Source organism: Lissotriton helveticus, chromosome 3_2, assembly GCF_964261635.1.
Source record: "Lissotriton helveticus chromosome 3_2, aLisHel1.1, whole genome shotgun sequence".
Classification (NCBI taxonomy): domain Eukaryota; kingdom Metazoa; phylum Chordata; class Amphibia; order Caudata; family Salamandridae; genus Lissotriton; species Lissotriton helveticus.
In genome coordinates, this window is record NC_136062.1 from 321,288,706 (window position 1) to 322,442,138 (window position 1,153,433).

At 44.4% G+C, this 1,153,433-nt stretch overlaps 2 protein-coding genes across 2 annotated transcripts; both read right to left on the reverse strand.

Moving 5' to 3' along the window:
* Nucleotides 1–133,847: 133,847 nt before the first annotated feature.
* BBOX1 (gamma-butyrobetaine hydroxylase 1) lies at nt 133,848–741,574 on the reverse strand. The gene is made up of 8 exons (XM_078684208.1): nt 741,447–741,574; nt 655,519–655,955; nt 628,765–628,879; nt 364,146–364,344; nt 234,042–234,147; nt 179,960–180,156; nt 146,973–147,139; nt 133,848–135,664 (listed from the first exon to the last, which is right to left on the reverse strand). The coding sequence occupies exons 2-8, from the start codon at nt 655,903–655,905 to the stop codon at nt 135,501–135,503; spliced, it is 1,335 nt and encodes a 444-aa protein (XP_078540334.1). The 5' UTR covers nt 655,906–655,955; nt 741,447–741,574; the 3' UTR covers nt 133,848–135,500.
* Nucleotides 741,575–1,084,017: 342,443 nt separating this feature from the next.
* FIBIN (fin bud initiation factor homolog) lies at nt 1,084,018–1,086,716 on the reverse strand. The gene has a single exon (XM_078684209.1). The coding sequence runs from the start codon at nt 1,086,335–1,086,337 to the stop codon at nt 1,085,720–1,085,722; it is 618 nt and encodes a 205-aa protein (XP_078540335.1). The 5' UTR covers nt 1,086,338–1,086,716; the 3' UTR covers nt 1,084,018–1,085,719.
* Nucleotides 1,086,717–1,153,433: the final 66,717 nt, after the last annotated feature.

Sequence of the window (1,153,433 nt, forward strand, 5' to 3'; positions counted from 1 at the left end):
AAGGGCAACCGCCACAATTTGTCTGGCTGAGAGTGGTAATAGGTCAAAGAATTTTCTCAGACCTTTAATGATGTTGAAGCAAGTGCCTGCCACGGCCAAGGCCTGTTGTTTGAATGACAGAGTAGCATCAAACTTGATTCCTAAATTCCTAGCTGCATTAATTGTGTTAGGGGGCGCAATGGCATCTTCAGGCCACCACCGCTTCAGAATGAAGTGATTTTGTTGCCCAAAAAGGCAAGATTTCTGTTTTTCCCGAGTTGAACCTCAGGTGGTTGTTGCTCATCCATTCGAAGGTGGCTGAGAGGCAGTTTTTAAGATTTTCTTCTGCATCCGTCGTGTCATCCACATCGTCCACATAATAGATAGTGTTGATCTTAAAGGACGGTATTAGATTAATCAGGGGGGCCATGTATACATTAAAAAGTGTTGGGCTCAGGCTGGATCCCTGAGAGACCCCCGACGTAAGCGCTTTTTCTTCTGAGCTGAACTGCTCTGCTCTAGCGTGATCACTTGGCGCCTGTTCTTCAGAAAGTTCTTAATCCATTCCAATAAGTTTCCTGCTATGCCAGATGTAACTAGACGGTCTATAAGGATGGCATGTGAGACCATATCAAAGGTAAGTATTAGCGGAAAATTCTTTCCGCTCGCGGAATTTGTGGATTTTCTGCAATTTTGCGATATGCGAATCTCACGAAATTGCAGAAAACTCTGCGAAATCGCGAGCGGAACGGATTTTGCAAACCTGAAGTACATGAAGCACTTACAGGATTACAGCAGGTGCCCAAGTTGAATCTAATTTATTTGTAACCATTTACAAAATGGTTAAAAAGAAATTAACTTCAACTTGGGCACCTGCTGTAACCCTGTCAGTGCTTCCTGAGCGGCGCCTCCAGAGTTCGTTGCCTACTTGCAACTATTCTCTGACCCTGCTCTGACCCTCGAAGCTGGGTCAGAGAATAGTTACAAGTATGGCACAATGCTCCTGTCACAAAAATTAAACCGCAACAGGAAGCACTTACAGATAAGGAAGCAGGTGCTGGACTTGAAGCTCAAATTCAGTAACACATTAACCAGCCCCAAATTAATTTGTCTCGGTTGAGGCTGGGCAGGTGTGCTTTCTCCCCACAATCTACAGTGGTGAACCAGAGGGTGCTGTGATGAACCAGAGGGTGACAGTGGTGAACCAGAGGGTGGCAGTGGTGAACCAGAGGGTGGCAGTGATGAACCAGAGGGTGGCAGTGGTGAACCAGTGGGTGACAGTGGTGAACCAGAGGGTGGCAGTGGTGAACCAGAGGGTGCTGTGATGAACCAGAGAGTGGCAGTGATGAACCAGAGGGTGGCAGTGGTGAACCACAGGGTGACAGTGCTGAACCAGAGGGTGACAGTGCTGAACCAGAGGGTGGCAGTGGTGAACCAGAGGGTGACAGTGGTGAACCAGAGGGTGGCAGCGGTGAACCAGAGGGTGCTGTGATGAACCAGAGGGTGATGTGATGAACCAGAGGGTGCTGTGATGAACCAGAGGGTGGCAGTGGTGAACCAGAGGGTGGCAGTGGTGAACCAGTGGGTGGCAGTGATGAACCAGAGGGTGACAGTAGTGAACCAGAGGGTGGCAGTGGTGAACCAGAGGGTGACAGTAGTGAACCAGAGGGTGCTGTGATGAACCAGAGGGTGCTGCGATGAACCAGAGGGTGGCAGTGGTGAACCAGAGGGTGGCAGTGGTGAACCAGAGGGTGCTGAGATGACCCAGAGGGTGTCAGTGATGAACCAGAGGGTGGCAGTTGTGAACCAGAGGGTGCTGTGATGAACCAGAGGGTGGCAGTGATGGACCAGAGGGTGCTGTGATGAACCAGAAAGTGCAGTGATGAACCAGAGGGTGGCAGTGATGAACCAGAGGGTGGCAGTGATGAACCAGAGGGCGGCAGTGATGAACCAGAGGCTGGCAGTGGTGAACCAGAGGGTGCTGTGATGAACCAGACGGTGGCAGTGATGAACCAGAGGGTGCTGTGATGAACCAGAAGGTGCAGTGGTGAACCAGAGGGTGGCAGTGATGAACCAGAGGGTGGCAGTGGTGAACCAGTGGGTGACAGTGGTGAACCAGAGGGTGGCAGTGATGAACCAGAGGGTGCTGTGATGAACCAGAGGGTGCTGTGATGAACCAGAGGGTGGCAGTGGTGAACCAGAGGGTGGCAGTGTTGAACCAGAGGGTGACAGTGGTGAACCAGAGGGTGGCAGTGGTGAACCAGAGGGTGGCAGTGATGAACCAGAGGGTGGCAGAGATGAACCAGTGGGTGACAGTGGTGAACCAGAGGGTGGCAGTGGTGAACCAGAGGGTGCTGTGGTGAACCAGAGGGTGCTGTGATGAACCAGAGAGTGGCAGTGATGAACCAGAGGGTGGCAGTGGTGAACCACAGGGTGACAGTGCTGAACCAGAGGGTGACAGTGCTGAACCAGAGGGTGGCAGTGGTGAACCAGAGGGTGACAGTGGTGAACCAGAGGGTGGCAGCGGTGAACCAGAGGGTGCTGTGATGAACCAGAGGGTGATGTGATGAACCAGAGGGTGCTGTGATGAACCAGAGGGTGGCAGTGGTGAACCAGAGGGTGGCAGTGGTGAACCAGTGGGTGGCAGTGATGAACCAGAGGGTGACAGTAGTGAACCAGAGGGTGGCAGTGGTGAACCAGAGGGTGACAGTAGTGAACCAGAGGGTGCTGTGATGAACCAGAGGGTGCTGCGATGAACCAGAGGGTGGCAGTGGTGAACCAGAGGGTGGCAGTGGTGAACCAGAGGGTGCTGAGATGACCCAGAGGGTGTCAGTGATGAACCAGAGGGTGGCAGTTGTGAACCAGAGGGTGCTGTGATGAACCAGAGGGTGGCAGTGATGGACCAGAGGGTGCTGTGATGAACCAGAAAGTGCAGTGATGAACCAGAGGGTGGCAGTGATGAACCAGAGGGTGGCAGTGATGAACCAGAGGGCAGCAGTGATGAACCAGAGGCTGGCAGTGGTGAACCAGAGGGTGCTGTGATGAACCAGACGGTGGCAGTGATGAACCAGAGGGTGCTGTGATGAACCAGAAGGTGCAGTGGTGAACCAGAGGGTGGCAGTGATGAACCAGAGGGTGTCAGTGGTGAACCAGAGGGTGGCAGTGATGAACCAGAGGGTGGCAGTGGTGAACCAGTGGGTGACAGTGGTGAACCAGAGGGTGGCAGTGATGAACCAGAGGGTGCTGTGATGAACCAGAGGGTGCTGTGATGAACCAGAGGGTGGCAGTGGTGAACCAGAGGGTGGCAGTGTTGAACCAGAGGGTGACAGTGGTGAACCAGAGGGTGGCAGTGGTGAACCAGAGGGTGGCAGTGATGAACCAGAGGGTGGCAGAGATGAACCAGTGGGTGACAGTGGTGAACCAGAGGGTGGCAGTGGTGAACCAGAGGGTGCTGTGATGAGCCAGAGGGTGCTGTGATTAACCATAGGGTGGCAGTGATGAACCAGAGGGTGGCAGTGGTGAACCAGAGGGAGGCAGTGGTGAACCAGAGGGTGCTGTGATGAACCAGAGGGTGGCAGTTATGAACCAGAGGGTGGCAGTGGTGAACCAGAGGATGAAGGTGGTGAACCAGAGGGTGGCAGTGATGAACCAGAGGGTGGATCTGCTAAACTGCCCAGGAGCCCTGTGGGTGTGAGCCCCCGTGCTGCTGAGCTGCCCAGGGGTTGTGAGCCTCCGCGCTACTGAACTGCCCCGGGGCCCAGTGGGTGTGAGCCCCCGCGCTGCTGAACTGCCCCAGAGCCCTCTCAGTGTGAGAATCATTTGTGCTGAATTGCCTGGAAGCCCTCTGGGTGTGAGCACACATTGTGCTAAGTGCCCCCCCGCCCCCAGTACATATATACCCGTACCGCACAGCACCATTATGCTCCTGTACCATGAAGTCTGGTGCCTGGATGCTCCTGATCCGTGTAGGAGGTACCACCGTCTGGTGCTGTCAAAATGTAAAGTCATAACTTGCTACACAGCACCAATAAACACGTGTCCCCCCTGGCATCGGTATGCGCATGTACCAGGCGTGCAGCACCCGCATGCCACTGCACCCTACTGCCCAGCGTCAGCATATGCCTGTACGGGGCAGTTTAGTATGAGATGGGACATTGTCCAGCAGCAGCAGCTGCATGCGCCTGAACCCACTGAGCAGGATCAGAATGGCTTTGTACCAAAACGCACAGCAGAGCTATCTTGGACATCTGAAGGATTCTGGGGTCCTGTGCCAAACGTATTTTTGCATCCTTGAGTTTCCCGAGCGCCATCCCCGTGTAGTTCCTGTGACCAGGAGGCTGCTTTCTCATCATCTGCTGCTCTGCTCGGTCTCTGATCCTTTATAAACAAGATGCATGTGAACTCGCATAGAAGACCCGCCCGTTTGGCCCCGTCCACCACACACTAGCGGTATGAAACGTCTTCCCGCCCATCCCCACTATAATGGCCAGCTCACTCAAGGGACCTCGGCGCCTTTTGGTGCGCTGGCAAAGTTACAGGCACACGTGGTCACATATTTGTGCAAATGGCAAAAAAATCTGCGAGTTCGCGGGAAAATTCGCGAACTCGCGGATTTTTTTGCCATTTCGCGTGAATTCTCGGACCGCGAATTCGACAATTTCACCCATACTTAATCAAAGGCCACGGACAGGTCTAATAGTACCAGAACAGTCTTCTTGCCCCCATCCATAGCAGAACGTTGGGTTTCCGCAGTGAAAAGGAGGGCTGACTCTGTAGAGTGTTGGGCTCTAAAACCCGATTGATTGGGGTGCCTAACGTTGTTGTGCTCCAGCAAGGTCGTGAGTTGCCTATTCACAAATATTTCAGTTAGCTGGCACAGGACGGGTAGAAACGAAATAGGCCATAGGTTTGAAAAGGTTGTGGGATATGCCAATTGCTTCTTTGGGAGAGGCTTTACCGCTGCAAGTTTCCATTCTGTAGGAATCATTGCCAAACAAAGTGAGGAGTTTATTATATTCTTAATAATGGGATTGACAGTTTCAACAAGGGCTTGTAATACAATGGAGAGGTATAAATGCCTTCAAGGGGATTTCCCCGAACAAATCCCCTTGAAGGCATGTATACCTCTCTATTTAATCACCCAAGCCCTCAAGGGTATTTTGGGTCGCTCACTTTCTGTTGATCATTTTTGTAATACAATGGGGCGGGCAAGGATCAAAAGGGGAACCTGACTTAATAGATAATATGGCCTGGCGAGTGTCGTCCAAATTGATGGGCAGGATAGTGTTCATGCAGGCAATGTTAGTGCCTGCAGAGATCCCCTCATCTAAAATCGGTAGAATCGGTGAGGAAAATCTTTGATAAGAGTCTGCACTTTTTCTTCAAAGAAGTCAGCTATGGTGTTACAGAGACTCTTATTACAGATATGTAATCGCATCTGTCTCTGTAAAGTTTTTTTACCCAGTAATACATTTCATTGAGAGATATATAAATCATATGTGCTAAGGGGATCTGCTGGAGCAGCAAATGATTGCCACAACCTGCAGTCTCTTGATACATCACCAACATCCACAAACCACAAAATGAGCTGCAGCGTCCCTGAACTAGAGCATAATGAGCGGCAACACAATCAGGCTTAATGGTTAGCATAACTGCCGAGCTGCAATGACCCTGGCCTAGCTCTAGAGGATCGGCAATGAGATGCAATACCCCTGGACTTGATGGCGTGGATTATAATCTGATTTTAAAGACTCTTCATTAGAGTAACAAGATGGCTCAACATTGACTACAATGACTCTGGCCTTTATGTGAAGTGTCACCAACGACTTGGAATGCCCCTGGACTTCATTGCTAGAACAATTTCTAGCTACAGAGTTATGGACATGTACATACCCACTCCACATGAAGGACTTTTATGTAAATATTTAATAGAAAGAGTAGAAATATGGGATTTAAGGATACCAATTTAACAAAATGAGATGGTTGAGAAAAATGTAAAAAAGGAGTAGTGCCAGATAACAGTCAAAGTATTTGTTCCCAAACAATTTACCGGTACTTCAGTTAGTTAGGACTGGCAGCATCAAATGCTGGTTGTATGACATAGGCACGGATGACTGAACCACACATGCCTCTTCAATGTAGCCCATACAAAAAATGCATCTGAACAACACTTTCCTTTACCACGCATGCCTTTGCCATGCAATTTCGTGGTAATGGCATGACTGGTAGAGGCCACACCCCTCCTCCCTGAGCCCTAAAATCCTGGCCCCTGCCTGATAACCCAAAACCGACCCCATCCTTAAAACCTAAAACTACCACAACCCCCCTGCCCTGAGCCCTAAAACCCTGCCACTGCCCTATAAACAATCCCGACTCCCCTGAGCCCTAAAAACGACCCCTCACCTAAAACTAACCGCCCAAAACCCAGTCCTATCTCCACTTACCAGTCCATCTTCTCTCCCAATCCTTCCTTTTCCTGTGCACCCCCATCCGTGCATCTAAACTGCACATTGCTTTAACCACACATATGCGTGGTTAAGGCATATGCGTGGTTATGGCAAGTGTGGTTGCGCACTTTACGCCACTTTATAGCTTTTCTCATGATCCATTCAAAAATCCACCAAAGGGAACCTCAACCTTTCCTTTATACAGTTTAGGGCTGAGTAGAAGCTCATATTTGTTATGATAGCAATGCAACTCTCATAGATAATCAAAAAAGGCTCCAAATCTGTACAAATATATGCGCACATCTGTGGAGAGTTACTCAAAATGTATTCGGGGAAAAAAATGAAAATCCCCTGTAAATCGAAATCATGAAAATTTGCAGACGCTAGAAAAAGGTACAGTGAGAAGCTAAATATCATTTAAGGTCTATGTCATTCTGATGCTTCCCTAGGACCTAATCCACAAAAATGTGTGAATTCTTATGTTTAGAATATTTACAAAAATCCCCAGAAATACACTGGAAAATCTTAACAAATTGTATCGCCTAATTTACAGTTTGGCAGACAGGGTATCTGTCTCCCAAAGCTTCAGTCCACCTGTCTCTTATAGAGTCAGGCAGACTTTATGCTTTCTGTCGACGAATCCCCCGTTTTCTATGCCAACAAAAAACTTTCTCCAATGACCTGACAGAGTTGGTGCTGTTGAAGGAAGGGGATTACATGGCCCACACTATTTATGGTGGATGATATAATTTTTTGACCATCAAGAAAAAAATAATGACCCCACACCCTGCAAGAAAACTCTGAGGTAGTGGGCGGTCATTATTTGTTTGCTTCTTAGTAACTAACAACTATTTTAGGAGTTTGATACTGAAAAATAGAAAGTTTGAAAGTTTGGGGATTTTCTGTCATAACCGACAGCGGCTGTCCACCAAACCATGCCATTGGTTCCCTTCAAGGTACACAAATGACCTCTGGGCTAGCAGTCATCTCAAAATTTGATGGACGGTAGTCCATAAGGATAGGCAAGGTAATGTATTCCACGACCCTGCTGGACAGAATTCCGTTGTCAAATCTTAAATCAGGCACTTGGGGGCATATTTACAATAGAATGGCGGATCACAGTCTTAAGCTAAATTGCTAATGCCTTGCTCCACCATTCTGTAAACGCAGGGATGCACCATATTTACAATGATAAGGCATAGCCCTGCATTTTCATTAGCACTGCTGCTAAATTCAGCTTCCTAGCGCCAAAGCAGGCACCCTAGCACCATAGTCCAAGGGTGCCTGCATTGAGGTAATGATCATTTATGTGCAGAAAAGTGTCCCTTCCTACACATAAACATTGACTAATGGTGATTTGTAACTCCTATTTGTGCTGAATTGTGCAGTATATATAGAAGTTGCAAATCATCATTTTTTAATGATTGTTTATGTGTAGGAAGGGAACACATTCCTGCACATAAACAATCATCCATGGCGATTTTCTTTTCTATGTCTGCTACACAATGTAGCACACATACAAACTGCAAAAACGACGAGAAATTAATAATTTCTCCTCGTTTTGCCATGTTAAGACCAGGTTATTTTTGGTCTTAATTTTGGTGCTGCCCCATATTTACACCTCCCTTGTATATAGGAGGCAGCATCAAAATCAATGGGTGTTGCTACGGAACGGTCACCACAACACCAATTGCTCACCCCTTTCACGCTAAGTGTAGGGTGAAAGGGGGCCTTATTTACAAGGGGGGATTAAGCCACATTTACGCCGCCTTATAAATAAGGTGAAGGGTTTATCACCACAGAAACTACAGAAAAAGTGACGCTCCCATGGCGATCAGCTCTTGAAAATATGCCCCTTAGTCTTCAGTGTATACTCATCTCCTTAACTATGTCTGCATAGTGAGTTTTGCAGAAAAGGGCATTTGCATTTTCGTAGAAGTTTCTGCACAACAAAATGTGAACATTCCAAGTAATCTCATCTCCAATAGAATATGAGCTGCTGCTGCTTAACATGTGACAGCAAGATTTGTTCCAAAATGTGAGCATGTTGTTCTGGGATTAATCGAGTTTTAAACTTTGTCTGATGTTCATATGTTCAGAACGTTTAACTTTGTTTTCTTTAGTGTTTTTTGCCAGTGTCATGGTTATGCATCCGGCAGTCGATTAAAACTCCATTAATCACCTAATAAAAAGTGAACATCGTGGTTTTATTTCTGCTAGTGACTTTAGGTCTCTGGCCACAGACTATCTATAAACAGGTCTGGAAGTCCTCGATCCTCAAATCATGCTTTAAAAACAGACTTGAATTATTTTTCAGCTCTTATGTTCTGATAACTACCACTTTTCGGTCGCAGTGACTTTATTTCCGATTATGGTGAAAACGTCCTGAAGGCGTATTTTTCCGTTGTGTGTACTGTTTTTATATAAATCACACGTTTTTTCCAAGTGGTTCAAGAAGAGCAAAGTAGAAATGGTGTCAGTGGTAAAATACCAGTCTAAAGGCCTGTTACTGTAGGGGGGCTATGTTTCAATAATAGGTTGTTTTAATAAAGTGCTCAGTATCATAGTTGTACAGTTTCTAAGCGCTGCACAAACCAATTGGCCCTATTGCCTACTTTAATCATGCACAATATACTCACCTGCAACGTATGGAAGGCAGAGTTTATTTTACCAGATTTGTAACTGCATGTTTCTGGGGCAGGTGTTAACTCACTGAGCCATCCTGCCAGCACCTGAGCTAGGAAGCTATTTAGGGAGCCATTTTCAGCTGCTTCCTGAAAAGCCTGGGTTAAGTGGGGTACTAAGAGGTCTCTCCATGCTCTATAATATTTTGCTGGGAATCCGGCTTCCCCTGGTGACTTGCATGTAGGAGGATCCGCTATAGCATCACTCACTACCTCTTCCATGAAGTCACCAGACAGCAGGGCACGGCTGTCATCTGAGACAACAGGCAACTGGAGAGGCTTCAGGAAATGTGTTACTTGTGTGAGGGTAGCTTTAGATTGCACTGTGTAGAGAGAGGCGTAATAGGACACACATCAAATCACAATGGCGTGGGGGCGTGTCAGTTGGGCCCTTGTCTCATGACCATCCACCGGGATGGCCCCTCTGCTGCAGATGGAAAGCTAAAAGACTCCAAGCTTTCTCACTCTGGTCATGTCAGTGCCATTGGAGTGGGACTGAGAAAGGCTTTCTCTGCTGCTATTGAGAAGTGCATCTTCAGACATAAGTTGGTCACCTCCAGCTGCTTCTGGAGGACTGGTGTAGGAGTCACTGTATATTGGTCTGTGAGTGTATGAACTGTTGACTCTTAGAGCCAGAGATCTACTGGAGCTTTGCATCTTTATTTTGCAGAGTCCAGCAACAGGGTGGGCTTACTGGCTGCCCTTAGCACTTTACAGGAGTTGACCAATCCTTCATTTTTGTCGAGGTATGACCGGATATGATTGCCTAGTTGTACTTGTACTCTCAAGCTGTTTGTACTCGAACGCCTGTATAGGTCAGCGGATTGGAGGGGGACATATATGACCCAAGTCAAGAACTAAATGTGCAGGACTAGGATCTATAAGGCCAGCCTCTAGAATCTCACTGCGAGTGATGTCAGGAAGCATTCGTCTGTTGATCAGGTAATAATCAATTTGGACCTGGGTATCCAGGCACAAAGAGAAGGAGGTGTAGCATTTGTCTCTTGGGTACAGTAAGCACCAAATGTCAGCTAGTGCATGGTCTCCTACTAAATCGTGAAGCAAGGCTCTGTCTTTCCTAATGTGAGGATTCAGTCTCCCAGACGAGTCCAACACTCATTCTGGAGCCTGATTCGAGTCCCAGACTATAAGTGCAGGTGTTTTGCCGAATGAGGGCGGAGTCCGCGGATGCGGGCTAGAAAGTGTGTCTTGTCAGTAATGGGCGCATAGATGGATCCCATTATGATGGTTCTTCTGTTGAGGAATCTCAGTTTATAGAATTTCCATCTGCCCTCCAAGTCCGCCCAGGTCTTAAACATTTTGCATGGATGGTCGTTTACCTATAAGTATGGCTACACCACACTCTTTTGAGTAGCTACTCGAGAAATTAGCCTAGCCCTGGTCATTGTGAGTTCTGCTGCTACTAATGACCTTGGCCACCCACTCCCTTTGAAGTTCTGAGGGCTCTTCAGAGGACAAGTGTCTCTCTTGCAATTAGGATATATATGTGTGGTTCATCTGGAAATATTTTAGGAGTTTCTTCCGCCTCATATAGTTGAACATACCATTTACATTCATCAAGATCAGAGCCAGTGTTGCGGATATTATGGAGTAGTGTGCAATAGGTCATTGGTGGGATATCAACTCACTAAAGAGGAGTGTGGAGGATATGTCTCACTGGGGAAAAGATTTGAGATTACTAGGGTAGACACCAAGGGTGAAGGGGATGACCGTTGAGGTATTAATGCGAGTAGGTGTACTGTAAACTTTGCGCCCTGGGCACGTTTCGGTGCCAGGCTGACCCGGGTCACCTCTCCCCATCCACGCCTACAAATGTGTTCCAGAGGGTGATGTATAAGAGTTAGAAGGGGGAGAATTCATGGACATCTCTCTTTGCCCATAACTAGTGCAGGAACCACCAATATTTATAGTGTATCAATTATGTTTGCAAATTACATGTAAAGGTATAGTAGGATAGTGAGTGCTTTAAGCATACGTTCTTACTTGCCATGCTTCCCGGGCTTGGATGCGCATAGCCTCTGACATGTACCATATATGTATTTCCAAGCTAAGGGGGCTCCCATAAGGGGAGATGATGCGAGGTATATAGATGTAACATGGAGGAGTGACCAGGTAGTATGGAGGAGGGGACACAGTGTAGCAGTGCTGCCGGCTGGGATAGCGCAGGTGCCATGGTGAGGACAAAAGAGAAGTAGCCCAAGCACTGAAAATTAGAAGAAAATATGCAGTGTAATTTGAGTGATGTTAGGATTTTATTATTGAAGTATACCTGTGATAACCCTTTTTATGATGAGTTTTATGAGTGTTTCATTATTTTATTGGTCACGACCTTATATCTTCTGTATCTTGTATTGGGGGTTAAACAGGCTCCTACAAAACAAGGGATAAGTTCTCTCCCGTTCTTGGGGGCATATTACCAAGCAATAGCGATAATTATCGCTATTGCTTGGTTAGAGACAAAAATTTACCGCTGAGCTGCGGCGATTTTTATCGCAGATAAACCTTGCTATTACCAAGGTTTATCGCAAATGCGATAAAAAACGGCCACAATGCATGAATATCGCTGAAAAGTCAGCGATATTCATGCATTATCGAGCTAATGCTCTTAGCCATGTTATCCACCTCCCATTGGATAACATGGCTAAGAACTGCTTAGGGCAGGTGTTAGCTTTGGAGATATTCGCGCTAAGCGCGAATATCTCCAAAAGTTGGTAATAGGATATAGCGATGTTAGCGACTGTTTCCAGTCGCTAACATCTTGGCACGCCCACTTTACATGTCATTAGTGATAAATATCACTGACATGCAAAGTGGGGCCGAAGATGGTCACTATCTCCTACTAGCTGTCGCTAACTGGTGTTAGCGACAGCTAGGTAATAGGGAGATAATTTTATCTCCGCTTTCTTGGCTTTTAAAGCCAAAAAAGCGGAGATAAACCCCCTTGATAATATGCCCCTTGGTTCGCCGAATCCTTGCTTTAGTGGGATCTGGACTTGCCCCTTTCTTTGTGTAATACTTCCACAGCTTGTTGTAGTCCTCGCCGGTCTGATTCTCTCCTCTGCCCTCTCCCAGCCGCTGGTTTCTGGGTTGGTACCCAGGAGGTTTCCATGGGGCTGAGCGAGTGAAATGGAGAGCAGCTCAGCATCAAATGGCTGCTGGGCTCTCTATAAAAACAATAACATCTAATTTAAAGGATGTAAACGTAAATGTTGGATACTTGTAAAGCGCACTGTTACTCTACCTGAGTGTCCTGGCGCTGTAGACCGCTGGGGAACCCGTCCTGGTTTTCCCTGTGAGATGGTCCCTTTCTGGGTATCTCCAGGGTGAAACCAGGCATCCCCGGCGTCTGTGGGGGGCCGTTGTAGAGATGAGGCAAGCTTAATGCCCAGAGTTACCGAGTGTGTTCCCTGGTTAGAGTAGGCACTGAGGCTAGAATTATCGAGTCCGTTGACCCTGGTCCAAGACCCTGCCACGTCGGGAATTGAACTCTGGTCCCGGGCCGTTCTCTGCTTACAGGTCTGCCGCCTCTAACCAGTGAGCCACACCTCTCCACAGTGAGCCACACCTCTCCACGCTTGCGGTACAGCAATAGAGGAGCCGGCTAAGGGGCAGAGTGAAGGAGAAACAACGGAAGAGTGGGTATTTGGGAGTGAGGAAGCAAAACAAGAGAGAGAAAGAGATAAAAAGAAAACACACGGACTATAAAGGAGTGCGTTCTGAATAAGCAATTCCCTAAATGTGAGCAGTGGAAGGCTACACGCCAGTCTTCAAAAGGATGCCAAAGAGGCTATGTTCCAGGGAATGGACAAATAAAAGAAGTTGAAGGCAAGACATCAAAGTTCACTGTAAGTTTTTGGGATGGTCCCGAAGATGTCTCTCGGCTGTCTGTAGATGAGAAAATGTTATTTTTTTTTTTACATATTTGACATGCGCTTAGAGACTGCTGCAAGTTCAAGTTATGGTATGCTGCTGGAACTGACTAGCGAGGCTCTACAACACAGTTAACATCACCTTCAAAGCACATTCAAAAAAATAAACGACATCAGAACAGCAATGAAAAACAGCATAAATCTCTTTAGGTCTTAAACTCTTTAGGAACACTTGTGGTTTTAGCATATTTATGTGTCACCGCATCCTGCCAAAATTGACCGCTCAGTCCAATGCATTCCAGCGTATGTTAGAACATTCATCTTTGTGACCTCTAACAGACATTTTTAATCTTCTTTTGCATTTAGGTTTTTTACTTGCTGGAAATGAATGTGTTTGTTAATAATTTGTCTCTCAAATGCATATATGTTTTCAATTTCAGCGAATTGATAGCTCTATCAGTTTTGGATAGTAACAGGATAGGATAGTGAAGACAAAAGGACGAGAAAGCTTTAAAGCAAAAAGAAGACTGGAGGTCTTGGAAGTATAAAATATTTCTAAGTCTCAACTTTTCACTTCCTTAGACCTCAGAGACAGCATTTAGAAGCCAAGACGGACTCTAGTAGAGGCCAACAGCAGGATCCAACCTGGTTGCAGTTGCAACTTGTCCACTGGTCACATCGTGAAAAAGGCCTCTTGCAACTTGCTATGTCTCTGCAGCCATACAGGCGGTCTGCCAACTGACCCTTGGAGTCCACTTCTCAGTCCTGGATATCAGTGATAGCAGGTCCAGCACTTCAGATCTCCACACAGGTGACATACTTCAGGTCTAGTTCTCTTCTGTTCGGCCAGAGGTCCAGAAAGTGTTTATGAGAGCCTTGGAGCCTTTCATTGATTCACTAGCCAGTGGGTGGGGATGACTCGTGGACACTACTGGACCAATGGGCAAAAGTTTCCCAAAAGCAAACCAACCCACTTTAGAAGCACATCCTGTTTGCTTTGCTGCAAACCATCTAACATTTCACAATCCTCACTAAAATCTATGATGGCAAAATCTTTCTGCCCCTGTTGGGAGCTTACACAAAACGTAGGGGTGTGTTTAACGTCTCCTGCCCCTCTGTACACTGGTTCAGAGGGGGCAGCTCCCTCCCCCACTGAAACCAATGCTAGGAGGCTAAAATGTGTTTTGGGCAGGCCCGGACTGGCCGTTGCAGGCACCGGGCAATCCCCCGGTTGGCCGCGAGGGTGGGGGCCGGTTTTGTTACAGGGTAGTTTTTTGCAGCATAGCTGCAAAAACGGCACTGTAACAAAATCGGCCGAAAACCGGCCCTAGCAAAGAGCGCGGTCGCACCCCCAACCCCCCCCCCGGGAAGGGGGGGGCAGCCGAGCACTTTGCCAGGGCCGGTTTCGGTTCCCAGTCCGGCCCTGGTTTTGGGATCAAAAGACTTCTCTGTTCTAGGATTCCCTTGTCATATAAAAGAACAGGTCTCCCCCGGTCTATTTTAGTTCCTGAACACTGCTAAACTGCCTTTTTAGGGTTAATCTCTGTCACATTCCATCCTACGGCCAGTCTGCCAGCCCCAATCCATGTTCTGAGAGGAGTATTTATAAATATTGAAATCAGTACTGACTGGACAGTTGCTGGTAGTATCATGCTAATTACCTGAAGGGGCTTAAGGCAGTGAAAGTATTCTTTTTGTAAAAGTTACTTATCCTGTATATCTATCAGATAGTGCACCTTCATTACTGAATTAGTGTTGGAAAGGACCATCTTTTCTGTAGTATTTCCCCAGATTTTGGGCCAGATGTAGGTAGCCCTTTACCGGTTGGAAACAGCCGAAAATACCGATTTTCAGCCGTTTCCGACCGGTAAAGGGCTATGGAGATGTAGGGGCTAGAAAAACTTACATTTTCGGTAATTTTACCGAAACTGTAATTTTACCGAATCAGTAAAATTACAGAATCGGTAAATTTACCGATTCTGTACATTTTACTGATTCGGTAAATTTATCATTCGGTAAAATTACCGAATCTGTATTTTCAGATGTAGGTAGCACTTTGAACAGTACTTCAGGCCTTTCAGGATTCGGTATTTACCATGTAATACAATTGCATGGTAAATACCGAATCCCTGTGTACATGCACATCTGTGCATGTACACCTGTGCCTTGTGGCACACAGACATGCCCTAAGGGCATGTATGTGTGCCACATGGCGCAAACGCCAGTTACAGGGGTGCAACAGGGTGTCAAAGTGACACCCTGTCCCCCTTAGCAATTCGGTATTTTTACCGATTCGGTAAATACCGAATCGGTATTTGCTATTGAATCCTATGGGCTTCAAGGCCCATAGGATTCAATAGCAAATACCGATTCGGTATTTACCGAATCGGTAAATACCGAATCTTACCGATTCGGTAAAAAATACCGAATTTTTACCTACATCTCATTTACAGATTCATAAATACTGAATCGGTAAAATTCGGTATTTATGAATCGGTAAATGAGATTTACCTACATCTGGCCCTTTGTGCCTTCCCTTCCTGAACCAATTTTTGTTGGCCCCAAGATTCTGCGAACGCGTGGTAAAGTGCTTGTGCTCTCCTTGCTAAACATGATAAAATTAGCATACTAACTGCCACATTTAATTTACTTATACGTCCCTAGTATACGGTTGAACATGCACCAAGGGACTGCAAATTAAGTGCTACAAGTGGGCCGCAGCCCTCATTGTGCAAACCACAAAAATAGCATTGAAAAAAAAGTCTCCAGGTCTGCCCTTGCAACCTATGTGTACAGTTTTAAACTGCCATTTCAACCTGGGAAAATAAACCTTTTACCATGTTTAAACCTTCCTTTTTAATGCCTATAATTAACTCATAGGGTACTCCCTCATTGCTCACAGGGCAGGGTGCATGATATTTAAAAATGATGGCATGTGTGATTTAAATTTTACATATCGTTGCATTGAAAAACTCGTAAATTCGTTTTTCTCCTCTAGCAATCCGGGCTCTCACAGAAGAAAACACCGGGTTGTGTTATAGCACCCTATAATGCTTTATTTTGGTTTGAGAGCAACTAGGACAATCATACACTGACTGATTTTATTAGTAATTCAAAATCCAGCTCAATGGTAAAGTCCGATTTAAGATCACTGCTTCAAAAATAGTACTTTTGATAAGTTGACTTTTTTATGACTATTCAAAATGTGCTTTTCGGTAAACAACGTTTATAATGAAACGTTTTCTCCGCGGGGAATCACAACGCGGTTGTTATCATGACCGCGTTGTGATTCTGCATACCTTTACTCCACAAGTCGGAACAACGACTTGCGGAGGACGGGGGGAGGTGTTGGATTTAAAATCCAACACCTTCCCTAGTGTCCGCATAGACTGGAGTTGGAATAGTAAATTATACTATTCCAACTTCCAGCGCCCCCCCCTTCGCAAGTCGTTGTTACCACTTGCGGAGTAAAAGTATGCGGAATCACCACGCGGTCGTGATAACGACCACGTTGTGATTCCCCGCGGAATAAAAGGCTGCGGCATTACATCATACATTCGTGCTTTTCTGCCAGTGTCCAATGCCATCTGACTGGTGAATGGATACCCCTGGGGTGAGATAAGGATTGGTCCCAGGCAATGGAAAAAAGGCTTGGTTGTGGAGAGGTCGTTTTGCTTCTTGACCAGGATGGACTAGAGGGCTTTATACTAAACCCTTTCCTGAGCTTTAAAGGCTGCCTATCCTGCCACGGGCAGATTTCGCTCACATCTAGACCAGCCACCCTTTGTCTCAAATCCAGTGAGAGGCAGGAGCTGCCCAGTACATGTTTAGAGTGACCACATGGGATGGTTTGTCCATAGTCACACCTCTAGGCAGGCACAGGGAGCTCTGACCAGGGGAAGAAAAGGTACTGCCATGTTGGATTTGGGTATAGAATGGCACTCTGGGATAGTTTGCACTAGAATACACAAGACGTCCTTCAAGAGTGGACAGGGTATTCCATAGGAACATTTCACCCCTGTGGTTAGGGAGTGGCTGGGAGTATCCCCCAGCTACAGGCTGGCACTTGACATAAAAGTGGCATCACAGGAAACACTTTATTAACACTTCTACGCCTCTGTGGGTCAGATGAAGGACTGCCCTACTGTCTGAAGGAATACTGAATGAACCCTTGAACCCCTGAGCCCAGAAGTGACTCCATGTTGTCCCTGTGATGGAAGATCCCCTCAGTCTACTAAGTATTTTATGCTGTTTTTCTCTCTATATTCTGCTTTTAGGTCACAATTTCTCTGACCTATATTAAATGGAACATTGTTTAATAATCATCTGGAGGACTTACTTTTTCTTCAGAGCCTTGAAATTCCGGCCATGTGTTATTCAATTTTGAATTTTTTCACACAAGCACTGAAAATGAGAAGAAAATATGCAGTGTAATTTAAGTGATGGTATTATTTTATTATTAAAGTATACCTGGTGATGAACCTTTTTATGATGAGTTTTACGAGTGTTACATTATTTTATTGGACACAACCTTTTATCCTCTGTATCTTGTAATGGGGGAGTATAGCAGATCTGTGATTAATGTGTTATCCTTTTTATCACAATAAATGCCTTTTGACCCTGTGTTATTGCGACTATAATGGTCAGTTGGCTGTCTTCTTTTTGAACTGCAGGGACACAACATGCATCGGGAGGCCTCTCCCCCCGCAAATGTCCAGCTGGTAAGTTCCAACTGGCCCTGCCCTGGAACCTGCTGCTATCTCTGCTGAAGTGATGACTCTCAGGTCCAGATCCCTTGACTCGTGTTTGAGTGTACTCTTCCTGCCCACACTGCAAAAGCTGGGACTTAAAAACCTTTTGCTAACTATTCATCCAGAGAACAGGACCGTTGTTAGAACTGAGATTTCTGGTTGGCTAAGGCTTGCGCCAAAGCCAGGCAGAAACCACCACTCTAGTCAGGGCAAGGGAGTTACACGCCAAAGATAACCCCTGCTCACCCCCTTGGTAGCTTGGCACGAGAAGTCAGGCGAATTCCGGAGGCAATGTGTAAAGCATTTGCGCACACAAACAGCAACAACATCCCAGGCACGCTACAAAAGGAGCTCCACACAAGGTTATATAAAAGTAGCCTTTGTATTCTCAAAACACATCAGATAGTAATCACACAATATACATTGTGCCAACTGGCACAGGCAATATTCACAAAGGATTATTTACACAGGAAAGGGCCACGTGGGAGACCGTCAGGATCAGCACTTAGCAGAAATTGGTACAAGTGAAAATAGATCATAAACCTACAACAAGTAGCCACTGGTAATCACTGTACTCCACCTCAACCTGTAACATAACTTTACTTTGTGCACAGTCACATCAGGTGTGAATTACATCCTGCACCAACCTCTCCAGCATAAACACATTATGCAATCTCTCACTAGTCTAAACAAATTAGACCCTACCTCCTAAGTATAACTCACATTAAGGGGCATAAATCACAGAGTGAAGTATAATCTCACTAGCATAACCCTCAATAGGTAAAACAACCTCTTAAGCCTAAAGCATTGCTAGAGGTATCGAACACAGGGTGTGTAAAACATACTAAATGCATTACATTGCCTAGCACCACAATCACTTCAGCACATAAATCACATTAGGGCCTTGCGCCCTATACACCTATCAGCCCCCTGGCCAACTGGTCATCCAAGAAGAGGCTCAAATGTCCTGTGTCCAGAATGTAAGGGTGCGCTGCCAACGCAGCATCAGTCAGGGGTGCGCCATCTGCGCAAACCTAAACGTTGCAGCTACCCACAACGGTTTCCCGAAAGCGGAGCAAAGGCGTCATCTATTGCAGTGACCTCTTCGGCACTTTTTGACGAAGAGGAAGTCCTTACCTCTTTTTACTGGGGTGAGGATGCTGCCTCCTCCCAAGGAAACGGTACACCATTGCAGTGACCACACCAACCTGTCCCCAGTATGGTCTGACATCTGGTGGCCCATTGAACTCGGCCCCCCACCAGTACCGGTTGCCAAGGTCAGGAACCTGGGGGTCACGTTCGATACCAAATTAACTTTTATCCATCATGTCAATACTGTGACCTCAGCTTCTTTTTTATCCTCAGGAAAATCAAAAAACTACTTACCTTCTTACCCTCAGCTGCAGGAATGACATTGATTTCCACATTAATATTTTCGAGATTGGACTATTGCAACGCCTTCCTGCGAAATGCCCAACAGCAGGTTGTGGATAAACTACAATTAGTCCAAAACGCAGCGGCCAGGGCACTTCTTTCCATCCCCAAATATCAATCTGTAGCAGCGGCCATACGTCAACTCCACTGGCTCAGAGTTAGAAGCCGCATAAAATTCAAGGCCCTCTGTATTGCATACAAGGCAATACAAAACTCAGGCCCTCAATTTTTAATAAATGCTTTCAGGATTTACACCCCCAGCAGGTCTCTCCGTTCGGCATCCAACTTTCTTCTGCCCCTCCCTCGCACCAGAACAGTTGCCTGGGGAGATAGACGCTTCCTGGTAGCTACGGCGAGACTATGGAACTCCCTTCCTCTCTGTATTAAAACCAGTCCAACTTTGTTAATTTTCCGAAGACGGTTGAAAACATGGCTCTTTGATCAATAAATTCACTTTTCTTTTCTGTTAACTGTATAAATCCTCTGCGCCGAGACACCCTCGGGTATTTGTGCGCATTACAAATTGAATAAACATAAACATAAACATAAACATAAACTACATACCCATTAAAGGAAAAGATCGGATAAATTGAATGGGATTAAGAATCAGCTACGGAAGAACACGTAGGTCTTGGTGAATGATATAACTGGGACATATCTTAAGATGCCCTGCTTGGAATATTGACTACCCCGTCTACCCTGATCTCCACATGGGAGGTTGACACCATTCTGGTACTGAGGTTGCCCTTCCGTCCTGAAGAAGACCGGCAGGCTGAGGCTTCCATTAACCCCTAAGCATCTAAGTCGGGTCGAAACGTAGACACCCTCATATACCCTCTTGGACCACGCATAAACTCTAATCTGAAAACGTCCTACAAATAGAATTTTGATGGATAAACAGAAATGAAATGTACTATGTGTAAATATTATATGTGGCCAAGATACGAGTGACTGGAATTAATGAAGCAGTGCATGTCTTTTAAAAAAAACGTCAACCACCTTTGCTTTTTTCACTCACCCCTTTCAATTACCGAGCACTTCTCCTTTGCACGTTCTTTTGAGCATCCTCCTTATGTACCTAAGTGTCATGAACTATTTTTGATTTACAAAACAATGACTGAAATTTGGTAGAATTAAAATGTGGATATTCTCCAACATGTCATTCTGGGTTTTTGCATTTTCTGTCTAAATGTTTGTATTGAATACTATGTGCAAGTGAAGGAAGGCTCACAATAAGGAACTTACAATTATAAGTTTGATTAATTCTATAATCCAATTCAGGTCTAGGACCATTGTTTTTGATACCGTACTGTACCCAGGTCCAGGACCATTTTGGATCACCCCATTTTTGATAATCACTACGTGCTGGGCAGCTGAGAACAACAACAGAGCCTAAACGCTGCAGCTGGCACTAAGTGCTGCTCAGCTGGGGAGGCCAAGGTAGGGCGAAGGAGTGCGTCTCACTCCTAGATCAAAAAGCACAGGTCCACTGAAAGAAAGAACCTGAACGGTGCAGCTGCCCACTACTTGCTAGGCAGCTTTGAACTGTAAACTGTGGCATTGTCTCTCAGTAGCCCTGACAATAAACTGCGCCACATGTGGGAGCCATCTGGCTCTGAAAATAAGCATGTCCCCCAAGGAACTGCGGGGGGAAGGACAAAATGGGCCCTGGCACAACTGCGCCCTCTGGGCCCTGCTCAGGCTCTTTAAAATACCACTGCCCCTGCTGGAGAAATGCACGGGCTCTAAGACAACTTCTGGGGGTGTGGGAGCCATCTAGCTCTGTGAACGGGGTGCCATCACGGAGCGCACCGGCTCCTAAAATCATTATGCCCCCCCGCCGCTGAGCAGCCCCACTATCGAGCGGGGGCTGCTTGGAAAGAAGGAATCCCACGTAGTGCCTTCTCTGGCACGCACAAGGGGGAGGCAGGATGGAGCAGCCCACTGTCAAGCGGGGCCGCTCAGTACTGTGCAAGACTCACTCACCACTCTCCCCCACCCTCCGGGCAGCCCTACTCACCGGTTGCTTCTACGGGGCGCGGGGGCATGCACGATGCTTCGCCCCTTCTCGGGACCGGGACTTGGAAGGCGGAGCCCTCACGGCTCCAGGCTGACTCCTATGCTGGGGCTTCCTCCAGCGCATGGGTGACCCGCAACACTTGTGCTGCTTTCTTCTGGTGGCCCCCCCAACTCACGGGAGCTCTGGACCGTGGGAGGCCATTACTCAGAAGGCTTCTCTTCTGTTCCCTACGTCGGGCACGGGACTTCCTCTCAAAACCGGAAGTCACTACGCCCACCGACAGACACTACGGTGCCTGACTTCGGCTTTGCCGCGGCTGTGGCGGTGACCTCTTTTCGGGGCACAACGAGAGGTAGGCTCCCTCGATCAGCACAACAAAGTTAGGAGCAGGGTGGGCACCTGCTCCGAATTAAAATAGGAATCCAGGCAAAGTCGCGGGGTGGGCACCTGCGCAATGAAAGCATCATAAACACGGGCATAATGTAGGCACCAGCTTGTAAATATGAAAATAAGCGGGGTGGGCACCCGCGCTGCCTTTATAAATGCAGCCATGAGGAGCTAGGTGCCCCCAAAACGAAGACAGCACTCACAAGGTGCTGGGGCAGCCCCCAAAAGTCTCTCTGGGGTCCTGAAGGTGATTAAACAAAGTAGAAGAGTCCCACAAAGTCTCCAGGGCATCCAGGGACTGGGCAGGGCCGAGGGAGGCAAGGCTTCCCCTGCTCCCCAGCAGCAGCACGCCCCTGGTAGATTCCAGTCAAAGAACAAGAACATTTTCATGGAGTCACAGCCCCTCTTTTATACACCAAATCTTTTGTTTCCAAAGGTGCAGGCAAGGGGCGAACCAGATGCAACTGGTTCTGGAGCACTTTGTTTTGCTCAGCCCCTCTGCCTATTAACAGCATGGGTCAGGGACATCAGACACACCACAGGGGGTGGAGCCAGCATTGTGGAGGGAAGGCCCAGCCCTATTCAGGTCCCAGGTGCACTCCTCCCTGCCATCAACATGCAGATCTCCCCATTCACCACCGGGCAGACCCATCCTGACTCCTGGAGCCAAGCACACCAGCCAGCTCCTGTCAATCACGAGCCAGACAGTCCAATTCACATTCACTGCACACGAAATGCCAACTTCTAAAAGTGGCACTTCTACACTAGACACAATAAATCCGCGCACATCATCGCGCAGCATTAAATCTCACGTGTTCGCACATACCACACTCGACCCTGCACTCCCCACACATCAGGAACTACAACGGACACACATATTCCCCATGCATTCCTATGGGAGGGCAGGCCACTCTCACCACACATACACAGAGAGCGCACACACTTTACACTGGACCACAGTAAAAAAGTGCCCAGAGACCTAAAATCACCAACACCAGGTTACAGAAACAGGCCAGAAAAATGCAAAAAGTTTTGGGGTGAACCTGCCAAAAGGGCCAAGTCCAACAACCGTCATCGAACCGTTGCAGTCAACATCGAATCACCAGTTGGATTTAACTTGCTGGTTTACTCTGCTGCAGGAGATCTGACTTCCAGAAAAGTTTCTAAGTCTGAAAGTAGAGTGTTCCATTGGGAACAATGCCAAGAAACTACCCATTGACTCACCGGCTTCCTAGGCACAGGCTTCACCTGCTCGAAGATTTCCCACCATCGCTGCTGACTGCACTGGGACTCGGCTCTCCAGAAACCTGTTATTGTTGAGCCCCTGTACAGTTCCAGCTTAGAGCTTGCCCCAATGACAACTTGTTGGCAAACACCCTTCTCCAGAAAAATGTCTGAATCAAAGGGTACACTTTCAACTGGGATGAACCTGGTCCCTGTATCTGATCCACACTCACAGTCAGCCTTAACTTTTGACTTTGATCCGTTCTAGTGTGACGAAATAACAATGGATGGCACTTTGTGGTTTCTTTTTTTTTTCTTTGTCCTCATATTCCCATAGCATCTGCAAGTCTCAACCCGTTTTACCCTGACTATCCGCCTTGCGGTCTGTTGTATTCATGTTAGGTCCGACCACACTGACACAGCAGACCAACACATTGCTTAGAGTTGTGCCTTGGTGTAATCATAGGACCTCTTGCACTATCAGAACTTTTCACACAATTCCACTTCACCTGCCGACCTCAGCCCATATCTTGGTTATTCATCCAGACTTGTACTTTATAGCCAGATGACAAGTCCAATTTAAAGCTTTGGGTCAGTCTGTGGCAAATGGGGAAGAGGGATCAGTCTAGCATTTACAAATCTCCCTCATTGCCAAAAGTATCAGGTAGAACAGGGGGCCACTCTGCTCTCTGCTCAATAGACTACGTGAGATCATATCCACCCCCATTAGGACCAAAATGGGTTTTAATGTTATAGTAACCCCCATGATATCATTTAAGATGTTCTCAATATCTGCCCTGAACAACTTGATCCCAGGACATGTGAAAAAGACATGTTCTTCATTCGCTCTTAAGAGACCACATCTTCTACATCTGGGGGTAGGCTGCAGTACAAACTTTGTGATTTGTGGGGGGTCCAATAAAATCTATTGAGAGTAAAGAAATTATTTAGTTTTTGATATGGTGGCTTAACCACAGAACACAATAATTTCAGAGAAATTTTTCATATTGATTGAAGATCTAGCCCCTGAAAAGTATCTTCCCACACTGAATATGGTAACATCATCTTCTTGTCTTCAGTCTCCAGACGTACCACATAGCTACCTCCTTACTTTTCGATCACACATCCTGGAGGGAGGACTCAAATTCCCAGTCCCCCACCTGTTCTCCTGAGCCGAACTCATGAGCCAAGAAGACAACTGCGCATATATAAACCTTGATAGGGAGTCTCCAGTTTAAGCTCTTAAAACATCCCCAGGTAATACCCCCTGCACAGTCATCAATTCCCCTCAGGTAGCAATCTCAGCCCGCCTTAATGGGAGACTCAGCCCATTCTTCAGGCAATTTTGGGGTGCCAGGGGGATCCCATATATGAATAAAATCAGAATAATAACAAATATTCAAGATATTTCTACTCTGCACTAAAGGCTTAGTACTGCTTTTGAAAACTTCAATCATACCTTTTTTTTAAGATATTGGGGTACTAAACTTATATAGAAAACCAGTGGTTCCGGACTCCCTGATAATTTCTGCTAAAAGCATCCCCAATGTTGAACTATCTGGCTTACCCAATAACATCCTGAAGTTTTTAAACTGAAAAGCATGCACTACAGTTACAGATGAGGGAGGGCTAAGCCACCCTTCTCAAGCATACACCTCAACCTTCTCCATGCCAGGCTTGCCCTGCGAGAGGCCCGTGTACGGTATGATCTGATTATTTCTTCTAAGTAACTGTGCAAATGGCTCAATGTAGATGTCAAACAAAAGAGGCAACATGTGGGCTTCCCTGCCTTGTACCCCTTTGAATGCTAAAACTCTTAGACAATGCTCTATTAAGGAGAATTCTGGCTGACGAGTGAAATGCCTTGAGATCTTACACTGGAAGGGTTTTAATTATACTCAGAATATACTTAACCAAAGTGAACTCCCTCAACCTCCTCCACCCCCAACCTCATGATCCTGCATTCATGATCTCCCTAAGGCTCAACATTGAGGCCCCTTTTCCGTGATTTCAATCAGAACATCTACTTCTCGCTAGTTACGCATTTGATTGTTGCACATGACACAAAGCATTGCCAGGAATTTTTGTTGTACTTTTGACCCCATTTATGCAGCTCTTCAATTCTCTTCCCTAACTCCAATTGCCTCTGATCTGTTACTTTGCACACATCTGATCTTAATGGGAAAGAATAACCTCCAGCCGAAAAAAGACCATTACTTAAAGCTGACCTCAATATTGCCACTTTTACTGCATCGGAGAGAAAATTCACCAATATCTTCCTTGGCTTCTGCCTGTGAAGGTTCCTCTTAAAGGGGTCTCAATGTACACACTGTGGGGCAAATTTACAATCCCCCTGTGCCATCAGTACATCACTTTTTGTGTCGTACCGGTGGCGCATTTACTGCTCCATATTTACATGGACTCTCACCATGATATCCTAGAACTTGGCCAGTATAAAATCTCAACTTTGTGACATTGAGTATGGTACTTATATAGGTGACTTTGATATATGTCCATTCCGAGAAAGCTGGGCTATAGATAAGGTATATTTTAATTGTTTTACTTCTTATAATGTATATACCACCCCAAAATGTGTCCGTGCCTCAGGGAGGTTATTAATATTGATGAAAAATGCTGTTCCTTGCACACGTTCATCGTCAAAAGTTGACTCACCTTATTTAACGGGGATTATCCTTAAATTCTCTTCTGGGTTGAATGTGGTAATATTCAATGTGCACGTGAGACTGGCCCCAACTAATAACAATTCCCCTGTTTTGGAATTCCTTGATGAGGTCATCGGATTGTATCAGAAGCAGGCTTAAGTCATTGTTACTGGAGGCTTTAATGTCACCTTTGAGCCCTAAGCTTGTATTAATACTCAGATTGAGTTGGAGGATGAGCAGTGGAACATACCAAATTTAACTGGCAAACCACTGAGTCGTTTTTCCAACATCGGCCTTCAGCTAGCTTAAATTGTAGTGGGTAGAGCCCTAAGAGCATGTAATGACTGTACCCCTTCTGATCAAGAGATGGCACCCACCTTTAGCAGGGGGTATATGAGTATTATTGACTATATGCTTGTTGATCCAAGGCTATGGCTACTTCTTGATGAAATGAAAGTCGATAATTGTACTGTCAGTGATCATAACCCCCTGATCACATACTTGCCTGGTGATGTCTTTAGTACGGCACCAGTTTTACATCATACTGAGGTACCTCTTTAGCTGAAAGCCACCAACTATAGACGGATTGCATGGCCCCAAGTATTGTCTAATTTGAACCTCCTCTCTGAAAGTTTTTACTCGTATGTTGAATACTTGACTGATTCCGTAGGTTGCACGGATGATGAAATTCCCATCCTAGAGATCCACGACAAGCTCTTCTTTAAACATGTTTTATATACATGAGCAGACTACCTGTGTCAAAGCGAAGCCTTGGTTCTACCAAGGACGTAAACAATCCAAATGAGCTCCACAAATGGCTGTTCAAAAGTATTCACGCAAGGAAATTGTAAAGGCCATAAGTAATTTTTTAATGAGACTTGAGAAGACTAAGGGCCTGATTACGAGTTCGGCGGTCCATGGGACCACCAAATCTGTGATGTAGGTGTGATGGCGGTTAGGGACTACCATACCAGTGGTCTGACTGCCGTATTATGACTGCGGCAGTCAGACCGTTGTGGGAACTCTGCCACCGGGGGGAACCACGATACCCAGTGGTCTTGAGGCTGCAATATGCTTGGCGGTGCTGCTGCTGCTGCACCACCAAGTATATTATGGGTTTCTTCACTGCTAGCAGATTCATGGCGGTGAGCCCACCATAAAATGCTGGGGGGTGCGGAAACAAAGAGGGCCCTACAGGGCCTCCTTTTGCCTCAGCCCCATCGGATGCATGCAGGGGGGCATATTGGGTGCCACGCTGTGTGTATGCACCCCCTTTCCTACCCTGCATGGACTTGACAGTCCATGCAGTTCAGAAACGGGATTTGATGGGCATTGTGAAGCTTTTTTTGAAAGGCACTGTTGGAAGCCAAAGGACTGCATGCCCAGACTATAGGAATACTCATAATCTGGCGGGCGGCCTGCGCGCCCTAGTTGGAGGTCCTGGAGTGGGGCGGCAGCCTGGCGGCGCACTCCAGGACTGACAAATTCATAATCGGGCTCTAAGAGTAATTGGCAAGACAAAATTTGCCAAGATCTATTCTGTGCCACTGGGACAATTATAATAAAGCTTTTTGGCACAAGGAATCCTGGAAGGTACGAATACTGTTTCTCATTATATCCAGCCCTGCCAGACAAGGGGGCCTCACATTGTACATGCGCGTATTCCTTGGCTGGTACAGTCGATCGGCTCTTAGGCCCAAGTCCCAGGAAGGTGAGACCCATAGTGGGTCAAACACAGAAACGAGCGTCTGCGTTGTTTCTACGTTTATGGACCATATCAAATTCACAATCCGCACTTGTGATTATTACCATAACTTAAATGCAATTGGTTGGCCTTGGATATACTTGGTGCCACATACACGATAGAAGATTTTTCCATCCACAGATTATTATCATTGTCATTTCCACTTGTTAAAATTGGTCCATTTGTTCTTATTTCTTGCATTGTTGGTATGAGTATGGTTGAACTCCTGACTTACAGGACTTGTTGGTATGCGAGAGTATGAATTGGTTGGTGTGAAACTGTTGGTGTGAATGTGTGAGTGAACGTGGCGTGGGATGTGATATGTTTATTTATTATCAATTATTGTGAATGAACTAATAATACAATTTTGATATGTTTCTAAATTCTGCATTGTGACATGCCTTTGTCTTTTGGCCAGCTCCCTGGGTGTCCACATATCAGCGACCTGTAGCGCATGTTATTTATTGCAGTAGAGAATTTTTGTTTTGAGTACCAAGTCCCAGGAACACCACCCCTGCCATCCATAACATAACTACAAACTAGATCTATCACCTTTAGCATATCTCATACTCTTGATGCTATTGGTCGTCCCAAGCCGGCAGAGGTACCCAGCCCAGATAAGATCCTAGGGGATTTATTTACATCCAAGCCTACAACTGGTAAGTCTCTTATCCAATGCCATTGCGCAGGTGGAGTAATTTCTCATACTTGGAAGAGATTCAAAATTATTCCAATCCACAAGAAAGGAGATTGTGATGACCCTTCTATCTTTCGCTCCATCAGCCTTATAGATAATCTGCAGGAGATTTTTACTAGGTAGTTTCTTGATAATCTGTTAAATTGGGTGAATGAACATCATATATTGTCCCCCTCCAAGCAGTTTTTCATGCAAAGACCAGTACTGTTGACGAGGTATTTAGATTTGCCATCCTGTAATGGAAATAGGGTTTGCTCAACTAGCAAAATCTTATTATAGCCTTTGTAGATCTATGCGCTACATTTGATCTAGTCCTGCCAGATAAGCTATGGAGTGTTCTTGATGAAATGTGTGTCCCTGCTGATTTGGTTAATCTTATTGTGCGTTTACATGAAACTCTCCGCAAGTACGCTGGGAAGATAAAGACAAACTTACTGACCGCATTCCAATAAATTGAGGTGTTCTTCAAGAGTTCGTTTTAGTGCCCACTTTATTTCATTTATATGTTAACAATGTGGCCTCCAACTACTGGAATGTTTGAGTGATTCACCTATCTTGAAGTGCCTAAACTCCTCATTTTCAAGATACCAATTGGTCTTCAAAACTTAATTGACCAATTTATGATGTTTTGCTACCTAAGACTCTTGGACCCACATGCATCATCCCGGCCGTTTGCGAATTCTAAATTGCGAAAAATAGCGAATCGCAATTTAGAATTCGCAAAACGGGATGCATGAATATTTTCTAATAATATTAGCGATTCGGTAAAATTCGCATTTTTTACCGAATCGCTAATTTTATGCTAATTCTAATTTGCTAATTCGCATTTCCCATTGATTCCTATGGGCCAAAAGGCCCATAGGAATCAATGGGAATTGCGAATTCGCAAATTAGAATTCGCATAATCTTCATGCATTCCATGGGTGCAGGGGGGGGTCCAAAGGACCCCCCCTGCACCCCTGAAATGTATTTTTAAGCGGATGTTTCACACACACATGTCCTATGGACATGTGTGTCTGTAACATGCAAGTTTTAAAAATGCATTTTTTTGCTTTTTTAACAATTTTCGCAAATTAACACGAGGGTCAACCTCGTGTTAATTTGCACTTCCAATTTTCAAATTCGCTATTTTTAAAAAAAATGATGCATTGCATTTAAGGAATCGCACAAATGCGATTCCTTAAATGCATTCGCAATTATTAGAAATGCTAAAAATAGCGAATTATGCACAACATTTTGATGCATCCCAAAAACGGATTTTGCATTCGCAAACGGCCGATTTTTCCGAATCGCACCGTTTGCGAATGCAAAAAACGTTGATGCATGTGGGGGTTGGATCTGAATGTAGCAAAAAAGCTCATGGTATTTGGGGCTATACCTATCAGGAATTGTGTTATGAAGGTGGGGGCTGATGTGTTAGAACGTGTTATTTAGGAGTAAAATCCATACTAATAATATAAAGAGAGAGACCAAACCGTTGAGGCGGGTAAGCTCCGGAACCACAGCACCAACCGGAACACCTCATACAGCATTGGAAAGGTCAGGCAAAGCAGATAGACATAGGCTATACACCAACGCAACATTTACTTTGGAAGGGACAAAGCACGTTGTGGGACAAAGTAGTCCGTTGGAAGTAGCACCAGCTCTGAGGTGGGCGTGTGCGTTCAGCATTCTGGTGGGCGGGTGCGTTTAGCATTGTAAAGTGTGAGATGCCTGCAGCATTGTAAAGCGTGAGAATAGCGTTCTATCACGTAGAAATGTGTGGCGTCTGAGTACGCCGCCTGCATCATTGGAAAGCGTGAGAATAGCGTTCAATCACGTAGAAATGTGTGGCGTCTGAGTACACCGTCGGATGACGTTGACGTGGTGTGTGGCGTCTCAGTGCACCCCGCCGTGTGTTTGAAGTGAGTGAACGTACGAAGGCACCCAGGCACATTGTGCAGGCCAGGACTGCTGTGGCGTGTTTGCACTCTGTCTATTTGGGAGCGGGTACACACGCTTACCTTCTGCGCCAAGGACTGAGAACTTCAGAGCGGGCACACACGCTGAATGTCGGTGACTTAATCAGCGGATGCAGAGGCATATGAGCATCGCTGGGGCTCTATTTCACATTTAACTGATAAATTTGGGACACGCACAGCATCGTGGTGCTGCTTTTGGACACTGTGAGGCCTACTGACGTGACAGCAGCCACACACGCTGAACGTTGGCACCGTCATCAGCGGATGCAGAGGCACATATTGCTGGGATGCTTTCGGGCAGTGGCTGGACAAACGGAGACACAGGTTCTGCTGCAAGGTACACCCAGCATTAGCGTGTCTGCACGGATCGACAACACAGGTAAAAAACAAGGTTTTGAAATAAAAGATTCTTACCGATTCGAACCATTGCAGACATTCTTTTTCATACCCGGACAACGTCGGGACGGGCCGCTAGTTGTCTTATATTTATGCTTGGTTACCTCAACTTAATAAGAGCTTTTAACTCATTCAACGCAGGTCCAAAGCTATTTTACACATGCACTTTAGAACTATAGCTGCCACTTAATCTCCCTTGCCTTTGAAGTCTACATAACCAAGGGTCAGAATGGCAGCCTTTATGGAGCTGAAATGTGGGATTAATTACGTCAGAAATTAACTATTGCTGAGAATAGTTCTATAAGATCCCTTTTTTTTAGTTCCAACAAGTACTCCCCTTGTACCTATATTGTTTTATACTGGACTCAAAGGAATTTCAGATGTGGCAAGCCTGAAGCAATTGGTTTATCGGTTAAGACTAGGTAGTCTGTAAAGTCTGACAAACTCATTGAAAGTTCCTTCATCCCCCATGTTGTAGGTGTCCATAATGACTGAGAAGGACATAAGAACTCCTTCCTGAAAAAGGTCAACTAGTTAGTTAATCCCTGTGGTCCAGCAGGGCGATAGATCATGTCTCCTAGCCTGTGTGGGAATGCCCAGTAATTGACCTAGTGGTATGGATATTGATTTAGGGATGCGGAGGCTCTTGTCATGTACAAATTGATGCCAGCATACTCGCGCAATCATCTGATTCGGTTCTCACAAGGGTCGGTATTCACAATCAATCAAACAGGTATTGGCACTGGTCTCTCCTAGGATGTCATGGGCAGCCACCTGCTCAGGGCTTGGGGTCATGTCCAGCCAGTTTATTGAACTTTTGGAGCTGTGCTGCTGTGTAGTCCAGCTCAAACCTCAGTGTGCCTAGCCCCCCTTTAGTAAGGGCCTCTGTGTAAAGACAAGAGCCAGCAATGATGGCCCGCCCCCCATATCAAGTCCAGCAGTAGATCGTCTAATTCCTGGAAAAAACCTGGGATCGATCAGAAAAGACCTGTCGACATTACCTCTTTAGGAGCCTTATTGGTGTGGTATATTTGGATGTCTAGGTATTTAAATGTATTGTGACACCACTTGAGATAGTGTTCCGATGAGGGGCTTCTGTGGCGGTCAGGGGTAGGAGTAAGAGGGAACAGGCAGGATTTTTGCCCAATTAATTTTAAGCCTGGATACAACACCAAAGTCATCCAACAGTCACGTCAAGGCTGGGCGTAAAGTTACAACCTCGCGAAGGAAGACCAGCGTGTCGTATACATATAGGAACACAGCGTGATGGGTGTCTAATTCCGGGATCTCCCAATCATGCTAATGCAGCCGCAGGTGACAGGCTAAGGGTTCCCTAGCCACAGCAAAAAACAGTGGTGACTGTGGACAACCCTGTTGGATGGAAAGCTATACGATATCAGTTGGCCCGCCCTGACCCTAGCTGTCTCAAATACAGCATGCAAGCTTAGCCCAGAAACTCGGGTTTGAAGCCCACGATCTCCAAGGTCCTAGCTGAGGATGTCGAAGTCCCTTTGAATATCGAGGGATACCGCTACTTTGCCACTTGCCTCTGGTGGAGTATCATGGGAGAGTCTCAGCAATCATTGAATATTAAAAAGGTGCTGCATCCAGATATGAATCCAGACTGATTGACATGTATCAAGGTACTGATTGGGGGATCAGTCTACTTGTGAGCACTTTCCCCAAAACCTTACAATCGAGGAAGAGGATGAATAAAGGGATTGTATGAACGTCATATCCAGGTTTGACAAGTCAACTTAGTTTTGGTGAACACTTCCAGCAAATTCTGGGAGATCATAGCTGAACAAGTAGTGTAGTACTCAGTGGGCAACCAACCCATTTGTGCCCGGAATTTAGTTCCTGGCAATTTGAGCTACATCCTTTTCTGATCTCCTCCAATTGGACCAGTACATAAAGCTTGGCCCTTTGAAGTGGGGACAGACAGGGCAACGGCAAGCCCATGTGAGAGCCCATGTGTCTGAATAGGATCTGGGAGCCTCAGAAGCATATAGTGTGCGATAATAGTCCCAAATGCATCATTAATACCAGCCTGCGTGGTGAACAGCGTGCCGCCTTTGCAGTGAATGGCACCAATTGGAGCACAATGTTGGTCCTCCTTGACCAGCCATGCCAGTAATCTGCCAGAATGATCACCCTCGACATGAAACATGGTCAGGCGATGTTTATAATCGTCTTTGGCCCAAATGTGTTGCTGCGTCCCTGTATTGTCTATGCAGTTGCTAGAGATTTTCAATCTCTGCCATGCGGGTAGCCACTTCTCTTTCCAAAGGGTGTAGCTCCCTTTCTAGTGTCATCAATTCATTCTGCAATATATGATGGATACTTCACAAGGCAGCCATACAGTGACCCCATATGACCATCTTGTGTGCATTCCAAGCCAGAGCCTTGAATGGAGTGGCCCCTTTGTTGAGTTCAAAATATTGTGTGATGCACGTCAAAAGGTCTTCCACGAATGGGGGGACAAGCATCAGACTGTAGCCGCCTGGTGTGAACTCTCTGTCATGGTCTACTGCATTGGATCACCACCTATAGTGGCAATGATCTGATAATGTGCAATTATTCCGATCCTCAGGCCCACCCTATCAGTGCATTGTAGGATGTCATGGACCGAAGATTAGAGTGAGTCTTTGCGTTCTACTGAATGACTCATGTGCCACCCATTGTGCAATTGCCTGTGAATCAGCCAACCATGAAAATGTTGTGTCAACTTGATACATGTCGCATTGCACAATGGGGCAAGGAGCAGTCCCAATTCACATCTGGTTCATAATTGAAGTACTCTCCCCAAAGGCTAGGTGCATGGGGATCCCGGAAGAGCGCAGGAGTAAATGAGTCAAAGAAATCTGATTGATTCGAGTTAGGAGCATATAATCCCACTATCAACGATGGAGTCCTGTCTAAGTGCCTTTCTGTTATCACATACCTTCTCCCCAGTACCGCAGGAGCGCTCCACATAAGTTCCCACTGGCCGTAGGAATCTGACTCTCTATTTAGGCTACTAAAATGAAGCACACTGTGGAGAGTTTCCAGTGTGTCCCCAACTGGTTTACAGAAACAAAAGTAGATCATACCAACGCTTTCTTTTTTGGTAGTTTGGAGGAGCAGTTAGGCTTATCAGAGTGTAGTGGTTAGCATTTGTTGTACTCCCAGAGGCAATAAATGAGACACACACTCAAAGATTAATCTGAGACCAATTAAAAAAATAACACTTCTTTTTTTGTATTTCAAACCCAAGAACTTTGTTTCAAGGTAAGTACAGTATTCAATAAAAATATGCAAAGTTAAGTAAAGAGTTTAAACCTGTGCGCTTTTACACATAATGCAATTGTTAGACCTGGCTTTTCCAGCGGGTTTATCCCCAGACTTTTTGCTTTTTGGCATCCTGTTTTGGACCCAGTTTTTGTTGGTTTCTTGACTCTGGGCACTTCACCACTACGAACCGCTCTGGAACTGCTGCTTTCAGTCACCACAGAAGAAAAGATCAGCTGACTCTGCCACCGATTCCATCACTGGTTCCGTGTTCTGAAGGCACTACAGAAGGCACTGCAGCACTTCGCACCGCATCCTTGGTGCCACCGATGCCGCTGGGTTACTGTCACCGAGCCATTGCTTGCACCGCATACTGTGGGAACAGCACTCCGCACCACCCCGCTTTACTCTGCCCAGACTACACCCTCAATGTTGCTGCCCCACCCAAACATCGACAGGCTCCATCGCCTGCTCTGTTACCTGCCAGCACCGCATCGAGCACTGCTGCACTCAGCATCGCAAGCCTTGGACAAAGGTGCAAACCAATGCCAACCAGAGACCCCCATTTATAACTGCAATCCTATGTGAGGAAAAGTAAAAGATGCATAAAGGTAGGTACAGTCAGAGTCAGGGACTCACATTCTGTGATCGGAGTAGTAGTGGGTCAAGGTTCAAAGTACTACCAGCTGTACTAAGGGAACTGTCCGAGTTCTACCAGAAACAGGGAGCTGGTGAGGCTGGTAACTAGCGCTATGGAGAAGGAGGGCCACCTGCACAGGGGGACTTGCGGGTAAGTGCAAGGGCTCCCAAATAGGGGGGCTCAAGTCGCAATCGCACAACCGGTTTGTCAGGACCCATGTAGTGGGTCTCGGGAGCAGAGAGGTTTGGTTGGCTGGGCTGGGTGCACTAAGATGCACCTAGCCGTCAAGAAAAACAGCTGGCAGGAACAAAATCAAAGCAGCTAGGCCACTCTGGAAATGAGTCTCAGTGATGTTGACGTCCCTTGATGGCTGCTTGGTCCTGGCATAGCTAGGGTCCGGGCTGGACACTAACGGTTGGTGTTTAGTGCAGGGCATACGGTACCCCAAGGGTTTGTACTCTGGTTGGTCCTGGTGTCTTCACACTCAGTGGGGAGACAGTACTGACCTTCAAGAGCACGATTACCTTCTCCTGGTCTTCTGTGGCATCGGTCGGGCCGGGGAGCTGCTAGGCGGTGGACCGGACTCTGCTTGTCGGTGCCTATGAACTGCAGGGGAGTCCCTTCTCTACTCCAAGGGAGACTTTCGGTGTTGGTTGAAGGGCTTTGGTAGCTCTCCAGCTCGCATGATGAGTCACTCTGTCATGAATGGGCTGAGGATGGCAGAGTTTTACTCCAAAGTCCAAAGTTCTGCTGCAGTTCTCACCAGGCAGTGACTCGTCTTCATCCTACTTCTGTTTATTGTTGAATCTAATTTCTTGCGTTCAGGGGTGCCACCTAAATACTCAATTTAGGGGTGCAATGGGTAGTGCAAGTAGTAGCCAATGGGCTACCTACCTTTAGGGCATCTACACCATCTGTGTGCACACTTCCTGTGGAAAGTGGGCATAACCCCAACCCTAGAAGGCTAATTCCTGTCAAAACAACATGGAGGAATCTGAAAAGTGGGTTCCACATCAGCAGGCCCGCCCTAGGGGTGGTGGTGCTGGCTGAATGTGGACCCACCTCCTAATTGAGCTAATTTTCCCACCTGTCTTGCCGCCATAAAGTGGGGTCAGGACAGAGCGGGTGGGCACCTGTACTATCTGGAGAGGCCCAGGGTCACATAGAAAGGTGGCACCTCCGCCACAGCAGGCTTTGTTCCTGTCCTCTGAGAGCAAAAGCTATCACCTCAGGAGGTCTGAAAACTGTCTATGGGGGATGTCTCTTTGAGACCAGTCAGTCAACACACTAGTAGTCGGTAGGTTTTCAGGTGGTACTTCTAAGATGCCCCCTATGTGGATTTATTAATAAGTCCAGCACTGGCATCTGTGTGGATTATTAAGACGAGGTGTTTGGTACCAAACACCTTGGGATACATTGAAGCCATCATGTAGCTGGGGAACTTGTAATGACAAGTGTCCAGCCTATTTACTCGATATGGCTTCCCTGTGCACTGGTAATATCTAAGGTTGAACTTAGATATCACCGAGATATATCCAGCCTTGCAGATATGCGCTCACATGGGTATAGTGCACCCAGCCTTAGGGCTGCAAGGCTGCCATGGGGGTGTCCTACCTGTGCTACATGTAGTGCTGACAGGCATGGGACACAGGGATGTGTGCCATGTTGACTCATCGCTTTTCTCTGCACCAAGACATGCAGGCTGCAATGGCAGTTTGCATGAGCTTGGTGAGGGGTGCATTCGGGTGGCGCAATTTGTGCTGCAGCCCTTAGGGACCCTCTTTATGTCCAGTGCCTTAGGTACTAGGGGCACCACTTACTAGGGACTTACAAGGGAACTAAATTGCATTGACAATTGTGGAACAATCGTACAGTTTCGGGAAAGAACGTTGGTGCTGGGGACCTGCACACTTTCAGTAAAAATTGCACCAGATAACAGCCAAAAAGTGTGTGGGGGGGTGTACTGCACAAAAACCCAGTTTGCTACACAGTGTTACAGGCATCGAGCCAGCATCCAGCTGCTGCAAATGTCACATGCCCCATGTCACTCTCAGCAATACACTGTAATGTTTCCCACCCCATTTGTGTATGTCAAAAATAATTTCTATGTCTATCTGTATGTATTGTTTCTATGAAATCAAACAAAAACAACAATGAAACAAATACCCCCCCCCCCCCGATCAGGTCACTTTTGTGTCCCCATCCACATGCCCACAAAAATGAACCAATAACTAAGACAACTGTTCAATGAGCAAAATATGTCCACTTTGGAGTCTCTGTGGAGCGTGGCAAAGGCCCAATGTGCCCGTGGCATGAGCCCGATTTGGAGGTCCCTAAATACACAGTGGTTTACCTTGACAATGTTCAGCTGCATCTATAGTTCTACTATGCAGATGCACGCCCATGAAGTTCAAGTGTACACTTACTTCAAGTCGTCAGCAGACTGAGGAGTGATTCTCGGAGCCTGGTGGATATCAGCTGTTGGCAACCAAGAGCCTTCTGTGTACGAGCCAGATTCTGAGGGATGGTCAACCTACAGCAGGGCAAAAGGGTTGGTGTTGGGTTGCAATGCCACCTTTACTGCCTTAGCCAGATATTCTGCTGCTTGGACTCGAGAAGGTCAGACTCTGGTGGGTCTCCACTTACATCAGTGGGGCTGAGGTATCTGTCATGAACTCCTCAAGAGAGGCCTGAGCCAGGCCCTTGGTGTGTATCTAGGTCCACACATCTTCTGGAGTGGAGAAGACATGGGTCACCTACCCATCCATTACTCGTAATTTCACTGAGGATAAGAGGGCATAATTGAAATTCAATTCCCGGACATGTTGATTGACCTTGACATAGGATTTACGGACATGTTGTACTTCTATTGTGAAGTCAGGATATGCAGTTATCGAAGCCCTCTCGTACCTCCTAAGGCCCCTCATCTGGAACTGCTGGAACACCACAAAGATTACACGGTGAGTTTTACAGGATAGGGCCTTTGTAATTTTGCGCTCCTTATTGCCAAAAGGTACCAACTAGTTTTGTTTTGTTGGTTCCATATTGGCAGGCTTTGCACGTTTTACATTTGTAAAATCCTTTGTCAGCCAAGTTGTACCCATATGGGCCTTTGTACTGTATTTTACCAGACAGGCCCTCATCGATGTGGCCCTGCTATTGGTAATTGCTAGATTCTATGGTAAAGATTGACTGATTACTGGGTCACTAAGGACTATGGGCCAGTTTCTTTAAAAAAATGTAATTGCCCGTTTCTATCTACTGATAGTTAAAATCGTTCTGAAGGTCTCATGGCCATGTCTTGGTTTAATATTGGTTGCCAATGTTCTGGGCAGGATTTGCTCATATTCATATTCCTACTTATTTTTGAGAAAATCTGACCTAGCTAATGTATTACTTTTGGCGATTGCGATATTAATACTTTTATTAGAGTAGCCTCTTTCAAGGAATCTAATTTTGCTAGTCTGTTGTGCTGTTTTTAAATCCTCAGTGTTGCTGCATATCCTTTTTAGTCTCAGCATCTCCCCATAGGGGATGCTGTGCACTACATGTCTTTGATGAGAACTGGTTGCATGCAACTCTGAGTATATATTTTGTTTCCATCTATAATCGCAATGTACCGTGATATACGCGATGTCCCCGTGATGGTACATGTGGGATCTCGCTGATGGTCATGGCATCATGGCGAATATAATGCGCGATGAAAACAATCAATTTTGGACACATAACTTGTGTCACTAGCACACCCATTTCTCTAACATGGGGTCAGAGTATCTCCACCTTAAACCTTTATGTGGTCTGTCACACAAATTTCAGCCCCGGGAACCCTTCCCGGACAATAAAATGACGGCAGCAACTTTCTGTTCATGTTGCATCCAGTCTATCAGAGCGATCCTGTTGGTGCGTGCATCTGCGATTAATCGTGAAACCGTTGCAAAATATCTGTGGCCAGAGATCTATCTATAATTGTTGCCCTATATTTCTCAAAAACTACTGGACGGAATTGCACCAAATAACAAAAAGCACAATCTGCGTAACAACATCTACCTTTCTGCCAAATTTGGGGTAATTTCGTTCAGAGGTTTAGGCTGTAGGTTCGACAACGCATTCCTATGGGAATTAACATTACAAATGCACCCTTTTTTCACACCCCTTGTTCTCGGTCCCACTGCACGGATCACCCCCAAACTTTCCATGACATCCAGAACTTTGACACTTTTCTGGGAAAATTTCATGAAGATTGGTCAAACTACGCTAACTTAATGGGCAAGTCAAAAATGTGTTTCCTATGGAAACTAGGTAAGCTTGGTTATATATAGGTTATATATATGTTACCTACTGGCATTCGCCAGTTGGTAGTCATAGCTAGGACCTAATTTCCATAGGAAAAGCGTTTTTTCATTTGCCAATATCTTTGGCACCGTTTAAGGAATCTTCGCGAAATTTTCAAAAATAATGGGGCGCTCCGGTCAGCGACTGTCTTGAAAATGTCAGGGTGATTTGTCAAGTGGGGGCTGAAAAAAAGGGGGGTACCAAAACACATTTTCTCCATTTTAATTTCCAGAGGAACCTTTGTCGTGGCTACAGTCAGACTGCTGAACGGAGTTACACCAAATTTGGTAGAGAGGCAACTGTTGTTCCAGAGTGCACTCTTTGTTTCAAATGGTGTAAATACGTTCAGTAGTTACTGCGAAATGTAAAAATAAAAAATATCAATATCTGGTGACCGCTGTAGATTCGCAAACCCTCCCGAGCACGAGCTTCATTTTGATTGGCTGTCAGCACTCCAAACCAAGAAGTGTTGGCAGCCTTTTTGTGACTCAGTAAAAACCAAGTCACTTGAAAAAAGGGTTTTTATTGATTAAAAAAAAGAAAAGGGGGCAGGGTAGAAATGCCCCGACCCCCAGGACCCAAAAAAGTATGAAAAAAAACGGTGGAATTCACGCTGGGTGGGAAAATGTAAAAAAAGAAATGAAGCGTGGTATGATGCACTTTGTTTTAAGAAGCCCCCGGATGGGCCAGGTCCCGGGGGCATTATGAAAAATATATGACCACCACCTCCCCGGTGCTTTTCATTGTTATGGGTGAGGGGGCCTCTCGATGCCCCCAAGCCAGGGGACTGCCACCTTCTCGGGGCTACATTTATTTATTTAGGGCGGCCTCGTAGGCCCCCCTAAACCCCGGGGACTTTAATTATTGTAATGCGTGGGTCCATTGCAGACCCCATACCCCTGGGACCACCACCTCTCCAGGGTTATTTAAGTTGGGAAGGGGGCTGTGCGGCCCCCCTCCTGGAGCATTCCTTGGACCTGTTAACAGCCACCTCCCAGGGCCGGCTCTAGCAATGTCCCGGGGTGCCCACCCCTAGGTCATTGCAGTTTGCAATGACAGGGCGGGAGTACGGCTCCCGCCCTGTCATTGCAAACTATGCTGCGCTTCATGGAAGTGAGAGCAGAAAACCTGCTCTCGCTTCCATGAAACGATGCATATTGCTTTTGAACAAGGGGAGCTGCATGTCAGCAGCTCCCCTTCAATGCCAAAGGAATACCAAGGATTGTAGGCTCACCAAGCAGGAACTATTAGGGGCTGTAAATCAAAAATCTTGCTCCGAAATAGTGATCTGTAGAGTCAAGTACAAACAAGTATTTTAATCTGCTAAGAAGGAGGGGGGGCACCCTGTGGTCACCCTTACACAGAGCAATGTTAGACAGAGATTGGAAAAACTTCTGGAGCAAAGCAACATTTTGGTTAAAGGGGAACAAGAGAACCTTAACGTTCACAGTACAGCCGGAGGACTGGGAAACTCATTTTGGCACCTTATATGAATCTAGGGACGAGACAACTGCAGGGCCAGAGGAAAGCATGATCAAAGATGGTGCTGGGGGAACACCTTCATATTACAATAGAAGAGACTAAAGCAGCATTGTATCTTGGCCTGTGCGCCCGGGCCTGACCGAATCCCCAATGATCTTTACAAGGAGGATGTGGCTCTGTGGGCTTTGTATATAAATGTATTATCCAATTTGATCCTTAGAGGTAGCCCCATTCCCCCATCGTGGAAAAATGCTGAGATTATCCCTATTTATAAAAAAGGGGACAGAGCGAAGCCATCTACTTACAGGCCAATCAGTCTTATTGACTCCCTGCAAAAGATCTTTTGTAAGCAGATCTTAGCTCTGTTGCCGCACTGGATTATAGAGTCAGATGTCTTGAGCGACCTCCATGCAGACTTTCGAGCCAAAACTAATACCCTGCACCAAACCTTCTGTTTGTTATGTATATAATGGAAGGAATTACACGTTAAAGGAGGAGAGTTTTATGTGGCTTTTGTAGACTTACGGTTTGCATTTGACCTAGTTCCACATGCATACCTTTGGAGCGTCCTTAAGAATCAGGATATGCCACAGAATCTTTTATATGTTTTAATCAGACTCTATTCATTCAACACAGCATAGGTGAGATGGGGTGGGAACAACCAACTCACTGACACCTTTCCAGGCCAGTGTGGTGTAAGGCAGGGCTGTGTTCTTGCCCCCACCCTTTTTATTCTTTTTGTCAATGATGTTATCAATTGTCTAGATAGGGATGGGTGCGATTCCCCAAAAGTTGGCAATAAGAGAGTTCCTGCTCTTCTCTTTGCTGATGATACCCTTCTAATTGCAAAGGCTTCACAGGGACTTCAGCAGCTCCTAGATGATTTTATTAAGTTCTGTGATGAGCGAGGCCTGGTGTTGAACGAAACCAAAACAAAATATATGGGGGCATATTACCAAGCAATAGCGATAATTATCGCTATTGCTTGGTTAGAGACAAAAATGTATCGCTGACCTGCGGCGATTTTTATCGCAGATAAACCTTGGTATTACCAAGGTTTATCGCAAATGCGATAAAAAATCGGCCGCATTGCATGAATATCGCTGAAAAGTCAGCGATATTCATGCATTACCGAGCTAATGCTCTTAGCCATGTTATCCACCTACCATTGGATAACATGGCTAAGAACTGCAATGGGGCAGGTGTTAGCTTTGGAGATATTCGCGCTTAGCGCGAATATCTCCAAAAGTTGGTAATAGGAGATAGCGATGTTAGCAACTGTTTCCAGTCGCTAACATCTTGGCACGCCCACTTTGCATATCATTAGTGATAAATATCACTGACATGCAAAGTGGAGCCCAAGATGGTCACTATCTCCTACTAGCTGTCGCTAACTGGTGTTAGCGACAGCTAGGTGATAGGGAGATACATTTATCTCCGCTTTCTTGGCTTTTAAAGCCAAAAAAGCGGAGATAATCCCCCTTGATAATATGCCTCATGATCTTTAGGAAAGGAATGGCCAAACTTAACAAAAGACAGGTGCTTGCTGATAGCAGTAAACTGGAACACATCGACTCCTCTAACTATTTGGTTATCCGCCTTACTCCATCAATTAAGTGGGAGCCTCACATTGAAAAGGTGAAGATGTATCTTTTCCACCAGACTGCAAACCTGGGCAAAATGCATAGAAATACATTCTCAAGGCAGCGAGCACCCGCCCTTGAAATGTACAATATAAAAATCCTAGGGGGTGCCCTCTATGGGGCTGAACTTTGGGGCACAGGTTTGATCAACTCCGTCATTAATCAAAAAATCGCTTTTTTAGATCCTTGACCGATCTTCCTGCAAGTACCCCACTGGTGCCCTGTTGCTTCGATCTAGCGCACAGGCAGATGGCACACAAAATCAGCTATAAGCTCCTGATGTTCTGGTATAGACTGTGGACAGTGGATGAACTTCGCCCCTATCGGGCGCCCCTTTTAGAGCTATTAAAGTTGCTCTTGATTACTTCAATCCCTTGGTTCAGAGCTCTAAAGGTGCTACTAGGGAGTCTTGGAATGATGGGATTTTGGTCAGACCGGAGAAAAATCATTTATGTATCTAGGCCTAAGCTAAAGGAAATGTTTTTGGAAACTTTACTGTTGCAAGCTTTGCTCAATGCCGAGGGCAGTTTGACCACCAATTTCATTAATTTTAAATGTGCTTCCTGTTTTCAGGAAACTTTGGAAGATGTTGTCCCTCCCCTGGCTCGTAAGCTATTCTTTCAGTTTTGGTATAAAACAGTACCTATTAAATCGTTTTGCAAAACATGTAGTAAGGATGAGTGAATGATGACCAATACCCTGCCTGTAACGCAAGCTCTGAGTCCATTGTACACCTGTTATTTGTGTGCCCTAATTACAAATCTTTGAGGGACAAATGGATACTTCCACTCTGCAAAATTGTTGGCCCTGGACATTACCTGGACGTGCTAAGAACCCTACGCACGGAAAACAGTAGAGTTGTGGTCTTTGGATTGTCCAGATACTGGTATGCATTGTGGTTGAGAAGGACTAAATGCACACCACGATGGATGCAGAACAGTGATGGAATAAATTGACATTCTCTATAGACCCAATCTGGATGTGCTTAGAACCCTGAGCACGCACACCATTAGAGTTGTGGTTTTTGGTCTGTCCAGATACTGGTATGCATTGTGATTGAAACAGACTTTATGTACATCACGATGTACGCTGAACAGTGATGGAAAAATTGATATGCACTATAGATCCAATCTCAATTCAGTGCCCTATGATTATTTTTACCTGGAATACATGTTCATCCATATTTAACATGTTTTTATCTGACATGAATTTCTTTTATCTTTCTTTTTTATTCTGAGCTTTTTTACTGTAAATCACTGTGCTGTGTGTATTTTTATGATCTTATGGTCGGAATAAAGTAATAATGATGATGATGGTAACAATTAATGTTTTTGATCATATTTAATTTCTATTAAATATTGTAATTTGTTTGAAAAATACGTTTTTGTAAAATAGTGTTTGCAGGTAATTTTGTTTAGATTTTTTTACCATTATAATATGTTTCAATGTTTTGTAAAGATTCCGGTCCGTGATTTTGTGGCAGCAGTACGGAGCGCGAGAGCTAAACGATGACGACGAACGAGGAAGACGCCGACCGGCTGCCCTCCTGTTCTTGCTCCGAGCTCCGCGCTCTAAGAGCGCTCCGATTATCGGCTGCATCTTGCGGCATTCCCACAGCTTCTGCTTGCTTTCTGCTTTCTTCCCACACCCGCCCGCCACTTGCCTTCATTAGCGGTCGAGGGCTGCAGGCAGCAGTATTCTAGTGGTGGCGCCTAGGCAGTAAAGGCGGTATATGCTGCTGCTGTGTGCTTCCCCGTTTTGCCAGACGCCGCCTCAGCCGGAGTTGGAGTGAGAGCGAGGAGCGAGGAGAGAGAGTGCGAAGGTGAGCAGGCTCCAAAAACGCCGCCGTTTCCAAAACGAGGAGAGCCAGAGCCGAGGAGAGCCAGAGAGTCACAGACGGGGCTGGTGCACTCTCCCACTTGGCCAATTCGCACCTCACACCTGAAAAGAATCTCCACGCTGAGGTATCCCGGCTGCCCGGAAGCCACAAAGCCTGTGAAGCACGGTAGGAACTGCTGATCAGGAAATTACTGATCTTTTGTTGATCATTCCCAATTGATAAGCATGCCCGAAGCTGCAGGGGGACAACTACAACGCGGCAGGGGCAGGAGCTGTGAGTCCGCCCAATACGAGTCACCTTTGTTTCCAGCACGGTGACAATGTTTTGCTGCCTGCCTGCCTGGTTTTGTAATGTGGCAGGAGTAGCTGAGGAATTGCTGAACATTTGCCATTTACCAATTAGCCATCTGGTCCCCACTTGCCAGGCATGCTTGGGGCATTTACAGCGCGGCGAGTCCTTCCCCTTTGCCGCGAGTCACTTTTTCAGCACGGTGTGGCAAAGACTTTTGTACAACGTGGCAGGAGCCGCGGAACAATTACAGAGGCTAAGAGTCATTTTTCATCTCAGAAGAAGTATAAATCTTACAGAGAATACAGGTGAGCTGTGGGAGAGGACATGGGGAAGACTGTGTGAGCTTGATTAGGCGTGTAACAAATTCCCAGATACGCCGAGCCTGTATCAGTGCCACCGCACTAACACCTGGGCCCGCACCAGAGCCAGTCCTCCGCCAGTCCCCGGTGACAGGAATTGCTCTGGCTTCTATGCCCTGGACTAGTAGCATAGAAGGGAGATATCTCAGGACCTTTAGTAAAGGTAACTGGAGGCCATTAAAGGGCTGAATAGTTAAAGTCAACTGCGAGCCAGAGTGCACTGAATTCTTCACCTCCATTCTTGCAAATAGTCAAATTCCTCAAAGTAGCCTAGTAAGCAGTAAGAGAACTTTAATTATTTGTAATGCCATCTAGGAGTTTGCGCTCAAACGTAAAAGCGAAAACAGCGAAAACAGAAGCAGGCTCAGAAAGTTGTTATCCGAGCCAGAGGAGTTCCCTTAAGCTCCAGAAAACCATTTGTCGTAGGAGAAACAGGGGTCACCTTTCTCATCTGAAAACGTATCCATCGGTGATGTCAATGTTGACAAAAGGAGTAAGGAAATCCAAGCGAGGTAAGGGGCTAAAGGAGGAAAAAAAGGAGGTTTTGGAAGATGAAGTGATGGACACCCATGTAACAGCGGACAACGGGGAGGACAGTCAGTTCACTAATTTGGAATTTAAGGTATCTCTTTACCCTCCTGTAATTATTCAACAGAACAATACTGGTGTAAAATCTGTACAGCCTCCAGGTGAAATTGATGCTTTACAAATAGGAAGGGAGGGTAGCAATCTGGAAATGGAAACTGATCTGTCGGTGGGCGAAGTAGAAAGCCCCCCAGAGAATAATGCAATAATAAAAGGACTCACCCCATTATCTCCATTGGCAGGATTGGTATCCTCTTAGATAACTCAAGAAGTGCGAATAGATTTGAGCCTGGGTTCTTGCCGACCAAAACGAGTGAACTGTCAATAAAAGTGCTACAGCGGATAGAACGTAACTGTAGATCTGGGCTGGTAAAAATGGAGGATTATACTCTACAGGACATTGCTAAGCAAATGGAAAGGAAAGAACTAACTGCACAGCTGAAAAAAGACTGGTGCCTTGGAGATGGATCCAGAATTGTTTCCGGTTTTAACAGCTGCTCCATCACTTATGCCAACTTTGTGCAGTAGTACACAAACTAGTTTATCCCATGCTGCTGATTTATTCGAACTTTCTGTTGAAAAGATATCAGGACTATCACTGGATAAGGGGATAGAGAACATTATGAATTCTATCGAGAACGTACGGATGGGGGGACTCTGGAGAATGTTTATTCATTTGAAAGAATCCTCTCCGCAATTTTATCTCTGTTAGAAAAAAGTACAATAAATACTGATCATATATTGGAAGTCCTCTCGCCTATACTGGTAGGGGTTCAAGAACTTAAACAGATCAAGCAAGCTATAAAGAACTTGGAAAAGGCCCCTGGAGTACCCAGTTATGTATGCCAAATATGTAAGAGGATGCCAAAACGTGGTACTAAATGTGTGGACGTGGAAATGAAAGAAATGAATGTGGGAACTGAAAGTGTCTCGTGTATAGGTAGTCCAATTATAAGTTCACCCCCAGTTAAACTACATGAGAGTGCACAGTTTACCAGCCAGGGGAAAAAAATTAAATTACCCACAAACGTATCTCCAGTACCTCACCCAATAGGAGTTTACTCTATTTTTAAAAAAGGTTATTCAAATAACCCAAGTCTACTGCTAACGAAGAAATAGCCAATACCTTTGATAGTGTACCCTTAGGGGAAGTCCCAGTAGTGAGTGATGGTAGCTCTAGAAATGGTCGTAGAGGGAAGAAGAAGATTAGGAATCGACGTTTCCCTAAACGAAAACAGAAAAAATGACGGTTCCTTCCAGTAAGTGCGGAAGTAAATAGTACAAATTCTCCTCCCAGTAGAAACAACACAGGGACTTTGGGGCAATTTAGATTGAATACGGGTCAAAAGAGTGGGCAAGAAAATGATAATCGGTCGATCTGTTCAAATCCTGTGCTGATTGCCTCACAGTGTCAAGAGGTCCAGGATGAAAGTGGGATAAATTATGATACAAGCAGAGACCCAATATTAGGAAGTGTAATGGATAATTTAGGTGAACCTGTAATAGATCAATACGTAGCTTCAGGAGGTGCAACACTACATCCCTGTGGGCAGGATATTTTCCCAGCGAGGGCTGAGTCCAGCCAGGGGACAGTTGGGGTGGGGAACCCAATTACAGTTTTTAACAGTAAAGGGGGTGAGTTAGAAAGAGATTTATTCTTAGGGCAGCCTGGTATTAAACCAATAAGGAATACCGGACCAGGAGTTGGGCAAGTGAGCAGGACACTAATTTTTGTCTCCCTGTTTGAAACTGATCCAATGTTATTGAATAGACGTGTCCTCCTACAGATATTAACCGAAATAGAGGATTGTGGGTTAATTACCAGTAAAGATATTGAGACAGTCTACTTAGTCTGGAGGAGCACTCCCCCAAGCACTAGAGCTACATTTTCATCAGGGGTAGTGTCAGCACTGGTTATAGCTAATGCAGACTGTTTTAGGAATAGAGGTATGGATGTGATCTCTAGCATACCCCCTTGCCGAGTTCCATCAGAAAGCTTTGGAACGATTCATCAGATGCAAGGGCATGGATTTTCTAATAATAGGGGTGTACATATCCCCATAAATCTTAAAGATATAGAAATAACGGTAGGAGGAAACCTGGGGGATAGAGAAATTAATATTTTACCGCCTGAAGTCCGATGGCCCCCAGTGCTAATGGGGAGGATGAGGTTGCAAAGTGGAGTTAGGTTGCAGGTACACCGAATGGGTCAAAAATATCTACCACAAAGCCCATAGTGCGGGGGTACCCAATTGGGAAACATCATATCCTGGAATGTGGCGGGGGTAGGAAAATCGTGTAATAAGCTTAAATCATTAGTAGAATTAGACCCCAAGATAATCTGCCTCCAGGAAACGTGGTTGGGGAAAGAGTTTCAGTTCGAGAATTTCTATGTGTACTGTAGTACAGCAAAAAAATCTGTAAAAGGGCACGTAAGTGGAGGTTTAGCTATTTTACTTAGTTGTGACATAGTATGGGATCCTGTGATCTATAAGCATCCATCAAAATGCTGTATTGGAGCAAAGCTGAGGATAGGTGAGGATAACTTGGGGCAAGCTATTTTTCTTTTATTGGTAAATGTGTATATTCCCCCCGGGAGAGCATCAAATGTACTGGTCGACTCTATTTACACTTTTGTGCAAAGATTAGGTAACAATGAAGAATGCTCACGTATAATGAAGGTAGGTGACTTTAATGCCAAGTTATGCAATAGTGCAGCCATGTCTTTTTCCAATCCGGAACTGGAGGAGGTATGGGCTATCCCAGATTCTGTACTGTCGATCCAATAAAAGTCGAATAAAAGAGGCCTTTTAGTTTTGCAAAATCTTAGAAGTTTAGACCTTGTGATATTAAATGGTAGATTCCCAGAGGACACCCCCGCAGCTTACACCTTTCATGGTATGCAAAAGAAGGATCCCCGTGTACTAGAGATATTTAAATTCACATAGGGAAGAAAACGTTAATTCATAACAATTTATAACAAAACTTCAAAGAGATGAAAGGAGAAATTTCATTTCAACCAATGTTATTTAATCACATTGGAGAAGGTACTTATTTACATATATGACTTTGCATAAGACCATCTCATAATTACTCGCATAGGCGGTGCCCAAGTGGGGGGTGGGGGGGAGTGAAGTGCAAGGTAGTTAGTGATGGGTAGGGTATTTGGGAGGTAGTGACAATGAATCACAGGCAATTCTGGTATAAAAATGCTTATATAGTGGAGAAGTGTGTCTCACTGGTTAGAGGCGGCAGACCCTGAAGCAGAGGTCAGGCCCGGGACCAGGGTTCAAGACCCGACGCGACAGGATCTTGGGCTCAGTGTCTGCGGACTCGATAATTCTCGCCTAGGTGCCTACTCTAATCATGGGTCCCACTCTGCAACTCTGGGCAATAGCTTGCTCAATCTCCACAACGGCCCCAACAATGCTGGGATGCTCGGCCTCACCTTGGGGTTGCCCAGGAGTGGGCACTTCACAAGGAAAGCCAGGATGAATTCCACAGCGGTATGCGTACCATCGCTTTGAGACCCCCCTGGGGGTGATATGTGCGCTGTACAAATACAAATATTATTATTATTATTATTATATACCACCAAGGTAACCTCTAAGTACTAGAAACATAATGCCATTTAACACACATAAAGTCACAGTTAATAGATCACTGTTGAACGAATGATGGCAGATTTTCTAAAGTCGACGTTTCGACCCCTTGTCCATAGGTGTTTGTACCCTTACTGTTGGGGTCTTCATCAGGACTAGTGTAGTGTGAGAGGGGAGGGGGCCACCTAAAAAGAAAGGGCAGTGTTTAAAAACCAAACTTGAGGCCAAAGAGTTAAAACAAAATCCCAGGGAGCTGGGCAGAACTATTTAATTTTTACCATGAGTGCAGCGGCGGGGAAGTGCAACTCTCACAGTCCAACTGTTGGGAGAAGGGGGGGAGGCTCCAGGGCTCTCCAAAGTTTCTGGTAGGTAGAAAGGAAACGTCACCTAAAGGATAAAGGTGACTATTAGCCAGGGGCAGAGGTGTTTAGTAGAAAAAGATAATGATTTGTCCTGGTGCACTTACTGTTAGTGCGACTGAAAAGAGCAACGCGGCAATGGCGAAGTGTGGGTCCTTCTTAATTGGACCGTCGACTCTCTGTCATTGGGGTAAGTATTTTGGACCGGAATAAATCCAAGGTTACGCCCAGAATTAATCTGAAGAAGAGCAAACAACCAGTCAAAGATTAACCTGTATATTAAAACTCAAAATAATGCAGTATGTGCATGAACACTGAGTGAAACATCCAACAGAAGGTTGGTGGCGTCAATATTGAAGGACAATTAATAATCAGCATGAAGGCACGCTTAAAGGGACTAGAACCGACAGCCTGTGCTTGTCAAAAGTCATGGGGATCTCAATACGTAGATATTAAAGTAATGAGAGAGGTGGATCACACCTCGTGTAGCGACTACCCAATGGGTTAGAGTTGAAATCTGTCACAAAGTAAACATGCTAAGATGTTCACCAGATCCCGGGAAAGACAACTCGGGGAACCAAAAGTGAAGCAAATTGCTGCGCAATTAAATTGAAACCAGGACGCCCTTACTGGGACTAAATTGGAGCAACTAAGTATACGCTGTTAGTATATAAACAAGCGGCCAGGGGTATATATACGTAACAAGCATATGAGCAAAATACCACAAAAAAACGAAACCGGGCTGTCATCTGGGTTTGACAAGTAGTCTTATCACTTAAAAACTGCCTGAGCAGACTAACGTATCCATCATCAACAAATCGTATAAAAAAGCCATCCACCAGCCTCCGGTAAAATGGGGCTGTGCAAATAAATACAATGTGGGGCCGGGGCGCCATCGTGTGTCTATTTGATGAATAGGGGACCTCACGTTTGGTTTTTAAACACCGCCCTTCCTTTTTAGGTGCCCACCTCCCCTCTCACACTCCACTAGTCCTGATGAAGACCCCAACAGTAAGAGTAGAAACACCTACAGACAAGGGGTCGAAACGTCGACTTTAGAAAATCTGCCATCATTCGTTCAACAGTGATCTATTAACTGTGACTTTATGTGTGTTAAATGGCATTATGTTTCTAGTACTTAGAGGTTACCTTGGTGGTATATAAGCATTTTTATACCAGAATTGCCCGTGATTCATTGTCACTACCTCCCAAATACCCTTCCCATCACTAACTACCTTGCACTTCCCCCCCCCACTTGGGCACCGGCTATGCGAGTAATTATGAGATGGTCTCATGCAAGTCATATATGTAAATAAGCACCTTCTCCAATGTGATTAAATAACATTGGTTGAAATGAAATTTCTCTTTTCATCTCTTTGAAGTTTTGTTATAAATTGTTATGATTTAACGTTTTCTTCCCTATGTGAATTTAAATATCTCTAGTACACTGGGATCCTTCTTTTGCATACTAATTAGTACCCAGATCCCAGTGAGTCCGGGTTTACCCCTTTCTTGTAACTACACCTTTCATGGGGCATATGGTCACTCTTTAATTGATTATATGGCGGTTTCCTATCAATTATTTAATGCATGTCTACAGTTCAAGGTATCTGCCACACATTTGAGTGCCCATAATATTTGAGTTGCAAATATGGACATAAAAATTGAAAAAACAGAACTTTGGAATCGGGGGAATGAAAATGTCTCTTATAATCTAAATAATGGGCGTACCTGCTGGTCAAATAATTTGCTCCCAAATTTTAAGAGGGTTTTTGAGACTACTGCTTTTAGTCCCAGTCAATAAACACCGGTTCAGAGGTTCGAGTGAGTCTTGGCTGCAATTAGAACTTTCAGAAGAAAGAAGCACGTTTTTAGTGCTATTCCATTAGTAGTAATACCATGGGAAATTAAAAAACTGAATCGGGAAATTAACGGTTTAATTAGAGACAAATTTAGGAAGCCCACAACACTAAGGCAGAGGGTAATAAGTAGGCTAAAACAGGTACGGAAAAGGAAAATAGCATCGGATCGAAGGAGTGCTGGAGATGAAAAATGGGTTAAACTTCGAGAGGTGGCACTGTCTGAGGATACTAGGAAGTATTGGGCACTGATCGCAAAATTATATAATGGGAGAGAGAAGTCAAAACCCATTTTAATCCCAGAAGCAGAATGGTCCATATATATTTCCCAGCTCTATGGCTTAAATCCCATAGTTGGAAAGATCAAAGAGCTTACTTCTGTTCCAACTACGGCGAGTGATTATGGTGCACCAACACTCATGGAGATTGTAGGTTACATCAAAGGGGCAAGATACTCTAGTGCAATGGGCCCAGATGATGTACCAGTAGCTATAATAATACAGGATTGATAAGAATGGGCAAATTTTTTGCATCCGTTGTTTGTCCATTGTTATACATATGGGGATATTCTACAATCCTGGAAAGGAAGTATTTTAGTTCTGTTATACAAGAAGGGTCCAAAAAATTGCCTGGCCAGTTTTAGACAGATCTCGCTTCTGGATGCTACCGGGAAACTGGTTGCAAAGAGTATTCTCACTCATCTTCAAGCATGTACGTTTGGAAATAATTATATTCCATTGGAACAAACAGGCTTCCGTAAGAATAGTGGCACTCTGGATAACATTTCTATTTTGCAAACTTTAACTGAAAAATATCCAGTAAGTTGGGATGTGCCGTTATACTCAGCTTTTATAGATTTCTCCACAGCATTCGATGGGGTAGATCAGAGAAAGCTGTGGAGGAAATTGGTCACTATGGAGATACCAAGGAATCTTTTAAGATTAATAATTGCTCTCCACTCTTCTACCTGGACTAAGGTTTTATTGGGGGGAACACAAGGTCTCTCAAAGAAAATAGTAACCTATAGGGGTTGAAGCAGGGGTGCCTTTTGGCCCCTTTACTCTTTTCCATTTACATTAATGATCTGCCAAGAAGAGTGGGGCTTGGTAAAGGGGATCCCCCTAAATTAGGAAATTTAAAGTTGAGATGTCTGTTATATGCAGATGATGCGATAATAATGAATTTAACTCCAAATGGGTTGCAAAGACGTCTTGCTGAGTTAATTAGGTATACAGAAGAGTATTATTTAAAAATGTATATTTTAAAAGGCAAAGTTATGATTTTTAGTTATCTAGGTTGTAAGGTCAGAAAAAATTTGAATTGGTTTCTGGGAAAAGAAAAAATGGGAGTAGTAAAATGTTATCCATACTTAGGAAAAATATTTACAGATAGGTGCTCAGCTAATAGACATATGTATCATTGCAAAGGTAAAGCGATTTCACAAGCCTTTGCAATTAATCGTCTGTATATACACTGTGGGAAAAGACATTTCTCACAAATTATTTCAGTTCATAAAATAAAGATTCAACCAACCCTGAACTACACCAGTAAAACAATAGACGCAAAAGAGTGGGCCAAATGCGAGAAAGTGGAAGGAAAAATCTGGCACCAAATTTGTAATTTGAATTGTGCGGAACCGATTGCAGCGCTTAGGCTCGAATTTGGTCTCCTGTCTACATACTAGTGAGGCAGCAAGAGAGAACATGGCGTATTAATTACTGTCCTCAAGCAAGGATTGCATACTGTTTAATTCGTAAAGCCTACCAAAAGACGTTGCACACTCACAAAACTGCGTATTTCTCTTCTAAAATACTTAATGCGACTAATAAGTCGAAAGAAATTTTCAGGATTGTGACTGAGTTGTGCAATGATGAGAGAACTTCTCCCCCGGTTGTCCCCTCACAATTGCTCTGCAACTCGCTGAATGACTTTTTTAATGATAAGATAGTGTTGATTAAGGATACTCTATCCAAGCTTCCAGTTTGTGCCCCGATAGACGATACCTTTTTAAACCCCCTTACTTTGCATTCCTTCCCCTTAATCAATGACCAAATCCTTCAAGATTTGCTCATTAGAGTTAAATCAGGATCTCCTCAGGATGTCTGCCCCCCCCAAGTAATGAGAGAAATTGGTCGGGCATTCCCAAATAGCCTGATTCCTCTGCTCAATAATTCCTTCATGTCAGGGAAAGTTCCTAATAGTTTTAAACAGGCCTTATTGATCCCTTTAAAAAAGAAACCTGGCATCGACTCTTCAGACCTTTCAAATTACAGACCAATATCGCTACTGCCTTACTTGTCCAAAATTTTGGAGGCTCATGTAACCAATAGCCTATCAAGTTTTGTGGAAGCCTCTGGCTATTTACAACCTAACCAGGCAGGTTTCCGGCCTGGTCATTCTACTGAGGCAGTGATATTGGCCGTTCAGAATACCTTAAGGTCTAATGCCGACGGGGACTTGCACCAGGCCTTGGTGTTATTGGATCTGTCTGCCGCGTTCGACACGGTTGACTATACCATCTTGGTCAACCGTGTCGAACAGGCCGGTCTTCGAGACTCGGCCTTGGCCTGGCTCAAGTCCTTCATTTCAGAACATACCCAGTCGGTTCGACTAGGTTCCTTTACAGCCCCTAAAAACATCTCCTTTTGTGGGGTTCCTCAAGGATCTTCCTTGTCCCCTCTATTATTTAATTTGTATATGCGGCCTCTTTTGTTTTCCCTACGAGAGTTTAAGGTTGATGTATATAATTATGCAGACGACCTGCAGTTGGTTTTTGTGCTAAATTCACCCAATGCGGCCGAGGACTTTCAAGCAACTATGTCTTTTATCCAAAGGTGGATGTCTTTAAACCACCTTAAGTTAAACCCGGGAAAAACTGAGCTCATTCTGCCTGGGAAGAGTGAGATCAGTTGGAGTCCTTGTTTTTGGCCGTCGGACATTGGCTTGCCCCCAAAAAAATCCCGAACAGTAAAAAGTTTGGGAGTGACTCTCAGTGAGGATCTTACCTTGGAAAGTCAAGTCGGAACGGTGGTCTCCTCGGGTTTTTTTCAACTGAGGAAGATTAAGAAAATAGCACACCTCCTTAACGGGTTGGCCTTAATTCAGGCAGTTAGTGCTCTAGTCCTGTCTCACATCGACTTCTCAAATGGCCTTTATTTGGGGGCGCCTATTGGCCAACTCAAAAGATTGCAATACTTGCAAAATCAAGCTGCGAGACTTATTTGCAAAGTCCCGAAGTGGGAATCGATTAGACACGGACTAGAGACCTTGCACTGGCTGCCTGTGGAACAGAGAGCTACATTCAAGGTGGGCTGCATTGTGTTCAAGGCTTTGGAGGGTAAGGGTCCTATGTTCCTTAGACAATTGCTGAGCAAATATAAACCCTTACGCAGCTTGAGATCAGCCCACAAAGACCTACTTGAGGTCCCTCGTTTCAAAAAGAAACGACAGGGAGGCAGCAGTTTTCAATTTTTAGCTGCTTCATTGTGGAACTCCCTCCCTTTGACTCTGCGACACAGTAGGGACCTCCTTGCCTTCAGGAAGGCATTTAAAACTTTTCTTTTTTCTCAGGCCTATTGTAAATAGTGATTATATGTCTTTTATGTACTGTTATGTTTGATTCTCTCACCAGCGCCAACAAGCCCTCGGGCGTATGTGCGCTTAACAAATAATAAATAACATAACATAACATAACATAACATATGTGCTATCAATGGCCGCGTGCTTAAGATGGTGCAACATACGGATAAATAGCCCTGAGAATTTGCTGAGGGTAGAGTTGTACAGAGAAATATTTGTAAATATGAAGAAAAAAGTGCTATTTTTAGGAATAAGTTAAAAGCATTATCAATGTTTGGCTTAGATAAGGATGGGGCAGTGGTTCTTTGCAAAACGGTCTTGAAGAGTATAATTAAGAAAACAATATACGTGGTTTCTCGTGAAAGAGATATTAAAATGTGCTCAGAGAACAGAAACATTGATTCTATTCTGGGGAGCAGTATCGTCAAAAATCCCCAACTGTATGTCTTATGGAATCTTAAACATGGAGTTGGTAGGGTGATTTTGCTACTGAGATTGAATTTACTCCCCCTAAGAATCATAACAGGATCTTGGGAGGGTATTCCCAGACATGTGAGCTATGTCATTCCTGTATACAAGATTTGAATCATGTTTTATTTGTTTGTCCCACATTAAATTCAACATGTCGTAGTTATTTAAGGAATTGTATCTTAAAGTACAATATTACTACAGCAGAACAGGCCCGAAATGGCTTGCTGTCACCCCCATCTGAACTGATGTGTTTTAAAAATTTTAGTTTTTTTAAACAATTTGTGAACATATATTAAGGTCGTAAAGATCATCTTAAATATGTATGTTTACAGCACTTGCACTTTATCTTGACCTTTCGATCTTTGGGACCGATTAGTTATGTTTACAATCGTGTATGTGCACTTTTACAAAACATTTTCCTGCTGCTAGTTACTGGTTGGTAAAGATATTATTAGAAAGGATGTACAGAGCACTTGCTCTTTTTTTCGACCTGATTATTGATTTATTACGTTTACAATTAAGCATGTGCACTTTTTCAAATGTTTTTTACGGCTAGTAACTCATTCTTAGGATTCCAATAATTTTAGTAAATTTGCTTTGCTGTTAAGTTATCTTGTATTAGCCGATTTAGACCCAATGTATTAGGTCGGAATTAAGCTGGGGCATCTTTATACATTTTTTTTTCCTCTAAGTACTGTCCTTTAGTATCCGATGCACCTTACTAAATCCTTGTTTTGCAGCTATACCATTGTGTACTGTATATTGAAAAAGGCGAGTGAATGTTATTGAACTACCTTGCATTGTTATTATGCTGCTGGTTATACAGTTCAGTTTAGTGAATAGATAAATTATCATTTATTACCCCCTAAAACGAGTACTGTATAGTAAATTTTAAATGTTTGTATTTTATAATAAGTTTAATTATTGAATGTTTTAGTATAGTATTAGATTAGAAACTCAAACAAATTAGTAAGAATTCATGTAGGGCAATTCGATTATTTAAAGTTCACCCCTTTTTGAATTTGAAAATTCCAAGATTAACTGCTTCTGCTATGTTCATTCATGCTTTTAAATGTAAATGACAACTTGAATTTATATTGGAAAATTCTTGTGGAAAGAAATGTGTTTTAAGAAGTATTTTCATGTGGAATTCTGTGGAGTTCTAAATCATAATAAATAAAATTGGTAATTGGTATATGTTTTCTTTTTTCTTTTTAAAATGTTTTGTATTGAGTTGACATTTTGTTTGTTTTTAATTTTGTATAGACTTCAGTGAGAATATTAATTTTTACCCCTCTGATATCCAACACTTTCCACTCATTGGAGTGGGAATACTGCTTTGTACCCCTCCGCTATCCAACACTTTCCCTACTGTTGAACTCATTGTTTTAAAGTAAATATATATTTATATATTACTTTTTACATGTGTATATTTAACTATTTCAAATTAAATTTATGTATTTTATTTGTTAAGATGTACATTAAATCTAAATAAATTTTTTAAGTTAATTTTATTAGTTAATGTTTCAACATCTTATTTTATATATTCAAAAATATTTTGTTCATCAATATTTTTTACATCTATATTTCTTTCACGATATTTTAGTCATGTACATTATAAAGATAAGATGTCGATATTTTGGCTATCAATATTTTTGTGTCGATATTTAAATAAGGTAATATTTTGGTAATCAATATTATGCCAGTGATCCAGAATGAAAGGTATCTAAAATGGCAGAGAACATGTTTTTCAAAAAGTTGATTAGTTATTGGCTGTTCATCAAGATTGTGCACTAAATATTAGGATGCATGTTACTTTGCTGAGGTATCATGTCTGTGATTCGTTATTAGAAAATGTTTGAAAGGTACAGTAGATACTATAAGGTAATATTTTGCAAAAGTCAACCACACCTGCTGTTTGCATTAATAAGCTTGTGTGCTGAACTTGAAACAATGGGGAACTTGTGACCTGCCGGTACAGTTGAATGCGCCCTGAACTGTTACTATGGAAACTGGCATTAGGTAGAATGGGGAAAGGGTTGAAACTCAACTGTGAACTAAAAATGTGAAATGGATACATAAATATAAGTGAAAATTTTGTAAATTATGGTTTTCTAAGACAGTAGTATGTGGAGGAGTAGTGTGTTGCTGATAAACTGTTCTAGTATTATTAATTTTGAACTCCCGTGTGGCTCCACCGCGGTGGAGTCGTGACTCCAGAAGATTACAGAAGCAGTTTGGGCACCATTTGAAGACAGTTAGAAAGGGTTAATATGTCTAACCAATAGAAATTAATATGAAATGGCGCAAACATTGCTCTTACACTCATATTTTCTCTCAGGTACTACCCATACACTCATACAATGATCCAGTGACTACCACTGCAGTCATAGAATCACTCAGGCAGTACCTATGCATGTTTTTATACTTTCAAGCACTACTCATGCACTCTTGTCTTCAACCATGTGTTAGTATTGCACTCATGGTTGGTCTAAGGTATTTTTCCTGCACTGTTCTAATCACCCATTCAGTACTGCTGCTCTCATGCAATCACCCAGGCAGTACTCTTGCACTGAACTTTTCAGTTAGGCACTACTCATCCAGTCATTCATTCTCTCAGGCACTACCCACTACCCATCAATTTGCATGTTTCTTTGATATATGATGGCACCAGCCCCATGGCCTGGAAGCGCGCCGAAGTGAGGCCCCTCAACAAAAAACCATCGGCGGACCCAACCGAACTTAGTAAACTACAGACCCATCTCCCTCCTTCCTTTCGCGGCCAAAGTCTCAAAATGAATCGTGTAAACACCCAGCAGACAACCTTCATCGAAGAAAACAACATACTGGACCCCTCCAATCTGGTTTCCGCAGCAACCACAGCAGTGAGACAGCCCTAATCGGGCCACCGATGACATCCGAATGCTGCTCGATCAGGGACACACCACAGCCCTCATCCTCCTCGACCTCTCTGCAGCCTTCGACACCGTCTCACATCGCACACTAACGACCAGACTCCACAACACGGGAATTCACGGAGACACCCTCAACTGGATCTGACCCTTCCTCTACAGCAGAACACAGAGGGTCATGCTCCCCCTTTCCTCTCCAAACCCACTGACATCATCTGCGGGGTCCCCCAGGGATCCTCTCTGAGCCCGACCCTATTCTAAATCTACATGGGCCCCATCACCTCCATCGTCAGACAGCACGGTCTCAGCATCATATCCTACACCGATGACACCCAGCTCATCCTCTCCCTCACCAGCAACCCTGAAGACACCAGAAGGAGCTTCCAGGAGGGAATGAGTGGAGTAGCCACCTGGATGAAGGACAGTTGCCTCAAACTCAACTCCGAAAAGACCGAGGTTCTCATCTTCGGACCCAGCCCCTCAGCCTGTGACGACTCCTGGTGGCCTCCCGCCCTCGGCCCCCCTCCGACCCCAACAGACCCCTCTCTGGACCTCGGCATAATCCTCTACTCCTCACTATCCATGAACCGCCAAATCAACGCTATTGCCGCCGCCAGTTTCAACTGTCTCCAAACTCTGCGAAAGATGTTCAAATGGATCCCCTCAGACTGCCGAAAGGCTGTCACACACACACTTATCACCAGCAGGCTAGACTACGGCAACTCCCTCTATGCCGGAATCAACAAATCACTACTGCGCAAACTTTAAACCATCCAAAACGTCGCCGCCAGCAAGCTTACGAGGACCGGTTTCTGGCATTCCAGCCGTCTTCAGCCCGGCTTGCTTGAATCCAGTGGCAAAGTGAGCAAGGGACTCACGTCTGAGCATACCCTGCCACACTTATGGCGGCCAAAGCGGTACAAAAGGGGGTGGTGATGGACGGAGCATCTGAACCAATCAAACACTCACACCCAGTCAAAAGATCTGGGTTTGATCCATCACCGTTCTTTAGCCCACTCTGCCACCCCAGTTCAGACATGGCTATATGCAAATTAGTCTGACCCTGTGCCTTATGGAAACAGTCCAGCCCGAACTGCTAAGCCATGCCTTCCCTGGACCGGAATCAAGCTTCCGAAGACCGTTTTCTGGCATTCCAGCCGTCTTCAGCCCGGCTTGCTTGAATCCAGTGGCAAAGTGAGCAAGGGACTAATGTCTGAGCATACCCTGCCACACTTATGGCGGCCAAAGCGGTACAAAAGGGTGTGGTGATGGACAGAGCATCTGAACCAATCAAACACCCCTCCCCCAGCGCCTTGTGACCCTTGCGGGTGAGTAGCGCGCTTCACCAACCCCTGATTGATTGACTGATTGATTGACTCTTAAAAGGTACAGACACATGCATCCATGATTTCTGGAATATTGTGAGTCTTTTAACAGACATATTGAAAAACTTACTGCTTTGTAAGCCCAACACTCTGAGTAGTTGTTGAATAGTGAAGCTGCAGCACTAAAGTGCTTCTTTCTGCACATCTGTTGCTTCTTTCTGTACCCATTTTGCCTCTTTCTGTACCCATCTTCCCTCTTTCTGCACCTCTGTTGCCTCTTTCTGCACTACACTTGTTTTTGTCTTCCCTCCTCTTGACTCTTTCTACACCCCTCTATCCTCTTTCTATATTTCCCTTGCCTCTTTCTGCACCCTTCTTGTTTCTTTGTGCATCTCAGTTGCCTGTTTCTGGAATTCTCTTGCCTCTTTCTGCATTTCTCTTGCTTCTTTTTCCATTTCTGTTGTTTCTTTCTGCATTTCTCTTGCCTCTCTCTGTATCCTTTTTCTGCACTGCTGTTCTCTGTAACTGCACCTCTTTCGCCGGTTTCTGCAACCCTGTTGCATCTTTCTGTACTTTTCATGCCTCTTTCTGTACATTTGTTGCTTTCTTCTGTATTTCTTGTGCTTCTTTCTGCACCCCTCTTATATCTTTTGCACCCATCTTGGTAGTTTCTGCAGCCCTCTTCTCTGTTCCTGCACCTCTCTTCCCTCTTTCTACATCCCAGTTCCCTCTTTCTGCACTGCTCTTGCCTCTTTTTGCACTTGTCTTACCTCTTCGTGCACATCTGTTGCTTCTTTCTGCATTTCTTAAATTTTTCAGTAGGTGTTTTGTTTGAGTATTTCATTTTGCTGTTTATCAACCTTTTTTTTCCCTTTGTCCTTTTGGCGGTGTGAACACCTATTCTTGAGTTTTTGCAGATGTTTTCCTCATTTTTATACTTTTCTCTTCTTACGAGTTATAAATGCAATAGAAATGTAATTGTAGTTTTGCACTTAGTTGTTATTTTGAAAATTTTAATGTTATTAATTTTGATATTTTAATTATTGTACTAAAATAATCAAACTATTATTTGTTTTTTTAGGAAGATATTTTATTTGGATTAGAAATAAAAGATAGCAAGAAAACATGAAAAGAGAGGAGAACAAAGGCAACAGAAGTATTTAATGAAAACTAAAATGGGTGGAGTAGAAAAATACCAAAAGGATGCTGAGGATAAAGTGGCTTCTGGTAAGAGAACAATTTTTTTAAAACGTTGTGGAGAGAACAAACGATAAAATACGAACCAAAGGAGAAAATACATTTTTCGAACAAAGGAGAAGCAAATAAAAAACACAATGGAAAAGAAGAAGCACATGTGGCAATAAGACATACCAGTAAGTGTGTTTCGTAGCAGAGTAATTCAAAATGTATTAAAAGATTGTAAAATGTATAAAAAAGATCTTCAGCATATATAAAGAGCAACAGATTGAAAGTGTAGAAGATACTGCTTTTGAATTGAAAAGGAAATTATTTATACTGGTATTGAAAAGAATGAAAACATTGAATACAACAATGCATTTTATGAGGGAGAAAAGTAAAAGAAAAAGACTGGTTAATAGAAGTAGCTTTTGCAATACTCACTGGTGAATGGAAGCACACTTATAGCCTTTCTTTAATGAAGAAAGCTATTTTCAACAAAATTCATTAGTTCATGCAGTTGATACCAGTGGTCATTGTTATGAGTTAGAGATGGTTGTACAATGCCAAAAAAAAGTGTTAAACAGAAGATTAAGATCTTGCAAGGACTAGCTACTTGTAAAGTGAGAAAATATACTAAGTTGCAGGGTCATTCTCTGGCATGTCTTTCCAGAAAAGTGTTTTGAAGTACTTTTCATCATTTAAGAATGTTACCAGTACATCGAAAGTTACTAAGGAGATTGTACTATGTAAAAAGTCCAGCATTATGTTTAAGTGAAATGAACACATCTCGTTTGCATGGTTCAGTATCGAATGTAAAAATAGTTTGTGATGATATACAGTTTTGCTTCTTTAGTTTACAAAAGGAGAGGAGAGGAGAAAAAGTGAGAGCTTGATAAGAGTAGGTGTGGAAGATATTATTACTGAGAAGTTTGCAGAAGAAATGTCAAAGTTTAAGTTACTTTCATGTGAAAAACCAAACTAGGTTTGTATATCTTATCGATATATTCACTATAGAAGTCAAACTAGGAATGTTGATGTGTATTTAAAAAGTGAAAAGGAAAATAACGATAAGTGGGAGCAATTTGGTGTTGTATTTGTTGGTGGAAGGTCACTTTGAGTTGGGAACTGATCAACGTATTTGTAAATATTGTTACAATAAATTAGAAGAGAACAAAATGCCAGCAAGAGCAGTACATAACAATTTTGAGTTGGTAGCTATTCCTCCGGTACTGGCAGATTTAAATACATGTGAGTCCATTCTTATTCAATCGGTGCACCTGTTTCAGGCTATTGTTCAGATGGAGAATACATCCGGTAAGCTGCCTCCAACAGATTTACTAAGAGGTCTGAAAGGAAGAGGTATGTACTTACCTTTACATTTTAAGACACATATTGAAACAGTTGGTATGGAGAGAGAGGAAAGTGCACCTGTAGGTATTCTAGTTAATGGTGTACCAACAAAGAGTCGGAAAAGATGGCAAGAGTTCGTAGATGTTACCAAACTTCAAAAGGCGACATTATATCTTGTACAGAACAATATTTATTATAAAACTGTAAATGTGGAAAGAACAGGAAATCGTTTTAGAAGAAGATACAGAAATATCAACTGGCTAAATAGAAACTGAAGGAGGGAAGAGATTTATGAACAATACAGTATACAATCTCTGCATTCAAAAGAAGGGATTGGAAACACTAATGAATTATTTCAAATGAAGAAAGCATAGGGTACTCCCATGAATGTATTGGAAAAAAGTTTAGAAGCTTGTTGTTTTCCACAGCTATTCCCCACTGGAGAAGGTAGACAATATGATGAACAAGCAGTACAGATTCCAGGTTCAGAATACCTGATGACAAGATTGTACTCAGAAGATCCAAGATTTCGACAGTGCATTCCATATGTATTTCATCTTGTATTTGAAAGTGACTTCTCGGGACAATCATATGCAGTGAATCACAAATTAAAAACAGGAGTTCATCTTATACATGTTTCTGCAAAGGAATTTATGGACAAAGTTCAACAAAGAAACAATCATTTGGAAGAGCAGTTAATTAATTTGAAGGTGTGTCAGAGTGGTACTAATGAGTATTGGTATTGTTGTCATGGCGAACTTAAATGTATGTTAAGAAACTTAGGTACTCCTATCTGGTTTCTAATACTTAGCTGTGCTGAATATACTTGGAACAATTTACTTGAATTTTTTCGACAAGCAAATTCAAATGTCAAGTATATTGAATTGAAGACAGCTGGAGATTCGTGTTCTTTGGATCCTGTGAATGTGTGCAGATATTTTATTCATCGGTTTAGAGCTATGATGTCTGTTATCTGCAATAAAAATAGTCCACCTCTTGGAGAAGTTATTGATTTATTTATAGAAAGTAGTACCCAGCCAGTGGTGCTCCTCATATACGTATGTTATTATGGATCAAGGATGCACCTGAATATGGAACCGATTCTAATGAAACTGTTTTGTCTTTTATCAAAGAGTATGTTCCCTGTGCCATTCCAAAAAAGGAGGAGAACAGAGCTTAAGAGAACACGTTTTACGTTTTCAAAGTCATCGATGTGGAAAATATTGTCGACCAAAATACAAGTCAAAGGGAAAGTTTTATACAAAATGTCATTTGGAATACCACGTCCAGTAATTTCAGAAGGAAGAGTCAATAGTTTTATGTCATCAGTAAGACATACTATAACATTAAAATCTCCAAAAAAATACATACAACAGAAGAAGAACTGAAGATTAAAAGTATATTAATGACTACAATCCAGTGATTTTGACAATGTGGAAAACAAATATGGATATCCAGTATCTTGCAGATAATTCAATTGCTGTTGCTCGCTATGTTACGTCACATATAATGAAATCTGAAAAGACAGAGTTAAAGGAAATATGGGAAGGAATTTCACAAGAGAAGAGTCTTAGTAACAAATTGTACAGCTTTAGTTTGAAAATGCTTTCACATCGAAAGATTGGATCCTACGAATGTTCGGTTCGGTTCAGCTCTACCAGTTTATATTCAAAGTCAAGAGGAATCATTTTGGTAAGTCTAGGTCTTGAGGCTACACGAAATAGAGTTTTGAAATCTATACAAGAAATTGAATATATAACATTGAATGAACCAGAACGTACAGATATTGTTAAAAGTAATTTGTTGGATACCTACTATCCCAAAAGGAGTCCACATCTGGAAAACGAATGTTTCTATGAAATACTGCATTATTACAGAGAATTGTTACTGAAAATATAACTGAAGAAAAATATGCAGTAATTGGATGTGATGGATGTTTGGTAAAACATGCCAAAGGAAATCTTATTACCCATAGAAAACTGAGCTGTGAAACTCCAGAAAAAATTGAATTTTTCTATTTAGCACTAATGCAACTCTTTAAGCCTTGGCGTAGTGAAGCTAAATTACTTGGATATTTTGCCTGCTATGAAGATTCTTTTAATGCATGTGAAGATAACATACAATGCACAATTGTCTCTACTTATTTACAAATGTTAAATAAAGAGATTGAACAAGAAACTAACATTGCAACTGAAATAGCTAGAGACAGTTCTCAAGGTAGTCAGAGTTCTGCTGCACTAAGTCAAGATCCACTAGGGCAACACATTATTGAAAATGAAGCTGCAATAGCCATGAATGAAGTAGAAATTATATTGCAACAAGCACAACAGGATATTATTGATTTGAGAAAGTTGGAAGAACAACTAAATACATGAACAAAAATAAATATATGAGCAAGTGACACTACAGATACAGCATGGTTTGCTACATGAAAAAAAAGAATGCCAATGCGCATCATTTAAACCTACTTGAATGTACATCAGTGGTCAAGCTGGAACAGGAAAATGTTTCTTAAAGTTTTTACCAGGTATCTACATAAAACTACTAGATGCCATTTATCTTGTGTCGTAACAGCTCCAACTGGATTAGCAGCACACAGCATTAAAGAGATTAATTTACATCAATTACTCATGCTACCAGTTGAACATGAAAATAAATTGAAATATCACAAGCTATCTGGAAAAGCTTGTTATGAAGTCTCAAAAGTACTGAAGAAAATAAAACTTCTAATCAGTTATGAGGTGAGCATGTTCTGAAACGTAATGCTTGCCTTTGTACATTTAAGAATGCAATAGATTTTAAAAACAGATTATGATGTTCTATTTGTAGGAAAACATGCAATTGTATTTGGCGTACTACTACAACTTACTCCTGTGAAGGGATGACCTGTTTTTTAAAAACATGTCCATGAAGACACTAGGACATTTTTGAGAAGTATTGGAAATGTCAACATTTGGTCTCATTTTGAATATAAAGAACTTATTAAGGATATGCGACAAGCAAGTGATGAACATTATGGAAAAATTCTTCAAGATATAAGAATTGGTGTTCTGACAAAACATGGCAAAGAAGCTTACAGAGTCATCTTTTAATGTAGTTTTTGCAAACGAAAACATAGCACCTGAAATAATATACAAGAAAATTGGAGAAAAGAAGTCTATAGTTTGCCTTATGCCAACACTGCAAGTGTGTTCTACATTCAATCAAGAACTTTTGAAAAGCGAAAACAACCAATAGTGAAAGTGGAAGCTATTGATAAAATGGAACATGAATGAGTTACTATTCTTCTCTCAGAGAAATTACAGTCAAAATTAGATTATTTGGAAAACTTGGTGTTTAAGACTGCAGGTTTAGAAAACTCTTTATATGTATGTGTAAACTTTCTGGTAATTTTACGGTGTAATTTAAATGTATAAGATGATTTAGTAAATGGAGCAATGGGTAAAGTTATTGATTTTGTAAATTTTTAGAACAGAGATGCAATTTAATTTTTGAAGATTAAACTTGTTCAGATTGAAGAGGTAAAACAGATTGGACATTGTGCTGTTGTTTTTGCTAGTAAAAGACTTGTATGTTCGTAGAAAACGGTTTCATTCTTCTTTAGCATATAAAGTAACTACTCATAAATCTCAAGGTTTAAGTGTAGACAGTGCTTAGGTAAATATTGGAAGGGAAGTGTTTAAAGAGGGTAGGGCATATGTTGCATTGTCTCGAGTAAGTACTTTATCTGGTTTGTATTTGATTGATTTTGATGAGAAAAAATGAGTGCTGATGTAAATTGTGTAAAAGAGTACAGTCAGTTAAGAAGACTTTATGCTCCTAACTTAGGTGAATATCTTGTGTATGAGAAACGTGTAGTGTGTCCAAAATGAAAATATAACAAATATTCTACTGAGATTTAAAAAAAGAAAAACATTCGAGAGAATGATGAAACTGCAAAGAAAATGAAAATGGACACTTTTGATAAAACTGTATGATAAACTGCTACACTAGTGTAATTGTAAATGTTTTCTTTTATCTAGATGATCTTAATCATGAAATTATGGAAAATCAAGAAAAAAGATTTGGGGGCATATTATCAAGAACGGAGTTAAAATTATCGCCAATTTAGCGGCAGAAAACTGCAGCTAAAGCTGCAATAATGGGCTTGATAATATACCCTTGTGAATTCCCATAGCAGCCCAGGTTCTACTGTGCACCTGGGCTTCTATGGGAATTTTCAAGGGCATATTATCAAGCCCATTATTGGTGCTTCAGCGGCAGTTTCCTGGCGCTAAAGCAGCGATAATTTTAACGCCGTTCTTGATAATATGCCCCTACGTTCTTTGTTGCCTTATATTTTTCAAAAGTTGCTAACTGATAGAACTAAAATCCATGCTGCTTCTGGCATTCAGCATCTTTTGGATATATGTACTGATTAATTGAAATTTACATTGAATATACAACAAGAGGCACAGGAATTTCTTATGTTTATGCTTGGAGTATTGAAAGATGAATGACTAGAAATTGAACATTTATTTGGACTAAGTTACAGATGGGATCATAAATGTGAAGAGTGTTCATTTTCTTCTCCCACTGTAATAGACACTTAACGATTCATATACTTGACAATACTAGATTGCAAATCAGTGTCTTTTAACAAATTAGTAAAAACAGCTAATTAAGATATGAAATGTTCTCATTGTAAATCATACATGTTGTCAACATTATATATAGAAAGATGTGGAAAATATGCCATTTTAATGCTACAACGTTGCAGAGCAAATGGAACTAAATTGGTAACAAAAATAAAAAAAATTGTGGCAAGTCAAATTTCAATTTCAGAAAGAACTTATAAAGCAGTGGCTATTATTTTCCATGATGGACCTACTACAACATCTGGATACTATACTGTATAATAAAGGATGGACACACTGCAATGATGTTCATTTGGAATTCAAATGTAGGCTACCTTATGAATTACCAAATTCATACCTCATATTTTTTATGCCAAAGTTTTGAAAACATAATTCGGCCTATGGGGAAGATATGAACACAAATTAATACGTTTATTTTGGATATTTTCAATGCAAATGGATTTGAAAACATTATTCGGCCTATTGGGAAGATGTGAACAATTAGTGTTTGGATTATTGTTTGTGTTAATTGATATTGCATTTGGAAAATTGTGCTTCAAACAAGTAGTTTATATATTTGATCTTCATGTTATTCGCAATATAAATGAGAGTGCATATTTTCCAAAATGTACTTGACAGAAATTAAAGACTTAACGTGGTTGAATAATGTAATTTAGAAACTGTAGATAGATATAAACAGATAGTTATACTTGTTCTAAATAATGGTCAACGCTCATTGATGGTTCTTCTCCCGCTGTTGTATGATGATCTACATTGAAATCACTGTGTAATTTGAAATTCAGTAGAATCTGAACACAGCAATAAAGGGAAACTGAATGTAATTCTAAAATTATGCGGTGTTCTTAAAACTATAATATTATATTCAATACCAGTTTTTCGTCTTTTTTACAGAAGGTAATGATACAGTTTGAAAAGATTTTAAATTCAGTTTACAACAAAACTACTGTAAAATAATTCCACTGAGTTTTGTATCTACATTAGCAAAAAAAAAGGTAAGATGAAATAATGTAACAAGCATGATAATGTGAAATAATGTTTACAGCTGCTGTTACTGCACTCATCCATTCCTTCAAACACTACCCATGGACTCATGTATACAGTTAGGCACTATTACCACACTCCTCCAATCACCCAGGCAATATCCATGCAATTCTCCAATCACCTACCAGTACCTATACACTTTTAATATCACCCAGAGAGTACCCATGCACTAATACCATCACCCATGCATTAGCCTTGCACTCTTCCAATCACCCAGGAACTATCCTTGCACTCCTTCAATAATGCAGGCAGTATACATACACTTATAAAATCACCCAGACACTACTTATGTACTCTTCCAATCACCTAGGGACTACCACTTCACTCATGCAACCACCCACACATTATCCCTGCACTTATGCAACCCCCAAACATTACTCAAGCACTCCTCCAATCACCCATACATTACCCTTGCACTAATACAATCACTTAGACATTACCCCTACACTCATGCAATCACCCAGGCATTACCTATGCATTCCTATAATCCCCCAGGCATTACCCCTGCAGTCATGCAATCATCAAAGCATTAGCTAATCATTCCTCCAACCACCCAGGCAGTATCCATGCACTCCTCCAATCACCCAGACATTACCCCTGCACATATGCAACCACCCAAACATTACTCATGCACTCCTTGAATCATTCAGGCAGTACACTTGCACTCCTCCAATCACCCAGACATTACGCCAGCACTCATGCAATCACCCAGGTAGGACTCATGGAAGAGGCAGGAAGAGGCAGGAAGAGGTGTGGCGCCGCGGCTAGGGCGACTAACTCCGGCTTCTGGGGATCACGGTTCAATCCCCGGCACCAGCGGCAGATAAGCCCAGCACCATGTGACTCTGGGCAATAGCTTGCTTAATCTTCCCGAAGGCCCCCAGCGCCTAGAGACCCTTATGGGTGATTGTGCGCTTTACAAATGTGGATTATTATTATATTACTCATGCACTTCTCCAATCACCCAGGTACTGCCTATGCACTCATGCAATAATCCAGGTACTACCCTTGCAGTCCTCCAATCACCCAGGCACTACTCGTGCACTCATGCAATCACCAAGTCATTACCCGTGTACTCATGCAATAACCCAGGCACTACCCTTGCACTCTTCAAGTTATCCAGGGACTATAAATGCACTCCAAATATCACTCAAGCAGTACCCATTCACTCACAAAATCATTCAGGCATTACCCATGCATTCATGCAATCATTCAGACACTATACAAGTAGGCCTAAAATGACTCAGGCAGTATCCTTACACTCATGCAATCACTCAGGTAATTTTTCTATTTTTAACCAATATATGTGGTTCCGTAAGAACCATTTTTTAAAAAAGAGATTTTTTTTAAATTGTATTTTCTAACGATTTGTTCTTTTTTTTGGTGCTTTTGACTTTTTTTTAGATAAAACAAAATTGAAGACTCCAAAGGAACTGTATGGGAAAAAAAACTAAAAGAAAATTTGGGAGCACAATAAAAAAACAAATTAACACTTATGTGCTTAATTGCATTGGTAATAATGTCAATGCACTGCTACCCGATGCAGAGTTTTGAATCACATTTTTTACAACTTATCGCCTTATCCGACAGTGCCATAACAATGTGTGGCCTTGGTGTTGGTGAAAGTCCTTGAGAGGATTTTAAAGGATCTTGTTCTGCTGCTTCATTCCTCTCACTCCATGTAACTTCTCTCACCAGATGCAAGGTATAGATGGTCTTCAAATCCTATTTCATGCTTGATGTTCCACATGAAAATTTTCAGAGCCTCTTGAGAGTACTCTTTTGCAGATGTTACAGGCGACTTTCCTTGCATTCACCTTCTTTTTTCTCTCAGGCACACTAAAGAAGACCCACACTACTCTTTCCTTCCTTTTCTTCACAGGCTCCACTATGTCATCATCTTCAAGCTCCAGTGGGTCAACATCAGGATGACAAGATGCAATAGTTTAAATTAAAAGTAAAAAAAACACAAAAATTGGAAAAATGAAGGGAGGTAGAATAAGCAGGTCTTGTCAGAAGACAGAACAATAATAAGAGGAATAAAACAAGTGTTGGATCCTCCCTCTTACAGAATGAAAATGATTTAAACCAATCAGAAGTTTTCTTTTCAGGTCACATGTAGTCGCGTAGGGTGCGTGCATCCATCGCGCACAAATCACTCACCGGTAAAATTTTGTATACATAATTATAAAGTATAAATAGGTATTCATAAAATATTTTGTGAGTTATATTAGTGAAAGCGTTTAAACAAAACTGATATTTAAAAATTGTATAATGATAGTTACACTATTAAAATTATGGTGAAGTCGCGACCCATGCGCGACCCCAGATATACGTGCCGGGAAGGGTCGCATACCCTACGCGCATACGTTGCTCACTAGTGAAATTTTGTACAGTTCATAGTAAAGTAAAAAAACTGTTTATAACTTATTCACTGAATAATAAATTATATTAGTGAAAGTTTCTAACCAAAACTTATATGTATAATTTCTACAATGATATTTTATACTTTTAAAATTATGCCAGTCGCGACTCCAGCGCGACTCCGCAAATGCGCACCAGCAGGGTTCGAGCACCCTGAATCCGTGCACCCATCGAATAGGTACGCATAGGTTGTGCGACTCCTTTATAAAAAATGTTTTTAAAAAGAAAGCATAACAATACAATAAAACAACTTTCACAGTATTAAAAGCATTATTTCAAGACAAATAAATGTAATTTGTACATATAAAAAACTGTATATTTTTAACAGTGTATGATATATATATATTTTAACAGAGTGATTTTAATCGTTGAAGATTTTAGAAAAACGAAGTATATTTTAAAAATTTATAAATAGTTCCAATCATTTTTAAATAAAAGCATTTAAAAAAACACTTACAAATATTGAAAAAAGCTAAGGTTATAAATAATTTTAAACTTAAGAATTCCAATTTAAAAACCTTAGAAATACACAGAAAAAAATATAGGTTTCAGGAAAATTAGCATAAGAAAAACCTTTAAAATTCATTGAAAAAAACAATAGTTTTCAGGGACGTTATAGTTAGGAATTAGCATTTGAAAAACCTTTCACTGAAAAAAACACTGGTTTCAGGGATGTTATAGTTAGGCTGACATTTCACTCACACAATACCAGAGAAATTCGTCTGTTATAGTTAGTCGAGCTAACTATAACTTACGCTCCCACATATTACATCACTCATGACATGGTCAGTGACATCACTCATGACATCACTGATGACATCTCAAATCACATTGTTAATGAAGTTTGTTTAACTGTAGATTGCGTGTTCACTCAAAAAAATATACATATATGTATATCTATATATATATTTATATATAGATATATATATATTAATCGGCCTTCTTTGAAGATAATAATGTCTGCATCCTATGCAGACTGGATTCAGACCCCAACAAGGCACAGAGACAGTTATTTTAATAGGAATTAGGAATACCCTTGACAATGGAGGCTGCTCTGCCCTTATCCTGTTGGACCTCAGTGCGGCCTTCGATACTGTCAATCAACAGCTTATGATACAAAGACTAAGAGACGCCGGAGTGACTGGGCTGGCACTAAAGTGGCTACAGTCTTTGATTTAAAACAGGGTTTATACAGTTTTCGAAGGGGAATGCTCTTCGAACCCATTCCATTGACTTGTGGGGTCCTGCAGGGATCCTCCCTTAGCCCCAAAATGTTCAACATCTATATGAGTTTGTTAGTCGAACTAGTACTCCCATTTGGGGTACAGATCATCACACACACAAACGACACACAATTAATTGTCTCTTTGAAGGAATCCAATCAACTAGACCCTGATTTAGCCACCTCCCTTCAGAAAGTTTTTAATTGGATGAATAGTTCTTTTCTGAAACTTAACGGATCCAAGACTGAAATCCTGCTCCCGGGGAAGACTGCTCCCCCAAATGTTCATCACCTGTGGCCCAATTGCCTAGGTCCCCCTCCTGTCCCAAAAAACGAATAAAGAGTTTAGGAGTCTGGATTGATTGCATTCTCGATTTTAGTGTGCAATCACGTATAGTGACGGTGAGCTATTATGGCCTACTAAGAAGGTTTAGAAAGATACTCCCCTTGCTCCCGTTTGCTGCGAGACAACTGCTGGTGCAGGCCATCGTACTATCACGGCTCGATTACGCCAATGCCATATATCTGGGAGCCCCCCTCAGGCTACCATTAAAAGACCACAAACAGTACAGAACTGTGTGGCCCGTATGCTGCTGAACATTTCCAAATGTTTCAATGCAAGGCCTGCCCTCGCTACCATGCATTGGCTCCCTGTCAAGAAAATAATTCAATTTAAGGCCCTTCATATCACCCATAAGTCATTGTCAGGAAAGGGCCCGCCTTTGATTCGTCCCTGGAGTCAACCTTATGTACCTAACAGAGCCCGCAGGACTGGGAATAAAGGTTTAATTTGTGTTCCTAAGATTAAACGTGCACGTAATGGAGGCCGACTGTTCACATACAATGCATCTAGACTCTGGAACATATGCTCCGAACCTGGCTATCTCAAGTTCAGAAAATTACTAAAAACCTTTCTTTTTCATTAACCTCCTCTCAGCTTACTTGGCATCTTAGCGCTGGGATGCCCCTGGGTAACCACACGCTCTACAAATCTTCCTTCATTCATTTCGATATCCACCCAAGTTCAACAGTTGTTCAGTACATTGGAGTTTCCTATCTCTTCCTTTGTAAAATACCAGAGAGGATTATCAGGCAGACACACACACCTTTCCTTTCTGTACATAATAGCACTGAATACACACTCAGCATTGCATGGGCACGCACTGCTAACGCTCGGAGACTACAGCCTTTATATCACTTTGAGAGACAGGGAGTCACCCATCTGATGTTGTATATTTTTGTACAGCACAGCATTTGTCACCCATTGGGGCTCTTAGCTGGTAAACACACTGGGGCATGTATACACAAAAGTGGTGAAGTGTGTCGTTAAGGCAAGAAGGCTAACAAAACACTTAGTCACTTTAGAAACACAGGGTGACACCATATTTACTACAATATGGTACAGACCTGAGTATCCCCCTGCGCTGGCACTAACTTTAGCTGTCCAGCGCCAACACAGGTACCCTTGCACCTTAGTGCAAGGGTGCCGGTGTTGAGGGGAAGATTGTTTATTTGCAGGAAGGTCCCCCTTCCTGAACATAATTAATCTTTAAATGCTTCTTTGTAACTTCTATGTGTGCTGCTTGATGTAGCATACATAGAGGTTTAAGTGCAGGAAGGGGGACCTGCCTGCACATAAACAATCATAGGCAATTTGCTGTTTCTATGTGTTCTGCACAAGGCAGCACACATGAAAACAGCAAATACGAGGAGAAATAAAGAATTTCTCCTCGTTTTGCCTGTTTAAGACCAGGTTTTCCCGGGTCTTAATTTTGGCGCTGCATCCTATCTACGCTGCCCTTGAAAATAGGAGGCATCGTCAAAAGCAATTCGGTGTTGAGGTGGAACGCTCACAGCAACACCCATTGCCCCCCCCTTTCATGCTAAATACAGCGTGAAAGGGTAGCTTATTTACAAGGCAACGTAAATGTTAAGTGGCTTAACGCTGCTTTATAAATAAAGTGAGGCCACTATCGCCTTCACAATGTTACTGAAAGTGACGTTGTGGTGGGAATAGGGGCTAGTAAATATGCCCCACTGACTGCCACAAGAGCAGGTACAACTGCTGTGAATTAATGGAGTGCAGAACTGGGGTTAAACCGTAAAGTGCAAACAAGCGTTCTGATGCAGGCTGTGCAAAACCTGGGTGAATTCAAGAAGCTCAAAGAAGCACTGTGAGTTAACTGAGTGAAGAACTGGGCCAAAGTAATAAACTGAAAAGTAGTGCTGTGAATCTATGGAGCCCAGATCTGGGGTAAATTCATAAAGTGGTTAATAGTGTCAAACATCTATAGAGCCCGGAATTGGAGTAAATTTAAAAAGTGCAAAGTAGTGCTGTGGCTCTATGAAACCTAGCACTGCAGTAAATTCAAAAAGTAAAAAGAAGTGCGTGAATCTTGGAACTCAGAACTGGGGTAAATTCACAAAGTGCAAAGAAGTGTGTGAATCTATGGAGCATAGAACTAGGGTAAATTCACAAAGTTCAAAGAAGTGTATGAATCATGGAGCTTTGGTAAATGTAGAAGTACAAAGAAGCGATGTGAGTTTACTGAGGGGCATACATACAATAAAGAGGCGAAGCATGTCGTTAAGCCAAGAAGGTATACGACACTCTAAGTCACTTTAGAAACGCAGGGTTGAACAATATTCACTACAATGTGGTGCAGCTCTACGTTTCCCCCTGTGCTGGCACTAACTTTAGCTGTCTAATGCCAATGCAGGCACCATTTCACCATAGTGCAATGGGGGCCTGTGTTGAGCGGAAGATTGTTGATGTGCAGGAAGGTCCCCCTTCATACACTTAAATAACCTTTGAATGCCATTTTGTACCTTCTATGTGTGCTGCTTAATGCAGCACACATAGAAGTTACAAAACTGCATTTTGTTTTAATTATTGTTTATGTGCAGGAAGGGGCACCTTCCTGCACATAAACAATCAAAGGCAATTTGCTGTTTCTATGTGTGCTGCACAAGGCAGCACACATGAAAACAGCAAAAATGAGGAGAAATAAAGCATTTCTCCTCTTTTCGCCTGTTTAAGACCTGGTTTTCCCTGGTCTTAATTTTGACACTGCCTCCTATTTTTGCTGCCCTTGTTAATAGGAGGTAGAGTCAAAATCAATGGGTGTTGCGGTGGAACGCCCACAGCAACACCCATTGCCCTCGCCTTCCAGACTAAATACAGCATGAAATGGTGCCTTATTTATAAGACAGCATTAAGCCATATTAAGTGTCTTAACACTACATTGTAAATAAGGTTAGGCCCCTATTGCATCACAGCGTTTTCAGTGACATTGTGGTAGCGATAGGAGCTTATATTTATGCCCCTGAAGAAGTACCTGGGAAATAGGGTGGGGACTCTGTAAAAGAAAGTTTGTTGGAAAGACCCAGTGTTTCCTGGCTGGTACCTGGTTTGTTTCAACAGATATACAGCTCAGTGAGTTAATGTACACACTGTGAAAATCAATGGAGCTTATTTACAAGTCCCTTGTGCCGCCAGATGTCACTTTTTCAATGTTAAAAGTGACGCACCAGTGGCACAAGGGCCTTGTAAATAATGCCCCATGCATGAACAACAAAGGGCAAAAAAGTGATTAACCAGCAGTAGCCACAGCCTTTAATCCTCTGCTGAGTTATAATATTACTCCCGTCATTCCAGAAAAATAACTCCAGCGAGTAAGAGGCACTGGCCTGGTCAAACTTCAAGTGACAGCTGGCCACACCCTCTTCCTGGTAATAGTCATAAATGCAGCATCGCTTCAGTTCTGGCTCCATGGACCCGGGCCCTGCTTTCTATGCTCAAGATGACACATACTGTGAGAAGGAGAACTGACCTTGACCCTGGAAAGTGACTCCTGGCACCCCCTGCAGGTCACTGGCCCGCTGTCTGCCTATTGGACTGGGGAGTCGCCCACCTGAGCTGCCCTGAAGGTGACTGCTATTGGCACCCAGTGCCTTGCTGACTCCTAACAGCCCTCCGGTGCCAAGCAGTGGCACCTCTCCCTCTCCAGGGGGACCTTATTTTTGATGAGGCTTGGGACAGCGTTTACCAACCCATTGGAATTCCAAGTTTTTTTTTACTTTCACCTGTAGATAATTCTGGGTGAACGATCTGAAACTCCTCTTTAAAGTGGGAATCGATCCAAGAATTACCAATTCATCTGCCAATTCCTTATTTATTAGTAAATCCACAGACTCCATACTGTAATTGACAGAATGTTGCCACCTTGGATTTATCAGTATCCCCAATGCTGAGGTGGAGGAAATCTGACCCATACCCCAGGGGGTTTCGGAGGGGTGAATGTAACTCACAAAGTTTCACTCCGCGGAATTCTGCAGATTTACACAAAAACTCAGCACCTTGGTTCAACAAATCTCTCTATGAAGATAGGAAGCACCTAAGACTCCTGGTGAAACAATGGAGGCAAGTGCCCTCCACCGATAATTTGGCCACGCTTCGTTCAGCAAGATCCAAGTACCACAAGCACATCTTCCTTGGGAAAGCAGCACACTTCAGATCCCTCCTTGACTCACCCAAAAAACTATTTGATCTCATCAAGAATACTAACTGCTCTCCCCCAACCTCCAAGTTGGAGGATTCTACAAAGAAAGCTGCGGATTTCGCTGTATTCTTTGACGAAAAAGTGAAATCACTTGTGGATCAGGTCGCTCATCCTACCCCTCCAGAGGAGCACAAATCACTAACCATTTGGTAGAACTTCGACCCCATCTCTGAAGATGTCCTCCTCAAGTGCGTCCTCGAAACAAAGCCCTCCAACCATTCTCTTGACCCCATCCGTAGTGCCATTGCCATTGACTTCTATTCCCATTCTCTTCACTATTGGACCACTCTGGTCGACCTCTCCCTCTGTCAAGGCTCCCTTCCTGTTCTCTTCAAAACTGGGCAGGTCACCCCTCTGCTTAAAAAACCCACTGCTGATGCGAATGACCTCAACAACTTCCGCCCCATCACTAACCTACCCTTTCTTGTGAAGATCACAGAAAGATGTGTTGCGAAACAGCTCTCTCATCATATCAAGGACAATGATCTTCTCGACAATTTTCAGTCTGGCTTCATCCAAAACTGCAGCACTGAAGCAGCCCTGCTGCAAGTGATTGATGACGCGCTGTGGATACTCGATTCGGGGGGGGGTCTTGTCTTCTAATTCTCCTTGACCTTTCTGCAGCCTTTGACACTGTCAATCACAACACCCTCCTCAACACTTTTCAACAGAGAATGGGCATGGAGGGCACTGTGCTTAAATGGTTTGCTTCCTTCCTCTCTGATAGATCCCAAATGATTAAAATAGCGGACAGTCTTTCATCTCATTTGGCAGTGGGTCAAGGTGTTCCTCAAAGCTCTATACTTGCACCCACATTGTTCAATCTCTATTTGGAACCACTGGGCAATCTCCTAAGTAAATCCGGGGTCCACTATCTTCTCTACGCAGACGACACTCAAATCTACCTCAAGGTTGCCTCCACTCACGATCTCTCCGTCCTAAGCTCTACTCTGGACTCCATTCAAAACTGGATGTCAACACATGACCTGATTCTGAATCCCTCCAAAACTGAATTCCTCCTCCTCTCCTCCTCACTTTCTCCTCCCCCGCTTCAATCATGGATGGACCAGATGAATCTACTGAACAATAAGCCCATCATTGTCGACAGCGCAAAATCCCTTCGAGTCATACTCGACACTAAACTCAATCTACTCTCCCACATGAATTCAATTGCAAAGTCTGCTCGATACCAACTGCGCCTTCTTTGGGGGATTCGTCGCTTCTTCCCGGAGCATGACCTTAAAACCTTGGTCCAATCGCTGGTCCTCTCCAGACTGGACTACTGCAATTCTCTTCTTACTGGCCTCTCCAAATCCCACCTGTCCCCCCTTAAGTCTGTTCTCCACTCAACAGCTTGTTGCATTTATGGGGCCAAAAGAAGCAACCACATCACACCCGTCGAGTCAAGATCTATCTACAAGACTGCCTGCATCTCCCACAAAGCCTTGCACTCCTCTCCTTGCTATCTGGCAAATAAACTGAAACTCTCTGGAGGCTCTAGACCGTCACGAAATGTGGAAAATCTACTGCTTGAACCTCCCACTTTCAAGAAGGAAAGATCGATGGCCCAATCCATTTCAGGCAATGCGGTGAGAATCTGGAACTCACTTCCGCCTCAGCTCCGGACCACCACCTCCTCCCAGGCCTTCAAAACTGACCTCAAAGTTCTCTTCCTTCAAAGACACTTCCAAAGTTAATTTATGCCCTCTCTGTTATCTGAAGAAAAACCTTTTAGTATAGAAAATGTCTATTCTCCATGACTATGGAAGTGCCTTCCCAGTGTGTTCTTGTGGTTTGAGAGACTGCCATTTATTGCAGTACTACCCTTTTACCTGTGTTTGGTACTCTTTTGTAACATGCACATGTCACTTTTCTCCTGTAACACACTGTTTGCTATCTCCTACTTTTCGTTTGTCGATACTTGCACAAGTGCCACCATTGCCTACGTAACGTTTGTTCTTGTGTGTAAGTGTCCTGCAGTATTATACCTCTACTTGTACTTTGTACGCTTTTGTAACCTGCACACGTCACTTTTTCCTCCTGTAATGCACCGTTTGCTACCTCTTGTATTTTGTTTGCTCAAGATTGTCACTTTTGCCTCATGTAATGTAACTTTTGCTTTTGTAATTTGTTCACTTGTAATGTTCTCTTGTATCAGTTCTGTTCCTATTGTGAAGTGCTCTGACACCTTCGGGTAAAGTCTGCGCTATATAAAAGCCATAAATAAATAAATAAATCCATAAATAATTAAATATGTATGTTGCACTACTCGTGCTGTAAGTTATCACCGGAAGCGCAAGCAGCGCTGACAAAATCAGCACAAACTACACCATGCCGCATGGAACCGCATGGAGGGAGGCGTGGCCGGGAGTTGGGAGTCATCTTGGCTCCCGGTCCACGCGCTTTCTCTGAGCAATTTTCGGCGGCCCCCCCGAGGCAGAATCGTCAGGAAAAGATCTTACCAGCATCGGATGTTGTGAGGCTCCGGTGGAATGTATTTTACTCTCTCGGGAGCGTCTGCACAGGTCTTACTCTGTTGCGACTTCTCTGGGAAGAAAATCCAGCGAGAGCTAAGATGGCGGCCGGAGTCCACCTTCGACGATAGACGGCTCGACCCCTCTGAACAACGTGACCTCCACAGACGCTGTGAACACACCGGCACCTTGAGGAACACAGCGGTGAGCCCCACAAAGCGTGCTTGGGGTTTCTGGAGGCAGTGGAGTCTGCGGTGCTGTACATCCTCAATGCCTGACCTCAACAATCCAGCGAGGGACAAGATGGCGGCCGGAGCCCGCCCGTGATGAGAGACAGCCCGACCCCTCTGAGAAACATCGCGGCTACTGACACACCGGAACCTTGAGGATCACAGAGGTGAGCCCCGCGAAGCGCGCTTTGGGTTCCTGGAGGCGGTGGAGTCTGCGGCGCTTTACATCCTTAATGCCTGACCTTAACATGGTGGCCGAAATTGCCCTCAAATGCGCCTGGAGCTGAAGCTCCGTGTCGACCCTGCTCTCGAGGCTACAGAAGGGATTTTTTGCAGCACCACACACCGAAATAGAGAGCGTGTTCCAGCGCCGGAATTTGGTTGGAGGTGCATGGGCATAACATCAATGCCCTAACTTGTGTAGCTGGCCCCAAAATTGGAGTTTTCGGTTGCAAACACCGGTGAGCAAGATAGTGACTGCCCCCGAACTGTCTGGTTGCGGATCACCCTAAATTTCAATTTGTGACTTTGCCAGCGGCTGGTTGCAGAACCTTTACAAGCACCCTTACAAGCAGGCATCAGGCCGGACAAGGCACTCCTATAAGACTTGGAGAATCATTTGACCAATGTGATCAATTGGAGAATCGTATGACCACAACTACAGCTCCCGGTACGGGAAACTCATGAGGCATTGCAATTGTGGACCACAGTCTCTCATGGACTTCTTTACTTTTCCCTTTGTCCTGCCCGTCATTTTTGCGGCTGTTCTCTGCAGTTTTTCCCTGGTCCCCGACCCTTCATCTTGTCCATTCCCTCGTCTTTTTACCCTTGTCCCTCTTTTCCCCCTTGATGATCCTCAAATGTTTCTTCCCCTCTCTGTTTTGCCTTTTCTCCATACCCTCGAATCCCTCCCATCCTCCCTTGGTGTTGTGACTACGTCCCCCCTCCGACCCCACTTAATGGAACTCTGCCTGAGGAAATCTACTATGTTTGTATATTTATGTATATAGGGATAACTCTAATCACTAGTATAGGCAGTAGACCTTTGTACCATCGACCATTCCTATGTGACTCTTAGAGTATATCCATTCATATCCCTTCCCTATGTATATTGAGATAACTCTAATCACTAGTATATGCAGTAGACCTTTGTACCATCTACCATTCCTATGTGACTCTTAGAGTATATCCAGTCATATCCCTTCCCTATGTATATAGAGATAACTCTAATCACTAGTATATGCAGTAGACCTTTGTACTATCTACCATTCCTATGTGACCCTTAGAGTATATCCAGTCATATCCCTTCCCTATGTATATAGAGATAACTCTAATCACTAGTTTATGCAGTAGACCATTGTGCTCTCTACTATTCCTATGTGACTCTTAGAGTATATCCATGTGTATCCCTTCCCTATGTATATAGAGATAACTCTAATCACTAGTATATGCGGTTGACCTTTGTGCTACCTACCATTCCTATGTGACTCTTAGAGTATATCCGGTCATATCCCTTCCCTATGTATATAGAGATAACTCTAATCACTAGTATATGCAGTAGACCTTTGTACTATCTACCATTCCTATGTGACTCTTAGAGTATATCCATTTGTATCTCCTCCTTGTGTGACTTTACATCTTGTACATTTGCAATTGTTTCTGTTTATATCCTTTAACGCATGTAATCCTAAATCCTTATGTTTCTCAACTGGTTCTTATGTAAAGCGCTCTGACACCTTCGGGTAAAGTTCGCGCTATATTAAATCGCATAAATAAATAAATAAATAAATAAATAAATAAAAATGCAGTGCTCGAGACGTGCAGTCATTTGAGTTGATTTTGCAGCCACTCGAGTAGAAAATCTCCTGCAGAGAGCTGGAGTAAATATTATCGAGAGGCAGCCCTCTGACGGTGACTGCTCACGGCCAGATATGTTGGAAAAAGATGCTAGGGGATGCCAAATCTTACTCTTGCTCGCATTTCTTAGGCCTCACAAGATAAAACTCCGCCACGCGGTGATTTGCGGAATTTGCCCGGAACTCTGCATTAGTAATGAGTCACCAATTTCAGCCAATTCCGAGGGTGGAATGAGACATTCCTCCCATGCCTTCTCTTTAGTAATTGGGAATTTGTGGTATAGATAAACAGACTCTAGCAATTCGATGACCATATGTGGATGGTAAGAAATAGTACTCAACCAGTTCTCCATCTCCACTTCTATGTTTTGTTCCATTACCCCAAGTGGGCCAGTCATGCGGGTTCTTGTGTTTTTGTCTGCAAAGTTGCGCTGTGCTCCACAACATCCACACAGCTACCCCACATCCTCCTCAATGAACATAGAAAAAACATTACAGTCTGGATTTGGGAAACTGATAAAAGCATAATTTTGCCACATCCGTGTTTATTTGTTCATCAATATTTTAACACAGGGACTGTAGCGCACAAATCAAGTAATGTATTAGAGATAGGCTAAGTGGTATTTAATGTTGTACGGGTATATTCGATCATTTGTGCATCTTTCCTGCAGTTGAAACAGCTTTTCTTAAATTTTGAAAGAAAAAAGAAAAAAGTACTCCTTGTAAATCGTCCACTTATTGCGGATTCCAATAGTTGCATTTCATTTTAGGACCTACAACCCAAATTCATCAGGAAACGCTAGCTTTAGTAGGAAAAGTGACGTCTAGTAATGACAAACTATACCACGAGATGGCAGCAAAACCTCAAAAATACATTACGCACAGCATTACAAAGTAATGTGAAAAATTGAAATTGCCTTTTCAGATCAGCAATATCACAGAAGTAACACAGATGCAATATATTTTTTGCCTCACTACTGCACACGGAAATGTGTGCCGGATTAATGAAAAAAGAAAGTACAACTGAACCCATAGATGGACATTTATGTGCAAGTGCATAGTTACTACTTTCTGAAATCCGGAAACAGTACTGGAAGTATACCAGGACAAGCTGCACAAGCGCACATTTCCATGCGTGCTACTGAAATGTCATGTGACTAATGACAAGGGCCTCTGTTCTCCTCAATGGATTTATCGAGAGTGATGACTTTGTAGAGAGGAATTAGCTCCCTGGGCAAATGCACACTGTTTATTCTTTTTTTCATGGGTAACATCTTTTCCCCATGGAGAAGCCTTTCCCTGACAGCATGTAGAGGAGTGATCTGTTTACCCCCTTGGAACAGTTACTCCACCAGTTCAGGAATGCCCTCAAACGTACATGTTTCTCTGCACCCATACACGGATTTACACCTGTCAGCCTTCCCTTTGTGAATTCATGGTGTACTTTACAAAGGTAAATTCATGCGTAAACTTAAGAGTGCATTTATTTACTTTTGTTAATCAGGGCCTTCTCCTTTCACATGAGGTGACAAAACATAGCTTTACAGATACAACATAACATAGCTTTAAAGATAATAGTGAAGATATATATTGCCCTTATTGCTGTTCATAAATGTATATTTATTAACCTATGAAGCAGAGACTTGCCTTTATTTGAACTAAATTAAATAGACAATCACGTACAACACAAGCCTCTAGTCACTTTTATACTTCTTATTTTTCACACTAGAAGTTGAAATGATAATTTGTCTGAGTGATAGCAATTGAAGTAACACTCTAGGTTGACTTGATGGCAGAGAAGTAGTGGTAAGAAACCCATAGGTACGTGCTCTGCCAATAGGTGGCACCTGCATCATGCACAGACCTGTTGTGTTCTGTAACTAGTCTCTGTGGCTCTGGGGTGTGATTGCAATGTTATGTTATGTAATATTATCTCTATTTGTAAGGCACCCTTATCACCCGGGAGGGTATCCTGGCACCTGTGAACAGGAGTGCCGGCGTGTCTGGGGCCTACTAAAAGAGCCAGGGGCCTCATTTATGAGAAATGATGCATCGCTGCGTGAAAGCAGCGATGCGTCACTTCTCAGTGCACACTCCTTGCGACATTCCTGATGTGTCATATTTAATGTATGACGCATCATGTAAGGAGTTACAGATACGTCAGTATTTTTGACGTATCTGTAAGCGCAAAAGTGACGCATTGCTGGAGTGTGTCACAAGAGTGACGCAACTCCAGCAATGCGTCCTTTCACATGGGGCAAGCCCCATGTGAAAGGGCCTGCGTCAGTCTTACGCCTGCTGTGAGGCAGGCGCAAGATTTTGACGCAACTATGTCCTAAAAGTGACGCAGTGAAATCTCATAGATTTCATTGCGTCACTTCTACGACCCTTCCTTGCGTCAATATGCCCCCCTTGCATACATTATACCTGGCGCAGGTATAATGTGGCGCAAGGGTTTACAAAGTGACGCATCTACCTAGATGCGTCACTTTGTAAATATGGCGCAACAAGGTGCATTTTTTATGCCACTGGTGCGTCACAAAAAGTGACGCACCGGCAGCGTAAAAGTGATGCAAGGGCTCATAAATGAGGCCCCAGGTTTTCTGTTTCTTCTGGAATTCTAGGATGAAGCTGGGGACTCTGATCACCATTGCACTAATCACTTTCTAAATAGTTTCTTTATAGCAAATCCCAATGATTTTGCTGTGTGTGTATCTGTGTTTGTGTGTGTGTTTAAAAGTGGTTTTTACTCCAAAGGTGCTTTAGAACATAAAATGGTCTACAAACTTCTGTTGACGTTACACCATAGGTGATTGTACAACTGAATGCTTTTTTGCTCCTAAAAGTGTTTCAAAGCTCCTGCTGATGTTGCAAAGGAGAATTCTGTAGCCTATCCCTGTCAAACATCCTCCCAGTCCAGTCTTACTTTACTGAAACAACACCCCAGCAACTGATTCTCCACAGCAAGACTCGACCACATATACATATGATTTAATGATGGCGCAAATGGTGGGCTTTCGGTGTGCACAGATGGCGCCTAGATGGGGGAGGGGCTGTTAGGAGCCATAATAGGTGTGTAGCAAGAAATAGAGGGGCATATTACCAAGCAATAGCGATAATTATCGCTATTGCTTGGTTAGAGACAAAATTTTACCGCTAAGCTGCGGCGATTTTTATTGCAGATAAACCTTGGTATTACCAAGGTTTATCGCAAATGCGATAAAAAACGGCCGCAATGCATGAATATCGGTGAAAAGTCAGCGATATTCATGCATTACCAAGCTAATGCTCTTAGCCATGTTATCCACCTCCCATTGGATAACATGGCTAAGAACTGCTCAGGGCAGGTGTTAGCTTTTGGAGATATTCGCGCTTAGCGCGAATATCTCCAAAAGTTGGTAATAGGAGATATCGATGTTAGCGACTGTTTCCAGTCGCTAACATCTTGGCACGCCCACTTTGCATATCATTAGTGATAAATATCACTGACATGCAAAGTGGGGCCCAAGATGGTCGCTATCTCCTACTAGCTGTCGCTAACTGGTGTAAGTGACAGCTAGGTAATAGGGAGATCATTTTATCTCCGCTTTCTTGGCTTTTAAAGCCAAAAAAGCGGAGATAAACCCCCTTGATAATATGCCCCATAATGCTTATACCCCCATCTCACCAAGCACACGTTGAGTCCTACCGGAGGGCTCTATGAAGGCGCCAATGTTAGGCTGTGGTGTGCTCAGCTGGAGCCTTGAGGGGGAAGGGGGGAGGGGCTGCTAGGGGCCATAATTGGTATGTATCAAGAATTATAATGCTTATACCCCCTATCTTGCCAAGTTTAGGTTGAGTCCCACCGGAGGATTTGTGCTTCCCAGACTTTTAAAGGAGCAGGTACTTTAAAGACTATTGCCTGTGGTCTTATGCCCTTTATGTACTATAATCTTTATAGACAACAGTAGAGGGTCCCTGTATAAACTATTTACCGGGAGGGGAAGGCAGGGGAACACAATCGAACAAGGACTAACCTCTCCACGGTATCCACTTAATATTTAGGTAATGTATCCAACATCTAAATCAACATTGTCCCAATACAAGAATTCTTTAGAAAAACATATTCCTATTTATTCATTGTTTCTTATTAAAATTCATCATAAGAAAAACATCATCATTATATACACTACATTTAATTCTGTACAACACTATCTATACAAGCCCCACAAGAACAATAGAACCAACCAAAATCAGTCATTCATTCAAATATTTCTACCCAACAACCAACAATTCCAGTCAGACCTATCAGACACAACTCAACTCCCATACTATTAGAAAAAGAACAGTACATGAAAACATACACAAAATCATATATATAACAAAAACCTTTGCTGGTTGCTGGCTATTTACTCCTTGACACTTATATATATCTTTGTTGTTTTTTTTATTTCCTCTTGAGGTAACTTTATCTCTGCTATTTTGTGACCACAGAATTAAATGTGGTGTATGTTGTTTTTTGGTAAGACATAATAACCTGGTTTTCTTGTTTTTTTGGGTGCTGGTATTTACATGGAGAAGATCAAAACGTTTGGATTCACAGATGAGGAATTTTCTAGACTATTAGGGCAAGGCTCTTCATCTGAGCGACCATTTCCCCTTAACAAAACAAATAATGATGAATGGTTCAAACTTTTGAACCTGAAAAAGAAAGCGAAAAGAACAGAGTCGCATGCCGAATTTATGTTGGCATATCTTAAGGCTGGGGTTATTCCTAACGGACTCCGAATAAGAAATATCCCAGGCCTGTTCGTTTAAATTAAGACATTTTTAGAGAAATGGTCTCTTATTGCCAACCGCTGTTCTATGGATCATATGATCCTTATTATAGAAACAGCAAGGGAAGTTGTAGATAAGTTGCTTAAAGAAATTGCGGAAATAGAGGAGACACTAAGGGGCCCATTAGGATGCCTTGCAGCCGGGGCAGAAAAGGATTAATATGGCGGCGGTGTCTATTAGACACCGACAGCCATATTACAATGGGCTTAAGGAGATGCCTTTCCGTGGCGGTGATGCCGCCACGGAAAGGCATGCGGTCTTTACTCTGGGGCCCCCCTGCGGGCCCTCAGAGTGAAGGAGAGGTGGGGGGTGCACACGGAGGGGTACTTGTGGTACCCCCCTGCATTTGCATTAGCAAAGCGACAGGCACCGTGCGGTGCCTGCCGCTTTATTTATGCAAATGTAAAAGTGCATTTTTAGCATTGTGGCGGGCGGTGCTGAGAGCACTGCCCGCCACAATGCTAAAAATACAGGATGCGCCCGTCACAGTGGCGGACGCATCCTAATACCCCCCGTGGGGCCCCTGCTCTTATGGCGGGTGGTCCCGATTACCGATGGGATGGTGGGCGGACTAAGTCCGCCCGCCATCCTAATGGACCCCTAAGTAAAGATAATTCCCTAGAGGAAGCTAAAAGGAAATTGGATGAGGTTAATTCAGAACTTAGCTCCTTTAGTGACTATCTGATAAAAAAGAAAACTGAGAAATTAAAGAAAGACATTCGCTACTTCTCCGAGGAGAAAGTATATCCCTACTTTGGTGCTTAGTATTATAACACTGCTAGAGATCAGAGCTACCAAGGAGATTACCAACATTGGACTAATAATAAGATCCTTACTTTTTCGGAATCCTCAGATTCGGAGGGTGAACCTGGACCCAGTTTCAATAGCGACGGGTACTATAGACGACCTGCCTTTGAGCAAAATTGCCGGGGGAATCGTTTTCTAGGGAACCGACAATATACACCACGAGTCAGGTTCAGACCACAGGGGAGAGGGCAATACCAACAGACAGACAAACAGTACCAATATTCAGAGAATTACTCCCATCAACCTCGAGCGAGAAGGAACCACTATTGGAGACCATGAGTAGCTCCAACTATATGGACCTTATCCCTATTTTCAATCTTTCCAAAGTTCCATTTGATACACATGCACTGAGTTTACTATCGCGAGGATTATCATTTGTACCCAGTGTGGCCTTGAATAAATTTGTATTGAACAGAGATATCCAGTCTTTTTTCAGAAAGATTAGGTTAAAAAAAATTTGGGAACATCATGGTCCCCCGCAGATTTCCCAAAAATCTGGTCTGCGCCCGACTCCACTTTCACCCCAACTTTCAATGAAGTGGGTCCGGAGGTAGCTATTTTTGAAAAGGTGGTGAATACCAAAATAAATAACCTGACTAGGTTTGTGCCCAAACCCATGTACAACCCTAATTATGAAGAATACATGGCACTTAAAACATTGTCCCAAAACAAAGATATCACATTTAAAACATGTGATAAAGGAGGAGGAATTGTTGTATTGAATAGTGTGGATTATGTTCAACAACTTGAAAATATGTTGAGTATTCCGGAACACTATCAGTGGGTCAATACTTACCCGGGCAAAAGGATCAGGAATGACATTCTAATTTTCACACAAAGTGCCCTTGATAGAGGAACTATATGCCAACAGGAATTTGAATACTTGAATTAGACCTATACGAGTATCCCTGTCCTCTATGAACTACCTAAAATGCACAAGAATAGCCTTCAGCCGCCATATAGACCTATAGTCTCAACTATTGGTTCTATTACCAAACCGCTGTCTAAGTATGTGGATACATTTCTGAGACCCCTAGTATATGCCCTTCCAGCGTACATTAGAGATACGGGACATCTCATCAGCCTCATATAAGGATCAGTATTTAATCAACATACTGATATCGTTGTCTCTATGGACATAGAGGCATTGTATACTAACGTCCCCCAACGGGGGGCGTTAGACGCGGCGAAAAAGACATTGGAAACCAGTAACAATCATATGGACAATCTTTTCATCTTGGAATGCCTTAGTACCGTATTACAGGAAAACTACTTTGAGTTTAACAAGGCCATCTTCAAGCAAATCCACGGTGTTAGTAGGGGTGCTGCTTGTGCACCTAATGTAGCTAATATCTTTATGGGTGACTTTGAAGATCGATTTATTTTCAACGAAATTGCGCCTTTTTTCGAGAACATAAGCCATTGGCATTGATTCATCAATTACATTTTCTTTGTTTGGATTGGACCTGAGGAACAACTCATTGAATTCACCCTTTGGCTTAATTTATGTGATCCCAAACTTAAGTTTACTATCAACTTAAGTAAGAATCGGATTGAATTCCTGGACATTTGGATTCAAGCTATAGAGGGGGTTATCGAAGTATCATTATATACGAAACCGACGGCGCGTAACACACTTTTACAATATCAAAGCTCTCACCCCAGGAGCCAAAAAGATGGCATTCCGTTCAGCCAATTTTTAAGGTTGCGACGCAACTGTACCAGCATGAGCAATTTCGAACTCCATGCAGAACAATTGAGGATAAAATTCCTGTCACGGGGATATCCAGATAGACTCATCAAGGAGTCATATAAGAGGGCTAAGTACTACATTAGGGATGCCCTACTCGAGGTCAAACATGACACAAATGAATCGAAATTGGTGTGTGTTACCCGCCATTTGAAAATGAATAATGAGCTCCGACAAATTATCTATTCGCACTGGCATATTCTGAATGCAGGCACACAAGAGACATCGATACCGAAACTGTTGTTCACATTCCGTCGGAATAAGAATTTACGTAACCATCTTGTACACTCTAAGTTTGATAACGGTTGTCGCATGGTACAGAAGGTGATTACTGGTAACAATCCAATCTATTGTTCGCATAGATGCGGCAACTGTCATGCCTGTAGTTCAGCAATTGTATCCGCTGAACTTAAATGGAGTAAAAGAAAGTTCACGTTCCATGAAATGACCATCTGTAGAACGGCCAACGTTATTTACCTCATTTTATGCCTGTGTGCGAAGGGATATGTGGGTGAGACGAGCCGTGAATTTAGGGTGAGACTCACTGAACACAAATCCGCCTTAAGGAACAACAAGAGAGGGGCCACTCTAGTAGCACATTGGCAGGAAATGCGTCACGGTTTAATGGACATGAAATGGATTATACTAGAAAAGGTCCATAACCCAAAAGACAATAACATTAATGGTCTGAGAGGAAAATGTGAGGTATTTTGGATCTATACCCTTCAAACAGATGTCAATGGGTTGAATGAATCAATACCCTGGTTTAATGCCCTAATATGAATCTATCTGTACCTCGTATAGTTCTTTTGGTATGTACTACACTAGCCTGTATATTTACATATGTCCCTTGTTCAGTGGACTACCCAGGGGTTGCTCATTCCGGACTGCTGTACTTCACCTTGAGGTATTCCTATTTTTTGATTCTTAGCTTAGCTCCACCGAGCAAAGAGGCCCTGAACCTTTTTAACAAGAGGAGCAACATTTCATTGCTATAAATCATTAACTAATTCCGAAAAAAATACCCCTAAATATCTCTTTGGACTAATATTAACAGAAGCAAGAATATCGGGATGCAAATCTAAGGGTACCCTTTCCACATTGCAAAACTTCGGTCTTCCCTTTGTTGATACGGTAACCACCCAAAGCCTCGAATTCTTCACACAGTTCAAAGACTTTGGCTTGAACCTCAATTCTTGGTGTAATTATAAGCATGATGTCATCTGCATATAGTTTTAGTTTTGGCATTGATGGAATAGGTGGGCACATCTTAGCACAGTTCCGAATAGCTATCGCCAAAGGCTCGATAAAAAAAGCAAACAGAACTGGTGATAAAGGGCACCCTTGCCTTGTGCCTCATTTAATTACCAACAACCCTGCCATGGGCGTATTAATAACTACGTTGGCGACCGCATCGGCATACAGATTACGAATCAAACATATAATCTGAGATGGAATGCCGAAATGCTGCAAAATTGTAAACAGTGTCTCCCAAACCACAAGGTCAAAAGCCTTTTCAGCGTCTAATAATAAAACTAAGGCTGGTATCCTCTGTGTGTCAAAATAATCCAAAGCTTCTGTCAAGAAGTGAGTATTTGTAGCCAGCTGTCTGCCAGTGATAAAACCATTTTGATACGAATGGATCAAATTCGCCGCATACTTATTATACCTAAGGGATAGAAGTTTCATAACAATATTATAGTCCGAGTTTAGCAATGTTATCGGGCGATAGGAATTAGGATCCCGGCTATTCTTGCCCTTCTTTAAAAAACTCACTATATTCCCCTGTCTAAAAGATTCTGGGACTACCCCTCCTGCTAACATTACATTTATCAATTGAAGGAAAAAATTGGGGAAAAAAAACGAAAAAAACTTTATAAAATTCAGACAGAAGTCCATCTGGACCACAGGCCTTACCACTAGGTAGACTTTGGACAACTTCCTCCAACTCTTTCAAAGAAAAACAGATTTACAATAGATAATTTCTCCGTTTCTGGAAGTGTTGGTGGCGGATTATCATGAAGAAATGTTTCTAACAAATAGTCGTCTACTGTCTGCAGCCTACCATAGATAGACGAATGATGATTAAGCATTATATCCTCAATTTTCACTGGGTCCTCTGTACACAAGATAGTAAGAGGGCAAGTTAATTCCTTAATATGATTTGCCGCAGCCTGCTCTCTGGCCTGCCACGCCAGTAGCCTACCCGTGAAATTACTCTCCTCATACGTTTTCTGACAATACTGTTGAAAGATAGTTTCGCTTTGTGCATAATAAAAGTAGCTAAGTTCCCGTTTGGCCTGATCAAGCTGAGTTTTAATCAAGGCAGCGGGAATGTGCAGAAATGCCTCGTGGAGTGCCTGGATATTATCTTCCAACTCTTCCTTATTTCATCTCGCTTTTTTTAAGATTGTAGCATCCTTTCCAATTATTAAACCCCAAACAAAAGCCTTGAGTGAGTCCCAGACAATATTTATGGGGGCGGACTGATTATTTGGAACTAAAAACTCTTTGATCTCAGACCCCATTGACTTCACCCAATCCTCATCATTAAGGTATTGTTTTTTAAAAATCCAACGCTTAGGGGGTTTTGCCCCGATACCGAAATTGATTTCCAGCGCCAGCATTGCGTGATCGGAAAATCCGTTATGAAAAAATGTTTGCTGACAAAAATGTAAACAGCGAGTAATCAAGAAAAAAGCAATCCGAGATGAGGAACCAAACTGCCCCGACCAACATGTTTATTTAATTTGTGAGGGAAATGCTGCTCGCCAAGGGTCTCCTAGATCTAATATTGCAGCATAATTTTGCAGGACCTTAAAAGACTTAGATTTTGTCTGGTTTTTCCCCTACACTGAGGAGGGGATCATCAATTGGGGGCTCATTAACATATTAAAATCCCCCCTACTATTTTGTCACCCGGAACTTGCATCAACGATTGACACAGCTCCTCATATGCTATAGGGCAGTCTTCCACAGGTGCATAAAAGCAAACAAAAGTCAATGGTCTGTGTCTTTCTCTAAATGAACAAGTCACCTACACCATTGCCCCTGTTGGTCTTTACCAGAATTTACCTAGTCAGCATGTAGGATTTTACTCAAAAATATGGCAGTCCCGCTATGGGAGGCTGAAGAGGATGAAAACCCACTATAGGCTGCCCAAGATTTAAACATGGAAAATTCTGGAAGTTTCATAATTGGGATGTGGGTTTCTTGTAATAGAATAACCGGACTTTCAGTTTTCAGCCACATTTCGATTGCCCGCATTTTTCTGCGAATATTTAGACCATTGACATTGAACGAAACAACTTTTAACATTAGTCTATTAGCCATATAACAGACAGAGCTAAAAATTTCTACCAACCCACCATCACATCGAGACTCGTTTGGTAAAAGATGCAAATAATCAAAACAAACCTGAAAAATAGCTTGCTTCACTTGCTTGCTTCACTTTTCCCATTTTCATACCGTGCCCTACCCCCCCAAAAAGTGGACCTTCCACCCTCTTCCACACCCACCACTTTCCCCTCCCCTTATTAAACTCTGGTGTCATGTATTTACACCCTAGTGATCCCTACCCCCCCAGCAATGTAACTTTTCGTAAAGCTTAAGAAACAGATACTACCATTCTGTTTACCCCCCTATTTGATCATATAAACAGACATAATCAAAAAATTATCAAACTGAATATGTATATAATTTTTCCCTTTAGCCCTTCGAAGCTTGAGAAATCTCTTTTAAGAATTCCTGGGCTTCGTCTACATCAGTGAACATAAAAAATGTCCCCTTCACCAGGACTCTCAACTTCGATTGCTGAGCAATAGAAGCTTGCGCCCCATTGCCTTAAACAAGTGAAGAATTTTCACGAACTCCTTCCTACGACGGGCTGCTGCAGCAGACATGTCATTCACTGCAAAATGCCGCTGTTTAATTGCTTTAGTTAGGTGTGGAGTTGAGGTGAGTGGGGTGTTACTTGAGAAGTTGCCAAGGGGCTGTGCATTTCCCTTGCTGCCATTCTGGGACGGCTGGTTGCTGTTGGTGGGTGAAGGGATCATGCACACTGGCTGTGTATTTTGAGGAGACATTGGTGAAGGTCCTACGGTGTTTGGATGTTGCCTGCACTTTATGTGTGACGTGTGCTTTCTGTTGCACTGATTGTGTGCTGTGTCACCAGGGGGCACAGGTGGGACATGTGTGCAGTGGATTGGCCCCTACATGTGCGTGCATGCAGCACAATGGTTTTTATTAAAATATTATTAAATTACTGTTAATTATATTTAAGCATGTTTAATAATTATAATTGCATATTTTTTTTATTTTATTTTACCTCAGATGGAAATTTGTTTTTTTAATTTAAACTTTAGAAACATTATTGTATTTCACTTCAGTATATTTTAATAATTAAATATATAATTCTTAATTAAGTTAATAGTGGTGTAGAATGCTGTCTTTAGTACTACATTTGAAATACATATATAGTTAGTTTACATTTATATTTAACAAAAGTAATGTTACTATTTTATTTTTACTTTTTTAAAATTTCCCAGTACTTTACCATTGGGAGACTCCATAGTCTCACCCTTGCTCAGCAGGTGAATTTCAATGTATCATACTCAAAATAGTTCACAATGCTGCTCCTACCTTCTTAGCAAGCAAATTTCAAGCTTTTTCATAGAATATATTCTCATAATCAGGAGGCAAATTCAGTGGTAGAGCATATTAAACAGCGACATCTAGGCTTTGGAGGTCATCAACCATGCAGCCAGAGGTGTAACATCATGGGGATGTTTGTGGAATTAAACCCTTCGAAGAAAATACATTTTGAGAATAATAATCGGAATCAGTGACCCCCAAACATGTCTCCCAGTGTCTGTTTTGGGTTTCACCTAGGAAAAGAAGGTCAGTGTAGACTTTGTCCCTCTGATTCTCCAAGAAGCGAGAGCAGGCCTTCTCACAAGCCACTGGGCAGGAGAAGAAAAGGGAGTTTGAACTTAGATTTTATCTTACAGGGCTCAAAGGGAATACAATACATTTTCTAGTGCCTTTCCTGTAACAGGCACTTGGTTTCCCTCATTACTGTGTTGCCTATGTAAGGGAAAGTCACACCAGTCAACCAAGCACTTTATCCTCTTCTGAACCTTGTATACTTCTTTTAGAATATATTTTCTTATGCCCATTCTTAGTGGAAGGTCTTTCACTAATCATCAGCAGTGTTTGCTTTTTCTCGAGCGCCTTTCCTTTTCTTTGAAATGCAGCTCAGGGGCATATTCACAAGGAGCTATCCCAGAATTAACTGCATTTTATCGCAGCCAAAGTCGTGATAAATTTACCCCACCTTTCACAAGCAGGTGCTAACAGCCCACAGCACCACTTTTCCGGCGATAGCAGCCACAAACAACATTGCCATAGAGGACCCCTGCAACTATCGCTAATGAGATGCAGAGTAGGCGTTCCCGTGACAAAAGCCGCAACAACACCACACCTCAACATTCACAATGACCAGACAGATCAGCGATAAGAACACAAAACATGTGATAAGGTGCGTTAGCAGCAGGAATTTTACACCTGCTCTGACCTGGTATGAAGTCGGACCACAGCATGCACCACAATAGGGAGCCCCACCCAGGGTGTCATCGGAAGGGCAACAGATGCCATGGAGCAACTGAACGTGAAGCACCCAAGAGGTACACAACACCCACCTGGCACCCCCCCCCCGGACCACCACAGAGGCAGCGCATACAAATACAACGGCCCCCCTAAAAGAGTTTGCAAGGAAATAGAGCTGATACATGCACATACAGGCATATGCAACTGAACCAAAATACCAGACTAGTGTATTGAAGTCAAACAATAAAGGGAAGAAATCCAGAACTGACTCACTAAAAATTAATGCTGCAGTGCTTTTTGTAATCTGTGCAGCAGTAGACAGATATTAACCTCACGTACGTAAGCAATATAAAATGTGTTCCTATCAAGGAAGGATCCATACCATTGACAGGAGCAATAACAGCTATGCTAGCCATCCTTACACTGAAGATGCAAACAGAAAAGAGATGTCTGCTAGTCTCCTGATTTAAGATGTATTTTACGCCTGTGAGGTGCTTCTCAGAAAATGATAGAGACTTGCAGAGGAAGTGCATGGCAAAAAGAGATAGAATGCAGGGAAAAAATATATAATTCAGTCAGGTATCAGATTTTGTGGTTGGCCCACCAGCATGCGAGTAAGGGATGGCCTCAGAAGTTGATCTAGCCTTAGTCTTCAATAGAACAATCAGCAATTTGTTGACTGAGGAGCAAGCACCATAATAGAACCCATCATTTTACAATAATAATTTCTGCTGAGGTAGGTTGTGGTGACATTCTGATGTTCTCACCATCAGTCCATGATAATGAAAAAGTCTGTTGAAAAGAAAGCTTTAAACATCCTCCAAGAATGTGAAACAAAGGCCCGAGCTTAAATTTGGTTGGAGACTGCTTTCCACTAGAATGTGGAGATAATATCTTTGAAGCCCTGGCAGAATGCCTCCAGTCAAATTTAGAGGTCTCCACCTGCCTGCTCTCTATTCCTTCAGACAAGCCACTGCCAGAGTGGCTCCAGTCAAAGAAATGAATGTTTGCTCAGGTGCCGTCATGTTTCACGTTTCTGCTTGGATATTTCTGTGAAGAACCGTAGTAGACCAATATCAACTTGTCCTGGAATGTTGTTTGCAGTTGCCCTTTGCCTGGCACTATGACAGTCTCTGAGAGCTCCCCTTGAAGTCCTAGGGACCTTAGTAACATACTCTTGTGGTTGATCGGGCACCGAAATACATTTGGGAACTTTTTCAAAACTTTTGGTCCAGAGCTACGGGGGGACCACAGTAAAAGCCCCATGGCGTTAAAATTCATTTTCAAGTTTGTGCCACACGGAGAAGAGTTTTACCTCAGAAAAATGACAGTCTCTTCTTTTTTTAAATTCCCTACTTTCAGTCCCTAGCTCTGCCACTATACTTAGTGTATCTGACCCATGCTCCCTCGCATTCAGCCTCAAATAACGTCTTGGTACCGGTTTACCATGAACATTGACCATAATTGTCGATTTGGGTTTTTTGCCATTATTTTCATTTAAATCCAGTTCCTCTTTTTGTTTTTTTGTCATTTTGCTGTCATGTTGTTATTAGATTATTCTGTAGTTTTATAAATTAAGCGTTGGATTTTTATTGTCTTGAGTTTGTGGCTTTTTAAGGGATTTTGGTACTTCTAAATGCTTTAAACATTTTCTTTAAGTTAAGCCTGTCTGCTCAGTGCCATAGCTAAAAGGGGTTGAGCTCATATTAAAAATACTGAAGCCTTTGATTGGATAACAAGTAAGTGACGTTATTACTCGAGGTTGGCTACCCACCACCCCCTTTAAGAAATCACTCCATAATTAGCATGATGGTAATGTTTTAGAAAATGACATCCTCCGACCTTTCACTTCACAATACGATCATGTGAAAAGACATCATGTGACACTTGAACCACATAAGATGCTGGAAATGGTTGTGTGTGTCTCATCCAGAAGACATGAGAGTGAAATTGAGCATTTTGGGCAGCCTTAACCCCACTAACAGGCTGTCAACAGGATCAGTCAATCAAGAATTTATAAAGCACAGCATACCATCCATGTTGGTCTCAAGGCACTGGAGTTGCTAACATAATCGTGGTGATCTGTTCATTCGAACAGCCAGGTCTTGAGTTCTTCCTGAATTACCAGAGTTATGGGGGTCCCTGACATGCAGGGGAAGGTCATTCCAAGCTTTGGCGGGCAGGCATGAGAAGGAGTGTCTTCCGCTGTAACCTAGGCGGATCCAGGTGGTGTATGCGATGAAGAAGGAGGCAGAGCATAGATGTCTGGTCGATTGGTATATTGTCATGCATTTGTTGATCTACGCTGGTAATTCGTTGTGCAAGGCATTGTTCAACATCTTGATTTGGAATCTCTTCTGGATCGGGAGCTGGTGTTGCTTCTTGAGGTGGGAAATGATGAGGGTCCATCTGGGGAGGTCGAGAATGAGTCTTGCCACTGAATGTTGCATTGTTTGTAATCCCTTCAGGAGGTGTGCAGCGACTCCTTCGTAAAGTCGGTTCCCATAATCCAGCCTGCTGGTAACGAGGGCCTTTGTGGCAGTCCTTCCGGTCTTGACTGGGAACCACATGAAGATCTTGTGGGGAATTCGTAGGGTGTGGAAGCAGGGAGATGAGACTTCGTTTAACTGTTTCTTCATAGATAGTTCGCTGTTCAAGATGCCGCCAAGCCTGCTGGTGTAGTCTGTCAGGCCTAGGATGGGCCAAGTTCAGCAGGCCACCATGCATCATTTCATGGCAAAGTGCTGCTAACAAAGATAAGGACTTCTGTCCTATCCGTGTAGAGCTCGAGACAGCTGTCCTTCATCCAGTCGGTGATATTCATCATGCATCTGTGGAAGTTGGCTCTGGTGATAGATGGGTCCTCTGACAGTGACAGGATGAGCTTGGTGCCGTAAGCAAAGGAAATTATGGAGAGTCAGTGTAATCTGACGGTGTTGCTCGGAGGGGTCATGTACGTGTTGAAGAGGGTGGGTCTGATGGACAATCCTTGGGGTTTGCCGCGTATGTGTGACGTGTGCTTTCTGTTGCACTGATTGTGTGCTGTGTCACCAGGGGGCACAGGTGGGACATGTGTGCAGTGGATTGGCCCCTACATGTGCGTGCATGCAGCACAATGGTTTTTATTAAAATATTATTAAATTACTGTTAATTATATTTAAGCATGTTTAATAATTATAATTGCATATTTTCTTATTTTATTTTACCTCAGATGGAAATTTGTTTTTTTAATTTAAACTTTAGAAACATTATTGTATTTCACTTCAGTATATTTTAATAATTAAATATATAATTCTTAATTAAGTTAATAGTGGTGTAGAATGCTGTCTTTAGTACTACATTTGAAATACATATATAGTTAGTTTACATTTATATTTAACAAAAGTAATGTTACTATTTTATTTTTACTTTTTTAAAATTTCCCAGTACTTTACCATTGGGAGACTCACCCTTGCTCAGCAGGTGAATTTCAATGTATCATACTCAAAATAGTTCACAATGCTGCTCCTACCTTCTTAGCAAGCAAATTTCAAGCTTTTTCATAGAATATATTCTCAAAATCAGGAGGCAAATTCAGTGGTAGAGCATATTAAACAGCGACATCTAGGCTTTGGAGGTCATCAACCATGCAGCCAGAGGTGTAACATCATGGGGATGTTTGTGGAATTAAACCCTTCGAAGAAAATACATTTTGAGAATAATAATCGGAATCAGTGACCCCCAAACATGTCTCCCAGTGTCTGTTTTGGGTTTCACCTAGGAAAAGAAGGTCAGTGTAGACTTTGTCCCTCTGATTCTCCAAGAAGCGAGAGCAGGCCTTCTCACAAGCCACTGGGCAGGAGAAGAAAAGGGAGTTTGAACTTAGATTTTATCTTACAGCGCTCAAAGGGAATACAATACATTTTCTAGTGCCTTTCCTGTAACAGGCACTTGGTTTCCCTCATTACTGTGTTGCCTATGTAAGGGAAAGTCACACCAGTCAACCAAGCACTTTATCCTCTTCTGAACCTTGTATACTTCTTTTAGAATATATTTTCTTATGCCCATTCTTAGTGGAAGGTCTTTCACTAATCATCAGCAGTGTTTGCTTTTTCTCGAGCGCCTTTCCTTTTCTTTGAAATGCAGCTCAGGGGCATATTCACAAGGAGCTATCCCAGAATTAACTGCATTTTATCGCAGCCAAAGTCGTGATAAATTTACCCCACCTTTCACAAGCAGGTGCTAACAGCCCACAGCACCACTTTTCCGGCGATAGCAGCCACAAACAACATTGCCATAGAGGACCCCTGCAACTATCGCTAATGAGATGCAGAGTAGGTGTTCCCGTGACAAAAGCCGCAACAACACCACACCTCAACATTCACAACGACCAGACAGATCAGCGATAAGAACACAAAACATGTGATAAGGTGCGTTAGCAGCAGGAATTTTACACCTGCTCTGACCTGGTATGAAGTCGGACCACAGCATGCACCACAATAGGGAGCCCCACCCAGGGTGTCATCGGAAGGGCAACAGATGCCATGGAGCAACTGAACGTGAAGCACCCAAGAGGTACACAACACCCACCTGGCACCCCCCCCCCGGACCACCACAGAGGCAGCGCATACAAATACAACGGCCCCCCTAAAAGAGTTTGCAAGGAAATAGAGCTGATACATGCACATACAGGCATATGCAACTGAACCAAAATACCAGACTAGTGTATTGAAGTCAAACAATAAAGGGAAGAAATCCAGAACTGACTCACTAAAAATTAATGCTGCAGTGCTTTTTGTAATCTGTGCAGCAGTAGACAGATATTAACCTCACGTACGTAAGCAATATAAAATGTGTTCCTATCAAGGAAGGATCCATACCATTGACAGGAGCAATAACAGCTATGCTAGCCATCCTTACACTGAAGATGCAAACAGAAAAGAGATGTCTGCTAGTCTCCTGATTTAAGATGTATTTTACGCCTGTGAGGTGCTTCTCAGAAAATGATAGAGACTTGCAGAGGAAGTGCTTGGCAAAAAGAGATAGAATGCAGGGAAAAAATATATAATTCAGTCAGGTATCAGATTTTGTGGTTGGCCCACCAGCATGCGAGTAAGGGATGGCCTCAGAAGTTGATCTAGCCTTAGTCTTCAATAGAACAATCAGCAATTTGTTGACTGAGGAGCAAGCACCATAATAGAACCCATCATTTTACAATAATAATACATAAAGGGGGGTTTGTCAGTATGTCCCAGTCTGTGTTATCTGTGTTGGTTTCCTGCTTACTCGGACCCTAAAAAGGGAAATTGTGGCTAGAATTGTTTCTACTTCTTTGTTTGAAAAGGTAAGGCCTGTAATGTCAGTCATGGTGAAAAGTGGCAGAGTGTGTAATTTTTCGGACATACAAACCCCGCTTTATGACTATAATAGATTAACTTCTCACCAACATGCATCAAACTAGATGTATCAAACATTATGGACACACATAAGGAGAAGTGACCCCGGTTTCTCCATCAGCATGCAAAAAAACACTTCATAGAGTTTGTAATTTAATTTATGTTATATGTCTTGTATGATTCAAATCAAATATATTATATTGTATGTCCGAAAAATTACACACTCTGCCACTTTTCACCATGACTGAGATTACAGGCCTTACCTTTTCAAACGAAGAAGTAGAAAACATTCTAGCCACAATTTCCCTTTTGAGGGTCCGAGTAAGCAGGAAACCAACACAGATAACACAGACTGGGACATACTGACTACCTTAAGAAGAACCCAGATCAAGACAGCACTACATGATCTGATGATGACTGTATATCTGAGGACATATCATATCATATCAGGAAAGCTCGCTGGGGGGGCAGGAGCTTCTCCCTGGGTGCGGCAAAGTCCTGGAACGCGCTGCTGCTGAGTCTCGGACAGACTTCTGATCTGCTGTCATTCAGGAGAGCCCTTAAGACGTGGCTCTTTACACACTTAGTCCTCAACACACGCATACTAGTGATCACCCAGCTTTAAAAATGTCTAAAATAAATAAAAAAATAAATAAATGCGGCCCCATAAGGTCTTATAGTGAAGAATGAACCATTCATTTTCCAGCACGACAAGGCCTTTAAAAGGATTGGTCATTAATAACTTGGCACTGCATGCGAGACTCGCTCATTTATAATAATTAAAACTGCCACTCACATTTCACAGGAACTAAAAACCGATATCCAGACAATAGAAGTCCACCGGAAGAGCTACCAGTCGGTTAGCTCTTTGAAGAGAAGATTGGTAGAACTATACCAAATGATCAATGATTTTGAGCAAGAGCAAAATTGAAAAAAGACACCAGTAGTTTTAGCCACGAGCGAGTATACCTTTAAGTTCAAGATGACTATGTTCCATCAGGCTGACATCAAGACTACAATACAGATGGAGGTACGTCGGACCCTGGTTTAAACGGCTCTATCTCCAGAAAAGACAGCGGAATGAATTACCAAGAGGGCAAGGGAGGCAGATGAATTATAGAGGACCAAGTAGATGGGGTCCCAACCAAGGCCTCCCGATGTACCCAGTACCTTACTTCTATGGCTCTCCAACTGCACAAGGCCCCCAAAACCTTTCAACCATTGGAACAAGACGCCCTAGTTAGAATACCAACACTACCAACAGAATCCTTTGTTAGGATCACGCCAGGGCCCCAGGAGGGGGGAACACGGAGGAGGAACCAAGTACACTGGGCAAACAGATGAAGAAGAGACCGGAGTGTCAACCAGGAGCATGACCAGTGACCAGAACAATCAGGCCACAACAAACAGACGAGAAGTCTAGTGGTAAATATCGCTGATTATGTCCTCTCGCCCACACAGATGGAAATCCTAGAAAAAGGATTGGGATTTGTCCCCAATGAAAGAATGGATACATTCAGACTATGTAGTGAGATGATCGAATTAATCAGAAAACTTAAACTGAGGGCTTTCTTTGCTAATAAGGAACCCAGCACCAGAGCACAAGATGACACAGGGTGAAGTCCACTTTCATCCCTCCAAATGCTTTATTACCAGTAAAGATTTTAGCCTTTGAGAAAGCAGTAATAAAAGATCTTGAGGAAATCAACCGAGAATGCACCAGAGACTAGCAATAGGGGAGCTGGCTAACAACAGTGACTTGGTTAAAAGACCCGCAGATAAAGGGGGAGCCATAGTAATTCAAACTGCTGTGGCATATCATCGAGAGTGCTTGAAACTCCTTCAAGATCTTAGGAACTATGAGCTACTAACTCATGAACCAACAAAATCACTATGTGTGCATATTACCAGCATGACAGTAGAGGAACTTGCCCACAATTGGATTTCACAAAAAGAAGGAGATTTGCTAACAACAAGTCCCCCATAACACCACACTTCTATTCAATCACAAACATACACAAGAACCTAACAGAGCCACCAGGACGCCCAATTATGTCAGGCACAGGATCTATACTGGAACCACTATCGAAATTTGCTGACTCCTTCCTTAGACCAATAATCCAACATATGGATACCTACCTGAAAAACACCAAGGATGTTCTCATACTTCTTCAACAGAGATCCTTTGACCCCAAGACTAAACTGCTGATGGGCCTAGACATCATAAGCCTCAACATCATCAAAGACTTACTGTTCAAAGTGGACTGGGAGTATCAAACCCCACAAAATATAGTGATGGAATGCTTCAAATGGGCATTAACCAAACACTTCTTACCGTTCAAAGATACTCTCTTTCTGCAGAACCATGGGACCAGTATGGGAAACACTTTTGCTCCAAGCATAGCAGGACTGTATGTACACCATCTACAGAAACATAGGATCCTCAGTCCTAGCAACCCTTTCTTGACCATATCCGGATCTGGAAGGGGTACATTGACAATATCCTGATTATACAGAACAGCAATGAAGAAACAGCACACCAGTTCTTAACATGGCTGAACTGTCAAAATGAGTTTCTGAAGTTTACCCGCACCATATCAAACAAAGAGCTAGTATTCCTAGACCTGAACATCAACTAAGAAAAGGACAAAAACTACCGACCCATCTCTCTGCTTCCCTTCGCGGTCAAAGTCACTGAGCAGATCATTAACGCCCAGCTGACAAACATTGATGAGAACGTCGTCCTCGACCCTACCCAATCTGGATTCTGCAGCAACCACAGCACCGAGACCGCCCTCCTCGCCGTCACAGATTACAGCTGTATGCTCCTTGACCAGGGCCACACTGTGGCCCTCATCCTTCTAGACCTCTCCGCAGCCTTCGACTCCGTCTCCAACTGCACTCTCACTGTCAGACTCCATAACGCCGGCATTCACGGAACCACCCTTGACTGGCTCTACTCCTTCCTCACCAGCAGAACCCAAAGAATCATACTCCCGCCCTTCCTCTCTGAACCCACAGAGATCAACTGAAGAGTACCCGAAGGATCATCTCTCAGTCCCACGCTCTTCAACATCTACATGCCCCCCTCGCTGCCATCGTCAGACAGCATGGACTCAGCAAAGTATCCTACGCCAACGACACCCTGCTCATCCTCTCCCTCGCAAAGGAACCCGTCGCCACCAGACTTAGCTTCCAGGAAGGAATTGAAAATGTTGCATCCTGGTGTGGAAAAGTAAATTTTGCCATGTTCTGTGTCCCTACGTGTCATCCATCATATGTTATGTGTGCATGATTAAATATGCATATGCATTCCCCATGTTCGATTAATGACGCAATTACAGTTGTGTCCACCTCTAGTATGCCAGTTTCCAGTCCTCGTGAATACTACGAATATCAGGCCTATGTAAAGCTACGTTGCCACGTTTCTCAGTGTGCACGTTATTTCATTGTAAAGCCTCCGTTTCTAGGCCTCAAAAGGGCCTGGACACCAGATTCAGCTCCTGTCTCCTGAAGCCTCGCTGAGGAGCGATACAGCCCCCACCTGTATCCTCGACCCTTCACTTACTTCCTACCTCGCAGTGCCCGGCCCAGCCTGGCTCAGTCTCTGAGTCTGCCAAGAATATGTTATGATTCCAGTTATCAGTTCAGTCCTCCTTCTCTGCATTCCTAAGCTACTGAATCGCATCGATAGTTTCCGTCATTGTCTAGCCTTCACGTCTCCACGTTAGAGAAATACTGCATTTAATGGTCATTTAATATTCTTCATCACGCACTACATGTAGAATAATGCATGGTCCAGTCTTAGAATCAAGTTAGCCTTTCCCCTCCTGACTTCTAGTTTATATCAACATGTTCTCTAAACATCAGATACTAGATACTGTTTAGGTACATGTCGCCCTGACTCTCCAGACTTCAGTCTCTGCTCCTAGCACAGAGTTCGTAGCCCCCAGCTTCTCCTAGTGATACGTCACTGCTAGTTTGCGCGCACCATCAGGTTAGAGGTCCCGGCTCCTTAGGTAGCCCCCTCCAATGGTTTCCGCCCCATTCATGACATATTCTGTTACGTTTGCATCACATGTCTATGTATACGCCCCGTTACACCTCTTTTCGCCCTTATCTTTCGCGACTGCTACGCGTCACGCCTTCTGCTCCACCCACTGCTACGCCTACTGCAATGTAATGCTATGTGTTTGCGTTATGTATATATGCTCATGTATTGTTATTAAAAGTCAGCGCGCTCATCCCAGATCCAGCCCCAGCAGCTGCTGGGCCCTGTCATCCTATTCCTATGCAGGTTGTCCTGTTCCTGTCCTTATGCTGTATTAAACCTGCAAAAACTCCTACTACCTCGAATCTTGACTCTTATTTATTGAGCTATCTGTTATGATATATGTCTAGTCAAAAAGAGAGGTATTATTTATTTATTTACCACATAATGGCGCCCGAATAGGGACTTGCCCTTTCCCCACGCGTCGGTGAAGCCACGCCGACCCCCTGACCCTCTGCAGTCGTGACGGAACTCTTCTGTGCACCGGCAGATATTTCTGCTTCAAGTATCCCTCAGGCCCACGGAGGAGACGGAGGAGGCGGTCCAGCATCCAAACGAGACGGTGGAGGAACGCGGCGAGTCCCGACCAGAGCCCAAGCCAAGAGTCCAAGGTCCGAGGTATCCGGAGGTCCACCCGTAACTGAAGTCCGAAGTTCGTCGTCCGTCGTCGTAGCAGTCCAGTCCAGTCCGAGGCCTTCCGTTCTTGCTGCCCGGTGAGTACCATTACTGGGGTAGTATCTAGACAGGGTCAATCTAAATTGACTCTGGTCCGTGGGTTGGTGGTACACAGACTCACAAACGAAGTGTTCACCTAGGTGGATACGGGTCTTGATGCGTCCCTTTATGGGACCGGTATGTTCCGTACTGTTTCAGCAGTGCATCCAGTAACTCTAGTCTGTTCCGTTCTCGAGAAATTCTTGTGTTTCTGTTCTCAATATTCCAGGTAATATTCTGTCCGAACTGTTATGTTATGATGTTGTTCAATGTATTTCCAATGTCGTGGTATGCCTGAATTGTTTTCCCAGTTGTTATTGTTCCTCGTGTATTGTATTGTGTCCCGATTCAAGTTTACAATGTCTCTCTTTTCGAGATTACGTCAGCTAAAAACTAGAAAAGGTTTGTTAGAAGAAGCAGTTCCTGTTCCGCCGAGGGACAGTCCAGGTCACTTTATGTATCAGAAGCATGGCATAAGCGCCATATTGTATCTAGATTTATGGGTAGAGTATACCAAACAGTTAGAAGAAAAGTATAGATGGCCCGTATCGGGTACATGGGATGCCGAGTGCATCATGCGAGTAGAAGAAGCATTATGGAAAAAGAAAGCCAGACAGTCACAGAAAGATGCCATCGAGTTATGGCGCAAAGAAGCTCATAAAAGAACCGAAAAAGAAATCAGAAAGTCAGAATTAAGTAGAGAATCCTTGGAACGAGCCCAAGAAAGGGAATTAATCGAGATAGGTGAACAAGTCAAAGCCGAACAGTCAGACAGACAGAGGCATGCCCTTATTAGGGGTATGTATCCTCTCCTTGCCGAGGGCTTGCCAAAAGCGACCCCAGAGGCATCCAGTAATTTCCCGCCACCATTAGTTCCGACCAAGCTACGTCACAAACAGACCGCAGCTGATATTTTTATTTCGTCCTATTTGGACGACACAGTCCCAGAATATGCAAATCCTGTTCGCGCTCCACCAGTCCCTGTAAATCAGGCACTTCCCGCTCCTCCAGACACCGGAGTACCTGTTACGGTACCCCCGGTCCAGCCCGCCATACAAGTTCAGCCTACATTTCCATTTCCCACTCTGCCAGGACGAAGAGCCTCAGTAGACGACTCTAGTTTAGGGGCCGCAGGGGGAGGTACTCTTCAAACCCCGCCGCCACACAAGCGTTTAACGACAGCCGAATTACATGCACAAGCATCACAGCGTACGCCCAGACATCAGACTGTAGCAGAAATAAGAAAATCCCTTGCCGAATGCTGTTATGATCCAGTCCCAGGCGAGGATAATATGGTTTTATATTCATTCCGCGTAAGAAAGGTGGCCGAGTATCTAGTCACCTTACCGAATATGAAAGAAGATCTAGACAGAATATATCGTTTCATCCGTACAGGGGATGATCCAGAAAGTATTAGCGAGGCCATGTCTCAAAGGAAAGCCGAGATCCAGCTCATGATATTAAAGTTTCTGATCAATTGTCTAATAAGAGAACAAGATTACCCGTCTAAAGATCCGGCTGAAATGAAAACCCTGACAAGGTGGAGTGATAATATAGCCGAGGGTAAGCACAAGACCGTCGGTGCTATGGAGAGTATGTACAAGAAAATCCGTAGAGAAATAATAAAGATACACGAACAACGTAAAGCAGCACAAGTAAGCGAGAAAGAAAGTAACTCTGATACTGAAGAGGTAGAGGACGAGAATCCCGCCAGAATAGCGTATGTAGGAAAATCTAGATTTCCAGATCGCCATTTACGCCTAGAACACAAGTCTATTTTTCATTCTCCAGCACCAGAACAAGGTTCACTGGAACAAGTGTTTCAAGCTACCGATCACATTCTGAAATCACGAATCGGTTACAGTGAGTTAAGTACCATGCATGAACAAGAACTAGCCCGATCAGCAGTCCGATGGATTACTGATTCTACCACTTTTCCAGACGAAATAGTGGCACAAATGTTTCTGAAAATGCCCCAGCCGAGCAACGACTGGTGGGTATGTATATGATTCAGCACCTCATTACTCTGTATGAGGGTCAACACTCTGATCCAGGTCCGTTACATGATGTCCTGAACGAGTTATTCCAGTATAGATGGAAAGGTCTAGGTACCGACTTAATTAGTGTCATTCTAGAACAGCGTCACAAATATGGAACGTTTCTGAACCCGCATTTTGTTCATGTCTCACCTCCAGAAAGTAAACCATTTTACATGGAAAGACAGAATCCGTTACGAGAAGTCCACCCAGTTAGAGGAACGGGTGGCGAACTAGAACGAGTGTTTGTTTACACTCCAATTACAAAGATGGAACTCCTCGAAATGAAGAAATTGATTCCCTGTCATGACAAAGATCCAGCAGGGTTCCATAGAGAATTAAAAGACATGCTCCGTATGGGAGAATACACTTACCCAGATATCATTAAAATGTTAAAGGTCCTGTTGCCCGCAGGGGTGTATGAGAAGCTAAAGGAAAAAGAATGGGAGGTGGGAGAGAAAAAGATCGATTGGGCAGTTCTAGAAGCTGAAGACAAGGCACGAGTACCAGGTACCGGTCTTGGAGATAAATGTAAAGAATTACCAGAATTATTAATACAAGTTCTACCCAGATTATTGACAACTAGAAAAGAAGACTGGGATGCAATCTCAGCCTGTAAACAGAAACAAGACGAAGATATTAGTGATTTTTATTCTAGATTTGAAAAATGTTTCAGCATCAACAGTGGCCTCAAGACAAGTAGTGAGTCATACCCTCACCTTTTTGTTACTAAATTAGTCGAGAATTCAAGCCCACAAATTAAGAATCGAGTTCTGAAAGTCGAAAGTACCTGGCAAGCTAATACCCCGTCCCAGATGTTGCAAATGCTTCAATACCACCAGAACAGAATCAGGGAAGAGCAAGAACACGAGAGAAAACGTATGAAAGACACGAAAATGAAAGTACTAGTTGCACAATCCGTTCCTCAAGACAGTCAGAAGAGGGGTCCGAATCAAGCCAGTCATCCTGCAGCTCCTGTTAAAGGGAATTGCAATTATTGTAAACAGCCAGGTCATTTTATAAATGAGTGTGCAGTTCTGAAACACAACATAGCTACTGGTAAGACTAAAGAAAGACCACGTCCGCCTAGACAGGAACAAGTTTCACAGATTCCTCAGCCACAGAATGCACCACAGACAGTTACCGCACCGCAGCCTATTGCTGCAACACAGCATGTTACATCGCAGATGTACCAGTATGCACAGTCTGAGTATCCAGAGTACCAGCAGTATTCATGAAACAGCCTAGAGAGGGAGGTAGGCTTGCCTCTCATCGAGATACCTGTAGATCAAGAAGGTCCCTATGTTCACAGTCAAGTATTAGGGAAAGACAGAAAGTTTTTGATTGATACAGGGGCAAGTAGGACCACAATTAGTCACGCCGAAGTTCCAGGGGCTCCGCTCTCAGGCTCAAGAAATGTTTCCCTTGGATTTTCAGGAAAACCTATCGTAAATGAGATTTCAAAACCAGTTTCCCTAGAAGTAGGTCCATTGTCCCGCACTACTGATCTGTTACTTACTAAATCATGTCCAGAAAACCTATTAGGCATTAAGACACTGAAAGAGTTAGGTGCAGTTATATGCTGTTCCCCAGAGGGAATACGATTGTTCCTACGTGACTTTAAGGGTCACTATGTATTACGAGATTTTGATTCAAGACTGTCTAAAGTTCCGCAGCATCTATGGGCGCAAGGTCCAACTGATGTAGGTTATATGCAAATCACACCCTATCGTGTGACTCTCAAGCCAGGTGTAGTGTTACCACGAATCAGACAGTACAGATTGCCACCTGAGGCTGTAGCAGCCTTATCCAAAATTATTGACGAGCTTATTGCTCAAGGAGTGGTTGTAGAAACTGACTCCAATGTATGTAATTCTCCGATCATTCCAGTCATGAAACGTACTGATCCAAATGCACCCCCAGTATATCGATTAGTGATCGACCTACGAGAACTTAATAAATGTATTATTCCGCAGTACCCAGTTGTCCCAGACATCTCTTCCCTATTGACAGCTATTGATTCCGAAGCCACGTTTTTCACTGTCATAGACCTCAAGAACGCATTTTTTAGTGTTCCTATTCATCCAGACAGCCAGTTCCTTTTCGGATTTTGTTTAAATGGAAGGAGCTATATGTTTACACGAGCTCCTCAAGGTTTCACAGAAAGTCCTAGTATTTACAGTCAAGCACTCAAGAGACAACTAGACAACATTCACATGCCAACTGACACTGCCCTGCTCCAGTATGTCGATGATCTACTGATCACAGCCCGTTCTGAACGTGCTTGCGAGCAAGCGTCCCTTACAGTCTTGTATTTCCTAGCCGAGATGGGGCACAAGGTGTCCCCTTCTAAGCTTCAATTCTGTGTCCAGCAAGTGGTATACTTAGGACACTTACTGTCCAAGAGGGGTAGGCAGTTGACACCAGACCGTATCCAGTTAATAGCGAGTCTTCCTCAGCCCAAGACCCAGAAGGAGGTACGTGCTTTTATCGGCCTTACTTCTTATTGTAGACAATGGATTCCTCAGTATGCATTTCTAGCCAAACCACTGATACAGTTAACGACACAGGAGGCAGCCGTATCGACTGTCCTCCCTTGGACATCTGAACATACACTTAGTTTCAATGAGTTAAAGAAAGCCCTATGCCAAGCTCCAGTCCTAGCGACACCGAACTACAGTAAGCCTTTTACACTTTTCGTTACTGAACGTGAAGGTACAGCATTATCTGTTCTCACACAAGATCAAGCAGGACAATACAAGCCTTGTGCTTATTTTTCGAGCACATTAGATCCTGTAGCCCAGGCTCTGCCTGCGTGCCTCAAGTCAGTTGCAGCCACAGCACTAGCTATCAGACAAAGTGATTCCATAGTCTTAGGACATACCTTGACAGTACAAGTTCCACATTCCGTGGAAGTTCTTTTAAACCGAACACAAACTCAGCACTTGACAATTGCACGTTTAACAGGTTATGAATTGACACTGTTCCAGCCACACATAGAAATCAGACGCTGCAACATTTTAAATCCTGCTACACTGTTACCATCAGTTACTTCGAATCCTGACCCACATGACTGTGTGGAAGTAGTTAACATTACGACAAAGCCAAGACAAGATCTGACAGATATTCCGTTACCAGACCCCGACCTGACACTTTATGTGGATGGTTCATGTATGAGAACTAGTACAGGAGAACTAGTCGCCGCGTATGCAGTGACTACTGACACCGAAGTTATTGAAACACACCGTATTGATACCCTGTCCGCTCAAGCAGCAGAGCTAGTTGCTCTGACACAAGCCTGCATACACGCCAAGAACTTGAAAGTTAATGTTTACACAGATTCACGTTACGCATTTGGAGTTGTACACGACTTCGGAGTGCTCTGGCAGGAGAGAGGTTTCATGACTTCTCATGGAACCAAGATTCAGCATGGTCTCCTTATTCAAGCTCTGTTAGATGCCATACATTTACCGACATCTATCGCTATCATGAAGTGCAAAGCACATACGAAAGTTACTGACATTATTTCCCAAGGTAATGATCTAGCAGATCGCACAGCCAAGCTTACAGCACAGACTCCAGACATTCAAGTTAATCCGACACAGACACATACTCCAGATCCGACTACCTGCATGACAGTTAAGGACCCTACACAAGATGTCATAGATATCCAGTTACATGCTACTCCCGAAGAAATCAAGAAATGGTCCGAACAAGGAGGGGTCCAGACAGATCAAGGATGGTTAACGAAGGGTAGAGCCACATGGTTTCTCCCCGACTCTATGGTTCAAGTCATCATTAATACCACACATAGTCCAGCACATTTAGGAGAAAAAGCCATGTTAGACAGTATCCAGAACATTTGGTTCAACAAGCATTTACGAGCTACAGCCAAGCAGAAAGTCCGTACCTGTATGATATGTTGTCAGTTTAATCCAGGTAAAAGTGTCCCGGTGGAACAAGGTGGATTCCAGCCCCCTGACCACCCTTTCGAAGTCCTCCAGATGGATTATATTCAGATGGAGCGATGTCGAGGTTTCAAGTATGTCCTTGTAGTTGTATGCGCTTTGTCCAGGTGGACAGAAGCATATCCAGTTCCAGATTACACAGCCGCGACCACTGCTAAGCAGTTGGTTCGTGAGTTTTTCCCCCGTTATGGACTCCCTAGAGTCGTATATTCTGACAACGGCCAGCCATTCTCATCTGAACTCATGAAGCATGTTTCCCTTTTGTTAGGGTACCAGTGGAAGTTTCATTGTGTACGCCATCCTGAAGCAGCCGGTCTCGTTGAGAGACATAACCAGACTCTGAAAATCCGTATTGCAAAAGTGTGTAAAGAAAAAGGTGTGGACTGGCTAGTAGCTCTACCAGTCGCTTTATTTTATATGCGCATGGTCGCACATTCCAGATCAGGTCTGTCCCCGTATGAGGTCGTTTTCGGCCGCCCCCCTAACATGTGGGGTACTCCCAGACCCCGAAGTATTACCGATGTTTCAAGTAATATGCTGACAGATTACCTAGCTTCCTTGATGTCTGCCCTCAACTCATGTCGTTCACAGGTTGCTGCCGCATTTCCAGACAATACCGAGGTGGCACCGCATGAAATCGTTCCAGGATCCATGGTGATGGTCCGCAACTTTGACAGGTCAAGTCCGCTGGAGCCTCGTTGGAAAGAGCCCCGACAGGTCCTCCTCACCACCCGTACAGCCGTGAAGTTGGAAGGACGCAAAGGCTGGGTACACCTTTCTCATGTCAAACTTTTTAATGGACTGAAACCCGTCTTAAAGAACATTTCCCAGGATTTGAAGGATTGCCAAAATATTGTTCTCAAGGACTGTCCCGCAAAAGACATTGCTACAACCCCTCCCCTGTTAGAGAAAACTCCGCAACAGGAGTATAAACTCAAACTCCGGTCTAGTAAAATAAGTCAGTCAGTTTGATTGTCTAAGTCCTCCCCTAGGTGAAACGGTTAGACTGTTTCTGACATGTATAAAATAGACCCCCATAGTGAGAGAGTTAGTCAAAACTCAATCCGATGTATCGTTTTTCTATGTTTCATATTATTTCTCAGCATTATGATTTCCTGCACCAGTTATGCATTTTTCTTGTATTTCCCAGTTCTTCATGTAAATAAGTCTGCTAATGCTACAGTAGAGCACACGTTTAGTGATCTGCCTCCTCATGAACTCTCTTACCGCCTCGCCATGCGAAATAACTCATTTATCCGTATGTTACATTACTCACACCAGACCAGCAATGCCACTAATTGTTGGGTGTGTGGTCGACTCCCCCCTTTCCAGACACCGAAGGGAGTTCTGCCACTTTTTCCTTATCCTTTTTCACATAATGGTTCGTGTGGAGCATGGTCCACGTTAACGTCATCCTCAACAGATATGTCTTTTCTTAACAGTACATGTTTCCCAGACAAGCAAGGTCTCCCCCACAGAACAGGCTTAGATCTAGAAAATGAAGTGTATAATTTAGGTAATTATTCTTCGAATTTTATGGTCTTGAATGTTCAGTCTGATACTACTCCAGACTTACCTGTTATTTCAGTACTGCCAGTCAAAGGCGAATTATGTGTCCGTAATTATGGTTCTGTACATGTAGGACATAGTGATTGTACTACTATTGTCAAGTATAGTGACAGTGGGAAATCTATTTTCAAAGCTTCACGTCATTCTTATTTTATTTGTGGTCAAACTGCATATGTTCGTCTGCCCCTCGATTGGGAGGGAACCTGTTACATTGCCTTCCTACTGCCACCTGTTTTCCTAGCTCCACCTGATTATCATAGAAACACACATCTAGTACACGTTAGACATAGAAGGGAGTCCCCAATTGTCGACTATACTGAAACTACTCTAGAACAATATACCGATTTCAATAAAGGTTTCTTCTTCTTTATAGGCCCTGTCCAGAATAGTAAGTTAATCCGTAGATTAACCAGAACCCTTGAAGCTGTAGTAAATGAGACTGCCTCTGCTCTAGGTAACTTAACCGAAGAGCAATCTGCTATGAGATTTGTCGTTTTGCAGAATCGTCTCGTCCTTGACGTCATACTGGCCGATAGGGGCGGGGCCTGTAGAGTCATCGGATCTAGTTGCTGCATTTTCATTCCAAATAACGCGCCGTCTGTTTATTCAGCTATAACCAGACTCCATAAAATTGCCCATCTGTTACACCAAGATCCAGGCACCTGGACATGGTCCGGTTGGTTCTGGAATATAATTTCCGCATGGGGATGGAAAATATTGTCCTTTCTAGGTATTGCAGTAGCGATCATATTTAGCTGCTGCCTCTGTATACAATGTGGCCCTGCGATTTGCGGCATTTGTGCTACCTCTTGTATTCCTAGTCTCAAGCCCCGTTCTAAATCCCGTTCCAGGATAATTCGAGACGAGCAAATGATACTGTATGAAATGATAGATGGTATTATGAAAATTGATGTTTCCTGATGGAAACGTAGTGACAAGGAGGGAATGTGGAAAAGTAAATTTTGCCATGTTCTGTGTCCCTACGTGTCATCCATCATATGTTATGTGTGCATGATTAAATATGCATATGCATTCCCCATGTTCGATTAATGACGCAATTACAGTTGTGTCCACCTCTAGTATGCCAGTTTCCAGTCCTCGTGAATACTACGAATATCAGGCCTATGTAAAGCTACGTTGCCACGTTTCTCAGTGTGCACGTTATTTCATTGTAAAGCCTCCGTTTCTAGGCCTCAAAAGGGCCTGGACACCAGATTCAGCTCCTGTCTCCTGAAGCCTCGCTGAGGAGCGATACAGCCCCCACCTGTATCCTCGACCCTTCACTTACTTCCTACCTCGCAGTGCCCGGCCCAGCCTGGCTCAGTCTCTGAGTCTGCCAAGAATATGTTATGATTCCAGTTATCAGTTCAGTCCTCCTTCTCTGCATTCCTAAGCTACTGAATCGCATCGATAGTTTCCGTCATTGTCTAGCCTTCACGTCTCCACGTTAGAGAAATACTGCATTTAATGGTCATTTAATATTCTTCATCACGCACTACATGTAGAATAATGCATGGTCCAGTCTTAGAATCAAGTTAGCCTTTCCCCTCCTGACTTCTAGTTTATATCAACATGTTCTCTAAACATCAGATACTAGATACTGTTTAGGTACATGTCGCCCTGACTCTCCAGACTTCAGTCTCTGCTCCTAGCACAGAGTTCGTAGCCCCCAGCTTCTCCTAGTGATACGTCACTGCTAGTTTGCGCGCACCATCAGGTTAGAGGTCCCGGCTCCTTAGGTAGCCCCCTCCAATGGTTTCCGCCCCATTCATGACATATTCTGTTACGTTTGCATCACATGTCTATGTATACGCCCCGTTACACCTCTTTTCGCCCTTATCTTTCGCGACTGCTACGCGTCACGCCTTCTGCTCCACCCACTGCTACGCCTACTGCAATGTAATGCTATGTGTTTGCGTTATGTATATATGCTCATGTATTGTTATTAAAAGTCAGCGCGCTCATCCCAGATCCAGCCCCAGCAGCTGCTGGGCCCTGTCATCCTATTCCTATGCAGGTTGTCCTGTTCCTGTCCTTATGCTGTATTAAACCTGCAAAAACTCCTACTACCTCGAATCTTGACTCTTATTTATTGAGCTATCTGTTATGATATATGTCTAGTCAAAAAGAGAGGTATTATTTATTTATTTACCACACTGGATGAGCAGCAGCTATCTGAAGCTCAACTCAGAGAAGAAAGAAGTCCTCATCCTCAGACCCACCCCCTTACCTTGGGAAAATACTCAATGGCCCACCATTCTCGGAACCCCCCACCTGCATGGACCTTTTCTATAGCGCTCGGCTACTCCAAGGAGCATCCCGGCGCTTTGGTGAAGAATATCAGCAGGCAAAACAACCACATAACAACTAAAAAGCAGACAGAAGAGAAAGATCAAGTTTATTTAGTAAAAAGCCACGTTTTAAGCTCTCTTCTAAAAGCAAGGAGACTGGGAGCCTGTCTGAGAGAAAGTGGTAGTTCATTCCACTCCTTCGGGACTAAGTAGCGGAAGGATCGACCTCCCATCCTTGCACGTCTAATAGCCGGGACTGTCATTTTGGATAAACAAGACGATCTCAGAGACCTGCTGGGTACATATCGGGAGAGGCGTTTCCTTATGTACTTAGGGCCAGATCCTTGTAGAGCTTTGAAGGCAAAAGTCAGGCACTTGAAAAGAATTCTTTTAGCGATCGGTAACCAGTGTAAAGAATTCAGTAAAACCGTGGCCCCTGCTCTTCTCGGAAGCCCGTAAATAGCACGGGCTGCTGAGTTCTGGACTACTTGCAAACGGGTCAGAAGATATTTTGGAAGACCTAAGAAAAGAGCGTTTGCGTAGTCCAGTCGAGAACCGATCAAGGCCTGGACAATAATCTTCCTATGCTGGAAAGACACTAGAGGAAGAAACTTCCTCAGCATCCGTAAAATGCCAAAACATTTACCTGAGAGGCACGAAATATGTGGCCCAAAGGACAATTCACTGTCCACAATCACTCCCAAGTTTTTAGCCTGGAGAGACACATTGTCAGGAGGAAACAAGTCTTGTGGCCACCAAGCTTTCCAGTCTGGTTCACAGGTGCATCCAAAAAAGAGCAGCTCCGACTTATTGGAATTGCACTTTAAACCATTACACCTGAACCACTCAAAGACCGCGCCAAGGCAATCCCTGATCTGTACGCCGTCGAATAACCCGCCCCTATCACAAGTGAATAGGAGCTGGGTGTCATCGGCGTAAGATACGATCTGGGTGCCAAAAGACTCCGCGACTACCGCCAGAGGGGCCATAAAGATGTTAAATAGCATGGGGCTAAGAATGGAACCTTGCGGAACCCCTACCTCTAGTGTAGCCATATCAGCGGAGAAAGGGGCGCCCAGATCGTTTGCCGGCGGTCGGCCAGAAAAGATTTAAGCCATTTCCACACCGTTCCCCGGATGCCGCTCTCCCAGAGTCTTACAAGAAGGCGATCATGAGGAACGGTGTCAAAAGCCGCCGACAGATCTAGCATAACCAACATGGCCCTTCCCCCAGAGTCGAGTACTTCCCTGATGGCATGACCTCGAGAAGAGCCGACTCCATGCTAAAATTTGCACAGAACCCAGATTGCGTGTCATGCAACAGGTCGTTTCCTTCGATGAAATTGGAAATCGTCCGATGTGCAAATCTCTCGGCCACTTTCGCCAGAGCAGGGAGAAGGGAAATAGGCCTATAGTTGGCATGGATGAGGGGGTCCAAGGTAGGCTTCTTGATCAATGGCAGGATCAGAGCATGTTTCCATGCCTGCGGAACCACTCCCGTTGACAGTGAAGAATTCAGAAGAGGGTTCAGCAAGGCATTTAGGGCGGGTGCCACCTTCCCCAGATGTTTAGCCGGGCACGGATCAAGTGGAGAGCCTGATTTCAAACTTGACAGAAGCTCGAGAGAAGTGTCAAGGCATAGAAGTGGAAATTGTAAAAGAGAAGGGCCTAGACCCTCCCTAGGTGAAGGGGGGGATGAAGGACCCACAACCGACTGAGAGCTAGAGTGGAAAAGAGAGGCTTGAATGGTTGTGATTTTACTAACGAAGAAAGTTGCAAGCTGTTTTATCCATACTTCTGAATGAGTATGAGATGGTGTACAGATAGCTGGAGAGGTGAAATCCAGAACAACTTTAAAAATTTCTTTACAGCCATTTTCAGCCTCATCAATTCGACGCTCGAAATAAGCCTTTTTTTCATTCCAGATTGACTGGTGGTAGGCTTTAGTTATTGCTCGAAGTTTCAATTTCTCAGTCGGATCATAGGCTCCAAACTCTCTCAGCCCTTTTACAACCCTGCCGCTGCTCCCTTAACTGGGGAGTGAACCATGGGGCCGAAGCTCTGCGTTCACCTGATTTAAGCTTTTTTTCGGGGATTAAGGTCTCGAATCTGGCTGTCAGCCAATTATGAAAGAGACTAAGATTCTCTTCCAAATTGCCCAAAAGAGGACATGGAAAGGTGATAAGGGCCTCAGATAGCATATCCACCGAAAGCAGATGGAAAGGGCGCGAAGTTCGCGTGGTCTCTATTGATTCTCTCACCCGAGTAAGAGCAGTGGCAGGCACGGAAAAGGAGATCAAAAAATGATCAGACCATAGTACTGGTTGTATAGACGTTATCGTGATAGATTTTGTTGAAAAAATCTGGTCTAGAGTATGGCCTTTATTGTGCGTCGGTTTCTGCAGAAACGGAGACAATCCTAATGGAGCTGTGATGTCACTGAGTTTCATTGCATCGAGGCCCAATGTATTATCCATGTGAACATTGAGATCCCCAAGAAGAATACAATGCTCAGATCTGAGACAAGGGACTGAGAGAGCTACTTGTAGTTCATCAAAGAACGGCCCTGCAGGTCCCGGGGCTCTATACAAGAGAATCCCGGTGCAAGCCTGGAGGGGGGAGAGCTGAAGGGTGAAACCCAAGGCTTCACATCCCTGGATATTCTCTACCGGAAAGGTTGAGCAGGGAATGTTTTTATTTACCACAAGAGCTACACCTCCCCCTCTGCCCGATGTTCTATCCCTCCTAAAGATGTTGTATTCCGGAGGGATGGCGTTGGCTAAATCAGGTGCGGAGCAGTCACTCAGCCAGGTCTCAGTGAGAAATAGGCATGATATATTGGAATTATGTAATAAATTCCAGATATCAAGGGAGTGACAGGTCAAGGATCTGGTATTAAGGAGAAGACATTGATAAGGGGCCGGGATATTGTCCAGTGCAGTTCCGATAGACATTGGAAGACGCCAACCGCAAATCGGACAACCTTTCCTTATGGCCCGGCTGCCAGGAAAGAAAGAATGACATTGGCCACGAGGGGGGCGTAAAGCAAGTAAGTCTGCCGAAATATAGCAAAACATATCTGTGAGATAACACAGAAGTTCTGCAAACAAATACAAAAATTAAGCACCCCACCGTCCAGCTCTGTCCGCTGCCGAGACGCTGACGGGCGCAGACGGGCGCAGACGGGCAGGACTCTGGCAAGACTCCGGCAAAGCGGAGGTCGACCCGCTGCACGATCCCGCTGCGCTGGGAGGACTGGTTTAAATAGTCCCTTCAGGGAGGGAGCTAAACGACCCTCCGGTACACCCAAGATGGCGCTGGAAGAGCATCAAAGCCCTTCTCAAAATGGCGCCCGCTAAGAAACAAAAGAAAACCCTCAGCAACCCCGAAACCGGGCCCGCACAAGCGGCGGTGTTCTTAGCAATTAAAGTGCAGGTAAGGGGTGAGTCCCAGGAGTACTGCCTGTTAAAATCAGGGAAGAATAAAATAAACGAAATAAAATGCAAAAACTGGCTTTTTAAAACAGAACGCGCTCACCACGCTGCGCAGTGCTGTTGCTACCTGCCAATGCCTGGCCAATTGTTTCTATCAGGTATTCAGTGCCAGAGGACCGCCTTAAATAGTCCCTTCAGGTGGGGAGCTAAACGACCCTCCGGTACACCCAAGATGGCGCTGGAAGAGCGTCAAAGCCCTTCTCAAAATGGCGCCCGCTAAGAAACAAAAGAAAACCCTCAGCAACCCCGAAATCGGGCCCGCACAAGCGGCGGTGTTCTTAGCAATTAAAGTGCAGGTAAGGGGTGAGTCCCAGGAGTACTGCCTGTTAAAATCAGGGAAGAATAAAATAAACGAAATAAAATGCAAAAACTGGCTTTTTTAAAACAGAACGCGCTCACCACGCTGCGCAGTGCTGTTGCTAGCTGCCAATGCCTGGCCAATCATTTCTATCAGGTATTCAGTGCCAGAGGACCGCCTTAAATAGTCCCTTCAGGTGGGGAGCTAAACGACCCTCCGGTACACCCAAGATGGCGCTGGAAGAGCGTCAAAGCCCTTCTCAAAATGGCGCCCGCTAAGAAACAAAAGAAAACCCTCAGCAACCCCGAAACCGGGCCCGCACAAGCGGCGGTGTTCTTAGCAATTAAAGTGCAGGTAAGGGGTGAGTCCCAGGAGTACTGCCTGTTAAAATCAGGGAAGAATAAACTAAACGAAATAAAATGCAAAAACTGGCTTTTTTAAAACAGAACGCGCTCACCACGCTGCGCAGTGCTGTTGCTAGCTGCCAATGCCTGGCCAATCGTTTCTATCAGGTATTCAGTGCCAGAGGACCGCCTTAAATAGTCCCTTCAGGTGGGGAGCTAAACGACCCTCCGGTACACCCAAGATGGCGCTGGAAGAGCGTCAAAGCCCTTCTCAAAATGGCGCCCGCTAAGAAACAAAAGAAAACCCTCAGCAACCCCGAAACCGGACCCGCACAAGCGGCGGTGTTCTTAGCAATTAAAGTGCAGGTAAGGGGTGAGTCCCAGGAGTACTGCCTGTTAAAATCAGGGAAGAATAAAATAAACGAAATAAAATGCAAAAACGGGCTTTTTTAAAACAGAACGCGCTCACCACGCTGCGCAGTGCTGTTGCTAGCTGCCAATGCCTGGCCAATCGTTTCTATCCGGGAAGCAGCCTTAGCCAGTTCAATCTCTGGGGGCAGCGAGTAGTGGTGGCTCAATTGTCCTTCCTGTCCGCCCCGTTCCGACAGGGTAACTAGTACCGTTGTGCGGAGGGCGGACAGGTGAGAGCCAGGCACTTGCAACACTTCCGGTTTCACTGGAGCGGGTAGCGCTCTAGCTGTTATTTCCAGGGGCTATTTAGGCTGAGCACCAGACACAGCGCGGCTGCGGTAGGAGACGGTGGCAGTGTCCCCGACCCGCTTGCTGGTACTGGTCAGCGCTTTCAGCGATCTAAGGAAAAATCTCCCTTTCTGCAAATTCCTGAGACTCAGGAGGAACTGCTCAGATCTTAAATATTTCAAAGAACAAGCAGAGGATTCATGCCACAAACTGGTGAAGTGAAATGACCCTCCCAAAGTTATTGACAAAGCAATGAAAGGAGCCATAGATAACACCACAGAGGGCCTCCTGGAGGTAAGACCAGAAAAAACAAAAGATGAAAGACCCATCTGCATTACCACGTATAAAACAGCATCCAACCTGGTGAGCAAGATAGTCGGCAGACATTGGCGAACCCTGAACAGTGGAACTCTGAATTTTCCAAACCCAATGTTTTCACACAAAAGATGCAAGAGTTTGAGGGATATGATAATACACACCAGACCCCGTAAAAACAAAGACGGAAAAACTTCAAAAGATTCTTCTCTCCCCCTCACATGTCACTATCAATGCAGTAACTACAGTGTTTGCCATTTGACCACCTGGAGAAGAGAATGACGTTCAACAACAATACCAACTGGGAACAAAGACGGTTCACGAACTGCGACTGAAAGCGAGTCATTTACATGATCACTTGTCCATGCCAGCTCCAATACAATGGAATGACAAATCACAGGACCAAATCACGCTTCTGTGAACATCGCAGCAACCTGAGATGTGATCGGGCCCACCAAAAGTGTCCGCACTTTACATTGAGAAACAACACAAAGTGCAGGAACTCCAATGGACAATTGTTGAAAAAACCTACAGTGAACCTCCAGCTATTTGAAAAAAACATTGCTGGGTTTTCCATCTGGAAACATACACCAACTGCCTAAACGAGGTCATACCCTGGAGCCAATTCACAAGATGATAGATCAAGCAAATGTAAAAACCTTCCACTACATCATGAGAACCACATAGCACATTAATCGCGGAATGGGTACAAATATAGGACATTGAACATAGTCCCCCATAACGACTATGGACTAAAGGGAACATTTTTTTGCTACAATTTCTTTCACTATACCATACATAATAGCAACAACAGCATAAGCTTAACATAGGGCACTATAATGTAGTCCCCAAATAACCTGAGACTTTACTCTTTACTACCAAACCATGTCCAAGCCGCAGCTATAAGTTGTAGGTGGCCCGTAACAGTCTTTCACCATTTTTTTTCATCGCCTACAAAGGTTGCCTAAATGCATTATTATGTAATCTAGATCATAAGAAATATTGCGGCGGTAGGAGACGGTGGCAGTGTCCCCGACCCGCTTGCTGGTACTGGTCAGCGCTTTCAGCGATCTATGCTGTAATTAGATATATTGGACCTTTTTAACCCCACTGAACTTTGTGCTCACTGTGCACTTTTTAAAAACTGTAAATTTCTGTTGTGTGTTGACTACTAACGCGCCAGATTTAATCACGCCGTTCCTCCCTTACCTGAGCTACAAGAAGGTAAGCAGCCTTAGCCAGTTCCATCTCTGGGGGCAGCGAGTAGTGGTGGCTCAATTGTCCTTCCTGTCCGCCCCGTTCCGACAGGGTAACTAGTACCGTTGTGCGGAGGGCGGACAGGTGAGAGCCAGGCACTTGCAACACTTCCGGTTTCACTGGAGCGGGTAGCGCTCTAGCTGTTATTTCCAGGGGCTATTTAGGCTGAGCACCAGACACAGCGCGGCTGCGGTAGGAGACGGTGGCAGTGTCCCCGACCCGCTTGCTGGTACTGGTCAGCGCTTACAGCGATCTATGCTGTAATTAGATATATTGGACCTTTTTAACCCCACTGAACTTTGTGCTCACTGTGCACTTTTTAAAAACTGTATATTTCTGTTGTGTGTTGACTACTAACGCGCCAGATTTATTCACGCCGTTCCTCCCTTACCTGAGCTACAAGAAGGGAAGCAGCCTTAGCCGGTTCCATCTCTGGGGGCAGCGAGTAGTGGTGGCTCAATTGTCCTTCCTGTCCGCCCCGTTCCGACAGGGTAACTAGTACAGTTGTGCGGATGGCGGACAGGTGAGAGCCAGGCACTTGCAACACTTCCGGTTTCACTGGAGCGGGTAGCGCTCTAGCTGTTATTTCCAGGGGCTATTTAGCCCTCGCCCCTTCCGGAGCGCGCAGCGGTCGCGCGCAGCCGAATACACGCCGAAGACCAGCCAAAGAGCTGCCCGTCTGCGCCCGTCCGCGACAGGACGAGGCCAGGGGCCATGGACCCCACTAGGCGTGACTCACCTTCCACTTTAAAAAACATACTCAGGTATGCTGCTCAAGATTTGTTAAATCTTAGACCACTTCCTTTGCCAGACTGCACTAACGTGAAATGGCCATACTTAGAGGGCCCATTCTCCTGTGTAAACTGTCACTTTCAAACTTCCTATCCTACCACCCCTAGCATGAAATATACAGTTAAAGACATGCCAAAAAAAGGAATGAAGTGTGTATTGTTGAACGTTCGTTCAATGCCCAGACACCAACTCCAAATATGGGATCTACTACATACTTCACTACCTGATATATGTTTCTTAACAGAAACATGGCTCAAGCCCCACACAACCCCTGCTATTACACTAGGGGTTCCACAAGGATATAAGTTCCTAAATGCGGATCGTCCAAACAAAATAGGAGGTGGTCTGGCCATTGCATATAAAGATCACCTTAAAGTTACCATTCTAGAACAAAAATGCAGCCCACAATTAGAAATTGTTATTTTTAGAATTAACCTATCCACCAAAGTGTCCAGGAAAGGAGCGCTAGTTTATCGCCCACCAGGACCATGCCCAGATTTTACTCTCTCTCTTGTGGAACTACTAGCTCCCCACTTTAGAGCCAAGGAAGATTTCTTCCTTGTGGGCGATTTCAACATTCACGCAGATAATTTAGAACATCTAGTAACAAAAACCTTGCTTGCTGATTTATCTACTCTAGGTTTGGAACTACAAAACAACGGGCCCACACATGAAGGGGGACACACCCTCGATTTGCTTTTCTCCAATTGTAACACAATTCAATGTAAAACTGCTATCCAGCTAGACTGGACTGACCATTTCCTGGTAGAATTCTGCTTGCCGGAAACTAACATACGTCCTGATAAGAAAAGCTTATCACCAATATGGCGCCGTCAATGGCATAAGATAACGGTGGAGAAGTTACAGAAGGTTTGGGACAAGCCCAACCTCATGGAAACAGATGATGTAGAGGTTACTCTAGCCAAATTTAATAACTCCCTCATTAAGGCTATAGACAAGCTGGCCCCTTTGAAGTTGCACAAACAATTCCCTGCAACCAAACAGGAGAAATGGTACACCGAGGCACTAAGAGCTGAGAAGCAGGGATGTAGGAGGTTAGAGAAAAAATGGAGGAAAGCACGTACAGAAGAGAACAGGAAAGCACATTACGAAGCTCAATCAAACTATTATAAAAATATAAAAAGGGCTTGTAAGAACAGCCTTGCCCAACAACTTGCAGAAGCGGGAAATTCCTCAAAGGAATTATATAAAATATTGGAAGCATTTGTTAAGCCAACAGCTTGTGCCAGCCCAGACGATTTCTCACAATCCCTATGTAACGATATATCACTGTTTTTTTAAAACAAAATAAACTTAATTTATGAGAAAATCTTGAATGCCATGAGCTCAAACTATAATACTCCTGTCTCCCCTACACCCATACAAAGAAAAACCTCTCTAACAACTTTTCCATTAGTAAATGACCTAGATCTTCCCCTCCTCATCAACCATATAAAATCAGGATCTCCCAGGGATTTCTTACCAGCTAAAATGATGGCCCCCCTGAGCACTCTGCTAGGACCTCAAATCCAGGCAGTAATAAATCACTCCCTCAGGGAAGGAGTTGTGCCAGTGGAATGGAAAAAAGCGATGGTGAACCCCACCCGAAAGAATGCCGCACTACCATGGACGGACCTTTCCAATCTCCGGCCCATATCCCTTTTGCCATATCTAAGTAAATTGACCGAGAAGCATGTGAACACTTATTTGTCAAATTACATCGAGGCAGGGGAGGGCCTGGACCACTCTCAATCTGGTTTTAGGCCCAATCACAGCACCGAATCGGCCCTCCTCTCAGTGACTGATAACATCAGGGTGTCACTTGACGGAGGGGGCTCTATGATTCTGGTGCTGTTAGATTTATCCGCTGCCTTTGACACGGTGTCACATGAACTTCTTCTCGGCCGATTAAGGAATATAGGTATAGGAGGTGTAACTCTGTCATGGTTGGAAAGCTTTCTCTCGGGACGTTCACAAGGTGTCAAGTTGGGCTCTCACTCTTCCACCTTTAGAGAGCTCACCAAGGGAGTGCCACAGGGCTCATGCCTAAGCCCCACGCTTTTTAACGTGTACGTGGCCCCCTTGGCAGACATCATAAGATCTTACGGGTTCACCCCGGTGTCATACGCTGATGACACCCAGCTTTTATTTCCCTTCCACACTCTCACACCGACAATCCAAAAATCATTCGCGGATGGAATGAGAGCAGTGGCACATTGGATGGCACAGAATTGCCTCCAATGCAACGTGACCAAAACTGAGGTCATGCTGTTTGGGAAGGCGACTCTTATGTGGTCCCCAGATTGGTGGCCCTCAGAGTTAGGACCTGTCCCAAGCCCTAAACAAATAGTCAAAAACCTTGGCATACGGATGGACCAAGCACTCCTACTCAAGGAACACACCACCCAAGTTACAGGTGCATGTTTCCGTGTGATAGGGCTGCTTCGGCGCGTTTTTCCACTTCTGCCCGACAACTACAGGAAAACGCTGGTCCAGACCTTGATTATAAGTAGGATGTACTACTGTAATGGCTTATATATCTCGGCCAATGAAGAACAGCAAAAACAATTACAAGTGGTCCAAAACACTGCAGCGAGATTAGTTCTTAATGCCCCTCCCAGAACTCCCTCTCGTCCCCTGCTCCACCAACTACACTGGTTACCAGTAAAGCAACGTATTAAGTTTAAGATATGTTGCACTATCCATAAATGTTTGTTTGGTGCTGGACCTAAATACCTAAAGGAAAAATTTGTTCCATACACCCCTGGACGTACTCTACGCTCCAGTAGCCATCAATTGCTTCAGGTCCCAAGGTGTAGAAGAGCTAGACAGGGAGGTCGGGCTCTTTCTTATAAAGGCCCTGCTCTTTGGAACTCCTTACCCCCAATGCTGAAACAAATCTCTAGCCTTGAATCCTTTAGGAAACACCTAAAAACCTATCTATTTATGCTGCCATAGGTAACACCTAACTGAAAATGCAACATACAACTCTGATTGAGTCTAACCAGTAGAAGCTCAAGCGCAGAGATATCCCTTCGGGAATTGACTCAGGCGCTTTATAAGAAAATAAATAAATAAATAAATAAATATTCTTTCTGACCTCCAAACGTTTTTTGTATTGTGATTATCAGTAAATATTCCCCTTTTTTTAATACCAACTGGGTATAATTTACTTTTTTCCATTGTTTTCCCCTCATTGTTTCTAATTAATTATTTTCACAATCTTTTCTGGTTTATTATCACATTTTTTGTCCCCTTTTCTTATATATACAAAATAATACTGACATGCAGGCGCGAAACAGCAGATCCGGGGGCCAGAGAATCCTGAAATGGTGCCACCAATGGGCTGCCATCTTGTACGGCTAGTGATCTAGCGGCCGCACACACGAGGATGCCGACAAGGATAAGGAGGGCATGGGTGCAGCTTTTAGGACATCAATACAGCATAGCCGACCCCTTTTGTAACATGCATTTTTCCTTGTTCTCTTAGTTATTGGGCCATTTCTCGACGACTACTGAATGAAAAATATTTCCTTACAGTGTGTGACTCATGTGGCTTGATTTCGGTAACTAAAATGTATGTTTTCCTAAAAACAACACAGTTTCTTTCTGACATACGAAACCCCCCTTTTTTTTTACTATAGTTGATTAGCTTCTCATCATCATGCCTCAAACTAGATGTATCAAACTTTATGGACACACATGAGGAGAATCGACCCAGGTTTCTCCATTAGCATGCAAAAAACACTTTATAGTGTATGTGAGTTATGTTATATGTCTCGTACAGTCTTGTTTGTGAATATTTTTAAGGGCAGCATCATACCATCATTGCTAATGTTAGGATTAACATAAATCCAGAGACAAATATATCAAGTTTATTCCACAGATGATGATGTTTTTTGGATATAACTTTATTGACAAGTATAATTTAATGTCCTATCTTTCCAGATGTTTTGCAAGAAAAAATACCAATTAGGTATTGTATTGCATGTTTTTTTCTCGTTAAAATGTAATAAGAAGACCAAAGTGGGGTTTATATTAGGAGTGGTACATGGGATCGTTGACTTGGTCCTAATGAAAAGCCTTAGGGGATAGGCTTGAAACAGGTTGACTGTGAGACACACACACATGTGTTTCTCCTCTCTCCTTATTCAACAATACCCGCTATAGGATCAAATGAAAATTAAATTCCCACATAGGTATTTTTTGATCCATTAGTCTGACCTTTCCACTCCTATACTATCATTTACTTTATAGTTTACACCCTACAAAGTACTCTCACGTCTCCGTCGGTCGTAGCTCGCCCTGTCCCGCAGTGGGGTGGAGGAATCCAATGATGAAGCATGCCAGCATGGGACACTTTGGTGGGTGAGTGGTTATTTTAAGATAATGTATTGTTTTTCCTAAAGACTATAAGGATTACTGGGAAGATAGTCAATTTGAATACAATGGGATTCTTCTCAGTTTAATTAAACAACAGGAACATTTAAAAAAAAAAGTCAGAGGAGCATTCAACTAAATACGCAAAACATTACTCCTAACATTTACAAATAAAAGTTACATTAACACAAAATGTTTTCTACGAAAAGTCTGCAGTATTTATTACTGGGAGTCTTTATATCACTTGGACAGCATAGAAGGAGGAGGGATTTGGCATCAGTGAATATGGATAACTCTTGAAGTGGGAATGCTCTCAAGCAAGTACTGGCATTGGTGATGCTTTCCATCATTGTTGACGCCTGAAGGAACAGACTCTTTTCTGGCAGCTGGGAAAACATTGATACTACACAGTGCCATCACACCATTGATGTTTGCAAGGACATAGCACAGTACTGGGGCCTCACGCATAACAGCCTGCAGTGTAATTGACTACATTGGGCAACAAAAGGCACAAACCGCTGAGAGGGCACTGGGTCTTACAATGTAATCTCATAGTCAAGTCATCAGAGATTTTTCCCCATTTACAGTATGGACCTTTGTTAGCTGACATGAAGCACTGGAAGGGAGGAAACATCAACAATACATTTCTAACTTGTCAAGCCAATGTGACTCCACAATAAGGACCAAGAATCACTAAATATAGGAAAAGACTTTTATTTTGGATTAGCAATCAATCTAGTATATATGCAGACCAAAAATAAATTCAGTTAGTGCAGAAGTACAATAGGTAAGTTAAAGTACCTCAGTAGGTTAAGGGGCAATAATATGACATATTAACTTGCAAAAATCATAATTGTATAAACACAGATTAAAGCAAACAGGTGTCCCATAAAGAAACTTCCCTTTTCTCTTATAAACATAGATCAGATATAGGATCCTTTATCAAGGGTGTCTGAATAGGGAGAATATGAAAACAATGTGTCAGCATGATCAGACTTTGGTAGAAACCTAAAGAAAAGAGAAATACGCGTTACCTCTCTAAGGGCCATATGTATCATCAAACTATTTTGCATTTCCTAAATAGCGAATTTTAAGGAATCGCTATTTAGGAAATGCAAAGCGGTATGTATGTACAAAATCCCTTTTCAATAGCGAATCCTTAGCATTCCTAATTTGCAATTAGCAAATTGCTAATCGCAAATTACCCTTTCATTTCCATGGGCCAGGAGGCCCATAGGAATGAAAGTGCAATTTGCGATTAGCAATTTGCTAATCGCAAATTAGGAATTTTTCCAAGAGTGCAGGGGTGTCTCAAGAACACCCTGCAGCACCCCTGAAAAAGACATTTGGGGGCATATGGCGCACATACATGCCCTAAGGGCATGTATGGGCGTCATATGGCACCTTTTGTTTTTTGGAAAAAAGCTTTTTGAAAAGAATTCGCAAATTACCACCAACTAGAAGTTGGTGGTAATTTGCGAATCCTTAATGGCATTTTTTGCATATTTTTTGTTTGATACATTGCATTTAAGGAATCGCAAAATGTGCGATTCCTTAAGTGCAATCGCAAAATAAGGAATAGCAAATTTTGCTATTTCTTATTTTGCATCAAACACGTTTGATACATACCATTTGTCTAATTAGCATTCGCAAAGGCCGAAATTCGCAGAATTTCGGCCTTTGCGAATGCTAATTAGCTTGATACATATGGCCCCTTGTCTAAAGGGAAACTCTCCCAACAAAGTAAGTGTGAGAACACCAATTTAAAAGTAACAGGAGATTCAAAACATGTGTATCTTTATCGCACCACCAAGCATCCTCTGTAAAATTAATCAATCCAGGCTCCCATTGCATCGAACTTAAACTTTAGTTCTCACCCTTGAACACCTTGCCATCCTGGTGCATGATGAACAGAAATCCTCTTTTGACCATTGTTTCTCCACGTTTGCTGCAAAGTTTCCATTTAGGCCTCTCTATCAGCTGTCTAATACAAACAACAGTGAGGATTTCTCTAGCTGACAAAAATTACAGAACATGCTGGAAAGCAAAATCATTTCAACTGAGACCTGTAGTTAGGCTAATTAAAGCAAGCATTTAGTATGCACTTTGAATACATGGTGTTAGCACTAAATATAAAATATGAGTAAAACAAGTATATGTTTACATATGCAACTATAACTTGAAATGCAGATATAAAATGTGATTAAGAAATATATGCTTTCATTGTTTAAACTAAACATTAGTGCATATGTATATAAATCTCTAGTCTGTACAGTGAATACATTTCAGTAATCATTTTAAATCCTTCACACATGTTAATAAAATTAAGGCATATAGTGAATATAATGTCAAGTGCATGTATATAGTTTGCATTTTGTAAAGTGCGAGGATGAAGTCTAAATTTGGCTACTCAACTGCCAAATGCAGGTATCTGGTCACTTCGGATTGGGACAAAGTCGCAAGTTCAGGCCAACAGCGATGGAGTGCAGGTCTGAAACAGGACTGGGTCCATCCCACTGGAGGTTTTACATTCTGGGTTTGCTCTAGCCTGGCCTGCACGACAAATGGCAAGCAGGCCCAGTTGTGAGCTGCATCTGCCAGTGACAGGTTAGGCCTCTTCCAAAGTCAGGAATGGATGGGTACAGCCGCCATGGCTACTCTTTGAACTGGAATCATGGCCCTCCCCAACCATTCTGTCAGGAAGACCCACTACCCTGTACATCCAGGTCCATTGTCCACTATATGGTTCCAATAGATCATTTCCAGTATTGGAGTAATCAACAGTCAAGAAGCCCTTAACACATTTGACCCAGGCAGAAACATGTCAACTTTCTAAAAGTATCAAATCTGATATTACAATTATAATTAATGGAACAAGTATTAGCCTAGTGTTTCCAAGCATCATTTAGTGCCTATTAGGTCTAATAAGGTGAACCAGTGCTAGTCTATGGGAGGCCAGCCCTGCCACAGTAAACAACTACTTTAAGGGTTTTTCATTGCCAGGACAGGTAAAACATTAAATATACATGTTATACTTTTTTAAAATACCAAGCACCCCTGCCCTAAGAGCTGTTAGGGTTGTGAGTATTAAAATGTAAGGCTTCAACCTTTCAAAAGGTTTGTTTTTCCAGATTGAAATGAAGGTTTAGAACTGTACTACAGTCTGCAGTGGCAGGCCTTAGCTACGTTTTACAGTGCTATTTTAGTAGTGGCACAATGCATGCTGCAGCCCACTTGTAGCATTTAATTTACAGGCCCGGGGTACAGGTAGTACCATATAATAGGGACTTGTAAGTACATTAAATGTACCAATCAGGTGTACACCAATTTAACCATGTTCAAAAAGGAGAGCACTCTGCCACTGATTAGCAGGAGCAAAGTGCCCAGAAGTCTTTATTTTTTTTTTAAGTTCAAGTTTATTGAAACCAGGCATAAAAATGGAATATAATAACAGTGCATCAAAACAATATAAAGTATACATGAAAATTAAAAGTACATATTAAAGAGGCGTAAAGAAATGGATTCAATAATCAATTATATCTGAACGAAAGAATAGGAGAGAAAGGGGAACAAAGGAAGAATGGTATAATACATTTTGTCAATAAACAAAGTAAACCAATTTTAAGTATAACATTGTATGCTGATGAGTGATTCTATAAATAAGAGCATGAATGAATATAAGTATAGATTAAACAACAATATTGAGATTAACTAAAGAAAAAGACAACAAGAGATGATCATGAAGGTTTACAAACCTCATCTGACTTATTTGTGTGAGTAACAATAGAGGGATTTGGGGAAGATAGTGTGGATAAGTATGTAGTAAGTGGGATCCATAATAGATCCCTTTTAATTGCTAGAGAAATAGGAGTGACATAATTGGTATCAAGTCTGTGATGAAAACAAATGGCATTCCACCAAGTCGAATAAGTGACTTTTGTCGTATCTTTCCAGTTGGAGGTTATCAAGTGTAAAGCTACAGCTAGCAGTAAGTCGAGCAGTTTAAAGTGAGAAGGGGTTTGAGGCCAAGATGGGGATAAGGAACCCAGGAGAACAGTTGAAGGGGAGAAGGGAACTTTTGTGAAAAATAATGTTTATACGATGCCAAATTGATTGCCAAAAGGCATAGATATTAGGGCAATGAAATAGCATGTGAGTTAGATCAGCATTTGGGTATGGGCAAGACCAACATTTAGACGAAAGATCTGGGGAAAAAGATGTCAATTTTGCTGGAGAGTATAATAAACGCTGATAAATGAAATAAAGAGTTTGGGTAGTGTTGGCTGCTCTTGAAGTTTTATGAATCTTTAACCATAATTTATCCCATAAAGAAACAGACCAGGATATTGACAAATCCTGTTCCCAAGCCAATTCAGTCTTTGTCTGAAAACTTTCAGAAGGTGATAAAAAAACATTTATGAATACGAGAAGCAGAAGGAGAAGTATTCAAAAGCGGAGAAATTGTGGAACAAGGAGTGGGAAGGTCAGGAGAGGAAGGGAGTAATTGAAGATAGTCTTGAAGGGCAGGGAGCATGAGATCATATTGTTTCCTAAAAGAATTAGGAAGAAGGAATTGAGATTGAAGATCAGAAAAGGTTAAGGGAACATTGTCAAGCAGGAGTTGAGAAATCCATAGTAAGCCTTTGGATCTCCAGGATGTCCAGAAAAAAGTGCGATTTTTGATACGAAGTAATTTGTTATGCCAAATACGTTGTTGAGGTAAGGAAGTAAGAGAAGGGTATGAGGAAGGTAAAAGGGGAGTTAAAAGATGACGTGTATGAGCAATAACAGGAGAGTGCAGAAAAGAAGCATTAGCAGTAAATGCAAGTGTTTCAAGGAAATCAAACGGCGAGGTAAGGGATTTTTCAATGGATAACCAAACAGGAGGGTGTGTGGAGAATTCAGTAGATAACCATTGAGAAGCTTGTCGGAGAGAAAATGCATAATGATAAGATTTAAAGTCAGGGAACTTATTATTATTATTATTAGGGGGTTTTGTAAAGCGCCTGGTGTACGCCTACCGGCGTGTCCCCGCGCTATAAGTAGTGAGGCAAGCAGTGAGACAGTCAACACCACCGTCTATCGTCTGAATAAGTAAGTTTTAAGTTTTGTTCTTAACAAAAGTTCAGATGACTCCAAGCGTAACTCTGACGGAAGGCCGTTCCATTGCTTCGCTACCAAATATCTGAACGACCTTCCTCCCATACGCACTCTCCTAATTTTAGGAATTTTCAGAAGACCCGTGCAGGAAGAGCGCAGAGACCTTATAGGCTCATATCTGGTCACCAGGCTCTGTAACGGGACAGGGGCTTTGCCACCCAAGATGCGATGACACGTGGCCAGGGCTCTGAAATCCACTCTGCTCCTAACAGGAAGCCAGTGCGAAGCTTGGAGTGCTGCCTTAGAGGGGGATCTTCTAGGAAGCCTTAGGATAAGGCGAGCAGCAGCATTCTGCAGCACCTGTAGACGCTTGAGAGCCTTTCCCGTGGCCCCCAGATACAGCAGATTGCCGTAATCCATACGAGCGGTAACCAAGGCATGCACCAGCGTCCGACGAGCAGAAATGGGCAGGTAGTCCAAAACCTTTCTCAGCGTTTTTAGGACTCCAAAACAAGTCCCCACCACACGTCCAATCTGGGGGCCAAATGCAAGGTCAGCATCCAGCCACACCCCAAGGTTCCTAACTTCCTGGCAGGGGACAGGCGTCTCTCCCAGGCAGGGCGGCCACCACGCCGACGTCCACACCGATGGGCATCCCCCCACCACGAGCACCTCGGTCTTGCTGCCATTAAGTTTCAGGCAGTTGGCGGACATCCAGGTTGCCAGTTCTTGCATGCACACTCTGAAATCCTCCGCCCTCGGACCGGGTGCGCGCGAAAGGGAGATGACCAGCTGAGTGTCGTCGGCGTAGGACACCAGACGAAAGCCATAGCTTTCCACTATGGTCGCCAGCGGGGAGACATACAGATTGAACAGGGTCGGGCTCAGGGACGAGCCTTGCGGCACGCCCTGGCCCAATCCAATCTCCCTGGAGTAGCACGCTCCCTGGCAAACCTGGAAGCATCTGCCTGTCAGGAAGGATCGAATCCACCCAAGCGCAGCCCCTGAAACTCCTCCCTTATTCAGACACTGTAGCAAGGTGGAATGAGCTACAGTGTCGAATGCTGCGCTTAGGTCGAGAAGGATCAGGGCCATCGTCTGGCCCTCGTCCACTCCCTGCCGTAAGGATTCTACTGCCATTAAAAGTGCTGACTCAGTCGAATGCCGCGGACGGATTCCGAACTGCGAGTCATGAAGCAAGGAGGCTTCCTCCACAAAGCCCATGAGCTGAAGGTTTGCAATTTTTTCAGCAACCTTTGCTATGTAAGGCAGAAGAGAAATAGGGCGAAGATTATCCAGCCTATCATAACTAATATTGGGCTTTTTTTGCAGCGGAAGGACTACCGCCCGCTTCCAGGCCTCAGGGACAGAGTGAGTCCCAAAAGAGATGTTCAAAAGATGGCGGATGTATGGCTCCAACGTGGGCAAACTGGCCACCAAGCGCCTAGGGGTGGTAGGATCTTTTGGGGAGCCTGATTTTATCGGGCGGGGTGACAAATGCAGTCAGCATCTGATGTCCCCCCCTAACCCCACGATTCTCTTCAATCTCAGAGGCTATGGTTGCTTGACTAGGGAAGGCCGAGTAGATAGTTGCCACTTTATTAGCAAAGAACTCTGCTACTCGGTTGCAGCTATCCACCGTACAGAATTCCTCTGGGACTGCTGCTGGCTTCCCAACCGAGAGAGATTTATAAATTGAAAACAGTTCCTTTGAGGAATTCCCTGCCTCCTTGATCCTTGTATCAAAATGTTGTTTTTTTGCCTTTCTAATTAATCTGTGATAGTTGCGCCTGCTTACAAGATAATCCCTCCTAGTTTGAGCCGCATAGTCTAATCTCCACCGTCTTTCTGCGCGTTTACATGCACTCTTTGCCGCTCTCACCTCAGCAGTATACCAAGATGCCGATTTCAGGGCACGTCCCTCAGATCTAATCGGGGTGAGCGGGGCAACCAAGTCTAGCGCAGCCAAGATGCGCATATTCAGGTTATTATTAGCTGTCTCCACGTCCTCACCCCCCCGGGACACCCCCCTTCATAAGTGCCTCACTAAATCTGTCTTGGGAGAAGTTGACCCATCTTCTCCTTTGGTGATGTAGTGCTACCTGTTCCGGTGTTCTTGTTACAGGAATGTAGATCGAAAAGGGCACTAAGTAGTGATCTGACCAGGGCATAGGTACGGGAGTAGCAACCTTCACTTGTTCCCAGTTGCCAAAAATTGGGTCTAGCAGGTGGCCCCGTAAGTGGGTGGGAAGTTTGCCTAACAACTCAAGTTGAAGAGCACTCATTGCTTTACAAAGATCCCCGGCCATCTTATCCCCAGGATCGTCCAGGTGTAGGTTAAGGTCACCCAACACCAGGAACTTATCCGTGCACAGGGCAACCTCTTTAGCGCCTTCGACCAAGCTATCAACAAATTCTGCAGCTGGGCCAGGAAGCCTATATAACAGGAGGCCTTTCACACTATACCTCCCGTTAACCTGAATGGAGTATTCTCCCGCCTCACTATTCTTAATATCCATCGGCTCAAAATGGCAGCGTAAGCCTTGTCGGGCCACAATAGCTATCCCTCCACCTCTCCCCTTCGGTCTGTCTTGCCTGATCAGGGTATAGCCCTCTGGAATGGCTTCAAGGGCCTCCGTTGAAGAATCACAGTCCAGCCATGTCTCCGTAAGGAAGACTAGATCCCATCGTCTTTCACTAAGGAGATCATGGATGTCCAGTCTATGCCCACGCAACGACCGGACATTTAACAGGCCACAAACCAGCTTATGATGTTCTTTCTTGGGCGGCTAAGGCCGATCGAAAGAGAACCGGCAATGCTTACAACCCGAACTCTCCTCAACCGATAGGCTATGCAGACAAGATCTGCTAGTGCATGAATTGCGGAGGGACAGCAGGTCGTCTCTGCTCCAACATAGATGACCCCTCTTTGGCGCAGGGGGCATGGCCTTGGGCCGCAGTCGGCCGCGGACGGGCGCAGACGGGCTTGACTTAAGCGCGACTTCGGCGCGCCTTCGTCGTGCCCGCTGCGCTCCCCTGCTGCGCGTTCGTGGTTGCATCCGCCTTTTAACCCTACAGCGTGAGTGCCTCAGGATCACTAGACCGCTGACCGCCCTCCCCCCTGCGCACCGGAAGTGGCAGTCTCGACCTTCCTCGCCCTCCGCGCAACGGTGCTAGCCACCGCGTCGGACCAGGGCGGGAAGGAGGAAAGAGATCAGCCCTCGGCGTCGGAGTCTAACAGGTAAGCTTGCAATTCAATCCTGCAGAGCGCCTTTCCCAGGGAAGCCTTAATCGCTATCCCGTGAAGCCTCTGTGCCAAGTAATCGCAGCAGCGAGTTTTAAAAGTAACTTAAGACCTACATTGGTTTTATCTTTCTTAAGATAAGATAAGGTTATCCGTGGGGGTTTATTTTTCCAGGGTTTATTTTTCCAGAGAAATTTCAATAAGATTGAATCTATTCTCTAAAAATAATAACCTGGGATATGGACAGGTATCATAGAAAGAGAATATAAAATTATAGGAGCTAACTTCATTTTAATTGAATCCAGTCTACCCCACCACGAGAGAAAGAAAGGATGCCATCTGGTAATTGAGTCAGTCAATTTTTTGGTGATATACTCGAAGTTGAATTTTAAAGGTATCAGAAATAGAAGATGAAAAACATAATCCTAAGTATTTTAATTTAGTCGGTTGCCAGGAAAAGCCTGTTTGATCGAAGTAATGACGCAGACATAAGACATTAAGGGGTAGAACTTAACATTTATCTCGATTGAGGCGATAGCCTGAAACTTTTGAGAAAGTGTCAACCTGACGGAGGAAAGAAGGAAGAGAAGTATCGGGATTAGTGCAATATAATAGGATATCGTCAGCGTAAACAGACAATTTAACTTGGCTGGGACCGGGGTTATTACCAGTAATTTGAATGTCTTGTCTTATTTTTGTTAAAATGGGTTCTAATGCCACTATAAACAACAAAGGGGACAAGGGACAGCCTTGGCGAACACCTCTGGAAAGAGAAAAATTAATCTGAGATTCTGCCATTAGCAAAGATAGAAGCTCTAGGGCCAGAATATAATGTGGAAATAAGGGAGATAACTTTGGGGGGAAAGCCTATCCATTTGAGAGCATAAAACATAAAATCCCAATCAATCCTGTCGAACGCCTTTTCCGCATCCAAGGTTATGGCGGCAAGCGGGTAATATAAGGAAGAAGCTTTGCTAAGGACATTAAAGAAAACTCTAGAGTTATCGGAGGATAAACGTAATTTGATGAAACCGGATTGTTCTGGTCCAGTGAGTTCAGGTAAAATGGGGTCGATACGTAATGCAAGTAACTTTGCAAAGATCTTATAGTCCGTGTTTACAAGAGAGATGGGACGATAGTTTTTACAGAAAGAGGGATCTTTATTGTCCTTGGGGATTAAACAAATCATAGCTTCTTGAAAAGTTCCTTGGGAAGAACCATTCGCAATAAAAGAGTTAAATAGGAGAAGAAGGTGAGTGCCCAGAATTCTAAAGCTAACAAAAACAGTTTTCTTAAAAAAGGGTAGTGCAGATAAAAATCTAGGGGAATACCACGCAAACAATGGTCATTTCCAACATGCAGTATGAAACTTTAACAATCAGGATTCCTTTGGGTGCTGAACTGTTTTGTGACAGCAGTCAGTGCTGCATTATAGTAGTCAGACCCAGTTTTAGGCAGCGCCTGAACATCTTATGCACAGCAATAAAAAGGTTGATCCTGCTTCGCCTGGAAGAAGGTTCAACCTTTTAATTGCTGTGTTAGTCTCTTGTAGTGCTGTGAGGTAGTTTGCAAAGGGCCATGTTTGCACCTGGTGACAACTGTGTATCAAAAGGCTGGGGAGCAAGGCAAAATTGTGACATGAAGTAAAGTGTCCAGATGATGGAGTTGATATATGGTAATGGTGGTGATCCCTGCACTTTACAAGCAATGTCATCTATTCGTGGACCATATTATTCATTTGACAGGTGCACTAATGGACATGGATTAAAGGCAAAGGCACAGCACAATAAGGCACACAGAGAAAAACAGCAATTCCTGCAGCAAAATGTCTTTGATTCACTGTGTTGTCAGTGCCGTGGCCTTAAAGCATGTGTGGGTGTCCTCAGAGCTTTGCATGCAGGCTACGGCATGATAGGATAAGCCACCTCCAGATGCTGTTTGTCACCACTGTAGTCAGTATATGGGCCGCTGTACCAAAAGACTGGATGGTGGTACCAAGTGCAGCAAGCATTTGACTTACAGGAGAGGTGACGTGATGTGGTCAGCTGCGGACTGCGGACTCTGCCTTGGACACTTTTCTAATAACAGGTCAGGTTACCTGGTGCATTCCCCTGAAAGCACTGGCTATATGTTCTAGTGTCTGAAGCTGAAATGTTGGCACTTTGCTACAAACAACAAATGTAATATCTGAAGTGAAATTCAACCAGAACTTGCATTTTTAAATAGTCTGATTTTACCAGCGGAGTGTCATTTTACTGCATTTCAGAGTTGTTTTTCATACAAAATATATTTGTTAATTGTTTACCACACAAATCACGTAATGGCATGCAACAGGTCAAGGACCTTGAAATTCACATAATGTCAGGGTGTTATGTAAACATAATGTAAGAGCTGCCAGGTGTACCTAGATTTAAGACTGGTGCAACATTGCCTAACACCTCGTTCAATTCATATCGATCTGACCATTAGCTTCAAAGCCTGCTGTTTCAAAACAGAAACAGATTTCAAAAAAGTGCAATGAAATTAATTTATATTTACATATTGAACAATACCTAGATTAAAATAAGAGAAACTAGAAGATCATGTAAGAAGTTCAAGTGTCTTTGGAAATTATTCACACCAGAATACGATTCCTGAAAATTATGGTGCAGGCAGATAAAATCTAAACAAATGCCTCCTTAACAAATCAGTGCTTAGCCATTTCATGATGCTATTACTGTCAAGGGGGTTAAACGTCACCACTTCATGTATCTGAGGACAATAATAACTATACTAAAATATGAGTGAAAAATTCATTTTTCTGCATCCTTGAGTGCCTGCTTCAAGCAGCGCAGTCTGGACATGACCACGTCCCAGTCCAGGTAACATCCTTCGAGGTGCCGCTGAGTCTTGCTAGCCGGCTGGTAGCTGCGTCGCCCATGGAGGATTCGCCAGTTGTCAAATGTCACTATTTGTCCTACAACAAAAATAAGATGCGCATACGTCATCAATAAACTCTTGGGGGATTATAGAAAAGGACACAAAAGGTCATGTAATCAAAATGAGCAGTTGCAAATAGCAGCTCAATGCTTACACAAGGTTTAGAAAATATCCCTTTTGAGTTTAACTTATTTAAGGTGACTTATAAGGATTCGAAGTTCATAACCAAGTACGCAAGTGGATTGGTGCATCTTATTGGAGGGTTTTAATAATAATGCATTTCAAAAAGGACATGATACTATTACTTTTCTACTCCTTTCTGGAATATGGATAAACGCAGATAAAATGAGCAAATATAAATACAGATGTGAATGTAAAAACAAAATAGATAGTTCCGACCTTCTCATAAGACAGAATACAACAGAATACTAAATAATGCAATGCAGATATGTTTCTTCATATACAAGGCTTGTACGTTAGGATATGGGAGAAAGCAGTGATTTCATTTGTATAATGTCAGACCTAACCATGAACTGTTTTGTCTTGTAGAGAACTAAATAGTTGGAACTAAACTTCATCTTGTAGAATGTTTTGATATTTGTCTACATAATACTTAAAATCTGCAAGGCCTTTGTTTAAAAGTAACTTAGACAGTGGAAGCTTTCCGTTCCCATGAAGACATCGTGCCCTGATTGGAGGAAGAGTCCGGACTTAGGCAACATTATGTCACTTGTAGATATCAAAATGCCATAATAGTGTGTGTGCCTAGGCTATTGTGTGGCAGACTTCCCCGTGAGCTGCCGTCCATACTACTACCCGGATTTACTGCACACTGAAGCTTACTGCTCTGAAAAGACTTTTCGAAACTCTTCACTGAGCTATTTACTGAGACCCCTTTATTTCCTCTTCGCCAGATACCATGCTTTACTAATAATAACTCCACGGAATGTTCTAACTGTCTCTTTAAGATGAGTGCATTTAAGTTGCTTTAAGCTGTATGCTTAAACCTCGCAATTTGAGCTTTTTATGGGTTCAGAATACCTTTCTCATCATAATATTTAAAATAGGCAATTACTTATAGAAAACACTTTATGCTATATATTCTTTATTGTATTGATAATTAAGTGATGCCAAAAAAAAACGTACCAAAAGATTTTATTAAAACCCTTTGAAAATTCCATAAATCTTATCATTGACTCTCATCTTTACTTACCTATGTCTAAGCACCAGAGACCAAAGAGCAATAGAGCGCAAGGACTTTTTTTTATAGAAGATGACACAGAAATTCTAATATTGTAAACGAAATATTTATTCTAGTCTCTGCGTCAGTAATGGTGTACAAAAAGTTGCATCTAATGTGCTCCTTACTGTACTTCATGCAATATAATGTACCAGCTTGTTAGTCTGCTTATAAATAAAAAACAAAGCCTAACTGTGTGAAATTAGTAAAGCACACTGCAATGAGGGAAAACGGAATCTGCTAAAATCAAGTAACTGTTTATTGGAATATCAAAATGACCAGATGGAAGAAAAGTTCATAGGCTAGCTGCCAGATTTTTACCACGTGAAGTACATACGTACGCAAAGGCCACATTACGTAGATGAAACTGGTATTACCGAATCACAAACAAAGCAGGGGTGTTGATGCAATGATGTAATGAGTGACCTACATTTAAAATGTTGATGTGAAACTACACCACTACCAATTCATCAAAGCCAATTTTAGGGCTCTTACCTTCCCTTTCCCACCCCATTTTGAGAGGAACAATCCACTGACAATTTTCAGTTGGGGAAATGAATGTAAAGGTGTTGGGAATACAAACAAACCTGACGATATGTGGGGGTGCACGTGTTACATGTGTACTGCCATGGAATCCACCTATCCACTCATATAAACCGATTTACACTTGAACTTCCCATCGTAATTGCAGATTCAGATTTTTGTGAATACATTCATTTATGGGGGCAAACTCGGTTTCTCCTCTTAAATGCTGCTATTTGTGCAAATATATTTTCTGCAACCCTAATTTCACTCTAGCTTCGAAAAAAAAGCGTAGCTGGGATGTTATTAAATAATTTGAGGAATTTAAGAGACAGTAACATTGTCCTGAGTCAGAGAGATTCTCCTACTTTCAGGTTCAACATTGGCACTACACCACACAGTGAAAGGAAGGGCTTTAAGAGACCACAATAGTGTACTTCTGTATCCCGTGTTCATACTTGGAACACAAGGAATAATGTACTTTCATATACATGTAATTATTTTGCTTTGCCCTTTCTGCTTATGTTATAAAATCTAATAAAGATTTTTTGAATCACAATAGTGATGAGGAATGGATAAGGTGAAGGGGGCACTATAACCACATATTATTTAAGACTGACTCGCATCCAGAGAAGTGATCTGGTCAGAGGAGATAGGAGGGGGTCCAGTGAGAGAGACTCAGCGGCGAATGATTTACAAGCAGATTCACAAACCTGCTTGAAGTGAGAATTGTAGGAAAGAATTTGCAAAGACACTATGTATTTGCACCACATGACTGCAATCAGCCCTTGTAGGACAGACTGGGGTCAGATAGCTGTTGAAGGTTGTGGGTACCAGAACTCTACAGCACATGATGTGGTGTTAAACAAAATGGGAGGAGGATTTCCAGGCTGTGGACAAGATGTTCCATGTCCAGGCACTCAGAGAAGTGGAGGTCTTTTCTTCCTTAGATTGGTAGCGCTGAATGCAGATGGGAAAACAGTTGGTTCTCACTCCGAGGGCAGGGATGTAGGCTTAAAAGTGCCTAGTTCCAACTACGGGATGACACCAATGCATTTCCCAATCAGTAACTGTTAGAAATGGGGGTCTCTAGTTGGCAATGGTTTGCACCTTTGTCCAAATAGGGACCCTTGCTTCTGGGCAGGGAAAGGGGGATACACTTCCAAAATAACCCCTGCTCACCCCCATGGTAGCTTGGCACGAGCAGACAGGCTTATCTCAGAGGCAGTGTGTAAAGCATTTGTGAACACATACAGTAACACAGTGAAGACACTACAAATGGACTGATCACCAGTTTAGAAAAATAAGTAATCTTTATCTAAACAAGTCCAAAACGACAACAATCCACAATAGGGTATCCGAAAATAAGACTTCCAAATGGTAGAAATAGTTTAGTTCGAGCAAGATGTAAAGCAACACTTTTCCAACAGAGTACCTGAGATGCGTCACGCAAAATAAACAAATGGGGTCGCAGGGAAGGCGATGCGTCAGTTCCTTACTGCAGGGGAGGTGGTGCAGCTGTTCCTGACTGCAGGGGAGGCGATGCATCTGTTCCTTACTGGAGAGGAGGGGATGTGTCCGTTTCTTACTGCGTTCCTGTTATGATGCAACAAGATGGCGCCTCAATGTGTGCCGACGATCAGTTGCGATGCAGCGAAATGGCGGCTTGATGCGATGCGACATTCAGGACGATGCGTGAACGTTTGCAGCCGCATGGCTGGTGCTGCGACAATCTTCTTGGCGCTGCGTGGGGAACTTGGTGTGGATGTGGCCCGCTTCTTCTCCGGTGCTCGCGAAAGCGTCGGGACCAGGTGCGGATGCAGCACGCATCTTCTCTGTGACTCGGTGATGCATCGGGAATCGGTGTGGATGTGACATGTTTCTTCCTCGTTGTGACTATCTTCCAGCTCCCAACAACAAACAGTCTCTAGAGGTCCTAAACAGAAGCAGGCACCTCTTTGCTGGTTGGATTTCTCAGCAAGGAGATTCAGGAGAGCTGGTGGTGAAGTCTTTGTGTCCCGGAGACTTCAGACAGGAGATAAGCTCAATTTTAAGCCCTTTGCGATCTTCCTCGAGATGACAAAGCAAACAGCAAAGTCCTTTTTCTCCTTTCATTGGCAACAAGTAACCACTGAGGGCCAACCCCAAACAGCAAACAGCACAGGGGCAAGAGGTCACTGAGAATCGGATCTTGCGGCACAGTTGAGGAGAATGAAAGGGAGCTGGCAGTTTCATTCCAGTCCACTTGGATTTTAATTCAATAAGAAAATACACTGTTTCGAACTGCACCCACTTGGGGAAACCTCTTCGCATTTATCAAACTACAGGTTCCAGCATGCCAGAATACAGACTCACCTGTGAGTGTCACGTGGGTCACATGGGTAATCACATGGGTAAAATATGAGCATGCAGTTAATGGCACCTGTGCGAACTTGTCAGTCAGAAGCAGTGCCATCCTCTGATGAAGGAGCCTCCCGGCTCTGAAACGCGTTTTATATATATATATATATATATATATATATATATATATATATATATATATTTGTTTTACTTTAAAACAATTAATAAACTAATGATTTTCATGTATTTTATAATTTAAAAATTATATATATATGTACGTGGGGTAAAAATTACTATTCCCACTCCAGTGAGTGCAACAGTAGGGAAAGTGTTGTATAGCGGAGGGATTAAATGTACTATTCACTCTCCAGTCAGTGCATCAATAGAGAAAGTGTTGGATAGCGGAGGGATACCATTTATTATTCCCACTCCAGTGACTGCAACAGTGGGGAAGTGTTCGATTAAGGAGGGGTCACATTTATTATTCTCACTCGAGTCAGTTCCAAATTAAAAACAAACAAAATATCACCAACAAAATAAAAAAAAAATAAAAAAAAAAATATATATATATATATATATGTTTAACATTAAAATACAAATATATTAAGTATTACAAATTAAAAAACATAAAAACATATTATAGTGTTAAATACACATCACAAATATGTAGAAAAATTATAGTAAATAAAATAAATAATTTTCAAACAAAAAATATTCTTATGTAGAAATTATTTATTAACAAAAACAGTAATTATTACGTACATTTAGTTTATTTACTTCCTACCAATAACACCACACAACTCAAAACCCAAATAAAAAAATGTTTTTCCAATATTAACATAATTAATTATCAATTCAACAAATATTATTAATTAAAAACCAAATTAAAACACATAAAATGTAATTAAATTCCCACCCGTTACATCTTTAATCCCCACATCCCACAATCAAAATTAAAGTGTAAAAAAATAATTACACAATTGAAAAAACAATTAAATAACTAATAGAATTTTACAGCTAATTATAAAGTAAGTAAAAATAATGTACTCCCCACTCTTAACCCCTATAAACTCAAAAAATAATTAAACTATTACCCTAATTAATTATCAATTAATTAATTTTAATTATCAGCCAACTAATAATGAATTAAAAATAAATTACTACCCACCCTTTACCCCTATAAACCCCACAACTAAAATTAATTACACAATTTCAATATTTAATTGTCAATTAATTCATATTCATTAACAAATAATTATTAAATAAACATAAATTACTTCTCACCCTTTATCTCTATAACCTCCACCACCCACACCTAAGATGAATTACACAATTGCCATAATTAATTGTCAATTAATTAATATTAATTAACAACTAATTATTAATTCATTAAACATACATATTCCCCACCCTACACCTCTATAAACCCCACAACACGCAGCTATAATTTAGCATTTAATTTATTCAGCCTCCCCCCACGGTCCCCAATGGAGTGGATGCCCTGGGTGGGACCAAGGCACCCACAAGTGAGATCGTACCCGGACAAAGTGTTTGTGTGGATGGATGAGGGGTTGTGTGACTGCCTGTATGGATGAGTGAGTGGGTGAGCCAGTGGCTGTATGGGTTAGTAAGTGTGTGTGAGGAGCTGTATGGGTCAGTGAGTGTGTGTATGGCTGTGTGGTTGAGTGAGTGGATGTGTCAGTGGTGTATGGGTGAGTAACTGGGCATGTGAATGGCAATATAGGTGAAAGATGGGGTATATGATTAACTATATAGGTGAGTGAGTGGTTGTTTGATTGACTGTGTGGGTGAGTGACTAGGTGTGTGAGTAGCTCTTTGTGTGACTGACTCAGTGTGTGATTGGCTGTATGGGTGTATGAGTGGATATATCAGTAGCAGTATTAGTGAGTGAGTGGGTGCAAGAGTGGCTGTATGGGGTCAGTGAGTAGATATGTATGTAGATCTATACATCAGTGTGTAAGTAACCCCGGACATAGTACTACGCTATGCTAACGGAGCTTACGTGGTTTGTACTAATTTGCACTCCGCAAATTGCACGTAGCACAGTACAAAATCTGTGCTTAATCATGTAGCGTAGCAGATAAATCAACACCATCCTCGGATGCTATAATAAAGCAATTTTACATGCTAAAAGGCTTATAACCAATTCACAAAAGTGAACTTTTTCAATGAAAACATTAGGCAATGAGAGAGGTGATGATTTTGGTGCCCCCCCCTAACCTAGGGTAGGGGTATAAAGATAGAGATACTCATTTTATAACAACTGGCACTGTGCAAGATGCCATTTGCAATTATTTCACAGTGCAGACAAGTACACAGTGCCATCAGCTATGCTACGCAGTACTACATGTAGTTCATAGTATACTACGGGCAGCTACGTTTAGTGCTACTACGCAAACTATGCCCATGGTTACGTGTAAGCACTGCTATGGGTCTGTTAAAGGTTGTGTGGGAGTGGGTGTATGAAAGGTCCTTTACAAAACAAGGCAAAAAAGATTGGTACTTCTCTTAAATATACAAATGACTTTGTTGACTTGTTGCCTGGCAATCCCTATTTTAACAAATATATTATCCAGTCTTGTCGCAAGTATACAGGAGCCGAGATCAAACCTTAACGTATCGAAGACTTCAGAATTAACTGAATCAAAGAGAATCTTTCGGAAGAAGATGACACATATCTTAAAACTTCCAATCTCAAATGAGCGCAATATGAAAATACAAGGCATAAAGAAAGAATTCAAGAAGAGGAATTTACAGATAAAGCGGGATAGTGTGGACACCGCCTATGCTAATTATATCATGCTATATCGACTAGGAACGAGCAAGCATTTTGGTCCCTGGTGGCTCATGGCACAAATCCATATAAACAGCCAGATTACTTTTTTGTCTCAAGCAATAAGTGGGAAAGTCACATAAAACCTTGATATAAATCATCTGTTATATTTGAATATACGACATCTAATGCGGATATTTCATTCGCAGAAATAACCGAAGATGAAATTGTCAAACTAATAAAGAGTTTTTGCTCATCCAAGGCAGCAGGAACCAATGTTATCCCTATAGGCTTAATAAAGTTCAACATAACATTTTGGAGTGCGATGTTAAAACAGCTGTTTTCACAGGTAATTAAATGTGGAATGATACCATCTACCTGGAAAGAAGCGATTGTCCATCCAATTTACAAGCGAGGCCCAAAAGATGATCTGTCCAGCTACAGACTAATAGCATTGTTGCATTTTGAAGGGAAATTGTTTGTGAAGCGAAGCATCGACACTCAATAATATTGTTTCATTGGCCGTGATAGGAAAAAAGGCAAGCTTGCGGAAGATAGGTGATACGCCTGCTTTGTGAATTATTCCACAGCATTTGACAAGGTCTTAAGCAAAGCAGTTTCCTCGCCCTGCTGCTATTTTATTTGTATATTGCAGATATAGATTTGGTGTTAAGTTCAGATATGCGTGCGGCACCTAAATTAGGTGACAAAAAAATACCATTCCTAGCATATGCAGATGATTTAGTAATTTTATCCTTAACTCCTAATGGATTACAGCACCAACTGAATCAACTATACACATATAACAAAGTGAATGGTTTGATAGCTAATTTGTCTAAAACAAAAATTGTGACGTTTGGACAGTCAACATAATCAAAAATGTGGACTTTAGGAGAAAATCCAAACGAGGTAGTGGACCAATATAACTACCTCGGTGTAACATTTGACAAAAAGTTATCATGGTTAAACCATATGGTTAGTAAAAGTGTAAGATCTATAACTATTACAAAATCAATCGCGAGATTCATAAAAATGTTCGGAGGGAATGCAATAATTCCATTACTAAAAGCTTTACAAATGAAAATCATTCAGTTTTATTGGTATGCATCTCCTGCCATGAACAAGAAAGTTATCTTTAAGCTTCAAAAATATTTTATGAAATGTGTACGCACCATACTCCATCTACAACAGGCTACGCCACAATGTATGATACGGTTGGAATTTGGCCTAAAATCTAAGGAAATGTTGCATAAGAATAGTTGTGTTAACTATATTATTGACTGTGCTAAGACTGATTCATGCACACTGAAACATCTAATAATGGAAGAACTCCGTAGTAAAAAAGTAAGAGATCTGCAAATATCTAGTATAATGATGGAAATAGACTCCTATGATCTGCCTGATATACAGGCGATGGGGCGAATGACCAGGGATGTGCGAAAACATGTAATACGTAAAACACTAAAGTTAAAACAGTGGAATTTAGATCTTTGACAAGCCGGGAAACATAAACATACAGGCTTATAATCGATACATATACCTTGCCGGCTCAAGAATACTTGGGATGGAATCTGAACAGTTACATTAAATGGAAATACCTAAGGTTTAGACTATTTTATATTCCGATAGGGGGAGTTCGAAGGGACTTGGAATCAGGCTCTCAGAGATACACAGGTATGTCGGCTTTGTGGAATCGGCAAGGACCTCTTGAACATTTAATATGCATCTGCCCGAGGCTTTTGCCTGTACGGAGGACATATTTACGCCCCGTGTTTAATAATGCAAAAATAATAACAACAACGGAGGCTGTACGTTATTGTTTAAGGCTCACAGGGGAAAGTGCAATTAGAAGGATAGTTCAGTTTTTAGAACATGCCTATAAAACATTGAGGGGCCCATTAGGATGTCCGGTGGATCGCCACTGCCATGCGGGCGTTGGCAATGCGCCCAACATCGTTTGCCGCCCGCCACCCATTTCCCTCCCGCCATATTAGTATGGCGGGGGGACCGCGGCGGACGGAGAGATCAACCAGGGCGTAAAACGTTTAATATGGTGGCGGTGTCTATTAGACACCGCCAGCCATATTATGATGAGCTTTGAGGAATGCCTTTCCGTGGCGGCAATGCCACCAGGGAAAGGCATGCAGAGACTCCCTGCGGGGGCCTGTTGCGGGCTCCCTGGGACTCAGGGGGGGTGAGGGGTGCACATGGGGGGTACCTATGGTTCCACCCTGCATTTCAAAGTGCAACATGGCAGGCACCGCGCGGTTCCTGCCATGTTGTGCTTTGAAATACACAATGTGCCTTTTTACCAGTACCATTTTACCAGTGTGGCGGGCGGACGCATCCTAATGCCCAAGGCGGGACCACCGCTCCGATGGCGGGCGGTCCCGTTTTACACGGGGATGGCGGGCTGACAAAGTCCGCTCGCCATCCTAATGGACCCCTACATGTTTAGACAGCTTTTACTATATGTATATATATATAGATGCAAAAACAGGTAGCATGATCTATATATGTATTTTATTGGATACCACGCACAGAAATTATGTTATTTTTTAATTCTATTTTTTATGCCTGCTTATTCTCTATTATTGTAATCAAATGATTAATGCAATAAAGTATGTTACTACTGCTAGCTAAACAGCACTACAAATCTTATTAAAAAATTATTAAAGCAATATTGTACAGCTAATGTACAGTAAATCCCTTGCTACAAAATCTGAGCCTAGCAGAGAGACTGTTTACAATTCTGCAAGACCTCTTTTATGGTTTACATGGCTTTTAAATGGCAGGTGTATCTGACTTTTGTCAGCTTTACGTCAAGGACCTTAGGACTCTCCGCTTTTTAGTGGACATTAGATTTACCAGTTTGCCGAGAACTCATGAATGATAGCATTTTCTTTATTAACTCATGAAGTTTCTAACTCATTGAGTCAGTTTTATCACTGATGAACACATAGCCTTTCTTATTTGTATTGATTTTCCTTTCACGTTGACTTATCGACTGTCCTTGATGAGAGGAACCCCGATACTCCCATCTCCGCTCCTTGACTTGCTTTGGTTCTTCCTTCGCCCTCCCCTCTTGTTAACTCTTTTTTGTAGTTGTAGTTTGAAGTTGAATTCATTTTTCTATGAATTTGGGTTATTTTTCATCAGTTTCCTTTTCCCTGAAAGTGGGTGAATAGTGAGTGAAGATCCCATGAATTTACCCCATGATGTATTGCGCTCGTTACATTTTTCACTTGCTGAGTCAGCACTGGGGATAAGTCAGTATAAACTTGAACTCAAAATGCACTGGTTCTTCTTTTACCTATTATATATTGAATTTAGGCCAAGATAATGTATATCTTTACCAATTTTATTAGTTTTAAATTAATGCCAACCATAGTGCATTTTTCTCATAGCAATGTAGTATGTTCTGATTTGCAAAAATTCCCTTTGAGAGAGTGTGACAAACGTGCAACATATATATAAACGATTACATGGTTTTGTATGTATTTTACCATACTTACATTGTAATTCTATATCTGTGAACAAGAGAATAGTTTGATTCTTGGTTTTTTTAACAAATTGAGTTTATGTAGTTTCCTATTTTAAATGATTGGTTCACTAATGTCCTTCCTGCTGTTAAACCTATTTTAACTATGAAAATAAACTCAAAGTAAACATATGTAATTTACAGACCGAAAATTGTTACACATGAATACCTATACATTGAAATAGAAAGCAAAAATATATATAATAGCAGAAGCACTAATTAAAGAATGGACCCAACTGCACTTGTGAGGCCCTATTCTTTCATAAGTGCATAATGACTTTAGTCTTTCACAAATCCTGTTTTTGTGTTTGTAAATGGATTTACACACCCAGGGGCTTCGAAGGAGTAGTTCTCCTAATGTGGGTTGGAAGTGAAGGTCACACAATGGTTAAGTCTTGGAAGTGTGAGACCACCCACATCATATGCATTTTTGGGTATTCAGAAACTGACCTCTGAGGCAGTCCGACTCTGGAAATGGTCAGACATTTAGTCCTGACAAGGGTAAAAGTAGACCCCTCTCATGAAAAGTAAGACAGAGAATCCCTCAAAAGTTGGTGAGGATGTAGGGGAAAGGATTTCTCCACTGGAAAATAAATTCCAATTTACGACACATGTGAGCAGCTGCTTTTGCTCACAGAAGGACATTGTAAACCAACTGATGGAGCTGATCCAAACTGCCTCATTGTTCAAGGGGGATGTCCCATAGCTCCTTTGCCTGTATTCTTTCTAGTGCGATTTTGTGATATATTTATACTATGGACATGAGCTATCAGGGCAGATGTAGCTGCCAAGTCAGACCGAAAAAAAAGAATGATCCTTTACTAAAATTAAGATAATAGTGAAGAAGTAAAAAAAACAACTCTCGAAATGCAGAAGACACAAGCTTTTTAAGCGACCCTAATAATTACCAGGTTTCATCTTGTAACAGAATATATTGTCTGGTACATTCATGAGATTAACAAACTCCTTCAAAGCTGAATAAAATGGTTGAACTTCTTCAATTGGTATGTCGAAGATAGAATCTCTTGTTGCATTATTAAAATTGATGCGAAAGACCTGCTTGTTATCATCCAACCTATAAAAGAAAAACAGAACACATTAAACAGTATGTTGTACATGCTTCAGATTTATGTCTGATTGTTTTGTGATTATCACCATATCACATTTGTTTATTTCTTTAATGACTTACTGCTCTGAGGGGCATTAGCGGGATTTACATGAAACATTAGTATTACACACAAATATGGAGAAATCGAGCAGTACAGTGAAGTTACGTATTCTATAAACTGTGAGAGGTAGTACAGTTAGACTATGAAAATGACAAAGGTACAATAGATGAATTATGATAGAAAAGAAAACTGACAGATGGCAATAGCAAAGATTTTTTTATATACAGGAAGGGACTCCTTCCTGTACATAAACAAACCATGGCATTTTGTTTTTTCCATGTGTGCTGCACAAGGAAGCACACATGGAAAAAGCAAAAACAAGGAGAAATAATGCATTTCTCCTCATATCGCCAATTTAAGACTAGGATTTTCCTGGTCTTAATTTTGGCACTGCCTCCTATGTACGCCACCCTTGTACATAGGGGGCAGCTTCAAATACAATGGGTGTTATGGTGGAACACCCACCACAACACCCATTGCATGCCCCTTTGACACTAAACATAGTGTGAAAGGGTGCCTTATGTACAAGGCAGCGTTAGCCACGTTAAGTGGCTTAAAGCTGCCATGTACAGAAGGCAAAGCCCCTAACGCCACGGGAACGTCACAAAAGGTGATGTTCCCGTGGCCATAGGGGCTTGTACATATGCCCTAAAAGCTGGTAGCCTAAATCCACCTCGGACCTCTTTCATTCACTACCTGACACTTCCTGCCCCATTATCTCACTCTTGCAAGTTCCTGCTTTCTCTTTTTTTGACATTTTATCCATCTTTCTCTTCTTCCATCTTTCTGTTTTGTTTGTTTTTCCCTCTCTTGCTCTAGGGAAATAACTGATGTGAAAAATAAGTGCCCTGTCCCCAAAAATAAGTACCAGTGCCAGCCACCAGCAGCAATCGGTTCAAATTAAGCACTATGGGCCAGATGTAGGTAGCCAAATACCGGTCGGTAACGGCCGAATTCGGCCGTTACCGACCGGTATTTGGCTTTTGAGATGTAGGTGGGCAGTTATTTACAGAATCGGTATATTTACCGATTCGGTAAATTTACCACTTCGGTATTTTACCGAATCGGTAAACATACCGATTCTGTAAATCCATATGTAGGTGACACTCCTAAGAGTGCCACAGGCCCTTCAGAGTCTGTATTTTACCACCCAATCCTATTGGGTGGTAAAATACCGAATTCAGGTGTGCATGCACATCTCTGCATGCCCACCTGTGCAATGTGACACACAGACATGCCCTTAGGGCATGTATGTGTGCCACATGTCACACTAGCCTGTACTTGGGGTGCTAGAGGGTGTCAAAGTGACACCCCCTGCACCCTTGCAGAATTCGGTATTTACCGATTCTGTAAATACCGATTCTGTATTTCCCATTGATTCCTATGGGCTTCAAGGCCCATAGGAATCAATGGGAAATACAGAATCGGTATTTACAGAATCGTTAAATACCGACTCTTACAGATTCGGTAATTTTTTACCTACATCTGCCTCCTTCCAATTTACCGACTCTTAAATACCGATTCGGTATGAGTCGGTATTTAAGAGTCGGTAAATCGGAATTACCTACATCTGGCCCTATGTGCGTCTCTGAAGTAACTTCAGGTATAGTTGAAAAATTGCTTTTTCAGCATTTTCAAGTTCAATGAGTGGTCAAAATCAGAGAATTCACGATGCTGGTAATAGCGCTAGTTAAGGAACTGATTCAATGCAACACATTTTTCAAATATTTTACAGATGAAATATATGAAGTGATTGGTTCTCAAACCTTTCTTTCTGTCCAGGCTGGTCACTAATGTGATGGGAAAGGAGATTTAGGTAAAGCTTTTTATGTAATGCAAGGTATTATAAATGTAATCACTCACTAAACCGGCACCCAGCAAGAGTTGTTTTAACATTTATTATCTTATGCATGCAGCATAACTAGGACCTCACTTAAATGACAGTGGTTTACAATGTCTTCAAGAGCAAAGAAGGATTACATCAAGATGGGTCAGGGAGTCAAAAATCTTACCAATTAACAAGGTAGCGAACGATGATGATTAATGTATAATTTGCTGACAGTGTTTGAATTTCTCTAGGATACTGGAGTATGTATTGCCTGAAAAGTTGAGCCTTAAGTTGTTTCCGGAAGGTGGTGAGAAGTGTCAAGAGTTCTGAGGTCATGGGACAGAGAGCTGCAGTTTGAGGTGGCAGAACAAGAAAAGGACTGTCTTTGAGGTTCTGTACTTGGGTGTTTCGAAATTATGAGAAGAACAACAAGATATTTTTAATTTTTTTATTTATTTATAAAGTTTTATATAGCGCGGACATGACCCACGGGGGTATCAGAGCGCTTTACAGTACCTGATTATCACAAGTTATACGTACAGTTGTGAATCGTACATATTACAATACAAGTGAGGTAGACATTGCTGTTTGATTAAAAGCAGAGGCAGAGTGCAGACAGAGTCTATGGGGTTGTCAGGGGGCTTTACAGAAAATAATTATCAAAAGTTAAACAAAAAATCGGGGATCGCATATAATACAATATAGGTGAGGTAGACATTGCTGTTTGAATACAAGCAAAGGCAGGTAGGCTTCTAGGAGTTATAGGTTTAGGATGACAATTTATTCATGAGAGACATTTTCGTTTCTTTTTTGAAGGTGGTAAAGGAAGGGATTCTGCGTAAGTCTGGGGGAAGGTTGTTCCAGATCTTCGGTGCGATACCAGAGAAAGCTCTGCATCCAGTTCTCTTTTTGTGGAAGGATTGAGGTTTTAGGAGAAGTGAGCTTGCGCTTCGCAATTGTCTGCCACCTCCCGACCGTTCTAGCTTTTGTGCTAAATAGGTGGGAGTGTCGCTGTGTAAGGCTTTGTGTGTCATGCAGGCGATCTTTAGTTGTATCCTCGACTCGTATGGTAGCCAGTTCAGAGCCTTAAGGGCCGGGGTGATGTGGTTATTTCTTTTTACTCCGGATACCAGCCTGGTCGCCGCATTAAGTGAAGCTCTGAGCGGTGCTAGTTTGTATTTAGGAAGACCGCAGAGAGTGGTGCTTCCGTAGTCCAGTCTTGGTAGTACTAGTGCTTGGACCGCCATTTTTAGATCAGACTGTGGGAGGAAGGGTTTAAGTTTCCTTAAGATGCTCAACTGAAAGTTGGCTCCTTTGGTGGTATTGTAGATTTGTTCCTGCATATTTAAATGTTTGTCGATGGTGATTCCCAGGGATTTTGCGGAGTCAATGATGTGAGGGGCACAATCAAAGGAAGTAGGATGCTTCAGCCATCAGTCTTAGTTGGGTGCATGATTGGAAGGGGAGATGAAGAGAAACTCAGTTTTTTTGGTGTTAAGCATGAGGTGGTTGCCATTGAGCCAACTTTGGGTATTACGAAGAATGGCGTTGAGGGAGATGAAGTCCTCTGGTGAAGAAATTTTCAAATAAAGTTGAGTGTCGTCCACGTATAGATGATATAAAATGTTTACAGAGCTAAGTGCATTAGCAAGGGGTTCCATGAGAAGATTAAAGAGGATAGGTGATAAAGCTGATCCCTGTGGGACTCCTAGTGTGACCAAGGAAGGTTGAGAGAATGATTGCTTCAGCTTGATTCTTTGGGTTCTGTTGCTTAGGAAGGAGGTAAACCATTGTAAAACTGGACCGGTTAGGCCCATCCTTCGTTCCAGTATAGACAGTAGATTGTCGTGTTTAACCGTGTCGAAGGCGGAGGATAGGTCGAGAAGTATCAATAGGCATGATTCATTGTGATCCAGCATTTTTAAGATGTCATCCATTATGTGTGTGAGGGCTGATTCAGTACTGTGACCTTGACGGAAACCGGATTGGTGATTATCTAGGAGGTTGAAGTTCTCGATGTGGTGGCAGAGTTGAATTTGTACACATTTTTCCATTAACTTTGCCAGCGTGGGGATGCTGGATATAGGTCGAAAGTTGTTGAGGTCTGTGGGGAGGGAGTTGGCTTTCTTTAGTATGGGTGTGACCTGCCCTATTTTCAGACAGTCCGGTATGGAGCCTTGCCTAAGAGAGGCATTGACAATTTTTGCCCATAGAGGTAGAATGGAGGACTTTATCATTTTCAATACAGATCATTTTGAATACAGATGGGGGTAAGGGATCGGAGAAATGGTTGGCAGGGTTGATTGCTAGCAGGGTGCTATAGATTTCTTGTTCAGTGATGGGCGAGAATGAGTGCCAGTTGGCATTGTTCTTTGGTACTCCGGTCGGCAGGTAGAAAAGGTCCTTGATCTGTGAGTAGAGAATTTTTTCTTGGTCAGTAGATAGTTGTGGTTCTTTCTTGGATTGAATGTCATTTTCTATGGTTCTAGTCTTTTCTAGGAAGAATTTGGCCAGCTCGTCGCAGTTGGTGTAGCCGGGTTGCTGAGCTCCACTACATTTGCAGAGTTGTACGATTGTTGTTTTACGATTTCAAATAACTTTTTAGGACGGTTTATGGCTCAGCTGAGTTTTGAAGAAGTCTGCTTTAGCTTTTGTGATTTTTCTGTTGTACGTGTTTCTCAGTGCCCTAAGTTGGTGTAGATGATCAGGGGAAGGTGTTGCTTTCCAAGCTCGCTCAGCTAGCCTTAATTTGCGTCGGTCTGAGTTAAGATTCTCATTGAACCATGGTTTGGAGATTTTGGTGGAGACATTTTTTTCTTGAAGGGGTGCTGTGGTATCCAGAATTTCAAGCATAGTGGCATTGTAGAAATCCGTGAGATCTTGGACGTCGGCCATATCTGCTGATGGTTTCAGGGCGGAATTGCAATGGGACATCAGGGCAATAGCATCAATATTCCTTATATTCCTTTTCCATTGTTTAGATTTTGTAGGTTGGTTTCCTTTTGGCGTTACCTCGCTATTGATGGAGAAGAGGATATTGTAATGATCAGTCCAGTCACATGGGGAGATGGATTCTAGCGATATGATGTTTCTCTTAGCTATGATGAGGTCTAAAGTCTCCCCCTTGTTATGGGTTGGGCTGTCACAAAATTGCGATAATTCCTGGGCTGCCAGAAAGGATTTGAGGCTGCTTACATCGTGATCGCCGGTATTGCTCCAATGGAGATTGAAATCTCCCAGAAAAAATCTGCGGCACTTGTGAGTTGGCATTGACTGTAATGACTTCCATTAGCTCATCGATGAACCTTGGATTGTCGCCTGGGGCGTGGTATATTATGTGAAGTTGGCAGATGATGCCCTTGCCATCCGAGATGTTGGTACGAAGATATTCACAAGAGGATAGGTATATGGTGTCTGATTGTTTAACTGTGATGGTGTTTCGATGGATGCAGGCAATCCACACTCCGGGTTTCCCTGTTCTATCCCTGCAAAATATATCATGACTAGGGGGGACCAGTAGGTCCAGGATGGGAGAAGAGGAACTCTTTAGCCATGTCTCTGTGAGGATGATGATGTCCAGAATTAGGTCATAGATGACCGTAGCATGTTTGTCAGCCGATCTGCAGTTGATTAAAGCACACTTTAATTTGCTAATCGGGTGAGTGACGGTTGATTGAGTTAAATTGACCTTTGTGAGGTTTTCCCTAATTATCGATCTGTGGTTGTGAGTGGGTTTTCTGTGTGGGTTGGGTCGGATGGCTTGGATGGTGCAGTCTATGGACTTGCTATTGTCAGGATGACTTGTGTATGAGGCGAGAAGGTCGTGTAAGTCGTTGTCAGATAGACCATCCTTAGATCTCATTGGATGATCCGGGTCATAATGGGAAGGTATTTTACTCTGTGTTATAGTGACTGGATGAGGAGTCGTGGATAGGTAACTGCTGGTGTGCTGTCTAGTTTGGTTCGCTGTGCTAGTGGCTTTATTAAAGTTTAGGAGTTCATTAGTGATTGAGGATAGATTTTTCATCTCATCCTTGAGCTGGGATAGGCCTAGGGTTAGCTCGTTGAATCGAGCAGTCCAGTCATGGTTAGGGCACCCAATTAGGTGTGTGGGCCAGTGCTCCCCCGTATTGTTAGTTCCTCCATTGTAGTCAGCTAGCGTGGAGAGCTGAGTATCGGATTGGGTGGGGATATCTTTGTTAGTTTTTGATGGAATTGGATGAGCAGGGAGGGTGGAAGGTGGGTCGGAGTGGGGGATGGTCTTGAGAGGAGCTGCCATGGGAGGGGGTGCTGCCTGTGGGGGGAGGTATGGGTACTGTAAGTAGAGGTTGGGAGAATGGGCAGGGCATCTGGGGTGTTAGGAGTTGGCCGTGGATCAAAGTCATTGTCGGGTCAGGGGGGGTTTAGCAGATGGCTCGTCTGCTAGTTGGGTAGTAGGAGTGTCAAGGAAATCAGTATGGCGGTCGTTATCATCGCTTATGACTGTCCGAATTGAGCCAGAGTGCCCTGGAGAGGTAGAGTGGGCTGAGAGGTACGTGTGGGGAGCATTGGAGGTGAGGTGAATCTTGTCGATGCCTGAGATTGTCCTAACAGTGTCCGGGGGTCCTGGTATGGAAGAGACAATAGTGGGGGACGTGTAGGTATCAGAGGGTGTGAGGTGCTCAATATCTATGTTTGTGACTGTCCGAGCTATATCTGTGGTCCCTGGTGTGATAAGGTCAATTGGAGGGGGCGTGTGGGAATCGTTGAGGAGGGTAAGGCGATGGGTATGGTTCCTTGGAGTAGTTAGTGGATTAGGTCGTGAAGATTGTATGTCTTCTGAGAAAATGGAAGGATTTGAATCATGTAGGGAATTTCTCTTGCTGTTTGCTGTTCTTTTAAGAATAGGAAAGATCTCGTCTATGAGAGCTAGGTTACTATCCGAGGCTTGTATGAGAATGATGCCATTGTTGTATATGGATATGGTAGCATTCGCCTTGCAGACGTCTGAGGCTATAACCGTCAAGTTGATGGCATGAGCGGTTTTCTTAGTATTTGAGATTCGAAGCAAGGAGTAGAAGGTATTCCTCCACTGTGCACGTTTTTATGTGTGGAAGATGAGGGCATTTGAAAGACTGCCCTTGCTTGGGGAGAAATAGGGATCTGATATCAGTGTCTCAGGATGTGATTTAAGGATTCTGCGTTTGTAATTCTTGGCAGCGTTTTTAGATAACTCGGCGGGGGGGGGGGGTATGAGATGATGAAGGCATGGCAGCCTGATGGCTGTAAGCTTATAACCATTATATTTAATAATTATTATTTTCCCTCTATCTTCTTGATCTCACTTATCTTCCTTGACTTCCTTGTTTTCTTTATCTTAACATTTATATTCTTATTTCTTGGTTTCACTGCGTCTTCACCGTTTCCTCCTATCTGCATTCAGGTAATTGCTTGTGTCTATCATTAGACCTAACACCGTTCTAAGATGGCCGCCGCTTTTTCCATACTATGTCATCTTTTCATTTGTGTGAATAATCCTCTCATCTCCTCTCTTCAGTCCTCTTTTTATGTTTATTACATGGGAGCAGCAAGGCTCCTCGATGGCAGACCTGTTTCACTATTAGGGATGGTGTGGAAGAGAGGCCCCATTTGAATAGTTAGGCTCTCGAAACAGGCGCCATTTTGGGGGCAGTCAGATAGGTTAGACTGTAGAGAGCAGTCCTGTTTCCGTGTTTCTTTACAGTGATGATGTGTCTCGGGCAGGCGCCATCCTAAGGTCAGGCATCCCATTTTTAGGCTCCTATCTATTCCAAGGACCTTAGTAATAGACTGTACATCGCTTCCCCAAAATAATATCTCACCTCAGTAATTGCCCAGAGAGAACAGCAGTGTTACGGTGCGTGGACGGTGTGGTTATGGTGCGATTCTCAGACAAGATCTGAGAATCGATGCAGGCAGTGCAAGGGGCGCGATCTGAGTGTCGGCTGCTCATGCCGGTTGCGCGACTCTGGAGCCAAGATGAGGCGGTACATAGAGGTCCGATGACCCGTGTAAGCCAGGCGATGTGCGCTACCTTTTTACTTTTCTTTCTCTGAGTGGGCTTAAGAGTGGAACCTTATGTAACACATTAACAGTGGGGAAGTAGTTTTAAATCTTCAACAAAGTTAACCCAAAAAAAATGTTGCCCACACGCGGCCTGCATACGCCATTCGGGTAACAGACATAGATCATGACTGCTGACAGACCGCGCACCGATTAACATTGTTGAATGATATCTGAATCCATTTAATCCAAATTTAAACTACAAGACCTGATACAAACTTGTACAAAAGCCTTGAGGAAGCCCGGGTGCGGATGACCATGCTAGTGCGAAACATGTATCAGCTGTTTGAGAGTTCCTTTTGATTTTTACCTTGCAATGAATATTGGATCAGTACAATAAACATATGTAAAATCACAACCAGGATCCTTGAAGGAATTCTTTACCTAAAATAAACTGAGAAATGGAGGAGGAGGTACTCACTTACTCCTTACTGATCACTTACTTAGGTATTAAAAGTTCAATACCTCAAGAATGACTTCCCCCAACACAGGCAACACATAAGGCAAATACGTCCAGGAGGGGAACCCTTGAACCTTTTTTCATAACCAATCCCTATATCTGACAGATGTAGTCGGTGTCTGCTGGTCTAGGAAAGTGGCTCCTCCACTACAAGGGAGATGTTGCTGGATCAATGAAGTGCTGGGCAGACCTCCAAGGTTTTGCTTCTGAACGAGTCGGTCTTTGTGATTGTTGGGACAGCAGCAGCCAGGCAGGGTTTTGCGCCAAGTTTGATGCTGATCCATAATTCTCACTTCTTCGGCTCATCCTAGTCTTTCTTCTTCTCTCAGGCAGATTCATCTGAGTTCCTGGTGTCAGGGGAACACCTAAATAATACATTTAGGGGCCTAAGGAGAGCGAAGAGTAGTAGCCAATGGGCTATACCCCTGGGGTCACTACACCCCCTTTATGACCACTTCCTGTGGGGAGTCAGCATAACACTGTACCAGAGTTCCTAATTTTACCAAAAACAAGAGGGTGGAATCCTTCTTTAGTGAAGCACATCAGTTAGCCCGCCTAAGGGGTGTGACTAGCATGGAGGTGCAACACACCACCTGCATAGCTAATTTCCCACCTGTCCTGGTGACAAATGGGCTTCAGTGAAGGGGGTGGCATTTTCCAGGTCTGGAGAAAGCCGGGGTCACATATAAAAGGTGGTAGATGGTTTGCAGCCTCTAGCCTTGGTATGCAGATTCACTAGCCATCTTGCTAGAGGAGGTGATAACATCTTCTCCTGAGCAGGCATTATTCCCTGGCCACATAGAGCGCTGCCTCTTACCTACAGGGGGTCAGAATCTCATCTGTGGTGGCAGTCATCCAGCACACTAGAAGACTAGTAGGGTTCAGGGGGCACCTCTAAGGGGCCCTCTAAGTGCCTGTCATAATAAATCCAATACTAGAATCAGCATGGATCTATTTAGACAAGGTGTTTGATACCAAACACCATAGGTTTAAGTGAAGCTATTATGATGCAGGGTAACTCATAATGACTAGTGCCCAGTACATACCTTAAGATCGATTCCCTGCTTACTTGCAATATAAATAGAACTAGACATCACAGGGGCATAATTGCTAATGCAGATATGTCCTCACATAAACCATGCCCTAGGGCTCTAAGGCCTGCTGTAGGGGTGGCCCATATATATTATATGCAGTGGCATAGCACACAGTGAGTGTGCCAGGTTGTGTTTTCACACATGGTTCGCACCATGTCATGCAGCCTACAATAGCGGTCTGCACACAATTTGTATGGGGGTCCCTTAAAGTGGGATAATAATGCTGCTGCCCTTAGGGACTCTCTTTAGTACCCATGCTGTAGGTACCAGGGGTACCATTTACTAGGGAATTACAGGGGTACTAATGTGTTGCCAATTATATTGCAATTAGACCATCTTACCTTGTTCATATGGAAAGACCACTGGCACTGGGGCCTGGTTAGCAGGGGACCAGTACACGTAAGTTACAAAACCTCAGTACCAGTGGCAAAAAGTAGGGGTGACCATGACACAAAGGGGAGCTTTCCTATATATAACCTTATAATTAGAAAGCCTTCCAGTGCCTAACCAATGGTCACTTAGGCTGGGGTCAGATTACCAGATGTACAAATGAATTCTCCATACTAAATGGCTGAGCAACTATATCTAAAGTCTATATAAAAATGTACCTGTATAATAACCTTCCTGCATCTGTCCAGTCTGCTTATAGTATTCTCAATATTGTATAAAGATATGATGCTGAGACAACTGGAAGAAAACAGCGATCAGATGGATGCAGCTCCATCCACTAGAGATTATAAATTACATCACAAACAACATATACAATATTATAAAAGCAACACTTATGTGTGCATTATTAAATTGTAACCCAGTGTTGTGTGTACACATTTGACAGTTAGCGCTAATGAAGGAGTTGCTTACTATGCCACATCATTGTTCTTGTCACTCTCATGCTTGTTTCTGCTGACCTGTTTAGATAAGACACTGGTATATGGAGACAAGGTGAAAGCACATTAAATGAAAGTATTCATGCAGTGCAATGAATGTATTCTATAAGAGAGCTTAGTTTATAGGTGATAAGAGTGGGGATTAACTAAAAAAAATTGTTTTACAATTTGAATATTGTTCACATTTTTGCTAAGTTGTAGGAGTGGGATGTTAGGTTTATAGGGGATAAGGGTGGGGAGTAAAATATAATTTTTGGATTAAAATTTAAATCTTAAAAAAAATGTGATTCAATGTTAGGAGTGGGATGTTGGGTTTATAGGGGATAAGATTGGGAGTCATTTAAAAATGTTGTATAAAAGTTTAAATATATTTAGTGGTATATTGTGTTTATAGGCGATAAAGGTGGGGAGTAATTTAAACATTTTGTATTAAAATTTAAATATTTATAAATATTTTGTAAACTTTAGGAGTGGGATATTGGGGTTATGGGGATAAGGTTGTGGAGTAATTAAAACAAAATTTTTTGCATTTAAAAATATTTTTGAAATATTTGAATTATGTTTTTGTGATATGTTGTATTTATAGTTGGTATGTTTGTGGTGCATTTTCAATTATTGAATTTAATTAGAATAAATGGTATAGTAAAATTAAATATAATTAAAAAAAATTAAATTGAAATTTAATAATTATTTTGTAAATATGAACATTTAAATTTGAAACAAGAATATTGAGTTTATATTTATATTTGAGTACATTTGTCCACATTTTTTGTAATTTATTTTGAAAATAAATATTTTGTAATAAAATAATATTGTTTGTGATTTTCAAATTAATTATACATATACATTTTGGGAAAAATTTCATGTTTTTAATTATAAATTTGAAGTTGTAACAGTTATTTATTATATTTTATTTTCTGGCACTTTCTTTGAATCTTTTTACTTTTGGAGTTGTAATAATAATTTGTTATGTTTTATTAACCAGCACTTTCCCAGAGTTATTTTTCTTTTGGAGTTGGATTAGTAATTTGGGGGGTCATTACGATAGCGGTGAATCCACCACTGGCAGCCTGCTGTGGCGGATTCACCGTCATCGTGCAGCCACTTTCCGCCTGCCAGATGAGGACGGCAGGCGTTTTGCTGGCGGACGGGAAGTCTGTCCTCCATGGGTCCCACACAGGCAATCATTACGATTGCCTGTCGGACCCACCCCGCATCCACATAATGGTGGCGGTGCCTAGCAGTCACTGGCCGCCAGATTAGGATGCTGCATCCCCACTAGCCGATGTATGGTGGTTCAACCGCCATTTACAGGCTGACGGGGATGTACTTTGGGGGCGTGTTGTGGGCCCCCTTTTGCAGGAGCATTTTAGTTGTGTACTTGGGGGGCAACCCATCAACATTTCCTTACACCATGTGGCAGGCACCGTGTGGTGCCTGCCACGTAGTGCAGGAAATGCACAACATACATTTTTACCATTGTGGAGGGTGCTGAAGCCAGCAGCACGGGCAGCCATGTTAAACATCCACAATGCGACCACAGTGGCGGTCGCATTGTAATTGCACTTGCGGGACCGCCACCATATAGGCGGCGGTCCCAATCCCTGTAATGATGGCAGACAGACTTAAGTCCATCCGCCATCGTAATGACCCCCTTAATTAGGTTTATTATCCAGCACATTTTCCCTGAGTTTTGTTGGCTTTGGAGTTGGAATAGTAATTTATTTAGCTTTATTATCCAGCACTTTCCCTCAGTTTACTTTGTTTTGGAGTTGGTATAGTAATTTAATTAGGTTTATTATACAGCCCTTTCCCTGAGTTTTGTTAGTTTTGGAGTGGGAATAGTAATTTAATTACGTTTATTATCCCACTCTTTCCCTAAGTTTAGTTTCTTTTGTTAGATTTTATTATCCAGCACTTTTGTAGTGTAGCTCCTATTTTCCCAATAGGCTCTGCGCATTGGAATAGTACCTACAGCAGTAAAGGCCTAGGCCAGACGTTAACTAGGTCTACTACTGTCGATACTAGACTTAATTTTTGGGTTTGCCAGCTAAGCTCAGAGTTCGCTAGAAACTTTCTCGAATGTTCAAGGAAGGATTAACTTCCCTGATTAGACAAGAAGGGATTTAGTTTCTGACAACCATAGAACATGACAACTTTGCTCTCCCCTAATCAAGAGTCAATCTCAAGAGTCGTGTGAGCACAAGGCAATTATTTTACTCAGTCAGTACGTGCATTCTTAGTCTCATCAGAATGTAGAGAAAAGGAAGAGACGGGCGTGTTCAATAAAAGATGTTATTTATTGATCAGTCTCTTTTCTCGTACAAGAGAAATGGATCGATATTATTGCGATACTTATAGTTAAGTAAAGTGCATACATTAGAAGCAATAGTATAAAATAATACTGTAAAAACATTGATATGGTTTCTGAGCCATATGATGTTTAAAATGATTAAAATATATTTACATACACATATACATTTGACTAAACGTACTCAACTGGTGTTTCTAAATACGCCTACCCCGTGTACCTGACCTAAGTCTAATACGTGGGCGGGAATAGAAAGTTACAGTTTAAGTTAAGTTTGTTTTTGCCAAGTGAATAACTAAAGAATTCTCTAGGAGGGGTTATTCAGTTCTGTACCTGGAATTTAGGATGAATGAGGAATGGTATCTCTTTCTCTGCTCTCGATATTCCAGGCTGCCTGCGAGGGCTGCCCAGAAGCGCCGGTGCTGGGTCTCTCGGCTTGAGATAGCAGCGCGTCTCTCAGCGCGTCAGGAAGGCGGGGCTGCTGCCTGCGGGGTCTGCTTCGGCTCTCTGCTTCGGCAAGTATGGCTGCTCCGTCTTGTCACCACGCGTGTGTTTTGCATAGGGCAAGGTCGGCAATATTTATACCTTAAAGGTGCCGGGATTGACGTAAGGATGGACATAGGTACGTCAATAAAAATGTCATACGACTTGCTCGTTAGCACATTCTTTACTAAAGTTCTCTGTGAAATCAAAACAATGGCCGCACGGATTATCCAGGTTGTCATAGGTTTGATTTGTTATGAGAACGTCGTATGCCTTATCAGGGGCTGGAGGAATATCGCTTGTCTAATTAGATCTCAAGCGTTATGACCTAATCAGATAACACGTTCCTGTGCCGTAGTGTGACTGCGTCAGATAACGGTATCTGCATCATGGGGGATTTCTTGCCTCATGGGCTGACTGTTAGTTAACTAGCTAGTAAGTTTAACCAGAATAGGGCCAGGAATAGGGGGATCGATTCAGAACCTATAGAAATACACGACACCCACTCCACGCTAACTATGGTCATATCTACTAATCTATGCATAGTATAACATAGTACAACATACTATAGAGTATAGTGTATACCTTACCACCCCAAAATACATAAATGCATTTTGAAATTTTCAAATATACTGGAAAATTGCAGTCATATATATTGTATGCACTTAAGCTATGAATTAAATGCAAAAGTAAACACGCATTGTTATGCATTATTGCTTGTTGGTATATGAGAAATACACATGAAATGGCTCTTAATATGGCTATACAGAAAAAAAGTCGAAACCATTTCATCACATAAAATATATTGTGAACATACCAGTGGGCAGCTAAAGTCTATATAAAGTCTATAAAGTATCTAAAAAAAATAGAAATCTTAGTTCTCTAGGAATAGTTTCTTACTTTAAGCAGAAGATCAGTGTCCCGGGAAAAAATATATAGAAAAATATTTTAGGGGCTTGCTGAAAAAAGTTGCTGTCCGTGAACTGGATTGTAATTGTTCATGTGACTTTATTTTTAAAGTTGAAGGCCGAATTCAGGGAACGCCGTGTGCGAGTTTACTCAAAAGTCTCTATTTCTGTTCCGGAGAGAACATCATATCATTCAGGCTTTCGAAAAAACTGTCAACAGCTTCATGGGAAAGTTCCTCTAAGTCGGAAATAGGGGTAACCATGCATTCGTGCGCATGATTGTCTCCATTGACATTCTGATTTGCATTGCTGACAGAAGGTCGTACCTGTTCGATGCTGCTTTCATCTTGAACTTCACTACTCTTCAATCGCAGTGGTGAAGATTCCAGGAATGCCGTCATCAGAATTGGCAGCCTTTGAGGGCAGCACAGTGCGTGAACCTTGGTAGGAACCAACAGTGTATCTGCATCCACCGGCGCATCCGATTGTAGCGTCAGACAGGTGTCTAACACGCATTCTTCTCCGCATAGCAGACACCTTAGTACAGGTAAAACACACCTTTGCCACATTGGTCGAAATGATAGAAACCAAGTCATGTTTAGGTCTCTAAGCCGGGAGAGTCCCAGGATTTTTGATATCCGGTCCCGGTATCCAATGGCTAGGATCGTATCTTCCATTGTCGTGAGATTTTGTTCTGTGACATGGGTTGCCATAACGAAAAATAAGGACCAGGAATAGGATTCCTGCAATTAGTCCTAGGATCAGGGGAAGTCCGCCAAAAATCGAATGGACGAAATCTGGAAAGATACCCAGTATGGCTTTGAATGGTGTTAATGCCATCGAAAATACTGTCTTAAATACCTTTGAGACCCCAGTGGTATCAGAAATATTTAAGATTTCGCTCAGGATTTCCGCGAAATGTACGGGGGAATTGGTTGATAATAATGTATGTATCTCTGCAGTCGTCCTTGCGACTTGTAGATCATACGTTTCTTTAGATGACGTGAGCCTTGTAGGCGTCTGAAGAAGCACTGTTTTCATTCTGCTTAAAGTGTCTATTCGAATAGAAGTAATTTTCAGACCGGGCCATGCCCTTGCCTCCCTGTCTGGAAAGGAGCTGGGGAACAAAGAACGTCCACAGCACTTGACCTTCGCCGTCGTAGTGACGAGATAAGGAGTCCCGGGCATAAGACTACAGCATCTGCGGTCTACAATAAGAATGTAACTCCCATTATAGAGTCTTTGAAAGAATGGTTCTATTTCAGTTGCAGGTGCGCCTTGCTGGTGACATGAAAGGTTGTATGAATTCCCTTCACAGGCTCCGTGCAAACTAATACCGTTACACAGAAGCGTGCCGCTTAGTGACATAGCACAATTGTTGCCACTAAGAAACACTTTCTGTCCTTTGTTACTGACACATGCATGTGAATAGGGCAGGTTCCAAGTTGTTTTAAGGTACCCCTTTCCCAATTTCTCGTACATGCCAGCCTGTATATATTTTTGGCAGTATTGAAACCTGAAGGTTGAGATTGGAATATTTATGATTCCGTGGATTATCCATTCACTGACAGGTCGTTCTGACATTGTCATTGGTAATCTTTCTAGTTTTTCAATGCTCAAGATTGTATAATCAGCACCCTTCTGCGCCATACCGATTTGTCTATCAGTAAGGTTAAAGATTTGGAATAGTGACGTAGTGTTGATTAAACGCCAAGGCACGTAGCCTGAACGCAGATTTTGTAACGTCCAGCCAAGCTGTACAATAGAACGCAATTGTGACTGACCATGTTGTAATAACAGTAAGTCTTGCGATAATATATCGATTGCTGAAGACACAATGCTGTCCAATGAAAAAATTCTGGAGGACAGAGTCATTAACCCATTGTCCACTACAGAAAGTGATTTTTCCAAATTAATACGGTCAATTTCCCGTATTCTTTCTGCTGTCTCAATTTGAGTAACCTTCCAGGCCTCATTGTATGCTGCATATACAGAGGCTGCTATGAAACGCTTCTGACGCTGTTTGCGTGGTCCCAGTATGAAATCACGCAAGTCAGCACCATCAGTAAGTAAAGTTAGGTGTTGCTTAATTTCAGGCAGTGTGGAAGTTTGTAGCCATTGAAGGCATAATTTGCCCACACTGTAGGTTGTTATTATCCCTGGGTGATGTCTTTGGGGATATCTAGGGTCTGGCCTGTTCATTTTGAAACCCTGTGTTTTATTCAGGAATCTATCTTGACAGTTATTTGTATCTGTGGGCCAGATCAACCATCGTTTCCAATCAGGATGTGTTCTGTTTTGGTTAAGTATATGGTTTATGTCTATATCAGAGTTATTGCTAAACATTGTTGGCTTTGGAATAGACAGGTTATTTAAATCTTTGATTTTCGCTAGGCCAAGACAGGTGGTTTGTTGAACGGTGTCATTTAAAAATATCATTTGTTCTGGGATCATGCAGGCTCTAAACAAAGCTTCTAAACCCTGTACTTGCCATTCTTTTGTACCCCAAACACTTTTCAAATCAACATTTTTGTCCCAATAATCAAATCCAAAGGTATTCATTTTTTCAAAGAAAGAATCTGAATATATCAATTTTGTGTTGGTTATCATGGTTTTCATCCCTGTCTTGTTTGACAATTTGTAATAAAATGTTTCAGCATTAGTTATGTTAAAACCTGAAAAATATGAATATTTGTCATAAACGGTTCTAGAGCTCCCTTTTGGAGGTGTAGCACAATGTTCCCATTGATTATAACTTAAAACATTTCTAGGTTGTGCTGATTTATGCACGAAATGGTTACCATAATGGTTATAGCAGTACATGCTGTCATAATTTGTAGAACCCTGCAAATAATCATGTTTTGTAAATTTAGCAGACATTACTAAGTCAGACATCATATTGTTAATACTTTCAAAGTCCCAATCATCAGCAAATGAGTTTGGTTTTGCAAAGTCACTCAAAGAGATCTTAATTTGGTGTGGATATTTCAGGATCTCGACCGGACCATAAATTTCATAGTCAGTGTTGTCCCAGGCTACCCCACCAGGTATTGGAATTGCTGTGAAGTTGGCTGAAGAAAGTTCTGAAGAAAGTTCTCGTTTCTCGACGTGTGAAGATGTGTGTGGTTTGAGGACCAAGTTGATGTTCTGACTTGCTGTGTCCATTTTAGCATATTTTCCCTCAATGAAGCGTCCCAAGGTAAATACCATGATGAGCCAAAGTATGAGGATAAATGCACCAAAACCCACCCAAAATTCAATCCATGGGGAAATCAGATATGTTTCTTTTAGTTGTTTCAAAAGTTCCTTCGCTTTGTCTTTAAAGGATTTTGATGATGGCTGTGTCTTTTGTTCGCTGAAACCGTCGGAGGAATCATCGAAGTTGATGAAGTAACCAGATGCAGTTCTGCCAATTGTTCCAATTGGTTCAGGATTTTTGTTTCTTGCATTTTCACTTGGTACTTCTGTATAGATTGGTGTGTCTCTGCTAAATGTCTTTATTTGGGTTTTCAGAGGTCTTAGTTCTATTGCATTGTTGCATAGTCCTTGTTGTTCCTCTGTAGGCGTTTCGAATGTGATGAGCCTCTTTGTTAGGACCTCTGTACTGGTAGCAAACCTTGGTGTTCTGCTACTTATTGGGAGTCCACTTGGCCTACCGTTGGTTATCGGCCACATGTTGTGGTTTTACCAGGTCGATGGATACAACTCGGTTCTCCTTTTTTCCAGCAAGCGGCGGTAGTACAACTGATCTTGTCCCGTTGACAGACAATACAGGAACTGCTTTTCTGTAAGAAGGCCCAAATTCCTTCTTTACCGCGATCTTCTCCCTGACTAGATCCCCGACTTTTGGAATCCAGACAGGTCTTGCTGGGACAGGTGGTGATTCTTCAGTGGTTGTTGGCTGTTCTTTCAACTGTATGTTGCTCAGGTCTTTTCTTGTTTTGTTTAAGTCCTGCAAAATAGCCAAACGGTCTTTGACATCAAAGCTTTTTTCTGTTACCACTGAAGTCTGACTATCAAGGTCAGAGATCAACATCCTAGTTCCGAATAATAATTCGTACGGACTGAATCCCTTCAGAGAATTTCTTGGCAAGTTATTTAGACTACGTTGGACACTTATTAGATGTTTGACCCACCCAGCTCCCGAACCTAATATCCTTTCTATTATAGATTGCTTTCTGTCTTGGTTTTTTCTTTACACCATCCCATACCCTCAGGAAGGAAGTGAGAAGATTCCCGCTGGGCTGTGCTCATTTGGCCATTCTTTCCCTCCCCCAGGCTGGATTGCCTGAGAAAAAGAAAAAATTGGTCGAACGTAGCATGCTCTTAGCGTATATGCCATTTAGACTCGCAAATCTTGTATAACAGTCCGGACGTCAGCCGAGTGCTGTGGATCTACATTATAAGTGGGAACTAGCCTGTATATGTTAATCGCAAGCCATTCTTTTTACTGGTAATATTATCTGCCTTGATACGACGAGGTATTAAACTGCTTCTCTCCCCACTGCGATCTCTGTTGCAGTTTGGGCAGTTTTTTACAAACATGGTGTAGTGCAGGCTCATGCCTGGCCACCAGTACCGTGATTGTAATTCTTCCAGAGAATCTTTTAATTTAAGGTGTCTGAGACCCTCGCCCATGTGTGCGTCTGCGATTAACAAGTTTCTCCTGTCCATGTTTGGAATCACTCTATCCCCCACTCCAGGGATTCGAGCAAAAGGAATGGAGTTTGCATCTATGATGTATGTGTAATTGAGTGGATAGTTGATCGGTAACGCCGAGCAGTCGCCTTTTGATGACGTTTTTACTGCCAGCAATGTTTCGCCGTCAATGTATTTTAATGTACGCTTTTTCCGATCTACGGGAGCCGGTTTACTGGCTGCCGCTGCGGCTGTTTCAGCCAATGAATTCCCTACAACGTGAACGCCATCACGCTGGTGACTCAGTGAGTGTGTCACGTGAGTCTTTGGTAGTTCTTTTTTCAAAAGAGCTATCTGTTCCCAGAGCAGTCTCTGCTTTATTGGTGCATCCGTGTCATCTTTGTAATCGTTCTGAATCCAGGTCTGCAAATCCTTGTTATATGCTTTGACGCAGAAATATGAATCTGACACTATAAGTGTCGGGAATTCGCGATCCGCATTATCTAGCGCCATTTTCAAAGCTATCATTTCAGTTTGTAGTTCTGAATTAGTTTCTACTGAGTGTGATTTTGTTAATAGAGGTCTTAGTTTACCTCCGCGCCACACTTCTTTTGTAATCTCACATGTGGGATTGTATGCATGTTCTCCCCAAACGGAGGGTTGAGCATGTCCGTCTGTATAGATTACACAGGCGTAATGTCGTAGAGGCAGAATGTCGATTGGCAGAGGATACGTCTTTTCATATTTTAGATTTTTAGAAAATTGTCAACCATGCTATGCTTGATAATTCATATCCTACGTACAAGACTGTCAGATGGGCAATTCTGGACTTTTTGAAGTTGAATTTGTAACCCTCTGCAGCGAACCCAAGTATTATGGTGTTCACTCTTTTCAAGTGAGTATCCAAGTCATCATCTGTTAAGTAAATGTCATCGACATAAGATAATGCTTCATCATCATATAGTTGTAGTAATTCTGTTACTCTCGCTGAGAATACCCCCGGGCTGTTCTTGTACCCCTGGGCTAACCGACAGAATTGTTTTTGAGTGCCATTTACTGAGAATGCAGTTAAAGATCTGCTCTCTGGTGCTATGTTTTGACAAAAGAATCCATTGGAAATGTCCAAGGTAGTTTTGTATTTTTTGCGCACTATGTTATTCATTAGTGCAGCACTGTGTGAGTTTTGCACTGCAAAGGTTTTGCAACATGTGTTAAGGTGTCGGTAATCCAAAACTAGACGGTACGAATTGTCTGGTTTGGAGACCGGAAACAAAGGATTGTTCATTTGTGAGGTGCAAGTTTCAATCACCCCCTGGTATTCTAGCTGATCTAGTATTTCATTTACTTGTTTTTTAGCTTCTTGCTTAATTGGGTACTGCCTTTGTGCAGTTGGTTGTGATTTTAACTGGATTTTGTGAGGAGTAGAATCCTCATCCCATCCTACATGATTTTTATATAAAGCAGGTGCTAAGGCCACTGCCCACTTTCTAGCAAGTGTGTATTTTTTATGAATCGGGATTTGATTCGAGAAGGCAGGCATAATTACTTCTTCGCCATGAGGGCACTCCCTGACAAACTCTGGTGGCCAGTCTTTTTCAGCTAGAAGGATGTCATAACCCTTTGAGAGGTTATCCCAAAATAGTCCCCTTATTTTCCTAGTCTTATCTCCCTCTATACGTAATGTTATCTCGTATATCTTGTGGGGCTTGCTAACTCTGGTGTCTGCAGTTTCCACTTGAAGGTATTCATTCGTGTCCACTGTCTCCAGATGATTCATAAGGACTTTGCGAGCTATGCTCACCTCTGCTGCGCTGTCTAGCATTGTCTGAGCCCATTCTCCGTTTTTCAGTTGTGTCCTCAGTATTCTCGGCATTGTTAACTACCTTGATACTGGCTACCTTCTTTTTTGGAAATTGTAATTTCTTTTTTAGTTGAGCAGGTTCCTTGTCTTTGGACTTGGCGTGCTTTTCTCTTTGTTCTGATCGTCCTCTTCTTTCCGATTTCAGCGAGGAATTCTGAAAAGATTGAGAGGGACGTGTATCAATGTCTTGATATCTATCAGGTTTTTTAATATTATCCCTATTTCTAAGGTTATATCTATTCCCAGAGGGGTCACTCTGCGGTGACCTCTGTCTTTGGTTTGGAGATTTCTCTCTTCGCCTAGGAGACCTTCCTCTGGACTGGAATTTCTTTTCTTTAGGATTGGATTGTTTGTTTCCATCCCAGTTCTTTTTTGGTGAATTATTATTATTAAAAAATATTTTTTCTGGACTTGTAGTCAGTTGCGGTTTTACTGGTATTCCACCTAGACTATCTCTGCCTAGTTCTTCATAGGATTTTTCTATGATTCTGGCAATTTCAGCTGGTTGGTCTGCTATATCTGTCTCTTTTAACCTCTGGCGGATCGCCACGTTTGCTGCTTCACCTTTTATGTTGGCTAGTAATATAGCCGAGACCTGTTTGAAGTCTTTTAGTAATTTCATACCAAGAGTTAAAGCAGGTTCTGGACCGTATTCATCTTGAATTTGTTTTAGCACATCTGGTATCACCGAAATGGATGGGACACCGTGCGTTTTTGTGTAGATGGAAGCAAAGACTGTACCCCAAGTGTCACAGTCCTCAATGTGTGGTGCGATTCCCATTGGGAGACATATAGTCAGAATCCTGTGTTTTTCTAATGGGGTGGTGTCAGGAAACACCGCCTCTATTTGGGTGATTTTCTGTGCCAACCAGAATGGTATTTGTTCCCGTTTAGCTGGAACTTTACCTAGGCAGGATTGGATGTTCTGTGGTGTAATTTTATTTGTGTTCCCCTGGTGAGGGGTCAGCTGTGGAAGTTTAATCGCTGGCTGAATTGTTGAAGTCCGCATTACATACTGAACTAATTGTCTGTGAATTTTTAGTAGTTGTTTTAGCTGTATTAACAGCTCTGCTGCAGGCATTCTTTCGATGTCTGAATGTGGTGTGTATCCGGCTAAGACCGGCCACGTTGCTCCTGGTCTACCTAAAGGACCGAGCCTTGTAATGTGATTGTTATGTTTTAGGGCGCCATCAAATAAGAGCAAATGCTCTTGGAATTTGAGTGGTACTTCCACCTCCTCGAAAGGAGTGTACGTTTCAGGAGGTTCCTCTACTTTGTAATAGTGGAAGTACTTTGTTACAGCATTTGCTGCTGGAAAATGTATCCATGAATAGTATACCTCTGTCTGCCGATATTCGTGTGCCTCAATTACGAATATGACTGTGCCACCTCTAGGTGTCAGTCCATTTTCTATAAGTTTTAAGGTTATAGATCTCCTTTTAACCACTTGGATGCTAAGGGGTGTGCAATAAGGACCATTGAATTTCCATTGAAATCAATGGAAACTCCATGACGAGTTACCCTTGTCATTAGCACTGAAGGGGTTAATGACCGGAATGAGTATTATATCCGCGTCTGCTGCTTGCATGGTAGCATCAGCATCTGCGAGTTCAGTTGCTAATCTAACTGCCTCTCTTTCTTCATCACTTTCTGACATTTTACTGTCAGGATGGTATTATGTTTGTTTGCAGATCAGGTTTCTTTATGGAACAAAGATAAGATGCACAATATTTCGGAACTGTTTTATCCTTCAACGTTGACTTGACCAAGAACCATACATAGGAGTTCCCTCCTGCAAAGTTTTGGAGGATATAACCTTTCACCCACTCCAGACGTCTTTGGAGTATTCGGGAAAAGGGGTCTGAGTGAGAAAGCACGACTGAGTTACTCTAAATGTCTTACGTTAGTTTTATCGCCCTTTCCAAACGCGTTGGGCGCCATGTAGTGTAGCTCCTATTTTCCCAATAGGCTCTGCGCATTGGAATAGTACCTACAGCAGTAAAGGCCTAGGCCAGACGTTAACTAGGTCTACTACTGTCGATACTAGACTTAATTTTTGGGTTTGCCAGCTAAGCTCAGAGTTCGCTAGAAACTTTCTCGAATGTTCAAGGAAGGATTAACTTCCCTGATTAGACAAGAAGGGATTTAGTTTCTGACAACCATAGAACATGACAACTTTGCTCTCCCCTAATCAAGAGTCAATCTCAAGAGTCGTGTGAGCACAAGGCAATTATTTTACTCAGTCAGTACGTGCATTCTTAGTCTCATCAGAATGTAGAGAAAAGGAAGAGACGGGCGTGTTCAATAAAAGATGTTATTTATTGATCAGTCTCTTTTCTCGTACAAGAGAAATGGATCGATATTATTGCGATACTTATAGTTAAGTAAAGTGCATACATTAGAAGCAATAGTATAAAATAATACTGTAAAAACATTGATATGGTTTCTGAGCCATATGATGTTTAAAATGATTAAAATATATTTACATACACATATACATTTGACTAAACGTACTCAACTGGTGTTTCTAAATACGCCTACCCCGTGTACCTGACCTAAGTCTAATACGTGGGCGGGAATAGAAAGTTACAGTTTAAGTTAAGTTTGTTTTTGCCAAGTGAATAACTAAAGAATTCTCTAGGAGGGGTTATTCAGTTCTGTACCTGGAATTTAGGATGAATGAGGAATGGTATCTCTTTCTCTGCTCTCGATATTCCAGGCTGCCTGCGAGGGCTGCCCAGAAGCGCCGGTGCTGGGTCTCTCGGGTTGAGATAGCAGCGCGTCTCTCAGCGCGTCAGGAAGGCGGGGCTGCTGCCTGCGGGGTCTGCTTCGGCTCTCTGCTTCGGCAAGTATGGCTGCTCCGTCTTGTCACCACGCGTGTGTTTTGCATAGGGCAAGGTCGGCAATATTTATACCTTAAAGGTGCCGGGATTGACGTAAGGATGGACATAGGTACGTCAATAAAGATGTCATACGACTTGCTCGTTAGCACATTCTTTACTAAAGTTCTCTGTGAAATCAAAACAATGGCCGCACGGATTATCCAGGTTGTCATAGGTTTGATTTGTTATGAGAACGTCGTATGCCTTATCAGGGGCTGGAGGAATATCGCTTGTCTAATTAGATCTCAAGCGTTATGACCTAATCAGATAACACGTTCCTGTGCCGTAGTGTGACTGCGTCAGATAACGGTATCTGCATCATGGGGGATTTCTTGCCTCATGGGCTGACTGTTAGTTAACTAGCTAGTAAGTTTAACCAGAATAGGGCCAGGAATAGGGGGATCGATTCAGAACCTATAGAAATACACGACACTTTCCCTGAGTTTATTTTGTTTTGGAGTTGGAATAGGAATCTATTATGTTTTATTATCCAGCACTTTCCCTGAGTTTTGTTAGTTTTGGGGTTGGAATAGTAATTTAATTAGGTTGATTATCCAGCACTTTCCCTGAGTTTAGTTTGTTTTTAAGTTGGAATAGTAATTTATTATGTTTCATTATCCCGCACGTTCTCTAACTTTAGTTTGTTTAGGAGTTGGAATAGTAATATAATTAAGTTTATTTTCCAGCACTCTCCATGAGTTTTTTTGGTTTTGGAGTTGGAATAGTATTTAATTAGGTCCATTATCCAGCATTTTCCCTGAGTTTTGATGGTTTTGGAGTTGGAATAGTAATGTAATTAGGCTTATTATCCAGCATTTTCTATGAGTTTTGTTAGTTTTGAAATTAGGCATATTATTGTTAATTAGTTATCTCATTATATATTTAAATACGCGAGGAGCCCTTTCTCTGCTTGTGGGGGTTAGATTCTGCCTCCTGGTGCACCCTGGTGGTAACTTTGTCCCAGGGAGAAGACTTCTGCCGTTTTCCTCACTCCTTAGCCCCGGACTGCACGCGCACAGAGCCATGCCGACCCTAGTAAGACTTCAAGTCCCAGGGATAACTGTGCCTCCAACTAGCTGACACCGGTGTGGGGAGGAGCCATCAATCACCTAAAAGAGATGTTGCCTTTCCCGTGGGGCGGGACTCGAGGAGCCCTTTTTCTGCTTGTGGGGGCTAGATTCTGCCTCCTGATGCACCCTGGTGGGAACTGCGTCCCAGGGAGAAGACTGCTGCCGTTTTCCTCACTCCTGAGCCCCGACCTGCACGCGCGCAGAGCTGCGCCAACCCTGGTCGGACTCCAAATCCCAGGGATCACTGTGCCTCCACCTAGCTGACAGGTGTGGGGAGGAGCCATCATGCGCCTAAAAGCGCTGTTGCCTTTCCTGCGGTGCAGGATGGGAGGAGCCCTTTCTTTGCTTGTGGGGGCTAGATTCTGCCTCCTGGTGCCCCCTGGTGGGAACTTTGTCCCAGGGAGAAGACTGCTGCCATTTTCCTCACTACTGGGCCTCGACCTGCGCGCGCGCAGAGCCGCGCCAAACCCTGGTTGGACTCCAAGTCCCAGGGATCACTGTGCCTCCACCTAGCTGAGACAGGTGTGGGGAGGAGCCATCATGCGCCTAAAAGCGCTGTTGTCTTTCCCGCGGCGCAGGACGTGCACGGGCCAAGGGCGGGCCCGTCAGCGACAGGAAGATGCAGGGCAGGGCCACCCCCTTGAGCGGCTGCATTTACTCCTACTTTGCTGCCAAATAAAGGGGTAAGACTTTCTCCAATTAATATGCCCACAATACCTCTGACTCTGCTCCAAAAGCCAAGAACATTTGTATGTCCCTTCAACCACATGGACTACTGCAGAGCCACTGTTTAAGCACTACCTTGGAGGAAAGGTTTTGTTGCAAATGAACTGGGTGCATAACGGGCGACAAGTTTGTATAATTGTGCAGACAGGTGGTTCACACTTTGAGTCTGAGCCCTTTCTGATCCCCCAAGGGTGTTTAGTTACATCTGGGAGGTGGGGAAACGAGGCACCTCCTACAGAAGAACTGCAACGACACCTGCTGGGAAATTGGGAAAAAGGGTAGCTGTTAGCAAAAATAAAATAACATGTGAGCCCCTAACCACTGCGATAGATAAAATGCTCCAGAGGGCTATCGGGGTGGTGTCCACAGAAATTGAGCGCACAGAAAGAAGGCTATCCCTTACTCACGATATTTGCATTCAAGAATCTGAGGCGACTCCGTCACCAACCACAACTCAAGCATTGCAGCATAGTTTATTGTCACTCCCCCCTCTGGTTATTCCCCCATTTCGTCCACTGGGGCCCAAGATAGGCAACCGCATATTAGGGTGTCTTCGCCGCAGTTACACAAACCAGGAAGCAACCACATAGGGCCAGTACGCTCACTAATACATCAAATAAAGGGAAAAGTAAAGCAGCACCTGGTGTGGGGCCAAATAATAAAAAACTATGTGTGATTATTCAGGTTGACACACTGGGACCATGAGAACCAGAACAGTTAAAGGGCAAATCTCAAATACATAATCCAGTTGCAGAACATTCAACGTGAGTAGATAATCTGATGGCTGACCTTCCAAATAAATTAAGAGCCACCATCCAAGAAGAAATAGCGCCTTTAGTAGCTTGTCTAGATAGAATGGAGAGAGCTTGGGAGGGCTCAGGAGCTTATCATGAACTGACCCTGTGACTAGGAATGTAGGGGGAGGGTCTGACACTGGAAGGCATGACGCTACCCAGTGCACAACTCACACTCAAGCTGGGGGAGTGCACACAATTGAGATACCCACAACTAGTAGTTTACAAGGGGAATCGAGCACTAAAACTACGACAGTCACCCAAGAGCTTAGCCACAGGGGGAGTACAATGGAAGCAAGTGGAGGGGTTAAGCCTAAGACTTCGAGTACGGAGGTCACTAGTAAACAAACTGTGCCACCGCCCCAGGTTCCACTAGTGAGATTAAGGTGACTTCCCTCCCTAGTATAAATCTTTCCCCAGCCTGTGCCCCCTATGTCGCTATAATGACAGGCATCCCTTTAATTTCACATAATTCTAAGGGATCTCTGGTTGACCGTAGGAACAAATGTTTATTCTGGCTTGCAAGGTTCAAGCACTCTGAGTATGCACGGGCGGGGGAGATAATTATGGTCCACAGAGTAGGTTGGCTGGGCGATGCCCAAAAAACTGAAGCAGGGGAGTGTGTCGTTATCAACTTCAACAATCCTAATACCGCAACAGATTGCTATCCACCCCCATTGTAGGTCATCACACACCCACAGGCCTAAGCCTTCGCTCGTTGGATTACTTTTATCTCCAACCAAACTCGGATCAGAGAGGCGGTGTATTTCCGTCAATCTTCCCTGCGGGTCCCGGTCCCCACATGCACGGAAGGTGGAGTAACCCTCCCAGATGCCCTTGGGATAATGTTGCAGGAAACAACAGATGTGAAAATCTCGAGGAGGTTGACTGACTAGGGGAGGGTCAGCTCACTGGCAAAACTCGAGAGAAACGGCAACCCGATCAATCCACTGAAGAAAGTTGGACTGAGAACGGAGTCAATGGAATTAGCAGTCTGGTATTGGACTACTGGCGTAGCACACAAGCAGTGGATAGCCACCCATGTGAGGAGGCCATTTATGTCTCTCCTGATACTCATCTGGGTCGTATCGATAGGGGTGGATCTAGTGTAGTACCTGTAAGACAAGATAGGGTCCAGCAGGTTGTATATCCCTCCCCCATTCTTTCTCCAGGGAGGCACCAATAGGAGTAAAACTGAGGAGCAATGAGCTACAAATTATTTAATGGAATCTAGCAGGACTGAAAAGTAAATTAGCATGTCCTGACTGGGGGTCTTTTGTGGACAATCAAGACATTTGCCTATTTCAAGAAACCTGGGCCTGCGAAGAACATCATAGAGTAGGATTTGCCCCTTTCAACATCTTGGCCCCAAAGGGCGGGAGAGGGCACCCGTCTGGTGGACGCACAATCTGGATGTGCATGCATCTTAGGTGCAAGGCAGAGCAGTTGACAACTCCTAACAACGACATTTAATGTGTCTTGCTGACAAAAAAAATTGTTCTGTAATGAAATGTTTTTGTGTTGCAATGGTTTTAACAAACGATGCAAATAAAATAAACTTGAAACTTGAATGTGTCTTGCTGTCATTCCCTGACAAGATGAAAATCACCATAATTAATGGCTATTCTAGACCTGTGATCAATAGACTAGAAATTGCCAAAATAGACCACCTTGGCCACTATATTCCAACCCTGGATCCACCAATTCTGTTGATTATAGGAGGTGACTTCAATTGTTAATTTGAACCTCTAACTGACAACGTCCAGGAAGATCCCTCAGAAGAAGACCTTCATTGGTCAATTCCTGAACCTCAGATCCCCCAAATCAAAGCCTGGTCCCCTTTAGCCATACAAGTATTCTCATTCACACTGTCCCACTCACTGAGGGCATGCAATGGACTGACTAAGTCTGACCTTCCTGGTAAATGTACATTCAATCGCGATGGCCATCCCTCGTTAATTGAGTATATTATGGTGGAAACGAGAACCTGAGAGAAAGTCCAAGATTTCTATGTATAACAGAGGCAGGATAGTGATCATAACGCTCTGATTGTAACACTGAAGCTGGGGAATCTGGGCGCATCTGCCATCTGCTCAAACACAGCAACCAGCACCGGTGCTCTAGTCACCACCAATAACTGAAAGAAGGTTAGATGGAATCATGTCCAGCAATCTCCCCCCAAACTTGCAAAAGTGTACCAGCTTGCAATACCTATAATAGCCAGAATGAGGGAGTTGGGACAGGTGGAGACATCCGTAGAGGACAAAGACCAAGATAAAAGAATCCATGAGGAGCTAGTAGTAAATCTGGCAGAGGTATTCTACCCGGAAACATCTAAGAGGCAAATAGATCGACCTAAATGCTCCTGGTATAACAGCAAATGCCGCAAAGCAAAACAGGAGCTTGTAAATGTGGTTAAAGCAAAGATCGGCCAAACATTAAGTTAGTCAGAATAAAGCATAGGGAAATCTTGCACCACGAAAAGAAAGATTGGGAGACAGAAAGGTGGGAGGCCCTAGGGATTGCCATCTGGTGAGGAGGGGGATGTGCAGCTATACAGCCTAACATAGCGCCCGAAGTATGGGAGTCACACTTTGGGTCCCTGTATAACTGCAAGGCGGAAGGTCACCCAAGCCCAGAAATCCCGAGTAACATCTTGGAGTACTGCCAGGAGGGAGGTGGGGATATTTCACTGATGGGGGTTCGAAATGCTTTAACTATCTTACTCCCCAACAAAGCTCCGGGTCTTGACCCCTTGTTTATTTTTAAAGTGTATTTCAATGATTGTCTTGCTTTCTTTTAGAAAACTGAACTTGGTAGTATGTGTTTTTAACCGTGTACACACTATGAAAATATAATCATTGTATAAATTGTGTATAAATTTGGGAATTGCCTCTTATGCACTTTTTTGGCCTGAAAGGCCGAAATAAAATTTTACAACAATATTGAAATAAAAAGGGCTTTGTATGTTAGCATTTTTACACATTTTCTTACCATATTAAAAACATTATATAGGTATTTTGATGTAGTTCAAAATGTATTACAAGTATAATATATTTTTAATCTACATTTTTTTGTACAGTTGGAAAATTAACAATATTTGTTAATGTACATTTTTCATGTAGAATTGTAAAATTAACACTATTTTTCAACATACATTTTTCATGTAGAATTGTACAATTAACAATGTTTTTTAACATATAAAATAAATAATAAAAAAATGTAATATATTTTTACAACATAATAAAAATGTTGTACTTTTTTGAAGTATAGTCATGTAATAGGAAAGTAAATATATTTATAGTTTATTTGAAACAATTACATTTTCATTGTTTATTTTTTTAGGATAAAAAGTATACATTTGTATTTATTTTTGTAAACAATGTTTTTTATAGATTTGATATATTCATATTTTTTGATAACATGATATAAAAAATATATATTACATATTTTTGGGATATTTTATTATTTACTATATTGCATATTATTTTTATATAAATAATATTTAATATATTAAATAACTTACAAATATATATTTTTACATATGTTTTTTCAGTATTCATTGTAATATTTTTGGAAACTATTCCAAACTATGGAACGCCCTACCCCTCCATATGCGGGCAGAGCCAAATCTCCTACCCTTCCGCAAACTGCTAAAACCCTTCTATTCAACAACCCCCTCTAAACATGTGTACTCTCCTTCTGTCCACGTTCGTCTGCAGCGCTAGGATGCCTCAGGGTAGCTATCGTGCTATATAAATGTTTTTTTATTTCATTCATTTCATTTCATAATTCTTTGCATATTTTTGGAACATTTATGAAAAAAATTCCAATCTGTAAAAATATACATACATTTGTTGGTATTTTAATATTATTTCTCCATTCTTTTCTATAAGGAGTAAGTCTTTTTTAAATTTTTAATACATGGCCATTTATTTTCTAGTTTCCTAACTTTTCTATCTATCTATTTCATTTTAAGGTCATTTTGGAAGACAGACCCTCATGGTTGGGAGCTGCCTTTTGTAGCTTAAGGTTTAAGGTAAGTTTATATAACTTAACTTTTAAGGTAGTTTTAGGGTGGGGGTGAGGTAGTTAGAGTGTAGTCAGATTTGTGAGAACCGTGTTTGTTCATTTTTAGTGTAGTTAGGTGTTGTTTTGGTAGTTTAGTGTTTTATGAGTTTACCGTAGTTTTGGATTAGAGTAGAGTGTTATGTAGTGTTAGTTATGTGTAGCTTAATTGTGTTATGTTGTGTTTATTGTTAATGTTAATGTTTGTGGGTTTGTACATTTTATTGTGGGTGGGTGTTGTTTTATTTATTTGTTGCAGGTTTTCGCTTACGTGAACGGATGGTGGACCTTTTTGTTTTTTTTTACAAAAAAGGAAATGTTACTCTGTTTGTTGAAAACAAGAATTTTTATATTTCCCTTTATTTTTGGGGTTTGTTGGAGTGTTTTTTATTTAACACTATTTTTTGGATTTTTGAGGGTTTTGTAATTGAGAGGATTATGTCGTTGGAATTTTTTGTCTACAGTTGTATTTTTGCATTTTTTGGGGGGTTCCCTTTTCTAATGGATTTGGTTTTCGATTTATCTTCTATGGATTTATTGGATTTCCCGGATCGACTACTGCTACATAACTGTAAGTTATTTTTAATTGTTATGGTTGGGAAATTAATTTGGTCATGTTGATTTATTTGTATTTTTTTAATTTAATAATTACAGTATGTCATATATATTTGTGTTATTATTTAAGTTATTTATGACAGTTATAATTATTATTTTAAAACAATTTGTAGAATTATGTTGTTTACATATTTTGAAGTTTAAATGCTTATGGTGTTGGTATTGTTGTTGTTTTAGAGTATAGATTTAGCTATCATTTCTAAGTATTCAAGACCTTTGGTGTTTGCGAATTGTCTAATTTTATGTTGCAGGTATTCATACACAGTTTTAGTTTGTTTAGGGCTGATTTTTGTTAGGGATTGCTCTAGTCTAAGCTCTTGATAGCTTTGTTCTTTTTTAATAGCTTCTATAAGTTTATGTAGGGTTGGTTGTCCTCTTCCAATTGTTGCTTGGAAGGCATTGTGCCACCCTTTCCACGCATTGTTTGTTTTGCCTTTTAGCTAGAGTACTATCATATACGTTCCACCAAGGTATTTAGAATTTGGGTTGCCTACCGTGCACTGACCTGCGTAACCTTCCCACCCAAGTATCTTCCAAGTAGTCTAGGCAGGGAGTTAGTTTAGTTTCATTTGCCTGATAGAAGGGGCTTTCAAGAAGTAGGTAGTAATGGTTTGCTACTTCAGTTGTTGGTACATAGGCCAGGGCTAGTCATTTCTTAATTTGGTAGGCAAGGTTGCAATTAGTGGCGTAATCTATACTTAAAGTAGATTTTTGTAGGTGCCACCAGATACTGTGATTAAAGTGGTAGTAGCAACCGTGTATTGCAGTGTGAATAAGAACGGAAAAGCACATGTACAAATGTACCTTTTGTCAACTGAGCACCCTGTCACTTTCACATTTACTTTCACATTTTGCACTATGTTTGGGCATGAAAGAAACAAAATATTGCTTTACTTTTACAGAGAACTGCAGATCTGACGAAGACAGCAACAGGTGATTATAGTGCAGAATGTGATAACGTAAGACTCTGTTATCGATTTGGTTAGTTTTGAGATATTTTGATGAATAAATTGGCCCATCTAAAATAAAGCGGCTATGAAAGGCCCGGTGAAAAAGACATATAAACTATATAGGGAAACTTAGCTCCTGACACTTTGCATGTCATGTACAGCCCTATTCTACTGTTATGGCATGCTTTTCACTTCTTAATTGTATTTATTGGTTGAATGAGGGGCTATGTCACAGATTAATAACTTGATGAATCAACATGATAAAGATGACTCCTTACGACAAGTATGAAGAAGTTACGGTAAATACCAAATCATATATAAATTGCACTGCCCACTTTATTAGATTTTTCTTTTTAGTTGCCATCACATTGTATTTTGTATAAGCTGCCTTCGTTTAAAAATATGTTACAAGTAATTGTATTTCGCACCTTCTCAGAAATTACTAGTGCTACAACTACGGAAATCTGTTTTTGCTGATTCTCATTTCAAATAGAGGGATAAGTGCATGATGTAAGCACTTTATAAGAAATCTCTTTGGTTTCATTATGGAATCTCGTTATTGTCGTTCCATGTTCAAAACTGACAGAGGATAAATTATACAGTATAGATTGGATGAGTAGATATTTAGCAGTCTGAATGTTATATTCCTTTAAAGGACGCACTGTGTTATTTTTCACATATTTCATCATTTAAAGATGATTAGCTAAAATTTGGTGATCTGTTATCAAAAATGTGTATTTTAAAATGTACAGTGTGTTTCAGTTTTTTTTAAAATCTTTTATCTTCTAATATTTTAGTTGAGTGTAATGATTGTAATGTTTCTTTTGCCTGGTCGACATAATATCAAGCAAAATAAACTTCACTTGACCTGGCTTGACCACAAGGTGGCAGCCACAGACCATTCTAAAAATAAACGCTCGTTTACAGACATTTTTGTACTACTACAAGAAAGACAAATTGGAAGGGCCCACTGCCCCGTGCAACACGTGTATACTTTACAAACGGATGGAATATTTAAACAGAAGTTCATGCCCTTTTATGAATCAAAATATAGTTATAATGCTACTTACTCAATAATGTTTTGCTTAGATTGCAGAGCAAAATCACAGTAATCCACTCCAACGTCATTAAAATCAACCAAGGTGGAAGACAGAATGTGAAATGCCTCAGGGTTTTGTTTTCTAAGCTGGTTGCACACGTGAAATCCATCGATAACTTCGCTTTCACCTCCAGTTTCAGATTGCCTTAAACAATGAAGAAACTGAACCTGCAGCGCATTTAAAATACATAATAAAGACAAATACCATCAGAATCACTGCAGGTCTTCAAATATACATAAACACTGTCAAATGTTTTTATGCGATTTTATATAGCTTGTACTTTACCCAAAAGTGTCAGAGCGTTTTACAATAGAACCAGTTACATTACATGAGGACTACAGAGAACATGGGTTATATACAAGATACGAAACAGATGCATGCGTCTAAACACAAGGAAATGTTACAATGGTGTGTTCGAAAGATTTGCAAATTAAACTATAAGCAAAGACATAATCTACCAATATTGGCGGGAAGTGAGCACAAAGAGTATTCGCAGGAAATGAGCGCACAGAATATAGAAATAGCATAATAGTATATAGCATAGCATTATGATATACACAGGCAACAGTGTATACAAAAAGTACACGTATGACAGTAAACGTATTGATACTCGAAGGAAGTATACGATGAGCCATTTTCATACAGATGGTGGATGTACACACATAGCAGTCCCCTTGACTGCATGTATCAGGGAAGGTGCCTCATGCCCACAATATAAAGGTTGCGTCAGACACACATTACAACAGTTCCTCAAGAAGAAGCAGTAGTCCTTCAGTAGTTTTTGTGCTCTTACTGGAAGGGAGAACCCCCAAAATGGCTCAGTTGCTGAACAGATGGTGTATAGTCCTACCCCAGTTTTTACTAGTCTGGAGGGGGCAGGGAGGGGGAAAGATTGTGTTCCGAGAACAAAGATGGCTGACACCATCCAGTGTTACAGTCCGTTTTCACTGTTAGGAATGCTAGAACCTCCAGTAAATGGTGAAGACAGTTGAGGCCCCCCCCTCCCCTATGGTGTGGGAGTTGCAAAGGCGCCTTTATGCAGCCTTCACCGAACATCAAGGCAGCCACAGGTCCGTCAGGGGGCCGTGGATGCTGTTGCAGTCGGGAATAGTATGCCGCGGCTGCCTGGTGTGTCATTGAGGTAGGGGGATTCACTGGATTAACCTTAACTCACAGTGCGGGGGAGCAATTCCCGATCAAGAGGAGCCCAGGATGGGGACACTGCAGCCCTTTCATCCATCCAGTAAGCCCTCTCGAAGCAGCGATGCAGAGTTTCTGGCCACGGTTAAGGAAATGAAGCAAGGTGTGGTGATTCCTTTGAAGGTTGGTCGGCTCCGTTGTCAGGGCAGGGGTCGGAGCGAGGGAGGAGATCAGTGGTGTCTCCCAGGCTGGAGAGAGTGGGGGTTGCGGACGTACTGCTGGATGCAACGTTGGTGCTGCCTTACAAGCACAATGGATTCAGGGAGAGTTGGGCTTTTCTATAGAACATGCACACAATGATTCACAACACATATGTATGCCTAAATACACAGAAAATCCACATGAACACAGACCAATATATCTACAAACACCAATTTTCACAAAATCTCAAAACCTTATTCCAGCAACAAAGCCTAAAGACCAAAAACAAATAGGCTTCAGTAAAGACAAACAAATAATAATAGATAACCCTATGTAAAACTGGGTATTGTAACTCAGCCTGGGCGGAGTTCGTGGGGTTCCGCAATGCAGAACTCTGCGAAGTGCAAAAAATATCCACCACGTTACGAAAGTGGTGGAGTGCGTTAGATAAATGCTGTTTGTGATGATTTTCAGCATCAGGTGTTTGTCCGCGCTGTGCAATCATCACAATTGGCACCATGCACAGCGCAAGCGGGCGCTGCTTCCTTTTCTGACGCTCGAGTCGATTTTTTACTGGTGCCGTAGCTTTCTCAATGCGAATGGATGGTTTCTCAAAGCGAGCAGTTGCGGGCATACGCGACCATTCGCAATAAGAAATCCGACCGGGCGCGTTGAGAAATCTCGCCTGGAGGTTGAGTTTCAATGCCCGCACCCGCAAACTTGACGTTGACGATCGTAAACAAGGAAACATATCACTTGGAGGTGGATTGTCCGCACTCGTGCTCGCCAACTTGACGTTGAGGCATGCGTGCGAGGAAAACTCTGCAAACTCCATGAGCGGAACGTAGTTCACCGCCCAGACTTACATGCTACATTGGGGTAAAGGTGAGGAGCAGGACGGAAGCATAGGGTGGAGTGCACCAGCGGTGTTCAAAATAGTGGGCGTCTCAAGGGGAGCACTGGGTGCTGCATCTTAAGGGATCACTTGGTGGTGTGGCTCACAAGAGAACAAGAAGATGCTTTTGAAGTTCTAAGTTTGGGGAACTGCCCCAAGAGAAGAATTTGCTCTTCAAGAAAAACCTCTACCATATTGCTAGGGATGAGAAGTCACCGGTGGGGGGGCGTGGCTACACGGTGAAGCGAATGGCCGCTGCGTAGTAGAGCTCCAGTGGACCCATCCCAAACCCACATATCCGTTTCATAAATCCTGAGCTTCTGTGGAGAAAACTGACAATCGGAGGGCACCCGGACTTCTTCACAGCAAGAACGGAACCTGTAGCTCATTTCAGAGCTAAGATATCACCCGATAAAGTGCTAGGCCTGCGAGACAAGGAAAGCCGGAAACTCGAGTTACGGCGGATGGTGGGTACATGCTGACGCAGGTGGCTGGAATTTGTGCCTGACTCCGGCCCATCCATCCCAGATCGACCGTTCTCACCGACACACCTACTGCATACCTGACCGGGCGGGCTGTCGGTGGGATTGCGGAGCGCAGGTGAGGAAACGAGGCTGCGGTGCCTTGAACACCGGACATGGCATCTATTTTTGAAGGCGCTGAAGATCTGATATTGTGCTCTGCGGCGGGCATGGCTTGGGGGGCCTCGTGTGTGCTGGAGCGGGGCCTCCATTTCCCTCATTGGTGCCGCCCAACATGTAGCGCTGGCCTCTGAGTGCAGAACTGGAGTGGACAATCCGCTAGCTGAGACTGAGACACCAGGAAGCAACTGGCTCAGCTGATCGGCGGCCCCATAGTGACGAAGGTGAGTATTGACACAGCGAAAAGTGAGCATTACCCTGCATGGTATACTCCGGTAGGGAGGTGGTAGCACTATTAAATCACCACATGAGCCGAGTTCCCTGGTTACCCCTGGCAGGAGCTCTGAGGCGGCGTCCATCAGGCAGCGGAGGCTCACACATCAGACGAGCACTGCCCGCCCATATTCTCCTTTAAATTGGCTGGCATATGACACTCCTAGGATTCAGCCCAGGGATTTTGGGGCTTTTTGTTGACAAAAGCATAAAAAAGAGTGTTTACCTCTACCAGCAACCAGGAGACCCATCACGAAGTGCAGCAGACTATTCAAGGACTGCAACATGGCGTCCTCACGAGGCCTTAAATTAGCTCAGACAAATAAGTTGGACAAATACACTTTCACCAAAGAGAGTATGCTGGAACAGTCACCTAAGCAGAAGACTACTGGGGACCAAGGAAACTCAGACAAAGACCCCACTCTCAAGGATGTCAAGGCAGGCATTGCAGAATTTAAAACCTCCCTCAAGCACAAAATGCACATCATAACTATTGAGGTGAACCTCATCCGAGCAGATCTCAACAAGAATAATGAAGGGCTTAAGCAGGTGGAGCTCAAGACCAACAGTTTGGTGGAGGACGCCTCCCAGATACAAACCGATATTAGCGAGCGACAGTGTTTCCGAAAATTCGCAGAGACTAAAATGGACGATTATGAAGGACGTCTCAGACGCAACAACTTTCGCATTTTAGGGATTCCAGAGAAAGTGGAGGGGGAGGCGGTGGATCTGTTCGTGGAGGACCTCATCCTTCAATATCTCAAACCCAAGGGACTTGGCAAATTCTTTGTCATAGAGTGAGCCCACAGAGTCCCCGGGGTTGGCCTAGGCCAGGCCCCCGCCCGCACCCGATCCTAGCCAGTATCCTTAACTACCGAGACCGCAACGCCATACTCCAGTGAGCAAGAACGGGGCCCGGTCCAGAAGCAATGAAGATCCTTCTTAGGTGTTAAAAAACTCCTTAGAGACAAGGCTCTTAAGTATGCAAAGCATTTTCTAGCTAAACTTCGAGTGGAAGCAGACGGAAGGGCCTGGTTCTTTGATTACCCAGAGATAGAGGTGCATTCCAGACAACGGAGCCAAGGACACAAGTTCAAGGTCGGTGGGAGAGAGCCAGGCAATATTGGACACTCGGCAACTCCAGCGGAGATATGAGTGACCAGGGTGGAACCCCCGACGAATGCTGTGGTGCAGTATGGCAGCAGTAAAAAGAGGTGAAGCTGATCTGAACATCGGACCACATAATGACAAATTGTTTCCTCTCAGAGCCACATATTGTGCTTAAGGGTGAGGGGAACCTGGGGCATCACACACTCCAATTTTCTTCAATTAGTACTGCATTTGGGTGACAGGCACTCTGCCAATTCAGTATGGGCAGTTTCAAGTCCAGAGGGCAGGGAAGCAGGGAGGGCGGTTGTGGAGGGGAAATTTGCACTTGCTTTTTGTTGCAGATTTTTCGTTGACAGGCAATGTGATAGGCGTGACCGAAGTTTTGAATCGTTCCACTAGGTGTAATGCATACACTGGGATAAGGGCTCCAAGGTTCTAAGCTGAAATGTCAACGTGCTTTTAGATAAAGTTAAGCACAGTATAGTTCTCCAATACATTAAGAAACAGGCCCCTGCCATTGTTCTTCTTCAAGAGACTCACCTGATAGGCAGCTCATGTAAGGCAATGTGCAGATGGGGGTAAAAATTAGTGGGGCATGCAGGGTTTACAACGAGTTCGAGGGGAGTAGGCATTATGCTAAAAAAAAACATTCCCCCTCAGTGTAGATTCCACCTGAGCGGATGACAGAGGTCGTTATGTAGGTATCACTGGGTCCTGGGAGGGACAAACCATTACCTTAATGTCTATCTATGTCCCGCCTGGCTTTCTAACTACTACATTCCAGGACCTACGCACCACTCTCCTATCGCTACCGGAGATATTCTACTACAGGTAGGCGACTATAATTCGGTGGGCTAAGGTGGACTGGACAGCTACCCCCACATGAATTGGGGCCCTCTAACAGATGGCTGCCAGATTTGGAGGCCATGGGATTAGTGGATGGCTGGCGTACTTAACACCCTGAAAAGGAGCAATACACCTTCTACTCTGGATCCCACAGCAGCCTATCCAGATTAGATTACATTTTGACCCTTGGCCCCCAAATCTCACACATTCACGGGATCAAGCACCTAGAGAGTGGTATATCCGACCATTCACCGTAAAGAACTTCTCAAAACTATGGACACCTATTTTAGTGAAAACTCGGGCACAGTAGACTCCTCCCAGACACTCTGGGAAGCTTTCAAAGCTATGATTAGGGTAGCAGCTCTGTCACTCATATCTGGGCAGAAGAAGAAACGACAAAGGGAAGTGTCTAATGTCGAAGACAAGATCTACCGCTTAGAAAGAGACATGGAAACAGCGATCACACAGCTTCGCACCACTTACTGCAGCTTTAGCAGGATGAATATAGGGCGTTAGTTATAGAAAAGGCCAAAGCAATGGGAAGAGAAAGACTCGGTAGGATTTATGACCTAGGTGATAAAGCGGGAAAATTGATAGCATGGCTGGATAAACGGGAATAGGCGAGCAGACTGTGGGATGCTAATAATGTTTGCATCACTGACCTTTGCCAGTCACTTTGACGAGGTGTATACTGCAGTAGCGCCGCACACTGAGGGCGACTCTGCTGAATTGTTAAGGGACATAACGCTCCCATCCCTCTCCTTGACGGACCAGCAACTAATGGATAGCCCCTTGACAGCAGACGAAATAGCGCAGGTGATCAGATCACTGAATTCAGAAAAAGCCCTTGGTCCTAACGGCATTCCTATTGAGCTATAGAAACTTAACCCTGATAAATTGGCCATTTATCTTACAGCCATGTTTGAGGGGAGTAGAGAAAGGGGGGAGCTACCCACAGACCATCGAATAGCAAACATAGTGACTGTACATAATGATGGCAAACCCAAAACAGAATGTGCCTCATATAGGCCGATATGTCTCCTCAAAGCTGAGCCCAAGATCCTTGCCAAAGTAATAGCTAATTATAATCAATTCTGATCTGGTGCACCCTGACCAATCCGGTTTTATACCGCATAGGAACACAACGCTAAATCTGCGCCAAGTGCATGGGGTCCTCGGTAGGGCGGACACGATTCTGGAAACTGCTATCCTTGTCTCTTTATACGCCACTAGAGTTGCTCGATACTATGTAGTGGCCTTATCTTATTGCGGTTCTCCGGAAATTTGGGTTGGGAAAGGAATTCATTCAGTGGATCCGCCTTTTATAGTCAGCGCCACCGGCACAAGTCGTGGTCAATAATAACAAATCAGATACATTTCCTTTGAGCAGGGGTACCCGACAGGGATGCCCACTTTCCCCCCCTCCTGTTTGCTTTAGCGCTAGAGCCCCTGGCGGCGTGGATCAGACGAGATCCAGTTATTCGTGGTATGTGCTGGTCGCCTGAGTGGGAAGACCGCATCTCACTTTATACGGATGACGTGCTACTCTATTAACTGCAGTTCTAGATATATTGGATGTGTTTGACAGATATTCTGGATTTAGGATCAACTGGACCAAATCCCACCTCTGTGTCCTGCAGGGGGGGTCCACCTGACCTGCCACGTAATTGTCCAATCCAGATGAGTGCCACGGGGTTAAAATATTTGGGGATTTTTCTTTCCCGAGACCCTATACTTCGATACGGAACAAATCTCCTTCCTCCAATCCTGCAGTTGATGCGAGATATAGCCAGCTGGAAATCCCTACCCCTGTCTCTCCTAGGTAAGGCTGCTCTTTTTAAGGTGATGTAATTCCCCGGTTTTCTCTATGCCCTTGACAACTCATTCGATACTGTTCCACTGAAATATTTCAAAGAAATTGAACACCCTTAAAGGGACCTATTATGGACTTGGGCACCACGAATAGCCTTGGGTAAACTTACTTTAAAATGGTATGATGGAGGCATTAGCCTTCCGGATTTAAGGAAATATTATTGGGCTACACACCTAGGTGCTATTAACCACGGCACATATGGTAACCCTGATGATCCAGGATATCGTATGGATAGATGGCTCCTCCCGGGAGGGAATTATAACAGATCACTCTATTCGAAACCTGGTGGGCTACGATTAACGGCCCTACTGGCCACTCAGTGCACGTGTGGCACACTTTGAATAGATCCATTGGATGGGAGCGTACACTGAAGTTGGCCACCCCCCCTGTGGGATTCCGCACAACTAGGTAACTTATGGACTTCAAAAGGGTTCGATAAATGGGACTTGATAGGCATTTCACAAATTAAAGATCTAAGGTGAAAAGATAGGGTGAAAACATTTATCGCACTGAAGAACCGGAATAACCCACTTACTGGGTCTCGGCGGCGGGGGAACCGCCCAAATCTTCCATACCCTTCATATGTAGTAAAAGGAGACACAGGAGCCTTCGTCTGCAGGAGGAACACAGATTTATTCAATAGCCCGGGCTATGGAACAGAGTCTCAAGCTAGTCAGAGACAAGATAGAGGAGGCTGCTGCTTCACTCTACAGCTTACAAGCCTTTTCTACTTTTTCATCCCAGCCTTTTGGCTGTTCGTTCATTGTTTAATCAGGGCAGTGTTTGCAGTTGATAACCAGATCCAGACGATGTTTGTAGATGGTGGCCTGGTCAAGGCTTGGTACACAAATCATTGTTCACTCGGCTTTGATCAAGGCTCAGTCTTTTAGGTCATTGTTCAATTGCCTTGATCAAAGCCTGATCTTTCAAGTCAATGTTTAATCACCCTGATCAAGGGCCATCAGTTAGACCATTGTCCAGATAACCTGATCACGGTGTCAAGGGTGTTTACCAGGCTGGGAGCAGGAGAAGGAAAATAAATCATCTATACAGGGTGGGAGTGTCTCGTGGCTTTCAGTTGAACTGCAAAGAACAGCGGGGGTTGGGTGTGTGATAGTTCCTGGGCAGAAATGTAGGCTGCAAGATGGTTTTTGTCTGGTCAGTTAGAATTTCCTCAGGCATCAGCAGAAATGACTAGGTGGGTCGTGTGGAAGTGTTTGACACGGGATGGCAATGAAAAAGCAATAGAGTCCCTGTACAAATGATGCTGATCAGAAGAACACTTTTCCTCAGCACTCCAAAATCAATATGAACTGGCTGACACTGAGCTTTTTCGCTATACTCAGGCTAGCCATGCTCTACACTCACTCCTCCTGAAGGGAGCCTCCCTTCCCAAATCATCCCCGTTGGTGGACAGAATTCAAGATGGACACCGCCCAGATAAGACCATCTCTTTAATCCATAATAAACTGACATGTAATATGGAAGACCTTCTCTCTGCACTGAGGCAGAAATGGGTGGCAGACTGGATAGAAATGGATAATGAAGATTGGAGGGAAGCGATGTCCTCTCCTAGAGTGGTGGCTGGTTCATCTTAAAATTCTACATAGGATATATATGACCGGCCCGACTAGTACAGATGGGAAGAGTTGAAACAGGAGACTGTTGCAGAAGGTGTGGGCAGCTAGGTACCTTTATGCATATCATATGGGAGGGTGCACACATTCAAACATAGTGGAGGGAGATACATCAAGTCATGAGGGAAGTCCTCACTATCACTATTCGCCCTGAAGCACGTTGATGCCTCTTGAGCATATGGCAACCAATTGACTTAAACGCACATTAAACGCAGTGTGCCACTCTGGGGTTCATGCTAGCCAAAAGAAACATCGCTAAAGCCTGGGGAGCGGCTCTCCCCCCATGCTGGGGGAGTGGAAAAGGAGCATGGACTGGTGTATGTTCAGGGAAAAGACAGTGTATACTTCCCCAGGCTCTCCTAAAAAGTGGTCCTGCATTTGGACACAATGGAATACATATTGTGGAGACATCTGCACCCCCCCGCAGAGTATTGCATTGGACGACTTGCTCCCTCTCTGAAATGTCATTACTATATATAATGTGAATGATTATGGCCTTAAATTGTCATGCCTTGATTGATATTAAGTAGCTCGTGCAATTGCTCGTGTGTCGATGATTGTTAAATAAAAAAGATTATAAAAAAAAAGAAGTCACCAGTGACACAGGGATCCCTAACATGAAATCAAACCAAATTCACAGACCACCAGGTTTTCTGTAGAGTCTAAGGGGTGAAAAAATCATATTTTTTACATGAGAAACATATAGGTTGGTACAGTTTATACCTTAGGCCATGCATTGGTGCAATAGAGTAACCTGGGAATACTTTACATGAACCAAGACTGGTGCAATGGCAAGATGTACCATTAACTAGAGTGCAATCAGAATACAACCTTGCTAGAGGCCAATTGTAGAATGAACTTCAGGAGGGGTAAGACTCCCCCTCACAGATGGGTGTAGTAAGGGATTCCACTCACATGTGGGAGGATGCCTGCTGAGGCGATGGTCACTAGGACTTAAGTGTCACATGCCAAATGGTGCCCTCACGCAGCACACTAACTGCACTCCAACTCCCTTGTGGTACATATGCAATGTGCCTCCTGACAGTCTGTTTGCCTCTGTGCCCAAGTCTATAATACTTTTTTATTTTTATTATTTTATTTTATTTGTTTGATTAATTAAAATCTTACAAAAACAGCTAAAACATTTACAAATATAAAATTCTAAAACAATCCGTATGTTCAATTAATTTCCATAAAACTTAGGCATTTACCATACACATTAGATGCTATAGTAGTCAATCATTTAAGGTTATTTTTAAAGTTGGTTCTGTAGCTTCGTATTCGCACAGTCCATAAGTTAATCAAGTACAAGCTTCCAACTTTTTTTGTACAATACAAAGGAATTTGACGAGTGCTGAATTAATTGGAAGATCTTCTGGATTTAAACTTGTCATTAATGCCTGCCTACAAGTCCTAACACCACGTTTATTAAATAGTTTCTTAAGTATAGTTTTTCTTTCAACTTCCAAATCTGGACAAAGACACAATAAGTGTAAGATGGCTTCTTGTCCTGATTTACATAGCCTGCATAGGCTGTTATCATTTATTCTTTTCCATGGTGCCAAGTGACATAAGCCTGGAAAATAGCCAAATCTAGCATTAACAAAGATTTTTCTTTTTTTTCGACCATGGAGTTTCGAGGTAGGTATGGACCTTTTTTTCTTGAATCCATTCACGATTGGCCATGCATGCTTTTGTTTAACAAAATTATCTTTGTCCTTTAGCAGGGAGAGATGATCAGTAGGTTTATTTACTGTTTTTTTAAGCTCTCCTGCACAACGGTGGGGTTCCATATAGGTGTTATACCAAATTTGTCAATTGCTCTATTTAAGTAGGAGCTGGCAGTTAGGCTTCTATTATTTTCTATTTCTTGCGACAGTAGGCGAGACATTTCGTTGTCCTGATCGTTTTTTATTCTGTTCCACACTTTCAGTGTGTGCCCTTTCCTTGAATACCATTGGTTGTTTAGCCCAAATTCCAGTCTCCCTTGGGCTTGTGAGGCGTTCTTTGGGAGAGAAAATAAAGTTCTATATGTTTCGGTGACCGTGGTGTTGATGATCTCCGCGTCTTTCCCGTTGAGCACCTCACCTCCGTATGTTAGGGTAGGCAGTCATTTTGCTGCAATTGTTTTTAATAAGGGGCGATAAGACAAGTCTCCTATGGTTTTCTGGATTGTTCTAAATGCCCCGACAAGGGAGTTCGCTTTCCTTGTGATGTCTAGTTTTTGCATCTGGAAATTGCCGTTATCTTTGAAAGTTACGCCCAAGCATTTGTAATCAGCTCCTCGCTCCAATTTTTTGCCTTGCAAAATCCATTTATGTGTGTATTTAAGTAGTACATTTTTTGTAATTACCATTACCTTGGTCTTAGCTTTGTTTATGTACATGCCATTTTCCTTAGCATACTTAGAGATGCCATCAATTAGTCGTTGCATTCCCACTTTGGTGTGACTTAAAAGTATGACGTCATCCGCGTATAATAGGTTGGATATCTGTCTTTGAGCTAACCTTGCGGGTGTGCGTTGATGTCATTTAACTCAGTGGTAAGATCAGCTAAAAATAGATTAAAAAGTAAGGGGGCCAACACACGTCCTAATGTCTATAATACAGCTTAGGCATAGGGACAATGGCATTTCCTAATTTGCAACATGCCATGCCACATGCAAATGAGAGAACACCTCCTTCAGAACACATGGGGATAAAGTGAGCATAGCCCCTTCTTTAATACTAAAGTGTCCTGGGGATGCCTCCGGAGCAGTTCCATAATATTGCCCATAATTTAATTCCTAGGAGTAGTTGGTTGTGAAACCCTTTACCTGCTAGTGGGACCCTGCATCCTGAACATGAAAGTGTTTTGCAGCTGACTGGTCCTGAAGAGAATTTAGTTCCTTTTGTCCTGAATGGTCCTAGAGACCTTTTCTCCTGAGTCTAGTTAGGTTGGAATAGAATTTTAGACCAGCAACACTTTTTTATTGGGATTCATAGCAAATATACAGAAGTTGACTGGGGCTGTTAGAACAGCTAATGATCATTTATATAGTAGCTGTGTGACCATAGAAGTATAATCGAGTGGTAATCTTCGGACTTAAAAAAGTATTCACTTTTTCTTGAGAACTGTTAGAAGACTGTAGCGATCCAGTGGCACTTATCTCAGAGAGACGACACCTGCTCAGATGTGATTCCATAGTCTTTCTTGGTGAAAAATTCTAATCCTGCAAACATGATTCCACATGAGATTCTGCACAGCTTCTGAAATCGTCCCCTGCACTTGCTTGAGATACAGAAACTCAGCAAAGGATCGAATGAGATGCAGTCCTAATAGCATCTAGCAGCCTCGCCCTCTTCACTGGCTGACTAAATCAACCTCTGTTGATGGAAACGTTTGTATTCAAGTTTCTTCTCATCATGAAGGTCTGCCTGTGATTGGTTACAGTTTTCATTCAGCCTCATCCGCTGGGTGGGTGGGTGCAGGGTAGAGGTCAGGAGGTGGGGGAGGGGCACAACAGAGCAGGGCACTGCTAGGACAAGCATTAGCAACTCCCTACATAGTGACGTGGGAGGTGCCAATGGAGGCCATATTGCCCATCAGCCAGCAGACCCTGCCCAGACCATCCCCGGTTTAAAAGGGTGTCAAATCACGCCTTTCCAGACCTGGGATTAATAAGTGAGTCCAGAAACATTGAGCTACTTGTAGTTTCCAGAAGTGGGTTACTGTCTGGAGGATGCTGCTCCCTGCAAATCATATTGAGGACCTAAGAGAACTGGTGAAATCGCTGGCAGGTCAAATATGTGATATAGCAACTTTATGCGTTCACAAGTTGACGCCTGCAGTCTCACTAATCATATCAATTTATAATGAAAAGATGTTGCTTATAGTGCCTATTGGAAAAATTTAACTTATTCTTTCTTTGATCTTTGTAGTTTTTTGTCTTTAGGTTTTAAAATACATGCATTTGCCTTCGATTTCGAAGTACTATAACCTTACACGTATTTCTGACTGAAGTGTTGGTACCGCTCATAACCTTATCATCTTAAGAATTAATTAGAATTTGTCATGCCATTCAACACCTGCCAGGGTGATGGAGGTTCCACATTCACTTGCCTGGCATTACACTGCCCAACATACTCACATATCTTTGCTGGGCTGTTTTCACTGACGCTACTATATCACACCTGCTGGACAGTATGTATTTTGAGCTTGCTAATATTCTGCAAGACAAAAACATCAATGATTTTGTTGTGCTGTGAAATTCCCCTCAGCATTTGCTTGTGTAACTGCTTTTTGATCTGGTGTCAGCCAAGATCTTTTTATTTTACTAAAATTATATCTATCATATCTGTAATATATTTACTTAAAGACGCTTTCAGACATCTCTCTTCACCCATTGTTCTGTTGTTGTGTCATTCACCTTTTGCTTCTGCCTATTACTACAGCATACAGCATCAGACAATGGGTCAGCCTACTTCAACCACTGCATTTAGCACTTTCACAAGGAGCACCTCCTCACACGTTAGTGTTTTTAGGGCCACTGATTTTATGTTTTTACTTTCTTATTACCTTAGTGTTGGCTCTGTAGAGGCAGGTGTGATCGCAGGATGTTTTTTTTGTTTACCAGAGCACAGGGCACATTCCAGCCTTATCAGTTCCTGTCTCCTGCCAATGCTGTTATAAATTCCTTTTGAAGTGACCTTTGTTTCTCTGACTGTGGCTTTTCACACCATACCAGCAACTCACATGCACTTTGAATATAAGATCATGCGGGTGCTCTATCACTGTGACCCTGCCTGTCTTCTTTCTTACTTTCCTTCCTTCTGTGTTCTTTCTTTCTTGCCTTCCTCTTTCATTCCTGTGTCATTCTTTCATACCTTCTTTCCCTTTTCTTTCTTGCCTTCCTCTTTCTAGCTTTCTTTTTTCTTTTTCCCTGCCTTCCTCTGTCTTTCTAGTTTCTTTCTTCTGTCTTTCTATTTTTTGCCTTTCCCTTTCTTTTTTTGCCTTCTTCATATTTATGTGCTTTCTCCTTTTTTCTTAACTTTCTTGTTGTTTATAGGTGTGCCTTCCTCTTTTTTCCTCTTTCTTCGCTTCTTTGCTTATTCATTTATCTATTTCTCTCTTTATAGTGTCTCTCTCTTTACTTATTTCCCCATGTTTTCTTTATGCCTTCCTCTTTATTTCCTTTTTGGGCCTTCCTATTTTTCTTTCCTTTCTTTCTTTCTGGCCTCCCTCTTTCTTTTTTCCAATACCTCTTTGTCCATTTTTTTTCTTTCTTCATTTCTTTCTTCCTTGCTTTCCTGCCTTCTGTCCTTTTTTGCCTTCCATTTATTCCTTTCTACTGCCTTCATTCTTTCTTTCTCTATGGCCGGTATTTCTTTCTTTCATGCCTGTCTTTCTTTCTTTCCTGCCCTACTTTCTTCACATTGCTGAACCCCAGTGCCACTACACCTTCTGCACTCAAGACAACTACATCTCAGATTTTTGCAGCAGTTGTTAATGACTTACGTTGATATCTTACTAATGGCACAGTATGCATCTAGACCATGCTAATCCCGGCCCAAGGAGGGTGCTTAGACTCCAATTTACTGAAGAATGACTTCAACCGCAGCTGAAAATTTTTGACAATGTAAAAGCAGCATGTCACTGATTACATTTGCTTCAGTTAAGGAGAGTCCCTTTTATTGACTACTGTGGTATCCTGTGGGCCGTAAAGACAGGAGGTGTTTGAAAATCTTCCACATTTGTCTGATGGTGATGCCTTTGTTCTAAATGAATTTGAAATATGTATGAAAAAACTGGATTTGCATTACTGCCTAAGATAAGCATGGTACTAGAACACTATCATTTTGGAAAGATCATGCAGACCAGGTGTCTGTGGAGGAGTATATAACATCATTAAGAAAGTTAGCATGTACTTGTAATTTTGGTCCTTCATGTGAAGAGCGTCTAAGAGACATGTTTATGTAGGGTTGTACCATTGATAAAGAAAGGGAATCCTTACGGCGAAGGGACAACCCTTTGTTGAGTAAAGTGTTGACCATCTCTAAGACTTTAGAGCACTCAATGTTAAGGATTATAAAAAGCAACTTCATTGTTTTCGTTGCAACAGTTCATCACATATAGCCAATAGTAGGGAATATCCAGGGTTGGAAGCTGCATGCAAAAAATGCATTAGAAGAGGTCATTTCACAACAAATAATAGATTTAATACACATAGATAGTAATTCAATGAAGTGGAATATGATCAGGAGTATGATTGTGACATTATAATATTACAAGTGAAGGCTAATGTGAAGATGGGCCCATGGAATATGTGCATGTTGAGGGTGCAAAGGTGAAAATGGTATTTGATTCAGGGGCCAAGATCACTCTTATTTCTAAATTGTTTTTCGACAGAGAATTAAGAGGAAAGGTTAAGCTGATATTTGTCCTATGAGGCATGGGGGGAGAACCCATCGAATGTCTGGGTTATGTTGTGGTTGAAGTTGAGTTTTAAGGGACGTTTACATCGGGCACATCATATGTATCTATCAGAGGCGATTCCCTTTTCAGCTGGATATATCAAAGAGAGTTGGATGTGTTTTGACCCATAGTAGTCTCCTGAAGTTAGGTTGAGGGAGATGATTGGAGAAGTTAAAACGGGTGTTTCTCCAATTCATGAAAGATGTATGAAAAATCCCACTAGTTTGGAAGTGAAACCGAATGTTGTGTTGTTGATTGTGGTGAAAACCAATTATGAGGATTATTCCTCAATGTTTTTAGAAAGGAATTGGGATGTTTGAAAGATTACACCCATTTCATTCAAATGAAACTGAGGTTTATTCCCAAGGCATGTAACGTTAGGGGTGTTCCTTTAAGGGTGAGAGATGAGATATACCATGGGTTGGAAAGATTGGAATCTGAGGGCGTTATTGCGAAGGCTGAAGGACAGAGTGGTTGTCTCCAGTAGCTATAGCTAAGAAGGTGAGTAGGGATGTGAGGCTGTGTGTGGACTTGAGGGAATTGAGTCGTTGTGTAATTGTGAATCGTTATCCGATATTCAATATAGCTGAAATGTTGTCCTCGTTAGGAGATGCCAAGTATTTTTCTCATTGCACTTAACGTCCTCATATCATCAGATCAGATTACATCAGTTATCTCAGGAACTAACATTGCTCATCACTCCATCTGGTAGATTTAAATATGTTAGAATACCATTTGGCCTCATATCGGTGTCTTCGGTATTTCAGATGATGATAGAAGATGTTTTAAAAGGTGTCCCTGGAGTTAAGATATACCAGAATGACGTGCTGTTTTTTTTTTAAGCATATGGCTGAGGAGCATGATAATTCATGATAATTGGTTTTAAATGGTCCTTAGGAAACTAGATTTGTGTGGTCTCACGCTTAAGCTGAACAATTTTATGTTTAATTTAGACTGTATAGAGTATCTAGATTATCAGATTTCAGTAGCAGGAATTCACCCCAGGAATGAGTTGGTAAATGAAATTAATGAGATGCCATCACCTACCAACAAGGATGAGTTGGTGAAGTTCTTGGGTATGTGTCAATACTATCAAAACTGTATTACAAACTTTTTGGAGAAGAGTAAATGCATGAAAATTCTGTTAAAAAAGGGGGAGGGATTCTCATGGTTGAGTCAGTGTTCAAGGGAGTTTAAGGCACTGAAGATAGACTTGTGGAAAGCCCCCAGTCTTTCAAGTTTTGAGCCGGACCGAGAGACTGTATTGATGACAGACGCCAGTCCAAAGGGTTTTGGAGTGGTCTTAATGCAGGTGATTGATGGGCGGACAAGAAACATTTTATTTATTTCCAGAAGTTTGAGAGGTGCCGAAATGAAATACCCAATCAATGAAATAGAGGTGTTGGGTATTTGTTTGGTGGTGAGAAAACTACAGAGTTTTGTGGGGCTTTGATTTCATAATAAAAATGGACCATAGACCTTTGAGGGAAGTGTTTATGTCAAAAGGAATTGATGCAATTTCCAGCAGAATATGCAAGTGGAACATCACATTGCAGGAGTTTGATTACAAGGTGATCCATGTTCCTGGGTTGGAGAATATTTAAGCTGATTGTGTCTCTTTCTTGTGTAAAGAGACTAACAGTTGTGACGAAGAAGGGGATATTTTTGGTGAGGAAATATATGAGAAGGAACTTAAGGTGTGTGAAATAACTGGTGGAGCCATATGAGAAGGTGAGTGGATAAAATAAGTGGAGAAAGACCAAGAGTTGCAGTAGGTGATTGGATTAGCGATGCCTTCTGGCTAGGCAAGGATAAAGACCGTGATCAGGTAATGAGGAGCTACTGGGATGTGAAAGACGATTTATTGCTCAGAGATGGTCTTCTTCTAAGATGCCATGAATTGATTCCGCCATCCATTTTGATGGACCATATATTTACGTTAATACATGAAAGTCATTTCAAAATTTCTAAGATGAAAATGAGAATTTGGGCACCAATTTCTGGTGGTCAGGTGTGTATATGATGGTGGGTAGGTAGGTAAGGGAAAGTACTGAGTGTCTAGAAAGTGATAGGATTTAAAAATGTAATCAAATAATTATTTCGACCCTGGAATAGCACATGTACTCTGCCATCTGTGAGTTCTGCCCTGCCAAGTGGTGCCAATCCAGTCCTGGGCCCTTAAAAGTGAAGAACCATACAAATCATCTCAGTGATAACTTTGCACTGATTGGAATCAACGCATTTCCCTACGACATTGTTGCAGGAGCCGATTTACGACATCGCTTTCATGGACTGTGCAACTCAATGACGGACAGCACAGCTCGAACCGAAGCACTGAATCTTTGACGTCAACGCTTCCTCCATCCACAGCATTTTTTCAGTGGGAATTACGTGAGTCCTGTAGCTAGTCTGCCCCCCATAATGGTCAGCCTCAACTTTGGATTTACGCCTGGTCCAGCACGACCTCATGTAACCCTTGAAGCTATTTGTTGGTTCTAAGCACTACTTTTTTGACTTATGTTTTAAAAATTCATAACCTGGTTCTACTTATTGGGTTTTTGGCATTTAGGTCTTGTTTTACTCATAAAAATATCAATGTTCTAACCATATATGAAGTTTTTTTGTGTCTTAATTGTGTTACTGTATATGTGTGCTGCACAAATACTTTACACACTACCTCTTTAGATAGGCCTGACTGCTCTGTGCCAACTTACCAGAGAGTGAGCACAGGTTATCTTTAATGGCCTGATTACTAATTCAGTGGTCCATCAGACCACTAAATCTGGGGTGGAGGTCCGGTGGCAGTCAGGGCCCTCAGCACCAGTAGTCCGACTGCTGTAGTACAACAATGTCAGACCTCCATGGCACCACCGCAACCACCAGCGATCTGCAATCCCTGGTGGTGGCGTGGCAGTGTGAGGCCAAAATATGCTTGTCAGGGCCGCTACTGCCTCGCAAAGCATAGTACGAGTTTTCTTCACCGCCAGGATTTCACTACGATGTTCATGCCATGAAATTCTGGATGTGAGGAACCACGTAGGGCCCCATATTGCCTCTGGGCCCTCGTGACATGCAGTGGGGCACATGGTGTGCCCCCAGTGTGCATGCATCCCCTTTCCTGCAAACATGGACTTAAAAGTCCATGCCTTACACGAAGGGGCTTTGGAGTTCCCATTGGAGTGTCTTTTTCAAAGGCACCACTGTGGGAACGCCAAAGGACTTCCCACCAGACAAGCAGAATACTCCTAATCTAGCGGGTGGCCTTCATTCGAGTTTGGCAGTGTAGGAGCAGGGCGGTGGCGTGCCGCTCTGCTCGCGCACTGCCAAACTCATATTTAGGACCTTAGAGTGTATCTAGCTTACCCTGACTAGAGGAGTGATCACTGCTTGTACAGGTTGTACACTCTGACAACCTGAAAACACAGTTCTAACATTGGTGGAAGCGGTGGGATACGACTTGTGCTTCTGCAATACCATATAGTAACTTACTGTTCACTACAACTCTATACTAAAATCAATTCAAACATATTTGCTTTTTCCAAAAGTCTTTTTTCTCTAAACTCAATTTTTACTGCAATGTTGGTGGCCTTATCTGGCAATATGGAATTCGAGCTGGCCAATCTGGCGGCTTTCACAGTGGCCCAGCTCAAGGGACTCTGCCAAAAAGGGAGCGTGTTCACTTAGGGAAGTGCCAAGAAGCTAGAGCTTTACAAAGCCTTAACCCCTTCCATGCTGGTGACGAACCCCAGCCGTCATGCTCCACGGTGCTCGTGTGCTGATGATGGCTGGGGTTCGTCACGGCCCCGCCCTGTTCGTTCGGCGGCCGCACACGGGGGGAATCGCGGCCGCACGGAAGGGGTTAAGAGCATTGGAAGCAGCCCACCACACCAATACAGATGAGGAGGAAGGATCAGAGTCTCAGAAGGAATTGGAGCAGGACTTATCTAAAGGTCTTGTCATGCAGCCTACTGATGTGGACGGGGGTGGTAACATCCTTCCAAGATCACTCTCCAAGGAACCTGTTCCCAGAGGAGCTGGATGACAGGAGGGAGTAGAGAAAGCTGAAGCTAGACCTTGCAAAATTGAAATTGGAGAAGGAGCAGGCTCTTGCCAAGCTAGAAAAGGAGCAGGCCCTTGCTAAAATTGAGAAAGAAAAAGCTCTAAAGGAGAAAAAGCTGGCCATGGAAGAGACAAAATGGCCCAAGGGCTCAGCATGAGAGACCTGCACATAACAACCCTAAAAGTGGAGCCAAGTTACAGCAATGTTGGCAGCATACTTGCCGTGTACACTGGTGAGTCCAGAGTCCAGATCCACAAGGATTTGGTGCCCAGTTATGTGGTGGTGATGACCTGGACGCATGGTTTGCAGCCTATGAAGTGGCTCTAAGAGTACACAAGGTACCAGAGGAGTTCTGGGGTGGTAGCGTAAGGAGATATATGCCCACCGCGGGGAGGGAAATAATCCTTGCAATAGAGGTAGAGGACAAGACATACTACACTGTTATGAAGGCCATTCTAGTCAGTAAGTTTGGATTGACCCCGAGAGGTTTAGGCTCAGATTCAAGGGCAAGCACAAGATCTCATAACAAACGCGGGTGGATTTCTTGGATTATGTCAGCAAGGCAATGAAGGGCTGGGTGTGGGGCATCAAGGCTAATGATTATTCAGGGATGCAGAGCTTAATTTTAACGGAGCACATACTTGACATTTGTTTTCCAGAGCTGCACCAACATCTGGTTGATAGCAAGTTAACTGACCCCAGGAAACTTGCAGAGGAGGTGGATATGTGGGTCAGCACCAGAGTATCCAAGAAGGCAACTGAGGAGGACTCCCAAAAGGGTGGTAAGGGTTCCCACCAGAAGGAGGGGAAAGATTATAACACAGAGCCGTCTAAATGCCCGCAAAAGAACTCACAGGGGAAAGAGTCTGATTCTCATTCCCAATGTGGCCACCAGAAGAAAAATTACCCTTACTAAAGTCAGCAGCCCAAGATTCGCACGTGCTATGAGTGCTTTGAGTATGGACATTACAAAGGGGATCCCAAGTGTTCAAAATGAGCACCACCTCCCACCAGAGGAAAGACTCCAGGGGTAGCTAATGTAGTGCAGGGGGAGGAGTGTGTCCCAGTTATTCTGAGGGAGTTTAGTAGGCTTACCCTAGTGTCCCTTGTGGACAGTGAGATGGTTCCTAAGATCCTTGTGCCCTCAAATACTACAAAGTATAGGCAATGGGTCACCATCAATGGGCAAGGTGTTGAGGCTCTGAGGATACAAGTGCAGCATGACTGTGGTAGGAAGTCAGCTGGTGTCCCTAGAGCAGGCTATTCCCCATGCATTCCACGAGGTTGTGGTGGCTGACAACAGAGGGAGTCACTATCCCGTGGCCCTTGTTCCATTTGAGGGCAGAGGCCATGGGAAACCAGCCCATGAATATAGTCTCAGTGAGATGGATGGGCCACCTGTCCGTCCTCTGAGGATGGCATTGGTTGATGCCACTTGCTGAATGGCTTGTAGAAGAAGTACCTGCCAAGGAGGAGTTCTGTAGGGCACAATGGGAGTGTCCAACCCTTGAGGGCATGAGGCAACAGGCTGAGTCCAAGCAGCAGGTGATGCCACTGTAAGTTATCAGATTTAATGGTAAAACAACCTCCTTTACGTTAAGGCTCCTGTGCATGTAGCAACAAGGTCCCTGGTGGTCCCCCAATGCTACAGGGCCTTCCTACTGGACCTGGCTCATGAAATACTCCTGGGAAGACACCTAAACCACTTGCCTTTGCGGAAAAGGAATAAAGGTAACAAATTAGTCTCAGTGTCCATTGTTGAAAAGCTTGCCATTCTGGTAAACAGTGCCTACAACTGGCAGGAGATGGCCGGGCATGACCCTAGATAACTGACCTGGTTTGCACAAACACACAGCTGAACAGTCTGCCATCCATCTGAAGGCTTATTATCATTTAAGAATCCTTATGTCATGAAGTCGAGGGCTTTACAATCGTGGGATTGAACTGATTTGGGGGCTTCTAGGGGTTTAATGGACGAACCTTTTTTCAAAAAAACATCAAATTTCTGTACAAGAAAGAAAAATCCCTGAAGTCATCAAGGGGACTGAACATCAGGAGTGGTCTCCTCTTAAACTTTACATGTTATGGAATATTATACAAACTCAGAACAATCAGACTACATTTCATTGAAGCTCCTGCTTTTCCTCTTGTCTTAGGTGCCAACCAGCTCCGTTGCATAATTCTACTATTGAATATAGAGAGTTAAAAATCACCTACTCATCTGATTTGCATAAACCAGAGCCCCAACTCTTTGAATTTTGAATTGTGTTGCTGTGCACACTACAGCACAGCCAAGTAAGGAAGAAAGTCCAGGAGATCGATTTAGTGGTTATCTGATCTCCAGCCTTTCAAGATGTGCAGATCTATTTAGTAAAAAGGGAGTCGGCACCTTAACTCTGCATCAAGAATACAACTGCGTAAGAGACTTTATGCCAGGCACAAAGATTCCTCATGGCCAGATTTAGCCACTTACAGTACAAAAAGATGAGGTGCTGAAACAATCAGGGCTATTCACAAAGGTACCTTACACCTCTCTTATAGCACTTTAGCGGAGGACCAGTAGTGTGTTAAACCAAGGTGCTCTTGGCAATAATGGACAATGTTAGGTCATTATTGGATCAACGGAAATCAGCCTATGATAGTCGGTTGTTTATCTCTATTGGTGACAAGCATAATTAGATTAAGGGGAATGTGGTTGACTGTCTTTCAGAGGTAGCAGGATGTCTGCAGATTCACTGTTTAAAACTTATGTGGACAAAACAGAGACTTTTCTGCTTCGGGGTGCAAGAAAAATCTAGAATGGTTCGTGGTGGCTAACGCTAAGAGGCCATTTATCAAAACCACGAAAGTGGTTAAAAATGTGGGCTTTTTAATTGAAGATGCCCTTTTCTTGCAAGAACAAGTAACTCTGGCATGTGGAATTTGTTTTAGTCTATTACGTAGCCTTCGGAAACTATTTCGATGGATCCTAGTAGTATGGAGAAGGAATATGTTCCAAACCTTGATCATGAGCATGTTGCACTATGGAAATACACTGTATGTAGGCATCTTAGCGTACTTGTTCACATGACTCCAGACTATTCAGAATTCTGTGGTAAGACTTATTTGTAACAAGACCAACCAACTTTGTTGGTAACCAGTTCACAAAAGATTTCATTTCAAGCTAATGTGCCATATGCACAGAGCACTTTATGAGCAGGGCCCAACAATGCCACAGAAGTGAGTTACCCTTCACAAACCCTTATGGAAGCTTCGATCAGTCAATCAGGCTTTAATATCACGTAAAAGAATTAAGAAATTTAGAATGGGTGACCACTCTTGTAATTTGTTAGCAGCAACCCACTAGAATAAGCTTCCTCAGAATGTATGTGCTGTGTCAGATTTGTTGGTCTTTTGGAAGAAACTGAATACCTGGTTGTATCCACGTTAGGGTCTCGATTGGAACTGGTAAATGATAAGGTATAGTGCTAGATATCCCTTTTGGAATGAAAATTAGCTCTAAAAGTGCAAAATACAAATACATAAAGTTCATGCTTCTATTATTTTCCATGGGAGAGTGTTCTGGTGGCTGACCCTGTGTGGTACTGTACTTACTCCAAGTCTCAGTGCAGTTTGTGAAAAGCAATGGGATAATATTTTTGTGGGTGGGTGCGTTTCTGCCCCTCCCTAAAGCCTTCCTCTGCACGCCTTAAACCCCCTTACTCTTTCCTAAACCACTCCCATTTAAACTTGAGAATGCCTCTTTTCCAGCAACTTCAACATTTACAATTAAGTATACGGTTGTGAATATTATTTTGTAATCTATATATATAAAAAACAAAGTATGTCCGTTTGTCCTTTATGCATTACTACATCATTCATCCGATCGGCATGAAACTTTGGGAAGTTGTTGAATACACTCCGCCAAGATTTCTGGCAAAAAAAAAGAAACAAAAAAAAAGAATTTTTTAAAAAACATTGTTAAAATTTGTTGAGTACACTCCAGCGAAGGTTTCTGGCAAAAAAAAGAAAAATGTGTTAAATATTGCCCCCCCCGGCCACCCAGGGCCCTCATATTCTTTCCAATACTGAACGTTTACACTTTCCGGTGCGACTCGCTTTTGCAATGACCATCAACAAAGCACAAGGACAATCGCTGCAAGTGTGTGGACTAGATTTGGAGAATCCGTGCTTCTCACATGGACAACTGTATGTGGCCAGCTCACGCGTCGGAAAACCTTCTGATTTATTCGTCTACGCACCAGACAGAAAAACAAAAAATATCGTGTATCCACAAGCACTCGAATATAAAAACAGAAATAAAACAACACTTTGAAATGTTTTCAAAATTAAAATGAATACGTTTCAATAAAAATTACACAATGTAAATTGAATGATATCATAACAAGTTTCCTTAAATTTCCTTTCTTCTGAGATCGCAGCAACGCGCGACGGGTAAGCTAGTAAGTAATAAGTATTATTACTGCAGTGTTACTTTATATACTACAAATTGCAGTTTGTGAAATGGACCCAATATCTTCAAGAAAACATGGAGAAAGGAATTATTAGGCACTTTAACCCTCCAGCAGAAGAACCAACTTTTTAAATCCCAAAACCAAAAGGAGAGTTCTGTCCCTTCAATTACAGAGACCTGAACAACCTCACCATCTGTAATTTATATTCTTTTTCTGCCCCCATATCAGTGTTGTTGGATCAGATGTAGAATGCCACTATTGTTTCCACACTGAATTAAACAGCAGAGAACAACTTGATACAAATCAGAGGCAGGGATGTGTGGAAGACTGCTTTCAACACTTCTACTACCATTTTAGCCAGAATTTTTGTAACCATCATCGGCCCCATTACCAAGTTACCGACTTGACTACAGCACTGATACTCCACTCTCCAGACTGTAATCTTCATTTTATTGCTGATACTGATGATCTCACTCTTTGTGATGGGAGCCATACTGTCTCAAAGAGATCCAGAGTTCGAGACACTACATCTTGCAGCATGTTTTTCAAGATCTTGGTTGTCAACTAAACGTAACTATATTATTATACTATAATATACTACCTTTATACAATACTACAGGTTGCTATTAAAAAAGCATCTGAACACTAGAGACACTACTTCAAAAAAGCCCTCATAAATGAAGACTTGGACAAATCACAAGAATCTTCAGAAAGGCTGCAAAAAAAGATCTGTTATATTGAAAAGAATCACTCTATTTTCCATCAGCAGAGCTACAGACACAAACTTGACAATTGTGTTATCACTCTGTGGTGAGGCATCCTGAAGCCCGAAAGGTGCTGGTGTTAATCCAAACCATTTTTAGTTAGGCATAGATCAGTGGTGTAACGAATCTTGAGGGGGCCCCCTGAAAGGTACATGGAGAGGTTCCCCTCCGGACTTAATCACGAACACTCAGGTCAGGATATTATACCGAGGACGCGCCTAGAACTTGGGGCCCAGCCACACTGCAGAGACAGTGGGGGCCTATATTACACAACTGGCATAGATGTTTAAGGCAGTGAAGAAGTATATACAAATATTTGCCATCTCTTTTCACATCTAATTAGAACATGGCAGAGCTACAAAAGCCGTTGCCCACACCTACTCAGCCATCAGTGAGTAAGTCCATGTATTTTATTGTTCAACTGCATAGGTCACATGGGTACACTACTGAAGTAGAATAATTTATACTCAATTTTCTTCTGTTGGTTAGGCCACATATTTATTTGCATTTAGCCTTATGTACTCGTGTGACGTTATAATACTAAAGAGATAAGGTTCACTAAAGGTATGGAAAGTGCATCTATTGTGTGTTCTGAGATGTATGTGTGTGTGCATATTAACACTTTTCCTTGTTAGAGACATCAGGTTTGCTGATGCTAATATTCTATAGGTTTAGATTCTAAGGGGTGTGCTCAATTGCATTTAATGTTAGGGATTAGTGAGAATCAATCTTTATGAATTGCGACTAGTTGTCATTTCTGTTTAACAATACATGAAATAGTTTATTTTGCCACATATAAGAGCACAGTATCCCTTATGTATGACTTGGCCCTTTTTGCAGGGTCATCCCAGAACTTTTTACTTCTTCCTGTATTTTTCCTGACCTGTTGTTGGTGGTGTTTAGGGCCAGATGTAGGTAAGTTCAATTTACCGATTCTAAAATACCGAATTTTATCGATTCGGTATTTCAGAATCGGTAAATGGTATGTAGGTAAGTATTCGGTAAAGTTTACCGAATCGGTAATATTCGGTTATTACCGATTCGGTAAATACCGAATCGGTAATTCCCATTCATTCCTATGGGCCTGAAGGCCCATAGGAATGAATGGGAATTACTGAATCGGTAAATACCGATTCGGTAATGGGGGAACATATTCAAGGGTGGCAGCGTGTCACATTGACACCCTGTTGCACCCCTGAATAGTGCATGGGTGCACATGTGGCACACATACATGCCCTAAGGGCATGTATGTCTGCCACATGGCACTTTTGAAAAAGTACAAATTTGCTTTTTCAAAGGTTTTCGATATTTACAACCAACTTTTATTTGGTGGTAAATACTGAATCCTTAACCATGCAATGCACTCCCTACATTTCAGATTCGGTAATTTACCGATTCGGTATTTTAAGGAATCAGTAATTTAGCGAATCCTTAAATTACCGATTCGGTAAATTACCGTATCTGAAATGTAGCCACCTACATCTCAATAGCCTAAATTCGGTAATTTCGGCCGTTACTGACCGGTATTGGGCTACCTACATCTGGCCCTTTATCACTGCCGTGCAGTACTAAAGAGCATGTGCTCTCTATGGTAAACTTGGTAAGATCAGTCCACACCTGTTTGGCATTTCAAATTTACCAGTCAGTTCCTTGTACAGTGGTATCTCATATGCCTAGGTCCAGTAAATTAAATGCTACTGGTGGGCGTGCAGCGCTGCTTGCGCCACCCACCAAAGTAGTCTTTCAAACCTATCTCAGGTCTGACACTGCAGGACCTGCACGTGCAGTTTACTGGCGCTGTGACGTGGCACATAAAGTATTTGCCACATCTGTGCCTCCACGTTTACTACATATCAGTCACCCATAAAGTAGGCCTTAGCTAGCCCTCTGGGCAGGTTGCGGTGTATGTAAAAGGTAGGACATGTGCCTTCACTGTGTAGCATGTCCTGGTAGTGACAAACAGTCTATTTGGTTTCTCACTGCTGTGAGGCTCCCCTCTCATAGGGATGCATTGGGGATTCCCTGATATGTGCTTCAGTGGTAATTCCTGACATGAGAGGGGTAGCGGGATCAAGGTTGGTATGTTTGGAATAGTGGTGATAAATGCTGTGTATTGGTGTTCGCAGATTTATTATCACTATTTTAGAAGTAAAAAAAACAAACAGTTGATTGACAGAATGCAGAACAACGTCATACATTCACCCCAATACAGAGATCTGGGCCTAAATCCATCATTTTTTGCACTCCACACCACCCCAGTTCAGACATGGCCATATGCAAATCAGCCTTGACCCTGTGCCTCATGGGAACAGTCCAGCCCGAACTGCCAAGCCATGTCTTCCCTGGACTGGAATCAAGCATCCTAGGACTGGTTTCTGGCTATCAGCCGTCATCAGCCAGGATAGCTTGACTCCAATGGTGTGGGGAGCATGGTACTCACGTCTGAGCATACCCTTCCCACTCGGGGTGACAAATGCAAAAAAAAAACTGTTGATGGACAGAATGCAGAACAATGTCATACATTCACCCCAGTACAGAGCTCTGGGCCTAAATCCATTGTTTTTTTGCACTCCACACCACCCTAGTTCAGACTTGGCCATATGCAAATCAGCCTTGACCCTGTGCCTCATGGGAACAGTCCAGCCCGAACTGCCAAGCCATGTCTTCCCTGGACCGGAATCAAGCATCCTAGGACCGGTTTCTGGCTATCAGCCGTCATCAGCCAGGATAGCTTGACTCAAGTGGTGTGGAGAGCACGGGACTCACATCTGAGCATACCCTTCCCTTCCCACTCGGGGTGACAAATGCAAAAAAAAAAAACAGTTGATGGACAGAATGCAGAACAATGTCATACATTCACCCCAGTACAGAGATCTGGGCCTAAATCCATCGTTTTTTGGCCATGTCTGAATTGGGGTGGCAGAGTGAGCTAAAGAATGGTGATGGCTTAAACCCAGATCAGTTGACTGGGGGTGAGTGTTTGATTTGCTCAAACGCTCCGTCCATCATCCCCTTTTGTATCGCTTTGTTCGCCCTAAGTTGGCAGGGTATGCTCAGACGTTAGTCCCTTGCTCACTTTGCCACTGAATTCAAGATAGCCTGGCTGATGAGGGTTATGAGCCCGAAACCGGTCCCAGGATGCTTGTTTCCGGTCCAGGGCAGACATGGCTTGGCAGTTCGGGCTGGACTGTTCTCATGAGGCACAGGGTCAGACTGATTTGTGTATTGACTGTCTGGCCTTGGAGTGACAGGGGCTGGGGAGGTGCAATGGCTCCAGAGAGTCTGGATGAGTCAGCGCTAAGCTGAATAGGTCTGGTCTGCATTTGGAATGATGGGGGAATAGCACCTGCACCTGAATAGGGCTGTGCCTGCCTTCCACAACGATGGCTCCGACCCCCTGTGGTGTGTCTGGGGCCAGGGCTTACACTTACAATGGGGAGTGTTGTGTACTTTTTAAGTGCCCCCAGAACTGGCTCAACTTGGTCCAGGGTCCTGTACTAGGGCAGAACAAAGACTTTGTGCACTATTAATATTGGGGCTGTGACCCCATCTCTTTTGAACTGTGCTCTCTGTTTGTGTCGTACAGGGAGAGACAGGCTGAGTGCGTCATGTTCCGAAATGCACTGGGGCTTTCATGCCAAACTGCCAAGTGCTGGAGCTCTTACTTTAATGTTCCATGTCTGGGGGCTGGTGGGGCATTTGTATGCTGTGGAAAACCTCGCTGGGCTTCCCTGACTGAGGATCATTCATGCTCCCCCCACACCTTTGACTCCGGTGAGCAGTGACCGAGGCGCCGCCTGCCATGCATTGCAGTGAGGTCTAAGACCTCCAAGGATCCGAAACCCAGAGCGTCCGATCTCTAGTTAGGTGGGAACAGCCGGCCTGGCAACCCTTCTCAACACCGCACGACGTTCCAGGATCAGCCGCCACGGAAGAGGAATCCCCAGGATGGGGTTCCCACGTTTGCCGATCCATGCAACGTAATTGTGGGTGGGGCCCACTTGAGTGGAAGGCCAAGCAAAGGAGAAGTGAAGTCGAACGAGACTTTGCTCCATATCCTGCTGCCACCCTCCCAAAGAGGAATCCTGAGGGCTGGGGGTTGAGACCCAGAAGAAGTAGTTTGGGCAGTGGCTGCCGGGGGCGGCTGCCCAGTAAGGCTGGGCAGCCGACAGCTGCTACCTGCACCTCTCAGCCCTCAACGATTGGTGGGTGGGGCTGAGCTTGCTGCCTATTACCGGCTGGGCTGCACGCTGATGAGAAGCTACCCTTTTGTTTGGGAGAAGAGGTCACCTGCCAAGGAGGGGAAAAGGGGGCACCTCCACTCCGGTTATATCTACTTTCTGGGCCACATCTTTACTGACATCTTGGGGCAAAAAGGGGAACCTCGACGGAGGCCCCCGTTTCCTAGATCTAAAAGCAATCTCAAGAACCTACTGTATTCCTTGTAATAGGGGCACAGATTGTCCAGTACCACATGTGGAGGGTTGGAATTACTGTATAAAAGATAGTAGGAGGGCAGAAAAGCTGCACCCTACGCATTTATAGGGATGTTGGGTAACACCTGTTTTTTCCTTCCTTGGATGGGCAAAGCACAGCATACTATGCCCTTAGGTTTTGATGTAGGCAGGTTTGCATAATAACTGCAGCACATGATTTATGTATTCCTAATCTGCTTGAAGTTTAGATCCTGATATATGCAAATTACCAGTAGGTTCTGGTCAGCCTCATGTGATTTCTCATGACTGTGGTCCGATTGGCCTAATGATTTATGTAATCCCGGTGAAGTCATGACGAGTGCCAGTGGCACCGTGTCATTTATGTGATTGAGCTCTAACGTGTTTTTATTAACCCTGGGCGTGAGTCGCGAAGTAGCGCTACGTATAGCTACACAAAGTGCACTTCGCACTACGCGCTCTATGTGTAGCACTAAGCAAACTGCATAGTGCTTTAGGAAATGCTGTTCGCAATGATAGCAGAGTGCCAGATGCTTGTTAGCACTGTGCAATCATTGCAAACGTCATCTTGCAGAGTGCAAGCGGTCGTTTTCTGCCGCTCGTGTAGGTTTGTATTCGAGCAACAGTTTTCTCAACGCAGACTGGTAGTTTCTCATCGCGAGCGGTCGCGAGCATATATGACCACTCGCAATAAGAAATCTGATCTCCTCGCGTTGAGAATCTCGCCGGGAGGTTTATTTTCCATGCTCGCGATCAGGAACTTGATGTTGCTGATCGCGAACGAGGAAAAAGTCTTGCTGGGATGTCATTTTACTCACTTGCAGTCGCCAACTTGACGTTGAGGACCGCGAGCAAGCTAAAAATGCCCGTTACGCTACACTATGCATTTCTGCACTGTGCTACGTGCAATTTGTGTAGCGCGTAGTTTTGCAAACTACGCAAGCGTAGCGTAGTTTTCCGGCCAGGCCTAGTTTTTATGGATAATACAAAGGTTATTTTTATATAACCTTGTGTGGAGTTTCTTTTGTGGTGTGCCTAGTGTGTCGCTGCTGTGTGGGTCTGTGGCGCAAACGCATTGCACATTGCCTCTGGGATAAGCCTGACTGCTCTGCCAAGCAACCAAGGGGGTGAACAGGGGTTATCTTCAGCGTGTAACTGCCTTGCCCTGACTAGAGTGGGGGTTTCTGCCTGGCTTAGGCGCATGCCCTAGCCAACCAAAAATCCCATTTCTACATTTCATACTAAGTGAAAGTTGTCTTTATGCATGTTTTTCTCCTCTGCTGGTGTAGACCAAATGCATTTATTAGTTAGTGAAAGCACATGTTATTTCAGAGATAGTGAGGCAAGGAAGAACTGGCAAGGATGAATGATATTAATGAAGAACAAAGGGAGTGTTACCAGTTGGTACTATCAAAGGAAGGTAGGAATCCAAGGACGCTTTGGAAGCAAAGACTGGAATATGGCTCTAAGTTCTTTCTTGGGAACTGGAAAAGAACTGTGATGTGTATGAAGTCATGTTTCTCGAATGTTCGTTGTGATTTTTCTAAAGTGAACCTACCTTTTGTTAGTGAGTTTCTCGTTTAGACTTGGAGAGGTACAGCAGTAGTAGATGTTGCATGTCTTTTCCATGAATGGTGAGACGGATTTTAATCATTAGTCTAGTCATCAAATCCTTTTCCTAATATTTTTGTATCGCTGGAACTAAAATTCATATATGTTCTTTGCTGTAGAGGACCAACATTGTAAGACGCTTTGCTCTCCCTTTGGTTATTTTATAATTGTATGCTTTTGAGATTAATATTTCAGTCTGCTTTTGAGTTTGTAATAAACCTTTTAACTTCAAACTATTGACTTATTGTGTGGTCCTCATGATCACACTGTACCTTAAGATCTAAATTGTTGTTAACCCCTGTTCCTCTCAGGCTACTAAAAAGGTCTATTGACCAGAATCAAATTAGAAACTTCTCACTACTATATCTAAAGCCAAACCTATTTTCCTTTCCATTTTCCACAGCAATGATTTTAAAATGCAGCCCAGCATGAGCACAAAGGTGCCTCATATAATTTCCTTTTTTGCCTCAGATGTGTGATTTCGGGGCTTAAAATACACGATGCAGCCCTTATATAACATTTAAATTCCATGGCACTGGTACATTTTCTACACCATTTAACATTGCCCTAAAGGGAACATAAGCCACTTTGGTAAATCTAATGCAAAGTACGTTTTTCTAGGAAATCATTGGTGCTATGCTAATGTTAAGCAGTGGTATGGCACATAGAGTTCTACATCCTGCAAAACCAGATAGCACAGGAAAAAATGGGGGGAAACGACAAATATGAATGAAGTCGTTTCTTACAAGAACCAACTCCATTTTGAGGAGAGGATGAAACCTTACGGCTAGAGGGGTCGCCCTTGTAGCTAAGGAACCGGGTTCGAGTCTTGGCAGGGACGCTCAACATCCTGTGATTCTGCGCATATCACTTACTCCCCCGTGCATAACAAAGATGAATGAGTCGATCTGTAACACAACTTGTGCCCATGTAAAGCACTCTGATACCTGATATCTTCAGGTCGAGTTCGCACTATATAAACACTGTAAAAAAATGTATAGCAAAAATTTGGGGCACCACTGGAAACGCAGCTTTCAATTTCCCTAATGCCAAGAATGGCGTTTGATGCTGCACATAAATAATAATGTATCACTTCAAGCATAATGGTATGTGTTGTTGCTTTATGAGTATTATCTCGAAACTGTCCGTAAATGAAACTAGAAATTATTTAAAAAAGGGGGATGAATCTCTTTAAAGTAATCCAAATATACTTCTGTAAAACCATCACGATTCCAGCATTACAGAGAACGCGCCGATAACATCTTACATCTCACGGTTCCCTTTTATGGAATAAATAAGAAAATCTACTCTAGAAAAAAAGACTTTCATGTTTCTCCTTAGCTGCATGTATTCTGGTATTTTCCACACCATGAGGCTTTCATCAAGTAATAGTAATATGTGACAAACAGTAAAACATTTTTGCTACAGTCTCCTTATCCGGTCGAATGCAAGTAGGCCAAGTGTGGTCGAGTGTTCAGTTTTGCAGAAAATAACTCAGGTTTCAAAACTGACTCTCAATCCAACACCAGGGGAATACAGCTCAATGGGAACTGCTTCCTTCAGTATCAAAGTTAACCTCACTAATGACATGCACAGTTTTTACTTATCCCAAACAGGAATTCTCGTGGAAAATGTATCACTTGTGGCTTGAAGTAGATGTGTTTTTGGAAAAGCAGGACTTGGTGGTCTAACAAGAATGGATTTTCCACATAAGCCCTAACCAGAGCAGGCCATTCAAACTAAAAAGAAGTTGGCCTGAGAACTGGGAAATGAATGTACAGCCTGTCTCTCTGGCGGTACCGCAGAACAACATCCAAACAGGGGCATTATGCTAACGCCGACATAATTGCTTGTAAAGTCTGAAAAGAAAACTCTCTGAGCGAAAATGTGCCAAGATGTAAAAAAATTATTCGTGGGTATATGGAAGAAATATCAAATAAATGCAACCTAAAATAAATAACTGAGGAGGTTCCCCACATCTCAGCCGAGGTCCTGATTTGAAACAGTTGTTGTGATGTTTTATTGTAGGTCGAATTATTTTTACTTGTTGGCACAGTATTTACGTCCTTGGTGGTTATGCCTCAGTATACGCAAGGCTTGCTGTATTTCTATTTCCCATGCCTTTTTAGAAACATTTGACAATTTTTTAATTTTTCCCCTTTTTTTTGCTGCTGGATAGCCTCAGCTAGGGCAGTGCGCGTTTGCCTAAGGTGGTGATGCTAAAGCACTGTTTCCTCAGAAGAGTGAAGATATGTATCAATCAATCAATCACACATAATTTGTAAAGCGCAATACTGTCACCCCTAGCGGTATCTGGGCGCTGTTTCTCCATCGAATAGCCAGGCATTGAGTTTCTTTCTGAAGTCTGCCAGTGAGGGGGCTGTATGGAGCTGGAAGGGAAGGTCATTCCAGTTCTTGGCAGCGATGTAAGAGAAGGAGTGACCACGGACGCTGCTGTGACAGATGCAGGAGTATGTGTGAGGAAGATTGAAGAGGAGCGCAGATGTCTAGAGGGTTGGTGGAAGTTCATTTTATGGTTGATGTAGGCAGGTCCTAGGTCATAGAGGGCTTTGTAGGCGTGCATGATTTGATTTGATTTAAAATGTATAGAGCGTACGAATGCCCTAAGGCGTTTTGGCCCTAAGTCAGATGCATTGGGTCTAGGACTGCCTGAATTGGAAAACGAGCTATGCTGAGAAGAGCCAGGTTTTTACGGCTTTTCGGAATAGTAGTAGGATGTGTGTAACAGGAAACTGCCCCCCCATCTCAGTTGCTTGAATCTGGGAGTCTTAATCAGCTTCGCGTTGCTTGATCTGAGTTTCCTTGTTGGTTCATACTGTTTTAGGTTGGTTTTTAGAAATTGGGAGCCTATCCTCTGCATGAGGATCTTGAACTGGCATCTCTTCTGGATGGTGAGCCAGTGGCGATTTCTCAGCTGGGGTGCGATGTGGGTGCATTTGGGGAGGTACAGGATGAGTCTGGCTGCAATGTTCTGTATGGTCTGGAGTCTTCTGAGGAGCTGGGTGGAGATGACAGCATAGAGGGCGTTGCCGTCAGTTGAGGCAGCCAGTGACCTGGGCCAGACTAGGAAAGTCTTTTTGGTGTTGGTTGAGATCCACCTGAAGATTCTGTGGAGCATGCAGAGTGTGTGGAAGCAGGAAGAGGCAACTGCGTAGACTTGTCATTTGATGGTCAGTTGGCTGCTGAGGATGATGCTGAGGTGGTGTACATGGTCAGTCAGTGTGGGTGTAGGTTCAAGTTCTACAGGCCACCAGCTGTAGTCCCATGCCGAGGTGTTCTTCCGGAAGATCAGTACTTCAGTTTTGTTGGGGTTGAGTTGGAGGCAGTTGTTTCTCACTACATTGGTCATGGTGTCGCGGTTGTTGGTTTTGGCATTTGAGAAGTCCACGGTGAGTGACAGGATCAGTTGAGTGTCATATCCATAGTAGACTATGTTGAGTCTGTGGGATCTGACGACATCTGCGAGGGGGGTCACATAGTAGTTGAAGAAGGTGGGGGTTAAGGGATGAACCTTGTGGTACACCGCATATGATGTATTTGGGTGCAGAGGTTAAAGGAGGCAGTCGGATGCTCTGTGTGCATCCTGTAAGATGGGAGGTGATCCACTTGAAGACGTGTTGCTGATTGCCTATGGTGTAGTGTCTGTTGAGGATGGTGTTATGGGAGACGGTGTTGAATGCCGTAGAAAGGTTAAGAAGGATCAGGGCCACAGTTTCTCCACAGTCGAGGAGTGTTCTGATGTCATCTGTGGCGGCGATCAGCAAGGTCTCAGTGCTGTCGTTGACATGGAATCCTGATTGTGAGGCATTAAGTAGATGGTTTTGTTCCAGGAATTTGGTGAGCTGCTGGTTGATGGCTTTCTTGAGTACTTTTGCTGACCAGGGGAGGAGGGAGATCATGCGATAATTGTCAAGATCGCTGGGGTCGTTGGAGGCTTCTTTAGGGGGGATCAGACGTTTGTGTGTTTCCATCTGTCAGGGAAGGTTGCTGTGGAGATGGAGGTGGAGGTGTTGAGGATGCTGGTGAGTTGCGTGCTGATTGGGTTGTTGCAAGGTTGTAAAGATTGTGAGAGGAGGGGTCAGTGGGCGCTCCGGAGTGGATGGAAGACATGATAGCTGAGGTAGTGAGGGCGGTGAGTGGAGACCTGGTGGTAATGGTTTACCAACCTAAGCTTGTTGGCCAATGCTAGTGCAGGGAGGTGGCTGGAATCAACTGCAGCTATTGAAAGAGTGGAGCTATAGACTCCTAGGAAGGAAGAATTACTGTTGACCTAAGGACATCTGTCGGGACATTTATGACCAGCTCTCTGTGCAATTAGATTCTGTATTCTTGGAGGTGTCATTAAACTTCAATAGATTATTTTGTAACATTAAGGATCATACATGCTTAGTTGTACAATAGCGTAATGTGCTGAAATATTGGCTTGAAAAGTCTAAACATTGTTTTGGAATCTGCCATATAAACCTGTGACTATTCACAGGAGGCTACTCCATGTGATACACAGATATCCGTGTATGCTCCCCCACCAGTGCTTAATTTATTTCTAAAATATTGAATGCCAGTACCCAGTGTTCTTCTCAAAAGCTTGCAGCCAGTGTTAATAAATGGTGGTGCAGCCATTAGCATAGCTACACAGTATTGAATCCACCTCATTCCTCTTTAATCCATGACCAACACTCCCTGTCGCTTTACCTCACACATGCAGATTCCTGCCTTCTCCCTTTGTGATGGTTTTTCCATCTTTCCACTTCGTTTCTTTTTCCTCTCTGGTTCCAGTGCAGTTCTCAGGGACTACCTGCCTTCTGCCTCCCAAAATACCTTTCCTTTTCCGTCTAGAGACCTCTCAATAGAAGAGTGAAAACTTGGTGAGAGGATCTGTCAAGAGCACATGAGTGCTACAGCAGATGCTTCTGCACAACATGGAACAACATGGAACCCACAGTTACAGAGGCCAGGTTAGAATATGTCTAGGTGGTGAAGGGCCATTCCAATTCTGTTATGTACATTAATGTGAGCTCTACTTCAGTAGTACTGAACACTATATGTAAATCAGGATATTGTATAAACCTGCTGAAGGACACTTAGGGGCTGTTTGATATGCTGTTGGGAAAGGTACTCTGTTGTAGCGACAACAGAGTTCCCTCGGTGCCAACTCTGTGGTCTACCCGCTTGATCTATATACAGGTGGACCTTATGTTTCTCCTCCTTGGAGACTACTACATCACCCTAGTAGTCATACTTCTCTGAGGGCCATCAGAGAAGTGAATATATGTCATCCAGTCCAATTAGGATAGGTGGACATATAGCCATGTTTTCTGTCTTTCACTGGCACGTATACACTGGCAGTGAGGGACAGTAAAATGCAAATAATGTACCCCTCCATGGGAGATGACTGCCATGGTGAGGGAAGTACTACTTTTTTATTTACAAAAAGAAAATCCCGTATACCATTTTGGGATTTCCTTTCTGTAAATAAAAAAAATACTATTTGCTGCAGGGCTGCAACCTGTTGACATTACACTATGTGAATTAATTAAATATACACTTGATTATAAATATTTGTGAATTTTTGACAAACACAATAGACCAGCTTTATATATGTTGATCATATGACCCATTCATAAAGCCAGTAAGTCTGCCTTACTTAAAATGAAGTACTTTATATTGTGACATCTCATAGCCAGCCATGCACCCCTGGGAGGTTTCGGCACCAGACCCTGCACCCAACCCCCCGCAGTGTACAGCTGAGAGGGTTGGATGCAGGTCCTGCCAGCAGGCCACGCGGGGGGTGGGTTTGGCGTTACCTATGGTAATAAAATATTATTTTACATTAAAATTAAATCTAGAAATTCACTCAAAAAGCCAAAGGTTTAGGAGATTTTATAGTCACGTATATCAGTTCCGGCGGCGAGGTTCATTGGAGTGCCGGACACTAACTGTTGGTGTCCTTTTATCACGCTGGAGACTGATGAGGCATAATTATTTAGGCCCTTAGGTTCCTTGATGACAGTGGGACATTACCCACTGTACTACGATGTGGGAGGTAGGTTTCCCTTCCCACTATGTGTAGATAGCATTCTTTACTCTAGTCCTGAAGAATTGCCAACGACCCTCCTGACAACAAAGGGAAGAAACATGTCGACCTATTAAGAGTAGGGCGTAGACATCTAGACACATAGCTCCTAGATTTGCGCGGCTCCATGTATTTTTAATCAGGCAGTTTACCTTCCAGAATAAAGTCAGTTCAAGGACTGAGTGACCTGTTTTAACTCACTCGCACGATATCTACACTACAATGACCCTCACCCCCACTGCCCCAAACGGCAGGAACAAAAGTTCTCCGATAAAGAGACCCATATTGGGTGCCTGTCAGGCATTGCAGCGCCGGCCCGACGAGGAGCAGGCCCATATGATGAAGCATGACACCTAGCTTGCTGGGTGTGTGAGGGCTCTACTTCCGAAGACGGGCTTTCCCCTCTTGCCTTCCATTTGCAGGATACACATTGTGACCCTGCACATAGAACCTAGTATACTTCTGACTCTATATATCTCCACGCCTTTAGGAACTGCATACCCTTTCTTTGTACAATAATATCTTACTTCCCATGAGGTAAAAGTATTTTTGGAGACCCTTTTATCTCGGCACCCCGTTGACGGATAGCCCTTGAAATTTCCAGGAAGTAGCTGAGGTGGATGGACTCTTTTCTTGGAAAGTTTCAAGAAGATTATTCAAATACAAAAAACAACAATTGATGGACAGAATGCAGAACAATGTCATACATTCACCCCAGTACAGAGATCTGGGTCTAAATTAATTGTTTTTTTGCTCACCATGCCATTCCACTTTGGACCCAGCCATATGCAAATCAGTTTTGACCCTGCGCCCAATGGGAACAGTCCAGCCTATAAACCAAACCAGGTACTCCCTGGAGTGGAAACAAGCATCGTAAGACCGATTTCGGGCTTTCAGCCCTCATCAGCCGCGATAGATTGACTCCTATGGCATGGAGAGCACAGGACCCATGTCTGGGCATACCCGTCCCACTCGGGGTGACAAATGAAAAAACAACTATTTATGGACTGAATGCTGACAATGTCATACATTCACCCCAGTACAGAGATCTGGGCCTACATCAATCGTTTTTTTGCTCACCATGCCATTCCAGTTTGGACCCAGCCATATGCAAATCAGTATTGACCCTGTGCCCAATGGGAACAGTCCAGCTCAAACTGCCAGGCCAGGTCATCCCTGGACTGTAAACAAGCATCCTAGGACCGGTTTTGGGCTTTCAGTCCTCATCAGCCAGGATAGATTGACTCCAGTGGCATGGAGAGCACTGGACCCACGTCTGGGCAGACCCGTCCCACTCGTGGTGACAAATGCAAAAAGATTTGGGCCTAAATCCATAGTTTTTTTGCTCATCATGCCATTCCAGTTTGGACCCAGCCATATGCAAATGAGTCTTGACCCTGCGCCCAATGGGAACAGTCCTGGCTTGGCAGTTCGGGCTGGACTGTTCCCATGAGGCACAGTGTCAAGACTGATTTGCATATGGCTGGGTCTGAACTGAGGTGGCGAAGTGAGCTAAAGAATGAAGATGGATTCAACCCAGATCTGTGACTGGGGGTGAGTGTCTGAAAAGTTTCAGCGCTCCGTTCATCATTGCCTTCTGTTTGCCTTCTTCACCCCAAGTTGGCAGGGTATGCCCAGACGATCCCTTGCTCACTTTGCCACTGGAATCAAGCTAGCCTGGCTGATGAAGGGTGTTACCCAGAAACTGACACAGGATGCTTGTTTTCGGTTCAGGGAAGTTGGCTGTGGGCTGGACTGTTCCCATGAGGCACAGGGTCAAGACTGATTTGCATATGGCTGGGTCTCGAACGGAGGTGGCGAAGTGAGCTAAAGAATGATGATGGATACAACCCAGATCTGTGACTGGGGGTGAGTATCTGAAAAGTTTCAGCGCTCTGTCCATTATCTCCTTCTGGTTGGTTTCTCCACCCTAAGTTGGCCTAATATGCCCAGAAGTAGGTCCTTTGCTCACTTTGCCACTGCATTCAAGCTAGCCTGGCTGATTAAGGGAGTTACCCAGAAACCGGTCCCAGTATGCTTGTTTCTGGTTCAGGAAAGACCTGGCTAGGCAGATCGGGCTGGACTGTTGCCATGAGGCACATGGTCAAGACTGATTTTCATATGGCTGGGTCTGAACTGAGGTGGCAAAGTGAGCTAAAGAATGATGATCGATTCAACCCAGATCTGTGACTGGGGGTGAGTGTCTGAAAAGTTTCAGTGCTCCGTCCATCATCTCCTTCTGTTTGCTTTGTTCACCCTAAGTTGGCAGGGTATGCCCAGACGTGGGTCCCTTGCACACTTTGCCTCTGGATTGAGGCTAGCCTGGCTGATGAAGGGCGTTACCCAGAAACCGGTCCCAGGATGCCTGTTTCCGGGTTCAGGGAAGACCTGGCTAGGAAGTTTGGGCCGAACTGTTCCCATGAGGCACAGGGTCAAGACTGATATGTATATGGCTGGGTCTGAACTGAGGTGGTGAAGTGAGCTAAAGAATGATCATGGATTCAACTCAGATCTGTGACTGGGGGTGAGTGTCTGAGAAATGTCAGCGCTCCATCCATCATCTGCTTCTGTTTGCTTTGTTTACCCTACGTTGGCAGGGTATGCCCAGACGTGGGTCCCTTGCTCACTTTGCCATTGGATTCAAGCTAGCCTGGCTGATGAAGGGTGTTACCCAGAAACCGGGGCCAGGATGCTTGTTTCTGGTTCAGGGAAGACCTGGCTTGGCAGTTTGGGCTGGACTGTTCCCATGAGGCACAGGGTCAAGGCTGATTTGCATATGGCTGAGTCTGAACTGAGGTGGCGAAGTGAGCTAAAGAATGATGATGGATTCAACCCAGATCTGTGACGGGGGTGAGTGTCTGAAAAGTTTTAGCGCTCCGTCCATCATCTCCTTTTGTTTGCTTAATTCTTCTAATAGCCACAAAGTTATTAGAAAACCCAAATCGCTCTTCCTAAGGAAACTCTGTTGTAACTATCACTAGACAGGGAGAAGTGTGAGTACATGCAAAAGGAAAACAGTCCTGGCTAATCCCCTCTTCTGACAACCTTGTGTATCACCTTCAGATGACATGGAGTCTGGCCAGGCTGTATCCCATAGTACCTAATTTGTCATCTGTAAAAACATAAATACATAAAAATAAAAAACAGCAATGGGATACAAGGTTTCTCTTTCTTCTGCCTTTTTCTCTCATCTGCAACAACCTGTACAAACTAGGCACCGCTCTCGGCCACTCTGCTTTAGTGCATTACTTGCTCACCTGGCACTGCTGACAATATGAACTACTACCATCAGACATGAGATATCATAGCTACTCCTTTCCTCTGCTGACACTTTAGTTATACACTTGGGCAGCCTAATCTGTTGATTAGTTTTCATTTGCAGTCCTAGCAGATTGCACTTTTCTAGGGGTATATAGTGGGTAACTGGTCGGAGCACCACATACATATTTGTGTATACATACCACTGTGATTTTGTATCGCTGAGAGGTGTAAAAGTGCGCAGGCATCTGGTATCAGCATTTTCCATTTGGCTGCCATTTTCACGCAGTCTAAAAGACCATGAAGGAATGTTCTATGTGGGGGGGTCCTATGAAAAGTGTAAAATCTGTACCATTGTCCCTCTGTTGTACAACACACTGGTTGGTAAGTAGTGAAGAGGGGCACTACAAAACTATTCTACATGTCTGGCAGTGATGCTTTATCACTCTAGACCTCTTGTAGATGAAATCTGTTAACATGGGTTATTTTGTGAGATACACTGCACCTGCACAAATTACCTCACCTTGCACTCTTTGACTGTTGAAAGGAGACAGCTATGACTTTAACTGATAATTCTTTGCTATCTGGGCATTATGTCACAACTGTGTAAGGTATATTCATGCTTTTGTCACTACAGAAGAGAGACGCCCTGCTCCCCATTGTGGAGACCAAACCCAGGACATGACTATTCTTGAAACTATGTCTGTGGGCTCCATAATGAAAGTGTCACTAATTGCTTGTTCACTACTCTGCTCAAAGTGGGGAAGATCTATTTTATAATTATGAATGTATAAGTATATAGTATTAACATAGTGTGAACCTAGTTAAAATACGGCGGTCATTATAGACCTTCAGGTCACAAATGGCTACATTCTAATCCTGCTTCCATACAAAAGTTTACAAGGTTCTTCCATTTATATCTTGAATCACCTAGTTTGGGTTTTTAAGGCAGGCTTGTTGTGGTCTTTGTGCATATTGTTGTGTTAAGAAGAGTCCTACATGTTGGTCAAAGTAGAGTGACTTCAGTTTGATTGTCACATATTTACCAATATTGGAATTTTTCAGAACAGCTTGTGCTTATGGCAGAGTTCAGTAATTACTGCTAGAATTGTCTCTTATTTACTGGCCCAATTCAAGAAGATTGTACAAAGGGATCCTGTCCTTTCATATTCATTTACTTGTGCTTAATCTCTGTCACAATGGGCATGTTGGAGGCTGAAAAATCTACTTTATCACAAATGCACTTTTTGTAAGTGAACATAGTACATCTTTGGAGTCTGTGACATTCTGTAACATCCCAAGTCTTCACAAACCTAGGTGTTTTGTTCGTTTCTGATTCTTTCATTCACTCCCTCTGAAAACTTTGTTTTTCCATCCTTCCATCTTCTGGTGCACTGCACGGTGTATTGAGCAAAGACCTTTACAAGTCAGGTAGCTCAATTAGCGTATTCCGTCTCATTTAATACTTCCTTCAGGACATTAAGGATGACCACCATGTCGGATGAATTGCAAGATGAGAAAATGCAAACTATTCTGTGCACAGTCTAATTTTCCATTCTGTGTGCTTGATAAAGAGGAACATAGGAACCAAAGATTAGATGTATGAATAACTGGCTAAAAAATGCTGGTGCCCAGTAAACATTTTTAAGAAACAAGTTATTCCGATTCTTAAAAATCTGAATAGTAGTGTGTCACATGGATGTATGACCTTACAACGCATACTTTTACAACGCCTACCTTTACATCGCAAGTTTTACAACGCATACCATTACAACGCATAATGCTTTTGGGCGCTGGATAGTGAATACTTCAATTTACTATTCCAACTCCAGTCCCCGTGGATAGTAGGGAAGGTGTTGGATAGTACATTAAACCTATTCCCTATCCTAGAGCGCCCCCCAGCGCTATGCGTTGTAATGGTTTGCGTTGTAAAAGTTGCGTTGTAATGGTAGTTCGTTGTAAAAGTTTCGTTGTAAAGGCTGTATACCGTGTCACATTCAACCTACCTCATGAATATTACTAAGATAGGATGCAAACTTTGCAAATAACTACAATTGGAGGCCATCATAGGGACTTAGTCCCGTTTTAGTTCTCATAACCATCAATCAATTAAATGAAATTTATAGAGCGCTACTTATCACCTGTGAGAATCTCCAGGCGTTCTGTTGCAGTTTTGAGGAGCCAGGTTTTCAGACTCTTTCGGGACTCCAGTAGTGTTGGTGCTGATTGAAAAGGTAGGGGGAGGTTGTTCCAGAGGTTGGGGGCAAGGTGGGAGAAGGATTTGCCACTGCTTCTGGTTGAGGTAGACTGGGCCCTTGTTGTAGAGGGCTTCGTAAGTGAGGGTGAGGAGTTTTAAATGGCAGCATTTGCTGACAGGGAGCCTGTGCAGTACTGTGAGGTGAGGGGTCATGTGGGTCCATCTCGGGAAGTCGAGGACGAGGCTGGCGGGCACATTCTATATTACCAAGGAGACTGTTTTGGAGTTGGGTGTTGACTCCTATATGGAGGGCGATGACGTAGTCCTGACAGCTTGTAATGAGTGTCTGGGTGATGATGCTTCTGGTGTGTGTGGGGAGCCATTTGAAGATTTTACTCTCCATGTGGAGGATATGGAAGCATGCTGAGGAGATGGCATTCACCTGTTTTTTCATGGATAGATTGCTGTCAAGAATAACGCCTTGATTTTTTGCATGTTCTGTGGGCTCAGGAGGGTGGCCTAGTTTGGTGGGACACCAGACATATTCCCAGGGCGAGGCAGTGCTCCCAAAGATGAGTACCCCGGTTTTATCAGTGTTAAGTTTGAGGCATTTGCAACTGGGGATGCTGGTCAGGTTCTTGTGGAAGTTGGCTATGTTATGTTATAAACATTTATATTGCGCACGGATAGTCAGGAGTGTCCCGGCGCAGTACCTTACTAGTGAGTTGGGGCCCTGACTGAAGAGATTTTACAAAAAGCAGTGTTCTTAGCAGTTTCCTGAACAGCTTAGCATCTTGAATACTGCGGAGTTCAAGAGGAAGTGCATTCCAGGCCACAGCAGCCTTATAGGCCACAGAACTGCCGCCCATTCTCACACGGCAGAAGCGTGGAATCACTGCCAGGGACTGTGCCATAGAACACAGGTGTCTGGCGGGCACATCAAACTTAAATGACTTTCTAAGATAACCAGGACCAGAGTGGTGCAAAGCTGCATGCGCCATGGTAAGGGCTTTAAATCTCACCCTTTCAGCCACTGGCAACCAATGGAGATCATGCAAATTCTGTTTTATGCTTGATCTGTGAGAGCTATTCAGTAAAGCCCTAGCTGCGGCATTCTGAATAGACTGGAGTTTTTTCAGCTGGTAACCAGGTACGCCAATGTAAAGTGCTATTGTGTTGGTAGGGTCGGAAGAAAGGGACAGGGTGAGGTAAGTGTCATCCGTGTACGATATGATGCTCATGTTATGAGATATAACCAGGGTGGCTAGGGAGGCCACATAGGATTTGAAGAGGGTGGGGCTAAGAGAGGAGCCTTGGGGGACTCGGAAGATGGTGTATTTGGAGTTGAAGAGTGTAGTTGAAGGTGGATGTTTTGGGTTCTGCCTGTGAGAAAGGAGGTGATCCATTTGAGGTCATTTCTTTGGATGCCCACTGGTGGAGGCCGTGGATGAGGGTGTAGTGCACACGGTGTCCATCCATCCTGGATGTACGATCATCCAGCTGAGCAGTCCTGAAAGCTGTAGCCAGGCAGGAGTACACTAGAGTGGATACATTCACTCCAAGTTCCTACTGAATCCCATTTTAGTGCAGCAAAAAACTCAGAACATGATTTCAGCGTGGCAAAAAGCTCTGAGCTTGACAAACCTGGTTTATTTCTCGCTTAAGGTGTAACCTCTCTAGGCACAACTCAGCAGCATGACCCGGTAACCTGGAGATCGGGAAATTTGTTAACCCCACTTTTCTCTAACTGCTGGGAAAGATCTCTCTGGTCACTCAGAGCAGGCTATGATTCTACTTGGCCTTATTGGTGTCAAAGGTCCCTCTGCTTTATGTATCCATAGAGTAAGAAAGCAGGAGGTCAGCAAACTGCTGCTTGGAGAGTGACTCCATTGGGTGCCAGGTAGACCTCAGGAGATTTCTTTCTTCCTGCATGGCCGCCTTCTTCAAATGTAGTCCTTCCATGCCCAGGGATGTTCTGAGGAGGTGGTGGAAAGTCACCAGTATTAGGCCATGCACTAACTAGTGATTGGAGATTTTTTCCTACCAACTCTAGTCTACCTTCTCTCCTTATAACCACCTCCTTTTGCAGGACCTCCTCTTTGCCTTACACACAAAAAATCACAAAAGTCTTCAGTGTTAAGATGGAAAAAACAATCATCCACTAGGAGAGTCTGTCTCTCTGCAACCAACTCCCATATTGCATTAGGTTTTCTCTGCTCTGGGACTATCCAAACTGGTTCTCTCTCCTCTTTGTCTCTCTTGCTGGAGTTTTGCCAAGTGGTCTAGGAGGACTCTAGAAAATATAAGAAGCAGTCCCAGCTGGCATCTCCAAGTCCAGTAGGGCCAAGGATGTATTTTGTTCCACCACCTGTTACTGCCTCCCTGGTGTCTTAGCAATGGTATGTGATAAGTAATGCCAGCTCACCTGCATTCTTGGGCCAGAGGCTATTTTCCTCTGACAAAAGAGCCATACATCCTAGTCAAAGAATATGCATTGGCTAATGGAAGTATGATAAAACTGTTTTAAGCCAGGCATGGTTCAGGCAGCACAAAGTATGTTGTAAAGCTACTTCTCTATTAAAGTTATCAAAAATCAGATTTCAACATTAAAATAGATTTTGAAAGCTAAATTGAAAATTATTTTGAATTATATCTCAAACTGCTCTGTATTGCAAAGTGACGAAAACAGATTTTGCAGGAAAAGTTTGTAGTTCCTATTTCAACCCCTATTATATTTGACTTCAAGAGCTAGAACTGACCTATCTGAGTGATCTTATTTGCACAAAGCCTGTAATGTTGTGATTATCTGTTTGGCAGTCGGAGGCATAGTGGTTCACAAAAGATATAATCGTCAATTCCTTGGCATGTGATAAAGGATTAATAATACCCTGGTTAGCTTATGTTAAAAAAGCACGGGGAATTGGTATTGGTCATGCCTTTTTTTAGATGCCCCCTCATGTTTAGATCTGGATAAGAAATGGGTGAGCTGTTTACTGTTGGCAAAGCTAGAGGAGGCCAGGATTAAGGTTGAATCTTTAAAACCAATGGTTGCAACCTACATGAGGTTAAGTGCTGAAGCCAGGACAATGACACATTATATAAGGGAGCCCATGAGTAACTGGGAGCACTCTTTATTATTTTGCTTTAAGGCTGACACTCTTAAATACTTGTTATACTTCCCAGTTGGTTTTCAACACAACCTCGATCTAAGGGCGTGACCGTGTAAGGGTACCTCAAAAAAAACAATGAAGCATTTTTTGTTTTCTGCAACTTTTACCAGCTGTTTACCCAAAGGCAAACTAAGGCAAGAAATTTTAGACATTGTAGCCGAGCTTATAATTTGCTTACACAACTTGAGGATGAAGAGTTCAGTGTGTGCATGGGACTCTTCCTTTGTGCAGCCATCCGCTACCGGGAATCAATGTTTTTTTTTAAACGTGATTGTCTTATTCTAGTTTAAGCTTTAAATTGGAGATTTTATCATGTTGTATATGAGTTTATCAAGTCCACTGCTTGTTTTGCACTAGGATTTTAAATCTGACGGATAAATGTATCTTATTGTACTCTTCTGATCGATTTTGCTGGCTATGCTCTTTTTTTATTGCTGCTCACAGCCGCATAAAGAATAACAGGGAAAAAAATAAGAGAGATAGAGAGACTGAAGATCACCATGACCGATACAACCAAAAACATCAAAGAAGGTCTTGTTAGAGCACAAGTTATGCTCTATTATTTGTAGAGGTGCATTATAATCATGGGTAGTCCGCACCTATATATGATCCTTTATTGTATTAACTTAGGCCATTAGAATGTGATCTGTAATAACATGAAAGGGGACGTGCTAGTGATATTTTCAATGTAAATGTGAAGAAATTAAAGTTGCACTGTGTATGGTTAGTCGAAGACATTAAGGTGCAGAATTTGTACATGTCGCTGACAAGTACTCACACAATTGATGTGCTTATGTAACATTCTCATTAATGATGTTCATTTTATATTTTGTAATCTCTTGAGTCCTTCTGTTATTTCTTATGTTGACCGATTTCGGTAGACCTGAATTGTATTTTTCTCCTGGAAGCTCTACCATTAGACTTACTAGTGAATTTCATGTGCATGTTGGATTTATCCTTCCTCACGTTTCTGTTGCAGGTGGAATATTCATCCTTGTTAGCTAGAATAATGCCTCAGTTTTAGGACTTAGGCTTTGAACGACGAATACTGATAATAAAGACCTGTCGTACTTTCTCATCAGAGTAAGCCTTGGAATGAAGTACATCTTGACAAGGCCTGGGAGCATTGCTGCAGTGTGGAAAACTACCTACAAGGACGCGGCTTGACTGGATGTTGTGATGCCGCAATGCATCTTGGGATACTGCCTGCGGAAGTGAAGTATCAAAGTTAGAAACAGTGTCTGGGGACTTCTGACTTGCCTTGAGAGAGAAAGCATCTTAGTACGAGCTCTGTAGCTCTATGCTACTTGACCCTTGTTCAAGTTCAAGTTCAAGTCCAAGTTCAAAATTTTGTATAGCGCACTACTCACCCAGAGGGTCTCAAGGCGCTTGGGGGGGGGGGGGTACTTTACTTATCGAATATCCAAGTTTTTAGTTGCTTTCTGAAGGAGAGGAGGTTCTGTGTAAGGCGGAGGTGGGTGGGGAGAGAATTCCAGGTTTTGTCCGCTAAGTAGGAGAAGGATCTTCCCCCCATGGTGGATCTATGGATGCGATGAATTGCGGCGAGGGCTTGATTGGATGATCGTAGTTGGTGGGTGGGGGTGTAGAAGGACAGTCGCGTGTTGAGGCATTCGGGTCCAAGGTCGTAGAGGGCTTTGTGTGCGTGGGTGAGGAGACGGAACGTTATTCTCTTGTTGATGGGGAGCCAGTGGAGGTCTTTCATGTGACCGGAAATGTGAGCTTGACGGGGGATGTCCAGTATGAGTCTGGCTGAGGCGTTTTGGATGCGTTGGAGTTTTTTCTGTAGTTTGGCTGTGGTCCCGGCGTAAAGGGTGTTTCCGTAATCCAGTCGGCTTGTGACCAGTGCGTGGGTGACCGTCTTTCTTGTTTCGGTGGGGATCCAGCGGAAGATTTTTTTGAGCATGCGTAGGATGTTGAAGCATGATGATGAGACGGCGTTGGCTTGTTTGGTCATCGAGAGGGAGGAGTCCAGGATGAATCCCAGGTTACGTGCGTGGTCCGTAGGTATGGGTGCTGTTCCTAGGGCCGGTGGCCACCATGAGTCATCCCAGGCAGAGGGGGATGAATCTAAGATGAGGACTTCCGTTTTGTCCGAGTTCAGTTTTAAACGGCTGCTCTTCATCCACTCGGCTACTTCTTTCATTCCTTCGTGTAAGTTGGTTTTGGCGGTGTTTGGGTCTTTGGTGAGGGAGAGGATCAGTTGGGTGTCGTCTGCGTAGGAGATGATGTTGAGGTTGTGTTGGCGTGCGATGGATGCGAGGGGACTCATGTATATGTTGAAGAGGGTGGGACTGAGTGATGATCCTTGTGGTACGCCGCAGATGACTTCGGTGGCCTCTGATCTAAAAGGGGGGAGGCGGACTCTCTGGGTTCTTCCGGCGAGGAACGAGATGATCCAGTCTAATGCTTTTCCTTGTATTCCGACGTTGCTGAGGCGTTGTATGAGGGTGCTATGACAGACTGTGTCGAAGGCTGCGGAGAGGTCAAGTAGGATGAGGGCAGCTGTTTCTCCATTGTCCAGTAGAGTTCGAATGCCGTCTGTTGCTGCTATGAGGGTGGTTTCGGTGCTGTGTTTGGCTCAGAAGCCGGATTGTGAGGGGTCGAGGGATTTGTTGGATTCAAGGAAGGCGGCGAGCTGACTGTTTTTTTTTTTTTTTGTTTTGTTTTTTGTAAAACCTTTATTTACGCAAAAAGGTACACCGCTATTTAGCCGAACATCCCAGAGGCACGGCAGCATTTCAAAGATATGAATCACGGCATACATCAATCACAATACCGGATAAATGAGGTTTAATTTTATGGTAATCACCGGATGCCATCTGTAACTGAAAGCTCCAATATAGCACAAAGGAAACGGGAATCAGGAGTCTAGCCGTGAGGAAGAAGAATATAATGAACAATCCAAACAAGGAGTCCCGCAGAAGGATGGCAACCACTAGAAAGAACTGGGCAATGCAGCAGAGGTACAGGAGACATGTGCATACAATTATCACAAATATCAATTAAGTCCCGGCCCAGTAACAACAACAATGCAACAACCGCTAGGACACAGTTTACGAAAATCCAATGAAAAACGCAAAGAACAACCCACCCGGCGACCCCCAACCCAGAAAAGAGAATAAAAGGAAGCAGAAGAAGAAGAAAAAAGGCCATAGAAACAAAAATAAAAGAAAAAGGGAAAACCCGTCCCCCAACCCCCCACCCTGCACAACTGTAGATGGCTATGGCCTACCCCCCTTTAGCAGCGTGCCTGTCGCCCAGTACCTAAACCCTAAATATAGAAGAAAAGTTAATATAAAAAGGAGGAAAAGGAGAGAGAGCGGAGGAGGAGACAAAAGCAATAAAACAACACCCGATCATACATCCCCGGAGCCCAGGATCACAGAGGAAACACAGAAGCGAGAGCATTAGTAGGCAAAACAGAGCGCGTCCAGTTTAATCACCAGGTAAACCAACACCATCCAGCAGTAAGGCAAATTCAGCCCTGTCCCGTGCGCTCAAGCGCACCAGTCAAATACATCCAACCAGCCACCATGATGAAGAATGTAGACGACAAGGAGAGGCCAGTGGGTCTTTTTCCGACGTCCGCCGTCAGCGACAGTGTATCATAAAGGGTGACAAAGGAAAGTTCCAAAAACAGCACCAGTCCCAAGTAGTGAGCGAAATCAGATAGTTCCGTGGTCGTCGCGGTAGACTGGCCCTCGAGAGCCGCCACATCCACTAGGAATAAATCGGCAGACCGCTCCAGTCCAGGGTATGGCATAACGGCCGGAGCGCACGGACAGTCCAGCAAAGTGCGTCCGGACGTGGGAATAATGGCCTCCAATTTGCGCCTCAGAGCGCAAGCACTGCTGATCATGACGCCACGAAGGGTACCGAGGGCAATCAGAACATCCCGGATCCCAAGCGTAGTCTCAGGAGCACGGGTCAGGGCGCTCACCCCCTCCATTGGTTTCACAGCAGGTTCCGCCATGTTATTCTGGGCGTCGCTGACCCACACACCAAACCGGTCACTCTCTCGCGCCGTACCAAGCCCAAATAAGTCATCCATGCAAAGGTGGGAAACTGCAAGATGCGGGCAGAAAAGGAGACGAGGGCAGTTGCAACGGTGGGAAAGTCACAGGCACTCACCAGTGCGCACACGTTTCAGATCACCGACCTCCCAGTGTACAAAATGGCGCTCAGTCGTACCTCGGGGGAGATGCAGGGAACGGCAGAGTCAGGAAGTGACGGGAAGTCCCAAAGGGAGTCTACCCCCCCGGACGCCTCCAGGCGCCACCGGCCCGGGACCCCCGAAGCGGACCGGAGAGCGCCGCAAGAGGCAGCCGCGTCGGGCAGATCAGGTCGGATGGTCAGCTCTGCCCCGTCACAGGCGATCATCACCAGGATATCGGGGGCCGGCCGTTCCGCGCACGCAAGACCCCGGATCAGCGGCCATGGAGGGCCGGACAGAAGGCGAGAGCATATCTCCGGATCTACGGCCGATGGAGAGGCCGGGAGCACAGCACCGAGGACCGCCTCACTTCCCCTCAACAGGAATGCGGCTCGGGGACAGGATAAGAAGCAGGATCAGTGCACACAGAAGCGAAGTCGGCGGAGCCGAGTGCCTAGGCGGCCATCTCGGTTCCCGGCTAGGCTCCTCCCCCGGCGAGCTGACTGTTGACGGCTTTCTCAATGACTTTGGCAGGGAATGGGAGGAGCGAGATGGGGCGGTAGTTCTTCAGTTCAGTGGGGTCTGCTGTGGGTTTCTTCAGAAGGGCGCTGAATTCGGCATGTTTCCAGCTTTCCGGGAAGGTAGTGGAGTTGAAGGAGCAGTTGATGATGTCACGGAGATGGGGTGCGATAATGGAGTCTGCTTTGTTGAAAATGTGGTGGGGACATGGGTCGGTTGGCGATCCTGAGTGGATGGAGTTCATCAGGCGGATGGTGTCTTCAGTGGTGTTTGGGTTCCAGGTGCAAAGGTTGTTAGAGGGCGGTTTTGGGTCGGAGGTGGGTGGAGTGGACTGGTCTTCGGGCTGATTTTCAAAGCTGTTATGTATGTCGGCGATTTTGTTGTGGAAGAATGAGGCTAGGGAGTCGCAGAGGTCTTGGGAGGGAGTGATGTCGTTGGTGCCGGCGGTGGGGTTGGTAAATTCTTTGACGATGTTGAATAGTTCCTTGCTGTTTTGGGCGTTGGTGTCAAGACGATCATTGAATGCTGATTTCTTGGTGGATCGGATCAGTTGGTGGTGTTTGCGGGTGGCGTTCCTGAAGGTGACCAGGTTGTCAGTGGTTGGGTTTTTTCTCCAGGCTTTCTCGAGGGTACGACAGAACTTCTTGGATTTTTTAAGGTCATCCTTGAACCAGGGGGCTTTTTTGCTACCTTGCTTGATTTGATGGTTTTTCAAGGGTGCTAGTTCGTCGGCGCTGTGGGCGATCCATTGTGTGAGGATGGTGGCTGCTTGGTTTGGGTCCGATGATTTGGCAGGAGGGTTCTGGTAAAGCGATGTGAAGAGCTGGTCGGTGGTAATTTTGTTCCAGTTTCTTCGGGGAATGGGTTGTGGGGGGTTGTGGGTCGTGGTCTTTTTGAAGTTGAAGTGAACGCAGCTGTGGTCCGTCCAGTGGAGGGCTGTGGTGTGATTGAAGGAGATGTGCTTGCTGGAGGTGAAGATTGGGTCGAGCGTGTGTCCGGCATAGTGGGTGGGGTATTGACAAGTTGTTCGAGTCCGAGGTTGGCCAGGTTGTCCAGAAGGGTGGTGGTGTTGCTGTCGTTGTTCTTTTCCAGGTGGAAGTTGAGGTCTCCCAGTAGAATGTAGTCCTCGGAGGGGAGGGCGTGTGGGCTGATGAAGTCAGTGATGTCTTCGCTGAATTGTGTGCGGGGTCCTGATGGTCTGTAGATGAGGGTGCCTCTGAGTGTGGTCTTGGGGTCATAGTGGATCTGGAAGTGAAGGTGTTCGGCGGTAGCGAGTTTGTCGTCGGAACTGGTCGTGATGCGGATGCTGTTCTTATGGACGATGGCGATGCCTCCTCCTGTTTGGTTGGTGCGGTCCTTTCGGATGATCTTGTAGCCGTCCGGGATGGCTATGGCGATGCCGGTGCTGATGAGGCGTTCATCCAGGTTTCTGTGAGGAAGGCGACATCCGGCGATGTAGTGTCGAGTAGGTTCCAGAGTTCAATGGCGTGTCTGTGGACCGAGCGGGTGTTGAGCAGGATGCACTTTAGGTGGTTAGTGACGGAGCTCTGTTTGGAATCTTTGAGTTTGGTGTGGGTCCTAATGCAGTTAAACTTGCAGGAGTGGCAGGTGAAGGGTCCATGTGTGTGTCCTGGGGCGGCTTGGTAGCAGTTTGGTGGGTGGCCGGGGTCAAGGGCTGAGAGGGTTGCGGCGTTGTATGTTATGCGGGCGGAGTGGATTTTGCGGGGGCCAGGGGGTCTGGCGCTGGGCGCGGTCCAGGCGCGGACGGGCATAGACTTACCTTTGGCGCTCCTTCGGCGCGCATGGGGCGCGACCGCTGCGCGTGACCGCTGCGCGCAGAAGCATCTGTCATAAATGTATAGTGGAGGGGGGTGGGGCGAGGGAGGAGCAGCTGGGAGGCGGGAGCGGGGTGGAGAGCCGGGCTGGGAGGCACAACAACTAACAACAAAATGGCAGCAAGTCAAAAGCGAAATAGGACGAGATTGGGGCACGATCTTATAAAGCGCTATGAACAGTCAGCACAGTCAGGTAACAATATTCTGAGCAGGCAAAGCGAGTGATACACAATGGCACAATAAATATCGAAGCACGGTCTAGCAGTAAAGCGCTACGATAACACAATATTCAGCAGTGCGAGCAATGCGTGATATATGGCAGTCTGGCAGTAAGCGCTACGATAACACAATATTCAGGCAAGCAATGCGTGATAGATGGCAGTCTGGCAGTAAGCGCTACGATAACACAATATTCAGGCAAGCAATGCGTGATAGATGGCAGTCTGGCAGTAAGCGCTACGATACCAGAAGATTGAGCAGGGAGCAGCGAGGGGAGCGACCTCTACTGAGAAGCTCAGGACGGTCACAGCGCTCGTTCTGGAAGAGTGGAGCCTACACTTTCTGTGGGAGGGAGGAGCAGCTGGGAGGCGGGAGCGGGGTGGAGAGCCGGGCTGGGAGGCACAACAACAAACAACAAAATGGCAGCAAGCTAAAAGCGAAATAGGACGAGATTGGGACACGATCTTATAAAGCGCTATGAACAGGCAGCACAGTCAGGCAACAATATTCTGAGCAGGCAAAGCGAGTGATACACAATGGCACAATAAATATCGTAGCACGGTCTAGCAGTAAAGCGCTACGATAACACAATATTCAGCAGTGCGAGCAATGCGTGATAGATGGCAGTCTGGCAGTAAGCGCTACAATAACACAATATTCAGGCAAGCAATGCGTGATAGATGGCAGTCTGGCAGTACGCGCTACGATAACACAATATTCAGGCAAGCAATGCGTAATAGATGGCAGTCTGGCAGTAAGCGCTACGATACCAGACGATTGAGCAGGGAGCAGCGAGGGGAGCGACCGCTACTGAGAAGCTCAGGACGGTCACAGCGCTCGTTCTGGAAGAGTGGAGCCTACACTTTCTGTGGGAGGGAGGAGCAGCTGGGAGGCGGGAGCGGGGTGGAGAGCCGGGCTGGGAGGCACAACAACAAACAACAAAATGGCAGCAAGCCAAAAGCGAAATAGGACGAGATTGGGGCACGATCTTATAAAGCGCTATGAACAGGCAGCACAGTCAGGCAACAATATTCTGAGCAGGCAAAGCGAGTGATACACAATGGCACAATAAATATCGAAGCACGGTCTAGCAGTAAAGCGCTACGATAACACAATATTCAGCAGTGCGAGCAATGCGTGATAGATGGCAGTCTGGCAGTAAGCGCTACGATAACACAATATTCAGGCAAGCAATGCGTGATAGATGGCAGTCTGGCAGTAAGCGCTACGATACCAGAAGATTGAGCAGGGAGCAGCGAGGGGAGCGACCGCTACTGAGAAGCTCAGGACGGTCACGGACCCATCTAACGTGAAGAGACTTCTTAGGAAGACTTAACGTGCTGACACCTTTATGGATCTTACCTTGGGAAGTAGGGATGTCACGTTTGTGGTAGTGTAGGGACAGACTACTGCTTTATACCCACAAACCACAAATGAAGGGGAATCTCAACTTTTATGCTGTTATTTTCTGCATTCTGGTTCTCGGACTGATTATTCTGAGTATGCTGCACTGCCTTCATTCCACCCAGATGTTCGGCTTTGTATTAGTTCCACTGTATTTCTACACCCTCATCTTGAGATGCTTGTGTGTCCAACTGTTCTAGGCTTTGTTAAAAATAACTAAATCTAACTGGGAGTCTGTGATTCTTTGGAGTCATAGTCCATTGGAACTGTATTATTGATTGGCTAACAACTTTTCTTCCCACCATGCTTTCATGCTGACAAAATGAGTCATTGACCCCGGGTTCCAGAGTAGATCTAGAACGTGGAACCCGGCTTCTACAGATTAGAGTGGTGCATGCAACCAGAGATGCAGAAGAAGAACCAAAATAGCAGGTGTAATCTTTTTAAGTGACACAATGTCAATGAAAATAAAATAGCCTCCCTTGATAGAAAAAAACAATTCCTAATGGCATTTAGAACTACTGAAATATATAGATTTTATTGACCAAAGCCTTCAATGAAGTACCAGTAACATTATATGCCCTGAGAGTGCCCTAATAAAGATTTGTTCAGAACTCAGATTACAAACCAACATCAATGTACACTAGACAGCTAATAATACTGTTGACTTTAAGGATGGCATACAGTCTGGCTTAAATATTTGCATAACCATGCACACCCCGCTACCTGGAGCCGAGCATATAATAATTTGCCCACTGACTTGTCCTTACCCCAGGCGGATATTGAAGAGCTGGATAGTCAGTGTGGAGGCTTAATTTTCCCGATGTATAAGCTACATTATTAGCATCGACTTTATCTTGCACTTGCCAAGTATTCCTTTAAAGAAAAGAGATGAAAAATGCAAATAAAAAGTGTTTAGTGCTAATTGTGATGAGTTAAATGCATTGCTTTGTATTAACAAAGAGGGTGACCCTATTTCTAATGGGGAACCTAGGAACATATAGCAGAAACACAAAATGGATTACAGGTGGATAGGTGTAACAAGTTCCATACTTTTAAGTATGTTTTAAAGTAAAAGTTGAGTAGCTTCTTTCTGTACGAACGTCCTGAGAAATATCTAGCTGTTATGAATGCATACCACAAAAAGGCCTCTAAAGGAAAATAAAGAAGTCCACGTAGGTGCACAGACCTCAATTTGCATTGATCACCAACACTGAGTGACTAAAGTTTAAACCAGCAACTGTGAACATAGGTGAAATAAATCACAGTATAAACTATTATGGAAATAAGAACAGTCTTAGCATACAACATTTTAAAACTGAAAACTAAAATTACTCAACGTATGGTTTCATGGAAAGGCTCACACAATTGAAGGCTACATTAATGCCTACATGCACCATTGGGTCATGTACTATCTGTGTGTGCCCGCCTAATGTCTGTGCTTTTTGTGCTGCTTGTCTGTCGATATCCTGATATCTGCCAGCAGACATATGTTGACGATCCAGGGGGATATATCTGAGAAGTTTGTGATAAACTGCAAAAAGACACACACCTGCCCCAAAGCCTTTCCAACTAGTTACCAGATGAGCACCCGTGCAGCCGGAATCCTCCCTTATAATGCTGTAAGGATGCTGCCACCAGAGCTAGTAAAATGCCATGACAAGGTCAGGCATAATTCAGGTATTTGTGAATTTGTCCTCCCTGACTTCCTGAATCTCTTACAATTCAAAGTAACAAAGTGAGAAGAAGTGCAAGGGCAAAGAAACAAGGGTGGTGCCAAAGTGATAACCGACCAAACATCAGTTACCAATGTTAGGCCATGTGTTTATTGGTATGCTGTCAGCCCTACATTGATGATGCTGATGATGACAACTCTAATGTTCATGGTGCTTACTGTGATGGAAGAAACATTGTCATGAATATGTGATATAAATTGCAACTATGTGGAATGTAGGAAAGGAATATGGACAATGTACAAATAAAACAATCTACGGCACACAGGGGAAGGATATGGACTATAATCAAACCTAATGGTATACCAAAGCAGTGCATTCATGGGTGAGTCATGGGGAATTATTAAAACAAACGAAAGCTAGGAAAGTAGTTCCAATTCATACATGGGGAGTGATGGTGACTGAAGACCAAAATATGATCAAGAGCTGGTATGAATAAATAACATGAGCAGCAAGTGTTCACTCCTCTCTTTCATCTGGGAAGAAAGTCACTCCATAGGCAAGTCCAAGAGTTTGATCCTCTCATATTAGACTCTTCAGCATCGGCTGTAGTGGAATCATTGCAAAGTCTAGTATTAGGGGTAAAGTGAAGCACCTGATATTATTCATTCACTTCTGCTACTCACGTATTTCCATACCAAAACTGCCCTTCATTCACAATTGGTAATCACTCATTAAACAGAAGAGATGACTCACGGTTACCCGCTCAGTGCTACAACAGGTTGAGGTGATGGTGTGAAGGCCCTGTGCATGGTGCCTTTAGTTTTCTAGCAATTATTGTTGATATCACTGGATTAAAAATACACTTTTCTCAGCAGAGGGAACACTGTTGTTCATTGTAAAGTGGTTGAAGGCACTGGTGGTTAGTCAAGGACAGTTACTGCACAGGTATATGTAGCTAGATCTCAAAATAATGAATTGGGTCTCAACTTCAAGTGGGATAGAGACAGTCGCGATAAAGGACTGATCATGAAGTGGACCAAACTAGATGATCATGTAGGATGCAATGCTGGTAGTGAAAGTGGTAGGGGGTTAGAATAATGTCTCTGCTACTCCAGCTACAGTTTAACCACCCACTTCCTCCTTGACACTTGCAATACTGAGGACGGTAATGAGACAGAATTTCGAGGCGAAAAATTCGAACTACATTAATATCGATTTGGAAATATTGTGGAATGGAAATATTGAGTGCAAGAATATCGTTGTCAAGAATATCGATTTGAAGGTAAGTAATATCGATTTGAAAAATATAGGTCATTAAGATTGTTTGCAAAAATATAGTTGTTTAAAATATCGATTTTTTAATCAGTGTTATGTATTTTAGTATATATTTTAAATGTATGTCATGTAATTTTTTAAGTATTGCTTATGTTTTTTAATGTATGAGTTACATTTCTAGTAGTTTATTACATTTAATTTAATTACATTTTGCATCTTTTAGTTCCCTAAGGGGATGTCTGTTTATAGGGGAATAGAGTAGGAAGTCATTTAATTATACTATTTTAATGATTATTTTTTATTTAACTATATTTATTCAATTGATATTTAATAGTGTTAATTGTGAATTTAATTTTTTGGGGGTACATTTTGATGTGCTGGTTGTGGGGTTTGCAGGGGAAAAGGTGGGAAGTAATTTATTTTTAATTAATGAATGATTAGTTGTTAATTATTATTAATATAATTGATAATTAGTTATGGTAATTGTGTACCTTTATAGGTGTGGGTTGTGGGGCTAGTAGAGTACAGAGTGGGAAGTAAGATATTTTGAATTCATTATTAGTTAGTTGACAATTATTATTAATAAATTAATTGATAATTAATTATGGTAATTGTGTATTTTTTTTAGTTGCGAGTTGTGGGGTTAATAGGGGCAAAGGGTGGGAAGTAGTTTATTTTTAGTTAATTAACATTTAGTTGATAAGTATTCTTATTTAATTGATAATTAATTATGTTAATTGTTGAATACAAATTTTTGGGGTGTGGGTTTTGAGTTTTTAGGGGTAAAAAAGGTGAGTAAATACATGTTACTTAATTTATAATTAGTCGATAAATAAAATGTATTTTAATTGTGTAATTAATGTTTTTAAAGTTCAATTTTAGGTGCAGGTTGTGGGGATTAAAGGGGTTAAGGGAGGGAAATTAATACATTTTAATGAATTCTTATTTGGTTTTTAATTAATAATATTTGTTTAATTGATAATTAGTTATGTTAATTGTGCAACTATTTCTTTTTTTTACATATTAGATGTGGATTCTAGGTTTTTTAGGGGTAAGGAGTGGGAAGTAAATCAAGCAATTAATATTTGTTATTGAATTAATATTAATTATTAATGTAATAATTAATTTGTGTTGCGTGTTTTTGTGGGGAGCACTTACCACAGACTAATTAGGAAGGCTAAAACGGCGTAATACGAAACCAGGATTAGGGAAGCAGAAAACACCATGAAGGAATTGTTTTTAATATATAAATCGCTCTCGGCTGGGAAGCCTGCGGCAGTTCCAGAAGAATTTTGCTCGGTGGATAGCTGCAACCGAATAGCAGAGTTTTTTGCCAACAAGGTAGCAAATATCTATTCAGCCTTTCCAAGCCAAGTTAGCACAGGCCCCGAGTTGGAGGAGGAGACTAGGGTGAGGGGAGAACAACGGGTGCTGACTATATTCGTCACCCCGCCTACTGAGGCCCTCATCCAAATCTGCGGATCTATAAAGTCAGGCTCCCCTAGGGACCCTACCACGCCCAAACGCTTGATGGGCAGTTTGCACGTATTAGAGCCGTACATCCGTCATCTCCTTGATATCTCCTTTGGGACCCATACTGTACCAGATGCCTGGAAACGGGCGGTGGTCCTCCCTCTCCAAAAAAAGCCTAATATCAGCTACGATAGGTTAGAAAATCTTCGACCTATTTCTCTCCTGCCATACATGGCGAAGTTTGCGGAGAAAACCGTGAACCTCCAGCTGATGGATTTTGTGGAAGAGGCTTCCCTGCTTCACGATTCTCAGTTTGGCTTCCGTCCACTTCACTCGACGGAGTCAGCCCTACTTATGGCAGTAGAGGCCATACAGCAGGGAGTGGATGAGGGCCAGACTATGGCCCTGATCCTCCTGGACCTAAGCGCAGCATTCGACATTGTAGCTCACTCCATCTTGCTACAGTGTCTGAATGATGGAGGGGTATCAGGAGCAGCGCTTAGATGGATCCAGTCCTTCCTGACAAGCAGATGCTTTCAAGTCCGTCAGGGAGAATGTTACTCTAGGGAGATTAGCTTGGGCCAGGGCGTGCCGCAGGGCTCGTCCCTGAGCCCAACTCTGTTTAATCTATATCTCTCCCCGCTGGCGGCGATTGTTGAAAGTCATGGCCTGCGCCTTGTGTCATATGCCGACGACACGCAGTTGGTCATCACCCTCTCACGCGTGCCAAGTCTTGCGGCGGACAGTTTCAGAGTTTGCATGCAAGAGCTGGCAACCTGGATGTACGCCAACTGTTTGAAACTAAACGGTAGCAAGACCGAGGTACTCGTGGTGGGGGGAGGGCCATCGGTCTGGTCGTCTGCATGGTGGCCACCCTGTCTGGGAGAAACACCTGTCCCTTGCCAGGAAGTAAGGAATCCTGGGGTATGGCTTGATGTCGACCTTGCCTTTGGCCCCCAGATTGGCCGGGTGGTGGGGGTATGCTTCGGAGTTTTAAAAACTCTGAGGAAGGTCTTGGACCTTCTGCCAATCACAGCTCATCGGACGCTGGTGCATGCCCTCGTCACCTCGCGCCTAGACTACGGCAATTTGCTGTATCTGGGGGCCACGGGAGGGGCCATCAACCGCCTCCAGGTGCTGCAAAATGCAGCTGCACGTTTAGTTCTGAGGCTCCCCAGGAGATCACCCTCAAAGGCAGCACTCCAGGCCCTGCACTGGCTTCCTGTCAGGAGCAGGGTGGAGTTCAAGGCTCTTTCCACGTGTCACCGCATCCTGAGCGGTAAAGCCCCTGTTCCGCTACAGAGTCTGGTTACTCGTTATGAGCCTACACGGGACCTGCGTTCCTCTTGTACAGGGCTACGGAAAATTCCAAAAATAAAGAAGGCTCGAATGGGGGGCAGGTCTTTTAGATATCTGGCCGCTGAGCAGTGGAATGCCCTGCCAATAGAGCTACGCTTGGAGCCTTCAGAGCCCACTTTCAGAAGGAAACTTAAGACTCACCTATACGGGAGGTAGGCGGCTGTGATGGCTGCTTGGACTGTTTACTCTACTTACCATAGCGCGGGGACACGCCGGTGCGCGTAACCAGGCGCTCTACAAATCTCCCTAATAATAAATAAATATAATTATAATTAATTAATAATGAATATTTAATTAATGAAAACTAATTTGTTGATGAATATTTATATTAATAGTGTAAAGAATTTTTTAGGTGCAGGTTGTGAAATTTATGGTGTTATACGGTGAGAAGCAATTTATTACAAAATATATGTAATAATTCATGTTTTTGTTAATAAATAATTTCTAAATACAAATGTTTATTCATATGACAACATTTTTGTATATTATTTATAATAATATGTGTAGGTATTTCTGATATGTATTTAATAATATAATGTGTTTTTATTTTTTTATGTTTAAATATACATATATATATTTTTAAATATTTATATATTTTTTTATTTACTTTGTTTTTTAAATATTTTTATTTTGTTGACGATATCTTGTTTGTTTTTAATGTTGAACTGACTGGAATGGGAATAGTATATTTTACCCGTCCGCTATCCAACAGTTTCCCTACAGTTGCATTTACTGGAGTGGGAATAGTAAATGTTACCTCTCTGCAAACCAACACTTTTCCTACTGTTGTACTGACTGGAGTGGGAATAGTAAATTGTACCCCTTTGCAATCCAACACTTTCCCTAATGTTGTACTGACTGGAGTGGGAATAGTAAATTTCCCCCCTCCGCAATCCATCGCGTTCTCTATTGTTGTACTGACTGGAGGGTGAATAGTACATTTTACCCATCGACAATCCAATGCTTTCCTTACTGTTGTACTGATTGGAGTGGGAATAGTGAATTTTACCCCTCCACAATCCGACACTTTTCCTACTGTTGTACTGACTGAAGTGGGAATAGTGCATTTTAGCTGTTCGCGATCCAACACTTTCGATACTGTTGCACTGACTCGAGAGGGAATTGCTTTTTTTTTTATTATAAATATTATTGTTGTGTTAAGGGACGTGGGAATAGTAAATTGTAGTATTTTGTAATGTTATATTTTATGTAATTTCATATTTATTGTAGTTAGAATAGTAAATCTTATTTTTGTATGGCAAAACATATTTTGTTACTGTTGTGTTGTTTTAGGTGGGAGTAATTATGTTTATATTTAGTAGAAAAATACTTACTTTTTAATGTTGTGGGAATTGTATATATTTTTATTTTTATTTGTAATAATTTATTTTATGGTGTAGTTGATATAATTATGTGTTTGATTTATAATAATAATAATAATAATATTATACTTTGCAATATTTTTGTTTGCAACTTATTTTTAATTAAATTGTAAAAAATGTGTGTTGTTTATTTTAATTTTAAATTACATTGATCCCTTTTTTAATGTGTTACATTTTTGGTATATTTAAATATGTTTACATATATTTTGTTAAAATTATATTAATAATTAAAATATGAGTTTATATGTTTTATATATGCATAATTATATATATATATGTGTGGTTGTTCATATTTTTTAAAGACTTTTGTTGTTGTATTTGTTCAAATATACATTTAACCATATTTGTATTATAAATTAAAATTAGTATTTAATTTATGTTTATTTTAATACTTTTAATTATATATATTTTAAATTCGATATTTAATCCAACCATAGTATTGTAAACTATATAGTTTTTAAATATTTTTGCACTTACCTGTTTAAATATAGGGATTCGATATTTTTATATTTTATATTTTACCTCGATATTTTTTACATCTATATTTTTGTGGTCGATATTCTGTCAGTGAACCACTGAGCACACAGTAAATGGACCTCACCTTCTTTATAGATACTTATTTACAACTATGCCTTCTCATCTGTTCTGGAGCGAGCGTTTAAGGGCCTAATCCTATGTGTGTACCACCGAACTGAATATTAAGCGCCCCATTACGATGGCGGGTGGACTTTGCCCGCCCACCATCGTAACAGAAAATGGGACCGATCGCCAGAGGTACGGCGGTCTCAAGAGGCCAATTAGGATGCGCCCGCTACACTGACGGGCACATTCTAGCCTTTAACATTGCGGACGGTGCATCTGGGTGCAGCTCCGTCCGCAATGTTAAAAGTGCATGGTTTGCATTGCCATGCACAACGTGACAGGCAACGCGCGGTGCTTACCATAAGTACCCCTCAAGTGCAGCCCCCCACACTTCTGGAGGCCCATAACAGGCCCCCAAAGGAGTTTTCGCCGGCCTTTCCATGGCGGCATCACCGCCCTGGAAAGGCCTTTAAATTTGAACATCATAATGTGGATGACAATATTATGCCCCAGATCCGCACGACAGGCAATCGTAACGATTGCCTGCCGGCGGAAAAGCAGCGGACGGTCTTTCAGTCTGCAGCGGTACCCCCGCCATACTAATATGGCGGGGGTAAATTAGTTACAAATGGCGGGCGGATCGCCATCATAATAGGCCCATTAGTCTGTAAACTTTGATTTGCTGGGCTTCATAGAATAGGATTGCTTGCAGATTTTCCATTTAGTGACATCAAACACTCGTTCTTCAGTCCAACTGGGTGTACTATCACAATAATGAGGTTTTAATATCATCCTACAAGAATATTGATTGCAGTTGCGGAATATTGTGCACCTCTGTAGCACAAGTATGTATAATTAACTACAGATTTGACATTCATAACCTCACATCTACTATATTGTCAAGGAAAATATGTTACGGTAGGTGTAGATTTAGTACAAGTAACTCAATATCTACTTACCTTGAGAATTTATATCTGCAGTCAATATTCATGCAGGTGGATACTTTTGTCCTTAATTGTGTGAAACAGAACCTAAGTCTAAGATATCCACACATAAATGGCTATTGGTGAGGATGGGAAAAGTGACACGGGTACAGACACTGGAATGCTTGAAACACTATAAATACGGCATCCAAACTGGTGGAACATTAATCTGTGTGTATGGAGGTGATCTTGTGAAATTATGATTCTGGGGAGTCCTACTATGCACTTAGAGGTTTATTTTAAGTTTGGACACAGTGAGGAGAATTGTGCCCTGCTGAATGTTAAGGGTCTGGGTACTTACTCCCTAGTAAACAATTAAACAAGAGATCATTAGAGGTTTTCAATGAGCCCTGGGTGGAATTTCAATAACGCTGGGGTTGTCAGAGTAATTCTGGCAATTCTATGTTACTCTTCAATGTAGAATTTCTGATCATAATGTGATTATGCCTGCTTGTGTAATCAGAAGTAATTTGGGGAAACAATCCTACGGAGAAAGCACATTAACCGAGCAGTTGCTCGTGCTGCTGCTAATATTCCAATGCATTTAGGGCTATTTTCATTGCGCAAAATGCATTTGGGTGCATTTTTTACTAAGAAACTAGCACTTAAATGCTAGGAGTAAATGAATGAAAAACTCTACCTCAAGCGCACATTTAGCGTAAAGATGTTTGAGTGCATTATTCATGTTCTGTTGCATTTAGCACTATTTCTTAGCAAAACATGTAAGAAAATAGAGGTAAAAGCAGAATTGCTGTTCTTAAATAAATCCGTGGCGTCTTTCAGAATTTAGAGAGAATTCTGTGTGATCACAATAGTTGGAATTACGTGAGTTATGCCCAACCCCATTTTCAAAATAACATTATTATTTAGTGTGAATATATAGTTCATCATTGAGAATACATTGCAGTAGAGTTACGGACTCCTTTAGTACTTTTAAAGAGTAAAATAAATACGCAAAGGCATGTTCATACTTTAGAGTGGTCCGCAATATTTTTTAGCCTGAAAATCAGTGCAAATAGAAGAGTGTGAGCAGATATAAATGGCAACAAACTGAATCCCAATATTAAAATAAATGTTGAAGAAGAAATTATGAAGGGGCTGTGGTTTTTCATAATATTATAGAATGATTTAACAAGATTGACATACAGTTAGGGGGCAAGCTCTGTTATCCACATGACAATGTAATCCCTCATACCCGATCGCCTGAACTGTTCTGCAGGGCAAAAATGTGTGTGGCTTCTTTTAAATTAAACAAAATGTCAAGAAACGTTAGAATTTTAAGACGTGGCAGATTTGTTTTTTCTTGAATCAATTTTGAGCTTAGCAGTTAAGGAAATGTGGTTAGGATTCTCATACTTTAGAATATGAAGTCATACGTTAAAAAAAGTATGTGTACCATCAGTAAACAGAACCCAGCGGTCTTCCCTTAGATTGGATGAGTCTTAGCTAAGTAAGTTATTTTGATTCCAGGAAGTGAGCGGAAGAAATTCAGAACTACAAGGAACCTTCACGGCGAGAAGTTTTCAGGTCTAAGCCTGCCAGACATGCGAAAGTATGCAAAAGGCTTACTGGGGACAAGTCGATAGCTTTATTGGAAAGCAACTCTGACTATTGCTTTTCTTTGGCTTTTTGTTTTCCCATTCTTATTTTCTTGTTTTCTATTATATTGTTTTATTTGTTTTTGACTGTTCATCTTGTCTTCGTCGTTTCTGAGGAACATAGGTTGTTTACCTTCCTCTGGAGTGCTTCTTATACCCTTCCACAAGTATCTGCTTTCGGGAACATTTTTTTCAAGAATTATTCCATGAAAGTAGTAATGTTTGTAATGTTCTCTGTGTTTTCCACTTTTCCTAGCACATATTTCTTCATAACATTATAAAAATAAATTTTTTCATAACTTTGTCCTTCCAGTCATTCATTTACTTTTACAAAGCTCCGCCCTTCAAGCATCTCTCCCATGTGCTATAACTCCATGTTGCACTCTATCTTGAGTTTGCCTACACCCTCTATATGTTGCCCTGTCTCCGTTTGCTTCCCTACTGCGTACTACGTTTTGCTTCCCCCAACTGCGCCATAAGTGTTGCTTTCGCCAGCCCACCGTGTTGCTGCCACCTGCTCTTTATGTTTATTGTCCTGCCACCCTGATGCTTTCCCACCCTCCGTGATTCTGCCCTGCTTGTTGTTTCCCTATCTGCATTCTTTTCCTCCAGCGTTCTTTAATCCACCTGCTTGTGTTACTTTTTTGTTTTTTACCGATCCAACTTGAATCAGTAAACAAAACCAAAAAAAAACCTTGAGTCATTTTGTAGATGCGTGCATGCCTGGTGCATGCTTACAAAATGCCGCAGCTCGCTGCCTAGGCTTTTTTTCCCCATGTTGATTAACCATTCTGCATAGCATTAGAGATGATCCCAGCAAGGCAAAAACCATTGGCTGAGGCGTACTCTATTGGCATGGCCAGTGCTTGTTATTTGCAGCTTTTACTAATTATTGACGTTGTTTAACTTATTTGCATTGGTTATTTAGGTACCAAGGTTACACAGGTAGTGCTTGTGTACAGAGACTTTAAGCAAGCCTGAGAGTTATAAACAGGGCACAAGTCCTAAAAAAAGAAGTGGGGGGACTGACCAAATTAGGCAGTATGCAAGTGTCCTCATGATGCGTGCCATCGAAGAACATGACGTTACAACTTGTGACATTCCATGTAGTGTCACAGAAAGTGACCTCACTGGAAGTGACACCACAAGAAGTGACATCAGATACTAAGGGGTCTATTATGATGGCGGGCAGAGGCACCACAGCGGTGCTGGCGGTGGCGGAAAATGCATTTTTCCGCACACCAGCAGCAGTCCTCACGCCCGCCTTATTAGGATGTCCAAACGTAGCCCATTTCCCATCCACCACGGTGCAAGGCGCACTGCCATCAAAGTGTGCCCGCCACCCACCACAGCGGTGGGAGCCAATGGAGATCCACCGCTGTGCGGAATGATGTCCCGTCCACCATACAAATCAGGATGCCCTAAACATCCAGTCGCACCGCAGCGGAGAAATTGCCCAACCACAGACAGCGGAAGCACGACAGTGGAGCGCAAAACCAGAGTACCGATCCATTCCACCCAGTCCTGACTGCAATGGACCCAGCTCTACATGTCTTACCGGTGTTGTACCTGATACATTACCAGCAACTCATTCACTGTCGCAGGTACGCAAACATACAATCCCACACACAACCACAAAACACAACTCCTGGGCCGATATGGTGTTCCTGGCCTCATCATACACAGTGGTGGGGACAGGACACATCCACAAGTGCACCCACACATGTCCTACCTGACACAAAAGCACCCCTCCACATTCGGGACACCCATCTACCACGATCTTGAAGTAATGTCCCGGTCACGTCATCGCAGCGGTGAAACCGAGTGAAATCATGCACACAATGCAGAAGGCAGGGTCGCCATCAGGCATGGGCAGTGCGCAAACACCACAGGGACACACCTCCACCCTCCACACACCAGACCCCCCACAATATGAAGGGACATGCCATGTGCTCCCCCATGCACAATAACCAGCCATGTAAGCCCACACCCTGCAGCACACACCAAACAACTAGGGAGACAGCTACAGTAGGTGTGGATGCAGAGGAACATACAGCACAGAAGCACCGGGCCAGGGCAACCCACACACCACAACACCAAACTCATTGCAAGGAAACTGAATCCAAGCACAAAATGAACACACACACAGATAATGAACAGTCACCCAACTGGTCATACAGCCTGCCAAGTCACACAGACATACCCCACACTGACACATAGCCACATATACAGACCACATGCCAGCAGCAATGGAGGACAACAAATAGGGAAGCCAAAGTGAGGTGCAAACAAATGGAAGGCCAAGGAGTCAACCACCAAGCATGTGTACATCACATGCAAGACCAGGAATATATAACAACACCCTCAGCCCATCAAATCACACATGGGTGGCACAGTGAGTGAAGTCAAACCACAGTCATCTCAGTGCAAAAACTCAGGGAGACAACAAGCAAACCCATGTATAGGCACAGGCATGAAAGAAAGGGAATTAAGTCAAACAGTATCCACTGCAACATATGGGGCGGGATCTGGGAAATAGTGGATGTTCAAAGAATTCAACGTTGTGAGAATGAGTTCTTGCGTTATCTTTTAGCTGTCCCGGGTTCTACTGCTACATTTCTATGCCATAAGGAACTCGGCCTGGCCTATATATCTGATATTATCAAACTCAATCCCCTTTTATTGTGGCATAAGGTGAGGTCCTCTGTTGAGACTGGTTTTAACAGAAACATAATTAAGGACTGTCTCAAATTAGAGGGGGTAGCCAGGATTTTATGGATCAAGTATTTAAAAAAACTATCATATGACATTGGTCACCCTGAATACTTTGATTTTCCTAACTGTTTAGAAAGCATATCGAGGAAAGATTTGAAAAAAACTTGTTTGAATTATTTAGAGAACAAGCGTTGGCGTTCCGAAAGAAGTAAGATCTCAGTTATGGAGAACCACCTGATGTTGCAATGTCATGGTATCCACCCTTATTTGATACAGCTTCAAGGCTGCTACTCCAGCATGTTATTAACACGTTTCCGTGGCGGGTCTTTTTTTAGAATGGTTACATTCCCAGAGGTTAATTCATGGTCTAAAAACCTGTTACAGTGCCCGTGCAATGATAATTCTACCCAATCGATGTTAGATTGCATATTTTTCTGTAACTTTTACGATTTACCCAGGAGTAGATTTTTAATAACTATCTTGAAGAAGTGGGGACTTGCAGAACAGCATTCTTGAGGCTTTAAATGCTGGAGAACAAATTGATTATGCTGGCTATGTTGTCTTCCTTAAAATCTGTAATCAGACATAGGAACACCATGCATTAATTTTTCTCACTTACCGAATAAATCTAATATTCTTATGTAAACAATATAAGCGGCTTCTTATCATATTAACTTGTTTGGTGCAAAATGTATGATGATGAACTATTTTAATGTCTACGTAATTGTGTATGTCACTTTTTAATCGTTTTTATTGTGCTTTTATGGTTTTTAAACAAAATCGAAAAAGCAGTACTTGTCTAAAAAAAAAAAAAGAAAAAGTCAAACAGTGAACTGCCACACATCTGAATCCAACTATTTGACAGGAGTATGTCAGCAGCACAACACACAGGGCCCATTGCAACACACCATGACTGTCAAACACAAGTATGAATCTTCACACATACCACCCCCTCACACCTTCAGCACACAACACCAGTGTCAAACACACAGAAGGATGCCAATAATGTCCAGTCAATACACTGACAAACAATCACACGCCCTTGAGGGATCCACAAACATCACATATACACACGGAAGGCTGGACCAATGTATTCACAAAAACAACTACCAAACACATAACTCAATAAAAACACACACACAACCACAACAAGACCAGATATGACCGGTGCAGCAAAACTATGGAAAGGCAATGAGAAAACAGACACAACAGGAGTACAAAACATAATCAGTCAGGAACAATGCACAGACAGCAACTCACAACACAGACAAGAAGTGCATCAACACAAAACATTCATGGACACAAAGGGGTTGATTCCGATCCTGTAAAAAAATCCGCCGTACGACTCGCATCCGGGGCCGTTTCTGTACGACTCGTACAGACGCCGTACGACCCGACGAGTACGATCCCGACCGGTGTACCAGGTAAGGGCGATCCGTACGGAAAAACTCACATTCACATACACACCGTACGGCGCGTACACCCCATGATCACAGGGGTACGCGCCGTACCCCTGCGATCATGGGGGGTACGTGCCGTACACCCAGCGAACATGGGGTACGCACCGTACACCCTCCGTACATGGGGTACAGTGCGTACCCCATGTACGCTGGGTGTACCGCACGTACCCCCATGATCGCAGGGGTACGGCACGTACCCCTGCGATCATCGGGGGTATGTGCCGTACCCGGGGGGGCATTCCGTACCTGTTTCGGCGCAAACTCTGCGTTTACGGCTGTTTTAGGCTCCCGTAAAAAAGGGTCGTACGGTGCATACCCGACACGAATCGTACTTGCTGGGTCGTAAAAACCAGCCGCGAACCGTAGTGATGTCGCGTACAGCGGGTTCCGAGTGATACTCGTACGGATATTTGAGTCGTACGGAGTCCTGTACGACTCGTACGGAGTTCGGCTCCCGCTACGGATCGTACTTTGTCGTACGTACGGGACGTTTACGGGTATGATTCGTACGGGGAAAAAACGCTCCGTACGACGAGTCGGAGCACATTTTACCGGATCGGAATCGACCCCAAACTGGGAGAAATGGGCCTACAAAGATACACAGAAATACACACGATACCACCCATCAAGTCAACATGATGTCATAGTGTACCACATGCATGTACACGAATGACAAGAGACAGCTCAAATATGAGAGGAGGAAACACCGAGGACGCACCAAACACAACTACAGGAACCAGAATGGACCTAAGTACATGTTTGTGGCAAGGTTTGTTTATTGTACAGTTAATAAAAACTCACAATTTAAAACATACAAATGTATAAAAGAAAACCGTAGTTGCGTTTGAAACATAAAAAGAGCAGTAGGCTCGCAATTAAACTCTTATGAGTCACGATTTGAATTTAATAAAGGCCATGAGGATTAGGGAGACAAAGTTCTTATACAGTTATGGGACAGAGTTCTCCGAGGTGGTTAGCATGGCTTTGGCTTGGCTGGTGCTTCGGGTAAGCCCTGTGACTGTTTTGTTAGTCTACTAGCCACTATCTCGAAAAATTTTATTAATCTACAGTTTAGCTGGATTTCTCCTGGATTGAAACATTGCATCACAGCCTGCTTGCAACTTGTTATGCCCATCTGGTTCCATAGGGCCCGAAGTAGGGAACGCCTTATGTCCAAGAGATTTCTACAGATACAAATGATATGTATGAGGTCCTCTTTTCCAGATGAACAGAGTCGGCAGCAGTTTGCTGAACTTTCCCTTTTCCAGGGTGCCAGGTGGGGTAGTATGGGTATGTTGCCAAAGCGCATATTAAGAAATTGTTTTTTGTTTTCTGTGTGAGGCCCGTTGTTAGGTACTCTTGCGGCTTAAGAGCGTTGTAGCCTTTCAACACTACCCATCCATGGGCTCTCTTAGCCAAGGTGTCTTTTTCCTCTATAGATGAAATCATCTTGGTGACTTTCGATACCACTTTTTTGAAGGTGCCAAGGTCTGTCGATGACTCCCCGAGGTTTGTTAGTCCTAAGCTCTCCAGTGATTCCATTAAGTAATTCCTTGCAGGTGAGTTATCTCTAATGGACAGGTCAGTCCAGAGTTGGGCATTTAAGGATCCGTGGTCGGCATCTCTAATTTTCCGCCAGCTTTTTATGTATACGCCTCTTCTCTCCACCGTTTGTTTCTGTAGTCCGAATTCGAGACGGATTTGAGTGGGAGATGTCTAGGTGGGTAGACGGAATATTGCCTTGTTTACTCGACTAATGGTGTTGTCTAATGTCGTTGCATCTTTACCTTGCATGGATTCAATGCCATAGGTGAGCATGGGCTGTAAGCGCGCTCTTATCACCTGCAGGAGGGGGCTCAATGACCGGTCTGGGAGAGCTTTCTGCAGTGGCTTTATTGACAGATGGAATTGGTGTTTAAAAGAGCCACTGCCGTCTATTATAACGCTTAGGTATTTGTAAGAGGCTATCTGGTCTAACCTCTGTCCGTCCAGAAACCATGCAAGTTTCCGTTTTTTGTGGTAATTCATTGTCATGACTTTTGTTTTGTTTAAAATAATCGTTAATGAGTTTGTTGTGGAGAATGCATTGGTGTTGTCCAGAAGATGTTGGAGGCCGATGGGGGACTGGCTGATGAGGACAAGGTCATCTGCGTATATGAGGTTTGAGAGTGTGGTGTTGCCCAGACGCGGGGCATGGGATTTGGCTTTCTCCAGTTCGCCGGGGAGATCTGCGAGGAAGAGGTTGAACAGCATGGGGGCTAGGACGCAACCTTGTTTCAATCCTTTGCTGGTGATGATTTGTCTTGAAAGGTGCGTACCAGAGCCCAGTTTGATCTTAACACGGGTGTTAGTGTGTACCATTACCAGCTGCTGTAAGAGTGAGCCTGGAATTCCCCATCAATCCAGCTTCTGCCAGAGTTTGTGCCGGTCTACGTGGTCAAATGTGGAGCTGTAATCGATGAAGCACAGAAATAATGAGCTCTTGGTGGCTTTTGCCGCATCTGCCAGAAGCGTTAGCGCCATGATGTTTGTCGTAGTACCCTGGCCGCTGCGGAAACCGGTTTGGGCTGCTGGAATGATGCGCTTTGCGGTTGCCCAAGATGTTAGGTCCTCCAGGATGAGGCCCGCATAATAATTTGCCTCGGTGACAATTAGGGCTATGAGGCGATAGCTGCTTGGGTTATTCCTTGCGCCCTTTTTATAAATCAGGCTTATTATAGAGCCTCTCCAGGATGTTGGTATTGTTGCTGATTCCCTTATTTCATGGAAGACTGGTGCCAAGATGTTGCTCCAAAAGACAGCGTTTTGTTTATATTATATTTGCGAGATCCCGTTAGGGCCGGGAGCCCCCTCAAGTTTACCTTTTGAAATTTGTGTTCTGATCCTGTCCACTATTTATAGGTGTGTGTATTCATCTCTATTTGTAGTAGAGTTGAATCTTGTTATTGATTCCTCGTCCAAGGTTGAGATGGAGAGCAAGGATGATATCCTTGTGTGGACGTGAGTCACTTGGTTGTTAAGTGTGTTGGTCTTGTCGGAGGTCTGATACGATCCATCTGACCAGTCTTCCCCTCTGGAGTTGTGCGCGTCTTGATTGACTGTGTTGAAGTGAGCTGATAGGTAGTTAGCCCAGTCGGATTCAGATATGTTGGACTTGAGGCCTTTGTGACCTGGCTTTTGAAGGCTATGGATTACTTTCCAGAAACTGAAGCTGTTCTTCTGTTTCGAGTTGTGAGCAATTTGTATCCAGAGATCTTCATTCAGTTGCCTTTTCCTTTTCCAGGTCTTCTTTTTTAGAAGTGCTTTTAAGATGCAGAGCTCCTTTTGAAGGTCTTCGTTGTTTTTTTTTTTCGTAGCTGCCTAAGAGTCTGGTTTATTTCTCGTTTTATGATTTTTATCTCTTGTGTTGTTAATTTTTCCGTTTGTGGTCCGTAATGTGTTCCCTTTTTGGATATTTATCTCTGTGGCATGTTTTGCTCTGAGTTCCGTTGCAAAGTCTTCCCAGGCGTCTAGTGGGTTTGTGTATGAGCTAGATAACCGGTACATGATTGTTTTTGCTCTGGTTGATAGTTCCTCAGCTTCTGTAGTCTTACCTCTTATTCATCTATAGTTAGAGGTGTGCTCTGTGCCGATATATCTTCTTTCCGCTACTTCGTTCTCGCAAGACAGACCTAGTTGAACTTCTAGTGGCAGATGATCACTTTGGGCGCTGTCTCCTACCTTGAACAAGCAGATTTTTTAAACAATGGTAGCGTTGCGAGAATGTAGTCGAGATGTGAGGAAGTGCTTGAGGAGAAGTATGTTGGTACTGGTGGGATATCCTCTGCAAATCGTCCATTGAGTACTCTCAGGTTTAGCTGCTCGAGGTCTTTCACTAGCTGAGTTGAGGTTTTTGTATGTTTATTTAGAAGGGGAATGGATTGGTTTGGGATTTCCCAGACAATGTCCATTTCCTTTATCATATCGTCGATTGGTTTATCTCCAAAGAGGTAGAGGTTGAAGTCTCCTGCCACGAGTATGTTCTCCATGTCCCTATCCTCCATGAGTCTTGGCAGTTCTTTGATGAGTTCCCTTGACGCCGATTGTGCTTCGGATGTATGTATGTGTTTATGATATATAACTGTTTGGTGACCTGGTTGTTTGTGGTTGTTATTGCTAATGCCTGTATCGCGTTTGGAGAAGTAATGCTTGCTCTTATTTCTTCCATTGTTCCAATAGTTGATATTGAGGCGAAGGCCGCCAGGCCACCTGAGCTGTGGCCGTACAGGGAGCCTCTGGTTGCCGGATGGATTTGGGTTGTGTAGCCTTGTAGTGGTATGTCATTTGCTTCCCAGGTTTCCTGGAGTAGGATCAGGTCAAATGATTTTAAGTAATTTGATATTTCGAGGTCCTCCAGTTTGTCTGAGCCCTTTAATATTCCAAGTACATATTTTGATTTTGAGGGGGACAGCAGAGTTGGAGATTAAGGCTGATGCTCTTTGTCAGTTGGTATCACCTTTAGGTATGGTACGTGTTATTCTTGTTCTGCTTGGTTCGAGTTGGTAGGTAGTTTGGTGTTGCAGATGTGGTGGATATTTATTCAGTCCTGGGGAGTAGCTACGTGCTCCTTTCAGTATTGATTTTGCAGTGTGAAGGCATTCTTGTTTCCTTTCTTCAAGGAGCAGGGTAGGATAGGCTGGCCTTTTTCCTACTTCGAGCTTTATTCCCCACTGGGAGAATCTGAGTGATTCCTCCAGAATTGAGTTTGCTACATCGTTTGTTATCCATGTGGTCTTTGTTGTTTCATTACCATGTGGATAAGGGGCTGGCTGAAATTCAATTGTAAGCAAATCTGTTGTGTTGATGTTTTTTAATTTGTCGATTGTTGCCCCTGTTTAGGGTGTCCACTCTTCCTCTAGATTTTAATTCAGGAATGAAGAGGATTATGTCCGACTCTGTTTTCCCAGGGGACAGTGTTTGCTAATGTCTATATAGCTCGTTTTAGTTGGCCCCGTGTGGGGGTTGTGTTTTGGTTGTTGTGGCACCACAATTGAAACTTGCCCCCTGAGGCTGCTCCTTGGTCTGTCCATTAACTGCTTTGGTGATGCTTAGTTTCCAGGGGTTCCTCGTTGGTTTGTGGGTAGTGTCCTCGATGTTGTGGCAGGTGCATTTTTCCTGGAAGTAGATAGTTGTAACCTCTGTGTTGGCTATGGCAGGCTCCTCTGGTGCCTGCTTTACGACCTCCGGGGCCAGTTGCATTTTTGCTACTTGTCGGTCGCTTTAGCCTTTATTTACCAGTTCGGGTAGGTAACTGGGTGATGGGTTGTTTGTTTGGCCAGGAGGCTTCTGCTCTGTCTGTTTGCTAGTGTTCTCGTTGGAGGATGTCCGGGTTCCTGTTTCTGCTGAGGTTGGTAGTTTTTATGTGGGGGTGAAGGATTTATGTGTTCCGTGTTGTGCTTGGTGGCTCCTAGCAGCTCCTTGCCCCCCCGGTGTGGTTAGTTGGTGATTCTCGTCCGTGCAGTCCACCTCTACCGGCTTTCTGTTCCTACCCTTTCTTTTTTGTTTGCGGCGGGCACGCGCATTCATTGGGCTCCCCAGTGGCTCAACCCTTTCTTTGGTTAGTTTATTCTGAGCGGACTCTTCTAATGAGGTTTTGGGATTTGGTGGCTGGCGCCCTGCATGATGACTTTTTGAGTGTCGTTGCAGATTCCTAGTGGCCTTTTGTTGGCGGTTAGACTGCCTGGCCTGGCCTCTGTTGTAGGGAGCTTTGTGCTGTTTAGTTTTAAGTCCTTCAAGAGGTTGCCCAATATTGTGGGTAATGATGATAATTTGTCGATAATTGGTACGCAGTCGCAGTTTGTTCTTTCGAGTTGAGTTAGTTTAACTGACTCGTGTCCTCTTTTTATGAGGCCATTGAGATCTGCGAGTTTACTGTCTATCCCAATGGTGGCCTCTGCTAGCCTTTGCAGGACAGTCAGCTGTAGATCTAGTTTGTCCGATTGGTACTGGAGTGCTACTGATGACAGCTGAATTGTGTTGAGTAAGGTTGCCCAAAAGGTGTTGGTGGAGTCTCTAGTTTCCTTAGTTGATGGAAGCTCTCTTCGCTGATGCTGTTTGTAAATTGCTTGACGTTGTATGATGCCACTAGGTTGTTCCATTCTTGTGATGCCAAGAAGGTCATATCCCTGTCTGAAGAGCAAGAGTCCCCGTGTGCCAGGGTTGGAGAGGAGTTTGCGGGGTCGGTTTTTATATCCTGCGTTACAGGAGCCTCGGTGTCACCTTGGATTTTTGATTCTGCGTGTAAGCGGACTTTGTATGCAAGGGGTGATACGGTTTATTGATCATTTTTTACCTCTGCCTGCTGGCTAAGTAGGGAGGGATGACGAGGAGGTAGCTGGCCACTTAGAGTGTAGTTACTATGGTGCCCCGGAAACCCTTCCGGCTCTGGGGCGTGTTTACTCGATGTGCCCGTCTCGGGCGGTGATCCGATTAAGTTTGTTTCCTGGTTTCCTCCCCCTGTTAGTAGGGTAGTTTGGCTGAGGTCGCCATCTGATGGCGCTGATCTTCTGGCTTCTTGTGCCCGTTGTGCTCCAGCCCCTGCTGTGCCTCTGGTGTGGTCCGAGTTCTCCATTGGAATCGGTGACGTGTGTATTTCTGCAACTGTGTGGTATGATGATTGGGGAAAAGAGCAGTTTGCGCCGGCAGGGTGCAATGGGGATTGTAGGCCTGTAATGGAGTCATCAGATGAGTAAATGGCGTTTCCTGGGTTTTTTTGAAAAAGTAAATTTTGTGTAGATTTTAGGTTGGTAGTTACTTACTACTAGATTGATTAGTTTGTGGTTTTTTTTCTTTTTTTTGCTTCTAGGCATTTGTTTTTGCTCTTTTGCGTTACCTAGCTCTGATGGTGGGGCTGGGCTGTGACCTATGCTTTTTGGCGAGCCTTCGTTTGAGCACGTTTTGGTGACGTTAAGGTTGCTTTCCAGTAAGGGGGTGTTGCTGCTGTCCCTAGTGCTGTTGGATGATCGGTTGTTTTTTTCTGGTGTCACTAGCCTCGTGACTGTGTTGTTTCTTTTTCGTTTGGACGGTTGCCTTATTAGAGATCTTCTTTCTCTTCCCGATCTCATGATGGTACCGCTGGGTTCCTCTCAATGTCACTCCCAGTGTTTATTGTTCTTCTGTTTTCCTGGCACGGAAGTGCACCAGCTTTGTGCGCTAGCACCCCCTCTTCCACCACCTCTCTTCCGCCTCAACCTTGTCTAGTGCCAGTTACTGCTTCTACTTGTCGCTTGGGGCTGACCCGATGTTCAGTCCCGGTGGTCAATGCGCAGGCGCTGCCTGCTCCGAGGCTGCGAGGCGCTAGGACCAGCCGTGGGAGGGGGGGGGAGGAGCGGGAGCCTTCCTGCAGCAGGACCGGGGCTCAACTGCTCTGCCCCCTTGATTGCTCGATTTGTCTCGCGGATCCTGGGCAAGCTCCGAGGCAAGCTCCGAGGCAGGGGCAACTGTGGGCAACTGTGGGGAGCCGGGGTGCCGGGGCGGAGCCGGAGCCGGAGCCAGGCGGGGCTTGGACCCTGGGGCTCAGCTGCTCTGCCGCTCTACCGCTCTACCATGTGGCCCCTCTGCCCTCTGCTGCTCGCTAGCTCCCAGCTCCGTGGCAGAGCTTCACCCGCCTGTCGCCTCCGACCTCTCTGCCGTGGAGTTTTTCGCTGTTCGCTGTGTGCTCCTGTGGCTCAATCTGCTGGTATTCGCACTGCAGATATTCGCTCTACTTCTGTAGCAAGCAGGAACGGTAGTTAGCATGCCTGCAGAGTCAGGATCTCGCAGCTCCTGCAGGAGGGGAACAGCCCTCACCACTAAGGCAGCCTCTCGACACTGCTAGGTGACTTTCGCCACTCCTGCTGTGCTCTGTGGTGTTTTTTTTTCCCGGTGTCTTGTTGCGGCTCCCCGCCACTATGGGGAGTCTCTTCGTGGCTCCTGCCACCTCGGGGGTCACGTCACAGCTCCTGCCGCTGCCGAGCGGTTCCCGCAGCTCCTGCCGCCCGGGGGGGTCGCTTCACGGCTCCCACCGCTGCCGGGCAGTTTCCCGCGGCTCCTGCCGCCCGGGGGGACTCTTGCGGCTCCCGCCACTGCCGGGCAGTTCCCGCGACTCCTGCCGCTACCGGGCTGTTCCCGTGGTTCTAGCCGCTGCGGGAGATCACCTCGCAGCTCTTCACGGCTGGTGTGGCTGACGTCGCCGCAGCGGAGGGACCCGTCGCGGCCACAGCGGCTTCTAGCAACCCCACGCCTGCGTTCCGGGCTCCGCGAGGCAACCGGCAAGGCAGCAGCCAGAAAGCAGCTCAGCGGCAGCTCAGCTGCAAGAGCGAATCACAGATCAATGGTTATGAGTGAGTTGCACATGCTTAGTACATGTGACAGACACACAAGTAAGGCACAACACACTGGCAAAACACATCTGAATGAAATACACCAACCAAACACTCACACTGGCATGCAAATACAACACCACACAAAGAGCACCTGTCAACTGCAAGAGACAACACAGCCCAAACATTGCACACAGCCAAATCAGACACACAACAGATGCACATGCCAAGAAATCACATAGCAAACACAGCAGTACATCAGGGGATGCACACCAGGTAAGTACAAGGCTACATACACTCACAGTACTGCATGCACGCCAAGCAGTGTGTGCACTACAAACATAACTGATCCACACAGATATTAGTGACACACCATTAGCACCCACGACAACAATCAAAACAGCACACAGACAACACCACACCCTGGAAGTCAATCAGTCCTTCAGCAAACACACATACAGCTAACCCAACACCCACAGATGCACAAGTCTGGAACCCCAAAGTGGAGAAAACAGGATCAGAGGAACCAAGCCATACTGAAGGACTGTGCTATTTAAGGCCCAGTGGTGCCAGGGAACAACACCTATAACCTTCATGGGATACCTGTTTCGGCGCACAAGTGACAGAGACACGGGACACTTTCTTCGGCGTCAAAGATCAGAGTTTATTACTGCAGGGAGGCAAAAGTCACTAGAAGTACAACAGCGTGTAGGTTCTATGAGTCTGCTTCCATTGCATATGTGAGTCGCTCTCTTTTATACAAGATTTTGCCATTGCACAACATGTGAACAAAAGGTTACAACCCAGTTCCCACAATAAACTTCAAAAAGGGTCGCTTTCATGCTTTCAGAACCCCGGAACATAATCACAGTAACATTACCAGTTCCCAACTGTAAAAGCACATCTTCCCATCGTTAGGCACATTCCACTTGAGTTGTAAATGAGCAAGAGTAAAGAGACAAGAACAGCTGCTAGGAAGTCAGGCACACCTAAAGAAAAGAGTGTGGGGGTAATATTGGAAACATGATCATAGGATCAAAGAGCTTGATCCCAGCACATGCACGGCTGAAACAATAGGCCGGTACGGCAAGATTACCCTCAAGCTGAGCCATTTGCCTCTGCAGTGTCATTCCTCCGGTCATAAAGACGCATGAAAGGAATATGCGTCTTCCGTATGGCTTGGGAACTAAAAGGTCACGATGCGGACAGTTGCCTGTTCACTGACTACGTGAGGGCAAGAAACAAAATGGATGCCGTATCTAAAATGGAACCCAAGGGTTCAGATGTAGAAACACGTAAATAAGGTGAACCAAGCCAGGTAGTGTAGTGAAAACGCGTACACTTACCGAACTCGCCATTTACGGTTCATAGATACCAAACTCGTCCATATTCGGCAATGCCCAAAACACCGTAACGATTTTCACGGAACCTCAGACGCTCCTTTTGCCCTCATGTAGGCAAGCACTAGTCGAAATCAGAGTCGATCTCGATATTCATCAGATAATTCAGGTGTTGCTGGAACATTATTTTATCCATCAATGCCTCTCTGGAAACAGACGGCCTTCTTATACACGTTGTAGCACAAAGGCCACATAAGGCAGGACCACACTGTACACAAAGACAACACGTGAACAGGAACGTCACAACAACCCCTATAATCATCAGAATCTTCCAACCCCAGGTCGACATCAGGCCCCAAAACCATCCTAGAAGCGTCCAATCTCCCTCGTCCACGTGTATGGACTCCGAGATTTTGTGCAACTTGGAGATGGCTTGATAAACCGTTGGAGCGTTATCAGGTATGAATATGCAGCAGCTCGAATGGATGACCTTACACACAGCTCCTCTATCTGCTAGAACAATGTCTAGAACCATACGGTTCTGTAACGTCATAAGCCTATCCGCTTGAAGCTCTGCTGTCAAATTACCAAGGGCACTTGCGGTTATGTTAGCAGTTGACTCTACTACACGAGTTAACTGTCTCAGATTTCTGCTATTGACCATAGGGCCCCAAAACGGTAGGAAACCCTTAAAGAAGTCTCCTGCTTCTTGACCAGCAGTATCTTCTTTGCTAATAACACCTCTCTCAACTCTAGCTCTGTGATAATCTGAGGCAACAGTGAAAGTCGGAGGCAAGAGATTTGCAATATAGCAGGTACCCGAGAAGTCATGAGGTAACCACGTATATGCTCGATCCTAACATACAAAATAGGTACCCTTGGCAGTTAAGAAGACAGGGGAAGAGAGCATCGGTAGAACGTAAGTATCCACACAAGCGCTCTTCCCAAGCTGGGCTCTTGGATTTCGGCCATAACCCTGCAGACAAAAGTGGCCTAGGTGAGGTACAATCCAGATTGGAGATGAGCTTTTAAGCTGCCTATCACCCACTGATATACTATACTCAGCCTCACTAAGGTACTTGTAGGCCTGCACTTCCTCCTCTGGGATAAGTGAAGGATCAAAAATGTCTCTATTTAGATCAGCAATCGCTGTCACCAGAGACTTATGGTATGGGCCAGGACCAAAGCTTGCTGAGCGTGGCTCTCGGTGGGGGTAGGAATCTAGTGCACTATGGAACATGATTTGGAATGCCCGAGCTGACCCTTGGGGACTGTACGGAAGAACAAAATACGGGATACCCCTGTCCATGGTATGTGGCATTAGCCCACACACCCAACAATTTGTAGTATTTACCACCAACTGATGCTGATGCGAAAGTTGCACAAAAGAATTGTTTCTAAATTCCGCACGTCTGACTTGCTCATGTTGGGGCAGTATGTGAAAAGAATGTGGAGAAACAGTAGAGACGAAATTCAGATCATGAGAAGGAGAGGTAGGTAAGGCAGAAGGCAGTAATGATTGAAAACCAAAATATACTCCACCCACCAGCAGCATAGAAACAGTTAGGAACAACATGAAAACCTGTAGCAAGAAACATTTTGTACGCAACACCTTATCTAATGCAGACCTTTGCGCCGACATTTTCTCTCTTTTCGACAGCTTAGAAAATTCCATCCTCTAACGACCGTCCGCGACGTTCTTGACGCACTCCGTTCTGTGTAGCGATTATCAATTCCCAGGAGTTCCCAGAAATTGACAAAAGAAACCGACCTAGTGTCGATAACTGCTAAACAGAAGAAAGTACCTGCACGGCCCTACGGCCAACCCGGATGATAGGTTCTAGGTAAATTGAACATTCAATTTACTATAAAGTTCTTGGCTGCACGGAAAAGGGAAAAAGGTACACCATATAAAATGTCCACAATGTTCAAGGTAAATGTGGGATCCAAAAATAACAAACAAATTATTTTATTAGTCTTTTGTGCGTGGGCGAAGAAAGTATCGGCTGCTCCTAGGGCGAGTCTGATCTTCAAATAGTGAATTTGATGGCAAATGAGTGTTCGATTGTTCAGACAATTGTTCAGCACTTGAAGTTTTCAAGGTTGATGGAAAGGAAATTGTTTGAGGGGAATCAACAAGGGTGTCAGATATGGGCTGAGCTTCGCTGAACGGGACAAAACGTTGTGGAGCGTTGGTCTCGGACGAGGAAAAACCCTTTATTATCCAAGTATCCGCCGGCAACGGAAGCGGGACTTTCTTGGTGTGGGTGGCATGCACCCAATGCTTCCGTCCCTCCAGCCGAACCGCCGTCCTTGTTGCCAGTAGCACCTGGAAGGGTCCCACAAACCTCGGCTCAAGGTTTCGTTTTCGTCCGAAGTTACGGGTGAGGACCCAGTCCCCTGGTTGCAGCTGATGACCAGGACCCTCTGTTTGTGACGGCAGAGCCTCAAAGACCTGTTGATGAATCAAACTCAATTTAGCAGTCAGATCATGGAGATAATCAATCAGCATGGGATATTCAATTCTATCAAATTCTTTAGGCCTCGGAACTCCCCAAATATTAGCAGGACGGCCGAACACAATCTCATATGGGCTAAGCCCTACTCGAGAGTGCACAGTTGCCCTGGTCGATAAGAGAGCTAGAGGCAACGCATCTGGCCATGATAAACCAGTTGTTGCCTGAATTTTTGCAAGTTTCAGTTTCAGGGTGCCATTGTATCCTTCCACCAAACCCGCTGACTGAGGATGATTAGCACTATGAAATTTCTGTACTATACCTAAGCCACGACACACACTCTTCATCACACTTCCCACAAACTCACTTCCGTTGTCCGACCATACAATCCGAGGCATGCCGTATCTGGGGAAATACTCTTTGAGCAGAATTTTTGCTGTGGATAGGGCAGTATTATCCTTAAGGGGGTAAGCCTCAATCCATATGGAGAACGCACATACTACAACCAAAACATACTTCAAATTGTTGCATCTCTCCATATGGATGAAGTCCAACTGGATAACTTCGAAAGGGTATTTAGGAGGGACAAAATGACCAGGTGGAGTGGGAGTGCCCTTCCCGGGATTATACATCAAACACACCATACAATTCTTAACCACTCTCACTGCACATTTAGTAATACCATCATTCTTCCATACAGGAGACAACAACTTGCATATGCCTTTTGCGCTTATGTGTGCTGTACCATGAGCCATTGTAACAACAGCGAGCACATATGCATCCGGTAACATCCATCTCTGTTTTTCTGACAAATCAACCCAACATCCATTCTAATCCAACTACCCCGTGCTCTCTTTCCATTTAGTCTTTTCCGTCTCAGTGGCCTCATTCTGTATTCCCTTCACACTCTCAACTGTGTCTTCACACATACTAGTCTCCGTTGGCCATCTCACTGAACTCGTAACATACATTTGATTTGTCAGATCTTTAGCTGTCTCCTTAGCAATCTCGTCTGCAAACGCATTACCACGACCAACATCATCCGTCACTTTCCGATGCGCACTACATTTGATTATTGCCACCTGCTTAGGCAATGTAAGTGCATCTAGAAGGTCGTTCACAAGCTGACCATGCTGAATCTTCGTGCCATGCGACGTTAAGAATCCTCTTTCTCTCCACAATCGCCCAAAACTGTGCGCCACACCAAAAGCATACTGGCTGTCGGTAAACACATTCACCCGTTTTCCTCTGGACAACACACACGCTCTCGTCAAGGCGATCAGCTCAGCAGCCTTAGCAGAATTCTGACTCAATCTTGCAGTTTCTACAACCGTACTCAATGTCACTACAGCATACGCGGTCGTCACATCACCATTCGGCAACTTAAAACAGGAACCATCCACATACAAAGTACCATCGGGATCTACCAATGGAGTATCTTTCAGGTCAATACGACCCTTTGTTTCCTCCTCAGTTCTCAGATAACAGTCATGTGGTGCTTCACCACTTGACTCCATGTTGATCGGCAACAATGTTGCTGGGTTCAACACATACATCGTTTTATGCGTATGTGACTAGCCAGTAACGTCAACTCATACCCAGACAACCTTGCGCTCATCAAATGTTGAGTTTTCGTTCGGTTCAAGAGAGTGTCAACTGCATGCGGAACCATCACCGTAAGCATATTATCCATGAACAGACCTGCGGACTGTCGAATGGACACCGCGGCTGCCGCTGTTGCTCTTAAACAACTCGGCAAAGCTCTAGCTACTGGGTCTAAGGTCGAAGAAAAATATGCGCATGGGCGCTGTTTGTCACCAAATTGTTGCGCCAGGACACTCAACGCACAACCATCCCTCTCGTGAACGTACAGTGTAAACGGCTTACTGTAATCAGCAGTACCTAACACAGGAGCCGAACACAACGCATCACGTAATTCAGAGAAACTTTTCTGACACTCCTCAGTCCATGGCAAAGGAGTCGGAACATCCTTGCACGTGAGAGCTAACAATGGTTTCGCCAATAGTGAAAAATTTGGGATCCATTGTCTGCAGTATGACGTAATACCTAGAAAGGCACGTACATCTCTCTGAGTTTTAGGCACAGTCATTCGAGAAATCGCTGCAATTCTCTCTGGGGTCAACCTTCTCCCTTCTTTTGACAATAAGTGACCTAAGTAGGTTACTTCTTGGCAACAATATTGCAGCTTGGAAGGTGACACCTTGTGATGTAAGTCATGGAGATAGCGCAATAGTGATACTGTAGCCGTTTTGCAAATAGCCTCCGTATCAGCTGCCACTAATAGGTCGTCAACGTATTGAATCAAAGCCGCACCCGTCGGTAACACAAATGCATCCAGTTGACTTTTAAGTGCCTGGCTATAGATCGACGGACTTTCACAATAGCCTTGTGGTGCGCGTTTTAGTCTGAAACTGCGACCACCTAATGAAAATCCGAATAGGTCTCTGCTTTCCTCAGCGATCGGGATACTAAAGAAAGCATTCTTTAGGTCGATCACCGTGAACCAGGAGGCAGAAGCTGGAATCAGGGTCAGCAAAGCCGTGATATCAGGGACCACGGGAAATTGTGGAATCCCAATTTTATTCACCTCTCTCAAATCGATTATGAAACAGTACACAGGAGGTTTAGATGGATCAGTGCGTTTTAAAATTGGTAGTACAGGACTATTACACACATTTCCTCGAGTTTCTTCAACGACATCCTTTTTGATCAGGTCGTGTACAATCGCTAATAGCGCCCGTTCTCCCTCAATGCAGATACGATACTGTGGTATTCGTGGCAGTCGCACATTTGGTTTCAGCTTGATCATATAAGGTGGGATGTCCAAGAGACCCACGTCATTGGGACCTGTGGCCCATAGAGACGCAGGAAGGGAGCTCAATTCCGGTGGGAGTTTATCGATCGACAAGTACATAGGAGAGATTACTCTTTGACCTAATGTAAGCTCCACTCCTTCAGGGGAGCAATACAAAGTCGCATATAACCGTTTTAACAAATCCAAGCACAAAAGATTCTCGCCACACCCAGTAGATAGAATCAATGGAGCCTCCAGCTCACGAGGGCCAATCGTAAGTGGCAAAGGGCTGGAAACAGGATTGCTAACAGGGGCGCCAGAGAATCCAACGGAAACATTTGTTAAGCCAGACAAAGGTGCGCCAGGGAGTTTCGAATGCATGATGGAACTTTTCGTCGCACCAGTGTCTAACAGAAAAGGCTCAACTACGCCAGAAGTAGCTACTGCGACGTAAGGCCCACTCTGATCAACCGGAACTGATACTACTCCCTCTCTTTGTCGGTGGCTGTCCTAGTAATGATCGTTTGCAACAGTCTCATGTTCAACGTAGTAATCGTCCACATGATATTGTGTAGATCTAACTGACCCCGCATTTCGCTGGTCAAAACAATTATTCGTATCTGATGAATTCTGAGGGCGATCATTCTGATTGTGAATGGTACCGCGGCCTCTACCTCGAGATGCCTGCTGAGGACCACCACGGCTTCCTCGTGACGATACACCATTAAGACGGTCACGCAAAGCGGGACAGTCATATTTTATGTGACCCTCCCTTCTACAATACGCACACTGATTATACCCAAGTGTAGGTCTATAGTCAGAGGAGTCAGAACGTGGTTGTGTTCTGGAGGACTGTGATTGTGGTCTATATTGCTGTTGCGACTCATTTTGATTCGAACGTGGAGGATACGCTTGCTGCAACAAAACCTTCGTTTTGAGCTCTTTCGTTTTCTTATCTACACGATCACTTTCTTCTTTCTCCCTATTCTCATAATATTGAGCCGTTGCTAATATCTGTGCAGTGGTTGAGACAGCCCATGCACTTTCTGAATTTTTCAATTTGTTGCATAGTTCAGGCAACAAATTTAATACGAATTTATCGACAAATAAACGTTGGCCTCCCTCAGTGCCCATATCCTGACCGCTATGATCGACAAATGCCTCTTCGAACCTAGTGAAGAAATCGGAGACACTCTCGTCCTTCTTTTGCTTACAAGCTGATAATTTATCCCAGTTTACTCTCATCGCCGGCATAAGCGTTTTCATGAGCGTAATTATTTTCTGAGGCAGTTCCAAAATTAACTGGTCAGGTTTAGCCCCACCAACTTGTAGTCCATCAGCCGCTATTAATGCAGCCCAATCACCACCTAACTCATTCGCATGATTTTCCTGACAAATTCTCGCCCAAACCGGCTGTGGTACTACATTACCGAACAGCATGTCGATGTCGGCAAGGTTCATAATGGTAGCATCTACCAATTGGGACAACTCCTTATAGTAACCCGCCGGATTCTTGCGTGGATCAGGCAAAGACTGTTTGACCTGCAAGACTTCTGATCGCTTCTATGGGAGGTGTATCCAAACTCTTTGGAAATGTGGCAAAACTGGGGGATTGGCAGCAGGAGCACCTGGCATCCATACTGGCGGAACCTCTCTCATAGGATACTGACCAGGAGCCGCTTTCCAATTCTCAGAGTCGTCATCAAACGACACTCGAGAAGGCACTGTCGACCTATGGGCTAACAATCGCTCTAAGGCACGTCGTACATCTCCACCTACAATCATACCATTCGAAAATTGACTCTGAAGTTCAATTATATCGGGCGGTACGCTATCTAAATCATCATTATACCATTGCTCCCTCAAAAAGTTACACATTTCTTCGAACCCGAATCTCTGTGTAGGCTCATTAAACTGAGAAAACGTGTCGAAGACCACACGTGGAGGGTAATTAACAGGATGTCTTATCCACCTATGTGCCATTGTCACTAACGTCTCTCTCTCCCTTCCACCAGGGATTTGACTTCGTCTCTGAGAAGTTTCAGAAACGCTGGGTGGTAGTATCGATCCAGATAGTGGTGAATAGAGCGTAGCAACAGTATTAGGGATACGGGTACGAGCAGAAGGAGAAGAAGGAAAAAGAACAGGAGCGACAATATTAGAAGTGAACGTAGGAACAGTAGAGACAGACGAGACAGTCGAAGTAGCAGAAACTAGCGGTTGAGGAGGTACAGGCAAAGGTGCAGTAGGAATAGGAACAGGTGGTGGGACAAACGTAGCATTAACAACGGGCTGACCAGCAGCCGCTAGAACAACAGGAGGGACAACAGGAGGAACGACAGGCGGGACTACTGGAGGAGCTACAGGGGCTGTAGCACCCTGTGCATAAGGAGGTGGCGATTTCATCAAATACGCTAACAGGGGATCCTCCTTCGAATCCTCTTCTTTCTTATCAAGACTAGCTGGTAAAACCGGATAACATTTGTCTATCCTCATATGATGTAGTCTAGTGGAAACTTCTATTTCTTTCTCTTCTTTATCTCGCTGACATTGTTGTACAACTTGCATTATCGGGACGAAACCTTCTCTTCGATCCTTTTTAAGCTGTTTGATTTCTTTCTGCTTGGCCTCTTTACGCCACAACCGAAAAGAATCAAACATAGCTGGCCTAGCTTTCTTTTTAAATAATTTAGCTTCAAGATTATCTAAAATCGTAAGTTCAAAACTTCCATGCGGTGGCCAACTAAGGACACCATCTTTTTTCGTGTAACGGACCCAATATTTATTATAAATAATAGGACCCACACCATGTCGACTATAGAGCTCATATGTCGGAGTTCCAACTGGAGGTATCGGACACGAGTCCTCCAACCGGGAATCCTTGTTGCAACATTTAAGAAAACCAAGAAATCCACTATGGCTAGGCATCGTGCACACTAACCTAGTATTAAACTTCAAGGGTTACCGAAGCACTAATTCTTCGTGGAAGACAAAACCCTTGGTTTTTGGCAATTGCAATTGTCAAATAACAACTAAGGACTAACAACTAAAAACCACAAATGCAATGGAACCATGCATACAACAAAGCTTAAGAAAAAAAAAAAAAAGCTCGACAACAACTAAGGACTGGGAGCGACCCACAAATACTTAACTGAGAACTTCAATGGCGTCACCAGGAAGGCCCGTCTATCGTCTCGCCGTACGAAAGGTCTACGCCGGGCGTCGAAAAGAGGTCGACAGTCAGGGCATCGGTCCGTCGCAGCCGTCAGGAGGCGGGAATCTTCGCGGGAAAAATCTTCGGACCACTTATTTCGACAACGGGATCGATGAAGCGCGGTGCACCTTTTCCTCGGAGATTTCACACGAAGTTCCTCACAATCGTCAGGCTTTGGACCGGTACCGCCGATGTCGCCCCACGTTGGGCGCCAACTGAAGGACTGTGCTATTTAAGGCCCAGCGGTGCCTGGGAACAACACCTATAACCTTCATGGGATACCTGTTTCGGCGCACAAGTGACAGAGACACGGGACACTTCCTTCGGCGTCAAAGATCAGAGTTTATTACTGCAGGGAGGCAAAAGTCACTAGAAGTACAACAGCGTGTAGGTTCTACGAGTCTGCTTCCATTGCATATGTGAGTCTCTCTCTTTTATACAAGATTTTGCCATTGCACAACATGTGAACAAAAGGTTACAACCCAGTTCCCACAATAAACTTCAAAAATGGTCGCTTTCATGCTTTCAGAACCCCGGAACATAATCACAGTAACATTACCAGTTCCCAACTGTAAAAGCACATCTTCCCATCGTTAGGCACATTCCACTTGAGTTGTAAATGAGCAAGAGTAAAGAGACAAGAACAGCTGCTAGGAAGTCAGACACACCTAAAGAAAAGAGTGTGGGGGTAATATTGGAAACATGATCATAGGATCAAAGAGCTTGATCCCAGCACATGCACGGCTGAAACAATAGGCCGGTACGGCAAGATTACCCTCAAGCTGAGCCATTTGCCTCTGCAGTGTCATTCCTCCGGTCATAAAGACGCATGAAAGGAATATGCGTCTTCCGTATGGCTTGGGAACTAAAAGGTCACGATGCGGACAGTTGCCTGTTCACTGACTACGTGAGGGCAAGAAACAAAATGGATGCCGTATCTAAAATGGAACCCAAGGGTTCAGATGTAGAAACACGTAAATAAGGCGAACCAAGCCAGGTAGTGTAGTGAAAACGCGTACACTTACCGAACTCGCCATTTACGGTTCATAGATACCAAACTCGTCCATATTCGGCAATGCCCAAAACACCGTAACGATTTTCACGGAACCTCAATAGGCAATGCTAAAGTGGCATATAGTGCATGTGTCACTGTAAACCATACCCACACAGATAACATTTTATTTAGCAAGGATACTGACAAGGCAGACAAATGGAGTAACTTCTTTTTATTCACACATGACACAGATAGGCACCACAATTAGACAAGAGCAAGGCCAGTGGCCAGGACAAAGTGCAGTTGAGAAACATGAGATTCTTCACAGGCAAGTGGCAAACAGCAGAGAGCAAGGCCAGTGACCAGGGCAAAGTGCAGAGTATGTCCATGAGAAGCTGAACAGTTAAGGGGCACACATCAAGGCCAGTGACCAGTACAATGCACAGAGTAGTTGCATGAGATCCTACACAGGCAATGTGCAAACAGCAGGGAACAACATGGCCCGTGGCCAGGACAAAGTGCAGTTGAGGGACATGAGATCCTGCACAGGCAAGTGGCAAACAGTAGGGAACAACAAGGCCAGTGGCCAGGGCAAAGTGCAGTTGAGGTACATGAGATCCTGCACAGGCAAGTGGCAAACAGCAGGGAACAACAAGGCCAATGTCCACGGCAAAGTGCAAAGTATGTCCATGAGAAGCTGCACAGGTAAGGGGCACACATCAAGCCAGTGGCCAGACCAATGCACAGAGTAGTTGCATGAGATCCTGCACAGGCAAGTGGCAAACAGCAGGGAACAACAATGCCAGTGTCCAGGGCAAAGTGCAGAGTATGTCCATGAGAAGCTGCACAGGTGAGGGGCACACATCAAGGCCAGTGGCCTGTCTAATGCACATAGTAGTTGCATGAGATCCTGCACAGGCAATGTGCAAATAGCAGGGAACAACAAGGCCAGTGCCAGGGCAAAGTGCAGATAAGGTACATGAGATCCTGCACAGTCAAGTGGCGAACAGCAGGAAACAACAAGGCCAGTGGCCAGGGCAAAGTGCAGCTGAGGTACATGCGATCCTGCACAGGCGAGTGGTGGACAGCAGGGAACAACAAGGCCAGGGGCCAGGGCAAAGTGCAGTTGAGGTACATGAGATCCTGCACAGGCAAGTGGTGAACAGCAGGGAACAACAAAGCCAGTGGCCAGGGCAAAGTGCAGTTGAGTTACATGAGATCCTGCACAGGCATGTGGCAATCAGCAGGGAACAACAATGCCAGTGGCCAGGGCAAAGTGCAGAGTATGTCCATGGGAAGCTGCACAGGTAAGGGGCACACATCAAGGCCAGTGACCAGTCCAATGCACTGAGTAGTTGCATGAGATCCGGCACAGACAAGTGGCATAAATCAGGGAACAAGAAGGCCAGTGTCCAGGGCAAAATGCAGAGTATGTCCATGAGTTGCTGCACATGTAAGGGGCACACATCAAGGCCAGTGGCCAGTCCAATGCTCAGAGTAGTTGCATGAGATCTTGCATAGGGAATGTGTGTGACTGTGCCCTGCCATGGTCAGCAACACAGTCAGGGTGTTAAGATTGGGCAGTACAGGCACCGCTGTGGGCGAAACAGGTGTGTGAGGGGGACTTCCACTCAGACTTGCCTGTCGGTCAGACTGGGAGGTGGCTGTATGTCAGGGAAAGTCAGAGGACTGGACCCAGGAGAGAGAGTCCCAGCTGAGGCTGAGGCACCAGTGGCCTGGGAAGCTGGAGGGCTGCTTGGACCAGGTGGTGTAGTGCTACGTGGAGGTGGAGTCATGCTGCCGTGACATACAGTGTGAGTGGGAGACTTCTTTGGGATTCGCAATGGCTTCCCTGTCTGGGGATTAATGGAAAGTGGTGTGGACACAACAGGCACACTCACCATCAAAGCTGCATCTGGTGCAGACGGTGCCCCTCCCTCTGGGGACGTGCTGGATCCAGCAGGAAGCTTGGCCTGGCCTTGCCTATGCCCCTCCATCCCCTGTTTACCAGGTGTACCCCCTATAGCGCCCTCCCTTCCCTCCTTCACAGGGCTTTGGATGGGAGTAGAAGTTGTGGATGATTCTGTCTTGAACTCCTCTTATGTGTACTCTTAGCAGGCACCACCTTCTCAGCGGGCACAGAAACTGTCTGCTTTTCTCTGCAAAACGCTTTTGAGTCAGGAGAGTCCTGGGCTGGTGTTGCCTCTGAGGCATGTGACCCTGAGGCCTGCTTCTTGCCTTTGTGGCCCTTGGTGTCGCCTGAGGGGCTTTTGTCTTTGCGCTCTGGTGTGGCTTTAGTTTTCTGTGGGGATGGTGTCTGTGACCTGTACCTCTTGGGCTGCTGCTGTGTATATTGTATATAGCTCTTGATGTCTGTGGTGTGTGGTCACTATCATCAGATGTGGCCACCGGAAGGGAGGTGGACAAAGGGACTGGAGCTGGATTCTGAGATTGTGCCATTTGAAGGGCTGCTGTCACAGTGGAGGACAAAGACTGGACAGTTCGGTGTAGCCCACCCACGTCTGAATGAATGCCCTCCATGAAAGTAACTACCTGTGCCAACATTTTGCTGTGGTCTAGAAAGGCATTGGGGAGAGCTGTCTGGCCCACACACAGCTGGTGCAAAAGGTCCACAGACTTAGAACTGATGGCAGCAGGGGGGACAGGGACAGGGGCAGCAGTGCCAGGGGTGAGGGACTCTTCACTACTTACTGGTGCGAACACGGGCAGCACTAGTGGATGTAGGTGGGAGGGTGGGCACTGTACGCTGTGTGGTGGTAGAAGAGGCTGAGTCCCCGTTCCCTCTGCCCGCCAACATAGATGCATCACCGCTGGCGTCTGATGACATTGAGGTCTGCGTCTCTGGCTGTGATTCCTCAAGCAGACTCCGGTCCCCCTCCGAGGTGCTGGTCACATCTGTGTCACTGTGTCACTTGTGTTGCAGCAGTTGTGCTTGAAGCCTCACTACTGGTGTCCGTCCCCTGTCCTTCCATGCCCACGGAAGATGCTGTATGAGAGAGAGAGATGTAGGGTCAGTTCATTGGCATCAACTGAACATTCATATGCAAGCAATGCAACACTAAAGATGATGATATTTTACTGTTACACACCACCCTATGCAAAAACGTTTTGCGACCTAAATTTTTGACTTGATCATTTGCCTGTCAACAAGCTAATGGGGCACAAGTCAGCCATGTGATGCCCATACAGCACATTAACCTTTCTATGGCTGCATTCAACCAGACACACAAATAGCACTGAGCACAGATAGGGCTCTGAAAGCGGCAAATATGTGCCCCACCACATGCTACCACTGCCATATCTGGGTGGAGCAGTAGGGGACAACACAGATACAGACGACACTTGCCATGAGCTTATCCCATACACCATGTTGTACTGTGGGGCACAACTACTGTTGCACATTGGTGTCAGATGTCTAAACATCAACATACTGAGGTCAGGCAATGCAAACATTGATGAAAGCACACTCAGAATCTGCACACTACTGTGCCCTTACATGGGATATCCCACACTGACCCAATGCTGATGATACCTGAAGCCCGCAACTATCAATGCAATGTCAATGCCCATTACTCAAAGGATATTAGGATGTACAAGTAATGCAAATGCATGACAGCTACACCCAACACAGAGACCACTTACAAGACCCTGCATCACACTACCAACATCACATTGCCCAACACTGGCACAGGGTGTAAACACATGTAGACACACACAGCCAAAGTCACTCTTCCAAGAATACTCACCCCTCGCTTGCTGCTGATGCTCCTTCAAACGTGCATCCAGCTCAGGCTGTGTCACCTGCCAGGATGCGGGCCATTAGTGGTGTCATGCTCCGCCATGCCAAACTGCCAGTCCGAGGGAGCAGCACCAGCATCATCTCCGACACGTTCTTGCTCAGCCGGCAGATGTCGTCCCACCTCTTGTGACAGTGGGTGCGACGTCGGTTGGAGACACCCAGAGCCCGCACCTTGCATGCAATAGCCCTCCACACGGTCTTATGTTAGTGTACTTTGAGCTGCAGCCATGGGAGACAAGAGGTGGAAAACATCAGTGACACAGTGTTATGTACCATAATCTCTCAGTACAGTAGCATGATACTGACTTACCCCAAATCCAAAGATATGTCTTTCAGAGACAAGAATGCATCTTACATGGTACATCATGGGAGAAGCACACGTAAATGCATGCAGGTGTGAGGAGGACACAGTACCTGCCCATCTCATACACATGCAGGATACCAGCAGAGAAAGCCATGGGTAGTCTGCCCACATCTCCTGTCAATTTCTAGGTAGAGCAAGACATACATAACATATCAACATGTGTCTGGGGCTAGACTCACTGTGTCCAACACTGCACAGCCCTTAATGTCCTTGCCTTGTGAATGGCTCACTGTGTCATGGATGTCACATTGAGGGACATGATCACACAAACCCACACCCTTCTCACAGGACCTGTTGTGTGCAATCTACAGGGCTGAGATGGCTCATTGATGGAGAGCAATGACAAAAGAAACATGTGACACTCTGTACGTTCAGTGATGTGTCCTTGTCATTTTGGACATTGACAATGCAGGCCAGGTGGGCTCACGCTGAGATGGACAATAGGGACCCGTACAGCCATTCACACAAGCAATCACTGTCTTGACCCCTGCATTCCCAACTTGCTGCGTCACTGCATGGCTGACAAGACAATACATGTCCCTCCAATCTTGATGTATAGACTATATGTTAGGCAGTGCATGACACAACCCCACACTCTCAGGCACACACTGCATCTGATCAACTACTTGTGTGCCCCCCACTGCACTTTCACTTACACTGTTGAAGACTTACCACAACATTTGGGGCACCATATAGCCTTGGATACTGTGTGAGCACCTTGTCCACCAGGACCTCACTCTGGCCAGGTGACAGCAGCAGCGGCACTGGGTGGTGAGGGGTGTCAGGCAGCAGTCCCTGGAGGCAGCAGCAGGTGAGGGGTCTCAGGCAGCAGTCCCTGGAGGCAGCAGCAGGTGAGGGGTCTCAGGCAGCAGGCACTGTGAGCTGTGGAAATGTGGGGCTCTTTTCCACACATATAGAGCCCCCTGGTTCTAAGCTGCTGAAATTGATGTTCCAGGTCAGCCTTTTTCAAATGCATCCAATGACTGACTCCGCGGTGTCGGAGCACGCCTACTGCGATTTTCAAAATTGCATTAGTCTACTGCGATTGTGTTTCCCATTGGCTATAAGGGCATGGTCCATGGTGGTGACACACCGCAGGGGCCATGCGTCGCTATCACGGTGGTGCATCTTTCAATTGCATCCAATGACCGGCCCCACAGTGGTGGAGCACACCTACCGCGATTTTTTAAATTGCATTAGTCTACTGACATGTGTTTCCCATTGGCTGTAAGGGCATGGTAGATGGCGGTGACACACCGAGGGGCCAAGCGTCACTACCGCGGTGGTGCATCTTTCAATTGTATCCAATGATCAGCCCTGTGGTGGCGGAGCACGCCTACTGTGATTTTCAAAATTCCCTTAGTCTACCGCGATTGCGGTTCCCATTGACTGTGAGGGCATGCTCCATGGCGGTGACACCCTGCTGCTGCTAGGCAGTAGCTACCGCGATTTGTGTGCCAAACATTCACGTGAGTGACTGCAATTTGGTTGGCAGAGCATGCTCACCGCCATTTGGCCATGTGTATATAGCTATCGCTACCGCACTTGCGTTTTGGGGATTGGTGGTGAGACAGGGTTGGTGCCCAGCGGTAGCTACTGCGATTTGGGTGCCATATATTCACATGTGACTGCGATTTGGGAGGCGGAGCATGCCACCCGCCATTTGGGCATGTGTATATGGCTTTCACTACTGCACTTACGTGTTGGGGATTGGTGGTGAAACACCGCTGGTGCCAGGTGGTAGCTACTGCGATTTGGGTGCCATACATTCACATGAGTGACCGCGATTTGGGTGGCAGAGTATGCCAACCGCCATTTGGGCATGTGTACATGGCTATCACCACTGCACTTTTGGTGATTGGTGGTGAGACACCGCTGGTGCCAGGGGGTAGCTAATGGGATTTTGGTGCCATACATTGAAATGGGTGGTCAGGATTTGGGTGGCAGAGCACTCTGACAGCACCTATAGATTCATCATGTTGTGTCAACGGTCAATGGGAAGTTGTCAACAGTGCACAGTGGCCACATGATTAATGCCATATCATTGTACACACATTGCCTATGTAAAATTTACTCCACTGCTGACTACACATGCCATGTTTGTGTATGTGATTTGGGACATTGGCATTTGCTCCCTCACATGTTACTTGTGATATTGATGAGCATGTACACAGAACAGTGCTGTGATGGACTCTCGAATGGGTACACATGTAAATGTGTGAAAGTTCTTAGAAAACCTTAGTGCTGTATTTCTCAATGTACAATGTGCAGATTTGAAAGTCTACCTCTCTTGGCTAATGCACACACTTGTTGTTTCCACACAGCCTGTTGTCATTGTGTTGTTGATGTGTGCCATGTTCAACTTACGCATGAATGTGTGGCATGTACAGCAGCTAAGTATGAGACAGTGGTGCAGCAGTTTCACAGGTATGCTGAATGAGATACTCCCAGACATGCTCATGCTAGATGAGGCCATGTCCCTTTGTGCATTCTGATAGTCAGATGTTGTTTCTGAGGTACTTTCTGTGTGAAAGAGGACAAGTGTACAAGTTGTGTAGCTGAAGGTGTCCTGACATATAAGCTGGTCTGTGACTCAAATGTGACAGTCATTGTTGGCGTTGTGTGAGTCAAAACGTAAGATGTTGTACACATCTCATGGTGTATTGCATTGACCTGTGTCCACTTTGATCTCATCTAGGAGGAGACTAATTCTGCATTCTCCCTTCACAGTGCTGGCAGACATGGAGAATCAGGCGGTCATCCGTAAAATCCGTCTGGATACAGCCACTCTACAAAACCTATGTGCTATGTTGGAGCCCCACCTGCAGCCTTGCAGGACATATCAAACTGCTTTCACCCCCACATCTAAGTTCATGGCAGCCCTGCATTTCTTTGCCACTGGATCATTCCAGCACACGGTGTCCAGCGCAGGTGGGATTTCACAACCTAAGTTCAGCATGATGCTGCGTGATGTCCTGTCCGCTATGATGAACTACAAGGACAGATATATCTATTTCCCCAGGGGGGGTGAATTGGCGGCTGTGAAGGGAGATTTATATGCCCTTGGACACATCCCCCATGTTGTTGGTGCCATTGATTGCACTCATGTTGGACTTGTTCCACCACTGGCACGTCATCTACAGAAACATTTCCACTCCATAAATGTACAAGTGGTGTACCATATGGTCATCTCACACGTGTGTGCAAAATCTCCAGGCTCAGTCCATGACTCATACATCATGCGTAACAGCATTGTACCACAGCTGATGGCTAATCTGCTTCTGGAGTGTGCATTTGGGTGAGTATGCATAGTGAAAAAGTGTCCTGTGTGTGACATGCTGTCCTCTGCCAAAGTAACAGTACAAGGTTTCTCTGTGTTCCTCACACCTAGGTGTCTCTGCATATCCCAACCGTCCTTGGTTGCTGAGCACACTGCGGAATCCCAGGACACCAGCTGTCATACGCCACAATGTGAGCTTTGTGACTGCAGCTGGTTGTTGACCCCATGGTGGCTGACAATGTTTCTTGGATAGGGTAGTTTGGTACATCTACAGGTTGTGTATGTTGGCACTGTTGCTCATTCTGTTGTGTGCATGATGGATTGGATTGATGGTTAGTGTTATGTGATGTCTGTGATGCCACACCAAGACTAGTGAGTATTGTTCTGTTGTATTTTCCTAGGTACCTTCAGCCTCTCCTTGCCTACATACATCCAATACTCCTGGTACATTGCAATCATGGTGGAGTCTGCACATCCTTGAATAAACACAGATCAGAAACAACGGCATGTGTGTTAGGATTATTTATTTACAACGGTGACATGTGAGGGGGTGAACATTAACATTGAGGTGATTTGTGAAGCAGTGAGTTGACTGTTATGGTAAATGAGAGAATTGAGTAGTCACCACATTGATGTGGTGACCCAGTCCAACAGACAGATGCCATTCACAAGGCAGTGTGGGTAAGGACAGTCCTAAAAAGGGTCAATGCAGCAGTGAAGAGTGTTGTCATCATGGCTGGCTCGGTGAGTGACGTTTGGCAGGTGCTTTTCAACGGGTTACTCCCAGGGATTTCTTGGGACAGCCCCTTCGTCACTTGGCAGGGGGGTCTTCTGCTGTAGGGCTAGAGGGGTCTGAGGAATCACCCCTCTCTGTGGCCGCAGGGGAGGATGTTGACTGTCATCTTGTGGACCACCAGTGGGAGGGGGAGGTGTTGTTTGTGGCGCAGGCCTGTCCCTCAGTACTACCACTAGCTGGCCCAAGAGGTCCACAATTTGGCCCATGCGGGTGTACATGGACCTCATCAGCAGGAGGAGCTCGCGGGAATCTTCTTCTGACCAGCCCGTTCATCCCTGGGCCCATTCATAGGCCCCAGGAACTCTGTTTATGTTGTCATGGGTGTCTGTCCCAGGCCCTGGTTGTCTCTAATTGACCATGCCCCTCCCACCAGCCCTGCTGCCACGAACCTGTTGCCTAACCGCTGTGGGCCCCCGAATCCTCTCCCTGCCCTCCTCAGTTGTTGTTGTGGCATGGTCATCCTCTGTGACAGGGAGAGTGGTGCAGGCAGCACTGGTGGTGGTGATGGTGGAGGACGCACAGGCCATAATAGCAGGGGTCTTCAGAGACGTTGGTGTTGCAGCAGATGTGGTGGGGGGGATAATGGGTCCTGGGACCGGCTCTCCCATTCATCACGGTTAGCGACCACGTTGGTCAGAAACAGCGGAACGTACCGCGGTCACATCAGGGATATCCTAATTTTCTGGGCGGTGTCTACGCTGGTATGGTGTCGGACGTATTTTAGCCATCTCCACCCACTACGGGTTGTTTTTCGTTGTCTGGTACCGCCGCAGTCAGATTTTTTGGGCCATTGATCCTAATTGTACCGCCAGTTTTTCCGTGGAACAGGCAGGCATTTGATTACCGCTAGCAGGGTGGTTTTCCGACCGCCATCCTAATGGGCCCCTAAGATCTCACACATATGTTTATCAGGTGCATCATGAGTACATTTAAGTGCATTATTATACTTATCAAATGAGATTTATAGTCGAGGGTGTGCCAAAAAAGTGGCGCAATCCTGATGCAAATTTGGGCCTCAACTAATACATTTTTTTAAAACCCTGCGATAAAGAATTTGTCAACAAGGAAAAGCATGGTAGAAATTCTGCTTAATTGGTTGCAAAGTCTGCATTTTAAAATATTTTATGGGGTTAAGGCATCTGCAGCAGAGTTGCCCTCTAAATCTCAGGGAATAATAATAATGATGAGATAACTTTGGAGCTTAACACATTTGTTTGAGAGATCTGTTTATTTTTTTAAATCCCAAAATTGAATCAGAAGGTTAATGTGTCTCCTGCAGAACATAATCACCCACTGTTTTTAGGGTGGTGGTGTTTGGGGATTGTTGGACCTCTATTTTGTTACTATAATCTTCGGGTTTGTTATTCATGATATCACAACACAGATGGTGTGCATCACATACAATGTTGTGAGCATAAATGTACCACTTAATTATTATGTAGTGCTATGATATGTGTATTTTACAACATGTGTCAACTGAAAATGCAATACAATATACATATATATATATATATTTTAAGTTATCTCCTGCAAAGCATATCATGTAACATGCAGATCATAGATTTTTATTTTAGGTAGCTAGGTAACTGGATTATTGCTTTGAACACAGAGATCCCTTTGTTAGTTGCAGTTAGTAAATTGTAACCCTTCTAGATGACTAAAGGGCTTTTGACTCCTACATCTTGTAACCCTGACTGGCTCATGTAACAGATCTTGTACATTGACTTACACACTTACATGATTTATTTGGAATGGATAATGTGTAGGTTATGTTAAGCGCTCTAACACTGCATTGGGATGAGTAGTGCTATAAAAGAAATGAAATAGTGCTATTTAAATTGTTATTTGTCTAAATACTGGGACAGACCAACCCATCTGACATTCTTACAGTGCATGCACTTATATACAACAAAGTAAAACGCATGCATCTTTTAAGTACCTGTGAAAAGATAACCAGCTGTGTGCCTTTGATTCCTAGCTGGTGCATTTGCATTTGTGAGGTTCCAAGACGCTTCCTACCAGATACTGGATCAAAAGGAGGCCTGATGGCCCTTAACGTATGTTTGTATCTGTGCCCAGCTGGAGGTGATAAAATGTCCCTCAAAAAAGGGAAAAGCAGAGGTACACTGAAGCAGGCCCAAGGATTTTAGGACCCTTTCCCAAAAGGGAATATGTGAGACAGGCACATGCGAAAGTCTCCCTGCTAGCACTAACCTTGGATTTATTTATGCTAAGAGATTCTGTTTGAATTGAAATAGTTGAATCCATCCGTATTTTTGCCCTGTTACTTGGTATTTATTAAAAAAATTCCATCAAAATGTTGTTATACAAAGAGTATTTTTCATATGTCTTTGGTAGGTAGTTCTTCGGTCTGGATAACTCCATCCTTGCCGGAAGAGACAAGAAGGTATTGTTGCCAAGTGCACTACTTCAGCATGGAACGTGTGGCATGTGACTGAGGTACCTGTAATAGACACTAAGATAATAGGCCAAAAGAATGAGTATGTCATTAAAACAAAAAAATCACCCCTACTTACTCCCCTAAAGCAGTTATTTGGCCATTCTCCAGAGGTGACAAGTTAATCATATAAAAGAAATGTTCTGGAGCCAGGGTTGGATTGGGATTAAAAATCAGCCCAGGCACGCAAAAAAAGTGTCGCACATTTGCATATTGCTTTTCTGCAAAACACTGCTTCAGCGAAGTTTTATAAGAAGGGGGGGGTCTCTGACAGAGGTATGTTTTCTTATCTTTACTTAGATAAAAAAAATGCACGGATTAGTTCACACTGGTGAAACACACCTGAAAACAAGTGAGATCAATACTGCTCAGGCCCTCACCACCCCACTCAATCTGCATATATTAATGAGCCGGCCCAGCAGGAGAAAGTGAGTGACACCTCTGCCAATTGATAAAAGGGAGGTAATGAACGCCCATCTGCCTCCAGAAAGGCTACTCAGGCACCCACAGGGCAGTTGGTGGCATCTGAACAACACACACTTTGCCCAGATCAGCCCCCCAGGCTGCCCAAAAAAGCAGCCCACTGCTGGACTCGGATACCAGCCCCTCTGCCATTGCCCGAGTGCCCACCTTACCAATCCAACCCTGTCTGGAGGTTGAGCACGCCCTGTGAGCTCTCCCTACATATGACCCATCGTAGTGGACTCCATGTTTCCCTCCCGCTCCCATATAAAGTTTCTTAAGTTTATTAAACACACTTTTACCACCTTGGCATCAACAAAAAATTAACATAAATAACATGTTGATATGAACAGCATAGAAACATATATTATGAAATGGCAAAAAACAATATTAAAACTTCTCAAATATTTAAGATGAACAACTTCAATATGTGTAGCGGTAAAGGCATCTCTTGCTTGGTCCATTAAGAGAGCTACGTAGTGAAGTGTCACCACAGGGTTGGACACACAGGTAAGCATATTTGAAGTTTATTACGTCTCATTAAGAAATAAGCTCTGCTAATGCACATATTGCAAAAGGCCTGCAGCCCGCTTAATATTTAAGAGATGAAAAACTTTGGTCCTAGGTGTTGTCACTGTCGCCTAAGTGGAACAGGGAACAAAATGAAGAACTATTATATTTAAGGCCTGATGCCTTGGCTGGAGCTACAGTGTACTCCTCCCTATGCAAGTAAAGGTTTCATTGGAACAGACGCAATGCTATGCAACTCAATGCAGGACCTCATATCGGAGCACCTTGCAGCTCCTGACTAGCTGTTCTCCTGAACTGATGTAGCGCGGCACAACCCAACACAGGACCTTGCATCTCAAAGCTAAGAACACACAGGTGTAACTCCCAGCGGGCCGAACTTGGTCCTTTACACAGCCTGAGCTCAATCGCGTTTAGCCTTAACATGTGATTTTGTCCCTGTACAGCGCAACTGTATAACCATATTTGGCATTTTCTGCTTCTTGAAGCTAATTACAAATACAACTTTAAACATGAATATCGCTGGTTCCACTGGTTGGATTTTGTCATTCTGATTTCATTTTATTTATTATTAAAGAGTATTCAATTTAGTCTAAATTGGTTTGGGCAACCCCGTAGATTATACCTGTGACCCTCCAGGAAGGTCGCTCCCCCTCCGCACAGCTCCGCCTGTGTGACCCTGCTCTAGCTGCCACTGCTGATAATTGAATGTGTGGTCCTCCTCCGACCTACTGCTGGACTGTTGTACTGTATTGCCAGTAATTGCTTGTTGTGTCCGTGACTGCTATTTTGCCTTCTGTCTCCCAGCTGCCCCGTATTTCTGTGTCCTTTTGCTCCTCCTCCTCCTTTGCACTCGTTCCCATCTGTTTTTTTGTACCCCTCTTTGCTTCTGCGCCACTCGCTTTTCTTGAACTTCTGTGCCCCTTTTGCTCTGTGTGCCACTCGTGTCCCCCCTGTTTTTGGCCCTTCTTTGCCTTCTGTGCCACCCATCTTTTATTGATTTTGTTGCCTTCTGCCCTTACTCCCCTGCCGCTGTGTCCCCTGCGGCCTCGCCCCCCTGACTGCACTCTGCCCATTTGCTGCCCCCGCCTCCCGCCTCCCAGCTGCTCCTCCCTAACACCTCCCCATGTATGCCGGCCGCGCCTGCTGGCCCGCCGATGGCGCGCCTAAGGCAAGCCCGTCTGCGCCCATCCGCGCCTCGACCGCGCCAAGCGCCAGAACTCCTGGTCCCCGCACACGCCACGACGCCCATATCCGCTATGACTCTAGCACTCTCCACGCACTCACTGCCGGACGATCTCGCACCTGCTGCCAAGCTGCCCCGAAACACACCCAAGGATCCTTCTCCTGCCAGAACTGCAGCTTCACCAGCATCCGGCCCACCAACCCCCCCCCAATTTGAAAACCAACTTCCTCCGATGTATCCTGCTCAACACCAACTCCGCCCGCAAGACACGCCGTCGAATTCTGGTACCTACTCGACACCAACGCCCCAGACGTCGCCTTCCTGACGGAGACCTGGCTTACCCCCTTCTCGGCACCTGACATCGCCATGGCCATCCTGGAAGGCTATAAGATCACCTGCACGGACTGCACCAACGGGGTAGGAGGAGGAATTACATCTATATGTATATATATATCGATTTTTTTTTTCCAAGGTGCATGGCTGATGAGGAGAATACAAACCTGTATGGCGTCCTGGGGCCCACTGCTGGGTATATAAAAAACTTGACAAATATGAATGATGATGCAGAACTTACTAAAGGGAGAGGATCGCTCTAATTAAGGACTACTAGTCCCGACATGCACTACAACGAGACTCACTAGCGTGGCCCACCGGGGGCAAGGCATGCAGCTAATAAATAAATCAGAGCCATCTGCGCATCATTCAAGAGTTGCCTATGATTAACAGGCTGAAGCCTCGAAACGCGTTAGGCTGGAATCTGAACTCGGAACGCTAGTGCTGGTTTTCCATTAAAAGTAACCCGAGGGTTTCATCAGCAGTCGAGCACGTCCTTGCTCGAATGAGCACTTTGGCAAAAAAATATTGACACAGCAGCCCTCCCATGGAGGGCAGCACAATCTCTGAACTTGGTGAGAGGCTGTGGCTTGGAACTGTGCCAAACTTGCTGAAGAGCACAGCTGATGAGGAGAATACATACCTGTATGGCGTCCTGGGGCCCACTGTAGGGTATATTAAAGACTTTTTAAAAATGTTTTATTGAGCAGAGCTTTGGATATATAGATACATAGATTCAAGATCTATTTAAAAGACATAGATGAAAAACCAGTAGTACATAATCAATTTGATAGCTTCCATTTTCAAGATAAAACTTTAAAAGCAAAAAAGAAAAGTATTTAACTGTAGCAGCAAATATCATCATCATCCAACATTGACCTTGCACAAATCATTTAAGATAAAGTGCAATAACCAATGTGGTTTCTAGTTTAAATAAAGTGCAACAGTGTAAAGTGCAATTATTTCTAAAGTTCAATACAAAACGGATAGCACATTAATATGAAAAGTGGATACTACAGTCCCTCTTTAGGCTTTTCTAAAGCGCAATAACCAATGGAGTTGCAAATGTTCCTGAAATACCAATAAAGTGCAACAGTATAAAGTGCAAATGCTTCTAAAGTGCAATACAATACAGCTACAGCATCGATATATAAAGTAAATACTACAATCCGCCCTTCTACTTTTCTAGATCAATAAAAAACGTCCAATTCTTTTCAAATCGCCTGGATGCCCCAACCCGTCTGGCGTAAGCTTTTTCAAATTCTCGGGTCCTTTTCATTTTGTTAAACCATTTCTAATGCGGGGGGACTTCACTAAATTTCCCATTCTGGAGAATTAATGAACGAGCTACAGTACAAGAAATAAATAGAAAGGTTTTCTCAGCCTCCGATAAAATCATTCTATCTTGACAGAATCCGAATAACGCAGCCTCAGCCTCTTCCCAATTGTTGACTCAATATTAGCAAAAATTGCCTCCCAGACGGGTCTCAGCCGAGGACACCCGAAAATGACATGATGCTAACCACCTTCCCCGTCTGCCTGGCAGCGGAAGCACTTATTCTCAGCTCCTGGAAATCTTTTTTTTAAAGCGGCCGGAGTAATATAGGAGAGCCATTGTGATAGGAAGGCCATCCTTTTGAAATTTGCCGCACGCAAAGATTTGCTTCCTAGATGGCATATGGCTTCCCAGTCCTTCGGGGAGAGGGTACACCCTGTCTCGCTATCTATTTTAGCTAAATGGCTCTTCAACACAGAAATGAGACCCTGTTTATGTATTAACCGGTACCAGCTCCCCACACCGCTCACTCTGGCCCCTTAGAGAGCTACCATCAGTTGATCTGGGATGTCCAAAATACTGTTCATTTTTTTTAAAAAGTGGACGACTTGTTAATATTCAAAAAAAGGGGGTTTCCGATGGCTTTCTGCCCTGGCTATTACCTCTTGCCAAGAAATCACCCTATTTTGAATTATAAAATGTCTCAACTCGAGTTGTCCACAGCTATCCCAATTACTAATGTGTCTAGATGGAAGCTGGAGACCAAAGCTGGAAATTTCTCCCAATTTTAAATATTGGAGACCCGAGGAACCCGTTTTTTAAAAAAATGACTGAAGTCTAGAAGCCACGTCCTTCAAGGTCTTATACCTAGTTTTTTTCGGAAGTTTGGTATATAAAAGACTTGACAAATATGTATGATGACGCAGAACTTACTAAAGGGAGAGGATTGTTCTAATTAAGGACTACTAGTCCCAGCATGCACTACAATGAGACACACTAGCCCGGTCCACTGGGGGCAAGGCATGCAGCTAATAAGTAAATCAGAGCAATATGCGCATCATACAAGAGTTGCCTATTATTAAGAGGCTGAAGCCTCGAAACGTGTTAGGCTGGAATCCGAACTCAGATCTCTAAAGCTGGTTTTCCATTAAAAGTAACCGGAGGGTTTCAGCAGCAGTCGAGTATGTCCTCGCTCGAATGGGCACTTTGGGGGAAAAAAATATATATATATATTGAACACTCGCTAGTAGGTAGTTATATTTAGGACCAAAGTTTCCATAGGAAAAGCATTTTTTGTTTTGCCAATAACTTTAGTGCCGCTAGACGAATCTTCATGAACATTTAAAAAATATTCCCCTTTATGGTTCAGCTGCTGTGTTGAAAGTTTCGGGGTGATCTCTCAAGCGGAGGCTGGGAAAAAGGGAGGTCCTAAAACGCGTTTTCCCCATGTTATGTCTATGGGGGATTTTTTATTTTTGAACAGCACTACAGACCGAACTGCTGATCGGAATTACACCAAATTTAGCAGAAAGCTAGATGTTGCTGTAGACCGCATGTGATTTGGTGTTAATCCGTTCAGTAGTTTCAGAGATATTCAAGTTTAAACAATATAGATATATGGGAGCCCAATTGCCCACTGAAAATCTACTGAAATTTGAATAGCTGCCAAAACTTCAACCAGAAAGTGTTGGCAGCCTTTTTGGGACTCGGCTTAAGGCCGACTAAAAAGGGGAAAAAAAAAAAGAAAAAAAAGGGGGCAGTGTAGGAATACCTTGAGCCCCCAGGATATGGAGGCGGGGTCCCCGTTGGGGTTTAATAGCTTTATTTTCTATGTTGCCGAGGATTTGTGGGTTGATCTGCAAATCTGTAGCAAAATTATCAAAAAGCCCCCGGGTAGGCCAAATCCCAGGGGCATGCTAAAAATAAATGAGGGGGTGCATGGGGCCTCCCTCCTAGGGTTTCATTAAACAGTGTTAACCGCCACCTCACCAGGATTTCCTATTGTATTATGTGTGGCCTGCACATCAACCCCTTACCCTGGGGACCACCATCTCTCCCAGAGCTAGCCCCAGCAATGTCCTGAGATGCCCACCACAGGAGATTGCAGTTTGCTATGACTTGGCTGGAGCACCATTCCGCCAAGCCACAGCAAACACTGCTCCGCTTTTAGTAAGCTAGAGCTGAAAATGCTTCTTGCTTACTATAAGCAGAGCAGAAATGCTTTTACACACAGGGAGCTGCATGTTAGCAGCTCACTATGTGGAAAACCAATGCCAGCTCCGCAGGAGGCAGGGAAACAGCAGGGACCCTGGGGGACTTCAGTGTCCCCCAGCGGTCCTTATTATTTAAAAAGTGGGTGCCCTGGGTGGAACTAGGACATCCACGTCTCACATCGCAGCCCCTACCCATGCTAAGGGTCACACTCTTGACCAAATTTGGTCACTGCGTCGTGATGTTTCTTCCCCTTCTATATCTCCGTGCATCTGGTCTGATCATTTTATTATCTCTTTTCGTATTTTTTCTGCTTCTTCCGTCAAACCCCCCCTACCTAAGAACGTGCTAGCCCGCAGTTGGAACCAAACGGACCTTACTCTCCTTTCCTCTTCCCTGGCCTCCTCAGTGCCTGATCTTACAGGCCTCTCCCTTGATTCACAGACTAATGCCATCAGCACCTGGCTTTCTTCCTCCTGTGATCAGGTCGCCCCGCTTAAAAAGGTCAAATCCGTCCGCCCCCATGATGCACATAAATGGTTTACTAGGGAGCTCAAAGACCTTAAACTCGATCTCAGGCGTTCGGAACGCCATTGGAGACTAAACTATTGCCCCACTCTCCTGGCTAAATACAAACTCCTTCTCAACAACTATAAAAAAGCGATCCTGACGGCCAAAACCAACTACTTCATGGAGAAAGTTGCCCTCTCTTCCAACAAATCGCGAGAAATTTTTTCCCTCGTACATCATCTCGCCACCTCCGATCGCACGAGCACTAGTCCTGCCCCCACTCAGTCCCTCTGTTCCTCACTCAATGAGTATTTCATTGACAAGATTGCCAACATAAAAGCTAACATTCCTGTGGTTCGCCAACCCTGTGCTCTCCCTCCCCTTCCTCTGCCCTCTTCTTCATTGGACCACTTTCCTTCTATTTCCACTGACTGTTTTCTTAACTTGCTTTCAAAAGTCAAGTCCGGTTCTCCGGCTGACTGTGCTCCGGCACGGATTCTTAAAGCTCTCTTCACCAGCTGTCCTGCTCCCCCCCTCGCCCTGCTTAATACCTCTCTGGCTCTTGGTTCTGTCCCTACTTCTTTTAAAACCGCCATGGTTCTCCCTATTCTTAAAAAACCCGGACTCGACCCTTCTCTTCTTTCTAATTTCAGGCCTATCTCTCTTCTCCCTTACTTGGGGAAGATCCTTGAAAGCTATGTAACATCTTGCCTGTCTTCGTACGTCGAGGAAAACTGCCTCCTGGCCCCCCATCAGGCGGGCTTTCGACCAGGACACTCCACGGAGACTGTGATCATCGCTGTTCTGGACGAACTTAAGGGGAAAGCTGACATCAATCTTCCCCAAGCTCTGGTGCTCCTCGACCTGTCCGCTGCGTTTGACACAGTCGACCATGCCATCCTTCTCGACCGTGTCAGCGCAGCGGGCATCAGGGGCGCAGCACACTCTTGGCTAGCGTCCTTCCTCCAAGGCAGGTCCCAAGCGGTCCATCTTTCGGGCTTTTCCGCTCCTCCCCGCTCAGTCATGTGCGGGGTGCCCCAAGGTTCTTCTCTCTCCCCTCTCCTCTTTAATCTCTACACCTATCCTCTTATTCTTTCCCTCCGCGAGCGGGGGGTCTCCGTGTATAACTACGCGGATGACCTCCAGCTCGTCTTTGACCTTTCTACTTCTTTGGATTCCCCTCTTTTTCTTAGTTCCACCTTAGTTTTCATTTCTGAATGGATGAGCACTAACGATCTAAAGATCAATCAGGATAAGACGGAGCTTGTTATCACGGGCGGCCCCTCCAATCCTTGGTCCCCGACTCATTGGCCCCCTTCCTTTGGTCCCCCTCTCTCACCGGTCTCCTGGTCCGAACCTTGGGCATCAAGGTCAGTCATGACCTTACCATGCATGCCCAAGTCAGCTCCGTCGTATCCTCCTGCTTCTTATCTCTTCGCCTCATCCGGAAAATCTCCCGGTATTTCTCCACAGATGCCCTTAAATCCATAGTCATGGCCCTTATCACCTCCCGCCTTGACTATGGGAACGGCCTCTACGTGGGCATACCTGCTTACGAAACCCGACGTCTACAGGCCATCCAAAATCAGGCAGCCCGCCTTATTCTTCGTCTCCCCAAATTTTCCCACATCACGCCCGCACTCAAGTCCCTCCATTGGCTCCCCGTGCATTTCAGATCCTTCTTTAAATTGGCTTGCCTGGCCTTTCGGGCCTACACCCATTCAGCTCCCCTCTTCATTATTTCCTTGATCACTCCATACACTCCGACCCGCACCCTCCACTCCTCTTCTCTCTCTCTTCTCCAAGTTCCCCGCTTCCGTAAATCCAGAACAGGGGGCACCCGCTTTTCGGTTCTTGCTCCCCAGTTCTGGAATAGTCTTCCTCTCTCTATCCGTTCTATTCCCATCTATACTTTCTTCCGTAAAGCCCTGAAAACGTTTCTGTTTTCCCAGGCATTCCCTTCTTAGTCCCTCTGGATTCTTTGTAGAGTCAGGCCCAGTTCTCAGCGCCAGGAAGCCGCTTGGCCGCAGTGTGCTTTAGCAAGTTTCTTTTTCATTTTCTTTTTCATTTTCATTTCATTTCATTTCATCCAACACCACAGGCCAGGCACCAGTGGATAGAGTCCCTGGGGTCAGAATTGGCACAGGAATTGGGGCCCAAGGGCCCCCACCCTGTTTAAATAAAAAATACAGAACCCAGGGGGTGGGGCAGCACAGGCCCCCTCACCCACTGAAAAAAAGGTTGGGCACCGGGGCATGACATCCTAGGGTGCAAAAAAGGCCCAGGGATTGGGAGGCCACACAGCCACCCTCGCTTAATTTTTTTTTTAAATATCCGCCAAGATGCCAAAGGCCACGCCCCCTTCACCACCACTCTGCAAACAAGCTGAGGGTCCTTGGGGTCCAGGTACCCCTTCTTTTACCTCCAGTAAGCCAGAGGCAGCGGGATTGGTGAGAGGACTTGGAGGCCACGTCCCCCTTTCTCCACCACTCAAACGCACATCCTGAAAAAACCCTAGAAATACACTTAAAAAATCAAAGGTTATCTGGTTGTTATAGTTAGGAAATAACTTTAAAAAAAACTTAGAAATCCACTGAAAAAAGAAAGGTTACAGGAACGTTTGAAAAAAAATTCAGCAGTTATAGTTACCACAGCTAACTATAACTTACGCCCCGCAATGCACTGCTTAAGACCTCACAAATTACATCACTCATGACAACACTGTTAATGTCTCAAATGACCTTTGCATTCTAGTAAGGTGGGCAGGGCAAAACTGTGAAGTTTCCAAGTGAACTGTACATTTGAATATTTGTAGCAATTTAAGGGGTCAACAATGGTCTATGCTCTCACCAGGTAAGGACAAGAAAAAAGCACTTGTCACAGTCACTACAGATAGCCTCCAATAGCTCAACGATGCATTCATCTCCATGAAGCATTTTAGATCATATTTCAATTTCGAATTGCAGAGAAAACTTCAATCGCTTTGCCTATGCCAACTCAGGAGTTAGAATCATTTATATTTTACAGAAGTGGAGCTTTAGCTGCGGCACCTGGTGTCAATATATTTGTAAGTTCTTCCTGTTGTGGTTTAATTTGTTTGAAATGAGCACTAGGTCCAGAACGTCCCCTGTGACCCCATACTACACCATATTTATCTACTCCCTGTTGTGGCCTGGGGCAATGCCCCAGTGCCCCCGATAAGGATATGGTGGGTGCCCTGGTTTGGGCACAGTGGTATCCAGTTTTATTTTGCTGGGCCTCTAAGGATGTGATACACAATGTAACGGTACTCCTGATGTAACGACCACTATATAATGCCACTGGATGGAAAGACCTGAAAAGTAACAATTGACATTCGCTCGTAAATGACCTGTTGGTCAATATAAGCAGATATGTTTGTAGGTATGTTGCTTTGTCTACATATATGCAGGAATGTGTTCAACATTTGCAAGGATGTCTCTGCATGCATGCGTTCATGCATTATACAAAAAGTTAGGTCTTGCTTTTTGCAGCACTTGGGATAACAGCTTTTCATCAGACCAGGGAGAGCATTAAAACCCAATGAAGTTGGGAGTTTATGAGAAGATAAGCGTTGAAAGTTTAGGTTAACGTTTATTTCCATAAAAAGGTTTACGGGATAGGATGGAATCTTGCATAGTTGTAGACCTTATAGCAAACCCATCAGTGTATTTAATAGATCAAAAGGAAGCCTTCAGTAACAAGAATGTTTGCAACATGTACCTTTAAATTTATAAGATGAAATCGAAGTAATTAACAATAAAATGAAAAACAGATGCCGAGGTTTTTGGCTAATCCAACGAACTGGTATGAACCTGAACCATGCAGTCATCTAATTGTTCTGTTATATATTTTGAGAAGTACAAGGAAAATTACATTAACAAAACTGAGAAAACAAGCATTGAATGAACCAATATGTAGTAATGTTATATTTAATCCGAACTGTACTATGATCACCCTACTGATGGCAAAAGCTTAACGCCAGTAAATATTAATATGTAAGTGCGAGGTACTGCATCAAACATTAAGAAAGTATCTGTTTAAAAGAGGATTCGGAAGTTTCTTATTAGATCATTAAGCTCGAATGTAAAGTATGTCAAATACTGCAACAATCCCAAAATACAGAAACAGTTCCGAAATCTGTTACATACAAACGATGCACGTTTTGACTAATAAAAGTGTGAGCATCATTCTTGTCGTCGTCCATTAATTTCTGAAAATGTTTCAAATTTAGGGACAGAGCTGGATGAAATATGCTAGTGAGGTTTTACTGGATGAACAACTGACTCATCTGCAACCTACCCCAGATTTCCGTTGTTCCGGTAGTGACCTCAAAGTCCTTATTATCAACACCAGTATGTGGAATCCTTAGGTGTCAGGGATGGTTCTTGGCGTGTTGTGTATATTCTTGGAGGGGTTTTATGATTGCCCATTGTTCATTACAGTGTACTATATCATTAAATTTGGTTTTAAATATAATTGTACAAAAATACCGTAGCCAGAATATCGAATATCTCTGGGCGGGCGGGAGGCAGCGAGAACTAGATCACAGACTTGGCCTACCCCCAAGATGGCGGTTCCCTGTGCCCCCTACCGCATCAGCGCCTATTTGGACGCTGGTTTTTAAGACATGCGAATCCCTGGGGTTTAAGCTTTTGCTGTCTAACCATCAGTCCCTCAAAGGCTGTCTTCTCTACAGACCCCCGGGCGCAAAGGCACGGTTCCTTGAAAAGATGAGTAATATCCAAGAGGAAGCTTTGTGTGTTAACTCCTTTATAGCCCTGGGAGACTTTAATTTCCATCTAGAGGGCAGCGCTGACCCGGACACACTCGCATTATCTGAAGCAATGCACCAGGTGCGACTCACTCAGCTGGTCGAAGGGGCGACGCACTTGGCTGGACACACGCTAGATGGGATCTTTACGAATAACCCTGACCTAAAATTTGTAAAGACCGAACCCATGGCCTGGTCAGACCATGCTGCAGTGCTGTTTAACATCTTCAGCACTCTGGTTCGTAAGATAACGCATGGTAGGAATACCGCAATGATTTGTAGGCCCTGGAAAAATCTTGATGGCACTGCTCTTGAAGAGCTTCTGGTGTCTTCTAGGACAGTGCTGCCAACTGATGTGAACAGAGCGGCTGCCAGGTACACGGACTGGATCAATCAGGCCTGCTGTACCCTGGCCCCGCCGAAAGTGTGCCGCCCTATGAGATCGGCCCCGTCAGCTCCATGGTTTACGGATGAGCTCAGAGATGCTAAAGTAGTTTGTAAGAAGCTGGAACGCATTTGGTGGTCCAACTACAACAACATAGACAAGGTCAGATTGAAAGCCTCCCAAAGGGTGTATAAAGATCTCATAGGGAAGGCTAAGAGTGCTTATTTAACCGATCGGATCGAGAGGGCCCAAAAGTCATCTAGGGTACTCTTTGATACCGTTGCTGCCTTGGCCACTCCCAAGCCAGTGATCGTTCCTCCAAGCCTGGAACTCTGTGAGTCTTTAGCCGAGTTCTTTCTTAACAAGGTGCAAGTTATCTTCACCACTCTTGAGCCCCAGGTAGCCTTAAGTTTACTGGATGGCTCACATAGGACTCCAGCGGGAATCCCTCAGGAAGATAAATTTTTGGCATTTGAGCCAGTGCGCAATGCAGACATTCTTCGATTGCTGCACACAACAAAATCAGGTTCCCCCAATGACCCCTGCCCAGCGTCAGTAGCTAAGCTGGCAGCCCTCCCAATTGCAGACACCCCCTAAGCCCCACACTATTTAACCTGTATGTTTCCTCTCTTGCCCCGGCGATCCGATCCTACGGGTTCGAGTTAACATCGTACGCCGATGATACGCAGATCGTGGTATCATTGCTTCCGGGAAAAAATCTAGGCGTTGCCGCCAGGTTTCAGGATTGCATGAAGGCAGTCAGCATCTGGATGGAAAAAAGTTGCTTAAATTTGAACTCCTCTAAAATGGAGGTGCTACTTTTTGGGTCTAACACCAACCTCTGGAGCCCTGAGTGGTGGCCGGAAGACATGGGACCCCCTCCCTCCCCTGCCACGAATGTGTAGAATTTAGGAGTGATTATAGACGACCAGCTCTCCTATAAACCCCAAGTAAAGGCGCTCTCCTCATCCATTCATTGGACCTTGAAAATTATCAGGAAGATCCTCCCCTTCCTACCAGTAGGGAGCAGAAAGACGGTGGTGACAGCTCTTGTGCTCTCCCGCCTTGATTACAGCAACAACTTGCTCCTATAGGCCCAACAGGGGCTGCTTAACAAGCTGCAGGTATTACAAAACGCGGCAGCCCGTCTTATTGTCGGTCTGCCTAAATTTGCATCCGTTTCCAGGGAGCTGGAGAAGTTGCACTGGCTCCCGGTGCGGAAACGGATCCGGTTCAAGTCCTTATGCATTGTTTGTAAAGCGCTCCATGGAATTGGTCCAATGTTCCTCCAGCAGCTCTTCCAATGGTACATGCCGGAAAGACAACTAAGGTCGGCTAACTTTGGGCTGATCAAGACTGCCCGTATCAGGAAGGTGCGCTGGGGGGGCCGAAGCTTCGTTAGAGGGGCGGCGATTGGCTGGAATGCCCTTCCTTTGGCCCTAAAGCAAAGTGCCAACCTTTTGGCATTCCGAAAAAAAAATTGAAAACTTGGCTATTCTCGACCTAGATTAGAGGCTGGAAACTCAGGGAACTACCACTTCAGCACCAGGACACCGGTTGGTATTAGTGCGCTCTATAAATGGTATAAATAAATAAATAAATAAATAAATAAATAAGAAACAATGAAGAAATAAAATGTACCAAAAAAAATGAAATGTAGGATGGAATGCATCTTTTGTGTTTAGTGCTCATTCAAAGTTAGGATACTTCTGTAGTGCAGTAACACCATTATAGCATGTTGGTGGTGCTCTGATATTCTACAAGTGTAATATCTTGCTATAAAATGTTTGTAGCTGTTCCAACACCACTCCTGCAGAATTATTTGATTTACCGCAGCTTTTTTACCTGATTACCACAAGGTTTTTTCTAGCTACTATTAATGATGTAATGCAGAAATATCCTCCTACACTGAATCAGTGGATAAAGTAATGTACAGATACCCTATTCCCGTCAATTTACTCCACTTCTTCACTGTCTTTAAACACAGGTATAAGTTTTGAAGCATCCTCCCTAGAAAAACTCCCCTCCATGAATCCAACTGGTGCAGCCACGCCTAACTGCACTACTATAAAAATATTTACGCTGTGCCCTCTGTGAAAATCACTGGTGGTACACACTGTGCCCAGAACTATTCAAATCACCCTATTCTATAACTGTGCCACTATGATAAACTGATCAGCGAGTGATCCTACTTTAAAACACTCCATTTCTCCGAAGTGGTTTAATGAAGGAAAGGACTGTGGTTCCCCTATCCAAGGTCTGCCTGGTACAGTAGCCAATTAGAACCTGTATAACCTATTACCTGTATATGTGCAACAATTCCTAGGCAATTATAATAAAAACAAAGAGAACTAGTAAGGGAAAGAGGAGGACATTCAAGGCAAAAGCCCGTAAAATCATATACTATTTAATAGACAACAATACATTATACAGATATTTTCGAATACAACATATTGATTACAGTTTAAAATACACAGATAAAATAAAACAAAAATGTGGAAAAAAATAGTCAATAATAAATAAAGAAAATACTATATAATTAAAAAAGTGGCAGGTGATATATTCGACGCGCGTTTCGGCGTGTAAGACAACGCCTTCTTCAGGGGCCACACAAATTTTTACTTATCCTTTTGGAAACCATGCTGCATGAATTATAGATCTTTTACATATTCAGTAGGAGATTCAAGACAGATGTACTCCTCCCCCCTTTCCTAAAAATGTGTGTGGCCCCTGAAGAAGGCGTTGTCTTACACGCCGAAACGCGCGTCGAATATATCACCTTGCCACTTTTTTAATTATATAGTATTTTCTTTATTGATTATTGTCTATTTTTGCCACATTTTTGTTTTATTTTATCTGTGTGTTTTAAACTGTAATGAATATGTTGTATTCGAAAATATCTGTATAATTTATTGTTGTCTATTAAATAGTATATGATTTTACGGGCTTTTGCCTTGAATGTCCTCCTCTTTCCCTTACTAGTTCTCTTTGTTTTTATTATAATTGCCTAGGAATTGTTGCACATATACTTATTTCCCTGTCCTAGGAATTTTTATCCCTATTCAGGGGGTCTTTGTTTTTCACATATAACACACTACCTGTAACATCAATGAAGGTCAGGTGAGTATCCATCCACACTCAGGGTTGTACCATCTGAAACACGTGTCCGCTCTACGTCAATTCCAATACTTTTTCATGAGATCTAGAGAAGTTTGGATACATATGTTGTTTTAATACATTACGTCCACTGCACTTGTTGAAGTTCATGGCAAGTCTTGTTACTTTCTGACACCTCTGCAGAACCTTTGATACCCACCACTCAAGTGGTTTGAATCGTTTAATTAGCCATAGCGTGCTTTTTCAAAAACCCACACATAAATTAATATGATGAACTAGTACATCTGCATGCATTTTAGGTTTTCTAACAGCGAAAATATTCTACACTAGGCAATAAAGGGTGTCTTGTTGCTACCTAACTCTATTACAGTATTCAAGATTGGTCTAGAAGCTTCATGAAGATCTCTCAAAGGGACATTACAGCTGCATCTATCATCCATTAACGTTTATAGGAAAAAACAGCATCAAACAATGCATTCCAATGCTCTAGGATATGATGCAATATTCAGAAGCATCCTTTCTCTGCAATTCCAATTTATGCATGTCTCTTCAAGGTTAATGTGAGCTACTCTCTTAGGGCTATTTTATAGCTCAAATGGGCTGAAAATGTCCTGGATCAGAGAGCACTGAAAAGCTCATTTTCCCTAAGCCCACCAAGGTGTCCTCTTAAGCCAGTCGAACCACGAAGGACTGTCCTTATTCTACAATCCTTTCATCTACTATCACTGCAATAAGTGACTGCACTTCCCCATAAACACGAACTTTGAGGATTGTAGTAGAGTTTCTTACTGCCAATTAAATTATGAATTATGAACTCTTGCTAGCAATCATTATGAACACTTTCAAATTAATTTATAAAACACGCCATGTTGCTTTACTTCAATGTATTCAATACAATTCTAGTGATTCTATAAACATTTTAAAGAAATATTATATATACATTTCAGGTCAGAAGCTTTTAATTTAAGAAACAGGCTTTCCAGGTAACTTCAATCAAAGCTCATATGATTAGAGAAAACTGTAGTATTTACTTGTGAATGAAGTGCGCAATTGGTCATGGAATTCTACACCTGTTCCTTTTGGGTGAGCGGGTATGGTGCTTCTTTTTTTCTTTTTTGGAGGGGAAAAGTGAATTAGCCAAATGTAAAGATTTTGCTACGTGGGTATCAGTCAAGGATTCGAGAAAGAGACAATCTCATTGAAAGGCCAGTACACAGTAGGTATTGAATACGAATAATTTGTCTCAAGCTATATATAAATGAACATTTTATTTATCTGCCTATGACGACAACAACAAATTACATTTTCTTTGGAAATTTGGTTTCATGAAATAGTCTCTGTTCCTCAACTGACTCATGAAACATTTTTATTTAGTTCTCAAAAGAATCATATAACTAAGTAAGTGTAACACAGTCCTGTATAAGTTTCCATTAGTTCAATATTTCAAGAGACCACGCGTGCCGATTCTACATTTTGTACCAAAGGTTTCAAAAACACTGCAGGAGTTTTCCAGAAGTGGCATAATCCATGTTTCACGAATATCAGGGAGGTAGCATTTTGTAGCAATGTCTTGTAGATTTCTAATGAACACAGACAGGCTGTGTGTGTTTCAGTCCTGCTACCAGGAAATGTTCTTTCAGCCATCACAGTAAACCAGTGCACTTTCCAGGAAAAACATAATTACAGGCGCACCAGTTAAGGGGGGGCCGACATGTTGAGAAACCAAAGTTCCCTTTCTGGGACACAGGCCAAGGCGTATCATCGCCTCTTCAGGCTAGCACATAGTGTGCCTAGAGGAGCAACATGATGCAGTAGGTCTGGCTGGATTGACTCATGGCTCATCTATTTGTGTGACATGTTCTCCAATATAGAATTTTTGAATAATGTGGTAGCTGCTAGATGCAAACAAGGCTGCATGAGCTGGTACCGCAGCACTTTAGGAGACACTGAAGAATTTTTCAATAATAATAGTTTAGTCAACAGTCATTGGCATGTGGGTAAGGTACAAGGGGAACAGGGGTGCAGTGCGCTGGATCACCAGCATGCCTCATTGAGGCTGCCTCAAAACCCAAAACATATGAACCTATAAGGTTGTCAGAGTGTTGCCCCACTCTTGGGGAAGGGCTAACTAAATACCAGTAGCGTGCTTCTGAGTGTGAGCAGCTGCTTCTCACCAAGTTTATGATAACTCATATAGGTAAGTACATAAAGACGACTTTCACCAATTGAACCTCTTTCTATTGCCAGTGAGAATGTCACGTCAGCCTGTACTGAAGGCAGTCTGTGACTCGGCAGAGCTCATGGGCAGGGGGCGACGGAAACATGCCAAGCCCGCTGAATTCGTCAATGACTTGCACAGTCATAGTCCTACTGTGTTTGAAAAAGGAGCGTGTTTGCGGGAAAAAAAATCCTTTCAACTAGATATGCACTTTTAGAGTAGTCAGTGTGTCTCAGCCAAACATGTAAGTGGCAGTCCCTGTACTATTGGGTGTGAAAAGGAGCTGTGCGTGTGAAAAGTAGTCACACATTTACTACTTGGTAAATCGGCGACAGGAATCTGGAATGAACACATTTTCTGAAAACGCGAACATGCTGGGAGATTTCCAAACGAATCAGATGTACATGTTGCCTCAGAGAAGACATTAGTGCAGTGCGGTACATCTCAGAGGTAGTGGTGTAATCTGGAAGGAATGCAGCCTTCCTGCCAAGGGTTTTTTTTTCATTCACTTGAAATCTTTTTAGACACAGGTAGAGACGAGCGCTGATGCCCACAGTGGTAACTTTTCAACTGACTCGGCATATATCAGCCTCCGCGCTGAAATTGTTATTTACGGGACCAGGAAAGCTCCATTCTGGTCACCATGGATTTTGTGGACAAAAAACAAAGCGAAAAATGTGATTTATATGAGGAGACAAGCAATACGATTTAGCCAAGACTACAGATGGAAACAATTTAACTTGGACATTGTATTTTTAGTTGGTGAACACACTGTAATTCAGTGCACGGCTGGCTTCCTACTCACACACAATTTAAAAGACTTACTTCACTGAGGGACAGCACCGAACACGCTCACTAAAACATCCCGCAGAGGGCTGCGTAAGATCAGTGTTTATTTACATTGGCAGAAACCCATTACAGGGCTGATTTCCCTGTTTCCAGTACATAGTAAATGCACGTATACAATCCAGCCAAATAATTAGCTCATGTTACGTTTATGATCAGTTGCCAACTGGAGTGTAATGAGAGACTTGGATTTAAGAAATAGTGGACATGTTTTCGAAGTTCTTCTATCAAGCAATCAATCAATCCATCAATCAATCAATTAGGATTTATAAAGAGTGGCTAATCACCCGATAGGGTATCCAGGTGCTTGCAGGTCCTGGAGGCTTATTTGAACAGCCAGTTTTGAGGGCCATTCGGAATTCCGGAAGTGAGGTGATGGTCTGGAGGTTCTTGGCGAGGCTGTCCCAGGTCTTTGCTGCAATGTGGGAAAGGGAGCGTCCTTCACTACTGCTTTGGTAGATGGGGGATGTATGGGCAAGTGAAGGGGAGGTGGAGCGTAGTCTTATCGACAGTTGGTGGAAATTCAGGCGGTGGTTAATGTATGCGGCGGGTCCTTGGTTGTGTAGACTCTTGTGAGTGTGGGCCAGCAATTTGAATTGGCATCTCTTCTATAAGGGGCACCAGTGGAGTTGCCTGAAGTAGGGTGTGATCTGGGTTCATCGGGGAAAGCTGAGGGTGAGTCTGGCTTCAGCGGACTGTATGGTCTGAAGTCTCTGTAGGAGGTGTGCGGCGATTCCTACGTAGAGGGCATTGCGGTAGTCCATTTGGCTGGTGATGAGGGTCTGTGTCACGGCGCGCCTCATGTGTAATGGTTGCCACTTGAAGATCTTACATAGCATGTGCAGAGTGAGGAAGCAGGCGTACGAGACTGCACTGATTAGTGATTTCATGGTGAGATTATTGTCAGTGATAATTCCGAGTTTTCCTGCGTGGTCAGAGGTAGTGGGTGCGGGTCCTGGGTCTGAAGGCCACCAGAAGTCGTTCCATGTTTTGCTGCTGTTGTCAGAGATCAGTACGTCCGCCTTGTCTGTGTTCAGCTGCAGGCTTCAACAACTACTGTTAGATATTGGGCTATTGTTGGAAGGGTGTAAACTCTTCTCTAGAACTGCAAAATTGACCAGTTCCAAAATCATGTCATGCGTAACTTTGAGGCAACGTGTTAAGTATTTATGCAGCACACAAACAGAAATAAATTGAAATAACACACAATTTAGAAAATTAGATTAAGCTTCATGAGCCTACAACAACAGAAATCCAATAAGTAGAACTGTAGATATTTAATTTTAAAGGTTTAGGTTAGAGTAGTGCTAAAAGGCACAAGCCACCAACTGAGGGTATCTGGTCGCACTGGACCAGGTCAAAGTCACAAGCTCAGACCAACTGCTATGGAGCGCAGGCTGGGGAGAGGAGGAAGTTTGACCTGCTGGGAGTTGTAACATGTCCTTGGTGCAAAGTCTGTGTGGCGTTGCTTTGCAAGGCATTGTGTCGTCCGGGGTTGGTTCTGATGAGACTGTGTGGCTATGCTTTGCGGTGCTCTGCATCGCTTGGCATCAATTCCAATTATGTTTTCAGCTGTGCCACAGGACATGGAGGGGGGTTTTGTAGCTCTGAGTTGGTTCCAGTGTAGCTGGCAGCTGTGAGGTGTGGCTTTGTGTGGCTTTGCAATGCTTTGAGCCTGATGTTATGGAACCTACATTTTCAGTTAGGCCAGGAGCTGATCTCTCTGATGCCAGCCTAGGTTACAGGACATGGGGAGGCACCTTTTGGGGATGAGGAACTCACTCCAGCAAAGGCCAGCAGGGTTCAAGCACGTCCAGTTGTAGGTCCAGGCATGTTCAGTGCGGTAGGTCATCTGGGCAGTTGCAGGAAGGCAGCTGGAGCTTGTTGTGTCCCGGTAGCTCAGAACAGAAGGGAAGTCAACTGACCTTTTGAGTCACTCTAGTTGTCCTGGGTATAAGGAGATGGTCCTCTCTACTTCAAGCAGCAAGGTAGGCTTCAAACAGCAGGGCAGACTTCTGAAGAACGAGGTAGGCCTCAATCAGCTGGGAAGAAATCTGGTAGCAGCAGGGCAGTCCTCTGAGAAACAAGGCAGTCCCGATGAAGTCTTCCACAGGTCCAGGAGTGTACTGAAGAGGTGGTCTGAGTGTCTAACATTTATACCTGATGCCAGCCTTTAAAATGAGAAAAACGTCTAGACTTCCCCCCACATCTGGTTTTAGAAATTCCTTCTCCTCTTCCCAGGCACCAAGAGGTCTGGGGTAACAGTGGAATGGTGTCAAGTTGTTTACGAGTGTGCGGAGACAGACCCTTTAAATATACGTGGGGTATGGAACAGCTGCGCCCCTCTTAGCAGCATGGCCCATTGTGCCAACCCCTAGTTCCCCTTTGTCTCACTGTCTGGCAGGAATACACAAAGGTCAATTGGCAACTGCACCCAGGCATGTGAACAAGGACACAGGATATAGACTCCAAATGGTTAGGACAAGAAAATGGCAACTTTCTAAAATTGGCATTTTCAGATTTGAGATTTAAAAATCAGACTTTGCCATTAAAGAGAATTTTTAAAGACAATTATTTTGAGACCAGTCATGACTTTCCTACCTGTTCCCAATCAAATGTTAGCACTTATTAAATGTAATCTGGCAATTCAATGTTATTCCATGGGAGAGGTAGGCCTCACAGTAGGGAAAAGCAAATGTAGGGTAGATCAGGGTTAGGCCTGGCAAAAAGTTTATTTTGCCTGGTCCAATTGGCAGTTTGAAACTGCACACAGGCTTTAATGGCAGGCCTGAGACATGTTTTAAAGGGCTACTTCAGTGGAAGGCAAAATAACTGCTGCAGGCCAACTAGTAGAATTTAATTTACAAGCCCTGGGTGCATGTATTACTACTTTGCTAGGGACGTATAATGAAATGAAATGTGTCAACTGGATGTACGCCAATTTAATCATGTTTAAATAAGTGAGCGCAAGCAGTTTACCACTAGTTAGACGTGGTGAAGTGCACAGAATCCAAGGCCAACAATAATTTACAGCAAACAGGAAGTGATAGGGCAAAACGTTTGGAGAAAGACCACCTTAAGGCTGTCAGGTCTAACAACTAATAATGGTAGAGCCAATAAATCCCAGGTACCTGACAACTCAATACTCTGAGAAACAGATGGACTGTGTGTTTAAGCCCAGAGGAAAGCTGGGTATGGACAGCTTTCATCACTTTCTCATACCTCCATGGGCCAATATCAAACTCACAATTGAGAAAAGACCGCATTAATGGACGGAATGGTCATCTCACGGAATTTACACTTGGCCAAATTTTGTCTGATTGCACATTGAAATTGCTTTCAGCACTCAGGAAAGAATGCAATATTACTGCAGGACAGGCATGGAGATATTTGCAGTAATGTCAGATTAGTAAACATCAGGAAATGTGCACTTCACTTACACCCCAAAAGATGGTGATAATTTAAAGGAGTGGTCTCCAGTCTCTACTGACTACTGATTGAAAACATTCCAAACAACTAAGACACTATCTCAAACATGTATGGCAGGCCAAGCTCATCTCAAACTACACAGATCAAGAGTGGTCAGAACTAATAGAAACTAAGAACAAGTGCCTGCAGGATGATTGTTTGGAGTTCTACTTCGTTAAACCACTGCACAACTGCCTCCACAAGGACAGCATGAGCTCTGAACTTGCACTTGCACTTACAATTCGGGTGCAATCTTCACTAACGAGTGGAGAGCTTTAGTTATCTAGAGGGTCCTTTCGCATGCCGAGCATGCAGGGTTCAGAGCATTGATATACGCCATGAGTCTATCAAGTCGAGTGGCTGCTTTACACTTGGCCATCCCGAAATAGCTATAGAGACCACTTCCATCCTTAAAGAGATAGGACGGAAGTTAAGTAAAACCCACACATCTCCCAGACAAGAATGGAAAGGCTTTCTCGGCAACGTCAGATCACTTCCGAAACATGCAATAGAAATATGGGATCCTATTGATTCAGAGAAACCGGATTTAGGCTTCCTCACTGAGACATGGTTCAAAACTGGCTCCACCCCTGCAATCACTACAGCACTCCCAGAGGGCTACAAGATTCAAAGACTGGATAGACAGCATAAAGTATGGGGAGGGATGGCTATTGTCTACAGAGACCGGGCTACAGTTACCATTATGGAGCAACGGAGTAACGAAAAAATCAAAATTCTAGTTTTCCGGTTAAACCTAACTCCACAGCATAGCTGGAAGGGAGCTTTATTTTATCATCCCCTGGTCCTCATTGCGGATTTTACAATTCATCTGGTGGAATTGATAGCACTACACGTTATTTCTACCAAACATTTTCTCCTTCTTGGAGATTTTAATGTGCATAGCGAGTGCGTGGAGAATGCGGAGGCAGCGGCTTTCCTGGATGACCTCGCAGCATTAGATATAACTAAGATCAATGAAGGTCCAACTCATATAGCTGGCCACTCTTTGGATATTATTTTCACTAATTCGTCCCATATTATTTGTAAATCTCCATGACCCATTTGTTGGTCAGACCATGCATTCGTTGATTTTCAGATTCAGGGACCCAAAGGCCAGGAAAAGATTGGCTTTCATTCCAAACATTTCTTCAGACAGTGGCATAATATCACTCCTGAGGATTTTTCAGCCACTTTCCCAGCATTATGGGATGGAGAACATGAAAAGGTAGAGGAGGGGTTAGCCCGCTTATAAACCTTGGCAAAAGCTGCGATTGACCAACTTGCGCCTTTGGAAACCACCATGGGTATGCCAAGGCAGGTTCAAGCAGCTTGGTTTCCCACTGAACTACGCATTGGGAAAGGCCAGTGCAAAAATCTTGAAAGGCGGTGGAGACTGACACATAATACAAGGGACAAAGAAAAATATAGGACATCTCTTGACCAGTATCAAAAAAATATAAAAATAACCCGGAAGGCTTTTATTGCTTAGCAGTTAACACCGGCAGGTAATGCTCCAAAAGCATTATTCCAGATCTTTAAATCTTTCACGAACCCCAAAGCCTGTTAATCTGGCAGAACCTCCATCTCAAGCTCTATGCGACAATATAGCGGAATATTTTGAGCAGAAAATTGATCAGATTTATAATAAGATCATTACAACTGGTAACACGAAGTCGGTCATGACCTATGACAACCTTCCCAGCAAGAGGGAGAAACCCTTGATGAGCTTTACCCCCCTCCGACTTGTGAAAAAGGTAGAAACCTTATTACATACTGTAAAATCCGGTTCCTCACTCGATATTATATCGGCCAAAATATCCGCTGGCCTTGAAAAACAACTGTTTGCTCCCATTTGTTCCCTCTTGAATGCGTTGTTAAAAGAAGGCCATTCACCATCTGAATGGAAGGCAGCACAGGTCATCCCACTGTGCAAAAACACCAAGGCCTCCATGAAAGATCTTTTGAATTTGCGACCAATATCCCTCCTACCACTCCTGAGGAAAATCTTGGAAAAGCACATTAACAAACATCTGTCAGCTAATGTCAAAGAAGGTAGCCTGGATGTGTCGCAATCGGGCTTCAGGCCTAAACATAGCACAGAGACAGCCCAAGTGGCTGTCACGGACAACATCAGGTTAGCACTTGACAGAGGGCAATCCACTCTACTGGTGTTGTTAGATTTCTCGGTGGCTTTCGACACGGTTGATCACCAGATTTTGCTCAGGAGACTAGAGGAATCTGAGATAAAGGGAGAGGCCTTGCAGTGGATGACTAGCTTCCTTACTAATAGCTCCCAGACAGTTAACCTGGGACCGTATAGGTCTAAGACCAAGCAGCTGACCAAGGGAGTACTACAGGGCTCTTGTCTAAGCCCTACCATATTTAATATTTATGTTGCTCCCTTGACCGATGTTCTGAGGACATATAGGTTCATGCCAATATCATATGTGGGTGATATCCAGCTTACCTTCTCTTTTGACAAATCCTTCACAACGGCCCACACCACCTTTTCTACCCGCATGCTAGCAATATCTCAGTGGATGTGTAACAACTTTCTCCAAATAAATGCCAGGAAGACAGGAACTATGCTTTTCGGAGAGGCCGAATTGTTGTGGATAGCAGAGTGGTGGCCAGCGAAGCTGGATGTCTCTCCTGCCCCAAAGACATCAGTAAAAGGTCTGGGGGATTGCATTGAGCAGAGTCTGAACATGAAGGAGCAGGTAACCCATACAGTGAGCTCATGTTTTCATGTGTCGAGTCTGCTGAGACGAGTATTTCCTTTCCTCCCAGACCATACACGGAAGACTCTTATTCAGATGTTAGTTCAGAGTCGACTCAACTACTGTAATGCTTTATTGATCACGGCTAACGAGGCCTCATTAGACCGCTTACAGGTAGTCCAAAAACAGCGGCACAGCTGGTATTGAACGTCCTTTTCAGATCATCTTCGAGTCCGCTGTTGCGGCAGCTTCATTAACATCGGTGCCCAAACAAATAAAATTCAAGGTTTGCTGCATCATTCATAAGGCGGTGTTTGGCAATGGTCCAGCCTATCTCGCGGAGAAACTTTACCAATATACTCCACTTAGAGACCTTCGATCTAGCTCCAAATCCCTTCTCAAAGTTCCCTGGATTAATAAGTCTAGGACAGGGGGGAAAGCTTTCTCTTATCTCGTCCCCCGGAACTGGAATTATCTCCCTATCACACTGAAGCAGTGTCCGGACCCATCTTCTTTTTAGAAAGTCCCTGAAAACAATTTTGTTCTAGATGCTTCACATACAACAAGCACTTTCATGTTTGTCCATAAGCACAAAGATACCTCTCCGGGGGTGATTCAGGCGCTATATAAACTTAATAATAAACTGCTGAAGATGAGACAGCAAAGAGGCAGTCAAAGTGAATTAATTGGGTTCTGCCCTAATCCATGCAAGTTCTGACAAAAGGTAATTACAACAAGGAGGTCCACTGTGGCTCAACCCCTCATTATTTCTGCTAATACTACATTATACATTTCACATACTAAGAATCATGAATCACTGGATGAAATGGACTGGAACAGGACTAGCAATCAGTTTATTGAGCATCATGCAACTAGGGAAGCTCCAGTTATCTCTCAAGCATGAGGACTTTCTTAGAGACTTAACAATGGTAGTGACACGTAAACAATTGATTTACAGTTTTTACATTTACAGAATCACGAATCACTGGATGAAATAATAATAATAATAATAATAATAAAGGGGTTTGTAAAGCGCACTGGTGACGCCATCCCGGCGTGTCCCCGCGCTGTGGAGATAGTGACGGAGCAGGCCGTAACCGATACTACTGAGTGAACAAGTGGGTTTTTAAAAGCTTCCTAAATACCGTTTCGGTCGTGGCCATCCTAATGTCGATGGGAAGGATGTTCCACTGATTGGCTGCCAGCACACGGAAGGAACGACCACCCATTTTGGCCTTCTTAATGCGTGGTACTTTCAGAAGGCCCATGCCCAAGGAGCGAAGTGCTCTGGTGGGCTGGTAAGGGATGGCTAAGTCCTTCAAATAATCAGGGGCTTTTGAGACGGTAATCCTGTAGCAGAGTAACAGTGCCTTGAACAGGATCCTTTTTTTTATAGGAAGCCAATGAAGGGCAGACAGAGTGGGTTTTGACGCCGTTCTTTTGGGGAGTCTGAGAACTAGCCGTGCTGCCGTGTTTTGTAGCACCTGGAGCCGCCTAATGTTTTTCTCAGTAGTCCCCAGTAGCAGTACATTCGCATAGTCCATGCGGGAGGTAACTAATGCTTGGGTCATGGTGCGTCTGGCCTCCAGGGGCAGGAGGTCCAAGGTGCGGTTAAGGGTCTTCATTATCCCAAAGCATTTCCCTGCTACCTTGTTGACGTGGCTCTCAAAGGACAGTTTCGGATCCACCCAAACTCCCAGGTTTTTAGCCTCCCTGCCAGGGATCGGCGTAGGGCCAAGGCAAGGGGGCCACCAATCCTGAGTCCAGCTGGCATCCTTTCCCCCTATCACAAGCACCTCAGTTTTAGAGCCATTAAGCTTCAGGCAGTGTTGGTCCATCCAGCCTGCAAGCGCCTGCATGCAGGTTTTAAAATTGGCCGCAGCTAAAGTGGGCGACTGTGATAGGGAAATGAGCAGTTGGGTATCATCGGCGTAGGATACTAATTCTATGCCGTATGATTGGACCACCTCTGCCAAAGGAGCCATATACAGGTTGAACAGGGTGGGGCTCAGGGCAGAGCCCTGGGGCACCCCCTGTTCTAAGGCTATGCTGTCAGAGAGAAACGAGCCTCTCTGGACCTGAAAACTGCGGTCAGAGAGGAAGGCCTTAAGCCAGCCCAATGCCGCCTTGGTGACCCCCGCACTGCTCAGACACTGTAGCAAGATGGAGTGAGCCACAGTGTCGAATGCAGCGCTGAGGTCCAGCATAATGAGAGCCATAGTGTGCCCTTCATCTGCACCCATCCGCAGAGTTTCGGTCGCTCGCAAGAGGGCCGTCTCGGTCGAGTAGTTCTTTCGAAAGCCAGATTGGGAGCTATGAAGTGCCTGGTTAGCCTCAAGATGGTCCATGAGCTGTATGTTAACTAGTTTTTCGGTCACTTTAGCAAGGAAAGGCAGGAGGGAGATGGGTCTTAGGTTCTCTAGTATGTCCTGGCTAATGTTCGGTTTCTTTTTTATAGGCAACACTATGGCCTTTTTCCAATCTCCCGGGAGGGAAGCCGAAGAAAACGAGAGTTGGATGATGTGCCTAAAATGGGGCTCGAGTACTTCCAAACTGGCTATCAGAACTTTAGGGGGGGCAGGGTCACGAGGGGAGCCCGATTTGACACTACGGCACACGTTTACCAGTACCTCCGGAGGAGGAACCAGGAGACTGTGCAGACAAAACTCCGTGGGGCTCGCCTCACTATTTGCCACGAGGTCATGAGTGGTGGTAAGGTTGCCAGAGAAGCTAGCATAGATATCCGAGATCTTTCCCGAGAAGTATCTCGCAATCCGATTGCAGGTGTCTACAGAGTCACTGGGAGACGTGTTATCAGACGAAAGTACAGAGATCTCCTTGAAGATTTTAAAAAGCTCTTTCGAGGAGTTTTCTGCCTCATTGATTCGATTTTTATAGTGGGCGGCTTTGGAGAAGCGAACTTTTCTGTAGTACTCCCTCTGCATTATTTTATATTTTGTTTTCATCAATGGACTGAAACAGGGCTAGCAGTCAGTTTAATGAGCATCATGCAACTAGGGAAGCTCCAGTTATATCTTAAGCATGAGGACTTGCTTAGAGACTTAACAATGGTAGTGACACGTAAACAATTGCTATACAGTTTGTCAGCTCAACACAATCTTTTTTGTTCAGACCTGGGATTCTTTCATCAAAAATGTACAAACACCATTAATAAGACCAGTACACAGGATGTTATTTATTGCTATTACTATAGTTGATTCCTAATTCACTGTTTTGTTCCTTGATAGATTATACTACTCAATATACTTCCCTACAATGTGCTTTCCAGCGAGTATTCCAGAGGATAAATATTCCTCATCGGAGACTATTTAATAGCATTTTTTCCCACCTTTAAATATTCTTTTTCAGTCTCTACTATTACAGGATCAATGGACTATGACAGCAGACTTTCAAACACCCTGTTCATGAAGAAATCATGAATAAACTCTGGGGCTGGATAGGTCACACTCTCCGCAAGCCTGCATCAAACACCACTAGGCAAGCCCTGACCTGGAACCCACAAGGAAAACGGAAAAGAGGAAGGCCAAGAAACACCTTGTGCTTAGGCCTTGAGGCTGACTGCAAGGAGATGGGCTACATCTGGAGTCAGATTAAAAGAAAAGCCCAGGGCCAAGATTGCTGGAGAGTTCAGGCTGATGGTGCATACTCTTAAGGAGCTGACCAAGTGATTTTCACATATTTCTAGGCTCTGGACATATATATGTAATACAGTCCCCCTTGGCAATTTGATGGCTCTAATCATGGGGCTCAAAAACTCTATTCCTTGTTGGGGACACCTTGTTATTGACAACCTTCTTTTTTTATTCTTTTTCAGTACCAATTAAGCTCCAATGACATAACATTGAGATCAAAAACATTGCAATCCAATTATATTAAAGCATAACTATCCAGGATAAAAATACTGACTTTACATACTAACTTACAAATATATAGTAGACAGAAATATTGGCATTACATAGGTAAGTATATATATTTAAAAGTATTTACCATCTTAATACCTAACAAATATAAAACGTAAAAATGTACTTTAAAAATATTACCTCTAAAGATATATGTAATCTAAAGATACATTTATTAGTTTGGAAATAATATTGACAATAACTAGAAGTTAAATTTGTAAAACTATAAATACACAACAAATGAAATAAGTAAAATATAATAATAAATTAAATAAAAACATACATTAGAAACTAAATTTAAAAACATCTGTGCAATCATTTTTTGAACAAATACCAACCAATAAATAAAAAATAATGACAAATATCATAAATAATACTGTAATTAAAATCCTACAAACTTTAATAAAATATTTACAACTTGACTACAAATGAGGATATACTTTTAATTCTAATTCCAATGCAATAAACAGTAAATAACTAACATTAAAAACAAACCATTATTTCATTAAAAAAACACATGAAAGAAAATCATATTTACTATCTCCTCTCCGATCTGGGCATCTGAGTACTTCCTTTAAGAACTCCCAGAACATGGTAAAATGCATTTTCCCCATAGAGTGCTAGATTGACAATAGGTATCTTTTTTAGATGGGACGTATATATACGTTATCTAATGTTTGGCAATTGTTAAATAAAGGCATTCTGGTCCATGTCGATCTAGAAAGGCAGATCGGCATCTGACCTGTTGGCTAATACTTTTTGTTTAATTTGAGTAAGATTTAAGGCAATATTAGAACGTACAGTCAACCTGTAGGAGGTGCTGGCTTATTTGCTCAAGCTTAATTTCATCAGTATCAATTTCATATCATAATATGGATGAACTGAAACACCAACATCCCTCCTCAGAGATGCCATATCACATCAACGGTCCAGATACCTGGTGCATGAGTGGATATTGTTAATAATCCAGTCTGTACTCAGGGCCCTTCTTAGGAATAAGGGCAACCTAGTAACCCTGGGACCCAGGTAGGGCAAGTAATAAAGGCAATATTGGTCCCTAGTAGGGTAGAGTGGCCCCTGACTTCCATGGAAATTGCTACAAAAAACCGACAAGCCCTGGTCAGTGTGCTTTGCATACCTTTCTCCACTAATTAACAGATAGTGATATTTTACATGGATGAGAAATGCATTCAGTATGGGGTTGGCATATTTTAGGATGTGATAACATTCGAGTATGGTAACGGATTAATTCAGGCTGCACTCTAAGTTCTAATTCTTAGTTGTATGCATCCTCACTTGTGGCCACCGCAATTAGGAAGCCTTCCCCGAACTTCAAGAATTTCTTTACTTGCCCAAATTAAACAGCATTCGGGTAACACCACTCCTGATCACCTTTTCAAAACACTTACCGAACCTCACGAACCACTAACAGTACTGGCTTCATTACCCCAACAGCTTATTAATTCACATGCGAGCCACGTTGAATGTTTTCCCTGAAAGACTGACACACACATCTTTGGTTGTGGGATCTTTTGCCACATCCCTAAGGTGTCTCCTATGTATATTTTCCATCCTGATGAGGACCCTTCTCTAAATAATTGTGGGTTGAAACGTCGACAGACAAACACTACAGTGGACTGTTTTTTAAATTGATCTAGAATCTCAACACCAGTCGGAGTGTTTGCTTTTACATCAAATTGTCCTTATCAGTCACATGAAAAATATTAGCTTTATGTATAGCACTTGCATAGTTGTCCAAAAAGAGATCTTTTCATTGTAAAATAACAGTAAATGTGTGTAGCGCGATCTGAACCTTATTAGTAAAGATTTTTTATAACTATTGCATTGGATGTCAAGGGCTTCATTCCCTCATAAGGACTACTATCTATCTATGTATTATCTGGATGACTAGTATATCTATATAGAAGAAGGATGTTTTATGATGTGTTTAATGATGAATTTTATCGAAATAAAGACGTTTTGAACTAGAACTTGAGTGCATATCAATAGATCTCCAATCCCCATTTACCCCACTCACAAATTTGTGCTGTGGGTGGCCCTGGTGGTGGGCCAAGGTTAGATGTTGCACCACAATAAAATCTTTTGCCTAAAGGACTTCTTCAACCTTTTCAAAAACAATATCAGAGTTAACAAGAATATTTCCTGCTTAGATGCAGGGCATTAGATGCTATTATTTGCTATTATTAAAAACTTTTGGAGGGAGTGTCTATACACAAGCAATAGTGTTCATTTGACTGGGTAATGAGTAGTATATCCCAATTTTTGTCTCAACTTGCCATCGTACACCGTAACATGGATTTTTATTTCCTCACATGAAGTGTAAATGTAGAACTTCAACACCATTAAAATTGCCATATTTACCCTAATTTCCATCTCGAACACTCCTTCTGTTTAAAAAGCGTTCCTCTTATGAAATACTACTGGCACACAACATGTCTTAGACTTCCCTGAGGTGTGATGTTGAGTCAGGCTGCATTTATGATTAGGTAAGCGACCACCCATAAGGACCACATTGTGTCTCTTGCAAAAGCACACCATCAGGTTCTTTTTCTTGCTAGGCCCCAAAGTTTTCCTCTTACAAGACATCTCCTCAGCGAGGTGCAGCTCCCCCATGCCTGCCCCACCCCCTCGTTCCAACCGACTCATTTTGGTAAAAAACAGGCCAAAAATCCCCTCTGATTTCCTGCTCTTACCCACAGAAACAACAAGAACATAGGAACTTAATAGTGCAAGAGGAAAACCTGGGGCAACAGGCTGCTTTCACATTTTCTAAATTTCTCAATTTTTTCATAATTGTTTTCGCCAGCTTGCCTTATTGAAACTTATGACATCTGGGTGCCAATACCATTTGTAAATCGTCTGCTTTTTTGAAGGATTCTGAGAAATTATACTACATGATTTTGATAAACAATATCTAAATATTGACGTACCATTGAGGTATATGAGATGTCAAAATATGAACTTGTGGTCTAACTGTTATGCATTAAATCACTATAAAACATCTGACCACTGTCCATTCGTCGAATTACCTTGCTTAAATGAAATGTGTGGTTCCCCTCATCCATCTATCTAGGATCTTTGGCTGAGACTATAACTGCTTACTGTATTTTAAAACTGTCTCTTTCTGGGGGGCGTGTCCAAGATGGCGGCGTGATCAGACGCAGGTCTCCGAGGCTCCCTGCCCGATCCCGCCTAAACGCCGCTAATATCGCCTAATCTCCCTGGAGAAGCAGAGAAAAGCACAGGGAGAGGGGCTGCAGCACAGCCGTAGCCCCGAAACTGAGCCACGGACCTGCGTGCTTGGTGAGAGGCTCGGGCGCAGGAAGACGCCATACCGCGCCTGACCGGCCTGAGCACCCGCGGCCCCGGGGTCTCTGGAGGTAGAACTTGCACACCTGACGAGCTGGGCGCGGGGCCTTACCAACTGCATCCCCACTGCTGGCCCCGGGACTGCGGACCCGGAGAGGCGGCGCATCGCCATCCCCGCGACCCGGCCGGTGATCGAGAGAGATCCGGCAGGCGGTCGCAAAAATCGAGGCCCCAGATTTAGGTCTACTGCGCTGGCACCTGCGGTTCCCGGCGCGGCCTACCAGCGGCGGACCAAGCAGCGCTGCACCCGTTACGGTGAACCGAACCTGGGAAGTGCCCCACGAGGCCCGGCGCGGCCCTGACGTGGGGACCCTGCGACCCCCCACGGAACCAGGGACCCTCAGGAGGAGTGCGGAGCGACGCAGCAAAAAGCGGACCCGTGGACGCTGACCACCACTGGGCGCAAAGGTAAGGAGAGAGGAGGTGGGCACCTTGAAAGGCTCGGGGGGCACAATCGAGCCCCCGGTGTGGGGCTGCGAGGAGAGGCCCGGGCCGCATCGTACCTGAACCGGTGGGACCGGGCGAGGCACGCTATCACTGGAAGTCGGCAGTCACGATTCACAAGCCCCTACCACACGGTGCTGAGTGGCGACCCGGCTGGGTGGTGTGCGCCTGACTGGAGTAGGGGCTGACTTCGCAAAACACCTAGCCGGCTGGATGGCGAGTGGCCGCATCTGTCCTCTTGACCCCGGGTGGCGCCTGGAGGGAGCTGACCCACGCTGAGACTGCCCCACCGGGCTTCTGATCGTCCGCGAAGCGGTCGGCCCACGTTTGCCACCTGGACACCGGCGGCGCCGAGGGAGGGCTGACCTGGGGTGGCCCGACACCCCCCTGATTCTACAACGGGCCCCCAGAGCCCACCATTTGTCCACCTCCGAGGCAGCTCACAACATGGCGGACAGAGGGGCAAGAAAGGGTCCCAGACGCTCCCTGAACTACTGGCCAAATCCCAGCCTAAACCTAGCAAAGACCCACCCTCGCCGGCGACCATGAAACCCCCACCAGTACCGGCGGATGACCAGGTACCTATCACCAGATCTTTCTTAGAGACGCTGTTTAACTCACTCAGAGAAGACTTCAAATCCTTGAAGCAGGAAGTGGCGGGCGAGGTCCGAGAACTCCGACGAGACGTGGAGAACGGGTGGTCGCCATTGAAGAAGCCGGCCAAACCAGAAGTAACGAAATCAAACAGCTCCAACAAGAGGTCCTGCGACTAACAGACCAGCAGCTGGACCTTCAGGCCCACGCAGAGGACCTCAAAAACCGTTCCCGTCGAAACAACATACGGGTCCGGGGGTCCCACAGAAAACGGAGGGGACTGACGTCACCGGGTACCTGCAGGCCCTCTTCAGGAGTGTTCTAGGGGAACCGGCAGATTTCGCCATTCGCATTGACAGGGCGCACAGAGTTGGACTGCCCCGACGCGCCTCGGCCCCGCCGCCGGACATTTTGGCCTTTCTCCCAGACTTTCTCCGCGAAGCCCGGCGGGCACAGCCCCTCCAGTTTCAGGGTCACTCCATCGCCCTGTACCAAGACCTATCCAACATCACCCTGCAAAAACGTAAGGACTTCAAGAAGGCGACGGACTTCTTGCGACAGCAGGAGGTCCCCTACTCCTGGGGCCACCCATTCAGACTTATATTCAAATGGAACGGACGGCTACACCAACTACGTTCGCTTAAGGATACCTGCACCCTCCTGGGACTTGATCAGGAAGAGCATGAACCCACGCCGAGAGACTCACAAGGACCGTCCAGAGGGGGTTGGCAGACGGTGCGCCATAGACGTTCCCCATCACACCGCCTGAAACCGGATGCCTCCGTTATCACGCAGGAACGAGCAACGGCGGTGGCAGAGGTAGCCAGGGAAACCTCTCCCTCCGAGTAATCTGGACCTTTGTCAGGGAGATTACCTTCAGCACATGCTCTACCCGCGCAGCGGGGGGAGGCGGGCGGGGGGCCGGAGAGGCCGCCATCGGATATGACCTGCACAAGTAACACTACCACAGCCCTGTGTGGACCAACAGGACTGGGACTATGTCTTCTACTGGTTTGGGGATTGGGGGGCGGGGGAGGGGAGGGAGGGGGGAGTTACTCAGTTCGGGAGCAGGACTGTTGTTTGTTCTGGGGGGGTGCGGGAGGGAGGAGGGAGTTCGGATTCGGTTTGGGGAGGTGGGTGGGACCCAGTGTGCCAGGGATCTGTTTGGGGCTACCTCACCCATCGCTTCCTCCTGGGCCACACCAAGGGAGAAGGCCTCGCATACGTCAGGTTATCTGTGCTCTCCCATCATGGAGTCTAGTTTGAAGGTACTCACCCTTAATGTCAAGGGCCTAAACAACCCGATCAAACGCAGGGCCGTGATCTCATACCTAGAGAATTCCGGGCCCGACATATGCTTATTGCAAGAAACACACCTCCTACCCAAAGATTGGCATAGGATGCGTTCACGCGCCTTCCCTCAACAGTTATTCTCCTCGCTGCCGACAAAGAAAGCGGGGGTGGCTATCCTGGTCTCTAGAGGCTTCCGTGGCAGTGTGGGAGACAGGGTGGGGGAGATTAAGGGCAGATTACTGGCACACACCTTTCTGGTCGGGGGACAACGCTTCACCATTGCTTCACTATACGCACCAAATTCCGGCCAGGAACCCTTCTTGAAACAGGCAGCCTCCGAGTCTCTTCAACCCCTTAATTCGCCTCTGCTAATCGGGGGGGACCTCAACCTGGTGATGGACTCACATATGGACAGATCGGGGCACTGATATGGGGACACGGGTGCCATAACGCCCACTGGTAGGGCCTGGCTACAAGACGAGGGCTTGGTGGACTTATGGAGGTCCTTTCATCCCACCGCATCTCATTACACATTCTACTCCCACGTTCACCACACATACGCCCGACTGGACCACTTCCTGGGCTCCTCCGCACTGCTCCCCATCCTTAAAGATATAACCATCACACCTGCGGCACTCTCTGACCACGACGCTGTGGAGCTAACCCTACAGGTCCCTAGGTCCGCCCGCCCGCCTGGCTCATGGCGGTTGCGCGAGACCCTGTTACACCGACCGGAGGTCACCAAACAGCTGCACACACGCCTCACTGATTACATAGCCACTAACGACATCCCTGGGACTCGTGTGATTGCCCTGTGGGGGGCCTTGAAAGCCGTGGCCAGGGGCGAACTCATAGCCATCGCGGCAGCGGAGGCCAAAGACCGCAAAGAAAAGAGGACCGAGCTCACAGCTCAGGTCTCCGAACTCGAGAGGGTCCACAGCCGCACTGGCGCCCCATGAGTTTGGAGACAACTGAAGTCGGCCAGGGCCCAGTTGGCTAGCCTGGACACTGACCGGGCCGAGTTCGCCGCCCTGCGCCTCCGTCACTCTTACTACGTCAGGGGTAATAAAACGGGCCGCTTGCTCGCCAGCGCCTTGAGAGCGAAAACCCAGCGATCCCAGATCTCTACTTTAACTGATGACTCCGGTCGGGACATCTCCGGCGAGTCCCAAATTGCAGAAGCATTTAGAACGTTGTATGCCACTTTGTACAGGGCGGACTCCGTCTCGCCAGACGAGGTTGGCGATTACCTTGAGACCGCGAAGATCACGGAGCTGTCACAGGCCAACGCGGACTCCCTGGACGCCCCTATCCGCCTGGATGAAGTCCTAGCGGCCATCTCTCGCTTACGCCCTCTAAAATCCCCGGGACCAGATGGCTTTTCATCCGGGTTCTATAAAACCTTTAGCCACTTGTTAGCCCCAATCCTTACCCGTCTTTTTAATTCTTTCGAGGGGCCGTGCTCCTTTCCCCCAGACATGCTGGCGGCCGAGATCGTTGTGCTGCCTAAGCTGGGCAAAAAGCCCACGAGCTGCTCCGCGTTTCGCCCCATATCCCTGCTTAACCTCGATCTGAAGATCTTCACAGGGATCTTAGCCCCGCGCCTGGGCCCTTGCCTACCAGGCATTTTGGAGCCGGACCAGTCCGGCTTTGTCCCTAATCGCCAATGCAGCGACAACACTAAACGCTTTCTACACCTCATCGATAAGGCCCACTACCAGGACTCGGACTCCGTATTATTGGCCATGGATGCGGAGAAAGCGTTCGATCGTGTAGACTGGTCTTACCTGCAACAAGTCCTGCGGCGCTACCGGGTGGGAGACCGCTTCCAGGCCTGGATTGCGAGCTGTTACCACCGCCCACAAGCCCGTGTCCGCATCGGAGGCCTACGCTCAGACCCCTTTGAGATTCAGCGAGGCACTCGCAGGGGTGCCCCCTTTCGCCCCTCCTATTTGCCCTCTACGTCGAACCTCTAGCGCAAAAATTCCGTGATAACCCCAACATACACGGAATGTCCTTTGGTCAGGAGCCCCACACAATAGGTTTATACGCAGATGACATCGTTGCTGCCCTAGAGAGTCCGGACCGCTCTGTCCCTGCCTTTCTGATGGAACTGGACACCTTTGGAGCCGTCTCTGGCTTCAAAATCAATAGAGGAAAGTCCCTCATATTGCCACTAGGTAGGAATGCCCACGCGCACGCCACTCCGCCTGCGTATGGCGGGGCAATTCAGTCCATGACACAGCTTCCCTACCTAGGCATCACCCTCACGGCTTCCACGACCTCTACGCTGGCCCTCAACTACACAACTTTGTCCTCTCGGATTCGATCTGACCTTGCACGCTGGGCCAAACAACCCCTTTCCCTGCTGGGCCGTGTCGCAGCTATTAAAATGACTACCTTGCCTAAAATCTTATACCTTTTTCAGACACTCCCGGTATTCCCCCCTGCTGGCACCATTCAGGCTCTGCAATCCAATATCCACCATTTCATCTGGGGGGGGGGGAAACGGGCGCGCACGCACAAACACCTAGCATATAGAAGCCCGGATGAGGGAGGTCTGGGCATCCCCAATCTCTTGCAGTATTTTCAGGCAACGCAGCTCCGCTATCTGGTGGAGTGGTTCAGGCCAGAATCCGAAAAGTGCTGGCTGTTCCAGGACAGAGCCATGGCAGGTACCTCTCTTTGGAAAGTCCCATTTCTTTTTAGACAACACCGGCCACGCTACCTCCTGAAGTCTCCCATTACCCGTACTGTCCTGCAGGTCTGGAACATGGTGGCGGTCAAGGGAGGACTCACCACTTTCCCATCCCCTTTAACGCCGGTCCTGGACAACCCGGAGTTCCCGCCGGGCTACACCCCAGGGGCATTTCCACAATGGCGCAACATCAGTAACTTCTCAGCCGTCATCTCTTCGACCTGAAGGGCTTTCTCACCCTCACAGACATTACTCGGGGCTATGATGTCGTTTCCCCCCACTTATTTCAATATTTTCAGTTCCGTCACTGGCTCACCCATGCGGAGGCCACGCCCTTGGTCGGTAGACCCATGACTACCTTTGAGAAGTGGATGGTGACAAAAGACACTGACAAACACCTCATATCAGACCTCTACAAGATGCTCACTCCGGCCTTCCCCCAAGGCAAATCGGTGGGCCAAAGGAGGTGGGAGGAAGAACTGGGAAGGGCCCTGTCGCCTCAGGAATGGCGGTCGGTATACTATAGGGCTGCCCACACCACACGCAACACGGCCTCTAGGGAGGCAGCTACGAAACTGGCCATATACTGGCATCTCACGCCGGCCCGGCTCCACAAGGGTAACCCCGCGCGTAGCGCGCTGTGCTGGAGGGGGTACGGAGAAAGGGGCACCCTAACACACCTTCTCTGGGATTGTCGTGTGGTCCAGGACTACTGGCAATCTGTCTTAGATGAGATTGACTCCACATTTGACACAGAAATCCCCAGGTTCCCAGCATACACCCTCCTGGGCCTACCCAACGCAATCACTTTTCCCCTGAAATCCCAGAAGGGCCGTCAGATTGGGGTCGCTATGCAAGCCGCTACACAACACGTCCTGTCCTTGTGGGGTTCCACCACCAAACCCTCCCATACAGGTTGGCTACATAAACTCTGGTTTGTCCTGGGCATGGAACACATTCACGCTACACTCACACATTCTACGGCTGCTTATCAGAAAGTGTGGCTTCCGCTGCTCTCCCTTCTGTCCAAAGAATTCAATGAGATCACGTGCCCCAAGTACCTGCGCATTCTGCGACTCACTGAGACTGCGAAGGTCCCTGCACACCCACCTGACTGATGTTATCGTTCTACACGGGCCTATGACACTACATGTCCCTTTGGATCGGCACACTGGGTGGGGTGGGGGTGGGAAGGGGAGTTGGGGGAGGGGAGGCGGCTATCGTTGAGGGTTTTTCTAACCATGACTTCCTTTTCAGGCCGATCGGAATGTTTTCACTTCCCGCACTGTATAACGGGCTCACTGCATGCAGGCAATCACACAAAGGACTGCCGCACCCCGCATAATTCATTGCCTGCTTGCTGCATGTACCTGATACGTATTTCGTGCAATGTTTTGTATATTGTTGCTACTGAAACCAATAAAACAAATTTAAAATTAAAACTGTCTCTTTCTCTCTTCTCTGCATTTCCACTGATCTAAAATATATTTGCATTGTATGAGTTTGTTCTTCATTCCAGAAATGTGTCTTTACATGCCCAGTCTTTGCTCAGGCTCATTATTTGTTTTTAAATGCCCAGTCTTTGCTCAGGCTCATTGTTGAATTTTAAAGTGTTCTTTACAATTCTTGTTGAAGTGGTTTTCTTGTAATAAACTGCACCAAAGCTTGACTCAACTACCTGTCTCTTACACATGTTTTTCTCACATTATGTAAAAGCACCCCCTCAAATTAAGCTGCTTTGGTCCAGTACCCCAGGGCCACAAAATTTCTCCTTCGAACATTTTGGCGACCACGAAGGGAGGTATTAGATCTCCAGCTGCATCCTGTGTTAACGGGCGGGGTGATTACCTTCCGAGAGCATTCTTCTTGCCTGAGGAGCGACAACATCCTCGGGTAAGCATAAGTTAAGAGTATATGTCTCTCTCTTGTACTTGTGGTCTTTTCCCGGGCAGTGCTGATCGTCTGTCTTAGTGGATTCTGTCTCTCTGGGTGCCCTCTGACCCCTAGTTACAGCTCTTTGCTTTTTGCTGATATCTTGCTACATAAAAGAATTTGTCATCTTAACACGTATAGACAATAGTTGAGTCAGGTGCCGTGTTTTTCACTGTTCACATATGCTGAACATTATGGATGTATAGATGTATATATTTTTTTAGGTCTATGTGGCTTTGTGGTTAGCGGGTGTGTATATAGATTTTGCCCTCGGTGGCGTTGTATGATTAGGAAGATTAGTTTTACGCCTGGGAGGCGGGCCTACCTTGTGAAAAATGGCCACAAGTTTACTGTGTGGATGATAACTTGTGAAGATTAAAATATTAACGAACAATGGACGCCTTCCATTCTGTTTTGCTACCAGAAAAAACGTAGTGTTTTGTTTCCTGTGTTTTTTTGCGTTCAAGACTAAAAGTAAGGATGTTTTATTTTTAGTTTAGCAATATTATTTTAAAGGACATCATTTTTTTTTCTGTCATGTTATATAAGTCAACATGTATATATTAGTATTCACATCCTGCACAGTATAGTTGAAGTGCAATTGTTTTGTAGTGTCATGGTCTCATCCTTTTTTTGTACCTTTTTAGCATGCAATGTGGCTTCCTTTTCATATATCTGTGCATGGTGCATCATTTTTTTTATATATATTAGCGAGATCACCAACAACTAGAAGTATAAATGTTTTTTATGTTGAATATTAACAAGTAATATTAAATAGTTACAACTTGCGTTTCCTTAGCCCAGCCTGACCTCTGTGGCGCAGCACCTCATTTAACTACCTCCGGGTAATTGACCATGTTATGAACGACAACCCACCACAAATTAATGAAATTGTCTTGCACACTTTGAATGACTGCCGGTGTCCGTTTTCAACAGCATTTCAGATACATTGTCCCCTATAAATCAAAATCAAGGTAACCTCATTTAAATGGTGTAGAACATATTGGGAGGACATCCCACCCTCACAGTAGAAGTAAGGCTGTTCACAATTGATTATTGATTTAACACAACTACCAATTCTACAGTGCTCACGCCAACCCCCATCCTAATCCATAAACTCCAGATACCACACATCCAGACCTTGTCTGGCCACATTACTCGCAGCGACTGACAATAGAGCCCAATTACGTAACTGAGTTGCATTCCAAGACACCTCTTTAAATGCATTACACACTGCAGTGAGAAGTGATCAGCAGGAACATCTGGGTACGTGCCAAGCACACCCACTTTAACTGCGACAGTTTCAGTTAGAGACCACGCAATTGGTTCGCGGTGCATCCAGTGAATACCGAACCTATCTTCCAAGTAGCTGCCTTCACGACTCTTAATTGCGTCTTTTTGGGCATGGTTTTAAATAGGCTCCCCTATTTAACTCATTACACCCTGAATGAAGTGCATTCAGTTCCTTGACTGTCACACCTCTCGCTTCTCACCTCACCTTTCTGGCATGCTTGGACCCTTAGGAAAGGATCCTCCCACTTGAATATTGAGTCAAGGGTAGAAAGAGGGGGAGGAAGGATTTCGCAGGCATTAATTGACCACGTCACACAGCAACCTTTTTATGTTTTCTGGTTGCTATTACGCCCTACACTTGGCCCAGCATCAAATTATAGACCAGCCACACAAAAGAAAACATGGAATAATAAGTTGAGGTCAAGGACTGTCATCCCTTATCACCCAGAGCCCAGTGATAGAAGATGTAATACCAGGTAAAATGGAGCTATTCCCTTTAATATTTTTGGAACATAGGCTTATCATAATACATACAATGTTCTATGGCCCACAATGTTAAAAGACAAAAAATGACATCGTTATAAATAATATAGTTGCCTGGCCACGAAAGGGGCAAAAGGCAGACCATGCAGGATGCGTGGTGGAGAGGCCTAAGGACTTGGCCGTAGCCTGAGAGTCCTTAAAGGACTCTAATGCACTGTCTGCCTTGTCGCCAAACAGGCTATGTCCATTAAAGGGCATGTCCATCAAGGTGTTCTGGACATCCCCAAAAAAGCCTGTAGTTCTCAACCAGGCGTGATGGCGAAGCGCCACCGACATTGAAATGGTCCTACCCAGTAAGTAGGCAGTGTCCTGTCCACAGCGGATGGTGAACTTTGCTCTATCTCTCCCCTCCACAATAGCAAGGTAGAGTACGGCCCAGACCTCCTCCGGACACTGAGGCAGCACCTGTGCCACCGTATCCCACACGGAGTGAGAATAATGGCCCAAGAGGTATGCGGTGTTCATCGACCGCAGCCCTAAGCTGGAGGAAAAAACAACTTCTTCCCAAGCTGATCCAGCTTCTTGGATTCCCTGTCTAGTGGTGTGTTAGGGAATGTGCTTTGGGGGTTGAAGCTTGAACAACCAAGCTCTCGGGGAGGAGTGTTGGGAGAGGAAAGAGGTGTCACCTGGAGCCGGGTGGCATTGGGCAACCATCCTATCCACAGGAGCCCCTGTGTTGGGCCTGGACCATGTGCCCAGAAGGATGTCCATGAGGGCTTTATTAAACGGCAGCAGGGGCTCTGAAGAGCTCGCTGCCGGCTGAAGCACCTCTGTCAGGTGGTTAGTCCTGCCTGTCACAGTATGTAGCTCGAGGTTTAGGGCCCGTAATACATGACTTCAATAAAATCGATTTTTCAAACTAGGTGAATGTTTTTCTCTAGCAAACTATTATGAACAAATGTACAGATAAATTAAAAGTAGCACTAATACAATTACTGCAACACAGTAGCCAGGTTTCAAATTCTAATGGATGTTTAAAGATTCAAGATACATTAGATGCACCACAATATTTAAAACAAAATGATCACTTAAAAGCAAAATGTATATTGAGTGATGATTACTCCACCTAAGAGGGACACATTTTCTAGTGTAATAAGGAGGACTCCCAGGTTACATGTAAGTGAAAATTTGCCAGTGAAGACACATTTAAGTGTCCCTATATCGCTACAGTCGCAAACACTTATTCATGATAAAGGTGAACATTATAAACTTCCCCACAGCCACCTCACCACCTCTTACTGACTGTCGACGCTTGTGAAATATGCAGGCTTTTCGGAAGAAATATCTGTAATTAGTTTCTAGAAGGGTTTCATCAGCAAGCATTTCACTCATAGAAAAATGAGTCTACTCTGCAGACTAGTTCCTTTTCCAAAATAATGGGTTGACAAAGTAAATTTCCCCTGCATCTGGACTGTATCAGGCGGTGTATTTCATTCTCAGTGCTGGAATGCCTGTCTTTCCAGTGGCTATCGGTAAGAAATACTGGTACTTTTTCAAAGAAGAAATATTATTTCTAACCCAAGGTTTATTTTACATTAAAAAACCGATATTAAGCAGCAGACTGAAAGATGGATGTCAAAGAGATTAGAGAGCTCTCTTCGGGATGAGGCTCATCTTTCCATTGCTTGCATTTTCATGACATAAGTGAATTTACTTTTAGAATGTTTTTCCAATGTCACTGAAGCTCGTTTAAAAATGTCTGCCCTGTTCTATTGCCTAACAAATAGACAAATCGAGCATGATTACCGGAAGACAACCTGTTAAAGGGGCCTAGGTGATTGAATTTAGAAAAGAACACCACTTTATTCCCAACCAACTCGGTTTTTAGCCGGCCTTAAGGCACCTTTTATCAAAAGGCAATCCTGTTACACACTGATTTTCATATATTTTGCTTTTTTTATTGTAGTGGATGGAATTTCACCTGGTTTTCCTTAGCCAGTTAGAATTTAAAACATGAACACCATTTTGTCATTATATTTCTGTTATTCATTGAATTTTTGATGTATTATAATTTTATTCAAATAGGATTGAAATGTAGAATCCAAACATCGGACTCCTATGCAAGGGCCATCAAGGGCTCATAGAAATGGTCTAACATGTATTTTAGAAAACATTAATACTACGAGGCAAGTCATCTTTTCTATGGTGCTTTTAACTGGGACCCAATCTGACTGTGCATTTTCAACGAGTATATCTGGCACTGTCATGTGGCCAGGAGAGGGTTGATAAGAAACCCCACCATTCACAAGCTCACATTTCTTAAGTTGCCTTCTCTTTTACACACAATGACTTGTGACATACATTTGCCTGTGTGACAATGCAGGATAGCATTCTCCGAATCAGCATCAATTTCTACTTTGTAGGCACACTGTCATGACACCTTGAATATTCAGTACAAGCGATCAAGTGTAGAGTGCACATTTCATTACTGTTATTTATTGCCCGGTAGGCAACAAAGCTATCAAACTGAATAAACAATTGTGGCCTGACAAGAAATTCGACATAGCCACATGGGAGTGGATTATCCATACTAATATTATAAAGAGAGAGCCCAAACCTTTGAGGCGGGTAATCTCAGTAACCACAGCAGTAATCACAACACCCAATACAGCATTGGAAAGGGCATTTGCAGCAGAAGGACATAGGCAGAATTTTATATAGCGGGAACTTGACCCGAACTGAATCAGGTATCAGAGCGCTTTACATAGCACCAGTTACGTTACATGAGGACACACATTCATTTTTGTTAGGCACGGGAAGATTAAGTGATTTGCTCAGAATCACAGGATGTTTGGCGTCGTTACCAAGACTCAAAACCAGATCCCCAGGTCCGAGGTTGAGCGCCTTAGCCGTTAGGCCAACTCCTCTATACATTTAAAAGGTAAAAGAACCGTGCCAGCAAAGTAGTCCCTTGTGGGGGTGTCTGCGTTGTGCTGTGGGCGTGGGCTGTGGGCGTGACTAACGCTGGGGGCGTGTGGTATGGCCATCACATCGTGGGCTGTGGGCGGGTGCTGGGGGCGTGACAAATGCTGGGGCGTGACAAACGCTGGGGGCGTGTGTCCGCCCTTCATGCCATGTGAGTCGTACATACAATCGCCAATTACGTTGCTGCGCAGCATCAAGGGGCACGCTGGGGGCTTGACACGCTGGGGGCGTGAGAAATGCTGGGGGCGTGTGTCTGGCCTTCATGCCATGTGAACGCAATTGCGCCGCATTAAGGGGCACGCTGGGGGCGTGAGAAACGCTTCACTATACGCACCAAATTCCGGCCAGGAACCCTTCTTGAAACAGGCAGCCTCCGAGTCTCTTCAACCCCTTAATTCGCCTCTGCTAATCGGGGGGGGACCTCAACCTGGTGATGGACTCACATATGGACAGATCGGGCCACCGATTTTTTATATTATTTATTTTTATTTTGAAAGTTTTATATACCGCGAACAAGATCTTTGCAGATAACAGAGCGCTTTACAAAGGCAGGTGGAAGGGTAAGGAAACAAGGGAGCATAGTAGGAAGGTAGGTCATCAAGTTAATGTAGATAGTAAAAATATTACATATATTACAGGTATGAGGTAGCATGGCATAATTGGAACGTAGGTCATCAAAACAATGTAGATAATACAAAAATAGAAAATAATACAGATATGAGGGAGCAAGAACCTAAACACTTTAGTCTAATACAAATAAAAACACATGTGCATATATGGGGACACGGGTGCCGTAACGCCCACTGGTAGGGCCTGGCTACAAGACGAGGGCTTGGTGGACTTATGGAGGTCCTTTCATCCCACCGCATCTCATTACACATTCTACTCCCACGTTCACCACACTTACGCCCGACTGGACCACTTCCTGGCCTCCGCCGCACTGCTCCCCATCCGTAAAGCTATAACCATCACACCTGCGGCGCTCTCTGACCACGATGCTGTGGAGCTAACCCTACAGGTCCCTAGGTCCGCCCGCCCGCCTGGCTCATGGCGTTTGCGCGAGACCCTGTTACACCGACCGGAGGTCACCAAACAGCTGCACACACGCCTCACTGACTACATAGCCACTAACGACATCCCTGGGACTCGTGTGACTGCCCTGTGGGGGTCCTTGAAAGCGGTGGCCAGGGGCGAACTCATAGCCATCGCGGCAGCGGAGGCCAAAGACCGCAAAGAAAAGAGGACCGAGCTCACAGCTCAGGTCTCCGAACTCGAGAGGGTCCACAGCCGCACCGGCGCCCCACGAGTTTGGAGACAACTGAAGTCGGCCAGGGCCCAGTTGGCTAGCCTGGACACTGACCGGGCCGAGTTCGCCGCCCTGCGCCTCCGTCACTCTTACTACGTCGGGGGTAATAAAACGGGCCGCTTGCTTGCCAGCGCCTTGAGAGCGAAAATCCAGCGATCCCAGATCTCTACTTTAACTGATGACTCCGGTCGGGACATCTCAGGCGAGTCCCAAATTGCAGAAGCATTTAGAACGTTCTATGCCACTTTGTACAGGGCGGACTCCGTCTCGCCAGACGAGGTTGGCGATTACCTTGAGACCGCGAAGATCACGGAGCTGTCAATGGCCAACGCGGACTCCCTGGACGCCCCTATCCGCCTGGATGAAGTCCTAGCGGCCATCTCTCGCTTACGCCCTCTTAAATCCCCGGGACCAGATGGCTTTTCATCCGGGTTCTATAAAACCTTTAGCCACTTGTTAGCCCCAATACTTACCCGTCTTTTTAATTCTTTCGAAGGGCCGTGCTCCTTTCCCCCAGACATGCTGGCGGCCGTGATTGTTGTGCTGCCTAAGCTGGGCAAAAAGCCCACGAGCTGCTCCGCGTTTCGCCCCATATGCCTGCTTAACCTCGATCTGAAGATCTTCACAGGGATCTTAGCCGCGCGCCTGGGCCCTTGCCTACCAGGAATTTTGGAGCCGGACCAGTCCGGTTTGTCCCTAATCGCCAATGCAGCGACAACACTAAACGCTCTCTACACCTCATCGATAAGGCCCACTACCAGGACTCGGACTCCGTATTATTGGCCATAGATGCGGAGAAAGCGTTCGATCGCGTAGACTGGTCCTACCTGCAACAAGTTCTGCGGCGCTACCGGGTGGGAGACCGCTTCCAGGCCTGGATTGCGAGCTGTTACCACCGCCAACAAGCCTGTGTCCGCATCGGAGGCCTACGCTCAGAACCCTTTGAGATTCAGCGAGGCACTCGGCAGGGGTGCCCCCTTTCGCCCCTCCTATTTGCCCTCTACGTCGAACCTCTAGCGCAAAAATTACGTGATAACCCCAACATACACGGAATGTCCTTTGGTCGGGAGCCCCACACAATAGGTTTATACGCAGATGACATCGTTGCTGCCCTAGAGAGTCCGGACCGCTCTGTCCCTGCCTTTCTGACGGAACTGGACACCTTTGGAGCCGTCTCTGGCTTCAAAATCAATAGAGGAAAGTCCCTCATATTGCCACTAGGTAGGAATGCCCACGCGCACGCCACTCCGCCTGCGTACGGCGGGGCAATTCAGTCCATGACACAGCTTCCCTACCTAGGCATCACCCTCACAGCTTCCACGACCTCTACGCTGGCCTCAACTACACAACTTTGTCCTCTCGGATTCGATCTGACCTTGCACGCTGGGCCAAACAACCACTTTCCCTGCTGGGCCGTGTCGCAGCTATTAAAATGACTACCTTGCCTAAAATCGTATACCTTTTTCAGATACTCCCGGTATTCCCCCCTGCTGGCACCATTCAGGCTCTGCAATCCGATATCCACCATTTCATCTGGGGGGGGGAAACGGGCGCGCATGCACAAACACCTAGCATACAGAAGCCCGGATGAGGGAGGTCTGGGCATCCCCAATCTCTTGCAGTATTTTCAGGCAACGCAGCTCCGCTATCTGGTGGAGTGGTTCAGGCCAGAATCCGAAAAGCGCTGGCTGTTCCAGGACAGAGCCATGGCAGGTACCTCTCTTTGGAAAGTCCCATTTCTTTTTAGACAACACCGGCCACGCTACCTCCTGAAGTCTCCCATTACCCGTACTGTCCTGCAGGTCTGGAACATGGTGGCGGTCAAGGGAGGATTCACCACTTTCCCATCCAATTTAACGCCGGTCCTGGACAACCCAGAGTTCCCGCCGGGCAACACCCCAGGGGCATTTCCACAATGGCGCAACATCAGTAACTTCTCAGCCGGTCATCTCTTCGACCTGAAGGGCTTTCTCACCCTCACAGACATTACTCGGGGCTATGATGTCGTTTCCCCCCACTTATTTCAAAATGTTCAGCTCCGTCACTGGCTCACCCATGCGGAGGCCGCACCCTTGGTCGGTAGACCCATGACTACCTTTGAGAAGTGGCTGGTGACAAAAGACACTGACAAACACCTCATATCAGACCTCTACAAGATGCTCACTCCGTCCTTCCCCCAAGGCAAATCGGCGGGCCAAAGGAGGTGGGAGGAAGAACTGGGGAGGGCCCTGTCGCCTCAGGAATGGCGGTCTGTATACTATAGGGCTGCCCACACCACGCGCAACACGGCCTCTAGGGAGGCAGCTACGAAACTGGCCATATACTGGCATCTCACGCCGGCCCGGCTCCACAAGGGTAACCCCGCGCGTAGCACGCTGTGCTGGAGGGGGTGCAGAGAAAGGGGCACCCTAACACACCTTCTCTGGGATTGTCGTGAGGTCCAGGACTACTGGAAATCTGTCTTAGATGAGATTGACTCCACATTTGACACAGAAATCCCCAGGTTCCCAGCATACACCCTCCTGGGCCTACCCAACGCAATCACTTTTCCCCTGAAATCCCAGAGGGGCCGTCAGATGGGGGTCGCTATGCAAGCCGCTACACAACACGTCCTGTCCTTGTGGGGTTCCACCACCAAACCCTCCCATACAGGTTGGCTACATAAACTCTGGTTTGTCCTGGGCATGGAGCGCATTCACGCTACACTCACACATTCTACGGCTGCTTATCAGAAAGTGTGGCTTCTGCTGCTCTCCCTTCTGTCCAAAGAATTCAATGAGATCACGTGCTCCAAGTACCTACGCATTCTGTGACTCACTGAGACTGCGAAGGTCCCTGCACACCCACCTGACTGATGTTATCGTTCTTCACGGGCCTATGACACAACATGTCCCTTTGGATCGGCACACTGGGTGGGGTGGGGGTGGGAAGGGGAGTTGGGGGAGGGGAGGGGGCTATCGTTGAGGGTTTTTCTCACCATGACTTCCTTTTCAGGCCGATCGGAATGTTTTCACTTCCCGCACTGTATAACGGACTCACTGCATGCAGGCAATCACACAAAGGACTGCCGCACACCGCATAATTCATTGCCTGCTTGCTGCATGTGCCTGATACGTATTTCATGCAATGTTTTGTATATTGTTGCTACTGAAACCAATAAAACAAATTTAAAATTAAAACTGTCTCTTTCTCTCTTCTCTGCATTTCCACTGATCGAAAATATATTTGCATTGTATGAGTTTGTTCTTCATTCCAGAAATGTGTCTTTACATGCCCAGTCTTTGCTCAGGCTCATTATTTGTTTTTAAATGCCCAGTCTTTGCTCAGGCTCATTGTTGAATTTTAAAGTGTTCTTTACAATTCTTGTTGAAGTGGTTTCCTTGTAATAAACTGCACCAAAGCTTGACTCAACTACCTGTCTCTTACACATGTTTTTCTCACATTATGTAAAAGCACCCTCTCAAATTAAGCTGCTTTGGTCCAGTACCCCAGGGCCACAAAATTTCTCCTTCGAACATTTTGGCGACCACGAAGGGACGTATTAGATCTCCAGCTGCATCCTGTGTCAACGGGCGGGGTGATTACCTTCCGAGAGCATTCTTCTTGCCTGAGGAGCGACAACATCCTCGGGTAAGCATAAGTTAAGAGTATATGTCTCTCTCTTGTACTTGTGGTCTTTTCCCGGGCAGTGCTGATCGTCTGTCTTAGTGGATTCTGTCTCTCTGGGTGCCCTCTGACCCCTAGTTACAGCTCTTTGCTTTTTGCTGATATCTTGCTACATAAAAGAATTTGTCATCTTAACACGTATAGACAATAGTTGAGTCAGGTGCCGTGTTTTTCACTGTTCACATATGCTGAACATTATGGATGTATAGATGTATATATTTTTTTAGGTCTATGTGGCTTTGTGGTTAGCGGGTGTGTATATAGATTTTGCCCTCGGTGGCGTTGTATGATTAGGAAGATTAGTTTTACGCCTGGGAGGCGGGCCTACCTTGTGAAAAATGGCCACAAGTTTACTGTGTGGATGATAACTTGTGAAGATTAAATTATTAACGAACAAGGGACGCCTTCCATTCTGTTTTGCTACCAGAAAAAACGTAGTGTTTTGTTTCCTGTGTTTTTTTGCGTTCAAGACTAAAAGTAAGGATGTTTTATTTTTAGTTAGCAATATTATTTTAAAGGACATCATATTTTTTTTCTGTTGAAGCTTGAACAACCAAGCTCTCGGGGAGGGGTGTTGGGAGAGGAAAGAGGTGTCACCTGGAGCCGGGTGGCATTGGGCAACCATCCTATCCACAGGAGCCCCTGTGTTGGGCCTGGACCATGTGCCCAGAAGGATGTCCATGAGGGCTTTATTAAACGGCAGCAGGGGCTCTGAAGAGCTCACTGCCGGCTGAAGCACCTCTGTCAGGTGGTTAGTCCTGCCTGCCACAGTATGTAGCTCGAGGTTTAGGGCCAGTAATACATGACTTCAATAAAATCGATTTTTCAAACTAGGTGAATGTTTTTCTCTAGCAAACTATTATGAACAAATGTACAGATAAATTAAAAGTAGCACTAATACAATTACTGCAACACAGTAGCCAGGTTTCAAATTCTAATGGATGATTGAAGATTCAAGATACATTAGATGCACCACAATATTTAAAACAAAATGATCACTTTAAAGCAAAATGTATCTTGAGTGATGATTACTCCACCTAAGAGGGACACATTTTCTAGTGTAATAAGGAGGACTCCCAGGTTACATGTAAGTGAAAATTTGCCAGTGAAGACACATTTAAGTGTCCCTATATCGCTACAGTCGCAAACACTTATTCATGAAAAAGGTGAACATTATAAACTTCCCCACAGCCACCTCACCACCTCTTACTGACTGTCGACGCTTGTGAAATATGCAGGCATTTCGGAAGAAATATCTGTAATTAGTTTCTAGAAAGGTTTCATCAGCAAGCATTGCACTCATAGAAAAATGAGTCTACTCTGCAGACTAGTTCCTTTTCCAAAATAATGGGTTGACAAAGTAAATTTCCCCTGCATCTGGACTGTATCAGGCGGTGTATTTCATTCTCAGTGCTGGAATGCCTCGGAAAAACAGGCAGGATGCCGCACTTAACAGCAGTGCTCTGTCTTTCCAGTGGCTATCGGTAAGAAATACTGGTACTTTTTCAAAGAAGAAATATTATTTCTAACCCAAGGTTTATTTTACATTAAAAAACCGATATTAAGCAGCAGACTGAAAGATGGATGTCAAAGAGATTAGAGAGCTCTCTTCGGGATGAGGCTCATCTTTCCATTGCTTGCATTTTCATGACATAAGTGAATTTACTTTTAGAATGTTTTTCCAATGTCACTGAAGCTCGTTTAAAAAATTCTGCCCTGTTCTATATCCCGGACTGATATTGTCAGAACCAAAAGTGATATGCTTAAGAGGCTGTCCTTATTAAGAGAGGAAAAGGAGTTGATAAAACCTTTGGTTAGAGCACACATTTTGGTTGCAACCTTTTCAGGCCCTGAATTTTCTCTTACCCTGGTTAACCGCCCTTTTCATAGGTTTTTATTAACTTGTTTCCGCTTCAATATGATTCACCTGATATTAGGTCAGTATACAACTTGGTGTAAACCTGATGAACTTCCACCTTGTTCTTGTGATAGCTTCTCTATCCAAGATACTATACATTTCACCATGTTCTGTGGTCATTTTACAGTGGAAAGGAGGAAGTATCCTGCGCCAATCTTAAAAAAGGCAGGGTTGCTGCAAGTAAAACCAGCACTTCTTTATTTGCAGCTGTTAAATCATCCCAGCATTGTCTTTCGCGTAGCCAACTATTTGGTGTGTGCGGTGCGCACCAAGAAAAGACTCATGGAGAACGAGAGATTGGCAATATTGTTGTGAAGTTTTGCACCTAGCACTTTATTAATTAAATACTACCATATATCAGGAATTAGGTTGATGGCGGTATGATGATGATTTTTAAATATTTTATGACATACCTTTTTATGAATTTAGTAATGATTTTAAACATTTTTATTCTTTTGTTTTGTTTTTTATTAAACTATGATATGTGGTTTTAAAATTTAAAAATGTTGATTTTTAACATTGTATAATGTGTGTATTTTTTTAATGTACCGTGCCTTTTTTGATATTGATTTATCGAATAAAGATTTTTGACTGACTGACTGATTAGAGAGCTCTCTTCGGGATGAGGCTCATCTTTCCATTGCTTGCATTTTCATGACATAAGTGAATTTACTTTTAGAATGTTTTTCCAATGTCACTGAAGCTCGTTTAAAAAATTCTAACCTGTTCTATTGCCTAACAAATAGACAAATCGAGCATGATTACCGGAAGACAACCTGTTAAAGGGGCCTAGGTGATTGCATTTAGAAAAGAACACCACTTTATTCCCAACCAACTCGGTTTTAGCCGGCCTTAAGGCACCTTTTATAAAAAGGCAATCCTGTTACACACTGATTTTCATATATTTTGCTTTTTTATTGTAGTGGATGGAATTTCACCTGGTTTTCCTTAGCCAGTTAGAATTTAAAACATGAACACCATTTTGTCATTATATTTCTGTTATTCATTGAATTTTTGATGTATTATAATTTTATTCAAGTAGGATTGAAATGTAGAATCCAAACATCGGACTCCTATGCAAGGGCCATCAAGGGCTCATAGAAATGGTCTAACATGTATTTTAGAAAACATTAATACTACGGGGCAAGTCATCTTTTCTATGGTGCTTTTAACTGGGACCCAATCTGACTGTGCATTTTCAACGAGTGTATCTGGCACTGTCATGAGGCCAGGAGAGGGCTGATAAGAAACCCCACCATTCACAAGCTCACATTTCTTAAGTTGCCTTCTCTTTTACACACAATGACTTGTGACATACATTTGCGTGTGTGACAATGCAGGATAACATTCTCCGAATCAGCATCAATTTCTACTTTGTAGGCACACTGTCATGACACCTTGAATATTCAGTACAAGGGATCAAGTGCAGAGTGCACATTTCATTACTGTTATTTATTGCCCGGTAGGCAACAAAGCTATCAAACTGAATAAACAATTGCGGCCTGACAGGAAATTCGACATAGCCACATGGGAGTGGATTATCCATACTAATATTATAAAGAGAGAGCCCAAACCTTTGAGGCGGGTAATCTCAGTAACCACAGCACTAATCACAACACCCAATACAGCATTGGAAAGGGCATTTGCAGCAGAAGGACATAGGCTATGCAGACGGCCATTTTTTATTTTTTATTTTTTTTTGCAGAATTTTATATAGCGGGATCTTGACCCGAACTAAATCAGGTATCAGAGCGCTTTACATAGCACCAGTTACGTTACATGAGGACACACATTCATTTTTGTTAGGCACGGGAAGATTAAGTGATTTGCCCAGAATCACAGGATGTTTGGCGTCGTTACCAAGCCTCAAAACCAGATCCCCAGGCCCGAGGTTGAGCGCCTTAGCCGTTAGGCCAACTCCTCTATACATTTAAAAGGTAAAAGAACCGTGCCAGCAAAGTAGTCCCTTGTGGGGGTGTCTGCGTTGTGCTGTGGGTGTGGGCTGTGGGCGTGACTAACGCTGGGGGCGTGTGGTATGGCCATCACATCGTGGGCTGTGGGCGTGTGCTGGGGGCGTGACAAACGCTGGGGCGTGACAAACGCTGGGGGCGTGTGTCCGCCCTTCATGCCATGTGAGTCGTACATACAATCGCCAATTACGTTGCTGCGCAGCATCAAGGGGCACGCTGGGGGCTTGACACGCTGGGGGCATGAGAAATGCTGGGGGCGTGTGTCTGGCCTTCATGCCCTGTGAACGCAATTGCGCCGCATCAAGGGGCACGCTGGGGGCGTGAGAAACGCTGGGGGCGTGTGCCAAGGTCCGCCCTTCATGCCTTGTGGGTCGTACATTAATCTGAAGATCGTCTGCTGTGGCCGTGTGCTGGGGTCGTGACAAACGCGTTCACCTGGAGGCCTGGTAAGTAACGTTACTGCAGCCTCTCCTGCGCGCTGTTACTGAACTCTCTCATTTAACGAAATTACACGCACCTGCTACCATCAACCAGGGCTCTAGCCAGGCTCAGGCGGTGGATCAGTACACTAATTACACGTGCCTGATAAAATCAACCAGAGCTGCAGCTGCGCCTCAAGCGGGGGAACATGCGCCTCCTAACATCAAACAGGCCTTCATCTGGGCCTCAAGCGGGGGAACACGCAAATGAACGTGTCTGCGGGGACAATTACTGCAGCCTCTCCTACTCGCTGTCACTCAACTCTCTCATTAAACGGATTTACCCGCGGCTGATAACTCTCTCATTCAACGACATTACACGCGCCTGCTAACATCAACCAGGGTTGTAGCTGGGCTCAGGCGGCGGATCACTATACCAATTACATGCGCCTTCTAACATCAACTAGGGCTGCAGCTGGGCCTTCTCCGTCCCTATTCTAATGAAACAAAAAATTATGTCTACCGCGAGATTTTAAAATAAATTGCCCTTGCCAAATACACACATTACACACTTTCTATTTCATACCCGGACAATGTCAGGACGGGCTGCTAGTTATATATAAAGGACCACTTCCTTGTTTAAGGCAAAGGAGCACTCAGCTGGCACTGTGTGGTCACTTCATGCCGGAATTCCAGTTAAGCTCATTCCTGCTTACCAACACAAGGGATGTCCAGCTCTCCATCGAGATTGACAGCCTGATGACACTTACCAGCAGGTAATGGGGAGTTAGACCACACTGCAGGAATATGACAATTCACCCCCCCCCGGCAAGACTCGGTTAGGGAGGGCTAGGCAGGAGTACAGTATACGAAAATAGGAGCATAAGGGGGTTAATAATCTGGTCGCCCCCACTCAGTAACTTGTAAACCCAAAGAGACTTGATTCATTATGAACAGATGTCTTTTTTGGCAAACAGGGGGAGTTTAAAACATTAAGCTTCACCCATGGGACGGACTCATTGCCATTCACCTCCTGGTCCATTTGTTCGATTCTCAAACTTTGTCAATATACCACATATCATCTTGTGAGTGTCAAGAGAATAAATTAAACAATAATGAAAAACTAGGTGAGAGGTCAGAAAGTACCACACGTAAGAGTCACCAGGGAAGCTGCTGGTTGGTACTTACCAGTTTGCCCACGTTATCATCATCTGTGACTTTTATGACCATAAAGTAAGAAAAGACGTGTCCAAATTTCTCAGAGGTGACGGAAAGCAAAGAAAGAAAGACAGTGATAAGTGAACAGATGCACTGCAAGTGCTTGTGTCATTCAGTACCCACTGGCCCCCATTGTGAAGAAAGAGAGATTCAGTTCACTGAGTTAAAGTAAGGTATAACTCACTTTTGAAAACATAACTGTTATTTGGTGCTGTGAGTATCCTCAGATTATAAGAATGGCATGTATTTGGCCATTTTCAAAGACGAAAAGCCAACATGTTTCGTTACCAATTTATTTACGGCAACTTCATCAGGGCTGCGGGGACCAGTCTTCACCTACCTGGTACATCACACCGAACATGCGGTTATTTACAAAATTAAAAGAGACGAACGTGCCAACAATAAATAAACAAAGAAGGGGTTTCAAAATGCACCCAAACATCAATTTATGCCAACTCCTTGAAATTGCATATTTAACGAGTGATTGCTGTCATCACTCGTACCTGCAAACTACCATTAGTCGAGCATCCCACTGATGCCTGCGGTCGTCAAATATCAACCTGTAGCCATGTGTATATACATGTTCAGAGCAGAGAAACAGAGTCACACTATCCAAATCACGTGGACATACTCTTCAAACCACCTCATAGCTGGTCCCCCTATTCTCACTCATGCTCTCCTTGTACTGTTTACCAATAAGGTCTCAAAAGCCTTTGTGCCATGCGCATACTATTTGCGCCATCTCTTAATCACTAATTTATATGTATATACCCATTTCTACAGGTTGTATTTGACGACCGCAGTCATCAGTGGGATGCACGACCAATAGGTGCAGGATCCTCATAATGGTGGTTTGCAAGTATGAGAGATGGCAGCAACCACTCTCTAAATATGCAATTTCTAGGAGTTTGCATAAGTTGATCCATGGGTGCATTTTGAAGCCCCTGCTTCGTTTATTTATAGATGGCACGTTCTTTTTTTATTTCGTAAATAACCAACGGTTCGGTGTGAAGAACCAGTGAGATGAAGACGGGTTCCCTCAGGCCTGATGAAGTTGCCATAAATAAATTGGCAACGTAACATGTTGGCCTTTCGTCTTTGAAAATGGCCAAATACATGCCATTCTTTTAATCTGAGGATACTCACAGCACCAAATAAAAGTTATGTTTTCGAAAGTAAGATATACCTCATTTTTATTTGGAGAACTGAATCTCTCTTTCTTCACAATGGGGGCTAGTGGGTACTGAATGACATAAGCACTTGCAGTGCATCTGTACACATATCACTGTCTTTCTTTCTTTGCTTTTCTTCACCTCTGAGAAATTTTCTTTCTTTATGGTCATGAAAGTGACAGATGATGATAACGTGGGCAAACTGGTGAGTACCATCCAGCAGCTCCCCTGGTGACGCTTACATGAGGTACTTCCTGACCTCTCACCTAGTTTTTCATTATTGTTTCATTTTTTCTCTTGACACTCACAAGATGATATGTGGTATATTGACGAAATTTGAGAATCGAACAATTGGACCAGGAGGTGAATGGCAATGAGTCCGTCCCATGAGTCAAGTTTAATGTTTTAAACTCCCCCTGTGTGCTAAAAAAGATATCTGTTCACAATTAATCAGGTCTCTTTGGGTTTGCAAGGAGTACACTATACACAGTACTTCTATGCCCGCATATATTCACTGTTATAGCACAGTGGTGTAATCGTTTATCATTTTACTGTTCTCATAATGCTAATTGCGCTATTCTGTTTCATTCTACTGATTATCACAGTACACATATTTTATAAAAGAATCACAATGCTTCAATAAATATTGAGATGCCTTACTGAGTATTTCCTATGTAGTTCTTTGGGTAGGCATGAGAGTCTGAATAAAAGTGTTCTAGATCTGTTACCACAATTTCCTTGGGTGATCAGGATTGTCATGTTCTGTGGTTCCACATGAATTTGTTACCCTGTAAGGTTAGGGGTCCAGATGGTGCATTGTGGGCTAGTAGGGATACAGGACAACAAATCCTAATTGTGTGCATGGAATCAGTCTGGTACAATCCTGATGTTTATGTTGTCCAACAAATGCACGGTTTTACCAGAGAGGTACAAGCCGCACGATCTGCATGACCCAGGCATGCATTATCTAAATAAAACCCCGATCTGGATAAATAGCTTGCTCATGTTAAACAGGAGTAAAACTGAATGTCTTCTTCTTTGATTCTATAATGCTACCATGATGACGAGGCCACCTTGCAGCCCATGTTGAAATTGGATCAATCTCCAAGCTTGAAGTTGGCAAAATAGCTCAGCTTCTCAACATATCAGACCATAGTTCTCACCTCTCCCATCCAAAAACCTATGAGAATCTTTATCATTCATTGTTCTACTTCCCCTTGTAGAGAAACCGGGAACTAGCTCGTGTATGGTTCACAATTATATGCTGCTATAGTTTTGCCTGATAGCTGGACATACAAGTGACCTGACCAGATGTTGGAATTTTATATCATGCAATTTTCCACGAGTACTAGTCGCCTATGTGCCAAGTTGGTGACATCCGGTGGACTGACTGTTACAGACTTCAGGCTTAACTGGAGCTGGTACAGCCAGCCAACCTGGTCCTCTACTGCCATCTCCTATGTGATCACTGAATCATCAGATCCACTGTACTACATGAAGAACCAAGAACCGGTAAACAAGAGCTGAAGTTGGGTAGAGGAGGAGAGGGTGATGTTTGTGGGCTGGAGATCCTGGCAGGTGAGAACTGGGGTGGTGTGGAGTGCAAAAAAACGATGGATTTAGGCCCAGATCTCTGTACTGGGGTGAATGTATGACATTGTCCTGCATTCTGTCCATCAACTTTTGTTTTTGCATTTGTCACCCCGAGTGGGATGGGAATGCTCAGGCGTGAGTCCCATGCTCTCCACACCACTGGAGTCAAGCTATCCTGGCTGAAGACGGCTGATGGCCAGAAACCGGTCCTAGGATGCTTGATTCCGGTCCAGGAAAGACATGGCATGGCAGTTCGGGCTGGACTGTTCCCATGAGGCACAGGGTCAAGGCTGATTTGGATATGGCCATGCCTGAACTGGGGTGGTGTGGAGTGCAAAAAAACGATGGATTTAGGCCCAGATCTCTGTACTGGGGTGAATGTATGACATTGTTCTGCATTCTGTCCATGGGGTGGTGTGGAGTGCAAAAAACGATGGATTTAGGTCTAGATCTCGGTACTGGGGTGAATATATGACATTGTTCTGCATTCTGTCCATCAACTTTTGTTTTTGCATTTGTCACCCTGAGTGGGATGGGTATGCTCAGACGTGAGTCCCATGCTCTCCACACCACTAGAGTCAAGCTATCCTGGCTGAAGACGGCTGATAGCCAGAAACCGGTCCTAGGATGCTTGATTCCGGTACAGGAAAGACATGGCTTGGCAATTCGGGCTGGACTGTTCCCATGAGGCACAGGGTCAAGGCTGATTTGCATATGGCCATGTCTGAACTGGGGTGGTGTGGAGTGCAAAAAAACGATGGATTTAGGCCCAGATCTCTGTACTGGGGTGAATGTATGACATTGTTCTGCATTCTGTCCATCAACTTTTGTTTTTGCATTTGTCACCCAGAGTGGGATGGGTATGCTCAGACGTGAGTCCATGCTCTCCACACCACTGGAGTCAAGCTAACCTGGCTGAAGACGGCTGATAGCCAGAAACCGGTCCTAGGATGCTTGATTCCGGTCCAGGAAAGACATGGCTTGGCAGTTCGGGCTGGACTGTTCTAATGAGGCACAGGGTCAAGGCTGATTTGAATATGGCCATGTCTGAACTGGGGTGGTGTGGAGTGCAAAAAAACGATGGATTTAGGCCCAGATCTCTGTACTGGGGTGAATGTATGACATTGTTCTGCATTCTGTCCATCAACTTTTGTTTTTGCATTTGTCACCCCGAGTGGGATGGGTATGCTCAGACGTGAGTCCCATGCTCTCCACACCACTGGAGTCAAGCTATCCTGGCTGAAGATGGCTGACAGCCAGAAACCGGTCCTAGGATGCTTGGTTCCGGTCCAGGAAAGACATCGCTTGGCAATTCGGGCTGGACTGTTCCCATGAGGCACAGGGTCAACGCTGATTTGCATATGGCCATGTCTGAACTGGGGTGGTGTGGAGTGCAAAAAAGACGACGGATTTAGGCCCAGATCTCTGTACTGGGGTGAATGTATGACATTGTTCTGCATTCTGTCCATCAACTTTTGTTTTTGCATTTGTCACCCCGAGTGGGATGGGTATGCTCAGACGTGAGTCCCATGCTCTCCACACCACTGGAGTCAAGCTATACTGGCTGAAGACGGCTGATAGCCAGGAACCGGTCCTAGGATGCTTCATTCCGGTCCAGTTCAGACATGGCTTGGCAGATCGGCCTGGACTGTTCCCATGAGGCACAGAATCAAAGCTGATTTGCATATGCCCATGTCTGAACTGGGGTGGTGTGAACTGCAAAAAAACGATGGATTTAGGCCCAGATCTCTGTACTGGGGTGAATGTATGACATTGTTCTGCATTCTGTCCATCAACTTTTGTTTTTGCATTTGTCACCCCGAGTGGGATGGTGTATGCTCAGACGTGAGTCCCATGCTCTCCACACCACTGGAGTCAAGCTATCCTGGCTGAAGACGACTGATAGCCAGAAACCGGTCCTAGGATGCTTGATTCCGGTCCAGGAAATACATGGCTTGGCAGTTCAGGCTGGACTGTTCCCATGAGGCACAGAGTCAAGGCTGATTTGCATATGGCCATGTCTGAACTGGGGTGGTGTGGAGTGCAAAAAAAACGATGGATTTAGGCCCAGATCTCTTTACTGGGGTGAATGTATGACATTGTTCTGCATTCTGTCGATCAACTTTTGTTTTTGCATTTGTCACCCCGAGTGGGATGGGTATGCTCAGACGTGAGTCCCATGCTCTCCACACCACTGGAGTCTAGCTATCCTGGCTGAAGATGGCTGATAGCCAGAAACCGGTCCTAGGATGCTTGATTCCGGTCCAGGAAAGACATGGCTTGGCAGTTCGGGCTGGACTGTTCTCATGAGGCACAGGGTCAAGGCTGATTTGCATATGGCCATGTCTGAACTGGGGTGGTGTGGAGTGCAAAAAAACGATGGATTTAGGCCCAGATCTCTGTACTGGGGTGAATGTATGACATTGTACTGCATTCTGTCCATCAACTTTTGTTTTTGCATTTGTCACCCCGAGTGGGATGGGTATGATCAGACGTGAGTCCCATGCTCTCCACACCACTGGAGTCAAGCTATCCTGGCTGAAGACGGCTGATAGCCAGAAACCGGTCCTAGGATGCTTGATTCCGGTCCAGGAAAGACATGGCTTGGCAGTTCGGGCTGGACTGTTCCCATGAGGCACAGGGTCAAGGCTGATTTGCATATGGCCATGTCTGAACTGGGGTGGTGTGGAGTGCAAAAAAACGATGGATTTAGGTCCAGATCTCTGTACTGGGGTGAATGTATGACATTTTTCTGTATTCTGTCCATCAATGTTTTTTTTGCATTTGTCACCCCGAGTGGGATGGGTATGCTCAGACGTGAGTCCCATGCTCTCCACACCACTGGAGTCAAGCTATCCTGGCTGAAGACGGCTGATAGCCAGAAACCGGTCCTAGGATGCTTGATTCCGGTCCAGGAAAGACATGGCTTGGCAGTTGGGGCTGGACTGTTCCCATGAGGCACAGGGTCAAGGCTGATTTGCATATGGCCATGTCTGAACTGGGGTGGTGTGGAGTGCAAAAAAACGATGGATTTAGGCCCAGATCTCTGTACTGGGGTGAATGTATGACATTGTTCTGCACTCTGTCCTTCAACTTTTGTTTTTGCATGTGAGTTGGGTATGACAGATGGCAGGGGGTGTGGCAACACAATCACATCACAAATGAGGTTACTCTGCTCAATAGTTATCAATCCGATTTTCTACTGTAGTGGTGTCTAATCATGTGATGAGCATAAAAGGATGGCACCTGTCATTTGGTGGGCACTTGAGCCTATTTGTTTTCCTCTACTCAGAATAAAAGTGTGTAATCGCATACCCAGAATTCATGTTGTAAAATGCACCATGTGGTTCCTTTTCCTTCAGTAGCTTCAAGGATAGAGAACCCCCTTACTGGTCGTTGGTTCTTTAAACCCTAATTAAATTAAAACCTTGCCTGACAGTTAATGACTATGACAGTTGCACTGGAGCTTGCATACAATGGTTCTGAACATGGCCACCAAAATCTCCTATGGACCGGTGCAGTGCCAACTTCTTCACATCAATCACACATCAAATCACACATCAATTTCAGAGAATATAATTAGCCTAATGCCACCCTCTTGTCTGGCACAATCCCTGCCCCACTAAAATATGCCACTGTTGTAAAGTCATCCTGTGCCCTTGCCAAACCCATTTTTTTTAGGTGACTGGTGGTAATTGACTCTGACTGTCCATGAGCTGGCTCTGCCAAACCAGGTGCAGGGCCAGTGCTATGCTGAACGTAGACTTAGAATCCAGTGAAAATGGCTACATACTAGGGTACACTATGGGTTAGGGTACCACTATGATTGGCATGATCTCCCCTACAAGGCCGCCCTAGTTCACAGTAGAACAGGGGGATCAGAACCACGTTTAAGTCCATAGTATATAATAGGGCATGGCAGTTTAGAGGCCAGCAGCCCTTTCTGCACTTGCATATGTGCACTGTTGAGGCCCGAGATCATTTTAACAGCAGCCCTGTGTTGCAGGGCTGCTTTCAACATGTAAATTGTGCCCAAACTTGACTTTTATGTTTGGGGCTCTTGAAAATAAATAAACTACAATCTTTTAGCATATTAGGTACCCCCAGGTTCTCCCATTGGTGTCACATTGGTGGAGGGTCAGTTGCCAGGTACTTATAAGGAAGATCCTTATAAAATAGGTTTTATATGCCTTGGGTTTAGTGAAATTGAACATTTAATTTCCCACATTGTAGTAAAGTGCTTCCCAAATAGGACTTTCCTGCTAGGAGCACTATGGAGTGAGGATCTGCAATATTTTGTAAATATGCAGAGCCACTAGTTATTCCATGGGTGGGAGTCGGCGGTCTTCCAGATATAGGTAGGGTCTTTATAAAAGACATTTTATAAGCCTGTGGTAAAATTGCCCAGTTCATTTGCCCATAGCAGATCCTCATCCACATAGATTAACATGACAAGACGTTATTAACTAACAATTACCACCAGGAAAACCCAACAAATATAATTCAAGGACTTACTAGAATGGCATTGATAAATCCAACAATTTGCCATTGCTGATTTTATCCTAGAATGTACAGGCAAGAAACTTATAAGACTTTCTTGTCTGTAAGCCAAAATTCAGCCTTCCAGTGATCTGTCCTGATTGGTCAGAGTTGAGTGGATTAGCCAGGCTGCTTTGATAGTTGATAAGTAGCCCCGGGGGTGAGAGAGCCATTCTAGGAGGAGAGGGTTCTGCTGCACACGAATGCCAGAGCAAAGGGGAGAGGTTGTAAGCAATGATTTTCAAGCAACAGATGAAACGTGTTGGCTGAGGGCAGATGATTAACTACTGTCGAAATAAAGAACTGTTGAAACTGTTGAGGCGACCGGGCCTTTAAACCAATCTGTATAATGCAGGTCTTCTGCATGTCAAGCAATCTACCTTCTACTCCTCAGATTTCAGTATGTTCAGGTGGTGTTTCCATCATTCCTGTGTTGATGCACAGATCTCTTCGAAGTCAAAAGATGAACTTGAATACCTGGATCCGCGCACTCAAACAGCAGCAGCTGGTAACATAATTTACCTACAATATTTTGCAGGGATGATAACATAATCAAGGCCATCTTGTTATAGGTATGGTTCAGCTTCGTAGTAGCAAATATCCAAAAGTGCACATTATTTCTGGTTTTATATTGACAGGCATTCCATAGTATCCAGGAAGTTTGTATATCTGACCCAATCACCCATTCAGCCAGGCCTTTAGTGCCACTTAGCTCAGCACTCATTAACAAAGATGGACAAATGATGCAGGGGATGTGCAGAAAGCCCATCTTTATTGTTAAGTTGTGTAACTGTCGCCATGACTTTGTAATCATATTTTTCACATGTTCCCTTTCTCTGGCCGCAAGCTGACTTACAAGAACTGTCTGGATCCAAGAGGGGTAGATGAGGAGCGACCAGCGGGGGGGGGGGGCAGCAAGGAAATGAGAGACAACATATTTTCTGACTACCACTGTTCCTATCAGGCAAACAATACAGGGGAACCCTTACTGAAGTACTTCTTCTGCATCCAGGAACTCATCATACACACCACTCTTATTTTGGGGCAATGGGGGTTTCCATTTGGGACATTCTACATATTTGTTGTCATTGATATGCAGTAGGCAATATCCCCAACTAAGGTTAACAGTAAAAAGGTCACTCTAAATGGCTTGGTCTTGGGGAGAGTAGTCACCCATGGAAATATGAGTTCTACAATCAAGGAGAGCCTAAAATGTTGCTGGGGAACAACACAGTTATGTACCACTCTTGCCAGGGGGCGCGAGACACAGATCAGCTTTGCAAGAACACATGGGGTTGGTAAAAACAATGAATGGGACATAAGCATATGGCTACTGTGCCAGGGACTGTCATCTGTACAAATGATATGGAAGAAGGTCAGAAATACTCACTACTGTTGCAGGCTGTCCTGGCAGACAATGGTGACATAATGAGAAGAATGCAATATAAAGTTTTTTGATTCAGGATGGAACATTTTCATATACATGTTGTTGATTTCTTGATGAGGGCCCACTGAATGAGATGTCATATAAACTATTGAGGCACATCAGTTGTATATCAATAATCAATCATCATGCAAACAATTTCCACTGGGGTTTGTGATGAATGTTTGAGCAGGAGGTCACATGTCACTGAGAGGCATATTTACAGTAGGCTTGTATCGTGTATGCACCATGCAATGTGGTGCATGCGTGATACAAACCTCTAATTCAGATTTATGAAGCCCCGTACAGCCACTTTGTGTGCTTTGAATGGCCTCATAAATCTGGAGTAGCGCTACTCATCACAAATCACTGTGTTGCACTACTCTGCTCTGGGAGACGTTCCATGGGCATTGCAGTGGGTGTTCCCAAGCAACTCCCATAAATGTTGGTGCACTACAACTTGCATTCCCAGATTTACAAGGACTTAAAAACATGGGAATTCGCCAAAATCTCAAGTCTTCCCAGGAGAGGTGTAACAAGGGGAAATATTTGTATTTCTCCTTGTTTTTTTCTTTTTCTATTTGAGCTGCATTCTGCTCATGATTGATTTTATGCAGGAAGTGCTCCTTCCATCACATAAATAATGCTGCATGCAACGCAGGGTTTGGGGTTCAACTGGTCAAGGCTTCTTCTTGCTTTTACTATTCTCTTCCTATTTCTCTCTTTTCTCTGACACAGTTTGTCTCCTCCCTCACACCCCCTTGTTGCCCCTAAAGGAATAAATTAATTCACGAGCGGGTCTACAAGGCAATTACCATGACCCCTATACCGTCTAACAGCCTACCAATCAGTTTCTGCACAACTCTCAACAAAGCAAGATCACATTTTGCATTCCTCTAAACATACAGGTAACACACTGTTTTCACCCCACTCCAACGATGACAATCTATGCCACTAAATAAACTCAGACTTCCACTATCCAAACAAAAATATCAACTATTACCTAACCACCCGTCCAATTCCAAAGCATGATGGCTTATATTAGAATCCTCTCCTTGAGCACCAAGGATCTTTCCTATTCAATCAAACGGAAAAAAATTGCTGATTACTGTAATAAACTAAAAAGAAATGTTCTAGGCTCAACGACTAATCCTGTCTCCTTAACTGTCTAAGCTCGTGCTACAATCTACCTCCAATCGAGTTCTACAATTTCTTAAAACTTTAAATATAAACCAGATCTCTCAAGAGTCCCCACAAACTAGCCCTATCTAACCTATTGGGGAATCTCAAGAGAATAAGCCACTTGCCCTCCCGCATCAATAAAATCCAAGAGCCCCAAAGATTGCAAAAAATTCCAAAACAAATGGCTGACGCAAATCCCTGCAACATTGACATCACATTTTTCAGAACCCATCTGGGACAGAAGCTGACAATCCCCATATCAATCAAAGATTACTTCTTCGATTGCCCAATCAAGACTTAGGACTATCCACAAATATCATTGAACCCCCTCCAGACTACACAAACTGGGGATAAGAAAGCCAGACTTCTACTGGCATTGCGAAAAGGCTTCTGGAACACACAAACACATGTTCTTTGCCTGCAAAATGCCCCCCCCCATGGTCAAAGGTACAACAGTCCATTCAGAACATCTTCAACATTTACTTACAGGGACTCTACTCACAGCAACTCTTGGCCTCAACGCACATCATCCACCCATCACCCTATCGCAGCAAGATTACCTCCTACTAGACCTTATGCTTTCACTTGGCACTAAAACGATTCTGACAGACTGGAAAGCAACCACAGAATCCTCTTACGAGAAATGGTGGAATACTCTATGCGCCACCAGAGGGTCCGACAATATCAAATACAAAAAAGTAAACAACACTAATGCCTCAAGAAGTCTTTGGAACTCTCTTGATCTTTTCCTCCAGAAAGCCGACCCCTCTCATAGTACAAATAAATCTTACACCAATACCATACCTTACAGACCTGCTCCTTCCATATCACACCTAGTGGTAACGACGTTTCAAGGGATTCCACCTATCTGCCCTTCCCCACCTTCTACATGTCACTCATAGCTCTTCTTTTCCCGTTCTTGCACACCTAACTAACTCTCTCTGTATCTAGAATATAGACTTCAATAACATACTTGCAATCACAATATCCCTAATGCAGAATTATGCACTCTTGTTAATATGCTTGTTCCTACTCTTCCTAAAGATCTTTAACTGTACCTACAGTCCTGATCCTTAGAACTATTATCACCTAAAATGTAAAGCATTTAAAATCTAATGCTACTTCTATTATACAGTCCTACATCTAGAATGTAATTTAATGTAATGTAATGTAATGCTACATCCAGAATGCAACGCTACATCTTACATCTAGAATGTAATGTTACAACATTCATTAAATTTGTGTAATGGAATATTCAGTGTATGGCTGACAATCTTCACAACTGATCCAAATTGTACTTGCTCTTCGCTCTGTTTTTTATCCTTTAGTGCGCAGGTGACTCGCACCTTATATATGTCTCCTCTTAACTTATACTTTGATTACACAACAATACAATGTTTGAAATAATAAAAAGCCTCGACCTGTTAAAGACACTACATTTTGATTACTTAGTCTGTCCTTTTGCAATTGGTTACTGCAGTTCCTCCCCTCCTCTCTTTTCTGTAAACCATCATAGACCGCAGCATCGACTGCTATGTATGCACTGCTCTCCTTTGCCTTTAGCCGGTTCGTGCTCTACAGAGCACAACAGGCGTATATACCCGCTTCATCTTTGGTAAAATGACCACACCTCAAGCCCTTCTAGGTCACACTGGTTGCAAGCGCAGGTACATAAAAGAATCAAATTCAGGGCCCTAGGTAATGTGCAATGGCACCTATGTATCAGAACATACCGCTCTCTGTCCAACATATAATCATGCTATGAGCCGGCAAGAGAACTATGTTCCATCAGGTCATGCACGCTTAACACATCAGGTTCAGAAAGCGGATAATACGTACAACCCTTTCCCGCAAAGGTGACCCAAGTATGAAACTGAAGATCACAACAGGCTCAGAGGAGCGCTAGAAACAATGTGCTTTGGTACTATTAAACTGATATACAGGTTGTCATTTACAAAAGGCCGAGCAGTGTGAAAAATACAACCTAGATGAGCAGAAAGTAGATCTTCGTGCATTTGATATTTGATGGCACAATGTTCGCTAAATGAGGATCACTTTGTCATAATATCCTTTTGGATTGTTATTATTGTTTGCATTGCCAATAGGTCACTGTGGCGCATGGGTACTCACAAACTTTCTGTTGGGGGCCAAAATTACAGTGTGGTTTGTGGCCGAGGGCCGCACCAGTAGGAGTGGGGTCAGTGGGGGGGGCGGAGTCAGTGGGAGGGGTGGGGCCAAAGTGAGAAAAAAAAAATCAAACCCGTTTCAAAAGAGACAATGCTGTATTTTAAAGAAGATGTAACTACAAAGAGCACATTTTGATAATACATATTTATTAGCAGACAATAGCAATCTTAATAGGCATTGCATAGCTTCATACACACTTTGACTCCAATTCCATCACAGTCTCTCTCTCTCTCTCTCTCTCTCTCTCTCTCTGTCAGTCTCTCTCTCTGTTAGTATCTCTCTGTCAGTCAGTCTCTGTCATCTCTCGCTCTGACAGCCAGTCTGTCTCTCTGTCAGTCAGTCAGTCAGTCTCTCGGTCAGTCAGTCTCTCGGTCAGTCAGTCTCTCGGTCTGTCAGTCTCTCGGTCTGTCAGTCTCTCGGTCTGTCAGTCTCTCGGTCTGTCAGTCTCTCGGTCTGTCAGTCTCTCGGTCCGTCAGTCTCTCGGTCCGTCAGTCTCTCTGTCCGTCAGTCTCTCTGTCCGTCAGTCTCTCTGTCCGTCAGTCTCTCTGTCCGTCAGTCTCTCTGTCCGTCTCTCTGTCCATCAGTCTCTGTCCGTCTCTCTCTTGGTCAGTCTTTCGCTCTGTTAGTCAGTCTCTCTCTCTCTTTCAGCCTCTCTGTCTCTCTCTCTCTGTCAAACAGTCTCTTTACCTCAGTCAGTCTCTAACTCACTCAGTTAGTCAGTCTCTCTCTTAGTCAGTCTCTCTCCGTCAGTCAGTTTCTCTCTGTCAGTCTCTCTGTCAGTCAATCTCTCTCCCAGTCACAGTATCTCGCTCTCTCTCTCCTAGTCAATCTCAGTCAGTCTCACTCTCAGTCATACAGACTCTCTCTTAGTCAGTGAGTCAGTGAGTTAGATATATTAAATCTGTATTACCCATATATAATTGACCCCACAATATTCTGGGAGTGTATATTTAGGGTGCACAATAATATTTATTTTTAATATTCTGGTACTATATCCTGCCCTGAGCTTAATTTGCAAATGAATGAGTGCCAGGACCCAAAGTTATTGAAGAAGCCCATGGCCCGCACTATCAGAGGTCGGGGTGCACAATACCAAGGCTGCAAAATTCCACCTCATGTCTCTTTAATCTACCCCAGACAGTCCCTGCCTCTTTATCTCACTCTTGTCAGTTTTATTTCCATTGCTGCTTCCTCCCTCTGGTACTATTGTCCGTCTTTTTCTTCCTCCTCTTTCTCTCCTTTGGTGCAATTGTCTCTTGTATGCATCAAAATCTGTTAAGGTAAAAGAAGTGCGGGTCCCAAAAATGAATGCTCGTGGGCCCTCCCACAACCACCGGCTCAAATTAAGCACTAAATTCCTCCCTAAGGAGCGTCTCATCAAACACCTCCAGGAGCCTCTCTGTTCTTGCCTTTCCTGGGCCAAGGTTCACGACCCAAAGGTACTGGAGTGCTTTACATCAGCACCGGTTAGGTTACACAAGGACACATAAAGAGGGGCACCTGTTTACCCATTCCACTGCATGAAGTCTAAGGATTGTTTCACAACGAATTTTTTTTTAAACAAAATGGAAATTAACAAGATTTATTTAAAAATATTGATGTCCCTCCTAATTGCGAGGCTTTGCTTTTCCGGACATGTAACTTACCAAATCTATTTCAAATGCCTCTGAAAATAACACACAGGAAGTGCCTGGGGGCTGCGGGTTAATCGCAATGCAAAAAGAAATGAAAATTAGACCATCTCTGACGCCAGCACTGGTGTAGTCATTGGATGCTGCGAAGGGTTGATGTTATTTCAGAATCCGAAAGTGCGCGAGTGTAATGCTTTGATGCTGTGCGTGGAGCGTTATCACCTTTCACAGCTCATTTGCTGGCAGGCGGCAGGCACCACAGGGCGGCCCCCATTTGTCCTGTCACCTTTCTGCACACACGACAGGGGGCGGGCGACCAGGGGCAGCTTCTGAAAGACTCCAAATGGGAAGGTGGCAGGGGTCAAAAGAGGGAATTAATGAACAGCTCAGCCTGGATCTGAGTCCCCGCCGCTGCAAACGGCGGTGTTTGCGGACGCTTTTTAAAAAACAAAAAAACACAGTTACGATGTGTGCAAGGTCCGCGGGCCGCCAAGGAAGGCTTGCCGGGCCGCTGGCGGCCCGCGGGCCGTACTATGAGTCACAGTATCTCGCTCTCTCTCTCCTAGTCAATCTCAGTCAGTCTCACTCTCAGTCATACAGACTCTCTCTTAGTCAGTGAGTCAGTGAGTTAGATATATTAAATCTGTATTACCCATATATAATTGACCCCACAATATTCTGGGAGTGTATATTTAGGGTGCACAATAATATTTATTTTTAATATTCTGGTACTATATCCTGCCCTGAGCTTAATTTGCAAATGAATGAGTGCCAGGACCCAAAGTTATTGAAGAAGCCCATGGCCCGCACTATCAGTGGTCGGGGTGCACAATACCAAGGCTGCAAAATTCCACCTCATGTCTCTTTAATCTACCCCAGACAGTCCCTGCCTCTTTATCTCACTCTTGTCAGTTTTATTTCCATTGCTGCTTCCTCCCTCTGGTACTATTGTCCGTCTTTTTCTTCCTCCTCTTTCTCTCCTTTGGTGCAATTGTCTCTTGTATGCATCAAAATCTGTTAAGGTAAAAGAAGTGCGGGTCCCAAAAATGAATGCTCGTGGGCCCTCCCACAACCACCGGCTCAAATTAAGCACTAAATTCCTCCCTAAGGAGCGTCTCATCAAACACCTCCAGGAGCCTCTCTGTTCTTGCCTTTCCTGGGCCAAGGTTCACGACCCAAAGGTACTGGAGTGCTTTACATCAGCACCGGTTAGGTTACACAAGGACACATAAAGAGGGGCACCTGTTTACCCATTCCACTGCATGAAGTCTAAGGATTGTTTCACAACGAATTTTTTTTTAAACAAAATGGAAATTAACAAGATTTATTTAAAAATATTGATGTCCCTCCTAATTGCGAGGCGTTGCTTTTCCGGACATGTAACTTACCAAATCTATTTCAAATGCCTCTGAAAATAACACACAGGAAGTGCCTGGGGGCTGCGGGTTAATCGCAATGCAAAAAGAAATGAAAATTAGACCATCTCTGACGCCAGCACTGGTGTAGTCATTGGATGCTGCGAAGGGTTGATGTTATTTCAGAATCCGAAAGTGCGCGAGTGTAATGCTTTGATGCTGTGCGTGGCGCGTTATCACCTTTCACAGCTCATTTGTTGGCAGGCGGCAGGCACCACAGGGCGGCCCCCCTTTGTCCTGTCACCTTTCTGCACACACGACAGGGGGCGGGCAACCAGGGGCAGCTTCTGAAAGAGTCCAAATGGGAAGGTGGCAGGGGTCAAAAGAGGGAATTAATGAACAGCTCAGCCTGGATCTGAGTCCCCGCCGCTGCAACCGGCGGTGTTTGCGGACGCTTTTTAAAAAACAAAAAAACACAGTTACGATGTGTGCAAGGTCCGCGGGCCGCCAAGGAAGGCTTGCCGGGCCGCTGGCGGCCCGCGGGCCGTACTATGAGTACCCGTGCTGTGGCGGAACCGTTGTGCTCAGCAATAATGACCCAGTGTGGATGCTGATCTCAAGTCCTGGGAAGCTTATGTCAAAGGCTACTTTTCAACACCTAGATCATGTTTCATGTTTCTATATTTAAATTTCAAGGAGTGCACAAATGCATACAGCATAACATTCTGATGAAAAAGAGGCATAGCTTGCATGACATCAAACAATCAAGTGGAATTCCAACTGTAAACGGATCATTCACACTTGCCTCTTGGTCCAGCACTGCGGGTAATAAAAAAATGCTTCCTCTCATATTATCCATCAATTATATTTCTGAACGTTTAGTAAAAAGATGAAGTGCTGTGAATAGGGCAGGCAGAAATATGCAGTACCTCCTTGGACAGGCTTCCTTTTCGTCCATTGGATAATTAAGACTCACGAAATAGAGAATACCGTGACAATTTTAATAATGACATTCTGTGTTAAAGTGTGTGAAAATGACTGTGGTTTCCGTGATACAATAGTTCGGCATTGGGATTTTACTGTACATCCAGGGTTTTCTGGGAGTTCTAGTCCTGGCTCTTTGCAATTGGCCTAAAGTTCTGGATAACCATGGTATTCAAAAGTAAATACTGGACTAGAATATGTGGAACCTGATGATAACCTGAGACATCCGTAAATCTTAGTTATCTCCAGAAAAGCGGCTCAAAGTCACCACAGAATGAGTGCCACAGCGCACACAGCGCAACGAGTTATTCAAATCAGTGTGCACATGGTTCATGAAGAGAGCGAAAACAGACCTGCAAAGATGTATACACATGAATTTTAGTTTAACAAGAGTCTATTGAAGGTAGCATAGGTGGCTGCCCCCTCCTGGCTGTGTGCATCTGACACTGTTCAGGGCATGTGAGATGATTAAGACAACAGCTGTAAGATTTCGGGAACCCAAGACCACAATAACAAACCTGCGGAGCAGAAACTAATACTTAAAAAAAACGTTTCCTGAGAATATGGGGAAAACATCTGGTCCTATAAATTAGTCGTAGAAAGGCTTGCATGTTCTAGCCAGCACTTGTTCAGCAGCAGCCTGGACACAATAAACACATAGGTCTGGGCAAGGGATTCCCGTTCAATCGTTAATATCCTTTCACAATCTAAGTCACCCTGAATCATACCCAAGCGTTTCTGCACCTGCTCCTTCCAACCAGATGTTTGGATGATTACATGGTGGTGTTCCTCTAACATGAGGGGCCCTTGGAACAAGGCACTTTAGGAGCGGCCAGCTGTCCAATACTGGTGTTGGAGGATGACCTGTTGAGCTCTAGCAAGGACAGGAATCTTTACTTGTCAATCTCTGGCACGGTTGAGAGTGCATCGCGCAACATTGTGGAATACCAATGTTATCCATGCACCGTATGATGCATGGCTCGTCATTGTTTCTACTGTATTTTATAAATAAAGGACATCTGCTTTACAACAGCCTATTCTGTCATAATTCCCTCATAGGTAAATTCATCGTTGTCACCATTCAAACTACTACTTCAAATTAAAATTCAGGTGATCGAATTGTTGTGCTTGTGAAGGGCTGCAATTATTACAGCAATAAGGATGCATAATCCTCGTGTCCCGTCCTGTCATAGAATGCTTTCTGTTCCACAACTTCTATTCCAACAACATGGCATCGAGAATTGCCTGACTTTGTCAAGAATGCAAAATGTTAGCACTATTGTTTGTAAATACTCTGTGGTGAACCGGCAGTAGAACACTGGGCAATCAACTAACAGACAAGTTTTATATAGTACTTCCGACTTTTCATCATATGACTGAGGAAGCTATTTGGACATTTATAGAAAGTGCTTTATCATTTTAGCTTCTGCAGCACATTCCATGACTTCCACAAGAAAAGCATGAGAGAAAATAATTTCCTCTCATATTTGGTTCATCACATCCCAGCAGAGAATCAACATTTTTCACAGGGTGACAATCACCTTAGAACTCACTACAATTACTAAAAGGATAATGCCGCTGCCAAAAAATTAATTTTATTATGACTAAAGTCTGTCATCACCCTTTATATTTATTTATTTTTGTGACAGACAAAAGTATGCATTTACAACCATTACAATTACAATTAATTTCAATGGGGAAAAATGGCAGTCTTATAACCAAAATAAATCAAACAGTTATGCTTCTTGTTATCCTACAGCTAAATAGTCCCTTGAAAATATAACATCTAACACACAATTTCGTGAATTTAACCTCCAATTTTAAGGGTCTCATTTACAACAGCAATATTATCTAAGGGTAAGGACACTCCCACATAGTTATTGACCGTTGTGAAGCGAGACCCTCAGCTTCAGCTCAGAACCCTCTGACTCCACACCACTCAATGACTACCTGGGCGTGCCCTCTCCCTTGGATAAAATTGCTTAAGTTTAACATTTGTTGGCTGCAACGCTTCTCAAAATTAACAGATTTCAAGTGTTATACAGTCCTTTCTCTTTGTTGAACCTCCCTTTATATGAAAGCAGCAGTCTGTAGCTTACTTATTCTTAACTTTATCATCAATCTGACCCTGTCCAAATTAACATTCCCGGGTTGGCTACTCACCTTGGCATGCGTGAGTTTATGGTAAGGAGAGAAGAATTGGAATATCTATGTTACCTCAGTGTGACCTTATAAGTGCTTAAATAAGAGGTAATGAGAACTGAGTATTTTACGTGTATAATCATGAACTGTTCTCTAGCAACATGTTGATCAGTACAGCAACATTGATATGATAATAACACAAATTACTGCCCCAACGATTGCATGTTACGATGACCAAGTATTTGTTGCTGAGAATGAGATGTGTCTCTGCCTTCTGGGGAGCAACTTATGATGAGGAACTACCAATTATAAACTTCGCTGGAACTCCTTAGCGAACAAACCAGTCTACAGGAAGTAGACCAGCCATCAGATAAGTGGGGACTAATTTGTGCAGACACTAAAAGGGTAGATATCGGAGCTTAAAACAATGCACTGTTTTAGCGTCAATTCTATTTATTGAAATATTTCAGTTATTATCTACAAAGCCACCGCCTACATCCCTGAGGCTGGCAGCAAGATGAAGAAAAGCGTACCATACCCCTACTACGCTCCACCCACCTCTTCCCATTCACTGGCTTACAAGCACATCATCCGCCAGTCTCTCCCCACACAAAGTAAAGTTCAGCAAAAGTGGCTCCATGTAACTGTAGTCAATTAAAGACCCAGTTGGGAGGGGACACTGCGTTCAGTAGTTTGAGTCATTTAGCTCACGTTAGTTCCCAGAACTTGTTAGAGGGAATAACAATATATGGAGAACATATCTCCTGAAATGTCTCACTTCTAATTCCCAATAACAGTGTCAGTTTCTCCATTCCTGGTAAGTTACAAATTTAATGTAGAATGTTTTGTGTTGGGGAACTCGACCCATCCCCCTAAGGGAGATACCCACCCAGTGAGATGCACATATTGCAATGGTGATTTTTCCGGCTTTTAATGATCTCACCAGAAATGGTTTTTTATTCGCTAGTCCCCTTTTACATAGATTAGTGTAAAGAAAGCCTGAATGCTGAGACATGATCCAGTTTTTCAAACTGAAAACAAAACCGAATCACTTTACACCAACTGAGATTTGATAATCGGGTAGATGGTAAAACCAGCAAATAAGGGATTGAAGTAGTCCAGCACAAAAGTATGGGACTGATGGAGCAGTTTTCTCCAACGGTAGCAAAGGCTTAGAGCTTTTTTATCCTAGTGGTTTTAATGAGCGTAGGAGTCCCTCACAACTGTTTTATTACTTTCATGAATTAAGTGATGCGCCCCAATAGGATCCAACATTCCTGCCGTCTCTTCGAACATCAATATGTCACTGCGTGAAATTAGGTTTTATCCATGAATACAAGGAACATTTGCTGTGAGGCTCATGAGAAGACCTGCACAGCTGTGTAGTTCACAGTTGGTGGTATGAAACTCACACTCGTGATATATGTGTGATGGGCACTTCTCACCCATGTGGTACAAGTTAACAGTTTGGGAATACAGAGAAGAGGGTGAGGGTGTGGCTTAACAGCAAGAGATGCTGCCTTTGGCACTTGGCTCAACATCCTGTGACTTTGGACAAATAGCTTAATCTCCAAGTGTCCTCTCTTGGCGAGGCTTCCCTCAGTGTTGTTCTGGTATGGAGACCTGTTGTTGACCCCAGTAGAAGCTGCTGAAGGCTGAAGCTCTACCAGGATGAGGGTGTGTCATACGTATGTTCACATCTTAGCAGCTGCATAGAAGGGCTCTCTGCATGTTTCAGTGGGACACATAAAAGGATGTCGACTGGGTGTTATCTCACCTACAGATCATAATACAATGGAGTTATCTTGGATCAGAAGTGTGTACAAAAACATTTATTCTGTTATTTTACAGACAAGACTAAGTAAGAATCTGGCAATTTCTATTTGGCAATCTAGGTGTTAACGAGAAGTGGCTGATGATATTAGATGAAAGGTATTGAGGGCATGGTATGAGCTAGTGGGAGAGTCAACGTTATGTTGCTCTGTGTAAGAGCCCACTCCACATGGTATTTTTTGGGATTGAAGAAGAGGACACCAACAGTTTACATTTACCACAGGAAGTAGGTGAGTGGCATTCATGTGTGGGTGAGTGGCATGATCTTTTTTTTAAGACTTTATTTTCATATTTTTAGTAATGGTACAAACTTAGACGGTACACAAAGAGCCCCACCCAACGCCAAGTCAATCGTGTCAAGTACAAAATCACATTAAGTGGCATTACATAGTTTAGACATAATTGAACATGTACATAATGCAGGGTGATCCTCTTAGCATGCCAATATCTCATAATTATAACACATTCGCATTTGGAAGTCCCATAAGCATGGCCTGGTAGAGTCCAGCAACGTCCAGCCGCAGCTTTACAACGTTATTAGCACAGCAATATGCATAACAAAAGTTGGTATATTTGGACAATAACAATCCTACATTCTGTTCGTGGGCTCTGATCATAACATTACCCCTGCGGACAAGCATGACATTGCCCCGAATATGTCATCTACACATGCGACCATAGACTCAAATCAATACTTAGCAGGGCATATACAGGGGGGGGAGAGGGGATATACTTAGTCCTCAGTGTCAGACCGCGCCGGCAGCTGTAGGTAATACTTTAACAGGGCCCATATGTCAGGTCATTTATCCATTCTTTGAATTTAGGCGCTCGCCCTCTACCCATCTACAAGCCACTCTCCGTTTAACCATAAGTAGCGCCAGCGCCACATATTTGCGATGAGTTGCCTGAATTGGTTCAACATAGCCTAATAGTGCCAGGACTGGGGATGGTTTTAGTTCAGTATTGATCATCTTAGACAGGGCCTCGAAAACATGCAACCAATATGTATGTACTCCCTCACAGTTCCATGCTAGGTGTAAGAAGTCGGTTCCTGGGGCACTACATCTAGCACAGGTGTCAGAGTCACATAGCTGGTAGCGGTGCAGCCGCACAGGTGTGTAATACAGCCTATGTAGGAATTTATAATGTATGATCCTAAATCTACTGCTAGAGGAAATGCGTTCAGTCTGTTGCGTGCAAAAGTCCCATTGTCTATCCGTCAATGCTACGCCCAATTCCGTATCCCACTTGGCTCTAGCCGCCGGGCTCGGCAACTCCCTCAGTGTATGTGTTGTTTTGTAAATTGTCGACACTCATTTTTTGGACGTTGCACCATGGAGTATTCGGTGCAATGGTGCGAACGTAAGGGGTTCAGCGGGGAAGTCAGGTGTAACTGACCTGAGGCCTTGGCGAAGTCGAAGATATAAGAAAGTGTCAAGAGGTGTACGCTGTAAGCCCTGAAATAGATGGTCAATTGTGCGGAATGTCCCTTCATGATATAGGTCTCCCCATGTTTTAACCTGCGTGCGTTCAGCCAACCTGAGGAATTTGGTTTCTTGTAGAAGAGGCATATCTGGGTGATACGTCAGTGGCAAGAGAGGTGAGTACAGCAGAGACGCATTCAAGCTGTGGCCTAGTTGGGCCCAGGCATTGACCGTGTTCATCACAGTTGTCGGGGTTTTGTCCCTGCCAGGGGACGGGTCATATATTGCCCCTTCAATAGGAACCGGATGGGCAAGCCAGTGTTCCGCCGCTATCTGAGGCATGTATCTAGGCGGGTACATCCAATAAAAAGCGTAATGCGCCTGGGCACTATAATAGTACATCTCAAAATCCGGGATCCCAAAGCCTCCCTGTATATACGGTCTGGTGAGTACATCCCATCTGAGTCTAGGTATTTTACCGCCCCACACTAAACAAGACAACTCAGATAGTAACTGTTGGAAGAAGTACTTCCCGGGGAAAAAAGGAATATTCAGAAACAAATAGAGTAACTGTGGTAGTACTACCATCTTAATTATGGATGCTCTGCCCGCCATAGAGAGTGGCAGGGTAACCCATCGTGTAATGGCCTCTGATATACGGACCAGGGTCGTCCCATAGTTTAGCCGCATTAGTGCATCCCTGTCTTTGGATATGTGGATCCCCAAATACTTAAAGTCGTCCTCACACTGAGTGGCATGATCTTCATTGAGAATGTCACTTGCACATGGCATTTAGGGGTGCAGCTTGGTGCCACCACGGTATCTCAATAGCACTATCTTTCTTATCAATGAACCTAAGCAGGGGATCTATGTATATAGTCTTTCTCTACTAAAGTTTAGATATTAAACAATGCCATTTGAACTCCTCTATAATATGACCTTTTTCACAATATAATTGACTCTTTCTATGTCTATATAACTCACATTCATATAATATCATTGACAATCTCGGAATAAATTATACTGCGCATTTTCACAAATGCAATTACATTTCCTCTCTCTCTATCAAATTGAATCATTCAAGCCTAGGTTAACTTTTCAGTTTTGTAGACAACAATTTAAATGAATATGTCCTTGGTGACATGTCATAAAAGACTGTTCTCATTTGCTTTCTCTTTGAGAAATGCATGTTCATAGGAATTTATGAACGCTATACACCTGTTTTTATTATTTACCATAAACAGACATCCACAATAATTCCACAGATATTTGTAAAAATGTGAGTTGAGGTGGCCCTTTATAATGCAAAAAAGGTGGTCTTTTTCTAAGAGGACTGTTTCATATTCCTAGATTGTCCTGCTCTGTAGACTATTAAGCTCTAATTCTAAAATGACATATTGCTACATATTTAAATAGGCAGTTTTTATGGTATGCATTTGTTATTTAATCAATAATATCACCTAGTGTTTTTGTTCTGTTAGGCACTACTTGAATGTTAGCTCTTTCTGACATTAGTGCCGTTCTCCTCACCACTGGCAATAACAAGCATTGGCATAGCCAATAGGTCTCCCTTTTGGGACCTTATAAGTATTTAGTTATGCAGCACAATATCCTTGGTGCAACAACATTAACTGTTGCATGGTTAAAAACGTATAAGGTCCCAAAGGCAAGACCAATTGGCTATGCCAATGCTTTTTTTCCTAAAAAATCATTAGCTGCTAGTGGAAGGGCATTCAAATGCGATTTACGTCAAACCAAGGCGCGAGACTGAGCGCAAAATGCTTCTTCGTGCGTTACCCTTAGTCTTATCAGATCATTGTAGCAGCCAAGTGGCAACTCTGCATATGCTCTTAGTTTTATTTAACCTCCATTTAATATCATCAATCATCAGCCGACTTGGCTAGCTGAGAACCGCGTTCCTTTCCAAGCCCATTTTTGACACCAGGGGATATTCGTATGAAATGGGTCTATACTACGAAAGTGAGTCTAAAGGTATTTTTGTTTCCATTTCTCCAGAACGGGGCCTCATTACCTGAGCGAGTGCCAGGCGAGCTGAGGCCACTCCAAGGCAAATTGTGGGTGAGTGATTATTTAACAAAACAATGAATGAGCAATGTCTCGTTGGCTGTCATATGTCTTTATCATAATAGGTTGCTTTCATCTGTTACATTGTGTGTCTGTATACACTATTTTCTTTTTAGGAGAGGAGTTTTCACTACCATGACTTCCGAACCTACCATTGACTACACCGCCAGATGGTAGGACATTTATGCATGGTATGTAGTCCTCACTACACTTTGGTCACAGTTGCAGTTGCATAGGTTCTGAAGAAAGCCATTTTTTTGGCTGAAACATGTCGACCAGTTAACCTACCATCAGGATAGTAGTATTTGTTTAAACACTATCTACACTCTGTTTTTAACTTTGTCATCATGGTGACCGTCATAATAAAATTCATTCTTAGGCACCATGTTAGTCAATTTTAACACATCACTTTTTCTACCAGCACATATTTTTTGAGCACTGCAACTTTTTTTTCCCACAGCCCTTGATACAAATACTCTATGGCTTTCCATCACTGGTGGATCCGATACTAGGGTTCACTCACGATACCAATAGTGAGTAACCTAGTGGATACCAGCTTGCACTTCAAAATCCCAGATGATGAAGTTCCGCCTATGGGTGGGCTGATGGGTTTTCTACCTTTTTCTCTTCTCACTCTTTAGTCTTCACACACACCCTCCATGAGAAAGCAGACACTTTCTAGCCCATTTAGACCAGTAGCACCCCCTTTTTGTGTTTGTTGTAAGTAAGATTAGGGGATAGGGTGCACTCAGGTCATTAAACCTTTCTCCCCTTTAGACCCTCCTCCACGTTGTGTTTTTTGTTGATAACAGAACAAACGCAGCAGCCGCTAGGTGCCGCTCAGTCGCGGGAGGCCACTGCAATAAAAATCCATAACAGTCTCAAAACCAAGAGCGTCGGTCTCACTCCAGGAGAGAACTCCTATTGAGGAGAAATCAATAGCGGGTGAGCGCTCCGAGCAGTCAGCATTCACACTTACTAGGATTTGAGGGGCAGCTTTTGAAGGGACAGGCCACACCGGGGGCAGCTACAGTTGGAACAAGTGAGAGGACGCAAATGCGGTGGGTAAAAGCAGGAGTGAGGCACTTGCTGGAGCGAGGAACGGTGAGGAGAAACCTCAGATGAAAGCAGCAACAACCCCTGCATCCGACCAAACAGAGAGAAGAAAACTTAGCATACAGCACCACTCCCCAGAGAGGTGTAAGGACACCTCCGGCGCCACCCATGCAGAACACTGCACATGATTGGCTCCCTGATACGTTTAATCACACCACCAGTGACGTCTTAAGGAGGCCACGCCCCATGTGACTCCAGGTAGAGTATACGCAGAAGCCACTGGAGGAAAGTTAGTCTCAGATGCGATAAACCCAGCAGCCGCTGAGGCCGCTCAGTCATGGGAGGCCATTCAGATAAAATTCAGGATTAGTCAGTCTCAAAACAAAGAGCTTCAGTCTCACTCCAGGAGAGAACTATTAAAGAGCAATCAAGAGCGGGGGAGCACTCCGGGTAGAGTCAGCATTCACACCGACTTGGATTTGGGGGGGCTGCTACAGTGGAAACAAGTGAGGGGACGTACCTCCCGTTACAGGACTAACCGTCCACTTATGAAAACGAACAGAATGTAATTTTGACACTGAATTATACTTTGCGCCTGTCCTGAAAATTTCAAAGAAAGTTTGAAAAGAATTATTTAAGTGCCTTTGAATAAACGCGAGATTCGCTGCAAAATTGTCAATTTTCCCCACTACACTTGTAATGTTGGCTTCACTTCTTACAGGTTGCATACTGCAATATGGAGAAGGAAGCCATTCCTAGGCTCTTTTGCATACCCATAATGCCATGGTGTGCAATTTCTACATTGGGCTAGTTTATTCTGTTCAATTGTGCTCCTCCTGTAAGTTGGGGGTGGCAAGCACAGAGTCCACGGACAGTGAGCCTTTGTTATCAAAGTCACCCTCGGTGTAAAATCTTTCTATATGAGACCTATATAAAGCGCGCGGGAGTGAATAATCGTAATTTGCCAGCAGCACATTATAGCATTTTGAGTTTCCTCTCGCAGCTGTCGAGGGACAACATTGTGCAGATGGAAATTGCATTAATGCATGCCTAAAGCCGCTGTTTTTTAAACAAGACTTGCAGCCGCGAACAACAGGAGTTGTGTGCGCGAATGTGGAAAGTGAAACTGATCATGGTCCATCCAGATGGCGCCTCGGACAGAGTGCATGAAGCTGATGAAGTGGGAGAAGGGAGGGGGTTGGGGAAGGGGATTCACGTGAGAAAGCCAGATGGTAGCTGTGCACGTCGTACGCGCTTGTGCGCGTAACAGCAAGCTGGTGGCCGGCAAAAGCCAGTAGTAGCACTTTGAAAACCGGCATACTAAATGTCTCGCCAGAGCAGCGCATGCGCTGGCTCAGGCGAGACCTAAAAACCAGCTATGTCCATACTAAGAGCCGGCAGGATTCTTGAACTCCATCTCTTCATCCCATCCGTGCACAATTACAACTCATCTCTGAGCTGTAACCCCTTAGGCATCACTACTGTTATGTGAAGATGGCAATGGCTTACTCTTTTACCTATACACCAACGGCACAGAGCCATATCTATGCATCACCAACAAAAAACACATTACAAGGCTCTTTACATCTAACTGTATGACGTTTGAGATATGGTAGGCTCAGTCTTTTCTGATAATAAGTGGAAACAAACTTGAACATCAAAGAAAAAACAACTTTCCTGTGCACTAGAATCTATTCTTTCTACACTCAACATCCTACGAGCCCCTATTCTGATGAATTTCCCCTTCTATCCCCAGAGAACCACCAAGAGGTAGTTGGTACCAGTATCAAGTCCCAACTTGACAGTGCCAACTCCCTTTACCTCTGTCTGTCAAACACTATAGCGCCCGCTGTCTCTGTAAAGTATACGCTTATAATGGGATGGGAGGTACAAATAGCAAAAAGAGTGGCACTTTTTAGTGGCCCGTTCACTTTCTTTCAGTACCCCGCTCACTTGTGTCCTTATGTACCGCCCTCCCCCTTCTTCTCAACTCTTTCTTCCGAGCTTCCAAGACTTGGTGGCCACCCTAGTAGTATCCATCGTGGTACTAGGGGACTTCAACTTTTGGCCCTCTGACCCGGCCGAATGTTCAACATCAAAAGAGTTCTCGGAGTCTCTCCGCTCCCTCAACTTTGTCCCCGCTGTTCACGCCCCAACCCATAGCCAGGGCCACATCCTTGATCAGATCTGGTCCCTTAATTGCCCGGTAACTTCGCTGTCTATCTCCCCCTGCACTTGGTCCGATCACTTCCTCATCTCTTTTTCCCTATCCCTCAGCCCAGCCCTTAAGCCCTCCCTCCCAAAAACTTCTGGGCGCGCTCATGGAACCGTGTGGATGTGGCCTCCCTGTCTGCCACACTCTCCGCATCCAGCCCGGATCTTCACGGGTTGCCATCTCTCGGACGAGCGGACTCCATCAACGCATGGTTGCGAGCAGGCTGCGACTCAGTCGCCCCCTTAAGGCGGATATCATCCAGGAGCTCCAACGACGCAAATCGCTGCTTCAACGAGGAACTGAAGGTTCAAAAACTTAACGTCCGCCGGGCGGAACGCTCCTGGCGGCGAGACTACTGCCCGATCCTTAGAAACCAGTACATCACCCTCTCGGCCTTGTACAAAAAGTCTATTTTGGCAACCAAGAACGCCTACTTCTCCTCCAAAATCCTAACCGCCGATAATCGGCCCAGAGAAATCTTCGCTATTGTGCACGACCTCGCATACTCCGACAGGGCCACCCTTAAACCCTCCCCCTCCCAGCACCTCTGTGACTCCCTCAATTCTTTCTTTCTTGACAAAATCGCCACTATCAAAGCTAACAGCCCCCCTCCCCCTCCTTTGTTAGCCCCCAGTGTCCTCCAGTCGCAGCACGCCTCGACTCCATCCCTCTTCTTACAGAAGATTCTTTCCTCTCTCTTCTGCCTTTGGTCAAGTCCGGTTCCCCTCTAGACCCTTGCCCAGCACACATCCTGAAACAGATCTACTCTGCCTGTGTTTTGCCACCCCTCACCCTTCTTAATAGCTCACTATCACAGGGCAGTGTCATTTCACCTCATAAATCGGCCGTTATCCTACCCATCCTCAAAAAACCTGGCGCTGACCCCTCGGTTCCTATTAACTATCGCCCCATCTCACTCTTACCCTTTTTGGCGAAGGTACTGGAACGCCATGTAACCAGAACACTGAGTACCTTCGTGGAGGAGAACAGGGTTTTAGCCACCCGGCAGGCTGGTTTCCGCACCGCACACTCCACGGAGTCCGTGGTATTATCGGTCCTTGACAACCTCAGAGAGGGTATGGACACCAACCATCCTCAGGCCCTGGTCCTCCTCGATCTCTCCGCCGATTTTGACACGGTTGATCATGCCATCTTACTTTCCCGTGTCAGAGCGGCGGGAATCAAAGGTTCGGCCTTGGTCTGGCTGTCCTCCTTCCTGCGCGACCGCACCCAAGCAGTGCGATTGGGTGACTTTTCGGCGGACTTCCGTGCGGTTCAATGCGGGGTTCCCCAGGGTTCCTCCCTTTCCCCTCCGGTATTTAATTTGTATATCGCCCCTCTCATCTTCGCCCTCCAACAGCTGGAGGCCTCCGTCTACAACTATGCGGATGACCTCCAGCTTATTTTTTCCCTATCTTCTTCCCCCGAGTCAATATCCAATTTCCAGTCTGTCATGACCTTCATCCAGGACTGGATGAATCACAACCACCTGAAGTTAAACCCCGACAAAACGGAGTTGGTGCTGACAGGTGGTTGTTCCAGTCCCTGGTCTTCTCTCTTCTGGCCCCCCTCCTTAGGTCCCCCCCCCCGACTCCTTCTTCCTCTGTAAAAACTCTTGGATTCAAACTGAATGACCAACTCTCCCTTCATTCCCAAGTCAGCTCTGTTGTATCCTCATCCTTTCTCTCCCTCCGTACTATCGGCAAAGTCTCTCGGTTTTTCTCTCCCTCCGCACTCAAACTCATAGTCCTGGCGATGGTTACCTCCCGCCTGGATTACAGCAATGCCCTCTACTGTGGCATGCCCGCGTACAACGTGCGACGTCTCCAGCTGGTCCAGAACTAGGCGGCCCGCCTGGTTTTCAATTTGTCCAAATCACACCATGTCACGCCCCTCCTCAAGTCCCTACACAGGCTCCCCATACAGGAACGAGCCCAGTTCAAGCTGGGCTGCATCATCTTCAATGCCCGGTCCGGTTCAGCCCCTGCTTTTATCACTTCCGAAATTCACACCTATGTTCCTCCCAGGGAGCTACGCTCCTCTACCCAACAACTGCTCGTAGTTCCCCGCTTTAAACGCAAAAAATGGGGAGGCTCCAAATTCTCCACACTCGCTCCTGCTTTCTGGAACTCCCTCCCGGCGCACCTGAGATCCTGCCGCCAGTACACACTCTTCCGTAAGGCACTGAAAACCTTTCTTTTTACACAAGCCTTCTCACCATAAAGCCCCTTTTTGTGTTCCTGTCTTTCTGCCCCTCAGGGTTTTAGTACTTTACAGCGCCATGAAACCGCTCGGTGTACGCGCGCTTAAGAAATATTTTAAACTCAAACTCAAACTCAAAATGTCCTTGTACTACAAAACAAATATTCTGAAATCACTTCATAAGTTTCGCATGAGCACCAGATTTACCCCCTAAAGTATCAAAATCATTTTCAAATGCCTACTGGAAATACCATCACTATATGCCTCTGCCACCAGATACAACCTAGAACCCTTGGTGAAATACGGTCATCCTCAAAACATTATTTTTTGGCACCCACCAAATATGCTTCAGCTAAAAAGAAAGGCCATTAACATGGAACCTGCTCCAGGTGACCATCAAGACCACATACAACCATTGTGCCTCCAATACAAATATAACAATGAACTTTTCTCAATCAGACTTACTTTAACCAGAGAGAACCTACTGATGCAAATCGTTCTGCAGAGTCATGCTATACAGGGTCAAGTTGTCATTTTCAAGCATGTTAACCTTATCTGCTTTTACATCTATAATTGGTATCTTGAAACTGGTGGGATACGATGACTGAAAACAGTTTGGCTTTCTTTTATAATTTATATCAAGCTAATTTAAGGGACTTTTCTTAAAACTGAACCTTGTTATGGCAGTTTAAATTTATAGAACTGTTTCACACTAACTCTCCGAAAAAATATCAAAGAATTCCTGTTCAGGAAATAATTTGGGCAACGGGTACCCTTATCAAATTAATAAGCAAATCACAGTTAGGTCCCAACACAGTTCTAAGAAAAATTCTACTCAACTCCTGGCAGCTGTGGAAAAATCAGCAGGCAATTCCAAAGAGAAATGTGTGCTACTACAACTTGCATAGTAGTACCAATGGTATTAGAAAATAACAACACCAAAACAATCAATTGTGAAAGTTTTAAGGCAAAAAGTAGCATGAAACCACGAAGTATCAATTCAAAGGCCAGTTCACGGTTAGTCAGGACCTAGTTGCGATTTAAGTTTGAGTGGGATGTAGTGGATGTCCGGTAAGATGAGCAGACACCGATTGAAGTTTGCACCTTTGGAGTTTGCCCAGTTTTTGGAGCTCAAAGTCTTCCAATGGGGTTAGACCCAAAGCTGAGACTGGCGATGGTCACCTCAAAGTCAGGCAGCCATCGTCAAACTCCCACTAAAGCTGTGATTTGATGCTAAAAGCTAGATCAAAGCAGCACAAATCTGGACCACAGCTGTAGAGGTCACTTCACAACTTGAGTAGATTCATCTCCTTGGCCTGGTCAACATGTTTACCTTTGGACTTAATCCGTTTATTTGGGTGGCGGTATCCACCAGTGAGGCATGGCTGGAAGCTTTAGCTAGGCAAGAATCTATGACAGCAGATACCTTTGCTATGAGGTCCCAATCAAACAGTTTTCAGCAGGCCAAAAAGCTCCAAGCAGGACAAACTTGGTTTTCTTGCCCTTCATGATGTTGCCTAAGCACCACGTTCTGGTACCTCACAGGTGAAAAAATTATTAAAATTGGGATGCACCTGGTTTTCTTGTCCACTCCTTGGTGGAACTTAAGGAGCTTGTCCAGGTCTCCTAAAGGTGGAAAATACAAGTTTTCTAATTGGAAAGTTGCTCCTATTCAATGTTGTAGGCCTCAGGTCCTAAGGGCAAGCTTCTAGGAACCAGGTCTCCCTCCAATCAGGGCTCTAAATGGTGAGCTGTGCATTCCCAAACTCATAGGTTCTGCAGTTTGTGTCCATGGAGCAGGTAAGTGGAGGCCGACTGCCTGACCCTTGGAGAACAGTGCCAGTCCCTGTGTACCTATAGGAGGAAGGTATTCTTGGGTATAATACTTCCAGAAGTCAGGCATAGTATTCCGTATTTTCTTTAAAAAAAAATCTTCTCAGATCCAGGAATATTCTGAGGTGGTCCTGGTGAGGTGCCAGTCTTATCCTGCAAACTACCCAGTGGACAGAGTATTCCCTACATCAAGTCATAACTATTTTCCCGTAAACACCCCAGCCTCCTTTACAGGACTTCATCTGTTGGTTTACTGCAAATTGTCCAGGCAGGATTAAAAAAGATTGCCCTTGCCATCCTCCACTTGGATGAGTTCTGGTCTTTCTTCTAGTCATTTCCTCTGTCATGACAGAAACTGGTTTTCCTTTTGTTTGGGATGGATCCATAAAGTCTACGGTGGCCCTGGAACTGAATGGCCGCAGCTTCTGTAGACTCATTTGACATCTCCAAGTCAAAGGAAGATCTGCAAAAGCAGCCCTTTGTCTGTCAACTGTTCTTGCCCGCCTGACATCTGGCTAATCAATGCTAAGTGACCACTTGTTGACAACACCCCTACCATACTGGTGTTCGAGTACAAGCCACTGTCATCCAGTAGCTGTGTTGTTAGCAGCCAGTAGCATGTGTATTATGCCTAAGGATTAGAGCTGCGCCTGATAGTAACTATTTTACTCTCAGGCAGCACAACGTGCACATTCATACTTACTTTTTTACACAATCTATCGAATTTAAGGGATTTTTTAAAGTAAGTGAAAAATAAGTGCTTATCATTGCTCTATAATTTTTCGAGGTAGAGATATGACATTTTTGTTCGCAGGTAGGCCTTCATAGAAAATACAGCTTTACTTATACCTACAAAAAAGGGTTTGGGTAACTGTTCACTGTGTGGAAATACCATTCCCGATGTGTAGCATTCCATATTTATATGATATGGTAAGTGCTATGAGGCCATGTTATTCTAATTGTGTTTCAGGCACCCAGTCTTTTGGGCTTACACGGCACGTTTAGGAGTTACTTAGCTAAAGAAATAAAATTGGTTTTCTAAAGGGCAGACGCACTTTTCTTTACCGAGTTTATCTACAGAGTTTAGTGCTTTTAAACTGCAGTCAAGCCAAAAAAACAATGGGGCTCACTGAAGCCTTATCTTTTCAGCTTTACATATGGGTGGTGTAAATACTCACTTTAGCTCATATAAGAATTCTAACTTCCATGCTATTTGTATATTTCTTACGCTATTTATTATAGCCTTACAGGAAGGTTAAATAAGCACATTGGAATAAAACAATTCTTGGTTTATATTTTAAGGGAGAGCACTGATCCTTTGACTCTGGGTTGCATTGGAATGGCACACACAGTGCTAAAACAGCAGGCCAGTAAAAAACTGAGGGTGGGGGGTTATGATAAAAATGATACGCTTTCTAACACAATGCCTTTTAAACTAAACAACAGTGAATTCATGATCTACTTAGACTTACAACCCAAAGTAATGCGGAGTCCTGTTAGGTAATCCTTGACTTTTAATTGAGATGTCCATTCTCATGTTTGAACGTTAATTAAAAATTATACAAACAATACATATTTCGGTATACATTCAATATATACATTTATTACACATATAACTGTCAGCAATATTTGTCACTAGAAGTTATTTGCTCCACACCTTCCAAGTATCTAAATGTTTCTATTTGTATTCTTATCAGATTTTACCAACAAAATTAATATATTTAATATTGAAAATAGATGAATATATTCTGATAGTCCTGAATATTATTGCTACATTACCAGATGTATGTATTTTGAGTCAAAAATAGAGCAACATCAATGAGGGTGATCACTGCTTCTCTGATTAAAACAATGACATTAGATATCCACAGTTCCACCACTAGTTTACATCAGCAAAGACAAATGAATGAGAAATGTCTTCTCTTAACACCATACTAATGCTTGCTGATTCAGTTAATTTATGGAAATTACATTAATCTATTTTAAAACATGCTCACATGCCTGAACGTTCTCAAAGCCTGTAATCTAAATAAAGGTACAACTAAACATTAAACTCACCCATAAAATGTGAGACGCATAAAGCCAATCCTTTTGCCAAGTGTTACCAGCTCTCCTTGACTGGTGGGGGCTCCATCTAAAAGCACAATTCCAGCTTTCTTCATTGTAGTCAACCACTGCAAGGCATGAGCATCACTTGTCAGAACATCTTGATATGACATGGTAGGCATCTGAAGATCTGATCCCCATAACTGGCACTCTGGAACACAAGGCAATTGACAACATGGGCATACGTTCAATGAAGAGAAAAATTGACAATATAGTTCAACTGGGCAATATTAACCCCTCCGCTGCGCTGAATGTTCTGCGCTGGTACGTTTTCAATGTCAACAAAAATCGCGAGGATACTATAGAAAAGCAAGGTGATTTGCCACTTCACCATGTAAAAGCAAAGCAGTGAATGCTACCTCATGCCAGCGCCACTGAAATTCTTTACAGATTCACAGAAAGTGGCAGACCTCTTTCATGCTCAGAAGCAGCTATAATCATCATTATGCTCACTTTCGCAACATTTTGGATCACATTTGTAATGAAAAGATTAGCAAAAATAATTTTCAGTCATATCTCCAATTGGAGAATTCAACTAAACTTTATATCACTGTACCCAATGATTTCCCCAATGTATCATTTTAAATGTCAAAATGTTTGACTGTTATATTCATTCTCACCATATCTAGGAATAGTGCCACCTATGAAGACATTTACTTGTGTATATATTTTTAATTGGACATTTTCGTACGTGTGTATATATTTTTAATTGATTTTTCAAATAAGCTGATAATGTGAAAAATATGGTCACGCGTCATAAACTGGAATTAAATTCTAACCTCTACCAGTAATCAGCGGAGCAGCAGGATATTACAATTTCTGAGATTTGATTGCATGCCTCATGGGTTTCCTCTTTTAAGGTTTCGCCTAGGCAGCGCATGCGCTGTCTCGACGAGAGATGCTGTATCTAGTATAGCGAGGCAAGCTCCACCTACATTACTTTACAAAAAACAGTGGTCCCTACATGTGGGCAAGATAACATACAAAAAACAATAATCATACACATGATAAGTAGTATGTCTTTTGTCCAGCCAGACAAGAAAATTTATTTTAAATGTTCTGGTTGATAAATTGTATTTTAAGAACCAAAAAAGATAATAAGTGGGCACAGCCGTGACCCACAACAATCAAGACAAAACAACAAAGAAATGGCCAAAAGGGCAAAGCGAAAATCTGTCTGTATACTTGTGGTCAGTGCTACAGACTCAATCTCTTAAACATAACCATACCATTGCATCAAATAATATAGCATTATCATATTGCATATGGGGTTTTTTAGTCAATGACGTTTCGATGCCTTTTTACATTTATGACATCATCATCAGGACAAGAATTATCAACATTATTGTTTTGTACAACAGTTATTAACACAATGCCTATTATCGCATTAATGTTGGTTTCCTAGTAGGTTCAGGAATACTGATGAGTAAACGCTGATAGATGTGCTTTCTTTCACATCAAGTCCAGGGCTTCCATCAGGATTGTATGGATTTGGCAGGAAAGGAGCGTGATGGTTTAATTTGTCCCATCGGACTGCCATATTCGCCATAGCGCTCCGGCCATCACAAATTGAGCCATCACGCTCCTTTCCTGGCAAATCCATACAATCCTGATGGAAGCCCTGGACTTGATGTGAAAGAAAGCACATCTATCAGCGTTTACTCATCAGTATTCCTTTTGTATGTATGTTATCTTGTCCACATGTAGGGACCACTGTTTTTTGTAAATTGATACTGCCCAAGGTCCCTATGGCATATCTTTCGGGTTCCCTTGTCTTTGTGAAAACACCACCTACATTACTGGCATAACTTTGATTGGCTACTATAACAAATTCAGCATTTTGATTGGTTTTCGGCTTTTTTGTCCCGCCTCCTGACTGCCCTGACGTCATTTTTGTACTAACGAGGCTATCAGCCCCTTTACTTACAAAAACATTTTGTTTCCCTCTCTCTCCCCGTTCCCTCCCGCAGTCTGTAACTTCATGTGTCGCAACCACCCCCCCACCTCCTCCTGTTCGTGCCTTCATTGGTACCCGCTTTTCCATTTAAAATGCAATAGGGCTCGGGTAAATCCGAGTCCTATTGCATTTTCAATGTTTGTTTGCGTTGTGATTGGTGGCGTATTTCTCACTCTATGTGTTGCATGCGCGCAATGCCTTGCTTCGTACGCATGCGCATCAAAGCAGTGGCCTTCCTAATTCATGACGGGATGCAGAGACAGCTCAAGCTGCACCCGCCTGACTACACAATGCTTGATGGAAGCAACGTTATTTTCTCCCTAGTTGATTCAGCTCAGTGCCGGGTGAGCGCTGTGGGCTCGCCGTGAGTGTCCCGACTGTGACACCGACAACAGCAGCATGGTGAGTGCTTTTATTTTTCAACCCAGGGTGAATGCTTCATTACGTTCTACCTGCCCCGAGCGAAAGTCTGTCCTGGGAATGCCACGGGCCATGCTCCCAAGGCCTGCCGACATCGTGGGTGGTCAGAGAAGACTCGTTGCACTTGGAGCCTCACCCCTTGGCAGGGAGCGAGGGGTCCTCCTCTTCCTCATCCTCCTCTCACCAGCGCCTGCACTCGCAGAGCCTGCTGAGCTCCATGGCCGCCTCCTCCTCGCTGGCAAAGCAGCGGCTGGAAGTGCACAACATCTCGGACACGTCGAGCCCAGAGGCCGTGGCAGGTAAGCATCCTGGGGCGCTGGGGGGCCTGCATGGGATGCGAGGAGTGCCAAGCGCACCCCACAGCCCTGCAGGAATGAAGCTCTGCTGAAGGGCAGGCCTGATGTCAGGCATGGGCTAAGATGAAAAGGGCACGAACAAGCTTGGCATGCAGTATTATTTTGTGTGCTTCTGGTATATTGGGAAAAGAAACTGCTCATCGATTTATTACAAAAGCACAATCTGCTGTACAAGATGGTAGGGCATGAGGTGATATGTGTTTCAAAAACAAGTTGTGCACCCTTGACGCGATGGGAGAGAAATACAAGGTTCTTGTTCTTCATTTAAAGGAAATATTTGAAAAGAACCAAAAGGCTTTGCTTTAACACTAGGTCGCATACAAATAAGGATAACTGCACTACGTAGACATATTAAGTCCCCAAATAAATGTGTGTACTTCACAAAAGAGTAAGTATGGGCGAAATTTGCGAATTCGCGGTCCGCGAATTCATGCGAAATGACCAAAAAAATCCACGAGTTCGCAAATTTTCCCGCGAAATCGCGGATTTTTGTGCCATTTGCACAAATATCTTACCAAGTGTGCCTGTAACTTTGCCAGCGCGCCAAAAGGCGCCGAGGTCCCTTGAGTGAGCTGGCCATTGTAGTGGGGACGGGCGGGAAGACGTTTCATACCGCTAGTGTGTGGTGGACGGGGCCAAACGGGCGGTGCTTCTATGCAAGTTCACATGCATCTTATTTATAAAGGGTCAGAGACCGAGCAGAGCAGCAGATGAGGAGAAGGCAGCCCCCTAGTCACAGGAGCTACACGGGGATGGCGCTCGTGAAACTCATGGATGCAAAAATACATTTGGCACAGGACCCCAGAATCCTTCAGATGTCAAAGATAGCTCTGCTGCGCGTGTTGGTACAAAGCCATTCTGATCCTGCTCAGTGGGTTCAGGCGCATGCAGCTGCTGCTGCTGGACAATGTCCCATCTCATACTAAACTGCCCCGTACAGGCATATGCTGGCGCTGGGTGCAGTGGCATGCGGGTGCTCCACGCCTGGTACATGCGCATACCGGTGCCAGGGGGGACACGTGTGTATTGGTGCTGTGTATCAAGTTATGACTTTACATTTTGACTGCACCAGACGGTGGTACCACCTACACAGATCAGGAGCATCCAGGCACCAGACTTCATGGGGCAAGAGCATAATGGTGCTGTGCGGTACGGGTATATATGTACTGGGGGCAGGGTGGCACTTAGCACAATGTGTGCTCACACCCAGAGGGCTCCCAGGCACCTGAGCACGAATGATTTTCACACTCAGAGGGCTCCGGGGCAGTTCAGCAGCACGGGGGCTCACACCCACTGGGCCCCGGGGCAGTTCAGTAGCGCGTGGGCTCACAACCCCTGGGCAGCTCAGCAGCGAGGGGGCTCACACCCACAGGGCTCCAGGGCAGTTTAGCAGCGCCACCCTCAGGTTCATCACTGCCACCCTCTGGTTCATCACTGCCAACCTCTGGTTCACCACTGCCACCCTCTGGTTCATCACTGTCACCCTCTGGTACATCACTGTCACCCTCTGGTTCATCACAGCACCCTCTGGTTCACCACTGCCACCCTCTGGTTCATCACTCTCACCCTCTGGTTCATCACTGCAACCCTCTGGTTCATCACAGCCCCCTCTGGTTCACCACTGCCACCCTCTGGTTCATCACTGCCACCCTCTGGTTTATCACTGTCACCCTCTGATTCATCACTGCCACCCTCTGGTTCACCACTGCCACGCTCTGGTTCATCACTGCCACCCTCTGGTTCACCACTGCCACCCTCTGGTTCATCACTGTCACCCTCTGGTTCCTCACTGCCATCCTCTGGGTCACCAGTTGCACCCTCTGGTTCATCACTGTCACCCTCTGGTTCATCACTGCCACCCTCTGGTTCACCACTGCCACCCTCTGGTTCATCACAGTACCCTCTGGTTCACCACTGACACCATCTGGTTCACCACTGCCACCCTCTGGTTCACCCCTGCTACCATCTGGTTCATCACAGCACCCTGTGGTTCACCACTGTCACCCTCAGGTTCACCACTGTCACCCTCTGGCTCACCACTGTCACCCTCTGGTTCATCACTGCCACCCTCTGGTTCATCACTGCCACCCTCTGGTTCACCACTGCCACCATCTGGTTCATCACTGCCACCCTCTGGTTCATCACTGCCACCCTCTGGTTCACCACTGCCACCCTCTGGTTCATCACTGCCACCCTCTGGTTAACCACTGCCACCCTCTGGTTAACCACTGCCACCCTCTGGTTTATCACTGCCACCCTCTGGTTCACCACTGCCACCCTCTGGTTCATCAATGTCACCCTCTGGTTTATCACTGCCACCCTCTGGTTCATCACTGTCACCCTCTGGTTCATCACTGCCACCCTCTGGTACACCACTGCCACCCTCTGGTTCATCACTGTCACCCTCTGGTTCATCACTGCCACCCTCTGGTTCATCACTGTCACCCTCTGGTTCATCACTGTCACCCTCTGGTTCACCACTGCCACCCTTCGGTTCATCACAGCACCCTCTTGTTCACCACTGCCACCCTCTGGTTCATCACAGCACCATCTGGTTCACCACTGCCACCCTCTGGTTCACCCCTGTCACCCTCTGGTTCACCCCTGCCACCATCTTGTTCATCACTGCCACCCTCTGGGTTATCACTGCCACCCTCTGGTTCACCACTGCCACCCTCTGGTTCATCACTGCCACCCTCTGGTTCAACACTGCCACCCTCTGGTTCATCACTGTCACCCTCTGGTTCACCACTGCCAACCTCTGGTTCATCACTGCTACCCTCTGGTTCACCACTGCCACCCTCTGGTTCATCACTGTCACCCTCTGGTTCATCACTGCCACCCTCTGGTTCACCACTGCCACCCTCTGGTTCATCACTGCCACCCTCTGGTGCACCACTGTCACCCTCTGGTTCATCACTGTCAACCTCTGGTTCACCACACCACTGCCACCCTCTGGTTAATCACTGCCACCCTCTGGTTCACCACTGCCACCCTCTGGTTCACCACTGCCACCCTCTGGTTCACCACTGCCACCCTCTGGTTCATCACTGCCACCCTCTGGTTCATCACTGCCACCCTCTGGTTCATCACTGCCACCCTCTGGTTCATCACTGCCACTCTCTGGTTTTTCACAGCACCCTCTGGTTCACCACTGCCACCCTCTGGTTCACCACTGCCACCCTCTGGTTCATCACAGCACTCTCTGGTTCACAACTGCACCTTCTGGTTCATCACAGCACCATCTGGTTCACTACTGTAGATTATGGGGAGAAAGCACACCTGCCCAGCCTCAACCGGGGGCTGGTTAATGTGTTACTGAATTTGAGCTTCAAGTCCGGCACCTGCTTCCTTATCCGTAAGTGCTTCCTGTTGTGGTTTAATTTTTGTGACAGCCTGGAGCATTGTGCCATACTTGTAACTAATCTCTGACCCTGCTTAGAGGGTCAGAGCAGGGTCAGAGAATAGTTGCAAGAAGGCAACAACTCGGGAGGCGCCGCTCAGGAAGCACTTACAGGGTTACGGCAGGTGCCCAAGTTGAAGTTAATTTCTTTGTAACCATTTTGTAAATGGTTACAAAGAAATTAGCTTCAACTTGGGCACCTGCTGTAACCCTGTAAGTGCTTCATGTACTTCAGTTTTTGAAAATCCGTCCCGCACAAGATTTCGCGGATTTTTCTGCGATTTTGCGAGATTAGCGGACCGCGAAATTGCAGAAAATCCACAAATTCCACTAACGGAACGGATTTTTCGCCCATGCTTACAAAAGAGGCCTTTTAAAACTAATTATAGCACACAATTTTATATCATAGTTAATTCCTCAAATTAAATATGCTGAGTTTTTCAATATATGGGCATATTGAAACTACCGAATGCACGCGATTGGCTATTTCTTTCCAAATACATTTGCATAGTGTATTCTGCCATTTTCTGTGTGTTTGCGCATATGCATGTTTGTCTTATGGTGTCGATTTGCTGTCAGTGTGTTTAATATATTTGTGTGTGTGTGTGTATGAAGAGAGAATGAGAAAAAGTGAGTGCGTGTTTAAGTGGTAATATCTTTGCAGACAAATATGTGAGGCTATGTGTTTAATTGAGAGCCATTTTTCATGTTGGTAATTTGTTGCGATACTCCCAAATTGTAAATGTATTCAAGCAAATGTAGATATAGTTATTTTAAGAATGGACAACCATCAATACTTTGTTGAAATATAGGCATGTAACTCATTGATGCAAATTTGTGTGTGTAGTTAATTTGCCTGTCTTTGGCTAAATCAGTACTGCATCTTGTGACAGGTAGGCCTGAGCAGAAATTTCTATATGTGCACATATGCCTAAACAGTGTGCGATACTCCTCATATATGTATACTGTAGACATACTGTTTTGTGGTTATTGTAAACACAGTTTGCATTGCCATCAAACGATATCAGTGATACTTCTCTGATAACTATCTTTGAAGAAAAAACAGTTTTTCAGTGTGTAATCGTATCATTTGTATTTTGCACGACATGTGTCTATCTATACAACATCACAAACAGTATTTAATGTGCACTGATGTCAAATGGCACTGCTCCTCACAGGCATCCCTGGTCTCTAATGCTGCCTTTTACATTGCTGTCTGTTCCTCAGCGCCTACAACCATGGCTGCAGCAGGGTCGGGCTTTTCCAAATCTGAACTGCAACAAGGAGATATTTTCATAATACACTAATATGGCGAAACCAATTGGAATGGCCAATGCTTGTTTATTTTTGTCATTTATGGTTTATGTGGCAGCTTGAGAACAGGGTTATCAAAGGAGTGAGATTTGCACAATCTCAGATAGAAATGCGTGCGTCTTTTTTTTATAATAATTTTTAATTTTTTTGATTTTTTTTTTATAAAGAGCAACAAAAGAGAATGAAGAATACCGCAGCAAAATTACCAGAATTTATGATTGGCAAGAGTAAAAAAGACAGACAGCATTAATCAATGAAGAATAAAGATGCTGTCGAGTTCCGGAAAGGAAAAACGTTAGAGAAGGGTGAGTGGACAGCATTAAAGGATGTGGAGAGGCAGAAGGAGCAGGACATGTTGTAGGAGAATAAGAGGATGCCAGGAAAGTGATATGAAGAGGATACCGAGAATACTAGGAAGCTATCTTATTCCGGTAAAACTCTATGTCCTTCAAAACACAAGCATTGGCAAAGCAAGTAGGGCTTGCCTTGTTGACTTAATTACTTTCCCAATGCGTTTTGCCAGTGCTGTGTAGCATTGCCAAAGGAAACAAGCATTTGCAATGCAATAGGTCTCGCATTTACACAAGTTTAAGCTATTGGTATTGTAAATGACAATGCCTTTTATTTATGTTTTAAAAATGAAAAAATAAATAAAAGGCAATGTCATTTGCAATGTAAATAGCTCAAACTCGCGTAAATGCGAGACCAGGGCTCGAGTCGGGGTACCACGCGGGTGGACGGCGTCCCCCCACTTATTTTACCGGTAGCTCGATAACTGGAGCAAATGGAGCCACACATTCACTCTTTGGCCTCTCTGGTCATGTATACCTTAAGGGGATGAAGCATACTATCGGCAAAGACCGGTGAGTGTTACTAAGGTTAGATCTCGCTATGGGGAAATAAAGCAAAATTGTTAACAGCTTAATAAAAAGCTCTTTTTTGTTCAATATTGAATTACCCTTAGGTATAGGAAGTTTGGGACTTAAAATTAGAAGCAGGAACAACACAGTGATTTATTATTTCGTTCTTGAAGAATCCAGCACTGCAAGGGTGAGTTTTCATTTCTCAATTGGGGTAACAATATTAGTTTCCAATTGGGGCCCCGATTATGTGTAACACACGTTTTGGTTTTCTCTCATACCTTACAGGCTGCGAAATAGAAGTTAATAGGAAAAAGATAAAAAACGGGAGCAACTTCAAATAAACCTTATAATAGCTATTGAGTGAGGTGAGTGTGAATATAACAATTTTACAAAACATCTAGCTCAAATAAATGATTGGAAAGTATTCATAATCTTTAAACTCATTTGATGTAGGCAGTTTTGTGAGTGGGGTTCGCTCCTTGTAATTAACATTAGATATTTTCTATCAGATATTTTTGAGATTTGTAATTAGGAGCTAGAGGGTTAGAGGTTATTCTGTTGTAGTAACAGGGGGAAGATTTGAGCACTATACTTGGCACAGGAATATATTGTTTTTTTAAAAAAAGTGGATGGGCATTATGGGTTGGGATTATGCAAGTTATTTCGTTTTATTTTATTTCATTTCTTCGTCTTTTTTATGTTTATGCAAATTGAGTTGTTTTTTTAAATTCTTTATAGAAACCCCTGACGAAGAGCGTAAATGGCTTGAAATGCATTGGGTTAATAGATATTGTATCTACTCCAGAATGGATTCACATGTGAAAGACGTACCGTTGTACAAAGTAAAATATAGGCATACAGCTGGTGTTTAAAAGTCGAATAAAAATATGCAGCAACCACACCGTCTCCGTAGTGATGATATGAAGAAGGGTATTTAAAGAAATTGGATTAACATATGGTGTCATTTGTTTACTGAAGAGCAGTTGGAGAAACTGGTTACATGAGGGACATTTCCCACTTTTCGCAGAACGACAGTATAGAGCAAGAGAAGCGTGCTCTGTTTTGCTAAAGACATTCTAAATAGGGCATTTTGAGAAGAGTGATTAAAATTCAACTTTACCATTAAAGAGGGCTTTTAATTACAATTCTTTAGATACCAGACTTGCTCTGTCTACCAGCTCCCAATTGGAAATTACAACTTATTAAATATAAAAAGGTAACTCCAATGTTATCCTATGAGTGGGGTAAGCCTTGCAGTAGTGTAAAACTAATTTAAGAGTTTTTCACTACCTGGATATGTAAAACTTAAAAGTGTATGCCCAACTTTTTTAATGCACTGCACCCTGCCCTCTGTGCTTTTCAGGGCCTACCCTAGGGGTGACCTGTATGTGTTAAAAGGGAAGGCTTGGGCCTGGCAAATGGTTTATTGTTCCAGGTCAAAATGGCAGTTTAAAACTGCATACACAGGCTGCAATGGCAGGCAGGAGATATGTTGATAGGGCTACTTAAGTCCGTGTCATAATCAGTACTGCAGGCTTAATAGTAGTATTTCATTCACAGGCCCTGGACAAATGCAGTTCCACTTTACTAGGCACTTACAGGTCAATTAGACATGCCAAGTTGGGTATAAACCAATTCTACCCTGTTCAAAGTAGAGCATAAGCACTTTAGCACTGGTTAGCAGTGATAAATTGTGCAGAGTTCTAAAAACCCAACAAAAAAGGGTTCAGAAAACAGTATGGTGAAGGCATACATTTTGGGACTGACTGCAGAAAGGGTGAAGCCCAACAACTACTGTGAAGCCTACTTCTCTCTTAAGATAACATTGGGTTACCTTATGAAATTTAACAGGTGATAATGTTTGATTGGGAACAGATAGACATGTTATGTTTGGCCTCTAAGAAATTGTAATTTTAAATTCTCTTTAATGGTAAAGTCAACTTTTAAGTCACAATTCTAAATATGCCACTTTGAGAACGTTTGCATTTTCTTGCCCTAACCATTTGGTGCCTGTAGCTTGTGTCCTGAGTTACAACTGTGATTAGAGTGGCTTTTGTATATTCCTCCAAGACAGTGAGGCAAAGAGGGTTTGGATTTTGCCAGGATGGGCATCCTACCAGGAATGGAGGGGCAGAGCTGTTTCTTGTCTCACTTACATTTCAAAGGAGCTGCCTCAGCACACACACAAAGAATTTCACACCAGTTTTTTGTCACCATGGCCCTCTTTGAGCCTGAACAGTGAGGATGGAAATTCTGGAACAAACTGTGGAGGGAAAACTCTTTCTTCAACGTCAAAGCTGGCACCAGGTATAAAAATAGGACCCTCAGACCCACTCTTCAATTCACTCCTAGACCTGGAAAGGACACTCAGAAGGCTTGCATTGTACTACAGAGGACTGCTATGCTGCTTGAAGCTTGCCTTGAACCCTCAGAAGACTGCCTTGCTACTTGAACACATGACTACCAGAGTGGTTGCAAGGACTTATTGGCTGGCCTCCTGTTTTGAGCCACAGGGTCACAAAAAGATCCAACAACTAGAACCTTGTACCTGGACCCTGCGAGTCCTACCTTTAATGTGGTGCCCAACCAGTCTGGATGCTTGAAAGTGGTGCTAATGGTGCCCAAACAGCCAAAACCCAAAACACAGGACTTGAAAAAGTTCATCCAAAATGTGCTCTGAGAAGACCAAGACCAATTTGTTTGCCGATCCGTCCAAGGTGAACTGGTGGTCAGCCCCACTTTACAGTAGCTCCTGCAATGTTCTCCTCTGTAGCAGCAAATCCTGTTCAGTGGCTACTCACAGGAGTATCCAGCCTCATGTAGTCCTTGTCGGTTACAGCCTGCAGCTTCATCATCCTGCTGGAGATTTTAGATTTCCCAAAAAGTGACATAGATATCTTCACCTCTACTTCGTCCAGCAGCTCTCCAACGACGATGATGCCTCCTCCTTGGATATCGTCGGCTTCTTTGCCCTTTTAAACTTTACCTTCTGAGACATTTTTCTTCAAAATTTCTTCTAAGTCTAAAGGTAAGCCAAAGCCTGGCCCAATCCACCTCGTGTAGCTGAATCTCATTCCATCATGGTCGGGTCTTAATTTACATTTTGTTTAGACTGATTTACACATGTCTGATTCATTGTCTCTGTATAATGTGTGTGTGATGTAAAGTGCCCTGACACCCTATACTGGTTTGAGTAGCATTATAAAACAAATTAAATGCATGTGAGAGAGGGGCTATGGAGAGATGAGGGGCACTGGTGGAGGGAGTAGTGGGGGAATTCATGGAGCAAGAGTTCATTAGGGCGGTGCCAAAAAAGACTGTTGTACTGGGCACCACCGATGCTAAAGCCGGCCTGTTTGCCTTCAGAGATCAGACTGCTTTGGTCTTGTTGCCAGTCACAGCTTCCATCATGTCTGTAATCCAACTCTCCAATATACCCTTTGATTTCTTACATTTGTCATTCAAGGTGTGGACAAAGAGGGTATCCAGACTGAGCCTTTGATCAGGCAGGACAGTAAATAAAATATATTATCTCGCAAGTAGCATCTTCTGTACAGATCACTTAATGGTATATTTCCGAAGTTAGCCAGTCATTCACTACAAAAATCATCAGAGAGCAATATCATATCTAGCAATAAATACATTTGTCATTAGTTCTGAGAGGGTGTACGTGTGTGGTGTTCTGCTACATAGCCCATAGTAACATATATGCCAACATTTCAAAAGAGGAAAGAGAGCAACAGTGTAAAAAACACAGGGATTTTATTTCCCCTATTGACTAACATTGAAATTGAACCAATTTTAAGCTGGAGACATCAAAAATAAAGCTGTTTATGGCTTTCAAAGTCGGAATCCTCCCAGTTTAATTAGATCTGTTGATATGTATGCAGTAGTGCACTGTGCCCCAGTGCTGAAAATTTGATGAGTTTTATTGTAATAAGATGGCCTGGGTTCGTAGCCCATCCTCGTCTCCAAAATGAATGTGGTTATCAGCGCCACGCTGGTAAGATGTAATTCAAGTAGGTTTATTCAGGTAAGTAGACAGGTAATATAAATCCTCAGTAAGTCCTTATCAACAGGTAGATGTATGCTGTAGGACAGCCTATAAGTCATCATTAACAGCCCCACCAGGAGCAGCTTGCTAGCTGCTCAGCCCCTCTCACCAACTGCCATCACTCATCCAGTCACACAGGCATTCCACATTTAGCCCACACACCAACGTTCCACTCAGAACACTCGCACAGGCTGAGCAGCTAGGGATAAGATAACATATGAGATAACATAGGAGAAAAACATAACATCAGAATACTACACTGTCTCCTGTACATTAGGTGCGGGCCAGCTCCAGGGCTGGACTGGCCTATAGGGCAATCAGGCAGTGGTGGATGGGCTGGTCTATTAAATAGGTGGGGGGGCTTTTTTTGTAATTTGTGGGCCTCTTTTATGGCTAGATGAGCAGGTTTTTACTGTTGATTTTACCACATTGCCTGAAGCAAACACAAATGTATGCACTCTCCCATACTCTGCTAAACATTCATACATGTTGTTTTCACAAATTCAAAACGGACTTGATTGCCAAATGTGGGCCACTTTGTTTAGCTATCGGATTCACTAATGGTGGGCCACTTTTATTTTGGCGTCCGAGCCTATTTTATATCCTAGCCTGACCCTGGTTGGTTCCCTCTAAAAACACCGCAGGGCGAGGACCAACAGATATTTTCTAATTGACTGCAGGATTTTCTAAATATTGTTATGGATTTAAATTGCAGTAGTAATAGGGGAAACATCCTTTACAACGCAACTTTTACCAAGCAGTGCCTTTACGATGCAACTTTTACAACGCAAACCATTACAACGCATTGCGCTGGGGGGGGCTCTAGGATAGGAAATGTGTTTAATGTACTATCCAACACCTTCCCTACTATCCACGGGGACTGGAGTTGGAATAGTAAATTAAACAATTCACTATCCAGCGCCTAAAAGCATTATGCGTTGTAATGGTATGCGTTGTAAAAACCGCGTTGTAAAAGCACGCGATGTAAAAGCATGCGTTGTAATGTCATACATCCAGTAATAGTAATGTCTCACGAAACTAGGCTCAATAAATAACCTGGTTGAGATTCATACATACAAGGAAAAAGAATAAACAAATGCAAATTGGACTATGTGTGCCTTTCTATTTTAGTCATACATAAAACTGTTTGAGTCAACTATAAAATGTAGGTGCCCCAATGAGCAAAGTTAAGAACTAACTGCTGAAGCATCAGGTTAACTTCTACAGTTAACCTTTGAAATTACTGTGGGTGTATAGTTAATGGTAATGTTTATAATACCCATGTTGATTTCGTTAGGGTCATTTAAATGCAGATTACTAACGGTCACAGTTCATTCCGCCAAACTGTCTGTTAAAAATTACAAAAAAATAAGTAATCAGAAGCTTGTATACTTTTGTCTCCCTTTCAAATAATACAATACAGGCCTGCATACTGTTTTGGTATTGGGCCCAACTTAATAAATCCAAACCATCTGCCTGAGACATGGCAGATTAAATACAGAAACTGGCTCAAAAATGATTACTAATCCAGACGAGATGGTAGAAGTAGGTTGCAAGAGAATCTTCCGACTTTTCTTCTATTTATTTGTTTTTCTTTTGATATTAATTAACCATGCCGATTTACAGGACTTAACATTCATTTAATGTCTGAAAGTGTAAACCTTAAATGGGAGGCCAAATCATAAAATGTGTGCATAACACACTCTGTAAAACGTACACAGAAGAAGTGTTACATGTTGAACGATAAACAAAATCACAGAATTTTTGCTTCTTCAACAGCATAGACACAAAATATTCCTTGAAATATTTATTGAAAAAGAACTATACCAGTTGATTTTTGTGGTCAAATAATAAACACAATGAAGTTACTGGGCTTTTTCAGGGTGAAGTGAATTTCCACAACAGCTGGAAGCAGCACATATGAGAATCAATGTTATGTTTTAGGTCAGTAGCTGCCTAAAAGCTAAGCCCCGATTATGACTATGGTACAGTTGCGCCAGCTCTCTGCCGGCACGGCTGCGCTAAAGTCGAGCAAGGATCGCCCACCTTATTACGAGTTGAACACATGTACGGTGGACGGTCCTTTACCTTTCCCATGGGGGTGCCTGGAAAACAGGCACCACAATGAGAACGGCAAAAAAAGTTCCAGCACGGTATGAACGGCGACATCCATCCTGTGCTGGAACTAGGAATGTAGACAGGTGGGCACATGTTGTGCCCCCCTGAATGTATTCCCATGGTGGGGAGGGCATGGTGGCCCATTAGGGCCCCCTTTGTTCCTGCACCACCAGCCTTTTCATGGCAGGGCTCCCACCAAGAAATGGCTGGCGGTGCAGGACTCGTAATATACTCAGCGAGACTGGCGCAGTCCGGCTGAGCCTTTTACATTGTGGCACAGCTCTGCCACAGCCAGGGAAATGGCTGTACATTGGCACAGCTGATGGTCCACCATCAGTATGACTTTCACAGTCGGAATACGGTGGACAGTCGACCGCCACTGCTGCGCCCCTCAAGTGTGGTGGTCGGAAGTCCGCCGCACTCGTAATCAGGCCCTAAGGCTGCTTTATCCACAACATGGCGTTGAAATATTGCATACAAATCGTCAGAGGTACAAAAATACGATAAAACTATTAAATAACTGCAATTTTTGGGAAATCACAATTAGGAAAGCGCTATTCTACTAAATGAAACTCATTTAAGTTTCATTAGTGATTCACAGTATTTCGCAAATTGACCTACCTCATGAATATTAACGAGGTATGTTGCAATCTGTGACCCACTGGGATTTGCTGCCAACACAGGGATGGTGGCGTGCTGGGGTCAGCAGACCACCATGTCTATGATTGATTTTAAATAAGTCAATCTTTTTAGAATTTGATCATAATGACCAAATAGATTAAGTTGAAAACATCAATCTGATAATGCCTACAAAGTGTAAAGAAAGGTACTGAGGCATGAATAGGAAACGCCACACACGTTCTAAGGCTAAAGCATTTGCTATACACAACTAAGAAATAAAAAACGAGCATTCCAGCATACTGTTAGAAGCTGTCTGCCTCTTCCGTGGTAAGAGATCTATCTTGACAGAAGAGATCGTATCTTGGCGGTGAACAGGGTTTAAACAGTGCGTAACAGCTTTTGTAGAAGTATACAATGAAGGGAAGTTAACAAAATAAAAAGTTCCACTCAAAAGCGAATAAACACAGTAGAATCGTCATGGTACCTGATAAGAGTCTAAGATATATTAAACATGAGACTTCACAAGAACCATGTGCAGGTGAAACCTAAAAAGGGCATCATTAAGCTTTTCGACTAAGCCTAATGTGGCTAAGAAATTCTAAACTTCACATGTATATTATAGAAGGAAAACTGTGAATCGTAGATGTAAGGTTTTCTTAGAAAGGTATCAGAACAGACCCTAGTGTTGTCCAGGCTGAGACCCAAGCTAGTTGGCAGAGGTATAAGTGGTGGTCCACCTGGGTGACCAGCCACCTAGAAAGATCAACATTTGCTGGACTGATGCTTTTTGTGCTCGTTGCTTGTTTATTTTAAATCGCTATGAAGCTACTCTCTCTAATTTCCATAAGGATTCAAAGGCATCTTTTTTCTTCAGCTGCATCTGTTAAGGCTTGCAGACAAATTATAAGTATGTTCAAATGCGAGCCCTGGAACTGTTAATCCCCCCAAATCCCTCACTTCCTTATGTATTTTTCCTGTACAGTCAGTGTCGACTTGACACCGACCTCACAGACTTGCAGTAGTGATCTTGGCTAGGCCTTGTTTCTGTTTTCACCTCCTAGAAGGCTGTTACAAATTACCTTATGGACAGCTGCCTGAAACATGGCATGAAGAAACATCTGCTCAGAGACTCTCTTGCTCCTTTCAAATGACAGGAAAAGTCGTTCCACCCTTTAAAGGAAATAACCTTTCAACACAACTTAGCGCTGCAGTGCTTCGGGTTCCTAAAATAACACCGCTGGAAGGGCATTCTGCTATTGTGCATTAATGTAAACTGTATTTTGAATTCTGATTCACTCCAGAGACTCCTATTCGACACAATGACAGCGTCCAGTCCTCAAACACGGATATAAAATGTCTGAAATCAGATAGAAGGTCCCAGCACGCGTTCATAGTAACTCGCATACAACCTGAGAGGACAGGAAATTCATAACAGGACAGAAAGTATAATATTCTGTAGGAGACTTTTAGGAGCCGGTGCCTTGCTGTTAATGGATTCTGTTACTACCTAGAACTCAGCTCTGGCTATCTCTGCAAGCGGAACTTTGTGAGCAAGAGGTCACAGATCACTTTACACGCTTTCAGTATGATGTTTAAGGGTAAGAATGAGTTACAGCTGTGACACAGATGTGAATAGCTACGCCACCAGCTTGATCAAGTACTGGCGTGGGAGGGCGCACAAGCTAGAATAAATAATTAAAATGGGAAAGTGGTCTAGGAGGCCTACAATGAGACTCCCTTCTCTTCTCCTCGTCTTCTCTTTGTTTTTCAAAATAGTTTTTTTGTATTTACAACACATATATCTTACATGTGCTGCTGCTCAGCTGACACGCTTACCCAAAACCATGCCAACTAACAAGAGTTGGCACAACACCCTGCCACAGCCAACAGTCAAAGTGAGAACTGTAAAATGACAACTTGTCACATTCAACATGCGACCAGTCTGTCCATCGACCACAACCAGATAATCAGAATCTCACCGTCTTTCCTTCACAAACTCGTCATGCCTAAGGGCAACCTCAACTAGGCACTCACACAAAGGTCGTAAAAAGCCTAGTGAGAGTTCTCTTTATTATTTTTTAGGACCTACAAAGGTCAAAGGTCAGAGAGCTTGTCTCTCACACACAAACAAGTTATCATCGGGTGCTTTTTTTCAACAAAAGTTACCTGTAACACACACACCAGCAACTGTGCAGTAGAATTACCATTGGCTTTTATAATGCACACATGGGATTGCTTTTCTTTTCATGTTCACAGCAGTGTTAGACCTCTTATTCTAAGGGTGGCCTTTCCCTCAACTTTTTGCCTTTTGCTTTCCATTTTTGCTTTTGCTTATTGTTGGCCTTAGGACTCTTAGCACTTTACCACTGCTGACCAGTGCTAGAGTGCTTGTTAAGTTATGTAATCTTATGAAAATTTATAAAGCACACAAATAACAAACAGTGTTAGTCGCTAGCCGTCTTGAGCAAGCTGGGCCTCTATTTGTTGAATAGCCAGGTTTTAAGAGCTTTGACGTGACCTGAGAAAAGTCAGGTCAGGGGGTAGGTAGATCTTTTGGGGTGGCAGCGGCCAAACTGTGGAACAGCCTCCCTTGGGATTTTAGGCAAATTAGGGAACTTCTCCCTTTCAGGAAATGTGTGAAGACCTGGTTGTTTCCTAAGCCATAGTTTCTTGTGCTCGCCCGACTCATATTTTCGCCTCTCATGTAGCCACCAGCGCCAGGATGCCTGTAAGATGGAAATGGGGAGGGTGTTCCAGAGCTTCGTGGCACCCACCGTGAAGCTCCTGCCGCCCCAGTTGGATTTACGAAATCTGGGAAGGAGCATCAGTTTCGCCCCCTAAAAATGTAGGTATCTATTTAGAGATACCAGTGCAGTGACCACCTCAAGAACTGAAGACCAGTACCAAAAAGTGCCTTATATGTAATCCATGGGGCCTTAAAATTAATACGATACTTAACTGGAAGCCAGTGCAGGTTCTGAAAACGCTTTCCTGCTGACTGAAACTTGGGGATCCCTAACAGAAGCCTTGCAGCGGCATTCTGAATTATCTGAAGCTTATGTAATTGCTTCTCGGGCATGCTGAAAAAGAGCCCATTTCAATAGTCCAGTTTGGCAAGAACTAGAGATGTAACCACAGTTTGCCTACTATCTGCTGGAATAAAGGTAGCATTTTCTTAATCACCTTAAGTAGAAATAAGCTTGATGAGGAGACGGCATTGACCTGAGCCTCAAAGTTCTATTTCTCGTCAGCAATCACTCCCGGATTTTTTGCTTTGGGAGCTGGAATCGGTACTACCCCAATTCGTCCGGCCAGCAGATCTGCAACCAACTAAGGGAGTAGCTGGCAAAAAGGACCATCTCCGTTTTTCCTGAGCTCAGCTTGAGGGAGTGTGAGTTCATCCATGAGCTGACTGCCAGCATACAATCCCTGAATCTTTAACTGGCATCATACTGTTTTTAAAGACGGATAAGACGATTTGAGCGTCGTCCGCATAAGATAGAAGTTTCAAACCAAAGGATCTGATTAGCACTGCTAATTCTGAAACATAAATATTAAAAAGGGTAGGGCTCATTGAGAAGCCGTGTGGGAACCCACAGGGGAGAGCAAAGGACGGAGATTCGTAGCTGCCCAAGGCAACCAATTGTGTTCTGCCAGATAGAAAGGAAAAAAACAATTCAACCAGTTAAGTAATAGATTGTGGTCGACCGTGTTGAACGCTGCCGAAAGATCGAGCAAAATAAGGGCCGCAGCACCTCACACAACCAGAATTGCTCTGATTTTTATATGTAGCTTTTATTAGGGCTGTTTTGGTACTATGCTGTGCCCTAAGACCAAACTGGGACTCATCTAGAAAATTATGTTCATGAAGATAGAGTGTAAGCTGCTCATTCATTCCTTTTTTCACCGGTTTAGCCGGGAGTGGAAGACACGAGATAGGCCTATAGTTGTTCGTTTCGGCTAGGTCAAGACTGGATTTTTTCAGAATGGGTAGGAATGATGCGCTCTTCCAGGTGGAAGTAAAAACCCCTTCTATGAACATGGAGTTGAGGATGGTGGTTAGACTAGGGACGAGAATCTCCGGGACCTGTTTAAATATCCTGGGAGGAAGAGAGTCATAGGGAGAGCTGGATTTGGCCTGTAGGCTTGTTATCACATCGTTAGTTACTGGTCTAAATTCTGTGAAAACTGAAGCACTGGGGATCACAGATTTACTAGTAGCTGTCCATCAGATCTGGTCCTTTTATCAAAAGTGACATAGATTTGCTCCACTTTGTTTAGAAAATGTTAGGCTAGTGCATTATAGAAAGCTTGGAACTGTTCATTCACATTTATTTCTGGGAGTGCAGACAGTTTGGTTACCACCTGGAAAAGTTCCTTCGTTGAGTTTTTTGCCTCCTCGATTTGTCTATCTTAATAGGAGTGCTTTTCAATCAAGATCAGACTTTTATAGTCAGATAGCAGGGTCTTATACCCGGCGAGCACATTTCAATTATAGTTTGATCTCCAACGTCTCCCCAGCCTTCTACAAACTTGTTTTTTAGATCTAATTGCTTCTGAAAACCAAGCCGCTCACAGGACTTTCCTGTTACTTGATGCTTTTTGTAGGGAGCTATATTATCAGCTGCTGACATGAGCAAATGATTGAACTCAATGAAGGAATGATCTCCATTCTCAGGCAGTTTAATTTCGGAGCACGAAAGTTGAAGACTAAGCATGTTGTTGTCCACATGCTTTCAGTTGATGAAGGATCTAGTAGATCATGTCGTTTTCCCCTACACTTGGTGAAATTGGTGTATAACATTTTGGCATATTTAATGTACTGGTGAATCCCCTATAAAGTGCAAGTACTTCCAATGCTACTAATGGACTGCAACACTGATTATATCATGCACAGAGTAGCCTTTCAAACCTGTCTCAGGCCTGCCACTACAGTGCCTGTATGTGCAGTTTACTACCACTGCGATTTGACATTTAAAACTACTTGCAAGCCTTAATCTCCCCTTTTATTACATATACGTCACACCTAAGGTAGGCAGGGTGCTATGTAGGTACAAGGTACAACATGAACCTCTATGGTTTGCATGTCCTGGTACTGACAAACAGCCTATTTTGTTTTACACCATTGTGAGACCTACCCCTCTCGGGAAACATCCTTTACAACAGAACCGCTACAACGCGGTACCGTTACGACGCAGTTTTAACATCGAAAGTCGTTACAACGACTTTCGCTGGAGGGCGCTCGAGGATAGGGGATAGTTTAATTTACTATCCAACACCTTCCCTACTATCCACGGGGACTGGTGTTGGAATAGTAAATATAACTATTCACTATCAGCGCCCCCACAACGCAAGTCGTTGTAACGACTTGCGTTGTTAAAACTGCGTCGTAAAGGGACGCATTGTAACGGTACGCGTTGTACCGTCATACATCCACCCCTCTCAAGGGCCAGCATTGGGAATTCCTCAGTAGATGTTTAAGCTGTAGTTCCTAATCAGAAAGGAGCTGCTTTTTCATGTTTGATATGTTTGGAATGCTAATAAGAAATCCTCATTACTGGTGAAGTTGGATTTAACACTACTGTGAAAAAATGGCACCTGTAGAAAGTGGATATTTCTCTATACTTACTGCTCTTTGGGCCTGACAGCCTGTCTCCGATACACATCTGGGTGGGTGACAGATACACTTTGTGCCTTCCATCTAGTTAGCCACAAACACAGGAAGGGCTCAGTATGACCGAGCACTCATCTACATTTATATGCATTCTGACAGCCTTCCAGGATAGGAAGGGGTAGAAGTGGCTCACACTTACATCTGAATAGGCGGCGTGCTGTTCCCACACAAAGCACTGATTTAACCCCAATGGTTAGCCTGGCAGACAGGACTCGGTCGAAAAGGATCCTTGTGCACATCAGAGAGTCCCCTAGAAGTCACCTCCTACAACAAAGGCACTTTGTGTGTAAGTGCTGGGTCTCTAACCCCCTGAGATAAGACACTTCTGGATCTTGAACTGAATCTTTGTCAGAAGGACTGCTGTGCTGCTTAAAGGACTCAACTGTACTGCTTTTCTGGACAGACTTATTTTCTGCTTGTCGACCTGCTGCCTGCTGTTCCCTGACTCTGCTGGAAAGCCTCTGCCTTCCCTCCAAGTGATCACCAAGGGCTTATTGACTTGCCTCCTGCATTTTAAAGTCTCAGGGATACAAAAGACGTCCTACAATTCTGCTGGTGCTGCTGGGCTCTGTCCTCTGTGAGTCTTACCCTTGCCTGAGGGGCCTCAACCAAACGCTGGGCCTCAGAAGCGCGTTCTGCAGCTGCTTTCATCAGCGACAGCTCCTGGGCCCCTGAAATGAAGTATTTGGGCTCTTTGCAACTGCGTACGGCCCTTTTCATACTGGCACTGTGAACCTCACATGAAGAATCAGTGGGAGCTGCCATAACCTCATCTCCTTGCACAGCAAGCATCGCCTGCTGCGAGGCCCCATCTGCCGTCCTTGATGCCCGCCCAACTCTTCACACCCGCAGGATCATCAGTAGCGACTCTCTACTTGTTCTTCTTGCTGCTGGTGACCGTCTCCACCGCGAACAGGGATCTTGACTCAGCTTGAGAAGAGAAAACTTCAGCAGGACCTCTTTAGAACAGTATCCGACCTGCGCTGCATCACGGTCGGCCTGAACTTTGGATTTACCCCAGTCTAGCGTGACCTAAGGTAACCTTTCAGTACAATTGATTTCTAAGCACTGCTTTTGGTTTATTCTTTAAAAATTCATAACTCTGGTTCTACTTATTAAATGTTTTGTGTTTTGGTCTTGTTTTATTCATAAATATAATCCCTATTTTTAATCTGCATGGAGTCTTTTTGTGGTGTATTCAGTGTGAGTGTGTGTGTGTGTTGCACAAATACTTTACACATTGCCAGTAGGTAATCCTGACTGCTCTGTTGCAAGCTACCAGAGGATGAGCTAAGATTATCTGAATGTGTATTTAGCTTTCCCTGACTAGATTGGTGGTTCCTGCCTGGCCTGGGTTCATACCTCAGCCAACCCATTTCTAACAAGCATACTGTGATATAGTGGGTCCATTCTGGTCCAGTATTAATCACGTTCCATTACAATGAAAAAGACTCCTGATAAGTTCCAATGTGAGTTTTAATTAGGTGTTGCATTTAATTTCTATTTTTATTTGAATGTACAATTTATCTTTGAGAAACTGGAGTCCTCGGAAACAGGATGCAAGAATATTTATTTATACTTATATTAATACACATACTCTAATGACTTAAGAATTTAAACATTTCTAATAGTACTCCTGGGGAGCTGCACCATTTGCAGTTTTCTGTGGAGTACTTAGGGGAAATGTACATTTTTTATTTCCCCATTACTGAGATGTAAAAGCTGTAGAACTCAAAATAGGGGAAAGACAAGGTGCTGTGTAAATGTAAATAATTTTCTACAGAGGGGAATACATTGTTCCCCATTAATAACATCCTCACCTTACATCCCACAAAGTTCAGGGGTGCAGCATTCATTCCCTTTCAACCCTGATCAGGAGGTTTCACCATGAATTTTCATGATGGGACATGGGCAGAGATCAGTTTCTGAATGTCAACAAACTCTCTAGGTAAAACATAAATTGATACATTCACTTCTCAACCATTGCTTGGGGTTGGTCTTGGTGTACAATTATGCAGTAGTATAACACTTTTGCATGCCAGGGTCCATAGTAACAGGGACAATATCCCAGTTTGCGCCACAGCTTTCCTTTAAACAGATGTGCTGTGTGCAAACAGGGACGCTGCGCCCTAATACAAGTAATGTTTGCCCCAAGGGCAGCCGCTGCTTGCGCTGCCTTCAAGCGGAGTATCTCTTTCTTTCACTCCACAAATAGCAACCACCTTTACTTTAAAGAGAAGACTGAGATCTCCCTGCAGACAAGTGCAGGGAGTGACTGCACCTGCCTGCAGGGGGAAGCCTGGGTGGAAGGCCACGTGAACCCCTTAGACGCCTATCCACGCCCCTATGCTAATGAGGGGACGCCGTCTGAAGGTAACATATGTGCTCTATGTGCACCAATTCTATCTATGTTACAGATGAGGACGCCCATTTGTCAGTGCCTTCAGTAATGCTATATTGGCACAGGGTGCAGGAAAGGGGCGCTCATGCCTATTGCCAGTGTTGTGTTGTGGATACCTAGCAGGTATAACTAGGGACACATTTGATAGCAAACATAAGTTTAAGACCACCAATGACGTTTAAAATAAGGCCCTCCTTAACTGGTTTAATTCCCAAAAACATAGTCAATAGGGAGATGGCAGACTCCTGTCCATTATTCAAGACAACACACACGCACGTTCAAGCAAAACAAATACGGCCCCTACATATAATATGCTCACAGACCCATAAAAAACACACAAAACATACTGCGTGGATAACAGACTATTTGATAAATATAGTTTGGAAATGTGTAATTCCGATATTATTTTAAAAATTAGTTAATTTGAAGGCTGGATGTCTGACAGGACAGCAATGCACTTAAAACGTGACATTTGCTCTGAAGAGAGACATATCTCGGTCACTGTAATGTGCTTTCTGAAGATCAGGCAAGGTAAAATGCCCTGTAGTATTGAATGTTTCTAGAAGCAGCGTATTATTCAGTAATGATTCAGCCTCAATATGCTAGCTGGCTTTGAACATTATAAGAAAATAATCGCCAAGTGAGCACTCCTTCTGCAAAAATTATGTGAATATGAAGTTGCTAAAACTGTGAAAAGGCTCCGGTAATGCTCTTGTTAAATGCTGCCCTTTATATATTGCAGAGCCATATGGTTTACTAGTAGTTGATCTTATATTTCTCCTTTAATCCATTAGCTATGTGCGGTGGAAGACCCGGAGAGTGGTCAATGAAGAATGTATAACAAGAAGTAGACGGTTTGGTCTCCTGTCTCGTTAGGTTTGACATGTGAAATCATGACTCCGGTTGACAGAGTCTCCATGACAAAGACTTAAACAGTAGCCTAATGTGGGTGAAACATTAATCTATTCAGGACATTTTGGTGTTGTCATTTTAAATATTCACCCTGACACAAGCAGTAATGTTTGAGCCATCTTTATTATCTCTGCCCTGGCTCCTAACTGGCGCGGGCATTCGCACCACCCCGATTTCCATATCCTTTAAAGTTCTTCAATGAGTCGGACCGGCCTACGAGTGGTCCTCTGCGGCCGGCGTGGAGGCTGTTGTTCTCCAGACTCATCCATGTTGATTATTCGAGGGCGTTCTTCGAGACTGTATGCTCCGCGATCTGAGGTATCTGTATATCTGTCCGCTTCATCTTCTCAGCTGTAAATTGCTGGATTACACTTTTTGAAGTGCAATACGCTTCTCGTGGTCCTCTTTGTTGTGGAGGCTGCTGTGATCATGGTTCCTTTCTTTTTCACTACTTGTAGTGGGTGAACATGATATCGACTGTCGGCTTTAGCTCTCAGTTCCTGTTTCACTAGTACCCAATCTAATTCTTGGATGCTGGATGTCTTTGCATGGCGCAGATTGTCAGTGTAGTTTTTCATCTTTACTTTCTTGTCTCTATCAATGTTCATTAGTGTCTCATGATCTGGAGTCAGGAGTCTGGAGTGAATTACTGCGTCCAACGTCGGAATCCTGGTACGCAGGGTTCTCCCAAGCATCAGGGTAGCAGGGTTTCATTGAGCGCTGGTTGTATGTCACGCTGGGACAGTTCAGCTTATTGCATTATTTTCTTCAAGGTGGCTTGAAGCGTTCAACCATCCAGTTAGCTTGAGGCCATAAGGGGGTGATTTTCTGGTGTCTAAAGTTCAGATGGTCTGCGAATTCTGTGAACTCATGTCCATTGTCCGTTTTTACGGTCTGTGGAATCCCCCATGCTGTGTATGTTTCGTCAAGGATGAGTTTGACTGCAGACGCTCTTGTGGACAATAGCTGTTGTGCAATGGGAAAGCGGGAATATTCATCCATGACAGCAATGACATATTTTCCAGACTTTAGTGGGCTAAAGAAATCAACAGCTACTTCTTTCCATACACCATCCGGGAGATCAGACATCTACAGTGGCGCATGTGGCTCTTCGCGCCCCTCTAGTTGGCATTGTGGGCAGTCTTGAAGTATGGCTTCTACCATCTGGTCAAAAGACGGGAACCAGACTCTCTCACGCAGTGCTTTCTTTGTGGCTACTATGCCCCTGTGGCCTTAATCAGCTAGATTTGTGGTCCCTTGTCGTAGTTGTTGAGGAATGACGATTCTCCTGTCTCTCAGTAACAACCCATCTGCACTGATTGTGAGGTCATTCTTGAGGTGTCTGAAAGATGAGAGTTCTTGCATGTTGATGCCAGTGATGGTTTGGAAGGCCTCCAGATGTCTCCATGAGTCCGCTCGGATGTGCTGCGTAAAGGATGTCATGAGATGTAATCCGCTGGGTTTTCAGCCTTTCCCGGTTTGTGAATGATTGTGTAGGTGTTGTCCTGCAGGCGGATCCCCCACCTTTCGATTCTTGGAGGCATTTTCGCTCGTGGGTTGCCGAAAATAGTGATTAAGGCCTGATGGTCAGTTAAAAGTGTGAAATGCTTCCCGTAGACAAATAGATGGAAATGCTCGCATGCCCATACGACAGCCAGGCTCTCCCTCTCCGGTTGAAAGTATGCTTTCTCCGTGTCAGTGAGGCTGCGGCTGACACAAGCTATGATGTGGCGCTTGTCTCTTTCATCATCATACTGGGCAAGAATGGCACCAAGGCCCATGGGGCAGGCGTCAACAGTGACTTCTTTTTTCCGTTTCGGTTTGAAGTAAGCCAAATGGGCGGCAGAGCTCACAGCGTCTTTGATTTTGTTGAAAACATGTTCACATGCCTTGGACCAGTAGAATGGTTGTCCTTGTCTCGTTAGCTCTCTCAGTGGGTAGCTGATAGTGACATAGTCTTTGATGTATCTGGCATAATAGCTGGCCATGCCCAGGAATGACCGAATGTCACTGACATTGCGAGTTTGCGGGGTGTCAGCTAGTGCTGAGACTTTGTCAGGAACAGGTCTCATGCCATCTTTACAGAAGATATGGCCGTAGAACTTGAGGGCTGATTTGTGGAATTCACACTTGTCTCTGTTGAGGGTGAGTTTGGCGTTTAGAAGGGCATGGCACACGCGGTCTAGGGCTTTGTCATGTTCTTCTCGTGTCGTACCAAATACAAGTATGTCAGCACTGTAGTTGAATGAGTTGGAAATGTGGTGGATCACTCATCGCGCCGCTTCTTGAAAGATTTCCGCTGCTGACGAGATGCTAAAATTGAAGCGTTTATATCTGAAGAGTCCTTGATGTGTGGTAAAAGTAGAGATGTATCTCGATGGTGGCGCTACCCTTTGTTGAGATCCAATTTTGAAAAAACCGTTGCTCCATTCAGGCGGGTAATCATGTCACTAATATGCGGTCCAGGATGTCTTTCTCGCTCCAGGGCTGTGTTTGGGCACGCATGTCCATGCACAGGCGCACTTTATTTTCATGTCCTTGTTTGGGCACGACTACCACCGGTGACACCCAGGGAGTGGGGCCAGATGATTGTTCTTTGATGTCCGCTCTCAGCAGATCTTGAAGCTCATCATCGACTGCTTGCTGGAGGTGAAATGGTACTTTCCTGTGGTGCTGGGCCACTGGCGTGACTTGCTCGTTGATGTGCAGTTTAACTTTAACATTGGCTAGTTTTCCTAGGCCTGAGAATAACTGCGAGAATTTGTTGATCACGTCAGACGAGTCATCTACTTTGAAGAGGATCTCTACCAGCCCCAACCGTTCTGCTGTGGGTAGGCTGAGTAGGCAGTCAGCAGCTTCAGGGCCTTCTATGACATGAATCGGAGCTTGAATTGATCTGTTCTTGTAGGTTAGCGTTGTGGGAAAACGTCCTAGACATGGCAGTGGCTCTCTGGACATCCATGTGTAGACGCGCACTGCAGTCGGTTCTAGCTTTGGTTTCGGGCATATTTTTTCATATTCCGTTGTACAGATATAGTTCAGTGACGCGCCTGTATCCAGAACAAACTTGGCTGAGTAGTTTCCCATTCGCATATCTAGTCATGGGCATTTCTTCAGTCGGTCTGGGTCAGCCACGGACAGCCATGGTAGGTTTGTGCAGACTCATATTGCTTACCACTACCTCAAGCGCCAGTATGGAGATCCTCGGAAACGTGGCAACAAAGGGGGATTGCAAGTATTCAAATACCACAATGGTATAAACCCTGGCATAATCAGAGTGGCTATATCAGAGCTCTTATATAATGAGATTTCTACCATAATTTGTCGCTGCACTACATGGCACCAAAGGGGCAGGACAAGTAGATTTAAAAAGCAACCTGTCCCACGGACAAGTAGATTTTTTAATTAAATTCCACACCCATGTCCTACTCACCCTCTTGGTAGCTTGGCATGAGCAGACAGGCTTATTCCAAAGGCAAAGTGTAAAGTATTTGTACCCCGAACACAGGGTCACCGAGTTAAAACACCATAAATGGACACCACACTAGTTTAGAAAAATAAAGTATCTTTATCTAAACCAAGCAAGACTAAAATGACAAAAATCCAACATACATGTATCAATATATCACTTTTAAAACAGTAACCTTAAAAATAGAACTTTTAGAAACAAATAGCTTCACCTGGAGCTAATATAACCTCATGACAGGCACATATCCCAAGTAAGGTGCCGACCGCGAGGTGTGTGGGTCGGCCTCGGATTGACACGGACCCCCCAACAACAGTACCTTTCAATCAAAGACAAAAGATGAAGCACAACGCTGTGGAGATGAGGCGTCAGTGCCAAAGTGAAGCTGGTTTATTTCTACCATATGAGAGGCAAGGCGGTGAGTCAGTGAGGAGGTGAGGCGTCAAATTCATGACAGGGGAAGTTAGGCGGAGTTAGCAATGAGGCATCAGTTCCGGTGAAACGATGCAACGTCAAAGAGTTTGTAGAGTCAACCTCTTCAGTTATCGGCTCGACGATTACGCAAATCTAGCACTGGCAGTGATGGCGTTGGTCTAAGCGATGGTGTCGGGAAAGCTAATAACTGCAGGTGTCGGCAGGCATCAGAGCTGCGGTACTGGCAGGCCGGTGTGTCGTGCACTACATGAGCGGTGCCCCCGACTTTGGTGTATGTTGTGGCATCAATGAAGGCGTTGGGGTTAATTGGAGCCCTTTTGAATGCAGGTGTTCACAGAGGAGTCCAGGTGATGGGCAGTGGGTGCTGGTGGTCTTTGTGGCTCTGAGACTTCAGAACAGGAGGCAAGCACACACCAGCTCTAGGAATTCTCCTTCAAGCAGGCTCAGAGTAAAGTTCCAGTATTTGTCCTCTCTTTGGCAGAAGTAGCAACTGCAGGGCATCTCAGCAAAGAACACAAGCAAAGGGGCAGTACTCCTCCTTATAGCTCTCCAGTTCTTCTCCTTGACATGTTTCCTCTTGAGCACATAATTGATCTAATTCTCTGGGGTTTAAGGTCCAACACTTATACCTCATATTTCTCTGTATGGCAGGTCCAAACCAGTTCTGTCCTCTCTGGCCTAGCTTCCCTACAGGAGGTAGAGATAGCATTGTGCAAAGGAGACACATCCTATTCAGGAGCTAGTGAAACTCCACTCTAAATGCAGACCAGGTCTATTCATCCCAGCTATGAATCACCCAGGAAAGGTAGGGCACACCTCAACTCCCCTTGGGATTGTCTAGAGTGAATGCACATCCCCCGATCCTGCCACTCAAAAACCAGACAGGAATACACAAACAGGCAGAGTCACAAAAAATGATTGAATAAGAAAATGACTACTTTTTTAAAGTGGCTTATTCAAACACACAATTTAAAAACCGCCTTTACTAAAAGATGTGTTAGTAAATTCTGAGTTCAGAGAGCCTAAACTCCTTTTCTCTATCTTGTCCCAATGGCAAGTTACACTTGTAAGATGTTATAATGCTGCTCCCATGAGAATCTATAAGACAGACAGCCTTTAAATAGAGAAACACTAAATACACAGTATTTCACTATTAGGACATGTAGAACACACCAGTACATTTCCTACCTTTAACATGCACTGTACCCTGCCCATGGGGACTTGTGGGTCCTACCTGAGGGGTGCCTTACATGTAAGAAAAAGAAAGGTTGGGGCCTGGCTAGTAGGTGCACTTGCCAGGTCACATTGCAGTTTAAAACTGGGCGCTCAGACTCTACAGTGGCAGGTCTGAGACACATTTACAGGGCTACCCATGTGGGTGGCACAACCAGTGCTACAGGCCCACAAGTAGCAATTGATTTACAGGCCCTGGCACACTCAGTGCTCTTTACTAGGGGCTTACCAGTAAATCAAATATGGCAATCATGGATATCCAATCATAAATATAATTTACCCAGGGAGCACTTGCACTTTTACACGTCTTAAGGGCTAATTTTTTCAGGGCTAATTGTTATAATTTAAACTAATATATATAAATTATTTTAACATTCAAAACACATTTCATTTAAGGAGATAATGTGTTGTAACTTGTCTTTTTATTAGCTTAGAATAATATGAATTATTTTAAATTCATATTTAACAATAAAAATATGTTTAAACAGTTCTTTATACTTTCTCAAATTAAGAGCTGAACCTCGCTGGTGGAGATTCCACCAATAGCTAAAAACCTACTTGTAGTAAGAGTACACTCATAACTTTATTCATAGAAGTCTCCACCCCCTCATTTAAGAGGTTGGGGATATGTAAGTATACACCTAAGTGTAAATCTATACCCATAAATAGTGAACTGCAGAAAAGCAGAGAGGTACACCTACATGTAGAAGTAGTTACACACATTGAGTGGATCTTCACCTGCTTGTGTACCGTTGGGAATCAGACCCAAAGCGGTGCGGTTTTTCTCAGCGGCGACTCCACACAAAAAAAAGGCATGTTGCCACAGCTTTTGCTGTGGGACTGGCTTTTCAGCTATCAAAAATTACCTTCAACATACTTGGGATCTTACATCTTCAAGTCTTTGTGTAAGTAGTTAAATTCTAACGTAAGATTCTCTGTTACTTTGAGAAAGTACAAAGTTTAGAAAAGTGCAGCTTTTAACCACAGAAAAAAAATATATAGTTAACCTAATTGATTGTGCTGCTTTAGTAACATCTAAAAGTTAGCAAAAAATTGACTGAGAGCTTCATCGCAATGTATGGTTAGGCTTGACTTCATAGAACTATTAACGTTGTACTTCTGAACCTTTAACTTGGAAAACACTGATGTTCATTGCAAGCAGTGGGTATTTTTCTAACATTCTACTCACAACCAGTATCTCAGGCCTCCTGACACATAAAAACAGCATTCTTTCTGCAATCCGCTGTTATCCTAATTGTGTCTAAAACCTCAACAGAAAGCATACCAAGATAAGATGTTACCACGAAATTTGTTGTCAGTTTGCTACAAATGTTTTGATATTCGGTAAAAACAAGGGCACATTAACATGAAAGCATAATAGCAAAAAAGTGGCAAAGTAACAGCATAAGATAAAAGGTTAAGGGCACAATAGAAACACACCTACAACCTCCCCTTTAAAGAAACAAGAATTGCACCGAGGGTTCACATCCTCTCTTCAGTGCTCTACAGCTCTACAGTTTGTATTGTGGCAAACATCTCAACACACATACACACATACATGGTGACCTCATCTCACAAATTAAAGACATATCCCCAGGGGAGTCAGGAAACTGAAGTATGTGAATACTAAAATATAATCTGTTTCATCATGGAAAAGTCCATATTTGAGGAGTTGGAGCCATGGTTAAGGAACGACTGAACTATTGCACCCCCTTTTAGTCTACAAAGACTGAATAGACTTGGGTGACAGTCAAAGCTAAACTGAAATCTAAGAAACACATAACTGAAACTGGGCTATATTGCCAGCAGTTCACAGTTCTGCCCAAGATATGTTCTTTCACAGGGGCTGATGTACTAATGAAATATGCAGTTGAAAAAGCAAGAAATAGCAAAGTCCAAGGACACAATATATTAAAGATACATTATGGTTCGTAACTGCCTTAGCAATTCACAATGTGCACTTTGTGATACATTACGAATAGTGATTAGTAATTAGTGTATCAGTGGTCAGTCAGCACAACTGCAGTCACCAACCACTGACGGAACACTGAAAAGGGGTGCTTTCAAATTTGCAAAGTGGAAGATGCGCTTTTATAATTTGTTACTGTGGCTCTGGAAATTGTGTTGACAACAGAGAGGCCCAGGGGATATTAAAAGATGATCACAGTAATTTCATCTGCTATAATGCATCACACTCATTAGGTGGTGTTTGTGCTGTGCACCATCATAGGGGTGCCTACTATGGGGAATAGTGGAGACAGGAGTTGGTGTTGGAGGACTATATTTCATTTGCTCAGTGAGGAAGACATTCTCAAATCTATCAGCCGGTCTCTCATATGCAGTGGTAGTAAGAGTAAAATAGATTTGAATCTTGATGAGGTGCACAGTGTACTAAGATGGTGAGATCATGCATTTATGATCAAAGGTATAATCAGGTGTGTAGAGCAAGTGGGGCCTGACCATATTAGAACATCAGAATGAGACACCTGTGTTCCCTTCTGAGTCAGACCGCCTCATGTGTACAGCTGAAGGGTCGGATGGGTATTAAAATATTAAACTGGATGTGGGGGAATTTGGTAGGGCTTTTTGAAGAGGTTGGAAGTAGATGGAGATGTAATAATTTTGGGAACAGGAATAAAGGAAAGTTAGTGAGGTGGGTATTCATGGGCAGATCACACAGCCACACAAAGGCAGTTTGCAAAAAGGCTTTCAGTCATAAAATCTTTTTTTTTTGTCTACCCAACAAGCTCCAATCTACCCTAGAGACATCCACACACTGCCTGGGTATGTAGGAATCTGGAGATGGGGGCCCTTGCCTACCAGTGTGAAGGAAAGGATACTCGAGGGCCTATTTGGAACATTAAGGGGAGCCTCTTTACCGGGCTTGCCAAGCCTAGTCACACTCAGAAATACACTTCCACCAGGACGCATCCTAGTGGCGCTGGGAGTGTCTACAGAGTAGCAGGGCAGCATAATCATAGGACAATTATAAAAAAAAAGAAGAAAAAAAATGTTGTCACCAACTCTGGATCTACCCCCACTTCAAAAGGTTCCAGAAGTCTTGCTTGTTTTGGTTGCCTGTTCTCATAAGATCTAGTCTGGAAACCTGTAACACTGATGACTGCCAATCCAAACAGGAGGGTGTTGAGGGTTCCGTTCATTTTTTTACAAATTTCTCTTCTGGCCAACAGGATGGCATAAAAAAGAAGTTGTTTAGCGGGGCCTGTTACGCCCTCCACCTGGCCAAAGATAACCAGTGGTAGATTGATAGTGACAGGACACCCAAGAGATATTGTCAATGCTTTACCAATGGAGTCCCAAAAGGAGGAGAGGGCAGGGCATTCGAAAAACATGTGAATGTCAGAGGCAGCTATTGTCCCACACCCCATGCAGCACACAGGGGACCCTTCGAGATTCTAGATAGTCTCTGAGCCTGTGTATAGTAAACAGGTGATTCCTTCGGAGCAATGCTGGTTTAACTACCTCCCACAGAGTCTTACAGGAGTTTATCCACAAATGTTCACTGTCATGATCCAGAAGGGAACTTCTCCAGAGATTGCTGGCCAGTTGAAATTCGCCATCTACCTCTTCCAATATAGCTTGCTACCAGAAAGAAACTTCCTTCCTTCCCTCCAATTTGGTATTTGCTCTGGGTAGACTTCTGTGACTGGGCCCAACTGAACATCTGTAAGTATTTAAACCTGGAAAGGCCTATGCCCACTCTAACTCTAAGAGACTCCAATGGAACTAAAGTCCCTTCCACAAACAGATCTCTGCAGACCTCAATCCCAGCTTCTCGCAGGGGTAAAACCAATCTATCTTTAAGCCATCCCGGGCCACCCGGTGTATCCCACAGAGGAGCTATGGTGGAAAAATATCCTAGCGCTACTGAGCATCACAACTCAGCCCATGTTTTAACTAAGCCCTGTAAAACCTTTAGTTTGATTTTTATTTCTTATTTGGGATTTGAACAAAAAACCCTCCTATGGTAACCTAGCCCCTCTAAGCATAGCGAGGAACATGCCACCAGCCCCGATGTTAATTGACGTTTTCAGTAGCATGCGGGAATGGGAGAATTGGAAAGCCCCAGCGTACATCTGGAGATTTGGAGCAGCTAGGCTTCCCTTTTCCCTTCGCCACCTTAGTTTTTTCCAGGCGATCCTAGACGAACGATAAGCCCAAATAAATGAATTAATGCAGCTTAACAAAAGAGGTGTTCTCAAAGTGAAGAGGAGTGGTATTGAAAAGAAATGTCATTTTAGGCAGGATTGACATTTTTACTAAATTGACTCTTCCCAAAATAGACAGGGGTAATAAAGCCCATGCTTGCATAAGTTTCCGGCACTCCGTTGACACATCTGAGAGGTTGGTTTCAACAATATTGGAAATGTCCTGAAGGATGCTGATTCCAAGATATCTCATTCTAAACCTAAGCTGCAGCCCTTGCTGAATCTCACCCATATTCCAAGCCATAATATCTGTTTTGGAGGCATTCATTTCATACCCGAAGACGCTCCGAATTCCTGGGCTAATTTGACAACCAAGGGAGGAGCTGTATGCAGATCGTAGGAAAAAATCAAGATGTCATCTGCATACAGGGCTACCTTCCTCTCCCACTCCCCCTACCTAAAGGGATTGATGTTAAAATCATTCCTCAACCGTTGGTCAAAGGGCTCGATATATAAATCGAATAGGAGGGGGGAGAGAGGGCAGCCCTGACGAGTACCCCATGTGATCGTAAAGGGGTCAGAGAGGGTGCCGTTCACCAGAAGGCTCGCGGAAGGATTCTGATAAATCAACCCAACAGCTCGGCAAAATATTTCCCCGATCTTAAACTTACCCAAGACCCCCGACAGGTATAACCAATTTACCCTGTCGAAGGCCTTAGTGGCATGAAGAGTCAGTACTGCCAGAGGGAGAGATTGAGTAGATGCAATATCAATAGCACCAATCAAGTCGTACGTCAAGTCGGAGAGCTGTCGACCCCTAACAAAGCCCCTCTGATCCTGATGCAAGATGTCTCCAGCTACTCGCCCCAGTCTTGTGCCCATAACAGAGGCGAAGATTTTATAATCAGTATTCAGGATAGATATTGGCCTGTAGGACCCACAACTATATGCAGCTTTGCCAGGTTTTAAGATCAGAGTTATAGATGCATTATCCCATGAAACTGGAGGGGCTACCCCCTCCTGAAGTATCTGATTAAAAAGAGCGGTCAAAATAGGAACAATTTCCTTACCCAGGACTTTATAGATTTCCGAGGGGAGGCCGTCAGGACCTGCAGCCTTCCCCTTTTTACAGCTCACAATAGCTTCATTAACTTCTTCAAGTGTAATGGGTTGATCAAGATACCCTTCTTGTTCCATGGTTAAGGAAGGCAATGTGACTTTATTCAGCCAGGTATCAATACTAAGATGGTCAATACATTTATCCTCATTATAGATGTCTTGAAAGAAAGACTGAAAAACCCTACGAATATCTTCATCTGATGTAAACGTTAGGTTGCCTTGCATGGTTGACCCAATGTTGTTTCTAACTTGATCGGACTTTGCTTTCCAGGCGAGGAGCTTACCTGCTCCTTTGCCATACTCAAAATGAGCAATTTTACTTGCCTCCTATGAAGTAACCATGTGTTTAACACTGTTTCCAGCTGTCCTTTCATACTCATCAATTTGTTTTGTAGCTCTGTTTCAGGGGAGGAACCATTGGATCGATCTAATTCCGATTGCAACCTTTTAATTACAGCCTCAATAGTGGAAACCTCCTCTCTATATCTTTTTTTCCTGTAGCTAGCCCTGCTGGTAATTTGGCCCAGTGGAAAAGCTTTATAGGTATCCCATACGCACACTATTGAGGTGGAAGTTATGTTTATTTTCATGAACCATTCTGTCTCCAAGATCAAAGATGAGATCACTTCATCCTCCAAAAGTAGTGAGCGATCAAAGGACCATGACCTAGAAGAACTAGGAACTGTGCCCTCCACTTCCAGCCAAACTGCAGAATGATCAGATAGATGATAGGGGAGATATGAACTATATCTTTCAATGAGTGACTAACCAATATAAAATTGATCCTGGACTGATGCTGATATTTATAGTTACAAAACGAGAATCCCGATTGTTGGCCTGATCTTAACCTCCAAATATCAGAATAAGCATATTGTCTCATGGCTTCAAGTAAAAAGGCCCTGGTTTTAGAAGGGACCAAAGCGCGGCTGTTAGGTGATTTATCAAGAAATGGATCTAGAACAATATTGAAGTCCCCTGCCAGAATGGACGGTTCTGGAAACACTAATAGGTGAGAAAAGATAGATTTGAGAGAAGCAGGGTCATCTTGGTTAGGACCATAATAACCAACAATTGTAATCTGCTCCCATAAAATGTTGACATTCACAATGACTCATCTGCCACCTGGGTCCACCAATTGTGATAGGAGCCGAGCTTTGCTGTTCTCTTAAAAAGGATCGCAACCCCCCTAATATTCACAGTCTGAGTCGTGCTGACTATGAAATCAATCCATTTATTTTTCCCGGCAAGAGAGATCATCTCTGATTCTAATAAATGGGTCTCCTGAAGGACAATAACCGGCGCACTAGAGTCTCACAAATATTGTAAAATCTTGTCCCCTCTAGGTCTAGTACGCAGGCCATTGACTATCCAGGAGAAAATCTGTAGACTAGTCATAACCAAAGTACCCTCCACTCCATCGTACCAAATTTTGGCTAAAAATCCGCATCAGCCTATCTAGTCCAGACATGTTAACACCATGAGTTATTCTAAAAAAGTGAAGATTGCTAAGAAGAGAATGAGGATTTTTTTAAAAAAAATTCCCCTGCAACACCCACCCCTGTTCGCCGTGCCCTAACCTACCCAACACCCCTGTGGTAAATAAATAATTAATTACCGGTACTATTTTTGAATACATTGAATAAAACAGATAGCTCAATAAATAAGAGACAGGATTCGAGGTATCTGAGTCTAACAGGCTTTAATCAGGCATGAGGGAAGGGACAGGAACGGGATAGCCTGCACGGAAATAGAATGGATGGCAGCTGCAATGCCTCATCGACAGTGCAGCATATATATAGTATCATACATTACATTACATTGCTTACAATAGGCGTAGCAGTAGGCGTAACTCGTAGCAGTCGCAAAAGATAAGGACACATTGATGGAAGAAGAAGGCGTGTACAGGGCGTGCACTGAGACATGTGATGTGAAACGTCATAGAAGTGTCATAACTGGGGTGGAAACATGGAGGGGGCTACCTGAGAGCAGCTGGGACCTTTAACCTAGTGGTGCGCGCAAACGGGCAATGACGTGTTACCAGGGAGAACTGGGGGCTATGACTTCTGCACTAGAAGAGGAGACTAAAGTCTGCGGTGTCAGGACGACATGTACCTATATCATATCTGGTATCTGGTGTTTGGAGTACATGTTGATAGAATCCAAAAGTTATCAGGGCAAAGGCTACTTGACACTAAGACTGGTGCATGCATTATTCTACATGTATTGCGTGTGCGAGGAATATTCTATGAATATTAATACAGTATTTCTCTTACATGGAGACAGAAAGGCTAGACCATGACTGGAACTGTTGATGCGATTCAGTAGCTTAGGAATGCAGAGAAGGAGGGCTGGACTGATAACTAGAAGCATAACATACTCTTGGCAGACAGGCAGGCAGAGCCAGGCCGGGCCGGGCACCGCGCTGCGCGAAAGGAAGTAAGTGAAGGGTCAGGGATGCAGGTGGGGGCTGCATCGCTCCTCGGAGTGAGTTCAGGAGACTGGAGCTTGAATCTGGTGTCCGGGCCCTTTTGAGGCCTAGAAACGGGGACAATTCAATGAATTAACGTGTACAGTGTAAATCGTGGTAACATAGGCCTAATACTTGTTGCTTTCACGAGAACTGGAAATTGGCATACTAGAGTTGGACACAACTGTGATTGCGTCTTTAATCGATCATAGGGGGATACATGCATATCGATCATGCACATATAGCATAGGATGGGGAACACGTAGGCACATATAACATGGCAAAATTTACTTTTCCACATTCCCTCCTTGTGCCCTACGTTTCCATCAGGAAACATCAATATTCATGATACCATCTATCTGTTCATATAGCATCATTTGCTCGTCTCGAATTGTCTTGGAACGGGACTTAGGACTAGGAATACAGGATGTAGCACACAAGCCGCAAATTGCAGGGCCACATTGTAAACAGAGGCAGCAACTGAATATGATCATTACTGCTATACCTAGGAATGACAATACTTTCCATCCCCAGGCAGATATTATACTCCAGACCCCATGTCCAGGTGCCTGGATTCTGGTGTAACTGATGGGCAATTTTATGAAGTCTTGTTATAGCTGAATAAACAGACGGCGCGTTATTAGGAATGAAAATGCAGCAACTAGATCCGATGACTCTACAAGCTCCTCCTCTATCGGCCAGTATGACGTCAAGAACGAGACGATTTTGGAGCACAACAAAACGCATAGCAGATTGCTCTTCGGTTAAGTTACCTAGAGCGGAAGTAGTCTCATTCACTACTGCTTCAAGGGTTCTGGTTAACCTACGTATTAACTTACTATTCTGGACAGGGCCTATAAAGAAAAAGAAACCTTTATTGAAGTCTTGATATTGTTCTAGAGTAGTTTCAGTTTGATCGACAATTGGGGACTCAGTCTCCCTTCTATGTCTAACGTGTACTAGATGTGTGTTTCTGTGATAATCGGATGGGGCTAGAAAAACTGGTGGCAGTAGGAAGGCAATGTAACATGTTCCATCCCAATCGAGGGGCAGACGAACATATGCGGTCTGACCACAAACAAAATAAGAATGACGTGAGGCTTTGAAAATAGATTTCCCACTGTCACTATACTCGACCACAGTAGTACAATCACTATGTCCTACATGTGCGGAACCGTTCTTTCTGACACATAATTCGCCTTTGACGGGTAGGACTGAAATAGCAGGCAAATCTGGAGTAGTCTCGGACTGAACATTCAAAACCATGAAATTCGAGGAATAATTACCTAAATCATACACTTCATTTTCTAGATCTAACCCTGTTCTATGGGAAAGACCTTGCTTGTCTGGGAAACATGTTCGATTCAGAAGGGGCATATCGGTGGAGGATGACTTTAATGTGGACCATGCTCCACACGAACCATTGTGTGAAAACGGATAAGGGAAGAGTGGCAGAACTCCCATCGGTGTCTGGAAAGGGGGAAGTCGACCACACACCCAACAATTAGTGGCATTGCTGGTCTGGTGTGAATAGTGTAACATTCTGATAAATGTGTTATTACGCATAGCAAGACGATAGGATAACTCGTGAGGAGGCAGGTCACTAAATGTGTGCTCTACTGTAGCATTAGGAAACATATGTACATGTGAAATAGGAAAACATAAATGAAAAGCATAACTTGTGCAGGTAACCATAAGACTCAAAAACAATAAAAAGAATAGAACGATAATACATCTTTTAGAGTTTTGACTAACTCTCTCACTATGTGGGTCTATCTCATACATGTCAGGAACCTGTCTAACCGCTTCACCCGAGAGGGACTTAAACAATTAAACTGGCTGACTTAATTTACTAGACCGGAGTTTTGCTTTATACTCCTGCTGCGGAGGTTTCTCTAACAGGGGAAGTTTAGAGTCTGTGTCTGGACAGTCCTTAAGAATAGGGCAGTCTTTGATAAATGTCTTTGGCCGTAATCCATGGAATTTCTTGATATGGCTGGTATGCACCCAGCCTTTGCGTCCCTCGAGCTTGACGGCGGTCCTTGTTGTTAATAACACCAGCTGGGGCTCCTTCCAACGGGGCTCCAACGGACTTGAATGATCAAAATTTCGCACCAGGACGAAATCCCCCGGAACGACTTCATGCGGTTTCACCTCAGTGTTGTCTGGAAAAGCAGCGGCAACCTGTGAATGACAAGAGTGTAGGGCAGACATCAAGGAAGCTAGGTAATCTGTCAGCATATTACTGGAAACGTCTGTAATCTTTCGGGGCATAGGTGTACCGCACATATTTGGAGGACGGCCGAATACGACCTCGTACGGGGACAGACCTGATCTAGAGTGTGCAACCATTCTCATATAAAAAAGGGCAACTGGCAGTGCTACCAACCAATCTACACCTTTTTCTGTACATACTTTGGCAATGCGGATTTTCAAAGTCTGGTTATGTCTCTCCACGAGACCGGCTGCTTCAGGATGGCGTACACAATGGAACTTCCACTGGTACCCTAACAGAAGGGATACTTGTTTCATGAGTTCAGATGAGAATGGCTGGCCGTTGTCTGAATACACGACCCTTGGTAAACCATAGCGGGGAAAATACTCACAAACCAACTGCCTGGCAGTGGTCGCGGCAGTGTAATCTGGAACTGGATATGCTTCTGTCCACCTGGACAAAGCACATACAACTACGAGGACATACTTGAAACCTCGACATCTCTCCATCTGAATATAATCCATCTGGAGGACTTCAAAAGGGTGGTCAGGAGGATGGAATCCACCTTTTTCCACCGGGACACTTTTACCTGGATTGAACTGACAACAGATCATGCAGGTACGCACTTTCTGTTTGGCTGCTGCTCGTAGATGCTTGTTGAACCAAATGTTCTGGATACTGTCTAACATAGCCTTTTCTCCTAGGTGTGCTGGACTATGTGCGGTAATAATAATGACTTGAACCATTGAGTCGGGGAGAAACCATGTGGCTTTTCCCTTCGTCAACCATCCCTGATCTGTCTGGACCCCTCCTTGTTCGGACCATTTCTTGATTTCATCTGGAGTGGCATGTGACTGTATATCTATTACATCTTGTGTAGGGTCCTTAACTGTCATACAAGTAGTCTGATCTGGAATGAGTGTCTGTGTCGTGTTAACTGGAATGTCTGAAGTCTGAGCTGCAAGCTTGGCTGTTCGATCTGCCAGGTCGTTACCCTGGGAAATGATGTCAGTAACTTTCGTATGTGCCTTGCACTTCATAATGGCAATAGCTGTCGGTAAATGTATTGCTTCTAACAGAGCTTGAATGAGGAGACCATGCTGAATCTTAGTTCCATGAGAAGTCATGAAACCTCTCTCCTGCCAGAGCACTCCAAAGTCGTGTACGACTCCGAATGCATAACGTGAATCTGTGTATATATTTACTTTCAGGTTTTTGGCACGTATGCAGGCTTGGGTCAGAGCGACTAGCTCTGCTGCTTGAGCAGACAGGGTATCAATACGGTGTGTTTCTATAACTTCAGTGTCTGTAGTCACTGCATACACGGCTACTAGTTCTCCTGTACTTGTTCTCATACATGAACCATCCACATAAAGTGTCAGGTCAGGATCAGGTAATGCAATATCTGTCAAGTCTTGTCTTGGCTTTGTCATGGTGTTAACGACTTCCACACAGTCATGTGTGGCAGGATTTGAAGTAACTGACGGTAACAGTGTAGCGGGATTTAAAACGTTGCAGCGTCTGATTTCTATGTGTGGCTGAAACAGTGTCAATTCATAACCTGTTAAACGTGCAATTGTCAAATGCTGAGTCTGGGTTCGGTTTAAAAGAACTTCCACGGAATGTGGAACTTGGACTGTCAGGGAGTGTCCTAACACTATGGAATCACTTTGTCTGATAGCTAGAGCTGTGGCTGCAACTGACTTGAGGCACGCAGGCAGAGCCTGGGCCACTGGATCTAATGTGCTAGAAAAATAAGCACAGGGCTTGTATTGCCCTGCTTGATCTTGTGTGAGAACAGATAATGCAGTACCATCACGTTCTGTAACAAAAAGTGTAAAAGGCTTACTGTAGTTCGGTGTTGCTAGAACAGGTGCTTGGCATAAAGCTTTCTTTAATTCATTAAAAACAAGTGTATGTTCTTGGGTCCAAGGGAGGACAGTCGATACGGCTGCCTCCTGTGTCGTTAACTGTATCAGTGGCTTGGCTAGAAATGCATACTGTGGAATCCATTGTGTGCAGTAAGAAGTGAGGCCGATAAAAGCTCGTACCTCCTTCTGAGTCTTGGGCTGTGGAAGATGCGCTATTAACTGGATACGGTCAGGTGTCAACTGCCTACCCCTCTTGGACAGTAAGTGTCCCAAGTAGACCACTTGCTGGACACAGAATTGCAATTTGGAAGGGGACACCTTGTGCCCCATCTCGGCCAGAAAATACAGAACTGTAAGTGACGCACGCTCGCAGTCACGTTCAGAACGGGCTGTAATTAACAGATCATCGACATACTGGAGTAGGGCAGTGTCAGTTGGCATGTGAATATTGTCTAGTTGTCTTTTAAGTGCTTGACTGTAAATGCTAGGACTTTCTGTGAAACCTTGAGGTGCTCGTGTAAATTTATAGCTTCTTCCATTTAAACAGAATCCGAAAAGGAACTGGCTGTCTGGATGAATAGGAACACTAAAGAATGCGTTCTTGAGATCGATAACTGTAAAGAACGTAGCTTCAGAATCAATAGCTGTCAAGAGTGATGAAATATCAGGGACTACTGGGTACTGGGGTATGATACACTTATTAAGTTCTCGAAGGTCAATCACTAATCGATAAACTGGAGGTGCATTTGGATCAGTACGTTTCAGAATCGGAATGATAGGAGAATTACATACATTGGAGTCAGTTTCTACAACCACTCCTTGAGCAATAAGCTCGTCAATAATTTTGGATAAGGCTGCTACAGCCTCAGGTGGCAATTTGTACTGTCGGATTCGTGGTAATACAACACCTTGCTTCAGAGTCACACGATAGGGTGTAATGTGCATACAACCTACATCAGTTGGACCTTGCGCCCATAAATGCTGTGGTACATTCAATAATCTTGGATCAAAATCACGTAATACATAATGACCTTTAAAATCACGCAAGAACAGGCGGACCCCTTCTGGGGAGCAGCATATGACTGCTCCTAATTCTTTCAAAGTCTTAATGCCTAACAAATTTTCTGGACAAGACTTCGTGAGTAACAAATCAGTAGTTCGGGACAGTGGACCAACTTCTAGAGTAACTGGTTTCGATATTTCATTAACAATAGGTTTTCCTGAAAATCCAAGGGAAACATTTCTTGAGCCTGAGAGCGGAGCTCCTGGAACCTCGTCATGACTGATGGTAGTCCTACTTGCCCCTGTATCAATCAGAAACTTTCTGTCTTTCCCTAATACTTGACTATGTACATAGGGACCCTCTTGATCTACAGGAATCTCGATGAGAGGCAAGCCTACCTCCCTCTCTAGGCTGTTTCATGAATATGGCTGATAATCTGGATACTCTGTCTGGGCATACTGGTACATCTGCTGCGTAACATGCTGTGTTGCAGCGATAGGCTGCGGTACTGTAACTGTCTGTTGTGCGTTCTGCGGTGGCTGGGAAGTCTGTAAAACTTGTTCTTGTCTAGGCGGACGTGGTCTTTCTTTAGTCTTACCAGTAGCTATGTTGTGTTTCAGAACGGCACATTCGTTTATAAAATGACCTGGCTGTTTACAGTAATTGCATGTCCCTTTAACGGGAGCTGCAGGATGACTGGCTTGATTCGGACCCCTCTTTTGACTGTCTTGTGGAACAGATTGTGCAACTAATACTTTCATTTTCGTGTCTTTCATACGTCTTCTTTCATGTTCCTGCTCTTCCCTGATTCTGTTCTGGTGATACTGGAGCATCTGGAGCATCTGTGACGGAGTATTAGCTTGCCAAGACTCTCGACTTTCAATACTCGATTTTTAACTTGTGGACTTGAATTCTCGACTAGTTTGGTAACAAAAAGATGGGGGTACGATTCACTACTTGTTTTTAGACCACTATTAATAATAAAACATTTCTCAAATCTAGAATAAAAATCACTAGTATCTTCATCTTGTTTCTGTTTACAGGCCGAGATGGCATCCCAGTCTTCCTTTTTCGTGGCTAGTAATCGTGGCAAGACTTGTATTAACAGTTCGGGCAAAGCTTTAGCTTTATCCCCAAGACCGGTACCTGGTACTCGTGTGTTATCTTCGGCTTCTAATGCGGACCAATCTATCTTTTTCTCTCCCACCTCCCATTCTTTTTCCTTGAGTTTTTCATATATGCCCGCAGGCAACAGGACTTTTAACATTTTAATGATATCAGGATACGTGTATTCTCCCATACGGAGCATGTCCTTTAATTCACGGTGGAACCCTGCTGGATCTTTATCGTGACAGGGAATTAACTTTTTCATCTCCAAAAGTTCTATTTTCGTGATGGGGGTGTAAACAACTCGTTCTAGAGCACCCCCCGTTGTCCTAACTGGATGTACTTCTCGTAACGGATTCTGTCTATCTATGTAGAATGGCTTACTCTCTGGGGGTGAGACGTGAACAAAATGCGGATCAAAATGTGAATCAAACCCCCCCGCCCCCCGGGAACCCTTGCTCCAATTATCCGGACAAAGTCCAGAGAATTGCACCCCACGGACTCCTGCTAACCCTCGCTCCCTATAGTGAAAAAGAAAAAGAGAACAGAAATATGAAAAAGAATACCAACTTTTCATTCCATTTAAAAGTCAAAAGTAACTGAATACCAATTTCATACGCATTCTTAGACCTCCAGCCCTAGGAGACAGTGGGTGAAAGGAGGGAAGGAACTGTTTAAGGTAGTGACCCTTTACTATCTACGAATCACAACCCTAGACTGAACAAAAGAGCTACATACACTCGGAGCATCCACAGATTTCACTTGGGGCATCAACAAAATTTTAAAGAACCGCTAAGAACTAGAATCTACCCCAACAGACCTTCATCTTTGCCCAAGTCTAGCAACAACTCGTCGTACGCCTGTATAGTTCTAACATTATACATTTTATTCTTGTACATGATTTTTAGGGCAGCCAGAAACTTAAGTTGTGCGACAGCTCCCAATTTCCTAAAAGCCTCCAATCTCCTGCCTAACTCCCACTGCCTATCCAAGGTTGCCCTGGACAAGTCTGATCTTATTTGAAATAGGAAGCCTTTAGCACTCAGGGCCTTTTGTTTAGGAGATTGATTGAGGATCTGTTCTTTCAAGGAGTAAGTTTGAAAATTGACCAGGTTCTTCCTGGGTTTGGATCTCTGTGGATTCCTCCTAAGGGGGTCCTTGTGTATTCTTTGAATATCTATTCCCAGGTCCTCCGCTGATTGCTCCAATTCCAGAGACTCTTTTAAAAGGCCAATTACGAACGGCTTGATATCAGTCCCTTCACTCTCTTCAGGAACATTGAGAATACGGAGATTGTTTCATCATGCATTATTTTCCAATACTTCTAGCCTTTCCGAAAGGGCTAACTCTTCTTTTTTGAGAAAAGTAATGTCTGATTCTGCTTTCCCAAGATTGCTGAAAGGCCGGCCACCGTGTCTTCCAAGGCCACAGTTCTAGTATTCAGCACATCGATTTTACTCCCCAGCGACTCACAGAAACTTCTAATCTTGGTTTGGTTGGCTGTAGAAACTTCAAAACCCCTTTTAATATCTAAAGAAAGAGCTGTAAGCATGGCATCCAAGGAGACCACTGAGGGGCCTGCCCCACCCTGAGAGTTCCCATTTCCTAAAGTTGCGACTGGCCCTCTGTGTCACCCTGTGATAAAGCTGTCAACCCTATTTGCTGCTCCAACCTGGAGACCCCTCAACCACCTCGACTGTATGGCTCACTTCACCTGGGGTGATGGCTAGAACCCCTCTGTTAAGGTGCAAGTTATCAGCAGCTAAAGGGGGCCCTGCCAGCTCCTCCATATCTAGGGCTTCAGGAGGGAGGGAATTCTTTATACACCCAGACACTGCTTTCCAGGAAGCCCCCTCTTTCACCAAGTCTAAGACCTGCGGCAGGACTTTAAAGGGAGCCCTTATAGATTTGCGTGTTTTTGCCCGTTTCGCATTTACCTCTCCACACAAGAAAGTAGAGGTATTACCCTCTCTATTGAGGTTGGAAGGGGACCCCTGAATCTTCAATACCTTGCTAGCCTCAGGTAAGAGCTGAACCACCCCACTTGTTACCTCCTTGGGGGGTCTAAGCTTTCACACCATGCTTCCTGCCCTTCTTTGGGCCCGCAGAAACCGAAGGAACTGATCTCACCTGAACCTGAGTGGCCCTGCTAGATTCCCACCTTTCCTGTGAATGTCTTAATTTCCTCGGGCTAGTGTTCTTACTTTCTCCACGCAGTCCATCGCCTGCACACTCCTCCAGCACGCCGTTGAGAGCACGCTCCGACCCGGCCGCAGAGAAACCAGTGCTGCCGCTGCCTCGAGTCCCCCGGAGGAGAAGGCTCCGAACCCTGCGACCTCTCCGGAGCTTCAGTGCTGCCGCGCTTCACCATGACACGCCAGGCGAAAAGGAAACCGCGGTAACCTGCTGGCACATCCAAGCAAGAGACCCCAGGTCAGTAGAGGAAAAAAACACAAAAAAAAAACGTTCAGCGTTCAGACCACGAAGACGCGCACAAATCCAAAAACCTCAGAAACGGGTTCTAGTCAAGTCTAAACGAGCCCGTCCAGGTTGCAACCGAAAAGCCCATGCAGTGGCATTCGGAAAACAAAAGATCTCGGTGCCTCAACACAGAACAGGGAGCATAGGGCTGAGGCGGGAGCCCCAGTGCAGCGGCCGCTCAACTAGCTGCTGTCATGTTCCCCGCCTTCAGTCATAAAATCTTGGATGAAAACTATTAGTGACAGTAGGAGAGGAAGGCTTTGGTGTCAACTGCCAAGAGGTGGAAGGAGAAGCCTAATGAGATGTTATCAAAGAGACTGAATACAGGTAAAAGAAGAGAGGACGTAGACAGAGTAATGAGCAATGCTTATTGATATAGTGACTTTCAAAGTTGCTGCACTAGGTTGCGCTAGGAAAGGAGCTCTGCGCACAGCCTTCTCCTGTTCTCGCACCCTGGGCTGGTGCTCTTTAAGGCTGCCTAGCATTATGCATACACCTTTGCACCACAGTTGATAGGGGTGTGTGTGCGTGTGTATGTGCATGCATGCGTGCGTGTGTGAGAGCATTGTAGAAGAATTCCAGTGCTAAATCACGATGTAGTGGACTGTGGCCCACAATCCATGCCCCAGGATTCTACAACCTGTGATAAAGAAGTGTTCAAGATTTCAGTCAGGATCGTGGCGCAGCGCTTGATGAAAATGAATCTCCTACATAACTTAGCAGACAAATTATTCCTCAAAAAGCCATACAATTTACTTGCACTAAACAGTTTATAAAAGTGTACAACAGACATAATGTGGAAGCGTGATCCCTTATGGCTAGCATTCATCAGCGTTAAATGGGAGGCACACAGGTGAGGCGTGGCAGAGAGTATGAGAATAGCTGCAGTTACACATGCCTATAATTTTCTTTTTATTTCGTTTTTGAATTGGCATAGAAGTAGTACAATACGGGGCGCTGGGGCAGCAATCTCTGAAAGTTAATATGCTAAAATATAAAACATCTTGATGGGAGCATGACTCCAAACAAGACCTGCCTGGTCAACAACCCCTCAATGATTCATTACACCATAGACTTAGGGGTGCTCAACATGAAATAGTTATACGATATAATACGAGGTAGTGGTGCACCATAATTGTAAAACAGATTAATTACACTCACTGATGCATGGAACCCCTCACTCACATGGAACATATATTTCAATTATAATTCAGTTTTAGTTCATATTGATGTTAACCTCTAAAGTAATCGCAAAAAGTCCACTTTACTGCGTGATATGTACACAGTGCAGCTGGCCTGATGAAGTAATCACAATACTACTTTAATAGAGGTAACATGATGTGTACATTAATTCAGAAAACAGTGAGGAAATGCCCTCCCATGTGGTCTTAATTTAATACTCAGACACTGACCATCTGCTTTCCATATTAAGGAGGTTCTGCAAGAAGCTGCCTAATTCACATGAATGGACTTCTATGTGAAACGCCCTCTTTTCGAACCTGAATTGCGGGAGTAGCAGCTTCAGATACAGTGACACTTAGACGAGGAGACCTCCCCACAAAAGTGTTTCCACTTTATTTTGGATCTTCTCTGATGGCCCTAATATCAAAGTAACCTCAAACGTTAAATCAGAAAAGGATACATGCTATAAACAATTATAGCAAGGAAGCACACATACTTTCCATCTAAAGGATCAGACATCCATTACTTTCCAGGATGAAAATGTTTTTTATGATGCAGCACTGCATGTTCATCACACTCAAAACAATGTAGGGAAATGCTTCTTTTTGCATGATCACCACCCTTTCTTTTTCACTGATGCTTTTATAGTTTTTACTCTTTGCACTGGGAGTCTGTTAACCAGGCCCCAGGGAATGTGCTCAGACCGCTAAAACATGTTGAATTGGATAAATGTCTGATTGGCACACATAAATTACTTATGAGTTCCAGTGTAGCCAAGGCGTGTATGTTAACTGTCACTAATTGACTGCAGCACTTATTGTTCCACCACCAAATTGACAAGGTAAAACATGCCTACAAGCCTTCCATGGCACCCTGGTGGTGCTGACCTGCCAAAGTCAACCTTTTCACAGGTTTAAACCTTCCTTTTTAATATGTATAAGTCACCCCTAAAGTAGCCCTTAAATGCCTATAGGGCAGGGAGCATGGTATTTAAAAGTTGGACATGTATGGTTGATGTTTTACATGCCTTGGCAGTGAAAAACATCCAAAGTCTTTTTTCAGTGTGACAAGGCCGCTCTCCCATAGGATAACACTGGTTTACACTATCACCGTTATTAAATGTTAAGTACTGTTTGGAAATAGCTAGACAAATGGTTAGAGGACTCATTTTAAAATCCACTCCAATTGTAAAGTCAGATTTTATATTATTATTATATTACTATGAAAGCACAGAGCCTTTGAGAAAGAAATGTGCTTTCTGCCCAAAACCAAAAGGTTTTTCTGCCAGTGTCCAGTTGTCACTAGAGCCATGATGGCTGTCCTGGAGTGAGATTTTGATTCCTTGCAGACAGTAGACAAAGGGCTTTAGGTGGGGGGAGGTGTCTTTCTTCTTTGAGCAGGATGGTCTAGGAGTTGTGCAGTGCCCCTTTCTGCATTTCAAAGGATGCCTACCTTGTCACTGGCATATGTAGCTCATACCTGGGCCTGACTCCCTTTTTCCTCTTAGCTAAGCTTGCTCCAAACCCAGTGGACCAAATATTGCCCTTCATCCACAGGCTGGCATTGAGCATAAAAGGGGCACACATGAATACTTTTTTTTCAGAACACTACTAGACATGTGGCAGAAAAAATAAAGACTGCACCTGCTATAGAAACATGTGAGAAGACCTAAAAGGCTGGACCTTGTTTAACGTGTTCTGAGAACTTTGGTTGACCTCTTGTTAGGCTACAGGGACACAAAAGCTTAAAGAAGCCCACTTCAAAGAGCCCATATGACCAATTGAACTAGACAATCCCTGCTCTCTTCCGGAGATTGTCCTGACCCCTAAGGGCTGTTCCTAATGTTCTGGAACCCATGGCTGGTGTTGGAGTGTTTTCCTCCAGCCTGAGCCTAAAAACCCGGGACTTCAACACATTTTGTTAATGATTTAGCTGGAGAATAATCTTTGAGCAGTACTAATGTGCCAGCCGATCTCCATCGGGTGTATCACTGGTGGGCCTGAATTCTCTTCCACTCCAACTGTGTTCTTTTCCACAGCAGCAAATCCAATTCAGTGGGCTCAAAGCCAACTGGCATCTGATGACGTCGAGCCCTCCTCAGCTAAAACCTGCAGCCTTGCCCACTGAGGAAATCTGACTTCTAGAAAAGAGTCCAAGGTAAAATATTTTTACTGGGCCCTCTGCTGAGTAGCATCTGATTGACATTGTCAACTTCCTGGGTGAGAACGCCAGACTTTTCCTACTTTGAGCTTTTCCCACCTTTGTTGACGGCTTCACTGAGACCTTATCATTCATCACCCCATCGTTGACAAATTTGTCTTTGGATCCAGCCTGCAGCCTTGACCTGCTGAGGACTCTACTTTCTTAAACAGTTTCTAACTGTATGCTTGACGTGGCATCTTTAGCTTAGTTTCCCCTGTTTTTTGCCTTAACCTCCTATATTTTGACTGTATGCTGGACTTAGTTTTTGCTGGTTTTTGAACTGCTGATCAGTGCTAAAGTGCAAGTGCTCCTCCTGTGTAATTTGTGAATACGTTTGGTTATCCATGATTGGCATATTTGATTTAGTGGTAAATCCTTAGTAAAGTGCACTGCGTGTGCCCAGGACCTGCAAATCAAATGCTATTAGTGGGCCTGCAGCACTGTTTGTGCCGCCCATATGAATAGCCCTGCAATTATGTTTCAGCCTGCCTCTGGAGTGCCTGCAAGGGCAGTTTTTAAATGACATGTCGACCTGAAATGTAGGCTCAAGATAGCCCTGTGACAGGGAGCATTGTATGTGAAAGGTAGGACATGTACTGGTGTCTTTTCTATGTTAAGATAGTGAAATACTGCTAATTTCATTTTTCACTATTGCATGGACTATCACTCCCATAGTTAATCATTGGTAAAATCTTACCAGTGTAACTTTCAAATAGGAACAGATAGAGATTTGGAGTTTGGGTTACCTGTACTCAAAAATTAAAAATAAATCTTTCTGTGAAGGTGTTTTTTAAATTGTTTGTTTGAACATGCCACTTTTAGAAAGCGGGCATTTTCTTGCTTAACAATCCTGTCCCTCTGCCTGTCTCTGAATACATGTTTAGGTCAGGATGACAGCTGGTCTGTTGTGCATTCATTCTAGACAGTCACACAAAGGGAGCTAAGGTGTGGCCTGCATATCTTGATTGCCTATCACCAGACTGATGGGCCTTCCTGAGCTAGAGTAGTGGGAGGAATTGTCACTGACACCTAAATAGAGCTGTGCCTGTCCTCTCGCAAGTCTATCTACACCACCCTCTAGTGTGTCTGGAGCCAGGTCAGGGCAAGGCAGGATCTATACACTACAAAGAGTATCCTTTGAAGTATGCCTACTTCAAAAGCGGAAAGGGGTATGCGTTTTGGAGCTGAAAACCTCACATTTTTAGAACACTTCTGGATAAAGAGGCGATTCTGCCAAAATGACAAGCTGGGAAAGCTGTAGGCGAACTGTCACCATGCTTGTTGCTGTGTTTAGCTGGCCTGCTGCTTGCCACTTCTGTCTTGGGCAGAGGAAGAACTGGACTGTACTTTCTCATCCTTCTTATCAAGGTACACCAAGGGCTTGTTTGTGCTTACTTCCTGTTGGAAGTCTCAGGGCCATCAAATACTTCATCTGCAGCTCTCCTGAACTCATATGCTAGCAGTTCTGACCAGCCAAATGGTGGCAACTCCAGTTTGCTGCTTCAAGAGTGGAAAATCCACGAATCACCCTTCAGCGATGTTTTTCCTGCCGCAAGTTTGCCGTGCGGTTGAAAATCCAACGTATTGCTGCGGTCAAAAAATGAACGCAGCGCCTATTCATGGCTGGAAGAACAGTCGCAGCCCAAGACCGGAGCACCGTGTCTCTGACATCCAAGACCTACTCTCGGACTCTGGTGTTGGCCCTGCTGTGAGGCTGAAAGAATCGACACATCACCTGCTCGCGGCTGGAAGAATCAACGCAGCACATGTTTCGCCAACGCTGCTTCAACCTCAGCGCATCTGGTTCTTCCACGCATCGCACCTGGGCACCAAGTTTCCAGAGCATCACCCCAGATAAGGAGCTGCTTTCGGAATTCAACGCATTGCTTCTCCTCGCAAAAGAAAAACTGGAACACTTCTCCTGCGTGCAACAGAACTGACGCCTTCATTCTCATGGGACTATCAAGAATCGACACATCATTTGTGTTTTCGCAGGCTTCCCTCCTTGGCTGCTGTTTTGTTTTGGGGCATCAAAGGTACTTTGTGCTAAAAACAACGCATCCTTAGAGGTCTATGGACTGAATTGCTTAAACTTTTAAAAAGAGAGATCTTTTCTTATGTATGTTGGATGTTTGTCATTTTGGTCTTGTTTGGTTTAGATAAAGATTGGTTATATTTCTACACTGATGTGTTGTCCATTTGTAGTGTTTTCACCGTGTTACTGTGTGTTTTATGTACAAATGCTTTACACATTGCCTCTGATATAATCCTGACTGCTTGTGCCAAGCTACCAAGGAGGTGAGCAGGGGTTATCTTGGGTGTGTGACTCCCTTACCTTGACAAGAAGTAAGGTTCCCTATTTATACAGGGTGCATAACACTGCCAAATAGGGACCCCTATTTCTAACACTGTGAAAGTGACCTGTACCAATCTGAACTCTGCAGTGGCGTAAGATTATCCCCCACAGCCCCTTGCAATGCGGGGGACCTCTACACTTCAAGGGGCCTGCTTTGACACTGTGAACATCGAGGAGCCCTTGGCCTGAGAGGTCCTGACTGGATCCCTGGGGAGTGGCGTAAATTGACAGCAATGGGTTAGCATTTAGCTGAAGCCATCTTGTATTCAGAAGTTATCTTATCCGCTTTGTGAAAGCCATTTTGTATTTCTGGCAGCCATTTTGTTTGCCATGTGCTCTGTCCTACCTTTCTGTTAACTGCTCTTGTAGTCTGCCTAGAGACAAACTATGTTTAGCATCTTCCACCTTCGCACATGCCCAGAAGGGCCTAGCTAGTAGAATGCACCTGCTTCTCTAGTATAACTGTCAGGCTATTTTTGCTGCTGTATGGAGAAGTAACTCTCCTCCCACTTCTTGAGCAAGCAGATCTTGTATGCCCATCTTAGTAATTTTGCATGCTTACATGAGCCAGGACTGCCCCTTGGTCTTATGCTGAGTATGAAACCCTAAGCATATATAAAGCCTCTGTTTTCTGTACTCCTCAGACTGCCTCATTCAGTTGCTAAGGCTTCCGTGTGACGTAGCCTCACTCATTTGAGTTTATTAAAGATGCTCTTTTATATTTCAGCTTCTGTGCCAATTTCTTCTTTGTTGGTTTAAAAGGACCAAGTATCAGTGGGACCCCTGTTTCAGGTTTCAATGTTCATCAGGAGGGTACCCCTTCATGTACTTTGGATGGGGGCCTTCAAGTTTCGTTATGCCACTGTGACCTGGGCTACATCGTGGTTCGCCTTAAACCTTAACCTTCTCTCGGTTTAGCTCAACTAGTTTCTTGCATTTTGTGCGTTGCACTTTTTGGCGCTATTTGTATTTTAAAACATATTTTAATCATTTCCTTGATTCACCTCATTGGATTTATGCAGTTTTGGTGTCATTTTCTTCATTAAAATATTCCCTGTTTGTATAAATTGGAGTGGCATTTTTATTGTGTTGTTTTTTCAACTTTACAACTTGTGATTCTGGGCAAATAACTTAATCTCCCCATGCCTAACCAAAATATAAAAAATTAATATCTCCGTCTGTAACTCAACTGGTGCTCATGTAAAGTGCTCTGATACCTTTGCGTCTAGTTTGCGCTATATAAAACTCCCCCCAAAAAATAAAACTGGTGTGGTACTTATAAATGCTCTACACATTTTTTAAGTTAAGGCTGTCTGCTCCATGTCTAGCTTCCAGGAATAGAGCTCTAGTTTAAATTACTGAACCCTTTAATGGACATTATTACTTATGGTGGATGTAGGAAGCTGCCTCTGTATATGGTATACCACTAAGTAGTTATACCATGCACAGAGTCCAGAGATTCCCCCAGTAGTGTACAGGGCTCAATGTAAACCCAAAGTGCTCTATTAGTAGTAGTGTGGGTGAGCAGCCTTATGCTTGAAACAGAAAAGTGTAAGACATTTTTTGCACACACATTGACCAATAGCTGACAGATGACCCAAAAATAAGCTTTGTTTGAGTTTTATTTTAAGACCAAGATCAACCCTGAATGGTAAGCACATTTTTCAGGAAAAATACTCCAGTCTTTCAACAGTCGACATAGCAAATTTTGAAACAGTTCATTGTTAGCCAAATAGAGGAAAACAACAATTGGGTTTCACGGGTGAGTACCCAACTTACAGTTCCAGTCTTTGGGGTTTAAGATCAGCAGAGGAATAGGTTCAGATAAGCACAAAGTCTACGGCATCAGCAGCAGATAAGCAGACGGGTGCAGAGGTCAAATTCTGAGATATAGCCAATGCGTTATAATGGAGACTGGAGGTGCTTGAAGCTGTGCTGCTTTCAAGTGTGTAAATTGGTTGCCGGGGTCAAACTTTGGGGGTTAGAGCAAGCACAGGGGGAGGGGCACAAAGCAGGGTGAAAATACAGAGTCAGGTGCCTATGCTTTTCAATGAAGGAATTTGGAGTTGAAGACAGGCTGCAGGTGACAGGCTGGAGGCTACACACAGGAAACCAGCAACAGCAGAGGTAAGTTGAGGTATAGAGGGTCATAGGGACAATGTCAGTCAAGCTCCCCAAGGCCCAGGAGCTTCGTGTGTGGGGGTGTCCTTTGACAGCGTATTTTTTTTACCGAAGCTGGCCGCTGTCGTGCAGTCATTTGGATTTACACTGCAGGCGTCGTTGTTGAGTCCAGTAGAGGTCAGCCAATACTGGACTTGAGGTCAGGATCACTAAGGAACCTGTTCTGGATCAGTGGGTCGCCTGGACAGGGTCTGGAAACGACAGGTCCAGGGTGGTCAGGATTCAAGGTTCCAGAGGGCCCTGGAGTCCTTGGTGTAGATCTCTTGGGGACAGGTACACTGTCCTTGTGAGTTCTGGTCTTTATCAAAGGTCAGGCAGTCCTTCTTGAATTCTGAAGGTCGCTGGCTGCAGGACAGGCATCATCTTTTTTAGCAGGGTCTTTGAGCTGGAGACAAGCCGGTAGGGCTAGGGTCAAGTAAGTAGGTGTCTTCAGGCTTCGTTGCATGGTATCTTCTTCGTCCTACTTCTTAGGTTGGTAGGAACTAGTTTCAGGGTCAGAGGGGGGCCCCTAAATACTAGATTTAGGGGTGTTACATGGGAAATAGCCAGTAGGGGCCAATGGGTCGCTTACTTGGGGTGACTACACCCACTATTATACCACACTTCAGTGGGAGGGGGCATATTCCTAGCCCCGACTGGAGGAGTCCCCCCATCTTCAAGATGGCGGGGACTGAAAGGTGTACTTTAGGGGTGGATTTGGCATGGTGGGCACCTCTTATTTTCACTAGGTTTTCTCGTCCAAAGTGGAGTGTAAACGGGGGGCTGCCATCTCTGCTAGTAGCAGAGGCTGGGGGTCACATTACAAAGGCAGCAGCCCTTTGAGGCTTCCCTCTCGAGCCCTGTGCCCATCCTGAGGGAGAAGGTGTGACACATCCACATAGGATGCACATTGTATCTCGTCCCAGAGACCAGAGGCTCTCAACCCAGGGATCCAGAAACATGTCTGGTGGTGGCAGGCTGCCTAAACCAGTCTGTGGCCACACAAGGGTTGGTACGTTTTCAGTGGGCACCTCTGAAGTGACTTCTGAGTACATGTTTCAATTAATCCCATACTGGTATTAGTGTGGGCTTATGGGGAGAATAGTTTGGTACCAAACACTCCTGTTTTCAGTGAAGCCATCATAGTCCTGTGGAACTCGATTTGCTAGTTTCCAGCCTATGTACTCTTTCTGGCTTCCCCGGCACTTACAATATCTAAGAATAGACTTAAATATTATAGTGGTATATCTGTTCATGCTGATATGCCCACACAAGTGATATAGCTCAGCCTGCCTTAGAGCTGTAAGGTCTGCTAGAGGGGTGACTTATCTAAGCCTTAGGCAGTGCTAGTTGGTATGGCACACAGGCAGTGTGATATGTCGACTTTGTTGTTTTGTCTGTACCAGGCCATGCATTCTGCAGTGGCAGTCTGCGTGGCCTAGTTTAGGGTTCACTAGAGGACCCATTTCAATCCCAATGCCCAAGGGACCCATGTGCCATTTACTAGGAATTTATAGGGAGCATGAAGGGCCAGTTTTAGGAAAAGAAGACTGGTACTGGGATCCTGAACAGCAGGGACCCCGTACTCTACAGTCAATGTTGCAACAAAAGCCAGACAAAAAGTGGGGGGTTACTTCAACAGAACCCTATTTTCTCACAGTGGACTGCCCTCCACCCCAACTAATAATCCAGTTTCTCACATGGAACATTTTGCATGGCACCCTCTGCAAGAAGTTAGCATTATTATAATACAATATGGATCAAAGTAAAAAACAACACTTAAAAACACACTGTATGGCTACAACAGCAGGGCTCAGTGCTCATACATTCCCAATCGCCATGAATCATAGAGCAAATCTTTAACAGGTACAACAATCCACTAGGAAATCACCCCTCAAGTTTAATCCATATGTATTCATCTAGGGCATTATGACCATGTTCATAAAAGCCTGCTTTGAGTGAAAGCACAGTGGACCGTTTTAATTAATTAACTATTAACCTGTTACTCAGGGTACTTGAGGACCAAGGGAACTATCAATGCAAGACAAGCCTAGGTGAAGGAAATACCAGTAATGTGTCAAGAGGCTCCTGATATTCATCTTAGCTTCACAGGCTAGAGTGTCGGACTTTAGAAGGCCAACACTATTCATTCAACCAATTTTTCAAGAATGGAGGCATACACAATCTTTTTTAAGTGAAAAGTGCGTGCAGGAACACAACTTAGAGCAAATACAACAGCCACTGAAGGGCTGAGCTATCATTTAGAGAAAAATTCCTTTCTCTAGGGATGAGTTCTCTAATTCATACTACAAACCTAACACATTTATGGAGTAGATAATACAAAAAGCTGCCTATGGTTTTTTCGAATTGCTTAAATCTAGTGCTATACAGTGACTGTATACTAGCAAAGGTAGAGTTTTTATGCATTCTGTAAGCCTGGGCTCTCAACTCTCTTGTGTGCCTTTTGTTGCCTCTGGATAACTTAATGGCAGATTTTCTTTGCATTTTTAGAGAAGAATTTGAATGCCATTAATACTCTTAATGAAACCTAAATACATCTGTTGAGGACAATGACATATTAAATAATTTCCTCTTCGAAGGGAAATTACTGAACATGTGTTTAATGGATTCCATACAAATATGTGTAGTTTGCTACTGTTATTAGCAGGCTGAAAAGATGTCTATATTGAGGTGTTGGCAGCAGTGGGTGTGTGAGAGGCTCATGAAAGAGAACACTCTTTATTAAGTGAGAAAGAGCAGCAACGACTGCAGATGTATGAATATTCCCAAACCCAGCCAAGCAACATTCTCCAACCTCAGTTTCACTGCATCCTCTCACCACTTGGTCAGATCTACACCAGTTTATGTTCCCACACTTTCATCCTTCAGAAAACATCTATGAACATATTCTTTTTAAATTGGTTATCATGATTCTGAATTATCTCCAAGATTCTGTATATTATTTTGTTGAAAACTCATTTATCAGTTCTTTGATTTTTAAAGCTGTATGTTGCGTTTTTATTTTCATGTACTATTAGTTTACAGTCATGTACTTTATAAACATTTACGTTTGCTTTTTATTTGTAGATCACCTTGCTGCCCTTATTTAGGACTGTTCCGGAGAAATATTTTACGTATATGTAAAATAGCAAGTTGAAAGCGTACATTATAGTCACAGCTATCACTATATGTTTTATTAGGATTAACCTCATTCCCTGCCTGTTTGTCCTGCTGTGGTAAGAACAGAGAGCACAAATATCATAGTGCCTACACGTTGTAGACATAGTCCTACAATTTCTATATATTTACCCTTTTTAGGAATCATAAAAACTTTTTAAAATATGGCTGGAATTCTTTGCCTGTTTCCCCTGATCTTATATATGTCGTCTACACAGGCAATAGGTTTAGAGGTAGCAAAAAGCTCCATTTGCACATTTAGTCCTATTTTTTCTGTTCTCAGCATGCAATGCATGCTTCCATGTGGGGAAATATTTTCCCTATCCTTTTAAAACATCGATCCGTCAGTCAGGGGTTTGAGGAACGCACTACTCACTTGTTATGGTCTTAGGGCGCTAGGGGGTAGGGGGTGCAGCTGCGTTGGGGTAATTCAAAGAACCAGATTTTGAGGTCTTTCCTATATTTGTGTAGTGTCAGGTGTAGAGTGAGCTCCTTCCACGTCATGGCTGTGAGGTAGGAGAAGGACCTTCCACCAGCTCTGTTCCTGTAGAATTGTGGGGAGTGGCTAGAGAGGGGTCGGCTGGACGGAGGTTTCTCTTGGGAGCATGGAAGGAGAGGCGGTTGTAGAGGTATTGTGGTTTGATGTTGTGCAGGGCCTTGTAGGCATGCGTGACCAGCTTGAAAGTGATTCTTCTTTTGATGGGGAGCCAGTGGAGGTCACGGTGGTGTTGGGTGATGTGGTTGTGCCGCGGGATATTGAGGATTAGTCTGGCTGCGGCGTTCTGGACGGTCTAGAGTTTGCAAAGGAGTATAGTTGATTTTGGCGTAAAAAGCGTTGCCGTAGTCCAGTCTGCTGGTAATGAGGGAGTGAGTGAGCATTTTCCTGGAGTCGGAGGGTATCCATTTGAATGTTTTACGTAGTATGCAGAGGGTGTTGAAGCATGTGGAGGAGATGGTGTTGATCTGGCGATTAATGAGATAAGATGCTATTGGATAGTTTGTGAATATTTCCAAATCTTCAGGTTAGAGGACGATCATAACATTTCCACTCTCCACACACCTCGCCTACAACACACATGTTCCCACCTTTATCAATCGTATGAATTCAGAAATTTCAGTAAACCTGCTGAACTTCTGCAGATCGAACGTCTTTGCGCGAGACCCCAATCACGAGTTGGTTAAACTGGCATTGTTGTAAATGGCCCTTTTTGCAGGGTTATCCCCATACTTTTTGCTTCTTCCACCCTTGTTTTTCCTGACCTGTGGTTGTTGGCAATAGGACTCTGGGCCCTTTACCACTGCTGATCAATGCTAAAGTGCATATGCTCTCTCTGTAAATTGTTATTGTGATTGTTTATCCATAATAGGCATATTTGCTTTACCAGTAGGTCCCTAGTAAAGTGCACTGTATGTGCCAGGGCTGGTACTTCGAATGCTACTAGTAGGCCTGCAGCCCTGATTGTGCCACCCACATGAGTAGCCTTAAAATGGTGTCTCAAGCCTGCCACCGCAGTGCCTGTGGGCAGTTGCTACCTGCCATGTTGTCCTGACCAGTTCACACACTTGCCAGGCCTGACCCTTTCCTTTTCTTACACATTGGACACCCCTATTGTAGGCCTAAGGTACCCCCCTGGGCAGGGTGCAGTGTATGTGAAAGGTAGGACATGTTCTACTGTAGGCTCAGGAGTGATTTTGTCTGATGAGATACCATCTCTGCACAAGTGTCCTTTCTAACACTGAGACTGAACTGTTGAGCCCACAAAGTTTGCTTAAAGTCCTAAAGGATCTACAAGTTTATTTCATTTTCCTTACCAAGAACCTTATCAAAGACATTCGTAAAGAAGAGCTGATTATGTATGTTGGATTTATGTTACTTTGGTCTTGCCTAAATTCATATAAATATATTTATTTTTTCATAACTGTGTGGAGTCTATTTGTGGTGTTTCACAGTGTTATTGTGGATGTTAGTGCAAATACTTTACACATTGCTTGGGGATAAGCCTGTCTGCTCGTGCCAAGCTACCAAGGGGGTGAACAGGGGTTATCAACATTGTGTGTTTCCCCCTTACCCTGACTAGAGTGGTGGTTTCTTCCTGGCTGTGGCGCAAACCTCAGCCAACCAGACATCCCATATCTAACAGGCATGATGTATTTCTCAGACTTGTAAAAGACAGATGCAGCAGGTTGAATTTTCTTACCAGGTAAAAACCTATTACTCTGGCTTTTCACTTTGAATACAAGGCTTATCCCACGGATTTGCCTATGTATCAGTATTTAGCAGACATTTTATCTAAATAAATATAATCAGTTTTGATCTGAAGAAACTTACCTGGGTAAATCTTGGACAGTATGGTAATGACAGTAATAGTTGCAATCCCAATACAAATGGTAACACTGATTAAACCGCATAGTGCATGATCTGGGCCTAAATGTATGTGCCTGATAATTCTATGACTCAAGATCTGCACACAATGTTCTGAACCTCAGACGCCTTTCACTCATTTAAAACTTTCTTGACTAGAGTTTGTGCAACCGAAAGTCCTGATAGAAGGAGATATAGGAAATGACTGCAACTGTTGTTTGCAGAAAGTCTCTGTTACTGAGCAGTATACCTGTCACAGTGTCACAACCACTAGAATGGTGCAATGAAGTGGCATGTGCAAGGGTTGGCCAACCAAGATGTGGGCCACAACAGGAGGCGCCTATTTAATATAGGGGGCCTGTATTGCTGAAGCTCAGTACAGCTATCAGTTCGCACAAGGGAAAGCCTACTGAATCCAAAAGCTAGTGGGTGTGGTACCTTAATTCTATAGTACAAATATCGTCTGACATAAATATCATGTTTAACTTATCATTTACAAAAAAAGGGCCTGTTAGAAATGGGGGTCTATAGTAAGCAGTAGTAGGTACCTTTGTCCAAGTAGAGACCCTTGCTTCTAGTCCGGGTGAGGGGGATACACACTTTAGATAACCCCTGCTCACCCCCTGGGTAGCTTGGCACGAACAGACAGGACTATCCCAAAGGCAATGTGTAAAGTATTTGTACAAAAAAACTAAGCAATATAGTGATAACACCACAAATGGACAGCACTTCAGTTCAGAAAAATAAGGTATCTTTATCTAAAGTCAACAAGACGAAAACATCAAAAATCCAACATACAAATATTAAGAATATGACTATAAAAAGGTTTTAAGCAACTGGGTCCATAGAAAACTATGGATGTGTGATTTCTCTCAAAGTACCTGTAGTTGCGACAAAATTCACAAGGCCAAACAGCCGCAAAGATGGGAAGCGTCAGGAACACAAAGAGATGTGTCAGTTCCTAAGACCACGGGGAGGCGATGCAACAGTTCTATTGCAGGCAGGAGAAGTGATGCGTCGTGTCCGGTCTGTAGGGGGAAGTGATACATCGATTCCAAGACAATTCTTGTCTGCAGGTGATACGTCGGGAAAACTTGCCGCACAGGTACGATGCGTGGAAATCCGAGATGCATTGCCGATCGATGTGCTAGTTTCTTCAGCTACGATCCCTCAATGTGTTGTGCGCTGCGTCAATTTTGGCAGCGGCGAGGCGATGCATGGAGATTCTTCTCGCACAGCGGTGCTGCATTTGGAAAACAGCCGCAAGAAGAGCGATGCATCCATTCTCTTGTAGTTGTGTAGCTTTTCCAGCTCTCAACAGCAGGAACAACCACCAGAGGCCCAACACAGTCACACGCACCTCTTGACAAATAGAGCTCCCATCAAGGAAGTTCAGGGTGGCTGGGAGGTGTAGTCTTTGTGTCCCTGAGACTTCAGAACAGGAGGTAAGCTCGACCCATGCCCTTGGAGATCTTCCTCAAGCAGGGGGAAAAAGCACACAGCAAAGTCCTTCTCCTTTACTTGGCAGAACCAGCTACTGCAAGCCAACCCCAGACAGCACACAGGAAAGGGGCAGCACTCCTCCTCCAGTTTCTCCAGCTCTTCTCCTTGGCAAAGGTTCCTCTTGAATTCCAGAAGTGATCTATAGTTCAGGGGTCTGGGCCCCACTTTTTGGCAGAGAACCTCTATGCCTAACCAAAACAAGTTCTGTCCTCTCTGGTGCATCTGCCCGGCAGGAGGTGGAGACCATATTGTCCAAGGCAAACCAGGCCCATTCAGGCGATAGAGCGCGATGGTGTTCTGTAATTTGTAGGGGTGCATCATAATCATGGATAGTCTGCATCCGCATATACTCCTGTATTGTGATAATATTTGAGCATTAGAAAGTGTTCAGTAATAACACGTGAAAGTGTAAGTACTAGGAAAGCTGTTGTGCCATGTAAAGAGACAACTTAGCATTCATGTTAGGATATTGTAATCCATGGTATTTAATGTAATTTTTCTAATGAAATTTCTTATATGTGTTGTGATTTAAATGGGTACCATATTAAATTGTACATACATGTGATTAAATTGCATTTAAAGTGTAGACTTTCATACGTTGCTTGCAGTTAACATGAATATGATGTGTATGAAAAGCCTATGTGTTTCACTCTTATGTTGGCCGATTTCTGTAGGCCTGAATTGTATTTTCACTGAGAGCTCTGATCAGGGTTGTTAGAAATTTCATGTGCATGTTGAATTTGATCTGGTCTCACGTTTCTGTTGCAGGTGGAGAAAGTCGTCTTTGTTAGTTAGAATAGCATCTTTTGTTTAGGAGAGTTGGGCTCGGGAGGATGTGATACATTTTGGTGAGGAGAGCTGATAATTGGGAGCCAGTATTCTTTCTCATTAAGGGAGGCCTGGGAATCAAGGTCATCAAGCCCGGAGCGGGGAGCATCGACACAGCATGGAACATCACCTATGGGAAGTGTCCAGCGAGAGGAGGTGATCTGTGGGCGTGTTCTATGTTTTTGTGTTTTGCATTAGGGATAGTGTCCCGGGGAGGGGGGGGGGTCAGGAGAAGGGGTGAGGAGATTGAAGGAGAGAGAAGGAGCATCTAAGAACGAGCTCTGTAGCTTTGGCTACTTGACCCATACAATGTGAGTGTACTTCTTAGGAAGTCTTCGCGCGCTGACATCTTTTTCCTCATCTCGCCTGGGAATTGCTAAGTCTGGATGTCAAGACAGTGGTAGTGTAAGGACAGACTAATGCTTTTTATTCATTCTCCGCCGATGAGACCTATGGGTGATATACATGCTTAATAAATACCAAATACAAATACATACAAATACAAATGAAGAAGGAACATGACATGGGGGGTAATTATTGCCTGCGTTCTGCTTCTGCAGATTGTCATTCTGTTTATTATTCATTGGATAAAATTAGCCCATAGGTTTGGATTTGTATTAGTTCCCATGTACTTCTACCTCGTAATGAGGTGCTTGTACATCCATTTTTTTTTGGCTCTGTAATAATCCCCACTAACTTGGATTCCGGAGTCTTCAGAGTCGTGGTTCTTGCAAATTGTGATACTCCATTTCTCAGCAGGCAATAAAGGTCCATCTGCCGTGAGTTCCACAGTAATTTGGTAAGGAGTAACTCTGCCCTTTTCAGTAGGTAGCAGAGTGACGGTTGCCTTCACAGTGAAGGGAGAAGCTAGGAATATTAGGGAAAGTTAGTCATAGAGTCCTAAAAAGCCCAGAGGATGAAAGGTCAGAATATTGAAGGCGGAGGACGACAGACTTTGGTGGAGACCAACGGAGGTTAAAAGTGCAGCAGTGACAGCAGTTCACGGTGGAGTGACTATGAATAGAGATGTGGGTGTTAGATTGTGGTGATGATTTGATTGTATGATGTCTTGCGGAGTTGGATAGAGGGTCGAGTTATTTTGGCTTCAGGCCGAACGCCCGCCGTCCATGCGATACGATTTGTTTTGTTTTGATGCCAGTCTCGACGAGTAGCCTAAGATCCCGGGATAGATTTGTGGTGCAGAGGACACCAGAGCTGTAATTGTCTGACCAGTTATTGTGGGAGTCGTGAGGCGTCATCAACAGAACCCACTGGGAGATAGGCAACGTGTGTGAGAGAGCTTGAGAGAGTCGTGTGGGAAGCCAGTGCACAAGGGTGGACCACAGCGATTCGAGTCGCCAATTCAGGTCGTGGGTTACTGTGTGTGAATGATTTTGAGCCCGTGAATCTTATTATATGACTGTCCGGCCTTTCGTGGGCAGTCGGTTGAGATGACTGTCCGGTCGTTTCATGGACAGACAGTTACCAGAGGTGAGAAAGACAATTACTTGTGAGACTGTCCGGTCGTTTCGTGGACAGACAGTTACTTGTTTCTATGAATGTGGTGCATGAATATGTAAGGAAGGGATTGTAAAGGAGGGTGGACTGCAGTGCTGAGCTAAGTGACGTCAGAGTATGCCGTGCTTTGATAGGTTGGTTGGTTTAAAGCCGTGCTGGGATCAGTGGATTGGTATCAGGAAGTAGAAACGAAAACATCTTGTAATGGAAAGGAGCTAGGTTAAAATGTGCAATGCTTTAGGGTGTTACGTGACCTTTGTAGGAGAGATAGAGGAGTAGTAACTCGAGTGAGTGAAGAGGCACCACCTGAAGACACACCAGCACACTATATGGCCATGCATGTAGGATACAATACCATAGTTTGGCTTCAAAATTGGCACAAAGTTACTGAAAAAGAGATAGAGGGGACTTTTCCACGTTATGGGTAATTTAGATTGGATGTGTTGTACCAGTTTAGGGAAGTGATGGCTTCATTGCTACCTCCACCTACACCAACAAAGTTTGAGGCTTTAGATGCATGGATAAGAGCAGGAAATGTGAGAAAAAGGGACAGAAGTCAGGAGAGAGTGAAAAGGTCGATTAGGGTGTTTCAAGATGCACAATGGGATTCATTGGCGAAAAGATGGAGAGTAGAGACTGGTGAGAGAGAAAGGCTATTCCTAATGTTAGTGAAAGTAGGCGATGCCCAAAAGAAACAAGAAGAAAAGAATGATAGCGACACAGATGACAGCTTGTAGGAAAGAATGTTAGCAGAGCGCCCGCCTCCGTATAATCCAATGTCGTCGGAGGGAAGACAAGCGCTTGCAGAAGGGACAGGTGAATCGCTGACAAGTTCTAGTGCGAGAGTAGTGGGGAAGATTTCAACAGGAATACAGCAATTGAAAGATACATAGGTGAGTGGAGCTAAGGCTGTTACACGGTTACCGGATGCCCTCTCGGTGCCGATCACCATTGGTGCCACAGTGTCCTTGTATGATCCAGGTCAAGCAGGAAACGGTAGTCAAACACAGGTACCAGCAGTAAGAGAAGGTATCGGTGCTGGAGGAAATGGAACAGTGAATGGAACTGGTCCTCTTTTGTGACCTTTAGAGGCTAGTACTCTATTGCCAGCTACTGCAGACTCTTCTAGAGGGCATACTGAGCCTAGAGCAGTAAGAGTGTCATTATCAGTCTCACGTTCTGATTTGAGGATGTGTGAACCTCCAGTCAGAGGTTCCATAGGGAGAATAGCAGCAGGGGGGCTGGATCAAGTAATTTCGGGGAGTCAAGGTGTCCCACGGTCCATAGTTGAAGGGAGTCATCGAGGAAACCAGAGCAGTGAAAGTGGAGAGCAAAGTAGTACATCAAGTCAGGGAACAATTAAAGCTGCTATAACGGCAAGGTGCTAGATGTGGTGAGGTTGAGGGCAGAAACAGATGAAATTATAAGCAGAAACTTGCCTTTGGAAAGAATTGAACTTTATGAACAAGATGAGCTGTTGTTTGTGGCAAAGAATGTGACTTGTAAGGCAAGGAAAGCTCATGAGAAACTGACAGAGATATGATGTGCCTTTGTCCAAAATAAAAATGTTACAGGGAAGTCATAGGTTAAATTACATTGATCAGGAATTGGAAGAGAAAAGAGTCATACCATTAAAAAAAACTTATTTGAGAATTGATTGTAGGGATACATGTATGGAGCATGCTTGACAAGTGGGAAGAAAGGTGGTCTTAGAAGAAAAGTGTCAAAAAGGGTATAGGTGACACGCTGCCTCCGGGAGGAGGAACAGCAGGAGTAGAGGTTACCCATTGCGAGAGGTACCAAGTGGAGGGTATGTGCATGTTCCTTGGAGCAGGGGTGATTTGGCAGCGTTCAAAAATGATTTTCCTCAGCTGCGGGAAAAACCTGTTGAATGGTACAAGCAAGTTGATCGCTTTGTAAATATCACAAAAGTATTGTGGATTTATTTGAATTCATTGTTTGACATTGTAGTACCATGTGATTTGTGGTCAGCATGTAAAATTGCCATTGAATGCCTAACGTCAGAACCTGAATGAGATCCTATTACTCATGGTCCTTCACCTGTGTTTATGGAAAAGTTCGAGCAGGTAATCATATGGTTACAGTCAAAGATTTCACCACAAGATATTGATTGGGTTAAGATAGATCGAACCACCCAAGAGCCCAAAGGATCAGTTCATGCTTACAATGAAAGGCTCCTGCAAGCCTTTAAGCAGTAAAATGGACTAGAAACCTTATATTCCAAAGACATGGGACAGTTTGTCTCCAAGTTCATGTTATGACTAAGACCAGAGATTACCTTCATGATCCAACAGCATCTGATCTATTGGCAAAACAAGTCTGTGGATTAAATTCTATGATATGCTAGATACTGTAGTGATGAAGTAGACTCAAAGCATAGGTAACTCAAGGATAAGTTAATGCTGGTCCAGATGAGAAATGCAGAAAGTATAGACCAGGCACAGGTGAGCAGAAGAACACTGGAACGAAGACAGGGGAACGGCCAGAGGGGGCTCAAAACCCATCAGGTCAGGGAAGAGGCAGCCTGTAGACCCCAAGACAGGAGTGGATGTTGGTACTCTGAAGAATACTACTTTATGGCATTATGGTCACAAATTCGGGCATTGGAAGCGGGAGTGCAGGTTAAATCCTGCTAATCAAATCCAAGGTAAGGAGATAGTACAAGTACCTGAGTTGGTAACTACCACAGGATGACCCAGGTCTAACAAGGGAGAAGCTTAGGACTACAAGTGCAAGTTCCCCAACCGCTGAGAATCCCACAAGGTAGCAGAGCTTATAAGCAGATGCCACTCGTTGAGACTTTCGAAGAGTTCGATCCAGACCTGATGCAATGACGATGCCTGAGGGAGGTGGAAGACTGTACACTTGAAGTAAGGATGCATTTTCACAGGCGAATATTCTGGAGAGAGCCCAGAGAGAACGGAGCTCTTCATGATGTTAGACATAACAGACACTTGGGATGAGCTCAAGCGCCTGCAGGGAGAAGTATCAGGACAGGAAGAAACTTGTTTGATTGAAGCGGGTTGTGAGAAAGGAGATGATGGCATTTGGTTTCAGCTGATGGTTGAGCAGTGTTACCAGATCATTTACTGAGCCCTATGGCAATACGGATTCAAGGAGCAGTACACATTGGAAGCGATTGCATGGTGCTAGTATTCAGACAAATGTGGTTTAATCCACGGTTTTGTGCATTTGCTGAAGCAGTGTGTCATCGGTGTGTAACGTGTCAACAGATGAATGCTGAAAAAAAGAATATGGTCACAGTGGAAGATCAGGTGGACCCTTTAATAGAATCCAGCTTGACTACATAGAGAAGCCTAGGTGCAATGGATTGAGGTGAATTCTGGTTTTGGTGTGTGTTTTCTCATCATGGGTAGAAGCTTATCCGACATGGAGGTGTGATAGTCTCACAGTAGCAAAGTTATTGCTTAGGGAGCTCATATCATGTTTCGGATTTCCAACCTCATTGGAGTAGGATAGAGGAACGCATTCCTTAGTGAGATCATGAGGATGCTTTGTGCCGCATTACAAGTTGATCAGAGGCTGCATTGTACCTACAGGCGCGAGGCATCTGGCGATGTGGAGCAAATTAATGGAACTCTCAAGATGAGAATGGCAAAAGTGTTTTCATTAACATCTTTGAAATGGCCTGATGTGTTGTGCTTGGTGTTGTTGAGCATCCGTAGTTTCCCCGACAGGAGGACGGGTCTCTCGCCTCACGAGATGCTAATGGGGAGGGCAAGGCACTTGCCAGTAGCGCCGTCTTCAGCCTTGATAAACATCACAGACGATTTGATACTTGATTATTGCACACAACTAGCTGACGTAGTCCATTCTGTGTCTCACCAGGTTGAAGCTGCGACTGCCCTGACCTCGAAGGACCTATGCCATGATTTGTGACTTGGTAATCGATGCAAGCATGTGAGGAAGAGTTGCCTTGACGACCGATGGAAGGGTCCCTATTAAGTGATCCTAGTGACAGCTGTGGAGGGCGAAGCCTTGCTGAACTGGATACCCGCCTCCCATACCCGCAGAGTTTCTGAACCCTCGGAAAAACAGCTCCTCTCCAAGAAGAAAATCCAGCTGTGGGTGTGAGACCACAGGAGAGGACAAGCCAAACTGTGAGGGTTACTGACGAAGCTGGTTGCCCACCAGAGCAAGCTGAGGAGGGCCTTGCTACACAAGACCCAAGTATTGACTCTGAGGGAGACAGTGACATTGTGAGTGATATTGAGTCAGACTCAGCTGAAAGAACTGGTGTGCAAGGTGGTCGGGTGCAGACAAGAAGGGCAGAGTTTGCAGAGGAAACATGGCCTGGGAGACAAAGGAGATTAAATCTGAGATTGGCACCTGAAAGAGATCTTGGCCTGTGTCTGAGACGTCTGAATCAGGGCAAAGTGATGCAGAGCAAGCATAGGGGAATCTGAGAAGGTCGAGAAGGGCGAGGGTTCCTTGCCAGAGATACGCCGCTCCAGAGTGGACTTACCTAGGTACTGATGCCAGGAGTAGTGGGAACGGGAGGCTGAGGTCTTCATGAGTGGTCAGCAGGACCCCTGACTGAAAATTGATGTCGAACTGATAGGTCCTGGAAATAGAGGGGATATTAACAGTGACAGTTCGAGGACCTCCGATTTCGAGCAAAGTGCGAGTTTTGATTCTGGAAGACTTGTCTTTTCCAACTTTTGAATTTTAGCCACCAGCTCAGGAAATAGCAGCTGTTCATCTTGAGATTTTGCAACGTGTCATAGTCGAAATTTGCTCTGAGCCCATAAGGGACTGTTGGTTGAACTGTGAACTGTAAATATATTGCTTTGAAAGAAGATAACTTAGGCCGGTTGGAAGAAGAATCAATTTAGGGAAATCTCCATAGAAAAATTATGTGGGCTAAGGAAGTCTTTTGAACTGTGTAAAGAAAAAGAAAAAGAACAAACTGTGAATCTGTTTCCAGAACATCAAGGAATTGCATTGAACTGGATAGTAGCAATAAGAAGAGGAAAAAGAGACTTTGTGCAAATCCTCTTGCTGTGCAACACTGATAACTGAAATTGTGGTCTGAAAATACTAATTGTAGGTCTAAGTGTGTGATAGGTAGTAATAATAGCGGTAGTTATTATTGTCTCTGTAAAAATTTCACATGATGTTGAAGCTGAAGGGTGGAAGTGAAGGGGACAACCACACCTGTTAATTCTAGCACAAAAGAGGGTATCGTAGGAGCTGAAAAGGCTATGATAGATCAGACTAGTTGTATGTTACAAGTAGATTTGTCTAACGGTGATTACACACTTAATGCTTAAGCGAAACTGCTATATGAGTATGTGAATATAATGGATGTGAACGATTGCTATGTATCTGCAATTGCCTGCGTCTGTGGAGGATGGTATTCATTATCATCATCTTCCTTTGTTATTACATGTAGTTTATTGCTTAGAATGTTTTACAGTAAAGGACATTATGAATATTATTTCTTGAACTATGATGTGGTGCTTTCAGAGGTTCCAGCTTTTAAGCACCTGAATAAGTGTGATTATTACAAGCAAGAAGATAGAGTGGGGAAGTATTTCATACCTACTGTCATCTTAGATACGGCTTATGCACATCGTCACAATTTGACACGTATGTTAACTAACATGGAGAAGAAATTTGTAGATCAAGTAGAAGATGGACATAGACAGTTATAAGGAGGAATTAGCTCAGAAGGCGAGAGGGAGTCTGGTCCAATAGCTATAGATTTAGAACGGAGAGGGAAGCTTTACATTAGACAGTTATAGACATATTATGATAATATCTATATGGGACAGAGAGTATGTGATCACATTTTCATGATTGAAGCAAATGTGAAGAAGTTCTTGCAGGAGATGGTGCAAGTAGTACTAAATGTGTATTTCATGTGTTGGAAAAATGCCTATGTGTGACTAATGTTGAATTGTTATGGTACATGTTATGTAGCCGTGGTGTTTCCCAAGACATATCATGTTGAGGATGTAGGCCCCTTGGAAAGTGGAGTGCATCATAGGGAGAAACAAAGTACGAGTGCAGAAGAGATAGTTGGAGATGTATTTGGAGCAAATATACCAAGTCAGGGAGTGATTCCCAATGATGTTAAAATTAGAAAGTTGTCAACGATTGTGGACAAGTTGTCAGCAAATACTGCCAAGTCTTTGTTGCTTGTCGATGGAGAGATGGTTTTCATAAGAGCTATGGTGATGCAAAACCTTCTTGCTTTAGATGTTTTGCTAGCAAAATAAGGTGGAGTCTATAAAATGCTGAAGGTCCAACAGTGCTGTACTTATATGCCTGTTACAGCAAACAAATGATGGATGGAATGCTGACAATGCAAACATTCTCCTCCAGTCAAAAGATCTGGGCTAAATCCATCGTTCTTTTGTCCAATACGCCACCCCAGTTTGGACACAGTCATTGCAAATCAGTCTTGACCCTGAGCCCCATGGGAACAGTCCAGAATGAACCTTGCTGAGCACAGCTGCCATGAGCCGTGAGCTGCCGCGGTCGCATCGCTGAATTTGGATTGCCGGATTTTCGGGCTTCCGAGCTCCCCTGCTGCCCGCCATCCGCTAACACTGCTAACCCCCGACGGCTTTTGTTCCCGGTGCCTGCAGTGCCTGCCCAGTTGCGCTGCTGCTGTGTCCCGACATTACGCCACGCCACACCGCGCTGCCTTCTTGTTTTCTTGTTTGGTGGACAGCTGATCAGCCGTTTCGGCGTTTGGGGCATTGGCGGTTTTTCTTGAGACCGGGTCTGCAGGAAAGTGAGCAGACAGGCTGGGGAGGTGGAGGCGGCTTGTCACGGACCACTGTTACGGCCCACTGCAGGTGTGCTGGAGCAAGTGCTTCACTGGCTGGTTCACCAGCTTTCTCCTCCAGTGGAGCAAAGGCAGAGGAGAGCTGATGTGAGCTGAAGTGTCTCCTGAAGAGGAAGAAAAAAAAAAGCCACGGAGACACGGTGCCTACTGGATGTGGATGCGGTGAGGAGTTTTTTAGTTTATCCTCGGATTGTTTATGCTAGAGTGCGGCGTGAGAAGAAACACTGGCCAAGTACAATACACAAAATACAAATATATAACCACACTACAAGTATAATACAAGTTGTAATTAGTAAAGGCTGTGTGGAGCAGTTAAAAGCCTCTTTGTGTTTCTTTCTTTCTCTTCAAGAGGCAGTATATTTGGGGCTGGTTAAGCAAAACTGTGGCAAACAGTGGCCGAACTGAATAAGTCTGTGGTCGAACTAAGTAAGACCCCCACAAAATACAAGTCGAACCAGAGAACGTGGACCCTGACCTGGCACCCCTAGCACCAGCCCGAGTTTTTAGAGATTGGGGGAATTCTGCGTCTGGGCACATTTTTAACATTTTTAACTGGCTGAACAGCTCCAGATTTCTTCCTCCCCTGTTCTTTTCTAGCCTTCTAGCTACCATTAGGAGGCCTCATCCACCTGCCCCTGCAACTAGTGGTGAATTTGCCGAACCTTGTACGACCACAAGAGAGAAGAGAAGCAGTGTGCGGAGCGGTGTTTGTGTGCTTAAGGATGCGGTCTGGTCGTCATCGTGGGGCCCCTCAAAACTCTATACAAAGCCTGAAGACAGAACAGATAACAGTTGCTCCACCCCAACTGGACAGGCATAAGGAAAATGGAGAACAGGAGGGAGAAATGTTAATCAGTAGAGACAGTGCCTTTATAGAGGGAAATTCATGTATTCCAGCCGAGGAAAAGGCTTTATCTGATTCTCTTAGTAAGGGCTGTGTTGTTCATATGAAGTCTCCATGTGTGGCGCAGTCATCTATAAAGAGCTACTTCTTTAAGTACCATCAAAATCAATCTGATAAAGATAAACATAAAAGAAAGATCACCGAAAAGGATGAACCTAGCGGAAATGCTAGTGACTGTTCATTGTCCTCTCCTTTGCCGTCCCCACGGTGTAAAATAGAGAAAAAAAGTGGCTATGTTAGTGATCTGACCCAACCAAAGTTGCCCGAAAAATTGGATGCTGTAGTGGTCAATCACGATTGGAGTGTAATAGGCAAAGGTTTTGTAGTGGAAAAAGTGTTGGCACCCTCGCTCCAGCCTTTAATTGTAGCAGGGCAGTTACAGGCTCAGGCGCAAATTCACGTCTGTGTCTCTACTGCCGATCAGGTGGAGTCACAGCTGGTCGATGATTTTCAAATTACCAGTCAGGCGTCGTGTTATAAAGGGTTGGATGTAGTGTGTGATTTGTCTCCTGGTAGGACACTGAACAAAAATAAAGATGTTATTGTGTTCGACCTTGGAGCTGAAGTTGGAAATCTAGCTCACAAGGACGGGTCTAGTGAACCAATTTTGGTCTCAGAGGACTCGCTTCCTAGCCCAAATAGTTGTTCTGTTAAAGGTGGTAATGTTAGCTTATTTAACCTGGATCAGTCAAGTATAATAATGGAGAATAGCTTTATTATCAATAAATCATTGTTCGATCCATGTGTTGGTAGTTCTGAGAAGATTATTAATACAAATAACCAATGTAGCTTAGACCTAAATGGTCAGTCTAATCCAGCTGATATATTGTTATTGTCTAAACCAGAGATCAACCCTCAGGCTACCCCAGGTGATTTAAAAAAGAGTGAGGCTAGTTCTGAGCGGGGTTTATGGGATTGTCTTTTACATACCATGGGCTCAATTACTAATGCGCTTAATTTCAACTCAGACAAATTGGATGTTCAGGTTGATATTTTAAACACACTAGCATCTCATGTGGTGGGCATTGATACAAAACTCCTGCATCTAACTAACCTGATTACGAAGGTGCAAGCAGATAAAGATAGTCAGTTTATAACCTGCACCTGTGCACAATTGATTGATAAGATTTCTGATTTGCCTTCAATAGTAAGTTCAATGGTGCAAGAAGTTAAATTGTTGTCGGGTAGAAAAGCGCACGGCAACAATGAAATTATTGATCCATCTAACAGCACAAGTAGCTCAGTTGATGACGGTAAGTCACAATCTGTAAATGATGATAGCAAAATACAAGCTACAGAGGTCCCTCATCCTAATTTGGAATGCGATATAATTAAAGATGGCTTGGTTATAGCATTTGGGAGTATCGACTATTCAGTGTCAACTCACAAGTCAAGCAGTATGAGTAAGTCATGCCCGAATCAAAGCCATGAAATAAGTGTTCCATCAAAATCAGTAATTCTCTCGAAAAGGGCAAGAAAAAGATTAAGGAAAACACACAATAAGAAAACGCATGACTTACAATCATTTAGTAAGAATGTGTGTGAAGATCCGAAAATCTCGGAAGAAATTGAATCCGAAATGAAATCATATTTCCCGATTTTTGGCCCTAATAAAAATTCAGGATTTAATGTAAAGGAAAATCAAATAATGGAGTGTGGCATCAAAAAATTAGGGGATGTTGATGCTAAATTTAGTTCTGGTCCCATAGTGGAAGCTTCAAAAATAATAAAGGAAAAAGTATCAGAACAACCGATAAGTGTAAGAGCGGAAGCCCAAAGTGAGCAATTTAGTCATATTCAGAAATTAGAAGATTTTAATAGTTATTTAGGTAGTATTGGTAATGAACAGGGGTTTGAATTAACCCTGAAACCAAGTAATGAAGTAGTGGTCGATCAAGGTGTTCATAATAATATTATTAACCAGAAACTTGTAAGTCACACTCATCAGCAAGGTGGCAATAGGACAGATCAGGTGGCCAATTCTGGTTCACAAGAGCGATTAATAAAGGAAGTTAAAGAAGTTAATTTCCTGACTGAAATGGTTCTGGGGCCTGCTATTGAGAATACGTGTCCACCCGTTATTATGGATAAGCATAATATTGAGCATTTCAATCTCTTGTTTGATATGAGGAAAGTAGCCTTCTGTACCCAATATATATCAAGAGGTCCTCATGATATCTTAAATCGTGTTAACATCTTGAAATTATTACATGCAATTACAGATCTTAAAGATGTGGTAACTGGGGATCTGGAAGCTGTGGAGTTTAAGAAAGAAGTTGAACACCTTGACAGAGAGATAACAATTACAACCTGGTTAAATATGGAAATTGTAGATAAAATAATGGCCAATGATATAATATTTGAGAAATGGGGCATTAAAGTTTGGCGACCACAAGGACCTTGCTACCTGAAGTTGCTGATTCCAATTAAGCCACTTGATACAAAGGATGATAAAAAAATAGCCACGGTAGCACAAAAAAGAGACGATAAAAATATAGCTACAGCAGCACAGGTTAAAGTTTTAAAAAGTACGTCAGGCCCATCTATGGAATTAAACTTAGCATACGACATCAAGATAAGGAGTAGCCAGTCTGGTTTGCGAACATGTGAGGCATTGAAGAAAGTCCCAGTTAGTAGATGATTGGAGCTGGCTTCCAGGAATATTAAAAAATGCAAATCCTGAAAAGAAGGATTGATGCCAAGCAAATCCTTTGAATCTTTGTTCCTGGAACACCAATGGTTTAAAACCAAATAATTGAGGATCAATATGTAATAGTTTCTTGAAGGCTTTTAGTATATTAATGTTTCAAGAAACCTGGAACACGTGCAGTGAACCCTTTATTGGTTACTTTGAATACTGTAATGTCGCAACACATGAAGCTAACTCAGGTCGCCCATGTGGTGGTCTTTCTATATATGTTTCTTTGAATCTTAAAGTAGATCACTTTGAAATTGACCTTCAGGTAAAATGGCTACAGTGTGTTAAATTAATAGCTGGTCATTCCATTATTTTATTAAATGTGTATTTAAGTTGTAAAAAGAAGGTTAGATCCACACAAATCACTCAGTTATGGGGAATGGTAAAAACGTTATATTTTGATCATTTGGACTCAGTATTTATTATTTCAGGTGATTTTAACATGCACCTTGTTGCTTTTAAAAACCAGACGCCTGACTTAAAACGTTTAGCTCCATGGACAGATTATGAGTTTAAAAAATACAATTTAAAGATTATTCATGACCCGGATAATATCCCGACTTTTAACAAAGCAGGTAGTTCTTCTGTAATAGATTATACTATAATGTCTGAAAAATTATTTAATTTAGTAAAAAGTTATCAGATAGTCCCAAGGATTGAAAGTGATCACAACCCACAAGTGATTCTCTTTGATCTCGCTCTGGACTATCTGCCAGAAACTAGGACTCTAGTAAAAACCCCAACAGCTTTTAATCTTAAAAGGTTAACATGGAATGAAAAAACAGAGGAAAATACTTTGGGAGTCCTTGCCTGTTTAATACAGGATGTGCAGTTTGCTCACGGTGAAGGGAATTCCATGGTTGATTTATGGTCACATTTGTGTGACAAACTGTTGGCTAAATTTGCTAGGGACGAGCCCCTTTAAAGGTATAACTATGAGCCATAGAAAACCAGGGTGGTATTCTTCCCACCTACTATATCAAAAAAGAGAGCTTAATAAAGCAATAAGACTACTGCACAGGAATAAAAACAGGCTTTTCATTATATCAAATAAAATTAGAGAGTTAAAACAGGGATATAAGAAGGAAGTTTGGAGAGCAAAGCAAGCTTATTATGACTCAACATGGGCAAAGATTCATCATGCTTGTAAATCCAAAGATCTACGGCTATTTTGGAGCATCATTAACAACATCGAGAATGGTAATAATAGAAGCAATAGTGCTAATGTAGATGAAGTAAGTTGGGTGAACTTTTTTAATCAAAAAATTGATACCCAATGTCCAGATTATGACAAGTGTAATAGCAATAGTCCTACTGACATGCATAAAACAATAAATAGAGGGAGGCCTGATTGTATCCCTCCTCCTCAATGTAGTGTGGATATTGAGCCCTAATCGCTCGATAAAGTAAAAAAGCTATAAATAGGATTAGATCCAACGGAGCACCAGGTCCAAATGGTATTCCGAATGCAATATTTAAAGGTAAATTAAGTAATTGGCCGAAGTTATTAATGCTTTTGTTTTGATGAGGTACTTAAATCAGGCCTTATTCCGTTATCGTGGCATGGAAGTATTATACAACCACTATATAAATGTGGCCCCCAGGATAATCCGGCTAATTATCATTTAATCACACTCACAGACGTGGATGCAAAGTTATTTGCTAGTTGCCTGTTGGATGAGTTAGAGGCTTGGGCCACAAAAGAGGAGCTGATTCCTAACTTTCAAACTGGGTTTAGAAAGGGTGAATCAATCCATACCAATTTGATTTTATTAACATTATTAGGTGAGAGAGCCAAAACTAGGATGCAAAGATTATATGTTTGTTTTATTGATTTAAAAGCCACTTTTGATTCTGTGCCGCGAAAAATTCTCTGGTGGTAGTTAAGGAATTGGGGTATACCGGAAACTCTATTAAAAATGATTATACTTTTATACTCCGACACCTGGGTGCAGATCAAAATTGGCGATGGAAAACATATGACCCGTCGTTTGACTACTAATGTAGGATTGAAACAAGGCTGTGTCTTGGCTCCTTGCCTTTTTTATCTTTTTATGGACGATTTGCCAGCTCATTTTAAAAATATTAATTCGCATTCGCCTTCGATCTATGGTCAAGAGATTAAATATCTGCAATATGCAGACGACACCATTTTAATGAGCCAAACAGTTATAGGGTTAAAAAGGTTAATTGATTATTTTAATTGTTATGTCATACAAAATGGACTAACAATTAATATAAAAAAGACAAAAATAATGACTATGGGAAAAGGGAAACCAAGGATTAAAGAGTGGAACATCAACAGCCTGGTAATTGAAAATGTGAAATCATATAAATATCTTGGGATTACTTTTAATGACGGACTGATATTTAGACAGCATTTTAATAATCTTGAAGCCAGGGGTTGCTCTCTCGCATTCGCTTTTAGAAAATTAAGAGACAAATTATCATGCCCTAACTATGAACATCTAATGAAGGTGATGAAAGCAAAGTTAATTCCATCTTTGAACTATTGCTCAATCATCTTTAGGGGCAAAGACGCGAAATTGCTTGACGATATAGAAATTAAAACATATAAAACTGTTTTTAAGATCCCTAAATATATCAGTCGAGCAAACATAAGACTGAAGAATCAATTTCTGGCGCGTCAATCAACATTTTTGAAGTCATTATTATCATTAGTCCGTTTGGATGAAGGATCTTTAGCAAAGCTGTGTTGGCTCGAAATCTCACAAGGTGAATATTCAAAAAATTGGCAACTGTACTTAAATGAATGCTTATGTAATTTTGATTGCCCTAAATTAGAAGAGGAAATGAGGAGTAGAATAGTTTTTTAAAAAGAAATGAATCAGATGGCCGCATTACTAACGACTAAAGCAGATAAGGATGACTTAAGGAAAAAAAAATCATTTTTGGTCAATTGCTAATTCTTTTGGTAGGTTGTCGCCCCACCCCTATCTGTCATATCATCTAAGACCTTTGCTTAAGAATAAAATTATGCACTTGAGGTTGGGAAGATATCCGACAAAGGATGGAATTACAAAATGGGAGAATCAATGGTCATCGAGTATTTGCAGGCTTTGTGGGCTAAGGGATGAAACAATAATGCACATAGTAACTCTATGCCCAGCGGTGGCAGACGCTCGGAAGTCTATCCTAAAACCGATTTTTAATGAACTAAGAGTTAGAACATGTAGGCAAGCAATTATTACCTGTTTGAGTGGGGTCAATTTTAAACTTATTTATCTTTTTGTTAAGTTCATCATTATCGCAGAAAAGAAATTCAAAAGAGTTGATGGAGTAAGTAATTGTATTTCGATATAAAATATCTAAGGAATATAACTGAAGAATTGTCTGAAGCAAAGTGTTATTCCAGCTTAAAGGACTATTAGTACAATCTAATTTAGTGATGCACATTGCACTTTATTATTGCTTGTAAATGGAAAACAGCTAAACATTTGTATTTATAATTCCCATTGCTGACCCATGTCACTTTAGTCAAATGCTGCTATAATAGTATTTCCTGCTAGTATAAGGCATTTTAGCAAGTATAATGCATTTTAACTATTTTTTGTAATGTTTTAATATTTTTATGGAGATGTTATTTATCATCTCATTACTGGTGGATCATTTTAAGGATATTAATAGTTTTGTGTATATTTGTTTTCTTTTTTTTGTTTATTGGTTTATTGGTTCCTTTTTTTTTGTTTGTAATGATTTTAACTAATCAACAAATAAACTCTCTCTTCTACTACCACTACTAGTCCAGAACGAACTGCCAGGCCAGGTCCTCCCTGGACCGGAAACAAGCATCCTGGGACTGGTTTCAGGGTATGTCACCCTTCTTCGGCCAGGCTAGCTTGAATTCAGTGGCACAGTGAGCGAGGGACCCAAGTCTGGGCATACCCATCCCACTTACGGCGAAAAGTGTTACAGCAAACAAAAGATGGACGGAAAATGCTTATATGTGATGTGTATGATTTAAACATGCACCATATTAAAGTGAACAAAAATTTGATTAATTTGCATTTAAAGTGTAGACTTTCATACGTTGCTTGCAGTTAACATGAATATGATGTGTTTCTGTAATGTAATGAGATATAGAAGCCTAAATGAAATGTTCACTTACGTGTATTTGAAAGGACTACATGTTTCACTCTTACGTTGACCGATTTCTGTAGGCTTCAATTGTATTGTCACTGATGGCTCTGAGCAGGGTTGTTAGAAATTTCATGTGCATATTATATTTGATCTATTCTCATGTTTCTGTTGCAGGTAGAGAAAGTCGTCTTTGTTGGTTAGAATAGCATCTTTTGTTTACGAGAGTTAGGCTCAGGAGGATGAGATACATTTTGGTGAGGCGAGCTGATAATTGCGAGCTTGTGTTATTTCTCATTGAGGAGGCCTGGGAATCAAGGTCATCGAGCCAGGAGCTGGGAGCATTGACACAGCATGGAAAATCACCTATGGGAAGTGTCCAGCGAGATGAGGTGATCTGTGGGCGTGTTCTATATTTTTGTGTTTTGTATTAGGGATACTGTCCCGGGGTAGAGTCAGAAGAAGGGGTGAGGAGATCGAAGGAGAGAGAAGGACCATCTTAGAACAAGCTCTGTAGCTATGGCTACTTGACCTATACAATGTGAGTGTACTTCTTAGGAAGTCTTCACACGCTGACACCTTTTTCCTGATCTTGCCTGGGAAATGCTAAGTAGGGATATCACGCTAGTGGTAGTGTAGAGACAGACTAATGCTTTTTATTAATTCTCTGCAGATGAAGAAGGAACTTGACATGGTGGCAATTATTGCCTGTTTTCTGCCTCTGAGGATTGTCATTCTATTTATGATTCATTGGATAAAGTAAGCAAATAGGTTTGGATTTGTATTAGTTCCCATGTACTTCTACAACCTGGTAATGAGGTGCTTGTACATCCAGTTGTTTTTGGCTTTGTAATAAACACCACTAACTTGGATTCCGGAGTCTGTGATTCTTCAGAGTCATGGTTCTTGCAAATTGTGATTGTGTCTAAATGAATTGTTTCTCCCCTCTACACTTCTCAGCAGGCAATAAAGGTCAGTCGGCTGTGAGTTCCACAGTAATTTGGTAGGGAGGAACTCGGAACTTTTCACAGGTGTGAAAGCAATCTCCTCCCCCTTCTCTGAATTCAACCCAGGTCTATTCAACCCATCCCTGACTTATCCAGGAAAAGCTAGAAACAGATCAACGCCCCCCTCCCCCCTGTGGCCATCTGAGAGAATGCACATCCCCAGCCCCTGTCATTCAAAATCCAGAAAGTCAATCCACAACCAAACAGAGGCACACAGGATGGCCAAGCAAGAAAATACCCACTTTCTAAAAGTGGTATTTTCAAACATATAATGTAAAAATCATCTTTACTAAAAGATGCATCTTTATATTCTGAGTTCAGGCATGCTAAACGTTATCTTCTACTCTTGTCTCAATGTGAAGTTATATTCATAAGATGTTACAAATTAACTCCCATGTTATCCTATGGGGCAAGATTGCCTTTCAATGGTGAAAAACGAAACTGGCAGTATTTCACTATCAGGACATGTCACACACACCAGTACATGTCACACCTTTCACACACACTGTACCCTGCCCAGCGGGGTACCTTGGGCCTACCAGAAGGGTGCCTTACATGTAAGAAAAGGAAAGGTTAAGGCCTGACAAGTAGGTGCAATTGCCAGGTCGACATGACAGTTAACACACTGTGCACAGACAATGCAGTGGCAGGTCTGAGATACCGTTTCAGGGCTACTTCCGAGGTTGGCACAATCAGTGCTACAGGCCCACTAGTAGCATTTGATTTACAGGCCCTGGCACACTCAGTGCACTTTACATGGGTCTTACCAGTAAATCAAATATGCCAATCTTGGATAACCAATCATGTTCACAATTTACACAGAGAGCATATGCACTTTAGCACTGATTAGTAGTGGTAAAGTGCCCAGAGTCCTAAAGCCAACAACAACAGATCAAGAAAAAATAGGAGGAAGAAGCAAAAAGTTTGGATATAACTGCAAAAGGGCTAAGTCCAACAATGTCCAAATTGAGTTAATGCTACAAAATCTACACCAGAAGAGACCACGTTTTAGCCAGCGATATTTAGGGGAGAATTACTTTGAAAGATATTTTTTATATAATATTTTGACAAGACTGGGTAAGAAGACTTTCATTTCAGATGATTGTTTCACTAGTTTTCTGCTCAGTGCTTGGATGACCATTTCTAGGTGCATAGCACTTCAAAAGTAAATCAAACAGAAAACGCAAATCTATAATAGAGGAAGCTAAAAAGAAAAAAAGAAAAGATTATGTGTCTATACAGAAAGGCAAAACTTAATAAAATGTTAGCCTTACAGGTATTAGGTGGTATAACTCGTACATATGCTTCTCACAAGACCAACCTGAAGTTTAACTCAGTGAGCCTACTTTTCACTCTTTTTCAGTCGATTCCGTAGATTTTTGGTGTAGGCAATTCCCATGAACTTTTACCCGTAATTCCAGTGCCTTCTTCTTACATAAACATTTATTTTGGCCAGTGTGAAGCAGACCCCTTTCTTCACTCGGGTCTGCGCCGCCAGTTCTCCGTGCAGAGCGCCACAGATGGCTAAAGGCGCTAGATGTTCGGCCCAATTTTATGTCCCCCTTCCTTTGGGGCCGCCTGCCAATTTTACATAGTTTTTACCCCTTGGGCGTTCGGCAAATTTTTCTGTTACTGCTATGTAAATACCATTAACTCATGAATAAAAAATATACGTCGAAAGCAGAGCCTGAAAACACTCTCACAGGTCAGCTGGGGCCCCGGGGGTCGCTATCAACACAACCCGTGCCTGGAGCTGTGATGCAGATCGCACATGTTCGAAATGTGTGCTGTCAAAGCGGAATTCACAACTGTTTTGCCAAGTTAGATAAAAATGTCTGCCAGCTAACCACTGACTGTGAAAATTACAGCACATTTGGCTTTCTAGTGCAGGCGCTCTCGGAGCTGAAACTGGACTCCAAGTGTATCTGCTGACGCTGCACACCGCTCACAGCCTGGGCTCTGCTCAGATACACAAGTTTGAGCGCACATAAATATATACAATAGAAGCAGCACAATAGCATATATGAATATGTCCAGACACATGGACACATCATTGTCTCTCTTTCATACGCACACGTGAAAACACATGCGCACACTTAGCGAGCAAACACTTGTCTTAGACAAGTACCCATTCCTGGCTCTCCTCCATGCACATAAGTGTACACACGTGTGCACGCTCGAACAAGCACACAAACTTCTGTCGGTCTTCCATACACCCACGTGTATAAACACGTGCACATTAAAGCAGGCACGCACCTGTCTCTCAGGCACACACACACAAAAACTCACTCACGCACACGCATACACACAAACACCATTTGTGCTAACCTACATTTGAAAACGGCAGCAGCCCCAACAAACCATTTATGTGCAGGTCTTAGCAGAGCTGGGCTCAGAAAATACTTCGGACAGAGGACTACCTCACTGACGGCGGGCCCATATGGCAAGAGGCATTCACCTATGAAAGTCCTGTTGTCGACAACTTTAGCTCGGCTCAGTCCTGACCCTTAGACATCGGACGGAAACCTGACCACGAGGGGCACATCACCACAGAAATAGGGGAACCCTGTAAGGCCTGAGCTAGGCAGACGCCTCGACAAGGACGCACCCTCAGTGCACTGACATGGCAAAGAGACAACATAACAACGACAGACAAAGCACCGAAATCAATACATAACTATCACGATTCAAATGGAATGAATGTATCAAACCATATAATGAATCAGATAAATACACATTATACTAAACCTCAGTAGAGACAGTTGTCTGTGAAAATAAAAATCTAGTTTATATGGAACAAACTAAATTTCACTTAGAGAATGAAAGGGGTTCTTAGCACACCGCACAATTTACATGAAAATAATATAGTGGCATGAGTGTTTTTGAAGCACTAGACTCAAAAAGTAAACACATTCGCTAAAATGATGTTTAAAGTTTCCCAACTAGCAGGAGGGTTGTTTCCGGTAGCCAGTCAGATGATGAAGTTTGCATTCGAACAGTCCTGGCAATGATGAAAAAAACGTGGTATCTGCTCACAAAATGCCAGCAGTACTCCAAAAATTCTGATGCAAACACAAACATAGTTAACTACGTATGACAATGCATTTTCTAAGTACTGTATGTAGGTTTTTAAACTATACCTTTTTGGACACGGATGTGAATACAAGTGATATTGTCATTTTAGGTCTTTCTGTGACTCTTGTTCCATACCATAATACCAAAACTGTGGCACTGATCCTCAGTTCGCTGCTCACAGAATAACTGAATTCAGCCTTAGTGCCGTATATAGAGTTTGGTGGAGGGGGTACTCCATGATGAATGTGGCGCCTGTCTTAGCTGTATTACAAGTGCATTGTAACCTATAGTATCTGTAATACTGTGGACAGGATGTGCAGCAAGTTTGTGAAGGAGTAACCTGGCCGCCAAAGTCTAAATATTGACCTTGTAGTTTCTACAATTCCAAGAGGACCATTCTGATCACCGTTTAAAGAACCCCTCGTTAAATCCTATCAAATATTAGCAGTAGTACTCAAAGTTTATTTCCGGAGAGTGGCCAAAAAATAAATAAAACAAAAGATACACAAAATATATACCCAAGAACATCATCAAAAATATGAGAACAAAAAAGTAAAATCCTAGCTCCTTCTCAGAATAGAAAAAGGCTTATGCCATAGTTATTGAAGTGCAACAAAATATGTACTGTGATGTGTGCCAACATTCATTATCAGCTGGGTTTTGAAAATTACATTGATAATAGAAAGGCATTAAGATTCTCATTAATGATTACTTTTTAAATTACGATTTGGGAATAAAATAATTCATTTAGCAGCTACTAGGTATAAGGATAAACAAAAATACATTTTTCCATGAAAGTAACACAAACTTTGACCCTGGAAAAAATAAATAATATTGCTGTGTTTGCCTAAATGCTAAAAATGCCCCGCTCATTGTTTTAACACCTAGGAGTGTAACCCTGGGCATAGTTTGCGTAGTAGCGCTACGAGTAGCTACGCAAAGTGCACTTCGCACTACGCGAAGTGCACTACGCATAGCTGTGCTACATGCAATTTGCGTAGCGCATAGTAGCGCACTCTAGTAGTCCTACGCCCAGTGTTAGACTGTATCACATTAAGCGAGTACAGCAAGTGCTAATGAAACACACAGTCTCTGCCACAGTCTTGGCTCAATGCTATATTAAAAAGTATCATCATTTTAGCTCAATAAAATACACATAGCAAAATAAATATACAATTAAAACCTTACAGGACATAACTCAAAAAACAAACTCAGTCAAAACAAAACACAGAAACCACACACTCAACTCTGCATTGCAGTAATGTAGCACAGAAACAGAGTACATCACCTACATAACAAAATGCCACACAACAAATATGCACACATGTACTCATCACATATTATCACCTCCAAAAACTCCATTCATAATATGGTGGTTCTCAGACCTGGCATTTTTGGCAGGTGTATTCACAGACTTTTTGCTTTGTGGCCCATTTCTCGTTGGTTTTAGGACTCTGGGCACTTTACCACTGCTAATTAGTACATATGCTCTCCATGTAAATTGTTTCATGAATTGGTGTTTCCATGATTGGCTTATCTGATTTACAATGAAGTCCCTAGTATTGTGTACTTGTGTGCCCAGGGCCTGTAAATCAAATGCTACTAGTGGGCCTGCAGCACTGGTTGTGCCACCCACACAAGTAGCCTTTCAAGGGTGTCTCAGAACTGCCACTGTAGTGTCTGTGTGAGGTTTTTACTGCCATGTCGACCTGACAAGTGCACCCACTCTCCGGGTCCCAACCTTCCCTCTTACTACATGTAAGGCACCCCTAAGGTAGGCCCAAGGTAGCCCCATGTGAAAGGTAGGACATGTAGTAGTGTGCTTTACATGTCCTGATAGAGAAGTACTTGCCAATTTCGCTTTTCACTTTTGAAAGGCTGTCTGTCCCATAGGTTAACATAGGAACTGCCTTGTAACATCTTACAAGAGTAACTTTCAGTTGGGATAAGATGGAGAAATGGAGATTAGACTCCCTAGGCTCAGAATCTAATAACACATCTTTTAGTAAATGTGTTTTTTAAATTGTATGTTTGAAATGGCACTTTTAGAAAGTGGCCATTTTCTTGTTTAACCATCCTGTGTGCCTTTGCATGTTTGTGTATTCATGGTCCGGTTATGGAGCGACAGGAGCTGGGGATGTGTATTCACTCTAGACAGTCATAAGTGGGGTTTAGGTGTGTCTTGACATTCCTGGGTGACTTATAGCCAGGCTGAATAGACCTTTCAGCATTTAGAGTGGTGGGAGGAGTTTTCAGTAGCACCTGAATAGGCTGTGTCTACTCTGTACAATGCTGTCTCCACATCCTGTAGTAAAGCTTGACTAGAGAGGACAGAACATGTTTCTACTGAGCAAGAGGTACTTGCTGCCTAAAACTTAAAAGGGAAAAATTGTATAAATATTGGGGCCCTGACCCAAGAACTTAAGATTACTGCTGAACTAAGGAACCTACCAGGAAGAAGGGCTGGAAAAGCTGTCAGGAGGAACTGCCACTTCGCTGCGTGCTCTGCTGTGCTAGCTTGCAACCTGCTGCTTCTGTCTTGGGCAGGGACGTTCCTCCTCCTGCTGTTAGAGTTTTCTCCAAGGGCTTGAAGGAGAGCTTGCCTCCTGTTGGATGTTTCAGGGAAATGAAAGACTTCATGAGAATTCATTTGGACTAAGGAACCTATCATCAAGAAGTAAAGCTTGCCTCCTGTTGGAAGTCTCAGGGAAATGAGAGACTTCATGAGAACTTATTTGAACTAAGGAACCTATCAATACGAAGAGCTGAAGAATCTGTGAAGAGGATATACTACTTTACTGTGTGCTTTGCTGTGTTGATCTGTAGTGGCTGCTTCTGACTTGGACAGTGAAAGGACTGGATTGGACTTCCTGCAACTTATTTTCCTGAGTTTCTCCAAGGGCTTGAGGTAGAGCTTGCCCCCTGTTGTAGAAGTCTCATAAAAAGGAAGACTTTAAGATCATCTGCTAATAGCACTAGGAACTGTGTGTTTTGTGCTGCAACAGAAGAAAAAACAACCTGACGCCATCAACGGCACTGCTGCTGGCTCTGTGACCTGTTGGCACCGCAGAGAGTATCAACCCGCTTCGCACTGCAACCTAGGTCTCACTGACAACAATGCCCGTTGCCACCACCGAGCTGGTGCTAGAACCACGACCTGAGGGCACCACACTTCGCACCGCCTCGCTACACATCGCCACCTTGGTATCCCCGGCACCGCCACTTCACGCCGACATCGATGGCGCTGCCAGCAATGTGGCCTGGGGGCACAGCTTGTAAGTTACTCAATGTACCGCCCATCCTACAAGCAGCCATGGCCCACCGACGCCAAGGCCATAGACTCCAGATCCTCTACCAACTTCAGCGCTTCAGCAAAGATGACGGCACTGCTTGTACAATGACCTGCCAGGAATGTATGCCGTTACAACACATACATTTACAATGCATACATCGCAACATCCCTTACAACACATACATTTACATCACATGCCATTACAACAAATTTTTTAAAACGACATTTACAACACATTCCATTACACCACATTATACCTTTACAACGCACACCATTACAGCGCATACCATTATTTTGTATTTTAGGTAACTGTTGGATAGTGTTGGGGTAAAAATTACTATTCTGACTCCAGGGGGTGCAACAGTAGGGTAAGTGTTGGAAAGTGTAGAGGTAAACATTACTATTCCAACTCCAGGGGGTGCAACAGTAGGGTAAGTGTTGGATAGTGTAGGGGTACTATGCGTTGTAATGACATGCGTTGCAATGCCTGCGTTGTAGTGACATGCGTTGTAGTGTCATGCGTTGTAGGGACATGCAATGTAATTGCTGCCTTGTAGTGACATGCGTTGTAAAGGATGTTGCAATGTAATGTCTGCGTTGTGAATGTAGTGCGATGTGATGACTGTGTTGTAAAGGTTGTTTCCCACCTGCCAGCACAGCAAAGAGCACTGCCTGTTTTGCACCGCAGGCCTGGTCTCACCAACGTCACTGGACAGCTTCACCTAGCAGCTGCCTGCATCGCGATGTGAGGGCATCACACGCTTCACTGCTGTACTTTACACCACAGTCTTGATGCCTTCTGATGCCGGCATGCCTGATTCAACCTCAAGGAGTTCGATCTGTAACGTGTGTAGCTTTAAGGGCCTAACGACTCCTACACGGACCTCCAGGACCGACTCCTGCTGATGCCGCCTCTACGGAGCTCATTGCAAAGTCCACGAAGCCCTGCATTTCATAGCTACTCTTTGTGGGTCTTCTCGAGACCGTAGCTGGCCACCGACACCGTGGTTGGCCTCAACTGTTGAATTTGTTTGTTCATGACGCCGTGGTAGCCCCGAACAGAGCTATCTACTACAAAGAAATGTATTTAAATCTATTTTTGCAATCTTCTTATTTTGATTATTATATGTTGGATTTTTATTATTTTGGTCTTATTTTACACAGATAAATGTGGGCTATTTTGCTAAAACTCGTGTGGTGTCTTTCTGTATTGTTTTCACTGTATTACTGTATGTTAGGTGAAAATGCTTTACACACTGCCTCTGAGATAAACCTGACTGCTCATGCCAAGCTACCAAAGGGGTGAGCAGGGGTTATTTTAAAAGTGTAAAGCCCTTATGCTGGCTAGAAGGAAGGGTTCCTACTTGGACAAGCTGCATACCGCTGCCAACTAGGGGCCCCATTTTCTAACCGTGGTAAAAAATGTTTGGAGCAAACACAGCCTTGACTTATCAACAAGGACATGAAATAGCACAAGCCTGAAATTATTATGTGATCCGGTCCCAGCAACCACTTTTTTTGACAGGGAGTAGAAGCAGGGCAGGCACAATGATAATGAGCCTCAGTTTCATGAGAATCCATGTAATAAGAACATTTACTAAAAACAACTGAGCGCTTGTTTATCTTGGTAAAATGGGCCATCTTTAGTCTACTCTATCTTCTTTGGTTGTTGGAAGGAGCTAATATTTGACAGCTTGAAGGATTTATTGGAAAGAAACAATCTGGTGAGATATTTTTTGGCAGGGATCAGACCCGGCCTGAATCCGTCCACATGGCCCGGAGCAATGTGCTTCAGCTGGAAGCTGATAATAATGTGCCAGTGACTTAATACTATTGAAGCCCTTCGAAGTATTTAACACTCTTGGCATAACTTACATCTCATGAAGTTGATGTTCTCTTCCTTTACACCATTCACGCAGTTACCCCAAGGATGCGTTCAGGCTCAGGAACCAGTTTTTTTGACCATGTGAGCCAAATAGAAACAGGATACAGTTTCAGGACAAACCTTTTTAAAAACCTATTTGCACTGAGACCATAGTATTTATTTACTTATTTATTTATTTGTGGTGTACTGTAGTAAAGATAAGACCCAGTAGCACAGTGCTTTTCAGGATGAAATGTTATTCTGTTTAGAGAAACTAATTTACTTTGAACAGTGTCTATAAAACAGTAAATCATGCAGTCGGTAAGAGAGCATGAGTTACGGCTGTGCCATGCGGATGATAGCTCAGGAGCTGCTGGACGTGGTCCTCTCTGCAGGGTCACTCTAAAACTTTTCAACTTTATACCTCCTGTTTTCTGAACCTGTTTTTGTTGGCTTTAGGACTCTGGGACACTATACCACTGCTAACCCATGCTAAATAAAGTGCTTGCACTCTCCTTTAAACATGCTAAAAATGGCCTTATACCCAACTGGTACATTTAATTTACTTATAAGTTCCTAGTAAAGTGGTACCACATGTACAGAGGGCCTGTAAATCAAATGCTACTAGTAGGCCTGCAGCACTTATTGTGCCATCCACTTAAGTAGCCTTTTTAAACCTGTCTCAGGCCTGCTATTGCAGCGTGTGTGTGCAGTTTTTAACTGGCATTTCAATCTGACAAATTAGCCTTTTGATATGCTTAAATGTTCCTTTTTAATACATATGTTACCCCTTGGATCGGCCCTAAACGCCCCTTAGGTCAGGGTGCAATGTATTTAAAAAGTTGGACATGTAATTTTAAGTTTTTCATATCCTGGAAGTGAAAAACTCCCACATTCCGTTTTCATTATTGCAAGGCCTACCTCACTCCTTTGGTTAAAATGGGATTACCTCAATACACTTAATAAGTGATAGCTTTTGATTGGGAGGCAAGTCATGGTTGGTATTTGAGGAATTGTAATTTAAACTCTCTTTAACTGTAAAGTTGGATTTTAAGTCACGATTCTGAAAATGCCACGTTTAGAAAATATTTTTCTTGTCCTAACCATTTGGTACCTGCAGCATGATCCTGGGTCATATGACTAGGGGTAGTTGGCTGTTGAAATTCATGTATTCCTCCCAGACAGCATCACATTGGAATGTCTGAGTGGTGGCAGGATGGCCATTCTGGCTTAATAGGGAGATGGAGGTGTCACCTATCACACTTGCAATTCAAAAGCCCCAGCCCAGCTCACACACAAAGGACTTCACACTAGCCTGTTGTGCCCCCTCACAGACTGGTACCATGACAGGGAGGCAGGACACTCTAGATAAGATAACTCTGAAGTGAGAAACTCCAGAAGCTTCTCCCACTTCAAATTGGGCACCCGGTATAAAAAGGAGACCCTGAGACCCACTCGTCAGCACACTCCCTGACCTATGGATACTATAGAAGGACGCCCTGCTGCTTGAGGACTGCCCTGCTTTCTGAGAATGAAGACATGACCTGATCCCCTAATCCCAGGCTGAGTGACTCCATGGGTCAGCTGACTGACCTCCTGTTCTGAGATACAGGGACATAACAAGTTCTAGAGACCTCCCTATATCTGCCCAGTTGACCTGATGCCTGGAGCTGCAACTGGAATTGCCTGAGCCCTGCTTGCTTCTGCAAGAGTGAAGGCCTGATACCGGACCCCTCGCTGGATTAGAGTGCACTCCTCAGACTTGAAACAGAGAAATCATCAAGTTTTGGGCTCTTTACAACAGCAAACATGCTAGTTCACACCAAGATCTTTCTGCCTGCCAACGCGATGCTTCAGGGAACCCAACTCTTCATGCTACAACAACCACCAGCAACGATGGGAAACCCACAATCTACACTTTACATTACAGCAGAGACAGCCCACAGTGACAGCCAATGAGGCCCTCCAGCAATGAACGTCTGCGATGGTCGTCAAGATGTTTGCGCTACAGCTACGATCATCTACGATGCCCCGCTTGCTCAGCGCTACAGTGTCAACAGCCTGCAATGCTCAGCCTGCTTGTCGCTGCTTCCTCCAATGCAAAGGGAAGCTTTTGCTCTGGAAAAGAAGGTAACTTTTTCAGTGGGAATAATCTGGTCCTTGTATCCGGCTTTCACTTTATTCCGGTCGGCTTTCACCCGGTCTCACACGACCAGATAACTGTAAGTAGCACTTTGTGCTTTTAGGTGCTATACTTACCTAAAACCTTTGAAATTGCTCATCTCCGGTTTTATCCACTGGATTCTTGTTGTTTTGGTGTCAAATAGTTGATTAAATTTCACTCCATTTTCTACATTATGTGCAGTATATTTTTTGTCTTGTATTTACACTTTATTACCTTTTGTGTGCTGCATAAATACTACACACACTATCTCTAAGTTAATCCTTATTGTTTTTGTGCCAAGCTATCAGATGGTTATGCAAAAGGTAACTCAGTAACTGTTTCTGGTTGACTCTGACAAGGATTAGGGCTGTTGCTAGACCAACAACCCAATGTCTCACAGGGAGTCTAAGAAGCACTAAGCTAGAGCCACAGTTGGCATGAGAGTTTAAGGTAAGAGTGGCACTGGAAGAGTAAGAGTTTGCATTTAGATTTGAATGATTCAGAGCATAAGAAAATCCTAACTATGGTGTTATGGATAGTGTAATATATAATTGGTGAACTCTCAGAATAGCTTTGAAAGACAGTCCTCATCATTTAGAAGATGTGGCTGTCCAATAAGGGAGTTGGCATTTCTGTGTGATTGTAAGCAACGTGATGAGAGCAGTTTCAGGGTCAGGTAGTTGGGAGTACCAGAGGGTACTGCTTTGTGAACAATGCAGGGTACTTTAAAGTGGGAAACAACTCTAACAACGCTGGCATCACATTGTGATGCCATTACAACGCGATCGTTACAACGACCTCGTTGTTACCACGCAATGCCATTACTATGCAAGTTGTTGCATCGACTTGCAGTAGATGGCGTGCTAACATTAGAAATAGTATAGTTTACTATTCTAACACCTTCCCTACTGTTACGTAGGCTGGAGTTGGAATAGTAAATTGTAAATTTCTAATGGCAGCGCGCCATCTATTGCAAGTTAGTGTAATGACTTGCGCAGTAATGGCACGCAGAGTAATGGTTCGCATTGTAACGAGTCATATTCCTTTAAAATTGCTGCTGGCTTCAATGGAACAAAAAATTCAGGGTGATCAGAATAAGTGAAATGTGATCAAATCTTCTTCTCCCCGTTTCTTATTTTTGGTGAGAAACAGTTCGGGAACAATGATTTTGGGCTGTGTCGAAATGATGCCTATGAAATCAGTAATATGGATCTCCTGATGGATGGAGTTCTGTTTTGTTCTTTTCAAGCACTTGCCCGTCCCATCCCCAAGGCATTAATTTACTCATTTCCCATCCTCAGATGTGTCCTCAACCATCATCCAGTATGTAAATGTAGTGAAGCTATACTCACAATAATATTCTCTTCCCTTGATCACTAAACTGGCATGTGGGGATCACACAATAATGAGCCACTCAGCTGTAACACCTACTGAATGCTATAAAAAGGATATTTAGCAACTGTGTAAAAGTGGATTATTAGTTGGGGTGGAGACTAGTTCAAGTCTTGTTAGAGCCAGTACATGTTTCCTACATTAAAACCTAAGTTCAACCCCTGGTAGCTATTGCACAATGCAGGTAGGCTTAACATACGAGAATGTGAAAAAGCATTTAGAAGTACCAAAATACTTATAAAGACGAAAACGCCAACACAATAAAATCCCACAACCATATCATAAAAATTGAGCACATTTTTTAACCAAATGACACCAAAACAACATAAATCCAATACCAGGGGGGCGAGAGATTTTTAAAGTCTGAAATATAAATAGCGTAAAAACGTGCAAAGTGCCAACCGCAATTGGTCGCCCTAGATTGGGATGAGGGTAAGGATTTAGGCCAACCAGGAAGGAGAAGCAGTCTGATATCAGATTGGTCCTGGTCGAAAAGTTATCTCACAATTAGAAAATTTCTATAAAAAGCAGATGCCTCAGTGGAGCAAAGCTGCAGGTTGGATCTGAGAAGTTGCTTGTCAACAAGAGCTTGACATAGGACAATGTGTTTGTGAAGCTGTTGACGAAGGTGGGAAAAGCTTCAGATTTTGCACCCAAGACCCAAGATGCTGCTCAACATCAGACCCAGTGAATATTTCTATTGTCGGACTTAGACTCTATTCCAGAAATCAGATTTCCTCAGAGGGTCAAGGTTAAAGGCTGTAGCCAAGCAGTGTTTGATATTTCTGTAGTGGAGGAGAAAGTAGCGGGAGCTGTGATGAAGTCAGGCCTACAGGCGAGGCACCCTCGGTGCATCAGCTGACAGATTGGTTGCCCCTTGAAATTTCTCCAGGCAAAGAGTTAGCAAAACGCTTTTCTAAGTCTCTCGTTTCCAGGTTTAGTCAGGTGGAGTACACGCTGACACTAGCCAAGGTTTCCAGCACCTCAAAACAGGACTTGGGGGTCAGGACTCACTCCAACAGATGCCACCAGCAGGGTCCAGGGCAGGTCAAGTTGAAACTAGTTAGCAGGAATAGTGCAGGAAAGTGGGCTTCTTGTTGCTTTTGTGTCCCTATAGCTTAACAGAAGAGCAGCCACTGCTGGGTAAAAGTGGAATCAGTTCCAGCTTCTTAGGTTTACTTACAGGTCTTAACAGCAGGTGCAGTCCATCTCGGTCTTCCACAGGTCCAGTAGCAATCTAAAGAGGGTGCCCAGGGGTGCCACATTTATACCTGGCACTAGCTTGTAGGTGGGGTGACTCCTAGCCCTCCTTAATCAGTAAGGAAAAAGTTATCTGCAGCAACCCTATCCACTTTTGCAGCAGCTCTTGTTTCCTGGCAACAACCAATCCCAAACTATTCTTCTGTACTTAAATCCAACAAAACAGAACATTTCTACCATTGTGTAGAACTCCATGTGCCCACCTACAGGTGTGGCAACGGAACAGCAAGAGTGGGCTGCCACCATGTCATGGACTCCTTTTGATTTCCCAGTCTAACTTTACCCTAGTCATTGGCCTTGTACATAAGGGCATATCCAATTCAGCCATTATAACCTATATCCCATTCAATTGTGTCATATGCCTTTCCAGTATATAGTACAGACAAAGCATACTTCTCCTTTGCTGCCATTGATGAAAATTACACAAGCGTATCTACTCAGATTGTATTTGGTAGTTTGCACCGCATAACATTTAATTGGTCTGGTTGTATAAAAGTTTAGATACTCTCCTCATCCTGTTCACCAGGGTCCTACTTGATATTTGTATGTCTGTGGAAATCAAAGACAATGGGGGATATGATGATCAGTCAGTCAGGTCTCTCTCGTTTTGGAGTTGTGACTAATATGGAATTTCTCTGAGGGTATGAAAGCACTTTAGTGCCCTCTTCTCTAGGAAAACATCCAACACATGCTCCAAATGCATGCATGGAAAACTGTGGAATAGGTCTGCTGTGAAACCATTACTTGCTGAATCAATTGGCATTTGTAAAGTTACCTATTGCTGCTACTAATTCATATTTGTTCAGCGGGGCATCCAGTTCTCTCCTCTGCTTCTACGTAAGACTTGGATGTCCAATCCCACTGAAAAAAGCATGTATACCCACACTATTCTCCTGCTGTGGTCTTGTATATAACATTTCCAAGTGACCGTCATCCTACCACTGCTTTCGCTTAGGCAATGAATCACTGTGTGAGGCTTCTCAAAACCTTACTGTTTAATTCAATCTCTTTGGAGTTTCGGCCTGAATATGGTGTGAGTGAATTTGTCAAATCTTTGTTTCCAATTATTTCCAACCCCCATTATTTGCAGTTGTATGACAGTCTCTTTCTTAATAGCAATTTTGTGCACCAGATGGACTCTAGAACCATATACTTTACTAAGGCATTCCCACCTCAATGCCAACTTCAATGTTTCCCAGAACCACTCTGTCCTTTACTTCTCTCAGTGCTGTCACTATGCCATGTCTGCCTTTGTTATGTCCTTAAGAGGCTCTCTATCAAACACACTATCCAATACTCAATAAAGGGCATATATCTGATATATATGCAGATATATATAAAGAGCATGACAGCTTTTAACATTTTCCAATAAAAACGTATGTTTTCGTATTTTGCGAAATTTACTTTTTTATACACTTCTCGCTTCCATCTGTTTGCACATTTACAAGAACATGTCTCCACCAACTGGGACTAAGCTTCACAACAGTGTCCCTACGGTGGGCACCCAATTCATGGTCACACATAAGGTGTAGTGTCTTTGTGACATGAATTTGCCACCGAGGTAAGGTGCTAATGTAGTATCAGCCCTTCATTCTATTTTTCCAGCTATGCTACTACATTGCGTTGCTTGTAAATACCTGTCATTAACTTGTATACATTTTGTCTCCATCAATCTCAAAGTCTATTTTGGTGCTCACTAAACTAGCCAATCTCCTCAACTCTGGTTTAGTTCTGCGGATGCCCCCTTGTTCTCTTCATGATTGTTGTTAGTGCCTTCAGACTGTCAGTCAATGAAAATTCTTCTGCTGCCAGCATCCTGTCTTCCCCGAATACCTTCTTTTTCTGTCTCCACAATGTAGAATCAAGGATGCAAAACTTTGAAGCCAGGGCCGGCGAAGCCCCCCCCCCCCCCACCCGTCCCGAAGTCCACAAAAAATCCCAGTGCAAGCTGGCGAGTGGCGGGGAGGTTTAAAAAAGGGCACAGGGACCAGTTTACTCACATAACCCCAACGAAGAGGGAGCTAAGGACGGCACGCAGCCACAGACAGAGTAGGTGTGATTCTCCCACATGGCTATTGTGATTCCTCACGGCAGGGGTACTGAGGGAGCGAAATGGCAGGACGCAGTCTCAGGCAGAATAGATAAAATGCTCACACAGGGTCCTTAGGATGCCACATGGCAGGGGCCCTGAGGATCAGGCGAGGGGCCAACAGGGGTACATGGCATGCGGACCGGCACTTGCAGCACAGGCAGGTCCTGATGGACACCCACCAAAGTCGATAGCAAGTTGAAGCCTGGAACCGTTGAAACAGAGGCCCGGATGATCCCCCCCCCATAACAAAAAGGAATGTACAAAGGTGATTACAAGGACAATGAAAGTATATGGTAACATGGATGTTTATGAATGACCATTAAAATTGTGAAATGTACAACAATGTTATGTTTGAATAAACTGTGACTTTTTAAGGCACCAAAGCATGTTCTCAGTGGTGTAATTTAAAGGGTAAAATGGACGCAGTTAAAGTTGAGGGACGGGGCGTGGCTTGGCCGTCTGCAAGATGGCCTCACTTTAAGTGGGCTCTGCCGGCCAAGCTAAACATCCAACAACATCCTGCATGCTGACAACACCATCTCGGCCACAAACCTGTTTTCCTGACGCGGCACCGCCTGAGGAGTCGATCAGTGTCGCTCTGGCTCCCGGGCGACCCGCAGTGTTTGAGTTCTGAGGCCCGCCTGCTGCGCTGGGCCTAATCCCCCGAGATGGGCCCTGCCCGGCTCCCTTCCTCCTGCATCCCGGCTGGCCACCTGCGGGACCCGCACTGCTCTGAGGATGTCGGTGGTCTGCCCCATTCCTGCCCGGTAAGTGCTGCTGCAGCTGCAGGGACTCGTGGCGATGTTGGGGGTCCGTGTGTGATTCGCCCCGGCCCGGGTCTTCCATGGTTGCATCACCGCTTTGCTCCTCGGCTGCTTCCTGGCAGCCGCTTGGGCCCAGGCCTGGTGTCCGGTGCAGTGGGCCCCCTGCGTGTCCCCGCCACGGCCGCTGCGGCTGCGGCTGCTGCGGTTTGTTGAGCACTACCGGAAACTACCAGGAGGAGCTGTGGGGGGTGCCCGATGAGTGAATGCGCCCCGGCTGTCTCCCTCATTGGCCTGACGTGACCTGGCCTCGCCGCTCCTCGGATTCAGACCTAGGCCGCACACCCTTCTCCCCTTCAGCTCCGGACCACGGGCACCCGGTGGTGGCCAATGCACACATTGGGTGGGCGGGTCGCCTTGTTTCATCTGCCCGGCCCCTCTCCTGCTACGCAACACACAGCAAGTAAGACAGGCGAGAAGCCCTGTGTATGGACATTTCCCCTGCTGCCTTTCCCCGTGTGCTACCTCTGATTTGCTCTGCCTCTATTCCTGGAACCCGGGGCCATCCCTGCTGCATGGGCGTGCTCAGGTTTGGGCCACGGATGCCCCAACGCGCTGCTTAGCGAGCCCATTCCACCACATCCTCTGGCGTCGTTTTGGAGCCAGAGCCTGCATCCCGCTGGTGGTCTGGGCCGCGGCATTACCACTGGCCTGCATTTCTACCCACCCTGGGCTTACCCCTATGGTGCAGCGATGCAGCTGGGCTCAGTGAGCCTTCCAGAAACCTGTGCCTCCCTCTACTGCCTTTTGGTGCCCTTCTGTGCCGCCACTGGTTGCGGACAGCTGTGACTACTCTTTGACGCTGGGCTGGCTGCTGGGGTTCCCACACTGATTGCGTCTGCTGAGGAGTGGTACCCCACCCGCTGTGTCCTGCACTGCGGCTCCCCTCGACCGCTACTCGGATCTGCAGCTCCTTGATGGCGCATCCCGCCTATGACAATTCACCATGGGGCGGACCGACCCTAAGCAACCCAAACTTACCTTTGACCAGCGCAGATCCACCCTCCAGGATGGAGCGGGCCAGACAAAGGTGACTCTGTGGCCAATATGGAGGCCCGCTAGCACATGATGATTATCTGAAGGTGATTATGTTGGACGTTAAATCTACGGTCACCGGAATCGCGGCCCAACTTGATCAACTTTCTGCGCGCCTGGATTCGGTCAAGGCCCGGGTGGCCTCCCACGACAACCGCCTCTTTCATGTGGAGTCCCGGATCTCGGACGTGGAGGATGCCGCCACTAAAGATCATCAGAAATTGCTGCAGATGGACAAAATACTGGACGTTATTCGTAACAAAAATGAGGATTTGGAGGCGCTCTGCCGCCGGAGCAACCTCCGCATCACGGGCATGCCAGAATCGACCAATATTTCGAGCATGGAGGACTTTGTTGAACAGCTTGTCCGAGAATTGTTTGGGAACATTCTTTCTACAGTCTTCATTGAGGAGCGCGCTCACCGCTCTCTTGGTCCACATCCAGGTCCTGGTCTACCTTCACGTCCCACTACTGCTAAAATCTTGAACTTCAGAGATCGAGACGCAATCCTACGATCAGCGTGCAACAAGGGCAAAATCACCCATCAAGGTAACTCGCTCCTATTATCCGGATTATACTCTGGCAGTACAGGCTGCTCGCCGTGAATTGCTCCCAGCAAAGCGACTTCTCTAAAAATACGATGTTGCTTACTCACTGGCCTACCCAGCAAAGCTGAGAGTCCGACAGGGCGCTAGGACACTCATGTTTCCTGATCGCAAAGACGCCTGTGCATTTGCCAAGAAACTTGATAACTCCTCCCGTAAATCACCCTCCGGCTCTCAGCTAGCTACATCCGACCACCTCAGTGACAATGACTGATTTTGTGGCGACTCTTGGTGAATGTTTCCCTGTGTGCTGTCGGATACATCCATAGCTTGGCCACCCTGCTTCACTGTGGGGGTGTACGCTTAGCCCTGCCATGCCGTCATGGGATGAGTCCCTTCCTTATTTTTGCTTTCCTTCTTCGTAGTTGTGGTTTCCTGGGGTAGGTAGGGGTGGTATCTCAGCCTGATTGGGGAGTTGGAGTGGGTGTGGGGGTGGTGGGTCCTCGGGTACTGTTTACTGGTTTGCTATGGGGGTTTGGTCAGTTGGGGGTTCTGTTGGGATACTGTCGCCTGCACTCAATTCGTTTTTCATTTGTCAGATCTTGGTTTGCGGATCGTTGATTGTGCGGGGGATCGGGTGGGTTCGGGGTGGGGGGTTCTGTGGGTTTGTCCATAACTTTTTGATGATATTGTTGTTGTTCTCTTGTCCTTATTTTATGCTATCAAACAAATTGCATCACTGTATCGCTAACCATACTTTCTGCATTATGATTGTGCATTACTCCCTCCTCTACCCGATTGGCACTGCCTCTCCCACTCTCTTTTGCCCATTGTGCCTTGGCAGTTACTCCTATGACTTGGCCTTTTGGTGCTGTAGGCCACCTGCTTGTTCCATTATCCGCCATTGACGTTCGCCCTGCTCCCCATTTGGTCTGCTCATTATCGCCATAGCGCTCCTTCTGGCTTCCACTGCTGCCCAGCCTCCTGCTGTGCCATCCTTTTCACTTAACTACAGTATGACATGACCGATATCGTTCGCTGGACTTGGAACATCCGTGGTCTTAATGACCACCAGAAAGCCAGGCTTATCCACTCACACTTGCAACGGCACTAGTAGACATTTGTCTCTTGCAGGAGACCCACTTGTTTCCAGGGACCTCCTCCAGACTGCAATTGTGCTACTGGGGTGAATCGCATTCTTCATTTTATTCCTCTTACTCTTGGGTGTGTCCATTTTGATACGTAGGGGGCTCCCCTGGCAAACTATTCAGGTTCTTACTGACCCCGACGGACGGTATGGGATTCTGCATGGCTCCCTATTGTCACAGCCCATGATAATTTCTGCAGTGTACGGCCCCAACTCGGAAGATCCCGATCTCTTCACTCATATTTGCCACCTCATCTCTTCCCTGGGCCCGGCGGCCCTTCTCTGGTGGGGGATTTCAATGTTGCAGTTTCTGCTGTCTTGGACCGCTCTGGTCCCCATTCCTTTCACCCCCGCGCCACGTCCCTCCTTCAGTCTATACTCGCGGACAATTCGCTACATGATGTCTGGCGTCACATGTGGCCCGAAGCTTGTGAGGGCACTTGCGTCACTTGAGCTAGGGGCTGCTGGTCCCGCATTGATTTATGGATCGCCTCACCGGATGTTCTCTCTTGGCTCACCTCCGCCACTCATATGGCACCAGTCCAAATCTGTCTCCATCTTCCTCAGTCCCTCCAGAGCGCTTTGACATGGCAGCTCCCTCCGAACGCCCTCCGTGATTCTGTCTTCTGTGTCGAGATCCAAACAGCGATTACCAACAATTTCGATCCTAATGTCGGTTCTGTGGATTCTGCGTCCATCCTGTGGGAAGGCTTCAAAACAGTAATACGAGGCGAGAGTCCTTCGGTCCATCCGCTCCGCATTGGCCAAGCAGGAGCCTGAAATTAAGGCTTGGTTGCTGCTCAGGCGGCCCACCCCTGGCCCTGAGACTCTCGTGCAATTACAGGAAAAGCACACTGAATTTGCTGAAGAGGCTGATAGGGAACTCGCTTTCCTTGGTAGAGAGGCCTGTGCCCGTCGCTTCGGTCAGGGGGATCGGCCAGGAAAGACCTTGGCCAACCTGCTGTGCCCCCCTCATCCTACGTCGTATGTTGCAGCTCTCCGAGATGGTGGTCCCACTAGAACCAACTCCCCTGACAAAATCAAGACTCGTTTTATGGACGATTATTCACAGCTTTACACCGCTGGCTCCCCTCGCTCGCACAAGGTCTTTGAACAGTATTTTGATACCCTCGAGTTGGTTTGGCTGGAAGACTACCATCGTAAATATTTGGATGTGCCCTTTACTAAGGAAGATATTCTAGCTTCTATAAACAGTCTACCTAATGATAAGGCCCCCGTCTCGATTCCCTTTTATAATACTTTCGCCACGGTCCTGGAGCCACACCTTGCTGCCACGTATAACGATTCCTCTGACAATGTCCTCCTCCCGCAATCTCTCCGTGAGACGATGAAAACGCTACTCCTTAAGCCAGGCAAACCAGCTGACTGCCATGATTCCTACCTCCCCCTCTCTCTTATTAATAGTGACAATAAGATTTTGGCAAAGTTACTTGCCTCCGGCCTTCTTCCCCTCATGCACCTCCTTGCTCTCCCCGATCAGTCTGGTTTCATACCTGGCTGGTCCTCCTCGCACAGTCTCAGGACTATCTTCTTGGTCCTTCATCAAATTAATCCCAGCCTCCCCGCTGTGGCTGCGCTACTAGATGCCACCAAGGCATTCGATACACTGGAGTGGCCTTTCTTATTTTTTCTGCTACCGTGTCTTGGATTTAGTAATATGTTTGTGTGCAAGATATCTCTCCTCTACACTTGTACCTCTACCTGACTTCGTATCAACTATCAGATATCAGATCCCATTTCGCTTAAGCGCGGCACTCGGCAGGGATGCCCGATATCCCCCATGCTATTCACCATCGATATGGAACCACTTGCGGCCAGACTCCGGCAACACCATAGTCAGAAGGGCATAGGTTTTTCGGTCCACTCCCTCCTGGTCTCCATGTATGCCGACGACATCATACTGTATGTTTGTCACCCCCAAAACAACCTCAGCCCTCTCGTTTGAGAGATAATACGATTTAGTAGACTGTCTGGCATACAGGAGAATTGGAGCAAATCGGTGCTGTTCCTTCTTACTGATGCCACCACACCATTCACGCTGGATTTCCCTTTTGTTTGGGCCCCTGCCCCCACCCGCTATCTCGGTATCTGGCTGAGTAGGGACCTAGATGACCTCTGGAGTGCCAACCTTGGGAGTGCGGTGGACTGGCTAGAGTCTACAATACCTCATTGGAAGAGGCTCCTGCTGTCCTTGGCTGGCCGTATAGCCATTGCCAAGATGGTGGTCCTCCCGAAATTCCTGTATCTTTTTTTAAATATCCCCATTCTTCTCACTGCCCATTTCTTTTGTAAACTTTGTTCCTTGATCATTACTCTCGTCTGGGCCGGCAAACAGCCCAGGATCGCGTACTACATCCTTACTCTTCCCATGGCGGCCGGCAGTATGGGGGCTCCCAATTTTAAGCTCTATGCCTAAAGTTCCAAGGCCATTTTTTTACTGTTCTGGATTCACCCCTCTCCCTATCAGCCACATGTGGCGGTTGAGGCCGACATTGCCAAAAAGTGGCTGTTGAACACTGCTCTGTTTGCGCCGGCGAGTCGCCCGCGTGCTGAGGTAGACACGGTCGAGACCCTGCGCTGGGCCTTGGCCGGACTGCGCTGTCTCTCCAATGTTCCGACGTTATCGGCTCACGTCATGGCGATTATACGCCATCCTGCCTTCCCTCCTCTCCAGCCAACCGGTGTGTCTAAACACACCACCCGCTTGGGGCTCGACGACACGTTCTACTCTCTCCCTCCTACCTCTGGTCCGATGGATACATTGCTTTTTTATCAGCTGTGAGCTATTTGCAAGGAGTTGCATTCAACGTTCCCCCAGCCCATGCCTTCTATGCCTGCTCTTGACTTTATTTATACATCCCCCACTTCTTGTAAGTTGGTGACTAAATTATATGCCCTCACGCTATTGTCCACCTCCATCTCTACTGACTGCGCAGGCTTGGCTTGGGTTGAGGACTTGGGCATTGATATTGACTTGGCTTTACTGCTGCAACCAGACTAAGAAACTTTCATATTACATATCGGCTTCGTTTTATACATTTTAAATATCTGCATAGGCTGTACTGTACTCCTGTTCAGCTACATAAACTGGGACTCATACCTAACGATAGGTGCATGCGCTGCGTTGCCACTACTGTGAATTTTACTCATCTAGCTTGGTTGTGCTTTAAGGTGTCGGAGTTCTGGGTGGCAGTATGCGTTGCCATCTCTGAGATTACCTCTGCACCGGTACAGCCGGACCCGCCGTTGTGCCTGCTGGGTTTTGTCAAATTTTGCCCAGACTCATCCCGATGCCTGATCGCAATGCTGCTCATCCTGGCTAGGCGTAGAGTGGCCATGTGCTGGGGTCGCAGACCGGCGCCTCAGCTCTCTCATTGACTTGTAGACGCTTCGAGATGTCAGACCTTGTTATCCAAATTCGGGGACCTACTGCCTGCATGAATCCGTCAAATAGACATATGGGGCCCCCTCATGACATACCTTCACTCCCGACCTCATCAGAGTCGTGCTGCCTTCCCCGTGTTCACCGCCGGCACTCCGCCAGCGGCGGCTGGGAGTGCTGGTCAGTAAATGCCTCCCTCCCCGTTCCTACCTCCCCCTTTTTTACAAGAGGTGACATTCTCTCCTTTAATGTAGTGTTGTTTATGATGCCATTGCCGTGCCGCATAGACTAAGGCCTGTGTGTGATTGTATTATCATTAAGTCTATGCTACACTGTTAATGATCTGCTGCATACGATGCTCTGCTCTGATGCTAAAGTGTATTTTGTATATGCTGAATTTGTCAATATAGTTTTTTGAAAATTAAAAAAAAAAGTTGAGGAAGGGCGAGGAGAACTCGACTCCTGGGAGTGGTTTTAACGGGGTGCCTCTCTCCTACTCAAAATAGTGAACCGTTTCATCGGGGTACAGAGTGTCTCACATAATGCTCCAATTTCCTTGACTGTGGACCTACTGCTGCAAATTTCAAGAGCTTAAACCTGGAGAATGGATGTACTTAGATTCAAACTATCGAAGAGAAATAGAAACTATTGGGCAACCTTAAAGACTACATTGACTGCCCCCTAAAACCTATGGCCTGCGGCAAATGCTTACCGTAGATGATTACTGATGGACTCTGCAGAGGCACAAAAATAAGACTTGTTGCATTAACACCTTTTGGAAGCAGACATAAAGGACGCCACCAATAGATATCCTCTCGACCCCTCGTTGAGGAGTCTGCATCTCCTCACAACAAAAAAGTATGACCTTAAACTGAACTTACAAAATAATCAGAAAAGGCTCTCCACCGCATCAACACTTCAAGGGGCACCACTATGAACATGAGGAAAAGGCTGGCTGACGTCTACCTACTCAAGGAGAGAGCAGCACAATCTGGTACACCCGCCCTTTTGACAAAGGACGGCATCCGACTCAATTGCTCTAACATATTTTTCAGCTCTCAGTGGTCCCCAAAGATACTACTGCAGAAAGCCTATTTTTCGAACATCTCACAATATGCCGCACACGCCAGTGGGCAGAGTAAACCTGGATAAAGAAACATCAGATGATACTATAGAAAAGGCTCTTAAAGATAAGCTGACAATTTAACGCTCATGGAGTAGACGACGCTCCTCCCAAAATCACCTTCCTACATTGTCTCATCTCGTAAGGAATGCAAGGCAAAGTGTGTCCAAGCAGATGGCCCTGACCCTCGATCTTCAGAAGTCCTTTGATCAGTTCTGTTCATGGAAACAATGGATATAGGGCCCCACCTTTATGAAACTGACTCAATGGCTGTGCTGAGCATCCAACAGCGGTGATCAATTGTAATGGATCTCTATAAAAAACCATAGACATTCACAAGTAGACAAGACACCTATCCCCTTTGCTCTTTCTCAGCACTCTGAAACTGCTTTTCATTGCAAAATGTAAGACATAAGAAATAAAAGGTGTTGATATACCAGTAGGAAATCTGAAAGTAATGTTGTACATGCGTGATATCTTCATGACACTGTCCTCGGCTTCCACTTCTATACCTGCATTGATGGAAATCACTCATTATTTCCTGGATTTTGCTGGCTACAAAATTAATTAGTCGAAAACCAGTAAGGTGATGTGCATTTCATCTGCCGCAACAGTACATTACATGAATGTCATTCAATTCTGCTGGCTGCTGATGTAAATTACCAACAACGTGCACTTGATGAGTGACAATGTTAAGATCCTTATCACCCTAAAGGACTTTTAGACTTAACATCTTTATCTGGGAAAGGGTAAATATGATCAAAATGGTGGTGGTACCATGCTTCAATTACATCTTCGGAATGGTACCCATTCCGCTGGCACCGTTTCATCAACTAGATGCTGAGATCAGGAAACGTATTTGACAAGGGGAAAGCAGCTAAACTACATGTGATCACAACATCAGGAGGCCTGTGTCTCCCCAGTATTGAGTTAAATCACATGGTCATCCACCTATTGCAGCTTACTTACTACTTCCACCCTGCCATAGAATTACCAGATTGGGCATTCCTGGAGAATCGTGTACATAGGAGCTATGAAGGCCTCTCCTTTCTATACAACAATCTCTGATTCAATGATTACTAATCAGATAATGTCCGGTTCACTAAAAATCTTGGAAACTAGTCATTAACTTAGAAAACAATATGGATATGTACATTCAGCTGCCACTATATGGGATAAAGCAGGAATCAAAGTGAAAAATGCCCCTTTTGCTGGGCCAAAATGGATCCAGAAGGGCATCCTCTTGGTAGGACAACTAGTAAGAGATGGAACATTCATACCCTTCTAAGAACTTCAGTCAGACTTTCATCTGGAACTGGTTCAATTCCTATGATATCAATTGAAATCCAGTGTGCTACACATACTGGAGAGTTGCCCAGAAACCCTAGGGGTCTGCTACAAAACTACCTGGTGAAATGGGGAGCCAAAAAAAATTAAAATATGGTCTTAACGAAATCCTAATCGACTTTTTATACCCCGAGCCCACTCTGACTTACCATTTCTGTAGATTAAAGGGATATTTGCCAGAATCTTTTATTGAACTTCATTGACATGCTGCCATGCTTGCCAAGGTAAAAGCCTGAGAGAAACAAGGCTAAAATTTAGTTTTTTCCAAAATCACATGATTGGCATTGGTCATCCTTCAATTGACACAGAGCAAAATTGGCCACCCATGTGCAGTTTTGGCAATGTGTGCACATCAGGGGAGACTCAGTAAACATTCTATTGGAGTGTTCGGTGTGCAGTCCTACTGGGATTCAAAATGGGAAGCCTTCCACAATAGTACAGATCTGCACATACAACCATCACATGGACTAGAAATATTTCATGCCACACATAACGTCCTTTGTAGAAAAAACAGGAGAAAACCCATAAACCTAGTTGGGATGGGTGTATCGTGTGTGCAGAAACAATTCCCAACAGGTATTACGTAGAGACAGTTTCAATTTGTGTATGCCATAGGCATTACAGAGGAACAGAGACAAGGAGTCAATTAGGTTTGAAAAAGGTGGTATTATTCACCAAGTAGCAGAGGGAAAAGAATTTTTCTTATGCAGATACAGTTTATACAGCACTGTAGAGATCAGATCTTGTGACAACCCAGTGGCACTTGGTGCAGGTGCTATATACAATGAGTGAAGTGCAGGTGCAAGTGCTTTTAAAAACAGCATCGGCGACGCATTTGTGAAAATATATATACATCAATTACAGGCTCCAGAAAACAAGTTATAGTCACTTGGAAAAACAATTATTTCTATGGGAGCTTGAAAAGTGATATGCGTCATAACAATCAGGCTGTAAGGTCGACGGCGTTTCGATCCCCTTTAGTCGGGATCGTCATCAGGACAGAGTTGTCGATGAGTACAGTGCTGTTGGCAAAGAAGGGCAGATTAAGGCATGGGGCCGGAGAGGGACAGGGTGGGGGGTGAATAGGTGTACAGTTACCGGTACGAATAAAATCATAATAGGTCTACTGTGTTAGGGATGTGTGGAAAGTGATGACTGGATAGGGACGGTGAAGGGTTGGGAGTGTCTAGTGTGGAGGTGGTATAACTAGGTATTATGTCCGGATAGTGGATGTGACAATTCTAATGCTATGGCAACACTCACATTGTAACCAGGCAGGAATGCGTGGCTAACTATGTTCCGAGTCAGCGTGGAACACTCGAGCGCTGAAGGGGACATGAAGCAAGAATAAGTAAAGGGATCGGTATGGTACATACATTGTCAGGGTCAAAGTACCTTGTGAAAAGTTACCTGGTCGCTGTTTTCAGTCCGGCGGCTTGCGGGGAGTTGGCAGCGTCTGGAGGGGAAGAGGCAGAGAGCGGGTTTAGGGAGGAAAAAGGGGGGCCGCCACGAAATGGTAGTCACGATCTAGGCGAGTACACAGCGTACTTAGGCACTGGTCTCATCTGAATTAATCAGTGGGTCAGAAGGCAAAGGCTCATCTGGCGTGGCAGCTCAGGACACCGAATGCAGGAGCTAGCTGTGGCGTTTCGGTGCTCTAGGTTTTGACTAGGCAACCGCGAGGTTGGGGCGGGGTCCGAGCGCTGTCGATGGGCGGGATCTGGGGAGTGTCTAGGGCGTGTCACGGCGCTTTGCGCGAATCGAAGGGCTGAGGGGCGGGGGCTTGCATGGTTCGGGCGGGAGCAGGAGGCGTGGGGAACGGTTACCTGGGAACCGGGGATAAACAGGAACTAGTTCCTGAAGAAGCAAGGCAGGGAGGGTGTGACTCACGGCACGCGCTGGAGAATAAATGAATAAGGAGGTGTCTTCAGTGTGTGAGAGGGGAGAGGCTGAAAAAGCGGCCTTTGGGGGAAAAAAATACACACACATTTATTACGTCTGGACGAGGACACACAGTATTGCGCAAATAAGAGCGCTTAAGGTTATTAGAAGACGGGTACATTTAGTCCGACGAGGTATGAAACCAGGCAATTAATTACAAGCGAGTAGTCTATGCAGTTGGATGTCTATAGTCCGATGAGGTATGAAAACAGACAATAAATTATAAGCGAGTAGTCTATGTAATTGGACAAGCATATTGGTAAAAGTTTTTGCAGTTGGAGACATGGTTATTGGTGACAGTAAAACCAGGTATACAACCAATATGCAGATATGAATTACAGTAGAGAAAAGTAAGGAACAAGGGATAGAGGGACAGTAGGATTTAAATGGAGATGGTGCTGGCCCATTCATCGAGGGTGTTAAGCCCCTGATTCACTGAATCTGCCCTAGCGATCCATTTGCATTCCGCTCTATTGAGTAAAGCGGCCATGTTACCTCCTCTAAGGGGTAGAGTTGGTTTCTCAATGACCAACCACTTGAGGTCAATGTCCCTGTGTGATTGTTCCAAGAAGTGTGACACCAGAGGTGCCGTGAGCACTTTGCAGTTGATTCTGCTTTTGTGTTGTATGATCCGTTGTTTCACCATTTGAGTGGTCTGGCCGATGTAGATGAGATCACACGGGCAGCGGATGGCATAAATTACATTTTGGGTTTTACAATTTGAGTGGTGAGTAAGCTGGTGAGTTTGTCCCTTGAAGGTAAATTCTTTGGTATTTGATGTCAGTTCGCAGACGCTGCACGATTGACATTTGAAGTGTCCGATAATCGGAGGCATGCCCCACGCTGCTGTGATGGTGTGTTTCTCAGTAGTGGAGGTTGGCCAAGTGATGGCACGGACGAGGTGATTGGCGATGTTATTTCCTCTCTGATAAGAAAACAAGGGAGGTGCGTTGAATTGTTCTTCAGATCGTAGCACCGTCCAATTTCTTTTGATGATTTTGGCCACTTTGTTACTGTCTGGGCTGAAGACAGAAACAAAGGGGATCCTATTCATGGTTTTCTTATTCTGATTCGGCTTTAGTAAATCCTCTCGGTGGTTGTACCACGCTCGTTTTTTTGCCTGCTTCACCAGCCGTGGTGGGTAGCCTCTGTTAATTAGTTTCAGGACCAGAATGTCCGCCTCCCTGAAGTAATCCTTGCGCCATTTGCAATTACGCCGGATCCGGAGGAATTGGCCAAATGGCAACCCATCACGTAGACCCCTAGGATGGTTACTGAAGTAGTGCAGTAGGGTGTTACGTTCAGTGGGCTTGCGGAAGAGCGATGTCCCAAGTTTCCCATCTTCGGCATGTATCGTGATATCAAGGAAGGGTAGGTCATTAGATTTGGTGTCACTTGTGAATCTCAGATGTTCTTGTGACGAGTTCAGCCAAGCAATGAAAGGCTGTAAAGAGTCAGCCGTGCCATTCCATATTAGTAAAATGTCATCGATATATCGACGCCACGGATGGATTTGTGGTCGATATGGGTTGATTGGGTTAAGAAACAATGAGTTTTCCAGGGCATGTACATATAAAATAGCAAAATTTGGAGCAAAGCAAGCCCCCATTGCTACTCCCTTGATTTGCAGGTAGTAGGTGCTCTTGTACAAGAAGTAGTTGTTTTGTAGGGCCACTCGTAAGAGGTCCATGATGAAGTCGGTTGGAATTTTGGATGGTTGTGGTCTTGAGATTAGCAGGTTTTTGATGACATCGAGCCCTTCACCGTGAGGAATGTTAGTATAAAGGGACTCGATGTCTAGGCTTGCCATTATTTGGTTGTCCTGGTCAAAGGGTTGGTCTTCAATGGTGTTGATTAGATCCATCGTGTCACGTATGTAAGTGTCTGTAATGGGCACAAATTCTTTGATAAATGAATCCACATATTTGCCAAGGGGTTCCAAAATGGAACCACACCCTGATACAATCGGTCGTCCTGGAGATTTTCTGGCATCCTTATGTATTTTAGGGAGTACATAAAGGATTGGGGTCCTGGGGTGTGGATTATTCAAGAACTCGAATTCCTTCTTGGTGATAATGTTGTTATCTCTTGCTGCAGTGGTGATAGATAGAATTTTTTGTTTTATGTCTACAAGGGGGTCTTTTGAGAGGGCACGGTAATGATCAGTGTTAGTCAGTTGTCGTTCAACCTCTCTGTCATATTCGGTGTTATTAAGGACAACAATACCACCTCCCTTGTCCGCGGGTTTGATGACTATACCCGGGTTGTTTTGAAGAGTATTAAGAGCTTCTTTCTCTTTCAGGGGCAGGTTGTATGGGATGTAGCGCGGGGTGGTCTTGAGTTCCATGACTTCTTTTAGCACAAGTCTTTCAAAGGCCAAGATTTCAGGAGCATTTGATGTGATGGAGGGTTGAAGGTGGAGGGTGGTCGAAATGGCGAGATTTCCATCCAGCTCGTATCTGGTTTGTCGGAAAAGAAATATTTAAGCCGGATTCTTCTGAAGAATTTTAGGAGGTTGGACTGCAGTTCTAGGAAATTAGTTTTAACCGTTGGTACAAATGAAAGGCCACGGGAAAGAAGTCTGGTCTCTTCTGGAGTCAAATTGTGATCTGATAAATTGAAGATGGGGATGGATGAAACCATGGTTGTAATTTCCTGGTTGATTACTGTGGTTGGCCCCATTGATAGTACCGATTGCGAGTTTGTCGATTGCCTGGTACTGGGGGTTGGTATTGCCTGGCCCTCGTCTGGCGGTTCTGTGGTTGAGGATGTTGGCCGCGTCCTCGGCCTTGCCCTAAAAAAACAGGTGGAAGTAGTGGCTGTGGTCCAGAGGTGGTGGCGTCTGATTCGTCTGCTGAGCTGTTTGAGGAGACAGAGAAGGTGACGCGTTGGTTGTTTCTATAGCGACCCCAGTTCTTGGTTCTTGGTGGATTCTGCTGGGTGTTGTAAAATCCGTCGTTTAGATATGGGTACGTGTTCTCGTTCTTGTAGTTCTTAATGTCTTTTTCTATCTTATTGATTTTTTTGTTGACCTCGAAAGTATTGAATGTGGCAATGGAACTGTAGATTTTTTCAAGGAGACTTTTTGCGTCGGTGATGGAAGTGTCTTCTAAGATACGTTTCTCGAGTTCTTCAATTTCTTGGAGCTCTTGTCGGCTATGTTCAATGGCTGTATCTATTCCTAGGACCATCCAGTGCAGTCCACTACTGAGAAACACACCATCACAGCAGCGTGGGGCATGCCTCCGATTATCGGACACTTCAAATGTCAATCGTGCAGCGTCTGCGAACTGACATCAAATACCAAAGAATTTACCTTCAAGGGACAAACTCACCAGCTTACTCACCACTCAAATTGTAAAACCCAAAATGTAATTTATGCCATCCGCTGCCCGTGTGATCTCATCTACATCGGCCAGACCACTCAAATGGTGAAACAACGGATCATACAACACAAAAGCAGAATCAACTGCAAAGTGCTCACGGCACCTCTGGTGTCACACTTCTTGGAACAATCACACAGGGACATTGACCTCAAGTGGTTGGTCATTGAGAAACCAACTCTACCCCTTAGAGGAGGTAACATGGCCGCTTTACTCAATAGAGCGGAATGCAAATGGATCGCTAGGGCAGATTCAGTGAATCAGGGGCTTAACACCCTCGATGAATGGGCCAGCACCATCTCCATTTAAATCCTACTGTCCCTCTATCCCTTGTTCCTTACTTTTCTCTACTGTAATTCATATCTGCATATTGGTTGTATACCTGGTTTTACTGTCACCAATAACCATGTCTCCAACTGCAAAAACTTTTACCAATATGCTTGTCCAATTACATAGACTACTCGCTTATAATTTATTGTCTGTTTTCATACCTCATCGGGCTATAGACATCCAACTGCATAGACTACTCGCTTGTAATTAATTGCCTGGTTTCATACCTCGTCGGACTAAATGTACCCGTCTTCTAATAACCTTAAGCGCTCTTATTTGCACAATACTGTGTGTCCTCGTCCAGACGTAATAAATGTGTGTGTATTTTTTTCCCCCAAAGGCCGCTTTTTCAGCCTCTCCCCTCTCACACACTGAAGACACCTCCTTATTCATTTATTCTCCAGCGCGTGCCGTGAGTCACACCCTCCCTGCCTTGCTTCTTCAGGAACTAGTTCCTGTTTATCCCCGGTTCCCAGGTAACCGTTCCCCACGCCTCCTGCTCCCGCCCGAACCACGCAAGCCCCCGCCCCTCAGCCCTTCGATTCGCGCAAAGCGCCGTGACACGCCCTAGACACTCCCCAGATCCCGCCCATCGACAGCGCTCGGACCCCGCCCCAACCTCGCGGTTGCCTAGTCAAAACCTAGAGCACCAAAACGCCACAGCTAGCTCCTGCATTCGGTGTCCTGAGCTGCCACGCCAGATGAGCCTTTGCCTTCTGACCCACTGTTTAATTCAGGTGAGACCAGTGCCTAAGTACGCTGTGTACTCGCCTAGATCGTGACTACCATTTCGTGGCGGCCCCCCTTTTTCCTCCCTAAACCCGCTCTCTGCCTCTTCCCCTCCAGACGCTGCCAACTCCCCGCAAGCCGCCGGACTGAAAACGGCGACCAGGTAACTTTTCACAAGGTACTTTGACCCTGACAATGTCTGTACCATACCGATCCCTTTACTTATTCTTGCTTCATGTCCCCTTCAGCGCTCGAGTGTTCCACGCTGACTCGGAACATAGTTAGCCACGCATTCCTGCCTGGTTACAATGTGAGTGTTGCCATAGCATTAGAATTGTCACATCCACTATCCGGACATAATACCTAGTTATACCACCTCCACACTAGACACTCCCAACCCTTCACCGTCCCTATCCAGTCATCACTTTCCACACATCCCTAACACAGTAGACCTATTATGATTTTATTCGTACCGGTAACTGTACACCTATTCACCCCCCACCCTGTCCCTCTCCGGCCCCATGCCTTAATCTGCCCTTCTTTGCCAACAGCACTGTACTCATCGACAACTCTGTCCTGATGACGATCCCGACTAAAGGGGATCGAAACGCCGTCGACCTTACAGCCTGATTGTTATGACGCATATCACTTTTCAAGCTCCCATAGAAATAATTGTTTTTCCAAGTGACTATAACTTGTTTTCTGGAGCCTGTAATTGATGTATATATATTTTCACAAATGCGTTGCCGATGCTGTTTTTAAAAGCACTTGCACCTGCACTTCACTCATTGTATATAGCACCTGCACCAAGTGCCACTGGGTTGTCACAAGATCTGATCTCTACAGTGCTGTATAAACTGTATCTGCATAAGAAAAATTCTTTTCCCTCTGCTACTTGGTGAATAATACCACCTTTTTCAAACCTAATTGACTCCTTGTCTCTGTTCCTCTGTAATGCCTATAGCATACACAAATTGAAACTGTCTCTACGTAATACCTGTTGGGAATTGTTTCTGCACACACACATAACGTCCAGCATTTGTTCCTTTTGCTCTTGTCGGCTCAAGTGGGAAGGGCATGCCCAGACATGGGTCTCGTGTTCACTGCATCACTGGATTCAGCTAGCCAGGCTGATATGGGGTGATGACCTGAAACCGGTCCCAGGATGCCTGTCTCCTGGCATAGCAGTTCAGGTAGGACTATTCCCTTGGGGAGCAGAGTCAAGACTGATTTGCACATGCCTGGGTCCAAACTGCAGTGAAGTGGTGAGCAAAAGAATGATGGATTAAACACAGATCTTTGTGACTGGGCGTGAATGTTTGCATTGATAAGTATTCCGTCCATAATCTATTTCTTTTACACATAACATTAACGGCATCTCTCAAGTAGCGGATATCCAGTGGAAACTGGAAGACATGGAGAATAGGCTCAGGCGGAACAATCTTAGGATCCTGGGGATACCGGAGGGAGCAGAAGGATCAGACGTCAGAGCATATACCATCAAACTCTTTGAGCAGGCGTTCCCTGAGCTTTCAAGTTGGAATTGGTCCAGGGAAATCCAGCGGCCATATCGTACCCCTTTCAAAATACACAGAAATGCAAAGGAAGGAGATAAACCCAGAGCAATACTAATCTTTCTGGGTAACTTTGTGCTGAGGCAGGCGATCGTAGAAAAGGCAAGACCAGACGCAAAGAGGCTCAGCGAAGGGGTGGCATTCTTGGTCCGTCCAGACTTTTGCCACACAACAGTTGGGAGACGCTGGAGATTGAGGCAAATGATTAAGCCCTTTCAGGAGAAGAAGATGCAGGCCTACTTGATTAACCCGGCTCAATTAAAGATAATAAATGAAGGAAGGACTTTATACTTTGCATCCGAAATTAAAAGCGAAGGAGTATCTTGACTCTCTGGGAATTGAATCATATATAATGTTTGTCTGCTTCTCCCAGGTTAACTAAATACAATACAAAAGGGTTGGGGGATTGGATAGCTGCGGTATAGTTAGAAGTTTATAAGGGGCACTGAGTTTAATGGTATTGGTTTTTCTTATTTTTTCTTCACTGCTTCGACTGTGATCATCACATCCACAGACTAGGTCTGAGCCCTTCACGAGAGAGGGTGCAGGGGTGGGGAGGGGTAGGGGGCAGGGCGGTGGGGGCGGGACAGGTGGTAAGGGGGGAAAACTAAAAAATGAGATAATTTGGTGCTTTGAGTATATTTGTTGTTTCTTGTCTGGTCCAGGGAAAGGTCCAGTTAAGGCCCGGTTACATTTTTCTCAGGGACGTATAGTTCAAGAAGATGCCGAACATTAAAATCTGTACAGTCAATGTGGGTGGGCTGAATGACTGGAGGAAGCGTCAAAGGCTGGCTCATTTTGTCAAATATAATGGTATTGATATACTCTGTCTCCAAAAGACTCACCTTCCATGGATAAAAAGGAACCTGATGAATATCAGAGGTCTTGAGCTGCTGGCTTGCTCTTCTCAAACATCGTCAGTCAGGGGGGTTGCTATTTTAGCAAGATCCTCTTTAGGGGGGGCTAAGCGACTCAAGGCCGATAGTTTGGGGAGATGGGCGATAGCCGAGCTTGATTTAGGTTACACAATGTGCGTAGTTTATGGGTCAAAACCAGGACGACCCGGAGATCTACGATTTTTTGGAAGGAGAACTAGCCAGCTGGCCCACCCCATTATAGTTTGTGGGGATTTAAATATCTCGGTTGACTGGAACAAGCAAGCTGCATATTCGAGACGGAAAACTAGAGTGTTCCGTGCTTTGGGTGCTCTCATGAGGTCACATGGGCTGAAGGATGTGTGGGGGGATAAGGAGCCACACAACCCTGGTTTTACTTATTTTTCTAGTCCTTTCCATAAACATACTAAGCTAGTATATTTTTTGATTTCCTCTTCTGAACTGAATAAGGTCAGCATTAAGAAACTTCCGAAAGCAATTTCGGACCTTAATCCGTTTATTTTGTTCTGTGAAGTGGCCAAAGTAGAGAGGAATTACACGAGCTGGACTTTCGAAAGGAGATTACTAGCTGATAACAGATTTGTGGAACATCTTAGAAAATGGACAAAAGAATATTTTGATGCAAACCGGTACATCAAATCACGTAACGGAGTATGGGAAGCATTTAAGGCCTCCCGAAGGGGTGAATCCATAAGCTGCTCAGCAAGGTTAAGGAGAGAGGACAGGAGAGAGGTTGAGAGACTTATGGGCAAACTAGCGGAAGAGCAGCATATTAAGGACATTGAACAGGGGGTAGGGGAGAGCCAAAGGAGACTTACTACTATTAAAGCAGAGCTCCAGAGAATAACACAGAAGGCAACTAGCGAATATCAATCCTCCAGGGCAAAGCGATACGAAACAGGGGAACAGGCAGGGAGGGCACTGGCACTTCAGATTAGACAGGATAAGGTTAAGAATACAATCTCTAGTATACATGAAGACGGTAACGAGTATACCGAGCGTAAGAAAATACTAAGAGTTTTTAGGACCTTTTACCAAAAATTGTATGATGAGGAGGGTTGTACAAGCGATCAGAGTGTTGATAGCAGGGATGAAGGCCCAATACTAGACGAACAATGTAGAGAAGAGCTGGATAGAGATATGACTTTGAGTGAGATCACAAATGCATTACAGGAGCTAGCAGCCGGGAAAGCTGCAGGCCCCAACGGAATCCCTTTGGAGGTCTATAAATGTATAGAAACCGAGATTGCCCCAATTTTGTTGGACCTCTTTAATGGCATATTGTGTTCAGGTGTAATTCCAGACTCCTGGAAGGAAACAAACATAATTATATTCCATAAGAAAGGGAAACCAAAGGAGATCCCAGGGTCATATCGCCCAATCTCGCTCATCAACGCTGATACAAAACTATACTCTAAGGTTTGGGCTAAGAGATTGGGCAGGATCATTGGCCATCTCGTCTCCCCGTGGCAGCATGGGTTTGTGCCAGGTCGAGGCACGACGGACCATACTAGACGGGCTATAGCGTTGTTCGATGCCCATGGTGCCGCGGGGGGGAGATAGCCATGATCCTCCTCGATGTGGAGAAAGCTTTTGATCGCGTGGTCTGGGAGTTTTTGTGGGGCATTTTGGACGGTAGAGGCTTTGGAAATAAAGCTATGAGGGCTAATAAACCAATGTATAAAGATCCGGTAGCTAGTGTTCTAGTAATGGGAGAGGGCTCCGATAAGATAGTAATTAAGAGGGGGACGCGCCAAGGCTGTCCCTGCTCCCCGATTCTTTTCTCTTTATACATTGACCCCTTGATATAGAAGATTCTAGGTTGCCCACAGATTAGCCCAGTGGTGCTTAATGGCTTTATCACAAAATTGCTACCCTATGCTGACACTCTAGCAGTAATAACCACGGATCCTCAGCAGGCGATGCCCATTTTGGCTCAACTGGCGAAGGACTTTGGGAGTCGGTCAGGGTACCTTTTAAACGAAGGGAAAACTCAAATAATCTGCACCAAAACTATCATTAAGGCAGATGAAAGGTTCGTTGATTCAGCAGTATATCTTGGGGTAAGAGTGAATGCTACAGTCGATAAGATCATTGAAGATAACTATCTCGCCCTCGTTAAATCGATCGAAGCTGATCTGAAAAGAATTGACGTACTACATCTTTCTTTGATCGGGAGGGTAAATGTCTTAAAAATGACTATGTTTCCTAAAGTGTTGTATTTGTTTCGGGCCATTCCACTGCTGTTAGAAAAAGGTGTAATCAGAAAATTAGAATCTGTTTTCATAACGTTTATTTGGCAGTATGGCAAGGTCAGACGCTCTACTAACTTTATGTCACTACCTTTGGTAAGGGGCGGCTTGGCTATGCCAAACCTTAGGCTATATCATTGGACATGCCTCATGACACAAATGACTACACTGTTTCAACCCGATTCAAAACCGGTGGAAGGTCAGGGCGACAATCAGTGTCCCCCATCCATTTTTGAGCTCTTACTGGGGAGAAAGGCTCTCGGTGTATTGATGTGTGAAGTAGATCGTAGGTACTACAAGAGGGCTCGATATAAGATCATGGAAAGGGCGTGGGGGACTTGGAAGGCTGTTAGAAAATTCTTGAATATTCCAAAAATTACTGGTAATATTAATCTATGGAATTCTAGCCTTTTTCCACATCTAGGCCTGAATAGGAACTGCTCATTCTGTAAGGAGCATGGGGGATTCTGGGGGATATTATGGTAGGAGATGATATCCTTGGTTTTGAAACAATACAGCAGAAATACGGTATTCCTCAAAATCATTGGTTTTTATACGGCCAAATCGTACAAACTAACCCTGGGCGTAGTACGCGTAGTAGCGCTACGCGAAGCTACGCGAAGCTACGCGAAGTGCACTTCGCACTACGCGAACTTCACGTAGCACTACGCGAGCTGCGTAGTAGCATGTTCGCACTGTGCAAGATGCGTTTTCAATGATTGCACAGTGTGGACAAGCATCCTGCACTGTGCAAGCATTGAAAATGGCATCTTGCACAGTGCGAGCTGTAGTTTTCTGCTGCTCGAGTAGATTATTACTCGAGCGGCAGCTTTCTCAACGCGAACAGGTAGTTTCTCATTGAGAGCGGTCGCGAGCAAGCGCAACCACTCACAATGAGAAACCTGACCTCCTCGCGTTGAGAATCACGCCGGGATGTCATTTTGCTTGCTCGCGGTCGCGAACATGACATTCAGGACCGCGAACAAGCAAAAAATGACCGCTGCACTACGCTACGCTGCACTACGCATGTTCGCACTGTGCTACGTGCAGCTCGCGTAGTGCGACGTTGCGATAAACTTCGCAAACTCCGCGAGCGTAGCGTAGTGCTTTGCCCAGGGTTAGTACAAACACTGTCGGCCATTAGACCAAGGATTTCTCTCCCTACAGATAACCCAATGGTTGATTATTTAATAGAAGGGGACAAGAAGATAAAAATAACTTATAATTATCTGCTGTCGGGCCTTCAAGACGATCTGGAGAAATCCGAAACTGCACTGGCGCAAAAGCTGGGGGATCCCGACGTAGATCTGGATCTAGCCCTACTTACAAATAAGAAATTATTTCGGTCCTCAAACTTGAGGGCCCAACACTACAAGACATTGTTTAATCTTTATTATACCCCTGCGAAGCTGTTTGACTGGGGAGTTAGGGAAGATGATAGGTGTCCTAGGTGCAATGTTGGCCCTGAAGATTTATTACATTTGTTTTATCATTGTGTTAAACTTGTCCCAATTCGTAGGGAGATCATGGTTTTTTGGGAGGGGCTGCTAGATCATAAAATCAATCTATCCCCTACCCTGATGCTATTAGGTACGGACGATAAGTTGAAGTTGGGAAAAGATGTGGATGCTCTGGTTTTCATTTCAGTAGCGGTATTGCGGATTCTTATCTCTGCAGGATGGAAAGACACCACCGCACCCACTTTCCAAATGTGGCTCGCCAGATTATTGGGTATGCAAAATATAGAGTCATGTTTATATGAACATAAGGGTAAGAAATCTCAGGAGATGGGTAGAAATATCTGGGCACCACCTAAAAAGTGGAGGGATTCAAAATGTTAATAGAATATTTTCTACCTATGAAGGCCGAGCGGTTTTAATTGTTCTTATGCTGCATATGCGTTTATTAAATGTCCGGAGCCTTGATTATTTATATATTATTCATTAACTTTTTTAATATGTATAATGATATCAGTATTTTATAAGGAATAATGAATTTGTATTTGTATTTATCTATTTCTTAATTGCACCATAATATCTCAATAAATATATATTAAAAAAAACATTAACCATCAAAAGAGATGGCTGTACTAATTCACAGCGATGGCCAAAGTATTGTAAATCACAGCACAGGAGGATGGAGACACCACGGACAGTAGAGAAATGGTCTACAGCTAGGAGCATACATCATCCCGCAAGCAAGTGACGTAGAAGCTGAATCATCAGCTGCCTAAATTTGACAGCATTTGGGGATTCTCCCTGCGCTAGAATGTTGCAGTGTCATTGTGCTAGCGTTGCCAGTAGATCAACTATTATGTTCTCTTTTTGTTTTGGTTTATTGATCTTTCTCATTTTTGCACTTCCTCCAAGTACTGTTTGGGTGAATATATTTATGCTTATATTGGACACAACTCTTTCATTAGGTATTCTCGTTATGAAATTGCTATGCTAATTGGCCTACAGTGGTACTGGTCAGACTGCCTATTGAGTCTAGGAAGAAAATCATACGTCCTAATTACCGTACAAAGCTCTAGTAAGCTGATTCTGTCTTTTGAGAATCCTTAAAAGGCATGAAACTGGAGAAGGGTCGCTAGATATTATGTTGGACTCATGTAACGTAATATGTTTCAATGTCACTGGCTATCATCACATATATGGATGCTCTGACATATGTACCTCGTGCCTGATCATCTATCTGTTATAAAGCCAATACAAATTTTTTAAAAAAAAGAAATGAGTCCCTTTGTTAGCCTTGATTAGTTATCCTGAGAAGTTCCGTTTTGTGGATGGTAGGGGATGAGCGCAGTCACTTTTGTGAAAGGTGACAAAGTTTCTAGATATGGCCTACCCATCTGTCTGCCCGAGTACTCCTACAGCTGAACTGATGACAGTTTGGTGCAGCTCACATCCCTTTGTGTATGGGTTGTTGGGTCCCCAGGCCAGGGACATCCCCAGTGCTACCTACTGTTAGAAGCATCACCTCACAAACGCTGTGCTTAGAGATCAGCCTGAGAAGTACACTTGACAGAAAAGCTGGTCCTACAGTTTGAGATATCCACATCCCCTCTATGGACGATGTGTATACAAGCTGGTTCCAGGAGAAGAGAGGCCCTGCAATTTTTCCACTGACTTTGGGACATCCAGAGAGAGCTACCTGCATGAGTGGTAGCTAATGAGGACCGGTGTGTCAAGTGCCCCAATGGTATCTCATCACAGTTCAGTCCCTAGCAGGAACTGCAATGATGTGATTGTCATAGGCCCATTGGGGGGCTGAAACTGTATAATCATACTAGGCCTGAAAGGGGACTAAAGCTGCTTTGGATTATCCTGGGCCTGGTGAGGGCCTCACATATCTCAGGTCTATTCGGGCCTCAAATGAATTGCCCACTGTTAGTGGACTCATAGGACTGTAGCTGGGCACACACACACACACACACACACACACAGATACTACCAGCATCCAACTTCCACCTACAGCTGAGTAGACTTTCTGCTAGTTGAAGAACCCAGCAGGAGGGCTCCCCAATGCTGTAAAAGACAATCGAGGACATGACCTATTATCTATTTTGTTACTAGGCTGGGTGCCTCCTCCCCTAGCCCATCCCATCCTTTCCACCACACGGAAAGTCATTCATGGAAAGTGAAACCACACTGGATAAGATAACTGAGGATGCTGGCAACATTCCTACCTGCATCTCCTGGGGGTATGGTTTACTTGGAGATTTTTTATAAAATAGGGACCCCGCTGCTGACATTATGTCGAATGTTGCCTACAAAGAGAGTGCCTCACAAACATACACATTCAGACTCATTCCTAAAGAAGGTATGAACCCCCTTGTTTGGGGCGGCTGTCACCCGATAACCTTGATTAACACAGACGCAAATAATTGTGCTATGATTATAACCTCCAGACTATGAAAAGTAATCCACTCGTTAAATACATTCAATCTAGGACGGCTTTTTACCTGGCAGTGCATTCAGGAATCATGTGCAGGTATTAAAACATATACAACGACTGACCCGTAAAGAATCCAATGGATGGTATCATGTTATCTCTTAAGTAGGGCAGCAGCAGTTTCTTTGCGAGGGCTGGGGTGTGTCTCCCCACTGCCCGTTGTCAGCTGCGCAGTAAAAAATAAAATGGCAATGAAAAGACTTTATTGCCATTTTTTTACCTTTCTGCACACTGCAGCAACCGGCCTACCCCGAGCCCAGAGACTAGAGGGGCGTGTCCTCTTGTCCTTTTCTGCTTATTGGCAGCACATAGGACTGAGGCAGTGGCTGGCCAGACACTTTGAAGTGCGCATGTCATTTCGGCTGGCTGCCTTGCGCCGTCCAAAGTGACATGCACACTTTGAAGCTCTCAACCAAAATGTCTTAGACAGCTGGGTGGAGACCAAGCACAGGCTTCCAGGGACTGATGGAGCATTCAGCAAGTCTGCTCCATCCAATCCTGGCGCTTCTCTCATGCTGCTTAACAGCATGAGCAAAGAACCAGGATTGGTTGAGGCAGTTGGTTGGACCATTGCTGGAGCAGAGAAGAAGATCAAGACCAGAGCAAAGACATGCCGTCAGATAAGTGACTTTGGAGCATATGTATCAACCGAATTTTTAGTTTCAAATGCTGCGAATCGCAAAAAACAGCGTTTGCGATTAAACATTCGCTATTTCAGATGTATGAGGCACAATCGCATCGCAAAATAAGAAATCGCAAAAATAGTGATTTCTTACGTTGCGATAACATGAAATCTGCGAATATCCTTGCGATTTCTTAGTTTGCGATTTTCTCTGTTAGCGAAACTCCCAAACAAGATATCGCAAAATAAGAAATTGCAATGAAATGTAACAAAAAAAAGCTAATTGCGAATCTGAGAAAACCGCAAATTAAAAAATCGTAGTTACCACCAAGTGCATGCAGGTGGTAACCAGGTGCAAGGTATAAAAAGTAGCCCATAATGCAACTGAACCTTCCACAATGGCAGCACTATATGTGATAGCCAGGAGGCTGCGTATCCGTGCCCTTGCACAGAGGAGACTGAGACAGGAACGTATTTTCAGGCAGCGCATCACGCTGTTCCAGCAGACTGTAGAGGACATCCATGAGAAGTACAGGCTGCACCCACAGACCATCTTGGACCTGATTGAGGAGCTGAAACCCTTTTTGGTACACCCAAAGTGCAGGACACAAACAATTCCCACCCAAGTGCAGGTCCTGTGCTCACTGCACCTCCTAGCCTCAGGTAGTTTTCAAGGAGTCATAGCAGAGGTTGGCGGGGTGTCATAGAGTGCACTATCTCGCTTTTTCCATGCCTTTCTGGATGCAATGCTGCAGAGGCTAGCACATCATATATACTTCCCCAGCACCTAACAGGTATTACAGCAAACCAAACTTGACTTTTATCAAATTGCATGTTTCCCCCATGTCATTGGCTGCATTGATGGGACCCATGTGGCCCTCACACCCCCAGCAGCAACAGAATATGTGTTCAGGACCCGAAAATGCTACCATTCCGTGAATGTACAGATTGTGGGTAATGCTAAGTACATTATCAACGACATTGTATCAAAATACCTTGGCAGCACACACAACTCTTTCATCTCCAGACATAGTGGGATACACAGACGTCTGAGTGCTGGAGAGTTTGGAGAGCGATACCTGCTAGGTAAATCAATAGCACACATACATCCATCCACTACATCTTTTGGGGGGGGAAATTGACTTACCTATTATTTGTATCCCTGCAGGTGATAGTGCCTACGCAGTGCGAGACTTCATCCTAACCCTTCGTATCTGGATCCAGCAAATGCAAGGGAGAGGAGGTGTAACAGGGCACACAGATCAACGCACAGCGTCATAGAACGTACCTTTGGAATACTAAAGAGCCGGTTCAGATGCCTACATAAAAGTAGAGGGGCACTGCAATATAGCCCTGAGACATGCTGTAAAATCGTGACAAGCTGCGCAATGCTCCACTACATGGCTATGAGGAAAGGCACCACAATTGATGTGAGCGACACAGAAACATCGGATGATGATTGCCCACCTCCCCCTGGCAGGGCAGCAGCAGGAGTCGGGGAAGCTCCTGGATGTCAGAGATGGACTGAGATCACACAAAACTACTTTTAGGTAAGAAATGAAGGTGATAAGCCAAAATGCTTTTTGTTACATGTGATGTGTTTATTCACACTTCACACTCAATATGTTTTGCAGTACCAACCAGGTTTTGTACACAGTGAAGGTACTGATCAATAATGTGCATAATTCTGTTTAGGTGGGTTTCTTCACCCCTTGCCACAAAAGTGTCAATGTTTAGTTCACCTCCTCCGGTGATGGTTTGGTGCAGGTCGGTGTTCAGCCTGAGTGCCCTCCGTTGTCTGCCTAGCTGTTGCACCTTGTCTGCCACTGCTACGTTGTGCATCAGCCAATGTAGGAGTATTGCTACTTCTACTGGAGGTCTCTTTGCTCTCCCCAGAGACCATGAGTGTGCTGCCACCAGAGTTTGCAGTTTGCATTTGTTCCACTGCGTTTGTGACCTGTTCCAGCCCTCTCGCAATGTCCTGGCAGCAGTGTGTCATTTGCAGCTGCATTGTAATGCTGCGACCCGTGAAGTTGCTGGTGGTGGTGCAGAGGCGGTTCACCACCTTTGTATAATTGTGCAGTCGTGCATTGGCACTTTGGGCAGCCCTGTCCCTGGCAATTTCATACATTTTAGAGTGTCACATAGGTTTTGTACGGCACTTGCCATGGCCATGATGCCCTTCCCATGTACCGCTGATTTTTGTTGAGGGTGCTCAGCTGCCTGTTAATTGAACGTAAAGCTTTGTGTTGCAGGTGCTGAACTTCAAGCATGTTGTGCTCAAGTCCAGCAAAGAGTGTATGGAGTAAACCCGATGCTTTTCCTGATCAGAGTAGCTTAAGGATCGGCTCACCCAAAACTGAACTGGGAGCGGCGTCAGATATCCATCTGTCCTGCGCTGCCTGCAGGGATAACGTAGATGCCATCACCATCTTCACTGCTACTGCAGAGACCTTTAAGCCCGTGGCTGCCGCCACTTTCTCCGCTGTGTGCCGCTGGGCGATGCGGGCCATTCCAAAAGCAGCCGCTGACCTTCCAGAGCCCGAGGCGGCATCAAATGCCCCTATTAACTACCACGCCTCCCTGATCAGAATTCAGATAAGGGCCTCTCCATCCCCCGGCTTACTTATGTACGCAAAACTTGTGAAGCACTGAATGTGCCAACTTTGTTTGATTCATCTCTTCCTATAAGAAAATCTGATAAGATGAAGGTAAAGTCATTGTTTGCGGATTTCTGTCATTCTCAGGGACTTGAAATTGAAATGAGTAAGAGGATGTTACAATGTACCTTAGCTTTCATGAACCCGAGAATACTGTGTTGTATCTTACAATACCATTGTCACGTTGAGAGCGATCTTTACGTTTTTGCTTTAGGGCTGGCACAGTGGTCAAGCTTTTGAATATCACGGGGTGATAAATGCTCATCTGGTGTTGTGTTGCCAGAGGTGGCCTGCCCATGTGATGGTCACTCCGAGCAAACTGTTATGCGCTTCATGTTCTTTTGCACTTTTTATATATTCTATGTTAAATTATTCATGACATCTATTTTAAAACCATTGGGTTTTAGGAAGAGCATGGACGCACTGTTTTACCTTCAACTTCTAGGTACTCATGACGTTTGCCACGGGGTCTGTGCTTTCCTAAAGCAGCAGTGAGATCCGGGAGAACGATGGAGGGTTGGGTGGTGTATTTCTTTTTACTGTGGGGGTCGATAAAACTGATTATAGCATATATTATGTATGGGCGGTTACTAGGGCTAAACACAGGGCTGTTTTCTGATTTGCCTAACTCATATCAGTATTTTATGTGTGCTTTATTGATATTGATATTTTATTGTTGCAAGCTTCTTTATGTATCTTCTATGCCTATTCATGTGCCGGATAAGGTAAAGCATTGATTGATTAATAGCCATGACTGTTGATTGTGTTAATAAAGCTGTCCCTATGAAGACAATGAGCGCCTCTTCCATGGAGGTCCGTGTGGAAAGATTGATCTAATATACTACAGTATGCTACTAAGATTAATGCTTCCTGTACTATCAGTCAGTAGCTGGATGAGCGCCAGCAATAGCAAAATTTGCTGCCAGTCAACCAAATATCTATAACAGCTTTGCAAGCTATGCACATTTTTCATCATCTCTTCTTTATTCCCTTCACTTAATCAAAACCAAATGCGCTCTGGAAGATTTAAAATAAATATGCAGTAGATGACCGAATATTCACCCAACCAGTCTATCATTTATTCAGCCTCAGATTTTAAATGGCCCACCGTAGTTACAGCTAGCAATGGAGGTGTTCAGAGCTGTTGTCAGTTAATATTCTTCTCATCTCCGTTTAAACGAAAATTGAAGTTAGCTGAAGGATTTTAGTCATACATAAGTATTTAAATAGAAAAGGGTGTACAAAAACACCATTTCAAGCAAAATGAACAACACCCAACGTTATTGCGGAGCATTTCCATTCCCAACTCGTGGCATGAGTTGTCAGCAGGGGCGGCTCTTCCGCTAAAGCAAGAAGGAGCGTCGCCCCATAGACCAGGTCAAACTCATTATTTTCATTTTATTTTTCCATTGTTTCTCAGCTGGGTAGGGCCGGGGCAGGGCTGGGCTCTGACTGAGGAACTGGAGGAGGAGTGGTTCGCACTCTCTTAAGTGCATATGACGGTTTGGCCGGGCATCTCTGGGACGGGCCAAACCATCATACGCATGTTGTCCACCCAGGCTGTACAGCCTGGGTGGAGAACATGCCCAGGCTCTCTGTCCCCATGTGAGTGCTGAACCACGTCTCTTTAGACCAGAGGTCTTCAATCTGTGGGATGCGACCCCAAAGGGGGCCGTGGAGGCATGGAAAGGGGGTCGCGCACTACATTTGCAGATAGAAAATGGCCCAGAGGATTAGTTATAATGCTTTCCTGTGCTGGGAAATCGTGGCCAGGCAGACCGCTAATCATGCATTTCTACCAGTATGTTGCTGGCCTGAAAGAAATGCAAATGTGCACAATGAGTTATTCTGCAAATGTAAAGAATTTGCAGATTAACTTGTTGTGCACATTTGCATTTCTTTCAGGCTAGCAGCACACTGGCAGAAAGGTGTGTTTAGCTGTCTGCCTGGCTTGATTTCTCAGGACAGGAGAGTGCTGTTGCAGTTAATTGATCAAATCACTTGAAGCTTTTTGAGTGGTAGAGCTGCGAAGTGCTTGTGTTTGATTGTCCTTGTATTGCTTTTTATCCCTGAGAATGAGAATGAGAATCCCGAAGCGACTTTTAAAATCCTCCAACAGGTACAGAATGCAGCCGCTAGAATGTTAATGGATGTTCCCAGAAGACAGTCTGCTGCCCCGGCCCTGAAAACGCTTCACTGGCTCCCTGTGAAGGAGCGGGTAAAATTTAAAGCGCTATGCACGGCCCATAAAATCCTGCATGGTAAGGGCCCCCCGATTCTTTCTACTATGGCACGCCCTTATAAGCCCACACGTTCTTTGCGCTCAGACCAAAAACATCTTCTGCAGTCAGCTAGAGTAAGGAGAGTTCGCTCGGGGGGCAGGCGTTTCTCAGTGCAAGTGGCAACTTTATGGAACTCCTTGCCCCTTAAGATCCGTTCAGAGCCCAAGATCTTACTCTTTAGGAAACTTCTGAAGACTCATCTGTTTCTACTGTAGTGACTGAACTGAGCCTCTCCTGTGTCCTGTTTTGCGCCGGGATGCCCCTGGGTAACTGAGCGCATTATAAATTTTATATAATAATAATAATATAATAAGAATGTGTTGAAGGGACACTTATGTAAAAGAAATAGCATTACATAGGGTCTGGATGTTACTAAAATCTATGGGCGTTATTTACAATGAAATGGTGAAACACAGTTCCGCAAATATTTTTGCTGTGCTTCCCCACGCCAATTCAAAAGAGCAGGAATGTACTATATTTATAAGGTAAGGAGCACTCCTGTCATTTCTGCAGTCACACAATTTAGTGCCTAGCACAAGCGCAGGCACCTTTGCACCATGGTACAAGGGCGTCTACATTGTTGGCAGGATTGTTTTTGTGCAAGAAGGCACGCCTTCCTGAGCAAAAACAACCCATGGAGGCTTTTACCTCTTTCTATGTGTTCTACTCATAGAAAGAGAAAACAATTGAGGCAATATAAAGATATTTCTCCTCGTTATGCATCCCTAGGGGCAGCTTACAGTTTTGAAGCATCCTTAGGTTTACAGATCCTTGTAAATCAGGGAATGTGTCAAAACCCAAGGGAAAACCCACCGCAATGCCCTGATGCAGTGTAAGGAAACAAATCGACTTGCACTGCGTTGCCTTACTCCATATCTAGGAAGCCCTGAAATGCAACGCAAAGCGACTTTGCGTGGCCTCATAGATATGGGTCACTCGGCGCACCTGCAGAGCTAGGGGCTTATAACTAAGCCCCTGTATTCTTGAAGCAGCCCATATATTTTGGAAGCACCATTTTATAGTAAAACATTTTGTGCATTCTGTAGTGGTCTATCTCGTACTGTGTGAAATGCAAGTATAAAATAAAGACTTACATATTTACTGTGCTTTCTGTCACGGGTTGTGACCTCATTGTACTAAAAATACACAGGTCACAATTCTCCATTGCACCAACCACGATTTAATTCTGGGGCTCTCTGGTTTCACGCAGACGTTTGCAGTGCATTAACTAATAGAGGATTCATAATTTATTATAGTGCATTTCCCACTGAGTAACAACTTCTTAAAATGTATTTATTATTCATTGAAGCTGCCCGTTATTTTATATGTAGCTACCTCATGGTGAAAGACCTAAAAATATACGTATGTTTTAATTATGATAAATGATGTTTAGCTACCTCCAGTTACATGCAGCTGTAAATGCCAAGCTGTCAGCATCCCATGAAATATAGTATGGTTTTCCTCTAATGTCATGCAATAAAATGTCAGCCCATGCATTACAGCTGTTATACCAAGGGCCACTGGAGTTATGTGATTGTGCGGCTGCAGCAATTTTAGCATAATTATAGATTTGCCGCATTTGCCACATAATCCATCATCTGCCGCGTAATCTGCTGTTTTAAAAAAAAAAATATTTACTCAAAAGATTCAAATGTTACTAAAAGGAGCAACAGGTGTTGCCGCTCTGTAGGCCTTTCGTGAAGCTGTACTGGTCACCTTTTTGTTACTTAATGCAATATTTGGGTGTTAAACTGGTACTTATGAGGGGCAACAAGGTTCTAGACATTTTAGTCAGGAGGGGGTCCTAACGCCTAAAACATTTTGATGGTGGGGTCTTGGCATCAAAAAGTTTGAAGACCACTACTTTAGACCAATGACAAAGCTGCATTCCAGCGTTGTAATTGGTTTAGGGGAGCCTGGAAGCCTGGGTGCTTCCTGGTCCTACCCTGGAAGCTGGGGAAGAGGACCGAGAGGTGCGGCGACCTACAGGTAAGTGTTAAAATATTTTTTAATTCCCTCCACCTTCTTCCCTGTGCCACCCAGGCCATGAAATAGCAGGTGCCACTGGTTGTCAGAGAATCGGATGAGCATGAAAAGAGCATGAAGCAATTATAATATTACAAAATGCTAACATTTCTTTATTTCCCATATAGTTCTCATTTTTATGTCTGGGTATAGCCAGATTTTGGATTTTTTTTTAAAGCTCATAGCTTGAAATAGGAGTCATTCACATTAGGATGAGAACACAGAAGTATTCAAACTCATAATTAGCTACTGGTTATTAGGTGAGTTGGTCTAATACAAAAAAAATATTTGCTTCCTAGCCTCCATGCACTCAGTGGGGATGCATTTGTGCTCCTAAAAGTGTTTACACACTCCTGTTGATGCTGTGCAAATGGTGATTTAGAACCTGACTGTGATTTACTCCTACATGTGAGCTGGAATCCAAACAGAATACCACAGTCCAACCCGTGTTGCAGAAAAGTTTATTTTGCATCATTACGTGATTTCATAAATAAAATTATGATCCTGAATGTGATCTTTAATGCTACTGATTTGCCATCTAAACACGATTTTTACCCTGAAAGTGATTTTATTCATAAAAGTGACTTGTCCACCTAAACGTTTTTTACATTCATGCTGACGTCGAGCACCATTGGTGATTTTGCACTTTGAAGTGATTTCGCAGCTAGATCGGATTCTGATCCAACAGGTGGTAGCAACATGCTGTTTCTTATGCATCAAGTAGGTTTTTAGCTCTTAACATAAATGTATTTAGTCCTTCAATATGTATATCACAATTATGGTACAAGATCCTGTCAACCACAGTTATTATCACGCCGTTGCACACTTTTTACACTTTTCCCCTTTGAGTCAGTGTGTTTGTACCTCTATGTGATAGTACACATGTGCTGACTTTGCACCACAGGCGATTTTGCCCCTAACTGCAAGTAAATGTAATTTCCACAAATAAATATGTTTTGCCCCTAACTGCACCTAAATATAATTTCCACAGATATGTTTTGCTCCTAAATATGATTTTGCACCTACTGTGTTTTTTTTCATCTAAACATGTTACTGCACTCCTAATGTTGCATCTAAATGTAAATGAGCACTTAAGTATGACTTTGCACCCAGGAGTATTATTACAATTGGGTTTTTTGTCATGAAATTGTGCTTTTTGCTTCCTCAAATTTGTTCATATTCATGCTGATGTAATTCTTAAGAGCGTTACTGAATCTGTGATTTTGCAAGTAAATATTCTTTTGTTGTTAAAAGTACCACAATCCTGCTCACTTTCCTCCAAGCTCCAAAAAGTGAATTTTGAATGTTATATATATGTATTTGTTGTCCTAAATATTCTCCACTTTCATCCTCAAGGATCACCGAGGCTTCTACTGAACCTAGTTTAAGGTAAAACAAGTGTGAGAGGATTCTTTTGAAGACGCTTTACACCTAATGTAGCATTTTTACAATTAACTGAATGAGTGAAGTGGCAGGGGCCAAACGTTTTGCCCAAAAGCCAGTGGTTGGTGCCATCAAAAAAACAGAGTTCCGAATACCAAGGCTGCATTGTCTGGATTCCACATCTAGGGCCCGATGTAGGAAGGCAAATACCGGTCGGTAACGGCTGATTTCGGCCGTTACCGACCGATATTTGAAGATGGAGATGTAGGGGCATGTTAAAATACAGAATCGCAATTTTACCAAATCGGTAATTTTACCGATTCTGTAAAATACCGAATTGGTAAAATTACCGATTCTGTATGTTGACATGTAGGTAGCACTGCAATCAGTGCTACAGGGTTCTAAGAATTCGTTATTTAACACCAACTAGAAGTTGGTGGTAAATAATGAAAACCCTTTAAAAAGCATTTTTTTTGCTTTTTAAACAGTGCCATGTTGCAGACATACATGCCCATGCACAATTGAGGGGTGCAACAGGGTGTCAAAGTGACACCCTGCCACCCTTCAATGTTTCCCCCAATTACCGAAATACCGATTCGGTAATTGACATTCATTCCTATGGGCCTACAGGCCCATAGGAATGAATGGCAATTACCGAATCGGTAAATACCGATTCGGTAATTACTGAATCATACTGATTCTGTAATGAAATCGGTAAAATTACCTAAATCCCGATTGCCAGTTCTTAAATACCGAATCGGTATGATTCGGTATTTAAGAATCGTAATCTGGGATTACCTACATCGGGCCCCTAGTCTCCTTAATCCACGACCAGGCACTGCCACCCAGTAGACAGAAATATTCATTTTCTTAGATAGTATTTAATTCTGAATGTTTGGGATGCAAATGCAAAGTGACGCTCCATGTGAATCCCAACCAGGAATTTTTGACCTTCCCAACCAAAGGCCACTTGCTAGGAAAGTTAACCCCCAGAAAAACAACTGGAACAGATCCTGAATAGTGCAGAACATCAGATTCCGGGCTGCGCTCAAGCATTTCCTAAGAGCATGAACTTTGCACTCCTTATAGGTTCTCTTTAAAACTCAACTGTTTAACAATTTTGATTTCAAATACCGAGATTCAAATACCGAACAATGGAGGTGAAAGGCTTCCCAACAAATGTCAACAATGAGCTATGTCTGACAGCCACTACAAATTGGCACCTACCGGTACCATTGGTTCAACTATCACCCTTGCTTATGCATGTAGAAGCATTAAACGCAATTAAGTGTATGAAAAGATTCATGTTGGCACTGGAAAAATACTTAAAAAATAAGTATTCTACCCTTTTCATCTATCTTTCGGATTATATTGATAGTTTATTAAAGTAAATATGCATTGTGTTTTGTCTAAGTTGAATAGGTCATTTTTTATTTATTTATATTTCATTACAACTTCACCCGTGAAAAGAGTTAAAGCAAGGACATCGAATCATGTAAATAGACTGGCCTCTATAAAACATTTGAAAGCTGCAGTTAAAGGATCAGGTACAATTATTCCATTTTCTTCCACAGTGGCCTCTGTCAAAGAATTTCACAGCCTTGCGTTATCCAGCATCTACTGAAGTCAGGGCAGGCTTTCCTTAGAGACAGTATTTCTTTTTTATTATTTTATTTTTGGAGTTTTATCGAGTGCTAACTAGACTCGAAAGTATCAGAGCGCTTTACATGATCACAAATAGTGTCATATATATAATTATTACCTACTGGCGGTCGCCAGTAGGTATATATAGTTAGGATTTTTTCTCTATGGGATTTTTGAAAATTCTATGTCTAATAACTTTGGCGTTTGTGGACGGAATTGGCTGAAATTTTCAGGAAAATGGCACATTTTGTTTCTGAGCAGCCCCTGAAAATTTTGGGGGGGTTCGTCAAGGGGGGGGCCGAGAAAAAAGGGGGGTCCCAAAACGCGTTTTTTCCATGTTAAATTCCATAGGGCGGTTGGCCTCACTTTTAGCCCGAACGGCTGAATGGATTTGCACGAAACTTGGCAAAATTGTAGGGACTGGTAGCCCGATGTGCCTTTTGTAGGTCTCAATATATGTGCTCCAGTGGATTTTGAGAAATTAACGTTAAAAAAAGATATATATCTGTAACAGCGGACCGGGCAGCGCTCCAGTACGCGTACTTTTCGCGCAACGGAGCTTTGTGAAGCGAAGCTGATTGGTTCTCCGGCGTCTGTAAACATTCCAAACAGTCTGTAGCGGCCGCCATCTTGTCTCTCGGTAGGATCGAGAGACAAGAGGAGGCCAAAGCGAAGGGGCAAATGATCATAAGGGGGCATAGTAGATTGTCGCTGACCCCCTAGGTTTGATGTGGAGGTTTTAAAAGGGCCCCGCGGGGCAAAAAAAAATAAAATAATAATAATCGAACGGCTGAATGGATTTGCACGAAACTTGGCAAAATTGTAGGGACTGGTAGCCCGATGTGCCTTTGCTAGGTCTCAATATATGTGCTCCAGTGGATTTTGAGAAATTAACGTTCAAAAAAAGATATATATCTGTAACAGCGCTCCGCTTCGCGTACTTTTCGCGTTACGGAGGTTTGCGAAGCTGATTGGTTCTTCGGCGTCTGTAAACATTCCAAACAGTCCGTAGCGGCCGCCATCTTGTCTCTCGGTAGGATCGAGAGACAAGAGGAGGCCAAAGCGAAGGGGCAAATGACCATAAGGGGGCATAGTAGATCGTCCCTGACCCCCTAGGTTTGATGTGGAGGCTTTGAAAGGGTCTCGCAGGGCAAGTGCGCCCGGTTCGCGAACCGGGAAGCGTTCTGGGGAGCGTACTTTCTTGAAAATTAGTGAAAAAAGTTAGAGTAAAATAATAATTGTGAGTGATCAGATGTAGGGTAGCTCTGAGAAGAGCTTTTGGGTTTATGGTACATTTAGGTACTTATAAGTAGGTACCAATGCACAGTCTTAAATTCAAAATGAAAACTCTGTTGCCCTCATCTGAGAAGTGAACTCCATCTCCTCTGTAGATATCTTGCATGTAGTAACGCAAGTTATTGTTGTACAGGGAGCCCATTCCATGGTCTCTCATGTAAGCTGAAACAGATTTGTTTACATGCTTCCTCGATTTCTCAATTTGTGGACAAAATTGGTTCGACCACCTCCATTTCTGTCTTTGGCATATATTTGAATATACCAAGGCAGTCTGAGGAAAAAGTGCCATCAATTGCTCAAAGGTGTCCTTTAAAAGCATTTCCAGACCTACCCCAGTCAAAGTGCCCAAATCATTACCTCCACAGTGCACAATTAACAGGTCAGGTTTTGGCAAATGCATAAAGGTTTTCACCAATGGTATCAATTGGTGACATTTTAATCCTCTGTGGCCAAACCACTTAATTTCCACATCTTGTAAATTGAGGTTAGGTAAATTCCTGTTTTCAGCGTACCTTTGAGCCCAATAGATATAACTATGTCCAACAATCCAGACAGAAAACATGGCGAGAGAAGGTTCTCCTGCAGTCAGATGAAGTGTGGCAATGAAATGGCCGTTGAAAAAATTAGAGTGTAAAATGAAAAAAACGGAGGAGTTTCTGTGTTAATGAAGCAGTAAGAGTGATTGGTGGATTTTGATTGCTGAAAACAGAAAGTTAGTGTGCATGGATGAGTTCGTTGAAAGATGTATTTTGAGTGGCGAAGAAAAAATCATTAAATGAAAGAATGCTCTGGATATGCAGGTGCACTGAGAGTTCAGAGTTCAATTGCAACATTGTTGTGTGAACTTGCAAACACCAGAGGTCTTGCAAGAGGTGGTTGCTATGCAGAAAAGGCATGAAATGGCAGAGGGGGGAAGGGTTTTCATTTGAAAAAAAGTGAGGGAAGAGTTTTGATTGGGTGACATGAGAGATATGTGTGAGGAATTACAGCATATCTGTGCTTTTGATAGCTGCAGACTCTGGAGTGCATACCTTTTGCTCTGCTGAAGACAAATTGGTGTGTTTCTGAGACTGTTTTGAAACTCAAAGTATTTGCTAAGGTGAGAAAAGATTTCTTTAATTTAGATAGAAAATAGTGTGCTTTAAGGAGAAAATTATGAAGAAAGTTGTGTTTTTCAAATGTTGCTTTGTCTCAAGTGTTTTACAAATAGATTTTGTTTCTTTGAGAAATTGTAATTGGAGAAAATGTGAAGTATTAGTACTGACAGGGCTTTTATGTGCATAGGAGCTGTGGAGTGTTTTCAAATTATGACTTGTAAATCGTTTTTGAGAAAAAGCAATGGTTTTAATATTGATGAGAAGGACATAATGGTGTCTGCTTCTTTATAAGGTAATTGAGAGTCTCTGATGTTATTTTTCCCATTTCAATGTAAGAAGTTTGTCTGTGGAGCAAATTGCTTGTAAATATGCTCCCACCTGTGCATGGCAAATTTACATTTTGAATGTTTGCGTTACATAGGCATGTTAAAGGTGACTGAAACATGCTGCAAAGGCAATCAAAAAACGCTTTTATGTGTCTTAAGGACATTTTAAGTCATTTCCCCATGTGCAGTGTTTTCAAATTATGAGTTGAAAATCGTTTTTGAGGTAAAGGAATGTTTTCAAAATTTATGTGCGCCATATGCCCCCAAATTTCTTTTTCAGGGGTGCAGCAGGGTGTTCTTGAGACACCCCTGCACCCTCGGAAAAATTCGTAATTTGCGATGAGGTAATTGCTAATCGCAAATTGCACCTTCATTCCTATGGGCCTCCTGCTGCATGGAAATGAATGGGTAATTTGTAATTAGCAAATAGGTCATCGCAAACTAGGAATGGTAAAGAATCGCTATTTATTCCTTAAAGTTCGCTATTTAGGAAATGCAAAAAACTTTGATGATACATATGGCGGTTCATTTCTAACAAGATAAGAAGCATAGGGATAGATTTATGATGACTGGCGCATCACCAGGGATGTGTTAGTCATTCTGTGACGCTGTTCCGTCACCTATGGTGTGCTGCATTTACAATGCGGCGCATCATGGGGCAAAAACAGCACAGATGCGTGACGTATCTGTGCCGTAAAGGTGGCGCATTGCTGGAGTTGTATCGCAAGTGTGATGAAGCTCCAGCAAGGCTCAGGGGTGTCCCTGTCGCAGGGTTTCTGTTCTCAGACAGAACTGTGGACAGAGGATTGGAACCTCGGCGAATTAGGGTGTCCCAAAACTCACCTTAGTAATCAAAACCCCTTAGCAAGCTAGGTACAGTGTCACATTGGATATAACAAACTCTCAATGTTTAGACAATCCAGAATATGAACTTATAGTACCTCAGGATACGTGGAACTCATGAACAGTCGGTCGTTATATATTTCTTAGAAACCAGAACATGGAGTTAAGAAGAACACATGTGTATTTGAAATGTTTATTTACTAATGCCGTCTTCTCAGGCGTAGTATCTTAGATTATACAAGTACACATATTATCAGTAGCAAAATTACCAGCATAGTTAGTAGTACATAAAAAGCGAATGGTGACCGTATATTAACATGCTGTAAATGAATAAGAGTTAGCAACACTTATAAGCAGCCGCGGGCCGTGGAGGGAGTTACGGTGGGGCAGGGAGGCGGGGAGGGGGAGTGGCAGGGTGGAGAGGGCTCCACCCTGCCCCTGCCCCTCCCCGCCTCCCTGCCCCACCGTAACTCCCTCCACGGCCCGCGGCTGCTTATATCTCACCCTCCCTAATACACATAATATATTATTTGCTAAGAAGGTCTCTTTGTGTTGGTTTAGGGCGTGCCGATACTTTAGTGTCTTAGATTTGAAGGAATCACATCAGCATACACCAGCTCTCTCTTCATGTGAACCGCATCAAGTGTTGTGTATGTGTGTTCGGCAAAGCAATATAAAACCCGCCTCATGCCCAGAATTGGCAGAAGCTGCACTTATGTTATGAGTATGAAGTCGTGGAGATCAGACCTCATAACAATTCTGTATCGTGTTGTTCTTGAAACTTCAGCACTCGCTGTACAGATATAGTTTAACAAGTAAAGCAGATAGTAGAGCAATAACATATTATTGTCATGTAAATCACGATGAACTATTAGGTTGAAAGCTAAAGCAACAACTAAGTGTCGTGTGCAGAAGTTGCAAAAAAGGAAAAAATGGCGTTTAAACCGGTAATGAGTCCATGCTAACTTAACACGGTGTAAAGATATCCAGGACCTAGATGACACCTCCCCATGATCCGGAAACGAACTGAATAAGATAATAGAAGTGCCATCTCATGAGAGCAGATTGCAAGTTTATATGTGGACGGTCCGCAAGGTAAAACATTAAAAACTAGGAAAATTTAATGCTATAGAAAAATAAAACAGCCAAGTACTTTATCGAGTCTTAAGCCAATAGGCAAGCTAAATAATAAAAACTTGACAAATAAGTGAATGAATTGTCAATGAAATGCTAGTACTCAGCATATCAAACATGAAAAAGGTCTATGACATAACTGTGTATGCAAAATAAGCTGCAACAGCCTCCAATAGGAAGTCACCGTCTTCATCCGAAAAGAGTTCAGCCATCCAATTTAAAAGCGGAAAAGAACATACGTGCTCTCCCAGCACCGGATCCTCTATCAACATCAGAGGACAGCTCGGTGGGTTTTCAAGAAAGCTCTGTTCCAAGAAAGACTGTGTTGCCGCCAGTAAATTCCAGGGACCAATTAGTCCATGCATCAATGCCACAGCCATAATCCTTTCGCCAGGACAAACCAACTCGTGAGTAATGATAGGAGTCATCAGCTGATTAAAGTCGACGTCAGGAGAAACCGGTCCGCAGAGACACAAATCAATGGCCCAATGGAAATCACAGGTCAGGCAGTGAAATACAGGCTGGACACAGGTGAAGTAGGAGAATCGAAAAGATAATCCATATGCCGTGCTTAATATCGCCAACGGCATTGTGCCATAATATTCTAGCATGCGATTGCGGAACAGTGTCAGCAGCTGCAGGGCGGGAGCTTGCACAGGAGGGACATCCATATTTAAAAATGTAAAAAAGCACAAGAGCGTCCGCTGGTAATGCAAGTAAAAATGGGAATCCACGAAGCAGAGTGGAAAAAATAGAATGAAAGAAAGTAGGGATGACTCCAAAGATTTTCTCAAATGAAGTCACGAGACCACTGGTAACAACTTTAAAAAAGTGCGCCAGGCCCTTTGTGGAGGACGCGTTAGAGATAGTCCGAACCATCTTGCTGAAATGGAAAGGCGAATCTGTATTTAAAAGGGTCTGCAACTCTGTACGGGTGTTCGCTATGTGAAGCACGAAAGTTTCACGGGCCGAAGTCAAGGCCACCTCTCTCTGAGACAAAAGAGCTCTTATTCTTGTCATGCCGTTGAAATGTGCTCCCAAGGTTGGTATTTGTGGCCAGATTGAAAACTCCGTATGTTCATGTGTGGGAGGAAATAGAACATTTCTGCAGCAAATAACCCGTTCATTTACTGTTACGATAAAATGAATACTTTTAATTAACCCAGAACAATCTTCATTATTGAGCATCAAATAACTACCATTTTCCAAGAACTTGAACGTGGGGATGATAGCAGGAACTGGTGTGCCTTGCAACACGCAAGCCATATTTGGTCGGTGTTTGTTGCATGAACCGTGTAACTGTATGTGCCTACACATTAGTGAATGATCTGGCGTCTCAGTGCATTCCTCTCCATTCAGATAAACTTCTTGATCATCTTTGAAAATCTGTATGTGTATGGAAGCGACCAGACCTCATGAAGAAAACCACTACCTAAAGGTTAATAACGACCTATTGGTATATATTTCATACAATTTGAAAACTTATATAAAGCAAAAGGCAGCGTTATTAAACCGTGGATAAGGCACGTTGCCAAAGCAGTCAACCTTTTGGATTTATACTGGAAATGTTAAAGGAAGAATTACGGAGTAGGGCCTGTAAATCTTTAATGGACAACGAGTAAAATTACTCCAACTATCATATTCCTCTAACTCCGGGATAGTAGGGGTGTTTAATTTTTTAGAAGTAGCCAATCCAAAGCAATTGGTCTGGGAAATTGTTTCATTCACAAACAACATATGATTTGGGATGAGACATGCACGGTGGAAAGCCTTAGTGCCTTGTACCTGCCAGGTTCGTGAACCCCAAACTGATGTAGATCCTGGATATTTTTACTCTGTGTTAAGTTAGCATGGGCTCATTACTGGTTTAAACGCCATTTTTCCTTTTTTGTAACTTCTGCACACGACACTTAGTTGTTGCTTTAGCTTTCAGCCTACCTGCGTCAAGATCTATGCCTGCTTCAAGCAGGCGCAGGGTTTTGATGTAGCTTTGTCCTATCTGATTGTAAATGCGGCACACCGTGGGTGGCAGAGCAGCGGTGCACGTTAACTGGTGCATCCCTGGGGATGTGCTAGTTAATATAAATCTGCCCCTTTACATTTAATTATGTGCAGGGGACACAGAGTAGGTGAGGTTTATCCAAGGTTAAGAAGAGATGAGTCCTGTTCAGTGAAAAATTGGAGATAGGCTTCAGTATATTATATACTTAAGTAGTGTGTTAAGTTTTTGATGACTGTTATTAATTTACTGTTGGGTAATAGTGGTTAATAACATTTTTTATTATATTTTACCACAGATTCAACTGCAGATTATTTCAAGATTTTAGGATGCCAAGCAAAGAAAGAGTGAGAAAGGCTGCAAAACGTCAAAGACAGCAGGACCATGGAATAATGCAGCAGTCCTCTAACAAAAAGATTTGTCAAGTCACCAAGAAAGCACCGGGTAAGAGTCCAAAAACAGTCATAAGAAATATATCTAGTAAAAAAAATATTACTACAGAAAATGTTTCAGTCCAGAAAAGGAGAAACAATTCAAATGGTAAGGAAAGGCCAATGAGAAATGTTACTGCTAGAGTAAGAGATAACTCTATGCATGAAAGTAGAAGGAAACAACAGTTTAGGGACATTCGTAAACGAATGTTCCGCAACAGGATAATTGGGAATTTGTTAAAAAATATTAAGAAAGGTCAACAGAAAGTGGTTTTTTATAAGAGAAAAAAAATAGTTGAGAAAGTTATTGATCAGGCATTTGAAATTAAACGTAAGTTATTTATTTTGACAATCAATAGAATTAGGAAGCTAAACAAGGCAATTTATGATTTCAAAAGAAATAGTAGATGGAAGAGAATAGTTAATCGTAGTAATTTTTGTGAAGTTTTTTCTGGAGAATGGATGCATAGTTCAAGCTCTGAGGCATTTTTTAATGAGGAGAGTTATTTCCAGGATAATGATTTGGTGCATGCAGTTGACACCAGTGGTCGAGCTTATGAAGTGAAAGATGGTTGTCCAGTTGAAAAAGAAAAACTTGTGAGAACAGAGATAGAAGAGGTGTTAGGTAAGGAGGTTTTAGGGAGACGTCCTAAGGGTCCTGTGTACACCTGGAAGTGTAGTAGTATTTGCAGTGTACGACAGGATTCCATCAATTTGCTTTGTGATTTTATACGGTCATTTAATAAGAAAAGTTTGAAGCAGAAAATGAAGTTGTTGCAAGAATTAGATCCTTGCAGAGTGAGAGAAGTGATAGGTTTGCATGGTCATTCACTGGCTTGTCTTTCCAGGAGAGTATGCCAGAGTGTTTTTCATCATTTCAGGATGCTAGCAGTGCATCATAATAAAGTGAGGAAATTAGTTAGAATGTTGTATTATGCTAAGAGTCCAGCAATTATGCTTAAACAATTATGCGCTGCTCTTTTGCATGGTTCTGAAATAGATGTGAAGAATATATGTGAAGAAATTGAGTTTTGTTACTTTGGAAGTAAAGAGGAGAATGTTGAAATTGACCAAGAAGAAGAGAGTAATGTGGAAGATAGTGTACAGGTTTCCAGTACAGATAATTTCCAGAGGGAAATTGCGACGTTTGAGGTGAAATCAAGTGAGAGGCCAAATTTCACTTGTGTGTGTTGTCGACGCACTTATTATAAGAATCAGACTAAGTTAGTGGATTTATATGGAAAAAGTGAAAGGGAAAATAATAGTGAATGGAAGGATTTTACAACATACTTGATGGTAGAAAATTGTTTTGATTTGGGATTGGATCAACGTGTGTGTACTTATTGTTGTAACAAATTAAATCAAAACCAGATGCCTGCTAGAGCAGTTCATAATAATCTGGAATTGGTTGAGATTCCTTCTGAATTGAAGGATTTAAATACTTATGAATCTATTTTGATTCAAAGTATCCATCCCTTTCAGGCTATTGTAAGAATGGAGCCAAAGACAGGGAAATTGCCTCCATCAGATTTACAGAGAGGATTAAAGGGAAGAGTTGTTTATTTGCCTCTAGATTTGGACAAAAACATTAACACAATTGGAGTAGAAAAAGTGGAAGAGGAACCTCTTGTTATCTTAGTTAATGGGGTTCCGACAAAGAATAAGAAAATATGGCAAGATTTAGTAGATGTTAGGAAAGTCAAAAGGGCAACATTGTATTTGAAAAAAAATAATAAATACTATAAAAATGTATATGTTGCAGAAGAGGAAGTAAGTGAGGAAGAGGATAGCGATTTGTGTGCTGGTCAAATTGAGAAAGTAGAACCCTGTACTAGTGAAGAAATATATGAACATTATAGTGTTCATCCTTTGCATTCCAAGGAAGTCATGGGGAATGCTATTGAGTTGTTTCAAATGAAACAAGCGAAAGGGAGTCCCATTAGTGTTTGGGAGGAAAGTTTGGAAGCTCGTTGTTTCCCACAGCTTTTTCCAACAGGTCAGGGAGGAAGATATGATGAGCGACCTCATCAAATTCCTGCTTCTGAATACCGGACTTTGCGATTGTATGCAGGAGATCCTAGGTTTCGACAATGCATTCCTTATTTGTTTCATCTCCTGTTTGAAAGCGATCTGTCTGGACTGTCATATGCAGTGAACCACATCTTGAAAAGTGGTATACACATGCAAAACATCTCGGCAAGTGACTTTATGGATAAAGTCAATGTCCAAGACAGTATTTTGGATTCTCACCTGATTAATCTCATGGCGTGTCAGCGTGGTACTAATGAGTACTGGTACCGTCGTCATGGTGATTTAAAATGTATGCTGAGGAACTTAGGAACTCCCACATGGTTCCTCACTTTGAGCTGTGCTGAGTATGGCTGGGAAGACTTACTTGAATTTCTACGAGAGGCAAATGCTAACGTAGAAAACATCGAATTCAAGACACCCGGAGAACTGTGCTCTTTGGATCCAGTCAATGTATGTAGGTACTTCAATCATAGATTTGAAGGTATGATGTCTTTCATCATGAATAAGAAGAATCCACCTCTTGGAGAGGTGTTGGATTTCTTCTGGAGGAAGGAGTACCAAGCAAGAGGTGCTCCTCATATACATATGTTGCTGTGGATCAAGGATGCACCTAAATTTGGAACGGATGCAGAAGACTCAGTGATGAGTTTCATAGAACAGTATTCTACGTGTGCTGTTCCAAACGCAAAGGAGAAAAAAAGCCTAAGAGAAAAAGTTCTACGTTTCCAAAGCCATCGATGTGGAAAGTACTGTCGTCGTAAATTCCGGAACAAAGACAAGTTCTACACCAAATGTCGTTTCGGCTTTCCACGATCGGTGATTTCTAAAGGAAGAGTGAACAGTTTGATGTCTTCGCTGCGACATAATGTGATGAAGAAATCACCTAAAAACACATACAATTTGAAGAGGAACGAAGAGTCTAAGTACATCAACGACTACAACCCGGTGATTTTGTCCATGTGGAATGCTAACATGGATATACAGTTTGTGGCTGATAACTGTATGGCTGTGGCTCGGTATGTGACATCTTACATCACCAAAAAGAGGAGACAGAATTGAAGGATATGTGGGAGGACATTTCCCATGAAAAGAGCCTCAGCAAGAAGTTGTACAGTTTCAGTCTGAAGATGTTGTCGCATCGAGAAATCGGAGCTTACGAATGTTCTGACCGGTTGTCTTCAGCAAGTCTCTATGCCAAGTCCAGGAGTATCGTTTGGGCGAGTGTTGGTCTTGCTGCAACGCGTAATCGAGTTCTGAAACCTGTGCGGGAAATTGAGTATTTGGCGGAAAAGGAGCCAAACAGTACCGACATTTTGAAGAGCAACATGTTGGATACATATTATCCAAATCGAAGCAGTCACCTCGAGAATGTTTGTCTGTATGAGGTTCTGCAAAATTACATATTCAAGAGGAACATCAAAGAAGATACTGAGAAAGGAGTGTATGCTGTAATAGGAAGTGAGGGATGTCTGGTCAAGCAAAGAAAATGCCACTTGATAAACCATCGAAAATTGAGTGGCGAATCTCCTGAAAAAAAGGAGTTTTTCTATTTAGCACTTTAGCAACTTTTTAAGCCTTGGCGTGCAGAAGAGGAACTGCTTGGAGATTTCCTTTGTTACGAAGACTCATTCAATGCTGCCAAGGAGACCATAGAATGTCCTGCTTTTCCCAAATATGTAGAAATGTTGAATGTGGAAATTGAGCAGGAAGCAACGATTGCAGCCGAGATTGCCAGAGACAGTTCTCAGGACAGTCAGAGTTCTGCTTCATTGAGTCAGGATCCACTAGGAGGACCTCTTATCGAAAATGAAGCTGCCACTGCTATGAATGAAGTGGAAAGAGCCATGGCACATGCTCAGGAGGATGCGGTTAACTTAGAAGAGTTGGAAAGACAACTCAACGTTGAGCAGAGGAAAATATATGACGAACTTACCATGCAAATTGATCATGGATTAAGTCATGACAAGAAAGAGTGCTCATGTACGTCGTTGAAGCCTGTCCGACTGTACGTGAGTGGAGAAGCGGGAACTGGAAAAAGTTTCCTTATTAAAGCAATTTCATGTTATTTGCAGGAAAGGACAGAGTCATCGCTGTCTTGTGTTGTCACCGCTCCAACTGGACTGGCAGCACATAACATTAAAGGGATTACTTTACATCGTTTACTGATGCTGCCAGTGGAGCATGACAACAAATTAGAATATCACAAGCTATCTGGAGATGCTTGTTTTGAAGTTTCAAGAGTCTTGAGGAAAATGAAACTTCTTATCATTGACGAAGTAAGCATGGTTTCCAATGTCATGCTTGCCTTTGTGCATTTGAGAATGCAAGAAGTTCTCAAAACAGAGTATGATGTGTTATTTGGTGGCAAACACATCATTGTTTTCGGAGATCTTCTGCAGCTGACACCAGTGAAAGGGCAACCTGTGTTCAAAATGCTCACGCATGAAGATACCAGGAAGTGCTTAGGGAGCATTGGCAACGTCAATATATGGTTAAACTTCAATTATGCTGAACTGCATGAAAATATGCGTCAGGCAAAGGATGAAGTTTACAAGACTATTCTACAAGATGTTAGAATTGGAAAAGTGACCGAGCATGGGAAAGAAGCTTTACATGCACGATTACTGACAAATTTATATCCAGACGAAGATGTTGTGCCTGAGAATATTTTTCAGAAAGTTACTGAGAAAAAATCTGGAATATGTTTGATGCCAACTCTTGCAGAATGTGCCAAATTCAACAACAAAATGTTGCATTTAGAAAAGCAAGAGATTGTGAAACTGGAAGCTATTGACAGAGTAGAGCATATGGGATCAACAATTATTTTGTCTGAGAATCTGAAAACAAAATTGGATTCATTAGAGAAGAGTATATCTAAAACTGCGGGTTTTGAAAAGACTCTGAATGTGTGCTTGAACTGCCGTATAATTTTAAGAAGGAATTTACATGTTGAAAGAGGTCTGGTAAATGGATCAATGGGTAATGTTGTTGATTTTGTGAAATACAGAAATAGAGATGGAATTGAATTTTTAAAAATTAAATTTGATGGCATTGAGGAAGTACAGCTAATTGCTCGTTGTTCTGCTAGATTTTTGCTTGTAAAAGACTTATATGTTCGTCGTAAGCAGTTTCCTGTTTGCTTGGCATATGCGGTGACAATCCATAAATCGCAAGGTTTAAGTGTAGACTGTGCATTGGTGAATATTGGCAGTTCTGTGTTCAAGGAGGGTATGGCATATGTGGCATTGTCACGAGTTAGGACTTTATCGGGATTGTACTTGATTGAGTGTGATGTCACAAACATTTGTGCGGATCTAGATTGTGTTAAGGAATACAATAGGTTGAGAAGAGAGTATGCGCCACATTTGCCTCAGTATCCTTTGTTTGAGAAACGTGTGGTAGGCCGGAAACGAAGAAATGTGACCAATACTGGGGAGGTTGTAGCAAAAAGACGAAAAGTCGATGAACCTGAAATTATAAGCAGAAACAAAAAGGATTCTGTTGAAGATGTTGTTGGTTTTCAATTTGAAAACAGTTCTGGTGTCAACTGCTATGCTAATGTAGTGGTTAATGTTTTGTTTTCTCTAGAAAATGTAAAAGAAGAGATTGTGGTCAATTCTGATCAAAGATTTTGCAGTTTGTTAAATTCTGTGTTAGAGAAATGTAGCACTGATAGAACAAACATAGAAAGTGTGTCTGAAATTCGAAATCTGTTAGACAGATGTTCAGGCCAAACACAATTCTCTCAAAATAGTCAGCAAGATTGTCAGGAGTTTTTAATGTATATGCTTGATGTATTGCATGATGAAGGTGTAGATGTAGATCACCTGTTTGGGCTTTCTTATCAATGGCAGCATGACTGCGAGGACTGTAGGGTATCAAGTACTACTAGTGTAGACTCAGAAAGATTTATATATTTAACTTTGCCAGACAGTAAATCAGTCTCTTTTAATAAGCTAGTAAAAGCAGCTGATCACAACATGGAGTGTAGCCAATGTAAATCTGAAATGATGTCCACATTATTTATACGAACATATGGCCAGTATGTCATTTTAATGTTCCAACGATGTAGGCCTGATGGAACAAAATTGACAACTTTAATTAAAAATTTTGTGGCTTCACAGTTGTCAATATCAGGAAGGACTTTTGTAACTGTAGCAATTATATATCATGATGGTCCTTCAATAACATCAGGACATTATACAGCTTATTTAAAGTGTAGAAATGGCTGGTCATTCTGCAATGATTCTGTTTTAATTAAAAAAAAAAAATTGCCATATGACCTTAAAAACTCTTACCTGGTGTTTTTAAAACCAAAATTTTAGGGAAAGAATCTCGGGATGTGCTCTGAGGAATTTCAAGAAGTTCTCATGGCTCCTACACTATTTGGCCTTGAGGATAAGTGTAGTACAGAGACATAACTTTTTACCATAACACTGGACTTCATTGAGAAATACGTGCACTTTGAATGAGTTCAGAAAAACTATTTCTTTTTATAAGCTAATTGAAGCAGCCAATCAAAACATGGAGTAGAGGGAATGTAAGTCTGCAATGCTGTCTACTGTTTTACATTGCTTTGTGATTAAAAGTGATGTAGAGAATTAAATAATTGTACTAGTCATAAAGGTAGTGTAAGTCTGCTTCATAGTAAGCAGTATCAGTGTGATAGGAAATGTAGAACATGATTGAGCAAGAAGGGGAAGATATTACTAGTCCAGGATTGTGTAAATGATCTTCAACATTTTAATTCTGAAAGTTGCGGAAATGCGAAAAGACGGGATTGGCTTACAAGAAATCCAAGAGTTATAAATGGGTCTGACAAGATTTGGCCTTGTGGAAACTTGTGGTAGAGAGCAAGAAGTCATTTATTGTATGTAACATGTTTTTGAAAACGATGGAGGTTTTCTTTCAGAAAGTGGCGGGTTGAAAGTAATAACAGCACAACAGAGTGTAAGCTGTTCATAGGACATCCTTGGCCGTCATGGAAAGTAAGTTAACTTTAAGGAGTTCTGAATTCTGATTTGTTATGTTGTATGGGTTTTTTAAACACAATCATTTTGATTGTGGTTTTTTTTCCCCGCTGTTATATGATGAATACCTTCAAGTCACTGTTTTTAGTGAAATTTGATACATTCTGAGAACAGCAAAAATAAACCATTTAACATGTATAATTAATTCTGTTCTGTTTTCATTTATGATGTACATGTAGAACTGTGTAGGAGGCATGGAGAAGGTGAGGCTTCTGTAAGTGTCAAAGTTGTTGCATACAGTGAACACATTCACACATCGGTCCACTCTTCCTTGGATGTGGTGGAGGTGGTGGGGAAGCACCAGCTGAAGCTACTAAAGAAGCCATTGCTCACTGGTAACAAAGGGTCTTTCTCTCACAATGATGAAAGTCAGAGTGAGGAAAGAAAGAGGGATTTTCATCATTTGGGAAAAACAATAGTTCTCAACCAATGAAAAGTGTTCATTTTAGATTATATGACCTAGTCTTACATCATTAGGAAACCAAAAGTGAAATGAACCAATGAAAAGTGTTATTACCAAGTCACATGACCTGCTGTGTTTACGTTACACGCTTTGCAGGGCCTTCCGGTTTGCTTCCAGAAACCTGTGCTTTGCGACTCGGTAAGCGTACCAGTTCGCTAACGTAGTACGTCATATGACGTATCACGCGACAACGCGAAACGTCATGCGGACGGGAGGCGTCACGATGTTGTTTTCTAACGCGGCAGTTGCGGTAAAGAAACGTTTACCGGCTCGCGGTCTATTTCGCGGCATCAAGGTCAGCTAACGGGAAGCTTCCCGATTCGCGAAGTGGGAACGAAGAAAAAATTTAAAAAAAAAAAAAAGTTATTAATAAACATATAAAATATATTTTGGGATTTAAAGAAGAATACATTTTACAGCTACAGATATTTGCTATTAAAAAACCATTGAAATTCACTGAAAAAACCATAGGTTATAGATTATATATAGTTAGGAATTAGCATTTACAAAACCTTGAAAATTCACTGAAAAAACCATAGGTTATAGACAATATATAGTTAGGAATTAGCATTTAAAAAACCTTATTTTACTCACACAAAACCATTGAAATTCCATATATAGTTAGTTGCACTAACTATATATCGCGCACCCGCCATCCACTGCTGATGATGTCACATATTACATCATTCATGACATGGTCAGTGACATCACTGATGACATCACTGATGACATCTCAAATGACATCACTGATGACAACATCCAGTGATTATGTGTTTCTGTAAAGTTTAAATATGTTTTACATATTGAAGAATGAGTGGATGTATAAGTGTCTGAATGAAGGTTTTAGTAGGTGCGTGATTGACTGTATGAGTGAGTGATTAAATGCGTCTTACTAAATGCACGGGTTAGTGACTAAACTGTCTGAAAGTGTGCATCAGTATGTCTGTTGTTGTGCAAGCTGCTGCATGTGTTGATCAGTAGCTATATAAGTAGCTATATGGGTTATTGATTGGTTGCACAAGTATTTGTATGGGAGACTGAGTGTGTGTATGGCTGGCTGGGAGGTGTGTGACTCTGTGCAGATCAATGTGTACTTGTATCAGTGATTCTATAAGAGAGTAAGTATGTGTTAGTATATGTTTGAAAATGTAAGGTACTCTATGTTTAACTGTGTAGATTAGAAAATGGAAGTGTGATTGATTCTTTACAGGACTGACTAGGTGTGTGAGTAACTCCATGGATGAGTGGCAGAGTGTGAGTGTCTGTATAGGTGTATGAGTGCATATGATAGTGTTGTAAAGATGAGTGATTGTATGTATGAATGATTGTATGGGTGAATGAGTGAATGTGTGTTTAGACGTAGGAATCAGTGAGTGCGTATGTAGTAACTAGTATTGGTGTGTCAATGGTTTCAAAAATTATACTCTGTATTTAACACTGGGTGTAACAGAGGTTATATTAAAGTGTGAGGAGATGCATTGTATTGTCACATTAATGATATCATCATTGATGTGACCATTGATGTCAAATGAGATATCATCAGTGATGTCATTTGAGATGTCATCAGTGATGTCATCAGTGATGTCACTGACCATGTCATGAATGATGTAATATGTGACATCATCAGCAGTGGATTGCGGGTGCGCGATATATAGTTAGTGCAACTAACTATATATGGAATTTCAATGGTTTTGTGTGAGTAAAATAAGGTTTTTTAAATGCTAATTCCTAACTATATATGGTCTATAACCTATGTTTTTTTCAGTGAATATATATATATATATATATAAATATATATGTATATATATATGTATATATATATATATATATATATATATATATATAAAAATATATATGTATATATATATATATATATATATATATATATATATATATATATATATATATATATATATTCACTGAAAAAACCATAGGTTATAGACCATATATAGTTAGGAATTAGCATTTACAAAACCTTGAAAATTCACTGAAAAAACCATAGGTTATAGACCATATATAGTTAGGAATTAGCATTTAAAAAACCTTATTTTACTCACACAAAACCATTGAAATTCCATATATAGTTAGTTGCACTAACTATATATCGCGCACCTGCAATCCACTGCTGATGATGTCACATATTACATCATTCATGACATGGTCAGTGACATCACTGATGACATCACTGATGACATCTCAAATGACATCACTGATGACATCACTGATGACATCTCATTTGACATCAATGACCACATCACTGATGATATCATTCATGTGACAATACAATGCATCTCCTCACATTTTAATATAACCTCTGTTTCACCCAGTGTTAAATACAGAATATAATTTTTGAAACCATTGACACACCAATACTAGTTACTACATACGCACTCACTGATTCCTACGTCTACACACACCTTCACTCATTCACCCATACTATCATTCATACATACAATCACTCATCTTTACAACACTATCATATGCACTCATACACCTATACAGACACTCACAGTCTGCCACTCATCCATGGAGTTACTCACACACCTAGTCAGTCCTGTAAAGAATCAATGACACTTCCATTTTCTTGTCTATACAGTTAAACATAGAGCACCTTACATTTTCAAACATATACTAACACATACTTACCTTGTTATACAATCATTGATACAAGTACACATTGATCTGCACAGAGTCACACACCTCCCAGCCAGCCACACACACACTCAGTCTCCCATACAAATACTTGGACAATCAATCACTAACCCATATAGTTAATCATATAGCTACTGATCAAAACATGCAGCAGTTTACAGAACAACAGACATAATGATGCACAAATTAAGACACTTTAGTCACTAACCCATGCACTCAGTGAGACACATTTAATCACTCACTCATGCATTCAGTCATGCACCTACTAAATCCTTTGTCCAGACACTTATACTTCCACTCATTCTTCAATATGTAAGACACATTTTAACTTTACAGAAACATACAGTCACTGGATGTTGTCATCAGTGATGTCATCAGTGATGTCATTTGAGATGTCATCAGTGATGTCATCAGTGATGTCACTGACCATGTCATGAATGATGTAATATGTGACATCATCAGCAGTGGATTGCAGGTGCGCGATATATAGTTAGTGCAACTAACTATATATGGAATTTCAATGGTTTTGTGTGAGTAAAATAAGGTTTTTTAAATGCTAATTCCTAACTATATATGGTCTATAACCTATGGTTTTTTCAGTGAATTTTCAAGGTTTTGTAAATGCTAATTCCTAACTATATATGGTCTATAACCTATGGTTTTTTCAGTGAATTTCAATGGTTTTTTAATAGCAAATATCATAAGCTGTCGAATGTCAAGTACGTGGTAAGTGAAAACATTTTCGTGTTTATGCACACTGATCTGCTTTGAATGGTGCCCCCCCCCCCTCATTTCTATTAGGAGTACTCTCTCTTTGCAGATAGTGAAAGGTAGTTAACGCAGGTCTTTGCCCCCATTGTAATCCGTCGTGCCTGCTTCTCTCTCCATTTGATTCATTGTTATCCAAGTATTTACTGTTTTAGAATTAGTTCTCTTTGGTTCATTCTCTATTTACAAACAAACACAGAGTCGCAATACTCTGTTTAGTCTTTGCAGATAACGAAAAATCGTGTAAAAAAAAAGAAAAGGAATCGAGCAAAATCAGTAGGCCACTAATGGGATCTCTTTTTAACCTCGCTAAAATAGAAACATTAGGAACAACCCCTCATGACAAATACAAAACTAGTGAGATGAACTGAACTCCACACAATGATGGCTGCAAAACAGCTCTGCTCCGCCACCCACCCCGCCCAAAATAACGATAAAGAACGGCTGCCATGATTGGTTGCGGAATGACCACGACGGAGCTACGAAATGGTGCTGCTCTCATGCTAACCCCAGCTTCAGTCTGAAACATCCAGAAACACTGTAGACTACCAATTCGATCAGTTCCGGTAGCGCCCCAATGTAACCCGGTAGAGAAGAACTAGCCCTCCCCTCTTTGACTGATGGTTCTTGTTGCCTGTCCCTTCTGTTGTCATTTAACAGAACTATTTAGCCTGCTGAAAGGGGTTGTGTTCCGACCGCTGGTTGGTGGAGACATTTTGACTATATTCTGTACCTGCGTTGTCACGTAATGCGTCATATGACGCGCCGCGTTAGCGCATCCGGAAGTCATCCGGGGCGCGCAGCGCGTAACGTAAGCATAACAAGTCATGTGACTTGTTAATAAAACTTTTCATTGGTTCATTTTACTTTTCTTATTGTAATGATGAAAGGCTTGCTCATATGACCTAAAAATTACGCTTTTCATTACTTCCGAACATTATTTTTTCTTAAATATATGTTATAATGTTCCAGGCTAATGTACTTTCCCGGAAATTTTACAACTGTCCTGCAAGTAAAATATATTCTTTTTTCGAGAAAAAGAGCGTTTCTTCGTCCCATGACGGAGCCGTTGAGCAAAAGAGGGTCGACCTGCTGTCTTAGTCGCCGATACGCCTGAATATGAGATTCTTATCGATCACTTTATGTTGCAGGAATAGAAAACACAACAGCCCTTGACCATTTATCTTTACTGCGTTCCTTCGTATTATACCTTTTACCCTTCATGTAATTGGTCTGCTTTATTTCACTTGCCTTTTAATGATTCTAAAACAGTGACTATTATTAAAAACTTTACCAATGTATATACTACTACCATGTTTTCTTTTAAAAACCTTTATTGTGAAAATTTCATTATACAAATACGAGCCTATAACCACGTGGGCCGGCCACGGAGCAAACTGTAATCGTATATGATGAATAGACATTTACACTGTAGAGGAACGTAACGGGCGGGCCATTAGGTTGCAAGAACTAAGGTGTCTAACAGTTACGGAATCGGTGGACGTACATTTTATAATTAAAATACGACAGGGCCAGTTACAATAAAATTATCTAGATATACATTTGCGGGCAAGTACCATGGGTGACGTTAATTCGAACTTTCAACAGTACAGTAATCAATAACACATCAGAACTTAATATCAATAGGGATGTCGAAATATTCAATCAATTCTCGTCCCCGCCCGCCATGTGCTTCAAAACTGCATACGTATCTCGTGATTTCAAGGTTCTGCAACCAGTACACAACAAGGAGTTACGAGTCCCATTTATTCTGGCGCCATTTTGGGCGAGGACGGGCAGGTCCAGGATATAGTCAAAATGTCTCTACCAACCATCGACTATGATGATGTTCATATGCTGTATTTATTAGAGTAACACTCATCTGTCCACATGAAATAAATTTGCCACAATCTAAACATGTCATTTTAATCTTTCCAAAGTTCTTCTAAATATTTGGGACCGTTTCCCTTGCCTCTGAAGCTCTCAGTGCCACTTCTTTGATGAATGTACTAGCAGGTCAGGGGTTCTCCTCCAAATCTCTCTTTTATGCAGCACTATAATTAATTGGTGCCACCTCTCCATATGACGATGCATGGTATAGTTACCACAACTATATTTTTTTTCGGTTCCTCTAGAGAGTTCATCGTGGCAGATGAAGCGTGTAACGTACCGGGCATTTACCTTTTTTTGCATGTACAGGAAAGGAAAAAAAAATCGAGCGTCCGAGTTCTAAGGTGTCCCAGAGCCATTTTAGTGGACCAGGCCCAAATCCAAAGAACAGGCCGCCATTTTGAGAGTCCTGTTGCAGCCGCCTGTCGCAGTAGCATCAAGAGCAGCCGAAACTCAGCTGAATGGCAACTGAAACGGTAAAGGGGCGCCCCACTACAGCAGACGAGCCAGGCCCAAATCCAAAGAACTGCTATCTCACAGGCTAATGGGGCGACCCACGCCGAGTTTCAGCATTGTAGGATGACCACACAAGTACAGCAACTTGCTAGACATCACCTCGGTGCCATCCGGATCTCGGCGCCCCACTGCAGATGAAGTGCCTCTCAACTATGAAACCACCACGGTGACATCCGGATCTTGGCGCGTTGTGCTGCCTTCGGCCTATTCGCACATCGGTCCGCTACTGACGCCATCTCACAGGCTAATGGGGCGACCCACGCCGAGTTTCAGCATTGTAGGATGACCACACCAGTACAGCAACTTGCTAGACATCACCTCGGTGCCATCCGGATCTCGGCGCCCCACTGCAGATGAAGTGCCTCTCAACTATGAAACCACCACGGTGACATCCGGATCTTGGCGCGTTGTGCTGCCTTCGGCCTATTCGCACATCGGTCCGCTACTGACGCCATCTCACAGGCTAATGGGGCGACCCACGCCGAGTTTCAGCATTGTAGGATGACCACACCAGTACAGCAACTTGCTAGACATCACCTCGGTGCCATCCGGATCTCGGCGCCCCACTGCAGATGAAGTGCCTCTCAACTATGAAACCACCACGGTGACATCCGGATCTTGGCGCGTTGTGCTGCCTTCGGCCTATTCGCACATCGGTCCGCTACTGACGCCATCTCACAGGCTAATGGGGTGACCCACGCCGAGTTTCAGCATTGTAGGATGACCACACCAGTACAGCAACTTGCTAGACATCACCTCGGTGCCATCCGGATCTCGGCGCCCCACTGCAGATGAAGTGCCTCTCAACTATGAAACCACCACGGTGACATCCGGATCTTGGCGCGTTGTGCTGCCTTTGGCCTATTCGCACATCGGTCCGCTACTGACGCCATCTCACAGGCTAATGGGGCGACCCACGCCGAGTTTCAGCATTGTAGGATGACCACACCAGTACAGCAACTTGCTAGACATCACCTCGGTGCCATCCGGATCTCGGCGCCCCACTGCAGATGAAGTGCCTCTCAACTATGAAACCACCACGGTGACATCCGGATCTTGGCGCGTTGTGCTGCCTTCGGCCTATTCGCACATCGGTCCGCTACTGACGCCATCTCACAGGCTAATGGGGTGACCCACGCCGAGTTTCAGCATTGTAGGATGACCACACCAACTTGCTAGACATCACCTCAGTGCCATCCGAATCTTGGCATCTCAACGCCTAGTGGTATCTTCCATACAAAAAATATTGTTACGCTGCCTTTGGCCCCATTCGCACATCAGTCCGCAACTTAGACATCACCTCGGTGCCATCCGGATCTTGGCATCTCAGCGCCTTGTGGTGTCAGTCAGAAAATATTGTTGTGCTGCCTTCGGCCTATTCGCACATCGGTCCGCTACTGACGCCATCTCACAGGCCAACGGGGCGCCCCACGCCGACTTTCAGCATTGTAGGATGGCCACACCAGTGCGGCAACTTGCTACACACCACCTCGGTGCCATCCGGATCTTGGCATCTCAGCGCCTTGTGGTCTCTTCTACACCGGAAATATAGTAGAAAATATTGTTGCGCTGCCTTTGGCCCCATTCACACATCAGTCCGCTACTGACACCATCTCACAGGCCAACGGGGCGCCCCACGCCGACTTTCAACATTGTAGGATGGCCACAGAAGTGCGACAACTTACTAGACACCACCTCGGTGCCATCCGGATCTTGGCGCGTTGTGCTGCCTTCGGCCTATTCGCACATCGGTCCGCTACTGACGCAAACTCACAGGCCAACGGGGCGCCCCACGCCGACTTTCAGCATTGTAGGATGGCCACACCAGTGCGGCAACTTCCTACACACCACCTCGGTGCCATCCGGATCTTGGCGCGTAGTGAAGCTGCAGCAGCTGCAAATAAGCTTCAGACAGTGTTACAACCGCTGCTCAGAACTCTCAACTATGACACCACCTCGATGCCATCCGGATCTTGGCGCGTTGTATTGCCTTCGGCCTATTCGCACATCGGTCCGCTACTGACGCCGCCTCACGTGCCAACGTATTTTCTCCGCATTTTATACCCTATGCCGCATAACAGGTCATGTGACTTGTTTATAAAACTTTTCATTGGTTCATTTTACTTTTGGTTTCCTAATGATGGAAGGCTTGATCATATGACCTAAAAACAACACTTTTCATTGGATGAAAACTTTTTTTTCCCCCCAAACGATGAAAGCCCCACCTTGTTTCTGGATGTTTCAGACTGAAGCTGGCGTCACCATGAGAGCACCACCATCTCGTAGCTCCGTCGTGGTCATTCCGCGAGCAATCATGGCAGCCGCTCCCCACCAGAAGCCTGCAGGAGTCGGGGCCCCCAAAACTTTTGATGAATTCTCAAGGCGGAGGGGACGCTTTCGAGAATGGGGTCCAAGACCTAGCAGACAAGCGTCCGATTTCCAAGGTGTCCCAGGGCCATTTCAGTGGACCAGGCCCAAAAAGGAAACAGCCTGCCGCCATTTTGAGAGTCCTGTGGCAGCCGCCTATCGCTGCACCGCAAGAGTGGGCGCAACTCAGCTGAATGGCGGATTTTGACACAGTGGACCAAAAGCGGACGGAATGGCAACTGAAACGGTAAAGGGGCGCCCCACTACAACAGACGAGACTCCACCTGGAGAGGCCCGTTCACGCCGCCTCCCCCGGGGCGCTCCACGCCGTTATTCGGAGCAGCATTGTAGGATACCAAAACCAGTGCGGCAACTTACTGGACATCACCTTGGTGCCATCGTTCTGCTGCCTTGGAACTATTCGCACAACAGTTTGCTACTGATGACCCACCCCCCGCGACGCCCCACGCCGTTATTTGCTGTGTGGCAACTTACTAGACATCACTTTTGTGTCATCTAGATTTCGGCGCGTTCTGCTGCCTTGGAACTATTCGCACAACAGTTTGCTACTGATCACCCACCCCCCGCGACGCCCCACGCCGGAAATCTGGACGTTGTGCTGCGTTAGGACTATTTGCACAGCCGACCGCTACTTCGTTGTTTTTCTCTAAAAATGTTTATATGTTATTACTATTTTTGTTTTCTTGTATATATTTATAAATTATTAAAGTTTTATAATCTTACTACTTTGTCGGAGTGCTATATATTTTTAATGTGACACATAATTGTAAAAACTTTGATGTACAAAGAGTCATCCCTGGAATCTTCCGCTTCACGCTCGGTCCCCTCCCCAATCACAATACAGAATGGTTTTCAGATAATAGCAACGCTTCTGCTGTGACGGATCTCATCGAGTGTGGGCCTTGATCTACTATAACTCCTTTGAAGACGGGTGATTCTTTACAGCTGTGGCCATAAACTACATCTGCAGGGCTAGCTGATAGCCTAGGACCGGCCTGGACAATCGGACACAGAGGAAAAGGAGTGTCAGAGGGTGCGGTAGTGAATAGGGCGAAAGGGAGGTGTCGGGCGGGCACAGGGTGTGATTCTCAGGGAAGAACAGCGCAGATGGGGGGAGGTTTATTACCCATGCATAAAACAGAGAGCGGGGGTGACCACTGCCTGGGGGAGATGCTTGCGAGGGTGGGGAGCCATGGTAAGGATCGACAGCGTTCACAGAGTGGATCTGGTCAAGGCATCTAAAATGGCTGCCGTGCACGACAAAAGTGTGGCATTTGAAAAAAGACAAGATGGCGCACACAATGTTTTTCAACAATTCCTGATTTCCTTCGAATCGAACGTTAACAGACGTTGGGGCATATTACCAAAGTTAAGCGATATTTATCCCTAACGATGCATTGCAAAGATTTTTTTACCGTCAGAAATTATCGCAGATAAACCTTGCTATTATCAAGGTTTATCGCAAATACGATAAAAAACGAGCGCAATGCATTAATGTCGCTGAAAACTCCGCGATATTCATGCATTACCGAGCTAATGCTCTTAGCCATGTTATCCACCTCCCATTGGATAACATGGCTAAGAACTGCTCAGGGCAGCTGTTACTTTTTGGAGATATTCGCGCTTATCTCGAATATTTCCAAAAGTTGATAATAGGAGATAGCGATGTTAGCGACTGTTTCCAGTCGCTAACATCTTGGCATGCCCACTTTGCATGTCATTAGTGATAAATATCACTCACATGCAAAGTGGGACCCAAGATGGTCGCTATCTCCTACTAGCCGTCGCTAACTGGTGTTAGCAACAGCTAGGTAATACACATATAATTTTATCTCCGCGAAGCGGAGCGCTGTTACAGATATATATCTTGTTTTTGAACGTTAATTTCTCAAAATGCACTGAAGCACATATATTGAGACATAGCAAAGGCACATCGGGCTACCAGTCCCTAATATTTTACCAAGTTTCGTGCAAATCCATTCAGCCGTTCGATTATTATTATTATTATTTTTTTTTGCCCCGCGGGGCCCTTTTAAAACCTCCACATCAAACCTAGGGGGTCAGCGAGGATCTACTATGCCCCCTTATGGTCATCAGCCGTTCGATTATTATTATTATTTTTTTTTTTGCCCCGCGGGGCCCTTTTAAAACCTCCACATCAAACCTAGGGGGTCAGCGAGGATCTACTATGCCCCCTTATGGTCATTTGCCCCTTCGCTTTGGCCTCCTCTTGTCTCTCGATCCTACCGAGAGACAAGATGGCGGCCGCTACGTACTGTTTGGAATGTTTACAGACACCGGAGAGCCAATCAGCTTCGCTTCGCAAAGCTCCGTAACGCGAAAAGTACGCGAAGCGGTGCGCTGTTACAGATATATATCTTTTTTTGAACGTTAATTTCTCAAAATCCACTGGAGCACATATATTGAGACCTAGCAAAGGCACATCGGGCTACCAGTCCCTAATATTTTACCAAGTTTCGTGCAAATCCATTCAGCCGTTCGATTATTATTATTATTATTTTTTTTTGCCCCGCGGGGCCCTTTTAAAACCTCCACATCAAACCTAGGGGGTCAGCGAGGATCTACTATTCCCCCTTATGGTCATTTGCCCCTTCGCTTTCGCCTCCTCTTGTCTCTCGATCCTACCGAGAGACAAGATGGCGGCCGCTACGGACTGTTTGGAATGTTGACAGACGCCGGAGAACCAATCAGCTTCGCTTCACAAAGCTCCGTTGCGCGAAAAGTACGCGTCCTGGGACGCTGCCCGGTCCGCTGTTACAGATATATATCTTTTTTTAAACGTTAATTTCTCAAAATCCACTGGAGCACATATATTGAGACCTACAAAAGGCACATCGGGCTACCAGTCCCTACAATTTTGCCAAGTTTCGTGCAAATCCATTCAGCCGTTCGGGCTAAAAGTGAGGCCAACCGCCCTATGGAAAACTCAATGTTAAAAACACGTTTTGGGACCCCCCTTTTTTCTCGGCCCCCACTGGACGAACCCCCCCCAAATTTTCAAGGGCTGCTCAGAAACAAAATGTGCCATTTTCCTGAAAATTTCAGCCGATTCCGTCCACAAACGCCAAAGTTATTAGACATAGAATTTTCAAAAAACCCATAGAGAAAAAATCCTAACTATATATACCTACTGGCGACCGCCAGTAGGTAATATATATATATATATATATTACCTACTGGCGGTCGCCAGTAGGTATATATAGTTAGGATTTTTTCCCTATGGGATTTTTGAAAATTCTATGTCTAATAACTTTGGCGTTTGTGGACGGAATTGTCTGAAATTTTCTGGAAAATGGAACATTTTGTTTCTGAGCAGCCCCTGAAAATTTGGGGGGGGTTCGTCCAGGGGGGGCCGAGAAAAAAGGGGGGTCCCAAAACGTGTTTTTAACATTGAGTTTTCCATAGGGCGGTTGGCCTCACTTTTAGCCCGAACGGCTGAATGGATTTGCACGAAACTTGGCAAAATTGTAGGGACTGGTAGCCCGATGTGCCTTTTGTAGGTCTCAATATATGTGCTCCAGTGGATTTTGAGAAATTAACGTTTAAAAAAAGATATATATCTGTAACAGCGGACCGGGCAGCTCCCCGGTTCGCGGACCGGGGCGCGTACCAGAACTTCGCGTAGCGAAGCTGATTGGCTCTCCGGCGTCTGTCAACATTCCAAACAGTCCGGAGCGGCCGCCATCTTGTCTCTCGGTAGGATTGAGAGACAAGAGGAGGCCAAAACAAAGGGGGAAATAACCATAAGGGGGCATAGTAGATCCTCCCTGACCCCCTAGGTTTAATGTGGAGGCTTTAAAAGGGCCCCGCGGGGCAAAAAAAATAATTTTTTTTTGTTTTTTTGCGTGGCTAGCGCCCGGTCCGCGAACCGGGAAGCGTTCTGGGCAGCGTACTACAATGAAAAATGAATGATAGACTTTTCAAATGCTGTATGTTAATTGATTGTTGGTTTTGTTGATTATTTTTTATTTTCTTTATTTTTTAAGCATTTTTTTTTTATTGTGATTGTGTTTCATAATTTATTAAACTTTCTAACATTTCATTGTCAGAAATTTCATAATTATCATGGAATATACATTGTAGTCTCTGAGGGTGTAAAATGTCCTCATTTGCAAGGAGGTTATCTACTGCTTGTACACATTGCAGTAGTTCATTGTCCCAAGTTTCATCGAAAAATTCAATATCATTTTCATCAATGATTTCTTGGCTGCTCTCTTGCAGGACAATTTGAAATTCAACTTTCTGTTCGCCTTCCATTTTGCCTGAAATTTAGATTAAAAAAATATATATTAGTAGAGATAGGGCACTGTTGGGATTAATTTTAGATAGGCAGTTTTTATCAGTGAATTTATCTTTGGGCAGTGTATAGTATCAGAGTGGAAGTAGGAATATAAAAAAGTGTATGTGATTTAACGTAAGTAAATTCATAATTATACAAGAGAAGCCTAACTCCATCCATAACTATAACAGAGAAGTCCATCTAAATCTATAACTACTACAGAGGGATAGTATATAACTATCAGAAAAAGTTTACCATATTAACTTATAGTGCACAATATAATTCAGTTTTAAAAATAAAAACTTACCTTTAGAAAGAAGTTGAAGGAATTAGTGAAAATACTATTGAAATGTACACCAAGAAGTAGTAGTCAAAATGGCTGTGTTTTCTTCTCTTCCTTTATATATATTGAGGTATATAACCAATGAAATGTCAGGTAAAAAAAGTAGAAAATGAAAGTAACATTTTCATTGGTTGTCAATTCCAACACTTCAGATGTGTTTTGTGAAGTAATTTACCTCAGGGTATTTAGAGGGGTCTACAGGCTAAATGGCTCAATGGAATTCCAATCAAATTTGTGAAAATGGTAGGGATTGGTATGTAGTATGAGCTAATCTATATTTGGTGAAATTGTCTCCAGTGGCTTTTCTGTGAACTACTTTCCCACCTTTTTTGATGGTGCGCTTCCTAGGGAGCGACCCGGTACGCGAACCGTTGAGCGCCTCGGTTCGCGGACCTTAAGCGTTCCGGGAGTCCACCATTTTGTGTTTCGGTCGAATTAAGATACAAGATGGAGGGCAAATAATGTTCAGAATGGGTAGAAGGGGGCACGGTAGAGTTATCTTGACCCCCTAGGTTTTGTGAGGGTGGCTGAGGAGGCTTATATGTGCGAAAAAAAAACATTTTTTTTTAAAATTTCGCGAGGTTAGCTCCCGGTTCGCGTACCGGGTAGCGCCCCAGGGAGCGTACTTTGTTGAAAATTAGTGAAAAATGTTAGAGTAAAATAATAATTGTGAGTGATTAGATGTAGGGTAGCTCTGAGAAGAGCTTTTGGGTTTATGGTACATTTAGGTACTTATAAGTAGGTACCAATGCACATTCTTAAATTCAGAGTGAAAATTCTGTTGCCCTCATCTGAGAAGTGAACTCCATCTCCTCTGTAGATATCTTGCATGTAGTAACGCAAGTTATTGTTGTACAGGGAGCCCATTCCATGGTCTCTCATGTAAGCTGAAACAGATTTGTTTACATGCTTCCTCGACTTCTCAATTTGTGGACAAAATTGGTTTGACCACCTCCATTTCTGTCTTTGGCATATATTTGAATATACCAAGGCAGTCTGAGGAAAAAGTGCCATTAATTGCTCAAAGGTGTCCTTTAAAAGCATTTCCAGACCTACACCAGTCAAAGTGCCCAAGTCATTACCTCCACAGTGCACAATTAACAGGTCAGGTTTGGGCAAATGCATAAAGGTTTTCACCAATGGTATCAATTGGTGACATTTTAATCCTCTGTGGCCAAACCACTTAATTTCCACATCTTGTAAATTGAGGTTAGGTAAATTCCTGTTTTCAACGTACCTTTGAGCCAGTGAATATAACTATGTCCAACAATCCAGACAGAAAACATGGTGAGAGAAGGTTCTCCTGCAGTCAGATGAAGTGTGGCAATGAAATGGCAGTTGAAAAAATGAGAGTGTAAAATGAAAAAAAACTGTGGAGTTTCTGTGTTCATGAAGAAGTAACAGTGATTGGTGGATTTTGATTGCTGAAAACAGAAAGTTAGGGTGCACGGATGTGTTCTTTGAAAGATGTATTTTGAGTGGTCAATAAAAAATCATTAAATGAAAGAATGCACTGGATATGCAGGTGCACTGAGAGTTCAGAGTTCAATTGCAACATTGTTGTGTGAACTTGCAAACAACAGAGGTCTTCCAAGAGGTGGTTGCCATGCAGAAAAGGCAGAAAGGGCAGAGGGGGGAAGGGTTTTCATTTGAAAAAAAGTGAGGGAAGAGTTTTGATTGGGTGACATGAGAGATATGTGTGAAGAATTACAGCATTTCTGTGCTTTTGATAGCTGCAGACTCTGGAGTGCATACCTTTTGCTCTGCTGAAGACAAATTGGTGTGTTTCTGAGACTGTTTTCAAACTCAAAGTATTTGCTAAGGTGAGAAAATATTTCTTTAATTTAGATAGAGAATAGTGTGCTTTAAGGAGAAAATTATGAATTATGTGGCGCAAATTGCTTGTAAATATGCTCCCACCTGTGCATGGAAAATTTAGATTTTGAATGTTTGTGTTACATAGCCATGTTAAAAGTGATACAAACATGCTGCAAAGGCAATCAAAAAACGCTTTTATGTGTCTTAAGGACATTTTAAGTAATTTTCCCATGTGCAGTGTTTTGAAATTATGATTTGAAAATCGTTTTTGGGGAAAAGGAATTGTTTTTAAATTTATGACAAGGACATAATGGTGTATGCTTCTTTATAAGGCAATTGACTGTCCCTGATGTTATTTTTCCCATTTTAATGTAGGACCTTTCTCTGTGGCGCAAATTGCTTGTAAATATGCTCCCACCTGTGCATGGTAAATTTAGATTTTAAATGTTTGTGTTACATAGCCATGTTAAAAGTGACCCAACCATGCTGGAAAGGCAATCAAAAAACGCTTTCATGTGTCTTAAGGACATTTTAAGTAATTTTCCCATGTGCAGTGTTTTGAAATTATGATTTGAAAATCGTTTTTGGGGAAAAGGAATTGTTTTTAAATTTATGACAAGGACATAATGGTGTATGCTTCTTTATAAGGCAATTGACTGTCCCTGATGTTATTTTTCCCATTTTAATGTAAGACCTTTCTCTGTGGCGCAAATTGCTTGTAAATATGCTCCCACCTGTGCATGGCAAATTTAGATTTTGAATGTTTGTGTTACATAGCCATGTTAAAAGTGATACAAACATGCTGCAAAGGCAATCAAAAAACGCTTTTATGTGTCTTAAGGACATTTTAAGTAATTTTCCCATGTGCAGTGTTTTGAAATTATGATTTGAAAATCGTTTTTGAGGTAAAGGAATGTTGTTAAAATTTATGTGCGCCATATGCCCCCAAATTTCTTTTTCAAGGGTGCAGCAGGGTGTTATTGAGACACCCCTGCACCTTTGGAAAAATTCCTAATTTGCGATGAGCAAATTGTTAATCGCAAATTGCACCTTCATTTATATGAGCCTCCTAGCCCATGGAAATGAATGGGTAATTTGCAATTAGCAATTTGCTCATCGCAAATTTGGAATGGTAAAGAATCGCTATTTATTCCTTAAAATTCGCTATTTTGGAAATGCAAAATAGTTATATGATACATATGGCGGTTGATGTCTAACAAGATAAGAAGCTTAGGGATACATTTATGATGACTGGCGCAATGAAGTGGACATCACTTACTTCATTGGTAGAGCTTTACATGTATTATGTCCTCTGTATTCTTCATCAAGCGTAACTTTAATCTGCAATCCTGAGTAGGCCTCACCTTAAACAAACCTCTGGATAGGCCACATCTTATTGTCATCCTGAATTAATCATTTAAAATGCTAGGGACAGATTTATGATAGGTGTATGCCTCTTTTGCGCCACTTAGAAAACACTGTCCATGGGGAAATGACTTAAAATGTCCTTAAGACACATGAATGTGTTTTTTTAAAGCGTTTGCAATTTTTTTGGGTCACTTTTAACATGGCTATGTGACTCAAACAGTCAAAATCTAAATTCGCCATGCACAGGTGGGAGCATATTTACAAGGAATGTGCTCCATGGGGAAAGGTCTTATAATGTAATATGGGAAAAATGACATCAGAGACACTGAAATGCCTTATAGAGAAGCATACACCATTATGTCCTTGTCATAAATTTGCAAACCATTACTTTTCCCCAAAAACGATTTTCAAATCATAATTTGAAAACACTGCACATGTGGAAATGACTTAAAATGTCCTTAATTCAAAATTTGCTATTCCTTATTTTGCGATTGCACTGAAGGATTTGCAAATTTTGCGATTCCTTAAATGCAATGTATCAAACAAAAAATATGTAAAAAATGATATTAAGGATTTGGAAACTACCACCAACTTCTAGTTTGTGGTAATTTGCGAATTCTTTTCAAAAAGCATTTTTTTCCAAAAAACAAAAGGTCCCATATGACGCCCATACATGCCCTTAGGGCATGTATGTGTGCCATATGCCCCCAAATTTCTTTTTCAGGGGTGCAGCAGGGTGTTCTTGAGATACCCCTGCACGCTTGAAAAAATTCCTATTTTGTGATGAGCTAATTGCTAATCGCAAATTGCAACCTTCATTCCTATGAGCCTCCTAGCCCATGGAAATGAATGGGTAATTTGCAATTAGCAATTTGCTCATTGCAAATTAGGAATGGTAAAGAATTGCTATTTATTCCTTAAAATTTGCTATTTAGGAAATGCAAAATAGTTTGATGGTACATATGGTGGTTCATCTGTAACAAGATAAGAAGCTTAGGGATACATTTATGATGACTGGCGCAATAAAGTGGACATTACTTACTTCATTGGTAGGCCTTTACATGTATTATCTCCTCTGTATTCTTCATCAAGCGTAACTTTAATCTGCAATCCTGAGTAGGCCTCACCTTAAACAAACCTTTGGATAGGCCACACCTTATTGTCATCCTGGATTAATCATTTAAAATGCTAGGGACAGATTTATGATAGGTGTATGCCTCTTTTGTGCCACTGTGCGTCACTTTTATGATGCAGCGGCGGTGCTAATTTGCAATTAGCAATTTGCTCATTGCAAATTAGGAATGGTAAAGAATTGCTATTTATTCCTTAAAATTTGCTATTTAGGAAATGCAAAATAGTTTGATGGTACATATGGTGGTTCATCTGTAACAAGATAAGAAGCTTAGGGATACATTTATGATGACTGGCGCAATAAAGTGCACATTACTTACTTCATTGGTAGGCCTTTACATGTATTATCTCCTCTGTATTCTTCATCAAGCGTAACTTTAATCTGCAATCCTGAGTAGGCCTCACCTTAAACAAACCTCTGGATAGGCCACACCTTATCGTCATCCTGGATTAATCATTTAAAATGCTAGGGACAGATTTATGATAGGTGTATGCTTCTTTTGTGCCACTGTGCGTCACTTTTATGATGCAGCAGCGGTGCAAAAGATTTGCTATGAGGCGACAAAATTACAAATTGATGCATTTAGGCAGATATGTCATGGTGTAAAAAAAACGTACCACATGAAACCGATGCAGCAGTGATGCAAAAGATGCACCATGTCGCAAGACAGGCCTCACTTGGGGCCATATGTATCAAGCTAATTAGCATTCGCAAAGATCAAAATTCTACGAATTTCGGCCTTTGCGAATGTTAATTAGACAAATGGTATGTATCAAACAAGTTTGATGCAAAATAAGGAGTAGCAAAATTTGCTATTCCTTATTTTGCAATTGCACTGAAGGATTTGCAAATTTTGTGATTACTTAAATGCAATGTATCAAACAAAAAATATGTAAAAAAAATGACATTAAGGATTTGGAAACTACCACCAACTTCTAGTTGGTGGTAATTTGTGAATTCTTTTCAAAAAGCTTTTTTTCCAAAAAACAAAAGGTCCCATATGACGCCCATACATGCCCTTAGGGCATGTATGTGCGCCATATGCCCCCAAATTTCTTTTTCAGGGGGTGCAGCAGGGTGTTCTTGAGACACCCCTGCACCCTTGGAAAAATTCCTAATTTGCGATGAGCAAATTGCTAATCGCAAATTGCAGCTTCATTCCTATGGGCCTCCTGCTGCATGGAAATGAATGGGTAATTTGTAATTAGCAAATAGGTCATCGCAAACTAGGAATGGTAATGAATCGCTATTTATTCCTTAAAGTTCGCTATTTAGGAAATGGAAAAAACTTTGATGATACATATGGCGGTTCATCTCCAACAAGATAAGAAGCTTAGGGATAGATTTATGATGACTGGTGCATCACCAGGGATGTGTCAGTCATCCTGCGCCGCTGTTCCGCCACCCATGGTGTGCTGCATTTACAATGCGGGGCATCATGGGGCAAAAATGGCACAGATGCGTGACGTATCTGTGCTGTAAAGGTAGTGATTGCTGGAGTTGTATCGCAAGTGCGATGCAGCTCAAGCAAGGCTCAGGGGTGCCCCATCTCCACAATGTTGCGTCAAGACCTATGCCTGCTTAAAGCAGGCGCAGGGTTTTGACGAAGCTTTCTCCTATCTAATTGTAAATACGGCACAACATGGGTGGCAGAGTAGTGGTGCACGTTAACTGGTGCATGCCTGGGGATGTGCCATTTAACATAAATCTGCCCATTTACATTTAAGTATGTGCAGGACACACAGAGTCGGTGAGGCTTATCCAAGGTTAAGAAGAGATGAGTCCTGTTCACTGAAAATTTAGACATAGTCTTCACCTGCTCAGCATTGCTGGACATGGCTAAATAATAGCTGCAAAATATTACTCTTGTTAAACAATTTTACTATTATAATCTCTGAGATTTGTCTCTTACTCTGCAACATCTCATTGTTGTTATCTTTCTTTAAAGATAAAGACAACATCAACATGAGCGACAATCTGCAATCAGTTGATTTTGACCTCATCATTGAACTTGTAATTGAAACATCAGTGGATGTTGATCCTTTGGATGATTTAAATCCTGAGGATGAAGAAGAGCGTGATGAGGATGCAGATTTGTCCGAATTATATGACATAGGGTGGGAAGCTGACCTGCTTGAGCCTATGGAAATATAAACATTTATTTTTAAAATTTATAATTAATAAAAAGTAAAAATGTAAACCGTTTAATTTAAAAATAAAGACACCTTCAAAAACAGGTTATGTGTAGTGTCTTCAATAAAATATTAAAATATGCTCATAAAATTAGATCAGATTCACATATAAAATAGCACAGGTAACATAAATATAAATGTCATTTCTTTTCTGCTATTTCTGTATTGTAAATTTGCCAACGACTAAAAAATCTTCTAATTAAAATGTCAAGTAGTGTGTTAAGTTTTTGATCACTGTTATTGATTTACTGTTTGGTAATAATGGTTAATAACATTTTTTATTATATTTTACCACAGATTCAACTGCAGATCATTTCAAGATTTCACCATGCCAACAATAGAAAGACAGAGAAAGGCTGCAAAACGTCAAAGACAGCAGGTGAAATAAAATAAGCAGCAGTCCTCTAACAAAAAGATTTGTCAAGTCACGAAGAAAGCACCGGGTAAGAGCACAAAATATTTCATAAGAAATATGTGTAGTAAAAAAATATTACTACAGAAAATGTTTCAGTCCATAAAACGAGAAGGAATTCAAATGGAAAGGAAAGGCCAATCAAAAATGTTACTGCTAGAGCAAGAGATAACTCTGTGCATGATAGTAGAAGGAAACAACAGTTTAGGGAGATTCGTAAACGAATGTTCCGAAACAGGATAATTGGCAATTTGTTAAAAAATATTAAGAAAGGTCAACAGAAACTGGTTTTTTATAAGAGAAAAAAAAAAGTTGAGAAAGTTATTGATCAGGCATTTGAAATTAAACGTAAGTTATTTATTTTGATAATCAATAGAATTAGGAAGCTAAACAAGGCAATTTATGATTTCAAAAGAAATAGTAGATGGAAGAGAATAGTTAATCGTAGTAATTTTTGTGAAGTTTTTTCTGGAGAATGGATGCATAGTTCAAGCTGTGAGGCATTTTTTAATGAGGAGAGTTATTTCCAGGATAATGATTTGGTGCATGCAGTTGACACCAGTGGTCGTGCTTATGAAGTGAAAGATGGTTGTCCAGTTGAAAAAGAAAAACTTGTGACAACAGAGACAGAAGAGGTGTTAGGTAATGAGGTTTTAGGAAGACGTGCTAAGGGTCCTGTCTACACCTGGAAGTGTAGTAGTATTTGTAGTGTGCGACAGGATTCCATCAATTTGCTTTGTGATTTTGTACGGTCATTTAATAAGAAAAGTTTGAAGCAGAAAATAAGGTTGTTGCAAGAATTAGATCCTTGCAGAGTGAGAGAAGTGACAGGTTTGCATGGTCATTCACTGGCTTGTCTTTCCAGGAGAGTATGCCAGAGTGTTTTTCATCATTTCAGGATGCTAGCAGTGCATCATAATAAAGTGAGGAAATTAGTTAGAATGTTGTATTATGCTAAGAGTCCAGCAATTATGCTTAAACAATTATGCGCTGCTCTTTTGCATGGTTCTGAAGTAGATGTGAAGAATATTTGTGAAGAAATTGAGTTTTGTTACTTTGGAAGTAAAGAGGAGAATGTTGAAATTGACCAAGAAGAAGAGGGTAATGTGGAAGATAGTGTACAGGTTTCCAGTACAGATAATTTCCAGAGGGAAATTGCCACGTTTGAGGTGAAATCAAGTGAGAGGCCAAATTTCACTTGTGTGTGTTGTCGACGCACTTATTATAAGAATCAGACTAAGTTAGTGGATTTATATGCAAAAAGTGAAAGGGAAAATAATAGTGAATGGAAGGATTTCGCAACATACTTGATGGTAGAAAATTGTTTTGATTTGGGATTGGATCAACGTGTGTGTACTTATTGTTGTTGCAAATTAAATCAAAACCAGATGCCTGCTAGAGCAGTTCATAATAATCTGGAATTGGTTGAGATTCCTTCTGAATTGAAGGATTTAAATACTTATGAATCTATTTTGATTCAAAGTATCCATCCCTTTCAGGCTATTGTAAGAATGGAGCCAAAGACAGGGAAATTGCCTCCATCAGATTTACAGAGAGGATTAAAGGGAAGAGTTGTTTATTTGCCTCTAGATTTGAAGAAAAACATTAACACAATTGGAGTAGAAAAAGTGGAAGAGGAACCTCTGGTTATCTTAGTTAATGGGGTTCCGACAAAGAATAAGAAAATATGGCAAGATTTAGTTGATGTTAGGAAAGTTAAAAAGGCAACATTGTATTTGAAAAAAAATAATAAATACTATAAGAATGTATATGTTGCAGAAGAGGAAGTAAGTGAGGAAGAGGATAGCGATTTGTGTGCTGATCAAATTGAGAAAGTAGAACCCTCTACTAGTGAAGAAATATATGAACATTATAGTGTTCATCCTTTGCATTCCAAGGAAGTCATGGGGAATGCTATTGAGTTGTTTCAAATGAAACAAGCCAAAGGGAGTCCCATTAGTGTTTGGGAGGAAAGTTTGGAAGCTCGGTGTTTCCCACAGCTTTTTCCAACAGGTCAGGGAGGAAGATATGATGAGCGACCTCATCAAATTCCTGCTTCTGAATACCGGACTTTGCGATTGTATGCAGGAGATGCTAGGTTTCGACAATGCATTCCTTATTTGTTTCATCTCCTGTTTGAAAGCGATCTGTCTGGACTGTCATATGCAGTGAACCACATCTTGAAAAGTGGTATACACATGCAAAACATCTCGGCAAGTGACTTTATGGATAAAGTCAATGTCCAAGACAGTATTTTGGATTCTCACCTGATTAATCTCATGGCGTGTCAGCGTGGTACTAATGAGTACTGGTACCGTCGTCATGGTGATTTAAAATGTATGCTGAGGAACTTAGGTACTCCCACATGGTTCCTCACTCTGAGCTATGCCGAGTATGGCTGGGAAGACTTACTTGAATTTCTACGAGAGGCAAATGCTAACGTAGATAACATCGAATTCAAGACACCCGGAGAACTGTGCTCTTTGGATCCAGTCAATGTATGTAGGTACTTCAATCATAGATTTGAAGCTATGATGTCTTTCATCATGAATAAGAAGAATCCACCTCTTGGAGAGGTGTTGGATTTCTTCTGGAGAAAGGAGTACCAAGCAAGAGGTGCTCCTCATATACATATGTTGCTGTGGATCAAGGATGCACCTAAATTTGGAACGGATCCAGAAGACTCAGTGATGAGTTTCATCCAACAGTATTCTACGTGTGCTGTTCCAAACGCAAAGGAGAAGAAAAGCCTAAGAGAAAAAGTTCTGCGTTTCCAAAGCCATCGATGTGGAAAGTACTGCCGTCGTAAATTCCGAAACAAGGACAAGTTCTACACCAAATGTCGTTTCGGCTTTCCACGACCGGTGATTTCTAAAGGAAGAGTAAACAGTTTGATGTCTTCGCTGCGACACAATGTCATGAAGAAATCACCTAAAAACACATACAATTTGAAGAGGAACGAAGAGTCCAAGTACATCAATGACTACAACCCGGTGATTTTGTCCATGTGGAATGCTAACATGGATATACAGTTTGTGGCTGATAATTGTATGGCTGTGGCTCGGTATGTGACGTCTTACATCACCAAAAAAGAGAAGACAGAATTGAAGGATATGTGGGAGGACATTTCCCATGAAAAGAGCCTCAGCAAGAAGTTGTACAGTTTCAGTCTGAAGATGTTGTCGCATCGAGAAATCGGAGCGTACGAATGTTCTGACCGGTTGTCTTCAGCAAGTCTCTATGCCAAGTCCAGGAGTATCGTTTGGGCGAGTCTTGGTCTTGCTGCAACGCGTAATCGAGTTCTCAAACCTGTCCGGGAAATTGAGTATTTGGCGGAAAAGGAGCCAAACAGTACCGACATTTTGAAGACCAACATGTTGGATACATATTATCCAAATCGAAGCATTCACCTTGAGAATGTTTGTCTGTATGAGGTTCTTCAAAATTACATATTCAAGAGGAACATCAAAGAAGATACTGAGAAAGGAGTGTATGCTGTAATAGGAAGTGAGGGATGTCTGGTCAAGCAAAGAAAATGCCACTTGGTAAACCATCGAAAATTGAGTGGCGAATCTCCTGAAAAAAAGGAGTTTTTCTATTTAGCACTTTTGCAACTTTTCAAGCCTTGGCGTGCAGAAGAGGAACTGCTTGGAGATTTTCTCTGTTACGAAGACTCTTTCAATGCCGCCAAGGAGACCATAGAATGTCCTGCTTTTCCCAAATATGTAGAAATGTTGAATGCGGAAATTGAGCAGGAAGCAACGATTGCAGCCGAGATTGCCAGAGACAGTTCTCAGGACAGTCAGAGTTCTGCTTCATTGAGTCAGGATCCACTAGGAGGACCTGTTATCGAAAATGAAGCTGCCACTGCTATGAATGAAGTGGAAAGAGCCATGGCACATGCTCAGGAGGATGCGGTTAACTTAGAAGAGTTGGAAAGACAACTCAACGTTGAGCAGAGGAAAATATATGACGAAGTTACCAACCAAATTGATCATGGATTAAGTCATGATAAGAAAGAGTGCTCATGTACGTCGTTGAAGCCTGTCCGACTGTACGTGAGTGGAGAAGCGGGAACTGGAAAAAGTTTCCTCATTAAAGCAATTTCATGCTATTTGCAGGAAAGGACAGAGTCATCGCTGTCTTGTGTTGTCACTGCTCCAACTGGACTGGCAGCACATAATATTAAAGGGATTACTTTACATCGTTTACTGATGCTGCCAGTGGAGCATGACAACAAATTACAATATCACAAGCTATCTGGAGATGCTTGTTTTGAAGTTTCAAGAATCTTGAGAAAAATGAAACTTCTTATCATTGACGAAGTCAATGTCATGCTTGCCTTTGTGCATTTGAGAATGCAAGAAGTTCTCAAAACAGAGTATGATGTGTTATTTGGTGGCAAACACATCATTGTTTTTGGAGATCTTCTGCAGCTGACACCAGTGAAAGGGCAACCTGTGTTCAAAATGCTCACGCATGAAGATACCAGGAAGTGCCTAGGCAGCATTGGCAACGTCAATATATGGTTAAACTGCAATTATGCTGAACTGCATGAAAATATGCGTCAGGCGAAGGATGAAGTTTACAAGACTATTCTACAAGATGTTAGAATTGGAAAAGTGACCGAGCATGGGAAAGAAGCTTTACATGCACGATTACTGTCAAATTTATATCCAGAACAAGATGTTGTGCCTGAGAATATTTTTCAGAAAATTACTGAGAAGAAATCTGGAATATGTTTGATGCCAACTCTTGCAGAATGTGCCAAATTTAACAACAAAATGTTGCATTTAGAAAAGCAAGAGATTGTGAAACTGGAAGCTATTGACAGAGTAGAGCATATGGGATCAACAATTATTTTGTCTGAGAATCTGAAAACAAAATTGGATTCATTAGAGAAGAGTATATCTAAAACTGCAGGTTTTGAAAAGACTCTGAATGTGTGCTTGAACTGCCGTATAATTTTAAGAAGGAATTTACATGTTGAAAGAGGTCTGGTAAATGGATCAATGGGTAATGTTGTTGATTTTGTGAAATACAGAAATAGAGATGGAATTGAATTTTTAAAAATTAAATTTGATGGCATTGAGGAAGTACAGCTAATTGCTCGTTGTTCTGCTAGATTTTTGCTTGTAAAAGACTTATATGTTCGCCGTAAGCAGTTTCCTGTTTGCTTGGCATATGGGGTGACAATCCATAAATCGCAAGGTTTAAGTGTAGACAGTGCATTGGTGAATATTGGCAGTTCTGTGTTCAAGGAGGGTATGGCATATGTGGCATTGTCACGAGTTAGAACTTTATCGGGATTGTACTTGATTGAGTGTGATGTCACAAACATTTGTGCTGATCTAGATTGTGTTAAGGAATACAATAGGTTAAGAAGAGAGTATGCGCCACATTTGCCTCAGTATCCTTTGTTTGAGAAACGTGTGGTAGGCCGGAAACGAAGAAATGTGACCAATACTGGGGAGGTTGTAGCAAAAAGACGAAAAGTCGATGAACCTAAAATTACAAGCAGAAACAAAAAGGATTCTGTTGAAGATGTTGTTGGTTTTCAATTTGAAAACAGTTCTGGTGTCAACTGCTATGCTAATGTAGTGGTTAATGTTTTGTTTTCTCTAGAAAATGTAAAAGAAGAGATTGTGGTCAATTCTGATCAAAGATTTTGCAGTTTGTTAAATTCTGTGTTAGAGAAATGTAGCACTGATAGAAGAAACATAGAAAGTGTGTCTGAAATTCGAAATCTGTTAGACAGATGTTCAGGCCAAACACAATTCTCTCAAAATATTCAGCAAGATTGTCAGGAGTTTTTAATGTATATGCTTGATGTATTACATGCTGAAGGTGTAGATGTAGATCAGCTGTTTGGGCTTTCTTATCAATGGCAGCATGACTGCGAGAACTGTATGGTATCAAGTACTACTAGTGTAGACTCAGAAAGATTTATATATTTAACTTTGCCAGACAGTAAATCAGTCTCCTTTAATAAGCTAGTAAAAGCAGCTGATCACAACATGGAGTGTAGCCAATGTAAATCTGAAATGATGTCCACATTATTTATACGAACATATGGCCAGTATGTCATTTTAATGTTCCAACGATGTAGGCCTGATGGAACAAAATTGACAACTTTAATTAAAAATGTTGTAGCTTCGCAGTTGTCAATATCAGGAAGGACTTTTGTAACTGCAGCAATTATATATCATGACGGCCCTTCAATAACATCAGGACATTACACAGCTTATTCAAAGTCTAGAAATGGCTGGTCATTCTGCAATGATTCTGTTTTAATTTTCAAAAAAAAATTGCCGTATGACCTTAAAAACTCTTACTTGGTGTTTTTAAAACCAAAATTTTAGGGAAATAATCTCGGGATGTGCTCTGTGGAATTTCAAGAAGTTCTAATGGCTCCTACACAATTTGGCCTTGAGGATAAGTGTAGTTCAGAGACATAACTTCTAACCATAGGACTGGACGTCATGGAGAAATACGTGCACTTTGAATGAGTTCAGAAAAACTGTTTCTTTTTATAAGCTAATTGAAGCAGCCAATCAAAACATGGAGTAGAGGGAATGTAAGTCTGCAATGCTGTCTACTGTTTTACATTGCTTTGTGATTAAAAGTGATGTAGAGAATTAAATAATTGTAGTAGTCATAGAGGTAGTGTAAGTCTGCTTCATAGTAAGCAGTATCAGTGTCATAGGAAATGTAGAACATGACTGAGCAAGAAGGGGAAGATATTACTATTCCAGGATTGTGAAAATGATCTTCAACATTTTAATTCTGAAAGTTGCGGAAATGCCAAATGACGGGATTGGCTTACAAGAAATCCAAGAGTTATAAATGGCTCTGACCAGATTTGGCCTTGTGGAAACTTGTGGTAGAGAGCAAGAAGTCATTTATTGCATGTAACGTGTTTTTAAAAACGATGGAGATTTTCTTTCAGAAAGTGGCGGGCTGAAAGTAATAACAGCACAAAAGAGTGTAAGCTGTTCATAGGACATCCTTGGACGTCATGGAAAGTAAGTTAACTTTAAGGAGTTCTGAATTTTGATTTCTTATGTTGTATGGGTTTTTTAAACACAATCATTTTGATTGTGTTTTTTTTTCCCCGCTGTTATATGATGAATACCTTCAAGTCACTGTTTTTAGTGAATTTTGATACATTCTGAGAACAGCAAAAATAAACCATTTAACATGTATAATTAATTCTGTACTGTTTGCATTTATGATGTATATGTAGAACTGTGTAGGAGGCATGGAGAAGGTGAGGCTTCTGTAAGTGTCAAAGTTGTTGCATGCAGTGCTGCACTTCTGCGTATTCTTTCATATGCTAGACTACATCTGCACAATGAGATACCTAAGCAAAGGAAACACAAGTGATGTGATTGTGAAATGAGCAAAATAAATTGCACGTATTTCAATTACATCACCTGTGTTTCCTATCATTACGAATCACATTGTGCAGATCAAGTTTAGGTCTGTCCAGGGAAACATAGGAGGTTTGGACTTTGTTGAAGAGTGCAGTGGACATGACTCACTTCATTGGTAGACCTTCACATGTATTATCTCCTCTGTACTCTTCAACAAGTGTAAATCTCATCTGCAACTCTGAGTAGGCCTCACCTCAAACAAACCTCTGGATAGTAGACATCTTATTGGCATCCTGAAGCAATTATTTAAAATGTTAGTGTCTTGCGACACTTTTCTGAAACAACAGCAATGCAAAAGATGCACCATGTTTTAAGATAGGCCTCACTTCATCTGCATCAAGATACTGTTAGTTTAAAATGTATATCTTTAGGACTGTGTAGGGGGCCTGGAGAAGCAGAAGCTTCTATAAGTGTCAAAGTTGTTGAAAAACTGTTTGTCCTTCAATCTTTTCCCTTGTCTTTTCTAATTTTTAAATACATGTTTTAATATTTTTCAAATGTTTGTTCTCTCTTTCACAGATTGAAAGTATAAAAACAAAAAGTGAGTAATTTAACGACAATTATAAGGTAAATATTTTGTACTCTTTTCGTTACATTTCTATCACATTTAACTACTATTAGTTCCACTGCTTCATTTCTTTAACCCTCAGTTTCCTGCCTTTGCTACTTCCCTCATTCCTTTCTCTATTACCTACTTACTCAACTCCTTCCACTCTTTTTCTCAGTCCCTCTCTTCTCATAGTTCCTCACTCTTGTTCACTCACTCCGTCTCTATTACTCTTAGTGTCTTTGACTGATCACTCTATCACTACTTGTTCATAATGCTTTCTCTGTGTAGTTGAAGCACACTAAGGGGAATATTATGAACACAGCCAATAAAATTATTGCTCTTTTTATTGGCAGAAAACTGGTGCAAAAGTGGTTTTAGCGGCAGTTTTCTGCCACAAAAGCAGCTTTAGCGACACATTTCTGCCAATAAAAGCTGCAAAACTTTTATTGCCTATGTTGATGATATGGCTCTATGTTACTTACATTTCTTTGCTGTTTCAATTAATCTTTTTCTGTTATTTTTTGTTTTCTGTTTTCTAATTTTTCTCTCTGTTATTCCTCATGTTTTAATCTTATTTTGAACATTCACTCACATTCTCCAAGAAACTCTTCTTTGTTAATGTTATACTCTCTTTTTTTTTCTTTCACTTCGTTATCTATTTTGTTTTTCACAATTATACCCTCTTCTGTCTTTTCTTCGGTAAATAGATCTATTAAACAGTATCTCTTCTTTACTCCCTATAGCTGTCTTTCTTTTAACATCACTCTCTGTTTACTTTCCTTATACTTACACTTTTTTTTTTTTTAAATTTTTTTTGGTTAGCTCCCGGTCCGCGTACCGGGAAGCTAACCCGGGAGCGAACCAAAAGAAATAGAGCTTGCCAGAGTGCTAAACATTCTAGCAATTTTTTTTGAAAGGGAAGGTAGTTCTGAAAAGAACTTTTTTTTAAATATTTTTGTTGTTTTATATTTTTTTTTTATTTATTTTTTATTTTTAGTTTTTTTTGTTATTTTTGAACGATTTTATATTTTTTTTGGGTTTTTTTTGGGGGGGGAAACAACAAAAAACAGGCGTTGAAAAGGGCTCAACAGGAGCAAAAAAAAATTACTGGGGGCGGTTAGGGCAATCATGGTGTTCATACGCCAGGTTGAGTGCATTGATGCTCATGTTGCCACAAGCTAATAATGCACGACAGTGCATACATAAGTGAATCATGTGCCCAAAATTTTCTTGAATATTTGGCACAGTTTCCCGTGCCTCTTCTGGTGTTAGAGAAATCGGTATTGTTGGTCTGGCCACAGGAGTTGGTCTTGGATTGTCCTGCATATCCCTTATTTCCGCCCGGCTGTAATTTAGTGGATGCTTCCTTGTCATGTGCCTGTGCATTGTGTGATTTCCATAGCTATATTTTTTGTCCGTCCCTCTGGACAATTGTTCTTTGCATATGAGGCAGGTAACATACCTCGCATTGACTTTTTTTTGGCCAGGAGGGATCGAATAAAACTGCCAGATGAAACTGGCTTTCTTTCTGGAAACCCGGGGCAACTCTTCTAAGAACTGTGGTTCTTCTCCCTCCTCATCCATTTCTTCATCTTCCTCCTCAGTGTTGGTAATGACCTGGGGAGGTGGTCCTCTCTTCCCATGAGGAGGTGGAGGTGGTGGTGGGGGTGCACCAGCTGAAGCAACCAATGAAGCCATTTTCCAACAAGCAAAATAGGTCTTCCTCTCACAATGATGAAAGTCAGAGTGAGGAAAGAAGGAGGGGTTTTGATCATTTGGGAAAAACAATACTTCTCAACCAATGAAAAGTGTTATTTTTAGGTCACCTGACCTAGCCTTCCATCATTATGAAACCAAAAGTGAAATGAACCAATGAAAAGTTTTATTAACAAGTCACATGACCTCTCACGCTCATGTTACGCGCTGCGGAACGCTCCCCGGTTAGCTTCCGGGTCGCTCCGCTTCGCGCCTCGGTCCGCGCCCCGGGACACTTCCGGGTGCGCTAACGCGATACGCCACAAGACGCATTTCGCGGCAACGCGATACGTCGCGCTTTCGCGACGCATCGCGGATCGCTTCCGGGGAGCTGCGTTTCGCGCCTCGGTCCGCGCCCCGGGGCACTTCCGGGTGCGCTAACGTAGTACGTCATAAGACGCATTACGCGGCAACGCGATACCGTCACTATGTTGATTTCTTACCGGTTCGCGGACCGGGTCGCGGCATCAATTTGAGCTAACGGAAAGCTTCCCGGTTCGCGGACCGGGAGCGAAACAAAAAAAATATTTAAAAAAAATTATTAATAAACATATAAAATATATTTTTGTATTTAAAGAAGAATACATTTTACAGCTATAGATATTAGCTTTTAAAAAACCAATGAAATTCACTGAAAAAACCATAGGTTATAGACCATATATAGTTAGGAATTTGCATTTACAAAACCTTGAAAATTCACTGAAAAAACCATAGGTTATACACCATATATAGTTAGGAATTAGCATTTAAAAACCTTATTTTACTCACACAAAACCATTGAAATTCCATATATAGTTAGTTGTACTAACTATATATCACGCACCCGCAATCCACTGCTGATCATGTCACATATTACATCATTCATGACATGGTCAGTGACATCACTGATGACATCACTGATGACATCTCAAATGACATCACTGATGACATCACTGATGACATCTCAAATGACATCACTGATGACATCACTGATAAAATCTCATTTGACATTACTGATCACATCACTGATGACATCATTCATGTGATAATACGATGAACCTCTTCAGACTCTAATATAACCTTAGATACACTCAGTGTAAACAGACACTCACAGACTGTCACTCATCCATGGAGTTACTTACACACCTAGTCAGTCATGCAAAGAATCAATCACAGCTCCATTTTCACAACTATACAGTTATACACACCTTACTTATTCAAACATATACTAAAACATATTTACTCACTTATACAATCCTGGATACAAGAGCACAATGATCCATACAGCCACTCACACATTCACTGGCTCTTATGCACAGTTATTTATATATGTCAACTCTCACATGTACTGTATTTTACATATGTACTTACTTTGACATGTAGCACTGAGATATCTATTCACTCACCAATACAGTCATGCACACAGTCAACCACCCATACAGCAGTTTCCACATGCACTTTTGAACCCATACATCTATGCACAGAGTCATACACCTCCCAGCCACCCGCACACACTCTCAGTCTCCCATACAAATGCTTGGGCAACCAATCAATAACCCATATAGTTACTCATATAGCTACTGATCAACACATGCAGCAGTTTACAGAACAACAGACATAATGATGCGCAAATTAAGACAGTTTAGTCACTAACCCATGCACTCAGTGAGACACATTTAACCACTCACTCATACAGTCAGTCATGCACCTACTAAATCCTTCATCCAGACACTTATACATCCACTCATTCTTCAATATGTAAGACATATTTTAACTTTACAGAAAAATACAGTCACTGGATGTTGTCATCAGTGATGTCATCAGTGATGTCATTTGAGATGTCATCAGTGATGTCATCAGTGATGTCACTGACCATGTCATGAATGATGTATTATGTGACATGATCAGCAGTGGATTGCGGGTGCGTGATATATAGTTAGTACAACTAACTATATATGGAATTTCAATGGTTTTGTGTGAGTAAAATAAGGTTTTTAAATGCTAATTCCTAACTATATATGGTGTATAACCTATGGTTTTTTCAGTGAATTTTCAAGGTTTTGTAAATGCAAATTCCTAACTATATATGGTCTATAACCTATGGTTTTTTCAGTGAATATATATATATATATATATATATATATATATATATATATATATATATATATATATATATATATATATATATATATATATATATATGTTTCAAAATCCGCTCAGGAAACGCTGACGGCGGCCCCTCGGGAAGTGGCACCAATGCCGGCCGAGCACGCCGGTAACACAAACAAATTCCAAAGTTCCACAGTAAAGGTGCTCTCAGTCCGCAAAATAACACACCACCACTGAAGTCTCCAAGGGTGTTTATTTACACTAACAACATGTTTCGGCTGCGGACAGCCTTGATCACGTTAGTTTGCGAGTAAACAGTTTCCGGTAGATAACGGCAGTAATCATGGCCATAGAAACTGGACTTGGTTAAACACAGCGTTAATGCGAAAATTCATATGTCTGGCGTACATTTAAGCATTTATGACATAATAAATTCTGTCAGTAAATGTCCAACACTCATTTAGAGCGAAATTAATTCAATCTTGCATCGTGCACAATTATTTGCAATGAATCAAGAGAATATATGTCACCATCTTAGATTTCTGTTAACTGCACAGAAGGAAATGAAATAGAATAAAGTAAATACTGTGTACATCTCAATGGACAAAATACTCCAATGTGGTTACAGGCAATGGTAGCGTCCCCCGCCATGTTTGTAGTTTAGGCGACCACACGAGACTACACGTTGCCATGGCAACCATGCGTGATCAATGCATCGATAGTTTTAAACATAGCCCAACCTCAGTGTATCTGCCCAGGGGGGAAAAAATTAGCTCATTGTGGCAGTGCGTACCAGCACGTCCCTCGGCATGTATAAAGAGTTGCCAACAATAAAGTACAATTAAGTTATAACTCACAGTTTTCAAAAAGTATACCAACATATATTGGGCAAGTGTGAGCTACCATTCAACAGAGGATAATATTGCGCATAATGGCACTGTGCATGAAATAGAAGTAACCATCAATCTATGTCTGTAAAATACACGATGGTAACAGGGCAGGAAACCAAGGTTGTCTGGTGAAATAAATGCCACAATACACATGAGGGGACTGTCCAGTAAGGTAAATTACAGAGTACCAAGTCCAAAAAGTAATTTGCAGAATACCAAGTCCACGGTATATGAATGCCCCCCATATTGGGGCCTACCTTCTTGGAAACTGTCTAGATGTCAAGTGCAGAAATACAGTGCTCCCAAAAGTGAACGTCCAAAATATGACAGGACGAGTGAAAAAAAGTTAAATGCTGTCAAATTCTTTGTGGAACCAAACCTGTAAAAAGAGACATAAAATACCACATCTCAGTGCTCAACGTTTTCATTATTCTCACTAAAAACATCATAAATAAATAAACAATGCATGCATGATCGGAAGAAGAGACATAATGTAACAGATGACATGAAACAGAAGCTAACACAGTACCAGAATAATTAAGCTTTCAAGTGAACTGCTAGCTCCTCATCCTGATTGAGGCCCCCAGGCGTCTTAGTTTGGAATTCGATGATATATTTTGACTCCTTTTGTCTCAATCTCAGGGTCCTATCTCCCCCCCGAGGGTTTCTCTCTGTTTGTTCCAGTATATGGAAACTCATTTCAGCTGGGTTGGAGAAATGTATTTTCGCAAAATGTCTTGCCACAGGGTATTTATCGTTCTGGTTGACAATGGCACGATAATGTTCAAGCACTCGATGTTTCGCTTGTTTGGTGCTACTCCCTATATACCAGAGCCCACAGGGGCAGGCAATGGCATATATGACAAAATCTGTACTGCAGGTCAAAAATTGAGTCAACTTTTTTGTTATCCCATTGTATGTAACAGATTTTTTGTGGGTACTATACCTGCAGGCCTTGCAGTGGCCGCATGGAAAAAAGCCGGATAGGCCCACATTCTGAATTTTGGGATAAACAGTAATATCACTTTTTACCAACATATCACGTAGAGACTTGCCCTTTCTGTACGTGATAAGGGGTGCATTGGATAAATCCTTGCCGATCACATTGTCAGCAGTGAGGATGTTCCAATTCTGAGATACTATTTTACGAATTTGTTTGGACTCGGTATTGTAAGTCAGAATTAGACGTGTTTGATCCTCCTCACTGGCAATCTCTGTTTCATTGTCTCTGTCTTCTAATGTATCTGCTCTGGGAATGCCATCAGCACGTGCTTTAGCTCTTCTGATGACCCAAGCCGGGTACCCTCTCTCTTTAAATCTTACCATCATCTCACGGCTGGTTTGTTCATAACCCTGATCTGTGCTGCAGTTTCTTTTTGCCCTGAGTAGTTCACCAAAAGGAATGCTCCATTTGAGAGTTTCCGGGTGACTACTCAGGGCATGCAGCACACTATTCCCTGCAGTGGATTTTCTGAAAAGGCAAGTCTGTAATTTGCCCTGAACTACCTCTACTTTAACATCAAGGTATTCTGCTGCACTCTTGCTGACGTTACTTGTGAGTACAATATTAAGATCGTTACTATTGAGTTTGTTCACAAATTCGTCAGCCATTTCAGGGGACCCACTCCAGATGACAAAGAGATCATCAATGTATCTCCACCATGTATCCACGAAAGGCCAAAAGGATCTTAGGTTAGGGTCTGAGTTGATGCTTTGCTCCCAGTGGCCCAAAAAAAGGTTCGCAAAGCTAGGAGCAAAGCATGAAACCATCGCCGTCCCAGTGGTTTGTCTGAACAGGACACCATCAAATACAAAATAATTGTTGCATAAACAATACGACATCATACACTAACATTTTACTGTGTTCTCTAAAACGTAGTGGTCGCCCAGCTCCGAACACATCTCCAAATATGTGGACTTTTTCCTTAGAGACTGGGTACAAGAACTTCCCAGTTACATTAAGGATACCAAAGATTTTTTGAAGAAATTGTCATTGGTACAGTGGAAGGAGAACAACCTTCTAATAACTATGGATGTACAATCCTTGTACACAATCATTGACCATGAACAAGGCCTACGTGCCTGTGCTAGCTTCCTAGCTGGGCGACCACTACGTTTTAGAGAACACAGTAAAATGTTAGTGGATATGATGTCGTATTGTTTATGCAACAATTATTTTGTATTTGATGGTGTCCTGTTCAGACAAACCACTGGGACGGCGATGGGTTCATGCTTTGCTCCTAGCTTTGCGAACCTTTTTTTGGGCCACTGGGAGCAAAGCATCAACTCAGACCCTAACCTAAGATCCTTTTGGCCTTTTGTGGATACATGGTGGAGATACATTGATGATCTCTTTGTCATCTGGAGTGGGTCCCCTGAAATGGCTGACGAATTTGTGAACAAACTCAATAGTAACGATCTTAATATTGTACTCACAAGTAACGTCAGCAAGAGTGCAGCAGAATACCTTCATGTTAAAGTAGAGGTAGTTCAGGGCAAATTACAGACTTGCCTTTTCAGAAAATCCACTGCAGGGAATAGTGTGCTGCATGCCCTGAGTAGTCACCCGGAAACTCTCAAATGGAGCATTCCTTTTGGTGAACTACTCAGGGCAAAAAGAAACTGCAGCACAGATCAGGGTTACGAACAAACCAGCCGTGAGATGATGGTAAGATTTAAAGAGAGAGGGTACCCGGCTTGGGTCATCAGAAGAGCTAAAGCACGTGCTGATGGCATTCCCAGAGCAGATACATTAGAAGACAGAGACAATGAAACAGAGATTGCCAGTGAGGAGGATCAAACACGTCTAATTCTGACTTACAATACCGAGTCCAAACAAATTCGTAAAATAGTATCTCAGAATTGGAACATCCTCACTGCTGACAATGTGATCGGCAAGGATTTATCCAATGCACCCCTTATCACGTACAGAAAGGGCAAGTCTCTACGTGATATGTTGGTAAAAAGTGATATTACTGTTTATCCCAAAATTCAGAATGTGGGCCTATCTGGCTTTTTTCCATGCGGCCACTGCAAGGCCTGCAGGTATAGTACCCACAAAAAATCTGTTACATACAATGGGATAACAAAAAAGTTGACTCAATTTTTGACCTGCAGTACAGATTTTGTCATATATGCCATTGCCTGCCCCTGTGGGCTCTGGTATATAGGGAGTAGCACCAAACAAGCGAAACATCGAGTGCTTGAACATTATCGTGCCATTGTCAACCAGAACGATAAATACCCTGTGGCAAGACATTTTGCGAAAATACATTTCTCCAACCCAGCTGAAATGAGTTTCCATATACTGGAACAAACAGAGAGAAACCCTCGGGGGGGAGATAGGACCCTGAGATTGAGACAAAAGGAGTCAAAATATATCATCGAATTCCAAACTAAGACGCCTGGGGGCCTCAATCAGGATGAGGAGCTAGCAGTTCACTTGAAAGCTTAATTATTCTGGTACTGTGTTAGCTTCTGTTTCATGTCATCTGTTACATTATGTCTCTTCTTCCGATCATGCATGCATTGTTTATTTATTTATGATGTTTTTAGTGAGAATAATGAAAACGTTGAGCACTGAGATGTGGTATTTTATGTCTCTTTTTACAGGTTTGGTTCCACAAAGAATTTGACAGCATTTAACTTTTTTTCACTCGTCCTGTCATATTTTGGACGTTCACTTTTGGGAGCACTGTATTTCTGCACTTGACATCTAGACAGTTTCCAAGAAGGTAGGCCCCAATATGGGGGGCATTCATATACCGTGGACTTGGTATTCTGCAAATTACTTTTTGGACTTGGTACTCTGTAATTTACCTTACTGGACAGTCCCCTCATGTGTATTGTGGCATTTATTTCACCAGACAACCTTGGTTTCCTGCCCTGTTACCATCGTGTATTTTACAGACATAGATTGATGGTTACTTCTATTTCATGCACAGTGCTATTATGCGCAATATTATCCTCTGTTGAATGGTAGCTCACACTTGCCCAATATATGTTGGTATACTTTTTGAAAACTGTGAGTTATAACTTAATTGTACTTTATTGTTGGCAACTCTTTATACATGCCGAGGGACGTGCTGGTACGCACTGCCACAATGAGCTAATTTTTTCCCCCCTGGGCAGATACACTGAGGTTGGGCTATGTTTAAAACTATCGATGCATTGATCACGCATGGTTGCCATGGCAACGTGTAGTCTCGTGTGGTCGCCTAAACTACAAACATGGCGGGGGACGCTACCATTGCCTGTAACCACATTGGAGTATTTTGTCCATTGAGATGTACACAGTATTTACTTTATTCTATTTCATTTCCTTCTGTGCAGTTAACAGAAATCTAAGATGGTGACATATATTCTCTTGATTCATTGCAAATAATTGTGCACGATGCAAGATTGAATTAATTTCGCTCTAAATGAGTGTTGGACATTTACTGACAGAATTTATTATGTCATAAATGCTTAAATGTACGCCAGACATATGAATTTTCGCATTAACGCTGTGTTTAACCAAGTCCAGTTTCTATGGCCATGATTACTGCCGTTATCTACCGGAAACTGTTTACTCGCAAACTAACGTGATCAAGGCTGTCCGCAGCCGAAACATGTTGTTAGTGTAAATAAACACCCTTGGAGACTTCAGTGGTGGTGTGTTATTTTGCGGACTGAGAGCACCTTTACTGTGGAACTTTGGAATTTATATATATATATATATATATATATATCCCAACGCAATATATATATATATTTTTTTGGTTAGACACAGGGTTCCCCAGCTTTGAGGTTGACCGCCCTAGGCGTTAGGCCACATCCTCTCCAGAAAAAAAAAAGCAGCAGCATCGCCTGAGGAAAAATAAATAGAAATTCCTGTACTTGAAGAAAAAGTAGCTCATGGCTGAGGGTGCTAAAAGGAAAACGTAAATCAATCTTATTGGCGTTGCCAAATCATTTAACTAGAAGTTTAAGAACACTACTAAAAGTTACCCAACTTATCATAAAAGTTTTACCGTTTATGAGAATAAACGTGTCATCGTTAGGGCTACCTAAATCTGCTTGTTTATTGGTCGAGTAATTGAGGCAATCAACATGTTTCAAATATGTACGGGACTACCTAATATAAACGGCTTATATACAGCCGCGGCCGGTAGTGGGACTACCTGCCGGGCGGTGACGTGGGGAGGGAGAGGGGCAGGGTGGGGTTTAGTAATGTATGGATTAAGGAACTTCACAGGTAAGTAAACATAAAAATTAATAAAACGAATTTTGTTGCATACACTGTATCACCAAATGTGATGCAGTATGTGCAACAACATTCGTTTTATTTAGTTATATGTGAAACAGTGTGTGCAACAAAATTCGTTTTATTTATTTATATGTTCACTTACCTGTAAAGTTCCATAATCCATACATTACTATCCCACACCCTGCCCCTCCCCCTTCACCTCCCCCTTCCCACGTCACCGCCCGGCAGGTACTCCCACTACCGGACGCGCTGCTTATATTTACATTTAGTAACTGGAACGTTCTTGAGCGAGAAAAAGATAACTTGCTCAGAAAGTTCTTCAGACAAAGATGAATGACAGGATCCATGCCTTGCATTCCAATGTTTGTCTCAGAAAATACTTTTAGATATCTAGAAACTCATAGAAGTCTTCTTCAACGAAAAACACCAATGTTGCCTTTGGGGACTACCAGCGCTTTGGAAGCCGACCATAAGCCACAACTAAGTAATAATGGCCAATTGTGGAGGGCGGAGGTAGGTGAAAAGTTAAGAATTTTAGTAGGAGAATTTCCCATTTTTGTTTTCACATTCAAGGTAATCTTAACCCCTAAACTATCGAGGCTTTTGTATCCACCGTTCTAAGAATTCTTTTGATACTTTAATATCTTACTCAGTGATACCTTTTTTCCACATAAGGTATCCATGGCACATTTGTGTCATTTTCCCCAATATCCTGAGGTACTCAGGCTTTGTAGTTCACCCTTTAGGCAATCTAGAACATATAGCAATTTTTTGGCGGGAAAAGTGGAAAATGGCATCAACAAAACTTTTCTGTGCTAGGACCACCATATTCTCTGCATTCAGGACAAGCAGAGCTGTATAAATACAAACAAATGTATTTTTTTATCACACTGATCCCAGCAAGCTCCAACATCTCTCTATAAAAATGGTACCTCACATGTTTGGTTGGGCTTAGCACCCATAGCAGGAAAGAAACCAAAGAGCAACATGGACAGATCACATTTTTCTGATCAATGTGGGTAGCTGTGGATTTTAGGCCAGGGTTTGACCATAATCCAGAAAAATTCACCAAACCAAGACATTTAAGAAAAGTAGACAACCACCGGAGTCCAGGGTGGTGTGACATGCATGGATCCCACAAGCTTTATTTACCAAGAAACCCTTGTGAACTTCAAATTTTGTCTAACCACTATTTTCCTCACATTTCCATGTGGCAAATTTCTTACAACCCAGTGTTTCCACACATCTTCCGATAAAAACGGTACACCACTTGTATGGATGGGTCTAGCACCAGCAATAAGTAAGGGTCCAAAACGCAACATGGAGGAAACAAATATTTCCAATCAAAACTGCCCTTTTTTGTATTTTGAGTTGCGGTGGAATTTGGGTTCAAGCTCAACCAGATCTTATATAGGTTTGTTACATAGAAGCCCTTGTAGCCCTTAAACTTTAGCTATAAACACTCATTTCCCTCACAATTCTGTGAGGGAAAGTTCTGGAATCTGTCGACATCTGCGAATTTCCTTCTCACACATCAACTGATAAAAAAGGAACACTTGTGTGGGTTGGCTAGTGCCTATGATAGGAAAGCACCCAATAAACAAACATGGCAGATCCAATATTTCCTCCCTAAAAGTAACCCTTTTCTGCTATGCGAGTTGCCTTGGAATTTAAGCCCTAAACTCAGCCAGCAACCAAGCAAACCTAACAAACCCAGACATATCTGAAAACTAGACAACCATTTACAAGTCTAGGATGGTGTGAGTTGCGTGGATCTCACAAGGGATTTTTTGCCCAGAAGCCATGCTAACCTCAAACATTGGCTAAAAACAGATATTTTTTCCCCATTCTCGGAGTGAAAGTTCTGTAATCTGGGATCTCGCCACTGAACGTTCCCACATGTCTCCCAATAAAAACAATATCGCACATTGGCCTAGAATCCGCAGCAGAAAAGGACCCAAAGCACAACATAAACAGATCAGATATTTCCACCAAAAATCCACCCTCTTGTTGCAAGGTGGGTTACTAAAGGTTTTTGGGTCCCATGTCAGTCTTCACCAAACCCTGACATTTCGGAAAAGTAGACAAGTTGTTGTTTACCCATAAGGACTTACAAACCTTAAATCTTAGCAAAACTAAAGTTCTGTAATCTGTAGGGGATCCACAAATACCCCAGGACCTGGGGTTCCGACATGTCTTACAACAAAAACAGTACCCCACTTTTGTTGTTGGGTTTATGGTCCTTCCAGTTATTAAAAACAAGTAAATCACACAATTTGGCTGCAGTATTTGGGCCTGGGCTTGGCAGTCACCAAGAGAAACTAATTAATCCCAGACACCTGGGGGAGTCCACAGTGGTGTGCCTTACATGGATTCCATGATGCCGTGTAAACCTCAAACGTTGCCTATAATGAATAATTCTCCTTGTATTTCTATGACAGAAACTTCTGGAATCTGCAGGGGTGCACAAAATCCCTACCTCCTAGCATTTCCCACATGGCCCAGGTGCCATGGCTCCCCCAATTGCCAATTTCTCCATATTACATTAGGACTTCTTTTGTGTTGCGGGTGCTTCGGCTCATCCACACAAGTGGGGCAGCCTTTTAGAAGGGCGGCTGAGAGAACACTGGGTGGCAGATTTTTCCCAAGGGACGAAAAGCTACCTAAGCCAATCACTCAATAGTTATAGAGTGTGACTACTCACCCGTAAGCGTCTCAAGGGGCTGGGGCGGTGGAGGGGTCTACAGCTCAGCTGAAGAGCCAGGTCTTGAGGTCTCTCCTGAATTGAGGCAGTGATGGTGATTGCCTGCGGTGCAGAGTTTGAGAGTTCCAGGTCTTCGCAGCAAGGTAGGAGAATGATCTTCCTCCAGCCGATATCTTGCAGATCCGTCGGATAGTGGCCAGAGCAAGGTGAGCAGAGCAGAGGTGTCTGAATGGTGTGTGTAGAAGGAGAGGCGTTAGTTGAGATATTCAGGTCTGGTGTTGTGCAGGGCTTTGTAGGCGTGTGTAAGGAGCTTGTAAGTGATTCTTTTGTTGATCAGGAGCCAGTAGAGGTCTCTCAGGTGACGGATTGTGTGGTTTTAATGGGGGATGTCCAGGATAAGTATGATGAAGGCATTCTGGATGCACTGCAATTTCTTCTGGAGTTTGTGGGTTTTGCCAGTGTAGAGTAGGTTGCCATAGTCGAATTTGCTGCTGATGAGTGCTCGGGTGGCAGCTCTCCTGGACTCGGACGGGATCCATCAGGATCTTTCGGAGTAGGCAGAGCGTGTGGACGCAGGAGGATGATACGGCGTTGATTTGGCGGTTCATAGATCGTGAGGAGTCGAGGATGATGCAGAGGTTGTGTGTGTGGTCGAAGGGTGTGTGGGGGTTCTGAGTGCTGCTGGTCACCAGGAGTTGTCCCACACTGAGGGAGTAGAGCCCTGAATGAGGACTTTGGTTTTGTCAGAGTTGAGTTTTAAGCAGCTTTCCTTCACTCAGGCAGCTACTGCCTTCATCCCGCTGTGGAAGTTGCGCTTAGCGACTGTAGGTTTGTCTGTGAGAGAGAGGATCAGCTCTGTGTTGTCAGCGTAGGAGACGATCTTGAGTCCGTGGTTTTTGCAGATGGCTGCGAGTGGGGCAATGTAGATGTTGAAGAGGGTGGGGCTCAGGGTGGAGCCCTGGTGGACTCCGCAGCTGATCTCTGTAGGCTTTGAGGAGAATGGTGGGAGCCTGACTCTCTGGGTTTTATCCGGTGAGGAAGGAGTGGATCCATTCTAGCGCTTTGCCGCGGGTGCCAGCATTAAGGATTCTTGTGCAGAGGGTGTGGTGGGAGACGGTGTCGAAGGCAGCAGAGAGGTGCAAGAGGATGAGGGCTGAGGTTTTGCCTCAATTGAGTAGAGTGCAGATGTTGTCAGTTGCGGCGAGGAGTGCAGTCTCAGTGCTGGGATTGCTCCTAAAGCCAGATTGGGACGGGTCCAGGGTGTGGTTTGTTTCACTAAATTCTGTGAGTTGGGCGCTGATGGCCAATTTTTAACGACTTGGGCTGGGAAGGGGAGGAGAGACATGGGTCTGGTCTGTAGTTATTGAGGTCTGATGGGTCGGCAGAAGGTTTCTTCAGCAGGGGGTTGATCTCTGTGTCTTCAGGGAAGGTGACAGATTCGGGAGGGCAGTTGATGGTGCGGCAGAGTTCGGGGGCGATAGCAGCGATGACGGCGCCTGCTCAGTTTAAAATGTGGTGTGGCACGGGTCCAAAGGGGCCCCAGAGTGGAGGGTTTTCATAATCCTTATGGTGTCGTCTGTGGTTAGGGTAGTCCAGTTGAGTAGTATCGGCTGGGATCTGTAGCCTTCGGGTGTGGTGGTTACGGTTGGGGTGGGTGTGTACTAAATTGTGAAGCTGTCGTAGATGTCTGAGATCTTGAGGTGGAAAAAGGTGGTGCGATTGTCACAGAGATCTTTTATTTATATCAACGCTCTATTTTTTTTTAAGTGGACTCACTCTACAGTACTTCGAACCCAACCGTCTAATATACAAGTACTCTGATCCTTAATTTCTCAAAAACTACTGAACTGATTTATGGCAAATCTCAAATAGCGCACTTTACGGACCAAGATCTAACTTTCTGCCAAATTTGGTGCAATTCAATATACCATTTTTTGCTGTAGTTCTATTAAAAAAAGTCTATAGAAAAAAGAAAGTTTCAGGAAGTTTTTCAAATAGTGCCAAAGTTATTTGCATACCGAAAAATGGCCTTTCCTATGGTAACGCAGACCTAATTAGGACTACCCAGTGATGACTTCCACTGGGTAATACATACATACATATACACATATATTTTAAATCAAGGATGAGTACAATGATATCTAAGCTTGTATTAGGACTCTCTCTACTGTCAAACGAGACACAGAATGGCCTAAATAACAATTACACGCTATTACCTAAATTTAGTCTACTGGCAGAGTCCTGTAGCATCTGACCTGCAATGCAACAATGAGTATTTAGAAATAATATTTCATGACTAGAAAGGAAAGGTCCAAGGAATACCTTTATATTGTTATTCGGAAAGGTAAATTCCAGATTTCTAATTATGCCATTTCTAATTATGTATTTTGTATTCAATGTGTTGACTAGTAGGTACGTTTCTAAGAAATGCCTAAGAGCAAGCAGTGGTGTTAAAATGATATTTGAAACCTTCGTAGGATATGCATCCAGAAATGGTCTGTACATTTACATTTTGGCCCATCTTACATCTCTTGCTTACGCACGACATACTATTGGCAAGTGACTTGGGGAGCCGTTTCCTTTGTGGTTTTCACTTTACTTCATCAGTAGAAGATTCCAGGAAAATGAACAGAGTTTTCCACATTGAAATTCGACATTGACAAAATACATCTGATCCTCCTCTAAAGAAATATTTTCAAAGACGTTTTAAAACAACAGAAGCTAGAGAAATGAATGTCTATAGTGTCTCTGAGTAAAGAGGAATGTTGGCTGCATAATACTTTAAAAGGAAGCACATAAAGCTGTCTGTTTCATGGTCATTGGAAAGAATGTTTCTATGTATTATTTGTTTTTTAGAGGCCTATTCTACAAAAGATTCATAATATTCAGAAATTACTAGAATAGCAGACATAAAACAAATAAATATTGTAACAGCTATTGTACGAAACTGCACAAAATGTGAGACAAAGCGTTTGGATAGTTTAATAAATGAGCAGCTCCATAATTGTACCAGCCAGGGCAGAGGCTCTTATGCGATCCAGGTGCTGTACTACAGAATATCGTGCAAGGATCCATTTTGCAAATGAAAGTTTTGGCCAAGACTTGCGCTCACCAGGAAAAGATGGAGCTGTGCCTTGCAATAAATACACCAGCAGCCATGTGCCCCTAGAGCATTTAATGGTGTGTGGCTTTGCATTATGGAAACTAGTATAGCTATTCAACACATAGCAATATTATTATATAGGCTTACTGTGTGAGCAATTAAATATTAGATTGCCCTCGACTGTTCCTTGAAACGTCTTTGATGAGAATGTCCTTAAATAGGAGGGGCTGGAGTTCCTGCCAAATTTTACATTTTGAGGGGTTTACTGTCACTTCTTACCAAATAGTAGTAGATGTACTGAGTGATAACACTAACTGATAATTCTATAGCACTTTCTATTAGATATTTGACATCTTAGAGTACGGAAACTATCACCCATATCACATTCAGGAACCTTGGACTAAGCAAAGACTGAGCCAGCAGAACCAGATTTAAACATCTGAATGTAGATTAAACACAGATCCCTACAGAGCGATAAACTCACTAGATTTTCTAACCAGGGTGTTACATATTTTTATTATGGCTGATGTACCAATGTGTGGCATTGGCACCTATATGAACAAGTGGGTTTCCAGTTAGAATGAGGTCTGCTTTTCCTCTAAGAAGATACATCACAAGACAAATGAGTACCCACATTAGTTTGTCTTCTACTCATAAGAAAAATGGGCACTAGAAAAGCCAGTCGTACAGGTGTTGGCCGCCAGCTTATTGACTTTGACAGTTCTTTTTCTTTCTGTCATGGTTTCGGCAAACCTTTATCGTTGGGGAAGCTAAATACAATAAGTAATGATGGCAGTGGAATAAACAGAACAACCAGCACCCCCGCTTTGTTTGCATAAAAGTCTGTATCTTACTCTCTGTTTTAAGGCGAGCTCTATGTCTTTAACCATGTCGCGTAATATACACCGATCACTCCGAATATATTAATAAATTATAGAACATAGACAGAGCACAACACTGGATTAAGTAGACAGCTGATTGAGCCCAACCAGCAAAAATGTTTTAATACAAGAAACATATAGTAGATTCTGTTCAACATACAGTCTTCATGGGGGATGTTCTATGATTATAACATTGATACTGCCACAGCAGACACGTGTTTCGTCGCCATTCGCAACTTTTTCAAGGCTTTGTAAACGTTGTGGTCGTAATTCAAAATATCGTGTCCAAAGGACAAATATATATGAGGGGTCCTAGAAATGTAATCCTGTGTAAATCAAGCAATAGGCTAGAGAAGTGTAAGCCACTTACATACGTCAATTTCTTTGCGGCCAAACTTTTTGTAAGGCGTCGTATCAAGATAATTCTTAGAGTGTTGCCGCACCTTCAGTTAAACGGTATAACCGTTCCCAAAACCGCACTTTCTCTCATCGATCAATAACGCATAAGAATTTCCACGGTGCTCGAATTTCCCAGCAGCACTACAAAATGCCGAGAATCTCCTCCATTCAAAAGGACCCGACTTCTATGATAAGAATAAGTGAAGAACTCTGTCGTGTGGTCAAAATTAGTAAGTCTCCGAAATCTCGTTGGGGAAGCTGCTGGCCCTCATAAATGTTAGAAAAACATTACTCTACCTAGATGCAATTTTTTTTGGTCTGATGAAAGCACACAATACCATAGTAGTACCTGGATCTGAAGGGAACTACTTTGTGCATGTATGTGCTTCTTGTGAAAGGGAAGTAACTCACCGTGTAGTCAGTCAATAGCTGAAGAGGATTGGTCCATTGCCTAAAGATGCATGCTGGAGTGAATGAAACTAAAATGTGAATGACACAACAGACTAAGAGATGATGTCTAACTGAAAACCATTTAAATCTCTCTGCTGGAGGTCATGAAGGGGAATTTCATGGTAAAGGCTCACCAAGAGAACCAAGAGAACAACGGCCTCGCAGAGATGCAAGAAAGAAAGTAAATGCGTTAGCGGCCCTCTCAAAAAAGGACTTTAAGGCTCAAAATATGAAAGAACCAAAGAAGGCCATATCCACAGCAACTACAGCAACCACTGCTAATAAAGGGTCCGGGGAATAAGAAAATGCTCCAAGCTAAAGAGCTATCAAATAATAGCCCCATGAGGAAGTGGGTTCAGGCTACAGGAGGGATTAAAACAGTGATGGCCAGACTCTCGTATGTGGGCCTTATCGATGGAGGACCGGCAGCAGGGGGCAGTGGAAGTGGGTCAGATAAAGATCTGGGTTGCCAGACACCTGAATTAGACCCAAATATAACCAAGGGGCCCAGCGGTTTTGGTGAACCAAGTGGTGAACCTAGTGGATCCTGTAAAGTGAGTTATGATGGTGTACCCCTAGTACCTGATCCCGTTCCTAGTGGATCCTGTAAAGTGAGTTATGATGGTGTATCCCCAGTACCTGATCCCCTTCCTACTCTGACTGCACTACCAAAGTCTCCAGTACTTTCACTTCCTCGTATGCCTCAATTAACGGAGGACTCTCAGAGTAATGAGATTCAGGGCAATGAAACTGCAATACTATCAATGATCCTAGAAGCCCTGAAGGATCAGAGGGGAGAAACAAGAGAGCTTTTGTGCAGGTCAGAGCGGATAACTACAATATACAGCAAACTCTTAAGGAAGTTACAGAGAAAGTCGGGGCTGTATTGGAGGAGCTAATTGAGCTCCAACAGAGGGTCGCTTCCACAGAGGAATCCACATCTAAAACTGTAAGCTCGGTCTTACAGCATGAGGGCCAACTTAGGAGTATGCAACTGAAGCTGGAGGATATCAAAAACAGGCAAAGGAGAACCTAAAACTGTTTGGAATACCGGAGGGCCAAGAGGGGGCGGATCCTAGAGCCTATATAGTTCAGATTCTGGAGAAAGCCTTCTCTGATTTGGGAGACTGGGACTGGGATTGTCAAATCCAGAGAGCTCACAGGCTCCCAATTGTTCAACGATGTCAGGATTCTCGGTATCCAAGACCATGTTTGCTTTATCTGGGCAACTTTCTGCTGCGACAAGCAGTCTCCTTAAAAGCTGGCCCTACATCACCGATTGCTATTGATTTCTTTTCTATATTTTTCCGTTCAGACTTTTGCAAGGCTACTATGGACAGAAGGTGGCAGTTGAGACAGTTAATTGATTCATTAAAGGATATGGGGGCCCAAGTCTTCCTACAGGAGCCTGCTCGCTTGAAGATTATGAGAGGGGGGCAAACGTATTTCTTATTTTCTAAATCAGATGTAAGCAAAATGCTTCAGAAATGGCAAAAGGAGGCTTCTCAGACTTAGATTGCTTTGCTTTGTCTTGCTATTCACCTTTTTCTTTCTCTCACGTTTATATCTACTAGTCTTTTCTACTTAATTCAGATATGAAATAGGGAGGCCTTTTTCTTTCTCGGGAGCCGACGTGGGATGGGGTCCTAGATGGCTGCCATTTCATCGGCAGCTAAAGGAAGAGGAAGATTCCTCCTTCTAGAAACAGGGTTGTGGGGGGGAAGTTCTGGGGTGGTGTTCTGGTCTGGGGTTGGGGCTCTCGGGTAGGTGCAGAAAAATAAAAAAAATCAAGATGAGAATATTTTTTTGATAATGAATTTTTATTGAAATCTCTGGAACAATCAATTTCATTGGTAGCAAATCATACATCACCGTTAAAAAACTTCCCCTCCTTGGAGACAACACACACATAATAGATCCCCCCTGAGAGATTACATTAGCTTCCATATAACACATAGGCTTCGCGAGGTTTGGACCTTCAAATAGGCAATAAGCTAAACCATTTGCCCCATACTTTACTGAACATTTCCGGGCAAACCCCGGTCCTCAAAGAGGGATCCCTCCTGTACCCCGCACCAATCTACGCCCCTCCTCCACTTCCGCAGCGTTGGGGCCGCAGCCTGGGACCAACCGGCCGCTATGTCCTGCTTCGCCACCGCTAGGGCCGTCCCCAGGAAACGCTTGTCATCCCTAGAGCTATCTAGGCCATCAAACTCTCCCAGCAGCAAGTTTCTCGGGTCGTGGGGAATCTCCCACCACAGAGCCTGTGTAAGGTCGAGTTCCACCCCCCTCCAGAACGGTTCCAAGGCCGGGCACAGCCTCACCATGTGGTAGAAGTCTGCAGGGGCAGAGTCACAGCGCGCACATGCCGGGGAAGCTCTCATGCCGGCTCGGAAGAGACCTGCTGGGGTGCGATATGATGTGTGGAGATAGTAAAGCTGGACCAGGCGTAACTTAGATGATGTACTCAGGGTTTTAGGAGCCATAAGGGCGTCTCGCCCGTCTGCATCTTCTAAAGGACCCACCCACCCCTCCCATCGCTCTCTAAGCCGGTCCGGGGATGTAGGGCAGCTGTTTACCAGAGCTCGGTATATACGGGACACACCTCCCTTCCCAGGTTCCCCATCATTACCTGAGCTTCCAGAGGGCTGAATTCAGGGAGAGTGGTGGGTGATGGGAGGTGTGTGTGTAGGGCATGGTGGAGTTGTAAATATTTGTAGAAAAGGGAATGGAGAAGGGCATGTCTGTGTTGTAGATCAGAGAAGGAGCGGATGTGGTCCCCCACCCACACATCTCCAAGGAGCGAAATCCCTACTAGATCCCAGCGGCGGAAACCCCCAAGGATGAGACCTCCCTCAGCCAGGCACCATGCCATAAAGGTGTTTGTCTAGTTAGCCTCCGGTCCCATCTCACGTGTCGAAGGGCCGCGCGCCATGCCGTGAGTACCATCCTAGTGACTGGGGTCAAAGCCTGCGGCACCGGGGAGCCATAGAGGAATCCCTGGAGCTGTGCGAAGTCCAAGGTACTGAGTTCCACCCGGTACGCTGGGTCGGACCAGCAACCAGTCGTGGATCATGATGAGCCTCATGGCTAAATAATAGAGGTGGAGATTGGTGACTCCTATGCCTCCATCAAAAGGGGGAATCTGACAGTGGGATAGAGACATTCACGATCGCCCACCTCCCCACACAAAGCCAGTGAGTGTGCCGTCCAATTCCCGGAACCAGCCGCCCGGAAGGTGGACCGTGGTGTTCTTCAGAATGTAGAGAAAGCGGATGAGAATCATCATTTTAAAAAGTGCGCTCCTGCCCAGTGGGTTAAGAGGGAGGGATTGCCAGTTCCTTAGGTCGGTCTTCATCCGAGCGACCAGGGGGGCAACATTGAGGGCCATTCCAGCTCTGGGAGGAGGGCTACCCAGACGCCCAGGTATTTGAATGATTGCCTCCGGAGGGGAATCAACGCCTGCCAGTCAAAACACGCCCGGGAAGGGGTTAGGGGGACCTAGGTGGATTTCGTCGGGTTAAGACGAAGCCCTGAGACCTGCACAAATGCCGATAGGGCTGCTAGGGATCTAGGGCTGGAATGCTCCGGATCCGCCAGGTACAGCAGAACATCGTCTGCGTATAGAACGATTTTATCAACATGGCTCTGATCCCAGGCCCAGGCCTGGATAAGGGAGTTCTGCCGGATTAACGCCGCCAGGAGCTCCATCACTAGTGTGAATAAAAGTGGTGATAGTGGGCAGCCCTGACATTTGACTCTCCGGATCAGAAATGGTTCAGAAAGTTCACCGTTAATGAGTAAGCAGGCTCTAGGGCTATTATAAAGAACCCTGATCAGGCGGTGGAAGGGAAGGCCGAATCCCATTCTCTCCAGAACATTGCCCAGGTACCCCCTGTCCACAGTGTCAAAGGATTTCTCGAAGTCCACAAGAAGCAACGCCAGATATGGGGACAGCCCGATGACGATTGGCCAGCGCCAGTTGGAGGCGGCGAATACAGTGGCGAGTGCCTCTGGCAGGCATGAACCCACACTGGTCAGGGTGGATCAGGTCTTGCAGGAGGGGTCGGAGTCGCTGGGCTATCGCAGTGGCAAAGATTTTGATTTCTGTGTTAATCAGCGAGATGGGGCGGTAGTCAGAGCCTTCCAGGGAGGGCGGGTGTGTCTATGGGATGACCACAATGGTGGCCACATCGGATTCAGACGGGAAGGACCCCCCCCTCAACCACCCGGTGGAAAAGCTCCGTCAAATGGGGAGCCAGGTCATCCCGGAATGTAGCATAGTACTCCTGGGGAAACCCGTCGGGTCCAGGCGTCTTGCCAGAGTGCAGTAGGGAGATAGCCCAGTGAATTTCTTCCGGGGTGAGCGGGCCATCCAGGGCATCAAAGGTTTCTCGGGAGAGACATGGCAGGTGGGTTCCGGACTCCTCTAATAGTCCGGCTAGGGAGGCACCGGGAGGGCACGCTGCATATAAGGCTGTATAGTAGTGCGCGAAGGTTTGTGCGATGGCCGACAACGCCACCTGACAGGTCCCTGTGACTGTCTGGATCTCCGGGATGATACGGTTGGCTCTTGGGTATGACACCAGGTTGTGAAGAAATTTACCATTTTTGTCCCCCCAGCAGTAGATACGTGCCACAGGGGAGCGCCAGAGCATTTTAGGACGACTCCAGGGAGATCCCCTGAATCTGCTCCCGGACTAACGCCAATTGCCTAGAGGAGGCGTTAGTACCATTGGTCAGCTGAGCTTGTTCCAGCTGCACAGCCCGGGACTCCGGTTGTACCAGTTGGGCGACTTGGTCCGTGTGCTTGACGTGGACCAGCCCCCTGCCGACCCCTCGAACCACCGCCTTACCAGCCTCCCAGAGCGTTCCCTGCGAAGGGACCGAGCCTGTGTTGGTGGAGAAGTAGTGACGCAGTTCCCGGCCCAGCGGCTCCACCAATGCGGGGTCCTGAAGGAACCAAGCGTTCAGTCGCCAGACCACCCTGGGCCTGCAGCGGGGGACCCAATGCGGAGAGAGATGGGGAATGATCGGAGATTCCCCTAGGCAGGATCTCCGGCCCTGACACCAGCTTGCAATCTGTGGCGGGCATTAGGACAAGATCTATGCGGGAATGGGTATGGTGAGCGGCCGATGTGTGTGTCTACTGTTCCCTTCGGGGGTTCCAAACCCTCCAGACGTCGCAGAGACCCACAACCGAGGTCCATCTTACAAGGTTCTTTGCGGAGGCCAACCGTTGTGCTGACGGAGTGCCCGTCACATCTCGGGAAGGCTGCAATACAGCATTGAAGTCTCCTCCGATGACAGTGAGGCCCTGGGGAAAGGAGGAGATCACCTGCGTCAGGCGCCGAAGGGTGGGTGCCAAGAGCGCTGGGGGGACATAGGTGCAAAGGAGGTTTATGGGGTTCCGCTCAATCAACCCCGATAAGGCCACATACATCCCCTGCACGTCAGAGTCAGCGGTCACCAAGGTAAAGGGAAGCCCCTGTCTAAGGAGAATGGCCACCCCCCGGGAACCGCGGGCAAAGCCAGAGTGCCAGACTCGGTCGAACCTATAGCGGGCTAAAAAATGGCAGTGTGAGCCCAGGAGGTGCGTCTCCTGGAGAAGCAAAGCATCGGGCATGTGGCGGCGGGCTGCACAAAGCACGGCGGTACGCTTGATGTGGTCCAGAAGGCCATTTACATTCCAGGATAAAATGTGAAGGGGTCTGTTATAGGCGTGAGGCATGTATGAAAATGAGAGTTAGGTAATGCGGGTGCATGTGGAAGGCCATGTGAGGCCGGAGGGGAAGCCCCACCCAGATCCGGGGCTCAAGGACATAGTTAGAGGAGGTAACGGTGTGTGCACCAGCTGATGAAGGATGAAAAAACATTTTGCTACCAATAGGAACGAAACACAGGGGCCCGTGGGTGGCTAAAAATAACAAATTTCCGGGAGACAACGGTCTCCTCCCCCTCCCTCACCCCCCAAGTCCCCCACCCTATACTTCGTAAAGAGAAGCATCTGTCGCCCTAAACAATTCCTAACACTAGCACCTCACAGGGAGGTAAACAGCTAAACTAAAACGGTTAGCAACCACTAAAGTGGGACATGGCTGAGTCGGACCCCCTTCCATGTGTTCGGATGAAATGCTAACAGCAAGGTCAGAGAAAAAACCGGAAGAGGTATATGTGAGCTACAGTGCCGGAACCCAGGATTGCAGCTGAGGTTATCACCCCACCAAACCAGTCAAGTGAGCTCGGTAAGTGCTTGTTCGGGGAGTCAAAGGCAGTCACAGTGAGGAAGAGCCCAGGGGCGGAGCCCCAGGCACCGGAGGCAGTGTCGTACATGACCCGGTCTCCCCATCAGAGCCGGGGCTCCCCGACAGGTCCGAGTCTGACACCGCTCGTCACAGAGTTGCACTGGGTCCAGGGACACTGCCCAGATCAATCAAGGAGGTAGCCAGCGGTGGGTAAGCGGGTACATGCCCCCGGGTCTGAGTCGGCGAGTGTTGTGACCATGCCTCCGGCGACCGGGAGCCCCCACCTCGACAGCCGCCCCTCCTCCGGGACCCGGTCCTACGTCGTCGGGGCTTTGGTGCAGGCTGGCTCTGCTGTCCCGGGCCCTCCGGGAAGGAGAAAGAATCGCTCCCGGCAGGAGGGGCCGCTCCTCCATGAGCCAAGTCCACGCGGCCTGGGGGGAATCTAAGAAAAAGGTCTTATTCTGGAAGAACACTTTGAGCCGGGCCGGGAAGAGGAGCCCCTATCGAAGGCCCTTCGCTCTGAGTTTTTGTTTGACTTCATCGTAGGAGCGAAGTTGGGACTGGACCTCCTGGAGTAGTCTGGAAAGACCATTATTCTAGAGTCCTGGTAGTGCAGTGGCCCATCCCTGGCCGCCCCCAGTTGTTAGGATCCGACAGGTGCCTACCTAGATTGAGCATGGTGGGACTACATCTCCCGGAAGGCCATCCTTCTGGGAGGTATTGGAAATGCCATATAACCCTGCGAGACGCAGGGTGCCTTCGCACGTGATTCTGATTAGTTGGTTGCAAGTGGTTGTGCGGGTGCCCTGTCCCCGCGGAGCCACTGGAGTTCTCTGCCTTTGTTTTCCCTTGGTAACACCGCGGCTGCCGTGTTACGTTCTGTGCCACTGTTGTGTTCTGCTTGGCCGAGAAGAACGCCTAGTTTGTTTCTTTTCTCATGTTTCCTGGAGGCGGCAGGGAGACGCTGGATTGCCCCCTCCTGACCGTTCCTGGAAGCTAAAGATTGGGTTATTATTTTGTTTGACCGGGAGACACTGGATTGCCCCCTCCTGTGTCGGAACGACTTGGTATGCTGGATTCTACTCGGCGGAGTAGATCTGTTAACAGGCTTTTCTGTTAAACCTGATTCTCGGCTGAGAATTGGAACTAGGAAGGATTCGGCTCTCTCTCCTGATAGAGGAAGCTTTGGATCAGGAACTTGGGTAGAGGAGATCCCTTGGAGACATCGATGCCTGTGGGGTAAGAGTGTATCGTCTCTCGAGGAGTTGATTTACCTCAGACATGTTTGTAATTTGATTTTGCCTTTCTGGAGCGGAATTATCCTTACAGGGGAGACCGTGCCTGCAGTAAGAACTTTTCTGATTTGCCAGCTATAGCATTCTTCTCGTACGTTTACAAACTAAATACCTTCATGATTATTTGAATGACTTAATCCATTGTGGCTGGTTCTGGAGAAGGTTCTTTTTGGTTATATGGGTGGAGAATGGCTGGTATGCACGTTTTTGGCTAAAGAGAGTTTTATGCGTGAGGAGAGAAAGAACAAGGTCGTTACAAGTGTGTTCTTTAACCCATATGGAAGTCCTACCTGCTGGTGAGAGAAGATATCTCATCAAGAGAAAAGGAAGGAAAGGGTTCAGCTCCTGAGAGATTATCAGGTATTGCTAAGCATCAAGCGAGCTTATTCAAGAGAGTAGGGAGGAGAGTTCATGTACTAATGTGTGGTCTTTCATTGCAGGTATCCCTATTCCACTGTTGTTCCCACCCTTTTTTATCCCTCACCTGCTTACTTCTGTACTCCGTATACATATAGTTAGCCGGAGTGCGGGGAAAGCTAGAGGTGGAATCCTATGAGCATCATCCTGATCCTGAGGAGCCGGCAGACCGTGACACCAGTATGGCCTCTCTGTCGCAGAAGTTGAAAATCCTAAGGATGATGGGGCGAGCAGGGGCACCAGGCGGCGGTTTAGGGTCAAGAGAGCGATGGGCCCGCTCGATCGCAAACCAGGGGGAGAGTTTCTCCTTAGGCATCCAGGAGCAGATCCAGGTCTCCATAAAGGTGGCAACATGGTCCTTCTCAACTACCTCCGCGAAACCCAGGAGGCACAGGTTGTTGCGGCGCGCCCTGTTTTCAGCATCCTCAGCCCTACGGTGTAGCTACGAGGTCTGCAACTGAAGACAGGCCACCTGGGACTTGAGGGTGCTTACGTCATCTTCCACCGTGGAGATACGGGACTCCGCCTCGGTGATGCGTTCTGTGGTCTTGCGGAGGTCCTGACGAATTAAGGCCACATCTATCCGCACTTCCCCTATCTTGCTTTCTACGGATGCCTGAGACGTGCTGATCGCCTGTAAGATGGCCGAGAGGTCTCCCCCGGCTAGGCCCGGGCCGGCCGGTGTTCCACCACCGGGGCCCCGATCCGACTCCGCAAACTGTTCCATTGTCGTTTGGGTCGAGGGGCCAGGGGCTGGAAGGGCGCGGGGCTTCCCCATAATCTCCAGATAGGTCAGTCAACACGTGTTAGGGAAGGAATGGGTGGGCTCCTCGGTCAGCGCCCCTGCCACTCGGTATAGCGGTCGAACCTCGCCCCTACACCCGGCCTGTCAATACCAAGGATCCTCGGTTCAGTGCTCCAGGAGGGAGGGGGGTGCCACCCGATGAGGTGGCTGGCTTACCCCGGACCAGACTGCAGCACCAGACAGTCAGGCCGTGGGGGAAGGGTGCGCCGCGGCGCAGGCGGCCGGGCCCTTCAGCACTCCACTACCACCTCAAGGGCCACCAGGCGAACCAAGTCTACTTCTGCCCCCTCCTGGGAGCTGCCGGTCCGGGGCCCCAGCTCAGCCAATCCAGCCCAATTCGGCGGGGGGTGATGATCCCGCCACCCAGGGAAGAAGAAAGTTCTACGGGGCGCTACACGCGGGCCCTCCCGTGATCCGCAGCTCTCCTCGGGATGACTCCCCTCAAGGCCCACTAGGACAGCGCCAGTGCCGGGGGGTCGGAGGGCCTCCTCAGGGGGGTGCGTCGGCGCAGACAAGGCGAGTCCCAGGCCCCAGCGCAGACAGCGGAGGCCCCGACCGCACCTCCCCCTCCGGGCGCTCCTCACCGTCAGGTCCGCTCTGCGGGTCCACATTCTTGTGTCGGCGCAACTGAGGGCCAACGCAGGCAGCCCCTTCGGCTCCTCTGGTGGCTCGCCGGAATCAGTCGCCGCCTTCCCAGCACCGACTATTGCGCCCACAGCTCCTGGCCGGCTCATCAGTTCACCCGCCTCTCATGCAGGCTCAGGGCACCCAGGGTCTCGGGCGTTTCCACCCCCACAGGCCTCCAGCTCCTGCAGCCAGTTCGTAGTCCCAGGGCAAGAAGGCAGCTCCGCGGGTCCGTCCCCCCCGTCCGCCAGCCGCAGGAAGGGAAAACACCGGACCTCAAGGGCGCGAGGGTCCGAGCCTCAGTCCGCGTGCATGGGGCCGCCATTTTAGGTGAGCCAGCCCACGGACAGCAAAGGGCTCCGCGGGAAGAAGTGAGACCCAAGGCGGCCCCGCGAGGACACCAGGGGACAGCGGACAACACCGGGAGCAGTGTCCGGTAGGTAGAGGGACTGACTGTAGGCTGGTAGCGGCAGATATGAGGCGGATGACGGAGAGGGCCCGGAGCACTCTCAGAGTGCGACCGTGAAGAACCGGGTTTTCTTAGAACCCAGCATTGCCAGGGACACACCCGAAGTCTTCGGATTCTCCTGTCTTGGAATACAGAGACACAGAATACTTCTAGGTGGTGTCAGAGATCAAATTTATTAGCTGCAGCTAGTAATAGTAATCCCAGCAATACAACACGGTGTACAACTCAGGAGACTGCTCAACTTTCGTAGAGCAAGACATCACTTTTTATGCTGTTTTCGATTAATTACAAATGCACACCCACTGCGGCAAATTCTGACCAATGGAATACATTTTCACACACATTATTACATTCCAAAAAGCTCACTTTACATTGTACCAACCCACAAGTTAATTATTAGGACTGTCCCAAATTCAATTTCCACAAGCCGGACAAACCCATAATTGAAAGCACTACCCATGTAATGAAAAGACATAAGGAAAGAAACAATTCAGATGTTGAGTAGGATAAGATATGTGCAAGGAAACTAAAGTTAACAATCTCCTGAATATTGATTGGCAATTTCAGACAACGATCAGCTAGAGAAATTGGCTTCGTGAAAGGGTCAGTTTCAGGTGACGGGGTCAGCATCTTTGCAATTCACTCACAAGTCAGAAAAGGGCCTAGTTAATGAATACATCAACAACGAGGCCCATGCAACTTTGTTAGTTTGTTTGCCTCCTAGGCCTACTTGAGGGCAACACAAAATGGCGTCACGAACAACGCAAACAAAATGGAGTCCGGTTCGAGAATCACAGAACCTCAACCGCCATCTTGACGCCTCAGGCCACGCCCCCCAACATGAGAATATTACAAAATGAAAAAACTAATGTTAAGATTACTACAGATTCAGTTCATCTGAAAGAAAGTAGAAGAGTAATAATAAAATGGAATTAATAAAATGTTTAGCATGGGAAGTGGCAGGCCTGAATAGTATGAATAAGAGGTAGCTTGTATCGGAAGAACTTAAGATGTATAACCCACAGATAGTGCTTCTTTCAGAAACACATGTTTCTCATAAAGATAGAGGTTTGCTAAAAAAATTAGGATATGATGTTGTTGCTAGCTCAGATCAAAATGCCTAAATCAGGGGAGTTGCTATTTTAAAACATAAACAATTCAGAGCGGAAATAGCTAAGGTGATGACAGATAACGGGGGTAGATGGGCTATAGTACAGTTAGTGATTGAGAGTTGTAAATATGGTTTTTAGTGTATTATATGGCCCGAATATTGACGACTCATCAGTTATAGATCGTGTAAATATAGAGCTGTTAAACTGGAAACGGGTGGTAATGGGGGATTTCAATTGCATCATGAATTACGAGATTGACACTACTAGACGATGGGCTGTCCCGAGAATGCGGAAGACTCGAGCTGCAGTCATAGAACTTGGGCGATTACATGCTTTAAGGGATGTCTGGCGGGTATTACACCCAAATACAGCAGGCTACACTTATTATTCGGCCGCACATACGTTATGATCCCGAATAGATATGGCCTGGGCTACTGACAGGATTATTGAGTCCGGCATAATGGAGATCTGCCCGAGGGTCACTTCTAACCATAATCCTATACTCATGTCATTTAAAACAACAGTTAAGAACAGGACACTCAGGTCTTTCTTGTTCCCCCGATATCTACTCTCAGATGAGGAGTATGTAATCCAGATGAAGAGACATCTGAAAGAATTTCTTGAGATAAATATAGATACTGCTTCACCTACTGTAGTGTGGGATACATGCAAGGCTAGTATGAGGGGATTCTCACAGCAATATATCTGGAGACAGAATGCGGAACTTAAGAAGGAAAGCGAAAAGACTATCTTAAATATTCCCAGGGTGGAGAACCAGCAAGCAGAAGCACTTCTTAAGGGTTCATCAAGAGCGGAAGATCTGGGGTATAAATTAATTGACCTAAAATCTGCATTGAAAAAGAGATTTAGGGAAAAAAGAATAGCTAAATTAAAACAATACAGACTATCTCAATATGAGGGTGGAGAAAAGATAGGGAAGATTTTAGCATTTAGGGTAGCAGATGATAAAGCTAGGACTTTCATAAAAGCGATCAGAGGGCCTAATAATGTGGTCTATTAGAATTCAAGTCAGATATTGGAGCAATTTGCTAATTACTATCTGGATCTGTACACTCCAGAGAATCGAACGGACTGGGTGATATAGATAGGTATTTACAGACTAATCTAGTTAAAAGGATGGGAGAAGAAGTCTCTGACTCACTGATGGCCGATGTCACACTGACAGAAATTAGGCTGGCGATTGCCGCTCTGCCTTCTGGTAAAGCATCTGGAGAAGATTCAATACCTCTCAAATTATATAGAATATGTATGGATGAACTACTCTTACTTTTTAATCAAGTAATTAGCTTTATTGGGTCAAAAGGAAAAGCCCCTGCCTCATGGAACATTACACAGATTGTGTAATGTAACAGCGAAAGAATGCGGGTCATCTGGCCAATATCGCTTATAAACACTGATGCAAACATTTTTGCTAAAATGTTGGCGACTCGGCTCGCTTTGATATTGCATGATCTGGTGTCTCCTCAACAGCACAGCTTCATTCAGGGGAGGGACACCACGGCTCATGTAAATACGGCTGTGACAGCATTCGATGTTGCTAGGACAAAATCAACCCCACTCGGCATGATCCTCTTAGATGCTGAGAAAGCTTTCGACCGAGTGGGGTGGGATTTTCTCTGGACTACACTATCTGCAGTTGGTATCAAAGGTAGGTTTATGCAATGGGTCAGAGCTTTATATGATCATCCTACTGCAAAAATGTTATATGCTGGATTACAGTCTGCTACTTTTTCAATCTCCCGAGGCACCCGTCAGGGGTGCCCTCTATCACCTTTATTGTTCGCCCTGTCAATAGAGCAATTTATTATTGCCCTGCAAAATCAATCCCAAATACGCCCTTTTGTATGTGGGATGTCCAGCCTTAAAGTCACAGCGTATGCAGATGATATTGCCATACATTCAACTGATGTTGATGAAGCACTAAAGGAGATAGTTGAAGAGGCTGAGGAGTTTGGCGCAATTTCTGGTTATAAATTAAACACAAATAAAATCCAAGTCATACTAAACTATAAATCTCCGACCCCAGTTCCGGGAGTCTGTAGTGTTGCCACTTATCTAGGGGTCAGAATGTCGGCTAGAATAGAGAAGATTGTAGCATTAAATTATGAGACATTATTGAAATAAACTGTTAAATCATTTAAGAATTGGCATAAAGTGCCCATTGGCATTAGCGTGCGAATAAATACAATAAAAATGAAAATTCTCCCTAAATTCCTCTATTTATTCAGGTCTATTCCTGTACAAGTGAATTACCCTTTTTTTAAACGGTTGGATGGGGTCTGTAGCAGCTTCATATGGGGGTATAAGAAAGCACGACGAGCTGTTGATTTATTGAAGCTTCCATTTAATTAGGGGGGGCTCAATTTTCCTGATTTCAAACTGTTATGTTATGTTATGTTACAATTTTTTTTATATAGCGCACAGCGACTCAAAAAGAGTATCCTGGCGCTTTCACAGCGAGACCTACAGAAAGTAACACAACACGACAATAAAAACAGCAGGGAATAAAATAAACGGAGAAAGGAGCCTATAAAGTAAACAACCAAGTCTTAAGACCTTTCCTGAAGGCCAACAGACTAGTGGCACCACGAAGTGTCAGCGGCAGGGCGTTCCACAACTGGGGGGCGCGCAGACCAAAGGAGCGACCTCCAATGCGGGCTTTTTGGACACGCGGCACAACAGCCAAAAACTGTGATTCTGATCTGAGCGCCCGGGCCGGATGATAAAAGGACAATCTCCTTTGGAGATACTTTGCGCCTCCAGAGTGTAGGGCCTTATAGGTCAAAGTCAGCGTCTTAAAGATAATACGGTTGCGAATAGGCAGCCAGTGCAGGGCCTGCAAGAGGCCCGACACCCTAGCTCGCCTAATTAAGCCATAAATGGCTCTAGCCGCCGCATTCTGCATCACCTGAAGGCGCTGTAACAGATACTCCGGCAGGCCCAGGTAGAGGACGTTGGCATAGTCCAACCTGGACCCGATCAGAGCCTGCACAGTCAGTTTCCGATGTTCTTCCGATAACAAGGGTAGAAACTTTCTAAGTACCTTCAGGAGACCGAAGCAAGAACCCGTCACTCCCAGAATCTGGGCTCTCATCGACAGACCCTTGTCCATCTTCACCCCCAAGTTCTTGGCAACTAAAGAAGGGGAGGAAGGTGGAAACATGTCAATAGGCCACCAGCCATGCCAGTCAGGGTCAGACGCACACCCAAAGAAGAGCACCTCAGATTTCTCTGGATTGCACTTGAGGCCACTCAAATGAAACCATCTGAAAACAGCCCCAAGGCAATCCCGGATGCTCTCCCCATTAAAATCTCCTCCCCTCTCACAGGAGAAGAGGAGCTGAGTGTCGTCTGCATAGGACACGATCCGGGCCCCGAAAGACTCCGCCAGAGCCGCCAAAGGGGTCATAAAGATGTTAAAGAGGGTCGGGCTCAAGATAGAGCCCTGAGGGACCCCAACACCCAGTGGCGGCATCACAGCAGAATCCGGCGGGGTCCAGACCGTTTGTCGGCGGTCGGCTAGAAATGAAACAAACCAGCTGAGCACCGTCCCCCTGAGGCCTATCTCGAAAAGTCTCGAGAGCAGGCGATCATGGGGGACGGTGTCAAACGCCGCCGACAGGTCCAACATGACCAGCATGGCTCTACCTCCAGAATCCAAAACTCCTTTGATGTCTTCCGACACCTCCAGGAGTGCAGTCTCAGTACTGAGATTAGGGCGGAAGCCTGATTGGGAGGGATGCAAAAGCTCATGCCCTTCCAAAAAATTGGAGTGCACCATTTGAATGTGCTTCTCCAAGATTTTCATCAAGGCAGGCAAGAGAGAAATTGGTCTATAATTGACCAATGCCTCCGGGTCAAGGCCAGGCTTTTTCAGCAAGGGGATCACCATAGCCTGTTTCCAGGCTGATGGGACCAAGCCCTGGCTCAATGATGAATTAAGTAAAGGGTTGACCAAAGGATTTAGGACTTCCGCCATTCTAGAGAGGAACTTTGCCGGACAAGGGTCCAGAGGCGAGCCGGACTTAAGAGCGCCCATGAGTCCTAACGACTCAGCGGCTGACAGGAGCGGGAAGACTGCCAGCGACGGGCCAGATGTAACAGCCAGGTGGAAGTCCTCCCTTATACAGGTTACACCTGCAGGCTCCGCCCGATGGAAAGAGTCCTGGATAAGCTTAATCTTGTCAGTAAAAAACTTGGCAAGATCCGCCGCCCAGGACTTTAAAGGCATATCGTGGGTGACATTCGAGCGGGGAGCTGTAAATTCCTTCACAATGGAAAAGATTTCCTTGCAGGAGTTAGAGGCAGCCTCTATTCTCCCAGCAAGGTAAACCCTTTTCCCAGAACGAATGTCCCGTTGATAGGCCTTCACCGCAGATTTATAACGCAGTTTAGCCTCAGGATCGTATTGGGCACGCCACGCTCTTTCCGCCGCCCTGCAAGACTGCCGGGCATACGCCAGTGTCGCCGTGAACCACGGGGCCGAGACCCGTTTCGAAGTAGAACGGGGGGCCATCACTGGGGCAAGGTCATCAAGTCTGTCCACTAGCTAGCCCTGCAGGGCTTCCAAGTCCTTCTCAAGATGACCCGTGCAGAGGCACGGGTGGTCAAGAGCTGCCTGCGCGAGCATTGCCGGTGTTACGGAGTGATAAGCCCGGTGGGCGCGTCGCTGTTGCTGAGACCCCATATTAACAGGTCTCATCGCGCCTTTAACCAAAAATTTGGCCAGCCAGTGATCAGACCACAGCACCGGAATTATCTCCTTCACCTCAAGGGGAATGGTAGAAAACACCTGGTCCAGGGTATGCCCCTTCACATGGGTGGGTCCCACAAGAAACGGCATTAGGCCCAAGGGGGCAGTAGCCTCCAAGAGTTTGGTGGTATCCGAGTCAGATGGAATATCCATGTGGAGATTGAAGTCTCCAGCGACAATGCACTGAGCTGCTTTCAGCACCAGCCCAGATAGGATAGACTCAAAGTCTTCAAAAAAAGTGCCAAAGGGCCAGGTGGTCTGTACACCAACAAACCCTTAAAGGAATGGTGAGGTGCCAGGGTGATGGAAAAAGCAAGGGACTCAGAGCCCCGGATGTCATCAATCGGCAGGATGGAACAAACCACGCTTTCCTGCACCACCAGGGCCACTCCTCCGCCCCTACCCTTAGGTCTATCCTGCCTGTAGATGTTATAGCCAGGAGGGATGGCCGCTGCCACATCAGGGTTGGAGAAATCCCCCAGCCAAGTCTCAGTTAACATGAGACAAAGGGGCCTTTCCAGCTCTAAGAGGTCATAAATCTCCTGCGCATGTCTGGCAAGAGATCTAATATTTAGCAGCATGCAAAGATGGCCCGCATGCTCGATCGGTTTCTTGGGGGAAGAAAACACGGTACAGCTCGGAAGCCAACCGCATCCAGGGCAGCAGCACTTACCCCTGAACCGACCAGGAAAAACGGTGCGGCAGCCCCCGTGAGGGGGGGGGAGAGGGCGAAGTGAGCGTAACTCACCTGATGTATAGTGACGCCAAGAAGACTCTATGACGGAGTCAGGCGATAGTAGAGCCCCGTCCGCCGCCCCGCCCGCCTCCGGGACGCTGACGGGCGCAGACGGGCTGGACTCTGGCGTGACTCCGGCGGTGATCCTGCGCAACCGCTGCGCGTGACCGCTGCGCGTAAACATCGCTCCTTAATAAACTGTCCGTCGCCTGCGCCACTAGACCGCCCCGCCCGGGCCCCTCACCCAATATGGCCGCCACTGAAGCCCAGGGCTCCCACAGCCAGCCCACAGGAGACCGGGACCGCAAAACGCGGTGAGTCGACTATTATAGTGCAAGTGAGGGCGCTCAAGTTTAAAAACAAGGGTTACCAAAATAAGCAGTAAAGCAAATATAAGAACAGGTTTCTTTTAAAACGCGCTGCTAAATCGCGCATCAGATGAACACAGCGCCTGGAAGTGCTCTGGTAGGTCTCGCGCCCGCTCGCAGTTCAGCGGGACCAAGAATGGCAAGGGCGAGCCTCCTGGGTTGCCTCCTTAATAAACTGTCCGTCGCCTGCGCCACTAGACCGCCCCGCCCGGGCCCCTCACCCAATATGGCCGCCACTGAAGCCCAGGGCTCCCACAGCCAGCCCACAGGAGACCGGGACCCGCAAAACGCAGTGAGTCGACTATTATAGTGCAAGTGAGGGCGCTCAAGTTTAAAAACAAGGGTTACCAAAATAAGCAGTAAAGCAAATATAAGAACAGGTTTCTTTTAAAATGCGCTGCTAAATCGCGCATCAGATGAACACAGCGCCTGGAAGCGCTCTGGTAGGTCTCGCGCCCGCTCGCAGTTCAGCGGGACCAAGAATGGCAAGGGCGAGCCTCCTGGGTTGCCTCCTTAATAAACTGTCCGTCGCCTGCGCCACTAGACCGCCCCGCCCGGGCCCCTCACCCAATATGGCCACCACTGAAGCCCAGGGCTCCCACAGCCAGCCCACAGGAGACCGGGACCCGCAAAACGCGGTGAGTCGACTATTATAGTGCAAGTGAGGGCGCTCAAGTTTAAAAACAAGGGTTACCAAAATAAGCAGTAAAGCAAATATAAGAACAGGTTTCTTTTAAAACGCGCTGCTAAATCACGCATCAGATGAACACAGCGCCTGGAAGCGCTCTGGTAGGTCTCGCGCCCGCTCGCAGTTCAGCGGGACCAAGAATGGCAAGGGCGAGCCTCCTGGGTTGCCTCCTTCATAAACTGTCCGTCGCCTGCGCCACTAGACCGCCCCGCCCGGGCCCCTCACCCAATATGGCCGCCACTGAAGCCCAGGGCTCCCACAGCCAGCCCACAGGAGACCGGGACCCGCAAAACGCGGTGAGTCGACTATTATAGTGCAAGTGAGGGCGCTCAAGTTTAAAAACAAGGGTTACCAAAATAAGCAGTAAAGCAAATATAAGAACAGGTTTCTTTTAAAACGCGCTGCTAAATCGCGCATCAGATGAACACAGCGCCTGGAAGCGCTCTGGTAGGTCTCGCGCCCGCTCGCAGTTCAGCGGGACCAAGAATGGCAAGCTATATTTCTGGGCAGCATTTTTGGCCCGCCTCCGTAGCTTAATGAATCCTACGGGTAGTACCTTTTTCTTTCATAAATTTATGTTAGGGGAAGAGCACAACATGTTCCTCTTTAGAACAAATGACCCGAATTACTACAAGCGGGTTAAATTTAAGACTGCCCGTGATAGTGTAAATATTTGGCGGGTTACCATGGTTAAATGTAATACACCGTTTTTTCACGTCAAACTTCCCTTGTGGTACAATCCTGGCCTTTTCTACGGGGTGGCTGGAAAACGATGGGCTAGTTTTGGGATTAAATGTTTAGGGTACTTGTACAGCTACAATTGGTTCATCACATTCGAGAGACTGAAAACTTTATATAATCTTCCAGAAAACATGCAATTTAAATACTAGCCGATCCGAGACTACTTTATATGTTTTTATGGGACTAATTGTAAATCGCTGATTAGCATAGGGTATAGAAGTCTAAACACCTATAAGGTAGATGACTGTGCTAGACTAGCAGAACGTTGGAGTCAAAACGTTGGGACATCAATTTCGGCTGACACTATTTCACAGGCTTTAGGCAGTATTAATATGTCTGTATCCTCATCCAGTTCGAAGTTGCAACAGTATTAAACTATATGTTTACTATATTATACACCCGAAAGAATATCTAAATGGGCATCTAATAACTATGCTTGTGATCGGACAAAATGCCCTAAATGTGAACTGCCGGCAGCGGATTTAAAACACATGTTTTTTTTATGCCTCGAGCTAGCACAATTTTGGCAAAAGGTGACTCAAATAATGTCTCAGAAACTAGGGAGCCCAATAAAGTTATCAGTAATAGATGTAATGATGAGCGGACAGAATATAAGATCTAGCCAAGCGGATTTAATTACCATTTTAATAGTTTGTGCCAGGCTTACAATTGCTCGAGTTTGGATATCACGTCGTCCTCCGTCAGCTTTAGAATGGTGGGGACTGGTTAAAGAAATACATGATATGGAACAAGCATTATCTAAAGGGAGGGGTACTCGCTCAGTTGGAAAATGTAAGAAAATGTGGGGGTCATTGTTTTAAGACTAAAGGAATACTAGTGTATAATTTTGTTTGATATGTACTATGCTTTGTTATTGTTGGCATTATCTATTTGGATTGTTTACAAAGGAAAACAATTTATATTTCATTTTTGGCATATACTCATGTTGGTAAATAAAAATAAAAAAATTCTAAAAAAACATTACACTACCTAGATGCAATTTTGTTTTGTCTGATAAAAGCAAACAATACCATAGTAGTACCTGGAACTGAAGGGAACTACTTTGTGCATGATTGTGCTCCTTGTAAAAGGGAAGTATGCCATAACTCACAGTGTAGTCAGTCAATAGCTGAAGTGGATTGGTCCATTGCCTAAAGATACATGCTGGAGTGAATGAAACTAAAATGTGAATGACACAACAGACTAAGAGATAATGTCTAACTGATAACCACTATAACCAACTTTAAGTAAAATCAAAAGGTAATGACTAACATAGATCTAAGAAAAACATATCTGTCTGATTTTGGCTGCCAGCCTTTACCCTTTGCTAATGATATTTTGTTTAATGTTTTTGTAAATAATGATTACTAATGGATAGAAAAGGCTGTACATATAAATACACAGAGAGGCTTGCACAGACAGATATATGGAGAAGGTTGTATAGACAGATAGTGTTTCAGTGCTAGATAGAAAGATAGCTAGACAGATAGCTAGATGGATAGGTAGATGGTTGCATAGATGGCGATGGTTGCAAAGAGAGATGGCAACATAGTTGGAAAACACAAAGCAAGAAAAATTCCACACAAAAAATTGAGTACATTTTAATAAATACAAAAAAATAATAATTTTCAAAGTTTTTAGTGAAATCTAGTGCTTAAGGGATGAAAGTGTCAACTGCTGGTTTGTGGTCGGGTCAAAGTCGAACGTTAAGGCCGACTCCGTGGATCGCAGTACGGATACAAGGGGCGGACTGGGCCAGGTTTCGGCTCACCATAGCACTTACACATAATTTCTAAAAAAGATCTTGAGAAGGTAGAGTCTCAGCTGGGCAAGGCACCACGCTGTATCAGAGGACAAGTTGTCAACGACAGGAAGCCACTGGATGAGGTCTTGGTGAAGCCTTAAATGAAGGCAGGTAGCACTCCGAGTGGGAGAAGCTGGATTTCCAGGCTGAGAAGGTCGTTGTCATCATTTGGTTCTGGTCGTCGTCGAGCATGGAGAAGATTTCTATCTTCAGACTTAGAAGTTTTTCTGTCGCTCAGATTGATATAGCGGGAAGAGAATGCAGGCTGTAGCCAAAGAGGTCTGTATGTTCCCAGATACTGTTGTTGCGAGGTCCCATTGAAGAGGATTTTCTGCTGCAGAGAAAGAGGAAGCGGGAGCTGTGTTGAAGTCAATCCCATTAGCGATGCTCCTTCGTTGGACCGACTTGCAAGTAGGTCCTGGTATCCCGTTGGTTAGCAGAGCATTTTTTACTCCAAACTGTTCCCAGGGTTTGGATTGTGATTGAGATAGGGGACCTTAACACTACACCAGGGTCCAGGATCTGGCGGGCACCACTTGGGGAATAGGACTCACTTCACAAGGGGCCAGCAACAACTAGCAGTCAGTTGCAGGGTTTCTGGAACTTGCTGTGTGCATGTAGCTCACACAGGAGTCTTTGCTGTCTGCTCTTTGAGTCCTTCTGGTGGTTCAGAGTTTAATAAGCCGGTCCAATCTTCCTTCCTCAGACAGCAGGGTAGCTGGACTGTCCTTTCAACATAAGAGCAGCAGAACAGCAGTGACACCCTTTCAACAGCAGAGCAGGGTAGTCCTAATTCTGATCTTCCGCAGGTCCAGATGTGATCTGAAGAGTTGTTCTGGGGGTCCAATATTGATGCATGTTTCCAGCCTTTGAGTATGGGGGTACATTGTGTCCTACTCCCAGATCTGGTCCTGGAAAGTTCTTCCCCTCCCCTATCAAGGCTCTAAGTTGGATGGGGTAACAAAAGGCCAGTGTCAAATTCCATTGTGTGTCCTGGAGGCAAGGCCCTTTAAAGTTTACGTGGGGGATTGTACAGCTGTGCCCCACGACATCATGTCAGAATGGTGAAAACTGCCCACCACTAGTCCCCTTGGTGCCACTGTAAAGGAGGAAATCGCAACCTCATTCTCAGTCACGTGAAACAGGACACAGGCAGAAGGCACAAATGGTTAGGACAAGAAAATGTAAACTTTCTAAAAGTGGCATTTTCAGAAATCTGACTTAAAATCTGACTTTAACACTAAAGGAGATTTTAAACTACCCTTTATTTGAGTATACATAGTATATCTCTATCTGATCCCAATCCAAAGTTAGCACTTATTAAATGTAAGAAGGTAACCCAGTGTTAGTCAATGAGAGAGACAGGCCTCAACACAGTGAAAAGCTACTTAAGGAATGTTTCATTGTCAGGACATTACAAACCTTAGTACCCAAGAGAGAAGTTTTAATTATCAAGCACCCTGCCTGGGAGATGTTAGGGCTTACCTTATTAGTGACTTCTATGTATTACAAAAGAAGGTGTAGGTGTACATAAGGTTTACTTTGCTCAGTCGAAATGGCAGTTCAAAACCGCACACACAGACTGCAATGACAGGCCTGAGACATGTTTGAAGGGCTATTTAAGTGTCTGGCACAATCAGTGCTGCAGGCCCACTAGCAGTATTTAATCTACAGGCCCTAGGTATATGAAGAACCACTTTACTAGACTCAAAAGTAAATTAAATGTGCCAATTGGATGTAAGCCAAAGTCACATTGTTTACAGAAGAGAGCACAAGCACTTTAGTACTGGTTAAAAGCTGTAAAGTGTGCAGTCATAAAAATAAGCAAAAACAAAAGTCAGCAAACACAGGAGGGTTGAAGGGAAAAAGTGGGGCGACAACCACTCCAAGGATGTCAGGTTCACTAGATAGACAGATAGATAGACAGGTAGATAGACAGATAGATAGACAGATAGACGGGAAGATAGATTGAAAGACAGACTGACAGATAGATAGACAGATAGATAGATGGATAGATAGATAAAAGAAACAGCACAGATCCCTAGGTGGCATATAAGAGCACTGAAAGAGAACCAAGAAAGCCATGCATACAGGACCTACAGACTAAGCCTGTGCAGAGCTGGCATAGTGCCACTACTCGGAGTTCCACAGAGTACAGAGTTGGAAAAGAACTCTGTAGAACTCCACTCAGCTACCCTCCACCCTCCCTAATTTAATTATTTTTAAAAAGGCAATTACCTGCTGTGGCGTCTCTGGGTTGCCTCCTCCTCGCCATGGTCTCTCTCTCCTCCTCACCGTCCTCGACCACGGAAACCCCTATGTTGTACGTCTTGCGCACGCAAGACATACAACATAGGGGTTTCCGCGGATGAGGATGTCTAGAGAGAGGATAAGAGAGAGACCATGGCAAGAAGGAGGCAGCCTGGAGACGCCACAGCAGTTCAGTGCCTTTTTTTAAATAATTAAATTAGGGTGGATACAGCTAACTCCGCTCCACCATGGAGTCGGGTTTTGCCTGAACTCTGCGTTCTCAACGGAGCGTGAAGTGGGCAAAACTCCGCTGGTGGAGCGGAGTTCTCGTCTGGGGTTAATACAGAGTACATTGGGTTACAAACTATAGTCCTTAATTAAAGTATCAGGATGACATACAGAAGTACAGTTATAAATGCACTTTATTGTGTGCATGCTACCAAAGAGGGTAACTTTATTAATAACAGTTTCAAATGGACAAAATCTGTTATGCTGTGAGAAAGTAGCCATCAGATAAAAAAGGTCACTACAAAAGCCATTTACAAGTATAAACAGGAGAAACAAACTAATAATTCTGGAATATGCTTTGTGCATGCATCAAAAGCATCCTACTTTCACTAAAGGCTCCAAACACATAGGCACCACGAAAGCAAAAGTAAAGTAAAAACAAAAATACTGACACCACAGGAAATTACCTTGTGTGTGGATATGCTCTTTGTTAAAGAGAAACATACAGTCACTCAAAGTGAAGTTAACCAGTGGCTGATCTCCAACCCCATGCTGCATGCTGCTGTGGGCAGAAGCACAATGTGAATGACATAACAGCAGACCAATGGATGAAAAGAGCTGGCTGAAAACCCCTTTAAGTTAGTGTACAATAGATATAATTTTAGAAAATCAAAAGGTCCTGGTAAATGCCAGATCTATAAATGGACATTTCAGAATAGACAATTTATATTCCTTGGAGTGCAACAATTGCTAGTGTAATTCTAAAGTCAAAAGCTGTACTTGGGTGGCATTGAAACCGCTGTGGCTAGTAAAATATTACTGGAACCCCGTTAATAGGGACGCAGGGCTCCAGTTTCTTGCATGGGTTTACTGGCGCTGATGTTTTTATGGTGATAGTTTGTAATTTCTGTACTAGCGGTGATATTTGATTATTATGTGTTATGTCTCTAACCGAACTGCTGCATTTCACCTGATGTTATTGATAAAGATCAATTCAAAATGGTCAGGCTATTTCAGAAGATGTTTCCTAAGTAAAATTTGCCCGGCGTAAAACGCCTCTAATACCATACGAAGTTATCCAATAAAGAGGCAGGCGCTGGAGACAGGAAGACAGGAAACAAGTTTATTCCGACGGATCAGAACACATCAGATCAGACAGCAAGGTATCGTCTCGAGGTGCTCTCTCAACTTCTCTGAGAGCTGGTCTTTTATACACTGGTTTTAGACATGTGAACGTCCTTTATTACAACAGGGACATTGTAGAGCATGAGAATGACATCCCCGGCACCCCCCCCCAATTCCGGCCCGTTCCAACACATGACAACAGTAGAGGCTCTTTCCCCCTCATGTGGTCGGGAGGGGGCTATCATGCAGCTGAGTGTTCTGCCGATTCCTTTGGAATGTGCGCCTGATCGAATCTCGGGGATGGGCAGGTCGTGATCAATAGTGGCCTCTTTCAGGAGAGGCGAGTGCATACAGTAATGGGCAATAAACTGTATCCTCGGGCTAAAGGATGACCAGCGGTCCGTGCTGACGTTTAGGCTCAGAGGAAGGGGTCATCAAAGGAGGGGTATTCATGGAGGGACAGGAGGTGTTGGTCAGGCGCGGGGTGCGATTCTCTGGGACAGAATCATGGGAGGGGAGGGCTCATGACTTGTGCAGGAGAGAGCGGGGGCAGTCAGGGTGCATGGGGGACGTTTGCAGGGTCAGGGAAGTGCGCTGATGAGCGATCGTGAACAGGGAGACCATGGTACCTAAAATGGCTGTCGTGTATGCTCGTATGTGGGTCTGCAAGATGGCGTAGATGATGTTCAATACACGAACTAAAATTTCACAGTCCTCCCTTTAACATGTCTCGCCAGCTTGTCAGTTCGGATCGATCCCCATGAGACCACGCACCTCTACCTCGTATAGGGGACTCATGTGCTCAGGTTTAAAGTTCAAAGTCTTTGGGCACATACAGTTGGAAATGAGTGTACATAAAGGTGGTAAACATTGAATAGCTAAGCAACACCCACACAGTATCATGATCGGTATCAATAAAAATGTGAGCAATCTCCATCCCCAGTTCTTCAAAGTGTCCCAGAACCAGCCTCCAAGCGACCATCCTTCCTGTTCCTGGTGAACCTCCGAGGACAGTCTGTGGAGGTGTTCGATAGCTTTATAGACTGAAGGTGAGTTATCTGGCACGTAGGTGCAACAGCTGGAGCCGATGATACGGCATGCACCTCCACGGTCGGCCAGGACCACATCTAGAACAAGACGGTTTTGAAGAGCCACCAGGCGGACTGCCTGAAGCTCAGCCGTGTTGTTGGCGAGGACGCCAGCGGTGATGTTAATGGTTGTTTCCAATGCCTGAGTCAGGTGTCAGATTGCGCGGCTATTGGCCATTGGTCCCCACAGAGGAACAAGTCTCTTTGCTGCATCCAGGAACTGTGCTCCGGTGGAGTCGGCTTGTTCAACATCTTCAGCGCGCTTTTGCCGGTGGTGGGTGGCTGGAGCCACATACGTGGGAGGAAGAATGAAGGCAATGTAGCACGTACCCTTCCAGCCTTTTGGGAGCCACGTGTAAGCTTTGGTGCCACAAACAAAGTACATATTCGGGGAAGCAACAAAGGAAGGGGGGTCAGCTGAGACCAATGTTTTGGTGATGCGACAAGAACTGTGACCCACCAGCTGCGTTCCTTGTCCTTCGAGGCATACGAGTCCTGTGACATTGATGACGGACAGGGCCGCAGTCAGGGTGGCAGCCGTTTGTTTCCGTAGGTGGGAGAAGGTGGATCTGGCTGGATTGTGGAGCACTTGCATTTCGACTCTTTCTTTGGCTGGGATGTTCGTAAGGAAGGTTGAACCTGAAATTGCGGGACAAAAGGGCTTTCCGGTTTTGTTCGGCCAGAACCCGTAGTAGAAGTGTGATACTGTCTGACCAGAAGCGGCGTTGTCCTTGTGGCTTTCTTGCATGAGGATCAACCAGGCGAGGCAAGAGCCGTGAACTGAGAAAGGTGAAGGAATAAAGGGGATGGAGTGTCCGGTAGCATGTGGGAGCAACCCACAGATCCAGCAGTTTGTGGCATTTGCAGCAAGGTTGTGCTGGTGCAACAGTTGTACAAAGGAATTGTTCCAGAATTCCCTACGCCTTTCTCGAAGCTGAGGTGAAAGGGTGATCAGGTGGTGCTCTTTCACGGTGGTCGGCTGGACAGTGGTCGGCAACATTTGGTGAGCGGGCGTGCTTTCCTCCAGGATCCAGAAGGAAGTCATGAGGAGGAGGCAGAACAGGGAGATAATGAAGAAAGCCATTGTCTTTGATTTGTGCAAATTGTCAGTTTTTGGATTCCTATAGTGGGTATTTCCTGTTGCTTTCGATGTCTTCTTATCTGGCGCTTCCATCATCTTCTTATCGGGCGCTTCCATCATCTTCATCTTCAAGGTGCTCGGTAGTGGGCAGAACCACAGACTTAGTTTAGCTTCTCTCTAGGTAACCCTTGGTTGCTTTGGGTCACCGTTCTGAGATTTTCAACTTAGTCAGTGGCCTACTTAGCCGAAGCTCCCTCCTTTCGACGTACGAAATACCCTTCTCGAGATGGCACAGTGGGATCAGAGTGCTTTGCAAGTTCAAGTGCCTCAGTATCAGGATAACAGTTCAGTGATGGTCGGTCTTTGTTCAGGAGCTCTTCTTGGGTGCTGACGTTGTCTGTCGTGGCCAGGGTCGAGGAAATCTTTTTGCAATGATGGGCGTGCAGCCAGTGCTTCTTCCCCTCCACTCGAAGAGCCGTCCGAGTGGTGATCAGTACTTGCCAGGGGCCCGTCCACCGGGGTTCCAGACTCTTTGCTCGTTGAAAGTTCCGGATCAAGATATAGTCACCCGGTTGGATATCGTGACTGGGACCCCTGGAAGCATCGGGGATGGCCTGCTGCACCTGTTGATGAATGACAGACAACGTTTTAGTTAACTTGTACAAATAATCTGACAGCAGGACGTCGGGGACGTCATGAATGGAGGTTGGTTTGGGGGCAGTCCAGAGGTTCATAGGCCGTCCAAACACAACTTCGTAGGGGGTCAAGTGGTGCTTAGTGGGGGTGGAGCGCATCGATAGTAATGCCAGTGGAAGGGCATCTGGCCACTTAAGTCCTGTGGTGGCCAATATTTTTGACAGTTTCAGTTTCAGTGTGGCGTTGTGTCGTTCAACCAGGCCAGCGGATTGGGGGTGGAAGACCGCATGGAACCTTTGTTTGACCCCCAACCCCTTCAGGATAAGTTGGATAACTTCAGCTATGAAGTGGGGGCCATTGTCGCTCCATAAAATTTGACAAAGGCCGTAGCGAGGGAAAAACTCTTTCAGTAGTACTTTGGCAGTAGTCATGGCAGTGTTATCACGGGTCGGATAGGCTTCCACCCATTTGCTGAAGGCACATACAATGACTAATACGTACTTCAAGCCTTGGCACCTCTCTAGCTGGATGTAATCCATCTGGAGGACCTCAAAGGGGTGGTCGGGGATCCCAAACCCTCCCCGGGGTACTACAGTTCCTTTCCCGGGGTTGTGTTGTAAGCAGATAAGGCACTGTTGGACTAGGCGTTTGGCTGAGTCGGGGATCTTGCCGTTATGCCAGACTTTGGAAATGAGTTCGATCATGGGGGCAGAACCTATGTGTGCAGGGGAATGTGCCATTGTCAGTATGGGGATCAAGTATGCATCAGGCAGCAACCATTTGTTTGTGTCCTTTGTCCGCCAGCAGCCTTCATCGTCCCTTAGACTCACCCGTGCCCACTCAGTCAGTTCGTGTGGTGTGCTGGTCGATTGGATATCCCTGATCGTTTCCCTAGCGTTGGTCCATTTTTCTGCTTGTGACCTGGTCACATACATGCGTGTCGTGGCCCTATTCTCAGCTGTTGTTCGGGCAGTGATGTTGGCTAGTGCGTTTCCCTGTCCAACTAAATCTGTCACCTTCTTGTGTGCCTGACATTTGATCACTGCTAATCGTGTGGGGAGAAGGACTGCTTCAATCAGGGCGGAGACTAAATCTCCGTGAAGGATGGGTGTACCATGGGACGTCAGGAATCCCCTTTCCCTCCACAGGAGCCCAAAATGATGAACTACCCCGAAGGCGTACTGGCTGTCCGTGTAAATGTTTGCCGTGGTTCCTTCTGCTATGATACATGCTCGTGCGAGGGCAATTAGTTCTGCTGCCTGTGCGGATCGTTGTGTGATGCAAGCTGTTTCAACTATTGTTCGAGCAGTCGTTACCGCATAGGCAGCAGAAGTGGTGCCGTTTGGGAGTTTGATGCAAGAGCCATCTACCCATAGTTCTCCGTCAGGATCTGTGAAAGCAATGTCTCGGAGGTCAATTCTACTCCTAGTCTGCTCGTCCGTGAGGGTCACACAGTCGTGTATAGGGGGCACATCGGGGTCATTTTCGGGCAAGGGCAGCAGTGTAGCAGGATTCAATGTCGTGCATCTCTTCAGGGTGATGTGGGGCGCAAGTAAAGTCAATTCGTATCCTGTCAGTCGTGCACTAGTCAGGTGTTGAGTCTTTGTCTGGTTCAAAAGTTTGTCAACTGCATGGGGTACTAATACTGTGAGAGAGCTCGAAAGTACTATTCCCTCACTCTGTCGGATAGAGACAGCAGCAGCGGCTACTGCTCGAAAGCAGGCTGGTAGAGCTCTGGCGACTGGATCAAGAGTGGCAGAGAAGTAGGCACAAGGGCGCTGCTTGGCGCCGATGGGCTGGGTTAGAACAGACAATGCGCATCCCTCCCTTTCGTGAGTGTAGAGGGAGAAGGGCTTGGAGTAATCTGGTGTTCCTAGAACGGGTGCCGAGCAAAGGGCATCTCGCAACTCCTTAAAGGATGCTTGGCATTCGGGAGTCCACGGGAGTGGAAACGGAACATCTTTGGCCAACAGGGAAAGTAGGGGTTTTATAATGAGACTGAAATTTGGTAGCCATTGTCGGCAGAAAGAAGTGAGGCCTACTAATGAACGGACTTGCTTCTGTGTTTTTGGAATAGGGGTGTCTAGGATTGTTTGGATTCGGTCGGGTGTAAGTTTTCTCCCTTCTTTGGACAGGAGATGACCTAGGTATGTTACTTGGGGCTGACAGAACTGCAGTTTCTTTTTGGAGACTTTGTGGCCATTCTCCACGAGAAAGTGCAAGAGTTGGATGGTGGCTGTGATTGCAAGTGGAGTGGTGTCGGCCGCCAAAAGGATATCATCGACATATTGGATCAACACCACTCCATCTGATAGCTGGATGGCGTCCAGCTGCCTTTTTAGGGCCTGGCTGTAAATGCTGGGACTTTCAGTGTAGCCCTGGGGAGCTCTACAAAATCGGTATGAACGGTTTTTTAAAGTGAAGCCGAAGAGATAACGGCTGTCTGGATGGATGGGGATAGAGAAAAATGCATTCTTGAGATCAATAACGGTGAAGGTGGTGGCAGTGGACGGGATGAAAGTCAGGATGGTGGCGATGTCTGAGACTACGGGGTACTGTGGCACCACCACTTTGTTGACTTCTCGCAGGTCGATGATGAAGCGGTACGCTTTCTCATCCCCCTCACCTTGCTTCTTAACAATGGGTAGGATAGGACTATTGCAGACATTGCTAACCACTTCCTCTACCACTCCTGCATCTACCAAGTACTGAATAATCGCTACCAATGCCTTCTCGCCTTCGGGCGATATTCGGTACTGTGGGAGTTTCGGGAGTATCGCATCTGGTCGAACAGTTATGTGTACAGGATCGATCATCATTCGTCCTACATCCGAGTCGTTTCTGGCCCATAGGTACGGGGGTAGGGTATCGAGCAAGGATAGGTCAGCATCTGTTACGGAGCACATATGCCGTGCGGGGTAGGGTCTGGACATGCCCGGGTTATCGTACAGAATGACTCGGACTCCATCTGGGGAACACCTAATAGTAGCTCGGAAATGTTTCAGTAAGTCAATACCCATAATGGCGTCAGGGGAGTTGGAGGAGAGCAGAAACGTCGTGTCACTGGGATTGTTTCCTAGGTCAAAGGAGATAGGTACAGACAGGGGGTTAGTGGAGGGCGTCCCATCGAAACCTATCGAGGTAATGTGTGAGCCAGACAAGGGTGCCCTTGGAATCAGTCGTTTTGATAATACACTACGTGTCGCTCCGGTGTCTACCAAAAATGGAGACTTTGTACCCAGGACCTTAGCAGTGACATAAGGACCTTGCTGGTCTACACAGAGCTCGACTGGATCCCTCCCTTGCCCCTGGCAGTCCTAAGCAGAGTCGTGATCATTGTAGCCATCGGACTGTTGGCACTGATTCTGTCGGGGGCGGTCAAATGTGTTTGGTCTACCAGATCGGTCATTGGTGGTGTCGTGGGTCTGTCCTCGTCCCTGCCCTCCAGTTTTGGGGCCATTTGCCATGTCCCTTGTCTCTTTATTCTTAATCAGTTCCCGAAGGGCTAGGCATTGAGACTTCCAATGTCCAAATTCTTTACAAAATGCACATTGGTTCTCATCAAGGTCGGTTCGTGGAGCGCCAGGGGCGGGGTTGCGGTCTCTAGGGGTCGAACTCCTAGGAGCATTTGACTGGTAGTTCCCCCTATACCGTTCCCTCCCTGTGGTCACTCCCTGTAGTTGTGCGATCATTACTCGTTCCTTTAGGTCCTTTTTCTTTTTCTCCGTTGCCCTTTCGTTCTCATTCTTTTGGTGTTCGTAATACTGAGCCATCTGAAGGATAGCTGCAGGTTTAGAGGCTCCCCAACTACTTTCGCTAGTCTGTAACTTTTGGGAGACCTCTTGCGATAGCCCCTTTACATAGTTCTGCACGAATAGGTGTTGTCCGGTTGCGGTGGTCATGTCTTGGCCACTGTAGTCGGAGAACACTGTTTCAAATCGTGAGAAGTATTCTGATACGTCCTCCTGAGGCTTCTGGCGGCAGGCCGTGACTATTGACCAGTCTACCTTCTTTTCTGGGATCAACGTTTTTAGCTTCTGCACTATTTTGTCGGGGAGTTCCAGTATGTCTTTTACAGGCTCTCGCTGCCTATCTAGTTCATCGAGTTTTGTCCAGGTGTGTCCGAACAGATCTGTGTGGTCGGCTCTCCGAATTTGCTTCCACACATCAGCCGGCAGACACAACCCGAAAAACAAATCCATGTCCGCTAGAGTCATTATGGTTGAGCCCAAGGCTGTGCCTAATTCGGTATAGAATGCTGTAGGGTTTTTTCTTAAATCGGGCAGGGTTTGTCTAAAAGTTAAAATATCTTGCCGATCCCATGGTTGGTAAACCCAGTTGTACACGACCCTCCCTTTGGCATCTGCATGGTTGATATCATTGTTTGTTCCCTGACCTCTTGGGGGAACCCAATAGGGGGCGGCTTCTCTGATAGGCATCATAGTGTTGGCTGCTCCTAATGAGGGCTCAATCGTCTCATGGACTGTGAGCTTGACTTCTGGTTTCTGTTCCGCGAGGTGGCGGAAGACCTCAAGCGTTTGCATGAAGAGATCCGTCATATCGCTTTCAGCCCCATCTCCGACATCAACCTTTCTATATAGAGCCGTCAATTTAGCAGGACCTTTAGTCTGGTACCTATCCTCATATGCGTTCAGAGTGTGGTAGCTGAACCGTAAAATAAAATGCCGTCTGTGACTACCGGCATGTGAGTTGTGCATATTCATCGTATATTCTTCACTCTCCTTCCGTTCTACCAGGGTTTTTGCTATCTGGTCGATTCCATCCCGCTCATCTTTGCTCAACCTATTTGGTCTGGCTGTTAACTGTTTGCCAGTCTCAAGTTCATCTGGTGTTGTTACCAATGTGGCTGGTGCGAAGGCCGTAAGAGTCGGGGCACTAGCGCTAGGGTTACCCTCGACTGCACTCTGGACTGGTGAGTGTTGTGCTAGAGGCTGGCAGGGAGCATAAGGAGGAGGCATGTAGATCATTGGAGGACCGAGCAGTAACTTGTCATTTGCCCGTTGTTTAGAGGGCACCTCCGGGTAGAGCGTAGGGGTGGTCCTGACAGGGCATTGACCTGTCAGTCCTGATTCTTGCGTTTGTTTAACTTCCTCCCTTCTTCTTATTTCTTCATCTAGTTCTTTTGCGGCCAGATGGGCTGCTTTTCGTAATTCTTTCACTGTTTTTGCTTCCTCTCTTTTCCTGCGATGCTCTGCTTCTTTGCGCCACATGCCGATACTATCGAGCATAGTGGGCGTTGCCTTATTTATTTTTACAGCTGCTTCTAGTGTTTTTATTTTATTTTCATCAAAAGAACCTATCAGTGGCCACTGGTTTTCAGGATCCTTTTTTGTATATTTATGCCATAACTTACTATAAGCTATAGCGACTAGTCCTTGCTTAGTAAACATGTCCTTATTAGGGGTGCCCTCCAGTGGAACTGGATGGTTCATCTCTAATAAGCGGTCCGGGTTGACCCAACTATGAACCAATGGGGAGAAGATAGGCATGACGGATTACCATGGGGGGCAAAAGCCTGCACTACCTATCTTTTCACTATTTGCAAAGACTGGACAGAATATTCTATTCTACACTATTTGCAAACAGAGAATACCTCCCGAAAGACCCAATTCCAAACAGTCAATGTTTGGTCAAACAATCAATCAATGAGGAACATAATAGGTACGACGTGTTAAAGGTTTGCGTTACCTACCCAGGGAGAGAGAATATTCCTATTCTTCCCCGTTTGCAGGCAGAGAAGATCCCTAAGAGAACCAACTTCGAACAATTCAATGCTCGATTCAATCAATCAATCAATGGGGAGAAAAAAAGAATAGGCACGACGTGTTAAAGTTTTGCGTTGCCTACCCTCCACTATCTGCAAAGACTAAACAGAGTATGGCGATTCTGTGTTTGTTTGCAAATAGAGAATTTCTCAGAAGCGGTCAATAAGTAATACTAGTATTTTCAAACAATCAATCAATCAATTTCGCAATTTTGTCGTGTGTCACGACCTTACCCGGACCGCATGGACAGTTTCTCGTCTTCCGCTTCCAGCGCCCGATCGTCCTCTACTCTCTGTTGCTATCGCGGCACTCCTGGTGGTTCCCAGTCAGGACCGTAGATCACTCGGGAGAGGTCTGCTCGGAATCAGTGAAGTTCAGATGATCGGCTGTCAGACGAGGGTCTATCGGACAGGAGCTCTTCCGATCGTTGCAGTCGTTCACTCTGTCGTTGGGACCTCTCCCACTGGATCCACGTGTCGCTGATGGGCCCCGCGTTTGGGACGCCAATTGATAAAGATCAATTAAAAATGGTCAGGCTATTTCAGAAGATGTTTCCTAAGTAAAATTTGCCCGGCGTAAAACGCCTCTAATACCATACGAAGTTATCCAATAAAGAGGCAGGCGCTGGAGACAGGAAGACAGGAAACAAGTTTATTCCGACGGATCAGAACACATCAGATCAGACAGCAAGGTATCGTCTCGAGGTGCTCTCTCAACTTCTCTGAGAGCTGGTCTTTTATACACTGGTTTTGGACATGTGAACGTCCTTTATTACAACAGGGACATTGTAGAGCATGAGAATGACATCCCCGGCACCCCCCCCCCCCCAATTCCGGCCCGTTCCAACACATGACAACAGTAGAGGCTCTTTCCCCCTCATGTGGTCGGGAGGGGGCTATCATGCAGCTGAGTGTTCTGCCGATTCCTTTGGAATGTGCGCCTGATCGAATCTCGGGGATGGGGAGGTCGTGATCAATAGTGGCCTCTTTCAGGAGAGGCGAGTGCATACAGTAATGGGCAATAAACTGTATCCTCGGGCTAAAGGATGACCAGCGGTCCGTGCTGACGTTTAGGCTCAGAGGAAGGGGTCATCAAAGGAGGGGTATTCATGGAGGGACAGGAGGTGTTGGTCAGGCGCGGGGTGCGATTCTCTGGGACAGAATCATGGGAGGGGAGGGCTCATGACTTGTGGAGGAGAGAGCGGGGGCAGTCAGGGTGCATGGGGGACGTTTGCAGGGTCAGGGAAGTGCGCTGATGAGCGATCGTGAACAGGGAGACCATGGTACCTAAAATGGCTGTCGTGTATGCTCGTATGTGGGTCTGCAAGATGGCGTAGATGATGTTCAATACACAAACTAAAATTTCACATTCTAACATATGTTGTTTTGATTCTTGTACTAACATTTACTGGAACTGCACCCAGCACCCTCTTGAACAGTTATTTAATCCACAACAGCATTGGATATTGGTAAACACAAACACATATCAAGTATAGATCATATGTCTTTGTACAGGGACATGTAAAAACGTATTCGCAAAAATTGTAAAGTACAGTTTCTGTTCCAAGTTTTCAAAGTTGATTTATTCTGTGGAATAATACTTTCAGCAAAGCATCAGCCAACAAGTGTTTCATCTCTTTAGACTTTTGCAAGGCAGATAGGTGTTACTGATCTTGATGCTTTGTAGTCCTTTACCAAAATCATCGCACAAGGTTGTTTCTTTTGCGAAGAAATTTCTTGGTACAGTTCAAGAAACCTCTCCAACACTGTACATCACGGTCTGGAATAAACTACAAGAAAAGGTACACTTCGAAATTGTTGCCATGTGAGTCACATTTCCCCCAAAAGTGAGGAGTCAGGAGTTCAAAAATGTAAACTATAATCTGTTTGTTAGCTTCTGCGCTATCTGGTACCAGGGCAGCATGTTCATCCACCAAAACCATCTTATTTCAGTTTTTTAGATGGTCTCACTGCTGAGAACGAGGAGATTTTGTGTTCTGAGCTGCCTCCAGCTAAACACGTCGGCAGCCAAAACCTCCAGAATATTCGACGACATATTTAAAAACACACTAGAGCATGCCGACTGTCTGATCAATTTGTGGAAAACTTCCCATGTTTCCTGCTCAACAGGTAAACGTTAAAATATCCTAAACTGTAAATTAATTACTAAGCTGTATTCGATCATTAAAAAAATAATCATAAAAGCACACAATCGTGAATTCTACATTGGCCTTACCATGTATAGCCAGACAGTGAGATTTAAGATTTCTAGGCCCACAGGCAGGCGCGCAACACCCATTGGACTCACCGGGCTTCAGCCCCCCCCCCCCCCTGTCGTGTGTGGCAGCACGGGATGACACAGATCCCGGGCACACACAGAGCCGCATCCGAACGTTTCACAGGTCTTTAAAAGACCATTTAAATGTTAATTAGGCCTTGCTGTTGTTTCACCCCTTGTTGGAGGCCCTGCAGCTCCACTCTGCCTACTGATTAAACTGGTTCAGCCCCCCCCCCCCGAAATTTTTTCTTAGCCCCCCCCCCCCCCGAAATTCGGCTCTAGTTTCGCCTCTGCACAGGTCATAAAAAAGGTTTGGTCAAAGTAGTTTCAAGATTCAGTTGGGCATAAAATCAACAAAAGTATCCAACAAGAGCTTAAGCCCATTGAAAGTTCTCACCAGCAAGACTGCCTATAGCAGTGAAAATAGTACTCACCAAATGGAAGGAAACAGCCAAGGCAACTTTCCATCACCACCCCCTTTTCTGAATCGTTTTGGCCACTATAGGAGTGGCAGGGTATGCTCAGATGTGAGTCCCTTGCTCACTGCACCATCAGGATTCAAGCAAGCCGGGCCGAAGACGGCTGTAATGCCAGAAACCGGTCCCCGGAAGCTTGTTTCCTTTCCAGTAAAGAATTGGCTTGGTAGTTTGGTCTGCCCTGTTCCCATGATGCACTGGGCCAGGGTCAGACTAATTTGCATATAGCCAGGTTCTGAGCTGGGATGGTGCAGTGAGCTAAAAAACGGTGATGGATCAAGCTCTGATCTTTTGACTGGGTATGAGTGTTCTGTTTAACTCAGATGCTCTGTCCATCACCACCCCCTTTTCTGAATCGTTTTGGTCACTATAGGAGTGGCAGGGTATGCTCAGATGTGAGTCCCTTGCTCATTGCACCATCAGGATTCAAGCAAGCCGGGCCGAAGACGGCTGTAATGCCAGAAACCGGTCCCCGGAAGCTTGTTTACTTTCCAGTAAAGAATTGGCTTGGTAGTTTGGTCTGCCCTGTTCCCATGATGCACTGGGCCAGGGTCAGACTAATTTGCATATAGCCAGGTTCTGAGCTGGGATGGTGCAGTGAGCTAAAAAAAACGGTGATGGATCAAGCCCTGATCTTTTGACTGGGTATGAGTGTTCTGTTTAACTCAGATGCTCTGTCCATCACCACCCCCTTTTCTGAATCGTTTTGGCCACTATAGGAGTGGCAGGGTATGCTCAGATGTGAGTCCCTTGCTCACTGCACCATCAGGATTCAAGCAAGCCGGGCCGAAGACGGCTGTAATGCCAGAAACCGGTCCCCGGAAGCTTGTTTCCTTTCCAGTAAAGAATTGGCTTGGTAGTTTGGTCTGCCCTGTTCCCATGATGCACTGGGCCGGGGTCAGACTAATTTGCATATAGCCAGGTTTTGAGCTGGGATGGTGCAGTGAGCTACAAAACGTTGATGGATCAAGCCCTGATCTTTTGACTGGGTATGAGTGTTCTGTTTAACTCAGATGCTCTGTCCATCACCACCCCCTTTTCTGAATCGTTTTGGCCACTATAGGAGTGGCAGGGTATGCTCAGATGTGAGTCCCTTGCTCACTGCACCATCAGGATTCAAGCAAGCCGGGCCGAAGACGGCTGTGATGCCAGAAACCGGTCCCCGGAAGCTTGTTTCCTTTCCAGTAAAGAATTGGCTTGGTAGTTTGGTCTGCCCTGTTCCCATGATGCACTGGGCCAGGGTCAGACTAATTTGCATATAGCCAGGTTCTGAGCTGGGATGGTGCCGTGAGCTAAAAAACGGTGATGGATCAAGCCCTGATCTTTTGACTGGGTATGAGTGTTCTGTTTAACTCAGATGCTCTGTCCATCACCACCCCCTTTTCTGAATCGTTTTGGCCACTATAGGAGTGGCAGGGTATGCTCAGATGTGAGTCCCTTGCTCACTGCACCATCAGGATTCAAGCAAGCCGGGCCGAAGACGGCTGTAATGCCAGAAACCGGTCCCCAGAAGCTTGTTTCCTTTCCAGTAAAGAATTGGCTTGGTAGTTTGGTCTGCCCTGTTCCCATGATGCACTGGGCCAGGGTCAGACTAATTTGCATATAGCCAATTTCTGAGCTGGGATGGTGCAGTGAGCTAAAAAACGGTGATGGATCAAACCCTGATCTTTTGACTGGGTATGAGTGTTATGTTTATCTCAGATGCTCTGTCCATCACCACCCCCTTTTCTGAATCGTTTTGGCCACTATAGGAGTGGCAGGGTATGCTCAGATGTGAGTCCCTTGCTCACTGCACCATCAGGATTCAAGCAAGCCGGGCTGAAGACGGCTGTAATGCCAGAAACCGGTCCCCGGAAGCTTGTTTACTTTCCAGTAAAGAATTGGCTTGGTAGTTTGGTCTGCCCTGTTCCCATGATGCACTGGGCCAGGGTCAGACTAATTTGCATATAGCCAGGTTCTGAGTTGGGATGGTGCAGTGAGCTAAAAACGGTGATGGATCAAGCCCTGATCTTTTGACTGGGTATGAATGTTCTGTTTAACTCAGATGCTCTGTCCATCACCACCCCCTTTTCTGAATCGTTTTGGCCAAAATAAGAGTGGCAGGGTATGCTCAGATGTGAGTCCCTTGCTCACTGCACCATCAGGATTCAAGCAAGCCGGGCCAAAGACGGCTGTAATGCCAGAAACCGGTCCCCGGAAGCTTGTTTCCTTTCCAGTAAAGAATTGGCTTGGTAGTTTGGTCTGCCCTGTTCCCATGATGCACTGGGCCAGGGTCAGACTAATTTGCATATAGCCAGGTTCTGAGCTGGGATGGTGCAGTGAGCTAAAAAACGGTGATGGATCAAGCCCTGATCTTTTGACTGGGTATGAGTGTTCTGTTTAACTCAGATGCTCTGTCCATCACCACCCCCTTTTCTGAATCGTTTTGGCCACTATAGGAGTGGCAGGGTATGCTCAGATGTGAGTCCCTTGCTCACTGCACCATCAGGATTCAAGCAAGCCGGGCCGAAGACGGCTGTAATGCCAGAAACCGGTCCCCGGAAGCTTGTTTCCTTTCCAGTAAAGAATTGGCTTGGTAGTTTGGTCTGCCCTGTTCCCATGATGCACTGGGCCAGGGTCAGACTAATTTGCATTTAGCCAGGTTCTGAGCTGGGATGGTGCAGTGAGCTAAAAAACGGTGATGGATCAAGCCCTGATCTTTTGACTGGGTATGAGTGTTCTGTTTAACTCAGATGCTCTGTCCATCACCAGCCCCTTTTCTGAATTGTTTTGGCCACTATAGGAGTGGCAGGGTATGCTCAGATGTGAGTCCCTTGCTCACTGCACCATCAGGATTCAAGCAAGCCGGGCCGAAGACGGCTGTAATGTCAGAAACCAGTCCCCGGAAGCTTGTTTCCTTTCCAGTAAAGAATTGGCTTGGTAGTTTGGTCTGCCCTGTTCCCATGATGCACTGGGCCAGGGTCAGACTAATTTGCATATAGCCAGGTTCTGAGCTGGGATGGTGCAGTGAGCTAAAAAACGGTGATGGATCAAGCCCTGATCTTTTGACTGGGTATGAGTGTTCTGTTTAACTCAGATGCTCTGTCCATCACCACCCCCTTTTCTGAATCGTTTTGGCCACTATAGGAGTGGCAGGGTATGCTCAGATGTGAGTCCCTTGCTCACGGCACCATCAGGATTCAAGCAAGCCGGGCCGAAGATGGCTGTAATGCCAGAAACCGGTCCCCGGAAGCTTGTTTCCTTTCCAGTAAAGAATTGGCTTGGTAGTTTGGTCTGCCCTGTTCCCATGATGCACTGGGCCAGGGTCAGACTAATTTGCATATAGCCAGGTTCTGAGCTGGGATGGTGCAGTGAGCTAAAAAATTGTGATGGATCAAGCCCTGATCTTTTGACTGGGAATGAGTGTTCTGTTTAACTCAGATGCTCTGTCCATCACCACACCCTTTTCTGAATCGTTTTGGCCAAAATAGGAGTGGCAGGGTATGCTCAGATGTGAGTCCCTTGCTCACTGCACCATCAGGATTCAAGCAAGCCGGGCCGAAGACAGCTGTAATGCCAGAAACCGGTCCCCGGAAGCTTGTTTCCTTTCCAGTAAAGAATTGGCTTGGTAGTTTGGTCTGCCCTGTTCCCATGATGCACTGGGCCAGGGTCAGACTAATTTGCATATAGCCATATTCTGAGCTGGGATGGTGCAGTGAGCTAAAAAACGGTGATGGATCAAGCCCTGATCTTTTGACTGGGTATGAGTGTTCTGTTTAACTCAGATTCTCTGTCCATCACCACCCCCTTTTCTAGATCTATAAATGGACATTTCAGAATAGACAATTTATATTCCTTGGAGTGCAACAATTGCTAGTGTAATTCTAAAGTCAAAAGTTGAAGGACTCTTAGAAAATAAAGCACTAACTTTGTGTAGTATTAAGCTAAATGAATTCACTTTACGAACTGCAGGAGCATCAAACATGTACTTCTCTTTAAGCTGTGAAAGCAAAGTCAATTGTGATGCTGCCCCTTATCTGTGGAGCTTCTACATATTCTGGTACAAAGGATGCAGTCACAGCTCTAGGCATTGCATCTCAGCTCCAACGTGCTTCACTCCCTGTTAATCATCTGCTACGACTCGCTGAAAGATTGGCCAGGGCACCTCCTTTCTACCTGCAAGTTGAGCCTGGTGTATCAGTAGTGATGACCAGCTACAGCTCTGCAAGTGCACCTGCTGGACCTGGCCCTTTTTGCTGGATTATCCCCAAACCTTTTCCCTTCCACCTCCTATTTTTCTGACCTTTTTTGTTGGCTCTAGTACTTTGAGATAAATGGCAGGTGCTCTCTCCTTTAAACATTGTATGATTGGTTTATACCTATTAGTCATATTTGATTTAATTGTAGGTCCCTTGTACCGTGGTAGCCCATATACCAAAGGCATGTAAATTAAATGCCTCTAGTGGGCACTGATTGTGCCAACCACTGACGTAGCCTTTCAAACCTGTCTCAGGCCTGCCATGACAGAGCCTACGTGCGCAGTTTACTGCCACTTTTACTTGGCATTAAAAACTATGTGCAAAGCCTTAATCTCCCCTTTTACTACATAAAGGTCACCAGTAAGATAGGCCCTAGGTAGCTCTATGGACATGGTGCTGTGTAAGTAGAAAAAAAGGTAGGACATGTGCCTTTATTGTGTAGCATGTCCTGGTAGTGAGAAACACCCTATTTTGTTTCTCACTACTGTGAGGCCTACTCCTCTTATGGATCAGCATTGGGAATTCCCTTATATATGTTTACATGATAACTCCAGATCTGAAAGGAGTAGAGTTTCCATGCTGTGTCCTGCCCTCACAAGATGGGCTGATTTACCCCCTACTGATATCTGGAGTCTGGGCTGGGGTTGAAAGTGACTGGTGTGCACATCTAAAGTTCTTGTGAAGTAACCCCCTGCATTAAAGAAATGTTGTAGTATAATTACAGGGTGTCTGACCCCATGTTTTGAAGCACTTAGTGGGTCTGGAACTGAACCTCTGTCAGAAGGGCTGCTGTGCTGCTTAAAAGACTCATCTGGAGTACTTTACTGCTCGTAGCCCAGCTGCCCGCTAACTGCTGTGTTGGTTTAAAGTCTCAACTGGACTTCTTTCCTGCTTCTTGCCCTGCTGCCTGCTGCTCTCTGGTTCTATTCTGTTTGGACTGGTGAACAGCTACTGCTGGATTTACAGCCTGCCCATTGCTGTGCTGCCAGGGTAACCTGCCACTGTATCAACCTGCCTCCTGGTTTGGCCCGATGTCTCCTTTGGTAACTCAAGTTTTATCCATAATTACAGTGGGTAAGGGGCCCCTGTGTCTACCACACCACAGTGCATGTGCTCCGTTTTCCCCTTAGTCTAGAGCTGTCTTGGTGTGGAAACGCTAACTGCTGTGTGTATTAATGAGAGTGCCTGCGGCTGCCTTGACGATCATCGATCAGCTGCTCACGACGCCTGCCATGCGGCCAGATCAAGAACCCCGCATGCCTCTCCATAAATTACCGAAGCTTTTCTCCCAGCGCCGACCGTACCTGCATCTTTGTGTTACAAACAGACAATTGTGTCTGCTACTAGTGCTGGCCTGAGTGGTCCACCAATGTCTTGCCTTCCGTCAGAAAAGTCCCTGTGGCGAGGGACCTCTCATGTCGTGTTTCCCCAAAGCGAGCCAGATACCCAGAAAGTACAATGTTGATGCGGGCAGGGCCGGCGCTAGGCATGGGCAGCGTGGGCGGCTGCACAGTGCCTCGCACTCAGCCCACCAGCATGGGGCCACGCACTGGTGATGTGTCCTGTTGTTTCCCTGGCGATCTATTTCAAAGAAAGGTGTCGCCTGCAATTAAGGTCCATTGGAGGGGGCCCCCTCCCTAGGCCTCTCCGGGATGGTGTCCGGAGACACAGGGGAGGGAGACGGAGACGCTCAGAAAACACAAAAGATTGGGGTCAGAGCTATTTTCTGCCTGCACACTGTTCCACTATATATGGTCTATTTATCAGAAACTTGAGTTCCTGTGCGTATTGGTCGAGGGCGTGACCCGTGAGCACCCCCTAAACAGTGATGCAGAACATCACATATAATAAGAAAAACACAGTGACCCGCACAAGGAAAATTATATACAAATTGTAATTTTTTGCCAAATAGTGCAACAGTATTTTTCAGACATATAACATAAACACTTTCCAAAAAAAATGTGAAGTGAAAGTCTTGAAAGTTGTGTAGAAAATCTTTTTATTGGAGAAAATTCGAAATTCACAAAATTGCTAGCTGCCAACGCGTTTCGTCACCAACGTGACTTCTTCAGGGCTCTAAGGTCGGTAGAACTGTAATCGATAGAGCTTGCGTCGTTTGAGAAAAGATACACCATAAAAGGGGATACTTAAAAACGTGTTTCCTAGTCCATCTTGAGTTCGATATGGTTGTCAGGTTTATTCTATATTATATGGCAGTTTTCAATGTTTTATCCTCCACATCAGAAAGAATATTGTCAAGAGTAATATGGTATATCCCCAATGATATCTCTCTCTTTTACATGTATAGTATTTTGGAAGTATTGTAGGGCCCATCAAGGTTTCATCAGTACATAGCGGGCATTTTTGGCGTGCCGCCGACGTGTCGCATAGGGTCCTTTCCAAACAGAGACGGAGACGCTCCCTCAATTGCAAGGAGACCATTCACAGACACTGTGGGGGGCCCATTGTCCAGCATTTTGGCGCCCCCACAGTTTTAACTTTTAGACCACAATCAATTCTCACACCTATCGGACTGAGGGTGTGAGAAATGCCTGTGGAGTAAAAGTTAAAACTGTGGGGGCGCAAAAATGCTGGACAATGGGCCTCCCGCAGTGTCTCTGAATAGTCTCCTTGCAAGGGGCCACTTATCTAAATTAGAAGGGGCCTTGCACGGTCCCTTTTAGCCCAGGGCCTTGCAAATCCTAGAACCGGCCATGGATGCCGGGGCCCGTGGCAGGACTAACCAACGACATTTCAAGGACGGCCCAGTAGTCTGTAAACGAACAGCATGGTGGGTGTAGCAGCTGCACCGTGTACTCGCAGACAGCTGTACTTGGGTGGCATTGAAACCGCTGTGGCTAGTAAAATATTACTGGAACCCCGTTAATAGGGACGCAGGGCTCCAGTTTCTTGCATGGGTTTACTGGCGCTGATGTTTTTATGGTGATAGTTTGTAATTTCTGTACTAGCGGTGATATTTGATTATTATGTGTTATGTCTCTAACTGAACTGCTGCATTTCACCTGATGTTCTAACATATGTTGTTTTGATTCTTGTACTAACATTTACTGGAACTGCACCCAGCATCCTCTTGAACAGTTATTTAATCCACAACAGCATTGGATATTGGTAAACACAAACACATATCAAGTATAGATCATATGTCCTTGTACAGGGACATGTAAAAACGTATTCGCAAAATTGTAAAGTACAGTTTCTGTTCCAAGTTTTCAAAGTTGATTTATTCTGTGGAACAATACTTTCAGCAAAGCATCAGCCAACAAGTGTTTCATCTCTTTAGACTTTTGCAAGGCAGATAGGTGTTACTGATCTTGATGCTTTGTAGTCCTTTACCAAAATCATCGCACAAGGTTGTTTCTTTTGCGAAGAAATTTCTTGGTCCAGTTCAAGAAACCTCTCCAACACTGTACATCACGGTATGGAATAAACTACAAGAAAAGGTACACTTCGAAATTGTTGCCATGTGAGTCACATTTCCCCCAAAAGTGAGGAGTCAGGAGTTCAAAAATGTAAACTATAATCTGTTTGTTAGCTTCTGCGCTATCTGGTACCAGGGCAGCATGTTCATTTACCAAAACCATCTTATTTCAGTTTTTTAGATGGTCTCACTGCTGAGAACGATGAGATTTTGTGTTCTGAGCTGCCTCCAGCTAAACACGTCGGAAGCCAAAAAACCTCCAGAATATTCGACGACATATTTAAAAACACACTAGAGCATGCCGACTGTCTGATCGATTTGTGGAAAACTTCCCATGTTTCCTGCTCAACAGGTAAACGTTAAAATATCCTAAACTGTAAATTAATTACTAAGCTGTATTCGATCATTAAAAAAATAATCATAAAAGCACACAATCGTGAATTCTACATTGGCCTTACCATGTATAGCCAGACAGTGAGATTTAAGATTTCTAGGCCCACAGGCAGGCGCGCAACACCCATTGGACTCACCGGGCTTCAGCCCCCCCCCCCCTGTCGTGTGTGGCAGCACGGGATGAGACAGATCCCGGGCACACACAGAGCCGCATCCGAACGTTTCACAGGTCTTTAAAAGACCATTTGAATGTTAATTAGGCCTTGCTGTTGTTTCACCCCTTGTTGGAGGCCCTGCAGCTCCACTCTGCCTACTGATTAAACTGGTTCAGCCCCCCCCCCCGAAATTTTTTCTTAGCACCCCCCCCCCCCCGAAATTCGGCTCTAGTTGCGCCTCTGCACAGGTCATAAAAACGGTGTGGTCAAAGTAGTTTCAAGATTCAGTTGGGCATAAAATCAACAAAAGTATCCAACAAGAGTTTAAGCCCATTGAAAGTTCTCACCAGCAAGACTGCCTATAGCAGTGAAAATAGTACTCACCAAATGGAAGGAAACAGCCAAGGCAACTTTCAAGGGTTGGCTCAACTGGGTGACGTACCTCAGAGGCGCTGACATCACTGCCCTGCGGAACTCACTCCAGGGGAATGTGAGCTTCTTTGGAAAAGGTCCTGGATCTCTACAACCCCCCGTGAGCAGACCTAGAAAAAAGGCCCAAAAAGACCTAAACTACAGCCCCACAAGATCAGAACACAAACACGAAGGAAGTAGACTTATTGTATACTATGTCTTCTTTCGCTCCCTTACTCTCTATCCTTTCCCTTTTCACCCTTTCTTATTCTCTTAGCAGGACAGTGGATAGGGGGACAGCTAAACATATATACTGTGTAACTGTATCCTCGACAAACACAGCCAGTTTGGGCTGACACCCTGTAACGACAAAACGTTGATGACTATATGTGTAAAAATCAATAAAAATATGTTGAAATAAAAAAAAAAAGTAATAAAGGCATGGCCTTGTTCTTAACCATGGGCAAGTTACTTCCCCGTTATATTAGAGCTGCTTCAAGTCCTTTAATGTACAATAGAAACAGCACATGGGTGAGCATACACCCCTGCTGGCCCCCCAAGTTAGCTTGATAAACTCTGTACGGACACCATTCAACCTCATATCTGAATGATGTTTCAAAATATTAATGAAGTGCAGGTAAAAAACGTAATAATGCTCTTAGGAAACCTCATACATTAAAAAATTTCCCACAACTTCCTTTTCACAACACGATCAAAGGCGCATACGAGATCCATGAAGGCCAGGTATACGTAACTACACTTAGCGATTGTGTACTTACCGACCAGAAGATATATACATTAAGACATTGTTGCATCGCACCGATACCCTCACGGAACGCAAACTGCACACTTGATAAGACTGGATTCTCGTCCATCCAGGTTGTTAAACGATCAAGCACTCCCATGTCCTGTCACAATGGACTCTAGCTAGAAGATTTGACAACAGCAACAAGAACTCGCACGGTTTCCCTTTTTAAAAAAGGTACAATAATCGCACAATGCCAGGAATGAGGGAAACCTTACTCGCAGGCAGTGTTTATACAATTAACAAGTAATGGTGCCCAGAGTTCTATTGTTGCCTTATATAGATCGATAGGGACTCCACCTGGCCCAGGTGCTTTATTGGCAGGATATTAGTAACATCCCCAATGACTTCATCCACGGTAAACACAATAGGAATGACCAGGAACCACGGTTACACAATTCGTTGGGTTATATAAATTACAAAAATGCTCTACCCTTCCTGAACTTTAATAAAGTCATATGAATGTTATTTTCTTCACTCTACAAATAATCTATGTGATTAGTCTATCAGAAAAATAATAACATGTGTTGTTTTTGCAATACCACAACATAGAGCTCCTGGCCAAAACATTTTATTTGGATTTTCAAATTTCATAATCCTGCTGATTTATAAATAATTCACTCTAAAGAAAATCCTGCTTACTTTCATAAACCGACTAAACAAATAAGGGCATACACCACCCTACATTGCTAATTTGATAGGAACAATACATATGTAGCTCAAGTATGATAGTTAATGCATATGGCTGTATTAATTAAATATAATGTTATAATTAATGCATGTTATAAAACTAAAAGACAGTGGAGATTAAAGACATATTAAATGAAAATCATCCCAGCAAGACAGCTAGGATGTTAGTAATAAAATTCTCTAGTAATGGACAGTGAGGACATAGGAGGTGAATGGGCAAACTATGTAGATAATCACTGTATAGATCATCACAAGGATAATACAGGCCCCAGAATAAGAGGAATATAAACTGATAGAATTTATAGTTTCATTTAGATCTGGTCACAGCTAGATTCAGTGGTAGCGCTTTGTTTCTACCAGTGGAGCCTCTGCTGGCTTACCAGTGTAAACGTCTGATATGGCGGTCTGTCTTTCAAAGGTACCCAAGTCACAGGGATGGTCTCCCCACTATAAAGGATGGCCTACTTCCACTGATTTTCCAATGTAGAATGGCCTCCACGAATAGGGAGAAAACTGTTTTGGGAGTTTGTTTTCTAGAAACAAAAAATGTTTCCTAAGTGGCTCCTGCTCAGCAGACCCATAGTAGTCTGGGAGAAGCCTCTGCAGCGGCAGCTACTTTCACAGCACAGTGATCCTTGCCAGCTGGGCAGTGATCTCTAAAGAGGGCAGATGGTCCTCCAGCAGGGTGGAGCGGGCTCCAGTCTCCAAGGCTCTGTTGGACTAGCAGGCCAGGATCTAAATGACCCACTTTCTTTGGTTACTGAAGCACAGAACTGAAGTATGATAGTTCATACTCAGAAATTGCATATTCAGAAAGTATAAGATTTAGACAATAATTTTTATTAATTATGCATGAGTCTAACAGCTGACATACTTGACTTGGGATACAAGCAGCCAAAGAGTTATCGTGAGACATTACAGTCTTTAGATTTATTAATAATTAGTGGGTGCCATTCTTTCCTAATCACAATGCTGGGTGGTTTACAGGAAGAGTAGTGCTCTGTTCTAATCCATATTTCATTTATGGTCACCCGTCTCCAAAGACCTCTGTCTCTAGTCATCCATTGTGTGTCCCTAGCGTCTTTCGACTAGCGCTCCCTACTTTAGAGAGTCATATTGTCTCCTTATTGAATAAATCATTAGATACTGGCCATTTACCCTCTAGTTTTAAAGAAGCACGAGTTAGGCCCCTAATAAAAAAACCTGGGGCTGACCCTGCCAACCTAAAAAACTATAGGCCAATATCCCAGCTGCCTTTTCTGTCCAAGATTTTGGAACAACACGTTTTGATGTCTTTTTCATCCTTCCTGGAGTCACACCATCTACTCCAGGAGCGCCAAGCGGGGTTTCGTGCGCATCACAGCACTGAACTGGTGATGCTCTCAGTGCTGGATGAGCTCAGAGGTATGGCTGACAGTAAGAAGCCGAGTGCCCTGATATTATTAGATCTGTCAGCGGCATTCGATACTGTCAGCCACACCCTGCTTCTGGACAGACTGGCCGCATCTGGGATACAAGAATTGGCCTATCAATGGCTAAAATCCTTTCTTTCTGGGAGAACTCAAAGGATTCAACTAGGGGACTGTATATCAGACCTGGGTACCCTTGAGTGCGGAGTCCCTCAGGGATCTGCATTGTCCCCACTTTTATTTAACCTTTATCTGCAACCCTTAATTGACTCTTTGGTAAACATGGGCTGCAGAAATTTCAATTATGCCGACGACACTCAGTTGCTACTCAGCATTGACAACACGGCATCTGCACAGATCCAAGCCCATAATATTCTTAGACACACTGTGCGTTGGATGACAGCGAACTCGTTGAAGATAAATCCGGACAAAACAGAGGTCCTAGTGGTTTCAACTACTGCTTCACCTTGGTGTGACCTGTTTTGGCCCCAAGAGCTTGGCCCTACCCTGAAACCATGTCTTAATGCAAAAAGTCTCGGTATAAAGATCGACCATGAGCTGTCAATGGCCAGCCAGATTTCCTCTGTTGTTGGGACTTGTACAAATCTAATTAGACAGCTACGAAAGCTAGTCCCGCTTCTTTCCCCTTTCACGCTTCGTACAATTATCTCCGCCACAATAATTTCAAGACTGGATTACGGGAATGCCCTTTACTTGGATTGCCTAAAACATTGACCAGCAGGCTGCAAGTGGTTTTAAACGATGCAGCTAGGTTAATCTTTAGGCTACCTAGACGGACCCATGCCTCTCCATGCTGTGTAGGATACACTGGCTCCCCATAAAGCAAAGGGTGGAGTTTAAAAGCTTATGCATTGCCCATAAGGCAATCTATGACCAAGCACCTGCCTATATCAAAGAACGCCTTGGGGTTTACAACCCCACACGATCATTAAGGTCCTCTAACACACAGTTGCTGTCCTGTCCTTGATACAAATTGGCAACCAAGGGAGGGAGATCCTTTTCTGTGTTGGTTCCACAGATCTGGAACAAACTTCCAGAGTCTCTCCGCAAAGAATCAAATTTGTTGCACTTCAGGAAGTCTTTAAAAACGCTCCTGTTTAGGGAAGCCTTAAGCACCGCTTAGTGCCACGGCCACACGCTCTTTTTTCATCTACTCTGCTGTTTGTTACCTCTATCTGTCATTAGCGCCTAGAGACCTGACGGTGATTTGGCGCTATACAAGCTTCAGTTAACAATAACAATAACAATAACAATAAAGGTTTTACATTGATTTTGCATCACACATTTAACACAAACTGTTACGTGTGCATTATATAAAAATGTTTCCTTTTTTTCAGGGGCAAGATGGCCGCGGCCAGTCTGTAGTGAGAAGTCGCATCTCACTCCTCCTCCCTCTTCATACCAAATGATGGTCTGACTGCTCTCTCCACAGGAATGAGATCGGGCACCACCGGACGGGGAAAATACGCACCCACTGGCCCAAGTGACTAAGGGAATTTGCTCTTCACAGGTAGCTTGCTCAGAGCACTCCTGGTGCGAGCACAAAGAGGATTAGCAGGTCTCATAGTGCTAGTTCTTAAAAGGGGTATCCAGTATGCCACCACGCTCAACTAAACCGAGCAAGGAACAGAAGGAACAGAAGGACTCGGCACTCAAGGAAAAAGACGAAAGCAAGGCTCCTGTAGCTCCCGCCACGATGCAACGATCGGCTAGCGTCAGCGCTACAAGGAGGATGCAACAAAAGAAAGCTGGCGAGCAACGGAGCAACAATGGCGCTGCTCCCTCCCCTGGAAATGTGCGAGATGTCCCAGCGCTGAAAACCCTACATGACAAAGAGACTTTGTTACGCCATCCTACCGTGTCAAAAACCTTCGCGATTAAACACCCAGAGCCGTCGGATGCAACAGACACCAGGGCGATAAGAGGAGAAGGAGACTGCAGCACCGTCCTTGACGTCCTCGAAGACGCTGTTGCGCTGGTAACCAGGCAACCACAGGAGCAGGCGGACACGGCCGGTGCTCTGCCTGAGAGAGAATCCACGAGACAAACCCCAGAGGCGGAATGCGCTGCCGGTGTCCCATCCAGAGGCATCGGGCTAGCCCAGGCAGAGGCTGCTTGGACATACAACACCCCCACTGATGGAGACAACAGTGAGTCAGGGACTCGGATGCTGGGAGGGGGCCCAACCACTGCAGGTAAAGCTGTTAGTACCTGGGCAAGTGATCCTTTACTGGCATACCAGAACATCTCTAGTGTCTTCAACCAAACAGGGCCCCAGGAGAGAGGGGTCTCTGGGGGGGCTAGCTCACCGGATCGATTCTTCTCAGTTAATGAAGATTAGGAATCTCTTATGTCAAGCTAGGTTAGCTCTGAGGTGGATACTGACTCTGGGAGCAGCTCTAATGCCCAGAAAAGTACTCAGAAAAAATGCAGGTCCAGGAAGAAATCCAACCCATCAGGAAGCCCTTCAGACCCTACTAAAAAACTGACTTGGGACTACTCCGCTACATCTCAGATTTACCAGGACCATGGCAGTATACCTTTGCAAACCGGATAACAGTCCTCTCCTCATCCTCAGCCCCAACCTGCCTCACTAGACTTACTATTCAGCACCCTGAAACAAATTCAGTGCGAGGCAAGGGTGGAGAGCTGCAGGGCCAGGCAGAGGACAAAAAAAATTAAAAACTCACCATTCGAAGAAAGGAATGGAAAGTTGGAGGATGATTTTAATAGCTTTCAAACCTTTAAGCAGGAACAACAGAAGATGGCAGAGGATATACAGTGGAAGCTCGAGGACTATGAAAATCGGCAGCGCCGCAATAACATTAGATTGTTGGGTGTGGCGGAGGGGCTTGAAGGGCAAGACACAAGACTTTTTGTTGTGAATTTACTGAAGGGAGCCTTTCCCAAGTCAATTTCCTGGCAGTGGGAAAACGAAATACAAAGGGCGCATCGCTTCCCGCTTACAATAAGGAAAGGGCAGGGCGCAAGGCAAGATGACAGGCCCAGGGCAATCTTGGCGTATGTGGGCAATTACTTGCTTAGACAGGAAATCATAGAGAAAGCAAAACTTGAGGCCAAGCGCTCATACAACAATGTTACATTCTTTGCCATGCCCGACTTTTGTCATGTCACGGTGGAGAGAAGGTGGAGGCTGAGGCAGCTAATAGCTCCCATTCAGGCCTTGGGCTCGGAGGCATATCTTCTATATCCCGCCAAGCTGAAAGTGGTTACAAGAGGGCAGGTTAAAATGTTTTTTTCGGAAATGAAGGCAAAAGAATATATGGAGGAAGTGCTGGGCCACAAAGGGGGTGGCGATAATATGCCAAACTGCAAATTAAGCAGCATGAAAGGGTAGGAAATCTAGGGACGGGGGCTTTGCACAATGAGAGAGAGAATATATTTTCTATAAATTCGGAGAGGGAGGAGGAGGCGACAGCTACATTCCAAGCGGCCACACATAGGTCATGTTTGACCTATTTGCCTGTACAGGGGAGGGAGGCCTAGAGGGGGAAGGACGCAGGCTAGGAAAGAAGAGGGGGAGGGAAAGGGGGGGCACACACAACACACACAACACCGCACAACAGTTTTGGTTTCACTTAAAAAACTGGTTGGTAAGGCAAGAGAGCTTTTTGATGTGTTTTAATGTCCTGTCGGATTGCCTCAATTAACGTCTGTGAGCTTAACAATGGTAACAAAAGGGCGCAGGTAGGTGCACTTCTAAAGACAATGCGACTGGAACTTGTTTGCCTGCAAGAAACACATATAGAGGGGGTAAAGGGATTTCTTTTGGAGCAGATGGGGTTTTCATTGCTAGCACATACAAAGCAAGACTATGAGACCAGAGGGGTGGCTATCTTGGGCAAAGGGAGGGACATTATTGTAAATAGGAAAAAAGAGGACCAGTGGGGTAGATGGGTTTTGGTGGAAATACCATGTAGGGGGGAAAAGTTCACACTGGCCTCAGTATATGATTCCACCAAAGACGACACTGAAATTTTTGAATTTTTAGATACGGAATTAGCCCGTTGGCCTGAACACATTATATGCTGCGGGGACTTCAATATTAGTGGACTTTCGGGTTCTGATATACAGGCAGGGTTGGTATATACTGGTCGAAAGAAGAAAACGTATCGTGCAATATCCGCTATGGCACACCACAATTCACTAATAGACCTCTGGGCAAAACTGCATCTCCAAAATGCTGGTAGTACATTTTTCTCAGCACCCCATAAAATCTTGGGTAGATTGGACTATTTCTGGATATCTAACTCCTTAGTTAGCAGATCCCGAATAGAAAAACATCCTCGGATAGTATCGGACCATAACCCATTGATAATAACCATTAAATTAGACAGGACAGGCAGCAGGGAAAATACCTGGACCTTCGAAAGAGCATTACTTAAGGATGATGAGTACATTAAGTATATGAATAGTTGGATAAGGGTATTTTGGGAGTTTAATAGAGGGAGTGCATCTTCAGATACAGTATGTGACGCATTTAAGGCAGGAGTCCGTGGGGAGACGCTGAGCTATACGCTTCATAAACAGAAACATGAGAAGGCTAGAGTGGAAGAAATAGTTACAAAATTAGCCAAGGCAGAGGAGGATTTGTACTTAACAATTCAGCGGAAAATGTCTTCGGAACAACTCCTACTTAAAATCATCTCGGTTAAAGCCGAAGCAGTAGAGGGCATTGCAAGCAAAACTGCAGACAACTACCTAGCCAAGAAAGAAAGTTCCTACAAGCTGAGCAAGAGGGTCAGGCACATACTAGCAATTCGTATCCATCGTGGTACGCGGCAGGGATGCCCACTGTCGCCGCTGTTATTCGTGTTGGCTCTGGAACCCCTGGCCATAGCCCTACGGGCCGTGATGGAGCACAGGGGGATACCAAGTGGTGGCACCCTGCACCTTCTGTCCATTTACGCGGATGATATTATGTTGTTCCTAAGGGACCTGGAGGCTGATCACGGCCCCGTATACGACATCTTTGAGAGATTCGCTGCTATCTCGGGCCTCACTATTAACCCTGAGAAGTCCACCGGCTTCTATTTTAGAGCTACCCCGGATCCCGGAGTACTGCGGTTTGGCGCTGATGTTCTTCCGATCGCTCCGGACACATTTAAGTACCTGGGGATTCAGGTTTATAGACACCAGGAGGATCAGATAGAGGGAAACGTCAAGAAAGCCATGGCAAAACTCCGAGCCTCTGTAGGGTTCTGGACGACGCTACCCTTATCCGTTATGGGCAGAATTGCGATCTCCAAGATGGTAATGCTCCCTAGACTACTATATTTCTTTGTGAATATTCCAGTGGTTTTACCACAGTCCATCTTTGACGCCCTTAACTCTCTGCTAACCACTCTGATCTGGGGGACGGGTAAACGACGAATAGGGCTGCGTAAGCTGCAGCTGGGGACCAGAGCCGGTGGGATGGGCGCTCCAGATTTCCGGGGGTATTACTATACTGGCCAACTCCAATGGCTTTCCTACTGGGTAGCAGGACGGAACCTCCACGAAATAGGGTACACGACCGACAGATTGAAATGTGGGGAGATCCATGCCCTGCTCCTCCCTGGGAGCCGCATTCCAGCGGACTGCCACCCACTTCTCCACACGGCGCTGAAGATTTGGCGGAAGGCACTAGCATACACGACTACAACGGTGCCATATGCGCCCAACATTCCCTTACTGGGCATCCCGACGCCGCAAGGTAGACTGACGGACAGAGGGTTGCGACCGTGGTCGGAATCGGGCGTGGAGGTGGTGGGCGCTTGTTTGGTGACGACCATCTCCTTACACATGCTGACTTCTTACAGGCCACGGGAGCTCCCCCTAGAATGTACTTAATGCACGCCACAGTCACACACTACCACAGCACACACTATGTACAACATAGATGGGCACCTCAACGCCTTCAGCCCCCACAACATCAACTGGTACACTTAATGTATCTTATGGGATTGGGAGGGCACCTGGTACGTTGGCTGTATGCAGGAGTCAGGGCCCACGCTGCGGTGTCACTCATTACTCTCTGGCATACTTGGGCTCAGGATATAGACCGGGCCATCTCGGATACAGAGTGGACCGCAATACTGGAGCATCCCAGGCGAGTCTCCCGCAATGTTCGGTTCCGATTTATTCAAGGGATGGTCCTGCACAGAGCATACCTGACCCCTACTCACCTACATAAAATGTTCCCAAACTCCCCCCATACCTGCCCAGGCTGTGATGAGGAAGAGGCCGGGCTCATTCACATGCTATGGTCGTGCCCGCGACTCCGTGGTTACTGGATGGAAGTGTGCCGGACGCTGAGAACGGTCACGACCCTCCCGGTGCCGGAGGAGGCACAATGCTGCCTCTTGGGGTTGCGCAGAAGGCCGAAAGAACTGAAGGCTCAGCTGAAATTACTAGATATTGCACTGCTGCTAGCAATTAGAACGATTACCATGAGGTGGAAATCACGTAGGCCGCCTGGGGCACACCTCTGGCACTCAGAAGTACTTAAGTGGGGACGGGTGGAGGGGACAATACTTAGGAGGGAAGAATCAAGAGGCCTTAGGAAATTCCCTATCTCCTTGGAATGGGAGGCTATGCTCATTACACTGGAGGGAGAAGACCAAACACTAATAGGAGACAACGAGCAGGAGAATTAGATGGGAATAGTTCCACCACATCTGACACACAACAGTATGCCCTGGCCCCACTCACATTCACCTACGTTAACCACTACCACACGACAAAGCGACCCACGTAATGGCACATAGTAGCACCTATGCTTCCCGGGAAGGGACCCATTTACAACTTTCCTTTTAGATGATTGCCCCTGACGGATGGCCAGGAGACGACCAGTTCTTGGAGGGAAGAGGGTGGGGGGAGGTGGGTGGACGGGGGTTGTTGGTTTGATGTTATTACATTACCTCATGCAGTGAATATCGTGGCATTTTGAGACAAATGTTTATGTAACGTTGTGATACACTATATGAATGTCACTGCTATAAGAGATGGAGGTTTGAGTTGGGGAGAAAATATAAAACCCGGCTGTAGCAATAGGAATAACCAATGTATTGTTATGCTTGATGCCAACCAGCTGTGAATAAAGTTAAAAAAAAAAATACTAGCAATTCGTACCAGGCAGAAACTCTCGGCAGGAGAAATAAAGGAGATCTCAGATGGTCAAGGCAAAGTAGTGTCCGAGCCCGAGGGTATAAGGGAAATTTTTAGACAATTTTATGCAGATCTGTATGGGCTGGAAGCTGGCTGTGGGGATGCAGATATACAGGAATACCTTAGGCATATTGCATCCCCGACCCTTCCTGAGGAGGAGAAGATAGCCTTAGACTCCCCGATTAAACTAGAGGAGGTCGCCTCAGCATTGGAGTACCTTCCCCCGGGAAGGGCGGCAGGCCCAGATCAGATCCCTGTTGAATTTTATAAGGTTCTCCAAAGGGCTCTCATCTCCGACATTCTGTATGTCGTACTCCAGGCACAGCAAGGGGAGTCTATTCCTAAATCCTGGGGGGGGGGGCTGATTTTATAGTAATTTTGAAGAAAGGCAAACCATCTATAGCACCGGGGTCCTAAAGGCCCATCACTCCGATGAACTCGGACGGTAAGATTTTTTCCAAAATACTTGCTATTAGGCTAGCTAGAGTGATTGAGGATATGGTCAGCCCTTCACAGCACAGCTTCATACCAGGGAAGGGTACAACACAACACGTTAGACAGGTAGTTACCTTGTTTGACGCTACGGGAGTCCCGGGGGACCCTATGCTGTTCTACTCTTAGACTCAGAAAAGGCGTTCGATAGGTTCTCCTGGGACTATCTGTGGATGGTAATGAGATGGAATAGTATAGGGGAGGGATATATCAGGGCCATCCAGACACTGTATAGAGAGCCCACAGCCTGGATCCGGATTAACAGAGGGTATACGGTCCTGGTGCAGATTAGCAGAGGGACTAGGCAGGGCTGCCCTTCCTCGCCACTTCTGTATGCACTATATATGGACCCTCTACTACGTAGGCTAGATGCTAATCCAAGGATTCCCTCTTTAAGTATAAACGGCAAGGAGTTTAAACACTGGCCTACACGGCCGATGTGTCCCCAGACCCTGCCCTTGCTATTAGGGAGGTTGAAGTTGAGGCCCAGTTATTTGGCCAGGTCTCAGGCTACAGACTTAACAGGGCTAAGATTCAGATAGTTAAAAATACCCATACAGTTTGCAATGATAATCGTGTAGTCAGTTCTGTAGGGGTAAAGATTTCTGCAGATCTAGGCGGGGTCGTGGAACAGAATATGGTACCCTTACTGACTAAAGTAAGATCCGATCTAGAGAGAATGCACAATCTCCACCTATCATTAGTTGGCCGTACTAACGTTATCAAAATGATAATTTTACCAAAATTTCTTTATTTTTTCAGAGCGATACCGCTACTTTGAAGCTAAATGGTTTCCTGCATTAGGGACAGTACTGAATAGATACATTTGGGCCCATGGCAAAACAAGGAGGGCATATAGGTTTATCACCCTCCCTAGGGATAGAGGAGGATGGGGGGCCCCGGACTTCAGGATGTATTACTGGGCCGCGGCACTGCAGTACATGCAGGGACTGATTAGGGGCGGTGGGGTAGACCCAAACATTACCTACACTTCCACTGATGTTTATGCAACGGTTCTGGGGGCAGAGACAGAGAACTGTTTTCTCAACTGCACTGATTCTACCTACTATAAAAGAACAAGGTTTAAGACAGTTTGAGCTGCTCACGAAGTTTGGGCAGCCTTCTTGAAAAAATTTGGGATGGGAAGGTTCAATAGGTACACTCATTTGCTCAAAAATAGGTCCCTCCCAGATGCGATCTTTGCAGACCCTGTTATGGCATATTGGGCAGAAAAGGGGATTGTGAAGATAGGCGATGTTGTTGGTCCGAACGTGGTCTTGCAGTTCGCGGATTTAGAGGCTAAATTTCGCATTGATAGGAAGAGCTTATTAAAATATTTACAGGTACATAGTTTTTTGAGTAATAAACATGGAGGGGCTGCAGGGTTTAACAACAATGGAATTCTGAGCAACATAGAAAGGGACGGGGTTTGTACTATCCATAGCTTCTACACAGTCTTCGCAGCGGCTAAACCAGATGACTTGGAGAAGCATGGAACCAAATGGACTGGGAAATTGGGTATTGAGATAAGTTGGTTTCAGGAATCATTAGATTTTGGCTGCTCGATACTATGCTCAGCTGCACTCCAGGCCGAGCACTATAAGACATTATATTCCCTTTACCGTACCCCGGCAAGAATAGCTCAGTGGGGAAGTACCTCAGGGACCACTTGTCCACGTTGCGATTTACCTGAGGCAGATATAATTCACATATTCGCCACCTGTCCGCTACTTTACACACTTATTAGTGATATTGAACTTTTCCTTGACAGATCTTTAGGGATTAAAACCACTCTCACTCCACCTTTGATATTACTTGGGGTTATGCCAGCTTTGGATGGCTCCCATGGGGAGTTTTTATTTGTCGCCATGGCGGTTCTTTGACTCTCTATAGCCAGGGCTTGGTTGGATAAAACACCTCCTGCAATGCAACAATGGCTCGCAAGCCTTTTGGCTGTTTATAATTTAGAAAAGGGAATGTACGCTAGGAAGGGCAGGAGGGGGAGAGTCCTCGGGAAGAAAATTTGGGAACCGATTCAGAGAAGGAAGGAGGGTATGTCGGAGGGCTGAATACATGTAATAATATATAGTTTGTGCAGAGATATTATTTACGAATTTTTAAAAGAACTGCCCATAAGTGATTGAATTATTTTATTTATTGTTACTATATTCTTTGTGCTATGTTGTATCACATGAAAAAATTGTTTAAATAAAAATATAAATATATATATATATATATAAAAATGTTTCCAGTAGCAGTTTATGTTTCTATAAAAGCTGTTTTATCAGTAAGCCTACAAGCAACTAAGCAACAACACCTTTAGTTCTGTCCTATTGCCATTAAAAACAACTTAACTAATTAACACATCCTAAAGAAAAATGTATTACCATGAAAACATAATTAAGGTGTTCCTTTGGTATATTTTCCAGCCTGGTTCTTTTTCTTCTTGCAAGCAACGACAAAGTGTCACTCTATTTCCATAAAATGATATGTACATTGTTGGACAGCAAAACATATAAGCACCCAAAACACCCCAATCATTAAATTGAATCTATATTCATTGTGTCAGCCAACACCAAAGTAATAACCACGTATTCAAAAGACAAGTTTGGTACATACAAGAATTATCTTGACATTTATTTGTAAATATACAGGATTAAAACAATTTACTTAAAAAAGTGTAAAAAATCACAAACAATTAAAATACAATTCGTTACAGAAAACAAAAGTCGACGCAGCGTTTTGGTGAAATTTGATTGATAGATCACCTTCCTCAGGACAGTTTTCTAGACAGTAAGAAATACATGTGTTATTATTACATCAAACGTGTGGCTGACATCTCTCAACAAAAATCAAAATTACTACAATCATCTATCACATGCTATTAAATGTACATCACGAAAAAGGTATATTTTATTTACTTCATAGGTCATGATAGTAATTTAAACCTATCACTCATATGTAATTTGTAGTCGGGATTCACACATTTTGTACCTAAAATCTTTGTCATTATGTGATATTACGGGTAGGTGGAGACATTACCGAAGGTAAAGGATAGATTCCATCATCATTTTTGCACAATTTTTTAATGCTTCTTAATCCTTTGGACACCCATAAATCAAATATATGTCAAAAATATCGTACCTCGCTGTGTTACCAAAATTAATATACAGCGTTTCTGTGGGGATCTTCTTATCAAATTGCAGAATCACTCACACTAGGAATCTGTAGGTAATACATAGGGTTCTTAAGTATTTTATTAATTTGACATATCGTGTATCTTTAAGTGATCTAAAGGATACATACCAGTTGTATTTATTTTTCTGGGTGGGGACTTTGGATGTAAAACAATAATAGTTGTTTTACGAATTCATCTGAAAGAACCACCCGGACAGAAATTAGGGATATTGGTATCATTTTTTTAAAATTTAGTTTAACCATGCGTCTAAGGGAAAGATATCTACTTGCCTCAAGGCACGGTCTGTGTTCCAAAAGCCTGATGGGGTCTAATGGACAGTCGCGATCAAATGCCTCCAACAATCGAGACGAAACCAAACGAGAGAACACATTATTTTATTTTGTGTTAATCAGGTCGATAACAATTATACTCGTTGTGGCGTCTCGATTTTTGGAGGCATTTGATCGCGACTGTCCATTAGACCCCATCAGGCTTTTGGAACACAGACCGTGCCTTGAGGCAAGTAGATATCTTTCCCTTAGACGCATGGTTAAACTAAATTTTTAAAAAATGATACCAATATCCCTAATTTCTGTCCGGGTGGTTCTTTCAGATGAATTCGTAAAACAACTATTATTGTATGTGACGGTGGCTACATCCAAAGTCCCCACCCAGAAAAATAAATACAACTGGTATGTATCCTTTAGATCACTTAAAGATACACGATATGTCAAATTAATAAAATACTTAAGAACCCTATGTATTACCTACAGATTCCTAGTGTGAGTGATTCTGCAATTTGATAAGAAGATCCCCACAGAAACGCTGTATATTAATTTTGGTAACACAGCGAGGTACGATATTTTTGACATATATTTGATTTATGGGTGTCCAAAGGATTAAGAAGCATTAAAAAATTGTGCAAAAATGATGATGGAATCTATCCTTTACCTTCGGTAATGTCTCCGCCTACCCGTAATATCACATAATGACAAAGATTTTAGGTACAAAATGTGTGAATCCCGACTACAAATTACATATGAGTGATAGGTTTAAATTACTATCATGACCTATGAAGTAAATAAAATATACCTTTTTCGTGATGTACATTTAATAGCATGTGATAGATGATTGTAGTAATTTAGATTTTTGTTGAGAGATGTCAGCCACACGTTTGATGTAATAATAACACATGTATTTCTTACTGTCTAGAAAACTGTCCTGAGGAAGGTGATCTATCAATCAAATTTCACCGAAACGCTGCGTCGACTTTTGTTTTCTGTAACGAATTGTATTTTAATTGTTTGTGATTTTTTACACTTTTGTAAGAATAAATTGTTTTAATCCTGTATATTTACAAATAAATGTCAAGATAATTCTTGTATGTACCAAACTTGTCTTTTGAATACGTGGTTATTACTTTGGTGTTGGCTGACACAATGAATATAGATTCAATTTAATGATTGGGGTGTTTTGGGTTCTTATATGTTTTGCTGTCCAACAATGTACATATAATTTTATGGAAATAGAGGGACACTTTGTCGTTGCTTGTTCTTAACCCGGTCTCTATTGCGAGTAGTAGGGTATCTCCCCCCTCTTTTTACGTCTTTTTCTTCTTGAACAGCCATAATGTCATTTGTATTAATGGTATTGCTCTAGATAATGCCGAATATAAAAAAAACTTGAAAAAAGCCATATCTTCAATGGCTCTTATAAGAGCGAAACATATGTCAGTAGGTATAAAGACTGACAATATTCTGACTTCTCAACAAAGCTTGAATTGACATGGCCATTCACGATATTAAACATTTCCAATCTACATAAAAAAATCACAAGGAAATCAAAAACGCCAGAATTATTTTAGTGACAATAAATCAGTGTGGGTGGCAAATCAAGATATTCTATCCACTAGCAATGGTGTCCAGTGGTCACTACGGTGACTTACTATGTAATAAAAAGGCTACCCTTGGAGCGTCACCATACACCATCATAAGGAGTAAGTAAATTAGGGAACACAGTAGGCCAAATGTCAACCACTTTATCATGCCCAGATAAACCTGTTTATATCCGTCATTACTGTTTCACTGTTAATATAGTCACTTTTTGGGCAAATGGATGACTCACATTGGGAGTTACTTTGGGTCTGAATGTGCATTTTGCCTTATTTTGGAATACCCAATCATTTTTCGGAAGAAGAAGAAAACTCACAATGCATGCTTCTAGGTCATTCATACAACAACGGATTCGTAGAAGGAATATTTCCTAAAACCAATTCATTTATTATCTGAGCAGGTCTTCAAGAAAGGTTTATATACTTATGCACCAGAGTCCATTGCAAACTGTAAATGCTCTGATCGTTTGGACCTGATGTTTAAGACTTTACAGGACCCTTATGTCTCCCCGATGGGCCTGGTAAAAGAAGGTACCAGGTGCAGCAGCGATTAAAAGTAATGCAAAAACCTGCATCAGCATACAGTTTCCCCCGAAAAGCTCCAGATACTCAACGTAGCTAAATTCGCACGTGAAAAGGAGGCGGTACATGAGGAATAGCCAGGAACCTCAATGCAGTAAATCTGAGTCCCCGGTTATTCCCCATTCTTAGTAGACCCTCAGAGTCCTCCTTGAAATGGTACACTTTATTACGGCCCCCAGAACTACTATACTTATAACAGTAATTCCAGATGCCAGAATTTCCAGCCCTATTATACCGGGGATCTCGTAATGCTGCGCATAGTATGACTAATATGCCCTTTAGGTTCAAACATGCATTATCTGCTGAGCTGCAGCCAAATGCAAGGAAACCTCACAACAGCCCCTTACAGAGGACAGAGGAGCCAAAGGCTTCCAGGTTGTCTGAAACATCATAAAGATTTCTGAGAAGCAATTATCCGCTCATCGTATAGCCAGAACAATGCTACTATTGTGCAGTGTGCACACCTTGGTACCCGAGGATACTGGATACAATGTCAGAAGATCCAGAGATCAGATAACTGGGGGATTATTTTTAACCAACACTGTTCGCCATACTCTTTTTACAGCTTAGGAGAAGAGAAACATTAGTGACAAGAATCAGAATATTGGAAATGGAGGAGCCATACCTAATGAACAGCCTTAATATCTACACTTCACGTATAGAGAAAAAATTCACTTTTGCATTGAGGACTTACAAGTAGTGCATGATATATGCATACTGTCTAGCAGCAGAACGATGATGCAGTTAGCTAAATGAGTGGAGTTTTAGGACATAGACAAACTGGCCAATGTAACAATCTTCCCTCTTTGTATTTCCACTCTTCAGTCTCTTACGTCAGCCTTTGCAACTGGAAGTGTTTTCCGATTTGTCACCAATTGTCTCATTGCAGCTCTTGTGCTTCTTTATACTTTCGCTGCTCCCATTTCCTGGGAGAAATGGCAAAACGTCCAGTGCTTAATTTGAGCAGGTGATTGCGGGTAGGATTCACCGGCACTCATTTTGTGGAATGGTACTTGTTTTTCCTCATCAGATATTGACCGCGAGCAAGAGAGGAAAATATACACACACAGGTAAAAAGGTGAAAGAGAAAGACCTTAAAAATGTCACACAGGAGAAATCAGGGACCAGTAAGAATAAGATAAAGGGGAAGCAGGCTCTGATATAGGAATGTAGGCCTGAGGTGGATTCAAGACAAGGCAGGCTGGGTATGTGGCACAACGATTTTCAATAGCACCACAGGAGCAGAGTTTTGGGCACTGTCACTCATTCGATTCGTCGCAATGTCAATTTAAACGTTGCATTTTACAGTCAATTATTGTTGCAACGATTTTTAAAAGCAAGGTCAGAGGCTGAAAAGCACCAAACTGGGATTACCCAAGTAGTTCATGGGGAGTGACACCGTATTTAACAAAACACCATCAATATTTGCCCAAATCAATGCTAGTCTAAAACCATTCCTGTCTCAAGAGGACTTAAAGCAGGTGGCTCAAGTGCTTGGCCTGCTGAGGCTAGACTATGGTAGTGCGACGCTCTGTGGCCTCCCCAATTGAGTGGGGACTCAGTGCTTCTTTGAATCCTGCTGCCAGACTGCTTATTGTTATAAAAAGAAATTAACACATATCCCCAGCCCTAAAATCTCTAAATTGGTTACCCTACGAAGCACAAATACAACAAAAGATTGCTTGTTTCACACACAAAAGTCCTCCATTTCAAAACCCCAGGTTACCAGGCTCAAAAACTAGAACTATCAGGAGGGGGTAGACCATCAAATAGTGCAAATTCCCTCCTATTGAAACCTCAGACCTTTGGCAAAAAGAGTACAAGGCTCAGAGCTTTCTCTGGCTTGGCACCGGAAATCTGCAGACTCCCCCACACAGCTGCTTTCAAACATGAAGTAAAAATAATCCTAATGAACAAGTTCTTGCCTTAAATGGCCATGGTTCGTCTGCTTTCTAAATGTCTTCTGATTACACTTCTTTTTGGCCTAACACCTGTAATGCTCACGGTTGTCTGTCATACCCTACTTAGAAATGTTTGTTCTCATCCTGGTAGATTGTTATTAGTTCATTATATTATCCTCTGTTACACCCTCTGCAATTTACCGTTTACTTTGTTCTTCCCTTTCTTTAAGTGAAGCGCTCTGTTACCCTTCGGGGTCTTGTTCGCGCTATACAAAACTTTATGAATAAATAAATAAATAAAATATTTGAAGTTAATATCTAGTATAGATTCTGTACTAAGGCAGGAGCCCTGCATCGTGCAGGACGAGATAGCACACTGCTGTTCAGTGCAGCACAAATGGAATGTGGGGCAAAATAAAGAGGATACAAACATTTTGCCTTGTTAGTGCCTGCCTCGAGGAGATGGTACTTCTTGGTGCAAAGCCCTGTCTACAAGTGTTGTTAGATAGGTCTTTGTATCAAAACCATGGGTGGTAGTGTGACATCCATGGGATGCCACCTTGACGCAAAGTAGCCAAAAACAGCGCAAAGCACTATTTGCATTACTTTTAGGGCTATTGTCCACAGCAAAAAAAGTTTTGCATTTCAAAGTAAATACTTTATCACAAATGTGCACCAGCTCACGTGACTTTGTACCCGTGCAAAGTTTTCTTAAATCTGCCACAAAATGCTCTAGAAATATAGCTGGGACCACTTGTGTACTTCTGTGAAAGTCACATGACTGACATGCTTTACTCATTACCATTTTTCCAATGTCCTTCCCTACCATCCATTCCTCCTCTTTATCATGACTGTTGTTTGTCATCCCTCTACGCCGGTACCACCGCCAAGCTCCAGAAGAGACTCCAGCGGATCCAGAACGCCTCAGCCAGACTCATCCTCGACATCCCACGAACCAGCCACATCTCCGGACATCTGAGAGACCTACATTGGCTCCCCGTCAACAAAAGAATCACCTTCCACCTCCTCACCCACGCACACAAAGCCCTACACGACCAAGGCCCGAGCTACCTCAACAACCGAATCAACTTCTACGCTCCCAAACGCCACCTCCGATCAGCCAACCACGCCCTCGCCGCCGTCCCCCGCATCCGAAGAGCGACTACAGGAGGAAGGTCCTTCTCCTACCTGGCCGCCAAGACCTGGAACTCCCTCCCGACCGACCTGCGCCTGACCCAAGACCACCTCTCCTTCAGGAAGAAGCTGAAGACATGGCTGTTCGAGCAGTAGCGGCACCCCCCTCCCCCCAGCGCCTTGAGACCCTACGGGTAAGTAGTGTGCTCTATAAATGTCTTTGATTGATTGATTGATTGATCACTGATTTTCTAACTTTGTCACTGTTTCCCACCTTTCTCTTCCACCTCCTTGTTCCATGTAGCAGTACAAATTAAGCACTGCTTACTGGCCAATCCCTTCCCATGCTAGTAAAGGTTTTACTTCAGCCCTTGACTTTTGTAAATCTATAACATGGTGGAAAAGAGTAAAAGTGAAATTTGTTAATGCTCACAAAATGATGTTTGTGGGCATGCACACATCATCAGGGCAAACCACAACTTGAGCATCCACGGCCTCATCTGTGGTGAGGGCATTTTATGTCCGGTACGAATATGCTACTATACGGTCATATTGCAGGGGAATAAATGTTTTAACTAGTGCTAGGCCACCTTCTATGAATACCTAGCAATCATAAATCAACAAATATTTAATAAGAAAAGTGCATCTATTACTGAAATGCATCTGTGACCCACTTTGATATTATTGTTGGTAACGTAGAGTAATGTGCATTCATTAGTCAGAATCCCAAGGTTTTCTGGCTCTCACGTTTTACAAAAGGGCCAAATTAGATGTGTGAGACTCCATGGGGCATTTCCTCTGATTATCCCTGTTTTGGCAAAGTAAAAACCCTCACCTGCACACCCATCAAACAAACTCTCACATAAACCGCACTAAGGAAAAGATTTTAAAAAATGACTTTTCCTGCTATTGCTCCTTCCTAAAGGTCTTCTTAATTTGTATCAGATACTGTGAATCTGCTTGTTGATTTTAACTAGAAACTCATATGATCCAATCATAATCTGATCCCTGATAAACACAGCATCCACACATTCCTTCTCTGAATTTCCAAAACTTTCAGACATATGACTGATACAATTGCATCTGTTGCAATTGTTGAAAGCATGGGGAAGCCCGTAGCCGAGTAGCCGGGCATTAGACAATCTGGGTAAATAGAATAGAATAGAATCTCCTATCCTATGTACACATATCTAATTCACACCCTCACATACACCACAAATGCGTACCATCTAACATCAATCACAGACACACTCTTGATACCCTCTTGAAAAACATCCCCTCCTCAACACTCAGTGATCACCAACAACTTCCAATCCAGAAAGTTTCATTTCAATCCTCTATTTTTAGAGGAGATTGTTACAAGCTGGTAACTCTACTGATGTAAGAATCACAGGTATGTATAGTAGTTAAATGCAGATTTATTAAGATTCAGGTTACATGAGAATCATCCCAGCCAACCTCTTCTGATCAGGCTCCAGCTGTAAATCAAATGATAGCATTCTCTTGAGAACATTCCCTACCATGATGTTCCAGCGGAATGTGACTTGGTCCCATTCCACCTCAACACCCTCAAGCACAAAATTACCACACACATCCCTCTCATATAAATACCAAATAAACAACCCTATTCCATAACAAAGACACTCTACAATAAATTGCAGAGTATAGAAAAAATTACAATTAAAATAGCTTAAAACTACACTGAGTAATGTACCTCAATTAATGAATGCACCCTACTTACCTTTTGACTAATGCATCCTAACTATTGTCTGATGATGAATGTATTTTAAGGCCCGCAATGCATCATTTCATTGTTCTCTCCAACCTTCTCTCCTTCTTCATTGTATCTCACCACAACTACTCTATTGAGATTCCACACTCTGGTGTCAGCAGTCTTAACAGCTTTCCTAAAAAGTTGTATTGCATGTATCGGATCAGAAAAGTTGATGTTACCACTAGGCATTCTGATCCTTGCCCAATCACCAACTTGTACTTTGGAGACCTTTACTCTCCTTTTCTCATCAAACCTTTTTTTCTCTCCATTTCCTTCACCTTCCTTTCTTCCCTTCCTGTCTCACTCTCATTCTTTTCCTCACATTCGACATTCACCCAATAAGGCAAAGTCCCACTTTGAGGTTTCCTCCTTTTGAACAGGTCAAATGGAGATTTCCCAGTAACTGATATGCTTCAACTTTTCTTCATATTTCTTCTGTCCACTCACCTTATTGTCTCCGACTATCCTGATAGTCTCCTTTACCACCCTGGTGAAGCGTCCTATAACGTTGACCTCTGGGTGATGTAATGCACATTTTTTGTGATTGACCCCTTTCTCCATCAACAATTCCTCCATTTCTCTAAAGAACAATTGTACCCCATTGTCGGCAAGTAACACACTAGGAATTCCCTCCCTACTTATAAGTTCTGTGAGAAAAGCTACAACATGTCTGGTTTCCAATCCCAGGGTAAAAGTCTGGCCATCTCATGACTACGTCCATCAGTAAGTACAATAATATTTGTGGATCCTAACTTCAAGTGAATTGGCCCTAGTATGTCAAGCATAGCTTCATCGCATGGTCCTCCCAGTAACTTCCTCACAACCATTAGTTGAACTCTAGGTTTAAGTATTTTGTCACTCATCATGCATTGTATGCACACTCTCACTATCCTTTCTGCCTCCATGTCCACCAATACACTGTTCTTAATCTGCCCTATGTTTTCAAGATCTGTGGGTGGCCTTCATGTGCCAAATTCAAACATGAATTCCACAAGAACACCGGTGGAACCAACCTTGTTCCCCGAAAGAAGAGTCCCTGCTTCTCTGACAATTCACCCCTTACTTTCCAACATTTTTGGCATTTTACACTATCACCAACAAATCTTCCATTACCCAGACCTCAACAATTTAAAAATCACCTGTATTATTTCATTCTCAACAGTCACTCTTCTCTACTCCTCTTCAGAAATCGCCATACCCTCCATGGTGCACAACCTCACATTTCTTCAAATTCATCATCTCCAATTGACATTTCATCCTCACTTGCCCCAAACCTAGACAAAGCATCAGCCACAACATTTCTTGATTCTGTGATGTATTCCACAATTAAATTATACTCTTGCAATGCCAGGATCCATTTGGTGATTCTCCATGCCCCAGCATTGATACCTTTCTTATAGAAAATCTCCCTCAGAGGCTTGTGATCCATCTTAATCTTGAACACACAACCCATAGAAAAGTCCCCATTATCACTGCCCAGTATACACTGTTCTTAATCTGCCCTATGTTTTCAAGATCTGTGGGTGGCCTTCATGTGCCAAATTCAAACATGAATTCCACAAGAACACCGGTGGAACCAACCTTGTTCCCCGAAAGAAGAGTCCCTGCTTCTCTGACAATTCACCCCTTACTTTCCAACATTTTTGGCATTTTACACTATCACCAACAAATCTTGCATTACCCAGACCTCAACAATTTAAAAATCACCTGTATTATTTCATTCTCAACAGTCACTCTTCCCTACTCCTCTTCAGAAATCGCCATACCCTCCATGGTGCACAACCTCACATTTCTTCAAATTCATCATCTCCAATTGACATTTCATCCTCACTTGCCCCAAACCTAGACAAAGCATCAGCCACAACATTTCTTGATTCTGTGATGTATTCCACAATTAAGTTATACTCTTGCAATGCCAGGATCCATTTGGTGATTCTCCATGCCCCAGCATTGACACCTTTCTTATAGAAAATCTCCCTCAGAGGCTTGTGATCCATCTTAATCTTGAACACACAACCCATAGAAAAGTCCCCATAGAAAAGTCCCCATTATCACTGCCCAGTATATACCCAGGGCTTCCCTCTCAATCACTGAGTATCTTGTTCCTGGTCCCTTTAAGCTCGGTGACACAAACATATTGGTCTAGTCCTGATTCTGTCCATATTGGATCATTGTAATGCACTTTGCCTGGACATTAACAGAGGATCTATTCATAAGCTGCAACTTGTTCTGAATGCCGCAACGAGACTGATTCCGGATCTTCACAAATTTAGTTCAATCTCTGCTACCACTCGAAAATTACATTGGCTTCCAACGAGAAACAAATTCTGTTTAAGGTCCTATGTATTGTATTGTCCTTAGGGCACTTCATAACTCAGGTTCAGAAGGAATTAAACACCTCTTGCACTGCTATGTCCATGCCAGATAGCTGCGATCTGCCAACAAAAATTGGCTGGTTGTGCCCAGGTTTAGGGTGGCAAGGTGGGGAGGAAGAGCCTTTGCTGTGGCTGCATCTAAACTCTGAAACACCCTACCCACATCAATTTCTTGTCTCAAATCATACCTTCTCTTCAGTAACTCTTTAAGGAGCTGGCTCTTTGCCCTCTAATTTTTCTATTAGAGGGTTGATACTTCCTTCCCTTTGACCAGGTTTCCGTTTTCAGAGCCCTGAGGCCCTTGGGCCTTTGTTCGCGCTCTACACGTTGATCATTCATTCATTCATTCATTTATTCATTCTTGGAACAATCCACCTCTCCTAGTATTGATACCGCTCCCTACCCCTTCACATTTGTGATTAATGTAGACTTTATGTTAGAATCAAAACTTCTCAGATTGGGGCTGCAGCTAGTTCACATTTTATTAACTTGAACTCCTTTTCACAATCTTGGTCTCATTCAAAATCTGCTCCCTTTTTTAATAGTGCCCTCATCTTCACACTCTTCATTGCAAAACTGGGTATGAACTTGCAATAATATTCAGTCATCCCTAAATATTTAGGTTGTTCCTCTTTGTTTTGGGGTGATGATAACCCACTGATGGCTCCAATCAAACTAGCCTTAAGTTGGATACCTTTATCTGAAATTTCATGCCCCAGATATTCGATGTGTAATTGCCTGATTGTTCTCTCTTTATGGTTAAGTTCACTGCTTTAAACCTCCTGAGGACTTCTCTCACTCTCTTTTCATGTTCAATTATGTTGGAACCACAGATAAGAATGTCAACCTGGTAGTTCTTGACCCCCTCTAATCCTTTCAGAACCCTCCACATAGCCCTCTGAAAAAACGAAGCTGCTGACACGAGCTCGAACAGCATTCTCTTATACCTAAAAGTGCCAAAAGGTGTCACAAAGGCGGTGACATCCTTAGACTTCTCATCCAGCTCTATCTGGTGGTACGCCGATTTCAAATGAATGGAAGAAAATATTCTGGCACCCCTCAAAGATGTTAGCATGTCTGCTATATTTGGAAATGGACACTTATCCACTACATGGCCGTGAAATTCCGTTCCGTTCGTGTATTTTTTCCCACTCCACGCTCTGCATAGCACTCTGACTGCAGAGCGGAGTTTTTCCTCGCTCACCAACTTAACGTTGGCGAGCTGAGAGCGAGGAAAATCATACTCTAGACCAAATGACGGCGGGATTGGATGGTTGCGAATGCCAGCTACTGTTCGCATTGAGAAACCTTCCTTTCACGTTGAGGAAGCTACTCGAGTAGAACATCTACTCCAGTGGCAGAAAGAAGCAGCGCCTTCTTGCTCTGTGCATGGTGCCTTTAACACTGATTTTCCAGTGTGGGACAAACAGCCAACGCTAAAAATGAACGGCGTGATCTAACAGACGCCACCGCTTGCGGAACTCCGCGTAGGCCGGTGGAGTTTTTGGGTAACATCCACAACACCTTTGTTCAGATCCCTCAGGTCCACACATAACCTCACCTCTCCACTGCTCTCCCATGCCACTACAACAGTAGCCAGTCATTCTGTACCTTCTACTTCTTCTATCACACCTTCTTTTTCTAACTTGTCCAGCTCCACTCGCATATCCACTCTCACCGCTAACGGCACATTGCATGCTTTTCCAAATTGGTTGTACTCCTTCCCTTATCATAGCATGTACACATACCCTATGAAGATACCTAATTCTGCCCTAAACACTGATGGGAATTCTTTTATCAAATTCGGTGCGAAATTCTCATCCAGGAGATCATCATCTCCAGGTTTCACCTCTTGAACTGATTCTTTAATAACACTAGGTGGATCATTGTTTGGATCTAGCATTACACACAGATCTCTTTGGAAGAGATGCTATTGCCTTTTGCAGAAACATATATATTGCACTCAAGCACACCTACAAAATAACCTTTTAATTTTATCGATTCCCCTCCATGGGTATACTATCTGATATCCAGGTTCCTAAGTTTCACTTTTCCCACCAACTTCTGATTGGAGAAAAATATTGGATACTAACGATATCTTAGCACCTGAGTCAAACAACACCTGTTTCTTTCCCTTCCACTAGGATGTCATATGTCGCATGAATAATATAATGGAAGGTGCAGGATATGCACTATTCAATATAAAGGTGCAGAAATTCCAGTGATAAACATGCGACAGTGGTTGACTGCTTAACGGACACAGGTAACCACTATAATTTAGAACTGACCGCAATAGAATTGTACTATACTATATACAGGGTTTCTCTAATGGAAGTTGTGGCCTTGTTTGTAGGTCCCTGTGGAGTGATTTGAAGGGGTATAAATATTTATATATGATCCTCTACCTCCATCTCCAGATTATTCAAACTCCTTTGAGGTTTGCCAGGAGTTTTTGTTCATGAAAAATATAGGTATTTTTACAATAAAACCCAAGGATGAGAGCTTTACCTGGGTGTTGGAACATTATTTTGAATGTGTGAGTTTGTAATATGGTATGAACTTTGTAATATCACCAGGATATAAATGTTTTACAGTGGGTGCCATTAGTATTTTTTTTTCTGCATATTGTTTAGATAACAATTGTGGCTGGGAGATATCGCTTTTCCTGAAGAAGGTGTTTGTCAAATTCTAGTACCCACTGAAATGCGTTGATGCTTTACACAATTTGATATACTAGATCTTTGGGACATTTGTTAGTCAATGAGAACTAAATATAAGAAATATTCTGACTTAGAACAAATGATTTGTCACATAGTGTTTTTTTAATGACATGATACAACTGTCTAAAGTATTCTCCCACTGTGTTTTCTGTCTAATGAGGGTTTACTGACTATAAAATACTGTGTGGTTTGTTAAATATGATGTATATTGTTATGCTCTTTTTTAATGACATCCAATAAATTGCTGTTTTTAGTAATGACATTTTCTGTATTGTGTTTTTAAAAGTTACATATTAAACTGTTTAAAGAAATTTAGCCAACACTTTGTATATAAATATGCACTCATTTTAATTTAAATTTATGTTTTGGTGATATTGATTGATTATTGGTGTGTGCGTATGGGGGTTGAGTCATTGATCTTGCCAAAGGGGTTTTTATTTTGATACCTTGACAAAGTCATAAAGAGACTGCAACGTCTCGGGAGAATCCTCAATGGGCACATAGCAGCTCACAAAATTAATGAGTTGTTCTGAGATCTTCATCTGGACCCACAGCCACCTGGCACTATGATCTCTGTGTACCATTATGATTTCACACTGTAAGTTTTTAGCTACCCCCTTGTTGCCGCATTTGAGGAAGCATAGAATTCATGTTGGATAAAGCAGAGGGCTTTCTCAACCTGTGAACCTTCCTTGTAGTGTGTCTCTTGTAGGAGGATTATGTTAGCCTGAAGGGCTTTGAACCATTCCCACATAGATCATCACTTCACTGTAATTGAAGCCATTTACATTACATAAGTCTACCTTCAGCAGCCTAAAAGACATCTTGGTAGGACAAAGACTATCAAGTAGAATATTTTACTCCCTCATATTTTTACATTCTAGCTGCATTTTTTATTTTTCTCCCCCATACCCGTGGCCCCACCCCCTCAATTCCACCCCTCCCCGGTGCCCCCTCTTCTCCTCACATGGGCCCACCACCTCCAGAACACCCCCCATCAGGGGATCCCAGGGTGGTTCCTCCTCGACCCCATGTGCCCCTTCCCACCACCTTGCCCCCTGCACAGTGCCCTTACCTGCCCTCCCTCTTCCTATGTTGGGGTGCTGTGACATGGCACCCAAGGTAAGAGGTAGGTGGCTGGTGGGCTACAGCATCCATCCCAAACACCCAAGCCTCCCTTAAATATCCATGAGCACCTATCACATACTAGAGGAAAAGAGATTACACATTCATTAGTCTATAAACATTTAAATCTAGAAAAAAGTGGAGCTCCACTATCCCTTGCTCCCCCCTCTTGGTGTTGTAGGGACTGGAGAAATGCTTGTGCCGTCTCAATTGACTGAAAAATGTGTAACCTTCCCCTATGGAGGGCTACCAATTTGGATCGCTGGATAATACCAGCAGGGACCTTGAGCTGCTGAAAACAATGTATCATGCCTTCAAACTCCTTTCTACGCCTAGCAGAGAAAGCAGACATATCTGAAAAAATCTTAACTGAAAAGTTATCTGTGGTTTGATACACTTTGTCACGAATGGCAGATGCCAGAATCTTTTCTTTAATTCTGAAATCCCCCAAATTCACGATAATCGTTCTATTTGGTGTTTGGGTACTGAACAGCAGGTACACGATGAGCCTGAGCAATAGTAAGGTCGATCGATGTGTTGCAATCTCTGGGCACAAATATTTAATGATAAGATCAGAAACAACTTCTGCCACTGATTGTCCATTCTTGCACCCTTTGGAGACAGTTATACATAAGTTGCATCTTCGTGACCCCTTTTCCGAATCGTTCATTTATTAATTCTGATTGTAGCTTGATTACTTCGTCAGTTTGTCGAAGTACGCTAGCTTCCAGATCTGAGATCCATTGTTCTGCTTCTGTAATTCCTGATGTAAGCTGTTGGACATGGGATTGGACTGAGGACCGTTGAGATTCTGTTCCTATTTGTGCTAGTTCCTGAGACAATTTCATGTTTTTAGCACTACCAGGATCTGTTGTAGTAGGGTATATGCTGAGTCCTCTAAATTACCCATACTCTTTGGGCATTCAAGTGTCGATGAAGATTTCAAAACGGTCGAATTTACAAGAGGTATTGTTGCTAGGGCTTCCGTTGAACTTGCCCCCATCTCACCAGAGGAGTGACCATTATGTATGTCAAGGCTTGCTACTGGATTGTCGTTTTAACCTGATGTTTTGCATTAAGGCCAGAGAACAGTGGGTAGGCTGACTGCTGCTTCATGAAGGCTCCATGCTATCAAAGGTTGAATTGGTATAGAGTGTCTCACTTCTAATCTCAAGGGAGAGGCATAGTTTAGTACATTTGAGGCATGAGTATCTTTAACTAGCAGGGTTCCCCATTTAGCAACAGAATCCTTGGGCCCCAGGAAGCCATCCATTTTTTAGAGTAAGGTGCCCGGATATCTCATTGGAGGAGTCTTTCCTGGGCTCACTTTTATATAGCCTATATTCCATCCCTTTAGAAGAGGAATTACCATGTCGGCGGGTCTTTGAGCTCCGTGAGGAATTTGCTACGAGGTTAGATTTTACAGAGGTGTCCCGAGAGATTATTTTAATAATCCTTGCCTCTTAGCCAAGAGGAATGTGGCCTGGGAGGAGGATGCAAGCTGCACCCAAAACCTTGTTAGGCCGCTTCAGCACCTGCATCCCTGGTCACCACCATAGGGGGGGGCCCAATGCCAGCCCACTATGGAAAATAGGGCCACAAACAGTATGGATATACCAAATAGGCATAGTCAAAGTAATGTTAATGAAGTGACGCCATCCATATAGCATTGATCCAAGCAGGAAAACCTGACCTGATTTCAACTGTGTAAAGACATCAGACTTCGAATTCTCCTTGGCCAAAGCACCATCGTTGTGCCCCTCCATTATGTGAGCCTCGCCTCAGCCTCCGTCTCCCTCTGGCTCCCTATGGCTACATGAGCCGAAAAACACAGCAGTTCAACCTCAGTTGTGCTTCTGTCGTCTACACCCCTACGGGCTGCTCACACCTTTGTTCAGGCTCCCCACTGTGTTTCCTGCTCTCTTGGTTATGCCGTTCCCTGCCGACTTAGAGTGTTTGAGAGTGAACTGACTGCCATCCAGCCGAGTGCGTCCTTGGTCAGCCGGTGACACACTGCACTGGATCCACGTCCGCCAAGCCTATCCCACCTTCAGCCACGGAGCATGACGGGAACTCCTGTGACCAGCCTCCCAGTTGCAAGTCAATCGATGAAATTCCCTTGAGGACATTCCTCACCATGATGTACCAGTGGAATGTGACACAGTCATATTCAACCTCAAGCCTCACAAGCCCCAAGTTACCACAGATTTGCTGTTGACTCTGTCAAATCCAAGTACATTGCAACTGGTAATATTTGATCACGTATTTATGTGGCAGTTTACATAAATATACTAACAATTATAGAAAATTAATTTTCCATAAAATGTAATTGATAGGAAGAGCTACACCTGAATGTTCAATACAAATAATAATATTTTATTCAAAGTTTTCAAAAGATTTCAGAACAATGTTTATTTAGGAAATAACATATTTTCAGATAATCGCATAGGGGAAGGTGATGGGAACCAGGTCTCTTTTCAGAATCATCAGATATCCAGTAAAAGAGGCTGTCTCAGCTTCCCAAATATGCAAGTCAACCATAAAACCATTATTATGTTTCTTTGGAGATTGTGACATCAGAAAATGGCACCACAAACTTTTAAAATGGTCTAGCCTGAAAAGTATAGCTTGGATGCCCTTGCATTTAGTGTTAGCCCATCATTCAGTGACATAGTTATAAGAGATTAAAAGCATTGCAATTTCAGTAGAATTTAAATATCTCTTGGGAAGTCTCAGATTACAATATTAAAATTAATGCTTAAATGCAGACCAGCTTGGTAAGAATATATATGTACAGCTTGGTAACAATATATATGTAATCCTGCATAGACAGTAATACTGGATTCATGTAGGAATCCTATTTTCAAATTATTTGCGTGCAGAGAAAAATTGATGTTTTCAGTTAGCATTTAATTACTTTTCTTTTTCGCACTAGTATCTCAAGTACAATTGACTAACCTTGTGCACAGGGACAACTATGAATTTGAGTGGTTTTCCTTGAAAGTATAGCTAGCAAGATGACTGTCATCTTAACATTACAAAAATTACTTTCCATTTTACTAAGTGTAACTGAAATTGGCAATCTACACTGCTAAGATTGATTTGGAAAAATCTACCACCCAAGATTAGGTTTAACCCATCGACCCATGCCTTTAAAAAAAGAGGTGAAAAGATCCTAATGAACAGATTCCTCTCCTAAAAGTCACGATGAGCCTGTTCCCCTGGGTGCATTTGCCGATACAAGTACTGTTACACCAGTACAGGGCTGAAGCACATCAATCTTTGTAGAACCCACACAAACATTGTCCCCGGGATTCCTGGAACAGAACTGAAGCAAAGCAGAATCATTAAACACTACCTTGGCGAACCCATTCCAATGATTCATACGCAAATGGAGGTTGTCTATTAATAACTCAACGACATACCATATCTTACTAGAGTTCTTAAAAGTTGCTATTTGTTTTTATTACAAATCCTTTCTATGTATCAGCTCTTCGTTTATGTTTATCTATCATATGTACAACGCTCTAATAACCTTGGGTTAAGTTCATGCTTAATAAAACACTAAAAACATATAAATAAAAAAATGGACTTTTTGAAATAGATCATTGTTGGAGAAATTGCCATCCTGACCTCAATTATTGTATACATGTCGTAACTGGTTGTTAGGAGTCTTACGATTGGGAAGAGATTTGACTTGCTATACATTTAGATTATAAGATTAGGGTCAAACATCCTACAGTTGCCAATGACTATTATTTTCACCCAAAGAAAGAGAGACAGTTTACATGTAAATGTAATCACAAAAATTATTGGTTGTCTCTTGTTCTTCAGCTCATGTGTTGGTTTCGAATCTTTGGTTGCCTTACCATGGCTTAAATACTTTTTTATAGTTACATTTCAGTGAAATTGAGCTAATACAAGACAATCACATCTATATAATAAAACATAAGACACATTGTATTGTTGAATTCTCATTAAAATGCTAATAGAGCTAGCAGCCTGCTGTTCCACAAATAAAATTGACAACTCAAACTTAATTGGGGTAACAATATTAATTGGAGGCCATAGAGATTGAGATATTAGAAGAGACAGTCTTTAACAACTCATCGCTGTCTGTATGGTCAACACAATGATCATATTTGTACACTTTGCAGATAATTATCATCATATTGGACCTTGAAGACAGTATTTCAGTAAATGTATGACAATGTATGATCATTTACCTTTAACTTAGTTTTCCAATTCACTATAAACTAATGAAAAGTTTGTTGTATGCTGCTTATATATGAAATTAAAATACCAATCAAATAAAGTCTCTACTCTGAGTGACATCAAATACTTAAAAAATATGCAATTTCATTAATTCGCATTAAATAAATACAAGTTATGAAATCAGGTCTGTGGCAGCTTTGAAGATAAAAACAAGCTACTTGAGGCAACTGACCATAGTAATGGAGAAGATAACTTTTAAAGTTTCCTCCCTTCTCCCATCTGGTGAAAACCAGACTTATTTAAAAATACTCAGTTAACACATTGATTGTTTCTCACTGTCAGACTGAAGGTATCTCACAATAACAAGTGATTAGAGCCGTGACCAATTAGTAGAAAAATGTCTGTATTCATTTATGAGAATATGATTAACAGTCTTTTCATTGTTAAGTATTTACACTTAAATAGTAGCCTAAGAAGGAAGAGAGAAGGGAACAACTATGCGTATGATCGCTTTATAAACCTTCATGGGTGCATAGGTTGCATGAACTGATTTAACACTAATTATATTTGAAAAGTTTAAGGATTTGAAAATATAGACTTTTATAAAAACATATTATGGTTATACTCTCTGATGATATGAAAAACGAAAAAGTGAAAGTGAATTAGCAACAATTTCTTAGATGCTCATAACACTCACACAATAGTAGTGTATTGATCTTTCTTATTTCACAAGTGTAAGCAATGTAATTGAAATAACAGGTTTACCTAGATGACTTAATTCTTCTTGCATTTGAGCTCTAGATTGCTTAGAGAAGCATCTTTTCTTCAGCCAGTCAGCATCAAATTCACTAGTGTGTCCATCGGGCCAAGTAATACATACCTTTAAGAAAATGAATACAACACATTGATCACAAATTAATTGGATACATGTGACAACAATTGTAAAAAGGAAAATCAATGGATCATTATACTTCTGGTGCATGTAGTGCATTGAAAGCATTCCGATAACAATAACCTAATAATAAATCAAACTTATTTTCAGATGGAACACATAATAGTCAGGGTCACAATTGTAAAATAGGGGTAGCATAGCAAGATATTATTTTATACTATTTGACAAATTGCATTCTTCTTAAGGAAAAGCAAATATGGCACAATGCAAAATGATGAAAAATTGTTTTATTCATGAGATGAAACATTTTCCCTCGTCATAATTTGTTTTTGGCCTTACCACAAATCTACCTCCTTTAGGAATCCATATTTTGTTACATAATATTTTTCTGCTGGCCTTATCATAAATCTTCCACCTTATGATTCCTTAGCTTTTAGTCATTCCACTTCAGTATTGAGCTTATTTTCCCAACATCTATGATAACCAGGTCGGGTAGTCCTTCAATAAAGAATGATGACTGGGTGTCTGTCAGGACATTGAAAGAGCTGTACAAATCTGTGTTAATATGCGTCAAGCTAACAAGGCAACTGAAAAAGAATGATATCCATGTCCACCCATTGCTGACATGATAACCCAGCTGAATGGTACCAAAGTCTTCTCTTGCCTTAATCTGAGCAAAGGAACCCATCAGTTGGTTTGTTCAGATATAAGTGACGAAGGGCCAGATGTCTGGCCCTTTTTAGCAGTTGCAAAACAGGCAATCGGCCAATTTACGACTGCTAAAAAGGTTTGTGGTATGTACAAACCCTATTTTCCAAGTCAGTAACCTGTGATAGACTCACAAAATAGGGTTTGCAAAGCACTATTTGTAATGGGCGTGCCAAAGGCGTCCCTTCCTAATAGTGAGTCGCACTGGTATGAACAACTGTTTTGCGACCGCATCTCACAGTTACCATCTCCTTTGAGTAGGTGGTAAGCCAGTCGCAAATTGGAAAGGGTCCCGAGGGGAAACCTTTCCCTTTGTGAATGTATGTGAAAATGTTTTTTAAGTGCAGGCAATGGTCCTATGGACCACTGCCTGCTCTTAAAAAATTTATAGAAAACCTTTAATTTTTGTCTTTTAAATGCATCCCAAAAATGTGTTTTATGCAAAAAGCAAATACAGGCATGGTGGTCTGCTGTCACCATCCCTGTGATATGTGAGATTCCTAAGGGGCCTCAAATGACCTCCTACCACATTGATATTAATGAGGTAGGTCTTTAGCAACCGCATTAGGAATCGAAAACAGTGTTTGAGACACTGTTGTTGTACATTCCATTATCAGAATCGCAAATTGCATGTCGCAAAACATCGCAATTTGCAACTTGCAAAATGGAATGGTTGTACATCTGGCCCAAATGTTTGGTGTGTCATCAACTGCAGACCTGTTTCAAGATGTAATTCACTGCATAATACATCCGGTCACGCATGCTTTCAATTACAGTGATGATATATTGGTATTTGGGGCCACACAAAAGGAACATGATAAAGCTCTTACACAAGTGTGCCATTTACTTGCTACAGCATGTCTGACTGTGAATGTAGAGAAGTGTGAGATCCACAAAACAAAACTCAAATTCTTTGGCCATATTTTCTCTTATGGGGGAATGACTCCAGATCTGGCTATGGTACAGTCACCTGTCATGGCATGGGCAGATACTGTTTTTGGTACATCCATGATTTTACCACAGTAAGTGCCCCATTAAGAAACTTACCTAAGCAAAATGCTTCACTTCAATGGTCACATGAATGTAAATAAAGCTTCAAGAAAATCAAACATGCAATAGAGAACACCACTAAAAACCACCTAACTTTGATCCAAACCTACATACAGAAATTGTTGTTGACACTAGCCCGGTAGGGTTGGGCTAGATTCTTGCCAAACACAATGGACATTCAAATGCTTGCAGTCATATTGTGGTATATTCTAGCAGATATTTGTCACAAACTCAACGTGCCTATTCAAAACCTGAGAAAGAAAGACTAGCTGTGGTATGGGCGTGTTCACATTTTCACGTGTTTCTATATGGAAAGCATTTCTCTCTTGTCACAAATCATCAAGCATTGCTTACCATCTTTGGTAACGCTAAAGCCAAGAGGCCCCTTGCATTGAGAGGTGGGGGTTGTGACTGCAAGAATATGACTATAAATATGAATGAATATGACTATACTGCTGTGCACCAACCAGGGAAAACTCAAAGCCCTGTTGACTACTTTTCACGAGTGCCAGAACAATGTCATAGTATCAGTTTCAAAATAGTTGAAGCCTACATTAACTTCATCGTAAAGTCCAATACGCTTGCCACTATATCAGTAGCACAGATTGCTGCTATGAGCACACACAGTTTTATGCTAATACTCAAAGACATTATTGCACATCAATCCTGGAAACAGCACTCTTGAACTCTTACAAATGACAGTGAATATGACAGTGAATATCAGAAGTTCAAAATTGTGAAAGATGAACTTTCCGTTACCCAAGAAGGTATCGTCTTACGAGGTCCGAGAATTGTCATACTGAAGAGTCTGAGACAGCAAGTCATTGAAGTTGCACATGAGGGACATCATAGAATTGTTGCCACAAAGCAAGCTCTCTGAGACCGAGATTGATTTCCTAATTTTGATGAAAGAGTAGAACGAGAAATAAAGGCCTGTCATCTGTGCAACGGTTTCTCTCCGAAAATAACTCAGCATCCATTGAACATACAATACAACACATTTCTAGAGTGCACAGCTACCTCACAAAGGTGTCACAACACTAAACATGCCTGATATTCCAAAACATGTGTGGGGACAACCGCTGTTGATTCCTCTGGGCCCCTTGAAAATGGACATCATTTAATGGTAGGCATTGATGAATATTTTCGTTTTCCCTTGGTAGAAGACCTTTTGCCGATATGTCACAAATAAGTCATTGAGAGGCTACAAGGTATTTTTGCAACAAGGGGTGTTCCTCCAATTCTGAAGTCAGACAATGGCCCACCTTTTAATAGTTTAGAATTCAAAGACTTTCTCACTCATTTAAATGTTAAGCAGCAGTCAAGTACACCTCTTTGGACACAAGCAAATGGTGTTGTTGAGTGTTTTATGAGCACCCTAAAAATGACTATTCAGAGAGCTGCATTGGAAAACCAGCTCTTCATTCAGCTCTTCATGCTTACCGGTCAACTTCCCATTAAACTAAAGGTAAATGCCCTGCAATGCTGATGTTTGGGAGATCCCATGAGGATCAAGTTGCCACAATGGACACTACATGAGTGATTGATGATGGTGAACTTAGTCAAACAGATTCATGGCACAAACACAAAATGAAGACCTATCCAGACAAACGCTGATGTGAGATGAACACAGTCTTTACAGAGGGAGACCGAGTAGGTGTCAGACAGAAACAAAAATGCAAGTCTGCTGCTTCTTCTGATGCTAACCCACTGTGGGTTGTGACAAGTAAAGAACACCTGCTCACCATCCTGGAAAGTCAATTACGCAAGATCCGTTGCATTTCAAGCACCTGCCTCGACATTTGCCAACTCCACATGTCATAAGGGAGACACTGGAGAATCCTGAAAGCCCAACGACTGCACCTGTGTCTCTGTCACCAGTGCCAGTCAAGGACACTTCTGCTGTATCTCTGCCTCACATGAGAAGATCTGAGCGATTGATTCGAGTACCAAAACTACTTATTGAAGAGTTATGTTGTGTATATGTATCCTTTGTGCTTTTTATTTCACAAAGAGGGATATGTAGTGTCTTGTGAGTGAGAGATGACAGAACCCTTTTGATTTGATCGGACTCCGTAGATAAGTGACGAAAGTGTTTGGGTGTGGTCCCGACTAGAAATTTGCTTTCCGTAAGCTGCTATGATTACCGTATTCACTAGAGTAGGCACACAGATTTAATAGAAGCACAGGGACACCATGCCCTAGAGTGTCATGATGATGCATGGGGTTTCGGTCTCTACAGTGCTCACACTCATGTGATGATGTATGTGTTTTTTTCATAATCTGTTGCATTACCTGCACTAATGTGTTACGCAAACACTTTACACACGTCCTCTGATGATAAGCTTGCCTGCTCTGTGCCAAGCACTGGTTATCTTTGGTGAGTAACTTACTTGCCCTGACTAGAGTGGTGGGTTCTGTCTGGCTTAGGTGCATACCCTAGCCAACCAGAAACCCTGTTTCTAACACAGAGCTTATAAGGAAGTTTTCATTATACCAAAACAGAAATACTGTGAAAGAAGGTGGGAAATTTATGGGAAAATAGTTAGAATTGGGCGGAAGGAATTCTACACTCACTGGTTATTGTGCATGACCTTACCACAACGTCATCAGAAAACTACTGGATGTGGCAAGAGAACAAACATCCTTCAAGAAGAAGATGCTGCCTGAAGGCCGGAAGAAGACTCAAGTACTCCTGACTTCCTGGCTACCATGTTCCAGAACTGCTCTAGAAAGTTCAGCTAGTTTATCTATTCCTCTTCTAGGGATACAAAGAGAAGAGTGACCCGTAACATCAAAAAAGGCCTGATTGCACAGATATCTGGTACATAGAAGTTTTACCTAAAGGGAGTAATTGTGACTGTGGGGAACTGTTTAGCAGCCAGAAAAAGTTGTTACTTTTGTAAATCTTCAGATGATAGGGAGAAGGTGCTAAGGCTTCCTAAGAGGAGAACCATTTGTAGGGCTATAGCATGGTTCAACAGGACTTTCCGATAAAGGTATGTGGCCTCTAGGAATCCTGATAATGAGCAGATTCCCGTCTTACCTTGCTAGTGGATTTTGAAACCAAAAGGCTGAATATGTCCGAATGTAAAACATCAGCCTGAGCGAGGTGGAAAATCTATCCCTGCAGTGAAGTAGCCAATTCTGAAAGACCTCAGTGGTTTGAGCTGTAGACCCTGCTACACTGGAACACTGCGCTCCAAAAAGTAGTGCCAATATAAAGATTTACCTTGGCTGAGCTCTGTGAACTGTCAACTGATCATTGCCATTTATGTTTTACTATTCTAGGTTTTTTTTCCCTTGCATTTATTTAAATTCATACCTCTCGTTCCCCTAATACATTTCTGATCATGTTGTTGTCTCAAAATGTGTCATTATTTTCCCACATTGGATTAGAAATATGTTGTGACTGCTTGCATTTAAGCACCTCTATTTGGAATTGCCTACTGACTATACCACAGCTATCAGAAGTTGTTCACTGATGGCTGTACTGGGATGCAGCCAGATTGTGTTTATTAAGTTGGTAAGGTTACCCCCTCCTCAGTTTAATAACCAGCTATCTGGCAGCCAGTATAGCAATGCTGAATAGAAACAATCAGACACAGAAAATGAAAACACACAATAAAGTACATCATCACAAAATGTATCAAGGAAGTTGTGTTTTTTACAAAAAGGATTAGGTTTAAAAAGATCTGTGTATAAAGCAGGTATATCTTGAAGGCTTCTCTAATTTCTAGATTTCCACAGGGAACATGCATTTTTGTCTTCTGTGATCATGAGTTAAATTCTATCACACACTCATGTTTTTTTATTGGATTGAGCTTTCACTTCTAAAATGAAATAATATGGAATATTGCAAGTAATTGGGTTGTTGGTTGACTGGAGTGGGAGTACTGGTCAAGCAGCAACCCCAATCCTTGTCAGGGTGAAGCACAAGCCTACCCTAAATTAACCTGTGCTCAACCCTCTAGTAGCTTGGAACAGAGCAGTCAGTCAAGTCAAGTCATGAAGCTTTATTCGGTGCATAAAAAATGACCATAAAAGCACAAAACACATGCATGATAAAACAGGTACCATGATTTAAAGTTAAAAGACTACCGATATGACAGACTGAATGGTTTAAAAACACATACTTTTCCTAGCCTTGATAGTTAAAAAAGTGGCAGTAAAAAAACAGACATCGATAAATTGCAAATTAAAAATAAGACTTATTGCCTGGATAACTGTACGTACACCATATTTTAAAAAACATCGGTTTTAAAAAGGTTATACGAAAATTCATATACAGTTTACAGAACAAGAGAAAGTGCAGAGTGCTTTGTTTAGTTATACCATCACACATACAAGGCCCCTGAGGGTGTTTCTTAAGTGTTGGTAGTGCAACTAGGTGGTGGGCTACACCAAACCTCAGTCTAGTTAGGACAAACTTATGTGAAGGCCTAGTCACCCATATTAAATACATTGGAAAGCCTTCAACAATAGAGTAACTATTGTAAACCGTGACAGTAGATAAAGACCCATTCGCAACAGCTCGTCTTCTCGCAGCGAAAGCCCTGAATTTAGATTTCATTTCAGCCTTAGGTATTGAAGACGCTGTGCCAGGGTAAACCACAACATTAATGTTGAAGATCTCAGAATAGCAATTAATAACATATTTTAACCAGGGTATGTTACAGTATTCACCCAACGAGAGGCAATCCTCAATGATGGATCTGGTAAGAGATTTTTCCACCTGAAGCCAAATTGACCACCAAATCATAAGTGGCCTCAGTGATAACTGATCGATCAAATAATTGGTATCCAATTCCCGGTGGATTAACTCAGTTGAAGCAGATGTTGGCAAACACAGGAGCTTTTTTAAAAAAGAAATTTCCTCCTGCTGCAACTTGTGGTCCCATCTATGTCCCCAAATACCTGCCCCGTAGAGTGCGATAGAGACACACCTGGCTTGGTAGATCTTCAGCATGTCACAAGTACGTCGATCCCCAACCTTGCTGGCGAATCTAAAAACTCCGTGGGCATTTTTTGCCATTTTAATACTGATATTTTTAAATTCATTAGACCACGTTCTATCTTTAGAAAAGGTGATCCCAAGATAACAAAAGGTATCCACCTGATACACCTTATCTTTATCAATAAAAAAACAGTTCGCAGTTTTACTTTTAGCCCCACAGGTCATAGTGAACGTTTTCCCTTTATTAATTATTAATTTTCTGTCACTAATAAAACTAGAAAATGTGTTGATCAGGCGCTGTAATCCTAGCGGAGTTCTATAAAGCAGGACAGCGTCATCGGCATATAATAACACCGGCACAGAAACTCCATTGATCCGAGGCGCATCCGCCTTAACTTTTTTAAAAATTTCATCGATTCAGTTAATAAATAAAATAAAAAGGAGGGGGGCCAGGACACAACCCTGTCTAATCCCTCTTTTAACACCAAATTTAGGGGTGCATTCACCGTTGGTACCAAAGCGAACACAGGTTTTTAGTTTCCCATACAACCTAGCCAGGAAATAAATGATGCCCTCTGGTGCTCCTAGCTGCAGCAGGGTTGTCCATAAAGTACAGTGGTCAACCATATCAAAGGCACTACTTAGGTCTGCGAAGCAGAGATAGATAGAGCCGGATTTTGCTTCGGTGTACTTCCCGATCAGTAAATCAAGATTTAAACACTGATGGAGTGTACCCATGCCCTTTCTAAATCCGTACTGACTATCAGCAAGGATTCCCTCTCGCCCCGCCCATTCCTCTAACCTCGCTAACATTACTCTACTCATGATCTTAACTGAGGAGTCAAGGAGAGAAATGGGGCGATAATTTTTTACCTCCAACCTACTGCCCTTTTTATGTATCGGGATATTAATAGATTCCCCCCAAGTTTCAGGGGCCTCAGTACAAACTGCTGCATTTTAAACAATAACCAAAGAGGGCTCCACATTTCCGGCGCAGCTTTATAAACGCCGATAGGCACCCCATCTGGGCCCTGGTCTTTCACCCCCTTGCTTGCCCGTATGCCTAATTCTACCTCACTGATTGTAATATCCAGGGGCCGAACTTCCCACCTATTCGCTTCAGTGTCCAAGCTACAGTTAGAGTCAAAAATATTTGAAAAGTGAGCGACCCAAACATCACTCGAGACGTTAGAAGTTAACACAGGAGTATTTTCATCCTTAAGAAAAGGAGAATTCACAGTGGCCCAAAACAGAGTACTATTTGAGCATTCGGCAGCCTGGTTGAGTGAATCCCATGCCAACTGCTGCAGCTCACCCTTCCTCTGCTTTAAGGCACACTTATATTCAGGTCTTAGTTTTACTACAGAGTCGGTATCCCTGTTTTTTTTTGCAAGGGCATGTTTTAATCCTGTTAAAAGCCTGGTACATGAGTGATCAAACCATGCCGGTTCATTACTACGCTGCCCCCTTTTAGGTTTGGTAAACTTGGCATCAATAACTTTCTTTCTCTACTGATGAGGGAAGTTATCCCGAAACCCGAGACATGTCTCGGGCGATATCCTAAAACCCGGGACATGTATCCGGTCTAGAGATTCATCAGTCCAACAAGTACCGACTTGCACCCACCTGGGTGATCCACTAAAGAACCACAAGTACCAGAGTCCCGAGGGGCGATCCGGAGGAGGGGCTAGCGGTGTGCGCTCCATTGATGACTAAACTTTATTAATATCACTAAAAGCCAATAAAACCCGTTTATGATCAGCAGTACTATCAAGGATAAGAGTAATGTCTCCCATACAATCCCTGACAATAGAGCCCATATGTTCAGAAGCTTTAGCCCCTACCCATCTCAAACGTACTCCGTTAAGTCTATGGGGTTCCACATGGGAAACTGAATTGCCCACATTAACAGAACGTTTACCCCACAAGGATGTTTCAAGAATAATACGATTATGGTCACTTAGAGTAGTTGATACAATCCTAGGGGGGGGGGGCACAATAGGGTGTAATACCAGAGGAGACAATTACATGGTCAATAACTGAGCTGGCATTTCGGCTCTTAAAAGTAGGGGTAATTTGACCATTTTCATCTTTTGAATACCCCAAAACCTCCAGATCATACCGACCCAGGAAATTATTTAGGGCCTCTCCACATCGGTTATGCCCAAAGTGTAATCCATCCGAACCAGTCTCATCCGTGAACCCACACACTTTTCCTATAGTCTGTTCACATAATTGAATATTAAAATCACCGACCCAAATAAAATCAAAAAAGACATTAACATTTGTAGTTAAATTTTCCACACTGTTAGTCAGGTCATCCACAACTGCAGCCCTTGTGATGTCAAAGATGTTATTGTAAAAGTTAACCAAAAGGAAATTTCGGTCTCGCCCCTCAGTTAGCCAAAGGATTTGGGCATGTGCTCCCACAGTCAAATACCTTTTCACAGTAATCTGACGGAGGATAGATATTAAAACCAAAAGACCGCCTTTTGCTCTGCCTGGCCCAGAGCCCTGCGACAGGAGGTTGTATGAAACGAACCCCTCAAAGTAAACTTCTTCCCTACACCATGTTTCCTGGAAACAATGGATATCATAACTATTGATAAAATTCAGCCATCCCAATACATTCCTCTTTGATTTTAGTCCTGCCACATTACAACTAGTAATAATTACCACACTTCCCTCTGAGCTAGCCCCAACTGATTGTAGGGTAACTTTTGGTCTGTCATTTTCCCCTGGGATCCCAGAAGGCAACATCACACTATCTGTTAGGTAGTTTGGGTTCTCTAGCCTAATTATCATAGGGTCCACAGAGCTTATGCTTGTTACCAATGGTGGGGAATTAATAACCTCTAGCATGACGGATGTACTGTCCACGCTGAGTCAATCATTAGAATCCAAGCTATTTAAGGGTTGAAAACTATTTTGCAGTGGGATAGTAAATCCAGGCCTAAAAAAAGGTGGGAGTGCCTTGGGCTGATTAATACGTGTGGGTTGAATATTACTGAGGTGGCTATAGAAAAAACCGAGTGGGCGGGCGCATACTGTATTTTCAGCAAATGGTAGGGAAGCTGCTCTGAGCAAAACTGTGGCAACATGTTGAGGGTACTTAAAATTAACATTAATACAGTCCCCCTTGCTACTCTTTCTAAAATTACCAATCCCCCAAACTCTCCTGGTAGATAAGATATCCTTGGAGTAGGCAATTGGGAACCCACAATTTTTGTTCAGCCATGATACTGATTATTTTTCAGGGAGTTGTGGGTTTCCTGTCGAAGCTCCGTAAAATGAGAGTCAGCCGGGGGTACATTAGTTAGTACAACTACGTAGGGGGCGCAGTCTGGGGGGAGATTAACAAAGCGTCTTCTCCCAACTTCCTTCCACCCCTCATTATTATTCTCCACTGCTGTATTTAATTGATTGGGAGGTTGGTTAATATGAATTACTGCGGGTGGTTGATCAGTTGGGATTAATTGAATAACGCTAACCTCCCCCTGAGATGTGTCTGCAACCTTATTTACAATGTTGTCCACTTTTTTAACCTTATTTGCTTCAACCTGGGTAATGTGGGTATTCACAAGATCACCCAGTCTAATTACTTCTTTGGAGACCTGATCTAATTTGGCCACCAGAGGTTTAATTACCAATTCCAGTTTTGCTTCAATAATGCTGACTAACATATCAAATTGATCGGGATTCAGGGTAGTCAACCCATCCTTATTCAAAGGCTCGTTAACTCCTGCTGAGTGCCCACTCTTTTGGTTTTCCTGTTACCCCCCCCCCCCGCTTATTCGGTAATTTTCGGTAATTTCCTGCAAGCCCTTACTACTCTACGTACCGGGGAAGGTTGTTGTGAAGAGTCAGAAGGGTCATCCAGCACAACCTGATTTTGTACTGGGGAGGCTGAGCTTTCATTAATAATAATGGCTTGTATACCTTCGTTACAGCCTTATCTAGCACATGAGCTTCTGGGGGGGTAGAAAGATTAGTAGGTGAAGCCGGGGGGCTAACCCTGCTTAATGAAAGGCGTCGGTCTTTTTTAATTTTATCTACCACTTTGACCAAATAGTTGTCCGTAGTAGTGTTAACTAAAGGGGTTTTGGCTGATCTGAGTTTTGACATTGTAATATTACAGGAGTAAACCTACAAAACAATATATTAAAAGCACCTAAGCTATCATGAAACAATCACGCTAATATAAACTATGTTGACATAAAATCAAGAAGTAACACTCCCAAGACCATAAAAAGCAAGTTTGAATAGTCTCACGTATATGGGGGAGCAATAGTCCGCAGGAGCCGATAGTCCGTGGCCCAGCCCGGCCTTGTTTGTCCCCGGACGGCCACAGACGGCCCGCCCTTTGCCCGGGCTTCGTCCGGCGTCCCGCGACGCGGGGACCGCGCTGCCTAAATATGCCTCCTGGTGCGGTTCGCAGGTCAGAAGTGCGCGCCGCCGCTTAGCCGGCCGGGATGTGTAGTCCCGGGGCGGCGGCGCGAGTACTTTTTCCACAAGTGACTCTTGGCGGTGGCGGCTGCGGCAGGGAAGCCTTCGCTCTCACTGCCCTGGCTCCTGGATGCTGGATGGACTCGGCTGTGTCCAGGTAAGTGGCCCCCCGCTCCTGCCGGGGACCGCACTGCCTAAATACGCCTCCTGGCGCGGTTCGCAGGTCAGAAGTGTGCGCTGCCGCTTAGCCTGCCGGGATGTGTAGTCCCGGGGCGGCGGCGCGGGTAGTTTTTCCACAAGTGACTCTTGGCGGTGGTGGCTGCCGCAGGGAAGCCTACACTCTCACTGCCCTGGCTCCTGGATGCTGGATGGACTCGGCTGTGTCCAGATAAGTGGCCCCCCGCTCCTGCCGGGCACCGGGCTGCCTAAATACGCCTCCTGGCGCGGTTCGCAGGTCAGAAGTGCACTCAGTCATAAGCTATCATGAAACACTCACGCTAATATAAACTATGTTGACATAAAATCAAGAAGTAACACTCCCAAGACCATAAAAAGCAAGGGATGAATAGTCTCACGTATATGGGGGAGCAATAGTCCGCAGGAGCCGATAGTCCGTGGCCCAGCCCGGCCTTGTTTGTCCCCGGACGGCCACAGACGGCCCGCCCTTTGCCCGGGCTTCGCCCGGCGTCCCGCGACGCGGGGACCGCGCTGCCTAAATATGCCTCCTGGTGCGGTTCGCAGGTCAGAAGTGCGCGCCGCCGCTTAGCCTGCCGGGATGTGTAGTCCCGGGGCGGCGGCGCAAGTAGTTTTTCCACAAGTGACTCTTGGTGGTGGCGGCTGCGGCAGGGACGCCTTCGCTCTCACTGCCCTGGCTCCTGGATGCTGGATGGACTCGGCTGTGTCCAGGTAAGTGGCCTCCCGCTCCTGCCGGGGACCGCACTGCCTAAATACGCCTCCTGGCGTGGTTCACCGGTCAGGAGTGCGTGCCGCCGCTTAGCCTGCCGGGATGTGTAGTCCCGGGGCGGCGGAGCAAGTAGTTTTTCCACAAGTGACTCTTGGCGGTGGCGGCTGCGGCAGGGAAGCCTTCAATCTCACTGCCCTGGCTCCTGGATGCTGGATGGACTCGGCTGTGTCCAGGTAAGTGGCCCCCGGCTCCTGCCGGGGACCGCGCTGCCTAAATACACCTCCTGGCGCAGTTCGCAGGTCAGAAGTGCACTCAGTCATAACTTAGAAGCAATGTGTAAAGTATTTGTGCAACACTTCAAACAGTAATAAAGGGAAACACACCACACAAAAATGATCCCATACCAAGTCAAATAGAACATTCTTTAATAAATACAACAAGACCAAAATGCCAAAATTCATATCCATATAACTTGAGATATGCAATTTTAAAGATTTCAGTGAAAGTAGTGACAAAAAGCACAGAGAGCCAAATGAGGATATCTGGTCGCACTGGAATGGAAATAAGTCAGGCAGGCAGTCCTTGATGGAGGAAAGGCCGGCAGCAGGGACCCTTCTAGGCCTGCTGAACAGAGTACCTTAAATCCAGCTTTGCAGATCGCTGCGAGGATCCACATCGAAGATGAGTCACGCAATCGAAGCGCTGAGTTAGTTCTGAATAGCAGCAAGGCTCCGGTGTGAAGTACTGTGCTTACGTTGCAATGTCCGGCATCAAGGATGCGTTGTGCAGTCAGGTGATGAGTCGGTTCCGAAGAGCTGAGAGTCTGGAATGTGGAGTGCATCATCGTTATCAAGACCGCCGTTGATGAGGGAAGCGAGGACCTGTGATAGGGATGTATTGTGTACAGTGATTCCGATGAGGCTGCTGAAGGCGATGAAGGTTTTTGCGATGGGTTCAATTCATGCAACAGCCTCAGTCCTGCTCAGGGGTGCATCGAGCAGCAGAGGAGATCTGTCCATTTTGCTGGATCCATAGAGGCAATCCGGGCACCTTAGGCCCACTTCCAAGGGTCCTGGACTAGGGTGGCACCACTAGGCAGGGTAGACTCACAGATGACAGGTGCTGGGGTAGAGGTTGTTGGAGACTTCTGTCCCTGAGGCTCAACTCAGGAGGCCAGCCAACAAGCCCTTGGAGTCACTGTAATGGTTTTGGGATCAACAGAGGCAGATCCAGTCCTTTTCACTCAAGAAAGAGGGCAGAAGGCAGCAGGTCAGCACAGCCGGGAAGCAGTCCTTAAGAGCAGCAATCCAGCAGAGTGGCAGCCCTTATTCCAGGTTGAGCAGCCGTAGGCCCAGAGTTGAAATGAAATGAAATGAAATGAAAAATTCCACTTATATAGCGCATAACCACCCGGAGGCCTCGCAGCGCTTTAGACTGAATTAGTTTGTCGGGGCTCCTGGGTGGACATTAGTCCATTTTTGGGAACAAGTAAGTCTTTAAATCACTCCTAAATGACATTCGATTGCTGTTTTGTCTGAGCGTTAGGGGCAGGGAGTTCATAGTTTCGCCGCCGTGTTGGTGAAGGAGCGGCCACCCCAACGGGCTTTTCTGACTTTTGTCATAGTTGCCAAATGCAGTGAGGCCGAACGAAGGGCTCTGAGTGGTAAGTAAGGTAGCACTAAAGGGCGCAGAACCGCCGGACCAGTTTGATGGAAAGATTTGTGCAAAATGCACATGGCCTTGAACTGTGTCCTGGCAGCCACAGGAAGCCAATGGAGTTCTTTTAAAGCCTTCCTTGCTGATTGCCAGCGAGGGATGTTAAACAATAGTCGGGCGGCACAGTTTTGGGTGACTTGAAGTTTTTTAGTCACTGCTGCCGGGGCTCCTAGATATAAAACATTTCCGTAATCCAGGCGAGAGAGTATCAGGGCCTGGACCATGACCCTTCTCGCCTGGAAAGGAAGAAGGGGGAGCACTTTACGGAGCATTTTCATTAACCCCATACAAGTGGAAGCCGTTTTAGTGGCTTGGACTGAAAAATCCAGCGCTCTATCAAGCCAGATTCCCAGGCTCTTTATCTGGTCTTTAGGAGGAGGGGGGACACCGAGGCATAAAGGCCAGCTAGAGGCTAAGGAGGTAGGGGAGGGGTTACCCAGCACCATGATCTCAGTCTTCTCCCCATTGAGTTTGAGGTGGGAGAGTCGCATCCACCTAGCAACAGCCTCCAGACAAGGGCCCAAGGTGTTAGACGAACCCTCATCGTGGTCCAAAGAGACCACAAGTTGGGTATCGTCTGCGTAGGTGACAATCCGCACACCAAAGGGGAGGACTATCTTCTCTAGAGGCTGTACAGTATTTATACTCTGTTGTTCCTATGAAGTGAGAGTAAGTTTCTAGAGGTAGGCCTTTGAAGTGCACATGTGAGGAGGCAGGACATAGCATGTTACATAGTCAACACATCTGTAATCAAGGAAGATCACACAATGAACAGTTCTTACTCCCTCCTAGAGCACACGTTACAATATCTAGGTGGCAATCTTAACATGCAACATCAAGTGCCTCCGTGACATATTCTCTAGTTCGTGGCGGAACACAAATCTCCCCTCTATAAGTATTCCACTGTCCCCATACATGTGTCCATTTGCTTGGGCACCCCCTAGCTTCGTAGATGGATTTTTCCGTCACCATGCACCAATCCATGTCGTTGGACCAGTCCACTATTTTCGGCGGGTTAGGAGCCCTCCAAAGCCGTGCAATGTTTCTTTTTGCGATCGTGAGCCCAAGCGTTACCCACAGTCGCTTCCTGGAGTTCAAGCCTTTAGGGTCCCAAATATTTAACAGTGCTAACTTTATGTTGCAATGGATATATTGCCCTAGCGCCTCCTCAAAGCAGCCCACCACCCATTCCCAGTACACCTAGATCACAGCACATTCCCAGATAGTATGAACAAATGTGCCTTCTTGCCCACATTGCCTCGTGCAGCCACCCTCTGGGATGTAACCCATGTGAACCAGCAAAGTCCCTGATATATAGGATCTGTGAAGTAGTTTAAGTTGGAGCAGTTGGAGCCAGGAAGAAAGGGCCACCTCGCGAGGGGAAGCCACCGCTGCCCGCCACTCCTGGTCATCCAGACCTGCGACATCGCAGTCTTACTTAGCCCGCGAGCTGGTCGGGGGGGGGGGTCCGCCATGTTATTAATGTACTTTTTATGAATGAGGGAGATGGCCTTTTCTGGCAGGTCACCGTAGAGTATCCTATCCTCAAGTGGGGAGGAGATAGGTAGATCACTTCCTCTAGGGAAAACCGCAAGCAGGGCATGTCTGATTTGAAGATATCGAAAATATTCAGACTGAGCGAGTTTGTACTCCTGTAGCAGTCGGTAAAAGGCACCACATCCCCAGATTTCCAAAAGTCCGCCAATCCTTGAAATGCCAATGAGGTGCTATTTGTCAAAGCTCTTCGAGCGGATCAACTTGCCCAGTTGTTCACTGTACCATAGGCGCGTGGCTTGTGTGAGTTTGCCCTCCCAGCCCAGATTCCTATTGGCCGCCTTCCTTATAGCAACCACGTGCCTGGTCGGGCCAGTCAAGATGGGCAGCAAGGGTCGCCCTTAGATCGCACCACCAAAGCCGCCCCCCCGGGAGGAGCCATCTGTTGATTTGTAAGGCCAGGTCATCCTGCGACCTATAGGTGCACTGGTTAATGGCTGCTAGATGCGCCACCCAACAATATTTCTTAATATCAGGGAGCCCTATACTCCCATCGACCCAACTGAGCGTAGCTTTATGAGTGGCTGTACATGATGGTCTGCCCTCCCACAAGAGATCTCGAACAACACTTTTGAGGTCTCTGAAATACGCTGCGGGAAATGGAAGCGGAGTATTCTGTAGTGCATATAGAGGTCTGGAAAGGGACATAATTTTTAACAGGGCTGCGCACCCCAAGAGTGTCAATGGGAGTGATTTCCAGTGTAGGACGTCGGCTTTAAAATGTGCCAGAGGCGGCAGAAGATTAGTGTCATAGCATCGGGAAAGGTCTTTCGATACCCAGATTCCCAAATAATTTAAGCCGACAGCCGCTTCCGCTAGTTGGCAACCCTGGAAGCAAGGGCCGTACATAGAGCACTGACATAGACCATTTGATCGTATACCCTGAAAATCTGCCAAACACGCGGAAAATGTCCAGGACGACATTGAGGGAAGTCGCTGGGAAGACTAAATAAAGCAGGACATATAATGAAATGCGGTCTTCCCAGCCCTGATGCCAACGAAGGCCTGGAGAGCAGGGGCCTGACGGACCCATGTTGCCAAGGGCTCCAGGGCCAGTGCAAAAAGAAGCGGTGATAGAGGACAGCTCTGTCGGGTGCCTCTACTGAGAACAAAAACGGGAGAGTTAGTCTTTCGGGTGTGGCGTGGAGCGCTGCGCCGCATGGGATGGTGGAACAATTTGACGAGGGAGACTCCCCTCTGGCACAATGGGCGGCTGCCGGCGCTGACATCCCTGCAGGGCTTTAGTGGCTGGGACGCTATAGGTATATCGGCCCTGGGCCACGTAATGAAAGGCACGACTCTTAAGACGTTCAAAGCCCTGCGAGAAGAATACGATATGCCCCGAACACAGTTCTTTCGCTATCTACAGCTCCGACACGCTTTGTCTCCCTCCTTGGTCGGTCTAGACTCTTTGCCCGAATTCAGCCCACTGGAGGCTAAGGTCTTCATGGGTGAGATAGACGCTAAGAAAATTTCAAGTCTATACCAGACGGTAGTCACACATTGCTCCTCATCTCTAGATACCCTACGATCTACATGGGAGGGGGACATAGGAGACCTGGAAGAAGAGGACTGGAGAGAGGCCTTGGAGGCCCCGAGGGGGGCGGCAATAGCGGTTCGCCTGCGCTTTATCCAATTTAAATACTTGCATAGGGCCTATTATACTAGAGAAAGATTGTGGAGGGCGGGCCTGATAGCCTCCCCTGATTGCCTGCGGTGTGGCCGTGCGATAGGAACCTTTGTGCATACGGTGTGGGCGTGTGATAAACTGTTGAGATTCTGGACTGGTGTCTGGGATTGCCTGTCTGAGGTGTTGGGTTGGGACCTCCCCCGCTCACCAAAATTGGGCCTCTTGCATGTTATGGAACAGGTGGGAGGTAACATCTACAAACGCCACCTACTACTTCTGGGCCTTACAGTGGCCAAACGAGATATCGCCCGAGCCTGGAAAGACCCAAGGGCTCCCTTGCTAGGGGTGTGGAAAAGGGGATTGGACTTCTGTATGGGGCTGGAGCGCCCGGTGTTTATTGCCAGGGGCTGCCCCCAAAAGCACTCTAAAATTTGGAAGAGGTGGGCGGAATATAGAGGGCTGTGGCTGGAGCCGCCAGCATGTCGAGATGTTGATGCAGGACACTCGCTTGTGGAACTAGGGTGAACGGGTACACACACGGACTTTGTTACTGGATTGTATTTGCTATTGGACCACGTTGACACTGTGAGGGGCTAGGGGTGGGATCCGGGCGGGAGAATAATGGGACGGGAGGTTGGGGGAAGGGAGTTCGGGGATGGGTGTTCCTATTGAATGTTGCTTGTACTGATTGAAGATGATGATTATCTCTTTGTACACTGCACCTCTGGTGATCAGAGAGCAGTGCCCTCTTTGCAATACTTCAACACCAAAAAATAAAATAATAAAAATTGTTTTTTAAAAAAAAAACGGGAGTTCCTGTTTTTAACAACCACTTGTGCAAGCGGTTGGCAGTAGAGAAGCCGCATCCAGTCGATTAATTCCAACCAAAACCCCAATTTGTGGAGTACGTCGAACAAATTAGGCCATTCAACGGTATCAAAAGCTGAAGCCGCGTCAAGGGACACCACGACCGCATCCCCCCCAAATTGTGTCTACCCTGTGCAGAACCCTGTGAAGCCTGCGCAAATTAAGGGAGGCATTTCTCGCCTGCATAAATCCCGACTGATCCGCATGGACCAGGCGTGTGAGGACTCTGAGCCAACGAGTGGCAAGGATTTTCGCTTCGCAATTGTGCAAAGAGATGGGCCTATAGGACGAGCATTTATTAGCAGGCTTGCCCCCTTTGTGAATGGCAACTATGTTTCGCCAGCCTGTGATCCTCAGGTAGGATATCCATTTCTTTACTTTCTCAATACATGGTGGCCACATGGGGCGCAATCTTGCTCGCCGTGATTCTATAGGTATGCCATTGGGACCTGATGCTTTCCCTCCCCGCAGGTCGTGGATGGCCTTTACGAACTCCACCACAGTGATATAGAGATCCAAGTCAGAGCGTTCCTCCTCAGTAAGGAGTGGCATCAAGATATCACGAAGGAGAGAAGTGGCTTCCTCCTCAGAGTGTGTCGTGCGTGATGTATAGAGCGACTGGTAATATTGGCCAAAAGCGTCTGCTATTTCTTCGGACATAGTGAGAAGGGTAGGAGAGAAAATTTACAGCTCTACCACAATGCACTGGGCCCTGTCCCTGTGATCCAACCAGGCCAGTAGCTTGCCCGCCTTGTCATCGTAGATCTTACTAAGTGTGGCCTGGTGGTATGCCTTAGCGGCTTTTATGGCTAAGTCGGAAAATGTCTTGAGGCTGGGAATCCGGCAATCGGAGCAGCAATCCGGACAAAGAGGACCAACCTCAAGGCAGGGAGTCTGCAAGGAGCACCCAGAGTCCCTCATTGGTGCACCTTGCATCTGTACACCTTTATATCTTGAAGAAAATCAGGAACGGAGTCTCTGGCTGATTTGCCGACTAAAAGCGGCCCAAAGCACAGCAGGGGAAAATTTTTACATCAGACCGAGGCGCATCCCATCACACCATCACACCACTCCATCAAAATTTGAGCTTTGCCAGGGCACCGGGGAACGATAACCAGCAGTCAACCGAGGCTATGCTAGAGCAGCTGTTGACCTTCAGCACACAGGTAAATGAGGTCCGGTAGAACAAGAGAGGCTTTGCCATTCAAGACAGGGGGGAGAAAAGGCAAGAAGAAAAACCACATAGCTCAGCAAAGTGCTGAATTAAAACTAGCTAGAATAGATCAGCAACAGAGCAAGACTTCAGCATGGATGGGACCCAGTAGTGCTACAAGCTCCAGTAAACCTAAGATTTATACGAAATTCAACTTTCTAAGGGACCCAGGGTCAGCCTTTTTTTCAAGCACCGCTACCCTAAAAGGTCTGTGATCTCCGCTGCTACCTCCGCAGACCCAAGCATTCATCCCAAGCACCCAAAGAATCCAACGACGAAGTCAGGGCACCAGACCAACTAATCCAGCAACCATGTTACAACCTCCAAGGGCGCAAGTGCCAGAAACTACACTTCTTGTGGGCCCATCTGGGAACTCAGGACTTTCCCCAACAGAAATTAGTCAATAGTGTAGTCCTCAAAACATCCCTACCACAGATTACAAGCTCCAAGAAACCGCTACATCATTACCAGAATTAAATGCCAGGGACGAGGATTGAGCCATCAAAAAAAACAAAGGCTGCGAGCGACACTAACGAAGCTTCAAGAATAGCAGACGCTGAGCAAGTCAGCACAATCAACTCTAGTCTCAGAAATAATATCCTGTCCTGCAGCCACAGCACCCCCATCAAAGGAACGGACACACCAAACACCAAATCACCTACAACCACACCACTCCCTGACCAAGGGTGTCTATTTACACATAATAGACGAACAGGAGCAGGATCATGGACACCGGAACCAAACCAGAAAGAAGATGAGAGGGTGTTCATGTCTAACTTGAATACACAAGAATAGGAGCACATGCTCGCAACCTACTCACCAAACCACGAACAGCAAAAGGAACAAAGGGTGGATACCACCACTGAACCCTCAGGGAATGCACTCGCCGCAGAACAAATTAAAAAGGGTGCTGCACAAACAAATGAACAAAATGCTGCCATTTGGGCTTCCCTACTAAATACAAAACAACTGGCTGTCAATACACTGCAATTTCAATCTGATAAGATGGAGATCCAATTAACACTACTGAATACTTTGGCAGTTTTTACTGCCGGCGCTGACAAAAATTTGGTAAATTTGAATGGTTTAATAACAAGAGCAAATCCAGTTCGCAACTCAGATGCAATTGCGATCCGGTCATTGATAAATTATCTATCCTGCCCTCAATTCTAAGCAGCCTGGTAAAGGACATTAAAAGCGTAACAGCAGGGAAAACAACAAAATGCCAAGGCAATCTTAACAGCTTGGAGGGAACAACCAACGATTAAACAACCAGCAATATGCATAGAGGAAACGTCAAGGTGGACACTGAGAAAAAGGGCAGTCCCGGAAACGAAAGATCACCAAAACCAAATGCTAAGCAACATCGCCACTTGCAAAGGAAGGGGCGTAACCAAAAGCCCCACACAAAAGCAACAGCCTACTTTCCCATCTTCTCAGACCTAGCCAGCAAATGTGACATCAACCGAGTTGATGTAAGCTCTGTAAAACAAGTACAACTGTCTTCAATCATCCCCAAACATCCCCCGGATCAAGAAGAGACCCTAAATCAGACTCCTGCAACTAGGGCACATGTGGAAATTGGAAAAGATAATAGACAAAGAGTTACATCTAGGGCCATTATGGAATACAAAGAAGCTAACAAACAAGATTCCACTACCACTTCTTTAACAACCAAACTGGACAGTGGCCATAATAATCAGCAAACACAATGTCAGGTTATGAGGAGAGAGACAAGCTCTCCACCTAACAAACCTGTACACTCACAAGAAACAAGGGGAGAAGCATGTAACGCCGAGGCCCAAAAGCTAATCAATACAATCCATAAAAACACCAACATGAGCTCAAACAACGGGCCCAGACGAAAGCCGGTGGAATGAAAGATAGGCAAGCCGGGCCATACCGGGAGCAATGGCCCAAAGAACCTAAAGGGCCAATCACATCGCCAAACAGCAGCTCCAGTTGGAGGTTCCCGGACAAAGAGGTACAGCACGGGGAGCAAGAAACAAAACAAATCTCCCCCACGTCAAGGAAACATAAGCCCATCCCTAGAAACTCCACGGCTGAAGTATTAAAAAATAAAGTCTAAACACAGCCCAAAGAAACAGCAGCAAATTCCAATATGAACCGTCAGCCACAGCAAACCCACAGCCGCCAGCAAAATAAAGAAGACACCAGGAAACAGGCCCTGGTATTCTACCCTCTATACACCTCCACGGACTATCAGGATACACAATATCGAGGTAATATCCTAAGACTAATGGTGTCAACACTTAATCTTGCCAGCATAAGGACAACGGATCTACTTTCTATAGAGTTTATACACACCACCAATCCTTAATGTCCAGAGGCCACAAAAACAACGAGGGCCAGAAGCGAAACTGCAGTGGCAATCTTGGCTTATTTCAAAGCTGGGGCATTTATATTGCCCCCTTCCAAAAACCAGCCTACCCATCGCCATTACTAAGTAATGCAACCCCAGAACCAGAAACACGCCAAGTACACTTAAGCTGTGCACTTAGAGGAGCACGGGGAAGATCTCGACAACAGAGTGTCAGAAGCTACAGGGACCGACAAGACATGGCTCCATGGGCAGCTGTTAGAACAAGCCAAAGCCTCAACAAGGAAGCAATATCGTGTACCATCATCTCGCGCACAGAGGAGCATTGACGCGATCGGCGAGACTGAAGCCACAGCAGAGAAAAGGAGTCCCTACTCAGACTATGCTTGGAGAATATAAATGGCCTAGCAGCAACTAACATTGAGGATTCAGTCTTCCTTTAGTATGTAACAACTTTTGATATACATTTTCTACAGGAAACCTTGCTCTTGGCTCCTCAGCATATAGAGGGTTATACCTGCTTCGCTACTCCAGCAAAAAGGTTGGGCAGATTTGGTCATTGCTCTGGTGGGCTGGCAAATTACATCTCTACAACAAGCATACCTTCAACAACTCTTATGGACTCAATGTCAAACGCAAAAATTGCAGTTACAATTTCAATCCTGCTCGAGGACGAAGAAATGGAAGTGCGCCTAATCAAGTCGTACATCCACCCCAAACGTAAAGCGCTCGTCAACCAAGTAGCAAAGTATGCTACAGTGATGAAAAACCCGATCTTCATTTTGACAGGGGACCTAAACCAATATCTCACAGGATCGTCCAAAGGAGAGGAGGTAGCTATACAAAACGGAATTCACAATATTCCTATACAATGTCATCCGCTGTACAGAAAGAAGAAGCACTGCAACAGTCGCCCACTCGCAGATCTAGAACATCTAAACCTCGGAGCTTTAAATGGAATATGACTGGATGATACTTCACCAGTGGACTCTTATTATTCCCCCACAACAAGCTCTATATTGGACTACACCTTTGCAAGCCTAGAATTCTTCCCATATATATCTGGGTATAGAATGGGGGATAAGGGCGACAGCGATCATCAACCCCAAGAATTCCAAATAATATCGACTGTAGCAAGACCAATCAGCATGGACGCAACTTTGGGGTCCATCTTTACTTCCAACTTAAAAAGGATCAAATGTACAATAAACAATACAAACTCTAAGGCCGAAGCTGCAATCCAACTCTTCAATTCGCCAGTATTCAGCCAAGAAGACAAAATAGATCACTGGGAACAATTCACTTCCAAGCTACTAGATCGACATGCAGAAATCTTTGCTACAAAAAATAACATCCCGAAAGCACAGGAAAAAAACTAAATCTCGAAGGAGCAAAGACTACTGTTGAAACAATCCAAAAAAATCAATAAACGCAACTCTGCACAGGCTGAGACTTCAGGAGAACACAACTGCACGAGCCTCCTTGAATGTTTAAAGGGCAAAATTAAAAACTCAGAAATAGACAACAGAGAGCGTGGAAGGTACTTTGAGCGAACACTTCTATTTGATATAAACAGCAACACCAGTGTCCGCTTCTGGAAGACTGTGAACGGGATAATCCACCCATACCATAAGGGTATTGGGTCACATATTTCGGAAGCAAATTGGATAAATTCCTTACTACCCACTTTAATAACCCAACAGACAGTGCTGGAACTCAAACGGCCAATAGTTGGACATCTGCAGAACATGTTGGAGCAAGCAAAACAGAGATGAGGGAGCAGGAGCAGCGACACATAGAAAATAGCACATCAGGCACTGATAACCGCTCTCTGCCTCTCTTACTTAAAAAGCAGTTTGCCAAAGGGAGTTAGGAAGGAGCTCCGGGACCGAACAAAATTCCACCTGCCCTGTTCAAAGCAAAGAGTGAAGACTGGGCTGATAACGGCTGAAACAGAATATCAGAATCATGGAAGGGCTCAACAATAGTGCCAATCCATACAAAAAGGTGACAAGGCTGAGCCCAATAATTATCGCCTAGTAGCTCTAATAGACAATGAAGCAAAATACTTTGTGGGTCCTATGCTAGAGGAGCTGACAAACTGGGCGGACGCGAGCTCGGTAATACCAATGAACCAGACCGGCTTCCGCAAAATGGCCAGCACATCCACAAACATCCTCACAGTCTCATTAATAATAGATGCAGCTAAAGTCTCAAAACTACATTTACATTTATGCTACATTGACTTTAGCGCTGCTTTCGACAACGTAGAGAGGGGCAGACTTTGGGGGAAATTGGTGCAATGAGGCATACCCCAGCCTACTCTAAACATGCTAAAACTTCTACATACAGATACCTGGGTGCAGGTGAAATTAGGCTGCGGTACCCACATATCGTTGAAAGTTCCCACAATAAGGGGACTGAAACAGGTTGTGTGCTTGCACCGACCCTGTTTAATTTATATATGGCTGACCTTCCAAAGACACTTGACGCCTGTAATTCACACTCGCCGAGGATAGGAGGGAAACCAATGTCCAACATTGTACGTAGACGATGCAGTTCTGCTCAGTCACACTCACGTTGGTCTTCAGCATCTCCTGACGGAAATGCAGAACTAGGCCACAGAAAACAACTTAAAAATAAACTTGAGCAATGCACGGACAATGTCAATTAACAACTAAAAGAACCTCCATAGAAATTGGTTTCTGGGTGGCACAAAACTCGACCCAGTTCAGGAATACAAGTACCTTGGAGTTACATTCGACAAGGAAGGGTCGTTCTGGCGACAGAAAGAGGATGTTAGAAGGAAAGGTCTGTTGATTCCCCTAACGATGAAAAATCTTGCAAATAAATGTATGGGGTCTTCCCTGACTCTGCTTTTGAAGGTAGTTCAGGCTAAACTACTCCTCTCAATTGATTACGGTAGTGAAGCAGTACGGGAAAGAGATGCAAAGGAACTGGACAACGCGCAGGGCAAAGTCTATAGAATTATGTTCAGCCTTCCGTCCTATACATCACCTGATCAAATAAGGCCGTAGTTTTGCCTCCTGCGACAAGATCCAGCTAGGTATGGTGCTTCTATCATCTGCTTGCATAGGATTAGAAGTGCCACCACAAACACGTTAAATGATCTGCTGTGGCAGGACATATAGCATAGGGAGCACTCCCAAGCCAGAAGCTACCTTCAGTTAGCCCTAGAATCCACCAAACTCACAGAACTATGGGATGCGCAAATTGGCTATCCCAACTTAAAAAAATTGGTCTGGAAATCCTTAAAACAATTTTTTTGGGTGGAGGACAAAGCAAGCTCCTCAAACAGATCGCATGCCTGGATGACCCTTAACTCCTATAAATCACTGGCTCCACAACCATTTTTCAACTAGGGTTACCCGAAGTCCATAAAAATGAACTTTCTGAGGTGTAGGATGGGAATCTTTCTATGCGCTCAGAATTTTCCACCATGGCTGAGGACACTAGCACAAGAGACGTGCAGGCTGTGCAAAACCAAACAAGGCGACATACTTCACCAAATCTGCTTATGCAAGGAACTGACCCATGCACTGCAACAGCTTCCTAAAGTACCTTCAAATAGAAAGGCATCCGCACCAGGAGGCAAGCAGTGCTTGCCTGCCTAAACCCAGAAAATACACAATTAAACTGCAGACTGGTAAAATTCCTCATGCTGGCTGAACAAAAAATGCCCAAAAGAACAAAAACGGAACCAGGCCTTGGTAGTGCAGTATACCGATCACAGGAACATGTCCCAAACCAGACCACTATCAGCACATAATGCCAGCAGTAAAGAGTTAATCCTCACATCAAGCAGAGAAAATGTGACCAATACAAACATGATGACCTGCAAAAAGAAATGTATCCCTGGTCCTAAGGAACATGAGACTGCAATTTATAGCATCCAGATATATGAGGACAAATACTATGTCTACAATCAACTCTGATTTTTATTTGTAAAGATTTACCCAACAATGGGTCTTAATTTGATTTTAATCTAAAGATAGCTTTTCGTTTGTGAGATACTTTATGGTTCAGTGGATGATTGAAATTAACCCTTGTGAATAGGTCTAATGAGGCCCAAAGTAAGAGGGCTGAAACAAGCCAACTAACCTTATTAGGTAGAGTTCCCGAAATTTGCGAACAATTGAAAATGTTTGACAACTACGGACGATTTATGGAACATTGCAGGACCATATATAGGCACATAAAGTGCCATGGGGGTCTAAATATGGACCTATAGGGAACTATAATAAAAGTAGAATCAATTTGGCAAAATTATTTTAAGGATTCATACAAATGTAAGATAAATAGATTATAAGACTAAAATTAAGATGGTGACAATAAGTGCCATTGATGCATGTATGCATAGGCTGTCAAGATCTATGTTTAATATGTAATGTATAATGTCCAATAAATATATGTTTACGGTGCGGCAATGCATTTTTTAAACAAAGCAAACTGAAGGTGCAAAGCTTGTTTCTTCAATTTTGAAGTAGTTCTCTATTGTAGAGTTGTGACTAAGAACACAATCAATTCCTATAGTGAACCGTGTGTTTGAAATATTTTGTTGCCCAGGTTGGCATAGGGTGATTCTGGCAATCCTCTTACTAGCCTTCAGTTTGAGAGGTAGGACTTCACCATTTTTGTGAATTTCTTTTTCAAGTCTTTGCCATATAACTTCAAAACGTTATCAAACTTTAAAAATATATAAATCTAGGGTTTGTACGAGAAAAATACATCAAAACCTACTGTATTAAATGGAACATGTGCCCAACAGCAAAACCTTCAGCTTTACAAGATTACAATTTCTGACACAATGCTACTTATCAACATCATAACGAATTTACTCAAGAGACATGTGTAATACAAAGGATACTACTGAAATGAATGATTTATAATAAACAGCAGTATTCTAAAGCCACCACTACTAATAGAAAACAGACAATTCTTAAGGACAAGATTATTGAGCAGATCTAATTACTGAGATGTTCTGGGACAGCAGCAGACTGTTTGGGTTAATAATATAGTTTAAGGGATTGTGACAAAACATACATTTAAACATTATATATATTTACATTTAGTATATAACAAGCAGAACATAAGAGAGATGTGGGCTATGTTAGGGTGAGTGGGTTCTGGTGGAAGAGAAACGCTAGAAAATGTGTTGTTAGGAATAAAAAGAGGAGATACACGTATTTGTTTTCTACACAAGAGGTTATTTTTAAGTACCTTTCCTGTATTTGCTAAGTTCACATTCTCCACACCAGTATTCACATCCAGTTCATCAAGGGTTAACTTTCGTGCTTTAGCCGAATCTAAGAAACAGTTTGGGCACTGGCAGTTATCTCGTAGCCATACAAAGGGATACAAACTTTCTCTGCCATCTTCCCACAGGATACAGATAAATCTCTTGCCATCCAAGGCCTCCACTCTTTGGATCATGGTGTTGTTGTTAAAAGGATGAGCTTCCTGAATGGCCCCAGCAGTGTGCTGCCAGCGACTCCAAGAGACAGGGCATCCTGGTGGGATCTGTCTGTTAGTACATTTCAATACAGTCTTTGCAAAATTGTCCTGCACTTTGAACTTCAGAAGGCATTTCACCACAGAGGTCCACATTTAGCAAAACCTTCAACAGCAGGATGCTATTTCCTTTAATGAAAATGTACCTAAATAAGAAAAATACTGAATTAGAAGCAGAATGATCTAGAACAAGCAATTTAGTAGCTTAGAATAGTATCATACATTTTAGAGCCTTAGTGTAAGAGCACCGCCAAAGCTGTGTTTTGGCACTGCAACATGTGGTTTTTGTTATTCAACTCAATGGTACACATTTTTCACTTAATTTCAAACCTCACAACTTCAAAGAGTGAACCCTGGAGTGATTGCTCAGTACACAGAGCCACCATACGAGTTGTTATTACAAGCTGAAAATGTGTGGCACGTGTATAGCACAGCCAGTATCCAGTCAGAAAGTCTCTCTGAACTGCACAAGAAGTTCTCCTCCATTCTATGGGCAACAAGTGACTATAAATGAAAAGAGAGGTCAAAATATACAAAGTATGTATGCAAATTGTTTATGCTCGTAATCACTACTTGAACAATATAAGGCCCAATTATTTACATATATGTTTTATAGTGCTACATAATGCCTTTAAGCTACTTCAAAGTGCTATGGAGCATAACCGGTGTGCAGTTAGAGATAGGGTAAGTGTCCATATTGATATTGACTAATCACAACCCTTGTTCAGTGAAAAAGCTTAAAGGAAAGCTTATTTACATAGCTAAGTTTGCCGGAGTTTCCTGAATTACTTGTCCTATGGCACAGATCTCATGGAAGGATTGTGGATGTTCTACAGCCTTGTGCCTTGCACTACCAGGATTCTGTCACAGTGTTTTACCTGCTTGAGAGATCACTGAGCAGATAGAGGAACACTAGAGGTTTCCGGCTGAAGTGTAGCCAGTTTCTGCAGATAAACTGTCACGATCATGGAAAATTCTGGTTGCCTGTTTTTATACTAATTTTAGCCTTCCAATGAATTTCTTAGGAAGAGCAGTGAAGACAATATTGCAGATGCACTGGTGGGCCCTTATAGTGGATCTTGTCCATCCACACAATTGTCAGATTGGAGTACAGGGAAGATTTCTGAAAGCAGGGAGAGCTGGAGGTGTATTTCCTTGATTAACCTGGGAATAGTTTTGAGTCAAACAGTATTCCCAAGTTCCGGACTATTAGGGTAGTAGACAGATTGTTGCTCTGTGACTTGGGGCCGCTCAAAGCACAGGGAGACCTGCTTGATTTCTTATATATAGGTACCCACGGTCTTGACTTAACTTGTGCATGGGTCTAAGCATGATATATTGTTAGTGGGAATATTTGGTCTGTGGCATAGACAGAAGTGGTTTTGAATACCATCTGCGTACATCTATGTATGTAACTTAAACATACGTGTGCAAAAGGCTTGACTTATGAGTAAAACTCCTTAAAATAGGAATTGATAATTATAAATCCATTTATTCACATGTAATTTTATATGGGACTATATCAGTTCCCATCGGCAGGGAGTGATTATTCCAAGGTGTGGGTGCACTAGAGTGACTGTGTATTTGTGGTTAGTTACCGATGTTTTTTCAAAGTTTTCCCATCCTGGAATTTGTCATAGAATTACTCATGAAAAGTAAATCAGTTTACAGAGTGGAAATGGGCAGAGAACACTGCCACAATTGATAGGACTCATAGGGAAGTCATTTCTAAACAGGTAAAAGTATTTTCTCTCTGGAGAAAAAATGGTGACACACCAAAGCATACGAAAAAGTGATGGATGAAACCCTTAAATTAATCTCAGCCACTGGTAATTACTCAGGGCCACATTCCAACAGGTCGTTATTTTGCACATCATGCCACCTCAGTTTGGGCCCAGCTATAGGTAAATCAATCTTAAACCCTGATGGGAACAGGTTAGACTGTTGCCAATCTCATAGCTTTCTTGCAGCTTCTCTGGATTTTTGTCAGAACAATTCATAAAGCTAGAACCCTATTTAGGCTCAATAATATGGGTGTACATTTAAAATTGTTTTGTGAACTTACTAGCCTTCTTAAATGGTACTACACATTTGTGGAACAGTAATTATTTTGCCCTGATGTTTCTCAAATCTCACTATTGTCTCACTTGTCAAATAAGGGAAAGAACAAGTACTAAAAGTCATAATTACACTGTTGTGTTTCAGAACTGCATGAAAGAATACGGAATTCACAATTCTGTATGTGGAGCTAATCCATTTACCCCTTACTGCACACACTCATGTCTGTCTTGTCTGTACTCATGTGAAAATCAGTTAAGAGGTGAGGAGAGCACTGAACCTATTCCTAATATTCAGGTTTCAGTAAAATAGTATTCTTACCTTCAAAAGTGACCTGCTTTTAGTAAACAAGCATTGTTTAAGCCCAAATGTCTGACATTTTGTTAGGGGGCAGAGTTGGCAATAGCTAGACTACCTTGTGTGCGTTCCCCAGCTGTTATTGAAATCAAATCTCACATCTTGCAGTACCACAAAATTAAAGCTGGGAATAGAGTCCATTTGCTGAAATCACTCCCTTAGCAGAATTAACATGTAAACTTAAAGACGAGAGTAATGAAAATAAGTACGAATATGACATTTCTCTTTTAAGTTCTGAACGGAAAAGCCATACGCAGCAAAATACTGCCTAGTAGATACTTTCAGCAAAGCAACAGAATTGTTGTTGCATCTTTAGGATTGCCCATGTCCAAGCTGTAAATGCAGAACTATATAATAAGAATATTAAAGTAAACCAAAATCATCAGTTATGAATACTAATTCGCATTACTGCTTTATTATATGCTAAGGCATCCAGTTGCATGTTGTAGCACTTTCTTATTTCACAGCATCACCGGTCATTCATCCTCAGAATGCAGAGTCTAAGAGAATTCAACGGCAGCTACTTATGGGGCCATTTCAGATGTGGCACATTGTGAAGGAGGTTGTTTCGATGTGGCATATTTATCAGAAGCTTTTAAGAATGAATGGGAATAAGATTTTTTTTTTAATGAAATCCAAGCATTGGCATGATTTGAGGCAATTAAAAAAGACAGTGGAAAAAATTAAGAGATGTTGCTGTGAGATATACAAGTGAAAGGAGTAGAACTTGAAAATGCCATTAAGCAACAACATTTTAGAATATTGGATCGCTTACTGAAAATCAATCAGCATTAGATGAGTGCTGTAACATTGTCTCCTGGAACTACTAACACTTATTACCTTAATTAATTGTGGTCATTTATTAATCCCTTTAATTATTTTATTGTGTTAGCTTGATATGTCAGATTATTATTGTTAGACCTAGCATCCTTGGCGTGGTTTACTCCCTAACATTTAGCAATCAACCCCCCTGTTTGCTTACTTTGTTTTTGCTACCTTGAGGACTCTGTGCACTTTACCACTGCTAACCATTGCTAAAGTGCTTGTCCTCTCTGCATAAAACATGGCAGGATTGGCTTATACCATATTAACATATTTTATATATTTGTAAGTCCCTAGTAATTTGCCACTACAAGTTCTGTCATTTAAATGCTTCTATCCAGCCTGCATCACTGATTGTTTCACCCACTCAAGTAGCACTTTAAACATGTCTCAGGCCTGCCGTTGCAGCATGCATGTGCAGTTTTTAAACTGCCATTTTGACCTGCCAAAATGAACCATTTGCCATGACCAAACATTCCTTTTTTAAAACATATAGGTCACCCCGAGAGTAGGCCCTTCACAGTCCAGAGGGCAATATGTAATGTATTTAAAAAGTGGGACATGTACTTATTAGGTTACAAGCCCTGGTAGTGAAAAAAGCTTACATACATTTTCACCACTGCTAGGCCTACCAATCCTATAGGCTAATATTGGAATGACCTAATTGCACCTAATAAGTGATAATGTTTAAATTTGAGCACGTAACCCGTTCATGTTTAGTGTCTTTGGAATTGTAATGAAAATCCTCTTGCATGTTGACGTTGGGTTTTTAATTACAATTTTGAAAATACAACTTTTGGAAAGTTGGCATTTTCCTCCTTTAGCAATTTAGAGTCTGCCACCTGTCTCTGATTCACATGACTGGGTGTAGCAGACATTTGCGCTTTGTGTATTCCTCCTAGATAGTCACACACAACAGAGAGCTTAAGTGTGCCTGGATGGGCCATCACTAGCAGGATGGGAGGGAGGAAATGTGCACAGCCCTATTTACACTTGAAGATGCTGTGTCCTGCTTCAACAAAAAAATGGCTGCATACTCCCTGTAGTTAGACAGGAGCCAGGGCAGGGAAGCCTGGATTCCTGGGGTATTCACAGGGAAAGTTTTAGAAGCTTCTGCCCACTTTAAAGGTGTAAATATTGGACCTCAGAAAAAACCATTCCGTACGCTCCTGGATCTGTAGACACTATACCAAGAAGAAGTACTGCTGTGTGCTGAAAGGTTGCCACTCTGCTGGACTGCGGCTCTAAAGGACTGCTGCCCTGTTATGCTCACCTGCTGCCCTCTTGCCTACGTGAGAAGGACTGGACCTGCATCAGTTAAATCCAGGACCCCAGATTGACGCCAAGGACTAGTTGGTTGGCCTCTTCACTAGAGCCTCAGGCATGGAAGGCTCCTCGCCAATTAACCATCTGCCTGGACTCTGCCATCTGTGAGTCTACCTTGCCAAGTGGTGCCATTCAGTCCGGGACCCTTGTGAGTGGATCTAAGGTGTTCTGTCAGCCTCTGTGAATCCAGTGAAACTGATGCATCTTCTCTGCGGTGCAACACAACCCCCAGCAGTACCGAACCTTTAACCCCTGTTGCATGGAGAACCCTGTCGCAAAGACTGGCATTGCATCACAGGCCACAGCCTCATCAGAAGTGCCACTACATGATGCATTCTTGGCACAGGCCCTTGTACCCCTCGTCGGCTGCAGTCTCGATGCCTGACTCCACATCATAGCTCATTGCCCTGACTCCACGATGCAAACCAGATGCCAGACTCGCATCGTAAGACCTCGTTGACAAGTTCCTTGATGATGACACAGGCATCACATCACAGCCTCGCAGCATCTCAGAACAAATGCATTGCTTCAGCTGCGTAACGCATCTTCGAGGCAGACCCTTGAAATGCTCCGCAAACCAGGATTTAATGTAGTGTGCTCAGCCGGAGTAACTGGGTTCCTCTTTCCCACCTACACTCCATCACGGCTGGCCTGAACTTATGACTTTGTCCCAGTCAGGTGAGACCAGATATCCACAGTTGGTGCTGTGTGTTCTTTGGCTCTATTTTGACTGACATCTTTAAAATTGGATATCCCTGATTCTACTGATTGGATTTTTATAGTTTTGGACTTGTTTTATTTATTATAAATCTCTAATGTCCAGACTAGTGTGGAACCTTTTTGTGTGGTGTTTTCCATGTTTTACTGTTTGAAGGGTTGTACAAATACTTTACATATTGCCTCCGAGTTAAGCCTGACTGCTTTTTGCCTAGCTTTCAGAGGGTTAAGCACAAGTTAATTTAGGGTTGGCTTGTGCCTCACCCTGAGAGAGACTGCGATTGATGTTTGACTCTGGCACTCGCATCCCAGTCAACCAACAATCCGATTTCCCACAGTTATATTCAATAATAGTTGTAAAGCAGGCCATGCGTAATTTTCAGAAAACATAGCAGCATCCAGTGTGTTCTAGCCTCTGCATAAAACCGTGAACTCAGAATATATCATAACAATTAAGTTATAAAAACAAATACATGAAACATAAATAATACGTCCACTTAAATAGAGTAGCTTAAAAACCATCAACAAATCAATATTCTTTGCCAAGATGAGACCATAAAATGAAATGTGCATAAATTATCAAAAACAAATATGACATAAAAAATACAATAAAGACTAAAACAACTCAAATAAATACATCACCATTAAAACATTACATCCCACCTTATTCCTCAGCCTTACAACAACAGACATAAACTGTAAGCATGCGTGCAAATAAATATATTACATTTGCAATAGCTTCACATTAGGTTACATAGATACTGCCAACAAGTCAATAACCCTTGCAGAGATTTAACAATGAAATGATTTGTGCAGGAATAAACAAAGAAAACAAATATGACATTAAAAATAGATCATAAGTTGAAACAGCTCAAAGGCATACCACCTCTTTAAAACGGCGAAAAAACTAATGGACCACTGTGTAAAAAAGTTTGCTTTACACATGCTGCAAATAGAATAGAACTGGCCTACACCTTCTAATATTCAAAATCCCAAGAATTGGGATTAAAACTGTTTGATTGGTACAATGTATAATGTGCAAAAAGAGAAAAAAATGTAACATTGATTGAGATATGCAGGAGCCACAGGGACATATTTCAAGATATGAGTTACAATAGGCACCACTTGGATAAGCTACCAAAAAGTGAGTTATATTAATTAAATCTGAACCTAAGCGGATAAAATCCCTGTAAATGGTGAGGTGGAGGATAAAGTTAAGGCACCATGCCATGTGTAGTTACTGATAAATGGGGAGACGCAGCGCTTCTTGGATAGTGAAGCGAGGCAAGACTGCTGGGGGCATAAGCGAGGACCACGAGACCTAGGAGGCTGCAGGGGTCAGACGCCACCGGCCCCTCCCACACGCATCCGGGAGTATTTCCTTGAGCACCTCATCCCGTCCCGTGGGATGCGCGTGGGCTCACGCCGGGCGAAGCCCGGGCCAAGGGCGGGCACGTCTGAGCACGTCCGAGCACGAACGAGGACGGGACGGGCCCCCCTCTTGAACTCCTCTTGCAACAATACAGCAAGGTCAGTTTACCATAAATTATCTTCTATCACTGTCTCATAGCTGCCAACTTTATCTTTCGATATTAGATATTAGAGACACTGTTGCAATATCGACCAGGAAAATGGCTGCAGCAGGCTTGGGGAAGGGAAGAAGGTTGCTCACCGGTGGTACCATTGCGGGGACATTAGACCAATTCCTAGTAAGGGCCTCATCAGTGTTACAACGTGAGATCGAGATAACCGAAAAAAGGCTGTCTATGGATCCAATCTTTGAGAAAAGGTCATCACTGGGTAGACTGGCTAATGTACTATCGCCAGTGACTCAAACTTCGGCCCAGGAGCTTTCACCAATGGCTCACACAACGGCCGAAACCATGCCCATGGATCCCTAATACCCCAAGGAGAAGATAATAGCCCTGTAGATATAGTAGGAGGGTCGCCTAACCCCACAGCGACCGTGATAACGGTTACAACTGACCCATGTATTGCCCTACAAAGCCCAGGAACAACCAGATCAGGTTTGTCAACACGGTCGGCATCTGGTAATAAACATGGAACCACAAAAAAGGTGCCTGATGTAGCAGTTAAAAGAAAGCGCGGAGGAACTGCGCTATCGAATAGAAAAGCAAATATGCAGAAACGTGGCAATGAAGAGAGTTATCCAATTGTGCCTGATACGGAAGCAGTATAGACAACTGCAAATGTGCCACTGACTGGTCCTGCCTTTGATGATATGATGCCTCCTGAGAATAGGGGAGATTTCTGGGTCAAACTGGAGCAAATATTTACAGAAACTTGCCTTCCTATCTACGAAAGACTGAACTCTATTGAACACAGACTCTCCCATCTTGAATCACTATGTACTTCAGCACAGGGCGGAGAGGGTTTGCGGGCTGTGGACAGTACTGCTAGTAACGGCTAGGGCATTTCAGGGCCAATCAACCTAGGCTGTCAGCAAGCAATAAATGATATAATGAATTTGCCTGTTCCACTTGTTCCTTTGGGCGATCAACATACAATGCCTTCTGCTCCTGTTGTTTCTAATGTACCAGGAATTGATATATATAGGGAGGGAGGAGGGGACAGGGGGGCCCGAAGCCCTGATCGAGCAGCAAATATGGTCAATAGTGCAAGGCCCTCTGATGACCGTAAGAACGAGCTACCCCGCTTGGACCTCCCGCCCGAGTCTGTACCTTATGTGGTGATTTTGTCCGGGGTCCCCAGCCTGCGACTGGGAAAAACAGAGACCTATAGTGAGTTAAAGAATAAATGCATTCACTGGTTAAACCATAACAGGCCCCTCCCTAACCAGGGATCTAGTGAAATTCTTTTCGCTAGACGTGTAGACTGGGTGGGGTCCCAGGCTAAAAATATATAGGGTGTTTGCGTTGTCATCAACTTTAGGAGTAGTTGGGCTGTTAAGCACATTTGTAATTGGGAGGAAGGTAGCCCAGGAATGCAAATAAAATCTTTTCCCCTAACTTACTTTTACCCGGAACCTACCAGGAGAAGGGTAGTACGGGGGGTTGTGGAAAATCAGGGTGGCACTTTCCTATTGGGTAGCGCCAACTGGAAGGGGTTTCCAAATCGTTCGTTGGCACCCGAAATGTTCCACCATAACAATAGATATAGTACCCTGGATCTAGTAGATTGGCGTCAAGGCCTAGTTTGAATATACCCAATGTTGATGACAAGAGTTCTCTAGAGGTCAAGGCTGGCTTTGCAAAGATGAAGTGTTTTTTACAACATGGGACTCTGGGGGGAGAGCGCATATCTGCGATAAAAAATGGCACTAACAGAGGGAGTTCCTTAAGCGGCTGTGGTGAGCTCGGAACTATGCTATCAAAAGGGCTGGGAGGGAAAACTGGACTGTGGGGGGCTGGAGACAGAGAACCTAGGTATAGTGGGGCCAGCTGTGAGCCGGGTGGTGGGACATATACACAAAATGTCGACCACCCACCAGGGCTAGTAAGCTGTGGCATTAATAAGAGGACTAGGGTTGGGGAGGCAAATGGCAACATTAGCATTCTTTCATGGAATGTGTCTGGGATGAAAAACAAGTTAATATGCCAAGACTGGGGGCTGTTCATAGACAAACATGACATTTGTCTAATGCAGGAGACGTGGGCTCTGGAAAACAACCAGCGGAGTGGCTATGCTACCTTTAACATACTGGCCACGACAAAGGGTAGGGGTAGACCATCGGGTGGATTAAGCATATGGGTGGGCACGCATCTGGGTGCCAAAGCGGAACAGCTGCCAACAAATTCATTAGATATACAATGTGTTCTATTAACCCTCCCAACTAAAAAACATATCGCCCTAATTAATATCCACTCCAGGCCAACCCAGAGTGGGCAAGAGTCTACTGTTACAAATCATCTGAGAGAATATATACTGTCTCTCAACCCAGAGTATATTGTGCTACTAGGGGGCGATTTTAACCGCCAGTTCGAACCCCTTGGTAACATTGGCCTAGATGATCTGGATGCCGAAAACCGGCACTGGAACATCCCGGACCCCATGATTCCTCCAGTCAAAGCATGGACGCCGTTGGTTCTACAAATCATTTAATTCACTCTCTCCCTATCCCTGAGGCCCTGCAATGGTAGATCAAAATCAGATAGACCTGGCCTATTGACATTTAATAGAGTAGGGCAAACATCAATCATAGATTATATTACGATTGAATCTAGATCTTGGGATAGGGTGTTGGACTTTCGGATCCTAAAGCGGCCCGACAGTGACCACAATGCCCTGGTAATGACACTTAAGCCAGGGAGTTGGGGCCTGTCAAACCACCAAGCAGGGCCCTACCCCGACCAACAACCTCTCCTGTTACACAATAATAGACGGAGAGTCAAGTGGCCTCATATAGTGGGTTCACCAAAAAAGTTGGCACATATATACCAGCAGGTTGTCCCGCACCTCATTGAAATGGCGAGAATTGGGACACGGGGCTTCCAAGTCGGTTGGGATAATAGGCCTGTTGAAATTCACAATCAGCTGACCTCTAAATTGTTCGAGGCGTTCTTCCCGGAAGGGAGTACTAAAGAAAAAAAGGCGCCGAGCCACCCTTGGAACAATGCCAACTGTCGCAAAAAGAAAAGAAACTAATTCAAGCCATCAAGGTTAAGGACAAGTGTCAGAGTCCACGAATTCCACTCCTTGTCGACTTACACAGGAACAGATGATGCTAACTTTCCGACTCCCTCTCTCCAATCAGTCGGAGTCAGAGTGTAATCATAACTCCAACCAATCAGAAAAAGGGAAGGGGAAAAGTGGAGAAAATAACCATAAGAAAGAAAAGCACAGAAGAGACTGGTCCTGGTCCCTCGATATTCTAGCGAAATCCTCCTCAGGCTTCTAGTCTGCCCAACAAGATTCCTGTGAATACTAAGCAAATACAAAGACACCATGAAACCTTTTACTATGCCCTACACTTCCTTATCTCTCATTGACCTTGTGACATACCCAAGGGACGGTGTAGACCTGCTTCTCTTCTATTCCTCTGAGAGGTTTTCTTAACCTGGGCTGCCCATTAGTGTTTCATCTCACTGTAAAGAAATTAATACTTTTATTAATACTCACTCTAATTTCTTTCTTGACCCCCTTATAAGGAAATTGGTGTTTTAACCTACCACTATTAGCAACTCCATAACCTTGTATCCTGAATCTTTCTCCTAAAGGTGTGTGTCGGTTTTAATCTCTTCAAACTATTTTTCTGTGATTTATGAGCAGGGAATCCTGTTCTAACTCTAATTCTTCTGTCAGGTATCTCTGCCCCTTCCTGCTGAAGTGATTCTTCTCAGTACTTCCAGGTAAGCGCCTTAATTCTTTTAATATCTTGGTTCATAACATGCAGTTACTAAATGCAACGACTTTTCTCTTGAAGGTTTAAATGTTCATACTGACGTTTAACTATAGCGCACTCTGTGACAACATTGTCTCTTAAATTGCTCAGTCTATAATTACTCTTTAACACGTGTACTGTACAGTTATAGTTTTTTTTTTATGACTTAGCTCTCGAAGTTCGGGCTCCTTCCGACTCGTATGTTTCTTACAGTCTCTGTGACACGGAGGTTCTCTCGCGCAGTTTCTCAAACTTGCTGCTGGCACTGCGCTAGAGGATACAGCAACGAAGACTCTCTGTCACGCCTTTCCAGTCAGAAAGTTCTTCTACTTCTCGACATTGACGCTTGCTGGGGAAAGCGTACTATATTTCTTCTATTCTAAAAACTCCCTGATACTATAAACTCTGAAACTAAACGCTCTACTATGTTTTCTGTAACTCGCTATAATTCCTCAACCATCTCGGGCAAGATACTCGGTGAAGTGCGCAGCTTTGACAGAGCGCGCGCGTCACCTGAACTCCGCTCTAGAACGCCCTAAGACACTAGACTGCTAACTTCCCTGTTCCGTCCGCCATCTCGGAATTTCGTAAATTCCATGCTTTAGACCAGGAAGTGATTGGGTACCAATTCTGCTTTCGTGACTTTAGGACCCCTGCTGACCTTGCGTTAGGGAGAATCCTGACAACAAGCATAAGATCAAGGAACTTCGTACACAGTACAAGCAAGTGATAGAAAGGGCAAGAAATTCTTGGGAAATGGACAAGTTTTTGTGAACTTACTAGCCTTCTTAAATGGTACTACACATTTGTGGAACAGTAAATATTTTGCCCTGATGTTTCTCAAATCTCACTATTGTCTCACTTGTCAAATAAGGGAAAGAACAAGTACTAAAAGTCATAATTACACTGTTGTGTTTCAGAACTGCATGAAAGAATACGGAATTCACAATTCTGTATGTGGAGCTAATCCATTTACCCCTTACTGCACACACTCATATCTGTCTTGTCTGTACTCATGTGAAAATCAGTTAAGAGGTGAGGAGAGCACTGAACCTATTCCTAATATTCAGGTTTCAGTAAAATAGTATTCTTACCTTCAAAAGTGACCTGCTTTTAGTAAACAAGCATTGTTTAAGCCCAAATGTCTGACATTTTGTTAGGGGGCAGAGTTGGCAATAGCTAGACTACCTTGTGTGCGTTCCCCAGCTGTTCTTGAAATCAAATCTCACATCTTGCAGTACCACAAAATTAAAGCTGGGAATAGAGTCCATTTGCTGAAATCACTCCCTTAGCAGAATTAACATGTAAACTTAAAGACGAGAGTAATGAAAATAAGTACGAATATGACATTTCTCTTTTAAGTTCTGAACGGAAAAGCCATACGCAGCAAAATACTGCCTAGTAGATACTTTCAGCAAAGCAACAGAATTGTTGTTGCATCTTTAAGATTGCCCATGTCCAAGCTGTAAATGCAGAACTATATAATTAGAATATTAAAGTAAACCAAAATCATCAGTTATGAATACTAATTCGCATTACTGCTTTATTATATGCTAAGGCATCCAGTTGCATGTTGTAGCACTTTCTTATTTCACAGCATCACCGGTCATTCATCCTCAGAATGCAGAGTCTAAGAGAATTCAACGACAGCTACTTATGGGGTCATTTCAGATGTGGCACATTGTGAAGGAGGTTGTTTCGATGTGGCATATTTATCAGAAGCTTTTAAGAATGAATGGGAATAAGATTTTTTTTTTTATGAAATCCAAGCATTGGCATGATTTGAGGCAATTGAAAAAGACAGTGGAAAAAATTAAGAGATGTTCCTGTGAGATATACAAGTGAAAGGAGTAGAACTTGAAAATGCCATTAAGCACAACATTTTAGAATATTGGATCGCTTACTGAAAATCAATCAGCATTAGATGAGTGCTGTAACATTGTCTCCTGGAACTACTAACACTTATTACCTTAATTAATTGTGGTCATTTATTAATCCCTTTAAGTATTTTATTGTGTTAGCTTGATATGTCAGATTATTATTGTTAGGCCTAGCATCCTTGGCGTGGTTTACTCCCTAACATTTAGCAATCAACCCCCCTGGTTGCTTACTTTGTTTTTGCTACCTTGAGGACTCTGTGCACTTTACTACTGCTAACCCTTGCGAAAGTGCTTGTCCTCTCTGCATAAAACATGGCAGGATTGGCTTATACCATATTAACATATTTTATATATTTGTAAGTCCCTAGTAATTTGCAACTACAAGTGCTGTCATTTAAATGCTACTATCCAGCCTGCATCACTGATTGTTTCACCAACTCAAGTAGCACTTTAAACATGTCTCAGGCCTGCCGTTGCAGCATGCATGTGCAGTTTTTAAACTGTCATTTTGACCTGCCAAAATAAACCATTTGCCATGACCAAACATTCCTTTTTTAAAACATATATGTCACCCCGAGAGTAGGCCCTTCACAGTCCAGAGGGCAATATGTAATGTATTTAAAAAGTGGGACATGTACTTATTAGGTTACAAGCTCTGGTAGTGAAAAAAGCTTACATACATTTTTCACCACTGCTAGGCCTACCAATCCTATAGGCTAACATTGGAATAACCTAATTGCACCTAATAAGTGATAATGTTTAAATTTGAGCACGTAACCCGTTCATGTTTAGTGTCTTTGGAATTGTAATGAAAATCCTCTTGCATGTTGAGGTTGGGTTTTTAATTACAATTTTGAAAATACAACTTTTGGAATGTTGGCATTTTCCTCCTTTAGCAATTTAGAGTCTGCCACCTGTCTCTGATTCACATGACTGGGTGTAGCAGACATTTGAGCTTTGTGTATTCCTCCTAGATAGTCACACGCAACAGAGAGCTTAAGTGTGCCTGGATGGGCCATCACTAGCAGGATGGGAGGGAGGAAATGTGCACAGCCCTATTTACACTTGAAGATGCTGTGTCCTGCTTCAACAAAAAAATGGATGCATACTCCCTGTAGTTAGACAGGAGCCAGGGCAGGGAAGCCAGGATTCCTGGGGTATTCACAGGGAAAGTTTTAGAAGCTTCTGCCCACTTTAAAGGTGTAAATATTGGACCTCAGAAAAAACCATTCTGTACGCTCCTGGATCTGTAGACACTATACCAAGAAGGAGTACTGCTATGTGCTGAAAGGTTGCCACTCTGCTGGACTGTGGCTCTAAAGGACTGCTGCCCTGTTATGCTCACCTGCTGCCCTCTTGCCTACGTGAGAAGGACTGGACCTGCATCAGTTAAATCCAGGACCCCAGATTGACGCCAAGGACTAGTTGGTTGGCCTCTTCACTAGAGCCTCAGGCATGGAAGGCTCCTCGCCAATTAACCATCTGCTTGGACTCTGCCATCTGTGAGTCTACCTTGCCAAGTGGTGCCATTCAGTCCGGGACCCTTGTGAGTGGACCTAAGGTGTTCTGTCAGCCTCTGTGAATCCAGTGAAACTGATGCATCTTCTCTGCGGTGCAACACAACCCCCAGCAGAACCGAACCTTTACCCCCTGTTGCATGGAGAACCCTGTCGCAAAGACTGGCATCGCATCACAGGCCACAGCCTCATCAGAAGTGCCACTACATGATGCATTCTTGGTACAGGCCCTTGTACCCCTCGTCGACTGCAGTCTCGATGCCTGACTCCACATCATAGCTCATTGCCCTGACTCCACGAGCAAACCAGATGCCAGACTTGCATCGTAAGACCTCGTTGACAAGATCCTTGATGATGACACAGGCATCACATCACAGCCTCGCAGCATCTCAGAACAAATGCATTGCTTCAGCTGCGTAACGCATCTTCGAGGCAGACCCTTGAAATGCTCCGCAAACCAGGATTTAATGTAGTGTGCTCAGCCGGAGTAACTGGGTTCCTCTTTCCCACCTACACTCCATCACGGCTGGCCTGAACTTATGACTTTGTCCCAGTCAGGTGAGACCAGATATCCACAGTTGGTGCTGTGTGTTCTTTGGCTCTATTTTGACTGACATCTTTAAAATTGGATATCCCTGATTCTACTGATTGGATTTTTATAGTTTTGGACTTGTTTTATTTATTATAAATCTCTAATGTCCAGACTAGTGTGGAACCTTTTTGTGTGGTGTTTTTCATTTTTTACTGTTTAAAGGGATGTACAAATACTTTACATATTGCCTCCGAGTTAAGCCTGACTGCTTTTTGCCTAGCTTTCAGAGGGTTAAGCACAAGTTAATTTAGGTTTGGCTTGTGCCTCGCCCTGAGAGAGACTGCGATTGATGTTTGACTCTGGCACTCGCATCCCAGTCAACCAACAATCCGATTTCCCACAGTTATATTCAATAATAGTTGTAAAGCAGGCCATGCGTAATTTGCAGAAAACATAGCAGCATCCAGTGTGTCCTAGCCTCTGCATAAAACCGTGAACTCAGAATATATCATAACAATTAAGTTATAAAAACAAATACATGAAACATAAATAATACGTCCACTTAAATAGAGTAGCTTAAAAACCATCAACAAATCAATATTCTTTGCCAAGATGAGACCATAAAATGAAATGTGCATAAATTATCAAAAACAAATATGACATAAAAAATACAATAAAGACTAAAACAACTCAAATAAATACATCACCATTAAAACATTACATCCCACCTTATTCCTCAGCCTTACAACAGACATAAACTGTAAGCATGCGTGCAAATAAATATATTACATTTGCAATAGCTTCACATTAGGTTACATAGATACTGCCAACAAGTCAATATCCCTTGCAGATATTCGACAATGAAATGATTTGTGCAGGAATAAACAAAGAAAACAAATATGACATTAAAAATAGATCATAGGTTGAAACAGCTCAAAGGCATACCACCTCTTTAAAACGTCGAAAAAACTAATGGACCACTGTGTAAAAAAGTTTGCTTTACACATGCTGCAAAAAGAATAGAACTGGCCTACACCTTCTAATATTCAAAATCCCAAGAATTGGGATTAAAACTGTTTGATTGGTACAATATATAATGTGCAAAAAGAGAAAAAAATGTAACATTGATTGAGATATGCAGGAGCCACAGGGACATATTTCAAGATATGAGTTACAATAGGCACCACTTGGATAAGCTACCAAAAAGTGAGTTATATTAATTAAATCTGAACCTAAGCGGATAAAATCCCTGTAAATGGTGAGGTGGAGGATAAAGTTAAGGCACCATGCCATGTGTAGTTACTGATAAATGGGGAGACGCAGCGCTTCTTGGATAGTGAAGCGAGGCAAGACTGCTGGGGGCATAAGCGAGGACCACGAGACCTAGGAGGCTGCAAGGGTCAGACGCCACCGGCCCCTCCCACACGCATCCGGGAGTATTTCCTTGAGCACCTCATCTCGTCCCGTGGGATGCGCGTGGGCTCACGCCGGGCGAAGCCCGGGCCAAGGGCGGGCACATCTGAGCACGTCCGAGCACGAACGAGGACGGGACGGGCCCCCCTCTTGAACTCCTCTTGCAACAATACAGCAAGGTCAGTTTACCATAAATTATCTTCTATCACTGTCTCATAGCTGCCAACTTTATCTTTCGATATTAGATATTAGAGACACTGTTGCAATATCGACCAGGAAAATGGCTGCAGCAGGCTTGGGGAAGGGAAGAAGGTTGCTCACCGGTGGTACCATTGCGGGGACATTAGACCAATTCCTAGTAAGGGCCTCATCAGTGTTACAACGTGAGATCGAGATAACCGAAAAAAGGCTGTCTATGGAGCCAATCTTTGAGAAAAGGTCATCACTGGGTAGACTGGCTAATGTACTATCGCCAGTGACTCAAACTTCGGCCCAGGAGCTTTCACCAATGGCTCACACAACGGCCGAAACCATGCCCATGGATCCCTAATACCCCAAGGAGAAGATAATAGCCCTGTACATATAGTAGCAGGGTCGCCTAACCCCACAGCGACCGTGATAACGGTTACAACTGACCCATGTATTGCCCTACAAAGCCCAGGAACAACCAGATCAGGTTTGTCAACACGGTCGGCATCTGGTAATAAACATGGAACCACAAAAAAGGTGCCTGATGTAGCAGTTAAAAGAAAGCGCGGAGGAACTGCGCTATCGAATAGAAAAGCAAATATACAGAAACGTGGCAATGAAGAGAGTTATCCAATTGTGCCTGATACGGAAGCAGTATAGACAACTGCAAATGTGCCACTGACTGGTCCTGCCTTTGATGATATGATGCCTCCTGAGAATAGGGGAGATTTCTGGGTCAAACTGGAGCAAATATTTACAGAAACTTGCCTTCCTATCTACGAAAGACTGAACTCTATTGAACACAGACTCTCCCATCTTGAATCACTATGTACTTCAGCACAGGGCGGGGAGGGTTTGCGGGCTGTGGACAGTACTGCTAGTAACGGCCAGGGCATTTCAGGGCCAATCAACCTAGGCTGTCAGCAAGCAATAAATGATATAATGAATTTGCCTGTTCCACTTGTTCCTTTGGGCGATCAACCTACAATGCCTTCTGCTCCTGTTGTTTCTAATGTACCAGGAATTGATATGTATAGGGAGGGAGGAGGGGACAGGGGGGCTCGAAGCCCTGATCGAGCAGCAAATATGGTCAATAGTGCAAGGCCCTCTGATGACCGTAAGAACGAGCTACCCCGCTTGGACCTCCCGCCCGAGTCTGTACCTTATGTGGTGATTTTGTCCGGGGTCCCCAGCCTGCGACTGGGAAAAACAGAGACCTATAGTGAGTTAAAGAATAAATGCATTCACTGGTTAAACCATAACAGGCCCCTCCCTATCCAGGGATCTAGTGAAATTCTTTTCGCTAGATGTGTAGACTGGGTGGGGTCCCAGGCTAAAAATATATAGGGTGTTTGCGTTGTCATCAACTTTAGGAGTAGTTGGGCTGTTAAGCACATTTGTAATTGGGAGGAAGGTAGCCCAGGAATGCAAATAAAATATTTTCCCCTAACTTACTTTTACCCGGAACCTACCAGGAGAAGGGTAGTACGGGGGGTTGTGGAAAATCAGGGTGGCACTTTCCTATTGGGTAGCGCCAACTGGAAGGGGTTTCCAAATCGTTCGTTGGCACCCGAAATGTTCCACCATAACAATAGATATAGTACCCTGGATCTAGTAGATTGGCGTCAAGGCCTAGTTTGAATATACCCAATGTTGATGACAAGAGTTCTCTAGAGGTCAAGGCTGCCTTTGCAAAGATGAAGTGTTTTTTACAACATGGGACTCTGGGGGGAGAGCGCATATCTGCGATAAAAATTGGCACTAACAGAGGGAGTTCCTTAAGCGGCTGTGGTGAGCTCGGAACAACGCTATCAAAAGGGCTGGGAGGGAAAACTGGACTGTGGGGGGCTGGAGACAGAGAACCTAGGTATAGTGGGGCCAGCTGTGAGCCGGGTGGTGGGACATATACACAAAATGTCGACCACCCCACCAGGGCTAGTAAGCTGTGGCATTAATAAGAGGACTAGGGTTGGGGAGGCAAATGGCAACATTAGCATTCTTTCATGGAATGTGTCTGGGATGAAAAACAAGTTAATATGCCAAGACTGGGGGCTGTTCATAGACAAACATGACATTTGTCTAATGCAGGAGACGTGGGCTCTGGAAAACAACCAGCGGAGTGGCTATGCTACCTTTAACATACTGGCCACGACAAAGGGTAGGGGTAGACCATCGGGTGGATTAAGCATATGGGTGGGCACGCATCTGGGTGCCAAAGCGGAACAGCTGCCAACAAATTCATTAGATATACAATGTGTTCTATTAACCCTCCCAACTAAAAAACATATTGCCCTAATTAACATCCACTCCAGGCCAACCCAGAGTGGGCAAGAGTCTACTGTTACAAATCATCTGAGAGAATATATACTGTCTCTCAACCCAGAGTATATTGTGCTACTAGGGGGCGATTTTAACCGCCAGTTCGAACCCCTTGGTAACATTGGCCTAGATGATCTGGATGCCGAAAACCGGCACTGGAACATCCCGGACCCCATGATTCCTCCAGTCAAAGCATGGACGCCGTTGGTTCTACAAATCATTTAATTCACTCTCTCCCTATCCCTGAGGCCCTGCAATGGTAGATCAAAATCAGATCGACCTGGCCTATTGACATTTAATAGAGTAGGGCAAACATCAATCATAGATTATATTACGATTGAATCTAGATCTTGGGATAGGGTGTTGGACTTTCGGATCCTAAAGCGGCCCGACAGTGACCACAATGCCCTGGTAATGACACTTAAGCCAGGGAGTTGGGGCCTGTCAAACCACCAAGCAGGGCCCTACCCCGACCAACAACCTCTCCTGTTACACAGTAATAGACGGAGAGTCAAGTGGCCTCATATATTGGGATCACCAAAAAAGTTGACACATATATACCAGCAGGTTGTCCCGCACCTCATTGAAATGGCGAGAATTGGGACACAGGGCTTCCAAGTCGGGTGGGATAATAGGCCTGTTGAAGTTCACAATCAGCTGACCTCTAAATTGTTCGAGGCGTTCTTCCCGGAAGGGAGTACTAAAGAAAAAAAGGCGCCGAGCCACCCTTGGAACAATGCCAACTGTCGCAAAAAGAAAAGAAACCTAATTCAAGCCATCAAGGTTAAGGACAAGCATAAGATCAAGGAACTTCGTACACAGTACAAGCAAGTGATAGAAAGGGCAAGAAATTCTTGGGAAATGGACAAGTTTTTGTGAACTTACTAGCCTTCTTAAATGGTACTACACATTTGTGGAACAGTAAATATTTTGCCCTGATGTTTCTCAGATCTCACTATTGTCTCACTTGTCAAATAAGGGAAAGAACAAGTACTAAAAGTCATAATTACACTGCTGTGTTTCAGAACTGCATGAAAGAATACGGAATTCACAATTCTGTATGTGGAGCTAATCCATTTACCCCTTACTGCACACACTCATATCTGTCTTGTCTGTACTCATGTGAAAATCAGTTAAGAGGTGAGGAGAGCACTGAACCTATTCCTAATATTCAGGTTTCAGTAAAATAGTATTCTTACCTTCAAAAGTGACCTGCTTTTAGTAAACAAGCATTGTTTAAGCCCAAATGTCTGACATTTTGTTAGGGGGCAGAGTTGGCAATAGCTAGACTACCTTGTGTGCGTTCCCCAGCTGCTCTTGAAATCAAATCTCACATCTTGCAGTACCACAAAATTAAAGCTGGGAATAGAGTCCATTTGCTGAAATCACTCCCTTAGCAGAATTAACATGTAAACTTAAAGACGAGAGTAATGAAAATAAGTACGAATATGACATTTCTCTTTTAAGTTCTGAACGGAAAAGCCATACGCAGCAAAATACTGCCTAGTAGATACTTTCAGCAAAGCAACAGAATTGTTGTTGCATCTTTAAGATTGCCCATGTCCAAGCTGTAAATGCAGAACTATATAATTAGAATATTAAAGTAAACCAAAATCATCAGTTGCATGTTGTAGCACTTTCTTATTTCACAGCATCACCGGTCATTCATCCTCAGAATGCAGAGTCTAAGAGAATTCAACGACAGCTACTTATGGGGCCATTTCAGATGTGGCACATTGTGAAGGAGGTTGTTTCGATGTGGCATATTTATCAGAAGCTTTTAAGAATGAATGGGAATAAGATTTTTTTTTTTAATGAAATCCAAGCATTGGCATGATTTGAGGCAATTGAAAAAGACAGTGGAAAAAATTAAGAGATGTTCCTGTGAGATATACAAGTGAAAGGAGTAGAACTTGAAAATGCCATTAAGCAACAACATTTTAGAATATTTGATCGCTTACTGAAAATCAATCAGCATTAGATGAGTGCTGTAACATTGTCTCCTGGAACTACTAACACTTATTACCTTAATTAATTGTGGTCATTTATTAATCCCTTTAATTATTTTATTGTGTTAGCTTGATATGTCAGATTATTATTGTTAGACCTAGCATCCTTGGCGTGGTTTACTCCCTAACATTTAGCAATCAACCCCCCTGTTTGCTTACTTTGTTTTTGCTACCTTGAGGACTCTGTGCACTTTACCACTGCTAACCCTTGCGAAAGTGCTTGTCCTCTCTGCATAAAACATGGCAGGATTGGCTTATACCATATTAACATATTTTATATATTTGTAAGTCCCTAGTAATTTGCCACTACAAGTGCTGTCATTTAAATGCTACTATCCAGCCTGCATCACTGATTGTTTCACCCACTCAAGTAGCACTTTAAACATGTCTCAGGCCTGCCGTTGCAGCATGCATGTGCAGTTTTTAAACTGCCATTTTGACCTGCCAAAATAAACCATTTGCCATGACCAAACATTCCTTTTTTAAAACATATAGGTCACCCCGAGAGTAGGCCCTTCACAGTCCAGAGGGCAATATGTAATGTATTTAAAAAGTGGGACATGTACTTATTAGGTTGCAAGCCCTGGTAGTGAAAAAAGCTTACATACATTTTTCACCACTGCTAGGCCTACCAATCCTATAGGCTAACATTGGAATGACCTAATTGCACCTAATAAGTGATAATGTTTAAATTTGAGCACGTAACCCGTTCATGTTTAGTGTCTTTGGAATTGTAATGAAAATCCTCTTGCATGTTGAGGTTGGGTTTATAATTACAATTTTGAAAATACAACTTTTGGAAAGTTGGCATTTTCCTCCTTTAGCAATTTAGAGTCTGCCACCTGTCTCTGATTCACATGACTGGGTGTAGCAGACATTTGAGCTTTGTGTATTCCTCCTAGATAGTCACACACAACAGAGAGCTTAAGTGTGCCTGGATGGGCCATCACTAGCAGGATGGGAGGGAGGAAATGTGCACAGCCCTATTTACACTTGAAGATGCTGTGTCCTGCTTCAACAAAAAATGGCTGCATACTCCCTGTAGTTAGACAGGAGCCAGGGCAGGGAAGCCAGGATTCCTGGGGTATTCACAGGGAAAGTTTTAGAAGCTTCTGCCCACTTTAAAGGTGTAAATATTGGACCTCAGAAAAAACCATTCCGTACGCTCCTGGATCTGTAGACACTATACCAAGAAGGAGTACTGCTGTGTGCTGAAAGGTTGCCACTCTGCTGGACTGTGGCTCTAAAGGACTGCTGCCCTGTTATGCTCACCTGCTGCCCTCTTGCCTACGTGAGAAGGACTGGACCTGCATCAGTTAAATCCAGGACCCCAGATTGACGCCAAGGACTAGTTGGTTGGCCTCTTCACTAGAGCCTCAGGCATGGAAGGCTCCTCGCCAATTAACCATCTGCTTGGACTCTGCCATCTGTGAGTCTACCTTGCCAAGTGGTGCCATTCCGTCCGGGACCCTTGTGAGTGGACCTAAGGTGTTCTGTCAGCCTCTGTGAATCCAGTGAAACTGATGCATCTTCTCTGCGGTGCAACACAACCCCCAGCAGAACCGAACCTTTACCCCCTGTTGCATGGAGAACCCTGTCGCAAAGACTGGCATCGCATCACAGGCCACAGCCTCATCAGAAGTGCCACTACATGATGCATTCTTGGCACAGGCCCTTGTACCCCTCGTCGACTGCAGTCTCGATGCCTGACTCCACATCATAGCTCATTGCCCTGACTCCACGAGCAAACCAGATGCCAGACTCGCATCGTAAGACCTCGTTGACAAGATCCTTGATGATGACACAGGCATCACATCACAGCCTCGCAGCATCTCAGAACAAATGCATTGCTTCAGCTGCGTAACGCATCTTCGAGGCAGACCCTTGAAATGCTCCGCAAACCAGGATTTAATGTAGTGTGCTCAGCCGGAGTAACTGGGTTCCTCTTTCCCACCTACACTCCATCACGGCTGGCCTGAACTTATGACTTTGTCCCAGTCAGGTGAGACCAGATATCCACAGTTGGTGCTGTGTGTTCTTTGGCTCTATTTTGACTGACATCTTTAAAATTGGATATCCCTGATTCTGCTGATTGGATTTTTTTAGTTTTGGACTTGTTTTATTTATTATAAATCTCTAATGTCCAGACTAGTCTGGAACCTTTTTGTGTGGTGTTTTTCATTTTTTACTGTTTGAAGGGTTGTACAAATACTTTACATATTGCCTCCGAGTTAAGCCTGACTGCTTTTTGCCTAGCTTTCAGAGGGTTAAGCACAAGTTAATTTTGGTTTGGCTTGTGCCTCGCCCTGAGAGAGTCTGCGATTGATGTTTCACTCTGGCACTCGCATCCCAGTCAACCAACAATCCAATTTCTCACAGTTATATTCAATAATAGTTGTAAAGCAGGCCATGCGTAATTTGCAGAAAACATAGCAGCATCCAGTGTGTCCTAGCCTCTGCATAAAACCGTGAACTCAGAATATATCATAACAATTAAGTTATAAAAACAAATACATGAAACATAAATAATACGTCCACTTAAATAGAGTAGCTTAAAAACCATCAACAAATCAATATTCTTTGCCAAGATGAGACCATAAAATGAAATGTGCATAAATTATCAAAAACAAATATGACATAAAAAATACAATAAAGACTAAAACAACTCAAATAAATACATCACCATTAAAACATTACATCCCACCTTATTCCTCAGCCTTACAACAACAGACAAACTGTAAGCATGCGTGCAAATAAATATATTACATTTGCAATAGCTTCACATTAGGTTACATAGATACTGCCAACAAGTCAATAACCCTTGCAGAGATTCAACAATGAAATGATTTGTGCAGGAATAAACAAAGAAAACAAATATGACATCAAAAATAGATCATAAGTTGAAACAGCTCAAAGGCATACCACCTCTTTAAAACGTCGAAAAAACTAATGGACCACTGTGTAAAAAAGTTTGCTTTACACATGCTGCAAATAGAATAGAACTGGCCTACACCTTCTAATATTCAAAATCCCAAGAATTGGGATTAAAACTGTTTGATTGGTACAATGTATAATGTGCAAAAAGAGAAAAAAATGTAACATTGATTGAGACATATTTCAAGATATGAGTTACAATAAGCACCACTTGGATAAGCTACCAAAAAGTGAGTTATATTAATTAAATCTGAACCTAAGCGGATAAAATCCCTGTAAATGGTGAGGTGGAGGATAAAGTTAAGGCACCATGCCATGTGTAGTTACTGATAAATGGGGAGACGCAGCGCTTCCTGGATAGTGAAGCGAGGCAAGACTGCTGGGGGCATAAGCGAGGACCACGAGACCTAGGAGGCTGCAGGGGTCAGACGCCACCTGCCCCTCCCACACGCATCCTGGAGTATTTCCTTGAGCACCTCCTCCCGTCCCGTGGGATGCGCGTGGGCTCACGCCGGGCGAAGCCCGGGCCAAGGTCGGGCACGTCTGAGCACGTCCGAGCACGAACGAGGACGGGACGGACCCCCCTCTTGAACTCCTCTTGCAACAATACAGCAAGGTCAGTTTACCATAAATTATCATCTATCACTGTCTCATAGCTGCCAACTTTATCTTTCGATATTAGATATTAGAGACACTGTTGCAATATCGACCAGGAAAATGGTTGCAGCAGGCTTGGGGAAGGGAAGAAGGTTGCTCACCTGTGGTACCATTGCGGGGACATTAGACCAATTCCTAGTAAGGGCCTCATCAGTGTTACAACGTGAGATCGAGATAACCGAAAAAAGGCTGTCTATGGAGCCAATCTTTGAGAAAAGGTCATCACTGGGTAGACTGGCTAATGTACTATCGCCAGTGACTCAAACTTCGGCCCAGGAGCTTTCACCAATGGCTCACACAATGGCCGAAACCATGCCCATGGATCCCTAATACCCCAAGGAGAAGATAATAGCCCTGTAGATATAGTAGGAGGGTCGCCTAACCCCACAGCGACCGTGATAACGGTTACAACTGACCCATGTATTGCCCTACAAAGCCCAGGAACAACCAGATCAGGTTTGTCAACACGGTCGGCATCTGGTAATAAACATGGAACCACAAAAAAGGTGCCTGAGGTAGCAGTTAAAAGAAAGCGCGGAGGAACTGCGCTATCGAATAGAAAAGCAAATATGCAGAAACGTGGCAATGAAGAGAGTTATCCAATTGTGCCTGATACGGAAGCAGTACAGACAACTGCAAATGTGCCACTGACTGGTCCTGCCTTTGATGATATGATGCCTCCTGAGAATAGGGGAGATTTCTGGGTCAAACTGGAGCCAATATTTACAGAAACTTGCCTTCCTATCTACGAAAGACTAAACTCTATTGAACACAGACTCTCCCATCTTGAATCACTATGTACTTCAGCACAGGGCGGGGAGGGTTTGCGGGCTGTGGACAGTACTGCTAGGAACGGCCAGGGCATTTCAGGGCCAATCAACCTAGGCTGTCAGCAAGCAATAAATGATATAATGAATTTGCCTGTTCCACTTGTTCCTTTGGGCGATCAACATACAATGCCTTCTGCTCCTGTTGTTTCTAATGTACCAGGAATTGATATGCATAGGGAGGGAGGAGGGGACAGGGGGGCCCGAAGCCCTGATCGAGCAGCAAATATGGTCAATAGTGCAAGGCCCTCTGATGACATCCACATTGCTGCTTAGCGCCTTGCGCGCACGCTGCTACAAGCAATTTTAAAACGACCTCGTTTTTTATCTTATTTGTTCTTTAGTTATTTCCCTTGATTTTAACTTAGCCCTCCTACCTGCATTCTAATTGTTAACCAACGCTATTAGAGCGGGTCCGGTTCCCGGGGTGGGCTCAATTTGCGGCAGACATCTTGGAGTGGGGTAGTTGGTGTTTGTCTGCTGGGCTCCATCTTTTAGGGAGCGCTTTAGTGCGCAGAAGCATACGGGGGACGCCTATTTAAAGCTCCCTGCCCAGCGCAGCGGGATCGCGCAGCGGGAGCGCCTCTCGCTTAGCCTGAGTCGTGCCAGAGTCCTGCCCGTCTGCACCCGTCTGCGCCAGACCGGGCCTGACTGGGCTTAGGGACTCTGACTAACAGCTATGTCTTTATCAGCATTTCAGGCTGTATCTACGACATCTTATACGGGTGAGTTTTTACGATCACTATGCCCTCCTTCAAACTTATCCTGTTCCCGTTGCACCTTACCGATACATAATTTTCAATGTGGAGGTTGTAAATTCCAAACTGGTAAAATGTCTACTTGTAAGGCTATGAAACCGGTTCATACTCGTGGTCGTAGAAGGACAAAGATACCTCCCACTAAACACTCCACCCTTCAGTTCTGGTCCATCAATTGCCGGTCCCTACCCAAACATAAATCAAATATTTTAGATTTTTTGGTTTCTGAGGAGCCTGATGCCTTGTTCCTAACGGAAACCTGGCTTCATGGTAGCTCCGGTCCGGATATCGCGTGTGCTGTTCCTAACAACTATGTCATATTGAGACAGGACAGAGAATCTGGAAAAGGAGGAGGCATTGCAATAATCTTCAAGTCTTGCTATTTTTGCAAACTTGAAGCTTTCCCTCTTCCTGGTTGTGAGGCTGCGCTTTTTAAACTTGCGATTAACCCTCAATTTACTTTATCTGGCCTCTTAATATACCGTCCTCCCGGTAACGCCCATACCTGGATATCCGTGCTTACCAACTCTATAGCCCCTCTACTGCTTAAAGCTTCAAATTTTACTATTCTTGGCGGTTTAAATCTGCATCTTGATGACACCTTGTGCGCCAATAGTAAGAGTTTCTTAAGTGATTTAGAGGTTCTGAGCTTGAGGCTGTGTAACTCAGGCCCCACTCATTCTGCAGGGCATCAATTGGATCCAATCCTTTCCAATCTTTCCTTTGATTGCTCACAGAATGCTCGTCCCTTGGATTGGACTGATCACTTTGCAGTCCATTTCGCCCTATCTGATATCAAACTGCCTATCTTGAATAGACTGGGCAAGGGCGAACTAGTCCATAGATGGGGTAAACTAGATATTTTAAAATTTAATCAGTGTCTCTTTGACACTCGCCCCCTGAATGATGAAGCTCTTCTTAAAGACTTGAACTTGGCAGTTACATCCTGGCTTACGAATGCTGTAAACACTGTGCTTCCCTCTACTCCGAGACTCTCTAAACTCCATCGATGTCCGGCCCCATGGTTCTCGCCTGATTTAAAGGTTCAGAGAACTCATTGTAAAGCCTTGGAAAGAAAATGGAGGCGCACCTACTCTGCTTCTCGAAAGATTGCTTACAAAGAAGCACTGAAGGGATATCATTCGAGGTGTAAAGAGGCAAGAGCTACGTACACGTCAAAGATAGTGTCGCAAGCTCAGAATTGCCCTCACACTCTATTTACTGTGGTAAAGAAACTGACCGGTGCTGATGCTCTACCGACCCCCCCTGTTTTGGAAGAAGGCCAATGTAATTCCATTGCGGAATTTTTCATCACCAAAGTCGAGCGTATCAACAACTCTATGAGTGCCGCTAACATAGCAACTCAGTCTCAACTGGGGTGCGTGACTATGACAGCACCTCTATCCCCAAGGATAATGATAACTAACTGGCTCTTATTTGATGATGACTCGTTCCTTACCTGCTTGAATAGTGTAAGATCTGGTTCACCGCGTGATCCGGTGCCTGCAAAAATTTTAAAGCTGTTCGACCTGGAATGTCGGCGCCCCCTTATGAGACTCCTGAATGCCTCTTTGAGTGAGTCTTGTGTGCCACAGGACTGGAAGCACGCGATGGTGGTCCCACTTCTGAAAAAGACTGGTGCGGACACATCAAACCTTTCCAATTTCAGACCTATCTCTTTGTTGCCTATCTATTCAAAGATACTGGAGAGGCATGTCAACATGCAGCTTACTTCTTTCATTGAAAATCAGGGCTTCTTACATCCGTCTCAGTCCGGTTTCCGGGCTCACTACTCTACTGAGACTGCTCTACTAGGGGTGACGGAGAGACTACGGCACGGTATCGATCGCGGTGAAACCTCTGCTCTCATCCTGTTGGACTTGAGCGCAGCGTTCGATACCGTGTCTCATTCCATCTTATTAAACTCTCTCCGCTCCCTTGGAATAGCTGGCCCTGCACTTGCCTGGTTTGCCTCCTTTTTAAGTGAGCGCACGTTCCAAGTTTTCTCCCAGAAAGCTGCATCTACGATCTGTTCATCGGCGTATGGCGTCCCACAGGGGTCTATTCTCAGCCCGCTGCTATTCAATATTTACATTAAGCCTCTTGCTACCATCGCAGAGGAAGCCGGGCTGACTATTTTTTCATACGCCGATGACACGCAATTCGTTTTTTCCCTCTCCAGCACTGAAGACAACAACGTGTCTGGTCTGAAAACTGGTTTGTCACTTGTGGCTGAGTGGATGCAGAAGCATCTCCTCAAGCTTAACGGTGACAAAACCGAGATTATCATCTTAGGGAAGCAGAAGGACCTGTGGGGCCCACAACATTGGCCCAGTACTATGGGCCCTACTCCTCTACCAGTCCAGGTGGTACGTAACCTGAGTTTTCTTATAGACGACAAACTGTCCATGAGGCAACAAGCCACTAAGGTGGCGGCCACCTGTTTTACTATCTTAAGATGGCTCCAGAAAATTCTCTGGATGTTGCCTCATGCCACCAGGAGAACCGTAGTCCAGGCGTTAGTAACGTCTCGCCTGGACTACGGTAATGTTCTCTATCTTGGCGCAGACGTCGCGACCGTTAAGAAATTACAGGTCGTACAAAATTCATCAGCTCGTCTTCTTTGTAATATTCCGAGGAGGTGTTCGGCCGTGCAGGCTCTCCGTGATCTTCACTGGCTCAAGATTTCAAGTCGAATCAAATTTAAAGCCTTATGTTATCTTTTTAAAATTAAACAGGGTTCTGCCCCACCATATCTACAAAGTTTAGTCCAACCCTACAGGCCCTGTCGCACTCTGAGATCATCAGCCAACTGTGACTATGTCGTCCCTAGATTTAAACTAGTGAGGATGGGCGGAAGATCATTCTCCCATCTTGGCCCCAAATATTGGAACGCCCTGCCCGCTGCCTTGAAAACCGAGACTAATATGCTCTGTTTTCGGAAAAAACTAAAGACCCTACTCTTTTAAATTACTCCCTGTATCTCTTGTTGCTAAATCCAGCTGTGTCTAATGTCAGTTTTCTTCTTTAGTCTGTCCCTTGAGCCGGGAAACCCACTGCGGGTAGCTGTAGCGCATTATAAATTCTAAATAAATAAATAAATAAATGACCGTAAGAACGAGCTACCCCGCTTGGACCTCCCGCCCGAGTCTGTACCTTATGTGGTGATTTTGTCCGGGGTCCCCAGCCTGTGACTGGGAAAAACAGAGACCTATAGTGAGTTAAAGAATAAATGCATTCACTGGTTAAACCATAACAGGCCCCTCCCTAACCAGGGATCTAGTGAAATTCTTTTCGCTAGACGTGTAGACTGGGTGGGGTCCCAGGCTAAAAATATATAGGGTGTTTGCGTTGTCATCAACTTTAGGAGTAGTTGGGCTGTTAAGCACATTTGTAATTGGGAGGAAGGTAGCCCAGGAATGCAAATAAAATCTTTTCCCCTAACTTACGTTTACCTGGAACCTACCAGGAAAAGGGTAGTACGGGGGGTTGTGGAAAATCAGGGTGGCACTTTCTTATTGGGTAGCGCCAACTGGAAGGGGTTTCCAAATCGTTCGTTGGCACCCGAAATGTTCCACCATAACAATAGATATAGTACCCTGGATCTAGTAGATTGACGTCAAGGCCTAGTTTGAATATACCCAATTTTGATGACAAGAGTTCTCTAGAGGTCAAGGCTGGCGTTGCAAAGATGAAGTGTTTTTTACAACATGGGACTCTGGGGGGAGAGCGCATATCTGCGATAAAAAATGGCACTAACAGAGGGAGTTCCTTAAGCGGCTGTGGTGAGCTCGGAACAACGCTATCAAAAGGGCTGGGAGGGAACACTGTACTGTGGGGGGCTGGAGACAGAGTACCTAGGTATAGTGGGGCCAGCTGTGAGCCGGGTGGTGGGACATATACACAAAATGTCGACCACCCACCAGGGCTAGTAAGCTGTGGCATTAATAAGAGGACTAGGGTTGGGGAGGCAAATAGCAACATTAGCATTCTTTCATGGAATGTGTCTGGGATGAAAAACAAGTTAATATGCCAAGACTGGGGGCTGTTCATAGACAAACATGACATTTGTCTAATGCAGGAGACGTGGGCTCTGGAAAACAACCAGCGGAGTGGCTATGCTACCTTTAACATACTGGCCACGACAAAGGGTAGGGGTAGACCATCGGGTGGATTAAGCATATGGGTGGGCACGCATCTGGGTGCCAAAGCGGAACAGCTGCCAACAAATTCATTAGATATACAATGTGTTCTATTAACCCTCCCAACTAAAAAACATATCGCCCTAATTAACATCCACTCCAGGCCAACCCAGAGTGGGCAAGAGTCTACTGTTACAAATCATCTGAGAGAATATATACTGTCTCAACCCAGAGTATATTGTGCTACTAGGGGGCAATTTTAACCGCCAGTTCGAACCCCTTGGTAACATTGGCCTAGATGATCTGGATGCCGAAAACCGGCACTGGAACATCCCGGACCCCATGATTCCTCCAGTCAAAGCATGGACGCCGTAGGTTCTACAAATCATTTAATTCACTCTCTCCCTATCCCTGAGGCCCTGCAATGGTAGATCAAAATCAGAGAGACCTGGCCTATTGACATTTAATAGAGTAGGGCAAACATCAATCATAGATTATATTACGATTGAATCTAGATCTTGGGATAGGGTGTTGGACTTTCGGATCCTAAAGCGGCCCGACAGTGACCACAATGCCCTGGTAATGACACTTAAGCCAGGGAGTTGGGGCCTGTCAAACCACCAATCAGGGCCCTACCCCGACCAACAACCTCTCCTGTTACACAATAATAGACGGAGAGTCAAGTGGCCTCATATATTGGGTTCACCAAAAAAGTTGGCACATATATACCAGCAGGTTGTCCCGCACCTCATTGAAATGGCGAGAATTGGAACACGGGGCTCCCAAGTCGGGTGGGATAATAGGCCTGTTGAAATTCACAATCAGCTGACCTCTAAATTGTTCGAGGTGTTCTACCCGTAAGGGAGTACTAAAGAAAAAAAGGCGCCGAGCCACCCTTGGTACAATGCCAACTGTCGCAAAAAGAAAAGAAACCTAATTCAAGTCATCAAGGGTAAGGACAAGCATAAGATCAAGGAACTTCGTACACAGTACAAGCAAGTGATAGAAAGGGCAAGAAATTCTTGGGAAATGGACAAGTTTTTGTGAACTTACTAGCCTTCTTAAATGGTACTACACATTTGTGGAACAGTAATTATTTTGCCCTGATGTTTCTCAAATCTCACTATTGTCTCACTTGTCAAATAAGGGAAAGAACAAGTACTAAAAGTCATATTTACACTGCTGTGTTTCAGAACTGCATGAAAGAATACGGAATTCACAATTCTGTATGTGGAGCTAATCCATTTACCCCTTACTGCACACACTCATATCTGTCTTGTCTGTACTCATGTGAAAATCAGTTAAGAGGTGAGGAGGGCACTGAACCTATTCCTAATATTCAGGTTTCAGTAAAATAGTATTCTTACCTTCAAAAGTGACCTTCTTTTAGTAAGCAAGCATTGTTTAAGCCCAAATGTATGACATTTTGTTAGGGGGCAGAGTTGGCAATAGCTAGACTACCTTGTGTGCGTTCCCCAGCTGTTCTTGAAATCAAATCTCACATCTTGCAGTACCACAAAATTAAAGCTGGGAATAGAGTCCATTTGCAGAAATCACTCCCTTAGCAGAATTAACATGTAAACTTAAAGACGAGAGTAATGAAAATAAGTACGAATATGACATTTCTCTTTTAAGTTCTGAACAGAAAAGCCATACGCAGCAAAATACTGCCTAGTAGATATTTCCAGCAAAGCAACAGAATTGTTGTTGCATCTTTAAGATTGCCCATGTCCAAGCTGTAAATGCAGAACTATATAATTAGAATATTAAAGTAAACCAAAATCATCAGTTATGAATACTAATTCGCATTACTGCTTTATTATATGCTAAGGCATCCAGTTGCATGTTGTAGCACTTTCTTATTTCACAGCATCACCGGTCATTCATCCTCAGAATGCAGAGTCTAAGAGAATTCAACGACAGCTACTTATGGGGCCATTTCAGATGTGGCACATTGTGAAGGAGGTTGTTTCGATGTGGCATATTTATCAGAAGCTTTTAAGAATGAATGGGAATAAGATTTTTTTTTTTTATGAAATCCTAGCATTGGCATGATTTGAGGCAATTAAAAAAGACAGTGGAAAAAATTAAGAGATGTTCCTGTGAGATATACAAGTGAAAGGAGTAGAACTTGAAAATGCCATTAAGCAACAACATTTTAGAATATTGGATCGCTTACTGAAAATCAATCAGCATTAGATGAGTGCTGTAACATTGTCTCCTGGAACTACTAACACTTATTACCTTAATTAATTGTGGTTATTTATTAATCCCTTTAATTATGTTATTGTGTTAGCTTGATATGTCAGATTATTATTGTTAGACCTAGCATCCTTGGCGTGGTTTACTCCCTAACATTTAGCAATCAACCCCCCTGTTTGCTTACTTTGTTTTTGCTACCTTGAGGACTCTGTGCACTTTACCACTGCTAACCCTTGCAAAAGTGCTTGTCCTCTCTGCATAAAACATGGCAGGATTGGCTTATACCATATTAACATATTTTATATATTTGTAAGTCCCTAGTAATTTGCCACTACAAGTGCTGTCATTTAAATGCTACTATCCAGCCTGCATCACTGATTGTTTCACCCACTCAAGTAGCACTTTAAACATGTCTCAGGCCTGCCGTTGCAGCATGCATGTGCAGTTTTTAAACTGCCATTTTGACCTGCCAAAATAAACCATTTGCCAGGACCAAACATTCCTCTTTTAAAACATATAGGTCACCCCGAGAGTAGGCCCTTCACAGTCCAGAGGGCAATATGTAATGTATTTAAAAAGTGGGACATGTACTTATTAGGTTACAAGCCCTGGTAGTGAAAAAAGCTTACCTACATTTTTCACCACTGCTAGGCCTACCAATCCTATAGGCTAACATTGGAATGACCTAATTGCACCTAATAAGTGATAATGTTTAAATTTGAGCACGTAACCCGTTCATGTTTAGTGTCTTTGGAATTGTAATGAAAATCCTCTTGCATGTTGAGGTTGGATTTTTAATTACAATTTTGAAAATACAACTTTTGGAAAGTTGGCATTTTCCTCCTTTAGCAATTTAGAGTCTGCCACCTGTCTCTGATTCACATGACTGGGTGTAGCAGACATTTGAGCTTTGTGTATTCCTCCTAGATAGTCACACACAACAGAGAGCTTAAGTGTGCCTGGATGGGCCATCACTAGCAGGATGGGAGGGAGGAAATGTGCACAGCCCTATTTACACTTGAAGATGCTGTGTCCTGCTTCAACAAAAAATGGCTGCATACTCCCTGTAGTTAGACAGGAGCCAGGGCAGGGAAGCCAGGATTCCTGGGGTATTCACAGGGAAAGTTTTAGAAGCTTCTGCCCACTTTAAAGGTGTAAATATTGGACCTCAGAAAAAAACATTCCGTACGCTCCTGGATCTGTAGACACTATACCAAGAAGGAGTACTGCTGTGTGCTGAAAGGTTGCCACTCTGCTGGACTGTGGCTCTAAAGGACTGCTGCCCTGTTATGCTCACCTGCTGCCCTCTTGCCTACGTGAGAAGGACTGGACCTGCATCAGTTAAATCCAGGACCCCAGATTGACGCCAAGGACTAGTTGGTTGGCCTCTTCACTAGAGCCTCAGGCATGGAAGGCTCCTCGCCAATTAACCATCTGCCTGGACTCTGCCATCTGTGTCTACCTTGCCAAGTGGTGCCATTCAGTCCGGGACCCTTGTGAGTGGACCTAAGGTGTTCTGTCAGCCTCTGTGAATCCAGTGAAACTGATGCATCTTCTCTGCGGTGCAACACAACCCCCAGCAGAACCGAACCTTTACCCCCTGTTGCATGGAGAACCCTGTCGCAAAGACTGGCATCGCATCACAGGCCACAGCCTCATCAGAAGTGCCACTACATGATGCATTCTTGGCACAGGCCCTTGTACCCCTCGTCGACTGCAGTCTCGATGCCTGACTCCACATCATAGCTCATTGCCCTGACTCCACGATGCAAACCAGATGCCAGACTCGCATCGTAAGACCTCGTTGACAAGATCCTTGATGATGACACAGGCATCACATCACAGCCTCGCAGCATCTCAGAACAAATGCATTGCTTCAGCTGCGTAACGCATCTTCGAGGCAGACCCTTGAAATGCTCCGCAAACCAGGATTTAATGTAGTGTGCTCAGCCGGAGTAACTGGGTTCCTCTTTCCCACCTACACTCCATCACGGCTGGCCTGAACTTATGACTTTGTCCCAGTCAGGTGAGACCAGATATCCACAGTTGGTGTTGTGTGTTCTTTAGCTCTATTTTGACTGACATCTTTAAAATTGGATATCCCTGATTCTACTGATTGGATTTTTATAGTTTTGGACTTGTTTTATTTATTATAAATCTCTAATGTCCAGACTAGTGTGGAACCTTTTTGTGTTGTGTTTTTCATTTTTTACTGTTTGAAGGGATGTACAAATACTTTACATATTGCCTCCGAGTTAAGCCTGACTGCTTTTTGCCTAGCTTTCAGAGGGTTAAGCACAAGTTAATTTAGGTTTGGCTTGTGCCTCGCCCTGAGAGAGACTGCGATTGATCTTTGACTCTGGCACTCGCATCCCAGTCAACCAACAATCCAATTTCTCACAGTTATATTCAATAATAGTTGTAAAGCAGGCCATGCGTAATTTGCAGAAAACATAGCAGCATCCAGTGTGTCCTAGCCTCTGCATAAAACTGTGAACTCACAATATATCATAACAATTAAGTTATAAAAACAAATACATGAAACATAAATAATACGTCCACTTAAATAGAGTAGCTTAAAAACCATCAACAAATCAATATTCTTTGCCATGATGAGACCATAAAATGAAATGTGCATAAATTATCAAAAACAAATATGACATAAAAAATACAATAAAGACTAAAACAACTCAAATAAATACATCACCATTAAAACATTACATACCACCTTATTCCTCAGCCTTACAACAACAGACAAACTGTAAGCATGCGTGCAAATAAATATATTACCTTTGCAATAGCTTCACATTAGGTTACATAGATTCTGCCAACAAGTCAATAACCCTTGCAGAGATTCGACAATGAAATAATTTGTGCAGGAATAAACAAAGAAAACAAATATGACATCAAAAATAGATCATAAGTTGAAACAGCTCAAAGGCATACCACCTCTTTAAAACGTCGAAAAAACTAATGGACCACTGTGTAAAAAAGTTTGCTTTACACATGCTGCAAATAGAATAGAACTGGCCTACACCTTCTAATATTCAAAATACCAAGAATTGGGATTAAAACTGTTTGATTGGTACAATGTATAATGTGCAAAAAGAGAAAAAAATGTAACATTGATTGAGATATGCAGGAGTCACAGGGACATATTTCAAGATATGAGTTACAATAGGCACCACTTGGATAAGCTACCAAAAAGTGAGTTATATTATTTAAATCTGAACCTAAGCGGATAAAATCCCTGTAAATGGTGAGGTGGAGGATAAAGTTAAGGCACCATGCCATGTGTAGTTACTGATAAATGGGGAGACGCAGCGCTTCTTGGATAGTGTAGCGAGGCAAGACTGCTGGGGGCATAAGCGAGGACCACGAGACCTAGGAGGCTGCAGGGATCAGACGCCACCGACCCCTCCCACACGCATCCGGGAGTATTTCCTTGAGCACCTCCTCCCGTCCCGTGGGATGCGCGTGGGCTCACGCCGGGCGAAGCCGGGCCAAGTGGGGGCACGTCTGAGCACGTCCGAGCACGAACGAGGACAGGACGGGCCCCCCTCTTGAACTCCTCTTGCAACAATACAGCAAGGTCAGTTTACCATAAATTATCATCTATCACTGTCTCATAGCTGCCAACCTTATCTTTCGATATTAGATATTAGAGACACTGTTGCAATATCGACCAGGAAAATGGCTGCAGCAGGCTTGGGGAAGGGAAGAAGGTTGGTCACCGGTGGTACCATTGCGGGGACATTAGACCAATTCCTAGTAAGGGCCTCATCAGTGTTACAACGTGAGATCGAGATAACCGAAAAAAGGCTGTCTATGGAGCCAATCTTTGAGAAAAGGTCATCACTGGGTAGACTGGCTAATGTACTATCGCTAGTGACTCAAACTTCGGCCCAGGAGCTTTCACCAATGGCTCACACAACGGCCGAAACCATGCCCATGGTTCTACTGATTGGATTTTTATAGTTTTGTACTTGTTTTATTTATTATAAATCTCTAATGTCCAGACTAGTGTGGAACCTTTTTGTGTGGTGTTTTTCATTTTTTACTGTTTGAAGGGTTGTACAAATACTTTACATATTGCCTCCGAGTTAAGCCTGACTGCTTTTTTCCTAGCTTTCAGAGGGTTAAGCACAAGTTAATTTTGGTTTGGCTTGTGCCTCGCCCTGAGAGAGACTGCGATTGATGTTTGACTCTGGCACTCGCATCCCAGTCAACCAACAATCCAATTTCTCACAGTTATATTCAATAATAGTTGTAAAGCAGGCCATGCGTAATTTGCAGAAAACATAGCAGCATCCAGTGTGTCCTAGCCTCTGCATAAAACCGTGAACTCACAATATATCATAACAATTAAGTTATAAAAACAAATACATGAAACATAAATAATACGTCCACTTAAATAGAGTAGCTTAAAAACCATCAACAAATCAATATTCTTTGCCAAGATGAGACCATAAAATGAAATGTGCATAAATTATCAAAAACAAATATGACATAAAAAATACAATAAAGACTAAAACAACTCAAATAAATACATCACCATTAAAACATTACATCCCACCTTATTCCTCAGCCTTACAACAACAGACAAACTGTAAGCATGCGTGCAAATAAATATATTACATTTGCAATAGCTTCACATTAGGTTACATAGATACTGCCAACAAGTCAATAACCCTTGCAGAGATTCGACAATGAAATGATTTGTGCAGGAATAAACAAAGAAAACAAATATGACATCAAAAATAGATCATAAGTTGAAACAGCTCAAAGGCATACCACCTCTTTAAAACGTCGAAAAAACTAATGGACCACTGTGTAAAAAAGTTTGCTTTACACATGCTGCAAATAGAATAGAACTGGCCTACACCTTCTAATATTCAAAATCCCAAGAATTGGGATTAAAACTGTTTGATTGGTACAATGTATAATGTGCAAAAAGAGAAAAAAATGTAACATTGATTGAGATATACAGGAGTCACAGGGACATATTTCAAGATATGAGTTACAATAGGCACCACTTGGATAAGCTACCAAAAAGTGAGTTATATTAATTAAATCTGAACCGAAGCGGATAAAATCCCTGTAAATGGTGAGGTGGAGGATAAAGTTAAGGCACCATGCCATGTGTAGTTACTGATAAATGGGGAGACGCAGCGCTTCTTGGATAGTGAAGCGAGGCAAGACTGCTGGGGGCATAAGCGAGGACCACGAGACCTAGGAGGCTGCAGGGGTCAGACGCCACCGGCCCCTCCCACACGCATCCGGGAGTATTTCCTTGAGCACCTCCTCCCGTCCCGTGGGATGCGCGTGGGCTCACGCCGGGCGAAGCCCGGGACAAGGGCGGGCACGTCTGAGCACGTCCGAGCACGAACGAGGACAGGACGGGCCCCCCTCTTGAACTCCTCTTGCAACAATACAGCAAGGTCAGTTTACCATAAATTATCATCTATCACTGTCTCATAGCTGCCAACTTTATCTTTCGATATTAGATATTAGAGACACTGTTGCAATATCGACCAGGAAAATGGCTGCAGCAGGCTTGGGGAAGGGAAGAAGGTTGCTCACCGGTGGTACCATTGCGGGGACATTAGACCAATTCCTAGTAAGGGCCTCATCAGTGTTACAACGTGAGAACGAGATAACCGAAAAAAGGCTGTCTATGGAGCCAATCTTTGAGAAAAGGTCATCACTGGGTAGACTGGCTAATGTACTATCGCCAGTGACTCAAACTTCGGCCCAGGAGCTTTCAGCAATGGCTCGCACAACGGCCGAAACCATGCCCATGGTTCTACTGATTGGATTTTTATAGTTTTGGACTTGTTTTATTTATTATAAATCTCTAATGTCCAGACTAGTGTGGAACCTTTTTGTGTGGTGTTTTTCATTTTTTACTGTTTGAAGGGTTGTACAAATACTTTACATATTGCCTCCGAGTTAAGCCTGACTGCTTTTTTCCTAGCTTTCAGAGGGTTAAGCACAAGTTAATTTTGGTTTGGCTTGTGCCTCGCCCTGAGAGAGACTGCGATTGATGTTTGACTCTGGCACTCGCATCCCAGTCAACCAACAATCCAATTTCTCACAGTTATATTCAATAATAGTTGTAAAGCAGGCCATGCGTAATTTGCAGAAAACATAGCAGCATCCAGTGTGTCCTAGCCTCTGCATAAAACCGTGAACTCACAATATATCATAACAATTAAGTTATAAAAACAAATACATGAAACATAAATAATACGTCCACTTAAATAGAGTAGCTTAAAAACCATCAACAAATCAATATTCTTTGCCAAGATGAGACCATAAAATGAAATGTGCATAAATTATCAAAAACAAATATGACATAAAAAATACAATAAAGACTAAAACAACTCAAATAAATACATCACCATTAAAACATTACATCCCACCTTATTCCTCAGCCTTACAACAACAGACAAACTGTAAGCATGCGTGCAAATAAATATATTACATTTGCAATAGATTCACATTAGGTTACATAGATACTGCCAACAAGTCAATAACCCTTGCAGAGATTCGACAATGAAATGATTTGTGCAGGAATAAACAAAGAAAACAAATATGACATCAAAAATAGATCATAAGTTGAAACAGCTCAAAGGCATACCACCTCTTTAAAACGTCGAAAAAACTAATGGACCACTGTGTAAAAAACTATGCTTTACACATGCTGCACATAGAATAGAACTGGCCTACACCTTCTAATATTCAAAATCCCAAGAATTGGGATTAAAACTGTTTGATTGGTACAATGTATAATGTGCAAAAAGAGAAAAAAATGTAACATTGATTGAGATATGCAGGAGTCACAGGGACATATTTCAAGATATGAGTTACAATAGGCACCACTTGGATAAGCTACCAAAAAGTGAGTTATATTAATTAAATCTGAACCGAAGCGGATAAAATCCCTGTAAATGGTGAGGTGGAGGATAAAGTTAAGGCACCATGCCATGTGTAGTTACTGATAAATGGGGAGACGCAGCGCTTCTTGGATAGTGAAGCGAGGCAAGACTGCTGGGGGAATAAGCGAGGACCACGAGACCTAGGAGGCTGCAGGGGTCAGACGCCACCTGCCCCTCCCACACGCATCCGGGAGTATTTCCTTGAGCACCTCCTCCCGTCCCGTGGGATGCGCGTGGGCTCACGCCGGGCGACGCCCGGGCCAAGGGCGGGCACGTCTGAGCACGTCCGAGCACGAACGAGGACGGGACGGGCCCCCCTCTTGAACTCCTCTTGCAACAATACAGCAAGGTCAGTTTACCATAAATTATCATCTATCACTGTTTCATAGCTGCCAACTTTATCTTTCGATATTAGATATTAGAGACACTGTTGCAATATCGACCAGGAAAATGGTTGCAGCAGGCTTGGGGAAGAGAAGAAGGTTGCTCACCGGTGGTACCATTGCGGGGACATTAGACCAATTCCTAGTAAGGGCCTCATCAGTGTTACAACGTGAGATCGAGATAACCGAAAAAAGGCTGTCTATGGAGCCAATCTTTGAGAAAAGGTCATCACTGGGTAGACTGGCTAATGTACTATCGCCAGTGACTCAAACTTCGGCCCAGGAGCTTTCACCAATGGCTCACACAATGGCCGAAACCATGCCCATGGATCCCTAATACCCAAAGGAGAAGATAATAGCCCTGTAGATATAGTAGGAGGGTCGCCTAACCCCACAGTGACCGTGATAACGGTTACAACTGACCCATGTATTGCCCTACAAAGCCCAGGAACAACCAGATCAGGTTTGTCAACACGGTCGGCATCTGGTAATAAACATGGAACCACAAAAAAGGTGCCTGATGTAGCAGTTAAAAGAAAGCGCGGAGGAACTGCGCTATCGAATAGAAAAGCAAATATGCAGAAACGTGGCAATGAAGAGAGTTATCCAATTGTGCCTGATACGGAAGCAGTACAGACAACTGCAAATGTGCCACTGACTGGTCCTGCCTTTGATGATATGATGCCTCCTGAGAATAGGGGAGATTTCTGGGTCAAACTGGAGCCAATATTTACAGAAACTTGCCTTCCTATCTACGAAAGACTGAACTCTATTGAACACAGACTCTCCCATCTTGAATCACTATGTACTTCAGCACAGGGCGGGGAGGGTTTGCGGGCTGTGGACAGTACTGCTAGGAATGGCCAGGGCATTTCAGGGCCAATCAACCTAGGCTGTCAGCAAGCAATAAATGATATAATGAATTTGCCTGTTCCACTTGTTCCTTTGGGCGATCAACATACAATGCCTTCTGCTCCTGTTGTTTCTAATGTACCAGGAATTGATATGTATAGGGAGGGAGGAGGGGACAGGGGGGCCCGAAGCCCTGATCGAGCAGCAAATATGGTCAATAGTGCAAGGCCCTCTGATGACCGTAACAACGAGCTACCCCGCTTGGACCTCCCGCCCGAGTCTGTACCTTATGTGGTGATTTTGTCCGGGGTCCCCAGCCTGCGACTGGGAAAAACAGAGACCTATAGTGAGTTAAAGAATAAATGCATTCACTGGTTAAACCATAACAGGCCCCTCCCTAACCAGGGATCTAGTGAAATTATTTTCGCTAGACGTGTAGACTGGGTGGGGTCCCAGGCTAAAAATATATAGGGTGTTTGCGTTGTCATCAACTTTAGGAGTAGTTGGGCTGTTAAGCACATTTGTAATTGGGAGGAAGGTAGCCCAGGAATGCAAATAAAATCTTTTCCCCTAACTTACTTTTACCCGGAACCTACCAGGAGAAGGGTAGTACGGGGTGTTGTGGAAAATCAGGGTGGCACTTTCTTATTGGGTAGCGCCAACTGGAAGGGGTTTCCAAATCGTTCGTTGGCACCCGAAATGTTCCACCATAACAATAGATATAGTACCCTGGATCTAGTAGATTGACGTCAAGGCCTAGTTTGAATATACCCAATGTTGATGACAAGAGTTCTCTAGAGGTCAAGGCTGGCTTTGCAAAGATGAAGTGTTTTTACAATATGGGACTCTGGGGGGAGAGCGCATATCTGCGATAAAAAATGGTACTAACAGAGGGAGTTCCTTAAGCGGCTGTGGTGAGCTCGGAACAACGCTATCAAAAGGGCTAGGAGGGAAAACTGGCCTGTGGGGGGCTGGAGACAGAGAACCTAGGTATAGTGGGGCCAGCTGTGAGCCGGGTGGTGGGACATATACACAAAATGTCGACCACCCACCAGGGCTAGTAAGCTGTGGCATTAATAAGAGGACCAGGGTTGGGGAGGCAAATGGCAACATTAGCATTCTTTCATGGAATGTGTCTGGGATGAAAAACAAGTTAATATGCCAAGACTGGGGGCTGTTCATAGACAAACATGACATTTGTCTAATGCAGGAGACGTGGGCTCTGGAAAACAACCAGCGGAGTGGCTATGCTACCTTTAACATACTGGCCACGACAAAGGGTAGGGGTAGACCATCGGGTGAATTAAGCATATGGGTGAGCACGCATCTGGGTGCCAAAGCGGAACAGCTGCCAACAAATTCATTAGATATACAATGTGTTCTATTAACCCTCCCAACTAAAAAACATATCGCCCTAATTAACATCCACTCCAGGCCAACCCAGAGTGGGCAAGAGTCTACTGTTACAAATCATCTTAGAGAATATATACTGTCTCTCAACCCAGAGTATATTGTGCTACTAGGGGGCGATTTTAACCGCCAGTTCGAACCACTTGGTAACATTGGCCTAGATGATCTGGATGCCGAAAACCGGCACTGGAACATCCCGGACCCCATGATTCCTCCAGTCAAAGCATGGACGCCGTTGGTTCTACAAATCATTTTATTCACTCTCTCCCTATCCCTGAGGCCCTGCAATGGTAGATCAAAATCAGATAGACCTGGCCTATTGACATTTAATAGAGTAGGGCAAACATCAATCATAGATTATATTACGATTGAATCTAGATCTTGGGATAGGGTGTTGGACTTTCGGATCCTAAAGCGGCCCGACAGTGACCACAATGCCCTGGTAATGACACTTAAGCCAGGGAGTTGGGGCCTGTCAAACCACCAATCAGGGCCCTACCCCGACCAACAACCTCTCCTGTTACACAATAATAGACGGAGAGTCAAGTGGCCTCATATATTGGGTTCACCAAAAAAGTTGCCACATATATACCAGCAGGTTGTCCCGCACCTCATTGAAATGGCGAGAATTGGAACACGGGGCTCCCAAGTCGGGTGGGATAATAGGCCTGTTGAAATTCACAATCAGCTGACCTCTAAATTGCTCGAGGCGTTCTACCCGTAAGGGAGTACTAAAGAAAAAAAGGCGCCGAGCCACCCTTGGTACAATGCCAACTGTCGCAAAAAGAAAATAAACCTAATCCAAGCCATCAAGGTTAAGGACAAGCATAAGATCAAGGAACTTCGTACACAGTACAAGCAAGTGATAGAAAGGGCAAGAAATTCTTGGGAAATGGACAAGTTTTTGTGAACTTACTAGCCTTCTTAAATGGTACTACACATTTGTGGAACAGTAATTATTTTGCCCTGATGTTTCTCAAATCTCACTATTGTCTCACTTGTCAAATAAGGGAAAGAACAAGTACTAAAAGTCATATTTACACTGCTGTGTTTCAGAACTGCATGAAAGAATACGGAATTCACAATTCTGTATGTGGAGCTAATCCATTTACCCCTTACTGCACACACTCATATCTGTCTTGTCTGTACTCATGTGAAAATCAGTTAAGAGGTGAGGAGGGCACTGAACCTATTCCTAATATTCAGGTTTCAGTAAAATAGTATTCTTACCTTCAAAAGTGACCTTCTTTTAGTAAACAAGCATTGTTTAAGCCCAAATGTCTGACATTTTGTTAGGGGGCAGAGTTGGCAATAGCTAGACTACCTTGTGTGCGTTCCCCAGCTGTTCTTGAAATCAAATCTCACATCTTGCAGTACCACAAAATTAAAGCTGGGAATAGAGTCCATTTGCAGAAATCACTCCCTTAGCAGAATTAACATGTAAACTTAAAGACGAGAGTAATGAAAATAAGTACGAATATGACATTTCTCTTTTAAGTTCTGAACGGAAAAGCCATACGCAGCAAAATACTGCCTAGTAGATACTTTCAGCAAAGCAACAGAATTGTTGTTGCATCTTTAGGATTGCCCATGTCCAAGCTGTAAATGCAGAACTATATAATTAGAATATTAAAGTAAACCAAAATCATCAGTTATGAATACTAATTCGCATTACTGCTTTATTATATGCTAAGGCATCCAGTTGCATGTTGTAGCACTTTCTTATTTCACAGCATCACCGGTCATTCATCCTCAGAATGCAGAGTCTAAGAGAATTCAACGACAGCTACTTATGGGGCCATTTCAGATGTGGCACATTGTGAAGGAGGTTGTTTCGATGTGGCATATTTATCAGAAGCTTTTAAGAATGAATGGGAATAAGATTTTTTTTTAATGAAATCCTAGCATTGGCATGATTTGAGGCAATTGAAAAAGACAGTGGAAAAAATTAAGAGATGTTCCTGTGAGATATACAAGTGAAAGGAGTAGAACTTGAAACTGCCATTAAGCAACAACATTTTAGAATATTGGATCGCTTACTGAAAATCAATCAGCATTAGATGAGTGCTGTAACATTGTCTCCTGGAACTACTAACACTTATTACCTTAATTAATTGTGGTCATTTATTAATCCCTTTAATTATTTTATTGTGTTAGCTTGATATGTCAGATTATTATTGTTAGACCTAGCATCCTTGGCGTGGTTTACTCCCTAACATTTAGCAATCAACCCCCCTGTTTGCTTACTTTGTTTTTGCTACCTTGAGGACTCTGTGCACTTTACCACTGCTAACCCTTGCGAAAGTGCTTGTCCTCTCTGCATAAAACATGGCAGGCTTGGCCTATACCATATTAATATATTTTATATATTTGTAAGTCCCTAGTAATTTGCCACTACAAGTGCTGTCATTTAAATGCTACTATCCAGCCTGCATCACTGATTGTTTCACCCACTCAAGTAGCACTTTAAACATGTCTCAGGCCTGCCGTTGCAGCATGCATGTGCAGTTTTTAAACTGCCATTTTGACCTGCCAAAATAAACCATTTGCCAGGACCAAACATTCCTCTTTTAAAACATATAGGTCACCCCGAGAGTAGGCCCTTCACAGTCCAGAGGGCAATATGTAATGTATTTAAAAAGTGGGACATGTACTTATTAGGTTACAAGCCCTGGTAGTGAAAAAAGCTTACCTACATTTTTCACCACTGCTAGGCCTACCAATCCTATAGGCTAACATTGGAATGACCTAATTGCACCTAATAAGTGATAATGTTTAAATTTGAGCACGTAACCCGTTCATGTTTAGTGTCTTTGGAATTGTAATGAAAATCCTCTTGCATGTTGAGGTTGGATTTTTAATTACAATTTTGAAAATACAACTTTTGGAAAGTTGGCATTTTCCTCCTTTAGCAATTTAGAGTCTGCCACCTGTCTCTGATTCACATGACTGGGTGTAGCAGACATTTGAGCTTTGTGTATTCCTCCTAGATAGTCACACACAACAGAGAGCTTAAGTGTGCCTGGATGGGCCATCACTAGCAGGATGGGAGGGAGGAAATGTGCACAGCCCTATTTACACTTGAAGATGCTGTGTCCTGCTTCAACAAAAAATGGCTGCATACTCCCTGTAGTTAGACAGGAGCCAGGGCAGGGAAGCCAGGATTCCTGGGGTATTCACAGGGAAAGTTTTAGAAGCTTCTGCCCACTTTAAAGGTGTAAATATTGGACCTCAGAAAAAAACATTCCGTACGCTCCTGGATCTGTAGACACTATACCAAGAAGGAGTACTGCTGTGTGCTGAAAGGTTGCCACTCTGCTGGACTGTGGCTCTAAAGGACTGCTGCCCTGTTATGCTCACCTGCTGCCCTCTTGCCTACGTGAGAAGGACTGGACCTGCATCAGTTAAATCCAGGACCCCAGATTGACGCCAAGGACTAGTTGGTTGGCCTCTTCACTAGAGCCTCAGGCATGGAAGGCTCCTCGCCAATTAACCATCTGCCTGGACTCTGCCATCTGTGAGTCTACCTTGCCAAGTGGTGCCATTCAGTCCGGGACCCTTGTGAGTGGACCTAAGGTGTTCTGTCAACCTCTGTGAATCCAGTGAAACTGATGCATCTTCTCTGCGGTGCAACACAACCCCCAGCAGAACCGAACCTTTACCCCCTGTTGCATGGAGAACCCTGTCGCAAAGACTGGCATCGCATCACAGGCCACAGCCTCATCAGAAGTGCCACTACATGATGCATTCTTGGCACAGGCCCTTGTACCCCTCGTCGACTGCAGTCTCGATGCCTGACTCCACATCATAGCTCATTGCCCTGACTCCACGATGCAAACCAGATGCCAGACTCGCATTGTAAGACCTCGTTGACAAGATCCTTGATGATGACACAGGCATCACATCACAGCCTCACAGCATCTCAGAACGAATGCATTGCTTCAGCTGCGTAACGCATCTTCAAGGCAGACCCTTGAAATGCTCCGCAAACCAGGATTTAATGTAGTGTGCTCAGCCGGAGTAACTGGGTTCCTCTTTCCCACCTACACTCCATCACGGCTGGCCTGAACTTATGACTTTGTCCCAGTCAGGTGAGACCAGATATCCACAGTTGGTGTTGTGTGTTCTTTGGCTCTATTTTGACTGACATCTTTAAAATTGGATATCCCTGATTCTACTGATTGGATTTTTATAGTTTTGGACTTGTTTTATTTATTATAAATCTCTAATGTCCAGACTAGTGTGGAACCTTTTTGTGTGGTGTTTTTCATTTTTTACTGTTTGAAGGGATGTACAAATGCTTTACATATTGCCTCCGAGTTAAGCCTGACTGCTTTTTGCCTAGCTTTCAGAGGGTTAAGCACAAGTTAATTTAGGTTAGGCTTGTGCCTCGCTCTGAGAGAGACTGCGATTGATGTTTGACTCTGGCACTCGCATCCCAGTCAACCAACAATCCAATTTCTCATAGTTATATTCAATAATAGTTGTAAAGCAGGCCATGCGTAATTTGCAGAAAACATAGCAGCATCCAGTGTGTCCTAGCCTCTGCATAAAACTGTGAACTCACAATATATCATAACAATTAAGTTATAAAAACAAATACATGAAACATAAATAATACGTCCACTTAAATAGAGTAGCTTAAAAACCATCAACAAATCAATATTCTTTGCCAAGATGAGACCATAAAATGAAATGTGCATAAATTATCAAAAACAAATATGACATAAAAAATACAATAAAGACTAAAACAACTCAAATAAATACATCACCATTAAAACATTACATCCCACCTTATTCCTCAGCCTTACAACAACAGACAAACTGTAAGCATGCGTGCAAATAAATATATTACATTTGCAATAGCTTCACATTAGGTTACATAGATTCTGCCAACAAGTCAATAACCCTTGCAGAGATTCGACGATGAAATGATTTGTGCAGGAATAAACAAAGAAAACAAATATGACATCAAAAATAGATCATAAGTTGAAACAGCTCAAAGGCATACCACCTCTTTAAAACGTCGAAAAAACTAATGGACCACTGTGTAAAAAAGTTTGCTTTACACATGCTGCAAATAGAATAGAACTGGCCTACACCTTCTAATATTCAAAATACCAAGAATTGGGATTAAAACTGTTTGATTGGTACAATGTATAATGTGCAAAAAGAGAAAAAAATGTAACATTGATTGAGATATGCAGGAGTCACAGGGACATATTTCAAGATATGAGTTACAATAGGCACCACTTGGATAAGCTACCAAAAAGTGAGTTATATTATTTAAATCTGAACCTAAGCGGATAAAATCCCTGTAAATGGTGAGGTGGAGGATAAAGTTAAGGCACCATGCCATGTGTAGTTACTGATAAATGGGGAGACGCAGCGCTTCTTGGATAGTGAAGCGAGGCAAGACTGCTGGGGGCATAAGCGAGGACCAAGAGACCTAGGAGGCTGCAGGGGTCAGACGACACAGGCCCCTCCCACACGCATCCGGGAGCATTTCCTTGAGCACCTCCTCCCGTCCCGTGGGATGCGCGTGGGCTCACGCCGGGCGAAGCCAGGCCAAGGGCGGGCACGTCTGAGCACGTCCGAGCACGAACGAGGACAGGACGGGCCCCCCTCTTGAACTCCTCTTGCAACAATACAGCAAGGTCAGTTTACCATAAATTATAATCTATCACTGTCTCATAGCTGCCAACTTTATCTTTCGATATTAGATATTAGAGACACTGTTGCAATATCGACCAGGAAAATGGTTGCAGCAGGCTTGGGGAAGGGAAGAATGTTGCTCACCGGTGGTACCATTGCGGGGACATTAGACCAATTCCTAGTAAGGGCCTCATCAGTGTTACAACGTGAGATCGAGATAACCGAAAAAAGGCTGTCTATGGAGCCAATCTTTGAGAAAAGGTCATCACTGGGTAGACTGGCTAATGTACTATCGCCAGTGACTCAAACTTCGGCCCAGGAGCTTTCACCAATGGCTCACACAATGGCCGAAACCATGCCCATGGATCCCTAATACCCCAAGGAGAAGATAATAGCCCTGTAGATATAGTAGGAGGGTCGCCTAACCCCACAGCGACCGTGATAACGGTTACAACTGACCCATGTATTGCCCTACAAAGCCCAGGTACAACCAGATCAGGTTTGTCAACACGGTCGGCATCTGGTAATAAACATGGAACCACAAAAAAGGTGCCTGATGTAGCAGTTAAAAGAAAGCGCGGAGGAACTGCGCTATCGAATAGAAAAGCAAATATGCAGAAACGTGGCAATGAAGAGAGTTATCCAATTGTGCCTGATACGGAAGCAGTACAGACAACTGCAAATGTGCCACTGACTGGTCCTGCCTTTGATGATATGATGCCTCCTGAGAATAGGGGAGATTTCTGGGTCAAACTGGAGCAAATATTTACAGAAACTTGCCTTCCTATCTACGAAAGACTGAACTCTATTGAACACAGACTCTCCCATCTTGAATCACTATGTACTTCAGCACAGGGCGGGGAGGGTTTGCGGGCTGTGGACAGTACTGCTAGGAACGGCCAGGGCATTTCAGGGCCAATCAACCTAGGCTGTCAGCAAGCAATAAATGATATAATGAATTTGCCTGTTCAACTTGTTCCTTTGGGCGATCAACATACAATGCCTTCTGCTCCTGTTGTTTCTAATGTACCAGGAATTGATATGTATAGGGAGGGAGGAGGGGACAGGGGGGCCCGAAGCCCTGATCGAGCAGCAAATATGGTCAATAGTGCAAGGCCCTCTGATGACCGTAAGAATGAGCTACCCCGCTTGGACCTCCCGCCCGAGTCTGTACCTTATGTGGTGATTTTGTCCGGGGTCCCCAGCCTTGACTGGGAAAAACAGAGGCCTATAGCGAGTTAAAGAATAAATGCATTCACTGGTTAAACCATAACAGGCCCCTCCCTAACCAGGGATCTAGTGAAATTCTATTCGCTAGACGTGTAGACTGGGTGGGGTCCCAGGCTAAAAATATATAGGGTGTTTGCGTTGTCATCAACTTTAGGAGTAGTTGGGCTGTTAAGCACATTTGTAATTGGGAGGAAGGTAGCCCAGGAATGCAAATAAAATCTTTTCCCCTAACTTACTTTTACCCGGAACCTACCAGGAGAAGGGTAGTACGGGGGGTTGTGGAAAATCAGGGTGGCACTTTCTTATTGGGTAGCGCCAACTGGAAGGGGTTTCCAAATCATTCGTTGGCACCCGAAATGTTCCACCATAACAATAGATATAGTACCCTGGATCTAGTAGATTGGCGTCAAGGCCTAGTTTGAATATACCCAATGTTGATGACAAGAGTTCTCTAGAGGTCAAGGCTGGCTTTGCAAAGATGAAGTGTTTTTTACAACATGGGACTCTGGGAGGAGAGCGCATATCTGCGATAAAAAATGGCACTAACAGAGGGAGTTCCTTAAGCGGCTGTGGTGAGCTCGGAACAACGCTATCAAAAGGGCTGGGAGGGAAAACTGGACTGTGGGGGGCTGGAGACAGAGAACCTAGGTATAGTGGGGCCAGCTGTGAGCCGGGTGGTGGGACATATACACAAAATGTCGACCACCCACCAGGGCTAGTAAGCTGTGGCATTAATAAGAGGACTAGGGTTGGGGAGGCAAATGGCAACATTAGCATTCTTTCATGGAATGTGTCTGGGATGAAAAACAAGTTAATATGCCAAGACTGGGGGCTGTTCATAGACAAACATGACATTTGTCTAATGCAGGAGACGTGGGGTCTGGAAAACAACCAGCGGAGTGGCTATGCTACCTTTAACATACTGGCCACGACAAAGGGTAGGGGTAGACCATCGGGTGGATTAAGCATATGGGTGGGCACGCATTTGGGTGCCAAAGCGGAACAGCTGCCAACAAATTCATTAGATATACAATGTGTTCTATTAACCCTCCCAACTAAAAAACATATCGCCCTAATTAACATCCACTCCAGGCCAACCCAGAGTGGGCAAGAGTCTACTGTTACAAATCATCAAGAGAGAATATATACTGTCTCTCAACCCAGAGTATATTGTGCTACTAGGGGGCGATTTTAACCGCCAGTTCGAACCCCTTGGTAACATTGGCCTAGATGATCTGGATGCCGAAAACCGGCACTGGAACATCCCGGACCCCATGATTCCTCCAGTCAAAGCATGGACGCCTTTGGTTCTACAAATCATTTAATTCACTCTCTCCCTATCCCTGAGGCCCTGCAATGGTAGATCAAAATCGGATAGACCTGGCCTATTGACATTTAATAAAGTAGGGCAAACATCAATCATAGATTATATTACGATTGAATCTAGATCTTGGGATAGGGTGTTGGACTTTCGGATCCTAAAGCGGCCCGACAGTGACCTCAATGCCCTGGTAATGACACTTAAGCCAGGGAGTTGGGGCCTGTCAAACCACCAAGCAGGGCCCTACCCCGACCAACAACCTCTGCTGTTACACAATAATAGACGGAGAGTCAAGTTGCCTCATATATTGGGTTCACCAAAAAAGTTGCCACATATATACCAGCAGGTTGTCCCGCACCTCATTGAAATGGCGAGAATTGGGACACGGGGCTCCCAAGTCGGGTGGGCTAATAGGCCTGTTGAAATTCACAATCAGCTGACCTCTAAATTGTTCGAGGCGTTCTACCCGGAAGGGAGTAGTAAAGAAAAAACGGCGCCGAGCCACCCTTGGTACAATGCCAACTGTCGCAAAAAGAAAAGAAATCTAATTCAAGCCATCAAGGTTAAGGACAAGCATAAGATCAAGGAACTTCGTACACAGTACAAGCAAGTGATAGAAAGGGCAGGAAAATCTTGGGAAATGGACAAGTGGGAGAACCTGAGACTAGCCCTACAACAAAAAGACTTGAAATCATTCTGAGCAATAGTTAGCAATGGGAGGAGCGAAGATAGAACAGCAGTTACCCCCAACATAGCTCCAGCAGTATGGGAAGCCCATTTCGGAACCCTGTACGCATGCTCGGGCAATGACGATCTGGCTACGACAACCCTGTGCTCCCTCCACGAGTATCGACTGGGGGGGTACAGGAGATCTCTATTACTGAGGTCAAATCTGCCATCGCCAAGTTGCTACATAACAAGGCGCCCGGGCTCGACAAACTGCCAGGGGCCCTTTTTCGTTCAGAACCGAAAATATGGGCCCCCTATCTCTGTGTCCTGTTCAACTCCATTCTAATGGGGATGGACCCGCCAGACACCTGGCGTGGAGCAGGGATAGTTCCCATCCACAAAAAAGGCTGCCCCTTGTTACCATCAAAGTACAGGCCTATCAGCCTGATAGACATTGCCCAGAAGTTAATGGGACGAATAATTTTGGAAAGAATCCAGACCTGGGCAGGGGAAAATGAGATTTTGAGTACCCTACAGGCTGGATTCAGAACGAGTACGTCCACCATCGACCAGATATTTCGCCTCCAGGTCTTATACTGAGTGTAGAGGGTGCCAGCCTCTACCTCATCTTCGTGGACCTGCGGTCGACGTTTGACCTGGTCCCCAGGGATAAACTGTGGAGAATCCTTCTGGATCTTGGCATCCCTCATTACCTTCTTGATGTGCTGAGAAGGCTCCATGCAGAAACCTTTGCCCAGGTGAGATGTGAGAAACATGGGAATTGTCGGCCCGTTTCCCAGTAGAAAAGGGGGTGCGCCAGGGAAGTGTGTTGGCTCCCATCCTCTTTAGTCTTTACATTAATGGGCTCATACACCATCTACTAGGTGTAAAGGAAATTGATGCCCCTACACTAGCCTCAGGCAGGGTACCCGCATTGATGTTCGCGGACGATACCCTATTATTGTCCAGGACATCAACGGGTATTCAACGTATCCTGGATGGCTTTGCAGAATTCTGTGTGTTAAGAGGCCTTGAGATTAATCTAGCCAAAACGAAATTTATGATTTTTAACCCCCCAAGGAAGATGTGCCCAAATCCAGTTTTGAACGGAACATCCCTAGAGATAGTAAAGACCTTCGAGTACCTTGGTATCACTCTCGAGGAACATCTGGGATGGGACACCCAGGTGGCTAAGTCTGCTCTAAAGTTGACCCAAACGGCGGGTGGGCTAACCAAATTGCACAGAGCGTCTGTCAACAAGCCGGCCGCTCCAGTAATAGAAGCCTACAAAGTACAAGTGAGAGCGGCTTCTATGTATGGGGTGGAACTATGGGGGCACTATAGGCCTTTAATCCTAGCTAGGGTAGAACACTCATTTATGAGGAGCTTGCTAGGACTACCAGTTAGTACCCCATTAGTTCCCCTTAGGCTGGACTTGGGACTACTCCCTCTGGAGGAGGAGGTGGCATTAAGGCCACTTACCTATTGAAGACGACTCTGGTCTGTCCCGGAACTGGTCTGCTACCGAAATGAGATCAGGGATGTGTAGACAGTAATCAGACATAAGAAAATTCCGTGGTTATCCCACATCAAGGATCTTTGTAGTAGGATTGGTCTACTAGAGCTCTGGGATTCACCTGATGTAGCATGTCCGGCCCTTTCCAGCGCGGACCTGGTACACCAGTACAGGCATTGCAATTTAGCGGCAATTCATGCTAGTTCATCAGTGGGTAGGCTGACTACGCAGTTCCTCCAAATAAAAGAGGAGTATAAAAAGGAGGACTTCCTTGACTTAATATATCCAGCATCGGCAAGGAAGTAGTACTTGCAATTCAGAAAGGGTTGTCTGCCGCTTAGGGCATTCACTAGTAAATGGGATTCGAACAACAACCCAGAGCGCCCAGCATGCAGACACCACTCTGAAAGTGAAATCCATATTTTCTTTTTTTGTCCTGAATACAAGCTGGTCTGTAATCGCTGGGTGAAACAAATATGCAGGAATTTGAAATACAGAGAATGTGGAAATGCTTTTAGAGTATTAAAATATGATACTCATCCTCCTATTGTTTTTGCCGACTCCCGTTTCCTAAATGGAATGTGGTTATAACGCAGAACCTTTTTAAAGATATAAGCTGTGATCCACATATTCTATGAACTTAAATTTATTCTTTTGATAGCTATTGTGAATGATTTAATTTGAATTTTAAATGCGCTATCTTTATACCTGTAAATAGGAGTGTATATATATATATATTCACTGAAAAAACCATAGGTTATAGACCATATATAGTTAGAAATTAGCATTTAAAAAACCTTATTTTACTCACACAAAATCATTGAAATTCCATATATAGTTAGTTGCACTAACTATATATCGCGCACCCGCAATCCACTGCTGATGATGTCACATATTACATCATTCATGACATGGTCAGTGACATCACTGATGACATCACTGATGACATCTCAAATGACATCACTGATGACATCACAGATGACAACATCCAGTGACTTTATGTTTCTGTAAAGTTAAAATATGTCTTACATATTGAAGAATGAGTGGATGTATAAGTGTCTGGACGAAGGATTTAGTAGGTGCATGACTGAATGTATGAGTGAATGATTAAATGTGTCTCACTGAGTGCATGGGTTAGTGACTAAACTGTCTTAATTTGTGCATCATTATGTCTGTTGTTCTGTAAACTGCTGCATGTGTTGATCAGTAGCTATATGAGTAACTATATGGGTTATTGATTGATTGCCCAAGTATTTGTATGGGAGACTGAGTGTGTGTGTGGCTGGCTGGGAGGTGTATGACTCTGTGCATAGATGTGTGAGCAGTTGATTGACTAGATGTATGGGTTCAAAAGTGCATGTGGAAACAGCTGTATGGGCGGTTGACTGTGTGCATCAGTGTATTGGTGAGTGAATGGATATCTCAGTGCTACATGTCAAAGTAAGTACATATGTAAAACACAGTACATGTGAGACTTGACATATATAAATAACTGTGCATAAGAGCCAGTGAATGTGTGAGTGGCTGTATGGATGATTGTGAACTTGTATCCAGGATTGTATAAGAGAGTAAATATGTTTTAGTAAATGTTTAATAAGTAAGGTGTGTATAACTGTATAGTTGAGAAAATGGAGGTGTGATTGATTCTTTGCATGACTGACTAGGTGTGTGTGTAACTTCATGGATGAGTGACAATCTGTGAGTCTGTGTTTACACTGAGTATATCTAAGGTTATATTAGAGTCTGAAGAGGTTCATCGTATTATCACATGAATGATGTCATCAGTGATGTGATCAGTAATGTCAAATGAGATGTCATCAGTGATGTCATCAGTGATGTCATTTGAGATGTCATCAGTGATGTCATCAGTGATGTCATTTGAGATGTCATCAGTGATGTCATCAGTGATGTCATTTGAGATGTCATCAGTGATTTCATCAGTGATGTCACTGACCATGTCATGAATGATGTAATATGTGACATCATCAGCAGTGGATTGCGGGTGCGCGATATATAGTTAGTGCAACTAACTATATATGGAATTTCAATGGTTTTGTGTGAGTAAAATAAGGTTTTTTAAATGCTAATTCCTAACTATATATGGTCTATAACCTATGGTTTTTTCAGTGAATTTTCAAGGTTTTGTAAATGCTAATTCCTAACTATATATGGTCTATAACCTATGGTTTTTTCAGTGAATTTCAATGGTTTTTTAATAGCAAATATCAAAAGCTTTAAAATGTCAAGTACGTGGTAGGTAAAAACATTTTCGTGTTTATGCACGCTGATGTGCTTTGAACGCTGCCCCCCCCTCTTTTCTTTTAGGAGTATTCTCTCTTTGCAGATAGTGAAGGGTAGGTAACGCAGGCCTTTGCCCCCGTTGTAATCCGTCGTGCCTGCTTCCCTCTCCATTTGATTGATTGTTATCCAAGCATTTACTGTTTTGGAATTGGTTCTCTTTGGTTCATTCTCTATTTACAAACAAGCACAGAGTCGCAATACTCTGTTTAGTCTTTGCAGATAGTGAAGGATAGGTAACGCAGGCTTTAGCCCCCGTTGTAATCCGTTGTGCCTATTTTTATCCCTCATTTGATTGATTGTTTGGCCGAACATTGATCGTTCAGAATTGGTTCTCTTTGGGTGATTCTCTATTCACAAATAAGCACAGAGTCGCAATACTCTGTTTAGTCTTTGCGGATAGTGAAGGATAGGTAGTGCAGACTTTTGTCCCCTTTGTAATCCGTCATGCCTATCTCTGCCCCGTTTGTTGGTAGTTGGTTCAGCCCGGACCGTTTATTAGAGGTAGATCATCCGACTCCACCGGAGGACACCCCTAATAAAAAGGACATATATATAAAATGCAGACTAGCCGCTGTATCGTGCAAGCAAACTATAACATAAAAATCGTTAGAAAAAACAAAAGGAATCAAGCAAAATCAGTAGGCCACTGATGGGATCTCTTTTTGACCTCGCTAAAATAGAAACATTAGGAACCACCCCTCATGAGAAATATGAAACTAGTGAGAGGAACCGAGCTCGACGCCATGATGGCTGCAAGACAGCTCGGCTCCGCCGCCCACCCCGCCCAAAATAACGACAAACCCTATGCAAATATTATAAATATATACAACACACCAGCAAAGTAACAGGGTAAAACGTTTTATTAAATAACTATTTACATGGCAGCCTGCTGCAACATCGATCCAAATACATGCCGCCGTTCCCGGGATTTCTCCCCGACTACTCTGCGGCCTACGAGATGGAGAGGCCGGGGCGTTGACTAGGCGGGGCCTCCGGCCGCAACCACAGCGCCAACGATCGCTGCTGACGGAGGGGAGCCTTGCCGGTGAGACCACTGATCTGAAGAACCGCTGCCTGCGGTGCCTCCCTGAGCCGCTTGACGGAGGCCCCCGAGGGGCGGTGTGGTGGCGCGGACTCGGAGGGGGCGCTTGGCTCCTGCCCCCTCCCCAAGTCTTGTTGCCCTGGTGTGGCCTGAGATCGCCCCCGACATAGGCGGCCGGCTCCCGGGGTCCGGCGGAACTTTTTGCCTTTTGATGACTCTTCCATTCTGGACCTTGTCCCACAATCCGTTTGACCTGAAGACACGTCCTGCGGTGCCCTGGTCCGACCATCACATATACCTGCGCCAGGAGACGGCGTGGGGTGCACTGGAAGGGAGAGGCGGCGCGAACGAGCCTCCCCCACCTCCCCAGGTGGAGGTTTCTCAGCTGCACCCCAGCGCTTCACTCGGCCACCTGAATTGCGCCCGCTCTTGCGGCACAGTGCCTCGCTCGGCCACCTGAGTTTCGCCTGCTCTTGCTATTACAGCGTCTCACCCGCCATCCGGCTGAATTGCACCCACTCTTGTGGTACAGCGACAGGCGGCTGCCACGGAGCTCACGAAATGGCGGTCGGCTCCACAGACTTGGGCCTGGTCTGCAAGGATGGCTCTGGGCAACCCTGGAACTCGGACGCTTGACTGCTAGGGCATGGGCCCCATTCCCAAAAGCGTCCCCTCAGCCTTGAAGATTCTACAAGAGTCACCGGGGCCCCTGACTCCCGCAGACTTCCGGTGGGGAGCGACTGCCATGTTTGCTCGCGGAATGGCCACGACGTAGCCACGGGGTGCTCTCATGCTGACGCCAGCTTCAGTCTGAAACATCCAGAAACACTGTAGACTACCAATTCGATCAGTTCCGGTGGAGCCCCAACGTGACCCGGTAGAGAAGAACTTGCCCTCCCCTCTTTGACTGATGGTTCTTGTTGCCTGTCCCTTCTGTTGTCATTTAACGGAACTTTTTGGACTGCTGAAAGGGGTTCTGTTCCGACCGCTGGTTGGTGGAGACATTTTGACTATATTCTGGACCTGCCGGGCCTCGCCCAAAATGGCGTCGGTATAAATGAGACTCGCAACTCCTTGATGTGTACTGGTTGCTCAGCCTTGATATCACGAGATATGTATGCAGTTTTGGAGCACATGGCGGGCGGGGACGGGTACTCATTGAACATTTGCACATCCCTATTGATATTAAGTTCTGATGTATTATTCATTACTGTACTATTGAAAGTTCGAATTAACGTTACTCATGGTACTTGCCGGCAAATGTATATCTAGATAATTTCATTGTAACTGGTCCTGTCGTACTTTCATTATAAAATTAACGTCCACCGATTCCGCAACTGTTAGACACCTTAATTCCTGCAACCTAATGGCCCGCCCGTTACGTTTTTCTACAGTGTAAAAGTCCCTTCATCATATACGATTCCAGTTTGCTCCGTGGCCGGCCCACGTGGTTGTAGGCCCGTATTTGTATACTGACATTTTTGCAAAAAAAAAAGTTTTCGAAGGAAGTATGGAATCAGCGTCATAACAATCGTCTAGGTTGGTAGGATTTTAGAATAATGGCTGTTATTCCCAAACAATAGAAGACAGATAATGCAGACCCTTTCCCTGAATTTTCGATTGATTGAAATTTGTATCCGTCACACCTGCCCTTTTTCCAGAATTGTTAGAAAATGGTCGACCGTAGCTTAAGGTATCTGCCGAATGTAAGGTGTGGTATTTTGTCCCATAAAATAAGACTAATTAAGAAACAAATACACGAAGAGGGAACTCGAATTTAGAGACAAACAAAATGAAACATTTTTTGGCATCATAAGAAGGGGAGGATATGTTACACAGAAAAATAATACGAAAGGGATAGCCAAGATCTGTTGTATCACACGTTCCTGCAGCTAGTCTGATACATGGTAAGTAGAAGCTTTTTCGTGTTTGCGCGCGCTGACATCCTCTGAATGCTGTATCCCCCCCCTTTCTTTTCTCCTCTGTAGGTTACATCGGAGTTCCGACTGAAGAATGGAGTGGACATGGACCGCACCGTGCTCCATGTAGGGAAAGACATAGACAAGCGCTGTGAGATATTGCATGGAGTGCAGACCATCACTGTGAACGTGAAAAATTGTATGGTGTGACTGAGCGTACATGCCCTGATTGTATGGTATGAATGTGTATGTATTCCATATGCCCGGCCGATAAACGTTCTGTTTGCGCAACTGCCGCGTTAGAAAACAACATCGTGAAGCGTCGCGTAACCGCGACATATCGCGTTGTCGCGTAATGCGTCATATGACGAGCCGCGTTAGCGCAACCGGAAGTGCTCCGGTGCACGAGGCGCGAAGCGCAGCTTCCCGGAAGCGATCCGGGGCGCGGCGCGGAGCTCGTAACGTAAGCATAACAGGTCATGTGACTTGTTAATAAAACTTTTCATTGGTTCATTTCATTTTTGGGTTCCTAATGATGTAAGGCTAGGTCATGTGACCTAAAAATAACACTTTTCATTGGTTTAGAACTATTTTTTGTCCCAAATGATGAAAACCCCTCCTTGTTCCCTCACTCTGACTTTCATCTTTGTGAGAGAAAGACCTTTTTTCATCACTTAGCAATGGCAAGTGTTGTAGCTTCAGCTGGTGCATCCCCACCACCACCACCACCACCTCCTAGGAAGAGAGTACCACCTCCTCAAGTGGTAGTTGAGCAAGAGGTGCCCCCCCCACCTTCTTGTTGCCTGATTCGGCCAGCTCAATCGATCGAGCATGAGACTCTGTTGTGATCTGAAGAACCGCTGCCTGCGGTGCCTCCCAGAACCGCTTCACGGAGGCCCCCGAGGGGCGGTGTGGTGGCACGGACTGGGAGGGGGCGCTTGGCTCCTGCCCCCTCCCCAAGTCTCGCTCGGCCAGCTGAGTTGCGCCCACTCTTGCGGCCTACGACATGGAGAGGCCGCGGCGTTGACTACGCGGGGCCTCCAGCCGCAACCACAGCACCAACGATCGCTGCTGACGGAGGGGAGCCTTGCCGGTGAGAGCCACTGATCTGAAGAACCGCTGCCTGCGGTGCCTCCCTGAACCACTTGACGGAGGCCCCCGAGGGGCGGTGTGGTGGCGCGGACTGGGAGGGGGCGCTTGGCTCCTGCCCCCTCCCCAAGTCTCGCTCGGCCAGCTGAGTTCCGCCCGCTCTTGCGGCACAGTGCCTCACTTGGCCGGTTGAGTTTCGCCTACTCTTGCGGCTACAGCGTCTCACCCGTCATCCAGCTCAGTTGCGCCCACTCTTGCGGCCTACGACATGGAGAGGCCGGGGCGTTGACTAGGCGGGGCCTCCGGCCGCAACCACAGCGCCAACGATCGCTGCTGACGGAGGGGAGCCTTGCCGGTGAGAGCCACTGATCTGAAGAACCGCTGCCTGCGGTGCCTCCCTGAACCGCTTGACGGAGGCCCCCGAGGGGCGGTATGGTGGCACGGACTGGGAGGGGGCGCTTGGCTCCTGCCCCCTCCCCAAGTCTCGCTCGGCCAGCTGAGTTCCGCCCGCTCTTGCGGCACAGTGCCTCACTCGGCCGGTTGAGTTTCGCCTACTCTTGCGGCTACAGCGTCTCACCCGCCATCCAGCTGAGTTGCGGCCACTCTTGCGGCCTACGACATGGAGAGGCCGGGGCGTTGACTAGGCGGGGCCTCCGGCCGCAACCACAGCGCCAACGATCGCTGCTGACGGAGGGGAGCCTTGCCGGTGAGAGCCACTGATCTGAAGAACCGCTGCCTGCGGTGCCTCCCTGAACCGCTTGACGGAGGCCCCCGAGGTGCGGTGTGGTGGCGCGGACTGGGAGGGGGCGCTTGGCTCCTGCCCCCTCCCCAAGTCTCGCTCGGCCAGCTGAGTTGCGCCCGCTCTTGCGGCACAGTGCCTCACTCGGCCGGTTGAGTTTCGCCTACTCTTGCGGCTACAGCGTCTCACCCGCCATCCAGCTGAGTTGCGCCCACTCTTGCGGCCTACGACATGGAGAGGCCGGGGCGTTGACTAGGCGGGGCCTCCGGCCGCAACCACAGCGCCAACGATCGCTGCTGACGGAGGGGAGCCTTGCCGGTGAGAGCCACTGATCTGAAGAACCACTGCCTGCGGTGCCTCCCTGAACCGCTTGACGGAGGCCCCCGAGGGGCGGTGTGGTGGCGCGGACTCGGAGGGGGCGCTTGGCTCCTGCCCCCTCCCCAAGTCTTGTTGCCCTGGTGTGGCCTGAGATCGCCCCCGACATAGGCGACCGGCTCCCCGGGTCCGGCGGAACTTTTTGCCTTTTGGTGACTCTTCATTCTGGACCTTGTCCCACAATCCGTTTGACCTGAAGACACGTCTTGCGGAGCCCTCACAATGCGGCCTGGTCCCTGAATGTGTGCAGGGGGACGGTATTGATTGGATCAAGATGGCGGCTTCACACAAAGCTGACTCAAGTGTTGCTGCTGATGCTATGCAGACAAAAACTGGTTTTCAGTTTGTACATTCTTCAGGATTTTTCCATCCAAGGCTGGTTGAGAGTTTGTAGAACGATGGCTTCAGATTTTCAACATACTACTCTTCAACATTCTTCATAAATGTAACAATGTGAGACTCACTAGGAGAACGGCCGTTTATCTTTCCTTTCAAAATGCTGCCAACAATATTTTCTGAATGGAAGACACCATCTTGTAGCATAAAGGGCTGCGTCAAGGGTGGTATTGCCCAGAATGTCTTGTTTTCTAGTGCTCGTAATGACGAAGCCAGAACTGCCGAAAGGGATTCTGGTCCTGCCGCTACTTATTGGAGACATTGAACTATACTCTGGACCTGCCTGGCCTCGACCAAAATGGCGCCAGTATGGGAGCGACTTGCAACTCCTTATGACGTTCTAGTTACTTAGCCTTGACGTTATGGGTGATGTATGCGGTCTTTGTGAACATGGCGGGCGGGGAAGGGTACTGACTGGGAATACGGACAACCCTATTGATGTCGATTTTTCATTATTGATTATTGATTATTGTATTAATAAAGCTTCGAAAACTTTGTTACCCATGATACTCGCCCATGGTGTGCGTATGGACGATTTTATTGTAACTGATCCTGTTATACTTTCAATTATAAAATCAACCTTCACTGATCCTGCAACCGTTTGTCACGTTTAGTTTTTTCAATTAAATGGCTCGCTTGTTACATACTCCTATACCCCTGGCTTTTGAAAGACACCATCTTGTAGAATAAAGGGCTGCGTTAAGGGTGGTATTGCCCAGAGTGTCTTGTTTTCTAGTGCTCGTAATGACGAAGCCAGAACTGCCGAAAGGGATTCTGGTCCTGCTGCTACTTATTGGAGACATTGAACTATACTCTGGACCTGCCTGGCCTCGATCAAAATGGCGCCAGTATGGGAGCGAATTGCAACTCCTTATGACGTTCTAGTTACTTAGCCTTGACGTTATGGGGGATGTATGCGGTCTTTGTGCACATGGCGGGCGGGGAAGGGTACTGACTGGGAATACGGACAACCCTATTGATGTCGATTTTTCATTATTGATTATTGTATTAATAAAGCTTCGAAGTAATGTTACCCATGATACTCGCCCATGGTGTGCGTATGGACGATTTTATTGTAACTGATCCTGTTATACCTTCAATTAAAAAATCAACCTTCACTGATTCTGCAACCGTTTGTCACGTTTAGTTTTTTTCAATTAAATGGCTCGCTTGTTACATACTCCTATACCCCTGGTTTTTGAAAGACACCATCTTGTAGAATAAAGGGCTGCGTCAAGGGTGGTATTGCCCAGAATGTCTTGTTTTCTAGTGCTCGTAATGACGAAGCCAGAACTGCCGAAAGGGATTCTGCTCCTGCCGCTACTTATTGGAGACATTGAACTATACTCTGGACCTTCCTGGCCTCGACCAAAATGGCGCCAGTATGGGAGCGACTTGCAACTCCTTATGACGTTCTAGTTACTTAGCCTTGACGTTATGGGGGATGTATGCGGTCTTTGTGCACATGGCGGGCGGGGAAGGGTACTGACTAGGAATACGGACAACCCTATTGATGTCGATTTTTCATTATTGATTATTGTATTAATAAAGCTTCGAAATAATGTTACCCATGATACTCGCCCATGGTGTGCGTATGGACAATTTTATTGTAACTGATCCTGTTATACTTTCAATTATAAAATCAACCTTCACTGATCCTGCAACCGTTTGTCACGTTTAGTTTTTTCAATTAAATGGCTCGCTTGTTACATACTCCTATACCCCTGGCTTTTGAAAGACACCATCTTGTAGAATAAAGGGCTGCGTTAAGGGTGGTATTGCCCAGAATGTCTTGTTTTCTAGTGCTCGTAATGACGAACCCAGAACTGCCGAAAGGGATTCTGCTCCTGCCGCTACTTATTGGAGACATTGAACTATACTCTGGACCTGCCTGGCCTCGACCAAAATGGCGCCAGTATGGGAGCGACTTGCAACTCCTTATGACGTTCTAGTTACTTAGCCTTGACGTTATGGGGGATGTATGCGGTCTTTTTGCACATGGCGGGCGGGGAAGGGTACTGACTAGGAATACGGACAACCCTATTGATGTCGATTTTTCATTATTGATTATTGTATTAATAAAGCTTCGAAATAATGTTACCCATGATACTCGCCCATGGTGTGCGTATGGACGATTTTATTGTAACTGATCCTGTTATACTTTCAATTATAAAATCAACCTTCACTGATCCTGCAACCGTTTGTCACGTTTAGTTTTTTCAATTAAATGGCTCGCTTGTTACATACTCCTATACCCCTGGCTTTTGACCCTTTCCTACGCGCGGTCTGTACTACCGCCCTCGGGCGATCTATGTAATGAACAGACTACCATTGCCGAAACACAAGGGAATGCATCTCAGAGAGATAAGTCAAGTACGTGGTAGATAAAAACATTTTCGTGTTTATGCACGCTGATGTGCTTTGAACGCTGCCCCCCCCCCCTCATCATTTAGATTACCACCGCCCATTGCACAAAAGCATACCGGGCGCTCCCCACGCAAAAAAAACGCGGGGCCCTTTTAAAGCCTCCACATCAAACCTAGGGGGTCAGGGAGGATCTACTATGCCCCCTTATGGTAATTTCCCCCTTTGTTTTGGCCTCCTCTTGTCTCTTGATCCTACCGAGAGACAAGATGGCGGCCGCTCCGGACTGTTTAGAATGTTGACAGACACCGGAGAGCCAATCAGCTTCCCTTCGCGAAGTTCCGTTACGCGTCAAGTACGCGAACCGGAGCGCTACCCGGAGCGCTGTTACAGATATATATATTTTTTTAACGTTAATTTATCAAAATCCACTGGAGCACATATATTGAGACCTAGCAAAGGCACATCGGGCTACCAGTCGCTACAATTTTGCCAAGTTTCGTGCAAATCCATTCAGCCGTTCGAGCTAAAAGTGAGGCCAACCGCCCTATGGAAATTAACATGGGAAAAACGTGTTTTGGGACCCCCCTTTTTTCTCGGCCCCCCCTTGACGAAACCCCCCCAAATTGTCAGGGGCTGCTCAGAAACAAAATGTTCCATTTTCCTGAACATTTCAGCCAATTCCGTCCACAAACGCCAAAGTTATTAGACATAGAATTTTCAAAAATCCCATAGAGAAAAAATCCTAACTATATATACCTACTGGCGACCGCCAGTAGGTAATATATATATATATGATTATAGTAGTGAGTGTTATATTCTATGTTATTTATTACTGGAATGTATTGTTTTATGCATTTTTATCTTGTACTTTTATGGTCCTCTGAGACCGAAATAAAGTTATCAAGAAAGATAAGAGGTAGTCAACCACCCTTTCTTTTTTAAACTCTTGGGATTCTCTATATCGGCCTCACAGGGAAAGAAATTCTGGGCTAAATGTATCAAACACTTGCGTTGCCCTTGCACCACACAATGGGGTGCAAGAGCAATGCAACTCTTAAGTTAGATTTATCAAGCCAAGCAAGGCCACCTTTATTTCTCTTTGTTACTTCCTCTTTCTATGTGTGCTGCATTCTCTGCAGAACACAAGGTAAGAGGAAAAAACCTCTCAGGATTGTCTTTGTGCAAAAAGCTGTCCCTTCCTGCACAAAAACAATTGTGCTTACAACGCAGGTACCTTTACACTATGTTGCAAGGGTACCCGTTTTGGCACTAGGAAGCACATTGTGTGCCAATGCAGGGGAAATACAGGAATGTGCCATATAATATTAGATACGGCGCATTCCTGCCCTTTTCCTATCACACAGCACAGCGCAGCAAGGTGACTTGGTGCACTGCAAGATTTTTTAATACATACGGCCCTCTGTCTTTAGTTGCCTGTTAGATTGAGTGGTGACATCCGGTGGGTGACTCCCGTAGTGAGGTAAATTGTTCTATTCCTCAGCAGTGGCATCTTAGAAACATAATCAAGCTGTAAACAGTCAGCGATTACATCCTGATTAATAGAGTTTCTTGTTTGGACCAAATGTAATGCCATAACATACGGGGAGCTAATTAAGTACGGTCCTCCAAATATAGTAAGCCCAACTACATATGACAAAGAAAACGGACAGACAAAATCTTCTCAAAAATGCATTCTCCATAACCTGTAAGTGCGACGTGCCACAATCACCCCAAATACCAGCACTGTGAGTTATGTCAGAGTAACAACGCGCTTTATAGATGTTTGCCATCACAACCAGGGGTTTGGAGCCTACCTTCCCAGCAAACCTCAGCTGTTTGTTTGAACTAGGATTCACTAACCTTCATTAGGTGCATCCAAGGAACCTTTGCAATCAAAGGGAACCCCCCCAAGTACGTGAAAGCTGAGACTTATAAAAGTTTGTTACCATTAATAAAATGAGGTCTCAAATTAGAGGACAATCATCCACAAACCATGGTGTATGACTGGGCTTTATTTGTTATTAATCCTAGCTTGCTCATAAAAAAGGCAAATCTATCCAACAGCCTCTGTAGACCCAGACCAGTTCTCATAAGTAGGACACACTCATTCCCTTATAGCAGTGCAGGAAGTTTCTTTAGTCCAACCCAGGGTCTCCTCAAAAGATAAAAACTTATATAAATCATTAATATATAGACACAAAATGAAGCCAGCATACGCCCTCGTCTCACACCACATTTAATTTTTATAGGGGCAGTATGTTCACTAGCAGCACTATACCTAATGCACCAGGCAACTTCTTTATACAGCTGAGCCAAAAAGTGCACCAAAGAGGCCTCCACGCCATTGCCAACATCTTCGCCCAAAGCGTCCCTCACTTCACACTATTGAACGCTGAGGTAAGGTCCATAAATGCTAGGTGCAGGCAGCTCCTCTTTGCCTGCATACATTTTCTGAGAAGTAGATGAAGATTCAAACAATGTTCAACTATTCCACACACTTATTGAACCTGAACAGAACAGTGGAAAAGGAGCCCTGTTCTGCTACCAAATCCCCAACCGACCCAACAGGATCCCACCCAATACATTAACTGGTGAGTCGATTAGGGAGATAGATTGATAACACAGAGTATTGGCTCTGTTCCCCTTCTTACAGATGGTTACAATGACATACTTGGACCATGACTTGGGTGAGCCCACAGCGACTGCGCTCCTTAACACATTGACAATAAGAGGTGCACAGATCAATAGTATCAATGAAAAGAATGGCATGAACCCTGTCAGGACCGGGGCCATTGTTCCTCAAGCTCTGTTTTATCCCCAACCAAACCTTCTCTAGAGTAATGGGTGCCAATCTGAGCCACACACTAATTGGCCAGCTCCTGCAGTATTAGAATGATTGTGTGTGCTCAGTACTGTTGTCACACACCCATTTATGCGGTAAGATTTCTGTGTCAAGGGTAGCATTATTGTTGTCTCTAAAGAATGGGGCATTAACTGTTTTCCAGACAAGGCAGTTGTTATTCTCTATCCTAGCCTCACCTAGCTGAGCCCAGGCTTCTCTCCTTATTGCTATATTCCTATTTGAGATGGCCTGCTTATAATTATTTCTACATAGCTTTACTACCTCCCCCTCCATTGGTGCCTGCTTGAGGGCAAGAATAAGCTCTGTATGTGCTAGTGAGCAAACCCTGTCAAACCACTTCTGAGTTCTTGGCTCCCTGCATGTCTTTGTAGATGTTAACATCTTAGTTACAATGTTGCAGATCCCAGTATATGCCCTCAACATATTGAAATGGTCCAACTCAGAGTCCAGACATAGTGATATCCGCTCCCTATTTCTAGATACAAGTTCTACTAATAGGCAACCTGAATCCACTGTTAGCCATGTACGAAGGATACCCTTATTGCGGTTCGCCTCTATTGGTAAAATGCTAGGCATAATCTGTTGCTGCATGTTAAACAGCAAAAGAGAATTATCAGGGGGTTCTGGTCACTCAAACCACTCCATAGGATCCAGAAATCGACAACCTTGTATCTATATTTCTCTGAAAAGACATACAATTCAATTAAACAGCCCAGACCTTTACCATTAAAGTTGCTATGTTTATGAGTAGTGGTAATGATAAACTAACGTAGGAAGAAGAGAGGGCTTACTCATGATGGAATAGAAGACATCACTGCACTGATTGTGTTCAAAATGGGACTAATACTCAATATGATAGCCCAATGAACCACAAACAGAATTCTGTCATGGATTGGCATTGTAATGGTGTTCCAGGATGATGTCCCGGTTTATGAGAAGGATAGGATTAGTCACAATCAGACATTGAGACAAATCTTGACTAGAGTGAGAGACAAGTTCCTTATATTAAAAAGAGAAACATTTAAATTTAGGCTGGGATAATAAGTTTCCTTAATGGAGCCACACTCACTATAAGCTTAATTTAATAATCATTTTAAACACTAGCCATCAGTATTTTACTTTTAAAATTAGGCACACTATTGTAAAACTGGGTTTAGAAGCTCTGCACAGGTTACATGTGATCATGTATATATAGATAAGTGCACACATGTGAGGAAAAGTGATGTAGTTAGTTTCCTGACTTTTGCATTGGTGCCCAGGTAGCATCATGGCAGATGGGAAAGTATGGCAGACTGAAGCATTTGTTTTCAATTGGGAATAATACAAAAATAAAGTTTTCTTTGTTTTTGGGTGAAGTGTAAAATCAGTAATGTTTAAATGGGTTTTATTATTTGGCTAAAGTATGCCTAAATCATAACTTTTGATGGGCATGAATTAGAAGGGCAATTGTGACTTTACTTACCATAATGTAGACCCTGAAGTAATATGCATAGTTAGTTTTACTCTCTATCGATATATTTGTGCAGGTCAAGAACTGTGCATTTTTCCCTGAGCCAGCCTTAATAGAATTTGTGCTTTCAGATACCCTGCAGGTCTAAGTGAATAATTACTCAGTTGGCAGTTCAAAACTCCACCTCAGTTCGGCACCCAACCTGAGGGATTAACATTCCAATAGTAGAGGAGCAAGCAGAAGATAAATGCCCATAAGGTAATTAGTGGCCTCTCTGTAACTAACAGGATCCTCCAAAAGAGGATAAAGAGAGAGCTAGCAGACCTCTGGCACCAGTCACCAACTAGAAGTAGGGTCTCTAAAGTCTTAGAGGGAAGACACTAGATAGGATATAGAGGAGGATGACTAGAACAGGAGACATTTCCCAAATTTCCCTGAAGCTAACATCCTGTTTCTTCCCTGAATGATGTGAAGGGGGTGGAGAGCCCACATGAGTAGGCTCTAAGGGCATCTACAGATGTACCCTGTAAGTGGCAGAAGGCCTTGGGTGCTTGGGGTGAAAGGCTGGGAGAGTAGTCTGCTTTGAGGACTGTGGGGTGCGCCTGTTGGAAGACCTAAGGCCAGCACACTACTAGGAGCTAGACCGAAGGACAGGTCCAAAGCTCTTTAAGCCTACTGTGACGCAAAGGAGGCAAAGTTCATGCTGGACATATCCTGCTAGAGTAGGGTCAATATTGATTTTCATGTGGGTAATTCCTGTCTGAAATGGCATAGTGAGCAAAAACAATGATGGTCTGGATTGCGGCCCAGAGTAGGTACCATTGGCTGGGATTAACCCAAGCATTCAACCCATCACTTGATTTCCACAAAAGAGAAAGCTGCAGGGCCCAAGGGCTCGAAAAAGTATCTGAAATAATCCAGAAAAATCATATGTATCATTTGGGGACCAGGATGGCCTGGCAACTGGAGCACGGTATAAAGGAACAAGAAAAAAACATTTGATTGGTCCATTGGGAAAGGGAAATCTTAATTTATAGGAGACGCTTGTGGGTGGCACTGAGGGAACCATCGACAAGTTGCCTGGAGGCCACCAGCCCCTTGACCTGATTGCAGACAAGATCTCAGGATCACCCCTAGAGAGTTCCCCTAGTGGGTCTCCTAAGGGACCGAAGTGCTTAGCATCATCATCCAGAGAACAGTTATTCCTCAATATAGGTGGGGTATTGCCATTTGTCCCACTAGAGTAGAGTTCACAGGTCTCATATGGGAGGCCCCAAAATGAGGGGGTGTTCCCGAAACTCAAAGAACTCCACTGTGCTCATCTCCTACTCCCTATGCCGGAGTCTTGTGGGATTGGGCAGAGAAGGACAGCTGACTCGTTCAACTGCACAACAATTAGCGTACAGGATCTGAGCTGGCAGGAACATAATTCCTGTGGTCACAGAGGGTATGTGTGGGGTTGGATCCAAGAAGGTGCGGAAGAGGCACCAGCACTCCAAAAGTGCAGCGCATACATCAAATCTTTATCAAAACAAGGATAAGTAGGAATAAACGCAGCTTTTGGAAGCATCCAATGACGCACCATGGGCACAGAAAGAGGACCCTATAAGGCTTGAGAGAAGACACAAAGAAATGTCCATATTCCTTTGTCGGTGCCAAAGGAGGAGCATTACCAAAAGAGAATGGTTGTTTCTGTGCCTGCCACTACATAACCTTTAAGCAGAGAGTCACCCAAAGTCTTAACTATGACTGTTGAATTTTAGTTCACTGGTCGTGATTGTATAAAATGTTGTGTTTTAACTAACATTTTCACCTAAATAGAACGTCTTCTCAACCTCTGCTTTTTTCTTTGAATTTCTATGTTTTTTAAAACTCAAAGTAAGTAGTCCATCGCTGTGTGGGGTTAGGCACAGGGCCTGCGCCATACTCCCACGGATGCCCAACCTTCCAGCTCTGCATGGTTGAAGGCTTGGGGTTTGAGGGACAGACTCTGCCCCCAAACATCCCATAGGCATCCGACCCGCCTCTCACATAGACCTTCACCCAGGTGCGACATGGGGTTAGGCACAGGGCCCAGCTTCCAATGAGGTCCTGCATCCAACTCCACACAGTCACCCAAAACCCTGTGGATGCCCGACCTTCTGTGTTTTGCATCGCAGATCTGTCACAATTCTCCAAGGGGCCGCACTGGGCATTGTGGTGTAGCTGCTATTCCATGAAATCGCAAAGAAACAAATAAAATAATACATTTTGGACCTCAGGACCCTCCCCTTTAAGAAAGCCCATGGGGTCAGGGTAACCAGACCCTGCCTTTTTATGGCCAATTTTGATTTTTTTAGTAGGACTCGGGACCATGTTCCCAAGCCCTAAGATGGTAGCTTCAACTTACATTGAGGTTGCAGCCAGTAAACTACAATATATGGATGACCTTTGTAGATCCTCCACGATGGCGTCATGACATTTACATAGAATTTGAAAATTAATTTCTCAAAAATTACTCAACAGATTCATACCAAATCACTAAAAGCACGTTTTGAGTTTTGCCAAATTTAGTATAATTACATTCAGGTGGATATCCAATAAGGTGGATTACCAGCCGGAATAAAGCCTATTTACTTGGAATATCCAACCTTTTTGAATAAAAACACACACTCACTGCACCACACCGTATCTACAAACCCACGGGCCACACACCCCCACTTCATCAAAGGGCAAAGGAACAAAAGATCTCCGACAAAGAGCGGGCATTGCAGCGCCGGCCCAACGAGGAGCAGGTCCATATGATGGAGCCTGAAACCTAGCTTGCTGGGTGTGTGAGGACCCTAGTTCCACATAAGCGGGATCCCCCATCCCACTACCTCCTTTTTCCAGCCCCCCTTCCTCTATTCCACCACCACTAATTTGCTGGTGGTTGGCACCAAACCTAGAGGAACAGCTTCCATCTCATTTGTTCAGCATGACACAGAGACTAACATTATGCAAATCTCCTTTATTGCCAGCTAACAGCAACAACAACTGAAGAATATAGAACTTCAAGAACATTCTAACAAGGAATAAAGTCCCCTCACATGCAGCCTTCTCCCTACTTAGTTGCTGCTGCTCACAAGATAAGTACTATCTCTTTTTTCTGTACTATCTTCTTTGTTTAAATTACTTATGCCTTATCCCCCTTACCCCTCCCTTGTTGGAAAAATACTTCATGGTTTATTCTTTTTATTGAATAAATACTAGTATTTAATTTAATTAATCCTTTTCTTATCAATTCCTTTGGGGAGGAGGGTGGTTCTACCACGTTATTTTTGTCCAGAGAGGTATTTTTTCTTCCTTTAATGACGGGACGGTGTTTTTTCCTCTGTACCCGGCATATCATTTTTTCAGCTATTCCAGCTGAAAAAAATTATTATGCGGCAGGCCAGCTTTATTTTGAAAGCCGGCGCTACACCTCCATTGCCATTGCAGCGGGAGCCTCTGTGAGGAAAGCATTGTACGGCAAGCCGACTTTCTTTTGAAAGCCAGCTCACAGAGCGTGCCTTCCGTTTCAGACGACTATATACGCAAGCTCACTCAACTGCTTACGGTTGCCTGGCAACCAGGGCAGCACTTCTACTGTGTCTTTCACCCTCTAAGCAACCGCTGATATCTGATTTCGTAGCAGCTGCCAGCATATTCTGAGTTGCTTTCACTTTGGTGGTATGACGTGTCACGACCGTACCAACCAAACAATAAAAAAAAAAGAAAATGAAAACAAAGAGAGCGACGATTTATAAAATGTGTGTGGCAAATTGGATACCTTAATAAACAAGAACATTGGAAGCCTTCTCAAAGAAGGGATGACCAGTTGCTGGCACAGGACATCCTGAAGGTTCAGATGGGGCAGTTAAGGCCCAGCGGAAGAGGGCTGCAGGGAAAAGCCTGTCAAAAGGAGAAAAAAGCTGAAAGCCACTAGCAACATTCTACCATGTAGACGTGAGGAGGATGGGAAGGTCAGATAAGGCATGTAAGACCTCAATTTCTATAATGGACAGTGTAGATCCATTTGGGGAAAATATGTTTGATCCCCTTCTTATCTAACACCCTTTGCCCCCAGAGTGGGTGCCTTCTCAACACACTGCTGACTAACACTAATTGTGACTCTGGAAATTCCCAAAGACGTTAGATCTTGCTTGAGATCTGAATGCCTGTGCCCCTGCCTCCCGCACAAGGTCCGAATGACACCTGAACTAGATGCAAAAGTGGTTGTATTCATTGCCAAGGGGTCTAAAGGATCCTCAAAAAGGTTTTGACAAGGGCCTGTAGTCTTGTCAGGACCATCTCCTAGACATTACTGGTCCTCTGACTAAAATGTTTGAGATGGCCGAGGTAGTTTTTCTCAGCGACACTCTTATTGACCCAATACTCCTCCAATGGGCCCAGAGGGCCATCTGCCTCCTAGTGAATGCAAATATTGTGCTCTCAAATGAGAGGCGTAGGGCATTCTTCTCAAAATCGACCCTAAACTGGTTGAGTTGGCCACTAAGGAAGAAGGTCCTGTCTCTCAGGGGCTACTATTTGGTGCCGATTTCATAAGGGACATGGACAAATATGTGAGAGTATTTAGTTTCATGCAAAAGCCCCGGAAGGACATCAAGAAGGTGTACCAAGATAAGGCTTTTGGCAGTGCCCGAAGAACAAGGGTTCCGTTCCTCGGCCGTGCTCATGCTTCAACAAGATCCTTCCTGGGCTGTGGTTCAAGGATCCCGTATTTAATCTTCACAACTCATGTAGGAGATTCCACTGAAGACTCTTCAGAGGTGATCAAAAGCAAAGAGGATTTGCCATAGCTACAGGTTTTGAAAGGTGGGAGGCAGATGGGTCCCATTTTGTGGGAATAGGAATTGTAATGACTAAGGATTCTTGGGTTATGGACACGGTCAGGGGGTTCAAGATCGAGTTTGGAGGATCCCCGGTACAAATGAGGATTCCTCAGGAAATGGTGTTCTCACGGGAGGACACAATCCTTGTGTCACAGGAGGGAGAGGATTTACTGGCCAAAGGGGTAATACAAGAGGGAACAGAGTCAGGTTTTGTCAGCAACATCTTCCTAGTAGAGAAGAAGGACAAAGGGATGAGGTCAGCGAAACATCTGAAAGAAATAAATGAGTGGGTGGCCTACCATCTTTTCAAAATGGAAGGGGTTCACCTTTTAAGGGATGTGCTGAGAAAAGGAGATTGGCTGACAAGGCCAGACCTCAAGGATGCGTATCAGACTAATCCAATTTGATCCAGCATCAGAAAAATCTCCAATTTACTTGGTTGGGCAAGCTTTGACAGTTTTCCAGTCTTCCTCTCAGGCTCTCTTTGGCTCCTTAGTATTTCATCAAAGTCTTTCGTCCAATAGCGGCCTGAATCGGAGAAAGGGGAGTGAAACTCATAATATACCTGGACGATATTCTGCAAATGGCTCTGTGCACAGAGGTGATTTCTCATCATACAACTTCACCATACACTTACTAGAACACCTGGGTTTCATCATAAACAGGAAAAAAACATGTCTGGTGCCGAGTCAGGAGACGCAGTTTCTGGGTTGTGTCGTAATCACAATACAGGCAGAATTAAAGTTACCAGGGGAAAGGCTAAGGAAGCTTTGCAAGGAGTTAAGGAAAATATGAAGGAAATAGGAGTTCACCTTACGATTTTTGGCGAGGATCCTGGGTTTCCGGTCCTCGGCGATCCAGTCAATTTTCCAGGGGGATCCACTGTAATATGGGCCCTCCAAAGACTCAAGGCAAGAACGTTGAAAGCAAACCAGTCTTACTCTCAAACACTGTCTTTGAACCAGGAATCAAGGGAGGAACTACTATTGTGGGTCAAGATTGCCGAAGCATGGAATGGCAGAGCCATTTTTGGAGAGGAGCTGGAGATAGTAGTAGAAGCAGATGCCAGTTTAGAAGGATGGGGTGCGAGATGTGGCAACTCATCAGTAGGGGGATTCTAGACAATTTAAGTGAATGAATTTCCTAGAATTACTGGCAGGTTCCCTTGCAATTCATTGCTTCTCCTAGGACTTAATGAAGTGTCCTATGATTATAAGTATGGACAACATATATGCAATGAGGTACGTCATTAAAATGGGGTGCCCTCATTCCAGGGGCTTGTAGATCTAACAATGGTTTTCTGGGGTTACTTCTTAAGCAAAGGAGGTTTGGTTGTGGCAGAACATATCAGTGGGTTAAGCAATGGTGAGTGGGATTGGTTTTCTCAGAATTTCAGACATTCCAGCAATTGGAGGATGGACAGGGACATATTTCTGAATATCCAGTCGAGAAAGGGGACCTTCGGGGTGGGTCTCTTTGCAGACCGACTAAATAAGCAGCTGTTCAAAGTTTTCAGCTGGAGGCCAGACCCTCAGGCTTTGGGGTCGATACTTTTCCTTCAGAATTGGAGGGGCTTAACACCTTATGCTTTCCCTCCATTTGCCATGCTGCCAATATTGCTCCTGCATGGACGCCGAAGCAGAGAGACCACAGTGGTGATAACACCCCTCTGGAGCTCACAGGCCTGGTTTACAATCATGCTAGAAATTACTATAGATTCCCCAATTTTAATACAGATATTCAGAGACGTAATTCTAGGCCCAGAAGGAGAGTCACACCCTCTCATAAAGCATGGACTACTGGTACTGATGGTCTGGAAGATTTCAGGAGACAGTGGCAAATCCCAGGCGTTTTGTCAGACGATTTCCAACTCATATCTGAGTCACAGGGACCTGGAACAAGGAAAGTATATAGACTGGCTTTGAAGAAATTCGTTTGTTCATATCTTCGACAGAATTATGAACCTGTTCCAACTGAACTAGTACATGTGGTTAATCACCTATCAGAATTATTTGCATCACAGCTCTCCTATAGAACAATTAATGTTTACAGATCAGCCATAGCAGTGGGGCATTGTTTTGTGGATGGAGACTCAGTGCATGAGAGCTTACTGTCTAAGAAAATCATGAGATGTGAGTACTAAACCAACCTACTGCAAAATATACTGCTTTATGGGATGTTAGAGATGTCCTATGGGTCCTAGTGAGTTGGGGCGAGAACTCTGGTCTGTCTCTGAAATGCCTGGTGTCTTTTAGATGGATTTCGGATGTGAAGGGATTGGATGTCATTAGTAGGGCCTATCAACCTAAAGGGGCTTGCTTTTATTTTAAAAGGAGAACAAAGACTATGTCAAGTTCTGTATTCTATCCTTTTTGAACCAAATGAAATTCTTAGCATAGTGAAATGCTTGAAGGAAAATGAAAGGAGAACTAATTGTTTGAGAGGAAATGCAGCACAACTGTTAATATCTCATTGAGGGCCTCATAGGGCTGTTGCTTCTCCCTCCTTAATGAGATGGGGGAAGGAGGTTATGAATGAGGCTGGTATGAGTGTCACTATGTTTAGTGCACATTCACTTAGAGGAGAATCAGCTTCCAAAGCTTTTATATTGGGGGAAGTTTTCAAGATATCCTTAGGGCTGTACATTGGTCCGAAGAAAACATGTTTAAGAGTTGTTATTTTAGACCTATGCAAACACAATTGATAATGTGTTAGATGCACTTTAAACTTGAGTATTGGCTGCCGTGTCGTGGCAATTTTTTTTTATTTTTCACAGCCTGGTGGGCAGACAATCTGGGTTTTATTAAAGACACGGAGGCTAAAATTATCCCTCCACATTGATACCCTCCCTGATGGTTTAAACGTTTATTATCTCAAATTAATTTAGTTTTTTCTTTCAGAATAAGCAGCCTCCTCTGTTTGGGATTTCCACTGGTGAAGTTTTATGTACTGAAGTTTAAGTTCTTTGGAGTTATCTTGTTCGCAGCGCCAAAAGAAGGGAGAAAGCTGTGTGTGGGGGGACTTTATACCTTGTTATAATGTTCTTGAAGTTCTGTTTTCTTCAATTGTTGCTACTGTGAAGCAGGAAAAAAGGAAAATGGCATAATCTTAGCCTCCCTATCTTTAATAAAATCCAGATTTTTTCCTCAACAGTCTGTGAAAAATCTTCATTTTCCTATGGAAATTGTATGGGGTAAACATTCTGGAAACCCTCTTGTGGGATCTGACATATGATGGATGTCAGTGGCGGAACAAGGGTATGTAATGATTGATGTGGAATGTCGAATGCCTTTGGCGTTCTTGGTTTGGCAGTTGTGAGAAGACCCTGGATCTGACGGGTGGATGAGGCCTTTGTTATTTACATCTTACAAAAAAGATATTAAAAGATAATTCCCGAAGGTGCCTCTTCATTACAATGGAGACGTGTTGCAGGAACAACGTATGAAGAAGGGGATCGCTGTGACAAGTTAATCAAATGAATCTGATGCCACAGGTGTTTTGTTTTATGGTATCTGGATTTGAGTGGTGTGCGGTCTATTCCAGCCCTTAGACTCTAGGAGAAGAGCTTGCTCCACATTTGGTTGGATTTTGGGTACAATAAGCGAAATTGTGCCTGTTTTGCGGGCACAAGAAGGTATGAGGTGAGTGCGCGCCTTGTTAGGTGTCGGGTTCATGAGCGAGGAAGGTCACAGAGAGCTAGGCACCTGCGAGGAGGAGCAGGACTGATTATGTGGGAGCCGAGGTATCCATTCTTCTCGGACGTTCTATGTGACAAGAGCAAGTGTTGTTTCGGTGGAGCACTGGAGTCCATATCGCTAGCGAAGTATGCAGTGATGACAGGAACAGATGTGCTCTCACTGTAAACTGGAGTCCTGGCGTGTCCTGATGTGCCTGAGGTGATGTGCACACCTCAGAATATCTAGACTGCTCGCTGAGCAGTGGAGTATAGGCATGCTGGCGATGACACACACACCAGTAGTGATCTCCTCTGAGGTTGTGTGTTGGCACAGGCACGCCTGCAGTGACACGCTCACCTGAAGTAATCTTGTCGCAAACTGGATATAATCTTCTCTGTGTTCGTGTGTCGGCATAGGTGTGCCAGCGGTGACACGCACACCTGAAGTAATCGCATCTCCCATTGTGTGCAAATTATCACTTTGTTGAATATTGATGGGCTTTCATTTTGGAGCGTGACTAAGCTGGAGTAGCTCTAGCGTCCCAGCAGTAATATGCACACCTGGAAAGTTGAAGCCTGATGTTGGAGGATAGTTAATTGTGCAGATGTATGATCAGATCACTGGCCTTCTCAGGAGTGGCTACGGTGAGATATGCACCTAGTCTACAACATTCTGGCTGGCTAGCTTGTCATCAGGAGACAAGTACTTTGTAGAGTTCCAGGTACTGTAGAGAGTTCCAGGTACTGTGGCGTGTTCCTTCTACATTATTCCAAGCGGGTGAGGGTTATAGTTGTGGAGTGCTATGCAGAACATATCGCCTAAGCAATTTTCTTTGTTTGTCACCAGGAAACCTGTTTTAACATGGTCAAATTGGAAGCAGGTTTTTTTGCACTATGTAAGGCTTTGTGGAGCCTCATTAAGGGGTCGATTATGATTGCGGTCATTCCGCATCCTCCGGCCGGTGGAAGCCACTGCCGGCCCGGAGGATGCGGAATCACCGCTGCGGACCTTCAAAACACCCACCGCCAGATTAGGATGGCGGTGGGATCAGCGGCGGACGGCAGGTCTGTCTGCCGCTGATCCGCTGGGTGTTGGACGCAATTTGGTGGCGGTGTCTGTAAGACACCGCCAGCCAAATTATGATGGGTTTGTAAACATGCTTTCCGCGGCGGATTTACCGCCGTGGAAAAGCATGTGGACAATAGCTTCTGGGGGGCCTTTGCGGGCCCCCAGGGTGTCGGGGGTGGGGGTGCACATGGGGGTACCTATGGTACCCCTCTGTATTTGCATGCACAAAGCGGCAGGCACCGCGCGGTGCCTGCCGTTTTGTGCATGCAAATGCAAAGCATGCATATTTGACATTAAAGCAGCACCCGCCGCAATGTTAACTATACGGGATGTGACCGCCAGCGTGGCGGTTACATCCAAATTCCAACGGAGGGACCGCCGCTGCCCCTGCGGACGGTCCCTCCACCTCGGGGGTGGCGGACGGACGCAGGTCCGTCCGCCATCCTAATAGGCGCCTAAGTGTGGAAAGAAAAAAACACTCTCCTTCTGCATTATCTAGGCTCAGAAGGTCAGGAGGAATAGGAACATCTACCTGATCCGCAGGAGGATGAGGAGGCAGACGGCTATAATGAATATGAGGTGTGCATAAAAAAATGGACAAACATTACCAACCAAAGATAAGTACCGGACTGGAGAGATACCACTTTGGTAGGAGGGTACAAAGGTCACAAGAGTCAGTGGAGGACAATGTAAATGAACTGAGAAACCTTGCCTCCATATGGTAATTTGGCAGAAGTTTTGAAGAGAGAATAGGGATACATTTATATTAGGGTGAGCGATAAGATCTGCCTAAAAGATTATCCAAAATCGGTGGACATTTTATAGGGAGCAAAAAAATTCACATTCATTACAATGTAATTAAAAGGACCAGTGTGGGAAGGAAGCGGAACCAAGGGTTACTAAGTAACATTGGAGGAAGTTAAAGCTGAGAGTGGACACAGAAAGAAACTCACAGGAAGATGCTTTAGGTGTGGTATGAGTGATAATTTGGCCAATGATAAAAAAAGTGCCCAGCCTTGGCTGTGATTTGCAGAACTTGTGTGTCATTGTGCAAAAAATTGTAGAAGAAAGAAAATGAAAAATAAGGTAAAATGGTGGGTTTGGATAGTGACCAAGATGACAATTGTTCTGGTGAATTGCAATGTGGACAAATTGTATTGCAGGATCCTGGAAAACGGGCTTGTGTGAATGGCATGAAGTTGAAAATATTGTTTGATTCGGGTGCAAAAATGACTTTGGTTCTGAAATCATTTTATGACACAATGCTGGCACCAAGGGTGAAAATGTTCAAACCTGACATAAAGCCATTGGTATATGTTGGCCAACCAATAAAATTAGCAGGTTATTTTTTGGGTGAGTTGGAATTTTAAGGTTGATTAACTGCAGGAAAAATTGATGTTTCATGTAAAGCATAATTATGGTCAACAAAAGGATCTGGAAGTTGTGCCAGATCCCAATAGTGAACCATCTATTGTATTAAGAAGGAGGAAGGAAGCTCCACTGAGCGCTGCAGGATGTCAGTTTGGGGTTGTGAGGGTGTGGGAGAGAGGGAACAATCACATGGATGGGCAGAGGAAATCACAGATGTTTTTAACAATGTGTTGGGTTGTCTCACTGGGTATGTGCATAAGATTGAGTTAAAGAATAATTCTAAACCGGTGGTGTGCAAGGTGAGGGGAGTTCCTCTATCTATGAAACAAGCCATGGAGGAGGAAATTCACAGAGTTTAGGGGAAAGGCATTATCCCGGAGGTGGAAGTAACAGAATGGATTTCTCCAGTAGTTTTGGCGAAATAACCCTCAAGGGAGATTAGGTTTTATGTGGATATGAGGGGTCCCAATAAAAAGGTTGTTTTCAACTGGTACCCTTTGCCTAACATTACCAAAATGCTGGCTCAACTAGAAGGAGCGTGTGTGTTTTCCACCCTAGGCCTGTGTAGTGCACATCATCAAAAAGAGTTGGAAGAGGGTTTTATTTCTTTTGTGGCCTTTATAACACTTTGGGGTATACAACTTTAATCAGATGCTGTTTGGTTTGATATCTGCTGACTCAGCCTTTCAGAGAGGGATGAAGAGTGTGTTGGAGGGGATCGAGGGTGTCAAGATTTATAAGAACAAAGTGCTGGTGTTTGGTGCTTCAAGAGTAGATCATGACAGGAGGTTGTGGAAGGCAGTGAAATGTTTTAAGGAGAGGGGTTTGGCCCAGTAGCAGAGCAAATGTTGGTTTAGGTGTAAGGACATTGCGTATTTGGAACTTAGGTTGTCTGGAGCTGGGGTGGAAACAAATAAATAATTGGTGGACACCATTAAAAACCTTCCTATCCCAGAAAATAAAGAAGATTTAATGAAGTTCTTGGGAATGGCAGAATATTAACATAAGTTAATTACATTTTTTTAGCAGATCCCATAACATGAGGGGTTTGTTGAAAAGGGAGGTAAAATATGTGTGGTCAGAGTTATGTGGAAAAGAGTACTGTAATATGAAGGAGGCTCTAGCCGAGGCGCCTTTTCTTGATAATACATACCTTATAACAGATGCGTGTCAGAAGGGCTTGGGTGCGAAGTTAACACAGGAAATAGACGGTAAGGAAAGAACAATAATGTTTATTTTAATAAGTCTCAAGGGTTCAGAGTACTGATATTTGGTGATGGAAAGAGGAGGTACTTTGTATTTTTTGGGCAGTCAAAAGTAATTGTGGACATTTTTGTGGGTCTGTCAATTTGAGGTGTTATTAGACCAAAAGACCCGTAAGGACATTTTGGGAAATAAAGACTTCATGCGGTATCAAGCCGGATTAATAAATGGGTGGTGTCATTGCAGGATTTTGATTTTAGAGTGAGGTACATTCCAGGAGTGTAGAATCGGGTGGCAGACATATTGTCCCAGTTGGTGCAGATGAAAGAGCATCAGTATAACGATGATAGTGAAGGTTTGACGGAAGATCAGTGGGATCTGGATGACTGTGAAATGTGTGAGGTAACTGATGGAGTTATATAGGAGCACGAGTGGAAGGAATATCTGGGTAATGATGAAGTATTGAAACTGGTTTCACAACAGATGGCGCAGGGTTGGGGCCTAGGAAAGAAAATGGTACCGGAGGCAAGAAACAAACTTTCATGGCATCATGGATTATTGTGGAAAGGAACTCAACTTATTCCGCCTTGAAGATTGAGTACTAAGTTGATAGCTCTGGCTCATTAATACACATTTTTGTAAAGCGCGAACAATCACCCGTAAGGTTCTCCAGGCACTGGGGGCCGTCGGGAGGATTAAGCAAGCTATTGCCCAGAGTCACATAGTGCTGGGCTAATATGCCGCCGAGGATCGAACTGTGATCCCCAGAATCCAGCGTCAGTGGCCCTGGCCGCGGCGCCACACCTCTCCCTCTCATCAAGATCATCTGGGTTTTAGCAAGACCAAGGAGAGATTAAGGCTCAATTTGTGGTGGCCGGGATTAAACACACAGGTGGAGAGAGTGATCAGTGACTGTTTCAAGTGCAGAAATAGCGATAAGGGGTGTGTGATGAGATCTCGACCCATGGGGATGGTGAAACAAACAGAGAGTCCTTGGGAACAAGTGGTAGTGGATATACTGGTTTCTGTATGTAATACGTTTTGGCAGGATTAAGTACTGGTGACGGTGGTACTATACTCTAGGTGGCTGGATATAAGTGTTACTCAGGGTATAGAGAAAAAAAAATTGTAAAATTTTGAGTGAGGTTTTTAGTAGGGAAAGCATACCTGATTCATTATTAATGGCTAATGGAGTGCAATTAGTCTTGCGTGAGATGGAGGAGTTTCTGTCTCAGAGGGGAATTAAACATAAGAGGTGTGCCCTTTACCACCCTGAATCCAGTGGTGTTGTGGAGAGTTTCAATCATGTTCTCAATGAAGCCATCCAGATAGCAAAACAGGAGGCAAAAGATTGGAGGGAGGTGATTCAAGCACAGGTGGAGATACATTGCCTTACTCCACATTCAGTTACAGGGAGATTGTTGTTTAAACTGTTCAGGGGAAGATAGCCATACTCCCTGGTGTGTCCTCCATGGATTAGTCGGTTTGGTGAGAGGGTGTTGAAGGGAAATGATGAATAGATTGAGAGGCAGCAGAGAAAATTGCTGCAAAGAAAAGAGCACTATGGTGAGAGACAGGAAGTGAAGAGGACGGTAGTGACAGTGGGTGATTGGGTAAGGCTATGGTTACCAGTAGGGTGAAGCAAGGAAATAGGTTTAGGACCAACAATGAGGGTGTTCAAGACACTGAATAATGCGGTCAAAGTAAGTGGAGAGTGCATTTGAAATGTGAATAGGGTGATGGTTTTGAGAGATGGTCAACTTTGTAATTATTTAAGGTGGTGGTAAGAAAATGGAAGGGCCCTTTGTGAAAATTCAGGAAAATGAGTAAAAACTGCTGTTGAGGAAGAGGGAAGGGTTGGAAAAGGGTGCTCTATGAGGTTAAAGAATATATCAGCTCATCTCAAGGATTTTGTGTGATTGAACTTGGGGGAAAGATTTCAAGATCATGTAACCTAGATATGTTTATGTATTCTTTTAGGGTAAAGTGAACGTTCCTTCATTGTATGGATTTTACATTATTACAAAGTTTTGTATAAAGGGCCTTGTAAATGTGGTGTTCATGTAGTTTTCCAGAGGGAATTTCATGAGGGAATGACGGTCCTTATTATTATTATTGAGGGTGATGTGTGACATCTGACATAAAATGGATGTCAGTAGTGTGGTAAGGGTATTTCATGATTGATGTGGAATGTAGAACGCCTTTGGCATTCTTAGTTTGGCAGTTGTGAGAAGACCCTGGAGCTGACGGGTGGATGAGGTGTTTGTTACTTACATTTTTACAAGCGGGACCCATCTGTCTTCCAAAGTTTGCTCAACCAAAGGGCTAAAACAAGGGTGCGTGTTGGCCCCGACTTTGTTTAACCTGTTTATGGCAGATTTATCAGGCCGACTCGACACGTGCAACTCCCACTCTCCGATGCTGGGAGGAAATACCCTAAGTTATCTACTATACGCGGATGACGTGGTACTTCTTAGTCACACACATATTGGCCTCTAGAATTTGCTGTTCGAAATGCACAGCTACGCAACGGAAAATAACTTAAAAATCAATCTAAGCAAAACGCGTACGATGTTGATCAACACCAGGAACAAACATCAGAAGTCCTGGACTCTGGGCGGCCAAAAAATAGAGTCTTCACGCGAATACAAATACTTGGGTCTTATCTTTGACACCGACGGCTCATTCGCCCGGCAGATGAAGGAAACCAAAAAAAGAGGGGCCTCGATCACCATCACACTGAAAAATCTAGCAAATCAACTAGCGGGGCCAACCCTGACACCATATTTAAAAGTCATTCAGGCCAAATTGCTCCCCTCAATTTCCTACGGCAGCGAGGCACTACGAGGAAGAGACTCCAGGAACCTAGATAACATCCAGGTAAAAGCATATAGAACTCTGTTCTCAATTCCGTCTTACACCTCGCCTGCCCAAATAAGGCTGGAGTTTGGCCTAAAAAAACAAGACCTTGCAAGACAAGGAGCCTTCATTATCTACTGCCACAAACTCCGCTCTGCCTCCAATGATACTCTAAATGCGATGTTGTGGCAAGACATACAAAGCAGAGATGTATCTCAGGCACGCTCCTACTTGAAGACAGCACTGGGGACAGTTAAGGCAACCGCACTTTGGGACATGCAACTGGGGCACGACCCTTTTAAAAAAGCGGTTTGGAAAAACGTAAAAACCCTCTCCCCAATAGAGGACAAGGCCGCTTTTGCAACAAGAAACCATGCGTGGATGACATTAAACACGTATAAATCCCTGACACAACAACTTTACTTCAGCCAGGGCTACCCAAAAATAACAAAATTGAAGTTTTTCAAATATAGATTAGGGATCCTGCCCAGCAGAGAGCACCAACCACCATGGCTCAGGAGCAACGGCCATGAAGTCTGTCCGCTCTGCAATCTAGCAAAGGGAGACATACTCCACATGACCTGTCTTTGTGAAGAGCTCCGACAAGTCCGCCGACACCTACTAAGGAACCAGTTCAAGCAGATAGGGACCAGGACACGAAGGTAGGCTGTGCTTGCATGCTTGAACCCTGCGAACACAAAACTGAACTGTAGATACGTCAAGTTTCTGACTACGATAGAGCAAAGACTGCAAAATTTAAAACCGGCGGTAACCATTGGCTCAGGCACCTAACGGATGAACCTTGGGCTACAAATGCCTAGCTTGCCCCGGCTCAGGGAATACTGCTAGACAACTACTCTCGGTCTCTCACCGTATGATCTGCGTCAAGGATGTTTACACAGACTACATTCTTTTATCACATTTTAAGAAATTGTTTTAAATGTAACGATTGTATTGGTTTTAATTAACTATACATAATAAAAATTTACCATTACCATTTACTTACATTTTATAATAATGATATTAAAAGATCATTTCCAGAGGTGCCTCTTCATTACACCCCCCTTTTTTTCAGCGCTTGCTTGATGGATCACCTCAAAACTTTCCAGGAAGGAGCTGAGGTGGATGAGACTTTTTGGGGAAAATGTTGTGAAGATTCGTCAAACACACACTCAAAGTTATTAGCAAATCAAAATATCCATTCATATGGAAACGTGGACCTAACTATACATACCTAGTGGCACAGCAAATTCATCCGCTATGGTGGTGGAACCCAAAACAAATTGTGTTTGCGGACAAATAGAGCATTAACACAGGCCCCACCAGCATACATGCCAACATTGTAAAACTGAAATGTTGGCGATTTTGGGGAAAAACAAAAATCGGGTAAAAGTATTTCCCCCATTGATATATATAGAAGCAGAGGCAATTTTAGGTGGGAACCATCTAAAAAAAAGCTTTTTTTTGCTTAAAAATAAAATCATGAGTCTTCTGCCTGAATCAGGGCATGTATGCATCTGGCCCCATCTAGAGACGCTAATGCTGTATGTTTCTTGTAAATGGGTGCTTCTATGTCTTATCTGTGATTTGCTTACAAGAGCGTAGCTTCAGGGGAGGGGTGTTTGTGGAGTTACAACGCCCTAAAAATGTATTATGGAGAAAATAGTTGGTGCAAGGGCCTCCAGTAAGGTATGATAAAGTGGCTGTCGGATATTTAAAAACCCACACTGACAAAAATACATACACAACAAACACTCTCTCTCGCGTCTCTGTTTGAAGGCCTTAAAAAAGATTGATTAATTTGTAAGATATTGTGTTTTTAGTGCCCCTAACAATCCACCCTTCTCTCTCTATCCAAGGCCCCTCAAGTCCCCTGATGTACTGCTTCTCCTATAATGTGTTTTAACAAGATAAACCAGCATGATAGTTGGCAAATCTGAAGCTCACCCCCTCCAATGTATAGACCAAGCTACGTCTCTGGTTGCTAATGTGTGACTGCCTGTATGTAAGCTTGTTGCTCTCTGTTTGTAAAGCTGTCTGTGTAAGGCAGTATGTGCGATGTTGCTATATGTGTAGGCTGTGGGGTTTTAGGTTTAAACCTATAATAACTGATAAAACCCCACTGAAAGAGAAATAGCCCTAACCAGTGAAAACAAATAAACACTGAAAAAACACCTGCACAACCGCAAACTAAATGCTATTCGAAGAAAGGAAAAAGAGAGTGAAAGAGTGATTTTTTTTTCTTCCTGGAGGGGCCAATACAATGTAACTTTGTTATACAAGCTGGCAGTAAGAAAGACTGGGCTAACATTATTCTGCTTATAATATGTGATACCATAATGCCGCACTGCTTCGTCAATATTTGTTGACATACATGCATTTGCCTCTGCTACTGAGGAATATTGCCTGCAGGTACTGTTCCTAAGAAGTTCAGACTCGCTGCACTCACTTAGGACCATATTTTTGAGCAAGTCATGCAGGTCAGCAAGTCACCTTGCTGCACTGCACTTTGTGACAGTGAACGGTTAGGAGTAGTGGCAGAATACAGTACACATAGAAAGAGGATAAAACGAGGAGAAACACCCCTTCTGGTGAATCTGGGAATGCGTCAAAATCCATGTATGTTGTTTCAGAACACCTACGCAAGGCCCATGGAAATGTCTTCCTGGGGCAGAGTAACGCAGCGCAGCTATTTGCACTGCATTGCATTGCTCGAGATTTAGGAAGCCACTCATGGCCACACAAGGTTGAGCGGCTTCATAAGTTCAAAGGCCATATTTATGGTCATCACGCAGCGAAATAAGACACCTTGCTGCACTGAGATGCTCTGCACGGAGCATCTTCCTGCACAGAAATTATCACGAGGCTTTTTCCTGTTTTTATGTGTGCAGCATATAGAAAGAGGAAACAAGCATTAGCAATTCATTTGTTTAAACTATGTAATGAATAAAGAGGTGTTTTCATCAATCATCGTACAGAAGAAGAAAAGAGGTCCCTGACAGATAACACAGGCGTGGGGAGGAAGTGGCACAGGGGCCAGAGCTGATGACTCAAAAGTTGGAGATCCCAGTTCGAGTCTCAGCGGCGCCAAACAACATCATGTGATTCTATGCAAATCCATTAATCTCTCCGGGCATTAAATTGTTATATAAATATGTTGCAAGAATAAAAGGCAAAATTGTAGGAAACTATAGTTCCACCTAAGCAGATGATAACAATATTTCAGCGGCGGGAAACTGCGGCAACAAGTATTGGTAAATGCAGGAAAATGTGCTCCAGCCAATGGAAATGGAGGAAAGGTAAGTGGCACGCAGAGGATCCAATGAGAACTTAGGAAAGAAAGTTCCTTTTAAGTTTATATCAAAAACAATAGATTTCTTTAGCACAGTGCAGGTGAAATTAAAAATGAGACAAAATGACTTATTTCACCTCGTTACGCCTCAACTAGGGAGGTGTATTTTTTCGGGCAATTCCCAGGTCTACCATTTCTCTTAAGTCTGGGAATTTGTCAAAATCTATAGATGCTGCTTGGGAATGCCCACGCAACACACATGGAAACAGCTCCCTTGCACATATTAATGTAACACAGCAATTTGCACTGCGTTGCTTTACTCGAGATTAATGAAGCCTCTCAGGCCCACGCAAATTTTTTAGTTTATTCACTACTGCACCACGTTGCATGGTGAAAGAGCGACCCAAAGAGGCCTATAAATATGCCCCCTCATTTTTATTTTCCCAAAGGGGCTCGTATATATCCACCTGAGTCCTAGGCTCAGCTTTCAATGTGCAGCACCTGAAGCACGGCCCATGAGCCTCAAATAGTGGGCTCTTGCAGGTGAACAGCAAGCTTCATATTATCATTCTAACACACAGGCGGAGATGTTTCTTTTCTTTTGCTGTCACACCAGAGACAGCTGAAGAGGATCCATTTTTCCTGCACTTGCACACGCCTCCTCAGCCACCCGTCTTTGCAAGAAGAGGCAAGAATAGCAGCTATTCAGTGTAGGGGCCCCTCACCTCCCACAATTCCCACATATTACACTAAAGGAAACAAGTGGACATATTACCGTGGGCTCCTCTGAGATCTCGCTGCTGGAAGCTCGAGCTGCAGGTTGCCGCTGAAGGCCCGAAGTGAACTGAGCTCTAGTTACAATATATTCAAGCCCTCAGTCACACGGCGCTGCCAAAGGGGAGTTACCAGATGAATCAGTGACAGCAGTTTAATAATCTTCCATCAGCTGCCAGAGCGACAGCGTGACGTAACGTGACCAGGAAGCGGAGGCAGGCTGCCAAGTGGGTGAAAGGTCAGCCGCCTCGAGCCCGGCGTCCCTGCAACGCTGCACGCGCATCGAGATAAGCCCTGCTCTTTTCTCCTAATGTTTTTTGTCGTCGTCGTGGAGAGGCAGCAGGGCTAACTAATTATCACCTGACAATGTTAGGCAGTTTTTTAAGGCAATATTGTCACATATTGAGCCGCTGAATACACACTATCAAAGGCAGCACGTTACAGAAAGGACAGCACAGCCTGTCCTGCACCCAGCAGCGCGGAGTGACCTGAGGGGGAAACTTAACAGCCAGAGACCTTCAGGTCAATGCTTTTTTCAGGATACTTTCCTGCTGTTCAGTACAACTGCTTTATCGACGAGTGTCTTAATGTTTTATGCCTCAAATTGTTCTTTGTTTTGACAGGCACGTGTTGTGTTTTCCTTCCGAGCGTTCTAAATATTAGTAGTGGGGGGCGTGGCCAAGATGGCGGGATAGGACGAGTTTCCCTGTCCCTCTGGCGCCGCCTGATTTAAGCTTTGTATATCACCCCTATTCCTGCCCATCCCCGCTGGACATTGAACGCGGCAACCCCTGCTGACCATCTTGCACCAGTGGGGTGCATATTTAGGTGCTTTGAAGCAGATCCCTGCCTTGGTTCGGCCCGGCGGTCCTAGCAGGGGTTGTGGCTCCCTTGGATTGCTGCCCGGAAGTGCCTGGCGACTTACCGAGAGTGGCGGCGGGACCGACTGACTGAAGGGCGGAGCTGCCGGGACCGGTTCAATCCTGGGTTGCTCTGTGGCCGCCATTTTGAGGAGTCTGAGGTGTCGGGAGCCAGGATCGGGCAAGGCCCGGCGGTGTCTTGCGCAGGTACCTCCCTTTGGCGCGGTGGCAGCAGGTGGACCCCCGGTGGGCGGCTGATTGCTTCCGCGCTGCTGCTGTGGGGGTCCACGCTGCTCGGAGCACCAGAGAGCGGCGGAGAAGTGACGGAGGCCCGGGATTTTGGAGTTGAGGTGAAGAGGAGTGGCAGGCCTCCAGCTGCGGGACTCAGTCCGCGTTTCAGCAGACGGAGCACCCATGCCCAGCTGGAGGTGACGGGGGAGCACTAATAGCGCGTGGGGGAAGACTTGTTGTTTGCGGCGGCTCCGGCGCTCCCCCGTGCCTGGCAGAGAACTCCATAGGAGGGCCCAGCTCGCCTACCTGTGCCAGCTTGCGGCGGTCTGGCCCTGCCTGCGGGAGCCGCGTGGAGTACCACCTTGCAACAGCTGCGCTGAGTTGCGGTACCGGCTGTGGGCGCCCCCCCTCTGTAAGGCCCTAAATTGGACTCTGTGGTGGTGTTGGGACCTGTAGATATACGTGGCTGAGGGCGTTGGGCCTACCATCGGCCCAAGAGTCAGCAGGGGCGTGCTGCCCACCCCTGATCTACACTTTGCCTGGCCTTGGTGGACTGAAGTGGCGGCTGCTGCAGTGAGCTGGCCCAGGCGGAGCCCAACATCCTACATTTAAGAGGCGGGGAAGGCAGGCGGTGGAGGACTCTCGCCTACCCTCCGGGGGGGCTGCTCGGTCCGTGTGGCGGTGGACGGTGTGAGGTGGCGGTGTTGCGGCAGCAGTGGGTACCGGTGTGCTCCCTGTCAGTGCGGGGGCAGAGGGTCCCCTCTTTGATCTTTGCCCACTTCTGTGACCTGGGCCCTGGTTCTCCCTCGGTGGATGTGTTGATAGAGAGCTACTGCTGTCCTGTGGGTTGCTGTCTGGAGTGTGGGTTCTGGCTCCGCCGTGACTGGTTCTCAGCTGTGTGAGGCTGACGCTATTCGCCCGTCAGTTGGTGGCGGGCTGGTTGGTCCTCCAGGGAGAAGATTTACTGGGTGTCCTCGCTGTCTCTTCTGGCAGCCTTGCCTTGGGGGTGCGCGTCTGCGCTTGGGCCCCTAGTTGAAGAGCCATCTCGTCCTCCAGGAATAGAAAGGATAAGCCCCTGAAGGATCTTCTACAGAAGGCGACAGGCCACGTCGCCTCTCAATGGGAATCTAAATCGCTGCAGCTTGAGAACAGTGATGCACCTGCGAATAAGGCTTTCATGCTTGACCTGTTCTCGGCTATTAAGGAGGACATCCTGGAGTTTCGCTCCCAGCTCTCTTCTGATCAGCGAGAAGTCTGGCGAGATGTGGATGCCAACGGAGAGCATGTGGCAACCCTGAAGGAACATGACTTAGGAAGGCTCTCCATCGGTCCAGCAGGTTGTGATCCGCCTCACGGAGCAAAATCTAGACCTCCAGGCCCACGCCAAGGACCTAGAAAATCGGTCCAGGCGTAACAAAATCAGAATCCTGGCGGTTCCATGGAAAGGAGAAGGAGATGATCTTCGGGGGTTCATCAGCGATCTATTTCGTCAGATCCTGGGTGAGGAAGAGGAGCAGGAAATACAGCTGGATTGTGTGCATTGTGTAGGTCTGCCACGTGGGCCTAAGGCTTCCCCCCCGGACATACTTGTGTGTGTCCATGATTTCCAACTTAAGGAGCGGATCCTTCGCAGGGCCAGGGATCTCGTCTCTGTGCAGTTCCGTGGTCATCAGCCTACACTTTTTCAGGAATTGGTGGCTTCCACATTGACCAAACGTAGGGACTTTAAGCCCATCACTAACCATCTTAAGGAGCAAGGCATCCCCTACTCATGGGGCCATCCGTTTAGACTCATTTTTAAGCTTCAAGGCAAGCTCCTGCAGATTCGCTCTTTGGATGTCTCTTACAATGTTCTGGGTCTGGAGCGGCCTTCTCCTCAGCCTGGGAATAGCAGATCTCCTCCAAGGCAATGTAGGCGCTCCTCGGACTGACAACGTGTTGGGAGATCGCCCCCTCCGTCGAGGCCAGACACGTCCACTAGAATATTAGAAAGGGAGGTGGCCCTTATGAGAAAAAGTATTTTTCTGATCGGCATCATTTGTACCGGGACTCCATTGTTTTTTCATTGCCATCTTGTGTCAAACACTTCACATGACCCACCTGGTTGTTTCTGCTGATCCCTGAGGAAAATTCAAACTTACACAACAGAGACCATCTTGCAGCCTGCATTTATGCCCAGTAACTGTCGCACACCCAACCCCCTGTTCTTTGCATTTCAACAGAAAGCCATGAGACACCCACACCCTGTGTAAACAAGCTTGTTTTCCATCTCCTGCTCTCAGCCTGGTAAACATCCTTGACACCATGATCAGGTTATCTGGACAATGGTCTGACTGTTGGGCCTTGATCGGGGTGATTAAACAATGACTTGAAAGACCGGCTTTGATCCAGCCGAGTGAACAATGATATGTGTACCAAGCCTTGACCAGGTCACCAACTACAAACATTGTCTGGATCTGGTTATCAACTGCAAACACTGCCCTGATTGAACAAGGGACTAACAACCAAAAGACTGGGATAAAAAATGTATAAAAGGCTTGTAAGCTACAGAGTGAGGTAGCAGCCTCCTCTGTCTTGTCTCTGACTAGCTTGGGACTCTATTCCATAGCCCGGGCTATTGAAATAAATCTGGGTTCCTCCTGCAGACGAAGGCTCCTGTGTCTCCTTTTACTAAGTATGGAAGGTATGGAAGACTTGGGCGGTTCCCCCGCCGCCGAGACCCAGTAAGTGGGTTATTCCGGTTCTTCAAATGGTGCCTGAACAGGGACTCCACGAGCACAAAGGTCAGGCCCGGTGGTTGTGAGTAAGCATGAGCGTAAAATCCGTTCCGCTCGCGTATTTTGCGGATTTTTGGCAAATTCGCAATCCGCGAACTCTCGCGAACTTGCCGAAAATTCGTAAAATCCGTGCGAAGCGGATTTTTTGCTTGCTCGCACTTGCCAACTAGAATACTATACAATTTCGCGGGAGTAAACACTTGCGAACACGTAGATGCGGCGGGCAGCGACAATCTCGCAATTGCGAGATTGCAAAATTTGCAATTTCGCACAAGAAATCCACCAGCAGGCAGCATAAACCTTGAAAATTACGATTTTTATCAGAATAACTCCTCAGGTTGACATTTGCCTGCACTTTTTCTTTGCAAGGAGTCCATTTTGGGAGGGGGGGGTGGGAGGAAGGAAGTGCCCCACAGTCTCCAACTTCCTGTTCCTGTCCAGCAGGCTCCTCCCAGTGCTTTCTTCATGTGCTGGTCACTTTGATTTGGATCTTGACCTGGAAGGATTACTTTTTGTGGATGCTGCTGGATATTTGGATTTTTGCAAAACTGAAAGCACTCAGCAGGTGCACAAGTTCAATCTTATCATTAGTAACCATTCCCTGTAGTGCTTCCTGATGCAGATATCCACCGGATTAATGGACCTTAGGTCGCAAATAAAAAGAGGCGATGTTCAGGGAGAGGGGATGCTTGGCACTATGTTTGCTTTGATGGCGTACCGTGATATGACAGCTTTTCTCAACACCCCTCTGAAAACAGCAATACCAATGAGAGAGGCGGCCCCTGTCTTTGTTAACTCACTTACTGATGCCTAAAATAAAGGCCGAGGGGCTGTTGAAGCACACTGGCGTAGGCTTTGGCTTCATGTTCCTTGGAAAAGGTCAGAAGTAATGCATTTAAAAGAACAATTACCAGATCCCCGGAAGAATCCGGCTGCCTTTTACAGAGAATTAGGTCAGATAATATCTGCAGGTACTCTCATTCTTGAGGATATAGATTTACTTGTTGGTACCGTTGTCCCCACTGAAATTTGGGACAAAATTCGACATACTGACCATGAAGTAGCGTGTCAGGCGTTCACACACGAGGTTCCTGTTGTTTTCTTCTTGGCGATGCACGCTCCCAACTCCTCTGCAAACTAACCAGTCAGCAAGGAAGGAGCACTTGCCCTACTGATTAATTAGCAAGGGAAAGGGGAAGTGGAATTGAGAAACAAGACAAACAACACTGGATATCTTCTGATATGACAGCTCTTGTCTCTCTTCGAGTGTTCAGGACTTCTGTATTCGTATATGCCTTGTAAACAAATAGTACCTTATTAATGTTTGAACAATATCTTTCTTTGGTTCACCAGAAATTATGCCTTTATCATAATTACATACCAATGTTCAAGAAGTCCCTCTCAATCACTCTTTTAGTCAGGCATCAACTTTTCTGAGAGTATGCCTTAAAAAATGATACACAAGCACAAGCATTAAACACTTATTACATCCAGCACTAAAAAGACATGAAATAACTATATATTGTACGAATACTAGTACATTTTTGGTTAAAAGGTTAGTTCGGATTAATCTCACACTTCAAAGTCTTCCTACCTGATGAATGCCTGAAGTTTTCCGCAAAAAATGGGTTCTGCAAAACAAATAAAGAAAGAAAAGAAAACACCAGCAGCTCTCCAACCTTTTAGAGCCTTGTAACTGTTACTGTTACTTATAATGAACAATCTACTTGTTTTTATACAATTGTATCCTGAAAATAAGTCACTTTTAACTTTCGCAATATTCACTATGATTAAGCACTTAACAATCTCCCCACTATAGTTTGTAGGTAATGTCCGTTGTAAGTCCAAACTCAGATAATGGTAATGAACTTTAAACAAGAGATAAAGGGTTCAACCAATGATTCCTTGATGTCTCACAGTTGTCTCTACCAAAGTCTAACGATCGCGCCTTCAATTGCTTTTATTTTAGCTGTTCTTCTCCTGAAAATCAAGTACAAGTCAATTGTTTTTTGCAAAATACAAATTCCTAGGCACACAACATATCAATTCATTCGTATTATGAACAGTAACCCAATAGATTGAGTCCTCGAAAAAAAATATTTCTTTCACTTCTTCTGTTTGAGCAATTGTAGTTCTTTATTGCCCAAAAGACCTAATGCCAGCCGACACGTGTTTCGTCAGAGTACAGAATTGCTCTGACTCTTCAGGGCTTTCTTGAAATGTTGGCGTATAATGTAAAACCACTTAACCGGTGATAATTCCGACCCGGTAAGGGTATCTTGCTTGTTCGATTGATGTGGCTCCTTCAATGTTTCTTCAATGGATAAAGATAGGTGCTCCACGGTTAGTAAGATAATTTGGCCGGAAAAACCTTATTTGTCAAGTTCCGAGGTAAAGTCCGTATGTCCCTGGACCTTAACGTGCACCAAGCCGCGAATCCGGCGTTCTGTCTGCACGAGTTGCAACGGTGTATGCAGACATGCCACATCAATCGAACGAGCAAGATACCCTTACCGGGTCGGAATGATCACCGGTTAAGTGGTTTTACATTATACGCCAACATTTCAAGAAAGCCCTGAAGAGTCAGAGCAATTCTGTACTCTGACGAAACACGTGTCGGCTGGCGTTAGGTCTTTTGGGCAATAAAGAACTACAATTGCTCAAACAGAAGAAGTGAAAGAAATATTTTTTTTCGAGGACTCAATCTATTGGGTTACTGTTCATAATACGAATGAATTGATATGTTGTGTGCCTAGGAATTTGTATTTTGTATAGTCTAGGTGTTGTTCTCAACACTTTGTAAAGGGTTCAGAGGGTTTCCCTTTTCCTGTGGCACCAATTGTAACTTTGTCTGTAAGCTAACAAGCTGTCAGGAACTTATGTTGAGCGCAAGTTGTCCCTGTCCATAAAACCCATTGCCTTTGAGTTTATCAATTGTTTTTTGCATTGCTTGTTTGTATCCTTAGTTGCCTAGAAACTGGGTATTTCTTACTTTATATACAGGAAGCCGGTTTGCCGAATGACGTCATCACTGGAACTGGAGAAAGACGGGGACTTTATGGTCGTTGGAGCTGAGCCCTCCGTAGGACGTGGACTGAAGAAAGGAAGCGCCGGAAAATGCAGGTAAGGTTTTCGTTTTGCACCAAACACGAACTGAAGGGAAGATGCGCGGGAAGGAGGGAGGAATAAAATGCGGAGACCCAATAGGAAGGATCCGAAGGCGGGGAATCAAAGTGGCAGGTCAGGAACGCTCGTCGTGAAGAATGACTCGAAGCGAAGCATCTCTCTGAGCAGAAGCAGGGTATTTATAGACTGCGCCTCGCCCACTCACGTGTATTCCTTTGACAGTTCAAAACGTGAGCGCGAGGAGGTTCTTGCTGAAATGTCAAAACGTGTAGATAATCCTTACAAGAGTCTTTTTTATTCATAAGCTCTGCCAAGTCTAATAAGCATTGCTAAGTGCAAATGTCAAGAGCCTTTGATATCTACCAAGCCTGAAAATAAACGCCTGTAGTCAGCGAAAAGATGAGAATGTGGCTGACTACTTTACCTGTTTTGAGACAGAATACAAGGGACATAGTGGTTTGGATCCCTGGACCCCAGGTTCTGGGCCAGTGTTTGTCGATAAGTTTGTCGGCAACCTGCTTCCTGAGATCCCTGCCAGGCTTAAGAAAGTTGAAAGTACGTGGTCTCCTGATAATTCCACACTATTACAATATGTAGATGACCTCCTCATTGCTGCAAATTCTGCCCCAACATGTAAAGAAGCTACTCTCTGTCTGTTACGCCACCTTGCCCTCCATAACCACAAAATCTCTTTGAAAAAGCTTCAGTTTTGTCAAGAGAAGGTGACCTATTGAGGTAATCTCCTCCCGAACGAGGGAAGGCAGCTCACCGCTGATCGTGTAGCCATTATCAATGCTATCACAGCCCCACAAACACAAAAGCAGGTGCGAACCTTCATAGCCCTAACCTCATACTGTAGACAGTGGATTTCCAATTTTTCGGCCATGGTCAAACCTCTTCTTGTCCATACCACTAAAGACATATCAGACAGTTCCTTTCCTTGAACTAGAGAGCATGCGCAGGCCTTCCAAGATTTAAAAAAGGCTGTTTGTATGGCTCCAGTCCTCGGTACTCCTGATTATAACAAACAATTTTTTATTTTTGTACATGAGACAGACGGCTGTGCATGCGCTGTCCTGACCCAGATGTTTGGTGGTCACCAACGACCATGTGCCTATTTTTCAGCCACCTTAGATCCTGTTGCAAGGGCTCTCCCAGCATGCCTACGGGCGACAGCTGCGGCCGACCTCATGGTCTGTCAGAGTGCGGGAATCGTCATGAACTCCCCCTGACTCTGATGGTCCCCCATTCTGTAGATACCCTCCTTCATAACACCAAGACACAGTACCTCACTAGCGCACGACTTACAGGATATGAACTGACACTCTTTGCCAGCCACATTAACATCAAAAGATGCACTGCACTAAACCCCGCCACATTACTCCCACTGGATACTCAGGATGCCCGCTTAGACCCACATGACTGCATATTGAGGACAGAGGAGGAGACAAAGGGACGGGTTGACTTACAGGATACCCCGATAGCAGAACAAGAAGGTACACTGTATGTGGACGGATCATGTCTCAGAGGGCCAGATGGTAACACCTCAGCCGCCTACGCCCTCACAACATTGGGGCAAGTAGTAGAACAGCTCAGATTCCGCAGAGCTCTGCTCAGACAGCAGAATTAGTGGCCCTCACTAGAGCCTGTGAGATAAGCAAGGGAAAAACAGTAAATATCTATACTGACAGTCAGTATGCCTTTGAGGTGGCCCACAACTTCGGGAGGTTGTGGAAAGAAAGGAATTTCCTTACTTCCCACGGGACTAAGATACAACATGGCCCCCTAATTCACTGACTGTTCGACTCCCTGACACTCCCCAGAAAGGTGGCCATTATAAAATGTAAGGCCCATAAGAAAGTGACAGATGATGTTGGGAAAGGCAATGCTCTGGCTGACCAGACGGCCAGACAAGCAGCTCTTAGGAAAAGGGAAGGAATGTATGTAGGAGGTCCCGCTAGGTGGGTGGCAGACAAGGGCATGGTTGATAACACAGTACAGAGTGTGATTGATATTCAGTCCCATACTACTCCTGAGGAACTAAGGGTGTGGAAGGAGCAATTAGCAAAGGAGGGAATTGATGGTTTTTGGATCCGTACGACTATGGAAAGACAATGGATGTTACCTGACAGTCACGTGCCACCAGTAGTTACGTTGGCCTATGGTCCTGCTCACATTAGTGCAAAAGGAATATGTAAACTGTTGGAACCTACATGGTACAACTCTAAGATACCAGCATATGCTGAAAAGCTGGTTAAAACACGCATGATTTGCCTAATGTATAACCCAGGAAAAGGCACAGTTACTCCTAAGGGAGGATTCTCTCCTCCTACCTTCCCTAACCACCACTAGTCCGCAGTTCTAGTGGAGGTGTACAATGGCATCCTAAAAGCTAAAATGGCCAAAATAGTAGCCGAGACAGGTGTCACTTGGGTTGATGCTCTGCCCTTTGCCCTACTGTCCACAAGAACAACGGACCACACCAGGATAGGGCTATCTCCCCATGAAATTGTGTTCGGGAGACCTGCCACTGTATGGGGTGTCCCGCGGCCTAAGAAACTGTCTGATGTCGAATATCCTGTATTAACTGATTATCTGTACAGTCTGACTAATACCTTTATCACCAGGTGCACGAGGCCATACCTGACAAAAGCAAGGGCCCAGGACACGTTATCCAACCTGGTGACTGGGTCCTGATCCGGAATTTTCAACGGACTAAGAGCCCGGAGCCCCACTGGACACAACACCGTCAGGTGTTACTGGCCACCCGCACCGCCATGAAAGTAGAAGGTCGGAAGAATTGGATGCATGTGTCGCATTGTGGTAAACGTATCTAGGACCCAATTTAAATATTCCCGATTCATGCCCTTATGTGGTTATATCAAATCATAACCTTATAAAGGCATAAGAATCATACCCATATTAAGTCATAGCCAATGCAGTCCAAATACGGCAAGGCCACTCCCATAGACTCCTAGAAAGCACAACGCATTCTTAAACAAACCAAGCCTCCAGCAACCCGGGAATTCCCACTGCTTCTGTATTGATTTGTCCAAGAACTCCTGGAGTCCTGAAAGAACTGCGAGTTCTTAGTGACGTCTTATGTCCAACCTTACGTCAAACTCGGCACCTTCCAGGTATAAATATACCAGCATCTGCCCTAGCAAAACACACAGTGGTATGGAGCAGATCGGCTATCTACTTGCCCGACGCCCTGCTGTAGCGAGTGCCGAAGGAAGCCGACCCTCCCATTGACGCACTGAGAGAGACGCTGTCATTTCTCCTGCCGAGAAATCCAGCTCCAGTGTTTCCCTGTCACCCTTGCGGGTTGTCGGGAGATCAAGTCCTGAGAGAGAGATACAAGACTTCCTTCATTCTAAAAACAAGGTACGGAGCTGATTTGACCCTTAGAGAATTCTTGATTCAGATTCTTGGCAGAAACTATCTTAACTTAAACTGCAGCTCACTTACTCCTCCCACGTACTAGGCTTAGGCTAGGTACACCGGGTTAGACGTATCTTAGAAGCACCAGTTGAGTACGTTTAGTCATGATTTTATCTATGTATATATTTTATCTATTTTAAACACTGTATGGCTTAGAAACCATACCATGCTTTACCAGTATTATTTCATAATACTCCTTTTACTGTACGTACTTTACTTTATAACACGTATTGCAATTGTGGCAACTCACTTCTCTTGCATGAGAAAGAAGACTGTTCAATAAATAACCTCTTTTATTGAAAACGCCCGTCTCTCTATTTCTCTGCGCTTCTGGTGAAACTAAGCATGCACGATTGACTGAGTAAAATAGTTATCTATTGTTTCCGCGACTCTGGAGGTATACTCCTTATTCTGTAGGGAGCAAAGTTGTCACGTTTATGCGGTTGTCAGAAACTAATCCCTTCTTGTGTACTCGAGAATGTTTCTAGTGACCTCTGAGCTAGCTGGCATTCATAATTAAGTCTAACATATTCAATAGAGACCTAGTCGACCTTAGTTCTACGTCTAAACTATCGTTTATGTTATTCCAATGTGCAGAGCCTATTGTGAATATAGGAACTACACTACAGCATTGCAGGCATGCACCTCGGCCCATCCCCTATGATCAGTGGGTAAGGGACAAGGAGACGCAGAAACAGTCCCAACGTTTGTCCCGTTCAGCAATACCAGACTGCATTCTACATCTACGGAAGCAGAGAGTGACAGCATACTGAAAGGAAGGGTGGAACCCTCCCTTAACTCTGCTCAACACCAAGAACAATTGTTTCCCGACCATACTGCTCCTACTTCCAACCGATATAACTTGCGCCCCCGAGGGATGGCTTGCCCTTGACTTCGCCAAGTGCCAATAGGCTGTAGGGATGGGATCTTCCCAGATGAGAGTAGTGCTGGTGTGTCAGACTAAGGTAATCCATAGGGCTCCTTGGCACCTGCGCCCAGTGAAGCAATCACCAATCACAGACAGCCAGTAGAGGTCCCTGGCTTAGCACAATGGCAGCCATCCAAAACGCCCGAATCCAGAAACCAGATGTCAGTCTCTGACATAGTAAATGCTTCAAGGCCACCGTGGTGACGCTGTTTGTCTCCCTCATCCTGTCTATCCTTGGTTGGCTGTTACTAATCAACCATCCTGTTACCTCACCAACTCCTACACCAGCTCATGAATAACCCCGCCGTGCAGAATCCTTCAACACCTTCATCCAAATGTTGCATCATCACCAGCTGATCATGAACACTTCCAACTGTTGGGTGTGTGGACTGTTGCCACACTCCATGACACACCCTGTCCCATTCTTTCCTTACCCATTTTCCATCTCTGGGTCTTGTCTTGCATGGTGGATGTTGATGCAGGAGGCCTACACTGCCAATTCTGTCCTTGGGACATTCTGGCGGAACAGATCTGGCAATGGCAATGCTCCTTTTTGCCCGACCAGCTATTCCACATTGCTACTACCACTAGATGAACTCGGTGAGATGGTAGTATTCAACTCAATCACTCGACGAACATTTTCTAGATTCCGCACCAGAAGGATACTGCCTGATGAACGAAACACTCTGAATGTCATAAATGTGCAAGGCCGTGTCTGCATCCATGGCCTAGGGACTAAGAAAGTTGGTACCAGTACGTGTCATATCACTAAAGCCTTAAAATCGACATCTCCTACGAAGCTGTTGGCATCCCCAACACCTATTTTATCTGTGGCACTGCCGCCTACACTTGGCTCCCCCATAACTGATCTGGTGCCTGCTATCTGGCCTTCCTACTTCCACCAACGTATTCCACCCATGGAGACTATCACCTGTCAATGAAGGGCGCCCTGCGGCGCTCACGTAGGAGCGTCATATCAGCCGAGGACACAGCGGACCAGGAAGCCGGGGACTTCTTTAAATGTTTCTTTCCATTCTGGGGCCCCATGGCAAACAGTCGAGTTGTACCAAAACTGACCAGGGTCCTTGTGGCCACCATCACAGTAACAGCTGGTGCCCTCTCCAACATCACTGTAGAGCTGCAGGCGGACCACCTTATAACGCCCCACAACCGCATGGTCCTCGACGTCATCCTTGCTGATCGTGGTGGTGTGTGTAAATTGATCGGCTCCAGCTGCTGCGTGTACATCCCAGACAACGCACCTACAGTGTACGATGCCGTCAACGTCTGCATCACCTTTCTTCTGAAATTCATCTGGATGAAGGGAACTGGTCCCTCACGGGCTGGATCTGGGGTCTTCTTTCCCAAATGGGGTTGGAGGGTCCTCATCTTCCTTGCCTTGGGAGTAGCTGTCCTGGTCTCCTGCTGTTTGTGCTTTCAGTGCCTGCCAGTGCTCTGTACAATGTGTACCCAGACCATCAAGCCTCCACCCTCTAACATTCACAACACCAATATGATGTTGATGCTCCAACAAGAAACAGATGGTCTTATGAACATTGACATTTCTTAAAGTATTTGCCACTCAATGGCAAAAGGAGGGTCTGAGGAAGTGTTTCTCTGATCAGCATCATTTGTACCGGGACTCATTTGTTTTTTCATTGCCATCACGTGTCAAACACTTCCACACGACCCACCTGGTCATTTCTGCTGATGCCTGAGGAAAATCTAAACTGACACGACAGAGACCATCTTGCAGCCTGCATTTCTGCCCAGGAACTGTCGCACACCCAACCCCCTTTGCAGTTCAACAGAAAGCCATGAGACACCCACGCCCTGTGTAAACAAGATTGTTTTCTATCTCCTGCTCTCAGCCCGGTAAACATCCTTGACACCGTGATCAGGTTATCGGGACAATGGTCTGACTGTTTTGCCCTGATCAGGGTGATTAAACAATGACTTGAAATACCGGCTTTGATCAAACCGAGTGAACAATGATCTGTGTACCAAGCCTTGACCAGGTCACCAACTACAAACATCGTCTGGATCTGGTTATCAACTGCAAACACTGCCCTGATTGAACAATGGACTAACAACCAAAAGACTGGGATGAAAATTGTATAAAAGGCTTGTAAGCTACAGAGTGAGGTAGCAGCCTCCTCTGTCTTGTCTCTGACTAGCTTGGGACTCTGTTCCGTAAGTGGGTTATTCCGGTTCTTCACTTACCTCGGTGGCGCAGGTGACGGACAATACAGGCGGCCCATGAACTACATATGCTTGGCATCAGTTGGGCTCTTATCTGGGCGCCGGAGGCGGGGAGCAGTCTAGTGGGGAGTTGTGTCATCACTCACCCTTTGCTCGGTGGAAGTACATGGTTCCAGGCCAGGGACTTGATCTAGGATGGCGCCATGTTTCCCTACACCTTTGACTCACAGGACTGACTGTTGTTATTTTCTTTGAATCGTGTTTTTTTTCTTCTTTGTGTATTATTGCAGCATATGTTCGGGCAGTGGGTTTTGTGTTTTTTTGGGGTTGTTTTAGGGGCTCCCCATCAGATCTTCGGCAGGTAGAGCAGGCTTTTGGATCAGGGTCATCGGCGCCTCTTGGCGCTTGTACTATTGAGTTTGGACAACTATATGCCTTTTCCTCCTCCCTTGGCTACTATGGATAAGGATCTAAAAATTGTAAGTCTGAATGTCAGAGGGTTAAACAGTCCGGTTAAGCATTCCGCTATACTATCACTTCTAGAAAACGCTGAGGGCGATATCTGTCTGCTCCAGGAAACCCACCTACTTAGCAAAGACACTAAGAGGATGAAGAATAAGCGTTTTCCGTTGCAACTATGGTCCTCAGGTCCGGCTAAGAAGCATGGGGTGGCAATTCTGTTCAGTGCACATGCACAATGCAAAGTACTCTCAACTGTGGTTGACATCAGAGACAGGTTCCTGGCTGCTCGTATCCAATGTGGAGATACGCAGATGACAATAGGGTCACTATATGCCCGAAAGAACGACAAGAATGCTTCCTGCGCTCAGCCCTTTCTGAAGTGCTTGCTTCTCCCGATGCGGCAGTACTAGTGGGTGGTGATCTGAATATAGTAATGGATCCAGAGATGGATAGGTCAGAGCAGCCAATGCATCAGAAGGGTAAATGTAGTATACTTGTAAAGCGCACAGCTGCCCCAGCAACGAGGGCGTCCCGGCGCTGTATAACTCTGGGGAACCCGTCCTGGCTTTCCCTGTGGGATGGTCCCTTGCTGGGAGTCCCCAAGGTGGAGCCAGGCATCCCCGGAATTGGTGGGGCCGTTGTGGAGATTAGGCAAGCTAATGCCCAGAGTTGCCGAGTGGAACCCCTGATTAGAGTAAGCACCGAAGCGAGAATTATCGAGTCCGCTGACCAAGGTCCACGACCCTGCCGCGTCGGGAATTGAACCCTGGTCCCAGGCTGACTTCTGCTCTCAGGCCTGCCGCCTCTAACCAGGGTGCCATGTCAGAGGAGGGGAAGCAGTGGTTGATTGATGGAGGACTGAGCGATGTGTGGCATGTCCAGCATTTTAATGAGCGTGACTATACCTACTATTCCGCGGCGCACTATGTGTAGTGTTCTAGTCTTCCCGGAATGTTTCCTGTTTGTTCCACTGTATGGTTCCACTGTTATGTTCTAAAATGGAACTGCTATTTGAATGTGATATCAGCAGTTGCTGAAGCTTGCTGTTGGCTGCTGCGATGCACCGGTGTCTAATAAACGTATGTAATTATCACCTACCACGTTGTTATGGACTTAAATACTACAAAAATACGTGGCGACGAGGACACAGGTGCATGACGAACCCACGAGAAGGAGAAAAGAAAAAGGAACTTACCTGCATGACAACTCAACATCTGCGGTGTCGCCTTAAGAGGTCAAAAAGGTGTCAAGGATACTTGCGGAGGTTGTTCGCAGCGGGAAAACATGAGGTACTGTTTGTATAATTGCTTTTTGCCACAGCAGCAATTATCGCAGCAGCGCAACGGAAGCTGAGGGACATCCGCCGTGGCACTGGTGCGCACGCAACCATAAGGTTAGCGTTGTAGTGCACCAACGGCGGCCATCTTCTGTGGAGTTTTATCTTCACTCGGATGTTGTACTACGTGAGTTACACATGTAGCGTGAGCACCATCTTGTGTGTATTGTCTACGAGGATTACGCATAACGTCATCAGCGTGGATGCCATTTTATGTTTCCATCGAAACTAACTTTGTCTTTAAGCGGTCTAGCATTTTGCTTCATGAACGGAAAGACAACCAACGCGTACTTCTCTGAGAGCGACCATTTATGTACGTTCCTGAACACGGTCGCATGAGTCAACCAATGCGTACTTTTTGACAGTACGGCCAGTGTCAATTTATGTACGTGCTTGAACACGGTGGCACGCACACCTGATATTGGGAGTAATTATCCAAGTAAGTGTGGTAGCAACTCGTTTTCGCGCTACTGGTGGTGTGTGCATTATAGGAGCGGATAAACTTTGAGAAAGGAGTGTATCTTCGGTGATACACACACCAGAGACAGATTTACACGCAAAGAGGATTGAGGCATGTCTCTTTGGTGATGTACACACCTATGGAGCAATGAGATGTGAGGATAAAAGGTGTATCTTCGGTGATGCACACACCAGGGACAGTACATTTTCAAGATTATTAGCTTTAGTAGTCAGTTTCATAAAAAAAAAGCCCTTAGCAATCATATTTATTCTTTTGGGTGTGGTGTAGGATTATAACTATTGTCATCAGTCTTGTTGTTTACTGACAAGTTGTTTAGTGATGATATATTTATTTATAGTTAACATGCAATCTGTTACTCCTCCCCCACCTTTTCTAGAGGTACCCGGTGAACCACCGATTGTTTGTAAAAAAATGGTATGATGCTTTTACTACTTACTTGGGCGCAATTGGGGCTTCACGTTACAGAGCTGAAAGAAAGAAATATCTGTTACTACATGCACTTGAGTTTGAGGGACGCTCCATTTTCAAACATCTTCCACCTTTATTGCGTGCTCCGGAAGAGGAGGACATTGATGAATTTGTTGAGACTGTCAAAAAATTTGAGTTACGGTTCGACATTCAACCAAGCTTAGTTGTGATCAGACACAAATTTTTCAATATAGAGCAGAGGCATGGGAAAAGGTTGAAGATTTTATTTTTGCTTTACACATGTTGAGTGCTGAATGTCAGTTTGAGAACTTCAGAGATCAGTTGATCAGAGATCAGTATATTTGTAAATGTGTCGACAAGGGCATTCAACAGAAATTGCTTTCTCTTGGTAATCCCTCTCTTGAAGAAACAGTGCGGGTGGCAAAAAGCATCGAGTTTTCGAAGTTGTCAGTTAAAGAGTTAGAAGAAAATTTGCCTTCTGCAACAGCTAAGGAGGACAGTGTGAGTGTGCTTAAAATTAGAGAAAATAAAAACAGTGTGCCTGTACGCACAGAGAATAAGTTCTTTAAGCAGACCAATATATGTTTTAAGTGTGGAGATTATCCACATTTGAAATCTGGTCGTCCTTGTCCAGCAAAAAAAGTTACATGTAGATCATGTGGGAGGTTAAGACACTTTGCTAAGGTGTGTCAGAATGTTAAGCGGACTGTTGTTTACTCTCAAGACAGTAAACAGAGCACATCCTTGTCTGCTGTAGCTAATGTGAGTATGGCTGAATTCAAGCAAGAAGATCTACGCAACATTCAGGATGATTTGAGAGATATGATTGTGGTCGTAGGAGATTTGCAGGATGGTTCGGAGTTATCTACAGAGTGTGTTGATCCGTATACCGATATAGGCATTGGTGATAAAGTTGTTTGTTTACTAGTTGACTCTGGAGCATGGATAACTATGTTGACTCAGGAGCTTTTTAGTGAGGTTTGGGGTTCTAGGGAATTACAACCACGTGATAGGTCTCCTGTGTCTTATGAAGGTAGAAAAATTGAGCTTGCTGGTTACTTTGAGTACACATTAGAGTTCAGAGGAAGAAAAAGTTTTGGGAAAATGTATGTTGCCATCAAGGGATTGAACATTCTCGAATGGTTCCATCAGAGCTTATTCAAGATGGTACTTAGGCCAGGAACTAAGGACCCTATTTCTGTTGTACAAACTGATGATTTTGTGGAAAAATTGGTGGATTGCTTTCCGAGTGTGTTTAGTGACGAACTTGGAGAGGTGAAGGGATTCATGCATACCATTAGAGTCAAAGATATTGTTATTCCTATTAAACATAGACTGAGGAATGTACCATTTAGTGTTAGAGATCAGCTAGAAGAAGAACTCAATGGTCTGTGTAAGAAGGGGATCATCAAGCCAATTGAGTCTTCTCTTTGGCTTTCTCCCCTGGTTGTCGCAAAAAAGAAAAATGGCGATCTTCGCGTTTGCGTGGATTTGCGCTGTTTAAATAAAAACATCTGGGTGGACTCACATCCTCTGCCTAAAATTCCTGATATGTTGTCCTTGATAAACGGTTCAAAATGGTTTAGCAAACTAGATTTGGCCTCAGCTTACCATCAAGTTGTTTTAGATCCTTCGTCAAGACATCTCACGGCTTTCATTTCTCCTATTGGGTCCTTTCAATACTGTCGCATGCCATTTGGTTTGGCCTCTGCGGCAGCGGTCTTTCAAAGGATTATGTCCAATCTGTTAAAAAATATCAAGGGTGTGGTTGTCTTTCAGGACGATGTTTTGATTCATGGTCCAACGTGTGAATTGCATGATCATATTATGTTTAGAGTCATGGAAGCTTTGCGTGATGGTGGAGTGGTTTTAAAAAAAGAAAAGTGTGTTTTTAAGGCTTGCAAAGTGGAATACTTGGGTCATGTTCTGTCTGAACATGGTGTGGAACCAAGACCTGGCTTGGTTAAGGCTATTGTGGACAGTTCTCCTAAAGATAAAGTCGGGCTTAAATGGTGCTTAGGGCTTTTATTGGTTTATGTGAATTTTATTCACGTTTTATCGCTGATTATGCGTCAAGAGTTCAACCTCTCTCCAATATGCTGAAAAGGGATGTCCTGTTTGTTTGGGATGAAAAGTGTAATTCTGTCTTCATTTGGATTAAGGAGCAACTTGTTGGTTCAAAAATTCTCAAGCCATTTGTTCCAAATGCTGTGTGCACTATCACTGTGGATGCTAGTGGGGTAGGCTTGGGTGCAGTTCTCACACAAAAGGTTAATGGTTCAGAGCAGACTTTGGGTTATGCCTCGAGAGTGTTGCGTGGTGCTGAGTTTAATTTTGCTGTTATTGAGAGAGAGCTTTTAGCTTGTTGGTGGGCTATTAGGAAGTTTAGCCCATACATTTGGGGTAAACATTTTCAGTTGAGTTGGGATAGGGAGCAGCTCCTCAGATTATGTCCGTCCACTTTACCATCATGCAGGCACGGTATGTCCAGTGATTACATAGACTGTGCTCACTGTGGCTTCTGTTTTACCACCATGCTGCCAGACGCCGGGGAGCTTGCTGCTCTTAACTGTGGTCTCCTTAACGTGAGGTCACTGCGCAGGCACAGAATCGACATTTTCGAGTTGCTTGCGGAGAGAAAGTTTGACCTATTGTTCATCACGGAGACATGGTTAGACCAGTTCTCTGATTCGGACATCATCGAGGCTATGCCTGAGAGCTACTCGATGGTTAGGCAGGACAGGCCAGTAGGGAGGGGAGGGGGGATTGCAATTATTTTTAGGAAACCCTTGGGATGTTTGTTGGAAAGCACGCTGGTTGCTGAGAGTGAGGTGGGAGCTTTCACTATACAAGTTAATGGGGGCAAGACGATCAAAGGCTTTTTGGTTTATAGACCCCCAGGGCCTTGCGCCAAGTTCAGGGAGAGTCTGTTAGAAAACTTAACAGAGGCAACGTTGCGTAGGGACACATTCCTCCTATTGGGCGATTTGAATTTGCACCTAGATTGCCCAGAGGATAAAGGAGTGAGGAATTTTGCCGGGATATTCAAGCCCTTCAGCTTGAACTTAAGTTCTCGAGCCCCACGCACCGGCAGGGGCACCTCCTGGACCCGGTTTTTGCTAACTGGGAAGGGGTTGAGGTGTCCACTATTGAACCAATCCCCTGGACAGACCATTCTCTGGTGGTCTTTTCTATAAAGACCCCTAAAACCACTAAACCCAGTCAGGCACCCTTAAATTATTTAAGGAGGAAGTGGGCTAAGTTCTCATTGGAGGATTTTAATCATGCTCTGATTAGAGACGGCCAACCTGGAGGGGAGGATATTGAAACGGCGGTTTCGAACCTCAATAAGCGCATTATTCAAGCGCTGGACCAGACCGCCCCACTCTGTCGAACATTTGCATCCGGCCGTAAAGAAAGATCTGCCCCATGGTTTAGTGGAGAGCTGAGGCAAACAAAGGCGGAATGCAGACGAGCCGAAAGAGTGTGGAGGGTGTCATATGATACCCAGGCTAGGGAACTGTTCCTAGAAAAAAGGCGGCAGCATCATAGGCTGATTAAAAAGTCTAAGGCAGCCTTCTATGCAAAAGAACTTTTTAGTATCTATAAGTCTTTGACTATTCTAGACTCATCGCCAGACCCAGAGAGTTGTTCGCCCGAAACTTGCGATCGAATAGCCGAATATTTCTCCACCAAAGTCGAGAAAATGTATTCGACTTTTCCTAATCCTCCCCCTGTAGGGGTTGAGTTTGTGGCATCATCGGAGGGCATGGAGACAGAGGGGTCCCTCACGAACTTTAGCACCACCCCTCCTGAAGAGCTAGTCAGGGTATGCCTCTCTGTCAAATCGGGCTCCCCCTTGGACCCGGTGTCCCCTAAATGTTTGGGGGACAGCCTGGAAGTGTTGGAGCCTTACATAAGGCATGTCCTGGATACCTCCTTCAAATCGGGTATGTTACCTGAAGGGTGGAAACAGGCTGTGGTACTCCCTCTCCGGAAGAAATCCCACATTGGTTTTGAGGTGTTGGAAAATCTGAGGCCCATTTCTCTCCTGCCTTTTCTGTCCAAAGTGGCGGAAAAGGTGGTTAACACACAAATCATGAAACATGTGGAGGAGGTGGGATTGCTCCATGCCACGCAGTTTGGCTTTAGACCGCGCCACTCTACCGAGTCCGCCCTTCTCATGGCAACGGAACATCTGAGACAGGGCGTAGATAAGGGGCAAACGATGGCCTTGATCCTGTTAGACCTCAGCACGGCGTCCGACACTGTAGCACATACCACCTTGCTACAGTGTCTGAACAGAGGTGGTATCACCAATACCGCGCTGAGGTGGATCCAGGCCTTCCTCACGGGAAGAAGCTTTCAAGTGAGGCAAGGCGACTGCTATTCAAAAGGGGTACCTTTGGGCCAGGGCGTGCCTCAGGGCTCGTCCCTGAGTCCAACCCTTTTTAATGTATATGTAGCGCCGGTAGCCTCCATTGTGGAGAACTATGGTCTCCAATTGGTATCATATGCCGATGATACGCAACTGGTCATCTCCCTGTCGCACGCACCCTGTCTTGCTGCAGATGGCTTCCGGTCGTGCATGAAAAAACTTGCCGACTGGATGGCCATCAATTGTTTGAAACTCAATTGCAACAAGACAGAGGTGTTGGTAGTAGGGAGAGCCCAGTCTGCATGGTCATCGGCATGGTGGCCACCCTGTTTAGGACCAACCCCCACCCCTTGCCAGGAGGCAAAAAATCTAGGGGTATGGTTTGATGCAGGTCTCACTTTCGGGCCCCAGATCAACCGTGTGGTTGGCGTATGTTTTGGGGTACTGAAAAGATTGAGGAAAGTCCTGGACCTACTGCCGATGGAAGCTCGCCAAACCCTGGTACATGCTTTGGTAACCGCCAGGATGGATTACGGGAATTTGCTTTACCTGGGGGTGCCAGAGAAGAGCATGGCTCGCCTCCAAGAGCTGCAAAATGCGGCAGCTCGTCTGATCCTCAGGCTGCCCAAAAGGGCGCTTTCGAAGGCGGCACTGCAGAAGCTACATTGGCTTCCGGTGAGGCGCAGAGTTGAATATAAAGCCCTCTGCACGTGTCACCATATCTTGCATGATAGGGCTCCTCGACCACTGAGGAAACTGGTTGAAGCTTATATACCCGCTCGAGCGCTCAGATTCGCGGATGTGGGTCTGCTTAGGGTCCCCAGGGTGAAGAAAGCGCGCATGGGAGGCAGATCTTTCAGGTGTCTAGCGGCAAACTACTGGAATAAACTTCCAGTGGATTTGCGTCTGGAACCTGAAGAAGCGAGGTTTCGAGTGAAATTAAAAACCCACCTCTATGCGAAGTAATTGACTATTAAGCTACTGTGCTCCCTGTTGCTGCCTCTCTCACTTTCAGCGCGTGGACACGCCGGTGTGCGTAACGCAGCGCTTTACAAATGTCCCAATACAATAAGAACTGATCATAGCCCGTTGGTTTCCATTCTCTCTGGTGACAAGGTGAAGCAGCATACCCCCAGAATTGCCCGTCTTTCCACAAACCTGTTACAATATGACTTCGACATTGTGTATATTCCAGGAAAAGAAAATGTTAGGGCAGACTATTTTTCAAGGCATCCATTGGTTTCTGAGTCTGAGAATGATGGTGTGGAAGATTATGATTATAAGGATTGTTTTGTTGCATACCTGGGTTTGGATAATATGTGTGCTATCAGTGAGGCAGAATGGAGAGAAGAACTCACTAAGGATGTGCTTCAGTGTGAAGTCACAAATTGCATTAAGAATGGATGGCCAAGGGAGAATAATGTTCATCATTCTCTGCAAACATTTGTGGAGGTTAGACATGAGCTTTCAATTGAAGGAGGAATTTTAGTTCGAGGTGATAGATTGGTTCCTCCGGAAGTTCTCAGAACTAGAATTGTGAAGGGTGCTCATGAAGGGCATTTGGGAAAAACTTTAACCAAGAGAAGGGTCCGTGAACATTTTTGGTGGCCGCATATGGATAAGGAAATTGATATGGTCATTGACGAATGTGTGGTATGTTCAAGTGCTGAGAAGAGTTTTAAAATACGTTCTCCACCTCTTCAACCAATTCCTTTTCCTTCTAGATGCTGGGAGAAAATCGGAATTGATTTGGTTCATCCCTTTTATGCTTTACCTTCTTCCTCCAGGTTTGCTATTGTCGTTATCGACTATTATTCTAAATGGCCAGAGATTTGGTTCATTGGTGAACCTAATTCTAAGAATGTGATTGATTTCCTCAAAGATTTGTTTTTGTGTGAGGGTTTCCCCTCCTCTATAGTGAGCGATAATGGGGTGCAATTTGTGAGTCGTGAATTCAGTCTGTTTTTAAGTCAAGGTGGCATTAGTCACTCTAGAAGTGCTCTTTATCATCCCCAAACAAATGGTTTGGTCGAGCGCATGAACAGGGTGTTAAACAACTGTGTGCAATGGGCTCTGTCTCAGAAACGTAATGTCCAAAATGCAGTTAGGTCCATGTTATGGTTCTATCGCACTACACCCCACATTTCAACTAAAGTTTCTCCTTATGAGCTCCTTCGTGGGAGGAAACCATGTTTCAAAATTTGTCCTGGGTGGATGTCACAATGGGTGAAAACCAATTCCTTAGGAAATGTGGATGATGTAGTGAGACACAATGTTTCTCAGGCTCAAGACAAACAGAAGTTGGTGTTTGATTCTAGGAAAAGAGCTATTTTACAACCTTTTGACGTTGGGGATAAGGTTTGCATCAAGATACCTACTCATAGGAGTAAAGGTGGTTTTAAATTCTCAGAGATTTTCACGGTTGATAAGGTTTGTGGAAATGCTATAAGAGTGAATCTTAAGAACTGGTGGAATGTTTCTAGGGTTGTAAGAGTTAACAAACGACCTGTTCATTATACCTCTCCTGATGTTTTTCATCAAAAAGATTCTTCTTGTTCTTTTAATTCCGGCACAACAACGTTTTCTTCTCCTTGTAATATTGAGCTGTATTCCAATGATGGTTTGCGTAGAAGCACTCGACAATGTCGTGATCCTGCAAGATATCGCTGATTTTGTTAAGTGTTTCTTTTTCTTGGTTTTCATTATTTGTTTTTATTTGTTTTTCCCTTTTTGTTTTGTTTTGCATTATAAAGGGAGGGGATAATGTAGTGTTCTAGTCTTCCTGGAATGTTTCCTGTTTGTCGACGTATATTTAACAATCAATCAATCAATCAATCAGGAGTTTGTTAAAGCGCGACTACTCACCCGTAAGGGTCTCAAGGCGCTAGGGGTGGGGGGGGGTTGGGGGGGGTGCAGGTTCCATTCCATCAAGGAGGGGGTCTGTCGAAGAGCCAGGTTTTGAGGTTTCTTGCGAAGATGGGGAGCGATGTTGTCTGTCTGAGATGGAGCGGAAGGGCATTCCATGCTTTGGCCGCGAGGAAGGAGAATGAGCGGCCTCCCGATCTGGTCTTTCTGGTGCGGGGGACCACAGCGTAGGAAAGCTGGGCTGATCGTAGGGTCCTTTGGGGTGCGTGGAATTTGAGTCGACTGTTCAGGTATGCTGGTCCGGTGCCGTGGAGGGCCTTGTGTGCGTGGGTGAGCATCTTAAAGGTGATTCTCGCCTCGACGGGGAGCCAGTGGAGTGTGCGCAGGTGCTGGGAGATGTGGCAGTGTTTTGGCAGGTTGAGGACCAGTCTTGCGGCGGCGTTCTGGATGTTCTGTAGCTTGCGGATGAGGTTTTTGTTTATTCCGGCGTAGAGTGCGTTGCCGTAGTCGAGTCTGCTGGTGACCAGGGCGTGAGTGACTGTCTTTCGGTGTTCGAGGGGGATCCATTTGAAGGTCTTACGAAGGAGCGGAGGGTGTGGAAGCAGGAAGATGAGACAGAGTTGATCTGGCGGTCCATTTTGAGCTCGGAGTCCAGGATGATTCCCAGGTTGCGTGCGTGGTCTGTGGGGGTTGGCGGGTTTCCGAGGGCGGTGGGCCACCAGGTGTCACTCCAGGCGTCGGGGTTTGGGCCCATGATGAGTACTTCTGTTTTGTTGGTGTTTAGTTGTAGGCAGCTGTTTTTCATCCATTTGGCGACGGCTTCCATGCCTTCTCGAAAGTTGCGTCTGGCGGTGTTGGGCTCGTTGGATAGGGAGAGGATGAGCTGGGTGTCGTCTGCATATGACACGATGTTGAGTCCGTAGGTTCTGACGATGGGGGCAAGTGGAGCCATGTAGACGTTGAAGAGCGTCGGGCTGAGGGAGGAACCCTGGGGGACTCCGCAGGTGATAGGTGTGGGGTCCGAGAGGAAAGGGGGGAGTCTGACACGCTGCGTCCTGCTGGAGAGGAAGGAGCAGATCCAGTCGAGGGCCTTGTCCTGGATTCCTGCATCGTAGAGTCTGCGTATTAGGGTGCGGTGGGAGACTGTGTCGAACGCCGCTGATAGGTCGAGGAGGATGAGGGCTACTGTTTCTCCTTTGTCCAGTAAGGTGCGGATGTCGTCTGTTGCGGCGAGGAGGGCGGTTTCCGTACTGTGTTTTTTTCTGAAGCCAGATTGGGAGGAGTCGAGGATGTTGTGTTCTTCAATGAATGTGGCGAGTTGGCTGTTGATGGCTTTCTCGATGACTTTCGCTGGGAACGGGAGCAGGGAGATGGGTCCGTAGTTTTTGAGGTCGGTGGGGTCCGCTGAGGGTTTCTTTAGGAGGGGGTTGACCTCGGCGTGTTTCCAGTCGTCGGGGAATGAGGCGGTCGCCAGGGAGCAGTTGATGGTTTGGCGGAGCATGGGTGCGATGGTGTTGGCGGCTCTGTTGAAGATGTGGTGGGGGCAGGGGTCCGTGGGGGCCCCTGAGTGGATTGACAAGGACCCCCTGAGAACAAGAATAATAGAATTCCTAGGTCAGGGAAAAGTAAACATTTGACAAAAAACAACCTAGCCAATCAGTACTTAAAACTTCAAAATAAAATTAAGAATGAAGGGTAGCCTGCAAGTCAGTTCAGTTTCTGGTATTTATTGATTGTCAGTTTTAACATTTTTTTAAAATAAATGTACACATTAAACCCACAAGGGGAATACATAAAAAACATTCAAGACACAATTAAAAAGGTTTACACAATTACAATTAAAGAAATAAAAATAAAATCAACAGGTGGCACAATGTTTCTCGACGCGCGTTTCGGCGACCAGCTCCTTCTTCGGGAGGAGCCACGTACTTTACTCACTGGAGTAGTTTAGGGTATGTTTTTAAGGACGGTGCATCATTAGCTCAATTCCTTTTTTCAGTTTGAATGTTAAAAAGCCCACATCTCTAATAGATCTATTTAGACACGCAGTGATGTGTTAGGGCCCAGTGTAAAAGTAGCAATTATTTTTCTCAAGTTGGTATTCTTTTTTTCTCAAGTGCAAACACTAATATCGGTCTTCAATGTGACCAGAAGGCGTTGCCTCTTTTCAATTGCGGTAGCTTCGCTCTATGTTGACTTTTTCCGTTCCTTAACTGATATTGTCAAGGGATCATAAACTATGTATCGACATACAAGACTAGAATTCTAGCTTCTTTCCTTCACACGATAGTATTACCCGACTCTGGTAATACTATCGTGTGAAGGATAGAAGCTAGAATTCTCTCCGCCGGAGCAAAAGGAAGTATCATTTCTTTGAGGAATCACACTAACATAGGATTCCCCACATCGGGTGGATGTCTTGTATGTCGATCGTCATTAATACGGCTCTAAAGTTTGTCACATCTCCAGATATATTGATACTCTAGGCGGCGAGGGAATTCTCTCAGGTCATCTCCTGTTCTATAAGCTTGAAATCTTCGGGGCCATCTCACCCGCTGTTTATTCGCCACATAGTTTATGATCCCTTGACAATATCAGTTAAGGAACGGAATAAGTCAACATAGAGCGAAGCTACCGCAATTGAAAAGAGGCAACGCCTTCTGGTCACATTGAAGACCGATATTAGTGTTTGCACTTGAGAATAAAAGAATACCAACTTGAGGAAAATAATTGCTCCTTTTACACTGGCCCCTAACACATTGATAAAGATCAAATTACAATGGTCAGGCGATTTCAGTAGTTGTTTCCTAAGTTAAATTTGCCCGGCATAAAACGCCTCTAATACCATACGAAATTACTCAATAAAGAGGCAGGCGCTGGAGACTGGAAGACAGGAAACAAGTTTTATTCCGACGGAGTGGAACACATCAGATCGGACAACAAGGTATCGTCTCGAGGTGCTCTCTCAACCTCTCTGAGACCTGGTCTTTTATACACTGGTTCAAGACATGTGAACGTCCTTTATTACAACCGGGACATTGTAGAGCATGAGAATGACATCAGAACGATATCCCTGTCACCCCCCCAGTTCCGGCCCATTCCAACACATGACAACAGTAGAGACCCTTTCCCCTCATATGATTGGGAGGGGCTATCACGCAGCTGAGTGTTCTGCCGATCTCTTTGGAATGTGTGCGCCTGATCGGATCTCCGGGGGCGGGGATGTCATGATCAATAGTGGCCTCTTTCAGGAGAGGCGAGTGCATACAGTGATGGGCAATAAACTGTGTCCTCGGGCTAAAGGATGACCAGCAGTCAGTGCTGACGTCAGGCTCAGAGGTAGGGGTCATCAAAGGAGGGGTATTCATGGACGGAAAGGACTGGTGTGGACAATCGAGCGTGGTGGAAGGGTTTATCCACAGAGGGGTATTCATGGACGGGGAGGAGGTGTTGGTCAGGCGCGGGGTGTGATTCCCTGAAACAGAGTCATGGGGGGTTTCATGGCTTGTGCATGTGAGCGCGGGGGCAGCCAGGGCGCGCGGGGAAGGCTTGCATGGTCAGGGAAATATGCTGACGGGCGATCGTGAACAGGGGGACCATGGTACCTAAAATCGCTGTCGTGTATGTTCGTACGTGGGTCTGCAAGATGGCGTAGATAATGTTTAGTACACGAACTAAATTTCCACAGTCCTCCCTTTAACATGTCTCGCCAGCTTGTCAGTTTGGATCAATCCCCATGAGACCACGCACTTCTATTTCGTATAGGGGACTCATGTGCTCAGGTTTAAAGTTCAAAGTCTTTGGGCACATACAGTTGGAAACAAGTGCACATAAAGGTGGTAAACATTGAATACCTAAACAACATCCACATAGTATCGTGATTGGTATCAATAAAAACGTGAACAGTCTCCATCCCCAGTTCTTTAAAGTGTCCCAGAACCAGCCTCCAAGCGACCATCCTTCCTGTTCCTGGTGAACCTCCGAGGACAGTCTGTGGAGGTGTTCGATTGCTTTATAGACTGAAGGTGAGTTATCCGGCACGTAGGTGCAACAGCTGGAGCCGATGACACGGCATGCACCTCCACGGTCGGCCAGAATCACATCTAAAACAAGACGGTTTTGAAGAGCCACCAGGCGGACTGCCTGAAGCTCAGCCGTGTTGTTGGCGAGGACGCCAGCGGTGATGTTGATTGTTGTTTCTAATGCCTGAGTTAGATGTCGGATTGCGCGGCTATTGGCCATTGGTCCCCACAGTGGAACAAGTCCCTTTGCTGCATCCAGGAACTGTGCTCCAGTGGAGTCGGCTTGTTCAACATCTTCAGCGCGCTTTTGCTGGTGGTGGGTGGCTGGGGCCACATACGTGGGAGGAAGTACGAAGGCGATGTAGCACGTACCCTTCCAGCCTTTTGGAAGCCAAGTGTAAGCTTTGGTGCCACAAACAAAGTACATATTCGGGGAAGCAACAAAGGAAGGGGGGTCAGCTGAGGCCAATGGTTTGGTGATGCGGCAAGAACTGTGACCCACCAGCTGCGTTCCTTGTCCTTCGAGGCATACGAGCCCTGTGACATTGATGACGGACAGGGCCGCAGTCAGGGTGGCAGCCGTTTGTTTCCACAGGTGAGAGAAGGTGGATCTGGCTGGATTGTGGAGCACTTGCATTTCGACCCTTTCTTTGGCAGGGATGTTCGTAAGGAAGGTTGAACCTGAAATTGCGGGACAAAAGGGTTTTCCTGTGTTGTTCGGCCAGAACCCATAGTAGAAGTGCGACACTGTCTGACCAGAAGCGGCGTTGTCCTTGTGGCTTTCTTGCATGAGGATCAACCAGGCGAGGCAAGAGCCGTGAACTGAGAAAGGTGAAGGAATAAAGGGGATGGAGTGTCCGGTAGCATGTGGGAGCAACCCACAGATCCAGCAGTTTGTCGCATTTGCAGCAAGGTTGTGCTGGTGCAACAGTTGTACAAAGGAATTGTTCCAGAATTCCCTACGCCTTTCTCGAAGCTGAGGTGAAAGGGTGATCAGGTGGTGCTCTTTCACGGTGGTTGGCTGGACAGTGGTCGGCAACATTTGGTGAGCGGGCGTGCTTTCCTCCAGGATCCAGAAGGAAGTCATGAGGAGGAGGCAGAACAAGGAGATAACAAAGAGAGCGATTGTCTTTGATCTGTGCAATTTGTCAGTCTTTGGATTCCTATAGTGGGTATTTCCTGTTGCTTTCGATGTCTTCTTATCTGGCGCTTCCATCATCTTCTTATCTGGCGCTTCCATCATCTTCATCTTCAAGGTGCTCGGTAGTGGGCAGAACCCCAGACTTAGTTTAGCTTCTCTCCAGGTAACCCTTGGTTGCTTTGGGTCACCGTTCTGAGACTTTTAACTTAGTCAGTGGTCTACTTAGCCGAAGCTCCCTCCTTTCGACGTAGGAAATACCCTTCTCGAGATGGCACAGTGGGGTCAGAGTGTTTTGAAAGTTCAAGTGCCTCGGTATCAGGATAACAGTTCAGTGATGGTCGGTCTTTGTTCAGGAGCTCTTCTTGGGTGCTGACGTTGTCTGTCGTGGCCAGGGTTGAGGAGACTTTTTTGCAGTGATGGGCGTGCAGCCAGTGCTTCTTCCCCTCCACTCGAAGAGCCGTCCGAGTGGTGATCAGTACTTGCCAGGGGCCCGTCCACCGGGGTTCCAGACTCTTTGCTCGTTGGAAATTCCGGATTAAGACGTGGTCACCCGGTTGGATATCGTGACCGGGACCCCTGGAAGCATCGGGGATGGCCTGCTGCACCTGTTGATGAATGACAGACAATGTCTTAGTTAACTTGTACAAATAATCTGACAGCAGGACGTCGGGGACGTCATGAATGGAGGTTGGTTTGGGGGCAGTCCAGAGGTTCATAGGCCGCCCAAACACAACTTCGTAGGGGGTCAAGTGATGCTTAGTGGGGGTGGAGCGCATCGATAGTAATGCCAGTGGAAGGGCATCTGGCCACTTAAGTCCTGTGGTGGCCACTATTTTTGACAGTTTCAGTTTTAGTGTAGCGTTGTGTCGCTCAACCAGGCCAGCGGATTGGGGGTGGAAGACCGCATGGAACCTTTGTTTGACCCCCAACCCCTTCAGGATAAGTTGGATAACTTCAGCTATGAAGTGGGGGCCATTGTCGCTCCATAAAATTCGACAAAGGCCGTAGCGAGGGAAAAACTCCTTCAGTAGTACTTTGGCAGTAGTCATGGCAGTGTTATCACGGGTCGGATAGGCTTCCACCCATTTGCTGAAGGCACATACAATGACTAATACGTACTTCAAGCCTTGGCACCTCTCTAGCTGGATGTAATCCATCTGGAGGACCTCAAAGGGGTGGTCGGGGATCCCAAACCCTCCCCGGGGTACCACAGTTCCCTTCCCGGGGTTGTGTTGTAAACAGATAAGGCACTGTTGGACTAGGCGTTTGGCTGAGTCGGGGATCTTGCCATTGTGCCAGACTTTGGAAATGAGTTCGATCATGGGGGCAGAACCTATGTGTGCAGGGGAGTGTGCCATTGTCAGTATGGGGATCAAGTATGCATCAGGTAGCAACCATTTGTTTGTGTCCTTTGTCCGCCAGCAGCCTTCATCGTCCCTTAGACCCACCCGTGCCCACTCAGTCAGTTCGTGTGGTGTGCTGGTCGATTGGATATCCCTGATCGTTTCCCTAGCGTCGGTCCATTTTTCTGCCTGTGACCTGGTCACATATATGCGTGTTGTGGCCCTATTCTCAGCTGTGGTTCGGGCAGTGATGTCGGCTAGGGCGTTTCCCTGTCCCACTAAATCCGTCACCTTCTTGTGTGCCTGACATTTGATCACTGCTAATCGTGTGGGGAGAAGGACTGCTTCAATCAGGGCGGAGACTAGATCTCCGTGAAGGATGGGTGTACCATGGGACGTCAGGAATCCCCTTTCCCTCCACAGGATCCCAAAATGATGAACCACTCCGAAGGCGTACTGGCTGTCCGTGTAAATATTCGCCGTGGTTCCTTCTGCTATGATACATGCTCGTGTGAGGGCAATTAGTTCTGCTGCCTGTGCTGATCGTTGTATGATGCAAGCTGTTTCAACTACTGTTCGAGCAGTCGTTACCGCATAGGCAGCAGAAGTGGTGCCGTCTGGGAGTTTGATGCAAGAGCCATCTACCCATAGCTCTCCGTCAGGGTCTGTGAGAGCAACGTCTCGGAGGTCAATTCTACTCCTAGTCTGCTCGTCTGTGAGAGTCACGCAGTCGTGTATAGGGGGCACATCGGGGTCATTCTCGAGCAAGGGTAACAGTGTAGCAGGGTTCAATGTCGTGCATCTCTTCAGAGTGATGTGGGGCGCAAGTAAAGTCAGTTCGTATCCTGTCAGTCGTGCACTAGTCAGATGTTGAGTCTTTGTCTGGTTCAAAAGTGTGTCAACTGCATGGGGTACTAACACTGTGAGAGGGTTCGAAAGTACAATTCCCTCACTCTGTCGGATAGAGACAGCAGCGGTGGCTACTGCTCGAAGACAGGCTGGTAGAGCTCTGGCGACTGGATCAAGAGTGGCAGAGAAATAGGCACAAGGGCGCTGTTTGGAGCCGATGGGCTGAGTTAGAACAGACAATGCGCATCCCTCCCTTTCGTGAGTGTAAAGGGAGAAGGGCTTGGAGTAATCTGGTGTTCCTAGAACGGGTGCCGAGCAAAGGGCATCTCGCAACTCCTTAAAGGATGCTTGGCATTCGGGAGTCCACGGGAGTGGGAACGGAACATCTTTGGCCAGCAGGGAAAGTAGGGGTTTTATAATGAGACTGAAATTTGGTAGCCATTGTCGGCAGAAAGAAGTAAGGCCTACTAATGAACGGACTTGCTTTTGTGTTTTTGGAATAGGGGTGTCTAGGATGGTTTGGATTCGGTCGGGTGTAAGTTTTCTCCCTTCTTTGGACAGGAGATGACCTAGGTATGTTACTTGGGACTGACAGAACTGCAGTTTCTTTTTGGAGACTTTGTGGCCATTCTCCGCGAGAAAGTGCAAGAGTTGGATAGTGGCTGTGATTGCAAGGGGAGTGGTGTCGGCCGCCAGAAGGATATCATCGACATATTGGATCAACACCACTCCATCTGGTAGCTGGATGGCGTCCAGCTGCCTTTTGAGGGCCTGGCTGTAAATGCTGGGACTTTCAGTGTAGCCCTGGGGAGCTCTACAAAATCGGTATGAACGGTTTTTTAAAGTGAAGCCGAAGAGATAACGGCTGTCTGGATGGATGGGGATAGAGAAAAATGCATTTTTAAGATCTATAACGGTGAAGGTGGTGGCAGTGGACGGGATGAGAGTCAGAATGGTGGCGATGTCCGAGACTACAGGGTACTGTGGCACCACCACTTTGTTGACTTCTCGTAGATCGATGATGAAGCGGTACGCTTTCTCATCCCCCTCACCTTGCTTCTTAACAATGGGTAGGATAGGACTATTGCAGACATTACTAACCACTTCCTCTACCACTCCTGCATCTACCAAGGACTGAATAATTGCCACTAATGCCTTCTCGCCTTTGGGCGATATCCGGTACTGTGGGAGTTTCGGGAGTATTGCATCTGGTCGAACAGTTATGTGTACAGGATCGATCATCATTCGTCCCACATCTGAGTCGTTTCTGGCCCATAGGTGCGGGGGTAGCGAATCGAGCAAGGATAGGTCAGCATCTGTCAAAATGTACATGTGTCGTGCGGGGTAGGGTCCGGACATGTTCGGGTTGTCGTACAGGATGACTCGGACTCCTTCCGGGGAACACCTAATAGTAGCTCGGAAATGTTTCAGTAAATCAATACCCATAATAGCGTCAGGGGAGTTGGAGGAGAGCAGAAACGTCGTGTCAGTGGGATTGTTTCCTAGGTCAAAGGAGATAGGTACAGACAGGGGGTTAGTGGAGGGCATCCCATCGAAACCTATCGAGGTAATGTGTGAGCCAGACAAGGGTGCCCTTGGAATCAGTCGTTTTGATAACACACTACGTGTCGCTCCGGTGTCTACCAAAAATGGAGACTTTGTACCCAGGACCTTAGCGGTGACATAAGGACCTTGCTGGTCTACACAGAGCTCGACTGGATCCCTCCCTTGCCCCTGGCAGTCCTATGCAGAGTCGTGATCATTGTAGCCACCGGACTGTTGGCACTGATTCTGTCGGGGGCGGTCAAATGTGTTTGGTCTACCAGATCGGTCATTGGTGGTGTCGTGGGTCTGTCCTCGTCCCTGCCCTCCAGTTTTGGGGCCATTTGCCATGTCCCTCGTCTCTTTATTTCTAATCAGTTCCCGAAGGGCTGGGCACTGAGACTTCCAATGTCCAAATTCTTTACAAAATGCACATTGGTTCTCGTCAAGGTCGGTTCGTGGAGCGCCAGGGGCAGGGTTGCGGTCTCTAGGGGTCGAGTTTCTAGGGGCATTTGACTGGTAGTTCCCTCTATACCGTTCCCTCCCTGTGGTCACTCCCTGTAGTTGTGCAATCATTACTCGTTCCTTTAGGTCCTTTTTCTTTTTCTCAGTTGCCCTTTCGTTCTCATTCTTTTGGTGTTCGTAATACTGAGCCATCTGAAGGATAGCTGCAGGTTTAGAGGCTCCCCAACTACTTTCGCTAGTCTGTAACTTTTGGGAGACCTCTTGCAATAGCCCCTTTACGTAGTTCTGCACGAATAGGTGTTGTCCGGTTGCGGTGGTCATGTCTTGGCCACTGTAGTCGGAGAACACTGTTTCAAATCGTGAGAAGTATTCTGATACGTCCTCCTGAGGTTTCTGGTGGCAGGCCGTGACTATCGACCAGTCTACCTTCTTTTCTGGAACCAACGTTTTTAGCTTCTGCACTATTTTGTCGGGGAGTTCCAGTATGTCTTTTAAAGGTTTCTTTCCGGGCTCTCGCTGCCTATCTAGTTCATCAAGCTTTGTCCAGGTGTGTCCGAACAGCTCTGTGTGGTCAGTTCTCCGGATTTGCTTCCACACATCAGCCGGCAGACACAACCCGAAAAACAAATCCATGTCCGCTAGAGTCATTATAGTTGAGCCCAAGGCTGTGCCTAATTCGGTATAGAATGCTGTAGGGTTTTTTCTTAAATCAGGCAGGGTTTGTCTAAAAGTTAAAATATCTTGCCGATCCCATGGTTGGTAAACCCAGTTGTACACAACCCTCCCTTTGGCATCTGCATGGTTGATATCATCGTTTGTTCCCTGAACCTCTCGGGGGAACCCAATAAGGGGCGGCTTCTCTGATAGGCATCATAGTGTTGGCTGCTCCTAGTGAGGGTTCAATCGTCTCAGGGACTGTGAGCTTGACCTCTGGTTTCTGCTCCGCGAGGTGGCGGAAGACCTCAAGCATTTGCATGAAGAGATCCGTCATATCGCTTTCAGCCCCATCTCCGACATCAACCTTTCTATATAGAGCCGTCAATTTAGCAGGGCCTTTAGTCTGGTACCTATCCTCATATGCGTTCAGAGTGTGGTAGCTGAACCGTAAAATAAAATGCCGTCTGTGACTACCGGCATGCGAGTTGTGCATATTCATCGTATATTCTTCACTCTCCCTCCGTTCTACCAGGGTTTTTGCTATTTGATCGATTCCATCCCGCTCATCTTTGCTCAACCTATTTGGTCTGGCTGTTAATTGTTTGCCAGTCTCAAGTTCATCTGGTGTTGTTACCGATGCGGCTGGTGCGAAGACCGTAAGAGTCGGGGCACTAGCGCTACGGTTACCCTCGACTGCACTCTGGACTGGTGAGTGTTGTGCTAGAGGCTGGCAAGGAGCATAAGGAGGAGGCATGTAGATCATTGGAGGACCGAGCAGTAACTCGTCATTTGCCCGTTGTTTGGAGGGAACCTCCGGGTAGAGCGTAGGGGTGGTCCTGACAGGGCATTGGCCTGTCAGTCCTGATTCTTGCGTTTGTTTAACTTCCTCTCTTCTTCTTATTTCTTCATCTAGTTCTTTTGCGGCCAGATGGGCTGCTTTGCGTAATTCTTTCACTGTTTTTGCTTCATCTTTTTTCCTTCGATGGTCTGCTTCTTTGCGCCACATGCCAATACTAACGAGCATAGTGGGCGTTACCTTATTTATTTTTACAGCTGCTTCTAGTGTTTTTATTTTATTTTCATCAAAAGAACCTATCAGTGGCCACTGGCTTTCAGGATCCCTTTTTGTATATTTATGCCATAACTTACTATAAGCTATAGCGACTAGTCCTTGCTTAGTAAACATGTCCTTATTAGGGGTGCCCTCCAGTGGAGCTGGATGGTTCATCTCTAATAAGCGGTCCGGGTTAACCCAACTATGAACCAATGGGGAGAAGATAGGCATGACGAATTACCATAGGGGGCAAAAGCCTGCACTACCTATCTTTTCACTATTTGCAAAGGCTGGGCAGAATATTCTATTCTACACTATTTGCAAACAGAGAATACCTCCTGAAAGACCCAATTCCAAACAGTCAATGTTTGGTCAAACAATCAATCAATGAGGAACGTAATAGGTACGACGTGTTAAAGGTTTGCGTTACCTACCCTTCACTTTCTGCAAAGGGAGAGAGAATATTCCTATTCTTCCCTGTTTGCAGGCAGAGAAGATTCCTAAGAGAACCAACTTCGAACAATTCAATGCTCGATTCAATCAATCAATCAATGGGGAGAAAAACAGAATAGACACGACGTGTTAAAGTTTTGCGTTTCCTACTCTCCCCTATCTGCAAAGACTAAACAGAGTATGGCGATTCTGTGTTTGTTTGCAAAATAGAGAATTTCTCAGAGACAAATAAGTAATACTAGTATTATCAAACAATCAATCAATCAATTTCGCAATTTTGTCGTGTGTCACGACCTTACCCGGACCGCATGGACAGTTTCTCGTCTTCCGCTTCCAGCGCCCGATCGTCCTCTACTCTCTGTTGCTATTGCGGCACTCCTGGTGGTTCCCAGTCAGGACCGTAGATCACTCGGGAGAGGTCTGCTCGGAATCAGTGAAGTTCAGATGATCGGCTGTCAGACGAGGGTCTATCGGACAGGAGCTCTTCCGATCGTTGCAGTCGTTCACTCTGTCGTTGGGACCTCTCCCACTGGATCCACGTGTCGCTGATGGGCCCCGCGTTTGGGATGCCAATTGATAAAGATCAAATTACAATGGTCAGGCGATTTCAGTAGTTGTTTCCTAAGTTAAATTTGCCCGGCGTAAAACGCCTCTAATACCATACGAAATTACTCAATAAAGAGGCAGGCGCTGGAGACTGGAAGACAGGAAACAAGTTTTATTCCGACGGAGTGGAACACATCAGATCGTACAACAAGGTATCGTCTCGAGGTGCTCTCTCAACCTCTCTGAGACCTGGTCTTTTATACACTGGTTCAAGACATGTGAACGTCCTTTATTACAACCGGGACATTGTAGAGCATGAGAATGACATCAGAACGATATCCCTGTCACCCCCCCAGTTCCGGCCCATTCCAACACATGACAACAGTAGAGACCCTTTCCCCTCATATGATTGGGAGGGGCTATCACGCAGCTGAGTGTTCTGCCGATCTCTTTGGAATGTGTGCGCCTGATCGGATCTCCGGGGGCGGGGATGTCATGATCAATAGTGGCCTCTTTCAGGAGAGGCGAGTGCATACAGTGATGGGCAATAAACTGTGTCCTCGGGCTAAAGGATGACCAGCAGTCAGTGCTGACGTCAGGCTCAGAGGTAGGGGTCATCAAAGGAGGGGTATTCATGGACGGAAAGGACTGGTGTGGACAATCGAGCGTGGTGGAAGGGTTTATCCACAGAGGGGTATTCATGGACGGGGAGGAGGTGTTGGTCAGGCGCGGGGTGTGATTCCCTGAAACAGAGTCATGGGGGGTTTCATGGCTTGTGCATGTGAGCGCGGGGGCAGCCAGGGCGCGCGGGGAAGGCTTGCATGGTCAGGGAAATATGCTGACGGGCGATCGTGAACAGGGGGACCATGGTACCTAAAATGGCTGTCGTGTATGTTCGTACGTGGGTCTGCAAGATGGCGTAGATAATGTTTAGTACACAAACTAAATTTCCACAACATCACTGCGTGTCTAAATAGATCTATTAGAGATGTGGGCTTTTTAACCTTCAAACTGAAAAAAGGAATTGAGCTAATGACGCACCGTCCTTAAAAACATACCCTAAACTACTCCAGTGAGTAAAGTACGTGGCTCCTCCCGAAGAAGGCGCTGGTCGCCGAAACGCGCGTCGAGAAACATTGTGCCACCTGTTGATTTTAATTTATTTCTTTAATTGTAATTGTGTAAACCTTTTTAATTGTGTCTTGAATGTTTTTTATGTATTCCCCTTGTGGGTTTAATGTGTAAATGTATAAAAAAAAATAATAATTTTTAACTGACAATCAATAAATACCAGAAACTGAACTGACTTGCAGGCTACCCTCCATTCTTAATTTTATTTTGAAGTTTTAAGTACTGATTGCCTAGGTTGTTTTTTGTCAAATGTTTCCTGTTTGTTCCACTGTATGGTTCCACTGTTATGTTCTAAATGGAACTGCTATTTGAATGTGATTTGGGCAGTTGCTGAAGCTTGTTGTTGGCTGCTGCGCTGCAACTGTGTCTACTAAACTTATCTAATTATCACCTACCACGTTGTTATGGACTTAAATACTGCACTATGCACTCTTAGACCACTTCTTAGCCACATCCTCTCTCCTTCCCCACTTACATGCAGCAGATATTACTCCTAAGTGCTTATCGGATCATGCCCTTATCTCGGTCCTGCTTATCTCCCATGGTAAGCGCCCACCGCCGCCTGGCTGGCTGGCCTCTACGTGACTCCGTGCTCCAATCGGAGTCAGTCGTTACTCGAATTAGAGACACTATAGTTCACTACCTTGAGGACAATGATAGGGACGGCACATCTCTTGCGGCGGTAAGAAAAGCCCTGAAATTAGTGGTACGGGTTGAGTTCATTGCACTTGCGGCATCCTTTGCGCAGTTGCGCAAAGAAAAACATGCAGAGCTGGAGAGGGAGGTGGGTGCCTTAGAAGCAGTGCACAAGCAGACGGTAGCCCCATGAGTTTGGAGGGAATTAGAAATGAAACGGCGCATGCTGAAACACTTGGACTTAGACAGAGCCAAGCACGCCCTGCTGCGCTTGCGTCATAAGTTCTACCTTAGCGGCGATAAAAGAGCAAGGATGTTGGCGCATAGGCTAAGAGCACGAGCGCAGCTGTTGGCTATCCAATCCAATCGGGACTCGCAGGCTTTGGAGCACTCCACAGACACGCTTATCATTAATACCTTTTGTCAGTTTTACCAGCACCTGTACACAGGGGGGGGACACTAGCCCGCAGGGTACGGAGGCGTATCTAAATTCTTGTGGTCTTACCCCTATACTTCAGTCTTCAGCGGACACACTGGATGCTGCCGTTCGCATAGAGGAGGTCATATTAGCGATTGCACGTTTGAAAGTGGCCAAGTCCCCGGGCCCGGACGACTTCTCTGCTTTGTTTTATAAGACTTTCTGCATGCAGCTGGCTCCTCTTATAACGTGACTTTTTAATTCCTTTGTTGATGCTGGGGAGGTGACCCACCCAATGACAGAAGCAGCAATCACAGTAATTCTTAAACCCGGGAAGGACCCTAAAGAATGTGGGTCCTACCGACCAATTTCCCTCCTGAACATCGATGCAAAACTTTTCGCGAGCATTCTGGCAGCACCGCTTAGCCCCCTGATGGATGGCCCTATTGATCCGGACCAGTCCGGCTTCATTCCGACGTGGCAAGGAGGGTGTAACACCAAATGGCTCCTCCACCTTTTGGACTTAATTCATCGATCTTGCGTTCCAGCTTTCTTGCTCTCAATCGATGCGGAGAAGGCCTTTGTCCGATGGGTCCAGTATCACTATGCAACCCCTAAGGCAGCAGTGCGAGTAAATGGGAGTAAATCAGCTCTCTTTCCCATTTCCAGGGGAACGCGGCAGGGGTGTCCCCTTTCCCCGCTGCTATTTGCGCTCTACATGGACCCTTTTGCCCAACGCATTCGGTCGAACCTAGATATTGCGGGCATCAAATTTGGTGCTGACATGCATAAAATTTGTATGTATGCGGATGACGTCATTCTGTCGCTCACATAGCCGCAGTCCACGTCGCGGTCTCTGGCAGGAGAGCTCCTCGAGTTTGGTAAGATTGCAGGGTTTAAAGTAAACTTTTCAAAATCACTGATCCTCAATATCTCTATCCCTGACAAAGAGGTCCAGGATTTACAGCAGGATTCTGCCTTCCAGTGGGTGCACACTGACATTACGTACCTGGGCGTCCGGTTGGCGCACTCTATTGCTAAAACGGTCGCACTCAACTATAAAATGTTGCTGGCGCAAACTGCCAAGGCATTGTCTGATTGGTCCCGCCTCAACTTGGCATGGTATCGTAGATTAGCGGCTGTGAAAAATGACTGGGCTGCCACGCATCCTTTACTTGTTTCAGATGCTTCCAGTGTCCCCTCCACCAGGCATCTTAGGGAAGTTGCAGAGACTCCTCAACAAATTTCTATGGGGCAATAAAAAGCGCGACTCGCATTACCACTTGTCACTTCACCGAAAGCTGAGGGGGGATGGGCTTCACGTTAGTGGGGGCGTATTATCTGGCGTCCTGTCTCCGTTATATTATAGAATGGGACAGGCCCTGGTCCAGCAAACATTGGAACTTTATGGACCAGACGGTTGCTGGCTGTAATATATGGCACAAACTTTGGTTGCCGCGCAAGCACAGGGCATGGGGCCTTTATTCCTATCCGGTGATCTCACTAAATCTTACTGTATGGGATCACTTAGCGTGGCACAAAGGCTGGACTACATTTCCCTCCCCATGACGCCTGTTGTGGACAACCCCGAATTCCCTCCAGGAGTTGCGTCTCCGGTTTTTCACAGCTGGAGTTAGTCGGGCTGTAAAAGGGTAAGTTCCCTATTTGATATTGATGGCTTAATTCCTTTCCATCAACTGTGTATGGACTATCACGACTTACCAGAGTCAGACGCATTTCATCATGCACAGCTGGCACATTGGGTGACCCAGTCCACTAATTTCACATTGATGTCTCGCCCTCTGACCTCCTTTGAAAAGTGGCTGGTCTGTGAAAAGATGATTGTAAGCTCATATCTGAACTGTATGCGATGATCATGGCTCACCCCAAGAAGCAGTGTACAAGGGCGCAGGTCCGCTGGAAGACTGAACTAGGGCGCCCTGTAACGCACAAAGAATGGCAACACATTTTTTACCGGGCACATCACACGGCCTCCAATACTGCGTGTGTGGAGTCTGTCTATAAGGTGGCCACTTATTGGTATTATACCCCTGATCGCATCAAATCCTGGGATAGCACTAAGTCAGGCCTCTGCTGGCGGGGTGTGTGGTCTTTCTGACAACTTGGTACACTTACTGCGGCATTGCCCAAAATTAGTGCGATACTGGTCAGCGGTCCTTGACTACCTGGATGCTGCATTTCAGATTACGTTCCCATGGGCACCTGAGCACACGTTACTGGGCTCCCCCATCCTAATTCCTTCCCTCTGCGCTCACTGCGAGGTAGGCAGATAGCCCTAGCATTGCTTGCAGCGCAGCAGGTTCTCCTTATCCATTGGGATTCTTCGGCTACCCCTGACCCGAGGGACTGCATTCAGAGCCTTTGGCACCTCTTGGCAATGGAGCGTCTCTTGCTCAGCTGCAATGGGAAGGGGTTGGAATATGCGAAGTTGTGGGCTCCATTCTTGCAACTCCTTACCAAGGAAATGAGGGAAGTCACATGCCCAAAATACCTACACATCCTACAGCTTATCCCTCTGGAACCGCCAAGGGCGGGTTTGGGAGGTTTGGGGGGGTTGGGGAGCGGAAGGGTGGGGTGTTTGTCTGTTTTCTAGTTTCGTTACTTTTATAAAAGTGGTATTTTAGCTAGCTGGCTTGTCTCAGCACTGTGATCTTCCTGTTTTCGCGGGGTCGCCCTCCAGGGTGTAGACCTGTACCCTGTGTACTGATCTTACCGTATCGCTCTGCCGGCAACTGGATGTAGGCAGCTAAGCTGTGTATAATGAGCTGTTACCACGCAATAAAATATTATTGAATCCAAATATCAGTAGTGCTACTCCTTTTTAGCCCTCTCCTAGCGCATGTGCCTATAAGTGCTTTGTATATAGTTGCGCAATGAAAATTCTTACCAGCAGTAACTGGTGTGCTTCTTCTAACAGTGCCCATGTAAGATGCTTCGATCTTACTGACCAATCAGACCAGCTGCAACAGCACCAAGTCAATCGAGTCATAAACCACTGTCAATCCCATGGGTTGCTATACTAGTGATGGAGCAAGGTCTCGTGAAAAAGGAGAGTTGCTTGGAGGCAATCTTCTCATGTAACTACTAACTTGATATTAAAATTAGTTTGTGGAAATAACAATGCATTCACACGACATTATAGTGTTAGAGGGAAGCTTGCCTATGTGTTTTACTAAAAAGTAACCCAAGAGTGATGCTAAGATGGCCGCTAACTGAAATTCTTTAGTGCGCATGCGTCTACTGCACCTACGTAGTATGACATATCTATGCTTGGAGGGAAACTTTCTGCACTTGTGCAGTAGTTAACTAGATGGTTGCTTGAAACTCACATGCTTGTGAGAACTAATACCAGCTATTCTACTAATGCTAATGCGGGAAGAATAATATTAAGCAAATGGGATTAGAGTAGAGATAGGCGGTATACAGTGAAATCATTTATTTTTGATTTTAACATTTGTCTTTTTGACTCTTTTAATCGTGCTTATTATTGGCCTACAGTCGTGAGCCACAGTCTATTCCCTCCCGTTTGCTACACATGCGTAATGCAACCTAGCTGGAAGACGTCAACTTGAACTTAGTCCAAGGCTGAAAGCTGCTACATTCCAGTCCCTGGGAACTACTGTTTTTTTCTAAAATGTGACAATTACATTGTTATTACCGGTGGGAATAAAGACTGATGTATAACACTTAAGGGGTGGGATTTTAAACAAAGAACTGAAAGAAATAATGAGAAATAAGCATGGTGTAGGGAACATCTTCCCTTGTCTGTTCAATCAGAATTAGGAGTTTCATAATTTTGAAACATTAAAGGGTGGTCCAAGCATACAGAAAGGTATAATTGAGGTAGCATTAGTTATTTAGTTTGTCTTGAGACTGGGATGCTGTTGGAGTGACAAGTGATGATTAAGAAGAATCAATTTACAGAGCCAATTATCTAAAGCAAATTAATTTAGAAGAAGATCGAGGAAGAATCTCGAGGAGGAAGAGAGTGTCAGGGAGGGGTGCGACGCGAGCGTCGGTGATAGAGAGGTCATCTGTCCTGTCCTGATTCCTGTCCTGAAGCCTTTGTTCGCCAGATATTTCCTGGGGGACCCTTCCCAATTCCTAGGCCTGGGAGTTGGTTTCCACACCATTCTTGGTAAATATTTCTGCAATTGTGTATGTGCTTATGTGCTTTTCTCTCTGTCCTCTCCTTTTCATGCAGCGTCATTGCAAAGTATTAATGAAAGCGTATGATTGATTTTGAATCTTCCTTCCTGTGAGAGTCGGAGTTTGTTCTGTGCTGTGTAAGTGGTTCACATGAATTTCACTTTAAGATAAAAATGTTAAAGACATCCCGACTCTGTGATCATTTCTAATGTTTAAGTACATTAAAAACTTATGTTATTTTACCGTCAACTAGATCTAACTTAATTGGTTCATTGACCAGAAGAAAGAACTTTTAATCAGTGAAAGGTTAGTTAGGGACTAGAGATAACTAATCTTGAGAATTACAAAAACATGACTCCAGCGGATATTACCAGTGTTTTGTGAATGAATTTATGGGTCCAGGTGAGTATGTGGTGTTAGATTACCTGTTGCTGGTAACGCGATGGATCACTAGCTTTAATAAAAAGCTAACACAGCCAAGTTTCCCTGGCCCATGCGTGACTAGTTAGTCCAGCAAGGGCTATGTTATTTTAAAGAGCCCCCATCAGGGCCCAGAGGGCACAGTTGTGCCAGGGCCCATTTTGGCCCTTCCCCCGCAGTTCATTAGGGGACACCTGGATATTTCTCTTTTCGTAAACTTCTGGGATTTGGAATACTGTTTTCATACTGAGTTAAATAGGACTACAATTCCCAGAATTCTATGAACCAGGACTGGCCTCACTAATCACGCCTGGAAAACGTAGAGCCGAGTTCATTCAACACAGTGCATCCTCCCTGGTGAGAATACATGTACACAATGATGCATTTTTGCGTCATTGACAATTTGTCATCCCATTCATCCCTGTTAAGCACAAAGCTCTTTCCTTTGAGAAATGAGTCTCTCAAAGAAATTACTAGACGTTAAATAACCAGTTCCAGTTATCGAGCTACCCTGTCTGCCTAACAAAGATGTACTGACTGCCATAAGTCTGGAGTAGGAGGGGGATTCACAGCCGCTAGCTGTCCATTGTCCAGTTACATTCTAACTTTCCTTCCCAGTTAGCATTTTCTTTTCATCAGATGGCTTCTAACTACATGGCTATGGTTACCAGATGGCTTAATTTCACCGGGACACATCATTTCCTTTCCGGACTTTGCCTTTATATTGGTTTTATATATTGTAGATATGACGTGTGTTAGGCATATTGGCTCAAGATTAAAACTCCCTGAATGCATCTATATGTCAAAGCAAAGTCTGTTGTTAACAGGGCAAGCCTTAACAGGGAAACCTATGCAGGAACTAGCACAGAAAGAGCTGCCATTAGTGATATTCTCACTGTTGTTGACTGTTGGACTTGGCACTTTTGGCAGATTCACCCCTGAACTTTTTGCCTTTTAATATGATATGATGTTAGTTGATTTCTGGTCTCTGCGCACTTTAGCACTGTGGCCCAGTGTAAAGTGCGTGCGCTCTCTGAGTGCGTGTGGTGAGATCGGCCTGCCCTTCCAAAGGAATGCATGGGGAATATGTGTGTCCATGGTAGTTCCTGATGTGTGGGGAGTGCAGGGTCGGTATGTGCGAACTCGTGAGATTGAATGTTGCGCGATGATGTGCAGTGAATGTGAATTGACTGTCTGGCTTGTGATTGGCTGGAGCTGGCTGGTGTGCCTGGCTCCAGGAGTCAGGATGGGTCTGCCCGGTGGTGAATGGAGAAATCTGCATGTTGATGGGAGGGAGGAGTTGTACCTGGGACCTGAATAGGGCTGGGCCTTCCCTCCACAATGCTGGCTCCACCCCCTGTGGTGTGTCTGATGTCCCTGGCCTCTCCTGTGAATAGGGAGAGGGACTGAGCAAAACAAAGTGCTCCAGAACCAGTTGCATCTGGTTCGCCCCTTGCCTGCCCCTTTGGAGACAAAGGAATATGTGTATAAAAGAGCGGATGTGACCCCATGAAATTGTTCTTGTCCTGTACTCAGATCTACCAGGGACGTGCTGCTGCTGGGGCCCAAGGGAAGGCTTGCCTCCCAGGGTCCTGCCCAGCCCCTGGATGCTGGAGGAATTTCCTTGTTGGGAGCTGTGTTGCTCCATCTTTGCTGCCCAGGACTACTGGGACCTATTGCCTCCTTTTTGGACTTTACCAAGGCTTGTTACAGCCTTCCTGCGCTTCATTTCCAGACTGAGCGCGTCCTTTGAGTTGCTCCCCCCAGTGAGGGAGAGCCTGGGGGCTGAGCAGCGCGTGCTGCAGCCCTCACCGAGGGAATCCCCCTCGTAGGGATTCCCCTTCCTTGTGGACTTTTGCGGGTGCCAACCCCGCTTATTCTGCCAGTTTTCCTTTTATTTAAAGCTGCAGGTGCCCACCCTGCATTGAGGTTGAATACTCTTATTTTAAAATACGGGTGCCACCCCGTTTATGCCACCATAGAATCACCCCCGCAGCCCGAGCTGCTTTGCAAAACATTGCCGGGCCGCTGCCAACCGCGACCCGGAAGTAATGGAGGTGGGCGGCGCCAGTGCCTACATCACATCCGGAGCCTCGCAGGCTCCCATTCAAAGACCCGGTCCCCGAGGAGAGGGGAGCGGGTGAAGCGCGGCGCGTTTGCGAAGGCGAGGCTCCCGGAAGTGAGGGAGAGCACTTCCTGCGCCACTGAGAGAAGCGGAGGGGCTCGAGGCACATTGCCGGTTCCTGTCCCGCTGCCCGATGGAGAGAGTCTCCCCCGCGCCGAGTCGGTAAGTGAAGCCGGCTGGGGGAGGGTAGTTGGGAAGCACCACGCCGGTGCCTCCCTTCAGGGCAGCCCCACTTGTCAGAGGGATGCCCCAATGACACGTCCCTCATTTGCGGAGCCCCGGCGAGTGGGGCCCCATGTCGCCTGGGGCCAGTCAGGGTCCCAGGCCTGTGTTGTGACTCGAGCGGCCCCGTCTTGCAGCGAGCTGCTCCTACGTTTGGGGGTATGTTTGTTTAAGGAGCCGAGGTGGCTCCCCCACCCCCCATTAGTTTTCCCAGCTAAATGGTTACAGCAAGGGCTATGTTATTTTAAAGAGCCCCCATCAGGGCCCAGAGGGCACAGTTGTGCCAGGGCCCATTTTGTCCTTTCCCCTGCAGTTCATTAGGGGACACATGGTTATTTCAGAGCCTAGACGGCTCCAACGTTTGGGCACAGTCTTGTTCTAAAGGGACAGTGAGGGCTCATCCCACAGTTTAATTTCCAGCTGCCCAGCAAGTAGTAGGCAGCTGCACTGTTTAGGTATTTTTCTTAGGGGAAATGTGCTTTTGGACTCAGGAGTGGGACGCACTCCTTCCCCCCGACCTTGGCCTCCACAGCTGTGCAGCAGTTAGTGCCAGCTGCAGCGTTTAGGCCCCAGTTTATTGTTCTCAGCTACCCAGCAAGAACGGTGATGGATTAAACCCAGATCTGTTGACTGGGTGTAAGTGTTTGATTGGTTCAGATGCTCCGTCTATCACCACCCCCTTTTGTACCGCTTTGTTTGCCATAGGTTGGCAGGGTATGCTCCGACATGAGTCCCTTGCTCACTTTGCCACTGGATTCAAGCAAGCCTGGCTGAAGACGGCTGAAATGACAGATACCGGTCCTAGGAACTTGTTTCCGGTCCAGGGAAGGCATGGCTTGGCAGTTCGGGCTGGACTGTTCCCATGAGGCACAGGGTCAGACTGATTTGCATATGGCCATGTCTGAACTGGGGTGGTAGAGTGGGCTAAAGAACGGTGATGGATTAAACCCAGTTCTGTTGACTGGGTGTGAGTGTTTGATTGGTTCAGATGCTCCGTCCATCACCACCCCCTTTTGTACCGCTATGTTCGCCATAGGTTGGCAGGGTATGCTCAGACGTGAGTCCCTTGCTCACTTTGCCACTGAATTCAAGCAAGCCTAGCCGAAGACGGCTGAAATGCCAGAAACCGATCCTAGGAAGCTTGTTTCCGGTCCATGGAAGGCATGGCTTGGCAGTTCGGGCTGGACTGTTCCCATGAGGCACAGGGTCCGACTGGTTTACATATGGCCATGTCTGAACTGGGGTGGCAGAGTGGGATAAAGAACGGTGATGGATTAAACCCAGATCTGTTGACTGGGTGTGAGTGTTTGATTGGTTCAGATGCTCCGTCCATCACCACCCCCTTTTGTACCACCCAGCAAGTAGTGGGCAGCAGCAACGTTTAGGTTTTAGCGCAGTGGCGCAACCTTGACCTTCGCTGTGTAGGCAGCAGCCCTGACTCTCTGGACATAGGGCGTTTGAGCCCCCTTATTTGAGATGGTCAGTTGGCCAGGGGGGATTGTTACATTTATAGGGCGCAGGCCCTAATGTGATTTATGTGCTAATGTGATTTATGCGCTAATGCTTTTGGGTGCTAGGAAATATATGGTGTAAAGTATGTTTTACGCACCCTGTTTTGATACCTCTAGATATGGTTCATGCATAGGAGGTTGTTTTACCTGTTTAGGTTTATTTTAGGGAGATTACACTTCCCTGTGTGATTTACGCCCCTAGTGTAATCTTTACTTAGGTGGTTAGGGTCTAATGTAGTTAGACTTGTGGGATGCTGTACATGATGGATTTCATGTCACAGACTGTTGCAAAGTACAGTGATTATCAGTGTTAACTGGCTGTACGTTCTATGACCTATTTTACTTATATGTTTATGATTTATTTCACTTTTACCATGTTCACTTTGTGATGATCCTGAAAATGGCCCATGTGGCCCTGTCAGGTGTACATAATCCCTTGTAAATATTGCCCATGCAAGTTGGCACAATGTTTATGGTGTGATTACTATCTGATGTGTTTTGATGATACAAAGGCTATTTTTGATATAACCTTGTGTGGAGTTCCTTTTATGGGGGGCCTGGGATGTTGTTGCTGGTGGGTGCGTGTGCAAATACTGTATACATTGCCTCCGGGATAAGCCTTACTGTTCGTGTCACATTGCAAAGGGGGTGAGCAGGGTTTATCTTGGCGTGTAACTCCCTTGCTCTGACTAGAGTGGTGGTTTCTGCCTGGCTTTGGCGCAAGCCTCAGCCAACCAGAAATCAGATTTCTAACATTGACCCATCCAGTGGTGGAGCATCGAACATCACTATTCCTGCAATCTAAACTAGGTAGGAGATGCCAGAGGTGAGTAGATGGGACTGTTGAATATTCTGCATCCACAAAGGGGTATGTAATTCCATTTGCACCTCAGTGGTGATATAGTTTTTCTGGGGCCTGGTATGGTTGATGTTGGCAGGTGCTTCTTGTTCAAGTCAGTGGTGCTGAACAGGGAAAGGTAAGGATGGGGGTTTGCACTTTGGCTCCGCTGAGTTGGTAAGGGGTCAGTTCTTCTATTGGAGATTGATGATTTCCTTTAGTTAGATGGATGGTGCTTTTGGGGTGATTGGAAAGGAGCAGTGTTGCCAACAGTCGGGATGCTGTGGTCCATTTGAGGCTTGCCCAATTGGAGTAGTCATCACCACAGTTGACCAACAACTGCAAAAGCGCAGCTTGCTCACTATGTGGTTGGGGAAAGTGCCCAGCTCAGTTGCTAGTGCTAAAGGTACCATCAGATGTGTTTGACACCTAGGTGGTGTGGAGAGTCTACACACTTGTTAATGTTTCAGAATGAGATGCATAGAGTTACTTAAATTGAAATCATGATGTTGATCACAGTTGGGATAGCAGAAATTTTAAAGAGCTCTAGTAAGTAAAATAGCAATTGGTAGTTGAGAGGCGGGTGATGAAGCTTGACACGACACAGAATGGTCCTTGTGGGATGTCCTGCGCTGTAGTTGTGCTTGAAAATACACAGTGCCAAAAATAAGACTCCCTCTGTTGGTCGTGAAGGTTCATGTTTATGATGGAAAATACTTTGGTATCAACAAGGCAAGGTACAGATATCCTGGATTCTCACTGTTGACTCTCAGGTTAAAACTTGTAATAATATAACAATACTGCAGTTGGGAAATATCACACCCTGTGGTCTCAGTAAAGAATGTGTGCATTATTATCACATTGAGATCTTTAGGTTACTAGTAAGGAGGGTCGCAGAATGGAGATCCCAGGGGAAATAGAGAGGAATTGGTTATCATGCTTCCAGGTGTAGCACATGGGAAAGGAGCAGCAGGTGCAAATCAACATGACAGAGCGGGAGCTTTGAACTCTCAAAAATGAGTATTACATTTCAGAAAAAGAACATCTAAAATGTTATGTGTCAGAAGATATATCAGTTTAGTATGGGGCAGGAGGCATAGTCATGGTATTTTAACAGCTGAGTAACGTTTGCACATTCCCAATAAATGTGTCACTTAGGCCAAAGTTGGATAATGGCCTTCTCTGAAGGGTCACCCCAAACTTTCTGCCTTCCTTCTGCTCTTTTTCTGACCTTCTTTTTGTTGCTTTAGGACTCTGGGCACTTTACCACTGCTGACTAATGCTAAAGCGCGTGTGCTCTTTCCGTTAAACATGGTATAATTAGTTTAAAAACCTGTTTGGGATATGTGATTTACTTGTAAGTCCCTTTGATTTACTTTAAGTCCCTTGTACAGTGTTATCCCATATACCTAGGGCCTGTAAATTGATTTATAATAGTGGGCTTGCAACCCTTATTGTGCCAGCCACAGAAGCAGCTTTTCAAACCTGTCTCACTCCTGCCACTGAAGTGCCTGTGTGTGCGCAGTTTACTGCCACTTCGACTTGGCATTTTGTAGTGGGGCTGAGCCTTGCATTTCTACAGTGTTGCATTTCTACAGTATTAAGTTAGCATGAGCGTATTAGAAGTTTAAACGCCATTTTACGTTTTTGCCTTCTTTTGCAGACGACACACACGTAGTAATTGTTTCACGCTAGGCTGAGAGTTTTGCTTCGCATGACAATAACTTGTTTTTCCACATTGCTAGACTTGCCTCGTAAGCATAGTCTGAACAGTGAGTGCCGAGGCCTTCAAGGTTATCAACACTGTTGCTTTTGTTTGAACTGATCAGCGCACGTTCTAGACATAACATATATGCAGCTGTGGACAGCTCAGATACTGGCGCCTTTAATAATACACTGTAGGTATGATTGAACACACTTGGAGAACTTTCGTATGCTGAGAGCTTGTGCAGAACTCGATGTGATTCACTCCTGCTAAACTCTGAGGTATGGGGTCGCCTATGCAAGCCTAAGAGACCTTCTATAGTTATAAAATAACCTACTAGCAAGGGAGGGTGAAATATAGGTATATATTTAACCTGTTTTCAGTTAGCATTATAACATGCTTTCTCCCTTTGTATTTTATGGAATAATAACTATGCTGACAATCTTATTTCCTATCATATGTCTGCTTGTATTAGCTAAGATGCTGAATTTGAGATCACAGCGTTGAAATACACATTTTAAACTTGCTAGTTTCTCACTTTACTCATTGTTCTGGACTGGTATGAGAGTATAACGAAAGAGTGCTCATGTTTCCCACCTTTCCTGAGGTATCCTAAGTCGCATGTTCTGGGTTGTCTAATCATTAGTGACTTTGCTATAGGATGAAGAGCTAATGTGACACTGATGCTAGGCTGGTAGGGGATGTTGGGTGTTAAGTTGAGTTTTGGTACACCCTAATTCATTGAGGTCCTGAGTCTCTGTGCACAGTTCTGTGTCTGAGCAGAATCCCTGCAACATGGCGCATATACATTGGTGGCTTTATTTCATGACGCTTGAGTAGTGCTTATATCAGTCCTTAACCCCATCACTATTGTTTCCGGTTAACAGTGGTGATGTATAAACCTACCTATAGTTACATTGGACTTTTGAAGCTTGAATCTTTCAAAACGGTTTCCTTTTGAATTACTACCCAGTTGTGCTACATTGTTTTGCATTGTACTTTTCTTAACTGTGTCATTATGGCTGACGTTGACATACCGCAGCATAGTCGCAGTGCGGTACGGAATCATTTGCAGGCTTATAACGTTGGCTTGGAGGGCATGCATTTATTTTAGTGGTGAGTGCTGAGGTAGCTTACCCATTTAATATTTTCTACTCATGGGTGACGCTTCTGGGCCTGTTTTGGCTGGATTTACCCCGCATCCTCGTGCAGAGCAGTCCCCGTTGCTGAATTGAGGCCCCTGTATACCTCCGCTATTGGAGTTATTAGGGCCTTGGTTCAATATACTACCCGGAATTTCCAGGGCGGGGCCCCTGGCGTTGCAGTGCTCCCAGCTGGACCGAGCAGGATGAAGCTTAGTCGTTAAACAACGTTTACCACAAATCTTTCTCCCCGCAGGGAATCACAACATGGTCGTTACAACGACCGCGTTGTGATTCTGCATACCATTACTCCGCAAGTCGGAACAACGACTTGCGGGGGAGGGGAAGCTGTTGGATTTAAAATCCAACACCTTCACTATTGTCCACACAGACTGGAGTTGGAATAGTAAATTATACTATTCCAACATCCAGCGCCCCCCCCCTCCGCAAGTTGTTGTTCCGACTTGCGGAGTAATGGTATGCGGAATCACAACGCGGTTGTTACAATGATTCTCTGCGGGGAGAAATACAGCGGGATATTAACATACATTCAGTTTAGTCCCTTCATGGTTAATGTGGCTATGGGCAAGCGTCCCCAGGATAAGGATGATATGACGTTCTGGCTTGCCGAAAAATTTGGCCAGCTGGAAGCAGTTTTTCCTAATTTGAGTCCTGTAGAAAAACACAGAATTCTTACAATTAGTTTACCCAAGGACTTGGTGCCTGAAGCCAGTGACTGCGAGTCTTGGGGTAGAATCTGTGCGGCAGTGTCCATGTGGTGCTTCGGCACTCCGTCAATGGCTGTCCTGCCGATGGTCATCAAACGCGTTCAGGATGAACAGGGACCTGAGGCTGCGGTTGAATTGGGAATGAGACTCGTTGGATCATTTGATGTGGTGTCCGATCTCGTCCTTTCTAATATAAAGGGAGATGTGATGGATTTCCAAGTGGCTAATGCCTTGCGCGAGGTCCCCGATACCGATAAACCGCGTCAGTTACCGAGAATTATTACCGCGGTTTATAAGACCATAGGCCGTAATAGTTTAGGTGTCAAGCCCTTTTCTGCTGAAGATAAAAAACAGACTCAGGGGTCGAAGTCTGAAAAAGACGATCAACCCAAAGCTCCAAAACAAAATTGGAACAAAAACAAGAAACAGGAGTCCCGTCCTGCGTCACCAGTGCCTGCGTCTACTGAGCTCTCTTATAACTTGCGCGACCGTGCTACGATTAAGTCACCTGATCGATTTCAGGTTTCTGATCAATGTTCTCCTCATTCTTTACAGGACACATCGGCCTCATCGCCTGGTGGTGGAGGCAGCGGCAGGGGAAGGTGTGGCCAATAGAGTCCCGACCAGCCCTGCCCGAAAGAAGGAAAAGGCAAGCTGGACTATTATTGACAGAAAAGACCCCAGTTTCAGAAAAAGAGAGTTGCTGCTTTAACAGCGAGATATGCCACAGATAGTGAGAACGCAGCTTCGGAATCAGACGTGGGCGCTGATGCTGTTGGGCAGCGCGGCAGAGACTACCATAGTGCGAGAGGCCCTGCGTCCACTACTGAAGGTGACAGCGACTGACGAATTTGTTGTTGTTGAGACAGCTGATACTAGAGTAGCTCCCCCTGATAGGTTATTTGAAATCGGACTTTTAATTGAAGGTGACATACAACGTACCATAAAAGGGGTATTTTGGGAAAATCTTACAACTACATATGACATTTTGTTAGCAGAGGCTGACTGGCCCCTACGTTTTGTTCTCTCAGCTCCAAAAGGGGAGGAGGTAATCCTCCCTAGTTTCGCGCACACAGTGTCAAAGAAGCATGCGCTGAATTTTGCAGAAGAGTGGGCTAAGGCCCTTGCGCCTGCATTGTACCGCACTCACTGTGGTTGGGATAAATTCTCCCCCCAACATGAGATTCCCTTGCGGTCTATGCCACAGCCTACACCTCAATATCCCAATCGGCGTGAAGCGAAATCTTCGGTCGCATGAATACTTGATAATTTAGAATATCAAGGTGTAATCGAAACTTGTGTGTCTCTGATGAATAACCCTCTTTTTACTGTGACCAAACCTGATGGTTCTTACCATTTAGTCTTGGATTACCGGCATCTCAACTCGTATTGCCGCACCTGTGTGGTACAGAATACCCACGGCTCTGCCCTTGTGGATGGTCTTGTGCGTAAACGGTTTAAAACCACACTTGACATATCCAATGTTTTTTTTGCCCATAATCTTTCATATTTAAGTAGTCAATGGACTGTTTTCACCAGTGGTGGCACACAGAACAAATGTAAACGTTTGGCTATGGGCTATAAGAATAGTCCAGGTGTGTTTGCTGTCCGTATAGTTTTTCTTTTGGAGATAATCGACCCAGATGCGTGTTTGTATGTGGATGACATTTATCTCACAGACGACGAGATATGGGCTCATCAGTGCCGAGTTGGCCGCATAATTTGCAATTTTGCGGACTTCGGTTACAAATTTAACTTTGCAAAGTCTCACATTGCAGAGTACACAGTGTTGTTCCTGGGCTATGAGCTCAACAATGAAGGTAGACATTTGGCTCCTCACTTCTTGGAGAAATGCGCACAACTGAGCGCTCCTACAACACTGAAAAAATTGCAATCCTTGCTGGGATTTTTGAATTTCGGGCGTACTTATATTCCCGAATATGCCCAGCGTAACAAGCCTTTATATGCTTTGATACAACCTACTTTTATCAAATTGTGCTGGCTGCCTGAACATTCAGCCATTTTGTAATCTTTGCAGGCTGATCTGCTTGAATCTAAATTCTTGCGGACTCGTGATAACCAACCTGGTGATAAGAATCATCCCTGGGACAGTGGGTTTCACGTACCTTACTTTTAACGAAGGTGACACAGTACCTATCGCTTACAAGTCACACTTGTACACTTCGGCTGAAATGCGGTTTTCCACTGTGGAAAAAGTTTTGACAGCAGTGCAAATGGCGATTCTGAAGGAACGTGCAGTGTTGCAGGGAAAACGCCTGTTGGTTGTTACCCCATATCCTGCCTTGGAGGCAGTGACAAAAGCCAGTGTACCAAATTCTAAAGCTTTGCACGCACGATGGATACAATGGGCAACAGCATTGACGTCCTCGGATGTCACATTCATTTTTGATGCCTCCCTACAGTTGCAGGAGTATTTGCAGTATGAATTTGTTCATCCTGCCCCTTTGACTATGCGCCCTTTGGAGGATTTCCATTGTATCATTTACACTGATGGTTCTGCACAAGTTGCGCATGGGTCTAAGCACGCATATGTCTCAGCTTGCACTATTGTGGTTGGTACCATGGTGGATGGAGAATTCAAGTCCGATGTCGTGCATACACAGACATTAGGGGACTGTACCACCCAGTTAGCGGAGCTTCGTGCTCTGATGCTTGCTTTGGAGTACGCAGACCCTGGTGTGACTACTCTTATTGTGAGTGACTCTTACTACTGTGTCCAGTCTTACAATGACAATCTGTTCATTTAGACTCAAAAAGACTATCATGACTCCAAAGGTAACACAATAAAACACAAAATGATCTGGGTTCGAGTGGCTGAACTTAAAGAGCAGCTGCCACTCGTGTATGTAATTCATACTCTTGGTCATCAGCGTGTGGGAGTTCACGCTGTTGGCAATAGTTTGGCTGTTGGGCCTGTCAGCCTTAGGGTGGTCTTCCCCTACCTTTTTGCCCTTGTGCCTCCCATTTTCACTGTACCTTTTTGTTGGACTTAGGACTCTGGGTGCCTCACCACTGCTAAACAGTGCTGAGGTGCTGGTGCTCTTCCCTAAAACCTTGAGATGCTGGCATATCTGCCACAAGCCCCTGCTACTGCATTAAGGCTTAACTCTCCATAGGCTAGCATTGGGAACCCCCCTTTGGGTATAATTTCTGACAGGGACCTAATAAGTCTGTCATGTTTGGTCTTGTTGGACTCGGGGCGGGGAACCCTTTCCAATGATATATGGGGTTTGGGCACTGCTATGTTAGGGATCCCACTTTTAGAAAGTGGGCCTTTTCCTGCCTAAACTTAGATTGGGCACTGTATATTCCCCCCATCCCTCTGCATACTGATAGCTGCCTGGGTTGGGAGGTGGGAGTGGTGATTCACACCTTCTTCCCTGGGATGGGCTGTGATGGGCTGCCCACTGTAGCCTTAAGGGCTTGCCTCTCGTCACTGTGACAGCCAGGTCAGGGAAGGCAGGGAACATACCAGAACTCCCTGGACTCTTCCATAAGCCCCTGCCCCCAGACCCTACAAGAGACTTCCACCACTTTCTAGCCACTGGACTGTAGAATATATAAGGGAGGCTCCTGGCTCCACATTATTGTTACACTGCTGGACCTGGAAGAACCCCTGGGGGAGTGAGGACTGCTGGGCCAGGAAGTATTGCCATTTGAAAGGAGGCTGACTGCTCAAAGGAACTGCTGCACCTACCTACTGAGCTGCCCTACTGCCTGCTGATCCTGCCCTGCCAGGGGGACTGGAAAGAAACACCTCCAGAGTGTCTCCACAATCTCTTAAGGACTGCCTGTTTAACCTGCAATATTGGAAAAAACCTGCCCCTGCCATGTGTGCCTGAGTGCAACCTCGCCTGCCCTGTGACTTTCCAAGGAACTAATTCTGCAGCCCTGGAGGTGTGTGACTATTGCTAGCACCCCTAACTGAACTGGGAAGCGCCTTGGGGAAGAAGCGCTGCAAGCCTAAAGTCACCTCCACTGGCCTGTGGGGAAAAGTGATTGAATCTCTGTCCTGTTTGCACTGAAGCACTTTGGCAAGAGAGCGCTGTAGGGGTGTGAAAGTGCAGCCGCTGCCTGGGGCCTGGAGGCTACATAAAGCGCTTTGCCAAAGGAGCGCTGTGTGGCCGTGTCCCAGGTACTGCTGGAGGAAGCACTACATGTGCACGTTCACCGCCGCTTGACCGGGTCCTCAGTATCCCAGTCTGCCTCCCCGTAATCACCGCCACGGCCCAGGAGTTTCAGGAGCCAAGGGCGCGTCATCGCAGGGTGCAGGAGCCGTGCTCTGATTGGCCTCAAGCTTCAAATATTCCCTTCTAGTCATTAGAGGGCCGCGCTGGGATTGGTGGCTGCCTCGAGGGGCGCGATCAGGAGTGAGGCCGTGGAGAGAAAATGAAAGACTTCCCCGCTCCGCGGCCGTGCAAGTGGCACTGCGGACTGAGAGCCCCGGGAGGAGAGAGGAGCTTCACGACGGCGCCCGCTTCGCCGCAACTGCAGGTAACCCATCAGTGTGTGCCCTAAGTACCCATCTGCCGTGCAGTTTGGGCGGGGTGCGGGCCGCGAGCTGACTGTCCCAGCACAAGGGGTCCTGAGTACTTTAAGTGCCGGGACTGTGGGTGGGGGTTGTAGCGGGCCTGCCCGGTAATCATCGGCCTACCAGCATACTCCAGGGCGCCTCAAGGGGAGCAGTATTACCCCACCCGGGACTTGACATTCCAACATAAGGCCACCGGAGTTGGGAACTTCCCTCGGCTGATAACGACCAGGGGGGGCTGACTGTCTGCGCTGGGGGTCATTACAGTTTGTCCCCTTTGAGCTGACTCTGCCTTCCATCGCTGACCTGCAGGGAGCTGCAGCACACCGGACACTGGCCCACACCACATCTTCAACAAAGCTGACTCCATCATCGCACCCCAACTCCGGAACATCATCAACAGCTCCTTCGCATCCGCCACCTTCCCGGAGAGTTGGAAACATGCCGAGCTGAGCGCTCTCCTCAAGAATCCCACCGCAGACCCCACGGACCTCAAGAACTTCCACCACATCTCTCTCCTCCCTTTTCCGGCCAAAGTCATCGAGAAGACCATCAACAAACAACTCTCCGCCTTCCTCGAGACAACCGGATCCCTCGACCCCTCACAGTCCGGATTCCGAGCAAACCACAGCACCGAGACCGCTCTCATCGCAGCCACCGACGACATCAGGTCCCTGCTCGACAACGGGGCCCTCATCCTCCTGGACCTCTCAGCAGCCTTCGACACCGTATGCCACCGCACCCTGATACAGCGCCTCAGCAACACCGGAATCCAAGGAGCGGCCCTGGAGTGGGTCATCTCGTTCCTCACCGGAAGGACCCATAGAGTCCGCCTCCCCCGTTCCGATCCGCGGCCACCGAAGTCATCTGCAGCGTTGCACAAGGATCCTCACTCAGCCCCACCCTCTTCAATGTCTACATGAGCCCTCTCGCAGCCATCGCACGCCAAAACAACCTTAACATCATCTCCTACGCCGACGACACCCAGCTGATCCTCTCTCTCCCCAACAACCCCGCCACCGCCAGAGCCAGCCTCCAGGAAGGAATAAAAGACGTCGCGGAATGGATGAAGCTCAGCTGTCTGAAACAAGACGGAAGTCCTCATCCTGGGATCATCCCCTACGGCTTGGGACGACTCCTGGTGGCCCCCTGCCCTGGGCACCGCACCCAAACCAACGGACCACGCACACAACCTGGGCTTCATCCTGGACTCCTTTCTCACGATGACCAAGCAAGTCAACGCCGTCTCGTCATCCTGCTTCAACACCCTGCGCATGCTCCGAAAGATTTTCAAGTGGATCCCCACCAAAATCAGGAAGACGGTCACCCAGGCCCTCGTCACCAGCCGACTGGACTACGGGAACACCCTCTACGCGGGAACCACAGCCAAACTCCAGAAAAGACTCCAGCCATACAGAACGCCTCTGCACGACTCGTCCTGGACATCCCTCGTCACAGCCACAGCTCCACCCATCTGAAAGACCTGCACTGGCTCCCCGTCAACAAGAGGATCACGTTCAGACTCCTCACCCATGCACACAAGGCTCTCCACGACATGGGCCCGAAACTCCACAAGGTGAGTAGCGCGCTTTACAAATTCGCTGATTGATTGATTGATTGACACCGGGACAAATAGTGGGAGAGGCCCAGCGTGCTAGGGGCAGCGCTGACATTGCAAGACCTCATGATTTTAGCCACAATTCCTCTCCCATGGGACTTTTAACCCCTACCCTTTTCAGAGACTGAACCAGTGCCCACGAAGCGGGCCTAAGGGACTGAACTGGTGATTCTCTCGTTATGAACAGTGCCCTGCACCAAGGTTTCACCTGAACCTGCATGTCCATAATTATACTGCACAAGGGAAAGTCCTCTTGATGATCTTGCCTGAAACTTGAGATAAAGATATTCTTATTTTTATAATTCATTGGTGTGGTGTCTTTTTGTTCGTGTTTTACTGTGTCATCGTTGTTGGGTGTTGCACAAATACTTTACACATTGCCTCTGAAGTTAAGCCTTCCTGCTCTGCGCCAAGCTACCAGGTCGGAAGTGGTGGTCCTTACTGGGACTAGGGTGCATAACCCTGCCAACTAGAGACCCCAGTTCTAACATTGGCCGATGATACCGCGAAGACAGCAGTTTCAACATATTTGGTTGCAGCAGTTACACGTTCCAAAAGTAAGATTGATGATGACATCTTGGCAGCAATTGCTGCTACTGAGAAGGGAAGTAAATATCCTACTGGATTTCCTTCAAAGTATTCTTATCATTTAAGTCCTGATAAAGTTCCTTATGTGAAAATACCAGACGTTGGTGACAGACTGATTCCCAACGCAGACCGCAGGTCAGCGCTGATTACAGCTGCCCACGAAGGTGTTGCGTCCGCACATTCGGGCGTTTCGGCCTCTGTATCTCAGCTACAACTTCGCTTTTGGTGGCGGGGACTGTATAAACAGACGCGTGATTATGTCCTTAAATGTGACATTTGTCAGCAGATCAAGTCTTTGTCTGCTGCGCGTCCGCCCCAAACACAGTTGTACATTTCCAATAAACCACTTGGTTGTGTTTATTTGGATCACTGCGGCCCTTTTTCTTCAGATACTGCGTATAAGTACATCTTAGTTGCAGTTGATTCTTGCACGTGCTTTGTATGGGTGTGGCCCCACCAGAGTGCTGATTCACAAACTGTCATAAGAGATTTGCGTGTCTTTGTGGGAATTTTTGCGTATGGCACCTTGCATTTGGACCAGGGTCCAGCATTCGCCTCTAAGGCGTACAAGGATGCCATGAGTTCATTGGGGGTCGAAGTCAAATTTTTGTCTCCATACTGACCTGAGGGTAATAGTGATGTCGAGCAGATGAACCGTGATTTAAAGCAATCATTGACAGCTAGGGTTATAGGTACTGGCAGGAACTGTCCGGCCCATCTCAATAGCGTACAGCGTGCACTTAATATTCTCCCTAGAAGGTCTCTGGTGGGCGGACCCCATACGAGATGCTCTTTGGTATCAAAATGTTTGTCCCCGGACCTTGAAGGTCTAGACCAGGCGGCGGCTGCCGCCCCCTTTGACGTAGATGAACATTGTGATGTTTTACAGAATCTACAAGAGACGAGAGACAGTCTTGCAAAGGAAGACTTGCCCTCCACATCTTATGCTGCGTTGCAGATTCTGGTAGTTGGCTGGCTACCCCGAGTTGGAGAACTGGTCCAAGAGAAGATCGTGAACAAGAAAGAATTTGGTCCCTCATATCGAGCTCCAGTTCCTGTACTTGGCGTGCAGGGCACAAGGACTGTCATTTTACCTCCACTTCCAGGACAAAAGGAAAAAAGGTACATCTCCATTGACAATGTCAAATTACACAGAGTGGCCGATTCTTCTTAGTATGACTCCTGCGGTCTCCTGTCTATCGATTCTGTTTTGGCTCCTGACCCTAAGAACATGCCTGACATTGCCTTTGAGATGCCTGCAATTTCAAGTCCTTTATTGAATAGCCAACCTGATGCTCAACTTGATGAGACTGAGCATACTTACCCCAGAGACTTATCGATGCCCGATTTACAGACCTGTTTATCCACTGAGTCCAGATTTTCATTTGACACTGACTCTACCACATCGAAGTCCCCTTCAAAACTTTCTGTTTTTGCAATATGGTTTAAAAAAATTTTTTTTATTCCTCCCTGGACTTACATTTGGTTGGTTCTTTTTTCAATTTTTTTGTTTATGTTAATTGGATTTGTGGTGTATTTTTTCCGTCTTGTGAATAGACACTACGTTGAAGAGAGGACTGCTATTTGACATATTAATGGATTATTGGCACCCCATTCCTCATCACACAGATTGAAGAAGGACCTGAGTTTGGTAAACATTACTGCTTGGCCTGTTTTGGATGGGATTGTATGGGATGATGTTAAATTTCAAGTACATGGTCCCACAGAGGTTTTAAATGTCCCAAATGTACTCAGAGTTTTTATGGGGGATGTGATTAAACAAAATATACGCCCTGTTGATTGGGATGTTCAAGCCAATTGAGGCTTTGTTTTCAGATTTGAAATATTATGCTGCCTTTGATGCTGAGGATTTATACTTAGATTTGGCTAATTATGGTGATCTGTTCTGTTATCAACACTATGGCAATCACTACCTGCATAAGGCAAACACAAGGAGGAATATGGTTAATTATATGCAATGGGAACATTGCCCGGCTCCTGTGGAAGGCAGCTCAAATTCTCTTTTAAAGAGATTCACTTATTTTACAGATTTCAATCAGTCAAATCCTAATGCATTTTATTTTAAGATGACCGAAAAGTACTCTACAAAGTTAGACTGACCCACACGAAATTATTATATTCCAAGTTCTTTCTTGACCAGTTGGCTATTGGGGGCTATGAACTGTGGAAAGATACAATTGATCCTAAATCTGTTTGGGGTTCTAAAAGTTGGCAAGTGCACGGCATAGAGGCTTTGCATCGTGCATGTCTCATCCTGAACCACATGTTGTTTTTGAATTCGACTATTTCACAAACCACCTGCTTTGGATTGGCTACAACTAAAAAATTAAATGCTCCTTCTTTTCTAGAATTGGAAGAATACCCAGGTGGGGATAATATTACCAATATTTCTATCAGAGAATTACAGACTCTGTTGCTGAATTCTACTTTTAACATATCCAGTTTGGATCCTAAGGGTTGGCTGTTGTGGCACAGAAGTGCAGATTCTTGCCAACCTCGATTTCTGGGTTTAGCCCCTGGCTACACACAGGTTAGGGTGGATCCCCGTTTTGAGATTGACCATTCTATGACTACCTATTCCGTAGGCAAACTGTGTCAGAATTGGCTCAAATACTCCACTTTAGCGTCAGTTAAGCTTCAAGCGTGGCTCAATGGTTAGAGCGGAAGACCCTGATGCAGAGGTCTGGCCCGGGACCAGGGTTCAATTCCCGCCTCGGCGGCTCTTGCACTCAATCTCTCCGGAACTGATAATTCTCGCCTCGGTGCCTAGTCTAATCATGGGTCCCACTCTGTGACTCTGGGCAATAGCTTGCTTAATATCCACAACGGCCCCAGCAGCGCTTGGATGGCTGGCTTCACCGTGGAGGTGCCCAGAAGTAGACATTTCACATGGAAAAGCCAGGAAGGGTTCCACAGCGGTATGAGTGCAGCGCCGGGACGCCCCGTCGCGTGGGCAGCCGTGCGCTTTACAAACACAACACATTTACATTTATATTTACATTTGTCTAAATTGACTGACGATATTGATCTGAATGACTTTGTCAAGGGCCCTGCTTCTGGCAGATCCAAAAGGTGGATATATGCTATTTACAACGAAGTTTGGAAACTGTCCCAAATTGAAGCTGCTTCCCACTTAAGAGCCATTGAACAAGCTAATTTAGAGAAAGAGCTAGCAGGTGTAGATAACAGCATTAACACGCTATCTTCCCGCATTTACACTTTGGATAATATTGTTTCATCTGTTGTTGATATTGTGCAAGAAGATGTCTCTGTTTTGTACCATGGGCAAAATCAATTACGTTCTATTATGCAGTTTGCATGGACTTTACAAACGTTAAAGGCTGGGAGAGTGCCTTGGGACTACTTGAATACGTTCTCATTATTTGCCCTTTTAATTTGACTGACAAACAGCAATTTATGTCTATGAAAGTTGCAACTTTTTCTATGTTACTTATTGAAAAGCTTGAACATTTGCCGTTTTCTGTGGCCAAGACAAATTCTGCTGTGTGGCTCGTACATGGGCTAATAACATTGCCTTTCCCTCTGTTCAAGTTCGAGGCTTGCATGAAGTACTATGCTATTGGCAGGTACGAACCTCTGGGTACCGCTTATCTCCATGAAGCTTGGTCACTACCATTTACCTCTATGTGCCTGAGGGAGGGAAAAGATGTTTATTTGAATGGTGAAGATTGCACAACAATACCTTATCACTCGTTAGTGTGTAGGAATATCCGATTGCACGGCTCGTGTAATCAGAATTTGTCTAATTTGGCTTGTGTCTTAAAAGGTACACCAACACCTGCTATCACACCCACATTCACATTACTAGCAAACGGGAGTTATTTACTTTTAAATAATCAAGATGGTGGTGGGATAGTGGCAGGAATTCCTTACATCGTTACAGTCTCCCAACGTGTAGTTTGTTGTAAAAACATAATGTTTACTCCTCCACATGGGAAGCTGGATGTTTCCATCTGGGCGTCGATTCCGACCTTGAAGGCAGAGTTCAACAAGATGAGTCGAATAAGAGCTCTTTCGTCCCAGAAAGAAGTCCCCTTTACTTCTGCCCGTGAAACATTTGTCCTTCATGTGGCAAACACCCGCACAGAAGTGTATGCCTTATTAAATACTGATCTGCCTCTGCATTTCGGGGAGCTAATTCACACTATCTTTAATGCCTTCTCGACAACAGGGCTGGCTCACTTTTTTTAAATTATTAGTAGCGGCCTTGTGACTTCTTTCCAAACTGTATTCGGTGTGCATCCTGCATTTTTTCATTCGATTTTCTCCAGCCAGTTTGGTGGATTTCCCTTGATGCTTGCTCTGGTTGGTGGAGTGCTTTTTCTGCTTTGCTTATTTCAGAATGGATGCACATCCTGTGCCACTAGACGATTTGCCCCGGCTGTTGCTGCTCGGCAACCGAATGCTTAATTTCTATGGAGCGCTGCTTCTTGCTACATTGAGTGCAGCTTATGGATTATCGTTTTGATTTTCCTTTTTCACATACGTCCAGCCTGTCTTTCATTGCCTCAGCTGCGATTTCAAATGGGCTCTGGATTTGTGTCTCTGCAGTACGGTGTCTCCCAACGCAGATTATGATCAACTGATGAGCCCCTTAGTTGCTAATGAATTGCTTTGTTCTGGCGGCGGGATTATGGCCTTTGCAGCGATGCATGGAGTCCTGGGACGTTGGGATATCTTTGCAGCGGCGCATGATTTCTTGGCACGCAGTTATATTGAAGTAAATCCGAGTTGTCCTCTGATGGTGCTAGAGGCTCCGGTTCTTAAGGCACATGTATGTTCATTCCCGTTATTAAATTGGATGGCAGAAATATTTTCAGATGAGAACAATGACTTCCTGTTGGAGGCTGTTGCCACGTACTGTGCATATACACTATTGGAGTGAGGTGCATTTCCTGCTCTCTCTGCTGGAATCACATGTTAGACATCAGATTTTTTTGCTATTTTTTTGGGCCTATAGGCTTTACTGTACCCATAAGTAGATTACTAATTTGGAGGTGTTATTTTCTTTCCAAAATTCTGAGTTTTCTCCCGGTTTTCCATTATGGCAAATTTGAACTTGATTCTATCTCTTGAACTTGAATTCTGCGTGCCTGCTTTGCCCACATTTCTTATCCGTGCTCCGATCAAGGGAGGGTGTAGTGGGGCTGAGCCTTGCATTTCTACGTGTTGCATTTCTACAGCGTTAAGTTAGAATGAGCTTATTAGACGTTTAAACACCATTTTACCTTTTTGCCTTCTTTTGCACACAACACACACGTTAGTTATTGTTTCTCGCTAGGCTGAAAGTTTTGCTTCGCATGAGAATAATTTGTTTTTCCACATTGCTAAACTTGCCTCGTAAGCATAGTCTGAAAGGTGAGTGCCGAGGCCTTCAAGGTTTTCAACACTGTAGCCTTTGTTCGAACTGATCAGCGCACATTCTAGACATAACATATATGCAGCTGTGGACAGCTCAGATACTGGTGCCTTTAATAATAAACTGTTTAGGCATGATTGAACACACTTGGAGAACTTTCGTATGCTGAGAGCTTGTGCAGTAGTCAATGTGATTCACTCCTGCTAAACTCTGAGGTATGTGGTCGCCTATGCAAGCCTAAGAGACCTTCTGTAGTTATAAAATAACCTACTAGCAAGGGAGGGTGAAATATATGGGCCCTCTCCCTCAACCGGTTACCGAAGTGCGTAACCTGGGGTTTATCCTCGATACCACCCTCTCAATGCGGCAACAGGTGGTTAGCGTCGCCTCCACATGCTTTACTATTCTAAGATGGCTGCAGAAGATTATCTGGATGCTCCTGAACTCCACTAAAAGAACTGTGGTCCAGGCGCTGATCACCTCGCGCCTGGACTATGGGAATGTTCTGTACCTTGGAGGAAATCAGGAGGTGCTGAAAAACTCCAGGTAGTCCAGAAATCCGCTGCCCGCCTTGTATGACAGATCCCAAGGAGATCATCCATAGCTCCGGAGTCATGGTTCACAGCCTCGCGCAGCACTGCCATACGTCAGTCCAGCCCAGTCTGCTTACGCTTGCAGGAAAACACAACAACGCTACATGGCCCAGATTTCCATTGTAGTGATTTCTTGGTTCCAGGTCTATTTGTGAGAACAGCACACACACACTCCCTCATGGCTGGTATACACCCACACCACACCCATCCAGCACATGTGTCACAACACACGTGACCCTACCAATAAAAAAGATGGGGCGTATGTGCTCTACGCCATTTTAGAGTTGCTACCATCGCAAGCGCTGTGATGGCCCGTCCTGGTGATTCGGACGCCACATGTAGGCCTGAACTACCAAACAGGGGGCCCACCACCACGTACGTGGCCTCTTTGGTCACTGATTTAGTGGTCCGCAAGGACTGAGCAGGTGAGGAACCTGCGTGAAGATAAGTGCACAAATATATCCTTTGCCATAGTGATATCAAGACTCAGCACCAAATATGAGACTTCTTGGTGGCAGAGCGGGACTGCATGATGTAGAACGTACCCTGCGAAAAGGTGAGCAGTGAGGCCTGGGTGCGCAGCGGAGGGAATAGATGGGGTGTAGCAGACTGGATACAAAAAAGCGACGCAGCGATTTAGGCGTACGCCGTCCTACGGCAGAGCGGAATTACACCAAATTTGGCAGAGAGGTAGTCCTCAGTTCCGACTTGTGGCTTTCGCTTATCTGGTGTTAATCTGTTCAGCAGTTTTTTTGAAAATTACGGTTAAAGTCAATTATATATCTATGGGCGTGATGGATCCGCGTATTGTCAGAGGATTGGTCTCGTAGGATAAGAGCACCATCCCGATGACGCGTTGAATTCTAATTGGCTGTCAAGCGGTTGTAAACATTCTAAATCAGGAACTGTTGGCAGTCATTTTGTGCCTCGGTAGAAGCGAGGCTGAGGAAGTCAGTGAAATATGTGTGCAAAATATGAAAAGGGAGCATGGTAGACACGCCCTGACCCCCTAGGCCTGCTCAGGGGGTCACATATGGACCCGTAGGGCCCAAAAAGTAAAATAGTATATTTCTTTAAAAAAAAAATTGCGGGATGCGCGTAGGATCAGCGCATTTTGCTGCCGAGAAAAAAGAAGCATGTATTTTTGAGATATACATCAAGCTTATGTGTATAGATGTTGGGTGGCTCTAAACAGAGCCCTTGTGTTTATTGAGAGATTTTAGTACTTACAAGTAAGTACCGATGCAGAGTCTAAAGTTGATGAGGAAGACTCCGTTCCTTTCATCTGTAAAATGTACACCATCTCTCCTATAGATGCCATGCATATTGAAACGCAGATTTTTGTGGTACATGGACACCATTCTATAGTCTCGGAGAAAAGTAGAAACAGATTTATTTACAATTTTTTCCTAGCTTTCTCAATCTGTGGACAAAAAAGATTGGAGTAGTTCCATTTCTGCCTTTGGCATATGTTAGAATAGACAAAGGGAGTTTGGGCGAAAGTGAAATTAAAACAGAAAAGAAATAATTGGTTGTTTGACAACATTGTACACAGAAAACTAGGGTGCATGTTTCTGTTTTTTAAAAGCATGATTCTTATTGGTTATCAGAACGTGATTGAAAATAACATTACGTAGGATAAAGTAGTATATTGAGAAGGCGAGCACACTTTCACGTTCTTCGGTAGCCAGTATTGCTTTTTTGCATGGGTAGATGCCAATTTGTATATGGAAATGCAATCTGTTTTGGTTTTTGAAAATGAGAACAGATTTCACTGCTCTGCCTTTCAAAATGCAATCTATGTTTGCTATGGGAGGGCGGGAGTGGTGAGAGTCCCGCTCTGTCAAAGCAAACAGCAGTATAACGGGAGTAGGCACCCCGGGACACTGCAGGAGCTAGTCGTAGTAGTTTACAGGGCCCTCGAGGGCACCAGGCAGAGGGCCATGCAGTCTGCCTCCCGGAGCTTGAGGGGGGTTGTTGAGGCCCACATACATGTAATTTTGTTGGGGGGGGTTGGATGTGAAAGTGGTGCAAGGGGGTTGTAAATCTGGTACACAGTGTTTTGTGTTACTTTGCTTTCCTTTCTGTCATGTAGAGGATCCAGGGTAAATATAACGGTTTCTGTACAGCCAGTAACTTTTAACCCTACCCCCGCTTTCTGCCTGTTACTATAGTAACAGTTCATGGAACACTTACGTGAGCTGAGAGGTTAAAAGTTCGCCACACTATGTTGCTAATGGCATTGTACTTTTTATTCTTTTGAATTGGAACCGTAAGTTGTAGCTATACACTCTGGTAAAGATCTGGTGAAGAGCAAGCCTCAGAATTATACTTCAAATTATAAATAATATTTCTATGGTGGACTCCTACCCCCCCAAAAAAAAGACGTATGTATTTTTTTATTTAACTATTATTAAAACAATAAATAAATGGAAATATAACTAAATGATAACAATACAATAAATAATTTGAACCATAACTTTAACAAAACAATATAACAAACAACATATAATATGGAGTCCAATAAAAGTACTGTAGTTAATCTGCAAAACAAAAAAAGAAAATTAGTGTTTAAAATTAGATCGATGTGACTAAGGGCCATATGTAGGTAAATGGCATTGCCATGTAGGTAATTATTCGGTAACAATTACCGAATCGGTAAGATTCGGTAATTACCGAATCGGTATTTACCGATTTGGTAATTCCCATTGATTCCTGTGGGCCTTGAAGCCCATAGGAATCAATGTCAATTACCGAATCGGTAAATACTGATTCGGTAAAATTACCAAATTGTCAAGGGGGACAGGGTGTCACTTTGACACCCTGTTGCACCCCTGATTCTGGCTTGTGTGCCATGTGACACACATACATGCCCTTTGGGCATGTATGTGTGTCACATACTGTACACAGGAATTCGTTATTTACCATGCAATAGTATTCCATGGTAAGTAACGGATTCCTAAGGGCCTGTGGCACTGTTTCCAGTGCCACCTACATCCCATAATACCGATTCTGTACATTTAACGATTCGGTAATTTACCGATTCGATAAATTTACAGAATTGGTAATTTTCTGGCCCCCTACATCTGAAACTACAAATACCGATCGGTAACGGCCGAAATCGGCCGTTACCGACCGGTATTTGGTCACCTACATATGGCCCCAAATGAGGTCACTCATTACAAGTCAAAGTAACACTTGACAATATTTTTTATTTTTTTTAATGTGTGCAGTGTACCTGATAGAATTCACTTATCTTTTAGGCTTGCATGCAAACGGTGTCTGTATTGAAGTGACTACTGCGTCATATTCATATTACCGATGAACAGGTCTTTAAAATGATTCACAAATGAGGCAGAATTAGGTGAGAGATGAAGTCATTATGCAGGACAATATTTTTTAGGGCTTATTTACAAAACTCTTGTGCCACTTTTGTGTTACTTTTCTCATGTTGAAAGTAATGCAAAAGTGGCGCAAGGGGTTTGTAAATAAGCTCTTTTATTTCTAATGCATTTAATTGGAGGTATTTTATATCTAGGCCGCTCTGCTTACTTTGTGTAAACACTCTGGCCAGCAGAGTTCACAACTTGAACTCCGCTTTGGTTGGTTACTTGCCAGATATGCAAGACTGCTTTCAATAAAGAGTACTGGTGTGGAACTGCAAGTATGCGGAAGGACTTGCAGACTAAGAATCCGGTCAAATTTGGAAGGGAAGAGTTAAGGATATTGAGAGAGGCTCCTTCTGCTTCATGAGAAAGCCCAAGTACCAGTGGAGTAACACCGTCAACCTCTACTGCACAGCCTAATATTCGTCCCCAATTTGGAACCCTTTAAGAGAAAAAGTAAGAAGGTTGGGAGCTTTGTATGCCATCCTAATCCCTAATCATCTATTAGTTATACAGAGATCCACCCTGTATCAGACTCATCCGTACAAGTGTGAATTGGACATTATCTGACACCAAAAACCCCTCATGTACTTATATCTGTTACTTTTTAACTTCGTCGACTACTCATATTGAGAGTGTTTACCTTAACATTATCTGTTAAAAATCTGTGAATCTGTATGGCTTCAGACAACTAGTTCATGCCATATTTGAGACATTGGTCTAATCAGCTGGAACAGGAGGATATACTTTTTTCAACCTCAGCAATTTGTTGCTGATTTATGTAACATTCTGCAAACTGAAAAAAGAGTTAAAAATATATATGTTATACATATGTCCAAGATTAGTTTTAATATAGATAAAAACATTTATTCTCAATAGGATTGGGGTTGAAAAGCAACCATCAGAGGTTATATTTGGCAAGCAAAATAAGAAATAGCATTGCATTATACAAATGTTAGGCCGAGATTGGTCACTCACTTCATTTACAAACTCCTGGCCTTGATCTGCTAGAAATCTTTTTGGTCTTCCATGATCTAGAAATTGAGAAATAACATCAAGAAAAATTGAAAGACACGTCTTCAAATAAAAAGATTCAAAACAACATTTTCACTTTGTATCTCAAGTGGAGACTGAAAATGTGTCACAAGCATTTAAATGAGAAACATAAGACTATCACAATGGAGATTTAAATTTTATAAAAAATATTTATAGAAGCAAGAAGCAAGAAAAATTATAACACACATTGTTCAATTTCAAATGACATATTTGGCCAATAAAATCGGGAGGACATGTTTTTATTTGTTTTCTTGATACCAGAATGCCCACTATTTCTACCAAAACAGCACAATTATCTGTCTGTAAACACAAGAAATACACAAATGCTTATCTCAGAATGCTTTTCAATCATGAAATGTTAAAGTCAAACCTAATAACTCCATTAGGTCTATTGCAATTTTCGTCTGATAGCATATGGAGAGCAGTCAGTGGATCTGGTATGTTGAGTGGTTGACCACCATCTGGTATAGTGCATGGGCAGGAATAAACAGCTTGTGGCGACCGGTAAGTCCCATGGTTGAGATATCTGTATAATGAGATAGAACAGGGGAAAAATCAAGTTTAAGGTTATTAAAATACTTGCAGAGCGCGCTAAAATACAACATTGGCCAATCGATTACATGTGCAGTGCATGGGGAGGAAGTAGCACGTGGCGCACTACTTAAAAAAATTAAAGGCGGCAGAATTAAGTGATTTTTCCAGAAACATCGCCTACCAAGGCAAGATATTGGAGGTATAAGAGCTGGAAACCGTGCTTAAATACAGCATTTCCGAAAACATTACTTTTGCAATGCATGGGGCATGTTATGAACTACTTACACAAGAAAAACTACATCGCATTAAGTTGAACAGCACGTAGCACACTGCTGCGGGAACGGTCACGTGGCGCTTGGCAATTAAAGAAACGTTGCAGGATTAGGAGATTTGCACAGAACAAAGGATACCACATCAAGTTTAACGCTATTAAAAAACATGGAGTGCTTGCTAAAATACAACATTGACCAATTGATTACATGTGCAGTGCATGGGGAGGAAGTAGCACGTGGCGCAGTACTTAAAAAAATTAATGACGGCAGGATTAAGTGATTTGCCCAGAAACATTGCCTACTAAGGCAAGATATTTGAGGTATAAGTGCTGGAAACCGTGCTAAAATACACCATTGCCGAAAACATTACTTTTGCAATGCATGGGGCAATCACTACTTACACGAGAAAAACTACATCGCATTAAGTTGAACAGCACGTAGCACACTGCTGCGGGAACGGCCACGTGGCGCTTGGCAAATTAAAGAAACGTGGCAGGATTAAGTGATTTGCACAGAACAAAGCATAGCAAATCAATTTTAACGTTATTAAAAAGCATGGAGGGCGTGCTAAAATACAACATTGACCAATCAATTAGATTTACGCGGTATTTAAAGATCGTTCAGATTAATTAATTTACTTACTCTTAAACAAAAAATGCTCACCTACGAAGACGTGGATACAAACACTATCAATGGATGTGACTGCGGAATAGGAAAAGTTCAAAAAGGTTGGCAGGTTAGAAATGCTTTGCTGAAGGATGATTGGTTAAGCATGATGTCACTCGGTGTGAGAGCTGTGATTGGGCATATTGTAATTGAGCATGCACAAATAAAATGAAATACGTTAGGGGTACATAGCCAGACGGTGGGACGTATTGTGCGCTTGTGAAACATTAACACGCATGCACTACCACAAACATGCATGCGCAAAGTGAAGGCAACTCCTAGGGGGTACATACACAGATGGAGTTCGGACAGGGTTGGATTGGGATTAAAAATCATCCCGGGCACGATAAAAAAAGTGGCCAACATTTGCATATTGCCTTAGCAAAACACTGCTTCTGTGAAGTTTTTGTTTCCCCTCATATGACCTCCGTAGCTACTGCCACCTCTCGACCTGTCCCGCCACTGGCGCAAATAGCTTTGGCGGATACTTAGTCTCAGCTGATTTATTCTAAACGGGGAATACCAGTTTATACTCAACTTGAGCTGACCCAGTGGTGTTAATCGTTGGAAGTGTCCTAAACCAAGGTCTACCCAGTTTAAGCCATGATCTATGATCTAGTCTCTACTCAAGGGGTCGTCCAGCAAATTCCAGAACAACCCCGACTCAGGCCTACCCCTTGAGATAGCAACCCTCTGGCCTATGGCTCGATAATATTTAACAGGCTTCCACCAATCATTCCAACTAAGGGGCGATTCTTGTTGCCACAACAGACAGATCTCCCTCCTTGCCAACAGTATCAAATAGAGCACCAATTTACACTGGGACCCAGACTGAGGTCGTATCACAGCCATCATGTCCACCACACCAAACAAAATAAGAATTGGGCTTACCTCTATTTCTAGACCCATAGCCCTGGAGATTGTCTTACCAACATCCAATCAAAATTTGTGTATTCTGGGGCAGGACATGAAAATATGGACGTCATCCGCACACTGAGAACCACACCTCCAGCAACTTGCAGCACCTCCACCCTTCAGTTTAGAGATCTTTAGCGGAGTCAAGTATATCCTATGGATTGTGAAGAAATGATTTCTTCTGAGAGCAGCAGATTTAATCACAGAATAAAGCATGTCAATAGATACTTGCCATAACTCCTTCCAGTCTTCGCTTAGCAAGTAATTCTTCCTAACCCGGTACGGCTTATCCATTCTTTTTTCTGCTGCAGCCAGAAGATAGGAGTAACAGGCAGTAAGCAACTTCTTTCTTCCTTGAGGATAGATTTTGCAAATCATTCTCCATATCATCTTCCAGACTACTGAATCAACTTTGAGAATTACACCATGACGAAAGCTGGTAATGCTTGAATCTGGACAGAGTTCAGGCAGTGGTTTGGTTTCAAAATTCCCAAGGAAGACATTTACTGCCCTGTACCAGGCCCCCAATACTAAGACTCCTGCTGCTTTAATGGATATGATAGGGCATCTAGAAGGCAATCCGGCGTTCCAAGGGAGCCCCACACAGGGGCCCACTTGCTATCATAAGAAAGCCCCAAACAGAAACAACAGTCTGACCCGAGTTTGGCCGCTATCCCCAGTGTTTTCAACCGCACCTTTTTGTAGAATTTTGGGAACCCAAATTTATACATAAAACCAGATTCCCCCACCCCCTCCAACATGGCTTTAAACATGGTACCAATCAGGGAATCATCCGGAGAGTTCAATAGGATCCGAGCATTTTTTAGTTGATAGGCCCAACAATAAAATTGAAAGTCAGGTAAACCAAAACCACCCTGTGGGAGTTTGTGTCTGAGTTTTTTCCAAGAGAGTCTAATTCCCTTTCCTGCCCAACTGAAGGAAGAAATCCTACCCTGCATTTTCAGGATCTCAGTTTTTGGAAAGGTATATTATTAAAAAGATAGGTATATTTTGGGAGAACACATATCTTAATTAAATTAAAACGACCATAATGTGATAATGGTATGTTCTGCCATCTTTTTAAGAGAGTCTCCACTTCCCTTGAGATTCTTGCTAAATTCACTGTTGGAATTTTCCTAATGTCTTGAGCTATTGTGATCCCAAGGTTTCTTAATTCTGTCTCATAGTCTACCCCCTGAGTAGCTATATTCCAAGCCATTACCTTAGTTTTATCTTTATTTATCTGATAACCTGAGAACTTCCCGAAGGTATCAGATCCATATATAAGCTCCTGCAGGGTAGTATGTACACACGAGGAAAACAGGACTAGATCGTCTGCAGAAATGGCGAGTTTTCTGACATGTCCACCCACTTTAAATGGGGTAATCTTTTCATTTAACCTTTAGCTCGGAGCGAAAGGTTCTAAATAGATATCAAATAGGATAGGGGACAGCGGGCAACCCTGCCTCGTTCTGCGTTCTATGTTCACAATCGGGGATAGACAACCGTTAACTAGAATGCGTGCATGGGGTGAACTATAGATTTTTTTATAACCACTCTAAAGCCTACAGTAAAGGCGATAACATTCAGGGTTCTGTCTAAAAAATGACGAGGTCAAAAGCTTTGGCCGCGTCTACCGTGATAATTGACAAAGGGCAACCCGAAGCTAAGGCCAGGTCCACTGAACCAATCAGGGTATACACCAGCTCTGACATTTGCCTACCCGGAAGAAAGCCCTTCTGGTCTTCATGGATTATCTGGGGTATAATTTTGCAGAGCCATTTGTTCAAAATCCCTGCAAATACTTTATAGTCCACATTTAATAATGATATAGGACAGTACGATTGACACTCCAAAGGGTCCTTATCAGGCTTCAAGATCAGGGTGATAACTGCATCAGACCATGACTTGGATAAAGGAGAAGTGCCCTTTAATATTTCATTAAACAGATCCAGCCAGCCCGGAAAATTTTCATCTTGAATCATATTATACACTTCAATCAGGATTGAATCTGGGCCAGCAGTTTTCCCCTTTTTAGCTAAATTTAACACATCCAATATCTCACTCCCTGATACGTCTCAAGAAAGAAATTCTTGACTAGCCTCTGTTAACCACGGGAGTTGTTTTGCCTTAAGCCAGGTATCTGTAAGCTCATCAGCCCCATGGAGATCTTCATGATATAGATCTTGAAAGAACCCTGTGAAAACCTGGGCTATTTCCTCTTTTTCCTCTGTTATTTGTGTACCCCTCTTGATCTTACTTATATACGTGTAAGCTCTATCAAACCTAGACTTCATGGCAAGAAGCTTACCGCAGTTCTCCCCTTGATCAAACTCCCTCATTTTGCTTAACTCCCATTTTTACGCAGAATTTCTTCTGTTTTTACTTTAAATTTTAGTTGACTGTCCTCCACCTTCTTTACCCAGTGTTCATTCCGAAGTTTTATAAAAAAATGCACGGATTAGCTTGCACTGGTGAAACATACCTGTATGCAAGTGAGGCCGCTATTGGTCATGCTCCTTGCCCCCGCTCAATAAGTATATGTTAATGGGTCGGCCCCAGCGAGAGAAAGGGAATGACACCACTGCCCATTGATAAAAGAGAAGTAATTGAGGCTGATCTGCCTCCAGAAAGGCCACTCAGGCACCCACTGGGCCGCTGGCGGCATCTGAATAACGCAGAAACCGCCAAATCATCCCAAGGCTGCTCAAAAAAAGCATCCTACAGCTGGAACTGGACATCGGCCCCTCTGCCATTGCCCGAGTGCCCGCGTTACCTATCCGACGCTGAGTTTGGATGTTGATAGAACACCGGCTCCCACAGGAGGCAGGTAGCCGGCAGGACAGTGGGCATGCAGCATTACAAGTTTGTTTACCCCCAATAGTGGGCTGTGCTGATCCGTCTGTATATATTATACATCCGTACTGTTCCAGAGGCACAATCTCAGTAGGCAGAGGACATTCTTATTGATATTGTAGAAATTCTTGTGTTTTCAAATAGGGGTCAAAAACGTATTCAACATCTGTTGCAGCAAGAGAATTAACCCATTGTATCCATCTCAGATGTAAAGCCTTTGCATTTGAAATGCTTGCTTTTATCACTGTCTCTAAGTTAGGTACAGGAGTAACGATCATTATGCGCTTACCCTGTGCGAGGGCTCTCTCTTTTGCTACTGCAGTTTGTACCGCTGTCAGAATTTTTTTCTGTAGAAGTGAATTTCATTTCTGCTTGTGTGTATAAGTGTGATTTATAAGCAATAGGTACTTTTTCTCCTTCATTAAAGGTTAGGCACATGAATCTGCATCTTCCTGGAATTATTTGGATCACTAGGTTGCGTACGTTTACGCATGTTTGTAAATGTGTTGTTGCTAACATGTCTGTTTGCACTGAACGTAAACATTTCTGTGTGTTTTAAGTCCAATTAACTGTTTTGAAATCAGGTTTGATTAATTCGTAGGGAGGTTTAACCCTTTCTGCGTAATTTAGAATGTAAGTTCTTCCGAAATTTAGGAAACCTAGAATTGACTGTAAGTTTTTCAGTGTTTCTGGAGGTTGGAGCAGCGCACATTTCTCTAGAAAGTTTGCTGCCAGGCTTTTGCCTTCACTCGATAGTTAATATATCCTAGAAACAGGACGTTGAGGTGGGCAGTTCGTGATTTTTTTTAATTGAATTTATACCCCTCAGAGGCGAAGCCCAATATTATGGTGTTCACATGTTCAAGTGCCTATCCAAGTCATCGTCTGTTAGATAGATGTCATCGAATTCTCAAAAAAATGATTAAAGAAAGTATAAATGACCACTGCAATGATTAGATTTCCAGTACTCTGGGGGTACGTTTGTAGTAACACTGTTACTCTGGTTGAAATTAACTCCGGACTATTCTTGAATCCCTGGGGGAGACAACAGAATTGACGCTGTGTCCCCATGACTGAGTAAACGGTAAAATACCTACTTTCCGGTGCAATGTTTTGACAGAAGAAACCATTAGAAATATCTAACGTTGTTTTTATATTTTTTGCTCACAATGTTATTCATTAGTGCTGCACTGTGTACATTTTGTACTGCAAAGGTTTTGCAGCAAGAATTTAGATGTCTGTAATCCAAAACTAGAAGATATGTATTGTCTGGTTTGGAGACAGGAAACAAAGGACTGTTCATTGATGAGGTGCATGTTTCAATCACCCCTTGGTATTCAAGTTGATCTAAGATCTCCCTGACCTGTTTTTTGGCTTCTTGCTTAACTGGGTACTGCCTTTGTGCAGTGGGTTGAGTTTTTAACTGGATTTTATGTGGAGGAGAATCCTCATCCCATTTACATGATTTTTATATAAAGCAGGAGTCTGGGCTACTGCCCATTTCCTGGCATATGGGTATTTTTTATGAATTGAAATATGGTTGGAGAAAGCTGGCATAATGATGTCTTCGCAATGTGGGCACTCCCTGACAAATTCAGGTGGCCAGTCTTGTTCAGCTAGAAGACTGTCATAACCCTTAGATAGCTTCTCCTAAAAGGGTGCTCTTATTTTTCTAGTTAACTCCCCCTCCATCCGGAGTGTTATTTCATATAACTTGTCTGGGACACTAATCCTGGTATCGTCAGTTTCAACTTGGATGTACGCATTAAAGTACACGGTCTCCAGATGATCCTTCAAGAACTTGTGAGCTACGGTTACTTCTGCTGCGCTGTCCTACGTTGTCTGAGCCCACTCCCCATTCTTGAGTTGTGTCCTCAAGATCCTCGGCATGTCTGATTTTTAGATCTGCTATCTTCTTTTTGGTGAATTGAGTTTTCTTATTTTTTGGAACGTGTTGATCGTCTTTGGACTTCACGTGTTCTTCCTTGTGTTCTGACCGTCCTCTTCTTTCGGTTTTCTGTGATGATGTCTGAAGGGTACGAGAGGAACGTGTATCAGTATCTTGATATCTATCAGGTTTTCTCAAATTATCCCTATTCCTGAGGTTATACCTCCTTTCAGAGGGCTCCTTTTGAGGAGACCTACCTCGGGATTGAGAACGCTTCTCTTTAGAAGTTTGTTTAGTGTTCTCCCATTTCTTCTTAGGAAGAGTGAGAGTGTTTTTAATAAAGACCTTTTCAGGACTTTCAGTCAGCTGTGGTTTCACTGGTTTACCACCCAAACTGTCTCTACCTAGTTCTTCATAGGATTTTACTATTAATCTGGCCAGTTCGTATGATTGCTCAGTTATATCAAATTATTTTAGCTTTTGGCGGATCGCCACGGATGCTGCTTCACCTTTAATATTAGCTAATATTATTGTTGAGACCTGTTTGAAATCTTTCAGTTATTTCATACCTAGATTCAAAGCAGGCTTTGCCCCATATTCATTTGGAATCTGTTTCAGGACGTCTGGTATTACCGCCATAGACGGAACACCATGTGTTTTGGTGTAGATTGCAGCAAAGACTGTACCCCAAGTGTTGAAGTCCTCCAGATGTTGTGCGATCCCCATCGGTAAACAGATTGTCATAATCCTGTGTTTCTCATGAGGGGTAGTATCAGGAAATACTGCCTCGATTTGAGTAATTTTTTGAGCTATCAAGAATGGAATTTGTTCCCTTTTCGCAGGTAATTTACCAATGACTGATTGTATAATCTGTGGTGTGATTTTATTTGTGTTCCCCTGGTAAGGGGTGTGTTGTGGAATCTTTATAGGAGTTTGGAATGTTAGAGTCCGCATGGCATATTGAACCAATTGTCTATGTATTTTTATTAGTTGTTTTAGTTGAACTAATAGTTCTGCATCTGACATTTCTTCAATGGCAGGATGTGGTGTATAGCTGGCTAATACCGGCCATGTTGCTAATGGTCTACCTAGTGGACCAAGCCTGTTAATGTGATTTTGATGTTGTAGGGCGCCTTTAAACCAGAGTGCATGCTCTTGGTAATTTAGTGGAATTTCGATATCCTCAAAAGGAATGTATTCCGTTGGATGTTCCTCTTCTTTATAGAAGTGAAACACATGTGTTACTGGATTTGCTTCAGGGAAGAAATCTATGAATAGAATACCACTGTCTGACGATATTCATGTGCCTCTATTACAAAAATTACCCTACCACCTCTTGATGATAGGCCATTTGTTAAAATTTTTATAGTGATGGCTTTCCTTAAGTAAAATACAGTGGTCCAGCGCACTTGATTGTAATTATAACTCGCAAAAACAATAATACCAATTATTTCATGTATTAGCCGGGCTAATTCAGTACAGATGATAGTAATTCAGTGGAGTTGTTTCTATTCTTTATTTCATAAATTTTCTTCCAATAAAAAAAGACTGTAGCCGTATACAATGTGTTTCGTCCTTCACGGACTTCTTCAGGGCTACAAATAAAATATATATATACAACAATTATTACACAAACTATGTACACAATCTACATTTTACAATTTATACAATGTTACAATTTATAAATTACAATACATCTTTTCACATATTACAAAAAACTATATAATATTTACAAAGCATTCTACATTGCTCAACACTATCATAATTCGCAGTACCTTTTGTTAATCATTCCACTGATACTATCTTGTTATCAAACATATTGTCAACTTGACCTATATGATCTACAAGGCCAGAATAGGAATGTTTCTTTCCCTTTTTCTTATCCAGTTCTTTATCAATTTAAGAGTCAGGTGGGTTACCACCTAATAAATTTCAAAAGCTCAAAAGAAAGTTAGCATTTCTTACCAGATGATACAATTTCCTGTGGTCCGTACAATTTTTTCTAGTATCTTCTTTATGGGGTCCAGTAGGATTCTAATGTATCTAATATATGAAAAAAGATCCTCTTTTTAAAAACAAAAAATTTCTATTTACAATATGTACACAAATTAAGAGCATATGAATATATTATTTCTAAACCAATCCATATATGATGGTCCATACCTTAAAGAATATTTTTTCTGCTTTTTTTCTTTATGTATTGATAATATGGAATTTCTCGCACAGGTAGATCATTCCCAATAAACCGTCCTCATTCCCCAATACGCTATACAAGAAAGAGATAAAGCAGAGTTGGCCTCTTTGCTCGAATTGATTCACTTAAAATTCAGATTTCTTCCTGTTTTTGCCAAAGATAGACACCTTTTCCCATGGTAATGGGGCCAAATCAAAAGAATAATCTGGGGTTTCCTCGTATTTATCACTGAAGCCATATTTTAAGTCTAACGACTTGAAAGTGGAAGGAATACATTTTACACAGGTTATTAACGTAATACACCTCCATCTATATTTCTCTTTTCATAAGAAAATAGCATGGTTACTTAACCTGTCCAATATATATTTAGCTCCATAACCAAGCGTCTCTTAATGACACCTGATATTGACTCCGGTATCCCTAATGTTAACTGAAGCTATGCGCCAAAACAAGCAATTTATCGGTGCGCGTCCAGTGATCGGAGGCACAATATACACTAAACGCCTATGGGTGATTGCCTCTGTTATCAAGTTTAATGGTCCAAGTAAATGTAGCTACTGGACTAGGTTGTCCAAATCTATAGACAAACATACATGGTACTAATATGACTTACTTCAAGTACGTGGTTTTAGCCGGCTCGGTTGCGTGGCGTCCATCGCGGTCCAGGAAGTGACAGTCCAAGCCGCCGTTTAAATAGCCCGCTGTCAATTGTTAGCTCTGATCACCTGGATTCGGACTAACGACCAATCAAGACTTTCAACCTTTCGGCAGCGCCATCTTAAAATGACTATTGTGTCATTTGGCAGACTTGTGAACCTCCCCCTTTATGTGTAAACATTACAAGATATATTTAGACAAAAAACACTACTTTTATACGTAAGTAGTCACATATTTATTACGTATTTAGACTTTATCCCGAACCCGGTTTACGCATAACTAAAAAACTTCAAGTATACGGTAAATATTTAAAAAAGCCCCTTCACTTATACAATAAATGTTTGTGATCAAAACCGCTATCATATCAAGGTTTTATCATATATTAACAGGAACTTAGCAGATTCACATGGAATATGTTAGAGCCAAAGATTCCCAGGCGCCATTTTGAAGTGGGGCCTGTATCCCCCAAAATCATAAATAATCTATAGGACAAGTTGACCCTGTAGCGTCTACTTCACTAATAATAGTTTAAGACGCTATCAAAAATTGAAACCTCATCATTATTTTCGTCATAGCTATTCAAAACATAATAATAAGGCAAAGTATAGTTAATTGGAGCCAATGTTACATGAGCGCCATCTTTGAATGGAGCGTGAGTACACAAGAGGATTTTAATTATTCTGAAATACCAAAGTGTGTCAATATTTTTACTCTTCGTTTTTGGCAGCAATTAATGACACCTATGTCACACATATTAAAGGTGCCTTTGAGCCTACATCAGAAAGCCTTTATAAGGGAGTGGATACTATATTTATACCATTACTCCAATCTTTTGCTGTTTAGGTCCAACACCTATTCAGTCTTGCGATGTCGTATAGGCGTAGCAAGATGTCTAATCTACATTTCTTGGTATCTTTTTCCTTTTGATACACATAAATGAATATCCAAGATTTAAGGTTCAAAATAAGGTTCATGAACTTCTAAATATGTAACAGTTCATCACCCATTATGGGAAGAATTTATGCTAAAAGGATTGCCATAGATTATATGGTCTCCTCAGCCTGCTTGTTATTAGTCCAGAGATACAGACTATTAATCGGATCTCCCTACAATCCACAACCCTCTATACAATGGTTCACAAGACAAGAGTTAAAGGATAAAGTCAATTGCCTATATATTCTATGGTGAACAGTATATTTATGTGGATGTTCCAACACAAGAGAGAAGATCATTTCAACCCAGTTCTAGAGAGCAGTCAATGCCTGCTCGTTAAATTATCCCAATATACAGGCGGATGGTCAGTTTCTTCAACAATATTAACATGGCAAAACATCCCTTTAACACAGGATGAGAGATCATTCACATTTTCTTAAGAGTAGATCACTTATAAAAAATTATGTAATTCTGTATTTGTGTTCAACCCTAATACTGTTGTCCTCAGACGGCAAATGTATCCTGCTTCAGCCTTTCTTAATGATATTTCCCTATTGCCACTTCTTAAAGGTGCCCGTATGTGTCCCAAAGTATTGAACCATATATTTCTTTCTAATGGATGTTGCTCCTGTATGTGAACCGCCACTGGATATCTGTCATATTTATTTTGTATTGCTCTTATGTGCGCATGAATTATACGTTTTAGTCTTCTAATGCTACTGCCTATGTAGATTTTGTTACAGGCACATCCTAGTACATAAACTGTGTGTATGGTATTGCAGTTAATACATGTATTAATGGTATACTCTTTAAAGGTGTTATATCTACATTTTTATTAAGTCCAAATTAACATGTTATACAGAAGCCACAAACAAAGAATCCCACTGGTTTGCAGGGCAACCAAGTGGTGGTGGTAGAGTTGCTGTTAGAATCCTTAACATAACTCATACAAAGTATCTTTTTCAGGCTTTCTCCCCTCCTATATACAACTCTAGGTTTCACTGAGACTGTACCAGGTGGCATATGACCAGAATCAATCATGTGCCAATTTTTGCGTAAAATATTATAGACATGATCACTGTATGCATTGTACTTCGTTATAAAGAGAACTTCATCCCTTTTATTATCTTTGTCCTTGTTTTGTTTATTTACACTAGTCTTCAAAGTGGTCTTCCAATCTACTGATAAGGCCCTAGACTCTGCCTTCTTTAAACATTGTTTAATATATCCCCTCTCACCAAAATCTCGTTTCAGAGTCTTTATACGCTTATGAAAGCTCTTGTCTTCACTGCAGTTACGGCGGGCTCTCATCATTTCCCCATAGGGTATTGCATTAATTGTACCCTTGGGATGAGCACTTTCAGCGTGTAAGACACTGTTGCAGGCTCTAGATTTCTTATGAATGTCACTGCGTATTTTATTGTCTATTATAAACAGTTTCAAATCTAGAAAATGGATAGGTTCATCAGAGTAATTCATAGTCATCTTAACATTGAATCTATTCTGATTTAAATACTCAAAATAGTCCAACAGTTCCTGAGCCCCTCCATTCCAAATCATTAGAACATCATCTATGTATCTACCATAGAATATGATGTTATCATTCCACTTTCGAGAGCCTGGTCCCCAGGCATGCTCTGCCTCATACAAACCCATAAATAGATTTGCATAAGATGGAGCAAACCTGGATCCCATGGCAGTACCCTGTCTTTGCAGGAACCATTCCCCATTGTGCAAAAAGGCATTCATCCCAAGGATCATCTGTGTAATTTTAAACAGCATAAGAGTATGTTCCAAATTGCATGCATTCCGTTTGTACAAGAAGTGTTTCAAAGCTTCCAAACCACAATCAGTTTTAATGCACATGTACAAACTTTCCACGTCAAGTGTGAGAAAAAGCAGATCTGAGCTATCCCAAACAAAATCTTCCAGCTTGCAAAGAACATCCCTGCTACCTTCAGATAGGAGGGTACATTTTTAACGAAAGGCTGCAAATACCCATCCACGTATTAGGAAAGATGTTCTGTAGGACCACTATTTCCTGATATTATAGGCCTCCCTGGTGGAAAGCCTTCCTCACTTTATGAATTTTGGGGTGGATATAAATACATGGGTGCCGTGAATCATGTGCCTGTAAGTATTTATACTCTGTATCGGACAACAAACATGATTCATGCCAATCTCGTAAACACTAATTAATATTCCGTTCAATCTGCATAGTGAGATTTTCATTCAAGGGAAGATAATCCATTAATAGAATACCTCTGTCTGACGATATTCATGTGCCTCTATAACAAAAATTACCCTACCACCTCTTGATGATAGGCCATTTGTTATAAGTTTTATAGTGATGGCTTTCCTTAGATTTTCTGGGATGATTATAGCATCCGCATCGGTCTCTTGGAGACCAGTAACGTCAAAGCCGGGTATGGCATTATTGCCTGTAGCTCCTCCATTCTCGGTGTTGCTATCTGGCATTTTGTTGACTGAAAGTTTGCAGAGCAAATTTCAAGGAAACAAAGATAAGGTGCACAATATTTTCAAACACTGTATCCTTCAACGTTGAACAAAACCAAAAACGAATACTTAGGATTTTCGTCCTACTCAGTTATGGCGGATATTTTATCCTTTTACCCACTCCAGACATCTATTGGAGTACTATACAGGAAAAGAGGGGTCTCTGAGAAAAGCACGACTGAGTTACTTCAGTATCTAGCATTAAATTAGTGCCTTGCCCCACGTTGTGCGCCATGTAGTGTAGTTCCTATATTCCCAATAGGCTCTGCGCATTGGAATAACATATTCTATAGATTAGACGTAGGACTGAGGTCGACTAGGTCTCTATCAAATACATTAAACTTTATAGTGAGTGCCAGCTAGCACAGAGGTCACTAGAAACGTTCTCGAACTCACAAGAAGGGATTAGTTTCTGACAACCGCATAAACATGACAACTTTGTTTCCCAAGAATAAAAATATATCTCTAGAGTCGCAAAACAATAGATAAGTATTTCACTCAGTCAATCCTGCATGCTTCGTTTCTACAGAGTTGCAGAGAAATAGAGAGACAGGCATTTTCAATAAAAGTTTTATTGAACAGTCTTCTTTCTCATGCAAGAAAAGTGAACTGCTACAATCGTAATGCAGACTGCAAAGTATAATGCGTACAGCGAGAACAATATTTTAAAATAATACTGTAAGAGCAATGTATGGTTTCTAAGCCATATAAAAATACATACATAAATAACAATGACTAAACATACACAACTGGTGTTTCTAAAATACGCCTACTCCAATGTACCTAACCTAAGTCTAGTACGGGGAAAGAAGTCTGCATTGTGTAGCATAGGTTTAGTTTTCTTTGCCAAGAATCTATCCAAGATTTCTCTAGGTTCTAATCAGCCCCATACCTTAGTTGAATGAAGTAAGTCTGGTATCTCTGTCTCAGGACTCGATTTCCCAAAACCCCACAAGGGGAGCTTGGAAACACTGGAGCTGGATTCTCGATGAGAGAAAGGCATCCTCTTGATCAGTGCGTCATTTGGAGGGTCGGCTTCCTTCGGCACTTGCTGTAGCGAGCTGCGTCGGGCAAGTAGATAGTCGAACTGCTCCTAACCACCTTGATTTCCTTAGGGAATAGTCGTTCTTTGCAAAGTACATGAGTTCTTGGACAAATCAATATTCAAGAAAGGGGAAGTTCCCTAACTGCTTAAGCCGATTTTCCAAGAAATCGCTGTGACGTTTGATACGGGTGGAAGTAGCCATGCCTGTATTTGGTCTGCATGGGTTATGTCTAAATAAGGACTTGATTTCTAAGCCTATATTAGGGCAATGTGAATTGTACCTATATAAGGGCATAAATCGGGAAAATTCACTCGGAGCCTAAAACGCCACAAAACTCCTCCACTGTGCTGCAATGTGTTTCTGCATTTTTAGTAACTTTAGTTCCGTGGGAAAAACATTTCTTTTGTTGTTGTTAATATCTGCGGTTGATCGTCAATTTGTAAAATGCAGCAAATCCATAATTAACGCGCAAAACGCAGCAGCCTCAGAATCGCATGATTCCAGTCAGTGTCTCTGGTTATAGCATTGGCTTGCAACGTGGCCTCGCCAGGCACATTTAACGTCCAGACAGCATCCTTCTTAGTCATAAGACTGACCTATAAAGTTGTTTTAAGCTGCTAACTGTCTTGTTTTAAGCTGCTAACTGTCCACTTTTTACAAATGTGTTCCTTAATAATGTAAAAAGGAGATGTATCTGTGCTTTCATGTTGATTAAACACAACTGCAGGAAAAGAAATGCAAGAACACCAAACATCTCCAAAAATACACTGTGCACTTTTTTATTTTGTTTACTCTATGAAACTGCAGTTTTTAAATGTAACTAGCAAGTACTGTCAAGAGGATGTTCTTCGGGACTGGCACAATGATAAAAGGGTCCTACTCCAGGCAGGTCCAATTCTGAATTGTTGTTATGACACAGAGTATTAGAATGGCCGGGCCGGGGAAAGGGAGGTAGGAAAGGAACAGCGGGGATGGAGATCTGTAAAACAAACATCACAGCGTTTACATCTAAGAAGATCTAACATTAATACTCTATTAGTCAATTCTAATAAATATGACTATAATCACCTGAATCTTCTTCCTTACTAAGCGAGAAATATGGCAAAGTGAGGTTTCTCTGCAACAGAACATATATACATTGTTAGAACCTAGAAACTCTGCTCTAGTCCCATTGAATGCTTTTATGGCTGTGCAATATCAACAATGTCACTTACCTGTAAGCCTTTCCTTTTTAGTTTAAAAGGGGATTCTTCATTTATAGAGGGTTCATAAAATTCCGATATAGTTTGCTGGACCTGCCACGCAAAATGTTCAATTGTGTCTCTTAAGTTGCCAAACACAAGGTGTCCAAAAATTGTCCCATTGTTCTTAAACGATAAGTTTTAATGAATTACTTGCATTCATTTCTCAAATGGAGTGGAAAGAGTCAAAAAATTAATAGGCATTCGAAGGAGGCAAGCATGAATTTCATGGAACTAAATCTAATGCAAAAATCTTACCGCAATTCAGAGGAGAAAAAAGATTCTGTCCTTCACCTTCGTGACCGCCAGGAAATAACTCTCTGCTTTCCTCGCTTTCTTCTTGTCACCGGAGACCTCAGATTTAACTGGCTGAACACGCGGTTGAAGAATCCAAGGCTGTTCCAAAACCGGGAGCTCCGATGAACAAAGACTCTAAGGAATAGTGAGCACTCGCATTTGGGCGCGGTCTCCTTTTATAGCAGGGACCCGCCCAGACGCTCGCAGCTGTTTGTTTGGTTTGCGGTAGGAGAACGGCTTTGACAGTGGGTGTTGCTCACCGCGATGAAGCGCGTGTGAGCCTTTCTTTTTTATAGGACCTCTGGGCTGTGTTTGAGATCCTAAGAGGGGTTTAAAAAGTATTAGGTACCAAGATACAACTTCGAACAGACAAGCATTCCTGGCATAAATGTTATTAGGCACTAAAACATATCCATATGCGATGCTATGCTACTTGTTAATGAATACATGCCACATATGATGTGTAGGAGAGTAGGGTCTGCTATCCTATGGTCACCCCAAATTTTTGATTTTTGCTTCACTGGTTTTCGACTACTGAGGCTGTGGGCCTGCTAATCAGACCCCCAGCCTGCTGTCTCTCTCTAAATTATTAATACATGTGCTATAGGTACATACCACAATTGGAAATGGACTCCTTGTTAGCCCCTGTACCATGCACTATAGGTGCTCAGGGCATAGGTACCACCAAGGCCTACCAGGGACTGCAGCATATCTTTTGCCATCCCTGGCTGGTTCTTAAATTGACACAACTGGCTGATCACTCAGCTGGGGTAAGGTGGTGTAATCACCCCTTGCTTAGATATAGTATACCTATATCTAAACCTATATCTGGACACATATAAACCTGTGAGCCAATCCTATGGAAGGCCTCATCAATCCTGGAGGCAGAGTGCGTGGTTTAATGTGAGATGGAGCTCTAGCATGAGCTGAGCCTGTCTGCAGCCGTCGGGAACAAATCCCTAAGCTGTTTCAGGATAATGCCATACCATATACTATTAAGTGCATTATAATCCTCGCAGTTATATAGCAACTTTGGTTTGGCTTTATCAAAACATGTCGTGTAAGGTGTCATACGATTTGGAATACTATCCCCTCACCAGTTCTGGCGACGGGGATAGCATTCCACCCCTCTAGAGGGAGAAGACATGTTACTTTACTGAAATGCGGTTAATTTCTAAAAGGGCCTCAGATCCCCAAAATGGATGCTTCTGCCACAGACACAAGTCTGACCCCCTGAAGCTGACCGAAACTCAGCCAAAGGGGCCTGGACAAAGGGTTTCCTGTCGCAGGGAGGTGTCACACCCCCCCAGACAGGAGATAGTGGATTGTAGCAGGGAGGTTTGAAAGAAACCAGACACTGCATGGGGAGCACAAGGCTTCCCCTTGCATAATCCGGTCAAACCGGTTCTGGGGCACACCAGCCCCAGACCCAGCGCGGCCTGGATCAAAGGAAAGGGGTGTATACACCCCCTTCCTGGGTCCCACCCATAGGAGGGGACCTAGCAGGTAATCCAGCCCCCCAGATTCGAATAAGAGTGGGAGCAGTGCCAATGCACTTCAGATTATCCTGATGAAAAATAAGAAACAAAACTCTGGACCCTTCGACAACCTACTCAACGTAGAAGACTGAAGAATCTCCCTTGTGGTCAAGGAGTGACCACGCTGTGCAAACAGGCACCATCCAGCACCTCGACGTCTGCTTTGTTGCAGTTCCCGCCGGAACTCGAGCGACAGAGATCAACGAGATCAATCTTGCCTGCCTTCTAACAGCCCGATCCACAGTCCCTGCAGAGCTGAGACCCGTGGAGGCGACCGGAAGGGTGGGGCACGCCATTTCGGAAAGACCACGAGATGCTGACCGTGCAGCCCACGAGTGACCCTCGAAGCTGTTCACCGGGGTTTGAGAAGCCCCAACCCTGAGCCACTCCTGCACCGAAGTTCACCCCTCTACACTCGACGAGTGCTGCGTGGGGCCCTTCTGCTTCTTTTGGCTCAACGCGTTGGCCGGTCACTTGCCAGCCGGCTTGTGGCCCCTGTGTCGATGAAAATTGAAATACGACTTGTGATTCTGGTTGCTCCAGATTTGCACCAGCTCCCCTGAAAAGGAGCCCCCACTCTGACCCTCCTGGTCCGAGTGAAAAGCCATCTTCCCATTCCACGTGGATTGCTTTTGCCAAGTGTTGTTTGCTCCAATCTTGAAGCCGACAGCGCCGACGGCAAGAGCCTACATGGGACAGATCGTGACCTGCTCCTGGATGTCGCAGATGCCCCAGAGCCCACGTGACAGCAGAGAGAAGCTCCTCAACAACCACCTGATTGCGCCCGACATTGCCTGGTTCCGTCCTGGTTCCACCCTGGTCACTGCTGAGTGACCCAGACTCTGTCCCCTCTGCTTTCAGGTACTTTTCGACTTCGATCCACCCTTGGATCCCACCGGACACTTCTCCTTCACAGCGCCTGCAGCCTCTTCAGCTTCAAGCACCAAGGACCAGCGTGACGAAACCCGACACTACTTCGACCCTGTGCACCCGCTTCCTGTGGGTAAGGTAACATTGCAACGCCGGTGTTCCCACACTGGTACACACCTCTAGGGTCTGTGTCTTAAGTTTTGTCCTTCTAGGTTCAGCGGAAGTGTCCTTAAACTCTATTTGTGTAACTTTACGCACCATTGACTAACATTGGTGCATGCGTGCGCTTTCAGCGCTGCACCCGAATCCCGCGGGCTTTTCCCGACTTCAGCATTGCTTGTCCCAACTGCTCCCAGCGATTCCCTAGGCCCAAGGCCTACCCACTGCTCGATTGGTATCTCTTATACCACTTGTTTAGTATATGGTCTGAGTGGCCCCTCGCCCTCATCCATAATTGTGCAACTTTGTATGTTATACTGTGCTTTTGATTTAACGCTTGTGCCCCTTTATTCATAAAGAGTACTGGGGATTATTTTGAGTAATAAATACATATATTTTTATAATATATACTTGTGTGGTGTCCTTTCATTTGATATTACAGGACTGTGATTGGTAAAACAGCTCGCTTAACACAACCTCTTGAGTTAAGCCTTTAAGGCTGCTTAGTCTATGCTACCATTAGGATAGCTTGTCTACAAGGTTGACTTACAACCAGACACCATAAGGGGTTATTTGGACTGATACAAGGTGGTTCCAGAATTGGAAACATCATATATCAGGCCAACTTCTCACATTGGTGCGCAGCGGTGCGGATTTGAGCTTGCTGTTGTTTTACCATTGCAATCTTTGAAAGATCACATCAAGTACCTTAGGTACATATAAATCAAAAGCTTAGCATATTAAGTTCTACTGAACTTAGTAGTTGTAGATAAAAGGGATTAGCACACCCTGACTACAACTCACTAGCAAGGTACAGTAGGAAAACACTTAGTGTAGGTAGGTGCATCACTTACACCACACTAGAGTCATGTCTGGCACAGGTGAAGTTCCAAGCTCTCTACCTGTGACAGTTGACCTTACCAAGGCAACTTCCAGCTATGACAAACTTACCACAAAGACTTGTGTGCCTTGTGCATATCAAGAGGGCTAAAAAGGGGCAGAGGTCCCGCCATTCCTACCCTGATAGCCATTCTAGAACAGGATGACTTAGCTAAGGCGAGTGCAGCTCCCCTAGATTCAGGAGATGGAGTGAACCCCCCTGTAACTGATACCACTCCAGAGGAGGAAGATGTAGAGGAGGAAGAAGAGGAGGAGGACTCAGATGTAGAGGATCCTGAGAATGAGGATCAGAGGGGTAACCAGGTTGTAGTTGCCGGGCTTAACCAGGCCAACTTAGACCTACTGGGGAATGGAGAGGGCCAGCACCTCCCCAGATCCCATAATATCATTCTCCCAGGCAACAGAAGGGTGAGATCTCCATCAGGGGACTCTCATATTTCTAGTGCCTCCAGAGAATCTCAGAGAGGAATGACTTCCTCTCAGAAGATAGAGCATAGGGCCAGAATGAGGGCTGTCAAACTCCAGATAGAGAGGTAAGAGGTAGCCCTGGCTCAAGCTAGACTTGCCTTGGCAAGAGAACGAAAGTTGTGTGGCTTAGATGCCACTGGTGGCAGCAATATTCCTAGAGAGAAAGACAGGAGCTATGATAATAGAAACCTGACAAAAATTGTGCCCCCCTGCAAGGAAGGGGATGACATCCACAAATGGATGACTGCACTTGAGAGAGCCTGCATGGTACAGCAGGTTCCTCAGGATCAGTGGGCTGCAATTTTATGGTACTCCTTTTCTGAGAAAGGGAGAGATAGGCTCCTCACAGTTAGACCTGAGGATGCCAAAAACTACTCTGTCCTGAAGAGTGCTCTTATTGAAGGGTTTGGCCTAACCACTGAGCAATACAGGTTGTTGTTCAGAGACACCCAAAAAGCACAGACTCAGGACTGGACTGATTTTGTTGATTGTGCCACTAAGGCTCTGGAGGGTTGGCTGCAGGGAAGTAAAGTCTCAGACTATACAGGATTATACAATCTTATCATGAGAGAGCAGATCCTTAATAACTGTCAGAACCAGCCGTTGCATCAATACCTTATTGACTCTGATCTGACCTCTCCCCAAGAATTGGGAAAGAAGGCAGACAAATGGGTCAGAACAAGGATTAAGCAGAAACCCCAGAACCAAGGTGGTGACCAGAAGAAAATGAAATGAAAAAGAAACTAAATAAAGCGCACTGCGGCCAAGCGGCTTCCTGGCGCTGGGGACTAGACCAGACTCAATGAGGGGATCCGAGGGAACTAACCGGGGAATGCCTGAGAAAACAGGAATGTTTTTAGGGCTTTACGGAAGTGGGTGTAGATGGGGATGGAACGAATGAAAAGAGGAAGACTGTTCCAGAACCGAGGGGCCGAAACCGAGAAACGGGTGCCCCCGTTCTCGATTTGCGGAAGCGGGGGACGTGCAAAAGGGACTGAGAGGAAGAGCGGAGAGTGCGGCTAGGGGCGTAGGGAGTGATGAGAGAGCTGATAAAGAGGGGAGCTGAGTGGGTGTGTGCCCGAAATGCCAGGCAGGCCAATTTGAAAAAAGATCTAAGGTGCACTGGGAGCCAATGGAGGGACTTGAGTGCGGGGGTGATGTGGGAAGATTTGGGGAGACGAAGAATAAGGCGGGCTGCTTGGTTTTGGATGGCCTGAAGACGGCGGGTTTCGTAGGCAGGTATGCCCACGTACAGGCCATTCCCATAGTCAAGGCGGGAGGTAATAAGAGCCATGACTATGGATTTGAGGGCGTCCGCAGAAAAATATCGAGAGATCTTCCGAATGAGGCGAAGGGATAGACAGCAAGAAGATACAACGGAACTAATTTGGGCATGCATGGTTAGGTCATGACTGACCTTGATGCCCAGGGTCCGAACGGAGGAGACCGGTGAAGGGGGGGAACCGAAGGAAGGGGGCCAGTGAACCATGGACCATGGATTTAAGGGACCACCCGTGAGGAAAACCTCCGTCTTGTCCGGATTGAGCTTCAAATGGTTGATGCTCATCCATTCAGAAATAAAGACTAAGGTAGAACAGAACTTAGGAAGAGAGTCAGAGGGGGAGGAAAGATCAAAGACGAGCTGGAGGTCATCCGCGTAATTATACACCGAGACCCCCAGCTCGCGAAGAGAGATGATAAGAGGGTAAATATAAAGATTGAAAAGAAGAGGGGAAAGGGAGGAACCTTGGGGGACCCCACAGGAGACCAAACGGGGGGGAGCGGAGTAACCCGAGAGGTGGACCGCTTGGGACCTACCCTAAAGAAAGGACGCCAGCCAAGAAAAGGCTGCGCCCCGGACGCCCGCTGCGCTGACACGGTCGAGAAGGATGGAATGATCGACCGTGTCAAACGCAGCGGACAAATCGAGGAGGATCAGGGCTTGGATTGATGTCAGCTTTCCCCTTAAGTTCGTCCAGGACCGCAATGACCACTGTCTCCGTGGAGTGTCCTGGGCGAAAACCCGCCTGATGGGAGGCCAAAAGGTGGTTCTCCTCGACATAAGTGGACAGGCAAGATGTAACGTAGCTTTCAAAGATCTTACCCAGGTAAGGAAGAAGAGAGATGGGCCTGAAATTAGAGAGAAGAGAAGGGTCAAGACCAGGTTTTTTTAAGAATAGGTAAGACTATGGCGGTTTTGAAGGAGGAAGGAACAGAACCCAAGGCCAGGGAAGCGTTGAGAAGGGCAAGGGGAGGAGCAGGGCAGCTGAAGAAGAGAGTTTTGAGAATCCGTGCCGAAGAAAACAGACCAGAAGGGTGGGAATCAGAAAGATAAAGAGAAGGACCAGAAGTCTTCAGGCCTCCAAACTAATAATAAGGAGGGTGGTTCCCAAAATGGAAACAAGAAAAAGAAGAATGATGGCCCAAAGAAACCTTGGTGTAATACCTGCAAATCAGTTTCACACTGGGGCAGTGAATGCACCAAGAAAAATCCAGTCCCCACCACTGTAGCTCCTAAAGCACCTGCACCCCCTAGTACAGTTAACAGTGGTGGTACACAACCAAAGGGTATAGTAGGGTTAACCTTGGGTACTGAGATGGAATCTGGCCTAGTCAGAATCCCTACTCAGGCAGTTCTCCTATATGATGTGGACTTAGCTTTGTCCACTACAGTAAGTCCCAGTAACCTGGGCAAATATAGGCAGACGCCTTTGATAAATGAGAAACTGGCTCCGGCCTACAGGGACACATGTGCCAGTGTCACTATGGTGACACCTGACTTTGTGGACCCTGGACAGATTGTACTAGGTGAAAGTTACCTAGTGACCAATGCAAGCAACTCCACTACTTCACATAGTGTGGCTGTTGTGAACTTCTCCTGGGAAGGGGTAAATGGCCTAAAGAAAGTTGTTGTGAGTGCAGACCTCCCAGTAGACTGTCTGTTAGGCAATGATCTTGAAAGCTCAGTTTGGTCAGAAGTGGAGTACAGGACTCATGCAGAAATGCTAGGGATTTCAGCACATGTCCTTGCAGTGACAAGGACTCAGGCTAAGAAGTGCCTTCCTGAACCAGTGGTGGATCTTAGAACAATAGACCAACCACAACCCAAGAGAAGGAGCAAGAGGGTAAAGGCTATGTCTTCCCCCTTGCCCCAGGTTGAGGATCAGATTTCAGAGGAAACTGATTCTGCAGTCCAAGAGGAGACTGTCTCAGAGGAACTGTAGCCTGATCAGGTTGAGTTTCTGGGGACAGGGGGACCCTCAAGGGCAGACCTGGGGCAGGCCCAATTAGATTGCCCTTCACTTGAACCCCTCAGACAGCAAGCTGCTGCTGAGGCTGCAGGGAATGCTCAAGGTGCCCATAAAGTTTATTGGGATGATGGACTCCTTTACTCAGAGGCTAGAGACCCCAAGCCTGGTACAACCAGGAGGTTGGTCATACCTTTGCAGTTTAGGGGTTTCCTTCTCACCTTGGCCCATGATATTCCCCTTGCAGGACACTTAGGCCAGAACAAGACTTGGAAAAGACTTGTACCTCACTTTCACTGGCCTCATATGTCAGAAAATGTCAAGGAGTTTTGTCGCTCCTGTGTCACTTGCCAAGCCAGTGGTAAGTCAGGTGGCACAACAAAGGCCCCCCTCATACCACTACCTGTGATAGGGGTACCCTTTGAACGTGTTGGAATAGACATTGTGGGTTCCATGGATCCTCAAACAGCATCTGGGCACAGATTTATACTGGTGGTAGTGGATCATGCCACCAGGTACCCAGAGGCAATTCCCCTAAGGATCACCACAGCACCTGTGGTGGCAAAAGCCCTCATTGCAGTTTTCTCAAGAGTGGGCTTTCCAAAGGAGGTACTATCAGACAGAGGTACAAACTTCATGTCTGGTTACTTAAAAGCAATGTGGAAGGAATGTGGAGTAAACTACAAGTTTACCACACCCTATCACCCACAGTGCAATGGGCTTGTGGAGAGATTCAACAAGACCCTCAAGGGAATGATAAAAGGGTTACCAGAGAAGCTCAGGCGGAAATGGGACATCCTTTTACCCTGCTTGCTCTTTGCTTACAGAGAGGTCCCACAGAAGGGGGTTGGCTACAGCCCTTTTGAACTTTTGTTTGGCCACCCTGTGAGGGGTCCACTATGTTTGGTGAAGGAAGGATGGGAGTTACCTCTCAAAAAGCCTAAGCTAGATGTTGTGGACTATGTACTTGGTCTCCGCTCCAGGATGGCTGAGTATATGGAGAGAGCATCCAAAAACCTGGAGGCCAGTCAAGAATTGCAGAAAGCTTGGCATGATCAAAAGGCTGTTCTGGTTGAGTTCCAGCCAGGGCAGAAGGAGTGGGTGTTGGAGCCAGTGACCCCAGCAGCACTCCAGGACAAATGGACTGGACCCTACCCTATCATTGAGAAAAAGGGAGAAGTCACCTATCTGGTTGATTTTGGAACCCCTAGGAGCCCCCACAGGGTGCTCCATGTAAATCGTTTGAAAGCATTTGTGGACAGGGAGGACATGAGCTTGCTCATGGCCACAGATGGGGAACAGGAGGAAGAGAGTGACCCTCTCCCAGACCTGCTTTCCCAGAACCCTGATGATGGTACAGTTGATGGAGTAGCCTTGGCAGGCAGCCTCACTGACCAGCAGCAGATGGACTGCAGACAAGTTTTGCAGGCCCACAGACACTTATTTTCACTCACACCCAGTCAAACTAACTGGTGTACCCATGAGGTGGACACTGGTGACAGTCTGCCTGTCAAGAATAAAATCTACAGGCAACCTGACCATGTCAGGGATTGTATAAAGGCTGAGGTGCAAAGGATGTTGGAGCTTGGAGTTATTGAGCCATCAGAGAGCCCATGGGCTAGCCCAGTGGTCCTTGTGCCAAAACCTCATACCCAAGATGGAAAGAGAGAAATGAGATTTTGTGTGAACTACAGAGGTCTCAATGCTGTCACTAGGACAGATACACATCCCATTCCAAGAGCAGATGAGCTCATTGATAGATTGGCTTCTGCCAAATTTCTGAGCACATTTGATTTGACAGCTGGCTACTGGCAGATCAGACTAGCTGAAGAGTCAAAAGCCAAGACAGCATTCTCTACCCCTAGTGGACATTATCAGTTTGTGGTAATGCCCTTTGGTTTGAGGAATGCACCTGCCACTTTCCAAAGGTTGGTGAACCAAGTCCTTGCTGGGTTGGATGACTTTTGTGCAGCATATCTAGATGATATTGCTGTCTTTAGCTCCACCTGGGAGGATCACCTGATCCACCTGAAGAAAGTTCTAGAGGCCCTGCAAAAGGCAGGCCTGACTATCAAGGCTACCAAGTGCCAGATAGGGCAGAGTAAGGTTGTATACCTGGGCCACCTAGTAGGTGGGGGTCAGGTTCAGCCACTGGAGAGCAAGATCCAGACCATACAGGACTGGGCTGCTCCAGTTACCCAGACACAAGTCAGAGCCTTCTTGGGCCTGACTGGGTATTACAGAAAGTTTGTGAAAAACTATGGCTCCATTGTGACACCATTAAATGACTTGACATCCAAGAAGATGCCAAAAAAGGTTCAGTGGACAGTTAGCTGTCAAAAGGCATTTGATGACCTGAGGAAGGCCATGTGCTCTGCACCTATCCTGAAGAGTCCTGACTACTCCAAACAGTTCATTGTACAGACAGATGCTTCTGAGTTGGGGGTGGGAGCTGTGCTCTCACAACTTAATCAAGATGGTCAAGACCAGCCCATTGCTTTCATTAGCAGAAGGATGACCCCCAGGGAGAAACGTTGGTCAGCCATTGAGAGGGAGGCCTTTGCTGTGGTTTGGGCCCTGAAGAAGTTGAGGTCCTACTTGTTTGGAACTCACTTCCTAGTTCAGACAGACCATAAGCCCCTCTTGTGGCTAAATCAGATGAAGGGTGAAAATCCCAAACTGCTCAGGTGGTCCATTTCCCTACAGGGGATGGACTTTACAGTGGAGCACCGCCCAGGGACTGACCATGGTAATGCAGATGGTCTCTCCAGGTACTTCCACTTAGAACATGAAGACTTATCTGGTCAAGGTTAGTTTAATATCCCTGCGTTTGGGGGGGGGGGTTGTGTAGGAGAGTAGGGTCTGCTATCCTATGGTCACCCCCAATTTTTGCTTTTTGCTTCACTGGTTTTCGACTACTGAGGCTGTGGGCCTGCTAATCAGACCCCCAGCCTGCTGTTCTCTCTCTAAATTATTAATACATGTGCTATAGGTACATACCACAATTGGAAATGGACTCCTTGTTAGCCCCTGTACCATGCACTATAGGTGCTCAGGGCATAGGTACCACCAAGGCCTACCAGGGACTGCAGCATATCTTTTGCCATCCCTGGCTGGTTCTTAAATTGACACAACTGGCTGATCACTCAGCTGGGGTAAGGTGGTGTAATCACCCCTTGCTTAGATATAGTATACCTATATCTAAACCTATATCTGGACACATATAAACCTGTGAGCCACTCCTATGGAAGGCCTCATCAATCCTGGAGGCAGAGTGCGTGGTTTATTGTGAGATGGAGCTCGAGCATGAGCTGAGCCTGTCTGCAGCCGTCGGGAACAAATCCCTAAGCTGTTTCAGGATAATTCCATACCATATACTATTAAGTGCATTATAATCCTCGCGGTTATATAGCAACTTTGGTTTGGCTTTATCAAAACATGTCGTGTAAGGTGTCATACGATTTGGAATACTATCCCCTCGCCAGTTCTGGTGACGGGGATAGCATTCCACCCCTCTAGAGGGAGAAGACATGTTACTTTACTGAAATGCGGTTAATTTCTAAAAGGGCCTCAGATCCCCAAAATGGATGCTTCTGCCACAGACACAAGTCTGACCCCGTGAAGCTGACCGAAACTCAGCCAAAGGGGCTTGGACAAAGGGTTTCCTGTCGCAGGGAGGTGTCACACCCCCCCCAGACAGGAGATAGTGGATTGTAGCAGGGAGGTTTGAAAGAAACCAGACACTGCATGGGGAGCACAAGTCTTCCCCTTGCATAATCCGGTCAAACCGGTTCTGGGGCACACCAGCCCCAGACCCAGCGCGGCCTGGATCAAAGGAAAGGGGTGTATCCACCCCTTCCTGGGTCCCACCCATAGGAGGGGACCTAGCAGGTAATCCAGCCTCCCAGATTCGAATAAGAGTGGGAGCAGTGCCAATGCACTTCAGATTATCCTGATGAAACATAAGAAACAAAACTCTGGACCCTTCGACATCCTACTCAACGTACAAGACTGAAGAATCTCCCTTGTGGTCAAGGAGTGACCACCCTGTGCAAACAGGCACATCCAGCACCTCGACGTCTGCTTTGTTGCAGATCCCGCCGGAACTCGAGCGACAGAGATCGACGAGATCAAGCTTGCCTGCCTTCTAACAGCCCGATCCACAGTCCCTGCAGAGCTGAGACCCGTGGAGGCGACCGGAAGCATGGGGCACGCCATCTTGGAAAGACCACGAGACGCTGACCGTGCAGCCCACGAGTGACCCTCGAAGCTGTACACCGGGGTATGAGAAGCCCCAACCCTGAGCCACTTTTGCACTGAAGTTCACCCCTCTACACTCGAAGAGTGCTGCGTGGGGCCCTTCTGCTTCTTTTTGCTCAACGCGTTGGCCGGTCACTTGCCAGCCGGCTTGTGGCCCCTGTGTCGACGAAAATTGAAATACGACTTGTGATTCTGGTTGCTCCAGATTTGCACCAGCTCCCCTGAAAAAGAGCCCCCACTCGGACCATCCTGGTCCGAGTGAGAAGCAATCATCCCATTCCGCGTGGATTGCTTTTGCCAAGTGTTGTTTGCTCCAATCTTGAAGCCAACAGCGCTGACGGCGAGAGCCTACGTGGGACAGATCGTGACCTGCTCCTGGACGTCGCAGATGCCCCAGAGCCCACGTGACAGCGGAGAGAAGCTCCTCAACAACCACCTAATTGCGCCCGACATTGCCTGGTTCCGTCCTGGTTCCACCCTGGTCACTGCTGAGTGACCCAGACTCTGTCCCCTCTGCTTTCAGGTACTTTTCGACTTCGATCCATCCTTGGATCCCACCGTACACTTCTCCTTCACAGCGCCTGCAGCCTCTTCAGCTTCAAGCACCAAGAACCAGCGTGACGAAACCCGACACTACTTCGACCTTGTGCACCCGCTTCCTGTGGGTGAGGTAACATTGCAACACCGGTGTTCCCACACTGGTACACACCTCTAGGGTTTGTGTCTTAAGTTTTGTCCTTCTAGGTTCAGCGGAAGTGTCCTTAAACTCTATTTGTGTAACTTTACGCACCATTGACTAACATTGGTGCATGCGTGCGCTTTCAGCGCTGCACCCGAATCCCGCGGGCTTTTCCCGACTTCAGCATTGCTTGTCCCGACTGCTCCCAGTGATTCCCTAGGCCCTAGGTCTAACCACTGCTCGATTGGTATCTCTTATACCACTTGTTTAGTATATGGTCTGAGTGGCCCCTCGCCCTCATCCATAATTGTGCAACTTTGTATGTTATACTGTGCTTTTGATTTAACGCTTGTGCCCCTTTATTCATAAAGAGTACTGGGGATTTTTTTGAGTAATAAATACATATAATTTTATAATATATACTTGTGTGGTGTCCTTTCATTTGATATTACAGGACTGTGATTGGTAAAACAGCTCGCTTAACACGACCTCCTGAGTTAAGCCTTTAAGGCTGCTTAGTCTATGCTACCATTAAGATAGCTTGTCTACAAGGTTGACTTACAACCAGACACCATAAGGGGTTATTTGGACTGATACAAGGTGGTTCCAGAATTGGAAACATCATATATCAGGCAAACTTCTTACATGATGCAATCATGAAGTGTGTTAAGAAAGGACATAACATAAAAACGCAGGATCATATCAGGTTAATTCAGCACATTTGGACATGAATGTTATGAATAAAACATCAACAAAGTTAGTAATGAAAACATTTCCACCAGAAGCGTGCTGAAGAAACTGCAAAGTGCATTTTGCCACAGAGTTTACGCGAGCAATTCCTCGTGACCCTAGAGCTGCAGCCTACTTGTCCACCCTGTTTCTTAGCCTTAACTGTAAGATACGTCTGCTTTCTTGAAATGTGAGCTGTAAGGCGGTTATATTGCTTTCCGTGACGTCACTCCACTTGACATCATTGCGCACTTCCTATTAGTCCTCCACTATTTCTTTTAGGACTTGAGTTGCACCTTGGCCTAAATTTTATCCCGAGGACTATTCAGTGTTGACGATGGCAGGACTCACTGTACCAATAAGTATGTTGGCAGCACAGCAGAAGTGCGTTTTTAGCAAATGTGTTTAGAAAATAGTAGATTCTCCTGCAGTGGCCAGTGTGTTGTTAGGACACAAGCTAATGACCCCTAATAAAAGGATGAAGTTTCGAGACATCTTTTAATGTACAACACTGAATCTTTCACAACTTATTTAGTAGCTGGTACTCAATGACTGGTGTTGATGTGTTAGCGTGATTCCTTTATATCAAAGTTGTCCAGATTCTGGATGGTGGTTCAGATTCTAGCAAAAAGGACCCAGTGCCATATGAGGCCTTTTAACACTGATAGAGCTCTGGTAGTGGGACCCGGTGATGCTGCTCTGTTTGTCCTCAGTTAGCGCAGTTGTTTGTTTGCACCGAGATCTGGTACTGGGCAGAATGGAACAGAACGGCTTGTTCCAGTATTTTTTGCAGTGTTTTGAGCAGTACACACAGGACACATTGAACCCAGTGTCTCCTTATATTATGACGTTGGCGTGTTAATACAATCTAATATGTAATGAAAAATGTCTTGAAAAATGCTTTGTTTTGGCCTTTCTGTCTCCAAAATGTTCTTATACCCCCAAAATCCCCCTAGTAGTTGTTGCTCACTGCGCTTGCTTGCTACACACCATGTGGGGGCTGGTCTCACTTTCACTGTGTTCTCTCTGATTCACTACTTGTATTTTTGGTGCTCTCTGAAAGAATGTCTATGCATGCATATGACTGGGTGGGTAACTTGGTGCTCTTTAAGGTCATTATCCACTATTTACTGTGCTTTATAAATTGATTCAATTGAATATGTAATGAAAAATGTGCTCTAAAATTCACCATTTTGGTCTGTCTTTTTCCAAAATTGTCATGGGGGGCGAACCCCCCCAAACCTTGAGCCACGGTGCACAGTTTGGGATCCACTGCCTTAAGGGGTAAAGGTCCCAGTTATTTGCAGCAGAAACTCAAATGTTACTATCCTACCAAAAAATTAAGATTCATGTACAAAGCATTGTTGAGTGTACCCCATATTGGTTTGACTAGCTGCGGTGGCAGAGCCTTTTTCTACTTGGTTTACGTCCACTGGAACATACTACCGCTACATTTCTGTCTCTGCACTGAAAACAATCAATTTGCAAAAATGCTCAAATCCTTTGTATTCGAACCGAATGACAACTACTGCCTGAGTCTACTGCTCAGTGCCGAGATATCCCTGAGGGTGAGTTGTGCGATATATCAAGTTTAAATAACATAATATAACATAACAAACACCAAATAACAAAACACAAAATAACTAAGAGAAATAATTTAAGATAAATATCTGAAAAAACATTTTCCATATATTGAGAGAGACATAGCGGTGTATACTAAAATGTAATTGATAGTGATGTAGATTTTTCAGAAGCACTGTAAGGGTATTAGACCCCTGTTAAGTTACCACGACTAGGACAAAGCGGTTTTGAAGTCCTTTATTTCAGTATAAGTTTTACACAGAGACCTCATCCGCAGGACAAGCAGAGAGCAGCCTCCAACTGCTTGCTCAACCAGTGTCAACAATCACCTCTGCACCCTCGGTTACAGAACCTTGCATACCAAACGTTCTGTAACATAAGATACCACATCACCTCCCTTAATTACACAACAAAAGGTACTAGCTTACTTCGATCGCCAGAGATTAAATCTCCCTGCATGGATCACTATCGGATCGGTTACTGGATTCTTCCTATCGGGGCTCCCCTTTACATCCAGATTGACCCGTGTCCCCAGACCACACGCGACTACAAAGAATCAATGAAATATGGACCTCAGCATGTCTGAAGTCTCTGCCAGCACTGTTGCCAATCCGACCCAGTCCTGATGAAGATCCCGATTAATGAGGATCGAAATGCCGTCGACCATTCAGCGCGATCATAGGTGCTACATACAAAGTGGTTCGCAAAAAAACAACAGCAAGATCAAAGTAGAACCAAACTCCTCAATGCAGCTGGAACCACATTGTCTCGTCCAAACACTGTATATATTTATGCACCAGTCACCATGCGCCATTTACGCTGATCACATTGTCACTTGTGTCGCCACCGTGATTTTCACTTGCACACTTTGAGCACCAAGTACATTTTGGGTTGTTTTATTTGTTTATTGCAGTGCTGCTACAACTGCTATTTGCCCTTTCTCATTTCTATATATAAATGATGGCGTGAGCACGTGTAATAATCAAACAGAGTCTCCTTGTTTCCTTTCTGATAATGTTGTATACATATCCTCTCTAATTGCCTCGAAAAAAGACCAGTTGGGATATCATATGTTTATATCATATTCTCTACCCCAATCCCAACACGGTTGATGGGTTTTTGCTCCTGTGGTTTATACAAGTTTTTACACATTTGGGCAGACTCTTGGGTTCCTTATCTAAACTGTTGTTCAAGGGTGCAACATCACCTCCTAAAACAAGGCTGCACTTGGCAACTCTATTAAGATTCCAGATCCTGTTGGCATCAGTCTTAACCTCATTCCTGAACACTTTCTTTACCCTACAAGGCAGACTATGTTTTGACGACTTCCCGACTTTCCTGGGAAATTTAATCTTTACCCACTCCCATACCTGCACACATGTCTCCTTGACCGATTTGTGCTTGTCGTAACACAATTTGGCATTCATCTTCATTTCCTGTTCTCTCTCTTACCATCCTCTAACATCACCAACATGTTCTTCCACCAAGGCTCTTGTCTCATTGACCCAAGCAGGGACGACCTCACTACTAGGCAACTTCCATTTAAATAGCCTAAAAGGATACAAACCTGTAGTGGAATGTGGGGCGATTCTATAGTCCTTCACCTTGTTTCTCATGCCTTCCTCCCAGTTCATTCCACACATCAATGATTGCTGCAACCCTTCCTTCAAAACCTTAATGAAGCATTTTACAACTCAATTATACTCAAGTTGATAGAGAGCAGCCCTTTTCTGCTTTACCCCACTCACACTCAGAAATTCTTCAACAACCACAGAGGTCAATTGAACCCCATTATCTGTGGGAATGCTAGTGGGAAATCCTTCTCTTTCAAACAACACTTCTGAGAAACTCACCACATCTTTTTATTCAATAGAATTAACTACTTTGATCTCTGGCCACCGAGAAAACTTGTCCAGAAACACCAACACATATTCGTCATGGGAACCTACTTTTACTGGTTCAAGAATGTCCAGAGCTATGTCAACCCATATATCCGACACGTGCAACCTGATCATCATGGGTTGTGTCCTGCACTTTAACACCTCATTAGATTGCTTGCATTCTATGCAATCACATACCTCTCTTTCAATGATTAAGTCAATTTAAGGCCACTTATATCCCGCCTTGATTCTTTCTTTAGTTTTAGATATGCCCATGTGACTAGCATGAGCACTATTAACCAGTCTATCTCTCGAACCCAGAGGTGGTACTAGTTTGCTTCTTCTCAAAAGTACACCATCCATCACAGATACTTCATTACACATCTCCCAGCATCCCAGGGCATGCTGGTCAAAACTGTTCTTGTTTGACCATCCCTCCAGAAACCCTTTCACAAAATATTGTAAACACTCATCATCTTGCTACATTCTTTTCCATTCTTCTTTCTTTACAATACCCTCAGTGACTACACATACATTTACCCCCTCATCAAACACTCCCCCCAAAGTCCTGTTCTTTCAACATATTGTCAGTATCTGGAGTGCCTTGCAACCTTGAAAGACAGTCAACTTGCAAATTACTTGCTCCAGATACATGCATGAGTACAAACTCAGACTCCTGAAGCCCAACCACCCATCTTCTAATGCAACTTGAAATTTGATCAATACCTTTTTTCCCAAAAACGTCTTTGAGAGGCTCATGATCTGTCTTTATATCAAATGTATGTCCCGAAAGAAACTTTATCAACTTCCTCACAGGCCAAAATACACCAAGAGCCACCTTCTTTATAACCGAGCAGTTATGATTAGCACCCCTCAGTCCATGAGACAGAAATAAAAAGACTCTATACAATCCCTCGGACCTCTGCAACAAGACAGCCCCTAACCCTTTGAAGCGGGCATCTGTCATTCCTAAGACATCATCCCTGGTATCAAAACTTCCTAAATCAGAAGCCTTCGCCAGTCCACGTTTCACATCCCTAATTTGCCTTTCAAAACCATCACTCCATAAACATTCTTCTCCATTTTTTAACAGAGATATGAGCAGAAAAGTTCTCTCAGCAAACTTTAGCACAAACTTGTTGTAAAATTCCACCATTCCCAAAACTTTCACAAGTTGCATTTAGATGAAGACAAACTCTTAGTGGTGTCTACTGATCCTTTCTTTGGCCTAATCCCCGATCCATTGACTAAGTGTCCTAAATGGGAAACAACCTTTACAACGCAACTTTTACAATGCACTACCATTACAACTAAACTTTTACAACGCAACATCCATTACATTGCATGCCATTACAACGCAACCATTACAACGCATGACACTACAATGCATACCACTACAACGCATGTCATTACAACGCATACCATTACAACGCATAACATTACAACGCATAGTACCCTTACACTATCCAACACTTACCCTACTCTTGCAACCCCTGGAGTTAGAATTGTAATTTTTACCCGTACACTATCCAACACTTACCCTACTGTTGCACCTCCCTGGAGTTAGAATAGTAATTTTACCCCTACACTATCCAATACTTACCATACATGCAATGTAATGTTATGCGTTGTAATGGTATGTGTTGTAAAGGTAGTTTGCGTTGTAATGGAATGCGTTGTAAAGGTAGTTTTAAAAAATTTGTTGTAATGGCATGCGTTGTAATGGAATGCGTTGTAATGGATGTTGCGTTGTAAAAACACTTTGTAAAGGTATGAGTTGTAAAAGTATGCGTTGTAACGTCATACAACCGTCCTAAATACTCTATCTCAGGTATATTGAACGTACATTTTAAATTTTAATGTAAGACCTGCCTTTTGCAATTTTCAAAGTACCTCATGTAGTCTATCATTCTGCTCTCTTATATTGGACCTAAAAATTAGTATATCGTCTTCATATACCTTGTCGGCCATCACTCCCTGCAATAACCTTTCCATCACCCTCTGGAACACAGAAGACGCTGAATAAGTCAAAAGGGCATCCGCGAAAAATTAAATGTTCCATAGGGTTCGGCAAAAGACGTCTAGTCCTGCAAAGATTCAGTCAACATAATTTGATTATACATCACACTGTGGTCCAAAGAAGAAAAATATTTGCACCATTAAGCAAACACAACATTTCGCTGATGTTGGGGAGGGGAAGATGGGCCTCAATCACCGCCTTGTTCAGTTCCATCAAATCAGCACATAACCTTGCATCACCATTGGCCTTGCAGGCTATCACCACTGGTGCAAGCCACTGAGAGGCTTTCACCTCTTTCTTTTATTTTTTTTAACTTTCTTTTTGACATTTTATAACAGATTACAAAAAGACAACATGTCCACGTTACGAATCATTCAATAATTGTTATCTTTCAGTGATCGGGAATGCAAACCCCACAGACACATAACGGTTATACAGAGGTATTGTGTGTGCATGAAGAGGCACTTAGCAGAAAATAGGACACATTAGTGGCATATACATTATAGAGAGATTGCAGATCTCTGTGGAACCTACAAGCACTTCAATTGTTGTTACGTTCCCCTGAGTCCCCATCAATAGATCAACTGTCAACCGTGGGACGATCATTAATGATTGTGTGCTTCCCCATCCTCACCTTCCCTGACCACTGTCTGGTCTTCGCCGTCCACAGCTGTCGTCCCCATTTTAGTATGTATGCTTGCAATGGTCCCCATGTATCCTTAGGTCTAGAGGTGATGGATTGAGTCTCTGCATAGATTCCACCCTGTTCCAGGCAGTGTACCATATCTTGCATTCATTCCTTAAACTTCGGGGCTCTCCCCCTCCCCCAACGACATGTAAGCCTCCGTTTAGCCAGCAGTAGAGCGACATCTACAAATTTTCTGCTGCCTTTTTGTATATGTGCTGTATGACCAAGTAATAAGTAAGTATGGGCGAAATCAGCGAAATCGCGGTCCGCTAAATCACGCGAAAGCGAATTTGCGATCCGCATAATTCACGAATTCGTGCGAAATTGCGAATTTTTGTTTTTTTGCGTGTTTGCGGTCATTTTTGCGTGTTCGCGGGGCTTTTTGCGTGTTCGCGGGCCGCTTGCATGGCGAAGTTACCCATGCAGTTGTGTATGGGCAGAGCCCCCTCTGGTTCATCACTGCCACCCTCTGGTTCATCACTGCCACCCTCTGGTTCACCACAGCACCCTCTGGTTCACCACTGCCACCCTCTGGTTCACCACTGACACCCTCTGGTTCACCACTGCCACCCTCTGGTTCATCACTGCCAACCTCTGGTTCACCCCTGCCACCCTCAGGTTCAGCACTCACTACTGCCACCCTCTGGTTCATCACAGCACCCTCTGGTTCATCCCTGCTGCCACCCTCTGGTTCAGCACTCACCACTGCCACCCTCTGGTTCATCACAGCACCCTCTGGTTCACCACTGTCACCCTCTGGTTCACCACTGCCACCCTCTGGTTTACGACTGCCACCCTCTGGTTCATCACAGCACCTCTGGTTCACCCCTGCCACTCTCTGGTTTACCACTGCCACCCTCTGGTTCACCCCTTCCATCCCCTGGTTCACCACTGCCACCCTCTGGTTCATCACAGCACCCTCTGGTTCACCCTGCCACCCTCTGGTACAGCACTGTCACCCTCTGGTTCACCACTGCCACCCTCTGGTTTACGACTGCCGCCGTCTGGTTCATCACAGCACCTCTGGTTCACCCCTGCCACCTTCTGGTACAGCACTAGTCTGTCACTCTCTGGTTCACCACTGCCACCCTCTGGTTCATGACTGCCACCCTCTAGTTCACCACTGCCACCCTCTGGTTCACCACTGCCACCCTCTGATTCATCACAGCACCCTCTGGTTCACCACTCACACCCTCTTGTTCACCCCTGCCACTCTCAGGTTCAGCATCAGCACTCACCACTGCCACCGTTTGGTTCATCACAGCACCCTCTGGTTCACCTCCCCTCTGGTACAGCACTCACCACTGCCACCCTCTGGTTCATCACAGCACCCTCTGGTTCATCAATGCCACCCTCTGGTTCATTACTGCCACCCTCTGGTTCACCATTGCCACCCTCTGGTTCTTCACTGCCACCCTCTGGTTCATCACAGCACCCTCTGGTTCACCAGTGCCACCCTTTGGTTCATCCCTGACAGCCTCTGGTTCATCCCTGCCACACTCTGGTTCATCACTACCACCCTCTGGTTCAGCACTGCCACCCTCTGGTTCATCACAGCAACCTCTGGTTCATCACAGCACCTCTGGTTCACCCCTGCCACCCTCTGGTACAGCACTGTCACCCTCTGCTTCATCCCTGCCACCCTCTAGTTCATCCCTGCCACCCTCTGGTTCATCACTGCCACCCTCTGGTTCAGCACTGCCACCCTCTGGTAAATCACAGCACCCTCTTGTTCATCACAGCACCTCTGGTTAACCCTGCAACCCTCTGGTACAGCACTGTCACCCTCTGGTTCATCCCTGCCACCCTCTGGTTCATCACTGCCACCCTCTGGTTCAGCACTGCCACCCTCTGGTTCATCACAGCACTCTCTGGTTCAGCACTGCCACCCTCTGGTTCATCACAGCACCCTCTGGTTCATCACAGCACCTCTGGTTCACCCCTGCCACCCTCTGGTACAAAACTGTCACCCTCTGCTTCATCCCTGCCACCCTCTGGTTCATCACAGCACCCTCTGGTTCACCAGTGCCACCCTCTGGTTCATCCCTGCCACCCTCTGGTTCATCCCTGCCACCCTCTGGTTCATCACTACCACCCTCTGGTTCAGCAATGCCACCCTCTGGTACATCACAGCACCCTCTGGTTCATCACAGCACCTCTGGTTCACCCCTCCCACCCTCTGGTACAGCACTGTCACCCTCTGCTTCATCCTTGCCACCCTCTGGTTCATCCCTGCCACCCTCTGGTTCATCACTGCCACCCTCTGGTTCAGCACTGCCACCCTCTGGTTCAGCACTGCCACCCTCTGGTTCATCACAGCACCCTCTGGTTCAGCACTGCCACCCTCTGGTTCATCACAGCACCCTCTGGTTCATCACAGCACCTGTGGTTCACCCCTGCCACCCTCTGGTACAGCACTGTCACCCTCTGCTTCATCCCTGCCACCCTCTTGTTCACCCCTGCCACCCTCTGGTTCATCACTGCCACCCTCTGGTTCTTCACTGCCACCCTCTGGTTCACCACTGTAGATTATGGGGGAAAGCACACCTGCCCAACTGAGATGAATTAATTTGGGGCTGGTTAATGTGTCACTGAATTTGAGCTTCAAGTCTGGCACCTGCTTCCTTAGCTGTAAGTGCTTCCTGTTGCAGTTATTTTTTTACAGCAGCATTGTGCCATACTTGTAACTATTCTCTGACCCTGCTTTGAGGGTCAGAGCAGGGTCAGAGAATAGTTGCAAGTAGGCAACTGAACTTTGGAGGGGCCCCTCAGGAAGCACTACAGGGAATGGTTACAAATTAGCTTGAACTTTTGCTCCTTCTAAGTGCTTTCAGTTTTCCAAAATTCATTTTTCTGCCATTTCGCGAGATTTGCGGGGCGCGTATTCGTGCGAAATCGAACTTGCAATCCCCAAATTCGTGCGAATTTGCTGATTTCTTTTTTTTTGCGTGTTCGCGCGTTTTTCTGCTTATTCGCGGACCGCTTGCAGCGCACCGACCCCGAGGTTGCCCATGCAGTCGTGTATGGGCGCGGCCATCTTGTTTGCGTGACGTGTTTCTGTTTCCGGGCGCTTGTTGCATGCTCGCGACGTATGCGGCGCGCGATTACGTGTTCATGGGCGTTTTTGCGTGCTCGCGGGGAAAATATCGCGCAAACTTACCCACGCGGTCCTCTACGGGCACGGCCATCTTGTTTTTCATTCACTGCTATGGTTTTGGGCATGCTACCTTTCTATCCATCTCACATCTTCGTAATCCTTTGTTTTTCTGAACTTTTTTTGTCTTTTTTTGCTTATTATCTCTCTCTTCAATTTCCTACATCTATATTTTGTGTTTTTTTAAAACTTTTTGTTACTTTATTACCTACTTTATTTCTTTCGCTCTCTCTCTTATTTTTTTCACACATATTCTTCTTTCCTTCTTCTTGTGCCCAGGACCATGGCTAAGGGGCAAGGGGAAGGGCCCAGCACCCCGTACCCGGCTCCCTTGCGGGCGTTTGAGGGGCGAGGAAGTCCAGGCCAGGGAGATCTTCTCCGCGGTGGAGGTGTTGCCGCCTTGATGGTGTTTGTGCAAGTCCACCTCCCTAAAACCGTGGCAGCAGGTGGGCGGATTGCTTCCGGTTACAGCCTCCGGGAGCGTCGCCAGCTGTGGGAGAAGGTGTGCCGGTGCATGTATAAGGAGTCTGGGTCCGGCGCACCTACCAGCAAGTGACGCACCGGTGGAGTGACATCTTGGACCGGGAGCATGACATGGTCAACCTGCTCGGTGTGGAGATCCCTGGCCTTGGTAAGTAGCTATTTAATAACTACTTTTTTTTCCTTCTGCTCTGTTATATTGCTAATCTATTTTTTTCCTGAAGAGTACGAATGCTGCTGATTCGATTACATTGCAGGTAAATTAATGTTTAAATATCTTCTGTCATTGCAGGTGCTCACCTGGTTATTGGCATTGCTACTATGCTTACTTGTTTGCAACTTTTTAGTCATTTTAGAGCATTACTGCATAATGCTAGAGACAGTAGACTCAAGTCTAGTCCTCCTTTGTACTCCTGCTGCTGCCACTTTGATGAGATAGTGGTGGATTGATATGTTGAGTTTATTATTTTTTACTTGTTATAGGACATTTGTTAGTGATCTGCAATCATGATGACGGACTGTGTCTGTCACGCGACGTCTCGTGCTGCTGAGTGATGGCAGTCGTAGTAGAACCTTTTTGTTGTTGATGTAGTTAGTGAATTACATAACTTTCCTATTAGATGGTCTGCGAATCCTGCAATACTGTACTACTATCCTCCTAGTTGACCAGATCAGATGCAATTGATGTTAATTTGTTTCCCCGACATCATTTTAGATTCAGTACAAAGAAATCAAATATTTCCCAAAAAACTATCATCCATGTTGTGTTTCATTATTTCATGATCACCAGGACCTCCCAGGGGCAAGGCGGCGGCGACAGAGACTCCGGTGGCAGAAGGTGGAGAGGCTCAGTCCCGTGCAGGCTCTTCTCCTGGCCCCAGTAAGTTGTTCTATTGTTATATTAATACTTATACTTCCCTAACTTTTACAGCTCCTATTCATTACAAACTAGTTCCTAATAATTCTATGTTTTACAAAATAGTCTTTGATCTTCTTCTAATGTAGACTACTTTCTACATTCTTATCCTGCCTCTACCATCACTCTCTGTGCTACTACTATTTACAATTATGAGTCGGTCTGTGTAGGTAGCTAAGCTTGCCCATTCGGCAAACGGTGTGAAATAAAACTCTGATACAGCAATAGCTCTAGGCACTGAGTGCAGTCCTCTGGGTTGCCCTTGCTGTCTATTCCAGTCTTCTTAATGTAAGTGCTTTGCCAATTTCCAACAACAAAATGTCATTGTTTACACCAAGTAAAAGGTAGCAGTTGCCTTTGTGATTTGAGAGGAGCACATCCCATACCGCTAGTGTTTCAGGGACTATTTTGCACACAAAGAAGTATGGACAAGATAAATAGGACATTGTTTTTTGATAGGTGCAGTTCGACTTTCGACATACCTCAGTCCGAACAGAAGTTGAACCCCCATTCCCCTGAACGACTATCTAGAATGTCTGACCAATGATTTTATGACCCAGAAGAACAGAAGAAGTCTACCTCTGAGTCCCGGCCTATCTGAGTCACTGAAACATGACTGCCAAGTGCAGTAGTTCAAACCTTTCCGCTCACTCACTCGTGAACAAAAACCACACAGTGTTTGTTAGTTTTAAAGTTTTATTTTCAATTGAGAAATGAAAACATTATTTCTTTATTTTTAATAGCATAGTATTCTGATAGATGAAGATGACGTTAAAGTTGAAACAACATTCCCATGAATGAAATTAGTATGACTCAAACTTAATAATAGTTAACAGACACAGGAAATTATTAGAATAACTGTGCGTGAGCCCCCACCTTCTTTAAAGTACTTAAAGTACTGCTGGTGGTGACTCAGTAGTAGTTGGTGAATCGTCTGGCAGAAGGGCAATGGAATCTTCTTTCTGTAATGAGAAAAATGGTGCATGTTAAGCATGCATTCATCAGTTGTCATAAGAAGAAGTGTAGCATTTAATGGAATAAGCATATAAAAGGTTAACACCCTCCCTAAAACCGTTACTTTTTTTCAATCCCAGTAATAAAAAATGTGTTATGTAACATTTTCTTCCATTACGAGACAAAATAGGGGGTTGTGTATGGCATCTGAAAATATGACATGTTTTTCCTAGACGTCACAACATCTGATACGGCACAGATGACCACCAGTGCCGGGGCCAGCAGTGCGGAGGGGTCCACTCTGGATGCGGCGGCGCCAACAGGAGGAGCTGGGGGGGAAGACTCAGCAGCAGCGGATGGTGGTAAGTTATTATACTCCTTACTTATTGAAATTTATTTGAGTAGGCTCGTAAAGGAGTGTATGATGTACTGTACAGTAGTACACAGTACACTAGTATAAGTACACTGTACTGTCAAGAACATTTACTAATTTAGAACTACTTTTTGGGCTATCACGGAGAAGACAGTTAACCTTGACTTGTAATAGCATTAGCGGCGGTACTTCTCTGGTAACCAATGGCTCCCTCTATTTCACTTGAACTCAGCTGGCAAATGTTTATTGTTAAGCCAAGTCATATCAGATCAGATGTAGTTTAGGGATGTGAAGAACGAAAAGTTAAAGAAGGGTGAAACGAAGGACGAGCGAGTATTAACCCATTCGACGCTCATGACGAGCTGGGCTCGTCATGGCGTAGCCTCCTCGCACGCTCATGACGAGCCCAGCTCGTCACGTAACATGCGAATCCGCAAAACCCAGCGTACGGGCGGAATTTCGCCCGCACGCATGCGGTTAATATTTATTTATGACTGTAAAGAATGGTTATGTTGAATGCAATTCAACATAAGAAAGAAGACGGCGGTTTCCAAAATATAATGAAAAGGGTGTTAATTGGTTGTTGACAAAAAGAAATTTTGGTACATTTGAGACATTAAGAAGAATCATAGACGTACTTTGGAAGCTTGGATGTTATCTTCTGTATCCTCCTCGTTGATAGCAGAGGTGTATGATGTAGTAGAGCAGACGCTGAGTGGATGAAGTATGGCCAGTGGCAGTGCCACCCCTATAGAAAAGTAAGACATTCCTATCCCCACCTGCATGTACTGCTTAAAGGATTGCGAGTCTGCATCATCATGGCCTGTGTCTGTATTTCTTGGGTTAAACCTGAGTGAGCTGCCATTATGGCGGCTACCACAAGTTCACATACCAGTAATTTATTTTGCAAAACAAGAGAAAAAAAGTAAAAAAGGCCTTTTTTTAGTACTCTCTGACTATGTATGTAGTAGGGAGTCCACCTATAGTGCTGCTAGTGGAATTGCTGAAACTCACAGTGTCGCAGGCTTACAAAGACGGCGGAAAGATACATGCTAACTGTGTTTGCTACTTGCTGGTGTTACTGAGTGTCAACCTTCCATTGAATTATTTTGACTTTATGTTAAAGACTATTGGCTACAGTATTTCTCTTTCTTTCTTCATAGATGCTACTCCCAAAAAGCTCACCCGTAAGGAGATGGCTGTCCGTGCCAGGGCCCGTAAGCTGGAGGCTATTTGTGTCGAGTATCGGCGGTTGTGGGCTCGGGAGCATGAGGAGACATCATCAACATCTACATCCTCCTCCACTGCCCCCGGGTCCACCAGCAAGAAGCCTCCAGCCAAATGGAGCCGTGGCCCGACAGCCTCCCGCCGCCGCCGCACAGCAGCAACAACAACATCAGCGCCCCCCCCCAGATCCTGGATCGTTTGTGTGCGCCGACTACGCAAAAGAGTGGACTACCTGGAGCGATTGGCCGAAAAACATCAGCGCCAGCTCCGGGACCTCCGCAAAGAGCAGCGGGACATGAAGCAACAGCTTGCAAAACTACGCCACCGGAGGAAGTGACTGTCCCTTGCCCCTTTTATAAAGACTGTGGGGGGGGGGGGGGAATTGGGTGTTTGGGAAAGGGGACTTTTGGACTTTTGGACATTGGTTGGGGTTAGGTAGGGGGGTGAGTTGGGTTAGTTTATTTCATTTTTTTACTACCTCAATATATTTCTTAATAATTATTTTTCATACCAAAACATAGTATACGCGTTCATATTATTTTCTGTGGGGGTGGGCGGTGGTTACTGGATGTTTGGTTTCTTCCAACTTACCAGCATGAATGAAACATCTAGTCCTGAAATGTACCAAAGTGCCAGTAACCGAGTTAGTGAATTCAGTAGCCCTAGCAGTACTTTACTAGTAGTACTGGCAATCTCTGCTCTCCTCCCAGTCCTAGCCCATTATTCTACCTCTCCAAAATGCTTATCTTACCTGTGATTCGTGTTTGAGAATCGGTGTAACCCCATGGCTGGCTGCATTGCAAATGGTGATTAAGGTTGGTTGTTGACTTGAATCCTCGACGGATGCAATATCATTGTTGTGCTGGTAGCAGTAGTGGTACACACTTGCAGTATCACCATATGAAAAAAAGAGGAAATTAAACATTGAGTGGCCTGAACGTAGCATTAGAAACAGTACAATAGATAGTACGGTGGATACAGAACAGTGCCCTAAATTGTAGCCTAAGCAGTGCCAACGTAAGGTAAGCATTAAGCATTAGATTGTTCACGTCATGTAGGAGGAGGATGTTCTTATTATCAATCCACGATGGCGCACATGAACTTCTGGTTGCTTTGACCTTATCCTCCCCAGCAAGTGTGTGGAATTTATTGTTGTTGTCAGTCACACCTCAATGAAATACCACACAGCCCGGGGGAAGAGGGTTAGGGTCTGAAAATTGGATGGGAATGGGGGTTTCTGGGAATGTTTGGTAGAGAGGAAAAAAAACACAGCATGGACAGTCAAACAACAAATGAAGAGAAACAAATCTTTGGATTTGAAGATATCGATAAACCTTTAAAGGGACATAAAGGAAGTGCACTACTGCATGCCAGAAGTTGTTTAGTAAATGGATGGTTAGCTTACTGAAAAGTAGTACTACTACTTACTGCAACTTACTAGTAACTACGAAGGAACAAGTTGGCAGTACAGGGCTGCAGTCATTACGCATTTTCACTTGCCTCTCTGCCCTCAGAGAATAAACACTTAGAACATTAAATTAGTGTTAAACATAGCAAAGACATATCAAATAGCTGGAGGGATGAATTTGAAGCAGAGATCAAACAAACGCACAGAGTCACACTCGTAGAAGTAAGTTCAAGTTCACAAGAATATCATTTAAAAGATAAGGAGAATTTTGGATACTGTTACTGTTTTTTGTAGTTGTCCCGTTGAATTTGTGAAGTTGATGCATCCAGCCATTCCTCCTATTCGCGGTACTCCTTCATTCCATCGGATGCTCCGTCGATCAATCTTGGTGACCAGACACACTGACTGTCCACTGCCTGCCTGATGCGGATTTGCAGATCGCTAATTGTAAGCCTGAGAAGTACTTCGATGGCACAGGGTAAAAGCCTGCCTGTAATTGATGATGGAAAAACACAACAGTAAGTGTTAAAGACACCTCGGAGAAAAAAATATATAAGGCACGCTGTGTAGTGCAAAAATTATACTGTCACTTTCAGAGATGACAATCCCCAAAATCTAGAACACCCCACATTACCCTCCCAAATAGGTGCAGAATACTGCTGCTACCTCGCAAAGGCCTAATTTCAAATCGTGCCAAAACGCACTCAGAAAGTATGCCCAAAACCCCCCTTTCCCACCATGGATTATATTCAAACCACTTGCAATCAAAATTAGATATTCCAGTAAGTGTTCCAAGACCCCACCCAGTCGTAAAAATCTAGAACCCCCGCCCAAACACATGCAAAACAATACTGCTAACCCTAATGAGCCCTAAGTTAAGAATAGTGGCAAACTCTTTCTTTAACTAGGCCAAATCCCCCATTTCCCACCATGGATTTTCTTCAAACCACTTGCAATCAAAATTAGACATTCCAACAAGTGTTCCAAGACCCCACCCAGTCGTAAAAATCTAGAACCCCCGCCCAAACACATGCAATACAATACTGCTAACCCTAACGAGCCCTAAGTTAAGAATCGTGGCAAACGCTTTCTTTAACTAGGCCAAATCCCCCCTTTTCCACCATGGATTTTCTTCAAACCACTTGCAACCAAAATTACACATTCCTACGAGTGCTCTAAGACCCCAGAACCCAGTTGCAAATATCTAGAACACTCTCAAACACATGCAATACTGCTGCCAGTGCTAACCCTAACGAGCCCTAAGTTAAAAAAAAGTGCCAAAACGCTTTTCAGCATGGATTTTCTCCAAACCACTTTTATCCGGTATTAGACCTTCCCAGCAATGCCCCAAGACCCGCCAACCTACCCGCAAAAAAGCAGAACACCCCCAAACAGGCAAAAGGCAAAAATGGAAAATCTCATACTTAGAAAGAATCGGCCTTCTTTCAATTCTGTCCAAACGCGCAGTGCAGCAAGGCCATAACTCCCGTTTTCCACCATGGATTTCCTGAAAAACAAATGCAATCAAAATTAGACTGTGCCAGCAGTGCTCCCAGACCCCAAAACCCACCCCCAAACACCAGGAACCCCCCCAAACAGCACCCCAAAGACAAGCAAGTGAGCAAAAACACAAAAACGTTTTCAACTCCGATTTTCTCCAAACCACTTTTATCTGGTATTAGACCTTCCCAGCAATGCCCCCAGACCCGTCAACCCAGGTGGAAACAAGTAGAAGACCCCCAAACAGGCAAAAAGCAAATATACAAAAATGGTGACTTGGAAATTTTCAGGCAAATTTCCAAAATCACTCCGCGCGCTCTCTGCAGCTAGGCCCTAACTCCCCTTTGCTACCATGGATTTGCTTCAAACTTCTTGCAATCAAAAGTATCCATTCCCAGCGTTGCTCCCAGACCCCAAAACCCACCCCCAAACACCAGGAACCCCCCCCAAACAGCACGCAAAGACAAGCAAGTGAGCAAAAACACAAAAACTTTTTCAACTTCGATTTTCTCCAAACCACTTTTATCCGGTATTAAACCTTCCCAGCAATGCCCCCAGACCCGTCCACCCAGGCGGAAACAAGTAGAAGACCCCCAAACAGGCAAACAGCAAATATGCAAAAATGGGGACTCAGAAATTTTGAGGCAAATTTCCAAAATCACTCCGCGCGCGCTCTGCAGCTAGGCCCTAACTCCCCTTTGCCACCATGGATTTGCTTCAAACCTCTTGCAATCAAAAGTATCCATACCCAGCGTTGCTCCCAGACCCCAAAACCCACCCCCAAACACCAGGAACCCCCCCAAACAGCACCCCAAAGACAAGCAAGTGAGCAAAAACGCAAAAACTTTTTCAACTCCGATTTTCTCCAAACCACTTTCATCCGGTATTAGACCTTCCCAGCAATGCCCAAGACCCGCCAACCCACCCGCAAAAAAGCAGAACACCCCCAAACAGGCAAAAAGCAAAAATGGAAAATCTCATACTTAGAATCGGCCTTCTTTCAATTCTGTCCAAACGCGCTGTGCAGCTAGGCCATAACTCCCGTTTTCCACCATGGATTTCCTGAAAAACAAATGCAATCAAAATTAGACTGTGCCAGCAGTGCTCCCAGACCCCAAAACCCACCCCCAAACACCAGGACCCCCTCCCCAAACAGCACCCCAAAGACAAGCAAGTGAGCAAAAACGCAAAAACTTTTTCAACTCCGATTTTCTCCAAACCACTTTTATCCGGTATTAGACCTTCCCAGCAATGCCCCCAGACCCGTCAACCCAGGCGGAAACAAGTAGAAGACTCCCAAACAGCCAAAAAGCAAAACCTTAAAAAGTGAGACTTAGCAAATTTCGGGCCAACCTGGATTTCAGTCCAAATGCGCGGTGCAGCTAGGCCCTAACTCCCCTTTTCCACCATGGATTTCCTGAAAAACAAATGCAATCAACATTAGACTGTGCCAGCAGTGCTCCCAGACCCCCCGACCCAGCACCGCAAATCTAGAACACCCCCAAATAAACCCAAAAACCTGCAATACTGGTATATTGAAAACATGGCAAATTGTGCTGTTCACAAAAAACAAACAGCAATTGGTTTCAACAGAGACAGACAGCCATTGCTGTCCACTGCATGCCATCTTCTCATTATTCATTACCTGTTCTACTTTATGTCCGCATCTTCTTCGGAAAGTGAGGGCCCACAGGGCAGCCTCTCCTGTAAATTTCAGAAGTAGGTCTGTCAACAATCAGCAAGCATGTAGTCAGTCAGTTATTTCAGTCCCACTTGAGGGGACTCGTCTACGAAGACAAAGTTTGTTTTTTCTCCATAATCCATCCATCCGCCTTGAGGGAAATGGATAGGGGGAGTCTGGAGGAGGAGGATAGAGGAGCATGATTGAGTTGTGAACTTGTGAACATCTGAATGCAGACTGCGGCACCTTCAAATTAATAAGGAAAATAAGATGAAGACAGTGCTGATGATGGACTTATTGTGATTAGGTGATTAGAGTTTTGTTGTGGTAAAAGTAGCAAAACAAAGAAAGACACACAGGAATAAAAGTTAAGCATGGGCGGATTTTGCGAATTGGCAATCCGCGAAATTGCGTATTTACGGATTCGCAATCCGCAAAATCCGTGGATTCCTTTTTTTTGTTTGTCTTCGGAAGTGTTTCTGCCATTTCGCAAGGGTTTTTTACCAGTTCGCAAACGCGTACTTACTTGTCGGGTAGCAACGGTCGCGACCATGTTGTTTTTGCGTCTGGTTCATCACAGCACCCTCTGTTTCACCACTGCCACCCTCTGTTTCATCACTGCCACCCTCTGGCTCACCCATGCCACCCTCTGGCTCACCCATGCCACCCTCTAGTTCATCACTGTAGATTATGGGGGGGAAAGCACACCTGCCCAGCCTCAACTGACATGAATGAATTAGGGGCTGATTAATGTGTCACTGAATTTGAACTTCCAGGCTGGCACCCGCTTCCTTATCTGTAATTGCTTTTTGTTGCAGTGTAATTTTTTTAACAGGTCCTTTGTTGTATACTTGTAGCTATTCTCTGAGCCTGTTGTGAGGGTCAGAGCAGGGTCATAGAATAGTTTCAAGTAGGCAACTGAACTCTGAAGGGGCCCCTCAGGAAGCACTACAGGGAATGGTTACTAATGATAAGATTGAACTTTTGCACCTGCTGAGTGCTTTCAGTTTTGCAAAAATCTAAATATCCAGCAGCAGCCACAAAAAGTAATCCTTCCAGGTCAAGATCCAAATCAAAGTGACCAGCACATGAAGAAAGCACTGGGAGGAGCCTGCTGGACAGGAACAGGAAGTTGGAGACTGTGGGGCACTTCCTTCCTCCCACCCCACCCCCCCCAAAATGGACTCCTTGCAAAAAAAAAGTGCAGGCAAATAAGTTATTCTGATAAAAATCATAATTTTCAAGGTTTATGCTGCCTGCTGGTGGATTTCTTGTGCGAAATTGCAAATTTTGCAATCTCACAATTGCGAGATTGTCGCTGCCTGCCGCATCTACGTGTTCGCAAGTGTTTACTCCCGCGATGCGTGATCACGGGCCTTTATGACATACTCGCGTTGCCAAACTCTCGCTGTGCAAGGTGGCAAGCCGCGATGATGTCGACAAACTCCCACGGGATCCCGCAGCAAGATCCAAAATGGTGCAGCGCATGCAAACATGGAGAAAAACAACTCTGCAAACGCTGAATGACGGTAAGTGAACGCTGCGCGGCGCAAAATTGTATAGTATTCTAGTTGGCAAGTGCGACCAAGCAAAAAATCCGCTTCGCGCGGATTTGCGGTTTTTCTGCAAATTTGCGAGAGTTCGCGGATTGCGAATTTGCCGAAAATCTGCAAAATCCGCGAGCGGAACGGATTTTACGCCCATGCTTAATAAAAGTGAATAAGTACGGAAAAAAAGGAAGTAATTTTCAGTCCTCGGTGTCAGGGAAGCAGAGCTCGTCCTCCAAGTCTATGAATTGAGACCGGAGTAGGTCTGGTGACCGAGAAGAACTTCCATTGTCGTCACCTAAGTCGGTTTCCTCTTCTTCCTGCGTGCATTCACGTATTTTGTAATCGGGTGGTATGAAGTGCTGATTCATCTTGATTATTGTTAACCTCTCCACATTTTTGGGCAAAAGGCGGGTCCTTTTTGAAGTAACAATGGCACCAGCAGCACTGAAAACACGTTCAGAAGACACGCTTGCGAGTGGGCAAGACAAATAATTTAGAGCCGGGTTGGTGATCAGTCGCCATTTTGAGCTTTTCGTATACCAATATCCCAATAAGTTCTCAATATGACATACCTCTGTTGGGTCATCCAGATAGGCCTGCACCACCGACTCAAGGTTCTCCAGGGTTGATCCACTTTGCGTACCATCTGCGACCTTTTCATCAGTGGACCGAGCTAACCCTTGCTGAGTTTGCCAATCCCCTTCCGACAATATTTGTTTGCGGCCTGGTGCAGATGAGGATGATGATATGGTTGCTGGTGTTGTTAACGGCTGTGAGGGAAAGTGACTCCCTTCGGCCACGGATTGAGAAGTGGAACTTGACGCCGGATGGCCTGCTGATTCAGTTGTACTTGTGCTGCCTCCTTGAAGGTTCTGCCGGTCTTTTTCTAACCGAGTGGCTGACACAGCTAGCCAATGTTTGTATTTTGAAACATCTGCTTCAGAAAAATGAATGAAAGTATTGGTGGGCAGTGCCTTTTTGTACCGTGGATCAAGAATAGTGGCACAAATGTAATGTTGTTCTGTGGTGTACTTTTTTAAGCCTTTCATTGTCAAGTAGGCGCCATAATAACTTCTCCGCCAAACCATATGCTTCTCGCTTTTCACCATCATCTCGGAACGTTGAAGACACCTCCTTCAGTTGGTGCTCTAGCATGCGCAACAATGGGATAGCTTTGCTCATAGAACAGTGCTCCCTGCTGACTTCACGCGTGAAGAGCTCAAAAGGACGAAGCATGTCTGTCAGGCTTGCAATTAGCTTACATTCCTCCAACTCTAGCATCATGATTTTGTGAGTAGAACCCAGTTTAAAGACAAACTCATGTATTACCTCGCACTGCTCAGACAGAGGCTCAAGCATGTAAAAGGTTGAGTTCCAACGTGTTGCCACCTCCTGGATTAGTCCTTTGACTGGCAGTTTACGTTCATATTGAAGGCTCCTCAGCTGCTTCCGGGGCCTTAAAAGAATGGTTGAAATGTGCGCAGATTTTTCAGCAGATGGTCAGTACTTTGATGACTGGCTCTTCTGTTTTCAAGAAGGCTTGCACCACGATGTTAATACTGTGCGCCAAACACGGCACTCTGAAATAGCCACCTTCCTGCATGGCCTTCACTATATTACTGCCATCATCCGTGGAAACATAACCAACTGTGCGGTTTCTTGGATGCAGCCATTCATTGACCTTCCTGTTAAACTCCTCCAAAAGGTTAGGTGCAGTGTGAGATTTCTCCATGGCAAACGTGCCTACTGTTGCATGTTTGCGAGTAGCTTGAAAAACTTCCTCCGTGTCAACATCTTTGTGTTTTAACTGTTTTTCGACCCCTGCAAAAGAGACCCAGTGTGCAGTGATGGACATGTAATCAAGGGCTTGGCAACTGGTCCACATGTCTGTTGTCATGTGGATAGTGTGGACAGCACTCTTCAGAATAGCTGCGCCAATCACCTCCAACACATCTTGATGTAGTGCTGGAACAGCAACCCTTGCAAAATAGGACCGGCTAGGGACCTTCCATTTAGGGCAGACTGTTGCCACCAATTCACGAAAACCCATCCTTTCCACGAAAGAGAAAGGGAGAAGGTCCAGCGCTAGCATTTTAGCCAGCTTTGCGTTATACAGACGTACCGTTGGGTGGTTGCGTTCAAATGGCGCATCCGACCAAAACATGCTGCTAATGGTGCGCTGGACCGTTTTACGTGATGATGATGATGATGCAGACTTCAAACCAGTTAGGCTCATTGATTTAGTTTTTTGCATTGGTGTCTGTCCCAGACTCTTAGTGTGCCTCATACATGTTGCAGGTGTGGGCGCTACCACTGCAGTGCTGCTGCCAGGGGTACTAGGTGTACCAGAAAAAATGTCTGTCGCTTCTTCACTTCCCCCCTGCACGATCAGCCTCTCGTCATCATCAGATTCAATATCAAGATACATTTGGATTTGTTTTGGTTTTGCCTTCCTCGATGTCACTTATGTGCTTATACCACTGGATAGCGTGGTGTTTTTTCAGATGACCTCTCTGGCCTCCAGTACCATAGTTGCTACCAAGCTTACCCCGACTAACTGATACTTTACAAATCGAACAAACGACCATGTTTTCTGCCTTTTTGCTAACAGTAAAGAAGTCCCAAACTGGGGACTGGAGATGTCTGCTGGTGGTGGAGGCGCTACTTTGACTTTCAATGCCAGATGAAGTGGAGGATGGGCGTGGCTGAATTTGTTTCTGATGTTCACTTACAGCACCACTACTTGAGGTAATGGAGGTCGAGCTGGATGGAGGTCCCTGCCGGCCCTTCTGATGAGAAAATATGGATGCTGGAGGTCGTGTTGGTGTTGTAGTTAACTGCGTTAGTGGTGGTACCAGTGCCACGCTGACCACATCCCGCTCAGCAGCCATTCGGGCTAGGGTTAAAATGTTTGTCTGCTGCATGCCCGCTGTGGCTGGAGTGACGTCTGTGATGACTGGGTCATCGTCAGACTCTTCATCAGCAGCAGAAGGCACCACTTCTTGTTCATCGTCAGCAACCATAAGTCGAAGCCTTGCGGGAACCTTCCTTTTAGGCTTAGATACCTTTGTTTGCTCATGGCGTGCCTCACTGTCAGACTGCATTGGTGGGTTTCAATCAAGATCAAGGTCATCAGAATGAAGGGGGCTTGAAGAAGAACTTGTAGTAGTAGCAGCCCTCCTTAACCTTTTTCTTGCTGGGGATCTGGAAGACAATGGATCATCCTCAGGAGGAGTGGCTTCCTCGGATGATTCTTCCACTTGAATATCAATTTCCTGATGTGCCCCTACTTCTGGAGGAACAAGCGTTGTAGGCAGTTGTGCCGCTCCATGAACCTCTAGTGGCACCTCTCATGCACCTCTACTTGCGCCTCTCCTTGTGCATGTACTTGCGCCTCTCCTTGCCCATGTACTTGCGCCTCTCCTTGCCCATGTACTTGCGCCTCTCCTTGCCCATGTGCTTGCGCCTCTCCTTGCCCATGTACTTGCGCCTCTCCTTGCCCATGTACTTGCGCTTGTACTAGTTGCACTTGTGGTTGTCGTTGCGGCTGTGATTGTCGGACACTCGCCCGCTGAGTTACACCCGGCGTTGATTGGATGGTACTTTCTTGTGATGAGCCAACATCACTGGTCGATGGTGATTGAACAACCAAAGTGGCTGCCGCAGCAGCACTCATGGTCTTGGACCTAACTTGGCGTGGTGGCACTGACCCCAATGAGGCGGAGGTGCTGCTTCCAGCTTGGTCCCCGGCGGACATCGCTGCTGCTGCAGGCGTAGGTTTTGTTTCACCAAAAAAGGTGTCGGTGGGCACACCCGTCTCCTTGGTAGGTGGTGCCACTTGCTTCTTCTGCTCTTTCTTACTGACAGTGGCACTGGCAACTTTCTTCGCTGAGGCGCTACGCACCTTTCTTTGGGCCCATCTTCTTCAGATGTCAGAACAGCAGGCCGCAGTTGCACGAGTTGCAGAGTTGTCTTGTCTGTGGCCACACGTGACGTCGCGTGACGTTGTGATGCACACACCGCTGCAGGACTTCTTCCTGGTACTGGTGGTTCTCTTGTGCACCTAAAAGCAATGGAAGACAGAGGAACATCAGTTATACACCTCAAAAAGTCGAAAAACACATAAAAATCACCACAATCCCATGCCATCCATGCCCTCAATGATGTTTAAATTCAAGGCACCCCACAGAAAGACTAGGCCCATGCACCACTGAGTACCCCTGGGCATAATGGGTGAAAGCTAGGCAAAATGGGTGCAGGCCTGAGAACATTGCCTGCCTTCAAAATGGCCCATTGCCCCCCAGCACATGTCCAGGCCCTGCCTGTACCAGCACTCAAAATGCCCCCCACCCACATGGCCATGCCCCATCAACACCCCAAAAAATCGAAAAACACACCAAAATCACCACAATCCAATGCAATCCATGTCCTCCATGATGTTTAGATTCAAGACACCCCACAGAAAGACTAGGCCCATGCACCACTGGGTACCCCTGGGCATAATGAATCAAAGCAAGGCATATTGGATGCAGGCCTATGGCACAAAGCACACTGCCTGGATTCAAAATTGCCCCTTGACCCCACCACATGGCCAGGCCCTGCCTGTACCAGTCCTCAAAATGGCCCCCACCACAAATGGCCATGCCCCATCAACACCCCAAAAAATCGAAAAACACACAAAAATCACCACAATCCAATGCCATCCATGCTCTCCATGATGTTTACATTCAAGACACCCCACAGAAAGACTAGGCCCATGCACTACTGGGTACCCCTGGGCATAATGGATGAAAGCAAGGCACATTGGATGCAGGCCTATGGCACAAAGCACACTGCCTGTATTCAAAATGGCCCCTTGACCCCCACCACATGGCCAGGCCCTGCCTGTACCAGTCCTCAAAATGGTCCCTACCCACATGGCCATGCCCCATCAACACCCCAAAAAATCGAAAAACACACAAAAATCACCACAATCCAATGCCATCCATGCCCTCCATGATGTTTACATTCAAGACAACCCACAGAAAGACTAGGCCCATGCACCACTCACTACCCCTGGGCCTACTGGCTAGTGAGGCTTTACAGGCACCCCAAAATAAAAAAATAAAAAACATATAACAGTGAGCTAAAATTCCATGACATAAATGAGAATGAAGTTAAAAAAAATCAGAGAAACAATTGTATCATGCACCCATGACTAACCCTGGGCCTACTGGATACTGTGGCTAACTACCACCACAATATATATTTTGTTAAAGTTGTGAAAAAAGTTTTAGAACTGGAGTTGCCTCAACTGCAATGCCCCAAACAAACAACACCAACTTACTTGTAAAATCTCAAGTCCAAAGGTGATCCAAACTCCAAAGTCCAAAAAGTCCTCAAATACAAATATCCAGCAGCAGCCAAAAAAAGTAATCCTTCTAGCTCCACAGCCAAACGAGAAGTGACCAGGACATGGACAAAGCACTGAGAGGAGCCTGCTGGACAGGAACAGGAAGTTGGAGACTCTGGGGCACTTCCTTCCTCCCACCCCACCCCACCCCAAAAAATGGACTCCTGCACCAAAAAGTGCAGCCAAATGTCAATCTGAGGAGTTATTCTGATCAAAATCATCATTTTCACAAGGTTTATGCTTCTTGCAGTGGATTTCTTGTGCAGAATTGCAATTTTTGCAATTTCGCGAACGCGAGCTGTTCAAATCTCCCGCCGGAAGTCAGCTGCGCGCCGTCGCGGGCATTTATGACGTACTCGCATTGTCAAACTCTGGCCGTGCAAGATGGCAAGCCACGATGACGTAATTGCGTTCGAAAAACTCTCGCGCTATCACGCAGCAAGATCGAAAATGGCGCAGCACACGCAAAACCGGGAGAAAAACAACTCGGCAGGCTCAGAGTCAACGCTGCGCGCACGATATTGTATTTTTCAAGCGCGACCAAGCAAAATAGTTCGTAGCTTGCGAATTTGCGGATTATTGGGCAATTTCACGCGATTCGCGGATCGCGAAATCGTCAAAAATCTGCAAATTCGCCTGCGAAACGGATTTTACGCCCACGCTTAGTAATAAGATCAGGGGATCCTTATCAAAGCTGAAGTCCAGCATGTGTTCCAGGGCGTCATGTACCTGCTCCCAATATTGCCATACTTTGGGGCATTCCCAAGCCAGGTGCAAAAAAACAGCCCCCGGTTGTCTACATCGCTCAAAGTAATCTGTGTCAGCTAGTTTAAACCTGTATTTCCTGGCAGGGGTGTAATACATTCTTTGCAGGAACTTATAGTGGATAACCTTAAATCGACAGCTTGAGGTGATGTGTCCCGTGACTTCACAGCAATATTCCCATTGCCTATCAGTGATCTCTCTCCCTAAATCATCGCTCAAGTGCCTCCTGGCCATCCCCACCACCCCTTGAGTGTGTGCTCGGAGTCTACTGTGGATGCCTGACACCAAGTGTGCGCCCTCAGTGCTGCATAGTATAACATTCAGGGTAGGAACAACGTCAGGCTCCCGCGGATAGTCCGAAAGTAGCATTTTCATTCCCTCTCGTAGCCGTATATAGTAGAAGATCTCTAGAGGGCTAGGGGTAATGTCACCCAAAAAAAGTTCTTTAGAGCGAAATACCCCATTAAAGAACATATTCCCCCCAAAGTTATGTGAAGTCGATAGCACATATTTTAAAAAAGCCAAGTTCTTGTAGCACAACTAATCTGGGATGATAGGTAAGGGGCATACGTCCTGCATATAGCAAGGGAAATTGTAATTTACGCAGTATCCTCTGCCATGCATCAATCGTGCAAGACATCGTGGTTGGTGGCGTCTCCAGGATGCTAACTGGGCCATGAACAATTCCATTCAGGGGCAAAGGTTGAGCAATCCAGTCCTCCACCGCAAGCTGCGGCATATATCGTGTAGGTGTAACCCAACGGTGTACGTAGTGTGCCTGAGCACTGAGATAGTATGCCTCAAAATCCGGGATGTCAAATCCCCCCTTACTATACGGCTGTGTCATAACAGCCCACTTAAGCCTCGGTTGTCGCCCTCCCCAAACTAGCCTAATCAGTTCCGATTCCAAAGTTTTGAGAAAAAAGGCTCCCGGATGGTACGGTATATTGAGGAAGAAATACAAGAAACGTAGCAATACGACCATTTTGATAAGGGAGGCTCTGCCAGCCAGCGACAAAGGCAAAGTGATCCAGCGCGTGATATTATCCGTTAATTTCGTCATGGCCGTACCATAATTCATCCGTAACGTCTCTTCCCTATCTCTGGAGACCTGTATCCCCAGGTACTTTAGGTCAGAGTGGCACTACTCAAGAGGAAAATCTAAGGGGAATTCGGACACTGCAGGGGTCAATGGGAAAAACTGGGACTTGCCCCAATTTATAGCTACTCCTGACAGCCTGCCAAAAACCAAAAATTCACGTAGCAGGGCATTCAGTTTATGGTGAGGATCCGTGATATACAGCGTCACATAGTCCGCGTAAAGCGATACAGAGATCTGATGCTGGAGGCATCGGAATGCACTATCCTGATGTAACTGCCTCAGTCGACATGCCAGTGGTTCTATCGCAGTGGCGAAAAGGAGGGGAGATAACGGACATCCCTGCCGGTGCCCCTGGTTATGGACAACGATGCCGAGAGATGACCATTTCCAAGTACTTTCTCTGTAGGCTTATTGTATAATAACTGCACCCAGGCTAGGAAGACAGGAGGGAAGCCCATCTTCTGCAAAAAGTAAAAAGATATCGCCACTCCACTGAATCCTTTGAGGCATCCAAAAACACAGCAGCAAGTGGGAATTCCGGTCCTACCGTTTGTATGAGGGAAAAAAGAGTACGCAGGTTATGACTAGTCGCCCTAGACGGGATGAATCCCGATATATCCGTGAGTATTATTTGGGTCATGAGCAGGGACAGCCATGTGGCCAATACTTTGGCCAAGATTTTCGCGTCACAATTAATTAAGGATAAGGGACGGTAGGAAGCGCACTCTGTGGGATCCTTGCCCGGCTTCAGGAGGGACGTGATCACTACTTCACGCATGGATTGTGGCAAAATACCCACCTCCATGGAGTCCTCAAATACTTCTCGCAATATCGGCGCCATGATATCAATGTAACATTTATAAAACTCTGCCGGTATCCCATTTAATCCCGGCGCCTTCCCTACATGCCTCCCCTTCCTGCTTAGTAATTTCAAGGATAGTATTATTACCTCGGACATTCCGTATGACCTCAGATAAATTTCCGAGCCACCCAATATTTGCTTCGAAATTTCGTCTCACGCAGCGCCTCCTCCTCATACTCTGACAGTTTGACTCTAAACTCTTGTTGCGCAGCAGCCTTGTCGTCCCCCTGCATTCTCCACTCTAGCCCTTTCAGGTTACCCTCCAGTTTATGTAACGTACGCTGAATGTCTCGTAACACCCCAAAACCTTTAGCTATACACCACCCACGGACTGTGACCTTGAAGGCCTCCCACAACATCTCGACACTGTCGTCAGTGCCCCTATTTTGTGGAAAGAAGTCAATTATGTCTCCCCGTAACTCCTCCCTAAATGCTGCGTCTAAAAGAGCAGTGGGTTTCAGCCGCCAGGCAGGTCTGGGACAGTCACATCCAGGCACCGTTAATGCAACAAGCACAGGACAGTGGTCCGAGTAGGTTCGGGCCAGATGCTTTGTAGCAGTCATACCAACAACCAGGCCTCTGGACAAAAGACAATAATCTAGCCGCGCCCATGTGCCCGTATATGAGGTGAAGTGCGTGCCGTCCTGTCTCGTGGGATGCATGTGTCTCCAGCTGTCGACCAACGACCCCTCCTCCACAATACCTCGCACTGCCTCTCTTGCTTCATTATTATATTGTGCCAGGCCATCGGCTCTGTCTCGTGCAGGTACCAGTGCCACGTTAAAGTTGTCCCCCAAATAACGTGTGTGGAGCCAATATCCAGGATCTTGCCCCATACCATTGTGAAAAACTCTGGTGTGTCAGTGTTGGGAGCATAGCAATTGACAATGGTAACTGTCCCATCTCCCAGCCTCCCCCATCTTATCACGTAACGCCCAGAATTGTCAACTATTACCGTTAGTGTATTGTTAGGCGGCTCGCCAGTCATGAACAGTTACACTGCATAGAAAGTAATTCAACAAAGTCTGTGAAGGTTCTGCCATTCTCCACCCACCAGAATTATCTGCAGTCTCATCTCGTGCATTTGTGCAAACCGTGTCATAACGAACTTCACCCCCCCACCCCCCACCCACTGAAGCATCCCAAACATGCCAGCTTATCCCCTCCCTGCCCACCCATCCCGATCAACTCAACCAGCGTACATCGCCATGGGGGCATGCCCATTGGGGTATTACACCAGCTAGCGCGCTCAAACCTTGCCTCTAGGCAGGAAATCGACAAGACTCGTCATCATCCCACCGCAGACAAGGGTGTCCGGATCAATGCAAGACTGTGTTACACAGACCATTAAGTGTAAAATTAACTATCAAATCAGTATCCTGAAACATTAAACATTAACAGTATGATAGGAGACTGGCATCAGGCATGCAGCACAGTATCAATTAACTCTCATGTCTGCTAATGCACTAATCAAGCTTATTTCAGTGTGGTTCACAAATGCAAGCACAGTCAATCACTCCACTTCAGAGAGCTGTGCCCCCTCCTCATTCTCCTGTGATGCAGTATGGGTCTTCCGGTTTTGCAGTGATTTCAGAAACTTTTCAACGGATTGTGGTGACATGTGGATTGTCTGCGTCCCTTGGTGTGTCACTCTTAACCTCGCAGGATACAGTAGTGCATAGTCTACCTGTGCCTGTCGAAGCGTCTGCTTCACAACATTGAATTTCTTTCGTTCCTCCTGTACCCGCATCGTGAAGTCAGGGAAGACAGTGAACGTGACTCCCTCATAAGTGAGCTGTTTCTTTTCACGGGCCACCTTTAAGAAAACATCCCTATCCCTGTAATTCAAGAGACGGGCGATGATGGGCCTAGGAGGAGTCCCAGGAGGCGGCCGCGGACCAAGAGATCTATGCGCTCTCTCAACAATAAATTGCGAGGAAAGCAGCCCTTCTCCTGTCGTCGCCGTCAACATCTTCTCGACGTATAGTTCCAGGCGGCCCGTGTTAGTGCTTTCCGGTACCCCTAATATACGTATATTATTCCACCTACTGCGGGCTTCAACCTCCTCTTCTTTGCATCAATTACACGCATGAGTTTGTCCATCTGCGTCACTGCTTTCTTCAGTTGTTCAACGATGTCCTCACTATCCGAAATCCTCTGTTCCGCCTCTTTCAGTCGGGTTTCATGAGCTTCCATCTTGTGAACTATAGAGTCCATTCGAGTAGAGAGCGTGTACACTTTATCTATGATCGTGGCGAACCCCTGCCGCATTTCCGTTAGTATGGTCTGCAGGTCAGACTGAGGAGCAACGATGGTATCTGTCGTGGGCTCCGCCCCCACCTGCTCACCTCCCGTTTGTACCTGCTTTGCCCCTCTTTTCATCTCAAATGTGAGGCGTGGTTGTCTTGCATCCGTTTTCCCCATTATATCGCCATGTGGCGCCAAGGGGGATCCCCACGGTGAACGTCAGAGGATGAGTCTAGGGGCCAACAGCCCTGGGCAGCCCGCAGTGGAAGGTACAAGGGAAGCGCTGCTCAAACAAGGACAAGTCCAGAGTAAGCTATGCGCAGAACAACAGCAGGACCCACACCTTTGATGCACAGTTCTGGCGTCTCCGCCGAACCGCAGTCTCACCCGCAGCACTGTATTCTTCACTGGGAACCGGGCCTAGGTATAGGGCAACTGGGGTCCAAAGGTTCCTGTGCAATCAAGTAGCGCACTGTGATCTCTTCAGCCGTCACCACTAACATGGCCTTAGCAATGCGTTTATGCGAGCAAGCAGAGCTTCGCTTCAGCTGGTTCTCGCCCCACGGCCCATTCAGAAAGAACTGGCCCACCGAAACCTAGCTGTCGCTCGAGGGTGCCCTATACAATGTATGGTGTCAGGAGACTGTCCTTCCTGGCCGTCAAGCAGGCCACAACACCACCCCCAGCGGGGTGCCACAGAGCCACGTCCTCACCAGCAGCGCCAATGGCCGTCCGTCCGTCAGTTGTCCCAGGCCTACAGCGCCATCATCGCCATCTTGTCGCACTCAGTGGAGCCGCCAGTCAATAATTTGCCGCAATCGTCGCTATCTGAGGTCGGAGCATGTAATTCGACCACACTATGCTGCTAGTGGTGGTCCGCTCGCTATGGCAGGCAACCGTTTTACTCATGGTTCGCTGTGTTCGGTAATGTAGGAGCGCTCATCTGAGTGGCCCGCACACCACGTGTGGTCCGCTGTGCTCACGTGAGCCTCGCTGCCGTCAGCGAGCTGCACACCGGAGCGCGGCGTGTTCCACTGGAAGTCAGCAGCGCACCGTTCTCTGGCTGAGAGAGTAGTGGGGAGCAGCGTTCACTCCGCTGCTGCCCAAGGTCGTTCTCCGTGCATCAGCATGGGTTTCAGGCCTTTCAGAGGACTGGTAGCACAGGATAATTGGAGGATTTGCCACCGGACCACGGGAGCCTCACGTCTCCGCGGCCATTCCGTAAGTGCACCACCTAGCGCCCCCTGCTTTCACCTCTTTAATTATCCCCCCAGCAATCAACATGTCCAGCTCTTCCTTCATACTATCTTTGACTGCCAAGGGCACATTCCTAACGTTGGCCACTTTTGGATGATGATTGGCTTGAAGTCTAATCTCATGTACATAGTTCTTCAGAAACCCAAGCTCTTTTCGAAAAACATCTGAAAATTCATCTAACAAATCATCACATCTACCCATAACACTGCAAACAGATGATACGTCTTTTACGCACACCAAGGGATTGGCATTTGGGTCTAAGAACACTCAGAGATCGCGTTGATGAACCCAACTTATTAATGAGTCACCCTCCACTGATACATAAATCTTTCCAGGTATCATGCGATCTTGGAATTTTACAGTCCCCCAAAATATCCAGCCATCATATTGTCTCCCCACCATATCCTAGAAGTTTTATATCTGGTTTTGTGAGTTTAACTTTGTCTTTTCATTTATTCTCTTAAAATGTGCTTGGAATCAATGTTATTTTAGTCCCTGTGTCAAACAACGTCTTGACTGCTTCTCCATTGACTTGTGTCATTTCATAAGGTCATTCTCAACCTTCAACCCTATTTTGTAACACATCCACCTCCTCCACCAGGTCAATATCACAATATACCGCCCTCACTTTTTTACATTAGATTTTTTACAGTATTTGGTTACATGACCTTCCCTCCTGCATTCCTTACAAGGAGCCTCCCATCCCGGGCACACCTTACTATTAGCCATGCATCCTATCTCCCCACAGAGATAACATTTGCCTGAAAATGTGTGACTTGGCTTGCTTCCTGGGTCACATTTGCCTTGAATAGATTTATTCTCATTCTCTTTTTCCGTTGCCACATTGACTGAAGTACCTTCAATGTTGCTTGCTTGCACTATGTCTTTGTGAATTACTACAACACATGCCTTTGAATGTTCCTGTGTATTGGCTACAGTCAACAGGTTGTCTTTCTCCCACATTTCTTCCTTAGCATTTTCTATAGGGCAACCTAACATGAATTGGTCCCTCAAATGTTCCTCCCTAGAGTTACCAAAGCTACAAGTTGAAGCTAACCTAGGTGGCTCAGTTATATATTGTTCTTCACTCTGCCTTTGACGCTGTATCCTTTTTCCAAAATGGTAGCGTTCAAGCACTGTACTTATCTTGGGAAGATAATGATGATCAAGTTACTTTTTTACAAATCTCATACTCATAAAGATCGGCAACTCCAGCTTTGGATAATTCAGGCAAATGTTCAAATACGTATTGCCCTTCAGAACCTAGACAGTGCATTAACAAAGAAGTTTTCCTCTCAGCGCTAAGAGAAGCGCCACACACCTTAGCATAATGTGCAAAAACTTTCCTCCATTTGATCCAATGTATTGGTGGATCACCAGGGGAGGTGAGAAAAATGGAGGTGCTGTCACATTCTGCATATTGACAACAAAATAAATAATTCAACCCTTAAACCTTTACTCACATCATTGCTGCTGAAACAAACTTAGCAAAAAATATTCTCAAATAAGGTATTAATAATACAGTCAGACCCAACGAGTTAGTGAAATAGCTAAAAGGCAACCAAGAGTAAAGACAAGGTGTGTACAGTTGTCAATGTGCACTGGCTACAAGCTTGTAAAGTGAGATATTGAGTTATACAGGCGTGCAGAACCCAAACAAATAAAATACGTTGTTGTTCGACCCTGATGAACTCCTGGTTTACCGTACCCCACAATAGTCAAACTCAATGTCCACCAATCTATTCCAGGCTGGATCATTGCAAGTCTTGACCTTGCCCGAAATCACAACAGGATCAGCACACAATATTGTGCTTGACGGTCCCCAATCCAATATGGCCACCGTCCATTTGCGTCGTGACGTTTGACGCTATCCTGAAAACGTGGCAAAGAAGTAATGTTCCACGACGTCCGATGTTCTCTTGATGTGCACTTGCTATCCTGATCAGCACAAGTAGTATTGAGCAGCTATTCAAATATGGATTCCACCAGGTCCTTGAGCCTTCAACACTTGACCTTCAACTTCACGCAAGACTTTTAAGGTAATACCTCATACCTTCCAGGAATATTCTGCTGCACTGCAACATCCAGGTGTTCCCTCCGAAACACCTTTAACATTGAGGTCTCTGTGCTGTGAGGCAGTTCCTCTTACATGGTGGTTTGAGGCAGATTTTCTCCTTCCAACTTAATGATCCTGGTCCCAGAGCACGCGGGTCACTCATTGCCAAATGTTAAGTTACCATGACTATGACAAAGTGGTTTTGAAGTCCTTTATTTCCGTATAAGCTTTACACAGACACCTCATCTGCAGGACAAGCAGTGAGCAGCCTCCAACCGCTTGCTCAACCAGTCTCCACAATCACCACTGCACCCTTGGTTACAGAAACTTTAATATCAAGGGTTCTGTAACCTAAGATACGACAACCCCGTTCCCCAAGATGCTGAATCTTCGATCTGAACACAGATGCTATCTTATAAAGATTGCTCATGACTCTTTTGAGACATAAGGCTGGCACTGCATCAAGATGATAAGAGGCAGCTGCCTAACGCCATCCTCACATGGGAAACCACATTGCAACAAAAGGTCTCAAATGAAAACTTTTGCACCAGAGTTGCTGAGTTGTACTCAGGGTACACAACCTCTGTTTAGGAAACTATCTTTCGTCTGAGCCATGTTCCCTGGACTATTGTCTTCTCTAGGGGGTTTTGAGGTTTCTCTGAAGCCAGGGGAGCAGTAATCATTGATGAAGCTGGCACAGTGGCACCATTGCCCAGAACCCTGAGGGTGCTTATTGAATCATGACCATTTCTATGTTACTGCCCCGCCATGCATCAAAGGAGCCATTTTCCTCGCTTGCACTAGGGCCCACAGCATCCTTGCTATGCTACCTTCTGAAACACAGACCTGAACACAAATCCTCATCAAGGAACTAGTGGGACTCTTCTAAGACACACTTTGGGCACAGATGTTCTTAAGACAGTGGTTCCCAAACTGTGCACCGTGGCTCCCTGGGGAGCCGTAAAGTCTACCCAGGGGAACCGCGCACCAAGCACTTTAATGCGTTTAATGTTAAAGGGGTTGTTGGCGTCAGTTTACCTAATTAGACTTAAACATATGATGTTGATGTTTTGTAAGTGACATGCCTAAAGCTGTAAAGGTAGTGATTAATTGATTGCATCTCGAGAGAGATAACCTCCATATTTCACTGGATTCCCACATTTCAACACTCCAAAAGTAGGCAGAAGATGCCTGATTTATTGTGTTAGACTTGTGAATAGTTTTATTTTTTACCAAATGCATTTTACACCAAAGCAAGTTATCATGAAAGTACAGTTGCCTGTCTATTAAACACACTAAGTATTATTAAATATTGACATTTGTACTTGAATCACAGGTACTTCCAGTACACATTTCTTTCTGTACACACATTTCCAGACAGGCCGGCTCTCTCCTTGAAAACAGAAAAGTAAAATACCATATATGGCATAATGCCAACATTTGTAGCAAGAAAGAGGGACATTTAAAAAAAATCTGAAGAATTTATTTTACTTGCATTGATTTGGAGGCAATTTTAGGGAGGAGATGGCAAAAATAAAGCTGTATGTGGTTTAAAAAATTGTGGGTGACCATGCTGAGACAGGTGTGTTGGTACATATGATATGGGTAGAAATGGTAGTGCATGCAAATATTCTTCAAGCGCAGAAACACTTTGGCAATTGGGCCTACATGCATTGGGGTGTTATCTAGCACTGTAAGTGGGATAAAGAAGTTTAAGAAAGCACTCTAAAAAAGGCATGGGTAAAGAAGTGTAACTAGGAATATTTTATTAGAGACGCCGCCTTAGTAATACAAAACACCCTGCGTATATGATTATAATACATTCATCAGCTTCATCCCAAATATTTTCAGGGAGAAAAATGCAAGTACTCCCAAAAAATAACAGTGGGGAGGCGAGGCAATGGCCAATGGGTCAAGGGAGCCGTCGCTCAAACAAGTTTGGGAACCACTGCTATACATCCTTATAATCAAATCTGCAGAAACATGATAGGGTTTAGCTTTGTGTACTTAATCTATTGTGGAGGTTGTGACACTACCAGGGGTTTGAGCTCAGGTTAATTAAGCAACGTTAGGGGTTCACTGATGTAGTGTCATGTGAGTTTGCAATGACGGAACCCTTTTGGCTCCTGATGGACTTTGTAGAACTGTCATGTAAGCGTCAAAGTGTAGTGAAATAAATGCAGGTTTAGAATGTGGAATGCACGGAAACACGCAGAAGAATATAGACGTGTTATACGAAGCTCCATGTGTGACATAGTTATTGATGAATACCCAGACTGGGGAGGATGTGACAACAATGACAAAGTGTGTGCTTATTACTTAGAGTAGGTTGTCGCCCTCTACCTAAGAACCCAATTTCACTGGTCCACCCCGAATAAGAAATAATTTTCCTACAGGTATGTTGTCCAAAACCTGAGCCTGTAAGATCTGTGCAACCTAGACAACTATTTTCTGTCAGATCCCTAGCTCTAGAATATCAATCTATTATCAGGGATAGTTAATGGGTGGAGCTGCACATAGGTCTGGCCCAGTCCTCCCCAGGACATCATGGTAAATGCAGTTCAAGACAGTCATTAACTTACCATTTTTCTTGTGGTTGCTTAAGTATTGAAGTGCAGCCAGTCTTGTTAGGTTTTGACACGTTGACACCAGTTTTTTTGTTCTTCTGAACACTTTAAAAGTGCGAAGAATTTAGTCATTGGAACACGAGCTGCTGCTTAGTGTCTGGGGATGAGTGCCATACAGTTCCAAGGTGCAGAATCCTGGCTCTGGAAATCAATAACCAGGTCCCTCAAGGGACAGGAGATATACATTACTAAGGGGTTGAGCCATTCACTAGTCAAAGGTTTTTCACAGTCCTTTCCAGTGCATCATGCTAAATGTAGTCCGAGACAATCAATAGCTAATCTTTTTCCATCTGAGGTAGCAATAAGGATATCTGTACTGCATGAGGACTGAGTCTGTAAAATAGATGTAATCTGGTGGTGGCCCTGCTGTTTATAAACTAGAGCCCATTTGGTCTCTGTAGCCAAGGAACATATTTCCTAACAGATGTTTAACACTGTAAGAGCTCTAGAACTTTATAGCTATCCTTGCATTCATAGGCCTAGGCTTGTAAAACATGTAGAACACGAGGGATAACATCAGATTTCTAAGTCTGTAGGATACCTTTGCCTTGAGTGATAGTTGTGTTGTGACAGATCTGAACTTCTAAGATCTATGTAACTTTAGGTGTCAGATGCCCGGACTTGTACGCTCTATCTGGAGTGATAGTATTTTTTTATTTTTCTATGACATTTTATTGAAACATTTCAAGGTGAAACACTATCAGTCGCATTTCTTTGTACAAAGCACAATAAGAGAATATATAAGGCCTGGAATTGGTATACAAATTACAGAGGTAACAAATATCGCCATGCTGAGCATCTAAGAATTTTGAACAATAACCACATTTAGTTAATAGCATGTGTGTATTCAGTCTTTTTTAATCCGCTGCTGATTCACCTAATTCGTTTCCTATACTGTATTGTTTCTATAATCCCCGGGAGTAATTGGAGCTTGTTTGGGCCACTCCATGCCTCATGGTGGGAGCGCATTGCATCCGGGAGGACCAAGGAAGTTAAGACATAGCTATTTATTCCACATTGGGAGTCTATGTTGCCAATTTCCTCAGAGAGTTGTATGATAAAAGAATAATCTGATCCAGCTGAAGCCTCTTCTACTCCATTTTTGGCAGGACTTTTCTTGGAGTGAGATGCACTTCACCCCTTAAAGAACCACGCTGAAGATGTATGTCTTCCCATCTGCTGTAACGCGCAACTTAGCAGGACATATCATATTATAGTCCAATTGGAATTCGCAGAGTTTTCTCTTGATAGGCACACAAGGACACCAGGCATCTTGTACTTGATGTGTGAAGTCCGGATAAAGTGATATCGCCTTGGCTTCGTAGTTCAAAGACTGCAGTTCCCTGGTCCTCCTTAGCGCATTATCCCAGTCTTTGAAATTGAGAAGGCTAGCAATTATTGGGCGTGGGGGCGCGCCTGGCACAGGTCTGGGGGCCAACGAATGGTGCGCCTGTCTCTTCCCCTCAGAGTGATAAAGAGCTTTTTCACGAAGAGTTCCATGTTGGATATATTTGTAGTCTCCACTACGCCCACCACACATAGGTTGTTCCGGCTTGAGCGAGCTTCCAATTCTTTGGCCTTGGCCTGAACCCGACCAAGCTGCTTGTGTATCCCAGTTAGTGAAAGTTAAGTGGTAAGCAGAGTGTCTTCAGCCTCCGAGACCCTCTTTTCAACTGTCTCTATCCGTTCTGCTTGCTTGTTTGTCAAGCCTTTCCAAGATTCTGTCCATCCATTCTTGCTATCGATCTTATTCAGGCTGCTTTGCATATTTACAAGAATTTGCTTAAGGTCAGAGTCTGGTAGAGCATTTCCGGCTTCTGAGCCGTACTCCGAGGCCATTTTATCTTGATCATTCTGCCCCCGACTTCCTTAATTCAAACTTTAGTTTTGTTTCTGATTTGTCTATTTTTCCTATTGCATAATTATGCAGCCAGATGTAGTCAGCCTGTAACCCCAACTAGCTCCTGCAGTCGCTGCCCTGTTTTTAATTTTATTTTTTGGTATTTTTACGAGCAGTGCATCCAATGGCAAAACAACTCAATAGGGTTCCACCCCACAGACCAATTCGAGCACTTGGTCCGTGAGACACTGGGCGCCACTGTCCAGTTTCATCGAGGGAATCATACCTAGCCGTAGGTTTGGGTCCCTATTATGTTTACCACTTGATCTGAAGGAGTCTTAGTGGCCCCTCTAACTTAAACACTGAGCACGACAGGGGGAGCTGCCGAATGACAAAAGGTCCCCACAGCAATCTTGTAGCAGTCAGTAGCAGGAAAGGCCATCCTATAGTGCAGACCACGATGTGCTCTGCCGCCAAGGCCTACGCAGTTCTTCCACATTGGGTGGCCATCTCCCCGGAAACACAGTTGCACGCCATTTGCAGCAGGTAACGAGCGGGGTAATGGATTCACTCCCTGCACTGCTCTTGTGTCCCCGCGAAGGCATATACTGCGGCGCTGCCACCACAAATGCAGTGTTATCCACTCTCTCCTCAGCAGTCTCTTCAGCTACCCCCTGCATCCAGGCTCACCAGCGACTCCCAGCCGGGAGGACCGGGGCCACCAGGCAGTGCTGCCACAAATGGGGATCTGCTCCCCTCAAACGGGGTCGAGTGAGTGCCCGCCATAGCTGCAGGAGAAGCTTTCAAGCCCCCAGTCAGCCAGCGCAGGGCCGCAGGTCAGCTCCGTTGTCTCCGTAGGCCTTGACGCAGCGCATCAGCTCAGGTGGGCCATCCTCAAACTGTTGCGTGAGACTCTCGCTCCAAGCAACCGCCAGATGCCGCATTAGTCACTAAAAGTGCCTATTTCACTGCCGCATAGGCTCCAAAGAAGTTAGGGAGAGTAGCAATTGTATTTGGGCAGGATTATGAAGGATGACTTGCCGGAATCGGCGGAGCGCTGCTAGTATGCGGCAATCTTTGAGCCAGGCAAGCTCCGCCCCAAGCATCTGGACTTACGGTTTTGCTCTCATTAGCCTAATCTAATAACCATGTTGTTTGTGTGTCCTATTGGATAGCTGCGTTGTTAGATTTCTGAGCCTATATGAAATACATAACCCCAGGGATATTATGTTTTTATGTTATTGATTTTTGTATAGCACACAATCATCTGTGAGGGTTTCCAAGCTCTTCCAGGTAGGTAGACTGCTCTCCCCTTGGTAGGATTATTTGAACAGCCAGAGCTTCAGCTTCTTCTGTAACTCGAGATGCAAAGATGAAGCTCTGATGTGATGTGGGATGTCATTCCATGCTCTGGGGGATATATAAGAGAAAGTTAAGCCTCCAGCTTCAATTTAGTAAACGTGGGGTATATGTGCTAATGTGAGTGCAGCCGAGCAAAGGTGTATAGGAGGTGAATAGATCTGTACTTGGCTGTTGAGGCAGGCTGGGCCAGTGTTGTGAAGTGCTTTAATGTTTGAAGAGTTTGAACTGAGTGCATTTGTGTATGGAAAGCCAGTGAATTTTCCTAAGGTGTGGGGTGATGTCGGTGTGGTGAGGTAGGTTAAGGATGAGTCTTGCTAGGGCATTTATTTTTATAAAATAATGTTATTATTTTTTAACAGTAGCTGTTCATCGATTACAGAGGATCCATAAATGATTGGCATTATAATTCTCATAACATGTACACTTCTCAGGCACAGCCGCATTCTGACCATTTCCTCTCCCTTTCAACTCCCTTACTTACCTACGCATTATATATTTTCCAGAATACCAGTGACCTTTACCACTTGTATGATTGCCTCTTAATTAGTCTGAAGTATAGCACAACTACCACTGAGGTTCTCGGCTACAGCTACCCGCCCGCAACCACTGTCAGCACATTCCACTACATGTTGGTCTTGCCCCATGTATCCCAAATATTTTCAAATTTCTTCATACATTCCCTAGCCCTATCTATCTCTCTCTCCAATAACCTACACTGTTCCATACCTAAATCCCAGTCTCGATGGCGGGTGGTGTCCTGTCTCTTCATTTTTGGGCAATATCTTGTTTGGCCACCATGCAGCCCATATTAACCAGGATCCTTTAGCCCTGTGTTAGATCTGTGGGACCCCAGATGCCCAGTGCAGCTACCCGAGGTTGTAGATCCATGGGCAGACCAACCACTTCCCTCAATGATTCGTACACCCAGTCCCAGAAAGGAGGCAAGTTGGGGCAACTCCAGATCATGTGTAGTAATGTGCCTTCTATTCCATAACTTAGCAAACACAGTGCATTTACTGTTATTCCAATTTTGTGAAGTAGTATCCTGATGTATTCTGTATTAGTATTCTGTATTCTGTAGTAGTATTCAGAGCCCGTTTTCAGCGCCAGGACGCCCCTTTGCTGGGGCAGCTGTGTGCTTTATAAAATTACATAACATAACATAACATAACATGTAGGACAACCTATGCTGTATTTTGAGTTGGATCAGGCTGTAACTGTCTTTAATTTTGTGGCTGCCACGGGTACTCCAAGTGCTGTTTGCTTATCCTTCATCCATTTCCCCCACATCCTGCTCGCATCTTCCCTTCAGCCATGAAAGGAGACCTTGTTTGTTTCTCCTAAGTGTGTTGCATGCCAGTCTGCCATCCAACAACTTCCCCTCTAGCAGGGATTCCTTTTGTGTTTCTTCCTCCGCTGGTATGCTGTTGCGGACATGTGTATCAACTTCCTGTACTGCAGCCATTGTGTCTCTGGCATTCGGTATTCTGCATGTAAATGTTCGAAATGGACCATTCCATTTGCATCCCAGACATCAGTGAGTGTAGAAATGCCGATAATGTCCCATCCGCGAGAGTGCTGCAGTGTGCCATCTGCGGCAGCCTAGTACCTTCCCACAGAGATGTTTTGCGGGTGAATCGCTTGTCCCACTTCATTTTCTTATGCAATTTGGACCACATATCTACTACTGATGGGGTGGCATGCCCAGCGTTCACAACAAACTTTCCCTCGTACAGTACTTGGACAAAACTCTTTTCTCCCTTACTTTCTCTATTCAGCTAAAATGCCGGGTCATCCCAGTCTGAACAGGCCCACTTGTTAACCAATCCCACCTGTGCGGTTTTGTAATACTTCCTCATGTTGGGAAGGGCTATGCCTCCATCGTATTCACTGTACTGAAGAACCCTACATTTTATCTGAGGCTGTCCCCCTGCTCATAATATTGTTCCGATAATTCCATCTATACCTGAGAAGAAAGTGTCTGGAACTTTATACAGGCAGTTCTGGATTATTTTCAGTAACGTGCCAATGCAATTGTGTTAAACATATCAGCCCTACTTAAAATAGACATCAGCAGTTTATGCCAGTTTCTCACATCCCCTTCTAGTCGCTTAAGCATTGGTCAACAGATTAGTGTCATAGTGTATGTCGCTCGCTGTGCGATCCATAAGCCAAGATATTTGTAGGTTGGATTTCTGTTCATAATGGAAGAGGCAGCACCTCTATCTGTACCCATCCTCCCACCGGAAATATTAAGGATGTCTGCAAATTGACTGCAGACCTGGAGTACCTACAAATTTCTGAAATATCTTGTTTAGTCAGGCAAACAACTTCACTGGGTTCGTTAGGTAGAGTAATGCATCATCAGCGTACAGTCATATCTCCCAACCACCCATGCCCACATAGTGCAAGCAGCATCAGCGATTGCGGGAACTCCTGCCTGGTGCCCCATCCTATCAAAAATATTTGAGAGATACAACCATTACCTTTCACTCTCGCCCTAGGTCTTACCCACCAGATACATTTTGGGTCGAACCCCATTCTTGACAGAATCCCAAACAGACAGAGACACTCCACTGAGTCAAATGCCTTGTTCCCATCTAAAGACACTATGTTTCTCAGATCCCCAGCCTCTTCACATTTGCAATTATTGTGTAGGCAACTCAAGTTCAGTTAGGTTTAGCAACCTGGCATAAACCGGTTCTGGTCTGGGTACACTAGACCAATTATTACCACCTGCAGCCTTGTAGCTAACACTTTAGTTTGAATTTTGGTATCTGAGTTGATCAGCGAAATCGGCCTATATGACTCACATTTATCATGGGGTTTCATATCCCGGGGGAGCAATACAATTGTTGCCTTGCGCTGATCATCCGATAATGCCCCACTTTCTAGCACTTGACCCGGCATTTTAGATGGCTTAGAACCTGCTCTGAAGTTTTTTCGTAATTCCTCCATAGAGTGCATTGCTGCGATAAAGTCTATTGGTAAAAAGGGTCTGAATGACTGTTTTTCTAGTGTTCTCTGGTAGCCACTTGAAGATCTTTCATAGCATCCTCAGGATGTGACAGGATGAGGAAGTCACTGCGTGTCTGTCATATCGATCTTATCTTCTAGGATAGTTCCTAAGTTCCTGGTGTGGGTGGTGAGTGTAAGTGTGGGGCCGAGATTTACTGGCGACCAGGTGATCACCAAACTGAGGTACTCTTACTGAATATTACCTCTCCAATTTTGTCGGTGTGTAGTTTGAGGCAGTAGAATTTCATCCAGATGGCTACTGCGGTCATGCAGGTGGTGAAATTGTTTTTTGCTGTGAAGGTCTTGTCTGACAGAACAAGTATAAGTTAAGTCTCATCTACGTAGTAGAGAATGCTGATGCTGTGTTATTTGATGAGGTCTGCCAGCGGGGTCATGTTGATGTTGAATAAGGTTAGACTGAAGGAAGATACTAGGGGAACTCTGCTACTTGGGATATGACATGTAATAATAAATATAATAAATAACATTATATTGGTGGCAGGCTGAATTTTTTGTTGATCCTGTTAGGAAGGAGCCATCCAGTTGCGGGCATGTCCTTGAAAGCCTGTTTCTTGTAAGATTTTTATTAGGATGGTGTGGTAAACTATGTCAAAGGCCACTGAGAGGTTGAGCAGTATGAGGGCTGCTGTTTATCCATGGTCGAGGATCATCCTGGTGTTATCCGTTGCTGCAATGAAGGCTCTCTCTGATCTGTGCTTTGGCTGGAAGCATGGTTGTGTGGTATGGAGAAGCTAGTCTGTGTTGACGTGGTGTGCTAGTTGTTTGTTGATGGCTCTCTCCATGGCCTGGGCTGTGAACAGTAGTGGGGAGATTAGGCAGTAGTTTGCAAGTTGAGAAGGGTCTGCCAAGCGTGTCTATCTTAAGTGTACGCCTGTGATAACTGTGAAACCTGAATGATAGTTCCTCCATATAAAATCCTAGCTTGAAGGCCTCGGCAACATGAAGAGTAATACTAATTATAAGAACAAAGTGTTATACAGTGGTTAAGCCTGCAGTTTTTGCAATGTAGTTAAAGAAAGTTACTTTTACCGAGCTTATTTGCATTCAGTGTATCTACCCCAGAAAGAAGAAAGGCTTAGGTGGCTTTAGTGAAGTTATTACAAATGACCTGAAATTTAAGCAGCAAGGGCTTAACACATTGTTTTCCTGATTGATCATACATAACCTAATAAGGGGTGAATTTGGGGGCCCAATCAGTGCTACTCTTAGCCAATGTTGGTGGCATCATTAATAGCTATGAAATTACTACGTGGTCATGTTGTGTCATGTACAGTGAAATAATATAACATAATAATGTCATTTCAACCATTGTCGCTGCAAGTTCAAATGATAACTTACAGTCAAAATGAGCTCCTGCAAAAAATGTGTAAGGGGGAGTACATATTTGTGTGTTGTAGTATGAACTCTTATGTCGCAAGACATTCATCATTAACCACTGTGCATTCATGACTACACTCACCACCAATGTAATGTGGCCTCCTTGTTTGCCATAATGACAATGGGCAAATCTGGTAGGTATGATGATGGGGCGTGCAATCATGAGTAACGCATGTGAATAGAAAATGGAAGAAAAACCTTTTCTGACTCCTGAGGTGTCACCTGTTATGCTATTTGTAATAATAGTTGTACCAACACTTATGTTGGCAGATATTAGATGATAGAAAATGTCAGATATGATGTCATATATATATATATAGCTCGCTAATGTTCACTGTTGTTGATGGCTAATCTATAATATTGACTGTTACCATCTTTGGGCCTGATTACGAGTTTGGTCGCATGAGAGAGGGACTGCCACACCGGCGTCCCGATCCCACACTGCCAAACCTGTGTGCACACCGAATGCTGGACCAAGGGCCTTATTTTGACTTTGGCAGTGCGGGAACCAAACTGCCTGCTCCCGCACCACCAAATCCCATGTACAAACTGCCTGCCAGATCAGGAGTATTCTCCTGTCTGGCAGGCGTTTTTTGGGCATTACCAAGGAGGTGCCTATGAAATAGGCACCACAATGGGAACGTCAAAAGCAGTGCCTGAACGGCATGGATGGCTGCAGTCCATGCCGTGCAGGTACTGCTGTGAATGCACACAGCCCTCTCCCCTGTGCGCATCCAACTAGCATGAGGCACAAGGGGGCCCTTTAAGGCCCCCTTTGTTTCTTTAATGCCACACTTTTCATAGCAGTCGCTCCATCACGAAAAGTGTGGCGGTGGGGAAATTCTATATATTGGGGTCTCAAGACTGCAGCGCCACTCTGATCCCTGTTGGTTGCCATGGATCCAAGGCAGGCCGACTGCCCTGGTTATAACAGGGAGGTCAGGAGACTGCCACTGCTGCGCTCCCATGAGTCTGGCAGTCTGTGTATGCACCCCAGGGCCCCCTTTGTTTCCTCACTGCCACTGTTTTCATGGAGTAGGAACTGCCATAAAAACCATGGCAAATGTGAAAACTTGTATTATGCATGGTGGGACTGCAGCTTTCCAGCCAAGCACATTGCAGCTGGTTGCAGCGATGCAATGACTGCCCAAGTCGACTTGGACAGTTGGACTGCTGTTGTGGCTGGCTGGACCACCAGTGCTGCGCCACCGTGAGTCTGGAGTCCTTGGACCACCAGACTTGTAATCAGGCCCCTTGTGTCTTATGCATGTAAGCAGGCACCTTTAATAAATGGTAGCCTAGAAGATTTTGGTGTAACATATCACCAGAAAATGTATGCAGTGGAATTGTTGTCAGTTGTTCTCATATTAGCCATCTGAGTGCTGTAAATGGCTCGGGACACATTTGTGTACCTCTGCTGGAACTCATCTAGAATTTACTGAGAATTCTCATACCAAGAAAAGTATATTTATTGCTGATCCCAGAAGTATACTTCCTGCCCTGTACTAAGGGGTATCAGTTGCTTCCTAGGGCCCCATTACGATGGTGGTCAGATGCGCATTTGTCTGCCATTGTTGTGGGATAGAGACCACCCCACATGTAGCCTGCTGTTCAAACCACCATATTATGATCTGACCACCGTCAATGTGATTGGAAACATGCCATTTCCATTTGTGGCATGTGCTGCAGAACAAAAAAGGGCCGCAGCACAAGCTGCAATTGGATAAGGCATGTTTTTAAACATCGACGCACGACAGCGTCCCTGTTTGGGGCCACCACAGTCCCTCTCCGTCTGCCTTTACATGGCAGTGTAACGCTATGGAAAGGCTGAGAGAAAGGAACATCCTAATCCCTACGACTGTGCCACCACAAGGACCACCCCCTTTGTAGGGATTTGACTCCAACCCCCGCCCGACAGGCACCTTGAGCCTGTTGCAGTTGGAGACTGCGGTATTCCCCCACCCCAATCTCTCTGACCGCTGGAATTGTAAAGTGCCAGTCGGACCGTACACTTGATATTGGGTGGACTGCCTGTTGGAGGCAGTCCGCCCGACATTGGAATGAGGCCCATAGTTTATACACTGGATACAGGATGCTAACCACACCCAAACGGTATAGTACCTGAATACCCAAAGTACTGTTGTTCCAGAAAATCATGTTAAAAATGTTGTGACTAAAAAATATTATGGGACATAATATCCAATGTAATTATACTGTTACTTAATATTATTGATATGAAAATATTGATATCAAAATATAGTTAAAATATGATTAAATATTGAACTAGTTAATATCCCCACATTTTTTAATAGGCATGTTTATTTTATATTTGGAGATGTGAACATGTTTTGTGGGTTTTGGGTCATTTTGGAGGGGTGTTTGGAAAAGGTTTTTTAATTATATTGTTTAAGTTTATTATTCAGTGCTTATATTTTTATCAATTTTATTTAATTAAATATTATGCAATTAATATTTAATTATGTGCTATGTGTTTAAATATTATAGCTCACATATTTTATAATAATGCATTATGGATTTGGAGTTTATCGGATGATCATGTTGGTAATGTTTGAGTATTAGGGAAATGTTTTTGGTGGTTGAAATATAATCATTGCTGTTATTTATAAATTAACTATTTTGGAAAATGCTTAAGTGTTAATTTATAGGTAACTGTTTATTGAAAATTGTGGGTATTAGGTTTTGATTTTTAAAACCATTTAGACATATTTTGGGGTTCTGCTTTTGTGGGAAAGAACACTATGGGGTCGATTCCGATGGCGTTCGGAAAGGCTCAGAATGGGAGTCGGATTCGGTGCATCTGATTCAGAACCTATGTTTCCGACCGAATCAGATACATGTCCAAACGACCAATTACGTTGCAAGGAAACTGTTCGAGCTGTCCCAATCCATTCTGATCGTTATAAAGACAGACCGAGTCATCCAGAGCCGTATCGTACAGCTCTATGGATACTGTTTCTGACTGAGCGATTACGATGTCTGCTTCTGACAGCCGTTCTTAATCGGTTTGTCCGACAGGAAATGGCTGTCGGTATCTGACTTTGGGGGCCAGTAGCAGGCCCCCTTCCCCCATAGGCCCTCTGGATGTGGCTCGTGGGGCTACCCATAGGACCCCTTTTACAACCATGCACAGTGTTGTAGGCACCATGGGGTTCCTGCCACAAGGTGCAAGGATTTCTCTAGCCACCTTCAATGGGAGCCTGTGTTCTTGCTTGGAACACAGGCTCCCATTGAAGTAAATGCCAGTCCGACCGAACAATATTCGGAAGCCTCGTAATCAGTCGGATGGACTCGCAGTACCCGATTAGGTCAGAAACGATTCTGAAGGGTTTCCGAACGACATTATAATCAGCCCCTATTTCTGAACCCCCCAGATGTTTATAACAATTAAAGCACAAATTCAGGCTTTATGATAAAATAATATATTTATTGCCACATAATTTAGACAATTGAAAAATGTTTTTTAAGATTGAGTAAAGATTGTATATTTGTAGCCCAAATGCCCAAATGCCCACAGTTTTTATTTTTTACACAGTGTTTGTATGACTGGACTTAGAACAGTGCATTACTTTCCTCATTTTTCCACTTCCAGCAATAATTGTTGGATTGGAATTCAAACTGTAAAGCTTACAGCACAACCTGCTTCTTGTTTTGTATTGTCCTCAGCGTTTATGGGAAAGGATTTACAATAGCATGTGTTACTAATTCCCTCATCATTCATGCACCTACACCAAATTATGTGGGTTTGGAGGTGGATTATTATTCTTGCCCCTGTCATTTATGCACTTTTGAAAATGTTTGTGGAATTAGACTAATAATAGTTTATTTACCTCCGCCGCATGTATGTACGTTATTAAATGTTTTTACAACTGTTTACTGGGAACTCAAGTTAAAATATTGTATTGAGCTTTCCCATCCTCATATATTCCACAGTCCCCAGTTATTAGTGTTAGAATATCATATTTTCCCAATCCTATTTATACATTTCCCCAAATATTTCTGAGACTGACGTTAGTATAGTAAATATTATCTCATTAATATGAACATTTCATCCAATGTCTGTGGGACAGTGATACAGAAAAATACAATAACCTAAAGACTGCTTTATTTACATTTAAACTCATTGACTTCACTTAAAGGAAAGTCAATATTTACATGATATATTAAAATACAAATACAAACATATTCATTGGATGCTGAAGAAATGGAAATCATTTAAAGCAATACATAACAGGATCAGATACCATTTCTTTTTTTTACAGAAATTCAAATGTGATACAGTATACATGGCGTAACGTAGGTACATTTCCATGATAAAAAAAAAAGAAAGTGAATGTCATAATTAATTACACTAAACATAGAAAAATATGCAATCTTCTGCTCACAGTCAAACATAAAATATGACAATTAACTGTAAATATTTGTTTTAATGTTTAAAGGGTAATCTTTCAATGTATATTACTTATAACACTTTTAATACTTCATTAAAAAAAAGTATATAACCTTTAAAAGAATGTGTTTTGTACATATGTTATTACAAGTTATACAAATTATTTTACAGTTTATATGTTTGAAATGTTTAGTAGTAACTTTTCCATTTTACTATGGCACCATATTTTGTCCCAATAGCTCTTTTATTGAGGAATGGCCTACTTGGATTTTCTATAGCTTCAGAACTGTGATTATATTGTTTCAATATATTGTGTAGTAATTTTTAGTAATGTTGTGTATTTATTAATTTAATGCATTATTTGCAGTGTCTTTGGGTTTGTATGTTTACGGGTATTGTTTATAGATCCCAATAGTAAATTTTACTGCCATGTTTTATATATTTAATAGGATATGTAATGTATTGTTTTGATAAATTCATATAATTGTGTTTTACATAGGGTGTGCATATAGTCAATATTTTTAGTAAATGGTTAGGCAACAATATTTGTTATTAATTTAGTGACATAGAACTACTTTCCACTAGAATCAATGTCTAAAGCATTGGTGACATCTGGGTGAATTTCAATGTTTGTATCCACTTCTGGGCTTTGTAATGATGTTTGTGCAGAACGCACAGGTCTTGACAAAATGGTACTGATGTTGGATTGCTGGACATAGATAAAGAGATGTGTCACAGAGCGGGTTCTGGGTATGGTGAGAGTTAAGACTGAGATTTGTGGGTTCACTGACAGAATATTGACCAATATAGAGATGTACAAAATATTGAGGGAAGAATATAGACTACAAAAATATAGACTCCCGATACTTAAAAATGTAAGTACAAAATATCAAGAAAACAAATATAGTTTACAGTAATATAGTTGTATTACATGTCGATTTAAAAATATATATAATTTAAAATATTAAAATAAGTATAAATTAAATACTAACTTTAATTTATATATAAAATATAATTAAATGTATATTTTAACAAATACAACAAATAAACTTCCTTTTAAAAATGTAAGCACACACATATTTATGTATCTATACACATAAATATATAATTATACATATATAAATGATATGAACTAATATTTTAATTAATCATATAATTTAAAGAAATCTTAAATAGCATAATATAGTCAAAAATATATGTAAACATATTTAAATATACCAAAAACATAAAATATTCAAAAAAGGGAGCAATTTAATTTAAAATGAAAATGAAATACATATTTTGCAATGTAATAAAAAACATAAGCTACAAACAAAAATTCTTTGCACTTTATAATATTAATATTTTAAAAATCAAACCCATAATTATATGAATTACAACATATAATACATTGTAACAAATTAAAATAAATAAATATACACTTCCTACCACATTAAAAAGAAAAACATTTGTCTACTAAATAAATATAAAAATAATTACTCCCACCAAAACACAACAAACAATAAAAAACAAAATGTAAGAATGGCTATTCTAACTGAAAAAATATAAAAAATACATAAGATATAACATTACAAAATACTACAATTCACTATTCGCGCTACACTTAACGCAACAATAATATTATTAATTAACAAAAAAAAGCAATTTCCGCTTCAGTGAGTGCAACAGTGGGGAAAAGTGGATTGCGGAGGGGTAAAATGTACTATTCCCACTCCATTCAGTGCAATTGTAGGGAAAGCGCTGGATTGCGAAGGGGTACAATTGATTATTGCATCTACAATAAATGCAACAGTAGGTGAAAGCGTTGGATAGCAGAGGGGTAGCATTTATATTACCCACTCCAGCCAGTTCAACATCAAAAACAAACAAAATATCTTCAACAAAATAAAAATATTTAAAAAAAGGTAAATACAAAAAATTTAAATATGGTAATAAATATGTATATTTATGTGATATTCAAAATGTGAAATAATAAAACATAATATATTGTTAAATACATGTTACAATGTCTGTGGGACTGAAATGAGAATAGTACATTTGACCACCCAAGTATATTCTCCTTTTTCTAAATATTGATAGAATTCAGACATATTAGTCAAGTAACAAATTAATATAAATAAAAAAAAATGTAATATTCATTTAAAGTGATATAGAAAAATAAAATAGCCTCAAGACTGCTGTATTTACATATAAACTCATTGATTTCATGTTAATGAAAGTCAATATTGACATTATATATTAAAATACAAACGTATTCATTGGATGCTGAAAAAAAATGAAACATTTAAAACAATACATAAAAAGATCAGATACCAATTTTTCCAGTCAAATGTACTGAATGTCAAAATTAATTACAATAAACATAGAAAAACATTCACTTTTTCTGTTGACAGTCAAACATAACACAAAGTTAGGTATGGCAGTTAACTGTAAATAACTTAAAAAATATTTAAAGCTTAACCTTTCAAAGTATATTATTTATAATATTTTTAATACATTACTTTATTTTTAAAAAGTGTATTCTGTTTACAAGAATGTGCATTTTTCACATATTATTACCTACAAATATTATTATGAATAAAATGCAAATAATACTTTTCAAACAAGTTTATATTTTTTTAAATTTCTTTATTAAATTGCCTGGTACATACAGTGGTGAGAGTCTCAATCGTATTGCAAACAATGATAAAAGAGCTGCATAATGTACAGCAATATTTTTGTTGTATACCCACCCATCAAAAACAATAATTTTTCCATAAATGTAGCTAAATTACTTCCCACAAAACTCACAACACAAAACCTGCACCTAAAAAATTATTTACATTATTAGTATAAATATTCACCAACAAATTATTTTTCATTAATTAAATATTCATTATTAATTAATTATATTGTATGTACTTCCCACAATGTACTCCACAAAACACACAACACAATTAATTATTACATTAATAATTATTATTATTAATTATAAAAAATATGAATTGCTTAAAATTGATTTACTTCCCATCCCATACTCCCCATATAAAAAAAAATATTTGATCAATTAAACAAATATTATAATTCATCAAAATAAATTACCTTCCAAGCCTATACCCTTAAAATCCCCACAACCCGCACTTAAAATTTAACTTTAAAAACATGAATCACTCAATTAAAACTGATTTTCAGTTAAATAACTAATAAGCATTAGTTATTTATTGAACATTAATTATAATTAAACTCTTTGGTTTTGGTAGCCAAGGGTCTAACACACCCATTCTCCAACCTCAGAGAGTTTAGTTCACATTAGGTTATTGAGATTCAACACCTCAACACACTATGGAGCCCATTAGGATGGCAGCTGATCGCCCCCGCCAAGCCGGCAGTAGTCACTGCCGCCCGGTGGGGGCGATCTGTCCGACATCCACACAGCAAAGACCCCCTTCATATTATGATAGCTGGGGGGTCTGCGGCAGACGGAAACACTGTCTACCGCTTTTCAGCCGGTCGACTCGTCGACCGGCAGAAAACCAAGTTAATATGGTGGCAGTGTCTGCAAGACACCGCCATCCAAATTACAATGCCTGCAGAAATGTGCCTTTCCATGGCGGCGTTGCCGCCATAGAAAGGCATGTGGTCTTTGCCTGTGGGGCCTGTAGCGGGCCCACAGGATGTTAGAGGTGCACATTTGCATGCACAAGGGGGCAGGCACCACGCGGTGCATGCAAATGCACAACATGCATTCCCAGCATTGTGGCAGTCGGTGCTGTGAGCACCACCCACCACAATGCTAGGAATAGGGTTTGCCACCGCCACGGCGGCGGTGGCATCCTAATGTCAGGTGCGGGACCGCCGCACCCCTTGCGGATGGTCCCCCATTCCATACAGGACTTTGTCCGCCCGCCATTGTAATAGGCCCTTTAGTATGTCTTTAAGGAAATGCCAGTGGCTCTCTGACTGCTAGATACAGTGAAATTATGTATAAATTAAGTCAAATTAATTATAATTATAATTAATGAAATATAAATTAAGTCAAATTAATTTACTCCCCACCCTTTACCCCTATAAACCGAAAACCACCCCCACAAAAGTAATTAAACAACTAACATAATTAATTATCAATAATTAATATTAATTAACAACATATTTAATCATTCATTAAAAGTACAGTACTTCCAACCTTTTACCCCTATATACACCACAAACCACACCTAAAAGAATTGCACAATTACCATAATTAATTATCAATTACTTAATTCATATTAATAAACAACTAACTAATAATTAATTACAAATACATTACTTCCCACCGTTTACCCCTAAAAAAACCCAATATACACACACCCAAAAATAATTACACAATTACCATACTTAATTATCAATTAATTAATTAATTAATATTAATTAACAACAAATTATTAATTAACTTAAAAATGAATTACTTACCACCTTTTACTCCAGTAAACACCACAACCCACACTTAAAATTTACCCCACAAATTAAAGCACAGTTAACACTATTAAATATCAATTAAATAAATATAATTAAATAAAAAATATTAATTCATTTAATGTTATTAATTTTCTTCCCACCCTATTTCCCTTCAAACCCACAACCCGCCATGAAACGAAAAGACGGAAATGCCATCTATATTTTAGAAATTGTTGTTACTTACATTAAAATTGATATTCTTGTCCACACTTTTCATATTCATGATATTTCTGTGTCACGATATTTCCAACTCGATAATTGTGGCATACAATATTACTGACTTAATATTTTGTCTCAACACCAAAATTGTATAAACACGATTGGGGCTCAATGCTTGAGCCTTCATGGATATATTCTGTAATTATTCAGCAATAAACATATCAGTGTCCGCTCCAACATTAGTGCTAACAATCATGAACATGGGCAAAACTGAGGCATTTGGGAAACTCTCCCTCACAAACCATTACATCTTCAACAAAGTCTATAAACAGCTTTCACATTTCTAGTCTTTTCCAGATTACTTTTTGCTCCCTGAAGCTACTAGTATGTACCTCAGCACCAGATAACCATGGCTTCATCCTCACAACATCTTCTACCTTTGCAACTTGTTCACAGTCAGTGAACCTAGAAGCTCTTCTTGTCAAGAGGACCTCTACGTATTCAGTGCCAGAACCTCTGATCAGTTATCAGCAGAGCAAAGGTAGTGGTGTGGTTGATTTATGAGTGTTGTAGGTGGTGTGGCTGTGTTCTAATTATAGTTCTCTTTTGGTGTAGAGATCTTTCATTTTAATATGAGAAGTGGGTTTTTAAACAAATGACAACTTATTGATGGTAATTTCCTTGAATGCCCATTTATAGCATGCTCTTCCATGTTACAAATGTGAGCATGTAATTATTATGTTTTAGTTATACGCAGAATTTCTAGAAGGCTGGTGATTTCAGGCTTCAGTCATTGTTATGTTTGTGAACTTTCAGAAAAAAAATATTGCAAAACAGTCCAACAGTATCTGCAATTTCTCTTTTGTTTAATGTTCAGTTTAACAATTCTAAACAACCTCTATGGGTAAGCCTTGTTTATTGTTCATTTTTACAATTTTCGATAAGCTCTCTGGCTATGTCAAAATATATTTTGCCAAAAGATTAATGAAATGTGTATTATTTCAAAAATGTGTTTGCAAAAATATTTAAAATTTTTTTTACTTTTAAATGCAGACATGTGAGCTTAGGGAGTGAGAAGATGAGAGCCTCAAGTTCTGAGACCATTTCCAGACCTTGCCGCCATTGAAGAATGGGAGATAATATTAAAAATCTGAATAAATAGGCAAACTATTCTTGATTTATGTCATCAGCTGGCGCCAGATCTTCTGCCTCACTATAGGAATCCGACAGCAATAACACCAATAGTGAAATTAATGTCAGTACTCAATTTTGTGGCCACAGGATCATTCCAATACACAGTTGCAGTATCTTGCGGAATGTCACAATCAACTTTCAGTGCTGTGCTACATACAGTTTCCACGAAATGAGGATTTTGCCAATTTATGATTTTTATACACCCCAAACACCCTCCTGAGGCTTCATTCCTGGTAGCCATAATAGCTACTGTTCATTTTTTTTTTTTTTGTAAAATTTTTATTTTTGGAATTTGCTCAAGAAGGAAAGATAAAGCAAGAAAAGTAAGAAGGAGAAAAGAAGGAGAAGAACAATAGAACTGGCGACATACCGCCACAATTCCCCACACAGGGGGTGCTAATAACCCCGCTATAGAGCCTCCATACAGATATGACACAATGCCGCCCATATCAATGTTCGTGGTAGCCAATCAGCACCGAATCAGTGAGTGCGGCAAGTCTGTTGTGATTGTCCACTGGGCATGAGGAGGCGTCCCCAAATCAAAGCTTATGCTAGTCAGGAGCGCCACTTAGGTCACTCCCACATGTAAGGTACGTCGCAACAAGAGGAACTATAACCCCCCCCAACATCCCTCAAGCCCCCCCTCCCCCTCCCCACACCCTTCCCCTGGTGGTGGCGACCATCATCCACACATCGCAATTTCTCATACGGGAATGGTTAAACTTGAAATAGGTGTAATGCACGAAGTGCCGGGGGACAAACTGCAGAGGGTAGACCTCGGGATAGGAATCTCACCAAGGGTCCCCAGGTAAACATAAAGTTCTTGAAGTTCCCCAGAAATATATCAGACAGTCTCTCCATACTTAAGAGTCACCACAGCCGTGCGTGCCACAATGAAATGGCCGGTGCAGATGGGTTCTTCCAGGCAGCTGCTAGCGTTAATTTGGCCGCCCCTAAACACAGCCATACCATGCGCTTATCAGCCCTCGTTTGATGTTCCAACAACGGATCTCTAAGCCCCAGCAGAACATAATCCATTGAATCCGGAATCGGATAGCCCAGTATGTCTTTAATATGGGACAGGATCTCGGACCAGAAGGGACGAATCGCGGGACAGTCCCACCAAATGTGGCGAAAATCCCCTAACAGACCACAGCCCCGCCAACATCTATCTGAGGTAGTCGGAAAGATCCGATGCAGCTTAGAGGGGTATAAATACCAGTCAAACACCAGTTTCAAATGAGCCTCTCGGAGGTCCGCGGAATGGTTATGTGACGTCACATCCCGCCAGAGGCTCCTCCACTCGTCAGAAATGTCCCTACCCAGGGTAGCCTCCCAGTGGTCCATGTATCGAGGACGGGGGGAATCTGCAGTATCGAGTAACAGCCCATATAAGAAGGAAATCGTCCCCTTCATCGTGGACGTGCGGAGAATAAAAGCCTCAAATTTCGTCAGTGGTCTAATAGCGGCATCCCCGACAGCAGTCGATGTCGCCCAGTGTAAGAGTTGGAGGTGACGAAAGCGTTCAGTGGGCGGCACCCCGTAGTCTCGCATACAGTTATGAAAGGTAAGCGGCGCCGCCCCGTGAAACAGGTGGGTAAGCGCTCGGCAACCGCCCTCCCTCCAAACCTCAAAAGGTCCGCCCGACAATGCTGGGGGAAAGGCCGGATTAAAATGAATAGGGGTAAAGGGAGAGGGGAAGGTGGTCCATCGATCGTCCCCACGAAGCGTATCCCATACCTTCAACACCGTGCTGGTAGGGGTACTAATGTACGCATTCCTGGGACGGTCAGCCTTGGGCTTCCAGGCCAGATCCCAAATGGATCTACCGGCCACACACCGGTCCATATGAAGCCAATGCTTCTCCGAAAGTCGCTGCGACCATTCAACTAAGACCCTCAATTGCGCTGCCTTATAATACAGGTTCAAATCCCGGAACCCCACCCCCCCTTCCTTACGGGGACGGCGAAGCACTGCATACGAGAGTCGTGCCCTACCACCCTGCCACACATATTTCAACATCAGAGATTTTAGTCGACGAAAATAGTCCATCTCCACTGGGATAGGTAACGCCTGGAAGAGATATAGAAGCTTTGGAAGGAGGACCATCTTAAGGGCATGAATCATACCCAGCCATGAAATGAACTTGGGCTTCCATCTCTCGAGTTCAGCGCGAATCACAGTCAACATGGGCGTAAAATTGGCCGAGAAGAAGGCGCCTAGTGTGGGCGTCAGATGCACTCCCAAATACAACAGCGAAGAGGTCGACCATGATAAGGGGGTAAGCGCCCGCAATCGAAGCACCCCCTCAGGCGGGAGAGTCAAGTTCAGGATATATGATTTGGTAAGGTTGACTCTGAAACCGGCTACCCTCTCAAAGTCAGAGAGTACCGTGTGGACATAAGGCAGTGATAGTTCCGGATCCTTAAGGGAGAGCAGCACGTCATCCGCAAACAACGAGATCTTATGCTGTTCCCCGGCGAAGGGGATGCCCACGATACCTTCGTGCTCCCGGATCGCAAGCGCCAATGGCTCAATGCTTAAAGCGAAGAGGAGTGGGGAGAGAGGACATCCCTGACGTGTTCCTCGTGAGTGTTGGAAACGCCCAGACCTGTGGCCATTAACCAACACCCTCGACATAGGATTGCTATAGTTAGCCTCAAGCATTCGAATGAAGCGGGGTGAAAACCCAAAAGCCGTCAGAGTAAGATGTAAAAAGCTCCAATCGACGCGGTCAAAGGCTTTCTCCGCGTCAAGACCTATCAAGACCGCCGGAATACGAAATCTAGTAGCCTTTTCGATCAGGTGGACCACACGCCTCAAATTGTCATGAGTTTGTCGCCCTTTGATAAAGCCGGACTGGTCCGGCTGCACCAAAGCCGGCATCAAGTCCTGCATCCTCCCCGCGAGTATAGAAGAATACAGTTTAGCGTCTAGGTTGAGGTGCGCTATCGGCCGATAGGAGGCGCAGTCAGTATGATCCTTTCCCGGCTTGGGGAGAACTGTGATTAACGCTTCGGCCATAGAGTCAGAAGTTCTACCCTCTGACGCCATGGTATTAAAGAGGGAGACCAGGTAATCGCAGAGTTCTGACGCAAATGTCTTATAAAACAGGGCAGTGTAGCCGTCCGGGCCCGGGGCCTTGTGGAGTTTCAACGCCTTGATGGCGGTCAGAACCTCCTCCCTAGTGATCGGGGAACCCAACAAGTCGTTCCATTCCTTGGAGACCTGCGGTATCGGGAGATCATTCAGAAATGCAGATTGAGCCTCCGAGTCAAGGGCGTCACTCGCATAAAGATCAGCATAAAAACGGCCAAAGAGGTCCGCCTTGTCAGCGTCACCATGCTGTACAGAGCCTGCCTGGTCTCGTATTCCTCCAATGTAGTCCTTTTCGCGCTTATCATGGAGTTGCCGTGCCAAGTGCCTCCCAACCTTGTTCCCCTGGTAGTAGGAAACACGGCGGAGACGGAGGAGAGTGAATTCAGCCCTGTTATTATAGTGGGCCCTCAACTTCCCCCTCACCGCCGTCAACGGCCGAAGAGTCACTCTGGATGGGTTGGATTTGTGCGCTTGTTCCAAGAGGGTAAGCTCCACCTCCAGTGCCTCCCTCTCCGTCCTCCTAAGTTTATTGAGGTTTGCGTTAAGAGCGAGGCAGGTGCCCCGCAAGGAAGCCTTGCACGCGTCCCAGGTTACATAGACCGAGGTATCAGAGGGTGGATTAAGCGCCATGAAATCTCCAATAGCCTTCCGCAGCGCTTTACAAGACACCTCATCCCGAGTGAGTGCCGCCGGGAAGTACCACTTCCGCCAACCGTCCCCACCCACACGCCATTGGAGGCCAAGAACCACCAAGCTATGATCGGATATCGAGATCGAGAATATATCAGAGAACTGGGCATCCCCCCTAAGCGCCTGGCTAACAAAAATGTGATCTATACGGGAGTAAGATTGATGTACCGAGGAAAAGAATGTATAGTCCTTGGATTGCGGGTGTAGGAAGCGCCAGCTGTCCACCAGACCCAAAGCCTCTACTTTTCGCTGCGTCTCTGCTGAAAAAACCGCTGAGTCTGCCCGGCGCGCACCTGAGCTGTCCATGCCCTTGTCCCAAACCATGTTAAAATCCCCTAGGAGGAACAACCGCCCTTCTACAAAGTTCCCCACCCTGTCCATCAGCTCCTGTAAAAACCCATTCTGGCCAGTATTAGGGGCATACACAACCACAAAAGTACATTGTCGACCATACAGGGACCCCTTCACCATGAGCCATCGGCCCTCCTTATCGCCACTCACCCCCAGAGGTTGAAAGTGAAGCGACGCCTTGAACATTAGAGCCACTCCTCTATGCTTAGTGGACGCAGATGCCCTGTAAATGAGGGGAAACTGTCGGTGTCGAAGCCTAAGTTCGTCCCTCCTAGCTAGGTGGGTTTCCTGGAGGGCCACTACATCCAGATGGTGATCCAACAGGTACTTCCAGAGCTTTTGGCGTTTCTGCGGGGAGTTGAGACCTTTTACCTTCCAGGTTCCTACATTAACAGGCATTACAACATCGGGACTCTTCGCTCTGGAAGCGTGGTAACAAGGATCCCGCCCCTCCCCTGACCAGCGTCACCTCCACTCCACACACATCCGAGCGAGGCACAACCCCAATCGCCTCCCTCCAGTCAACCCTGCTTCCCCTCCCCACCATCATAGCAGCACAATCAGATCTCCCATAACCAGGCACACCCGGCGTCTCGTCAAGCCACCAATATGGACGCAGACCAGCGAGACACCCCGCTACTAATAGCCCGACCAGCATCCAACCCAGGGGGGCAGTATCCCACCCGCCCAAGTACCCCAGACTCCCCATCCGCAAGTAACCAGCATCAATTAGGGGACTCATAAGCACACCCGTGGCAAAGAACGCTCTAGGAAGTGACCCCTTGCAAGAGACTCTAGAAAAGAAAACACAGAATGCAGACAACACCTCGCACACACAGCACCTGGCCGCCACCACCTTCCCAACTCCCCCCCTCCCAAATCCCAACACCCCCCCCGCAGCCCTCACCCTCCGATTTCCCCGCCCCCCACCCCCCCTCAGCCAACAGAACAACCATAGAAAATAAAAGAAGGCACTGAACCTGAACAATGTCCTCAATAGTTCCAGAAGAGGATAGGTCACAAGGAACCCTCCAGGGTGGGAATGGGGAGAGGGTACCAACGTGTAAACCCCCTGGGCCATGGTCCGGGGTGTCTTCTCCAAAAGTACAAACGCACCCCCGAGACCTTAAGACCAGACCCCCTCCGGCGCCGATCTGCTACTGGACATGATCACGCTGCTCCCGAGCTCTGTTGAGAATCAGTCACCGTGGCGGAGGCCACCGAAGCCACCGCATCACCACGTTCCAATAAGCTGGTAGCGCTATCCGGCCGCCGTCGATTCGGGGATGCTCCCACTCTGTGCCAGGAGGACGACCGACGCCGTCTCCTCGATGAAGGATCAGTGGCCCCTTGTGAGGGAGGGATGTCATCCAGACCCAGCAGGTCCTTAGCCGCCTGAAGAGAGCGTATTTGTTCCAGTCGGTTCTGCCATCGGAATATGATGCGGAAGGGGTGCCCCCACGAGTAGGAGATGTTGTGGTCCCGAAGATAGGCAGTCACAGGTCGGAAGTCCCTTCTTTTCTGCAGCGTCGACGCCGCCAGGTCTTGGTAGAGCTGCGGACTGTGGCCCCTGAATTGCAAGGAGGAGATGGCTCTCGCTTTTCGCAGGATGCGTTCCTTCATTTGAAAGTCGTGCACACAGACGAGGATGTCCGGAGGAGGCCCCCCTCCTCTCCTGGGTAATCCCACTCTATGGACCCTGTCCATTCTAACTTCCTGCAGATCGTCCTCGGCCAAAATTTGCAAGAACAGGGCCTGCACGTAGCCGCGTAGATCCCCAGCCTCACCGTCCCAAGGGACTGCACGAATGCGAATATTATTCCGCCTGGATCGGTTTTCCAAGTCCTCCGTGTGGGCTTGCAGATCCAGATTCTGCTCAGTGAGACGGATGACGTCTTGTTGAAGTTGGTGCACATCATTCGCAACGGTCAGATCATGGTCTTCCAACGTCGCCACTCGTTCGCCAATCCCATCAACATCTCTCCGTACCTCACGCAGATCCGACGCCAGCTGACCACGGAGGTCCGAAATTTCTTCCTTGATAGCGGCAAACAATTCAGTCATAAAGGCCTTGGTGGCGGGCGCCTCATCATCCGATTGCCGAGATGAACCACTTGCCCCGGGAGAGGCCGGTTGCTGAGAAGATTTAGAGGTGCCATCCTTCCCCGGCTTCCCCTTACGTAGAGCGCTGGACATCGTCAAATCTCAGAGCCCCCAGATAGGCGTGGGACCAGGCGAAGTCTTCCACTCCAGGAGTCAGAGGTGGACACCGCTATGGGAGCACTGGTCAAGAAAGGGCTCGCTCCAACCACCCACCCCAGCCTAGGCGCAATACTGGTAGCTGCCACTCCTTCAAGATGATGGCAAGGGAGCCTCCCGCCAGATGGCGCCGCAAAGTTAGTTATGTAGTGCCTCTAGGAGTCCCCAGGCCAGGGACGAATAGCGTCACGCAGTTCTACAGGCGGAGCCAGGTAAAATGGCCCCCCGGCTACTTTGCCAATCAGCGCCCCAGGATACCAGGCGTCGGTCCCCCGCAGCTAGTTTCCACCCGGTCCAGTTCCGGTGCCAGCGATGCCCGTGACCGACCGCTTCACCCTCCAGACCTCGTGGTGCGGCGCTTGATGTAGTCGAGTAGGCGACCCACAGGGGAGAGTGCCGACCAGCCGCCAGCCGCCACCTGTCCGCACCACCTCAATGCACGGGCGGCACTGCGTCGAGCAACGATGATATCAGGGGCACCACACCGCAACAGTCACTGGGCCGCTCCACGCTGCGAGTAGGCAGCACCCCCAACGCAGCGCCGGACGGGCCTCGTCAACCGTCCCGGCACCGCCCGACACCACGCTCGGCCAGGGCGGGGGGGGCCACTCACCGGGACCAGGTCTCCCGAGGGCCTACTTGACGGCCCACCTTGACCCCCGCTGCTCCACCGGCGGCGCCTCTGTCCCTCCGACGCGCTTTGTGGCGCTTCTGTGCTCCGGCGAGTCCGAGCCCCCTCCTCACCTCGGGCCGTGACAGACAGGCACTCCCGGGTCCCCTCGATGAGCGGGGCTTCCCCTCACGTGCTCCGGCACTGCACACTGCTTCCCGGTGCCGGCGCAGGGCGAGTCAAAGGCGGGGCGCGGACAGAACTCTCCACCTCCGCGGCGTGCTCCAGACTCTCTCCGGCCGGCCCCAACAAATCCAGACCGGGGATTTACAGGCCCAAAAGCTCCGCAGCTCCCGTCACTGCGCCAGGCGTCCCCTTGCGTCGCCGATGGTTCCAGGTGATTCCGCAGGGAATCGGCGGCCTCCGCCAACCAAGCAGGGGTCAATCCGCACCCTCAGCGCCGTGCTATAAGTCGCTCTGTCGGATCGGCGCCGGAGAGGTTAGAAGAAGCGACCTACTCCGTCGCCATCTTGGCCACGCCCCTACTGTTCATTTTTTTAAAGGCAAGTGTAGTGTCTGTGTGTGTGAGAATGCCAGTTCCTGATTACTGGTACCACTACATTTCTTTGGGGCCCTGGGTAGCCTACTCTGCACCACTATGCTTTCCCACCCTCAAGGAGCTGACTGACAGTTGAGCGGGTGGAAGGGCACAGTAAGCTCATCCAGCTTACAACCTCATATCTGACCTGTTCCTGTGTAGTCTTCCCATATTGAAGGGACAGGCTGTGGCAGTCCTCCTTCTTTCACTCATTTATAACCTCTTCAAATTAGGTTGGAAAATAACGTTTTTTCAGGAGAGAGCTCAAAGGGAGCCACTACATAGTTTTGACCTGATGATATTAAAAGTGAAAGTGATAAACAAACAAATGTTAAAGACGTTTGCAATGTGTTGTAACACATTTTCTTATTTTCAAGCATGCCTCTGTTAAGGAAGCATCCTCTTGAATTATTGTCTTTTGCTCCAAGTTGCAATTCTAAATCACTGGTAGGACATAAGTTAAGACAATGTAACGACTGCTTCACCAAGGAAAGTAAAAATGTGGCTACGTCAGGGAAAGAAAGCTCTATACCAAATATAAATCCCATCATCCCATTCAACAGGGCATTGAAGTCTAAGTGATTAGTAGGATATTTTGAAACACCTTCTAGCAGTTTCAATATGGAACTACATTATTAAGAACTACAAAAGAGGTACAAAAGGTGCAGAACTTTCTACATGAACCATATTTAAGTGTTGGTGTTGAAGTGTCGGATTAGCAGGAACATGGTCTACTATCCAAGAAGCATTGTCATCTAGTATGCAAGAGCCTTCACTCAGTTTTCTGCAGACTGATGTCCAGAACTCTTGGAGCCACGTTCATCCTGCTTTCCATGGAAGAATGTAAGTACATTCTTATACGTCAAACCATAATGATCAAGGTATATTTTATTAGCATAATTTAAGCCCTGACCTTTGAAAAGGGGACATAGAAGGGTTGAAGGATACATAAGCCCAACCTTCTGATGAAGGCATTGTAGAGAATACAAGTTTTTCTAACTTGTTTAATCTAATAAACCTTCAAACTCTCTTTGTCAAAGTTAGACATCCTATTTATAATGCAAGGCACACTACATGGTATTTTGGAAGCATTTAGTGTTAAATAATGACTCAATTAAATTGCATACAGGGCTTTTGAATGTAATTTCATTCAAATTAATTAAACCAGATAAGTACATGTCTTTCAAGCATGGTAAGACCATTACAAACAGTAATAAAACAACATATGTATGAATGGATGATATAACGATAAGTTCTAAAATGATCCCAAAAGGAAAAGAAAAGAGATATCTAATTTGCTATAGGCAAAAATGTTTGAAATCCTTAATTATTTGTAACTCTGATATTGAAAGCCCTGTGCTGCTATTGCTCGGACCCAGTGAAATAAAGAGGGTGGAGATTTACCGGTGTTCAATGATTTTCAGGCCACAGAAAAATCCCATTGAAGTCTACCTAAGGATATTTGTCTGCTGTAAAGGGGCTGTGAAAATCTTCTTAGCTTACCTAATTTCGGGGTACAATGAGACCTGGGAAGAGAGGGAGAAACATAAGACCACTGAAATAATCACTTATTTGGGAAATGTTAGCAGAATATCCACATTGAAATCAATTTCCTCTGACAATTTAAAACAGGTTAATTTTTATCTTTATCAAGGAAGGAATGGAAGTTAACCAAGTAGATTTCCATTTTCACCTAGGTAAAGAATTGATTATGAAGGTCACACAAAGTTTGTCAAAATAAGGAATTGTTATAGTATCATATACTGAGATCACTGAAGACCATCCTCCCTCAAATATTTCTAAGAAATCACAGAGGTCTTATCCCTTTTTTTGCTCCTTAAAAATTACTTGGTATGGTATTCAATACAAACCCTGAATGTCCCCTCAATTACTCCAATCAATCAAATAATGTTGCGTGTTTAGGAATTTAGGGCCAGATACAGGTGGCTAAATACCGGTTGGCAATGCCTAAATTCAGTATATATCAGCCTTACCGACCGGCATTTAGCCATGTGCGATGTAGGTATTACCGAATGGTATCGGCAGTAAAGAATCGGTATAAATAAGGAAAACCAGTTACCGATTCCTTATTTACCGATTGGTAGATAAAAATGCTGAATCGGTAAATAAGGAATCGGTAAAAAATGGCAAATGCGATGTACCAAAAATCGGTAATACTGAATTTGCTAAAAATTAAGAATCAGTATTTAGCACTGACTCAAAGCAGGTGGTAATCAGGTGCACTGCATATAAACAGCCCCAAAATGCAACAGTGTGAACACAATGGCGGCCGTCTATGTGATAGCAAAGCGTCTACGTTTGCGAGCATCAGGAGTGAGGATCTGGAGACAGGAGGAGCGCATGTACAGACTGTGCGTTACACTGTTCCAACTGACTGAGGCTGAAATCCATGAGAGGTACAGGCTACACCCAAACACCATCCTGGACCTGATACAGGACCTGCATCCACTTCTGGAGCACCAGACACCAAGGGCTCACTCAATACCCACTCATGTACAGGTGCTCTGTAGCCTGCACCTACTGGCATCTGGAAGTTACCAGGGTGTGATAGCTGTGGCAGGTGGTGTGTCACAGAGTTGCCTCACTACATATGCTTCCCCAGCACACAGGCAGACCTGCAGAAGACAAAGCTGGATTTCTACCAAAAGGCACAGTTCCCACATGTTATAGGGTGCATTGATGGAACCCACATTCCAATCTGCTCACTTGCAACTACAGAATACATATATCGCAACCGCAAATCCACGCATTCGCTCAACGTGCAGGTGATATGTGATGCAGACTACATCATTACTTTCGTAAGGAAAAAAGAGGTACCCCCAACTATAAATCCTAAATCGGGGTAGATAAATCAGTTGTAAAAAACATTTAGGAGTCAAGGAATAAAAAAACCTGGAACTTAACAATCAGCTTAATATATTCAAATCGATAACAATAAATATATGGCAATACATTACTCAGAGGTCAGACATCTTTGCTAAACACATTTATTTACTCAATATCAATAAAAAGTATGACTCAGGGTCCAGACATAGGCCAGTGATAATCCTCAACACGGAAGTAGCACCAATTAAGTTGGCTTCTTCCCTTAAACCAATACACTGTGACAACGCACTGCAACAACCACAAGGTCACATGGCTTCCTGATGAAGGCTGTTAGCCGAAACGCGCGTAGGATTTTCAAGAAATTTTAGCCATGATATGAATGTTGGTAGGACACAATAAAATGTGGTCTTTGTCTTAATGAGTTCAGAAGACAATATATGAATTACTACAACTGTTAAACTTAGGAAATATTTATTGTAATTAACCCCTTGCATGTGGCCGCGATTCTGCGCCTGTGTGGCAAAATCGCAAGTGGGCGGGTACATGACAGCCCCCAGCCGTCATCAGCACACGAGCGCCGTAGAAACATGACGGCTGGGGGCTGTCATCAGTATGCAAGGGGTTAATATAAAACTTTTTTTTCGATATTGAGAAAATAAATGTGTTTAGCAAAGATGGCTGACCTCTGAGTATTATATTGCCATATATTTATAGTTATCGATTTGAATATATCATGCTGATTGTTTAGGTCCAGGTTTTTTTATTCCTTAAGTCCTAAATGGTTTTTACAACTGACTACATTAGTACTGACATTGTGGCCACATTTCCAGGGAGTACCCATGACTCCTACATATTCAGGAACAGTGGGATCTACACACGTCTGGCTGCTGGTGAATTCGGAGAGGGATACCTGCTAGGTAAATCAAAGTAACACACCCTGAGGTATACCTTGGATGAATGTATTGGTGACTCAAATTAATGGCACTCTCTTTCCCATTTAGGTGACAGCGCATATGCAGTGTGGTCTTTTATCCTAACACCATACCTCAACCCATCCACCCCAAGTGAGAGGAGATACAATGTGGCACATAAAAGCACGGGCAACGTTGTGGAGCGCACCTTTGGACTACTCAAAAGCATGTTCCGTTGCCTCCACAAAAGTGGAGGTGCACTTCAGTACCGCCCCATCATCTGCTGCAAAATAATAGCAACATGTGCAATGCTGCATAACCTTGCCACAAAGAAAGGAAAAGCAGTGGAACTAACTGACTCTGAGGACGAGGGTGAGGACATCCACAGCCAGAACCCAGCGCAGCAGGTGTGGCAGCAGCACCGGATGGGAGACACAGACGGGCTGAGATAGCACGCAACTATTTCTGAGTAAGGAAGGAGACATAGCCAGTCACTGTGTTTGAGTGATGGTGTTTAATGATCATAGCTCACCACCAAGAAGAAAAGCAATGTCCATACAAACATGGGTTCTGTCACCCATTTCAGTACAACCATACCATGGCTGGCTCTACTTTTTGCGCCCACTCGCTGCACTGCCACGTTCCTTTGCCCCACTGCCCGCACTGCCAGTTGGTCCAGAGCCAGCGCTGTGGCATTTGCTGCGCCTCCTGGACTCTGTGGGAGGGGGCGTGATGCTACTACGACTAGTAGCCTCTTCACTTTTCGCCCGTTAGGGGCCACCTTGTCTGTTTGGAGCACTTCAAGTGCAGTCGTCACTGTGACCAGCCCCCTAGCCACATCACAACTGCAGGGTGCCATCTCCTCCTGAATGGCCAACGTCTGCACATGAGAGGGGTTGCAGTAGACAGGCGGTTCACCGCCTTGGTGTAATGATCAAGTTTCTGCCACTCCCTACGCCTTGACAGACTGTCCTTGTCTAACTTGCCGCCCAGCAGCCTCACAGCCTCAGCCACATCACGCATGCCCTCAGCCATGGTGGTGTTCAAGGCGCTGATGCCCCTTTCTATGCGGTGCATGTGGGCATTCATGTGTGCCATCTCCCGCTGCTCTTCCTTGCAGGCGCTGGACCTTCAGCATGTTACCTTCAAGCCAAGCAAACACACTGTCATCTACGCCCTGGTGAGGACTGGCTGCCCTTGCCATGCGGTGTCTGGAAGATGTGTAGGCGCGCTCTGTGGGGGACTGTGATCCTGCCCTGTTGGCATCCTCAACCACTGTGGACTGTTGTCCCCCTGTGCTGTCCTCCTCGGACACCTTCATCTGCTGAAGGGTGGCCACTGCATGCCTCCTGCCTGTCGGTGGTAGTGATGGTGATGGTGGCGGTGGTGATGGTGATGGTGGCGGTGGTGGTGGTGATGGTGGCGGTGGTGGGGTGGTGTGCCCTACATGCAACTGGACCTCCTCCTCTTGTCTTCTCTCTGTCCTGGGTGCCTTTGCACTGCTCCCCTCAGCAGCCCTGCGAGATGGATCGCCTGTAAAGACAGAATGTGCATATGCTCACTTATCTGGCAGCAGTTGCATTGTAATAAATGGAATGCCTGCCAATCACACTGCTTGCTAATTGCTAATTGGTGTCACATGCCTTTGGGTTTGGTGGACTGACTGTTCTGACATGTGTTAATTCTGAAACATTTCTCCCATAATGCATTGCAGGTTATAAGTAAAACATGTACTGGAGTGGGAGTCCCTATGCCTCTTAGGGAATTGGGAGTAGGGAGGGGGGTGCACAGCATGCTGTGGATGCATCTTACCTTGTTTGTTGGCAGCTCTGGCTGAGCTGTCTGCATCGCCAACCCCGCTCACACTCTACGGCTGGAGGGTGGACTCAACCAGGAGATCCAGAGCAGTTTGTTCAGGTGCTGTGTTCCTCCCTCCTCCAGTTTTGTTGGACTGCTTCTGCCTCTCTGCCATCCTCGCCTTAGCAGTCTTCCTCAAATCATACCATCTTTTCTTCAGGTCCTCGATGGAGCGCTGAGTGACTCCGACGGTATTGACTTTCTCCTGTATTGCAAGCCAGATCTGTCTATATTTAGACTCTGCCACGTGCAGGGACTGCTTTCCAAGTAATCTATCATGGTCCTTGGTAACATCTTGGATGAGGACCTCCAGCTCCCTCTCGCTGAATTTCTGCTTCCTTTTCATTTCACCTGCCTCCTTCTCCCTCTCCTGGTTTGCCATTTTGCTAGGCTTCTGTTGCAAAATGAAGCTGAGTTGCACCTGGTGTCTCTGCTCTGCTCCCTGCCTCACAGTCAGCTCCAGGTTCAGTGCAGCTGCTTGGGTGTAGCCACTTCCTGTTTGGGAGGTAATGGGGATGCACAGGATTGGCTGATTCCACAATTACCGATTTTTTAAATTACCGATTCGGTATTGGGGATTCACACCCACATGCATCAAGCGATTTTGGAGTCCCAAACGGTGCGAATCGGAAAAGTCGGCCGTTTGCGATTCCAAAATCACTTTTTGGGATGCATTAAACAATTTTTCAAAAATCGCAATTTTTTGCGATTCCTAAAAATGCGATTGCATTTATGAAATCGCATTTGTGCGATTCCTTAAATGCAATGCATGAATGTTTAAGAAAATGCGAATTCGGAAATAGGAGGAGCAAATTAACACGAGGTTGACCCTCGTGTCAATTTGCGAAATCTTTCAAAAATGCTCAAAAATGCATTTTTGAAAGTGTCATGTTACACACAGACATGTCCTTTGGACATGTGTGTGTGAAACTTGCACTTAAAAAAACATTTCAAGGGTGCAGGGGGGGTCCTTTGGACCCCCCTCAGCACCCTTGAAATGCATTAACAAATTGTGATTCGCAAAATGAAATTCGCAAAAAGTTAATGCCTTCCCATTGATTCCTTTGGGCCTCTAGGCCCATAGGAATCAATGTAATGCCATTCCTTAATTGCGATGCGCAATTAAGGAATCGCAAATAAAGAAAATTAAAGAATCGGAAAAACTTTTTCAATTTCTTGATGCATAGGATTTTGCAATCCCTAAATTGCGATTCCTTAATTTTCGCAATCTAGGAATCGCAAAATCCTACAATGATGCATGTGGCCGTCAGTGTTTACGATTCGGTATTTATTTTTTACCGATCCATCCGGAATCACAATTTTTTTCTGATTCATACCGAATCCGTAATTTTTACTGATTCATTACGTACATCGGAAATACCGAGTCCTTAATAACGAATCGGTAAAATTTGCTTTTAAGGACTCGGTATTTCTGAATTACCTACATCTAGCCCTTAATGATTTGTTCTACTTTGAGGGAACTTTGTGTTTGGTTTAAAACAGCACTGAACGAAGGACTTTCTTGTAAGGTTTTTTGTCAAAATAATTTTATTTTTCTGAAAGAGACAAGAGTGTTTGAAGTCCCATGATTAATGAGTTTGCAGCACTCCCAGTAAGTGTGATCAGAATCATGGGGCGTGCATCTGGTGGCTTACTTACATTTATTTATACAAGGGTGGCACAAAATGTAACCAAAATTAACCCAAAGCGTGATTGAATTTTGGCATTTAAGATGTGATCTTAATTCAATCAGGAAAAGGAATATTTTTTAATACTGATAAATGTGTATTTTCTGCAAACACGTCGAGTGAAAGAAAAGTGAGTTGTTTAAAAAATTGATGGTAGCTTTATTTGCCACCTTCATCTCATGGGGCTTTAGCTTAGGCATCAACCGAAAAAGTACTGATATTTCGTGAGATTTCTTTTTGAATAATCAAATACCTACTGTAGTATTTCCTAAAGGATCACTTTCCAAGTGTTCCAAGGATATCTTGAATTCTCTCATACCATTTGGGATGGTTTGATAAATAGTTCCAATCAGGCATACTAGCAGTTCAGACTTTTCAGTATAGAAATCAGCAGTGCCTAATCTTATTGATACCAAAGGGGATGATGGACGAAGCGTTTGAGCAAATCAAACACTAACCCGTAGTCAATTGATCTGGGTTTAATCCATCATCATTCTTTAGCTCACTCCACCACCCCAGTTCAGACATGGCCATATGCAAATCAGTCTGACCCTAAGCCCGAACTGCCAAGCCACATCTTCCCTGGACCGGAAACAAGCATCCTGGGACCGGTTTCGGGTTCATAATCTTATGTCAGCACAGTTCTTTAATTTAGTTGCTTTTTACGAATTTTAAAACATGAGGACAGTGTTCACTAGCAACTGAAAGCACAAATTAAACTATATCTCAATACATCACAATAGAAAGATGTCCCTCTCCAATTAGACTTTTCATGCTTTTGTATGTGAAGCAATTTCATGAACGTTCTCTAAATCAGAGTTACATAAACACTGTCACAGTCCCGTAGATGGATTGTGTGAAGGCCATTTGGTACACTGGGTGGGAAGGTGGTGGTGTGTTTGTTGGTAGAAAGGAGGAAATCCAGAAAGATTGTTTATTCTTCAGCAGTCATAGAAATCAATAGCATAATATTGTTAGTAAAACCCTCTAGTTTGATAGGCACTGCCAAGAAATTAAATATAAGGAAAGAAAACAGCAGCCCTATGTAAACAAATCTAATGATCAAAGTGTATTAGAAAACATAGGCAATAACAAATTAATTATAGGAATTTGTGGCAAAATAAAAGATTTCAAATGTCATTGACTGAAAGGAGAGCACATATCTGTGGGTAATTTGTATCATACAGTGAACTAAAGGTCCATCCAGCCCATGCTTGTTTAATTCCAGAGGGAGAATGGAAATCCTTTGTAGAAGAACTGTAGTGGTCCACAACCTCATCCAGGGCACCACCACAGTATAAAAAAATGGTCCATCAGTGGTAAACCTATTTACCTCAAAAATACTAAAGCAATCTATTTGCTTCTTAGTCATAATTGGAGCCACTGGTCCAATAATAGTCCTACAGTTGCTATCAAAACTATCATAGTCTGGTTGGTAATTTTCTTTGTTCTCATTTTTCTCTGACTAACCAGGATGGACCAATCATCTGATAATTGGAAAGAGACAATGAATAAATCAGTCTACATAATAGACAATCCAGCTTTGTTTTAATTAGTTTGATAGATATAGAGGTCAAAGTGTATTTTAAAATAATAGTGCAAGCTTTAAAAGAAAGAATTTAGGATGCCAATCTAATCCCAGTAGTACAGGGTAGCTTCGGGGAGGGTCCCTCGACTACTGAGTATTGACCAGTGTTTTAGTTTGTGTATAATAGCTAAAAAATCGATAGAGCAATGGAGAAATCTTTTTCGTAATTTTTCTGATTTTAGAGCAGCCTTTGACTTAGCAAATAAAAAATTGATTCATCAAAAATTGTTATGATAACCTATCTGCCCATGTTTATTTCAGATTGCAAGGGCACCCTCAGTGGTCGGAATGGTGCAAGTCCCTTGTCTAAAATACATGGATGATTTGGTGATAAATGGATAGCATTGGTTGGTTTGCAGACGCAAAAAAATATCTTTCATAAGTAAGATATACACAATCTCCTAACAGTAAACATGGACCAAACCAGCATTAAAAATGTTGGCTCCTATTGAAGAAAGTAGCACATCAATATTCACAAAATGGATGAATACATGGGAATAATTATTTAAAAAAATAATCTAAATTGGACTAATCTTCAATTAAAAAGTGAAGTGCAGCAACATAATGCTATGACAGGAGTGCAAACATTTAGAAGAGATTATGGAGGTTTGGCTTTTGAAACTAGAATGAAACAATCCCTCTCTTTTCGCAATTTACCCATAGTAAAAGCAATTGAGCATGATTTGAAGGTAACATCATAGCAAGATTTGGTGGTTTTACAATTATTGCGATATCAGATTAAATTATTGCTTGTGACTAATAATAAAATGTCAATATATTGCAATAAAGAACTACTATGCAGGGAATTTCAGTGGGTGCAAGCATGAAGAAAAGAAATGGGATTAGTGAGGAGTATTTACACCCAGGATAATATAATCGAATAACTCCTTAAAATTTTTCAAAGATGAAATTTAAAGCAGCAATTAGGTATGTTTCAAAACAAGGAACCGCAGCATTCAGAACTGAAACAGTGAGTGTCCATGGTAAGGCACACCTGGGATGATGTGGGAATGACCGATTTTTAGAAAAATTACTGGATTATGATATAAGACAAGAAATCCTCTAATAGTGATGGATGGGTTTTGCTGGTGCTCTACTGGGGCGCTGGGGGGCAATGTCCAAATGCACATATTTTATTAGACCGTATATTTTGTATGTGCCTTCAACGACATTTTTTACAATAGGTATTTATAGAATATAGTGCTATGACTCGTGAATCCACAACAAATCGTTTACGCGTTATATGATTTTAGATGTGGCTTTTGCGTTAGCTCACTTTTTTACTTTATAAAAACTTTTATGAGTTATATTGTTTTATTTTTTAAATGTATATATTTTGATAGACTACTGTCTAAATAATCTTGCTTTTAATTTATTCATTCATTCTCTCATGAGATGGGATACACGCCATGATTTTTCACACTTATGCATTCCTCCACACAAATTTAAATAACCACACCCTTCAAACACACATATATACATACCTCAGGCCACTAGACACCATAAGATAAAACTATTTTCAGTCAACAACTGCGACTTCCAAAGCTGTAAGATTTACCACTAGGTACATAGAACTGTAAAGATTTCTAATCCCCGTCCCTTAGGTACCATTCTTTAGAATGATACTGGTTGGTGACGATGCCTAGGCCTCTGAGAATTCATCTTCTTCTTAGTTAAATATAAAACAATATTTAAGCAAAAAATCATTACCAAGCAACTAGTAATATTAACAGAAAAATGCTTTTTCCTGATGAAAATATGTATGAACACAGCAACCCTTTTTGGAAGCACAGTCCTTAGTTACTGGAAAGCCTATCTGAATGCAACAATATAGCCTTGCTATATTGAGTCTTCTACATCATAGGTCCTTATATCACTGCCACTGTAGTAGTGAAAATGCCACTACTACTGAAGTTGCATTTGCACTTGATATAGTGCAGTCAATACCTCACAGTCATAACATAATGCAAGATGCTAAAGGACTCATTTAAAGTTGGGAGCAACCACACTCTGAATTTAGAAATGTTTGCCAACCAAGAGGACATCTCTTTCATTGGCAGAAACCGCAGTCATGGCAGTTGCAGTCAATCTATTAAAAATGGTGGACTGACGACTCTGTCAATCTGACAGTACCATCCACCACTATTTTATTGTGAAAACCCCAAAGCAGGATTTTGTTCCTGAAAATTACAAAAATAATGAGTCATCTTAGAAGTTGTCTCCCATGGTGCAATGGTTATTTTGCCGTCTTCGCTGCCCCTTGCCACTCAGTTTTACCTTCGCAGTGTCAGACAGTGAACACTGGCCATTTAACTGCCTACCGAAATTGGGCAGGCGGACAAATTGGCATACATCTGATGGCCCTTAGTCCATTGGGCCTCTGAATGTTTATGTGAATACAAAGATGGACTAGTCTCCTTCGCTGACATACTGAAGTCCTGCCCGACTCTAAATGAGGTGGGCAGAGCTTCGGTTGGGCGGAGGGGTACTCCATTGCTGCTGCACCAACGTACCGTATCTGCCAAACTCTGATTACAGGCATTAGATCCTTCATCGCCTTTTAAAATCAGAAGAACCACCTCACAAGAGGAAACATGCCTCTTTCTCCACACATAGGTTCATAAACTTTCAGCAGGAGCAGACAAGTCCTTCCCCACCTACAATCATCTCATAGGTCCACGCATGACAAAGATCTGATGATCTCCCCACTTTTACCCAAGCTGGTCATTTCGGGTGATGGGCAGAGAACATTTAGGAAAGCCACAGATATCGATAGCATGGCACGAGGACAAGCAAGGAACCATCACATACAGGAATGTTTTGTTTGGAAGGAAGAGAGCAAATTACCTGCCAATAAATGCAGAAAACCCACCAGGTAACTGTCAAAGTAATTCAATGTTTTATTTGTACCTGTTATGTAACAAGATATAATTTTTTTTTAATCCACTTATCTTCAATTATCTCTTCAGTCATCTTTTTCACGACTTGCACTTATTATTTTTGTCAGTTATTTTTTCTGTATGGTCTCAGCTTCATCACAGCATCAACAAGCAGTTGTCTTTATAGTTACCAGCCCTTTCCCCGAGCCAGTTTATGTCCAATTACTTGTAAATAATATAGGAAAAACACCCTCAGCTGCTGCCTCCTAGAAATCAATTCCTGGAGAACATTATTATGCAATTCAAATTAACATGGCACAGCAGGCTTGCAGCATCAGTTTATCGTTGTTGTTTAGCTATTGTATAGCTGTTTCCATGGCAACATAATACTGAAAAGTACAAGGCAAACCTTTAGGCGCAGTATGGAAACACATGGAGAAGAAAGGGTCCCCAGATACATTTCTGAGGGAAAAAATAAATAAATCAGCCTGCTTGGACTCTCCTACACACACTACTGTTCCCGTCTACATTCGACAATATTAGCTCTGGCAAGAAGAAATGCGCTAGAAGAGTGAGTTTGAAAAAACATATGGAAACATGTGGAATTCAGAAAAGATCTCAGTGAGAAACATAGGAAAGAATCTCTCTCTATCAAATGAACCGTAAAACAGACTGAAAATCATCATAACACTCAGTCGTACTTGTCGGCACCTTATTCGTTTCTATTTTGTTCTGCTGGTTGACAAGTTCCTTTCAGAGCCATTACAGACCTTCTTCTAGAAGTATTAATAATTTCAACTAAACATGTGAGCTTCCATTAATAGAACCGACTTTATTGTTAGTACACCTAAAACAGGACCTGATATTTACAATATATTGCGCTTTGTCTCGTTTCAAACAAACACGGTTTACACAAAACTAATAGATCTGGTATTGGCAAACTTGCAGTGTTTTTTTCTTTAATTTGTTTGCAAATGTATTCAATAGGCATTGAAGGTGCATAAATATTAATAATGCTACCGTTTAAAATTGGTTAGCATATATTGTTTTTAAATATATAAAAGAAATACCGTTAAAAAAAGGGAAGCAGAAGCAAAAACATGGATTGGCATACCAGATCTGGCACTGAGGAGGACCCCATTATTGGCAAATATGCACAAGTGTGCAAACAAAATGCTGTCACTCAGAGAGCCGGTAGCTGAAGTGGGCAGACCCATTGCCCTATGCTGTCTGTTGTAGTGAACAGGAGCCATATGTGGATGAAACTTGAATTGACCAATGGATGAAGAGACCATTCTGAAAGTTCCTGCATGCATTTTAATGCTAGTTTGCCAGTGAATTCTTTCCAGTTCCATGTCAAAATGAAATATGCAAATCAGACTTTACCATCGATTAAGTTAACATTTAGGCACATAAGAATAGAGCTACAACTCATTATTATGTTTAGCTCTCAACAAAATCCTTTAGAACAGGTGTGAGACAAGCAGTTCATCTTTTCCACTGATCTGTTGTTGCACAGGGAGGTATATTAGTTGGTCAGAGAGACTACTTTTTCCCCATTTTAACCTGGTGATCACTTTCTTTAAAATAAATCAATTGTTTTTAATAATTTTGATCTTTGTTAAATTCTGCAAATCTGTTATGTAACAAAAAACTTGACACATTTGACTTTTAGATTCTTAAAAAAAAAATCTCAATTTCTTCTGGCCTTTTCAAACAACTTCTTTATTCACTTTATAGCTCCTAGACGTTTTCCCAAGAAAAGTCTTTGTGGTATGTAAACCTTCTATTTCTTTTTCGCTTTCTCGAAACTCGGGAGTCATTCTCCAGGTGGCACTATAAGATAGATAGGGCTGGGGACGCCAAACTCCGTTTTTCTATCCTAATGCAGTTGTTTGTGAAAAGAAGCGCCTTGTATGTGTGGCCACGCAACTCTGGCACCAGTAGCGGTTGGTGGTAGGAGTGCTGCAGGGCGGTCACGTGGGGCAGGGGACGGCAGGGTGGGGGGTAGGAAACTATGGAATACAGCCAAATGCAAGTAAGTAAACATATAAATAAATAAAGCGAATTTCGATGCGCGCACTGCATCGCCAAATTCGATGCAGTGCACGTAACGAAATTCTTTTTATTTATTTATATATTTGCTTACCTGCATTTGCACGTACTCTAGAGTTTACTACCCCCTACCTTGCCCCTCCCCCGCCCCACGTCTCCACCGGCAGCACTCCTACCACTTACCACTACTGTCTGGCACCCTCCCCTCATGATTATAGTGATAGTCAGGCCTCGAGATGCTAGCACTTTACACTTTACACAACATTTTTTTGCACAAGTATAGGTAAATTCAACATACTTAGCATATTATAAATTGCTGTACAAGAGTTGTTTGTTGTATTCATTTTTTCTATGTTCATATATTTAGAGCCTCCATTCTTTGTTCATAGAACATGTTTTTCGCCACCTATGTCACAACCAGTCTTGATTTCTTGTAGTTGTCAGGTTCTGGCGATTAAATATGCACTTAGCACAATGCGAGAGGTACTGTTGGAAGGGGGGCAATTTCCTCTTTTGAATGGTACCTCTACATGGGGATCCACCCACTAGCCAAAAGGGATAGTTTGAAGAGGGCAAGCAACTCCTGCCAGGAATGGCCAATTGTTTCTACCCAAAGACAATATTTTGGTCTTTGTGCCCCCTTGAGGAAATTAATTTGGAGGGTTTAACCCCCAAGCTATTCTCCGCTGGGGGCAGAAAGCATACCAGACACCTATGTCAATCAAGATCAAATCAAAATCAAGTGGGCACATTTATCGCTATACTCTTTAGTCATGTTAATGCTTCAGTGTCTGCAAGTATTGTTTCATTTTAGAAATTTGAGATAAAATCTGTCATTAGATACTATAAAAACAAGCCTTTGCAATGCAATTGTTCTCGCCTTTGGAACCTAATATGTATTTATCTATACAGCACATTAGCCTGGGTGCTGAAACATCTACTGCTCTTTAACATGGAGGGAAAGTAAGCACCAAACTGCATGACGTGCCAGGTAAGGGAACACATGGAGAAACATATAGCCTTTCAGCAGGAAATGGTATAGTCCAAAGCTCTGTTTTTGATATAAAATCAGTGCCACCGGTGGTCATATCACTGAAAATAGAAGATTTAAAAAAAATATTATTGTCTATGGGTGCTTGTGGAAGACAATTTCTATGGACAGGAATCTAGAGAACGCTAATGTGATTCTGATTCTTTACTGACCTCTGCTTGTTGTTTTCTATGAAGAAAGTTAAATAGAGACAGTTGCCAGAAAAATAAAAAAAATAAAGTCTCTCAGCAGACAGCAATTCTGGTATTTTACTGACCTCTGCTGGTCATTTTCTATCAAGACAGTTGTATAAGAGGCAGTTGAACAGAAAAAAAGTTCCTAAGCAGAAGCAGACAAGTCCTAGGGCTGATCTCCAGAGACCACAAAGTACATACACATATACGTATATTATAAGTATATACTAAAGTATATACAAGAGGTCTCGAATGCTCGACCTAAAGAGGTATCTGGCCATTAATTTGAGGGGATTCACACTAAACCTATCAAGCCAGAGGCCATGCTAGTTTGCAGCGATAACCAGCCTTGGTCGGTGTGAGGTAACGGGTTTTTAGGAACCCGCTGGTGCCAGGGGATAACACCCGAAGACCTCTGAGTTCTCTCTTGTTCCGGACCACAGAAACACGGAGTCTTCTAGTCGCAGTCAAAGATCAAGTTTTATTGGCAGCTACCAAGTAACAGGTGTCCTAAAAACACGACAGCACGGGTTGTGTGTTATCAGGAGACTGTTCGTTTTTACAGAACCAGCCGTCTCCTTATATACAAAAATAATAGCTGCAAGCAAGAATTCCTGAGTTTATGATATGGCTATACACATATTTCTACAATAATACAAAAGAGCGAAGTCATGTAGGCAAGCCCCTATTTTAGACGTCCCATTCGTGATAGATTACCCGGCCAGGCCCGGAACGCCCATCAGATATCGACGAAACCCCAATAAAGAAAGGCACCTCCTAGTCATAAAACTGGCCATAAACAGGGTGCGTGGACAGGTGTGTGTGTGTGTAAAAACATGATCTGGATGTAGTGAATGGTTTGTGGTATGTTGTGCATCGATGCTATCGTATTCGGCCACTGGGCGGGGAGCTGCCCAAACAGGTTTGGCTAGAGGCAATGGAGTCAGTTGGGACAGGTCAGGGGGAAGTCAAGGAAAGGTGGACGTGTCCTTTTAGATCAGACTCGGCCCTACTTAATTGACTTATCATGAGGGCAAGACACAAGATGGATGCCGTTCACAAAATGGAGTCCAAGGGTTCGGAACGGAAACTATGATTTAAGGGTGTTGGCATCCCCCAATCATGACGCAAATGCATAGGGATGATGTCCGAATCATTATCGGTCTGTTGATACCAAATTCGTCATGGTATGTTGATATTTTGTGGCACGGGTATTGGATCTCGATATCGTGGTAACAGTAGGGTCCAGAATTTCAGAACCACAGACCCTCCTTTTGCCCTTATGTAAGGCAATAACTCACGTTAATCTGAGTCTAAATCTGTATTAATGAATTCGTGGAGATGTTGCTGTAGCATCATTCTGTTGCTCAGTTCGTCCCTGGACACAGGCTTCCTTACACATGAGGTAGCACAGAGGCCACATAGTGCAGGAGCGCACTGTACACACAGGCAGAACATAAACAGAAGCGCTAAGATCATCCCAATGAAGATCAGTGTTTTCCATCCCCAGGCAGTAATCAGTTCCCAGAACCACCCTAGCAAGGACCAGTCCCCTTTTTCTACGTGAAGGGAACCCGATATTTCATGTAGCTTAGAGATGGCCTGGTACACTGTCGGTGCATTATCAGGGATGAAAATGCTACAACTGGATTGGATCACTCTACACACACCACCACGATCGGCGAGTATGATATCTAGGGCAACTCGGTTCTGAAGGGTCATAAGTCGATCCGACTGAAGCTCGGTTGTTAAATTGCCAAGGGCTCCGGCCGTTTCAATCACGGCGGATTCAACTATCCTTGCTAATTGACGAATATTCCTGCTGTTCACCATAGGCCCCCAAAATGGCAGAAAACCCTTTGCAAAGTCAGCGAATTCCTGACCCGCAGTGTCGTCTTTACTCACAACACCCCTAGCTGTCCTCGTCCGATGGTAATCTGCTCTGGCCGTGTAGATGGGAGGCAGCAGAAATGAGATAAAACATGTACCTGAGAAGTCAGGGGGAAACCATGTATAGGCTTGGTCGTGGCAGACGAAATACTGCTTTGGCTGCTAAGAGTATAGGGGAAGTTCGGGAAGCGAACACATATGTTTCCGTGCATATGCTCTTTCCTAATTGTGCTTTGGGATCCCTACCGATACCTTGTAAACATAAGTGACCTCGGTGGGGCACTATCCAAACTGGGCGAGATTTCTTTGCTGCCTGGCTCTTACTCAGGTAAACCCCATATTTAGTTACGTTCCAACGAGTGTAGGGACTGAGTTCATCTTTTGGGATCGTAAGATAAGTGTCGAACTCCCTACTCATATTTCTTATCCCTGCCACTAGTGCCTTGTTACTGGAATCGCTCTCAGTGGAACGGGTCGGGTATGGTTCTAGGGCGAATAGGAACATGGTCTGGAAAGCCCACAGGGAACCATAATAACTGAATGGCAGGATAAAGTATGGGATACCCTTATCAGTTGTGTGTGGCATGAGTCCGCATATCCAACAGTTCGACGTGCTCATTATGGACTGGTGTTGGTGTAGAAGTTGAATGAATGAGTTATTTACAAATTCGAGTCTTCTGGCAGACTCGTGTTCAGGTAGAGGGTGAAAGGAGTGCGGAGAGATAGTGGGAGGAGGCGTTGGCCGAGTGTCATTTGAAAACAAGGAAACTTGAAATACGAATAGAGTATAACCAGTCAAAAACATCGTTATGCTACACAACATTAAAATACATGTTATCAAAAACCTTCTTTTGGCCAGTACAGTGCATAGTTGTCTTTCAATGTTCGTGAATCTAGTAGGTCTCTTTACCCTAGGAAACTCCATCCTCTAGTTGCTGCCTGCGGTGGTAGGTTGGTTCTGCCAGGGAGTGCGCTCTGTTCAGTCCGGGGTAACTCCCGTGGACCAACCAGAATCGTTGACCTAAACATCCCCAGTTGCACTCCCCAGACTTCAACCGCGACCCTAGCAGCAGAACCGGATGGCGGTTCGAAAATCAAAAATGAGCAAGTTCCCTGAGAGTGAGAGAGCTGAAAAAATCAAAAATAGTTCTTAGGGGAAAAGTGAAATCACATTGGTTTGCTTTTTATTAGTCTCTTTGTCTAGACCTCAGATTGTATCGTCGTTTTCTAGGTATGGTGTGGTCTTCAAACAATGTTTCAGGTTCGGTAGTGTCCAACTGCATAGACGGTGGCACAAGTCCTTGTAAAATATGATCGCTCTCCTTTTCGGAACCAGTCTCTTTCAAACGTGCATCGCTGAAAATGATGAAGCGAGGTACGGATTCTGTCTCAGAGTCGGCAAGTCCTTCATTGACCCACCGGTCGTATGGGAGGGGTAGAGGGACCCGTTTACAATGGGTCCCGTGCACCCAGTTCTTTTTGCCTTCCACCCGAACAGCTGATCTCGTGGAAAGAAGTACCAGGTGCGGTCCGGTCCACCTCGGTTGTCCGTTGTTGGTGCGCTGGAAATTCCGCACCAAGACCCACGTGCTGGGTTCGATGGAGTGACCTGGATCGTCAGAGGCTGGCGGAGAGGAACTGTGAACCTGTTGGTGTAAAACACGCAATTTAGTTGTTAATTCGCACAAATAGTCAAGCAGTACGGGGTGTTCTATATCGCTTAGTTTCTTTGGCCTTGGCACGCCCCAGACGTTGACTGGGCGGCCAAACACTATCTCATGGGGGCTAAGTCCTAATCTTGAATGGACGGTCGTTCTGGTTGACAAGAGTGCTAGAGGCAAGGCGTCAGGCCATTTAAGACCTGTACAGGCTTGGATCTTGGCTAATTTGAGCTTTAACGTGCCATTGTAGCACTCTACTAATCCAGCAGATTGGGGGTGGTTTGCAGAGTGGAACTTTTGGTGTATGCCTAGACACTCACACACTCTCTTCATCACGCGTCCTACGAATTCACTTCCGTTATCACTCCAGACAATTCTAGGCATACCAAACCTCGGGAAGAACTCTTTGACAAGGGCTTTGGCAGTTGACAAGGCGGTATTGTCCTTAAGGGGGTACGCTTCTATCCACCTGGAAAAAGCACAAACAACCACAAGCACGTATTTCAAGTTGTTGCCCCTCTCCATGTTTATGAAATCTAGCTGCAAAACCTCGAACGGATACGTAGGAGGTGCAAAATGACCAGCTGGAGTTGGGGTTCCCCTACCGGGATTGTACTTCAAACACACCATACAGTTTCTGACCACATTCTCTGCATACTTTGGGATATTACTATTCTGCCATACTGGGGCCAATAGTTTACATATTCCTCTCGAACTGATGTGTGCAATTCCATGAGCCATTGTTACTACTGCAAGTACATATGCGTTAGGTAATAGCCATCGCTGGTGTTCCGACAATTCGACCCAACAACCATTCGCATCTAATCTACCTGTACTTTCTCTCCATTCATTCACCTCTTTCTCAGTCGCCTCGGCTTGTATAGATTTCACACTTTCAATGGTGTCCTCACACATTCCTACATCAGTAATCCATCTAGCGGGACCTACAACATACATCCGACTCATCGTGTTCCTTGCAGTCTCTTTCGCAACCTCGTCTGCAAATGCATTCCCGCGGCCAACATCATCCTGACTCTTTTTGTGTGCACTGCATTTCATAATGGCGACTTGTAGTGGCAAGGTCAGTGACTCGAGGAGCTCATTAACTAGCTGACCATGTTGTATCTTTGCACCATGTGACGTAAGGAACCCACGTTCACGCCACAATCTCCCAAAACTGTGAGCCACACCAAAGGCGTATTGGCTGTCAGTGTACACATTCACTCGCTTTCCTTTCGCTAACACACATGCTCTGGCGAGTGCAATTAGTTCTGCAGCTTGTGCAGAATTGTGGGAAATACGCGCGGTCTCTACAATGGTGTGTAATGTCATTACGGCATAGGCTGCAGTCGTATCACCATTTGGCAACTTGAAACATGAACCATCAACCCATAAAGTATCGTTGCATTCAGGAAGGGGAGTGTCCTGTAAGTCTACTCTCCCTTTTGTCTCTTCTTCTGTCCTAAAGCAGCAGTCATGGTTATCAATTTTGTCTGTTTCTGTCGGGATGGGTAATAGCATAGCGGGGTTGAGTGTATCACACCTCTTTATGTGGATGTGACTTGCTAACAGTGTAAGTTCGTAACTGGATAGTCGAGCGCTAGTGAGATGTTGTGTCTTCGTCCTGTTTAGCAAGATGTCTACTGCATGCGGAACCATAACGATCAGAGTATTATTCATGACTAATCCAGCAGAGTGTCGAATGCAGACAGCTGCTGCGGTGGTAGCCCTCAGACAACTTGGTAGTGCCTTAGCCACAGGATCCAGAGTTGCGGAAAAATACACGCATGGGCGCTGTTTGTTCCCAAAGTGTTGTGTTAAGACTGATAATGCACAACCTTCCTTCTCATGGACATATAATGTAAAAGGCTTACTGTAGTTGGGGTTTCCCAACACAGGAGCCGAACATAATGCATCACGCAACTCGAGAAAACTCGTTTGGCAATCTTCAGACCAGGGCATAGGATTGGGCGTGTCTTTGCAGAGTAGTGCCAGCAAGGGTTTAGCTAGTAGTGAGAAATTCGGTATCCATTGTCTACAATACGATGTAATGCCCAAGAAGGCCCGAACCTCTCTCTGTGTCCTTGGGGCACTCAGTTCTGCAATCGCCTGTATTCTTTCTGGTGTCAGTCTCCTTCCCTCCTTCGACAAGATGTGACCTAGGTAGGTTACCTCTTGTCGACAAAATTGTAGTTTGGAAAGAGAGACTTTGTGCTTCATGTCACATAAGTGACGCAATAATGACAACGTGGCTTGTTTGCAAATTTCTTCAGTGTCTGCAGCGATCAGAAGATCGTCTACATACTGAATCAGAGTTGACCCATCTGGCAGAACAATAGTGCCTAGTTGTGTTTTCAGGGCCTGACTGAATATTGATGGGCTTTCGCAGTAGCCTTGAGGAGCGCACTTGAAGCGGAAGCTTCGTCCTCCTAAATTGAATCCAAAAATATCCCTACTCTCCTCAGCAATCGGGATGCTGAAGAAAGCGTTCTTCAGGTCAATCACCGAGAACCAAGCTGCTGAAGCTGGAACCATTGTCAATAACGCAGTAATGTCGGGGACAACTGGAAATTGCGGGATAACTACCTTATTCACTTCTCTGAGATCAATCACGAACCTGTACACAGGCGGTTGTGAAGGATCAGTACGTTTTAAGACGGGCAAAACTGGACTGTTACAAACATTACCTGTTGTTTCTTCGATGACATCTTTGTCAATCAGATCATAAACAATCGTCAACAACACCTTTTCGCATTCGCTAGATATTTTGTATTGGGGAATACGTGGCAACCTAACGTTGGCTTTCAAAGTTATGACATACGGTGCTATCTCCAAACGACCGACATCATTAGAACCATTTGCCCAAAGTATATCAGGAAGTGATGACAATTCAGTTGGAATATTTTCCTTTGACAAATACATTGGAGAAACGACTTTCTTACCTAAAGTAAGTTGTACTCCCAAGGGGGAACAGTACAAAGTCGCATATAACTTTTTTAGTAAATCCAAACCTAACAAATTTTCACCGCAACCTGTTGTCAAAATAAGGGGTGCTTCTAAGTCGCATGGTCCAACAGAAAGTGATATAGGACTAGAGATCGGGTTTCTAACAGGGGCGCCAGAGAAACCTACTGAGACATTCATTTCGCCAGACAAAGGTGCGCCAGGAAGTTTCGAGTGCATAATAGAACTTTTTGTAGCACCAGTATCCAGCAGAAATGGCTCTGACACTCCTGAGGCAATTACCTCGACATAAGGTCCATTCTGATCTACTGGAACTGAAACGACTCCCTCTCTTTGTCCATGGCTGTCCTAGCAATCGTTACCCTCATTTTCGTGTTCGGTGTAATAGTCGTCAGCATAGTACTGAGCTGACCTAGACGATGCATTATTCTGTTGGTCAAAGCTGTTCATGGAATTCTGAGGCGGAAATGAAGTTGTATTCTGGGTGAAATTTCCACGGCCCCTACCTCTAGGGGCATGTTGAACACCTCTTCCCCTTACACCTGAAACGCCGTTTAAGCGTCGCGCAAGAGCCGGACAATTACTTTTGAAGTGACCCTCTTCCTTGCAATACGCACATTGATTCGGGCCATACGGAAGACGCTGATGGGAAAACTCGTTTCCTTGCGCGTTCCTCGAATACTGCTGTTGTTGTTGATAATTGGGCTGACTAGCCATGCGAGGCGGATAGGCCTGCTGGAGAAGAACTTTAGTTTTTAAATCTTTCGTCTTTTTGTCTGCCTTATCTAGCTCGTCTTTGCGCCTATTTTCATAGTACTGGGCTGTTGCTAAAATTTGTGCTGACGTAGAGACAGCCCAAGCACTCTCTGAATCTTTCACTTTATTACACAGTTCAGGAAGTAAATTATGTACGAATTTGTCTACAAACAATCTTTGACCACCCTCGGTAGCCATATCCTGACCACTCTGATCGGTGAAAGTCTCCTCAAATCTCGTGAAAAAGTCAGACACATTCTCATCTTTCTTCTACTTGCACGCAGATAGCTTATCCCAGTTTACGCGTACTTCAGGCATTATTGTTTTCATGTACGCGATAATCCTACCAGGAAGTTCAGCTATTAACGGCTCAGGTTTAAAACCCCCAATTTGTCTAGCATCTGTAGCGGTAATATTAGCCCATGAGTCACCTAGTTCTTGGTCATGGTCTGTATGACGGATTTTGCTCCATAAAGGATGTGGAACAACGTTCCCAAACAACATGTCTACATCCGCTAAATTCATTATACATGAGCTTGCAGTTTGCGATAACTCCTTATAGTACCCAGTCGGGTTTTTACGGGGATCAGGTAGTGTCTGCTTGAGCGCTAAAACTTCTGATCTTTTCCAGGGGACATGTACCCATACACACTGGAAATGAGGCAGAATTGGTGGATTTGCATTCGCATCACCTTCCCTCCAAACCGGAGGAACCTCTCTCATGGGGTACTGTCTCGCTCTTTTCCTACTTGATACGTCGTCTTGGTACAATGATCTAGAGACGTTTCCCTTACTCCTATAAGAGAGCAATAACTCTATCGCTTTCTCAATATCTGCGCCTACAATCATACCTTCATGGAACTTAAAGCGCGTATGCCATAGTTCGTCCACTGTGTATTTGGGATCATTCGTCTCCAAATCTTCGTACAGATATACACACATCTCTTCGAATACGTGTCTCTGAGTGGGTGCATTCCATTGACGGAAAACTTCCATAACATGCTGAACATCATATCTAACAGTATCCGTAATCCATTGGCGGGCTAGTTCATTCAGCACTTTTCGTTCCTCGTAGTCAGGCAGTTGACTACGTGACTGTCTATGTTCTGTTTTAGGGGTCGTTTTAGGCGACCCAAAGAAAGGTGAAAGTAGACTAGTGATGGTACCTGTCACTCTTTGTCTAGTAGAAGGAGAACCTTGCGGAAGGGCAAGTGCATCGGAAAAGACATGCTGAGGCAAAGAAGAAGTAGAGGCAATAGCAGAGGAAGTTGGAGCGGTAGCAGACGTAGTATCATAGAGAATAGTTGGAGCTGTAGGCAAAGTCGTAGAAGTAGATGGAGTAGGTAGCAGAGACGGCGGCCTTTGAGAAGGCTGCGCCGGCGAAGTAGGAACCAGCTGAACAGTAGCTGGCGTTTGTGCAAGAGCTGTGTTACGTGCGCCGGGGCGCGGTATAGCAAAACGCTTTGGTGGTGCCGTAGCGTCTAACGCATACGGTGGAGGTGAGCTTAATAAGTGGGACATTAATGGATCTTTCTCGGATCTCTCCTCTTGACCTTGTCCCTTATGTGGTAACATCGGGTAGCATTTATCTACTGCTAGTTTCTTGCTCCTAAGCATTTGTTCGTTTTCTTGCTCTTCCTCGTTATCCCTGTATGCAATGGCAGCTTGCACCATTGACATTCCTCTTTTATTCTTTTTTGCTAATTTTATTTCTTTCTGTTTGGCTTCTTTGCGCCATATGCGAAAAGAGTCAAACATCGCCGGCCGGGCTTTTTTCTTGAACAATCTGACCTCTAGGTTATCTAATATTTCTGAATCAAAACTACCATATTGGGGCCATTTTAAAACACCATCCTTGCGGGTGTATTTTATCCATACTTCATTATATGTGATAGGACCTACGCCGTGCTTTACATAGAGCTCATACGTTGGAGTTCCAATTGGAGGAACCGGACAAGAATCCTCTAATCGGGAGTCCTTACTACAACCAAGACAAAACAAGTTTCCAAGTCTGCTAAAACCAGGCATCTTCGCTCACTAGTCTAGCTTCAAACTTCAAAGGATTATCTGTTACGATATTTCTCGTGAATACACGAGTCCTTCGGCTTTGGGGCTTGCAAGTACCAAATCAAAGCGTATCTCAAGGATACCAAAAACTAAGGACAAACTAAGGACTGGGAGACGCTCCACTTATACTTAACTGAAGTATTTGAAGATCTGTGACGTCGCTAGAAGACTCGTCTGTCGTTTCGCTCTACCAAGGATCACTGGGTCCAAAACAAGGCGATAGTCAGGGCAGCAGTCCTTCGTAGCCGTCGGGACGCGGGGAACCTCGCAGCAAAGACCTTCGAAACCACGTCGACATACAGGGGTCGCTGAAGTGGCTGGCCGTCCTCTGGAATTTTCACATGAAGCTCCTCACGAACATCTGGCATGGACCGTCGCCGCTTGATACCGCCCCGAGTTGGGCGCCAACTGAGGTAACGGGTTTTTAGGAACCCGCTGGTGCCAGGGGATAACACCCGATGACCTCTGAGTTCTCCCTTGTTCCGGACCACAGAAACACGGAGTCTTCTAGTCGCAGTCAAAGATCAAGTTTTATTGGCAGCTACCAAGTAACAGGTGTCCTAAAAACACGACAGCACGGGTTGTGTGTTATCAGGAGACTGTTCGTTTTTACAGAACCAGCCGTCTCCTTATATACAAAAATAATAGCTGCAAGCAAGAATTCCTGAGTTTATGATATGGCTATACACATATTTCACAGTTAATCAACAGGGAGGGATGAGGATTGCGAAGTGTCCGTTTCTATCCCCAAAATAATCAATTGTAAATCAACAAAAAGGACACTAGTTACACTGCTCAACTTTTGGTTCAGTGCAAATTAAGAGACCCTCAGAGAAGTCAATGTCTGCTTGGAAGTTGCGGTATATTGGTTTCATCCGCCCCACATTGACATTCATGCAGTTATGATAGGGTTATTCCTGTTAGTGGGTACTGCTAGCCTCATCCAGAGGCATCTCCAGTCTCGAGTGCAGTGTCCAGAGACAAAAAGGACTTCCCAAAAAAAGGTTAAAAAATGAAAAAATGATGCCCTGAAAATTTTATTATAGGGCAAACTTTCATTTGGATAAAATAGTTGAATACTCGATTGTTGGCCGAGTTACTAGGCCATGTAGTATTATTTAATTGAGGTTGTCGACATGTTTCAGCTCTATTGGGCCAGGCGGTCTGTAGAGCTTTCGTCAGGACTTACAAAAAAGATTAAGACAAACGATATTTACATATACACAATGATGCTACTCACACGAGTTGTGCGGTAATTCCAGAACTCATGGCATTTGCATGGGTATTGTACTCTTTACGATCTATGAAAGAATGTACAGATAACAGTTTCCTTAGTTAGGAACAGTAATTTTAGAAATTGGGTAAGTGCAGTAAATTAACTAGTGGTCTGGAGTCACCCTAGTAATACTCATAAGAAGATTTTCTCGAGGAGCGTAAATCATGCAGGTAATAATTTTATTGACTCTGAGATTGCTCTTAACGGGAAGGAATAGGGGGGGGGGGTGGCGGGAGCTATGATCACAAGTTCATTGTTTCAAAAAGGCGCTACTTAATTTTCACTCAATAAATGTTGTTGCCATGTACTGAGCTGGCCAAAGGGACTCTTTCCACCTCGAGTCGAATAACCTTGTTGGTCATATGTCTGCAACCCGGGGAGGTATGAGTGCCCGTCTCTTTTTACACGTTAAAGATTGGTTCTACGTTGTCTATCGATATGTAATAGTTATTATCACGGTGGTTCGCTTTAAAACAAATTGGGGTTGGCAAGTGCTCCAAACTAGACAATACAGTGGACAGAATTCTGTCCGGGGCTGTAATGCGACCTTCCGTGCAAAATGCACGAACATGAAGCCCGTTTTAGTTATGCAGTGAGTCTCTTACCTGCCGTAAATGGAAACTCTGCTTCCTCGGGGGATGCCTTCATTCGCTGCAGAGCTAGGGTAGAGTAAGGACTTCGATCAGGAAAGGGGAAATTATCCGGCTTACCTAAGACGAGGACTCAGGGAAGCCTGCCGCCATTACCCGCATGTAGACCGCACTCCGGCCTTGTGCTGACTCTGCCCCCGGAGTGCGGAAGTCAGGATGTAGTCTCTTTTTAAAGGTAGTTGGGCGCCTCGGTATTCTAGGCAGATCATTTACGTCATTTTTTTCTTAAGTGATTTTACTTGGTTTTAGGCGGTCACCAATAGTAATGGACCACTATACATATTGGAAGTCCCAATTGTAGTTAAGGATTGCGCTGTTGAGGGCACTAGTGTGAGATAATTAGTATATTAAGTCGTGCCATTTTTAGATACAATTGCGGCATTTTGAATTGGGGGCCCCGGTTATAGTTACCACATTTGGATAGTACAGGGAAATTAAAAATATGATATTTCGATATTGTAATCTGCTGAATAGTGCTTATTATAGACATTTGGGGAAATATAGCGGGGCAAAACTCATTACTCATCTAATCAAAATGTAGGTGATTTACTTGGCAAAATGGTGCCATGCTATATTATCATTGAGCCCAGATTCAAAGGTACGAAGGCGGTCCACCCATCTTTGCTCCTTCTCGTACAGTATTTTTTCGGCATTTCCTGTTTTGTTTGTCAGCATTTCTATGACTGTCCATTGCAATTCTTCGTGGGTATGGTTCTTTTCAATGTAGTGTGAGCACAGCTTGGTGGTGTTCTTTTTGAGCCTAATGTTGCTCTTGTGCTCTCCTATTCGAAGTTTGACTTTACAGCAAGTCATCCCGATGTATTTTTTCTGACACGGGCATTGAATCATGTAAATTACATGCGATGAATTGCAGTTCGTGAACTGTTTCTGGGTCCATATCAGGTCGTTCTTCAAATGTAGAGTTTTTGTGGCTGTAGTGGTTTTGCAAGCCACACATGTTCCGCACGGGAAATGTCCTGACAGTGGGGTCATGTTGATGCTATTGGTTATAGGTGCCAGAGCTGTAGGCCTGGGTCGGGTATGTATCAGAGTATCCTTGATGTTTTTGGTCCTTCTGTTAGCGAACCTTGGTCTGGGCCAGTCAAATTGTCCAGTATTCACTATGTGCCAGTTCTTTTTGATTAACTTCTGGATAGCATATGTTGCTGGGTTGTACGTTGTTACACACGTAGTGAGGTCTTTTATTGGTTGTTTCGGATATGTTTGTAAAAGGCACTCGCGAGGTTGGTTGTCGGCTCTCTTTTTACATTTTTTTATGACTCTTTCAGTATAGTCCCTCAATTTCAATTTTTTGCACAGATCCTTTGCTTGTTCTTGGTAGTCACAGTTCCTGCTGCAATTTCTTTTGAGGCGAAGAAATTGACTAAAAGGTAAATTGTCCCTCAGGGTTTTTGGATGGTGACTTTTGTGGGACAGCAAGCTGTTTTTCGCCGTTGGTTTCGTGAATGTTTTGGTCTGCAGGGTATTACTTTCGTTAAAAATGGTTAGATCCAGAAAGTCAAGTTGGCTGTTGCTGGAGGTATATGTAAATTTTAGCCAGGGATCCAGGGCGTTGAGCCATAGGATAAATTCTGCCAGATCTTGGTCAGTGTTCCAAACTAGGAAGATGTCATCGATGTATCTCTTCCAGTATAAAATACTGGAAGAGAACATATTGGTTTCATTAAAAACCAGATCAGTTTCGAATTGGCTGACATAGAGTCCCGCCACCGAAGGCGCGAAGGCGCTGCCCATGGAGGTACCATGGGTTTGGAGGTACAGTTGATCGTTGTACCTAAAGAAATTCTCTTTGAGTGCCAGAACACAAATATCATATTTTTAATTTCCCTGTACTATCCAAATGTGGTAACTATAACCGGGGCCCCCAATTCAAAATGCCGCAATTGTATCTAAAAATGGCATGACTTAATATACTAATTATCTCACACTAGTGCCCTCAACAGCGCAATCCTTAACTACAATTGGGACTTCCAATATGTATAGTGGTCCATTACTATTGGTGACCGCCTAAAACCAAGTAAAGTCACTTAAGAAAAAAATGACGTAAATGATCTGCCTAGAATACCGAGGCGCCCAACTACCTTTAAAAAGAGACTACATCCTGACTTCCGCACTCCGGGGGCAGAGTCAGCACTCTTAGGTAAGCCGGATAATTTCCCCTTTCCTGATCGAAGTCCTTACTCTACCCTAGCTCTGCAGCGAATGAAGGCATCCCCCGAGGAAGCAGAGTTTCCATTTACGGCAGGTAAGAGACTCACTGCATAACTAAAACGGGCTTCATGTTCGTGCATTTTGCACGGAAGGTCGCATTACAGCCCCGGACAGAATTCTGTCCACTGTATTGTCTAGTTTGGAGCACTTGCCAACCCCAATTTGTTTTAAAGCGAACCACCGTGATAATAACTATTACATATCGATAGACAACGTAGAACCAATCTTTAACGTGTAAAAAGAGACGGGCACTCATACCTCCCCGGGTTGCAGACATATGACCAACAAGGTTATTCGACTCGAGGTGGAAAGAGTCCCTTTGGCCAGCTCAGTACATGGCAACAACATTTATTGAGTGAAAATTAAGTAGCGCCTTTTTGAAACAATGAACTTGTGATCATAGCTCCCGCCACCCCCCCCCTATTCCTTCCCGTTAAGAGCAATCTCAGAGTCAATAAAATTATTACCTGCATGATTTACGCTCCTCGAGAAAATCTTCTTATGAGTATTACTAGGGTGACTCCAGACCACTAGTTAATTTACTGCACTTACCCAATTTCTAAAATTACTGTTCCTAACTAAGGAAACTGTTATCTGTACATTCTTTCATAGATCGTAAAGAGTACAATACCCATGCAAATGCCATGAGTTCTGGAATTACCGCACAACTCGTGTGAGTAGCATCATTGTGTATATGTAAATATCGTTTGTCTTAATCTTTTTTGTAAGTCCTGACGAAAGCTCTACAGACCGCCTGGCCCAATAGAGCTGAAACATGTCGACAACCTCAATTAAATAATACTACATGGCCTAGTAACTCGGCCAACAATCGAGTATTCAACTATTTTATCCAAATGAAAGTTTGCCCTATAATAAAATTTTCAGGGCATCATTTTTTCATTTTTTAACCTTTTTTTGGGAAGTCCTTTTTGTCTCTGGACACTGCACTCGAGACTGGAGGTGCCTCTGGATGAGGCTAGCAGTACCCACTAACAGGAATAACCCTATGATAACTGCATGAATGTCAATGTGGGGCGGATGAAACCAATATACCGCAACTTCCAAGCAGACATTGACTTCTCTGAGGGTCTCCTAATTTGCACTGAACCAAAAGTCGAGCAGTGTAACTAGTGTCCTTTTTGTTGATTTACAATATACACATATTTCTACAATAATACAAAAGAGCGAAGTCATGTAGGCAAGCCCCTATTTTAGACGTCCCATTCGTGATAGATTACCCGGCCAGGCCCGGAACTCCCATCAGATAGCGACGAAACCCCAATAAAGAAAAGCACCTCCTAGTCATAAAACTGGCCATAAACAGGGTGCGTGGACAGGTGTGTGTGTGTGTAAAAACATGATCTGGATGTAGTGAATGGTTGGTGGTATGTTGTGCATCGATGCTATCGTATTCGGCCACTGGGCGGGGAGCTGCCCAAACAGGTTTGGCTAGAGGCAATGGAGTCAGTTGGGACAGGTCAGGGGGAAGTCAAGGAAAGGTGGACGTGTCCTTTTAGATCAGACTCGGCCCTACTTAATTGACTTATCATGAGGGCAAGACACAAGATGGATGCCGTTCACAAAATGGAGTCTAAGGGTTCGGAACGGAAACTATGATTTAAGGGTGTTGACATCCCCCAATCATGACGCAAATGCATAGGGATGATGTCCGAATCATTATCGGTCTGTTGATACCAAATTCGTCATGGTACGTTGATATTTTGTGGCACGGGTATTGGATCTCGATATCGTGGTAACAGTAGGGTCCAGAATTTCAGAACCACAGGTGCTGCTCCGGGAGCGGTACTTCAGCCTAAAAATTCTTATCATTCGCAGGCAAGAGCTGTGATAGAGAATAGAAAACCAGCTATTTATACTAAGAGAAGGTATGCTGTTGGATCCATCTTAAGACACTTGATTGATGGGATTGCTACTTTCTGATTATGCTAAAACTTTAGCATAGCTCTTAGAAGTGATTATAGGGTGCTTGGATGTTTGGAAGTAGCCCATCATGTTAGGAATGTTTATTTTCTTTTTGCTGGCCATGTCGTGCATTGCTGCAGTTATTTTCTCATTCTGTGTGCTTACCCTTCATATTTTATGCCTTATACTTGGGTTTTAGAAATAAATATTTGAAAGTTCATTTCCTGTTTCTCTGTGCTATTTTGAGTGTATGATTCTGAGTGCTATTTATTTACAAAGGAGGCTTGGAGTTTCACTTTCTCCCTGAACTAATCTAATGGGACTGATTGTGACTCCCTATACAGTACTGCTCAATGGGTCACTGTTAGAGGATGGATTATTGGTAGGGTTAAGTATGCAACTACCACTAGCAATAAGGCCACCTACGCAACATAAGGTCCAGACAAGGTGTCAGTACATTACACCCTGGCTCAACCCTTGGTAGCTGTCTGCGAGCAGACAGGCTTCACTCAGGAAACAGGAATGAAAGCATTTAAATAAACCGATACATCAAATAAGTAAGACACAACACACAATAAATCCCACACCAATTTATACAAATAGGAGATATTTTATTTAAAATGACACAAGAATGACAAAAATCCAATATAGGGAACCAAAGATGTGAATTTTTCAACTTTAACCACTATATGGTTTTAAGCACTATAAAGTTTAACCACTTTATAGTGATTAGGAACATATTCCCCCAACCGGGACAAAGTCAAAGTTTGAGGCCGACCATGATGGAGCCCTGGTCGGGTACACTAAGTGGGAGGCCCCGGTCAAAATTTTTCCTGCAGACTTAGAAACTTTTCTGGAGGATTTTCTCTCAATGTCGTGTCTTCCCCTCCAGCAGGCTGATTTCGATACAGTGTAGTCAGATTGCTTTTCCATGAGGTCCCAGTCTAATCCTGGAAGTCTGGAACTCCGGAACTTTCAGCGGGACAATCCTGAAATCCAGGCAAGTTCACCTTGACTCACGAAGCCCGGCTGGCCTACTTATGGAGGTTTTTGCAAAAGTTCCTCCAAATTTCTGGAACTTCTTTCTCTTGAGGGTTCAAAGTATCCAGAACACAAATCCAAGGATCTAGAAGCTCTGAAATGGTCCTTGAAAGTTCAGACAACAGTTCCCATAATGCATCTGGCCTAATTCTTAATAGTCCACTAGACGCACTCCATGCTGGGGTCATCTTGAGGGAGATGGTGCACGGAAGCTCTGTTCACCTGTTGCTTTCCGAGTGTCCACTCATTAGTCCTTTTTGAATCAAAGCAAAGTCCTCAGGGCTGTAGTTCCAAGTGTGCAACAGGAGTAGTCCTACAGAGAGCAATCCTGTGTGTTGAAGACAAGGGTTTCAGCACTGCAATCCTTCTTCAAGTTTTAGCCAGCAGATGTGGGTTGCTATACAGTTCTCACATATTTATTCAATGATCTGGGACAACAAGCAGGGGAGCACCTCTGTCCAATGAGGTGTTGGGTGCCACCCAAAAGCATGACAGCTTCCTCCAAAATGTGGCATATTCTTGTCCCACAAAGCACTGCACTTTAAATTTCAAAATGGAGATTTGTTCTCCTTTGGAGTAAGAGCTGGCTAAACCAACCTACTAGTATGGCTCATTTTTATTAACGCCCCCCTCCTACAAATCCTATTCGTGGGCCAGCCATCTGCCTTGTGTTACAGGAAGACGGGGTAGGCCTGGCTAGCATTACTTACTGTGCTGCTCTCTTCGAAACGTAGTTTGATTTACCCAACCCGGCCTGTTCTGTGCAGCTTCAGAGCTCTCCCTATATAGTTTTTGTACTTGAAGGGACCCCTTGCAGGACAATATCTATGCTTCAGAGAACACACACATTCTTGCACTATGGCCAGTAACGGTCGGTGGTGGGAGTGCTGCCTGGCGGTGACCTGGGGCGGGCGAGGGGCAGGGTGGGGGTCAGTAAACTACGAATATGGCCAAATACGGGTAAGTAAACATAAAAATAAAAAATCTTGTTGCCCGCACTGCATCGCATTTGGCGATGCAGTGCGGGCAACAAAAATAGTTTTATTTATTTTTATGTTTACTTACCATTATTTGGCCGTATTCCATAGTTTACTACCCCCTACCGTGCCCCTCCCCTGCCCCACGTTACTGCCCAGCAGCATTCCCACCACCAACCGTTACTGCCTATGGCGCAGCGGCGTGTACATTGGGATGTGGCTGCCAAAAGTGCAAAGCGCACAGGGAGAGAAATAATGCACTATATCTGTTCATTAGATGCAAAGCAGTGTAGCAACTTTGGTGCAGCATTGCTTTACATCAAAGAATAGTAACTATGGACCTCAATCTTACTCATTACCTGTCACTGACTCTCACTCACATAAACAAATTCTAACCTGCAGTACGAACACAACATACATTTAAACACATATTTACATACCACCACTCTTACCAAAAGTCCCAATAAGCTAGGAGTGCAACATTTTATATTTCACTAATAGTGACTAACAAAATATTATTAACTATTAGTACCAAAAAAAAGTGCTGAAAATAAGGAATGGCAGTCTCCACTGTGTTCTTCATGTTAATGTTGCCACCTCTGAGACCAGGGGTCACAAAGGCAGTGCCAGGGACCACCAGGGATAAGCCAGGGGTCGCCACTATGATGACCCCTAGTGACCCATAAATTATGTCTATTTGTAGTCCATATATAGCCCAGTGTTAGGACTGGCAATCCAGCCCTGTGTCTGCTTCTCACTGTTTGTCCCTGGTAGTGTAGTTTGCTTTCTGCCCTGCCTGAAGTGGGCAAATGGTACAATCTTCCCACCCATGAGGTCAAAAAGCCCATGAAATTTTGAGGACAAAAACAAAAAAGATATGCAGTGGGGGATATGGGCCAATGTAGCCATCAAGGGATTTGTTAGGCCCCTGATCTTTATCGGTTCACCGAGGCACCAAAAAAATAAAGTGAAAAAAGTAGTAAGGTGGGACCTGGACAATCTAGGTTTTGAGCCACGCCCCCTGACAACACGCAATACCTATTCCCCCAGGCATAGTTATGTCTCTTTCTTGGGAGATAGCTGCATTATTTAGATCCTGGAGTTGGTCATCCCCTCACAACCCTACAAGCCCTGGCCTTTTCTTAAAACTACAGGGTGGAGTGGCTTGCTTGGATCCAAGTAAATTTGCATTTTCGTAAAAAAAAATTCAAAGCATTTGAATATGTAGCTTTTATTCGTTCACCCAAAGGTATTTAAACACTAATGTTAATACATGTTAGGTGACACCAGAGAGATTATAGTGGGCATTGAATGGTTGAAGTACTGAAGTCTTCTTTTGTAGGTTTGGAAAGCGGCGGAGTGACACTGTCCTGCTGTTATTCTTTATGAGGAAGTATTTGTGGCATTTTTATACTGTTTTTAAATTGTAAAGGTGTTCCTATTTTTTAACTGTTGTTAAGTTTAACTTGATTGGTTACTTAGATTTTTTTGCACCATTTGTCCTAAACACTAAGGGGCCAGATGTACGACCATTTTGCATGTGCAAACGGGTTTGTGAACCCGTTTGTGCATGCAAAAACAGCATGGGGAATGTACAAACCAGTTTCGCAAGTCGCTATTAGGAGTGGCGTTTCCTTCTTAATAGCAAGGGCAACCCTATATAAGAATGTTTTGTGTCTGCAATTGCGGGTGTAAAACACTCGCAAATTACCACCCTCTTCAAGAGGGTGGAATGGGGTTGTAAAAGAGAAGGGGTTCCCTAGGGACCCCTTCCCCTCTGCAAACGCTGGGGAAATTATTTTTTAAGTGCAGGCAGTGGTCCCAGGGACCACTGCCTGCACTTAAAAAATAAAACGTAAACGTTTAATAAAAAAAATCATGTTGTTTTCCTTTAAGGAAAACAGGCTGCATTAAAAAAAGAATTGCAAACAGTGGTCCACGACAAGGGCATTCGGAGCGGGGACAATTAATATAGACTTAGAATCAGGTCTACATTGTGCTGTCCAGCCGGACAGGATCAATTTTAATATTTCAAATATTTCATAACAAATAAAGTAGGGACACAATCCTGCATCCAGCAATGTGAACATATAACAAAACACAAGAAAACAAAAGGCTCAGGCAAAACTGAATGCTTTTGCATAATACAATATTTTAAGCAAGCATAGATGTAGGAGACACCGTTACACATGAGCAATGATAAGTAAAATTGTGTTTGTGGTATCAAAAGAGTCGACGACGTTTCGATCCCATGAAAGCAATTGTGGATCATCATCAGAACATTACATTACATGCCTGGGTGAATGCCATTGGCTAGATTTATGAATAAGGGGGGGGGGGGGTAAAGAGAATGGGCTAGCCAGCGTGTCGATCCAGTGAGGAAGTAGCAACTGTGAGGAGTAGCAAGCAGGAATGCTAATATCCGATAGGTGTGGGGCAACTGGAGTGGGTTGCCTAAAAAATGGCGGTTTTGAAGAATCGTGGAATTTGCTAGGCATAACAATGGAAGCCCCTTAATGTGGACCGCTGTGGTGTGTCCAGGCCGGAGGCAATACATTAATAGGGCTCGCTGAAGGTGAGTCCCTTAGAAGTTGGGCAACTGCTATGGGTTGCCTGCTAAAAAAATGTTCGATGAACTGTAGGTGGTGCATGGCATATCAATGAAAATGCCTCAGTGTGGGCTGCGGCGGTGTGTCCAAGTGGGAGCCACCTGCTGAACCTTTTTTCAAGCATTGACTCTGTGGTACTCCGAAATTCAACTTCAGGACTTTTGATGCGTGTGAACCCAAACCACCTAAGTGGTTCACTTCGTCAAAAAGATTTGAAGTAATTTGTAAATAAAACTTGTGACCTGAAGCCCTGCAGGAGTTCCAATGACACTTGATGGTCAAAGGTATCGTAGGTCACTGAGAGATCTAGCATAATCAATGCCACCAGAACTCCTTTGTGCATATGCATTCGTAGATCATCTACTATGGCTGTTAACATATTCTCCATACTAAGACTGCCACTGAAACTAGCTTGTATAGAATGTTGTAGCTCTTGGGATTCTACAAACATGCATAACTGATTGAACACTTCCTGCTCAAATAGTTTTACAATAAATGGGAGTTGGGAAAGTTGTCTAAAATTGCCTAACTGATCTAGGTCTAGAGCCCGTTCCTTTAATGGACAAATTGCTGCTCTTGTTTAGCCATCTGGGAAATAACCAATCTCTAATCAGGAGTTTGTGATAGGCTTGGCATATTGATATGAACTAATCAGCAATGATTTATGTAAATTAGCTGGTATCACATTTGCTCCTGATCATGTTGAATTGCTATTACTTATTAGGGACTTGCACCACAAGCGTTTTGTTGGGCCTAACATATGTGATAGGAATGGAGCAAAACTGTAAGTATGTAAAGACCACTTTGAAATTGCAGTGACATTACATGGACCACGTTGTGACTGGTACCTGTCCAGTACAATAGACCCACTCATGTTTGTGGTGTAACTTTTTATTTGAAATAAGTTTGGAAACACTGGGTGCTGAATCTTTTGTGAATTCCATCAGATTTCAGAACTTTCTCATTCAGAAACTTGATTAAAATAAATTATATTGGCCAGAGTTTGATGCTTGCAGGGCATTCTCTGTACAATAAATAAGCGGGATCTATGTAAACCACACCACAATGGACTAGTCTTTAGAAATAAAGAAAGTTATGAAGGCTATGCCTCAATGTTCACACATCTTAGGCTTTATACAAATTTAGGTAAATCGATGTACATAAAAATAAAAGCACAGAGTTCGTATTCGTGCTCTCCTGGTATAGACACCATGCCATCTGGGGTGCAACAGCAGAACCAGAGCAACCCCCCGTTCGCCAGATAAATAATCAAAGAGATACCAAAGCACACAAAGAAGTCCAAAATTGAAAAATTGTAGTCATTAAAGAAGAATGGTGAGATTGTGTTTCGTCATAGAGACTTTTTCATGGCTGAAGTATTTTGAGTAAGCGCGTGACAACAATGTGGTACTCCACCATATACCGTCCTTTATTGACAAACTAACTTATTATCGGCAATAGAATAAATGAAGTTCTGATACTTGTTAAAGACTTGTCAAGGCTATGCAAATACATTTCTTTCTCCCACATACTACTTTGTACATGCTACAATGACAGACTACAGATTGCATCGTACACCAACACATGATGCTTCTTTGCTTGCTATGGCTCTACATGCATCCTTACTTACCATCTTATAAATTTGATACTTTATCCAGTTTCAAATGGGCTCATTTGACACAAAGTCCATTATCTTGACTATGAAGGACACCATATGTGGAAGTAACACATTGTTTTGTATGTTGGCCATCCAGAGACTGCCCCTGTAGATACCGAGATACAATATGATAACTTCAGGGAGGAAACAACACCAAAATGTTCTGGAAAATCATCATAGGTGAATAATAGTCCTCTGGTCCAAGTAGATAGGGAAGTTTAAAGGTGTATAGAAACACTCAACAAACACTTTCAATATAGGTTCCACAATCCACTTCTTTGGAAATGTGTTTTTAGTACTTATGGCAGTATCAGACCTTCTCTTACTATATGGTAAGGACTGTCCTAGCCCGTGTGCTGCTAGAGGAAAAAATGGCTTGGACCATTCCCAACTACAGCACAGCAATACTTAACCCAGTTGAGGAAGAACGAAAGTAGAAGTTAATTAGCATAGAGATTAACCAGCACCATGGACACATGACAAATGAGGGACCCATTGTGTTGTGTGCTATTATAGAAGTGGCAATATGCCTATGAGTCTCTTATACTTTATCTTTTCTGTGTGCAAAGGCTGGGTGATTTCCAGTACTTTAGCTTAGTATCTCATCTTTCTGTAGAACTAATATTTTTGCATGATAATAACCATCCCAGATAGCTTGAGTCAATTCAAGATCTGTGACTGGGATGAGGGTCTGAAAAGTTTCAGCGCTCCATCCATCATCTTCTTATGTTTGTTTGCTTTGTTTGCCCTAAGTTGGCAGGGTAAGCCCAGACCTGGATCCCTTGCTCTTTTTGCCACTGGATTCAAGCTACCCTAAATGATTATGGGTGTTACCGCGAAACCGGGCTCAGGATGCGTGTGTTCGGCCCAGCAAAGACCTGGCTTTGCAGTTCACTTTGGACTTTTCCCATGAGGCACAGGGTCAAGACTGATTTGCATGGGTCTGAACTGGGGTGGCGAAGTGAGCTAAAGAAAAATGATGGATTCAACCCAGATGTGTGACTTGGGGTTAGTGTCTGAAAAGTTTCAGCGCTCCTTCCATCTCTTTGTGTTTACTTTTAGAAAGTTGATATTTTCTTACTTTAGACATTTGGTGCCTACTGCCTGTCCCTGAATACACATCTGGGGTGCATTCCCTCTAGACAGCCACAAGCGAAGGGAGCTTAGGTGTGACTCATGGGCCATCCACATCCTAATGGGCCATCCTGGCCAGGATAGGAGTTGGAGTTGACACTTACACTTGAATAGGCTGTATCCTGTCCTCACACAAAGTGTCTGTAGTTAGTCTAGAGCCAGGGCAGGAAGGGCATATACCCTGTGCCCTTCAAAAGACCTCTCTTTGAATTCTCCCTCACTTCAAAGTTACAACTGGGTATAAGTACTGGACCTCTGACACCACCAACTCAGTACACATCTGGACGTGTGGATACTCTGCCGGGAAGAAGGACTGCCATGCTGCTGAAAGGACAGTCATTCTGCTGCACTCTGCTGGACTCCTGCTCTGCTGTGCTGGCCTGCTGCCTGGTGCCCTTCTTGCCTGGGAGTTGAAGAGATGCAGGACTTGACCTGCATCTCTCCAACCCAGAACCACAGTGTCTCCACGGGCTTGCTGCTTTGCCACTTGTTTGTAGTCTTTGTTAAATCAAAGACTTCAAACCTCCCACCTGCAGCACCTGGACTATGCCATCTAAGAACCATGCCCTGCCAAGTAGTGACAATTTAGTCCTGGGCCCTTGGAAGTGGGTATTGCTTCCATGCATCACTGTTATTACACCGCTCGGAACTAGTGCATCTCCTTTGATGATGACGCATCACTGTGGCTGAGAGGATTGAGTACAGCGAGTCACTATTGGCTTGGCACATCACCTACAGCTACGAGGCATCTCTGACTTTGTGTGGCATAGAATCAATGCATCGCCTACATCAATGACAAAGCATTGCCTCTTCTGCACCACGCATCAGGTCTTTGTGAACAAAGCAAGCAAGGTACTTTGCGCAGGGTAAGGTTGGTTCCTATATCTGACCTGCGATCCATCATGGTCTGTTACACTGTGGCCGGCAACGCTACCCCCCCACAGCACATCTTTCTTCTCAGGCATGCTGCAGTGCTGCACAACAGCCACTGTTACTGGTCAGGCATCGCGGTGCATTCCACAATACCTATTTTTTTTTTGAGTCAGCACACCGTAGCTCCACAAGGTGTCTCGTCAAGAAATATTTTTAGGAATGCCGCAGCTCCAGTTCTGGAACTGCGGCTTCCAGTGACTTAATCCTTGGGCATATTCACATATTGTTTTTGTCAAATAATAGTTCCTGATTTCTATTCTTCTCTAGCCATCTTGTTGCCTTTTTCTTCCCATGATTCCACAGTCCGGTTTCCCAGACGGCCTTGGGAAAGTTTTTGTTTTACCATTCAAAGATGACAGTTTTTCCTATTCTTTGCATTATATTTTGCCTTTCCAAGATGGCAACTGCTTATTTCCAGTTATGTCACTTCCTGTCTATGGGTAAATAACGGGCTCAATCCTTCATTTCCTTGCGTTGCAACACACCTTGCTTCTGCTTGTGTGTCATCACTCCTGTTGGTGACCATTGCTCCTCCTTGGTGAATATTTGCTTCCTGTTGGCGCACTTTTGTTTCTGGTTGATGCTTACTGTTCCAGTTTGGATTCTGGAAGCCTTCCCCTCCTATTCAGAAGTCTTGCCTTCTATAGTCCACTCCTTGCTGGTTTTTGCACTTATTTGTCTGTTATTTCCTTCCTTTCCATTCCTGAAGTCTCCACCCTCAACAGAGGTTTTTCACTATGTTTTTTTTCCTCATGGGACTCCTTTTGGAAGGCACAGTTTGCTCTGCCTTTTCATTGTCGGCAGCACCGTGCCTTCCAGAAAGGGTCACCCATACCTCGGACAGACCAGAACCCTCAAGAACTGAAGTCGAGAACCTCTCTAACACACCAGAACTGGTGAGAATATTACAAGTCGTGACAATGGTCAGCCTGAACTTTTGGATTTGACCTGGCCCAGCTTGACCAGATAGCCCGGTTGGCGTTTAAGGCTTTTAAGCACTGCATTTCAGTTTAATTTTGAAATATTCATAACTCCAGTTCTAATGTTTGATTTTTGTCGTTTTGGTCTTGTTCTGGTCATTAAATTGAGCTCTATTTTTCTAACAAGGTGTGGTATATTTTTGTGTAGTGTTTTCCCTGTTTGACTGTTTGGAGTGTTGCACTAATACTTTACACAATGTCTTTTAAGCTAAGCCTGACTGCTATGTGCCAAGCTACCAGAGGGGGAAGACAGGTTAATTTATGGTGTGTGTCTGACTTACAATGACTAGCATCGTGGTTCCTGCTTCAACAGGGTGCATACCTCTGCGAACCAGAAACACAATTTCTATCATGTGTCATTTGGCAGAATGGAAAACTTATCCTCAGGTTGCTGCACCAAAGCATATAGTAGAGGAAAGAGTAGTGAGACCCAGGCATAACACATGAGTTTTCATTAATTTATTTTTACAGTTTTTTGTTGAAGCTGTCTCCCTAGAATCCACCCAGTAATGACAGAAAAACAGCTACTGGCATGCACTGAATACTGACGGTCACAGCAGAAGGCCATAATGTTTGGGAAAATATTGGAGCCTTGTTTGCTGAGGCTTTTCAGTTTTGCAGTAAAACTCACCAGGAGACCCCACCCTACTCATCACCTCTTCCACCTCTCCCCAAGGCATTCAAGTAAATGACAGCAAGATTAACGAGTTTTCTCATGGCCTCATCCCTATTTGGCCGAGATGGTCCAGTCCCTATGTTCCTCTCCCCATGTCACCTTTCCTTCTCGCCTTTTCCTCCAATGTTCCTGCTGAATATGGATTTTCACCCAAATCGGCGTGTTTGCTGTAGTAGGCCTTAATTCCTGCCTGTTCGAATCAAAACAACCTGTTTTTTAGGTAGGCAACTCTTCATGTGGGTCATATCCTTGTCTGTTTCGTCTTTTCCTCACAGTATTTATTAAATTGGTGGGTTGTGGGAAGCTGTACCTTCACGGTGTACCCCTGCCTGTACTTAGCGCTTCCTTTTATCTCAATTCTCTTGTTTGCTTCCTGGAGGCTGCTTCTACCAGTGCACTTATCCTCTTGTTTGTCCCCTTAAATTGTACTGCTCCTGTTCTGTTTTGATGCTGCATCTTCCAGTGAGATGCAGATTCCTTGCTCCTGAGTGAACCTTCTCAACCTTCTCACCTCATATTCGTTTAGTGGCTTGAAGGTGAACCTTCCAGTGTGCGGCTAATCCAGGTTGATCCTCATCCACTCACTCTGTATATTTATTTGAGAAGAATGGGCTTTTGTGAGGTGTACGCCTGTCACCTCAAGGTGCCCTCAATGGACTCAAGTGGTCAAATTATAGTTTGGCAAGCGACATCATTCAGTGGATGTAACTCATGACGTTGTAGAAACCACATCCTCCAAAAGAAGAGGGTGAGCCCCATATCTCACATAGTGGTTTGGGGAAATATGCCTACTAATGAACTGCAAACCTACTTCTCCTGGGTGGTCTCACGGCATCATATTACTCTTGATTGGATTAGGAGTCTGAACTAGTTGTCCATTCACTGCTTCTGAGTGGACTTTATATTATTCATGTTAGTTTCAGAGTGTGTCTTACAGTGTTTTACCTCCATTGCTCCTCATTGGACTTATTAGACTCGTCCCACTATTTGGTTTGGAACGCTACATCTTCTAATTCTTTGAATTCCCACCATTCCTCGATGGTAATATGAATTCATATTACTAAGCATGGGCGCAAAATCTGTTCCGCTCGCGGATTTTTCGGATTTTCGGCAAATCCGCAATCCGCGAACTCTCGCGGATGTGGCGAAAATACGCAAATCCGCGCGCTGCGGATTTTTTGCTTGTGTTCGCACTGCTCGCAGGCAGCGGCGCGGGCAGCAACAATCTCGCACTCGCGAAATTACAATTGGGGAGGGGTGAAGGAAGTGACCCAGTCTCCAACTTCCTGTTCCTGTCTAGCAAGCTCCTCCCATTGCTTAGTCCATTTCCTGGCCACTTTGAATTCGATCTTGACTGGGAAGGATTACTTTTTGTGGATGCTGCTGGAGATTTGGCTTTGAGGCTTTTTGGATTACTTTTGGATTCGAAATTTGTTTTCACAAGTAAGTTGATAAGTTGATGTTGTTTGTTTGTGGTGATTTTTGTGTGTGTTTTTCGACTTTCTGGGGTGGGGTTGGGGGCTGGCTATGTTGGTGGGAGGCCATTTTGAGGCATGATCCTGCAGGTCCTGGCCATGTGGATGGGGTCAAGCGGCCATTTTGAAGTCAGGCAGTGTGCTTTGTGCCCTAGGGGGGCTACCCAGTCTGCTCTGATTTTTTTCATTATGCCCAGGCGAAAATCGGATTTTAAAAAAAAAATGTGCCTGTGTTCGCACTGCTCGCGTCCCGCGCAGCAACAATCTCGCACTCGCGAAATTGTAAAAATTACAATTCTGCACATGAGTTGAAAACTACCAGGCTTAGTTATGGGTGCATGCATGATACAACTGTTTTGTTGAATTTTAACATGATTCTGGCCAGGGCATGGATGGCATTGGATTGTGGTGATATTTGTATGTTTTACGACTTTTTGGGGTGGTGTTGGGGGCTTGCTATGTGGGTGGGGGCCATTTTATTGCCTGGTCCCGTGTGGGTGGGGGTCTAGGGGCCATTTTTAAGGCAGTTTGTGTGCTTTAGGCCATAGGCCTGCACCCAGTGTGCTGTGATTTTATCATGCCCAGGGGGCCCAGAATCGGTCTGTTCGCGGATTTTGCTGGTTTTTCGCCACGTTCGCGTCGTGAAGCAACAACCTCGCACTCGCGAAATTGCAAAAATTGCAATTCTGCACCAGAAAACCACCAGCAGGCAGCATAAACCTTCTGAAACTTGATGGATGGCATTGGATTGTGGTGATTTGATTGGTGTTGTGTTTTTTGACTTTTTGGAGTAGGGGTTGGGGGCTGGCTATGTTGGTGGGGGCCATTTTGGGGCATGGTCCTGGCCATGTGGATGGGGGTCAAGCGGCCATTTTGAAGGCAGGCAGTGAGCTTTGTGCCATAGGCCTGCACCCATTTTGCCTTGCTTTCACCCATTGTGCCCAGAGGGAGTCAGTGGTACATGAAACTATAACCCTCTCTGTGTGTGCTCTCTTGGATCAATGTTAAATTCCTGTTTCCCAAAAATTTAGCAATTCCTAATTTTGAAATTTCCATATTGTGTGGTGTGCACGTGTGTATTCATAAATGCCTACTTGCAAACTATTTATTGAATCGCTACATATGCAACATATATTTACTGATGTTCCTCTGTCTTTGTTTGCTTTTAGGTGCACAAAGTCAATAACTCCGCATCATCGTTGAGCATCAGTGCCAGGAAGAAGTCCTGCTGCGGCCTGTTGTTCCGACATCTGAAGAAGATGGCTCCAAAAAGAGGTGCCCGTAGGTCCTCTAGCAAGAAAGATGTCTCTACTAAGGAGAAGAAGAAGCAAGTGGCACCACTTACCAAGGAGACTGGTGGCTCCACCACTAAATTTTTGTGGAAAAAAGAAAGGCCCACCATGAGTGCTGCACAGGTAGCCTGTTTAGTGGTTCAATCACCAACGACCAGTGATGTTGGCTCATCGCAAGAAAGTAGCAGCACACCATCAACACAGGTTGTAACTCATCTCACAAGTACTATTCAACAACCAAAGCAGCAACAACAACTGCATGGGCTACTAGTACAAGCACAAGTACATGCGCAAGGAGCTGGCCGAGAAGGAGCTGGCCGAGAAGGAGAAGGCCGAGAAGGAGAAGGCCGAGAAGGAGAAGACCGAGAAGGAGAAGGCCGAGAAGGAGAGGTCCATTGAGAGTTGCAAGTAGAGGTCAGTGAAGAAGCCCATGTAGCGGCGCATGGAGCGGTGCAAGTGCCCACAATGGTTGTTCTTCCAGAAGTAGGGGCACAGGAGGAAATTGACTTTGGAGCCGGGGTATCATGTCAGGAAGACGAAGGCATTCCTCCTGATGATTCATTTTCTCCCAGCTCCCCACCAAGGAAAAGATCAAGGAGTGTGTGTAGAAGTTCCTCTTCAAGCCCCGCTCCATCAGATGATGATCTAGATTGGCACCCATCTCCGACGTCTGAGAGGGAGGCACACCATGAGCTGCGAAAGGTATCAAATGTTAAAAGGAAGGGCCCCGGAAAGCTCATACTTATGGATCCGAACGTCGGACTTGATGAAGTGGTGCATTCTGATGTTGTTGAACAGGATGACAGCAATGACCTAGTCATCACACACGTCATTCCTGCCACACCGGCCATGCAGCAGACAGACATTTATATCCTATCCCGACGTCATGCTGAGCGTGACCCTGGCGACGTGGCACTGGTAGCACCACCAACGCAGTCAAGTAGTACAACAAGTTCAACAAAACCTACAGCTCCCATATTTTCTCCCCAGAGGGGGACTCCATCCAGCTCGACTCCCTCAAGTAGGGTTGCTGCAATAATTGCACAACCCAGTAGATGTCTGCAAGGCTCATCCACCACTGCTTCATCTGGCATTGCCAGTATCATCTCGTGCGGCAAAAAGAAGTTTCCAGTCCCCAGTTTGGAACTTTTTTAGTGTCCATGCAAAGTATGATAACATAGCCGTTTGTTGCATTTGTAAGACTAGAGTTAGCCGTGGTAAGACTGGTACCAACTATGGAACCGGAGGCCAGATAGGTCATCTTCAAAGAAGGCACGCTGTCGAATGGTTTGCGCACCTAGCAAACATCAAGGGAAAGCAATCCCAAAGGGCAAGTGGCCAAAATATACCCATACTAGGTGTTTCATCTGAAGATGACGGGGAGGTAGAAGAAGCGTCAGACATTTGTCCGGTTGCACCCAGTACCCCTGGCAGCACCACACCCTCCGGAACACATAGGAGGCACACTGAGAGTCTGGGAGACACACCAATGCTGAAAATGTCAACACTGAGCAGAAGTGGGTCGAAGAAGGCATCAGCATCATCCAGTAAATTTGTCCAGCGCACCATTTCAGCCATGTTCTCCTCAGATGCGCAATTTCAACGCAACCACCCAATTGTACGCCTGTATAACACTAAGCTGGCTAAAATGCTAGCGGTGGACCTTCTCCCTTTTTCGTTTGTCGAAGGTGTGGGTTTTCTTGAACTCGTGGCAACACTGGCCCCTAAATGGAAGGTTCCTAGCCGGTTCTATTTTGCCAGGGTTGCTGTTCCAGCACTACATAAAGAGGTGCTTGAGTTGGTTGGGGCAGCTTTGCAGAAGAGTGCTGTTCACACTATACACCTGACAACAGACATGTGGACCAGTTGCCAAGCCCTTGATTACATGTGCATCACTGCACACTGGGTCTCTTTTTCAGGGGTTGCAAAACAGATAAATGCAGGTGGTGACTTGGTCGAGATTTTTAAGGGTGCTCGTAAACATGCAACATTAGCCATGTTTGGCATGGAGAAAAGTCATACTGCAGCCAACATTTTGGATGACTTTAACAAAAAGGTCTCGCAATGGCTGCCCCCAAGAAATTGCAAGGTTGGTTATGTTTCAACTGATGATGGCAGCAATGTAGTTAGGGCCAAGGAGGACGGTTACTATTTCAGAGTGCCGTGTTTGGCGCACTGTATGAACCTTGTCGTGCAAAAGTTCTTGAAAAAAGAACTTGCAGTCGACAAAATACTGACCATCTGCAGAAGAATATGCACACATTTCTACCATTCTTTTAAGGCCCGGAAGGAGCTGAGGCGCCAGCAAAATGAATGTAGAATGCCAGTGAAAGCACTTATCCAGGAGGTGGCAACACGTTGGAACTCAACCTTCTACATGCTTGAGCGTCTGCATGAGCTGTTTCCAGTAGTCAATGAGTATTTCTACAACCTGGGTGGTGATACGACAGAAATGATGCTAGCGGTGGAGCAATGGCAGCTAGTTAAAAGCCTGACAGACATGCTTCGTCCTTTTGAGGTCTTCACGCGTGACGTCAGCAGGGAGGACTGTTCTTTGAGCAAAGCTATCCCATTGTTGCTGAAGCTCGAGCACCAAGTCAAGGTGGTGTCTTCAGAATTAAAAGATGCTGGAAAGAATGAAGCATATGAGTTGGCGCAGAGATTATTACAACGCCTAGTTAGCAATAAACGGCTTGTAAATATCAAGAAACAACAGCACTACATTTGTGCTACTATTCTGGATCCACGTTACAAAAAGCCATTGTTTGGCAAAGTAATAAATCCTTTTGAAACATCAGATGTTACGGTTGGCTAGCTAAGTCAGCCATTCGTTTTGAAAGAGAGCGGAAGGAAACTGTAGGAGAAGACACTACTACTAGTGAATCAGCAGGCCATCAGGCGTCCCAAAAAAACACTTCTGCATCTGTGCCTGTGGCAGAAGTGAGTGACTTTTCCTCTGAGCCGTTAACCACACCAGCAACCGTATCATCTGCACCAGGCCCAGGCGATATGTCTGAAGCGGATTGGCTAAGTGAGCTAGGGTTTCCTTGTCCCAGAAAGGACACAGAAGTGCAAAGTACAGGAATCCGGGAGGACATTCTTTCAATGGTGCAGGCCTATCTGGATGACTCAACAGCGGTCAATATTACTGAGGACCCATTGGCGTATTGGCATGGGAAAAGAAACATATGGCGAGAGCTCACCAACCTGGCTATCAATTACTTGTCTTGCCCACTCGTAAGCGTGTCTTCAGAACGTGTTTTTAGTTCTGCTGGTGGCATTGTGACTTGCAAAAGGTCCCGCCTCTTACCCGCAAATGTGGAGCGGCTCACCATGATAAAGATGAACCAGCACTTCATACCACCAGATTACAAAGTACAAGAATGCACGCAGGAAGAAGACGAGGACACCGACCTACCTGAGGAAAGTTCTCCTCAGTTACCAGAAGTACTACCGACTCAATTTACAGAGTTTGAGGACGAGCTCTGCTTCCCTGACAGCGAGTTCTGAAAATGAGTCAATGATTCATTAACTTTAACATTAGTCCTTATTCACTTTTATTCCTGTGTGTCTGTCTTTCTTTTTTTAGCAAGTGCTTCATCACATTCACAACAAAACTGTAATCACCCAATCAAACAACATGCCCATCAACAGAACTGTCTTGATTTTGATGCCGCAGCATTCCTCAGGTTCACAACAGTTATTTGACAAGAACTCAGTCCTGGTCGTCTATCCTCCTCCTCCAGACTCACCCTATCCATTTCCCGTAATGCTGATGCCTGGATTCTGCACAATGAAGAAACTTACGTTGACGAGTCCCCTAAAGAGGGACTGTCTGGAAGTAGTGAGTCCTCATTTAAATACATTTTGCTAAGTGTGACTTTTTTGCGTTTGGTTTTACGGGTCTTGGATGGGCCATTGCTGGCAAGGTCTATTAAGGGATGAAATTGGTTAGGCGTTTACTTTGGAAAACATTTGGCCTATTACACGTGAACGTTTAGGCGTTATTATTGCTCGCTTGCCTGTCTATGGGGTGCTGTCTGTGGGGCTTCTAGGATTTTGGGGTCTGTGAGCACCGCTGCCACATTTCTAATGTTGATTGCTTTTGTTTTGCAGAAAATCCACGCCGGGAAACTCCAGTTGGGGCCCTGCTGCAGAACGCCTTAGGACACTGTGAATTCCAGGTGGAGCCAGCCCTCAAAAACAAATTACAGGTAAGATAAGCGTTTGGATGGGAGGTAGTATAATGGAGTATTCGGAGAGGCGAGAGAGTGACAGTGGTACTAGTAGTAAAGTCCTAGGGCTCTTGAATTAACAAACTCTGTGACAGGCATTTACTTTGGAAAACATTTGGCCTATTACACGTGAACGTTTAGGCGTTATTATTGCTCGCTTGCCTGTCTTAGGGGTGCTGTCTGTGGGGCTTCTAGGATTTTGGGGTCTGTGAGCACCGCTGCCACATTTCTAATGTTGATTGCTTTTGTTTTGCAGAAAATCCACGCCGGGAAACTCCAGTTGGGGCCCTGCTGCAGAACGCCTTAGGACACTGTGATTTCCAGGTGGAGCCAGCCCTCAAACACAAATTACAGGTAAGATAAGCGTTTGGATGGGAGGTAGTATAATGGAGTATTCGGAGAGGCGAGAGAGTGACAGTGGTACTAGTAGTAAAGTCCTAGGGCTCTTGAATTAACAAACTCTGTGACAGGCATTTACTTTGGAAAACATTTGGCCTATTACACGTCAACCAACACGATGACAGTGTTCAGTTAAATGAACTTACTGCAAAACCACCACCCACCAAGCTCAAAAGTAGTAAAAAAACAGGTATGCTCAGATAAAGTTTGAAAAAGTATATTTTTATATCCCTAACAAAATAATCTCCCGCAAGACCCTCCCTAACCCCAACAAATAAATAGTCCCTCAAAAGTCCCCAAAAAACCCAACTCCCAATTCCCACCCCCCAAAAGTCTCTAAAAAAGGGGCAAGGGACACTCTAGGGATGCACGGTGTTGAGTTTGGCCTCCAGGGCATCATGCCTTAGGGCCAGGGCATCGTACTTCTCCTGGAGGGTGGCGTGATCTAAGCGGAGGCCCTCCACCACATTTTGATAGTCTTTCCATTTCTGGACCTCCGCCTCTAGGTCGGACACTCTGCGGAGTGCACGGCGCAAGCGAGCCTTTACAGTACTGTGAGGTGCAGCCTTTGCTGCTCGGCGGTGGCGTCTGCCAGCACGGCTCCGTTTGGCTGGAGCACTGCGCTTACCGGCAGAACGTGGGGTCACGGAGGAGGATGCAGATGTCACATTTGATGCACTGGACTGCGTGTCGTCCCCCTCCAGTTCCACCAGCCGCCGATATTGGGCAACAGTAGCATCCAGCCTCCGTTGCCGGGCCAGTACAGCCAGCATACTCCTCGTCGATTTTGAGGTTTTAGTATTACCAACTATATGAAGAAAGAAAGACATAATCTGTAACCAATGCTCTTTAAGAATATGATTAACACAAAATGATTCAGCAGGAAGTTGTGTCACAGTACAACTAGCAACTAGCCAGCGCAGTACAAAACTATTCAGGCCAGTATCATGGGCGTCCGCAGGGAGGGGCAAGGGGGGGCGCTTGAATCACCATTTCCCTTCCCACAACTCACTTGTATCCTTGGTTTGGTGCTCTTTCATATGAAAGAGATCTGGCAGAAGTGAGTGACTTTTCCTCTGAGCCGTTAACCACACCAGCAACCGTATCATCTGCACCAGGCCCAGGCGATATGTCTGTTTCCCTCCCTCTCTCTCTCTCTCTCTGTCTCCCTCTTTCTGTCTCCCTCTTTCTGTCTCCCTGTGTCTCCCTCTACCTCGCTGTCTCTCTCTCTCTGTCTCCCTCCCTCACCCTCCCTCTGGCTCCCTCCCTCTCTCTCTCTCCTTCTGTCTTCCTCTCTCTCTGTCTCTGCCTCTATCTGTCTGTCGGTCCCAGCCTGCTGTAATTACCATATTGTAATTTGTCACTGGGCCAGCACTGGATACACATCATATCCTATCTAAGAGTCAGATAGTACCATGATCCAGCTTACCTGTACTCGCCACCGCCACTGTCTGCTTCCTCACAGTCTGTTCGTTGGCCACTTGCGCCTCATTCTCCCCAGAGCTGTCCTCGGACTCAGAGTCAATGATCACCACCACATCCGAGCTGGCCCCGCCACCAGATGTTCCACCTACAAAGTAGATGTAAGACTGTTAGATTACACCACTCACTAGTATTTGGTCTAGGAATGAAGAAATGTGAAAACAACAGAAAAATTAATTGACTGTCTACTCTAGTCTAAAGTAAAAATGTCCCTCATTCCAGGGAAGGCTGTTGTCTTGCTTCACTTTTTTGTCACAATTGTTGAATGCTTGCTTAATTTTAACACACACCATTTTTCTCTGAACAGACAGAAGCTGGACTTCTAAGGACAAGTGCAACATCAACTTCAAACCAGGTGAAAGCTCGGCTCGACCACAAGAAATGTGTTCCATTACTCATCAACTCAGCACCAAGCACTTTTCCATTTCCAGCTAACTTTATTTTAATATATGTGTTTACTTTTACTTTTAATAAAGCTTTTAAACTTGAATAGACTCTGTGGTTTTTGGTCCTCCAGACTAGAGTGACTGAGCGAAAGGTTTTGCAATTTTTGCAAGGAGGAGTCCGTGCCGCTGACACTACCAGGTTTATACAGTGTGCCAAACACGCCACTCTGAAATATTATTACTCTGGTCTTTGGTGTCCATAGTTAGGTTTGTGGAGAATTGTCCCTGCAACAGTAGTATTATTGATTTTGCTCCTATCTAAACACTATTTTGAAAAAATTAAATTAGGAACGCTTGGACAACAATAGGTCCTCTATATTTAAATGAAAACTTACTGGGGCCAGCAAAGGAGCACTCGCCGCCCTGGCCTGCATCCTCCTCCTTTGGAGCAACTGCATCCGCTTTTTCTGTCCGCTTGCCCCTTGGCGGACCTGACGTACAACATGAAAGAATGAACAGAAAACATTGATGATTGCTGCTTGTCGATGTCCTTGTCAACCAAATCAAACATTTAGAAAGAACAAGAACCAACTATTTCAGCCAAAAAGAGGGCTACAAAGGAAGGACTGCACCTGAGCCTCTACTCTAGGGGCAGATTTACAAGCCCCTTGCAGCTCTTTGGCTCCGTTCTTGCGTCACTTTTGTGACGCAGCGCCACAACAAGAGAGGCGCCATGGTGTGGCGTATATTAACAACGTGACGCATATGGGAGATGCATCCCATTCTAAAGCCCTGCGCCATAAGGGAGCGTTCCAGCGCAAGGGAGGGCGTTCCTGCGCAGGAACGCATGCTAAAAGTGGCTATGGGGAATATATAAAATTTCAATCAGTCATTTAGGACAATGATGCGTCACTGAAACCCTGCGCCTGCATGAAGCAGACTTACGGCTTGACGCAGCATTGCTGGAGCTGCGCCATCGTTGCAACGCAACTCCATCAATGAGCCGCCTTTACGGCACCGATGCGTAACGCTTCGGTGACGTTTTGGGACCATGGTGTGCCACATTGTAAATACGGCGCACCATGGGTGGTGCTGGCGTGCCGCACACTTTGCAGGGATGCGCAGGTAACTGCTAATCTGACACTTAGGGGCATACTTACGAGTTCTGAGCTGGACACCTCCAGATGTGCACCAGAACAAATGCGTAACGCAAAACTAACCTTGCGTCACGGCAGATGCGCCGCAATTACAATGCGGCAAACCCTGGCGCAAGGGTAGGCAGATGCGTGACGCATCTCGTGACGAAAGAGGGGCGCATCTCTAGAGTCGCGTCGCAGGCGCGATGCAACTATAGCAATGCTCAGGGCTGCCCAATACTCAACATACCGCATCAGTCCTTACACCTGCTTCAAGCAAGCAGGCATAAAGAATTGACGTAGCAGCGTCGCGGAAGTGCCTGCGTTAAATCTTGTAGATTTCACGCAGGCACTTTTGCGAGGCGCACAGCTGCCTGACCGCCACCCCCCCCCTCCCCCCTGCGTGGGAACGCACCCATTGTGGCGCAGGCCCAGGCCTTAACGTGGCGCATCTCCTTAGATGCATCTCGTTGTACATGACTCGCATGGATTCGCCACGTTTACGTCGCTGTCCGTCAGGTAAGGCAGCGTAAACGTGGCGCAAGGGGCTTGTAAATCTGCCCCTTTGTGTCTAGCATTACGCAGTTCTGTAAAGTACACTCATACATTACTCAGCCCAATTAAATGAACACAAAATAGAAAACAAATAAGCAGTGGCACCGCCACAGAGAAGGAGAACAGTGCACCTGAAATGCACAGAAGATTTTGAAATATTAATTTACCTCTCCTATCAATGTAATCAGCAGCATTATTGCTCTTTGTAAAAAAGTTAAAGCAAACATTTGCAATATAACACAGTCACACAGAGCAGGAGAAAAAACAGAGTAGTGAGTGATGAAAAAATTGCTACTACTACTCACCAAGCCCGGGGACCTCCACTCCCAGCAGGTCTAGCAGGTCGCGCTCCCGGTCCAGGATATCGGTCCAGCGGTGGGTCACTTGATTGTAGGTGCGCTGGACCCCCGTGATGTCAAAAAGGGCCCGGCACACCTGCCCCCACCGCTTCCGTCGCTCCTGGCTGTTGGTATAACCAGCAGCGATCCTGCCGCCTGCCACGATGGTCCTGGGGAGACGGCGCTGCACATAAAAAACGAGTGAGCCCACCTCCTCAGGGCTGAAGATCTCCCTGGGCACCACCATTTCCGCCCTCAAACGGCCACACGGAAGCCGGGCACGGGCTGCGGTGCCCGTCTTGGGCAGCTTGACAGCTGTCTTCACCATGTTCTGGGCAGGTGTTAGCAGTAATTAGACAAAATGAAAAAGAATAAGAGTAGGGAAGAAGGAAATAAAAGTTTAAAAAAGTAGCTGAAAAGTAAACAAAAGTAGCCTAAAACACAAAAATATAGACCTAGAAAACTAGAGGGATAGAAAAAAAGTTAAATAGATCAAAAAAATATTAAAACAAGCAAAGGATGGCAGAGATATACAGAGGATAGAAACACCATGCCCAGACACATAGGAATGAATGAAAAACAAGATGGCGGCCCGAACACGTGCGTGTAAGTAAGTTCGCACGCGATTTCTCTCGCGAACTCGTGCGAACTTGCATTCGCAACGCGCTCATTGCGCGAGATTACACATAGCGGGCGGAAACGGAAATATGTCACGCAAACAAAATGGCGGCGCCCATACTCAACCTTGGGGTAACTCGCACGAGTTCGCGGCTTCCACGGTCGATTTCGCACGACGCGAATAGGGCGAAATTACCGAAAAACGAGTTTTGCAAAAGCAAAACCAACGAGCAGGTGCAAAAGTTCGAGCTCATCATTTGTAACCATTTACCTGTAGTGCTTCCTGAAGGGGCCCTCCAGAATCCGGTTGCCTACTTGCAACTATTGTGTGACCCTGCTCTGACAGTCACAGAATAGTTACAAGTATGCCATTGCATCCTGTTAAAGAAAATTTACATTGCAACAAAAAGGAAAGGGAGCAGACAAGCAGGTGCCAGCCTTCATTAATGTCAGTTGGGGCAGGGCAGGTGTTGTTGTTTGCAAAACTTAAAGCACTTAGCAGGTGTGCTTGGCTTTGCCACAATAATGTACACTCACTGGTCAATCAGAGGGTGCTGTGATGACACCGAGGGTGGCATGGGTGTGCCAACCAGAGGGTGGCATGGGTGAACCAGAGTGCCAGTGTTGACAGAGGATGGCAGTGCTTTGCTTTGCCCCAATAATGTACACTGGTGAACCAGAGGGTGCTGTGATGACACAGAGGGTGACATGGGTGAGCCAGAGGGTGGCATGGGTGACCAAAGAGAGTGCCAGTGGTGACAGAGGGTGGCAGTGATGAAGAAAGCCTTGCAAACAGGCTGGGCACGTAGAAACAACAAGTTCGCAAAACTGGCGACCCGACAAGTAAGTTCGCAATTTGCGAAATTGTACAAAACCCTCGCGAACTTGCAGAAACCCGTGCGAACATACACCCCCCAAAAAAATCCACAAATCCGCAAGAATTCGCGGATTTTGCGTACTGTCTCAATCCGCAAATACGCAAATCCGCAAATTCGCGGATTGCGAATCCGCAAAATCCGCCCATGCCTCCTGTTTCGATTGGGAAGCTGACTTTGCAGCAGGATGCTCATCCACTACTCATGTGGGGACATCAGAGAAGATGTGCCATCTCGTGCATGACATCCAACACTGCACACGCAGACTAGACTACAAACCCTTTCAATGTAGCACAGGCACAGCTCATTACTGGTCTCTCAAAAAGAGTTAAGTATGGTAATTATATGCAAAAGTAACACTATCTCTCATTTATGTGCTTTTCTTCATGCTTAATTGCAGTCAGGTGTTTGCTTAGACACGAATCGAGCAACATTCAAAGCCTCCAGCAGGATAACAAAATGCTGCTGACATAGGCCACTCCTAACAGCACAATCTGCGAGTGTATCAATCAATCAATCAATCAATCAATCACTACATTTATAATGCACGCTACCTACCCGTGAGGGTCTCAAGGCGATAGGGGGGGGGGGTGCCGCTACTGGTCGAAGAGGCAGGTCTTGAGGAGTCTTCTGAAGGCCAGCAGGTCCTGAGTCTGTCGTAGGCTGGTGGGGAGGGCGTTCCAGGACTTGGTGGCGCGGTAGGAGAAGGATCTGCCACCGGCGGTGGTTTTCAGGATACGAGGAACTGTGGTGAGGGCGAGGTTGGCTGAGTGGAGGTTTCGGGTGGGGGTGTGGAAGCTGAGATGGTTGTTGAGGTATGTAGGTCCGGTGTTGTGTAGGGCTTTGTGCGCGTGGATGAGAAGTTTGAAGGTGATCCTCTTGCTGATGGGAAGCCAGTGCAGGCCTCTCAGGTGGGGTGTGATGTGGCTGCGTTGGGGGACGTCGAGGATCAGTCGTGCCGAGGCGTTCTGGATTCGTTGGAGTCATTTCAGGAGCTTGGTTGTTGTTCCTGAGTAGAGGGCGTTCCCGTAGTCGAGTCTGCTGGTGATAAGTGACTGGGTGACGGTTCTTCTGGTGTCGGGAGGGATCCATTTGAAGATCCTGCGGAGCTTGCGGAGGGTGTTGAAGCAGGACGTGGAGACGGCATTGACTTGCCTGGTCATAGAGAGGGTGGAGTCGAGGATGACCCCCAGGTTGCCTGCGTGGTCTGTGTGTTCCGGGGCTGTGCCTAGCAATGTGGGTCACAAAGAGCCGTCCCAGGCTGATGGGGTGGGTCCGAGAATGAGGACCTCCGTCTTGTCTGAATTCAGCTTCAGTCTGCTGTTCTTCATCCAGCCGGCTACGGTCTTCATTCATTTGTGGAGGTTGGCTTTGGCGGTGTGGGGGTCTTCGGTGAGGGATGTGATCAGCTGGGTGTCGTCGGCGTAGGAGATGATGTTGAGGTTATGTTGTCGAGCAACGCGCGCAAGCGGTGCCATGTAGATATTGAACAGCATCCGGCTGAGGGAGGAACCCTGTGGGACGCTGCTGATGATCTCGGTGGATTTCGAGCGGAAGGTTGGGAGGCGGACGCTCTGGGTTCTGCCGGAGAGGAAGGATGTTGTCCAGGCCAAGGCCTTCTCTTGAAGTCCGGCGTCATGGAGGCGTGCTGATAGGGTGCGGTGGCAGACTGTGTCAAAGGCTGCTGATAGGTCCAGGAGGATGAGAGCGGCTGTTTCTCCTTTGTCCATCAGGATCCTGATATCGTCAGTGGCGGCGATGAGGGCTGTGTCTGTGCTGTGATTGCTGTGGAAACCGGATTGGGAGGGGTCCAGGATGTTGTTGTCTTCGAAGTAGCGGGTGAGCTGCTCGTTGACAATCTTCTCTGTCACTTTTGCTGGGAACGGGAGCAGGGATATGGGCCGGAAGTTCTTGAGGTCCTTGGGGTCCGCCTTGGGTTTCTTCAGAAGGGCGTTGATCTAAGCGTGCTTCCAGATTTCCGGGAAAGTTGCTGTCTCGAAGGAACTGTTGATTTTTTTTCAGAGGTGGGGAGCGATGGTTGTACTGGCTTTGTTGAAGACGTGGTGAGGGCAGGGGTCAGATGGGGATCCGGAGTGGATGGAGTTCATGATTTTGATGGTGTCTTCGTCACTGTGTCGGAGTTGAAGCTGTCGTGGATGTTGGTGATCTTGCGGTGAAAGAAGGTCTTGTGAGGGTGGGATGTCGTTGGTGTTGGATCCGGGGTTGGAGAGTTCTTTCACGATGCTGAAGAGCTCTTTGGTGTTGTGTGCGTTGTTGTCTAAGTGGTCCTTGAAGGCGGTCCTCCTGGCGGTCCTGATGAGTTGGTGGTGTCTGCGGGAGGCGCTCTTGTGGGCTGTGTGGCTGTCTGGTGTTCTGTAGTGGAGCCATTTCTTCTCCAGCTTCCGACAGGTGCGCCTGGAGATCCGGAGGTCTTCGGTGAACCAAGCAGCTTTCTTGTTGGGTTGGTTGGTTGTAGAGGTCTTGAGAGGGGCGAGGGTGTCGGTGCAGTCGTTGATCCACTGTTTGAGGTTGGTTGCGGCGGTGTCAGGGTTGATGGGGTCGGCGGGTGGTCTCAGAGCGAGGGAGGAAGTCAGATGGTCCTTGTTGATCTTGCCCCAGCAGCGGCGTGGCAGCTGTTGGGTGCGGTGGTGTGTGGTGGGTTTCCTGATGGTGAAGTGGACGCATATGTGGTCGGTCCAGTGGGACTCATGGTGTGGTTGAAGGAGACGTGGGGGCTGGTGGAGAAGATGGGGTCCAGCGTGTGTCCGGCGGCGTGGGTGGGTGCCGTCGCGAGTTGTTTGAGTTCAAGGTTGGCGAGGTTGTCGATTAGGGCGGTGGAGTTGGCGTCGTTGTTGTTCTCGAGGTGGAAGTTCAGGTCCCCGAGGAGGATGTAGTCCGTGGAGGCGAGGGCGTGGGTGCTGACAAGGTCGGCGATGGTGTCGCTGAACTGTGGTCGTGGTCCGGGTGGTCTGTAGACGAGTGTTCCTCTGAGGGTGGTGTTGGGGTCAATGTGGATCTGGAAGTGCATGTGCTCGGCGGTGGTGAGGGTGTCGTCGGTGTTGGTTGAGACTCTGAGGGTGTCTTTGTGGATGATGGCGATTCCCCCTCCGACTCTGTTGGTGCGGTCTCTGCGGGAGATTTTGTAGCCATGTGGGATGGCTGTGGCGATGTCTGGTGCCGAAGTGGCGTTCAGCCAGGTCTCCGTCAGGAAGGCGACGTCTGGAGCAGTGGTGTCTAGATGGTCCCAGAGTTCGATGGCGTGTTTGCGAGTGGAGCGAGTGTTGAGGAGGATGCAGCGGAGGTGGTTGGGTTCTCCGGTAGATGGTTTGGTGGGTTGAATGCTAGTGAATCTGCAGTTCCGGCAAGCGAAGGGCCCTTGGGTGCACTTCGGGGGTGGCCCGGTAGCAGGGGTGGTCTCCTTCGGTGGTGAGTGCGTAGAGGGTGCTGAAGTCGTAGCGCAGTCTGTTGTTGCGGGGGGTGCGGAGTCCAGGGGTCTTGGCGCTGGGCGCGGTCCAGGCGCGGACGGGCGCAGATGAGCTTGCCTTTGGCGCGCCCGCTAGGTGCGTCTGCTGCGCGCCCGCTGCGTGCGTCCGCTGCGCGGCCGCCTTGCGGCCTCCATGAGAGGCAAAGTGGGAGGGAGGAGCAGCTGGGAGGCGGGAGCGGGGTGACCAATGGGCGAGGGCCGGTAAACCAGGAGGGAAGGGGGCGGGGCCGCGGGGGAGCAGCGGCGGAAAGCAGCGTGCCGGTGGGGCACAGAGGGCAGGGGCGCGAGGAGAGCCTGAGAAAAGCAGTACAGAAACCACGTTACAATATGAAAAAACACAGCAAAAGCACAGGGGGAAAAACACAGCAAAGAAGCACAGGGGAAAAAATGCAGTCACCGGATACCGGGGGCGAACCCTCGGCAGTGGTGGTGCAGAGGGCAGCGACTCGGGCCCTGCTACGAGGAGCCGTGTGGCGTGAGGGGTGACCTGGGGACAGGTCACACTCACTTACGCCGTGCGGCCTCCATAAGAGGCCAAGTGGGAGGGAGGAGCAGCTGGGAGGCAGGAGCGGGGTGGCCAATGGGCGAGGGCTGTGAAACTAGGAGGGAAAGGGGGCGGGGCCGCGGGGGAGCAGCGGCGGGAAGCAGGGTGCGGGGGGGGCACAGAGGGCAGGGGCGCAAGGAGCACCTGGGAAAAGCAGTACAGAAACCAAGTTACAATATGAAAAAACACAGCAAAAGCACAGGGGGAAAAACACAGCAAAGAAGCACAGGGGAAAAAATGCAGTCACCGGATACCGGGGGCGAACCCTCGGCAGCGGCGGAGCAGAGGGCAGAGACTCGGGCCCTGCTACGAGGAGCCGTGGGGGGTGACCTGGGGACAGGTGTATCTAACAAAGACAGCAGCCTCGATCTTCAAGACAAGCCACAATAAGATCATCTGCACGGAATAAAAAGGTAAGAGTGAAACTCGATAAATGTAAAACTAGATAATGATTCAAGAGATCAAAAGCGCTTTAATATGAATTTGTGGGTGTGTAGACCTTCATAAACTCCTATTCGACCCTTTCTTCCCTCGGAAACAATTTTATTCCAGTAAAGTGATGGAGTAACTCTGCTGAGTACTGAAGCCATTTTCTGGAAGAGAGGAAACTTAGAAGTGGTTAGAGGAAAGGATTTCTGCATAGGCAAAATGGATCCCCTATGGGGATCACAAAAATCAAAAAAATGCACATTTGTGCTATGGGGAACCTTTCAATATGGCATAATCGTACAATTCTGCAATGGTGAAAAGTGACTTATGTTTATGTAGATTTCTAACTTGGTCACAATGCACTTACATTGATTACAGTCCTTCAAAGGTGTAATTTAAACTTCTCATGTCATTGAGCAAATGTATTTGACATCAGACAAGGAAACAACACATGCTAGGCTTTGTGTTTAATTTACTCTGCACAGTGATTGTGTTCTGTCTCTTTTCCTCCATATTGAGTGGAACAAATTTGTTCAGGATGTCAGTAAGGAGCCAGACAGAAGGAGAGGCCTAGAGGTTTCTTGTATATAAAGGGTTTTTACCACTAGAAGTTTCTTTAAAGCCTCCGAGTCATTTACTTTTAAGTATAACGGAGAAAGCCACAAACATGCACATTAAATACATAAATAAATTAGTAAGTGGGCCCATATGGAACATCCAAGCATTTTCCTTTTTCAGAAAGAAAATATGATTATTTTGAAGCACAATATTACCAAACATTCATGAGTCGCCTCAAAAGAATATTTATTTCCATATCAAATTAGGGTAATTTACAAATTAATTAATACTTATTTATCAATACTTTTGGAACTGATAGAACCATTCCCTTACATGAGAATATATTGCTCAAGTGCTGCTTTTCATTGAGGCTATGCTAGCGTAAGTGTAAGGAATACTGGGGCAGATTTATCAAACTTTCACGTAACACAATACAGCAAGACAACTTGCTGTGCTTCATTTCGTGCAATGGAAAGGGTGGAAGTGTGCCATATTTTCCAATGTATGGAGCATTTAAGGGTATCTTCTCCACTGTGGCGAAGGAGCATCACCCCACTTCTGCTATTCAGCAGAGACAACTGTGGAAAATAAAATGATAATAAAATAATTTTATTAGCATTTTCTTTTTCACCATTGGCTCTGCTGTTTAGCCGAGTCACAGGGAAGAGGGTATGAACAATCCTAAACTTCAGGAGGAGTTGTGGGCACGACTAAGTGCGCCCGACGGTTTGGCCGGCCACCTTAGGCCAGCCAACCCAACATGCGCACTTAGCATTTCTCCACCTGGCTGTGTTGTACGGAATGTAGGACACTTAGAAAGAGGAAACAAAAAGAAGTAATAAAGATATTTGTCTTTGTTGCGCCTCTAATTGGGAGGCGTACAATTCTGTTGCATTCCCAGTTCTACCATGGTTGCTAAATGTATCAGAATGTGTCAGAATGCATGTGTGCATGCATGGGAACACCTACGCCCCATCCATGTAATGCCCCAACCACACAGTGTAACGTAAGGCAGTGACTTGCTCTGCCTTGCGTGTCACCAGATATACCAAGCCACACGGGGCCTGGAGTGGCTTGGTAAATCTGAATCTAAGTTTTGCGTTGCAATGCACCTCCTTTTCCTTGCATGGTGTAAGGGTGACGTAAAACTATGATAAATCAGGACCAAAATGTGTGAGGACATGAAGATCTGGATCGCATGCATTACACCAGCCACTGATTCATTATTCACTGGTAAATGGGCAATGTGGACTAGCCTTCGCACTTAACGACTAGTGCACAATGACATTTGGAATAAGCAATCCATGCAAGAGAATTATTTGCATTGACAGAAAATGACATTTTACTCTGATAGGTCTGTGGAAATGCAAGTGTAAAATTGCTGGGTGAGTTGTACGATGCATGCTGTTTTTATCAAACAGCTGCAAAATGTACAGTAATACATACCTAGATACATATATGTGCAGAAAGAGAATGTCAGGCCACTCTACTCCCTCCATTTCTTTGCAGGCTGAGGTGGCCTGCAGTACATACATCCTGATTTAGATCCTTAAAAGTAAAAAGGTGATGAAACTGGGTTGCAACAAATGTGTACAGCACAGCAGGCATGTGCAGAATAAAGCCCGCGGAAATGCTGGCTTCTTGCTTACAGTATCGCTAACAATAATCCGACTCCCAGGAAAGACACTGTTTCAGAGAGCAGAAATCCCCAGCAGGAAATACAGATGTATCTCTAGTGGTAGGACACCTATGTTTAAGCTCCGATAATAATAAAAATATTACTGATTTGAGCACTAGCACCTGATTACCAACACACTAAAATAGTGGAGAAAACACATTTCTCGCACATATTACCATTAAAGAAGTAGTCACACCACTTGTTCCCTGCATGATATATATACTCTTGATGCTGAAAAATGATATGCTTCTGTTACTTGTCAAAAAGTCAATCCATGATATACAGACAGCTTAGCACAGTGCATCTTGGCACTCATGGAGAATAACCTGCAGCCAAATGTCAGCTGATGACCATAACATATCATATTTTTTTATAATTGTTGTGTAATATTACTTATTTGCTCACTTTGCACATCCCACCTACCCTTACCCATTTTATTCAGTGGCCGTGCCCTCTGCAGCCGATTAGGCGCTGGGAGAGGAAAACTGATTACTAGTTTGGCCGCCATCTTAGGAAGGTGCTGGGTGACGCTGCATTTGGCCGGACGATCCCACCTCCCGAACAGCATAAAATGACATCATACGCTCGGCCGCGCCGCGGGCGCGCCAAAGGCGCGCCTAAGGCAAGCCTGTCTGCGCCTGTCCGCGCCGGGACCGGGCCCAGGGCCATACCCCCTGTCCAAATCGATCCTGATAAAGGACAACTGAAGTACTCCAGCCAGGAGCTCCTATCACTAAGACCCAGCGTCTCATGTGGCCCGATCGAGCTACACAAGAAAGGTAAAAAATGTCCATCTTGCTCATGTACTTTTGCATTTTCACCTATTAGGGTCCTGAACATGCCCCAAAACCAACCCAAGACACCAAATTATAGAAACATTACTATTAAGGCTGGCTTAATTAAGGTCAGGTCTATAGTCAAACATAACATCCATACAGCTGAATTAATTGAAAGCCAAAATATTGATATACTGTTTGTCACCGAAACGTGGGCAGACGAAGCATCGGATGCCGACTTGACCCTGGCCATTCCCGAGGGCTTTTCAATTTTTAGAGCTGACAGAAAAATGAAACGTGGGGGAGGATTAGCAATCATAGCTAAAGAGGAATTTAGGATTAAGAGTTCAGAAAGGGGAAACAACTCGGACTGTGAAACCTTGACCTTCCAAATCAAGATTACGAATAATTACACGTTCAACGGCCTATTAATTTACAGACCACCTAGCGCAAAGATGCCCCTAATTGAGCTTTTAAGTCCATTTTTAGAATCAAGCGTGATAGGCCCTGACTATACAGTTTTAGGAGATTTTAATTTGCACCTGGAGAAAACTTCTGACCCCAAGATAGCTTCATTTATGGATGCAATGTCAAACTTTGATTTGGAACAAAAGGTACACCTAGATACCCATTACGCTGGCCACACCTTGGATGGTATCTTTACCTCATGTCAGAGCCTACATAAAATTGATACTCTCCTGGTCCCATGGTCAGACCACAAGATGGTCTTGTTTATATTAGAAATTAAAGAAGATACGGAGAGACCCGTTGAAACTCTTAAGAAAACCACATATCCTGACTGGTCTAAAGTTAACCCCTAGGCCCTTGTTGACACACTCCGCTCATCACATCCTACACTTGATATAAACTGCAATATAGCCTGTAAACAATTTAACGAGTGGTTGGATGCTGCAGTCAAACTCACAGTCCCACAAAAGAGAGTCACTTTTAAAAGAAAAACCCCCTCACAACCATGGTTCTCAGAAGCACTGACGGCACAAAAACAGACGTGCAGAAGAGCAGAGAAAAAGTGGAGAACCAACTATGACACCCAGCTCAGACAATAATATAAAGCAGCTCTAGCCAGTTATAAAAAATTTATAATAACGGAAAAAAGTAAATATTTCGTTCAGAAAATTAACGAGTCAAAAAACTCCAGTAAAGCCCTCTTTGCTACTGTTAAAAAACTATCAAATTTGAAAATAACAGCTCAGAAGAAATGTCAGACTTCTGTAACACAATAGGTGATTTCTTTGTTAGCAAAGTATCTTCAGTCTATCACTCCTTTAAAAGCCATAATACAGATATGGCAGATCAGGCTACCTTACACCCAATAAATCCAGTGGAATAATCAGTTCAACCCATACTGTTCCATTTCATCCCTCCTACAGCAGATCAGATCCAGAAAGAGGTGCTTACCACTAATTCAGGCAGCCCAATGGACCCATGTCCACCTAAAATAATGCAAATCTGCCTAGAACAGCTGAGCCTGGTATTAGAAAAACTATTTGCTCAAATTATCGGAACCAACATCTTTCCAGATGAATGGAAAATGATATCGATCAGGCCTCTACTGAAAAAACCAAACCTAGATTGTGAAGTACCAAACAATTATAGACCAATAGCCAGGATCCCTTTTGCTGCAAAAATTATCGAGAAACTTTTAAACAAACATTTATCCCACTATCTGATGGATGGCGACTGGCTGGACCATTCTCAGTTCGGTTTTCGCGAGGGACACGGAACGGAGACTGCTCTACTCACAGCAGTGGAGGAACTTAGGAAAGTGTTGGACAATGGAGCGAAGGCCGCATTGGTGCTACTTGACCTATCGGCGGCCTTCTAAACGGTCAGCCACGAGATCCTCCTAACCCGATTGAAAGCAGCAGAAATACATGATTCAGCATGTACCCTCATCGCTTCCTACCTAGTGAACAGAACTTTCTCGGTAGAATCAGGAGGAGATAAATCCAATCTATTCAATTTACCTCGCTGAGCCCCACTCTTTTTAACCTATATGTGGCCCCTCTTGCAGAAATTATAAGGAACTGTGGATTCACTCCAATATCCTACGCTGACGATACCCAAATCGTGGTGTCTATCAGCAAGGATGTGGAAGACACGGCAGAAAATCTTCAACTTTGTATGGCACAGGTCAGCCAATGGATGAAAAGGAATTGCCTAAAACTTAACGGGGACAAGAGTGAGGTGATGATACTAGGAGGTGACACAAATATCTGGTCTCCCTCTTGGTGGCCTAATAATCTGGGTAGATGCTCAGATTCATCAGAAAAAGTGAAGAACCTGGGTATCACTCTAGACACCAATCTCTCTTTTGACGCCCAAGCCAGCAAGCTGGCATCAACACTCTGGTACATTTTAAAAATGATAAAAAAGATACTACCTTATCTACCGCAGGATTCGCCTAAGACAGTGGTGACAGCTTTAGCCTTGTCAAGACTGGACTACGGGAATGGCCTTTATGCTGGAGCTAGGTCGAAGATCTTAGCCAAACTGCAACGCCTGCAGAATGCAGCAGCCAGGCTTGTACTCTGCATACTTAAATTTGAGCCAATCAGCCACAAACTAAAAACCCTGCACTGGCTGCCAATCGCTAAACGGGTGCAATTTAAATCATTGTGCCTGGTGTACAAGGCAATTCATGGAACTGGATCGCAATTTTTGAAGTCACATCTATTTATTTATTTATTTATTTTAAAAGTTTTATATAGCGCTGGCTAGACCCGGAGGTATCAGAGCGCTTTACATGAGCATCAGATCATAGTTACAGGTTACATTGTTACAAAGGTTCTAAAACAATATGAGCCAAACAGACTTCTCAGATCCGGACAAAAGAAACTCATCAGGGTCCCAAGATTTAGACGAGCCAACTGGGGCGGAAGAAGTTTCCTCGTACATACAGCAAGAACCTGGAATCAGCTGCCTCTTGCCATAAAAATCAGCCCATCCTTGAAATACTTTAGAAAGGAAGTTAAAACCTGACTTTTCTCCGCACAGCTCTAACTAACATTTTCAAGAGCCAAGGGTCTATCATAGCGCCAAGACGCCTTCGGGCATTCGTGCGCTCTATAAATTGACGAATCAAATCAAATCAAATCAAATCACACGCCCACGCCAGTGGCTGCTTACACTATGTAGAAGTGTGGCACTGGTACCTAATAACACTCTATGGAACTGGAAAAAGACATTTCCATAACTAGTAATGCTACATGTGAGGATGCATGCCTTGCTAAGAAAGGTGGGGTGATACATCAACTTATCCACTGACAGGAAACTTACCAACATCATTAGAGGATATGCCAATCCCTAGTCATCTTTACTATTGTTGATTGTGTGATTGACTGTTCCCACAACAAACCATTGTCACCAAAAGCCATGTTCATGTGACCTGCATCAAAATGAACGTGCATGTGGGAGGTGATATAGATGTTCCCATTCAGTGCATTGTGTCACATGCCCAAAAATATCACCCAGCTCAATGATCCTGTGGAAACTCTTCAACTTTGACCTCCTCACGAGGAGACATTCCTCCTTGTTATGGATAAATGATGCCCAAAGAGCATCCACATGCAGTGTTTTTGGAATGGTGGATTCTATGCAAACCACGAAATTCCCACGAAACGTCGAACAAAATTTCTTTAAATTTTTTTTAATTTGTATATTTTACAATCAGCCTGAAAAGGGTGCCGAGTTGAAATTTTAACCGCATGCATCTTTGTACAGAATTAATGCAGAGAGGGAGTTCTGCACCTGAGAGCAGATGTAATGCACACACTGGGGCCTTCAATACAAAAATGAGGCTTTAACTTTCTTACCACATTGTATGTGTGCTGTACAGGACAGTACAAATGCAAGATGGTAAAAAAATGTGAAGACTTTTAAAGGTGCTTCACTGTTATGCCTGTCTGGATGTGCATACTTTTTTTGCACAAATCGCTTTCTACAAATGTGAGGGATTTGCATCAAACCCCATGAGTGGTTCATTGCGAAGGTCCATGAACCACCGTTGGTATGCACGCTGGATGCACTGTGGCGCAAAGTAGCGGACAGTGCTGCTTTGCTTTTCTGTAGTCAACTTTCCATTGGAAATCATGATTTGCAATGCAAAGTAAATGCATCCACAGCACTGTGCACTGTGTTTGTGCCACATTTTTGATGGAACCTGGTGCAAAGTTTTTGTAAATCTGCACCTTGCATAGAGGGTAAACGGGTAGTGGTTGCACACCTAACGTTGTATCCCTGTCTTGTGTCTTTTATTCTGCATTGTATTGTCATTTGTGAATTTGTAGGTTGATTTAGTTAAAGGGTACCTCAATTGCCATTCTGAGGTTCAGAGAGGCAGGGGTCTCTTGGGAATTCCTCGAAATAGAAGGCTGAATACTTGGCATCTCAGTGCCTTGTGCATAAAATGGAAAGCTCTGTCGACTGATAATGATCTGTAGGGTTCCAGAAACCATGTTGCTCATAATAAGATATTCCAATATTCTGAGACACTGATTGTGAGAAAAGAACCTGTCTTTCTTATTTGCCGGAAAAATGAATACCCTGACTATTTTGCACTCACACATACGGTTCTACCTGAGTACGGAGCCCTGTATTAGTTCTATTGTACACGATCAGGAGGTTCCACATTGATGACATGTTAGTGGATGATGATTTTGGACTAATAGGAAGAGATAGCAAATCACTCTGTGATGCTGAAATGTCGAGAAAATATAAATCAACAGAAATCTTGTCAATGGTGCGTTAAACAGGGCTTATAATGTAATGAATCATCGGTAATGTGCAGTTTTGCTGATGTTAGCAACTATGCAACTATATCACAGCCACTCAACTAATATGGAACTCTAGATCTGAATAGGCAGATTTACAGGGGGGAATGAAAGAAGCCCGAATATTCTTAGTCCTAAAACAGAAACAGACCCTCCTCAAAAATAGCGTCATCAGAATATGGGACATTTACTTAGGAGTTCAGGTGAATCTAGTCAGTATAGAAAGGCAGGCAAGACTAGTTTGAGTGATACATAACTTGGTAGTGAATTGCCACTGCAGCTCCTATCTCTGTTGTGAACCATTCAGGGTTTGTGCATAAAACTCTTCTCCATAGCTCATGCTTTCCGAACAGCATTCACTGCCTTACTAGTGTAGCAAATATTAAAGCCCGAGGCTGGAACAGATCCTTTATTCACTGACAGAAAGGCAGAGGCTTGCACAGACGTTTCCCACCAGCATGAAGCAATGTAGTTAGTAATCTTGAGACCCAGGTTTCAATCCCAGCCTCGGAACTTGGGTCAACATGTTGTAATTCGAAGCGAATCACTTAACCTCACTGAAATTATCTAAACCTCTCTTGATGTACACAATCCGCTCCTCCACCCAAAGTAAATACACAGATCTGTTGCTTCTTAGCCAGGTGTGTGCTATATATAATACCAACACATCAAACAAATCTATAATCAGGGTTGGGGTCTACCGCCACAGAATTTACAGCTGTAAGGCTGTATATTCACGGTCCACCTACTTGCCAGTTGAGCCCGCCACTGGAGCTGAGACCTCAGAATGAGAGGGAGTGGGAAAAAGATTATACACATGTCCCACATAACACACACCTGACACCCCTTCGCTTCAAAACACATTAATACAAACCGAACCCTCTGCTTTTTTTTAACTCTGTGTCTAGGTGACCCTGTGGTCAACAGGAAACACATTCAGCTTCCAGGTAAAATGAGTATTTTACTGAGGAGTGCACAGCCTTTGGGAAACGTGTGATAAAACAACACAAATAACTACATGGCCGCCTCCATGCTCAACTAGTAGAGCATAGAAGGTAGCCTTGTGGCAGTAGATCATTGACCCAGTCAATTCAATGGGAAGGAGGCCTGCACCATGCAGGATAGTAAGAGAAATGGCAGGATGAGCGAATGCAGCTGGAGGAAAAGTTCTGCAGGATTCTGCTGGCACAAGCTATTCCTGAAGGTACACCTGGATCCTATCTCTATCTCAAACCCTTCGAAGGGGCTGTTATACACAATGCACCCTCGGCTACTATATGGGCTAACTGTTGCAGAAAACAGTAATGTTATGCTAGGGGTTTAAATCTTACGTAACATAACATAAATCTCTATTTATGGTTCTTATGGTTTTATATGTATAGTGCCCCACATCCCAAGATCCACTCATTTTCATATTAAAGGTTATTGCTTACTAGTGATATACGTTGTCAATTTTAATTATTCTTAGACCTGGCACTGTAATGGCAGCACAAGAATATTTGTAAGGCTTTGTGTTAACCTCTAGGAAAGGAATATGTGTGTGTTTCAAACTTACTAACCAACCCATCACCATACCATCATCTTTCTCTATCTCTGTCCTCTCTCTCTTATCAATTACAGTCAGACAGCAGCCCCTGGAGTTCACTTCGCATCCAATAGCACAAATGACATCAGGGGACATCTTGGTAACAACAATAAAGGCTTTCACCACCCGTCAATCAGGTAAGTTTGTGACTATCTGATCTTTACTAATATATCTGCTCCTTTTTCCTTTCTATACATGTTCTGAATGTTAATTGAAATGAAGATTGTACTTTAAATCTGATGCTTATCTTTCAGTTATTTATCTGCACGTTGATATCATTTGTGTCAAATTGCACTATTATATCATGATTCATAAATCTTTATTTAACAATTTACATTAATCTTCTTGCAGTTCCTGGATAAGTGGTACCTTACCAACTCCAACTTCAAGGGCACTGGTTCAGCAGCTGATGTCAATCAAGCGCTTCATCTAGGAAGGAAGGATCCATGGCTTCAGCCAGTGAGTTGAAATTGCATGTAATAATAATTCCATGCAATGATCAACCTCTAACTTCCTATGTTTATTTTAGTTCTTATTCTACTGACAATTTCAAATTTATTTCTCAACTTTCATTTTCAGATAGTCTGTAGAAGGATTGAGACAAAACTTTATTTTACGAATTTCGACCTTTTCCATGTTCCTCTTGTGGCTATTCCACTTATAAGGTCTCCTGATGTTTCCTTCTTTATGTACCACATACTTTTTACGTGAACATTTTCCTTTGTCTCACTATCCCGTGATACTCATTCTTCAAACATGGTGCCCATCCTTCCACCTAATAGTTAAGGTATTTCCTATCTCATCATTAAAATGGGACTCGATCTGTCCTTGTTAATTGAATATGGCGTGCATTATGAACGCCGCTGTGGATGAACTTTTAGCGGAGACATTATGCCACAGCATGTCAGTGCCAACCTGCATCATTGATTTCAGTCTTCATGCCTTTTGTTTCTTTATTTCATGTCAATAGATCTTTCGTGCTACCTCTAATATTGTTGTGTCCATTGTTTATTTTCAGCGTCTATGCTCCACTCTCCTATTGCACCCTACTTCTTGTGCTCTAAAGGAAGGTGCTCAGGCTGTATGTGGCCATGTGTGGGGCTTAACTTACTCCAAAGCTTGCTCTGAGTACATTTGAGCCTATCACATTTATTTTGGTCCAGTAACTTTTGAAGTGTGGTTTGTGAACAATTGTTGTACTCTTTTATGGATGCGATTTTTTATTAGCATGCTCCTCCCTAAATTTCTGCAATTTCCCCTTAATCGCGCCCTTTTTAGGTCGAGCATTCGAGACCTCTTGTATATAATTTAGTATATACTTATAGGTGTATTAGCAGCCCGTCCCGACGTTGTCCGGGTATGAAATAGAATATGTGAAATGTGTGTATTCAGATACGGTCATTCGCATGTGTCCCCCGCTTGAGGCCCAGCTGCAGCCCTGGTTGATGTTAGCAGGTGCGTGTCCCCCCGCTTGAGGCCCAGCAGTAGCCCTGGTTCATGTTAGCAGGCGCATGTAATTAGTGTAGTGATCCGCCGCCTGAGCCCAGCTACAGCCCTGGCTGATGTTAGCAGGCGCATGTAATTTGGTTTAATATGATAGTTCAGTAACAGCGCGCATGAGAGGCTGCAGTAATTGTCCTCGCAGACACCCTCCTCAGTTGCGTGTGCCCCCGCTTGAGGGCCAGCGGCGACCGTCTAACAATTAGAATTGTGTGAGTCTTGAATGATTGTTTCCCGATGTTCTTATTTTTTTATGACCCACACCAACGCTCTTCAGCCCGAGAGCTTTTTAGACGCACCCAGGCCAAGCCACACACTGCGTTCGGCCCTTCAGACGCCCCCAGGCCAAGGCACACACTGCATTCGGCACCCCCAGTATGTGTGAGACAAAGGACAGTCCCCCAAGGGAGTCTTGCGAATGGTTACTTACCACACTTCGAGGTGAACGCCTTTGTGATGCCCCCAGCACACGGCCACAGCAGACGATCTGATTAATGTACGACCCAGCTTGCATGAAGTGCGAAACGTAGCACACACCCCCAGCATTTATCATGCCCCCAGCGTGCCCCTTGATGCGGCGCAATTACATAACTGCCGCTTCACATGGCATGAAGGGCGGACACATGCCCACAGCGCGGACACACGCCCACAGCATTTGTCACGGCCCCAGCGTGTCACGCCCCCAGCGTGCCCCTTGATGCGGCGCAATTACGACTCACATGGCATGAAGGGCGGAATGTACCACACGCCCCCAGCATTTGTCACGCCCTAGCACACGCCCACAGCAGAACGCAGACACGACCACAAGGGACTACTTTGCTGGTACGGTTCTTTTACCTTTTAATGTATATGGTAGCCTATGACCTTCTGCTGCAACTGCCCTTTCCAACGCTGTATTGGGTGTTGTGATTGGTGCTGTGGATACTGAGATTACCCGCCTCAAAGGTTTGGGCTCTCTCTTTATAATATTAGTATGAATATATATATATATGCTGCAATATTATTTTTGTGCCTTTGTTGACCCCACTCTGCATTCATGCGATGTATTACACAGTAAGGAGTGGAGGAGTGTGGCTCACTGATTATAGCGGCAGACCCTGATGCAGAGGTCTGGCCTGAGACCAGGGTTCAATTCCCGACGCGGCAGGGTCCTGAGCCCAAAATGTCCACGGACTCGATAATTCTCGCCTCAGTGCCTATTCTAATCATGGGGTCCCACGCTGCAACTCTGGGAAATAGTTGCTTAATCTCCACTACGGCGGCCCACCCGCTGCGGGATGCCTGGCTTTCACCTTGGGGATACCCAGTAGGGGTTATCTCACAGGGAAAAGCCAGGACGGGTACCCAAGGCAAGCGCCTTGATGCCTTCGGGTGATACGTGCGCTATATAAGTCGCAATACATTTACATTTACAGTACTTTGTTTATGTTCATGGTATTAGCACGTGACTCACTAGAGAGGTAGAGCATCACTAAAAAGAAATGTATATAATCAGTCAGCTGACCAGGTGTTTGGTGTGTGAACAAGAGCACTCGTTGCTCGAAACGCGTCGCCTGAGAGGTCAATAAATCTACCTTGCCACCAGCCTGGGGTCCGTGTCTTCATTTCGCTGTGGTACGGAAGTGGTGAAGGTTCGTGGTCTATATACAACGGAGGCTTGCTGTCCTCTGTTCACGGTACCCACTCGTCATTAAGAGGTCTCGTCTTACAGCTACAACCAAAGTTTTTGTTCCGAGAAGGAAATTTGCGAGACCCCCCGGACCGGACAGCCAACCACGATCGCCGTAGGGACACGTAATCAGCTGGTCGGGTAGGCTAGCTGGGAACGTGTTTGAGCCAATAGCAAGTGGCATTATTCAAGGGAATCCAGGTGACGAGTTCAAGGCATAGAAGCAAGAAGACCGTTATTGGCAACACGCCAGCGATACGTTTTAAAATCCTCTCACGAGCACCATGTCAGCAAGTCTGGAAAGGGAGCATGAGGATGCGGCAGACGCTCTGAACAGCAATATACATCAGAGCAGTTCTAGTACTATCACACAAGTTAGCAAACCCAGTGGTGCACAACAGGACGCCAAGCAGCTTCTTAAAATACTTGAAAAGAAAACTAAATCTGAAATCACAAAGTGGTGGGAGCACAAATCGCTCACCAAGTATGCGGAAGCGGGCAGGGTGCCGCGAGGCTTAAGGATAATGCTGGCACCAAGCTTTGAGGAGCCGAACCCCGCGATGCTAAAAGAAAGGGGCGAGTTGAATCTAATGGCCTCGATGAACTTGGTCAAAGTCCTCATTAAATAAGCTGTAATAGATCGTGACAAGCTGTTGGGAGAAATAAAGAAATTGGATGAGCAGCTTGATAACATCACTGACCCGGACACCAAGCTAATGATAACAGCTACACGTAAAGATATCAGTGAGCGGCTCCATAAACACGAAGAACGAATCAAAATTAGAAAGGTGCACAAATTTGCAAGAGACCTTAAAGCCTATGAAATGGGTCGAGTCTACACTTTTTCTCGCAAATTCGACAAAGCCAAACAGTCGAAGTTGACAAATCAAACAAATCAAACTGTTGCACCTATGAGAGCCAATCAACTGGTAGAGAACAATGAAGACTCTGACGCGGATACTGTATCTTTAGCTAGCACTTCTAGTACCTCCTTATCCGAAACATGCAGTGTGGATGGCAGACCGGGAGGCAGAATATTGGATCTCGGCGAAGAGATTGATTTTTTAGTGGAGGATCGACTGCAAACTCTGCGCCCAAGATTAAGAAAGGAATTACAATGTAAAAAACGGAACGCAAAACGCCATGCAAGAAGAAAAAAACGCAAAGCCTCAGCAGCAGCAGCAAACGCAGAAAAAGAAGAAACAATGGTACAACAAGCGAAAGTAATGCAGGATTGCACTATTGTTAATTTATCGGATGTTGTTCTGACCGCAGCTGAGAAACAATTGCTAGCTCTAGGATTAAACTACTGCCCTGAGAGCACTTTTAACTATACAAATACGAGAGCGGATGTGTTCCGTTTTATCCGTAAACTAAAACAAAAAAAGTTTTCAACTGAAATCAGCACCAATCGAGCAACAAGGTCCAGTTGTAATCCGACAGTACCAGCAGCCCGGGATGCTAGACTTTTACTAACTCTTTGTGATCTAGGAGACTCTGAAACTCCATCTATCAATTCTACAAATACTGAAGTTCTGAACACCCAGCATGAACTATACAGTGTGGACATTCGCCAGAAGGGAGCCGGTGACAGTCCATTCAAACCGGTAAGCACGTTTTTGCCTGTCATGCCAAAAGATGTTATGTTATGTTATGTTAAAAGCATTTATACCGCGCACGGTCACCAAAGGTTTCATGGCGCTCAAGACAAATGCGGGGGAGACAGTACTGTAGAAGGCTCAATAGGATAGCTTGAAAAGGTGAGTTTTAAGTAGTTTACGAAAACAATCGTACTGAGGACAGAGTCTAAAACAAGGGGGAAGGGAGTCCCACAAGGTGGGGGCCAGAAAGGAAAAACATGAGCCACCGTGCTTTTTCCTTTTGTACCTAGGGATCGTCAGCAAATTATGAGAGGTGGATCGGAGTGCTCTAGATGGAGTATAGCGCTGGAGGCTGGAGATAATGAAGGCAGGTGCTTGGCCGATGAGGGCTTTAAACACCAGACAACCAAGTTTGTACTGACAGCGGTAGGCAACTGGGAGCCAATGCAATCTGTTCAACAAGGGTGAAATGTGTTGGTGTTTCGGGAGATGGAATACCAATCTAGCCGCCTGATTTTGCACCAGCTGTAGCCAGTAAAGATGATAGGCCGGGGTACCTACGTAGAGGGAGTTGGCGTAGTCAATGCGTGAAGTCACCAAGGCCATGATAACCAAAATAAGTGCTTCAGTGGTGAGGAACCTGCGAATTTTGCAGATCCTGCGAAGGTGGAAAAAGCAGGATGATGTTACTGCGTTGATTTGAGGTCTCATAGACAAATCATATGAAATTATGACACCAAGGCTCTTTACCGACTTGACAGGGCAAGGTGGAGGCCCAAGGGAGGGGGGCCAGAAGCTAGAATTCCAAGGATTGGCTGGCCCACCCATCAATACCAACTCCGTCTTATTAGGGTTAAGCTTCAGCTGGCTATACTGCATCCACTCTGAAATCTCCAGCATGGTTGGTTGAAAGTTGGAACAGGAAGAAGGGGATGGATCCACGGGAAAGATCAATTGAAGATCGTCCGCGTAGTTCAAAATAGTAACAGGGGCGTGACGGAGGGAAACCAAGAGGGGTTGCATATAAAGATGCGGTAGATATCTACCATGAATGCGTAATTGAAGATTTTAAAAAGTTATACCGCACGTCACAGGCACAAACCTATAAGCGCAGCGTTGTATCTAATCAATACATGATGCTAATGAATAAATTAAGTCAAAATCATGAAGTAATGGTTAACAAATCCGACAAAGGCGGAAATATTGTTTTACGGCCAAGAAAAGACTACATTTCAGAAGCAATGAGACAATTGAATGATGCCAATTGTTATGTGAGATCCAGCTGCCCTTATACTGCTTGATCTCTCCGCTGCCTTTGACACGGTCGATCATACCATCTTGATCGACCGTGTCTCAGCACTGGGGGTTAACCATCTAGCCAGAGATCTCATAGCCTCCTTCCTGGCTAACCGCTCCCAATCTGTGAAACTTGGTTCGTTCTACTCGCCCACTTCCTCACTACCTAGTGGAGTGCCCCAGGGATCATCGCTAAGTCCGACACTTTTCAACATCTACGTATCGGACTTGGCGAGGGTCATTAAAACTTATGGGCTGAATCTGACCACCTACGCAGACGACACCCAACTGGTGTTGGCGGTCCATAAAAATGGGTTGGCAGTGGCATCTAGATTCCAGGAGGCTATGCTAGCCATAGGCTCCTGGATGATGATGAACTGCCTAAAACTAAATTCTAATAAAACAGAGGTTATGACCTTTGGCAATCTGTCTCCGGCATGGTCTGACACTTGGTGGCCCATTGATTTTGGCCCCCCTCCCGTTCCGGTTGCCAAGGTGAAGAACCTTGGAGTCATATTTGACACAAAATTAACATTTATCCATCATGTTAATACAGTGACTTCATCCTCCTTCTTCACCCTTAGGAAAATTAAAAAACTTCTCCCCTACCTTCCTCCGGCAGCTGGAAGAACATTGATAACTGCACTAATATTCTCAAAATTGGACTACTGCAATGCCCTCCTGATAAATGCCCAACAACAGGTTGTGGACAAACTGCAATTAGTCCAAAATGCAGCAGCGAGAGCACTTCTTGCTATTCCCAAACATCAATCTGTTTCTGCGGCCATACGTCAACTGCACTGGCTCAGAGTCAGGAGCCGAATAAAATTCAAGGCCCTCTGCATTGCGTATAAGGCTATTCACAATTCAGGCCCTCAATTTCTGATAAATGCCTTCAGGATCTATACCCCCACGAGGTCCCTCCGTTCGGCCTCCAACTACCTTCTTCCTCTTCCTCGCACCAGAACAGTTGCCTGGGGAGACAGACGCTTTTTGGTAGCCACGGCGAGACTGTGGAATACTCTCCCTCTTACCATTAAGACCAGTCCTACCCTCTGTATTTTTCGAAAACAGCTGAAAACATGGCTCTTTGATCAATAGTACCATTCTTCATTCACTGTCACTGTATAAATCCTCTGCGCCGAGACACCTCCGGGTATTTGTTGCGCATTACAAATCCAATAAACATAAACATAAACATAAACATAAACAATGGTATGGCATATAAAAAAGCAAAAGATGAACTTAAAAAAATGCTATTATCCTACAAAAGAAATAACTCGATCACACAAACTGAATTTGACTTTTTGCACGTGGAACACCCAGTAAGGCCTATATTAAATATGATTCCTAAAGTGCACAAACAGAAAGTTCCAACACCGGGTCGACCAATTATATCGGCCAACAATAGCATCGGGGAAAATATTTCTCGTTATATAGACTTTTTTCTCCAAGACATTGTTAAAAGCTTACCAAGTTACCTTAAAAATACTGGTGATTTTTTGAACAAATTGAATTCGATCCAATGGCAGGACAACTGGTGTTTGTTGACTCTTGATATTGAGTCTTTATATACTTCCATTGACCATGCAAAGGGTATTGAAGCTATTCGTCAGTATTTGGGTTTAAGATCATGCGAATATTACAATCACAACAAGATGCTGTGTGAACTGATACATTGGTGCTTGCACAACAACTTTTTTATGTTTGCTAAAGAAGTCTGGAAACAAATCAGGGGTGTGGCGATGGGATCATGCTTCTCCCCCAGCTACGCATGTTTACACGTGGGCTGGTGGGAGGGGCATGGTCTCATCGGCACACCTGGTTTTAACCGTGTTAAACACTGGATGCGATTTATAGACGATGTGTTTTGCATATGGGAGGGTGATGAACAAAGTGCTTCGGATTTCGTTAGTGCTTTAAATCAGAATCATGAAAATCTTTTTTTCACCTCCTCCATAAGCAAGGTAAAAGCAGACTTTTTGGATGTGCATATCACCATTGATAACAACAAGGTAACGACATCGCTTTTCCGCAAACCAACGGCAGGAAACAGCATATTGCATGCAAGTAGTAAACATCCTAAACATGTAATTGCCAATATTCCATATGGTGAGTTGTTACGTATAAAAAGAATCAGCAGCACTCCTGAAGTTTTTGAAGACGAGGCAAAAACCACGATTACCAGACTCAGAGCTAGAGGATACAACAATGAGATACTTCAAAGTGCTTTGAGATGTAGCCGAGAAAGATCTAGGGATTCTTTGTTGAAATCTGAAGCACAAGAGTTGGATAATGATAACACCACTCCTCGCTTGATCTTATCTTTTAGCAAACAGGAAAGGCAGATTGGGTCGATCATCAAGAAACATTGGCCAATACTTATGACCGATGGGTTCTTTAATGACACATTGTCAGCTACACCGACTATAACCTACAAAAAAGCGAGAAGCATGCACAATAGTTTGGTTAAATCAAGTCCCGAGTTAGGTGGTGGTAGCGCCTGGCTTAAACAGAAAGATGGTTTTTACAAATGCTCAACTTGTAGTGCGTGCAAATTTGGCATCAATACTACGCACTATAACACGCCTTTCAGTCATGTCAGCAGAGCCATTTGAGGGAATTTCAACTGCCATAGTGACTTTGCAGTGTATGTCCTGACGTGCACCTGTGGCGTACGGTACATAGGTAGTACCAAACTACAGGTGCACGTCAGAATTTTACAACACCTTCGTGCAATAGTTAATAATGATAGTGCATACCCCGTAGCTCGCCACTTTAGATCAACTCATAACAACGATCTTAGCAATTTGACATATTTTGTCATTGATGCAGTGGCACCCCTCAAACGAGGGGAGGGGGCAGAGAAAAACTGCTGAGAAAAAAGGAAACTGAATACATAGTTGAGCTTGAACACCGTCCTGAGTGCTTCAGAAGCGATCGCTCCCCACGCTGCTCCCTGCTGCTGGTATCGTAGCGCTAGACTAGCTGACCTTGCTGATTGAATTTTCATTTAATTTTCAGTGTGTGCTGCTCGCTTGCCTATTTGCGCTGTTGCTGCCTGATTGGTCGCTCCCCACGCTGCTCCCTGCTGCTGGTATCGTAGCGCTAGACTAGCTGACCTTGCTGATTGAATTTTCATTTAATTTTCATTGTGTGCTGCTCGCCTGCCTAATTGCGCTGTTGCTGCCTGATTGTGCCAGTACTGCTTGGCCATTTGTTGTAGTTTATTGAGGCTATGCCCCAAAGTCGTCCTGCTTCGCTTTTTTCCTCGCATCCATTTTGTTGTTGTTATTGCGCCTCCCAGCCCGACGTCTCCACCCCGCTACCGCCTCCCAGCTGATCCCCCCTCCCACAGAAAGGTTAGGCTCTCCCCTCGCTATTACACGCTGTGACCGTCCTGAGTGCTTCAGAAGCGGTCGCTCCCCACGCTGCTCCCTGCTGCTGGTATCGTAGCGCTAGACTAGCTGACCTTGCTGATTGAATTTTCATTTAATTTTCAGTGTGTGCTGCTCGCTTGCCTATTTGCGCTGTTGCTGCCTGATTGGTCGCTCCCCACGCTGCTCCCTGCTGCTGGTATCGTAGAGCTAGACTAGCTGACCTTGCTGATTGAATTTTCATTTAATTTTCATTGTGTGTTGCTCGCCTGCCTAATTGCGCTGTTGCTGCCTGATTGTGCCAGTACTGCTTGGGCATTTGTTGTGGTTTATTGAGGCTGTGCCGCAAAGTCGTCCTGCTTCGCTTTTTTCCTCGCATCCATTTTGTTGTTGTTATTGCGCCTCCCAGCCCGATGTCTCCACCCCGCTCCCGCCTCCCAGCTGATCCCCCTCGCTCCGCCCCCTCCACCTTCCTCTTATGACAGATGCGTTAGCCCGCAGCGTTCACGCGCAGCGGTAGCGCCCCATGAGCGCCGAAGGTGCGCCAAAGGTAAGCCCGTCTACGCCCGTCCGCGCCTGGACCGCGCCCAGCGCCAGACCGCCTGGTCATCGCAAAACCGACTCCACCCGCATAATGTATGACGCCGCCACCCTCTTTGCCCTCAACCCCGGACGCTCACCACAATGCTGCACAGCTACCCCAGGACACACCCATGGACCATTCGCCTGCCACTCCTGCAAGTTCACCTGTATCAGGACCCACATCAAACTCACTTCCCCCAAACACAGCTCCGACTCTAACCACCTGAAGTGCATCCTGCTGAACACCCGCTCGGTCCACAGACACGCCACTGAACTCTGGGATCTACTCGACAATACATCGCCGGACGTTGCCTTCCTTACTGAAACATGGATGAACGCCTCATCAGCACCCGACATCGCCATAGCCATCCCGGACAATTACAAGATCATCCGAAAAGACCGCACCATCCAAACAGGAGGAGGCATCGCCATCGTCCATAAGAACACCATCCGAATCACGACTAGCTCCGACGACAACCTCGCGGCCGCCGAACACCTTCACTTCCAGATCCACACCGACCCCAGGACCACACTTAGAGGCACCCTCATCTACAGACCACCAGGAACCCGTACACAATTCAACGAAGACATCACTGACTTCATCAGCCCACATGCCCTCACATCCGAGAACTACATCCTACTGGGAGACCTCAACTTCCACCTGGAAAAGAACAACGACAGCAACACCACCACCCTTCTGGACAACCTGGCCAATCTCGGACTCAAACAACTTGTTGACACCCCCACCCACTTAGCCGGACACACGCTCAACCCTATCTTCACCTCCAGCAAGCACATCTCCTTCGATCACACCTCAACTCTTCATTGGACGGACCACAGCTGCGTCCACTTCAGCTACAAAAAGACCACGACTCACAACCCCCCACAACCTATTCCTCGAAGGAACTGGAACAAAATCACCACCGACCAACTCACCACATCGCTTAACCAAAACCCTCCAGCCATTTCATCGGACCCAAACCAAGCCGCCACCAAACTCACACAATGGATCACCCACAGCGCTGATGAATTAGCACCCCTGAAAAACCACCAGATCAAACAAGGCAGCAAAAAGGCCCCCTGGTTCAACGATGACCTTAAGAAATCCAAGAAGTTATGTCGCACCCTCGAGAAAACTTGGAGAAAAAACCCAACCACTGACAACCTGACCACCTTCAAGGAGGCCACCCGCAAACACCACCAATTGATCCGATCCACCAAAAAAATCAGCATTCAAGGATCGACTCGACAACAACGCCCACAGCAGCAAGGAACTATTCAACATCGTCAAAGAATTTACCAACCCCACCGCCGGCACTAACGACATCACTCCCTCCCAAGACCTCTGCAACTCTTTATCCTCTTTCTTCCACCACAAAATCGCCGACATACATAACAGCTTTGAAAACCAGTCCGAAGAACAGTCCACTCCACCCACATCCGAACCAAAACAGCACTATCACAACCTTTGCGCCTTGAACCCAATCACTACTGAAGACACCACCCGCCTGATGAACTCCATCCACTCAGGTTCTCCAACTGATCCATGTCCCCACCACATCTTCAACAAAGCAGACTCCATCATCGCACCCCATCTCCGCGATGTCATCAACTGCTCCTTCAACTCCGCTACCTTCCCGGAAAGCTGGAAACATGCCGAACTCAGCGCCCTTCTGAAGAAACCCACAGCAGATCCATCTGAACTTAAGAACTACCGCCCCATCTCGCTCCTCCCATTCCCTGCCAAAGTCATTGAGAAAGCCATCAATAATCAGCTCGCCGCCTTCCTCGAATCCAACAATTCCCTCGACCCCTCACAGTCCGGCTTCCGAGCCAAACACAGCACCGAAACCGCCCTCATCGCAGCTACAGACGACATCCGAACGCTACTGGACAACGGAGAAACAGTTGCCCTCATCCTACTTGACCTCTCCGCCGCCTTCGACACAGTCTGTCATAGCACCCTCATACAACGCATCAGCAACGTCGGAATACAAGGAAAAGCTTTGGACTGGATCATCTCGTTCCTCGCTGGAAGAACCCAGAGAGTCCACCTCCCCCCATTCAAATCAGAGGCCACCGAAGTCATCTGCGGCGTACCACAAGGATCATCTCTCAGCCTCACCCTCTTCAACGTCTACATGAGTCCCCTCGCATCCATCGCGCGACAACACAACCTCAACATAATCTCCTACGCGGAGGACACCCAGCTGATCCTCTCTCTCACCGAAGACCCAAACACCGCCAAAACCAACCTACACGAAGGAATGAAAGAAGTAGCCGAATGGATGAAGAACAGCCGTTTAAAACTTAACTCTGACAAAACGGAAGTCCTCATCTTAGGATCATCCCCCTCTGCCTGGGACGACTCATGGTGGCCACCGGCCCTTGGTACAGCACCCATACCTACAGATCACGCACGTAACCTGGGCTTCATCCTAGACTCCTCCCTCTCGATGACCAGACAAGTCAACGCCGTCTCATCTTCATGCTTCAACATACTACGCATGCTCAAATAAATCTTCCGCTGGGTCCCCACCGAAACAAGAAAGACAGTCAGCCACGCACTGGTCACCAGCCGACTGGATTATGGAAATACCCTTTATGCCGGAACCACAGCCAAACTACAGAAAAAACTACAACGCATCCAAAACGCCTCAGCCAGACTCATACTGGACATCCCCCGTCAAGCTCACATTTCCGGTCACCTGAAGGAACTCCACTGGCTCCCCATCAACAAGAGAGTAACGTTCTGTCTCCTCACCCACGCACACAAGTCCCTCTACGACCTAGGACCCGAATGCCTCAACACACGACTGACCTTCTACACACCCACCCGCCAACTACAATCATCCAATCAAGCCCTCGCCGCAATTCCGCACATCCAGAGATCCACCATGGGAGGAAGATCCTTCTCCTACTTAGCGGCCAAAACCTGGAATTCTCTCCCCACTCAACTCCGCCTTACACAGAACCACCTCTCCTTCAGAAAGCAGCTAAAAACCTGGCTATTCGATATATAACGCACCCACCTTCCCTCAAGCGCCTTGAGACCCTCTGGGTGAGTAGTGCGCTATACAAATTCCTGAACTTGAACTTGAACTTGACAGTAGATACCCGAATGGGCTCAATACTACAGAGGACTTACATAACTTTCTGTAGTAGTACGTCCTTACAATTGTGCTTGTGTCTTCTGTCCTTCGCAATCTGTTGAGTAAGCATTGATTGTATGTTTCCATCTTTTAGGGTCTTCCAGCAACTGAATCTTATCATGAATTTTGAAGTCTGATTGTCGCCCTGGTACACCACGGGTGAATAAGTTGTTTAAGAAATCAACTATTATGAATCTAAAATTGTTATTATCTATCCCGTAACTGTTGTGTAACCAGACTTAACCATGTAAATATTGTTTATATTCATACTTTTTTCTCTTTTTCCTTTGTTTTAAAGTATATATCATTTTTTTATTATTCAAGACTTTGAACACAATTTGATTAGATTAATCACTATTGCACAGGGTGTATTTTTTCTCTGTTTCCATGAACATTTACTTCTCCTCCCATAATTCGTTGTAGGTAGATTTTTTCTTTCCATGTTATAGATTCATTATTTCAACAGTCATAGGAGGGGATGTAGGGCCAGGTGGGCACTGAAAATCCATTATGAATTGATGTAATAAGGTTTTTTTTATATCTTATACACGGTTTAGAATTGTATAGAGGATGATTCAATAATTGCCAGGTGCACTTGCGAAACACATAAGGCTAAATATCAATTCTTTGGTCTTTTGTATATAAAAGGAGTGTATGTAATTAGTGTAAATTGGCTGATATTTATTTGTATATACATTGTTTATTCGGTCTTATATATAGATGGGTTATCGTTATGAAATTGTGTTTTTTGGCCACTCTATTCGAACGTGTATAGTGTAGAATGAGATCATGCATTTATGCTGCAATATTGTTTTTGTGCCTTTGTTGACCCCACTCTGCATTCATGCGATGTATTACACAGTACTTTGTTTATGTTCATGGTATTAGCACGTGACTCACTAGAGAGGTGGAGCATCACTAAAAATAAATGTATATAATCAGTCAGCTTACCAGGTGTTTGGTGTGTGAACAAGAGCACTCGTTGCTCGAAACGCGTCGCCTGAGAGGTCAATAAATCTACCTTGCCGACAGCCTGGGGTCCGTGTCTTCATTTCGCCGTGGTACGGAAGTGGTGAAGGTTCGTGGTCTATATATATATATATATATATATATCTGCAAATACCTCGCAGCAGCGCTCCTTACAAAGAGACTCGAGGCAAGGACCAACTTTTTCTCAGCATTCTTTTATTCAGCCATTAGGTAGTGTGTCATGACGCGTTTCGGCCGTCCCAGCGGCCTTGGTCACATATATATATATATATATATTACCTACTGGCGGTCGCCAGTAGGTATATATAGTTAGGATTTTTTCTCTATGGGTTTTTTGAAAATTCTATGTCTAATAACTTTGGCGTTTGTGGACGGAATTGGCTGAAATTTTCAGGAAAATGGAACATTTTGTTTCTGAGCAGCCCTTGAAAATTTGGGGGGTGTTCGTCAAGGGGGGGCTGAGAAAAAAGGGGGGTCCCAAAACGTGTTTTTAACATTGAGTTTTCCATAGGGCGGTTGGCCTCACTTTTAGCCCGAACGGCTGAATGGATTTGCATGAAACTTGGCAAAATTGTAGGGACTGGTAGCCCGATGTGCCTTTTGTAGGTCTCAATATATGTGCTACAGTGGATTTTGAGAAATTAACGTTCAAAAAAAGATATATATCTGTAACAGCGCTCCGCTTCGCGTACTTTTCGCGTTACGGAGCTTTGCGAAGCTGATTGGTTCTCCGGCGTCTGTCAACATTCCAAACAGTCCGTAGCGGCCGCCATCTTGTCTCTCGGTAGGATTGAGAGACAAGAGGAGGCCAAAGCGAAGGGGGAAATGACCATAAGGGGGCATAGTAGATCCTTCCTGACCTCTTAGGTTTGATGTACCATTTTGTCAAGTTTGGTGTAATTCCGTTCAGCCATTCAGGCTGTAGACGTATGTAAATGTCCTATGGAAAATTGCATGGGGAAAACACATTTGAAAGTGTTGAAATTTAGAACCAATTAAAATGTTACTTTGGTTTTGTATTTGTGTGTGATGAAAGTTAATTGGTTATGTATATATGTCAAATGAGAGGAAACCACAGCCATTTTGTGATACTACTGTCTGAGGTACATTTGTGAGGAATTTTTGGTGGTGAATTTCTGGTGTTTGATTTACACAGTACTAACACTTCTGCTACTTTTAAAAAGGTGAGTTGTTAATTTGTAAGGGGAACTATGTTGTACACTTGAAGATAATTTGAAAAATGTTTTCTGTTATTTATTTGCAGTCCTTCTGTTATACTAAATACTTGATGAAGTTAGTTTTATATTATGTATTACTAAAAACGATAAATGAAAGTGATTATTTTTTTCTGCAATTTACAGCAAGCAATTTCAAAATAAAATGGCTCACAATGAAGAGACCGTGGCAATTTCTTTTGAATTGTCCACTACATTGATTGAAATTGAGAGCACCAATAATGAAATATTGTCACAAAGAGGAGATGACTTGAATGATTCCACTACATTGATTGAAATTGAGAGCACCAATAATGAAATATTGTCACAAGGAGGAGATGACTTGTATGATTCCATTAGATTGATTGAAATGGACAGCACCAATAATGAAATATTGTCACAAGGAGGAGATGACTTGAATGATTCCACTACATTGATTGAAATTGAGAGCACCAATAATGAAATATTGTCACGAGAAGATGACTTGAATGATTCCACTACATTGATTGAAATTGACAGCACCAATAATGAAATATTGTCACAAGGAGGAGATGACTTGAATGATTTTTTTGATCAATCTCTTGATGGCGAATTTATCGAGTGTTTGGAGACCATAGAGTTACAAGAATCATCATTGGAGACTTTTAATGAGGACATTGCTGATGAGGACATGTTACTAGTTCTTTCAAATTTAGAAAATTCTGAAGAATAAATTTATATTTAGAAATCAAAAATTGTTTGAGACATTATTCATTTTTATTTTTAATTTATGAGGTTGTAGCGAAGTGATTGTAGTATAAAATGAGACTTATAGTATAGAGTGCAACATTTTTATGTTACATGGTAAGTTTACTCATATTTACTTGCCTTCTGCCACTATATTATCTCCAATGTGTATTTGACATCTCTTCTTCATCTCCGGCCTCCTTTCTCTCACTGTGTGTCTCCGATGCATCTTATCGCTGTTATTTTGTGTAATTACAGAAGAGAGTAAAATAAAATAGTTCGGAACGTGAAAAGGGGGCAAAGTAGAGTACTCCTCACCCCCTAGGCCTTTTTAGGCGGTCCCAAAAGTATCAGTTTCTGCTTTCCTGAGAGATTATGGTATGAGTTCCATATACCACAATAACTTGCATTACAACATGCAAGATATCTATCTCCTATTACCAACTTTTGGAGATATTCGCGCTAAGCGCGAATATCTCCAAAAAGTAACACCTGCCCTGAGCAGTTCTTAGCCATGTTATCCAATGGGAGGTGGATAACATGGCTAAGAGCATTAGCTCGGTAATGCATGAATATCGCTGAGTTTTTAGCGATATTCATGCATTGCGGCCGTTTATTATCGCATTTGCGATAAACCTTGATAATAGCAAGGTTTATCTTCGATAATTTCTGACGATGCTTAGTGGTAAAAAATTGGTTGGTAAGCATCGTTAGCGATAAATATCGCTTAACTTTGGTAATATGCCCCAACGTCTGTTAACGTTCGATTCGAAGGAAATGAGGAAGTGTTGAAAAACATTGTCTGCGCCATCTTGCCTTTTTTGAAATGCCACACTTTTGTCGTGCACGGCAGCCATTTTAGATGTCTTGACCAGACCCACTCTCTGCACGCTGTCGATTCGTAGCATGGCTCCTCACCCACGCAAGCATCTTCCCTAGGCACTGGTCACCACCGCTCTCTGTCTTATGCATGGGCAATAAACCTCCCCCCATCTGCGCTGCTCTTCCCTGAGAATCACACTCTGTGCCCGCCCGACACCTCCCTTTCGCCCTATTCACTACCGCACCCTCTGACACTCCTCTTTCTCTGTGTCCGATTGTCCAGGCTATCAGCTAGCCCTGCAGATGTAGTTTATGGCCCCAGCTGTAAAGAATCACCCCTCTTCAAAGGAGTTATAGTAGATCAAGGCCCACACCCGATGAGATCCGTCACACCACACGTGTTCCTACTATCTGAAAACCATCCTGTATTGTGATTGGGGAGGGGACCGAGCCTGAAGCGGAAGATTCCAGGAATGACTCTTTGTACATCAAAGTTTTTACAATTATGTGTCACATTAAAAATATATAGCACTCCAACAAAGTAGTAGGAATATAAAACTTTAATAACATATAAATATATACAAGAAAACAAAAACAGTAAAAACATTTAAACAACGAAGAGACCGTGGCAATTTCTTTTGAATTATCCAATAGATTTATTGAAATTGACAGCACCAATAATGAAATATTCTTGTCAGTAGCGGTCTGTTGTGCGAATAGTTCCAAGGCAGCAGAACGCGCTGAAATCTAGATGGCACGAAAATGATGTCTAGTAAGTTGCCGCCCAGCAAAAAACGGCGTGGGGCCCCGCGGGGGTGAGTGAGTCCAGTAGGCACCACAGCTATTCTTACCGGCATTGCAGAATTACTGCTGGGGACAATGCCTGTGCTGTAGCAGGGTCACAGCAGAAACAAAAAGGATTCTGTTGAAGATGTTGTTGGTTTTCAATTTGAAAACAGTTCTGGTGTCAACTGCTATGCTAATGTAGTGGTTAATGTTTTGTTTTCTCTAGAAAATGTAAAAGAGGGGGAGGCAGTCCAAAGTTCCGTTAAAAGGGCAAAGGAAAGGATCGGTGGTTTGAACTATCAGTCAAAAAGGGGAGGGGGTGCAATAATTTTTCCTACCGGGTCACACTGTGCTTTCACCGGAAGTGAGGTCTGCAGGATTCTAGTAATTCAAAGTGAGGCTGGCGCCAGCATGGGAGCGCCGACGTCCCGCGGATACAGTTTCGTCACTCCACGGGCGATCATGGCAGTCATTCCCCATCGGGGGTCGGAGACTCCCGCGGCTCCTCTAGAATCTTCAAGGTCATGGAGGACTACGGTGGTGGAGTCAACCAGTGACCGGGCCATTTCTTTATGCTGGGCCCGCTCTTGCCAGGTCGACTGCCATTTTGAGAGTTCGGCAGCTACCGGCCATCGCGGGGTCACATGAGCGGACGGGCTCCACCCTGCCGGGCGAGACGTTGCAGCATGGCCACAGTGGAAGAACCCTTTTCCGGGCGCCTGGAGCGCTGAGGGTGCAGCTGGGAAGCCTCCACCTGGGGAGGCAGGAGAGGCCTGTTCGCACCGTCTCTCCCTCCCAGTGCACCCCACGGCGTCTCGCTTGAGATTTGTTATGGCCGGACCAGGCGATGAGGACGAGGGGGGGGGGGGTCGGAGGCATGTGCAAGACATCCCCCCCCAGTGTTGTCGCAGCCATTATAAAAGAAAGAAGTGTCCCGTCCGTCTTCGGGCCGGGCTTCCGGTGGATGTCGGCCGGACGCCCCTGGCTCTGGCCCCATGAACGGGTTTCTTGGTTTATCGGCTGCAGCCGGATCCCGTCGGCCTCGGCCCCCCGACCGTTGGTGGCCGGACCGGAAGAGCATGTGGCGGGACTACCTGCAACTCTCAAGGGCCACCGCGGCCGGACTGGGAGAGAGAGGGGAGGGTCGAGGAGACATTCCCCCCCCCCCTGCAACTGTTCAGCGTTGTAAAGGCAATCCCCTGGCCGGGTCCCGCTGGCCTCGGCCTCTCCTCCGGCTACACCCTACGTTAGGATCTCCTGGCCGAGGCGTGGCAGCAGGACCTGCCTTATATGGGCTGCTCCCGGCTGGGCGTAGCCGGAACCCTGCCCCACCTTGGAAGTTTCCAGAGTGGGGGCGGATGTTCTACTGACTTGCATTTTCCCTAGTCTATCGATTTTTTTGGCGTGGCAGGCGGTGGGACAGTGAGGGGTGATTTGGTTTCTCTTACTGTTTTTCTGGTCTCTCACCACTGGCATATTTTAACATTTTCTTGTTTCTAGGACATTAATAGGTTTTATCATTACGTTATGTTATCGTTTCTTTGTTCGTTGTTTAATAAAAGTTCATGTTCATCAGTGGCCTACTGATTTTCGTTTTCCTATTTTTTTCTTTCCAGGTTGTTTCATGGTAAAGTTTCTGTTAACAGGATACAGTGATCACTTCGTTATTATTGCATATGTCCTTTTCACTAGGGGTGCTCTCTGGTCGGGCCAGATGACGTATCTCTAGTAAATGGTCCGGGTGAAAAAGGTGCATCAATCAGTGGGGAGTAGATAGGCATGACAGATTACAACGGGGGAGAAAGGTCCGCATTACGTACCCTTTCACTACTTGCAAAGATTTTCCTACGTTTATTTGCAAACAGGGAATACCTCCAAAAAGAACTAATTCCCAAACAGTCAATGTTCGGACAATCAATCAATCAATGAGGAATGAAATAGGTACGACGTGTTAAAGGCTTGCGTTACCTACCCTTCACTATCTGCAAAGGGAGAGAGAATATTCCTATTCTTCCTCGTTTGCAGGTAGAGAAGATCCTTAAGAGAATTAACTTCGAACAATTCAATGCTCGATTGAAACAATCAACAAGGGGTACTGTGAACACAAATGAACGCCGCTTATGTACATACGCATTGCTATTTTCAACAGGTTGTTCCTAATGTTTCTATTTTAGCGAGGTCAAAAAGAGATCCCATTAGTGGCCTACTGATTTTGCTCGATTCCTTTTGTTTTTTTACACGATTTTTCGCTATCTGCAAAGACTAAACAGAGTATTGCGACTCTGTGCTTGTTTGTAAATAGAGAATGAACCAAAGAGAACAATCAATCAAATGGAGAGAGAAGCAGGCACGACGGATTACAAAGGGGGCAAAGGGCTGCGTTAACTACCCTTCACTATCTGCAAAGAGAGAGTACTCCTAATAGAAATGAGGGGTGGGGGGCAGCATTCAAAGCAGATCAGTGTGCATAAACACGAAAATGTTTTTACTTACCACGTACTTGACATTCGACAGCTTATGATATTTGCTATTAAAAAACCATTGAAATTCACTGAAAAAACCATAGGTTATAGACCATATATAGTTAGGAATTAGCATTTACAAAACCTTGAAAATTCACTGAAAAAACCATAGGTTATAGACCATATATAGTTAGGAATTAGCATTTAAAAAACCTTATTTTACTCACACAAAACCATTGAAATTCCATATATAGTTGGTTGCACTAACTATATATCGCGCACCCGCAATCCACTGCTGATCATGTCACATATTACATCATTCATGACATGGTCAGTGACATCACTGATGACATCACTGATGACATCTCAAATGACATCACTGATGACATCACTGATGACAACATCCAGTGACTGTATGTTTCTGTAAAGTTAAAATATGTCTTACATATTGAAGAATGAGTGGATGTATAAGTGTCTGGATGAAGGATTTAGTAGGTGCGTGACTGACTGTATGAGTGAGTGATTAAATGTGTCTCACTGAATGCATGGGTTAGTGACTAAACTGTCTTAATTTGTGCATCATTATATCTGTTGTTCTGTAAACTGCTGCATGTGTTGATCATTAGCTATACGAGAGGCTATATGTGTTATTAATTGGTTGCCCAAGTATTTCTATTGGAGATTGAGTTTGTGTGGGGGTGGCTGGAAGGTGTGTGACTCTATGCATAGATGTGTGAGCAGTTTATTCACTAGGTGTATGAGTTCAAGAGTGCATGTGGAAACAGCTACATGGGCAGTTGACTGTGTGCATGAGTGTATTGATGAGTGATTGGATATCTCAATGCTACATGTCATAGTAAGTACATATGTAAAACACAGTACATGTGAGAGTTGGCATATATAAATAACTGTGCATGAGAGCCACTGAATGAGTGAGTGGTTGTATCGATCATTGTGAACTTGTATCAGGGATTGTATAAGAGAGTAAATATGTGTTAGTATATGTTTCAATAAGTAAGGTGTGTTTAACTGTATAGTTGAAGAAATGGAGGTGAGATTGTTTCTTTGCATGACTGACTGGGTGTGTGAGTAACTCCATGGATGAGTGGCAGTGTGTGAGTGTCTGTATACACTGAGTGTATCTAAGGTTATATTAGAGTCTGAAGAGGTTTATCGTATTAGCACAAGAATGATGTCAAATGAGATGTCATCAGTGATGTCATCAGTGATGTCATCAGTGATGTCACTGACCATGTCATGAATGATGTAATATGTGACATGATCAGCAGTGGATTGCGGGTGCGCGATATATAGTTAGTGCAACTAACTATATATGGAATTTCAATGGTTTTGTGTGAGTAAAATAAGGTTTTTTAAATGCTAATTCCTAACTATATATGGTCTATAACCTATGGTTTTTTCAGTGAATTTTCAAGGTTTTGTAAATGCTAATTCCTAACTATATATGGTCTATAACCTATGGTTTTTTCAGTGAATATATATATATTCGAAAACACACATGGTCCTCACTCCCAGGTCCGTTCCACAATTAAGGGCACTCACAGCACTCTCACGCCGTTTCTCATTTAAATAGTTTATTTTTGGCGCTGCACAATCGTATCAACAAACGCGTTTCGGCGTTGCCGCCTTCGTCAGTGTCTCACTGGGAGTGAGGACCGTGTGTGTTTTCGAATATTTACGCACTTCACCGTGCGGTAAGGAGGCACCCGAGGCAAAGAGGAGCGACGGGTGGTGAAAAGGAGAAACGGAATATATATATATATATGTATATATATATATATATATATATATATATATATATACTTGAAGATGAAGGATCACAAGAAAACAACAGCCAGCCAGGCTTACCATCTTGAAACTACCTAAGGAAGGCGGAAGCTGAAACGTTGTAGTGGAAATATATTTTTGTTCTTTGATGAATCTAACTGTTTGAGTCACTTCTTTCTTGGATATATATATATATATATATATATATATATATATATATATATATATATATTCACTGAAAAAAACATAGGTTTCACACCAGTTATAGTTAGCTGAACATTTTACTCATACAAAACCATTGAAATTCCCCCGTTATAGTTAGTTGGACTCACTATAACTCGCGCGCCCGAAAATCCACTGCTGATGATGTCACATATTACATCATTCATGACATGGTCAGTGACATCACTGATGACATCACTGATGACATCTCAAATGACATCACTGATGACATCACTGATTACATCATCCATGTGATAATACGATGCACCTCCTCACACTCTAATCTAACCTTTGATACATCCAGTGTTCAATACAGACTACCATTCCTGAAACCATTGACACAGCAATACCACTTACTACATACACACTCACTGATTCATAAGTCTACACACACATCCACTCAGCGTGAGCGTGTCAAGTCATGTGACCTTAAAATAACTCTTCAATGGTTGTTAACAGTTTTTTTTTACAAGTAATGAAAACCCCACCCTTTTCCTTCACTTCTTCTTTCACTTTGGTGAGAGCAAGACCTCTTTTTTTCTGTGCTAAGAATTTGTGGATAGAATGGCAGCCAGAGCATCCAGCAGCAGTGAGGAGTCAGATGGTTTCCTTGATAAAGAGCCTCCTCAGCCGAAGGTGAAAGAACATTTTATCTGGAAAAAATGTTCTATACCTGATGGACATAAAAAAGTAAATGCACCAAAAGTTGAATGCAAAATCTGCCAAACTGTACAAAGTACAGTTTTGGTAATTCAACTATGATTCGTCACGTCGAGATGAGGCACCCCCAGAACTATGCCCGGGAGAGTGTCAGGGTTCTGGCACAAGAAGCACAAAGGGATGGTGCTTCTACTTCAACTGGAGGAGCAACTGTATCGGTGAGGGGGCAACCAGAATAGCTGATCCCAAATATTCAGCCTGCTTTTAATGAAGCCACAATCAAATGCAAACATTGTGATCAACTACTTTGTTATGGGGAACAAAGTGTTATGAACATGGTTCGAGCAATAGAGAACCACCGCTGCCGATTTTGTTTTTTTGCTCCTGTTGAGCAGTTTGCCATTCCCTGTTTTTGTTTTTGTTAAAAAAAAAGGAAAAAGAAGAAAAAAAAGTTCTTTTTAGGACTACCTTCAATTCTCAAAAAAGAGCTGTATTCTTAAAAAAATGAAAAAGAGTAACTGAAGTGGAGTGCAGTGAGAGAGGAGAGGAAAATGAGTGAGAAAGCAAAGAAAGGGACGAGAGGGGAAGGGAAGTGAAGTAGGGGGACTGAAAGAAGGTGAGTGTGGGGAAGGAGAGTGAGGAGAAGGAGAGTGAACATGGGGAATGAGGATAAGTGAAGAAAATGTAGTAAAGGAACGGGGGTGTGGAAGGGTAAGAAAGGAGCAGTGATGTTTAGGAAAGAGTGGAGATACAGACTGGATAAAGACAAGTGAGTGTGAGACAAGGTGAGTAAGGCAGTGAAGAGACAGAGAAAGTGAAAGAAAAAGTAAGAGTAGAAGACTGAAGGCCTCATTTATGAGGCAATGCATCACTTTTACGCCACCGGTGCGTCACTTTTTGTGACGCACCAGTGCTGTAAAAAATGCACCTTGTTGAGTCATATTTACAAAGTGACGCATCTAGGTAGATGCGTCACTTTGTAAACCCCTGCGCCACATTATACCTGCGCCAGGTGTAATGTATGCAAAGGGGGCCTATTGACGCAAGAAAGGGTCGTAGAAGTGACGCAGTGAAATATATGAGATTTCACTGCGTCACTTTTAGGACACCGTTGCGTCAAAATCTTGCGCCTGCCTCACAGCAGGCGTAAGACTGACGCAGGCCCTTCACATGGGGCAGGAACCATGTGAAAGGATGCATTGCTGGAGTTGCGTCACTTTTGTGACACACTCCAGCAAAGCATCACTTTTGCGCTTACAGATACGTCAGAAATACTGATGTATCTGTAACTCCTTGCGACATAATGCGTCATACATTACATATGACGCATCAGGAATGTCGCAAGGAGAGCGCACTGAGAAGTGATGCATCGCTGCTTTTACGTAGCGATCCGTCATTTCTCATAAATGAGGCCCTGACTGAGAGAGGAAAGAAACATAAGTGAGGGAGTGTGTCTGTGTTATAGAGAATGAGTGTGATAGAAGAGGAGTGACAGACTAAGGGGTCAGAGAGAATGTGGGTAACAGAGAGAGAGTGAGGGAAGGGGAGTGTAGAAGATGGAGCAAAAGAAGGAAAGAGACAGGAAGGAAAGTAAAGGTTAAGGTCTGAAAGAAGGTGAGTGTGGGAGCATGGCTGAGTTATAGGGAGTGAACGTGACAGAAGAGGAGTGAGAGACTAAAGGGAAGGAGAGAATGAGGCTAACAGAGAGAGAATGAGGGAAGGGAAGTGTAGAAGTAAGACGACAGAGGGAATAAGAGAAGGAATTAGTGAAGTGGAGTAAGGAGAGTAAGGGAAGGGAAAACAGTGAAGGACTAAAGAAAGGGAAGTGAGAGGAAGGAAAGTAAAGGAGAAGCTCTGAAAGAAGGTGAGTGTGGGAGTATGGCTCAGTTATAGGGAGTGAGCATGATAGAAGAGGAGTGAGAGACTAAGAGGAAGGAGAGAATGTGGGTAACAGAGAGAGAGTGAGGGAAGGGGAGTGAGTAAGTTAGAGGACAGAGGGAGAAACAGAAGTAGTTAGTGAAGTGGAGTTAGGAGAGTAAGGGAAGAGAAAAGAGTGAAGGAGCAAAAGAAGGAAAGAGACAGGAAGGAAACTAAAGGTTAAGGTCTGAAAGAAGGTGAGTGTGGGAGTATGGCTGAGTTATAGGGAGTGACTGTGATAGAAAAGGAGTGAGAGAGTAAGAGGACAGAGAGAATGTGGGTAACAGAGAGAGAGTGAGGGAAAGGGACTGTAGAAGTAAGACGACAGAGGGAGTAAGAGAAGGAATTAGTGAAGTGGAGTAAGGAGAGTAAGGGAAGTAAAAACAGTGAAGGAGTAAAGACAGGGAAGTGAGAGGAAGGAAAGTAAAGGAGAAGCTCTGAAAGAAGGTGAGTGTGCGAGTATGGCTCAGTTATAGGGAGTGAGCGTGATAGAAGAGGAGTGAGAGACTAAGAGGAAGGAGAGAATGTGGGTAACAGAGAGAGAGTGAGGGAAGGGGAGTGAGTAAGTTAGAGGTTAGAGGGAGAAACAGAAGGAGTTAGTGAAGTGGAGTTAGGAGAGTAAGGGAAGAGAAAAGAGTGAAGGAGCAAAAGAAGGAAAGAGACAGGAAGGAAAGTAAAGGTTAAGGTCTGAAAGAAGGTGTGTGTGGGAGTATGGCTGAGTTATAGGGAGTGAACGTGACAGAAGAGGAGTGAGAGACTAAAGGGACAGAGAGAGAATGAGGGAAGGGGAGTGTAGAAGTAAGAGGACAGAGGGATTGAGAGAAGGAGTTACTGAAGTGGAGTAAGGAGAGTAAGGGAAGGGAAAACAGTGAAGGAGTGAAGGAAGGGAAGAGAGAGGAAGGAAAGTAAAGGAGAAGGTCTGAAAGAACGTGAGTGTAGGAGTATGGCTGAGTTATAGGGAGTGTGCGTGACAGAAAAGAAGTGAGAGACTAAGGGGACGGAGAAAATGAGGGTAACAGAGAGAGAATGAGAGAAAGGGAGTGTAGAACTAAGAGGACAGAGGGAGTAAGAGAAGAAGTTAGTAAAGTGGAATAAGAAAGTAAGAGAAGAGAAAAGAGTGAAAGAGCAAAGGAAGGAAAGAGAGAGGAAGCAAACTAAAGGAGAAGGTCTGAAAGAAAGTGACTGTGGGAGTATGGCTGAGTTATAGGCAGTGAGCGTGACAGAAGAGGAGTTAGAGACAAGGGGATGGAGAGAATAAGGCTAACAGAAAGAGATTGAGGGAAGGGGAGTGTAGAAGTAAGAGGACAGAGAAAGAAAGAGAAGGAGTAAGTGAAGTGGAGTAAGGAGAGTAAAGGAAAGGAAAAGAGTAAAACAATGAAGTAAGGGAAGAGAGAGGAAAGAAAGTAAAGGAGAAGGTCTGAAAGAAGGTGAGTGTAAGAGAAGAGTGTGAAAAAGGGGAGTAAATGTGGGGATTCAGAATAAGTGAGGCAAGCGCAACAAGGGAACAGAGGTGTGGGAGCATCAAAGAAGAGTAGTGAGGTTAAGGAAAAGAATATAGAGAAAATAAATTTTGTACATCAAACTTACCTTATATCTAATGTAAACTTAATTTCATAATTCCATTAAAATTTATATCTGTGAAAGAGAAAAAAAGTTAGAATATTTATAATATATATTTTACAATACAAGAGACAAAGTATGACATTAAAAGTCATAAAAGGTTAGTAAGAGATAAAGTAGAAGTGAAGTAGTCAAAACGAAAAACAAAGGAATGGTGAAGGTCAGAGAGAGTTAAAAAGAAAGAGAGAGACAGCAAATTACTTAAAGGATAATGACATAGATACATTCAGTGACAGTGAACAAGAGCAGGAGAGAGAAATAAACTGAAGATGAGTAAGATCCTAAAGAAATATGCATTACGAAAAATAAAGGCAGAAAGGGGAGAAAAGAAAGGGGAGTGAGTAACAGAGAAGCAGGAGTGAATAACAGTGGATTAATGACAATGAGGCATGGAATTTCAGTGAGGGTGAATGTAGACTTGTAAGACAGTGAGTATACAATGGGAGTGAAGGTAACAGAGAGGGAGTGAGGGAACACAAGTAAAAATATAATAGAATAGAGGGAGTAAGACAAACAGTGAGTAAAGGGCAGTAAGATGAGTAAGGGAAGGAGAATGAATGAGAGAGGAAGGGAAGAAAGGGAAGAAAAGTTAAGCAAATGGACTGGGAAAAGGTGAGTATGTGATGAAAGAAAGAAGAAGGGTAGTTAAAGATGATGATTGAGGATAACTGAACGAACTGAAGTAAGGGAACAAGGATGAGGGAGGGTGAGTACAGGAGAGTGAGGTTGATAAAAAAGGAAAATAAAAAGAGGATAAAAGCAAATGAGCTTGAGACAAAGGAAGTGAAAGAGTGAGAACATAGAGGTAGTGAAGGAAACACTGGCAGAAAGAAACTGAGTAACAGAGCAAAGAAAGATAAGTAAGGGAGTGTGGGTGAGTTTTAGGGAGTAAGGATGACGGAAGAGGAGTGAGAGAATAAGAGGATTGAGAGACTGAAGCTAAGACACAGGGAGTGAGGGAAAGGAATTGAGGATGTGAGAGGACAGAGGAAGTGAGAGAAGGAGTGAGTGAAGTGTAATAAGGTGAGTGACAGAAGGGGAATTATTGAAGAAACAAAGAAAGAAAACAAGGGGAAGGGGAGTGAAGTAGAGTAACTGACAGCTGGAAAGTAGTGAATGGGAGAGAGGGAAAGGGCAGTGAAGTAGTGGTTAATGAGAATAAGTGAGCAAAGTGCAATAAGGGAAGGGAGGTGAGGGAGAGTGAAAAAAGGCCAGTGAGGGTGAGTTAAGAGGAGTATTAGAGGGTGGAAACAGGTAAGTGAGCATAAGAGAATGGGAAAATAATATATATTTATTAATAGCAAATACAAAATAATTTCAACAACATGTTCTATGGTTTATTTTTGCTGTTCTCAGAATATATTGAATTTCACTTAAAACAGTGACTTCAATAGTACTCATCATATAACAGCGGGCAAAAAAAAACACAATCAAAATGATTGTGTTTAAAAAAAACATAAATACTATTTTTAAATAATGTAAAATTTTGAAAAAACATATCTAACCTCACTTTTGATCCATCCACTTTTCCACGAGGCCAAATAGTATATGGTAAGTCCTTTTCTTTGGAAATTTGTCCAGAGTATTCGTAATTTCTCATTTACCCGACTTTCTGAAAGAAAAGCTCCAACATCTTTTACATTATGAAACCGGAGTTTAATTTCCACCTCTAGCTTACTTTTTATAAAAAAATTCTATAATACTCACAGCACACACTATATGATATACATATTCTATCTCTATGAGAACTACATGTTTTTTATTATCTTCATCACTCTCATTCAGAAAGTAATTTTGAAGAGTAAACTATGTTTTATTTACTGCTCCAATCTTCATAGGCCAATTACCTTCCCTAAAATTTCGGTTGTAAGAACACCAGGTAAGAATTTTGTAAGTCAGAAGGCAAACGTTGTTTGAAAGTCAATTGAGTATCATTACAGATCTTCCAGCCTTTTTGACATTTTAAATAACATGTGTAATGTCCTGATGTTGTTGAAGGACCATAACGGTAAATAATTGCAGCAGTTGTAAAGGTTCTTCCTGAAATTGATAACTGAGAAGCCACAATTTTTTTTATTAATGTTGTCAATTTAGTTCCATCAGGTCTACATCGTTGGAACATTAAAATAACATACTGTCCATATGTTCGTAAAAATAAAGTTGATAGCATTTCAGATTTACATTGAGTACAGACCATGTTTTGATTTGCTTCTCTAACTGGATTATTAAAAGACACTGATTTGCAGTCTGGTAAAGTCAAATATATAAATCTTTCAGTGTCTACTGTAGTACTACTTGAAAAGGAGCAATTGTCGCAGTCATGTTGCCATTTATAAGAAAGGCCAAAAAGATTTTCTACATCTACACCTTCATCTTGCAAAACAACAAGCATATACATTAGAAATTCCTGACAATCTTGCTGAATATTCTGTGTAAATTGATTTAGAACAGAACATATGTCTAAAACCTTTAGAATTTCAGAAACACTTTGTATTTTTGTTCTATCACGGCTACATTTCTCAAATACAGAATTTAATAAACAACAAAGTGTTTGATCATGATTTTCAGCAATCTGTTATTGTACAGTTTGGAGAAAGAAAACAATATTAACCACAACATTAGCATAGCAGTTGACAACAGAACTATTTTCAAACTGAAATCCAACAACATCTTTAACTGAATCCATTTCGTTTTTGCTTTCAATTACTGGTTAATCTACCTTTTTTCTTTTTGCTACAACTTCACTACAATTTTTCTCATTTCTTCTTTTTCGGCCTACCACACGCTTTTCAAACAGAGGATATTGAGGTAAATTTGGAGCATACTCTCTTCTTAACCTATTATATTCTTGTACACAATTTAGATCTGCATTAATCTTTGTCTCATCAAAATCAATCAAGTACAATCCTGATAAAGTTCTGACTCGAGATAAAGCAACATATGCCATACCCTCCTTGAACACAGAACTTCCAATATTCACCAAAGCAGTATCCACACTTAAACCTTGAGATTTATGAATAGTCACTGCATATGCCAAAGAAACAGGAAACTGTTTTCTGCGGACATATAAATCTTTCACAAGCAAAAATCGGGCACAACAACGTGATTTGTTGTACTTATTCAATACCATCAAATTTAATTTTTATAAATTCAATTCCATCTCTATTTCGGTAATTCACAAAATCCACAACATGACCCATTGCTCCATTTACTAAACCTCTTTCCACATGTAAATTACGTCGTAAAATTATACGACAATTTAAAGATGCATTCAGAGTCTTTTCCATACCAGCAGTTTTAGATATTGTCTTCTCTAAAGAATCCAATTTTGATTTCAACTTTTCAGACAAACAATAGTTGCTCCTTCATGTTCTATTTTATCAATAGCTTCCAGTTTCACAATCTCTTGATGTTTCAACTTTAACATTTTGTTGTTGAAGATTGAACATTCTTGCAGAGTTGGCATCAAGCATATGACAGATTTTTTTTCAGGAATTTTCTTAAAAATATTCTCTGGGAGCATATTTTCATTCGGAAACAAATTTGAAATTAATTGTCCATGTAAAGCTTCTTTGCCATTCTCAGTTAGTTTTCCAATTCTTACATCTTGTAGAATATTTTTATAATGTTCATCCTTTGCCTGTCGCATATTTTGAAGCAGTTCTGCATATTTGAAGTGTAACCATATGTTAACATTTGCTTCCTAAGCACTTCCTGGTATCTTCATGCGTAAGCATTTTAAACACTGGCTGTCCTTTCACTGGAGTTAGTTGCAGTAGATCTCCAAAAACAATGATGTTTTTGCCTCCAAATAACACATCATAGTCTGTTTTAGGAATTTCTTGCATTCTTAAATGCACAAAAGCAAGCATTACATTTGATACCATGCTTACTTCATCAATGATAAGAAGTTTCATTTTCTTTAGGACTCTTGAAACTTCACAACAAGCTTCTCCAGATAGCTTGTGGTATTGTAATTTGTTATCATGCTCCACTGGCAGCATCAATAAGCAATGTAAAGTAATCCCTTTAATGTTGTGCTCTGCCAACCCAGTTGGAGCAGTAACAACACAAAAGAGCGATGACTCCGTTGTTTTCTGCAAATATGTTGCAATCGCTTTAATCAGGAAACTTTTCCCAGTTCCTGCTTCTCCACTCACATATAGTCGGACAGGTACAAATGATGTACATGAGCACTCTTTTTTTCTCATGAGATAAACCATGCTCAATGTGTTCTGTGACTTCGTCATATATTTGTCTCTGCTCAACGTTTAGTTCTTTTTCCAAATCTTCTAAGTCAACTCCATCCTCCTGAGCTTGTTCCATGGCTCTTTCAACATCATCCATGGCAGTGGCAGCTTCATTTTGTATGATTGGTCCTCCTAGTGGATCCTGACTCAATGAAGCAGAACTCTGACTATCTTGAGAACTATCTCTAGCAATCTCTGCTGCAATTGTAGCTTCTTGCTGAATTTCCTTGTTCAACATTTGCAGATAATTTGAAAAAACAGGACATTCTATCGTATCCTTGGTTGCATTGAACGAATCTTCATAAGTAAGAAAATCTCCAAGTAGTTCCTCTTCTCTACGCCAAGGCTTAAAGAGTTGCAAAAGAGCTAAGTAATAAAATTCTCTTTTGTCTGGAGAATCACAACTCAATTGTCGATGATTAATCAAATGGCCTTTTCTTTGTTTCACTAGACAGCCTTCGCAGCCAATTACAGCATATACATCTTTATTGATGTCTTCTGTGATGTTCTTTTTAAAAATATAAGTTTGCAGAACTTCATAGAGACAAGCGTTCTCAAGGTGAGTACTTCTATTTGGATAGTATGTATCCAACATGTTTGTTTTCAAAATATCTGTTCTGTCCGGTTCGTTCTCCGCCAATGTACTCTATTTCTTGTACAGATTTCAAAACTCAGTTTCGTGTTGCAGCAAGACCTAGACTCACCCAAATGATGGTTCTAGATTTGGCATATAGACTTGCTGATGACAACCGATCAGAACATTCATATGCTCCAATTTCTCGATGCGACAACATCTTCAGGCTGTAACTGTATAATTTCTTGCTTAGACTCTTTTCATGTGAAATTTCCTCCCACATTTCCTTCAGTTCCGTCTTTTCTGATTTTGTGATGTAAGACGTCACATATCGAGCCACAGCAATAGAGTTGTCAGCCACATATTGAATATCCATGTTAGCATTCCACATGGACAAAATGACTGGGTTGTAGTCATTTATGAATTTGGATTCCTCATTTCTTTTTAGGTTGTATGTATTTTTGGGTGATTTCCCCACACAGTATGTCGCAGAGAAGACATCAAATTGTTGACTCTTCCTTTCAATGTTACTGGACGTGGAAATGCAAAATGACATTTCGTGTACAACTTGTCCTTGGATTTGTATTTTTGACGACAGTATTTCCCACAACGATGGCTTTGAAAGCATAAAACTTGGTGTCTTAAATTGTTTTCTTCTGTACTTTTCGGAACAGCACATGTAGAATACTGCTCAATAAAACTCATCACTTTCTCATCTGAATCTGTTCCAAATGTAGGTGCATCTTTAATCCATAGCAGCATATGTATATGAGGAGCACCTCTTGCTTGATACTCCTTTCTCCAAAAGAAATCCAACACCTCTCCAAGCGGAGGATTTTTTTTGTTTGTAATAAAAGACATCATAGCTTCAAACCTATGATTGAAATACCTGCATACATTAACTGGATCTAAAGAGCACAGTTCTCCAGGTGTCTTGTATTCAATATTTTCAATATTTTTATTTGCCTCATAGAAATTCAAGTAAATCTTCCCAAGCATACTCAGCACAGCTAAGAGTGAGGAACCATGTAGGAGTTCCTAAGTTTCTTAGCATACATTTCAATTCCCCATGACGACGGTACCAATACTCGTTAGTACCACGCTGACATGCCATGAGATTAATTAGCTGAGATTCCAAAACACTGTCTTGCAGTTTCACGTTATCCATAAAATCCCTTGCCGAAACATTTTGTAGATGTGTTCCACTTTTCAGTATATGGTTTACTGCATAGGAAAGTCCAGACAAGTCACTCTCAAACAGTAGATGGAACAAATATGGAATGCATTGAAGAAACCTTGGATCTTCTGCATATAATCTTGAAGTCCGGTATTCAGATGCAGGAATTTAAACAGGTCGTCGTCATATCGTCCACCTTCACCTGTTGGAAATAACTGTGGAAAACAACGAGCTTCCAAACTTTCTTCCCATACACTAATGGGACTTCCTTCGGCTTTTTTCATCTGAAACAAGTCAATAGCTTCCCCATTACTTCTTTGGAATGCAATGGATGAACACTATAATGTTCATAAATTTCTTCACTTCTAGAGACATCAACTTTTTCTATTTGCCCAGCAGAGACATCAGTGTCGTCTTGTACAGTTGTTTCCTCTTCTCCCACATACACATTTTTATAGTACTGATTATTTTTTACCAAATACAACGTTGCCTTTTTGACTTTCCTAACATCTACTAATTCTTGCCAGATTTTCTTACTTTTTGTCGGAACACCATTAACTAGAATAACCAGAGGTTCCTCTTCTACTTTTTCGACACCAATTGTATCAATATTTTTCTTAAAATCTAGAGGCAAATAAACAACTCTTCCCTTTAATCTTCTCTGTAAATCTGAAGGAGGCAATTTCCCTGTCTTAGGCTCCATGCGAACAATAGCCTGAAAAGGATGTACACATTGAATCAGAATAGACTCATAGGTATTTAAATCCATCAATTCAGAAGGAATGTCTACTAACTCCATATTATTATGAACAGCTCTAGCAAGCATTCTGCTTTCATTTAACTTATTATAACAATATGTACAAATACGTTGATCAGAGCCCAAATCAAAACAATTTTCAACCAACAAATAAGTTGCAAAATCCTTCCACTCATTATTATTTATCTTTTCGCTTTTTACATATAAATCAAATAATCTAGTCTGATGCTTATAATGAGTTCGTCGACAACAAACACAAGAAAAATTAGGCCCTTCACTTGAATTGACCTTAAACTTTATAATTTCATTTTCAAATTCTTCTGTACTTAAAATCTCTACATTACCTTCTATTACTGTATCAATTTCCGCACTGACCTCTTTTTCCCCAAAGTAACAAAACTCAATTTCATCACAAATGTTTTTGACATCGAATTCAGTTTCATGCAAAAGAGCACTGTTTAACTGTTTTAGTTTAAGTGCTGGACTTTTTGCATAGTAGAACCTTCTCACTAATTTCCTCACTTTATTATGATGCACTGCTAACATCCTAAAATGGTGAAAAACACTCTGACATGCTTTTCTTCAAAGACAAGCCAGTGAATGCCCTTGCAAACCGGTTTTTTCTCTTACTCTACAACGATCTAACTCTTGTAAAATTTTCATTTTTTGTTTCTTACTTTTCTTAGTATATGTCCGTAAGAAAGTGCGAAACAAATCAATTGATTCCTGTCGGATACTACAAATACTACTACAATTCCATGTATACACTGGAGCCTCAGGACATCTCCCTAAAACTTCATCAGGTAACACCTCTTCTGTATTTCTAGGCACAATCTCTTCTTTTTCAACCGGACAACCGTCCTTCACCTCATATGCTCGACCACTGGTGTCAACTGCATGCACCAAATCATTATCCTGAAAGTAACTTTCTTCATAAAAAATGGCTCAGAACTTGAACTATGCTGCCATTCTCCAGAAAAAACATCACAGAAATTAGTTAGATTAATTACTCTCCTCCACTTACATTTTGTTTTGAACACATTGATTACCTTATCAAGGGTACGAATTCTATTCATTACTAAACTAAACAATTTATTTTTCACTTTAAATGCTTCATCCACAATCTTAACTACGTTTTTTTTCTTGTAAAATGCGGTCTTTTTTTTATACCTCTTTACATTTTTTAATAAGTTTGATACAATTCTGTTGTAAAACATTCGTCTCCGAATTTCTGTAAATTGTTTGCTTCTTCTTTTTGTTTGCAAAATATCATCTCCTTGTACAGGTCTAACATTTTTAGAAGGACATCCTGACTTCTTAGAAATTACAGGTGTTTCATTGTTCTTTCTAAAAAAACTTTTTTTTTCTTGACATTTCAATAAGTTCCTGAGAAAATCTTTACTTTGCTTACCGGGAGCATTTTTCTTTTTCTCTGAAGATTTTATTTTGGTTGGTTCTTGACTTTCTTTTTCCTTAGACCTTAATTTTCTTTTATAAATGTTTTCTCTTCTTGCTTTAAAAGGCATCTTTTTGTTTGTTTGTATAGATGATTATAATCTGTGGTAAACAAAAAATAACATATTATAGACCACTACAAACATATTACATATCAATTACAATAAGTAAACAATATAAACACTAGTATACAACAAAAGGCTCATTTACATTACATGTGCTTTGCTTTGTGTCAAAAACGAATTACTAATTAATGTTATATCTTGTTTATATATAGGTGGCCTGTTTTTGGCCTGTAGATACAGAGAAATAATTTGTACAGAGACACACATACTGCTTGCAGAGACAGAGATGGTAGATTACATGTAATATCGTGGACATGTGCCTAAGATCACACCAAATCTATTGCATTTTCAATGCTTGTTTACTTTGGTTCCATCAAGAAAGCATTCAGATGTGTCACACATTTGCCATAAATTCAGAATGTTAGCACTCTAGTTGCTCATTATATCAAGCTTCACCCACAGTGTGATCTTAGGCAGATTAATAGGATTTTAGATATAATGTACGATGTCTGTCACTGCCAACAGTATGTGTGACACCGAGGGCGAGATCTATTGCATTTTCAATGCTTGTTTACTTTGGTTCCATCAAGAAAGCATTCAGATGTGTCACACATTTGCCATAAATTCTGAATGTTTGACATTAATGCTGGTCCAGAGATAGTGTAAAGGTTTCATTGGCATATTTACAAGCCGCTTGCGCAATGATAGATATAATTTACTAATTAATGCTATATCTTGTTTATATATAGGTGGCCTGTTTTTGGCCTGTAGATACAGAGAAATAATTTGTGCAGAGACACACATACTGCTTGCAGAAACAGAGATGGTAGATTACATGTAATATCGTGGACATGTGCCTAAGATCACACCAAATCTATTGCATTTTCAATGCTTGTTTACTTTGGTTCCATCAAGAAAGCATTCAGATGTGTCACACATTTGCCATGAATTCAGAATGTTAGCACTCTAGTTGCTCAATATATCAAGCTTCACTCACAGTGTGATCTTAGGCAGATTAATAGGATTTTAGATATAATGTACCATGTCTGTCACTGCCAACAGTATGTGTGACACCGAGGGCGAGATCTATTGCATTTTCAATGCTTGTTTACTTTGGTTCCATCAAGAAGGCATTCAGATATGTCACACATTTGCCATAATTTCTGAATGTTTGACATTAATGCTGGTCCAGAGATAGTGTAAAGGTTTAATTGGCATATTTACAAGTCGCTTGCGCAATGTTAGATATAATTTACCATGTCTGTCTCTGCCAACAGTATGTGTGACTCTGCCTAAGATCACAGTGATGGGTGAATCAAGCTTCAGTCACAGTGTGATCTTAGGTACATGATCAGAATGTTAGATATAATGTACCATGTGTGTCTCTGCCAACAGTATGTGTGACTCTGCGTAAGATCACAGTGATGGGTGAATCAAGATTCAGTCACAGTGTGATCTTAGGCACATGATCAGAATGTTAGATCTAATGTACCATGTCTGTCTCTGCCAACAGTATGTATCAGAGCATTAATGTCAAACATTGCGCACGCGACTTGTAAATATGCCAATGAAACCAATACACTATCTCTGTATCAGCATTAATGTGAAACACTGCGCACGCGGCTTGTAAATATGCCAATGAAACCATTACAGTATCTCTGGACCAGCATTAATGTCAAACATTGCGCACGCGGCTTGTAAATATGCCAATGAAACCAATACACTATCTCTGTATCAGCTTTACTGTCAAACATTGCGCACGCGGCTTGTAAATAATAATAATAATAAGCCATTTCTAAAGCGCCTGGCTACACAAGAACAGTGTGTCCCCGCGCTGACTGCTAATAGATTTCGAGAGGCAGATGTTAATAAGCCCTAGGGAGTGTTTACGTGGAAGGGAACAAAAACGTTTTAAGCTTCCCCCGGAATCTTGATTCAGATGGTTCCATTTGAAGATAAAGCAGGAGTTCGTTCCACTGCTTAGAGGCGAGGTGCCTAAAGGAACGGCCACCCATCCTGGCCCTGATAATGCGGGAAGTTTAAAAAACATCGCACCCGACGATCTTAAATTCCGAATGGGGCGATGTGCAATAAGGAGGTTCTTTAGGTAATCGGGGCCCTTGCCCTGTGCGATGCGGTGCGCATAACAAAGAGCTTTAAATTGAATCCTCTCCCTCACTGGAAGCCAATGGAGTTTGGCCAGAGCGGTCTTCCCAGAAGCTCTGCGCGAAAGCCCGAGCACCAGGCGTGCGGCAGCGTTCTGTACACACTGAAGTTGGTGAAGGCCTCTCTGACTCAGCCCCAACAGCAGGGCGTTACCATAGTCAAGGTGCGGAGTAACCAGAGCATGGACAATGGTTTTTCTGGCTCCGGTGGGGAGGAGGTCTAAAACCTTCCGAAGAACCCTCAGTATTCCAAAGCACCTCCCAGACACCCTGCTGACATGGGCCTTATAGGAGAGGTCTGAGTCTAATATTACACAGAGGTTTCTTACCGAATCTGCGGGAAGAGGAGGACTCCCCAATTCAGTGGGCCACCACATGCGAGACCATGCTGATGCAGCTCTTCCAACTACCAGTAATTCTGTTTTTTCGCCATTAAGGCGTAGGCAGTTGTTGTTCATCCACTCTGCCACTGCAGATAAACAGTTTGAAAAGTTGGCGGCGTCTTCACTGCGGTCGGGCGTGAGCTTAAACATCAGCTGGGTGTCGTCGGCATAACTAACAATGCCCACCCCATATGCCTCCACCACGTGAGCCAGGGGTTCCATATAGATATTGAACAGGGTAGGGCTCAAACTTGAGCCCTGAGGGATCCCATGGCTCACCTTCCGGAGGGAAGATTTAAAGGGTGGGCAGTGCATCTGAAAACTTCTCTTGTCCAAAAAAGATCGGAGCCAAGCATACGCTGACCCTGCCACCCCCATCTCAGAAAGACGAGACAGCAGCGTTGTGTGCAGCACGGTGTCAAAAGCTGCACTCAGGTCTAATAAAATCAACGCTGCTGACTCACCTTCGTCCACTATCTGTCTGAGGCACTCAGTGAAATAGAGAACGTCCGACTCTGTTGAGTACCCAGTTCTAAATCCCGATTGAGAGGGGTGGAGGAGGTCTTCCTCCTCAAGATAATCCATGAGCTGTCTGTTGACTACCTTTTCCACAATTTTTGAACAGGAGGGAAGGAGGGAGATGGGGCGGAGGTTTTGGAGTTGGGAAATGGGAATATTGGGTTTCTTTTTTTAGAGGAATAACCTGACCTGTTTTCCACGCCTCGAGTACGTGACATTCCTGAAAAGACAGTGTCACCATGTGACTGATGTAGTCAATTAATGTGCTCTCCATAACTCCTTTACATCGAGCCGGTGGGCACGCGTCACTAGGAGAGCCAGATTATATACTATTGACAATGCATAACAGTTCCTGTCTTTCAGGTGTTTTGAAGCAGGTAAGATGAGATTTATTTGTGTAAATATGCCAATGAAACCAATACACTATCTCTGTATCAGCATTAATGTGAAACTGTCAGGCTCTGCTTTCTGGCCTCTTCGGGGCTGTGTTGCTATGCCTATTACCTCCCCTATAAAACGACCACAGAGTCTGAATTAAATAACACAGACTACTGAAGAAGTTCAACCGGGGAAGAAAAGGAAGGGAACAGAACGGAGGGAGACCTGAAACGACAAAGAACAACTTGTTTAGAAGACCCTCCCTATATGGTGCTTCTAACCCTCCCACTTCTCTTGCAAACCCCAACCTAACAGAAAAGGATTTATAGTGCCACTTCTCGTACCTGTAAAGAAAAATATAAATGGATGCTTCTCAAGTAGACACGAAGTGAGGTGGTACCAGGCACACTACCCAGCTGTGAAAGAACCAAACAAAGAAACATCATATGGAATCCTGAACCAATAGGGAGGTATACGCAATGAGCGGACTAACACACCTACCTAAAATAAGTAATACGTTTTCCTCAATGGGTGTGCTCTATCCCTCTGAATATGTACCCCTCATGTGTCCCTTGAGTATGAAGAAAAGAAAAACACAAACGTGGTGATGTAACAACAAAGTAATTAGAATAGGAATAATAGTAGTCCTCAGTTTTGGTTCACTTGAATAGTTGTAAACATGCAAAGGGTGTTCAATCTCACACCCTACTCGAAAGAGCACTGGAAACACACAACACAAAGAGTCATTGAGGAGTAGCCTCGATTTCCTGGACTGATAATAGGATTACTTGTGCAATCAAAGTTTCACTTCTTTCCCCCTCCAAGAGGAAAACACACGGAAGAATAAGACGCCACTTTTCCCAGCGTGGCACCGAGAGATCTGCACAGTGAATTACCAGTGACGCAGCCGCGCCATAGATTTCCCCCAGCCGGGAGAAATATCCAGGAACAAAATAAGGCTCCACGCCTCCAGTTCGCTAGGCACTGTTACCTCACAGTGAGCCTCAAGGCATCAGAGCTTTGCGGACTAACTCCGCTTTCTTACCGCAATAGTCTCAGAAACAAACCGTCCTCCGAGCAGGTACAAGAATTATCGGCAACGCCGAGGCTCCTTTTGATTACGTGATGCATACGCTCCGTACGTCCATCACGTCACTGCCCCATTGCCTGTTGGGAAATGTAGTTCCTAGGTTCCCCGATATGCACGGAGCGCTGGGTTCAGGCTGTTTGTTCCCCTCGGACTTGCTGCACATGACAGTACATCCCCCCTCACAAAGGGCGTGCACCGGGCCGAGGGCGGTCCGGGCACAAACGATGGAACCTGGCGACCAACCTGGGCGCATGCACGGCCCCCGCCGTCTCCCAAGAGTTCTCCTCAGGACCGTAGCCTTTCCAAGAGATCAGGTACTGCAAGCGACCCCTCACCCGTTTGGAATCCAGTATCTTCTGTACCTCAAACTCCCTTTCATGCTGCACCCAGATAGGCTTAGGAGCACGGTGTACAGGACAGAGAGAGGGTTTCAAGAGAGACACATGAAAGACAGGGTGTATTCTAAAGTGTGAAGGCAAACGTACCCTCACCGCAACAGGGTTGACGTGTGTAACCACCCTGTTGTGGTAAATAAATAAATAATACCCTATTTTTGACTAGACATATATCATAACAGATAGCTCAATAAATAAGAGTCAAGATTCGAGGTAGTAGGAGTTTTGCAGGTTTAATACAGCATAAGGACAGGAACAGGACAACCTGCATGGGAATAGGATGACAGGGCCCAGCAGCTGCTGGGGCTGGATCTGGGATGAGCGCGCCGGCTTTTAATAACAATACATGAGCATATATACATAACGCAAACACATAGCATTACATTGCAGTAGGCGTAGCAGTGGGTGGAGCAGAAGGCGTGACGCGTAGCAGTCGCGAAAGATAAGGGGGAAAAGAGGTGTAACAGGGCGTATACATAGACATGTGATGTAAACGTAACAGGATATGTCATGAATGGGGCGGAAACCATGGAGGGGGCTACCTGAGGAGCCGGGACCTCTAACCTAATGGTGCGCGCAAACTGGCAATGACGTATTACTAGGAGAAGCTGGGGGCTATGAACTCTGTGCTAGGAGCAGAGACTGAAGTCTGGAGGGTCGGAGCGACATGTACCTAAACAGTATCTAGTATCTGATGTTTAGAGAACATGTTGATATAAACTAGAAGTCAAGAGAGGAAAGGCTAACTTGATTCTGAGACTGGACCATGCATTATTCTACATGTAGTGCGTGATGAAGAATATGAAATGACCATTAAATGCAGTATTTCTCTAACGTGGAGACGTGAAGGCTAGACAATGACGGAAACTATTGATGCAGTTCAGTAGCTTAGGAATGCAGAGAAGGAGGACTGAACTGATAACTGGACTCATAACATACTCTTGGCAGACTCAGAGACTGAGCCAGGCTGGGCCGGGCACTGCGAGGCAGGAAGTAAGTGAAGGGTCGAGGATACAGGTGGGGGCTGTATCGCTCCTCAGCGAGGTTTCAGGAGACAGGAGCTGAATCTGATGTCCAGGCCCTTTTGAGGCCTAGAAACGGGGACTTTATAATAGAATAACGTGCACACTGAGAAACGTGGCAACATAACTTTACATAGGCCTGATATTCGTAGTATTCACGAGGACTGGAAACTGGCATACTAGAGGTGGACACAACTGTAATTGCGTCATTAATCAGACATGGGGAGTACATATGCATATTTAATCATGCACACATAACATATGATGGATGACACGTAGGGACACAGAACATGGCAAAATTTACTTTTCCACATTCCCTCCTTGTCACTACGTTTCCATCAGGAAACATCAATATTCATGATACCATCTATCATTTCATACAGTATCATTTGCTCGTCTCGAATTATCCTGGAACGGGATTTAGAACTGGGCTTGGGACTAGGAATACAAGAGGTAGCACAAATGCCGCAAATCGCAGGGCCACATTGTATACAGAGGCAGCAGCTGAATATGATCGCTACTGCAATACCTAGGAAGGACAATATTTTCCATCCCCATGCGGAAATTATATTCCAGAACCAACCGGACCATGTCCAGGTGCCTGGATCTTGGTGTAACAGATGGGCAATTTTATGGAGTCTGGTTATAGCTGAATAAACAGACGGTGCGTTATTTGGAATGAAAATGCAGCAACTAGATCCGATGACTCTACAGGCCCCGCCCCTATCGGCCAGTATGACGTCAAGGACGAGACGATTCTGTAAAACGACAAATCTCATAGCAGATTGCTCTTCAGTTAAGTTACCTAGAGCAGAGGCAGTCTCATTTACTACAGCTTCAAGGGTTCTGGTTAACCTACGGATTAGTTTACTATTCTGGATAGGTCCTATAAAGAAGAAGAAACCTTTATTGAAATCTGTATACTGTTCTAGAGCAGTTTCAGTATAATCGACAATTGGGGACTCCCTTCTATGTCTAATGTGTACTAGATGTGTATTTCTATGATAATCAGGTGGGGCTAGGAAAACTGGTGGCAGTAGGAAGGCAATGTAACAGGTTCCCTCCCAATCGAGGGGCAGACGAACATATGCGGTCTGACCACAAATAAAATATGAATGACGTGAAGCTTTGAAAATAGATTTCCCACTGTCACTATACTTGACAACAGTAGTACAATCACTATGTCCTACATGTACGGAACCATTATTTCGGACACATAATTCGCCTTTGACTGGTAGTACTGAAATAGCAGGTAAGTCTGGAGTAGTATCAGACTGAACATTCAAGACCATAAAATTCGACGAATAATTACCTAAATTATACACTTCATTTTCTAGATCTAAACCTGTTCGGTGAGGGAGACCTTGCTTGTCTGGGAAACATGTACTGTTAAGAAAAGACATATCTGTTGAGGATGACGTCAACGTGGACCATGCTCCACACGAACCATTATGTGAAAATGGATAAGGAAAAAGTGGCAGAACTCCCTTCGGTGTCTGGAAAGGGGGGAGTCGACCACACACCCAACAATTAGTGGCATTGCTGGTCTGGTGTGAGTAATGTAACATGCGGACAAAGGAATTATTACGCATGGCGAGGCGGTAGGACAGTTCATGAGGGGGCAGATCACTAAACGTGTGCTCTACTGTAGCATTAGCAGACTTATTTACATGTGAAACTGGGAAACATAGGAAAAATGCATAACTGGTGCAGGAAATCATAAGGCTGGAAAACAATATGAAACATAGAAAAACGATACATCGGATTGAGTTTTGACTAACTCTCTCACTATGGGTGTCTATTTTATACATGTCAGAAACAGTCTAACCGTTTCACCTAGGGGAGGACTTAGACAATCAAACTGGCTGACTTAATTTACTAGACCGTAGTTTTTGTTTATACTCCTGCTGCGGAGTTTTCTCTAACAGGGGAGGGGTTGTAGCAATGTCTTTTGCGGGACAGTCCTTGAAAACAATATTTTGGCAATCCTTCAAATCCTGAGAAATGTTCTTTAAGGCGGGTTTTAGTCCTTTAAAAAGTTTAACATGAGAAAGGTGCACCCAGCCCTTGCGTCCTTCCAACTTCACGGCTGTACGGGTGGTGAGGAGGACCTGTCGGGGCTCTTTCCAACGAGGCTCCAGCGGACTTGATCTGTCAAAGTTGCGGACCATCACCATGGATCCTGGAACGATTTCATGCGGTGCCACCTCGGTATTGTCTGGAAATGCGGCGGCAACCTGTGAACGACATGAGTTGAGGGCAGACATCAAGGAAGCTAGGTAATCTGTCAGCATATTACTTGAAACATCGGTAATACTTCGGGGTCTAGGAGTACCCCACATATTTGGGGGGCGGCCGAAAACGACCTCGTACGGGGACAGACCTGATCTGGAATGTGCGACCATGCGCATATAAAATAAAGCGACTGGCAGGGCTACTAGCCAGTCCACACCTTTTTCTTGACAGACTTTGGCAATGCGGATTTTCAGGGTTTGATTATGTCTCTCAACGAGACCGGCTGCTTCAGGATGGCGTACACAATGGAACTTCCACTGGTACCCTAACAAAAGGGAAACATGCTTCATTAACTCTGAGGAGAATGGCTGGCCGTTATCAGAATATACGACTCTAGGGAGTCCATAACGAGGGAAGAATTCACGAACCAACTGCTTAGCAGTGGTCGCGGCTGTGTAATCTGGGACTGGATATGCTTCTGTCCACCTGGACAAAGCGCATACAACTACAAGGACATACTTGAAACCTCGACATCGCTCCATCTGAATATAATCCATCTGGAGGACTTCAAAAGGGTGGTCAGGGGGCTGGAATCCACCTTGTTCCACCGGGACACTTTTACCTGGATTAAACTGACAACATATCATACAGGTACGGACTTTCTGCTTAGCTGCAGCTCGTAAATGCTTGTTGAACCAAATGTTCTGGATACTGTCTAACATAGCTTTTTCTCCTAAATGTGCTGGACTATGTGCGGTATTAATAATGACTTGAACCATAGAGTCGGGGAGAAACCATGTGGCTCTACCCTTTGTTAACCATCCTTGATCTGTCTGGACCCCTCCTTGTTCGGACCATTTCTTGATTTCTTCGGGAGTAGCATGTAACTGGATATCTATGACATCTTGTGTAGGGTCCTTAACTGTCATGCATGTAATCGGATCTGGAGTATGTGTCTGATTGACTTGAATGTCTGGAGTCTGTGCTGTAAGCTTGGCTGTGCGATCTGCTAGATCATTACCTTGGGAAATAATATCAGTGACTTTCGTATGTGCTTTGCATTTCATGATAGCGATAGATGTCGGTAAGTGTATGGCATCTAACAGAGCTTGAATAAGGAGACCATGCTGAATCTTGGTTCCATGAGAAGTCATGAAACCTCTCTCCTGCCAGAGCACTCCAAAGTCGTGTACGACTCCGAATGCGTAGCGTGAATCTGTGTAAACGTTAACTTTCAGGTTCTTGGCGTGTATACAGGCTTGTGTCAGAGCAACTAGCTCTGCTGCTTGAGCGGACAGAGTGTCAATACGGTGTGTTTCAATAACTTCGGTGTCAGTAGTCACTGCATACGCGGCGACTAGTTCTCCTGTACTAGTTCTCATACATGAACCATCCACATAAAGTGTCAGGTCGGGGTCTGGTAACGGAATATCTGTCAGATCTTGTCTTGGCTTTGTCGTAATGTTAACTACTTCCACACAGTCATGTGGGTCAGGATTCGAAGTAACTGATGGTAACAGTGTAGCAGGATTTAAAATGTTGCAGCGTCTGATTTCTATGTGTGGCTGGAACAGTGTCAATTCATAACCTGTTAAACGTGCAATTGTCAAGTGCTGAGTTTGTGTTCGGTTTAAAAGAACTTCCACGGAGTGTGGAACTTGTACTGTCAAGGAGTGTCCTAAGACTATGGAATCACTTTGTCTGATTGCTAGTGCTGTGGCTGCAACTGACTTGAGGCACGCAGGCAGAGCCTGGGCGACTGGATCTAATGTGCTAGAAAAATAAGCACAGGGCTTGTTTTGTCCTGCTTGATCTTGTGTGAGAACAGATAATGCTGTACCTTCACGTTCTGTGACGAAAAGTGTAAAAGGCTTACTGTAGTTCGGTGTCGCTAGAACTGGAGCTTGGCATAAAGCTTTCTTTAACTCATTGAAACTAAGTGTATGTTCAGATGTCCAAGGGAGGACAGTCGATGCGGCTGTCTCCTGTGTCGTTAACTGTATCAGTGGTTTGGCTAGAAATGCATACTGGGGAATCCATTGTCTGCAATAAGAAGTGAGGCCGATAAAAGCACGTACCTCCCTCTGGGTCTTGGGCTGAGGAAGACTCGCTATTAACTGGATACGGTCTGGTGTCAACTGCCTACCCCTCTTGGACAGTAAGTGGCCTAAGTAGACCACTTGCTGGACACAGAATTGAAGCTTAGAAGGGGACACCTTGTGCCCCATTTCGGCTAGGAAATACAAGACTGTAAGGGATGCTCGCTCGCAAGCACGTTCAGAACGGGCTGTAATCAGTAGATCATCGACATACTGGAGCAGGGCAGTGTCAGTTGGCATGTGAATGTTGTCTAGTTGTCTCTTAAGTGCTTGACTGTAAATACTAGGACTTTCTGTGAAACCTTGAGGAGCGCGTGTGAACATATAGCTCCTTCCATTTAAACAGAATCCGAAAAGGAACTGGCTGTCTGGATGAATAGGGACACTGAAAAATGCGTTCTTGAGGTCTATGACAGTGAAGAACGTGGCTTCGGAATCAATGGCCGTTAATAGAGAAGAGATGTCTGGGACAACTGGGTACTGAGGAATAATACATTTATTAAGCTCTCGTAGGTCGATCACTAATCGATATACTGGGGGTGCATTTGGATCAGTACGTTTCATGACTGGAATGATCGGAGAATTACATACATTGGAGTCAGTTTCTACAACCACTCCTTGAGCGATGAGCTTGTCAATAATTTTGGATAAGGCTGCTACAGCCTCGGGTGGCAATCTGTACTGTCTGATTCGTGGTAACACTACACCTGGCTTGAGAGTCACACGATAGGGTGTGATTTGCATATAACCTACATCAGTTGGACCTTGCGCCCATAGATGCTGTGGAACATTAGACAATCTTGGATCAAAATCTCGTAATACATAGTGACCCTTAAAGTCACGTAGGAACAAACGTATTCCCTCTGGGGAACAACATATAACTGCACCTAACTCTTTCAGTGTCTTAATGCCTAATAGATTTTCTGGACATGACTTAGTAAGTAACAGATCAGTAGTACGGGACAATGGACCTACTTCTAGAGTAACTGGCTTTGAAATCTCATTTACGATAGGTTTTCCTGAAAATCCAAGGGAAACATTTCTTGAGCCTGAGAGCGGAGCCCCTGGAACTTCGGCATGACTAATTGTGGTCCTACTTGCCCCTGTATCAATCAAAAACTTTCTGTCTTTCCCTAATACTTGACTGTGAACATAGGGACCTTCTTGATCTACAGGTATCTCGATGAGAGGCAAGCCTACCTCCCTCTCTAGGCTGTTTCATGAATACTGCTGGTACTCTGGATACTCAGACTGTGCATACTGGTACATCTGCTGTGTGACGTGCTGTGTTGCAGCGATGGGCTGCGGTGCTGTAACTGTATGTTGTGCATTCTGTGGCTGAGAAATCTGTGAAACTTGTTCCTGTCTAGGCGGACGTGGTCTTTCCTTAGTCTTACCAGTAGCTATGTTGTGTTTCAGAACTGCACACTCATTTATAAAATGACCTGGCTGTTTACAATAGTTGCAGTTCCCTTTAACGGGAGCTGCAGGATGACTGGCTTGATTCGGACCCCTCTTCTGACTGTCTTGAGGAACAGATTGTGCAACTAGTACTTTCATTTTCGTGTCTTTCATACGTTTTCTCTCGTGTTCTTGCTCTTCCCTGATTCTATTCTGGTGGTACTGGAGCATCTGGAGCATCTGGGACGGAGTATTAGCTTGCCAGGTGCTTTCGACTTTCAAAACTCGATTTTTAATTTGTGGGCTTGAATTCTCGACTAATTTAGTAACAAAAAGGTGAGGGTATGACTCACTACTTGTCTTGAGGCCACTGTTGATACTAAAACATTTTTCAAATCTAGAATAAAAATCACTAATATCCTCGTCTTGCTTCTGTTTACAGGCTGAGATTGCATCCCAGTCTTCTTTTCTAGTTGTCAATAATCTGGGTAGAACTTGAATCAATAATTCTGGTAATTCTTTACATTTCTCTCCTAGACCGGTACCTGGTACTCGTGTCTTGTCTTCAGCTTCTAGAACTGCCCAATCGATCTTTTTCTCTCCCACCTCCCATTCTTTTTCCTTTAGCTTTTCATACACCCCTGCGGGCAACAGGACCTTTAACATTTTAATGATATCTGGGTAAGTGTATTCTCCCATACGGAGCATGTCTTTTAATTCTCTATGGAACCCTGCTGGATCTTTGTCATGACAGGGAATTAATTTCTTCATTTCGAGGAGTTCCATCTTTGTAATCGGGGTGTAAACAAACACTCGTTGCATTTCACCGTCCTCTGTCTTAACTGGATGCACTTCTCGTAACGGATTCTGTTTTTCCATGTAAAATGGTTTATTTTCTGGGGGTGAGACATGAACAAAATGCGGGTTCAGAAACGTTCTATATTTGTGGCGCTGTTCTAGAATGACACTAATTAAATCGGTACCTAAACCTTTCCATCTATACTGGAGTAACTCGTTCAGGATATCATGTAACGGACCTGGATCAGAGTGCTGACCCTCATACAAAGTAATGAGGTGCTGGATCATATACATACCCACCAGTCGCTGTTCGGCTGGGGGCAATGTCAGAAACATTTGTGCCACTATTTCGTCTGGAAAAGTGGTAGAATCAGTAATCCATCGGACTGCTGATCGGGCTAGTTCTTGTTCATGCATGGTACTTAATTCACTGTAACCGATTCGTGATTTCAGAATGTGATCGGTAGCCTGGAATACTTGTTCTAGGGAACCTTGTTCTGGTGCTGAATGATGGAAAATTGACTTGTGTTCTAGGCGTAAATGGCGATCTGGAAATCTAGATTTTCCTACATACGCTATTCTGGCGGTATTCTCGTCCTCTACCTCTTCAGTATCAGAGTTACTTTCTTTCTCGCTTACTTGTGCTGCTTTACGTTGTTCGTGTATCTTTATTATTTCTCTACGGATTTTCTTGTACATACTCTCCATGGCACTAATAGTATTGTGCTTACCCTCGGCTATATTATCACTCCACTTTGTCAGGGTTTTCATTTCGGCCGGATCTTTAGACGGGTAATCTTGTTCTCTTATCAGACAGTTAATTAAAAACTTTAATATCATACGCTGGATCTCAGCTTTCCTTTGAGACATGGCATCACTAATACTTTCTGGATCATCCCCTGTACGGATGAAACGATATATTCTGTCTAGATCTTCTTTCATATTGGGTAGGGTGACTAGATACTCGGTCACCCTCCTTACGCGTACTGAATATAAAACCATATTATTCTCGCCTGGGACTGGGTCATAGGCACATTCGCCAAGGGCTTGCCTGATTTCTGCAACAGACTTATTACTCTTGGGAGTACGCTGTGATGCTTGAGCATGTAATTCGAGTGCTGATAAACGCTTGCGTGGCGGCGGGGTTTGAGGAGGACCTCCTCCTGCGGCCCCTAGACTAGAATCGTCGACTGATATTCTTCGTGGCGGAGCGGGAAATTGAAATGCTGGCTGGACCGGGGGTACCGTAGCAGGTACTGCATGGGGTGCCCCGGTGTCTGGAGAAGCAGGATGTGCCTGATTTACAGGGACTGGCGGAGCGTGAACAGGATCTGCATATTCAGGGACTGTGTCGTCCAGATAGGACGAAATAAAAATATCAGCTGCGGTCGGTTTGTGACGTAGCTTGGTCGGAACTAGTGGTGGCGGAAAATTACTGGATGCCTCTGGGGTCGCTTTTGGCAAGCCCTCGGCAAGAAGAGGATACATACCCTTAATAAGGGCATGCCTCTGTCTGTCTGACTGTTCGGCTTTGACTTGTTCACCTATCTCGATTAATTCTTTTTCTTGGGCTCGCTCTTGGGATTCTCTACTTAATTCTGATTTTCTGATTTCTTTTTCAGTTCTTTTATGAGCTTCTTTACGCCATAACTCGATGGCATCTTTCTGTGACTGTCTGGCTTTCTTTTTCCATAATGCTTCTTCTACTCGCATGATGCATTCGGCATCCCATGTACCCGATACGGGCCATCTATACTTTTCTTCTAACTGTTTGGTATACTCTACCCATAAATCTAGATACAATATGGCGCTTATGCCATGTTTCTGATACATAAAGTGACCTGGACTATCCCTGGGCGGGACGGGAACTGCTGCTTCCAGCAGACCCTTTCTAGTTTTTAACTGACGTAACTTGGAAAATATGGGCATGACTGAACTGTAATCTGGACACAATACAATACACAATGAACACGATACTTATACCCCATTCATACCACGACATTAAAATACATGAAAAACATTAAAAAAAATAACAGTTCGAACAGAATACTACCTGGAAATACTGAGAACAGACACATAAATTTTCTCGAGAACAGAAACTGACTAGAACAGAAACTAGATGCACTGCTGAAACAGTACGAAACTTACCGGTCTCATAAAGAGACACGTCAGGACCCGCATCCACCGAAGTGGACACTTCGTTTGTGGGACTGTGTACCACCAACCCACAGACCAGAGTCAATTAAATTGACCCTGTCTAGATACCACCCCAGTAACGGTACTCACCGGGCAGCAAGAACGGAAGGCCTCAGACTGGACTGGACTGCTACGACGACGGACGACGAACTTCGGACTTCGGACTTCAGTTACGGGTGGACCTCCGGATACCTCGGACCTTGGACTCTTGGCTTGGGCTCTGGTCGGGACTCGCCGCGTTCCTCCACCGTCTCGTCTGGATGCTGGACCGCCTCCTCCGTCTCCTCCGTGGGCCTGAGGGATACTTGAGCAGAAATATCTGCCACTGCGCAGAAGAGTTCCGTCACGACTGCAGAGGGTCAGGGGGTCGGCGTGGCTTCACCGACGGGTGGGGAAAGGGCAAGTCCCTATTCGGGCGCCATTATGTGGTAAATAAATAAATAATACCCTATTTTTGACTAGACATATATCATAACAGATAGCTCAATAAATAAGAGTCAAGATTCGAGGTAGTAGGAGTTTTGCAGGTTTAATACAGCATAAGGACAGGAACAGGACAACCTGCATGGGAATAGGATGACAGGGCCCAGCAGCTGCTGGGGCTGGATCTGGGATGAGCGCGCCGGCTTTTAATAACAATACATGAGCATATATACATAACGCAAACACATAGCATTACATTGCAGTAGGCGTAGCAGTGGGTGGAGCAGAAGGCGTGACGCGTAGCAGTCGCGAAAGATAAGGGGGAAAAGAGGTGTAACAGGGCGTATACATAGACATGTGATGTAAACGTAACAGGATATGTCATGAATGGGGCGGAAACCATGGAGGGGGCTACCTGAGGAGCCGGGACCTCTAACCTAATGGTGCGCGCAAACTGGCAATGACGTATTACTAGGAGAAGCTGGGGGCTATGAACTCTGTGCTAGGAGCAGAGACTGAAGTCTGGAGGGTCGGAGCGACATGTACCTAAACAGTATCTAGTATCTGATGTTTAGAGAACATGTTGATATAAACTAGAAGTCAAGAGAGGAAAGGCTAACTTGATTCTGAGACTGGACCATGCATTATTCTACATGTAGTGCGTGATGAAGAATATGAAATGATCATTAAATGCAGTATTTCTCTAACGTGGAGACGTGAAGGCTAGACAATGACGGAAACTATTGATGCAGTTCAGTAGCTTAGGAATGCAGAGAAGGAGGACTGAACTGATAACTGGACTCATAACATACTCTTGGCAGACTCAGAGACTGAGCCAGGCTGGGCCGGGCACTGCGAGGCAGGAAGTAAGTGAAGGGTCGAGGATACAGGTGGGGGCTGTATCGCTCCTCAGCGAGGTTTCAGGAGACAGGAGCTGAATCTGATGTCCAGGCCCTTTTGAGGCCTAGAAACGGGGACTTTATAATAGAATAACGTGCACACTGAGAAACGTGGCAACATAACTTTACATAGGCCTGATATTCGTAGTATTCACGAGGACTGGAAACTGGCATACTAGAGGTGGACACAACTGTAATTGCGTCATTAATCAGACATGGGGAGTACATATGCATATTTAATCATGCACACATAACATATGATGGATGACACGTAGGGACACAGAACATGGCAAAATTTACTTTTCCACACTGTACGGCCCTATAAACCTAGGATTGAAAACACTATGTCTTTTGAATTAGATGTGTTTGGTGGACAACCACACCCGATCCCCCTTCCTGTACACCGGATTCAGCCTGCGGTGTTTGTCCGCTTGCCCCTTGTATCTGTTCTTGGCCCTCGTTAGATTTTTTCGCGTGGCCAGGAGTACCCTGCGAATGCGCAACAATCTCTCCTTTACCTCCGGCAGCTTGGTGCATGCACTAGGCAACAACATGGGATCAGACCGGGGATGGTGTCCATATGAACTAAAGAAAGGTGTATGTGATGTAGATGAGTGCTGGGAACTGTTGTAGGCGATTTCCGCCACCCACAACCAGTCCACCCACTCATCCGAATTGTCGTGAACGTAACAACGGAGATACTGTTTCAAGGTTTGATTCAGTCTCTCCGTTTGACTGTCAGTTTGGGGATGGAAACTGGTTGACACAGAGGATGTAATTTTCAACTCCGCACACCACGTTTTCCAAAAGCGTGCTGTGAATTGCGCTCCCCTATCGGACACGATATCCCTGGGAAGACCATGCAACCTCACTACGTGTACAAGGAGTAGGTGGGCCAACTGACCAGCCGTTGGTACTTGCCTACAGGCCATGAGATGACCCATTTTAGTCAGGTAATCCAGCACTACCACTATGGCTGTTTTCCCCTGATCTTTTGGAAGACCCACTATAAAATCCACGGAAAACCTTTCCCAAGGGTGAGTAGGGGTGGGCATAGACTGAAGCAGCCCCTGTGGTTGTTGACGATCAGACTTCATTTGACTGCATTTCGTGCATTCCGCTACCCATCGTTGAAGATCCAGCCGAATCGAAGGCCACCAGAACTGTCTTTAGGTTTTCTCGAGGGTTTTGCCATACCCCATGTGACCAGCGCTTGGAATGGTATGACACCAAGCGAACACAGTGTCACGCAAAGTTTTTGTAGGAACAAGGACTTGAGTTCCTCTCATGGGTACGCCTTGTTTCATTCTCGATTCCGGATGATGTCTCAACCAAGTTCTCCACACGCAGGTTTGTATCCCGTCTTTCACCCCTTTCAAGAAATCGAGAGATTGGGTTACTCCGATGACATTGGAGGGATTGATGATGGCTCTGTTAGGGGTAGTGGTATGTAATGTTGGGTTCTCCTGTCGCGTCAGGGCGTCCGCTTTCTTGTTTAGGGCACCAGGTCTGTATGTAACTATAAATATGTACTCTTCAAAGAACAACATCCAACGGAGTTGTTGAGGTGTTAAATGTTTGGCTGCCCGCATGAACTGTAAATTTCAGTGATCCGTGAATACGGTGACTTGGTGTTTTGCTCCCATCAGCCAATGTCTCCATTCCAGAAATGCGTCACGGATGGCCAGCAGCTCCTTCTCCGCCATGGTGTAATTACATTCTGCCGGACTAAGCTTTCTTGACATATAGGCTATGGGGTGTGACTGGCCGGTGGCTTCTTCCTTCTGTGACAACACCGCCCCCAGAGCAGCTTCGGATGCGTCTGCCTCTACTGTAAAAGGCAGTTCGGGATTGGCATGGGTGAGCACTGGAGCGGTAGAAAAGGATGATTTTAACTGATCGAAGGCTTCTTGAGCATCATCATCCCACACAAAAGGCACATTCTTCCTTGTGAGGCGGGTTAGTGGGGCCACCATGCCCGAGAAACCTTGGATGAAGCGCCTGTAAAAGTTAGCAAACCCTAACAGACTCTGTATATCCTTGATGTTTTTTGGCCGAGGCCATTCTTTGATTGCCAGGATCTTCCTTTCTGCCATCACTTGTCCAGAGGGAGTGAGCATTACCCCCAGGAATTCCACCGTTGTCACGTGAAACTCACATTTAGTAATCTTGCAATACAAGTGATGTTTCTGTAGTGCCTGTAACACCGACCTGACGTGAGTAATGTGTTCTTCCGTGGAGTTCGAGTAAATGAGTATATCGTCTATATATAAGACGACATGGCGATCTAAAAAGTCTCTCAGCACTTCGTTTAGAAAGAATTGAAACGCGGCTGGGGCATTACACAGCCCAAAGTACATTACTAGGTACTCAAAAAGCCCATACCGCGTCTTGAAAGCTGTCTTCCACTCATCAACTTGCTCCATCCGTACCAGGTGATATGCTCCTCGGAGGTCCAGCTTTGTGTATATGTTTGCTGACCGTACTTGTTCCAGTAAGACAGGAATCAATGGTAGGGGGTACTGATTCTTTACCATGATGGAATTCAACACCCTGTAATCAATGCAGCATCTCTTCTCGCCATTCGCTTTCGGTATAAAAAAAAGTGGCGATGCCGCAGGAGATCTCGAAGGACGGATATAACCCAGGGCAAGATATTTGTCCAGATATGCCTTTAAAGTCTCATTTTCAGGCACTGTGAGAGCGTATATCCGCCCATTGGGTATTTCTGCCCCGGGCACCAACTCAATCCGGCAATCATAAGTGCGATGTGGAGGAAGAACCTCGGCTTCCTTATCGCTGAAAACAGCCTCGTAGGCCTGGTAAAACTCAGGAAGAGACACCTCCTTCTCAGCTGCCGTGGCTATTCTTTGAAGAGCTGCCAATGCTAACGATGGACGAGACGGCTCGTTGATGCAATAATTTTGGCAATAAGTAGACAAGAACTGGACATTTCTCGTAGTCCATTGTATCGTAGGTTCGTGCTTCTGCAGCCAGGGAAGCCCCAAGATTATACCATATTGGGGCGCCTGGATGATATTGAAGGTCATTCTCTCGAAATGCGTACCTTCACACGAGAGTACATATTCTGGGGTATGGTGTGTAATAGGTCCGGCCTCTAATTCCTTTCCATCAACAGCGTATACGACTTTGGGGTGTGCTTTGGGGATTAGACGCACTCCCAACCTTCGGGCCTCCACGGAATCCATGAAACAACCAGTAGCACCCGAGTCTATCATGGCCTTCACCTCTCTTTCTTCTGAACCCATCACCAACACCATTTTTAAAAACAAATGATTCTTCTCCTGATCGACGTCAGGTGTTATGGAAGGGATAACTGTCCTGCTTGATGGCTCCCCTTCTTCCACATTCAAGCTTTGGAGTTTCCCTGCTCCACACCGCAGCACCGACAGCAGTTTGTCCTGTTCGAAATCTACCAGCCTTTGGTTTTACTGGACATTCCCTCAAGAAATTGCCCTTCTTGCCACAGTAAAGGCACAATCCCTGTTTGCGTCGGTAGTCTCTTTCACCCACGGTTAATGAGGCCCTCACGGCTCCGATTTCCATAGATTCCGGTGGAGCGGCTGCTTTCTCACTAGAGCTGTGACTTTCGTAGGGTGTAATCGGCCTATCCTTCTTCTTATGATCTCCTTTTTGTTCCTTCATTCTATGGTCCAAGCGTAGCGCTAAGTCTATCAGAGCAGTGCAGGTACGGGGTTGAGGGTCAATTTGAGCTAAGACGTCTTTCAGTTCCTCACAAAGACCCTGATAGAATATGGCTGTTTGCTTTATCTCGGGCCAGTCGGTTTCCGCCACCAACCGACGAAAGTGGTTCAAGTAGGTCACTAAATCGTTATCTCCTTGTTTGAGCTTCAGCAGTTCCCGATCAGCAGTAAACGTTGCTGCCCTCCGGTCGAACGTCTTTTCAAATTCTGCACGAAACTCGTCCCACTCATAAAGAAGAGGATCATCTCTCTTAACCACAGGGACTGCCCATTGTGCAGCCTCACCCCCAGGTACGAGATAAGAAAAGCCACTCTGGGTTGATTTGTAGCAAACATTTTAGGTTTACACATAAAGTGTAACATGATTTGCGTCATAAACACCTGGACCTTTTTATTGTCTCCGTAAAACCGCTCTGGCGGTGCCAAAGGGATCTGAGAAGGCATTTCTACCACCACCGAGGTGGATGCGGAGGGTCCCCCACCCCCTACTGTTGGGGTCCCAGGCAATCTATCTAACCGGGCTCTTAATTGTGCGTTCTCCGCCCTAGAGGCGGCCACCTCTCTATTTGACGCCGCGAGTTCTACCTGAACCTGTGCTAACGCAGCCAATACGTCATCTAAGGTCGTCATGGCTTCTCGGGGATCAACACAGCCAAGAGGCGGACAAAATTCTTGGTCCAATAATTCTGTCAGGCTCTGCTTTCTGGCCTCTTCGGGGCTGTGTTGCTATGCCTATTACCTCCCCTATAAAACGACCACAGAGTCTGAATTAAATAACACAGACTACTGAAGAAGTTCAACCGGGGAAGGAAAGGAAGGGAACAGCAGGGAGGGAGACCTGAAACGATAAAGAACAACTTGTTTAGAAGACCCTCCCTATATGGTGCTTCTAACCCTACCACTTCTCTTGCAAACCCCGACCTAACAGAAAAGGATTTATAGTGCCACTTCTCGTACCTGTAAAGAAAAATACAAATGGATGCTTCTCAAGTAGACACGAAGTGAGGTGGTACCAGGCACACTACCCAGCTGTGAAAGAACCAAACAAAGAAACATCATATGGAATCCTGAACCAATAGGGAGGTATACGCAATGAGCGGACTAACACACCTACCTAAAATAAGTAATACGTTTTCCTCAATGGGTGTGCTCTATCCCTCTGAATATGTACCCCTCATGTGTCCCTTGAGTATAAAGAAAAGAAAAACACAAACGTGGTGATGTAACAACAAATTAATTAGAATAGGAATAATAGTAGTCCTCAGTTTTGGTTCACTTGAATAGTTGTAAACATGCAGAGGGTGTTCAATCTCACACCCTACTCGAAAGAGCACTGGAAACACACTACACAAAGAGTCATTGAGGAGTAGCCTCGATTTCCTGGACTGATAATAGGATTACTTGTGCAATCAAAGTTTCACTTCTTTCCCCCTCCAAGAGGAAAACACACGGAAGAATAAGACGCCACTTTTCCCAGCGTGGCACCGAGAGATCTGCACAGTGAATTACCAGTGACGCAGCCGCGCCATAGATTTCCCCCAGCCGGGAGAAATATCCAGGAACAAAATAAGGCTCCACGCCTCCAGTTCGCTAGGCACTGTTACCGCACAGTGAGCCTCAAGGTATCAGAGCTTCGCGGACTAACTCCGCTTTCTTAACGCAATAGTCTCAGAAACAAACCGTCCTCTGAGCAGGTACAAGAATTATCGGCAACGCCGAGGCTGCCGGGGCTCCTTTTGATTACGTGATGCGTACGCTCCGTAGGTCCATCACGTCACTGCCCCATTGCCTCTTGGGAAATGTAGTTCCTAGGTTCCCGATATATGCGCGGAGCACTGGGTTCAGGCTGTTTGTTCCCCTTGGACTTGCTACACATGACACAAACATTGCGCATGCGGCTTGTAAATATGCCAATGAAACCAATACACTATCTTTGTATCAGCTTTAAAGTCAAACATAGCGCACGCGGCTTGTAAATATGCCAATGAAACCAATATACTATCTTTGTATCAGCTTTAAAGTCAAACATTGCGCACGCGGCTTGTAAATATGCCAATTAAACCAATACACTATCTCTGTATCAGCTTTAATGTGAAACATTGCGCACGCGGCTTGTAAATATGCCAATTAAACCAATACACTATCTCTGTATCAGCTTTAATGTCAAACATTGCGCATGCGGCTTGTAAATATGTCAATGAAACCAATACACTATCTCTGTATCAGCTTTAATGTCAAACATTGCGCACGCGGCTTGTAAATATGCCAATGAAACCATTACAGTATCTCTGTATCAGCCTTAATGTCAAACATTGTGCACGCGGCTTGTAAATATGCCAATGAAACCATTACAGTATCTCTGTTTCAGCTTTAATGTCACACATTGCGCACGCGGCTTGTAAATATGCCAATGAAACCAATGCACTATATCTGTATCAGCTTTAATGTCAAACATTGTGCACGCGGCATGTAAATATGCCAATGAAACCAATACAGTATCTCTGTATCAGCCTTAATGTCAAACATTGTGCACGCGGCTTGTAAATATGCCAATGAAACCATTACAGTATCTCTGTTTCAGCTTTAATGTCAAACATTGCGCACGCGGCTTGTAAATATGCCAATGAAACCAATGCACTATATCTGTATCAGCTTTAATGTCAAACATTGTGCACGCGGCATGTAAATATGCCAATGAAACCAATACACTATCTCTGTATCAGCTTTAATGTCAAACATTGCGCACGCGACTTGTAAATATGCCAATGAAACCAATACACTATCTCTGTATCAGCATTAATGTCAAACATTGCGCACGCGGCTTGTAAATATGCCAATGAAACCAATACACTATCTCTGTATCAGCATTAATGTCAAACATTGCGCACGCGGCTTGTAAATATGCCAATGAAACCAATACACTATCTCTGTACCAGCTTTAATGTCAAACATTGCGCACGCGGCTTGTAAATATGCCAATGAAACCAATACACTATCTCTGTATCAGCTTTAATGTCAAACATTGCGCACGCGGCTTGTAAATATGCCAATGAAACCAATACACTATCTCTGTATCAGCATTAATGTCAAACATTGCGCACGCGGCTTTTAAACATGCCAATGAAACCAATACACTATCTCTGTATCAGCTTTAAAGTCAAACTTTGCGCACGCGGCTTGTAAATATGCCAATGAAACCATTACACTATCTCTGTATGAGCATTAATGTCAAACATTGCACATGCAGCTTGTTAATATGCCAATGAAACCAATACACTATCTCTGTATCAGCTTTAAAGTCAGTTACGGCTTGTAAATATGCCCCTCTTTATCTTATATTCCATCTCAATTGATACCATTACTGAAATACTTTATGCATCTCCCACACCATTTCATATGGTTTTCTATCTGCTATTCCTATCCCTCTCCATACATTCACTGCTTCCAAAGGTTGCACAAGGCGCTTCAAAAAAAGGAGCATATTTACAAGTCCAATAAAACCATTACACAATTTCTAAACCAGCATTGAATCCAAGCATAAAAAACAATTTAAAAAGAAGTCTACCTTATAAACACACAGCTAACATTATGGAAAAAGGTAAAAATATAATTCCTTAATTCACACAGACACTCACCGTGATACTTGTGAAAAATCTTTATGCTCTCTATCTTTTCTAAAACAATCATTACTCACCTTTAAAAATGCTTTGGAAGATGTAAAACAGTGTCAGTCACAGTCAACAGATATTCTTAAGGAGAATCTCTGAATAATGCTTCCTTCACTTGAGCCAGAGAATAATGGCATAGATTCTTTCTCATTTCAGAGCCATATTCTTGTACCTAACCAATGAAAATTGTTCCCACACAAATTCAAAACCAAACAGCACATTTTAATTGGTTGTACATTTCAAGACTTTGAAACTCACATAACATTCACCCATCCCCCCAGTGCTCATTCACCAAGTAACCATGGTAACTCCCTCTTAAACCAGCACACAGTTCATCATACTATGTTGCAAAAAAATCCATCAAGGCTGTTTGACCTCTCAATCTACTAGCTAATGAAATGCAATGTTTGTTTAAATGACTTTCTCTCAACCATTGAAATGACTTCTTACAAAAAAAAAGCATGCACCCTAATTTTCAGTGGAGATTTTAACGAAAGCTTCAATCATTTCTGGTTATTCAACTGCACTGATTCTCAAACACTTTTTTTTCATAATCAAACTGCCATTTCATTTCCACAACTCGTCTGACTAGAAGCACATCTACCTTTAAGACGCCAAAAATCTGGTTTGTGGGTCATAGCTATGTCCACTGAAAACCTAGGGGGTCAAGGGGTGTCTACTCTGCCCCCTTTTAATTATTTCCCCCTTTCTTTTTCACTTCTTGTGTCTCGATTCTACCGAGACACAAGATGGCGGTCTCTCTGGACTGTTTAGAATGTTGACAGACACCCGACAGCCAATCACCTTTCCGCTCGCGCACTCCCGTAGCGCGCCGGGTGTGCTCCCCGGTACGCGCACCTGTGAGCGCTCGTAGCGCGCCTATGGATATATATGTGTTTTTGAAGTTAATTTTCAAAAAAACACTGGAGCAATTTTCACCACATATAGCAAAGGCACATCTGCGTACCAGTGCCTACAATTTTGCCAAGTTTGGCGTAATTCCGTTCAGCGGTTCGGGCTGTAGACTTGTCAGACCGTCCTAAGGAAATTAACATGGGGAAAACATGTTTTGGGACCCCGCTTTTTTCTCAGCCCCCACTCCACGAATCCCCCCGAAACTTCTAGAGAAGGAGCGGAGCGGAGCTGGCCAAAATCTGGAAAATTACACGCAAATTCCTCAACCGGCGCCAGAGTTATTCCCAATAGAATGTTGCGGATTTCCTATGGTAACCAATCCTAACTATAACTACCGACTGCCGACTGCCAGTAGGTAATATATATATATATAATATATAATATATGGAAAACGTCGCTTACAACGCGGTGTTTACACCGCACGACCTTTTCCACGCAGCTATTACAACGCAAGTCGTTACTACGACTTGCGCTGGATGGCGCTGTGGGATAAGGAATGTTGTAATTTTATATTCCAACACCTTCCCTACTGTTACGGGGACTGGTGTTGGAATATAAAATTATAAAGTTCCTAAATCCGCGCCCTCCAACGCAAGTCGTTGTAACGACTTGCGTTGTAAAATCTGCGATGTCAAGTACCGCGATCTAAAAGATCGCGTTGTACTGACATACATCCATAATATATATATATATTGATAACCCTCGGTTCCTTTTCACCAGAACTTGCAGCGCTCTCTCGCTGGTTCGTAAATCCCCGCGGCAAAACAACGCCGCATTTAAATCCACAACCAATTCCCCCTGCCGGGAGAAAAACGGGATGAACTCGCGTTTGTCTTCACTTATGTGCTTTTTTATTTAATCCTCACAGCATGGAGTTTCTCAACCAGGCAGGCACAAATCTACACGTTTCGGGATAGCATATCCCTTGTTCACGATCAATTTGGCTCCAGGCTCTCAGTCTCAATATAGTGAGTCACATTATTACATCATTTCCTGTTTGATGTTATTTTGGCCCTCGGCCTTCTGAATGATGTAGTGTTTTGCAATTTTTTTGATACATTATTTTATCCATCTGCATAGCCTATGTCCTTCTGCTGCAACTGCCCTTTCCAACGCTGTATTGGGTGTTGTGATTGGTGCTGTGGTTACTGAGATTACCCAGGTTTGGGCTCTCTCTTTGTAATATTAGTATGGATGTACTTTGTGGGTTCTGGAGATCAGCCCTAGGACTGGTCTGCTTCCGCTTAGGTTCTTTTTGTTCTGTTCAACTGCCTCTATTTAACTTTCTTGATAGAAAATGACTAGTAGAGGTTAGTAAAATACCAGAATTGTTTTCTGCTGAGGGACTTTCTTTGTTATTTTTCTGGCAACCGCATCTATTTAACATTCTTGATAGAAAGCGACCAGCAGAGGTCAGTAAAATACTTTATCATTCTCTTGATTCCAGTCCATAGAAATTGTCTTCCACGAGCACCCGTAGACAATAAAAATGTTTTCGAATCTTGTATGTTCAGTGATATGACTACCGAAGGCCCTGATTTTATATTAAAAACAGAGCTTTGGACTATACCGTTTGCCGCTGGAAGGCAAGATTTCTCTCCATGTGTTCCCATGCCTGGAGTGTCACTCAGTTTGGTGCTGACTTTCCCTCCATTTCAAAGAACAGTAGATGTTACAGCACACAGGCTAATGTGCTGCATAGTTAAATGCATATAAGGTCCCAAAGGCGAGACCGATTGCATGCAAATGCTTGTTCTGTTAGGTGTTGCATCCATATTTACTATTACAACATGTGCCTAGGTGAGTGAAGAATCAGTACATGTGGTGGAGACCTCCATACAGAAAACAGAGGTGAGGTGGAGGTCTACTGTTGTAGGTTTGTGAACAGCATTGATTGCTAAAGAGTGGTCGTATTGTAGTTCTACTTTAGATGCTACAAAAAATACTGTTTGTAAATCGAGCCAACAGACGCCACTATTGCTCATTTTTGCAATAATTCTTTATTTTTGACGCCTAGATACAACTTCAAATTTTGCGTTGCACATCTCTATGTGCAAAAGTTGTATTTGGTAATGATTTGCCTCACTGTTCATATTTTGTTGTTGAACTACATACCTCTGGACACTATTTTTTTAAATTCATTTTATTGTAGTACATTTGTGGTGAAAGTTTGTGTTGTCTTTTACAGAACATTGTTTCTAGCTTTACAGAATATTTGTTTTGTTTGTGTAGCTTAATAAAGGCTAGCTAGATGGCTGATTTGCTACTTGTAGTTAATGTTAATGTTAATGTTAAGAATGATTTGTAGAGCGCGCTTCCACCGATTGGTTTCATGGCGCTATAGGAAAAGGCAGAATTTGCTACTTGACAGGACACTAGTTGTAGGCTTGCTTATAGAGCCAGGTTTTAAGTGCTCTTCTGAATTTCATGAGGTCCGGGCAGGCTCGGGTTTCCAAGGGGGAGGAATTCCAGAGTCTAGGGGCGAGTGTGGCAAATCTGCAGCCTCCTGTGCGCTTCCGCCTGAAGGAGGGGGTGTGAAGAAGTGAGAGGTGGGCTGAGCGTAGGTTACGGGTGGGGGTGTGGAAAAGTCAGCCCATAACGCTCCTGATGCCCAGGCTGCTGGCGCAAGGCGCCTCTTAGTTCCCATCATAAATAATTACCAAATGAAGAGACGGGCACTGGAAGCAGGAAGACAAGGAAAAAGGTTTATTTCTCATGAGGAGAGCCTGTCATTTTGGACACTCGCATAGTGTCTTTGGGAGGTGCTCTAACAAGTTTCTCTGAGGCTTCGTCTTTTATACACTGGTTTATGGCACACAGACATCCTTTATTACAATCAAGACATTGTGAAGTACGAAGATATTTCAACACGAGGCTACAGTAGGGGCCCTTATCCTCCATACAATAGGAGGGGGCTGTCACGCAGCTGAGTGTTCTGCTGATTCCTTTAGAATGTGTGCGCCTGATCGAATCTCAGGGGGTGGGGAGGTCATGATCAATAGTGGCTCCTTTCAAGAGAGGCGAGTGCATAAAGTAGTGGGCAATAAACTGTATCCTCAGGCTAAGGGATGACCAGCGGTTCGTACAGGCAGTCGGGCTCAGAGGAAGGGGTCATCAAAGGAGGGGTATTCATGGACGGAAAGAAGGTGTTGGTCAGGCACGGGGTGTGATTCCTAGAGACAGAGTCATGCGGGAGGGGAGGGCTCATGACTTGTGCATGTGAGAGCGGGGGCGGTCAGGGTGCATGGGGGAAGCTTGCAGGGTCAGGGAAGTGTGCCGACGATCGATCGTGAACAAGGAGACCATGATACCTAAAATGGCTGTCGTGTACGTGTGAGCATGGGTCTATGCTAGCGGGATAACACAGTCAGTGTTTTAGAGATATCCGTTCTGCTTACAACAAGGGGTACTGTGAACACAAATGAACGCCGCTTATGTACATACACATTGCTATTTTCAACAGTCGCCGCTTTTTTACATAAGCAAGTTCAATTTCTACATAGTCGATGCGATAGGCAGAATGCGATACATGTTAATTTACATTTGTTGGTTTCTTCATACAAGCCTAGAGATCGGCATAATATTTAGTCGGAGTCAAGAAAAGAGGTTCCGAAACATTATAGAATCAAGTTCAGACTTTTTCTCAGATGACATCAACATACAGTAAAAAGTGCTATATGAGACTTTTGGACTTGAGTGACCGATGAAACATTTTTGAAAGCAATAAAAATTTAGGGAGGAATTCAGTTCGATGTAAGCAACTAGTCAAGGGGTGGGTAGAAAGTTCAGGAAGGGGGGGTCTGAGTGAAAATGTCTTTTCAACGATGAGCCACCACTGGTAGACTCTGGTAGTCCGTTTTCTTTTCGTTGGCGCTTTTGAGCACCGGCGGTGGAGCTATAAGTCCAGCTCGGAATCATCCTTACGCGTTGCAGGGTGCGATCAGTCCTCTGCTGTTAGATCACAGTCCTGTTTCCTAACTGATCTTCTTAGGGGTGCCTCAAGCTGGGCACCTGCGTGTCTTTCTTTTTCCGTGGCAAAACCTCATTCTATAGTCAAAAGTTTATGCGAAAAAGTTTGTTGAATAATCGAGGGAAGAGAGGGCGGAGTGGGGCCAGATCTTCGAACACACCAAGGGACCAAGGGAGCAAAGGACAACGAGCAGGCAAGCCCATCAGTCGGACTCAAAAGGGGGCGGGGACTTCAGGCACGAGTGGGTCAGCAAGTCGAGGGCTTCAAGGCAGCCCTTCATTCCTTCATCTGCCGAGTTTGAGAGTTGTGCCTCGTCCCGCGTCCCGTTGCTCTGCGGCTCCACCTTTGGTTGCGGTCACATGTGCTTCATGATCTGTGGCCAGGCTGTGCGTCACATCCAGCTCCTCTCCTCCGGTGATTGTATCTTTGAATGGGTAGAAAACAAGTTTTAGAAAAACTGGCAGGAGAAGACATTTATACATCAGATTCCGTCCCCAATCCTATGTAGGTGGGGGATAAGTTCATCGGTCACAGTCAGAAGTCGTCACTTATGGAGTCTGTAGAAGAGCATTGCTTATTGAATTCATAAACCTGTTTAGCGTTCATTCGCGACATATGATGAGAGAAGTTGGACTTTTATACACAGTGTATTACGTCAAATTCAAAATCGAGTCCTTATGTAGAGACTCGCCCTTCCCTTTAACCCAAGTATCGACAATCTTACATCTCCCTTCGGGGTCGGCTAACTCTTGTAAGTGGGGGCGTCATCGTCATGAAGAAGGGGGAGGGGTGGATGTAAAACATGCTCTTCTTGGGGAGTGAACGTTAATCAAGGCCATCAATTTCGCTTTCGAGGGTAGATGACATGAAGCTGGGGTTAATCGGGGGGAAACGGGGGCGCTTTGGACAGGGAGCTGGGGTCGATCGGGAGAAGTGGGGTACTCTGGACATCCGCACTCAAGGGCAGAGGAGCGAAGCAATCTATGCATTGGGAATTGCATTTTTAGCGAACCGAAAAACAGAAGGCCATTGACGTTATAGTCCCCCCATAGAAGGCCAGATTAGGGGACATCCGTCGTCTTACCCGTCCTTTCCTTCATTACCAACTCGGGTTCTATCGTGTTGCAGGAAAGGGGAGGTAGTAATATGGCGAGTCACAATCGTTTAGTTCCGGTCAATTTTTCCAAACACCTTTGTGTTCGAGGAGACCCAATTAGGTGTTGTGCCGGGGGGGCACAACGTTACCATACAAGGAAGGAGGGAACGGGGGGCTTTAGAGAGTGAGAGAGAGTGAGAGAGTGAGAAAGTGAGAGAGAGAGAGAGAGAGAGAGAGACTGCACTCTAAGTGGTTCATTCAGTACACGTACGACATGGAGAGAGAAAAAGAGAGAGAGAGAGAGAGAGAGAGTGAGAGAGAGAGAGAGAGAGAGAGAGAGAGAGAGAGAGAGAGAGAGAGAGACCGCACTCTAAGTGATCCATTCAGTACACGTACGACATGGAGAGAGAAAGAGAGAGAGAGACGTGTACAATAATGGATCATTCAGTGCGCGCACAACATAGAACAACAGGGGTTAAGTAATACGGAAACACAAGCGGAGGGATGACGTAGATCCATACATCACGTACACACAAACTCAGACGGGGGAGACAGCACATGTGTTATATACAAAAATCCAAGACAAAACATAAAACAGTTATTGGCCAAAATTATCTTTTTCTGTAGGCTGTGCATCCTTATCATCCTAAGCTCTTTTTACCTTTTTCTTCTCTTTTATTCGTCGGCTGCCTTTACTGGTGGCTTTGATTGTACACACTTACGCCGTTGGCAATTGGTCATGAACTGACCTGGTCGGGCTAATGCTCACGGTGGTATTTTCGAGTCATTTTAGCAGATGTGTTTCCAGGCTGAGACAACAGTTGGTGTCAATTGGAGAACAATGGGGCAGCTTTTAGTTACTTGCCTATGAGGATGCGAAAAGGAGGTAGTAGGTTTTTAAATATTGGCAATATTCCTAGTCCTCCCGGCGGAGGGTACTTGTGTAAACCTTACCTCGGAGCATTCCTTAAACTTTCCCTATTTAGTTAAGTGTGGAGTGCTTAATCATGTGTGCACATTATTTTTGGTTGTATTATTCGGGGTGCGTGGGCACCATGATCGAACGCCTTTTTCCCATCTCTTCGTCCGTTAGATCACCATTTTCTTTTTTTTTTTTCATATTTTTAATCGATGTTCCAAAGTGACCTGCAGAAAGAGGGAAAAAGAAGGGGGCGGGGGCAGCATTTAAGAATACATCAGCGTGCATAAACCCGAAAAGGCTTTTACTTACTACATACTCGGTCTATCTCCCCGGAACGCAGTTCTTGCCAACTCGGCATTTAAGCCCAGATGAACCTTTTAGTGTGGGAGAGATGATTATCGGAAGCCGGTGGATAGCATAGGTCACCCAAGTGTGGTATTACGGATCGTATGTAGGGAGGCCAGATGGCACTCCTTCGGAGCGACTTAGGGGCAATTTAGCACAATTTTCCTGATACAGGTAGCATATAAAGTATAGACTGAATTCCAGGGTCTTTTAGCGGTTGCTTTAGGCTGTACAAAAATGTGCAAAGTACATACAACAAAAACCTGGACCATTCATATTTGCAGTATTTCTGCATATTATACCCTTTAATCCTTATCTAATCGAGCTGAGTCATTTCACCTATATTTTAGTTATATCGAAAATAGTGATCATTCATTCGAAACTTATCAATTTACTCGGGACAACTATGTTTGCTTTTTCCAAAAATCTTTAATAAGAATGTCGGTGCACAAATACGGCCTACAACCCCGTGGGCCGGCCACGGAGCAGGCTGGAACTGTATATGTGGGGATACTTATTAGTGGAAAACTTTAATGGAGTCGGCGGTCGTTTATTTCATAATAAAAAGTGCGACAAGCGCAATAAAATCATGTCGAGACTTCAGTGTGAGCGAGTGTCATAAGTGTTGGGCTTCGAACTTTCAATAATCATGATGCGCCAAACTTAACAACAATTCCTTGTACGAATGTTCAATCAATACCCATCTGATGTCAATTTACTGTCTGAACACATAATCAGTACCCATCCAATATCAATTCATTGTCCGAACATATAACCAGTACCCATCCCATATCAATTCATTTCCCGAACTGACAGTACACATCCCGAATCAATTAATTGTCCGAACATATAATCAGTACACATCCTATATCAATCCATGTGGTTTAAAAACCTGCATACATATCTCATGACACCAGGGCTGAACAATCGGGGTACAACAAGGAGTTGAAAGTTTCGTTTGCATCGGCGCCATTTTGGGTGCAGTCAGGCAGATCCAGGCATAGTCTAAATCTCCACTAACTCGTGGTTGGCCCAGAGCTTCTTTTGGCAGTCCAAAAGTTCCGTTAAAGGGCAAAAGAAAGGATCGGTGGTCTGAACCATCAGTCAAAAGGGGAGGGAGGCAACAATCTTTTCTACCGGGTCATACTGTGTTTTCACCGGAACTGATCCGAACTGTAGTCTGCAGGATTCTAGTCATTCAAACTGAGGCTGGCGCCAGCATGGGAGCGCCGACGTCCTGCGGCTACATTTCCATCGTTCCGTGGGCAATCATGGCAGTCATTCCCCATCGGGGGTATCTGCGGGAATCGGGGACTCCCGCGGCTCCTCTAGAATCTTCAAGGACGAGGAGTACTTTTATGATGGTGGCATCCACAAGCAACCGGGCCATTCCTTCATGCTGGGCCCGCTCTTGCAAGGTCGACCGCCATTTTGAGAGTTCAGCAGCTACCGGCGATCGCGGGGTCAAATGAGCAGACGGGCTCCAACCTGCCGGGCGAGGTGTCGCAGCATCGCCACAGTGGATGAACCCTTTTCCGGGTGCGTGGAGCGTTGAGGGTGCAGCTGGGGAGCTTCCACCTGGGGAGGTGGGAGAGGCTCGTTCGCGCCGCCTCTCCCTCCCGGTGCACCCCACGGCGTCTCGCTTGACATTTGTTATGGCCGGACCAGGCGATGAGGACGGGGGGGGGGGTCGGAGGCATGTGCAAGACATCCCCCCCCCCCCAGTGTTGTCGCAGCCATTATAGAAGAAGTGGCGCCTAGTACGTTTCGGGCCAGGCCTCCGGTTGATGGCGGCCGGACGCTCTTCGCCACGGCCCCAGGAACGGGTCCCTTGGTTCATCCGGGGGACAGACCTTGGCGCGTGGTGCCGCCTTCGGGCTATTTATGCAGTGGCCTCTCCACCCCCAGGCCTCTTATGGACGCTGGTCCAGACTGTCTGAGAGAGGGGGGGTCGGGGCATGGACATTCCCCCCCCTGCAACTCTCCAGGGTTGTCGTAGCCGCCATTGTGGCCGGATCCCATCGGCCCCAGCCTCTCCTTAGGCCCACCTCATGCGATGACCTCCGGCCGACAGTTGGCAGCAGGACCCGCCCTACATGTGTTGAAGATCTCGTCTTCCGGCTGGGCGTAGCCGCAAACCTGTTGCACTTTTTGGGAGTTTCCAGAATGGGGTGACGGATGTCTGCTGACTTGTATCTTTCCCAGGTTGCTGTTATTTGGGCGTGGCAGGCGGTGGGACAGACATGTTTGGAGCGGTGAGGGGCGATGAAGCCTCGTTGCCTCGTGGCCGTCGCAATGTCAAGCTTGGCTTCTCTTATCATTTTCAGGTTTCTTATTACGGGCTTATTTCTAACGTTTCTTGTTTCTAGGACAATAATAGGTTTTATCATTAAGTATTGTTGTCGTTTCCTTGTTTGTTATTTATTAAAAAGTTCATCAGTGGCCTACTGATTTCGTTTTCCTATTCCTTTCTTTCTAGGTTGTTTCATGCTAAAGTTTCTGTTAACAGGATACAGTGATCACTTCGTTATTATTGCATATGTCCTTTTCACTAGGGGTGCTCTCTGGTCAGGCCAGATGACCTACCTCTAGTAAATGGTCCGGGTGGAACTGGTTTATCAATCAGTGGGGAGTAGATAGGCATGACAGATTACAACGGGGAACAAAGGTCCGCATTACCTACCCTTCACTACTTGCAAAGACTAGACAGAGTATTTCTTTTCTATGTTATTTGCAAACAGAGAATACCTCAGAAAATAACAAATTCCAAACAGTCAATGTTCGGACAACCAATCAATCAATGCGGAACGAAATAGGCACGACGGGTTACAATGGGGCAAAAGCCTGCGTTACCTACCCTTCACTATCTGCAAAGGGAGAGAGAATATTCCTATTCTTCCCTGTTTGTAGGCAGAGAAGATCCTTAAGAGAACCAACTTCGAACAATTCAATGTTCGATCAAACAATCAATCAATGGGGAGAAAAATAGGTATGACGGATTACAATGGGGACAAAAGTCTGCATTACCTATCCTTCACTATCTGCAAAGACTAAACAGAGTATGGCGACTCTGTGCTTGTTTGCAAATAGAGAATCTCTCAGAGACAATAAAGTGAGTAATACTAGTATTTTCAAACAATCAAACAATCAATTTCGCAATTTGTCGTGTGTCACGACCTTACCCGGACCGGACCATGTGGACAGTTCTTCGCCTTCCTTTTTCCAGCGCCCGATCGTTCTCTTTCTCCATGTTTTTACCGCAGCATTCCTGTGGGATTCCAGTCAGGACAATAGGTCACTTGAGAGAGGTCCGTTTGGAATCGGTGAAGTTCTTTCAATCGGCAGCCGGACGAGGGCCCTCTCAAGGCAGGTATACTCCAATCATTTAGATGTTCACCTCATCGTCTGGACCTCTCTTACCGGACCTTATGTCGCTGATGGACCCCGCGTTGGGACGCCAATTGTGGAAAAGTCAGCCCATAACGCTCCTGATGCCCAGGCTGCTGGCGCAAGGCGCCTCTTAGTTCCCATCATAAATAATTACCAAATGAAGAGACGGGCACTGGAAGCAGGAAGACAAGGAAAAAGGTTTATTTCTCATGAGGAGAGCCTGTCATTTCGGACACTCGCATAGTGTCTTCGGGAGGTGCTCTAACAAGTTTCTCTGAGGCTTCGTCTTTTATACACAGGTTTATGGCACACAGACATCCTTTATTACAATCAAGACATTGTGAAGTACGAAGATATTTCAACACAAGGCTACAGTAGGGGCCCTTATCCTCCATACAATAGGGGGGGGAGTGTTCTGCTGATTCCTTTAGAATGTGTGCGCCTGATCGAATCTCAGGGGGTGGGGAGGTCATGATCAATATTGGCTCCTTTCAAGAGAGGCGAGTGCATACAGTAGTGGGCAATAAACTGTATCCTCAGGCTAAGGGATGACCAGCGGTTCATACAGGCAGTCGGGCTCAGAGGAAGGGGTCATCAAAGGAGGGGTATTCATGGACGGAAAGAAGGTGTTGGTCAGGCACGGGGTGTGATTCCTAGAGACAGAGTCATGCGGGAGGGGAGGGCTCATGACTTGTGCATGTGAGAGCGGGGGCGGTCAGGGTGCATGGGGGAAGCTTGCAGGGTCAGGGAAGTGTGCCGACGATCGATCGTGAACAAGGAGACCATGATACCTAAAATGGCTGTCGTGTACGTGTGAGCATGGGTCTATGCTAGCGGGATAACACAGTCAGTGTTTTAGCGATATCCGTTCTGCTTACAACAAGGGGTACTGTGAACACAAATGAACGCCGCTTATGTACATACACATTGCTATTTTCAACAGGGGTATGTCTGACTATCAAGTTGTTTATGAATTTAGGACTTTTGCCATGTAAAGATTTAAAAATCAGACATCCCGTTTTGAAAGTACAGCGTTGAGACATGGGGAGCCAATGAAGCTTTCTAAGTAACGGAGTGGCTGATTGTCTTCTGGGTTGACTTAGGATCAGTCTGACTGCGTGGTTCTGAACCATCTGCAGTCGCTTTAACAGGTAGAGTGGCATACCAAGGTAAAGGGAGTTGGCGTAGTCGAGGTGGGACAAGACAGTGGCTATCACCACCTGGGCGAGGGCCTCTGGCGTGAGGAGGCGAAGGACCTTTCTGATTTTCCTAAGTTGGAAAAAGCACTTGGAGACTACAAGACCCACTTGCGTTTTCAATGATAGATCGATGTTTAGTGTGACTCCAAGTGTTTTTTCCGACGAAGAGGGAGAAGGAGAGGAGTCCAACTCTTTAGGCCAGTAGTGTGGGCCCCAGTGCTTGTGGCTGTCCCCTGTAAGTACCAGCTCAGTCTTACAAGGGGTCAACTTGAGGTGGTTTTGGTCCATCCACAGTTGGGTGAACCTCATGGTAGACTGGAAGTTGGCGATAGATTCCTCAGTGTTGTTTATCGTGAAGAGCAGTTGTAGGTCGTCTGCATAGTTGAAGACCGTCACCTTCCTGTCTCTATGGGACTGAATTAGGGGGAAGATGTAGAGGTTGAACAAGTGGGGGGACAAGGAGGAGCCCTGTGGGACGGCGCAGGTGATTCTCTGTTTGGGGGCAACCAGATTGTTCAGACGGACGGCCTGAGATCTATTCTCCAAGAAGGAGCTCAGCCAGCTGTCCGCAGTGCCCCGGATGCCGGCTTGGCCGACACGGTCGATCAGGATGGACCGATCGACTGTGTCGAACGCGGCCGAAAGATCCAGGAGCACTACGGCCTGAGGGGAACCGTTGTCTGCGCAGTCACGGATGGTGTCCAGTACAGCGAGTACAATGGCTTCCGTCGAGTGCGCAGGCCGGAAACCTGCCTGATGGGACTCGAGGTAACTGGACTCCTCCAGGAAATCAGATAAGCATCTGGCTATGTGTGACTCCATCACCTTTGCTAGGAAAGGGAGTAGGGAGATGGGTCGATAATTCGACATGCAGGTGGGGTCAGCCCCTGGTTTTTTCAGGAGAGGCACTTGTTTGGGAAAAGTTATTTTGTAGGTATTCTTTTCTGGCGTGTCGGAGTAGTTTTGCTCTTCTAAAGGTGATCTTTGTTTTCAGCTGATTCTCTTCCAAATGGCAATTGATTCACCCATGCATTGTCTGATAACCTCCTCTATTTAAAAGGATATAACAATCTGGAAAGTATTTCTTATGTGCGTACTGAATCTAAAGCTGTGTTAATTCTAATGAATTGTGATTACATTGTGATATTCAGTCAGCGACATATTTATAAAATCAGTTTTCATAAAGATCTGACAGATTGTTCGCTTGGCCCCGGAATCAGCATTAGATTTACAGTTAGTAAATTATTATAACATCAGGGTTCCTCAAGTAGTTGGATTTAGGCTTTGGATAGTCCCTTAAGAAACGTGTAAACACTGCCTTAACTCACGTTTTCAATGCATTGAGCACTTGCAAACCCTAATTCCTTGTGGTACGAAAATATTCAACAAAAAGGGTGAAGGGTACTGAAACCACATGAGGGTACCCATGGCATGTATATACACAGCTGTGTCTGCTGAAATAGATTTACACATGGCAATGGATCACTACGTGCACTGAATTCTTCTTACACTTGTCTTTTTAGGCTCTTTGCAGCTATGTGTGCCGGCAACCATTTGTCATATATGAATAGCCATCGAGACCTGACACAGTCAACACACATGTATACAGTGTAAGAAATTGTATTATTAAGCACAGTCATTGTTAGGGTGAACCACATAAGTCCCTAAATAAACTTGCGCTTAACCCTCTGGTAGCTTGGCACAAAAGCAGTCAGGCTTAACTTAGAGAAAATGTGTAAAGTATTGATGCAGCACGCAGCCAATAATAGTGTGACAGCAAAGCACAATATAAACATTCAATTTAGAAAGATAAAGTAAATCATAATAAATAAAATAACACCTAGATGGCAAAACTCCAAAAAGTAGAACCAAAGATATTGAACTTTGAAGTTTCTAGTGAAAATAGTGCCAAGAAGCAGAAAGCGTAACTCGCGGTTATCTCGTTATTGTGCACCTGGGAAAAGTGACAAATTCAGGCTGACCGTGATGGAGCTCAGATCAAGTACAGGGACCAAGTTAGTCCTGCTGAAGAGTTACCTTCTCAAGTCCGGCACAAAGAGTTCTGTTCATGTTGGAGGATGCTGCATTGAGGAGGGTTTCAGTGCAAAGAGCAGGTTGACCATTGCAGCATTGTGGACAGTTGTTGCTGTAGTGCAAAGAACCGGTTGTCGATGAAGCCTCATTCTGGTTGATCACCGGGTATGGTTGCTGTCTGCACTAAGTGCAGGTCTTGCATTGCCAGTCGTAGTGAACGGTCACTGTTGGCTCAAACAACACGTCCCACTGGTGGTCCACAATGGCGGGTCTCATAGACGGCAGAGTTTTAGCATGAACAGGCCTATTCAGGTTTGAAAAATGTCCAGATTTCAGGATTTTCACCATATACTTCAAGAGGAGTTATCACCGATGCTATCCAAGTATCCAGGACCTTAAGGGTACCTTCTAGGGCTCAGGAAACACTCTAGCAGTGGTCAACAGCAAATTTCTGGCTGGTCTTGTTGCAGCTGGTCAGCTGATCACTTGCAAGGAGGTATGTCTGAGGTCCAACAACTGATCCTCAGAGTCACTCTAGGGAGGCTGGAATCAGGCAAGCAAGTCCAAGTTTCCTTCTTCTAACAGCAAGGTAGTCTTTCAAACAGCAGGGCAGTCCTTCTAGCATCAGGGCAGTCCTTCTTCTTAATCTTCCACAGGCCAGGAGTGCTCTTTTGAGTGGTTCTGGGGTCATATTTTTATCCTTGAAGCCAGTCTTTGTGTGGGGGAATTCCCTAACTTACCCCAAAACTGCTTACGGTCAGGTCTTCCCATGGTCCATGCTCCAAACTGCATAGTGTGACAACAGACAGGGCAGGCATGGTAGGCTGGCCTCCTTTGAGTGTCCTGCAGGCATGGCCCTTTGAAATGACAGTATATCCTGTCAGGTTGGCCCATCCAGTACACACCTAAGCCTTAATTATCTCACTGAAAGCAATACGCAACCCCCAACAGCAGAGCCATTCACAGTCATGTGACCCAGGACACTGGGATAAAGGCACAATTGGTTGAGACGAAAAAAGTAAACTTTCTGAAAGTGACCGTTTCAGAATTTTAACTTAAAATCCAACTTCACCATCAAAGATTATTTTAAATTACAATTCATTTCAGTGTATACAAGATGTTGGTATCTGCTTCTAATCTAAAGCTAGCACTTCTTAACTGCAATAAGGTAAGCCAGTGCTGATCAATGTGGGAGATGCACCTTGCAATAGTGAAAAACTAGTTTTTCACTACCAGGACATGTAAAACATAAGAACACATGTCCTGCTTTTTAAATACAACTCACGCTGCCCTTTAGACTTTTAGTATACAAATGCGATGGAAGAAATGCTTCAACTAATTTCAGCCAATGGTAATTACTTGGTCCTCATCTTAGTACATTGTTATTTTGCACACAGTGCCACCTAAATTTGGACTCAGCCACATGCAAATCAGTCTTGACCCTGCTCCAATTGGAATAGACAAGCCTAAATAGCCAGGCCAGGTCCTACCTGAGTCAGAATGCAAGCAACCCAGGACCACCCTACTTAGGGCTAATTAGCCAGGTGTAGCTTGGTTCCAGTGGGCATGGAACCCAAGTGTGGGCATACCTGTACCACTGAGTGTGACACACTAAAGTATACAATAGTGATGGATAAATTAATTGAATTAAACACAGCCAATGGTAATTACTCTGGCTGCATCCAAGTCCATTGCAATTTTTTCACACCATGCCACCTAAGTTTGGACCCAAACATATGCAAATCAGTCCTGACCCTACTCCAATGGGAACAGTCAAGTCCAAACTGCCAGGCCAGGTCCTTCCTAATCCAGAACACATGCTACCCAGGACCATTTTCACCCTAGCTAGGGCTCATCAGCCAGGTATAGCTTGGGTTCGGTGAGACAGTATACGTGGGACCCACGTCTAGGAGGCACACTAAATGACACAAAAGTGATAGAAAGAATGCTAGAATTAATCTCAGCCTATGGTAACCACTAGGAACCACATCCCAGTACATCATTATTTTGCACACCCTGTTACCTCAGTTTGAACCCAGCCATCTGCAAATTGATCTTGACCCTGCGTCAATGGGAATAGTCCAGTCTAAACTGCCAGACCAGGTCCTTCCTGAACCGAAACTCAAGAACCCAGGGGAGGACATGGCGGCCGCGTAGCACGCCGGTCGCAGCTCCAAAGGCTCTCAGCTCCTTACAAACAATGGAACCCGCGCTAAGCTAAAATATGCTTAATATTTATTTCGATATCGAACTGACTCGGATGCCATCCAGCAAACAATTTAAAAACACTGCGCTCATTACCTGGAACGCTTTCTTTTTTCCTCGATGTGCCTGGTGGTCGAGATTGTCCCAGCTCAGCGGCTTTCAATCCGGGTTGCTTGCCTTCGCCTGCCGGTCCGCACTGCATTACAGCTGCTCTGGGGCTCAGGAAGAGCCGCAGGGCAGCAGCAAAAGGGTATCTCCGGGGGAGTGGAAGCAGCACCAGTAAATGCACTGCGGCTGCACACCCAGGGGGTTTGGATGCTGGATCTCGGGGAATACAGACGGTTGAAACACATGACGAAGGAAATCAAGGACTTCAAGCTCTAAGACGTAGGGGGGCTAAAGAGGGGGTTTGTCTTGACGGGGAGTTAAAAGGGCAAGCAATAGGAGAGCTCCATGAGGGAAGAGAGGTGTTTTGCGGGGGAGGTAAAGATAGTAAAGAGCAGGTCCCCATCCAGAGTGTAGCTGCTTGGATTGATTTGGTTTCTTCTTCCGAGAAATTAGTAAAAAATCCACAAAATTGCCCTCCTTGGGAGAGACTAAGATTAGAAGTAAAAAAGAGAGGCAGAAAACAAAAGAAAAAAGCAGAACCTATAGACTCTAAGCTTAAAATCACTCCATCTCTGCGTTTGTACAACCATCTGTCCTTAAACTAAAAATACCATCTACATCCGAAGTAGAAGGACAGAAAGACAACTTGGAGGAAAATAACGAGGAACCAACAACCGTAGTAGATAGATAGATAATACTTTATTTGATTTAAAAAAAAATCATAAAAGGGTGGACTTACCACCATGCAAGCAACATTTTCATCATAAAAACAACACAAAATCAACTTTGAATCAACTTAAAAACTAATATCATAAAATATGCAAAATTAGCGGGGAAAGGTCTAAAAGGAAAAAGAATAAAAGGAATCTTGTGTGTTCGTTCTGGATACACATTATTTTTAACTCGTAATAAGAAGGGGAGAGGTGAAAAGGTATGGGAGAATAATAGGAGTTCACACAGGGGGCACGTTAACTCGTAATACAAAAAGGCGACCGTTTGGAGAGGAGGGGAAAAGAGTGGAAGAGTCCGTGGCTGGCCAAAGCCTGGCCTATTGTCCGGAGACCTCTTTGATTGCTGCCCTGTTTTCCAGCTCTATGGCAGTGAGATTCAAAAATGTTATGGTTTTACATGAGAGTTCTATCCAAGTTCCACTTAGGCATCTTATCACCGCCGCCCTACAAGTTCTCACCTGGGCTTCTCTTAGAAGTGATTGAAGAAGCATTTTTCTAAGATTCTGAAGTGCCGGGCATATGCATATAAGGTGCAGTAAAGACTCTGCGCCGTTGCCACAGAGGCGGCAGCCGGGAGTTTCCCACAGCCGTAGCCATCTTGGAGTGAGATCTTTGGTCGAAATGCAGCCCAGCCTTAACAGGCTTAGTTTCCTTTTGTAGTGGTCCCTGAAGCATTCTTTCAAATATTCCTGAGGTTTTAAGTGGGTATATGACGGCAAAACGATCCAGGCATGGTTTTTGCCAGCCATTGCCGCTTTATCCATGAGTAATGATGCTTGTTTGACTGCTTTCTTGGTTATCAGCTTGAAAGCAGAATAAGTCATGGGCAAAAGCCAGGATTCTTCCAGTTTTAATGCTTTGAGAGCTTGCCTCAAGGTCTTATATATTGAGCCCGGAAGCCCGGCCTGTTTTTCAACTTCTGACCAGCAAAGGTGCGCCAGGGATTCGCCTGCTGCGTCCCTCATGCGCCAATAATATTTGACGAGTGCTCCTTGTCTTGCCGGGAGCTGGTTTGTAAGACCAAACTCCAAGCGAATTAGGGCTTGAGAGATATGACGCGGGATTGAGAAAAGGTTTTTGAACAGCCTGGATTGGGCGAGATTTAACACTGCGAAGTCCCGGGTTGCCAATAATTCAGAACCATATGTTAGTGATGGCAGAAATTTAGCGGCTGCAATCTTAAGTATGTGGCCAGTGGAATGTCCGTTTAATTGCTTTTGGACAGTTTTAAAAGCAAATTGAAGCTGCTTGGCTTTGGATTTCCCCTGTTCCAAGTGCTGTTTAAACTTTAATCGGTGGTCCAATAGGATTCCCAGGTATTTATATTGAACTACCTGGGTTAGAGAGGTAGAATGTATCTTCCAGACGAAGTTTTGTTTTTTCTTTCTTGAGCCGCAGAAGCATAGGATGTTTGTTTTTTTTAGGTTTATAATCAGTTGTGCGTTGGAGAGGTACTGTGACAGTTTGGAGATCAAGCGTTGTAGACCGATGGGGGTTTTTGAGAGGAGCACAATGTCGTCTGCATATTGAAGACTTATTATAGGTGAGTTGTCCAATTTTGGTGGATCCCCCTGAATGGTACGCAGGTCACTTTCTAGGTCTGCGGTGTAGATGTCGAAGAGGCTGGGGGCTAGTACACAGCCTTGCTTTAAACCGTTGGTTGTGTGGAATTTCTTTGTCAGGCGTCAACCATCTCCTTTTTTCACTTGGACCCAAGTGTCTGAATAAAGCTCAATTATAGCTCCCAACAACTTTGGCGGCACGCCCCAGGCTTTCATTTTGGCCCAAAGATTGGATCTAGGCACTTTGTCAAAGGCCGCTTTTAGGTCCAGAAAACAAGTGTACAGCGGGGTGGAGTTGTGGCTTACTTTGTTAACAAGGAGGGTTAACGCGGATAGGTTGGTCAAGGTACCCAGTCCTGGTCGAAAGCCTGTTTGTGTCCGAGGAATTATCCCTGTGCTGCTCACCCAGGATTCCAGTTCCACCAACAAGTTGAAAGCATAGATCTTGGCCTCCACATCTATTAAGGCTATCAGCCTATAGTTGTTAGGGTCTGCGCGGGACCCGGATTTATAGATTGGGTGAAGAATACTGCCTCTCCCTGATTCGGGAATGTTCCCGGTCTTTAGGCTGTGACCAAATAAAGGTGTTAGTTGGCTGGCCCAAAACGTTGGGTCTTTCCTAAATAAGGCATTGGGAAGCCCGTTTGGTCCGGGTGCTCCATCTGCTCTTAATGTTTTTATGGTGTTTGAGACCTGCTTTAATGAGAATGATTCCATGTCTCCCGTATTCTTTGATGGCCGTGAATTCCTAATGATTTTTGGAGCTAGCTTTGTGCTCAGGCTGGAGCGAGGAAGCTCCTCAGGACGCTCGGCGTTATTATCCGTGAGTGAATTGTGTGGGGAATTATATAATAAGTCAATGTGACTACTCCAGAGCTGGTCCGTCATGTCTGAGTTAAACTGGCGATTTTTGCCACTTAGCATAAAGTTTATTTTTGCCCAAAAATCTTTTGAATTCTGCAATTTGCTTGCGTGGAGTATGGAGCACCCTAATTTTTCCTTATGCATTCGCTTGGCCAGATTGATCTCTCTTTTTAGTTCTTTTTTTAGAGATTTGATTGTGTTCAGCGTAGATTGTGATAGCCGAGGGTCTTTTTTACGTTCGGCCCTTAGGAATGCGTTTAATTGCCTTTTTAGCTGGCGCAGTTTCGGTGTGTACCATTCCCCACCTCTTTTTCTTGTGGGTTTGCGTCCTCTATTGTTGGATTGGTGTTTCTTGTTGATCTCCATTACGAAGTTTTCCCAAGTTTTAACTGTGTCTCTCGATGTTTCAGATAGTTGGAGCAATGCGTGGCATGACGCCATTAGGATAGAGAGATTTCCTTTGTTCCAGTGTAGCCGTTTTAGGTTAAAGATTTTTGTGTTCAAGGACAGAGGCGCGCCCCTCACCGACTTTGTAGGTAGTAGATTCTACAATTCTCAATATCGATAGTGGTAGTCAGGTCAACGGAGGTAAGGTGGGGTAGCTCCCAAGACACTCAGGACATTCAGGATACCCAAGGTATTTAAGATAAGGGATATATGGAGGACAGTGGACGTGGGGGCACATGCCAGAAACCCCAGATACCCCAGACGTACTAGATAAGAACACAACTATCCCCGGTGTTAGGGACCCAGTTGATCCAAGAGGCAGCTCTTTAGAGGCATTGATGGGAAATTTAACTACAGAAATCAGGAATTGTTTTTCAGTATCAGAGGCAAATCAGCGGGAAATTCGGGGGTTCTGTGAGACCCTGGAAAACAAATTGTATTCACTAACCGACTGGACAGAAATCCTCGAAAACACAGTGGAGGAACTAAAAAAGGATCTCGTCAGCAGTAGAGCGGGAATCCAGGCATTGCGTAAGGATGAACAGGGCTTGCAGGAAAAAGTTGAACAACTTGAAAATAACTCTAGAAAAAATAATCTGAGATTATTAAATATACCTGAAGGTAAAGAAAGGGAGGACCTAAAATAGTTTGTGGGAACCCTCATAAAATCTGCAGTTCAGATAGAGGAAAGTGAAAAATACATTGCCAAAGACATACAAAGAATACACGGGGACCCCTTTAGAATAAATCCGGGAAAAACAAAACTGAGAAAAATCCTTATAAACTTCCAGACATACGCAATTAAAGAGAAAATCCTGATATCTGCACTAAAACGTAAGACCTGAAAAGGCCCTGATTTCTGCTTCGAAATAAGGTCAGACCTAGCAAGAGTGACTTTAGACAGACAATGGGAGCTAGGAAAGCGCATGGATAATTTTAAGAAAGCTGGGGCCAATGTGCAACTAAAATTCCCTGCATCACTATGTATAATTTACAACAATAAAATGCACATGCTCAGAAACATACAGGAAGCAGATGATCTGCTAGAAAACATAAAGGGTGGTGGGGGGAAGTGGAGGAAGTAACTTTTTTCTATGAAAATAGGTCGATATTTAATTGACTGCCTATAGAATAAATAGGACTATTAGAAATGGGACTGAGTGCAATCAGAGAAAAGACTAACTTGGACTAACACCAAGGAGAAGTAGCAGGGGTGCAGAACCCACTTCTTAGGCCCAGGACTGTATTGTTACCTCAGGCAAGGGAGGACTCACAGATGGCAGTGTTCAGCAACTGCAGCAGAGTTGCAGGAAGTCTTTGATGGCTCGAAGACTTCAGTCCTTAGTGTCACTCTGTTTTCTAGTGAGGCAGGTACAGTCCTTCTCACTCAGACAGGGGAACATCAGGAAGCAGAGCAGCTCAGCAAAGCAAGAGCGCAGCAAGGCAAAGTCCAGCAAAGCAGTAGTCCATCAGAGTGGCAGTCCCTTCAGCAGCAGTTTTTTCTTCCTTGCAGAGTAGTCACAGGTCCAGAAGTACACAGTCTTGATAGGGTCAAATACCCAGTACTTACACACCAATGTGCCTTTGAAGTGGGGGCGACTTCAAAGAGTGGCTTGCAGTGAACATGTATCCCTTTCAAGCCAGCCCTGTCTGCCAGGCTATGAGTGAGGGGTGATCAGTTCTTTGTGTGGGGTCAGGCCATTGCCAATAGAAGTGTGTTAGCCCCCTTATCCCTTTTACTGCCCAGGAAGGGTCTTCAGAATATATGGTTACTGACCTAGCCTTCCTATGTTTGTAGCTGCCTAAAGGGAATACACAAAGTGTAAGTCAACCAGCTCAAACATGTATTGCAGACAGGCTTTAAGGCACACCAAGAAGTAAGAGCAGAGAAATGTCCACTTTCTAAAAGTGGACTTTCTATAAATCCAGTCTTACCAGTAGGGATATATTTAATAAGAAATTACAGCGTATAGGCATTTTAGGGAATTCCCAAAGTTAGCCTATTAGAGGAGTATGCCTCACAGTAGTGACAAAGGAATGTAGCTGTTTGTCACTACCAGGACATGTAAAACTCAACAGTACATGGCCTATCTATTACTTACACAGCACCCCACTGTTAATGCTAGGTAGGGCATACCTTTGGGTCACTAATGTCTACTAAAAGGGGATTTAAGGCTTGGCAAAGGGTTTTAAATGCCAAGCCAAAGTGGTAGTAAATTGCACACACAGGCCCTGCAGCTGTAGGCCTGAGACATGGTTAGCAGACAACTTAAGTGGGTGGCACAAGCAGCGCTGCAGGTCTACTAGTGGCATTTAATTTACAGGCCCTAGGCACATATAATACACGTTTTAGTTTTACGTTCGCAGTGGCAAAGTGCACAGAATCCTAAAGCTAGCAAAATGAGTACAGAAAAATGATGGTAGGCTAGCAGGCAAAAAGTTGGGGGTAGACCACCCTTAGGTTGTCAGGTCTAATACCACCCTTCCCTGATGATGTCATAACTGTTAATAACCACACCATAACACCACCCAGCCAGTTACGGGCTACCTATGTTGAGTCTGCCAAGAACCGCAAGGATCCTACCACTCATAGTCTCACAGTTGCTTCATTTACAGTATATTTATTCGCTAGGTCACCAGGGCCCTCGCATAAGTTGGCCAGATCGAGTGACATGAAGTAGTTGAGATGCACTCTGTTCATTAACCAAAGGTACAGATTCTGATGCTTGATATGGACTGTCAGGCTTGACAATCTCATTAGTCAGTGCAATTGCAGAGGTAGGTGCTCAAAATGTGATGAGTCCCGTGTGATGGACTGTCTGGGATGATGAGCCATCACCATGCATCCTTTGCATGTTACAACCCTCAGAGGATCGAAAGCAAATAGAGTGTCTGTTTTCTGCTTTTGCTCTGCTTGACCAGGACTAAGTCACCTTCATTGAGGACTGTGGGCTCTCTGACACCGATAAACGTAAGATTTAATTTTGCGCTTTCGAGAAGTGTTGATGACACAAACTTTATCAGCACTCATGGAGCTACCTCCAGCCCATTGTGGAAGTTTTGTTCCGATGGCTCTCCCATATAGCAAGGTGGTGGGACTTTCACCCGGTGTGGAGTGAGGGGTTGAACGATAAGCATGGAGGGCTTGATACAGGGCTTGCTCTGTTGATGATAACTCCTCTACCAATGAGAAGATGAATACTCTTCAATGACTAACGCAAGATGTCGATTTTCTAAGGGCTCAAAAAAAATCAACTGCAACTCTGTCCATAGCACATGTCCGAAGATCAGACATTAACAATGGATGTTGTGTCACTTTGGGGGGAAGGCAGCTGCAAAGATGGCACTCCTTTAGTTCCCTCTCAACTTGCTCATCTAAACGAGGGAACCACACTTGGTCTCTTTAGGCTTGTTTGGTAGCTACAATGCTATGATGTCCTTTAAGGGCTAATTTAATGACCTGTTGTCTTAGGCTCCCAGCTAGGCAAGCCGCAACCCTCTCAATACAACATCTTTCTTGGTGCACAACACTTCATCTAGTAAATTTTAGAATTTTTGAAATTTGACATTGTCAAAAAGAGGTCAACCACTTGTTTTCCAGGATTGGTTTGAAATGATGTATTTGAGGATAAGCATGCTCTTGTCAGCACTGGTAGCAACAATAATCTGTTCATTGGATAGTGCTGCTGGCGGTTGGACCTCACAATGAAGTTAATGTACTCCTCACACGTTTTTGATGTTGAACTGTGATGATTTAGCAGTACTCCTGAGAAATAATCCATCGGGTTCTTGTCTGTACCTGGCTTCTGTACAGTTCCATAGTCATATTCTTTCAGTATCAAACCCCACCTATCGATGCGAGGGGGCATCATGGATTTCAGATTTCAAAAAATGTTGAGCAGGGCTTGATTGTCTGTTATGATAGTTACATGGTTTCTGTATCGAAACACATAAAAACGTTTGCAAAGACACATAAAAAAAAGAGCAAAGAATATGCAAAAAGAACAATTGATGGACAGAATGCAGAACATTGTCATACATTGACCCCAGTACAGAGATTGGGCTTAAATCTGTTTGTTTTTTTTGCCCCCATGCCTTTTCAGTTTGAACCCTGCCATATGCAAATCAGCCTTGACCCTGCTCCCAATGGGAACAGTCGAGACCAAACTGCCAGTCCACGTTCTCCCTGGACTGGAAACAAGCATCCTAGGACCTGTTTCGGGCTTTCAGCCCTCTTCAGCCAGGATAGCTTGACTCCAGTGGCATGGAGCGCACGGGACTCACGTCTGAGCATGCTGTCCCACTCGGAGTGACAAATGCAAAAAGAACAATTGATGGACAGAATGCAGAACAATGTCATACATTCACCCCAGTACAGAAATCTGGGCCTAAATCCATCTTTTTTTGCTCCTCATGCCATTCCAGTTTGAACCCAGCCATATTCAAATCAGCCTTGACCCGGCTCCCTATGGAAACAGTCCAGCCCGAACTGCCAGACCGTCCCTGAACTGGAAGCAAGCATCCAAGGACAGGTTTCAGGGTTCTACCCCTCATCAGCCAGGCTAGCTTGACTCCAGTGGCATGGAGAGCATGGTGGTGCAAAGCTGTTTGCTTGGATAGTTGTTTGTGTGCCAGTGTAGATTAAATAAAGCAGCATTAGGCCCAGTGGTGTAACTTTGAACCCAGTCAGGACCGCTCAGGCCAGAGGCCCACCACCTGTGCACAGTGTCAGAGGGGCCACCGATGCTACAGGGCTAATGTTACGCCACTGATCAGACATATTTTATCAATACATCTGAATTAAGTGATATTTCAGTAAATCGTCCCCACTATGTTAGCACACCTGTGCTCACTCTGCAGCGATGGGCATTGTTCCAGAACAATTCAGTTTAATTTTCAGTGAGATCCATGGTTCACACCTCGATTACCTGAGTTACACACGCACAATAAAGGCATGCCACAGTGAAGTTTTAGCTTGGTCCTGCGTAGTCACTCCGTGCACTGCTGGTATCTGAGTGTTAAGCACAAAGGATTGCTGTAACTTCTCTGCATACATCCATGGGCTCCTTCACCCTTTCTTCCAGCCTCCCATCCATCCGTGCACTTATTAGTCAAACATTTATGCATGCGGTCACATAGATGTGTCCATCACTCATCCATCCATGCACTTCCCCATCCCCTGAACCACTGATTTTTTGACATTCAAACAATCACACAGTCACACAACCAACACACACACTTATTCGATCAATCGAGAAGAGCTTTGATCTTAGCCAGACAAATCGGCCTGCCCATGCTTATTTTTGTTTTGTACCTTTACAGAAATCTCTTGATCATTTTGAAAGATTTGGGGCTTTTTGTATTCAACAACAAAATATACTTTGCTCTTTCTTTGATGTGTCTTTTATTCAATCGACACTGTTTTATTTAAAGGCTGGGATGTTTATGTGGTGAGGTCTCTTGTTTTCCCACCCAGAGCCTAGTTCCGGGATTTCACTTTGGGTCTATGGCGAGGTTACAGTCAGAGAAAACCTTATGGGTTTTCCATGCTCCAACTTCTGAGCAGTAAATAGCAGGAGTCTGCAATGCACGCTGTTGACACAACCACAATACCCTTATAGAACCCACAAACAACACTATTTTCTGAGGATTGTGATTGGCAACTTTGACCTCTGTTGTTTTCATTTCAGAAATTCCTTGCATATCCATACTTTAAACAAATATGAACCTATTATTTATTTATTTAAATATTTATATAGCGCACTACTACCTGAGGGCGTCTATGCGCTTGCTGAACAGGCACACAGAATACACTAGATGTTATATTTCCATTCCTTGGGCCATGTCTTAAGTCCCTTCCTAAATGACAATAGATCAGAAGCATTCTTTAAATAGAATGGTAGCTTATTCCACCATCTTGTAGTAATACTGAAGAAACTTTTACCACCCCATCTCTGAAGACGGAACGTAGGCTTTGCTACCAGCTTCAGTGAGGTCGTCCGAAGTGTCCGTGCAGGGATATGCTATTTGAAGCTCTTTATCAGGTAACTAGGGCCTGAAATTTGAAATGCTTTAAAGGCAATAAATAAGGCTTTAAACCTTATGCACTTCTCGATGGGTAGCCAGGTTGGAGGCGTTTCCTCCTTTTTCAACGACCAATTTTAGCTGCGCTAACCGAAGCGGCTGTGCCACACAGATAATGAACAACTAGTGAGTATCATCCGTCTCTCTCGTATGAAAAATGTCGATCTAAACACAAGGGGCCTCATTTATGAGGCTGTGCGTCACTTTTACGCCGCCACCAGTGGCGTCAAAAATGCACCTTGTTCCGCCATATTTACAAAGTGACGCATCTAGGTAGATGCATCACTTTGTAAACCCCTGCACCACAATATACCTGCGCCAGGTATAATATATGCAAGGGGGGCGTATTGACGCAAGCAAGGGTCGTAGAAGTGACGCAGTGAAATCTATGAGATTTCATTGCGTCACTTTTAGGACGCTGTTGCGTCAAAATCTTGCGCCTACCTCACAGCAGGCGTAAGACTGACGCAGGCCCTTTCACATGGGGCTTGCCCCATGTGAAAGGACACATTGCTGGAGTTGCGTCACTTTTGTGACACACTCCAGCAATGCGTCACCTTTGCGCTTACAGATACGTCAGAAATACTGACGTATCTGTAACTTCTTGCGACATGATGCGTCATGCATTAAATATGACGCATCAGGAATGTCGCAAGGAGTGCGCACTTAGCAGCGATGTGTCACTTTTCATAAATGAGGCCCCAGGTGTTAAATTTGAATCTGACTATGATGCATATTTCCACACACTGAGTCTTCGTTCTTCCTTTTTAGAAATATGTAAAACGAGCTGCTTCCAACCTAAAGAATCCGTGGATGATATGCACCCTAATACCCGTATGGAAAGCATTTCGTAAGCTAACGTTACTTCTAGTCAAACTCAGAATCCAACACAATCCATTGACACGAATAGATGACATGCACTATTCTAGTGCCCACAGAAGTCCGGTTTGAATCGTCTGACCTGGGACGCCTGTTCTCCCAATTTACCAAAAGTAAGTACTGCTTATTTTAGCTACTACTATGGAACCTTGGCATGTGATAACAAAAACATGGACAGTGGTGTGATTTAGTATGATTGTCTTCACACAGGAGCTTTGAACTTTTTGTAAGTGTGTGTGAATTCAGTGGAAATCGGCCGATCGTCCAGCTTCAAGATGAGGTAAGAGAATACACCTGCAGAGGCAATCTTGGGTAGAGGGGTTATATAGTGTGCTTGGTCTTGAGTTAAAACTTAGAAATGCCTTTTGTTTTGTGCTTGTGTTTTTCAGCTTTGGTCCTAATGAGAACTCGGGTTCTAAGGGGGTTCGAATCGCGTCAACCGTTTTGTCATGGCCAGCAATGATCATTTGCTTATTTAAACAATTGAACAATTGTGCTATTTGATGAAATATTTTTGTGTCTGCCCATGTTGTGTATCGAATAATGTTGTATATATTTCTTTGTGTAGAACAGTGTTAATTTGAAGAGTTTCAAGCAAGGTATGAATGTGGTGGGATGAGAGGATAGTAGATTGTATGAGTGAAAGGAAAGCGAAGTGTGAAAATGAATGTAGAATGAAAGAGTAGACAAGAAAATTGTATAAGTGAAAGAATGGTTGTTTGGGAGAGTTTGTGGGGTAAGAGATTTTGATTCTCCATCTAATTCTTTGAATTTCAATAGATTATTGGTGAGGTTATTTATTGATGTAATTGTTTGGAAAAAGAAGTTAGATTAATACCAAAGGTAAAAGTGGTTGACGGTGTTTGTTTCATTGTGAAGAGCATGTTTGACGCTTCATTGGAGCATTGTGCACCTTTCTGCGATATGGAGCCTTCCTTGTGGTTGCTCATCATCAGTAGCGGTCGGCAGTAGGCGTTTCTGTAGGGCGGTGACGTGGGCAGGGGAAGGGGCAGGGTGGGGGGTAGTAATTTATGGATTACGGAGTTTGACAGGTAAGTAAACATTTATAAAAATAAAACGAATTTCGTTGCGCGCTCTGCATCACATTTGGTGATGCAGTGCGCGCAGTGAAATTCGTTTTATTTATTTAAATGTTTACTTACCTGTAAAACTCCGTAATCCATACATTACTACCCCCCCACCCTGCCCCTCCCCTTGCCCACGTCACCGCCCTACAGAAACACCTACTGCCGACCGCTACTGCTCATCATACCCGTCCCACCTAGGGCGACACACTAACGTATACAAAGGTCATGGATGTAATGCTTGAATTAATTTTAGCCTACGGTAATTACTTGGGCCGCAACCCGGTCTATCATTATTTTGCACACCATGTTTGGGTTCAAACTCAGGTGGCATTGTGTGCATGTTGAGCCCCAATGCAGAATGGGACTATGCCATTTTTTGAAAGGAAAATCTTGCCCTCATGAGATGCCACTGCCATTATAACCGCCACCTTGGAACTGAAGGCTGGATACTAAAAGAAGGCTGGTCCTGCTGGCTCTCTGTAGCTTGTAAAATATCTCACTGAAATCTTTCCAATTCTCAAATCAGAATAGTACTTACAGCGATAGGAGGCAGACTGCGCATACCACGGTCGGCATCTTTTGGAATCATGTCAGCTTGATTTTGGCAAACGCGGACATTTTTTACCTATCGGAGTGAAATTCTACTTGGTTGCGTGCGGTTGCTACTGCTTTTATCTCATCATGTTTGGATACGATATATGCCTATAAATGAAGTATGTTATAATGTTGCTAAGAAACTGATGCTCTTTTATTCAATATATGCAAATATTGCCCTGATGAAGCCCTATTCAGGGTGAAACGCATTGGCTGAATGTGTTAGTCTCGCACCTCAATATTTTGAAAATAAAAAGAAGCAACAGAGACACCGAAGACTCCTGATCTTATTCAGTGGAATTACAAGTGTATAACATAATCTTCCCTTTTGGGTTGCCTCTCCGTACTTTGTTTTCTTTAGTTTTTTGTTTGTGGAGGTGCGGAGATCTCTACAGTAGAAGAAGCTGGAATCAAATCGACTCAGCGATGCGGCGAGCGCAAAGTAAGTAGTTTTATTTATTTTTTTATTTTACTTTCCCTATCCCGCTGTCTGTCCACTTCCCTTCTACATGTCCGCCCCACCCCTGTCTCACCGCTATTACCTGTGCAGGCCGCTCCTGAGTGTACTATTGAAATTACTAGTGTCCTTCCACATCTAACATTAGAAGTCAGTTTGAAGCAGGCCCTGGACCCACAACAGAAAATGAGTGAGAAGTCTAATAAAACTAAGCTGAGTCATTTAGTAACCACGCAGGGGATTTAGAAGAATTGTGATCGGGGTCTTTGTAAGGGTGCAAAGTTTTATATTTAGCTCAGACATGCTTGTCATCCAGAATTTAACACTGTTGTCCCTACAGGAGGGAAAGCATTCTCAATCCTGAATATTATGCTCAGTTCAGATGGTTCATCCCTGCCCATTCAGATAAACCTGTCAATCAAAGTGGTCGATTGTGCAGCTCCTGTTAGAAATGTCATGCCTCATTACAGACCGCAGAGGGCTGTCCAGCAGCTGCAGACTAATTAGCAAATAGTAGTTCAGGCAAGTTAATATCACTTTTTATCAACTAGTTAGAAACAATCCGACTTTAACAATTAATGGGATTTTTAAAAATAGTTAGGAAAAGTTTTTGAACTTTTTCTGTAGCTGTTTCCTATACTAGATAATATAGAAATAGTGATTTCATCTGTTTTACCAGTATTTCCTATGGGACCATCTAAATCTAATCCAGTGAAAAAAAACTTTGGAGATGCCATCACTGTAGCTACAGGATAACATGAATTTCAGTATGTACCACTTCTAGGCACTATGTACCCTACCTTAGGGGCAATAAGGACATTTTAGGGGTGAGATATTTAGCATTTAGAAGCTGTTGTTCAGGCTTGACCTCAGTGGAGGCATTTGTCATGTTTGCAGAGTCATAAAGTAAATGACACAATATATTGCTTTAGAGCACATGAAGGATTTAATTGTACATGCCATCTGTGTAGTTTCAATGCATATACAATGGGGATGATTCACGGAACTAATCTGAGACAAAATCCTAAACTTACTTTTGGTATTCACAAAAGACATTTAGGGGTCGATTTCGATTCTGGAGAAAAATCCGTCCTACAATTCGTATTCGTAGCCGTTTCCGTACGATTTAGAAAAGACCGTCCGAATAGCGAAGTACGATCCGATTTCCGAAAATACGTACGAAAATCAGCAAACCGTACGAATAACAAGCGAAGACCCGTACGAAATATCGACGGAACTCCAACCGTACGATTTGTAAACATGCCGTACGAACTAACAAGTACGATCCTGCCCAGGGAGGAAGTACGCGATTTGTACAGGCAAACGTTGTCCCGCATAAATTACGATTCGTACGGAAAACATTGCGTATGAGCGAGCCGCACCAACAAATACGAGGCGCACACCCCACAAACAAGCGTACACGTACTCCCGGACACGATAAACGACCCTAACTGCCAGACGCACTAACAAATACGAGGCGCACACCCCACAATCAAGCGTGCACATACCCCGGACACGATAAACGACCCTAACTGCCAGACGCACTAACAAATACGAGGCGCACACCCCACAATCAAGCGTACACATACCCCGGACACAATAAAGGACCCTAACTGCCAGACGCATTAACAAATACGAGGCACACACACCACAATCAAGCGTACATGTACCCCGGACACGATAAACGACCCTAACTGCCAGATGCATTAACAAATATGAGGCGCACACCCCACAATCAAGCGTACACGTACCCCGGACACGATAAACGACCCTAACTGCCAGACGCACTAAAAAATACGAGGCGCACACCCCACAATCAAGCGTACATGTACCCCGGACACGATAAATGACCCTAACTGCCAGACGCACTAACAAATACGAGGCGCATACCCCACAATCAAGCGTACACCTACCCCGGACACGATAAACGACCCTAACTGCCAGACGCATTAACAAATACGAGGCGCACACCCCACAATCAAGCGTACACGTACCCCGGACATAATAAATGACCCTAACTGCCAGACGCATTAACAAATACGAGGCACACACCCCACAATCAAGCGTACACGTACCCCGGATACGATAAACGACCCTAACTGCCAGACGCATTAACAAATACGAGGCGCACACCCCACAACCAAGCGTACACGTACCCCGGACACGATAAACGACCCTAACTGGCAGACGCACTAACAAATACGAGGCGCACACCTCACAATCAAGCGTACACGTACCCCGGACACGATAAACGACCCTAACTGCCAGACGCACTAACAAATACGAGGCGCACACCCCACAATCAAACGTACACGTACCCCGGACACGATAAACGACCCTAACTGCCAGACGCATTAACAAATACGAGGCGCACACCCCACAATCAAGCGTACACGTACCCGGGTCACGATAAATGACCCTAACTGCAAGACTCATTAACAAATACGAGGCGCACACCCCACAATCAAGCGTACACGTACCCCGGACACGATAAACGACCCTAACTGCCAGACGCATTAACAAATACGAGGCGCACACCCCACAATCAAGCGTACACGTACCCGGGACACGATAAATGACCCTAACTGCCAGACTCATTAACAAATACGAGGCGCACACCCCACAATCAAGCGTACACGTACCCCGGACACGATAAACGACCCTAACTGCCAGACGCATTAACAAATACGAGGTGCACACCCCACAATCAAGCGTACACGTACCCCGGACACGATAAACTACCCTAACTGCCAGACGCATTAACAAATACGAGGCGCACACCCAACAATCAAGCGTACACGTACCCCGGGCACGATAAACGACCCTAACTGCCAGACGCACTAACAAATACGAGGCGCACACCCACAATCAAGCGTACACGTACCCCGGACACTATAAACGACCCTAACTGCCAGACGCACTAACAAATACGAGGCGCACACACCACAATCAAGCCAACACGTACCCCCCCGGACACGATAAACGACCCTAACTGCCAGACGCACTAACAAATACGAGGCGCACAGCCCAATAAACAAGGCTACAGGCTACACAGCATATGAAAACAATGTCCTTGGCACATACAAGCAAACAAACAGAGGGCCCAAGTCCCAACCACCCTTTATGACACACCCACAAAAATTTAAAATTAAGCCACACCCAGAAATGGACCAATAAAAGGGCCCACACATACAACCCATCATCCTTTGCAACATACCTAATCTTGCTAAGACACTGACATCACACCAACAACTGCAGCCACACACCTTCACACATACTCCCTATCTCATTCACACACACCACCCCCTTCACAATCAGACCCACACACCCTCATCCATACACACCATCACCCCCCCAATTACATACACCCCACACCATGACCACACCAAAGGGTCCAAAGTTCACTAACCCGGAGATGGAGATCCTTACTGATGAAGTCATCAGAGTCTATCCACAGCTGTTTGGTGCATTGGTCAGACAGACCAGCATAGCTCAAAAGACACGCTTGTGGGAGAGGATAGTCGAGAAGGTAAATGCTGTTGCACCCATCAGGCGCACCAGGGCGGTTTGCCAGAATAGGTGGTAAGATCTGCGGAGGATGGTAAAGCGCAAGATGGATGAGGACTACGCCAACGCTCATCACACTGGAGGTGGACCTCCCCACAGACCGGCACAATACCAGCCCTGGGAGGAGAAAGTCATGGCCATGCTACCACCGGTGGGAGTTCACGGAATCGAAGGAGCCGTGGAGCCTGGTGAGTGTACAAACAACTCATGTAACATGTGGTGACTCCCAGCAGTGCCCAACAGTAGGGGGGTGTGGGTGTGGCCATGACTCCCAGCAGTGCCCAACAGTAAGGGGGGGTGGCCATGACTCCCAGCAGTGCCCAAAAGTAGGGGGGGTGGGGTGTGTGTTGGGGGGTGGGGGGTGTGGCCATGACTCCCAGCAGTGCCCAACAGTAGGGGGGTGTGGGGGTGTGTGTTGGGGGTTGTGGGGGTGTGGCCATGACTCCCAGCAGTGCCCAACAGTAGGGGGCTGTGGGGGTGTGTGTTGGGTGGTGGGGGGGTGTGTGGCCATGACCCCCAGCAGTGCCCAACAGTAGGGGGTGTGTGGCCATGACTCCCAGCAGTGCCCAAAAGTAGGGGGGTGTGGGGGTGTGTGTTGGGGGTGGGGGTTGTGGCCATGACTCCCAGCAGTGCCCAACAGTAGGGGGTGTTGGGGTGTGTGTTGGGGGGTAGAGAGGTGTGGCCATGACTCTCAGCAATGCCCAACAGTAGGGGGGGTGTGGGTGTGGGTGTTGGGGGGTGGGGGGGTTTGGCCATGACTCCCAGCAGTGCCCAACAGTAGGGGGGTGTTGGTGTGTGTGCTGGGGGTTGGGAGGGTGTGGCCATGACTCCCAGCAGTGCCCAACAGTAGGGGTGAGGTGGCCATGACTCCCAGCAGTGCCCAACAGTAGGGGGTGTGTGGCCATGACTCCCAGCAGTGCCCAACAGAAGGGGGGTGTGGGTGTGTGTGTTGGGGGGTGGGGGGGTGTGGCCATGACTCCCAACAGTAGGGGGGGTGTGGCCATGACTCCCAGCAGTGCCCAACAGTAGGGGGGTGTGGGTGTGTGTGTTGGGGGGTGGGGGTGTGTGGCCATGACTCCCAACAGTAGGGGGGTGTGTGGCCATGACTCCCAGCAGTGCCCAATAGTAGGGGGGGTGGGGGGTGTTGGGGGGTTGGACGGGTGTGGCCATGACTCCCAACAGTGCCCAACAGTATGGGGGGGTGCAAGTGGAGTTGCAGAAGGCTGCAAGGGGGAGGGTGAGAGGGTGCAAGGTGTATGGTAGGAGGCAGCACTCAACCCATATGGGCCAGGTACACACCCATGCACCATGCTCAATGCACAGGGAGTGTGAAAGTACTGACAAGATAGCTGACACTGGGCCCTGGTTTAGGCAGCACATGTGCCTCCTGTGACCAGTGCAAACACTAACACCAGGACAAGTAAAGATATCTTGCACAGGAACTCACAACCACTATAATGGCAGCATGCTTCATGGGGGGACAGACACACCACGAGGGACGCCCACTTGCCAATCACACTCAAACTACTACCATGGCCTGTCACACACACCCCTGACAGAAACTGAGCCCCTGGGGACAGACAATGGAGTGCACCACTGTCACAATCGTCATGTAACAAAACCTCTCAAATACTGATCTGATGACATATGCAAACAAATAAAGCACAGTGCAGAATCACAAGTCCATTGTGCCTCTCACACAGTGCTGTTGCCACAGCTTGGTGATGCTGTGGATGCACTCAAGTAGCACCATGGACATGGGTATTGACAAGGTAATGCATCTTAGAGAAGTGCCACGTCCTAAAGTCCTGTGCCTGAAGAGGGTGTACTGCTCCTGGGAGATTGGCAGTGGGTGGCTGTCTTTGCCCTGCAAACCCTCTCTAAAGTAGCTTTAGGAAATCAGCTAAATTCCAATCAGTCGCCATCATAAACATGCAGCATAAAAACCCTGTGCATGCTTGCACCAGTAATATTTTTTCAGACTGCATTGTGCAGATTGGGCCACACAGAGCACATCTTGAACTTTGTGGTGCTGCCACACAAGCCACAGCAATGGCTGTGACATTCATCAAAAGACAGTACCCAACATGTCAAGCACGCCTGATCACAAGTCAATCTCAGCCCACAACATACACATACACAAGTGAACTATTTCTAAAATACAAAGCAGGGGGAACATTGATAACGACTATGTATATTACATTTGGATGTTGCATGATAGTGCATTAACAGTGTTTCTCTATCACACCCACAGCGGAACGTGTGGAAACTACCCCCAACCAGGGGGGGGAGAAGAATCCCAGTCCCAGGCTCAGCACGGCAGTGACCCCCCCGTAACTGAAGCCTCTCAACACACTGTGGATGACCCCAACCAACCAGGCTCCTCTGGATCCCAAACCCCTGCAGCAGCTGGAACAGATACATCTGTGCCAACCACCACACCCATTCCCCCCACATCCCAGCAGACAGCTCGGAGCCCTGCCCATAATACACAACAGACCCTGTCTGACAATGAGGGACACCGTTCGCCGGGCATCCATGAGGTGGCAGACGACACCTCCACTGCCAGCACTCATGGGTCCCGTCGACAAGCATTGGACCGGCTCGTGTGGGCAGGGGTGGTGGGAGTGGCGCTAGGCGGAGGCGAGAACCTGACCAGCCAGCTGCAGGGCCCGGTATGTCCGAACTCCGAGACATCATGGATGAATACCGGCGGGACACCAGGAAGTTCAGCCTGGTAGTGGAGGCCCTCAACAAAATGACAGATCAGCAGGCCCAGCTACATGCCAGTCAAGAACGACACCAGGGACGGATGGAGGCAAGACTGTATGAGCTTCTGACGGTGCATCGGGAAATTAACCAATCGCTCCGTCTGATCGCTGTCAACATGCAGCACCCTCCCTGTGTCACGAGGCAAGAAACATCTAGGCAAAGACCAACAACAGGCACAGGGAGGAGGGAGGGAGGAGGCGGCGTAATTGTCAGACGGAGATTCCCATGCATCGCCAAGGCCTGCACGTGAGGGTCCCCAAGGAAAGTTGGTCGTCCACGGTCAAGACGTTGAGAGGCATAGGGCCATGAACAACTTCCAGGTCACCTGGTCTGGCATCTTGCCTTTGTGTGCAACAGCATCACCCTATTGACTTTCACACTCTCCCACATGGACTTGCTGGTCGCAGTGTGCCCAATGATGCCAAGCACTGTGGCCTGGACTCTGTTGACTCCTACTGTAAGGCATCACATCTCCCGCTGTGAACTTTCGATTCCCCCCTTCTTGTACAGCACCTACTCACGTTACACGCACAAGAGTAAAAAATAAATCTCACTTGCACTAAAAGCTTTTATGTATTTGTATGTACTCAGATTCTAATACATTTGTGAGGTGAAATGTCTTCAAATGCCACCGTCTCCTGCAAACTATTGCCATCTACACACATGGATTTTAGTTTGGCAGTGGAAATACATAGGTCACAAGATAGCCTAAATTACATACATGGATGCCAATACTCACCCGTGATGGTTACTAACTGCAGAAGATGGGGTTTGCTTGAAATACTGCAATGACAGACAGTCATACAAGAGTGTGTGAGGTGTCAAGAGCATGGCAAATATGCTAGGTGGCCACGGAGGAAGCACCAAGATCTGTGTAATGAGGTATGAGAACTATCAGCCACATGCTGTTGTAATGTGGATGTGAAGATTGATGGCCTGGCCGAGGGTGCCAACAGGGACTGTGGGCAATAGGGTGTTAGATGTTAGACATCCATATCATTTATTTAGCCTGCGTCTGTGGAGTGCCGACTGAGTGTGGCTGATGAGTATGAAGGTGAACCTGCATTTGACTGTGGGACCATTGTAGGTATCTCAGGCGGATGGTCATGTGTCAGCAGCAGGGGATGTTGAGGATGAGGTGTGTGCATGCACCCTGCATTTCCACAAGTACTCCGTAAGTCACGTTCTTGGTCCTGTGTAGAGGTAGTTGCTGTAGTAGGGCTGGATGGTGTTGTGGACGGTAACCAGGCTGAACACCACCTTGGCTACAGACATCACCATAGACATACCTGAAGGAAAGGACAAATCCCACTAACACCACACCGACAGAGTGGTAGTAGGAATTCCCATCATCAACATTAATAATCCCAGAGTCACTACCAACAACAACGACACCCTCTACATCGCCTAAAACATGCATTTACTGATCCACACAAACACCACCCTCTGAGGAACACTCATCTACAGACCACCTGGACTCCCAACACTATTCACCAACTCCATTGCTCACCTCATCAGCACGCATGCGCTCGCCTACACGGACTACATCCTCCTTGGGGAAATTTGCTGTCACCGTAATTACAACTATGACGTAAACTCCACCACCCTGATGGACAACCTTCCCAACCTTGGATTACAACAACAAGTGACAACCCACACCCACAACGCTAGACACACACAGGACCCCATCTTTGCAGAAACTCCACACATCTCATCCAACAACAACACCTCACAACACTGGAGAGACCACAGAAGCCTACACTTCACCTTCAGGAAACCAAACACAATCCCCCTGCACACAGACCATTCCACGCAGCTGCTGGTGCAAGCTCAACAAGGACTAACTGACAGCCACCCTTACCCTGGGCCCACAAGAATACACCATCAACCCCCACACCGCTGCCATCTTCCTCAAACAGTGGATCACCGACTGCACAGACACCTTCATCCCAATCAAGTCCTAACACAACAACCACATTGCCACATGGTTCACCAAAGATCCCCGGACTTCCAAGTCCACCTCTTGTAAGCTGCAGAGGAGCACGCACTGCAAACAATCACCAGAAAGCAACAACGTACACCAGAGTGCCGCCCGCATACACCACCAACACTTCATGACCGACAACAGGACACCCATCAAGGACTGGCTAGACAGCAACGCACACACCAGCAAATAGCACATCAGCATCGCTTATCAACTCTGTAAAGCAAAATATTAGCGCCAAACACATTCCACCATCACAAGACCTGTGTGACTCACTGGCCAACTCCGCTCACGGTAAGATCAACGACATCCCCAAAAGCTTCCACTCCACTAGCCCCACAACCACAACCGACACCACCCCCCCCTGCGACAAACACCCACAAAATTCACCTTATTGCCTGCTACAACGTCCGCACTGATTACACCATAATGAGCAAGGACTACATTCACTCTGGATCCCCATCTGATCCATGGCATATCCACATTTCCTAACAAGCCAGATAAGACATCTCACCCCTTCTACATAAAAATATCCTACTTCGCCTTTAAGACAAAAACCTTCACAGGGAGTTTTGTCAATGGTGTGTACACTGCCTTACTGAATTAACCTAAGGTGGACCACAAATACATCTTGAAATTCCTGCACATCTCCCTGCTCCCCTTCCCAGAACAAGTCATGTTGAAGATCATCAACAGACAGCTGACCCACAACCTCAAAGACAAAAACATCATAGAAACAACACAGTCTGGATCCTACATCACCCAGAGCACGGCCCACGCCCTCATAGCCAAAGTCTGCATCCTCATGGACAAAGGATAAACAGACGCCCACATCCATCAGGACCTATCAGCAGACTTCCACACGGTTGCCCACGGCACACTAACAGTACACATCCATGACGCAGGAAGCAAAGCGAGTGCCCTGGCTGGCCCACATCCTTTCCCACCGGCACAACCTCTAGCATCTGCCTCACACAGTAGTGTTCCAATACCACTGACACCATGCACAGCGTCACACAGGGATCATCCCTCAGCCCAACTGACTTAAATATCCACATGGCACAACTCACCCATGTGGCACAACAACAGAGCCTCAATATCATCTACTATGCCAATTACACCCATTTGATCATATCCCTCACCAAGGACCCACACACTGGCAACATCTACCTCCACAGAGGAAACACGGCTGTAGCAAAATGGAGTAAGGAAAGCAGGTTGATGCAGAATCAAACAAAATCTGAGGAACACATCCTCGGCCCAAACCGCTCAGCCTTTGACGACTCCTGTTGGCCAACATCGCTAGGAACAGCACCATAACCCACCAAACACGCACACTACCTGTGTGACATCCTGGACTACTCACTCCCCATGACCAAGCACGACAACGCCATCTCAGAATCCAGCTTCAACAGCCTCTGAATGGCCCGCAGGTTCTTATTATGGATCAGCTCAAATATAGAAAATACAGTCACCCTGCTCCTCTCCAACAGCTGACTTGAGTAAGTGAACACTATCTACGCAGCTACAACAACCAAACTCCTGAGCCTGCTGCAACACATCTGGAACACATCGGCACGTCTGATCCTCATTTGCCATTACCCGGCCACATCACACAACGCCCAAGAGGCCTGCACTGGCTCCCTGTCAACAACATAATAAGATCCAAAATCCACATCCACTTACACAAATCTCTACATCACGCAGGACCAGCATACCACAACCACACACTCACCTTCTTCACACCCACCCGCAGCCTCTGCTCTACCAACCATGCTCTCGCCACTGTCCCTCACATCTGGAATAACACGGACAGTGACAGATCATTCTCCTACCTTGACTCCAAGACCTGGAACACCCTCCCTACAAGTCAACTACAGACCCAGGACCTGCTGCCCTACACAATACTTCTCAAGGACAGTGTGTTTAGATCAGTACCAGCACCCCCCAGCGCATTGAGACCGTCATGGGTAGGTAGTGCGTCAAACTGATGAATCAACTGATTGTAGAAGGCTTAGGCAGGATCTGTGTGTAGTGTAGGAGAGCTGTAGATGATAGTTACAATTATGCTGGTCAGGATGCTGGTGTGAAACAGGCTGTGCAGATGTTTGACAATGCAGAGTGTGTCCATGGGTTTGGATGGGACTCTAAGGGTGTAGGTTGTTAAGGCTGACCAATCATAATCCTGGATTGGGTGTGTGATCCCTGTGGGATTTGGACAATCCATCTGTGATGTCCCGGCAGAAGTGGTGTTTTCAGGTTGCGTACTACCACGTTACAGCATTTGAGGCGATGTGTGGTGGTGTGTATAAACGAGGTAATACACCCCAATGTGGTGCTGCTGGAAGTAGTGTGTGTGCGGTACGAGGCACATGACCTGGTTGTACGTACACGCACTGTTAAGTGTGGCTGCGTCGTGTTGTTAGTATGAGTTGCACACACAGCCTGAGAGGCTGTCATGGGTGTGTTTGTGGTAGGGTGTTACCAGGTGGATGATTGTCTGCTGTTCACTGTGTGGAGGTTGGCTGGGGCATGAGTCTGTTGTGTCACATGTGTCAGTCAATCAAAAGGAGCCTAAGTGGATACAAAGGGAAAATGCTGCACCCCATTCAGACACTGTTCAACAACAAAAAGGCCTAACCCAACTCTCAACAAATTCCTTACAAGTACAACCAATGGCAGAGTTACATGGCCAATTAAAAATACTGCCTCAGAGGTGTACCTTTACACTAATCCATAGGGTCCTGGTGTGTTTCACGTTTACATCAAATTGACACCAAAGTCTGATCCCACTCACTAAATTAAAAATGAAGAGAGCTAAGAGAGAGTGCCTCACGGTAGCAACACCCAAGGGGGTTCCTGACAGACAATTGCCAGTTTACCCACTTCTCATCATCGGCCACTCTGTCTTCGTCTGAGTAAAGAACAAAGAGGAAAATACAAACAGTGATTCCATAACTAATAATAATATGGTGCAAAAATAAACAACCACTATGTCTCCTCATGTCAATTATGGTGAAACTAATGTGTGTGTGCACCTGGTACCCCTATGATAGCCAAAGACAATCGTCCACCACTATTAAAGAGGGGAGGGACTTGCTAGCTAAACAACTTCCTACTGATGCGGTCACATGTGTCATCAAATGAGCTGAGTGTCTAGCAGTGTGCATGTTGCAGGTGCTGACGGACCTGCCTTTGTCATGGCGGTTGTGCAACAGTGGCACAGACAAGCTGCGGCATGCTTCAATGATGGATGGATGGATGTATGGATAAGTATCTCATAGGTGTGTGTGGCTGGATTGGGCATGCGGTGCAGCGTTGTGGCTGGGGATGCTGCAGCCGGGAGGAGTGAAGACATGGCGGCAGAAGGGGCGATAGAACATGCCAAACAGCCACACAACCCAAGGATTCTTGCTAGGCAATAATTGACATGTGTATGTGAGCCTGGAGTGGCTGGTTAACCATGGGTAAGTCCCAGCAAATGTGTGAACATTGAATAAACATCACGGCCACAGGACCAGTCACTATAATGCCAAGCGGGGCACAGGACACACTGCGTCAGCAGCTGTAGCATGCACGTTGTGTGTAGCAAGCAACAGAACACATACACAACCATGTACATCATGCACAATATGGTCCATTAGCCATTACGAACAGCATGCTTGTTGTCAGTGTACGCATAACCACATATGGACTATCATTGTAAAGAATGCCATATTGAACTCATGCAGTCTGGAAAGATACCGGCGGTGACAGCAATGAGGCACAATGTACAGTGTGAAACACAGTTTGTACACAATAGTAGGAACTTAGTTGCAAGGCCATGCTGCATCAGCCAATTTACATGGCCAGTGGCATTGCTCTGACGACTATAACACTCATGCAATGATGTTACCTGTAATGCTGGTGATACACTCTCCACACAACTTCCAGGGACTGTCCGTACCTGTGACCATCAGAGTGGTGTGATGCCGGAAGGTTTCCATCTCCCAATATCCCCTTGGTCTGACTACTAATGACAGACACATTAGGGCGATCAGGCGAGGGAAGGTGAGGATGGGAACTGCAGGGAGGGAGATCTGAAAAAAAGCAAAACAGGCATAAGGATTCCATACTTTCAGCTACAGATTCACAGATTACCTTGGCACCTACACTGTACCACTCACACCTGTGTAGTGTAACCACTGCCACTGTGTCTTATTAGTGATCACAGATCTTGCAATGACACAAGATCAGATCCTTCAACACAGACACATGAGAGTTGGTAGGGGTTGTCACCAAAATGGAGCATGTATGACGCTCACTGGGCTGCTACAATGCAATGAGACCCATGCAGTCATGAACGACGTCACAGTGTATGATTGATGGTCGCCATCTCATTAATTGTGAGGTATAGCAGTGCAAATGACACAAAGCCAACTATAGGTACTCAGCCCTGTGAATCAGTGAGGGTCATGAGGGGAACGTTTTCATCACCCGCAAGAGCCGTAAGCAGCTCCTCAAATGAGGAAGGAAATAACCTAAACAACATGAAGCATCATAGTACGCACAGTACCCCAGTGGTGCGTGCGGGTGTACGGGTGTACGGGTTGTCTCACCATTGCATTGTGCCCATACGCGTGTGGAGCATACCCCAGTGGTGCGTGCGGGTGTACGGGTCGTCTCACCAATGCATTGTGCCCATACGCGATACAAGTCTGGAGCGTACCCCAGTGGTGCGTGCAGGTGTACGGGTCGTCTCACCAATGCATTGTGCCCATACGCGTGAGGAGCGTACCCCAGTGGTGCATGCGGGTGTACGGGTCGTCTCACCAATGCATTGTACCCATACGTGTGTGGAGCGTACCCCAGTGGTGCGTGCGGGTGTACGGGTCATCTCACCAATGCATTGTGCCCATACTCGTGTGGAGTGTACCCCAGTGGTGCGTGCGGGTGTACGGGTCGTCTCACCAATGCATTGTGCCCATACGCGTTGAGGTTCCGTAAGAATCGTTATGATGTTTCGGGCATGATCGAATATGGGCAAGTTTGGTATCTATGAACCGTAAATGACGAGTTTAGTAAGTGTCCGCGTTTTCGCTACACTACTTGGAAGGGTTCGCCTTATTTACGCGTTTCTTCATCTGAACCCTCGGGTTCCATTTTAGATACGGCATCCATTTTGTTTCTTGCCCTCATGTAGTTAGTTAGCAGGCAACTGTCTGCGTCATGACCCTTAGTTCCCAAGCCTTACGGAAGACGCATATTCCTTTCATGCGTCTTTTATGACCAGGGGAATGACATTGCAAAGGCAGATGGCTCCGCTTGAGGGTAATCTTGCCGTGCCGGTCTATTGTTTCAGCCGTGCATGTGCTAGGATCGAATCCTTTGATCCTGTGATCATGCTTCCGATATTACCCTCACACTTTTTTTCTCTACTGTTGTCTGTCTTCCTTGCAGCTGTTCTTGTCTCTTTCTTTCGTTCGTTTACAACTAGAGTGGAATGTGCCTAACGGTGAGAAGATGTGCTTTTACAGTTGGGAACCAGCAATGTTACTGTAATTATGTTCCAGGTTTCAAGAAGTCCTTTTGAAGTTTATTGTGGGAACTGAGTTGTAACCTTTTGTTCGTATGTTGTGCAATGACGAAAATGTGTATAAAAGGAGCGATCCACATTTGCAATTTGAAGCAGACTCTCAGAACCTACACTCTGTTGTACTTCTTGTGACTTTTGCCTCCCTGCAGTAATAAACGCAGATCTTTGACGCCGAAGGAAGTGTCCCGTGTCTCTGTCATTTGTGCGCTGAACAGGTATCCCACGAAGGTTTCAGGTGTTGTTCCCTGGCACCGCTGGACCTTAGAAAAAGTCCAGTCCTTCAGCGTGTGGAGCGTACCCCACGGGTGCGGGCGGGTGTACGGGTCATCTCACCAATGCATTGTGCCCATACGCCTGTGGAGCGTACCCCAGTGGTGCGTGCGGGTTTACGGGTCGTCTCACCAATGCATTGTGCCCATATGCGATACAAGACTGGAGCATACCCCAGTGGTGCGTGTGGGTGTACGGGTCGTCTCACCAATGCATTGTGCCCATATGCGTGTGGAGCGTACCCCACGGGTGCGTGCGGGTGTACGGGTCGTCTCACAAATGCATTGTGCCCATAAGCGATACAAGTCTGGAGCGTACCCCACGGGTGCGTGCGGGTGTACGGGTCGTCTCACCAATGCATTGTGCCCATACGCGATACAAGTCTGGAGCGTACCCCAGTGGTGTGTGGGGGTGTACGGGTCGTCTCACCAATGCATTGTGCCCTTACGCGTGTGGAGCGTACCCCACGGGTGCATGCGGGTGTACGGGTCGTCTCACCAATACATTGTGCTCATACGCAATACAAGTCTGGAGCGTACCCCACGGGTGCGTGCGGGTGTACAGGTCGTCTCACCAATGCATTGTGCCCATACGCGATACAAGTCTGGAGCGTACCCCAGTGGTGCGTGCGGGTGTACGGGTCGTCTCACCAATGCATTGTGCCCATACGCGATACAAGTCTGGAGCGTACCGCAGTGGTGCGTGCGGGTGTACGGGTCGTCTCACCAATGCATTGTGCCCATACGCGATACAAGTCTGGAGCATACCCCAGTGGTGCGTGCGGGTGTACGGGTCGTATCACTAACGAAACATGGCGTTTGCAACGATTCACGCACCATACTTGTGTGTGGATGCCTGAAAATACATAGGGAACACCTAGGGGACGAGTTGGATGCAGTGAATGCAGGCTGGTTGTCAAGGAAACAGAGATTTGAGTGTGCTACAGGTGTCCTGCAAAATTCAGTTGGCCAAAACTATACAATGTTGCAATCTTTGTTGTGTAGCTAGAGCTAAAATTTCAAACCATGCAAATGTGTGTCAGGGCCTCATGTGGAATGGGATTGGATGAAACATAGGATGCAAAGTAATGTGCCCTACCACACTGTCTTCCTGAGAATGACTGCCCCTCAGCAGCACAGATTTAAGGCTGCATGTGGCTGTGTGAGGGCACTTGCCTGCACAACATAGGAGTGGACAACACAGCTGCTGTCTCTGCATTCCATGGACCCACTTTTTGCTGACCATGGAGAGGGCACCTGCATTCACTGAGGATGAGAACCAGACCCTGCTGGATGCCCTCCTACCCACTACAGCAAGCTGTATGGGCCACCAGGGGAGCAGGTAAGTGATGAATGAGTGAATGTCACTGCAGTCATTGTGTTTCATGGGACAGAGAGATGCAATATAGTTTTAATACAGTGCCTGGTGTGTACATTAAAATATGTACCAAGCAGTGAATGATGTATCTGAATTGTGTTCACTGCTTACCGGCATTGTGCTAAGTACATTTACTTGAGAATGTGTGGTCTGCTTAGAGTTTTTAGGTGTAGTGGGATATGTGCCAGCATGTCACGTGCTGTACACCACCATGCTAAAGCACACCTTGTTTAGTGTTAGCCATGCTCAGTGAGTGGCTTTAAAGCCCTAGGGCATCTGTAGCCTTGCACAGGCATGTAGTGCATTGTTGTTTGCTCACAGGCCACATTCCCATATAAAATGATACTACTCCTGTCTGCATCCTCTGCCCTGTTGTTATGATCAATGTGTGGCAAGTGTGTGTCTTTGGGACATGGAGCTGTTGTACTGATGTACTTTCACTTTTTTTTCATTACAGGTATCTGCCCGTGAGAAGGCGGACATCTGGCTGGACATTGCCAGGGCTGTCCGGGATGTCCAGCCTGAGGGGGGACCTTACCACAGGGTCAGGAACATCCGGAAGAGGTGGCAGGACATCCGGGGCTGGACCCGCCGCATCGCCTGGGTGCAGCTCAAGCTTGAGGCTCCACGCCGGCATGGAGGCACACACCACCTCACCCCCAACCTGCTCCGGGTCCTGGCCGTCGTTTTCCCTGACCTCCATAGGCAGATGCAGGAGGGACAGCAGCAAGTAGGGGGTAGGTACATGTCTGTTTGCTGCCATGTGTGTCACATGCGAGCTGCAGTGTTTGTACGCCTAGTAACGTTCCCACAGTTGGGGTGGGGTGGTCAGACAGGCACTTTATGCTTTGTCATTTAAATGGCCCTTTTTAAGCTAATGCTCTTTTGCATCCCTTTCCATTCTCCACATTTGGCCCATGCTTTGTATATATATTTGTGCATGTCCTCCTAGGGAAGAAAGGTATTGGTATGCAGATTGATTAGCACATCATCATGTTGGAGGGGGGTCTGTGACACTTGTTGGTACCTTGACTGTAAAACAACCTGTGCACTGTGGTTGCCCTTCATGATAGCTTGGCGCTGATCATGAGTCTCAGCAAGGAGTTCTGCACGGGTCTGCATCAGTGGCCTTTGTCCTTGGTATGCTTTGTATTTCTCATGTGTTAGCTACATGTGCACACTGTCCATGTATCCTAATTTTGCATTGTGCATACTCACACTGGGAAGTGTGTGTGTGCATATTCACTAGAAATGTAGCAGGTTCTTAGGGACTAATATTGATGTGCAGCTAAACAATGTGACCTTGGCTTACTTAATATAGGTTTCCAGTTATTGAGAGCCAGAATCATTTTTTCTACTACTTGGGCAGTATTACTCACATTGACGTAGTGCTTGGGATGTTGTGCATGGGAGGTGTGATGGGACCTACTGTTTTGCCTTGTCAGGGGTGTGCTAAGGATGTCATTTCTGATGTGGACTTGTCACTATGCACTTAGGCAGTGCTGCTGGAGAATGTAGTCTTTGTATGATTTACAGGAAATGTTATTGGCTACCAGAGATGATTGCTTAACACCTCTCCTGTTGACAGGCAGTGGCTCATCATTGTGACTGTAATCCAAGTTGTGGCCTGGTCTGTGACTTTGATCTGTGTATACAATGAGCGTTGTGTCTCTTACAATTGCGCATTACTAGACTTATATATGTGCTGAGGTATGTGACATGTGAATCATGATGCATGCCAAGTTTAGAAATGGCCCCACATTTTTCTTGATGATATGTATGATGTGGACAGGTTACTGCTATATTGTTCTTCTTCTCGTTGCCAACAGCATCATCACCACAACCAGGAGGAGACACTGACATAGAACAGACAGAGGGACCCAGCAACAGTGCCACCAGCTTCGAGGAGTCGGAGGGTAGCAGTGGCACAGAGGGTGAGGGGAGTCAGGCGGCCAGAGCTCATGTGCACGACAACTCCTACCATGCAGACGGCTCGGAATCTGACTCCTAGGAGGAGGGGGAATATGCAGCAATACCATCAACTGCAACTATGTCTGTCCCCTCCTCCTCCAGACCCATCTCCACCCTCCCTGTTGTTAGGGGCCCCAGAGTCCGTTCTACACCCCGTGTCTTCTTTGTCCCCGGCACCGCAGCCCCTGCCCCTGTCTCCCCTGCTGCCCTCAGTGCTGAGTCTGTTGACCTACTACGGCTGATTCAAGTTGGTCAGGCGTCAATACTGACTGTCCTCCATGGACAAACAAAAATAATGACACAGTTGTTGTCATTCATGGAGGGCATGTCAGCTGACATGTCTGATCAACGTCGGAGTTTGGCGTCCAATGACTCAACACTGACGGCAGCACTTGACATCTTTCAGCGTCAATCCCCCCCTCCTTCTGACCCATCCACATCCCCCTCTCCCATCTCTGTCCACCATACATGCAGACGCACAAGATCACACACCCCAACAGAGACACCCAGCACACCCACACGTAAGTCTAAGCGCAGACCTACATTTACCCAATCTCAGAGGGATGTTCGCGCACTCACAGGGACAGGGGACACACATCACCCACCCACCCACAGCCACCATATACCTGACTCACAGCCCTCTACCTCCACTCCCATTGTGTCCCCGGGTTCAGGTGGAAGCATGTCTGAACTGGCAGCAGTGTGCAGCACTGAATTTGTTGCAACCTTTGGCGCGGACCCTGACACTGTGGAGGAATCCTCCACACCTGCGCCCACTTCACATACCCTTCCCTCTCCGGTCCCCGCGGTGCCGGACCCAGACTCAGATGATGCCTCCCATGGGTCCACGGACCTCTGAGTCCAACATGTGCAGGCAAGTTTTTGGGTGACAGGCTCCATATAGTCACCACTGTAATAGACTTGATTTTGGACTGGCCATTGGCCTTCTGTGAGCCTGGACTCATCAGAATTTTTTTCTACAGATTGGCGCTGAATAAAGCATTTCATTTTTTTGTCGGAACTATTGCATTTCAGGGAATTTCTTTAGGTGCTTTGTGCCTACAAGCTTGTGTGATGTTAATGTTTTGGTATTGTGAAAGATGTCTACTTTTCAGATGGGAATGAGGTGGAACATGGTATCTCTGTGCTATCCCAATGTTTCTGATAATTATATAGATTTGTGTGTGTGCACTTTGCATACAGACATTATCAAAAAGAGTGTACCTTCCTCTGTGACACATGAGATATACACTGCAGACAGTTGCACAATTGTTGTGGTGACTTCAGTATAGTTTCCCATTGATTAGTGCTTTCACTTGCGCAATGGCCATGCCTGCTCACAGATGCTATGTGACAATTGTTCATTGCCATCCATGCTACTCACTGTGCTGGGGTTTGTGTTGTGTATTAATGCCTTCAGGGAGTATCTCATAACTTTCCACACTATGCATGACCATGTTATACGCCTTGACCTCATGATTCTGATAGTCACATTTAAGATATGTGTTTAAAATACACATTTGGGTACTTAGTATCTCAGGCTTTCCTAACCTGCTCCTTCCATGACGGAGTACATGTTTCACCACATGGACAGTCACATCATGTCTGGGATGTACATGAGTCTTACTAAATCCATTTGTGCCTAATTTGTTGAGTGGTGTGTTGCATGACTACACACTGAATCTATGTCAGAATTTCGACAGACAAAATATCGACCTACAGAAACATCGACGCTGGAATATCGAAGGCAAGTATATCGACATCCTATCTACAACATGGTAAGTACAAAAATATCGAAACCAAAATATCGATGTTAAAAATATCGTAAATAAAAATACTGTTATATATCTGTTAAAATATAATGTGTAAAATAAAGTAAATAATACTTATAAATTATATAAACATTGTTAAAAATATTTAGTAATGTTTAAAATTAATAAATAATAGATATATAATAATATAACACTAATTAAACACATATGTAAAATATATATTATATATTTACTTAATGATACATTTTAATAATTACTTTAAATACTTATAAATTGTTTAAAAATAATATAAATTACAAATAGATCTCCACACATAAAATAATTACATAAAACATTAAATAATTTTTTTTAATAAATTTAAAAAATTAAATATACTTTCAATATTTTTTAAATTAATAACATAATACATTATCTAAATTCATTCTAAATAATAAATAAAACTACTATTTAAAGTCCAAAAAAACTGTGGTATTAAAAACATTTGATAGCGTAAAATGTAAAATTACTATTCCCACTCCAGAAAATACAAAATCAGGGAAAACATTGTATAGCATGAAAATAAAAATAACTATTACCACTCCAGAGAGTGAAACAGTAAAGAAAACATTGGATAGCGTAGAGGTAAAAATTACTATTCCAATTCCAAAGAGTGCAACAGTAGAGCAAGCATTGGATAGCGTAGGGGTAAAAATTACTATTCCCACTCAAGAGAGTGCAACAGTAGGGAAAGCATTGGATAGCGTAGGGGTAAAAATTACTATTCCAACTCCAGCGAGTGAAATAGTAGGGAAAGCGCTGGATAGCGTAGGGGTTAAAATTACTATTCCCACTCCAGAGAGTGCAACAGTAGGCAAAGGGTTGGATAGGGTAGGGGTAAAAATTACTATTCTCACTCCAGAGATTGCAACAGTAGGGAAAGCGTTGGATAGCGGGTGGGTAAAAATTGCTATTCCGACTCCAGAGAGTGCAACAGTAGGGAAAGCGTTGGATAGCGTAAGGGTAAAAATTACTATTCCCACTCCAGAGAGTGCAACAGTAGGGAAAGCGTTGGATAGCGGGTGGGTAAAAATTACTATTCCAACTCCAGAGAGTGAAACAGTAGGGAAAGCGCTGGATAGCATAGCGGTAAAAATTACTATTCCAACTCCAGAGAGTGCAACAGTAGGGAAAGCATTGGATAGCGGATGGGTAAAAATTACTATTCCCACTCCACGGAGTGCAACAGTAGGGAAAACGTTGTATAGCGTAGGGGTAAAAATTACTATTCCCACTCCTGAGAGTGCAACAGTAGGGAAAGCGTTGGATAGCGTAGAGGTAAAAATTACTATTCCAACTCCAGAGAGTGCAACAGTAGGAAAAGCGTTGGATAGCGTAGGGGTAAAAATTACTATTTCCACTCCAGAGAGTACAACAGTAAGTAAAGAATTCGATACCATGTATATTAAATATAACATACTTAGAAATAATTTTTATATTTAAATGTATGAATATTTAATTTTTTAAATAACTAAACATCATTTCAAAATAACCATTAATATTACAAAAATATAGATTTGAATAAAAAACATTAACTACCAATTACTAACATTAACTACCATTTACAAACATTAATTACCAATTAAATAAATTAATTTGAAAAATTAATTACCAATTAAACAATTAATTAACAATTAACATTATTAATTGCCAATTAATAATTAATTAAAAAAACATAATTTATCAATGCCAATAATTAAATATAATTCATTACTTAATTACAATTAAAATACTTCCCACCCAATTCCCCTATAAACCCACTACCCGCTACAGAACTTAAACGCAAAAAATTATTACAATTAAATTATAATTCCTAAAAAATAATAATTAATTTAATATATTTAAATTACTTCCCACCCTATTCCCCTATAAACCCACAACCCGCTCCGGTACTAAAACATAACATTGACTTAAAAATAACATTATAAATATATAAAAATAGCTCACATATAACTTAAAACAAGTAAAATACTTAACAAAAAACATATAACACATACATATTAAATACATACTAAAATACATAACAATAGTACAAATATCGATATTAGAAACATCGAAATTACTAACATCGATATGTTTGATATCGATATTACTGACTTCGATATTACTTATATCGATATAAAAAAAATCGATATTACTTACCTTAGTGTCGATATTCTGTCCAAGGATATTCTTGACATCGATATTCTTTACCTTCGATATTTCTAACTCGATATTTCTGTAGGTCGATATTTAAAACTCGATATTTTGACTGTGTACTCTACACACTATTGAGTCATGCTGGAGAGGGAGGGGGTGTGCAAGCAAACTACATGGGTGGATCTGGCTGTGGGATCTTCAAAAAAACACATGTGGTGTGTCACTCAGTGTGTGACAGGAAACCATTCTCAGTGGAGTAGGTCACTGATGTGAGTGATGTGTTGATATGCAACTCTCATGAGTGTCACAAGTTAGGGATCTACACATACAGGCAGGTAGTTGTTGTATGATGTAGGAAATGCACACCCCTATGTCTGCTCAAAGAAAGGGGGTTTTACCTAAGCCTCTAAAATTAGTTGAGACAATGAATGTAAAGTAGAAAGGATAAACACAACTTTATTAGTTTATCCTGGCAGTTAATTTATGTCTTTTTTTCTTTTTATGAAAACATTTTTTAGAAAAAACTTTTTGTGGACAAAAAAGGGAACATCATCAACTTCACCTCAAGTCATACACAATTGTTTACACAAAAACATACAATATATACAAAAACACAATATGTAACAAATTTAGGTGCAAAAACAGTTATACTCATAAATTAATACAAAGCAAATCAAATAAACAGTTTCCGGGAAAAGAAACAAAATGTCTTTAGCAAATTATTCCCAGAGGGTGAACAAAACCTTTTTACCACCCACTACCTTATTGCGATATTGTGCTATTCCAATTTATTAGAATAGGGAATAGACAGATATCATTAATGCTGTCTCTTTTAGAAAAACGGTAAGTGCAATGCCAATTGCAATGCCGACGCGTTTCGAGTCTCTGTGTATGAATCACGGGACTCTCATCAGGGCTGGATGAATCAAATCCAAGGGAACTGTTTGTGGGAAATACAAGGAGGAAAAAGTTTTAATATATTGATCCTCAATCCATTCGAAAATGTCGTGAACAGAGTTATGTCAGGGAATGGACATACCTTATTTATCCAAGGATGCACTGAAATTTTTGAATGTCTTCGGAACCGTGGCTGTCACTCTGCAATAGAGTACACTATGTTGTAATTTCTGGTTAGAGTGGGGTGGGGCTGCACGATTAGGCACAGAGAAATTGACTGAAATTACCTTAGTTTTCGGTCTGACTTTGGGATGAACCACCGGTGCTCATTTCACTCGAGATATCGAGTATGGTTTACATGTCTGGAACGAAAATGAGGAGCAGGGTATGATTCTCTGCACTGATCGGAAAAAGGCATTCTGACACGCTGTGGCCGCTACTTGTGGGAAGACTTACTTGTTCGTCAAAGACAGGGAGCTCAGATCGGTTTCTCTATTGGATTTCTAGCCGGTTCGTGTGTGCTAAAAAACATGAAACAGGGGGAGAGCTTTAATGTTGGAGCTCTTCGTGCGATATCCAGGTGAATTACGTTCACCTAAGCGAACACATATATTGCTTACAATCAAGTTCAAAAATCTTTCGCGCTGTTTGTGTCTCGTCCGTGGCTTCTTGCACCCGGTGGGGGCCGTGCATGCGCAATGGCAGTCAAAAAACGGCTTTCCGATCACGTGACTCAATGGTAGCCAATCATACTTAACGGAGGTGTAATTCCTCTTGCAGTGAATTGTGGGCAATGGAGTTTCTAACTGTTTTCTAGTTAAGCGTGATTTTTTGGAAAACAGGTTTGTTTTGTATTTAGCTGCTACGCCCTATTGATCTCGCTCAGACTGTTTAGTCCTTTGTTGACACTGTCAAACTTCATGATAAGGTACGCCTCCTTGCGTAAAAGTGCAGCCTCCACATCTGGTGATCGCAATTTGGGAGCCACCCATGTTAGGACAGTTCATTTAAAATCATTTTCTCCATGGTTATTGTTTATAAAATGTTCGACCATAGGAGCGTTTGGGACTTTTTTCTTAATTCTCGAACGGTGCTGTGTGATCCGTACATTGACGGACTGGCTCGTTTTGCCAATGTAGACTCTGTTGCAGGGACACACCACGGCATAGACGACATTCTTAGTTTTACAGTTCGTAAACATCTGATGTTTCCATTTAACGCCGTCATGGTCAAACACAGTGCCTTCTAATGTTGTTGGGCATGATACACAGTTGCCACATTTATGGTGCCCACAAACCGGTTTAAGTTTCCATTGTGCTATTAGGTCGCTCTTTTGTTTAGGAATAAAGCTGTCTGCTTTTACCAATTGTTGGCCTATGCTGGTATTTTTGCGCATGGCAAAAATTGGTTTTTGTAAGGGGTGTTCCAGGGTCTCCAGCAAATGCCAGTTTTTTAAGATGATGCGTTTGAATTGGTTAGTGTGCGCGCCAAAGGTTGTCACACAAACCAATTTGTTCACCTCAACCTTTTCTTTGATTTGGAGTAGATGTTCTCTAGGGGTGAATCTGGTCCGTTTCTTGGAATGTTTTAATAGTTTCTTTGGGTACCCTCTTTGTGCCATTTCAGCAGAAAATAGTTTTGCATGGGACTCAAAATCTTCCACATTTGTGCAGTTGCGTCTTAATCTTAGCAGTTGTCCAAACGGGAGATTTTCTTTCAAGCACTGTGGATGTGAGCTTCTGAAATGTAAGATTGTGTTCCTATCTGTTTCTTTTTTGTGTAAATTGGTTATAAGCATATCTTCGTAGGTACCTACAGTGATGTCAAGAAAAGTCATTTTATTGTTACTGGATGCCAAGGAGAATTTTATGTCGTTATGCCTAGAATTTAGCCAATGATGGAAACATTCCAACTCCGCCTGGCTCCCCTGCCACAGGAGCCAGACGTCATCAATGTATCGTAGCCATTGGTTTATATTGCCTAGAAATGGATTGTTATTAAATATGAATCTCTCTTCATATTGTGCCATGTACAGCACTGCCATCTCCGGCGCATAAGGACAGCCCATGGCGGTGCCCTTGATTTGAACAAAAAACGCATTCTCAAACTTAAAGTAGTTGCTGCGTAACGTTACGTCTGCCAAAGAAAGAATGAAAAGAAGTCGGGACCCTATGGGGTCTGTCACGTTGGTCCAAATACAGCTCTAGCACTTGTAGTGCCTCATCCTGCGGGATTTGGGTGTAAAGCGAGGCGACATCTAGGGTCACCCCTATGTCTGGGCACTGCTGGGGGTCCTCTGCACCCACACCCTATACTGTTGAGCACTGCTGGGCGTCCTCTGCACCCACACCCTCTAATGTTGGGCACTGCTGGTGGTCCTCTGCACCCACACCCTATACTGTTGGGCACTGTTGGGCACTGCTAGGGGGCCTCTGCATCCACCCACTATACTGTTGGGCACTGCTGGGGGTCCTCTGCACCCACCCCCTCTACTGTTGGGAACTGCTGGGCACTGCTGGGGGTCCTTTGCACCCACACCCTATACTGTTGGGCACTGTTGGGCACTGCTGGGGGGCCTCTGCATCCACCCCCTATACTGTTGGGCACTGCTGGGGGTCCTCAGCACCTACCTCCTCTACTATTGGGCACTGTTGGGCACTGCTGGGGGTCCTCTGCACCCACCCCCTCTACTGTTGGGCACTGCTGGGGGTCCTCTGCATCCACCCCCTCTACTGTTGGGCACTGCTGGGCACTGCCGGGGGTCCTCTGCACCCACACCCTATACTGTTGGGCACTGCTGGGGGGCCTATACTGTTGGGCACTGTTGGGCACTGTTGGGCATTGCTGGGGGTCCTCTGCACCCACCCCCTCTACTGTTGGGCACTGCTGGGCACTGCCGGGGGTCCTCTGCACCCACACCCTATACTGTTGGGCACTGCTGGGGGGCCTCTGCATCCACGCCCTATACTGTTGGCCACTGCTGGGGGTCCTCTGCACCAACCCTCTATACTGTTGGGCACTGTTGGGCACTGCTGGGGGGTCCTCTGCACCCACCCCCTCTACTGTTGGGCACTGTTGGGCACTGCTGGGGGTCCTCTGCATCCACCCACTATACTGTTGGGCACTGCTGGGGGTCCTCTGCACCCACCCCCTATACTGTTGGGCACTGCTGGGGGGCCTCTGCATCCACCCCCTATACTGTTGGGCACTGTTGGGAACTGCTGGGGATCCTCTGCACCCACCCCCTCTACTGTTGGACACTGTTGGGCACTGCTGGGGGTCCTCCCCACCCACCCCCTCTACCGTTGGGCACTGCTGGGCACTGCTGGGGGTCCTCTGCACCCACACCCTATACTGTTGGGCACTGCTGGGGGGCCTCTGCATCCACCCCCTATACTGTTGGGCACTGCTGGGGGTCCTCTGCCACCCCCTATACTGTTGGGCACTGCTGGGGGTCCTCTGCACCCACCCCCTCTACTGTTGGGCACTGTTGGGCACTGCTGGGGGGCCTCTGCATCCACCCCCTATACTGTTGGGCACTGCTGGGGGTCCTCTGCACCCACCCCCTCTACTGTTGGGCACTGATGGGGGTCTTTTCAAAACACCACTCAGATGTGATGAACCGTACCCCCATATTTCGGCATGTGTGCGGCGCGTATCACTATTACAATGGTGATATGGGCTAGCGTGTGACGCACCGTACCCCGGGATTTATGACGTGTGTGCGGCGCGTATCACTATTGCAATGGTGATATGCGCTAGCGTGTGACGCACCGTACCCCATGATTTATGACGTGTGTGCGGCCCGTATCACTATTGCAATGATGATATGCGCTAGCGTGTGACGCAACGTACCCCGGGATTTATGACGTGTGTGCGGCGCGTATCACTATTGCAATGGTGATATGCGCTAGCGTGTGACGCACCGTACCCCGGGATTTATGACGTGTGTGCGGCACGTATCCCTATTGAAATGGTGAGATACTCTGGCGTGTGGCGCACCGTACAGGTATACTTCCGTTGTTGCGGTGGGTTGTACTCACCGTCTGCGCCCTCGTCGGTTTCTCTGTACGAGGTCGTAGACGTACAGGGCTCGGATGACATGGTCGATGGGGTTCATGTCGTGTATGTCGCGTACCGGTGTGCAGTTCATGGCGGACTCTGGTTTTACGGCAGTTTCCAGCTCTCGTAGCAAAAGGGCCGTACGGAGTGTCGTCAACACGGATCGTACTTCCTGGTTCAGAAATGGCTGCCTATTTACGTACGGACGTGGCGTATAGCGTCGGCCGGAGTGAATCCGTATGTACTTTGTTGTTGTCCGGTGTTTGGTACGAGTCGTATGGAGTGGCGCTTTCAATCAATCATCGCATTTATATAGCGCACTACTTACCCAGTGGGTCTCAAGGCGCTGGGGGAGGGGGATCTGCTACTGCTCGAACAACCAGGTCTTGAGTTGCTTCCTGAAGGCGAGGTGGTCCTGGGTCAGGCGGAGGTGGGTGGGGAGGGAGTTCCATGTCTTGGCGGCGAGGTAGGAGATTGACCGTCCCCCTGTGGTGGCTCTACGGATGCGGGGGACAGCGGCGAGGGCATGGCTGGTCGATCGAAGCTGGCGTTTGGGAGCGTAGAAGTTGAGGCGGCTGTTGAGGTATCCTGGGCCTTGGCTGTGTAGGGCTTTGTGTGCGTGGGTGAGGAGACGGAAGGTGATTCTCTTGTTGACCGGGAGCCAGTGCAGGTCTCTCAGGTGTCCGGAGATGTGGCTGCGGTGGGGGATGTCCAGGATGAGTCGTGCTGAGGCGTTCTGGATCCGCTGGAGTCTCTTCTGGAGTTTGGCGGTGGTTCCGGCGTAGAGGGTGTTGCCGTAGTCCAGACGGCTGGTGACGAGGGCCTGGGTGACCGTCTTCCTGGTCTCGGTGGGGATCCACCGGAAGATCTTACGTAGCATGCGCAGGATGTTGAAGCACGACGAGGAGACGGCGTTGACTTGTCTGGTCATGGAGAGGGAGTAGTCCAGGATGAAGCCCAGGTTGCGTGCGTGGTCTGTTGGTTTGGGTGCGCTGCCTAGGGCGGGGGGCCACCAGGAGTCGTCCCAAGCGGCGGGTGAGGATCCCAAGATGAGGACTTCCGTCTTATCTGAGTTCAGTTTCAGGCGGCTGTTCTTCATCCATTCGGCTACCTCTTTCATCCCTTCGTGAAGGTTGGCTCTGGCGGTGGCGGGGTCGTTGGTAAGGGAGAGGATCAGCTGGGTGTCGTCGGCGTAGGAGATGATGTTGAGGTTGTGCTGGCGTGCGATGTCTGCGAGGGGGCTCATGTAGATGCTGAAGAGGGTTGGACTGAGCGAGGAGTCTTGAGGGACGCCGCAGATGACTTCAGTGGCTTCAGATCTGAACGGAGGGAGGCGGACTCTCTGTGTCCTTCCGGCGAGGAAGGAGATGATCCACTCCAGTGCCTTCTCCTGGACTCCGACGTTGCTGAGGCGTTGTACAAGGGTACGATGGCAGACAGTGTCGAAGGCCGCGGAGAGGTCGAGGAGGATGAGGGCCGCTGTTGCTAAGTCGTACGGGGACGTTGTAGGTGTACGATTCGTACGGGGAAAAGGCTCCGTACAGCTAATCGGAGCGCTTTTTACCGGATCGGAATCGACCCCTTAGTAGTAGTAAAGTTAGGATTCTGTCTTAAGTTAGAATTTTGTCTTAAGTTAGGATTTTGTCTTGTTATGATTTTGTCTTAAGACCAAAACTTAAGACAAACTTAAGTTTAACTTAAGACAAAATCCTAACTTAAGACAAAATCCTAACTTTACTACTACTAAATGCCTTCTGTGAATATGAATACCAAAAGTAGTAAGTTTAGGATTTTGTCTCAGATTAGTTCTGTGAATCGGCCCCAATGTTCTTTTTAGAAAAATTAAATATGCCAAATGGGGTTTTAAGCCAATCTCGACTTTGTGTTAAGGGTTAGACTGCATACACTAGGCAATGGATACTAGAGTGCCAGTGTTAGAGTTCAGAATTACCAGCAAGTGAGTCCCAAACAAAAATAAAAAACTGGGGGTGACCAACCAACAAGAGGTCACTTTGCAGCTAAATTCAGCACATTTTACCACAACAGCTCTTCATGCCGACACTTTTCACATATGTGTAACTTCTCATAGTTCTATATATTTATTTCACCATTCACAAGACTCACCCAAAACGATTGTTGTCAGATGTTTCAATATTCACCCACATTCACCTGCCTCTTATTCACCCACATCCACCTGTCTCCTATTCTTCTTATCTGGTGACATCACTATTTACACGCTCAACCCATCTAAATCATCTAAGCCTTATTTATCAGACTGTGTCAGCATTCACACAACACCATCTCGAAAAAACGACTGGTCCCAGGTGTTTTCACCATTATTATATTTTCAGACCAGCACCTTTCAAAGCACTTTATCAGGTAGTACCAGTATCCACATATCACTCTTTAGCAAAACTTGATTGGGTGGCTTAGTGGACTAATGTGTCCACTTACAGAGCTTGTGTTTGACCTTATTGTCACAGGTTCAAATCCCAAGGGGTGCCGGTACAGGTAAGAGAAGAGGGGCCGGGGGAAGCTGACATACGACAGGATAGGGAAAATAAAATAAATAGAACCATGTACTTTTGCATTTGCTGATACGGGCAGCGCAAGATAAGTGGTTTTATTTATTTATTTTATTTCTCTATCACGTTGTATGCTGACTTCCACCTTGCTCGACCCACCTGTACCAGCCACACCTGCACAACCTAGTGGGTCCACTCAGCCTTTAATCCTTCTGAGGTCGATACAATGAGTACAGTTGGGTAACAATAAAAAGCTGCTATTCAGTACCAAGATGCCCATGGTGAACAAGAACTTTACAAATGCACATGTTATGTTAATCTATATAATATTTGAAACACCGCCCTTTCCCCATATCCCTTTGTCAGCTTGTTTCCTCATTCGCAGACCCACACCATCCCCCAAATGTTTTTTTCAAATGTTTTCACCATTCACATCTCCTGCCTACCTCACGGGCACTTATCAGGGGCTTTCACAATTCACACACCTCCAACTCCGAAAATCCTTTATAATTTTGAGCCCACATTCACGCATCACAGTCACTGAAAGTCCTTTACCACTGACCCAGCATCACCTCAAGCAAAGCATTGTACCATTGTGCGGCTCTCAACGAAGTAGCTAATACCGACAACTTTTCTTGGAAATAGAAAAGGTAAAAAGCGAAATAAACTTGCCACTGCAGACAGCAAAATAAATAACGTCAAAAAAAACAGCAACTGTGGTCACACTCACAACCCACTGCCAACATTTTAGAAAGGTTTTTCACCCCAGAACTGGGAGGCAGGGCGGTCGTGTACGTCTACAGTCTGACCATCTGCTTCAGTTGTTCAAAACAAAAGTTGAGAAGTGTGCACCAAATTAAGTCATCAGTCTTTAAAAGAAGCAAAGACAGCCAGTGGACGTTTGGAAGTGTCCATTTTCCAGCGTCATGGCTTCCAAAACACAGCTACTGTGCCACTGTGGTGAGTTGCATAACGCAGTAACATCTGTGATTGTAGAACGACTCTGAGGTGTAGCTTTTTTTGTGCACTTTTGATGTATTAGTGGCATGGTGTAATTTGAAGACACCGACTTTATTGCTGCTGCTTTCTCCATAAAATGGAAGGTAGTGCATAAAAATGTTGTTGAACGCCTTTTGGCATTTTACAAGTATTTTCAATTAAACAGCTTTGTAATCTTATACAACCCTGGATCTGACTGGCTCACTTATTTGTAGTTCAGTGTGCCAAACACACCCCATTGGCAGCCAGCCCCGACTTTGACTATGCATTGTCTGAGACGCTTATCGACATAAAATCAGGATCAAAGTTAAACATCGTATTTTGGGAAACAAGTTTCTCGACCAGCCTGAAGGTAAACTAGACGTTCGCAGTTGGAATAACATGAAAGGTGGCAGTATTATTACGATCTGTCAACTTTAATTTACCGAACAGACGCTCATTGATGCCTGAAACAATATGGGTCTTATTGACTAAAAGGGCTTTAACAGTTTGAGAGCACATTCAAAATCCTAAGAAACACAAGACCTTTGAGTATAGGTAGGCACATGGGAACAAGCATCAGAAAACTGGATACACAACAATTTGGAAACAACACTTACTCTAAAAAATGTGTGAATGTTGCTATGAATAATTATGCATGATTATAGACCGAATATAGATATGGTGAAAGAATACAAAACTCTTAAAATTTGGATTCAAATATTTACTAAAAGGAAAATAACACCATGAAACTGATTTTCGGTTTCACAAACAATGATCCTGCCTGCAGTACCTCTTACAAAACACTTTATCTCCCATACAATCAGTGACTGAAAACTAGAGAAGGACTATTAAACAAGAATCGTTTTTCTTTTTTTTTCTTTTTTTAAATCATTCAATGCACTTTTGCAATTGTCTTTTGCCACAAATAATATCTTCAGCAGGCTTAAGTACAGACTGATCTAAAACAGGGTATTGGTGTGCAGGGAACTAACTTCTTGAAGATTCGCGAGAACTATTCCCTGTCTCTGAGCTTCTATAATCCGACCTTCTCCAGCTGGCTCTTGTATTTTTTATGAACGTAGTCACCACTGCAATAAGGAAGCCCATAAAAAGGAATGTAACTATCTGCCAAGAGGATTTACTCTCCAAGCACAAATGAAAATCTCAGCTTTCAATCACTTAATCTAGCACCAGCTATAGAAGACTTTCGGTGTATTTTACAATAAACCAAAAACACTTAATCCTTTGCTGTTGACTGATGTTCAGAGAAGCTAAAGACAAAAACACAGCAACCTGATATGCACCATTAGCAGTGGAATTTAGATTAAGGTAAAAAAAACGTATTAAGAATAGACTTAAAATTTGTGGAAAGAAGGAGAAAAAAACTTTTATTTTGGGTTAAAAGTACTTTATATTGCAAAGTCCCCAGTATTTCCAACACTTTCTGTAACTCTTAAAGTTCTTGTCTATGTTTTAGATTTTTGAACTACTTTTTAAAGGCATTAAAATAAGATGGCAGACATTGCAGGACATGTCTGGAAAAGCATAAACAACAGGCTAAGTATATTAAATACTATTTTCTTTTAACTTAAACGTGTTCAAGGTATACGATTTTTTATACATGTTTGTGCTTGATATATTTTTTACAACTTTACACTAACAAAATGAATAAACCTGTGTGAACACAGCTAATAAATATGTATCGCAATAACATAATAGAAAGCAAGTGTGCATTAGCATATATAAAGGAAGCATAGCATTTTCTCACTGGTTGCTAACACGTTTATCTCTTAAAAAATCAACAAAAATGTTGATAATTTCTGAATGTTTAAATATTAAAAAATAGACTCTGTACATTAGTACACGATGCACTGTTTTTCTTTCGTTATTCACGGGCCATACACTCAGGAAGAAGTGGTACCTTGGTCTTTAGGACCTTGTTGGAAATACCCGTTGGCCAGTGGCAAATGGACATAATTGTGACACATTTTATTTTTAAATATATTTGACAATATGTTCTCAGCAGAGACAACTTTTTCAAATAAGTATGGGTGAAGGTAAACATGACTACAACTCCCACAATGCACCGATCACTAAATTAAAACACAATGCTGAGAAAGCAGCATCCCAGTAATATAGAATTTAGCAGACTTACTAAACCGGATTACACTACATTTTTCTTCACAACAGTTCTCTGTGCAAAATTCACATATGCTATGAATTGGGAAAGAATAATGAATGTGCCACTGGTCAACTGGAATTTCTATCCAGGCTAGCACACCCTGTTGCATTCAGCGTGCAGGTAAGTGCACATGCTTAGATGAGAAGGCGCATCACATTCGCTGAATACTTAACATTTTAATAGACATTCTAAATATTTATTTCATCATAGTCTGTTTCTGTGTCCCCTACACCTTTAAATATTCGTTTTTGAGCCGGCTGAGCCTGGTCCCGTGGCTCCGGATGGTCATGGACAGGAGGTCGTATTTGTCTCGCAGGCCGATGGAAATGTCCAGGGTCTCCTTCAGGAGAGCCCGGGTGTGGATCATCATGTCCACAAAGTCGTGGTTGAGGCTCTGCTCCTGCCTGCTCTCGCTGTCCTGGTTCTGCTTGAACTTCACCTCCAGCTCCGTCAGAGACTTGTCCGAGCTGGAGAAGGCCTCCGTGATCTGGCCGGACTCCCGGCGCAGGTACATCCCGTAGCTCTGCTCCCCGTCCAGGTCGTAGGAGATGCTCTTACCGAGGCTCTGCAGGACCCTGTCGGCGTCGTCCACTTGTCTCTTGATGATGGTGAACTCGTCCTTCAGGGAGAGCCCCTGGACCTCCCCCGCGGGGCACTTCCGGTTGTCCGAAACTTTGAAGAGCATCTGGCACTTCTCCGGGTCATCATTCTCCTCGTAATTCCCATCCGGGACGAAGTAGTGATGGAAGCTACCATTGGACATCTCCGGCAGGAGGGGGCCAGTGTAATATCCATGGCACAGGTGGCACAGCACTCCAGCCCATAGCACAACCACCCCTACCATCACTGGGATCTGGGGCTCCGGGCGTGTCAACGCAGTCCTTCGAGGTTGGCAGACGTCTTAACGTTCTCTCACAACCCAGACGTCAAACTATGTCCACGCCGCACGCAGCAACGTATTGCTCGTGAAACCAAATGCGTCTTTAAAATCCAAACATATCTCTTTCACGAATTGCTTATGAGCTCGGGATATAAAAAGCTGCAACCTCCTACTGCATCCAGCGCCAAAGAGCGCGCACTGGCTCCAGAAAGGGCACCAGCCAGACGAGACGGCCGGGGGCCCGATCTGGCAGCAGGAGAGAGGTAACTCGGTCTCTCGGTGCCTTTGCTACTGCAGCAGTTCCACATCTGGATTGCTAAAGCGGAGCTTTTCTTTTGGCTAATGACACACTTCGGCCCTATTTGCTCTCAAATTACAACACGTCTTCGTCACCATAAGCCAAGAAGCCGTCTTGTAAGACTCCTCTTCAGGGTGACTTGCTATTAAAGCTACAGTGTCCCTTTTCCTTGGCGAAGTACCGCCAGTGCTTCAACATGGAACGCAGTGAAAGCCGCTGGTGGCTTGAAATATGTAAATTGAAAAACCGACCATTTATCAAGTTACACATTTTCCATATGGAAATTATGCAGACGTTGCATTTATAAGTTTTTATTTTTGCTTCCTTTCCATTTTTTCATTTTGAAAAGGAATTTTGTAATCTTTCTTTATCCCAGAACTTCATAAGTAGACAGTTTTAGATACCCCTCAGATCGCATTTCACAGAAAAAAGTACTGCAATGAATATAGCAAGTATAAGTCCAATTTGCTTCGAATTCACTTTCTTTTATTAATATTTTTAAATAGTTTCTTTGTGATGAGATTTTCTTCTTGCTTTGTATCTACGAATGGTAGAATGCCAGAATCCAGACAATCTAAAATAAAATAAACAACCTACTTTACATCATGGCATGGTGTAAAAAAAACATGATAATGTTTGTTCAAGCACATGTAATAATAATCTGAGTGTAGTTAGTCAGCGGGGACTGTTTCAGGCACAATAGTGCTTAAGCTGTAAAAACAACATGAGATATCTCAGCAAGTTAACTGCTCGCATTCGAGAAGCCAATACAAATTGTGAGCCATTAATTACAGATACAATAGCATTTTTATATTCTGATGTGGGGATACATTTACTAAAATCTGCGTAGTGCTGAAATAAAAAAATCAGAGGTGTTCCGTTGCACAATTGATCAAACATAGTGCACAGTCATTTTCAAAAAGTGTTGTGCCAGAACCCTTTCAAAGGATCAGAGGGCAAGAAGGGGATTCTGGGTCCAACCTTAGGGATTGTGGCATTTTACACTTGCTGTCCTGGGGCTCAACGTGCTATGAATATTGAGTAACTGGACCAAGTACTAAAGTACTACCCTTCCAACACATGACTCTCAATGGTACTGATGGTCGAGCAGTGACAGGCTCGAGGGGGAGGTAGGAATGGGGAATGCACAGTCTTGCACGTATGAAAACAAGTAGTATTTTAATATAAGCAGAAAAAACACATAAGTAACACACTAAATTAGTCTTATAAGCTCAACCCTCTAGCATCGGCCAAGGCGGATCCCCCAAGCCCTCTGCCTCTCTAGTGAAGTGGGTTATTCCCCATTTAAAAGTTCAAGTTCAGTAATTTGTATAGCGCACTACTCACCCAGAGGGTCTCAAGGTGCTTGAGTGAGGGTGGGAGCATTATTTATCGAATAGCCAGGTTTTTAGCTGCTTTCTGAAGGAGAGGTGGTTATGTGTGAGGCGGAGGTGAGTGGGGAGAGAATTCCAGGTCTTGGCCGCTAAGTAGGAGAAAGATCTTCCTCCCATGGTGGATCTATTGATGCGCGGGATAGTGGCGAGGGCTTGATTGGATGAGCGTAGTTGGCGGGTGGGTGTGTAGAAGGATAATCAATTGCTGAGGCATTCGGGTCCTAGGTCGTAGAGGGCCTTGTGTGCGTGGGTTAGGAGATGGAACGTTATTCTTTTGTTGATGGGTAGCCAGTGGAGATCTTTCAGGTGACCGGAAATGTGAGCTTGGCGGGGGTTGTCCAGTATGAGTCTGGCTGAGGCGTTTTGGATGCGTTGGAGTTTTTTCTGTAATTTTGGCTGTGGTTACGGCGTAGAGGGTGTTTCCATAATCTAGTCGGCTAGTAACTAGTGCGTGGGTGACTGTCTTTCTAGTATCGGTGGGGATCCAGCGGAAGATTTTTTTGAGCATGCGTAGGATGTTGAAGCAAGATGATGAAACGGCGTTGACTTGTCTGGTCATCGATAGGGAGGAGTCTAGGATGAAGCCCAGGTTACGTGCGTGATTTGTGGGTATGGGTGCTGTGCCCAGAGCCAGTGGCCACCATGAGTTGTCCCATGCAGAGGGGGATGATCCTAGGATGAGGACTTCCGTTTTGTCCGAGTTAAGTTTTAAACGACTATTCTTCATCCATTCGGCTACTTCTTTCATTCCTTCGTGAAGATTGGTTTTGGCGGTGTTAGGGTCTTTGGTGAGGGAGAGGATCAATTGGGTGTCGTCAGCGTAGGAGATGATGTTGAGGTTGTGTTGTCTTGCGATGGATGCGAGGGGACTCATGTACACGTTGAAGAGGGTGGGACTGAGTGAGGATCCTTGTGGTACGCCGCAGATGACTTCGGTTGCCTCTGATTTGAATGGGGGGAGGCGGACTCTCTGGGTTCTTCCAGCGAGGAACAAGATGATCCAGTCCAGCGCTTTTCCTTGATTCCGACGTTGCTGAGGCGTTGTATGAGGGTGCTATGACAGACTGTGTCGAAGGCGGCGGAGAGGTCAAGTAGGATGAGGGCAACTGTTTCTCCGTTGTCCAGTAGTGTTCGGATGTCGTCTGTAGCAGCGATGAGGGCGGTTTCGGTGCTGTGTTTGGCTCGGAAGCCGGACTGTGAGGGGTCAAGTGAATTGTTGGATTCAAGGAAGGTGGCAAGCTGACTATTGACGGCTTTCTCGATGACTTTGGCCGGGAAGGGGAGGAGTGAGATGGGGCGGTAGTTCTTAAGTTCGGATGGGTCCGCTGTGGGTTTCTTCCGCAGGGCGGTGAGTTTGGCATGTTTCCAGCTTTCTGGGAAGGTAGCGGAGTTGAAGGAGCAGTTGATGACATCACGAAGATGGGGTGCGATGATGGAGTCTGCTTTGTTGAAAATGTGGTAGGGACATGGGTCGGTTGGCGATCCTGAGTGGACGGAGTTCATCAGGCGGATGGTGTCTACCGTCGAGATTGGTTTCCAGGTGCAGAGGTTGTGAGAGTGCTGTTTAGGTTCGGAGGTGGGTGGAATGGTTGTTCTTCGGACAGGTTTCCAAAGCTGTTATGAATGTCGGCGATTTTGTTGTGGAAGAAAGCGGATAGAGAGTCGCAGAGGTCTTGTGAGGGAGTGATGTCGTTGGTGCCGGCAGTGGGGTTGGTAAATTCTCTGACGATGTTGAATAATTCTTTACTGTTGTTGGTGTTGTTGTCGAGTCGATCCTTGAATGCAGATTTCTTGGTGGATCGGATCAACTGGTGGTGTTTGCGGGTGGCGTCCTTGAGGGTGGCCAGGTTGACAGTGGTTGGGTTTTTTCTCAATTTTTTTCTCGAAAGTACGACATAACTTCTTGGATTTCTTGAGGTCATCGTTGAACCATGGGGCCTTTTTGTTACCTTGTCTGGTCTGGTGGTTTTTCAAGGGTGCTAATTCATCAGCGTTGAGGGTGATCCAGTGTGTGAGATTGGTGGCAGCTTGGTTTGGGTCCGATGATGTGGCAGGGGGGTTTTGGTTAAGTGACGTGAAGAGTTGGTCGGTGGTGATTTTGTTCCAATTTCTTCGAGGAATAGGTTGGGGGGGTTGTGGGTCGTGGTCTTTTTGTAGCTGAAGTGAACGCAGCTGTGGTCTGTCCAATGGAGAGCTGAGGTGTGATCGAATGAGATGTGATTGCTGGAGGTGAAGATAGGGTCGAGCGTGTGTCCGGCAAGGTGGGTGGCGGTGTCAACAAGTTGTTTGAGCCCGAGATTGGCCATGTTGTCCAGAAGGGTGGCGGTGTTGCTGTCATTTTTCTTTTCCAGGTGAAAGTTTAGGTCTCCCAGTAGAATGTAGTCCTCGGAGGAGAGGGCGTGTGTGCTGATGAAGTCAGTGATGTCTTCGTTGAAATGTGTGCGGGTTCCTGGTGGTCTGTAGATGAGGGTGCCTCTAAGTGTGGTCCTGGGGTCGGTGTGGATCTGGAAGTGAAGGTGTTCAGCGCTTGCGAGGTTAACGTCGGAGTTGGTCGTGATTCGGATGGTGTTCTTATGGACTATGGCAATGCCTCCTCCTGTTTGGTTGGTGCGGTCTTTTCGGATGATCTTGTAAGCGTCTGGGATGGCTATGGCGATGTCGGGCGTTGATGAGGCATTCATCCAAGTTTCTGTGAGGAAGGCGACGTCCGGCGATGAGGTTTCGAGTAGGTCCCAGAGTTCAGTGGCGTGTCTGTGGACTGATCGGGTGTTCAGCAAGATGCACTTCAGGTGGTTAGAGTGGGAGCTGTGTTTGGAGTTTGTGGGTTTGGTTTGGTTCCTGACGCAGGCGAATTTGCAGGAGTGGTAGGCGAAGGGTCCATGGGTGAGTCCTGGGGTGGCCGTGCAGCATTGTGATTTGCGGCCAGGGTTAAGGGCAAAGAGGGCAGCAGCATCATACGTAGTGCGGGTGGCGTGGGTTTTGCGAGAGCCAGGGGGTCTGGCGTTGGGCGCGGTCCAGGCACGGACGGGCGTAGACGGGCTTACCTTTGGCGCACCTTCGGCGCACATAGGGCGCGACCGCTGTGCGTGAACGCTGCGCGTGAACGCTGCGCGGGGAGGCATCTGTCATATGTGGATAGTGGGAGGGGCGAGGGGCGAGGGAGGATCAGCTGGGAGGAGGGGAGCGGGGTGGAGAGCCGTGCTGGGGTCACAACAACAACAACAAAATGGCTGAAAGCCAAAAGGCGACCGGGACGAGCTTGGGGCACAGGTCAAGGAATGGCGGTCAAGACACCAGTGAGATCGGCACAATCAGGCACGATTCTGCAAGCAGGCACAGGCAGCAATGTGAAATTAATAAATAACCAATGAGCAGTCTAGCGGCACAGCGGGGCAAATAAATCGAATGCAGAGGCAGCAATGTCCAATTAATCAACAAACAATGCGCAGTCTCCAATTAGGCGATAGCAGAGCAGCTTATCTCAAAAGCGAGTGTAGCAGAAGCAGTGCGGGCAGCGCTACGATACCAGGTTAGGGCTAATACATGAGCCGGCTTTCAGATGTGGCACTCACTAGTCCCCATACAACAAACTCTAAGTTTGGCCATAAGAGTAAACTAAGCACCACTATGTGCTACATTTGTGCAAGTCCACAACAGGAGTACCCGCCTCAAACAGTCTTATACGGCCTATTGGAAGCCAGAAAGTGCAGGAGTACGAGGGCACGTTTATTTGAGCTCCAGTCTCCTAATTCTGAGGACCTGTGACCTCTTGTGGTTTATCCCTGATGATGCTTTGGGTCTCCTCAGTCCCCAGATGGATGTACTACTCTGTTGCTCGTTGGTAATCGGTAAGTGTTCTTCAGAGCAGCCTGGACACAACGATCAAGGGCAATGCCCTCCCTCCTGCCTCCCGGGGCAGCTGACTTGTTCTGAATTTGGGGGAAGGCACTTACTTCATTACCATAAAAGGGTCACGTTTTCACTTGCAGAAGAGTGACAACCCTGTACCTCCCTTCCGGCTCAGGGGTTGCCAATTTTACCTGCATAAGGGCAACAACCCTTTTGTCACGGTGGTTTTCTCCTGGCACAGTGGGTTAGCTGATTTCATCTGTGTAACATGCCTAATGAGACTTGGCATCTCACACTACGCTTACTGGGATCTGCTTGACAGGATCTCCACTGGGCCTCACATCTCCAGGCACAGTGGATTCTCTGACTTTATCTGTGGAGCATTCACAATGAGACTGGGAATCTCACACTATGCTTCCTGGGATCTGCTTGGCAGGATCTCCACTGGGCCTTACTCCCTCCAGGCACTCTCCTGCACCTCACAGGTTCCACTGGTCTTGGCAGCAGAAGGGTAGTACTCCACGGTACTTGTATGACAGTACAATGCATGCCTTTACCATGATCATTTACCAAGTATTGCCTTTACAATGAAATGCCTTTACCACGTGTATGCCATTACCACACATGCCTTTACAATGCAAGGTCAATATTTGGTAAGGTGAGTGTAACAGATATATTGTTAGTAATTGAAAAATAATGTTTTTTGGGGGCAAGACCCCCAACCCCCTCTTTTTGTAAAATTATTTATAACTTACATTTTTTATTTGAGGGAGTACCCCTAACACCGTTTTCAAAGTATTTTTATTCCCCCTTTTTTAAACTTGCTAACCTTTACCGGTACATACCCCTAAACCCTAGAAAATACCCTATACCCCTACCCATTCCTAAACCATAAAAAATACCCTCATCACACTATACACATACTCACACATAAACCCTAAAAATACCCATACCACCTTATACCCCTACCCACTCCATACCCTAAAAATGCACAAATCACTCTGTACCTCTACTCACCTCTAACCGTAATAAAATATGCTTACTACCCTATACCTCTACCCACCCCAAATACTAAAATTCCCTTAACACCCTATACCTCTACCCACACCTAAATCCAGCAACATACCCACCCCTAAACTCTAAAAATACCCTTACCGCATGATACCTCTACCCACCCCTAAACTCTAAAAATACCCTTACCACATGATACCTCTACCCACCCCTAAACCCAAAAAAATACTCTTACCACCCAATGCTCCTACCGACCAATAAACCCTAAAAATGCCCTTACCTCCATATACTCCTAATCACCCTTAAACCCTTAAAACACCAATACCACTCTATAACCTTACCCACACCTAAAACCCAAAATATATATTTCACTGAAAAGACCCAAGGTTACATTGACATTATAGTTAGGTTCAGATTTCACTTGTACAAAACCCGTGACATTCAGCAGTTATAGTTAGCTGAGATAACTATAAATTGCTCCCCTGCAATACACTACTTATGACCTCCCATATTACATCACTCAAATCCAAAGAATCGCCGAAAATTATTTTAAATATGTACACCCCTCCATTTTAATTAATGACATCAGTGTGAACATATTTACAAGTATATAAAAGGTACCCTATGTCTCTTTTTCAAGAAAGTTACCCATTTTACAAGTTTCACAAATCTACGAATATACAGACCAGAATTGCGAATTCTGCCAATGATACACCTAAACCTTCCCTTTTGATTGGATATATTAGGACCCCACCCATGTACATATAAATCCAATCTCAAAAGCAGTGAGTTCTCCAGTGACGTCTCTAGAAAGAGGACTGAGAACCAGTGGTGCTCGGCTCGTAGAGAATGGCTGAACATCCAAAATCTCTTGAGGATGAGAAGGAAGATACACCACGTTGAAGAAAAGAAAGTGATGTCTGGAAGCACTTTACATTACCTTCTGGGGAAAAGAAGGCAACAACAAAATATATGCATTGCAATATTTGAGGCAAGCATTTATCCAGAGTCACCAGAAAGAACTATCCACATGGTACAAGTTCCGTGTGAAAACACTTAAAAACAATCCATGAAAAAATCTACAACTGGGGGATGTGGGAGAAAGCAGGTGCAGCAGGGCAGCCGGCCTCTACAGCACCCTTGGGAGAACCAACATCAGCTGCAGTCATTACAATACCAGCTGCCTGAGAAGAATTACGTGAGATGGTTACTCACCTTGTGAAGTGTCACATGCTTATTGCTGTAAAAATATGCTCTGTGGGTGTCTACTTGAATACAGTGAAGAAGCATCGCTGTTAGTTCTCTTTTTGCTTCCAGTTAGACGTAATGTTTTTTGAAGACTGAAATGAGTTGCTTTTTTGTATTTCACCACCATTACCTTTTTACTACCCTGTTCACTTTTTGTTAAAAAAATAAAAATTGTGAAATATATTTAAAAAAAACTGCTAAAAAACCCTTCCAGGAAAATAAGGTTATTCTTAGAACCACCCTCTGTTCAAACAAAAAGCTAACTCTGTGTTTTTAATGTGTGGGTGTATGCATCAGTGTGCACCGAGGTGTGTTATTTGATGCATTAGTGTCTAACTGGGTGTGTCGGTGTCTCCATTGCTGCATGCTTGGGTGTGTCAGTGTCTGCACTGGTATATCTCTGCGTGTGTAAGTGTATGCATCAGTGTGTGCTGGTATGTGTTCTTGGTTTCATTAGTGTTTGGCAGGGTGTGTGAGTGTCTGCTTTGGTGAGTGTCTGAGTGGGTCTGTGAGTTGGTGTGTGAGTGGGTGTGTGAGTGTATGCATGGGTCCAGGGCCGGACTGGCTACCGGGCAGTTGTGTGTGCTGCCGAGCAGGGGGAGGATTTCTCCGTGGTGTGAGCTCATTTCGTTGATGGGGACCTGCGTGCGCTTTGTAATAAAAAAAGCAAAACGAATTTCGTTTTGCACACACAGGTCCCCATCAACGAAATGACCCCCCCTGCTCGGCAGCACACACAACTGCCCAGTAGCCAGTCCGGCCCTGCATGGGTCTGTGAGTGGGTGTGTGTGTCTGAGTGGGTTGGTGAGAGGGAATGTGAGTATGTGAGTGGGTCTGTGATTGGGTCCGTGAGTGGGTGTGTGAGTGTCTGAGTGTGTCTGTGAGTAGGTGGGTGAGTGTCTGTGAGTTGGTGTGTGAGTGGGTCTGTGATTGGTGTGTCAGTGTCATTGTGAGTGAATCTCTGAGAGGGTGTGTGAGTATGTGATAGGGTCTGTGAGTGGGAGTGTAAGTGTCTGAGTGTGTCTGTGAGTGGGCGTGTGAGTGCCTGTGAGTGGGTGTGTGAGTGGGTGTGTAAGTGGTTTGTCTGAAGGTAGGTGTGTGTTTGGGTCTGTGAGTGAATGGATGAGTATCTAGGTGTGTGAGTGATTAGATAGATTTTTTTTAACTTACAGCCAAAATCACGGATATGCTGCGATTTTACTCATGGGTTGCGCTGAGCATCACAGTGGATCCACAAATTTACCCACATGAAAAATACTCTTAGAGCAATTTGTTTTCAATAACAGGTCTCTCATACACTCCTATATTGCACACGGAGGGTCCATGTACCACTACCTTAAACCCTTCTATTCAATTTTGTGGGAAATTGTCACAACCGGCTACTGTTCCCTGTTATCAAAAATGGCAGCCACAACTTTGTGAGTGGGTAATTGAGTGTCTGAGAGAGTCTGTTAGTGGGTGTGGGAGTGTCTGGACATGTCTGTGATGGGGTGAAAGTGTGTAAGTGGGTCTATCAGTGGGTATTTGAGTGCAAGAATAAATCTGTGAGTGTGTGCATGAGCATGTGAGTGGGTCTATCAGTAGGTGCACAAGTGTGTCTGTGATTTGGAGTGAGAATCTCAGTGGGTCAGTGTGTGAGAGTTTGAATGGGTCTATGATGGGTGCATGAGTGTCTCAGTGGGTCTGTGAGTGAGTGCATGAGTATCTTAGTGGGCCTGTCAGTTAGTGTGTGAGTTGGTCTGTGACTGGGTGTATGAGTGTGTGTCTGTGAGGGGAAACAACCCTTACAACGCAACTATTACAACGCACACCGTTACAACGCACACCATTACAACGCAGGATCCGTTACAACGCATGCCTTTACAACGCATGACATTACATAGCAGATGCTATTACAACGCATGCCATTACAACGTAAGTATTGGTAAGTATGTTATTTTTTTAAATCATTTTTTTAAAAATGTAAATTAAATAAATTAATTTAAGTAATAGTATATATTTAATTTTGGGTTATGGGGTACAGGGGTATTTTTAGGTTTCATGGCTAGGTTTGGGTTTTGGGGTACAGGGGTATTTTTAGGTTTCAGGGCTAGGTTTGGGTTTTGGGATACAGGGGTATTTTTAGGTTTCAGGGCTAGGTTTGGGTTTTGGGGTACAGGGGTATTTTTAGGTTTCAGGGTTAGGTTTGTGTTTTGGGGTACAGGGGTATTTTTAGGTTTCAGGGCTAGGTTTGGGTTTTGGGGTACAGGGGTATTTTTAGGTTTCAGGGCTAGGTTTGGGTTTTGGGATACAGGGGTATTTTTAGGTTTCAGGGCTAGGTTTGGGTTTTGGGGTACAGGGGTATTTTTAGGTTTCAGGGTTAGGTTTGTGTTTTGGGGTACAGGGGTATTTTTAGGTTTCAGGGCTAGGTTTGGGTTTTGGGGTACAGGGGTATTTTTAGGTTTCAGGGCTATGTTTGGGTTTTGGGGTACAGGGGTATTTTTAGGTTTCAGGGCTAGGTTTGGGTTTTGGGGTACAGGGGTATTTTTAGGTTTCAGGGCTAGGTTTGGGTTTTGGGGTACATGGGTATTTTTAGGTTTCAGGGCTAGGTTTGGGTTTTGGGGTACAGGGGTATTTTTAGGTTTCAGGGGTAGGTTTGGGTTTTAGGGTACATGGGTATTTTTAGGTTTCAGGGCTAGGTTTGGGTTTTGGGGTACAGGGGTATTTTTAGGTTTCAGGGCTAGGTATGGGTTTTGGGGTACAGGGGTATTTTTAGGTTTCAGGGTTAGGTTTGGGTTTTGGGGTACAGGGGTATTTTTAGGTTTCAGGGCTAGGTTTGGGTTTTGGGGTACAGGGGTATTTTTAGGTTTCAGGGTTAGGTATGGGTTATGGGGTACAGGGGTATTTTAAGGGTTCAGGGTAACGGGTATTTTTAGGGTTCAGTTTTTAAATAAATAATTTTAAATAATTTAAATAATTAATTTTAATAATGTTATTATTTTTTAATATTAGTCCTTTAATAATAATTGTTCTTTTTAAAATAAACTATTTTTTAAAGTATATATATTTACAAATTAATTATTAAAAAATAATTTAATTTATTAAATTAATTACATTTTAGTAAATTAAATTTTAAAAAAAAATAATATACTTACCTATACTTATGTTGTAATGGCATGCGTTGTAATAGCATCTGCTATGTAATGTCATGCGTTGTAAAAGCATTCGTTGTAAATGTATCTGCGTTGTAAAAATTGCGTTGTAACGGTGTGCGTTGTAAAAGTTTGCGATGTAACGTCATACATCCGTCTGTGAGTGGCAGTGTGTGAGTGGGTCTACAAATGGGTGTGACTGTGTCTGAGTAGGTCTGTGAATGGGTTCATGATTGTCTGAGTGGGTCTGTGAGTGGATGTGTGAGTGTCTGAGTGGTCCTTTGAGTGGGTGTGTGAGTGTCTGTGTGGGCCTGTAAGTGGGTGTCTGAGTGTCTTTGAGTGTGTGTATAAACATCTAAGTTGGAAACTGAGTGTATGTTTTAAATTTTTCTTACAACAATTTGAAGATCTGCCGCAATATTACACAGGGCCGAGCTGAGGAATACAGTGGATTTGCAAATTCCCACACATGGAAAAAAGTACATATAAGCCCTTTTTTATTCAATCATGGGTCCCTCATACGCTCCTTTATTGCACAGATGGGGTCAGGGAATCTCCAACCTAACCACCTCTATTAAAGTTTTTGTAAATTCTCACAGCTGTCGACCTTTGTCTGTTATCTAAAATGGCAGCCACAACTTTCCAATCAGGTTGCAGCCAGCCAATCATGGCATTGCTGTTGGCAGGTGAAGTCAAAGATCCACTGCATGGGATCTAAGGAGGGTCTGCATCCCTAAATAGCTATCTTTATTTTTTCAATAATAACTCCAAAACTACTGAACAGTTTTTCACAAAATAACAAAAAACACTCTTTCAGGAATAGAAGCTACCTTTCTACCAAATTTGGTGTAATTCCGTCCAGCGGTTCGGGCAGTAGTTGTATCTAAAATCTCTATGGGAAATTGTATGGTGAAAATGCTTTTTGGGGCCCCCCTTTTTCTCAACCCCCACTTAACGGGTCACCCCATACCTTTTCACATATCAGATTAATCCAGGTGCATACTAGTTTTGAAAACTTTCATCAAAATTCACTAACGGTGCCAAAGGTAGTGGAAAAACAAAAAGCACTTTTCCTATGGAAACTAGGCCCTAACTATAACTACCTACTGGCGACTGCCAAAGGTGTCTGGCTTTAAGAGGACTAAATCAGATACAGGTTCCAGGCTTGACTCGCTGTAGGATTTTAAGCTCCAAAAAGAGACTTTAGACCTTATTTAGAGCTTGACGGGTAGAATACTCTGTCACAAACGTGGTGGATGTCCCGTCTGCTGGATTACAAGTACATCAAAGCCTTAGGCACTTCTAATATTCCAGACAGTATATATGTCACATTTGTATGGAGTATTCCTTCTGCTAAACTCCAAAGCCCATCTGCTAAACTCTAAAGCCCTATGGTGGATGGTACAACGGTTGTAATAAGTATCCAACTGAGTAGAGGACATCCGTAACAGCAAAACTTGCATGCTCAGAGTTTGTCCTACCAAAACTAGCTCCAGTGGGAACTCATTTAATTTCTATCCAAGTTAAGCCTCTCCCCTTTGTGCAGTAGCTACCAAATGGTTTAACCCAGGTTTATTAATTGAAGTTGTATGTTGGCCCTGACAAGATTTTAGGCTTATTTCTTGAGAAGGAGTCATTTCCTCACCACGTAATAACCCACTTTCTTGCATTCAACAACCAGAAGCCGCATTCCCTCACTCTTCAGTGCTTTATAGTAGTGGCCACCATATTTCTCTAATGCATAACTTCTATAACAGAAACGACTCTCTATCACCAGAACAGCGTTTAAAATGTTCCTAGCAGTTGCTTACTCTCCACTCTTTCTATCTTCCCCACTTAATTCTAACTAACTTAACTCTTACTTACCTGTTCTCAAGTGAAGTAGCATCTTGTATTCACGTTATTTCGTTAAAGTGGCACATCATTGTAGCTTAGAACCTAAAACGTAGAAAAATCTAGTTAGTATGCAAAGCCTTGCTCCCCTACTCACAATACATCCTGCTGGAATTCTAAAGCCAACGTTGCTTTATCATCCTCGCTCCTCACATCTCTAAACAGACCCATTGTATGTAATCTCACTAACCCCTTTCTGAGCTCATTCTATTTTACCTTTCGCTCTTTCCCTTTTCTTCAGAATCAAATCTAGTTCCTCCTCATTCAATAATCAAAGCAGCTCATTGTCTACTCAGTGGCACACAATTTCTTTAAATTCTAGACATATTTATTTGCTGCTGCCTTGATATTCTATGCCAAACAAAAAACAGATTCAATGGCACCTGTATGGTTATGATTGCAGATATGGTTCCTCCAGACTTTAGTATCTCCACTAAGCTTGTGCATAATTTTTGTTAAGGAAGTATCTCACATGATTATTGGACTACACGCATCGCAAAAATGTGTTGTTATTCCCACTAAGGCAGTTTCACTGATCACTTCTTGTAAGACTTGAAGCAAAAATAGTTTTATAGTTTTTTATCAAAATCGAATATATATCCTGTGCGCTGGTTAGCAATGTTCACCACTTGAGTTACAAAAAATTGCCAGAGGTACACACTTTTTTGATCTTTATACTTTATCACACAAATTTTTTCTGCATATATTTATTTCATTCGCTGGCTTGTTTGTTTGTCTATTTATGTATTTCTTTTGTGGAAGAGCAATAGAAACTATTGTGCATAGAGTAGCATCTTGCTCTTTCGATCCTCCAGACTTGCAGATGCCTGTTCTCTCCTTGGTTATTTTGGATTCTGATACAAGAAGCAACATATCACTCTTCTTTTCTCTGCATCATCCTTTGCATCATTTGGAAATTTTACTATCCTATGAGCTCATGCTCAAAAGTCATAAGGGTCAGCATCTGAAGGCCCTGGGACATTTGGATACCAGACCATTCCAGGCCCCTGTGAAATGTAAAGATACTTATTAAGAAAACAATTCTGAAGCATAAATATCTAAGACAAAGACCATAGTTTAGGGAAAACCTTCTGAAAGAGCTTCCCCATCAACTAGTAAAAAGCACAGGTTTTTAGTTATACGCTAAGCAGATAATAACAAACAAGAAGAGGAAATGGCAGAAGAGTTCTAGGAAGTCAGAATACAATTTAGTCATTAAAATATTCAAGTACAGCATAAGCAAAGAAGTGTAGGAGGAAAAGTGTAGCATCTTTTGTACCCTCTTTGAATTCCAATCCTGTGGAAACAAAGGTAACATTTCACAAATTATTAATATTAGAAATCAAGAACAATATGCAGCCACAGAACAAGAAATATGACAAATTAAAAGAAAGTCAGGATTTATCCACTAGAAAGCCATACATTTCTTGACATCTTTGCCAGCTTAGTTCTGTGAAACCTGAGAAAGATTTCATACAGAAATAAAAAGAAACATATTCATGTGACAAACATAGAAAAAATATGCTTAACAAATTAGCCAGTAATACTGACATAAAACTGCAGGTGGTAGTTAAAGGAGAATAATAGGAGAATAATTGTGGTCCTGAATATCAATTGTTATACACGTTAAGAAAGGGGCCATCTAATGGGCATCAAAACTTTCTTAATTCTGGATCAGTATCCTACACTTGAATTTAAGAAATCACAACAGAATATACTCAATGAAGCCATGGACCAATAGTGTATTATCAATCAAACAAAGACTTTCTCAACAAAAATATATCCAGGATGTCCCTATGTACATGTTACCCAAGAAACCTGCAGGTCTTGAAAAATCCACAACTCTGATCCATAATTTTTAGCATACTGTTACAGCCATTAGGATAATATTTGACTTTTGTTTTACAAATCTCGTGAAACAAAACAATCTGAATGCCATGTGTTAGACCAGTCAGCCTTAGGGTTGTCTCCCCTACATTTTTGCACTTTTTGCCTCCCATTTTTATCCTATATTTTGTTGGACTTAGGACTCTGGGCGCCTCACCACTGCTAAACAGTGCTGAGGTGCAGGTGCTCTTCCCTAAAACCTTGTGAGGCTGGCATATCTGCCACAAGCCACTGCTACCGCAGTAAGGTTTAATCCTCCATAGGCTAACATTGGGAACCGCCCCTTAGGGAATAATTTCTGACAGGGACCTAATAAGTCTATCATGTTTGGTCTTGTTGGACTCTGGGCGGGGAACCCTTTCCAATGATATATAGTGTTTGGGCATTACTACGCTAGGGATCCCACTTTTATAAAGGGGACCTTCTCCTGCCTACACTTAGATTAGGCTGCAGACTCCCCCTCCCCTCTGCATACTGATCGCCTGCCTGGGTTGGGAGGTGGGAGTGATGATTCACACCTTCTTCCCTGGGATGAGCTGTGATGGGCTGCCCACTGTAGCCTTAACGGCCTGTCTCTCGTCACTGTGACAGCTAGGTCAGGGAAGTCAGGGAACATACCAGAACTCCCTGGACTCTTCCAGAAGCCCCTGCCCCCAGACCCTTCCAGAGACTTCCACCACTTTCTAGCCCCTAGACTAAAAAGATATATAATGGAGGGTCCTGGCCTCACATTCTTGTTACACTGCTGGACCTGGAAGAATCCCTGCTGGAGTGAGGACTGCTGCGCAAGAGGATTGCCACTGGGAAGGAGGCTGACTGCTCCAAGGAACTGCTGCCCACAACCTGCTGAGCTGCCCTACTGTCTGCTGATCCTGCCCTGCATGGGAGACTGCAACATCACCACCAGAGTGTCTCCACAACATCCCAAAGGAACTACTTTTCTGTGAACCACATTTTAAAGAGTCTTCAACCTTTTAAAGATTGCCTTTTTGGGACTGCACCCTTTTTAAGCTAAAGGAAACTACCTGTCCTTGGACCACAGCGTTTTAAAGACTGCCCTTTGGAACAGCAACAACACTCAAGATTTGCCCTGCAACGCTGTGCCTGCCCTCAGCACTGCTTGCCCTGTGATCCTCCCGAGGGCTCTGTGATTGCCTCTGCTTCTGGCGCAAGCCGACTGAAACTGGCCCTGAGGTCACCGCCACTGGGACCGGAGAGCACTGTGTAGCGCTGAGAAGTGAAGCGCTGTGTGGCAGGAGGCTCCGTCGTTGACCAGGACTTGGAGGCACTGTTAAGCGCTGTGCTAAAGGAGCGCTGTGTGGCTGTGACCCCCACCCGTGCAGCGCCTGCTGAGCCCAAGGCCCCAGGGGGAGAGGAGCCTCGCACCCGCGCCCGCAACCACCACCCCAGGTAACGCCTCAGTGCTACCAGGCTGCTGTGAGGGGGCGGGGTGCGGGTTGGCCGGGTACCTGGAGTGTGAGCTTTGTGCTTGGCTGGGAACATCATTTCTATGAGAGGCACACTTATTACGCTACAAGGGAACGTTGGCCTAATACCCTTCCCACAGTGAATTTTGACCATAAGAACCTACCTCAAGTGAACTTTTGCCATTCAAGGACATTGGTAGAAAGACATTACCAGCAGGAGCCCTTGGGACACATGAGCTTTTGGTGATTTGATCAGGCCTGGGAACTGGATTCATTCTTATTGATCTTGCTTGGAAACTGGAATCCTTTTTATTATTGATCAGGCCTGGGAACTGGATTCATTTTTATTGATTATTGATCTAGCTTGGAAATTGGAATCCTTTTTATTATTGATCTTGCCAGGAGCTCGATTTGCCTGCTTTTGGTTCTCGCATCATATTTAGATAAAGAAATTCTTATTCTTATACAAAACTGGTGTGGTGTTCCTTTTGTGAGTGTTTTTACTGTGTCATCGCCGTTGTGTGTTGCACAAATACTTTACACATTGCCTCTGAAGATACGCCTTTGCTGCTCTGCGCCAAGCTACCAGGTCGGCAGCGGTGGTCCCTACTTGGACTAGGGTGCATACCCCTGCCAACTAGAGACCCCGGTTCTAACACCATGGATCCACGGATACCAGTGACTTTGTGCATTATATACAAGGAATTAGTACTACACTATGGGAAGAAATCCTAATCTGCAGGATAGATGTAGGGCGCTTATATACATCGATACCCCACAATTAAGGAATGGTAGCAGTGGAATGGGCACGGGTGATGGTAAGTATAACATGAGCTAACAACATATTCCTATTACAAATGGAGTGTTATGGTTTGTTCCACAATTCTTTTCAACATGGAGAAACATATTTACACTCCAATAAGAAAAAAACCTATCTATTTTGATGAAGAATATAATAAATTACAAAACAGATATAGGAGGTACATCAATTATATTTTCCTAATTTGGTAAGAAATAACATATAAACTGTTAAAATCACACAACTGAACCAGAAACATGCAAAGATTACATTTCATCCAAAATAAGACTATAACCTTTTTGAATGTTGAATTAACACTCAGTGACAGTGGTATGAGCACTCATGTATGCACTAAGACATCAAGAAAACAGATAGTGTCAATATGTTGTGCTGTCAGAGTTTCCATAACTATCGGCACAGATAGAATCTATCATATTCTCAATACCAGCGGGTACAAATTAATCAGAGTACACAGAACAACCAGAAAAGATGTGCAGTAAATTCAAAGAAAGATGATGCTCCATTGACATAGTATTGAGACCTAAACAACTTGCAGCTATGAAATCACAACATGATTTCTAAATAAAGAAAGAGGCAAAGTTGGAACAGAAAACAAAGAATACTGAAACACTGGTCAACTCTCCAGACAAGCCTGACTTCAAAAATGCATGTTTGAATTATCAGTATTGTACACTTGTCAAAGAAGCATAACTATCAGTCATAATTTCCAGAAAGGGCAGTGATAACAATAAACATTCTACCTTGATAAAACCAAACAAATGAAATGTTCCCATGTTTACATTGGAAAAGCTGTAATAACATAATACTTGGAAATTAAGTTGTACCCCCCAAATAAGGCAAAACATTAAAATCAAGAAGTTATGTAGCAAGCAAAATGGATTCTTAGATTTATTGGTTGAAGTTCCCAAGTGGCAACTCGTAAAACTGAGCAAAAAATCTAAACTAGACTGAACACAGTAGTAAGATCAGAACAAACAAATAAAATTCTCAAAAGGGGCATGCAAGAAATTAGATTATCATTTAGGCTGAGCGATCATACACCTCAAGGTATAATAAATAATACTTACTTGTCAGGGTGAACCCTAAAGTCACTAAGTTAACCTGAACTCAATACTCAAATAGCAACAGAGAAGACAGGCTTAATTTAGGGCAATATATAAAGTATTTATATAGTACCATAACAATAATAAAGTCAATATACCAAACAATAAAATCTCAAACCAAGTTGGCAACGCAGAGTCAAAATTAATAAATAAATAGATAGCAAAAGGACACAAATCCAACAAGAGAAACCAGAGATATAAAAGCAGTAAGAGCCAATCATAGCATGGGGAAGTGGTAGACCAGGACATAGACACAATTTTAGGCCAACTACGATAGAGTGAGAGTTGGATACACAGAGCAGGTTCATCCTGGTCAAAGATTTTACATTCTGACTGTCTTTTTTATGGATCTCCAAATTCTCCTGCTGTATAAGTCTTAAGCTGTATCCAGGGAAAGTTAATAGAAATTGTAAACCTTTACCACAAGATCCTTCTGATGGCTTGGTAGGTCTTGGAAGTACAAAACATTCTAAGTCCCAACTTCAGAGTTTTTGTAGATGCTCCTCTGGGTTACTACTAGAACTCTCAGTAGCTCAGGAACAGCACTTAGAGTCCAGAACTGACTCCAGCAGAAGCCAAGAGCAAGGTTCCGTCCAGGTCTAGTTGGAATTGGTCAACCAGTCACCAGAAAAAATCATTCTGAAGCTTGTTATGTCCCTGTAGCTACACAGATATTCAGCTTGGAGTCCACGTTTTTGTCTTGGGTGCAAATGACAGCAGGTTTAGACTTTCAGGACTCCTCTCAGTTTACAGACAGCAGGTTAAGTCCTCTTGTGATCTTCCACATGTTCAGAAAGTATTCTGAGAAAGGCTTTTTGGAAGGGCACATTTATGCTTGGCACTAGCCAGTGGGTGGGGGTGACTCTTGGATACTCCCTACCCAATTGGAAAAAGTTCCTAAATGCCAGCCTACCCACTTTTTTCAGCAGATCCTGTTTGCCCTGCTGCAAACAATCCTACAGTGCCATAATCTGAGATGAAGAAACCCTATCTCCCCTGTGCAGAGTTGTTCTGTCCAGGGATATGAGTAGTCCCCGTTCCTGTGTCCACTCCAAGCCAGTTCTGGGGGTAGCTTCCCTCCGACTGGGTATGGTGTCAAGCTGGCTAGTGTGGGCCATGGGGACAAAAGATTTCCCTTGTTAAGGTATTTACTTCCACTAAACTATGAATAGGCAGACTTCACCTCCATCCTTCTGAAGATAATGAAGTATCAGACCAACCACAACTGTTCTTTCTGAGCTGAAAGGGATCAAATATTCTAGTCCCAATCTATCCTGTCACTATGCATACGCTGCAGTCCTGCTCTGGGCGTAGTTTTCAAACCTCATTAACATCAAGCACTGGGTCAGCAGCTACTAGGAGTCATATAGAAATTAGCATCCAGTACCTTCAGGCAGGGACAAGATAACTTTCTAAAAGATACTTTTTCTAAATATTTATTAGAATTCTAACTTCACAAAAGGATTAGACATATTATTAGATAGGACATTATTAGATATAAAAAAAATAGCCTTTGAATGACTATTATAACCATGTCCTATCAATAGTGACATAGTAATGTCTGTAATCTGTATTTTGACATTTTCTAGGATCCTGCTCGACGAGTGAAAATAGAATTACTGGAGGAATATGCACATTTATTTTAGTACATGTTCTACTTTTAAATATCAGGCACCCTACCTTGTGACTGACAAGGTGTACCAAGGGGTGACCAATTAATATTAATATTTAAAAACAGGGTTCTCCCATGTAAAAAAGGGTTATTTTGACAGATTTTACAGCAGGCTTTTAGGCAGCTGCAGTGTGGCTACACATGTTAGGCATGAAGCAGTGTTTAAGAAGCTGACCCTCTGGATGGCAGGATAGGTGCTGCAATTCATTGGTGACATTTAACTTCTAGGCCCTATGTGTATTTCCTACACCATATATGTTAGAAATAGGGTTTCTGGTTCTCTAGGGCATGCACCTAAGCCAGGCAGAACCCGCCACTCTAGTTACGGAAAGGGAGTTACAGACCCAAGAAAACCCCTGCTTACCCCCATGGTAGCTTGGGGCGAGCAGTTAGGCTGATCCCAGAAGTGTATCCCAAAGGCAATGTGTAAAGCATTTGCTCAACACACACACACATCAATGACACAATAAATACACCACAAAAGAGACACCACAAAGTAGTATATAAAAAGATGTATCTTTTTTGCATGTAAACATAGGCCAAAACCAAATAAACAAATAATTTTGCCCACTAGGCAATTGTTATTACATCACAGTTAGTGCAATAAGGTAAGGTCTTATATGTTGCACACATCATGAAAACACCAAGGGGTCAAGAGAAATCTCACAAGATCTTAGGTCGACACTTAACCCATTCTTCCTTTTAGTTATTGTTAATCCATTTACTTTGAGTCCCGAATCCTATGTACAGGGCTCACTGTTTGACTGGATGGAGATCGGTAGCAATAAATTGATAAGTAGGAAATGTTTGATCTACTTTTCTGTCATCAATGTGTGTAAGAGTTTTCTGTTGTTTTTTCTTTACCCCAAATGTCATGTTTTTTTAAATATAAATCCAGAAACATTTTGATATACCCGGTTGTTGTAATTGATTAACTGATCGAATTGTGTAAATTTGATTTGAGTTATTCCATATGGTGTGATTAGATGTGACTTCATTTAAGATAAAGTTATTTAAACTTAAACCCTTTGAACGAATCCCTTGTAGGCACCTTTACCTATTTCCCCTTCTCAAAGTGGCATTTCTAAAATAGTAATGAAAAATCCACCTTCATCAATAAGCAGGAATTATCACCCCTATTCCAAACATACTAAACATGGTAACACTGCTCCTTTCAGATTAGAAATTACCACTGAAAAACATATCATGGAATCCCCAATACAAACCTATGAGAGGGGCAGGCCTCACAGCAGTGAAAAACCAAATAGACTGTTTGTCACTACCAAGACATACCACACAATGAAGGCACATGGCCTACCTTTTACCTACACAGCACGCTCCCCATAGGGCTAACTAGGATCTACCTTAGGGGTGACCTACATGTAGTAAAAGGTGAGTTCCAGACTTGGCAAATAACTTTGAGTGGCAAGACAATCTGTCAGTAAACTGTGCAAACATTGCCTGCAGTGTCAGAGGCCTGAGGCTGGTTTGAAAGGCTTCTTCTGTGGGTGGTGCAAGCAGTGCGGCAGGCCCACTAGTGGCATTTAATTTACAGTTGTACTCTGCCTTCCATTGTGAGAGAACAGACTCTCTCTTGAACATGTGTGATATTTTTCTTTTATTCATATTCAGTTTTCCCTTCTCCTCTTTGCATTTACATTATACTTTACAATTCTTTGTTTTACCAGGTGGGCTGCTTGTTTAGTGTTGAAAATAATACTGGTTTTAAGTCACCCATTCACAAGACCCTGTCTCTCTGCATCTTTATGTCGAAAGAAATTGATAATGAACTCGTAATTAGAGTTATTCTATTTATCTTGAATCAGACACAGACATGTTCTTGGCACATCTACAATAAGAAGAGAAAAAAATTATCGCTTCAAGTCTAAGGTATGAGGAGTCTTCCTGATTTTGGCTGTGACAGACAATTTCATACGTTTTGGTAGACTTTATTTACGTAGGCCTTTTTCCTACATTTTGTAGGATGCAAGATTAGTAGTACAAGAGTTCACACAAACACAACCACCGAAGATTAAAGGGACCCCATCTGTTGCATCCCCCATACATAGGAGTACAGCATTGTTCTTAGCTTAGCTTTTTCTTGACACATTGCATTTACAGATTTTTGAATGCTCGATAATGTAAGCCTCCTGACAAAACGTTTGGTTACTCAAAATGTGTTGAGGCGTAAACTAGTGAATCAAATAATTAATGAGCAATTTCGTGTAATGGAATCTTTGTTTTGAAATGATCACTGAGACAATGATGAGTGCATATGCAATCAATGATTTATATTTGTGCCACATGATGAAGAATCAATAGATCAGGAAACACAATAATAAGGGTAGTTCACATGTTTACAAATTTGCCAAGCATATTTCATTGTGCCCTGAGTCACAGCGCGAGGGCCGGCGCTAGGGGCCAGATGTAGGTAGGAATCATTTACTGATTTTTAATTACCGAATTTTACCGATTCGGTAATTAAGAATCGGTAAATAAGAAGGGGGGGTATGTAGGAACATCCAGATGTTCCATTTACCGAATCGGTAAATATCTGTATTTACCGATTCGGTAAATACCGACCGGTAATGCTCCATTCATTCCTATGGGCTTTGAAGCCCATAGGAATGAATGGGGCATTACCGGTCGGTATTTACCGAATCGGTAAATACCGATTTTGACAAGGGTTCAGGGGGTGTCACTTTGACACCCTCTAGCACCCCCAAAAAAGGTTCGGGGACCATGTGGCAGGCATACACCGGAATCGGGATTTTACCATCAAATATATTTGATGGTAAAATACAGATTCGGTAAGGGTTGTGGGACTCAGAAGAGTCCCACCTACATATCAAATTTAACGAATAGGTAATAATACCGATTCGGTATTTTACAGATTCGGTAAATTTACCGATCGGTAAATTTACCGAATCTGTAAAATAAGTGGCCCTACATATCAAAGCTCAAATACCGGTCGGTAACGGCCGAAAATACCGATTTTCGGCCGTTACCGACCGACCTACATCGGGCCCCTAGGTGTAGCTGTGAATAGCTCATCAGTGCATATAGACCCCGATAGCAGCAGAATTAGCAATATCTTACATGTGACATTTAGATATGGCTCAGCTACCACCACAAACGTTACAAAGGACCTGATTTATATTTTGACAGACTGCCCGTGGTTCCGTCATGGGGACTGAGTAAATTACTCCATCCCCATGGCGGGGGAGAGGGGCACCCGCCAAATTTCTAAACGACCACCAACCAGGCAGTGGTTTAAAATACATTGGTAGGAACGGCTGTCATGGCAGGTCCTTTCAAGGCATATTACTGCTTGGTGCAAGGCTGCATCAGCATGACGCGACCCTGCACCAAGCAGTTTTCTTTTTTATTTTCAAAAATGAAAATCCCAATATTTTCAAAAAGAAAAAAAAGAGATGCTCCCCTTGCCATGGGAGTCATCTTCCATGGTGGGGGAAGCATTATTTGCATTGGACTATCCCTCACCACCAAGGTTTGCCTGGCAGTGAAGGACAGTAAAAAAAAATGTCTATATGTCTTCCCATCCTGATTGGGTGAGCAGAAATAAGAAACAACAAATAACTGTGGGTCTAGTGATACATTCAGAACATGCTGTGTATAGCTGGCTATGTGTCTGCTGTTACTGATTAAGTAAAGGACAGAATGGACAGTCAACCACTGTGAAAAATGTCCATCAGTTACTCATTTTCGGGCTCCCAGTACATCATTTGGTCTACTCCACAGTAGTATGTCCACCACTCTATCCCCGTAGATATATATCGGAGAAGTATAGTGGTGGATGGATGTCTGGTAGGTTTTTTTGTAAATGTTTGTGAGTAACGGAAAGCAGTGCATAAAAAATAAGTGCAAAGGGGAAAATATAAGTATAAGATTAGATAGTGCATACAAACATTACTTTATTCTAAGGTCATGCACCTCCAATGTTAAAAACAACAATAGTGCAAAAAAGTCAGATGATTCAAACAAATAACTTCTGACTGGGCTATCTGGTCGACATGTTTCTGCGGGTAAAGGTCATAGATTGAACCAACCGCTTCCTCAGGACCCATAAACTTAATTGCTACTGCAAAACGTGATAATGTGTAAAAACAAACAGGACATTTGTGAACAGAAAAAAGTGTCACCTGTACACTTCCATTTTCCTCCTATGAAAGTCCGGTTGAAATAAAGCCAGCATGTCAACATGTAATGAAATATAAACAATAATAACACCTTCATTAGTAAGGGCTATACAAGCGATTTGCTATCATCATATCAATACTATATCTGGGTCAAATGACCCTAGTATGAATCACATTGTATCTAGAATCAATGCCTCACCTTAATTTGTAAGGGGAATTGCCTCACCTCACCTGGCAAACAGCTCAGGAAAATGAAGCCCCGCTCTAAAAATGCAGAAAATTTAAACAAAGATCAATATTAAAAAACCTGTGTCGGGTTATGGCAGAAACAAACCAGTGGGATGCTCAGAAGGCAAGCCACTGGGGGTCAATTGTCTCGTCATTCCAAAGAATAGTTCCAAACTGATGGGCCGCATGGTAAATTACAATAATGTCAGGCATCAGATGTAAAGAATAGCCAAAAATTACATCTTGCTATTATTCCTAGCTGTCTGCCCTTTGCTTGTTAAGCCAGTTTGACAGATGGATAAATAAAGCGCAACCATGTCTGACTTGTGGGCATTCAAGTCTAGCGTCTGCGGCCAGAAGATAGAAAAATATATATGCTTAACTGGACGCGCGCTGTGAGGCGCTGAATCTCGACGCGCTTGATATAAAACAGCTCGTCACAAGCTGAGCCTAAGTGTAACATGCAGACGCGCTCCGATTCAATAAAGAGCATCTAGTCCATATCACTAGTGAGTTAAAACACGTCTAGTCCATACCACTAATGAGTTAAAACATAGCCCCTCCTGCGCCCTCACCTCTCCGTCGGTACTTCAAACAGTCAGCCGAGCTGTTTGGGGAGGTGCCGACGGGGGGGAGCGAACGTTACCTTATTGGTTCTAGGTATGTGATTCATACTAGGGTCATTTGACCCAGATATAGTATTGATATGATGATAGCAAATCGCTTGTATAGCCCTTACTAATGAAGGTGTTATTATTGTTTATATTTCATTACATGTTGACATGCTGGCTTTATTTCAACCGGACTTTCATAGGAGGAAAATGGAAGTGTACAGGTGACACTTTTTTCTGTTCACAAATGTCCTGTTTGTTTTTACACATTATCACGTTTTGCAGTAGCAATTAAGTTTATGGGTCCTGAGGAAGCGGTTGGTTCAATCTATGACCTTTACCCGCAGAAACATGTCGACCAGATAGCCCAGTCAGAAGTTATTTGTTTGAATCATCTGACTTTTTTGCACTATTGTTGTTTTTAACATTGGAGGTGCATGACCTTAGAATAAAGTAATGTTTGTATGCACTATCTAATCTTATACTTATATTTTCCCCTTTGCACTTATTTTTTATGCACTGCTTTCCGTTACTCACAAACATTTACAAAAAAACCTACCAGACATCCATCCACCACTATACTTCTCCGATATATATCTACGGGGATAGAGTGGTGGACATACTACTGTGGAGTAGACCAAATGATGTACTGGGAGCCCGAAAATGAGTAACTGATGGACATTTTTCACAGTGGTTGACTGTCCATTCTGTCCTTTACTTAATCAGTAACAGCAGACACATAGCCAGCTATACACAGCATGTTCTGAATGTATCACTAGACCCACAGTTATTTGTTGTTTCTTAGTACCTGTATTGGGGGGTTATAACTGTGCCCGGGTCTTTAAATACTTCCCTCTGAACCCTTAAATAATTGTTTGTTGATTGTGAGCAGAAATACAGCCATTTCTCCGACTGCCCTTAAACCATCAGTCAAGTTACAAGTTTCAAGTTTATTTAATTGTGTGTGCAGTTAATAAAAACCTTTGCACTAAAAATGTTAAAACTATATACATTCATATAAAAACATTCAAGTGCTGGAAGAAGCTGACTATGCACAATAAAAATAGTTTAAATATGCAATATGCTGTGAATAAAACAGTAAAATATAGTAATTCTAATGATTACAGATTCAGTACTAATACAAAATCAGTACTAACATTACTAATTGTTAATTACTTACAACTAAATTCTACGCCTAGTTTCTACTCTGGCGGGCTGGTTGGCCATCGGAAGGCTGCGCCCTTCTATCATACAACGCCATTAATCAGTTTAAAGTGCATAGTGGACCGGTACCTGGTTGTGCTAGAATACACATCAAGGCGCTGCAGTCAGAGTCTTGTACAACAGGGGGGTTAGGAGACCAGATCCAGTCCAGGTGCATTATTATCTGCTAGTCTTTTCGGTGATAAAATGGCAGTATAGATAGGCGAAATTTTTGTGCAAGGGGGAAGGGTGCTGACTTGAAACAACAGCCTGGTAGCTTTTTGACAAGCTTAAAAGCGACCGATTCAACCACTCAAAAGTGGACAATCCTCTTAATGTACTTAGTGTGCTTGTCTGTGCTACGTTGCAGTGAATTGACAGTGTAATCACGGCCTTGTTCTGAGGGGTCAGGGTACCTTTTTGGTCCAGTTTTTTCATGATAAAGTGACAGTGCCTAAAGAGACTTGTGCAAAGAAGAGAGTTCAAGATACCTGATTCGACCCCGATGTTGCACGGTCTGTTAAACAGGTATTTCACCAGTCTATAATTTAGCTGAATGTCTGAGGAATTGAAAGAGGCTATAATGGTCTGCCTACACCTGGCACAGCTCCATCACGTTTAATGCTAGTCTTAAGATAGCTTTTCAATTCTCCAATTTTGTTTCACATGTGCAAACTTGGTGAACTATAGTGTATATAGACTGCCTAGGTGATAATTCAGAGCCGATCTTTTGGTCTGGGCTTTGATGCTGCTCCCAGATACTGTTGAGGTACTACCTTTTCATAGGATCCTATTGTGAACCAAGCATTTTGTCGCCTTGAAATACCTCCTTTCCAGCCAGTAAGGAGGTACACTTGATTCTTCTGTTTACAACGTCCTTGACTAGGGGATAGTTAGCTATCTGATTTCTTCCGAAAGGTGATAGCTGTCGGCACTCTTTAGTTCGCAGCATAGTTTGATGAATGCTCCTTGCCAGAGCTTGTTTGGTGAGACTAAATTCTAATTGTAATTGGGCTAGAAAAAAGTGATGTGGTAACAAGAAGACTAACTTAAATAGCTTGGTGATGAGTTTGTCCAAGTGAGACACATCTCTGCCTCTCAGTGGTTCACTGCTGTAGGCTATAGTTGGTACCAATTTAGATTGTTTGAATTTCAATAGAAGTGTGTACTTCGATGTTGCAATTACAGACTTAGGCATTTAAAAGCTGCAGTGAGGGAATTAGCTTTCAGCTGCATTAGCTCCATCTCTTGTTTAAAGAAGACTTGTCTATCTGATACTACCTCGATTTTTCCCTCTTGCAGATTTCACTGATGGGAACTCAAAGACGTTTTTCCTGGTATCAAGATGTTTGTCTTCTTCAAGTTAATTTCCATTGAGTTCATACTGGAATATAGAGCAGGGGCATTCATGAGTCTCTGAAGACCGATTTTAGTGTGGCTTAGCGTACATAAAACATGCCAGCAGAATGTTTCCCATCTTTAGAGCATGTGTATTTAACCGATTGAAGGAAGAATGAAGCAGAGGTAGAGGTCCTACTTTTTTTCTTGTGCTGTTCAAACAATAGTGATTAGGCCAGTAAGTTTGATTATGCACCCATGCCTTTTGCAAACCCTGTTTGGTTTAATCAAATTCCTCTCAGTAGTCACTGATGATAGCTCCTCGAGGAGACAGCCACCAAAGTATTTCGGCTCGACGTCCAAGAGCGCTATAGGTCTGTAAATAGTGGGACCAGAAATGTTGCCATCTTTATAGATCGGGGAGATAATGGAGTCTTTCCAAGAAGAGGGAATGAGATTAAGAGTAGGTATGCTCTCAAAGACTGGCTCCAAGTTGTTTGCCCAGAAAGATTTGTCCTCTTGGAAAATGGATGTTAGGTGGACATTTGGGCCAGGCACCTAGTCGCAGCGGCTTCTAGAGATTTGGTGTTCAATTGTTACTGCCTGAAATTCAGAGGGCTAGAGACCTGTATTACACTGGTACTAAATGTAAATGTAAATGTCGGAATTTGTAAAGCGCACAGCTACCTCCACCGGAGGTGTCCCGGCGCTGTCCGTATACCGCTTAGGAACCCTTCCTGGCTTTCCTGGGAAATGTCCACTCCTGGGCACACCCCAGGTGCAGCCAGGCATCCCAGCGCTTTTGGGGCCGTTGTGGAGACTAAGCAAGCTATTGCCCAGAGTTGCAGCGTGGGACCCATGATCAGAACAGGCACTGAGGCGAGAATATCCAGTCAGGGGAATTAATGAGCTGGAGACCCGCCGAGGCGGGAATCGAACCCTGGTCCCTGGCCAGAGCTCTGCATCAAGGTCTGCCTGCTCTAACCATTGAGCCACACTTCTCCACTATTGTGAGGCTCTTGTGACGCTATTGATCGGTAAGCTGCAATCTTTCTCTGATGCAGCTTTCTCTCTCAGATAGGGCTATGTACTTTAAGAGATACTCGTCCCAGTGCTTTTCTTGGATTTGTACTATTATTTTGGTTTTTGACAGGTCCATTAAGTTATTCACTATTTTCCAAAACTTCTCATATTTGTTGGTGTTGAAGTCGTGTAGCAATATGACCCAGAATTCGTTGTAAGCCTTCCTTTTTTGTCCCCACCTGTATTTTCTATAGGTGGCCTTCGCTTTTATCATTTTATCTTTCAAGGGGTAATTGTTTGAAACTTTTTAATAAGCCCAAAAGCTTTGTTTATAGAGCGCTTTACATGTTTTCATTTTCTATGAGCGTTCATCATTACTGCACTACAACTCCCACCATTTCCTCTTGTTCCCCAGCTCATCAAGATGGAGCACTCCCTCCCACAAGATGCATGTGGCAGCCATTACATTACCTTCATCAAACTAACAGGTAGGAAGCTATCTGTTAACCTTAACTCACCTGAAATCCAGGTTGTTCAACTTGAGAGATGAGATGCTAATTCTCTTCCACCCCTAAAAACCCTATATTAGCCCAACTGGATGTATAGCTCAGTTTGGCAAGAATAGATTCCCAGGGAAAGGGGGAAAAATGGGACAAAATAATAAACAAAAAAGAAACACTCCCCTGGTTACGGCTCACTTTGATTAAATGTCACTCCTTTCTAGCTTAAAAGCCTTCAGCAAGTCTTACTTCTGAGAGTTAACAAGTACATCTAAAACATAAGCGAATATGTTATCACACTTCTCTCATAAAAACCATGTCTTGTCTTTTTCTCTATATGTTTATAAAATTAGTCAAGAAGATACCTTTGTATAAAACGTGATTCGGATTCACCATAAGGAGGTTTTATGATAAAATGCTATTATCCTTATCTTTAAATCTGTGAACATAAAATTACAACAATCACTGACCTGCACTGTTATTCCAGAACACTATATAGTATGACCTTTGCACTAACTTACTAAATAACAACTCACAAAAACATACGAATAGTATTTACAATGTTCACTGAGTCTTAATATGCTCTCAATTAAGTTCTTTCTCTCCTCAGATGTGCTCAGATTTGTGATCGTGGTGAGGGAACAGTCCCGGATTATACTCAGGGATTCAAAGGTAAGTCATCGGAAGTTTCATTAAACACAAATATCTGCTCTTTCAGTTTTGTAGCTCTTTTGTTATTACCAAAGTCTTGATTCTGTAAACAATGTTCGGAAAATCAAAGAATACACAATCGCAAAAACAAATAGAATTGGTAATTACCTTTTTTCCTTTATGCGCGCATCTCTCTATGCAAGCTTTTTCAAAGATCTTACTTGATTTATGATTTCTATTTTTTTTGTTGCAGATCGGACAGGTTTCCCCTCGGGACCGGAAAGGAATATTTGCTGCGTTGGTGTCACTATGGAAACCCTGCCGAAGCTGGATCAACGCTGAAAGACTTCTCGCGCTGTGAAGGTGCCTTGAAGACTGCAGAGGAACACACAGGACTGGAGCTGTTCTGAAATCAGGTGAGGAAGAGGATTTAACGAGCACAAACGAGTTTTGGTATAATGTGGGCCCTTTTTATACTGTTTGTTTGGGTGGGGTTCTCCAGATAGGGTGTGGTTAGAAAAACATGGGAAGCATGCTTCAACTGCCATTAAGGCAATGTGCTGAGTATGCAAAGGAGCCCCTGAGCTCAAACTGAATATCCAGTTTATTCCTGCATCAGGTTGTACAAAAATGTCACTTTGGCCTATGCTTGTGCAAAAGGAGCCAAATTGAAAACCCCTCATAGTAAAATATAAAACAAGGAACATTATTCATGACAAAGTAAAAACAAAAGACATACAGGGCCAATCCTCATTACACAGTATTGGGCTGGGCTATGTTCTTAGTACAAACCCTAACAGTCGCTCCCCTCAAAGGCTGCCCTACAGGGCGAGGTTTCTGTGGGAATCGCAAGTGAAATTGTTTTACCAATTTGGGAGTGTGAACAAATGAAGCTGGTTCCCAGGATTTTTCATCAGCAAAGTAACCTTTGCATGCTATCAAATAATGAAGTTTGCCTTGTATTCTCTTAGCATCTAAAACATGACGTACTTCATATTCCAAATGACCATCAATAGGGATCGGTGGGGGAGGAGGTTCTTGTCTGCTTTCTAAATTTTAAGGTTTCAACAGGGACACATGAAAGGTGGTATATTCAGAAGGTAACTCTAATTGTACAGTAACTGGGTTTATGATCTTATTTATAGGAAAAGGTCCGATATAAAATGGATGTAATTTTCGTGGACCTACTATATTTAAATTCTTAGTCGCTAGCCACACTTTATCTCATACTTGATAACTTGGAGCGGAGTTTCTGTGTTTGTCTGCTTGTCTGTTCGTTATTTCTTTGTAATTATTTAAATGTTTTTTTGCCTTTTCTTGAATATCTAATAATTGATGGAGACGATCTGTGACTGCACGTGTAAAAGATGACTCTACTGATATTGGTAAGGCCTGAGGATGATAGTCTTTTAAAAAATAGAAGGGTGTACATTGTGTAGCTGAGTGCATACTATCATTATTAATGAATTCAGCCAATGGTAAAGCTTTATCCCATTCGCTAGTAAATTCAGCCATTAAACAACGTAGCGTTTGTAATAGTGTTTGATTTGTTCTCTCTGTTTGACCATCGGTTTCCGGATGGAAGGCTGTGAATAATTTAATTTTCGGCAGATTTCTTTTTATTCTGAGGTCAGAGGCCCTTTAACGGTTCCTATATGCATAGGCTCTGGTTCCGATGTCTTAGTATCTACCTCTTTCTTATCATGTTTTACTACAGAGAATCTAACCTCCATTCTTGATTTATCCCCTTCTCGCTCTCCTAAACAATGGTCTAGTTTAACAACCAAATCCACAAAATCCGAATAATCATCCGGCAATTCCACAATATGCGCCAGAGCATCTTTTAAATCATCTCGCAACCCTCTATAAAATAAGGAATTACGCTTTTCCTCTGGCTACTGAGTCTCGGTCAATAATCTATTAAACGTGGTTACATAAGTTAACAGATCTATGTTTCCTTGCCTTAAATTAAGCAACTCGTTATCACTAGCTTGCATATAGGTGTGTTTTGCAAACAGCTCAGTGGCTGAGTGGGCTAAAGAATGGTGATGGATTAAACCCAGATCAGTTGACTGAGGGTGAGTGTTTGATTTGCTCAAACGCTCCGTCCATCATCCCCTTTTGTATCGCTTTGTTCGCCCTAAGTGTGCAGGGTATGCTCAGACGTGAGTCCCTTGCTCACTTGGCCACTGGATTCAAGATAGCCTGGCTGATGAGGATTATGAATCCGAAACCGGTCCCAGGATGCTTGTTTCCGGTCCATGGCAGACATGGCTTGGCAGTTCGGGCTGGACTGTTCCCATGAGGCACAGGGTCAGACTGATTTGCATATAGCCATGTCTGAAATGGGGTGGCTGAGTGGGCTAAAGAATGGTGATGGATTAAACCCAGATCAGTTGACTGGGGGTGAGTGTTTGATTTGCTCAATCGCTCCGTCCATCATCCCCTTTTGTATCGCTTTGTTCGCCCTAAGTGTGGCAGGGTATGCTCAGACGTGAGTCCCTTGCTCACTTGGCCACTGGATTCAAGATAGCCTGGCTGATGAGGATTATGAATCCGAAACCGGTCCCAGGGTGCTTGTTTCCGGTCCATGGAAGACATGGCTTGGCAGTTCGGGCTGGACTGTTCCCATGAGGCACAGGGTCAGACTGATTTGCATATAGCCATGTCTGAAATGGGGTGGCTGAGTGGGCTAAAGAATGGTGATGGATTAAACCCAGATCAGTTGACTGGGGGTGAGTGTTTGATTTGCTCAAACGCTCCGTCCATCATCCCCTTTTGTATCGATTTGTTCGCCCTAAGTGTGGCAGGGTATGCTCAGATGTGAGTCCCTTGCTCACTTGGCTACTGGATTCAAGATAGCCTGGCTGATGAGGATTATGAATCCGAAACCGGTCCCAGGATGCTTGTTTCCGGTCCATGGAAGACATGGCTTGGCAGTTCGGGCTGGACTGTTCCCATGAGGCACAGGGTCAGACTGATTTGCATATAGCCATGTCTGAAATGGGGTGTCTGAGTGGGCTAAAGAAGGGTGATGGATTAAACCCAGATCAGTTGACTGGGGGTGAGTGTTTGATTTGGTCAAACGCTCCGTCCATCATCCCCTTTAGTATCGCTTTGTTCGCCCTAAGTGTGGCAGGGTATGCTCAGACGTGAGTCCCTTGCTCACTTGGCCACTGGATTCAAGATAGCCTGGCTGATGAGGATTATGAATCCGAAACCGGTCCCAGGTTGCTTGTTTCCGGTCCATGGAAGACATGGCTTGGCAGTTCGGGCTGGACTGTTCCCATGAGGCACAGGGTCAGACTGATTTGCATATAGCCATGTCTGAAATGGGGTGGCTGAGTGGGCTAAAGAATGGTGATGGATTAAACCGAGATCAGTTGACTGGGGGTGAGTGTTTGATTTGCTCAAACGCTCCGTCCATCATCCCCTTTTGTATCGCTTTGTTCGCCCTAAGTGTGGCAGGGTATGCTCAGACGTGAGTCCCTTGCTCACTTGGCCACTGGATTCAAGATAGCCTGGGTGATGAGGATTATGAAACCGAAACCGGTCCCAGGATGCTTGTTTCCGGTCCATGGAAGATATGGCTCGGCAGTTCGGGCTGGACTGTTCCCATTAAGCACAGGGTCATACTGATTTGCATATAGCCATGTCTGAAATGGGGTGGCTGAGCGGGCTAAAGAATGGTGATGGATTAAACCCAGATCAGTTGACCGGGGGTGAGTGTTTGATTTGTCAAACGCTCCGTCCATCATCCCCTTATGTATCGCTTTGCAAACAGCTCAGTCATAGTTCTCTTAAATAACAGCCAATTATGTAAAATGGGATCATTCCTATCAATATATGGAATGGACCAATTAGCCGCAGTGCCTCCTAAAGAGGACAGCACAAACGCTACCTTGGTTGCATTGTTAGGGAATGACTGCGACATCACCCCATCTCAAGCCCTCTGCGACTCCCTAGCCTCATTTTTCCACAACAAGATCGCAGACATCCACAACAGCTTTGACAACCAACCCAGAAACCAACCCACCCCACCATTTGCTGTTCATCTCCCCCCCCTGAACACCCTTAACAACTGGAACCCAATCTCCACTGAGGACACCATCCGGCTGATGAATTCCATCCACTCAGGATCCCCCACAGACCCATGTCCTCACCACATATTCAACAAAGCAGACTCCGTCATAGCACCACACCTCCGAGACGTCATCAACTGCTCCCTCAACTCCGCCACCTTCCCGGAAGACTGGAAACACGCTGAACTCACCGCCCTCCTGAAAAAACCAACAGCAGACCCTACCGAACTCAAAAATTACCGCCCCATCTCGCTTCTTCCATTCCCGGCCAAAGTCATCGAAAAGGCTGTCAACAACCAACTCGCCGCCTTCCTCGAAGCCAACAAATCCCTCGACCCCTCACAATCTGGCTTCCGAGCAAAACACAGCACTGAGACCGCCCTCATCGCAGCAACAGACGACATTCGAACTCTACTGGACAATGGAGACACAGTCGCCCTCATCCTCCTTGACCTCTCTGCAGCATTCGACACAGTCTGCCACAGCACCCTTTTACAACGCCTCAATAACATCGGAATCCAAGGAAAAGCACTTGAATGGATCACCTCGTTCCTCACCGGAAGAACCCAGAGAGTCCGCCTTCCTCCATTCAAGTCCGAGGCCTCTGAAGTCATCTGCGGCGTACCACAAGGATCCTCACTCAGTCCCACCCTCTTCAACGTATACATGAGCCCCCTCGCGGCCATCGCACGCCAACACAACCTCAACATCATCTCTTACGCGGACGACACTCAACTGATCCTCTCCCTCACCAATGACCCCAGCACCGCCAAAACTAACCTACACGAAGGAATGAAAGAAGTTGCCGAATGGATGAAACAAAGCCGTCTGAAACTGAACTCGGACAAAACAGAAGTCCTCATCTTAGGTACATCCCCCTCTTGGGACGACTCCTGGTGGCCAGAAGCCCTCGGAAAAGCACCCATCCCGACAGACCACGCACGAAACCTAGGCGTCATTCTGGATTCTTCACTCTCAATGAACAGACAAGTTAGCGCCGTTTCCTCTTCTTGCTTCAACATTCTTCGCATGCTCAGGAAAACATTTCGCTGGATCCCCTCCGAAACGAGGAAAACAGTCACCCACGCTCTGGTCACGAGCCGACTGGACTACGGAAACACCCTCTACGCAGGTACTACCGCAAAACTCCAGAAGAAGCTCCAACGAATCCAAAACGCCTCAGCCAGGCTCATATTAGACATCCCACGCAACGAACACATCTCCGGTCACCTTAAAGACCTCCACTGGCTACCCGTCAATAAGAGGATCACTTTCCGTCTGCTTACCCACGCACACAAATCACTCTACGACATCGGACCAGATTGCCTCAACTCACGACTGTCCTTCTACACCCCCCCCCCCGCCAACTACGCTCTTCCAGCCAAGCCCTCGCCACTGTACCTCGCATCAACAAGACCACCATGGGAGGCAGATCCTTTTCTTACCTGGCTGCCAAAACATGGAACTCACTCCCCGCGTACCTTCGCCTTACCCAGAACCACCTAGCATTCAGAAAGCAACTTAAAACATGGATATTTGACAAGTAACCCTCCTCTCCTTCCTAAGCGCCTTGAAACCCTCTGGGTATGTAGTGCGCTATACAAATTCCATGACTTGACTTGACTTGACTTGACTGCGGTTTACAGATAAAATGTAATTGGCACTGACTGATAAAAATATTAAACCTTGAACTATCTCCCAAAAATCGTTCTGATGCAGATAAAGGCACAACATTAGGAACTGCCACTGTAACTTGTACAGGTGATGAAGTTGTGTCATATGTCATGAAACTGTGTGAGGTTTTCACCTTAGCTTCTGTGTCTACAGAAGATTTGAAGGTTGAAGAAAAGGGGGTGTCCTATAGAGATTGTCTTGGTTTATCTCTAACTACCTCCTGATGTAATTCCATGTTTTCCTGTTTTGATTTGTTTATTTCTAATTCCATTAGTTCCAACAATTTGGAATTACCCATCTCTGAATCCTCATTAAGAGACTGAGCCATGGCTTGGCCATCTATTCTGTCATCCTGCAAGTCCATATTTCTCAAGGAGTACTTAATTTGTCGTGAAGGCTTGTGCTTCTGTTAACCTTCACTCACCTGAAATCCAGGTTGTTCAACTTGCGAGATGAGATGCTAATTCTCTTCCTCCCCTAAAAACCTATACTAGCCCAACTGTATGTACAACTCAGTTTGGCAAGAATAGATTCCCAGGGGAAGGGGGAAAAATGGGACAAAATAATAAACAAAAAAGAAACACTCCTCTGGTTATGGTTCATGTTGATTAGACGTCATTCCTTTCTAGCTTAAAAGCCTTCAGCAAGTCTTACTTCTGGGAGTTGACAAGTACATCTAAAACATAAGTGAATATGTCGTCACACTTATAAAAAACATGTCTTGTCTTTTTCTCTATATGCTTATAACATTAGTCAAGAAGATACCTTTATATAAAACGTGATTCTGATTCACCAGAAGGAGTTTTTATGACATAATGCTATTATCCCTATCTTTAAATCTGTGGAAATAAAATGACAACTATATAGTATGACCTTCGCACTAACTTACTAAATGACAACTTCCAAAAACATACGAATAGTATTCACAATGTTCACTGTATCTTAATATGCTCTCAATAAAGTTATTTCTCTCCTCTTGTGTTTTCTTTTTATGCTCAGATTTGTGATCGTGGCGACAGAAGAGTCCCGGATTATGCTCAGGGATTCAAAGGTAATTCATCAGAAGTCTCATTAAACACAAATATCTGTTCTTTCAGTTTTGTAGCTCCTTCATTATTACCAAAGTCTTGATTCTGTAAACATTGTTTGGAAAATCAAAGAATACACACTCACAAAAACAAATGGAGTTGGTAATGACCTTTTTTCCTTTATGCAGGCTTCTCTCTATGCAAGCTTTTTCAAAGATCTTACTTGATTTATGATTTCTATTTCTTTTGTTGCAGATCGGACAGGTTCACCCTCTGGACCGGAAAGAAAGATTCGCCGCGTTGGTGTCACCATGGAAACCCTGCTGAAGCTGGATCACCACTGAAACACTTCTTGCCCTGGGAAGGTGCATTGAAGACTGCAGAGGAACACACTGGCTCGAGCTGCTCTGGAAATCAGGTGAGGAAGAGGATTCAATGAGCACAAGCGAGTTCTGTTGTAACGTGGGGCCTTTTATACAGTTTCTTCGGGTGGGGTTCTCCAGTTAGGGTGTGGTTAGAAAAACATGGGAAGCATGCTTCAACTGCCATTAACGCAAAGTACTGAGTATGCAAATGAGCCCCTGAGCTCAAACTGAATATCTGGTTTATTCCTGCATCAGGTTGTACAAAAATGTCACTTTGGCCTATGCTTGGGCAAAAGGAGCCAACTTGAAAACCCCTCATAGTAAAATATAAAACAAGGAACCTTATTCATGATAAAGTAAAAACAAAAGACACACAGGGCCAATCCTCATCACGCAGTATGGGGCTGGGCTATGTTCTTAGTACAAACCCTAACTCCATCTTCACAAGGAGGGCTGTTTGTGGGTAGGAAGACTGCACCACAACTCCCACCAGGCACCCTTGTCCCAAAGCTCAGCAGGATGGAGCACTCCCCCCCACCCAGAAGCATGTGGCAGACATTACATTACCCTCATAAAACTAACAGGTAGATAGCCATCTTTCCTGTAAGGGCTGTTTATAGGTAGAAAGACCGCACCACAACTCCCAACATGCCCCCAGGCACACACCTGAGCAGGATGGGGCACTCAAAACCCAGAAGCAGTTGGAAGCCATTGCCTCACTACAAACAAACTAATAGGTAGGTAGCCAATTTCACAGGGAGGGGTGTATGTTGGTGGAAAGACTGCAACACAACTCCCACCAGGCACCCTTGTCCCAAAGCTCAGCAGGATAGAGCACCCCCCTTACCCAGAAGCATGTGGCAGATATTACATTACCCTCATCAAACTAACAGGTAGGTAGCCATCTTCCCTGGAGGTGTATTTGTGGGTGGGAAGAATGCATTACAACTCCCACCAGGCCCCCTTTCCCACCCCTGAACAGGATGGAGCACTCCACACCCAGAAGCAGTTGGAAGCCATTGTCTCACTACAAACAAACTAACAGGTAGGTAGCCATCTTCACAGGGAGGGGTGTATGCAGTGGTTAACTTGTAAAAAAAGAAGTTCTAGGGGTCTCGTCAGAAGGCAGTTTCGACCAGCCAATTTCTCCTATTAGCATTGCCTAACACATTGCCAACAAACCCTACAAGTGGGATGGGGAAGTGGTGTAATGGCCAGAGCTGCCGAATACGGGTCTTGGGAATCAGGTTCGAGGCTTGGCCTCCACTCAACATCCTGTGATTCTGGGTGAATCACTCAATCACCCTGTGCCCACCAAAAATGAATGTGCTCTTAACTGGTGCTCCAGCACAGGAGTTGATGATTAGGTGCTGGTGTTCAGCACTTGAAACCGCCAGCTCAAACTAAGCACTGCTTGGAGGTCGAACATAGCAGAAGTAAACAGACTAAATATTATTCCTAATTTATTTGCACACTCATTTGAGGCTAAGAGGAAGATTAGATATTTTTGTGCTACGTTGTTCTACATACTGAGCTAAATCCACATGTGCTTCCTCTTTTTTTTGTTTTACGTCAACTCGATGTTCGGAATACAATACAAGTTTTGCTTGTTTCACGATTAGGGTTTTAACTTGTGGCGGTGGTACTGATTTCATCCAAATGTCACTAGACTGCACGTTAGCATGGGATGAAACCAGGATATCACGCACCGTGTGGGGATCTTGTTGACTTCCAGGCACAGTAAACGCTTCAGTGTGTTTCTGGAATTGATTGAAATTTGTCGAGGCATGAAATGTGTGAGGCCGCAAAGTGTAAGTGAAATTAGAGTCACTCCTGTGCCTGTCTCGTGCTATCAGATAAATAGATAGCATTAGTCTCTATGTTTGGCATTCGTTGTGTTCACCCACTTTATAGAACTGATAAACTAAAACTGGAGTGAGGTTTAAAACGGAGCTCCTACAGACTATGCTATTTATGCATATATAGTGCCCCGTTATTTGGAATGCTATTCCCTCCCCCCACCCCACACCTCCCAAAGTTGCTGATAGTAGGAGTGTACGTACCTCGCTCCATTGTAGAGATGGTGACAAAGGGAGTGTGAAAAAATCCTGGGATTATGAGGTGTACCCTCAGAAATTACGAATTATGGGGGAGGGGGCGAGATTACCGCACCTGATTCTGCTGATAATTTACTACTTTCTCCCATTAGTTTCATCTGAACATTTCGCTGCTTTCAGCTGCTGAGGTGTCCTTGTGAAATGCTCCTGGTCTCGTAACAGAGCCCAAAGATGTGTCTGGGACGTGTTAAACTTTAAGCGAAATGTTTCGGCCACGAGGGAGAGGGGAGCAGGAAGAGCTGCCCGTGTAGAATAGGGCAGTATCCTGCCTCATCAACAGCTCACACCGGAGGTCCCGGGCAACTCAAAACTGGGCTTGATAAAACACATATCTCACCAGCAAATACGTTACCTCCAGAATTATTTTACGATTATTTTCATTCCCTGAGATTTAGTTGACAATCCATAATTGCTTCACCTTCACATCTCACACACTACCACTAGCAGCATCATGTTAAAAAATCGCTACTTACTGGGCAGCCTTTTAGTTTTATTTCCTCCGAGTCCTGCTGCGCAACACGTTGCTTGCTTCATGTCATCGGTTGAAATGCGCTGCTGCTGCGCACTATGGCTAGGTGGGCTGCAGAGAACACAGTGATCTCATTGGTCCAACACAGGACACACACTTGACGATGTGTCAAGTAGGGACGGAGCGGTCTAATAATATAATTTGCAACTAAGCGGTCATCATTGGGAGCGCGTGATTGGAGTGACCTGTGATTTATCATAAGGCAGGGACCATGGCAGTTTCTAAGCGTGTGCCTCATAAGGTGGGCTGCTGGAATGCGATATCAGCAGCTGTTAGATTTCGGGATCTCTAGTTGGCACAGGTAGGTACTTGTAACAAAATAGGGAACCTGGCCTCTATTCAGGGTAAGGGGGATACACTCTTTAGATAACCCCTGCTTACCCCCTTGGTAGCTTGGCACGAGCAGACAGGCTTATCAAAGGCAATGTGTAAAGTATTTGTACCAACACTCACAGTAACACAGTGAAGACAACACAAATCGACTCCACACCAGTTTAGAAAAATAAACATATTTAATCTAAACTAAACAAGACCAAAATGACAAAAATACAACATGTATGGGAAATAGTGTTCCTGTGAGCGTGGCTGCGCCAGATCATTGCCCACCAAAACCTTATGCTAATAAACTTCCAACCCGGACTCCCCCAGTTCAACTTACCCCTGATTCTTATCCATATGTGGCCATTCTTACCAATATTCCCCCCCTACCAGATGGCCAAAGGGAGACTTACGATATGTTAAAAAATAAAGCCATGCATTGGCTGCCGGTAAATAGAACCCTGCCAGGAGACGTGGATGGATTGATCATTGGGGTTAGAAGGGTCAATTGGATTGGGAACACTTTTAAAAAGCAGGGGGGTGAGTGTATTATAATTAATTTCCAAGACCCAAGGGTAGTAGGGATAATTACAAAACCTGGATGGAATATTAGCTTTGGTGGGATTGGCGTTGTGGACTTGACCTTTTTCTACCCAAGACCTCAGTCATATTACCAAGGGGGGATTGAGCCACTGAGATTTATTTTGCCCCCACGGGTAGAGGTTAGCTCTTTCCCTGCTCCCTTTTTGCGTCCATACGATGGTTATAATCAGGTTTATAACCCTGATGGTGGCGCAGGATACTTGAGACGGGGATGTTCTCAAAATTTACCAACGCACCATAACACAGGCCCTATTATGGATTTGGTGAACCGTTTTAATCCTTTAAGTGATCTGAACACTAACGGTTGACTACCCATACCCCTAATGGCACCTACAATAGCTATACCCGAGAGGGTAACCCCTTTATCATGTTTATTTATGACCTGGAACGTTGCTGGAATAAGAGCTAAAAGATTGGACCCTACCTGGATACAATATATTTCTAAACATAAGGTCATAGCTCTGCAAGAAACATGGGACACTTCACTTTCTTTTCCCCTAGATGGCTTCCTAAGTTTCACAGTACCCGCTAGCACTAGTAACGCGGGGAGAGCAAAAGGGGGGCTTATTACATTTTTTTCTTTAGATTTAGTAGGAACTTTTAATTTAATGAATTCAGGTTCCCCAAACATCTTGGCGATAGAATGGTTAGTCTCACCAAGCTGCATTATACTAGTAATTAATTTTTATAATGCCTGGGGTGGAACAAATGAATTGGAACATGTGCATTGCTTGGAGAACCTGATAAATAAATACAGTCAAAATTCAAATACTCCTTTCGAAATTTTTTTAATGGACGATTTTAACAGCCATAAATGTGATTTGCTCTGTCAATCACTAGATGCTGATACCCCGGCTGGAGCTTGCATCCCTCATTTTGAACACACCAAAATGGGGGAGTTTCTTGACTTACTGTGTGCTAATTTTAACATATACGAACCATACAAAAATGCTTCTAATGAGAAGGTCCCCACTTTTAAAGGTACGACTAAGGGGACGATTATTGATTACATATTTATGTCTATAGGCTTAATCTCTAAGACAAGTGACTATAAGGTTACTGTCTCACCCCATAGTGATCACAACCCTCTGTCAACTGTAATACACTGGAGTGACCTATGGCGCAGACAGGTGGATCAGCCCCGGGTTTGTGCCTTGGCGGTGCCCAATGATCAGGGCAGACGGCTTAGATGGGGTATGGCTATGGAGGAACGGTTTATGGAAGCCTTACTCCCCAAAATTGAGCAACCGATAGAAACTTGTCTTGATCAGACTGCCTCGAATCTTCAGGTTATCATAGCTTTTAATAGTATCTGTGCACAAACCGTCAAGGATCTTTTAAAACCCAAATCAAAGTACCCTACAATGCCCCACAAATGGTTTGATAGCAAATGCTCAAGGTCAAACAGGGAATTGAAATTGGCTCTTAAGGCTAAGGAAAGGGATAAAGAGCTAATCTCTCATCTGAGACGGGCTTATAAAGCCAACGTGAGGGCAAGGAAAGATGAGATTAAGAATAATGCTTGGAATGATTTACTTAATGTAGATGTCCTAAAAGACAGTAAACATTTCTGGGAAATTATTAACCACCCCTTTTTTATAGGGGAGAACAATCTGAACACAGACTGTGTAATTCCCGATGAGAGATGGGTACAGCATTTTAGCAACATTTATGGGGGTGAACCATCAGTTTGCCCAACTACTACTGAGGTGGCCCATTGTGCAACCACAGTGGCATTTACGGAAGAGCTTGTCCTAAAAGCCATTATGGATACCTCAAAAAATAAGGCTCCTGGCCCTGACGGCGTCCCGGCAGACTTTTTTAAATTCTGCCCAGTAATCTGGAGTAAAGTATTGTCCAGAGTGTTTAGAGCAGCAGCCGAAGGATTCCTACCTCAAACATGGGCAACATCCATAATAGTTCCCATCTTTAAGAAGGGAAATCGGGAGGACCCCGGGTGTTATCGCCCAATTTCCCTTATCGACTCTACTTTTAAAATCTTAGGTAGAGTCCTATTGGTCCAACTAAGGGAAAATTTAGAACTGAATGGGGGACTCTCGAATATTCAATACGGCTTTCGCGAGAATAGAGGGACATTGGAACAATGCTCCAATCTTCACCTTCTAGTCTCCAGGTATACGGTGGCCGGGGAGGGGTCAGTTTACTTGGCATTTATGGACCTTTCCTCGGCCTTCGACCTGGTGAATAGGAGTAAGTTATGGTCTATTCTATTGGAGCTAGGCATAGAGGAGTCTTTGGTGGTATTTATGGCAAGGTTACACCAAGATCTTGAGGCAAAAATAAGAGTCACCAGGAATGGAAGGTGCACGGAAAGTTTTAAATCTGAAAAAGGGGTGCGCCAGGGTTGTATCCTGGCCCCCCTTCTTTTTACTATTTATATAAATGGCCTGGGGAAATACCTAGAAACAGAATTGGCTGACGTCCCGCGTGTAGGAGGAGTGCAGATCCCAGCCCTCCTATACGCGGACGATGCCGTCCTGATAGCCCGCACAGGGAATAGTTTACAGATTCTTCTGGACCGTTTCGGTTCTTTTATGGAGAATCTAGACTTGAAAATCAATGTCTCCAAGTCCCACACTATGATTATTGGTCGCAAAGTGAATATGTGCCAGAAAAAATCTTTTATTTGCAAAGGGGAGATTCTTTCTAGGGTTCCAGTCTTTCCTTATCTGGGAGTCCTTTTTGACCAAAGAGGGTCCTGGGCCCCCCAGATTAAAGCAAAAAGTCTTAGCCTAGCACGATCCTCATCAGCCTTGTTGGCCTTTGCAAAAAGATTGGGAGCCAAACCAATGGAGGCGCTTATTAAAATATACAACAGTAAGTGCGTTCCAATTGCTATGTATGGATCTGTTATTTGGGGCTATGTAGAGACGGTAAAGTTACAGAGGATAGAAAATGGTATCATTAGGAATATTTTATCTGTCCCTGATTCTACACCCACTTTCTCTATTCATGAGGAAATAGGTTTACCGTATATCTCTGACAAATTAAAATTAGCCACCCTCCTTTTTTGGGTCAAAACATGGCTGAACCCCGAGCTAACGCTAAACCATGCCATCCTTAAGGACGTCATCGCAAGGGATAACGCCATGAGAATCCCCTGGCTAAAATATATTAAATCTACATTATTAACGCTGGGGAGGCCGGAACTTTTTAATGACCCAACTAGCATCAGGAGGGAGGATGTCAGTTTGATTAAACAGATGTTTCTGGAGAGGGCTTGTATGGATAGAGAAGAATTGGAATTGAGGAAACCCATGGTGAGGGCACATATTGCTCTAATGACTTCACCCACCATGGAACCCTATTTAAAAATTGTGACTAATCCTCTCCATAGACTTCTCTTAACTAAATTTAGGATGAACTTAATCCATTACTCTCTAGGAAACTTTCCGGTGTGGTCAAAACCTGATGATGGCCCACCATGTGGATGCGACCAATTTTCAGTTCAAGACACCCTTCATTTTATATTCTTTTGTGACTTTTATAGTAGCGAAAGGAAAAAATATCTACTCCCTGTGTTGAAAGCGGCGGGCTTCTCTCAAGTTAGGCCAGCCTTAATCTTTCTTCAAATGCTAGCTGATACCTACACCATGTTTAGCGTTGCTTGCTTTTTAACCGCTGCATTTAGATCTAGGAAAAAAGGATTACCCCGGATAGACCTGTCTTAAATTTAAATTTGTTCTTAAAGAAATTTTTTTTAATATTAGCAAATATATTTGTATTTTGGAGAAATAACCTGAGGAAATGTAATCACTAAACAGAAATTTTTGTAATGAGATCGAGTAATGTTTTAAAGAAATTGTATTTGTGTTCGTTTTATGTCTTTTATGATTTTAACAAAAATCGAATAAAGAGTATTTTGACTGACTGACAAAAATACAACATACACTGTTTAAGACTATGGTTTCAAAAGAGTTCTTAATGTTGCGTTAATATAATCCACAGTTGCATCACGTTTTAGCCAAAAGTACCTTCAGAAGCGACAAAAGTTCCAAGTGAAAGCTGCAGCATTGAAAAACAAGTGATGCGTCACTCCTGAGACCCTGGGGAGGCGATGCGACAACCCTGCTGGATGCAGATCTGTTTGGGGAGGGATGCGATACCTGGATTCCGGTGCGCAGGTTTCGTAGAAAGCGTCTCGCAAAGGTACGATAAGACGATCTTCGGGACGGTGACAATCTCAGGTGCTGCGCCAATGCGCAGCGTCGATCTTCTGCTCTCGCGGCCCCTCGATGTGATGGCTCTGGGACGACTCTCTCAGCGACGTGATGCAGTCCCCAAGCAAGCGGTGTGAAGATCTCACCCAGCGACGACAGGCCCGGCGGCGATACTCGCAGCAGTGGTAATCTTCCTGCACCGGAGCAATGCGTTCCACAACGGAAGGATGCGTCGGTTCTTGCAGTGGCAACAGGCGCTGCGATTATCTCGATCTTAACGGTGGCGGGAATTTCCTCGCACTGATGGGGATGCGCTCCGCAAGTGAGCGATGCGTGAACATTTTCAAATTGTCTTAGTTTCTTCTTGTCCAGCTACCCAAACAACAGGTACAACTTCCAAAGGCACCACAACTGGAACAAGCATTCTAGGAAGGACAGAACTCTCTCAGTAGAGTTCAGGGGGAAGCTGGGGGTGAAGTCCTGTTGTACCTGGGACTTCTTAAAAGTCTTTGTTCCCTTTGTGCAGGAGTGCTCTGAGCCGGGTCTGAACCAGTTCTGGGTGTTCCTTGAGCACTTTGTTTTCCTGGCTTCTCCTTTTCTTTCAGAGAGAGGGGCAAGGTTGTCAGCCGCACAGCAGGAGGTGGAGCCAGCATCGTGGATGGCAGGCACAGCCTTATTCAGGCCCAGGTGCTACCCTCTCCCACCACCCTGGATGCAGATGGAGCTATTCAGCCCAGGGATGGCCCACTCAGCCTCTGGGAGCCACCCAGCCCCTGTCACTCACAAACCAGACAGTCAATTCACAAACAGGCCAAGGCACACAGAAAGGTCAGACAAGAGAACAGCCACTTTCTAAAAGTGCTGTTCTCAAACACAGGATTTAAAAAACACCTTTCCTAAAAGATGTGGTATTAGATTCCGAGTTCAGGGATACCATACTTTTATGTCCTATCTTGCTCCTATGGGAAGATATGCAGGCAACCACTGTGCACATCATTACACATTATAGCCTATGGGCAAGATAGCCTTTCAATAGTGAAAAACGAAAATGGCTGTAATTCACTAGCAGAGCATGTCACCCACACTAGTACATGGCCTACCTTTCACATACACTGCACCTTGACCACGGGGGTACCTTGGGCCTTCCGTAGGGGTGTCCAATGTGTACAGAGAGGGAAGGGTTAGGCCTGGCCAGTGTGGACACTGGTCAGGTCAGCATGGTAGTTAGCAACTGCACATAGGCACTGCGGTGGCAGGCCTGAGGCACCATTTTAGAGCTACTCATGTGGGTGGCACAATCAGTGCTGCATTCCAAAGAGTAGCATTTGAATTACCAGCCCTGGCACACTCACACTGGCATGCTCCACCACACATCCCGGTCACTCATGTCAATGTATGGCACCCAAATCGCGGTAGCTACCACCTGGCACCGGCTGTCTGTTTTACCGCCGATGCCCAAGACACAATCGCGTTAGTGATAGATATATATGTATTGCCAAATGGCGGTTGGCATGCTCCGCCACACAAATCCCGGTCACTCATGTCAATGTATGACACCCAAATCTCGGTAGCTACCGCCTGGCACCGGCGGTGTATCATGGCCAATGCCCAAAACACAATTGCGGTAGTGATAGATATATATGTATTGCCAAATGGCGGTTGGCATGCTCCGCCTCACAAAGCCCGGTCACTCATGTCAATGTATGGCACCCAAATCTCATATTAGACATCCCACGCAACGAACACATCTCCGGTCACCTTAAAGACCTCCACTGGCTACCCGTCAATAAGAGGATCACTTTCCGTCTGCTTACCCACGCACACAAATCACTCTACGACATCGGACCAGATTGCCTCAACTCACGACTGTCCTTCTACACCCCCCACCCCGCCAACTACGCTCTTCCAGCCAAGCCCTCGCCACTGTACCTCGCATCAACAAGACCACCATGGGAGGCAGATCCTTTTCTTACCTGGCTGCCAAAACATGGAACTCACTCCCCGCGTACCTTCGCCTTACCCAGAACCACCTAGCATTCAGAAAGCAACTTAAAACATGGATATTTGACAAGTAACCCTCCTCTCCTTCCTAAGCGCCTTGAAACCCTCTGGGTATGTAGTGCGCTATACAAATTCCATGACTTGACTTGACTTGACTTGACTGCGGTTTACAGATAAAATGTAATTGGCACTGACTGATAAAAATATTAAACCTTGAACTATCTCCCAAAAATCGTTCTGATGCAGATAAAGGCACAACATTAGGAACTGCCACTGTAACTTGTACAGGTGATGAAGTTGTGTCATATGTCATGAAACTGTGTGAGGTTTTCACCTTAGCTTCTGTGTCTACAGAAGATTTGAAGGTTGAAGAAAAGGGGGTGTCCTATAGAGATTGTCTTGGTTTATCTCTAACTACCTCCTGATGTAATTCCATGTTTTCCTGTTTTGATTTGTTTATTTCTAATTCCATTAGTTCCAACAATTTGGAATTACCCATCTCTGAATCCTCATTAAGAGACTGAGCCATGGCTTGGCCATCTATTCTGTCATCCTGCAAGTCCATATTTCTCAAGGAGTACTTAATTTGTCGTGAAGGCTTGTGCTTCTGTTAACCTTCACTCACCTGAAATCCAGGTTGTTCAACTTGCGAGATGAGATGCTAATTCTCTTCCTCCCCTAAAAACCTATACTAGCCCAACTGTATGTACAACTCAGTTTGGCAAGAATAGATTCCCAGGGGAAGGGGGAAAAATGGGACAAAATAATAAACAAAAAAGAAACACTCCTCTGGTTATGGTTCATGTTGATTAGACGTCATTCCTTTCTAGCTTAAAAGCCTTCAGCAAGTCTTACTTCTGGGAGTTGACAAGTACATCTAAAACATAAGTGAATATGTCGTCACACTTATAAAAAACATGTCTTGTCTTTTTCTCTATATGCTTATAACATTAGTCAAGAAGATACCTTTATATAAAACGTGATTCTGATTCACCAGAAGGAGTTTTTATGACATAATGCTATTATCCCTATCTTTAAATCTGTGGAAATAAAATGACAACTATATAGTATGACCTTCGCACTAACTTACTAAATGACAACTTCCAAAAACATACGAATAGTATTCACAATGTTCACTGTATCTTAATATGCTCTCAATAAAGTTATTTCTCTCCTCTTGTGTTTTCTTTTTATGCTCAGATTTGTGATCGTGGCGACAGAAGAGTCCCGGATTATGCTCAGGGATTCAAAGGTAATTCATCAGAAGTCTCATTAAACACAAATATCTGTTCTTTCAGTTTTGTAGCTCCTTCGTTATTACCAAAGTCTTGATTCTGTAAACATTGTTTGGAAAATCAAAGAATACACACTCACAAAAACAAATGGAGTTGGTAATGACCTTTTTTCCTTTATGCAGGCTTCTCTCTATGCAAGCTTTTTCAAAGATCTTACTTGATTTATGATTTCTATTTCTTTTGTTGCAGATCGGACAGGTTCACCCTCTGGACCGGAAAGAAAGATTCGCCGCGTTGGTGTCACCATGGAAACCCTGCTGAAGCTGGATCACCACTGAAACACTTCTTGCCCTGGGAAGGTGCATTGAAGACTGCAGAGGAACACACTGGCTCGAGCTGCTCTGGAAATCAGGTGAGGAAGAGGATTCAATGAGCACAAGCGAGTTCTGTTGTAACGTGGGGCCTTTTATACAGTTTCTTCGGGTGGGGTTCTCCAGTTAGGGTGTGGTTAGAAAAACATGGGAAGCATGCTTCAACTGCCATTAACGCAAAGTACTGAGTATGCAAATGAGCCCCTGAGCTCAAACTGAATATCTGGTTTATTCCTGCATCAGGTTGTACAAAAATGTCACTTTGGCCTATGCTTGGGCAAAAGGAGCCAACTTGAAAACCCCTCATAGTAAAATATAAAACAAGGAACCTTATTCATGATAAAGTAAAAACAAAAGACACACAGGGCCAATCCTCATCACGCAGTATGGGGCTGGGCTATGTTCTTAGTACAAACCCTAACTCCATCTTCACAAGGAGGGCTGTTTGTGGGTAGGAAGACTGCAACACAACTCCCACCAGGCACCCTTGTCCCAAAGCTCAGCAGGATGGAGCACTCCCCCCCACCCAGAAGCATGTGGCAGACATTACATTACCCTCATAAAACTAACAGGTAGATAGCCATCTTTCCTGTAAGGGCTGATTATAGGTAGAAAGACCGCACCACAACTCCCAACATGCCCCCAGGCACACACCTGAGCAGGATGGGGCACTCAAAACCCAGAAGCAGTTGGAAGCCATTGCCTCACTACAAACAAACTAATAGGTAGGTAGCCAATTTCACAGGGAGGGGTGTATGTTGGTGGAAAGACTGCAACACAACTCCCACCAGGCACCCTTGTCCCAAAGCTCAGCAGGATAGAGCACCCCCCTTACCCAGAAGCATGTGGCAGATATTACATTACCCTCATCAAACTAACAGGTAGGTAGCCATCTTCCCTGGAGGTGTATTTGTGGGTGGGAAGAATGCATTACAACTCCCACCAGGCCCCCTTTCCCACCCCTGAACAGGATGGAGCACTCCACACCCAGAAGCAGTTGGAAGCCATTGTCTCACTACAAACAAACTAACAGGTAGGTAGCCATCTTCACAGGGAGGGGTGTATGCAGTGGTTAACTTGTAAAAAAAGAAGTTCTAGGGGTCTCGTCAGAAGGCAGTTTCGACCAGCCAATTTCTCCTATTAGCATTGCCTAACACATTGCCAACAAACCCTACAAGTGGGATGGGGAAGTGGTGTAATGGCCAGAGCTGCCGAATACGGGTCTTGGGAATCAGGTTCGAGGCTTGGCCTCCACTCAACATCCTGTGATTCTGGGTGAATCACTCAATCACCCTGTGCCCACCAAAAATGAATGTGCTCTTAACTGGTGCTCCAGCACAGGAGTTGATGATTAGGTGCTGGTGTTCAGCACTTGAAACCGCCAGCTCAAACTAAGCACTGCTTGGAGGTCGAACATAGCAGAAGTAAACAGACTAAATATTATTCCTAATTTATTTGCACACTCATTTGAGGCTAAGAGGAAGATTAGATATTTTTGTGCTACGTTGTTCTACATACTGAGCTAAATCCACATGTGCTTCCTCTTTTTTTTGTTTTACGTCAACTCGATGTTCGGAATACAATACAAGTTTTGCTTGTTTCACGATTAGGGTTTTAACTTGTGGCGGTGGTACTGATTTCATCCAAATGTCACTAGACTGCACGTTAGCATGGGATGAAACCAGGATATCACGCACCGTGTGGGGATCTTGTTGACTTCCAGGCACAGTAAACGCTTCAGTGTGTTTCTGGAATTGATTGAAATTTGTCGAGGCATGAAATGTGTGAGGCCGCAAAGTGTAAGTGAAATTAGAGTCACTCCTGTGCCTGTCTCGTGCTATCAGATAAATAGATAGCATTAGTCTCTATGTTTGGCATTCGTTGTGTTCACCCACTTTATAGAACTGATAAACTAAAACTGGAGTGAGGTTTAAAACGGAGCTCCTACAGACTATGCTATTTATGCATATATAGTGCCCCGTTATTTGGAATGCTATTCCCTCCCCCCACCCCACACCTCCCAAAGTTGCTGATAGTAGGAGTGTACGTACCTCGCTCCATTGTAGAGATGGTGACAAAGGGAGTGTGAAAAAATCCTGGGATTATGAGGTGTACCCTCAGAAATTACGAATTATGGGGGAGGGGGCGAGATTACCGCACCTGATTCTGCTGATAATTTACTACTTTCTCCCATTAGTTTCATCTGAACATTTCGCTGCTTTCAGCTGCTGAGGTGTCCTTGTGAAATGCTCCTGGTCTCGTAACAGAGCCCAAAGATGTGTCTGGGACGTGTTAAACTTTAAGCGAAATGTTTCGGCCACGAGGGAGAGGGGAGCAGGAAGAGCTGCCCGTGTAGAATAGGGCAGTATCCTGCCTCATCAACAGCTCACACCGGAGGTCCCGGGCAACTCAAAACTGGGCTTGATAAAACACATATCTCACCAGCAAATACGTTACCTCCAGAATTATTTTACGATTATTTTCATTCCCTGAGATTTAGTTGACAATCCATAATTGCTTCACCTTCACATCTCACACACTACCACTAGCAGCATCATGTTAAAAAATCGCTACTTACTGGGCAGCCTTTTAGTTTTATTTCCTCCGAGTCCTGCTGCGCAACACGTTGCTTGCTTCATGTCATCGGTTGAAATGCGCTGCTGCTGCGCACTATGGCTAGGTGGGCTGCAGAGAACACAGTGATCTCATTGGTCCAACACAGGACACACACTTGACGATGTGTCAAGTAGGGACGGAGCGGTCTAATAATATAATTTGCAACTAAGCGGTCATCATTGGGAGCGCGTAATTGGAGTGACCTGTGATTTATCATAAGGCAGGGACCATGGCAGTTTCTAAGCGTGTGCCTCATAAGGTGGGCTGCTGGAATGCGATATCAGCAGCTGTTAGATTTCGGGATCTCTAGTTGGCACAGGTAGGTACTTGTAACAAAATAGGGAACCTGGCCTCTATTCAGGGTAAGGGGGATACACTCTTTAGATAACCCCTGCTTACCCCCTTGGTAGCTTGGCACGAGCAGACAGGCTTATCAAAGGCAATGTGTAAAGTATTTGTACCAACACTCACAGTAACACAGTGAAGACAACACAAATCGACTCCACACCAGTTTAGAAAAATAAACATATTTAATCTAAACTAAACAAGACCAAAATGACAAAAATACAACATACACTGTTTAAGACTATGGTTTCAAAAGAGTTCTTAATGTTGCGTTAATATAATCCACAGTTGCATCACGTTTTAGCCAAAAGTACCTTCAGAAGCGACAAAAGTTCCAAGTGAAAGCTGCAGCATTGAAAAACAAGTGATGCGTCACTCCTGAGACCCTGGGGAGGCGATGCGACAACCCTGCTGGATGCAGATCTGTTTGGGGAGGGATGCGATACCTGGATTCCGGTGCGCAGGTTTCGTAGAAAGCGTCTCGCAAAGGTACGATAAGACGATCTTCGGGACGGTGACAATCTCAGGTGCTGCGCCAATGCGCAGCGTCGATCTTCTGCTCTCGCGGCCCCTCGATGTGATGGCTCTGGGACGACTCTCTCAGCGACGTGATGCAGTCCCCAAGCAAGCGGTGTGAAGATCTCACCCAGCGACGACAGGCCCGGCGGCGATACTCGCAGCAGTGGTAATCTTCCTGCACCGGAGCAATGCGTTCCACAACGGAAGGATGCGTCGGTTCTTGCAGTGGCAACAGGCGCTGCGATGATCTCGATCTTAACGGTGGCGGGAATTTCCTCGCACTGATGGGGATGCGCTCCGCAAGTGAGCGATGCGTGAACATTTTCAAATTGTCTTAGTTTCTTCTTGTCCAGCTACCCAAACAACAGGTACAACTTCCAAAGGCACCACAACTGGAACAAGCATTCTAGGAAGGACAGAACTCTCTCAGTAGAGTTCAGGGGGAAGCTGGGGGTGAAGTCCTGTTGTACCTGGGACTTCTTAAAAGTCTTTGTTCCCTTTGTGCAGGAGTGCTCTGAGCCGGGTCTGAACCAGTTCTGGGTGTTCCTTGAGCACTTTGTTTTCCTGGCTTCTCCTTTTCTTTCAGAGAGAGGGGCAAGGTTGTCAGCCGCACAGCAGGAGGTGGAGCCAGCATCGTGGATGGCAGGCACAGCCTTATTCAGGCCCAGGTGCTACCCTCTCCCACCACCCTGGATGCAGATGGAGCTATTCAGCCCAGGGATGGCCCACTCAGCCTCTGGGAGCCACCCAGCCCCTGTCACTCACAAACCAGACAGTCAATTCACAAACAGGCCAAGGCACACAGAAAGGTCAGACAAGAGAACAGCCACTTTCTAAAAGTGCTGTTCTCAAACACAGGATTTAAAAAACACCTTTCCTAAAAGATGTGGTATTAAATTCCGAGTTCAGGGATACCATACTTTTATGTCCTATCTTGCTCCTATGGGAAGATATGCAGGCAACCACTGTGCACATCATTACACATTATAGCCTATGGGCAAGATAGCCTTTCAATAGTGAAAAACGAAAATGGCTGTAATTCACTAGCAGAGCATGTCACCCACACTAGTACATGGCCTACCTTTCACATACACTGCACCTTGACCACGGGGGTACCTTGGGCCTTCCGTAGGGGTGTCCAATGTGTACAGAGAGGGAAGGGTTAGGCCTGGCCAGTGTGGACACTGGTCAGGTCAGCATGGTAGTTAGCAACTGCACATAGGCACTGCGGTGGCAGGCCTGAGGCACCATTTTAGAGCTACTCATGTGGGTGGCACAATCAGTGCTGCATTCCAAAGAGTAGCATTTGAATTACCAGCCCTGGCACACTCACACTGGCATGCTCCACCACACATCCCGGTCACTCATGTCAATGTATGGCACCCAAATCGCGGTAGCTACCACCTGGCACCGGCTGTCTGTTTTACCGCCGATGCCCAAGACACAATCGCGTTAGTGATAGATATATATGTATTGCCAAATGGCGGTTGGCATGCTCCGCCACACAAATCCCGGTCACTCATGTCAATGTATGACACCCAAATCTCGGTAGCTACCGCCTGGCACCGGCGGTGTATCATGGCCAATGCCCAAAACACAATCGCGGTAGTGATAGATATATATGTATTGCCAAATGGCGGTTGGCATGCTCCGCCTCACAAAGCCCGGTCACTCATGTCAATGTATGGCACCCAAATCGCGGTAGCTACCTCCTGGCACCGGCGGTGTGTCATGGCCAATGCCCAAGACAAATCGCGGTAGTGATAGATGTATATGTATTGCCAAATGGCGGTTGGCATGCTCCACCTCACAAATCCCGGTCACTCATGTCAATGTATGGCACCCAAATCTCGGTAGCTGCCGCCTGGCACCGGCGGTGTGTCACCACCAATGCCCAAGACACACAAATGGCGGTTGGCATACTCTGCCACCCAAATCCCTGTCACTTATGTCAATGTATGACACCCAAATCGCGGTAGCTACCACCTGGCACAGGCGGTGTGTCACCGCCAATGCCCAAGACACAATTGCAGTAGTGATAGATATATATGTATAGCCAAATGGCGGTTGGCATGCACCACCACACAAATCCCCGTCACTCATGTCAATGTATGGCACCCAAATGATGGTAGCTACCGTCTGGCACCAGCAGTGTGTCACCGCCATGGACCATACCCTTAAAGCCAAAGGGAACCGCATTCGGGGTTGCCTAATGCAATTTTGAAAATCGCGGTAGGCGTGCTCCGCCACCGCAGAACTGGTCATTGGATGCAATTGAAAGATGCACCACCGCGGTAGCGCTCGCCTGGCCCCTGCAGTGTGTCACCGCCATGGACCATGCCCTTACAGCCAATGCGAAGCACAATCACAGTAGCATAATGCAATTTTGAAAATCGCGGTAGGCTTTCTCCGCCACCGCGGAACTGGTCATTGGATGCATTTGAAAAAGGCAGACCTGGAACACCAATTGCAGCAGCTGAGAACCACTGAAGTGACTCCTGGGGGCTATGTATGTGTCAGAGAGAGCCTCACATTTCCACCGCTCTCAGAGTCTGCTGCCTGAAACCTCTCACCTCCTGCTGACTCCAGGGACTGCTGCCTGAGACCCCTCGCCTGCTGCTGCCTCCATGGACTGCTGCCTGAGACCCCTCACCTGATGCCTCCTCCAGGGACTGCTGCATGAGACCCCTCATCACCCACTGCCACTGCTGCTGCTTCCAGGGACTGCAGCCTGAGACCCTTCCCCTGTTGCTGCCTCGAGGGACTGCTGCCTGAGACCCCTCACTACCCACTGCCGCTGGTGCTGCCTCCAGGGACTGCTGCCTGAGACCCCTTACCTGCTGCTGCCTCCACGGACTGCTGCCTGAGACCCCTTACCACCTACTGCCGCTGCTGCTGCCTCCAGGGACTGCTGCCTGAGACTCCTCACCACCCACTGTTGCTGCTGTCACCTGGCCACAGTGATGGCGAGGATTGAGAAGATCTGGGCCAGTCCATTCCCCACCGAGGAGCTGAAGGTCCTAGTGAACGAGGTGCTCACACATTAACCGAGGCTATATGGGTCTCCAAATGTCGTGGTAAGTCTTCCAGAGTGGGAGTGGGAGTGTTGTGGTGGCACACATGAAGTTGATCTAGTGCAGTATGTACCTTAAGGTGTTGGGTTGTATCATGCACTGCCTAACATGCTGTCTCCAGGGGTAAGGGGTGTGTAGCCTATTTCACACGTTTCCCTGCCTGCACATCAAGATTTGAGGGACATGTATTGTCTTGTCTGCCATAAAGTGATGCAGCAAGTTGGTAATGCAGGAGTCAGGACAGTGATTGCTTGTGTCAAAGGCTGTGTGGGTCCCTGTTGCCCATCTCAGTGTGAGCCCATCTGGCCTGCACAGTCACCACCCAAAATGACTAGGACACATCACTGAATGTACAGTGTTACATGTGTCTTTTTTCATCACTCTCCATCAATGAGCCATCTCAGCCCTGTAGATTGCACACAACAGGCCTTGTGAGAAGGGTGTGGGTTTGTAAGATAATGTCACTCAATATGACATCCATGACATAGTGAGCTATTCACAGGCCAAGGACATTGAGGGCTGTGCAGTGTTGGACACAGTGAGTCTACCCCAAACATATGTTGATATGTAATGTATGTCTTGCTCTACCTGAACATGGACAGTAGATGTGGGAAGACTACACATGGCTTTCTGTGCTGGCGTCCTGCATGTGTATGAGATGGGCAGGTACTGTGTCCACCCTCACACCTACATGCATTTACGTTTTGTTATTCCATGATGATGTACCATGTGAGATGTATTCTTGCCTCTGTTAGACATATCTGTGGATTTTAGATGATTTAGTATCATGCTACTGTCCTGAGAGATTTTGGTACATAATACTGTGTCATTGATGTTTGTCCCCTCTTGTCTCTCATGCCTGCAGCTCAAAGTCCGCCATCGTAAGGCCATGTGGAGGGCCATCACATGCAAGGTGCGGGCTCTGAGTGTCTCCAACCGACGGCGCACCCACTGTCACAAGAGGTGGGATGACATTTGCCGGCTGAGCAAGAACGTGGCGGAGATGACACTGGGGCGGCTCCCTCGGACTGGCAGTTTGGCACGGCGCAGCATGACACCACTAATGGCCCACATCTTGGCAGTGACATATCCTGAGCTGGATGCATGTTTAAAGGAACATCAGCAGCAAAATAGGGGTGAGTATTCTGGGAAGGGTGACTTTGACTGTGAGTGGCTGCATGTGTACATGGCCTGGGCCAGCACTGGGCTATGTGATGTTGGTAGTGTGATGCAGTGGCTTGTAATTGGCCTCTGTGCTGGGTGCAGCTGTCATGCATTTGTCCTGCCAGTGCTTCCTAATGTAATATGAGTACTGGGCATTTAATTTACATAGCATTCTGAGTCGTGGGCTTCAGGTATCGTCTGCATTGGGGTAGTCTGGGGAATCACATGGAAGGGAACAGCAGTGTGCTCAATCTGAGTGTGCTTTAATCAATGCTTGCATGCCTGACCACAGATTTTTAAGGCTTAGACATCTGGCACCAATGTGCAACAGTAGTTGTGCCCCAAAGTACAAAATGGTTGATGGCATGGGCTCATGGCCATTGTGAAATGTCATGTTGGAGTATGTATCTGTGTTGTCCTCTTCAGCTCTATCCAGATTTGACAGTGGCAACGTGTTGTAGGGTCCATCCTTGCCAACATTAGGGCCCTTGGTGTGCTCTGAGCTATTTGCGTGTCTGTTTGAACGGAGCCACCAGCAGGATATTGTGCTATGTGGTCATCACATGGCTCACTTATGCCTGGTTTACCTGTTTACACGCACTGTTCGAGTTAAAAATTGAGGTTGCACAATGATATTGCACAGGGTGATGTGCAACATGTAGATTTCTACATCTATAGTGATGCTTTGCTTGCATATGCTTGTCCTTTTGCTGCCACTGAACTGACCCTACATCTCTCTCTCTCATACAGCATCACAGTGGGTACAGAGAGACAGGGGACGGACACCAGTGGTGAGGCATCGAGCACAACCGCTGCACAGGAGCACAGTGACACAGATGTGACCAGTGGCTCGGAGGGGGACAGGATTCTGCTGGAGAAATCACAGCCAGAGACACAAAGCTCAATTTCATCTGACGCCAGCGGTGATGCATCCATGTTGGCGGGCACAGAGAATGAGGACTCTGCCCCCACTTCCACCACACAGCGTCCAGTGCTCACCCTCCCATCTTCTTCCACTGTTGCTGCCTTTGTTTGCACCAGTAAGAAGGGAAGAGTGTCCTTCACCCCAGGCACCACTGCCCCTGCCCCCCCTGCTGCCATTGGCCATCGGGGCTGAGTCGGTGGACCTTTTGCACCAGCTGTGTGTGGGCCAGACCGCTCTCCTCAATGCTATCATAGACCACAACAAAAAGCTTTCATGGAGGGCAGACATTCAGACATGGGTGGGCTACACCGTACTGTCAGTCTTTGTCCTCCCCAGTGACAGCAGTCCTTCAACTGGTACAATCTTGGAGTCCAGCTCCAGTCCCTCTGTCCACCCCCCTGCCAGTGGGCACATCTGATGATAGTGACCATACACAACACACCTCAAGGTTAATATACAGCACACACAGCACACAGCAGCAGCAAAACAAGCGCTCCAGAGCGCAGACACCATCCCCACAGAAAACTAAAGCCATCCCAGAACGCAAAGACAAAAGCCCATCAGAGGACACCAAGGGCCAGAAAGCCAAGAAGCAGACCTCAGGGTCACATGCCTCAGAGGAATCCCCAGCCAAGGACTCTCCTGTCCCAAAAGCGTCTTGCAAAGACAAGCAGACAGTTGCCATGCCCACTGAGAAGGTGGTGCCTGCTAAGAATAGGCGGATTCACCCTCAACCTCGACTCCCACCCAAAGCCCTGCGAAGCAGGGAAAGGAGGGCACTATAGGGGGTAGACCTGGTAAACAGGAGATGAAGGGGAAAAGGCAAGGCCAGGCTAACCGAACCGCTGGATCCAACATGTCCCCGGAGGGAGGGCCACCGGCTGCACCTGATGCAGCTTTGGTGGATAGTGTGCCTGTTGTGGCCGACCCACTTGTCACTCCTCCCAAGACAGTGAAGCCATTTCAAATCCCCAAAATGTAGAAAGGCACCCCTCCACAATCTCCCAGCCACTCTGCAGCATGACCCTAGCTCCATGTGCCACTAAACCACTTTGTCCAAGCAGCCCTATGGCTTCCCAAGCCACTGATGGCTCTAACTCAGCTGGGCCTCTCCTGAGTGATAGTCCCCCTCACACAGTCTCTCCCACAGCTGTGCCTATACTTCCCATTGTTACCCCCTGACTGTGTTGCTGACCATGGCAGGCTACAATCGCACACATTCCCTGTGCAGCTTCTCTTGGACTTACTCTGCACTTTGTGAGGGCCACTGGCATTGTTGTTCCCTGCAGTTTGACCCTTGCCTGTGCAGCTTCTCATGGACTTACTCTGCACATAGGACTGGCGGCTGCTGGCCTTGCTGTTCCCTGTTGTTTGCCCCTTGCCTGTGCAGGTTCTCATGGACTTACTCTGCACATAGGACTGGCCCCTGGCCTTGTCATTCACTGCTGTTTGCCACTTGCCCGTGCACTTCTCATGGACTTACTTTGCACATAGGACTGGTCACTGGTCCTGTTGTTCCCTGCTGGTTGTCCCCTGCCTGTACAGCTTCTCATGGACGTACTATGTACATAGGACTGGCCACTGGCCTTGTTGTTCCCTGCTGTTTGCCCCTTGCCTGTGAAGCTTCTCATGTACATACTCTGCACTTTGTGATGGCCACTGGCCTTGCTCTTGTGTAATATTGGTGCCTATCTGTGCAACATGTGAATTGAGACAGTTGCTCCTGTTGTCTGCTTTGTCAGTGTCCTTACTGAAGAAAGCCTTTTCTGTGTGTATATGGTTTACTGTGTTGCATGCCATGTATGCCACTCCAACATTGCCAATGGCTGGTCTCACTTTTTCTAGTTTTTACAGGGGTGAGAGGGACCTTAGTTCTTCCTGACGCTGATACTTCTTGGTGCAATGGTGCTGGTTTTAGATGAAATACTGTTGTCATTATCATTCTTTGCTCATGTTCACTATAATACACATATGTCAGGTTTGGGGGCACTGCCAGCACAGAGTGGGATTCTATCCACAGGATTGCAAGCAGGCTGGCCAGGGTCATCATGTTAGTGTGTTCTTACTTTAAGTGTGCCCAGCAGTGTAGGTGTATTGTCATCTTGTGATGGTCAGTCATCCTAGTCACTTGGCTTGCTTTCAACGTGTGCACTCGGGTGGTCAAGAAGTGTGTAGTGTGAAGGGGTGAATTTGTCGGGAGTGTTGATGTGTGTGTGTGTCCCTGCAATGTCAACTACATACATGTGTCACCCAGGAGTGGAGTGCCTGTTTGTGTGATTGTTCAGCCCTGTGACTGTGATTGTGTGCACATATGTGTTTTATGTTGTACACTATGCCGTGAGTTGGTGTGTCCTTGCAGTTCTGGCTGACTCCTACCTGTTGTTTGTGGCAATTGTGAGTATGCAGAGTATGTGACTGGCAAGCCAGTGTTGTGTTTTGTTGATCATCCATGTGTCTTGATACTGTTTGTGGTCACTGTGCAGACCTGCTCAGCCACACTGACATTGTGGGTGTGTTTGCTCATGCATGCTGTCACATAGGGCTTTATTGCCTCCAGTATGGCATGTGGTGTGTGGTGTCATACAATCCCCTACCTGTGCTTCAGATGGCTACCCATTGTGAGTATGCACTCCATCTATTTGTGTATGGTACACTCCTGCCATGTCCACTACTAACATACACACCACTTCACTTTCACGCGGCTGTCCCCTTGTGTTGCATGTGTGTGCGCCTCCCCATCACTTCATTTGTGACACTGTGCTTTGAGGTTCAGATCTTTGCACATGAGCAATGTGCCACTCAGGACATTTTCCCAATTGGTTATATGTGATTTTCTTGTACTGTTCATCAGTCATGGTTGCTCATATGCAGTTTTACTGTTTGTGCTGCACAGTCCTCTGGTCAGGTTGTTTCCACTTTGGTGTCCCAGATTTGTGCATCTTTGGTTGTTGGGTTAGGTATATGTGTGTTTGCTGATGTACTTCTTCACTTCCTGAGTGTGATGTTGTCAGTGTGCTGTTTTGATTATTGGTGTGTGTGTTCATGGTGTGGCACTCATATCTGTGTGGAACTGGCATGTTTGGTGTGCACACACTGATTGTTGTGCATGCAGTGCTGTGAGTGTATGTTGCCTTGTCCTTGCCTGGTGTGCATCCCCTGATGTCCTGCTGTGTTTGCTATGTGAATTATTGGCATGTGCAACTGTGTGTTTTTGATGTGGCTGTGTGCGGTGTGTGGGCTGTGTTGCCTCTTGCAGCTGACAGATGGTCTGTGTTTGGTGTTCTAGTTGCATGTCAGTATGTGTGTTTTGTTGGTGTGGTGTGTTTCATTCAGATGTGTGTTGCCAGTGTGGTGTGCCTTACTTGTGTGTCTGTCACATGAACTTAGGTCTATTCTAGTTCCTGTGCTTGTGTTAGGTGTGTCCTTGGTGTTTTCTCCTCTCATATTTGAGCTGTCTCTTGTCATTCTTGTGTATGTGTAGGCATGTGGTACACTATGACACCATGTAGACTTGATGGGTGGTATGGTATGTCTATCTGTGTGTCATTCTAGGCCCTTTGTAGTCCAACTTTTCCCAGTTTGTGTCCATGATTGTTTTGTGATGATGCACTCCTTGTCTGTGTTGTGGTATGCTGTCTGTGCATTGTTCCTGACTGATGAAGATGTGCAATCCTGTTCTATCTGTGCTCCCACTGCCTTTCCACTGTTTGGCTGCACAGGTCATGTCTGGTCTTGTTGTGCTTCTGTGTGGATTTTTGTTGAGTTATGTGTTTGGCTGTGGTTTTTGTGCAGACATTATTTTTGGCATCCCTGTATATGTGATGTTTGTGGATACCCCCAGGGAGTGTGATTGTTTGTCTGTGTATTGACTGGACATTATTGCCACCCTTCTGTGTGTCTGACATTGGTGTTGTGTGCTGCAGGTGTGATAGGGGATATGTGTGAAGATTCCTACTTGTGTTTGACAGTCATGGGGTGTGTCAATGGGCCCTGTGTGTGGTGCTTCTGACATACTCCTGTCAGGTATTTGGATACATATGTGTGGCTGTTCGCTGTTTGACTTCAGGGCCTTCCTTTCATCCCTGTGCCTATACATGGGTTGCCTTGCTGTCTCCCTGAGTTGTTGCACTGATTTGACTGGTTTGACTTCACTCACTGTGCCAGCCATTTGTGATTTGATGAGCTGAGGGTGTTGTTATATGGTCATTGTCTTGCATGTGATGTACACTTGCTTGGTGGTTAGCTCCTTGGCCTTCCATTTGTGTGCACCTCACTTTAGCTTTCCAATACGTTGTCCTCCATTGCTGCTGGCATGTGGTCTGTGTATGTGGCTGTTCGTAAGTGTGGGGTATGTCTATGTAACTTGGCAGGCTGTGTGTCCAGTGAACTGATTGTTCATTATCTGTGTGTGTGTTCATTATGTGCTTGTACTCAGTTTTCTTGCATGTGTGTGGTGTTGTGGTGGTGTGTGGGTTGCCCTGGGCCTGAGCTTCTGTGGAGTGTGTTCTTCTGCAGCGACTCCTGCTGTGGCTGTTTCCCTAGTTGTTTTGTGTGTGGTGCAGGGTGTGTGTTCACCTGGTTTGTTGTTGTGCATGGTAGAGCATAGGAGGGGCACATGGCATGTCCCATCAGGTGGGGAGCCTAGTGTGTGGAGGGTGAAGGTGTGGCCCTGTGGTCTTTGTGGACTGCCCATGCCTGACGCTGGCCCTCCCTTCTGCATTGTTCGCATGTTTTCCCTTATCTTCACCGCTGTGGTGACGTGACCTGGACATTACTTCAAGATCGCGAAAAATGGGTGACATCGATGCAGAGAGTGACTTGGTGACAGGTAGGACATGTGTGGGTGCACTTGCTGATGTGTTCCTGTCCCCACCAGGCTGTCTGGTGTAGACAGGAACCCTATATCAGCCCAAGAGGTGTGTGCTGTGGTTGTGTGCCGGATTGTGTGTTTGTGTACCTGCGGCGGCATCCGCGACAGTGCATGAGTTGCTGGTAATGTATCAGGTACTACACTGGGAAAATGTGTAAAGCTGGCTCCAATGCGTTTGGGACCGGGTGGAAGGGAACGGGACTCTGGTTTCACGCTCCGCTGGGGTGCGACTGGCTGTTTGGGGCATCCTGATTTGTACAGCGGATGGGACGTCATTCTGCACGGCGGTGAGTCTCCATTGGCTCCCACCGCCGCGGTGGCAGGCGCATTTTGATCACGGTTCGTGTCGCACCGGGGCTGACGGGAAATGTTCTATGTTTGGCCACACTAATATGGCAGACGTGAGGACCGCCAGCACTGCAGTGGTGCCTCTGCATGCCACACTAATAGACCCCAAAATTCTTAAATAGGCATTTCTTTGCAAACATGTAAAATATTAATATTATGTCAATTAACTGTAACTCATTTTTAAAAATTATTTGACACAATAAATATATGTTATATATTTAGAATCGTCAATAAAAATGACAAATATTACATTTCCCTCCCATTGTAAATAATTTAAAATGACTTACTTTTTTATGCTGAAGAATTGAATCCAAAATGCCATAAAGAAATCCAAACATGTAAAAATCCCAAAACTTACATAAACGTCCCCAAAAAAATGGGAAAATACAACTGTAAAAAATATAATCCGGTGACAACATATCCATAGACTCCAATCCATTAAAAACCTGTAAAATGTAATTAAAAAAAAGGAACACTCCAGGAAAACCCGAAAATTAAAGCTACTGTAAAATAATTATTAGTTTAGTAGAAACTAAAACACAGTTCATTTAAAAGCAAAAAGCATGCTTTTCCCAACGTTGTAAAAAAAACAACACAATCCCTCCCACACTACTACAATATAAAATCATTAAAAAACACAAATAAACACACTAATAACACCATACTCTAAACATAATTAGACATATAATACATACCCTAACACCTACCTATCAATAAACTAACCGCATTTCGCAAACGCAAATCTATTGAGTAAACTGCACTAAAGACACAAAATACAAACTATACATACACTACACACTACCTACCTTCACCCTACACCTAAATTACACCTCAAAGTAATTATATTTAATTTACCTTAACAGATGTGGTGCAGCTTCCAAACGTGAGCTTCTCCCCTCAGAAATGACCTAAAACACAGATAGCCTACAAAATACAACTTAGTTTAGAAAATGGCTACCTAAATGAAATAATAAAAATACTTTTTACCTTAAAGTCAATGTACATTAGAAATGCAATACAAAAAAGCCTTTACTGTTTAACCTCTTAACTGCTGGGCCTTTTTTCCCCCTGTACTGAGCCCTTTTTTGGCTATTTGGGGTAGTTTACACTTAGGCCCCTGTAACATTTTGACCACCTAAGGTATCCACGCCAAATGTGCGTCCTTTTCTTCCAATACTATGGGGATTCTAAAGGTAACCAGGGTTTGTGGATTCCTCTGCAGGGGCCTAAGAAATTAGCCAAAATACCGCAAAAAAAATGTTGGGGGGCAAAAATGGGAAAAAACGTGCTGCAAATGAAAACGTCTGTTTTTTCCCTGCAAATGGTATCAACAACGGGTTTGTGGGGCTGAAATCACCATTTTCCTAGCTTTTAGGGACTGGCAAACCTTTGTCATAAAACCAACATTTTTTTACAAGTTTTGGCACTTTACAGGGATATAGCCTATTTTTGCAATTTTTTGTGCTTTCAACCTTCTTCCAGTTAATGGTAGAAATGGGCGTGAAAGCTATAATGCATCCTGTAAAGCTATACATTTTAGAAAAGTAGATACAACTCTGTATTCCGCAAGGGGTAATTTGTGTAGATCCTATGAGGCTTTTATTTAGAAACTAACAGTTGAATATAGGAAAAATTGAAAATTAGTTAAAGAAATCAGCAATTTGTCCCAACGTTTTCACCTGTAACTTCTAATTGTGACAGCTGTTTGAAAGCAATATACCATTACATCTGCTGGTTTCTGGTTGTGGGAATATATAGGACTTGTAAGTTCACCAAGAACCAGACAAACCCAGAGCCAATAAGTGTGCAGGGTCTTGTAAAGTTTTTTCATTATGTACTGGGTATGTAGCAAATAATTTGAGAATATATATACATGGAAAAATCAGAATGAAAGACACCTATGTATTTCTGAAATTGGAACAAAATATAGAGTTTAGAAACAGTAGATATTTGCACTTTTTCAAAATTGTGTGTACCCTAACTAGCATGAGAATTACAGGTCATTTTTCAAAATGACTTTTTTTATACACATTGTCTTTCATTTGGAAGGCAAAAATGTATGGTAGGTAGGTAATAACAGTTGCTCTGCAAATCTGTGTTACCTTAACTCGCCCAATAAAAATGACCCCTCACTTGTGTGGGAAGGCCTAGTGCCCGCGACAGGAAACGGCTCAAAACACAAATAGAACACACTTTATTTTTACAGTGAAAACTGAGCCTTTTTTTTGCAAAGTGCCTAGCTGTAGATTTTGAAAAAAATACAAATTTCCGTCACATTTCTGTGGTGGAAAGTTCTGGAATCTGTGTGGACCCACATGATTCCACCCACCCCACGTTCCCCAAAGTCTTCTGCAAAAATGGTACCTTACTTGTGTGGGTGTGTAGTTTACAACAGTGTATAGGTTTGCTAGCATTCCTTTGGTGCCCATGACAGGAAACGGCCCAAAACTCAACATGGGTACACCACATTTTCACAGTGAAAACTGACCCTTTTTTTGCAAAGTGCCTAGCTGTAGGTTTTGAGCCCTTGCTCAGCCGGCACCTAGGGAAATGGAGCAAACCTATACATTTTTGTAAACTACATACCCAGGGGAATCCAGGATGGGGTGACTTGACTGACTCTCTCAAGATTATGTTACCCAGAAGCCCTTTCAAATCTAAACATTTGTCCAAAAAACACACATTTTCCTCACATTTCTGTGGTGGAAAGTTCTGGAATATGCTTGGATACACAAAATGCTACCCACACAGCAATCCACAAAGTACCTCACTTGTGTGGGTAGGCCTAGTGCCCGTGACAAGAAATGGCCCAAAACGCAACGTGGACACACCACATTTTCACAGTGAAAGTGGACCCTCCTTTTGCGAAGTGCCTAGCTGTTGATATTGAACCCTAGTGCTGCCTGCACCTAAGGAAACCTAGCAAACCTATATATTTTTTTTAATTAGGCACCCAAGGGAATCCAGGATTGGGTGACTTGACTGGCTCTCACCAGGTTCTGGTACCCAGAATCCCTTGCAAACCAAAAAATGTGTCTAAAAACACATTTTCCTCAAATATCTGTGGTGGAAAGTTCTGGAATCTGCGTGGATCCACAAAATTCCACCCACCCAGCATTCCCCAAAGTCTTCAGAAAAAAATCGTACCTCAATTGTGTGGGTAGGTCTAGTGCCAGTGACAGGAAACGGTCCAAAACTCAACATGGACACACCACATATCCACAGTGAAAACGGATCCTTTTTTTGCAAAGTGCCTAGCTGTAGCTTTTGAACCCTAGCTCTGCTGCCACCTAGGGAAACCTAGCTAACCTATACATTTTTGAAAACTATACACCCAGGGAAATCCAGGATTGGATGACTTGACTGACTCTCACCATGTTCTGATACCCAAAGTCCCTTGGAAACCTAAACATTTGTCCAGAAAAACAAATTTTCCTCACATTTCTGTAGTGGAAAGTTCTGGAATCTGCCTGGACCCACATGATTCCACCCACCCCCCATTCCCCAAAGTCTTCAGCAAAATATGGTGCCTTACATGTGTGGGTAGGCCTAGTGCCGTGACAGGAAACGGCCCAAAACGCAACGTGGACACACCACATTTTCACAGTGAAAACGGACCCTTTTTTGGCAAAGTGCCTAGCTGTAGATTTTGAACCCTAGCACTGCCGCCACCTAAGAAACCTAGCTAACCTCTACATTCATGAAAACTAGACTCCCAGGGGAATACAGGATGTGGTGAATTCACTGGCTCTCACCAGGTTCTGTTACCCAGAATCCCTTTCAAACATACAAATTTGTCCAAAAAACCTAATTTTCCTCACATTTGTGTAGTGGAAAGTTCTGGAATCTTCATGGATCCACAAAAGTCCACCTGCCCACGCTTCCCAAAGTCTTCCGGGAAAAATGGTACCTCACTTGTGTGGGTAGGCCTAGTGCCCTTTGACAAGAAACAGCCCAAAACGCAATGTGGAAACACCACATTTTCACAGTGAAAACGGATCCTTTTTTAGCAAAGTGCCTAGTTGTAGATTTTGAACCCTAGCTCCACCGGCACCTAGGGAAACCTAGCAAACCTATATATTTATGAAGATTATACACCCAGAGAAATCCATGATGGGGGGACTTGTCTTGCTCTCACAAAGTTATGTTACCCAGAATCCCTTGCAAACCTCAAAATCTGTAAAAAAACAAACACATTTTCCTCACATTTCTCTTAGAATCGGTGCCGCATCTGAAGCATCAAGGTTGGGTTTTTCTATAAGAGAAGTTAAGAGTTTAGGTTGATGGTCGTCAAATTGCTGTTTAAGATATATTAGAAATATAGAGGGTTTTTAGAGTTTGTGTACGTGTTAATTTCTTGTTTCTCTTTCAGGCATGCTTTGGGTCCTGCTATAGCTTTTGTTACCATTTGGATAATTGGACATTCTTTTATAAAATGGGCTGCAAAACTAGCAGAGAAAAGACATTTTGGAAAAAATCGGGGGGCGGGGGGGTTCATTGTGATTAAATAAGAATTGAATGGTGGGGAGGGGGGCATGAAATGGGGCTCGCTGCTGCCATGTTAAGTTTTCCTATTACATTTAGGCGAAAATGATTTGGTTCAATTATCAGGCTTAGGTTTAATGAAAGAGATGCAGACAGATTTGGAAATAATTACCAGATCTTGGTACAAGACAAAGTTGATATTGATGGCGCTAGTCCCCAGGAGAATATGGTGGGTACAGAAAAGTTCACAGCAGTTGAGAGGGCGAGGAGAAAAGTTAATAGAGAGATGCATCATTTTTGCAGCATTAATGGTATAAGCTGTTTAGCACATAATGTTAAGGAAGATTTTAATTTTTTTAGGCAAGCCTGTGTTCACCTTTCCTTCATAGGTAATGAACTATATCTATTGAACATAAAAGAAAAGTTAGCAGTTACATTAGCTATAAAATTGTGATTTTAAAATTGGCATGTTGAGGCGACAGTCATGTGTTTTGTTGCTCTCTAGCTCAAACAAATTATGGAGCTAGCTGTTTTGGCGACAGTTCTTTGATAAGGTTGTTTTTTTATTCTTGTCATTTTTCTCCCTTAGTTTACCCCTTCTATCTCCTCACACAGTACAGTTTTTTGGGGGTTTTATCGTGTCATTTGGTGTAGTGGGGGGGACAGGAAAAACGCCTGAACATGGTTTTTCCTGGTGGCAGAAATTGAGGAGATCGCGACAGGCAGAAAAGGTTGGGGGCATTGCTGAGTAGGTTCGGGCAGA

Coding starts and splice junctions, on each gene's coding strand:
- BBOX1 (XM_078684208.1), bottom strand. CDS start 655,905: ATGTGGACCTCTGTGGTGAAATGCCTTCTGAAGTTCAAAGTGCAGGAC. Junction 364,345..628,764: donor AGAAGAATTAAGTCATCTAG/GTAAACCTGTTA, acceptor CTTGTGTTCCAG/AGTGCCAGTTATGGGGATCA. Junction 234,148..364,145: donor ATGCGTCTCACATTTTATGG/GTGAGTTTAATG, acceptor TTTTCTTTAAAG/GAATACTTGGCAAGTGCAAG.
- FIBIN (XM_078684209.1), bottom strand. CDS start 1,086,337: ATGGTAGGGGTGGTTGTGCTATGGGCTGGAGTGCTGTGCCACCTGTGC.